A 1,140,207-nucleotide genomic window follows, 5' to 3' on the forward strand; every position below is an offset into this window, starting at 1 on the left:
CTAAACATAAAATAGCATAGCATCACTCTGTCACCCAGGCTGGAGTCTTGCTCTGTCACCCAGCCTGGAGTGCAGTGGTGTGATTTCAGCTCACTGCAACCTCCATCTCCTGGGTTCAAGCTATTCTCCTGCCTCAGCCTCCCAAGCAGCTGGGACTACAAGCATGTGCCACCATACCTAGCTAATTTTTGTGTTTTTAGTAGAGGTGGGGGTTTCATCATGTTGGCCAGGCTGGTCTCGAACTCCTGGCCTCAAGTAGCCCCCCTGCCTCAGCCTCGCAAAATGCTGGGATTACAGGTATGAGCCACCGCGCCCAGCCGTAGCATCACTCTTAACACAGTACTATTTTGAACTAGAGTGATTTCCTCAGGGCCTGAAGACTCCTACACTGAATGCCTCCTGCTATTTTCCTTTTATTTGTTGCATTTTTGTATGTTTTAGCTGATCAGTAATTCCTGTTTCCTGCTGTCAACATTCTGGTGAAGTCCAGAAAAATAGCAAGAACAGACTTAGCAAAGTAGGCCTGAGCTTTTTACGTCTACAAAAGCAGGAAATATTGTTTGGAAGCTCTAGAGTGCTGCAGCAGGTCTGCTTGCTGACTGAGTTCCAGGGAAGTCTGCCAGGGAAGTATTGCCCCTTGGCCTAGGCTATGCTGTGTCCTGGTCAGGACTTTCAATGCTAAGATGAAAATCTATACTCCTTCAACTTTCTCCTGCTTCTGGTCTTCAAGTGACAAACCCACTGCCTTTTGCCACGCTGTGGTCTTTATATTCTGATTGACAATCTTCACATGCACAGCTCCTGGCCAGCATGGGTTTTGGGGCCACTCTCTCTTCACTGCTCACTTACTGTCTGATGCAGCTGTTGAGGTTGGTGCTGCTGGCCAGAGATGGTGAACCATAGCCCAGAACTAAGTGTATCATTCAGAGAAGGACAAAGTAGGTGGAAAGCAAAGCTCACTGGGCGGGAGATACAGGGCTGGCAGAGCTTTCTCCTGAGAAGCTAGAGAAAGAAGATAGCAGGAAAGCAACTGTCTTAGTCTGTCCGGGCTACCATTACAAAATACCATAGACCAGGGGGCCTATAAACAACAAGAATTTGTTTCTCACAGTTCTGGAGACAGGGAAGTCCAAGCACAAGGCAGATTCTGTTGTGTGGTGAGGGTCCACTTCCTGGTTCTTAGGTGGCACTTCTCGCTCTGTGTTCACGTGGAGGAAGGGGCAAGCTCACCCTCTGGAGTCTCTTTTAAAAGGGCACTAGTCTCATCCATGAGGGTTTTGCTGTCATGACCTAATCACCTCCCAAAGGCCCCACCTCCTAATACCAGCATCTTGAGGGTTAGGATTTTAACATATGAATTTTAGGGGGACATAAACATTCAGCCTATTCCAGTAAACTCAGACTGCCTGAACCATCTGAAGCAGTTTCTGGAACTCTTCATGAGGTACTATTTCCAGGAAAATAAATTGTCTAGCAATTTCACAAACAGTAAAACAAAGACAAAAGTTTTCTTGCCTAGAACTAATGTTGAAATTCTGCCTTGCATCAGCATCCTACTACAAGCAAACTCCTCATGGATTAAAAGTGTCCTCCCTATCTCTGGGGATGACACCAGTGGCCCATAGACCTACTCACCCAGGCCAGAAGACAGGGGCCCACACAGATATGGCCTTTCCCTCACTCCCCACAGCAGATCTGTCAACAAGTTCCATCACCGCAATCCCCCAATATCACTGGTGTCTTTCCACCTCTACCACTGCCTTGTTTCAGATTCTGGTCTCCGACATTTCATACCTCACTCTCACCAGAAAGACCTTCCTAAAAAACTAATGGGATCATATGTGCCCTTGCACATTGCCAACCAGACAAGCCTAATTTCATTAGCATGGCATGTTCATCTCTTCTTGAGCTCACCTACAAAACACATGCCAGTAGTCCGCTAGTGACCCTTCACCAGGCTTGCCTGGGAGTGCCCACGCAGGTGTTAGAGAGAGAAAGGCTTGGTTCTGTACCTCAGATTTGCCACCTACTAATGGTGTGACTCAGACAACTCACTTAACATTTCTGAGACTCAATTTTCTCATCTGTAAAATAGAGATAATAATATTTAGCTTCACTACTTACCAAACTGTTCATACTGGCTCCTTTTGAGAAATGCAATCAGGGTCAGTGTGAAGAAGGGGCTTACTTTTATACAACCTTAAATTGTTGACTTCTTTAGTAAGAATATGCATTGCTTTATACCAGTAAAAGTGTTCAAGGAATGAAAAAAGTCTGGTAGAAGTTGCATAGCCTGGTGTTAGATTCTGGAGCCAGGCTGCCTGGTTTAAATCCAGCTTGCCCACTTACTTGCTGTGAGACTGTGGGCAAGTTATTCAAACTTTCTGTGCCCGCTCTACTGATTTGTAAAACAGTGCTTAGCTCGTAGGGTTGTTGTAATGATTAAATATGTAACATACATGACATGTTTGGAATAGTGCCGGCACATGCATGCTGCATATGAGTTTGTTGTTATTAGTAATGTATGGTGAAACACAGCAAGTGAGTCATACCTCTCTGGTGTCCTCTGCCCTCCCCCGCAGATTTCATAGGGTTGCTATGAGGATTAAAAGGGGCGTATACGAATGGCAGCTGGGTCATGTTGCCCACACGGTACCTGCTGAATAAATGCTAGTTCCCCTCCATTCTGCTTTCCTTTTCTTTCCAGGCTCAGTTCAAGGACTTTTCCTTTGGAAAGACTTTCCTGACCCCGAGGCTGAGGCTGTCTTGGCCACCCCTGTGTTTTCCTATATTAGGACACTTTGCACAAGGCAGCGGCATTGCTGGTTTACTTCTCTGTTCTGCACCAGACCCTAGGAACTTTAACGGTAAGGATGGTCTTAACTTAGCCTTCTAGCAAGCATTTCTAGCGCTTGGCACAGTACCTGGCAAACAGTAGGAGCTCAATCCATATTGTTTGTACTTTGCATGAAATAATACGACCTCCACCTTCAAGCAGTTTATAATGTATCTAGGGTGAAATATAAACATTCAAGAGCTTAATCTCATAATATGTAAATACCTGTTTTCAACAATATCATGGCACTGGTGCTGAGGTTGCCCTGAGGCCTTGGGACAACCGCCTCACCTCTCTGGGATGAAATTCCCTTCGCCGTAAAAGGGGAGTTCGGAACATACGTTCAGGCCACGTGAAAATGCTTGGTCAACACACCGGTGCATAAGTAGCAGACTTGGGGAGAACATCCATCCATTCTGGAGAAACTCAGGGAGAAATCTACTTTGGCCTCTGCGGTTCTGTACATCTTTATGGAAAAGGCAGTATCTGAGTTGAGCTTTGAGGGGGTGGGCAGAGATTAGGGAAATGGGGAGGAAGGCAGACTATTTCAGGCAGGATAATATCTTGAGAAGAAAAAAGTTTAAAGGAAATGAAGAGACAGATGGGAAAGAATCTTTTTTCTTTTCTTTTCTTTTTTTTTTTTTTAATTTTTTGTCCAAAAAGAGGAATTAAAAGAAAAAGCACATTGTCTTGTGAGTACTGGCATTTTATTTCCACTATTACCTTTGAAGTAAAGGAAGGGAAACACGAACTGGAGGCTATTTAAAACAAAACAGGGGGCTGGCACAGTGACTCATGTCTGTAATTTCAGCACTTTGAGAGGCCAAGTTGAGAGGATTGCATGAGGCCAGGAGTTATGATTGTGTCATTCCACGGCAGCCTGGGTGACAGAGACTCTGTCTTGCTTTTTTTTTTTTTTTTTTTTTTGGAGACAGCGTCTTTCTCCGTTGCCCGGGCTGGAGTACTGTGGCTTGAATATGATTCACTGCAGCCTCAACCTCTTGGGCTCAAGTGATCCTCCCACTTCAGCCTCCCGAGTAGCTGGGACTACAGGCATATGCCACCATGCCTGGCTAATTTTGTATTTTTTTGTAGAGACGGGGTTTGCCATGTTGCCCAGTCTAGTCTCAAACTCCTGGGCTCAAGCAATCTGCCTGTCTCAACCTCTCAAAGTACTGAGATGATAGGCATGAGCCACAGCACCCAGCCAAAAACTTTTTTTAATTAAAAAAAAAAAAAAAAGAGTCAGGAACACAGAGGTCTGCTCAGACCTGGAGAAAACTGTGATTCTAAAATTTGATAAGAAGTAAAATTAATTTTTTAAAAAAACAGCACACTAGAGTTTAAAACAAGCAAGCAAACAAAAACAGTAGGTGCAAAGATAATTGAGCTAATAACCAAATGTTCTTGTTGCTTTGGAATTTAACTTAATAAAATGAATTTTAATTTTCAAAATCCATGACTCAGTATAAAGGTCTTTAAGAAAGAAAACACTAACACTTAGTTGTTTTGTACTCAACTTTCAAGAACTGAAAGTGGCATAAAAAACATTTTAAAAAGTACCCGTATTTTCTAAGTTTTCTACAATGTGGCATTACTTGAGTGATTTATAAAAGTTCTAAAATAAAAATAAAACCTAGTTACGATAACCTCTGAATTTTTTGAGCCCATATTCTCCCTCTTCTGGTTCATTTGCCTTCTATATGGCAATAGCCCAAAATATAACAATACAAAGGAATCCTAATTGCAACTGCGGGTCCTGTAGCATCTGTTTATGTGTTTGTACCTTGTCTAGATTTTTGTCATGCTGCAGAGTATGACAAAGGTAACAGTAAACTTAAATACCATCACTTCTTAGTTTAACCTTTAGCCAGTGCCAGTGCTGAGTGACAGGGATCTGTTATTAATGGATATTGCCCCCTAGTGGAAAATTCACAGGTCCATTCACATTTGGGACAGCTACTTGGCCACAGTGCAATTTTCAAACCACTCTGTTATGCAAGCGAGATGAAACTCCCCAGTGTCAAGCTGTTCTGTCAAACCTGGCTGTGGTAGACAGAACATTATTTTCCACCCCCAACCCACCAAAGACGTCTGTGTCCTAATCCCCAGAACCTGTGAGTATGTTACCATACATGGCCAAAAGGAGTTTGCAGATGTCATTAAGTTAAGGGCATTGAGATGGGCAGTTACCCTGGATTATCCAGGTGGGCCCAATGTAATCAGAGGGTCCTATCAAGAAAGAGGTAGGAAGGCCAGAGTGAGAGAGGAGATAGAACAGAAGCAGAGAGAGAGAGAGAGAGAGCTGAAAATACTTTGATGCTGTCTCTGAAGATGGAAGAGGGGACCACGATCCAAGGAACACAGCCAGCTTCATAAAGCTAGAAAAAGCAAGGAAACAGATTCTCCCCTAGAGCCTCCAGTAGGAACCCAGGCCTAGTGACACCTTAATTTTAGCCCAGTGAGACCCATTTCAGAGTTCCGACCTCTAGCACTGTAAGATAATAAGACTGTGTTGTTTGAAGCCACCAGGCTACTGGTGATTAGTTACAGTGGCCATAGGAACGAAGGCACTAGTTTTTGAGAAAAGGGAAAGCCGCTATGGGGCATGCTGCCAGGAGACCTAAAACCCTGACCCTGGTGCTGTTGCTTTTGTGTTAATCATCCAGGAAGAACGTGAACCAAATTCTTGAAAGTCATGACACTGTGAAAATGCATTTAAAAGAAGAGCAATTTTACTCTCTCTGGCCCCACAGAGAGTCAACTAAGGTGGCATCCTTGCAAAAGTAAATGATGACAGTTACCTGACTGATGAGAATACACCTAACTGTCCTAGGGAGGGGGACCTTTTTTTGAAATAAACACTTTTTTCCTTAGGCAATAGATATATGTTACATGTGCACTCTAGAAAATTAGAAAATATAGGAAAACAGAGAATAAAAATCACCCATAACTCCACCCCTCAGGGAACCACTGTTGTAGCATTTTTCTTCTAACCAGTTTTTGTAATTGTCAAGAGTATGTAGCATGAGCAATGTTGAATCATTTTTTTACTTATTATATCATGAGCATTTCCAACATCACTGTAAATCCTCTGAGAATATTGCTTTTAATGATGACACAATACTCAACCATTTTCATGTTCTACGATGGACTTAATGTTGCTGTTTTTGAGCATTTAAGCTGTTTGGGATTTCCAGTATAATGAATAGCAGTGTAATGAATATTTTTATGCAAAGTCTTTGCTGAATTTTGGATTATTTCCTTAAGGTAGATAGCCAAAGATGAAATAAGTAGTTTAGAGGTTGTGGATAATTTCAAGGTCTATGAAACTTCTTGAAGAATTATTTTCCATTAGGTTTGTACCAGTTTTCTCTCCTACTAGCAGTATGATGGGCTGGGAAATCTGTGTGTAGTAATCTTAGTGGCTCTCAAAGATATTTAACTGTAACTCACCCTACAAAACACATTTTGTATCTTAACCAAACACACACCCACACACTCATAAATGAACTGAAACGAAGCTTTCTCTTTGAACACATAATGCACTCCTCTGATGTTGTGTTTTCTTTTATCTCCTATTCGATTTTTTTAAATGCCAGCTTTAATTCATAAGTTGATTTCAAGGCCTATGAATAGGTCATGACCCAGGTTGAAAAAACACTGGTAAGATCCTGGTGGAGGACACAGCTGAGTGTGATTCACATGTGCACCTAGGAGGATCACAGGAACTACCCTTTTTAAACATATCTCAAGACTCAAATTTCCTGCCACTTCAAGAAACATGCTTTTTTGATGAAACGATCATAGCACTAGATAAAAACAACATCTGCATTGAACAGCTGACCACCTTTTAAAATCTGAATTTCGCTCTGCCTCAAAGCCTAAATGTCATTCCCATTAGTTCTACATTTTTGGATGTTTGTTAACTCAAGAAATTCTCACAGGCACACATCTTGTGATTTCTATGCATTTAATAATGGAAGATGAAGTGGCAACAACACGGAATTTTGAATTTTGTGAGATTTTGATGTAACTTCCACCTTTGGTGTTATCAACACTTTTGTGTATCTGTGAGTTCTTCTACCTAGGCTTAAAAAAAAAAATTAGACTTTCCAGCTAACATCTGGGAAAGGCGAATGAACAGCAGTGGGTTTTCAAAAATAGAGAAAAGGACATAGAAGAAAGAAAACAGGCCGGGCTCGGTGGTTCACGCCTGTAATCCCAGCACTTTGGGAGGCTGAGGTGGGCTGATCACCTGAGATCAGGAGTTTGAGACCAGCCTGGCCAACATGATGAAACCCTGTCTCTACCAAAAAGTACAAAGATTAGCCAGTGTGGTGGTGCACACCTGTAGTCTCAGCTACTAGGGAGGCTGAGGTGAGAGAATCGCTTCAACTCGGGAGGCAGAGGTTGCAGTGAGCCAAGATCAAGATTGTGCCCCTGCACTCCAGCCTGGGTGACAGAGTGAGACCCTGCTCCAAAAATAAAAAAATTAGAAAAAGAAACCACCTCTATTTTTAGATAGATGTCAAATTAATTTTCTGGATTCGGTGTAAGAGAAATCCCTTCTTATGTTTAACACATGAAATTTTTTAAAAGCTAAATGTATTAAATATAAATATAAGCAAATATACTACATTCATATCGTAGACCACTTAGCTCTAAATTTTATGAGAGAGCTGAAGGACAAACATTTCATGAAACATTATATTTTTGATTGGTATTCTTTCTTCTTTTTCTTTTTTTTTCACTGGCAAATAAATAGAGAATACTAGAAGTAAGACAACAATGTGAAACAGTTAGACATAAAAGATTATAAAGAAGTGCCTCAAAAATTAGATCACCTTTTATTTATGATACACTTTTCCTTCAGAGAATTCAAAGCACTTCACAGACATCTTCCTTATTCATCTCCACAGTTCTTTAGTGTAAGAAACAGACAAAAGAATCTTATATCCATAGTACAGAGAGATTTAGGAGAAAAGAAGTCTTGTAGCCCAAAGACCTGCCCAGCTTCAAAAAGAAGATTGGACAAAAGGAATTTTACATTTAAAAATTCTAAATGGTTATCTTACACACGTCCTGTGCCTTCAACCACAGCGGACCCTCCGGAGTTTGAGGTTCTGAGAGCAGTGTTCATTCATTAAACATAGCACCAACTGTGTGGCCAGGCACTATTTCAAGTGCTTTTCAAATATCAACTTATTTAATGTTCATGACAACCCTAGGAAGTGGGTACTATTATTTCCATTTTACTGATGAGGAGACTGAGGCACTGAGATAAATGACTTGCTCAAGGTCACGGCTAGTCAGTGTTGGGACTGAGACAAGAGAATAGGGTCTGGAGGCAGGGAACCTAAGGCCAATTCATGCTGACTTCCCAGAACTAAATCAAAAGGAAAATCCCAACTTTCCATGCCTAAGTGACAAAAGGACCCGAGGCTACTCCCTTTGCAACCCCTACCACCCCACTTTTCTGCAGGCGTATGGAAAATGGAAAGTACCTCTGATTGGTTGCTTTCTGCAACCAATCAGATGTTTGCATAGGAGTGTAACCTTTGTAACTTCACTTCAACCTCTGATTGGTCACAACCAATCAGACTGATTGTGGGCCACTACTTCATTTGCATGGGGTAAACACCAAGTAGCCAATGGGAAACCTCTGGCAGGTATTTGGACCCCAGAAGCTTCTATAACCGGCTCCTGAGGCCCTATGCTCGGGACCTGCTCCTACCCTATGGAGTGTACACTTGTTTTCAATAAATCTCTGCTTTTGTTGCTTAATTTTTTCCTTGTTTTGTTTGGGCATTGTGAACAATTCTTTGTTCAAAATGCCGAGAACCTGGACACCCTCCACTGGTAACAGAACTAGGGTCCAAAGACTTCAAGTCTGGTCCCTTGGTCTCAATGATTATACTCTGTAAATGATTATATTCTGTGAATGAATGCTCACTCTTTTCATTGGAAAGCCACTCTTCACTGGGATTTTTTGTTGTCTGCTACATCGGGGCATATTTTTTGACATGCTCATTTCTATCAGAGAAGGAATCCAAAAGCCTGTGTGTGTCTGTGTGCGTATACGAATACACACATATATGCTCACATACATGTATGAAGCAGGGTAGAAGTTTACACACTACAACTCACACACACACACACAAAGCCTGTAATTTTGTATTTACTCACTGAGCCCATCTTGCCCATGTTGAGGAAAACACTTAAAATTGTGTATTAAATTTAACTCAGTCTCCCAGTTTAAATCTGTGAATTGTGGGCAAATAGTGGATTTTTACCCTATTTACATTCTTTCTCAAGACTGTATTTTCCCCTCTCCTTGGGCACCTGGGTATAGGTGGCAGGGGTGGGGGGGTGCCCTCTGTGGGTTGCCCCTGCTGACCACTAGATGGCCTTCGTCCTACAGGGCCATCTCTAGCCATGATGTTGAGGACAAATAGGTCCTCGCTAGAATTTTGGATGTCACCACAAAAGATGAAGGTCCCTGCTACACCCTTCAGTCGTAAGACCTTATGCTGTGGGGCCTCCTTTTTTTGATGCCCAGCTTCATCTGGTCCGCCAGTTTTCTTAGTATTTCCACATCCCCTCCTGGAGCCCTGCATGCACCAAGTAGACTGTGGTCCACTGGGACCACCAACTCCACTTGAATGAAGCTGGTCCACCACTTCCCTATAGCATCATTGCCCAGTGTGGGACTTTCTTTCCTACAGCCTCCTCATGCATAGAACCCCCAGTGTTCTCAGATTTCTTCAAACGTAAGAGTGGGCTCATTACACCTCTTCTGGAAGTTTCCACCCCTCAGGACAAGCCATTTGCATTTGATCTTTTGCCCCCTTTCCTCTTCCCTTTTCAAATGTTCCCCCTTTATCCAAGTTCTTTCCTTCTCTATGATCGAAGCTTTGTTTCTTTTTATTTAAACGGAAGGTTTCAGAATTTAGAAAACACCATTGTCATTCAACAGAGCCCAGTTTTCAAGATTATTATCTTCATCATGGTCTTCAAATCTACTTGAAACTTAAAACTGAGCTATGATTTCTTTGATCTCAGTGGTGTCCACCCTCTCTCTGAGGCAAAGAAGGTCACTGCTTCAACAAGTGCTCAGCAACATGATTTACTGGGAATGATAAACAGCATTCCTTGATTCAAGTACCAATACTAGAGAATAATGAGCCTTCAACTTAAAAATCTTAATTATATCGGCCAGGTGCGGTGGCTCACACCTCTAATCCCAGCACTTTGGGAGGCCAAAGCAGGTGGATCACGAGGTCAGGAGTTCGAGACCAGCCTGGCCAATATGGTGAGACCTCGTCTCTACTGAAAAATACAAAAATTAGCCAGGTGTGGTGGTGTGCACATGTAGTCCCTGCTACTCAGGAGGCTGAGGCAGGAGAATCGCTTGAACCTGGGAGGTAGAGGTTGTGGTGAGCAGAGATCGTGCCACCACACTCCAGCTTGGGGGTGACAGAGTGAGACTCTGTCTCAAAAAAAAAAAAAAAAAAATCTTCATTATAGACTACTTATAGGAGCAGAATAATATTAGGAGTAAATATAAGTGAATGGGTTCTTTTTAAAAATCACACAGTAAACTACTGCCATGCCCCTGCCTCCTGTCTTTCTTCTCTACTGCAGTCTGTCCTCGATGCCCTTTAACAAAATATTTTTGTAATAAGTTCCTTCTGTGCTTAAAATCTTTTGAATTCCTATCACCTTCACATTAAGTTCAATATTCTCTGTGATCTGGGCACTGCCTGGAGCTTCAGCTTTCTCTGATGCTACCCCGACCACTCCATCCTGCACCCTCCCCACCCAGTGCATCTTATGCCCCACCTGCCAAAGAGCTTAATTCCCTGCAGACTCCCCTGAGCCCCCCACAGTCACAATGGCAATCCCTCACACATGCTGCCATCCCGCTTGAATGCCTTTCATCCTGCTCCTCCACCCTGGCCACTTGACTTATTCTTCAAGACTCAGATCAAGTGATCACCCTCCGGAAGATCGTCCCTCAAGCCTTGATGTATTGTGATGTGTCTGATCCAAGCAGCCTGATGACCCTCTAACCTAGTATTTAGCAAGCTGTGTTTTAATTATCTATCTCTAAAGTATTTCAGGCATCCACATATCTTAAATGCCATTATTTCACCAACGAGAATGTGTATCTAACCATGAACTGCATTAATCAACAAGTCACCAATTTCATCATTCAACAGGAATTTTTGACATTCACCATCCTAATTGTCAAAGCATTGATGGAAATACGATCAGAAGCATGTGTTGTGGCCTTTCTGATGTAAAGCCAGCTGATCACCCCTAGAACACATGTGTTTGATTAAGACAACTGACATGCTCGGAGATGACATTTGAACCATCTAGCACATATGTCTAGCACACCTGGTCTATGATGAAATGTTGAAAGCAATTTATAGACATAGGGACATGCTCTTCGCGATGTCAAGAACATCTGTTCCAAAAGCTCTCTCCTGCTGTTGCCAAAGTCCCTGCTTCCAAAATGGACTTCTAGAGCAGCTTTGGGCTAAATATGAACATAGGTCTTCTTGACCTCTATGACACACTTCGTCACCTGGCCTTGAAGCAATATTGCCCACAAAGTAACCACCAGCCCTTATGGTACCTTTGTGCAGATTAGAAAAATGCCCCTTCCTCCAGGTGGGTGCAACCAGTGCCAGACATTTCAATGAGCAGGGAATGAGCTGGATTTGCATGCCCACTTGCCCCGCTTGGCCAGGTGGCCTTGTGTGGAGTGGAGAAAAGTCCCTGACTATCCATGTATAGACTCCCATAAAAACCCTCAGAAAAAAGAACTCCTTTAACTTTTTCCTTCAGCTCGTTGTCTTTTGCAAGCAAACCTCCAAGTGCATCCTCCCCTTCATAGCACACACATACATATACCCTAGTGAAATGTGAAAAGGCAACCACTCATCCCCACAGGAACAAACAATCATCCAGGCAAATGCTAGTCTCAGTTCGTAGACAGCCAAGAAAGACTGTGCTTCCTCTCTCATGCTGTGCCCCTCATTTCCCCTGTTCCCTTGAAAAACAAAGTAGAAGCTTCAGAGAAAAACAATCTAGTCTTGTGACTATGTATATAATAAAATAGAGCATTAAAAATTGACTTCAAGTCGATGGGACCATGTATCACTTAGGATGCTTTTGGTGGGAATGAACAGACCCATCTCTAAATGGCTACAACTATAGGGGAATGTATTGTCTCACTCAGCAAGAAGTCCTGAGGTAGAGCAGCTGCAGGGCCAATTAGTCCAGTGGCTCAAACAACATTCTCTAAAGGCCAGGTTCTTTTCACCTTTCCCCTTTGTTATCCTCACATATCAGCTTAGCGCCCTCTCTGTTACAAAGTGGTTGCCATTGTTCCTGGCTTCACATACAGACATGAGCGTGTCCAGCAGAATAATAGGAGCTTTTTGTTTAATGTTCTTTTTGGTTCCTCACTCCCCAGGGAACTGAAGATTTCCCTTCTAGTTCTTAGCCAGAACTCTGTTCCATGCCCACACCCAAATGAATCACTTCCAGGGAAAAGGGATCACCAGGCCTGGCTTTAGGCACTGCCACCATTCACCCTTGGAGCTAGGATGAGGAAGGAGGGTTTTTGTCGGGGTGCTTAAGGAAGTGAGTCAAGTTCAGGGCGGCTGGTGTGGAGCATGCAGAGGAGTGATGCCCTGGCCTGTCATGCCGTGGTGAGGAGTTGGCCTTTATCCTGCCTGTCACACAGAGGCATTTAGTATCTGTTTGTAGAAATAATTTTGAAACTACAATCTTTAAATAAAAGTTGTCTTCCATTCACACCCTGCTCTCCACTGTGTCTCTTCTGAAGATGCCGAAGTGGAAAAGGATGAGATCGCTTATCTTGTGCTTTTGCATTTCCGTGGGGAGGATTCCCCTTTCAAAGTGACAGGGAGATTATCTGATGAAGTCATTTACAAGAGCAGGGCTCAGGCACTCATCTGGGACCCACATGCACGTTTCTTTCAGAGGCCACACCTGGGACCAGCAATGGTTCTAATCCAAGAAGGCCTCATCCCATGGGGCTGGGACATCCATGCCATCCCCAGGCCCCAGCAGGCCTTCCTCCTCATTAAATGTTGTTGTTGAGGCAGCTTTGGGAAGCATCTACGTTTTTCCCCAAAGAGAGTTACTCACATTTTCCCAAATTAAACTTCTCACCCCAGGTAATTTTTATTTTGAACCCTCTTTAGGCCCTGAACTGTGACTTTTAGTCTCTGTACTTCAGGTTCTATTTTAGTATGCATTGCAAATGTCAAGGTAATGATATGTGATTCCTTTTCGGGAACAGTGTGGAAGATGCTAATGGAGAAGTGTGTCACCAGATGACCCCCTGAGGTCCCCAGAAGAAACATGCACAGAGAGGGAACCCACTTCCACCGGGCTGGCCTCCTGAATAGGGATGGGAAGTCGTGTTTGCTGTGACTGTACTCTAGGCCAGGGGCTTTGCAGCCATTTAGTCTGCCCAAGAGACCTGACGTGGGCATTACCATTTCTATTGTTCAGACATGGAAACTGAGTCTGAAAGAAGTTAAAGAACTTGCTCAAGGGGGAATTTGAGCCCAAATGTGCTGCCTCTAAAATCCATGCTTTTATCAGTGCATTGTGCTGGGCTCTGGCAGGAGTGAGTAAGGCTAAGTGTGCTCAATTCATTGTGGTAAGAGGCGCTGACCTCCATGGAAAGGAAAACCCTGAGCCTGGGGCCCCTGGGGCCATGTCACACTTTCAACTTGTCCTGACCTGAGCATCTGGGATGATGAGGCAGGGAAGTGGGCAAGGTGTGTGTGTGGCTGGGGAGGGTCACAGCAGATCTTGCCCCACACCCCTCCTCCATTTTTGAATCAGTAGTTAGAGCAGCTGCTCCCTGGGGACTTTCACTTTGGGCCTCACATTGAGGGGGGGAGGGGAAGAGCAGGCTAAAAGACAGGCAGGGCATGAGGTCTGAGCCTCGCGCCAGGTCAGAAATAGAAAGGTGACACCTCCCTTCTGAATGAGATGTTCTGGGAGCTTAAGAAGACAAAATGAATTCCTGAGATTTATTTTTTCCCATTTTGTCTGAAACAGTTTTCTCTTTCCACTGAGAAACCACTGCTGAATAACCTTCCCTGAACCTCACAGTTTGGATAAGGAAACAAATTTCCTGCTGCCACGGCAACAGCCTCTCACTTACTCAACTGCAGAGTGGGGGGAAGCCCTGGGCAGCAAGGTCTGTGATGCACCAGACAGTCGCCCCAGCGAAGGGCCCATTTACCGGTGTATTTACCACGTGCCAGGGACCCACGTCAGAAACCCAGGCTCCCTTATCTGCTCAACAGATGGCCAAGCCACATGGCCACATGGCCCAGGGCAGGGCACTGAGAATTCTTATGCAAAACCAAGCCTCCCTGGGCAGGAAGCCTGAACTGGGGATAGTGATGGATGGTGAGTCTCCACCTTTTCTCCCAGCCAACCTCCTTGGGGGGCTGCCTGTTTCCCTTCTCACATTCTCTTATAAAATAGAAAAGCCAAATCAACTCATACTTTTTGGGCAGGGCACTGTATGACATACAAAATGTATACTCTACATTGGCAAGAGTCCGAAAGAAAATATGTCAAATGGTTAAGAACAATTATTTGTGATTAATGAGATTATAAGCAATTTTAATTTTTGATGTTTATTATGTTTTCTTCACAAGTCTCTACATTGAACATGAAATACTTTCCTACTAAAAAAAGAAAACAGAAATTAATTCTTTTAGAAACAGAACAAAACAAACACTAAGAAATACAGTCAGTTTTCCCCTTCCATTCTCAGTGTAGAAGGGCAGGTGTAAGTAGATCTGGCCCAAGCTGTGGCCCAGACGTGGCCCATTGTTCTGTCAGAGGCGTTTGAATCGCAGCACCTGCATCTTGAATAACAGCTGGATAAAATGAGGCTAAGACCTGCTGGGCTGCATTCCCAGGACGTTAGGCATTCTTAATCTCAAAACGAGCTAAGAGGTCGGTAGGTCTGGCATCACAAGATACAGGCTATACAGCCCCTGCTGATAAAACTGGATGCAGTCAAGAAGCTGGCCAAAACCCACCAAATCCAAGATGGCCATGAAAGCAACATCATCACTGCTCATTCTACGCTAATTATAATGCAGTAGCATGCTAAAAGACTCCTACCAGTGCCATGACAGTTTACAGATGCCATGGCAACACCCGGAGTTACCTTATAGAGTCTAAAAGAGGGAGGACCCTCAGTTGGGGGCAATCCCCACCCCTTTCCCCGAAAACCTCATGAAAGATCCACCCCTTGTTTAGCATATAATCAAGAACTATCCATAAAAATAGCCAACCAGCGACCCTCAGGGCTGCTCAATGGAGTAGCCATTCTTTTTTTTTTTTTTTTTTTTTTTTTTTTTTTTTTTTTTTGAGACGGAGTCTCGCTCTGTCGCCCAGGCTGGAGTGCAGTGGCGCGATCTCAGCTCACTGCAAGCTCCGCCTCCCGGGTTCCCGCCATTCTCCTGCCTCAGCCTCCCGAGTAGCTGGGACTACAGGCGCCCGCCATCTCGCCCGGCTAGATTTTTGTATTTTTTAGTAGAGACGGGGTTTCACCGTGTAGACCAGGATGGTCTCGATCTCCTGACCTCGTGATCCACCCGTCTCGGCCTCCCAAAGTGCTGGGATTACAGGCTTGAGCCCCCGCGCCCGGCGGAGTAGCCATTCTTTTGTTTCTTCTCTAATACACTTGCTTTCACTTTACTCTCTGGACTCACTCTGAGTTCTTTCTCGCAGGAGATCCAAGAACCTTCGCTTGGGGGTCTGGATTGGGACCCCTTTCTGGTAGCAGTTCACTCTCATGCTTTTCAGTGCTGTTTCTCCAACTCCTGATTTTTATCTCCAATCAGACCTCTCCTCTGAGCTCGAGCTTTGGATTTACGACTATCCATGTATCATCTCCACTTGGATGCCTGATTCTCAAACTTAACATGTCCAAAACTAAATTCCTAATCTTTGTCTCCTGGCCCCTGGCCGCTCCCAAATCTGCTTCTTTTGAAGCTATTTCCCTTCTCCAGTGGTAGTAGTGCCATCTTTCCAGCTGCTCAGACCAAAACCCTTAGAGTCATTCCTGACTTATCACTTTCTCTCACATCCCACATCCAATCTGTCTATAAATCTGTCTGGCATATATATCATATGCTGTCATCTCATAAAATCAAATCACTTCTCTTCACCTCCGCTGCTACTGCCATGAACCACACTATCACCTTCTAATACCCGGATTACCACAATCTGTAATTCACAATTGCTTCCTGGTTTCCTCCCTTAACATTTTAACAGGATTTTTGTAAGACAGATCTTGTTAGGCCTCTGCTCACATTCCTCCAGAAGCTTCAGGACATTCCACATGAAAGGCAGACTTACAACGGCCTTGAAGACCCTATACCGTGTGCCCACTGTCAGCTATCTCTGGCCTTGTCTCCTATCATCTCCCTCCCCATCTCCAGCCACACATGTCATTTTCTGTGCTGCAGTGAACATTTCAGAAACACTCCAGCCTCAGAGACGTTGCATTTGCTGTGTTCCCTTTGCTGGGAATGCCCTTCCCCAAGATGTCTGTATAGCCACTTCTTTATCTCCCCTATATCTTCACACCAATGATTTAGATCTTCCCAGTGAGGGCTTTCTGGTTCTAAATTCCTCCACCCCAGTTCCAACACTTCTTCCCCCTATATCCCGTCTGTAGCAAGAGTCACGAGTCACCATCTACACTATTTATTTAATCCATGTGTGTTGTTTACTCTCTCCCTACCCCTACTGGATGTGAATTGCCTGAGGCAGGGATTGTATGTCTTGTCGCTGCTGTATCCTCATTCCCTGGGTCAGAGTAGGTACCAGCACAGTGAAGGGGATACCAATAGTTTGGGGCTGGGGGAGGTCCCCAAATGCCAGTCGGACCTCGACCCTAGCTAGTGTCCAGGCTCTTGACACCATCTCAAGAATGAATTCAAAAATGTGTCAGAAAATAGTGAAAGCACATAGGTGGATTGCAAAGAGAAAAGTACACACTGAAGAAATAGGAGTGCAAGCGTGCTCAAGAGAGAGACATGCGTGAGGGGGGTTGATCTGCTACCTTTATGGTTTTCTTTAACCAAGGGGTAGGATATTCATGAAAATTCCTGGGAAAAGGTGGGGATTTCTCGGAACTACCATGCCACCCATTTTTGCACCAAATATGAGTGTTCTCAGAACTGTGATGGTGCTAGCGGGTGTGTGATTTGTATGTTAATCAAATACATTACCATGTTGGGTTCAGTCATCCTGAACCAGCTTGGTCCACACCCTGTTTTTCCTGGTCTTTATCAGTTCCTAGCTTCAGCAGCTATTTTAACGGTTTCCTTTTGCTTGTCATGTGAAACTGCTGGCTGGAATTTTCTATGCTCCTATGACCGCCTTGTATTATTCCTGTTTTAAAGGCTCTTGTGGTAGGCAGAATAAAGATCCCTCAAAATGTCTGTGCCCTAATCCTGAAACTTGTGAATATGTTACCTTACATGGAAAAAGGGATTTTGCAGACATGATTAAAATAAGGATTTTAGCCGGGCGCGGTGGCTCAAGCCTGTAATCCCAGCACTTTGGGAGGCCGAGACGGGCGGATCACGAGGTCAGGAGATCGAGACCATCCTGGCTAACATGGTGAAACCCCGTCTCTACTAAAAATACAAAAAAACTAGCCGGGCGAGATGGCGGGCGCCTGTAGTCCCAGCTACTCGGGAGGCTGAGGCAGGAGAATAGCGGGAACCCGGGAGGTGGAGCTTGCAGTGAGCTGAGATCCCGCCACTGCACTCCAGCCTGGGCGACAGAGCGAGACTCTGTCTCAAAAAAAAAAAAAAAAAAAAAGGATTTTGAGATGAGGAGATTATCCTGGATTATCTGGGTAGATCCAACATAATCACAGTGGTTCTTATGAGAGGGAGGGCAGAAGGGTCAGAGTCAAAGGAGATATGATGATGAAAGCAGGGTTGAAGAGATGTGGTTGTTGGAAGGGGCCATGGACCAAGAAATGTGGGCAGGCTCTGGAAGCTGGAAAAGGCAAAGAGATGGGTTCTCCCTTAGAGCCTCTAGAAAGAATGCAGCCCTTCCATCCCACTTGAGACCTCCTAGAACAATAAGAATAATCTTGTGTTGTTTTAAGCCCCTGAATTAGTGGTACTTTGTTACTGCGGCAATAGGAAATGAAAACAGTACTCAAAAGCTTTCAATAAATGAATGAATAGGCTGGGCTTCCGTTCCCTTGTTTGTAAAATGGGAGGTTTGTACTCAGTTAATGATCTGTAATGCTGTATTTTAAACTACATTTTGTTTGCTTAACTGAAAATGAATGCATGTAGTTGGCAAACAATTCAAATAGTCTCAATAAAGTGTATGATAAAAATAAATTTATCTTCTACCGCACACTTACAGTCCTTGGTCTCTCTCTCCAGATGCAAGCACCATACACTTCCTTGCGCATGCTTTTGGAGACTGTATGAATACAGATATAATTTCCTCCTTCGTCCACAAATGGTGGTATATTACACACCCTGTTTTGCATATTGCTTTTGTCACTAAAATATAATTTGAAAATCATTCTGTATCAGCATATATAAGACGCAATCATTCTTTTCCATAACTGTGTAATGTTCCATTCTCTGGCATAGATGTACCTTGGTTTGTTTAACTAATTCCCTAGTGATAGGTTATATCTAGTCTTTTGTTCTACAACTTTGACTATACATCTTTGCACACAGGTACTGTTTATCTGAAGGATGAGCTCTTAGAAATGGAATGCAGGGCCAAAGAGTAGATGCACGTTTGTTCCTATATTGCCAAAACCCGCTCCAAAGTGGATCATACCTACTCTTACCAACTGTGTAGGAGTCTGTTTGCTTGTGACCTTACTAAAACTTTGTGGTTAAATTTTTTATCTGTGTCAAGCTAATAGACGAAAAATGATATTATGTTGTTTTGTGTGAGGTTGATCATCTTTTATGTGGTCATGAGCCCTTTATGTTTATACTTAGATTTCTGTGGATTTTCTAGTCATGGTTGGTTATTTTTTAGAATTGATTCCTTGACCTCTATTTAAAATTGACGTAGAAATACTCTATGTATTAGGGAAGTTAACTTCCTGACATTTATCATGCAAATATTTTTCCAGTCTGCAGTTCGTGTGTTTTAGGTATTTGTTGACATGTAGAAAAATTTTTAATTTTATCAAGTCAAATGCATCAATAACTTCCTGTATGGTTTCTGGGCTTTGTGTATTCCTTAGAAAATCACTCTGCATTCTGGACTTTATATATTCTCAAATTCTGTTATACTTTATTTGAATACTTTTATAATTTCTTTTTTTTTTAAGCTAGGTGTATGTTTTTTTTTATTATACTTTAACTTCTAGGGTACATGTATATAACATGCAGGTTTGTTACATAGGTATACATGTGCCATGTTGGTGTGCTGCACCCATCAACTCATCATTTACATTAGGTATTTCTCCTAATGCTATCCCTCCCCCAGCCCCCTACCCCACGACAGGCCCCAGTGTGTGATGTTCCCCCGCCCTGTGTCCAAGTGTTCTCATTGTTCAACTCCCACGTATGAGTGAGAACATGCGGTGTTTGGTTTTCTGTCCTTGCGATAGTTTGCTTAGAATGATGGTTTCCAGCTTCATCCATGTCCTTGCAAAGGACATGAACTCATCCTTTTTTATGGCTGCATAGTATTCCATGGGGTATGTGTGCTACATTTTCTTAATCCAGTCTATCACTGATGGACATTTGGGTTGGTTCCAAGTCCTTGCTATTGTGAACAGTGCTGCAATAAACATACGTGTGCATGTGTCTTTATAGTAGCATGATTTATAATCCTTTGGATATATACCCAGTAATGGGATCACTGGATCAAATGATATTTCTAGTTCTAGATCCTTGAGGAATCACCACAGTGTCTTCCACAATGGTTGAACTAATTTACACTCCCATCAACAGTATAAAAGCACTCCTCATGATTAACTGTGGTTACCTCTAGGGGAAGGATTAGGACAGAAGAAACTGAACTTTGATACTCTACCTCATAAATTACAGATTGCCAGAACTTTTCTTTACAATGAACATGTATTATGCCTATAATAGAAACAACATTTTAAGCCCATTTAAAAGAATATTAGTTATTGTAAGTATGTTATGTTACCATAAATTAATCTATAAATATAATACTCTCCCAATGAAATATAAATAGAGGCTTTTTGAGGGTAATATAACAAGCTGATTTTCTTTTCATTAAATTAATTAATTAATTAATTAATTATTTAGGGATGGTATCTCACTATTTTACCTGACTGGTCTCGAACTCCTGAGCTTATGTGATCCACCTGCCTTGGTGGATCAAAGTGTGTTAGGATTACAGGTGGGAGCCACCATGTCTGGCCAACAAGCTGATTTCAAGTTAATATGAGAAAATAAACACACTAGAATAATCAGGAATTTTGTGAAAAGGAAGAGAAATTAAAGGAGATAAATCCTAGCAGATATTAAAATTCACTGTCATGAGGTGCTCATCCTATAAGGTTTTTTTAATAAGCACATTTGTAATTATGCATACACATATGTTTAACATGTGTATATTTTCTTTTTTAGAGACAGGGTCTTTGCTTTGTCACCCAGACTGGAATGCAGTGGCTCACTGACACCTTGAACTCCTGGACTCAAAGGATCATCCCATCTCAGCCTCCTGAGTAGCTGGGAATACAGGTATCTGCTACCACACATGGCTAATTTTTTAATTTTATTTTTTTGTAGAGACTGAGTCTTGCCATCTTGAACACGGTATTGAACTCCTAGACTCAAGTGATCCTCCTGCCTTGGCCTCCAAAGTCCTGGGATTACAAGTATGAGCCACCACATCCAGCCTATATTTTTAAATATAGCTATATCTAAGTTAGTATCACACATACTGTGTCTAACCCAATTTTTTCTTCAATTACACATCATATTAATACCTGGAGACCTACCTTATCCTTTTAAAGGTCACATGGTGGCCCACTGTATGGGGAAATAAGAATGCCATAATTAATTTACCTATTCCCCCAGAATGAATATTTTCATCATTTCCAATTTTTCTTAATTACAAATGGTGCTGCAGTGAAGAACTTCAAGCATTATCTTTGCACTTTTGTGTAGATACTTCAGCCAGAAAAAATCCTAGAAACAGGACTGCTGGATCAAAATCTAAGGGCCCTTTCAATGATTAAGTGTCATGATGTAGAAATGACTTGTCAATCAAAGGGAGACTTGTCTCAGAGTGCGCCATTCTCTAAAGCCTTCTTCCCCAAGCACATGTGGTGGCTGCTGCCATTTGTGTGGAATTCAGAAGCTCTGGGGGAATGCTCAGTCCCATTACAAATGCTTACAGGTCCAGTGGCTGGCTGAGTGAATGGAATTAATAACAAACTCTGGAGGCACAGAGTCTTGGTCCCACCTGCAGGCTGGCACTGGAGGCTGACCAAGGCTTTCACCACATGTTGGGCAGGAAAGCTGAAAGAGAGTCTCAGAGATGGGTGGTAAAAGCAAAGGGTGCTCTTGGTCTACTGACCTGTAACTTGGAATACATTTTTCCATACAAAGATTATAATTAGTAATAGTGGGAGTTGACACTGAAGTATTAATACAGCCATCAGCTCATGAATTCAGGGACTTTGAAGAATAAATAGACTTTGATGTGTTGCTGGTTGAAGAATCAAATGACTGTAAACAATAGTTCTGATAAGACAATGCTGTGTGAGTCCAGACAAGTCACTTAAAAGTGAGTTTTCTAACCATATGTGAATTGGAGGCTGTGTGTGAAAGACACCCTTCCAGCCTTCACCATCTCCCCCACTTCACTTCTCAGCCTCCCTTCCTTTCCCTTTGATGGTTCCCAGGTCTCCCAGACCCAGATCTATGATCCCTAGGACATTGCATATAATTTAGTTACATCCTTTTACTTGTCTTTCTTCCCTTCCAAACCTTTTTCACATTCCTTAAGACCTTCACACAGTCCCAGCCCTGTCATAGTTGGATGGCTTCATCTCCCATATTACCAAAAAAATTTACCCACTGGGAAAAAACTGCCCTAATTTCCTGCCTCCCACTTTACTCCTAATATATTCATCTATGTTCGATTTCAAAGGGTGAGCACCCCAACTAAAGCCAAGCTATGTTCTAGATAGATCCCTGTCTATCGTCCGCTCATCAATGATCACTCCCTGCCTATGTGCAACTGGGTCACTGCATTGTACAACTGTAGGGGGTGCGATTCACAAGTAATACAGTGTAAATGATGCCACCTGGGGTTGGCAATGGACAGCATTGTCCTAAAAATAATACTTTTCTACCATCCCTTTCTCCCCAGTATATTATTATTATTATTATTATTATTATTAACAACGACGACAACAGCCATCTCCCTTCCTAACAGTCATTTTCTCTCCTTAAGAAGACAACCTTCTTAAAAAAGTTACTTACACTTGTCTCCACTTCCTACCTCCCCTTAACTTTCCATTGTACAATTCACTCATTCTTTCAATATATATTTATTAAATACTTACTTTATGCCAGGTAACATCCTATATGCTCAGACTACTAAATAAATAAGGTCCCACACATTCACAGAGCTTACAGACTATTGAGAAAGAGAAACAGGGTTAATAACAAATTACTTTTTTTTTTTGAGACAGAGTCTCACTCTGTCGCCCAGGCTGGAGTGCAGTGGCGTGATCTCGGCTCACTGCAAGCTCCGCCTCCTGGGTTTGTGCCATTCTCCTGCCTCAGCCTCCTGAGTACCTGGGACTACAGGCGACCGCCACCACGCCCAGCTAATTTTTTGTATTTTTAGTAGAGGCAGGGTTTCACTGTGTTAGCCAGGATGGTCTCAATCTTCTGACCTCATGATCTGCCTGCCTTGGCCTCCCAAAGTGCTGGGATTACAGGCATGAGTCACCACGCCCCACCTACATTTTTTTTTTTTTTTGAGACAAAGTCTCACTCTGCCACCCATGCTAGAGTGCAGTGGCATGATCTTGGCTCACTGCAACCACCGCCTCCTGGGTTCAAGTGATTCTCCTGCCTCAGTCTCCTGAGTAGCTGGGATTACAGGCTTGTGCCACCACGCCCAGCTAATTTTTGTATTTTTAGTAGAGATGGGGTTTCACCATGTTGGCCAGGTTGGTCTCGACCTCCTGACCTCAGGTGATCTGCCTGCCTCAGTCTCCCAGAGTGCTGGGATTACAGGCGTGAGGCATCGCGCTTAGCCACAAATCACATTTTAAAAGTACTTAATGTCAACTGAAAAATCATGAGATCCATAAATTTGGAAAGGGGAACTTTATTTCTTATAAAGGGCTACATCCTGCAGGCTGGCCATCCTGTGGGCTGAGAAGTATAGCCTCCAGCAGAAACTAAAAGCAGGTACTTCAAGGGAGGGAAAGATGAGACAAGGATTTATGCTGAATAAGTTGGCCAAGTATGCATATGCAACAGGTTATAGGAGGAGCTATTAGGACTCACAAAGAGAGGGATGCACACATGTGTTGTAAGCTAAGTAAACATGCCTGTTACACGCATCCCTTGTTCACTTTGGGGCAGAGATGTAACATTTAAATGTATTACAATTAAGTCCTATGTGTCAAAAGGTGAAGCAGGGACATGAAGGCACTCAGTGTGCAGCCTCTGTAAACTGGTCAGAACCAGTCCACCGTCAGTGATTTCTTAACAGGAGAAAGTTGACTGGGCATGGTGACTCATACCTGTAATCCCAGCACTTTGGAAGGCTGAGGCTGGCAGATCACTTGTGGCCAGGAATTTGAGAGCAGCCTGGACAATATGGTAAAACCCCATCTCTACTGAAAATACAAACATTAGTCAGGTGTAGTGGCACATGCCTATAATCCCAGTTACTCTGGAGGCTGAGGCATGAGAATTGCTTGAACCCATGAGGCAGAGGTTGCAGTGAGCTGGGATCACACTATTGCACTCCAGCCTGGGTGACAGAGTGAGGCTCTTGTCTAAAAACAAAGCAAAGAAAAAAAAAAGAAAGAAAGAAAAAACAGAAAGTTACTGACATCAGTCTCTTATCCAATCAAAGCTGTAGTTATGGCTTTTTGAACATGGGGCCAGTTAGCATCTGGTTGTCAGTGAGCAGCAATTGTTTCAACATTGCTTATCTCAAGGCCAATGCTTGTTTAGCTGCTACAGAAAAAGCAAAAAGGCTTGTAGCAGTTAGAATGTAGTTTATTCTTCGGGATGTATGACTTAACCCTTGCCTGGCATGGTTTTATTTGGTATCTTGTTGACACAAAGAATACATTCTGTCAGTCTTATGATCTCTGTTTTAACAATTGTTTCAAATAGAGATACGTTTTATTTCCACATAAATGGAGGCAGTATATAAAAGCCTCCTGTGTAAGAAAGAGGCTGATCTACTATCCTTATTAAGTAATATATTTGCAAAATATACAAATCTGTATATTTGCAAAGTATACAAATCTTGAAATGCTCCTATATTTCTTTGGACTGGCTAAGGGTAGGAATTCTCACCCTATACTAGGTCAATGGGAGAGACATTTGTAGGTGACTAAAGCTTTTGGCATTCCTCAGATCTCTTTGCTTCAACAACTATAGGCCAGCCTGTTGGGGTGTATGGTTACACCAGGAGTGGAGAGAGGAGAACACTCCAATAACCCTCCCTAAGCCCTCTGTGTACAGTGCAAGAATGAGTGGCTTGACTTCTGAGGCCCCCAGATGAGAATGTGCTAATTTGGGGGAAGGATCTTCCTGTTGAGCTCTTACTCCAGAAAATAAGGCTGAGTGGAGTCAACCAAGCTCCAGACACAAACACAGTGAAATGCAGAGTCATGAAGGCAGATGAATGGGGAGGCTGAGTGGCTTCCTGTGAGTCTCATTGTTTATTATGATGGACTGGTGCCCCTGACTACCATTTCTCCAATGCTAGGGGATGGGGGTCCCTGACTCCCACAGAGCTGACTTCAGGATGGTGCAGCCCAGAAGGGTGAGAAGAGCGGCTGTGTTCAGATCCATGCCCAGCAGCGGCTGCATCTGGGGAGCCCTTGACTCCTTGTTCGACTGCAGCTGATTACAGAGTTGTGGAGTTGAAATTAAACTAGGGGTGGGACAGAGGCAAGAGCCAGCCACTTTGGCTTTCCAGACAGACAGAGAGATAGACATGGTTTTGCAGTCTGGCACTGCCACTTCCTAGCTATGTGTCCTTAGGGAAGTTGCTCCTGTGTCAAGATGTTTTTGGGTTCCATGTAACATGATTCTTGACTAGCCTGGCTTAATTTCTAAAGACACTTATGGTTCACTTAAGAAGCAGCCTAGAGCTAGGCAAGATGAGGTAGCTTTCAGTGGCTCAAGGAGATCACCAAGGACCGAACTTTCTCACCCTTTTCTTCTTTCATCCTCAGGTACATCCCATCCCACACTACCCCCCATGATTGCCATAAGACTGACAAAGACCCCAGCTTCACCTCCTCTCATGATAATATCCCAAGCATGAAGTAATAGGAGCAGTGTCATAATTGTCTCCTGCTCTTTTATCTCTTGTAGGGAGAAAAGACTTCCCCAGGAGCCCTCAACAGACTTTCCCTTCTGTCTGTCATGCCCACCTCTGTACCAAACATGGATGAAGTGGACTATGGCTAGCAAAACTGGCTTGGCTAATCTTGTCTCACTGACTCACCAGGAGCTGGGCTCATTGCCACTACCAACAAAATCAGGTTCTGTTAGCAAGAAGGCACAGGGGAAAGGCCTTGGGTAGGCACCAGCAGCATCTGTCACACTCAGCCTCCATAAGCCTCCGCCATCTCATCCTTTCAAAGGGGGAATAATAGCACCTACCTCGTTGGTTGTCATGAGGAAGGAGATAACAGAAGCAGAGCACCTGGTACAGAGTAAGCACTCAGTACAAGTCCACTTCTATGAGTTAGAATCTAAACCTTTAGGACTAGCAGAGACCTCAGATATTAGCAGGTCAGACGTGAGATATTGCTTTAGTGGGTCACAGAGCAAATGGGCATTAAAGCCAGACACGGGAAAGAAATGCCAGTGGCTTAGACACGGGTGGTGGAAAAAGTTAGGCTAGGGATATATGACAACAGTACTGCTAACTGAACGTGCTGATGGATTGGGCACACAGGTGGGAAAGAGCAAAATCAAGGTGGACTCAGGGTTTTTCTTTTTCTTTTTTTTCTTTTTTTTTTTTTTGAGACAGAGTTTCACTCTATTGCCCAGGCTAGAGTGCAATGGTGTGATCTTGGCTCACTGCAACCTCCGCCTCTTGGGTTCAAGCGATTCTCATGCTTCAGCCTCCTGAGTAGCTGGGATTACAGGCACTCACCACCATGCCTGGCTAATTTTTGTATTTTTAGTAGAGACGGGGTTTTGCCATGTTGGCCAGGCTGGTCTTGAACTCCTGACCTCAGGTGATCCACCTAGCTCAGCCTCCCAAAGTGCTGGTATTACAGGTGTGAGCCACTGCGCCTGGCCGGACCCAGGGTTTTTAGATGGTGCCATGTGCTGAGATGGGGGAGACACTGGTGGGGAAGGTAATTTGAAGTTTTCAGACATTCTCGTTGTCTTCAAATTCTGTGTTGTATAGGTTTAGGAATGATTTATACCATATAGGAATAATAGGCAATTTCTAAATACACAGAAAAATAAGATGTCTAGAGATTTCCACATAACTTAAAGTCCTGCAAATTTCTCAGGATCCTATTAGCTAATGTTGACACCTGATCAATTCAAAAAGTCAAATTAATGTTTAAAAATAGTCTCTGCTTCCTGAAGTTAACATTCCCTCTATTTGACTCACTCCATTTGGGTGGCAGAAACAAAAGATGAAAAAACAAGCCGTCATTGCCTTTCTGTGGATTCTGAAGGCTTCCAGGCAATGTCTTTAAGAGATGCAAACCCTGCTCTCCATAAAGTGGTAGTTTTCCTTTATTTAGGAGACTCCAAGGGCAGGGTCTTGCATGCAACCCAGGGAGGCTGCTTTTGCTTATATGCTCAAGAACACACTTTAAAATACTGGTTCTTCATAGCCAGGTCAGATGTGGTCCTCCTTGGACTAAACAGATAAAGTCTCTGGTACTGACCGGGATACAGTGTACCCATTCATCCTTGTCTTGGAGTGGTAGCCATGGGCAGGGATCATGGGAGTCATGGAAAATACAGAAAATACAGATCAGAGAAAGAACTTTAAGAATTCTTTATTTTTTCTTTTTTTCTCTGTTTGTTTGTTTGTTTGTTTGTTTTTTGAGATAGGGTCTTACTCTATGGCCAAGACTGGAGTACAGAGGCACAATCACGGCTCACTGCAGCCTCGACTTCCTGGGCTCAGGTGATTCTCTCACCTCAGCCTCCTGAGTAGCTGGGACTACAGGCAAGTGCCACCATGCCTGGCTAATTTTTGTACTTTTTGTAGAGACAGGGTTTCACCATGTTGCTCAGGCTGGTCTCAAACTCCTGGGCTCAAGCAGTCCTCCTGCCCCAGCTTCCCAAAGTGCTGGGATTACAGGCATAAGCCAAGGTACCTGGCCACTTTAGTTCTTAATGATCAACTTAGATCAGTGGTTCTCAGCCTCGGCTGCACACTGGAATCAACTGTGTATCTTTCAACGCTGCTGAGGCCTGACTACCACCGAGGGATTCTGATCCCAGAGGTCTGGGATGTGGCCAGGGCATCAGTAGTTTTAAAAATCTCCTCCCTAGTGATTCTAATGTTCAGCTAGGGTTAAGACTTTGTTCCACTTGTTCCACTGATACTGTTCCACACTCCCTATAAAGATAAGCTAATTGTGTCCCTGAACTTGAAAAAGGCCACATGACTAGTTAAGTGGGACATGAGGATTCAAACTCAGGTTTCATAAGTCAATGGTCTTAAGAAGAGGTGGATCTAGTCAGAGAAAAAACAGAGGAAGACCAGTTTAGAAGGATTGGTGGGAACACTTGTGAATTCCATGAATTCTAAATAATTTCAGTGGTTCATGTCAGAATTGTGGCTACATCATTTTAAAACAGTCCCTGGTGGGAAGTCTGGCATGGAAACTCCAGACACCAGCCTAGGTAAAACTTTCTCCTCCAAAGTCGTGTCCTCTCTCTTGGGAGTGGTTCTCACCATCCTGGGCAAACAGAATTAAGTGAGAAAGAACAGAGTGCACAGAGAAAGCTGGACATTCCCTGAAAGAAGAACTTTAAAAAATGAATCCATTCTTTTATTATGAGTATTCCAATGAAAAAGTTTTTAAATAAAATTCATACATAATTGATGTACTTATTTTTGAGGTACATGTCATAATTTAATACATTCATATAATTCGGAACGATCAAATCAGCGTAATTGGGACAACCATCACCTTAAATATTTGTCTTTTGTTAGAAACATTCAAATCATTCTCTTCTATTTTGAAATATACAATAATTATAAATATATATATGAAATTATAAATTATAGTCCCCCTACTGATGCCTGTTCTAATTTCTTCTATCAAACTGTGTATTTGTACCCATTAGTCAATCACTCTTTATCTCACCCTTCCGCCTCCTCTTCCCGGCCTCTGGTAACTACAAGTTTACTCTCTATCTTCATGAGACCCACTTTTTTAGCTCCCAAATATGAGTGAGCAACATGCAATATTTGTCTTTCTGTGCTTGGCTTATTGCACTTAACATAATGACCTCCAGTTCCATCCAGTTTGCTGCAAATGACAGGATTTAATTCTTTTTATATGGTTGAATAATATTCTATTGTGCATATATATCACCTTTCTTTCTCCCTTCCCTTCCCTTCCCTCCCCTCCCCTCCCCTTCCCTCCCTTCCCCCCTCCCCTCCCCTCCCCCTCTGTCTCTCCCTTTCTCCCTTCCTTCCCTCCCTTCCTTTCCTTCCTTCCTTCCTTCCTTCCTTCCTTCCTTCCTTCCTTCCTTCCTTCCTTCCTTCCTTTCCTTCCTTCCTTCCTTCTTTCTTTTCCTTCCTTCCTTCCTTCCTTCTTCCTTCCTTCCGTTCTCTCTTTCTCTCTCTCTTTCCTTCCTTCTTTCTTCTTCTTCTTCTTCCTCTCCCTCTCCCTCTCCTTCTCCTTCTCCTTCTCCTTCTTTCTCCTCCTCCCCCTCCTCCTCCCCCTCCTCCTCCTCCCCCTCCTCCCCCTCCTCCTCCTCCCCCTCCTCCTCCTCCTTCTTCTTCTCCTCCTCCTCCTCCTCCTTCTTCTTCTTCTTCTTCTTTTCCTCTTCTTCTTCTTCTTCTTCTTCTTCTTCTTCTTCTTCTTCCTCTTCCTCTTCCTCTTCTTCCTCTTCTTCCTCTTTTGAGGCAGAGTCTCACTCTGTTGCCCAGGCTGGAGTGCAGTGCTGCCATCTCGGCTCACTGCAAACTTCACCTCCCAGGTTCAAGTAATTCTCCTGCCTTAGCTTCCCAAGTAACTGGAACTAGAGGTGTCTGCCACCATGCCTGGCTAATTTTTGTATTTTTAGTAGAGGGTTTCACCATGTTGGCCAGGCTGGTCTTGAAATCACATTTTCTTTCTTTCTTTTTTTTTTTTTTTGAGAGGGAGTCTTGCTCTGTCACCCAGGCTGGAGTGCAGTGGCCGGATCTCAGCTCACTGCAAACTCCGCCTCCCGGGTGCACGCCATTCTCCTGCCTCAGCCTCCCGAGTAGCTGGGACTACAGGCACCCACCACCTCGCCCGGCTAGTTTTTTTGTATTTTTTAGTAGAGACGGGGTTTCACCGTGTTAGCTGTGATCCACCCGTCTCGGCCTCCCAAAGTGCTGGAATTACAGGCTTGAGGAAATCACATTTTCTTTAACCATTCATTTATTCATGGGCACTTAGATTCTGTGTCTTGGCTATTGGGACTATTGTTGCAATAAACATGGGAGTGCAGGTATATCCAAAAGAATCCAATTAATATGTTGATTTCCTTTCTTTTGGATATATACCCAGTAGTACATTGATATGCCAGTTTTATTTTTAGTTTCTTGAGGAAACTTCATACAGTTTCCTTAGTGGCTGTACTAATTTACATCCCCACCAACAGTGTACAAGGGTTCCCTTTACTCCACATCCTGGCCAGCATCTGTTATTTCCTCTTTTTGATAAAAAGTCACTTTAACCAGGGTGAGATGATATCTCATTGTGGTTTTGATTTGCATTTCTCTGATTATTAGTCATGTAGAACACCTTTTCATGTACCTTTTGGCCATTTGTATGTCTTCTTTTGAGAAATGTCTATTCAGATCTTTTACTCATTTTTAATCAGGTTATTTGTTTTTTTGTTATTGAATTGTTTGAGCTCTTTCTTTACTGTGGTTGTTAATCCCTTATCAGATGCATAGTTGGCAAATATTTTCTCTCATTTTATGAGTTGTTTCTTCACTTTGTTGATTGTTTCCTTTGCTGTGTAGAAGCTGGTTAGCTTGATTTGTCTATTTTTGCTTTAGTTGCCTGTGCTTTTTAGGTCTTACACACACAAAAATCTGCCCAGACCAATGGACTAGAGCACTTCCCCAAGTTTTCTTCTAATAGTTTCATAGTTTTGAGTCTTGATTTAATTCTTTAATCCATTTTGATTTGATTTTTGTATATGTTGAGAGATAGGAGTCTAGTTTCATTCTGCTGCAAATACTTATCCATATTTCCCAGCACCATTTATTGAAGAGACTTTCCCTGTTGTATGTTCTTGGCCCCTTTGTTGAAAATGAGTTGGCTGTAGAAGAGTGGCTTTATATATAGGTTTTCTATTATGTTCCATTTGTCTATGCATCTGTTTTGTTTTTGTTTTTTTGAAACGGAGTCTTGCTGTGTCACCCAGGCTAGAATGTAGTGGTGCAATCTCAGCTCACTGCAACCTTCACCTCCCAGGTTCAAGCAGTTCTCCTGCCTCTGCCTCCTGAGTAGCTGGGATTACAGGCACCTGCCACCATGCCCAGCCTATGCATCTGCTTTTATGCTAGTACTGTCCTGATTTGGTTACTATAGCTTTGTAATATATTTTGAAGTCAGGTAGCATGATGCCTCAACTTTGCTGTTTTCACTCAGGATTGCTTTGACTATGAGGGGTCTTTTGTGGTGCCATATAAATTTTAGGATGTTTTTTCTATTTCTGTGAAGAATGTCATTAGTATTTTGATAGGGATTGCATTAAATCTGCAAATTGGTTTAAGTAGTATTGTCATTTTAATGATATTAATTCTTCCAATTCATGAGTATGGAATATCTTTCCATTTTTTTGGTGTCCTCTTCAATTTCTTTCACCAGTGTTTTATAGTTTTCATTGTATACATCTTTGATTTTTCACTTCTTTGGTTAAATTGATTCCTTGTAGCTATTGTAAATGGGATTGCTTTCTTGATTTCTTTTTCAGATTGTTCATTGTTGGCATATATAAATACTGCTGATTTTTTTTTTTTTTTTTTTGCTGATTTTGTATCCAGCAAGTTTATTGAATTTATATATCAGTTCTAATGTTTTTTGATGGAGTCTAGGTTTTTTAAATTATAAGCTCATGTCATCTGTGAACAAGGCTAATTTGACTTTTTTTCCAATTTCAATACCCTTTCTTCCTTTTTTTTTTTTTTTTTTTTTTTTTTGTGAGACAAGATCTGGTTCTATCCCCCAAGCTGCAGTGAAGTGACATGATGTTGGCTCACTACAAACTTTGCCTCCCAGGCTCAAGTCATCCTTTTAGCTCAGCCTCCCAAGTAGCTGAGACTACAGATGCACATCACCATGCCTGGCTAATTTTGGTATTTTTAGTATATGGGGTTTGCCACATTGATCAGGCTTGTCTCGAACTCATGAGCTCAAGCCATCTGCCTGCCTTGGCCTCACAAAGTGCTAGGATTAAAGGCATGAGCCACTGTACCTGGCCTTTTTCTTTCTTTCTCTTGCTCATTGTACTGGCCAGGACTTACAGTATTATGTTGAGTAAAAACGGTGGAAGTGGGCATCCTTGTCTTCTTCTAGATCTTAGTGGAAAGGCTTTCAATTTTTCCCTGTTCAGTATATTAGCTGTAAGCTTGTCATATATATGGCCTTTATCATGTTGAGGTATGTTTCTTCTATATTCAGTTGTTGAGGAATTTTGTCATAAAGGAATGTTGAGTTTTATTTAATGCTTTTTCAGTATCTATTAAAATGATCCTATGGGTTTTTTTTTTTTTTTTTTTTTTTTTTTTTTTTTTAAGAGTCTCACAATGTTGCCCAGGCTGGAGTGCAGTGACACGATCTCGGCTCACTGCAACCTCTGCCTCCCGGGTTCGAGCGATTCTCCTGCCTCAGCCTCCCGAATAGCTGGGACTACAGGCACATTTCACCATGCCCAGCTAATTTTTGTGTTTTTAGTAGAGATGGGGTTTCACAATGTTGGCCAGGGTGGTCTCGATGTCTTGACCTTGTGATCTGCCTGCCTCAGCCTCCCAAAGTTTTGTTGTATCCTAGTCTGGTTTTGGTATCAGGGTAATGCTGGCCTTGTAATATGAGTTTGGAGGTAGTCCCTGTTCTTAAATTTTTTTTTGCAGTGTGAGTAGAATTAGTATTAGTTCTTTAAATATTTGGTAGAATTCAGCAGTGAAGCCATCAGGTCCTAGACTTTTCTTTGATGGGAGACTTTATTATAGCTTAGATTTCTGATATAGTTTGAATATTTGTGCTCTCCAAATGTCATGTCGAAATTTGATCTCTAGTGTTGCAGGTGAGGCCTAGTGGATATGTTTGAATGATGGGGGCAGATCTGTTATGAATGACTTGGTGCTGTCTTCATAGTAACCAGTGAGTTCTGGGTCTATTATTTCCTAAGAAATCTGGTTGTTAAAAAGAGCCTAGCACCTCCTCCCCTCTCTCTCTTGCCCACTTCCCACCATTTGATCTCTACATGCCAACTTTCTGTAACCTTCTATCATGAGTGGAAGCATCCTGTGAGGCCCTCACCAGAAGCAGATGCTGGCACCATGCTTCTTTTACAGTTTGCAGAACAGTGAGCCAACTAAACCTCTTATTTTTTTTTAAAATAAATTACCTAGCCTTATGTATTCCTTTACAGCAATGCAAAATGGACTAAGACAATCTCACCACTTTTTACTCGTTTGTTGAGGTTTTCTCGTTCTCCATGGTTCATCTTGGTAAGTTGTATACGTCCAGGAACTTATCCATTTCTTCTAGGTTTTCCAATTTGTTGGCATATAGTTGTTCATAATAGTCTCTAATTATTCTTTGTATTTCTCAGTTGTTATGTTTTCATTTTTTATTTTATTCATTTGGGTCACCTTTTCCCTTAGTCTAGCTAAAGGTTTGCCAATTTTATATTTTTTTTAAAAAAAGCACAACTTTTCATTTCATTGATCTGTATTGGTTTTTGTTTTTGTTTTGTTTTTTGAGACAGGGTCTCACTTCCGTCGCCCACGCTGGAGTGCAGTGGTGCCATCTCAGCTCAACGCAGCCTCGACTTCCCAGGCTCAGGTGATTCTCCTACCTCCTACCTGAGTAGCTGGGACCACAGGCATGTGCCATCATGCCCAGCTAATTTCTTGTGTTTTTAGTAGAGACAGTGTTTTGCCATGTTGCCCAGGCTGGTTTTGAACTCCTGGGCTCAAGTGATCCACCTGCCTCAGCCTCAAAAGTACTGGGATTACAGACGTGAACTACTGTGCCCGGCCTGTATTGTTTTTTTTACATTTCCTTTCTATTTATTTTTGCTCTGATATTTATTACTTCTTTCCTCCTACTTATTTTGGATTTGGTTTGTCTGGGCTTTCCTAGTTCCTTGAGGTGCCCCATTAGATTGTTTAGTCTTTTTACATTTTTTATATACATGTTGATTGCTACAAGCTTCCCTCTTAGAACTGCTTTTGCTGTATCCTATAGATTTTGGTATGTTGTATTTCCATTTGCATTTGTTTCAATAAATTGTCAAATTTCTTTCTGAATTTCTTCATCAACCCATTGCTCATTCAGGAGCATGTTTAATTTCCAGGTATTTGTGTATTTTCCGAGGCTCCTATTGTTACTGATTTTTGGTTTTATTTCACTGCAGTCAAAAAACATACTCAATATGATTTCTACTTTTTTGAATTTGTTGAGACATGTTTTGTGACATACAATATAATCTATTCTGGAGAATGTTCCAGGTACTTATTAAAGAATGTGTATTTAAAAAAAAAAAAAAAAAAAAAAAAAAAAAAAGAATGTGTATTTTAAGGGAAGTCGCTATCGCCAGAGTCGGATTCGCCGCCGCAGCCGCCGCCGCCCCCAGGAGCCGCCGGGACCCTCGCATCGTCGCCGCTGCCGCCCAGATCCCCGCACCATGCCGTCGGAGAAGACCTTCAAGCAGCGCTGCACCTTCGAACAAAGAGTAGAAGATGTCCGACTTATTCGAGAGCAGCATCCAACCAAAATTCCGGTGATAATAGAACGATACAAGGGTGAGAAGCAGCTTCCTGTCCTGGATAAAACAAAGTTCCTTGTACCTGACCATGTCAACATGAGTGAGCTCATCAAGATAATTAGAAGGCGCTTACAGCTCAATGCTAATCAAGCCTTCTTCCTGTTGGTGAACGGCCACAGCATGGTCAGCGTCTCCACACCAATCTCAGAGGTGTATGAGAGTGAGAAGGATGAAGATGGATTCCTGTACATGGTCTATGCCTCCCAGGAGACGTTCGGGATGAAATTGTCAGTGTAAAACAAGAAAAATGCATCTATTCTAGAATTTTTTAAACCCTTACCAAGGAAAAAAAAGGGATGTTACCAACTGAGATGGATCAGTTCATCTAATCACAGATCATCCAACAGTAGTGTTCCCACCGAGGAGTGTTAGGAAGTTGTGTTTGTGTTTCAAGCAGAAAACTGAGCTCCAAGTGAGCACATTCAGCTTTGGAAACTATATTATTTAATGTAGGCTAGCTTGTTTTCAGATTTTAAAAATTTAAAAATAAAATACTTTGCATTCTAAGTTGCCAATAAAAAAAAAAAGAATGTGTATTTTATTGTAGTAAATGTCAATTAAGCCTATTTGATCTAGTGTGTATTCAAATCTAACATTTCTTTGTTGATTTTCTGTCTGGATGATCTGTCCATTACTGAGAGTGGGGTGTTGAAGTCCTCTGCTGTTATCATATTGCAGTCTATCCCTCCCTTTGGAACTATTAATGTTTGCTTTACATACTTGGGAGCTCTGGTGTTATTTGTACAGATACTTAAAATTATTATATCCTCTTGCTGAATTGAGCATTTTGTCATTATACCATGACCTTTTTTGTCCTTTTTACAGTCTTTGATTTGTAGTCCATTTTTAAATCTAAGTACAGTTATTCCTGCTCTTTTTTGGTTTCCAGTTGTACAGAATATCTTTTTCCAATCCTTCACTTTTATTCTATGTGTGTCTTTATGGGTGAAGTGGGTTTCTTGAAGACAGTGTATAATTAGGTCTTATTTCTTTATCAATTCAGCCACTCTATGCCTTTCTATTGAAGAATTTAGTCCATTTACATTCAACGTTATTATGTATAAGTAATTACTACTGCCATTTTGTTGCTTGTTTTCTGTTTTTTGTTTTTTTTTTAGTTCCTCTCTTCTTTTTTTTCCTTTCTTACTGTCTTCCTTTGTGGGTAAGTGGTTTACTCTGGTAGTAGGTTTTAATTTCCTGTTATTAATTTTTAGTGAATCTGTTGTAGGTTTTCGCATTGTGGTTACCATGAAGCTTACAAAAAACATCTTATAGTTATAACGAGTTATTTTAAAGAGATTACATCTTAGATGACAAAGAAAATAGCAACAAAGAAAAAAATGAAAAAACTATACTTTAACTCTATCCCCTCCAAATTTTGACTTTGTCATCTCAAATTACACGTTTTTATATTGCCTATCTCTTAACACATTGCTATTGCTAGTTTTAATAGTTTTGTCTTTTGGGCTCTATACTAGAGTTATGAGAGGATTACATATCCCAATTACAGTATTAGAGTATTCTGGGTTTGTCCATGTAGTTAATGTTACCAGTGGGTTTTATATGTTTAAGTGCTTTCTTTTTGCATGTCAATGTTTTGTTTTGTTTTGTTTTGTTTTCACATTGAAGAACTCCCTTTAGCATTTCTTGTAAAACAGGTCAGGTGGTAGTAAATTCTCTCAGAATTTTGTTTGTCCAAGAAAGACTTGATCTCTCCCTCATATTTGAAGAATAACTTTGCTTGACACAGTATTCTTGGATGAGTTTTCTTCTTTCAGCACTTTGAAAATGTCATGCCACTCCCTCCCGGTCTGTATGGTTTCTGTTGAGATGTCTGTTGCCAGATGAATTGGAGCTCCTTTATGTGTTATTTGCTTCTCATCTCTTGCTGCTTTTACCCTTTGAGAGTTTGATTATTATATGACTTGGAATAGTCTTATTTTGGTCAACTCTGTTGTTCTCTTACTTTTCAGTATCATGCTATTTGTCTCTTTCTCAAGTTTTAGAAAGTTTTCTGTTATTATTTATTTGAATATGCTTTCTACCCCTTGCTCTTGTTCAACTTCTTCTTGAACATCAATGATTATTAGATTTGGTCTTTTGAGGTAATTTTCTTTGTCTTGCAGGCAATCTTCATTCTTTTCATTCTTTTTTCTTTTTCTCCTCTGACTGTATATTTTCAAATAGCCTGTCTGTGAGCTTGCTGATTCCTTCCTCTGCTTGATCTATTATGTCTTTGAGAGTTTCTAATGCAGGGAATATATTTCTCAGTTCCAATATTTCTTTGATTTTTTTTTAAACTTCAATCTCTTTATTTTAACAAAGAGTTATGAATTCAAGTAATTTATGAATTGCTTTTCTGTGTTATCTTAGAGATCACTGAGTTTCCTTAAAACTGCTATTTTAGGAGGAGGTTCCAAGATGGCCAAATAGGAACAGCTCCAGTCTGCAGCTCCCAGGGTGAGTGATGCAGAAGATGGGTGATTTCTGCATTTCCAACTGAGGTACCAGGTTCATCTCACTGGGGCTTGTCAGACAGTGGGTGCAGCCCATGGAGCAGGGCAGGGCATCACCTCACCAGGGAAGCCCAAGGGGTTGGGGAATTCCCTTTCCTAGCAAAGAGAAGCCGTGACAGATGGTACCTGGAAAATCAGGACACTCCCACCGTAATACTGCGCTTTTCCAGTGGCCTTAGCAAATGGCACACCAGGAGATTATATCCTGCACCTGGCTCAGAGGGTCCCATGTCCACAGAGCCTTGCTCACTGCTAGCACAGCAGTCTGAGATCAAACTGCAAGGTGGCAGCGAGGCTGGGGGAGGGGTGTCCGCCATTGCTTAGGCTTGAGTTGGGAAACAAAGTGGCCAGGAAGTTCGAACTGGGTGGAGCCCACCACAGCTCAAGGAAGCTGGCCTGCCCCTGTAGACTCCACCTCCGGGGGCAGAGCATAGCTCGACAAAAGACAACAGAAACTTCTGCAGACTTAAACGACCCTGTCTGACAGCTTTGAAGAGAGTGTTGGTTCTCCCAGCATGGAGTTTGAGATCTGAGAATGGACAGACTGCCTCCTCAAGTGTGTCCCTGACCCCCGAGTAGCCTAACTGGGAGACTGACGGACACCTCATACAGCTGGGTGCCCTTCTGAGACGAAGCTTCCAGAGGAAGGATCAAGTAGCAACATTTGCCGTTCTACAATATTTGCTGCCCTGCAGCCTCCGCTGGTGATACCCAGGCAAACAGGTCTGGAGTGGACCTCCAGCAAACTCCAACAGACCTGCAGCTGAGCGTCCTGACTGTTAGAAGGAAAGCAAACAAATGGAAATGACATCCACAACAGAACCTCATCTGTACGTCACCATCATCAAAGACCAAAGGTAGATAAAACCACAAAGATGGGGAGAAACTAGAGCAGAAAAGCTGAAAATTCTAAAAATCAGAGCACTTCTTCTTCACCAAAGGAGCGCAGCTCCTCTCCAGCAATGGAATGAAGCTGGATGGAGAATGACTTTGACGAGTTGAGAGAAGGCTTCAGATGATCGATAATAACAAACTTCTCTGAGCTAAAGGAGGATATTCGAACCCATCGCAAAGAAGCTAAAAACTTTGATAAAAGATTGGACGAATGGCTAACCGGAATAAACAGTGTAGAGAAGTCCTTAAATGACCTGATGGAGCTGAAAACCATGGCACGAGAACTATGTGATGCATGCACAAGCTTCAGTAGCTGATTTGATCAAGTGGAAGAAAGGGTATCAGTGATTGAAGATCAAATGAATGAAATGAAGCGAGAAGAGAAGTTTAGAGAAAAAAGAGTAAAAAGAAATGAACAAACCCTCCAAGAAATATGGGACTGTGTGAAAAGACCAAATCTACATCTGATTGGTGTACCTAAAAGTGACGGGGAGAATGGAACCAAGCTGGAAAGCACTCTTCAAGATATTATCCAGGAGAACTTCCCCAACTTAGCAAGGCAGGCCAACATTCAAATTCAGGAAATACAGAGAACACCACACCTGGGCTCACAGGGAAGTCTGATCAGCTGTGTGGGCTTGTGGAGAGCACTGTGATGCCACATCTGCCTGTCATGGTCTCCCAGCCACAGTAACTTTCATTGTATTTATTTATTTATTTTTGAGATGGAGTCTCACTCTATTGCAGAGGCTGGAGTGCAGTGACATAATTTCAGCTCACTGCAACCTCCACCTCCCGAGTTCAAGCAATTCTCCTGCCTCAGCCTCCCAAGTAGCTGGGACTACAGGCATGCACCACCATGCCTGGCTAATTTTTGTATTTTTATTAGAGACAGGGTTTTGCCGTACTGGCCAGGATGGTCTCGAACTCCTGACCTCAAGTGATCTGCCTGCCTCAGGCTCCCAAAGTGCTGGGATTACAGGCACAAGCCACTGCACCTGGCCCCATTTTTTAAAAAATTGTAAAATGCACATACCATGAAGTTTACCATCTTAACCATTTTTAAGTGTGCAGTTCAGTAGTGTTAAGTACACTCATATTGTTGTGCTACCCTCATTACCATCCATCTCCAGAACTCTTTTCATTTTACAAAATTGAAACTTTATACCCATTAAACACTAACTCTCCATTCCTTTCTCCTGCTAGTGCCTGGCAACCACCATTCTACTTTCTATCTCTGAGTTTGACTAGGTACCTCATGTAAGGGGAGTCATACAGTATTTGTCCTTTTGTGTCTGGCTTTTTTCACTTAGCATACTATCCTCTAGGTTCATTCATGTTGCAGCATGTATCAGAATTTTCTTTCCTTTTAAGGCTGAATAATACTTCATTGTAGGTATATACCAAATTTTGTTTTTCCATTCATCCTTTAAGGGACCTTTGGGTTACTTCCAACATTGGCCCATTGTGAATAATGCTGCTGTGAACATGGGTGTACAAATACGTGTTCAAGTCCCTGCTTTTGATTCTTTTGGGCATATACCCAGATGTGGAATTGCTGAATCGTGGTAATTCCATTTTCAACTTCTTGAGGAACTGCTGTGTTGTTTTCCATAGCTACGCCATTTTACATTTCCATAGCAAGTGCATTTTGTGCATCTATTGAAGTGCATATGAAAGGTTTGTCCTTTATTCTTTTTTTTTTTTTTTGAGATGGAATCTCACTCTGTCGCCCAGGCTGGAGTGCAATGGTGCGATCTCGGCTCACTGCAACCTCCACTTCCCAGGTTGAAGTGATTCCCCTGCCTCAGCCTCCCTAGTAGCTGGGATTACAGGCTCCTGCCACCATGCCCAGCTAATTTTTGTAATTTCATTAGAGACAGGGTTTCACCGTGTTGGCCAGGCTGGTCTGGAACTCCTGACCTCAAGTGATCTGCCTGCCTCTTGCTGTGTTGACCAGGGTGGTCTCTTTCCTCGCATGAATGTAAGCTTCTTACGCACAGGACACTCATGTTTTTTCTTTCCAATGTCTTCCCACCACTAAAATCAATGTTGACACATGGTAGACAGTAAATATTGGTTGAAATAATGAACATCAATAACCACAATAATAGTTGCTTTTTGGCAGCAGGCACTGATTCAAATGGACTGATGTAAGACCAGGTACTGATTTAAGTGTTCACAAATACCATTTCATTTAGTTCTCTAAAATAATACTAAATGCAAATACTATTTTCCCCTGTTAACTAAGAAGGAAATGAGGCTTAGGAGAGACTATAAAAGGTTCATGGCCACACCAATATTAGGGTGTGGGGCAGGGCAGCCCCAACTAATCCGTACCTTGACACACATCCTGCCTCTTTGGTTATAGGCAGGAAAAGCCAATCCACCAAATTAAAGGTGGTGGCCTCGGGCTGACAAATCTCTGTGGAAGCCCAGGGTGAGGCCCTTTTGTTCCGAGCGGTGGCCTGTGTGAGCATTTGAGGAGCTGCTGTACAGCAAAGGCCCTACCCGTGGCACAGTCTTGATAAGTAACAGACACCTTTAGAGGCTTTGTTTTCACATCCTCTTTTTGTAAATGGATTTGCTTCCTTAAACACAGTTGGCTTCATCTTTTATGTAATACAAATTCATATTACTGTCTTTCATGAAGCTAGTGTCTTCTTGGCCTCCATGTGTGTCAGCTGAAGCTTTAGACTGTCTGGCCACAGAAGCTGATGACCCACAGTCACTTGAGTACTTTCTTCTGTTCCAAGAACCACACCTAGAGCACCACAGGGATGACTTCATGTCATCCTTGCAACATTCCAGCTCTGGTTACCTAGCCCATGCTCTGGATTAGAACCCTGAGGCTCAAGGGGTCTACATTTGGCACCCCAAATCACATAACTAGTCCATGGCAGGCCTACTGTCTACATTCCTACTGCCTATGTATGCCTGTGCAGTGACTGACCAAGAGGCATGTGTTATGTGATGCTCACTATTTATTACTTCTCTACAGCAGGGATAAGATGATGATGATGATGGTAACTCCAGCCTTGTGATAGGACTTGAGCTTCATTATCTCATAATAGCCCCATAAGGGGTATTGTTGGGGCCCCCACCAGATACCCTTTAATCTACCAGGCACCACCCCCTAGCTGACTGTTGGCTGCTCACAGGTTGCAGCTGCTTCCTTCTTCTGAATGCTCAGCTAAGGGGAGCCACCTTGCCCAGAAATGCCTGCTTTCCCCTTAGGGGAGGCCCCAGTCAGTGATTGACAGATATGGGGTGCAAAAGTCTGGTGCCTTGTCTCAAGGTTGCATAACTTTGTGGTGTTCTTCATACTACGGTGGGATCAGGCTGAGTTGGGATCAGGCTGAGGTTAAAATGCAGCTAAATCTACAATTTTCTTGGCTTCCTTTTTCTTTCTATCTTGCCACCCATATTCCCTTTCTGAGATCACTTACACCAAGAATCTCTGCCTCTGCACCTTTCTGTCTCTCTTTTGACCCCTAAGCTCCGGCCACACTCATGCCCTGGGTTCCTCCAAATCACTAAGTCTTGCCCTTTGTTTTCCCACCTGCCTGGAATGCCCTTCCACCTGGCTAATGCCTTCCATTTAGTGCTTGCATGATCTGTAAAGCCTTCCCTGACACTCTCCCCATGCTCAGGCGAGGAGATGGGCCCTCCTCCTTTTCCAAAAGCACACCAGTGCACCCCTCTTTCAGAGCACATATCACATTGTATTGTATTGCTTTCTACTGGTCCCCTTCTCGTGACTGTACCCATCTTATTCTCAGTCTCCCTGCGTCCTATTACAGTACCCAGCATGTGCACGATAGAGCATGGTGAACGTCTGTTGAATGGATGAATAAATGGATACCTGGCCTCTCCCACCTGTGCCCTTGCCCAGCGCCTGCTGTCTGGTTACCATTTACAAATGAGCTTGGCTCCCTCAGTTCTGGTGTTTCCTTACCTCCATGTTCCATGTCTACTTCAATCCCAGAGTAACTGTTTATACCAGAGCTCGTGCAGCCCATAATTAGGGCGAGAACAAGTGAGAGACTCATAGCTACTCTGGGCCCAGCACTTCCCATTCTTTAACCCTAACGGTAGCAACAAGTATTTGCTACCAGTACATAATGGTGTATTTGCTACACGGTAGATAACAAGTATTTGCCACGGTAGATAACAAGTCATTATTATCACCTTCATCTTACAGCTAAGAAAACTGAGGCTCTGAGAGGTTGAAAGTGACTTTCCCGAGGTCACACAGCTAGGGGGTGACTGAGCCAAAACTGGAATCACAGAATCTGACTCCATGAGCTCCAGCCTTTCCTGCTGGGCCCTGTGCTCAGCCATTAAAAGAGACAGGAGCTTGGTGAGTGGCTGCTTTGTGTTCTTTTGCGCGATGGTGAGTCCATGTGCGCACAGCAGGGGACACAGGAGAGGCTCAGGAAAACAAAGTTTATTATACTCACAGGTCCTAGAGACAGGAAACATGGTATGCCTTGCAGGGCCACCGGGGAAGACACCAGGGTGGTCAGGAGCCAGAAGACAAGAGTGAGGGCAAGGTTTAAACCACAGCCTTCCTTGGTGTTTCTGTGGAAAAGCAAGGTGGGGCAGGGTGAACAGTTTAGGATTGGCTGGTTTGAATAATTTCAGCAGGCTCTAGGCTACAGGGGTGGTCCCTAGTTGCCTGGCGCCTGGCCCCGGGGTGATGAACGCAGACAGACATTGTCTCCTGGGGTGTATGGGTCAGATAAGGAAGGGCTCTGATTGGTTAGTTTGCTAATCAAATGCTCTAGGGCCAGGCGTAGTAATCCCAGCACTTTGGGAGGCCAAGGTAGGAGAGTCACTTGAGCCTAGGAGTTTGAAACCAGCCTGGGCAGCAGGGTGAGACCCTGTTCCTACCCCAATTTTTGTTTTAATTTGCTGGGTGTAGTGGTGCATGCCTGTGGCCCCAGCTACCCAGGAGGCTAAGGTGGGAGGATGGCTTGAGCCCAGGAAGTGAAGACTGCATTAAGCCTTGTTCATAGCGCTGCACTCCAGTCTGGGTGATAGAGTAAGTGAGAATCTCTCTCAAAAAAACAAAAACAGAAACAAACAAACAAACATTAAAAAAAAGAAAATGCTTCAGGCTGGGCCTTTTGTTATCTCTAAGAATTGGATCCCTAGAGCATTTGATTAGCAAACTAACCAATCAGAGCCCTTCCTTATCTGACCCATACACCCCAGGAGACAATGTCTGTCTGCGTTCATCACCCCGGGGCCAGGCGCCAGGCAACTAGGGACCACCCCTGTAGCCTAGAGCCTGCTGAAATTATTCAAACCAGCCAATCCTAAACTGTTCACCCTGCCCCACCTTGCTTTTCCACAGAAACACCAAGGAAGGCTGTGGTTTAAACCTTGCCCTCACTCTTGTCTTCTGGCTCCTGACCACCCTGGTGTCTTCCCCGGTGGCCCTGCAAGGCATACCATGTTTCCTGTCTCTAGGACCTGTGAGTATAATAAACTTTGTTTTCCTGAGCCTCTCCTGTGTCCCCTGCTGTGCGCACATGGACTCACCATCGCGCAAAAGAACACAAAGCAGCCACTCACCAAGCTCCTGTCTCTTTTAATGGCTGAGCACAGGGCCCAGCAGGAAAGGCTGGAGCTCATGGAGTCAGATTCTGTGATTCCAGTTTTGGCTCAGTCACCCCCTAGCTGTGTGACCTCGGGAAAGTCACTTTCAACCTCTCAGAGCCTCAGTTTTCTTAGCTGTAAGATGAAGGTGATAATAATGACTTGTTATCTACCGTGGCAAATACTTGTTATCTACCGTGTAGCAAATACACCATTATGTACTGGTAGCAAATACTTGTTGCTACCGTTAGGGTTAAAGAATGGGAAGTGCTGGGCCCAGAGTAGCTATGAGTCTCTCACTTGTTCTCGCCCTAATTATGGGCTGCACGAGCTCTGGTATAAACAGTTACTCTGGGATTGAAGTAGACATGGAACATGGAGGTAAGGAAACACCAGAACTGAGGGAGCCAAGCTCATTTGTAAATGGTAACCAGACAGCAGGCGCTGGGCAAGGGCACAGGTGGGAGAGGCCAGGTATCCATTTATTCATCCATTCAACAGACGTTCACCATGCTCTATCGTGCACATGCTGGGTACTGTAATAGGACGCAGGGAGACTGAGAATAAGATGGGTACAGTCACGAGAAGGGGACCAGTAGACAGAAAGGTGCAGAGGCCCTAAGAGGCCAGAACATGGGTGGCTTTGTATGCTAGGCTAGGGAACTTGTAAACATTAGCCTGCGATAATGAGGAGCTATTGGTGGAGTTTTAGCAGGGAAAAGAAACGACTAAGCTTGTGTTTTATTACTTTGACTGCATTGTGGAGAAGGAGTGGGGCAGAGAGCGCTGCTGGGGGAAGCAGAGCCAGTGGGAGGCTCTTGCTCAGTTCAGGTGAGAAATGATGACAGGCTGCTCCGTGAATATGGCAACAGGCTGGACTGGTGGTTCCCATTTGGTTGCATGTCAGAATTACCTGGATAAATTAAAAATACAATACCCGTGCCCCATTCAACAAAATCCAGCATCCCTTTATGATTAAAACTCTTAGCAAAATCAGACATACCTCAGTGTAATAAAAGCCATCTATGACAAATCCACAGCCAACATAACACTGAATGAGAAAGAGTTGAAAATATTTCCTCTGGAAACTGGAACAAGACAAGGATGCTCACTCTCACCATTCCTCTTCAACATAGTACTGGAAGCCCTAGCCAGAGCAGTCAGACAAGAGAAAGAAATAAAGGCCATCCACATTGGTAAAGAGGAAGTCAAACAGTCACTTTGCTGATGATATAATCATTTACCTCGAAAACCCTAGAGACTCCTCCAGAAAGCTCCTAGAACTGATAAAAGAATTCAGCAAAGCTTCCGGACACAAGATTAATGTACACAAATCAGTAGCTGTTCCATAAACTGACAGTGACCAAGCAGAGAATCAGATCAAGAACTCAACTCTTTTTACAACAGCTGCAAAAATAAAATAAAATACTTGGAAATATACCTAACCGAGGAGGTGAAAGACCTCTACAGGGAAAACTATGAAACACTGCTGAAAGAAATAATAGGCGAAGCAAACACATGGAAACTTATCCCATGCTTATGGATAGGTAGACTCAATATTGTGAAAATGGCTATACTGCCAAAAGCAATCTACAAATTCAAGGCGATCAGCATCAAAACACTACCATCATTCTTCATAGAATTAGAAAGAACAATTCTAAAATTCATCTGGAGCCAAAACGGAGCTCACATAGCCAAAGCAAGACTAAGCAAAAAGAACAAATCTGGAGGCATCACACTACCTGATTTCAAACTATACTATAAGACCATAGTCAACAAAACAACATGGTACTGGTATAAAAATAGGCACATAGACCAATGGAACAAAATAGAGAACCCTGAAATAAACCCAAATACTTACAGCAAACTGATCTTTGACAAAGCAAACAAAAATATAAGGTAGGCAAAGAACACCCTTTTCAACAAGTGGTGCTGGGATAATTGGATAGCCACACGTGGGAGAATGAAACTGGGTCCTCATCTCTCACCTTATTCAAAAATGAACTCAAGATGGATTAAGGGCTTAAATCTAAGACCCAAACCTATAAAAATTCTAGAAGATAACATTGGAAAACCCCTTCTAGACATTGGGTTAGTCAAGGATTTTATGACCAAGAACCCAAAAGCAAATGCAATTAAAACAAAGGTAAATAGCTAGGATTTATTTAAACTAAAGAGCATTTGCACAGCAAAAGGAACAGTAAGCGGAGTAAGCAGACAACCCACAGAGTGGGAGAAAGCCTTCACAGTCTACACATCTGACAAAAGAATAATATCCAGTATCTACAACAAGCTCAAACAAATCAGTAAGAATAAAACAAACAATCCCATCAAAAAGTGGGCTAAAGACATGAATAGACAGTTCTCAAAAGGAGACATACATACGGCCAACAAACATATGAAAAAATGCTCAATGTCACTAATGATGAGGGAAATGCAAATCAAAAGCATAATGCAATACCACCTTACTTACTCCTGCAAGAATGGCCATAATCAAAAAATTAAAAAAACTGTAGATGTTGGCACGGATGTGGTGACCAAGGAACACGTCTACGCTGCTGGTGGGAATGTAAACTAGTACAGCCATTCTGAAAAACAGTGTGGAGATTCCTTAAAGAACTAAAAATAGAACTACCATTTGATCCAGCAGTCCCACTACTGGGTATCTACCCAGAGGAAAATAAGTCATTATACGAAAAAGATAGTTGCATATGTATGTTTATAGCAGCACAGTTCGCAATGGCAAAATTGTAGAACCAACCCAAGTGCCCATCAATCAATGAGTGGATAAAGAAACTATGTTATACATACATGATGGAATACTACTCAGCCATAAAAAGGAATGAATTAATGGCATTTGCAGCAACCTGGATGAGATTGGAGACTATTATTCCAAGTGAAGTAACTCAGGAATGGAAAACCAAACATGGTATGTTCTCACTGATATGTGGGAGCTAAGCTATGAGGATGCAAAGGCGTAAGAATGATACAACGGACTTTGGGGACTTTGGGGGAAGGGTGGGAGGGGCAAGGGATAAAAGACTACAAATAGGGCGCAGTGTGTACTACTCGGGTTATGGGTGCACCAAAATTGCACAAATCACCACTAAAGAACTTACTCATGGCCGGGTGCGGTAGCTCATGCCTGTAATCCCAGCATTTTGGGAGGCAGAGGTGGGCAGATCACAAGATCAGGAGATCGAGACCATCCTGGCTAACACAGTGAAACCCAGTCTCTACTAAAAAATACAAAAAATTAGCCGGGCGTGGTGGCGGGCACCTGTAGTCCCAGCTACTCGGGAGGCTGAGGCAGGAGAATGGCATGAACCTGGGAGGTGGAGCTTGCAGTGAGCCAAGATCGCACCACTGCACTCCAGCCTGGGTGACAGAGCAAGACTCCGTCTCAAAAAATATATGTATATGTGTGTGTATATATTTATTTTGATATATATATGTGTATATATATTTTTTAATATATATATATACACACACACACATATATATATACACACACACACACAACCAAACACCACCTGTACCCCAATTACCTATGGGAAAAAAATACCTATGCCCAGGCCTCATCCCAGACTAATTAACCCAGAATATCTAAGGTGGGCTTGGGCATGGGTGTTCTAAAGAGCTCCCCAGGCGAATCTCACGTGCAGTCAAGGTGGCAGGCCACCGGGTGAGAGAAACAGGAAAGAGGACATATCTTCAGTGGTGTTTCTCAAAGTGTGGTCATTTCCCTCAGAACTACCTGAGAGTGTTTGTTAGAAGTGCAGGTTTCCCAGCCCCATCACTGAACTAGTGAGTCTGCATCTCTGGAGCCGTGGTCTGGGAATCTGAATTCACAAAGCAGTGAGCCTTAAGCCCTGCAGGGTTGGAAAACCATTCATCTACAGGCACCAAATAAAGGAAGTAAGCACCAACTCTAAGCGGACTGGTGGGCAGAACCTGGGAGGAGCAGAACTGGAGGGAACACCCATCAGAGGTCAGGAAGACACAGGGAAGAAGGGGCCTAGGAGCCACCCAGACAGCAATGGAACAAGCAAGGAGCAAGGAGGCTCCTTCTGGACCATTCAGGGGTTTCCATAGCACACTTGGGCTTGAGCACTTTATTAGTCTACTAGGGCTGCCATAGCAAACACCACGCACCGGGGGCTTAAACAACAGGAATTTATTTTCCCTCAGTTCTGGATGCTGGAAGTCCAAGATCAAGGTATCCACAGGATTGCTTCCTTCTAAGGCCATTCCTTTGGCTTGTGGGTGGCTGTTCCTCCCTGTGTTTTCACAAGGTCTTCCCTCTGTGGGTGTCTGTGTCCTCATCTCTTCTTATAAAGATACCAGTCACAAGAGCCCACCCTAGTGACCTTGTTTCACCTTAATTATCTCTTTACAGGCCCTATCTCCAAATACAGTCACATTTTGATGTACTGGGGGTTAGGGCTTTGTATTAGTCCATTCTCACACTGCTATAAAGAAATACCCGAGACTTGGTAGTTTATAAAGGGAAGAGTTTTAATTGGCACACGGTTCTGAAGGCTGTACGGGAAGCATGACGGCATCTTCTTGGCTTCTGGGGGGGCCTCAGGAAACTTTCAATCATGGCAGAAGGCAAAGGGAAAGCACACATTGCATGGCTGGAGCAGGAGCAAGAGAGAGAGGAGGGAGGTGCCACACATTTTTAAACAACCGAATCTCATGAGAACTAATCACAAAGGGAATGGTGCTAAACCATTCATAAGGAATCCACCCCCATGATCCAATCACCTCCCTCCAGGCCCTGCCTCCAACATTGAGTATAACCGTTCAACATGGGATTTGGGCAGGGACAAAGATCCAAATCATATCAGCTTCAACATATGAATTTTGCGGAGACACAATGCAGCCCATAACTGATATCTTAGAGCTGGAAAGGGAGATCGAGACATATGGGCCCTGACACCCACAGGAAAATAGATCAGAGGAATAGAAGGTTTCCACCAAGGGCAGGTGAGAACGCAGGTCTTCAGGAAGCCTCCGACAGGACGGAAGAGGCCACTGGAGCACTTCCTTCAGGGACTCAGTTGATTCTCTGTCAGGAAGATGAGGAAAAGGGAAAAAAGTTATAATAAAAACTACAAGTAAAATATTACAGCAAAGAGTAAAGAAAGAACCGTTTTTACAGTTGAATGCAATAGATAAGTTATTTCATGGAAAATTCTCCATATTAAATATTTTGTATTAAAGCTCTAAATTGCCTCCAGGTGACGTTCTGACAAAGAGCTTGCATGTGTTTAAGTCAATTTGAGCTTGCAGGCAGGGGAATGGACTGGGCTTCCATGGATTTTGGTATCCACGAGGGTCCTGGAACCAATCCCCCAGTACCAAGGGATGACTGTATCTCTTCCAAAAATTACTTTACATTTTCTGTTTAAGATCTTGTTCAGAATGAAATGGTCAATGTAGAATTTTTGCAGAAGATATATTTAAAACAATCTAAATGTTCGTCAGTTAGGGAAATAGTTAAATAAATTATTGTTCACTCATACGATGGAGTATCTTGCACCTATAAAAGGTGAGGTAGATTTATATGTATATAAAGGTGCAGAATAGTGTGAGTTGCAGAATAGTGTGATTCTATTATAGTTAAAAATTAACTATGTGTGTGTGTATACATATATATATATATAATGCAAAAAATGGCCTCAAAGGATATTTACAGCAATGAATAATATGGTGGCCTTCCCAGTCTCCATTCCAACTATACCTCATCAGGTACTAGCCATTTATTTGGTTTGGGTGGAACTAACCCCTCATTCTTCAGAGGTTGGTCCTATTGTTGGAATCAATTAGGATAATCCCATCCTTTTTGCCACAGAGATTGATTCAGGAATGGGAACTGTTCCAATTATTACTTGACATTCCCCAGACTTTAATGCTTGGCTTGTAAGTAGGCATATAACCAAATTTGATGCACTCAGAATGAAGCCTAGGACCTTCACTCCACCGTTGTTGAGTTTCTCTCTCTTCCCTCTCTTCCTTTTCTTTCCCTCCCTACCCACTTCTCTCTGATAAAATACGTAGCCCTGTTGTCAGCTGTGATACAACCTGAAGTGAGCCAGCCTCAGGATGCAGCTGATGTCTTGGAAGCAGAGCAAGGAGATAGAAACGGAGTCTTTGATGACATAGTTGAGTGACTGAATTAAACATATCCCAAAGCCTGCCCAAACTCTGGACTTTCAAGATCTCTTTACATTTTCTGTTTAAAGTGTTCAAAATGAAATGGTCAATGTGGCATTGTTTGTAATAGCAAAACATTGGAAACAAATGTTCATTCACTCAGAAAATGATTAAGTAAATTATGAGAGGCAATACATTGTTTTACTGTTTTGTCCACTTTGAATTGAGCTTTTCCTTACTGGTAACATAGTTTGAACTGATAAATACCCCAAACTGTTACAAGTTTTTAACCTTGGGAATGGTGGTGGTGGAAGTGGGGGGTGAGCAGAGGGTTGATAGGGAAACTCTCGCTTTCTACAATTTTGTACTTCTGTTAAGTTTTAACTTTTTACAGTGAGCATACGTTGCTTTCTTTTAGAATTAAAAACTTTTAAAAATAAATGGAGAGTAAAATACAGAAACTTTTCACAAAATAGTTTGTGCCAAAGCAAATTTGGAAATATTTTCGTCTAGTCTTAGGCGGGGTGGGGTTAGTGCATGGAGGGGACCAAAGGAGACGCTCTAGAGGTACGGATCATACTCTGTTTATGGAAATGTTTCTGTGTGTGTTCACCTGGTGAACATTTGTTGAGTATAACCTTAAGATTTGTGTGCCCTCTTACATGTGTGTTAAACTTTAATAAAATGTTTATATAAAATATTGCAGGCTTTTAGAGAGGGGTTAAAACATGTGTCAGGTTTGAAATCATGTAATCTCAACAGCATCTGCCACACTGTACATACGAGATGGGAAGGGAAGGTTGTCCGTCATCTTTAGGGGGATGATATAAAGTTACATTTTTTTTTCCCTGAAAGTTCGCCCATCTTAGCAGTTTCAAAGCTAGACCATAGGTTTCTCTTTATTTTTCTACTGATGGAGGGGGAAGGGAGGAGGCCTAGGAGGAAGAGGCAATCTCTGGGAACTGCTTCAGTGGCTGGATGTGAAGTCAGTCACAAATGACCTGGTCAGCTCAATTATCTAAGGCTTGAAGAGAGTAACTAAGCATTTACTCATTTGTTCCTTCAACAACCTTTTCTTTTTTCTGGGCACTTACACTCTGCCTGCATTCTGGTAGATGCCTGAAACACTAAGATGAATAAACTGTTCTTGCCTCAAGACATTTTCCATCATGCAGAAAGAAATTGGTATATTAACAAAATTAGAGAAATACAGTGTTGTAAGGGCTGCAATGGAAGTATGCATAGAGTATCAATAGAGAGAGAGAGGGAAAAATCGGAGCCCCTTTGTGGGTGGTGTTTCAGGAGGCAATGATCTAAGGGGTGGCAAGAAGGTGGAATGATCAGAGGTTGGTCACCTGCCGCTTTCAAGGTGTGAGGAAGAGTGAAGTCAAGGGGAGGTATTTCTCCGATCCTGGCTTGAGATGATATGGTGGATGGTGCTGAAATTCTCCAATAAAGGGAGGCTGAAGATGTATAGATTTTGGGATTCTGCTTTTGGACATATTGAATTTGGGGAGTGGGCTTACTCAGCAGGAGATGTTCAAGGACAATTGGATTTGTGGGTCTGGGGCAAGAGGCCAGAGGGGTAGGAAGAAAATCATGGAGAGTAGATGCCATCATTTTTTTTGATATATGAGCAGAAGAAAATGAAACAATTTTTTGAGCGTATGTAACTCCCTTTTCCCATATCAGATTCAGCTGACTTTGTTCTTTATTCCTTTTAGTCCCCTACTCCTCCATATCTCTGACATTTCCCATGGAGCTGAGTGAGATGACTCATTAGTTCTGCATAGTCAGTAGCCCCTAGCAACCTCTGACCAGTTTCAGTACAAACTGTTTAGCCAAAGCAGACTTATCCCTCCCAATATATGTGGTCATTCCAGATAAACATTTTAATAAATATTTATATTGTAAAATAGTATTGTAAAATCACAGATGCTAAAAATCACAGAAATCAAACGCATGGCTTAATAAATCGTTATGAAGCAAGTACCACCCAAACCAAGAAATACAACTCTCCCAGTCACCGCAGAAGTTCCGTCAATATGCCCCATCCAAATTCTTTTCTTCCCCCACAATTAAGCATTACTCAGAGAAAACTGTGGATTTGTACACTTAACAAAGTTTTAGCTTATTTTAGCTTATTTTTATGCCCACCATTGCCTTTTCCTGGGATGCCCTTCCACCCTTGTAAGTCAGTGTTAGAACTCACCACCATAAAGCATTTCTAGATTATATGTGTCAAATACCCACTATGTGTAGTCAGTGTAGTAAGGAATCCAAGAAAATAATGTGTCTTAGAACCTGCTTCCTCTCCTTACTGCATTACTAGCTACTTATATTTTATTTGATTTTCCCCCTTTTGTTAATTTTGTCCTGATATCCTTCTCTTCCTGACTCTATTATAGATTCTTTCAAAGTAGAAACAAAACATACTGCTTGTGTTTTCCAGATCCTTGCCATTCAGAGGCTGGTCTGTGCACCAGCAGCACTGGCATCACCAGGGAGCTTGTTATAACTGCAGAAAATTGGACCCCACTCCAGACCTGCGGAATTAAAATCTGCATTTTACCAAGATTGCTAGGTGATTCTTGTGTACTTTCAAGTTAAGAAGCTCTGCCCTTGAGCAGGGCTTTCTTGTACTTTGCTGTACACTGGAATCACTTGGAGATCTTTCAGAAACATTGAAGCCTGGGTCCCACCCCCAGAGATTCTGAGCCATTTATCAGGGGTGGGTTGGCTTGAACATGAAGATTTTTTAAAGCATCGCGATAAGGTGACTAACTGTCTCAATTTCCCTGGGACTGAGAGAATTTTCCAGGACATGGAATTTTCAGTGCTAAAACCAGGAATATCTCGGGCCAATCAGGGTGAGTTTGTTGCCCTGTCCCTGGTGATTGTAAAGTTGAGACCCACTGCTGATGAGAATGCACAGTAAAGGCTGGTAATGCAGAACTATGCTATTCTGTTTAGACTGCAAGTCTCTTAAAGGCTGAAATGACATTTAAACGTTCTTTTTGTATGTATATTTTCCACATGAAGCCTCTTAATAATGCTATAATCAACATGATATTTCTCCGAATGCTCTATAGTCATATCTCAAGTTTATACTTTTTTTCCCATGATAAAGAGAGTTAATAAATTTAAGATTCACACCTTCAGGCATGTGAACATACACATACTTCCCTCTTACCGAGTGAAGATCTTAGAGCCCTTCCTATAAATGCTGTTAGAGTTGACCTTGGCAGCCAGCTCAGATACTCCAGTACTGGACAGGTCCTCACTCAGCCCCAGCCCTGGAGTCCATGCCTGCAAGGGTTCCACACCCTAGCTCTCGAGTGTTGCTTATGTTTCTTCAAGACATGCAAAAGATGAATATGTTTATATTTGGTTTTCCAGAGTCCATACAAGAAGCGAAGTAAAGTAACTATATACCTTAACCTGAAATCTCATGGAGCTGTATCAGGTGCAGAAGCCATGCTCTTGGCCATCTGTAGATTCTTCCATAGAGGCTGTGCATGGTAGTAGATAAAAGCAGACCTCAGGAGTGAGACTCAGTTTCCTTATCTTTACAACAGGGATACTAATAATACCATATCTGATTTATAGGACTATGAGGACTATGTGATTTCTTACGTGCAGTTTCATTAGAACACTCATGACCCTTAGCAAGTGGCTCCACCAGAGAGAACTGTGACGTTTATTCCCAGTGGAGGCTCTTATGTCTAATGTGTTTCCTTTGACTTCTTGGTCTTTCTTCTTTTTCCTATGTAAATTCCTGAAATTAGGGCTCTGGGGACATTTACTAAAAATGTTAAAAAATAGATAAGAACAAAAAAGATACCACTCGATTTCTTATAGTCTTTCAGCTGTCAGGTGTTATGACCATGTGCTCTTACCCATATATTACTTTCTTTTATTTTTTATTTTTTTAACTTTTATTTTAGGCTTGGGGATACAGGTGAAGGTTTTTTACATAGGTAAACACGTGTCACCAGGGATGTTGTACAGATTATTTCACCATCCAGGTATTAAGTGCAGTACCCAATGGTTATCTTTTCTGCAGCTGGGCATGGTGGCTCACACCTGTAGTCACAACAGTTTGGGAGGCTGAGGCGGGCAGATCACTTGAGGTCAGGAGTTCAGGACTAGCCTGGATGACATGGGTGGCAGGGGCATGGTGATCCTCAGACCACAGGTGGAGTGCTCAGGTAAAGGGTGGCAGCAGCTGCACTGAGGCCCTGCCACTGGAGAGGGTGGGATCATCCTCAGCGGTCACAACCTGGGCCAGAAGGTAGGGAAAGCACATCTCTCTCAGGCTTCAGTTCCAGTAGGGCTTGTTCCCCACTCCAGCAGTAGTAGCCTGTTCGTAGTTTATGCCCCTTCCTGGCTGTAGGAGCTCCCACCCAGCTGGCGACTAAGACCAAGCAGCAACCCACACCCTGCTTGCATCCCAGTCTCTGTCCCAGTGGCACTCACTTCTTGGCACCAACAGCTGCTGCCTACACCTTGCTTCTTTTTAGCTCTGGCTGTGGGACAACTTCCAGCTTGCTCCCCAGTCCCAGCAGCAACAGAGTCTCTGTAATGCCTCAGACTTGGCATTGCTGGGCCGCAGGACAGTATGTAGTCTGCCAAAGGCTAGGTCTGAAAATGGCACCTTGCCATAGCTGCTTAGGCTCAGAAAGGGTGTGGCACCCAATGTGAGCTCCCTCCCTGGAATGGTTCCATCCCATGATCTCCTTGCGGCTCCCTATGTTAGTTTCAGGAGTTGGGAGGGTTGAGGGACTCTCTTGTGGCAGGATTGTAGGATTCCATGGTAGGGATGTGGGCCTCTGGAAGTCACTCATCCTTCCTTTCCGTGCCTTGGGAAGTTACTCCTGCTTCCAGTTCATCCCCTCCAGACAGGCTCTCTCTCTCCCTTCTTACCTGCTTTCCGGTAGTTCTTGTTAGTTCTCTGTTGAATTCTGACATTCTCTCTTGGATGGTGTATTCAAAGTATGACTGTCTATACACACTAAGTGGAAGAGGCAGGCATGAAATGCTTCTAATCAGCCATCTTGAAGCCTCTCCTCAGCTTTCCTTTTTTAGAACAGTTTCATATTTGCATAAAGTTGAGAAGATTAGAAAGTTTCATGTACCTTGCACCCAGTGTGCCCATTACTAACATCTCACATGAGTGCACAGTTTTTCCAAGTAGTAAACTATAACTGAGACATTACTAACTGAGGTCCATACTTTATTCAGAATTCCTTGATTTTTACCTAATGTCCTTCTTCTGTTCCAGGATCTCATCCACAATGCCATATTTCAGCTAGTGGTTGTGTCTCCTCAGGATCTTCTTGGTTGTAATGGTCCAGTCTCCCTTTTTATACCAACTGTTTTGTTTGGTTATTTATTTACTGACTTATTTATTTTTTGAGATGAAGTCTCACTCTGTCACCCAGGCTGGAGTGCAGTGGCACAATCTTGGCTCACTGCAGCCTCTGCCTCCTGGGTTAAGCAATTCTCTTGCCTCAGCCTCCCGAGTAGCTGGGATTACAGGTGTCCGGCGCCAGTCCTGGCTAATTTTTGCATTTTTGGTAGAGACAGGGTTTCACCATGTTGACCAGGCTGGTCTTGAACTCCTGGCCTCAAGTTATCCTCTCGCCTTGGCCTCCCAAAGTGCTGGGATTACAGGTGTGAACCATGGTGCCTGGCCCCAACTGTTTTAGATTATTCACTATTGTGATTATGAAATGAATTCATGGCTAATGTATATACACATAGTTGAAAAATCAATATAATGATCTACATTATAATAGAGGAGGAATAAAAGTAAAGCAATACATAATTAATATTTAAATGCTCACTCAGAGCTACACCAGAGGTCATAAATAAGTAGTCAGATATTTGTACCAATTTATAATTTAAGAACAGAGAGACAGGCACTCTGGAATATTTTTTACACTTTTTCTTTATATTACTGTTATTTTGAAACGGGAGCTGAAGAAGTATACACATATGGAATTACTAGGCCTGTGGGCATCATATATGTGTTGATTGCTGAAACAGATGCCATGAATGGAACTGGCTTCTGTGTCCTGATTTTCTGAATTGGCAAACAGAGTACCATCCCTTCCTAGACTTATACAGTAGTTGCATTTCCAGAAAGTCCTGTGTGTATTCACAAGATGCAAAAACATTTTGTGTTTATATGTAAAACAAAGTTAAAGTTCCAATGTAATTAGATGCACATTTTAACGGAAGCAAAGGTCAGGTCTGACATATGAAAGCCATGTGGGAAACAGACAGTCTCCTGCATCTGGGGCCACCCCCAACTAAATGTCAGTGGCCCCCTCCTGCCATCATTGTGACCAATGAAAGTACCTGCAAATTTCCAAAATGTCGCCTAGGGGGCAGTACCCCTGTGGATTATGGTGGTGGGCAGAGGTCGACAAGGCAGATGGGCCTGCGTTTGTTCATCTGTGAAATGAGGACAGCAGTAGCTGAATGAGGGAGACAATGCATGTAAAACACTTAGCTAGGTGCCTGGCACCATGGTATGTCCTCCAGAAATGTAAGCTAGTGTTATCTTCCAGTTAATCAGCAGCGATTGTTTGAGGGAACACTGTATCCCTGACACCCAGGCAGGTGTGTGTGAGGAAGGAATGCACATCAGGAAAGCACCACTATCCCTGCTCCACACATGAAATAAATGGTGAATTATTAATCAATTACACTTTAGAAAAAGGAGCACCCAGAGGGGAGCTGGAGTCAGAGAAATCTTTCTGGAAAAGACAATAGTGGCTTGTTTAATCAGGGCAGCTGGAACATGATGGGAAATATATTTATTCCATGAATAACAAACAACTCCTAGATCCTTGCTTCTCAAAGTGTGGTCTTCAGACCTGCAGCATCAGCAGCATCGGGAGGTTTATTAGAAACAGAATCTCAGCCTGGTGGAAAACAAAAAAAAAGAAAAGAAACTTTTAATCTGAGGAATGCAAGCCCCATTTACATTATCAGCCCCAGAGATTTACTGGAATGAAACAGCAGCAAGTGACAACCTTGAGTGAAATAATGATTGCTGGAAGCCACTGACTATGTGGGCTCTAGACTAATTTATGCCAAGTAGCCATAAAATGACCATACACTGGACACCATAACTCCTACCCGACAGTTCAACAATCTATAGCCAATCACTAACCCAAGTTATCTCTGCAAACCAATGAGGATACCTGTCACACAACTTTATATCAGTCCTCTCTTTGCTACCTTCACCTTTAAAAACCTGCTTATAACAGAGGCTAAAGGAGCACTCCTCAAGGCAACTTAGAAATGTCCTGGGTAGCTGTCCTCATTTGGGCTCAAGCAAATTCTTTCAATTATGTTTTGTGCCTCAGCCTCTTCCTTTTAGGTTGACAGCCTCTATCCCAGACCAACTAAATTAGAATTAGCATTTTAAGAAGAATTGCGGGTGTTCATTGGCACACTCACCTTTGAGATGTGCTGGACTTACAGAACCAACTGAGGAACCAGAGGAAAGAATAATGACACCAGCTCTTCTGGTGAGAATCTGCTGCAGACTGTGTGTGTGTGTGCGTGTGTGTGTGTGTGTGTGTGAAGGGCACAGAGCTAGATGGTCCATATTGTGGAGAGTAATCACAAAGGGTGGTTGCAGAATAATTGACATCAGAATGTGTGTTGGAGGCCGGGGGGTGGGGGGGCGAGAGGGGTTTAAAGGAAGGTTCCCAGCCAGACCCCAGATCTATTGAACCAGAATCTCAGAGAGCCAGGGAGGAATAATTTTTTTAAGCCCCCAGATGACTCTTAGAATGGGGAAGGGCCCTACAAAATACCCATGCCAAGGTCTCAAGCCCAGAACGATTACATTAAATATGATATCAGAATCTCTAGCAGTCAAAGCTTGGGTATTTTTGTTCTTAGACTCCCTAACCAGTTGAGAGCCATTGACAGGGGGATTAAATGGGATAGACTGGAGGGAAAAAGTGGAGGAGATGACTCCGCAAATATATCTGAAGGATGTTCTATCTTAGAGGATAGAACCAGGATTAATGGGTAGAGATTTTCATTGTCTTTATCCAAGTAATGATAGCATTTTTCTTTTTCTTTGCAGCAGGAAGGGATCTTTGAAATGACCTAGTTCAACTCTTTCAGTTTGTAGTTGAAGAAATTAGTGGTCAACAAGGTAAAGTGAGTTGGTCAAGGTCAGCTCAGATCTTCTCATTCCAATTCAGCAACAACAATAATAACAGCAGCAACAAAATAAAATAAGACCCCTCTCCCCATTTCTGGTGATATTCCCAGTGCACCACAAAGGCATTGAAATCCTACTCTCATTTCAATCACAAGCAAAGAAGACATGAAAAAGGAAAAGGGTGACTCTTCAAGAAATGAGGGGGACTCCTTTAAATGAGGAATTGACATTTTGGAGTACCCAGATTAAATTCAGAGACTGAATCAATCTAAAGTTGAAAGCCAGACTCTAGAGCTTGGATGTTGATACCATTGAAACTGTAGGGGCAGAAAAGGTGTGATACCTTTCCTCCCCACCATAAGGGGCACCGCTAACATGCTTATAACAAAAGATAGGTTAATAAGAGAAAAGCGTAACAAATTTATTGAATCAAAGTTTTATGTGATACAGGAGCCTTCAGAAATGAAGATAGAAAGACTCAGGGAAAACTGCCTGTTTTTATTTTTTTATTTTTTTTGAGATGGAGTCTCGCTCTGTCACCCAGGCTGGAGTGCTGTGGCCGGATCTCAGCTCACTGCAAGCTCCATCTCCCGGGTTCACGCCATTCTCCTGCCTCAGCCTCCCGGGTAGCTGGGACTACAGGCGCCGCCACGTCACCCGGCTAGTTTTTTGTAGTTTTTAGTAGAGACGGGGTTTCACCGTGTTAGTCAGGATGGTCTCGATCTCCTGACCTCGTGATCCGCCCGTCTCGGCCTCCCAAAGTGCTGGGATTACAGGCTTGAGCCACCGCGCCCGGCCAAACTGCCTGTTTTTATGCTTAGATTCAGTGAAGAATGGACAGCCCTATAGAAATGTGATTGGACAAAGGTGTGATCTAATGGTAATAGACTGACGGGTGAACCCAGCGAGGCCTGTTCAGATTCTTCTTGGCCTCTCTGTGCAGCATGTGCAGAGCAGGACCTCTTCTGAAATGAGGATCTACTATCTACCATCAGACAAAGTAGGTCTGAGTAGTTCTTCATGGCCAGCTCCTACACAGAAAGGCAGGGGACCAGGGAGGTTGGAGTACTATTTCTAGGTTGTATGACCACCGTGGGGAAGAGGAATTCTGGTTTCTATGAATTGCTTAGTGGGGAGAAAGTCAGGCGGGAGACAGAGAATTTGTTTCTAAGGCGGCTTCAGAGGTCTGTTTAGTTTTATAGTTCAAACTTAGCATACCAAAGTGCCGTACGTTGGAGTATACTTTTCTGAGCCCCAACAAATCCAAGCTGAATTTATTAAACAGCAGGTCCTCTTTTGCTCCTCTGTGGGCATCAAGAGAGCTGGCGTGTGCCCTGCTGGGGACTCTCACTGGTGAGACCAGCCCCACCGCACAAAATGAATTAGGAGCTGCAGGGGTCAGAGTTGGGGAGACTTCTCGTAGGAGGCAGGCTTCCATGGATTTCCGAAGATCACACAAGACTTAGGATGAGCAGAGGGGAGCGAACTGTACGGGACGAAGGCCCAGGAAGAGTTGAAATGGGGAAGCCTCGGAGTTCAAGCATCTTCTAGAGCGCCCGCTGTCCTAAAGATACCCCATCCTTGGCTAAATGGGCGCTCCAGGGAGAAACTGGCAGGAGTGTTGAAGCTCCTAGAAGGACGGAGAGCGACGGGCTTGGGGACAGATGAACCCTTTTTCCCTGGATGAGTAGTGAGAATGGCGGCCCAGGCGAAGACCCTGTACAGCCTCTGAAGCCTGTGCAGCTCCAGAAGAGAAAGATGCCAAATTAGGGGCGCTGTCTGCAACCCACGCGCGGCCGCGGGCTTCGCGGACCGCAGAGGAATCCAGTGGGAGGGGTCCCCTTTGGGCACCATCCCGCGGCGCAGGTGGGGCGGGTCCCCGCTACGCCCTAGCCAAGCTCTGCCGGGGCCCGCTGCGGGTCCCCACGCTGGGTTCCTCCCTCTTGTCCGCCTCGGTGCTCTGGCTCCCGCGCCCGGGCCTCGGGGCGGGTCCCTGCCGCACGCACCTGCCCCCAGGGGCGGAGCGCGGCGGCGACAACGCGGCCCCAGCCTCCGCCACCGGCCGCGGAGCCGCGCGGCTCTCCGCTCGTCCCCGCCCCCGCCCGTGCACCTCCACTCCGCGGCGCCCGCCCGCCCTCCCTCGCTGTCCACGCGGCCGGTCAGTCCGCTCCTGCGCCCGCCGGAGCCGCGGCGCCTCGCACTTCTGACTCGAATCCCCGCCGCACTTGTCGTCGCCGCCGCCGGGATCCGCAGCCCCGCGCCATGGAGCCGGCCGCGGGCATCCAGCGCCGCAGCTCCCAGGGGCCCGCCGTCCCGCCGCCGCCCCGGGGCCACGCGCCCCCGGCCGCCGCCCCCGGCCCGGCCCAGCTGAGCTCCCCGGCGCGCGAGCAGCCCCAGCTGGAGGAGGAGCGGCAGGTGCGGATCAGCGAGAGCGGCCAGTTCAGCGACGGGCTGGAGGACCGAGGTGAGCGCGCGCCGCCAGGCCGGGCCGGAGACGGGGGCGGCTGCTCGGGGCCCGCCTCTCCCCACTCGCGGGCTGCGCTGGACCGGGTGCGGGGCTCGGAGCGCGCGGGGGCACGGAGCCCCGACTTCTCGGCTAGAGTGCCGCGAGCCGAGAGCGGCAGCCCCACCTTCTGCGGCCGGCACCGCCTCGACTGCGGTTCCTTCCCTCGAAGCCCAGACGCCGGCTGCCTTCAGGCCGACCCCGTCTGGACTGGCGCCCTGCTTTCTGCCAGCTCCAGGCCCTCCGGCGCCCACGGGAAAAGTTTGCGGGAGGCATTTTTTTGCGTTCGGAACCGGGCGCTCCTGGGCCACTGCGGGCCCTACTCAGCTCGGAGGGACCCGGGCTCGTTGCATCCTCCTTTCCGTAGTCCCCTGCGGCCCCGCCGGCTGCCTGGGAGAACTTCCCTGCGGGAAGTCCCTTGCGGGTGTAGCCGCGAGATGTCTCTCGGCGACCGCCCGGCTGCCCGCCCCGGCGAAGGGCGCAAGGAGGGGAGTAAGCCGAGACTCGGGCGGCTTCTGGTCTCGGGCGGTCCCCGACTCTCACTGCGGACCCGGGTCACGGTGGGTCCCTGCCCCGTCGTCTGATGATGGGGCAGAGGAATGGGACATTTGGATTTGGGCCACCAGCCTCATCTGGATAGATGCCACTGAAACCTGATGGTTCCGGAGGGCGCGTCTGCAGACCCTTCAGAGCCCCCCTCCACTGACACTGGCCTGGAGGTCCGCACACGTGCCTCTGCTGGGAGACCACACTCTTGCCTCCCACCGACTGCTGATGCCCCCTTGAGTCGCCAGCGTAGGACGGGAGAGACTCCCTGCTCATTCCCGCGTCTCTCTCCTCCATCCCTTCCGCGTTTCCTCTGGGCTTGGATTCTTTGCAGAGGGAGCCCTGTTCTCGGCCACGTCTGCACCTTTTCTGCTTCTTGCTGAATCCGAATCCAAATTGTCCCCCTCAGAACGAATCTGTGGTTCTGCTAAAACCGCTTAGTGGCCAAAGCGGGATTCTTGCAGCCAGGCCCTTCAGGGGAAGCCGGCTCTTTGCACCTCCACCCCCTTTTCTTGGAAGCCTTATTTTGTTGGCTGTGGCGGGTTTATATATTTTAGACTTAGCAGGTTTTTGTCCTATTCTTAGTATCTCCTGTACATTTTTATTCCGGTTTAGTGTTCGGATGCACGATCTCTTTCTCCTTAGAAATTCTAAACTGTAGCATGTGAAATAAAATGACATGGAAACGGCAGTTCCCAGAGAATCCGCCTAGATGCTCAGCGAGAACTGGAGCTGCTCCAGTGGCAACGAATTCTGCACCTCTGTTGCAGTTTCTCCCCCTGTTCTCACATAACTAGATTCCATTTAAGAGGTGAGGACAGGGGACATCACGAGCACGGAGCAAAACCTCTCACTTTTATTATAGCGTGTGTTCATTACCTTTGCCCCTCTCCAGCTAATATTGTAGGATTTAAAAATTCCATATTGAAGAAAGACAGAAGCCTGGGTTGAGCTTATTTTTGTAGCATTGCAGGTCATCTGTAAGAGCTGGCCTGTTTCTCCCTACCCCATAAAATAATAGGAGGGAAAACAGTGCTAGGGTGAGTTCATATTTAGCATCATTTTGTAGTTCATGTTCAAGTGTGAAAAGCCCTTCTGAATTCATTCTTAAGGTTATTTTTCTCTGGTCAACGGAATTTCATTTTCCATTATGTGATAGCATGAAAGCATTGACTGTTTGTAAACTGTCACTGTTTGAGAGCGTGGCATATCACACACAGCCTCTCTGTTAGGATGAACCCTATTCCCCAAAGAACCCGGTGCTGTGTGGCATTGAGAGCTGAACGTCAATGTGACATTCTTTTGTTTGACCTCTTCCTGATGGCAACCAGTATATGGTGAATAAGTGATTTTTGTTAAGTAAACCAGAACGTTACCTGGGGAGGTTTATTGTAGGATTTTGTGTTTGTTTTTTGTGTTATTTTTTTTTTCTTATGGTGCTGCATTTTTCCAATATTGATTTTTATATCCTTTGGGAATGGGTTGAATGCAGCTACCTCTTTCCTGCTGGTGAGAGGAACTGGGGAGGTGGAAGCCTCAGCACTTGCCTGCTGTGTATCTCTGCATCCTGCCTGACTTGCTTTCTTTCAGGCCTAAATACCTATAGGCTGTCTGTAGAGGGGTTGAGGGGTACCTCGGATCTGCACCTGTATTTGGCATTCTCTTTTGTCCTAACTCCCTTTGGAGCTATCAGATGTGATTCCAGACCACCGCTAACTCTCTTCAAAGGTTTGCTTTAAAATCTAGTGTTTTGAGACTTTGGAGGCATTCGCCCCTTACAAGTAATGTAGGCTGGTTCTCAGAAACCTAGCTAGCTCAGAATGTCAGTAACTGCAGTGCCATCTGGTTGAGCTTAAAGTTCAGGGAGCAAGAGCTCTGTGGCCTAAGACCTTTAGGGACTAAACACAAAAATTAGGCCAGGTTTATCTTAATTATTCTTCCCATCCCCCTTGAATACCTATTCTTCTCCCCACAAGTATTTTCCCATCATTCTGTCCATAACCTTAGGGCCCAGCTTAGCCTTAGATAATTATATGTGTCAGCATTTCCCACTACTTCCCCATCTAACAAAAATTTCCCTTTCTTCAGAGAGTTCAAGCTTGACAAACTTAGGAGAAAGGAATTGGAATTAATGCATACTAGTGTAGAAATAACTGATGGCTTCAACCTCTCCAAATGTATTTGTACCTTTCCCCTCTCCAAAATAAATAAAGGATCAGTCCCTCATTAGTACTATGCTTAGTATTCCCAGTCCAAAATTGCAAATACATGAAATTTGAGTGAGTTTAGAAATTCAAATATGGGGGCCAACTATGGGTAGGGATGATCCAGCCCTGCCTGCAAATCTGAGGCCTGTCCTGTCTCTTCAGGCTGCCTTTCTTACAGCTTTAAAGCACAGCTTCCTGAAAACCTTAGGAATTCTCGCTACATCTTTGTGACTTGTGAGTGTGCCTGCATCCAACATGTGTGGAGGTACCTGTGTGTGAAACATTCACTAGGAACTGAGTCTTTAAACATCATCATACTCCACTTCCCCTTGAGGAGTACAAAGTTTTCCATTCTTAGGATCGGCTATATTTTGAGAAAGGAAAATCAGCAGAAAATAAGAAAAGGTTGAATAGAAATGGGCAAGTCCTTCCATTTTTGGACAGTCTTCCCATTCTACTTATTCCATTTTATTTTTTAACTTTAAAAATTTCATGGAGGAGGCACACACAGGCTCAGATCTGGGGAAGAAGTACTGGTTGTAATGCCGAGAAGTTCTAAATGCCACCTTAGTGGGACAGTCCAGTTGTCCTGGGCTGTCATCTGAAACTCCTCCAGGGGAGTGCTGTGTCACTGGTGGGTGAAGCATGTAGATTGGTCCGCATGTGTGGTCAGGACCAGTTATATTATTGAAACTAGCTGACTTTGGATGGAAAAATAAATGTTATGTGGCTGAAGAGAAAATGGGCATGATTGTCATTCCTCTTAGCACATGAAATCTACTTCTCAAAGGAACCTTGTTTTTACCTCAGTGGATGACAATCTGGAGATTGTTGCTGTCAAATTACCTAGCAAACAAACTGCTTATTTGAGTCAGTACCTAAATGTTATAACTTCACTTATCCTGAAAATCAGTTGGCCACGATGAAAGGAATATTTTTATATCATTTGGGAAAAGGGACATAAATTTTTAAGGGTGCATGGAATCTGCTCATTCTAGGATAGGGCTATAACTGGTGATTGTATAGTTGAAAACTGGAATAGGGTGTGGTTTTTGGCAGCCAAGGAAGATATAGACAAAGGGGCCTGCTATATTTTTATTTAAATTACTTGTACCTGGGCAGAATTTGACAAGAGAGAAGATATTTATCTTTTCCATCCAAGTCCACTCACGAAGGAAGGTTTGGGGAGATTTCCAGAGAGAGAATGGTGATGGTGTTTATGCCTCACATTTGCATTTCATCTACCTTTGATTCTATGTAAGCCTGTAGGTTTCAATTATTTAAAAATCTCTAGGCAGTGAGCTGGGCTCACTTACCAACCTTCTTGACATTCTGGCTTGTTTTGCTCAGGACTTATTCAGCGATGCTTGAGTCTGGATTATAAATGGAACTGAAAAGCTTTAGCAGGGTCCTGATTTTAACTTTTGGTCAGGATGCAGTTTTTGGCAACCAGAGGCTTACTGTGGTACCCAGTTGGATGAATGAGATGGTGTCTTTTACGTGATGCGTAGGTGTGATGTCTCACACTGTGTGATATTTTACAGATTGGCACCTGAGCTTTCATTACCAATTCCTTCATTCTTTGGAGCTGCTCTGATGAGGCTGCTCAACCTCTGAAAGTTGTGTTGTGGGTTGTTTCACCAGAGATGGTGTAATAAGCTCCTGTTCATGTAAATGCATGGCTGAAAATCTGGTGCTCTGTGCAACTAAGAGATGCTGTATATGATCTATAGTCAAAGGAGAAGGATAAACATATAAATCAAGATCATTCTGAAGACATTTTAGTCTTTGACTCCAGGCAGTTGTGGGCATTGCCTGGGAATTGTCATGAATTTCTGTTGTTGTCGAGGACTCTCCATGTTGAAAGCATAGAAGATAAAAATAAAACTTGTCTTATACATGGCCTACCTGGGAAGCTACCTCTAGTTTTAGTAGGTTTGCCCCACTTTAATATTCTGAGAATTTTTTGACATGTGCTTGCTAAAAAGGATGTGTATACTATAGAACAGAAAAAGGAGGGAAGGAGACGTGGCTTATAATTTGGGCCTGGAGGCTATTGGTGGATATGGTTAAAGAGAAATGGTTCTTCTCCTGCTAATTGTTGGGGGAGCAGTGAGGTCATTTGTAGACTGACTCTTTGCTTTGGGCAAAACCCAGTCCACCAGTTGGGACTGTGCTGGTGAATGAATGCAAATCAATGCTCACAGCTGAGGAGCCTGAAGACCCGGCTGAATGTGGGTGGTTTGTGCTGTTTTCCTAACAGAAAGGCCTTGTGGGCAGGAACAGCATCTACCTGAGGCCAAGCAACTTAACACAGGGGCAAAGGAATGGCCTGGTGTGATATGTCAAGGAGTGGTGGGGTCTGTGGAGATCTTCGAGAGGACAGCTGCTCTTACCCTGCAGAAATACGCGGCTCATATTGTCAGAGCCTGTGATTTTTCAAGGGGTGCCAGAAAGCTTGATTTTCATGTGAAATCTTCTAATTGTTAAAACACAGTGTGGGCCAAACAAAACACATCTTGGCCCACGGGCTGTTAGTTTGCAATCTTTGGGTAAGAAATTGTAGCTCTCGCTGTGGGTTTCTTAGTAAGGAAATGTCTAACTTCCCTTTCTCCTTGTTTTTGTCAGGCTTACTAGAAAGCAGCACCCGCCTGAAACCTCATGAAGCCCAGAACTACAGGAAGAAGGCATTGTGGGTGTCCTGGTTCTCCATCATTGTCACCCTGGCCCTCGCAGTGGCTGCCTTTAGTGAGTATCAAGGGTCTCGTCGGCCAATATGTGCTGCTGTTGCCTGTTTTATTCTCTAATTCCTGTGGGATGTGCTTTTGCTTTTAGTTGACTATTATTGATGAGTAAATTCTTTTAGATGGTTGGATAGTCAGAGGACTTATAAATTAGTAAAATAGCTTCTGTCCTCTGCAGAGGAAAGACTGGTAAGAAGATGAGGTGGAGAGCGACTGGGAGCCTTGGCTCTCATCAGTATGCGGGCTTGCGGAAGTAGATGCTGGCTGCTAGCTGAATAGTGAAAATACTCTTGCTGGATGCCTTCAGCTTGGGCTGACACGTGACACATATATATCCTTAAGATTCTTATTTTGAGCCTAATGCAAGAAGATGGGTGTAATATTGCAGTGAGCCCTCTCCTTTTCCCTGATCGTATCTGTGTAAGGCTTGGAGGAAAATCCTATGCACATTTTAGTGAAAGTGTAATGGGAGGGTCTTCTCTCAAGTTTTCGGTGGCCATGGAAACAAAAACATGTATTGCAATTAAGAAAAACTAAGGAAGTGGAACAGTTTCTGCCAGATAATCCTGTTTGGGGGTTAGGAAGGCCGATGGCATGTGTTTTCTCGACTAACATTTTGCAGCCTATGGAAATGTACGTGTGCTATTTATTCTTATGAATTGTGCAGTGACTCACAAGCCTAAGCAGTGTCAGTTACAGCTCAACCTTGGTAGAAACCCAAGTGGGGTGTGTGTGTGTGTGTGTGTGTGTGTGTGTGTGTGTGTGTGTTTTGATGCTAGGGAAAAGACTGCATTTTGTGACGAATTTATTACCTAACAGAAAGATCTATTTTCTCAGTGATAGGCATCACACAAGGTGTCTCCTGTGACAACCCTCAGATTAGGAGAAAAAAGCCCATGTCTGCTAGAAGACAAGTTATGTGTGCGTGTTGCTTAAAATTCTATTCTGCAAGGTTAGATCTGCTGCTGGAAGTTGGGTTGGCTCCCAAGAGGGAGTATTAAAATTTGACCAAATGCTCCCTGCAAAACTAGGCATATATTACTTTAAGCAATTTATATTGGAAAGACTGTACCATATCTTGGCTGTAAAACAGCCAAACATTTAGAAGTGGAGGGCAATGCATTCCCAAGTATAAACATTTTTACCGGTGAGCCAGAAATCTAATCAAGGGGAATTCTGATTCCTGAAAATAGCTACTCCTTCCCCTTGCCCCCACTTTTTAAATGCTGAAACAAGAATAACAAGATGGATTGATGTCCCTAGGGGATAATTTGGTTGCGGGGGCTGGTGGAGGACTTTGGATCAGACACCATAATTTGCATATGTAAAGAAAAAGGAAAGGAACGAAGGGAGGCGATTTACAAACAGAATAATAGTAACTCAGACTCGTCCATGTGCCTGATAAAGCTGTTTTGATTTATCACGTGGGTGTTTGAATGAAGACTGAATGTGAAGAAATATTGGGCAAGTCTTTCTTCTGGGAAAGTAATATTACATTTGCTGTACTTAAGTCTCATCATAGACAAAAATTATGAGGAAATTTTGGTTTCACATGTTACACCTGATCAGTTGGGTTATCTTAAAACCGTTGTTCATTTCCTTTAATAAAGAAAGACAGTTGCATAGTGCATACAGAAGTAGAATGTGGCTTTGTGGAAAGGGCTTCTCTTTCTTTTTCTTTTAAAAATGATTTTACACCTTCTTTGCAGCAAGTATTTAATTTAAATCCTCTAACTTTTAGCCAATAAAATGTTGGTATCGGCATATAATATCATGATTTGTGTTATCTATAGTACGTTCAATTTGTTCTCATGTTACTTACAGTTTGTTCTGGTTTCGTCAAACCAAAGAATGTAGAAGGTGAATTGTATTTTCCTCCACTTTAACTACAGAGTAGCTTTAGTGTTTGTGTGTGTGTTTGTGTTTCATATTTTAAACCCTTGATGTGGTCTCTGATTGTGTTGTTAGGGTTGTTGATTTTACTATTTAGTTTCCTAAATGTATTTCTACTATGCAGTATTTAAAATCTCTTCCAAAGCATCATTTATATGGTGCCAGACTTTTGTGAAATTCTTTTCCTAGTTTTGAATGGAAATAAACAGAGATTAAGCAATATAAACTGACTTTCGAAGTTATGTTTAAATGAGTGTCTAAAGTAAAAGGGAACATTTCAAAAATGGCAATAAAGATTTTTGTAAAGTGTCACAAAAACTTCCAGTCCTACTCTTCAAGGAAGGAGGTAGTTAACAGAGATGGATGAAACGCAATGCTCTGACTTCCTGCACCTCTCTCCAAACCAGTGAAATGGCTGAATTGAATCAATTAGTATTTTTAAGAGGATTGCTGTAGAATTACTGTATATGATGCTTTGGTGTGGCGGAGAAGTTTTGGAGTGTGTGCATGTGTGTTGTGTGTGTGTATGTGTGTTAGCGGGAGTGTTAAACATGATGAAGAGAAAGCGACTGTATTTATGGACATGGCTTCTTGCTACTGTTGGATGGTGAAAAATTTGGGGCAGGAAGATCATCTATCCTTGTGTGGAATCAGAACTCAAGACTGAAATAAATGAACTGAGAGATTTTTTAAAACTTTTTTTTTTAGTTAGGTGGAAGGACAATATTTCTTGGAAAATGATAAATTTTATCTGAAGATTTACATACAAGGCCGAGATCTCATATATTTTATAAACAATTACAATTTTGGGGGGTAATCAGGTCATCCTATGGCCATTCTCTTGCTAAGGGAGTTGTCTTGGAGTCACATCTCCTGGGGTCAGCTGGAGTTCCTGTCTTTACCTCCTTAGCTGCCATTTTCTATTTATTTAATAATGGTTACTGATTTTTAGCTGAGTATCTTCTGAAGAAATGCTGTGGGCTCTTTTGAGTTTGGAAATGAGGAGGGTAGATACAAGTTGGGGGGCACATCTCTTTTTCTCGGTCAACTGGAAAGATTCGTATTTTTACCTGACATGTACATTGTAGGTTGTGAACCTGAAAGTCTCTGAGACAGGGCTCAATCAGTTGAGAAAGTTTATTTTGCCTAGGTTAAGGACACGCTTGTGACACAGTCTCAGGAGGTCTGAAAACATGTGCCTGAGGTGGTTGGGGTGCAGCTTGCTTTTATACTCTTTAAGGAGACATAATATATCAATGAATATTTGTAAGGTGTATACTGATTTGATCTGGAAAGTTGGCACAACTGGAAGTGGATGACTTCCAGGTTATAGGTAGATTAAAAAATGTTCTGCTTGGCAATTGGTTGAAAGACTTAAGTTATTATCTAAACACCTGGAATCAATAAAAATGAATCTCTGGATTCTGATAAGGGATTATGGAGACCAAAGTTTTTTCATGCAGATGAGGCCTCCAGGTAGCAGACTTCAGAGAGAACAGACTGTAAATGTTTCTTATCAGACTTAATGTCTGCGTTGATGCTAATGCTGGTCAGCTTTTCCTGAATTCCAGAAGGGAGGCGGGTACAGTGAGTATCCTCTGAGTCCCCTTTCCCATCACGGCTGGAAACAGTTTTTCAGGTTAACTTTGGAGTGCCCTTGGCTGAGAAGAGAGGTCCATTCAGATGGTTGGGGAGCCTTAAAATTTTATTTGTGGTTTACAAGTTAAAGATTGTTACCCTTCATCTCCTATAAGCTTCCAGGTAATCAATATACCATGTCTTCTCAAGTTAGTAGTTTCTAAAAGATCTGATGATAAAACTAGCTTATATCAGTATTACTGAGTTATTTGTTATAAATCACATATGTAATTATGGTTGGCATTCATATGTCTGGGATAGTTTGAAAAATTAGGTGGACTTTTGAAGTTTGTGCCTTGAGTATGCTTTGAGAGGGACATGAACTATTTTTTAATGTGAACTATTTTTGATAATACTTGGTAATGTAGTGATTTTGGATCTGTTCAAATGCTGATATAAAACCAGATGGTAATACATCTTGAATATTTCAGAGAGAGCTCTAGTTTGGTTTTAAAATTCATTCTGTTTATAATCGGTAGGCAGCATGGAAAAAATGGCAATCCTGTTATGACCAAATGTGAAAAAAAGTCTGTTCTAATAATGAAGCTAGAAAGAGAACAGAAGTTCTGTCTCAAAACTCAGGGTTTTGACACCATTGATATCTTTGTTACAGTGATTTAGGAAAATGCATTCTGACTCTGTTTATCAGGTTTGAGTGCAAGTTAATTTTTAGGCACTCAATGCATGTTCTGTGGGAAATGAAGGCATATTTGAAACATTCTCAGGGGAAAACCTTTCCTAAGATACACAGCTCCATTAGAGAAGTACTCCAAACCCTGATCTTCTCAGAAAAAGCTCACTCAAAAGCTAGGTCCAGCTGACCGGGAGCAGTGGCTCATACCTGTAATCCCAGCACTTTGGGAGGCCAGGGAGACAGATCCTGAGGTCAGGAGTTTGAGACCAGCCTGGCCAATATGGTGAAACCCTGTCTCTACTAAAAAGAAAATACAAAAATTAGCCTATATTTTTGGCTAATATAATATAGGCACACGGCCTATAGTGTGCCTATAGTCCCAGCTACTCGGGAGGCTGAGGCAGGAGAATCGCTTGAACCCAGGAGATGGAGGTTGCAGTGAGCAAGGATCATGCCACTGCACTCCAGCCTGGGCGACAGAGCAAGACTCTGTCTCAAAGTAAATAAATAAATAAATAAACAAGCAAACAAATAAGGTGCAGCTGTAGATTTAAGAACTAGAAAAACACTTTGGAAAGGAGTGATTTTCTTTTTAGATGTGGATATTTTAAAATCATTTATTTGATTTTAATGTAAACTCTTAACCCTTAAAAATGGTAAGATATGTATTTTTATTCTTTCTAAATTATGAGACTAATAGTTGAGAGATAAAATGAAATTGCACGATTCTTCTATAAACTCAGCAAAAAATGTTTGAGAACTTTCTTAGGTGTTCTCTCATCTGATAGACACACTGGGAGATGGAAAAGACATAAGACTCTTCAGGCACTTTCTGGTGTGCTGAGAGTAACATGGACATAGTTGCAGTGGCCTTAAAGGTCTGGCCTTGGCCAGGTGTGGTGGCTCATGCCCGTAATCCCAGCCCTTTGGGAGGCTGAGGCGGGTGGATCATTTGAGGTCAGGAGTTTGAGACCAGCCTGGCCACACCATGAGATCAGCCATGGTGAGATCCTGTCTCCACTAAAAATACAAAAATTTGCCAGTGTGGTGGTGCGTGCCTGTAATCCCAGCTACTCAGGAGGCTGAAGTAGGAGAATCACCTGAACAGGGGAGGCAGAGTTGCAGTGAGCTGAGATCGTGCCATTGCACTCCAGCCTGGGAGACTCTGTCTCAAAAAACAAACAAACAAACAAACAAACAAACAAACAAACAAACAAAACAGGTCTGGCCTGCCCTGACTTTTGTCCCCCTTTTTTCCTCAAACTTCTTCTCCTCAGGACTGGAACCCACGTCCTTTGGGCAACCCATTTCACGGATCTCACATGACAGCCTCCTCACTGACAACTCCCCTCCCCAAAGAGGGCATACCAACTGCAGGCGCCCGTTCCTGCAGAGCAGTTTTATCCATGACACTGCCAGTTTCCTTCATCACAGTTCTTCCCTTTGTGCCCTCCTCCATGCATGAAGGCTGTGAAGCCCTTGTCTCTTCTGCCCGTGTCCCTAAACTCACCTGTTTCCCCTACTCCTGAAATACTTCCATGACCCAAGACCTTAACCGTGCAGCTGGCATTCTGCATGTGGAATGATCCTTTGTGTAGTTTGCTGGTCATGTATTTATTTTACTGAAAAAAGCAGAATGTACACAAGATAAAAATTCCTGAGACCAAAGGAGCACAATCCAAATCTCTGTCCTGTCCTAAAGTCTCTCTCTCCTGCCGGCAACCTTTGTTACCAGTGTCTTAACTGCTCTTCAAGACATTTTCTACGCATGTCCAGGCCCAGGCATGGTGCCTGCATACACTTCTGGCCGCTCCTCATGTCAGATGTGGCATCTAATCCTTGCTGGACTTTTCGCAGCCCCGGGCCTCTTCACAAGCTCCTGTGTCCACCTCCTTGTATGAGGTGGAACCATTGTGGAGAATCTGCAGGAATATTTTCCTGACAAGCGTCTGGCTGCCGCCGCTGAAGCAAGCAATGGTATAGGGGCCAGGGGATGTGGGCAGGAAGTTTGAGAGCCACATCCTGGCGGTGTTCTGAGGGATAGTGTGCTCCCCGTGGGTGTGCTCAGGACGATAAACCCGGAGGCTGCTTCTGAGAGGTGGAGACCAGGAGGGAGGAATAGGCAGACCAGCGGTTTGGGAACTTTGCCCTGACAACTCTCCCTCCCTCTGCATTCTGCCTTCATACCCTGTAGCCACGTGATCAGGGATTCTGTACCTGTCACCCTCTGTGCTGTGAGCTCAGACAGCACATGGAGTGCGGAGGCATATTTCAGACAGGCCACTTTGCTTACCACGAGGTCCTTCATGATCTTGTCCCCTTCCTCCTGGCTGGCTTCACCTCCTCCCATCCCCACGCACTGCCGGCTGCAACCCCCAGAGGCTCCTTGTGGGCACCACAGGCTGTGTCCTGTTTCTTGCCCCAAACCCACGTACCTGCTCTTCCCTTCATCTCAGATGCCTTTGGTTCCTGACCTCCATGCTTCTTTTTCTAGCAAAAGTTTACTTATCCCTCAAGATCAAGATGAAAGATCACCTTTTCTGGGAAGCCTTCCAGGCTGATTGGAATGCCTCCCTTCCCCCATAGCCCCATGGACACCCATAGATCAGGAACTCGATGCACGATACTTGAATCATCTTGTTATTGCTTTTGACTCTAATGTGCACTCCTCCACACCAGGGCCCGTCTTCTTCAGGCAGTGTTCTCAGCCGCTAACACAGTGGACACTCAGACACTGGTTGGACTGGAGTCAGTTCTGCCCTGCTTGGGCACTGTGGTTGCAGCAGGCTGAGGATGTACATTTGCACGTAGAGATGCCAGACAAAGGAAACAAAGAGAGCATCTTCAACTTTGTAAATGGTGGGGATGCAGGAGCTCATTCTCTCACCCCTCCTGCTTACTGCACTGCCCAGCATCCCCCCAGCCCCTGATTGAAGCATCCAGGCTTCTACTGACAGGGACTCGCCTGAGGCTGTTAGGAGGACTCATCTCCCTGAGTCTCCGCTTACAGTGGGCTGCTGTTTCCAGCCAGGAGTGGGGGAGGGGTCTCAGCAGCTGCCTGCCTGCCCTGCCTGCCTTCTCAGTGCCTTCTTCACACAGCGTTTAATTGGAAGCGCGGCCAGGGTGCATTAGCACTAGGTGCCCCTGTCGCACAGCCATGGCGGTGACACAGGGTAGCTGGGCAGTGAGCCCCAGGTGGGCTCATCTCATGCCCAGGGTCCCTTGTCCCTTCTTGCTTGGGTCCTTGCTGGCAGGGGCCCTTTGGGACATTTGTCAGGGTTTTTCCTCTTGCCTCTCAGTCTTTTTCCCATCATATTTGTTAAGCAGTTGGTTGAGAAGGGGCTTTCTGGTCTGTGGATATCCCAGGGCTGTAATTTGGTCCTCTAGGAATTGCCTCTGTCAGGTGAATTTCTGGTGTAGCTCCCTTTTGGACAAGAGGTGACTTCCCAGTGCCTTGTGCTGTGGGTTGAGATGCGGAAGTCTTGACAAACAGAAGGAACAGAGGAAGCCAGAGGTAGGGAGGGAACCCCTGCTCCTAACCCCAGCAGGGGAAACTCTTACTCCCTGTCCACCTTCTCCCATGTCTGATGTCCATGCCTCCTTCCTGCTGGCGAATGTGGGAAGTCCAAGATCAAGGTGTCAGCAGGGTTGGCTTTCTTCTGAGGCCTCGCTCGTTGGCTCGTAGATCACCATCTTCTCCCTGTGCCTTTGCGTGGTTGTCCCTCTGTGTGTGTCTGTGTCCTCATTTCCTCTTACTATGAGGACACCAGACATATTGGATTAGGGCCCACCTTAATGACCTCACTTTAACTTAATTACCTCTTTAAAGACTGCATCTCCAAGTACAACTGCATTTTGAGGTACTGGGGGTTAGGGCATCAACATTTGAATTCTCTTTTTTTTGAGACGGAGTCTTGCTCTGTTGCCCAGGCTAGAGTGCAATGGCATGATCTCAGCTCACTGTAACCTCCACCTCCCAGTTTCAGGCAATTCTCCTGCCTCAGCCTCCTGAGTAGCTGGGATTACAGGCACATGCCACCAAGCCTGGCTAATTTTTGTATTTTTAGTAGAGCCAGGGTTTTGCCATGTTGGCCGGGCTGGTCTCGAACTCCTGACCTCAGGTGATCTGCCCCCGCTCAGCCTCCCAAAGTGCTAGGATTACAGGCGTGAGCCACCACACCCGGCCTCAACATTTGAATTTTGAGGACACACAATTCAGTCAGTAGCAAATGCTTTGGCCAGCACCAGGTGGATAGAGGAAACTAGTAATAAATTCCTTAAAAGGACTTTACTTTCAATGAAAGTGTGGACTAGAATAAACACCTCCAGCAGCCCAGAGACAATGAAGAGCTCATCTGTGTCAGAGTATTTCTGTGTGGACTGAGGAGGGGATGAGCGTGGGGGAGCCTTCACTGGAATTCAGAACCGTGAGACTGACCTCATGTACATTTGTGTTTGGAATTTTTGTAGGTCGATTCCCTGGGAAATAGACTCGGAGACTCAGCTTCCCTCCAGGAGGTTTATTGGCAGTGGGGTGAGGGGCTGAGGGAGGCTGTCAGGAAGAACACCTGCGGGGAGCCAGAACTGGCAGAGGGGAGGTTGAACCGCAGTGTTCTTGCCTTAGAGGCTTGTCCCACAGGGATCTGGAAGCTGAGATGGCTTCCAGGTGAAGCATGGGGGCCAGACCAGTCTTTGGCGTGGGCTGCCGCAGGGACATGTACAACCACGGGGAGGCAGCGTCCTTCAGTGGAGGGGGGTTCTGGGAAAGGGATGCGGCCATCAGCAGTCCTCATTCCTGGCAGCTGGGGAAATGAGTGCCCAGGTCCAGGAGGAGAATTTAGGAGACACACCAGGGCATCCATTCTGGGAATGTATACCCTGAACTTAGCTTGGGGGCCCTCAAGCTGAGATAGTAACATGGACATGGTCCTAGGTTGGAAATACCCCTGGAGCACCTGAAAGAAGCAGGTGCAGAGGAACTTTGACTAAGGCCCAGCAGGTGTCCGTGCAGGCAGCCCCACCAAAGGTGAGCTCACAATCCAATACTAGAAAACTCCCGAGAAGAGGAGCCACCATGATTGAGTGTCATACAGATGGCATGATTAGACCTGAAACTCTAGATGACAGAAGTAGCTGACAAAATCTGTAAAATAAGTGTGTTTAATATGAGTAGAAAATAAGAAAGGAATCAAATACACAAATGCTGAAAAGAGCGGCTGGAGAATAACCAAATAAAGACATTTTCAATTTTTTTTCTTTTTTACTCTCTAACATGGATGTAGTTATAAGAATGTTAAGAATGACAGCAGCCCCCATTTTCCATCCCTCTCTCCTCTCTATTTCCCCCTCATTGTCCTCCCAGCAACCTCTTCACCTCTTATAGTTAGTTCTTGTATTTACTTGTGTAAATAACAGGGTTCCAATGCTAATTCTTAATTTATTTTTCAAGTTTAGGCATTATTTGTTAACTTCCCCAAATGGAAGGAAATAATTTACTCTTTTATCCTCTTGGCTCCACACAAGCAGACTGACTTCCTGCATTTCCATCCTTGTATCATAGTTATGGTTTTCATTATTATGACTATGTAAATCCTCCTCCTAGAGCCATAGGGTGAAGTACGATGACTTCTTCCTTGCACAATTTTTTATTTTTTCTGGATTTCATGTCTGTTTTGTTTATTCCTATGTTTACTTTTCTATGAATTTATTTCTTATTAAACTTTCATTCAGCATTTCTTTTCTAACCTCAGCTTCTCTGTGATATTTTCAGATGCAGAGGTAATTCTATCAGTTTCTTCTTGAAGAAACCTCTCTTGGAGCACCTGACCTCCTGTAACGGTTCTGGTTGCCCGTTTCAGCTAGTGCAAAGCTGCAGCTCAGAGTCTTCCTTCCCAACCTTTTTTGGGATTTCCTTGATTTTTTCTCTTCTGTTGGAAGCCCTGTTTCCAGGATGCCATGTTTTTCTCTTCTCTGGTTTACTCCCTTTTAGGGCAAACACATCTACTCCTAGCTCCCTAGGTAAGGTCGCACTGGAGGTGTAGCTTTCAAGCCATTTAATGCCTGAAATGTCTTTAATATATCCTGACACTGGATTGATAGCTGGATAGAAAATTCTAGTAGGAAATAATGTTCCTTAAGAGTTCTGAAGACTTTGCTTCATTTTATTGTCATTTGTAGTGTGGCTATGAAAGTCCTAAGATCTTCTGAAACTTACACTTTTGCATGGGACCTGCTGTGGTGGGGGCTGTTTTATCCATACACACCCTACTTCCTATTTCTTTGTCTTTTTTGTTCTACTTCCTGGGAAATTTAATCACCTTTATATTCCTACCTTTCTATTGAGCTTTTCATTTCCATTATCAAGTTAAAACATTATCTGAGTGTATTTCTTTAAAAAATTATCCAACTCTTGTTTTGTGGATCTTTTTTGAAAATTAAATTTTTTATTTTTTATTTTTTATTTTTGCACAGGGTCGCTCCCTGTCACCCAGGCTGGAGTGCAGTGGCACAATCACAGCTCACTGCAGCCTCGACCTTCCAGGCTCAGGTGATCCTCCCACATCAGCCTTCCAAGTAGCTGGGACTACAGGGGCGTGCCACCGCCCCTGGCTAATTTTGGGATTTTTTGTAGAGACGTGGTTTCACCTTGTTGCCCAGGCTGGTCTTGAAGTCCTGGGCTCAAGCAATCTGCCCACTTCAGCCTCCCAAACTGCTGGGATGACAGGTGTGAGCCACTGCTCCCTACCGTGGATCTTTTTAATAGCGGTTATCTTTCTGAAAATATTTTTGATGGTTAAAAAGTACTTTTCCATTTCTTGCATTGTCTTCCTCCAGGTGCTTCTTTCTCCTGTTGCTTTGGATTTATCATTCATGTTAGGGGAGGAATCCTATGAGTGTGGTCCTAGATAGTCTGTTCTTGTTAAAAATAGGTCATTAAAAGGCTGTCCTGAGCTCCTAGCATGTGGGCAGTGTTCGCTATAGGGTGACATGTTGGACTGTTTTGTTGGTGGATTCCAGTTTTAAACTTTCAGATCCTTCTTTTTGGGCTGCCCAGGGTTCCCTGAGATGGTTTTGCTGAGCCTCTGCTTTGAAGGTGAACTCCTGACTGCTTGAATTTTGGGAGCTGAGTTGAGGATGAGGATGGAGATTTCAGTCTTCTGTTTGAAATTCTTTTTTTTTTTTGAGACAGAGTTTTGCTCTTGTCCCCCAGCCTGGAGTGCAGTGGCGTGATCTCAGCTATCTGCAACCTCCGCCTCCCAGGTTCAAGTGATTCTCCTGCCTCAGACTCCAAGGAGCTGGGATTACAGGCACGCGCCACCACGCTTGGCCGATTTTTATATTTTTAGTAGAGATGGGGTTTCACCATTTTGGCCAGGCTGGTCTTGAACTCCTGAACTCCTGACTTAAAGTAATATGCCCACCTCAGCCTCCCAAAGTGTGGGGATTACAGGCACAAGCCACTGTGCCCAGCCTGAAATTCTTTCTTTAGCCTCTTTGAGTTTGGTTTCCCCATCTTTGGCTGAGTTTGGTATTCCTCAAAGAAGAGACTGTTGCACCTTCTCCAGAGAAAAATCCTCCAATCATCCAATAGGAGAGTTGGGGATGGGTGGGTATTGCCCTTCTGGGCAGAGCTGGGGAGGGATTCTGGAGAACTCCTTTTTACACAGGCTTTGAACAAACCTCCCTATTGCCAGTCTTCTCTTTATTATACTGTGCTACCAATTTCTGTTTTATTGGGTGTCCTGAGGTGTAAATTGGGTTGCCTTTTTGCTTTCACACTGCTGTGTTAGGAGTTTGCTTTCTAGAGTCTGTTAAATCAATTACCACTTGCCCATATGCTTTCTAGCTTCTAAAAATTGTTTTTTGTTGCCTTTTCCATTTTCTTTTTTTTAAAATTCACTCTGATTTCTTTCTAATTTTTATGGTTTTCCTTTTTAAATTTAACTTTTTAATTTGTTTTGAATTTACTTTGGAGGACCAAAACAACATGTTTAGTGTCTCTGTACATCGTCTGAGCTCCAGATCTGTGCTTCCAACTGCCGGTTAGACCATGTGGATCGTCCCTATGCACCATGCATCTGCATTCATCTAGTTTCCTGGAGAGGTGTCTTCCTTTTTTTTTTTTTTTAAACTAATGGTTTTGTCTTTTCATTTTTTACTTTGTTTATGTATTTATTTTTGAGACACAGTTTTGTTCTTGTCACCCAGGCTGGAGTGCAGTGGCGTGATCTCGGCTCACTGCAACCTCTGCCTCCCGGGTTCAAACAATTCTCCTGCCTCAGCCTCCCAAGTAGCTGAGATTACAGTCACCTGACACCACACCTGGTTAATTTTTGTGTTTTTAGTAGAGATAGTGTTTCACCATGTTGGCCAGGCTAGTCTCGAACTCTTTACCTCAGGTGGCCCACCCGCCTTGGCTTTCCAAAGTTCTGGGATTACAGGTGTGACCCACCGTGCCTGGCCACTCGACAACACTTTTGATTATAATATGCTACATGATTTTTTGTACTAGAAAATAAAAAATTGCTGCTATTGAACTATGTGCTATGCTAGTCATTCTGTGAGCTATTAATACTTGATTTTAGAGTTGTTAAAATGTGAAAAAAATTTCACTTTGATAATTTCTATCCTTTTTCATTTAAAAAAAGTGCTGGTCACATCCTACCAAATTCATTTTATGTGTTACTAGTGAGTTGTCACCCTTTGGTTTAAAGAACACTGATCCAGTGGCTCAATGTAGACCCATGCATCCAATAAGGATGTTTGCACATTACGGAATATTTGTAGAAGGTGAGTGCTTCCATCATATGCAAAAGAATTCTCATCATATTCCTAAGAATGTGTATTTTACAATGTTCTCTGACCACAGTGCAATAATAATTTGAAATAAAATATAGCTAAAATACCTCTACATATCATAATACATGTTGGGAAACTAAGCAACACATTTCTGAATAATTCAAGGATAAAATTTATATTAAATATTAAACAATATTTAGAGCTTACAATGAGAAATTGAAAGTTGATAAACAAAACTGTCTAAAACAAGAAGATAAGAAACAGTAAAAACAGTAAATGCAAGATAAATAGAAGAAAGGAAACAATATATTGAAGAATACAAATAAATGAAAGAGAAAAAGATATAAGAAATCAACAAAACTAAAAGCTGTTTATTTTAAGACTAATAAATGGGCTTAAGTCTGGTAAGATTGATTGAAAAAGAAAAGAAATGAGTGAAAGGTAATTAGAAATGAAATGAGGAGTATAATTAGTAATCTGAGAAAATTTAGGAAATGAGACTATTATTTACAATTGTATGCCCATAAATTTGAAGACTTGGATGAAGTGCATAGTTTACTAGAATAACTTGCCATGAATGGTTTATGACCATTAAAGATGTTAATCCAAGACAGTAGTTCACGATCAGAGGTGATTTTGCACCCTCTCCCTTTCCTGGAGACATCCAGAAATGTCAGGAGACACTTCTGTTTGTCACAACTGGGAATGGAGATGCTACTGGTGTCTACTGGGTGGAGGGCAAGAATGCTGTTAAACATCCTACAGTGCACAGGACAGCCCCTCACAGCGAAGAATTATCTGGCTCAAAGTGTCAGTGGTGCCCATGGTTGAGAAACTCTGATCTAGGCCAGCAGTGGCTTTATGGGTGCTTTCATATGTTCAGGGGTCAGATAATCCCAATCTCATGCACTCCATTCTACAGAAAAAGAAGGAAAACTTCCTATATCATTTTGAGATTACTACTACTGTGATACCTAAATCAAAGGCAATAGAGAATTTATAGGTCAGTATCACTAATGAATATAGATTCAAAAAGTCTTTAATAAGACATTGGCAAACTAAATCTCATTGTGTTTATATAAAAATTAATAAATAAATGAACATGCTCAGCACATGTGTTTATTTTTGGAATCTAGGATGGTATAATCAGAATGTTTATTATTTAATTTACCATGTTCATAAAAGATCAGGAGTTCAAGACCAGCCTGGCCAACATGGTGAAACCCCATCTCTACTAAAAATACAAAAATTAGCTGGGCGTGGTGGCAGGCACCTGTAATCCCAGCTACTTGGGAGGCTGAGGCAGGAGAATCACTTGAACCCGGGAGATGGAGGTTGCAGTCAGCTGAGATTATGCCACTGCACTCCAGCCTGGGTGACAAGAGTGAAACTCCATCTCAAAAAAAAAAAAAAAAAAAAAAAAAAAATTTGGGAAGAAACCTATAGTATCTCTCAATACAAAAAGCATTTGATAAAATTCAAGGCAAGATAAAAACTTTTAGCAACTAGGCTGGGAATTGCTGATAAAGGTTATTTAACCTAAACTATTAATTGTAACTGGTAAATTAGATAGACTCAGCCCTTTAAAATCTAAAATGAAGATAAGGATGTCTACTGTTACCGCTTCTCCTCATTATTATACGTGATGTCCTAGCCAGTATAGTAGGGCAAGAAAAAGGAAGAAAGTTACTGTATATGGATTGGGGAGGAAAAAAGTAACCATCATTACTTGTGGATATTATAGTCTACATAGAGCTTTATATATACTATATCTATATATAATACAGATAATGTCTATCTTAGAGTTATTATAGTCTATATAGAGCTTTCTATAGCTCTACATAGAAAAGCTAAGGGAAGCTGGGCACGGTGGCTCAGGCCTGTAATCCCAGAACTTTGGGAGGCCGAGGTGGGCAGATCACCTGAGGTCAGGAGTTCGAGACCAGCCTGGTCAACGTGGCGAAACCCTGTCTCTACTAAAAACACAAAAATTACCTGGCTATGGTCGTGGGTGCCTCTAATCCCAGCTACTCAGGGGGCTGAGGCAGGAGAATCGCTTGACCCCGGGAGATGGAGGTTGCAGTAAGCTGAGATGGCGCCATTGCACTCCAGCCTGGGTGACAGGAGCAAAACAATGTCTCAAAAAAGAAAGAAAGAAAAAAGAAAAGCCAAGGGATTCTATAGACACTATTAGAAGTAACAAATTCCAACAAAGCTGCTGGGGATGGGTAGAAGTTTAATATACTAAAATAAAATGTATTCTTATATAATAGCAACACAGCAATACATTTTTAATTTTCATAATGATATCATTTCTCATAGCAACAAACCAAAAGGAATAAATCTAATATATGTATAATTCCTTCATGAAGAAAATTATAAAATGCTATTAAAATGCATAAAATAAGATCTGAATAGAGAGAAATATCGTGTTCAGAATTGGGAAGACAATCTAATAAGGATGTCATTTCTCCTTATATTAACCCTAATACATGCAATTTCACTAAGCATTCCAATAGGTTTTTTCCAATGCGGGTGGGTAAGCTCTAAAATGTTTATGGAGGAATGGAGGGCTAAGAATAGTCAAGATAATTTTCAAGAACAAGGTGCGTTTATATCTCAAAACTTCTAAAACTAGGGCAGTTGAGATTGTGATATTTTTAGGGACAAATAGACCAAGAAAGTTGAATATGGAGTCCAGAAATAGTAACACATATATGGAAATTGGATATGTGAGAGAGGTAGCATCACACATCAGGGAGGGAAATAATGGTACCACCACAATTGGCTGTCTGTATGGAAAAACTAAAATAAGTTTGAAGTTTGTACCTCCCACATATACAAATATAAATTCCCTGTGATTTAAGAAACTAAACCTGAAAAGCAAGAATTAAATTTTTTTTTTTTTGAGATGGAGTCTCGCTCTTGTTGCCCAGGCTGGAGTGCAGTGGCACAATCTCGGCTCACTGCAATCTCCACCTCCTGGGTTCAAGCAATTCTTCAGCTTCAGCCTCCTGATAGCTGGGATTACAGGCACACACCACCACGCCCGGCTAATTTTTTGTATTTTTAGTAGAGACAGGGTTTCGCCATGTTGGCCAGGCTGGTCTTGAACTCCTGACCTCAGGTGATCTTGCCTGCCTTGGCCTCCCAAAGTGCTAGGATTACAAGTGTGAGCTACTGTGCCCGTCCAAAACTTTTAAACAATAATATCAGACTCTCCATTTGACCTGGAAGTAAAAGAAAAGCTTTTGAATTTAAGACACAGAAATCACAAACCATGAATAGAAACTGCAAAAAATTTAACTTCAAGCTGACTAAGAACTTTGTGCACAGAAAACACTATATAAAGCACTAAAAGATAAGTCACTGGGAGAAGATATTTACAAAGGATGTAACTCATATGTGTTTAAGGAGACTATTCTAGCACTTTCATTTGTGAAAAAAAAAGAAAACCTAGGAGGGAGACAATATCCATTAACAGAATATTTGATAGACATATTGTAGTGTCTTAATATAGTGGCTCTACATTTTGGAGCATTTTTCAGCTTTAGGAGACCTACTGTGCCGTTTTCATAACTAATATATATGTATTTTTTGTTTTTGTTTTTGAGAGAGGGTCTCACTCTGTCTCCCAGGCTGGAGAGCAGTGGTGCGATCACAGTTCACTGCAGCCTCAACCTCCAGGGCCCAAAAGATCCTCCCACCTCAGCCTCCCAGATAGCTGGAACTACAGGTGCATGCCACCGTGCCCAGCTAATGTTTTGTGTTTTCTGCAGAGACAGGATTTTGCCATGTTGCCCAGGCTGATCATGAACTCTTGAGCTCAAGGGATCTATCTGCCTCGGCCTTCCAAAATGCTGGGATTGCAGACATGAGCCACTGCGCCTGGCCACCAATATTTTATCATACCTGTTTTAGTATCTTAAAATGAACTTCTATTTATACACACCATTAAAAAATAGTATTATATCTTAAATGTAATGTGAAGGAGAAATAAGAGGAAGGTAATTTTGAAAAACATTGTATTGTATATAGTTATATATATACACACAATGTATATAGTTATATAAATGCTTTGTATGACGATATTAGATACAACTAAGTAGTTAGTGGCTTACACCTGCATATAATGAATAAATTTGAATCTAAGAGGGGTGAGAAAAGAGTCATACTGTATTGTTGACATTTCCCTTTGTATGACATTTTGAAATAAGTACTAAACAGGTATATTGGTACACATATGTAGAATCATCACGAATGTGGCAGCTCCAAGAACAGATGGATACAAGTGTTTGTATTGTATTTTGAATACTTTGAGTAAAGTTGCCATTGGTGACCTCATTGTCTGAAGTGGTTTATAACTCTTTATAAAGGGTCTGAATAAAACCAGACTCTTCTCTTGATTTATCATAGTAGTTCCATTCCCGGAAAAATCAGTGTATATTTATATCTATGCAAAAGAAAATGAAACAAACTCTCCTATGTAGGTAAAATAGAGTTGAATTCTAGGCACAGATAATTTTTCACCTTAATGAGTATCATTTTAGTTATCCGAAAATCTTATGGGTTGAGAGAAAATTCTTCATTGTGCATAACTGCTTTGAACATTTCAGCATATTAAGATCCCTGGCTCCCTCCCACCCGGTAAATACCATGATCTCACCTGTTCAAAATTATGACAACCAGTGACAATGCTACAAGTTTCCAGCATGCCCTGTAGGGTGGAGTACTGCCTCACCGAGAACTGCACAAGTAGAACTAGCAACATGGATGAACCTGAAAGGGTAAAACAAGTTGTAAAAGCCTACCAGTTGCATAATCATAAATAATACAGTATGTTGCTTGTGGATCTGTAGGTAGAGAATAATAACAAGAGTAGGAATAATGAATTAGACTCAGGATAGTGGAAATCTTGGGGTGGACAGAGACAGGAATCAGTGAAGGACATGCAGAAAACTTCAGCCATAACTACCGATTGTAAGAGAAAGCAAATATGCTAAAGTGTTAGATTTGTGAAAACTGTGAGGAGGTGATTCTTTCATTATTCTGTAGTTCATCATATGCTTAAAACCTTACAGAATGGTCTCAGGTGAGACAACAAAGCAAGAGGCTAAACAAGGTAAGTTCAGAGGAATGGTTACCATTGTATCTATGCCTTTCCATGATACCCTTTATTCCCTCCTCCACTGATTTTCATTATTTTCTTTCTTTTCCTTCCTTCCTTCCTTCCTTCCTTCCTTCCTTCCTTCCTTCCTTCCTTCCTTCCTTCCTTCCTTCCTTCCTTCCTTCCTTCCTTCCATCCATCTGTTTTTTTTTTTTTTTTTTGACAGAGTCTTGCTCTGTCACCCAGGCTGGAGTGCAGCGGTGCAATCTCAGCTCACTGCAACCTCCGCCTCCCAGGTTCATGCGATTCTCCTGCCTCAGCCTCTTGAATAGCTGGGATTACAGGCACACACCATCACACCTGGCTAATTTTTGTATTTTTGGTAGAGACGGGGTTTCACCATGTTAGCTGGGCTGGTCTGGAACTCCTGACCTCAGGTGATCCGCCTGCCTTGACCTCCCAAAGTGCTGGGACTACAGTGCCAGCCCTGATTTTCATTATTTTCTATTGATTCTTTCCTATGAATGGATAACATTTTCTTTCCTCTCCTCTCTGTTTCTCACAGCATCTAATTTGAAATAATATCCTTTTATTTACAGTCTATCCATAGGGCAATCAACAGATTTATTGTTCTTCATATAACCCCTATGAATATTTTTGTGTAATTTCATGTATTATTTTCCATTTTCCATATACCCTCTCCAGTGCTTCTTTTCCCTTTAAAATATACAGCATCTTCATTTTTAGATCATATAGACGTTACATATTCTGTTTTTCTTGGAATCATCATTTAGTCTTAGTTCTACAAGTAAAAAAAAATTGCTTTTTTTGAAACAGGGTCTCATTTTATTACCCAAGTTGGAGTGCAGTGGTGTAATCATGGCTCATTGCGGCTTCAACTTCCTGGGCTCAAGTGGTCCTCCCGCCACAGCCTCTTCAGTAGCTGGGACCACAGGTATGCACTACCAAGCCCAGCTAATTTTTAAATTTTTTTGTAGTGATGGGGTCTCACCATGGTTGGTCTTGAACTCCTGGGCTCAAGTGAACCTCCTGCCTTGGCCTCCCAAAATGCTGGGATTACAGGTGTGAGTCACCGTGTCTGGCCAGTGCAAATATTTTTAATAGTCACTCCCAATCCTTAGGTTCATGTTTCACTTCAGTCCTTTCTCCACTAGGTTCCTCAGGGAAAATTCATTGGAACAATATTTCCTGAGCTCTTGCATGTTTTTAATATTTTTATTCCCTGTGGCCTTTGTACTTGAATTTTGGCTGAATATAAAATCCTTGACTCATATTTTCTTTCCCAAACATCTTAAATATGTTACTACATTATATTATGGCATAAAGCATTACTGTAAATGTTTTATGACAACCTTATTTTCCTTTCCCTTAAAACTGACTTGTCCCTTGTGTTGGATACCCAAATAATTACTCCTTTTTTAAGGTTCAGAGTTTTGCCAAACTATGTCTTGGTGATAGCTATTCTGGGTTAACTTTTTTCAGGTAAAAGGTAGTTTCATGTCTGTTTCAAGAAAGCTACAGTTTTTAGTTTTCGTTCTGTTCTATCACTTTGATTTAATTCCTTAGGGATTTATAATGTATGTATGTTGGCTCTTTTTTGCTTGTCATTTATATCTAGTATTTTTTTGACATCATTTCTATTTTTCATTTCTTTTTGATTAAAAGCGTGGCTGGGCACGGTGGCTCATGCCTGTAATCCCAGCACTTTGGGAGGCTGAGATGGGCGGGTCACCTGAGGTCAGGAGTTCGAGATCAGCCTGGCCAACATGGTGAAACCCTGTCTCTCCTGGAAATACAAAAAATTAGCCAGGTGTGGTGGTGGGCACCAGTAATCCCAGCTACTTAGGAGGCTGAGGCAGGAGAATTGCTTGAATCCAGGAGGCGGAGGTTGCAGTGAGCTGAGATTGCACCACTGCACTCTAGCCTGGGTGACAGAGTGAGACTCCGTCTAAAAAAAAAAATTTTTTTTTTCCTCCTTTCCATCATTTAGTTATCTAAAAGTATTAGCTTTGTTTTTAGTTTTGCTAGTTTTTCTGATGTCTTTAAGGAGGAATTCAGGGAGATTAAAAAACTTTCACCAGCATTTTTTCTTTCCAGAAAACCATGGAGTTTGTATTTCTTTTTACCTGGGTTCCTTTTACATTATGCTTTTATTCAGGGAGATTTCTGGCATTCCAATTAATTGTACTTAGAGATGCTGTAGTATTTTTAGATATCAATTGACCTTTGTTCACTTGATAAAGTACATTTTCAAAATGGAAACTTTCTGCTATATTTTTAAAAGAGTAATGTGTGTATATAGTCATTCTGTGAGAGTTTGGATCTAATCCCAAGTTATTCTTCAGTATGAATGAGGAGATATGGTATCAGAACTGAATAGATATTTATTACAGAGTAATTGATGTACCAGTCTCCTGAAAGGAGAGGCTTAAACTTTACATGTCCATAAAGAGAGTATTCTTAGGGAATGAATTCTGCATTACAAAAGATGGCCATTTTTTTTTGTCCAAAGCAAGGACAGATGTGATTTACTTCTGGTGAAATAAGAATAAGTTCTTAGTGGTAAGTTAAATCTCAGCACCTTTAAGTGATAAAGTCACCATGGTAATGACACTGGTCCTTTAGTTCTCCAGTATTGGCAGTGCCATTCTTTCCAGATACCATCATTAGAGATTCCTTACCCTCTTTAGGTCAATTCCAATAGTTCTTCAACTTTTGTTTGAATACATCTAGTACTGGGATTCTAATAACTTAGCGAGACCCAGTTTATGTTGCCCAGTCTCAATTTCAGAAAGTTTTTTTTTTTATGGTTAATTGAATGGTTTACCTTTTTCTAACTCCTCTTTAATAGTCCTCATTTTCTTAGCTAACACTTAGCAAGCACATAGTATGCTGGGCGCTGTGCTAAGTTCTTCCCATAGATAATCACACTTCATTCTTGCAACATTGCCCTGAGGCAATATTATCACCTCCACTTTGTAGATGGGAATTTTAAGACTCAGAAAAGTTAGGGAGCTTTCCTAAGTTTCCAAGCTCATAAGAGATAGAGTATTCACACTCTGCCCTCCTTGACTCAGAGTCTGTACTCTCCACCATGGGACCAGTCTCCATTGTCCATAAGACAGATCTGCAGTGCGAGCTTATTGTGTGGTCTTCTCACCTCTTCCAAAGACTAAACATCCCCAGACTCTTCAGCTGTCTCTCGTGTAGGAGGGAACCCACTCTCCTGGCCAACCCTGCCTGGACCTAAAGGTGTCCTGTTTAAAGCAGTGCCCAGTGATGTCTTCTAAGTCATGTCATCAACAGAGAATAGAGTAGACCTGCTACCTGACAGGTGTGGAATTCACACCAATTCCTACTAAAGCAGGTCAAGGTTGATTTGTTTTTAAAAGCTCCATCATGCTGTAGGCTCGGTTTCAGGTTTTTCTGTTTTGTTTTTTGATGGAGTTTTTGCTCTTGTCGCCCAGGCTGGAGTGCAGTGTCCTAATCTCGGCTCACTCTAACCTCTGCCTCTTGGGCTCAAGCAATTCTCCTGCCTTAGCCTCTCAAGTAGCCAGGATTACAGGCACGCACCTCCATGCCTGGCTAATTGTTTTGTATTTTTAGTAGAGATGGGGTTTCACCATGTTGGCCAGGCTGGTCTCGAACTCCTGACCTCAGGTGATCTGCCCACCTCGGCCTGCCAAAATGCTGGGATTACAGGCATGAGCCACTGCGCCTGGCAAGGTTTCAGTTTTTGATCACCTACAATTGCTGGAGTTTTAAAATAATGTTAAAAAAAAATTTTTTTATGCCTTACTCTTCAAGCAAGGCCCATACCAGTATCTGCTAATACTCAAGGTTTCTGGATGAAGAGGGAGAGTAAACAGTTCCAGAGCCTAGAGGGTGGTGATGGCGGAATCTCTGAAAGGAATAAGGGATTAGAGACAAAGCGAAGATTCTGTGGCACTGCGGAGGCTGAGGTACAGGGGGGTCCAGAGATGTCTTCAGTGTGAACATCCTGGTTTATGGCCTGGCAGTACTTTGGGAAGGAGACAACTGATGATCCGTTGGAAACATGCAACTGGAGTGTGACCGAGATGCCAGAAGAAAGATGGATTTGGGAGTGTTTTGCTTTAGGGCAGTGACTGAGGCCGTGTGGTGGATGGGTGAAGTCGCCTGGGATCATGATGAGGAGAGAAGAACTGCTTTGGACTGAATTGTATCCCTCCAGATAAATAAGTGAAGCTGTCACCCACAGTGTGATGGTATTTGGAGGGGGAGGTTTTGGGAGGTGGCTCGGTTTACCTGAGGTCATAAGGATGATGAGCTGATGAAGGCAGGACCCTCATGATGGGATTGTGCCCTTTTAAGAAGAGATACCAGAGGGCTTGCTTCCTCTCTGCCTCTACCCTCTGCACTGAGGAATGGGCGTGTGAGGACACAGTGAGGAGGCAGCCATCTGCAACCCACAGGGAGCCCTCGCCAGACACCCATCCTGCCAGTCCCTGGATCTTGAACTTCCAACCTCCAAAACTGTGAGAAATAAATTCCTAGTGTTGAAGCCCCCCAGCCTGTGGTATTTTGTTATGGCAGCCCAAGCAGACTAAGACAGAGGGGAAAGGGCAAAGGTTAGAATTTGGAGAATAACTTCTCTTGGGGTAGGAAGATGATGAGGAACTAGTGGAAGACATAGAGGTCAGAAAAGTTGAAGGGAATGTATTCATTTTCTCTGGCTGTTGTAACAAATGACTGCAAACTTGGTGGCTTCTAATAACAAGATCTATTTATTCTCTCACATTTCTGGAGACCAGAAGTCCAAAATCAGGATCGCTGGGCTGAAGTGAAGGATCAGCAGGGATGTGCTCCTGCGGAGGCATAGGGAAGAATCCTTTCTTTGTTTCTTCTGTTCTCGGTGACTGCTGGCATTCCTTGGCTCATGGGCACATCGTTCCAGTCTTTAAGGCTGGCATCTTCAAGTCTCTCTCTGTTTTTCCCTGTGTGTCAAATCTCCCTCCATCTGTTTCTTATGAGGACACTTGTGATGGCATTTAAGGCCCACCTGGATAACCCAGGGTCATCATTCCATCTAAGGTTCTAAAATTAATCACATCTGCAAAGACATCCACTGCAGCCCCTGCCTCAGTCCTATTTGTTGCTTATTAAGGTAATGTGGACAGGTTCTGGGTATTAGGGTGTGGTGCAAGGATTGTACAGGGATACAGAAAGGCAAATAAAACACTTCAAGGTGTGACCAGCGATCTCACATGCTGGCCAGGGTCAAGGTTGAGGAGACTGTTCATTGGAGTTGGTGTTTAGGAGGTCACTTTGTGACCCTGTAGAGAACATTTTGTCAGAGTGGTAAATAAGGAAGCCAGGTTGCCAAGAGATGGGCATGAGCGTAGGACAAGGAAAGGGACTATCAGCATAGTGCTGTCTGTTGGAGAAGCCTCGCCGCACCCAGGGTTGTCTGACAAGGGTGTATGTGCACATGTGTGTGTGTCTGCGTGAGCATGTGTGTACGTGTACGTGCACATGTTCCTGTGTGTGTATTTACAATACAGTTGTTTGGAAATGCAGTGAATAACATTCATTTTCTCTTCCCAAGTTCAGAACCAGAGGAGGCAAACAGAGGGAAAGCAAAATATCAGCCTCATGGCTGAGAAACCCAGATTGGAGAATGGGTCTCTCAGTGCAGCCACAAGGGCTTCTTGACGTTTGGTGCCTACACTAGGCAGACTCAGTGACTTGGCTGCTCCTCCAGGGATGCGAGTCTACTTGTGGAATGACAGGTGCTGACTCGAGGTCCCCTTTTCTGCAGAAGGCCAGCAGCAGAGAGATGAAGGGGGGGCTTTGCTATCCTTGTTCTTGGAACTCGCCCAGCATTTTGATTTCTCCCCTGTTCTCCCCAAAGTCTTGCCCTGGGAGAGTTAGCTGCTCCCTGCTCAGGCCCTCACTGCTGTTTGTGTGAACCGCTGCCCTCCTATCTCCCCAGTGATTGGCAGAGTGCCCCCCACCCCCCGACTGCCATTCCTGCCAGCCACACTGTGAGCGCCTGGAGTGCAGGAGCAGATCTTCTCCGTTTTATGTCATCAACCCTTGGGGCACCGCTTGTCTGGACCAGGTAGACGGGTAGTCAGGGTTTCTGGAATAAATGAATGAGGAGGTGGTCTCTCAAAGTCGTTATCCAGGGCCCTGTCTTTACTTTACGAGTGTATTTCAGTTTCACTGATATTTGCATTTTGCTAGTAATAGGCTTTACACTGGTGGGAATGGCCACAACTGTGATTATACAAGGTATAATTAGTCAGCCTTGAGAATAGCTGTGTAAAGAAAGCCAAAGTCATGAAGTTCTTAATTGTGTCAGAGGGAAGGATTGGGTTTTTTGATAGTTTGCTCAAGGCTCTGAAGAATTCACTGGCTTTTCTTGTGATAAATTAAATCCATCCTTCACCTTGATTTGTTACTTTTCTCCTTTATAAACTGCTGATATAGGCTGGGTCCAGTGGCTCACGCCTGTAATCCCAGCACTTTGGGAGGCCGAGGATGGTGGATCACTTGAGGTCAGGAGTTCAAGACCAGCCTGGCAACCATGGTGAAACCCTGTCTCTACTAAAAATTGAAAAATTAGCCAGGTGTGGTGGCACACACCCGTAATCCCAGCTACTCAGGAGGCTGAGGCAGGAGAATTGCTAGAACCCAGGAGGTGGAGGTTGCAGTGAGCCGAGATCACACCACTGCACTCCAGCCTGGGTGACAGAGTGAAACTCTGTCTCAATAAAGAAAAAAAAAAAAAAAATTGCTGATGTAGGTAAAGTTTGATAAATCGATGGATATCCAGTGTATATAAATGCAAAGGGGTCGAGGTACAGTGGCTCACCCCTGTAATCCCAGCACTTTGGGAGGCTGGGGTGGGTGGATCACTTGAGGTCAGGAGTTCAAGAGCAGCCTGGCCAACATGGTGAAACCTCGTCTCTACTAAAAATACAAAAATTAGCCAGGCGTGGTGGTGCATGCCTGTAGTCCCAGCTATTTCAGAGGCTGAGGCACGAGAGTAGCTTGAACCCGGGAGGCAGAGTTGCAGTGAGCCGAGATCACACCACTGCATTCCAGCTTGTGTGACAGAGTGAGACTCTGCCTCCAAAAACAAACAAACAAACAAACAGACAAACAAACAAACAAACCGCAAAGGGGCAGGTTGACTTTTACTTTTGGGCTCTACTTGCAGTTCTTTGGAAAAACCACATTTTTGATGGGGACCTATGTTTGCTTGGGTGTTCATTTGAAATAAAATGTGTAACTTTATGGTACATTTGGCTGTTATAATTTAGGAAGCCATAACATTTGGTCATAAAAGCACAAGATATTAGTTTTTCTAATTGTATCTTTCCCTCTGAACTCATCCACGTGCACTAGGGAAAGATGAACTATGAACGTTTGCCCCACCTCCCTCATCTTGTTTTCCTCAAGGAAGCTCCATCCCTGGAGCAGGCCTCCCTGGGAATTTCTGGACCTCTGAGTGCCTTTGAGTGGTGGCAGGCCTCTCTGGAGTGGGCAGTTGGAGGGGATGTCATAGTGCTGGTCATTTGGGGAAGTGAGCTGAGTCTCTAGACCAGTGTTGTCCAATAGAAACAAAATATAACTCTAGTCACAAATGTGACTCACATGTTTAATTAAAAATTGTCTCCAGGCGTGGTGGCTCACGCCTGTAATCCCAGCACTTTGGGAGGCCAAGGCAGGCAGATCACCTGAGGTCAGGAGATTGAAACCATCCTGACCAACATGGTGAAACCCCATCTCTACTAAAAATACAAACTTAGTCAGACATGGTGGTGCATGCCTGTAATCCCAGCTACTTGGGAGGCTGAGACAGGAGAATCGCTTGAACCTGGAAGGCAGAGGTTGCAGTGAGCCAAGATCGTGCCATTGCACTGCAACCTGGGTGACAGAGTGAGACTCCATCTCAAAAAAAAAGAAATTTTTTTTAGGCACTCTATTAAACAAAGTAAAAAGAAACATAAAATGAATTTTGCTGATATTTTTATTTATCCCAGTATATCCAAAATATTATACTTGGTAATAAAATACAGGAATTATTGAGATATTTTACATTCTATTTTTCATATGAAATCTTTGGAATCCAGTGTGTGCTTTACACATGAAGCACATTTCAATTTGGACTAGTCACCTAGCCACGTTTCATGTACTCAGTACCTACATGTGGCTAGTGGATACCATAGTTCCAAAGACAGTGTGTACGTGTGGTAGCGGAGAGGGGCGTGGGGGCAGTGTGTCTGAGTCCTGAAAGGAAGATAATCTGTTGCTTAGTATTCTGAGTTGGTGGGTGCTGTTGGCAACCAATAATTAAGCTCCTTAACTTTGGGAATTGTCTTGATACTTTTATGTCATCCCATGGTGCTTTGCATAGAGTTAAACATTACATTATTGTAAACTAGGTTCTGCTTTTACCAGTGATGTCTTCTCTGATGAAAAAGTACAGGGTACCTAAGTAGGATATTGGTCACAGTACGCGATTTATAAAGAATTGACCTTCACTTAGAGTAACTTTACTGAGCTGTTACCTGAATCATGCATTTCACAGTTGAATGCCGTTTAAGAACGAGTTTTGCCACCTTCGCCATATTCACTTTGTCACAGCCACACTGCATCACTTTTAGAGAGGCCTCTGATGTTCAGCTTTTTCATGACATTGTTGAAATTCTGTATGGAGATGAATATACATTCATTGTGCATTGTTACTAAACTTATACATATTTTAACATTGATTTTGTTTATCATCATAATATGTGTTCATGATTTAAGTGAAATAGTGCTAAAGTTGATAACAAAAAAACGGATCCCTGTGGGTCCTTTTCCCTCTCTCCACCTCCCATGGCTACTTCTTACCCGAGAAGCAACTCTTCCCAGTATTTTATCTGTGCTTTTTTGTCAACCCCATTTCTAAAATTCATCAAGTTTTGGCATTTCTGTGGACCTATTTCAGCAAGTGGAGATTTTTACTCTCTTCCTTTCTGGGAGATGATTCTTCCTGGGTCTCACACATTTCTGGCCATCTTGCAAGCAGAGGTACTAACTCGCTTTGTTGCTGACTATTTTTTCAAGGATGTTTGTAGAGTCTTGGATGATATAGTGTCTTCTGTCAGAGCAAAAGGCTGTTTGCTTACAGCTTTGGAAGATAGAGATGTTATGGGCTTATTGCCCATTGTGAAAAATTCAGCTTCCCTAAGCTTGGGTTCCTCTCCTCTAGTGTAACTCACTGTGTCTGCAATTTTCACCTGCACTTCTTTGGATGGCCAGGGGAATGGGGGCTTAGGGAACCAAGGCAGAAATATTGATTCTCTGGTTACTACTGTTGCTGTGAGTAATAAATCGTCCTTTGTCTCTGACTCAAAAATCTCATGTCTTCTGCCAGCCTTCATGAAACTGGCTGACTAACTTGTTGCCCTGCAAGTAGGGTAAAATCTCTGATCCTTCACAGCTTTTCACTTCCACTCCTCCAAATTTCTTAGTATTACAATAGTTGGTTAAATTTGTATCAAATGTATTTATAATTTTTACTGTATAAAAATTGTATCATGATGAGCTGAGTAGCATGCTATGATTCTGTCTCCTTTTCTGCCCCATGAGTCAGTCACTGCCTTTGAAAAATTTTTAGTTGGTGAGTTTTATTTTACTCTCTGGTCAAGTAGACCCTTGCTTTTTGACAGCTCTGTAATACAGAAAACACAACTCATGGGTCAGCTGTCATATAACCTAGCAGTTCTTTCTTTTAACTGGGGTTCTGCCCTGGAAGCCACCACCATCCTGCTTTAATATGTACGGAATGCTTTTTAGGCTCTAGGCTGCATGGTTGAGCCTGGGGGCAGGCTTCCCAACCCATACTAAAGGCCTCCTCTCACTTCCTCCACCTGCTGTGGAGGTTGGATAAGCTGTTCACTTAAAAAGCTTTTACCTGTTCTCTTCCCCAGCCTTTCCTGCATTCCAGGTGGCTATGGAAAACTTCTGGCAGGTGAGATGTGAGTAGAGGCTTATCAGGCTGTGGTGGGGAGGGCAGCTGGGTTCAGGGAAGATTTGTCCTTTTTTGATAAAAGAGACAAGTGGACCCAGATGCCACTCCTTTCCTTCTAGCTAGACTCTGGGTATGACACCACGATCTGTGGCAGCCATTTCTGTGATCAGGACAGACAGGCATACAGGCTGGCAGAGTCTTTAAATCAATCTATAGCTGAAGAAAGCCTTATTCTAGACATTTGTTGGTGTGTGTGACATGAGTCAGTACATTTCCTTTTGGCTTAGGCCAGTTGGGGCTGGAATCTCCATTTCTTGTAATGAAAAAGTACAAGTGAGTGCAAAACCCATTTGCCATCCCTAAATAGGTAATGGAGAGTGTAATCATGCTCAAGAATCTATGAGGTGGTCGTTTCGGAAAATGGGTTTAATGATGATTGTATGTTTGAATTTTGGACAGAGAATTCTTTCCTAGTTTTGGTTGTGTTTCTTTCTTCCATGTTCCTTTTGTAAGTTTTATAATGATTGCATAAAATGCTGATGGGGACAAGAGGGAAAGCGGGAGCCGTGTTGAGGGGTTCTCCAGATCTAATTAGGCTAACCTTGGACCTTACGGTGACTTTTCTTGAAAACACCTTATTTTATAACTCAAATAGTGACATTATGCTAAATTATGCTTTATTACTCATAAATAATTCATTTCCATAATTTAGTATTCCTAGCATTCTGAATTGCTTCACTTAGCAAAGAGCAAAATTGCTTTCCCAAAAGTGCTCATGATAAAAGACTTCAAGTTACACATCCAATTATTGGTTTGTTGTTTTCTACCTACTCACAGCTCTTTCTGGATTAGAAATTAATATGCTATTAAGATATTATGATAACTTATATAAAGGAAGAGAATTGTGAGTGGTGGGTTTATAGTGGAAATCTAGGGCAATTAAATGGGAATTTTGGAAACAGTTATTTTTAAGGGTCAGACATCTTTAAGATGCCATGAGTGGCTTCAGTAGCTGACTCAGCCAGGATCTTTAAACATAATACTGTTTGACCCTTGAGAGAAGACATATTCTGTCAATTACCTTATAAACTCAGCATCCAAGGGAAGATTTGGGGAAGCAGTTCCTTTTTTGTTTTAGTATGACATCAGCAAGTTGTGGACATGAAGTTTGAGAGTTAGGTCGGAGAGGATACATGTTCTTGGAGTGCCATGTTTGTGTAGGCCTTGCTCTTGGGAACTAATTCATTCTGCTTTTACTTTTTCCTTTCTTTTCTTTTTTCTTTTTTTGAGACAGAGTCTCGCACAATCTCCCAGGCTGGAGTGCAGTGGCACAATCTTGGCTCACTGCTACCTCTGCCTCCTGGGTTCAAGCGATTCTCCTGCCTCAGCCTCCCGAGTAGCTGGGACTACAGGTGCCCACCACCACGCCCGGCTAATTTTTGTAGTTTTAGTGGAGATGGGGTTTCACCGTGTTGGCCAGGATGGTCTCGATCTCCTGACTTCATGATCCACCTGCCTCGACCTCCCAAAGTGCTGGGATTATAGGCATAAGCCACCTTGCCCATTTTAAGGTATCTCTGTGTTTTTCTAAAACATGGGGTGTGGGGCTCCGTCCTATTCTTGTGCCCTTTTATTTGATACCTCTGAAGTGCAGCCTCATTAGCTGATCGCTCAGACTCCGAGGTGCCCCTTGCTCATGGGATTCCCTCAGAAGCCTCTTCCCATTGTCCTTGGCCTTGGAGGAACCTTCAGTTCCTTCAAGATACCACCTGAGCCTTCACTCATGCTCATAGAATTATTAATAATTACCATCCCACAGCACTGCTGCCTGTGGTTTTGGCTGGGGCTCATTTTGCCTGTAGGTGGTAGTTGGGTATGTCTGTAACCTTCACTAATGAAGCCTCTCGATTGTAAGGTCTGTGCCTGATACATCTTTTCATTTACTCGCAGACAGAAGGTGCTTACTTCAACGTTTGTTAAGAGAATCGGGGGAGTGGTATCTATCATCAGGCAAAGACCAAGAGCTGTTTGTTTGCTCTGTGACCTTGAACAAGTCACTAAACCTTGTTATAGGTCTTGCTTTCCTCATCTGTAAAGCAAGATAATAGTACCTACCTCCGGGACATGGTGAGTATTGGTCCCAACACATACAATGGCTTAGGTCATTTCACACAAATAAATGGCAGTGATTATCATTAGTCATCGCTGGTAAAATGCCCATTTTACTGCTTTGAATTCACCAGAAGTTAAAGCACACCCTTCAGAAACCTCTATAAATTGAGGGCATATTATGTCCATAGTCACCAGTGCTAAAAGTGTTTGTTCTGTTTCCCCCAAAGATGACCTTGGTGTTGACATGTCAAGTTCAGGGAATTGCAGAAATGAGTCATTCTAGTTGTAATCATTGCTCTTTTCCCTGTTGCTGGCCATATTTGTTTTCATAGCAAAATCTGATAAACTTCTTCCTCCTTCCCTCCCAGTGTCTACTAAACACCTGCTATTGCGCCAGGGGCTGTGGTGGAGACAGAGGAATAAGTAAGGCCTCGTATGCCCAGAAATCAGCATGACTTATTACAGATTTAATCAGTAGAGTTGCAGGACCGCTAATAAGCAGAAATGTAGGTAACAGTGTCAAGTTATTCATGTTTTGTAATTGCCACCCTGTTGTTTGCTCTATGACCAGAAAAGTTGTTCTGGTGGTTTATGGCTTCACAAATGAGTTTAACTTAGGTTTCCATTTTCTTTCTTTCTTTCTTTCTTTCTTTCTTTTTTTTTTTTTTTTAAATTAAAGACTTTGTTAGAGCAGTTTTAGGTTCACAGCAAATGTGAGAGGAAGGTGCAGTGATATTCCATATAGTCTGCCCCCATAGACACATAGCTTCCCCCCATTATCAATAGATCCCCACCCGAGTGGTGCATTTGTTACACTTGATGAACCTACGTAGACACATCATTATCACCCAAAGTCCATTATTTACATCAGGGCTCACTCTTGGTGTGGTACATTCTGTGGGTTTGGACAAATGTACAATGACGTGTATCCACCATTACAGTATCATGCAGAGCATCTTCACTCTCCTAAAAATCCCGTCTTTCACCTATTCATCTTTTCCTCCCTTTAGGTAACCTGTGTCTATAGTTTTGACTTTTCCAGAATGTCATAGGGTTGAAATCATGCAGTATGTAGCCTTTTCAGTTTGGCTTCTTTCTCTTTGCAATATGCGTTTAAGGTTCCTCCATGTCTTTTCCTGGCTTGGTAGCTCATTTTCTTTTGGCACCGAGTTACATTCCATTGCCTGGATGTACCAAAGTCTATCCACTCATCTACTGAAGGACATTTTGGTTGCTTCCAGGTTTTTGGCAAGTGTGACTAAAGCTGCTATGAACATCTGTGTGCAGGTTTTTGTATGGACATAAATTTTCAACTCTTTTGGGTAGATACCAATGAGCACAATTGTTGGTAAGAGTGAGAAACTGCCAAACTGTCCTCCAAAGTGGCTGCACCATTTTGTATTCTCAGCAGTGATGAATGAGGGTTCCTGTCGCTCCACCTATTCATCAGTGTTTGGTGTTGACAGTATTCTGGATTTTGGCCATTCTGATAGGTGTGTTGTGGTAGCTTGTTGTTTTAATTATTGGTTTGTAAGTGTGAGAATGAAGAACTCTCCCGAGGCTCTTCGTGCTCTTAGCCTGTGGTGCTGCAGACTTGGGCCTATTTCTCATTAGTTTTCTTTCCATATAAAGAGATGGCCCCTACTCACCTCAGTTTACTGAGGACACTGCAGACACATGAAATGGGCAGCAGACTGATACACAGCTTTGACCCTGCAAAATAAGCTGAGCGTGACCTGTGTGTGTTCTTGGCCTCTCCCCAAACAAGAAGAGAAGTTGCAGCTTTGTGAAGTGATAAGGGCAAGTGAATAAAAATGTATGAGAAAGTCCCCCTCCCCCAGCCTTTCTCAACCTGGGTTCTGCAAGAGATTTAAGCTCTAATACCCTGAGAAGAGTGTTGTATGTGATGGTTTAACTGCAGTCCCATGCATTAAGAATAGCAATAGCCATGTACCATGCCTGGGAGAATTGAGAACACTGACACCAGTCATTTTCTGTGCTCTGTGGGTCAGATGAGGAATCCCAATTGAGAAAGGCTGAAAGACTAAGTAGGATCCTTTGGGTTAATTGCATGCAGATTCTGTATTTGTTTTCTTAGGCATCTCCTAATTAAGTGTTTGCTGTAGTAAGGTCTTTGCTGTGTGTAATGTGTGTCTCCCTCCCCCAAGCCAATTGTTTTAGAAGTTTCCTTTGAATCTGGGTTCTAAATGTACACTTTGAAAATATGCCTACTTCGAATGTGCTTTGGGGCATGTGAAAACTAAATTGGCAGTAGGCGGACATCAGGCTGTTTTGTTTCTTGGAGAAGAAGGTGCTTGTTGGTGACCTGTTTATCTGTCCATCCCACACACCCTGATTGAGATTGCCATGTGCTGGGCACCAGGGTCATCAGGGGGAATGCAGTGTGGGATGATTTGTAAACCAAGAGTATACTGTGTCCTGGAGGTGATGCTCTGCTAAAAGAAGGCATGATACCTGTGCGAATTATAGAAGCTGAGTGGTAGGACTTACAGATGGAGCCTTCTATTCCTGTTTGCATGGGGTGTACGGGATTGGGGCAGAAAGAGAGAGAAAGAGAAGGAGTGTGGGGTAGAGAGAAAGAGGTTTTGTGTGTGTGTTCTGTGGGGCAAGAAGGCAGAGTTCTTCAAAGGCCTTTGCATCTGGGGAATTGCTGGTGGTTGGCTCAGCTTGGCCAGGACACTGGAATGGGGTTTGTGTGGGAAGAGCTGCAAGACTGAGCTGGAGAAGAGGGTAGGGGGCAGGAAATGCATAACCAGCCTTCCTGGCGTGGAACTGAGGCTCTATCAGTACCCATCAGGGTCACCAAAGGAGGTCAGACTGGAGAGAGGCGTGACCGGACGTACCTGTCAGAGATGGCCACGGTGACCCCGTGGAGTGGGGTGCACTGCTGGGTGGCTGTGTCGGACATTTGGAGAAAGGAGGGGCTTCTATGAGCCGGAGGTGTAAGTTGGATGGAGGGAAGAAGATGACTTGGGAAATGGTGGGAACTGTTAAGACACCCTTAAATGACCCGAGAATCTCAGGCAGTTGATCCAAGTGGTTATAAAGATGAGTGGAGGCTCCATCCTGGATTATCGAATGTTGCCATTGAACTACTTTTATTGCAATAGTTTCCAGAGGTTGAGAAGCTCATCTTATTTTTTTGTTTTTATTTTTTTGCTATTTACAGAGGTCATGATTATGTCTGCAAAACCTTGAAGAATTGGTGAGAAAACTCACACAAACAAGATAATGTAGTAAAGTACCAAATGTTTACAATCAACATATCAATACCAAAGACATTCATACATACAAACTAGAAACAGAAGACATAATGGAAAACAAGACCCTATTTATTACAGCACACAAGAAACCAGGCATAAAAATAAGAGATAATGTCCGAAAGATGAAAACTACAAAATAATTCTGAAATCACAAAAATGAATTTGAAAAAATAGAAAGACATGCCAAGTTGCTGGATAAGAAGATTCAATCTTATAAAGATGAGGTTTTAGATAAGGTATTATAAAACTAATGAGAAGCTCATCTTTAGCTTACCGTGTACCAGGTGAACTAAGCTCTTCATGTACTTTTGTGTAGTTCTCATGACAACTCCACAGAGAAATGGAGGTATGGAGAGGTTAGTAACTTGCCCATGGTCACAGCTGACACATGGCGAAGCTGGGTTTGAGCCCCTCTCTGGCTCTAGTGCCACAGTCCAGCCTTTCTCAACGTGTCCCCATGATAGACCCTGTCTGCCCCAAACTTTCTGTGACTCTGAGCAGGGGTGGGGGCCGTCCTTACTCCTTTGACCTGGCCAGGGAGTGGGTAACTGCCCAACATACAAAGTAGCTGTCAGAAGAACTGAGAGAACCTTGCACGTTAATGTGGTCCATAATGAGCCCTTGAGAATATAAGTAGAGGAAAATTACAGGTTTTGATGATTTAGTTAATAAGAAAGTGAAAGATTTGTGAGAGGTGGACGTTTAGTCAAGTTTGACCAGTCACTTGAAAGGCGCATTTTTTTGTTTGTTTTTGAGACAGGGTCTGGCTCGGTAGCCCAGGTTGGAGTGCAGTGATGCGATCTCGCCTCACTACAGCCTCCATAAAGAGGTCTTTTTTGTGGGTCTCATCTTTGTGTGTTAAATCTTTTCTTTGATTTTAGTCTTTTAATTTAATCCTTTTATCTATCCCTTGAGGATAAATATTTATTTAAAATGAAAATTTCATGAAAATAGTAATTAATTATTTAGAAAACAATTAAAAATTCTCTTAAGGCCTCATTTAAGATTTCTTGCTCCAAAACATTATGTAGAAAAGCTTCTTTTCTCATGCATCCATTTACATAAGTTAACGGGCTTCTGGAACAGTCAGGGTCTTGCCTCAGCAGCCTGACTTTCCCAGCCATCATGCCACCTGGCCCAGAGCCACGGAACCTTAGGTTGCCTATATTTTCGGAGCCTTCTGTATGCCTGGGTTCCTTGGTATTTTTGTTGGAATTAGCGCTTGAAGAGCAACTTAAAATATGTTAATTCTGGCAGGTATAGGGTGGAGTCATTAGGGTTGCTGGGGAAGCCACTGTGGTTAGAGAAGGAAGTCATGGCTGAGTATCTGGGCAGGGTAGGTGGGGACCTTGTGGGTGAGCTTGCCACTTCCACATAATTCAGCTGTGGGGTGCTGGTGGAAGCTGGCGACGAGGGTCTGGGATGTTTCTAGACAGGGCACCTCTTACTAGCTCGTGTAAGACTGAGTGTCTCTGGGCCTCTTTGGTCATTTGTAGAATGGGTTTAGTTATCCTCATCTTAAGTCCTTTCCAGAATAGGTGTAAGAATCAAATAAAACGTCTTCGAAAGCTCCTGAATGCATCTTACCTTTTTGTAAGCACTTACTTACAAAGTGCTCTTCCTTCCAACCCAGAGCTCTGGATCACTCACTTCTATCACTGGTGAATTGTTCTAAGTGTAAATTCTCACAGGGGCCAGGCAGGTGTGAAAATGATTGAAGTGGGTGGCCTGGGTGGGGCCATGACCCATATCTGTCACCTACTTGAAATGCCAGTCTTGTTTTTATGGAAGGAAATCTTTCCTGATCTTATGGTGCGTGATGTAACATGCATGAATTTGTCCTAGAGTCATGGAACAAACACATGAGACTGGACATATGTGTATAGTCATGTACACATATATATGAACCGCAGGGCCGCCGTTCAGTGGATGTGCTCCAACATGGCTCTGCTGATTGTTAAAACACCACTTGGTAATCGGCCACTGCCTAAGCCCCGTACCGCCATCCTTGTGCCCCCCCACCTCAGGTCATCTGGATGTCCTTATCAGCGGGCAGCTGAAAGAGCTGAGGCCTGGCCTGCACTCTGGGACTTTCCCTAGGCCAGGGACAGACACTGTGCCTTATGCCTGACAGGGGCCAGAGCTCTGCTTGCTGTTAAATATGTTGATTGTCACCTCTGTGGACAAATCCATTATTTTCATATACATAGATAGATGTTGGAAGAGATTTTCTGCTTGGTGAAAGACTGACATTCAGCAGTTGAATTAATAGCTGTTCGCAAATACAGTAACCTCATTGAAGTGTAGCTTATCCACTTGAAGTTAGAACAAAACAGCTTAATAAAAATTCAAATTTTAAAGCAATGGAAAACCAATAACTTGAGAGGATTAATTTCTTCTGAAGACATTTATTGATCACCTGCTTTGTGCTTGGAAAAATAATACAAATGTGCCAGGGCTTGCTATTGCTTTTGGTACTTGCAGCCCTGTGGACCTGGGGAATGGGAAAGGAATCCCCAGGCGGACACAGCTTGTGAGTAGCAGAGATGGGACTTGGGCCCAGGTCTGAAGATTCCAGGGCCCCTGCTCTGACCTTCAGCCTCTCTCTCAGCGGATATGTGGAAGGAGAAGGTGGAGATGCCACAATCCTTTCCTCATCCCGGTGGGAGGATGTATATGTAAACCGGGAAAGTCCCTACAATTGTATTTTATTTACAAAAAGACAAAAGCCTTTTCCTGTTTTTCTTTTCTGAGACCATTTGCAACCCATAAAGTCTGAAAAGGCAGCCAACGAGAATAACGGATTCATGTGCTTCCACAGGCTTGAGAATGAGACAGGGCGTACTGCCACTGCTTTGACCTTGAGGCTCAGTGGCCATCTGCCTGGATTTAACAGTGAGATTCCTCCCTGTCCTGGTGCTCGCACCCCTCGGGTGTGAAGACTTGGAGTTCCTGCAGTCGCTCCGTGGCTCCCTTTACCCGTGGGTGTTTGCAGCTGGACTCAGGAAGGGAGCAGATGTGATAAAAACGACTTTAAATAGCCCAGTGCAGTCCAGGAAAATGGACGTTCTGGAGCAGAAACAGCAGAATCAATTAGCTAGGGTCGATCTGCTTTCCTGAGACCGGAAAGAAACCAGGACCAAGAGTGCACTGCAGGTTGCATTGGGGCACTGCTGGCACGCCTTAGTTTTTTGTGCTTGGCTGCAGGTGGGCTTACTGGAAGGTGGAGGGGTGTCTCCTGGCCAGAGTCTCTCTTTACCGTCAAACTGTACGTGGAGAACTCATGGCCTCATTAGTTTGGTCCTATGTATCCAGTGACGTTGGAAGAACTGCTGCTCGTTTCATTAGGAACTGTTGACACAGGGACGCATTTATTTAAGAAGATAAAGATTGCAGAGTTAATTACTACAAAATAATATTATAGAAGTAACACATCATTTTGGAAAAAATGGGAAAATGATCCACTACTCTTCTGTATCTCAGGGACAGCCATTTTAATATTTTTTCTTCATTCCTACAATCTTAATCTATTTTAAGAAACATATAGCTATGGTCATATTATAGATACAGTTTTTATACTCTGCTGGTCTTGGGTGACTTTATTATAAAAAGACTTTTCAGAGATAGAAACTACCTTCCCTCTGCTCCCCGCAAGATGAATTTAACTTTTTTCTTTTGCTTATAAAAGCAGTACATGGCTTGGCTTTAAAAAAATCAAACTATATTGAAAGCCAGTAGTTTCTTTATGATTCAAAAGGCCACTGCCACTTTTATTTTTGTCTTCTGCGTGCCTTTTCGTGTGTGGATTGCATAAGCTTTTTTCTGCAGTCTTTCTCTTGTAAGGAGTGGGATTTGGTTCTGAGGGAGGGGGTCTGGCAAGATCCATTGCTGACACTTCAGAGATGCCTTTAAAAATAGCTCCATGTCGCAGGCCCGCGGGCCTCACTGCTCTGCAGCCTCCGTCCCAGCGTGAGGGTCTGAAACCTCTTCAAAGCCATAGTTCTTTGCACAGCCAAAGCCACGAGGTCTGCGGAAGGAAGCGAGAAGAACAGGGTCACCGGAAGCTGACCTGCTTTGATTTGGAGCATTAGACATTACACTCAGGGAATGTGGACATTTTCATAGTGTTTTATATCTCTCTCTCTCAGGTGGGCTGCATCTGGTTAAAATGCCTTCTGCAGAGAACTGTAGAAGAAAAGCTGCTGACAGAAAGCATCATTACAGACTCTTGTATTTTTTTCCTGCCCTATTTATGGTGATTTATCAGTTGGTTCTACAAGATAATAGTGAGGGTAGTTAATTTTCTCATTTAGCACTGTCTCCTATAATGCTCATTCATTATGGGCTGTTCATCTCAAATATTTTTATGTTTAGACGTATATGTATGATATTGTATGATATTGATTCCATTTATGTGAAGTCTTGATTCTGCTTATGTGAAATATCCAGAATTAGGTAAGTGTATAGAGGCAGAAAGTAGATTCATGATTGCCTAGGACTGGGGCTGTTGAGGGACCGTGAGCAGTCACTTCCAGGGACTGAAGAATTTTTGGGGGTGGGGGAGTGATGAAAGTGTTCTAAAATTAAGTCTGGTGATGGTTGTACGGTTCTGAATACACTAAAAACCATTGACTTGTATACTGGAAATCAGTGAATTGTATGGTATATAAATTATATATCGATAAAGATGTTAAAAAATGAATATTTATGTATATCTATATCTACTGCAGTACTAAACAATGCAGCCAATACATCCCCATTGCAAGGGCATGTCCCTTAAAGACAGAACAGACATGTGAGAAACAATGCTTTACCCGTAGGAGTGAGTGGAGATTCAGGCCTCTGAAGATTATTTTTTATTTTTTATATTTTTGAGGAAGGATGGAGGGCTACTCAATAGTGAACCGGAGTGGGCTGGCTCACAAGACCTGATGGTTACATTTTCAGTATTTTGCAAGCAAATTGACATCAAATTGGTAGCTTGAAATTGGCAATAGGGGCAGTATATTTACACCATGGAAACTGGCAAATGCTGCAAGTCAGGGCCTTTTTTCCTCCCAGAGAGCCAGTGAAACATTGACCGTCATGCCGCTGGCCCCATTCTGTTGTACCTTATGTCACAGGTCAGCTTTACTCCAGGCAGTTGAATTAAGAGCTGAGTTTAGGAGAACTGTCTTCATGTGGGGTGGGGTGCTCAGGAGGACTGACTGTGAAATCTGCTAGGCTCACATTCCCTCCACCAGGAAGCATCTGGCTAGCTAACATGTCTATTTAGGGTTGGGGTACTGACCTGAAGGGCCTCCTGTTTCGGGGGAGTTATGCTCTGTGAATAGTCTGCTAATCATCAATGCCTGCTTTTGCATGGCCTTTCTGCTTTTGAGAAAGAAAAATTTGATTCTCAAATCCTGGGACCGGATTTGTTAATTAGTGCTGCTCTTGCACTGGAGGCTGCCCTGTTGGGAGCTCTGGATGAAATTTGCAACGGTAACTTGTGAAACTAAGCAACAGAATCCACTTTACTTCTCATTCATCTTCTTTAATTTATTCAATCTGATTTAGGCTTAGATATCTAAAAGTCATTTTTTTTTTTAGACAGGAAATATCTCAATTATTCATATCCTTCTCATATTATGAGCTGAGCATATCGGTCCCTTGAGAAATCATTGCCACATATCTTACTGCTGTTCCATGTGTTACTTTGTCAACATCTCTGAGATTAGTAATTAGATGATTGGGCACACTGGAAATTGTGGAAATAATAAAGATTTTGAAAAACCTCAGGCGATACAATTGGCCAAAGTTTAAACCCATATATAAATTCTCCTTATGCCTACATGGTTTAGATTTCTTTCACTTTTTGATTATTTTTTATTGAAAGGAAAAGTCACTGCAGGATCTTATTGTTTGAATATAGTTTACTAATATTTGGTCTGTATTTTTTCCTTCTGTAATGATCAAAATGAAATTGTAACAGGAAACTTTCCTGAGAATGGATCCTTCCCCCAAATGGAAACATTCATGTAGTTCTTTTCGATAATACATGTTGTAAAATTCAATCAGTACATAAAAAGCAAAAGTGACGCTTGATCCTGTCAACCTAAATAGGAAACAGAGAGAGAGCCTCTCTAAATGAAAAAGAGATTGATTTGGAAATGAGCTTTGCCATGGGAGTACACTTGCCATAGTAAACTATGAACGTATTCAGGGAGGTGAAGGAACACTAGGGGTTTTAGAGGAAAATGAGGAGGATTATGTAATTGTTTTGAGATAATTAGCCTTGGCTACAAAGATCAATAACAAGGGTGGTGCCAGTCCGAGGCTGGATAGGCAGTTGTTGGGTAGATGTCTTTGCAGAGGTATTTTTAATGTAAGGTTGTGAGGGCCTTTGCACAAGATTGTAGTTTTTGCAGTCATTTGTGATCATTTTTGTTATTAGGCAGACAAGCATGAGAGCTCTCTCTTCATGGCCTTCTTTGGCTGTATTTGTCAGGTGTTTTTTTTTTTTTTTTTTTTTTTTTTTAAACATTAGTTGGCCGGGCGCGGTGGCTCATGCTTGTAATCCCAGCACTTTGGGAGGCTGAGGGAGGCGGATCACGAAGTCAGGAGATTGAGACCAGCCTGGCCAACGTGGTGAAACCCTTTCTCCACTGAAATACAAAAAATTAGCTGGGTATGGTAGCGTAAGCCTGTAGTCCCAGCTACTTGGGAGACTGAGGCAGGGGAATTGCTTGAACCCGGGAGGCGGAGGTTTCAGTGAACCAAGATTGTGCCACCGCACTCTAGCCTGGTGACAGAGTGAGACTCTGTCTCAAAAAAAAAAAAAAATTAGTGACTTTATTTTTACTTTGACAGCATTCACATCCTACCCTCCAGAGATGAGTGAGAGATACTTTTTATAAAGCTGGACTGATACCTGTGATGTAATGTGTTAAGTGCAAAAGGCAGGTTAGAGAGCAGGGTGTATAGTATGATGTGATGTACGTACAGAAAGTATACTCTCAGATATGGGAGAATTTATACCCTTGACAAGAGTATGTGTTTGTGCACATAAATGAGGAATAGACCAGTAGCCACCTTTTCCTTCCTGATAGCTGTGAGGTACTTCATTGTACATACGCACCATAATATGTGGAACCAGTCTGCTATTTGTGGACGCTCAGGAGACAGTTTTAGAATTCAAAACAGTTATGGAATGAAAATGTACAACATTCTCATTCCGTATAGTAATTTGTATTAGTTTCCTATTGCTGCTGTGACAAATGACCACAAACTTAGTGGCTTAACACCACACAAAGTTATTGTCTGACAGTTCTGGAGGACAGAAGTCCAAGATCTGTCTCAGTAGGCTAAAGTTAAGGTGTTGGCAGGACCTTGTTTTTCCGTAGGCTTTGGGGAGAATCTGCTTTCTTGCCCTTTCCAGTTTCTAGAGGCTGCCCGCATTCCTTGGCTCGTGGGCTCTCTCCGTCCAGCAGTTACGTCACTCCAGCTTCTGCTTCCATTGTTGCATCTCCTTCTCCCACTCTCCTACCTTGCCATTTCCCTTATAAGGGTCCCCGTGATTATGCTGGGTCCACCTGGATAACATGGGCTAATCTCCTCATCTCAGGATCCTTAGCTTAATCAAACCTGCAAAGTACTTTTTGCCTTGTAAGGCAATATATTCACAGGATCTGGGGATTAGGATGTGAACATCTTTGGGGAGCACTGTTTGGGGACCTCGCTGTAGGTCCTAGGGATGGAAAAATGAACAGCACAGTTTTCTGCATCTCAAGGGGTTGTAGCCTTGAAGGGAGTGGGAACTCATGAAAGGATGTGGGGTATTGGAAGATCTGCATTCATAGTGGCTGAGCCTTGGGTATAAGGTGGGAGGTAGCCAAAAATGAAAGTGGAGGGAAAATTGGAGCCAGACCAACACTTGCCTAGGTGAGCTCACGAAATGGGACTGTATTTTGTGGATGAGGACTTCTTGTCCTGGGGTTAGTAGAAGGCTGCTAGGTGTTCCTGTACCACCTGGCGTTGTCTGTAAAACTTGAGGCGTGTGTGCATTTTTCTGTGGAGAGGGTCCATGATGATATTCATCAGATAACAATGGGGTTTATGAGCCAAAAGTTCAATGCTGCAGCTGTGGTTGATGGGATGCCTTTGGAAGACTTTAAGTAGGTAAATGACCTAATTAAAGTTGTGCCTTGGAAAACCGTCCCTGAATGAAACTTGGGGGTATAGGAGTAGAGGCAGGGACATCCTTAGGAGGCCCCCCAGTAATGGGAGCCAAAGATGATGGGCAGGGCAGGCAGTGGGAGCAGAGCATTGGGATTGGGTCCAAGGTAGATGGGGAGGTGTAATTGACAGAACTTGGATAACTTCATGGATGAGCAGGGCAGAGGGTAATTGGCAGCATTCTGGATGGATGAAGGCCCTGTTAGTAGACCAAGGGAATATAGATGGTGAGCAGGCTTAGGGGTTATCATGGGTTGGGAGGGAGCTGATAAATTCGTCTTTAAGGCCAGGTACAATGGCTTACGCCTATAATCTCAGCAATTTGGGAGGCTGAGGTACGAGGATTGCTTTAGTCCAAGAGTCTGAGACTAGCCTGGGCAACAGAGTGATACATTGTCTCTACAAAAAATAAAAAAAAATTAGCCAGGCAGGTGTGGTGGCACATGCCTGCGGTCCCAGCTACTGGGGAGACTAAGGTGAGAGGATCACTTGAGTGAATCTTATTACTGCACTTCAGACTGGGCAACAGAGTGAGACCCTGTCTCAAAGCTCAAAGGCAGTAAATACATAAATTTGGTTTTGTACATATTCATAGCATAGATCCTGTGGGACATTCAAATGGAGGTAAATAGTATACAGTATGTGGTCATAGCAATTTCTAGAGTCCACAGGTATAGAAATTCATGAACTTTCTGTATTTTCATTCTTATTTAATATCTTCAGTCTTATTTAATATTTAATATCTTATCATTGCATCAGTCTGATGAGGGCTGGTGGATGAACTATCACTGACATGAGGGTGGTGATAATAATGAATAATAATTATAGATAATATATGTGAACATTCACCATGCCAGGCTAGGCTCTGAGCACTTTACATTTATTAGTTTAGTTTATCCTCACAGTAGCCCTGTAAGAGTTGCTTTCATCATCCCGTTTTATAGATGAGTCAGCCAAGTTCCAGAGAAGTTGAGGAGCTTACCCTGAGTCACACAGCTAGGGAGGGGTGGAGCTAGGATTTGGACTCAGATGGCTAGGTGTGGTTCTAAAGCCTGTGTCAAGCCCCCTGGGGTGGGGCTGTGGCCCATATTCATGCTCATCAACCCCAGTTCCTGTGTTCTTTCTACTCTGTGACCACTGTCTTTCAGGGTGGAGGGGGACACGGAGGAGGTTAACAATGGCATTTCATAGCCAGTGGTGGGAAGAAAGGGATCCCAGAAGAGGGGGATGGGGGTATTGTCAGCAGGGAGCAGAGAGTTGTGACATCCCTGGGGGCTGCAGCACAATGCAGCAACAGCCATGTGCAGAGGAGTTGGTTTTGGGCTTGAACCCAGGGAGGTCAGTGTTCCTGTAGAGCCAGGCTGGAGAGAGAGTGGCCAGACACGGGAGAGGAAGGGCAGCACCGTGGGCGTCTGTGGCTGGATCTGAAATGGTTTGGGAAGAAGTAGCAAGTGATCCTGAGACTGCAGGAGCCAGGCGCTGGGGAGGGATGGGTCTCCTTGCTGCAGGGGCATCTGTGCTCCTGAGAGTCAGCTTAGAATCTCAGGGCCTGCAGAACTGGCACCACTAATAGTGAGGATTCTGCCACATGACAGGACTCACAGCCTTTGGGAGCCTGAGCACTATGGGCCAGGTGCCGGTCTTTGCCTTCTTTGCTCTTCGTCTTTGCTGAGGGCCAGCTCACTGCTGGCGAGGAAGGGAGAAGGGATGCAGTCCCCAGTCCCACTCACTGGGCTGCTGACACGGCTGGACAGGGGCACAGCGATCGTTTCCAGAGGGGGGCCTTTGAAGGCAGCCTGGTGTGCAGAGGGCAGGCCTTCCACAGGGCAGGGACTGAGTTCCCAGACTCCTGTGAAGTCCCAGCAGCTGATAGGAAGAATGGAGCAGTGCTTGAAAGCAAAGACATGAGCCAGAATATCACAGGCTGACATTTTGTTTATGCAAGCACTTATGTGGTGTTGGTTTCAAAGTCCTTTAAAATCGGGGACTTTAATGTGAAGTAATTGGCTCTTTATGGAAAGGTTTTCAGTTACAAATGGGGAGCAGGTGATCTCAGATTCCAGCCAAACTCAGTTAAAAGGCCAAGCCTTTGGTTTTCTGAAATCGAAGCTGTGGGCTCCCATGACATGCCTTCTTTCCCCTTCCCTGCTCTTGCCTGAGCTCATTAATGCGCCTTTCTGTGTCATTTGCTGCTGTTGCCCACAGCCATGGGATTCCAGCAGCTCTCAGCAAGTTCGATGAACATCACCAGTGCCGTTTTGCTTTTATTTATTGACAAGTGTGCCGATTGTGGTTTTTCAGAAGGCTGCTCTGTAGGTGTGGCTGTTGTGGTAGAGGAAGGGTAGTGTTGGGGCAAGATTGCTAGAGAAGGAGGGGAGAAGCCCAAATCTTGCCCAGTCCTGCCAGTATTCCCCCACCTGGGGTCTGCCCTTTGGAAGCACAGGAGGCCATGCACTTCTAGCCGTGGCAATTGCCCAACTCCTGTGTGAGATTCGGCAAGTTCTCCAGAGTGACCTTGAAAGAGGTATTGTGAAATTCTTAAGAACTTGAAGTAAAAAATTAAACTCTGACTTTTTTTTTAAAAGGTGCCATTTACTCTACTAGGAAGTAGAGTTGTGAAATTAAACACTGACAAGATGTTCTAAACCTACCCTGGAGGAGGTAACTTACTATTTTGAGAGAAGGAGCCACGTCTACTGAAGTTCCCATGTTTCAGTCACTATGGCTGCACAGAAAATCATCCCCAAACACAGTGCCCTAAAACAGCAGTAATCGCTTTTGTTGCTCATGGTTTCGGTGGGGCAGGAATTTGGGAGCTCCTCATCTGGGTGGTTCTGGCCCAGGGTCCCTTGTGGGGTTACAGTTGGAGGGTTGCTGGGGCTGAGGTCATCTCTCAGACTTCTTCCTCACATGCCTGGTGCCTGGTCAGGGAACCCTTGAACAACTGGGGGCTAGAACAGATGGGGCTGTTTGTTCATCTCTCTTCTCGTAGTCTTTCCAACTCATCCCTCCAGCATGGTGGCCTTGCAGTTGCCAGACGTCTTCAGTGATGGCTCTGGGTTCTGAAGGCACATGTCCCAAGAGCCAACCGGGTGGGGGCTGATTTTCCTTGTGTGACGCAGCCTCAGGAGGTGTGCCGCATCACTTTTGCTCTTGGTCAGTCAAGTTGCAGTGGTCTTCCCAGGTTCAAGGGAAGGGAACCAGCCCCACTGTCAGTGACAGAATGTCGGTGTCACACTGAGAGAGATGCACGTGGAATGGGAACTACGTTGGCATAGCCATCTTCAGAAAAACCATCTGCTGCGCCCTGGGATGGGAGCTTTGTTGGAATTAACTTGTTATAACTGATGAGCTTTGGAATGAAGGTGTTAGAGAATCTTTACTAGGGATCTGGTTTCTGTCTTCCATCTGGAGACGATCAGAATTGAAAGCAAAAAGTAAAGGACATGGAGGCAGCTGGGCTCTTGACTGTTGATTCTTCTTTTCTGTGTGATGAGGGATAGAACTAGGACTGGAGAGACTCGGTACCTTGTGACCAAGCAGGGGACCTTGTGCCCAAAGTCGGAGGGAATCTCCAGGGGAAACAGAAGCTCAGGAACACATGAGTGGGCATCAGAAGGGTTTGTGTTTGCTGTGGTGAAGGACTTCGGTCCTTATCATGCCAGCATATCCTGGTCGTGATCAAAGGACTTCTCATCCAGTCCCCCTGGCCCCTCCTGTTCTTTGGAAGTGAGGGGGAGCGGCCCCAGGCTCTGCTCTCACAGATGCCTCTGTGGTGAGGAAGTGGTCACGGGGCACCCTGGCTTCTTGTTTGAGTCACTCCTTGGCAGTGGCCTCTTTCATGTAGCTCATGCTAGAGGCTGTGAACCAGTGAGTCTCTCGGTGTGAGAGGTCCTTTAGGAAATGTTGTAGTTGTTCAGCAACTGAGGTGGAGAAATGACTGCACTGGGCAAAGTTTGGCCTTCCAAGTGTGAACACAGGCCTATCTTGCCTCATATATATATATATGTGCATATATATATATATATGCATGCCTAGTCCCCTTTTTAGATTTTTTGTTGTTGTTGTTCTTTTGTGTGTGTGTGTGTGAGAGAGAGAGAAAGAGAGAGAGAGAGAGAGACTCGGTTCTTAGAGGATCAGACATTTGTTTAAGATATATTCAGTTAACTATGTGCTTACTATGTATTCACCCATGTTATGGGATGGAGAGGAGAAAGGGCACCGGAAAACCCATTTTTCTTTTTTTTTTAAGATGGAATTTCCCTCTTGTCGCCCAGGCTGTAGTGCAATGGCATGGTCTCAGCTCACTGCAACCTCTGCCTCCTGCAGAAAACCCATTTTTATAACCTCTGTGTTCTCTAAGCTCAGTGGAAGAGGAAAAGAAAAGGCAGTGAAGATCCCTAAAAGTGAGGACTGGCTCTCTGGGTTCAGGAACTTGAATTTGGGATCTGAGTGTTTAGAAGAATGTTAATGCCCATCAATGAGCAAGAGATGGGACTCTGTTGACCCCATCACCACTGCCATCCTTCCCCTTCCAGCCCCTTGACACTGGGTCTCGTGACCTCAGAGAGAGGGATATGTGGCCACTGATGAGTGCTGATGGAAACTGTGGGCTTGTTCTGGGAAAGGGTTGTGTGCCAACTGGGGACACATGGTTATAAAGCAGTCTGATGGACAACTCTTCTGAGTTTCGATTTTTCATTTTCTGTTCTTAGTAGTTTTCTTTCTCCTTTGAGTTGCTACTTTTGGACCATTTCTTTCTTTGGTTTGTAGGGTTTTGATTGCCTGACCCCATCTAAGTCCCTCAGCCTTGGTATCTACAGATGCAGAAAGCAAGGTCCAGCAGGTCTTTCTGCCCTTGGCAGGGCTGGATCCACAGATCAATCTCCCAGCAGCTAGGCCAGTGCTTGACCTGTTGGAATGGTCTCTATTCTTCCAACTGTGGTGTTCAAAAAGGTTGTTAGAATAAAGCATTCTAAATGTCACTGAATGTGTCATTGGTGGATTTAGACCATTGGGTTGCTTTTTCTTCCCATTTCAGGAGATGTAACGATTAACTGTGTGACTCATTAAACAAACAGCACACAAATACTCTAGCTCAATGAGTGTTCTTTGGTAAGTCACTTTGGGAAAATCCATACAGTGTTATCCTTGCTTAAAACATATTTTAAACTTTTCTTTTGCAGGTGCTTTTAGAAGCGGTTATATATGTGAATTATTAATAATTGAAACATAGGTTTGGTTGTCATAAGAGACCCCAAATAGTTATGGTCTAAACACATAGCTGGGTGGAAGCAGTCCAGGGCTGCTGTAATGACACATGGTATTAGAAATGCTGTTTCCTTCCTTCTGCTCTGCTTTTTCTAGAATGTTGAGTGCGTTAACATGGAGAGAAGAGGTTTCCATATTCTACATCCCATGTCCGCCATGTCACATGCCAGTTAGGGTGAAGGGAGAAGTGGGAGGAGAAAGCTTGGCTTCTCTCTGGAAGGGAATCCCTTGGAAAATACAGTTTGCACTCAGATCCCATTGGCTAGAACTTCATCTCATGGCAATTCCTGGCTGCAAGGAAGGCTGCGAATAAGATTTTTATTCTCAATACCAGATTCCCAGCTAAAAGCTGTGGTTCTGTTACTATAGAAGAAAGAGGAAATATCACAGCATAGCCAGCAGCCTCCGTTACAATGTTGGTTTTGATTATTCTCAGAAGGAGCACTTCACTGGGTGCACGTTTGATTTGGGAATCAAACTTGAGCCAAATCTGGTGAATAAGGATGTTCAAGCACTAGGCCACACTCATGCTGGGATGCACAAGGGGTAATCATGAGTGATGAGTAGATTTTTCTAGTGTGGCTCATACACTGGTTCTGGAAGCCACAGCATCACAGAGGGGCTTCGGCGGTGCAAGGAGTGAAAGCTTTGATGGAAAAGACAACATCCTCCCAGGACGATGTCTCTGAAGGGGAGCACTCAGATTATGCAACTTCTGGTGACAGTTTACATTTATTGAATGCCTACTCTATGCTGGCCTTCATTTGTTACGTGGGTTATCTCATTTAATCCACATAAAATCCATATGTGGTAGGCAGATACTATTACGATCTCCTTTTTATGGATGAGGAAACGGGCGTAAATTGCTGGAGATCCTAAAATGAGGAATTGGTGGAACTAGGTTTTGAACAGGAGAGTCCCTGCTCTTAGTCTTAAGTGAAAGTCTACACTCTGGATGGTGCAGCCCCAAAGTTTGCTTCTCCTACTCGGTTCCAGAAGAGGGATAGCCAGGCTTATTCCACCCCCAGGCAGGAGGGTGAAGGATTCTGCTCTGGAGAAGTTCACGCATCATGGCTGTGCTGAAGGTGGAGAAGGTGGAGACCCGGAGGCGCTTTCAAGGCAGAGCAGGTGGCATAGGTGGAGGCAGAAACAGCAGCAGCTTCCGAGCTGGAAGTCATCTAGTTAAGTTTGGAATAGATGGTCTGTATGGGTGAGGGAGAGCCATGAGAAATCAGACCTCAGAGATGGGCAGGGGCCCAGTGTTGGAGTTTCTAGGCTGTGCCAGGGAGCTTGGGTTTTATTCTGTAGTGCAGTTGGGGAGTTGGGGGTGGTGGGAAGGGACTGGGGAAGATGAGATGAGAGGAAAGGCAGGCAGAAGTCGGCTGTTGTGAGCCCCGTGGTGGAAGGTGGTGGTGGTTGGGATTTGGTCTCTAGAATTTAGTCTGATTAGCTATATGTGTGGTGCAGTGTCAAGGATATGATTTTTTAAACTTTCTGTATATATTTTTCTCACTACTATTCTGTCTGTTAATTTGCAGATGACAGGATCAGATCTCAGAGGGAGCTGCTCACTAATTTGGGTCAAGAAACACACATCATTAAAAAGAGGCTTCTGTTGATCAGAGTGGGGCATATGCATTCAGCTACTTTAAAAGCAGTTTTCAGTCACAAAAATAATAGCGGCTGCCAGATGTTTGGTGAGAGCTTGCCACGAGTCAGGCAGAGCTTACACGCGCTCTCTCGTTTAATGCTCTTGAGAGTGCTTTGAGGATGGTGGTGTTGTACCCAAATTTCAGATGCAGATGCAGATGCTGAGGTCCGGAGAGGCTGAGGTACTTGCTTAGCCACAGGGCCAGTGAGCGGTAGAGGCAGGGTTGGAATTCAGCTCTGTAATCCCTCTGCTGTGTGCTTTCCCACTGTACGAGTTAAAGAGAAGGGGGTAGTGGGTGTGCTGTGTACTCACCTTGTAGTGCACTGTTCAGAATCATGGTTCCAGGGGACCATTCACACAGACCCTGATCCTCCAGATGGCATTAGGTATGGCCAGGGATAAATGTTGATATGGTTGGGCTGTGTCCCCACCCAAATCTCGTCTTGAATTGTAGCTCCTGTAATCCCCAGGTGTCGTGGGAGGGACCTGGTGGGAGGTAATTGAATCATGGAGGCGTGTTTCCCCATGCTGTTTTGTGATAGTGAATAAGTCTCATGAGATCTGATGGTTTTATAAGGGGCAGTTCACCTGCACATGCACTCTTGCCTGCCACCATGTAAGACGTGCCTTTGCTCCTCCTTGACCTTCTGCCATGATTGTGAGGCCTCCCCAGCCTTGTGGAACTGTGAGTCCATTAAACCTCCTTTTCTTTATGAACTACCCAGTCCCGGGTATGTCTTTACTAGCAGTGTGAGAACAGACTACTACAGATGTCTTGCAGTGGTTTGCAAAGTATGGACTCCCAAACAACAATATAAGCATCACAAACTGTTTTTGTTTCCTGTGGCTGTTGTTATAAATTACCACAAATTTAGTGGCTTAAAACACCAATTTAGGCTTGGCCTGGTGGTGCACTCCTGTAGTCCCAGCTCCTCAGGGGAGCTGAGGTGGGAGGATCACTTGAGCCTGGGAATTCGTGAGCTGAGATTGCGCCACTGCGCTCCAGTCTGGGTGACATAACAAGACTCTGTCTCAAAACAAAACAAAACAAAACAAAACAAAACAACCCCAACAATTTATTCTGTTACAGTTCTGGAGGCCTGAAGTCTGAGCCGAGTCTTACAGGGCTAAAATCGAGATGGCAGCAGGGTTTGTTCCTTCTGGAAGCTGCAGCAGCAGAGAATCCACCATTCCTTGCCCCTTCCAGCTTCTGGCGGTGGCCTGTATCCCCTTGCTTGTGACCACACCACTGCAGTCTCTGCTCCTTCCTGTCATGTTGCCTTCTCCTCTTCTGTCACCTAATCTTCCTCTGCCTCCCTCTCGTAAAGACCCCTGAGATTATGCTTTGGGTTTAGCAGATAATCCAGGATAATCTCCTTACCTCAAGTACCTTTACTGAATCACATCTGCAGAGTCTCTTTTGCCCTACAAGGTAATGTTTACAGGTCCCAGGGATTAGGACCTATATATCTTTGGGGGCCATTATCTTTCACACCCAGGAATTTATGAGAAATACAAAAATTTAAACCCCACCCTAGAGCTACAGAATCAGAGACTCTGGGGCCGGGGCCAGCATTCTGTGTCTTAACCAGTCCTCTGGGCGATTCTGATGGATTCTGAAGTTGACACTGAGCTCACACAGCTCAGCCTGTAAGTGGAAACTGTCCACTGAGCCAGGCGCTGGGAAGAGATCAGTCCAAGCCATGGATGTTCAGTATAATCTCTCCACAAGGATATGAAGTGGCAACAAGAAGCAGAGGCACTTACCGTGAGGGAGCTTGCTTTTGCTGCTCTTGGGGAAAGCTGGTCTGAGACATTTAGACCTGGAATTTATGCAAGAGGAGAGGGACACATGATCTAGGTGAAAATGCCGTGACACAGATGGGAGGAGGAGAGGCATGGAATGAAAATGGGAGAGGTGACATTTGACTTGGGTCCTTCAGACAAGCCTGTGCCTATAGCGCTACTGAGGATGAGCAGGCTGGCCAGGTTGGGGCTCACCTGCCAGAGAGGCCTCGAGGCATTGTGGAGACAGCCTTCTACTGTTGAGGCTTCAGTGGTAGCTTTTGGAGCATCTGAGAGGAAATAGGTGTGGTAAAAAAGGGCAAGAGTCAGATGTGGAGGGTCCTAGCTTTGCCACTTGTTAGCTGGGCAGCCGGACGTGCTGCCTAACCTTTGGCATCTCTCTGTCCTCACCTGTGGGGTAGAGATGATGCCGTCTTGCAGGGTTGGGAGAGGATGCAGGAAGATGAGGGAGGATGCAGGAGGATGCTTGCAGAGCATCTAGCATGCGTGCCGGGCATGGAACAAAATGAACACAGGCTGACAATGCTTTCACGTGTGGCTGGAGTAGTACACTGCAGAAAGGGACCTGTGGTGCATGCATTTAGAGCACGTGACTGTGGCTCCTAGGACGTCATTATCCAGACTCCTCCCAGCACCAAATGCAGTACTTGTCCAAACAGCCAGTCAGGGCCTTCCACAAAGGGTTTATCGTCTTTGATTTTTTTTGGAAGTAGCAAGGCTTTGATGAGGCATTTGGCTCTGTTGGCTCCTACTGAATTCTGTCCTGCATGTTTTCCTCACTTACCAGATCAAAGGCCTTGGGGTCCACCCAGCAGGCCTTGAAATATTAGGACAAACAGAAGGTGTAAGTCACAGAAGCCAGCCTGAGCTGTCTTAAGCCAAAATCAGTGTTTATCATAAGGAATCATAAGGCTCATTCCTATGGGAAGGGAACTCTGGCCATCATCTCCACCTATGTGCCTTTTTGCAGTTCTGTTTAGTTGGTTTTTTTGTTCTTCTGGCCTCAGGGTGAAGTATGGCTGCCTATGATAGAGGGTTGGTCACACAAAGAGATGTAACAGTCCTGCAGACCCAACTCAAGACTCCCACGCCAGGAAGTATGACTTGTCTGTGGAGGGGGCCTGATCCCAGCCATGCTGTTAGCTGTGGCTGTTGGGGACTGGTGGGGTGGGCATGGAGGATACCATCATACAAGGTGCCCACTGGAGTGTGCTTGGTTCCCAGAGAAACAGGGTTTTTCAGCTGGGCAGGCAGCCCCCTCTGCCAGGCATGGCGCAGAGAAACCGTGATTTGGTTATTAGGTGCCCAGAGATATGAAAGCATGTTGGAAAGCTCCTGGCTCTTCCTCACTCTTTTGAAACCCACGATTTGATAAGTCCTGAGAGCACTGGGTGGATTTCAGGTCAGCAGGGTCAAGTCGCTTGATAACAAATGCATAAGTCATTCACTCTCTTCTTCCCTCCTAGGAGAAAGATAAAAGGAGAGAATAAGAATTGCTCACTTCCCAAATCCCAGCATGAACCACTGTGAACCTTTCAGTCATATTTACAGCTAGTCTTTTTTTCCCCGTGTACATATTTTGAAATTATATGAATAATTATCTTAAGAACAGAGCATTGTAGATGAGAAGTTAGACTCATCTTTTTAACAGTACCCATTCTGGCTCTGCCTCCCCCATATCTGAAGGTACCCATGAACTTGGCACATGTCCTTCTGGTCCTTGTATTGCCTCTTTCCTTACATCTTTATGTTTGAAGAGATCACTTTTTACTCAGTTCAAAATATCAGTTTTAAAGAAGGAGAAACTATATAATATGATTGGACCTTGTTTCCAAGGGTGGCAATTGAATGAATGAAAAGTAATGAATCCATGAAAACTTACTTGAAAGACTGTATCGAATCTTGTTATTTATTCTGAATTTTGACTCCATTAAAACTCCCCTTTTTGAAATCACACAGTTCTCCAGAAAATATGCAGAACAGAGCCTTTGGGCTCCTAATCTTGTATTGGCAAAGTGCCTTCTCAAGAATGTGTGTGAGCTTTATGTACATTTGCGTAATGTGTGAATGGAAAAAAAAGGTTAAAATGATCTTTATTCTGTAGAATTTAAATGGCCTATGTATTGTGAATGGCCGCTCTCAAGATCATCATAAGCCCCTTGAACTTAGCAAATTAGCAGATGTTCCACCTGAAAAATTAAGAAGCCATAACGTTTAAAAACCTTTGAATAGGATTGCACGAGCTTCATCTGGACTTGCCGTAAAGGAACACTTCGCAATGGTGCTGGGCTGTGGCATGAAGCCATTGTTTTGAAACATGAATGTGGCTGCATTCATTTGATTCGTCCATCAATATAAGTTCTCCCGCAGATAAATACCTGGTAAAAATTATGCCTGCGTATGTGTGTCTGAGTTTGTTTTGTGTTGCTATAACAGAGTACTTGAGACTGGGTAACTTATGAAGAACAGAAATTTATTTGCTCGGTTCTGGTAGCTGGGAAGTGCAAGATCAAGCCATGCATCTGGTGAGGGACTTCTTGCTGCATCCTCATGTGACAGAAGGCATCACATGCTTTCTCTTTCACATCTCATGAGAGAGAGAGAGTGTGAGAGCGAGCAAGCAAGAGCTCTGTGTGTGTGTGTTTGTGTATGTGTGTGTGAGAGAGAGAGTGCATGAGTGTGTGTGAGCACAAGAGGGGGCCAAACTCGTACTTTGAGAAGGAATCCACTCCCGCAGTAAAGACCGTAATCCTGCAGTGACAGCACCCATCCATTCATGAGGGCAGTGCCTGCATGACCCAAATGCCTCATGAAGGCCCCACCTCCCAACACCCTCTCATTGGAGATCAAGTCTTCGACACATGAACAATGGGGACACATTAAAACCATTGCAAAGGGAAACTACCTTTCCTCAGAGCCGCCTTTCATTTCTGAGCTATCAGGAAATACTGCTTTTGTCTCCTCCAACCCCTCTGTTAACTGACTGAGCAGTATACTGAGGTCTTCAGCAGTGCCACTGGGCATGCACACTTAGACGGTGGAGCTAATGAGGGTCCGACTGGGGTGTGTCTAATGGCCTTGTTTCTCTTGCTTCTCTCTGCCATGGACTGACTCCACGGTGGATGTCATGTGGCTAATTTCAGAAGCTGGCCATGGGTTACCAGTGGGCACATTGAGAAGATGAGGCAAATCTGTACCTCCTACAGGGGGACACCTGAAAGCATGCACTGCTGATTTTTGGATAAAGAAAGGAATTGTTTCTGTTCAAAAAAGGTTTCCTTTCAAAGTAATCTCTGAGCTTCTACCTACGACACTCTTGATTTAGCCTTTTTTCTTATGCCTGTATCCAGTCCATTTGTGAGTTCTGTTAGTAATCATCCAAAATATGTCCCGAGTCTGCCCCCTATCTCCCTCTCTGCTGCTTTGACCCCCATTGTCTCTTGCCTTCCTGATTGCAGAGGCCTCCTACATGTCCTGTGTCCAGGGCCCTCCACACTGGCTTACGCTCCTTCTCATAACAGGCAGCATCATCTTTTTTTAGTTAGAAATTAATCTTCGCACTCTCTTAAAAACCCTCTGGTGGTTGTCCATTGCACTTCCACAAAAATCTAAACTCTCCACCATGGTGTCTGGGTGCTGAATGGTCTGCCCCCACCTGCCTCCCCACCTCATAGGAACACTTGCTGACTTATTCCCCTCCAGCCACAGCCGCCTTCCACGCTTGCCACACATGTCCAGATCTGGGCAAGGCTGGCTCCTTCCCTCATTCAGGTCAAATCACCCTGTTTCACTTTCTTCATGAACTAAATAAACATTGTGTAAAGTAATTTTCTTGTCTTTTTTGACCCTTTTTTCCCTCAGACATGGGGTCTTGCTGTGTTGCCAAGGCTGGAGTTCAGTAAAGTGGTCGTAGCTCACTGCGGCCTCAAACTCTTGAGCTCAAGGGACCCTCCCTCTTTAGCCTCCTTGAGACTACAGGCTCACACCACCACCCCCAGCTAATTTTTGAATTTTTCGTAGAGATGGGGTTAATCTCTCTTTATTGCCCAGGCTGGTCTCAGACTCCTGGTCTCAAGTGACCTGCACCTGGCCCTTTGTTGACTTAAAATATTTGTCTGCCTTCACTTGAATGTAAGCTCCCTGAGGACAGGGCAAGGACATGTCTTTCTCTTTCACCATGGCATCTGCAGAGCCTAGAGCAAATAGTAGGCACTTGGTGAATATTTGTGGAGCGGGGAGGCTAACATGTCAGCAGGAGATGGTACATCCCAGTGAGGAACAAGGAGGTCCCTGCCATCCACACTTAATCATGAGAGGACCTGGGCAGTGCACACCCAGAGCTGCTGCAGTCACTCTATGCCTTAGCCTGAGGGATCCCACCATGGTCTGTGCTAAGCATGAGGGAAGCAGGAAACCCTGAGTCTTCCTGGACTCTCAGACTTTAAACCCTGTTTTCCGAATTCTTTTTGAAGTATGGTTGTGTGCTGCATAATGATGTTTGGGTCCGCTGCATATGTGACGGTGGTCCTATAGATTAAAATGGAGCTGAAAAACTTCTCTTGCTTAGTGACATTGGTAAAGTCAAGTTGCAACGCATTACCTTTCCTATGTTTAGATGTGTTTAGATACACAAATACCATTGTGTTACAGTTGCCTACAGTGTTCAGTCTAGTGACATGCTGTAGGTTCGTAGCCTAGGAGCAGTAGGCCGTACCACATAGTCTAGGTATGCAGTAGGCTATCCCATCAGGTCTGTGTACGTACACTCGGTGATGTTTGCACAATGATAGAATTCACCTCATGATGTATTTCTCAGAATGTATCCCTGTTGTTAAGAGACACATGACTGTATTTGAGTTTTTTTGCAAAGCAGACGCTTCATACAAAATTATGTTTTGGGCTGGATGCAGTGGCTCATCCCTGTAATTCCAGCACTTTGGGAGGCCGAGGAGGGCGGATCACAAAGTCAGGTGATTGAGACCATCCTGGCTAACACGGTGAAACCCCGTGTCTACCAAAAATACACAAAATTAGCCAGGCTTTGTGGCACGCGCCTGTGGTCCCAGCTACTTAGGAGGCTGAGGCAGAAGAATGGCTTGAACCCGGGAGACAGAGGTTGCAGTGAGCCGAGATCACACCACTGCACTCCAGCCTCGGCAACAGAGCGAGACTCAGTCTCAGAAAAAAAAAAAAAAAAAAATATGTTTTAGAGAAAAATAACCAATTTTTATGTTACCTGTTGGTTTAGAATATGCATTCCACTTTTTCTCCATAAGTATGACAACTGGGGCGTAGGCTCTGCCTTGCTCATACCAATACTCACAACAAGGCCAGGATCTGTACTCCAAAAACTCATGAAAAATACTTAATTTTTCGTATTATACATTGATCACCTTTCTACCTAGTGCTGCTGGGAGAGTTTGTCATTTAAACAAAACTTCACAGTGGTCTTTCATGTTGCTTTTGTTCTCTAAAACAAGTAGAATCCTGAATTGAGAGCTAGGTTTTTGTGACCTTTGAGCTGTTAAATTGGAACAGTATATGTTACTAAATTTTTCTTAGCTGCATTCTTTCTGCAACTTCTATGGCCTCTCTGGATGTTGCTTCATGTTCTGATAGGCTTTGACCTATGCATGGTAGGAGGTTTCTGAAGTCTACAGGAATCTGCAAGTGGATAGCTCTGACCAGCCTGACGATCAATAAAAGTAGCAATAAAATAGTCGATTCTCATTTCTTCCGGTTATAGCTATTTTTTTTAAAGCAAATGTTTGTTTATTTATTTGTCTTTTTTTTCAACTTTTAAGTTCAGGGGGTATGTGTGTCAGTTTGTTACATGGATAAATTGCGTGTCGCTGAGATTTGGTGTACAAGTGATCCCATCACCCAAGTAATGAGCACAGTACCCAGTAGGTAGTTTTTCAGCCTTCACCTTCCTCCCGCCCACCCCCTCTAGTGGCCTCCACTGACTGTTGGTCCCATCTTTTTTTTTTTTTTTTTGGCGGGGGTGGATGGAGTTTCACTCTTGTTGCCCAGGCTGGAGTGCAGTGGCACGATCCCAACGCACTGCAACCTTCGCCCCCTAGGTACAAGTGATTCTCCTGTCTCAGCCTCCCAAGTTGCTCAGGTTACAGGGATGTGCCACCACGCCTGGCTAATTTTTTATATTTAGTAGAGGTGGGGTTTCACCATATTAGTCAGGCTGGTCGCGAATTCCTGACCTCAGGCGATTCACGTGCCTCTGCCTCCCAAAGTGCTGGGATTACAGGCATGCGCCACCATGCTCGGCCTGTTGTTCCCATCTTTATGTTCATGAGTACTCAATGTTTAGCTCCCACTTATAAGTGAGAACATGTGGTGTTTGGTTTTCTGTTCCTGGATTACTTCATTTAGAATAATGGTCTCTAACTGTATGCATATTGCTGTAAAGGAGGTGATTTTCTTCTTTTCTATGGCTGTGTGGTACTTCATGGTATATACACAACTTGCTAAGACTGGGTCAGGAAGAAATTGAAATCCTGAGCAGACCAATATTGAGTTCTGAAATTGAGTCAATAATAAAAAAACCTACCAACCAAAAAGAGCTCTGGACCAGATGGATTCACAGCTGAATTCTACCAGATGTACAAAGAAGAGCTTGTACCAATCCTACTAACTAAAACTATTCCGAAAATTTGAGGAGGAAGGACTTCTCCCTAACTCTTTCTATGAAGTCAGCATCACTCTGATACCGAAATCTGGCAAAGACACACCAAAAAAGTTCTTGCGGGCCAATATCCCTTATTAACATAGATGCAAAAATCCTCAACAAAATACTAGGAAATTGAATCCAGCGACACATCAAGAAGTTTAATTCACCATGATCAAGTAGGCTTCATTCCTGGGATACAGGGCTGGTTCAAAATATGCAAATCAATAAATGTGATTTACCACATAAGAAGAGTTAAAAACAAAAACCATATGATCATCTCAATAGACAAAGTAAAAGCTTTTTATACAATTCAACATCCCTTCATGATAGAAACCCTCAACAAACAGGGCACCGAAGGGATAGATCTCAAAATAATAAGAGCCGTCTATGACACACCCACAGCCAACGTCATACTGAATTGGCAAAGGCTACAACCATTCCCCCTGAGAACTGGAACAAGACAAGGATGTCTAGTCTCACCACTCCTATTCAACACAGCCCTCGATGACCTCGCCAGAGCAGTCAGGCAAGAGGAAGAAATAGAAGGCATTCAAATAGGAAAAGAAGAGGTCACATTCTCTCTCTTCATTGATGATATGATTCTATACAAGTGTTTATTTAAAAATAAATCTTTCAAGTTTGATCTGTATCATCACCTATAATCTTGCTGCTTCAACAGTATTATTTAAATTTTTTGCTTGTTTAATTGAAGATACAATTTTTTAAGTAAAAATTGTTCATGTGTATGCAATAGAGAAGGATAAAAAGTTAAAAAATAAAGGTTCCAAGTTCCTTTTTATGTGTTAATGAGTTGAAATGTATACTTCCAGATGTTTTTATACACATACATATACATACTAAAGCATATATAATGTGCAGTTTTTCAAATACAAAAATGTGGTCATACTGTGCATATTGCCCTATACCTTCCTTTTTTTCACTCATTGTATAGCATGGACATTTTTGCATGCCATAATATGCAGACCTACATCTTTCTTTTTTTTTCTTTTTTTTTTGAGACAGGGTCCCATTCTGTTGCCCAGGCTGGAGTGCAGTGGTGTGATCATGGCTCCCTGCACCCTCAGCCTCTTGGCCTCAAGAGAACTCCCACCTCAGCCACCCAAGTAGCTGGGACTACAGGCCTTTGCTACCATGCCTGGCTAATTTTTTGTAGAGACAAGGGTTCACTGCATTGCCCAGGTTGGTCTCAAATTCCTGAGATCAAGCAATCCACCTGCTTCAGCCTCCCAGAGTTCTGGTATACAAGCATGAGTCGCCATGCTCAGCCTACAGTATTCTTTATTATGGCTGCATAATGTTCTATAGAGATACCTTATGTTATTTTACCGATTCCAATACTGATTGACACTTAAATGGTTTCAAAGTTTTGGTTGTTAAAATATGCATCCATATTTTATTGTAATTTCACTGTACTTACAAGTTTAACATCAATATAAACATTTATCCATGTCTCTATCTTATTAAGATTGATATCTTTCAACCAAGAATGCACCTAAACATTACCAAATTGTTAGGCTCTTAAATGTCTCTTTTTCTCTGCTATAGAGAGTGCTTCAGTGGGCTCCATTGCACTATTGTTTGCAAAAGGGATTATAAACATTTCCAATGCATTAGCACTTTGAGGGTGTATTGGTCACTGATATCAGTCACAGGCGCCAGGACATGGGAGGGATGGAGGGGAGCATGAGAATTCCTCAAGTTTTGTTTGATCATTAGTTGACGCTGAACATTTCAAGTGTTTGTTTTTGTTTTGTGTAAATTGTCTGAATCTGTTTGCTCATTTATCTCTTGATGCCTTGATTTTTTAGTGAGTTTGAAACTTTTATGTATTATGGGTATCATACTTTGTTGTATTTCATATGAATATTTCCTTTAGCCTCTTTGCCTATTATTTTGTTGCACACACTTTTTTACTGTGATGGACCCAAATGTGTTAAACTTTTTGATATGTTGCAGGTCTGAGGATTATGTCTCCAGTGTTCTGACATTCAATTCTTTCTTCAATTTCATTTTTTTCCCACTGCTAACAAATGGATATATGATGATTTCTTAGTAGTCAAAATGATTCTTCAGCACCAGGGAAGTTTTTAGCCATGAGCCATCAGCTGTGGTAATACCCTGGGGAAGTATTTACTTCTGGTTGAAGCGAATCATTTACATCCCGTATTAGCAAGGGCTAAATGGATATAAGAAATATTACAGTTTCATACTGTTGGCAGGAAGCAAGTTCTTAGCAGCAGGAATCATACTACCCATTTCAAAAAGCCTATTATAATTAGAAGCAACAACACTTACACAGATTGAGGAGTTATCAGTCTGTGTGGTTATTGCTTCCTTTCACATCTTTATGTATACAATTCAAATAGAAATGTAAATACAACAGTCTTTCATTGTTGCCAGCTGGATGATGGTTCTTTTCCCATATTCTTAATATATATTGTTCCTACTCATCAGGTAGTGATAGGGGCAGGAGATAGGAAAATTCTGGGCAGAAGAGGGTGGGTCCCCAGCAACCACCCCATCCTCAAGCCTGGAACTGTGGCCCAAAGTAAGAGCATGCATTCCTGTTTTCCCGCTTGAATGTTCCCTTTTCAAAAACCACCCATGGCCCGTCCCACAGCCCCATCCTGTGCCAATAAAAACTCCAGGTTCCACACAGCAGAGAAGAGAAGAGGAGAAGCAGTGGGATGCCAGAGACTGTGGTTAGACATTGGAGAGAAGCAGCTTGACTTCAGAGGGATGGCTTGATAGTGTTGCTTCAGAGAGGAGTCCAACTGGAGACTCCTGGGGAAGATTATCTTCCTGCTCCATCCCTTTTTCAGTTGTCCTTCCTACTGAGAGCCACTTTCATCGCGAGTACAGTCTCCCACATTTACCATCTCTGATTTGTGTGTGTGACCTCATTCCTTCTGGACGCTGGACAAGAATTCAGGTGCAGGTGCAAAAGGCTGTCATGCTGACCCTCCACTGAGCTGTTAACACTTAAGCCATCTGTGGATGGCACTAGAAGAGCACTGACTATAACACACTTTCTGGGGCTTCAGGGGTTGTGGGCACCCTCCTAGATGCTGCCACGGGGCCACACAGAGTTTTGCTCTTGCCAGCATCCAAAAGCGTTTGCCCTGGCTCCTGCACCCACTTACCCATGCTCCCCACTCTGCAAGGGGTGGAGCACAGTGGGACTGAGTGAGTGGGGTCTGCCCCTGCTGGCAATGAAGTGGCCAGCTAGCTTTAGCACCCATGCACTCCAGTTCCCACCTGTGAAGGAGTCAGGAAAAGTTTCCTGTTTCAGTAGGTTTTCCAAATGCTCAAAACTGGTGGTGGGTGATGTGGTTTTGATCTGTCAGCTATTTTCTTAGTATCTGTGGGGTGTACGGAATGTAAATCCCTCTATCAGTTGTGACCTAGTCTATAACCTCCACAATTTATATTGAGCCTTATTGCTTAATGTACAGTGCGACAGATTGAGGGTCCAGATGCAAACCCCACTGTCCATGAGTACTCAGGAATTTTTGGAGAAGATTCTGTCAGTGATTTTGGAGGTTGGTAGCACATTCAGAGACCATTTGCTTCCAGGCACTTTTGAGAGATGGGGGATGCTGGGGGAAACTAAGAGTCTTCCTCTTTAAATTTTATAAAAAGGTCGAGACTATTTCTTTTGTGATTGGTTTCCTTTTTGCCATAAATGTCCTTCTATGTCAGTTTTCTTTTTAATGTTTAATAAATGTAGTTCCTAGACATTTTGACTAATGAACTGGAAAATAATAATCATATAAACAATTTGAGCTGGAAGCAATGTAGAGGATATTGGGACTCTTCCTTTTATAAATGAGGAAACTGAGGCATGCAGAGATTGAATGACTTGGCCAAGGCACACGGCTGATGATTGGCAGCTCTGGATTTCCCGAACCTGTATTCCTGTTACTTCTCAAGCTGGGGTCTTGGCATATGGTGCCCTTTGTCAGTGTTGACAGTGTATTCTGAGAAACTGGAAGAAGGGACCCACATTGGGAGTGAACTTCAGCTGACTTGTCTCTTATCAATTACCCAACTCCAGGTGGATGCAGAGTGTGAGGATGAATAGTTTATGAATATGACTTATCCTGTGGTCTCCTGGAATTGTTTCTTGTATGCCTTCATCATGAGTCCAACCACAATGGGTTCACATCCCTGACCCCCTTATTGTCCCAGGATTTGTATTTAGTTTAAAAACACAGATTGGCCCAGACATGGTGGCTCATGCCTGTAATCGTAGCACTTTGGGAGGCTGAGGCAGGTGGATCACTTGAGGTCAGGAGTTCGAGATCAACCTGGCCAATATGATGAAACCCCATCTCTACTAATAATACAAAAATTAGCCAGGCGTGGTGGTGCACACCTGTAATCCCAGCTACTTGGGAGGCTGAGGCACAAGAATCACTTGAACCCAGGAGGTGGAGGTTGCAGTGAGCTGAGATTGTGCCACTGCAGTCTGAGTGACAGAGTGAAATTATGCCTCTAAATAAGTAAATAAGTAAATAAAAAAATAATAATAAATAAATAAAAGCATAGAATGAGGGTTGACGCTGAAAAGAAGCAAACCAATAACTAAAAAAAACATCTAGGCCAAGCACAGTGGCTCATGCCTGTAATCCCAGCACTTTGGGAGGCCGAGGCGGGTGGATCACCTGAAGTCAGGAGTCTGAGACCAGCTTGGCCAACATGGTGAAACGCTGTCTCTACTAAAAATAAAAAATTTAGCCAGATGTGGTAGCAGACACCTGTAATCCCAGCTACTCAGGAGGCTAAGGCAGAAGAATCCTTTGAACCTGGGAGGTGGAGGTTGCAGTGAGCTGAGTTCATACCATTGCACTCTAGCCTGGTGACAGAGTGAGACTGTGTTTAAAAAAAAAAAAAACCATTCCGTAAGTTACACATTGAGTTTATGTTTCCATGTTAATCCTCAGATACTGTAAGTGAATAAATGTCTTCTACAAGGAAATCATAATATTAAGAGTAAAGTTTATATTTAAAAATTTTTACTTTCTAACTTAGCATAGAGTAAAATCAACTTTGTTTTTTAGTGTATACAGTACTATGACTTTTAACAGTTGTTAGATTTGTGTTAACTACCACCATAATCAGAATACAGCACAATTTTATTATCCCTCAAAAGTCACTTTATATATACCCCCAACACCTAAAGCCTGGCCACCACTGATCTGTTCTTGCCATTATAGTTTTGTCTTTTGGGGGATGTCATATAATGGAATTGTATAGTATGTAACCTTTTGAGATTGTCTTCTTTAACTCAGCTTAATGCCTTTGAGATTCATCCAAATTGTATATATCAATAGTTTGTTCCTGTTTATTCTTGCATAGCATTCCATTATATAGATACACCACAGTTTGTTTATTTGTTCTTTTATTGAGGGGCGTTTGAGTTGGTTCCAGTTTTTGGTAATTATGACTAGAGATGCCATAAATATTTGCATACAGGTTCTTGTGTTAACATAAGTTTTCTGTTTTTTGGACCAGATGTTGGCAAACTTTTTCTGTAAAGGGCCAGATAGTAAATATCTTTGGCCTTGCTGACCATGTAGTCTCTGTTACAGCTATTCCACTCTGCTCTTATAGCACAAATGCAGCCATAAACAATACATCAGTGAAAAGGACCCTGGCGCAGTGCAGCTGCTGCTGGATTTGGCCTGAGGACATAGGTTGAACCCTGTTCAAGGGTAAATACTTAGGTGTAGGATTGCTGGGTCATATGGCATGTGTATGCTTAAATTTATATGAAATTGTCAGACTGTTTTTCAAGACTGGTTATACCATTTTGTACTCCTACTAGCGATGTATAAGAGTTCTGGTTCCTCTACATTCTTGTAAGCATTTGGCATAAGCAGCATTTTTAACTTACGCTATTCTAACAGGTATGTAGTAGTATCTCATGGTTTTAGTTTGCATTTCCCTAGTGGGTACTGACGTCAAATACCTTTTCATGTGCTTGTTTGCCATTTGTATATCTTTTTAGTAATGTGGCTTTTCAAGTCTTTTAACCATTTTTCAAAATTGTGTTGTTTACTTACAGTTGAGTTTTGACAGTTTTTAATACAGTCTGGATACATGACCTTTGTTGGATATGTGATTTGAAAATATTATCTCCCAATGGGTAGTTTGTTTTTTTCATTCTCTTTAAAACATCTTTTTTGTAGAAAAATGTTTTTCATTTTGGTGAAGTCAGTTGATCAATTTTTTCTTTTATGGAGCATGCTTTTAGTGTCATGTCTAAAAACTCTTTGCCTAACTTCAGATCTCAAAGGATTTCTCCTATGTTTTTTCTAAAATTTTGATAGGTTTATGTTTTACACTTAGATTTATCTATTTTGAATTAATTTTTGATGTCTGAGGTATAGATTACAACTAATTATGATGTGTATAGATTGCGACTTATTTTTTGCATATGAATGTTTGGTTGTTCTAACATCATTTGTTGAAGAGACCACCTTTTTAAATTGAATAGCATTAATATCTGTGAAAGAAATCATATGGCCATATTTCTGTGGGTCTGTTTTTGGACTCTGTTCTGATCTACTTGTTTTTCTTTTGCTAATACCACATGGTCTTAATTACTGTAGCTTTCTAGTAAGTCTTCAAATTGGGTAGTGTATTCCTTTAATATTTTTCTTTTTCAAAATTGTTTTAGTTGTTCTAGTTCCTTTGCCTTTCCCTAAGAATTTTAATCAACTTGTCTGTATCTGGAAAATCTTTCTGGAATTCAATGGCCTTTTCTTAAATCTATAGATAAATTTACAGAGATGCACATCTTTACTCTGTTTAGTCTTTCAAATCTTGAATATAGTATGTGTCTCCATTTATTTAGAACTTCTTTAACTTCTTTCAGCATACTGTTACTGCACACATTTTATTAGATTTACCTGCATTTAATGTTTTGGAACTATTGTAAATACTTTATAAAACTTATTTCCAATTATACGTTTTCAGTGTATAAAAATATGGCTGATTTTAGTGTGTTTATCTTATACCCTGCATACTTGATAACTTTACTTATTAGTCCTAGGAGTTTCTTTTTTACTTTTTTGAAGATTCCTTGAGATTTTCTGTTTAGAAAATCATATCATCTGCAAATAAGGACAGTTTTATTTCTTCCTTTCCAATCTGTATGCCTTTTATTTATTCTTCTTACATTACTGTACTGGCTAAGACTTTTAGTGTAATGTTGAATAGGAATGGTGAGAATGAACATTCTTATCAGCTCCCAGAAGTCTTCTGTTTGTAGTTTCCTAAGAGTTTTTTTTTTTTTTACATGAATGAATATTGAATTTTGACAATTGTCAATTGATGTGATCATGTATTTTTAATAGTTTATACTCTTAATATGTTAGGTTGCATTAGTTAATTTCTGAGTACTGAACCAGCCTTGCATTCCTAGGATAAACTCACTTCGTTTAGGGTATGTCATTGTTTCATATATTTTGCTGAATTCTTTTTACTAGTATTTTGTTGAGGATTTTTGCATCATATTCATGAAGAATATTGGTCTGTAGTTTTCTCTTTTTATACTTTCTTTGGTTTTGGTATCAGGATAATGTTGGCCTCATAAAATAACTTAAGAATTATTACCTCTTCTTATGTTTTCCAGAAGACTTTGTGTGGAATTGGAGTTATTTCTTCTTTAAATTCTCAGTAGAATTTGCTGGTAAAACTTCCTGGGCCTGGAGATTTGTTCTCCAAAGAAGGACTGTAAATTATGGCTTCTATTTCTATAACAGTTAGAGTACTATTCCATTTATCTTTTTCATCTTGAGTAAGTTTTGGTAGTTTAGGGAGGAATTGATCAGTTTCATCTAAATTGAAATATTCAGGTACATAAAGTTGTTGTATTACTTATTCTTTTAATGTCTGTGGGGTCTAGTGATGTCTCCTCTTTCAGTTCTGATATTGGTAATTTGTGTCTTCTCTCTTTTTGTGTCAGCATTGCTAGAGGTTTACATATTTCTTTTTCAAATTATCAGCTTTTTGTTTCATTGATTTTGCCTTTGTAATGTTTTCAATTTCAATTTCTGATCTCATTATTATTTCTCTACTTCTGCTTGCCATGCTTATTCTTTGTTCATCTCTTTTTTTGTAGGGTAGAAACTAAGATTATTGCTTTGATACCTGCCTTCTTTAAAAATATAAGCATTTAATGATCTAACATCCTTTGAAGCACTACTTTGTCTGCATCCTATAAATTTTGATATGCTATATTTTCATTTTTGTTGCATTTGTAATGTTTTCAAATTCATTTTTGAAGCATCCTCTTTAAGTCAAGGATTATTTGTAATTGCGTTGTTTGATTTCTAAATGTTTAAAAATTTTCTTGTCATCTTTCCATTGTTGATTGCTAATTTCATCCCATTATAGTCAGGGGATACACTTCATGTTTTATGCACCAGGATATGGTTTATCCTAGTGAATGTTCCATGTGCTCTTGAAACACATGTGTATTCTACTGTTATGGGGTATGGTATTGTGTAAATTTCAATTAGTTCCGGTTGGATACTGGTGTTGTTCCATTCTTCCACATCTTCGCTGATTTTCTTACCAGTTCTATCTGTTTATGAAAGTAGTTTTGAAGTCTCCAACTATGATTGTGGATTGGTGGCCGTTCACGGTGGCTCATGCCTGTAATGCCAGCGCTGTGGGAGACCAAGGCAGGTGGATCACCTGAGGTTAGGAGTTCGAGACCAACCTGGCTAACATGATGAAATCCCGTCTCTACTAAAAAATACAAAAATTAGCTGGGCATGATGGTGCACACCTGTAATCCCAGCTTCTCAGGAGGCTGAGACAGGAGAATTGCTTGAACCCGGGAGGCAGAGGTTGGTTACAGTGAACTGAGATCACACCACTGCACTCCAGCCTGGGCAACAGAGCGAGACTCCATTTCAGAAAAAAAAAAATCGTGTATTGGTCTTAATAACCAATCTTTTTCTTTTTTCAGTTCTTTTTTTTTCATGTGTTTTGAAGCTCTGCTGTTAGGTAAATATACATTTAGTACGTTATGTTTTCTTGATGAATCGACCCTTCACCATTATGTAATGTCTCTCTGTATCCTGGGTAGTTGTTTTTGCTCTGAAATCTACTTTGTCTGATATTAATATATTAGTTCTAGCTTGTTTTTGATTCATGTTGACATGGTATATCTTTTTACATTTGGCTTTTAACCTATTTATATAATTATATTTGAGGTAAGTAGTCTGTAGATAGCACATAATTGGCTTGTTTGAAAAATGCAATCCTTATAACCTCTGTTTTTTAATTGGTGCATTTAGAGCATTTGTATTTAATATAATTATTGATGTGCTTTTCTTTAGATATACCATTTAATTATCTATTTTTTTCTTTGTCTTTTCCTGACCTTTTTGAATGATTTGAATGTGTTTTAGTATTCCATTTTAATTTAATTATTGTGCTTTTGACTATGTCTTTGTATATATATTTTTAGTGGCTCCTCTGCCAGATATATGTATTGCACATGTTTTCTCCCTCCGTCTGTTGCTTGACTTTTTATTTCCTTAACCATGTCTTTCTGAACAGAAGTTAAAAGTTTAATTTCTCTGAATGGTATTGCTTTCTATGCTATTTTAAGAAATCTTTTTCTATGCTCAGTCTGCAAAGATATTTTCTCATGTTTTCTTCTAGAAGTTTTATCGTTTTAGCTTTTATGTTCATGCCCACAATCAGTTTCTAGTTACTATTTGTATATGGTGTGAGGTGGGAATCAGAGTCCGTTTTTTCTTACAGTTGACTATTCAATTATTCCACCACCACTTTTTTAAAAAGATTTTCTTTTGATTCTTGAAATGCCTTGGCATCTTTGTTGAAAATCAATTGACCATATATGTGTGGGCCTGTTTCTGCACTTTATGTTGTTTGCGATTGTTTATTTGACCACCCTTGTATCAATTTTGATTACTACTGAAATTTTGTATTCATGGGCAATTCCCTTTTGTTTTTCTAGTTATGTTTTATTTCCAACTGCATCTTCATCCATTTTCTCAAGGATGCTTTGAACCTTTCTTTTTGCTGTTTGCAGTATGCTTACACACATGCTTGCTGTTTGTCATATTGCTCAGCTGAACATGGACAGCTTTATCTACAACTATTCTTTGTTTTAATAAAGTAAAGCTGATTTCTTCATGTTATCTTTCCTGTCTTAAATGAGACCTGTTTGCCTTCCTCTCTGAGCTGCAGTTTGAGGACATTGAGTATTACATGTAAGTTTTCTATGATCTGAAGGTGCATGGTAGGTAAAGGGGTCTGGGGATGGAGCTTGGCTGAGTCTGGGTATAGCCTATTTTGAGAGACCTGGGCTGTGCTTTCTTCTCTGAGATTTGGTTAAAGGCCTTAAACCAGGGTCTGTCCCCCGGGATGTGTCTTTTTCCATGGGTTGGAGGCTAGTCTCAGTCTTGAAGCATTTCCCCCATTCATAGAGAACTGCCCAAAGAACTGTTAGCAGTTTTCATGGCCTCTGCTGAGGTCTAGAGATACTGCAGCGATGGTACCAATGCCATTTTGCTTGGGTTTTCTAGGCTATTATCCATTTCCTCGTCTTGCTTTCCTTGAAATTGGAGTGTATTAGTGAGAATTTTCAGTATATTGTCATCTTCTGCAGGTTAGGCACCCTGCAAGAGCCATTTCTTTTCTTTTTTGGGGTTGCTGGGTAAAGTTTTTATCTACTTCCGTTTTCTTTTTTCTGGGGGCAGAGGCCAGGGGAGAAGGCTGTATTTTTCATCAGTTTGTTAGGAATTAATGAAATGGGGAAGGACCCTGGTCCTTGTGCTCTGCCATCTTTAACACAGATGTTGCACAGCATAGCTCATCACTTCCTTTTCTGCCTTTTATAATTTTACTTTCTGATTTTGTATGTCATATCCCATAGTATTGACTTGAGTTTTAACCTTTTCCCAAGTACTGATTATAGAACTAGTACTTTAAAAATTAGGACTTTGTTACCAGGAAATAGAAATGGCAGTAAAGAGAACGAAAGTCTTAGATAAACTATACTCTGGGGAAACTGGGGTTTATTTTTAAGGAAAATTGAATTGTAAGTGCTCATTGTGTCTAGGAAAGAAGTGAATAAGAAGATAATTTAATATCTGAAAGAAGTGGCTGGCTGAATTTAATGCTATTACTGACCTGGCAATAAAGGAATGAGCCAAAGAAGAAACATTAATGTCTTCCTTTCCTGGGAGACGTGGGGCATATTCAGAAAAAATATTTTAATTTCATTGTCAACACTGGTTTGAAAAGTATCTAATACGCTGGGCCTCGGAAAGAGTGGTATGTCATCTTTTGTGTTGCTGCTTGTTTCTGTGGCATTTTCTAGATCTTTATTTCTGATTTAGCAGACGGTTTGCTATAACTAGACAAAAGAGTCCTCCATGAATAAGGTTACACAAAAACAGCACATTTAGACGACAGCCTGTGTCAGTGACATTTTGCTGTGAGCCTCTTTGTTAGACGCTTCTCTTACTGCAGAAACACCATTGGGGATTAGTGGCTCACAGCATCTCCAATGGAAGCAAAAGCTACCAGAAAATTGGAAATGGAACCAGAAACCACAAATGAGAGAGACCATGGCAGTACTGCACAATAGGGTAATTTTCAGATGGTCAGTCGTGATGATGAGGCACTTGGGGCCAGTTGTCCTGAGATTTTGCCATATATCTGTTATCTCCTTTGTCTCTTCTTCAATATGCTGCCTTCTTCACTTAAACCTTCTCTTTAGCTTATGAATGCCAAACAGTCTTCCTGTCCTGCGAAAAATCCACTCTGATTTAGTGCTTTCCTTCACTCCTGTGTTGATTCTGCTCAGTGCCAGCTCGGTTGAGCGCAGCTTCAGTCTTGCTTCCTTTGGTGTTTTTTCAGATTGTGTTGATAGATGACTGTGGGTCCAGGTGTCAGATCATCCTCTTCTTTCTTACATGTTGGTGAAGCGAGAGAGAAGTGGCACTTGGCGGTCTGTACCGCTCTCTCCCTGGGTGGCCTTATCCCATCCCAGGCTTCAGCTGTCACCTCTGTGGGTGGTGCCTAAATCTCTGTTCCCATTCCTGTCCCTTCTGAGTTCCATGGCACATTTTCAGCCACTGTTAAAAACATCTACCTGGTTGTCTCATAAACATCTCAAGGTCACCGCATGCACCATGGAGCTCACCTTCATTCAATTCAGCATCTCCCATGGTGAGGGTGCTGTTTTGGCACCTGCGTCCTCCTGACATCTCAGGCTTGGAAACACTGTTGGAGCCTTTTGTTCTCCCTTCTCCTTTCCTCACTGTCCTACTGACCTACTCTGCTCCCTGTTCCTGTCCCCATCGGTCACTAACAATTAATTTTTCCCTGTGCGGTTTTGCTTGCATTGGTCCTGAATTCCTTTCCTTGTATTCTCTCCATTACCCCTGCCTTCATGCAGGTTCTCTTGCCAGTGCATTACTAGCACCTCCTAAATGGTCTTTCTCCATCATCTCCCTTCCTTTAATCCTCTTGACTCTTCTGTCCAGATTTCCCACCTTGACACAGATGTCTCTGATCCTGCCAGCCTCCTTTTCTTGACTTTCCTACTCATTCAGGAGCTTTCAATGATGCATGCCCTTTGATTAACATCTTCCACTTCTACTAGGATTTATCTTGCAGATTTACGCAGATGTGTGTGCAAAAAGTCTGACACACAGTTTGCTGACATGTTTACTGTCATGTTTTGTAACGGCAAAAATGGGTAATAACCTCTGTGTCCATCAACAGGGCACTGCTTAAATAAATTACGGTAGAGTAATATGATGCATAGAATATCCTGTGGCTATTAATAATAATGAGGTTTGTGTCTATTTGCTGATATGGAACAAGCTCCAAAGTACATTGGTAAATTTTTTAAAAGGTGAGAGGCAAAAGAGTGTGTATATTAATACATCTCTATTTGTGTTAAAAAAGCAGGATGAATATTCACCAAATATTTTTGGAAGATTACTTAACCCTGTTCTGTGCAGTTTACTTTTTTAAGCCATGCACAGTAAGTCCCACTTAACATTGTTGATTGATTCTTGGAAACTGACCTTACCAATTTTACCATAGGCTCATTAATACAAGCAAGAGCTAAGTTGCTAAAGGCATATTTCTTATTACAAACACATCATCAGACTTCCAAATAAAGACCCAAACCACTTCTAATATTAAACATTGAAATAAATGTGAGCTGCACATATATTTAAGAAAGTTTAAGAAAAAACCAGTAAGAGAATTATTTACCCAGTTTTTGGTGAATTGGTGAGTGATGGTGGTTGTGGTGGTGGTGGGTTCATTCAAGGAATAAATGTTTGCAAAGCAAAAATCATCAGGAGCACCTCCTACCACTAAGCAGCTCAAAAACAATCACAAGTAGGGTGGACTCACTGAGCACACTCAGCCTATGTCGGATATTGTTATGAATTAGTAATGATTACAGTAGACTTGATGAATTTTTATTTTATAATAATTTATATTTATTCATTCATTTATTGATTCAGTCATTTTTTCACTCCATTTATTCTAGTTTTAGGTTGAAGGGGGCAGCACAGGATGCCAGGCAGGAACCAGTCCTGGACGGGATGCCATCCCATCTCAGGGCACACTCAGGCACACCCACACTCACTCATATAGTATGAGTGGGGACCATGTAGACTTGGCAGTTCACCTCACATGCACAGCTTTGGGGTGTGGGAGGAAACTGGAGTCCCCAGAGGAAACCCATGCAGACATGGGGAGAATGTGCCAACTCCACGCAGAGTGTGGCCCTGCTGGGGAATTGTGTGATTTTTCTCATCAACGTTTTGTAATCGCCCAACAGTTCACCTTGCCTGCTGCCTAGACAGAGCCAATTTATCAAGAGAGAGGAACTGCAATAGAGAGAGAGTAATTCAGTCAGAGCTGGCTGTGTGGGAGACTGGAGTTTTATTATTACTCAAATCAGTCTTTCCAAGCATTCAGGGATCAGAGTTTTTAAGGATAATGTGGTGAGTGCGGGGGGAGGGGGCCAGTGAGTCAGAAGTGCTGGTTGGTTGGGTCGGAGATGAAATCATAGGGAGTTTAAGCTGTCCTTTTCCCTGAGTCAGTTCCTGGGTGGGGACCACAAGACCAGATGAACCAGTTTATTGATTTGGATGGTACCAGCTGATCCATCAAGTGCAGGGTCTACAAAATATATCAAGCACTGCTCTTAGGTTTATCGTGGTAATATTATCCCCAGGAGCAATTTGGAAAGGGTCAGAATCTTGTAGCCTCCAGCTGCATGACTCCTAAATCATAATTTCTAATCTTTTGGCTAATTTGTTAGTCCTACAAAGGCAGTCTAGTCTCCAGGCAAGAAGGAGGTTTGTTTTGGGAAAGGGCTGTTGTGATCTTTGTTTTAAACTATAAACTATAAACTAAGCTCCTCCCAAAGTTAGTTCACCCTATGTCCAGGAATGAACAAGGACAGCTTGGAGGTTAGAAGCCAGATGAAATTGGTTAGGTCAGGTCTCTTTCAGTGTCTCAGTTATAATTTTGCAGTGGCGGTTTCAAGATAATTAAATGACATTGAACAAAAGATGCTATACAGGAGCTGCTGTACATGTTTATGGTTTCCCTAAAGAAACTGTGGCAAGTAAATAAATTAACAAAACCTTGCAGGGACTTCTTGTGGGCTGTAGAAACAAGTCTGGATTTCTGAAGCAACTTTCCATTAAAGCCCCTTTGGATCTGGTGCCTGTGCCTGGTCTTGGCCAGCCAGCCTGAGCCCAGTGACGAAAGGCACAGACTTCTGATCACTGGTGTGGTGTGGTGGGCACAGCCCTGACAATGCGCTTAGTGCTAGACCAGGTCCTGGCAGACCGTTGATCCACATGTCCTTGTGTTAGTGACTGGATTGCAGAGACAATGCAGAGAACTCCATGGGGGAAGGGAAAGGGAGGGTGGCCAGGACAGGGGTAGCAGAGTTGCATGAGGCAGGAGAGGAATAGCCAGCTAGCAGCCACATACCTTCTGATATGGAGGATTTGGGGGATTTTAACAACCAGCAGGACCATTCTGTTGTCTCCCCCATGAGTGTCAACCCCGAATGTCGTTCATGGGGTCTCTGCTTGCTGATTTGAGTATGTGCCCGCACCCACATGGTCTGTTCCACTTGGAACACTCTTTCCCAATCCCTGCTTTTGCCGATCTTGCCCCTGCTTCAAGGCTGGCTGAGATCCCCTGTTCATTTTTCCTTGCTCCTGGCTACAAGTACTCACCCTCTCCTCTCTGAAGCTGGGAGGCCTTTATCTGTGTCTGGGTTTCCATATTTCTCTCTTTCTACATGGGTTTATTGGTTTTTTCCTTGTCGTATCTCACCTGTTAAAGACTTTAATGACATTCTGATAAGACCAGAGTCATTTGTCTTTGTGTCTCCTCTATTCTAGTGAAGGCATTTTCCAGGACTCTGGCAGTATCGCATGCTTGTTTTGGTCCCTCTAGTGTAATACTTGTTAGTCCAAGGATCTTAGAAGATTTTGTCACTCCGAGATACCTCAAATGGTAACTCAACTGATGATTGATGGAAAAGGGATAGAGGACGAATTGCTATTCCTTTAGCAAAGGAAGTAGGAGATATTTTAAGGGGGCAATCTTGGAGGTGGGTGGGAACCTGAGGGGGTGGCTCAGGGACACACAGAGCCAACAGATAGAAGAGCCCTCTACTGAGCACTGGGAACAAGCCCCTGCCGCCAGGAAATAAGGTTGTAGTATTCATGTTCTCCAATCAGCACAGAAAGCTCAGCAAGGAGTCAGAGACTGTAATTCTCTCAATTTTCAATGTAGACGGATTTTCATAAATGTTTTTACTTATGTGTTTCTTTAACTCTCTTATTCTTTTCCATGAGAACTTTTCATATTTTTAAGCCAGTCTCACTGTCTTTCCTCCTGTCCCCTTTTCCATCAACAGCAATGACACATTACACATGTGAAGCCAGTTGTCACACTTGAGATTCTTCTGGCTGAGATTCTTTAAAATTTGATCTCACTTGTTCAATATATGTTTCTCATCTCTCCTTTACCCTTTTCTCTAAACTTAGCAGCTATTCTAGAGTTAGGGGTTGAAGAAAATTTGCCTCGTTTGGCGTTAGTACATCTTTTATTACAGAGGTTAGCAAACTACGGCCTACGGGCCAACCACTGCCTGTTTCTGTAAATAAAGTTTTATTGAGATTTGTTTACATAATTGCTGTGCAAGGGTAGAGTTGAGTAGTTCTGATGAAGACTATATGCACCCAAAACCTAAAATATCTACTGTCTGGTTCTTTTCAGAAAGAGTTGGTGGATTCCTGTCGTATTGTGTTAAATTGTCATCCCACTTCTTCTCCCCCTCCACCTTAATCCTGTTTTCTCCTTGGCTGGTTCCTCTATCGTGTTCATGCCATGACATATCCAATCAGTCAGCCAAAAGCACTAGCTGGAGATGTGCAGCCCGGTCCTTCTCACCCAGTCACTGCCTTGTGGTCCTCCAGTCTGGGTGAGGGTGGAGGAGGAGCTGGTCTTGAATTATTGTTCATGGGACCAGGCACTAAGTTAAGTGCTTTACATGCTCAACCTCTCTACAGCTTACATGGAGAGAATGGAATTATCCTCATTTTATTGATGGAAATGAGGCACAGAGCAGCTTTGTAACTTGTCTTCTGTCTCATCATCGGCAGGTGCCAAAGCCTGGCTGTGAACCGAGTCTGTCTGACTCCAGAGAGCAGCCCATTTTCTCCTCTGCTGTGCTACTGCCTCATCAAAACCGAGCCTGGCCTTGAGGCACACAGGCTTTTGTTCATGCCTCATCTTACTTGATCTTTCTGTCATACTTGAACTTTCACTGCCTATGTTTGTGTTCTCTTCTACTTCTACCTAGAGAAAGAGAAATTCCTTAGAGACTTCATTTTCTCATCCTTCCTCTTACTTTTGCATCTTAAACCAGATGTCTATATCTATATATCTATATCTATATCTATATCTATATCTATATCTATATATCTATATCTGAGACAGAGTTTCACTCTTGTGGCCCAGGTTAAAGTGCAGTGGCGTGATCTCTGCTCACTGCAGCCTCCGCCTCCCAGGTTCAAGTGATTCTGCCACCTCAGCCTCCCGAGTTGCTAGGATTGCAGGCTCACACCATCACGCCTGGTTAATTTTTGTATTTTTAGTAGAGACAAGATTTTTCCATGTTGGCCAGTCTGGTCTCGAACTCCTAACCTCAAGTGATCCACCTGCCTTGGCCTCCCAAAGTGCTGGGATTACAGGTGTGACTCACTGCGCCTGGCCTAAACCAGGCATATTTTAAGACTGTTCTTATTCACTCTTTTCTTCTATAGGGATCTAAGCTATGGTTAGACCTTGAAGTGCCATCTTTGTACAGAATCTGTAGTCTGCTTTTCTTTGTGAACTAAATTGTGGTCCTGATCTTTTCCAAAGCTCCCATCTTTCTAATTTTTTATGAAACTTGTATTAAGTGTCTGCATGACATTAAAAATTCCTATTCTTCCCTAGGATTAGTTCTTCCTCTGGTCTCAGGGTTTCTGCTCATGGCACCATGATTCTTCCAGTCACTAAGATTTGGAAGATAATGATTACATTTCCTCCTATCCTCCTCCCTCACCTCCCGACCACTCGTGTCTCTGTCATCTCGTGTATTTGTCCTGGCCTGTCCTATTCCTGCCACTCCAACCCCAGGCCAGCATTTGCAGTACCTTTTGCTTAGACCAGTGTAATAGCCTCTTTCTGTCTTTAGTGCTGCAGGCCAGGAATGACAGAGTGCCTTGTGGTACTCTCTCCTTTTAACCAGATTGTGCCTCAGAAACCGTTTTCTATGGTCTGAATGTATCCCTCCAAAATTCATGTTGAAACCCAATCTCCATTGTGTTGGTATTAAGAACGTAGGGCCTTTTGGGGCGTGATAAAGACGTGAGGATTTGCCACCATGAGTGGGGTCCATGCCCTTTTAGAAGAGGTTGAAGGCAGCTCCCCTCTCCTTTCATCCTTTGAGGACACAGCAACAAGGTGCCACCTGTGAAGCAAAGAGCAGGTCCTCATCAGATACCACATCTGCTGCACCTTGATCAGGGACACCCCTGCCTCCAGAATTGTGAATAAGAAATTTCTATTATTTAAGTTACCCAGTCTAAGGTATGTTGTTATAGCAGCTCAAATGGACTAAGACACCTTCTTGACATAGTCAGTGATGGCACTGCAGTCCATCCCATCTCTGATTTATTTATTTTATGTAGTTATGGTTGAAACAATTTTCCTCATTTAGATCACTTATCTGCTTGAAAGCCCAGTTGTAAACAAATTACTAACCAATGTCCAGAGAGGCACACCAAGCCTTCCCTTCTGTGGCCTCTGGTTTTTCTTGCTAGCTCATTGCCTGCTCTGCGTTCCCTGAGTCCTAGGCAATCGGGCAAGTCAGTGGTCCTAATCTGTGGTTCCTTGCTTCCCACCTTCATGGTATTATTACTGCTTTCTAGAATGCTTTTGCCATCCTGCAAAGCCCTTTTCAAGGGCTGTTTCCTACATGGTGTCTCTGATTTCCAGACAAATGTGAATTTTCTCCCTTTTGAGCCTCCATATGACTTTGTTGGAAATTTTCTTATGGAAGTTAGCTCCTACATGTGCCGTGGTGACTGATGAACTTGTCATACTGTCTCTTCATGGCACCACAAATTCGCTAAAGCAGGAACTCTTCTTTGCTTAAATAATGTTTAAGATGCCTAAGAATGCTTCATAAATAATTGTTGAATTATTCTGAAAGGAATTATAGGAGAAAAGTCATATGGTTGGCCATGAAATGTAACAGGCTTCTCATTTAAGTATTCCTAATATACTGTTGATCAAGTGGTGCTCAGTTCTTCAAAATATGCCTTTGGTAACATTTATTTTGAGCTAAAATATTGTTGTCTTTAGCCAAGGCCCAGCACTTGCCAATTCAGTGTGATGGAACACGAAGAACCCAGAAATAGCTCCCACGGCATGTAATACCATCTTGGCCACTAACTCAGTGCTCTGGCGTTGGACTTGCCCCTTGGCCTTTCTGGGCTTTAGTTTTCTCATCTGTAAAGTGGGCCTGGATAAATACCCTTTCCAGCAGAGCAGCAGGACCTGCCAGGGGACATCTGGCAATGTCTTGAAGTAGTCACTACTTCTTGGGGGTTGGTGTGCTACTGGGCCAAGAATGCTGCTCGACCTGCTAATTGCACAGGATGGCCCCCCAGCAAAGAATGTTCAAAAATGTCATTAGAGTAGAAAAACAAAACAGAAAAAGAACAAAAAAAGTCATTAGTGTGAGATCGAGGAACCCTAAAGTTGAGCTTAAAACTGAAGGTTTATAAGCAACATAGCAGGAAATTAACAAGCTGTGATTATCTAGGACCCTTCCCAACTGCCTGTGAATGTCAGAACTGCCATGGCCCCCTTGACATACTCTAGCCACCCCAGTCCAAGATCTGTAAACCTCATTTGAGCCTGCTTTTTCCTTTTTATTAGAAGCATTAGAAGGTCCTTCTGTACACCTGGAATGCCTTTAATTCATTCCTTTTAGGTTCTTGTTTGTACTTTGTTGCCAGTTTTTCCTGTTTAAACCAATTTTTTTTTTCTCAAGTGTTTGACACTTAGCTGAATGAGGCTGTCAAAATGTTTTACTTCTCCATTAGCATAGGCTGTCTTAGCTCAGTATTGTGTGTGTTTGTGGTGGTTTTTTGTTTAATCTGCTGAGCCACAGATTAACAGCCAGAACTCCCCCTCTGTCCCTCACACATCTCCCATACAAAACACAGATATTACAAAATCAGTTTCAAAAAACATCCTAGACATTTTGCAGTGCTGAAGAGGAACTGGAGGTGGTGTGCTTCTGATGGAAGGTTGCCATGGCAACTATGTGGAGATAACTCAACCTGGGTAGGGAGGGAGGGGCCCTTGGGAGAGGACCTGGCTGTCAGACCCCTGTTCAGCCCCTCAACAACATCTGATTTCTCAGCACAGTCTTGGGATTGGCATTTGACTCTCCAAGAGTGCAGGGGATGCGCCTGTGTCGAGACGGCTGGGCCCATGTCTAGGCTGTTTGCTGAGGGCTTTCTTTCCCATTCTAGCATCGGGGGCTTTTCCCTCTCGCCCTGCTTCTCTTATTCTCTGCACAGGGCTGCGTTGGATATGAGGGGCCTAATAAGGGAAATTCAGATATACCAAGACATCACTGATTTGAAAATGCTGGAAATAAAAGGAGTATTATTTAGAGTTTTTTTTTTTTTTTTTTTTCTGTTTGGGAACAGGCTACAGCTTCAAAATAGGCTTATTGTGTGGCGCTGGTACCAATGATCCCTTCCATTTCTGAGAGACCTATCCTGTCCTAGAAACTTATCATGTGTTGTCTTGTTGGGTTCTTGTGTATATTTTCATGTGTAAAATTATTATTCCCATTGTACAGTTGCAAAAAATGAGGATGAGGGAGGTTAGGTGCTTGCCTAAGATCACACAGCTAGTAAGTGACAGGAATGAAGCCCAGATTGTTACTCAGTTAGGCACCATGAACAGTCCTGACACATAGGAGGCACGTGGTGAGCATGTTGTGTGAATGGATTCAGTTGCTTCTGGTGAGGCCCTCAGAGGGCCTGTGGATACTGATATTGATATATAATTCATCATGTCCTCTAATTAAAAGAGCAGCTCCTAGGTGCTTAGATGTAGCTGTTCCCATTAGTTTATACATTTATCTGGAATACCTGATCAACACTGGTCAGTTTGTCCATCAACTCTTTTCTTTACACACAGAGATGTCAGCTAGGAGCTAACCACCTTGAAATCACAAATTCTGAATTGATACTCTCTTTTATTAATGAGGCTATACTCCTATGTGAAACCTGTGCATATAACTCCAATTAATACACTAACGGAATTTTATTAGAGAACTTGATAGAGTGATAGTGAAGTTTATTTAGAAAAGTAAATATGCAAAAGTAGCCTAGAGTTTGGGCAGAGATTGGAGAGGGGGAAATTGTATAATCAGAATTACCATGAAGTGTAAATTGAAGATATTAAATTAAAACAGAATGGTACAAGGGCTGATCAGTGAAAGAAAATAGAAAAACCAGCAATAGTCCCCCACTGTATCTATACAAACTAGCCATGTGATAAGACAGATCTTCTAATCTACAAAAATTATATCATTAATATATTAATACTGTTACATGCTTGTTATATCAGAAACACAGTATATCTGAAAGTTCAAAGTAAAAATCACATCTTTTCATCCTGTAATCTCACTCTGGAGAAGAAATGATTAATATATTTTTTGAGGTGTATTACAAATACACCTACAGACACGCACACTTTTGAGAGAGAGGCAACATAGTGCATTGGTTAAGAACGCTGGCACTGAGACAAGACAATCTGGTTCCAAAACCTGCCTGTATGATCTTGGATCCATTACTTAACCTGTCTGTGCCACAGTTTTCTTATCTTTAAAAGAGTGGTGATAATAGTACTTACAGGGGTTTTGTGAGGATCAAATGAGGTAATACATGTGAAACACTTAGGTAAGACCTGGCACATCATGAATGTTCAATCTAAGATAGCTTTTTAAGATGTAAGGTCATATTTGGCAGCTAACTGATCATTTAACAGTATATTGCAGGCATCTATGATGAGTATATGCTCATACACACATATTTGTTTTATTTCCTTCAATGGCTATACCCTGTGCCATGATATCAATTAAACAAAATTCCTCATTGATGGTGTGTTAGGGGTCCCCAAGGCTACCCTCTAGGCTTGAGGATTTGTTAGAAGGACCCAATAGACTCAGAAAAGCTGTTATATTCATGGTTTATTGCAATGAAATAATACAGATTAAAATCAGCAAAGGGAGACGGCACATATCACATGGGGTGAGGTCAAGAGAAACCAGGTGCAAGCTTCCACTTGGATGCCCAGTGACGTCACACGGATGTCCTTAATCCTCCCAGCAATGATGTGTGACAACACATGCAAAGTGCTGCTAGGCAGGCTCACCTGAGCCTTGGTATCTAGGATTTTATTGTGGTTCAGTTATGTAGGCAGATAGCGCTTCTATGATTGGCTTCAGCTAATCACACTCCAGTCCCTCAGAACAAAACTAGGCGTCAGTCATATATCCCATTGTTGGCATGAACTGGTGAAACTGGGACTGCATGGGCCACAGCCTCAGGCATATGAAAGTGCTCTTATCAGAGAGACTATTCCAAAGGCTCAGAGTTCATATCCTAGTCTCTGGCCAAGGGCCAGCCTTGAAAGAAGGTCTTTCTTTGGGATTGTGCAGGGTTTGAGCAATCTGGCTCTGCTGAAGTAAGCCATCCTGCGCAGATAGGCATGTAGGAATTTTGCGTTATTTTGCTATTGTGAACAGTACTTCAAGAAGTAGCTATATATATTTTGTCTTGTGAATTTCTCTGAGAGTTTCTATAGATAGATTCATGAAATTTAAATTGTTGACTCAAATATTCTTATAGACTTCAACTTTGACAGTTTTTGTAATATTGTCCCCAAGAAGGTTGCTCTCACATTTCCATCAAGAAAATCAGAGTTGACATTTCCCCACATTGTTTCAATTATATATAATAAACTTGTTATCATTTCTTTTTTTTTAAATTTTTTATTTTTTTATTATACTTTAAGTTCTAGGGTACATGTGCATAACATGCAGGTTTGTTACATATGTATACTTGTGCCATGTTGGTGTGCTGCACCCATCAACTCGTCAGCACCCATTAATTCATCATTTATATCAGGTATAACTCCCAATGCAATCCCTCCCTCCTCCCCCCTCCCCATGATAGGCCCCGGTGTGTGATGTTCCCCTTACCGAGTCCAAGTGATCTCATTGTTTAGTTCCCACCTATGAGTGAGAACATGCAGTGTTTGGTTTTCTGTTCCTGTGATAGTTTGCTGAGAATGATGGCTTCCAGCTGCATCCGTGTCCCTACAAAGGACGCAAACTCATCCTTTTTTATGGCTGCATAGTATTCCATGGTGTATATGTGCCACATTTTCTTAATCCAGTCTGTCACAGATGGACATTTGGGTTGATTCCAAGTCTTTGCTATTGTGAATAGTGCCGCAATAAACATACGTGTGCATGTGTCTTTATAGCAGCATGATTTATAATCCTTTGGGTATATACCCAGTAGTGGGATGGCTGGGTCATATGGTACATCTAGTTCTAGATCCTTGAGGAATTGCCATACTGTTTTCCATAATGGTTGAACTAGTTTACAATCCCACCAACAGTGTAAAAGTGTTCCTATTTCTCCACATCCTCTCCAACACCTGTTGTTTCCTGACTTTTTTATGATTGCCATTCTAACTGGTGTGAGATGGTATCTCATTGTGGTTTTGATTTGCATTTCTCTGATGGCGAGTGATGATGAGCATTTTTTCATGTGTCTTTTGGCTGTATGAATGTCTTCTTCTGAGAATTGTCTGTTCATATCCTTTGCCCACTTCTTGATGGGGTTGTTTGTTTTTTTCTTGTATATTCGTTTGAGTTCTTTGTAGATTCTGGATATTAGCCCTTTGTCAGATGAGTAGATTGCAAAAATTTTCTCCCATTCTGTAGGTTGCCTGTTCACTCTGATGGTAGTTTGTTTTGCTGTGCAGAAGCTCTTTAGTTTAATGAGATCCCATTTGTCAATTTTGGCTTTTGCTGCCGTTGCTTTTGGTGTTTTAGACATGAAGTCTTTGCCCATGCCTATGTCCTGAATGGTACTACCTAGGTTTTCTTCTAGGGTTTTTATGGTATTAGGTCTAACATTTAAGTCTCTAATCCATCTTGAATTAATCTTCGTATAAGGAGTAAGGAAAGGATCCAGTTTCAGCTTTCTACTTATGGCTAGCCAATTTTCCCAGCACCATTTATTAAATAGGGAATCCTTTCCTCATTTCTTTTTTCTCTCAGGTTTGTCAAAGATCAGATGGCTGTAGATGTGTGGTATTACTTCTGAGGACACTGTTCTGTTCCATTGGTCTATAGCTCTGTTTTGGTACCAGTACCATGCTGTTTTGGTGACTGTAGCCTTGTAGTATAGTTTGAAGTCAGGTAGCGTGACGCCTCCAGCTTTGTCCTTTTGACTTAGGATTGTCTTGGCAATGCGGGCTCTTTTTTGGTTCCATATGAACTTTAAAGCAGTTTTTTCCAATTCTGTGAAGAAACTCATTGGTAGCTTGATGAGGATGGCATTGAATCTATAAATAACCTTGGGCATTATGGCCATTTTCACGATATTGATTCTTCCTATCCATGAGCATGGTATGTTCTTCCATTTGTTTGTGTCCTCTTTGATTTCACTGAGCAGTGGTTTGTAATTCTCCTTGAAGAGGTCCTTTACATCCCTTGTAAGTTGGATTCCTAGGTATTTTATTCTTTTTGAAGCAATTGTGAATGGGAGTTCATTCATGATTTGGCTCTCTGTTTGTCTGTTAACTGGTGTATAAGAATGCTTGCGATTTTTGCACATTAATTTTGTATCCTGAGACTTTGCTGAAGTTGCTTATCAGCTTAAGGAGATTTTGGGCTGAGACAATGGGGTTTTCTAAATATACAATCATGTCATCTGCAAACAGGGACAATTTGACTTCTTCTTTTCCTAACTGAATACCCTTGATTTCTTTCTCTTGCCTGATTGCCCTAGCCAGAACTTCCAACACTATGTTGAATAGGAATGGTGAGAGAGGGCATCCCTGTCTTGTGCCAGTTTTCAAAGGGAATTTTTCCAGTTTTTGCCCATTCAGTATGATATTAGCTGTGGGTTTGTCATAAATAGCTCTTATTATTTTGAGGTACGTTCCATCAATACCGAATTTATTGAGCGTTTTTAGCATGAAGGGCTGTTGAATTTTGTCAAAAGCCTTTTCTGCATCTATTGAGATAATCATGTGGTTCTTGTCTTTGGTTCTGTTTATATGCTGGATTACGTTTATTGATTTGCGAATGTTGAACCAGCCTTGCATCCCAGGGATGAAGCCCACTTGATCATGGTGGATAAGCTTTTTGATGTGCTGCTGAATCCGGTTTGCCAGTATTTTATTGAGGATTTTTGCATCGATGTTCATCGGGGATATTGGTCTAAAATTCTCTTTTTTTGTTGTGTCTCTGCCAGGCTTTGGTATCAGGATGATGTTGGCCTCATCAAATGAGTTAGGGAGGATTCCCTCTTTTTCTATTGATTGGAATAGTTTCAGAAGGAATGGTACCAGCTCCTCCTTGTACCTCTGGTAGAATTCAGCTGTGAATCCATCTGGTCCTGGACTTTTTTTGGTGGGTAGGCTATTAATTATTGCCTCAATTTCAGAGCCTGCTATTAGTCTATTCAGGGATTCAACTTCTTCCTGGTTTAGTCTTGGAAGAGTGTAAGTGTCCAGGAAATTATCCGTTTCTTCTAGATTTTCTAGTTGATTTGCATAGAGGTGTTTATAGTATTCTCTGATGGTAGTTTGTATTTCTGTGGGGTCGGTGGTGATATCCCCTTTATCATTTTTTATTGCGTCTATTTGATTCCTCTCTCTTTTCTTCTTTATTAGTCTTGCTAGCGGTCTGTCAATTTTGTTGATCTTTTCAAAAAACCAACTCCTGGATTCATTGATTTTTTGGAGGGTTTTTTGTGTCTCTATCTCCTTCAGTTCTGCTCTGATCTTAGTTATTTCTTGCCTTCTGCTAGCTTTTGAATGTGTTTGCTCTTGCCTCTCTAGTTCTTTTAATTGTGATGTTAGCGTGTCAATTTTAGATCTTTCCTGCTTTCTCTTGTGGGCATTTAGTGCTATAAATTTCCCTCTACACACTGCTTTAAATGTGTCCCAGAGATTCTGGTATGTTGTATCTTTGTTCTCATTGGTTTCAAAGAACATCTTTATTTCTGCCTTCATTTCGCTATGTACCCAGTAGTCATTCCGGAGCAGGTTGTTCAGTTTCCATGTAGTTGAGAGGTTTTGATTGAGTTTCTTAGTCCTGTGTTCTAGTTTGATTGCACTGTGGTCTGAGATACAGTTTGTTATAATTTCTGTTCTTTTACATTTGCTGAGGAGTGCTTTACTTCCAATTATGTGGTCAGTTTTGGAATAAGTGTGATGTGGTGCTGAGAAGAATGTATATTCTGTTGATTTAGGGTGGAGAGTTCTATAGATGTCTATTAGGTCCGCTTGGTTCAGAGATGAGTTCAATTCCTGGATATCCTTGTTAACTTTCTGTCTCGTTGATCTGTCTAATATTGACAGTGGAGTGTTGAAGTCTCCCATTATTATTGTATGGGAGTCTAAGTCTCTTTGTAAGTCTCTAAGGACTTGCTTTATGAATCTGGGTGCTCCTGTATTGGGTGCATATATATTTAGGATAGTTAGCTCTTCCTGTTGAATTGATCCCTTTACCATTATGTAATGGCCTTCTTTGTCTCTTTTGATCTTTGATGATTTAAAGTCTGTTTTATCAGAGACTAGGATTGCAAGCCCTGCTTTTTTTTGTTCTCCATTTGCTTGGTAGATCTTCCTCCATCCCTTTATTTTGAGCCTATGTATGTCTCTGCATGTGAGATGGGTCTCCTGAATACAGCAGACTGATGGGTCTTGACTCTTTATCCAGTTTGCCAGTCTGTGTCTTTTAATTGGAGCATTTAGTCCATTTACATTTAAGGTTAATATTGTTATGTGTGAACTTGATCCTGCTATTATGAAATTAACTGGTTATTTTGCTCGTTAGTTGATGCAGTTTCTTCCTAGCCTCGATGGTCTTTACATTTTGGCATGTTTTTGCAATGGCTGGTACCGGTTGTTCCTTTCCATGTTTAGGGCTTCCTTCAGGGTCTCTTGTAAGGCGGGCTGGTGGTGACAAAATCTCTAAGCATTTGCTTATCTGTAAAGGATTTTATTTCTCCTTCACTGATGAAACTTAGTTTGGCTGGATATGAAATTCTGGGTTGAAAATTCTTTTCTTTAAGAATGTTGAATATTGGCCCCCACTCTCTTCTGGCTTGTAGAGTTTCTGCCGAGAGATCTGCTGTTAGTCTGATGGGCTTCCCTTTGTGGGTAACCCGACCTTTCTCTCTGGCTGCCCTTAAGATTCTTTCCTTCATTTCAACTTTGGTGAATCTGGCAATTATGTGTCTTGGAGTTGCTCTTCTGGAGGAGTATCTTTGTGGCGTTCTCTGTATTTCCTGAATTTGAATGTTGGCCTGCCCTACTAGGTTGGGGAAGTTCTCCTGGATGATATCCTGAAGAGTGTTTTCCAAGTTGGTTCCATTTTCCCCCTCACTTTCAGGCACCCCAATCAGACGTAGATTTGGTCTTTTTACATAATCCCATACTTCTTGCAGGCTTTGTTCATTTCTTTTTCTTCTTTTTTCTTTTGGTTTCTCTTCTCGCTTCATTTCATTCATTTGATCCTCATTCGCTGATACTCTTTCTTCCAGTTGATCGAGTCAGTTACTGAAGCTTGTGCATTTGTCACGTATTTCTCGTGTCGTGGTTTTCACCTCTGTGATTTCGTTTATGACCTTCTCTTCATTAATTAGTCTAGCTGTCAATTCTTCCACTCTTTTTTCAAGATTTTTAGTTTCTTTGCACTGGGTACGTAATTCCTCCTTTAGCTCTGAGAAGTTTGATGGACTGAAGCCTTCTTCTCTCATCTCGTCAAAGTCATTCTCTGACCAGCTTTGATCCGTTGCTGGCGATGGGCTGCGCTCCTTTGCAGAGGGAGATGCGCTCTTATTTTTTGAATTTCCAGCTTTTCTGCCCTGCTTTTTCCCCATCTTTGTGGTTTTATCTGCCTCTGGTCTTTGATGATGGTGACGTACTGATGGGGTTTTGGTATAGGTGTCCTTCCTGTTTGATAGTTTTCCTTCTAACAGTCAGGACCCTCAGCTGTAGATCTGTTGGAGATGGCTTGAGGTCCACTCCAGACCCTGTTTGCCTGGGTATCAGCAGCAGAGGTTGCAGAAGATAGAATATTGCTGAACAGCAAGTGTACTTGTCTGATTCTTACTTTGGAAGCTTCCTCTCAGGGGTGTCCTCCACCCTGTGAGGTGTGGGGTGTCAGACTGCCCCTAGTGGGGGATGTCTCCCAGTTAGGCTACTCAGGGGTCAGGGACCCACTTGAACAGGCAGTCTGTCCCTTCTCAGATCTCAACCTCGGTGTTGGGAGATCCACTGCTCTCTTCAAAGCTGTCAGACAGAGTTGTTTGCGTCTGCAGAGGTTCCTGTTGCTTTTGTTGTTGTTGTTGTTAACTTTGCCCTGTCTCCAGAGGTGGAGTCTACAGAGACAGGCAGGTTTCCTTGAGCTGCTGTGAGCTCCACCCAGTTCGAGCTTCCCAGTGGCTCTGTTTACCTACTTAAGCCTCAGCAATGGCAGGCGCCCCTTCCCCAGCCTCGCTGCTGCCTTGCATTAGATCGCAGACTGCTGTGTTAGCAATGAGGGAGGCTCCGTGGGCGTGGGACCCTCCCGGCCAGGTGTGGGATATATTCTCCTGTTGTGCCTGTTTGCTTAAAGCGCAGTATTGGGGTGGGAGTCACCCGATTTTCCAGGTGTTGTGTGTCTCAGTTCCCCTGGCTAGGAAAAGGGATTCTCTTCCCCCTTGCGCTTCCCAGGTGAGGCGATGCCTCGCCCTGCTTCAGCTCTCGCTGGTCGGGCTGCAGCAGCTGACCAGCACTGATTGTCTGGCACTCCCTAGTGAGATGACCCCAGTACCTCAGTTGAAAATGCAGAAATCACTGGTCTTCTGTGTCGCTCGCGCGGGAGTTGGAGACTGGAGCTGTTCCTATTCGGCCATCTTCACTTGTTATCATTTTTAATCTGATAGAATGACATCTTATTAATTTAGTTTGCAATTCATTGTAATTGTATAGATTATACATTTTTATATGCGTACTGGCCATTTCTATTTCTTCTTTGAATTGAAGAACATCATTTCACATTTGAAAAATAGAAGGATTTAATAAACGGTATTGGGACAGTTGATTTCTTTGAAAAAGTATATTGTATTCTGTTTCTCCCCATATACACATTTCATTGGAATAACTTTTCCTGTAAAGGACCAGGCAGGACATATTTTAGTCACTGTGGGTTATATACTGTCTCTGTTGCATATCCATATATCTTTTTTTCTTTCCCAAATAGCTCATGGATCAAATAAAAATCTGTGGTAGGCCGTAGTTTGCTAATTGTCTCTTTAAATTATTAAATGTAAAAAATAAGTCATCTGTTTCTATATGGTTGTTAACTGATTTTAGTATGAGAGTGTTTTGTATTAAATGAAACTCAAATATATAAAAGTTTTCTATTAATATTTGCAGTTCAATATTCTCTTATATCCCAGTTTAGGCTAGTAAGCAATAAGGGAAGTCAACATAAGGCAAGATATGTACCAAAGTGAAAAGCCTGGTAATTAAATATTTTTTATAAAAATTCAACTATTTCGTCCCAAACATCCATAAATAAAATGCAAAAAGAAAATGAGGAACTTGATATTTCTAAAGTACGTGTATAAGGGATGAAATTAAAAAGTATAACACTCTTAAAGACAGATATCTTTCAAATGCATAGGACGAAATACCCTACTGTACCAGAGACATAGGCAAAAGACATGAGCAGACAATTTCAAAGGGAGGAATACAGGTTACCAGTAAGTATAATGTATAGTATACTCATCACTGCAAAGAAAAGAAATACAAATTTAACATTAAGCTAGCATTTCCTATTGAATTGGCAATGCTTTTTAAAAAAGTATAATATTCTGTGTTGGCAAGAGTGGTGTGAAATGGGCTCTCTTAAATGCTGCTGGCGAGTATGTAAGTAAAGTCTTTCCAGAAGGCAGTTTGGAAGCATTTCTCAAGAGCCCTAAATGTGTGCTCAGATCGTTAGATCTGAAAATAACTATGGGAATATTTAAATATTTACACAGCATAGTTTTCTATTTCAGCATTATTAATGATAGCAAAATATTTAGAAACAACCTAACAGAAGCAATAGGAGAATGTTTGACCTACCCGTAAGCTGGAACACGAAGCATCTATTAACATTCATGTTTCTGAAGAATGTTTTATGAATATTTGTAATAGGCTGAATAATTCCACTCCCCATCACGCCCCAATGATGTCCATGCCATCATCCTCAGAGCTTGTGGATATATTGCCTTTCATGGCAAAGGGAACTTTGCAGGTGGGATCAAGTTAAGGATATTGAGATAGAGAGATTATGCTGGATTATCCAGATGGGCCCAACGCAACCACAAAGCTCCTTTAAGGGAGTGGCAGGAGGGTCAAGGTCGATGAGGTGATATAATGACAGAGCAGAGGACAGAGCAATGTGGGGCTAACAGCCAAGGAATGTGGGCAGGATTAAAAGCTGGAAAAGGAGGCTGGGCATGGAGGCTCATGCCTGTAATCCCAGCACTTTGGGAGGTCGAGGCAGGCAGATCACCTGAGGTCAGGAGTTCGAGACTGGCCTGGCCAACGTAGCAAAACACTGTCTGTACTAAAAATACAAAAATTAGCTGGGCATGGTAGCACACACCTGTAATGCCAGCTACTTGGAAGGCTAAGGCAGGAGAATCCCTTGAACCCAGGGGGTGGAGGTTGCAGTGAGCCGAGATTGCGCTATTATACTACAGCCTGGGCAACAAAGCAAGACTCTGTGTCAAAAAAAAAAAAAAAAAAAAAAAAAGCTGGAAGCTGGAAAAGTAAAGGGAACAGAGAGACGATTATGGACTTCTGACGTCCGACTCTAAACTAATAAATCTGTGTTGTTTTCAGCCACTAAATTCGTGGTAATTTGTTATCGCAGCAGTGGGAAACCCGGACTCTGGGGCTAGCTCACACACTGTAAGTGGGTTGGGGAGACGGTATCACAGTGGGGTGGTTGGTGAGGTGAGGAGCTGCCCCTGCGGCTGACTCTCTGATAAGCTGTTGACCCTGTCTGCCAAAAGGACAGATTTGCCAGATTGTAAATGCTTAGGCTTAATTTTGTCCTGTGTCATAGTCCCTTTTGTACCTTTTGTGTCACTATTCAGGAATAACATATGCAGTGCTGTATCTTTTCAATAGGTGATATTTGCAGCCAGTCAGGACCTATTTGGGTTTTGAGCTAAACTCAGAATCAGCAAGGCCACATCTCATATAAAGGAAAAGAAGGAAGTCAGAATCACAGGTATCTCTGCTTCAAGCCTCCTGATATCCCCAAATGCCTGTTTGCCTATTGTACGCCCGGACTCTGACTCAGAACTGCATAGGACTTGTTTTCACAAATCCACTCCTCTCCCTGATGGAAAGCAATATATATGTGTGTGTGCGTCACGGTTCCATTATGAAATGGCTCCATGTAGTTCTACGCAGAAAAAAGACCAGTGACTGACTAGGTGGTGGGGTTAGGGGATGATACTCTTTGGTTTAGTTTACTTTGGCAATTCATGTGTATTGACTTCTTAGAACAGAGCAGTGCTTTTTATTTTAAGAGAAAGAGGAGAAATTTCTTTTTTTGAGAGGCATTAGTTATTAAACTTTTTCTTATAATTAATGGTAGTGGACACAAACCTTTTCTTTCTTTGTTTTCTGTGCAGTATGTATATTCTCTCTTTCTCTCTCTTTCCCTTTCTCTCTAACTCAGATAAGCATGTACCCACATATACAGCATATACACAGCAATATTTGCATCAATTAAGTAAAGAATAAGTTCAAAGAGTTAATTTGTTAAAATGCAGTATACTAGGCATTCAGCATACATACACTAAGTAACTACAAGTAGTATGAAAAGTGTTCATTGTGGACATTTTGAAGATAAATTTTTATTATTTTTAAATTTTTTATTTTTATTTTTTGAGACAGAGTCTCACTCTGTCACCCAGACTGGAGTGCAGTGGTGAGATCTCAGCCCACAGCAACCTCTGCCTCCTTGGGTTCAAGTAATTTTCCTGCCTCAGCCTCCTGAGTAGCTAAGATTATAGACTTACGCCGCCACGTCTGGCTAATTTTTGTATTTTTAGTAGAGTCGGGGTTTCACCATATTCCCTAGGCTGGTCTTGAACTCCTGGCCTCAAGTAATCCACCCACCTCAGCCTCCCAAAGTGCTGAGATTACAGGCATGAGCCACTCCACCTAGCTGTTAGTTTTTAAATTTAAAAAATTTTTATTTTAAGTTCAGGGTACAAGTGCAGGTTTGTTCCATAGGTAACCTGTGTCGTGGGGGTTGTCGTACAGATTATTTCATCACCCAGGTATTAAGCTTAGTACTCATTAGTTGTTTTTCCTGATCCTCTCCTTCCTCCCACCCTCCACCCTCCGATAGGCCCCAGTGTGTGTTATTCCCCTCTTTGTGTCCATGTGTTCTCATCATTTAGCTCCCACTTATAAGTGGGAACATGTGGTGTCTGGTTTTCTGTACCTGTGTGTTTGCTAAGGATAATGGGCTCCTGCTCCATCCATGTGCCTGCAGAAGACACGGCCTCGTGAAAGATGAGAAATTTCTATGTGTGTTTGATGCTTCTTTCTACGTAACTCTACTACCTGATCACAGTTTTCAGCAATGAGCATTCCTTCAGCATTAGCAGAATACAGATATTTATTTCTAGACCTGCCTTGATGTGCTGGCCCCAGATTACAGAGGAGGGGCTGGTGATGCCTGGGAGGTCTAAGCACTCATGAAAATTATTATAGACGAGGGATTGCCTGCCATCTTCAACCAGTGACTTCCTTATTTTAATGTCCGGATAGTGATTAAGAAACTCCAGTTCTGGGGCAAAATGTTTCTGTGGCTTCACTGGTGAGAACAAGTAGTCATCTTACTCATCAATGATCTTACATGGTCTTCTTAAATGGTTTTCTCTTTGTTGTAAAAGTATAGTGTGGAGTAATGCAAAGAACACTGAATTCAGGGTCAGAGGCTAGAATTCTTACTAGTAGGTTGTTGCTAATGGAACTTGTAAGATTTTTTTCACTTCTTTGTGCCCCATATACTTATATCCCTTTTTTCTTTTTAAGATGGAATTTCACTCTTATTGCCCAGGCTGGAGAGCAATGGCGCTATCTTGGCTCACCGTAACCTCCGCCTCCTGGCTTCAAGCGATTCTCCTGTCTCAGCCTCCTGAGTAGCCATCACGCCTGGCTAATTTTGTATTTTTAGTAGAGATGGAGTTTCTCCATGTTGGTCAAGCTGGTCTCAAACTCCCGACCTCATGCCATCCACCCGTCTCGGCCTCCCAAAGTGCTGAGATTACAGGCGTGAGACACTGCGGCCGGCCACTTATATCCCTTTTAGTAAAGTAGGGCGGTTTGGACATTGTGAACTTTCTGGTTTTTCCGGTGTCTAATATTCTAAAATTCTTAATAGACTCTAGTACTTGGGTGTAAGTGCTACTCAACAAAATGTAAATGGAAGTCTTAAGACTAACTCAAGTATAAGATTGGGTATGTGGACTCAGGTGAGTGGCTGCCATCAGAATTTGTCTGAGGTCTGCATTGTTATGCAAGAAAAAACCCAACATATATACAACGCCAGTGTTGATGAGAAAATGATGTTTCTGTTCCTTTTCTTTTTTTTTTCCCCTCTATTTTCACCAACATCAGAAACGTTTAGAAGGGAGAGATAGAAAATGCATGGGAGGGAAGACTTGGTGCTGTCCACCGAAAATCCTTAGGAAATTGATGGTGCTTGGGTCAGAGATGAGAGAATATTGTTTGCTTATTTGTGTATTTTTGACACTTTCTCTCTGCTTTTGCCCTCCTCTTTTTTCCTACTATCTTCCTATGGTAAGAAGCGGAGATTTTTGAAATCCTGCCTCTACTAAAAATACAAAAAATTAGCTGAGTGTGGTGGTGGATGCCTGTAATCCCAGCAACTCGGGAGGCTGAGGCAGGAGAATTACTTGAACCCAGGAGGCAGAGGCTGTGGTGAGCTGAGATCATGTCACACCACTCCAGTCTGGGCAACAAGAGCAAAACTGCGACTCAAAAAAAAAAAAAAATGTGGAGATTTTATTTAATATTAGCTAGGTGAATTCAATGAAAATATCCACAATGACCATTTAGCAAGCTGGTAGTTGCTCAGGATTTGAGAAAACAACTTGACTTAATTGAAATCATCAGACACTTTAATTTACATAGACCTGTCTGTGCTGCACTTGTAATTTTCTTAAGTAAGTGGAATTAGGAGAGGCCAGTGTCATTTGCCCAGTGGAGAATAACCAGACCTCTTGTTGTCTTACGCACACTGAAGCCAAATGCTTCAGTATCACTCAGTTTCACCACAATATGTTAGTGATGCAAAGACACGGCCTTTGCTGTAACTTAACAAAAAATTCTTGGCATGTTTCATTACAGCAGTTAGCATCCTTCCTGGACAGAAGTGAAGCCAGTGACCCCCTGCCGTGGAGGCAATGGAGAGATGGGCAGCAACATATTTGCTGAATTTATTCGAGCTATGATTTTTTAAAGTATAATTCGTGTATTATAAATTTGCCAGTTGTAGAATTTATAAACTTGTGCATCACCATTGTTCCACTGTAAAACATTTCATCACCCCCAAAATCTCCCGGATGTCCATTTGTGTTCAATCTCTATTCTGAACTTCAAGTAACCACCGATCTGCTTTCGGTTTCTGTAGGGTTTGCCTTTTATGGAAATTTCATATAAATCAAACCACGCAATACAGTCTTTTGTGTTTTGCTTTTTTCAATTAGCATAATGAAATTTCAATGATTATAATGAATTTCATTCATGTTGTGTAAAGTATCAGTTGCTTGTTCTTCTTAATTGTTGAATAGTACTCCATTGTGCAGATATACCACATTGGGTTTATTTTGTTGATAGACAAATATTTTGTTTTTATTTTATTTTGGTTTATTTTGTTGATAGACAAATATTTTGTTGATAGATTGCTTTCAGCTTTGGGCTGTTATGTGTAATGTTGCTATGAATATTTGCATACAAGGCTTTGCATGGATGTAGTTTCATTTCTCTTGGGTAAATACTTAGCTGTGGAATTTCTGGGTTAAAGGGTAAGTCTTACATTTACCCTTTTTAGAAACTGTCAAACTGGTTTCCAAAGTGGCTGTACCATTTTACATTCCCATCAGCATCGTACAGCATTCCAGTTTTTCCATACCATATGCTAGCATTTGTTATTGTCTGATTATAGCCATGTTAATGACTATTGTAGTAGTATCTTGTTTTAATTTGTATTTCCCTAATGACTAATATTATTAAGCATCTTTTCATGTGCTTATTAGCCATGTATGATTTCTTCTTTGGTTAAATATATACTCAAATCATTAGCCTGTTTTTAAAATTGAGTTGTCTTATTCCTTTGATTGAATGATATGAGGAATATATATTCTGGATGCAAGTAGTTTATCAGAAATATGATTTGCAAATATTTTTCCCAGTATGTAGCTTGTCTTTTCATTTTCTTCAAGATGTTTTTTGAAGCACAGAAGATTTTATTTTGATGATGTTCAGTTACCAACTTTTTCCTTTGTGGATTGTGTATTTCCTTTGTGGATTGTTGTTAGATGGAGTGTCCTTTAAATATTAGGTCATGATTGTTGATAATGTTATTCAAGTTTTTTATATCTTTACTGATTCTGTCTCATTCTATTAATTATTGAGAAAGGAAATCATAATTTCTAAGTGTTATTATTGAATTATTATTTATCTTTTTAATTCTGTTAGTTTTGACTACATGTGTTTTGGAGATCTTTTGTTAGATGCATATGTATTTATTATATCTTCCTTGTGTATTGACCCTTTTGAATTATGAAATATCCCTCTTTACCTCTAGTAACAGTCCTCATCTTAAAGTCTATTTTGTCTGATATTAAGATAGCCATTATAGGTCTCTTATGGTTACTGTTTGCATGGTATATCTTTTTCCATCCTTTTACTTGAAACCTAACTGTACATTTGAATTGAAAGTGTGTCTCTGGCAGATAGCATCTAGTTGGAGCTTGCCTTTTTTTCATTGTTTTTTTTTGAGTCAGGGTCTCCCTCTGTTACCCAGGCTGGATTGTAGTGATGTGATCATGGTGCACTGTAGCCTCAACTTCCTGGGCTCAAGTGATCCTCCCACCTCAACCTTCTAAGCAGCTAGGACCACAGATGCATGCCACTACACCTGGCTAATGAAATTTTTTTTTTTTTGGTAGAGGTAGGGTCTTACTATATTGCCCAGGCTGATCTTGAACTCCTAGGCTCAAGCCCTCCTCCCACCTTGGCCTCCCTAAGTGCTGGGATTATAGTGTGAGCCACTGTTCCTGGCTGAGGCTTGCTTTTTAAATCCAGTCTGAGCATCTCTTCTTTTGATTGTAGTGCTTAGTTTATTTACATTTATTGTAATTATTGATTTGATTGGTTTCACATTTATCATTTGCTATTTGTTTTCTATGTCTCACTTTTTTGTTGTTGTTCCCTTGTTTATTCTGTATTGCTTTTTATATTAATCAAATATTTTCTAGTATACCATTTTAATTCCTCTGATTTTTATTTTTATTTTTTTTATTTTGAGATGGAGTCACACTCTTTTGCCCAGGCTGGAGTGCAGTGGCGCAGTCTTGGCTCACTGCAACCTCTGCCTCCTGAGTTCAAGCAATTATCCTGTCTCAGCCTCCTGAGTAGCTGGGATTACAGGTGCCCGCCACCACACCCAGCTAATTTTTGTTCTTTTTTAGTAGATATGGTGTTTTGCCATTTTGGCCAGGCTAGTCTTGAACTCCTGACCTCAGGTAATCCGCCCGCCTTGGCCTCCCAAAGTGCTGGGATTACAGGCATGAACCACTGCACTTGGCCAATTCCTCTGATTTTTAAGCTCCACTTATTGAGTTTTTCATGTGATTGCTCTAGGGATTACAGTGTGTATTTTAATGTATCATAATCTACTTTGCATTAATACTAACATAATCTGAGAAAAATATAGAAACTACCTCAAATAGTTCCATTTGTTTCTTTTTTCATTGTGTAATTGTCTTATATATTATACCTGTATCTGTTACAAACCCCAAAATACTGTGCTTATATAACCTTATGCCATTTAAAGAAATTAAAAGAAGAAAAGAGAAAAATATATATTCATACAGTCTTTTATTTTTGCCCTCATGATTACTATTTCCAGTACTCTTTATCTCTTGCTGTGCATTCATGTTACCATATGGAGTCATTTTCCTTAAGCTGCCCTTGGTATTTCTTGTAAAGCAAGTATGCTAACTACAAATTCTTTTAGTCTTCATTTGGCTGGGGATGTCCTTGTTTTGCCTTCATTTTAAAACCAATTTTATTTTGAAATATTTATAAATTCATAAGAATTTACAAAAAAGATATACAGGGAAGTCTTATGTACTTTGGCCCAGTCTCCTCCAATGTTAACATCCTATATAACTATAATACAATTTCAAAACCAGGTAATTGACATTAGTACGATCCACAGAACTCAAACAGATTTTACCAGTTATGCAAAAGGGCTTCAAATGATTTGTGGAAAAAATGGAATTAAAACTAGAAAGTGTAAGCTTTATTTCTCAACACGAGCTTTATCAAGTTCAAGACACTTTTTAAAGTGATGATACCAGCCACTTAGTCAATCCCTAAAGAACTGGGGGTTTTGGAAATGTAACCATATCAATGCAGTCTTTTTTACATTATTTACTGATGCAAAATGGGTTCCCTTTAAATACTTTTAAAGATTTGGAAACAAAAAGAAGTCAGGAGGAGGCAAATTGGTACTCAAAGGTGGATGCCTAAAGATCTCCCATTGGAACTCTTGCAAAATTGCCCTTGTTGGATGAGAAGAATGAGCCAGGAGCATTGCCATGGTGAAGAAGGGCTCTCTGGTGAAGCTTCCCCAGGTATTTTTCTGCTAAAGCTTTGGCTAACTTTCTCAAAATGCTCTCATAAGAAGCAGATGTTGTCATTCTTTGGCCCTCCAGAAAATCAGTAAGCAAAATGCCTTGAGCATCTCAAAAAACTGTTGCCATGATCTTTGCTCTTGACCAGTCCACTTTTGCTTTGACTTGACCACTTCCTCTTGGTAGCCATTGCTTTATCTCCAGAATTATACTAGTAAAGCTGCGTCTCATCTCTTGTTACAGTTCTTCAAAGAAATGCTTCAGGATCTTGATCCCACATGTTTAAAATTTCCACTGAAAGCTCTGCTGTTAGGCTGGGCGTGGTGGCTCACACCTGTAATCCCAACACTTGGGGAGGCCAAGGCAGACAGATCACCTGATATCAGGAGTTCGAGACCAGCCTGGCCAACATGGTGAAACCCTGTCTCTACTAAAAATTCAAAAATTAGCTGGGCATGGGAGCAGGGACCTGTGATCCCAGCTACTCAGGTGGCTGAGGCAGGAGAATCACTTGAACACAGGAAGTGGAGGTTGCGGTGAGCTGAGATTGCGCCACTGCACTACAGCTTAGGTGACAGAGCCAGACTCCATCTCAAAAAAGAAAAAGCTCTGCTCTTGTCTGTAGCTGATCTGGCACAGATCAAGTGGAAAGGTTACTCAACTTTCATTTTTCAGTTAGAATTATATACGCTAAACTAATTGAGAGGTCTATGGTGTTGGCTATTGTTTCTGCTGTTAATTGTCTGTCCTTTTCAATTATGGCACAAACAAGATTAACTTCTTTGCAAATTGATGTGGATGGTCTGCTGCTATGAGTTCCGTCTTCAATATTATCTCACCCCTTTTCAAAATGAGCTATCCACTTATAAACCACTGATATTTTTGGAACATTGTCCCCATAAACTATTTGTAAAGCGTTAATGATTTCGCCATTCTTCCACCTAGGCTTTGCCATAAATTTGATGTTTGTTCTTGCTTCAATTTTAGCAGAATTCATGCTTCTCTGATAGGGCTCTTTTCAGATTGATGTCTTATCCTTTTTAGTGCTTCAGACTACATCTTGTTTAGACATGTTATAACAAGTTAGTACATTTTGGTGCAAAAAACATTGAAATCCATCCATAGTTTTTTTTCATAATATGCATCTTCCATGAGCTTTTTGAAGACCCTTAGTACATGCACTCACTTGTGTGTCTGTGTACATGTGTGTGTGTCTATGTTAATGTCTTTTTGCTCATCTTCTAATAAGATTAATTTTTAATGTTGAGTTTTGATAGTTTCTTATGTATTCTAGATATGCCTTTTGTCAGATATGTAATTTGCAAATGCTTTCTCCCGGTTTGTAATTTGTCTTTTCATTTTTAAAGTCTTTTACAGAGAAAATGATCTCGGTTCACTGCAACCTCCGCCTCCCAGGTTCAAGTGATTCTCCTTCCTCGGCCTCCCAAGTAGCTGGGATTACAGGCGTGTGCCACTATGCCGGGCTAATTTTTGTATTTTTAGTAGAGACGGGGTTTCACTATGTTGGCCAGGCTGGTCTCAAACTCTTGACCTCAAGTGATCCACCCACCGTGGCCTCCCAAAGTGCTGGGATTATGGACGTGAGCCACTGCATCCCACTGAAAATGTTTTAATTTTGATAAGGTTCAATTTATCAATCTTTTACTGAGTGTTCTTTTTTTCTCAAGTCTAAGAATTCTTGACCTCACTCTAGATCCTTAATATTTTCACCTATGTTGTTTTTTTTCTAAAACTTTTATAGTTTTAAGTTTTACATTAAAAGTTCATGTTTCATTTTGATTTAATTTTATATAAAGTGTGAGGTTGTGGTTCCCTGTTCTTGCCTGTTGCCTGTTTTGCCCTTTGATATCTGATATCTCCATCGCTGTATGTAGAAAAAACTGTCCGTTTGCCATTGAATTGCCTTTGCATCTTTGTCAGAAATAATTGAGCATATTTTTATAGGCCCATTTCTAGTCTCTGTTTTGTCTCACTGATATCTTTGTCTGTCTTCCTGCCAGTATTATATTGTGTTGATTACCATAGCTCTATAATAAGCCTTAACATTAGGAAAAGTGATTCATTCTACCTTTTTCTTCTTTCTCTGTTGTTTTCACTATTAGGACATTTTCCTTTCATAGAAAATTTAGAATAACCTGTCTATATCTACAAAAAAGTCTTACTGGGATTTTTATTAGAACTGAATCAAACTTATAAACAAATTTTGAAAAATGGACACCTTTACTGTGTTGAACCTTCCAAACCAAGAATGTGATAAGTTTCTGTTATTTATTAGAGCTTTTTATTTATCAGACTCTTATGATTTTCAGCATATCGATCTCATAAGTGTTTTCTTAGATTTAGGCCTTATTTTATTTTCTTTAGAGTATTTGTAAATGATATTGCCTTTTTAAATTTCAGCTTCCATTTGCTTGTTGCTAGTTGCCTTCATTTTTGAAGGACAGTTTTGCTGGATTTAGAATTCTAGATGGGCAATTTTGTTTTTTTTTTTCTATCAGCACAGCACCTTGAATATGTCATTCCACTGCTTTTGTATTTCCATTATAATCCACCATTAATTGTACTGTTGTCCCACTATATGTGATGAATTATTCTTCTCTTATTTTTCAAAATTTCTCACTGTTTTGGTGTTCAGTATTTTGACTCTGATTTGTCTACAATTACAGAACCCTTTCTGTTGTGCTCCTTGAAGTTCATTGAATTTCTTGGATTTCTAGATGAATTCTTTTCCTCAAATTTTGGAAATTGTGAACCATTATTTCTCCAATTTTGGGGGTCTCTTTTACACATCTTTTGCTGGAACTCCTATTGCACATATGTTAATACACTTGATGTTGTCTCACAGGTCTCCGAACTTTATTTTCCTTTAACTTTTTTTCTTTCTCTTCTTTAGGCTGGAATATCTCAACTGACCCATATTCAAGTTTGCTGATTTTTAATTTTGCAGCTCAGATCTGGTGTTAAGCACCTATTGTAAAATTTTCATTTCGGTTATTATACTTTTCAACTCTAGTATTTTATTTGATTCTTTTAAATAATTTATATCTCTTTACTGATAGTCTCTATTTGCTTAGACATTGTTGTGATATTTTTAAAGACATGGTTTCCTTTAGTTCTTTGAACACATTTATAAAAGCTGACTTAAAGTTTTTGCCTAGTAAGTCTAACATCTGGCTTCCTCTAAGACAGTTTTTATTAACTGCTGTCTCCCTGTGCATATGGGCCCAACTTTCTTATTTCTTCATATGTCATACTTTTTTGTTGAAGATCAGACATTTAAAATAATGTGGCAACTCTGGAAATAAAATTTTCTTCCCTCCCCAGGATTTGTTGTTGTTGCTGATTTGTTGTTGCTGCTGGTTCTTTTTTTAGTAACTTTCTAGGACAAATTCTGCAACATCTATATTTCCTATAGTATGTGATCTCTGAAGTTCTGCTCAGTTAGCTTAGTTGTCCACTAGTGATTAGTCAGAGAGATTTCCTTATATGCCTTTGGCTAGTAAGTCTTCCATCCTTTGCCAAGGAGCTGTGTGTGTGTGTGTGTGTGTGTGTGTGTGTGTGTGTGTGTTGGGGCAAACCTTCATTAGTGTTCTGGCAGTTTACCAAGCCTGCCTAGCCTTCACTTCCTGCTTTTGTGAAGGCTTAAAATCAGCTATGGGTGAGAGACTGGGGTTCTCCCAGGTCTTTCCTGAGCTTGCACACAGCCCTGCCCGTGGGTGCAGCCTTCTGTCTTCCCAGAAAAAGTTAGAGCTTTCCAAAGGCTCCTGTGGACATCTCATTTCCTAAATCTTCAAGTTTACAGGCAGCTGTTCTTATGCCTTGACTACCAGAGGCAGCTGTGACGTCACCTACTGCTGAATATTTTCAACAAGCGCCCTGGAGATAGAGCTTTTCCTGCAGGGTGATCTTTAAGCCCAGTCAAATAAAGTTTGTGTCTTGCAAATGGGGCTTTTTCAGGTGCTTGAGATAGGTCAAATAGTGGCAATACTTTGTCGATTGGCTCTTCAGGGAGCTCCAAGTCCAGTCTGTCACCTGTGGTGGTGGCAAGGCTGTTGGTTTCTAGGTAGCCACCATATGCTGACCTCTGTGGAAGGTCCTGTTGGTTTTCTGGTGTTTCTTCCACTTCCCCTGTTGGGAGGAAGGGGATAGGAATGGATGTCAGTGTTTTCAGGCAAACTCCTGGTTTCATTTACAGGCCTATCATTGTGTCTACTGTTTGGTTACTTATCTGCAAGTGACTGTCATTTATGCCCGTTTCCCCCAACATGGTGCTCACTCTTCACTACCTGCTCTGGCAGTCGTTGAGAGGGCTGCAGGTGTTCCGGGTGGTTTCTCTCTCTGGAAGGCCGTGGTGTAAATGGAAAGCAAAGAGTCCACTGTACCAGGTCTCCTTCAGATTACAAGAAAATGTTTTAAATGGGTTGAGTCTAGCAACATTTTCAGGAAAATAATGCGATTCCTGTGATTTTAGCCTATGTGTCCTTGTTCTTTTGCTCATCACTCTCTAAAATGCTGTTCCTTGTTACTGTCCCTACCCCTCCTCCCAGTGAACACCTCTGAATATGTCACGATTAGGTCAATCGTCTGTGCTGTGGTGAGATCATACTTTCCAACATCCCTGTCCCCTAGTTGAATACGATGGTCTTTCCTTCAGGGCTTTGCTGTTCTCCATAGGAATAGCTGTCATAGCACATTTAACACTTCATTATATTGTCTGTCTGTTTGTTTAGATATTTGTCTCTTCTGTCTATTCTGTGATTCCCTTATGGGTAGGGACTGTATTTCCCTGTTTTACTAATTTTGCATCCCTAGCACTGTGCCTGAAAACTGAGTAGCTATTCATTGTTGAATGAATAAGTGGAAATATTAAGTGAGATCCAAGCTTGGAAGATAATCTTTGCCATTTTGGGACAGCCTGGATTCTACTGGATGGAAGTCATAGCTTTAATGGAGAGATGTAGTAACTGACTTTTGACTACATGATACATATTTTGGGTAATTGTTATTTAAATTTTATTTTCATTTGTTTGTTTTTTTTCCAAAATGCTTGAGTAAAAAGCATCTGCTTTCAGTTAGTTATATCTAATTTGTCAGCTGTGCATACACCATCCTATGTGCTAGTTGTGTGAAATAGTGCTGCTGACCCGTCTCTTCAAAAGACAGTTTGGGAGTGAGAATCATAGTCTCGGTATAGAAGCTCTTTGGATGTAATGATTTTGCCTAACCTGTAGCAATTAGCCCAAGCTCTAAGGCACTACCCCCACACTCACATTCTCCCTCGGGTCCCCGGTGCTGTGTTCTTCACTCTGGATGCTCAGAAAGATTAATCCGGGGAGCTTAAAAATATATATATCCCTGGGCCCATCCCCAGACAAACTGTGTTCAAATTTCTGGAGGTGAGACCCAGGCACGGGTATCATTTGTACAGAAATCTCCAGGTGACTCAAATGTGCCACCAGGGCTGAGACTCGAATCCTGTGTGCATTCCTGGAGGTCGATTCTAAACCTGGATCCCATCGACTTATGACCTGTAGAATACCCTCTGGGCAGATGAATGAAAGCAGGGGTTCTCAAAGTGTGGTCCCAGATCAGCAGCAGCAGCGTCACTTGGGAAGCCACCAGGACTGTATGTCCTTGGACCTCCCCCCAGACCACTAAATCGAAACTCAGGGGCTGGGCCCAGCAATCTATTTTAAGAAGCGTTGCAGCTGACTCGGATCACGCTGCGATTTGCAAACCACTGAGTTCCAGGGAGAGCTTGGCCTTGGAGCTGGCCTTGGCAGGCACACGGCTGGACTTCAGCTTCCCAGGGCGCAGGCTGCACGTGGCTGGTGGCCGCTGTGGCTCTGGAGACGAGGGTCCATCCTGGCACCAGTGTTTACGGCCGTCTCTTCTCCCTTCCTCCACCCTTGTCAGAAGAGGTGTATGGATCTCCTTGTGCTTCTTAAGATTGGCCCTTGGCCTATTTTCTCTCTCCCTCTTCCCCTTTCCGCTTCTGCCAGGGGTTTTCTTTGACCAGTTCCTTTTGCCTCACCCTACCCAGCAGCTTTGGTTTTCTCTTTCTGCTTTCTCTTCCCCTTCCTCAGTAGGCCTTGGAAAACCCTTCCTTAGCCCTTCTGTGCCCTTTTCACCAGCACAGTTCTCAGGGTCTGTCCTCACTGCCGCGTCACACCCGAGCATATTGCTGCTTCACTGTTTTATTGAAACTGCTTTTCGCCAAATGAAAATTTAGCAAATCCAGAGATTCACTCACCGTCCCCATCAATCCTCATCTTCCCTTAATTCTCTGTGACATTCAGTGCTGTGGCCACCCTTTCCTGATGGACACTGTGTGCCGTTTGCTTGCCACTGACCCTCTTGATTTTCCCTGCCTTCCACTGGCTGGTCTCCACAGCCCTGTGCTCTGCAGGTTCATCCATGGGTTCTGGGGGTGCGATGACATGAGGCACAGTCCCTGTCTTCACGCAGCACCTCGTCCCCAGCCCGACTCTTCCAGGGCGATGGAGGGTGGGAGAGGCAGGGAGTTTGGCTCTGGAAACACCTCGGGCACAGTGATTCTGCAGGGCGGGCCAGGAGAGACTCGAACAGGAGGGGATTTTGAGTCAGGGTCTGAAGGATGCCCTTGACTTTGATTGCGGTGAGATGAAGGAAGAAAACATTTACGGTGAGCAGAGGGAGGGACGTGGCATTTTCAGAGGACAGAAGTCTTTTTTTTTTGAAACAGAGTTTCACTCTTGTTGCCCAGGCTGGAGTGCAATGGCATGGTCTCAGCTCACTACAGCCTCTGCAGAGGGCAGAAGTCTTAATGCTAGAGTGTGGGATTCATGGGGGGGCAGGTGCTGGAAGTTGACCCTGGAGGGGGGTTTTGGTGTCAGAGAAAGATGCTGTGTTTAGAAATTTGTAATTTACCCTGAGACCAGTGAATTGAAAAACACATATTTTAAGTTACCCAGGTAACTTTTACCAAAAATAACCCGTTTTCTCTATATTCCCTTCTAAAACACAAACAACCACCCCCCGCCCCCCGCGTATACTCAGTTATCTAAAAGGAAAAGTGAATATTCTTCCCCACCAAAATCACCCCGGTGGTGACTTCTGTTATCAATTTTGAATGTGTCCCAGGACTTTTGTATGCGTATGTAATATATGTGTAGATTTCTAACGTGGCATCCTACTCTACAAACTATTCTGTAACTTTCTGTTGTCACTTACACAATACATTGCTGTCATCTTTACCTTTCCATAAGTTCGGATCTGGCCTGTTTTTTCTCAGACTCATGGCATTTCATTGTATCAGTGTCACATGTTTTCTTTTCTTGTCTTATCTTTTCTTCTCCCCTCCCCTTTCCTCCCCTTCCCTTCCCTCCTTTCCTTTCCTGTTTTTTGAGAAGGAGTTTCATTCTCATCACCCAGGCTGGAGTGCAATGGTGCGATCTCAGCTCACTGCAACCTCCACCTTCCAGGTTCAGGTGATTCTCCTGCCTCAGCCTCCTGAATATCTGGGATTATAGGCGCCCGCCACCACACCCAGTTAATTTTTGTATTTTTAGTAGAGACGGGGTTTCACCATGTTGGCCAGGCTGGTGTGGAACTCCTGACTTCAGGTAATCCTCCCGCCTCGGCCTCCTAAAGTGCTGGTATTCCAGGCTACCCTGCTTGGCCCAAATATTTCCTTTAACCACTCCTATTGAGGGGCACTGCTGTTGTTAAATTTTCTCTGTTATTAGCAATATAGTAGCAAATATCCTGCACATGTTTCTTTGCTCTTTTGTGTTCAAGTGAACTTTTGTAACGTGGAATAACACAGAAAAATTGCTAAGCCCAAGATTATGCTCAATCAGAAGGCCCCTACAAGGTGGTTGAGCCAGCAGTGGATGAGGATTGTGGTTTATTTTTTTGGAGACTGAGTATCACTCTGTCGCCCAGGCTGGAGTGCAGTGGTGCAATCCCGGCTCACTGTAACCTCTGCTTCCCGGGTTCAAGCTATTCTCCTGCCTCAGCCTCCCGAGTAGTTCAGATTACAGGTGCGCCACCATGCCCAGCTAATTTTGTATATTTAGTAGAGACAGGGTTTCACCATGTTGACCAGACTGATCTCGAGCTCCCGACTTCTGGTGATCTGGGATTACAGGTGTGAGCCACCGCACCCGGCCAAGGATTGTGTTCTTAAAAACAAATCTTTGCCAAACTGATAGGTGAAATGTTTAAATATTCTAATAGGTATTCCTGTTATTAGTAAAATTAAGAACATTTTGCCATGTATATTGACCAGTGATTTCTTCTGTGAAGTATCTTGCATCTCATTTGCCCATTTTGAAAACTTGGTTTCCTTGCTTTCTTATTGAAGTGTGCAGGTTTTAAAAATACTTTAGATGTTATCCTTTTTGTTTGAATTTAATCATTTAATTACGTTTTCTTTTTTTTCTTTTTTTTTTTTTTTGAGACGGAGTCTCACTCTGTCGCCGGGGCTGGAGTGCAGTGGCCGGATCTCAGCTCGCTGCAAGCTCCGCCTCCCGGGTTCACGCCATTCTCCTGCCTCAGCCTCCCGAGTAGCTGGGACTACAGGCGCCCGCCACCTCGCCTGGCTAGTTTTTTTGTATTTTTTAGTAGAGACGGGGTTTCACAGTGTTAGCCAGGATGGTCTCCATCTCCTGACCCGTGATCCGCCCGTCTCGGCCTCCCAAAGTGCTGGGATTACAGACTGGGGCTGTGTTAAAACTTTCACGGGCCCTGGACACTTGCTTTCATAGTAAAAACATACACACATACATATATATAATACATATTATATATATGCTTTCATAGTAAAAATATGTACTTTATATATAGAAAGTATATCTATTAAATGTCCACTTAAATATTAAACATTATATTTTACAACTGCTATGGTAAAAAGATGAATATATTAATATAGATTAAAACTTCTTTGACCTAAAAGGTCTTTTTTTCCTTCTGATTTTAAAAGAAATTAAAACATTTTCCTAAGTGCAGTGCAAAAGTATCACAGGCCCAAAGTACTTCATCTGTCGTGGCTAAAGGATAAGTCAGCCACGGTCACCTAAACCTACCTCATGGGAACAAATAACGCCAGACTTCCTTCCCTCTCAAATGCACAAGCAACGATTGTGGGAGAGGAACGACATCGCCAGCGATCCATCTGGCAGGATACAACATGTACAGAGGTCATGTGTGATGTGTGTGTGCATGTGTGTGCGTGTATGGTCTCAGTAACCTGTGGGTCTTGAGGAGCCACCATATGGCTTTTTTATTTTTACTTTTTGCCAGCGAGGGACAGCGGTTCTGCTAGTGGTGTTCAGAAGGTGCCACAGTAGTGGGTGTGTGTCTTGTTACCTCAGCTTGCCCAAGACAGAGAGTCTGAATACACTTTCTTTGATGGGTTTTCTTTACTAGGGCATCAGGATTTTATCAGGTCGGTCCACTTGCCATTTTAAATTACTTCCATAAAATTCCTCATTACTTTCAGTTCAAACATGGCCTTTGGGGCCAAATCCAAACTATTATAATATAATAAAATCCCTTTGTGTTTTAAAGTAACGTTTATGGGTTTTGAACTTGAACTAATTTAGAGAAGAGCCTGGTAATAAAGGGAAAAAGCCTTATTAAAAAGTGTAATCCGCCCAGGTCCTTGAGTGGATTTCGGGGTGATCTCTTCCCGCAGAAAGAGACAAGGTTGAGATGATTTAGTTGTGGCTATGGGACTGGAAAAGAAGAGTCTAGAGTGACTCTGAATTGGCAATTCAGGTGGCTAGAAAGATGATGTCATTTCTGATCCACATGGGCAGCATCTTTTGGAGGTGAGATCAATCCTGTGTTGGACATACAGTTTTATGTTGACATATCCCCAAAGGCAGATGTGTCCAATACGGGGTATAGCTGGGGAGCTAGGTGAGGACCGAGATACAGGTGGTGGACTCAGGAGTGTGTAAGTGGGAGCTGAAGCTTTGAGAGCCAATGGTATCCCCAAGGAGAAGGGGCAGAGAGACAAGAGTCCTCAGCAGTGGGACACTCCCTCTCAGGGACGGGGAGAAGACCCAGGAGTGCCTAGGGAAGAGAGTGTTTCAAGGAGGAGAGGAGGGAATGATTTTGACGTATCCAGTAAGGTAAAGGTTAATTAGTGTCTCTTCTACTTGGAAATCAGGACATCTTCATTCTCCTTTTAAAGTGGTTTCAAAAGAGGAATGATCCCTCAGTGATGCTGGTTCTTTCCACTTTATCTCCTCTGTAGAGATGTTTACTGCACTCGTCAGGGCGATTCAGGCTACCTGCTTTGACAGCAACCCTAGAAACCTCAGGGACTTCACACAGTTAAGTCAGAGTGTCTCACTCACACCACTTCCTAAGTGGGGCTGGGCAGTCCTCCTTGGCAGCTCTCCTCCAAGCAGTGACTTGGGAATCACAGAGCCATTACCTTATGATGCCGCCACCTTAAAAATGAGGTCGCCGCTGTGGCTGTAGGAAGGGGAAGATCCTGGACAGGTATGCGGGGGCGTTTATGGTCAGGTCTGGAAGCAGTGTAATTAACCAGAACGATGTGCCCTGATTGCAGCCTAATTGCACAGGAAAGCCAAGAATAGAAAATGGAATTGGTGAGCATTTAACTGTCTCTACCACACCACAAACAGCATCCCTTGAGCCCAAGCTCTCTTTCCAGTTACAGGGTCTGCACCCCTAATTTCTCACTGGACATTTCAAACTCACCTTGTTCAAATGAGACCTTAACCACTTTCATCCTCCATTTAAAGTAGAGATTGCTTTCAGCTACAGGTGACATTTTAATTTTCTCCTTGAAGGACAAGTTTGGGCATGGTCAGGGAGGAACATTCCTACCTCTGCGCCTTTGTTCAAACTGTTCCCTCTTCCTGGAATGCTCTTCCCCCAGCTGTCTACTCATTGCCTTCATGTCTTTGCTACAATCTCACCTTTTAAGTGAGGCTTGCTTTGTCTACTCTGTTTAATACTGCAATCCCCACCCAGAATTCCTAATCCTTCTTATTCTACTTTTTCATAGCTCTTACCACTTTTGGACGTACAATATGTTTGAGACAGCGTATTGTTTGCTGTCTCAAAAGAATGTTCCCAGGGCGGCATTCTTTGTTTTTATTTCCCTGATGGCACTGATGTGTCTTGAGCATACAGTGCCTACTGGCATACAGCAGGCACTCCATCAGCATTTGTGAGCTGGTTCTGAATTACCGAGACCAGAAAACCTTGGAACCCGTTTAGGAGGCAGGCCAGGAAAGAGCACAGTTGGTGGTCCAGCCCTGCTGAATTGCCTTTGCAGTCGCAGTGCACCTGTCTCCTGGAAGCTGGTCACTTAGTTACAACTGGCTGTTGGGTTGGTTTCCACCTCACTGGCTTCCGGGGCTCCGGCCTTGCCTTCTCCTGCCGCTCTTGTTAACACGCTGCCAGATGGATCGCTGGCGATGTCGTTCCTCTCCCACAATCGTTGCTTGTGCATTTGAGAGGGAAGGAAGTCTGGCGTTATTTGTTCCCATGAGGTAGGTTTAGGTGACCGTGGCTGACTTATCCTTTAGCCACGACAGATGAAGTACTTTGGGCCTGTGATACTTTCGCACTGCACTTAGGAAAATGTTTTAATTTCTTTTAAAATCAGAAGGAAAAAAAGACCTTTTAGGTCAAAGAAGTTTTAATCTATATTAATATATTCATCTTTTTACCATAGCAGTTGTAAAATATAATGTTTAATATTTAAGTGGACATTTAATAGATATACTTTCTATATATAAAGTACATATTTTTACTATGAAAGCATATATATAATATGTGTATGTGTGTATGTTTTTACTATGAAAGCAAGTGTCCAGGGCCCATGAAAGTTTTAACACACCCCCAGTTTTGACTTGGCTGTGGTCACCCAGGATATGGTGGGCTGAGACCTAAAGCTGTCTTTGAGTTCATGGGGTAAATGTAGTCCCCTCTTTCATGGGTGAGGGAGCTGGGGCCCAGAGAGGCTATGCTTGGTTGAAAATTGCATGGCAGCTGAGCACTACAGTCACGGTTATGGCTTCTGAACCTCTGGCTAATGCTCTTGCCATGTGCCGGCCTCCTTTTCCTGAGAAATCGGAAGAGGGAATAACTTAAATGAGTAGAGAATCTAAGGATCTCATTTGTTTTCATTATTCACAGGTGCTTATTGATGCGCCATTCCCCCATCATGACCCAGTCACCTCTTAAAGGCTCCACCTCTCAATTCTGCCACACTGGGGATTAAGTTTTAACTTGAGTTTTGGAGGGGACCAGCATTCAAACTGTAGCATTAATAAACCAAGTCTTAAAGGGAATCAGGCTATTAGCTAAGTAGATAAAACTCTTAAAAGGGCTAAAACCTGCTTTACTGATTTTGTGTGTGTGTGTGTGTGTGATTTAAGATAAAAATGCATCTGGAGGCATCTGGTACATAACAGGCCCTCAGATATTAGATTCCCTTCCCTTCCTTTCATTAGACAAGATTTTTTATGCCATTGTTTGGCCATTTTCCTGTTGGATCAGAGGCAAGTGAAGAATTGCACTGCTAAATAATAGGTCACATAACAACAACATTCACCTTCATTACCTGTGAGGATTGAGGAATCTTTCAAATTCCCTGTTTTGCTTGTATAGACCTCATGTCATGGAGCCAGTATCACAGTTGCACATTATTTTCATTCATTTAGTTATGTAGTCATTCATTATAAAATATTGATTGATTGGCTTTTATGTGGTGGGCAGTTTTCTAGGGTCTGGGGATACAGAAGGGAACAAAGCAAACAAGCTCCTGCTCTCAAGGAACTTGCTCTATAATGGGAGCAACACTAGAATTGTTTAGGTAACACTTTCTATCGTGAGGTTCCTGATGACGCTAGATGTGTGTAGGGTATGTGTGTGTATGTAAACACATCTAACACAGAAGTTGTCTTAGCTTGTGCTATTAGGACCAGGTGTTCTTGGTTAATGAAAAAGTAGAATAGGATGGGGGGTATGGTGGCTTATGCCTGTAATCTCAACACTCTGGGAGGCCAAGGCGGGTGAATTGCTTGAGCCCAGGAGTTGGAGACCAGCCTGGGCAACATGGCAAAATCCTGTCTCTCTTGAAAAAAAAAAAAAAAAAGATAAAGTTGGGAACATAGCTATCTTCAGTGTTTGTTTTGAGTTTGTGTCTTGGGTCTTGGTCAGCTGGGCTGCTGTAACAAATTACCATAGACTGGGTGGCTTATAAACAACAGAACTTTGTTTCTTATAGTCCTTGAGACTGGAAGTCCTAGATGAGGGTGTACGATCAGGTCCTGCTGAGAGCCCTCCTCTGGGTGCAGACCGCCATCCTCTCATTGTATCATCCCATGGTGAAAAGTGGGTGTGAGAGACCTCTGGGCACTAATCCCAGTCATGAGGGCCCCACCCTCATGACCTAATCACCTCCCAAAGTTCCTACCTCCTAACACTATAGCCTTGGGGGTGAGGATTTCCACATACGAATTTTGGAGAGGCATAAACATTTAGTCCCTACTCTTTACATGTTTAAAGTTTACATGGCTACCCTAAAACAAGTAAACCCTTTTCTGGGATTCCATGGCAGGAGCTATGAATCGAACTTCTTGTCATGAACCATATGCAGAGTGTGTAGCCTCTAATTCCAGTTTGCTTGGGGTTACAGCAGAGTCAACACTACATACTTGTAAGGTCATCTGAGCCCAGAATTCTAATTTTTAATGATTTATTTCTCCCAGTCTTTCATAATTATCTTGCCCACTGATGGTGTGAAGTTCATTTTTTTTTTTTTTAACAGAATGGCTTTCATAAGTCCTTTCAAAGCATTTCATCCAATCCATAGAAATGGCGATGCTTTCTTTTCTTTCTTTCTTTTTCTTTTTTTTGGAGGGGGGAATGGAGTCTGACTCTGTCACCCAGGCTGGAGTGTAGTGGTGCTATCTAGGCTCACTGCAACCTCCACCTCCCAGGTTCAAGCACTTCTCCTGCCTCAGCCTCCCAAGTAGCTGGGACTGCAGGTGTGAGCCACCACGCCTGGCTAATTTTTTGTAGTTTTTAGTAGAGACGGGTTTTCACCATGTTGGCCAGGCTGGTCTCGAACTCCTGAGCTCAAGTGATTCTCCGCCCACCTTGGCCTCCCAAAGTGCTAGGATTATAGGCATGAGCCCCCAAGCCCAGCCTGTGATGCTTTCTTTTTGCCCACTTGTGTATCAATTTGCCTCATATTTACACAGCAAAGCCTAGCGGCTAAAAGCATGAGCCATAGAGCAGGCTGCCTAGGTTCTTATCTGAGCTCTGCCACTAGCTGGCTTAAAGCAGCGCTGTGGCCTCTATTTTTTCATTGGTAAATTAAGGCTAATGATCATATATACCTCACAGGATGGCTGTGAGAATTATATCAATTAATACAAATAAAGTTCTTAGAACAATGTCTAGTACATAGTGCTGGCTACTATTATTACCATAAATATTTAGTGTTTGTAAGTGTATTAACAAATGCAAGTGACATAAGCAGGTTTGGAAGCAGGTGACACCATTTCTTGGCTAAAAACTGGTGAAATGAAGGAAGGACCGAGTGAGTACCCCAAGACATAGCCTAGATCAGTCAGGGCGTTTTACATAGGGAATGGACTGTCAGCTACTCTGGCACATGGGTAAGTGGAGGTCAGTTTAAAAATTTATGCTTTGTATATAATTGATCATACACTTGCACATAATCTCATTCAGAATATGCACCAAGCTGCCTGGAAATAGATTTTCCATCTTTTTTTTGTTGTTTTTCAGTAATCTGTTATCCTGCTATATTGCGTCTGTACCAAAACCTTGCCTTGTCGTTCTTTTTTCTTCTGAGAGGAGAGAGAAGTAGAGAGAGAGAGAGAGAGAGAGAGAGAGAGAGACCTTGAGTCCATGTAGCATATTGTTGTACCTTGAAGTTTATATTCTGCAGATTCTATGGGATTCAGAGAACTGGGAACCAAGCTTATTTCTGAAGTTGGCACATTTTGTGTTTGATGAAATGATATTTACTTGCTGATCGTCTAAAGCAGTAGATCGAAATGGACCTAAATGAACAAACTCAGCAAGCAGCCTTTCTGCCAATGGGCGTGTCTCCCTGATCTACAGTTCTGCCGCATCCTGGGCTCTTGGGGGACTGGAGAGTTGCTTTATGTGCCACATATGTCTTTGTTTTTATCCCGCTGTGTGTGAGAGAGGGCACAGTGACAGGAAGCATATAAATAGCTGGCTCCTGTTTTTATTTTTAGTGATAATGACTTTTTTTTTGAAATGAGATTTCTTATTTAATAAGTTATGGGATGTAATTACCACCTAGCAGAAGGCAGACTGCATCACACTCATTGGAAACTCACAGTAAGGTCCACATAGAATGGAATAAAATAAGGCTGGTGATGACATAGAGAACTTTTAGGTTGCATTCATGTTCAACATTTCCCTCCCCCAACTCTGTCCCTGCTTCTCTCTTTCTCCCCCTTTCTCTCCCCATCTCTTCCTCCCTCATTCCAGGCCCATCCTCCTTTCTGTCTTATAAACCAGAATGATGCAGATTACAAGTGTTTCTGGAGTCAGTCAGATACACACGTTTTCTGCTGCTGGGTAAGGTGGGGAAGTTCTGCCATCTCGTCTTTTCCATTGTTCAAGAATTGTACCTAGAACTGCCTTTCTGTTTCTTGCCTCTTCATTTAAGTAGTTGCCCACATCTTTTAAATTCTCCACCTGGAGATCCTGAAAATTTCATTAAAGGACCCTCCTGTTCCATCTGACATGTTGGTTTCTAGGCCTCCCCTGCAGGAATGCTCCAGGAAGGTTAGGTGGGACTGAGCGGCCTTCATAGGGGTTAATCGCATTGCTACAAGGCAGCCGGCATCTTACTGAGTTAAACTTCTGCATGTTAAAAAAAAAAAAAAAAAAAATCCCAGAGTCAGTGTCGTGGTCTTCAATTTTTTATGAATCAAGGTTTTAGGCACTAGAAGTGATTAACCCTGCAGGAGCGTGTGTTCTGAACTGCCTGGATGCAGACTGATCCAGAAGCAGTAACTAAGCCATTTCGAGACTCGGCTTCCCTTCCACGCCTCCTCTCCTCTGCCCCCACTCCCTACCTAGGCTGGACATTCTCCCCACCCTAGTCCACATCCTCCTGGCCCAGCAGAACATACAAGGCTTTTCATCAGGGCACCTTCTTTGGAGATCTCCTCCAAATCGAGCTGCAGACAGCAGCCGGGCATGTGCCTTTTTAAGTGTTGTCGTGACAAGTCCTGCTTCCTTCTTGGCGCATGTTGATGGCAGAGGGAGAGGGGACTGTCCGTTTGGCCTGCTCTTTTCTCCAGTCTCCTCGGGGAATGCTGTGGTGTTTTGTCTGGGGTCCATGTAGCTGTCAGGCTGTGCTCTACAGAAAGGGGCTACCTAATGCAATCTTAAGTGAATGCAATTAGAATCACATAGAACTTTTAGGAAATTTGCATGTTTTCCGAGAAGCTGAAAGTGCTGTCGCCGCCTTCCCTTCCTCTCTAAATTCTGCCCTCTCCTTTCCAAGCCAGCTCAAGTTCTGGTCCACCTCTGAAGCTAGGTCTCATCAGTTGGTATGGATTTCTCTCATCTCAGAGCTCGTAGCATCTTAATCGGTACCACATAACCCAGGTATTGATCACTTACTATCCTATCTTTTTGAAAACGCCTTATCTTGTATTCCCAATAAAACATGCTCCTGGAGCATGGAGCTCAGGCTCCTGGAGCCTGAGGCTGCTTAGGAAACTTTGGGAAAAAGCTGAGAGAGCACTGCATGAGAATAGATGGCACTTGTGACATTACTTTTCTAACTCTCTCATTTCCAAGGATATATGATCTATCTATCTCTATCTATCTATGTTAATATATGTATCTCGCTGTATACATGTGTATATATGCATACAGGGATAAATAGGTATCTATTATAAACCAAAATAAAATCCTGAGCCCTCACAACCAACTGAACAACCCCCTCTGCAACCCCCTGGCGAAGGGGACCCCTGAGAAATCTGAAGAGACTTCCTGCCCATGATGAGAAGGGAGGACACGCCTCATTACACCTTTTGGAGCTTAGGCATAGCTGACCAGCATTAACATTAAAATAGAGATCCTAACACTGACAAAACAGATTATTTGTGGCCATAACATACTAAATTCCAACCTGACTCTGGTATAGCAACACTTGACAGATAGCAGGCCCTGAAGAAAATAAAAATATTTTAACCCAAAATATATTTGCTTGACATATTTTGAAATGGCCTTGCAAAGCTATCTTTTGTGGGGAAATTTGCATCTGTAAAGAATCTCTATTAATGCAGCCAGGCTTTTCATGGATCTAGGAGAGATTCACTAAGAGTCTGACATCCTTAAAGGTCCAAAAGGAGACTTTTACCATCTATTCTCTCTGAAGGCTGCTACCAAAGGACATCATCTGTATAACAAGAACCTTGGCTTCCACAGCCCCCACCCCTTATCTTACTCAAGTTTTAATTTTTACCGACTTCAAGTCTTCAGACAAACTTAACTTTTTTTTTTTTTTTGAGACGGAGTCTCGCTTTGTCGCCCAGGCTGGAGTGCTGTGGCCGGATCTCAGCTCACTGCAAGCTCCGCCTCCCGGGTTCACGCCATTCTCCTGCCTCAGCCTCCCGGGTAGCTGGGACTACAGGCGCCGCCACCTCTCCCCGGCTAGTTTTTTGTAGTTTTTTTTTTTAGTGGAGACGGGGTTTCACCGTGTTAGCCAGGATGGTCTCGATCTCCTGACCTCGTGATCCGCCCGTCTCGGCCTCCCAAAGTGCTGGGATTACAGGCTTGAGCCACCGCGCTCGGCTGACAAACTTAACTTTTTAAACCAGTTGCCAATTCAAAAATCTTTGAATACACTTACGGCCTATAACATTTTCCTTCTCCCTCCCTCCCTGCCTGCTTCAAAATTTCCTGCCTTTCCAGGCCAAACCAATGCTCGGGACCCCTTGAGACTGTTTCCTGGGCCACGGTCCCTCATACTGGCCCAGAATACACCTCTTTACATATTTTGCAGGGTTTTTTTGTTTTGTTTTGTTTTAATCAACACTGTGTGTCTGAATGACTGTCTTATATGTGCACGTTCATGGGCTGTAGGAAAACGTAAGATGGTGTTGCTTCTGAGAGCTAAATGGGAGGTAGTAGCATATTTAAGTGATGGCATTTGATGGGTGGTTGGACTCCCTGAATGTCAGCCTTGGAATGTGAGCTTTATTTGGCAGACATTGGGGAGCCAGGAACGTTTGTAAATAGAACAGTGTTGTGATGCAAACCTAGCTTTGGGCAGATGTATCTGGAAGCATTGAATGAGAACTGGGAGAAACAGATTTGGAGGTATGACTGTCAGAGGTGTTTGAACCAGAGCAACTCCATCTTTAATAGGGGCTGGGTAAAATGAGGCTGAAACCTACTGGCCTGCATTCCCAGATGGTTAGGTGTTCTAAGTCACAGGATGAGATAGGAGACTGGCATAAGATACAGGTCATAAAGACTTGGCTATTAAAACAGGTTGCAGTAAAGAAGCCAGCCAAATATCACCCAACTGAGATGGCAACAAGAGTGACCTCTGGCTGTCCTCACTGCTACGCTCCCACCAGCACGACTGTTACAGTCTTCCCAATGCACCACAATGCATAAGGCACGAATTTCTGGTAGCTCTACCCCATCGTTCTAATGTACATGTAGGCCCTTAGCTTGAGTTACTCCATATTGCTTTGTTCCCCTTACTGCACATGTGCCAGGGAACAGAACTTTCCATTGCAGGCATGTTTGGGCAAGTCACCTGTGTAGCCTTTCTTACCTTTCCGGCTGTGGGCATGTCTTAGGCAAGTCCCTCTGTGTAAATTTCCCCTATCTGTGCCTGCAGGCTGTTCTTTTTTTGTTTGAAAGAATTCAACAGAGAACCTACCCTAACTGCCTGTCTGACAGGTTTCTTCCTTTCTTGTCTCTCACCATGAAAGTTTACAAATGCCATGGAAATGTCAGGAGTTACCCTGTATGGTCTAAAAAAGAGAGGCATGAATAATTCACCCCTTGTTTAGCATATAATTAAGAAATAACCATAAAAAGGGACTACCAGCAGCCCTCAGGGCTGTTCTGCCTATGGTGTATCCATTCTTTTATTCCTTTACTTTCTTAATAAACTTGCTTTCACTTTATTATATGGACTCGTCCTGAATTCTTTCTTGCACAAGATCCAAGAACCCTCTCTTGGGGTCTGGATCTGGACCCCCTTTCTGGTAACATCTTTCTGGTGACCACAGAAGGAATAATACTGACCCAAAGGTTAACTTTGAGTAAGAGGTGGGCTCCGGTAACACGACTGGGGCAGCCACAGTAGCTCAGATGCTGAGTGACAGTGGTCAGACTGAGCTGGGGTCTCTGAGAGTGGGAAGAAGGGTTGGGCAGAAGATTTCATGGAGGGGAGGCCAGGAGGAACACAGGGCTAGAGACAGATAAACTGGTTTGGCCACCAACTAGCTTCATGATCTAGGGTAAGTTACTTAACCTTTCTGTTTCTCTACTAGATCCTTGTCTGAAATGGGGGACCCCAACCTTAAATTTCATAGAATTAGCTTGGGTATACTTGTCAATGACTCTTATAGGAAAAAAAAAAAAAAAAAAGAATCAGTTGGGCTTGGGCCTGGAGGGTGGGAGAAGGCATGAAGGATGATGGAAAATTTATGAGTGACTGATGAATATGAGCAAGTCTATTTATTAAAACTCAGATCATATAGCTGTTGTCATTAGTACTGTGGCTGTTGATTCCCTGTCTCACCCAGGTTTCTTGAAGACTGGGTGGGAGGAGTCTTATTTAGGTTTGTATTACCAGTGTGCTGTTCACAATAGGTACTCAGTGAGTGCTGAATGGGTCATTCTGTTACCGGAAAGGAGTCCCAATCCAGACCCCAAAAGAGGGTTCTTGGATCTAGCAAGAAAGAATTCAGGGCCAGGCCATGAAGTGAAAGCAAGTTTATTTGGAAAGTATAGGAATAAAAAATGGCCACTCCATTGGCAGAGCAGCCCTGAGGGCTGCTGCTTGGCTATTTTTATGGTTATTTCTTGATTATATGCTAAACAATGGGTGGATTATTCATGAGTTTTCCAGGCAAGGGGAGAGCAATTCCCAGAACTGAGGGTTCCTCCTCTTTTTAGACCATATAGGGTAACTTCCTGACGTTGCCATGGCATTTTTAAACTGTCATGGTGCTGGTGGGAGTGTCTTTTAGCATACTAAAGCGTTGTAATTAGTGTGTAATGAGCAGTGAGCACAACCAGAGGTCACTTTCATCGCCTTCTTGGTTTTGGTAGGTTTTGGCTGGCTTCTTTACTGCATCCTGTCTTATCAGCAACGTCTTTGTGAACTGTATCTTGTGCAGACCTCCCATCTCATCCTGTGACTAAGAATGCCTAACCTCCTGGGAGAATGCAGCCCAGTAGGTCTCAGCCTTATTTTACCCAGCACCTGTTCAAGATGGAGTCGCTCTGGTTCAAATCCCTCTAACAATTCTTCTTTGAATCTTGGCTTCTTTCTTGATCATTGCCTTCTCTCATTCCCTTTTCAGTGCCTGAGTCCTGGGTATTCTACCTGTACTTCAGAGCTTACCTCAGTCCCTTCTTTCTGCTGCCTTTCACTTCTGGATGTCATGACCTTGTGCATGGACTATCACAGTAGCCTCATAGTTATACTCTCTGCCTTAGACCTTTGTCTCTTCCTGTTTCTCTTTGGCATTGCTGGATAATAAACTTTTTGAGGGGTATCTCCTATTCCCTCTAACATGAAATGTCCCCCATTTCCTACTAAAGAAAGCCCCTACTTCTTAGTTTGCTGCCCTTCATTAACTCTACACGTTGGTCTAACTGGTCCTCTTCCTCCCCACCGAATGGCCTCTTCCCCTCCCAATGTTTTGCCTGTTTACTTGCCATCTTTCCATGTAGCCTTCTTGATTCTGATCAAAGAATAAATCCTATGGCCCTTGTACTCCTGTGAGAGGCAAACCTTTCTTTGCATATATTGCCTTACTGGAATGAGTTTGTAGGGGTCAGGGTCCATGCATACCTCCTATTAGTTTCCTCTTACCCTATCTAGCATATGTTCTTTGTATACAGCAGGTATCTAATAAATGTGTGAATGCAAGACTGTCCCTCTGGAGAGGGTCTCGAGGCACATGAGAGAGCATGTGCCTTGGTTAATGGCACATGCTGGTTCAATGCCCTCTCCTTGTCCCCAGGGATGACCTTGTCTTCTCAGTCACTGCCGCTACTCCAGTTTCATCTGGTTTAGGAACTGCTGATTGGACCCCAAGGTGATAATTGTCTTTTCTGTTTGGCTTTCTTCTCTGTCATGAATGATTATGTGACAAGGTGTGATTGGCATAGCTTAGCCGTGGTGGATGATGCCTTTATTGCACAATCATTTTTCTCTTTCCCCTCTCCCTCCTTTCTTACTGTCTCACTCACTGTTATCTTTTGGAGTTGCCAGAGAATGGTTAATTCCATTAACAACTTAGCAGCTTTCCAGGACTGTGGCCTGGCTGATTCTCCAGGATCTGCTCACAGCTCTACCAGGAGTGGGATATTTGAAATGATACCAATAGTTCCCACATTCACGTGGTGAATTCTCTTGATTCCAAAAATGTCAATTGTAGGACCACAGGATAAGTCGACTTTGGCTTATGGAGATGTTACAAGTTGGGTAGGAACCTGGCTCATGTTGAAAGGACTTGCGTTTACATTTTTTCTGGCCTTCTGTAACATTTTCCTTGCCTTTGGATGTGGTGATTTATAGAGAGGTTGTAACTGCCTGGACTGTTTTTCATACTACACAACAGGGAGCACTGTGAAGTTGCTTTCCTCCTAAAGGTAAATTAAATATAAACACTCTGCAGTAATTGGATTTGAAGTGCATCCCTTCTTGTTATTTGTTTCAATACCTTCTCATCAGTGCCCAGGAGGATATCTCTGGAGCCTTCCAGGTTTTCGACATTGCGTGAATAAACTGCGTCTTTGTCACCTACGAAAGGAATCCCAACCACCAGAAGCCTTTGGGCCTCTTTGGTTAAGGAACTGCTTTCTTATTGAGTCTTAGTTTTAGAACAGTTAGGAGACAGAGTTTCTTGATGCCCTGACTGTGTGATTGAACCACGTGTCTGGGTTCTCTTGTGTCTTCTTTGGCATTTGACTTGGGCATGCAGGAAGACAGGCACAAAGGCTGGCCTTGGGGACTGAGGTCTGCTGTGTTCAGGTTTTCTGTGGATGGTGTTCTCAGCCTAGCTTCTCACATGGGGGCAATACTTTGATTTTTCCTTTGTTTGTTTTGACAGAGTCTCGCTCTGTCACCCAGGCTGGAGTGCAGTGGCTTCCTCTCAGCTCACTGCAACCTCTGCCTCCCAGGCTCAAGCAATTCTGCCTCAGCCTCCCAAGTAGCCAGGATTACAAGCATGCACCACCATGCCTAGCTAATTTTTTGTATTTTTAGTAGAGACAGGGCTTCACCATGTTGGCCAGGTTGGTCTCGAACTCCTGACCTCAGGTGATCCTCCCGCCTCGACCTCCCAAAGTGCTGGGATTATGGGCGTGAGCCACCATACCTGGCCAGGGGGTGGTACTTTGGTTCAAAGTTGAGGGTAGACCTTTTATTTCAGCCATTTTTTTTTTTCAGGACTTTAGAGGCCATGGCTTCTCAGGACTCAGAGATGAGATCTTAAGTCCAAGATTTACCCTAATTAGACCCCTGTTTCCCCACCTCCTCATTGTGCCTGGGTTTCATGGGAAAGGAAGTGTACTCTGTCTACAGCTTACTGGTGTGGAGAGGATAATAGGAGCCTTTGGGGTTTTTCTGGTGGATTGAATTACCATATATAGGTGATGCTTGACTTAAGATGGCTTGCTTTAATAACCTCTGCCACTTGCTACATTTCTGTGGTTAGTTACAGATGTCAATAACAGCCTACACTAGTGCTTCCTGCCATCTCATGGCGGGGCCAGGAGTTCTGCTGCTGCACCAATCCCACTGAAGCCCTGGCTGACCAGGCCTGGATTCTGTCAACAGCTCTGTCATGGGTTGAGTTGTGTCCCTCCAAAATCACATGTTGAAGTCCTAACTCCCGATATCTCAGAACGTGACTTCCTTTGGAAATAAGATTGTTGCAGATGTAATTAATGAGTTAAGATGAGGTCATGCTGGAGTATGGTGGGGCCTAATGCAACATGACTAGCATCCTTATGAAAAGGGGAAATGTGGACACAGATACGCACGCAAAGAGAATGCCACGTGAAAATGGAGGCAGTGATCAGGGTGATGCAGCAGAAGCCAAGGAATGCCAAAGTTTGCCAGCAAACCACCAGCAGCTAGAGAGAGGCCTGGGACCAATTCCCTCTGCAGCCTGCAGAAGGAACCAGTGGTGCTCACACCTTGATTTTAGACTTCTAGCCTCTAGAACTCAGACAATAAAGTTCTCCTGGTTAAGCCACCTGGTTGTGTTACTTTGTTTTGGCAGCCCTTAACAACTAATACAGGCTTGGCCTGAGATTAAGGGATCATCAAAGAAAAGGAAATTGCCCTAGAAACAGCCATTTCTCCAACAGGTGCCACCCGAAGAATTTCAGTGTCATATATATATCTTGATTCAACTGTAAAACTTCTTAGAATTGGTAACCCAGACTTTGAACACTGGTGGTCCTTAGAGCCTTGCTTGCTCTTCATTCCAGACTTTGTTGAACTCTTCTTTCAAAAAGTCTTATTTGCTTGAACTCAGGAGGCAGAGTTTGCAGTGAATTGAGATCGTGCCACTGCACTCCAGCATGGGTGATAGAGTGAGACTCTATCACACACAAAAAAGTCTTAAGTCCATGCACAAAAATCTTCCTTGGGAGGAGCATTTACAATAAAGCATTTATACTAAAATGTTGGCTTTTATATTTAATAAATATTTGAAGAAGCAACTACCTCTTCACATGAGTATTTGTTAACTAAATATTCCAATTTTACATTATGTTTATAAGAAATATTGATAAAAACAGCTAACAGTCATTGATCATGGACTCTGTGCCCAGCAGTGTTCCAGGTATTTTTTTATTATTATACTTTAAGTTCTAGGGTACATGTGCACAATGTGCAGGTTTGTTACATACCTATACTTGTGCCATGTTGCTGTGCTGTACCCATTAACTCATCATTTACATTAGGTATATCTCCTAATGCTATCCCTCCCCTCTCCCCCCTCCCCACAATAGGCCCCAGTGTGTGATGTTCCCCTTCCTGTGTCCAAGTGATCTCATTGTTCAATTCCCACCTATGAGTGAGAACATGCGGTGTTTGGTTTTCTGTTCTTGTGATAGTTTGCTGAGAATGATGGTTTCCAGCTGCATCCATGTCCCTACAAAGGACACGAACTCATCCTTTTATATGGCTGCATAGTATTCCATGCTGTATATGGGGCACATTTTCTTAGTCCAGTCTGTCACAGATGGACATTTGGGTTGATTCCAAGTCTTTGCCATTGTGAATAGTGCTGCAATAAATATACGTGTGCATGTGTCCTTATAGCAGCATGATTTATAGTCCTTTGGGTATATACCCAGTAACGGGATGGCTGGGTCAAATGGTATTTCTAGTTCTAGATCCTTGAGGAATCGCCACACTGTTTTCCGCAATGGTTGAACTAGTTTACAGTTCCACCAACAGTGTAAAAGTGTTCCCATTTCTCCACATCCTCTCTAACACCTGTTGTTTCCTGATTTTTTAATGATTGCCATTCTAACTGGTGTGAGATGGTATCTCATTGTGTTTTGATTTGCATTTCTCTGATGACTAGTGATGATGAGCATTTTTTCATGTGTCTGCTGGCTATATGAATGTCTTCTTTTGAGAAGTGTCTGTTCATATCCTTTGCCCACTTTTTGATGGGGTTGTTGTTTTTTTCTTGTAAATTTGTTTGAGTTCTTTGTAGATTCTGGATATTAGCCCTTTGTCAGATGAGTAGATTGCCAAAGTTTTCTTCCATTCTGTAGGTTGCCTGTTCATTCTGATGGTAGTTTCTTTTGCTGTGCAGAAGCTCTTTAGTTTAATGAGATCCCATTTGTCAATTTTGGCTTTTGTTGCCATTGCTTTTGGTGTTTTAGACATGAAGTCCTTTCCTGTGCCTATGTCCTGAATGGTATTACCTAGGTTTTCTTCTAGGGTTTTTATGGTTTTAGGTCTAACATTTAAGTCTCTAATCCATCTTGAATTAATTTTCATATAAGGAGTAAGGAAAGGATCCAGTTTCACCTTTCTACTTATGGCTAGCCAATTTTCCCAGCACCATTTATTAAATAGGGAATCCTTTCCCCATTTCTTGTTTTTGTCAGGTTTGTCAAAGATTAGATGGCTGTAGATGGGTGGTATTATGTCTGAGGGCTCTGTTCTGTTCCATTGGTCTATAGCTCTGTTTTGGTACCAGTACCATGCTGTTTTGGTTACTGTAGCCTTGTAGTATAGTTTGAAATCAGGTAGTGTGATGCCTCCAGCATTGTTCTTTTGGCTTAGGATTGTCTTGACAATGCAGGGTCTTTTTTGGTTCCATATGAACTTTAAGGTAGTTTTTCCAATTCTGTGAAGAAAGTCATTGATAGCTTAATGGGGATGGCATTGAATCTATAAATTACCTTGGGCAGTATGGCCATTTTCACGATATTGATTCTTCCTATCCATGAGCATGGTATGTTCTTCCATTTGTTTGTGTCCTCTTTGATTTCACTGAGCAGTGGTTTGTAGTTCTCCTTGAAGAGGTCCTTTACATCCCTTGTAAGTTGGATTCCTAGGTATTTTATTCTCTTGGAAGCTATTGTGAATGGGAGTTCATTCATGATTTGGCTCTCTGTTTGTCTGTTACTGGTGTATAAGAATGCTTGTGATTTTTGCACGTTGATTTTGTATTGTGAGACTTTGATGAAGTTGCTTATCAGCTTAAGGAGATTTTGGGCTGAGATGATGGGGTTTTCTAAATATACAATCATGTCATCTGCAAACAGGGACAATTTGACTTCTTCTTTTCCTAACTGAATACCCTTTATTTCTTTCTCTTTCCTGATTGCCCTGGCCAGAACTTCTAACACTATGTTGAATAGGAGTGGTGAGAGAGGACATCCCTGTCTTGTGCCAGTTTTCAAAGGGAATGCTTCCAGTTTTTGCCCATTCAGTATGATATTGGCTGTGGGTTTGTCATGAATAGCTCTTATTATTTTGAGATACGTTCCATCAATACCGAACTTATTGAGCGTTTTTAGCATGAAGTGCTGTTGAATTTTGTCAAAGGGCTTTTCTGCATCTATTGAGGTAATCGTGTGGTTTTTGTCTTTGTTTCTGTTTGTATGCTGGATTACGTTTATTGATTTGCATGTGGTGAACCAACCTTGCATCCCACTTGATCATGGTGGATAAGTTTTTGATGTGCTGTTGGATTCAGTTTGCCTGTATTTTATTGAGGATTTTTGCATCGATGTTCATCAGGGATATTGGTCTAAAATTCTCTTTTTTTGTTGTGTCTCTGCCAGGCTTTGGTATCAGGATGATGTTGGCCTCATAAAATGAGTTAGGGAGGATTCCCTCTTTTTCTATTGATTGAAATAGTTTCAGAAGGAATGGTACCAGCTCCTCCTTGTACCTCTGGTAGAATTCGGCTGTGAATCCATCTGGTCCTGGACTTTTTTTGGTTGGTAGGCTATTAATTATTGCCTCAATGTCAGAGCCTGCCATTGGTCTATTCAGGGATTCAATTTCTTCCTGGTTTAGTCTTGGGGGATTGTAAGTATCCAGGAAATTATCCATTTCTTCTAGGTTTCCTAGTTTATTTGCGTAGAGGTGTTTATAGTATTCTCTGATGGTAGTTTGTATTTCTGTGGGGTCGGTGGTGATATCCCCTTTATCATTTTTTATTGCATCTATTTGATCCTTCTCTCTTTTCTTCTTTATTAGTCTTGCTAGCGGTCTATCAATTTTGTTGGTCTTTAAAAAAAAAACCATCTCCTGGAATCATTGATTTTTTGGAGGATTTTTTGTGTGTCTTATCTCCTTCAACTCTGCTCTGATCTTAGTTATTTCTTGCCTTCTGCTAGGTTTTGAATGTGTTTGCTCCTGCTTCTCTAGTTCTTTTAATTGTGATGTTAGGGTGTCCATTTTAGATCTTTCCTGCTTCCTCTTGTGGGCATTTAGTGCTATAAATTTCCCTCTACACATTGCTTTAAATGTGTCCCAGAGATTCTGGTATGTTGTATCTTTGTTCTCATTGGTTTCAAAGAACATCTTTATTTCTGCCTTCGTTTCATTATGTACCCAGTAGTCATTCAGGAGCAGGTTGTTCAGTTTCCATATAGTTGAGTGGTTTTGATTGAGTTTCTTAGTCCTGCATTCTAGTTTGATTGCACTGTGGTCTGAGAAACAGTTTGTTATAATTTCTGTTCTTTTACATTTGCTGAGGAGTGCTTTACTTCCAACTATGTGATCAATTTTGGAATAAGTGCGATGTGGTGCTGAGAAGAATGTATATTCTGTTGATTTGGGGTGGAGAGTTCTGTAGATGTCTATTAGGTCCACTTGGTGCAGAGTTGAGTTCAATTCCTGGATATCCTTGTTAACTTTCTGTCTTGTTGATCTGTCTAATGTTGACAGTGGGGTGTCAAAGTCTCCCATTATTATTGTATGGGAGTCTAAGTCTCTTTGTAAGTCTCTAAGGACTTGCTTTATGAATCTGGGTGCTCTTGTATTGGGTGCATATATATTTATGATAGTTAGCTCTTCCTGATGAATTGATCCCTTTACCATTATGTAATGGCCTTCTTTGTCTCTTTTGGTCTTTGATGGTTTAAAGTCTGTTTTATCAGAGACTAGTATTGCAACCCCTGCTTTTTTTTGTTTTCCATTTGCTTGGTAGATCTTCTTCCATCGCTTTATTTTGAGCCTATGTGTGTCTCTGCATGTGAGATGTGTCTCCTGAATACAGCAAAGTGATGGATCTTGACTCTTTATCCAATTTGCTAGTCTTGTGTCTTTTAATTGGAGCATTTAGTCCATTAACATTTAAGGTTAATATTGTTATGTGTGAACTTGATCCTGTCATTATGATATTAGCTGGTTATTTTGCTTGCTAGTTGATGCAGTTTCTTCCTAGCATCGATGGACTTTACATTTTGGCATGTTTTTGCAGTGGCTGGTACCTGTTGTTCCTTTCCATGTTTAGTGCTTCCTTCAGGTTCTCTTGTAGGGCAGGCCTGGTGGTGACAAAATTTCTAAGCATTTGCTTGTCTGTAAAGGATTTTATTTCTCCTTCACTTATGAAACTTAGTTTGGCTGGATATGAAATTCTGGGTTGAAAATTCTTTTCTTTAAGAATGTTGAATCTTGGCCCCCACTCTCTTCTGGCGTGGTGAGTTTCTGCTGAGAGATCTGCTGCTAGTCTGATAGGCTTCCCTTTGTGGGTAACCCGACCTTTCTCTCTGACTGCCCTTGACATTTTTTTCTTCATTTCAACTTTGGTGAATCTGACAATTATGTGTCTTGGAATTGATCTTCTCGAGGAGTATCTTTGTGGTGTTCTCTGTATTTCCTGAATTTGAATGTTGGCCTGCCCTACTAGGTTGGGGAAGTTCTCCTGGATGATATCCTGCAGAGTGTTTTCCAACTTGGTTCCATTTTCCCTGTCACTTTCAGGCACACCAATCAGATATAGATTTGGTCTTTTCACATAATCCCATATTTCTTGGAGGCTTTGTTCATTTCTTTTTACTCTTTTTTCTCTACACTTCTCTTCTCACTTCATTTCATTCATTTGATCTTCAGTCACTGATACTTTTTCTTCCAGTTGATCGAGTCAGTTACTGAGGCTTGTGCATTTGTCACATAGCTCTCGTGTCATGGTTTTCATCTCTGTAAGTTCTTTTAAGGTCTTCTCTGCATTGATTATTCTAGTTATCCATTCATCCATTCTTTTTTCAAGGTTTTTAGTTTCTTTGTGCTGGGTATGTAGTTCCTCCTTTAGCTCTGAGAAGTTTGATTGACTGAAGCCTTCTCTCAACTTGTCAGAGTCATTCTCTGTCCAGCTTTGTTCTGTTGCTGGTGATGAGCTGCGTTCCTTTGGAGGGGGAGATGCGCTCTGAGTTTTTGAATTTCCAGCTTTTCTGCACTGCTTTTTCCCCATCTTTGTGGTTTTATCTGCCTTTGGTCTTTGATGATGGTGATGTACTGATGGGGTTTTGGTGTGGGTGTCCTTTCTGTTTGTTAGTTTTCCTTCTAACAGTCAGGACCCTCAGCTGTAGGTCTGTTGGAGTTTGCTTGAGGTCTACTCCAGACCCTGTTTGCCTGGGTATCAGCAGCAGAGACTGCAGAAGATAGAATATTGCTGAACAGCGAGTGTTGCTGTCTGATTCTTGCTCTGGAAGCTTCATCTCAGGGGTGTACCCAGCCGTGTGAGGTGTGAGGTGTCGGTCTGCACCTAGTGGGGGATGTCTGCCAGTTAGGCTACTCAGGGGTCAGGGACCCACTTGAGCAGACAGTCTGTCCATTCTCAGATCTCAACCTCCGTGATTGGAGAACCACTGCTCTCTTCAAAGCTGTCAGACAGGGACTTTTACATCTGCAGAGGTTTCTGCTGCTTTTTGTTTAGCTATGCTGTGTCCCCAGAGGTGGAGTCTACAGAGGCAGGCAGGCCTCCTTGAGCTGAGGTGAGCTCCACCCAATTCGAGCTTCCTGAGCTTCCAGGTGGCTTCGTTTACCTACTTAAGCCTCAGCAATGGCGGGCGCCCCTCCCCCAGCCTTGCTTCCGCCTTGCAGTTGGATCTCATACTGCTGTGCTAGCAATGAGGGAGGCTCCGTAGGTGTGGGACCCTCTGGGCCAGGTGTGGGATATAATCTCCTGGTGTGCCGTTTGTTAAGACCCTTGGTAAAGCGCAGTATTAGGGTGGGAGTTACCCGATTTTCCAGGTGTTGTGTGTCTCAATTTCCCTTGGCTAGGAAAAGAAATTCCCTTCCCCCTTGCACTTCCCAGATGAGGTGATGCCTCGCCCTGTTTCAGCTCTCTCTGGCCGGGCTGCACCAGCAGACCAGTGCCAACTGTCCGACACACCCCAGTGAGATGAACCCAGTACCTCAGTTGAAAATGCAGAAATCACCCATCTTCTGTGTCGCTCACGCTGGGAGCTGGAGGCTGGAGCTGTTCCTGTTCGGTCATCTTGGTCGCCCCTTGTTCCAGGTATTTTTTTAATGTATTAACTCATTTGATTCTCACAACAACTCTCTAAGAGGAAATGGAGGAACAGAGAGATTAAATAACTTGCCTAAAGGTTTTACTAGATGGCTCTATTTGCAGCCATCACTTGAGAATCTATTAGGTCTAGAATGTGAGGTAGCCAGACTCTGTGCCTGTAGTCCCATAGTCCCAGCTACTCAGGAGGCTGAGGTGGGAGGATCACTTGAGCCTAGGAATTTGAATCCAGCCTGGACAACACAGTGAGACCCTGTCTCTAAAAAAGAAAAAAGAGGACGAGGTTGCCATCTCTTTTTGTCCCTGTTTCCAGGTGGGGTTGAAATGTGATGGTTAGATTTAATAAAGATCTCTAAATGTGATGTAGTTATAAAAGAATGAAATGTCTGCAGACAGAGCTCACAGTTTAGGGGCCTCTGAAGTTCTAGATGAAGAATACCCAGGCATCCGTGAAGTGTCCTGTCCCTGAAGTGTGTATGGAGTAGTTGGCAGGTCACTGATGCTGGGTCTGGAACTGGGCATTGGACTCTGCTGCTTACCAGCTCTATGATTCTGGACAAGTCATTGCCTTTGGTGAGCCTCATGTTCCTCAGCTAGAAATGGAAATACTACTCTAAGTTTACATGCTAAGCTTAGTACCTGCCACATTGTACATGCTTTCACATTATGGATAATTTGAATGAACATTTGTGTCTGAATCCCATAAAAGTTGCCACCCAGACTCTCTTGCCACCCAGATTCTCTTTATTTCTTTAGCAAGAGTCTCGAGTCTTTATCCCATGCCTTTGTACTGTTTTGTTTTGTTTTACTAGAAATTTCAGAGAGGTCTTCTAAAATGCAATGGTCAAGAAACTCATGTTTCTGGGTACTTCGTCTTCCAAATAATCACTGAGGATTGTGTCTTGCCTGGAACTTAGTTTATGGGGAGGGGTTTTTCACCTGCGAATTTTCACATGGGTGACCACAGAGGGGACATATAGGCCACCTGGCTGTCTTACATAATGATCTCTGGACATTCATTCCATGACCTCTGCCTTGTGGGATCTTAGTGCACACATGCTTTTGTGGATACTGCTTCAAACACCACGGTTGGGGAGTGAGTCTGTGGTTTTTGCTAGAGGCTGATGCCCTTCCCTGATGCAGCCTTCTCTTGGCAGCGTGATCTGTTTGTGTTCTTCATTTCAAGGTTTTTCATTGTTCCTTAGTTCTGCTGCTGGCAGTAGTTGAGAAATTATACTTGGATATCAATTAGGGTGTCCAAAATGTGACTTTATCCTGGAGCAGGGCAAGGAGAGTTTAGTGATCTGCTTGCTTTATCGTTTAACCTTTACATCTGCCAAGCAATAGTGTGCATTTCCTGTGCAGAGATCTCATAGCCCATCTATTCAGCACTATGAGCCAGGTGCTGCTCTAGGCCCCGGAGATGGAGCAGTGAACAAACAAACAGAAATTCCTGCCTCAGGGAGTGAGAAAGAAAATACATAGTAGATTGTGAGGGATGCTATGGAGAAAAATGAAGCCAGAAAGGGGATGGAGGAGGACAGAAATAGCAGTTATGTGTTCAATAATGTGGTCGGCAAAAGCCTCCCTGAGAAAGCTACAAAGATGGGAGGGATTGAGGGAGCAGAGAGCAAGCCATGGGCCTGAGAGCAGGTGGCATCTCATAGAGGGCAGGTGGCCAGTGTGGCTGAAGCAGATATAGGGGAGGTGAGGGGACCATGAGGTCACGGGGAGTGATAGTGCATGAGTGCTAGGCTATGAAAGATCTGTTAGTGGTTTTACAGCATGACTGACAGTAGCTGCATGGATGTGGTGAACCCCTTTTCTGAGAACTCCATTGCCTTCAGTTTCGTTACTGGCCCTTGAGTTCTTTCTCAGTTGTAGATCAAGCGTCCTCCCATTTCTAGGGGTCATGGCCTTCTCCATGGGTTTTGAGTGAGAGGTGTCATGGTGCTGAACTTGGTTTTATCGCTTTTGTTTCTTCAAACTCTAGGAGCCTCTTCTTAGATTATTGTCTGAAACTTTTATCACTGTCAGTGACAAATATGAAGCGCCCAGAAGGTAATAATGATGAGAACTATTTATTAAAAACTTATGTGCAAGTAACCACTTGCTGTGGGTCTAAACGCATCCACGTGTCAGCTCTCTTGATACAGAGCAACTCCATGAGCTAGAACTCCCATTTTGTGGGGAAAGAAACCAAGGCACAAAGACATTAAATAAATTGTCCAATTTTATGTGGTTTGCCAGTGTGGGATGAGGATTCGAATCTGGGTAGCTGGATTCCACAGTTGGTGCTGTGACTTCTGCACTGAGAGGAGCTTTCTGGTGAAGCTCCACAGTTCTCTGTCCACCGGACTAAGCAGAAATGAAGTTATTATCATATTTTTTTGAAATCCAAGTAATCATTGCACAGAGATGCCTGTTAAAATAGAGAACTATGTTTTAGTGCCATTTTTATAGGAAGAATGGTCCCAAAGTAGAGATCTCTTAGCAGGCATGTGGAATGTGTTCAAGCCAGTGGATTCTGCTCTACTTTTGCAGGTAGGAAGGAATTTAGGCCTCTTGGGCCCAGAAGCTGTTCTTCTGCCCCCTACCTTTCCTCCTGTCAGGGTGGAGGCTACCCCCAGCCCTGACAGGAGACATCACCACTTCCTCTTCTTCACCTGCCAGTGACTCATTGTTGCCAAAAATAAAGTATCAACTTGAGACATGATTATTTTTTTCTTCCTTGTTTCAGAGACTGAGCATTTATGATGACTGAATGGTTGTATGCAAGTCATGAGAATCACATGGCAGGACCTAGCACCAGCATGCACCAGCTTGGGCTGGGGTTTCTAATTAGTCTGAGTGAAGCTTTGACATGAATTTGTGTCTTGTCAGACTCCTGTTAACTTCAACTCCTGATGGCATTAGGTTCAAGAGTCCAAAGAAGAGACCCAGAGCCAGGAAATGAGATACGGGGTTTTATTTGTGAGAACTTACATGCAGGAACAGTCCAATGGTAGCAGGCTGGATAGGAGAACTGCAACCTCTTGCAAAAAGCATGCAGTTTAGTTTATAGAGTACTTTCACTTAGCTCTGTCGCCCAGGCTGGAGTGTAGTGGCACAATCTCGGCTCACTGCAAGCTCTGCCTCCCGGGTTCATGCCATTCTCCTGCCTCAGCCTCCTGAGCAGCTGGGACTACAGGCGCCTGCCACCGCGCCCGGCTAATTTTTTGTATTTTTAGTAGAGACGGGGTTTTACTGTGGTCTCGATCTCCTGACCTCATGATCTGCCCGCCTTGGCCTCCCAAAGTGCTGGGATTACAGGCGTGAGCCACCGCGCCCGGCCAGCTCTCATATCTTAAGTTATTGCTATTAGGTGCATCTACCATACTGACCTTTCCCCACCTACAGGAGCTGGGAACATTCTTTATGCTCTTTGGGGGATGGGAGGTTGACTTTTTTGAAGTTGATGAGAAAACCATTTTGCAAAACTTACTGGTCTTCTCAGCCTTTGTCCTTTCTTTAGTTCCTTTATAATTAGGCATCTTCCCATAGCACATGGCAATCTTTTTGTCTTCCCTTTTTGACATGACTGTGGTTTCTAGGAAACTGTGAACGTTTTAAGCTCTTGCATACCTTGTGCTCTCTCATGGTTCTCTGCCATGTGTGTGTGAACCCAAGCATTTCTGGTTGCAGGGCTCTTGATACTTCTACCCACACTCATGGTGACAGGGAAACCCCTCAGCTTCATGACACTGTTAGGAAGGACAAAGTCTTCAATATATGTAGCCATATTTTGAACGATGGAATATTTAACATGGAGAATCAGTGGTTCAAGGGCAGGAGGGAGATGGAAGGGTAGTTGCCTTTTTGGTCCTGCTGCTTCTTGTAAAGTTGTGTTCTTTGGTCACTGTGGTGTAACTATTGTACATATGTATATGCATATGCTGACATGGGCAAGGGGAAAGGATGGGGAAACTAAAGGTAGGAGATCCTCCCCTCAAAATGAGCTGACTTGACTCTTGATCTTGTTTTCTCCTCAACTTCATAAAAGGCATCTTCCCCACCCCCACAAAGAGCTTGAAGAATGTTCCCAGCTCCTGTAAGTGGGGGAATTGCTGGTGGTTTGGTTGGGAGAAGACGAGTGCAGCAGTGCAGCCAGAGTGGGATGGCAGCTGCTATTTTACATTTGGAAGGAAGTGGACCCAGTTCTGGAATGAACATAAATGTTGACATTCAATTTCTGTCACCAAAGTAAAGTGGAGAATTTTAGATCTATTCTGAAAGAGATAAGCATGATGTGTTGCTAAGGCTATTTGCATGTAGACACTGATGAAGAAGGTGTGAAAATTGTTTCTGTGGTATGTATATTCTAGTTAATTAAAAAAAATTAATCAGCCTTTTAAGGGAAAGGAGCTTGTTGAGTTATTCATCAAATAGCTACTTTGGGTGATAGAAACGTGGTTTAAAAAAGAAAAAAAAGAAGATCAGGGTCAACCAGAAATGGTGCCTCAGGATGCAAAAGTATGTACTGGACTACAAATCCTTTTCTGTTGGATTTGCCCCATGTGTCTCTGACTCTTCCTTCAGTGCCCTCCTGCCCTGATTCTGTTGTTCTTGGCATCTGCATCTGTGATGGTCAGGAAGTTTAGGTCTTCATTGTAGAGTCCAGGGACTGAATTGAGCCCCAGAGGTTATCTCATGAAGCCCCGCCTGGAGAGATTGGTTAGTCAAACCCAGAACCACCATCCACATCTTGCTGCTGTCCTAGGGTTGGTTTTTTTGGAGGCAGAGTCTCGCTCTGTCACCTGGGCTGGAGTGCAGTGGAGCCATGTTGGCTCACTGCAACCTCCATCTCAGGGGTTCAAGCCATTCTCATGCCTCAGCCTCCTGAGTAGCTGGGATTACAGGCATGCACCACCATGCTCAGCTAATTTTTGTATTTTTTGTTAGAGATGGATTTTCACCATGTTGGCCAGGCTGATCTCAAACTGCTGACCTCAAGTGATCCACCTGCTCCGCCTCCCAAAGTGCTGGGATTACAGGTGGGGAACCACTGCACCCGGCCTCTAGGGTTGTTTGACTTATTTTTGCATTGATCTTGGGCTAATTCCAGATTAATTTCTTGTCTCAAAGACTGACATCCTTTGCATAATAAATGAAAGAATGAATTTTATTCCATGTATACTTACTACAGTGTATAGTATGTGGGGGAGCCAGTGAGATCTCGAACAAGGATTTTATTTTATGCTTCTTTTGCAAAAGGAACACTTTATAGCAGCACATAGTATGTTCCATCAGCCTGCTTAATTGGGCTTGACAATTGGGTTTTGGTTCTTAAACAGTTTTGTAACCCTCCTAATTAAAATCCAGTGTATGCTGTTACGTCTGTTAAATTGATGGCTGTGACTCATGGGGTTGAGATGGCCCAATTAATTTTCAGCCCTTAATGAATTGTAACTCTCCTCACCTTTGTTTCCCTCAGTACAAAAGTCATTGAGGTGCAGGCAGCTAGCATTTAATGTGCCGTGAAAATGCATCATCTCACTTTAAGAAAATCCCTTTGTTACCACGTAATTGGACAGGTAAAATACTTCTGCTTTGTTTATTGAAGTGCTTGATGAAAGCCTGGGATTGAGATTTCTCTTAAGTCTCAAATCTTACTGAGTACTCTGGTTTGATAATTGATCTTTCCTACCTAAGGTACTTTTTGTTTCTTGTCATCATTTTATTTTTTTAAGGCCAGATCTCTCAATTTGGTATCATGCGAGGTCTTTCATGCCCTGTATAAGAGAACAAATCATTACCATTAGCACAGGGGCCAAGGTGTCACCAAGAAATAGCCATGCAGTAAATTGTTTACTACGTGACTGAAGTTTTACATAGATTCCTTTTAATTTTCACAACTTTGTGCGTATCTCACTTTTCAGATGAGTTAACTGAGGTTTGGAAACATTAAACAATCTGCCGTCTTTATGGCTGGTGTAGAGCAGGACTGGATTCAAATCCAGGTGTATCTCTTCCGAAGTCCTATGGAACCAACTTAATTCCCTACCCCTAGGAGAGCATTCGCCCTGTTTATTAGCTCCTTTGTTAAGGGAGAAAACAGGAAGAAAAAAAAAAAAAAAAAAAAAAAAAAGGATGGCTTTGTTTAGGTGATGATAGCAAGAACGTTCAGAACTTAGGTGAATCCGGAACTTTTAAATTCAGTGTGTCTGTTCATTTGGACAGTGATTCTGTCCAAAAAGCTTCTTAGTGTTAGAAACTTCAAATTTGTTTTTAAAAAATCATGGAAGAATTGTCCTAAAATGTTAAGGCACTTACAGCTTTAGAGTTATACTTGTAGATGGATAGATTATGGTGATGTGATTTTAAATCCATTTTATTTTGTAGTGTGAGAAAAACAAATGAACTCTGTGAAAGAATTCTGTGCCCCACACTATAAGTGCTTTGATAAACTGGAAAGTTTACCAGTAATCCTTCATCAAAAGTTCTAGTGGGAAGAGTTGCCCCTTTGTAGATATGAAAGTGACTTCTTGGATTGAATTGGGGATTTGGGGAAAGCCATTCACAGGACAGCCTACTCTAAAAAATCAGGTGGGACATGATAGGTCCAACGCATACTCCCACCCAGGAGGGCCTGATGCCATCCAGCCTGGGCTGCTGGAAACTTCACCTGTGAAGTTTCTCTCCTGCGGGAATAATTGAACCATCTATTTCCTTTTGTGATCGCTCTCTCCATTCAAATACTGGATGCATCCAGGATGGAAGTTTGTATCTCTGTGGCAGGGAATTTGGGATGGAGGGAATCCAGTGAGATTGTTGGTGAATAGAGCAGTCTCTTTTTACCTCCCTTTTGAAAATGCAGTTAGCCTCCACTTGGCTGAGCTGTAGTAAAATTGTTGCTTTGTATGCACACACATGCACACACACACACTCAAACCAGTTATTTATCACTTAGGCCATGAGATTTTACATGATCTGAATTACTGAGTCTAGGTCCTGTGTCAGATTACTGGACATGCAGAGAAGGGAATAATCACAGCTGCTTGTTAGTATTACTTTGATTGTGCACAGTATTTTTCATACTAATTTTACCGTGGGGGAAGCATCGTCCAATGCCTTTTGCTGTTCATTATCAAATCAATCTTTCCAAACGGCTGCATGCAACATTACACATACAGACACTAACCACGATGGGAAATGCTTCCCTGTTCATGGGCATGACAAGCTGCAAATACAACTGGCTGACAGGAACGTCACGCATTACGTTTCTGGTTCTAGAAAGGCTAGACCAGTGCAGTGGAGGTATTGACATATGCAGAATATTCTGCTCTTCCTTTAGTTGGGTGTGTCTGGGTGCTTCTGTTTGGCTTTGGTGAAAGTAATCCTTTTGAAATGGGGCACATCCAAAACAGGAAATAGTGTGAGCAGAATCTGTAAGTGGACTTTTCTTTTTTGAGCAAAATCTTGTGATTAAGACTTTTAACGAAAGCCTACCAGAATACTGCGTAGCTCCTCTGAAAACTCCCCATTCTCTTCCTCTTATTTTTAAATTATGGAACTAATATAACTGAATTATCAAAAATTGGAAAATTAGAGGGTTAAAAGAGTTCAAAATTTCTCCTTTTTTTAATGATAGAAGTACAGTCGTTCCTCTGTACCCGAGAGGGGTTTGTTCCAGGACGTCTCCAAACAAAAATTCCCGGATGCCCAAGAGCCTGATGTGAGATGTGATAGTATTTTGCATGTAACCTACACACATCCTCCCATATACTTTAAATCATCTCTAGATGTCCTTATAATACCGAATACAACGTGAATTCTATGTAAATAGTTGTTATACTGCGTTTTTATTTGTATTATTTCTGATTTTTTTCCCCCCACATATTTTCAATCTATGGTTGATTGAATCCACCGATAAAGAACCCACAAAGAAGGGCTGACTGTAAATATCTCATGGGCATGTAGGCTTCCAAGGGTGGGTGGGGAGGGCTGGGGAAATGCCTCCCAGCTGAGATAGGTGTGTCTGTAGTACCTGGGAACACCTGCGGAGACCTGCAGTGTGAAAAGGAGAGAGGCTGGTCCCTTTCCTGCCCCCTTTCTCCCAGTCCTGCACCTCTGGCTGAAGCTCTTCTGGATTAGCTTCTTTCTCCGTCAGCGCCTTGTGCAGGGCTCCAGCTTGCTCTGGGCTCTGTGCACGTGGTCTCCTCCTCTCACTGCAGCCCTCCGTGAGGAAGTGACTTCTGGCCCTTGTGCATTTCTGGTGCCTCAGCGTCCCAGCTGTGCCTCCTCTAACCCTGAAAGTAAGGTACAATCTCTTCATTTTCACCGTCTAAGGTGACTTCTGTTCCCTGCCGGGACCTTGGCTGATACAGGTGATTCTTGAGGGAAGTAACAAGACCATTTGGAAGAGCCATGATGTGTGCTACAGAGAAAACACAGGTTTGGGCTCTCGAAAGGTATCAAACTAGAGTTGACGCCATCCATATCTGAGTGTGCATGTATACGTGTGTATATATATGACATGTAAATGTCTATCAAAGGCTCAAAACAATGGCAGGTACCCTAATTAAGTTCAGGAAAAGTCTACTGGGTGTCTGTTTTGTGCTGGTCTCAGCCTCATACTGGGGTCAGGTTGGAGCAGGAATTCACAGATAGGAATAACATAGTTGCAGCTCCTGGAGCTTCCAGGCCGGAGGAATCGGAACATGGCAGACAATAGTTGAGATGGAATGTGATCATGCATAAAGGTGTTTATGAGGTTTAGAAAGAGTTGGTTCTGCAGCATGTCAGCAGCAAGTCAATATTAGTGTCTGTGTTTAATATTTCAGTTTAGGAGGTAAAAGAGTTGTTCCCCACCTCCCATCCTGAGATAGTGTTTTCCTTTCTTCTGGGAAAGGAAGGAACTCCTGTGCATCATAGGAACTTCGGTAGACCTGTCTGCAAGGTGACAAGTTTGTCCTTTCTTTTCAGGACTTGTAAATACTTGCAGATGCCTTAGATTTAAGAAAGGTGTGACTCCTGCTGGCCCCAAAACCTTCAGCTTTGTAACAGAGAGACTCAGGAGAGGCCAGGCCATTATCTCTTTCTCCTCCTGGTTCCTTTTTGTGTGAGAGACCTTTCTCTCCTAAAAAGAAAATCTTGGCCTCTGAGAGGCATTCTGTGTGATTGAGAAGGAGTCCTGCTGGGCCATTTGTTCAAGGTTGAAATTCTTATAGCCACTTAATGCGTGGCCCTTTTATGTTAGGGGAGCTTATTCTGTCAGCTGAAATTAGGTCTATATGGGATTAAACCGTCAGCACTGGGGATGCAGTTTTCCCCCAGGTGTGGCCACACCAGCCCCTTGTGGCATTTTTGTTTTCTAATTTAGGGCTTGGTGAGAAATGCAGCAGTCACAGGCTTGTCTCACGACTAAAACCACTTTGTAGAATTTCACAGGCAAGTCACAGTCGATAACCTAATTCTTAACGTCTTTCTCCCTAAGATCTCCAGGACTTTTCAGAATCCTCACGTCCCCTCAGTTCTTACTCTGTATCCCCTGGTCTCACCCAACCCCGCTCCGGCTGACCAGTCAAATGCCTTTTCCTCCTGGGTTATTCTTGGACACTTCTGTGACCACCACCCTGAAAACCCTCCCTTGACCGCATAGCCCGACACCTTCAAATCCTCATCTTGCTGTGCGCATGGTGTCGTGTGTTTTTTCAGTGACTTTCCCAGCTTTGTCCAGCTTCTTAAACACAGCTGTTCCCCGAAGTCCTTCTGCATCCTGGGCTCACTTCTGTGTGGTTGGGTCCCCAGGAGTTTCCCCCTTCCTGGGGTCTGTCCCTTTTGGAGACCTGCCTCCCCCAGACATGCCTCATTTTGACTTGGGATGTTCTCTCATGAATGCCACCTGCTCCCACACACCTGCTGAAATCTGCCTAATTTAAATCAAACGAGGCTCATCTCTGCAGTCTTTTGTGTCCTGTCTCCACCAAACCAGATCCTCTTTAGGGATCGCACTCTCTTATGGTCTGGTTTGGTAGGGAGCTATAGCTAAGGACCCTTATAGCTGCTTAGATTTCTTCTACCTCCCCAGGGCGCTGGGCATTCACTCCGTGTGGTGGGTGACACATCTCATGACACCGTGACCCAGAAGGATGGCATGGAGCTAGGAAAAGCCTGAGAACCCTGTGTGTGTGACTGTCTGCCCTACCAAACTGAATGAATAGGTAGAGATTGTTTTGAGCCACTTCTATACACACTGGGGGCCCCCAGCATTGAAGGCAAGTGTGAGTACAACACCAGGGTGTCTGACAGCTAAGGGGAAGATTCTCAGCCTGGCTCTTGGCTGACAGCAGCAGGATTGGGCACTGGGGGTGGGGTAGGGGCCTGACCATGGTTCTGATGGCAGATGGATTTGCTTCCAGAACGGTTAATCAGGGTCCATTCTGTAGATGAAAAATCAAGGCCAACCATCTTTATAAGGGTATTCCCAGCTCTCAAGTACCTGTGGTTTGTGGTCACTTAAGTTCTCTCGATTCTTCCCGCTCAAGCTGTGCGGAAGAACCCCACAGTGCCAAGAAGGTCATTATGTTCCCCTTCTCTCCCTCTGGCCTCACATTTTGCACGCTCAGGACCGCCACGTGGTCCCCTTGCCCCACCCCCCACAGAGCCTCACATGTCTGGTCTGGCCTCGCTTGGCAAATGAACCATGCCTTCTCTACCATGTAGTCACAGCCCTGCTACACCATGGGGACCTTAGTGCATATTAGAAAAAGCCCTCTTCTCCTAATGTAGATGCAGCCCCATGCCAGGGTGCTCAGTCCAGTGAGCCCAATAGTCTGGGTTTCAGCATCCACTCCATCCCTCACCTGGGAGCCCTTGGGCAGTCAATCTCCCGCACAGCTGCATCAAATCGAGCCATCCAGCAATCTGCTGCCTGCTTGCAGCTGGGAAACCCGACAGCATGCTGGATCCTGTTAATGAGCTAACCTTCCCATTTGGTCTTCAGACCCTTTCTTCATCCAGGTGGACGTTTTCTTGGTGCAAATTTGAGGAACACTGAAAGACCCTGACAAGTACTAAATAATTTTGGAAAAGATGACATTTGAACACATCTTCCTAGATTGTTTTGTTTTTGTTTTGAGACAGGGTTTCTCTCCTGTTGCCCAGACTGGAGGGCAGTGGCGTGATCTTGGCTCACTGCAACCTGTACCTCCTGGGCTCAAGCGATTCTCCGGCCTTAGCCTTCCGAGTAGCTGGGACTACAGACACATGCCACCGTCCCTGGCTAATTTTTGTGTTTTTTGTAGAGATGGGGGTTTTGCCATGTTGCCCAGGCTGGTCTCGAACTACTGGGCTCAGGCATCCTGCCTGGCTCGGCCTCCCAAAGTGCTGGGATTACAGGCATGAGCCACTGTACCCGGCCACGTCTTCCTAGATTTTGAATAGAGCCTATGTCATAGCTCTGTTTTAATACTTGGCTATTTTTTTTTCTATAAACACAATTTGCAGATCTTATTTATTTTTATAGTATATACGCGCTCTGTTGCCTAGATTATAAGGATGTGCTGCTATGCTGTTTGGTAGTGTGAGTTTTCTTTCTTAGTCCTAGTTGCTGTCTTGATTTCCCAGTGTTTTCACAGTGGTTTCTAAAATTTGGCTGTAAATTCTTAGAAACATAAAAACACAAACTTCTGGGGAGTAGCCAGAGGCTCTGGAACACAGGCCACATAATAGCTGATGGCTGTCTGGGCAAGCTCTGTTTTGTGGGTCCCTCCGGAAGTTCACCCTAAGAGTTCTTTACTCCCTCGGTTCCTGGGCTCTAGAAATGGAGGCAGCATTGCTACTGCATCCCAAGCAGAATGGCCCAATTGGAAACAAAAGGCATTTGAAGTGTTGCAGAATGCAAGGACACAAAGCCTAAAACAGTGAAATAAACTAAAATTCAGTCTAAAATTTATGGGAACTGGAATCCTGGTTAACTATGTTCTTAATTCTGTTTTCTCATTTTTATTATACCTCATTGCACTTAACACTGAAACAGCACAGAACTCTTGACATCACATCTGTCTCCACCCTCTCAAGAGCTGTGAATTGGCCTGTATCTGTTTAGAAGGGAGTTTCTCAGCCTCGGTGTTATTGGTATGTGGGGCCCTGATTATTTGCCGTGGGGCTGTCCTGTACCTTGTAGGCTGTTTAGCAGCATCCCTGGCCTCTACCTGGTAGAAGCCAGTGGTGATGACCTCTCTTCCAGCTGTGACAACCAACAGTGTCTCACTGCCAAATATCCCCTGGTGGCTAAAAGTGCCCCCAGTTGAGAAACACTGGCTTATACCTTTCTGATACATTTAAATACTACTTTCTAGACTGAGCCACCTCTATCCATCAGCTTTTATGATTTGACAGATATTTCAGGCTAGAATACAGAAGCATTCTCAGCACTTGGATTCTTCTAGATGCTGGATGATGCACAGTGAGAATCTGTTCTGGAAAGAAATGACTGTTCTGTGTTCCTGCCTTTGTGGTGCCTTTGTGCAGTGTGATAATGATAACGTGGGGAAGACTGAATCTCTGTTTCCTTAGGCCATGTAAATAAGCCCCTTAATTTTCTTTCAGGCCAGTTGAGCCTGAAAGAATCACAGATTGCTCAGGAACTAGACAGGGTGTGGGAGATCCCTCGGTAGCCAGTCCAGCAGCTTTGGTTGTGGGGCAACATGTCCTGGGCATGTGGATTCTTTCTAGATTCAACACTGTGTTGTAATTCTGGGTAACTGCATATATTTAAAAGAGGATGTATATAAATAGCATCACAATGTCATGTGAGATCTTTGCCACTGCAGCAATCATTTTTATTAGTTCTCTAATTTCAGGAATCTGGGCTCTTTGTAGGACTGTACAGGCCTCCTTACAGAGGTCGTGAAGGGGAGCTCATTTCAGATCATTAAGGGCTGAAGGGTCTATAATGAGCACACAGTCTTCCAAATTCTGAGAGTCTGGCTTGGTAGGACAGCAAGAGGCAGCAGGAAGGGCATGTGACATCAAGCCAAGCGGGGAGGATTCTGGCCCTGGTGTTTAGACCAGTAGATGATAGAGGCCGAGTCAAGTTGTTTCCTCTCGGAACCACAGTACTGTTTCTGTGAAATAAAGATGTTGGAGTAGATAGAACATCTCTAAGGACTCTTCCAGCTTTAAATGAAAATGTATGATTTTAATTAAGGTGGTAATGAACTGGATATTTTCAGATACAATTAAATAGGATTGGAGAGGTGTCTTTGTCTAAGAGGAGGGATAGTGGTAGAATATTAAAAATTATATTCCATCAGTGAAACTTTCAAGTGATGGATATAATTAATGTTGCCATGGAGAATTTGTGGACTGAGAACAGAGCTATCTTCACATCCCTTCATTTGCAGTCTCTGCTCTGAAGTGGACAGACTTTGGGAGACACAGGCATCTTTGGAAGATGTTGGGGGTGTGGCTGACGACGACTTCTCTCTGCAGTCCTGGAGACCTGTGTGCTCATTCTAGCTTTGCTGTGTGGTTTTGTGCAAGTTGCTCCATGTATCGGGGCTCAGTTCTTTTTTTCATATGAGGAATTCAACTTTGGTCTTGTTTAGAGAAGGTTAATAGAACTGTTTTGGGCCGGGCGCGGTGGCTCATGCCTGTAATCCCAGTACTTTGGGAGGCAGAGGCAGGCGGATCACGAGGTCAGGAGATGGAAACCATCCTGACCAACATGGTGAAACCCCGTCTCTACTAAAAATACAAAAATTAGCTGGGTGTGGTGGTGGTTGCCTGTAATCCCAGCTACTCAGGAGGCTGAGCCAGGAGAATGGCTTGAACCCAGGAGGCGGAGGTTACAGTCAGCCAGGATGATGCCACTGCACTCCAGCCTGGTGACAGAGGATGACTCTGTCTCAAAACAAACAAAACTCTGTCTCAAAAGACAGAGGACGACTCTGTCTCAAAACAAACTCTGTCTCAAAACAAACAAACAAACAATGGTTTTGGGATTGCCTATCCTTAGAAAAGCCTGCTTGCAAGGTTGGCCCTTGGGTACTATTTGGCAACATAGCTAGTAAGCAGTTCCCTATGTGAATATTAAACTTTTTGTAAAGAAGTGTGGCTCAGTGTGCCTAAACCATTTGTACAAACCATGTGGTTTATGCTGAATACCTGCTTTCCTTCCAGAAGTCTGGAATTCTGGTATATGCCAGGCAGTATATGGCCTATGCAACAAGCCCCCAGTAAAATCCTTGGGCACCGAGTCTCTAACAAGCCTCCCTGGTACACAACACTGTGCACCTGTTGTCCCAGCTTGATGCTAGAGGAATTCAGTGACTCTGGGAAGCTTATACCTAGTTTCCGCCAGACTGTTCCATGGACCTTTTCCTTCTGCCGATTTAGCTTTATATCCTTTTGCTGTCATAAATCTTAGCCATAGGTGTGACTATGTGCTGAGTCCTGTGGGTCCCTCTTGTGAGTCACCAAAGCTAGGAGTAGTCTTGGGAACACCTCATATAGGTACTCTCTCTGAAAATGTGTTTTGTAAGTAGAATTCTTTGGATTTTTTTTGGGGGGGGGGGAGTAAAAATTATTTCTGTATTTCAGGTGTTTGTTCCCCTTAAATTGGTAGTGAGGAAAATTTCATGGCAGAGGCAAGTGGGGATGAGCCAGCAGAACCTCCCCTGTTCTGTGGTCAAATCATAACCTTGTTGGCCATTAGATAAATGCTTTTGATTGTGAGAAAATAAACACAAGCAAAAAAGGGTCAATGCAAAGCGAGACAGTATATGGGCAATGCCATTTCAGCCATTATTCTGTTCACTGTGCATTTTACATATTGGTGTGTCCTTCTGTGTTTTTGAATTAGATATAATTGGATTCTTAAGACTGAGGCTATCTATAATTTGAGGGGAACTTGTGTGAAGAAATCCGTTGTGTGAATTGGTTCCTAATTTATCTTTGAGGTGATGCCAAGATGAGTGGGGGAGTACTATGAGCTTTAGCATCAAGCATTTTGATTAAAAAAGTGTCAAGCATTTTGATTAAAAGAGACATATGTACGTGGTAGCAGCTGAGAGCATCACAGTTACAAGCAATGGAAATCCTCATGTTAGTTTAAGCAAAATAAATGAGAACACATTACAGAATGTAAGTGAGCAGATTTATGGGGTCAAATGATGTCAGAATCCTGTTTCACTCCCTCCATTCTCCTTTCTCTCTCCTCTCTCCTTTCCTCTATGTCAGCTTCATTCTTAGGCTGGTTCTCTACACAGGTGGCCTTGAATTGACCCCAAAGGGTCCTAGCCCTTACAGTATCAGGGGAGGAAGACCTTTTCTGTCCTGCCATTTATCTCAGTCTCTGAAAAAGGATTCTCATTGTCTTATCACTGTGTCCAGGGAATGGGACACTCTGCAGTCTGGCCACTTGCTTTCCTCTGATGCAGGATAGGATCGTGTTACTGTCAACTGCTCCACTAAAAAGGAATAGCTCCTCCTTAGAAAAAAGAGGATTTCTTTTATTAGAAGAAGTAAGGAGGGCAGAATGAGCAAAAATGACTGTTGTATCTATGTGTATGTATATATATATGTATATGTATATGTAGTAGTCTCCCCCTTGTCTGTGGGGGTTATGTTCCAAGGCCCCCAGTGGATGCCTATAAGCTTGGATAGTGCTGAACCTGATTGTCATCTAATGGAATACATTTCTGTTCCTGCCTTGCACCCACGAATTAATGCCTTTTCCATCTTAACTAAGCGCTTATCATGCACTGTGGCACATTTGCATTTTGAGGTGCAACAACAAATCTAGCACAAATTTCTTTTTTCCTTCTTCATGACTCCATAGGCAGAAGATTCATTCTTACCATAGATCTTAGCAACATCAGCAAGTGATTTTTTTTTTTATTTCCTTGTTAACAACTTTTCCTTTTTCCCTTAAAGGAAGCACTTTACAGCATTCCTTTGACATACCTGGATTGCCAGCATCAGCTACTCCTGTCTTTGGGGCCATTATGAAGTAAATTAAGGGTTCCTTGAACACAAGCACTGAGATACCGTGATGGTTGACCTGATTGCCCAGGGGCTAATAAGTGACCAATGGGCAGGGAGTGTCTGTAGTGTCTATGGCGTGGATTTGTTGGACAAAAGGATAATTTATGTCCAGGAAATAATGGAGTGGGGTCGTGTGAGATTTTATTACACTACTCATAATAGCTTGCAATTTAAAACCTATGAATCATTTATTTCTTGAATTTTCTGTTTAATATTTTCATACTATAGTCGACTGTGAGTAACAAACTGCAGACAGCGGAATCATGGACAAAGGGGCACTACTGTATATGGACCCCAGGAAAAGGTTACATGGCTTCTGTGAAGTTGAGTGTTGGTTGGAGGTGGTCAATGAATGGCTCTAAGAACCATCTCTGAGTACTGAAACAGAATACAACCTTATTTTCCTGGTGGGTAATAATTATATTAGAGGTTTGATCCGGGCCAGGGACTGGGGATATGACTATGGCTAGAATTCCAGTCCTAACTACAAGGATGAATGTGGGTAGGGGGTCTTCATTCATATGTGTTTCATTCATATGTGTTTTCCAAGTGTTCTTTTTAGCTAAATCTTTGCAGAAATCTTTGACATAACTCTCATTCCTTATGGAGATTACGAAGAAGTCTCTCTGATTGAAATGATGTGGGGATGGGATGAGAGCCCCACTGTGGTCTCTTAAGGCTTAAACCTACAGGGTCTAAGGAACTTGTTTTGGAAAAACTCTAAGGGCAGTCGTCCAACCGTGGCAGTGTTCAGTTCACTGTCCTGATACCTGGTTATGAGTTATTTATTAGCACTGAGTAGAAGTAAAGCAAAACTGTGACTCCTATTTTTATTTTCTTTTGGAGCATCAACACTGAATCATTTTTGATTTATAGCTCAATATCACTGGGAAATTGTTCTGGCTCATGTAAAATGTCAAAAACACAGCTCTCCATCTATAAAATCCTATCAGAGCTCAGTCCAGGCTATTTGTAACTGGTAACCAGTGTCACTGTGGGTCTTTGGCAGAGTGATTTCATGGAGTGTCTGAATCTCACTTTTGAGAGTTGTATCTTTCATGTTTGTTCTTGTGATGGATTTCCCGGACTTCCCCGTGAAGTTGTGTTGATTGGTCGATGGATCTGATGTTGTCTTTGTGGTCGTACTCTCTTTACTTTACAATGCTCACAGGGCTCATGGATAGCTAATGCACTTGTTAGTTCAGAAGCCAGACCTAAGATTTCTTTTCTTTTTCTTTTTCCTCCTCTTTCCTTTTCCTTTTCTTTTCTCAGTGCTCCCCTTACCCTGACTTTGAGCAAGGTACTTTGTTGACTTCATCAAGACCAATCTGGCTCAATATCTGCTCTTCCTCAAGAATTCACTTGGCTGTTTGGGTTGACATCTCAGGGAAGATGGTCACAGAGAGACTCTTCATGGCCTTTTCTAAGTAGAATAAAGATTAATTTTTGTTTGTTTGTTTTTGTTTTTGTTTTTGTTTTTGTTTTTGTTTTAAGACGGAGTCTCGCTCTGTAGCCCAGGCTGGAGTGCAGTGTGCTATCTTGGCTCACTGCAACCTCCGCCTCCCGGGTTCAAGCAATGCTCTTGCCTTAGCCTCCCAAGTAGCTGGGATTACAGGCACCCGCCACCATGCCTGGGTAATTTTTTTGTATTTTTACAAATTTTGTATTTTTACAACAGGGTTTCACCATGTTGGCCAGGCTGGTTTCAAACACCTGACCTCAAGTGACCTGCCTGCCTCGGCCTCCCAAAGTGCTGGGATTATAGGCGTGAGCCACTGCGCCCTTCCTTCTTTCCTTTATTCTTGTTTATGTAGCCTGTACACTTACACTAAAAGTTAATGAAAGCTGGTGATGCCCTATTGGAACACAATAGATCTGGGGCGCCCCAAAATATATCAGTTACCACACACTTTCAAATAAAGGGAGTCGTATGTTGAGTAAATTATGTTATTCTATTATAAATCATACTTGAGTCTAGTTTTATTTTCTTAAGTTAGAAGAATGCTAAGACTTTGCAGTTGCCTGGGATATGATGGCAACCTTTAAAAAGTAGAACAAGTAGGTTTTCAGCCCCTAACAGAGGAGACGATGTAGCCAAATGGATCTCTTAAGCCACTGCAGAATGTATTCTCTGACCTTTGTATCTGCCCAGTGCTTGTCCAGGAGAGTTACGTCATTGCAAAGATTTGCATCTGTTCCTCCTCCTCTTGATTCCCCATTAACATCATCCACAACTAGGAAGGAAAGGTTTTGTTGCAAATGGAGAAGGGTGCTATCTTGGGGACTTAAATTTTGGGAAATCCCTGACTCTTTATTGTTATTATTATCATTATTATTTGAGATGGAGTTTTGCTCTTGTTGCTTAGGCTGGAGTGCAATGATGTGATCTAGGCTCACTGCAACCTCTGCTTCCCAGGTTTGGGGGATTCTCCTGCCTCAGCCTCCTGAGTAGCTGAGATTACAGGCGTGCGCCACCACACCCAGCTAATTTTATATTTTTAGTAGAGATGGGGTTTCACCATGTTGGTCAGGTTGGTCTAGAACTCCTGACCTCAGGTGATCCTCCCACCTCGGCCTCCCAAAGTGCTGGAATTACAGTATGAACCACCACGCCCAGCCCCTGACTCTTTATATTATTTTGTGAATATTGGCAAATCAGGATCTATTTGCTTTGTAACTGTATAAGTGGTGAGTAGACCTAGGTAGTTTAAAATATCAGGAACTTAAATCTCTCACTGCACAAGCTCTTTTTGCCCAAATCCCATTTAAGTCGATGGCAAGGAATGCCATAATTACTGATTCTCGGTGGCTATGTGGAAAGTGGTTTGGCTGCTTTCTTTGGTTGTAGAGCATGAACCCCTATCTTCTGCCTTGGAAATACGTGGAGATATTATACATAGAGTAAGAAAAACTGACCATATGGAGGGATGTATGGTGAAATGAGAGCTGCCTTTCAACCTTGTACTCCCAGTGCCCTTCTAATGAGGTAATCATCTGGAATTTCTTGTGTAGCTTCTCTGAAATTGTATCTGCATATATAAAAAGTTTCTGTACACACCCATGCATACACACACACAAACTTTGATAATCTATTAATTACCATTATTCTCTCACTACATTTTGCAGCATTACACATCTTTTTCAAGAGCTTAATGATATGGTATGCATGTGTGATAATTTATTAAACAACTCTCTTATCAATGGACACCTAAGTGGTTAATATTTTGTTATACATCTGTAATAAACACTCTTATATGTATTCTTTCTGCGTTTGCACCAGTATAAATGTAGAATATATTTCTCAAAGTAGAACTTGTTGGGTGCAAATAATGTGTATCTTACATTTTGTAAACATCTCCAAGCTGCACTGCTAAGAGACTTCCCCACTGACACCGAATGAGATTTGTCCTCATGCCTTCACCAGCACTCAGAATTTGCAAAAAAAAATTTTTTTTTTTGAGATGGAGTCTCACTTTGCCACCCAGGCTGGAGTGCAGTGGCACGATCTCGGCTTACTGCAACCTCCGCCTCCCTGGTTCAAGCAATTCTCCTGCCTCAGCCTCCCAAGTAGCTGGGACTACAGGCACGCACCACCACACCTGGCTAATTTTTGTGTTTTTTAGTAGAGACGGGATTTCACCATATTGGCTGGGCTGGTCTCGAACTCCTGACCTCATGATCCGCCCACCTCGGGCTCCCAAAGTGCTGGAATTACAGGCGTGAGCAAAATCCTTTTATATGTGCCATTGTAAAAGGTAGAAATGTTATTGATCTTTATTATCTTCTTGTTTATTCAGTTTTGCTACCTTATGTTTATCTGTTATTTTAAATTCTTTTTCTAAAATTGCATGTTCAAGGTGCTTTCTTGCCTTATCTTTTAGGCTCTTGGGCTTTTAAAAAATTTACTGATTTGCAAGTATTCTTTTAAAAATTGAAGTATAATAGACATACAGAAGCGTCATTGATGAAAATCCCATAGTTTAATGAAGTTTCACAAAGTGAACATAGCTGTGTAGCCACCACTCATACTCATCTTCCCACCTGAGAAGACCTGTTCATGCCCCCTCTTTGTCACCACTCCCTGCCCAGGAGGTGACCACCAGCCTGAATTCTACCACCATGGATTTGCTTTGTCTATTTTTGAACTTTATACAAACCAGATCATACATAGATTATCCAATGAGTGCTTTTGTGTTTGCCTTTGCTGAGATGCATACATGTAGTTGTGATTAGCTGTAATTCAGGTATTTTCATTGTTATATAGTATTTCATTAGATGAATATATCACCAGTTTATCCATTTCTATTGTTGACCAATGTTTGTGCTGTTTTTTTTCCAGTTTCGGCAATTAGGAATAATGCTGCTGTGAACATTTTGTAAGCATCTTCAAGTATCCATATGTATGTATGTATGTCTTTTTTTTATTTTTATTTTTTTATTTTTTGGAGATGGAGTCTTGCCCTCAGTCACTCAGGCTGGAGTGCAGTGGCGCAATCTTGGCTCACTGCAACCTCTGCCTCCCAGGTTGAAGTGATTTTCCTGCCTCAGCCTCCCGAGTAGCTGGGATTACAGGCTCCTGCCACCACACCTGGCTAATTTTTGTATTTTCGGTAGAGATGAGGTTTCACCATTTGGCCAGGCTGGTCTTGAACTCCTGACCTCAGGTCATCCGCCTGCCTTGGCCTCCCAAAGTGCTGGGATTACGGGCGTGAGCTCCTGCACCCAGCCATACGTATGTATTTCTGTTGAGTATACATCTAGGGGTGGAATGGCTGAGTCATGGATTAAGACCACTTTTTTTGCTTTTTTTTTTTTTTTTTTTTTTTTTTTTTTGAAGCCGTCTTGCTCTGTCACCCAGGCTGGAGTGCAATGTCCTGATTTCAGATCACTACAACCTCTGTCTCCTGGGTTCAGTCGATTCGTGTGCCTCAGCCACCTGACTAGCTGGGATTATGGGCACGCGCCACCACACCCGGCTAATTTTGTACTTTTAGTAGAGATGGAGTTTCACTATGTTGCCCAGGCTGGTCTCAAACTCCTGGCCTCATGTGATCTGCCTGCCTCAGCCTCCCAAAGTGCTAGGATTACAGGCATGAACCACTGCAACTGACCTGATCAGCTTTTATAGAGACAGGCCGCCAGTTTTGGAAAGTATTTGTACCGTTTTACACTTCCACCAGCAGTCCTTGAGAGCTGTGTTGTATTGCATCCTCACCGATGTTTGAAATTGTCAGCTTTTTTACTTTTGAGCCACACTTTTCATATGTAGCGGCATCTGTGGTTTTAATTTTATTGTCCCTGGTTACTAATAAGTAGAGTATATTTTCATATGTTTATTGGTCATTTGTGTAGCATCTTTCATGAAGCTTGTTAAGTCTTTCGCCCATTTTTCTATTGGGTTGTTTTTCCTCTTTCTTAGTGATTTATGAGTCTATATTCTGGATACAAGTCCCCTGGTAGTTATGCTGTATAAATATCTTCTCAGCAAACTCAACGGCTTGCTGTTGTGCTCTTTGAAGGAGGTCTTTAATGTAGTTCAGTTTACGAGTCATTTCCCTTATGATGAATGCATTTATGTCTTGTTTAAAAAATCTTTACCTTTCCCCAAGATGATGAAACTCCCTGACAGCATTCCATTTCAGATCTCTCCTGTGTTAACCTTACACTTTCATATCTACAGCTCATCCCCGGCTTTCTCTGTATGGAGTGAGGTAGGGTCATAATTCAGTCGTTTCATATGGATGTCCAATTGGCCCAGCACCATTGACTGAAAAGAACTTTGTTTCCCCCATGTATTTTAGGGGTACTTTTTAAATATATAAATCAAGTAACCATATATGTGTGGATCTTTTGCTTTGTGGTCTTTGTTTATCCTTATGCTAATATTATTTTATTTACTGTAGCTTTGAAATCTTCATATCTGGTAGTGACTGTCTTCCAGGTTTTTTGGTTGTGCTTGTTAAGGATTGTCTTGACTATTCTTTTTTTTCCCCCCTCCCGGCAGTGGAGTCTCACTCTGTCACCCAGGCTGGAGTGTGGTGGCGTGATCTTAGCTCACTACAACCTCCGCCTCCGGGTTCAAGTGATTCTCCTGCCTCAGCCTCCCGAGTAGCTGGGACTACAGACACCCGCCACCACACGCCTGGCTAAGTTTTTTTGTATTTTTAGTAGAGATGGGGTTTCACCATATTGATCAGGCTGGTCTCGAACTCCTGACCTCAGGTGATCCATCTGCCTTGGCCTCCCAAAGTGCTGGGATTACAGGCGTGAGCCACCGTGCCTGGCCTGTCTTGGCTATTCCTCATTCTTTTCACTTTCCACATGAACTTTGGCTTCATCTTAACAATTCTCTTGCCACCTGCTAGGATTTTGATTGGCCATAGTGAGGCTTCCAATCCACAAACATGGTGTGTTTCTTCATATATTTAATAGTTATCTTTAATTTCTCCTAAAATATTTCATTGCTTTTCTAGGTAGAAGTCTTGCATATTTTTTTAGTTTCATTAGCTTTTTCCTAGGTATTTGATAATTTTGCTAGTTTGAATAGAGCCTTTTAAAAATTACATTTCCTTCCTGTTTGTGGCTAGTATAGAAATAACTGGAATTTGTGTATTCACTTAATGTGTGGTGGCCTTGCTGAATTCACTTCTTAATTCTTTCTAGTTCCCTTGTTCTGTCTGCCAGTTTGCCAGTGCCTCACTGCTCTAATGATTGTGACTTTGTGGAGAACCAGGCGTGAAGGGAGCAGCGGGCAGCTTTAATTTGAGTACTTATTCTCGGGGTACCTGATCTCAGTGATCTACCTTGGGGAACATATTCCTGCCTTGAATGTAAGAGAAGACTGCCTGGCTGGCAGTGGAGCCTTGGCTCCCGTCGTTGATGAAATGATGGTGTCTGATTCTTGTATCAGTGTCTGTCTGAGCAAGCACTCCTTTGGTTCATGCCTTTACTCTCTAGTATATAGAATATCAGGAAAGTGTCCAGGGTTGGATGCTAGAGCTCAGCTCCAAGCTTGCCATTGCATATAAGGGACAATTGTTTGGGCTACTGATGACTGTGCCATCTAATTGTGGAAAAGTCTAAGCTCTGCCCAAGATTTGATTAAGATATGTTATCAGCTGTCAGCATCTTCTCCTAGCATGGTCTAAATTTTAATGTATTTTGTAGATTCCCTTTATAACTTAGGTAATTGGGGGTTGGCCATTTTCTGGTTTCTTTGATCATTTTATCCTTTTTCTAGTTTATTCATGTTTCTTGTTGGTTTGGGTTTTATGGAGCAGAGTAGTGAGGAGAGACGTCAAAAGGGCTGTATTTCACCATGTTTAACTTTTATTCTCTGAGTGATCATGTTAATCTTCTAATGACTTTGATTCAGATCAAATGAGTTGGTGTTTGTTCAGCATAGTTTCTTTAAGCCAAATCTCTGGACCCTTATTCAGTGTATTTTTCTTCTTCACAGTATGTTCCGTTCTTTAAAATGTTTCGTAAGCGACTTTTCAAACCAAAGAGGTTCAATGTGTTTGGAATCAGCAGTGCAGACCAAGGGCCATCTCAGTGGCCTGGCAAGGATGACCTTGGGTGACAATATCCACGCCCTTGCTAGCATTTCTTGCCCGTAGTGTTAGCTTTTGGTTCTGGTCTGAATTAACTGTCACACATTAAATGAAAACCAGAAATTATAATTAGGGGTGAGAGATTCTTTCAGTCTTGTTCAGTTTAACAAGGATTTTTTGAGCACTGACAACGTGCTTGTGCTTGAGCACACAGGCCCTGAGGGTAGAGACAAATATGATACAACCCTTGACTTCAGGCTTTTATGTGCTGCCTGGCAGAAGGCAAGGATCATTTCTGTGTTTTATAAAAGCAAGGCAGTCAGGGGCAGGGAGCTTTGGGGCCCAAAAAGTCACCAAGCCAAGGTAAAAAGAATGGACTGAAAATGAGTTTACCTAGAAACAAGCTTCGAACTCCCAGCAACCTCACAGGTGTTTAACATAGAAGACGAGAGAAGATAAAATGCGAAAGTTCTGTTCTATACATTTTATCCCCATCTCTGTTTATCCAATGAATGCTTTACTTACTGGGCTAAAGGAGCTGCATTCTATGACTAAGGGAAACTTAGGGCTTTAAAAGGTATGTTTTATCAAATTGTTGGGCAAGTAACTGCTGTATCCCCAGCTCAGCAGAATAGTGTTGGAGACATACTGGGTGCTCAATAAACACTTGTTGATTGAATGAAAGAGCGATTGGTGAGCGTGGCTACTCATGTTAGTCTGGAAGCATGGGTTGCAGGACACGCGTTGAGTGTGGTCTGAGGACTCCTGGCCAGACGTGCCTCCCACAGGCTTACTTGATAGCTGTGCTGGCATTGTGGGCAGCCCTGGCACAAGGAGGTATAAGAGCAAGTGTTAGGAAAGTGTGAGTAATGTTTAGCAAGAAACTCATTGCTACTGTTGGCTCTGGCATGCGAGGTCTGCGGAGCAAATGTGTTAACAAGTTGAGGGGCTGTGTACTCCATTGGAGACAGCCCATAAATGCTCATAAAAGTTGGGTAACTGTGGCTTCAAGGGCTGTTCCTCCTCTTTATTCCCAGATTAAAGAAGAAGCAAAGTGAAAGTGTGCTGTGGTGTTGAGGAAGTTTTGCCATGAAAAGCTGGGGTCTTGTCTTTTTGTCTCTGAGTTGGTGACTCCTGTGTGTGAGACCCCTGAGAGCTTCTTGAAACCCAGGTCTCTCCCTGTTGAGTGGCAGGCATCCTGCCCATGTCCCAGGAATGCCGATCCCTGCTTTGGAACGGGGGTCATGTGCATTTCATGTTATGCTAACTGGAGCAGAGCTAGTCTGGTGGTATGTGGTAGAGGGAACGAGGGTGCCCTGGTCCATGCTAGAGAGTTTCCTTGGGTTGTTTTTATTTGGATTTTTTTCCTTTCATACTATTCTGTGTTGGCTCTTGGCTTTCTGGGTGTGGGTCTACCCTTACCTTTTTCTTCGTCCTAGATCTTTGCCATTTGCAGATGCTTCAAGCTCTCCTTAAAAGAGTGGTCCATTTAGAGGCTGGTTTCTCCATTATGCCCCAGAAAGTGCCAGCTGCGGCTTCATTAGCTCAGGGAAGGGCTTCTGGGTAGCGCCGCTGGGCCTCCCGGTGTTTTGAGCCCTTGGTCCTGTCTGCCTTCTCCCTGAAGGCTCTGTTTGCTACATGCTGGAGCTAAGGGGAAGGTGTTAATGAATCCATCTGAAAGTTTTCTATGTGTTCAGGTACTGATCTCGGCATTCAGGATACATCAGGGAACAAACAGTCAAAGCTTTTGCCTTTGTGGTGTTTACATTCTAATAGGTGGGAGTAGGGTGGGGCAGTTGAAACATAAAGAAGTACATAAGATAATGTAGGTGAGATGTTCTTCAGACCAAGAAAATGTAGAGGTGGGTGACAGAGCTCAGATTGGGAGTGAGGATAGGTTTCATCACTAAATGTGGTGGCCAGAACAGCCCTAACCTGAAGGCGGGGAGGGAGCAGGCCAGGCAGACCCCTGGAGTAAGTTTGTTTCTGGCGGAAGGAAGAGCCGTGGCCTGGCTGTGGAGAGGTCACTGAGGATCCCCATGTGGCTGCAGTGTGGAGTAAGCAGGCGTGGCCCACAGAAGAGGAGGTCAGAGAACAGAGGTTTCCTCCATCCTAAGGACCATGGCCTTTCCATGGAGGCCGATGTGTTCGAGTACCTGGGCTGCGTGTTGAGGATGGCTGGGTAAGGGCAGGGGCATGGAGGGACGAATGAGTGGCTGCTTCCTGTTAGAAACTGGAGTGTAAGTGACCTTTCATTGCCAAGTGGCCTAGAACACTAGTAAATGGCACTCCCTACCCCCGTAGGGAGTCATATTTTCTAACCTCTTCAAGCCCATTTTTGTGGGTTTTGTAGGTTATTGTGGGTGTGGGGTTGGGGGGTGGGGGTTGTATAGTACCTTTTTTGTATGTAGCTGCCCCTTGGTCATGTGAGAGAGACCCGTGATCATCCCTGAGGTCTTGGCAAGGGTTTGCCTGAGACAAACAGTTGCTTTCCTAACAAACACTTGCTTTCCACAGACAGGCAGAGCCCCGGAGGGTGGGAGAGCAGTGCCTGTGGCCTGCCTAAGGCTAATAATGGTTCTCAGCGCTGTCTGTAGAAGTCAAAGAACTCTCAAAGAATAGTTTTGGCTTTCAGAACCTGGCCATGGTACATTTGCTGAGAGCCAGACCTTCCAGTAGAAAACATTGAAAGTCACAGTCCGTGCAGCACAATGAATATGTAGCCGGTACTTTGCTGGATATGGCAGGTTGCTCATGCCCTACATGTGAGGTCCCATACTCAAGCCTTACGGGGCCAACTAGATGCCACAGGGGCCAGGCAGGTGGAAGAGGAGAGTGAGGCAGGCTGGCTGTGATATTGCAGGAGAGGTGGGGCACCCCAGAGCACATGCCTCATCCGAATGCAGCATTGGCACCACTGGGAGAAAGGGACAGCCCAGAATGGGCAGATCTCAGTGTTTTGAGAAAATCCAAAGATCCAGATTATTGGTGTTTTCATTATTATGTTTTCTTGTTAGGCAGCAGAAGAGGTGGAACTAAGAGGGGTCCAAATTTCTGTATGTGTGTATGTATTTATGGTGGATGATGGAAAGATGATTCTCCATTTGAGTTAATTACATAGGTGAGGTTGTTGCCAGGCCTCTGTGTAATAGAGGCTGTCCAATTAAAGTAGGATTGATTTATTAACGAAACTTACAGTCACATAATTTTACAACTTGGAGGTGTTATGGGGCCTGGGGGCATTGCTAAAGAGTGCTAAGGCTCCGGATAATTATTGTGTGACTTTGGAAAGAATGACAGATGGGTCCTCACTTTTGCTGCAAACCTAGCCAGTGATTGAAATGGCATTCTTTGTTTAAGGTTGTGGAGGGGCTGTCTGCACTGATCCTCTGTTGCCTTGCTGGCACCCTTACCTCTTTGTGCATTTCCGAGGTGTTTTGTCTCTACTGTCCAGAACCCTCCCTCAAAGCCTGCTGCTGATTCAGCTGCACGATTTGCATTTAGCTTTGCCCTAACAATGGGTTGCCTGGGTCCTGTCCATTTTCCAGCTGTCTTTATATTTGAATTTGAATTTCCAGCTGATATGCTTTCTGACCTGGTGTGTGACTTAAAGAAGGTCTGGTCTTTTAACCAGACTTGTATAAATATTTATTTAAGACTTCTGTTGTGTGTGTGCTTCTGGGAGAGTAGCTGTTATTACCCCTTTGACACATAAATGAAAGTAGTGTGTGTGACACGCAGCATCCCGGGAGGCAGGAGGTCCCTCAGACTGGGAGTGACGTTCTGCTCATGCTCCACGTGCTGGCTTTCTTGGTCCGCCACTCTACTTCCATGAACTTTTTGGGCCATTAACGAACACTCATGTAGGTGATTTGACCTAGAAAGACGGATTCAGAAACTGAAATGTAATAAAGACACATATGGTCATGTGCTGCCCTGTTAGAGCGTTTGTGAACTCACAGTGCAGCCTAGTCCCAGATGTGTATCACAGATATGGTTTCTCTTACTCCATTTTAGACCTTTGGTGATATTTTTGTGAGTTGGATATCTTTTTCCACAAATAGATTTCTTTTTCTGATTTAAATGATACAGTGGTTGTAGAAAATGTAGAAAGTAAATCTCAGGACCCCCAAATTACTAATCTAAAGGGAAAAGTCAAGCTGGGCACAGTCTGGCAAACCTGCCTCACTTTTTATTCCTAAATAAGATAGCTACAAAGATCGAGAAGCTACGTACCTCCCTCACAGTTTGCCCACAAGGAAATTCTTTGTGGACACAAGACAGACCTCACAAGTCCTCCCTCAGTTCACCTGAGACAGATGTATATCCAATTGCTTCCTCTGCCCTGTTGTTTTCACCAAGCTGGGCAAAGGCGTAAGTGACTGTTCCTCTACCTTCCACTCACGTAGAAATTGTGTATTTGGTGAAAGGCTAATCAAAGACTTTTAAAAATACAGCCATTTGTCTGTTTTCTACCTGTGACCTGGAAGCCCCCTCCCCACCTTGAGTTGTCATGCCTTTCCAGACAGAACCAATGTATATCCTACACATATTGATTGATGCCTCATGTCTCCCTAAAATGTATAAAACCAAGCTGTGTCTGGACCACCTTGGGCACCTGTGGTCAGGTCCTCCTGAGGCTCTGTCACGGGCATGTCCTTAACATTGGTAAAATAAACTTTCTAAATTGATTGATCTCTGTCTCAGATACTTTTGGGTTCACAGTAGAAAGGAAAGAAACCCACTCAAATATTCCCACCCTTTAAAGATTAACCACTGTTACCATTTGAGGGAATTTTTTTCTGGTTGTTTTCAATGCAACCTGTAAAGCTAGTTGTTGTAGCACATACTTCATCTTGTATCTTGCCTGAATTCTCTCTCGTAACTCTCCTCCTGCTTCCTTTGACTTTAGCCAAAATGGCCTCAGACATGCCAAGTTTTCCACCTCAGAGTGTTTTACTGAGTCTTCTTCTCTGGTAGGTTCTTCCCCAGGTAACAAAAACAGCATGGTTCACTCCCCCATCTCCTTAAGTCTTTACGTAAATGTCCCCTTGTCAGTGAAGCCTCGTCTGATCTTCCCATTCAGTTTGCACCTGTGTTGGCTAGAACTCCCCCTGTTCCAGACCCAACCTTTCCTGTGGCACCCAGTGCAGGACCCAACATACAACCTGTCTATTATCAATGCCATTGTTCTTTCTAATATGCTACTAGAATCATTAAGCAGTAGTAATTTTTCTAAAAAATATTTTGAGACAGGATCTCCCTCTGTTGCCTAGGCTGGCTTACAGTGCTGTGATCTTGGCTCATTGCAACCTCCACCTCCTGGGCTCAAGCAATCCTCCCACCTCAGCCTCCTGAGTAGCTGGGGCTAGAGGTGTCTGCTACCACGCTCAGCTAATTTTAAAATTTTTTTGTAGAAATGAGGTTTCATTATATTGCCCAGTCTGGTCTCAAACTCCTGGCCTCAAGTGATCCTCCTGCCTTGGCCTCCCAAAGTGCTGGGATTATAGGTGTGAGTCATCACTCCAAGCCAGCAACAGTACTCTTTGCAAAGGCTTTAAAATATCTACCTATAGCCTATTCTTTGAATAAATCATACCTCAATCATCACCCTACTATGGAACATTTAGTTACATCTAATGTTTTGCTGTTATAAATCACATGAACCTATTATGAACCTTTTGTGCTTAAAGTGTTTTTCCATTTCTTATGCATTAAAATACATTCTTGAGCATGGGATTACTGGGTCAACATATCTTGTATTAAGACTCATGTGGCTGAAAGTGATAGAAACTCAACTCAAACTGGCTTAAGCAAATCAAAGGAAATGGTTGGCTAATGTATTTGAGAAGTAGAGGGATAGATCAGTCAGGACTGATTTAAGAGGTTCAGTCTGTCTTCGCGAGTCTGATCTGTGTTTTAGTATCCACTTTCTTCTTGTGTTGGCTTCATTCTCAGGCAGTCTCCTCCCACTTGTGTCAAAATCACTGCCTGTAGCTCCTGTGTTCATCCTCCTATCTCTAAAATCTCGAAGGAAGACATCCCTTTTCCAATATTTTCAGCAAAAAACTTGGCACAGGTTCTCATCAGCTCAAATTGAATTGTGCCATTTTCGAATCATTAACTCTGGACATGGGACAAGTTAATGGGATATACTAGCATGGGAATAGCATCATCCCACCCCAATCACTTAGTCTGAGGGTAGGGCAGGTGCCATTCCCAGAGGAGAATCAGGATGCTCTTATGGGATGGGGGCTGCATGCTGGGCTGGCTCCAAATGACACATCTTCATTTTACCTATGAACATTTTAGGGACTCGGTGTCTTAAGAAAAAGCCAGCAGAGAAAGAGATAGGAGCCCAGTTGCATCCTAAGCATGCATTTTTTTGGCTGTGTAACTGCTGCCTAATCAGATAGCAGTGTGTTTCTACTGTACCACATGGGGCCAAGAGCAGCCTTCATAGGAGAGCTCTGTCCCACGGCTGCCTGGTTGCCCATCTCTTTGTGGATGTGTTGCCAGTTTGCACCATAATTGTCCGAGTTCAGAAGGGCCCTTGTTTCTTGTCCACTGTTGAATAAGCACCTGCCTTGAAGGCATTGCGGCCTTTGTTGGCCCTGTGGTGGCTTTCCACTACACTCAGCCACATGTGCATGGAGCTCCAGGTGCCTCTACCACGTAATCGCTCCCTTGTCATCATCCTGGCTCAGGCCTGCCTCCAAGCCAACCTCATTCTTAGCATGAAGGAAGTTGGAAATTTCCTGGTGAAAACCCCATGGAAGTTGGGGAGTGGGATGCTGTGTAAACCACTCTGACCCTTCCATTGAGTTTGTTCTTATCTCAAAATTGGGATGTGTCACGGTGAGTTATGAGACAAATGAAATGAAGTTATTACTTGACACTCTTCAGAAATTGCTGAAAGGCCATCTGAACTCTTTCATTTGGATCCTGTGCTAATGACTATTTGCTGTTATTTAGTAGGAAGAGCTGGGGAGTTGGTCACATAAAGGAAGCTGTCAGAGCTGAGGCTGTGTGGAGGGCCCTTCAAAGTAGTCTCAATTCCCCATGCAATTTTTGGCATTTCTCCCTTTCCATCTCATCAAGAAAATTAGATGGAGCCAATTTATAAGTAAATAACACATCTCTGTTAAGGACTCTAGGTTCACTTGCAGCCATCTCGCTCGTATTTTCCTTGGTGCAGACGGGATAGAGAGTACTAATATTCCACTTGTGCTCTAGGTCATACATTCTGTGGCAGGCTTAATTCCCACAAGTGGATCTTTCCCACATAATTTTGAGAGTGTTGGAAATCATGGACACAACACTCCAGTTGAGGTGGGGACACCCCACCTGCCATTTAGTGGCCATCTCCTTTGCTTGATTCCAGATTCCTGAGACAAGATTTCTTGTCTTTCTCAATATAGTCAAGTGAATGTCCACTTGAAATCTGTTTTGAAGCCTGGTTCACTGCTGGTGAGACAGGTGTTCTTCTGCCATAGCGAGTCACGGGGAACGCTTTTCTAGCTGTTCCTTTTCCGTGGTGCTCAGTCCCAGGAGTGCAGGTGGAGACAGACTGGGAGCCCGGTGGCAGCTCTTCTCTTTTTTTTTTTGAGATGGGGTCTCACTGTGTCACCAGGTTGGAGTGTGGTAGCATGATCTCGGCTCACCGCAACCTCCACCTCCCGGGTTCAAGTGATTCTCCTGCCTCAGCCTCCCGAGTAGCTGAGATTACAGGTGCACACCACTATACCTGGCTTAGTTTTTTGTATTTTTAGTAGAGATGGGGTTTCTCCATGTTGGCCAGGATGGTCTCGATCTCTTGACCTCATGATCTACCCACCTTGGCCTCCCAAAGTGCTGGGATTCCAGGCATGAGCCACTGAGCCTTCTTTTCTCTGTTGTAGATCTGGAGCATCTGTGCACGATGTTAGTTGGATTTAAAAAGGTTTCCACTGCTGATAAAGAAGCAACCCACAAAAAGCACACAGCTAAGATATTCTAAAAACAGGTTGTAAAGGGAAAGAAAAGATATCCTCCTTGACTTATTTCTGTGAAATTTTGTTATGCTTAGTTAACAGTTATGGAGCATGTGCTGCGAGCCAAGCTGTGTTTCATAGGCCGCCTCGGTGCTCGCAGCAGTCCCGCCAGCGATCAGCTGCCTTTTTTTTGCACCTGTCAGCATGGCTGGTGAATTGATGTTCTCCGGAAAGGGCCGGTGCCCCTTTACAGCACCATACCTGTGTGTCCTGTGAAAACTCCAGCTGGTCACCATGCACAGCTGGCTCCGCCCTTCTCCCTGTGCCAGTAAGAGCAACAGCAGGGACTCCTGGAGCAGCTCATGTCAAAAACAAAGGTGGTTGCGGATTTAATGGGTTGTATTCCGCCTCACACAGTCTGAGCACCTGAATGTGGCTGAGTTTCAGGAAGGGCCTGGAAACGTTTGGACACCAGTGGTTCACTCTCCCCGGTGCTGTGGCTTTCCCATGCTTGCCTTCCTGCTCCTCACTCTTTATGGCAAACAGTGGCCGATGGCAACTCCAGCATTTACAAGTTGCTGTTCTAACCACATAGATTGACCAACTAGACTCTCTCAGTCTCAAGTCCTAAATCACAGAAAATGAACTGTTTGGTCCATAGTGGATCAGGCACCCTCCTTACAGCTGGAGGGCACAAGGCACAACACGTTGTCTAAGGACTGTCCCTGGACCTTGTGGAGGGGACAAGGAGCAGGTCCTAGAGAAGGGACATTGTGATGAGCTGATGGAAGTCCATGTAGGTGATGGCCTCTGTGCCTCCCACCCACACCTCCTACTGCGCCAGTGACCACGTAGGCCTGGAAACAAGCCACTGCCGGCTTTGCTGACCCTTAATGTAGGGCTTTAGTCTTGGTTGGAGGTGCATGTATGCTTGTTAAATATGGCTTTCTTCTGGAGATCTGCTGTTGTTATGTCAAATTGAGACGTCTTTGAAGCTGTCATTGCTTTAGCACAAAACAGAATTAGGCAAAAGTGCTACCCAATTGACGTTCTCCAATTTAAAAATATGGATCAAGGCCGGGCGTGGTGGCTCACACCTGTAATCCCAGCACTTTGGGAGGCTGAGGCGGGTAGATCACCTGAGGTCAGGAGTTCGAAACTAGCCTGGCCAACATGGCAAAACCCTGATCTCTACTAAAAATACAAAAAATAACTGGGTGTGATGGTGGATGCCTGTAGTCCCAGCTACTCGGGAGGCTGAGGCAGGAGAATCACTTGAACCCGGGAGGCGGAGGTTGCAGTGAGCCGAGATAGCACCTCTGCACTCCAGCCTGAGTGACAGAGCAAGACTGTCTCAAAAAAAAAAAAAAAAAAAAAAAAAAAAATCAAAATGTGTTGTAATTATAATTGTGGCATTGACATTTGTAGACATCTCTATTTGTAGACATCTGTTGTTTAAGATCATTTGTCACTCTTTTCTAAACAACTGTTATTGGTGTCTACATTGGATTGTAAACTCTGGTGCCCACAGATTATTTTTTCATCTATCTTAGCAGTGGTGTATGCCTTAGACACACCACCTTATTATGGGAACAGTTTGGGTGGTTGGAGTTTTACTTTGAAAGTTTGATATAGTTCCCAGTTGCTAAATTCTCAAAGTATCATAAGTCATTTGATTGACAGCTGTTTAAGCAATTTTATTTGGAAATTGGCCCTCAGGTGTTTCAGAACACTGTGAGGGGAGGTTGTTGCAGGTGGAGTCTGGGAATCATTTCAGTTCACGCTTCATTTTTAAAAAATTCTTAGATTTTACACGTACAGTTAATTTTTAGTTTTATTCTCTTGGAATTTCCCCGCTGATGTTTAAAAGGCCATGTAATGTATTAATATACTCAAAAATGAGAGAGGTTTTAAAATATTCTGAATAATATTTTCTTTCTTTTTAGCTGTCTCCGTTATGAGGTACAGCGCCTCTGCTTTTGGGTTTGCAGTAAGTAACCTGAAATGTACTTTCATCAAGTTTTGCACGTTTTTTCATAAGCCCATAAACCTCACCCTGAGCCCTCAAATGAGGGTGGTTAGTGTATGAGAGCTTAGCATGAGAAACACACTTTATGGAAACCCACTTCTATTAAAAAATGAACATTTAACAGAATTATCTGCAACGAGGACTGTATAATTCTCAAGCACAGACTGGGGGGAACCATATTTCCCACAATGTGCTTGGGTGAGAGGATGTTTTGGGCATTTTAGCCCTTTTTTGCCTTCCAGGTTGTATGTGGACCTGGCACATACTGGAGCAAAGCATTTGCTGGTGTAGGCAGAGGTTTGGGAGTTAAGATCAGGGCTACTCATGCTAGGATGAGTCAGTCTGTAGCCAGCTAAGGGTAACCTGGCTTCCCAGCCGGCCTCCTGATGGAAGCTAGTTGGAGAAAGCGGGTCTCTGCTTCACAGGCTAGGTCTGTTGAGAAATTGGGTGAAGTTTCCCCAGGCCCCTTGGAGAGGATGCTAGTGCTTGTGATCTTCCAGCTGAGAAGTGTGGTGTGGTGCAGTGTCCCATAAAGAGAGCTCTCCTCAGCACCCCCGCCAAGTAGCTTTAGGGTCTCCTGTACCTAAGGGTCAGTATGCCTGTTCCCAAACCCACTTCTGCCCTTTGTTGTGAGAACTTGCTATTGTAGGTACATTGCAGATTCTTTTCCGAATCTTATGAAAGATGTGGACCATCCAGAAAAAAGGCACACCACCAGACACACATACCCAGACATACCACATATACACACGTACACACACAGTGCATACACACCCCCAGAAACACACAAACACGCACATACATTTTTCTCTCTCATTCTCCCTAGCTTTCTTGTGCATGCATGCTCTCTCATTCAAACAGAAGCATTGAATTTTGTATGCAACTTTAAAGTGCTGGCAGACTTCTGGCAGGTCCTGGTGACCCCCACCGTCACCCCTGGACCCCAGGTAGAATAGTCCCATTGAGAGTCAAAAATAGAATTCTCACTTGAATCTCTTATCTGGGATGTGCAGGAAACTACTGCAATTATCTTGACTGTCATGGGGAAACCAATTCCGTGTGTTTCGAAACAGTGAACTCCCCACCTTCTGCCCTATATCTCCAGAGTGCTGGGAGCCAGGGGCCCTGGGAGCAGAGCCCCCCACATGGCACGCTGGGTCTCCGAGCTCCAGACACCCCAGGCGCCCCAGGCATGAGGGCAGTAAATGGCTGCGTCGTAATGATGGGAGGCCTCTTTGCTCAGAGTTTACTCGTGCAGATGTTCTGAGTCACAGCACAGTTGTCCTGTGTCTTCACATTTGTGTGCTATTAACTCTGGAAAGCCTCTAATGCCATGTCTCCTTCTCCTAGTTTGATGCCATCCTGGACGTCCTGTCGTCGGCAATTGTCCTGTGGCGTTACAGCAATGCGGCCGCTGTGCACTCTGCCCATAGGGAGTACATGTAAGTGGATTCTTGTCTTTCTCCAGGCTGCAGAACCCGTGCAGATGAAGGCCACGGATTGAGGCCCTCAACACAGCTTGCCCTGCAGCTTTTGTCCCAGTGATGAGAAGAAGGTCCCCAGGTTGCTTCTGAAAGTGACTAGTGCAATGCCAGCCATGTGATGGGATCCTCTTGGGATGGTCAGAGAGAGAGGATGTACCTTTATAATTTTCTCTGTTCTCAGATTTTGAGAATATTTGTTTGCTGGTCTATCCATCTGCTCATCCATCCATCCTTTTGCTTTTTCTTGTTGGAATCTTTGTTCTCTTGGATTTTTATGCTGTTTTTCTTCTAAGTAAGGTGAATTCTCCACTGTCATTTACAGAAGACATCTTAAGGGCATTCTAAATTATTCTATTTGCCTTCTACCCTTCTCTGTATTAGGGGATGTTGCTTGCCCCAGTCTTCGCATCCCATGGGTGAAGATTTTGACTTTGAAGGACTTAACGTTTGTGACTCTAAAACATATGCCTTTTCCAACTTCCATCTCTTTATATCATTTGTAAACCCCAGGGTAGTAACACAGGTTCTGTGTTCAGATTTTCTAGCTCTGTGATTATGGAAGCCAGTAACTGCTCTGTGCTTCATTCTTTCATCTGGAAAAGCAAGAAAATGACAATGCCTCCTTTGTAGGATGATTGCAATGAGTACACACACACACACACAGACACACACATTTTTTATGCACATACCTATACACTAATATGTGTATATATATATGCATGTAGTTATATGTATATATGTGTGTGTATACGTGTATGTGTGGGTATCAGGGCAACAGTTTTCTCTGTCTCTGCAGCTTTTGGACAGTTGAACACAAATGAGTAAATGCCCCTTTCTGTGGTTTGTGGTGGCACCCAGATGGAAAGTACTCTTGAGGCTGGGTGTGGTGGCTCACATCTGTGATTCCAGCACTTTGGGAGGCCAAGGCAGGTGGATCACTTGAGGCCAGGAGTTCAAGACCAGCCTGACCAACATGGTGAAACCCCATCTCTACAAAAATATACAAAAATTAGCTGCACATGATGCTATGTGCCCGTAGCTCACTTACTCGGGAGGCTGAGGTGGAATAATTGACTGAACCCAGGAGGTGGAGGCTGTAGTGAGCCAAGATCCTGCCACTGCACTGCAACCTGGGCGACAGAGCTAGACTTTGTCTCCAACAAGAAAGTACTCTTGAATGGGATGTTAGGTCATATTCCAACATACAAGTGTTACAGGACTTCTTTGAGGCCAAGAGACAGTAACATATCTGAGACTGAATATGCCAGATGGAAAACTTTTAAAAGATGACACCATAACTGACTCACTAATGAGAGCAAATTTTAATTCATGTCATTGTTAGCTTTCGTGTACAAAAACTTATTTTAAATGTTAAATGTCTATTTTAATGGGCATTAGTTTTTTTTAACAAATATAAGTATCAAACTTGTGATATCACAGATGATATCATTTAGGATAAAATTTAATTTTTAAAAGTGAATTTGTAGTTGAAAAAAATACTAGAAAATAGCAGTAAACTGACTTTTAAAAATTTCACATGATGGTTGAGCGTCTCTAATCTGAAAATCCAAAATTTGAAATACTCCCAAATTCAAAACTTAAGCGCCAACCAGATGTCACAAGTAAAACATTCCACACCTGATCTCATGTGACTGGTCACAGTCAAAACTTTGTTTCGTGCACAAAATTACTTAAAATATTGTCTAAGATTACCTTCAGGCTGTGTGTATAAGGTGTATATGAAACATAAACGAATTTCATGTTTAGATTTGGGTTCCATCCTCAATATATCTTATTATGTATATGCAGCCATCCCAAAATCCAAAAAAATCTGAAACCTGAAACCCTTCTGGTCCTAAGCATTTTGGATAAAGGATACTTGACCTATACCGTGATGACCAACCTTGACTTAACACTGGTCTAGCCAAAGGAGCAACTAACGCACCCAACCCAAGCTGTTCTGGGTATTTGAGGAACTCAGAAGTCTAGAGAGTGTAATGTAGATACTCGGATTTCAGGAGCTAGCCACTGTCTTGTCAGAGGAACACGTCATCTTTGGTTCTATAGCTGCACTGTCCAATATGGTTGCCACTAGTGCAATATTTTAGTACTTGATATGTGGCTTGTCTGAACTGAGATGTGTTGTAAGTATAAAATACACACTAGATTCTAAAGACTTAATGAGAAAAAGTGTTTATTAATAGTTTAAAAATATTCATTATGTGTCGCTATTTAGAATATTTTGGATATATTGGTTAAACTTAAAAATTTTTTTTTTGCTTTGGCTTCTTAAAATGTCTTTTAGAAATGTAAAATTACACATGTGGCTTATATTATATTTGTATTGGGCAGTGCCCTCAAAGGAGAAAGTTTTTCCCGCTGCTTTTTCTTTTTTATTACAGAGCTAATAATACATAATTTGATTTGCAATTCCAGAAAGAATTGAATTCAGAGTTTTCCAATTTCATTATTCTAATTTGCTTTTTAATCTGATTTCCTTTCTGCTGAAATGAGTTTCGTACATATTAGAAAGCCACGAATAATTGTGGCTTTTCTATGTTGTTAGGATCTGTGTGAATGTTTATTAGGTCTGGAGGTTTTCCAAGATCAAAATTGATGAGACATGTCTTTGCTTTCACTGTTTCTAATAATCCCCCAAACAGCTACTGTTCTTTAAAAGTATATATCATTGCCCAAAAGGCAGAAACTCACAGAGGAGTTGCTTTGATTAATTCCCGGGTGATTGTTCACGTGACAATGCCAATGCATTCACTTGGAGATTCCTCATCTAGGGATTTAAGTGATAGAATCCTCTGTATTGTTGGCTTTGGTTTAAAGTTTCAATCCCTGGCTTACCCCATGTAAGTTTAAAATTAATGAAATCACTGCCAGCTGAGAAGCTGATATTTGCCTATTAATAAGCATAAATGAGTTAGAAAAGCCATTGGTTTTCAGTTAGTTGCTGGAGAGTAATATTAGAGGAAATTGGAAAATATGCAACTGGCCCATAGCTAATTCCCTTTATTTTTTTGAATTGGACCCAAAGCCTTGGGATGAATCTTGAGCTTGAATTACCGAGGCAAAGCAACTCGAAACCTTCCTTAGCCTTGCCACCTGGTGACTGTGCAGCCTTATTGTGGATATGATGGGATATTTCATACTCAGGGAAAGAGAGTTTGGCTTCAGCACCACCAGAGTGTAGCTAGCCCTAATAGTTTTTGTTTTGCGTTTTTAAAAATTGTATTATTATAAATTTTTATTTTTATTTTATGTTGTTAAAACATATAAAATGCATTAGCCTAATCATTTTTAAGTATATGGTTCAGTAGTGTTAAGTATATTTCACATTGTTTTGAAACAGATCCTCAGAACTTTTTTTCATTTTGCAAAATTGAAACTCTACCCATTGAACAACTCCCCATTTTTCCCTGCCCCCCAGTCCCTAGCAATCACCATTGCACTTTATATTTCTATGAATTTGACTACTTTAGATACCTCATATAAATGAAATTATACAGTATTTGTCTTTTTTGTGACTGGCTGATTTCACTAAGCGTAATGTCCTCAAGGATCATTCATCTTTTGTAGCATGTGACACAATTTCCTTCCTTTTAAAGGCTGAGTCATCTTTTTTATTTCTTTTATTTATTTTTTCGAGATGGAGCCTTGCTCTGTTGCCCAGGCTGGAGTGTGGTGGCGCGATCTTGGCTCACTGCAACCTTAGCCTCCCAGATTCAGGCAATTCTCCTACCTCAGCCTCCGGAGTAGCTGGGACTACAGGCATGCACCACAAAACCTGGCTAATTTTTGTATTTTTTGTAGAGATGGAATTTTGCCATGTTGGCTAGGCTGGTCTTGAACTCCTGGCCTCAGTGATCTGCCTCCCTTGACCTCCCAAAGTGCTGGTATTATAGGTGTGAGCCACTGTGCCCTGCCTAAAGGCTGAATAATATTCTGTTGTAAATATATGCCGCATTTTGTTCATCCATTCATCCATGTGACCATTGCGAATAATGCTGCTGTGAATGTGAGTGTGCAAATATCTCTTTGGGACCTGCTTCCAATTCGTTAGGATAAATACCCAGAAGTGGGATTGTTGGATCCTATGGCAGTTCCCTTTTAAAATTTTTGAGGAACCTCTATACTATTTTCCATAGTTGTTATATCATTTTATAGTTCTACCAACTAGTTTTTTTAAGTTCCAAATTTGGTTACTTTCCTGTGGTAGGAAATGAAAGTATGGAGAAGATGGACCATCAGGTTTACACATGGTCAGGATTTTCAACAGGTAAGATAGAAGGAGGGGCAAGGGAATGTTATGTTTACAAGCAAGGGATTCCTAAGAAGAGACAGAATAAACTAGTCAAGGAGGGGTGGAAGGATAATGGCAAAGTTAATGAATAGTCACCATGGATTAGAAGTCTTGATTATAGCCGGGCACGGTGGCTCACACCTGTAATCCCAGCACTTTGGGAGGCCAAGGCAGGCAGATCACAAGGTCAGGAGATCGAGACCATCCTGGCTAACATGGTGAAACCCCGTCTCTACTAAAAATACAAAAATTTAGCCGGGCATGGTGGCGGGCGCCTGTAGTCCCAGCTACTCAGGAGTCTGAGGCAGGAGAATGGCGTGAATGCAGGAGGCGGAGCTTGCAGTGAGCCGAGATCGTGCCACTGCATTCCAGCCTAGGTGATAGGACGAGACTCTGTCTCAAAAAAAAAAAAAAAAAAAAGTCTTGATTAGAAGACTAGAAGTCTTAATAGGTCAGTAATTGTTGGCGTGGGTACTAGTCTGAGAGTAGGTTGCTAAATACCAAGATTCCATAGGTGTTTCACTTATTGGCACAGATTTAGGGTAGAGTGAGTGGCTGAGGCAGCATGGGGACGAAAGTTCAGGGACATGGATGAGGTCAGATGTTGGCTGGATGATCCATTTGAGATTGAAGTTACCAGGAATGTGTGTAGAATTTGGGGTGGAGGTGAAGGCCATGAAGCAGGTCATCAGCAGTGAGTCGTCAGTGAGTGCAGGGAGGGGCCAGGAGGTGAGGAGGCAGCGCCAGGAAGGCGGCACAGTGGGTGCTTTAGTCTGATGGCAACTGGCAGTGTTGAGGGAGGAAGCTGGGGGTGGCCACCAGGAAGAAAGAGGCTTGGAGAATGTGGGATCAGAGAGGAAAAGCGGCCTCTACTGCAAAGGCAGGAAAAGCAGCTTCCTCAGAGAACAGCTATGTTTTTATTAGGGCAAGAAAGGTGTAAAGGGAAGAGTCAGAAAAGAGTTTGAGGATGTGGAGACTGGGAGGGTAGGATGAGACTGTTTGGGAGAGAAGGGAGCCAGCCTCACAGTGGGTGACAGAGGAGCCTGGGGGTGCGGGTGGGGTTGGTGACACTGGCCTGGTGACAGTGGATTGCTATGCAGCCACTCTGAAGAATGAAGCACTATCTGTGTACTTACGACGTGACCTCCAAGCTGTATTCAGTGAAGAAAGCGTGACACAAAATAGCGTGTGTGGTCTTATTTGTTTTAACAAAAGAAGTTTGCATCCACACACACTTGTGTAGGCTTATAAAGGATACAAAGGAGACTGGCAGCAGGGTCGCCTCCCCTCCGGGAGGGGGCTGGGGACAGAGGAAGGAGGGGGACACATTTTCTTTATGACAACCAGAGCTGTCCAATAGATGCTCGGTGGCGATGGCAGTGTTCTGTATCCGTGCTGTGTGATATGGTAGTCACTAGCCACATGTGGTCATTGGGTACTTGATATGTGGATAGAGTCACTGAGGAACTGGATATTGATTGATTGAGATGGAGTCTCGCTTTGTGGCCCAGGCTGGAGTGCAGTGGTGTGATATCGGCTCACTGCAACCTCTGCCACCCTGGTTCAAGCAATTCTCCTGCCTCAGCCTCCCGAGTAGCTGGGATTACAGGCATGTGCTACTACACCCGGCTAATTTTTTATATTTTTAGTAGAGACAGGGTTTCACCATGTTGGCCAGTCTGGTCTCAAACTCCTGACCCCAAGTGATCTGCCCTCCTCAGCCTCCCAAAGTGTTGGGATTATAGGCGTGAGGCACCGCTGTGCCTAGCCAGAACTGGATTTTTAACTTGATTTAATTTTAAAGAATTTAAATAGGCCCATGCAGCTAGTGGCTACTGTATTGGACAGTGTCTCTTTAGGTGGGTCATTTTTAACCTGTTTTCAAAAAACAGACAAAAGTTCTTAATAAATGAAGATTGAGGAGATTTGGAAATGAGAGAGTGATACTGAGGAAAAGGAAGGAGGTGCTGGAGATGGAGGGCTTGGGGAGAAATGAGTATAGGAGGAACTTGGCAGGGCCGAATGACATGGAATTTCCCGTCCATCCCTGCCATTCTCTGCCTTGTGTACTGTGTAAGGCCCCAGGAAGAACAGCCTCCTGCCACCATGAGCTGTGAGGGCCATGGGATGCTTGCCACAGAAGGTCCAGCTTGACGCTCATTGGGGGTCTGTGACATTTTGCATATGATTGCAGCACAGGTGGGGCTGTGTGGAGGCGCCCCAGGCCCAGCTGTCTCCTGGGCTGTCAGTCAGCTTGCTGAGATGGAGGTGAAGGCAGATGGGAGATGTTCACCTGGACAGCCTTCTAATTCTACAACACGGAGTCACAGTGCGGCCCGAGAGGTGGTTCTCCTGTTCCAAATGTACCTCCCAATGGCGTTCTGCTCAGCTGCACATTGGGGTGGGAATTGGAGGGCCCGCAGCGGATGTCTTGAGAGAGGCATAAGCCCTTTGTGTGTCTTCCCATGTGAAATAGACGGGCCCACGGGTTCTCACCCAGGCTGCTTGCTCTGCGTTCTTTTCCAATTTGCTGAGCCACATGCGTCGGCCTGAAAACCACCAGTCAACAGGATAGCTTGATAGCCTTTTGATGACTGACTTTACCAGCACCCTCGCTGCTGTTGGAAACAATTTCAGAAATTTAAAAAGAAAAGTAACTGATTCAGTCAAGAAGTGATGGATTAGTAATTTGCTTTTGGTGTCTGAGCTGGACTGCAAAGGCAATGAGTTACACCAAGAACATATTAAAATAGTATCATGTCTCCCTGCGTTCTTCCTATAGGGTGTTTGATCTGGCCCTAAATCAGAGGCTCTGAGAAAGTGAATCCTGTTTACTCCACATTTGTCTAGTGCTCTTAAATTGACAAAGCTCTTGAATGTGTTTTAACTCAAGAACAGAACCTGAACTAGAAGAATAAATAACTTCAGAGATGCCCTCGATGGCTGATGAGAGTCAAGGCAGAAAGTGGAGCTGTTTCAGCAGGACGGGAGCTCCTCCACCTTGAGTAGTATGAATTTTACTCGCCCGGAGACAGAAAGGAGTGGCCCTCCACTGTCCTGAACAGGACAGATGAAAGCAGGCATGACACAGACATGACCCTACTGGGTTATGGTGCTGCAGGTAAGATGTACTAGAGGAAGGAGTGTAGACTTGGTCCCTGTTATGGGCTCCATTGTGTCCCCTAAAAAGATATGTTGAAGTCCTAACCCCCCAGTACAGAAGAATGTGACCTTATTTGGAAACAGGGTCTTTGCAGATGAAAACAAGTGAAGATGAGGTTATGCTTCATTAGGGTGGGGCCTGATCTGATATGACTAGTATCCTTATAAGAAGAAAAAGCAAAGACAGACACGGGGAGTAGACCGCCATGGGACAAGGGGGCAGAGACTGTAATAATGCATCTACAGGCCAAAGATTGCCAAAGATTCCAGCAAAGACCAGAAGCTAGAAGAGGGAACTTCCCTGTAAGTTTAACAGGGAGTGTGGCCCTGCGGACACCTTGATTTCAGACTTGTAGCCTCCAGAACTGTGAGACAATACATTTCTGTTGTTTAAGCCAGTGGTCCCCAACCCTTTTTGGCACCAGCAACTGATTTCATGGAAGACAGTTTTTCCACGGGCTGGGATTGGGTGGGGGATGGTTTAGGGATGATTCAAGCACATTACATTTTTTGTGCACTTTTAGGGTTTGTGCTCCTATGGGAATCTAATGCCATTGCTGATCTGACAGGAGGTGGAGCTCAGGCCGTCATACAAGTGATGGGGAGTGGCTGTAAATACAGATAAAGCAGGTGACAGTCTGTGGTCTGGGGATTGCAGACCCCTGGTTTAAGTCACTCAGTTTGTAGTGCTGTATTGTGGCAGCTGTGCAAAGCTAATGTAGTCCTGAGAAGAGTCCTTCATCAGAGCTGCACTCTGCTGCTTACCTGCTCTGTGACGCCACATGATTTATTCATCTTTCAGAACCCCAGTTTTCTCATCCATGAAAGGGAGGGGAGGGTCATGACAGCTGCCACATGGCATCATGGTGAAGATCAAACTTGGCATTGAATAACTTACTTTCCATCCCTAAAATTTTGGAAATTTTTTTATTTGTCATCCTGGAAGAGTTTGAAATTGTCTACCCTAGCATTTTGTTTTGCTTTTCAAGAACATAGAATAAAAGAATTTGTAAATAAAAATGTAAGAAAACCCAGACATACACTTCAGCACATTTAGAAAGTTGCTTTTGACTTAGCAACAAGGGATAAAAAGATTGTGTCTTGATGCCTCAATTTCATTCCCACCCCCGCCCATGGTGTGCAGTAAGAAATGTGTGGGGCAAGACAAAGTAATATGTGTTTATTGTAAACAGTTAAGGTAATTCATAAAGGTGCAGAGAATACAGTGAAACTCACTTGTTACTGGGCCTTCCAGGGATAACCGGAGCTAACATTTTGATGTATGTCCCGTGTGTGTGTGTGTGCACGTGCGTGCACACACGTATATCAATTTAGCTTTTTTTTTTTTAAACATAGAGATCTACATATAGTTTTTTGAAAACTGTTTTTTTCTTTATTTAACACCATCATTTGAACATCTTTCCATCCATGGATAAATAGAGGTTTGTTATTTTTTGATAGCTATGCAGTATTCTATGTATGGGTTTAGCCTATTTTAGCAATTTTATGCTGAAGACATAGGTTATTTCCAATGTCTTGAGGTTAGAAAAAATCCAGAATAACTGTCCTTAAACATTTGTATTTTAATGCCTGTCTTCTTTTTTCTTTAGGATAAATTACTAGAAGTCTGGATCAAAGAAAATGCTCACATAATTTTGATGACCAGTGTCAAGCCATGCTCCAAAAGCGTCATACTCATTTACCACTAGCGGGGGTGAAAATGTTTATTCTCCTTTGCCAGCACTAAGTGTTAAATTCTTTTTATCAGCAATGCTAATTCTCCATGCTAATGTGCATTTCTTTAGTTAGCAGCCTAGTTGAACATATTCTCATATGCTTTGGGAGCATTTGCATTTCTTTTGAGAAATGGGTTGCCAGAATTTCAGATGGGAATGAAAAGCCTTTTATTTCCATCTTGGGACAGTTCCCAGACTGTGGAACCTAGGCAACTAAGGAAGCACAACTTAGTAATTGACCAGGTAGTTCCTGCTTTGCCGTCACACACTCATATTCTTTTTCTGCAGTGCCATGGGCATTTTTTGTTTAAAGATCTAATTACCTACATTTAATTAATGTATTGGTCTATTGACTTGTCCATCTCCCTCACCAGGCTTTAAGCTCACCGAGGCAACGGTATTCCTTAACTGTCTTCTTTTTATCCCTAACCCCTAGACTCATGCCTGGCATTTAGTAGGTACTCATAAAGAATTGCAGAATGAAAGACTTAACTATGAAATTTCTTCATCTTAAGTAAGGTTTGGATGACCCTTATTAAGATGTTAGTAAAAACCATGTACTGAGCCCGTGATTTGTGTCATGTATTATACTAGACTCTGTTAAGTAGAGGTATTAAACACCAGGTGGAGAAGGTAACTTTTGTTCCTGAAGACTCCTGGTTAGTGATGGATAGAACTGGAGTTTAAACAGGGGCCTTGCTTGCTCTGAAATTTGCTCATAACCACTGTGCAATGCTACCTCTCCAAATGGTCATTTGCATGACTCAGTTTCACCAGTCTGACATTCCACCTGTCCTCTCCTTCCTCCTGGAAATGCATCTTCCTAGCAATTAACTGCAAGCCAAAGTTAACTAGAGGGAGAGGGAAAGTGGTTATGGATCCAGAAAAATGAAGAACTATAAAATTCTCCAATTTGAAATGCAGTCCTGGTCTTTGGTTCTATCAGCAAGGTGGGGAAATGGCTGGCAGTTGGCCAGACACAGGTAAACTGCCTGGGCCACTGCAGGGCAGTCTAGGAGCCAGGTTGGTGTTTTCAGGAGCTAGTATTCATTTCCTGGGTCCCCTGGCAGATGGCAGCCATGACAAGTAACTGGGTTGGGGCCCTGTGGCTTTGCCATCAAGGAGTCATAACTGGCCTTTGTCTGCAGCTGTAGCCTGTCCTCTGGCACCTGCTGCCAGGAAGCCTTTGCCAAAAGGAGTGTGTTCTACCCCTGGAGTGCCAGGGCCTAGCGCTATGGATGGGGCCGTGTTTCACCCTGAGGCTGGTCACCCTTTGGACGCTTGCACCTGGAAGTCATGGTGTTTGGCATCCTGCTCCCTGCTGCCCTCGGTCAGCTGCTGCCTGTACGTGGAGGTGAGCGGGCTGAGTTCAGGAAGACAGGCACGAGGGTGAGGTTCTTCTCCCTTTGTGATCACCTTTGTCAGTGGAGATTTGGGCAACCTCCTTCCCTTCTCAGACATCCTGTGTTCAGAAGAAATCTCTGTGGGCTTGTTTTCCCCACAGCTGTCTTTGAAGTGTTAGGGTCAGAGCATGGCATGTTTTTTCTCATTTCTGTCCCAGATTTTGTTCAGGGTGTTTGCTACTGGACATTTAAAATTCTGTTTGACTCTATGTAGGTCCTGCCATTGACTACAAATCAATACCAAAACGTTGATGTTAGGTTATGACTGATGCTTCCTTTCTCCTTAGACATTTGAAATTTTCTGAAAAAAATTTATAAGATACATATACAGTTTTTGTAATCATATCAAGCATACTTTTTCCCTTTAGTGGGGTACGGGGGGAAGCAAGCCAGTGTGAGAACAAAGACTAAAGCTCTCATTTCCCCTGTGCTGGCATTGCTTTCCTGTGATTAGCCCACCGGGTGCTATTGTGCGTACACCGTCAGCACCGCTGGGTGCGTTTACCTCCCTCATGAAGGGCTCTACCACAGCGCATGTCGCCTTCCTTGGGTGCCCATGAAATTACATTGAATGGAATTCTGGTGATTTTTTTCCTCCCCATCTCATGCCTTTCTCTAAGTAGTTGCACCCTTTGAGCTTTCAGTCAGTGTGGGTTTTACCAGCATCTTTCTGTAGCATGATTCCGCTTGTTCCTATCGCTAAATAGGAGGCATTTAAATACATCCTTGAGTGGTTTTTCATCGTTCCTACCCACTCGGTAAGATCGTTATGAGAAACACATGAGATAATAAAGGAACGTTCTTGGCACAGTGTTTGACCTGAAGTAGGCACTCCATACATGGGGGTTATTTTTAGCGGGCTTTCCAGGCAAAATAGAGATAGGTGGTTTTTATAAAGTAGCTTTATTAAAATATAATTCACATAGCATACTATCACCCGTTAAAGAGTACGGTTCAATGGCTTTTAGTATAGTCAAAGTCGTGCCTCCATCACCACAGTCTGTTTCAGAACATTTTCTTTACCACAAAAAGTCCCACTCCCTGTAGCCTTCACCACCCAGACCCTCCCAGCCCTCCTTCCCCATGCCCAGCCCCAAGCAGCCACTATTTCCTGTCCTTAGAGATTTGCCTGTGTTGGACATTTCATATACGTGGAATCATGTACTCTTGGTCCTTTGTGGCCTAGCATATCTTTTCTTTCTTTTCTTAGTCACTCAGGGTAGTGTGGTCAGCTTCACCCACGCTGTGGTGTGTCAGTTCTCCATTTCTATTGTGGCATCATATTCCATTGTATGGATATGCCACAGTTCAGTGATCCATTCATCAGCTGATGGGCATTTGTGTTGTTTCCGCCTTGGGGCTATGATCAAGGATGCTGCTGTGAACGTCTGTGTGCTAGTGTTTCTGGGAAAATATGTTCTCCTTTTTCTTGCTTGGGTATAGAGCTAGGAGTGGAATTGCTGTGTGTCATTGTTTGGGCTGCTGTAATGAAATATCATAGACTGGGTGGCTTATAAACAACAGACATTTATATCTCACAGTACTGGAGGCTGGGAAGTCTAAGATGAAGGCGGATTCAGTGTCTGGAGAGGGCCTGATTCATAGATGGCATTTTCTTGAGGTGTCCTCATATGGCCGAACAGGCAAGGCAGCTCTCTGGGGCCTCTTTTATGAGGACACTTATCCCATTCATAAGGGCTCTGGCCCCCATGACCTAGTCACCTCCCAAAGGCCCCAGCTCCTAACAGCATAGCCCTGGAGGTAAGGATTTTAACATCTAAACTGTGGAAACCTGTAGCCCCGGCACTGGATTATATGGTAACTCAATGCTTAACATTTGAGGAATTGTCAAAACGTTTTCCAAAGTGGCAGTGTCAGTTTACATTCCCACCAGCAGGGTACGCAGGCTCCAACTTCTCATCCTTGCCAACTCTTATTATTATCTGTCTTTTTGGTTCCAGTCATTCTAGTGTGTGTGAGTGGTATCTCAGTGTGGTTTTGATTTGTACTTGAGTGTTATTAAAGTACTATTGAAGTAGTGGGTCATTGTTCTGGAGGAAACTTCCAGGAGGCCCTGCAACTCACTGACATTTGTTCCGCAGGCCTCTTTACCACTCTGCAGAGTCTGGCTTGTGAGCTCACGGACTGAAGCTTGATTTTAATGGCACAAAGTCAGGGGACTCAGATGAATCAAGCTCAAAGAAATGAGATGCAAACGTGGATAGGATAGCAGTTTATTAGTGGATGCAAAGTATCTCCATTAGAAGACCTTGTCTGGGTGTCTGCTATGGACCGGGTGTTTATGTCCTCCCTGAAATTCTTGTATTGAAGCCCTAATTCCCAGTGTGATGGTTTTAGGAGGTATGGGTGCTTTGGGAAGTAACTAGGGTTAGATGAGCTTATGAGGTTGAGGCCCCTATGATGGGATTAGTGCCATGATGAGAAGAGGGAGAGAGGCCAGCACTTGTTCCCTCTGCCTTGTAAGGACACAGTCTGTGAGCCAGGAAGAGGGCCCTCACTGAAATCTGACAATGCTGGCACCCTCATCTCAGAACTTCAGCCTCCAGAACTGTGAGAAAGTCACTGTTGCTTAAGCCACCCAGTCTGTGGTATTTTGCTGTGGCAGCCTGAGCTCTGACAGTGTCCATGTGGTTTCTTCCCTTTTTCTCCCTGCAGGTAGGCCCATGTAGGGATCCTGGGCCTTGGAACAAGCAGGGATTGGGTGAATACAATATTTAGAGCCATCAGCCTCTGATTGCCTGATCTGTCAGTCTGTATTTTAGAGATGTGGTTTGGGTCTAAATGAAACCACCTTTGAGACCAGAACACTGGCCAAGGTTCTTTCCCTGTGGGCAACACACTTTGCTGCAGTGATCTGCCCTCTTTTCCCTTATAACTGTCTTTTTTGTGTTTTCCTAGCAGACCAACCCCCTTCCTGATTCATAAGCCTTTTCTTTGGTTATGTGGATACTGTGATCATCTGCTGATAATTGAGGCTTTCTGTTCTGTTTCAATTGCAGATTTTCTAAGTGCCTGTAGGCCCTAGACCTAGAGCTATGGATCTTACAGCCCGGCAGGGAACCACAGCCTGGGAGCCGAGGGGTTTTTGTGTAGTTCCTTTTCTAATCTGATAGGTTTTGACCTAAAAGTTTAACTCTGAAGATAGTTTTATTACTGACTTTCTTAGTATGCTTCAGGCACTATGCTAAGTATATTCTATATTCTGTCTCATTTAGTCCTAGAACAGTCCTGTGAGATAGAGGTCTTGCTCTTCCAGTTTTATAGGTGGCAGATAGAGGTTTAGAGGCTCTCAGGGGTAGACAGAGCCCCAGAGCTGTAGAGCTGGAGTCCTGCTGGCGGGGTGAGGATTCGTGCCCTGCGCTGCTGACCTCCAGAGCCCGGGGCTGCCTTCACTTCAAGGCAGCAGCGCATGTCCTGCTCAGGTGGGAGACCCCAGGGAGTTCTCTCTGGCTGTGGACTCGGGATGACAGAGGAGGAAGAGAACAGCCGTGAACAGCCCTAACCTTAGTCACTGGCACCGGCGTGTCTCACAGATTTCCGGCAAGCTGGACGGGGGAGCCCAGAAGGGGTTTTTGGGCAGAGTCTCCTTTCATTTTCCCTATAGCCCAGAAGGAAGTTGTTTTTCCAATTTGAAAGGCAAAAAAAAAAAAAAAAAAAAAAAAAAAAAAAAAAAATGGTGTTTTAGGTTTGATTGTGCTATACATGATGTAGTACCCTTTGCTTCCATTTCCTCATCTGTTAGGTTAAGACTGAAACTTCTCATCTTACCTGCCTTAAGAAAAGGATTAAAAGACATCACTGTGAGACTTGAAAAGTGCATGTATGCACACGTGCACGCTCCCTCTAAATATATATACACAGAATGTCAAACATACAAATAAGGCCGGGTGCGGTGGCTCATGCCTGTAATCCCAGCACTTTGGGAGGCCGAGGTGGGCAGATCACTGGAGGTCAAGAGTTCGAGATCAGCCTGGCCAACGTGGTGAAACCCTGTCTCTACTGAAAATACAAAAATAAGCCGGGCGTCATGGTGCGCATCTGTAGTCCCAGCTACTCAGGCAGCTGAGGCAAGAGAATTGCTTGAACCGGGAGGGGGGGTTGCAGTGAGCCAAGATTGTGCAGTTGCATTCCAGCCTGAGCAACAGAGTGAGACTCGGCCTCAAAACAAAACAAAACAAAAAAAAACCCATATAAATAAGTAAGTGTATAAAATATTTATACATATAAAAGTAATATATATTAACATGAAATCTACCCTTTTAATTAGATGTACAATACTGTATTGTTAACTATAGGCAGGTCTCCAGAACTTATTCGTCTTGTATCACTGAAACTTTATGCCCCTTTGATCAGTAATTCCCATTTGCTCCTCTCCCCTTAGATTCTTAAACACAAACCACTAGAGGGGCAAGTGTCTGAAAGGACTTTAGTATTTAGACAGGAAGATTGTTCCATGCTTACATGGAAGAGTTAATAAAAATCCTCTTTCCATAGCTTTCTTAGGGCGACAGAACTGGCAAATTGCTGTTTATTTGCTTTTGTGTTTGTTGCTACAAGGAATTGGGAGTGTGGGTGTTAGCACCCACCAAAATTTGTTCCTTGGCATTTTCAGTCAAGACAGTGCTTGCTTTGTGTGTGTGTGTGTGTTTAAGTGAGAAAAACAATGTGTACGATATGTCAGTGGCGTGGAAGTCACCTGTGAACAACCAGGACATGAATCTTGCCTGCTTTCAAAATCCAAGTTCAAATTCTCCTCCTCTTCCAAGGTGACCGAGGCTGAGATGATGGAAAAACCAGGTTTCTATAGATGTAATTCTTCCAGAATACGAGGACATGTGTTAGAATCTGAACTGAGTACTTTTCCAAAATACTAGTGGTATAAGGAGTCTGTTGACAAGTCTCGTCTGGGAAAGCAGATAGAAGTTTGGGAAATGAGACATTCAGGTCCCTGTATCTCAGTGCTCCCCTTACCCCAAGCAAGGTACTTTGCTGGCTTCATCAAGACCAGTCTGGCTCAATATCTGTTCTTCCTCAAGGATTCACTTGGCTGTTTGGGTTGAAAACTCAGGAAAGGTGGTCACAGAGAGATTCTTTATGGCCTTTTCTAAGGAGAATAAAGATAATCTTTTTTTTTTTTTTTTTTTTTGAGACGGAATCTCGCTCTGTCGCCCAGGCTCGAGTGCAGTGGTGCGATCTCGGCTCACTGCAACCTCTGCCTCCCGGCTTCGAGTGATTCTCCTGCCTCAGCCTCCCGAGTAGCTGGGATTACAGGAGCGCGCCACCACACCTGGCTAATTTTTTTTGCATTTTTTTAGTAGGGACGGGGTTTCACCACATTGGCTAGGCTGGTTTCAAACTCCTGACCTCAAGTGATCCACCCACCTTGGCCTCCCAAAGTGTAACCTTGGCCAGGCGTGAGCCACCGCACCTGGCCAAGGTTAATTTACAAATCAGTCTTGAGGAATTTCCATGACAGGTTAGTGAATGTAAACTCCATTCTTGTTTGAAATTTCAGGTCATTGTCTGCATCTGTGGAATGGTGGGTGGTGGTCTGGTTTGTGGTTGGATAGCTGTTCTGTTGGTGTAGCCTGCATTTTGTTTCCCATGTGAGAAGGTAACATTTGTTTGCTTTTTTTTAAAAAAAAGTCCAGTTTTATCAATCAGAGCCTTATCAAGAGCTGCATTTTCTAAAACCTGACCCTGATATTTACTCATTCATTTAATGAGTAAAATATTCAGTTCAATTCAGCCCATCCTGTGCTGGCTGCTTTTTGAGGCACCAAACCAGCTCTCTGCTCTCCTGGACCTAAAGAAGGAGATGGGCAGGAAAGTGACTGTAGAGAGTAGGCAGAGCTGTGAAGGAAACAGCAGGGTGGTGTGACAGCATGTGAGGAGGACCACTGTGAGGTTGAGGGCCAAGGAAGGTCACTGAGTAGGTGCCACTTCAACCTTTGGTGACACTTCAACAAAGGAGACTTGACAAAAAGCATCCCTGGACAGAGGGATTGCAGCAAATAAAGGCCTGAGGTGAGACCAGCGTCGTGTGTTTAAAAGTCAGAAAAAGAGGCTCCTGTGGTGGGGTCCAATTAGTGAAGGGCAAAGGTGAGATGCAGCTGAGCCTGGGGAGGAAGTTTTGATTATAGGAGCAGTAGGAGGCCACAGGTGCATTATTAAGCCTTGGGGTGATGTGATCTGCTTATATAATTAGCCTTGGAGAGCTCAGATGGTTTATTACAGGAGAAACCTGACATTCTTGTGAATATGGAAGGCCCTGTGTTTCTTTAAAAATGAACATATTTTCATTCATCTCACTGATTTGTAACAGTGGCGCGTATTTGTAGAACCAATATGTTTCAATTAATATGAATTTTAAAGTGAGTGTTTTCCTGTCCTCCATTCCCCATAAAAGATCATCACAGTGAACAGTTTGGTGCATGTACTTCCAAAATACTTACTTTGCAGAGAAAGTGTGATGCACGCCCATATGCTTTACGCGTGCGTGCGTGCACACACACACACACACACAACTAGGTGTAATGAAAATAGGATCTTTCTGTTCATATTGTTCTGGAGCCCGGTGCTTCCTCCTAACAAAACCAAGGACATAAAAAAACTCCCTATATATGTAACCCATTCTTTTTAATGACCTCATGGAGTTCTTCTGTTGGCTATACCATAATTTATTTAACAGTCTATTAGGAAATCTGAGTTGTTCCAGCTCTTGCTCTTTTATGTTGCAATGACATTGCTGGCGCATGAATCTGGACACACCTCTTTGTTTATTTCTTTAGGCCCTGTGCTTGAGATGTGGGGTACTTTTTTCTTTAATAAGAAACAACTAAACTGAGTTTCAACGCCCATAGTGTGTCCTAGCCCAACACGTATTCTGAATGAGAATGAAGGCTCGTTTGTTGGTAAGGGTGTGCATTACACCAGAGACCGGTCACTCCCCGAATATGGTGGGCTTGCAATTTGCCACTGATCTGTAATCTTGATTGTTGATGGAGTGGTTGCTGTGATTGGAAACACTGCCAGCCACAAATGCACAGAACAATGAGGAACATATGTAGGGAATGGTAAGCTCACCTATTTGATATGCACATGAAGCCAGCAGTATTCCCCAAGTGGCCTTCACTGTGTGGGCACAGCTGCAGGTCTGTATTAGGTTGCTTTTCCTGGTATCATGAGTAACTAAAGCCAGGGACAGGCTTACAAACAATAGACTACAGAAAGCTGGGTCTGCCCTTTGCATAATTAACCTGCAATTCTGCATTTCAAGAAATGTGATTGTTTGAGGCAGTAGCAAGCATGTTCGGGATAAAATACATGTTTCCTTATTATTGGATCCACATTCTGCAAATATCATATCCTATCAAAAGCAAAGGAGCTTAGGGAGGAGGAGTTGGCTGATGAAAGGTCTTGGGAGAAAGAAATGATTCCAGAGTTATTTTTCTGTGTCTGTTGTTATACCCAGTCCCTAAGACAGTCCAAGAAGATAGGCTTTACTGAGATGTTTGGGAGGAATTGCACAGCACTTGGGGCTTGTTGTGTTATCTCGACAGGAGGCCTTGTGTGCAGATTTTGGAGAATAATTTCATTGCTCGTGGCACATCCAGCTTTATTAGCTGGGCCAGGATTTAGGCGCAGTTTGGTATCTCTGCCTAAACGGCTGACTCTCAGACACAGATGCCCTAGACTTCTCACTTTTGGCTTGTCAAGGATACAAGATTATGGTCTCATGCTGAATGCACATACCTGAACTTTGTTTTGAAACCAGCTGAGTCCATCCTACCTGTGATATTATGAAATACTTATTTGGTCTTCTTCCCAGTTTCTTGGCATAACAACTCCTAAAATTTTTAGAATCTTCAAGATTATGTGTCCTATGGAACGCTAATGAGTTCACGGATGGCTGGCAGCTCCTGGGTAGCTTCAGGATGAGGTTGGTCACCTGAAAGACCAAGGCAGAATTTAGAGGGTTGGGACTTGCAGCCCCACCCCCAGCCTCTGGCCAGGAGAGAGGAACTGAAAGTTAAGTTGATGTGCCCAGAGGTTTAATCAATTATGCCTACACAAGGAAGCCTCCATAAAACCCATAATGACAGGGTTCAAAAAGCTCCCGATACCTGAACACGTGGAGGGTGGTGCACCCCCTTCTCCTGTGCCTTGCTCCGTGCATCCCTTCTTTTGTATCCTCTGTAATAATCCTTTATAATAAACCAGTCAGTGTAAGTTAAGTGTATCCCTGAGTTCTATGAGCCACTCTAGTAAAATAATTGAACCCAAGGAGAGTGCATCATGGTGAACCCTAATTCCTAGCCGGTGGGTCAGAAGCACAGGTATAAAACACCCTGGGGCTTGGGGTTGGCCTTGGAAGTGGGGCAGTCTGGTGGGACTGAGCCCTCACCCTGTGGGATCTGACACCATCACTGGGTGGGTAGTGTCAGAATTGAACTGGGGGACACCCAGCTGCTGTCTGCTGAATTGCTTGCTTAGTGTGTGGGGAAAATCGCAATACATTTTGGTGTTCAGTGGCCACAGAAGTCTTCTGTCACGCCTGCTGTTGAGTGAGAGAATAGGAAAGTAACTTGAGTTTGGTTTTATCATACCCACACACCACCTCGCCTTCATCGGCCTCTGTCCACTGCCCCTTTCTGCCCATTCACTAGCAAGGGAGGTGGGTACTGGCATGAAAAACTCCTTGGGGACACATTTAGGATGGTAGTCACAGTACATATTTCAGTGGCCTTTTAAAAGGGGGACGATTTTATGGCAAAGTAAAACAAAACTGTTAGCCCCCTTACTCCTTACTCTGCATCAAAACCAGAGTGATATAAGCTGATAGAAGTTGTTGGAGCTCAGGCCAGAAAGAATCAACCACAGTTGAGGAAATGTAGAAAAGGATATGTCAGTTTCTCCTTGGATCCTAAGCTTGATAATACTGGACTGGCTCATTTCAAAGGAAGGGCGTGTGTTGTGTGTGCGTGTGCTTGTCTGTGCACATGGCTATGTGTTGAGGAATTTTATTGTGGGCGAAAATATATTTGTACATTAGCTACTTTCCAGAAATAACTACTTTGATTTATTCCTCATCCAACCCCAGAGGGAAGCCCAGGTTATTAAATTTAGTTCCAAAGAAGGCATATGTTACTGAGTTAAAGAAAAAGCCTCAACCTAGTCATTAGTTTTGTTTGTTTTTTTCTTCTATAGAATAAAAATGGTTTGGGTAGATTTGTTGAGGAAGCCTTCTTTGAATTTCTCTGGGGCCCATTTTATATTGAGAAGTAGGCCCAGCACGGTGACTCACGCCGGTAACCCCAGCACTTTGGGAGGGCAAGGTGGGAGTGTCGCTTGGGCCTAGGAGTTTGAGACCAGTCTGGGCAACATAGTGAGGTACCCTGTCTCTACAAAAAATGAAATAAATTAGCTGGGCATGGTGGTGCACACCTGTAGTCCCAGGTACTCAGGAGGCTGAGGTGGAAGGATCGATTGAGGCTAGGAGGTTGAGGTTACAGTGAGCCTTAATCACGCCACTGAACTCCAACCTGGGCAACAGAGTGAGACCCTGTCTCAATATATGTATTACACACACACACACACACACACACACACACACACACACACACGGAAGTCAGTCAAGGGGGCATTTTTTTTCGCTGTCTTCTAGAGAGTAGAATCAGAGGGCATCCACAGTGAAAGATGGGTTGTTTCTGGGGCATTTCTAGCATGAAATGCTAGAAGGACTTTTAGGGAGAAGGGCTTGAAGGAAGAGCAGATGCGTCCCCTTCCCTGGCCTCTACATATCTCTTGCTTCTGGTTCGAGACTCAGATGGGGACATGGTGTCTCATCTTCCTGTGAAGGCCTGGACTGGCTGCGAGGTGGGAAGTGGCCTTGGTGGGCACCGATGCCAGCCCTTTCCTTCCAGCGTAAGAATCCGCCCAACTGCATTCCTATCACAGCCCCGATGGTAGCCTTCCGCTCCTCCAGCTTCTGCTTGGTTACTTGAAACTTCCCTTTTCATGGTTTTTGAAAACCAATTGTAAAAATACATATATTGTTAATAACACTTCATGATTTTAAAATTAGTATGTACTCATTATTTAAAAACTGGACAATTTTTTTTTTTTTTTTTGACACAGGGTCTCACTCTGTCACCCAGGCTGGTGTACAATAGTGTGATTGCTGGTGTGATCTTGGCTTACTGCAGCCTCTGCCTCCTGGGTTCAAGTGATTCTCCTTCCTCAGCCTCCCAATTAGCTGGGACTACAGGCGTGCACCAATATGCCCAGCCAATTTGTGTAGGTGTTTTTTTTTTTTTGTAGAGACATGTTGGCCAGGCTGGTCTTGAACTCCTGACCTCAGGTCATCAACCTCCTCGGCCCCCCAATGTGCTGCATTACAGGCATGAGCCACCATGCCTGACCAAAAACTGGACAATTTTTATGTATGAAGAGTCACCCCTCATCCTACCACCCAGAGAATGGTTAGCTTTTGGAGATTTTTTTTCTTTCCATTTCTTCTATGCATGTGCACAGATTTATATACATTTTATTTTTGAGACAGAGCCTTGCTTTGTCACGCAGCCTGGAATACAGTGGCGTGATCTCAGCTCACTGCAACCTCTGCCTCATGGGTACAAGTGATCCTCTTGCTTCAGCCTCCCCAGTAGCTGGCATTACAGACATGCAGCACCAGGCCCAGCTAATTTTTGTATTTTTAGTAGAGATGGCGTTTCACCATATTGGCCAGGCTGGTCTCGAACTCCTGGCCTCAAGTGATCCACACGCCTTGGCTTCCCAAAGTGCTGGGATTACAGTTGTGAGCCACAGCACCTGGCCAGGTTGATACACATTTTTATAAAGCTGAGTTAATGGTATGTGTTCTGTTGTGCATCCTGCTTTCTTCCCTACTTTCTAAAGTGAGCATTTCTTTGTTATTGAAAATCTTGATGTACTTCCTTTTAAGTGTCAATGTTGCATCTTATTGATGCACCGTTATTAACCATTCCCCTTAAATACTCAAGTATGGTTTTTTTTCCCTCCTATTATAACATAGCAGTGAAGAGCCTTGTACATTCTTGTCTGTCTGATTATTTCCTTTGGAAGAATATTTCTTAAAATGGAATTTCTAATCAGAAGTGTGAGACATATTACTAAATTGTCCTCGGAGATTATGACACTTTGTATTCCAACCAGCACTGGCTGTTTTTATTTTTAAAAATGAACAATTGAAGAGGCAAAATGGTATCATTAAAACTTTTTTCACTTTTCAAATGGCTTAAGACATGACCGTAGAGATGTCACTGCAAATTGATTGTTTGGCTAATCAAGATTTTCCAGAATGTTTGTCTAACCAGAGTTTAGTTCACCTAACCATACCCTAACTTTTCTATCTCATTCATTACAATGTTATAAGAAACTCTTATCAAATGCCTTGTTAAAATCAAAATGTATCATCTGAGGCATTCTCCTGGTTTACTAGGTTAGAGAAGCCATCCCTACAGAAATGGAGTTAGGCCAGTTAGATTTATTCCTGGTGAACCTAGGTGAGCTGGACAAAATCTTTCATTTTGGAATTGTTAGAATAAATCTGCTGAGTAAGCCGTCTGATAATTTGAAGTAAGCCTTTCATCAGTCTTGCATTTCTAAGATCTGCTTGCAAACACCAAGACCCGTTTCCCAACTTCTAGAATAGTTTCCTATTTGCCCTGATTCTCTCTAAAGACTACAAGCAGTTTTTCCAAAACAACATGGAATGATCTTCCAGCATTTGGGATAATGTGGTTTAGGATCTGGATGTTGTCAGAAGGACCAGGTGTTTTTTTTGGGGGGTCTGTTTTGTTGGACTTCTGTGTCCTCTTAATGAGTTTTATTTTCTGTTCCTTGCCCAGTTGAAAGGCCAGAAGTGGTGCTGTTCTGTCTTTTGTCTCATGTGAACATTGACCATTTTTCTTGGGTTGTAGTTAAGCTGAGAATTTTGTTCTGAATGGCACTTGGAAATAGTTTTCCCCTTTTTTTGCCTAATATCAAAAGGATAGTTATCAAGACTCAGCCATTTCGGACCTATATCTAATATATGTGTTGGTGCTATCCTTTTGATTGTGTCTTTGGCTAATTGATTATTGTCCTATGTTCCTCTTAAGTATCACTTCATCAGAGAGCTTTCCATGCCGTTACAGTGATCCATGGATGGGCATCCCATCTCTCCCTCCTGTCATTTTCCCAGCCGGTGTTCGTGGTTTCAGCCAGGACCCGAATGATTCCCAAGGCTAGGACAGGCCATTCCTATAGCCTTGCTCAGGATCCCGGGAGAGCGGGCAGTGGAGAGCCCTGTGGTGTTGGACTCACTGTCACACACTTTTCTGGAAATTGTAAAGTCCTTTCAACTTCCTGTCACAGCTGCTCCTCCCCTTCACTCCTCACAGCCCTCAGTGACAGCAGCGGGATTTGGGGATCTGGGACTGTTTTTTTGGCAAGTGTCTTTTGCACATTTTGTATTTTTTGTATTTTTTCTGAAGGTTTTTCTTTTCTTAAAATTCTAAAATTTCTTTATAATATACTTTCTAAGGTTTCCTCCCCTTCTTCCCTTCCTCTCTCTCTAGTATGTAAGTGTATATACACACAAGCATGCACATAAACACATGCATGTATGTATAGATGCATACATGTATGTGAGCATGTACACTGTATAGATTTGCAGAGGAGTCAGGGGAAGTGAAAGGAGATGGAAGAGACATGACATAATCACCAAGAAGATGAGAGTTGATCCTAGTTATAGCTAATAGTCATGACTGACAAATAGTCTGTTACCATGGGAAAGAAAATGAGAAATATGGGAGAATACACTCCTGGAATTAATTGATAACTCTCTAGAAAACTATTTGTGGCTAGGCATTTTTGTAGGGACTTAGTTCCGTGGTTACAGCTTAGACTGTAACTTAGGATGATGGGAGATTTCATCTGTTCATCTGTCTTGAACAGCGTATGCTGAACCTTGCTGTTTTTTAGACATACTTAAGTTTTCATTATTAGGTTTTTGTAGTGAACACTTTAGGGAGTTGGTAAAAAACAAGGCTTGGAGGATGAACATTGACCATGTTTTTCTTAAAATATAATGGCCCAGTTAGGGCAAAAGCAGACATAGAAATTTTATGCTGCTTTGCCAATGGTTCTGTAAGAGGACCTGTCAGCCCACTGCATTACTGGGCTGGTTTCCCTGCTGGGTGTAAAGTAGCTTTCGCTCTGATTTTAGAAGTAGCTAATCTAGTCGGAGAGACTTTATTAATTATATAAAAGCTCATTTCACGTAGACTATTTGTCTAGCATAATTGTGGAGGGGATTTTAATTCAGCCCCTTCCTGAGAGACTTCTGATGTGGAAGTCTCATGAAGTATGTGCATAATGGCATGTGCTTTATTCTTTCTACATGTTCTTTTGGTTATAGTGTTTGTAGGTTTTTCTTCGAAACCTCCGATTTATGGGGGTCTAGAGATGATTATTAGTGGTGCTGTAGGATGGGGAATTGTGTTGAATTTTGGTAGGACTTTTGTGGGGTTCATAGTCTGAGAGACTTCTGATGTGGAATACTAGTTTTCTTAAAATATTTTGCTTACCTTGGGTGGTTGTATAACATTCTGTTGTCCTGCTAAATATGTCCTGAAGTGTACACTCCCTTTTCTTTTATTAAAAAGAGGGAAGAACTCCTTTCCTTCTCCCATCGGCTTCCCAAGAGCAAGCGTGAAATGCGAAGGTAAAAGTAGCCATGTGTTTGAACCTGCCATGTGCTGAGCAAATCTAGCTTTGCACTGGCTCTGAAAGGGCTAGTGCCCAGCCCCATGGTTGGCATTAGAAGCAGCAACACCTGGGGCACACCCGAGGCCTGGCCTAAGCCGGTTCTCCAGCTGAGAGTTCTCTGTTCCCTCTGCTGAAATCCCTTCCAATAGGCTGATGAACAAGTTTGCTGTGTAAATGCCTGCAGCATTCCTGCCTTCTTGTTTGTAAACAGTTCTCCTTGTTGCCTTCCATCTAACTTATCTTAACCCAACTGCCCAGAAACATTCTGGAAAGCTTTTCTGGACTACTGGACACCCCCAGGTCTGGGAGATTGATGCGGGAGAGATGCCCTCAGGTCCAGCCAGGTGTCGGGCAGGCTTCTGAGGCTGTCTGGAGGGGGTGCCCACCATGCTCTTGGGAGTGTTGGATGGGGAAGAAGGCGGATTCTGTTTTTATTGGATTCTTCCCTAATTAAAAATTTGGAGGTCAAAGTTCCATTGAGTGGTTCCAAACTATAGTAAACTTGTCCCCTTAGCCCAGAGGGTAGTCTCAAAAGCAAAATATCTACTTCATTGGGCGCTATGTTCACACAACACATACAATGTCACAACAAAGGGGGCAGGTGCCCTTCCAGTGCTCCCCAGTGCTTTATTTTGTAGTTGAATTCCTGCAAAATGGGGGCTTCTTTAATCCAGAGGCGGTTGTGATACCCATCTGATGGAAAACACAATCTAATTGCAAATGATCAGAAATTCCAAGAAAGCTAAGGCTTGTCATTTAACGTGGTGCTGCTCAGACTCCAGGGGCCTCAGAATCTGCTGAGGGCTTGTTAAAGGGCATGCTGCCAGGCCCAGCCCAGAGTCTGTGATCAGGAGAGATGGGGTGAGGTCGAGAATTTGCAGTGCTCACAAGTTCCCAGGTGACGCAGATGTTGCAAGCCTGGGGAACCACACTCCGAGTGTCACTGATTTATCCTTTCGAAGACGGTGATTCTTATACTTCACTACACACAGGAATCACCTGGGGAGATTTTCAAACCTTTGCATTAAATTAAGACCACAGTGAGGTACCATCTGATGCCAATCACAATGGCGATTATTAAAAAGTCAAGAAACAACAGACGTTGGCGAGGCCGTGGAGAAATAGAAACGCTTTTACACTGTTGGTAGGGATGTAGATTAGTTCAGCCATTGTGGAAGGCAACGTGGTGATTCCTCAAAGACCTAGAACCAGAAATACCATGTGGCACAGCAATCCCTTTACTGGGTATATACCCAAAGACATAGAAATCATTCTATTATAAATATACATTCATATGTATGTTCATTTCAGCACTATTCACAATAGCAAAGACATGGAATCAACCCAAATGCCCATCAATGATAGACTGGATAAAGAAAATGTGGTATGTATATACCATGGAATACTATGCAGCCATAAAAAGGAATGAGATCATGTCCTTTGCAGGGACATGGATGGAACTGGAAGCCATCACCCTCAGCAAACTGACATAGGAACAAAACCAAACACCACATGTTCTCACTTTAAGTGGGAGCTGAACAATGAGAACACATGGACACAGGGAGGGGAACAACACATACTGGGGTCTATGGAGGGGTGGAAGGAGGAAGGCATCAGGATAAATAGCGAATGCATGTGGGGCTTAATACCTAGGTGATGTGTTGATAGGTGTAGCAAACCACCATGGCACATGTTACCTATATAACAAACTTGCACTTCCTGCACCTGTATCCCAGAACTTAAAATTTAAATAACCCAAGCTCTCAGTTACAGCATTAGATATTATCAATAATTTCCCCTAGGATGCTTCCCAGACCGATTACACCTGTATGACCGAGTGTGGGACCCAAGTGTTAAGCCACTAGGTAATTCCCATGTGTAACCAACTTTGACAACCATTGTTCTAAGAGTGCAGCATACTTTTTAATGCAATTACATGTCAATCTGGGCTATTCAAATGCAGGCTGTAGTTCAGGAAGTCTGGGGAAGGTCCTGCGATTCTGAGATCCTGGGTTATACTGCTGGTCCAAGAACCACGCTAGGGGTTGCAAGGCTCTAAAATATTGGAGTAGAACAGGGTTTCTCAGTCTCTGCTCTGTGGACATTTTGGGCTGGGTAATTATTTGTTGTGTATTGTAGCATGTTTAGCAGCATCCCTGGTCTCTACCTACTAGATGCTTTCAACACTCCACCCACTTGGTTTTGACAACCAAAAATATCTACAGAAAGTGCCAAGTATCCCCTGTGGGAGGGAGTTTGGGGCTGAAGGTGGAGGGCGTGGGGGGTAAAAATCTCCCCAGATGAGAACCACTGGAGTGGTGTTACTAAGGCTGGGTTTCAGGACCCTTCCCACTTCATGTTTCTCTGTTTAATGGAAGCTTTCTTTCTTTGTCCAGGAGAAAAACCATTTATCTACCTCTAGACTGATCCTAAATGCCTGGAAGAGGCCTCATCACAATCAGAGTAATTCTTACCAAGATGAATTAGATATCAGCTCCTTTGCTGAGAAAAGTGGTGGAATGATGGCAGTGAGCAGTTGAGGGGGGATTGGGGGAGAGACAGGAGTGCTTTTCTAGGTTTTGTCAGTAATGGATTTTGAAAGACATCAGTAATAGCTTTTTAAGCATTTTTTCTAAATGAAATTTGGCTTATCCTCGTTTCCGGTCACCTCTGAGTTTTAAAAGCAACAAAACAACTGATTACTATACCCCACTTCTTTCCCGTTACATGAGGTTTTTGGCATGTGACCTTTTAACAAGCCCATGAATAATTCCCTTAATTGACTGGCTGGTGATGTTTTTATTCTGTGGTGTTGTCGCAGTTCAGTGATAGCACATAGATGCTCCGACCCCCACCTGCAGACCCACCCCCAGACTATTAAATCAGTGAAGGTTGCAAATTGCATGTCTTTTTTACTGTTTTGAACTGGAAGCCCTTTTTACACAAAGGATGTTCATGGTTAATAAAATTACTGTGTACACACATCAGTCTTGTCTGCAAGACCCTAATTCTCTAATTTGGTTGAACCACCTCTGGCATTAATGGGGCAGATTGAATATGGAGTTGTGATTACCGGCACCTCATTATATAAGTGCTGTTTGGGGCTGTGTGGTTCTATCCCATCTGTCAGAAATCCAGCAGGCTGGTAATTAGGAAGGGAATGGGCATCGCCACGGCTGCTCAAAGCCACATGGTGTTTTTCTTTCAACATGCAAGGGATTCTATCCTTTTTCCCACCTTGTTGAAAATCAGCATGTGATTTTAATTCAAGATCATTGGGCAGACAAATGAGAGAAAAATGGGGTACTTGTAACAGTAGGGAGAATTGGGATGAGCCTTAGATATACCCATAGAGTAATCATGGCGGGAATAATAAATGACTTTTCTCTTTACTGTTCCTACGGTCATTTGCCCTGTGTGGCTACCTGTCCTTACAAGGCTGCTTCTGTTATGGGCGAAATGAAGGCCACGGTTGGTGAAGCCACCGTGGGATCTGTGGCCTCTAACACAAGCAATGTCGCTTATTTACAAATGTACCCTCCTAATTTCTGGTGGTGGGACTTTTGGGGAGCAAATTATCCATTCCACGAATCCACAGGCCTTAAAGTGCTGGCACTTCGGATGCCATCCGTGCCAAGATGGTTTAGTCTCTGGGACTAACCTGCTCAGTTCACCTTTCAGGTGCTCTCTTAGCAGCTGACTTCTCTCAAATGAAGGGAAGCACATTCAAACACCTTCCTTCTCTGCGATGAATTCAGCCAGCGTGTTTTGTACTGTTTTCTTTCCTCTTGAGGGAAATCGGATAGTGGGCAGTGCCAGTCTCTCCCTCTTGTGGAAAACAAGCCCCTAGTTGGTCTGGCAGTAATTGCGCCTGGGCAGACAAAGGCTGTCACAGTGACTGTCCTGTTCTTAGACTTCTGGGTGCTCTAGAGCCATCAGTGGAGCTTATAAAGTCTCCCGAGTCTAAGCCCACCCCCTCTAGAAATTCTCCACGGATCTAGGATAGGGCGGTATAACAGGTGCCTCAGGGCATGCTTCGGAGGAAGAGTCAGAAGGAGATGAGAAACAAGATGGGAGTGTCTGGAGTGGAAGCTTTGAGCCACATGGGCAGACAGTCCATAGCTCAGCTTGGCAACCTTACATGTTTCTGATACCCTTTGAACTTGGGCTTCCTCAACTGCTTAAATATCTGTCTTCTCAAACAGGTATGAGGAGTGATGGGAGATAGTGTCGACAGAGTGTCTCCCCAGGGCCTGCCTCCTAGGAGGGGTTATGCAGGTGCAGCTCTGTATCTGACATGGCCCCGATGCTGGGATTATAGGATGCTCTTCCGCGAAGTTGATGTTCACCCTGTGTGCACAGAGGCTGTGGTGGCCTGTCTGTGAATTCACCATTGCTCCTTCAAAACCCTTCCTGTTGGCTGGCAGTCCACGTTACCCGATTTGGTTCTGTTGGCTTTGTGGATTGGCCCCAGTTGATGGCCTTGGGACTCTTATCCCTGGTACCACCAAGTCAAAGCCACACCCTAAAATGACTTAGAGCAGGGTTTCCCAAAATTAGCATGGTTGACGTTTAGGACCAGATAATTCTTTGTTGTCAGGAGGCTCTCCTGTGCATTGCAGCATCCCTGACCTCTACTCACCAGAGGCCAGTAGCACCCCTGCCCAAATTATGACAATGGAAAATGCCTCTAGACATTGCTAAATGACCCCTTGTTCTCTAGGGTGCAAAACTGCCCCTGGTTGAGAGCCACTGACATAGAGCCATGCCTAAGCCTTAGAAAAAATGTTCCCGGCTGGGCATGGTGGCTGATGCCTGCAATCCCAGCACTTTGGGAGGCCAAGGTGGGTGGATCACGAGGTCAAGAGATCAAGACCATCCTGGCTAACTCGGTGAAACCCCATCTTTACTAAAGGTACAAAAAATAACTGAGTGTGGTGGCGCGTGCCTGTAGTCCCAGCTACTCGGGAGGCTGAGGCAGGAGAATTGCCTGAACTTGGAGGGTGGAGGATGCAGTGAGCCGAGATTGCTCCACTGCACTCCAGCCTGGGTGACAGAGCGAGACTGCCTCTCAAAAAAGAAAAAGTTCCCAAGGCCCTTGCTTCATAAGGAACACCTGGAGAGCTTTGTCAAAACAAAAACTAACACCTTCCTGGACCCTAATGCAAGACTGTGGAAGAAGAAAACTTCAAGCGGGAGCCCAGGAATCGGAATTCTTTATGAGCCTCACAGAAGCCTCCGATCAGCAGCCAGTTTGGGGATCGAGACTTACCCTGGCATGATCCCCTTGCCAGTAGCTTTGGGTGAACTTGGCTGCTACAATCTCATGCTAAAGATGAGTTTAATATCTGCCCATGCTGCGTCAGAGGTTAGTAGTGGGGAAGTCAGTTTGTAGACAAGAACACATTTTGGACCTTATGGGGTGAGCTACAGACCCTGTCATAGGAAGATGGCAGTGTAAACAAGAAGTGTTTATTTGAATCAGTTACATGTATGCATCATCTAAAAAGGTCGCATGCATAAAACTGTGTCAGGCACTGTGCTAATAAGACCCGCATGTGAGTTAACTCACAACAGTAGTACTACAGTCGTACAGACAATGAAATCATGGCATAGAGAAGTGACATAGCTTTCCTGAGGTCATACCCTGCTAGGTTGCTGGTGCTGTAAGTAGCCAGTCACCGGTTCCGGGGACTATGCTTTATGGAGTACTCTACTGCCTTTTCTCATAGCAAGCATGAAGGCACAACCAGAATTCCTACTGTTATTGCCAGACATTAGGGCATTGCAGTGGACTTCAAGGAAATGTTCATGCGTGATAATTCCTCATTAGAGGTGTCTATACCATTAATGGACAAATCAGTCATTTTTAGGACACTGATTTGATTCTCTGTTTGGGGGAATGTGTGGACAAACATTCAGAGTGACAGGTTGTCTTATTATAAGGGCCCCTCCCTCTCTTGCTTCTGTAAGGTGGTAGTATGTAGAGTTACATAAATGAGAATGAGGTTTTCTTCCTCCACGCCCCTTCATCTTTATATTGGCATGAGAACTCAGGTGATGTGAACTGTCTTTGTCTCTTTATACATCTGGCCCGTAATCACCCACACTTGCCTCCCTCCCCCACATTCACCTGCTCATCCTTCAGAAGATGTTTGTGTGGGGAATTTTTTTTTTTTTTGGGACGAGGTCTCGCTCTGTTGCCCAGGCTCGAGTACAGTGGCACAGTCTTGGCTCACTGCAGCCTCTGCCTCCGGGTTCAGGTGATTCTTGTGCCTCAGCATCGCGAGTAGCTGAGACTACAGGTGTACAACACCATGCCCGGTGAATTTTTGTATTTTTAGTAGAGATGGGTTTTTACTTTGTTGGCCAGGCTGGTCTTGAACTCCTCCTGACCTTAGGTGATCTGCCTGCCTTGGCTTCCCAAAGTGCTGGGATTACAGGCGTGAGCCTGGCCTCATTTGTGTTTTAAAGTTTGCTCACATCCCCAATGCCACCTTTGTCCACTGTGCTCATCTGAGGCTGACACAAACCTCAGGACAGGCTTATCAAGGCTGCCTTGTATGGAGCTGTGGAAGGTTTTAAAGACTGCCCCAAGAGAGGGGGACGTCAACAGAGTTCATGGCAAAATATGTAGTGATTTGAAGGAGGGAAGTCTTGCTTTTGGGGCCTCTCTAATCTGATTTATTTGGCTTGGTCTAGTGATAGCCTTGCTTTTAGGTCTATGAGTATCTTAAATGGTAACGTGGAATTGTGGGCTACTACAACACTTGTGCCAAGGACTGTCACTTTTGGTTGGACATTTGAGTCTAGGAGAATGTCCTGATCCTGGGGTCCTGGATAGATTTAATTTGCAAAGCCAGGAGAATGCTGAAGTCCTGGGTCTGCACTCGGTTTGTTCACATTGATGTTTGTGGTTAGACTCTGAGTTTGTCTGTGTTATCTCCCAATTGTCTTGCTTTCTTTTGATTTTGACAATATAATATAACTGTCCTTGCTCTAAGTTCTTCCTGGAACGCCCCCTGCTTGGGACTGGGGCCTGAGACAAGGAAGGCCACAGATTGGACAGTGATTCCCGGCATGATCTAGGAAGCAGGGGTGAAGTACGGGGCGAGTTAGACAGGAAAAGAGGAAAAGTCAACTGAGGTGAGAGATCGTGGTCACTTCTGTAGGCAGAGGTGGCTGAATTCTGCCTCTGAGAAGTCTATACCCTGCCACCCTCACAGGCGCTGAATTGAGACCGTACTAGAAAGTACAGGGTGTTGGAAGGAAATCTGAGTTGGCCAGGAAGATGTGATGTGGCACCAGAAGTCTTTTATGTGACCCCCAGTAGTTAAAGGGCCATCCTCCCTGCCTGTCTTGACTCTGAGATGGCCTTGTATTTAGTAAGCACTGTGGCACGTTACATTTAGGTTCCTTAATCTCCCATTCCTAAGACAGGCAGGGTGATACTGGGCGTGGAAGCACCAGCCCTTATCTCTTGAGGTGGTGTGCTTGTGATGAGTGGACCAAACCAATAGCCTATTTATGGGCAGATCTGTATTTTGTAGGGAAGCCAGCATTTTGTGAATCTGATAACACGTTTCAGTGTAACGTGATATTCCAGAATTTTCAGAAACTCGCCCCTCTAGGTGAAAGCTCTAAGATGAACCATTAATGTGTTTTCCCCAAGTTACCATATAGTGAGGCTCTATACACTAGAGTATTCTTCACATAGTTCAGTATCATTGTTCTGTTTAGAAGACCAGCTTCCCAATGCAATGGATGAATAACATTTTCTTTTAAAATGTTCTCATTCTGCTTTCTGTATTATCCTTTTTCTCTTACTCTGGGAAATGTCAGCCTTTCAAAATAGTAGAGTGTATAGGTCACAGAGAAGTTGCAGAAATAAGTAAGATCAGCCAAAAACATGGTGCATTTTTTTTTTTTCCGTCTGACAACTCTGTAGTGATATATGAAAGGAAGCCCTCAATTTGCAGATCACTTAGTGGGAAACTCATACTTTTTCTCCTAACTTGCCAGTGGGTAAATAATACCTACTATTCAGTTCTTACGTTTTGGTTATGCAAATAAATCTGAGCCTTGAACCTATTGATTTAAAATAAAAATCTTTAATGAGCCAGAATTCCTATTGCTCCATCTAGATTGGAGTTTTAGTATGCCAGGATCTTGGCAGTTAAGTCAGAGTGGCTAACTTTCAACATGAGGAAGCTGAGGTCTACACATATTTTCCTATTTTTCTCCAAGTTGATGACAAGGACTCCTGGGCTCTGCTTCCAGCGTAGTGACTCCAGCAATACTGCTATTCCAGTTAGAAAAAAATAAACACAAAACTGTGTGTGAAAATTTTGTGTATGTGTTTAGGTTGATAAACACCTAGATAAAGAAAATTCCAGCTTGTCTATGTTGCAAGCCTCAAATTTGGCTGTGAGTCCCAGTTCAGTTGACAGCTTCATAACACTGGGTAGCTCATAGACTGTCCCCAGATTGTCTCCAGCTCTCTATTTCTCCCTAACTGACCCTCTCCCCATCAACCTTCTGACTTGTCAGAGGGGAGAGGTAGTGTATACTCCATTTGGCAGCATCAGTGAAAAGCATGTGAGAAGTCCACGAGAGTTCTCTGTAAGCCTCGCATGCTTACCCACATGCCATGGTGTGTTTGCCTCAGGGAATTCATGTCCTCGGGACTCGACTAGCTTGACCAGCTGTGGAAGCTTGATCAACTTCCCAAAGAGCATGATATAGGGGGTTTTACCAGAGGTCCCAGTGATGGAAGATGATGCCACGGGATAAGATTAGAAATGTTATTTTTTGTGGGGGGGGGGGGGTGGGTGGGGGTAAAGCAAGTCAGCATGATAAGCAGTTGTGAAGTTACAAACTTATGACAGAAAAATCCATGTAAACAAATCCACTAAACACATGACCATTAATTACAGCTCAAAACCTCCCATCACGTTTGCCTCTGTTCTCTAATTTAGGGTGCTTGGTAAATCTCTAGTCTAGAGTAGCATTTTAGTTTTGCAGTCCTAGGCTGTAGATAGAGCTTGGCCTCTCTGCCACTCACCAGGGAGCCTTAACTTTCATATGTGTGTGTGTGTATATATATACACATACACATATACACATATATATACACACACATATGCGCGCGTGTGTGTGTGTATGTATATATATATATATATATATATATACACATTTTTTTTTTTTTTGGAGACAGAGTCTCGCTTTTTTGCCCAGGCTGGAGTGCAGTGGCGCAATCTTAGCTCACTGCAACCTCCGCCTCATGGGTTCAAGTGATTCTCCTGTCTCAGCCTCCCGAGTAGCTGGGATTACAGGTGCCCACCACCATTCCTGACTAATCTTTGTACTTTTAGTAGAGATGGGCTTTCACCATGTTGGCCAAGTTGGTCTCGAACTACTGACCTCAGGTGATCCGCCCGCTTTGGCCTCCCAAAGTGCTGAGATTACAGGCCTGAGCCACTGTGCCCAGCCTGAGCCACTGCACATGGCCCATATTTTATATATATGCTTGATATCATCTTGGATGACCTGTGCCTACCCATCTTATTTATGTTTGCCACAGTTTTGGGAGGGAAGCGGTCTTTTTATCATTCCCATTTTTCTTCTAAGGAAACTGAACCTTGGAGAAGGAGCAATGAACAGTTGAGCTTGGGTGGCAGCTTTCTATGTTGCCCCAGAAGCAGTGCAGAAACTCACCAAAACCACACCTTGTACACCTGAGTCCCAGTGCCCCACAGGACACGCAGTACACGCTCATGAAAACATGGTTGATTTACACGTCAAGTCTGAAACTTGATAGAGACCCGCATTTCATGTCTTGTGAAGATACAAATACAGGTCAATGTTAGAAGTGATGTAGCTGGAGAAGACATTTCTAGAAATTTTGTTTCTGTTATAAAAGTACAGCACAGAAAAGTAGAAGGGAACAAAGTCTGTCTTCTTACTATTATTACTTTACCGTGTGTTTCCTTCCAAAAATCTCCCCCCCCGGGTTTAGATTTATTTTTATGTATTTCTAATCTGCACATGTATATTTTTATATCCTGTTTTTCATTTATCTTTTGGATACTTTTTTTGATCAACAAAAAAAAATTTTAATGGCATCTGATAGTCAACTGAATTGATGTATCACAGTTACTTAAACACTCCCTTTGTGGCACATTTAAATTTCCCACTTTTAAATATAAATAACACTGCTGTGAACATTCTGCGAAAAGTCTTTTCTTTAGGGATTGATTCCCAGAAGTGGATCAAAGTGAATGAATAATTTAAGTCAGTTACTTGAACTACTATAATCAAGGTTAGAAACACTGTAAAATAGGTTCCTAAGGAAATGATGGAGTCTTTTTATAGGAATCAAGATAAAGAAAAGATTTAATTAACCATGTCATGCTGAGAAGCCTGTGTTCGGAAGGTGCTGAGCTCCTTCCACAGAGACAGAGCAGAAGAGTGGTTGGATGCTTCAGACCCGGTTTGAGAGTTCAGAGACCACAGGGGGCTTCCGTTCTTGTCTTTTTGATTCAGTAAGATTATTTACTCAAGAGGTGGTTTTCTGTACATCCTGTGTCAGTGGGATTGCCTGGTTTTCAGGATGGACTAAAGCTTGAGGCAACTTGTCTGTCATCAGACAGGCAACTCCTTCCCCTGGTTCCAAGTACCAGGTGGCTGAGACAGCCTTTTGCTGCCACTGCCATAAGATGAATCCCTTTCAAGAACCTTGTATCTGTCAGCTTTGCTGCAATAGCAGCACCCAAAGTCTCAGTGACTTATGCCACAAACATGCATTTCTTCATTATTTCCATGTAAGCCAAGGTTTGCTGGTGGCCTTTTCCACATGAGTTCTCATTCCAGGTTTTAGGCAGAATGAATAGCTCCTCTCCTAGGACCACTGGGCAGAAGTGAGGCCAAACCAACTGTGCACATGGAAAGTTTCTGTGCAGGTACAGTGATGTCATCTCCACTCACTGTTTACTAGAGCCAGTCACACGGCCAAGACCCAGAGTGGGCAGGATGTATACGTCCCCTACACAAAAGTGCTGTCAATCACACAGCAAAGGTCGGGGTGTGAGGTTGAGAGCAATTGATGTGAGCAATGATACACACTTCTGCAGGCCTACTGGGAATTGGCCTCCTTGTTTTCTTTTGATGACCACCCATCCCCTTGTTTACCGTAGCACAGAAGCCTCAGAATATGGTTCTGTGCATGAACTGAATTGACTATGTGGCCCAGGATGGCTTTCAATGCATGGGCCATGGGTTGGACAAGCTTGGTCAAAGTAGTTCGTGCACAGAGCCCAACACAAATTTGTAAACTTTCTTGAAATACTATGAGATTTATGCACAGACCTCTTTTTTTTTTTTTTTAATTTAAGCTCATCAGTATCGTTAGTGTTAGTGTATTTTATATGTGGCCCAAGACAATTATTTTTCTTCCATTGTAGCCCAGGGAAGCCAAAAGATTGGACAACCTCGACTTTGACCCTAGCATGAGAGAATCTCTGATTTAACACAGTATATGGCCAACGTGGTCTTGGGCCTCTTTATCCTTGTGGCGGGTGGTATTTTCTGAAGATGATCACAACCATATCCTCCCTCCACATGTTGTTCTACAATGCTTCCTTGTCACTCCTCCATCAAGAGGTGGCGTCTTGTCCCCCTCTTCTTTAACCTCAGCAAGCCTATGGCTCACTTAAGGACTGCAGACTGCCCTGGAAGGATGTGGCATGCTTCCAAGGCCTTGCAGCTTCTGCCTGGTTTCAGTTGAGCGCTGGCTCGGGGAAGCCAGCTCCCCCTACAGGAAGCCTGGCTACACCCAGGGGTGTTGATTCAGCACTCTGGTTGACGGTCTCAGCTGAGTGTAGCCTTCCAGCCATCCCTGGTCTTGGCTTTCAGTCCTTGTTATCATTCCTCTTGGATTGAAAGTCCAGGGAGAGTCTGATGGGCCCAGCTTGTGTCAGAGGCCTGGTTTCCAGCAGGGGTGCAGTGACTGTCAGTCCTCCCCTTGGTGACAGTGGAGCCTGGAGGAAGCATTGAGGCCCGTTACCTATAAAGAGGGGATGAATGCAGGTCAGGCCCTGCAAGTGTGCAGCACAGACGGTGCCTGAGTCAGCGTTGGAAAATGCAGATGTAATCATCTTTCTTCATCATTTTCAAAGTTGTCAGGGGCTCTGCGTGGTTCTTCACAAGAACGTTTATACAGCTTACCTTATTAGAACATGAGACTCCACAGGGATGGGTCTCACTCTCCCTCCTGCTCAGCTTCCCAGCTGGATCCCTCGTGGAAACTTCACTCCAGTTTTTCTAGGGCATTTGTAATGTCTTGGGGGGAAAAAATCTCCTCCACTTCGAAAGATTTTAGTGTAATCCTTGTGCTGATGATTCTTGAGTCAAGTTTGAATCTAAACTCCTATTCCAACTCTCTTCTCAACACCTCCACTTGGATGTCTAACACACACGTCCCACACTTACTGCATCCGCAGCTGCACTCCTGATCTTTTCTGCCCCCGGACCTGCTTCTCCTACAGTCTTCCCTGTCTCCGGAAATGGCAACTCTATCCTTTGCTTTCCTCAGGTTCAAAGCTTCAAATCATTCTTAGCTCCTTTGTTTCCTACCATACATTAACAAGACTTGTCAGCTGTGCCTTCAGAATATATCCCTGAACAGACTAAAACTCAGAATCAGAAAATGTCCAGAGACTCACGCTTCAGTGCTGTATCCTGATCCATGTCATCATTTGCCGCATCCTTACCTGCCTGGATATCCATGACATCATTTGCCACATCCTCACCTGGCCTGGATATCCGTGACATCATTTGCCACACCCTCACCTGCCTCGATATCTGTGACATCATTTGCCACATCCTCACCTGCCTTGATACCCATGACATCATTTGCCAATCCTCTCCTGGCCTGGATAGCCATGACATCACTTGACATGTCCTCAGATGGCTTGGATATCCATGACATCATTTGCCACCTCCTTACCTAACCTGGATATCCACGATATCACTTGCCATGTCCTCACCTGGCCTGGATATCCATGACATCATTTGCCACTGCCTCACCTGGCCTGGATATCCATGACATTATTTGCCAATTCCTCACCTGGCCTGGATAGCCATGACATTGTTTGTCATACCCTCACCTGCCCTGGATATCGCCACAGCCTGCACACTGCTCTCCCTGTTTCTGCCCTTGGTGACCAGTGGTCCTGTTAAAACATGCCACATCATGTTTCCAAGTTCATGCACCCTGTGGCCTCCCATGTTTGTAAATGCCTAAATCCTGACAACAGCTCTAAGACCTTATATGAGCCACCTTCACCATTCTCCCTCTTTCTCACTCCCCTTTGGAGTTGAGAGGGTTCCACCTTGGAGCCTGAAGCTTCATCCCCCCTGTACCTGCATAGCTTGCTCCCTAGAACAGTGCCTGGCACCCAGCAGGTGTGCAGTGGAAATGTGTGGGATGCATGAATTCTGGCGTGCCTTTGGACTTGCCTTCCCTCTTCCCGGAACATACTTTTCACTCCTCTTTATCAAGTTAATTTCTTTGGTTTGTTCAAAGTCAGCTCAATTCTCAGCTTCTCTAGGAATATTTTTTTCTGAGACGGAGCATTGCTCTGTTGCCCAGGCTAGAGTACAGTGGTGTGATCTCAGCTCACAGCAACCTCCACCTCCAGGGTTCAAGCAATTCTCATGCCTCAGTCTCCTGAGTAGCTGGGATTACAGATGCACGCCACCATGCCTGGTTAATTTTTGTAGTTTTGTTAGAGATGGGGTTTTACCATGCTGGCCAGGCTGGTCTCGAGCTCCTGACCTCAGGTGATCTGCCCACCTTGGCCTCCCAAAGCGCTGGGATTACAGGCATGAGACACTGCGCCTGGGCCTCTAGAAATATTTGTGTGTGATTTAATTGCCCCCTTTCTCTACTTGGAGGAAAGGGGCCATGTTGTGTCCTCGTAGCTAATGAACAGCAGGTTTCTTTGCACATGGTAGACATTCAGTGTTTCTTCATGTTTCATAGGTCATATCTGCGCACACACAACTACAAAAACCATGATCAGCTTCTCTAGGAATATTTTTTCCCAAAGCCTCTATTCCCCATCCGTGTTCAGCAAAAGCTGTTGTCACTCTCTTTGGGTATCTGCCTGGATATATTCCATGCATAGACAAGCAGTTGTACCGTCAGCAGTTATTTAAGAAAAAATTGGAATTGGTGCAGCTAATTGCCCTGACATTGAAAATACTTGCATGGTTTACTTGAAATAACCAGTTGGCTAACGTAGCAAGATTTTTAGATGTTCATATTCTCCTGAGAAGCAGGTTTACCCTGAGAGTACCTTTAAAATCTTTCCAAAAACCACTGGTTCCCTTATTCCCTCAGCAGCTGGAATGCACTGAATTCTGGCCAGTCTGCCTTGGATCTCATGGGAGCCTGCAAGACCCGTGTTCCCTATACTGCCACTTCTCCCGGCTTGTTCTAGAATCACCTCTTCCAGCATCCCTGCAGGTGCCTTCTCCTGGTCTTCCCGCTTCCACCCATGTCTCTCTTTGTTCTTTTCTCAAAAGAGCAGCCAGAGTGATTCTTTTTGAATGTGAGTCAGGTTCTGTCATTTCTTTGTGGAGTCCTCCAGTGGTGCCCTGCCATCCTTAGTGGAAAAACACAAGTCCTTATGGTAACAGCAAGGCCCCTGGGTTCCAGCCATGCCAGCCTCATCACCGTAGGTTGAGCATGCTGGGTTCCCTCCTGCCAGGAGCCTTCGCACTCAGTGTCCCTCTGCCTGGAGTGCTCATCCCCAGGTGGCTGCAGAGCTGACTCTCCCATCTGGTAGCTTTTTGTTCAGATGTACCCTCATTAGAGAGAAGTGTGAGTGCTGGATATAAAGAAACCTCCTCCTGCCCCCGCCTTATTCTCCCCCTTTTTTGTGCTTTGTTTCTGTATATAATGTACTTACTTGTTCATTGCCTATCCCCATGTGAGCGCCACAAGAGCAGGCAATTGCTGTCCTGTTCATGCCAAATTCTTGCCCTAGAACACAAGAGTCAGTGTTTTGCTGATTAATTGGAAGACCTTGGGCCACGAGTCTCCACATGCATTCCCTGTGCAGTGTATATTGGAAGCAGAGATCTCGGGTAGGGTTTGGCAACATTTAGATGGGCTGTTCCCTGTTTCCATTCCCCTCCACCCTGGAAATGTGAGACCTGGAAACCCCAAGAAAAAGGCCTTGGGAGCGTAGGCTGGGGAGAGGCCTCTCAGGCTCAGGTCAGTGTATCTCACTGTCCAGACCTTCCTTAAGCTTGGCAAGCCCCAAACAGACTCACTACCAGCTCCTCACTGCCTGTTCTTGGATGCGCCACCTCCTCTTCCTTTGTGGCCAGTCTCAAAATTGGGGTTGTCCTTGTGCCCTTCTCCTCCTCTGCCTGTGTCCAGTCAGTCACCGAGTTCTGCCAGTTCGATCTGCTTGGTGTCTTTCCGTCTTGATTCTTCTCAGCTGTCGTGGCCCGTGTGTAGAGTCATCAGTTTGTTTTCATGGCCACTGACATTGTCTTCCAGGCTATTCCCCTCCCTCTAGTTCCTTTCCCTTCAACCCTCCAACCCCAGCTGCAGTCAGGAGGGTCTTTGCAAAGCCCAGATCACATCATGGGTCTCCTTTGCTTAAAATGCTGCAGCAACTTCCTGTCACCACAAGGGTTTCCCCAACCTCAGACCTGTGTGTTCCAACTTAGTGATCCTGCCCTATCTGTGTACTATCTATCCTATCCTCTTATGAACTTAATACTTATCTAAATATATTCATTTTTTCCCTAAGCAACAATATCTTTGCAGTCATGGAGTGATCATTGTTTTCTAAGGTACATTAAAATATGTAACTATTAAATACAACAGGTGTTGGTTCGTGTGCCGTCTAAGAGCTCTTGTGTGTACCATGGGTGATGCACCCGCCATCTTGAGGGAGCTTCCAGGACACACAGGGCCTTTCTTTGTGGCCATTGCATTGCTGCTCCCCTGGGACCAAATGCTCCAGGAATAGCATCTCCATTTTGAATTCCTGCTGAAACAGGGCCCCACAGTGCTGTGTCTTTATGCTTTTCTCCATAAAGTTTCCTCCGTCTGGAGTAACCTCCAAAGCCTTCTAGTTTCTCTGCTTCATGATTCCCGTCCATTGTACACCCAGCTTAGATGTCACACTACAGAGCCATCTTTTCTTCCTGTTCCGTCCCACCAGGTTGTGTTTTATCACTCTGAGTTCTTTCTTCATTTTATTCCTTGTCCATTGCCTGTTTTCACATTCACAAGTGATGGACTGTCCTGTAGTGATTTCCAGGTTTTCTATCCTAGATTTGTGCTCTCTGGAGCCTGGGTATAGATTTTGTTTGCCTTAGCCTCAGGGCTTGACACGTAGAACTTAAAATGTGAGTGACTGAATTTTCAAGTCCCTTTCTAAAATTCAGATACTCTGGTGAAGCAGTCGCTGTGGCTGCAGATAGGTTGATGTTAGATGAAAACGAGAGTGAGACTGGCATGTAGACCTGGGGTTTAGCGGGCTCTCTGGAGGGAAGGAAATGGCGCATTGATTGGTGGAGGTACCAAAGGCCTGATGTGCCTTCACATAGTTTCCTAGAGCAGTCCCTGTTAGCCCACATAAATTGACCCCATCTTGAGGAGTGGCTTGGGCGACAGCCCCTTTGGTGAGCCTGTGTATTTTCAGCCCAACCTTTAGAGCTGCACTGTCCAGTATGATAGTCACCAGCTACATGTGGTCATTTGATTTTTAATTAAAATAAATTAAAATTTCATTTCTTCAGTTGCAGTAACCACATTTGCAATACTCAATAGATACCCATGGTGAGTGGCTACCACATAGAATAGCATCCATCATCGCAGAAAATGCCCTGGGTCTGCTCTGCTCTAGAGACTAATTGTTTAACAAGTTCCTCATGTTGACTTTTGTCCCTAAAGTAGATGCCAGAAGTAAAGTCCTATCTGTGGGATTTCAACCAAGTGGGTAGCCAACCAAGTGGGATTTCAGTTGGTCGGGTTCTGTTCAACTTGTGTATTATTACAGATGTAAACCAATGGTCATTTGTTGAGGAAGGAGAGGTTTTAATGGTCAGAACTTGAGGAAGTGGAGGCTGTCACCATGGAGAGGGTAGGGAGTGCTTGCGTGGAGAGCTGTGGTCTGAGTGACTGTCCCTGGTCCAAGCCAATCTCACCCGCTCCAGAAACACAGCAGGTAGATGAAGCTGAAGATAGAGGAGAGAGATGGGAAATGGATGGAGAGAGGGGTTGAGGGGCTGGAGCTCAGGAGAGTTGAGGGGAGGAATGAGGGTGAAGATGAGCACAAACATGAAGGGAAGTGGGGGAGTTCCAGAAGGAGGAGAGGAGGGAGGCATTGATAGTGACGGATTGAGGGAAGGGTGGAGTCTTAACCAGATGCTGCCGGTTTGGCTTCTCCATGATAGAGAGGAGAGAATGGTTCACAGCCATTCCTTGCTCACTTTCTCCTTTTATCCTGCCTCCAAGATGAGCTTCCTTTGTGGCTTTGTTTGAAATGTCAGAACACACAGAGAGAAAGAGGGCTTAGCTGGAGCAAACCAGCATTAGGAATTGTGCAGCCGTAAGTACTGTGTTATATGCTCACACCACTTAACTCTTGTATTTTTCATTATTTGCTTCACATGTGAGCACTGTCTCAGATGACAAATGCTTTGGAGACCAGAGTCAAAGATGATAAATAAAATAATTACACGTTAAACTGTGGGCTGAATTGGTTAATCACCAGGGCTACTTTGTGTTTAGATCTTGTTGTAAATTAGAGGGTGATTGGAGAAGTTTCTCTTGTTTGGCTTTTTTGATCTGATAGGAAGCAACCTCGAATTCGTAGGCTAGGACTCAGGCTATTTTAATGTGAGCCACAGGCCTTTAAACCTACAATTGACAAGGGGCCAAGCTTTCTATCTGACATCATTTTGTGTATGAGTGTCTGTCAGTAGGTTTTGCCCTTATAATTTCAGAATTAAAAACTGATGCCTCTAGAGATTTATAATACTGTGCACAGTTAACAATTTGGAGCCTTTAGCAGAAGAGAAAAAAAGGAGGCTTTAACTACCTTTAATCATTTCTTTGAAGTGACTTGTTAACCATTGCTTCCTTTCGGACATTGTGTGTCTTTGTGTGTGTGTGTGTGTGTGTGTGTGTGTGTGTGAGAGAGAGAGAGGGTCTCTCTCTGTCACCCAGACTGGAGTACAGTGGCACGATCATGGCTTACTACAGTCACAACCTCCTGGGCTCAAGTAGTCCTCCTGCCTCAGCCTCCTGAATAGCTGGGACTACAGGCACACACCACCATACCCAGCTAATTTATTTTTTTGTGGAGGTGGGGTCTTTGTATTGCCCAGGCTGGTCTCAAACTCCTGGCCTCAAGCAGATCTGCCTGGGCCTCTCAAAGTGCTGGGATTACAGGTGTGAGCCACCACACCTGGCCTATTCAGTGGTTCTTAAACTTGAGTGTACATCAGAATCACCTGAAGGGCTTATTAAACCACAGATTGCTGGGCCACATCCCCAGAGTTTCTGATTCAGTAGGTCTGGGGTAGATTCACTCAGAATTTGCTTTTCCACCAAGTTCTTACGTGACGCGGGTGCTGCTAATTCATGGGACCACACTGTGACAACCACTGATCTGGTGGGTATTTATTTGTTTATTTAGAAACAAGAGTTTCACTCTTGTTGCCCAGGCTGGAGTACAGTGGCGTGATCTTAGCTTATCACAACCACCTTCTCCCAGGTTCAAGCGATTCTCCTGCCTCTGCCTCCCGAGTAGGTGGGATTACAGGCATGCACCACCATGCCCAGCTAATTTTGTATTTTTAGTAGAGACGGGGTTTTTCCATGTTGGTCAGGCTGGTCTTGACCTCCTGACCTCAGGTGATCCACCCATCTCGGCCTCCCAAAGTGCTGGGGTTACAGGTGTGAGCCACCGTGCCCAGCTGGGAATTTAAATTTGGTTTCAGTCTGGGTTGATTGGCGGATTATGCTGAAGGGGTGCAGCTCATTTGCCTCTTACTGATCCGTGAAGTTCTTCCCCAGAGTTGGGGCAGGAGGGAGGAGTCTGTATTCTTTTTAGTGACCTGGTTCCTCAATGCTCTTGTTACTGGCCAGGCCAGCCTTTCCGTGGGTTGAGGCCACGGATTGCTGATGGAGCAATTACCCTTTGCCCCCCACCTGTCTCTCGTCTGCCAAGCAGCTCACACTTGCAGGTGCAAGAAGCAGTCATATTTGCACTGGTTGCTCCTGACTCAAATCTTCACAGCATCCTGGAGACCACTAGACCCAGGGCAGTGGTGGTGTGAGCATGTGACGTGGCTGCCCAGAGCTTTCGTGTGGCCGGATGGTTGACCAGGGCTGGCTGCTGGGAGGGAGGCAGTTGAATGGGATTCTATTTCTGGATAGACCTCACAGACTCCTTGAGTGACCTTAGGGAAGCTGGCCAATCCTTGACTCCTGCATTTTTAAACACTCCTGTTTATAAAACGCCTCTCTCCCCACCCCTCATCCATAAAATAGCAGAAAAACAAAAACCTGGGTCTGGTGAGTGGCCTCCAGGGGACTGATGAGCTGATGTGTGGAGCTCTGAGTGCTAGAGGAGAAAGCTGCTGTGTAAACACAATAAATATTAATAAAACGTTAAAAAATAGCACCGTGCCCGCTGCTAATAATAGCTGCTTTGGGCTGCTGGAGACACTCTGACACACAGGCTCCCAGCAGTGTCGAAGGAGAGGTGACTGTGGGTTTTGAATCTGCAACACATTTAAAAGATGCAAATGAGTTTTTGAGACATTTTGGAGCATATTCAGAGGTATATTGGTGAAGAAAATAGGATTACAATTCTGTGAAATGCAACTTTAATAAACCAAATCACAAATTTCTTTTGATTTTCATTATATTTCAGAGTTGCCTTACCATGTGGACTATTCCACGGGCATTTGGCTAAAGCATCGGGAGTCTCTTTCCTCCTCCCATCCCCAGTGGTAAATGGTTGATGCCTCCTCAGACTCCATGGGGGGACTTATGGATCAGTCAGGGATGAATCCATTGGTGTTTGATCCCCTCTGCTGCCTGCGGGAGTACCTGCTGCATGCTACGTAGTTCTTGCCCTTACAGAATTTATAGTGTAATTTTGAGTAAAGTTAGGTAAGCAATAAATTATGTACGAGGCCCTTGCACCCTTCGTACTCATCTCCTTAGGTAAATGTACACAGAATCCATACAGAGTCCATATCTGCCTTTTGTGCGGGATGGAGGCATGGCTGCAGTGAGCTGGTGAGAGGCAGTTCCTGCATTATCACCACTGTTCCCTGTCAGAAGCAGGCATTTGTTCCTTCCTTCCCCCAGAGGAGTACGGAAATGGAAGCTCCCTTGGGGATATGGTGACAAATTGCCTGTAGAGCCTAGCACGCAAGTTGTGGCTACCCTACTTGATCTTCAGGGAGGGAAGGCTGATTGACAAACAAATGCACTACGAGGCCTGTTAGGTTCCACGAGACCCCCTTCCTTCCTCCCCAGCTTAGATGTTGCTTCCATCTCAGCCTCTGTTCCAGAGAGTTCTGTGCTTTCACCTCGCAGTGGAAGCTTCCTAGGGACAGGGCCCTACCTAGCTCTAGGAACTGGAGTGGTGTCCAGGCAACTTAAAAAAAAAAAAAAAAAGGAATTCCCCAGGGGAGTACAATGTGCTGTCAGCGCTGGGAAGTGCTGAGTTGATGACTGAAGTTACCTGAAAGGGTTAATTAAAGAGGTGTCTCTGTGAGTCACTCAGGAGTTTTGTGAATGGAGGGAAGAACCACATTGCGGGAACTTACCTCGGAAGCCTATGCTGATTTCAGGCTTTCTCCTGTAATGGGACCTCTCAGGGCACATGCCTCACAGGGAGGAATGGTTACTCCAGGTCCCTAGCACAGCTGGCCCTGAACTGTCTTCCAAACAGGAGGCAATTGCTTTGGGAGTGATGCTCCCCAAGCCCTAGGAATCCCTGCTCTTGCTCCAGTATGGAGTCACTAAAGGGCCCTCCAGTAGGTTCACCTCGTTCCTCCAGGACTTTAGCACGGCCCCTGTTTGTCCCTGATTCCAATGTTAAGACTGTGGTTCCCAGCCCCAGGCGCGCTGTCACACAGAGGCAGCACATTAGCACCTACTTACGCCTGAATTGTCTCTTCTGCCCCTGGTGGATCGTGGGGCCACATGGCTCACAGCATTCACGTAGGTTCTGTGGGATGGCAACTTCTTTCCCCTGTTGACTTTGGTGGTCAAAGTCAATATACCCTGAACTGTATTCTCCTAGAGGTGACTTACTGTCAATCCTTGGTCTAGGGGTGGTCACCCTGGGGGTGTGGCAAGTTACAGCTGAGTCCATTCCCAGGTTGTGTCCCTGTTACTGTCAATTGTGCGGACTCTCAGCAGTGTGGAGTTCTCCCAGTTAAGATCCTCAATGTTTCATTTTTTTGCAGAGCCTGTGTCTCTTGAGGGTGATGTTCCTTCCGTCATCCATGTGTGTATTCCTTGGCTCAAGTCTGTGCTGATTCCTAGCCCATTCATTCCTTTTCCTTCCATCTCTGTTCTTTTTTGTGTTTTGCTTCAACCTGCAATTATTCTGTCTTTGCTTTTGAGGGAATAAAACCTACACCACAGTGTGACTTAGAAGCCGACTGAGTGGACTCCAAGCAGCCTTGCTTACCTGCTTTTATTCCTCAGTCCTAAGTGTGGAGGATGGGGTCTGTTCACAGGTTTACTGGGATTATAAGTAGGTTTCACCTCAAAATTAGGTGAGCAATTTGGGGCCATGTGTTAGTCCAGAGAAGGGGACTCCAAGGTGGATAATAAAACATGATTTTGTTTGATAGTTGGGGCAAGATTGCTGAGGAGGCTGCCAAATGGTGGAGACGTCAAGCTGGGACAGGAATGATCTAAACCTCACTGTAGTCACTCGTGTATTTTTTTCTCTTTTCTCTCCCTCTTCATTTTCATTTGATATTTTAACCCTTGTAACGCTATCATTTCCTCGTGCCTACCTTCATCTTCCATCACTCTTCATTTTTCCATCCTGAGATTTGTTGTGTCTGGGTTGTCAGAGACTTTTCCTATGTCCTGAGTCCCATAGCCTTCTTTGCCAGTCCCCACACCACATCCCCAGCTGTGTGTCCTCTCACTTCACCTTGGCCTCACCGCGCACCTGCTCCTGCCTCTGCCTGTGCTGGGTGTCTTGGTTGACCATCTCCTTTCTTACCCCTCATTTTTGCCGTTTAGAGTTTCTCTATCTTACTGCAAACTCCTGTCTTGTCATTACCAGATCATTTCTCCTTTTCATCATTGGGAAAATGCAAAGGTGTCTATCACGTCATATCCAAAAGTGACAGAGTGGACTTTCCTTTGCTTAAGCTAACAGTAATGACTTCCCGTTTTATGTTTTGTGCATTGTCTCATTTCCTCTTTAGGTAGGGAATATATTCCTATTTGAAAGATGAGGAAATCAAGCTAAGAGAGACAATAATCAAGATCACACAAGTTAAGTAAATGGTAGAGCTTGGCATGTCTCATGCCAGAGCCTCCATTCTGCTCTTAAACCGTGTACCTTCCCGTCTGAGCAGGAATGAAACATCACATTTGCCAGGCAAGGGAGAAAGATTTCACGGCCTTGAAGACCCTTCCATGCCAGCATTCATGGGATGCTGTGAGCTTCTGTACGATGGTGACCTCTCTTCCCTGAGGTTGACTTTGGTGATCAAACTCTGAACTGTGTTCTCCTAGAGGTGACTTAGTGTCAATCCTTGGACTGTGGGTGGTCACCCTGGGGGTGTGGCAAGTTACAACTGAGTTCATTCCCAGATTGTGTCTTTGTCTCTGTCAATTGTGTGGACTCTTCAGCAGTGTGAGTTCTCCCAGTTAAGATTCTCAATGTTTTGTTTTTTGCAGAGCCTGTGTCATCTTGGGGGTGATATTCCTTCTGTCATCCATATGTATAGTGGTCAAAGCCATCCATGACCTCTCAACGAGGCTGCTCCCGGAAGTGGTAAGGTCCTCCTTCTTCCTTAACAGTCCTTCCTGCCAGTGCTGGACCCCGGGCTGCCTCTCACCGCAGGGTTCCTGGGGGAAGTCGGGCACGTTGAGAGAGAACAGACAACATTTTGGGGGGTCAGAAGAACTTGTTGCAGGGATGCGAATGACCTGGTGGAGAGAAACACTGGGCAAGGTGAAGAGACTCCAGATAGGTGAGCTAGGACTGGGTACTGTGTGCCTCTCCTTAGCTGTTTTCACTATTTTTAAAGCAAGATTTGTTTTGTTTTTGTAAAGAGAAACTGGGTTATTTTTGTGAAGCAGAGTGATCCAGTCTGTGTTGTTTGCATCTGTTGTTCTGTGTTCATTCAATGATCGTAGTATTAAGAATTATTTTCCTTTGCACCTCAATTCATTACATAAATCTATTCACGTTAGGTTTTCTGGCACACTTGACACTGGGATATTGAAACTGGAGGACACAAATTCATATTAAAATGTGTCTTTGACTACTTTGTCCTCTGGGTGAGAGTCATTACTGGAACTCTGATTCTTTTCCCTCCCTCCCCTTATGAGTGCTGAGAAAAATATTTTTACGGCCTCCTATCATGCAGTCTTCATGGCAGGCAACTGATTTGGTTACCAGGAGATGAAGATGCTGCCATTACAATAATTCTCTGTGTACAAGTTGCAGTGGAAATTTGAATGCAAAATCTGGTCTGTCCTCTTAGGATGTGATTTGATGTGAGCTTGGCTACATGCACCATCTGATATAAGACCAAAATGATTAGACCTTTAATTTTACTTTTGAAGAAAGATGTTCATCCTGGTTGGGGTGATGTATTGCATGTATGTGTGTGTATGTGTGTTTTTATAGGGAAGATGAACATGAGGTGAGACATTCTCCTCCGTTTAGTAGAGGCATGAAAGTGGCTGCTTTAAGTTGTTTTTCTCACTCCCTTGCAAATGATTAGAGTCATCCCTTTAATGATCCCCCAGGATTTTAACTGTGATTTATCACCATGGTTGGCCAGTGCTTACTCTCTAACATCTCAGTGACAGGGAGGAAAAATGGATATGGGGATAGGAATGTACCTATTTGTAGTGTTTAGTCTTTTTCAGAAGCAGAGATAGCTCGAGCAGATATTACCATTCATTACAGTCCTGTGCTCTTCATCTCTACTTACCAATCTCCCTGGTTGCCTGGCATATGGGACTCTCACGTCCTTCTCCTCCCTCAGACTTGCTAGCCTGCATTTCACTCAGTCAGAATCTGAACCTTAGGTAAAATATGACGGTGCCAAGTGTGATTATACATGTTAGATGTCAGTCAGGAAACATCTGCGTTTTATAGGCATTGCAAATAGGCCTCAACTCTGAGAAGTGTTTATTGGTGGGAATTTTCTGCACTATGCCAGTTGACACATTCATTTATTTAGGCATTAAAAATTAATTTCCAGCAGGGCTCATGTGATAGGGAATGGCTGGCTGTGCTCACGGCCCTTGTAGTGGCTCTCCTTGTTATTCTCCTGACAGCTGAACCACTTTTAACTGGGAGCAATCTCTTATTATCCCACAGTGCAAAGACTCTTAAGAGAAGCAGCTCACCGACTTAAATTCCCCCTCAAGGTGTACATGTCCGACACCCAGCCTCACCTGGGTTCAGAGAGGTTGAAGATTCCGGGGTTGTGCCTGTCCTTACAGAACCCATACCCTCTGCACCGTTGATGCATTGTATGGGATTGTAAACATTTATTTTACTTGTTTTTTTAAATTGACAATAATATATATTTTGGGGGTACATAGTGATGTTTTGATACATACCATGTATAGTGATCAGATTAGGGTAATTAGTGAATTAGCGTATCCATTATCTCAAACATTTATTATTTCTGTGTTGGGAACATTCGATATCCCCCTTCTAGCTATATAATATGTTATATATTATAGAATTATAACCTATATAATATATTATCATTTAGTCATCCTGTAATGGTTTAGAACACTAGAAGTTATTCCTCCTATCTCGCTGTAATTTTGTTTCCTTTAACAAGTCCCTCCCTTCCCTCTCTGGTATCCTCTGTTTTGCTTTTTACCTTGACACAATCACCTTTTTCTGGCTGGCACATGAATGAGAACAGACGATGCTTGTCTTCGTGTGTCTGGCTTATCTCACTTAACATAATGACCTCCAGTTACGTCTGTGTTGTAGTGAATGACAGGATTTCACTCTTTTTTTATGGTGGAATTGTATTCCATTGTATATATATGCTGTATTTTCTTTATCCATTCATCTATTGTTGGCATGGGATTTAAAAATCACACCCGTTTATGGTCATCTCGTCAGAACTCTGGAGAAGCGATACAAGATGCTTTTGCTGGCGGTTTTGTTTAAGCCTTCAGAGTTGTTAACTAGGGAGCTTTCAAGCTGTGTGAGCTCCCGTCTCCAGAGGGGAAGGCCTTCTCCTCGGCTGAGGGCTGAGTGGCCACGGGCCAGGTAAATGCCGCCAGGTGGCGGCTGGCCGTGTCTCCATCCTGGGTCTTCTTGTTCCCTTGCTGTACGCTAGAGGTTTGTAGAAGCCAACAGGTTTCTACAGCCCCCGACCTCTGGCCTGCAGTAATCCAAAATGTGCATTTACGTTACGCACAATGCTTCATCTCAAATAGGAGTCACAAACTCAAATGCCTGTAAGCCAGCTCTGAAGCAAAAATAGGAGAAACTGGCCGGGTCTGTGGCAACTGAGGTGTGCGTGCCTGGATGAAGGGCCTGGCCTCCTCTGGAGATGTCATGCTGGAATGTGGGCCATACGGAAGACTCATCAGCAGGTCTTCCGAGTGTTAAAGAGGAAGTGGAAACCTATGTTTAATGTGAGATAAATTGGCAACTAATTAAACATTTTTGAAAACTCTGGTTGAGAGTGGGTGGAAAATTTCACGCAGGTTAAATAAAGTGTGCCTCTGGGTTGCACACGAGGAGTTTGCTGCTTCTGCAGAAACCAGGCTGTGAGGGTAGGATCTGGCCGAAACCAGGGACACTGGTGCTTAGGGTCTCCGTGTCACAGACTTAGCTCCGAGTGACACCTCCCCCTTAGTCTCAGCTGCAGCCTTTTACGTGCGTTTTATGTGGGATTTTTGTCCAGTTGTGACTGTAGATTCTGTCAGAAACAGTGTCTTCCCTTCCCCAGCCCTGTTCCCTTGGCAGCCTTCTCTTTGATTTCGCTGCACAGTGCTCAGAGTGGGAATAATTGCAGGAATGGGTAAGTTTTGAGTAAGAGAGCTGTGCAACTGGAATTTCCCAACTGTGAAGTTGGTTGACTCTGAGCCTCAGTGTTGTTTCCTGCCCCTCAGGGTTTTGCTGGAGCAACCAGGCCAGCCGGCTCTCTGGGGACCTGGAACAGGACCTGGGAACTCTGCTCCAGGGCTGTGTGGGCAAATGGCCGCAGGCTGCTCCCTCCCAACCTGCAGGTGGTTCATGAAACAGATTCCACAGAGCCGTCTCTGAAACTGCATTTCTGGAAGCCGGGACATGTGTGGCCTGTGCCACGATGGTAGTAATAGTGCTTTCTTTTTACCAATAGGCTGCTTTATTTTTGTTTATTTTAGCATGAAAGGATAGTTTTAATCAAAATAAGCAGGTTCCAGAAATCCATGACACTACTGACCCTCTGCCTCCCTGACTGCATCATTTTAATTTAGTTATTGTTATATTTTTTTAATTAACAAGTAAAAATAGTATATCTTTATGATGTCTTAACCATTCCACAGGGATGCGTATATTAATATGGGTTGTTTTAAAAGCAGTATCTCGCTCTTCTTGTTTTTACCCCACCAGTCACGCCTGGCTGTGGTAAGAAGGGGCAGGTGGTGAGCTTCCCCTTTCCTTGGGGACCCAGGGGCTCTGAAAGCTGAAGAGATCTTCCTGAGGTCGTCAGCTGGATGGCAGCAGAGCCTGGATTAGAACCTGGTCTCCTCGTCCAGGGCTGTCTTGGCCCTGGCCTATGGGGCCTTTAGGACCCTGCTGCCCATTCGCTTTTTGGCTCCGGCCTCCTGTCTGTCTGCTCCCCACACTCCTGAGGGCAGCGCTGCCGAGGACTGTCCCAAAGTGGGAGGATGTGCAGGCCCCCAGCTGGCCCTCCTGTTCCCAGCCTTTCTGGCTGCTCCTGCCACCTATCCCCCTTTCCACAGGGCCCCTTCGTTCTGTGCTGCTGACTGGGTGGGGGGAGTGGGCACTGCCTTGTCTCTTGAAAGCCCACATGCCAACCGGGTGCAGTGGCTCATGCCTGTAATCCCAGCACTTTGGGAGGCCGAGGCAGATGGATCACCTGAGGCCAGGAGTTCAAGACCAGCCTGGCTAACATGGTGAAACCCCGTTTCTGCTAAAAATACAAAAAAAAAAAAAAAAAAAAAAAAAAAATTAGCCAGGCTTGGTGGTGAATGCCTGTAATCCCAGCTACTCAGGAGGCTGAGGCGGAAGAATCACTTGAACCAGATTACACTCCAGCCTGGGCGACAGAGCAAGACTCCATCTCAAAAAAAAAAAAAAAAAAAAAACTGAAAGAAAGCCCACGTGCAAGTGCACCAAGCATCGGTGGAGGCTGCAGCAGGACAGTGTGGGATGAGGGGAGGGTGGGATGTGTGAGGCACATGGAGGGTGGTGCTAGAGTGAAGCTGCTGAGCCTGCGGGAGGCCTTGGGCGTGGGTGCACCTGCCCAAGGTGTGGCACTCTCTGCCTCTTCTTACCTGTGTGACCGCATGCAAATGATGCCGTCACCCTGACCCTGGGTCTCCTCTTAGGTAAAATGTAGATGGCACCTCCGTCCAAGGCTTATGATAAGAATCAGATGAACAGTTAGGAGAATCAGCAGTAGAGGACAGCCCTTCTGTGGCGGCGGCTGCTCTTCTGCCTTTGGAAGTTTCTGAATTGCTAATCAAGTTGCCCCAGATAGTGTCTGGAGGTCATTTCAGACTCGGCTCCTGAGCACCATCTCAACATGTCCAGTTGTGGCTTCTCTGATGCTTGGCCTTGTGGGGTCCCTGGATGGAGCTTGTATTGCTCTCTCTTGGGCTTCAGGCAGCTGCAGCTCTCTTTGGGCCAGTGTCCTGGGGAATGCTGAACACGCCATTGGAAGACCTGAGCTCTAGGCCTAACCCAACCCTCCCTGGCCAAGTGACTTTTAGCAAATCACTCTTCCTCTCTGAGCAAGTTTCCTCATGATGACAACGGACACAGTACCCACTACTCCACAACAGAATTGTGAGAAGCAAATGATGTGATAATGAATGTAGAAATGCTTTATAAGGGTCGCACGCTTTACAAAGGAGGAAGATGATACTGTTTCAGAAGCCAAGGTTCTAGGAGTCCTGTCCTTGCCCTTGAACTTTCTCTGTGTCCTAATCGATGACCAGCTCATTAGTGCCCTTTGCCTTGAGTGGACCGTGACCTCCTCACCTTGGGCTCTTGGCCAGTGTCTGGGCCCAGGCTCCTTAAGTGGTCATGTGGCAATAATGCTGATTATCATTATAATTAGAGTAATAAGCAGTCACATGTTGGCAATAAATAATACATGACCATATGTTGATACTAATAATTGCTACCATTTGATTGCTCATCTCCAGACCAACCCTCTGTCTAGGCACTTGGGATTCAGAGTCAAATAGCAATAATGCCTAGAGTTTTTGCATTGCACTGCAAAGCCCTTCTTAGAGGACTTGGCTTTTGCTCCCAAGGAGCTCAGTTGGGGAGAGACTCATTAGCTGCTGCATTAAATATGTAGTGATAACAGCTATAATAGACACGATCACATGAGAACACAGAGGAGCTTTTTTGTCAAGCCTGGAGTAGGGGGAGGTATGTGGGGACCTTCCCCAGTAAGCAGACACTCCATGCGACATATGAAGGAAAGGAGGTTGTGGGCAAGGCAGGCGCCTTGTGGGAGGAGGTGCAGGAAGAGGAGGCGCTTCCAGGCAGAGCCGCAGAGAAGGCCACAGGTTCTGTGTGCACCTGTGGTCTCTGTAATACTTTTGTGTCCTGTTTACATGAGAGTCTCTGGGTAGAAAGAGGAAGGAGTAGGGAGAGCGAAGGAGGAGGGAAAAGGAAGAAAGGAAAAATGACTTTGTGTTGTAAGTCAGAAATGATGCTTAGCAAAATTTTGTTTTCTCTGTCTTAATTAATTAGTAAGGTTCCGCTTCCAAGTTCTCCTTGTCTGTCTCCTCCCTGAGTTTTTGCCTGAAATTCCTTCCCATTCACTAGAACCAAGCAGCTTCCCTCCAGCGATAAAAGGGGGCCCCTCTCAGTCGTTCATTTCCCTGCAGTAGTTAGCGTCATTTAGTCTCCAGTCCCCGTGGATTGTGGCTCGGGCAAGGTGGCCTTTTCTGTTCACTGGTACATCCATTCAACACGTGTTTCCTGGTGCATCCTGCTCTTGAGGCCAGGCTGGCTCTGCGGGACCTGTGGAGGTCGCTGGTGTTCCCGCAGGAGCCTCAGATGGCATTCCACGCTCATGAGCAAAACTGGAAATAGAACTCTTGTCAAAGATATGTTAGGTTTGGGGCCGGGTGTGGTGGCTCACATCTGTAATCCCAGCACTTTGGGAGTCCGAGGTGGGCGGATCACTTGACGTAAGGAGTTTGAGACCAGCCTGGCCAATATAGTGAAACCACGTCCCTACTAAAAATACAAAAATTAGCTGGCGTGGTGGCGGGCACCTGTAACACCAGCTACTTGGGAGGCTGAGGCAGGAGAATCGGTTGAACCCCGGAGGTGGAGGTTGCAGTGAGCCAAGATTGTGCCATTGGACTCCAGTCTGGGTGACAGAGCAAGACTCCGTCTCAAATAAAAAAAAAAAAAAAAAAAAAAAAAAAGATATTTAAGGCTTGGATTTTGTGAAATTACAACAAATTTTGTTATAGATCTAACCGACTTCTATTCATAGTTGGTGAATCGGGGAATCCTCCATTCTGTAACATAGGATGGGAGCTTCCCGGGGCAATGGCAGAATAGTGGGCTTCATGCGGTGGGAACAAGGAAACAAAAATAGAAGAAAAGCAGACTGGTTAACATTGGGTTACTTTAAATTACTTCTTTTGTATGAATTAAAGCAGAGGGGACTTTCTTGTGACACTAACTTAGGTAGACTGGAATCTTCCGTTTTCAGGAAAAAATAGTCTGTTTTGGGATCTGTCTGCTTCCTGAAAGTTTCAGTTTGATTATGTGGCATTTAGCATGAGCGACTCCATTCTGGTTTGGTCTGGTCTAGTTGGGGCCTAGTGCAGGAGCTCAGGCCAAAGCAGTGGCCTCTCAGAATTTTGTGTAACGATTTGGAAGCCCCAGCCAAGAACTTTTCTCAGGGATTTCCCACCTGCAGCGGGGACTGTGATTCTTTCATCGCAGGCTTCTGTGTATGCACCGTGCTCAGCATTCAGCCTATAGCTTGGCATGTCAGGAGTGATTGATATGTTCTTCAGCCATTTATCATCTCGCTTTCTGAGTTTTGCCTTGAGGAGGATGGAGACAGCCTCGCCTGCCTTCTCCCCACACCCTTGGCTTCAGTACAACGTGCCATTTGTCCTCTCACTCATCCTTCTCTCCCACTCAGGACCTCTCCTCTCCCAACCTGAACTCTCTGAGCTCCCTCCTCCTTTCCTCCTTGGAAATGTGGCTTCTGCACGCATGCTTTCTTTTTCGGGTGTCTCCTAGCCACTTGTGGCCAAGCCACCTTACCAGGTATTGACTTCCAGCCCATTCCCTGACTTTGCCACTCGTGAAAGTGTTCTCTGAAGACACTCATCCTTTCCTTTGCCTCCCTTTTGACACATCCAAGTTCAATCCCCGCCTTCCCTCAGCCTGCCTTGGCAGTAGATTCTTCATGGCATCCCTTTGGAGGCAGGAAACGTTTAACAGACAGACAGAGGGAGAACCTGGGCAGCAGCAGTAAAGGGGGTGCCCAGGTGAACGGTGTCCCAGGATTGCTGCCCACTCAGTCAGTGTGTCTACTGGGGGTCTTCTGAAGCAAGTGTCTCACCTGTGGGAGTGAGTTCCTGAGGGTTCTCTTGGCACCAGTGGGTGTCTGGGGGCCCCGGTTCATAGAGGTTAAGGATGCCCAGGAGAAAGCCCAACCCTGCCACATCCTAACTGGCCATTTAATCTTTCTCTGCCTCAGCTTCTTTGTAACATGGAAATAATAATGGTAACTTCTGTATAGGATGGTTAAGAAAATAAAAAGATGTAGCGAATGTACTTAGCATATGACTATGAAAGGAATGTTGGCTTACATCATGGCCGTTGGGGTAGAGGAGAGGCCTCAAGCAGGTTGGTGGGCCTTTTGGCGCCTCTAGTTCTAGAAGATTAGGTGTATTGAACAGTCCAGGAAAAGCCTTCAGGGGCGCTCTTCTCAGCTCAGGATGGGTAATGCTGCAGGCTCCTTCTTGAGCATCACCTATGATTCTGAGATCCGCCATCAGCAATGGAAAGATTCATCCTCTAGTATGACATGCTGTCATGTGTAACTCTGAGTTTAATTTGGGAGTTTTATTAATTAATAGTTTTTAAAAACAATCATATGTAGTCACAGCCCTCAACATCTGCCCATCACCATCTCCTCAGCACAGCACAGAGAAGCAGAAATCATTGTGCCAGACTGTCAGTACCATCTTAACTCTTGTCACTCAAGATAAGATAGTTCCATTTCCTCAGCAAGATTGACCTCTTCATTTATCCTAGAGCAAGAACCTACCAACTTCTAAACAGAATAGAACTGGGCGCTGATTAAAGTGGATTATTAACAGACGGAAAGGAGAGAGAATGTGTGTGGGGTGCGGGGGGTGGCACTCTCCCTCCCTTCTGTCTGTTAATAATCCACTTTCATCAGCGCCCAGGTCCGGTGGGGGATATGCATAGGTCTATTTCTGGACTTGATATTCTCTTTGTACTCCTAAGGACGTACTCACACAAGGAGAATACCTAATCCAGAAATAGAGCTACACGTATCTAGTCAAGTGGTTTTTGACAGAGGTGCCAAGGTAACTCAATGGGAGAAAGGAAAATCTCCTCAACAAATGGTGCTGGATCACCCAGGTTGCCATATGGACAAAAATGGGCATCAACCCTTATTCAAGAGCTAACTCAAAATGGAACGTAAGCCTCCATGTAAAACCTGAAACTGTACAACTTCTAGAAGAAAACTAAAGAGAGAATTGTTGCAACCTTGGGATAGGCAAAGTTTTCTTAGACATGGCACCAAAAGACCAGGCGCGGTGGTTCACGCCTGTAATCCCAGCACTTCAGGAGTCCAACATGGGCGAATCGCCTGAGGTCAGGAGTTCAAGACCAGCCTGGCCAACATGGTGAAACCCTGTCTCTACTAAAAATGAAAAAATTAGCTGGGCGTGGTGGGGCAGGTGCCTGTAATCCCAGTACTTGGGAGGCTGAGGTAGGACAATTGCTTGAACCCTGGAGACGGAGGTTGCAGTGAACTCAGATCACACCACTGCACTCTAGACTGGGTGACAGAGTGAGACTCTGTCTCCCAAAAAAAAAAAAAAAAAAAAAAAAAAAAAAAAAAAAAAAAAAAGATATGGCACCAAAAGCTTGAACCATAAGTCAAAAAAAAAAAAAAAAAAAAAAATTGAAAATTGGACTTCATCAAAATAAAAGACTTTTGCTCTTCCAAGACACCATTAAGAAAATGACAAGATAGCACAGACAGCATATGCATATATATATATCAGACAAAGGTTTGGTATCCAGAATATGTAAAGAATAGCTTAAGGCAAACAACCCAATAAGAAAATGGACTTACATGATTTATACAGATAATTTACAAGAGAAGATAAATGGCCAAGAAGCACATGAAAATATACTCAACATTACCGTAGTCATTGTGGGATTAGAAATTAAACCACTGCACATCCATTAGAATATCCAAAATTAAAAAATAAAATATAAACCCCCAAAACCCAAAATTTATGTGGAGCATCTGGAACTCTTAGGCTGTGATGGTGAGAGAGTGAAATGTGACAGCTGCTTTAGAAAACAATCCAGTTTCCTTAAAAGGTCAAATATCCATTTAGTGTAGGACCTAGCCATCCATCATTAGGTATTTACCCGAGGAAAATGAAAATATATATCTGCACAAAGACTCCTACACAAATGTTTATTGCAGTTTAATTTCTAATGTCAAAATCTGGAAACAACCCATATGTGTGTCAACAGGTGAATGGACAGAGAAATCGTGGTGCATTCACACAGTGGAAGACTGCTCGGTGGTTGAAGGACACTATTGACCCATGCAGTGATGTGGGTGGGTCTCAAAATAGTGAAGTGGGTACCAGAAGCAAGGCAAAAAGGAGTATATATTTAATACTGTATGACTCTATTTACTTAAAATTTTATGTACAAACTATAGTGACAGAAAGCAGACAGTGGTTGCCTGAGGCTAGAGGTGGAGGGAGGAAGGAATTATTAAAGAATCATAGGAAAACTTTTGGGGGTGATGGAAATAGTCTCTGGCTTTTGGTGACAGTTACAGATATGTTAGTCTGTTAATTATATTAATCATAATTAAGATATTTTAATGCTAATCAAGGTGTACACTTTGAGTATGTGCAGTTCAGGTGCACCTAGGGAGTGTGGTTGGCCCCAAACCATCTCCCGTTGCTAAGCCAAATGGGAATTCTGCTCAGATCCTTGTAGGCTAAATATTGTAAGGTGCTGTGAAGTGAGGTTTTATTTTCCTGATTGTGACACGTTCACTCAGTACTTGAGATGTTGACCTCACTGCTAAAATTGATGCTGTAGACAATAAGAAGAAGACAAAGTGTATGATAAGAGGGGAAAGTGTCAATAGTAGGCTAAATATAACAGCTGTCACCAGAGGCAGATAGCAAGAGGAGCCTTTGCGGAACCACAGCTGATCTCATGCAGTTGCCAGAAACACCCATGAAGTGCCAGCAGGTGGCATGGGCTGGAGGGTGCTAACCATGTAAACCTCTGGAAGCACGGGCGGCTTATCCTTTCCATCTTCTGCTTACAGTAGGATTTGTTTGTCAGTTCAAGTGTTACCTAGGAAATGACTGTACAAGAGTCTCTGATTGGTCCTCTTTCCCTCACTCTGGAAACCTTGGATTTTAAGCAGGATGTGATATGTCTGTGAGCTGTCTGCCATGTTACTCTATTTTGTCTATTAAGCCTCTTTGTGTAAAAAGCAAAAAAGAGCTTTTTAGCTTGATGTCTCATAGACCTTCAAGGTGTTTCTGAAGTAGGCAGAAGCGTTAGACACATTGCCATTTAATAACAAGGAAACAGATCCTCAGATAAATAAAACTACTCCTTCCAGACTACATTATATCAGTGTCAGAGACACAGGGCGAGTGGAACCAGGTCTTTTACAGGGTGGAGGGCGCTTTCTGGTCCACAGAGTATCTCCTGAAGTACCACAGAATCTGGGATCTGAAAGCCTCCATGAAAAGCTAATACAACTGGCTGAGTTTCGTGATGGAGGAAATACGTTCCCAAGACTCAGTCTCTCAGAAGATTCTGAGAAAACTCCAAGTCTGGGACTTTGCCATACTCTACTGAATGGGGTGAACTCCCCACCCCAGTGGGCCTTGGAGACTTATCCTAGTGGGGTGCTGGGTTAGGGAAAGAAAAATGGAGAAGAGAGTGGGCCAAGGGAGACACGCTTATCTCTCCAGCCATCAGCCTGCTCTAGAGGCATCTGGGTATTTCAGGACTCTGGTGTTCGTCAGAGATGGGTGTGGGAGTATCAAGGCTGAGTGCTTTGCTCTTGAAATGCCTCTCTACTTGACCTTGGGACACTGACTGAACCTTTCGCTATTCATTTTTCTGTCTGGAATGTGAGAACAAACTAACTTAGCTCTTCTTTCTCCCTGTAAGGTTTTGAGAACATCTTCCTATCTTTTAAAGAAAGAAGATGTTTTAAAAGGTGTTTAACAGTTTAAGGAAAGTATTTTTTTCATCGAGTTTCCTAAGTATAATATGAACAACATGATCCTCATAACATTTCTGGTGGTTTTGTTGATTGTCTAGCTAATGGAGAGAATCATACTGAATGCTTTTTTTTATTTCCCAAGCTCTGACATATCCCTGATTATGTGGTGTACACAATACATCCTAGCACAGCAAAGTGGCAGCTATGAGCTCTGGCAGTCATGAGGGCCCCCTCTACATGACATGTGTTCCAGCCTCCATCTATCACAGGAGCCATGCAGTCACTTGGGAATTTTCTGCCTGTGACCAGCATATGAGTATTTGTTACCAAAGTTGTTAGGGAAACACTTGATGATTTTTTGGGAAGTAATTTTGGAAAACTGAGTAAAAATTCTTCACTTTTCAGTAATCCTATTGAAATGGGCTATCTGATCATCCCAGGCCCTTGTGGGAGTTGAGAGATGCTGAGACCAAGATGAACTAAACACAGGGAGAGTCAGAACATGGAAGCCAGGCTGACTGTGGGTGCTTGTGAAGGTCAGTTGTGTTCAGGAGGGACCCCTGGAACCGGTCCTTGATCATCTGTAGCGTTGGCTGTTCTGAAGAGGGAGGCTGTATTCGGAGAGGGTTGTAAGAGGAAACAGCCGTGAAATGCTGTGGTCCTCAACACTTCCCCACCACCGCTGGTGAGAGATAGTGTCATCACTGGCTTTGGCCTGCTAGCCATCGAGTTTAGCTAACCCTGCCCCCCACCCCATTTTGAATGCCCCAAACATCGCCCAGCTGGTGGCGCTCTGATGACACCTCTTGCTGGACTGGCTCAGCACACTGCATTATAATTCTTTGTCTACTTGTCTCTCAAAGGAGACTGTAAACTCTTGGAGGACTAGACTCGCTGTTCAACAAAGCACCTAATATAGGACCTGGCATGGGGTGGGAACTCAATAAATGTTTGCTGAGTGAATTCACATGTGCACATAGCCATTGGCTGTAGCAGGCAGTAAGCTAGTACCGCACTTAGGAAAGGGGTATAACCAGGAGGAGTTTATCTTTCAGGGAATCCCCAACAGAGGCTGCCTGGGACCTTGCTGTGGACATTTTTACGCCCCTGTGGAAGAGAAAGAGGCGGCAAAAGGGGCTTGTCCCAAACTATTCACCCTCATTCATAGTCTGAACTTCATATGCCCTCTGTGCTGTGGGGATGATGAATGTGAACAGATGATGTGCAGATGAGGCAGCCCATGTGCATAAATATGACCCCTTTCACCATCACCCTCAATTATTGTATGATACATAATCATATAGGAACTATAACGTTGTGGGTTATTCCATGGGTGGATATTGCACAGAACACACTGCAACTTTTTTTTTTTTTTTGAGATGGAGTCTTGCTCTGTCACCAGGCTGGAATGCGGTAGTGCAATCTCGGCTCACTGCAACCTCTGCCTCCTGGGTTCAAATGATTCTCCTGCCTCAGCCTCCCGAGTAGCTGGGACTACAATGCCTGCCACCACACGTGGCTAATTTTGGTATTTTTAGTAGAGACAGGGTTTTACCATGTTGGCCAGGATGGTCTTGATCTCTTGACCTGATGATCCACCCACCTCGGCCTCCCAAAGTGCTGGGATTACAGGCGTGAGCCATCGCGTCTGGCCCACACTGCAACTTTTTTACTCAACATAGTCTTAAGATCTATAATATTTATAATGTGAATTGATCATCATATAAATGTATGTACTTTAGACATTCCCCAGTTGATGGACATTTGGGTAGTTTCCAGTTTCTTACTCAGCATTGTTAGAATGAACATTGTCATACTCTCATGGTAGTGTGTACCATATGTGGATGGTGTTTCTCTAGGGTAAACATGGATTTTGGATCGTACGGTATGCCCATGTTTCATTTTATAGATCTTGCCATGTGCCCTTTAGTGTGGCTGCCCTAGTGCATGTTCTCAGAATGTTACCACACCTCTTTATATTTTCAAACTTATCACAATTTTCCAGACTAATGGGTGGAAAATGGTATCTCATTTTAATATGCTCTCCCTTGGTTATTGGTGAAGTTGATTATATTTTTATGCATCTGCTGACTTTTTATGTTTCTTCTTTTATAAATTGCTGCTTTATATTTTTTGCCCATTTATCTATTGTTATCTTTTTCTCACAGGTTTTTAGGAGTTATTTATATATGTTCCAGGTACCAGTCTTGTTCTGTGTTGTATTAGTCAGGGTTCTCTAGAGGGACCTTGGGCAAGTTGTATATTCATCTGAGAAAAAGAAAAACCAAATTGGATCCCTACCTCATACCAAACATTCACAAGCACCCACAGTCAGCCTGGCTTCCATGTTCTGACTCTCCCTGTGTTTAGTTCATCTTGGTCTCAGAATCTCTCAACTCCCATAAGGGCCTGGGATGATCAGATAGCCCATTTCAATAGGATTACTGAAACTAATAGGAAATGTGTGTATATGAAAATGAGTTTATTAAGGAGTATTGACTCACATGATCACAAGCTAAAGTCCCACAGTAGGCCATCTGCAAGCTGAGGAGCAAGGAAGCCAGTCTGAGTCCCAAAACCTCAAAGGTAGGGAAGCCGATGGTGCAGCCTTCAGTCTGTGGCTGAAGGCCCCAGAGCCCCTGGCAGTTCACTGATGTAAGTCCAGGAGTCCAAAAGCTGAAGAACTTGGAGTCTGATGTTTGAGGGCAGGAAACACCCAGCACGGGAGAAAGATGAAGGCTGGAAGACTCAGCAAGTTCACTCCTTCCACTTTCTTCTGCCTGCTTTATTCTAGCCACACTGGCAGCTGATTAGGTCTTCTGCTCCCAGTCCACTAACTCGAATGTTAATTTCTTTTTACTTTGGGAGGCCAAGGCAGGGGGATCATCTGAGATCAGGAGTTCAAGATCAAATGTTAATCTCCTTTGCAAACACCCTCACAGACACACCCAGGAAGAATACTTTGCATCCTTCAGTCTAATCAAGTTGGCACTCAATATTAACCATCACATATGTACATTGCAAATAATTTCTCCTAATATTTAGTTTTTCTTTTAATTTTGTCTATCTGTTGCTATTAGAAATCTTCCCACCCTTTCCATTTTGGTGTGATCAAATTTATCAATTTTTTTTTTAATGGGAGTTTGTGGTGGTTTGTTTTTGTTTGGCAAGGGAGGATATAGAGGTTTAAGAAGGTCTATTGCCCTGATGCCATGAAGATATATACCTATATTATCTTTTAAAAGACATGAAAGGTTAGACTTTAAAATTAGATCTTTAATTCATCTAGAATTTGTGTTTGGTATGAGGTAGGGATCCAATTTGGTTTTTCTTTTTCTCAGATGAATATACAACTTGCCCGAGATGATTTCAAAGGCCACCTCCATCAAGTGCCATGTTCTTATAGGTGCACAGCTGTCCCTGGACTTGCCATTCCATTCTGTGGATGCATGGGTCCATTTTGTTCTAGAATCATACTCTAAAATTCCTGTAATTACAATGAGTCTTAATGTTTGGTCACCATCTTTTCTTGGATTTTCAAAGTGGTTTTGACTAACATTGCAATCGTAGTATTCCATACGAATTTCAAAACTGGTTTGCCAAGTTTAATGAAAAATCCTTTTGGGGTGTTGTGTGAAGTTGCATTTAATTGATTAATTCTGAGAGAATTGACTTGTTTTAACTGTTGAATCCTCCCTTCCATTTCATCCTTCTCTGTTAAGCTTTTCTTTTATGTCCTTTGGCAAAATTTTTATCAGGGTAATTCCTTTATATTTTGTGAGTTTTATTGCTATTGTTTGTATTTAATTAATTTTCTCAATTATTACTGCATAAGAAAGCTAATGATACTTGAATATTGTTCTCATTAATCTGCAACCTTGCTAACTTTTTAAAAATTAGTTTTATTTTTATCAGTGGATTATTTTGGATATGTTATATAATGCCACTTTGTTTCTCTTTTCAAATTCTGTATTTTTTCCTTTTTTGTTTCTTATTAGCCAAGATTTTCAATATAGTGTTGGTGGTACGGGTGCTATCCTATACCCTTCTGTTGGTTCTTACTGTAACAGAAAGGCTTCTCAATTTCATTACCAAAAGTGGTTTGTTGCTGGGTTTAGAGAGACTTTTCTATTTGCTTGCTAAGAGGTTTGCTTGTTTGGTTATATATATAGGTATTGAATTTTGAATACTTTTCTTGTTTATATTGAGATTTTCCTTTCCTTTAAGATGTGACTATTTCAAATTAATTGATATTCTGATAAGGCATCTCTGAATTCTTGGGATAAACCCTCTTTGGTCAAAGAGTATTATTCTTTCAGTCTATTACTGGACTCAACCTACTATTTTGTTTGGAGTTTCGCATCTGTGCTTTTAAGTAACATTGGTCTAAAGTTCTTGTTCTTTGTACCACGTATAATGAACTAGGCAGCTTTTCCACTTTTCTGTGCTCTGGTGTACTGATTCTAATGTAAGAACTATCTGTTCTTTTGAGTTTTAGTAGAATTTATCTGTAAAACTGGGCCTGTTACTTTTTGAAGATCCAGTATATTTTATAGTTTGTTTTTGTAAGAATTTGCAAATTTTGTTTCTGTAGCAATACCCATTTTATTTAGGTTTTCAAATTTATTGCATCAAAGTTGCTCATATTACTTGTGATTTGTAAAATCTCAAATCCATCTGTATTTAGATGCCCTGTTTTGTTGCTGATGGTGTTTACTTGTGCCCTTGCTTTCTCTCTCAAGCAACCTTGCCCAAAGTTTGTATGTCCTAGTCTTTTTGAAGAAGTTGTGTTTGATTCTGTGGATCAGACCTCTTGATTTGCTTTCTAGATCTAACTGTCATCTGTTGTAGTGCCTTCCTTTTATTTTGTTCACATTCGGTTCTGAGGGCAGGTAAATGAGCTTTATGTTTATCTTTTTGGTTTTAGCTGTTGGCACTTAATTCTTTTTTCTGTTTTGTTTTTAAATGAAGGCAGATGAAATATTCATTTATGTAAGGAGCTGGCAAAGGCATTTTGCGTGAAGGGTGTTCTGCATAGAGCTTCTCCATATTGTATTTTTAGGTGTTAGGTGTGGTTTTCAGATTCTGGCCTTACACTCTGCCATGTGAGGACCTCTGATGGAGCCCTGATAGTTATAAATCTGAGAGTTCAGAGGATTCTTCAGGCCTGATGGCCAATGAGTGCTTTCAAGGGGACTTTCTCATGGAGCAGGCCACAGTGTGCTACCCAGTGTGAGGGGCATGTATCCCTGGTTATTCACTCCAACAGTCAGCCAGATGCTGCTTTGAAGGTATTTTGCAGGTGCGATGAACATCTATAACCAGTTGCCTTTAAGTAAAGGAGATTATCCTTGATAATCTGGGTGAGCCTGATGCAGTCAGTTGGAATCCCTAAAAACAGAACGAGGTTTCCTGGAGGAAGAAGTTGTGCCTAAGCCAGCAGCTTCAGCTTGTATCTGAAAACCCCCGCCTGCCCTTCTTGCTGGTTGGGCCTATGGACTTCAAACTCACCTAGCCAGTTCCCACAATCACACAAGCCAACTCCTTGTAATACGTTTCTAAATCTACAAATGGTCCACAGCTTACGATGGTTCTGCTTAGGATTTTTCAGCCTTACAAGAATGTGGAAGTGATACACATTCAGCAGAAACGTACTTGAAGGACCCATGTAACCATTCTGGTTTTCACATTCAGTACAGTGTTCAATGTATTACATGAGATATTCCATGCCTGATTATAAAACAGGCTTTGTGTTAGATGATTTTGACCAACTGTTGGCTGATGTAAGTATTCTGGATATGTTTAGGCTAGGTTAAGCCAGGATGTTCAGTAGATTAGGCGTATTAAGTGCATTTTTAACTTGCAGCATTTTCAAATTACGATGGGTTTATCAGGACATAACCCCATTGTAAGTCAAGGAGCACCTGTGTATCTCTCACTGGTTCTCTTTCTCTGGTTGAACTGATTGATACAACTAGAAATTACCGTCCTAAAATATTTTCCAAGTTTTTGTTTTTATCCAAGTTAGTCACATATATAATTTGAATAGCCATTTGTTCTACAAGGCTTATTATAAAAAGTAACTCCCTCCTAGAGCAACCATTTATAACTCTTTTCAACTTCCACACCTCTAAGTAACATGTGCAGGTTGCTGCTGCTTGAATTTTGTTATCAGCATGATTTATGAACTTCCTACTCTGGTTGGCCCTTTAACCATTCCCCCATTGCCTAATTACCTCTCTTTCCAGTATGGTTACACGTTATTTTGGTTAGATCAAGATTTAACATTGTCGTTATTGTTGTAATTGTTATTCAGAGCTGAGCTCTGTAGTCTCCAGTGATTTGCCTTTTCCTTTCTTACATTAGGTTTTGTGTTCCCTGTTCCTAATACATGAATATATACGTCAGTCACACACACAGGGGCATCAGCCTCCTGAGAAGCTGGGACTACAGGCACATGCCACCATGCCTGGCTAATTTTTTTTTTTTTTTTTCCTAGAGATGGGGTCTTGCTGTGTTGCTCAGGCTGGTTTTGAGCTCTTGGGCTCAAGTAATCCTCCCTCTTCAGCCTCCCAAAGTGCTGGAATTATGGGTGTAAGCCCTGTGCTCAGCCTGTCTTCCAATTTCTAATGTTTTTGAGATGACTAATGCCGTTCTAATAATCCTTTGTTTAAAAGAGAGAGAGAGAGAAAAAAAAAAACAACCCTGTATTTTCTCTCTGGAGCTTGTAAGATCTTCTGTTTGTCCTCAGTGTTCTGAGAATTTCATTATTCGCCTTGGTGAGGGTGTTTCTCTTTCCTCCATGCGTTGTGCTAGGCACTCAGACCCTGAGTGGAACTCATGTCCGTCAGTCCTGGTTTTGCCAAAAAAACAAATTTTTCTTTTGAGATGGAGTCTCATTCTGTCACCCGGGCTGGAGTGCAGTGGCTCGATCTCACTCACTGCGACCTTCGTCTTCCGGGTTCAAGTGATTCTCCTGCCTCAACCTCTCCCGAGTAGCTGGGATTATAGGCACACCACCATGCCCAGCTAATTTTTTCGTATTGTAGAGATGAGATTTTGCCATGTTGGCCAGGCTGGTCTCAGACTCCTGACCTCAGGTAATCTGCCCACCTTGGCCTCCCAAAGTGCTGGGATTGCCGGCGTGAGCCATCATGCCTGGCCCAAAATTGTTAATAATCTCAAAAATCGTGTTTTCTCTGATCTTTCATTTTGGGCTTCCTGTTCAAATTCAGGGCCATCAGACAACGTTCAAAAAGCATCGTGCATTTCTTTTTAAGTGTAAAGGGCAGTGGACTTTAGGCCAGACAAGTGCGGGCTTGAATGCCTTCAGCATCTCTGACTAGCTGGTGACCTGAAGGCTGGGGAGAGTGTTATTTAACTTTTCTAGGGTCGTAATTTCCACCTTGCAGGGATCTTGTGACAGTTATGTTTCAAATAAAATGGAATCATTTGTTAAGCATTTGGAAAAGAGCCTCATCTCTGATGAGCATTAAATAAATAGTATGGGCTTGTGCTGTTATTATTGTTACTTAAGGAACTCTAGTTTGATGCTGGGGTGTTGGTGTGGTGTTCATAACAGTGCAGGGAGCAGAAGCAGGCAGCCAGAGGTCCTACTTCTGTCACGGAGCAGAGCTCCTCAGGAATGGCAGTGCCTCCGTGTTGCGAGGGGCTTGTTGAGGGGATGTTGTGCTTGGTCCTTTAAATGCCCGACAGTCACCAGGGAGGAAGGTGTGTGAGCTCAACCAGGGTGGCTCATCTCAGATTCCATGGCAACCTTCAGGGGTTGGATGGTTTGTCCTTAAGACTCTGACTGCTTCTCTTGTATCAGAAAACAGCAAACTGATGGTGCTTCCTTGACCAGAAGCTGGGCTCTGTCTTGGAGAGGCAGCCAAGCGCCTCAGAGTGCCCTCATTGTCATGCAGGTGGTTGTAGCCCTCGGCTGCTGCTGCCTTACCTTTTGCTGTGGCTTCCTGTGATCCCACCAGCCTCAGCTTCGTGGTGACCCTGGGGCTGGTCATCTGCTCCCTTCCTGGTGCTCTGCAGGGCCTCACCTGGCAGGTTGGCGAGCCGGCCAGAAAATGTCGGAGACCAGGGTGCCGCAGTCTGCCGGGAAGCCCACTGACGACCCTGATGTCTCGTGTCTGGGGAACTTTCTGGCTGCTGGCCTGCTTGTCTAAACACCAACTCTTGACCCTCCAGACATCAAAATGGTCTGATGCTAATTTAAAAATTGTGAAGCCATTGAATGTGAATCCATAGTAATTTGTCAATATAATTTAATAACCAGGGGAAATGGAGGGCTCAGGCTTGGCGCAATTTCCTCTACATCTGCCAGCTTTTCTCATCTGCTGGTTGGGGGCAGGGAGGGTGGTGATGAAAAGTTCTCAAGACAAGAGTGACTGTTTCAATTTCACCTGGGGCCATAAATCAATATTCATTTATTATTCAGCCAGCATTAGCATTTCCCTGGGTAATACTCTAACACATGTGGTGTCAGGATGGCTTGAATTTGTCCTCATTAGGAAGGCAAAGGATGCCTTTTTGCAGGCATAAGCAAGTGAGCCTCCTATTCTGCTTGCTGGCTCACATCTCATGGAAAAGGAAAGTGTTGGTCTTTGGGGAAAGGAGTGGGTTGGGATTTCAGACATGGTCTCTGCTTGGTGTTAGTGGCCACAGTTCACTGTGGCCTGGGTTTATGACTGCTGGTGTCACCCTTGATAAGGAATAAGCTTACAGTGGGAAGTGACAACTGACCCCGCAGAAAAACATTTTATTTCTACACAAGATTTTTCTGTGAGCAACACCATTAATACAAACTCATCCTTGTCTTATCTTTGAGATGAGACTGTATGGGAAAATGGGGGGGTGGTGGCGAGGAGGACAGAGAAACTTGGTATTACAATGTTGGAAACTGCTGTTGGCTGATGACCAGCTAGAAACATTTTCTTTGAAGATGAAATTTAATCAGGAGGTGGAATTTTATGTACAGATGCTCACTCTCACCACCACCTCCATTTTGGTGTATGGAGTATGAGGTGGGAGTGATGGGGAGAGGCGGTGGGGTTCCTTCCTGCTGAGCACGTTGGAGGAGGTGGAAGGTCGCCTTGAGATATCCTGACTGCTGAGGTCTTGCTCTGTGAGTGGACCAGCCATCTTCAAGGCTGCTTGTAGACTTTGATGGGAGAGGTGGTTCTCACAGCACTTTCATTTCAGCTCATGTCACTCTGATATTTTGACCTGAATGTGCAGATGTCATGAAGGGAGATGGTCTCCTACATAATGGCGGGAGGGGGGGCATTAGACTCCATCAGCTTCCCGCCTGCTATTCCTTCCCCTGTCCTGGCATCAACAACTGCCCAACTCCGTTGGGAACTGAAATAAAAAAGCCTAGTATGTTAGTTCATTTTCAAGCTGCTGATAAAGACATACCTGAGACTGGGTGATTTGCAAGGAAAAAGAGGTTTAATGGACTCACAGTTCCATGTGGCTCGGGGGGGCCTCACCATCATGGCAGAAGGTGAAAGGCACATCTCACATGATAGCAGATAAGAGAACTTGTGCAGGAAAACTTCCCTTTGTAAAACCATCAGATCTCTTGAGACTCATTCACTACCAGGAGAATAGCACAGGAAAGGCTCACCTCCATGATTCAGTTACCTCCCACTAGGTCTGTCCCACAACACATGGGAATTCTGGTAGTTACCATTCAAGATGAGATTTGGGTGGGGACACAGCCAAACCTTATCACCTGGTGTTGATGGGAAGCATTTAGCTGGAATTATAATAAACCTGTCAGGGGGAGGGCCGTGAAACAAATCGCTAGAGTGGGACTCCAGGATGATACAGAATCAACCGCTGATACCTGCAACAAGATGGATGAATCTCAAAAACATGATGTTGACGAAAGAAGTCTAAGCCCCACCCCCCAAAAAATTCATACTGTGTGATTCCACTTCTATAAAATCCAAGAGTAGAAGAAATTAATCCATAGTGATTGTAGTCAGAATGTTGTTGCAGGGGGCTGAGAAAGGGACGCGAAGGAACTTCGGGGGTCATGGAAATATTCTGTTTTGTTTTGGGGATGGTTAAACAGGTGTTACCATTGACAGAATTTATCAAATTCAACATCTAAAATCTGTACCTTTGCCGTATGCTAATTACACCTCAATAAAAAGGTATATAATAATTTAAAAACTATTAATCCCTAGGTACATTTTGGAGGCAGGGTGTTAGTCGATCACAGTGAGTTTTATTCCCATGACTTGCCAAATCCCAGGTCCCCTCTCCTTGCCTAACTCCTTTTTGACCATTTGCCAGGTCATTGTCTCCCACGGCTCCCATTCTTCAATTGTCTGCACCACTTTCTGGCCACTGACTGCTTTATCCCAAGGTCAGAGGGAAAAACCAACTTGTTCCTAAATCAGTGCAATATAATAAAACTTTCTGTGGTCATGGGAATGTTCTGTGTGTACACTCTTGAGTGTGATAGCCAGTAGCCATATTGAGCATTAATTGTGGCTAATCAAATGAACTGAGTGCTCAATTTTGTGAATTTTAAATTTAAGCATATGTGTATAAATGTGAAAAATACATTAAAAAAAAAAGTCCGGATGGTGAGGAGTAATTGCAGTCAGGGACCACCTCACCGAGAAGCTGACACTTGAGCAGAGAGATGATGCAGTGAGCCCTGTGGCTGCATGGAACCTGCAAGCAGCGAGAGCAGCATGTGCAAAGGCCCTGGGGTAGGAGCCTGCTAGTCATGCTTCAGGAACAGAGAGGAGGCCAGGGCGGCTGGAGCAGAGTGAGAGAAAGGGAGAGTGTTAAGAGGTGAGGGCAGGAGTCCCCTTTATCCAGCTGGTTTGGTTGGGTTTGGCTTTTCTGCAAGGAGCTGGAAAAGACCATGTCTTATACTGTACACCAGGTCATGGGTACACTTATGCACCAGCTTGCAAGACTGCGTGTGGGGCAGTGCAGGGGCTGTGTGTCTTCCAGGAGAAAAGCTGACCTGGTCTGGCTGACCATGATCTCCTGAGCTACAGTACAATAACCCACATCACGGGTCAGCATGACAATGCTCACCCAGATCCGATTTTGTCAGCTCTCCCCTAATTGCTTTTGAATCCTGAAATTAGGCCTGTGGCTTTTGCCACATTCCAGCCTGGCCGAGAGAAGTGGAAGCGGTGGGGTAGGAAGCGTCAGGCCTCCTGGGCAGAGCTGGAGGATGGTTGGGAGCCCTGAGCTTGGGACACCGCTCTGTCACTGTCTCTCTGCCGTCTCTGGAGGAGTCACCCCTTTTTATGAGCCTCAGTGTGCCTCAGTTTCATCACCTGTGGCATGAATTAGATGCCTCCTAGGCCCTTTATCCTTTCTAATGCGTATGATTTTAAGATCACCTCATGGTTGTACAGAAGGGATGCTCGCCCTTGTCCATGGGGTCAGATTTGGGGCCCTGGGGGTGTGTGTTTCCATGACTCATTCTCTGAGATGACAGGATTAGTATTGGTATACACCAAAACATTGGAGATGTCATTTTTCTATACCCCAGGGGTCTGTCAGGTTCTTGGAATCCCTGTATAAGCATTTTGTTCAATAGGGTAAAGGTGTTGTTTTTCACACTTTGGGGCAATGAAGTTGGAAAATTCAAATCCGAGCATTACTAGCTCTTGGAAAAGACATTCCACTCGGACTGGCCATTGGCTTTTGTCCCACACAGTCTGGAATGTAGGGGGCATGTTGGGAGAAGGGTGAGGTGGCATCTTCTGTGCTTCCCTGAAGTTTCAACTGCAGGACGGTCTTAGTTCATTCAGGCTGCTATCACTGAATGCCATAGACTGGGCAGCTTACAAACAACAGAAGTGGATCTTTCATGGTTCTGGAGGTCAGGAGGTTCAAGATCCAGTCACCAGCAGATTTAGCGTCTTGTGAGGGCCTGGCTTCCTGATTCATCGATGGCTGTCTTCTCACTGTGTTCTCACATGGGGAAGAAGCAAGGAAGTCCTTTGGGGTCTCTCTTATGAGGAAGGGCACTAATCCCCAGAACTGACCCCTTCCACCCCAGGATGAGGAGAACCGTATCCCAAGGCTGCATAAGGCAGTAAGAGCCCTGGGCCTGGATCCTGAAATGATTCTTCCCTCTGAGGCCTCTGGGGCTGCAATAAGAGGGGCTGACTTGAAGATTTCTCAAATGCCTTCGAGGCCTTTTCCCCGCATTGTCTTGGCTGTTAACACCTGGCTCCCTTTCAGTCTTGCTAATCTCTCTAGCAAGTAGTTGCTCCACAGGCTGCTTGGATTCGTTCCCTACCACAGGCCCAGGCTGCAAATTTTCTGAATTTTTAACACTCTGCTTCCCTTTTAATTTTAAGTTCAACTTTAACTATTTTGCTCCCACATCTGATGGTAGGTTGTTAGATGCAGCCACACCACCTCTTGAATGCTTTGCTGCTTAGAAGTTTCTTCAACCACATACCCTAAGTCATCACTCTTAAGTTCAAACTTCCACAGATCCCTAGGACACAAACACAAGGTAGCCAAGTTCTCTGCTAAGGTATACATGGGCGATCTTCACTCCAGTTCCCAATAACTTTCTCATTTCCATCTGAGACCTCTTCAGCCTGGCCTTCACTGTCCATATTTTTATCAGCATTTTGGTCACAACTATTTAACAGTCTCTAAGAAATTCCAAACTTTCCCTTATCTTCCAGTTTTCTCCTGAGCCTTCCAAATTCCTTCCAACCTCTGCCCATTACCCAATTCCAAAGCTGCTTCCACATTTTCAGGTATCTTTATAGCAACACCCCATTCTTGGTACTAATTTTCTGTATTAGGCCATTCTTTGTGTTGCTATAAAGAAATACCTGATGCAAGGTAATTTATAAAGAAAATAGGTTTAATTGACTCATAGTTCTATAGGCTGTATAATCATGGCACCAACATCTGCTGGACTTCTAGTGAGGGCCTCAGGAGGCTTACAATCATGGTAGAAGGAAAAGGGCAAAGCCAAGGAATCACACGGTAAGAGCAGTAGCAAGAGTGGGAGCAAGGAGGTTCCAAACTTCTAAACAATCAGATCTCACATGAAATAACTTGACAATAATCCCATTATCAATAGGATGGCCCCAAACCATTCATGAGGGATCTGCCTCCATGATCAGGTCACCTCCCACCAGGCCCCATCTCCAACCTTTGGAATCACATTTCAACATGAGATTTGGAGAGGACAAACAGCTAAACCATATCAACAAGCCTGTCCAGTCCACATCTTGTACAGCTTCACCATTCTGTGGGATGGGAGGGACAGAAAAGTGCTGTGAGGTCCATGCTCTCCCATTTCAATAGATATGAACTTGGGTTGACAATTCATCCCGGACTTCCTTGTTGGTGCTTATCCAATATTTTCTTTCTTGCTCTCTTTTTAAAAAAATCTTACTTTCTAGGCCTTCATGGTATATTTTCTCATCTGAAGGCTATTATCTTAACTTACTCTTTGCATCTTGTAAAACGCTTCAGCCTATACACTGGTGCTCGCTGAATCTTTATTGATGTCATTGATTGAAGTATTCGGATTGTCCAGAAATTTTCCATTCCACATGGCTATGATATATACTAAACACTCTCATGAAGTCCAGGTTAGCAAACTGACGGTTCCTGAAAGGAGGGACTTACCAAATTCCACCCCGCACATCATGTATACACCATGCCGCCTATTCACTCCAACGTGGCACATTTCTCTGCCACAGCTTTTAAACAAACAGATCACACCATGTTACAGTCAGTGGCTTGTGTGTCTATCTCCCTAACTAGGTTGTAAGTTCCTTGAGAGTACAATGGTATCACATTTATGTGAGTCTCCCTAGAAATTCACCCAGAGCCTCCTGCATAGTGGTTCCCAAGTGCTCTGTCAGAGCCAGCAGTGTCACTGACACTGGGCATGCGCTGGACAACAAATGAGCAACACAACGTTCTCCCTGACATAGAGCTAAGAAAGAGGGGTGGGTGAGCCAAAGACTACGAGATGCTGCAGCAAGTGCTAAATGTAGGTGTGGTGTTGTGCAGTCTTCAGTGGGCAAAGGGTTCCTACTCAGCCTGGAGAGTCAGACAAGGTTTTCCAGAGAAGTTGATGATAAAGAGGAAATTTGTCGAAGGAATAAACAGAAGGCACTCAACTGGGGTTCACTAAGTTGAATTGAACATGAGGCATGGCAGTGATGGTAATCATGTAGAACCCAGGCTTCTGCAGGCCATACTACAGGGTCAGTGAGAACACTGATGGGCTGTCAGGAAAAGCTTAATAGAGGATAAAACACTTGAGATGTCTAGAAAAAGAAGTGTTTACCCACATCTGTAGGAAGCTCCTGAGACTTAAAAGCCAGCCCTCTGGGTCCGTGTTCCACCATTGACCTCTAAGCCTCTGATTTAATCTTCACAGTGACTCTGGTTTGATCTGTGTCCTTTACTGTACATTCCAATAATGGACATTAGGAACATTATGAACATTACAATGTACATGATCATACCAGCTTACGTGCATAAGCTGAATTATGTAAACGTCAGTAATTATTACCTAGGAATCTCTGAGAGAGTATTTTTTTTAAAATTAGTTTTATTGAGATATAATGTACATACAATTCACCCTTTAAGTATACAATTTGATGAGTTTTGACAGATGTGTATTGTTACAGAACTACCACCGCAATGAAGATATAGAATATTTCCATCATCCTCAAAACGGTCCCTCCTTCCCCTTTGCAGTCATTAATCACCTCCTCTCCCCAGCTAATCTGCTTTCTGTCACTATAGGTTCCCTTTTCTGCAAAGTCATAGAAATGAAATCATTCAGTATTTAGTCTCTTGTGTCTATATTCTTTTATTTAGCATAATGCTTTTGAAATGCAGCCCTATTCTTGCCGAACATATCTGTGGTTCATTCTTATTTATTGCTGAGTAATATTCTGTTGTCTGGACAGATCACAATTTGTTCCATTCACCAGTGGTTGGACATTTAGGTTATTTCCAGTTTTTGGCTATTATGAAATTAGCAGCTGAGAACATTGGTGTGAAGTCTTCGTGTGGACATATGCCTTCATTTCTCTTGGAGTAGAATTGCTGAATCCCATGGTAAGTCTATATTTAATTTCACAAGGAATGGCCAATCTCTTTTACAAAATGACTGTACCATTTTACATTCTCACCAGCAGCATATGAGACTTCCAGTTGCTCCACATCCTCACATACTCGGTATTATGTGTTTTCTTTTTTTTAATTTTGGTGATTCTAATGAGTATGTAATGGTCACTTACAGTGGTTTTCATGTACTTTTCCCTGTTGACCAATAATGTTGATTATCCTTCCTTGTGTTTATTTGCTGTTCTTACATCTTATATGGTAAAGTGTTCCAATTTTAGCTTTTTTTTTTTTTAAATTGAGTCACCTGTTTTCTTCTTACTGAGATGTAGAAATTATTAAATATTCTGGATACCAGTTCTGTATCAGATATGTTTTACTTTTTTTTTTTTTTTTCTGTATCATGGCTTGCCTTCATTTTCTTAGTAGTCTTTCAAGGAGCAGAAGTTTTAATTTTGATAAAGTCTAACTTATCACAGTTTTCTTAATGGTTAGTGCTTGTTTTTTGTCATAGGAAATAATTTGCCTAACCCAAGTTCATACATAATTTAGTTTTACAGTTTTAGCTTCACCTTGAGATCTGCAGTCCATCTCACATTAAAATTTATATATAGTGTGAAATAAGGATCAGGATTTCTTTCTTTCCATACACATATCCAGTTGTTCCAGTGCCGTTAGTTGTAATGAAGTTTACATTTTCCACTGGATTGCTTTTGTGCTTTTGTCTAAAACTAAATGACTACATCCGAGAGTGGGCTGATTTCTAGGCTTTCTATTGTGTTCTGTTGATCTGTATGTCTGTCTGACTTTATGATAGTATCACTTCTTGATTACAATAGCTTTATAATCAGTTTGGAAATGACTTATTTCATAAATCAAATGAGGAGAGGCCTTGTGTCAACCTTTCAAATTTGTTCTTTTTCAAAATCACTTTGGTTGTTGTAAGCCCTTTCATTTACACATACATTTTAAAATCAACTTGTCCATTTTTATTTCTTTAAAAGAGCCTGCTGGGATTTGGCTCACAGTGGCTTTTGCATCCAGATCAGTTTGGGGAGGACTAACGTTTTAATAATAATTGAACACAGTATATCTTTCCATGTACTAAAATCTTTTATCTCCGTAATATTTTGTAGTTTTCAGTGCACAGGTATTACATATAAAATTTATCACTGAGTATTTAGTATTTTTATGCTACTTTAAATAGTGATTCCAAAAACTCCATATTTCTAGCTAGTGTACAGAAATACAGTTGAGTTTTACTTACTAACTTGGTATGTAGTCTTACTAAACTCACTTATAGTTTTGATAAGTATGTTTTGTGTGTGGGAGGGGTGGTAAATTACTGAGGATTTTCAAAATAGAAAATTATGCAGTCTGTAAATAAAAATGGTTTTACTTCTTTCTTTTCTATCTGTATACTGGCTAGTCCCTCCTAATCAGTGTCAAATAGAAGTAATGTAAGTAGATGTCCTTGCCTTTTTCGTGATCTTAGGAGTAACATTCATTTTTTTCACCATTGGTTGATATTAGTTGTAGGTTTTTCCTAGATACCATTTATCAAGTTGAAGAAATTCCTTTCTATTCCTAGAGTGCTGAGAAGTCTTTTCCTTCCTCCCTTTTTCCTTCCCTTCTCCATGAGTGGGTAGTGACACATTTGACACATCAAATGCTTTTTCTACTTCTATTGAGATGATTATATGGGCTTTCTTTTTGTTCTGTCAATATGGGAAATTGCTTTGATTGATATTTGAATGTTTAATCAACTTTGTTTCCCTAGGGTAAACCCCATTTGGTCATGTTGTATTATCCTTTTTATATATTGCTGAATTTGTGTGGCTGATACTTCGTTGAGGACTTTTAAGTCTGATTCATGAGAGCTACTGGTCTGTAGTTTTCTTATGATTCTTTTGCTTTTAGTGTCGTAGTAATGCTGGCCTGAGAAATAAATTGGAAGTGTTTCTTCTTTATCTTTTTTTCTGAAAGAGATGTTTTAGAATTGGTTATTTCTCCTTTAAATGATTAAATGTTTGGCAGAATTTGCCAATAAAACCATTGGGGCCTGAAGTTTTGTGAGAAAGATTTTCACTACAATATCAGGGTCTTCAATCGCTACAGGGTTCTTCAGGTTATCTACTTCTTGAATGACCTTCGATTTGTCCATTTCTTCTACGTTGTCAAATTTATTGGCATCAAGTTGGTTGTATTTCCTTATTTAATTCTTAATAGATCCTGTTGGATCTGTAGTGATGTGCCTTCTCTCATTCCTGATGTTGGTAACGTGTGTCCTCTCTTTTCTAGATGAGTCCTGGAGGTTTATCCTATGTTACTGATCTTTATTAAGGTCTTTGGTTTTATTGATTCTTGTCTACTGTGTATCCATTTTCTATCTCATTGGTTTCTTTTTTTTTTTTTTTTTTTTTGGAGATGGACTTTCACTCTTGTCACCCAGGCTAGAGTACAATGGCGTGATCTTGGGTCACTGCAACCTCCGCTCCTGGGTTCAAGTGATCCTTCTGCCTCGGCCTCCCGAGTAGCTGGGATTATAGGCATGTACCACCATGCCCAGCTAATTTCGTATTTTTAGTAGAGACAGGGTTTCACTATGTTGGTCAGGCTGGTCTCAAACTCCTGACCTCAAGTGATCCACCTGCCTCAGCCTCCCAAAGTGCTGGGATTACAGTTGTGAGCCACCGTGCCTGGCCTGTCTCGTTGATTTCCACTCATAAGTTTATTATTTCTTTCCTTCTTACTTTGGGATTAATTTGATTTTCTTTTAATCTTTTCTTAAAGGCAAAGCTCAGATCATTGATATTAGGCCTTTTAAACATTTTTAAGTACATTATTTACTATAAAATTTCCTCTACACACTGCTTTTGCTGCATACCACTAATTTCAATATACTGTTGTTCTACTTTCTTTCACTTGAACATATTTTGTAATTTCCCTGGTAATTATTCTTTGATTCATGAGTTTTTAAGAAGTGGGTTGTTCTATTGTTTAGTTTCCAAACACTAGAATATTCTAGATATTATCCTGTTACTGATTTCTAGTTTAATCCCATTGTCAGAGAATATGCCTTGTATGATTCCAGTTTTTTAATTGGTTGATATCTTTTTAATTGCGTAGAATGTGATCTACATTAATATTACATTTAAAAAGAATGTGTGTCCTGCCTTTGTAGGGTAGATGTTCCATAAATGTCAGGCAAAGCTGGTTGATCGTGTTGTTGAAGTCTTCTGTTTACAGACTTTCTGTTAGTTTGTTCTATCAGTTATGTAAAGTATTATGATCCTCATCTTTAATTTTGGATTTGTCTGTTTTCATTGCTGTAATGAATGGTCTATATATTCCGTCATTTGCATGCACGTACAGGTGTAGCACTAAGATAAATTCACATGAGTGAGTGGCTTGCTCAAAGGGGAGATTTGTACTTTTCAGAGAAATTGTCAAATTGTTCTCTGTACAGGTTGGACCATTTTGCACTGCCACCAATCAGAATGGTATGAGAGACTGTTTTCTCATAGCCTTGTGATATTTTTGGTTAGATAAAAAGGGTGTTACTATCGTTTTGGCTTTCATTTATTTTATGAGCATTTGAGCCTTTTTCAGAGGTTTAAAATTTGTTATTTTTAACTGTCTCTCACATATATTTTTGTCCATTTTCTCTTTGTTGGTCTTTTTCTTCTAGATTTCCATGAGCCCTTTATAGAGTAAGGAGATTAACCCTTCGTGATAATGTTTTTCCTAGTTTGTATTTGATCTTTCCCCTGAATATGCTTTAACTTCTGTCTCGTCAAGTATGTCAATCTTTTATGGCTTTGAGATGGTCAGAAAACGTCTTTGCTACTACAAGATGTTGAAGGAGCTTGCCAGCATGGACAAAACTTATGTGGAGTTTACCTTTAATGTACATTTATACTTGGCCCTGAATGAGTGGCTAATTTCCTTAAACCTTTTTGTCGTAATCTTCCATCATTCAGTGAAGATTCAACTGTGAGAAATTATAGAGACACAGTACTGGTAACAGCAGGAACTCAATACCTAGCAAGGAAATTGCTGTCGCTGTTTTCACGGAGTCCACTGTTTAGGGACATGAGAGATGATGATGAGGCCTTCGATGAGGCAACCTGGTACAGTTTATAGCTGGGAACGATTCCAGGTCCTGCCACTAGCAGAGTGACCCTGGGAAAGTCATTTAGCCTCTCTCCAACTGTTTCTGTCAGACGCCCACTCTGACACTGCTGAGAATTCCGTGGCATGGTAGGTGTGGCTGCACCTTGAGAAAAGTCAATGGCGGTACAGCCTACGCGTGTTAGGGTTTCTCATAGTCAGCCATGTCTCCATGTCTGCTGTGGCTTCCTGACTCTCCGGAAGGAATCTTCTCAGAAACTTTCTTTTATTAAACTTAGAGACTGTCTTAGCTTGGGGTGCCAAAGACAAATGTCGTAGACTAGGTGGCTTAAACAACAGGAATTTCTTCTTCACAGTTCTGGAGACTCAAGTCCATGATGAATGTGCCAGCAGAGTCAGCGTCTGGTGAGGGATCCTTCCTTGGGTTATGGATGGCTGCCTTCTCACTGTGTCCTCATGTGGCCTTTCCTTGGTGCACATGGGTGGTGGGGAAAAAGATCTTCTGTTTTCTTATAAAGGTACTAGTCTCTTACAAGGGTACTAGTCCCCCCCGCCCCCATGACCTAATCTAACCCTAATTATCTTTCAAAGGCCCCATCTCCAAATACTGTCACATTGGGGTTAGGGCTTTAACATATGAATTTTGTAGGAACACAGACATCTCGTCTATAATAGGGACTGATGTCTTTTTAAACCTAGTTTTATAGGCAGAGTCTCACTCTGTTGCCCAGGCAGGAGTGCAGTGGCACTATTATAGCTCACTGCAGTCTCAACCTCCTGGCCTCAAGTGATCCACCTGCTTCAGCCTCCTGAGTAGCTGGGGCTACAAGCGTGCGCCACCATGCCTGGCTAATATTTATATTTTTTGTGGAGATCAGGTCTTGCTATGTTGCCCAGGCTGGTCTTGAACTCCTGGCTTCAAGTGATCTTCCCACCTCGGCCTCCCAAAGCACTGGGATTCCAGGCATGAGCCACCACGCCCAGCCAGGTACTGATGTCTTGAGCAGGCTGCTGACTGCATCTCTGTGACATTCTGTTCATGCCAACAGTCAACGTGGGAGCCGTGTGGAGAGAGGAGCACGTGCACTGCAGGAAAGCCATCTGGGCCTGGGCAGGGAAATTACAGAGCTTTTAGGACATTGAAAGCTGGTTTTGGGAGAGGGGCTTTGGCAGGTCTGTGCCAGCCTGGATCCTTCTTGGGTTCCTCCGCAGGGTTCGTCTGTTTCTGAGGCAGATCCACTCAGCAGTGGTGACCTGCAGCCTGCAGCTTTGGGTGACACTCAGAGATGGCCTCAGACTCTGTTCTAGAGGGAAAGGTAGTTGCTCTCTCAGAGCCAGTCCTAGGAGCAAAGGGTGGCTGGTAGAAATAATCCATGCTCAGAAAAAGCCTGCCTTTTGCATCTTGGCTTCTCTACATTAAAAAACTTAGCTTCCCAATACTAATATAGCATTCACTCTGTGCCGGGCCCTGTTTGACCCCGTGACACATCCGTATGAAGTTTTATGGCAGGGTTCAGGCAGAGAAGCAGACTCCTCTAAGTGATGCAGAATAGGGGTTTGTGGCAGGGATGAGACTTTCCACATGGTGGTTGCTGGTGCCGACGTCCTGGTAAGGCCGTTGCCTCTGAGTGTGGTGTTGGCCTGAAGTCAGCAGCCGTGCAGTCAGGAAAGAAGGCTGAGCCAGGAGGAGGGGGCAAGCACAAACTGGCGCCCATGAAGATGGCCTGGACCTGTATGTGACCCTCACTGTCTCAGCCTCCATGACATTGGGCATCCTGCAGAAGAAGTGGGCGCCTTTGCCACAGAGCTATATGCACCCCTGGCTCATGACTCAGCGAAGCTGGAGCGGGGGGATGCGGCAGGAGGGGAGAATCCACGGGCCCGGTGCTGCCCTGCTCTCCCCTGGGCGAGTCCGTGGAGCCACGGAACGTGCCTGGCTGAGGTGCGGCAGCACCGAGCCGCTTCACCACCTTTCACGGCCCATGCGGGTGTCTCTGGGAGTCAGCTTCCACCGGGAACCATGGAGGAAGGAAATTCTGGGCAGCGTGGTTGCCCTGAGCGCTGTGCTCGCAGTGCATGCGGCCACCGTCGGGGGTCTGTTGTTTTTTTCCACTTTATAGGTAGGACAGTGGAGGGAGGGAGGGGTTCAGGGACTTGCCCAGAGTCACACAGCTAGTAAGTGGGGCTCCTGCTTGAGTGCCTTTGAAGCTGCCACCCAGTGGTTCTACTTTTTCGCCCCGGGAAGCCCGCCCCAGTCCTCCAGGAGCTGGACCTCGCCGGCCCCTCCGGTCCATGGAGAGCGCCCCCGAGATGAAGCCTCCCCGGTGCAGGAAGCTTCCCGCACAGCCCCTTGATAGGCCGCGGTGGAGCTCAGTCCTGGTCTTGTGGAAGCTGAAGTTTGTTTCACCATGCATACTTACTTCTCGGTGACAAGCTTCCTGTGTCTCTCACAAGAACGCTGACCAGGCTTGGTTGGGGCTCAACGTGAGTACCCAATGTGGCCGGCAGGTAGAGGACGTTTGTGTGTGGATCGTGTGTTTCGGCCCCTTAACAACAACTCCTACCTTTCATTGCCAGCGGCTGCCAGGGGCTGTAGGCATCCCACTGCCGCTTACAGAGGAGCAACTGAGATCCAAGTGTTCGTTTCCAGTAAGCCCTGGAGTTTAGAGTTGAACAAAGGCCTGCCTGGCACACTCCTGCCGCTGGGTCGGCCGAGCCCTGGTTCTGAAGCTCCCTTTAGAGATGGAGGAACGGTCACTAAAGCCATGGGTGGCGTTTCTTGAGCTGCATCTCAGGGTGGGGCAGCCCAGCCCAGCCCCTGTGCCCCAGGGGCCTAGATGGGGTAAGCACAGATCTTCTCTACCTCTGGACACTTAGGGAGGAGGGCTTTGCAAACAGACTGAACGGAGCCAGAGGGGATTCAGGCGTGGGGTAAGCAAAGGGAGCCTTCGGTCTCCAAATGTGAGGCCTCAAAGTTTTTGACTTTCCTAACTGCCTCAGTATCCCGGCCTGTGCTTCCTGAGTCCTGTTAGCACCTGGGGCTGTTGACATGCGATTCTTTGGTCGGGTGTCTTAGTTCTAGCTGTTATAACAAGACACCACAGACTGGGTGACTCATAAACCACAGACATTTCCATCTCACAAGTTCTGGAGGCTGGGAGTCCCAAGACAAGATGCCGGCAGATTCATTGCCTAGTGGGGGCCCTTTTCCTGGTTCATAAGACGGTGGCTTCTCCCTGTGTCCTCACATGTGGAAGGGGCAAGCTGGCTCTCTGGGGCCTCTTTTGTAAGGGCACTCATCCCATTCATGAGGGCTCTGTCCTTGCGACCTAATCACCTCCCAGAGGCCCCCCTCCTCATACCATCACCCCGGCGATGAGGTTTCCATGTGTGAATTTTGGCGGGGACACATACTCAGATGGTAGCATCATGTTCAGTTTATTTTCTGTGCGTGCTGTCTCCTGGACTTAAGCTGAGTCCCTGCACAAAGAGAGCTTCCATCTGGGGCTCCTGACCCCCTCCCGCTGTGTCCCCTGCTGTGTAACCTCCGCATAGGAGGGACTGAAGAGTTGTCAGGAGACCTGGTTTGGGATGGGCCTTACTGGCCATTTGAGGAGGTAAAACTTCAGTGAGTTGATTACTTTAAATCACCTTTTAAATGTGAAAGAATTTTAGGTTAATAGGAGAGTTTTACAGATAGTACAGAGAGTTCCCATACCCCCTCCATCCAGCCTGCCCTGCTGTTAACATGGCACACAGCCGCGGCAAATTCGTCTCTACCGCGGGATGACGGTGCTCTTCACAGAACTCTAGACTCCCTTCTCATGTCCCCAGTTTTCCCACTGATGACCTTTTTCTGTTCGAGGATCCAGTCTGGATGCCATGTTGCATTTAGTTATCAAATCTCCTTAAGTGTCCAGTGTGTGACAGTCTCTCGGTCGTTCCTCGTGTTTCATGACCTTGACACGTGAGACGTAGTGGTCGGGTATTTTGTAGCCCGTCCCTCAGTTTGGGTTTGTTTGATGTTGTTTTGCAGTTAAAATGAGGTTATGGGGCCGGGCGCGGTGGCTCAAGCCTGTAATCCCAGCACTTTGGGAGGCCGAGACGGGTGGATCACGAGGTCACGAGATCGAGGCCATCCTGGCTAACACGGTGAAACCCCGTCTCTACTAAAAAATACAAAAAACTAGCCAGGCGAGGTGGCGGGCGCCTGTGGTCCCAGCTGCTCGGGAGGCTGAGGCAGGAGAATGGCGTGAACCCGGGAGGCGGAGCTTGCAGTGAGCTGAGATCCGGCCACTGCACTCCAGCCCCAGCGACAGAGCGAGACTCCGTCTCAAAAAAAAAAAAAAAAAAAAAAAAAAAAAAATGAGGTTATGGATTTGGGGATGGAACACCATGGAGGTAAAGTGCCCTTCTTGTCACATCGTATCGGGGGCGACATGGTGCTAACACAACTTATTAACGGTAATGTGAACCTTGATCACTGGGCTAAGGTGGTGTCTGCTTGGGTTCTCCATTGGTAAGCTACTGTTTTTGCCTTTCTATCCTCTCTGTTAGATTTGAGTCTCTAAGTCCAGTCCAAACTCAAGGGCAGGGGATGGGGTGGGGAGTAGCGAAGAGTTTGTGAACATAGGTTGCCAAAACCACCACTGCCATTGACCCATGTTTTCAGGGAGATGCTTTGACCTTATACAGATAACCTGTTTCCAGTGAAGTGGTTTTTCAAATGGCTTTGTTAAGTTTTGAACATGAAGCAGGCTGTCTCTCTCTTCCCAGGTTCTGACACGAGGTTTGTGAATTTGATTAATAAAATGCGTAGGGAAAAGCCGATTTCTTTGCCTATGTATGATGCTGCATCTGAGTTCTGCTGGCAGGTGCATTTTAATATTGGGAAATCTGAAGGCTGTGTCTCATGGGGGTGACACATGGGAGCTTGAAGCAGAAGAGCTGGATGGGCCCCAATGTCAGGAGATAGTGGTGCTTACTTATTGCATATGGGACTCAATTGTTGGCTTGCAAAAGTAAGGTAACAATTTAGAGGAAGTGTTCAGATAACGTCAGTAGCAGACTATATTTTTAGATGCTATTTTCTCTACCCATGTTTATATGAACTCTCAATTGCCCTGTGTGAATTTAAGGGGGAAAGATATGGTTTTAAGTAGCTCTGGCCATAACTGACCCTGTGGCAAATTCAGTTGTCTCTGTTGAAGGATTGTTAGGCCAGTGGTGTGTTTATGTGTTCCAAAATTCTCAGTCAACTGCTTGGTGAATTATCTGTGGAAAATTCTATTTAGAAGACGCTGTTCTTAGCATTCTGACCAACTATGTTATTGATCTATGACTGCTACTCATTTTAGCAGAATAGTGGGAAGGTGAATTTCCTACAGGAAAATAAATACATAATGGTTTTCTAAGTAAATATAAATTGGGATTATCTGTTTTTGAGCATCTTTTCCAATTCCTGGTGACACACAACTGAGATGTGAAAGCATGCAGTATACCCCCACCTGGTGGCAGCATACCTGACTGACTACTTGTACTTGGAACAAAGCTTATCTCTAAGGCAAGTGGGTTGGAGATGACCTGCTCCAGCAGGAGGTGAACTGTTGAAATCTGGAACTTTCTCTTGCAGGACGATTTCCTGTTCAGTGTCTCCATTTTAAGTGGGATTCTTTGCAGCATCCTGGCCGTGTTGAAGTTCATGCTGGGGAAGGTTCTGACCAGTAGAGCACTCATCACAGATGGTGAGTAAGGCTAAGATGCCTAATCCCTGGGGGCTGAGCTCACAGTGGAGGAAGATGCTGTTTGGGTCTCCTTTAGTTGCTTCCCTTGCTGGAGAACTCAATACTTTGGAATCCATTTCTCACTCTCCTACCCACCTCAAGCTGTTTAATGATTCTCAGAGCTCCCGTATCAGGGCAGATATCTTGTGCCCTGGAAATTTAATAAACTCTTCATAAATCACCTCCACTCTGACCTCCTAGCAGGGAGGCTCGGGGCTCCCCAGCCTCTTAATCATGAAGCACAAAGGGCTTCCTGGAGTCTCGGGTTTTATGTGCATTGCTCCCCATAAAAAGTAAATGCCTTTTCTGGATTCTATAAATGTTGCCTTTGTGAATTCTCCATGCTTGTTTTTCCTTCCAGCTAGTGGGACGCTCACCTGGGAGTTCAGGTAGCAGTTACCAGGTGCCTGCTCTGGGCAAATGACCTGTGTGTTCTCTGCTTAGAATCTCAACCAGCTAGAAAAGTCTGTGTGTGTCCCTGTGGGACAAGAGGAACTTCTTTTGTGACCTTTGGGATGACAGAGAGAGGGGTGTGTGAGTGCAAGAAAAGTACGTTTCAGGCCCCAGACTCGCTGATATCACTGATGTACAGACAAGAAACCTGATAAGCAGTGCCTCCTGGACATGTTCTTTTATTTATTCTTGGGCATGTGCGGAGCCCAGGGGTCAGGAGTAAAGTGGTAGGGGGTCAAAGGGCAAAAGTCTTGTGGGTTGGTGGGTGCACCTGCACAGAATAGAGCAGAAATATGTGGATTCTTTTTTTAAAAGTTTATATATGTGTGTCTGTATATGTATATATGTACACACAAACATGAAAATGTTTTACATGTTATACACGTGTGTGTGTGTGTGTGTGTGTGTGTGTGTATATATTTTTTTTTAAGATGGGGACTCACCATATTGTTTCCCAGGCTGGTCTAAAACTGCTGAGCTCAGGCAGTCCTCCCACCTCAGCCTCCCAAAGTGCTGGGATTACAGGTGTGAGCCACTGCGCCCGGCTGGATTATTTTTGTAAGAAACACTTCCTTGTCCCAAACTCTCAAGGCCCTTTTGTGTGTGAAGTGTGGAGTGCAGACGTGCATGGTGACAGTGACAGCTATGGGGCCCTTCTCACCCGCAGGAGGGAGCATGGTGACATGGCGTGGGCTCCTTGTCTTAGCCAGTGTTGAGGATCTGCTGGGTGCAGAGCTGGACTTTGCACAGTGGGCAGGGGTACAGGAAGCCAAAGTGATGTTTCCTCCCTGGGACGGAGCTCTGGCCCAGGAATCCATCCGCAGAGGTGGCAGGACTGTTGGCAGGTGGCGGGACTGTTGGCAGATGTGTTGGCAGGTCTGGGGGATGAGGGTGGGGGTGTGGCCTGGTTGTCCTTGTTGGGGAGCCAGGAGTCCCTGTGCCCACCGCCTGCCCCCACTCCGTCTCCTGAGTCTGCAACATGGTCTCTTGGGAAGGCAAGAGGAGGCCCCCAGCTTTTCACCCATGGTTACCCTCAGAAGAGCATTACCCGTGTGCATGGATGTGCATGGGGTTCCTTTGAACAGGCCTGAAGATGTTGGGGGTTACAGGACCTGACATCCTGACTGCAAAATCCCAGACCCCCGACGCTCATCAGTTGACCACTACCAGGCTGGCAGCACTGAAATTTCTTGGGCTGTTTGTTGAAAACAAAGATTCCTGGGCCCACCCCAAAGATTCTGATTCCAGGGGGTTGAGTTGGGGCCCAGGAACTGGTGTTTTATGCCAGCGCCCCCGTCTATGTGGCGCACACCAAGGTTTGGTGCTGCCCCTGTGCCCGCCCCAGGGGCCAAGTACAGCATCTTTCCAGGGAAGGCGGCCCCTGCTGTGTCCAGCACTCCTGCATGCCATGTGACCCGCAGCTCAGAGTCCTTCCTCAAGTCGCCCTGCCCAGCAGGACCTGCTGTTGGTTTCTGCCCTTGTGAGATGCTGCCTTGCTCCTTGGGCTGAGGAAGCCTTCAGTCCATATGAAACCAAAGCTATTCAGACGGTAAAAGTGGTTTAAAATGGCGAGAGGATTGACTACCTTGACTGCCTGGGTTGAGACTGCCTCTTTCCTGTTCACCTTTAAGCAGCGCTAAGGCCCCTCATGCGCAGCAGGCAGGCAGGACCCCTTCCCCAAGCTCCAGATGAAGCCCTAGGTTGCCGCTTCCTGCCAGGCTGGGGGAAGGCAGGATCCTGCTGCCATCAGGTCCCGGGTTTGATGCTGTTGGAGCGTGAAGCTGCAGTAACACCGGATCAGCGGGGGTTCACACTCTGCTAGGTGCTGCGCTGGCTGGGGACGCCAGCTCCGGAGCAAGCCTCCCTTTCCAGTTTCTGCCTTATTGCTGTGAGGCATCCTGCCCTGATCCCCAAAACGTGGTTGCAACTCAGCCAAGCAACCCCTCTGCTATAAATAGACAGGTCTTTCTAGCACAGCCGGATCTAAAGAACTTGCAGTTCAGCCTCCTGAGAATGACACAGCATACTGAGGCCACAGCCTGAGCTTCTGGGGTCTCTGTCACCCACTGAGACATCATAGAATTATAGGCAGCTTGCATCAAATTGACCCGAATATGTTGTCCTGCAAGACCTGGGTTCATCTGCATGGCCTTCCCTGTCTGGAGCAGACCTGGGATTTGGGGTAGGGAGTTCACCCCCTGGGATTTTTGCAGTCTGCTGCTTTGTGGTCTGCAACATCAAATGCCGTCCTTGGCCATGGAGCCCTTCTTTCCTTAGGGACGAGTGTAGCCGGGACACCAGGTGGGTTCTGTGTGAGAGTCGAGGGATGAGTGGGCCCCAGCCAGGGGTTTGGGTTGGGACCTCCAGCTGCCTTAGAGGTCCGTTTACAAGGCTCTGAGGGCCACTCTGGCCCAGCCCTGTAGGGATGCAGAGTGGAGGCCTGGCTGGCCTCGGCTTCCCTCAGCCACGTATGCTGCCCACCTTCCCTTCAGTGCCTCCTTACCTAGAACAGGAGGGAAGGGCAGTAAGCCCTAGGGTAGGCAGTGTGGGTTTGAACAGCTTTCTGGGCTCCCGTTGGTGAGTCCACAGCAGGCAGCTCCTCGGCCGGCTCCCAGGCAGGCTGTGAAGCCCCTCTGGCTGGCACATCTGTGGGATCTTGATCCACCTCACTGAGGTTGGGGTGCAGGCAGCCTCACTCGCCGGACACCTGGCTGTGGAGCCAGCAGTCAGAGCCCCAGCAGGAGTCCCTGAACCCGCCCTGCCCATGACCCACGGGGCTTGGCCCCCTCCTTGGAACACTGGCTCTGTGACTTGGTTGATGCTGTTTCCTAACATTGTAGATATTCCAGATACACGATCTCGGCTAGGCTTCACTGTTCTGGCTTCCACCATGTTATATGGTGTTCAGAAGAGAACAACAGTAAGGCTGCTTTTCTAATGAACAACTTCTGACTTTGATTTCGCGCACACGAATCCTTCACACCCATAAGCAGTATTTCCATCATACTTGTGAACCAGGGAGGAGGTCGTTACAAGGAAAAGTGGGGGGTTTGGGTGAAAACTATCTCACAATCAGGCGAAGAGTGGAGAAGAGCCGTCCTCCAGGCAGAGGGAGTCCGAGTGAGGAAGGGGCATGGGGGGGGGTCCCTTCCTCACTCAGAAATGGGGGACAGAGCATGGTGGGGCTTGAGGTCTAGGGTGGGATGTGGGATATTTTGTCAAGTGTTGAAACAGGTAGGGCGACATGAGTGCTATTTTCTGCGGAGCCCGCTGGTCATTGGTGGTGGGGAGCAGAGTGGAGGGAGCTGGGAGCTGAGCAGGGGGAGGCCTGGGGAGAGGAAGGGATGGCAGGCTCAGATGGGGTGAGGGAGAGGGTTTGGGAAGTGGTGGGGTAGGTATAGAATGAGCAGCATGGGAATGAATCGGCTGTGTGGGTTTGATGAGTGCAGAGGCAGTGCCCCTCCCCTGAGCCTGTTCCCAGGAGGCCCTGTGCTCTGTGGCCCTGCCATCCCCTGCTAGGTGGGTGTGTTGCTGGCAAAACATGGCAGGAGTAATTGTAGCCTCCTGCTAATTGTACCGTGTGGGATCTGGGCTTCTTCCATTCGTTGATTAGCAGAACTAGGGAGCGATCTGTATTTATCTTCTCTCTGTTCTTTCCTCACTTTTGAAGGTGGGTGGGCAGGATGGGGTCAGGGAGCCATGGCTGTCATGAACCTTGGGGGTTCCCTGTGGCTGCCAGCCAAGCTGTGGCACAGCCAAGCATCCCCTCTGTGGGAGAGGGCGGCCTCCCCTGTCACCTGGCGGTGACTGGGTCCCGAGCTGGAGCCAGGCTGAAGTGGGCCAGGCTGATGCTGCCGGCTCCCTTTGTCAATGGGGTGTCCTTATAGCTGGGAGGCAGATCTTTGGGGAAAGGGACAGCAGGGTGTGGTTGATGGAGAACCTGTGCGGTGCAGTGAATCTGGTCTCATATGGTTTGTGGCTTTGGACGTTGTCATTTATGGGTTTGTTGCTATTGGGACTGGGCTGAAATCACATAGGGTAATGTGATTTCATACAACAAACACATACTACAAATCAGACAGAGGAAGAGCATGAGAGGGCACCGGGGGAGCGCTCTGGACGTGGGGTACAGCTTCAGTCCTGTGGGAACAGCTGGGGCGAATCTGGAAGCCCCGCTGAAACAGGGGCCTGCTCTCTTCTCCTGCTCCACATCCAGTTCTCAAATACCTCATCTATGACAATCTTTCAAGCACACAAGAAACTTTTAAATTAGAATATTCTGTGTACAAGGAATGTGTTTAACTACACAGATCCTGATCCAGTTGGCAAAGCCAGACTGGTGGAGCTCTAATCAGGATGGCCTTAGCCATCATTTTATGCCATTGTATGCTCCTAAACTGATAACAGCATTTCTTCGTTAGAGCGGATCTGTGGTTGCAACTGTGGGGACAGGGCCAAGTCTGTGGGGCTGGCACTGCAGAGGGGAGTGTCGGCAGGGCCTGCCTACTGCGCTGGTGGGGGCTGGGGGCTCAGAGCTCTTCATGTGGAATGACAGACTGGGAAGGTCCTGACATTTGGAGCAAAGTGGCGGGTGGCCATGGACTCGGTCCCTATTCTCTGTGTGCTTGATCCAGCATCCTCAGGCAGACTCTCAAGAAATGAAGCTGAAATGAGTCAGGCTCTGTCATCACAAAAGGTGAGCCAAGCCGGGCAGGGCAGAGTCTCCTCCTAGAAGATGCAGCGAACAGGTGACCCTGCCACCAGCCTCTCAGCTGTGCGGCATCAGGGAGCACCTGGCGGACCTGTTGTCAGGAATGGCAAGCTGGGGCGGCCTTGGTGCTGGCTGGCAGAGCGGGTGACTTGGTGGAGCTGAGTGGACATCTAGTGGCTGTCTGGGGAACCTCACGCTTTTGCCTCTGAGCAGCGCCTGGCTTGGGCTTCCTTCTCCTGGGGTGACTGTCTGAGGAAGCCAGGCAGGGGTGGCGCTCAGGCTGGGCCCTTGCCTGCCTGCCTACTTCCTCCTTCGTGTGGTCACTTGTTCATGCAGCGGTCATTTGCACCCCGATGAATGCTGGGCCCTGTCCTGGGACTTTAAATACTGCAAGGAGAGACCAAGTTCCTGTCCTTAAGCCTAGGTTTCCAGTGAGAGGAGTGGGGCGGTTAAAATGGCAAAGCTAGCCTGTTAGCTGGAGGCAGAAGGGAGTGGTGGGTGGAGAGGAGGAAGTTTAGGGGCTGGGGGCTGAGGACAGGGCTGGGAGGGAGGCCCTGGGCGACGGTGACAAGCCCTGTGGCCCTGAGGGGTAGGCAGGGTGGCTGTCGCAGGGTTGTGTGGCTGGATGTGAGGGGTCTGGTGCGATTTGAGCCTGTGATGGGGGCTTTCCTGCAGAAGAGTCTGGCTGCTGCTCACTGACAGAGGGTCCCTCTGGCTGTGATGGGGTCCAGGGAGGACCACAGGTGGCTGGGGCAGAGCAGGGATCAGCGGGGAGAGTGAGAATGAGTTGGGGGAGTAACATCTGGTGAGGGGCAGGTTGGTGGTGTAAGGGAAGACGGGCTCCTAGAATCTCGGCCTCTGGAGCTGGTGGCCCCATCTATGGAGCATGCGGCAGAGGGCGAGGCGGCGCTCAGGGCTCTGTTGTGGCTGTAGTCAGTCTGAGATGCTTCTGTGAGGAGCCTGTGCCTGAGGGCAAAGGTCAGGACAAAAGCTGGGAATTGCGGGGAGCAGGGCTTATGGATTGGCAGAGGGCCAGCTCAGAGGACGGAGCCTGGGACACTCGGGGACGCAGGGGAGGACCCAGCAAAGGGGACAGGAAGAGCCCTAGGGGGGTGTGAGGCTGGGGATGTGACCCCCACTGAGAAAGGGGCCTGTCACCACTGCAGGTAGCAGGATGAGGATGACTTTGACTTCGGGAAGGGCTGGGGGAGGAGGGAATCTGGGCAGAGGTGTGAGTGTGGAGGCAGCGGGTAGACTCTTCTGCGGGTTTTGTGAAGGCCAGTAGGAGATGGGGGAGGCGTGGGGTCCAAGAAGAGTTCAACGGGGATAGGAAGGTGGGTTAATTCCAGTAGAAACGATCCGATCCAATCTGGGAAGGAGGAAGGGAGGAGCATCGCAAGAACCAAGCCCTTTGAGGTAGGCAAGGGAGCAGGGCACTGTAGGAACAGTTACAGGTGGGTGGTGGATGTGGTGTGGGGAATATGAGGTATCTTTGACCAAATCTAGGTGTCCTGAGCACGGGGGAGAGAAGGGCATACTGCCAAGTGCATCGCAGGGCACAGGCCAGTCCCTGGGGTGCCCTTGCAGGCCTGCGGTTCATCTTCCATTCCTGTGAGCGGCCATTGCATCTCCACCTTGGATCCTGAGCAGATTTGCTCAGGTCACCCCTGCCCGGCAATCCTCCTCTGCCCCGGGGGAAGCCCAGCCTGGCGTGGAATGTTACGGGTCCGCACAAACCTACTGGCAGGGCCTCCTTGGGCAGCGTGGACCTGGAGCTGCTTTTGGGGCCACCAGTGTGTTGGGGCAGGGGAGGAGCTGCTGTCCTTCGCGAGGAGACCCTAGAAGCTACCCTAAGCCACTCCCTTCCTGTGTGGCCTTTGACAGCTCTGGTAAAGCAGAAGTATCACATGTAGGCTGGAGGCCCCAGTGGGCTGCTGTGTGCAAAGAGATGGCAGTCGCTATCTAGTAGCTCCAGTTCTGTTTTTATGGCCATTTCTCCAACCATGTAGCCAATATTTTGCAAAAAACTTAGCGTAATAGACTTTGCATTTCTCTTCTGGAGGGAAAGGAGAAAACCTCAGGTGACTTACAGGAGACTCGGGAGGGAAAGGATGCAGGTTCGGGTAGATCCCAGCCCTTCTCAATCCTAATCACCCCCATCAATACGTTTAACCTCATTCTTAAGTTTTCTCATCGGAAAACAGGGATGATGATGATAATGTGACGTCACACGATTGAGAAGGTTGATAGGTAACTGCACATCCTGAACGCCCAGCTCGGACTCTGGCCCAGCAGACACTCAGATATGAGTCCCCAAGTATTTGAATGTCTACTGTGAGCCTGGAACTGTCCTGGGGACTGTGGACTCAACAGAAAACCACACCCCTGCCTCTAGGAGGTTTGCGTTCTAGCGGGCACGGGCGAGACCAGCTGTAAACCACACACGGCATCAGTGCCCGGAAGAGAAATAAAGCAGGTACAGGATGATGGTGGGGGTGACGGCTCTATTCTGGGAGGTATCTAGTGACATTTGAGCAGAGACTTGATGGGCCCAGGTGGTGGCTATCACTCGTGAGAGCTTTGGGCACCGTTCCTTCCAGCACATGCTCCAGTTATGTGGAGGCAGGACTGGCATTTGGGTAATTTTCTTGGATTGCTTGGCACTGCCATCTAGCCTCTCTCTGCTTCCTTTGCAGGGTTTAACTCCCTTGTGGGCAGCGTGATGGGCTTCTCCATTCTTCTGAGTGCCGAAGTGTTCAAGCATGACTCGGCGGTCTGGTACCTGGACGGCAGCATAGGCGTTCTGATTGGCCTCACCATATTTGCCTATGGGGTCAAGTAGGTTCTTGTGCTTTCCTCTTGGCTTTCCTGGCAGCTAGGAGTGCCCCTTCTCCACCACCTTCCCCAGTCAGGAAATGACAGAAGGCTTCTGAAGTTCACATTTTATACCTGTGCCCCTCCTGAGCCTGACCAGTGTCAGGTGACTGGAAAAGCACCCAGCAGGGGTCAGATATCCTTGGGGCTGACACGGAAGTGAGGCAAGGACAAGAGATATCAGGCCTTTAAGCCACAAAGGCACCCCTTGACTTCCGTCTGATACCTTTAGGACTCTGTGTGGTCCTGACATCTGTGCTCCTTCCTCTCTGTCTTCGCGGTGCCCCAGGGAAGCACCTCTGTGTGGCTTCCTCACAAGCGGAGCCCCTCCTGCCACGAGTGGGGGATGTGACAGCGTGCTGGCCAGACGCTGCTTCCCTAGCCTTAGAGAACTTCCTGCAAAAGGGGACTAGGCAGTGCAGAAAGGCCCTGCTGGCATCGCCGACACGGGCTTCAGCACCCAAGCTGGAGCCAGCCTTTCAGAGAACCGTTTCTGAAGGGTGCTGTGCTTTTAAATGTTAAAATGCTTCCATCGCTCCAGGAAAGGTCGGATGGCTATCATCAAAAAGAGGGACAACTGCCAGCGTCGGTGAGGACGTGGCAGAAGTGGAACCCTCCTCCATGGCTGTGGGAACTTGGAGTTAACCGTTTGGACCATGGACCATGGTGCTGCTAGAACTTGGAGTTAACCGTTTGCCCCAGCACTTCCAGTCCTTGGTTACACTGCAGGAGGATGGGAACAAACCTCCACACTGAAAGTTGTCCAGGAAATTCACAGCAGAGTTATTCACAATAGGCAAAATGCAGAAACAACCCACTTGTCCATTAACAGATGAATGGATAAATGTGGTAGATCTATGCAGCACACTCTCATTCAGCCCCCAAGGAATGAAGCGCTGTTATACTCGCTCCAACATAGATGAACCTCAAATGTTATGAAGGAAGTCACAAAAGGTCACATGTTGTGTGATTTTGTTTATATAAAGTATCAATAGGCAAATCCATAGAGGCTGGAAGGAGGGTACGGCTCGTCAGGCGTGGGGAGGAGGGGAGTGAATGGTACAGGTGGCATGGGGTTTCTGAGATAACACAAATTGATGAATATACCAAAAACCACCCAGTCACATAGGGTGAATTTTATGGTATGTGAGTTATCTCAGAACAAAGAAAATGAAAATATGCTTCCCCAAGCTCTCCAGCCCCATGCCATGGAAGTGACCTTGTCTGTCTTCATCTCTGCAGACTCCTCATCGACATGGTGCCGAGGGTGAGGCAGACACGTCACTACGAGATGTTTGAGTGAAGGGGCCAGCGTCCGCATGAGACCATCGAGATGAGAAGTTTCCACATAGGCAAAGGGTGCCAATATTTAACTGAACATCTGGTTTCTTTTTGGAAGTTTTCTTTCACATGGTTTGTCATTACAAGACAAGGTCTGCCCAGCCAGGTGGATCTACCTTGCCCCCATCACCTGCCGCCCCCATCAAACATGTTAGGACAATGCCCATAGGGGGGACCTGCTTCCCCGTCTCCAGCTGGGACTGGCGTTTTCAATTCTCTGGAGTATGATGGTTCTCACGGGTAGGATGAGATCTTTGGCAGAGAGGTCTCCGGTGGTGCTCTGAGCCTGCACTGCATAGGACTGAGCAGACCCACCTCCTCCAGCTTGGGTGGCCCCGCCACTCCTGGTTCCAAGTATCTCCTCTCCTGGCAGGTCTTAAGGGAAGATTGTACCCCTCACCCTTTACATACCCAGAATCATCAGTATGTCACTTCCTAATTTCTATCAGTCAGTGTATCTCATTAGTTTCATACTGTTTTACTAATCTTAAATCTAAACAGATTTGCTCAAAAGGAGACCATTCTATTTTTTAAAGTACTTAGTGATATACGTATAAGCTTTGCATGGACGAATTAAATAAGCACATGACCCTTTCTTGTACATTCAGAACCTGAACATCCATGTGAAAACTGGATCCATTTTTGAGAGATGTGAAACAGTTTATTTGTAATAAATAATTAGAATCTATCTGTATATGCATATATCTATCTATATGCTGTGTTAAGTGGTAATGGTACATTACAGTCTGTGGAGATGGTTCGCTCCCTCTGTAAGGAACAAGACGTTCTCAGCTGATGGCACGGTAGGTTTAGATTCTGTAGTGTTCCCCAACCTGCACCGTTCTGTACCTCTCACACCACTGCTTGCCCAGGCAGTAGTGGCTGACCAATAAAGACCTTTACCTGTTTTGTATGGCATGGGAAGGCAATCTTTGGGAGTTGTCACCATGCGGCACCAACACGTGGGGAGGTTTTCCACTGTGGCTGAAGGATGTGGGAGGGGGAGCTTGTGCCTAAGGGGGACTGAGCGTGGAGACCCTGATGGACTGTGGTGCAGGTCGCCCTCTCTGACCACTCAGGTAGGGGCCGCACACTCACCTGGCACCTGGAGCTGAGAGACAGCTGCGCCCAGGCCTTGTTCCAGCTTTGGGGTCCTGTCTGTCCTCCACGCTGGTGAAGAGAAGGGAGTTTGTTCTGTGAGGTCATGGAACCTTGGTCCAGTACCATGCTTTCAGGTGGCTTCTCCAGCAGTACTGAGGAATATGTCAGTGGATGTTAATATGTAACATGAACTAAAGCAAGTTTGGGAAGAAGTGTAGGATCCTGTAGGTTTCTCTTCCGCTGGTTTTCTCGTGTCGTCTAAAATACATCATGGAAGCACAGGGAGGGGAAGCTACGCTGGTCGCGTTGCCTAAATGCAGGTACTTGGCTTTCCCTTGTGTTCTAACAAACACGCTATGTGAACTGCGTGGGGTCTGTTTTGGGCAGTAGCCAGGAAGCCCGCCAGCTTCAGAGGCCATGCAGATGAGGGCCAATGTCACCTGCAGACAAACTGTTGGGTGGGGCATAGACTAGACCTTCCCTGTCTCCAGGGCATCTGCCTAACCAACTGCTCATGGCTCACTGCTTCCTGGCTCAAAAGCTGCTCCTGAGAGGCAGAAATCGATCCCAGGTCCAATGGACGCTGGTGCTCAGCCCCTTATAGGGCCATTAGCTCATTCTTAAAGAAAGATTTTTCTCAAAATCTTAGCAGTTCACTTTCTAATTGACTTTCCTTCTAGGGGAAGGCAGCACAAGGAGAGTGCCCTAACATGCACAGCGGTGGATGTGAGATAAGGGAAAGAATACACAGTAGTAAAACCTTCCCCTTTCCACTCCTTACATACACATTCCTGTCTTCCTAGCAGCAGTTTCCACAGTGTTGCAAACCGTGAAAGGCAGCTGGGGGAAGCTGTGTGTTGGGAATGTGCCTAGACAGCAGCTCAGCTTTGTTCTGGAGGTGACCCTGCATGCACCCGCCCCCCAAAAATCACTTCCACCTGTCACACAAGAAAAGTTTATTGAAAAATAAAGTTCTCCCTAGTTTTCTCTACAACAGTGGAAAACAAAGCAGTGCTCTCTATGCCAGTACAGTACATTTGGACAGCGACACCTTGTTTGCAGAACCCTGCATTACTTAACCCCAGAAGTGAACGATAGAAAATGGCTGTAACCAGGATCTGTTTGAAGACACAGATGCAAATGGCCATTAGCTTAAAGACATCAAGGTTGTGACAGCAACTGCAGTGGAAGGGACGTCACCATCGCCTTTGGCATCAACTATTATGCTATTAAAACTTGGGTAGGACAGTGAGCAAAATGCTTCCCAAGTTTGCTCCCTCTCAGCTTTGGCAGACATGAAGCTGCTCTGAGGTTCCTGACCTACTGTCCTGAGAGGCATTTAGACCTCCAGCACCACAGATCCTTTGAGCACCACCCCTTCCCCGCCATCCTCCATCAACAGTGGCCCTGCCCACCACATAAGCACAGGGTTCTCCAGCTGTGGGGTCAGGGTGGCAGCGAGGGAGTATCTTAAGGCTCCACAAAATCTGGGCTAGAGAGACATGCTTTGCAGATGGGAAATTGCAATCACTGCATCCACAGGACGAGACTGCTGATTTGGCTGAAGAGAATCCAAAGGAATTTGAAAAAGACACCAAACTCCAGCAAATTCCAACCTGTAATCTATCCAGAGTTGTGCCAAGACAGGGCAGGAGATAAAACTTTCAATCCACTGGGGAAGTAAGAGGCCAAATCCTCTCCCAAAACAAAAAGCAAACCAATATTTAGGTGATTTGGGAAAACATCATTCAATCATGAGCAGCCTCTAGGAGCTGTTCTGGGAGGCCAAAATCCCTGCCCTATTGCCCGCAGCTGGCAGGGTGGGGTTGGTTTTCTCTGGGATGAGGCCAGGGAATAACCTTTAATTTGATGGAAACATGCAGAGCTAACCAGCCTGGGAGTCCCATCCCTGAGGACAGGAGGGGCCACCCCAGGCTGTAGGGCGGCAAAGGGACTTGCCTGGGGAATGCGTAAGTTCGATTGGTCCCCCTTAACGCAGAAAAGCCTCCCTTACTGCATTCAAAGGAATACTGTTAACTTTGACTCAAGGGGTGCAGTCTGCCAGAGAACCCATTTTAATTTCTAGCTCAAAAATGTTCCTTGAGGAAAACTCTTGGAATGTTCTGAAAGATATCAGTGGGGTAAGGTCCGGTATGTTGCTAGCCAAAGGTCACCTTTACCCTTTCCAGCTGGAGTTCATAAATTCTTGCAGCCTTGTTTCCTTGGGGGCTGAAGTCTGGCATATTTTCAAACCAGTGTATTCAAGAATACAGTAAAATCCCAACCAGCAGGGTAGGCCGAGAACTGGGCTACTCTAAACCAGTAATTCCTACAACATTCAATCAACTTGGAATCATGTTTTCATGTAGGTATTTTTGAATCAACAGGAAGGGAATGAGCTCAGCTCTTTATTTCTCAAGTTTTAGGAAACACTAATAACAATATTTAACATTTACTAGGGCTTACTATGTGCCAAGCACTGTGCTAAACACTGAATCCTCACAAAACCCTAAGTGCTAAAAAAGCTAGGGTGATTTTTTTTCTGCATTCCAGACTCTACAACTAATTTGGTCTTTTGCTATAAAAACTTGGTCTCCCACTTTTTGTTGAAGCCAACAAGAATCACAGGAACTCACCCTCAGCTTCATGAAACTCTCAGCTTCCTAAATGAGCATGAATCTATTTATGTCCATCTGTCTACTCACATGAAGATGCTCTGCAGCCCCACAGGGATGGATGGGGTTAAAATAAAGCCAATATGGAAATGACAATACTTTTAAATAAATAAAATAATCCAGGCTTGGGATAGTAACACATACAACAGAGCCTGTCGTTAACAAAATAAGACTTTTTTTTTTTTTTTTAAATCAAGAATTTTTGGCCAGAGGTGAGGGTGGCAATGTCTAATTATATACACAAGCTAGGTAAACCACCTTGGAGAAATGGGGTGGCCACCGGGGTCTACTCTAAAAGGCACGTACCTACCTATAGACATATAGTTTCAGTCCAACACGTCATACTGATGTCAACCCTGCCAGTGAGTTGAACTGGGCTTGGGGAAGCTTATTATTCACCTTCATTAAGTCTTGCATTCACTAAAGAAACAAAAAAGGTGCACGTTCTTTCCCTGTCATGATGCTGAAGTATTTCTTCTCCAAGCAGGGCCTTGAGCTTTGTGGATGCACCTGCTCACATGCTTCTGCCTCAGCCACACCTCAGCAAGTGCGTGGGTGGCAGGGAACACAGGCCGGTTGACACACTGGCAACCAGCAGTCCCAAGGTAGACCAAAAGGTATGGCAGAATCCAGCCCTTTCTTGAGGTTCTCAAGGCTTCACACCCTCCGCTGGGGGTGGAAGTGCACATGCATACACGCTATGGCCTGGCGGGGTGGCTGCAGGGAGCTTCTGGTGTCCAGCCTGAACAGCTACAGTGACTCAAGAACATGTCCTGTCTCCTAGCTGGAGGAGTCTGCTATTGCCCTTCAACAGCATCCAGATTCCAAAAACTAACCCCAAAGAAAAGTGAAAAGGCACATCAAGGAAACAAATATCACCAAAGAAACTAATATCTCCAAACACACAACAAACACACAAAAAAGCAAACTGTAATGAGCAGTGACAAAAACCCAGTCCAAGCAAAAATGAAAAAAAGCATCTCCATTTATACATGTGCAAATCAAACTGCATACGCCAAATAAATGAGGTGTTTACTGGCATTCAAAGAAGTCTTTTTACTCCTCAAAGTATTTACCTTTCAATGGAAAGCTTTCTCTTTTAGTAAATTAGATGTTTTCTCTCAAGTTTTTTAAGAGCTTAGGATCACAATGGGGAAAATAATCCAAAAAAAAACCAGGCCAGACATTATAGCGCAGAATTAATCATAACAGGATTTCTCTCCCCATGGAACTGTCATCAGCTATACATTGGTTTAGGATTCTATCAAGATCAGCAATGGCAAAACCGCCACAGGCTCCCAGCCCACAGTCAGGGGCACCTTGCTCTCCTCTTCCACGCAGGGCAGATGGAAGCCCCCTCCCCAGTTTCCTCTTCAGGATCACTGAGCAGACCTGGGTCAAGTCTGAGGAGGCCTGGGAGTCAGAACACATTCAGGGGTCACTGACTCTTCAGATAATGCCCTATACAGTTGGAGTGTGGGCCTGTTTGCTCCCAGAACAGCTGCCCTGCCGGTGGAACTCCGGCACGCTTCCAGCCAACACTGGACTGGGGGCACGAAAGAGGGACTTTTTTTTTTTTTTTTTTTTTTTTAGACGGAGTCTCGCTGTCACCCAGGCTGGAGTGCAGTGGCGTGGTCTCGGCTCACTGCAAGCTCCGCCTCCCAGGTTCACGCCACTCTCCTGCCTCAGCCTGTAGCTGGGATCTCCTGACCTCGTGATCTGCCCGCCTCGGCCTCCCAAAGTGCCGGGATTACAAGCGTGAGCCACCGTGCCCGGACGAAAGAGGGATTTTTAAATGGCAGAAAAGTGCTCTTCTGGGCTGCCTGACCCAGGCGGGGGGTGGGAGTCGTGACTTGGAGAAGGAGAAGGTAGGGAGGCCTTGAACTTAGGGACAGTCAGCAAATGATCCCTGCAGCTTTTGGAACACAAGGTAGGGCTAAGGTTACTTTTCAGCTTCCTTGCTTAAGTAGCAGTGGCTAAGTGGGTTAAACTTTGCTCGGCCTGCAGGCTCCCCCTGTTGGTCAGATGCTTGCATTGACATCGTCAGTGTTCAATGCTCCTGGAAGAGCCCAGCAGAGGGCGGCACTGGCCCAGGCAAATTCCCACACCCTAGGGTACAGCCAAGAGGCCCATTCACAAAGTTCTTCCTCACAGCAAGGATGCCAGTCATCTGCCCTCCTACTGCAGGAAACTGCCATTGCTTTAGGCTTAAAGAAATGCACAGGCTCGTACACACACACACACACTCACCAAGGTTTCCTTTGGACTTCTGCCCTTCTTCCTAGGCCCAAGCAGAGGCTTTTCTCAGCCAGGTCTGAAGGCGTCCCTGTGATGATGCTCAGGGCAGAGGCCTCCCCATGGTACTCTCCCTGGCAGATGTTCTCAGGGGCCACCTAAGGAGTGGAGGCGGCCCTGGGTACCCCCCTCTCTCCTCCATTCTCTTAGACTGGAGGTACAATTCAGACCCACTGAGCAGGGATCTCAGTGGGCCTAAGAAAAAAGGCTGGCTGCACATTTGTGTAGCAACTGAGAAAGAAGCAGAATGTAACTTTCCAGACTTAAAGGCCCCACACTTACTCTAGTCCTCATGAAGTAGAATTCTTCCTTTCCCTCACATCTGAAAGCCACCAGCCATTAAGCCTTGCCCATCACTTCTGCCCAGCAGAGGGCTCCACCGGGCTACCCTCTGTTAGCAGGCAGGGTGCTTGGAAGCCCTGGCGCACAGCACATCATTGAGCGACTGAAGTGCCCAGCAGGGGCCAAGTGGATGATGCCAACTGCTCACATTAGGCAGAAGGGGGCTCACTCGCATCAGCATGGAGATGTCAGGGGCTTTCCAGAAACTTACAAACTTGTAGAGAGCATGGCAGCAATGATTCGGTGGGGTGGGGACTTACACAAAGGCAGAGCATGGGGGGTCCAGGGTGTGGAAGGTGAGGTCCAGTGTGTTTGACCAGGTCAACCTGCTGATTATTCAACAAGTCAGAGCGACCCTGCCTGAAGGAAAAGCCAGCACCAGATTCCCTCCTTTGCGAGCTACACCCTCAGGGAAGCAGCCAGGACAGGGCACTGCATTCATCCTGAGCTGCCCCTACTTCCCCAGCAGACATCAAGAGCCCCCTTCCCTGGACTTTGGTGCCATCACAGGGGACACAACACAAGCCCATCTGTCAGGAGCCCAGCTCCGGTCGTGCCACACGTTCTTAAGGACCAACTTCACTGCTGTCCACATCTTGGCTCAAAGACAATCCTCTCCAAATCCATGAGCAGTGTGTGTCCTTCATCTCTACTTTCCTCCTCATAGCAGGGCTGGAGAGAGGGTGAGTTTACCAGAAACTCCAAAATCCGTATTTCTTTCCCAAAGGGATTCTAAAATAAATTATGGCCAAGGTATGTGTCTGGTCACGGGGAGGTGGAGGAAAGGGGCCTCATCTCCTTTTTAGTCCCTGGCTGGGCTCTCTGGACAACACAGGCACGTCCCCCTGACTGAAGCAGCCCATGCTCTAGGTGCCATCTATGACAATGCCCTGGGGAGTTCGGCTGTGCTTCCAAAGCAAAAGTTTCTTTTGCTCTGCTGCCATCCGTTTTGAGCTGCCAAGTCCCCATGGCTGTCCCTGAACATGCCACCAGTCCCATGGCACATGGTCTCTCTCCTGCACCCCGCCCAAAGCAGACAGAACAGTATAGTGAAGGTGGATGATTAACAGTGGAAATAAAAGAAGCCTGTGATCAATCCCTCCTCTCCCTCCCGTGGTCCCCTCCCTCCCACCCAAATAAGTAAGTTGATGGGTTTAGGAATGTTCCCATTCAAAGTTCTTTCCCATCAGCTCAATTCCTTCTGTTTTGCTTTAAAGGACTCTTGAGACTTTCTTTTGCCCTGGAGCAGCTGCAGTAACAGTCTTCCCACAGTTGCTCCTTGAGAAACAGAAATGACATTGTGCCAGGGACAAGCCAGGCTCCTGGCCTGACATATGCTCTTGTTTTGTTTTGGTGAAGACTCCACTGGGTTGCTCGGAGTGCAGCAAGGGCAATACCACATCAGAACCTTCTACCAAAAAGTTCAGGCTCTTGCCAGAGTCCCTGGATTACTTCTGTCCCTGGCCCTGCCTGATGGGGCTGGGGCCACTGTCTTCCCCAGCAGCATGGTGCAGGGCTGAGCAGGTAGCTGCTATAGGCAGTCTTTGCAGAGAGCCACCTGGCCCTTGATGAAGTCCCGGCAGGGGCAGACCCTCTGGTGCCTGGGGTGGGCACCTGCACAGCTGAAGAGCAGGAGATCACCTTGAAACACACAGTGCTTATTCTTGGGGTCAAAGGAGGGCACCAGGATGTCCTTGGCCAGCTCTGAGCTTTGGCAGGTTACCTTGTACCTGAAGAGGAAGAGAAAGGCACAAGTGCTGGTGATGAAGGGGCAAAGCCTGTCCTCGTCACTGGCCCTGTGAGCCCCCATCTTGAGGCATGGGGGGGTGTTCAGTTGTCTTGTCCTACTTTAGAAATGGAATGGTGCCCACCCTCTGCGTCTGCAATCCTCCACTTCTAGGCATCTAGACTCAGGAAGGCATGTGTGCACCAGGGAGTGTGTGCAGGGGTGTGTGTTTGAGGCTGCTCAGTGAAGCTTTGCCTGCAATGGAGAAAACCTGGAAACAACCCAAATACTCACCAAGCAGGGAATGGCCAAATAAATCATGGCCCTTCTGTGCTTTTCGAGTTCCCTGTAGCCATTGAAAAAGAATGAGGGAGAAAAGAGGAGCAGGAGAGTCATCCTGGGGAAAGGTGAGTCCCAGAATGGGAAGCATGGAGCAATCAGCCAGCGGTGTGCACATGGGAGGTGAAGGCTGCAAGTTGAGACAGCTACATGCTAATGCCTTAGCAATGGCTGCTTCCAAGAAGTGAGAATGGGGCAAAGCTAAGCATTATTTACATGTTTTTTTTTTTTTTAAGTATGTTTAACTTTTTAATTAAAGGCTTAAAAAAATTCCCGTTATATGGCCTTAGCCTCTTGCTGGAAAGCAATCAGACAGAAGGTGCTGTCCCGGGGCATCGCCTTCCTGGGTCTTTGCAGCCACCCTTCAGCCATGGCAATGGTAACCCCAGGTAGAGCAGGTGAACTGAGGCTTCAGGATGTGCAGAGAAGGCCTGAATGCAGGCCCTCTCTCCCCAGTCCTGCACTCTTGCTCCTCTGCCTCTTCTCCCAACAGCTGAGTGGTCTCAGGCTGTGGAGTCTGGTGGCTTTGCTTCCTTTGGCTGGGACCACTGCTTGGGGGGCCAAGGATATTCTGATGTTTCCATTCTCAACAGTTTTGGCCTCTTATCTCATATCTTTCCCTCCAACTTGGGGTGATTGCCCCCATCCACCTTGGTTCCTGAAGGAGCCGGCGGCCTCACCTGGTGTCCTGCATGAATGCTAGGTGGGAACCCATGCTGTACCTGAGACCAGAGAAGGTGGTGTCAGGGGGCCGGTCAGACCTGGGTTTGAGTCCTGGCTTTGTCTCTTAGGAGCTGTGTGGCCCTGGACAAATGAGTAAGCCACTCTGTGGCTCAGATTCCCTTCCATAGAACGGGGATAAATAATCCTTTACTGCAGGAATTTAGAGCTTCTACAGCATGTGGCAGAGTCAAGCTCTAAGTAAGTCGATAAATGGCAGCTATCATTATTGTTAGGATCGTGGTCACCATCATCACCCTGCCTTGGCAGACACCGGATGGGCTATACCACCTCCCCTCTTGCTTGACCAGTGGTATGAATTTACACACCAACCATTTCTGTTTCACTTAGTTCATGGAAGTCTCATTTTTCTGCTGACATGGAGGGGATGAAGATGGGGAGCTTGAGGTTTCTCGTTGCCTCAGGGAAGCTTCCAGATGGGCTTGTATGTGTATGTATGCATATGTGTACATGAGCATGTGTGTAGAGCATGTTTATGTACTTGTGTGTATTTGTGTGCGTGTATGTGTATGCCTGTGTATGTGTGTGTAAAGCATCATTTTCTCTTGTACTCCTGCCCTGTCTTCCTCTAGCTAACTAACTGCCTGGGGCCTTCCTTCCCTTACCAACATTGACCCTGCGATTCCCTGCACATCTGCTGGGGCTTCTGGTGAGATCTCCCAGGCTGTTAGCCTGGCTCCTGCTCAGTTGCAGCTGAAGCCCCAACTGCTTCTGGAACTCAGCATGTCACTGGTGCTCGGGCCTCCCTCCCCTACAGCCTGCGGCGCCTCCTGCACATGTGAACTGCACCAGGAGCCCAGGACTGCTCAGGAGAGCAGGACTCTTCTCTTGCTCCCACAGTCACCAGGAGAGCGCTGCAACTACCCTAAATACGCCACCACCCCTGCTCTTGATGCCAGCTGGGAGGTGGTCATGCCCAGGGAGTTAAGGTCATGAATCATGAAGGGAGAGGCCAGGAAGTCGATTTTTATGGATTTCCTAAAAGGAAAAATGAGTCCGAGACTTGCAGCTACCAGGTCCTTCACAGAATTTCTCAACTGGACAACAAGAAGGAAAATATCTGGAACTCAATTCTGAATGACAAGTTTACATATGGAACACGGCCTTGGGATACAGGTTGATACTTATGACCTTTTTTTTAGGTGAATTACAGCAGCTGCTGTGGCTTTACTTAAACCATCTGCCGGCACACTGCTAACCAGAGCACAGAAATCTCTATGGTGACTCTCAGACCCCATGGCGAGGCGTGTAATTGTCAGGAGCCATGAAACGCCCCCCCGCCTGCTCCCTGGGTCACCCGGACTCAGGCTCTAGGCCACCATCTCCCAGGGCAGAAGCACACATGTGTGTGTGTCTGTGAGCAGGATTCAGCTAAGGCTGCAGCAGCAGAAGCCTGCCTGGGGTGATGCACAGAGACCACCACAGACTGCTCAAGCAGCAGACACTTCACCAGGCCACAGGTACCTGACACCAGGCAGCTCCTCGACGGTTCAACTGGTGGATGCGGCGCTGTGGAAGGCAGGGCTCTAACCAACTCCCTGGCCCCAGTGTCTTCTAAGCCCCCTTCTAAGCTCTCCCTTTTACTGGCATGCATGTGCCCATCCTATAGCCCTGAGCAGTCAGGAAGGTGACTCCATTATCCTTGTGAGCAAAGGTCATCAGTGAGGCAAAGCAGCTTTCCCCAGTCGCTAGAGCACGTGGAGACCAGACAGCCTCTGCCGCCCAGGATCCTCAGTCCCTAGGTGGTCCCTGCCTTTCCACGGGGTGCATGGTACTGTGTCTGCCTCTCTGTCGCTGCAATGTCTGTCTCACAAACACCCACATCCTCCTGCTCAGAGACCCCACCGCAGTGTGCCATCTTCCTTTCTTCCTAGTATCTTACAGGATGGGAGTTAAAGTTTCTGGGCCCATCAGGTCTCACTTTACAATTTACAGCTCTTGAAGAATAAGAAGAGGCAAAGCCCCCTCCAGTGGGGCTGGTCACACTTCCTCACCTGAAGTCAGGCAATGAGCTGAGAAGTCACCAGTCCCTTCCTGACACAGACCTATAATGCACAGGACAGGATGCACTGGACAGGAGGCGAGTGCTGCTGTCTCACCTGCTGCTCCCGCCCCTCCCTCCTGCCCCTTCCCTAGAGTGCCTTCCCTCCCTCAGCCCCCTCTCAAGAGGGCTCTGTTCCTTCTGGCTGTGCCTCACCAGGCCCCACCTGGCAAAGACTCCACTGGGATGCTCTCAGTGCAGCAGGAGCAATACCAAATCAGAACCTTCTACCAAAAAGTTCAGGGTCTTGCCAGAGTCCCTGGATAACTTCTACCCTTGGCCCTGCCTGATGGGGCTGGGGCCACTGTCTTCCCCAGCAACATGGTGCGGGGCTGAGCAGGTGGCCTACAAAGGGTCACCTTCCCTCTCTCAGGTAACAAAGCACTCACAGTCTAGACTGTACTGCTTGTAATTCTTCGCATAGAGCAACCCCAGCTGCCAGTAATTTAACATTTTAGAAGAAACAACTTTAAGAGGTAGCAAAATTACAAACTGGGCAGGAACACATGCCCCTGTGTATGGAACCGAGGTCCTCTCCACTGGGCCACACTGGAATGGACCCTGGCACTTCCTGGAGCCTCCATCTGCCAGTCCCCACCCCAGTCTGGGAGGAGACTTGTCCAGAGGATGTGGGTCGTCGCACTTGAATCATGTGTGCTCTGTGGTGGCCTCTTTAGCGCTTAACTGCGCCCTTGCACCCTGCATGCACAAGAACCCGAGGCTGGTTTCCTGAATGGCCCTGATTCAAGACAACACAGGACACTCCAAAGGGTTCCCCTGATGTGATATACTAAAGTCATATTATAGAGTGAGGACAGGTGGTTCTTAAACGCTATGGATACCCAAAGACTGAAAAAGGAACTTAAGCTTAGCTCAAAGCAGGCTCCAAGTTGGAGATACAAAGGCAGTACTGGCTTGCAGGAACTGCTAATTGCTAATTGGCTATGAATATGGATGGGCCAGGATCACCTCCACACTGAGGAGGCACTCAATAGACTGCCAGATAGCTGGGGTTTTACAACATTATCAGTATTTACAAATGCATGAACAAGTTATTCAGCAGGGTTCTTATGTTCAGAGAATTAATTTCAGATGGCTTTATTGCAAAATTAGCATTCATTCCAGCCTCCTGCTAAGAAAGCCCTGATCTCTACAGTGGGGTAGGGGGTGGGGGTGGGGTCAAGTGATCCCATGGCACAGGGCCTGGCCTCAGGACAGTCCCATGCCAAGCCCTTTTGCTCCCATGAACTCTGCATGGATATGGAGGTGGGGAGGGGCCAGGGCTGGGGTTGGCTTATCCGTCTTGGCTCAGTGGCCTCGGGCCTACTCCACTGCCCAAAGCTCTCTGGAAGAAAGGGGTGTTTTACTCTGTCTTTGGCAAGGGCTGTTCATTATCTTACCCATCACCTAGGATATCCCCATTTTACAGATGAGAAAACTAGCAGAAGCGAGGGAAGTGGCCATTTGCTCTTTCTCCTTTCTGCCTTCCCTGACCTGGACCCTGGCCTGGAGGTGGCCTGCCTTTGTAGGGGCCCGTGCTACTTCTGAGCCAGACCCTGAGCACAGTCCCTGGGCCAAGAGCCCTGACTCCTGCCTGGCCAGGAAGGAAGCCGTGCTGTTCAAGAGTCCAATTTGGTCCCATTGCCAGGATGTCGCTCCTCATATCTCTTCTTCCAGAAGTGGGCTTATGCCGACAGTCCCTAGTCTGTAAATAGTGAATTCTGACTTCCGATGCAGAGAGACTCAGGGTTCTCAAGAAGCCACCTTGCTCCAAGAGCTATATGCAAAAGGAACGAGTGGAAAGCCCCTCAGAACCCTACAATTCAAGATTTGCGCTGTGGAACTGGAAGCTTCTGGTACCATCACAGGCTTTCCAGACATCCTGGACCACCACCCCCTCCCTAAAGCTTGCCTGGTGGCAGAGCAGGGTGCTGCCCCGAGTCCCCACTTTTCGCCTATGCTTTTGTTTTCATGGTGTAATCAGGGCAGCTTCTGTGCCTGGGTCTTCTCATAAAAAGAACAGGAAAAAAATAGCATCACCAGGGCCAAGTACGCTGGCTCACACTTGTAATCCCAGCATTTTGGGAGGCCTAGTGGGGCAGATCACCTAAGGCCAGGGGTTTGAGACCAGTCTGGCCAACATGGTAAAACCCTGTCTCTACTAAAAATACAAAAATTAGCTGGGCTTGGTGGCGTGCAGTTATAGTCCCAGCTATTTGGCAGGCTGAGGTATGAGAATTGCTTGAACCCGGGAGATGGAGGTTACAGTGAGCCAAGTTCACGCCACTGCACTCCAGCCTAGGCAAAAGAGTGATACCCTGTCTCAAAAAAAAAAAAAACACAAAAAACAAAAAAAAGCATAGCTCACACCCCTACTCATGAGAGCTTCCCTGCAGCAGGCAGGACACAAGAGGCCACACACTCTCCCTACAGAGGGTTTTACACCACATTTACAGATAAGACGACTCACAGGAAACAGGCCAACTCAGACCATGGTGCACAAATAACAATAGTGGCCAACAGCACTAACAGGGCGTGAAGCCAGAATAGGGACAGGTGAGCCCTGAGCCCCAGGTCCACTCCACTTCCTAAACATCCTCTTCAAGCCTGGAATGGTATACCTGCTAGATTGAATATCTGGAGTTGGGACAGCAGGGTCTTATTATTTCTGGGCTAGTCTCTTGGAGAAAACACCTAATCAGAGCTACTAAGGTGGTGGGTGGGTGGGGAGGCTAGATAATTATGCAATATGTGGACCATGGTGGGGTGTGATAAACATGGAGAGAATGGATTCAGGCCTGTCAAGGGTCATGGGTGAGAGGTCAGAAGAAACCTCAGATGGAAATTTGGGAACTGCAAATGCCCAACTCAAAATGTCAATGCAAAGGGAAAGGAAAGGCGCCACTAAGTAATGTAAGCACAAGGTAAGAAATTCAAGGAAGGCGCCTCCCCTGTGCAGCCCTGTGCCAGCATTCCCAGTGGCGCACTTACCTCATTATCAAGGGACCCCGCAGACTCAGGTCTGCTGGGGCCTGAGATGCACCATGTGTCAGTGACCTAGAAGAAACTGCAAAAGGGAATAGGCCACAGGAGAAGGCTGCTCTTGGAAATTATTGTGGGCAGTTTTGTGCCAGCAGGGGTCTGAAGAGCTGATCCATCTACGCCTGTGACTCGGTGCCCACCTCTACTTCCACTGTTCTTGGGGTCAACATTAGTAAGCTGAACACCTCCCACAGTCTTCAAACCCAGATACAGTTTTATTTATGCAAATACAACACCCCCATTCTAATTCTAAACACATCATCATGCCAGGTGACTTCATCTCACCCAACAGGAACAGTAACAACACTGGGCTAACTCTCAGGGGATCCTGCTGCAACATACTCCCCTCCCACACCTTATCCCCACAGCCCAGTAGCTTGGAAGTGGAAACCTGTACCTCTCACCTGACTACCCCACAAGGCCAGATGGAGTCTAGGGGCTGAGTCCCCACCCCCACCCCAGGGCACTTACTTCAGCATGTCCTTGTCCTTGTTGAGGTGCTGGAAGAAAGAGGGCTCGCAGATGAGCTGGCTCTCCTGGCACACCTGCTTGCAGGACTGCCCGGGCTCAGCAAGCTTGACCTGCAGGGCGCTGAGGGGTGGCCACATCACTTGCCCATGGCAGAAGTCCTAGAACGACAATGAAGCCATCAGCCACAGCGCCAAGGATACAGCTGGGGATCCCCAGCTCTGCCAACCATCCTGGCAATGGGAGGCGGCACACTGGGAGAGCACAGGGACAGGGAAGAGTTGGGAGCCACACGGATGGGCTGGATTGGGGCTCAGCTGGAATATGCCTTCAGGCCAGGTCTTGACCTCCCTAACCACCAGCTTACTCAACCTCAAGATGGGGACCAACAGCAGTCCCTTCCACAAAGGGATCCAGGATGAGAGGTCATACTTGTGACGAGCTTGGCACCACGCCTGCCCATGAAGGGTGGCTATTCTCAATCATCACCATCAACACTTTGCAGCCAGGCTATTTAGAGCCTCTGTTCTTCAAGGCCCATCTTCAGACAAGACTCCACCAGCTGGTCTGTTCCCTTCTCTGATTCCAAAGGCACTGTGTCTACCCTATCTTGGCAGTTACCTAATATGACACTGTTTCATGAGCGCTACTTTTATCTCAATGGCAAGGTTCTGACACTCTGAGGTGAGGATCACGCCAAGGAAGACTGCAGACACTTCTGATACCACCTCATATAGTGCTATGTCCTCGGTAGGGACTTAGTGCTGGTTGGTTGAAAACAAGTACAGTAAGTCCTCACTTAGTGTCGTGAATAGTCTCTCAGAAACTGCAATGTTAAGTGAAATGACAATATAAAGAAACCAATTTTACAACAGGCTAATTGATATTAGCAAGAGTTAAGTTTCTATGGCACATTTCTTGTCAAAAAACATCACCAAACTTCTAAAGACCCAAAACACTTCTAATATTAAACATTGAAACAAATGTGAGCTATACATACATTTAAGACAGACAAATTTAAGTAAGATAAATTATTTACTCAATTTTTGGTGAATCAGTGAGTAACAGCAGTTGTAGTGGTGGTGGGTTCAATCGAGTAATACACATTCGCGAAGTGAAAATCGTAAGGCGTGCCTCCTCCCACCTCGTAATTCACTATCAATCAATCACTAACATGGCACCGCAATCAGGCCTGCCTCCACCAGCTGGTCTGTTCCCTTCTCTCTGATTGCTTGCATGTGTATGATTATCGTAGACTTTATGAAGCTTTTATTGTACAATAATTTGTATCGATTCATTTGTTTTTGAACTCTCTTATTCCAGCTCAGGGTCGAGGGTGGCTGGAGCCTATACCAGCAGCTCAGGGTGCCAGGCGGGAAGCAGCCCTGGACGGGACACGGTTCCATCTCAGGGTGCATTCACATACACCCCCACTCACTCATGCTGGGACCATGTAGACATGCCAGTTCACCTCAGGTGCCCAGCTGGGGGATGTGAGAGAAAATCAGAGTCCTTGAAGAACACCCATGAAGACACAGGGAGAATGGGCCGACTCCACACAGACAGTGGGCCCGGCCAGGAATCAACTTTCTTCAATCGCAACATTATAGCAAAATGACATTATTTGAAGATCTTCTGTACAACATTTCATATATTCAAGAACTGGAAAAATAGTCTAAGTAGCATATGATAGGATGAGCAGGAATATGGCACCCCCTACCAGGAACATGTGTTAAGTGCTCCGAGTTGGGCAGAGCCAGTTGACCCTGGGATCTAGAGGGAGCAGAGGAAACCAGCAGGTCTAAGGAGGACTCGGGGGTTAGGAGAGGGTTGGAGGACTGCCCCTGAGAAGTAACATGGAGTACCAGCACCAGGAGTGGTGAGGACATGTACTTTTCAATGTGTGTCCTTCTGGAGTATCCTACTTTTTTTCTCACATTTCCTTTCCAGATCTGTGTGGAGGAGTTGATCACTAATCTCAGGGCCCAGGGCTCCTAGCACTGGTGCAGGCTGAGGAAATGTTTCTGCCCCTCCCTTGTCTGTTATGTGGAATGCCACCACAGGGATATGAGGGTCTCATGCTACGAGGTGGGTCCCTTGGCATGGAGGTGGGTGTAGCACCAGAACAGAGGCTGGCCCAGAGCTGCATCCAGAGGGCATACTGTTGCCATTTTTTTTTTTTTTTTTAACCTTGTGCTTGTATATATACTTTTTTGAGACAGAGTCTTGTGCTGTCACCCAGGCTGGAGTACAGTGGCACAATCTCGGTTTCCTGCCACCTCCGCCTCCTGGGTTCACGCAATTCTCCTGCCTCAGCTTCTCGAGTAGCTGGAACTACAGGTGTGTGCCACCATACCCAGCTAATTTTTGTATTTTTAGTAGAGACGAGGTTTTGCCTTGTTGGCCAGGCTGGTCTTGAACTCCTGACCTCAGGTGATCTGCCCACCTTGACCTCCCAAAGTGCTGGGATTACAGGTGTGAGCCACCATGCCCGGCCTTGTGTTACTTTTAATGAGCCAAAAGACAGTAAGAAAGAACAAAGCAAAACCCACCCAAGGCTCTGTGGGCAGCTGGCCTTGCGAGCACATCCTGCCTCTTGCTTTTACCAGCTATGTAACCTTTGAGCCTTGAAGAGCAGAGGCTCTAAATAGTCTGGTTGCAAATTGTCGATGGTGATGATTGAGAATAGCCACCTATTTGGGCAAAATACCTAACAGTCTGAAGACTTAGTTTCCTCATCAGAAACTAAGATGATGATACTGATGATTTCTTAGGGTTATTGCTTCTTCCTATCTCCTCGAAGGAGGAAATGCTGAGAAAGGCATTGCCAGCTGAGAAAGGCAACTGTAGGTTACTACCGGGTTACTTGGTTCTAGCTTCTCTTATAGTCTCCTTAAATCAAGGATCCTGATTCCAACAAGGCAGGCAAACCCACTGCTGCCCTCCACTCATGTGTTCCTATGATAAGCGGACTCGACTACTCCAGCCTGAGTGAGTTTTGGTGGTTAATGAGCAAAATGCTCCACCAAAGAGTTGGCAGGAAACCTAGAACTTGGATTCCTATCAGCTGCAAACAAAATTCCAGGAAGGTCTAATAATTCAGAGATGAAAAGAAACACATTGGATTATTGAGGGATATTAGGATGCAGCTTACTCTTCTGAAAATGATGCACAGTGGGTGAATGGGTAAGCAGAGTGTTCCAGGACCCATACAGCCATAGGCACCACCAGAGACAGACAACTGGACAGGAAGGCCCTCAAATGACTCCTTATATTCATGGTGATTTTGAGCACAATCCAGGCCCCTGTTAAGCCTGGATTGTGGCAAGATAACTTGAGTCTGAATGCTGCTACTAAGGCTGACAGCATGACTGCACAGACCTGTGGGACCCTGAATGGGGACACAGTGATCACTGGTGGCTGTTGCTTTCTTAGGTGACTGGAAACCTACTGGCTGGCCTTTGACATTCTGCCCATCCCATCGGGACAGTTGTCATCAGACAGGAAGAATGAAAGCACACAGTGATCAATGGAGTTACTGATGATCAGAGCTGAGTGAGGACATGGGCATTTGGAAAAGGTAAAGTGTTTTTTGGTTGTTTTTCTGGTTGGCTAATGCAAGCAACCTTGTTTATATAGTTTGAATATCCCTTATCTGAAATGCTTAGGATGAGAAGTGTTTGGATTTTTTCAGATTTTGGAATATTTACATATAATAAGCTATCTTTGGGATGAGAGTCAAATCTCAACATAAAATTCATTTATGTTTCATATATATCTTAAACATGGAGGCTAAAGGTAATTTTATATAATATTTTAAATACATTTGTGCATTAAACAAAGTTAAAGTACTATTATGTGTGAAATTTTCCATGGTAGTGTCACGTTGGTACTCAAAAAGTTTCAGATCTTGGAGCATTTTGGATTTTCAGATTAGGGATACTCAATCTGTAATTCTTTTTTTTTTTTTGAGACGGAGTCTCGCTGTGTTGCCCAGGCTGGAGTACAGTGGCATGATCTTTGTTCACTGCAACCTCCCTCTCCCAGGTTCAAGCAATTCCCCTGCCTCAGTCTCCTGAGTACCTGGGATTACAGGTGCATGCCATCACACCCAGCTAATTTTTGTATTTTTAGTAAAGACAGGGTTTTGCCATGTTGGCCAGGCTGATCTTGAACTCCTAGCCTCAGGGGATTCGCTTGCCTCAGCCTCCCAAAGTGCTGGGATTACAGGTATGAGCCACCATGCCAGCCCGCTCAACCTGTAATTCTTTAGGAGCAGTTGGATAACGTCTGCAGCCTTTACATTTTATAATAGAGAGACTTTTCAATCCACATACACCAAGTCACGCGACTGAACAGAAAGAAGCCAAGTGGGAATGTTTCTCTCTGCGTCTTGGATTTGGCTTGACCCAGTCCTGGATTAGGGTGGGGAAATGAAGATCCACGAAGGCTGAAAGCTCCTGTTTAGGCTTATGAATCATGACTTGTAAGAAAACTGTGGAACATCTCTACTTACATGACACCTACAAACAGAGCTGAGGGCAGTATCTCTGTACCTGTTGAGTTTGGAGACTCTTTAGAAACTTGGCTCCTTATTCATGCTCAGCCTCATGGGGTACAGGAAGCAGCACAAGGGTTAACACTGAAGCTAGAGGCCAGGCGCAGTGGCTCATGCCTGTAATCCCAGGACTTTGGGAGGCCGAGGTGGGCGGATCACCTGAGCTCAGGATTTTGAGACCAGCCTGGTCAACATGGTAAAACTTCATCTCTACTAAAAATAGAAAGAAATTGGCCAAGTGTGGTGGTGCGTGCCTGTAATCCCAGCTACTCAGAAGGCTAAGACAGGAGAATTGCTTGAACCCAGGAGGCAGAGGTTTCAGTGAGCAGAGGTCGCACCATTGCACTCCAGCCTGGGCAACAGAGCAAGACTCCATGTCAAAAAACAAAACAAAATCCTGAAGCTAGGGCAAAGAGTCTTCCTTTGTTTGACAAGGAGGAAGTGACGTGGTGAAGGAATGTGTTTCAAGTCAGAAGGAGCAGATTGGAAGCCTTACCTCACCACAGTGGTGCTTTGGGCGTGTTACCTGGTCTGGTCTCATCTCCTGCTAGTCTGCAGAGAGTGAGGCTAACAGTAAGAAGTGGAGCTGAGCAGAATGCAGCAAATGGCAGGTGCTCCATAAATGCTCCTTTTCCTCCTGTTAGCCCTTCTTAGAAGAGCTGCCTGTGCCCCGTAAAGCTTCCAAGGTATGGCATTGGAGACATCTGCAGAACCTGGGGCAGCCCTAGATGAATGGACATCTTGCACCCTGGTCCCAGCAGGGAAGGATGGCACTGCAAGGCCCAAACCATGGCAAATGCCCTTAAAGCTGCACTGCAGGACTGATATGCCCTATTTGTTCATTTCTTTGTAAACTACAGCAGCCTCCCCTCTCAAGGTCTCCCTCAACGCGTGTGCTTAGTTCAATCCTGCACATGAGCACTGGAGCTCCAGGAACCCTTTCTGGTGCTCCCCAGGAGCATGGACTAGCATCCTCTCAGCAGTCTGTTTTGGGGATCAACAGAATCAGGAATAGTAAAAATAGCAGCAAGACCTTCTCAAAGCTTGGTGCCACCTGGAAAGTCTAAAGGTGATCACATTGAACAGAGGGAGGCCTGAAGGTGGCAGGAGAAAACTGGGGATCTGGGTTAGGATTCTGGCTCCCAGCTGTGGGACTTCATAGATGTCTCTTCAGCTCTGCCTGCTCTTGCACATAAAATGAGGATGATGCCATCTGTCCTTCACTCCTTATCTAATTCCTGTGAGAAAAAAATGAGGTGACTGATAAGAAAGAACTTTGTGATGTTAACATTCCAAGGTTGACCATTCTTTGCTGCAAGGGTCTGGAGGTAAAAGTTGAGTTGGCTGATTACATACGATAATTCACCTACATCCACAAGAGCCACCTTTTGGCCCAGCTGCTTTTAGGGCACAATTGAAATGGAAGCCCCTGTCATAGCCTCTTCCCTCCCATAAGTGCCAGTCCCATTGGGTGCTCAGAGAAGGCTAGGCATCCTCTGTTTCATTCAACTGAAGCACAGGCTAATAAGACAGTGCCAACTTGCCTTATCTCTTTACCATAAGCACTCATTCCTTCATTCACTGAACAAATACTTGCTACTAGGCAGAAAAGCATAAGGGCTCAGAGCTCAGACTGCCTGGTGGACTCTTAACTCCTCCGTTTATTAATCATAATGTGTAACGTGCTCAGAAAAGCACCTGACACAAAAACACCATCTGCATGTTGGCTGTCACCATAACTACATGCAATCTAGTGCCTGGAGTGCAGGGGAGGGGATGATGAACCAGAGGAACCACAAAACCCTGCCTTCATAGGGCTTGCATTCAGTGAGGGAGACAGAAAAACAACAGATAAGTCAATACATGTAGTACATTAGAAGGTGGTAAGTACTCAAGAAAATAATGAAGTGAGACTGTTGGCAGAGATGATGTCCTGATAAGGCATCACTGAAGTGGTGGCAGCTGGGAAAAGACGTGAGGAAGTAAAGGAGTGAGCCACGCAAGCATCTGGGAGGAGCTTTCTAGGCAGAGGAACATCTAGATCAGAGGATCTGACGAGGGAGTACATTCCAGGGGGAGCAGGCATTTCCGGGTACCTTGGCAGAGTGTATTATGGGTCGGAAGTGATGGGGTTCAGGAGGGCCCTGGGAGTCGGAGCTTTTCCTTGAAGTAAGATGGAAGACACTGGAGATTTCTGGGAAGAGGGGTGATGGGATCTGCATGCTGGGAACAGACTGCAGGAGCAAAGCAGAAGCAGAGAGACAGGAAGCTGCCTCAATAGCACAGGAGAAAGATACGGGACTGAGACTCTGAGACAGGGCACCTCTATTTAACAAACCCCCATGAAACACTCATGTAAGCTGGCTTTGAAGGTTTCCTCATTCAGTACTTTACAAATGGCTATTAAAGTCTCCCACTGGGTGTTGGAAATACAAACATGAAGGAGACACAGTCCCTGGACTCAGAGGTTCAGTGTACAGTCTAGTAAGAGAGGCCAAGGCTAAAAAATTACAGAACAGTACAAAACAAATGCCCAAATAGGTTGCGCAGGCCACTTGCAGAAAGGAAAAGATTAACACTAGGGAAGAGGAAAGTGGTGGTAGCAGTCAGAGAAGGCTTCCAGGAGATAGGGAAGGCCATCTGCATTTTGTAGGCTGCATAGAAGTTAGTAGCTTACCTCTAACATGGTGCTTTGCAGATAGTTGGTGCTGGGAACAGACTGCAGGAGCTGCTCAACTAAACCGAATGTCTTTTGCATCCTGAGGCTTTGACAGCAGCAGCAGTAGAAAAGGAAACTATTCTAACTCAACGAGCTCCTATGCAGGCAGATGAGATATAAACAGTAATTTCCAATCTGGTTAACAAGCCCGCTTAGAACACAGAACATCTGCATTCTTCCCTAACAATTATTTCAACCAATCACCAAATTTCTCTAAATGTGCTTGACTATCCTGAAATTTCCATGCAGTAGCCATAAACCAACGAAAAGTCTAATAACCAACCAATTTATGAGACAAATGAATACAACCAACCATGAAGAGGAGGTAAGAGCACTGCCTTAGTAAAGAAGGCTAATTAGCAGCCTGGGGAAAACACCATAAAAATACAGAAGGGGCCAGAGAAGGGGAAGAGAATGCTCCCTGGGAGAAGCGCTAGGTAGAGGGGCTGCTTGTTTGCACCCTCTTGGTTTGCTGGGCCAGGGGAAGGGTCACTTGTTCAGAGCAAAGCAGAGGAGTGGTAACAGAAGGGCCAGTCAGAGAGGGCTGAGTGGTGTGTGAAAGGGGTCCAGAAACCCCCCACCCCACCCACTGCAGCCATCTCTTTCACAGAGTTACTAATAAGCCCGTGAGAGATTCAGTGCAAGTGGATTTTGGTGGGAACCTACATTGTCTGCAACCAAGAACACAGGTTCACATATAAATGTCTGCAGGCAGGATCTAGAGGAAGAAAAACCAGAAATCGGCAAAAGAAAGTTGGTAGGACAGGTAGGACCATGAAAATGGGGTCTGGGCCCCGTTCGGTCGGCTATTTGAGGGATAAGGCACGTATTGGTTATCTGTGTTACAGCTGAGAAATCCAGGCCCTGGCACAGGAAGTGTTCCATTAATACTGAGTAACTGACTGGATTAGCACACCTCAGGTGCCAGGCTGAAACTGACCATTCTTGGCGTGTGCTTTCCCTTAAAACAAAGTGAACTGTGTCCACACATGGCCCCAGAGGTTGTTTCCCAGAAGTGAGTGTGAATTTTTATTTCCACAAAAGAAACAGTGATGGTGCCTGTAAAACTGAGCAGCAGGCGGCAATCTCCATGAATTATCTCTACACATGCAATTCCCACTGAGCAACAAGCTCACCTTTGAAGAGCCGAAAACAGAAATCTACCTTATTCACACACTTCTAGGGGTCTACCCAGAAGAAGTGAAAACAGGTCCACACACAGATTGCATGTGAATGTTCACAACAGCACCTGCCACATTAGTCAAAATGTAGACATAACCCCAAAGCCCATCAACTGGTGAATGGATAAACAAATTGTAGTATTAATCTATCCATTCATGGAATACTATTCAGCAATAAAATCAGTTCTGACACATTTAACAACATGGGTGAACCCCCAAAACATTATGCTAAGTGAAAGACACCAGAAATCTCCAGAAAAGGCTCATCTAAAAAGGCAGGCAACAGATCAGTGGTTTCCTAGGGCTGGGGTGGGAGCAAGGATTGACTGCTAACAGGGACAAATGAGTTTTTTGGGGTGATGGAAATGCTGCTAAACTAGAGTGTGGTGGTAGTTGTGTAACACTAACAATTTGCTAAAAAAAAAAAAATCATTGAATTGCATCCTTATATGCAGTGAACTTTATGGTCTGTACATTATACCTCAGTGAGCCAGTTTGAAAAACACACTTTAGTTGGTTTCTGGGCTCCTGTGGCAACTCGTAGCGAAGGCTTTGAGAGCACCCACATGGGCCAGACATTGTTCTTAGTGCTAAACATTATCAAACTACCCTTTCTTCCACCAGCCTGATGGGTAGGTTGCATTATCCCTATTTCTCAGAAGAGGAAAGAGCACAGAGATGTTAAGTAACTTGCCCAAGGTCAGAAACACAGTGGCAAGCAGAGCTAAGATGTGAACCCAGGCAGTCAGCTGCTAGGGTTCAGTGCTTAATCATTACCTGCCTAGTCTCTCTGGGTGCAGGAATGGCTGGGTAGACAAAAGCTATTGATTTCTCAAGAGTAAACATTCCTCAAGCTAGTACCAACCTTCTTCCCTTTTCAATTTCTCCCTCTTTCCTTGCAATCTGTCACCTCTACCATTTCTCCCACCCTTGGACTATCCAGATTCATAACAACACCTACAACACTTGCATCTACAATACTACAATCCTTGCATCTATAACACTCCATAGTGGGCTTATTTTGGGCTCTGATGAACACACATCCTAGGACCTTCAGCTGATTCCACAGCCATTCTTGGAGTTAACTCTTTTTTTACCCTCCATCTCTCCAGAATGCTTTTCCCATGAATCACATAGCTCTTTACCAATTAACAAGATTGTGACCATCCTATACATTTACAGTGTCTTTACAGGAAATAGAAAATAGAATTCAAGAGCATATGTATGGTTTTAATAAATTAATCTGAAATTGCCATTCCTTCAAAAAAGTCCTGCTATACTCTCTGACCTGAGGCTAATACAAAAGACTTTCCCAAGAAATGCATAACGAAAACCTTAACAAGCCCAGAGATACTCGAGAGAGGGAACAATGGTGCTTGATCTTAGATTACAAAGAATTTCCCCCTGCTAGAGACAGCATCTCTCTGAGAAAGCTGATTTAAAAAAGCATGCAGGCCAGGCGTGGTGGCTCAAGCCTGTAATCCCAGCACTTTGGGAGGCCGAGACGGGCGGATCACGAGGTTAGGAGATCGAGACCATCCTGGCTAACACGGTGAAACCCCGTCTCTACTAAAAAATACAAAAAATTAGCCGGGCGAGGTGGCCGGCGCCTGTAGTCCCAGCTACTCGGGAGGCTGAGGCAGGAGAATGGCGTGAACCTGGGAGGCGGAGCTTGCAGTGAGCTGAGATCTGGCCACTGCACTCCAGACTGGGCGACAGAGCGAGACTCCGTCTCAAAAAAAAAAAAAAAAAAAAAAAAAAAAAAAAAAAAATATATATATATATATATATATATATAAATAAATGAATAAATAAATAAATAAATAAAATAAAATAAAAGAGCATGCACTCTGAATCAACATTTTTAATACATTAAAGGAAGTGGGGACATTAAGAGAAAAGAGCAAGTGGTTTTCCTGGATCTAGGAGTCTTTCTCATTGGGTGCCTGCAGACAGGGAGGGCTGGGAATGAGGTGGGTTTCCTGCTGGCAACTGCTCAACTGCACACTGAAGCCCGGAGTGCCCTCGATTGCTGTCTCTTGGCTCCCTCTGGTTCCCACTGTCTTGGCTGAGCGTGACGGACAACACTGAAAGGTTTCTGGAGTAAAAGCTTCTGTGTTCTCCTTGCAGATTACATGGAGAACTCTGAAGGCAGATATCAGCCTAATTAGGGCTGCAGGGCTCCTACCATTCAAGGGATGGGAAGGGCCTCCTAGGAGCTGCAGGCTTTCTTGTTCATACCAGGAAAACTTCCTCTCCATCTTCGCTGCCCTTTGAAGATACTCGTCTAGTTACAAAAAATAATGAATACTCCAACCTATAAAACACTGGGGTCTGGAGCTAAAAGAGGTAGAAGACTCAATCTGTGAACCAATGGGATCTTGGCTTCCTATCTTCCTTCTGGCATCAGGGGAACATTCTGGGTTTAACAGAATCTCTGAGATAAACTCAAAATAGGCCCCCCCTTTATTGCTCATTTAGGAGCATTTGGAGAATGTTTAATAAGAAATGCCCCTAAAACAAGATTCCTGGAATGATTTTTCTAAGCACCAATCTGATAGTTCCACTGTCCCTTAGTCTGCAACAAAGCCTTTAGCTTCCTATTATCCCAGAATCAAACTGGAATTCTTCAGCTGAGCCTCAGCATCTTTTCACATTCTGCAATCTCCTCCTCCAGGCTGGTCTCTTACCTCATCCCTCTCTTCAGTCAAGTGCCTATCATTCCCCATGACATTTTCCCCACATCTCCAGGCCTTTATATCTGGACTTGTCCAGCCTTCCATCTGTGCTACCAGTTTGCCTTCAGGACTCACCTCCTGCAAGATGCCTTTGGATACACTCTACCATTTCTCCCCCACCCTCCCTCTGCAGGCTGGGCCATATGATCCCAAAGCATCCTGTTACTTCACTATTACCAGGCTGAACCTACAGCAGTGGCACTTACTGCCTGTGGACTTGGCTGCCTTCTCCATGAAACTTGCAGCTACTTGAGGGCAGGGATGGGGACTTGGAGATATTCTCCTCCCCAGCTGACTGCATAGCCCATGGCATGCTCCAGCTGACAAATATTCAGAGTAGAGGAATGAATCAACAACAGCAGGCAAAAAAGAAAACTCTGGATTTCTGTGAACCGCAGATCTCTGCAGAAAGGCCTATATGGTGGGGGTGGGGGGTGTGCAGTTTTATTAGCATGCTTTCCAGCAAACAATTTTGGTAACATGTATTACACAAATCATGAAGTCCAGGATGAGCTTCCTGGTTCCTGACACACAGGAATAAAAAGCACACCCTCCCTCCCTTCCTCCTTCCTTCCTTGTTTCTGTCACCTGGAAGTTACTGTGCACTGACCATGTGTCCAGCAGGTTTCTAGGGATACAGAGGTGAAGCCAGGTGGAGCCTCTGCATTATGGAGCATTTAGCACGGTCTATTTGGGGAACAGGACCTTCTTGTTTGAAAGGAAACCCAGCAAGACTTACAGAGGACCTGATAACTTCTAAAGACCGGCTGGGATTCCTGAGCCTCAGGGGAGAAATAAAAGCCTTCAAATAAACCTGATCAAGAGTCATTTATGCCTGGCGGCTGGGTAACTATTTTCCCTAAGAGGAAGTGGAGACAGGCAAAGAGGGTTTCAGCAGAAGCTGCAGGGATCTTAGTATGATCTCAAGAGAGCCGCCGAGATGGCGGCAAGAGCTGTGATGTCTTAAGACCCACAATTGAAGGAGGCCCTGCAACTCCTCTCTGCAGCTGCAGGAAGGGTGAGCAGCCCTTGACGACGTAAGAAGATGGGAAGCAAAGCTCTGGACACCTTCTGTCTCCTGAGGTCCTGGTAAGCACTGCTGGTGCAGACTTGGCCTCACATCAAACCAGTATCAATTCTTGATTCCACAATCTGTAAGCCTGTAACGGTGAGTCTTGGTTTCCACTACCCAGATAATAGGGTTACTACTACCACCTCCTGGAATTACTGTGAGAATTAAATGATATATTAGATGTGTCAGGCACACGCTGGCACAAAATCTGTATGGATGTGGTTGCTAGAGTTGTGATGATACTATCATTCTGGTGTTATATAAAGGCTGAATGAGATAAAGATTCAAATGGTTTCTCGTGAAACCAGATAATTATATTAAAAAGTAGTGTATTACAATACAATATAGCATAATGTATTAAATAATCAACAGTACCAGTTTGCATTTATTGAGCACTATGTATGTGCCAGGCTCTGTTCTAAGCACTTTGTACGTATTAGCTCATTCAATCCTCACATCAGCCCTATAAAGTAGGTCCTATTAGCATTATCTTTATTTTACAGACAAGGAAACTAAGGCATAGAGAGGCCAAGTAACATGCCCAAGTCATATAAACACATGGTGCCAGGAGTAAAACCCACATGGCCTGGCTGCAGAGCATGCCCTCTTGCTGCTAACAAAAGCTCAGCATATCAGACACACCGCCCCAAAGTATATGACCACAGCTCCCAGCTCCAACGGCAGCACCCAGGGCTGCTGGCTGCTCGCCACAGTTTCAGTCTCCTCAAACCACCAACTCTTCCTTTGAAGCCCACCTTGGGCCTACTTAGATTTTCAATACACCATTTCTATTTTCAGCTTGCACCATCCTCATCCCCTATTGTGTAAAGATCCCTTGATTGCCTTAAAAAATGCTTTATCCTTTAACAAGAGCACCTTATTTCTGGAATCTAGTCAAAGAATTCATATTCTCCTACCCACAGGGGTTCTGAGTCTGTCTATTTCTAGCTCTGTGTTGCTTTTGAAGTCCGAGGAATTAAAATGCTATAAAATGACAGCAACAGGCTCCTGGTCTTTACTTCAAGGAGCACATGCTGCAGTTTCCAAACTTTGTTGGGGAAGGTGGGACTCTTGGCACCCTCCTTGGCTTTGTCCTGCTTTTTATCTGTTTTATATACTTATAAGGTTTCATTTGACAAAAGGTCCTGCTTTCCTCTAAAAAGTCCTAACATTTAGAATTGCTGAACATGTTTTATTAAAATAATGCTTAGAAACAGCTGGTTTCAATTCTTGCCTTTCTTAAGGTGACAAATGAAGATGGGGCAGGACCAGAAAGCTGTCTGCCCCTTCCCCTCCCAAGTCTTCCTAATGGGTCTCAGAACCCACTCAGGGCACAGACCCTGAGGGTCAGGGGCACCTTCACAGTAATCATCCTATCTCTCTTGTTGTAAGTTTCCATTTCACCTTACATGTCATCAAGAACATACCTACTCCAAGGGAATACTGGTTCTCTTGGGTGACCATGACAGTGCTACTATTATCCAGCTCCTAGAGTCTCCCAAAGCAGGAAAATAGCCACAGAAACACAGTGAGCTCTTAACTGTTCGTGAGAGCCCTATGGGGTCACAGGAAGCAGTACACAGCAAAGACAGACTGACTTCTGATAAGCCTTACCTGTTTTTCAATGAAAGCATTGATTCTCTGTAGCATCCCCTCGCATGTAAATTCATATGGCATGTATGGCTCAATCTGTGGAAACAGAACATGATACCATGAAGGAGAAGGATAGAGAACATGGAGCACCTCCCCCAGTCCTCCGACTCACTCAATATACAGGTGCTAACACCAGGAGGCGGACTCATGAGGGTTGACTGTGGACTTGCAAGTCGTGATCTCACGCTGATCCTTACTAGGTGTGGGACTCTGAGCAAATGACTTGCCATCTCTAAGTCTCAGGTTCCCCATATGTAAAAGGGTGATATGAAAAACTCACCTCTTTTAAGCTGCAAAGATTATCTGGGAGAAAAAGGGTGCTTAATTTAGTGACTAGCACCTAGTGGGCATTCAACAAAAGATGGAAGTTATCACTTGCTAGCAGGTAAGTTCCACAGGGCAGAGTCCATGCTGTTGGGTCATCTTTACATTCTAGTGGTGAGCATAGTGTGGCACATGTAGGAAAGTAGCAAACATCTGTTGAATGAATGCATGGTCACTGCTCTAAGGCAACAATGAGCAGGTGAAGGATCTATGACAGTGACAAAAGCATTGGTCTGTGTTTGTAGGTGAGGTTAGCCTGTACCCAAAGAGCTCAGGGTACAAAAATAAAGCGATAAAGTGTCACAAGGAGTTCAGCTAGGGGTTCCTGGGAGGCTAGAGGGTCAAAGCAGACTTCTACTCATGCTGGGCTTTTAAGGCAGGCTGTGAGTCTAGTAAGCCCAAACTGGGGAGGGCCAAGATGCTGAAGACATCCTTGGTGAACAAGTAGTTTGGTCTCTAACATGAAAGGACAGCAGGTAACTGCAGCTCAGTATTATGGTAACTGGTGAGACGAGGTGGAAAATTCACTGAATTTCCAGAAAAGCCTTGCAATTTCTATACTAAAGAGCCTCAATTTCATATGAGGGGAGTAGGAAACTCTAGAGGATGCTTCACTAGGGTAGAGGAGGCAGTCTTATCAATATTGTGACATCCTAGAGAAGGGGAAGAAATGTGGGTTTGATCTCTGCTGCACAGTGTTTGCCAACACTATGAGGCCTGTGTTTTCAGGAGTATTACTGATCTAAAATGGAAATTTCATTTGGGAGAAAATCACCAGCAATATAGTCTATTATTGCTTCAGGGAGCTCAACAGCTCCTCTCAGCAATAGGGTAGACGGGGGCGGCGGGGCAGGGGGTGCACCTTCACCAGCTACCTCTAAAGTCTTTGCTGGAATCTACAGGGTGGAGAACTAGGCAAAACAGCTATAGTTGAAGCTTGCTGAAAATGGGACAAAGAACAGAAATAACATTCCTTAGTGGCAGCCGAGGAGTTGGTCTCAGGGCATCGTCTCCCCCTTTCTTGTGTGCCAAATCACACATTACATCGAAATCTTCAACAGTGATTTTCAGAAATTTTAATTGTCTTCAAATGCTGAACAAATGCACAAATGTGGGCCACAGTGGCCTACAGCTGTCTGAATAGAGCTAAAAGAGGCTGAGCCGTAAATACTGTAATATCATGCAGACTATTCTACAAGAACAAAGAGGCCACTCTATTCCTAAACAGCTCATCTCTGAAGATCTCAAAATACTCTGAAGAATTGACTTTCAAGTTCTCAGTTTGCTCCTTGTCAACTCAAGCTTTTGAACTTACTGTTCCCTCTCTAACCCAGACACAGCCCTTCACACAAAATGCAAATTTTTTTCTTTTCTTTTAAAAGATGTTTAGTCAACCCAAGGGTGACTCCAGAAGCTTTCTATTGCTGGCCTAGAGATAAGTTTCCTCTCAAAGATTCATAGAAGGAACGACCTAAAACAAAGAACATGGCATATCTGGGTTCATTTATCAGTGTTAAAGTAGGATTTGTATAGTGAAATAAACATCTGTGGTCATCTTTCATGAGATTAACAGATTTAGTTATGTTAGGAAGCATGCCGAGTACCCAAGTGTCATTCCAACAACATTTCCAAAGGGAATCCATTAGAAAATGAAAGAAAGTTAATTCAAAGGGTTCAAAGCCAAAAACACAGAAAAATGTCTATCCCTTTGGTTAAAGTGGGCTCTTCCTACCAACCCAGCCCACTTTAACCAAAGGGATGTTGACTCATTCATTGCTTTGGGGCCGTTCACTGTTTTAAAGGATATGAAGCAAACAATTTTCCTATACAAGAAAAGCAAAAGGGAGGGAGGGATGGAGGGATAGAGAGATGGAGGGATGGAGGGATGGACGGACGGAAGGAAGTCGGTGAGTCAGAAGGTAGGTCTATATTGCTGGACCCTGTGGGGGAGGGCAGGCAGGGGCTTCTGCATTGGAAAGCTCTTCAGAGTCCTAGCAAGCCTCTGAAGTGAGAGCTGTTATGTGAATTGGGGGCTGGAAGAGTGGGCAGTTTTCTGCATAAAAGTTGTTTAGGAACAAGTGAAGGCCTCTTTGGGGGACAGAATGAAGGAGAATGCTAAATCACATCCAGTCACTGAGAAACCCAAGCTAGGCCAGCTGTGGAGAAGCAAGGAAGTATTCTTGGGCATCTTGCTTTGTTTAAAAAAAAAAAAAAAAAAAAAAAAAAGGACTGTTAATCATATGGTGAGGGCCACAGGAAGGATGCCTGCAGATTGCACTGTGAAGTTTCTGCTGACCTTGGAAACATTCCCTTATCTTCCCCTCCATTTTCTCTTCTTGACCTCCCTTCTTGTGTGATTTCCTGTCTCCACTAGTACCGACTTACCTTTCCAAGTCAGGGACAATTTCTACAGGCAACTGCTTTCAAAGATGAGCCTCCACAAGAAGCCCTCTATGGTCTCACCTGACAGACGTGGCTTGGCATCATTCAATACGAAATGGTCTTAGAAAGTACCAGGAGGCCAGAGTTTGACTCACGGCTCCTCTGCTTACTAACCATAGGATTTTGAGTAAGCAGAATCTGTAATTTCTCTTCACGATTTCCAGTGTACACTAGGTCATCTCATCACCCTGTTCAAAACTTCCCATCATACTTATAAAAAAAATCCTGAACACTTAAAAACAAACAAACAAACAACAACAGAACCAACTACACATACACAAAAAAACAAACCCAAAAAAGAGAAAAAAAAAAAACCCCGAACGTTTACCATGGCCTTTTGAAAGGCCCCACACATATTCTGGTTCCTGAGGACCCTTTTATGGTCTCCATTATTTCTGATGGGAAGTTGGCTGTGTTAATACCATTATTCCTCTAAATATAATATATTTTTCTCTGGCTGCTTTCAAGGTTTACTTCCTTATCTTTGCTTTTCAGCAGTTTGATTATAATGTATCTTGGTGTGTTTTTCTTTTCTGCTTCTACCTCAGCTTTTAAATGACTCTCCTCAAGAGTACAAGCATTAACTAAGTGTTGTGGATTGAATTGTGCCCCTTTAAAAGATATGCTGTTCTAGCCCCGAGCACCCGTGAATGTGATCTTATTTGGAAATAGGGTCTTTGCAGATGTAACCAAGTTAGATGAGGTCACACTGAATTAGGGTGGGCCCTAATCTTGTATAAAAGGAAAAGACAGAGACACACACAGGGAGAAGCCATAGGATAATGGAGGCAGAGATCAAACCTTTAATGCTGCAAGACAAGAAATGCCTAGGCCTACTAGAAGTTGAAAGAGGCAAGGGAGGATATCCAGCTGGAGACTTTGTGGGCAGGACGTGACCCTGCTGACATTTTTGACTTCAGACTTCTTGCTTCCAGAACAGAGAGAATAAATTTCTGCCGTTTTAAGCCACTCAGTTGCTTGCACTACTGTGTTACGGCAGCCCCAGGAAGCTTATATGCTAAGGGACTAGGAGAATCAAGAAAGAAGAACCTTCGCCCTTCCACAGGAATGACTCCGGTGGTGAAGCTTTAGGTGTGTGGCAGATATTTTGAGACAGCCTATAGGAAACACACTCCATTTGGCACTTCTTTCATCAGCTTGGTCTCCTGAGGTCGGGGACTTCTACCCAAACTGCTGAGAATGGGATTGGGAATGTATGTGTCATCAATGGGAAGCTGACCCCAAACAGACCACCTTGAAGCAGGCAGAGCACAGATAATGCATCCGAGTGCCCTCACTCCTCTGGAGATGTTCTGCATTCACTGACATCAGCAGTTCAGTGGGCCACAAACTGATTATCCTGTTCTGTTTCCCAGAGGGGTAAGATGGCCTCCACATGGGCACACTGACTATCCCACCCAGGATATATGCCTTTTCAGCCTTTTTCCTTTCAGTCACACTGTGCTTTGAACCCATGCCCTTCTGCGTCCACTTCTCAGTTTTACTTTGCAAATTACTCCTCATCCTGTAAGACTTAACTAAAAGGCTGCATTCTCCAGAAAGGCTTCCCCAACTTCCACTCCTGGAGCGTTTGCATGTTGCTTTGGCACTGAACATATTCAGCCTTGTATTATGCTTACTTGCAGACATCTATTCCTCTCTGCCATCTATCCATTGGGTAAATCCCTATGTGGGCACTGGTAATACAGAAATGAGACAGATATATATCCTGACTTCATGTTGCTAATGGTGTAGTAGAAATTTAGACTATTGACAAAGATCATAATACTTAATACTGACTAAACACTATATAGTAGACATTGAACTTAAGCACTTTATATACATTATCTCATTTACTCCCCACAAGTAACCAATCAAATGGTGATGTTAGCCCTACGTTACACATGAAAGGAAGCTGCTAGTAAGTGGTAGAGCTAGAACTGAACCCACACTGGGAGTCCAGCTTGCCCTCCCACATGCCTACATTGGCTTCTCTTAAAGCATCGTAACCAAGTGTAAAAAGTGCCCCCATCAAAGTATAGCAGCAGAGTGCAGCTGTGAGAGTCCATGGCGGATTCAGATTGGGAGAAAGGATAACTGAACTCTTCTTTACTGGATGGTAAACTTCTGATAGGTGGGAAACCAGCCCTCCTCTATGTTTGTGGAAGTAAACACCCCGCCCACCCACAACCCCAGGTGACTCAGAGAGCACTCTGTGTATGGTAGGGACTTGACAAATGTCTGTTGAATTGATGAGAAGAGGCCAGAAATGCACTTTTACAAAATTCTACTAAATGTTTAGGTAGGAAAAAAAGAACCAAAACAGATGTTCTAGAAAAACATTCCCCAGTATTTCCTTGCACGTCTCTCTCTTTTGTAGAGGAAGCAGGGCTATCTTTTCAGATCTTTGTGAGAGCAACATAATCAGATCACTGAACCAAGTATGACTCCAGATCCTGCTCCTGTGCCTGGGATCCAGGCACACATCAGGATACCAGCTCTGTTTCCAATTCACAGAACGTTCATGAAATCCCCAGGCCAAATCCTACAGCTTGGTTATTTTCTAATTCTAGGGTTAAGCTGATGTGGTAAAGATCTGTTTAATAAAACCAAGGACCTATGATGCTTTATACACATTTCGGGTCTCATTAGAAATGAGGGAAAGTGGAATAAAAGAAACCAACCTTCTGATTTAAAATTGCTTTCACTGCATCCTCTACTTCCTCCTGATTGTTGAGGTCAACAGTCCACACATGTGGCCGCCCGATGAAAACTTCAGCGTAAGGATGCTGGGATGTCAGCTGGAAAAGAAGCAAACACCTCAGTCGCACAAGCGATTTTTAAAATAACTTTCTGTGCTAGATGGCGTGCTATGCTTTTTATGGTACTGAGTTCCAGTTGTGTAGGTGACAAGACATTGTGTCCTTCCCTTTGATGATCAAAGCCATCCATAAGCAGATAACAATAAAACAGTGATGGTTCTGTATCTTGAATCCCACTTGGAAATAAGATAATGCCACAACCAGGTGACAAGGAAGCCGCTACAGGTGGCTTTAACCCCCAACATCACACCAAGAAATGATGAACAATTTCTTCTACCCCAGAACCCAGCCCTGAAAATCACCTACTAATAGATCAAACCAGTATCTATTATCCTGGCTAAGACAGACAGGTCAGCATAGACAATTACAAGAAAAATCAAGGCTGTAAAGTCCCAGGAGGCTAAGTCATGGTGCATACAAAAGGTGATAGGAAAAAAATGATACCATCAGAAATACACAGAATTTCTAGAATGGTTTCAGGAATAACATTAGCATAATATTCAGAAAAACAAGGAATGTCAGTTTTTGTCCTAAAGGAGGTTTTATTTGAAAAACAATGTGTGGTCAAAGAAACCAAGTGCAAACCATGACAATTCTTTTTTTTTTTTTTTTTTTTTTTTTTTTTGAGACGGAGTCTCGCTCTGTCACCCAGGCTGGAGTGTAGTGGCCGGATCCTGGCTCACTGCAAGCTCCGCCTCCCGGGTTCACACCATTCTCCTGCCTCAGCCTCCCGCGTAGCTGGGACTACAGGCGCCCGCCACCTCGCCTGGCTAGTTTTTTGTATTTTTTAGTAGAGACGGGGTTTCACCATGTTAGCCAGGATGGTCTCGATCTCCTGACCTTGTGATCCGCCCGTCTCGGCCTCCCAAAGTGCTGGGATTACAGGCTTGAGCCACCGCGCCCGGCCGACAATTCTTAATTCATGAAGTGTCCATTCTTCTTTTTTTTCTTCCCCCAAAGGGTCTTGCTCTGTTGCCCAGTCATAGTTCACTGAAGCCTCAAACTCCTGGGCTCAAGAGATCATCTTGCCTCCGTACTCTGAGTAGTCGGGACTACAGATGCGCACATCATGCCTGGGTAATTAAAAACAATTTTTTTTTTGGTATACACAGAGTCTCTGTATGTTGCCCAGGTGGGTCTCAAACTCCTGGCCTCAAATGATTCTCCTGTGTCAGTCTCCCAAATTGCCAGGATTACAGGCACAAGCCACTGCGCTTAGTTGAGTCCCTTCTTTAATACAGCTAAATTTATCCCCTGATTTTGTTTCCATCTCTATCCTCATATCCCTTTAAGGTCATATTGTCAAGGGAGCATTTTAGACACATGTGAGAGCATTTTCAGCTACCATAATAACTGGAGAGTGTTACCTTAGTCTGTGGGTGGGAACTAGGGATATAAGCTGCTTCACAATATGCAAGGACAATCCTGCACAGGAAGAACTGTCCACTGCCCATGAAACTTTCAAATGTCCTGCAGGGCTTTCATATGGGCTTACAGAGTCTAGATTTTTATTTTTCTTGAAACAGAGTCTTGCTCTGTACCCCGGCTAGAATGCAGTAGTACGATCTCGGCTCACTGCAACCTCTGCCTCCTGGGTTCAAGCGATTCTCCTGCTTCAGCCTCCTGAGTAGCTGGAACTACAGGTGTGAACCACCACACCCAGCTAAGTTTTTGTATTTTTAGTAGAGATGGGGTTTCACCATGTTGGCCAGGCTGGTCTTGAACTCCTGGCCTCAAGTGATCTGCCTGTCTCAGCACCCCCAACTGCTAGGATTATAGGCATGAACCACCATGCCCAGCCAGAATCTAAATTTTGACAGTTCAAACATACAGTGAATTATCCACAGACATAATCACACAATCATGTAAATGAAGCAATGTCTCTGCTCTGTTTTATCTGAAACGTCACCAATGAGCTGTCACCATTTTAGAAAGATCAAAGCAGCAAAGTCAATGCCACTGAGGATGTCAGAGTCTTCAGTAAAACCTACCCACATTAGTCTATATTTGGAGCTATCACATTACTGGCAATTCTGTTTATATGTGGGTATATGTAAACACACTCAGGCTTCGCTCCTCCTTCATAATGTCAATTGTAAGTAAAAAGGCTGACCATATTCAGCTGAATGTTTCACTCCTTTTAAATGAAAACACTCACTGTGAGGAGGAACAAGGCATCATAGTGCCTGGTATAGCTCTTGGGTATGGGACAGTATAGTTCTTGACTCCATAATGCTCAAATATGTATTGCTTTATTAGGAATTATTTTCCTTTTATTTCTCCTTTATATTTGAGTTAGAGAATTATTCTCATTTGAAATTACACACATAGGCAAGGTTATATAATTTACAAATTTCATCTCATATTTATAATAGGAAATACTAGGTCTGGCAATGCTGAGGCCTTTGCTTTGGAGGTCAAGCTGGCCCTCCTCTTTTCCTCAGACTCCAGGATACTCAGAGGGCTGGAGGAAATAACTGGCACCCCTCCACCTTTCCCTTAGCCACTGTTCTTTGTATCCTACCACACAAGAGCATGCATGTACTATTTAAGGCAGGAAGCCCGACAAGTCCCTGGGCCCAGCAGTGAGCCTCTGCTGGCTACAGGTTATCTGGGCCTCTACCCAGCAGCAGCCTGTCATCAGCCTCTTCAGTTTCCCGCCCTTCTGACAGGTGCCCTCTTCCTCAGCTCAGCTCTATGGTCAGTGATGAAAGCCACAGACTCTCTGCAGGCCCATGGAGCTCAGGAAACTTCCATTTTTTTCCTCTGCACATGTTTTGGATTCAACACTTATCAAGGAAGCCCTAGGTTGGGCCAGGAGTCCTGCTAATCGCCTGCACAAATGTTATTTCTCAGGTTTATTATGCATCAATGACGATTCTGAGACTGGGAGGCGATTACATTTCCCCCAAGACCACACAGCTGGAAAGGAGAAGAGCCAACTTCAAATCCAGGTCCTTCAACAACTTCTTAGCTTTGGATAAAAAGGAAGGTGACAATTTTAAAGGATGTCTTTGGGTTCTTAAGACAAAAGCCCAATGTAAACACCAGCTTTTTAATCCAGTTCTTAAAACTTGCCAACCTAAATTCAGGACTGAATTTATGCCTGTATTTTCTGAAGATGAGCAAAATGTCACATCATTTTCATTTTGTGGCCTGGAGAACGAATTAGTTTTTCTGACGGAATCAGGGTAAGTTAAAGTTGTCATCAATGTCACTATTTGGTAATTTACACATCAGCAATCTCCCTCCTCTCCTGCCTTTTAAGGTCTCTGCTTATGTACAAGGTTGCTTCAAGCACTTGGAAAATACGAAATGCTGAGCTATTATTCTTTTATTCATTTACATTTACTGAAGGTTACTTAACTTTATGAGTGAGGCATTTTGTGATTCATGAGTTCCCCTCTGAATGTTCCGTTCCTTCTTGTTAATTTATTGAGAACCATCTGATCTAAGATACTTCAATGTATATGAATCAGTAAATTTACTGGAGTATAGTTTGTAAAAGTAATGAAAATCTTATTAAATACGAGACATTACTCCAGAATGGCTATTAAATCTCCAAGGAGAACATGAGTTCTCTTTATGGGAAAAAACAAAACAAAACAAAACACACACACACACACACACACACACACACACACACACACACACACACACAAAACCTGGAAGCCAGAGTATTTCTAATGGCTTACAAAATGTCAGAATAATGATCAAGAACCTACTCATATGTTTCCCAATGTAAAGATAAAAATCCAATTTATATTAAAATGTAACCTGAACCAGCCACATTACTTAAGGCATTGTGGAACTTTTCCCACTCTGTGTAGATATCATGGTTTGAAAAATGGATGGGTACAAAAATAAAAACCAAGCTAAACCCACATTTAGATATCCAGACTTTTTCTTCTCTTCAAATGAAGGCAAAGAGACATGTATGCAGTTGATATGATCAATTTAGGTGGATCAAATATTGCTTAATATGAAAGATTTGTATGGGCACAAAAAGGTAGTTTTATGTAATTATGTATACTCTGGTTACAATGTTTCCATTTGCTAAGGAAAAAAGATAATTTCTAGGAATTTTTGATTCTTAGAAATGAACTTGTTGACAGCTCTTTTCTCATTAAAAGCTTCTTTAGTTACAGGGATTTTACGGGCTTTTGTGAGCTGGCAGAGCAGGACAGGGTGACCCACCTGGCCATGAGATCAAGCTCACTGGTCCCTCTCAGTGCTGTCTGATGTTGCTGGAGGGAGCTAGATATCAGATGGAACCTGCCCTCTTGCATAAAGCAAACTGACCTTCTTGGGGTATCCCCAGCTTGTCAGTATTCATGCTTCTCAGGCTTGAGACCTGCTCTCCTCCTTTTCCTTTAAAGCACAGCCCCTTCACTATCCCCTTCGCAGCTAACCCTGCACATCCTCCACCCAGCACAACTCCAAGTTCACTCCCCTCTGGAATTCACTTAGCTATTTCTTCATGCACTTCCACTGATTATGCTTTTGTCCTATAACTCTTTCATATCAGATTTGGAGCTCCTGGAAAACAGGAAATGTACATTGATGAATTCTCCCAATGCAGCAACTGGTACCACCCTTGCTGCATTAAACACCTGTCAACTTCCCTCTGCATCCTGCCCTCCTGGGGGAGCCTAGGACTGATGGAGTCATCTATGTGAGATCACTTGCTGAGCAACTATTGAAAGGATCCCACTGTTTCTCTAATAGAGTCACATTTAAGGGCTGGTGGAATCATCTGAAGGGATGAAGGGACAGGAGGAACCAAATGCCCGTGACAGCCCCAGTGCTTATTCTCTTCTTACAGCATAAAGAATGAAAACCTCACATGACCTCAGCAAAAAGTAAATTACAAAATGATGGCAACTGATAGAAAACAATGAAATGCTTTTCTTGATAACTTCACACTGGCTGATCTGATCCATGTAACATTACATCATTCACTGGGCAATGTTCAGATTGTGTTTAAGAGTGTCCTAATTTTTTTTTACAGGAAAAAAATACCCAGTGGCCACAGTGTCATTAAAACCTTTAGAGTCAGTTTTAACAAAAACGTGTCAGTTGCCAACTTAATCTCAGCTACTTTTGATTCATTTCCCAAAGGCTTGTATATAGAAACTGCAGTAAGAAAAGAGATGGGCTTCTTTGCTTTTCATGCATTTAAAAAATCATGAGGGAATCAGAAAAATCACCATCAGAATACCACAGTAATAACTGTTGCAGACATGATCCACTCCTATATGATACAATAAATACTGTACTTATTTGTATAGTATGTGATACTATACAAATCCACTGCTATATGATACAAAAGTCTGAAGATAAACAGGATATTCTAACATAGCCCCAAAGTATTACCCCTACTGTAGAGAAAAGAGTAAAAGAGTAACTTCATAGTGGAGAAACCTGGGAGCAATCAGTACAACATATTGACATCATATGCCCCCTAACGTGATGTGCTGAGAAGGATACATCATTTCTGGGATATTCTTGCCAAAAATGCCTAACTTCAAATTTGACTGATGGGAAAACATCGGTCAAATCCAAATTGAGAAACAGTGTACAAAAAGCTGACCTGTGCTCCTTAAAAGTGGTAAGGTCACGGGTGATAGTGAAAGACTGAACTGGCACAGATCAGAGGAGACAAGGAGACATGAGTATTAAATGCAATGTGGGTCCTGAATCAGATCCAGGAACAGAAAAAGGATCTCACTGGAAAAACTGGTGAAGTCCAAATAAAGCCTGTAGTTTAGATAATACTATGGTACCAATGTTAATTTCTTGGTTTTGACCACTGTAGTTTTCTAGAAGCTGCCATAAGAAGCAGCTACATGAACTCCGTATTATTTTTGCAACTTTTCTGTACCAGTAAAATTATTTCAAAGTAAAAAGTAAATTCCAGCAAGTCTACTTGTAGGTACATTCCTCAAAGTATTGAAAGCAAAGACTCAAAATACGTGTATACCAATGTTCATAGCAGCTTTACAATGAGCAAAAGGTGAAAACAACCCAAATGTCCATCAACAGATGAATAAGCAAAATGATATATATATATATATATATATATATATATATATATATATATATTCAATAGACTATTCAGCCTTTAAAAAGTGTGTGTGTGTATATATATTCATAAACAGGAGTGACGTAGGACAGGCATGGTGACCCATGCCTATAATCCCAGCACTTTGGGAGGTTGAGGTGGGGGGGGGTTACTTGAGGTCAGGAGTTGGAGACCAGCCTGAGCAACATAGTAAGACCTTTGTCTCTGCAAAAAAAAAAAAAAAAAAAAAATGTTTTTTAATTAGCTGGGTGTGGTGGGGTGTGTCTGTAATCCCAAGCTACTTGGGAGGGTCGCTTTAGTCCAGGAGTTCAAGACCAGCCTAGTTAATACAGTCAGATCCCATCTCTACCAAATATAAAAAGAGTAGCCAGGTGTCATGGCACACACCTGTAGTCCCAGCTACTCAGAAGGCTGAGGAAGAAGGATCGCTTGAGCCCAGGAGTTTGAGACTGCAGTGAGCCACGATCACACCACTGCACTCCTCCAGCCTGAGGGACAGAGCAAGATCCTGTCGCCATAAAAATAAAAAGAAATGAGATTCTGAAACATACTACAACATGAACAAACCTTGAAAACATGCCAAGTTAGTGAGCCAGACACAAAAGGACAGACACTATATGGTTCCACTTGTATGAGGTACCTAGAATAGGCAAATTCACAGAGACACAAAGTAGAAGAGAGGTTTACCAGGGGTTGAGGAGTGGGGAGAATGGAGAGTTATTGTTTAATGGCTACAGAATTTCTGTTTAGAATGATGAATAAGTTCTGGAAATGAATAGCGGTGATGGTTGCACAATATTGCAAATATACTTAATGCCAGTGAATTGTACACTTAAAAATGGTTTAAAAACTTTAACCATAAATGGTAAGCTTTATGTTGTATCCACTTTATCTCAAAATATTAAACAAACATGGAAAATTACAAATAATATCTACAATTTGGGCAGAAGTAGAACTTTAGAGATTTCCTAGACCTAAATTAAAATGTACAGGTGATTTTCGCATAAAAACAGACATATAGACCAATGGAACACAATAGAGAAGCCAGAAAAGAACTGATTCCCAATGAGGCTGACAAGAATACACAACGGAGAAGGACAATGTCATCAATAAATAATATTTGGAAAACTTGATTTCCATATGCGTAAGAATGAAATTAAATCTTTATCTCACATTATCTATAAAAATGAATTCAAAATTGCTTAGACTTCAATATAAGACCTGAAACAGCACAATTACTAGGAAAAAACCAGTGCAAAAGCTTTCTGACACTAGTCTGGGCAATGATGTTTGGGTATGATACTAAAAGCACAGGCAACAAAAGCAAAAACGGGCAACTGAGATTGTATCAAACTAAGGAGCTTCTGCACAGCAAAGGTAACAATCAATAGAGTGAAAAGGGAACCTATGGAATACCTGCAAACCACATATTTAATAAGTGGTTAATTCCCAAACTATGTAAGGAACTCCTACAACTCAACTGCAAGAAAACCCAACTAAGCAAATTAAAATATAGGCAAATAACCTGAAGACATTTCTCAAAAGAAGACATACACAAGGCAAACAAACATATGAAAAGGTGCTCAACATCATTCATCATCAGGGAGATGCAAATCAAAACCACAAGGAGATATCACCTCATGCTTGTTAAAATAGCTTTTATCAAAAAGACAAAAGATAACAGGTGTCTGGCAAGAATGTGGTAAAAAGGGAACCTTGGTACCCTGCTGGTGAAAATGTAATGTGTTACAGCCATCAATGAAAAAGAAAATGGAGGTTCCTCAAAAAATAAGAAATATAACTTCACATAATCCAGCAATCCCACTGTTGGGTATATATCCAAAGCAATTAAAATCACTATGTTAAAGCGGTATCTGCACTCCCGTGTATACTGCAGCATTATTCATAATAGCCAAGATATGGCAACAAACTAAGTGGCCTTCAGCGGCTGAATGGATAAATTATGTGCACATGAAATATTTAGCCTGCAAAAGAAGGAAATCCCATCACTGGCAGCAACATGGATGAATGTGGAAAATATTATGCTAAGTAAAATAAGCCAGGCACAGAAGGAAAATTCGGCATGATCCCACATGCAGATCAGCCTAGTTGAACTCACAGGTCAACTCACAGTAAAACGGTTGAACTCACAGAAGCAGAGAATACATTCATGATTCCCAGAGACTGGGAATATGGGGAGATGTTGGTCAAAGTTTCAGTTATGCAAGTTGAGTAAGTTCTGGAGAGCTAGTGTGCAGCATTATGACCACAGTTAACAATACTGTATTGCATACTTGAAATTTGCCAAAAAAGGAGATCTTAAGTGTTTTTACCATGAAAAAAAATCTATTTAGTATGTAATGTGATAGATTAGCTTGATTGTAATGACTATTTCACAATGTGTGTATTTATCAAAACATCAAGGTGTACACCTTAAATATATTTTTTGTCAAAAATTAACAAAAAACCCAAGGGATGATTTACTAGTTTCTTCTCCACCCTAAACTCCGAAGTTTCAAAGAAGTCAGTCACATGCTAAAACAGAGATTCCTAAACAGATATTTTCACTGCTCGGCAGCATCTTTTTAAACTTTTCAAAAGAATAGGTTCATGGCAGACTGAATTTCCCCGGTCTCTGTGTCCTAGCACTTCCAACAGCACCTAGCACACAGATATGTACATTAAGTTCTGCAGAGTTATAAATGAACAAACTGACCTCTGAATACAAAACCACTCCCCAAATGAAGAATTCAAATTTATTATTCTAGCAGAAGGAAAAAAAAAAAAAAAACACACCCACCCGCGCGCACACACATATAACCCTTGTCAAAGGTTATCTGGGCCACAGATTGACCTTTTATAGATAAACTATGGATCTTATTGATCTTCTCTCTCTTTTGGCCATTTCACCAATGACAGGAAGGGTCAGAGAAAAATCTCTCTCAAAATAATCAGTTCTATCAATTGTCAAGGTTTCTGACTGATCAATAAAAAATAATCATTGAGAATGCATCTTATATACTATATGGGAGAGAAAATGACTCAGAAGGGTTTAAAAGCAGAATTGAAAAATGTATGTTTTATAAACTGTCCTTCTACATTGATACGCCATGGGAGGGATGCTAATCAATGTAATCCTCCAAAGGCCCTGAATGACGAGGATGCTGCTATGACTTCCCTTCATAAGCTGCCTGCAGAGCCACTTACTACTAACTACACAGAAATAATCAGAAAATCTATCTTATGATTTCTTGCACACACGTATTTCTGAGCAGATGCAGAAACACCCAGTTTGATCACTCACAGGTAAAAGACTTTTGTTTATTGCCCTAAATCAAATCTGACTACCCTCAACGGTGATTCATCACACACTGCAGATTTTCAACAGGATCTCTGAAGGCAATTCAAATGAGGCTTCTGCAAATGGTTCTAGCAATGGCAAGATTACTTCTTGGAATGGTGAGTGAAAAAAAATTACTTCAATTATCCATGATACATATGGTATACTGAGGCTGATGGTTCTCTGCAAACTCCCACAGTCCACTTTTTATTCTCCAAAGCCCATCCTGGGGAGCAGATTCTTCACAAATATCTACTAACCAGTTGATCTCACTCCCTAAACTTCAAACATTCAGAAAATCAGAGTTCAGCTATAATCAGAAGGCTAGAATGTCTGAGTTTACAATAATCTAGAGTGGGGGTAGAGTGTAAAGATCCCTTACTTGCTGAAGGCAGAAGTAGATTCAAATCCTGCCCCTAACTCGCAAGGTGACGTGATCGGGTCATTTGTCTCTCTGAGCCTCCACACCCTCAGCCTCTCATCCAACCATGTTAAATGAAGTTAACGCCCACATTAGCACTCAATAAATAGCTATTATTCATATTATTCAAAGTGGAATAATTTTGATAGATGCTTACCTCTCTCAGAGTTGGCTTGCCAATGAAAAAGTCTGTGTTTTTGCTACTTTTGGGTGGGTTGAACTTGGGATTCAGAAAAGCACATCCATTTGCGATAGCCTCCAGGGGAGCTGGGCCCTCGTAAGGGAACCCAAGTCCAACAAATAACTGTAAGACAGAAAACCACACAGCATATGAACACATCAGGCAGAGCCATCAGGCAGGACAGGCATTCCCGGCTTGCGGGCAGTGATTCTGTGGCCCATTCCCGAGTGGACACCTCGCTTTGGAAGGCTCCCAGGCCCTGGGGGGTGAGGCAGAGAGAATTCAGCTTACACCAGGATCTGAAAAACTACGAACTTTTAAAGTCCCCATAAAGCTGCTCAACTCACTATGCTCTCCTCCACTAAAGGAAGTAAAAAATTAAGTGTCTAAGGGTATCGGGGGATAGGGAGGTTGGAGTATTAAAAGAAAAACCCCCACCACCACCACGACCCAACAATAATCTTTCTGTAACTCACCAGGAGACATGACTGGAAAAACACTTGCTTAACTACACAGAAGGTTTCTTCATTGAACCAAAGAAACAACAGGCCCTTTCAGGAATGCTGGGCGGAGGGACAGAAAGGTCACTTGGAGGTTTGATTGCAGTTCAAATGGAACTGCTTTAAAATGATTGTAGGTCAGTAAACACAGGTTTTCATAATGGGGTTTACACTGGGGACACCAACATCTTGGTGTTGATTTTACCCTCACAGGGGAGAGACTGTGCTGTGTTGATGAATTTGCAAAGCAGCTGCTTCCCTCTCCGGCAGGCAAACCATGTGCTTCCCCCAAGACAGACCATAGATGGCAGCAACAACTTGCTCTCAGAGTTCTCAGAGCAACCACAGCAGCTGGAAGCCACGATGACAAAGGGGACAAGCTGCAGTTCAGTGGTGCTGATTTCCTGGGTCCAAAAATGAAATAACTGCTCCCAGAAATGCCTCGGCACATGCTGTCGCAGTGGATGCATTTCGCACTGCTGGATAACTGCAGGTTGCTGATGGGCAGGGTCCAGGCCTGGGCTTGATGAAGCTGTGTCCTCCCTACCCACATCAAAGAGCCTGCTCTGTTCCAGCCCCCAGGGGCACATTAAGTGAGAAAAGATAACTGGGCCCCAGGGCGTCCTTTCCTTCTGCCATCACACAGAGCATCACCCACCACAAGGCCAGGCGTTGAGAATAAAGGAGATGGCTCAAATAGATTTAGCTACAAGCTTGATTCTCTTTTTCCCTAGGTCTTTTCACAGCAATCCCCTCCTCATCAGCTTTGCAGCTGCTCTAATTGAACGATGGATGGATCGTTTAGAAAGGTTCAGCTGGAGGGTGCAGCCAACCCTGAGCACAGCCCATGGGTGACATACTGGAGAACCATGTAGCTCCTGAAGGAATTCTGGGGCAAAGCACTAACATCTCAGGTTTTCTGGACCTATTTGCTTTTGTTTTGCACACAATAGGGTACTCAATCTTTTTGGTTTTTTGAAAGAATAAACTTTCATTTCCTGCAAACTGCAGTGATCACAATGCCAGAGACGTCCACAAGGAAGGGAGCTGGGAAGAAAAGAAGCTTTGAGAGGTCAGCAGAGCCCCTAATACTGGCTGGTCATTTCCCCCTTGGGCAGCAGAACCACGGAAGATCACGAGTGGGGGTGGTGGTGAGGAAAACATGGTAGCCAGGAGCCTGGAAGCTGTAGGATCAAGGGAAAGCTCTACTACAATTAGGAAGCTCCTGCTCTGCACCTTACTCTTATTATACAGCTCACAGAAAGCATCTTACTCTTATTATACAGCTCACAGAAAGCAGATCGCCAGAGAAAACTTCTAACTATAGGGTGTGGCCTGGGCCTGTGGCTCAGGGGTGGGGGAGATCTGACTGCTGCAGATGAAATGGAGGGAAACAGTGGGATGTAATAGTTCCATGATATCCCAGCTTTATGGAATATGAAGAATCCAGGGTTGTTATCCATCAGACTTGTGATCGCTGTGATTTGCCCTCTCCTATCAGACTCTGGAGAGGATGTGCCGGCTCTCCAGTGGAAAACAAATGACCTCTGTCAGGCCATGGTTAGACATAAGATAGCACAGGGAGTCCAGATCTTTCTGACTGAGGAGAAAAGTGCTAGAAGATGCAGATCAGGATCTCTGCAGGTTTAGTCAGATAACCCACAGTGCTTCCTGACTTCTGAAAATCAGGGCCTGCCATAAAGTGTGGATACCTTCATCAACTGTAAATTTCAAAGAACCACTCTGGAGGAAATGCAAGCAGCACAATGTTTGTCTATTTAAACAGAAAATTTTGGGAAAAATTTAATTAGCTTCTTTAGACCAACCAATCTGAACCCATTAATTAAAAGGATTTGAGGCTGTTGCTTAATGGACTTGAATGTGACCTAGGTTTAATTATATCTGAAAAACAATATGAACCATCTCTTCTGCCCTGTGAGCGCCAGAATATCTCAGTACACATAAAATAAAAACTTTAGGTTAACTCTCCCAAGCCTCATATGTTTAGAATGAAGCCTAAGCAAATACAACATAATTTGCTGGCAATGAGTGTTTTTGTCACACAAGTAGGACTATAGGAAATACATTATTTGGAAACACCAAAATAACAGTTTTTTTGTCACTTCAGTCAATAAGCAATTTTTTTCTTGCTTCCTGTGTGCTTATTACCTGTGACATTACAATGGAGCAGATGTATTAAGGTCAAATAGCACATCTGAGGTTTGAATGAAAACACAACAGGCAGAGAGAGTTCATCACCACCAAACAGCACTCTGTAAACTTCCTTGCACTTATGGTTTTGCAACACATTGGCACCTTAATCACACTGAACTGCTTTTCCCCTAATTCCCTGCTATTCTGCCTGCTTACCAATTTCCTGAGCAAGGAGGCAAGAGACACACTGCCAGAATGTACTCAAGTGCCAAGGCTTAACTGCCGGAGAAAACTGGCCATATTTTATTTATACTTCACCTGGCCTTCAGAAGCCCAGAATCTAATGAGGATATTCCAGATGACAAAATATCTCCATGGCTGCAACTCCAGCTCCATCAGTGAGTATTTCCACACAGAGGGATTGTGGGATCTAGGATTAAATTTTTGAACTAATGCTAAGCAGAGAGAACAGATGAAGCACCATACGTTTTCTTCACAGTATAGGATTGGGACGTTCCTACATGTCCATAAAGGGTCTAGTAAAACTACTCAGATTTTTCCCACTCTGTGAAAGAAGACACAATTGTTTTAAACTGCTAAGTGGAGTACTTAAAGAATCCTTTAAACATGGATAAAGGGGGTTCTTATCTATGGGCTTGGTCAGTTTCACTCTTGATGCGGAACATTGAGGATAATCCTAAATAGAAAACACACACACAACACATACTTTTCTGGCCAGTTTTAATTAGTGAAGTTGGCATGGTGACTCTAGAGGGAAACTGAGCAATGAATCACTCCAGGTTCACCAAATGAACTGATGAATCCATTATTGGCACAAAGTGCCCAGAACAATGTGGTAATTTACAGCACAGGTTCTGGAGTCAGACTGTAGGCTTCAAGGCCTGGTTCCATCGTTGCCTAGGTTAGTAACTGTGACAAACTGCTAGGTGCTTCTGTCTATGGATTCTTTAAGGCCCATTTATAATCTATTCTATTTATAGGGCCTTAGTCCAGGTAACAAGCTTGCTAAACCTCAGTCTTTTCATGTATAAAATAATAGTGCTTTATTTCATGGGGTTGCTGTGAGGATTACATGAGATAGTACATGGAAAGGATTCATAACAAGTCTTGGCACTTAGTAAGTGTTGGATAATCAGTCACTCAAATTCAAATCCATATGTAACTTCACACAGCTGCATATTACGGCCCTGTATCATTTAGACAGAGTTTAGGTGTGCAGGAGTTATGTTTGTGGGTTTTTACAAGATGCTCAGCACCTGCATGTATGAGTTCTTGTTGTTTCATAAAGTACCTGTACTAAAAAAGGGGCAGAGACATTCATCAGAAGACAGGTAAGAGATGATACGGTTTACAGTGAATGCCACATAAGCCAGTCCCACGAGTCACATGCTATTGCTAAGCTTTGCTTATTTTTATACAATGACTGGAAATCATTATATTAATGTTTCTGGTAATAGGCATCCCTTTTATATCTTAAAAATAACCGAGACAAGGGCTGGGTATGAAGAAAACAATTTTCCCAAAATGTGATGCTTTTATGTAGCCCAAAGGGACCCTTCTCTGGCCATCTGCCTTCTTTCAGGTACCTGATGCTTAAAGAAGGGATAAACAGTGGCCAAACTCTCTCCCATCCAGGCTGGCTCTATCCTCCCAAGGGCTCCACAAGCCCCTGACCCACATGACCTGAAGACTCTCTAGGGAAGAGCTGGAAGGGCCACAGAGGCTAAGAAAAAGAAGACCCACAAAGCATGTTTACATGCCCAAAGCAGACTTTTGTCAAAGTCTGCTGCTAAATCAAAGACTATTTCCTGAAGACCAGCCGGCTGATTATGTCCAGCTACCTAAATACCCTTTCAGAAACAAAAACCCAAACCACAAACAACAGCATCAGGATAAAAAGTTCCTGAGTTTCGGTCATTTGAAAGCCCCAATATAAAATCAAACACATTACAGTTCACATTGTAAATTTATTAACTTGGAGATGGGGGAGTAAAAGAGTATTTGCATAAATTTAAACCTGTAGATGCTGAACATGTTCAGCTAGGCCAGCCTCAAGTGTTCACCATTAAAAGTCCACTCAGGCATCACCTCCTGGGAGGACCCTTTCCTGACCACGCCTCTCTCACCCAAATTCCACACCAGGACAACCCCTCAGCTGCCAACATGGAGGCAGCGAAACAGGCTTATTCACGACTGGAGCCTCAGTGACTGCTTCATTAAAATAATACTGTTTATAACAGTACCAAGATCACTGGATTTCTGTGATGAAAAGAGAGAATACACAGAAAGGGCTTACATAGGGCCTGGCACATGGTAGAGGGGAGAGATAATGGCTGTTACTGTTACGGTAAATCCCATACGCAGGTGCGTCGCAACAGCATGGAGGTGTTAAACTGTGACTGACAGTGGCTCCTGTCCTCTGAATGGGACTGCCCCATCCACTACATTGATTTCACAAGTCACAGAACCACATTTTACAAAACTGAACTGTTGGCCCCACTCAGCGTGACAGTCAAGTTTTATGTTGGTATCATTATTTCATATTATGACTAGTTCTACCTGTGTACTATCCACATTGTTACAGTTACCTACTTTCCTCTTCCAGCACACCTGTATGCTCCTTGTTGGCAAAACTGCTTGAGTCATCACTGTCTCCAGAATGGCTAGACTAAGGCCTAGAATACATCTAGTACTTAATATTATACTTACTTGCTGGATGAAAGAGCAAAAGAATAAATACTATGAGACTGGATCTTTCCAGCAATCAAGTGTCTCTGTGCACAGAGGTTGAACATGTTATATTTATTTGAGTGTGGGGATGCGCTTTTGCTCTGAAAGTCACACAGGGTTACTGACTCATACCTCTGTACACTCCTCAGTCTACATACATGTATGGATAAGGGGGAAGGAAGGAGGCATGGATGTGTTCATTCAATTTTTTTCCCCATCTAGATGGCATGGGAATGATTTGAAGTATGCTCACTAGGATGAAACCTGCTTCAATTGGCTGCCTGAGGGCAAATGGGAACCAGTATCTGTAACAGAAATAGAAGGACTGCTCCCCCTAAGGAAGTAAGCTCTTCGGCTATCACTCACAGGGCCTGCAGATGTAAGCAACATCACAGACACGCAGGCATGGGGTATCAGAAGGGTGGTGTCCCTAGCTGGGGAGATCTAAGAGATCTAGGCGCAGTGTATATGATAACAGGAGGAAATCTCAGAGATCCCAGATGGTCAATGTGTTTCATTTTGGATCCTTCTTTCCTTCTTTATACAATCATCTAAATGTCTTTTATAAACCAGGCACTGTGAATGCACCTGTGGATAGAACAAGCAAAGGCCCTTTGCGCTCATGCAGCTGCATGAGAGTCTGTTGCCTTAAGCCCTGGGTTTTTCAAACAGCCTTTTTTAAAGACAGGGTCTCTCTCTTTCACTCAGGCTGGAGTGCAGGTGTCCTCAGCTCACCACAACCTCAGCCTCCTGGACTCAAGTGATCCTCCCATTTCAGCTTCCTGAAAATCTAGAACTACAGGTGAATGCTACCAGGTGCAGCTAATTTTTTGGGTATTTTTTGTAGAAATGGGGTTTTGCATGTTGCCCAGGCTGGTCTTGAACTCCTCGGCTCAAGCAATTTGCCCGCCTCAGCCTCTCCCAAAGTACTAAGATTATAGGTGTGAGCTACTGTACTGTAACCGCCTCAGACAGGTTTTGTGACACATCCAAGCTCAGTAAGAAGAGACATAGTTAGTGGGGGGCAGGGTGGCACAGTCATTCATGAGCATAAGATGAGTCCGAGGGAGCACTGCATATTTGCCAGGCCTGCCCCGGTTCCTAGGTGAGTCCCACAGGTAAACTGATAAGCTGACATGATGGGGAAACAGGACTGTCATGACCCAACCAAGTCTTGGAGAGGTGAATGAGTGGAGGTCTGGGTACAGAAGGGGTACAGTGACAGCACGTGTGGAAGCTGCAGCTTTGCCTGTTTTTTTCCCCACAGCCAGAATTTGTTTTCAACTGTAGAAAGGACAGTACTGGTCCAGCTCACAAACCATTCAGTGAGTTGCAGATGCAAATGCACTATTCAGTATCATATATGAAACAGGGAAGACTAGGGGAGGTGGACATGAAGAGGTTAAAACCAGGAAGATGAAGAAAGAAGCCACTTTAAAAGAGATGGAGATTTAAACCAAAAATAAAAACATGCCACCCTAGTGAGTCCTGATTTGCTGGCTTAAACTGTACTCCTGGGGTTTGCTGGACTGAATGACTCGGCTGTGGTCCTGTGATAAATAATTCATTCATCCAAATCTATACTCCAATTAGAAGAGTCTGCTAGATTCCAACAACTTCCTGGCTCTTTTAGCCCCAGAATTAGTGTTATATTAAATTCCTTCCATCTTCACAGGTCCCCTGAATCAAGAGGCTACTAATGACACTTGCACCCCTAATGGCACGCCTGGACACAATTCTGCTGAGCAGAGGGTTTCCTAAGTTTGGTGCAGAGATTCAAAGATGGCTTGTAAAGAAAAACAATGAGTCAGAAGCTGATCAAGCATCAATCATCTCTCTATCTCTAACCCTCTTGAGGAGATCAGCCCTGCTTCTTGCACCAGTAAGAGGTCCAAGAAGTGTGTGAATCCCATTCATGCTGCAGACATTTGCTTCTTGGCAGCTCCAGCTCCCCATTTCCAACATAGAATGGAATAAATCACTTTTAAATTGCTCAGAGACACAGAGAAAGGAGTCAGAGACAGAAAGGGTTATAGATGCAAAGCCTGACTGGTCTTTCATGTCATTATTTCAAAGCCGAAAGTTCATACATTTTGGAGCCTGTGGCCATGTGCCGGGTGTGAGGGGAGCCTCAGCGATACGCTGCCCCATCCTTGCCATATTTGCCAAATGTCTGAGCCATGATTCCACTCAGGGTATTTTAATATACTCTACTCAAGGAGCAGGCAATAGGTAATGGGATCAGTGACATCCTCTACACTGGGTCCCAGTTTTTCAAGGATGAACATATACACCTCGTGTTCTTTAACTCAGGCTGCAATCCTTGCTCATTATGCAAACTTGGACCTCTTGGCCTGGGCCTTCCCTGCCTCTTTTCTTGTCCTCCCCTGGACATCAGTGATCTCCATTTTGGCCTATTTCCTATTCTCTGACAGGGTAATGGATGGTAGGTAAGTAAGGGTTCTTTTAAAATTTGCAAAGCTGAGAGAGACATTCATGAGGTTGGGTTAATAAAAGTGTGCGAGACAGTAATGACATGCTGCTGAGAACCAGCTCTGCCAAATGTTTTTTAAAGGAGCTTGAGCTCTTTCCACAATCCAATGTGAAAAAGAGTAAAATGAGGCAAATGGCAAAAATAGCACTGCCATTAAAGGGCCCAGGCATTCTGATGATTCTAAAATGTCAGCCTAAGACAGAAGGTGATGGAAAGCAAAGAGTGAAAACTGGAGAACACACTTCACTCCTGGATAATCAAAAACAGTCATCAGACTACAGATGACCTTGGAAGGAAATAAAATCTTAAAAGAAACCAGGTCTTTGCCCAATAAGCTAAAGAATTTGTCAAATTATTTTATTTGTGGCATCATACAAATGCCTTGGACATAGAAAGGATCAAATACATTTACAGGTGGAGGAACTGAGGCAAAGAGCAGATATACATTCCTTTGGCTAGTGGGTGTCCACTAAGCGTTCTTAAGTTTGAGTGTTTATGAGGACAGTACATCAAGGGGCTAGCAGAGCCTTAATTTGCAATTAAAAAAATCATGAGTTAGGGCCACCTCCAAGACGACCCCAGCTTACTGTGGGCAAGCCAAAGTCTCTAGCCTATTTCCTCATGTTCAAAATAAAGTTAACAATAATATCTGCTCTATCTACCTCTTAAGGCTGTTGTAAGAATCAAAGAGGACAGCATATATGAATATACTTTTTATAAATGCAGTATCACATGATGATTGGGCAATCGAGATTATGCCATAGAAGTCCACCTGCTCAACCTCTCTCCCCTACCTTGAACATGAAAACAAAGCAAGCCAGAGACGAGGCTGAGAAATCCACTACTGACAATAAGCTTCCTTGTGCTTAGTATATACCACAAGAGAGATCCATGTGCCTTCTTCACACTTGCATCCCTTGTACAATGCCTAGCACATTGCAGCTACTCAATAAAATTGTGAAATTCATGAATGGAAACTTATTAATAAACCTGAGGGAGTTTATCTAATACACTGAAGTGCCAGCCAACCCTTCAAGGCCAAACTTTGGTTTCTTCACAAGTTCCTGAACTTCATTTGGTACTTCCATGGCAGAATTACAGAAAGAACACAGACCACTGGGTGGGCTTCCCTACAGTGTCAAAGCAACAGGTCATCACGCTACTGCTGAGCAAAACGATCCTCAGGGGCTTGCCTGGCTACCTCCACCACATGGTCTGAACTCTGCCTCCATCTGTGCCAATCAGACCCTCACATCCCCTTATCCAATTTTACCTCCACTATTTTTCAACACTTAGACTAGCTGGGTTGGCTTCTAGCTCCTTCCTGAATATGCCATCTGTACCTCCACCACCTGACTCTAACTCCTGTCTGGCCCACATGCCAGGTGTATCTACACTCCATCCATCTTTCGTCTCTTGCATCTCTCCTGATGCTTGCTCTGCTTCCCGAGCCCACAGGGACTTTGCCCTCATCTGAACTTCTTCACTGTCCAATGAGTACTTGGTGAACAAGGAGGTATGAGGAAAAGCTGGTTGGGAAACCCACTCCTTGAATAATGATGACTGGGTTGGGGGAGAGTTCAGCACCCCTGCCTTACTATGAAAGCTGCTGCTGTATTAGTAGGTCTGTCCTTCCAGGCAGGGCCTTACCTTTTCGATTTGCAGCCTTATCCCTAGCCCCTTGCTTGACACCTAACACTGAGTAGGTCCTTAGTAAATACGATTTTTGAATAAATCAAAGGACAAACGTAGCAATCTCATTCCACAATTCACTAACTTTTCAGCTGCCACTGGTATAGCAAACTGCTGCCCCAAAATAGCCAAAAGAGTTTATTGCAGCATTGAAAAAACAAGCATGAAATATTCTGATCCCATTTTCACAGCCAATGGCATTAACCTGAGCACCACATCCCTGGTGAATTTTTACCTTGGTTTCTCGAAGAAGAAACTGCAGGTCTCGTCCACTGAGGATACCGTGGTTTTTCACGTAACTGGGAATATTCTTTGTGCTGGAGCCATAAACAGTTGCATGCACTTCCATGTATGTGTGAATAATGTCCAAGTAGATCTTCTTATTCTAAAGAGGAGAACAAGGAGAAGACATTTCTCTTTGTCTTTCATTTGCATAACAACCTGTGTCATGGACCAGAACTTCTAAGACTAGAGGTCACAGAGTTCTTAGCATGCAGATCACAGGAATTTGGCAATCAAACTGCTAAAATTTCTTTTAAAAGTAATCTGAATTGACAAATGGGATCTAATTAAACTAAAGAGCTTCTGCACAGCAAAAGAAACTACCATCAGAGTGAACAGGCAACCTACAGAATGGGAGAAAAGTTTTGCAATCTACTCATCTGACAAAGGGCTAATATCCAGAACCTATAAAGAACTCAATCAAATGTACAAGAAAAAACCAAACAACCCCATCAAAAAGTGGGCAAAGGATATGAACAGACACTTCTCAAAAGAAGACATTCATACAGCCAACAGACACATGAAAAAATACTCATCATCACTGGCCATCAGAGAAATGCAAATCAAAACCACAATGAGATACCATCTCACACCAGTTAGAATGGCAATCATTAAAAAATCAGGAAACAACAGGTGCCAGAGAGGATATGGAAAAATCGGGACACTTTTACACTGTTGGTGGGACTGTAAACTAGTTCAACCATTGTGCAAAACAGTGTGGCAATTCCTCAAGGATCTAGAACTAGAAATACATTTGACCCAGCCACCCCATTACTGGGGATATACCCAAAGGATTATTAAGTCATGCTGCTATAAAGACACATGCACACGTATGTTTATTGCGGCACTATTCACAATAGCAAAGACTTGGAAACAACCCAAATGTCCATCAGTGACAGACTGGATTAAGAAAATGTTGCACATATACACCATGGAATGCTATGCAGCCATAAAAAAGGATAACTTCATGTCCTTTGTAAGGACATGGATGCAGCTGGAAACCATCATTCTCAGCAAACTATAGCAAGAACAGAAAACCAAATACCACATGTTCTCACTCATAGCTGGGAACTGAACAATGAGATCACTTGGACACAGGAAGGGGAACATCACATACCGGGTCCTATTGTGGGGAGGGGGTGGGGGGGGATAGCATTAGGAGATACGCCTAATGTAAATGATGAGTTAATGGGTGCAGCACACCAACATGGCACATGTATACATATGTAACAAACCTGCACGTTGTGCACATGTACCCTAGAACTTAAAGTATTAAAAAAAAAAAAGTAATCTGGTTGGACTTTGAGGACATAAACAGTCATGTGGCCATTATATAATTATGTAAGAAGAAATACATTATATGGCAACATATTACTGAATACCAGCTGTATAATTTTGCAAGAAGAAATACATTATATAGCCAACTGTTTTGAAGTATCATCCTTGCTTTGTAAATTACCAGGGACCTAACAGTTGCTTTTGGCTCTTCCTACCTCTATGAGAGGAAGTTTGGGGAAGGACAGCCTGGGGAAGGCAGTCAGTTGGACTGGAATATTTACCCAGAGATGCTAAGCTGTCCCAGAGGAATACAAACATCCCCAGCTCTTGCCAATGTTTCTAGTGATGCTTAACTCATGTTGTCAGAACTGGATCCCACCTAAATCGGGATCATGGGAAGATGAGAGTTTCTCACTGCTGGAGAGATCATGAGAATACTCAGGTAGATAAAAGTAGAAAAAGAGAATAAATGTCAATTTTGATGAGCTCTGAAACATTCAAGAGTAGTTTTACTTACAGTGTTAGAAGCAAAACCAAACCCCTTTTCTTGTATTTGTAGGCACTGAATTTTGAGGCACATTTTCTAAATCAAAACCACCTGTGAACTGGAAGCAAGTTCACTTTTTCTACCTCTGGGTTTCCCTGTAACTAAACTGTACAAGCTGGGGTTTGTGGGTTTTTCTTTTCCTTTTCTTTGGGAAATTTTCAAAAAGTCAAGTTCTGTAATGTTTTCCAGTTGTATAAAAGTAGGACAAGGTTTCCTCATTCTAAGCCTGTTTTCAGACACTCCAGGCAAATCTAATAGCTGGTTTTGTGACTTAAGACCACAAGGGACACAGGGGTGTGGTATCAGCAGCCAGAGTGCAGGGAAGCCTGGAGGCAGTCTGTAAATGAAGTAATTCATGATCTGGTCTCTGCCATTCACTGCCCTGGTGATATTACCAAAGACCTTCAATTTCAGGGGAAACATTTCAAGTAATGTATCAAAAGTCTTCATGACTGGGAAAACTGCACAGTCCACATTCTTCATTTCATGTACCAGGATGACTTTGTTTGCAACGAGCAAGACCACCCTTGCCACCCTAACGTATAAATAAAATGAACAGTGGGACTGAAAGTTTAATTCCATGCCATGTCTGGTATGGCCACAAGATGCTGAATTCATTACCTTAGAAATGAATACTTTTAAATTAGTACAGACGCTTACACCTACCTGACATATGTTAGTTTGAAGGGTTCTAGGATATGGTTCATTGTGCTAGATGTATCTGGTAACTCCTGCCCCCACCCACAGCTCCTGTTAAGTAGGCAGGGGGCTCTGTTACCCTGCCCCCACTGCTGGCTGCTAACCGGCCCAGGGTGTGTCTGACCTGAGGGGACCCAATCCTAGGCTGGCCAGCAGCCCAGGAATGATGTAGCAGGCTCAGGAAGGCAAGGGGGAGCCAACCAGATGCTCTCTTGGGAACTCAGAATCCTTTATACTGGGAGATTACTGCCAGATGGCCACTGGCTTTAGAGCAAAAAGGTCATTTGAGCGTTGAAGTCTGGGCAATTACGAGCCAGATAACAAGTTCTGAGGAAACTGGTTGCCAGTTTCGGCAGGTTGGGTGGGAAAAGAACCAAGTCCTTAGGGCTAAAGGAGAGGGGAAGACACAGACAGTCGGTAATAAGAGGGACCCAAGAACGTGACTACAACCAAAACATCACCACTGCAAGCATGACACAGAGAGAGAGAGAAAGAAAAGAGGAATAGAATGAGAATAAGGAGAAGGAAGGAGAGAGAAGAGAGTGGGAAAAGAAAGCAGAGAGACAGAGGAGAAAAACGAGGGCCTAGAGCTGCTCTGGTTCCGATCCCACCCAGTGGTTCCCTATCCTAAATTCCCAGGTCCCTCTGGATCCTTATAATAAACGCAGCTCTTCCCAGACCCCACCCCATATTTTTAGTTGAGTTTCTCTGGGTGGATTTCACTCATCTACAAGGAGACCTCTCGGGACAGCTTGCTGGCCTTAAAGCAGGAATTGGGGGCTGCAGGTGGGGACAGGCATCTCTCCTTTACACAAAAGGAGGCATTTTGCCTAAAAAGTTAGTTGCCAACTACTGAAGATGGGCCAAAGACCCCTAGGCTATGTTTGTGGTGACCTACAGGGCAGACCAGTAAATGGCCCATTTGGTTCCTGTCCTAGAGAAAAATATCCACGGTAGACAGACTCAAGATTAGGGTTCCCAGACTAAATGCCGGGGAAAGTAACAAGGTACTAGATTACATATGTATTGCCATTAAATCCCAGAAAAGGCTGGGGCTTCTTAAAGTATAACAAGGGGACAAGTTCAGGCAAATATAAAGAGGTATATGTAAAGACTAATAAAGTTTATGAACTTACTTTTAGGCATGGTAAAATCCAAAACTAGAGATTACCTTCAGAAAGGATTTACTAATTTCACAAATGTGAAAATCTCAACAGCTGATTAGAGGGGAAAAAATGTTTCAAGTGTAACTTTAGCCTTTGACATTGATGTAACAATTAGGTACTTCTACCTCAGGTCTCTTGTTACCACTTGTAAGAGTTCTGAGTAGAATCCTAGTGAAGATGAACCACGCTATCTATTCCAGGTAAAGGTGCCCCAGAAGGCTTTCATACGAAACTCACAGCCAAGTACCTACACCAGATTTGCACCTGTGGTTCTGTCCCCTTCAGGCTCTACGGACACACATGTTGAATTAGTCACACAGTCCTGTATATTCTGCCTCCATAATATCAAATTGGTCTCCTCTTCTCCAGGGTTGAAGGTTCAGTTATTGCTATCAAGGGGCTCAAAGGACCCCCTTCTGTCTTCACAGACACTCTTATCTTTTGTGTTTAAGATACAGGATATTCAGGATTTTTAAAATTAAAGGTGTCCTTGTCTGCCTTTCCCCTACGCATGGGAAGGCTCAAAGTGGGGAGGGGGTTAGAGGTAAGAGACATTTTCCAGCATACACTGCCCCTTCCCTTCCTAACTTTGGTCATCCAGGCCCAGGGTGAAGGTGACCATAGGTGACCACCATAGACCTGGATATCCCACTGATCTAAGAACTGGATCAAGATCACTTCTTAGAAAGCTTTCCTTCTCCAATTTAAGAGACTAAGGTCAAAGAAAATTATCTGCTCCAAAAACTTTATCACCAACAGATCTCTGGAGATGCAGTCAAAAAGGGCTTACACTGAGTATCACATCACAGCATGCAACCACCTCTGTTGCCCAAAGGTTCCAGCTAAGCAACCAGCAGCCCCCCAATGCTTTTATTCTCTAGTTCAATTTAAACTCCCATTAAGAACAACTGATCTAACTGATTAAAATTTAAATCTACCTAAGCTCATTTGGGGGGAGGAGACACAAACGGAAAGGAGAACGCATGCTGGAGTCAAGGAGCAGTGTTGTCAGTGTCTCTTCAGCTGTTTATGGTCATAGCTGGAGGCAGGTACATGTTCAGAACCAGTCATAAGATATTTAGAGCTTGGAGAGAAAGCTTTAGAAAAACAATTCAATCTATGCAACACTCCTGTAAGTCCACAGCAGGGGGAGTGGTAGAATGCAGAACCAGAGAATCAGAAGCTTTCCCCAACTTATTTTAAAACATTTTAAAATTGATACATAATTGTACATGTTTATGGGGTATATGTGATATTTCAATACATGCATACTACATGTGATGATCAAATCAGGGTATTTAGGGTATCCATCACCTCAAACATTTATCATTTCTTTGTGTTGGGAACATTTCAAGTCCTTTCTTCTAGCTAATCTGAAATACACAATATACTGTTGGTAACTATAGTCACCCTAGTCTACTATTGAACACTACAACTTATTCCTTCTATCCAACTGTATGTTTGTACATTAACTCACCACTCTTTATTCCCACCTACCCCTTTTCCCAGCCTCTGGTATCTATCATTCTATTTTCTACCTCCACGAAGGCCACCTTTTTAGCTCTTGCATAGGAGTGAGAACATTCCACAACTGTGTGTGGCTTATTTCACTTAACATAATGATCTCCAGTTCCATCCATGTTGCTGCAATTTTTTTAAATGGCTGAATCATATTCCATTGTGTATGTACACATTTTCCTTATCCATTCATCTGCCGATGGACACCCAGGCTGATTCTGTATCTTGGCTATTGTAGACAGTGCTGCAATAAATATGGGGATGCAGATATCTCTTTGATCTCCAACTTCCTTTTTAGTTGGTGAATTAGGGTATAGGAATGTTCTTTGGTGAATGGTAGTATCCTCCCCAGTAACGCCCCTGCTCCCCACTGCAGACATACGTATTTCTCCTGGACATCATTTCCCCTCATTCATGCAGCATCTTATGACTTGTCAAAATCAAAAACACTTCTGGTCCCAAGCATTTTGGATAAGGTATACTCAGCCTGTAGCGGCTTCTCCTCTTTCCCCACAAATATCAAAACTGGCCTGTTACACGGTTTTACAAACATATAATAATGAATCTTGTTTTTTATTTAAGAAACACAAGGCCATAGAGTATGCCTTGACCAGAACTAGCCAAGGGAGTCCTTTACTGTTACTGTAACGTAACTCCTAGAAAAGTTGAGGCCGGGGCTGTCAACTGCACAGAATGAAGATCTTGTAAACCTCCCTCCACTACAGGTCACCTCCATTTGCTCTGCCAGCCCCCTTCTGCATGAACTGTTACTGTAATGTCTGGGCTGGGCTCGTTGTCTCAACAGTGGCATGCTCCTTAGGAGCGCGTTCAGACTGCCCCTGCTCCTCTCTTTTTCAGTCAGTGCTCACACAAGCCAGGCTGCCCTGTGCTGCCAGATGGGGAATAATCTTACCATGGGATGGGGTGATGGGGCCCTCCTTCCTAAATAGCATCACAGAACTACAGGGGCTTTAGATCTCTGTGAGGTGAACCAAGGTTGGTGGCAAACAGGACACAGGAAGGAGCAGGGCAAATAAAACCCACCTCCTTTCTCTCTTCCAGACTATTCCAAGGTAGAGCTCCTCCTTGCAGGCCTTTGGGGAGAGTCCAGGTAGCCCAATGTGCTGCTGTGTCTCTGTGGCCCCTGGTGAGGCAGCAGCTAGCATGGTCAGGCACACCGTCTATTACCCTGCATTTCCCTTTTCCTTAATCGTTGCTGCCCTGGGTTTGCAATACCCTCTGTAGCAAAATACTGGCATTTTAGTCTTTGTCTCAGGCCCTGCTTCCTAGAAGCTGTGGGCTAAGACATTGTCTGTAGGTTCTCACCCCTTCAACCCATCCTCCTTATTGTCACTAGTTTCCAAAACTCAAAGTTTTGTTCACCTATATAAAGGGCTTCCCAGTACTGCATACAAGGCACTTCACAATCTGGGCTTCTGCAAGCTCTCCGGCTTTAACCCCAACTATTCCCTCTGCCACCTGCTTAAGGTCTCTGCCTACACTTAACTTATCCCTCATTCCCAAACCTCTCCTGCTCTCTCACACCTGGCCTGCCACTGCCAAAGCCCAAAAGACCCTTCCCTCCTCCCTCCTTTTCTTCTGGATGGACTCCTGCCTCTTCTTCTTTTACAAGCAGGCAGTCCTGGATCCACCCAGGTGAAGGTCATTGTTGTCTCCTCTGTGCCTTAACCATCTTCCTGTGTGGGCTGTACTGTCACTGGATGTTCCCAGATGGCTGGAACTGCGAACTTCTCTAGGGCAGAACCAGTAGGCTCGGCAGAGGCCTGGCACAGGACGAGTGCTCAGTAAATACATACTGGCTGAGTGAGAAAAACAAAGAGGGCAGGCACACAAACCACAGGGCACTTACGGACTTGTGGGAAACATGGATCTCGGACACGGCACATTCCTTCACTTTCCACCTGCTTCCAGCAAATGAGCTTAAAGTCCACAACTACCTAAGTGTGTATTCTAATCAAAACCAAAATAAAAACAGAGTTGTAAAACTTAAAAGGTATATTTTATAGTTGATTCATCCTCCTTTTTATATTGCTCCTAAGTACCACGTTCACTTAGGAATTGCAAAGCAAACAAAAAATAATAAGAGAGGAGAGAGAGACAAAAAGAAACTACCTCATCTGCTTGCTCCTGAAGTCTAAAATTCAACAAAGATGAAAAATTCTTTTATTCTAAGATTGCAGGTAAGTTCTAAAATGCAAATCTCTGTGAATTTCAGCTGTGTAGCTGAACTAATTTACATTTCAGAACAATTTAAAGTCTCTGTAGTCCTTGGCTCATTTACCTCAAGTAACCACCCAAGGTCAAGGTATATATGTATGGGGGTGGTCCTTGCTGTGTCCCACTCAAACCTTGTGGGGCTCTGAAAAACCTTTGGAAGCTAAGAATCTCAAAGCCTGTTCACCTCTGCCTCTTCCTTCCCAAACCCTTACCTCTCTAGAAGAAAAGATGGTGATCAACGATTGCAGTGGCTCAATAAGAGAAACCTTGTTCTCTTGTTTCCAGCCCAGTCTGTGGTCCACCTATGGGCCCACGGGCACTAAAAAGAAGGGAGTCTGCTTCCTTTCATGTACTGGCCTCCACATTTAGTCTTCGCTTGGGCTCGTCTGGTATAAATTAGGATTCATCTTGGGCAATGGGTCTCAAGTATGATACTGAGTGGGTCTAGAATTTGCCTATCTGGGGGAAGGAACGGGAGGAAAGAATAGCCACAGCACTTTATTTATTATTCTCTACTGTCCAATTACGTAAGAATTTTGTTTCCGCTTCAAAGACAGACATAGGCAGATTTCTGAGGCTAAATGAGTGGTACGGAAAGAGCAATCAGTCCTGTATTTGCAACTTGATGGCAAATTTCTCATCTATAAATAGGAAGTAATACCACTTCACGGTTCTTTTAGACAACTATTACGTGTGCAGTGCTGAGCCAGCATTGGGAATAAAATGCATTTAAAATATGTTTAAGTATGTACCCCTGCTTTCAAAAACAAGGTGCTAATACTACTCCAAAGGCATAAAATGGGACAAGTCAGACATGAGAGTACTGAGCTGGCTAGCACCTTCACATCACTGCCCATGTGGAACCAGTGCTTATGCCCACTCTACATCTCTCAGTCTCAACTCTCAGTGTGGTCTCTATTTTCCAGCACTTTTGTTTTTCAGGATTTTCTCTGCCTTAGCACAGAGCTTTCTGCCATTTAACGAACGGCTCCTAAAGGACCCTGGGGAACCACCAGCCAGTTTGTGAAAACAAGAAATGCTTTGACACAACTCCTTCTGCTTTAAGAAGGGCAGGAGGCCTTCAAATTGCAGAGCTGGTTTCTCTTTACCTCAGTGCAAATGCAGTCACTTATGGATAATGATGTTCCTTCATCTACTCTGATGGACATGGTCCTAAAGCAACAAAATCCACCAGCTATACTACCATGCAGAAAACAGGCTGATAGGTTGAAAACACACCACCACAGCCCTAATGTGTCAGCAGACTCCTCCATGGGCTTTCTGTTTTCCACCTATCTGGGTGGAACCACAGAAAACAGACTGTTTAGTGACAAAGAGGGCTGTCACAGTGGAAGGTTTTGCCTTGGCAAACTGAAATTGCATGTTTCATAGAATCCCAAAAGGGTCAGGAAATCATGGACTGAATATCCTTTCTTGAAAGGGAGGAGGGGATACCTTGATGAGCTTTGGCCAGATTCTGTTTAAAGGCAAGGGAGAAGTGTCTGCTATTATTACAGGACCATCCTGTGAGAGTAGTCAGGGAAGAATTTTGTAACACTGCATGGTCACACTGGCAGTGGGTGTGATGGGGCTTCCCCTGACAATCAAACTGAGGCCCCAAAGGCCAGGAACCAAAGCACAGAGGCCAAGTACCACCCAATCACATCAGTAAAGAATAAATTCAAAATAATACGAAAAATATGAAAAATATAAAGTAATACCTTAATACTTTTAAATCACTTTAGCGTATTCCTTTGTAACAAGAAGGGGGAAGAATTCTATCTATATATTGGTCTCTCTTAGTAAGGAGTAACATTACATTTTGTGTTTTCCAGTATTCACTGCTGTAAATCTGTGAGGGATTCTATCAAAATAACACTCTTCATAGATTCATGTTAAAGGACGTCAATTGATCTTTACTCAGCTGGTCAAGGAACATTTTAAAAATTAATTTTCAAAAAGTTTTTTCTTCATATGAAGCAAAATATAAAAATAAGAACACACACAGTGACTGGCAGAACACAATTTCTGCAGGCCTGAATGAAAAGTAATTGCTTTCTTGTAATTTCCAACTTTTCTACTTGTAATTATCTTACAACCAAGGGAGAAAGATAAGACCTGTCTGCAAAATCACATTTGGCAGCACCAATGGGCATGTCTCATATATAGTAATTGTGTAGAAATCTGGGAGGTGGGATGAGTGGAGAAGGCCCAGTTTCACTGGAAAACCAGAAAGGGAAAATGGTGTGTGAGGCAGGGCCCACTTCTATGGGATGGTACACACCTTCACCTTTCATCCCAAGGGCCTTACCTTCCTGCCAGCCTCTCACAGTCAGGAATAAAAAGGGCAGCCTGAATTCAATGCACCACACATAAGGAAGGAGTTTTTATACTCCACTCAACACGCGTGTGCTTTTCCCTGGATCCTTCCAAAGCAGCAGGTGGTGGGGGCGGGGGAGGGCAACCAGGACAGCTCCATTAGGTTGATTCTGAATTACATAAAACACGAGACCAGGCCACCATGTTGTGGAGAAGCATGGCAGCAGAGTCAAGGGCTGAAACAATTTCACTCAGTGCTTAATTTACTGTAAAAGAATTAATCATATGATTCTAGAGTAGCATTTGGGGATGTTCCTCTCTTTGAAACCCCAATAGATGATAAAAGGCACCTCTCTGGGGACACGAGGACAGCCAGATTCAGTCAGGTCGCAATGCCCCTTCTTGGTGCCGACCCAGCTCTTGATTTCACTGTCTGCATGGGGGATGAGACTCTAAATAAGACATAATTTAATGTGCCAGGAAGCTCTCATTGTTGTAAGAATTATACGCAGGGTAAACAGCGCTGCTTCAAAAAGACAAGACTTTTTGAAGATCCTTATGCTTGGCAGCTCTTACCAGCAGTCTCACAGAAAGGGTGGCATTCATTACTCAGAGTGGAGATGGGAGAATTGGTCTCTGTCCGTAAATAGCCTTTACACAGGCAGGCCAGCCCTCCCACGCTGATCTGAGGTAATCTGGCCTTTTCTGGGGCCCTATCCATATTTGTGTAAAATTTAGCAGGCAGTTTGGGGTCAAGAATGAAGTAATCTGTGTTTTTATTCCAGTTCTCTGACTAACTTCTTATGGGACTTCGGCACGTTCCCAAGGTTCAGTTTTCTTATCTGTAAAATGAAGGAATATTAAATCTGCCCTATTATCTCACGTGGGTCTTCACAGAAATAAATGAGATTTTTAAATTATTATGTGAAGGCATATTCTTTCTCTCACACACTCGCTCTCCCCAAGGCTCATGCATCTGAAAGAGCTCTACCCAGCATTTAGTTATGGCCGAGATAGGGCACACCATGGACCTCAGAGGATGTAATGCCTTCGTGTGGTTTGGGGCAGACCCATCCCTCACCAAAGGGCTTCCTGTCCTTGATGCTGGGCCCACTGAACCAGGGGTGCCACCTTCTGGGTGGGACGGCACAGGCTGGTTTCCACTAGGCCACATCACTAAGGTGCATTTCTAGTTTTAAGATCTAGTTGTAGGGCTGTGCTAGCTAAATTTCCTTGCTGAGGCACTCAGCCTCGTGCCGTATGCATTAATACCCATGGCTTCATGATGATGGATGTGTCCACTGGTAATAATGTACATGATCTCTCCCCTCAGAATACCTAGTGTCAACAAGCTGTTGTTGTAGGCTGGGACCTGACATGTGACAAATCAAGCCACTTAAAACATAAGACTCTCTTGGGCTCCTTCCTTCTCCTGCTCCCACCAAGCTAAGAACAAACTTCTAAATTCCAGGCACAATCTCTTTGTATTTGAGGCGTACAGACTGAGAGTCTGATTCAGGTATAGCAGTGTAAGGTCCCTTTAAAGGATACCTGACCACCAGGCTTTAAATGAAGAGCTGATTTTTAAGACAGAAGCTAAAAATATCCTCTCCATCCCTCTCCTCAAAATAAATCACACGCCTCTTGAAATTTATTCACCTCATGCCTGGTTTCTTAAAAACATGAAGATAGCAAAATAAAAGTGATCAGCCTAATTAGAGTGCCTTCGAATCTGAAATGCTGCAAATAAAACATTTGAAAGGAAAAGCAGCTGAAGTGTCTAATTTGCAAGCAGCAGTTTGAAAACAGGAACAATTAAAATACACTGGTAAAGCAAAGCTGAGGTCTCATACTCATCAATGGTTTCGGAAAATCTCTCACTTTCTACGTACTCTCCCCAATTTCTCCGGCAGCTTGTGAGTGCTGAACCTGTTACCAATGCCAACATGACACACCCTATAGAGAGGTGTGTCTATAAGAAACAGGGAGAAGGACCCAGAGCCAGGAAATCAGGATTTCGAACTCTGACATTGCCCTTTGCTGGCTATATGCCCTTGGGAAGTGGTTTCACCCACCTGCGCCTGGACTCTTCAGGTAATAACTACCCTCCCTCCTGGAGAGGCCCAAAGGATCACATGAGATAATGCGGTTAAGTGACTCAAACTACAGAGGATTCTTCTCATGACTTCTCAACCTTATGGTTCTATTCTAGCCAAGTCTTTGTTCTCCATCCCATGTCCAGGGTTGTTAGACTAATTGTCTGTTTCCCCCAAAATTCATATCCCCGCTGTTGAAATCCTTATGCCCCCCGTGATGGTACTAGAAGGTTGGGCCTGTGGGAAGTAAAGAGGTCACAAGGGTGAAGTCCTCATGTATAGGAATAGTGCCCTTTTAAGAAGAGACCAGAGATCTAGCTCACTCTTTCCACCAGGTGAGGATAAGACACTGGCTGTCTATAACCCAGAAGAGGGCCCTCACCAGAACCCAACCATACTGACACTGAGCTCAGGCTTTCAGCCTCCAGAACTGTGAGAAATAAATTTCTGTTATTTATAAGTCACCTAGTCTATGATACTTTATCACACAGCCCAAACACTCAGCCAAGGCTAACTAACTGTAGTTTCCAGTCTTTGTTCAAGAGACTCTCTCCTGCTTAGAAATGCCATCCTGCCCTTCACCACCCCAGGTAAGACCCCTTTTGAAGCAGATCACTAACAGCACCACCTACCTCCTCAACTCTCTCAGCACTCAATCCCCATCCCCAGCCAATGGAGCCCTAATCCTCTGCTTATTGCTGTCTCTCACCTGGTTAAACACTGCTTGAGAGTTCTATATGTCCCCTCCTCTTACTTGATTCCAAGCTTCAGTGGGGCAAGGACCTGATCAGATAGTCTAGATCAACAGCATCTGAAGTTACTCAACTGACACATGCTAAAAGAAATAGGAGTCCAAGAAATGAAGACCGTTAGGGTCTGAAACAAGACAAAGAGAGGCAAAAGTCTGAGAGTTGGCATAAAAGATGCTAAAGAAGTAACGTTTATCCAGTAAAAGAAACCATATACAGAGGTTGGATATGACCCACTTCAGTGGAGACCTGGGCCCAAATAACTTGCTATGTTAAAGGAACTCTGCAGCAACCATTTTTACCAAAAGTCAGTGACCATTATATTTCAGTTAGATTTGGGGGCAGGAGGGTTAGGGGGATGTGTTTGCAGACAGAATACATATCATGTGACTTAAATTTGTGTTTAAGACAGACTCCTCCATTCAAATAACAGTAGACATAGGACAAGGTTAAAGTCTTTGGAGAAGTCCTACGTTTTAAACAGTTATGGTGTTCTGCCATGTGATTTGAATACAATTTAATTTCTGAAAGCAAAAGAAACATATATTGAAATAAAAATAATTCTTTTCTATATTTTCTGACTTAAAGTAATTGAAGTTCGATTTTGCTTTGGTGTTTGGTTTGATTGGAGGGTAGCTGTTTTGCTGGCACCTCAAATGGTGCCTGATCTAAAAAGTGAACCTCAAAGGGGGATGCACAGAAAAATAGAATGTGTTTCTTTACAGTGTAATATTTGTATACCATACATACCATTATTCTACTCTCCATCTTTATCAATAAATTAGTATCCATATATTGAGAGGTCAAACTCAGCATTTTTTCATTGACATGGCTCCAACAGTCAAAAACGAACTGAAGACCCAGTGGCAGTCTGATGCGTGGAATGGAAGGCGTGCAAAAAACTGCAGGAAGGATTGGGAAAAACTGATGAAGCCACACCAATGCCCTGCCTGTCTTAGTTATTCCCGTTCTCAGTTTAGAAAGAATAATTGTAAAAAGAGAATGATGATACTTTCTGAATTCCAGTTGAATGTGAGAAAGGGAAAGTGAACATGTTCAATAAAAGGTTCACAAGAGGAGGCATTTGGTCTCCTGTGTCCTTAACAGAATTTCTGAACTCAGGACTACATAGCTTCTCTCTAAAGGAGTCACCTAACACTTACTTAGGCAAGAATACAAGTATTCCAAATTTATGATAGGACCAGCTTGCCATAACCTGTATTAGTTTTGATTCCAAATTTCTTCAGGTCACCTTCACACACCATTAACTCAGTTATCCACCAAGCCATTAGACACCACATGTGCATGACTACAGGCCTCAGGGGCTCCAAGAATAAATTAATCACCAGGGAACGTATCTAGTTGGTTGGTCTGAGAGTTCAGCTGGGAAAGCATATGGAATAGCACAGAAGCTGAGGCTAAATTCCACTTAGAAAAATTAAAGTGAGAAACAGCCTTCCTTTAAAAAAGGAGCAAATCTGGAAAAGACAGAGGGTGCCAGCTTAGGGCAGATGTTGTCTAGGTCTGTTTCCTGAGATGACTTTTCAGAGATTCCCAAGCTTAGTCTTTACAGGCTATATTTACTAGTCAATATAACATTACTCGTCAACATAGAATGCAGTGGACTGGAAAACAAATATATTTAAATTAAGTGTGTTCATAAAGACACTTAGACTATCACTAGCAAGTACTAATGAACTAATGGGTCTAGGCAGTTATTCTTAATGGCTGCTAACATGAAGAAAAAAGCAAGATAACCGGACATTATGTGCCTCCTGATGTCAATACCTCAAAACCCCTTATGAAGTAGTCCTGCAAAAATCAAACCTGGGCCGGTGGTGGTGGCTCATGCCTGTAATCCCAGCACTTCGGGAGGTCGAGACGGGTCGATCACTTGAGATCAGGAGTTTGAGACCAGCCTGGCCAACATAGTGAAATCTCATCTCTACTAAAAATACAAAAATTGGCCAGATGTGGTAGTGTGCACCTGTAATAACAGCTACCTGGGAGGCTGAGGCAGGAGAATTGCTTGAACCAGGAGGTGGAGGTTGCAATGAGCCAAGATTGCACCACTGCACTCCCGTTTGGGCAACAGAGCGAGACTCTGACTCAAAAAATCAAACCTGAATTTGATCAGGCTGCTGTATGTTACCTACCAACTTCAGAAAATATACTGGAGAAATACCACAGTTATGCAATTAATAAAATTTAGACTGTGGGCAACTCTACAGGATAAATAACCTGGTTTAACAAATAAGCTCCCATTAAAGGAGACTTAAAGAATATACCCAATCACAATGTATGGATCTTATTTGCATCTTTATTTAAATAAAATGAAAAAATTGAGACAATCTAAGAAATCTTAACCCTGTATATTTCAATATTAAAAAATTTACTGTTAATTATTTTTAGGTGTAATAGCAGTGGGTTTTTGTTTTTTTTTTTTAAAAAGTTCATATCTTAGAGATACATACTATACTGAAATACTTTAATAATGAAAGAATAAGATGTCTTGAATTTCCTTCACAATATTCTGGGGGCGGAGGGCAGATAAAGAGGAAACATGACTTGCTGTGAGTTGATCATTGGTGAAGCTAGGTGAGAGGTACATGGGGGCTCATTATACAATTCTTTTATTAGAAATGTTTCACGGCAAAATTTAAAGAAAAAGAGTCACCATAGTTCATTCTGAGAAAAGCTTTCAAATACTTAAAGTGGAGAGAAACAACACTTTCTTTTTCATTGTCCTTGACTTTTTAGGAAGAGGTGGCAATTTTTGAGCTTTAGGTACCTTCCATGTTAGTTCGGTGCCTCCCTTCTACTCATCTTTTGTGCATCCTTCTAAAATCCAAGGCTCTGATCCCCATGAATTCTAGCTGGAGATTTTGTAGTCTCCTGACTTCTCATTATCGGAAAAGCTGTCATCAAAGAATTACATGTGGAAAGTACCCTGATTCTTTAAACAATCACCTGATAAGTCACCTTTCATTGGAGGTCTCCATTCTTAGTCTTCTGTTCAGAGGCAAATTCCCATCACTGGACTTTGGAACTCTTGGGTACACATTTGAATACTCAACCATCTGTGGCTATAAATGGGCAGCTTTCTTCCAATATTCTTATCTTTTTGTTCCCCTTCACCAAACTATTTTGTGCTGTTCAGAACCAAGTCATTAGGATGACAACGATTCTCCTCCTTCCCTCCAACATGAGGTAGCATGCGGCAAAAGCTTGCTAGGTGTTTTGTTACCACATGCAGGAACTTCTAGCAGAAAATGGTTCAGCCACATTAGTGGGCATGGTGCCTCCTGTGTGCTCAGCTCTGTAGGAAGACTTGACTTGCCTCATTCCAGCTAATCCTTACAACGATCTTAGGAAGAATAGACTGCTGTTTCCACTTTACAGACAGAAAAACTCAGGCCCAGAAACTTGCCTAAGGTCCTCTAGTCCTCTAATAAGTTAGCCAACAGAACCAGGATTGGAACACAGTTCTTAACCAATACTCTATGAAATCTAGTTTCTGTGCTGGTTTGGTAAAGAAAAGGTAAAAAAAAAAAAAAAAAAAAAAAAAATATATATATATATATATATAAAATAAATAAAATATATATATTTAATAAATTTAATAAATATATTAAATAAATAAAAAATATATATATATATTTTTAGATGGAGTTTCGCTCTTGTTGCCCAGGCGAGTGCAATGGTGCAATCTCAGCTCACCACAACCTCCGCCTCCCAGGTTCAAGCAATTCTCCTGCCTCAGCCTCCCAAGTAGCTGGGATTACAGCCATGTGCCACCATGCCCAGCTAATTTTGTATTTTTAGTGGAGATAGGGTTTCTCCATGTTGGTCAGGCTGGTCTGGAACTCCCAACCTCAGGTAATCTGCCCACCTCAGCCTCCCAAAGTGCTGGGATTACAGGTGTGAGCCACCGCGCCCGGCTCATACATATCTTTTATCTGGCCAAATGGTCTCTTGTGTATTCTTAGTGTGTTAACATTTTGTTATTTTCTATTTTAATCTTCACTCCAACTTTTCCTTATTTTGAGATATCCCATATATACATATTTCCTAAGCATATAGCACTACCTCTCTACCCCTTTATCTAATGCAAAGATATCCCCTTTTCCTTATGAACATAATGTCACTTTTACTTGGGGCAGCAACAGTAGTTGAAATTTCCTAATCTCCTTAGTAACTAGGAGTAGGTAAAGACCAGACACAGCTTCAGAGAAAGCTCTTTAGAGGGGATTGCCTCAGCAGAGAAACATACACTCTTTTATCCTTCTCTTCTTGCTTTTGCCTCCTGAGTGAATTGAGGCCCTAATGGCTAGAGCTTCAGCAGCCATCTTCGACCAAGAGTGCCTCTGAGGGCAGATACCATTACTAAGATGACAGAGTTGAAAGACAGAAACAGCTGGAGTCCCTAATAACAGACCACTAAAGTAGTCCAATTTACTTATCTTTTTTAAGAGAAAAAGGAAATTCTTTAAGAGATTTTTTATGGTATAATCTAATATTCACATCTGAATGCAATTCGTAATTTGATACACTAACCCATTTGCATGTTCTGACTACAGGAAATTTTAATGCCAACATTTGATTTTCTCTATGTAGTCCCTTGTTTAAACGACACTTGTAACTTTTCTGAGGTCATTCCTGTTTTTTGCTTTTCCTATCAATGGTTTGTTTAAATATTTCATATTTTGCCTCTGACAGCTTCTCATCCTGATGCTTAAGTGACTTTTCCATGGTCCAACTGCAAGCTAATTTTGCACACCTTAAAATAACACATTATTTTACTTTGCATCAAAATTTTTACCCTGACACCTTTTTAAGAATTTGTCACCAGCTCAAAATGTTCCCACTGCTTACTGTGCTGTGATTCTGCCTGACAACAAGGTGCTTCTTACATCTTATCTCACCTTCTGAGGTTCTGCTGTTGACTAGCACAGCTTTTCAGTTGTTCCATATTTCCCCCATCTATTAGAACCAATATGACCTTATTTTATATGCCCTAAGTAAAAATAAACAAAAACTCCTGCTAAATCGATCTTCTTTTCAATAAGCATTTATCAAGTCTAATCATCTGTATTTCTTCCTCCTCCCAAAAATAAATATTCTCTTCAGTGGCTTTATGTTTCCCTGGTGTCATACTGTCAAAACTTTTCATTTTTTAATTGTCATGCTCCATATATGTTTCATATGTATTTATAAATATCCAACCTTATGCGTGTACCTTTGTAAAAACCGTACACATGTCTAGAACCTGATCTTTGAGGCTTACCTTACCTTACTACCTCGAATTTTGGTGGCATTAAAAACTATGTTGTCCTCTGCCCTCCATTTGTGATTGAACACCCCAGCTCCACTCAATCAGCAGGTGAGGGCTTCTCAAGTCAGAAGACAACAGCGAGGGAATGAGGGGCTTTTGATGGCACAAGAAGGATTAAGTGACTAAGGACATTCTAGTCACACTTTTATTCTTCCTTCTCTTTGGATTTAATATATATTGCAGTATATAAATGCTCTCTTGACATAAATGCTGACCTGAAACTTAATGCTTATTTGATATCTGCTTGATTTTTTGCTGGCTGTTATGAGGCAGGGTTTGCTACTATTGCTGTTTAATGCATAACAGTATTTGGAGACATAGACTCAGAGAATGAAGAAAGAAGTACAGTCGGTTCTGCAAAAATGTGTGTTTCTCTAATGTCAGTTAGCTCATAGACAAAGGATAAGTAGGAAATGATGTAAACAGAACATGTAAGTCACTTTGGTTCATACACCATTTTTCTCTAGCACATTAATATTTTGTAGAATCAATAACAGCAGTTTAATATAAGATACATTTACTCAGCTACATGTAGTAATCTGCAGAGGGTATAGTACTGTATATACCATGACTAGTTTCCAGCCCAGTATGTGTAGCCATGGCTCTTCCATGGACATGCTCCCGTGGAGTTCTCTTCCATCAGGAAGGGTCAGGTGCATCTTACCCTTCTTTCTATAAACTAAAAGCAGTCTCAAACCATTCCCACCTCCAGCATGCTAATTTGACCTTTTTAAAGGTAAAGCTCTATATTTACTATAGTGTTTGCTTTTTAGGTTTAAACTTTTTTCACTCTACCATTTTTATTTGGATTGTTATTTTTATAATTGCTGTTGTTCAAAACTGTGTAGATTTGATTTGCAGTGGTTTGGCCCTTACTTTTATCATAAGTTCTATTATTTTAATTTGCAGTTTTCAAGATTTTTCAGAAATGCAGATATCATGATATAGTAGAAGTGTCTGTACATCAAACTTCCTAAAGGTGAGAGAGAGAGAGAGAGAGAGAGAGAAAGAAAGAAACTTTATGGGACATCAAATTACATAAAATTTTTATGTCCACTATACCCTTCTTTTGATTCTTTTCTCAATCATTTAAAAACATAAAAACCACGCTTAGCAGCCAGGCGCAGTGGCTCACACCTGTAATCCCAGCACTTTGGGAGGCCGAGGAAGGCGGATCACAAGGTCAGGATATTGAGACCATACTGGCTAACACGGTAAAACCCCGTCTCTACTAAAAAATACAAAAAATTAGTCGGGTGTGGTAGTGGGTGCCTGTAGTCCCAGTTACTTGGGAGACTGAGGCAGGAGAATGGCGTGAACCCAGGTGGCGGAGTTTGCGGTGAGCCGAGATCGCACCACTGCACTCCAGCCTAGGCGACAGAGCGAGACTCTACCTCAAAAAAAAAAAAAAAAAGCTTAGCTCATGGGCTATACAGAAACAGGTGACAGGTATGTGGGCTGGAGTTTGTGAACTATGATTTAGAGCTTTGAGATGTGTTATGGTGAGATTAATTCCTGTATTATTAATATAAAAACAACTGGATACCAGCTGCAGAAGTGGACAACAGCAGTATTTAAAACAGCCTGGGGCAGCCAGAAGGAACAAAACAATTTCAAAAGCAAATCTTTTAATGAAGTACAGTTCAATAGCTAGATTAGTAATGAAGTACTTGACTAATACTCTCCTTTCAGTGCTTGATTTAAATTGGAGGCATTTGGTGCTTTATAAGAAAAATACAAAGTTCATTAAATTGTGTACTGTTTAATAAGCAGAAAATTAAATGCTCAGGTGAGTATCTTAATGGCTAATCACAGCAGTCTTACCTAACCACAGCAGACATCATTGCTCATTGTTTTTTATTCAGAAGAGGGAGAAATAGGTGATGAACTAATAGAAAAAAATCCTTTGATGCAGGCAAAATAAAAAGTGATACCTATATACCATGAACATTTTACTATAAAACTATACCGCTGTCTCTGAAATCTCTTTAAAATGTCAGTAAGTGTGAAAATATTTTCAGAGCAAGTTTGTAAAGGCAGCCTCCACGTTTTTGTGAATTTCCCCATTATTTTACTGGCATCTTGACTACCCCAAATTTAACAGCAATATTTTAAAAGGACTAGCCTCTATCAAATCTTTCCAAAGCTACCAACTAAGTTTATACAGGAGTGCTCTTACTTTTCACATTTATATTTCATCGGTTTATGTGTTAATGATACTACATAATTACAACACAGGTATGTGGTATGAACAGGTTTGGTAGTAAACTCAACACTTGATATGCACACAGCTCAAGCTGTGGGTGCAGAAATTCATGGTGGCTGTTGGGGGCAGTCTGGCCGCCCCAATGTTCAGTGGGCTGTTGGCCTCAGCAGGTCTGACAAAGGAAATGGTAGAAGTAGGTAACCAGGACTTTAAGAAGTGAAAGTCCACCATGAGATCTTCTGGTCTACTCCCAAACCTTCACAGTAGTGTTCAATCCTGGAATGCCTAAGAATTAGCTGGAGAGGTACAGGCTTAAAAGCTCTACCTAAGTTTGGTTCCCCCACTACCTGTATCAAATCACCTAGAATACTCGTGATCCTAAGGTCCTAATGTAGCTTTATTGTAGCCAAATTCCTAGGGGTGGTACAGCTTTTGACGAGTTCCACCCATGATTTTCAGGCATACTATATTTGAAAAACATCCTTTAAAGAAGTATTGCTGGCAGCCTCAATATTCCTATTTAGGCACAACAGAAGTCTCCAGAACAGTAGTTTTCAACCTTGGTTGCATACTGTAATCACCTGGGGAGCTTCTATCACAATGTCAGAGATTCTGATTTACTGATCTGGGGTTGGGGCTGGGGCTGGGCCTGGGCACTGGGACTTTATTACTATTTTTAGACAGGGTATTGCTGTTGTCCAGGCTAGAGTATAGCGGCATGTTCGTAGCTTACTACAGCCTCAAACTCCTGGCTTCAAGTGACCCTCCTGCCTTGGCCTCCCACTGTGCTGGGATTACAGATGGGAGCCACTGTACCTGGCCATCACTGGGGTTTTAATGGCTCTACGGGTGATTCCAAAGAGCAACAGCTTGGCTGAGAACCATAGCAAAACTCCAGGGGTAGCATTAAGAATGGGGCCAGACACTTCTCAATTCCTGAAAACCCAAACTTGTTTCATATAACTAGGCTCTATTAGAAAAATAACTTTTGTTTTTATTAAGAATATACATTTCAAATGTATTTTTGCCATAAAAAACCTATGTTCGTGCTTAAGCAGGGTCCAGGAAGCAGCTAAAAATCAACTTCTAAAGAATTACAAATTGCAATGATTTAGAGAACAAACCTAAAGACCAAGTCCACAAAAGCCAATGACGAAGTTTGAAGAAGCTAAGACTAAGACTTGCATTTAAGAGCCTGGGCAGGATTTCGGAAAACTGTTTGCATTTCCATGGAAAGTAGGAAGCCAACCACCCTTTACTGGAACTACAATGATTCTATCTAATCTCTCTCTCTCTCTAATCTCTCCTGTTTGTCTGTCTGTCTGTCTATCTATCTATCTATCTTAGAGATAGGTCTTGCTATGTTGCCCAGGCTGGAGTGCAGTGGAGTGCATTCACAAACATGATGATGGCAAACTACAATACAAGCAATAGTCCTGGCTTTAAGCAATCCTTTTGCCTCATCTTCTCAAGTTGCTGTGACTAAAAGAACATACCACCATATCAAGCTATAATAGTCATTATAATCAGGCTATTCTAAGTAGTCATTATAATCAGGAAAAATTCAGTCTTCCCATGATTCAAAGAGTTCAGAATTCATTTCCACAAATGATTGCACGGGCTCTTCTCTTTGCAAGGACTTCATCGGAATTTGGGATGGGGGAGGTAGGCGGATTTTAAAAAGAGCAAAAAACTGGGGGGGGGCAACTTCTGTCATTCTGTTTCTCTACCTTTATTTTTCATAGAACATATCACTGCACTGTATATTAATTTAATGGTGTATTACCTTCTTTTTCGTCTTTAGAGTATCAGATCCATAAAGGCAAGCAAACAACGTGTTTACTCTTTCATTATCAAACCTTAGAACAGTGTCTGCTCTACAACTGTATGTACTGTCATTGAATGAAACCAGGATCTTGCCCTCTGTTAAATTAAAAATTGAATATAACCAACTTGGCTTGTGTGGGCAGAAATAAGAGAGCTAAACAGGACAATATCTGACCATATGCTGGACAGTGAAAGTAATACTAAATTAAGATATAATCAGAAAAATGAGGGCTACCATTCCAACATGGTATCAGTATTTACACTCTTCTCTCATGAGAGCTTCACAGTGCACCTGCCAGGTAACAGATGAAGAAATGGAAGCTCACAGAGACAAATGGTTTGCCCGAGACTGCAAGGCTGGGTGGCAAGGTGATAAGGAGAGGGTCTGCCTATAATCCATGTCCCTTTTCCTTAACCACTCCACTTGCAGCACAAGACCAGGAGGAGTGCACTTGCATTCTAACAACAGCATAAAGCTGGGCCAGACTGATACTACTGTTTTCTGTTAAAAGGCTAACTTCAGTGCAGTCATAAATGATGAGTATGTGATGCAAATAAAAGACAGTAGCTACCATTTGAACATTTACTATGCTCCAGAAGAAATTATAACATATGCATATTTCTAGCTTATTTATTTCCACAATCCTGTGAGGTGAGTATTATCATGCCTGTTCAACAGATGAAATTCAGGATGGGGAGAGTCTGGACTAGAAAATGATCTCTTAATTCCATAGTGCTAAAAATCTCTAAGTCTGAACGACACCCTCCTTGTCTTAGGAAAAGGAATCTCCAAGCAAACCTTTCTTGGGAACTTACTACATGCCAGACACTATACTATGCACTTCTTGACATGCCTCATATCTCATCTCTACAGCCCCATGACCCAAGTACTGTTCGTGTCACTCTTGTTTTACAGGTGAGAAAACAGGGTTGACAGAGGTTAAAATATGCCGAAGGCCACAGGACAAGTGATGGAATCAAGAACAAGCGCAGAGCCATGGCCTAAATCCTTTCGCCATAAGAACACAGCACTAAGATGCAAGCCACTTGATTTGTTTCTGTTCCCGTCCATGAGAAGTGCCAGAGTTCTCATCAAGAAGGGATGAAACAGACTTCATGCTCCTAGGACTGGCTGACTTCCATCCAAACATCCACATGTTATTCTCTTAAAATACATATTTTGTACCTCCTGAGGCCAGGGCCTGGCTAGGCACCAGGGATACAAATGTAAGACCACTGGGTGCCTGCCCTCATAATGCCTGCAGTCCAGCCATGATCACTCGCTGGTAAAAACCTCTGTCCCATTAGGGGCAGTACTCGCTCACAGAACCACTTTCTCTGGGCTTGCAGGTGCCGGTGAGCTGCCTCTATCTGCTGGTATGCCTGCATAAAACTTAATTCTTTGAACTCCTTATCCAGCTGGCAAAGGGAAGCCCTCGAAAGTTACAGATGCTTCCTCACAAGGACAAGAAACCACTTAATGTCATTAAAACCTCTGTGTTGGCCGGGCGCAGTGGCTCAAGCCTGTAATCCCAGCACTTTGGGAGGCCGAGATGGGCGGATCACGAGGTCAGGAGATCGAGACCATCCTGGCTAACACTGTGAAACCCCGTCTCTACTAAAAAATACAAAAAACTAGCCGGGCGAGGTGGCGGGCGCCTGTAGTCCCAGCTACTCGGGAGGCTGAGGCAGGAGAATGGCGTGAACCCGGGAGGTGGAGCTTGCAGTGAGCTGAGATCTGGCCACTGCACTCCAGCCCGGGCGACAGAGTGAGACTCCGTCTCAAAAAACAAAACAAAACAAAACAAAACAAACAAACAAACAAACAAACAAACAAACAAAAAACCTCTGTGTCTATTCCTAAGCTGTGACTCATCTATCTTTTGGGTAGTGGCCACAATAACACTTCTTTATTTTATTCCTAAAAGAACAAAGCAGGAAAGGACAACTTGATCCTGGAGACAGGAATACTTGATCCTGGAGACAGGAATACTAGCAAGTAATAACAAGATGATAAAATATGCAGAACAAAAGTACATGCATTTCTGCAAGGGACTAAGAAAATATTTAGAAACTGTTTCATCAGACCATTGTTAATTCATTACAGCAAAAGTCTAGACATAGGGAGAATGGACTAATGTAAGCAAAAGGTGGGAAAGAACAGGGGAGAAGACAAAGTGAGAGAAAAAGCCAGAAGGCCTGAGGCATCCATGTTATCGTGAGGATTTAGAGTAGAAAGGACTCAAATTATCCAGTCCCATCACCCACTCAAAGCTGAGGGCCTCAACCACAGCCACAACATAATCATTACTATGTGCCAGGCACTGCACTCAATGCTCTCAAATATCATCATCTCAAGTAATCCAGGCCGGGTGCAACGGCTCATGCCTATGATCCCAGCACTTTGGGAAACTGAGGCAGATGGATCACCTGAGGTCAGGAGTTCGAGACCAGCCTGGCCAATATGGCAAAACCCCATCTCTATTAAAAATACAAAAATTAGCTGGGTATGGTGGCACATGCCTGTAATCCCAGCTACTAGGGAGGCTGAGGCAGGAGAATCGCTTGAACCTGGGAGTCACAGGTGGCAGTGAGCCGAGATCACGCCACTGTATACAAGCCTGGGCAACAGAGCAAGATTCTGTCTCAAAAAAAAAAAGTAATCCAGATAACCCTGTGAGTTGTATATGATTAGTGTTCTGATTTAACAGTCGAGAACACTGAGACTTAGATTAGTTAAGTGTCCCGTAAAAGAGCACACAGAGAGTAAATGGCACAGCTTGGAAACAAATTCCGGTTTGTCTCTAAAGCCCATGCTCTTAACTGTATTCTGCCTCTAGGGTTTGAAAGACATTTCTACGTCAGAGTGCCTTGTCAATAGATCTGACCCTGGGGAAGGTAAAGCACAGACAGAGAAGAATTATAAAAGATGAGAACCTTGCTACGGGCTCTGTCTCCCAGTCACCAAGTCCTGAGCTCACATGTTCTGCTCCCCCATACAGCCTCCACCTCCCCACTTCTAGTGCCCATGCGGCAGGATCCTGATGCTGTAGAAGCTTCCCAGGAACCAGATATAAAACCCTTTTCCTCCTGTAGCATCTTTCCACGCCCTCTAGTGACAATGTTTTAGTGCCAGCTGCAAAGAAAACATACTTCCAGGGGCCAGATCCATTTTCACTGAGCAATTAGAAACGATGAATTTGGAGCTGAATAGCAATCCATTGAAAACTGGTACACTGGCTGACCCTCCACACCAAGGCCAGGAAACAATGGTTTGAAGGCCTTCTAAGCAGGGCTGGCAGAAAATGCCTGCTGTCCAGCTAGGTATGCTGGGTATAGCACATGCCACGTGGACTCCGTCGAGAACTGCTGGAATTAAGCCCAAGGTACCTCCTTGGACACGTCTGGTATCTGCTAGTATGAGCATTAGTCATTTCTCTAAAAGAGGAGTTAGAGGCCCTTCTGCTCCAGCTAACAGGAATGGAAAAATAGGTGAGGGAAAAGTACTCAACATGAAAAAATTTAATAGTTTTGATGTTGGGAGTCCTTTGAAAGACCAAGTCACATCAGCTGGGGAAGGCAGGGCCCTGGGAGGGCATAAACTATCTCCTGTATCTCTATGACTACTGCCTGCATTGCTTTTGTCCATGTAAGTGTTGTGTGACTTTGATAGAGAGAAATCGGAAGGTAAAGGAACCGTGGTCATAAAACTTATTTTTCTTCCTTTCTACCTCATTACTAGAATCCTATACTCTTGAGGACAGACCTAGTGAATCCTGATTGATAAGCCAATCTCAATTGGCCCGTCCTAACTTTCCTGGCCTCCCCTGCAGCCAAGAATGTTCACGTGATCTAGGTCAAATGGGGGAAAAAAATCAGAGGAAGGGAAGCTTTAGAAGAAGCTTCTATTTCTTGAGAAAAGGTTCCAGCCCCTTCACCTTACTTTCTGCTTAGACCACAGCTATGAGGACTGCAGGCCTTGTGACACTATGGTGGCAAGCCAACACATGAAGGATGACAAAGGAGAGACCCAAGTGGCCTGGGTCTTTGCAGACATCCAATGAAGAAACCAGCCCCGTACCCCAGACTGTATTATATGAGAAAAGTTAACCCTTGCTTCATGGTGGTGAGGTATTTTGCTAATTACAGCTAAGTGCACTTCTAATTTATCCAAACAGATTCCCAGACATAGCTGATTAGCTTGTGACAGTTTGCAAAGAATTTTCAAAGCTGTCTCTTATCTGATCCCTGTGTCAACAATGTGAGCTAGGAAGATCAAGTGCTGTGAGCCCGTTTTAAGGATAAAAACATGGTTTGGGTAGGTCAAAGGATCTGGGCAGAGCACGGAGATGGTTAGTGGCAGAGTGGGATTTGTCTGAGCCTACTGAGTTACCACCTTGGATGGTGCTGGTAGGAAGACCTGCCCTGGCTGCTAAATGAGTACCATTTTCAGGGGTGCCTATCCTCGGATCACAGTCCTGCAGAAGCCAGCACACTGTCACAAAATATAAACAAGGCTAATTTAGTATTTTGGACTCTGCTAGTTTCAGCTGCTCCAGGTGAGCCACTGCATGAGGATGAGGGATAATTTCTTTCCTTCCCTAGGCCCAACAGCAAGGAAGGCTCTTTCAGACAGGAGGCATGCTGAGGTTAGAGGTCACAGAGCAGAAATGAATTATCTGGTCCAAATAGTAAGTGATTGGTCCATGAAAGTGGTTAAACCTCTGCTTCTCCTTCAAGTTGTTACTTATATTGTCACTGGTTTAAATGATTCATTTGCCAATTCCTTCCAAGTCAACATTATCATTAAGAGTAAGAAAATAAAAAGGCACTGTCTTTAGGACAATTTAGGACAAATTGTGTATATCTCCAGTAAATTATATCCATTATTAAAAATGGTAAAGAAGAAAAGGAGGGAAGAGGAAGGAGGAAAAGTGAGGGAAGGGGAGGAAGGAGAAAGGGAAAGAAAGAGAAAGAATAAGAAGGGAGCGTTTGAACTGAATTATTTCAGTGAAGACTCTCTTAGGCAGTAGGTTAAAATTCCACATCTCCCAGAGCCTGATTTCCTCCTGGAAAAACACAGACAGTGCTGCTGCCTTCTAGGTTGTTGGGAAGCTCCTCATTTTTCATTCTCGGTGTGCTGGCACCATCTGGAGGTCTGGCCAAACCTTAGCATGCCTTGAGAACCTGGAAGTTCACTAACTGGTCTCGATCAACAGGGCTGTACATTGCTCTACTAATTCCTTACAGTGGCAGTGTTACTCTCTGGAGTGCCTGGGGACAACCTGCACTGACTCCCACCTCTGTGGTCATGAAACACCCCAGCAGTCTGGAAGAGGATGAAAATACTTGGTGAAAGCCAGCACTACCGACTTTCTGGGCCCTCTCCAGTTGACGAGATGTGCTCTGACATAATTAGGGAAGTGAGACGGAACTCCCCCATCCCACATGTGGACTATCACTCCTGCCTTTTCCCTTAAAGCCCTTCTGGGTTCATGAGATGTGCTCTACCACCCAATTTTTAACTTCATTTTAAAATTTCCCTCATTTTTCACTTGTCTAAGTCAGTATTTCTGCTCTCCAAGCTCTTTAAAAGCAGACATATCTTTTGAAGTCCTGATATGCAAGTATGTTTCTAATAATTGGTTCTGGATTACAAGAATCACATATAGTGAAAACTGAAAACTGACACATTTCATCTCTGGAATAAAGCTTTGTTTCACTTGTTTTGCAACAAAGGCAAGCAGTTTTATCCCATTTTGGTTTCACGATACTCTGCATAAGGGATTTCAAGTTTCCACACAGAATCCTACAGAACTTTTCCTTGAAATCAGTACCATGCCAACGTAAATGTATTTAGGCTTTTGGGATTTGAGAAGATGGGCTGGAGAAAGAGGAGGAAGTTACCAAAGAGAGAATCCATTCCTTGTAGTCCAGTATGTTGGCTATAATACATGCTGTAATTCAAATCCTGACCACCTGAGGAAACTTTACCTCTATCTGCCTCAGTTCTTTCACTCAAAAATGGGGCCAATAATGGTATTTACTTCACAGAGTCATTGTGAAGGCCATACCTGGAACATAGGAAGCACTAAAATGTCAGCCATTATCATCTCCTCAAGGAGCTCAATCTATCAAAAACAGAATCAAGAGGGAGAGACTTCAAACTATACTACAAGGCTGCAGTAACCAAAACAGCATGGTACTGGTACCAAAACAGAGATATAGACCAATGGAAAAGAACAGAGCCCTCAGAGATAATACCACACATCTACAGCCATCTGATCTTTGACAAACCTGACAAAAACAAGAAATGGGGAAAAGATTCCCTATTGAATAAATGGTGCTGGGAAAATTGGCTAGCCATAAGTAGAAAGCTGAAACTGGATCCTTTCCTTACTCCTTATACGAAAATTAATTCAAGATGGATTAGAGACTTAAATGTTAGACCTAAAACCATAAAAACCCTAGAAGAAAACCTAGGTAATACCATTCAGGACATAGGCATGGGCAAGGACTTCATGTCTAAAACACCAAAAGCCACGGCAACAAAAGCCAAAATTGACAAATGGGATCTAATTAAACTAAAGAGCTTCTGCACAGCAAAAGAAACTACCATCAGAGTAAACAGGCAACCTACAGAATGGGAGAAAAGTTTTGCAATCTACTCATCTGACAAAGGGCTAATATCCAGAACCTATAAAGAACTCAATCAAATGTACAAGAAAAAAACCAAACAACCCCATCAAAAAGTGGGCAAAGGATATGAACAGACACTTCTCAAAAGAAGACATTCATACAGCCAGCAGACACATGAAAAAATGCTCATCATCACTCGCCATCAGAGAAATGCAAATCAAAACCCCAATGAGATACCATCTCACACCAGTTAGAATGGCAATCATTAAAAAGTCAGGAAACAACAGGTGCTGGAGAGGATGTGGAGAAATAGGAACACTTTTACACTGTTGGTGGAACTGTAAACTAGTCCAACCATTGTGGAAAACAATGTGGTGATTCCTCAAGGATCTAGAACTAGAAATACCATTTGACCCAGCCATCCCATTACTGGGGATATACCCAAAGGATTTTAAGTCATGCTGCTATAAAGACACATGCACACGTATGTTTACTGTGGCACTATTCACAATAGCAAAGACTCGGAAACAACCCAAATGTCCATCTGTGACAGACTGGATTAAGAAAATGTGGCACATATACACCATGGAACACTATGCAGCCATAAAAAAGGATGAGTTCGTGTCCTTTGTAGGGACGTGGATGAAGCTGGAAACCATCATTCTCAGCAAACTATCTCAAGAACAGAAAACCAAACACTGCATGTTCTCACTCCTAGGTGGGAATTGAACAATGAAAACACTTGGACACAGGAAGGGGATCATCACACGCTGGGTGCTATTGCAGGGAGGGGGAGGGGGAGGGGGAAGGGATAGCATTAGGATATATACCTAATGTAAATGACGAGTTAATGGGTGCAGCACACCAACATGGCACATGTATACGTATGTAACAAACCTGCATGTTGTGCACATGTACCCTAGAACTTATAATAAAAAAAAAAAAAAAGAAAAGAAAAGTTAGAGAGCACCAAACAACCATGAATTTTATGACTCCACTCTTTCATCAAACATTATGGAAGGAGTTTAGGTAAACTTGAGGGGAAAAAAAAAAAACCTGCATGTTGTGCACATGTACCCTAGAACTTATAATAAAAAAAAAAAAAAAGAAAAGAAAAGTTAGAGAGCACCAAACAACCATGAATTTTATGACTCCACTCTTTCATCAAACATTATGGAAGGAGTTTAGGTAAACTTGAGGGGAAAAAAAAAAAAAAAAGAGGGAGAGAATCAAAGGCTGGCCAGCAGTACAAATTACAACTGAGTAGGGACAGCTCCAGCATTCCCTGGAGCTCTGCTGTCCCTCGAGGCTGGAGCAGGAGTCTTGATTTATACAGTACAGTGGTACAATCTCAGCTCACTGCAGCCTTGACCTCCTGGTATTAAGCGATCCTCCCACCTCAGCTTCCTGAGTAGCTGGAACCACAGGCACATATCATCACACCCAGCTAATTTATGTATTTTTAGAAGAGACAGGGTTTCACCAGGTTGCCCAGGCTGGTCTCAAACTCCTAGGCTCAAGCGAGCCGCTCACCTCAGCCTTCCAAAGTACTGGGATTACAGGCATGAGTCACTGTGCCCAGGCTAGTCCTGATTATCTTGACTGCAGATGGACTCATTCAGTACTGAGGGCTGCATAGCCACCACCAGGTTTTATGAGCATATATTGCATATATGATTTTTATTTAAGTATAAAATTGTGTATAGATGCTAAATATGGCTTTAGAAGCACAAATATTAAAAATATTTTCTAAACTGGTTTATCACTGCTTCTCAATGCCATAATACCCTTTCTTGCAATTGAAGGTTGAAATCTGCTTCCAACAAATATTCCACATTGTAAAATCTGCTCCCAATCTGTATTTTTTTTTTCTTTTTCTTTTTTGAGACGGAGTCTTGCTCAGTCGCCCAGGCTGGAGTGCAGGTGCGTGATCCCAGCTCACTGTAAGCTCCGCCTCCCAGGTTCACGCCATTCTCCTGCCTCAGCCTCTGGAGTAGCTGGGACTACAGGCACCTGCCACCATGCCCGGCTATTTTTTTTTGTATTTTTAGTAGAGATGGGGTTTCACCATGTTAGCCAGGATGGTCTCAATCTCCTGACCTCGTGATCCACTCACCTGGACTTCCCAAAGTGCTGGGATTAGAGTCTGTATTTTTAATGTAAAACTCCAACAGCAAGCTCTGTTCTTGCAGGGCCTATGTTTCAAGGTGTCTATGACATGGATCTGCACTAATGTAGAAGGTTCTACAGGGTAAATCTCATAATTTTCATTTCTATCAAAAATTTAAGCACTCCAATTGGCACGGGAAGCCCCCAGATGCCAATCCATACTAACACTTCATATACTTGTTCTTCACAGCAGTGTAAACAGCCACCGGAAAGAGGCGAGACTTCCTTTAACTGGCCCAACATATTCCACTGGCTTCTATGAATCCCCCATCCTTCCCAGATTTGAGAATTGCTTCTCCACCTTCATTTTAAAATCATACATCTAACTTTGCTTCTCTCTCCAAGTAAAAGGCAGAAATCCACACACACCTCTGTTTCATTCTACTGCTGTGTTTTTGCTCCACTGGCTGATGTTTTAAACAATGGTTGATAAGGACCATAGAGAATTCGTTCCAAGGCTTCCTATTTTTGGTGTGGTCTGAACCTCTAGCAGTGTCACCAAGGAATGAACATTATTCTCCCAAGATGAAGCTGGAGCATCCTCAGGGATTTTCACCCTTGAACCAAATGAAGTCCCCAGTTCTCCTTCCCCAGCTGGGAAGCCTTCATCGAGTTGGGAGGGTGGCAGTGCCCTTGACTGTCTCTCCATGCCTGGACTGCACCACCTCAGGAAGGCTGAGATGCCACAAGGAACTCTGTGGGAACACTGGAGGGAGCACCCCAGTATCTCAGTATTGAACAATGAGGCTATCGCCTGCCAGCCCAACAACCTGCTGTCCGGGATGGACCAGTGTAAGTCTACCTCCTCAATTTGTCACCATACTCTTAAATAGGGACTATGCCTAGAAATCTCATCCAAACCATGTTTTCTTACAAGCTATACTTCAATAATGTTCTATTTAGGTGGAAAATCACATAATCAACACAATTACCTCATTCTTATAAATCAGTGCCCAATCACATTCAGTAGACCATGCCTTTCAGACTGTTTTAATTCAGAGGCATTCGAGTTCTGTCTCCCTTCAAGAATGCTCTCAACCCTTTCTTCACTTGAGGGGAACAATCTTGCAATGCTTTTCTAACAACCTTCCACACGGGTCCTCTGGCTCCTCTCCCTGTACTGCTCATCGTCTGGGCACCGAAGGCCCCTGGGTCACTATGTGAGACGCTGCCTCCTCCTTGTCCATGGAGAACAGCTTCCACACACTCGCACTTGCTCAGTGGCTTCTGTCCATGGGCAGCTGCCACCCTCTCTCTTTGCTCTCAGCAACTTCTTTTCCCATCCCTCAACACCACTGCTCCCATATCAGCTGCCAAACTGTTAGGGTTGGAGTAATAGTAAAAAGCCTCCAGGCAAATTACAACCACAACAGCTGTGTTTACTAAGAGCTACAAATGAACTCATCCCAGCGCTATTGGAGCAGGAAGGCAGTGATTCGGAACCTTCCAGAAGCACCCCACCCTCAGGATGTTCACTGGCTGCCTGAGCTTCCAGCTTCCCAAGCCAGCCCTGGCTTTCACGGGAGACCCTCTGCTGAGCCCCAAGAGCCTCTTTTCATCGACAGCAGTCTTGCATGTTTTCTTCTCACAGCTGCAGTGATTTGCACTTAGCTGTTTATGCTGCTGGGAGGGCACCAGCCACCCATGCAATAAGCAACTGGCTAGTAGTTTTCATGCAGGGGCACCAAGAAAACTACTCTCCATTCCCAGGTTTCTGGAACACCTCCCTAACCACCTGGGACAAAGGTCTAAGATTCTATCATCTATCATTCAAACCTTTGTACCATGAGTGGCCTGCTCTACAGTGTAAAGGTCACAGGAAAGGAAGGTTGAGAAGAATATGATTTATCCTAAAGGTGGACTGTTTCTTCTAAATGTCTGAGGCTTTGTTCTATCACCTATAAAACAGATACATGCTTCAAAAGGCTACGAGACAGTGCTTTAAAAGATCTAAAATTGAAAAAAAAAAATTCATTTGCATTCTTGGGTTAAAAGATAAGCATTCTTGAGAGATACATTACTGAAACCCATATCCATGTTTTGCACCCCACATGGATTTATGCGACTGGCTGTTATCATGGAAACAAGGGGGCAAGTCCTTGGAGGCCGTGCAGTTGGTCAGCTGTACTGAGAAGCAAAGGCTCTGAGCGCTGGATGTGGCCAAGGTAAAACGAGTGAATAGTGGAATAGCAAGTGTCTTCTACAGCCTGATGTGGTTGCTGGTTACATGGCAGCCATATACCACACATGGAAAGGAAGAGATAAGGTTTTTCTGAACTAGGAAAATGGGTGGCTACCTAGTGTGGCATTTCCCAAGCCTGCCTGTTTGGAGCACCTGTTGGAACACACAGATTTCCTGGTCCCTTCCCTGGAAATTCTGACTATATGAGGGTGACAAGGGGCCCTGGCATGTGGATGCTGAACAAGTTCCCAGCTGGCACTTATGACCACGTAAGCTTTTTTTTTTTTTTTTTTTTTTTTTTTTAAAAATGAAACAAAACAACAAACACAGACTTAGGTTCTAAGAATGAACTTCAACTTTCCTAAATCTCCCTGGAACACAGACTGGAAATCATCTTAGCAAAGAACCCCACACATCAATGCTATTCCAGAGGGCCATGTCAGAGTCCTGCCTGGACCTATAACCAAGATATTGCTTGGAACTGTAAGCTATGAGAAGCTCTACCAGTTGACTTCTAAGGGGGAGTTTTTTCTCACAAGTGGGAAGAAGTCTACAGACTATTCCATTATCAAAGGGCAGGGAGCTGATAGGCTCCAAGTCCCAGATTCAGGGCAGGTTGCCATGCATTCTTCCTAACCACGTCAAGCCCCAATCCAAAAGAAAACTGGCAGTCCCAAGCATGATTCGGTAGAAGCCACAGCAGCCCATATCTGGGCTGGGCTGTCAACTGTAAAGTGTCAGTGGGCTGGGCTCTGAAAGGAGAAAAAACTTACAGTCTACTATACAGATTTCAAGAATTTGGGGTTTCTACTGAAGCTGTATGCTGAAAAAGGAGCCTTGGTTTTATTTTCCTCTTACCCTTATGCCCCCAAACTCGATACTTTTATTTTTTTATTTTTATTTTTATTTTTGAGATGGGAGTCTTGCTCTGTGGCCCAGGATGGAGTGCAGTGGCACGATTTCAGCTCACTGCAACCTCCGCTTCCTCGGTTCAAACAATTCTCTGCCTCAGCCTCCCGAGTAGCTGGGATTACAAGCGCCCACCACCATGTCCAGCTAATTTTTGTATTTTTAGTAGAGACGGGGTTTCACCATCTTGGCCAGGCTGGTCTTGAACTCCTGACCTCGTGATCCACCCTCCTCGGCCTCCGAAAGTCCTGGGATTACAGGCATGAGCCACCGCACCCGGCCTCTCGATAGACTTTTAAACAGGAGACTGAAAGCATGACTTGGCCTGGAACATAGAACTCGTTATTCAACTCAAAGCTTCTTCTGAAACCTCAGATTTCAGAATGATGCTGGGAGGGCGCCAGATAAGGAAAGTGAGACCCAGAGGGCAAATGACTTCCGAGGACAAGTAGCCAATAAATGGCACAACAGAAATGAAAGTCTGGGCATCTTCTTTCCCATCCAAGGCTCCTCCACCTCCCTTACACCATGTCCAATCAGTGTCTCCGGGCTGAAATGGGTACAAGAAGAAGAATGTGTGACAAGGAAATCTCATGGATCTAAGGCAATCGCATAAAGCTTGCTGAAACAGGGAATGGACCAGTAGGGTGATGACATCGGGTGAGGCTACCCTCCGGGTCCCATGGACTCCTAGTTCCACATTGATTCCTACTCACATACACTTACCAAACACTGACATGCTTACAAGGGGGTGCCACATGGGGTTATGTTATAGTCAGCATACAGCCAACACCATTAAAACAAATCCTTGAGGCTCCTGGACCATGGCTCTTAGAATCTTAAAAGCTAATGATTCAGTTCTGATGTTTCCCTTTGCATCTGATTTCTCCTCTGTTCCTTCCTTGCCTGTTCCAATCTTATCCTTGAATTTAGAGAACAGGCTCTGTGATGTGAGTGCACTTTATCATGTGCCAGGCACAGGTAACCACGGCTTGGTGAGTGGCTGCCCCCGGGGGCCCGCCATTGCCACTCCCTGCCTCTGGCAAGCGCCATCTCCAAGGGATCATGAAAAGATCTTTTCTGACTTTTCCCCCAGGGGAAATAAGCAGGAGACACATGATTTTCTAATTTTTAACATTCTTCTGGTTGGAACCAGAACAAATAGCTATGATCACATCAGACTTTCCAGTAAATCCAACAAAACTGATTCCAACTTTGTTATTTCAAAATATATGCCAATTTGACTTAGGGTGGCTTTAAATTTATCTGGTTTATTTATCTCTATATTATATGGGCAGAGAAGCCTGGCTAAGCAGCCTGAAGAACAAAACAGAATGACAAGGTTTAATCTACTTACAAAAATGTGTTCTTTCAAGGGTTTCAGTACATTCTTTAATCACAAAGGTCTTGGGTGGTTCATTAAAACCATGAGCTAAGAGCAGTTAATTTCTACTATGAAATAAAATGGCATTTCCCCAAATGACTCCCATTTTCAATTTTGCATTAATTTAAACTAAGCCCAAGTCAACCAAATTAGTAAGCTAGATAATTACATAGTTTTCAGAATGGGATTCCATCTCAGATGCAGCAGTCACCTAGTCTAGAGACTTTAACCACCCTTTTCCCCAGTTAAACCTTACTGGAAGGCCAAAAGCCAAATCTATGCCACAGATATATGAGAACTGCTCTGTTGAGGCAGGGCCCATTCTGTGTGGCTGCTCCTTGACCCACCTATAATAGCAGACCCCAGGGCTCCAAAAACACACAGGTGAATAATTACTGATCTCATCCAGGAGTTGTCAAATTTTGTCTGTAAAGGATAAGAAATTTCTAGACTTTGGCAAATTTCTAGACTTTATGGGAACACATAAAAGTCTGCCTCATTCATACACAGACACACACACACTTATAATGTGAAAACCATAAAGCTATCACCACACCCAAGACAGCAAACATATCCATCTCTCCTTCTCTCCCCTCCCTAAGCATGTGTGGGTGTATATATACACACACACACTTACAATGTAAAACCCATAAAGCTATCACCACACCCAAGACAGCAAACATATCCATCTCTCCTCCTCTCCCCTCCCTAATCAACCAATGACCTGTTTTTGGTCACTATGGATTGGTTTGCATTTTGTAGAGTTTTATATGTATAATATACACAGAATCAAACAGTATAAATGCTCCTCTTATTTTGAAGTCATCCATGTTGTTGTGTATAATAATTCATTCTTTTTTTAAACCAATACCTTCATTTATGCGAGTGAGGAAAGTGAGGTTGGAATGGCCTGTCCCAATCATATGACAGCAGAGCTGGACCACAGCCAAGTTCCCATTGCCCTGTGCAGCATCTTGTTCCCATGCCATCTCCCTGCTAATCTCACAAGAGGTTTAGAAAAACTCTTGAAGCCTCTATGGGGTCTGGGGAATGTGCACGTGTAGCTCTGTTCCTTTTCCACCAGACTCCCTTCTTCTTGTCTCCCTGGGGTCAGCAGAGAACACAGGAGAGTGTCCTAGGCAGAAAGCATTCTAAGTTGTATCCCAGGTTCCATGGATAAACAGTAATTTAAGCTAAACCTAGGGGAGATTCATTCAGTCTTCAAGTAGTTTCCGAGTGCCTACCATGTGCCAGGCAGCTGGGTAAGCAAAACAGGCGCAATTCCTACTCTCAGAGCTTATAGTCTAGTAAGGAAGAGAGATTGACAACAAAAGATAATTATATGATTACAAGATGATTCAAATGATATAAAAGGAATAAACAGGGTGCTATGCTAGGGAGGGGGAGGGGTGACATCTGGTTGAGGCACAAGTGTGGAACAGGGTGGTCTTGGTGGCTCCAGTTGGGGTGAGCCAGGACAGGCAGCAGTCATTAAAGAGGGTGGTAGCTCCTGGTGGAATGGGTGACACACAGGACCCCTGTGGCTACAGTCTAGGAGCCAGAGAGGAGTAGGTACAGAGCAGGAGTGGCTGGCTTCAGAGAACCTCTCTAAAACACACAACCCTGACTGGATTTCACTGTAAAGGTAAGGTGTTCTAAGTGTGAAATGAAGTCATTGCAGAGTCTGAGCAAAGGAGTAGCACGATTCAATCTGCATTTTAGAAAAGATCACTCTGGCTGCTGCTGTATGGAGAATAAAGTAGAAAAGGGCAGGAGTGGGGGAAGTGGGGTCACATTTCTGAAAGTTCTGCTGCCTGATTTCTCAGGCATACAGGAAAGGGATCATATGTCATTTCAGGGGATGCTTTAAAACCACAGCGTCTTTGAAGTCTAGATAAAAAGGAACTTTTCAAATTTAGTTAAGACTGGTTGACTTTGGTTGTTGCCAAGGTAGGCGAGGGCTGGACCACACCAGGCCCTGGGGCCTGGAGCTGGAAACTATTTGAAATGCTCATATCAGGCTTATTTACTCTACAGAACTGGCTGCAAGGCTGTTGCTGACTTGGCGATCCTGCGGTGAGCAGCCAGGAGCAACATTTTACCTGTGATGCCAGTATTTGCTCAGGGCTGCTGCTGTACACTTAGCTCACCCAGAGAGACCTTCCTTCCCAGCTTTAGAATCCTGCTGTAACCACAGACCCACTCCCTCCAGGGTAGTGGCGGTGGAGCAGCTCCATGGAACTATTGGCAGCAGGGAGGCAAGTCTCCCAGAGGAGAGCTCAGAGCCCTGACCCTGCTTCGGACTTGGCCATGTCACTCTCCCTCTTTGAGCCAGCTCCTCATCTACACACCAGAACGGTTAAGGAAGATAACAGCTGCCCTTGTTTCCTTAAAAGGCATCAGCCTGTACCACCTTAAATGATGGCTGTGAAGGGCTCCAAGAAGCAGAAACACCACACAGATTCAAGGCTCTTTTATTATCAACGCATTAGTTACTAAATAAGCACTACCTTTTGCTGAATGCCTACAAAGAGGTACCAGGCTCAATGCCTGGAGCTCCATCTCTAGAGTGATCAGGATTTCAGTTAAGTTACACTTCACTTTTCCACGTATTGGCTATCCACCAGCCTCAATCATACAGAAGAATATAATCAAGAACCCTGAAAAAGACCTCTAATGAGATCCATGCCGGGGACTGTTGGCCAGTGTTCTGAGAGAGACTTGGTTTACTTGGGATGTGGCATAATTCAGGGGTCAGAAAACTTTTCCCAGGAAAGGCCAGAGATTAAATATTTTAAGGCTTTGTGGGTCATACAGTCTGCCACAATTACCTAACTCTACAATTTTAGTGCAAAAGCAGCCATGGACAAGCAATGACCATGGCCATCTTCCAGTAAAATGTAATTGACAAAAACAAATGTTGGGCTAGATTTGGTCCACAGGCTAGAGTTTGCCAACCACTTACATAGATTAAGAATTACAATTCGAGTATCACTGGGCAGGCTTATACTTTCCATTTCCTCACAGGATAGAATTCCCTGGCTCACCTCCCCACCAATTCCCATTGCAGCATTTCCTATCTGGCCCCAATAATGACATTAATAAGAGCAGCAAACATGTACTTGGACTTACTGTGCACCAGCTAAGTAATGTACCCAACCTTAGACAGCTGGTGGCCCAGTCAGGATTTGAACCCAGTCATCCATCTCCAAGTCTATGATTACACTGCCCAGCGGCACCTGAATGTACAAACCAGGACAGCAGGACACAAGGAAGACAGCGTGTCTCTCACCTCCTCTTACGGTCCACTGCTCACCACAGCTTTACCTGGCTCTTGGGGCTAGGTGGCAGAAATCAGAAGTAGCAAGGTCTACAAATATGAAAGTGAGAATGAGGGTGACTGAACTAGGCACCCACAGTAGCAAAAAGTGACAGGTAGCAGTCTGACAAGAGCAGCAGGTAGACAAAGGTTAAGTAGAAAATGGGAGTTATTTATTTGCGAATCGGTCAGCTACTTTGTGCCACACACTATACACATTCCAACTATCCTAAGATCTTGCTGCTCAAAGCATGCTCTTCTAACAGCCCATCGGTATCACCTGGATGCTTGTGAGAAAGAGTCTTGGTCTCATCCCAGGTATGAACCAGAATCTGCATTTTAACAAGATACTCAGGTGATGTGTGGATTAGTAAGGCCGAGAAGCCAGCAGCTATTACTGTCCCAACTTTACAGGCTAGGGACCTGAGGCTCAGGACAGTCAACCACCTTACACGTGGTTAAGTTGCGAGTCTGAATCCCAATGTGTCATTCAGAGGCAACTCTTGTTCTCCTGGCGTGGTCAAAGAAAGGCCTCCAGGACATTTACCTTAGCAGCCATCGGATCATGAAAACATAAGATACTAACTCTGTACCAGCACTTGAAAATTCAGTTGTGCTCAGGATACTATTTTTAAAGAAACACAGAAATTAAAGTAATATAGTTAACACTTCAATTCCCATATTTCAAAAATCTCTTTTTACAAAGTTGATCAATTTTCCATTTCTGATGACTTTATTTAAAAGAATGTAGAAGGATTTTGAATTTGACCATACTGGATAGACTGCTGTTCTTCTGGGCACACCTCTAGTGTTAGCAGGAGTGGATCATTAGATGGTCTCAGAGGTAGAGGTCAGGGACCCAGAACTCTAGGTTCCTGAGGTAAGAAGAGAGACTTGTATTTGGGATCAGGCTGTTAGCAGTCTCATTTGATATGAAGGGGCTTGGGCACAGGTGGTTCCTAAGTTGATACCCTTGGGATTCTGGAATCTGATGGCAAGATTCCCCTCCCCACCTCAACCTCCCCATCATGGACTATAACATCAGGACAAGACCATTGAGTACCTTGGTCATCAATCTGGGGACAAGAGATTAAAGGACAAGTTCACTCCTCCTTAGCTTGTATATTTAATAGACTTGTTTTTCTTGATAGGCATTTAGTATCTAGTATTTTAGTAAGTATACTGATATGACTATAGGAACAGAGCACTCAGATACTGCAATTCATGTGAAAACTTTATAGGATTTTTCACCTTCTTGGGCTTTTTTCAGCACAGAATGCCGGAAGTAATAAAATTGAAGTAACACCCAGGATTTTTGGGTGTTATTACTCAGGCAAAGATGAACGTGGACACACTGCAACCCAACCTTTTGTAGTCTTTAGGTGACGCATGGCACAGGTACACAGAATCTTGGGCACACGTGGAGTTTTAACACCTCAAAACATGGACAGATTTCTAAATCTCACTCCAGATCACTTGAGCAACATGGTTAATGCTTTTGGGATTCTTTTTTTTTTTTTTTTGAGATGGAGTTTTGCTCTTGTTGCCCAGGCTGGAGTGCAATGGCGTGATCTCAGCTCACTGCAACATCCACCTCCCAGATACAATGGATTCTCCTGTCTCATCTTCCCAAGTAGCTCAGATTACAGGTGCCCGCCACCATGCCTGGTTAATTGTTTTGTATTTAGTAGAGATGAGTTTTCACCATGTTAGGCTGGTCGCAAACTCCTGACCTCAGGTGATCCACCTGCCTCGGCCTCCCAACGTGCTAGGATTACAGGTGTGAGCCACCGTGCCTGGCCTCGGTATTCTTACTGGCACAGAAAAGTCACCCTTTTAGTGGCAGTATTAATTTATCCAAAACAGGTGACCAAAATCTTTCAGAACCAATTTATTGTTTTGTTTTTCCAGGGAAAGGGAAAAAGTTGCCAAAGGGTGCTAGGAGGTAGTTGCACTTGGCCCCCAAAGAAAGTGATACAATTTCTGTATCAAGCCCACACGGACATGCAAGCTATCTTCTTCAAGCAGATGCAGAGGCTTTTCTTTACAAGCCACAGTCCGCCTACAACTAATGCCATAAACCATTAATTTCATGAACAAGCTGAGCATGAGAACACCTAATATGCCTGTTTTAACCCAAGTCTGGCTGAAAGTCAGCTGGAAAATGCACTATCAACACAGGACACATTTTTACACAAGGACAGCCACACAAATTTATGGGACCATCTTCGATAGCCATTTACAATCTAGATTAACTTTCATTTTACTTGAGACAACAAAGTATGGCATAACATACAGAGGAAACATTCTTACCAGCCGGGGGATTTTCACCCTTGGCATTACTGGTATTTTGTGCCAGGGGCCATCCCATTCATTGTAGGACATGTGCAGCATCCCTGGCCTCTACCCACTACATGCTTGTAGCACCACTGACCAGACATCACAACCAAAATTGTCTCTAGACACTGTCAAATGTTCCTTGGGCATAGGGGGATCGGTAAATAAAATAGCCTGCAGCTGAGAACTACTGTACTAAGCAAAGACAAAGGTCTAGCTGTTTAAGACAGAGTTGTCTGGAATTAAATCTGCCTCCCTGGAGATGGGCTGATCTCATCATCCCTTTGGTGTAGTTAGCACCTTAGAGCTGGTGGGTAGGGCACTGCTTTTCCTTTTCTGAACACAGGGCCAGAAAAGCAGTACCAACGAATTCTTTATCCTGTACATCACCTGTACTCCTTCAGTTGTAGGATTCCTAACTTCCTTGGTTAGTCAGTAACATAAGACCACAGTCTGTGATCATTCAAGAAAGCAATTAATTCTTATATTTAGGAAGAGGCACGCTGTGAGCTCCTGAAGACTTCTATCTTCTAAAAAACGTTTCCTCAAAAAAAAAATTATGATATTTGCCTATTGAGGCAGACTTCACACATAAAAAGATCTGCATTACCTGTCAACAGGTCACATCCAATCTGGTTCCTCTCCTGTTACACTTTCCCCAGATGTACTCTGGAAATCAACTTAGGAGGGCCAAGGGGCCCAAGGCTTTTGGAAAACTTGGTTTGGTCTGTAGCCAAGAGTGCTGTTTCAGCCAAGACCTCCCTGAACAAACTGCCTACAGTCAGCCCCAGCAAGAGTTTACTTTCCACGTCAGGTGAGTAGTGACTATAGCCAAGAGGATGTGAAGGCCACTGCATTTCCCAGGAAAGGGAGCTGCCTACCTCCACAGACTACCTCCCAGAAGCAGAGGGAAACTCCCCTCGGTAAAGTTTCTCCCTGTGCAGTACCTTGCTCCAGAAAGATATTCAACCCCTGGAGGGCCCTGGCTCTCAGAAGCAAGTACAAGGTGTGAAGGCAGCTAGAATGTGTCTCTTCTGACACGCAGAGAGTGAAGGGGGCTGTTGTATAGCCACTACCAGAAGAGCAGGTACAGCCTTGGTTAGAAACCCAAATGCTGAACAACTGAATCCTTGCACATTCTTGTTTATGTCTAAGTAGATCCCATTAAGCCCTGGGCACTTGGCTTGACTACTCCCTGGATCAAAGTTAAATTACCCAACAAGCTTCTTTTCAGAGAGAGACACACGCACAGACTGACTCACCTTCCAGAAGCTATCCACTTTGCCATACACAAGGGACTGGTTCTGCCTTTTGATTTCATTAATGTGGTGGATGTCACTGGAGTTCAGGTGCTGCTCGACCACAAACCCCAGAAAACTGTTGTCTGGGGTATGAGCTGGTGTGCAAAGAAATGGAGAGGACAGTTAGTGTCCAATCAGCAAGAAGAAACAACAATCACATATTTAACACAGGCCACCTTACCCATAACAAAATGTTTTCATCTTACCCTGTTCTTTCTTACACCTGAGGGAGGTGAGGGATTGCCCTCTCCCACACGTTCCCAGTAAAACCATCATAAGAATACTTCTCTCTAGGATGGATTAACCTGAACCAAAACCTGCTCTTTTTAGGGAAAATACATCTGTCTGAAAATCATTAAGCTGTGTATTCTCTTCCTTGTTGCCTCAGAATAAGGCTACTGTCCGTTTCCCAGCAGAAATGCTCTCACCCAGGTTTCACCACCCACTGGCCAGAAATCTGTAGGGGGCAGGGCTGATCGGGAGTTCTGAATAGGTGCAGAGCCCCCAAGTAACTGAATCTGACTCCAGCTGTGTTTTTCACCCAGCTACATAACAAGAGGTTTAGGGATAGAGTGATGAATAATCCCCAGAACCTTTCATCTCCTCTAAGAATTACTCACTCATAAAAGATGTAATTATGGGGGTTATATTGAACAGGTGCATGGAATGAAGACCGAATAAAAGGTAAAGCTTGCTGGGGCACAAACCACTCCAAAAAAAAAAACCAACCACTGCAAAGGAATACTGTCTACAGAGTATGCTATTCTGGAAAAGAAAATTTTGGATTTCTCTCATTTGGGTTCTGTAACTTCTCTAACACTTGACCAAGGGGGACAGTAACCCCACACCCTCTCCAAACATCTGCATCTCGTGCCTGTAATTTTAAAAGGCATTTCACCAGCAAGTGACAATCAGAAAATAATTCTCTCTGGATTAAACAGAGACCCTCTTCTCCTTTACCTTCATTCTGTCAAGAGAAATCTCAGTTTTTCAGGAGATGAGCCTGCAGAGACCATGTGCGGCTGATATTAAATGAAGCAACTGCTCTGCTTGGCTCTGACCTGAATAGAACAGCTATAAATAACATGAAACCAAATTCCTCCTGGTAAACTGAGATATACACAAGATTCCGAAAAGTCCACACACTGCAACCTTAACCACATCCATTCATAGGTAGGTGGACAGCAAATAGAGAAAGCTGGTCCCTTCATCTCGTTCTGGTTGTCCTAGGATTGAGGAGCGGTTTCCCAGGCTTGTAGCAGCACAGAAATCCTTTCAGACAGACAGATGGGAAAAGGCGAGCCTGCAGCACAGGCCTAGGACTCCGATGCCCAGACTACAATGTCACCCACCATGCATGCAGGGGAACACGATGAAGAAGGGACACTGGTAGGAAGCCCTGAGCTGTGGAAATGCACGAGCCATGTAAATACTGTGTTGTCACCCTCCGTTTCCCAGGCTTTTGCCTAATGGGGGTGACAGAATGAGGAGATAATAGGGTTGTGACTGGGGAGCTGTGTTCAGTCCGGCCAATCTGTTATTTCATTTCTGCATTTTTGAACAAGTGCCCAGAGGCAATGGCAATGGCTGCAGTTGGCTGGAAAGTAAATTACTGAATAAATTCTACTGCCAACAAGAGGCAATGGTTGTTTTTCCTCCCCCTTTTGAGGAGCTGAGGGCACAGGGAATTTTCAAGGATTAGCGGGGACAGGAACACAGCCTGTGTGCATTATCAGTGTTACGGTGCAGCTTAAAATATTTCTTTGTAAAATTTTGTGTTAATTCTAAAAGTTTGGAACTCAAACCTGACACTCTACTTCAGGATCAGGTGTTTTTAAATTTTTTTATTTTCAGAAAATTTACATGGTGATTAAAGCATGATGCTTGAAATATTTGTTTCTGAAATATAGTCATTTAGTCCTTAGGTAGGCACTTAAATAATCCAGCAAGTAAAACAATGGGTTTTATTTCATATTATAATATATTAATGCATAGTAAAAAATAAAATGCTTTAGCTACCCAAATGAAAAAATACATATATGTAACATTTTTGTGTGAAAGATTCTCCTAGCTTCTAGCTTGACTGGTGGGAGGGAGAAGTAAATATCAGAAAAACTTGTGAGGAATGGTGGGCTTTTGCTGCTATGACTATAATTTGGTATTCAATCAACTCTGACACTATGAATTTCACATCTAAACTCTCTTCTATGTTTTCATCCAAACACTTTAACTCCTGTCTCACCTTGTAGAATGTTAACTTAGGGATCAACAACCTGCAAGTGTGGTTTAAAGGACCTCAGGTGAGACTTGAGAGTTACAAACAGTATCACCACATTTAATGAGCCAAGGCCTGAGCACTGGTCTGACCTCTACATGCCTTCTCCTCCCAGGTGACTCTAAACTTGCCACAGGACACTAAACCTTGACCACATAAGGGTCTGCACAGCTGTGACTCGCCCCAGCAGGTGATTCTGAAGTAACTACGGGTCCAGTGTGGCTTGCTTCCAAGGATCTGAACACCAGCTGGAGCCTGCCTGGTAACATCTGCCGAGAGCGCCCTGGTCTTATCACAAGTGTTCTTAATGGTGCTTATAATAAATCAAAAGCCACAAGTCCAGGAGGATATTATCTGAAATGTCCATTTCATTGAGTTCAAATTTCAGGCCAACCTTTCTTTTTTGCTCTGCCTTAGGAAGGGAACAGAGACTTTTATTGTGTTGGGAGGGATTCAAAGAGAAGGTATTTACATTTTAAGGTAAATCAAACAAATTTCAAACAGGATGCAGGAAATCCTGTACTTTCAGTAATACCTCCATCCCAGAGGATAAACAAATGTGATTTTTAAAAAAGATGCTGATATTTTGAGTTGACTACATGCTAAATTCTGTGCTAAGTGCATTATAGTTACTCTTCCATTTTAACCTCATAACCGTGTAACACGTTTGTACAGATGAGAAAACAGAGAGATTTGGTTTAACTACCCAAGTCTACATGCTAGGAAACGGCAACACTGGGATTCAGAGTCTGACTGGCTGCTTTCAGGGCATCAACTCCTTAAGTCACTCTAATATACAGCCTCATAGTCCAAATAATTTTCTGGACCCTGTGAACAGCAGTGGTAAACCATGCTTCAGAGGAAAATAATGTTCTAAGGTAGAGCAAAATACACAAGAGGGATCCAGAATACATATGCAGTATCACCTCAGTTTCTTCAGTATCTTGTGCCATATATGTATGTGGGACCACACAGATTTTTTTTTTTTTACATGCTACAAAACTACAGGAGATTTGCCAGACATTAGCAATGATTTTAAGATAATTTAGAACAAAACATCTCTTATTAAGAGAAACACTATTTTAAGCACTTTGGAAGCACCTATTTACAAATGATTACAAATCAGCTTGATGTGTTCCCTGAGCAGAGTATGATGATAACTACTTCTAAGAAATACTATTAGCTTAGCTTGAATAATTCATTCAATGACAAATGTTTTGAAGCATTTCTACAAACTAGGTTATATTATAAGTATTGACAAATTACAATATAAAGATGAGTTTCTGCCCTCAAGGAGCTTACCAACTACTTCAAGGTCAACTTGAAAAGTCAAGTTGAGCTTTCTTTCAATTGCATAAATTTTTGAGGTCTGTTTTTTCTATCAGTAAGTCCCAAACATCTCTAAGAATGTTATATATCTTCACGTCCCCTGGTCACCAAGAGAAGAAACCCCAGTGCCAGCCTGGGCCCATTCTTTAGCCCTCACAGTCAGCAGTCCCAGGGATATTAGTTTCTCAAAAATCCATCAACTCATCCTTTCCTTTTCATATTTGTTAGTCCAGACCTTCTCACTTTTTGCTAAGACTTCTTTTTTGCTAAGACTTTCTTTTTCCTAAATACAAATGGATTTATTGGTTTTCCTGATTATAACAGAAATATATCCTCAGATTAAAACATTTTTCAGATAATAACAATATGAGAAAAAAATAAGTTACATATCTTTCGTCACCTAGAAATAACCCAATTACTGGTCTTTTTTTCTAAGTTTGTGGTTCATTTTTCCCCTCAAAATATTGAATTCCAGTTAATGATGTCAAGCTGAGGCATCAGAGGGTTCTTTTATGCATCCCCCCCCCCCCCGCAAAGAAAAACCAGCAAAAACGGTGGATTGATGGATAGAGAGAGGATTGGCATATGGATTGATACAGTATATATACTGCTTGTCATCATATTCATGACATTTTTGCTGATTCTGATGAAACCGACAATAGAAACAAATGCATTGAAAAACAGTTATGTCACACAAGAATTCTGGATTAAAAAACTATACATTACTACATTATGTGACAAATTTTACAAAAACTGATTTTTTTTTTTCCCCCAAATGGTGGTGATACTAGTTTCTTCAAGAAAGAAGGCTGGGATGCAGGCTAGGGAAACTAATATACAGTTGAGCTGAGAAGATGAGCGCCTAAACTGTTGACAAAAGGCACTTCAGGGTAAAATTTTCAAGTGTAAAAAAGCAATTTAGGAGGGAATGGACTCCTTAGAAGAATAACACTGCTGAAAGCTGAGACTCAGACTGAAGGAACCACGAGACTGATCCTACTCCTCACTGGTCTGCACAGAGCTTAAAGGCAAGAGCCCTCCTGATTCAAGTTAAAGGCCAAAATGGCAGTTTCAATCACAAATAGCTCCTTTGGTTGTCATGCCCTAAAAATAAAATTGTATGTGGAAGTTAACTGATCCTTAGCTACAGCCAACAGGCTTATTATTTGCATGAATGGGAACTGACTTGGTTCTAAAATTTCTGTTTTGCCAGGCAAAATTTTTTATCCACAAGCCATCATTCAATTTGATCATGCAAATAAAAATGGCTGTGAGCTCCAGATCCTGGGAGAAATTCAGGGTTGGAATGTCAATGATAATGACAATCATTATGTTCCGAAAGCCCAACAATGTAAGTAAGTTCCCTGGGAAGACACAGAAAGTAAGATGAGGCCACTGGCCTAAAGAAGTTTCTGCAATCTTAAATTTGTACAACAGTCTCCTTCCCTACATTGTTGCATGGACTAAAAACAGAATAGGCAATATTGTTCATTCTAGTTTAATTCCATCAATAAAAGACTTTCTGAATGCCTACTATGTGCCAGCCACTCTTCAGGATGTTAGAGTTCCAGCAATAAACAAAGCAGCTAAAATTCCTGCCATTATATATCTCAGATTCCAGGGGAGGAAAAAGAAAATAAAAGTAAGTGAAACATAAATACTGGATAGCAATAAAGTTATGGAGGAAAATAAACCAGGGAAGGGGAGTAGAAAGTTGGGGAAGGAAGGAGTTGCATTTTAAAAGAGGAGGTCACAGTCAGTCTCACTGAGATGACATTTGAGTTAAAAACCTGAAGGAGGAGATGGGAAAGTCTAAAAGAAGAATGTTCCAAGAGATGGGACAACCAATGCAAAGGTCCTGAGGGGGAGTGTGCCTATTCTACTCAAGAAACAGCAAGGAAGTAGAGAGAAATGAGCAAAAAGCAGCGTAGTAAGCGACAGGGTCTTGAGGACCCTGGGAAAACTTGCCTCTAGTTGCCACAACTAGGATATTCCTCGCCTCTGCACTCAAATTTTCCCTGCTCCATTCACCTGGGTCTGTAATTTCTAAAGTGGAAGTACGAGAAGGTCTTATTTTTGCATACCTCCTGACTCCACTGAAAGTAAGCTTCCGGAGAACAGAGACTTAGACATCCCACAGATGGTCAGGGGACACACACTGAACAAAAGGATAAAATCGACAACCAAATAAAGATTCCAATCTAACTCCTAAACTGACACTCATAAGGAACAAGAAAATACTTAGGCTTAGTCACCTCTGTAGCCTTTACTAAGGAGCACCTTACAAGGATTTGGGAAAGAGGAGAAGGGGGTAAAAAAAAAATCAAAGAGGTGGAAGGTGAAATGGGAAAGTTCTAAACACCTCCAGAATCCCTAATCTGCTCTTCTCTCAACTTCGTTATAGCTCCCTGTCTTTTCTGCTCCAAATTTCCACAAGTACCAAGAAACGCTGAATATTCTCCAACCTTGACTATACAGAATGTGAGCACCCAGAAGGCAAATTCTTCTGTGTCTTCACATTGTGAATGACAGCCAAAATGTTGTAGGTACTTAACACATACACACATAATAAATAAAACTATACGAACACAGTTTGCTCAGGCAATGTAGTAAATGTTCTATGGCAATGATATGAAAAGTGAGGCTGTTAAGTAGAACTGATTTCAAAGGTTATTGAATTTTTTGTAGGATATAAAAATAAGGTCTGAGATCTGAAACCAGGGATGGGGTATCTTGTAATGCCTGCTACTGTTACTTTCAGCCATCAACTCTAGGGAAAGAGAGGAAAAAACTCAATTAGACAAAGATGATTTACCACTGCCAATGTTTTTACACAAGCCAGATGAAGTTGTAAATGAGGGTGTGGTGCAGATAATTAGAGCTATCCAAATACTGGAAAATTTACAGTGCAAGTCATCAATTTTAGAGCTTTCTCTTCTAAATGGTAAAGGCAAATGCCTTCACTCTTATTTTTCTGTGCAGGCAGATTTCTTGCATTTATTTACTGAGATATAATGCACCTTGTTTGAGACTGTGAAAAATAAAAGATGGCCTTTAGGAGGTTATAACAAGCCATATGCATAGACTACAGGCAGAGACTGAAATAATACCTAAATATATGCCAAGCCAGGTACCTGGCAACCATTAAAAAAGCATCAGTTAAATCTCAAGAAATAACAAAAGCATCCCCAAATAACTATGACTTAGGAACTAGCCACTTGACTGTAGAACAGTCTTGGAAACAATGGTTTTCAAATCTGAGTAGAGTCTTGAAGAAAAAAAAGATGATGTATTAAGTGGAAAAAAAGGAGATACAAAATTTTGGTAAGTATGTGACAAGTATGTAAAAACATACTTGTGAAAAAGATAAAAGTTACACCAGGGTTAGGGGAGCCTTTTTCAGTAGGAGGAAGTCTTTCCCTGTTTTTGTAATTGGGTTACATTTCTTTATAAATTTGATTGGAAAATTGGAGGAAGTCACTTAAATAGAGTTTTAAAGAAAACATTACATTTTGCTTCTCAGAGACCAGCAGGCTGTTGGGTGAGGCTGGGGCCAGACCTGGGGAGGAATATGGTTGGGGGTTGAGGCCAGAGAGCCTAAGGTCTTGAATACTTTGCTGTGGAGTTTGAAAATCATCCCATGGACAAAAGGAAGGCACTGCAGTCTCTGAGGAGAAATCGCCTAATCCAAGCTGAGCTTTCAAGAGCTGGTTTTTGTGGCTGGAAAGACTTAGTACCTAGTTCAGAGGTCATGTTAACACGTGGACAGGAGGAGCGAGCAGGAATGGGGGCCTAGAAGGAGGAACAACCAGACTTACCAGATTCCTGGGGAAAAACCATCACTTAGTAGATCTAATCAAATGGCCTTAGTATCGTCTGGCCACCAGTCCCTCCAGAAGCTGCTTAGGAAGGTGTCAGGAATAGTCTATGTGGACACTACCTAATATGCCTAACTGCAAAGAGAACACATGACGACAATGGCACCAGCGAACTTCTGAGACTGGGGGCAAAATAATACAGAAATGCAAGGTTTTTCACCTTGTAGAAAACCCACCAACTTAGGAAATGAGTTAGAGGAGAAACAGAAGGAGTCTTAAAGTGAGATGCGTACCATGAATATTTAAGAACGCAAACACATTCTGGTCCAGCGTATTTCGTTTCACTGCTCCTCAAGATGCATCCCAGTGGTGTATTTTTCTTTATCTTCCCACTGGGTTCTTTTGGACTGGCCTTCCCCATGCTCTCTGTCTGCACATAAACCACAACACTGCTACGTCTTATGATAAGGCAGCTAGTCCTGAAGACTTGATTCCTCAAGTATAGCACTCTATTTCCACAGTCTCGGAACTTTTCATTGAGCACTCCATCAGTAGAACACAATCTAAGCACATAGGATTCTGAGTACATCCTTAGTATATGTGCATATTTATACAGAAATTAGATAATGATTACTCTCCAGCTCATATATTAAGCACTAGTCAATTTGTTTCACTTTTGAAAAATTAACAATAAATAAATATAACTTTTGATATTCAAAGGAATGCCATTTTTCTTCAGACCACTGCGGTAGCCACATTGACCCAAAAGGTAAAGGAATGGAGGGCTCTATGGGAAGGACCTAGCAGACTGGACCCCAGGCCTTTGTCACGTGGGAAGAAAGGGGCCCTCTTCCAAGCATGCATCCAAGTTCACTGTGGGCAGGCGCTGGAAAACAGAGTGCAGGAGCTTTTTGTTGTTGCTGCAAATTTTCCAGCTCAGACACATCTCAATAGGATAAAGGTCTCAAACTGCTTTATTTCTCTATTCATTTCCATATTTCCTCCATTCAAGTCAGCCTCATCCATGAGAAAGTTTTCCATCAACCTGTTACTTGATGGATTTAGCAACCACTGATGATGACTGCTTTGCTCTACTGTCTCATCAGGACTTTTATAATGCTCATTTTCTAATTCATTCCTTTTGCATTTATTAGTTGTGATTTCTCCAAGATTAATGACTTTCTCTCATCAACTGTTTGATTATTTTCAAATACAATTTGTGCTAGAAAGGCATGATCAAAGCTGAATTCTTTCACTTTATTTTTTACAGTAATGAGGTGGTATCCTAGCAATCTGCAAAGGTGACCTACTACACTTTGTGGAGTCTTCTTGGTTGGTATATCATTCCGGAATCTAGAATCTTTAGGTACTCCCCTCTTTTTGTATACTAAAGATCTTGGTTCCTACAACATACCTATAACAGTTTCAAGTAACAATATAAATATTTCCCACTACAACTGTATAGTCAAAAGATGGTCTTTTAAAGCCACTTAAGTAATAATCTTCTCCATATGAGAGGTTAACATCAACCTCATGCGTATAGCTAGGTTTGTCTCTGTTTTCAATTCTTAGTGAATGCTTTTCTTTTTTACTTGAATTTTTACTGTGGTAAAAAACAAGTAACACTAAATTCACCATCTTAACCTTTTTTAAGTGTTCAGTAGTGTTAAGTATATTCACACTGGTATGCAAGAGATCTTCAGAACTTTTTCATCTTGAAATACTGAAACCCCATAGCCATTAAACACTAATTCCTCCTCCCAACTTGGTAACCACCTTTCCATTTTCTGTTTCTATGATTTTGACTACCTTAGATACTTTATGAGTGGAATCATATGGTATTCACCCTCTTGTGACTAGCTTATTTCCCTTAGCATAATATCCTTGACGTTCATCCATGTTGTAGCATATGAAGGATTTCTTTCCTTTTTAAGGCTAAATAATATTCCATATATATGTATACTACGTTTTTCTTTATCCACTTGTGTGGATGAACATTTGGGTTGCTTCTACCTCATGGCTATTAGGAATACTACTGCAGTGAACATGAATGTGCAAATACTTCTTCGAGATCCTACTTTGAATTCTTTGGAATATTTCTCTTTTAAAATCAGGTAAAACATTTACATGGTCCTAAAGTCAAAATAAGGAATATTAAGAGACATTACCCTTCTAGCCCCATCCCTGGATACCTTTTTATCCAGTGAGAATCACTTTATCCAATGGTAATCACTTTTATTAGTTTATTTATCCTTTCATTGTTTCTTTTGGAAATATAAGTTCATTCATATATACTAACATGACCACACACACTCTTCCTCTATATCTGACATATATAAAAGGGAGTAACTCTACATTGTCCTGCACGTTGATTCTTATCACTTAAAATATCCTAGACATGCCCCTCCTGGAATGAAAGCCTTCCTCATTTCTTTTTATAGCTACGTAGTACTTCACTCTATTAATGGATCATATTATTCACTCAGTCCCCTATGATGATTACTTGGGTTGTTTCTTGTTGCTTCCTATCACAAACAGTGCTGCACTAAATGCCCTTGAGCACATGCCACATCTTGATTTTGCTCATTACCTTTGGAATAGATTCCTATATACGAGGTGCTTAGTTGAAGAAAGAAAATGCAGAGGAGGTTTTACTAGATCCTGACAAACACAACCCTATTGGGGTAGTACCACGCTGCATTCTAACCACTAGGGTTGAAGAAGGCTGGTTTTGCTCACCGCATCATCAGAATAGCCATGCTGTTCAACTTTTGCATTTCTGCCAGTCTGTACATGGGACATGGTATCTTGGTGGAGTTTAAAAATGCATTTCTCTTACTGTGAGTGAAGTTAACATCTTTCTACATGTTCAGAGCAGTAAATTTCTCTTTCCTCTAAACTTAATAGCCTTTTCCCATTTTTCTGTTGGAACATGGAACTTTTTCTTAATTTTTATATATATATATGTATGTGTACCTGTAAGGGTCTATATTAGTAATTTAGCCCTCTGTGGTATCATTTGCTTATGACGTTATTGGTTGTTGTTTTGCCATACAGGTTCTTCTTTTTTTAAAAATATAGTCAAGCATATCAATTTTCCCTCATTTCTGCTGAATTCTGAGTCATGGTTAGGGAACTTATTCCCTTCCCAGGTTAACAGAAATTAATCCATGTTTTTATCTTCAATTACATTTTAAGCAGTGAATTTCCTTCAATTTAATCAACCAATACTGCTGAAATTCTCCATCCATGGAGAACAAAATAGGTTTGCAGGACTGTAAATTCCAACATTCTAAAATAGAACTTTGTTTTCTAGGAAAAAAAAAAAACCTCTCTTCTCTACACCCTGGAAATTCCATCTCTTGTACAGCACACACCTGCCATATCACCCAGCGGTTTTAGTCACTTTGAACACAGTTAATGTTTTATTTCACTTGATTTAACACACAGGTCACTTCTTAGGCTATTCTGTGCCACCTTATCCCATCCCTCAAAGTTACACAGCAAAGTCAAATCACAGGCAAACTGAGCATCCTCACCACATTAGGTAAAGCCATCTGTTACCTAATGTGCCAAAAATCAATTTGCCCCATGAACTGTGCCCCAGGGATGGTATGTAATAGCAGGATGATACAGCTCCATGAACAATAATGTTTATGAAGCATACAACACACTCTCACAAATCTGAGCTTAATAGAACACTTAAGGATGAGTTGATTTTTAAAATTACTCTCCATTCTTAATTCTCCCTTCTCATGCCTAACACCCAAAGATTAGTCCAATGCACGTGCTGTTACATTTAGTGAGTGTGAGACAGGGGTTACCTTCAGGTAGCTGCATACAATGGGAAGGGACAACCACATGGGAAGAAGATTAGGAAGGGGTCTTTTGGGTCTTGGTTCTACAAAGCAAACAGATTCATCTCAGAAGTTACAAAGTGGAAACCTCTGGATCAAGCTTATCCTGATAATTTTAGAAAACAGGAATTCTCTCATCATCCAAATTATCTCATGTGGCCTTTCACTTCTGGAATAGGGCTTCATCTCATTACTCAAGACTATTGACTTACAAAATAAATTCACTGTTGGCATAAACACTATCAAATGTGGTTTTTGAGTTCACAGTCCTCAGTTAATTAGAAATGAGGCTAGTGCCAGGTAAACAGAAAGCAGCAGGAAGAAATGGTAAAAGTGGGAAAATAACCCTATAGAAACAGAAAATGTCTAAGAGCCTTAGCATCTGTGGCCAGTTAATTCATCATCATTTGGTGTGCTGTTCTTACTATATTGGCTCATGAAATAAGCACTGCTGCTGAAAACAATGACACCAAGTCAGCAAGAGAAGGTAAAATTTCATTCTGGGCCTAGGATTGAAGAAGTCAGTAAAATACAAAACGGAGTTTAAAACAGTTCAATTTTTTAAAAGCTGTTTTTTTCTTTAAAAAGTTTGATGCTTAAATAATTAAGGTTTAATTATGTGGAAAATAGATCTGCATGAAAGACTTCACCCCTCATTAATGACAAAGTGTACCCTAAATAGCATCTATGTGGCATAAAATGTGTTTAGTGCCTGCCAATCTAAAGTCACTGCAAAGTCCTTTCCCAAGTAGTTTCTAATGATACTTTGTACTGAACATTTTTTCTCCAGAATATTTCCAAGGCTTTTCAAAAAATGTTAATGTGGCCTTTTGATTTCAACTAAAAAACAAAACAAAAAAATTCAGTAATTCCCAAGGAAAAGGTTCAACAGCACAGACTTCTACAGCTAATGGTCCTGAGAATCATAACCCAAAATATATGGTGGCTAATTTTCTCATCTATCCTTGGTGGCATTCTGGAAAGCATACATGAAACAGGAATACTCACGGAACATGGTATAAAACTGCTGAGGGTTCAGATTCCATTTTCCCCAGGGGGTCTTGTGGCCTTTCGATTGGGCATAATTTGCATGATTAAATTCGGGTTCAGTACCAAATGAATCGAGGACTCGGAGCATGCACCTGAAAGAAAACAGCAATGTGTTTAACACTACATACTTGCCCCCAAAGTTGAAAAGGTAAAAGCTCTAACCCTTCCTTCAGGACTACTAAAAATAGGCAAATCCTTTTAGACAGACGCAGGACCAGACAAAAACGGAGATGTTTTAGAATAGCTTGTGTACCAAACATCTACTTGTGTCAGTTTAGCGCCTGAGACATCACATAGCAGACACGATTTGCTTCAGATCGGGTAACTAATTACAGAGGATCAATCAACTACCAGCAAAATAAAAAGTTCTATGAAAGCTTGAACTGGGGACTGCCATGTTCAATGCTGTACCCCCAGCACCTAGCCAGAGCTGAGCACACAGTAGGTGTCTAATCAACTGATGCCAAAGAAACAGAGCTACCATCTACAGAGGTCTTATTCTGCTTAAATCATATGACATGTGTTATCTCTAGGAAAAATCACTCAACGTTTTCATCAATTGGAGTATTCGACTTTATATTAAGCTTAGAATCTTTCAGTAGGCAATAGTATTTTTTATATATCTGATAGCAATAGAACTTTATTTGCTTTCTCCTAGAACTTGAAGAAATGTAAGTGAAGACGTTTTGTTTACTATCCCACCAAAGCCATAAACAGGGCCAAATCTGGTCTACCGTCTATCTTTGTACCGTCTGTGAGCTTAGAATAATCTTTACGTTCTTAAATGGTTTTTAAAAAATATTTTGTGACATGTACAAATTATATAAAATTCCAATTTCCGTGTTCAAAAATAAAAATTGCATTTGAATGTGGCCACACCCTGTTGTTGATCTATTGTCTATGGCTGCTTTCATCCTGTAACAGCACAGCTGAATAGCTGCAGTGATGCATATATGGCCCAAAAAGCTCACAATGTTTACTAGCTGGCTCTTTTCAGAAAGTTTCCTGACCACTGCTCGAGAGTGCACGAAGAACAACCAATTGGAAGAAAGGAATCAATCCCCAAACAAAATTTATTGATTTTGGTAACATTTCATCACTGACTTTCAAAGTATTTGATGTAAATGAAACTTGAGGATGGCCAATAAAAGCAGTTCTATTTTCTAGTATGTATCAATAATACTTCTGAATAACTTTTAGAAGACTAAGAAGCATAAAAGTAAAGATTGAAACCCACATTTTAGAATCAGATGATGGTAACGACTTTTAAAAATCTGGCTCAGTTTTTAAAATCCAAACATGAGATTGGACTTTCTAGGAAATGTACTCATAAATTTTCTTTTCTGTGTGCTAGTTTTCTCGTTAGAGATCACTACAATTTGTTAAGGCCAGGAAGTGAAGAAAAGAAAGGCAGGAAGGCCACAACCACACGTCAAATACAAGCTGACCACAGGAGGAATTTCCCTGTCTGAGATTCTTGTGTGGCTCTCACGGAATATGCTCTCATCATAGCGACAGTTTTCACAGTATCATCGAAGATATGTCATTGGCCTGGTGGCCAATAGGTGGGCAGAAATAAAGCCCACAGTCCTGAAAAAAGAAAGCTAGGGACCCAAGGAACAGATCAGTGTTTGTTTTCTTTGCTCTTTGAATAGCTCAGAGCATCCCTTTCCACTTAATAAAACATACGCATTTCTTACATTTTTCCATTAAAAAAAAAAGGTATACAAGGAACTGGTTTGAGCCAGTATATATTCTTCTGCAAAAGCTGGCAGTGTTAATGGTGGCAGCTCTGCAGGTCAATGCAAAAAGCAGGAGGAGAGGACAGGACCCACGCTGATTTGTGGGGCTGGGGAATGCTCCACTCCTTCCAGAGAACCAGACCCGGGATTCGCCAGCACTACTTTGTGAGTCAAAGATTACAGCACTCTGTGCAGGCAGAGCAGGGAGAAACGGGTCACTCTCGTCATAAGGAGCCTTGGCTTGAAGGCTCAGCTTCTTCCACTTATTGGCAATTGACTCCAACAGTCTACAGCTGTCCTTGGTATCTGGTGGATTGGTTCCAGGACCCCTGTGGATACCAAACTCCAAGGATACTCAAGTCCCTTACATAAACTGGTATAGTACTTTCATATAACCTATGCACATCCTCTCATATTTAAATCTCTAGATTACTTATAATGCCTAGTATTATATTTGTATTTTTATTATTGTATTATCTTTTTCCTTCAGATATTTTTGGTCTGTGGTTGAATCTGTGGATGTGGAACTCATGGCTATAAAATGTTAACGATATACTCTTCTCTAGCTTTGGCTGGTGACCATATTTTTAACTCGAAGTTTTATTATTGTTATTTTTGATTTGGGCAACTAAAACAAATCCTGATGAGTAAAGCTGTCTGCTAAGGGCCTAACGCCTAAAAGCCCGGACTTTGCACAGTGCCTAGATGTAAGCTATGTGGCACTGGGCTCTTCCTGAAATAGGAATGGAATGATCAGATGTCTCTCAGAAATTTATAATTTGACATCCTTTTACTTGAGACTTTTGCTTGGGAATTGCTTTTCTAGCTTATCTAGGTTTAATTTATAAAGCACAGACAGGACACTGGACTTGGTCTATGACATGGAAGGTTTGACATTACAGTTTTCCTTCTTCAATCACATCCTGCATCTGTGTGTTTTGCAACTATTTTTATAATGTGTTGCTAATATTTAGGCCTTTCCTCTAATGTCTCTGTGTCTGGAACATCATAAGCAGACCAATGACTTAAAAAGATATTTGTTTTGATGCCCAAGGCAGCTCGCCTTCTTTTAACAGGGATCACAGCAGTCATGCCAAGTAACTCCTGGAACCTTCTCTTTGCTGTCAGCCCCACTACTATGAAATGGATGTTCAGGAGCTCCTTGCCATGCCCTAATTTCTTTTCTTTTTTTTTTTTTTTTTTTTTTGAGACGGAGTCTTGCTCTGTCACCCAGGCTGGAGTGCAGTGGCTGGATCTCAGCTCACTGCAAGCTCCGCCTCCCGGGTTCACGCCATTCTCCTGCCTCAGCCTCCCACGTAGCTGGGACTACAGGTGCCCGCCACCTTGCCCGGCTAGTTTTTTGTATTTTTTAGTAGAGATGGGGTTTCACCGTGTTAGCCAGGATGGACTCGATCTCCTGACCTCGTGATCCGCCCATCTCGGCCTCCCAAAGTGCTGGGATTACAGGCTTGAGCCACCGCGCCCGGCCGCCATGCCCTAATTTCTAATCTGGTGTTTGACATAAAACATGGCATATCTTGGACTACTTGCAGTTTACTTTCTTGTATGTCCTTCGACAAAGGCCTTGTAGGAAGTAAAATGGGTATGAGTTTTGCAGTACCTAGCAGAATACTAGTTGCGTGTAGGCATGTAACATATGTTTAACTGAATTTCCTAGGTCGCTACGTAAATTGGACAAAATTTACAATTAATTTTCCAAGGGTTTGCTCCTAATTGAAAGATCAGATAACAACAATACATTTAATGGAATACATACCAACAACCAAGATGAATACTGACAATTCACCTTGGTTGTTGGTATGTATTCCATTAAATTTCTGATTTTTAAAAGGGAAAATTTTAAATCTTCCCTGACAATTTCTAATTTTTAAAAGGGAAAGAAATCGGCAAGAAACTACCAAGGGGACCTGAGTAGGCTTTTAATGGAATCTTCGCTTCATCACACCACAAAGACTGAAGACCTAAAGCACTTACAGACCTCCTGCCAGGTAATATCACTAACATAGCTGATTTATCAAAGAAAGGCAGATAAACATTACATTCATCCATAAAACCCCCTCTGAGATGGTGCCTTTTCATCCAACAAGAATGAAATGCCAATCAATGGTGACCATTTTAATAATAAAATTGTCCTTTTTTAATTCACCTAAACACTACCACTGAGAATATTTCTCCATCCAAAGAACTCTTCTTAATAGCGAGGATATGTGAGTCAAGGGAAGCTTGTACTGCATAGATTCCTTTGCACATTTATCAGATGTCTGCCATTTACAAAACGGTAGAAAACAACAACTCTACTTTCGTCAAGATTTCAAGAAACAAGCCAAAAACCAGGAAAAAACCTAACGCAAAAGGTAGAGCACTATCTTGGCCTGCAGCAAGTTTTTAGTTTTGCTTTTTTGATATTTATGTGCCATTTACATTGTTAAATATATTTAAGTTTATTCACCTTTTAAAATTTATCTTTTAAAGGAAACTTTTAAAGACCGTAAATAAAACCCAGTATTATGCAGCCATAAAAAAGGATGAGTTCATGTCCTTTGTAGCAACATGGATGAAGCTAGAAACCATTATTCTGAGCAAACTGTCACAAGGACAGAAAACCAAACACCGCATGTTCTCACTCATAGGTGGGAATTGAGCAATGAGACCACTTGGACACAGGGTGGGGAACATCACACACCGGGGCCTGTCGTGGGAGGGATAGCATTAGGAGATATACCTAACGTAAATGACAAGTTAACGGGTGCAGCACACCAACATGGCACATGTATACATATGTAACAAACCTGCATGTTGTACACATGTACCCTAGAACTTAAAGTATAATTAAAAAAAATTCATTCTAAAATTGGCAAAATAACTCAGTTTCTCTGTCCATAAAGTTATTAGCCTTGATGAAACTGACATGAGTAGTCAGTGTTATCTAGTATTGTTGTTTACTACTCTCTCATGACTAAAGACCTCCAAATCATTTGATACTCCTGGCAAGGACCAAATTTGGTGGTTTGGTGGACCTTTGTAATGAGAGGAATTTTTAAATGTGATAAAGGACAAAAGCAATAAAAGACAAAACAAAAAATAAAAATGAGAAATAAAAAAAACCCCCAAAAATTAGAAAGAAAAAACCCAGTGTTGACCGCCATACATGCAAGATAACAACAACAAAAAAGCGTATAACCTTTAGGAAGTATTTTACAATTCGGAATAGATACTTTTGCCGGCTGAATGCTGAGATTCACAGCTATTCCCACATTGTTAAGAATGCATGTGTTAAAAGTAGTGACAGAGATATAGTAGCATCAAACTACACCTTTCCTCAAAAAGACTGAAAGAAAATTGAAAAATTAATACATTTCTTTATATAATTCATTGTGATTTAGGGCCATGTTTGTATACCACGTAAAAGTGTTTCAAATACTAAATCGTGGTCCCAAACCCACACTCAGGGGAACACTGAGCTACTCTACTAAATAATAAAGACTGCACAGAGTACACATGCACCACAGTAATACTAATCATGGGCTTATCTTAAAAAGTGCAAGATCCCAGCATTCAGATAACGTATTCCCAGATTTCCCTTCCATGAATGACAAGAATACTGATGAGGTAAAGGGTAAGAAAAGTCAATCATGATCTAAAACCCAAGGAACACAAGAAATGACACTGTATGTATCTTATCAAAATGGTTATTTGATTAAATAGACAACACTGGCATACGTATACTGAGAGGAAGGCTAAGTATTAATACTAGTCAAGGTAGAAAGGAGCTTAACACTTGTTTTCTATTTTTAAGAAACCAATGAAAATAATGAATAGCCAAAGAAAGTACAAAGTCACTGAGAATCTGAATTTCAATTATGAATGAGCAATACATTCCATACAGCTGAAAAGATACTATTTGATAAGCTTTTTCTACCCACAACCATGCAACCTTTGTTAAGGAGGGGGAAAAAACCCCTTAAGTCAGAAAACCATGCAGCACTTACTGGTAATGAACCCAGGATGGTCCAAGAGTTTTCTTGAATTGAGCAAGTCCTACAATATCAATATAAATGAGCTCAACAATCCTGTCTCCTACAGTTGGGCAGCCAGATCGGTTTCCTACAACCTTCTTCATGATTCTAGAGAAACGGCAAAAGACAGGGGAGAAAAAAGAGAAAAATCATTTACTTAAAAGGTAATAAACTTGGCAACTTTAATGGTCAAATGCCACCACAACAATCCTTATTAGAGATGACAGCATGGCCCTTTCAAATCTGCTACTTATATAAATTATTTCCATCCATTAAGGCCAACCCAGTACCCTGATTCTGACTCTTGCAAAATGGTGCAAATGGTGGCATATAAACACAGTCTTTGAAATCAAGGAAGACATGGGTCTGACTCCATCACCACTATGTAGCAGCCGTGAGACCTTAAACAAGTTACTTAACCTCTCTCAAACTCTTTGCTCATCTTCCAGAAAACAAGGACTGGATACAAAGAGCATTGGACACCAGTCTCTCAAAGGTTCTTCACAATGAGATACTGAAAAGAAAGTGCCTAATGAATACCAGATACTCAACAACTTAGTTTTCTCCCCCAGAGCCTGTTCTTACGGCTCAGCACCCTTATTAACCTACCCCCCTCCCCTTTTTCTAAATGTCTTCAATTTCTAGCCTCCATAGTATTAACTTCTTTCTACCTGTCTCATACTATTCCTTAACTTTTTCTCCTATGTCAAATTTTTCCTCCTAGCTTGACCGTATTACAGAACTGGCACTATGGTTTATAGTTTTATTTTTTATCACCCTTTCCCCCACCCATGCATCCATCCACACAAAACCACACTTGTGCTCAGAGTGTGATGATGTACTTGATTGGTAGGCCAACTTCATGTGTAGGAACAAGTAACTGCTAACCCTACTGCCACCCACTTACTAATCAATCACCACTGTTGCTTATCCCGCCTCACACCCCACAATAATTCTTCACCAAATAATGAACATCTTGCTTCAAAGGACAAGAGTCACAAACAGGACTCTGCTCGACAGCTCCGTATTACCACCACATCAGCCACCCTCCTTCCTTCTCCCCTGTTTATGAAAGAACTAGGTTCTGCAGAACCAGTTTCTTACCAAGAGTCAGAAAACCCTTTCTGTTAAGGGCCAGACAGTGAATATCTCCATCTTTGCAGGCCATACATTCTCAGTCACAACTGGCCCATTCTCCCATTGTGGAATGAAGACAGCTATATATGATATGTAAACAATAGGCATGGCTGTGTTCCCATGAAACTTTATTTATTATTTATTTTCAGATGGAGTTTTGCTCTTGTTGCCCAGGCTGGAGTGCAATGGCACGATCTTGGCTCACTGCAACCTCCACCTTCCGGGATCAAGAGATTCTCCTGCCTCCGTCTCCTGAGTAGCTGGGATTATAGGTGCCTGTCCCCATACCTGGCTAATTTTTATATTTTTACAAAAGAGAGACAGGGTTTCACCACGTTGGTCAGGCTGGTCTCGAACTCCTGACCTCAGGTGATCCACCCGCCTCGGCCTCCCAAAGTGCTGGGATTATAGGCGTGAGCCACCATGCCTGGCCCCATGGAACTTTATTTACAAAAAAAGACAGAGGGCTGATTTGGCCTGCTGAGCCATAGTTTGCTTATCTCTGGTCCACCCCATGCTCAGTGTTTCCCAAACTCCCCTGTATAATGAAATTACTTGGAGGCATCACAAAATACTTATGGCTCTGCCCTACCCCCAAGGGTTGGGGTTGTGATTTAATTAGCCTGTGGCATGGTCTGTGGGAGTTTTAAAAGATACCCCAAAGTTAAAAGATAAATACAAAGATCTCCAGGTGGTTCTAAAGTACAGATATATTTAAAGACCACTGCTCTATGTTGCTTCCACAATTATCTTCTTAAATAAAACACAGCTAGCCCTGACCCCAGTGTGCATAAAGACTACTAGAGTTAAGTCCTCACTTAACATCATCAATAGGTTCCTGAAAACCGGGACTTTAAACAAAACAACAGATAGCAGGCCCACCAATAAAGTCATTTCCTTCAAATCAGTGGTTATAATGTTAATGAAAAAAATTGGCTTGATTTTACATAATTTCAGTTATAGTCCTAGTTTCCAAGAACCTATCAACAATGTTAAGTGACAACATACTGAACAAATTTTCCCTCGACCATCAAATTCAGTCTCTGACTGATAAATCCCTAACATGCCTTTCCTGACCTCCCCAGGCAGTACTTGTCCCTGGTACTACCACAGCACTCCATTTATTTACCTACCCACTCATTCATTCAGCTATTTATTCCTTCACTCATTCAACTCTGTAGTTATGTGAGTACTCATTACTTGCTAGGCACTATCTAGATGCTCACTACACAGTGACAAACAATACTCAGTTTTCTGCAATCCCAGTGCTTACATTCTAGCATCCACATACACCTCACTTAGCACCAATAGAACTGGAATTAGTGTAGTTATTATGTAATATATTAATTGTAATTATCAAATGATTGGCAGCTCCTTGACCATGCATTGGTCATCTCTGTATGTCCCACATCAAAACTAGCCTAGAGAAGGCACCAGATGAGTGACTGCTAACTGTATAAATGCAGCCACTTTGTAGGTTGTGTATCCAATTTTTTTTTGTTTGCTTTTGTTTTTCTTTTTTTTTTTGAGACAGAGTCTTGCTCTGTCACCCAGGCTGGAGTGCAATGGCATGATCTCAGCTCACTGCAGCCTCTGCCTCTTGAGTAGATGGGACTACAGGCATGAGCCACTGCACCTGGTTAATTCTTGTATTTTTAGTAGAGATAGGGTTTCGCCATGTTGGCCAGGTTGGTCCTGAATTCCTGGTCTCAAGTGATCTACCTACTTTGGCCTCCCAAAGTGCTGGGAGCCACCATATATTGTTTTAACATGTCTCTCATCTCAATGAGCTCTAGAATGTTCATTCAAGGTATTTTTTCTGGAAATATATGACATATAGCAACATGGCAACTTGACTGTTGGGTGGGAAGTCTCCATGGGCAGTTATCCTAAGCAACTGCAGGGGATGGAAGCGTCCCTGCTCAGCCATCTATGCCAATATAGAAGGGATTATAGGAGGGCTGGAGCTAGAAGCAAATTTCAGTGAAATGAAACACCCAAGTAGAGTTAACAGACTCAGGTGAAAGTTGGCTAATTGAAAAAGGACTGGCTCAGGGCTTTCAGGAAATTTATTCTATCCAAATTAAATTACAAACAGGAACCTGCCCTGTTTTAAGACTTAGAAAGATTGATGTTGAGTAGGCAGTGGTATGAATTTCAGCAAGAGACAGGGAATTAGGAAAGTCAATAATGTTTTGTGCTACAGATGTTGGAGCACATCTGTAATAGCAAAGAATAAGCTCCTTAGTTTGAATTTTCTGGCATTCATTTATGAAGCCTCTGGAGCCTTCAGCTACAATGAAAACGTATTATCCTTTTCACAGTGAATGTATTTAGCTCCTGAAAATAATCTTCTTATCTCCTGTTTAGTGAATTATCACTTTCATTTTCCTCGACAAAAAATTACACACTACTAGAGGTAACACTTTAAGAGTTTACAATTTCTTTTTTGTATTCTGATTTTAAAATTGAAAAGTAATCTCCTTACTCTTTGAGCTCAGCCAGTGAAGCTGAAATCCTAATGTCATGGCCCAGTAAGTACAGAGATGTAATTAAATCACTCCACTGAACTAATTCACCAAGAGGGCCACCACTGAAAGCTGTCTCTGCAATCTTAAATCCAGATTCCTTGGTCAGGAGTCCCAGGTGAACGAGGACCTGGAAAACAGAGAGGCATATACAGATTCACACTGAACCACATACAAAATGCACAGTATTGCGCCAAGAAGTGATCAACAAATTCCAAAGTCATGTTTACATCCTAACAAAATCTCAGTGTGGGGAATGCTGTTTTTCTAGAAGGTACAAAGGAAGGAAATCATTTTTCATTGTGGTTTTAGAGAAATAAAATCACTGCAGCCGTTGGTATGGCTATGAGTACAAGGTTATGGACAGATAATCCCACCTTTTGAAAGCACAGTGTATTTGTAAAATCGGGATTAAAGGAAGGTAAGACAGGACAACATTTTCTAATACTCTTGGTCTTTTATCTACAGCTAAAATACTTCTAACCTCTTACCATGGAAAATTTCAAATACATAGAAAGGCAAACATGACAATGTAGTCAATACCCAAGTAATTACCGTGTAGCTTCAACAATTATTAATGCGTGACAAATCTTAATCTATACCCCCATTTTCTCCCAACCCCTCTAGATTATCTCAAAGCAAATTGTAGACATATCCTTTCATCTGCAAATATTTTGGTATGTATCTCTGAAAGGAACAAACCTTCACTTGAAAAATATAACTTGAACATCACTACTATCCCTAAAAAACCTAGTAATTCCTTAACATCATCTGATATCCAGTTAATATTCATACTTCTTCAACTGCCCTTTATTTTTTCTAAGTGCACTTGTGCGATTCAAGAGTCAGAGAGCATACATAATAGTTGCCTCATATGTCTCTTAGCCTCATAGGAAACAATGTACAGGTGTGTCTGTCTTGGGATGTTAGCAGTCTTTGATGGTCACTAGCTAGATCCATTAATCCATTGGGGACTGCAAAATGATATTTTACCATTCTTTGTTTATTAGCTGGAATACCTCTCTATGAAGAGAAACTACCCCTCATCAACTATTTGGTCACCCTGAGGTTAACTCTAAGGTTATAGATAAATGTAGCCAAACTTGTATTTGGTATAGAAGGAGCCTGATAAATATTTGATTCTTTCTCTTTATTTGCCAGTTTTTCAGAACAATAAACTTGTTTTTTAGCCTACTCTAATGATGATCTACGAGGATTTTTAATTAAAAAAATCATTATAACATCAAAGCTATTTGATATGCTTCAAAATATTGTGGATATTCCTCTCACCAACTCTCCAATTGTCCCACCTGGGCCTGTGGGAGGCTATCCAAGCTGGCACCTAAGTTCCTTTGACACGATCCTAGTCTTCTTTGATAGTTTCTCCACACATGTGCCTGACAAGATTGTTCTAGGCTCAACAGGTACAATTTCTGCCTTGGACCTTAATAAGCCATTTTTCCAAGAACCTCTTATACCACTGAGTAGAAATAGCATTTAGAGACTAAAGTGTGGGGCTTAATGGACTCAATTTTATTACTATTTATAGGTCTTACTGTGGCCCTACTTAGGAAATTTGTTTTTCCTCAAAGATAAAGCAAATCATGAGTTCAGACTGGTGCTTCCAATTCAAACTCAGGGTTACAGTGTTTTTACATAACATCACCAATCCTACCATCCATTCATTCTTTTCTTCCACACTGCAAATCCCACTTCTCAAAGACACTAACATAATTACTCATCTGCTTTACTCCAATGTTCACAATGGATTCAGAGTATCAATGCTACCGCATATTACATGATTAATAAAAATGGTTTTAAGATGTTTTTACAGTTTTTTATCCTTTGTGATATCCCATCAGAAGTGCATCATTTACTGTGTTCTAAAGTCACTAAGAATAGTCTTTCTGTGTGCTTCCATCAAAACTGGATGGATATATAGTCAGTTCTTTTGTTTTGTATTCCTCCTAATTTTTAGTTTTTGGTAATAAAATTTCGTTTAGCACTTACATAAAATGATTCCAGTGTCAGATCTACAAAGTCAGATATATTCAGAAGTCTAGTTTCTATGGCAGTTTCTGTTGCCTCCATGCTAATCCCAACTCCCCTTATTTGACCTTTTTTTTTCCTTATTGTAGTAAAATACACCCAACATAAAATTTACCATTTTAATGTATACGGTTCAGCAGCATGAAGCACATTCACATTATTGTGCAACCATCATCACCATCTCCTTTATTTTTAATTTTAGTTTATCAACATAAGAAAAATACATTTGCAAACTAAGAGCAAGAAGCAAATGTATGTATCTGTATATATCTATATGTATACATAGATATAAATTCCCTCTCTCTCTTAAAAATAATGTACACTATTCTCTACTTTTCTTCACCTAACAATACATCCTCGAGGTTACTCCACAGGAATATATAGAAAAATTCTTTATTTCTTTTTACAGTCCACCTGCGCATGTGAACACATGCTCTTCCATACACAACCATTTGGTGACAGAATGTTTGATCCTGCTGTCTCACAAATTCACGAGATCTAGGCAAAAGTGATCTATCAAACTGTGGCTTGGGGTCCTGCAAATATATCTTTATTTTCTTTTTCAAACATATCAAATCAGTTGGATTAGGAATACCAAACTCATTTTTAAGTTTTTTAGATGTGGGAGCAAATTGTTCCCTTTGCTCAGTTCTGAAATCAGAACAGTTAATCTAAAGCCAGACCACCAAATTTATAGCTAACAGGGCATAAAGTCTTCTAAGTCCAGGGGTATTCGAGAGGTTTTCCAAGTCTCTCCTCATGAACTAGAAAGAAACTGGCTCAAATTTAATCAAATTTCTCTCTCTCTCTCTTAGGAGCATAAGCAGAAGCACCAACCAGACAGAGTAACAATGAGATTCACTGGCTGTCCAAAAGCCAAGGATGAAAAACAACAAAAATATAAAATTTTCATGATGATATGATAGGAAGCTCTCAAAGGTTGGATTCAGGTAAGGAAATGGGGGAAAGTTTCCTGATACCCTGACAAAGACAGGTTCGAAGGAAAAGTCTTACAGGCAGATATTCTGCTTGGCTTCACCCAAGAAACTTGTGCCAGACCCTGCTAAGTAGGAGCATTGTAAGTAGGCAAAGGCCAACCCAAAAACAGCTGTACAAGAGACTGAGCAGAATCACCCTGAGGGAATATCATTTGAGATATGACATTTCTCTTAGTCTTGTTTCCAAGCAAAATCAAATTTTAAAAGAAAACTGGCATCTAACTGCACTGAATTAATAAGAAACTTACTTTCTTCCGCTTTCTCTTTTCAAGGTTCTGCTTTTCTGCCAGGGACTTGATTGCTTGGATCCACGCGTCAGCCATTCGCCGGATCCGTAGTCTCATCCACCGGAATTCTTCATGCTTTTTCATCATACTGTAGAGAATATTAAAATCTGTACGAATTTCCGCCTAGCAACAGAAATTTAATAAAATGAACAGAAGATAAAAAGTCAGAAAGCATAATGGTTTTCATGACGTGACATTTGAAAACTTAAAAGGGTTAGTCAATTAAATTGAGAGCTTCAAAAGTAAGTCTTGTCTGCTGCAGCTTTGACTTTAAGGTCCCAGGACTGCAAATTGAAGCAAAGGCTGCTGACTGCTGATCTGCCGGAAGGGACATCATTAAAAAATTAGAAATCGAGAAAAGCAGCACAGGCATTACAAAGCCCTGAGCTCTATGTTCAAATGCAGTTTTTATAATGAGTATGGTTGATGTACCTTGAAATTCTCAGCACTCAAATTTACTGTGCCACTTGGATCTACCACAGGACAGCAGACTTCTAAGAAAACTGAAGTCAATTCTTAGCAGGCTGTTTGACAACGTGGAAGTTGCCAAAAAGCCTCTTTCTGTCCACAGAGTTAAATAGGGAAATAAATGTTCATCTTCTGGTTTTGTCCCAGTCCAAACAAAAATTCATTGTTCTCTAAGGAATTTAAGAGCCAGGAATACTACTTTTCTGCCATGAGCAAGTACAATTTAAAATTCAGACCAGAATAACTTAAAAGCCAGTAAGAATATTTTTCCTAATGTTCCAGAGAATATAGCTGGATACAATCAGTGACTGGAATAACAGAGAAACATAATAACCAGTATTTATTTCACAGAACATCTCAAACATGCTGAATCCACCTTTTCAGCCATCACCATAGCTCATTCTAAACACTCATCTCTTTTCTTTCTTTATTCCCCTTTGAGATAGGGTCTCACACTCCCACCCAGACTGGAATGCAGTGGCACGATCACAGCTCACTGGAGCCTTGAACTTGGGCTCAAGTAATCCTCTTGTCGCCTTAGCGTTCCAAGTAGCTGAAACTATAGGCACACGCCATGCTCAGCTAGTTTTTAAATTTTTTGTAGTGATGGGGTCCTGCTGTATTGCCCAGGCTGGTCTCAAACGACTGGCCTCAAGCAATCCTCCTGCCTCAGCCTCCTGAAGTGCTGAAATTACAGGCATGAGCCACCACACCCAGTTTCATTTCCCTTCTTGACTAAACAATATCCTAGGACTCCTGTGGTTTACAGCATGGGTCAGCAAACTACAGCCTTTGGGCTCAATCCTCACTGCTTATTTTTGTGCATAAAATTTTACTGGAACTCAGCCACACCCCTTCATTTACATATTATCTAGGGCTGCTCTCTCTGTTACAATGGCAGAATTGAGGAGCTGCAATGAGACCACATGGCCTGCAAAGATGAAACTATTTACTATCTGGGTATTTTGCAGAAGTCTGCTGATCTATGGTCTAAAGAACAAAGACTTATGCTTTTAATGGGGCAACAAGTACTTTCACAGTCCCCTTCCGACCTTCCCAGTTTCATCTTCAGTCTAGCTCATCCAATTCCCTATGGCCTTGGCCAACTGAACCATGCAGGCTCTACTCCCAGAAACTGCCATGCTCTCATTTTCCCATATGAGAGATACACTTTTCTCCTTGACCTTATATAAAATCACTCATCATTTTAAATTCAGCTCCAATGTCATCTTCACTATGCAATCTACCCTGAACATTGCAGACTAAAAGGAGCTCTTCCTCATTAATTCCCACAGGCCTGTATTACAGCATTTGTGACAGAGATGGTCATTATCCGCCATCACCCTTACTAGATCACATAGGGCCTCCACATCTGGTACCAGGTCTTACTCATATCAGTAGCCCATCATTTAGGAACCCTCAGAGAATTGCATAGTAAACAAACATATGTTAACGGTTGACTGATTTGGTCACCTAGACTTCCACAGAGATGAATAACAGAAGTTTTTCAGTGTAATACTATTTCAGGTTACAGTTGGCATTTCTGGAAGATTCCACGTGTATCACTTGGCATCTGACCTAAATGCCCAAGTCTAGAAAGAGTTTTCCAAAATCACTTACCAATGAATTATGATCAGCTTCTTCGTAGGGATTTTTTGCTCTCCAAGGTAAATGAGGACACCAATTTTCAACCTAAAAAACATCAGTGACACTAAGTATGCAACTTCATCTATAATAATATACAAACAAAGCACCGAGAACAGCTCCTGGCACATAACGAGCACTATATTAATATGTGCTATTTTTATTATTAGCCAAATTCCCATGCTTTTGGCTAGTATTCAAGATACAAGTGCCCTCTCAGATGAAACAATCAGCAGCAAAGGTCAGAAGAAAGAGATTATACTTTACATCTGTCCTTCAAAGTACTTTACAGCAATTAATTCCTTAGTCATTTAATCCTCACATCTCTGTACCAGAAGGAAAGGGAGTCTAATGGCAGAAAGTTAAAAGACTGAAACCTTGCCACCGGGGAATGAGAATGTAAGGTGTCTCTGTGACCATTTAGCAAATGGACAGGAATGATCCTTATCTGTTGTGGCATATCTGGAAAGGAAATTGAATGGCACTGAAGCCACAGAACTCAATCCTTTATCTGGGTTAGGAATGCTACTGATAGTTTAGGGCTAATTGGTCAAGGTTTCTCTCATTTTTTAGCTATTCACTTCACACTATCTCAAGAAATAAGGTGATAAAATCTATTTGAGGAGGAGAAAAAAAAAAAAAAAAACCTCGATGATCTTGTGAGAGCCATTCTGGAGGATGGATTGTTCTGTCAATGCATAAGGTTTAGAAATTGAGGGGAGGAGGAAAGAGAAAGGAAAAAAGAATTTGATTTTATAGAAATTATTTCAGCAAAGGTTATCAAAGACTATTAGGCAACTTAATTTCTAGCAAAAAAATGAGAAATGCATTAAAGTTATATTGATGTCTATTCTCTGCCAAAACTAGTCATAATGAAGACAGCATTATCACCTGTTTACTAATAATGAGATCATGAAATGTGGCTAACAAACAGGCATTGAAAATAATTTTTCTATGGCCAGGTAGACCCATAAAACTTAATGAGCAGTAGAGTGAGGGAATGTCCTTAAAGCGGTCACTAAGATGGCAGGGACATGTGTGGAACCATGGCCTCATGGGTCAGCACAAGACAGTTTGCCCTTTCAGTCTTGGTAAGTTTTCCAAGAAACATGTCGGTTTTACTAATCTAGAAGTTACTCATAATGCAAGGTGATCTGTACTATAACCAAAGTAATTGGCCTGATTTGCATAAAGCCATCTGCCACTGCAGATGATCCCAAAGCAATAAGCAGAGAGAAGCAAAGCTCGGCAAGAGGGCGGAAGCTCTGAATAGGAAAAGTGAAATATTCTCTTTTCTTCTTATGGAATAAAATTAGACCTTACCATATTTGTGAATGATTCAGAGACTCAAAAGGATTCCCCACAAGGAAAGCTGAAGTGGTTTTTACTCATAAAAAAGAAAACACCAACTTGCCTTGGAGGCCTACAGTCTAATCACTGGGATCTGACAACAACATGACCATGAAAGGCAATATCTGCAGCTCCACAAATGAGAAAAATGAGGAAAAACAGCAAAGAAAAAGTCTGCAAGTGGATGAAGCCTAAGCTGGTCTCAGCAGCATTATGCACATCTGTACCTTGTATTCTTAGGCCAGATTGAATTATTTAGCTCCAATTAGATTTGTGCAAATGGACTCAATAAAGCATATTTATAACATGAAGGCTTCAAATGGATTGTAGACTTGATTGTGAGATATTTAATGTCAGCCCATCCCACTCCCATCCCCGCAAAAAAAAAAAAAAAAAAAAAAAAAAAAAAAAAAAAATTAGGATGAGCAAGGAAGGTACAGATTTGAAATAAACCTCACACTAAATAAACAACCAAATTTACCAACCACCCACTAGGATAAAACGTTTTCCCAGGAATGGCATGATGGGGAAAGATGAAATAAGACTAAAAAAAAAAAAAAATCAACTAAGAGGAGAGACATGAGCAAGACCAGATAGTGATAAAGTTCCCTCCCCACTCTGCCACTGCAAGAAGAATCTTTCAAGATTCACTGTGATGAAAATACCAGTCCCAGGTGATTTTTAAAAAGATGACTTCCCTACAGAAGCCTCAAGACTGTAATGCCTCTTTGAAACTGATCATTTATTTTAGTTCTTCTTATTCTAAATCACTGGGTACTACACTTCCTAAGGCTCCAACAGCACTCCTGAAAATATAAAATATAGAGTCAGTCCAATTTAGCTTTTAGCAAGAAATTTCGCTGTTATACATGCACTCGTAATGGTGGGAAAATCAATTATGAACATCTTAGCACAGAGCGGGAAGATGGGTTTTTAAGGTTGTTTTTGTATGCTGTGATAGGATAACTGGTTAACAAAATAATTAAATTATACATAAACCAGTTATCCCATGGGGAGAAGGGAAAAACAAAACAAAGCACTTTTTTCTTTGGGAAACCTCGGAGGATTACCAGGATTGGAAGAAAGCCAGCACTGGCAATAACTCCAAGTACTGAAACAAACAGCTCTCAAATGAGCAACATTTTCCTAAATAGGAACACCATTAATAACATTCAGGGAAAATGTTGCTGAAGGTTAATAACAACCTCCTAATCCCTAACTTTGCTTTCTTTTGATCTGTCCAGAGTCCTTTAACAAGCTTAACCCACCAGTACAGGATGCTACCAATAAAGCTGGACCCCAAGGTGAGCCCCACCACCCTCTTGACCTGAAAATGGCTCTATTTCAAGTCACTCTCAATAGCTCTTCTACTCTTGGCTCTCAGAGCCCTAGCGTCCTACAGCTGTCTTTGACCACCTTCCTTCACACTGTCTCAACTGTGGCTTCTGGTACTCTCTTACTGGGACACGATTTTATATTTCCCCTCAGTATGGAGACACACTGGGTGCCCCGCCTCCCCGCTACCACCCTCTGCCATCAACCCCATCTCTGCCCAGCTTTTATGGCCTGGGAAAGACCTGCCTCAGGTCAGGGAAGGGACTGGACAGTCTTAAAAGTAGCCTACAATTCACCACTATAAGTCTAAGAAATTAAAACCGTCTGAACTCATGGCAACACGCACACAACAATCGATCCAAGAGAAGCATTCCTCCAGTAACCTTCAATTGGAAAGCAAACTCTTTGACATGAACTAATCTTTTTAGCTCACTAGCCTCAGGCCACAAAATGAAGAGGCAACAAAAACAAAGACCAGCCAGGCTAAAACTTTAGAACATTAATGCACATTCCATGGAAAGGACCCTATAAAATCACTTTTCTTGAACAAGGAGATACAAAAGATAGCAATTTATTTTTTTGACATTCCTCCTCACAGTGATTTAAACTTCCTTGAACAAAAAGGGTTTTGCAGCTTAAACATAAACACTGCGAATCAAAGCATTCTCTGAGTCCCTAGAAGTCTAATCTGGTAAGACTTATTTCCAAGGTCTGTAGGATAGACAATTCATTATATTAAAGGGAAAAAACTTGTTGGCAGATACATAGACAACTCAAGTTGGAGTTTAAAGAGGGAAAGTAACAAAGTTACTGGGAAAACTAATAGATTCAATGTATACATGCATGTTGTTAGATATAATATGGCAAAACTTTTAGTAGTAATGTTCTGTTCTTTTGAAAGAATGATTAGTCTTTGTTGTGGCTTTTTCTTTCATGATTAACGTGAAGTGTCCTGTTCTAATGGGTCACCGACACACAGGATTTCATGCTGTATTTTTCAGAAGATTTAAGTACGATCAAAACTAAATGAGAAAAATGCATACGAAAAGTCTAAAATCATCTCTGGATGATGGTGTTCTGGATGCTTTTCATTTTCTTTTTGCTAATCTACATATTATACATTTCACAATGAACATTAAGAGAATAATTTTTAAAGGAGTTATATAAGCATGCCATCACATATGAAGACTTACTATATGTTGGGCTCCATAACACACACTACATGATTTAATTCCCCATAGGGCCTTATAACATGGGTACTATCAATATGTTACCTGGGATGAAGTCAAGGCTTAATGTGAATTTGCCGCTATAACTTCTCTAGTGAGTGGCAGGGCTGAGTGACAAGTGAAATTTGTTGCCTCCCTAACCAGGATACATTAGAGTTACCTTTAGGCCAAGGTTCGTGAGGGATAAGGGACCTATTTCAGCGGGGAAAGATGACTGAATCTGGGATCAGTCAAAATGGACTCTATGCCCAACTCTGCAAATAACTAGGCATGTAATTTTAAACCATTTGGCTTTCAAGTTTTCTCATCTACTTTAGAGTTGGATCAGGTAACCCTCCTAATTTTATTATCCTGTAAGATCTGAAAGACAGAATTTATGTCATCCTGTTAGGCTAGTTGGTCATATATCAAATGAATACAGTTGACTATATATCTATTCATTTGACACACTGATTACACTTATATATACTCACATTCATAAACATATACACATTTGTTATACTGATGACATCAAATGAAGTTACTCATTAAGGGATAAGCTAAAAAAAAGTAAGCCCCCTGCACTTCTCTCTACCACATGCCAACTCCCGACTCCTCTACTTTCTAAAGTTTTAATGACAAAGTGCAGATAGTAAAGGATGTCTACTCATGTAAGTGGTTAAGTGGTTCAGCTTTCTAAGACTGGTCCTCTGCACCAACACCTGAGTTGATTAATATTTTGGTCCTTATCTGAAGAGTTGTGTAGGGGGAGTGGGCTGAGAGAGAATAAGAATAAAAGTTGCGATGTACTAGGAGCCAAGCATGAGGATAAGCCCTTTACACACGTCATCTCATTTGGTCTTTTCAAATAACCTCCTGAGAAAGGCTAATTATCATGCTAGATGAAGAGGCTGAAGCACAGACTAGACACAGCTAAAGACGGAAATGCCACCTGTCTTGTCCAGATCTGGTAAGCTCAATCAGTATTTGAAGCATATTGGCTAAACTTCTGGTTCCTACAGTCCCATAAGCACAGTCCCGTCTTCAATACTGGAGTATCACCGCCTAGGTCTTCTAAAAGAAATCCTTTAAAATGATTATACTCTTAGTGCACGGCAGTACTGTATGGTTAACGAATGTAGCAACAATTCTGCTTCCAACTCTTGCTCCTACCATTTGTTCTATGAAGAAAGAGCAAATGAAACACCAAAATTGGATCACATTCTACACATACTCAAATGCTGCAACAGCTTCTCCTTGCTCTCAGAATAAAATCCAGAATTTATACCAAGATCTTATAGAATCTGACTTCAGCTCTTACAGTGTTTGCCTCATTCATCCTGCCCTACATAAGCCAACCTCCTTGCAACTCCCAAGAACACACAAGCTCATCCCTATCTCAGTGGGGTTTCCAGATTTAGGGAAAAGAAAAAGGGTACTCAATTAAATTTTAACCGTAAACAACAGTTTTTGTTTTAGTGTAAGTATGTCCCACACAGCGTTTGTCACATACTTACACTTGAAAAAATTCATTGTTTAGCTGAAATTCAAACTTAATTGGCTGTAATGTATTTTATCTGGTAACCCTATAGCTCAGGGCATCTGCATTTGTTCTTCTTTCTACTTGAAACCCTCTTCCTTCTAGAGTGTTCTATGCCTTACTTCCTTCCATACTATGCTCAAACTTCTCCTTAGAGAAGCCTTCCCTGACCCACTGACCTGGCTACTCTCATCCTCTCTAGTTTATTTTTCCTCAGAGTATTCATCCCTTGTGTCAGTCCTTTTAGGTACTGATTTTATTGTTTGCTGCCCCATCTGCAAGTAAGCTCCTTGAGGACAGAAACCTCATCTGTCTGGTTCGTCACTCTATCCCCAGCCCTGAAAACAGTACCTGGCACACAGGCAATGTTCAATTAGTATTTGTTAAGTACTGAATGAATAAATCAAAAAGCATGACTTGGGGGCACTGAAGAGACTCATGATAATGATACTCTTTTCCACTTATGTGGCGCTTCACTGTTTTCATTTCATTGGAACCTTTCAACAATACACTGAGGGAGGCAAAGCAGGCTTTATCTTGACCTCAATGAGGAGAAACCAGACTGAAAACTCAAGGGAAAGCTCAAAGCCACGTAGGGAAGTGGTGGGATCCAGACAGGGAATCAGGTCTTATGTGTATCCTATAACACTGTACTGCTGCCCCCTGCCAAGACAGGCAGGAGTATTATTAACACAAAGTACAGAACTGACTACCTGCAAGAGACAGAGTACAGGGCCAGAGTGATCCATGAGAGTTCTGCTCAGCATATCAGGGGTGGGGGGGTGGCGTGCAGAAATTAAAGGGATGCTGTAGTAAGTGTTCAATGTGCCACAAAACCAGTGGGGTTCTAACAAGAGGATGAGACACCCAATAATCCATCCCAAATTGCTGTAAGACAAGAAAAGCCAATTTTCCCTTACACATGAAAAGCAGCAAATTCCTCTGTAGCCAACCAGAGATAATGTATAGAGATACTTTCTAGATAGCAACTCTCACTAGGCACAGCTCCCACTGGATGCTGGCAAAACTGGTCCCAACTGGTCTGTATCCACATGAGGACATTTTGACAATTAAAGTCACTCAATTTTAAGAGGTAGTCACATTTTAGACACCAATGATATAGCTCCTTTTTTGTGTTTAATGTGCAATTATGCTAAGTGACAATGAGAATAACAAATGGGCAAGAAAGCTGTGCCTTCTAATACAATTGGTTCATTCCATTCTAACAGTCTAGTCTGATCCCTTGCATGCTCTCATAATATTAGAGAGCATTACAGTAGTCCCCTCCTATCCACAGCTTCACTTTCTGATATTTCAGCTACCCACAGTCAACCGCAGTCTGAAAATATTAAATAAAAAATTCCAGAAATAAACAATTCTGAAGTTTTAAATTGCTCACTGCTCTTAGTAGCATGATGAATGCTTGCGATTCCTGCTCCATCATGCCCAGGGCTGGAGTAGCTCCCTTGTCCAGGGGATCCATGCTATAGACACAACCCACTCACATTAGTCACTTAGTAGCCTTTACGTTACCAGATCAACTGTCTCAGTATCTCAGTGCCTGTGTTCAATAAACTTTATTTTGCTTAATAGCAGCCCCAAAGCCCAAGAGTAATGATGCTGCCCCAGTTCAGATAAGCCAAAGAGAAGCCATAACATTGTGAAGGAAAAAGCATAGTTTATACAGGGTTCGGTACTACCTTCAGTCTCAGGTACCACTGGGTCTTAAAATATATCCCCCATGGATAAGAGAGGACTACTGTATATTAAACGTGTTAATCAGTGCTCAAAACACCCCTGCTTCGTGTCTCAGCTCAAATGTCTTAGCCTATTTTAATGTTACAAAGTTTACGACATTTTTTAAAGACTGGAAGGCTTAGAGCTAGAAGTTCCCCACTCAAAACAAAAAACTATTGCTGATTTAAAAAAAATGCTTCAGATAGAATCATTCATTCAATAAATACATGTGCCAGACATCACTGTACGTGAGAACAAAACAGACAAAACTCTCTATGGAGATGACTTTCCTTGTACTTGTTGTTAACGTTAGGTGTTAATGGTCACTCCAGGGCGACTGCACTTCTCTTCCCACTGCCTGCTAAACATCTGTCAGATATCTGCACTTCTTACTCCCTCACTTTCTTCAAATATGGTAAAACATCATTTTCTCAACTTCTCAGTAGGGCCTATCCTGACAAACTCTATCCAAAACTGACACCATCACTTATCATAAGTACTTATTGCTCTCTCTTTAGTATTTCTCCCCAGGCATGTACTACAGTCTAGGAGATGATACATCTTACTTTTTTGATGTTGCTAGCTATCTCTCCTTACATAACACAACCATAATGAGGAGGGTTTATTCACTGTTCAATCTCCAGCAGCCAGAAAAAAATCAATAGCAATTAATGCTCTTGGCACTCAGGTTGTGACCCCTAGGCATTATTTCTAAGAGAAACTGGGGTGGTATGCAGGCTGGGGAAGCAAGGTGGTTCTTAGAGATGCTGGTTCCAGGCCTAGGGTAGGAACTGTATGATATGAATCTGGAAGATCTTGGCATACCATAGAACAACAAAACTATTACAAACTACCATGGTCATGTCAAAAGGTCTGAGAAAGCAGTATGAATAGGTCCTCACTGGCCAAAGCAGGACAACTTGACAATCAGTAAGAAAATAACTGCAACGGACTGTTCATATGTTTTAATCCATTACTTCATAATGATAATAAAAAACAAAAAGCAAGAAAGCAGAAAGAAAAAAAGCCGGAAGATGCTAAGAAATGAACTGGGAAATAAATGGTTTCTTCTATGAACTTCCTCTTAGGGTGATCACATACCTGATGAAGAGTCACATCTCTGCACAGAAGTATTCCTGATATATTAAGAAGGTATTATTAATGAATTAACGAACCTGGGCACTGATCAATGATGTTAACATCAAAAAAAAAAAAAAAAAAAAAAGAGAGAGAGAGAGAGAAAGAGAAATCAGGCATTATGTGCCTCCTAATTCAAGTATATAATACCATTATCCATGAAATAACTTGCACAAACAATATTAGACATTATTCTGATCAAACCTCAGATCTAGCTATCACTTTACTGGAAATAGAAGGGGGCAAAGAGCCAGGTTATGCAACAACATGGGCTGTAACCAAAATTCAGAGTAAGACAAACTCTAAGGCAATGAAGCAGTTTCTCTAACAAAAAATTAGAAGGAAGAAAAATAAGAGACAGAAGAGAACCTAAAATGAAGAGAGATTTAGAAGACATCAACAATTGCAATTTAGGGTCCTTACTGGAAACCCAGTTCAAATAAATACACTTTAATTTATACAATGGCTTGAAAATATGAATACTAATCTGATGTGAAGGAATTACGTTAATTTTCAGGTGTGAAATAGTATTAGCAGTTATAATGAGAATAGTTGTACAATATGTTTTCAAAGAGTCTCTTTTAGAGATACAAATTGAAACAGGTATGATGCTTGAGATTTGTCCTAAAATAATGACGCAGAGGAGGTTATAAATGAGATTGGCTATGAATTAACAATTGTTGAATATGGATCATGGGCACACAAGAGTTTGTTATACTCTTTTGTAGTACATGCTTGAAATTTTGCACATTAAAAAAAATTTTTAAGTATTTTAAAATACTTTTAAAAGTAATTTTTAAAGTATTTTTAGGGTCATATAAGAGAAATTACATGAGACAATATTTAAATGTGTATAAAAAACAAATTGGAGATGACAGCATTGAAGCCCCATCCTGCCACATGTATTCCAAGAAGCAGTCAAAGAAGTGTCGGTTTGGGTTTTGGCAAGTCTTGTCCTTTGCCCTTCTGATTTTTGTAAAGTGGAGGCCAGAACAAGAAGTCTAAATATAACCGTTGTGGTATATAACATTCATAAACAGGAAGTGATGCTAAGAACTTTAGTGGGTAAGGGGCTAAAGGGAGAAACAGAGATCAGTCAGGCTAACAAATACTGTTCTGGAAACTCAGGACTTTTTTTTTTTTTTTTTTTAATTCTTTTACTAAGGCCGTCTTAGAACTCGGGTAGTAAGAGCAACAAATATATATAGATGAAAAAAATACCAATAAAGGCTGAACAGAGAAGGTGAAAAGAATATGATCGTAAATCTCTGCCACCTCCTTTACTGCCCAGAAATATTGTCTTGAGGAAAGAGAATTTCCCACTTCGAAGGGCTGAACATTTAAAGGGTGTGTGTTGGTATTCTTGGGCAACAATCCGGTGATATTTTTAAAAGTACTCCCTGGCCCACCCCAAAATGTTAGTTGTTTTTTCATTCAGGTTTTCTCCTGCAACCTAAACAGTCCATTCTTTATCACTGCCCACTTTGACAAATTAGTCTGTGCAACACCATTTCCAAGTTATCTTTAGCAGCCAACACAGCTCATAAATCCAAATCATTGTACTGGTTATTAGGATTTCATTTCATGCTCGCATTCACAGACATTTAAGCTTTCAACCTTTCCTGTTGGGCATTAATCTTAGCATTAATCAAGGGATTAAGTACGCTGAATTTAAACTCAAGGTTAATTACATGCTCAGCCAATATTAGTTTTACATACTGCCAAGGGAGAACAGAAAGAAGCAAAGACCTTTACGTCTGTTGTTTATGAAGTATAACTAGATTGACAAGTAAGGCATGAAACTGCTTCTTTTGCTCCTTTGTGAAAGAGTCATAGACACACTCTCATGCATCCAGTCCAAATTGGCATTTGAAGCAACAGCTTGCACACATCCTAAGATCTAGCAATCAATCACTGGGCAATTTGATTATTTCAGAGCAACTCTACTTGCAATGGCAACAGAAGTGCATACAAGAAAAGCACAAACAAATTAGGAACTCTGGAAAGGTATGACACTTCTTAGGTTCTGTAACAACTGTTTAAAAAGAAAAAAATGTGTCAGTGTCAAATATATCAGTATCATCTATCAACATAATATCAACAGAGATGAAGAAATTCATTCTAAATTTTGTAAAAGCTGGTAGCAGTAAAAGGCTCTGCAGATGGTTAAGTTAATACACCTGAAACAATGACATTCAGAGTAATTACTTTTAGGGCCTTGTCTCTATAATGGGAGTAGTTACATGGCTCACAAAAACAGATACAGAAAATGAACTGCCTCATGTTCTGGAAATACAAGGCTGCCTAATGAATCATTTGCTTATTCCTACAACTTAGAAGGGCTGACACCTGGTTTTCATGAGTTATGGTAGCAGGAGAGTTTTTTTTTTTTTGGAGGTGTAGGGTATCGAAATTATGAGTATTAGAAAACTAGAAAACTAGCAGTGAAGATCTATTCATTGAAGTTAGCTAAATTAGAGCCATTTTTCCATCATAAGTGGAAGTCAATGGCTACAAGTCAGCTACCCAAGTTCAGTTTTCCTTCATCACAAAGGAGACAGCAGGAATGAAAAGTGCAGGGCTTTGGGGCTAAGTGACTTAACCTCTCTGAGCTATCTATGACTTGGCTCTCCATTACTCTTCAGACTTGGAGAGAGGTTTAAATAAGATCGTGTATAGCTGACCCACAGTATCTGTTGGGGACTGGTTTCAAGACCCCTGTGGATATTAAAATCCTCAGATGCTGAAGTCACTTAAATAAAATGGGGTTGTTCTGTATTTGAGGTGTCTGGTACAAGGGAGAATCAATAGTATTTCATTCTTCTCTTGTCTGCCCCCAAAGTCCCACCTCTGAAGAAGGGCAACCACTCGGCTTTTATCTCTACCATCTCTAGTACAGTGCCAGAGATATTATAACAAGCAGCTGTGGGAGTATTTTAAGGAAAAATATTGATGGCTTTGCTTCCTGGGATTTAACCAAAAAATATCCCTAGACTACAAGTTGGTGAGGGTGAAAGTACTAACAGAAGTTTCTAATCTCATAACTCAGTGGAAGCTGGTGCACTGAGACAACCATAAGAAAGAACAATGAAGGAAGAGTACCGTCTCTTCAGATGGGTCTGAATCTAAACGCTCCAATTCAACGAGTGACTGACTATACAAGAGGCATTTTATTTCATGTCTTTTTGGCATCTGTCAAAGCTCTGATGTTAAACATAGTTCAAAACAAGAATTGGCTCTTTCAATCAAGATTAGGAATAGAAGAAAAGTCACTGGTGCATGTGTTAATCACGTTAACAACTCAAATGAAGATGTCTCTCTCAATCATCTCCCCAGTTGCAAGAGAAACCTAGTTGATGATACAGGAAATAAAAACGCAGGTTTCAGAGTTTACTTAAATAACAGAATAAGGAAAGTTTCAAGACAGCAAGAGAGAATAAAACCACACAAGTGAACCAACAGCTCCTACAAAGCCACAGATAATGTCCAATATTTAAAAAATACTAAGAAGGAATTAACTGGTGTTACAAAACATCTCTACTAATCTCACATTAACAATGATAGGGTGCACTGACTCCATACGTGCAGCTAATTCCAGTGCAAACACAAGTATCATGCCCAGAAATGACAAATCAAGGGAAAATACTCTCACCACAAATAAATATGTATGTGAAGTAATGCACATGTTAATTAGCTTGCTTTAGCCATTCCACAATGCAGACCCATACCAAAACATCAAGTTGTATACCACGAATACATACAAATGTTGTCAATTTAAAAACAGGCATTAAGGGAAACAGCTGAATTTCTATATTACCAGAAGTCAAAGGATCTAAAATTGTATTACATTGGTAAATGAAACCGAAATTGATTGTAATTCGAAAACGGAACAATGTTCCCACATATCATGTCCAAGGCTAAGTGACACCCTACAACTATTCTCAAAAGATCACAGCATGGAAAACCATACAAATGTCAGTTATGCTATTGAGTGTCTTTTATCTGCCAGGTTGTACTCTAAGTACATTCCTGTTATTTTATAAAGGAAGAATCCTAGGCACAAAAGGTTAAGTGACCTCATAGAGCTTAGAAAGCAGCAGAAACAGAAGCTGAAGTCAGGTGTAAGACTCTAAGGTAGTATTCCTATTGAAGGGACCATATTGGTGAAATTCTCCTTTAACTCTCACAGGGTACTTATTACAATGCTATGATAACATAGAAAAGCACAGAGGTTCAGGGTTACACTCAGATTAAAACTTTTAAGAAGAGTTCCCTAGTTATCTCCACCCCTTCTCCTGGTTTGGTTACCTGCATCCTTTCTTCCTGTTGCTTTTACAATGATTAACACATAACATGGTGTCAAGAAAATGTGTTTTCATTAACTGTTGACAAAGAATTCAATAACTGCTCACTGAATAGAATTCAGCCAAGTAACAAAAATCTTACGATCATCTGCGTAAGAAGAGAGTGGAATGGGCTAATAAAGCATATTTCACACCTCAGGAAGAGAAAACATAGTTGCTGGTTCCAAAATGAAATACTCAGCCTCAGATAGCAAGTGTATGTGATCCATCATATCTCTTCATCCCGTATTCCTCCCTACTTCCCTTCCCCAGAACCTCACTTTTCTCTCAGCTTAGCCATATACTTCATTGGGGGCAGGGGTGAGGTGTCACAAAGGGAGGGAAAGAAGTCACAAATAACTGCAGTCTCTTCCATTTGGATCACTCTCCATGCCTTCCCAGGAGATGGAAGTATGGGCATGAAAATCCTCTGCCTCAGCAGCACACCCCAACATGCAAAGGCTTCGGAAGGCATGAAATCAGCCCAGCTTGTCAATCATGGAGCCCGGTCAGACTCTAGCTAAATTCTATCAAGTAGAAAGGGGAATACAACTTTTGAAAATTAAACTAAATGAGGAACCTTTTCCTCAGGGCAGGAGAGGTACTTCTAATTGACTTTTCAACTAGAGTGAAGGTCAGCGCGTGGCCCCAGGCTTTACTCCTCTGGAGAAGGAAATGAGAAGGCAGACCCCAGGCCACCCAAGCCCGAAGCCAGAAACTCAAATAAATGCTACCAAGTCAATTTGCCAGCAGCCTGCTAATGAGGAGCCTCATACACCCAACTCTCAGAGCTGTTCATTTCCAAGAGGTATTTTAACTAGAATTAGCTCTGGGGTTTTCATGATGGCAATGGAACAACCTTGTTCCCCTTCCCCCAAAAAATCATGGAGCCTGGTTGGACCCCCAAGTCACACACTTTTTGTGTGACTTCAATGTACCCAGGCAAAAGAAGTAATAGTCAGAGAGGGGCAAACCCCACAGAATCAGGGCCACATGTCCTATTAGCAATACTGTTTGGCCTCTATCCCCATCACCCTATGGCAAAGAAAAGAGAGGCATCTGAATCCCACAAGGAAAACCATGGCAAGAATGTTTTATTTAGCCTCAAAAATGAAGGTATTCTCCTTCCTGCATGGCATCACCAGCTGTTATTATTGGTCAAATAACAACAGCAACAGCAAACAAAAACGGGGGATAGAATTTAAAAAAGGGCAGCAGAGGGTGTGTGGAGGCATGACCTCAGAATTGGCTAGAACCTGTTTCACAAGATCCCAAAGACCCCTTCCTCCCCCAGTCCATAAAGGGGAAGCCAGCCGGTTTTGATTCCCTAGACTCTAGGTGAAACGGATATCCTTAAAGCCTGTACGAGATTCAAGTGACCCATAAAGTTCTCTGCAACCGTTAAAAAAAAAAAAAAATACAAAAGCTGCTATTTAAATTCAAGGGTACAAATGAAAATGAGGCTCAGATTTAGGGGAAAAAAGGTAAAAGTAACTAACTTTTAGTTACTTCCCTCCCAAACCTGTCTTACGCATCTCTTCCCTCTGGCTGTTTCTGATTTGTTTCTGTTATAATAAACCAGTAAATGCTTCCTGGGCTGTAAAAGGAGGAGGAGGACATAGACTCTGCTGTTCAGATACACACACGAATCCCTTCTATGAGCAGTGACTCAAACGCTGAATCTGAATAGGGTGGCCCTGGTGACTGAGATGGCAACCTCTCTAAAGATCTGGAGCCCACTCTTGGCCCTGCTTTGATCCTATGCAGGCTGCTTGTACACAGGAAAAACATCTACTGGAGGCAATTCATAAAACATCACTACCCACGTCCAAGAGTACAGATGTGATGTCCTCATGAGAGAAAAAGAAGTGTTTTAAAAGATAAGAGCTCTCACATGTTCATCTAAATCTCAGGGTACCAAATTGAGCATACATGTGCTCATGACAACTGGAATGACTGCTATAGACACGCATATGTATGGGCCCAGAATGCCCCCAATGTACTCAAGCGTCACTGGGAGAATTCCAAAAATAGCTACACAGAGAGCAGGAGCTTCAGCTACATTGAATTCCACCGCAGCATGGATGAGTATGTTGATGGCATAGAGGACCTGAAGATAAAGTCTATCAGCAGGTAGGTCTACCCACATTCCCAGGTTTTGGGAGAGTATTCCATACTTCCCAAGTGGTAGCCGCTGCCTATGTCCACTGTCCCGCCACTCCCACTGTGCAACTGACACCATAACTTTCCCTATGTTGTTTCTCTGCCTTGAATACACTTTTGTCTTTCATTTACCTACCTTACTTCTCACATATACTTTCAAGATTCAGCTCATATGGCATCTATTCTTGACAAACCCAGGAGATTTCCCAATATTGACTCCTTTCTACCTACCCAAGCTGAATGATCCTCCTTTCTCTAAATAACTGTATTATTCAAAAAACAAAACCAGAATATAACAAGTGTTGGTGAGAATATGAAGATATTAAAATCCTTGCGCATTGCTGGTATAAAATGGGGCAGCTGCTGTACAAAACAGTATGGCGGTTCCCCCAAAATCAAAAATACAATTACCATATGATCCAGCAATTTCACTTCTGGGTATATTTCCAAAATAACTGAAAGCAGGGTCTTAACGGGGAGTTAGATTTCAATGAGTCTAGAAGTTCACTTTTGCAAGATAAAAGGAATTCTAGAGATGGACAGTGGTGATGGTTGCAACAATAATGTGAATATACTTAATGCCACTGAACTGTACATTTGAAAATGGTTAAGATGGCAAATGTCATGTTATGTCTATTTTACCACAATTAAAAAAAAAAAAAAAACTAGGAAAAAAGGAAATAGCTAACTAACTCCACTTATTCTTCCCACAAGGGGGAAAAAAAAATCATCCTTCCTGGGGAGTAGGGAAAGTAATGAAGGGCAGAACCATAGGTCCTCATATAAAAATATCACACGTTTTTAAGCTTTTCAAATTTCAGACTCAGCTACAGAACAGTTCAACAACTCACATCTACCCCCAGGAGCCACAGAAAGCTACTCACCTCACTGAGGTAAATAAAAAAAGAGCAGGTGGACCCATCCACTCCATAGTCTGCGTAGCAGGGATCTGAACGCCACATGTCTTTCATCCACTGAAACAAGAAGAACATCTCTGAGCAGCCCATTCACAGGCCCTCGACATCTGCTGACAGGGAAGGAGAGGATAGGAATGGTGAAGACAGAGTGGATGGCTCAAGCTGTGGCCTAAAGAACTGAGTGACAGAGTCACTGAGCTAAGGTCAAGATAGCCAGGTGCGCAGCTCACCTCCTTGGATGATTAATAGGAAGACACTGGCTTACATTAGGCCTCAGCAGAAGTGCTTAGAGTGGAGAGTAAGGTTGTGGTACAGCAGGCAATAAAGCCCAGGAGAGGCGGTGGCTCGGGGATATTTATCAAGATCAAGTGCCTAATGGGACTCTGATATCTACACCCCTCCAGGAACTCCAGTTCCAACAGCCCACAGCATGGTACCTGAAACACAGTGTGTGCAGGAGGGCACAAGTGAGTGTTGACAGACGGCCCACATGGATACCACCCAAATGTTTCTGGGGCTGGTCCCACTGTCATAACTACATCTCTGAATGGACACTTTTCTCTGAAAACTACTGAGCAGGGAGTGGTCTCCCCAGGGACAGGCCATACAAATAGGATTTCTGAAAAAAAAAAAAAAAGCAGCCAAGTAAAAGAGCAGCCAAGTGTCTCTGGGTACTCAATCACAAATACAAATGTGACACTTAAACCACAATCTGAAGGCTTCAGAGCAGGAGCCTGGGGACTGAGAGGGTGGGGAGTTGGACACTAAATAACGGCAGTTTCTTGTCATTGGTCCTCAAAGGATCACCTGCTGGAGGCTGGGAAACAGAGAGGGGAAGTCAGCTTCAAAGACTGAGCAGGTGCCTGAAATGGTCCAGGCTCTCTCATGCTGACCAGTGAGCGCCACTGTTGACCAACCCCACATGGTTGACACAGGCAGAGCAGGGTTGTCATAGCCACAGCCAAAGCTGGCAGAATGGAGGCACCCCATAAATGATCCATGTCAAGGGCTCAGTCACCCATTTGTATCACTGAGGAGGAAAAGGAAGGGAAAGGAAAAAGAAGAGGTGCAGGCGGGAGATGATGAAAATGACCCTGCTCGCCTCCGCCTTACCTTGATCTTTCCCTCACAGTGGGGGTAGCCGTCCATAGGAGGCAATACACATTTTTCTTGAGCTCCGTTAATGATATCTGTGAAGAACGAAAAACAACAAAGGATACAATGAGATCTATAAAACACAAGCCTAACATTCTTGTAAGCCAAGAGGTAGGGAGAGAAACCAAAAAAGAAAGGTCTCTGTTGGCAGCCCTGCTCTGATACATGGAGCCCCTCCAGCTCCAACATAGCTGACTGGTTCACAGTGATGACTGACCTGAGGACAGCCCACCTACAGGCTGGTCAGAGACCTATGACAACATGTGTGGCCCGGCTTAAAAAAGTGAGCCAGGCCAACCAGAGTGCTTGCTTAGAAATCTGCAATTGGGCAACTAAGAAACCAAACAAGCAGGGAGCAAAAAATAGAGCCATGTGTTTAGGAGGGTCCTCCAGCACTGGTAGGGACATTCTAGGCTATGTGGGCAAGCTGGGGCCATGAGCAGACCTCGTGAAGACAACTGCATGAGCTGAGAAAGCCAGCAGGCCAGAGAGATGTGAATAGAGCTGGTGCACAGAGAGTCATACGATGTATCTGCACCATCCTAAGGAACTCCCACCCTGTATCCATGGGATACAGATTCTTACAGACCTAGTCCTTAGATTTTCATGAAGGTCTCCTTATTGTTTCAAATATTTCCTCACAATAAACTCCTTTTATATTAGCTAGCTTGAATGGGTTCCTATTCCTTGTAACTGTAGGGTCAAAATGAAAACAAATGCCTTTGAGAAGCTAAGGGTCATTTCCTTCTGATAGAAACATTCAATATACTCCTCCTAGCTATTTAAAACCATATATTATTGTGAACTAGCATCATCCTACAGTGCTATAGAACACCAGAGCTTATTCCTCTTGTCTAGCTATAAAGAAATGAGAAATGTTTGAGATTATGAAAATGCTAATTATCCTGATCTGGTCACTATATATTTTATGTATCACAATATCACATCACTAAGTGCCCTATAAATGTGTATAATTATGCCGATTAAAAAAATTAAATGAAGCTTACAGTCTAATGGTGGAGAACATACAAATAAATGAACAATGAACAATGGAACAACAGTATAACAGGCATTATGGCAGGGCTGGGCAAGGAAAGACACCCAGCCTATTCTCCAAAGCTCCAAGAAGACCTTCTGCATCCAGCGACATCTTAGCCAAGATGTGAAGACAAAGTAGGAGTGAGCCAGCCAAAGGGATGATCTAACGATGCCGTTCAAGGAACTGAGGTGGTCTCCAACAGAAAGAAATGTGAGGTACTCAGGCCAGACAGGAGATGCAACAGGAAAGGCTTCAAATACCACCATAAGTACCCTGATCTTTACCCTAAGAACATGGTGGAATAATGTTAGAGAGGGGAAGATTATGATCACACTGTTACGTAGGAATGACCATTTTAGTCGGAAAACAGCACAACCCTAAACCTACACGCTTCTCTTTTCAGACCTACTATATTTTCCAGAAATGTCTGGAAAATATCATTACTTACTGCTGATAGTTTTCTAAAGAAAGCAATAATCAAAAATTAGATTCCAAACTGCAATATTATTTCACAGGGGTATTGAAATAACTCAGTGGCTGCTGGGACTGAGACGGAAGTTGGTGCTAAGAAGGATTTTACCTGCCCCTTGAAAACCAGTTATTTTGATAGTCTGTCATCAAAATTCTTGACCTCTTGATTTAAGTATTTTAATAAGCCCTCTATCTGCTAAAAATAACTAGAGAATGAAAATAAATAGCCTCTTTCTCATGGGTCTCTTAGTAGTTAAAATGGAGGTTACTTGGCTTGTCAGAGCCCCTGTTGCATGATCTGTAAAATGGGAATGACTCTGCCTCTATTTCATCCAGCTCTTACTAAATCAACACCCATCAAGAGGCTGGCCTGGCATGCCCAATGGCAGATACCACAGACCACAGTAGGTGCTTAAAAGTTGGCATTTGCTATATAATTCCACACAACTTTCACTTGCTATATCTGGGAAAACAGCATTTCAAATGCACAGACGTTTCTGGAAAAGCATTCTCTCTGTTTTTGAAATAGATGCAAACTTGAGGTGGAAAGAGCTCCAGAAGCCCTAACAAATGGAATGCCTCACCAAAGAACAGTATTTTGCAGCGACCATTATACCTATCACTATTTTTAATTCTGATTTTGCTTGCCAATGCTTACTTGGCATGATGGGGGGTTTTGGCCAAGCAAATGAGCAGCAGCAGAGGTTCCACGAAATTAGGCACAGTCTATGAGAGCCTGCAGTTGGTAATCAGACATTTTAGGGGGTACCTGGCGGGGAAATGCCACCCCCTTTACACCACAGATACTATTCTACTCCTGGAATATTCACTGCCAACTAGAGGCTACTGACACGGTGGTGTGGTAGGGTGGGGAGAAGCAGGCTCATTTAATGAGAAAATAAACTAACAGGTCCATAAAGGCCTGCAAGCAAAGCCCCAAAGCTGACAGTGTGGGTCCATTCATTAAGAATTTCAAGGAATAAAGTTAAGGGTCAGTACTTTTTTTATAAAGAACCAGAAAATAAATATTTAAGACTCTGTGAGCCACAAGATCCCTGTCTCAACTACTGAACTCTGCTGTTGTCATGAAAAAGCAGCCACAGATAACAGCTGAACGAATGGATGGGCTGTGTTCCAATAAAACATTTTTTACAGAATCAGGCACAGACCCCCCTGTTGCTATGCTAGGAGATTCCCAAAATAAGGCCCCTCATTTCTGCCAGAGCCTCCTGGACTGACTTCTTTCAAGACTCCCTGCAGGCCTTCCTCTTCCTGGAATGTCCTTCTCCTCAGTCCCTCCAGGTCACCACTCTTAATCTGCCCAGTTAAAGCCCCTTCCTCTTTCTTCAGCTAAAGCCAACACCTCTCTGAAGAAATAGTTCTTAATTCTTACTTCCCACGCCTAGTCAGGATTTTATTAGGAATCCCGTCCTCCTCTGGGCTTCCCTGGCCTCCTGCTCATGTCTCTCCTAACTGCAGTGAGTGATTGTGTTTTATTCCTTTATGGCAGTCCATCTCCCCTCCTAGCACATGAGGAACCTATAGGAAAGTTAGTGTCTAGAGATCCAGCAGGAAGACATAAGTGCCATCTGACTGAATAAACACAGGCATGTTCCCCTCTGCCCAACAGTCCTGACTCCTGGGCTCAGGGAGAACTAGACTGAGTGGAGACTCCCACCAGGCCAGGGCTTTTCCTCTTCCTCAAACTGGTGGTTTGTCAGCTAATTCAACAGAGTCTCCTCTGCAACTCCATGTTCTTATACATTAATTTTCTCTCCTTTATTTAGTTACACAGTGATGGGTCTGAATAGATAAGGGGCTTCCAGAGGCATTGGTTGAAGAGTGCTCAAGGTTCTCGGGTAGAGGGAATCTGTGACTGGGAGAAACCGGGAGTCCCAGCCTTCCCAGCACAGGGCAGAACTGCTCCCAAACCTGACCAGGAATAACCTGACCAAGACCTTCCAACTCACCACAGCTCATAAGGACTTAGAGCTCCTTTTCAGAGGATGGCTCCTCATTTTGTTTCTATCAAATGACCAAAATTCTATAAACATTTTTATTAGTTTGTGTCCATGGAGGACCTTCCTAACTGTGGAAGTGCCTCTCATCTAAATTTGGTTAAGAAACAAAACTTTGGGCCAAAAAAGGTTAATGTTACTGCTTTCCAGGGGAAACTGAGCTTACTATACACAAGCTCTCTTCAAAAGAGGGAGGTAGGTACTATGCTTATAGCCTGGGTGACGGTATCCATGGAACCTCAAGCCTCAGCGTCACATAGTTACTCATGTAACAAACTTGTATGGCATGGACTCTTTATAATAAAAGTTGAAATAAAGTAAAAAGCGAGGGCATAAAAAGAAAAAAGGAGAAAGATCTGCCAAGATATGTAACTTGAATGCTCTCCCTGCTGTTAATCCCAAGCTTTCCCCATGCCATTTTTTTAAAATGTTGAAAGGGCAAGGGAAAATAAAAATTTTAAGTGTAAGCAATGAAGCCTCAGCTCTGTTTAGGATTCAGTTTTATCCGTTACCCTTACACCAGCCCAAGTTGCAACATCTTTCCCCCAAAACTTCACCTCTGTATGATCCTATGGCATTGGCAACCAGGTATCTACAAAGAAGGCAGATTACGCAGGTGTAAAAATTCTGTTGCTTTATCAGTCACTTGTGCCCACACGATGTAGTGGGTGTTCGAATATGGGTTTAATCTAAGTGAACAAATACTTTTCCTGCCATCAGAAATGCTTAAGATTCAGGAGGAACATATACACTGCAGGAGCAGAAGCAGCACGAGATGTCACAAACACATACAGCGGGGGTGTTCCTGTGAGGCGTGGAGCCAGATTCTCCTGACAGTCCCAACAGACACACACATACCGAGAGAGACGTGTACAGAGGGAGACAATGGCATTTCACATACATATTAAGAAGCGACAGGGACAAAGAAATATGAAACCAGACAGATATGTGTGTGTGTGTGTGTGTTTCTTGCTGTCTATGACCTTAGAGCAAGGAAAGAAAAAGGGGAGAGTCAGGGCAGAGAAACTGGTATGATGGTCTCAAAGGAACGGTGAGAACAGAAATAGCGTGATACAGGACAGGAAAAGAAATGGATGGAGGATAACTTGCCTTGATACATCACATACATTATCCCGTTTTAGAAAAAAGGAAGACGGTTACCTCATCCGACAGTCTGAAAAGGAAAGCCTTTAAAATCCTCAGCACTGACCTCCAAATTCAGCCCACCTTCACTGGGCATCTGCTGCCTGCCACGTGCTGAAATGCCAACACTGCATCCTTGTAAGACTCAGCCCTGCCTTCTGGGGGCTGGCACACGTGGGAGGAAGGGAAACCACACACAACAGTGAATGAGGTGCCTGGCAATGAAGCCTCCTCTACCCGTCAGTACTCCCAGGATACATGCCCAGCACACTGGAGACCCCATATTGTTGGAACAAATGCAATGAAGTGCCACAGATAAAAAGCAGTGGGAGAGCCTTACTTGGAGTCACTGACCCAAAAAGTCTGAGTTCTGGACTGCACATGCCACACAACTGAGGAAAACAGCAGAAAGCTGCAGTAGTAGGAGAAAAGTCATTCCTGATGCTGGGAGAAGGGACATGGCCTGACCCCCATGTGAATTACTAGCAGTCACATCTTACAGGTATTCAAAAAAGACAGGTTTATGGTTGTAGGAGATTTTTCTTTTTTTTTTTTTTTTGAGACAAAGTCTGGCTCTGTCACCCAGGCTGGAGTGCAGTGGCACAACCTCGGCCTCCCAGGTTCAAGCGATTCTCCTGCATCAGCCTCCCAAGTGGCTGGAACTACAGGTGTGTGCCATTGTGACTGGTTAGTTTTTGCATTTTTAGAAATGCTGTTTCACCATGTTGGCCAGGCTGGTCTTGAACTCCTGGCCTCAATCGATCCATCTGCCTCAGCCTCCCAAAGTGCTAGGATTACAGGCATGAGCCACTGCACCCAGCCTGGAGATAATCTTAATAAATCATTTGTTAACTGTCCCACTGCTTGTATAAATCAGATGCTAGGTGCCTTGGATGTCACACAAGGCTACTTTCATCTTCTAATTGCCTAGGATCAGTATTTATGCATACATAAAGATGCTATTTTCCTTTTTTTTTTTTTTTTTTTAAAGTATCACCAACTATCAACTACGGGGCATCATAAAACATTCACTTATTACAAACTTATTTAAAGTTTTTAATAACCACTCCTCACTGCTGAACAAAGGAGATCTGGAAATATGGTTATAAAAAGAATCTCAAAAACAAAGAGGATGGGAGTCAGGGGTTAATCCCACTTCTGTCAATGCTTAAAGGTGGTACCATGTGTAAGAATCTCAACTACCTGTTCCCGGACCAGGAAGATAAAGTGAGGAAGTGGAATGGAGGAGAGTGGATGCAAGAGAGAGAGACAGGTGTTTACATGAGAGCCTCACACAGAAGATAGTTCTTTCAGAGCAATGGCTGACCATACTAGGAAGAGAGTCTTTATATCAAGGCTCACTTTCCCATACACCAATTCTATACAGCAAAGATGACACGTGTTGTTTGAGATGACACTTCTTTTTAACAACCTGTAGAACACAGGTCCATTAACTTTTTATCTAGATCTGGACAGGCATGTGATAGATTAAGGGCATCTAAATCCCTCACCATTGCCATTTTAAAGGGTAAAAAAAGGAAAGAAAAAAATAGAAAAAGTAGGTTTATAAAAACTCTCAGAAACCTCAAAGAACATGAGTATCTGTTGACCCCAGGAAGTTATAGGAAACTGATTCAATCTCCTTACCCAGTTGTTTTGCTGACCCTAAGATAACTTTGCGAGCAAGGGCTCCAATCAGTGCAATGACACCCTAAACATATTTTCTCTCAAAAGATAAAGGTCTCCAGAGATTCTATTTTGTGTCAGACGCGGTAGCATTTCTCTTGGCATACCTGATATGAACATGTGGTCATGCTTATCAGATGGCCCCTGCAAAGTGTAGCCAAATGAGTGTGCCAGTGGCCTGGCTGCTCAGCAATGGCGGGGAACTGACTCAATCTCCACAATGGGCTTGGAGACCCAACTCTTGCCAGCAGCTTCATCAGTTGGCTTGGCTTCAGGAGTGGATGGCAATAAATCAGATTGAAATCAGCCATGGTGGAATATAGTCTCCCATTGAAAATGACCTCACCAGTCACTCAGCTTGGCAAATATTCATTTAGGAATGCTTTACTTTTGCACTATAAAAAAAGTAATTTGATTTCTGTTACTGAGTCATGTACATGAATTCCAGGACCAGGGCTCCACAGCAATAGGCAGTTCCCTCCCCAGCAAGCAATTGAGAAGTCAAGATCTGGGAAACAGGCAAGACTCACTCACGGACTCCTAGAGGTGTATACTGGGATCTCTGAAAATACTTGTTTGTATATTATTTTTGTTTTGTTTTTTAATCTAAGTTGACAATAGAATCATCATTGCATAAAATAATTTTAGAGCTGCAAGGGACTTCTGAAACCACACCATTCAATAACCCTCTACTTTTCCTGATTCATAACACTAAGGCCTAGAGAGAGATGAAGTGCCTTCCTCATTCATGGATTAGACAAAATCCACTAGCACCTTCTATGTGCAAAGCACTCTGCATGTTCAATGAGACATTTGCCTTCGGAGTCAAGATTATTTCCACAACACTGTTAAAACGCATATCATCACATCATCATCTTCATGTTCTGCATGGGAAATTTCAAGAGTGAACACAGTAACAAATTCTTATTCCCCCTTGAAGAAGCACCTCCAAGGGCCTCATGGACTTGCTGTATAAAAACTAGGAGCTACAGTACTGCCCATGTACAAATACTATGAACATAATGGAAGTCAACAAGAAAATCAAATTCAATGTATATATATGGGTCTTCTATGTATAGCTTTTCAAGAATAGAACTAATGTATAAAAAGAATAAAGTTGTGATGACTATGAAAACACATGGCCAGGATAATGTCATAAAATTTCAAATCACAATTCAGCCAAATAACTCCAGATTCTTCATACCTCCTTTTGTTATATCCTCTGTTATTTATTTATTTTACGGCAGGATTGTCTAATTAAGCTGTTAAGCCAGCATTAAGATTTCTCCCTTTTTGGTAAATTAGTATTAAAAAGGGGAGCTAGGACCGAGATTCTCAGTATGAAAAACAGTTATATAAGAATGCTATTTACACACAGCCACAATATCATATATACACCAACCCTCCATTCTGATAAGCCCCACGGTGCTGCTACTAGAAATGGTCAGCCAGGGAAAAGGTTATCACACGCCTAGGAGCACACACATGATAGGAAGAACACAGTTGGGGTTAAATAATTGCTACTGACAAGAGTGGGCACAGCTTATCATTAGTCATCAGGGAAATGGAAATCAAAAGCACAATGAGGTACAACTTCACATCAACTAAAACAGTTATAATAAAAATTCAGATAACCACAAGTGTTGACAAGGATGTAAAGAAAGTAGAACCTCAACAAGTAGAAATACAAAATACTGCAGCTGCTTTGGAAAACAGTCTAGCAGTCCTTAAAAAGTTAAACAGACTTATCATCTAAGTCAACAATTCTAGTCCTTCATTTACACTATGAAAGAATAAAAACATAACTACACAAAAATTTGTACATAAACGTTCATAGTAGCCTTATTCATAACAGTCACAATTTGGAAACAATACAAACACCCATCATCCAATTAACAGACCAAATATGGTATATCCATAAAATGGAATATTATTCAGCCATTAAAAGGAATGAGGTGCTAATCCATGCTTCACAGATGAACCTTGAAAACATTATGCTAGATGAAAGCAACCAGTCACACAGGCCACATGAGATTCCATTTACATGAAATGTTCAGAACCTACAGGCAAATCTAGAGAGATAGTGAATTCGTGGTTGTTTAGGGTTGAGGAAAGGGAGAAGAGGTGATATGGTATTTCTTTTTGAGGTGATGAAAATATTCTAACACTGACTACTGTGGTGGTTGTACAACTGAATATACTAAAAGCCACATTCAACTCATTATTTTGATTTTTTTTGTAGAGATGAGGTCTTGCTATGTTGCCCAGGCTGGTCTCAAACTCTTGAGCTCAAGCCATCCTTCCATCTCAGCCTTCCAAAGTGCGAGGATTATAGGCATGAGCCACCACACTCGTCCCTAAAAGCCTTAAATCAAACACTTTAAATATGTGAAGTGTGTGGTATGTAAATTATCTCAATAAAGCTGTTACAAAAACCAGAAAAATTCTGACATTGACTCATTCAACAAATACTGAACCTAAATTAGAGCATTTGTCATGATTTCAGTACTTCCTGGGAAGCAAAGAGAAACACAAAACATTATTCACCTTGAGGGAGACTTAAATATGCTTAGAACCCAAAACTTGCTCACCACAAAAGGCAGTTAACAGCCCAATGCGATATACACTTCCCATGGGCTAGATGGGACATGCGATGAGCCAGCAAAATGGGAATCATCTGGAGCCCTGAATGTCAGTGTAGAGAAGAGCCATTCTATTGGCCTGGACTGCTCACTACTGGATTATCACGTGACAGAGAAACCACCCTCTGTCTCAATTCAACACTGCATTTTTAGGTCTCTTCGTTGCAGCAACTTAGTTTAAACCTTGAGTAACCACTGGACAAATGGGATTTGAGTTGAACTCTAACGTAGAGTAGACAGGAGAGAAAAGGGAAGATGAGGACACTGAAGAATAGCAGTAATAATGATGGTAGCCAACAGACTGAGCATCTACTAGGAACACCACTGTATCTTATGTACACTGATTACTCGATTGAGCCTCACAATACTAAGTACTATTATCCTTCATTCTGCTGCAGAAGACACTGAGGCCCAGGCAGATTAAGTAACTTGGCCAAGGTCACAAGTTAGCCATTGCTAGCCCTATCTGCACATTTAAACATTACTTGGGGACCTTTTAAGAATGTGCATCACCCTCCAGACATTCTTATTTAAATGGCCCCCAGGCAGTGGTTCTGCTATCCCCCTTTGTAATGCTCTCCCAACCTCAGGTGATTCTAAAGGGCAGCCACGGCTGGGAATCAATAGAGTAAAAGGTGAAATAACAAAGAGGAAAAGGAAAGGCCAGAGATGGAAAACAGATTTATGTTTCAACAATTAGAATGTTTTACCAGGACAGCAAATCTACCCACAGTGGGTAGGCATAACCAATCAATCATCTCTGTCTGAGAGGGCACAGGAGAGCAGAGGGGGACAATTTGGCTAAAGCAGAGGATTCAGGGTAGGGTAGCAAGAAATACGGTTGGAAAGGTACGCTGACACGGCCTGCCACAGAATCATGAATTCCAGTCTCAGAACATAATTTATCACTGTTATCACAGCAGGAAACAGGAAAGTCACTGAAAACACGTGTGGAGTTTCAGTGCAATGGCCAGGGGAAGTAACTAATGGTCTTTGAGTAGAGAAACAACATTTTGAAAAAAGGTGAAATCCAGAGGAAAAGGGGAATGAAAGTCACATTTTGTGGATACAAATGTGACCATGTGTAATTTAAAAGATACTACTATATAAAATCTTTACAGTTGAATAGAGTTTATATCTAACATTGTAAATGGCCCCAGAGTTGAAAACTGTCTTGCATTAGTAAGGAAGTCAGGGGTATTTTTCTGACACAAGGTCTTTAAAAAAATTATGAATGCTCAGCCCCTTCTTTGATTAACAGCAGCTTCTAATGCTTTTCTTAAATAGTCTCTTCAACATTCATTGTCATTAATGAAAATTAATTAAATATATTCCAAAATGCCATCATTCCATCAGCCTCTAAAGTTACAAAGCTATAAAAATCTTTCTTCTCTAAATCTCCAAACAGTAGATCAACCCTCTCATAAGACACTATCTGGCTACCATGCAAGATGCCTCCTCATTAGGAAGAGGCCTGCTCCTGGAACTGACACTGAAGTGTGTCAGCAGAGAGTAGCATCCGCATGTCCCGGTCTTTGTAAAGTCCTTGACCACCTTTAACCTCAGCAATGAAAAAGGCAGAAAATGTAATGGCTATGCCCTGGAAAAGGCAGGAGCTTTGTCTTGTAAGAGATCTCAGCTGCGATTATCTCTCTGCCTTTTATTAATCACACAAGCTGAGCAGGTTACTTAACCTTCAGGAGTTTCTTCACTCAAAAAATAGAGTCAGCAAAGCCTTCTAACATCTGAGTCACCCTGGCTCCAGGTACTGTACCTGGCACTCATTTATAGCCTCATTCACCCTCAGGACAAACTTCCAAAGTAAAATATGGGATTTTGAAAAAGATAAAGCCATGAGAAAGAGAGATTGCCTGCACCACACTGAAACATCACACACTAACTCTCATTAGATCATTTAATCTATTTGTACGATATACTCGTCCTATTGTATATTCTCTGTGCCTGTCTTGTCCGTCCCTGATTAATTTTGTCACAATGCTTGGTGGGGTGTGAGGTATAGTTAATGATGAAAATGCTTTAGATTTACGGATGGTAAAATTTTAAGTATTTTTAAATGAATATAATAGCGAAACAGCATATGCTATATATATTCTAGCAGCTTTGAGACTGGAAGACAAAACTGAGTTTGTAATATGGTTTGGATAATTAGAGTGCTTTTTAATGCAAAACTCTACATGTATTCATTTCTACGTAAATGCCATTTTCTGTAAGTTTATATTTAATTTTTGCTATCATTTCTTCTGCAACAAAATGTTCCTTAGTATTTTAAGTAATGATGTAAAGGATATAAAATATTCCACATGGGTATCATATACGCACTTAGTTACAACGAGTGGGCCTAACAGTAAATAAATTGGGAGAATGCTAGTTTTATACATCAAAACAAAGAGTTATATGGTATATTCCCAGAAAAAAAAAGTTTCTATGCATACATTTAAAAGAATAAAATATAATGCTAACATATTGAGACATCCTCAGCTGTCAATTTTGATTTAAGAAAATAAACTGAGAAGTAGGTGGAAGACATTAAAAATTCAAGATATTTGCAAAACTGTAGGGGTGTAAGGTGATTTTTATAACTATTCTCCTTTTCCAATAAACAAAACAGTGCCAAGCTTTTGCCAAGTCCCTTCTTCTCACATGCAGTTTACTAGAAGAAGGCAAGGGCGTTACGCAGATAACTTACTGTAACAGTGACATGCCCTTGCAACACAGAGCACCCGTATCTCACTTCAACCTCTCAAAGAGAAGTTTGATTTTTCTTCTAAAACAGGGTTCCATGTTAAGCATAGTTCATACTTTCTGCCTGTTCTTACCAAACTATCAAAGGTGTTTTGAGTTTGGATTTTGTTAAAAAGGAAAAGCAAAGACACATATGTAGTTTATGTGTGTATATTTGTATTCCCTTTTTGCAACTGAAGAAGAAAAGAAATATGGAATCAATAACTGAAAGAAGGCTAGCTATATCCTTAGGCTGTTTTAAGATGGTATAAATTGCCCAAAATATCACAGAATGCCCATTTCATATCACACAATGCCCACTTTCTGAATCACTTGTCATAAGCATCTTGTAGCTGATGGTTAAAAACAGGGATTCTATGTGGCCAGCCAGACATCTAGAGGCAAGGCAAAAGTGCTTCAACTATTCTCTTAACAGGAGATCAAAATAAATTTTTGTTTTCACTGTCTCGCACAAACTGAGGTTTTCATTGTTTTGGTTGCTTGGTTGTGGTCTCTTACCTCACTTTTTAAACAGAAAAATAAATTGCAAGATAATGTAGAATTGAGATGACACCTTGATAATGTAGAATTGAGATAACAAAGAAGGTTTTGGTACTAGAGAAAGTAGAACAGAGAGAACGTATAAAAGAAGCTGAAAGCCAGAATATTTCAAACGCCCACAAGCACACCAAATTCTTGTATGGTTTGAAGAAAGGCTAAAGGCTAAACTGTAAGTCGCCTGTGACTGATCCAGAGTCACATGAAATCTACATGCCATTGGCATAAAATATACATGCCAAGCCTGCTAGGTAGTGTCCTTGGCTAGGATGCCTCTCAAAAACCAGATGGGACCAGGCACAGTAGTGCATGCCTACAGTCCCACCTACTGAGAAGGTTGATGCAGGAAGATTGCCTGTGCCCAGTAGGTTGAGACCAGCCTGGGCAACATAGCAAAGCATGTTAAAAAAACAAAAAATCCACTTTGGGAGGCCGAGACGGGCGGATCACGAGGTCAGGAGATCGAGACCATCCTGGCTAACACGGTGAAATCCTGTCTCTACTAAAAATACAAAAACTAGCCGGGCGAGGTGGCGGGCGCCTGTAGTCCCAGCTACTTGGGAGGCTGAGGCAGGAGAATGGCGTAAACCCGGGAGGCGGAGCTTGCAGTGAGCTGAGATCTGGCCACTGCACTTCAGTCCGGGCAACAGAGCGAGACTCCGCTTCAAAAAAAAAAAAAAAAAAAAATCGGGCAACCTTACAACTTAATTCCTTATAACTTCTCCTGGCCCTTAGCAGGTATTCCTTCCTGTAGAAAAGAAACATGCTTTGTGTTAAGACCATGTAAATTTGGATACCAATACTCTGCTTGTAAAGTTAAGAGACTAATGTGCATATTCCGTGATGTTACAAGTATTCTTATAATCCTGGAATGCTATTCATCAACTCCACATAAAAGGCTAATGAATATGTGAATGCAGGTTATTCCTAGTAGGAAGCACAAAGGTTTTCAACTGCCTGGGAATTTGTTTCAGGAAGTAGTCTGTTCCCAGATGAACACTTGGTTTCTGAGTTAGCTCTTAGAAGGCACTGATCCTCAGGTGGTGGGATTACTACCTGAAAACCCATTCACCATCCAGTATCCAGAATAAAGTGCAGTTCCTTGCTTACCCTCCAGCCATGGCATCCGGGTAGGAGAGTCACTATTAAATACACACAAATACACACTGTCCTTGCCAACCTAGAAATGGTGGCTATCATATACTGTACCTAAGAAAAAAGAGCTAGCATGCATACCAAAACCAGGGGGAAGGCAGCATTGTGGTAACAGATAATTCATATAGCTTCCCAGCCCAGAGCACACTGCTAAACTACACTGCCTGTGTAAGAACCACAGAACAGTTTAACCTGGGATTCTTTAATAACAAAGCTGAGAAACTATGCATTGGCAATAACAGAAGCTTGTATTGGAATTATCTTCCCACAGAAAACACTTACAATATGACACTGAAGAGTGAGGGAAAGTGAGTAGAAACTAGAAGGAATTTGATCCTTGAATTCTTTCTGGAAACTACACTGAATAAGACATTTATGTGGCTGTGCCCCAGAGGGGACTATCAAGTCTCGAAGGTAGCAAATAAAAGGCTACAGTCTTATTGGCTTGAGGTTTCATAGACATAAGTTTTGTGTAGTACTGAAAAATTAAGGCAGCATATCCCAAAAAGAGGGAGCCAAAGGAGGAGAGCCCCAAAGTCTGTATATAAACTACCTTAAACTTCTTGAGTGACCCTAAAACTAAGCATTTGTGAGGGAGGGTCCAATAAAAGTTCAAAGTATTCACAAGACTTCAGCTGCTGCTCACTGCAGGGCAGCCACAGTTTAAATCCCAAAAAGTCAAAGGGTCCACATTGCAGGCTTTCCAGTGAAAGCCCAGAAGGGCCTCACATCAGGCCCAGGACTTCAGATGGTCCAAGACTAGGGAAAAAATGGAAACAGACACACCCTAACAAATCATAAAATTAAGTCTTCTTAAGTTCAAGGTAGTAAGTCAGTAATTTAACTGCCTACTAGAACAAAAATCAGTACTCTACAGAGGAACCCAGACACTCTACAGCATATCCTTTCGTGTCTAATACATAAGAATTAACATGTGGAGAAACAGGAAAAGGTGAATGAGGCAAGAAAAACAGTCAACAAAAACAAGATGACGCAACTGTTGGAGAACAAAGAATTGAAAGCAGCTATTATAAATGAGATTAAAGACAAAGAAAACAGTCATCAGTGAATAAAAGATCAATAAATTTGAAAAAAAAACATGGAAATTAATCTGAAAAACAGACAATAAAGATTAAGGCAAATAAAACAGATAGAGCCTCCGTGACCTGTGGAGAAGAACATCATGCAGGCAAACCTTTGTGTAAATGGATGTCCAGAGGTAGAAAAGAGAAAATGGAGACAAAAAGTATTTGAAGAAATAATGGCTTACAACTTCCCAAATATGGTGAGAAACATTAACTTCAGATCCAGTAACTCAGTGAACCACAAGATAAAGACAATCACATTTATTATAATCAAACTGCTAAAAGCAAATGAGAAAGAAAATGTTGAAAGCAGACAGAGAAAAACAAGACACGTTATATAAAAGGGAACAAAGATAGCAATGTCACCTGACATCTTGTCAGAAAAAGGAGACTGGGAAAAAAAAAAAAAACACATACACAGCATTTCTTAAATGCTGAGAGAAAACTTACTGTCAGCTCAGAATTCTATATTTATGTCTTTGAGAAATGCCAACCCCTCCCCAAAAAAGCCTTTTTCAGATAAATGAATAAAGATTTCACCCCCAGCAGACCTGTATGGCAAGAAATAATAAAAGAAGCTCTAGGCTAAAAGGGAAAAGACATTAGATGGTAACTTGGAACTACAGAAGAGATTAAGAGAATCAGAAATATTAATACGGGGCTAAATACAAAACACTATAGTGTTTTCCTTCTCTTCATTTCTTTATCAGACAATTGACTGCTAAACATAAAAACCATAGTAGCGTATAGTGAGATTTAAGGCCTGTATAGACATAAGATATTGAACAACCATAGTACAAAGGATGGTGGAATCAATATGAATTAAACATGAAATGTAAAATATTAACTCTAAGTATACCGTGATAAGAAAATATATTACAATCTCTGTAACAAGGGATGGCAAACTAAAGCCCTTAAGCCAAATCTGGCCCACTACCTGTTTTTGTAAATAAAGTCTTATTGGAATATGCCCAAGCCAATCATTTACATATTGTCCAGGGTTGCTCTTGTAGTACAATGACAGAGTTAAATCACTGCAACAGATCAGAGACCACATGGTTCACAAAGCTAAAATATTTAACAGTTGGCTGACATAAAAAGTCTGGCTTTACATAAGAAGTTTGTCAACCCCTACCCTATACAGTTCTTTGGTCTTACTATTTCAGAATTTTTTTGTTATCTAGGAAGTGGAATAGTGAAGACTTATATCCCCCATGTCTCTTTCATTTTGAGACAAAGGGTCCCAGCTTGTGCAGGAATATCCACACTCCAAGGCTGGAGGCAAAATCAAGTCAAAACCAAAAGCGAACCGACATGAGTGTTACTTTGTCATTTTGAGCTCCAGCTCATACTCACATGTTCCAGTACGTCCTTATTCTCCTCCAGTTACTGTTTATCTTCCCTTCTAGATACCTACCCTGTGGATGTCAACTCCATCATCAGACATAAAGGCAACAGCCTTATAGAAAATGTTAAACCGCCTCCCACAGCTGTGTAAGGTCAAACCCCTTTGATAAATCCCTTAATAGACACACGCCTCTCTTGGTGGTTCTGCTTCTCTGATTTAACCCTAATATAAACGGAGAAAAATTAACCAAAAACAGTTGGTTCTTTAAAAAGATTAATAAAATTTATAAACCGCTAGCAAGAGTGATCAAGAAAAAGAAAACATAAATGAGTAATATTAAGAATGAAAGAGGGATAGCACTATAATTCCTATAGATGTTACAAGAGTAATAAAAGAATGTTATGAATAACTTTATGGCAATAGAATCTACTACTTAGAAAAAAAGACAGGTTCATGTGTCTCTAGCAGCATTATTCATAACAGCTCAAAACTTGAAATGACTCACATGCTCATTTATCAGGAAAACAGATAAACCGATTATGGTATGTTCATATAACAAAGTACTGCTCTGCGATTTTTAAAAAAGAATAAACTATTGACATATGAAGCACCATGGATGAATCTTGAAAACACTATGCTGAGAAAAAGAGGCCAGATTCTACAAAAATGTTCATACTGTATGATTTCATTTTGATGAAGCTCAAGAAGAGGCAAAATTAATCTATGGTGATTGAAATCAGAATAGAGACTGCCTATGGGGGGTGCAGACTGAATGGAAGGAGGCATGGGGGAACATTCTGCGGTGATGAATACGTTTCCTTATCTTGCCTGTGGTGCTGATTTTTATAGATATATATATTTATTAAAACTCATCAAATTGTACACTTAAGATCTGGGCTGTGCAGTTTATGAAAATTAAGCTAAGTTGCTTAAATGTGTGCTTTCTCTGTGACTCAAGCACACGGATGAAGCATAATTTTCCTTTGCTAATCTTTAACTATTAACCCTTTGCCAACCACCTTTGCTGGAAGACTTACTTTACCACAAGCTCACATGCATCCTAAAGCACCTCAAATAACACCTTCAATGACTTCCAACATTACATTTCATTGTGGGCTGACAGTGCTAAGGGTCATTCTCTTTAGTTTGGTCACAAAAGTGAATAAAACTAAAGTTTAATCTTCATTTTGGAAATTACAATCTTGGACTTAAGTACAAACTGTTGGCCAAGTGCTCTTCTCTGTCACTGAGTGCATTTAGGTGTCTCCTATTTGGAGCAAACTGTTTAACTGTGTATAGTGCTAGGCCCAAAGCTGAAGACAGGTTTAAAAAACAGCCTTTGCTCCATTAAGGTAACTGCACATGTGCAGAAAGAACTACTGGTACTAGGAAATAAATCACCCTCAAGACATTCAACAGAAGGCAGGCTGTGATTTCACTCCTAATCCTGTCTGTAGGCTTTGACAGCAATCACCTGACTTCAATTTTAAACTATGCAATCTTGATTTTTCAGCCTATCTGCAGGACCCGGCTCTCTGTCTTACACAGTAAGCACCAACGTAAGTATTGAAAAGAGAAGATGGTCTAAATGAGGGAAATCTGAAAGGTAATCAGGAATTTATTATTTTCCAGCATCATGCAGTGCTAATAAACCCAAGGGTCAGAGAATGGTCGCTTCTTGCAAAAGTTATACTGAACAACCGACAGTGTAAGGAATTAATCTTCACTTTACTTCTGTTCTGCTCACTAGAACATAGAAATGAATTTAACAGCAACCTCTGCAACAGAGCTGCAGATCAAAGAGTAATCACTAATGCTTTCTATAATATGACAAAATTTCATGATATGAGCTTACAGGTATTCAGAGAGTTATATACAAGGTGAGTGTAAGTCAACTGGAAAGCCAGGGAGTAATTTCTTAAGTAGTAGCAAGGTTTGTGTGTTCCAGGGAAGATCCAAGGGTGGGTGTTTGCTGCACAAAGAGAGAACTGCAACAAGAGGCCTTCGGACACAGATTATCGGATTAAAGGAATCCGATAATTCCTTTGAAATGAGAACTTTTTTAAATTTTTGAATGAAGTCTGTACACATCCAATATGAAAAAATTCTTGAGGAATAAAAGAGGGGACAGGGGATAAATATTAGATACTGCGTTTGGCCCTACCACTATGAAATCAGAAGACAGGGTGTAACTACCTTTACTAACACTTGTGGTTCATCTTGCCGAAATAAAGAAGATCCTGATTCAGAAACACTGCATTTTAAAAAATAAAAAAACTACAAAACCTTAAATACAAATCTCATTTCCATTTATTCAACTTCATGAAGGTTGCAAATAGCATTCCGAATCCTACCTCACCTGCCGGCCTAGCTCAAACTCTCCTCTATCTGTGAAACTTCTCACAAGAGTACTCCAGCTCACACAGGTACCTCCAGGCTGCCTGTGAACACCTATAACATTTTTAGTCTATACCGAACAATCTAAAACTAAACGTCTGGCGTTTGCTTTGACCATCCTCTAATTGGAAAATGCACATACCTAAAAAGACTGCAAAGTCAGTGAGATCAGCTTCCACAGAGCCAGTGGCCATGTGTCAGTCCGCTTTTGTATTCTCCAGAATAACACTGGCTCACAGAATTGACAGAGATTTTGTGGACTACAGATGGTGATAGTGGTATTGAAGCTTGGAAAGATATAAATTCTAGGGAAAAAGAAGAAATGACAGGCAAGTGTTTCTGGGCAAGATGGAAAAGTACAATTGGGAAGACCTTGGTAAGAATATTATTCTCAAATGGGACATCTAACATTCACAGGAAAGCAGGAGAATTCTTATCTTCTAAATGTCACTTCCTTCTTCCATTCCTCTTTTGCCTTTTTCATTCAGAGGGAAGATAGAGTCTTAAACTGCTTTCATGCTTCTTGCTTGGAATCATCTTTCATACAGAACACTCAACCAGCCCCAATCCCAACCCATGGTTCCTACCTACATAAACACACTCAACCATCACCATTATAAACTACCCCTTCTCCAATTCCTATCCTAGACTAAGCTCTCAGGTATGTATCTGATCACATCAAATCTAGAGACTCCAGGAGACCACCCAAACCATCTGCAGTACCAAATGTACTGAAAACACCTTCCAACATCTGGAAATTCTAAACTATATTTAGTTGATGTTAAATTATGATAAACAAGGATTTGTTACAACAGAATATGATCTGCATGGTGTCTAATTGCCCTTTTAAACAGCTCCTCTGATTTGCTGATCATTCTTAGGAGTGGAAAAAATATGTGACATAACTTACTATGAAAAGAAATAGTGTTCTAACTCTACATTTTTTATAAACACCACAATTTTTATTTGGTGATAAATAATACAGAGATAGGCCAGCCATGGTGGCTCATGCTTGTAATCCCAGCACGTTGGGAGGCCGAGGCAGGTAGATCACTTGAGGTCGGGAGTTCAAGACCAGAGACGAGCCTGGTCAACATGGTGAAACACTGTTTCTACTAAAAATACAAAAAAAATGAGTCATGTATGGTGGCCCACGCCTGTAATCTCAGCTACTTGGGAGGCTGAGGTAGGAGAACTGCTTAAACCCAGGAGGCGGAGGTAGCAGTGAGCTAAGAGCACACTATTATTACACTCTAGCCTGGGAGACAGAGTAGATCCTGTTTCAAAAATAATAATAATAGAGAGATAATATTTTTCTCTATAATTTATACAAATAATTCAACATTAACCCAAAGAAATACACATCCATATTCTAAAAGAAAATAACTGGTTATAGAACCTCAATTTAGCTAAACAGAAAACAGAACAAAACTTAAGGACCTAGTAGACTTATTTTTTTCAACTACATTTGTTTTCCTAAATTTTTATCAGAAAAACATTTGAAACATACACAAGGGTACAGAGAATAATATAACAAATTCCTTCTACCCATCACTTAACTTCAACAGTTAACAAATATATTATTGAATAGAAGTGGCAAGAGGGAACAGCCTTGCCATCTTCCTAATCTTAGGAGAAAAAAATAAAACAAAACAGTTCTTTTCTAGTAAGTATGATGTTAACCTGTACGTTTTTCCTAGTTTGTTGAGAATTGCTTTCATGAATCAGATTTTCTCAAATGTTTTTCTCCTTGTATTAAGGTAACATGATTTCTGACCTTTGTTCCTATTATGGAGTATTACATTAATAGATTTCTGAATGTTAAACCAACCTTGTGTTTCTAGAATAAATTCCAATTGTTCATTATATATAACCCTTTTCGTATGCTGCCAAATTTGGGGTTCTAGTATTTTAAGAATTTGTGTCAGTGTTTATAGGAGTCCCTGGTCTGTTGTTCACTCGTGATATCTTTGTCCAGCTTTGGTAACAGGATATTACTGGCAGAATGAATTGCAAGGTATTCCTTTCCTTCTCTATTTCATGGAAGAATTTGTGAAGAATCTGTGTCATTTCCTCTTAACATACCTGAAAGAATTCACCAGTGAAGCCATCTGAACATGTGTTTTTCTTTGTGGGAAGAGTTCTAATTATCAATTCAAATTCTTTGTTATCGAGCTATTCAGATGATTTTTTGAGACCAGGTCTCACTCTGTTGCCCAAGCTGGACTGTAGTGGCACAATCAAGGCTTACCGCAATCTTAATCTTCTGGGCTCAAGTGATTCTCCTACCTCAGCCTCCCAAGTAGCTAGGACCACAAGTGGGTGTCACCACACCCAGCTAATTTTATTTTTTGTAGATAATGTGGTCTCACTATGTTGCCCAGGCTGATCTTAAACTCTTGGTTTCAAGCACTCCTCCCGCCTCTGCCTCCCAAAGTGCTGGAATTACAGGTATGAGCCACTCCACCCCACCTTCAGATGATTTTGAGTCAGTATCGATTGTGTCTAGGAATTTTTCCATGTCATCGAAGTTGTCTCATTTGATAGTATAAACTTATTCATTGCATTACCTTATAATCTTTTACATTTATTTTTAATTTCTGCAATCTTCCCTTTTTTGGATGCTACATCTCTTAACATTTGAATGCAGATTTTTTTTCCTAATCATATATCAAGTTTATTTTAACAAAGTAAAATAACAGAAGAAAGAGAGGTTAAGTGGAATAGATTACAATATCTGGAGAAACAAGGTCAGTTGTATAAAAAGATTTTCTATTTTCTACTGTCTCTTATGTACTTTATAAGAATAAGGAAAGTGGTTTTCTTTCAAGTACTATAATTCCTGGGGTGCAAGGGAAAAACAAGGCAGGGCAGGGAAAGAAAAGAGGAAGCAAAAGAACCATAAGTTTAGTTATATGCTACAAAGAAAAAAAAAGAATATTTAACCTTCCATCAATAAAAACTTGAAGCCAAGAATAGAAAGAACAGGAAATTCACAAAAACTGTTAAGAGCCAGGCAGCCACTCCCTCAATACCAAACCAAGTAATTTAATATTTGGCATTTCTTTAGTGCCCACAAATTCCAGAAACTGACTCCCAGGTCCAGCTAGTTTTGTATGGTGGTAATAACTTTTAAAATTGTGTGTTATTTTTTAAATTCCATGTGTCCATCCCCAATTCCGTGACACAGCCACAAAGAAAACATGGTAACTAAACTAGAATCGACTTGGCCTACCCAGCTACATGAAATTCCATGAATTTAGTCTGTTTCCCATCCTCCTTCCTACCCCACCTCTTGGCCTAAACCGCCAAGATCACAGTATTTCAAGAGTCAAAATTCAAATAAGAATAAACATGTTTGCATGAGGCTGCCAAACACGCCTAGATGAAATCCTCTTCCCTTCCAAAGAATTTTACCTCTACTTTCCACCTCCCAAATAAAAATTGTAATTATTTTTGGGTTGCACTACAAATAATAAAACCACAGATTCTTAGGGTTCAGAAAGAATGCTGTAAATCCACCGAACCCATCTCCCCACCCTTAAGCACTGTTTAGATGAAGACAGGGGAGTATCTATTATATTAAGGCAAGAGGCTGAACTGAAACAGACTGCAACTTGGTATAATTCAAGCTTCCCAAAACCATTCCTGTCAGGTAGCAAAGCTGCCCAAACAGTACTGCTGATGGTTCCAACAAAAACTCTGAACAGCCCTTTCCTGTTTAGCCGCAGCCAGCAACAGCACAGAAGAGCCACAAGCCAGCCACTACTGGCTGCTCTTGTCATCCTCGAAGAGAATCTGGGTGACAAGTTGAAATGGAATGAATACCCTTAAAGTGATAACAAAACTCCCTACTAAAATTATGACTAAGTGAGAATAAAAGAGAAGGCTAATCCAGAGGGAAAAATAGTTTCAACACCAATGAAGATTTATTTCCAATTATAACTTATTTCGCAGCTCTTAATGTTTGGAAATTACTGCAAGAGGATCTAAGATATCACATTTTCCCTGCCTGAGTGAAGAAAGCCACACAGTTGACTGGGCCTACTGAGCTACCAATTCCACTGCCAACCTCAGTCACTTCTAACACAATCCAGCTCCATTATGGCTATATTCAACTTGTAAGTACTTTCACTATAGTTTCTAGATTTTTCTGGCCATTTCCATTGTTCTTTTCTGGCATCTTCGAACCACTGAAAAGCCATCGAATGACAATCAACATAAGGAACATCTAAACTATATACCCAAACCTACTGTTAGAAATGCTTGTTCCTCGGTTCTGTAAAGAAATAGCACTTCAACATAAATTTAATTTCCTTAGCAAGGTCATTTTTACTTTCTGCAGAAAGGGTACACTCGCCAGCAGTTTTGCCACAAGAGAACACCGAACAAAGGAGATAGGGTCATTTAAAACTTGACACATCTGTCTGACTGCTGTGTCTGGTTTCCATTGGCTGGAACGGGACCTCACATTCTGTATTTGTCCCAATTGGCTAGCAACTTAGAATTTTTAAAAGAGGCAAAGGCAGAGGAGAATAAAGGAAGGAGAAAGTAACTTGTGGAATGCTGAGAAAGGTAAAAACACATTTAAATAAGGAAGAGGAACGGACTATGACCTAATGCTTGCTTGGACCAGTATACACATACTTATAAGCAAATATTTAGGCTAAATTGTGGGAGCTAAGAACATAAAGTACATTGATTTCTTTATTATGGCTAGCAGATATTTAAGAATGTTAGCACAGGTCTTTGAATATATTTTGCTTCTAAGAGAAGTTACTATTTATTCTTATTAGATGGGGAGGAAAGTCTTTGAAGAGGAACCTCTACTTTTTACACCTACCTTCTATAAAACCAAGCACTTGGCATTCACAACTACAAATCCCCTTATACAGAACTTGACCTGCAGTGGTTTATACCTGGGACAAAAATCCTTTGTTAGATTGTATGTATTTCTAAATTTGTCTCAGAAATATGAACATCATACCCCGAATACTTAGTCTTCGTGGTTTCTGAGGCAAAATCATCCAGCAGCTCCAAAAAGTCCTTATGTTAAGACCTTATATTAAGACTTGGAAACATGTAAATAAAAATAAAAACACTGAAAACAAAAAGTTACTTTACTGTCAGTGCAGAGATTTTCCCATGACTTAAAAGGTCTATGGGGCTAAACTGCAGAGAACAATGGATGCTTTATTTACCTGATGATGCCTAAAACAGTGCAGAACAGCCACCCTGGAAGGTAGAATAAAACTTCCCTCTCCTCCATTTGCCTCCTCACTTAGACGGAAAAGATCTGAGGCTATAAGAAAAGTGACACATCTTTATACTGAACATGCAGTGCTCCGTGAGGCAATCTTTTCTAGGTTCACCTAAAACAACCACGAGGAATCTGGGAAGCCAACGAACAAAGGGGGCAAGTTACCTGCCTAGCATGTGGTCCAGCCTTCCTACTTCCCTACTCTGTTTCACATCCTCCACATACTTCTGTATGAGGAGAGGAGATGGTCTCACTTGATTCTAGCAAAGCCATAGTCACAGCCATCACACATCATAGTGTTAGCCAACTGCAGACTCAAGGGGTTTGGCCACTATCAAAATCTACAGTTTTTAAACTTGGCTTTTCTTCAATTTAAAGCAAGGAAGCACTTTTGGAGGTTGAGACGGGTAGATCGCTTGAGCTCAGGAGTTTGAGACCAGCCGGGGCAACATGGTGAAATCTCATCTCTACAAAAAATAAAAAAAATTAGCCAGGCGTGGTGGTGTATACCTATAGCCCCAGCTACTCAGGAGGCTGAGGTGGGAGGACCACTTGAGCCTGGTGGGCAGAGGTTGCAATGAACCCAGATTGCACCACTACACTCCAGTGTGACAGAGTTTGACCTTGTCTCAAAAAAATAAAAATAAAAAAATAAAGCAAGAAAGTGGGGGAGGAATAAGAAAACGAAGGGAGGAAGAATAGAGAGGCACATATGTAAAAGAAGGGAGCAAAGCACTTCCTCTTAACATCTGTGGGCTTAAATGTTATCTCCCTCACATACATATACTAAAATCACAGCACAAGTAACCAGCCTAGTGCCTGGAAACAGGTGCCCACTGATAATGTATTCATTTCCAATTTAATGAATCTACCATCCATTTTCAATGTTCATATTTTCCATTCACTGAGTAGTAATGCTCATTATCATATACATGTTATAAAAGCATGCAAGAGAAGCAAGGGTGCACAGTGATACCCAAAATGAATTGTAATGAAATGAGAATAGGCTACTTTTCATGTGTGAAGGTACCTTCCATGTATTAAGCACCCATACTCCCTGGAGGCATGCCTGCTAGCTATTCTTCCCAGTGACAACAATGGATTTGCCCTATGCCAGGCACCCATCTGTGAAGGTCCATGACCTCCATTTGATATGTATTTGGAGACCCCACCTTGAAGCCTGGCCTATTGAGTACCTGCTTATTCTTATCACAGGTATGTGGCTCAACTGCAGGGGGTTTCAAAGAGCTGCCAGAACAGCAAGTCACCTAACATGCTTTGATAAAGATCCTCTGTATATAGTTGAGAGTCTACAGCACAGTCACTGGTTACAAGAGCTACCCTGCTCAGAATGTTCACACCAGGTGTGGCTCAAGGCAAAGAACACAAATGGGCCGGGCGCGGTGGCTCAAGCCTGTAATCCCAGCACTTTGGGAGGCCGAGACGGGCGGATCACGAGGTCAGGAGATAGAGACCATCCTGGCTAATATGGTGAAACCCCGTCTCTACTAAAAATACAAAAAACTAGCCGGGCGAGGTGGCGGGCGCCTATAGTCCCAGCTACTCGGGAGGCTGAGGCAGGAGAATGGTGTAAACCCAGGAGGCGGAGCTTGCAGTGAGCTGAGATCCGGCCACTGCACTCCAGCCTGGGTGACAGAGCGAGACTCCGTCTCAATAAAAAAAAAAAAAAAAAAGAACACAAATGAAGGTAGATCCTAACGGGAAAAACAAACAAGACAAACCACCACCACACCCAGTAATGACTGGCAGGGCGAAGGTGAGGGATAGGAGGAAATAAACCTGAATTGCATGAAAATCACAGAAGTTGAAGACCTTAAGGAAAATCCAAAGCTCCTAATTTCACAAATAAAGAAACCAGAACCTGGCTTTATCCCCACTCTTAAACCTTCAGTTAGCAGCAGACCCGGCAACAGAAAGCAGTTCTCCTTTTACCCAATGCACCCCATCCAACTGAAGAGAGTTGTTCCACCTGTGAATTGAGGCACCTGAATCAAACCACTCCTCTTTGACCTTCACTGACCTCCTCCAAAAGAGGAGAGACTTGTGAGGATTAAATAAGATGCTATATGTGAAGCAGAGTCAGCACTGAGTAAAAGGCATTGGGTCTCAGAATGTGTTTTCCTGTCTCTCAATTCCAGTTGCTCTCTATTAATCAGTAAATACCTTCCCTGAGGTACACTCAGTTCTGAGGACCCAGACACAATCTGAAAACCACACACTACTGCCATGATAGTCTCTAAATTAGGCAACACTTACCTTGCAAGATAAAGAAATGTTTCCTTTTATTTTAAATTTATCAGTGGGCCCAACCCTTCTAAAAATTAGAAATGCCCATCTCTAGACAAAAAAAAAAAAAAAAAAAAAAAATGGTGTAATCATGTATGTCAACCAGGCCTGACAGAACCACTGAGTGAATGAGTTTGAGAGGGACACCTTCTAGAGAAACAGTCACGGAAAGTTCCAGAATGAACTGGATTCTGTGACTGCCGATATAAAGGAAGAGACGAAGCACTATACTTAATGCCACCTGAGTGACCAAATGTAAAACATCAAAAGGTTCCAGCAGGGCCCAAACTTTATAAGCTTCTAGGGAAAACTGACTAAGCAAGTAGTCATAGCAGCTGTTATCACACTTAAACATATTCTCACAGTATCAAATGAGTGACCCTAACTCGCCTTACAGAGCTCTCAACCTCAGTTCATATGCTTCTTGCCCTCATTCACTGCACGTCAGCCACACTGACCTCACTTCGCCCTATGAACATGCTAAGGAACTTCTCATGTCCTGGATACTCTCCCTGCTGTTCCTTGTCATGAATGCTTTTCCAGGTAGTGGTCACTTCATTTATATTTTGGTTCAAACATCACCCCTTCAGAGGCCTTCCCCATCCTAAATGTACCTTGTCTTAGGCAGTCTGGGCTGCTATAACAAACTACCACAGACTTTCAATTTATTTCTCATAATTCTGGAGACTAAAATTCTAAGATCAACATGTGGGAAGATTCAATGTCTGGAGAGGACCCTCTTCCTGGTTAGCTAATAGCCGTCTTCTCCTTGTATCCTCACAGACAATAACAGAGAGAAAAAACAAGCTCTGGTGTCTTTCTTCTAAAGGCAATAATCTCATTCATGAAGGCTCTCCCCTCATGACCTCATCACCTCCCAAAGGCCCCACACCTTCTAACACCATGGCCTTGGGGGTTAGGATCTCAACATATGTATTTGGAGAGGACACAAACATTCAGTCCACTACATACCTTCAACCTTTTTCCCAGACAACTTTCTCTTCTAACCTTGTTTTATGTTGTGTGTGTGTGTTTCTAAATAAGATTTCTCACTCCTTGACATTATATGTAAACTGTCTATGGCCAGTCTCCCTTGCTAGAACATAAGCTCTCTGAAGGGAGATATTTTTGTGTATTTTGTTTTGCATTACGTTTCTGGCATCTAGAAGACACGCAATAAGCACTTATTGAGCCACATAATTGATTCTCCAACTCCATATAGCCAATCTGATCAAGTGGATTCCCTCTGCATGGCTCATCTGAGAGAATTGTTCTGCCATGCTTTTAAAAATTTTTTTAAACCACAACTGTAAAGCACTGGAGGAACTGGCTTTGCTTTGCAGCTCAATCTCTCCCATGTTTCTCTACTCATAGCAGACACCAGATAGAGATAAAGCCACAGGATCTGCAAGCCCCTTGGTCACAACGATCAACTCTGCTTGGCCATCCTGCCAGTGCTGTTTTCAGAGGGAGCACCCCTTGTAAAGTAAAACCAGCCATGGAGACTGCATGTCCAACGCAGAAATAAAGGATGATCTGGAGAGGTTTTAGAAGAACAATTTCTATGACCAAAGATAGTTCAAACCAAACTATATGAAATGACTAAAGACAGGAAGCCATCCTTCAAGTTTGCATGTGGAAAAGACACAGGAAGGAACAGTGTAAGAAAGGAAGAGGACGAGTAGACCATCGGTCCCCAATTTGCAGCACAGTAAGTGTAACTGGCCTCAACCTATCATCTACCTTAATTCCCCACAAAGGCCCCAGAGAGTGCTGAGTGGCTCTTACTAGGCCACATCCATGGAGTAATTTTTAAAAGTGACAGCTTTGGCCAGAAATGGTAAAAGTAGCAAAACTAAGAACGCACAACAATGCAACAAGTGGCTAAGATCGAGCTGGTAGAAGCAGCTCTTCTTAAAACCATCTGTTTCAAGTGTGGACTTTTGGAAAGATGGGATGCACAAGAGAACACACGACTAGGACTATCAAATACCTCACAGTCTGCCTTGAATCTGCATGACCTGGAAAGCTCTCCAGCTCTGAGAAGTCCTTGGTCTCAGGTGTGGGTCCCCAGGACCACTCCCAAATTCTGATTTGCTAGGAGGACTCACAGCACTCAGCATATATACTCACAGTACATACTCATGAATATGTACTAACAGTTGAGATTTATTATAGCAAAAAGAGACAAAGCAAGATCAGGAAAGGAAAAAGATACATGGGGCAACATCCAGAGATCAGGCACAAGCTTCCAAGAGTCCTCTCCCAGTGGAGTCAACTACAGCATGCTTAATTCCTCTAGCAACGAGCTGTGGCGACAAATGTGGTCTACCAAGGAAGCTCTTTAGAGACTCTGTGTCTTAGTGAGTGTTGGTCACTGCACCTAACATGTGCCAAGATTCCAGACTTAGAATGCAGGTGCTCAGCATAAACCATATTGTTGGTACAAATGGTTGAAGCATAGTCAGTCACTCTTATCAGGGTATGGTAGGAAACTGGATTTCCAAGATCCAAATTCTCAGATGCTAGTCCATGGTTAGTCTTGCAAGCAGACCTTTCTAAAGACAGCAGTGTCAGGCCTGCCATGCTGACAACTTTCGGCAGAGCACTACAACCACACCAAAGTCCCTCAACATCTACATGCACACAACGCATAGTGTTCCGCGGACTCAGGTAGCACACAGGAGACTGGCAGGAAGCAGCTGGCTGATGATTTTGTGCCTGGGCCACTACCAAGGGGCAGTATTGGCAAGGACTTAAGAAGGGTCAAAGAAGAGAGATCAGCACCCTGGAAGAGAAAAGTACTCCCCAAGAACATGCAGCCCCGCAAGGGTCGCCTTCTCAAAGTCAGAGGGAGCAAGACAGGTCCATGGAGTAGAACAGCAGTCCTGCCAAGCAAAGGGCATGTGGGAAGAGAAGGAGAGACTGGCAAACTGGGGTGCCCAACCCACAGGGCAAGCAGAGCCCCTGAGGAGTAAGTCTGAGTCCTGAAGAGGATGGATGTGATGGCCACACAGGGGGACGTAGAGATGCCACAGGAAAAAGAATGGGGCCCTAGAGACAAGGGAGATGAAGGACACCCAAAAAAGACTGGCAGTTTAAACATGCGCCGTCTTTCACCTTCTAGGTGCTAACCACTGGCTTCCACCAGCTGGTTTGTTTTTTAATGTAATGTGTTTTGCAGTGCTGTGAAAACAGTGACAATGAGAGGTTTGAGCAGATAAAGCCCATTTTGTACATCTAATATTTCCAGAAGGTGTGGGAGTAGGGGAGAGGGAGAAGAGTGGGAAGGGGAATAGGTGGCCATCAGGGGAAAGCATGGCTACAACAGCAATATTTCTGGAAACTAGTTATCTGGGGAATTCACAGGAAGATAGGCTGATGCAGGCATTACACTCACATACATCATCTGAAGGAGGATGACTGCCACTGTCATTTACTGTTTTTTGCAGAAGGCATGACACTCATGCTTATTAGTTTTTATTCATAATAACAATGAACCACCAATTTCCATAAGCCTTTGCAAATACTTATATGGTATCAAGCACCAAACAAACACCTACTTCAGGGGTTGAATTTTTTTTTTTTTTTTTTTAAGAGCTAAATGGTAAATATTCTAGATTTGCTTCCTACATGGTCTCTATATCAACTACTCAATTTCTGATATTATGATGTGAAAGCAGCCACAGGCAACATGGCAACATGTCAACAAAGGAGCATGGCTATGTTCCAGCATGACTTCACAGACTGGGCCAGATTTTGGCCTACAGGCTGTCATTTGCCAACTACTGATCTAAATCCTATAGGAACTTGAAAGAGGCAGAAACAGGTCTTGAATGGCCATTTAGATTTTTTGTGGAACTGATGTGGAGCCATTTGATAGGCAATGTCTATCATGTGTTTCAGGTGCCTCCACCCTCACAAGAAACTACCAGAGCCATGTCAGGGAGACAAAATCACACCAAACCAGCAAAAACAAAGGAGGTCTTTGCTTCCAGACACCAGCAAGAGAATTCAAACTTCAGTAAGCACTTGAGAATACAAACCAAAGAAAGACATCAACAGAAAATTCACAAAATATACAAAACCATAAAAAATACGGAAAACATCCAACCTCTCTAACAATCAAAGAAACATATGTAATATATCATTTCCCATTTATTATACTGGCGAATTTTTCAAAGGAAAATACCAAGTATTTACACAGTGGATGTAAGACAGAATATTCATACATTATTGATCAGAGTATAACTTGTAATGTCTATCAAGTCTTAAGATGCTTATACAAGAGCCTTTCAGTTATAAATAGCAAAGGCTTACTCTCTAGAGAGATTGAACAAAAAAAGGCTCTAGACTCAGAACAGTGGAGAGGGTAGAGAAAAGGAAGTGAGGTCTCTACTACAAATTTTAAAAGGTCCCGGTCTCTTAGCTTTGAAGCAAAGTTCTGGCAGCCCCTGGGCAGAAGGCTGAAGGACCCATTTATGAGGAAACTAACCAGAGAGAGAAAAGACTGAAATAGACATTTAGGGTCCAACATCATCTGTGGTTCCCAAGCAGCTGCCAGCCCTCACAGCCAACCTCGCCCTCAAATATGAAACAGCACTACAGATTACCAGATAAGTGAGAAAACATTCTCACACAAAAGAAAAAAAAAGTGAACTCAAACTGAAAGAGGAAAAGGAAAAACTCTCAGACAATACATACAACAGAAAATGATTTAACAATATTTTTAAAAGATAATACCTGACAGATGAGCAAAGAATAATGATTCATGAAATCAGAGCAAGAATAGGACTTTTGTTTTTTAAACGACCTTGAGAGAACAAGAACTCTTGGAAAGAAGACTAAAATAGAAGAATTAAATTCAGGAGATGAGCTGGATGTAAAGTTGTGAAAGTCTTACAGAAAATACAGCCATAAGATGTACACAGGAGAAAATGACAGAAAAGTGATATGAGAGAAGGGGTAGGAATAGAGCCCCGATGTGCACAATCTACCCAGTGAGTTCTAGAAGAAAGACTGTGGGGAGATGAGACTACTGAATAAACAGTTCACAAAAATTTCCCAGACAAGAAAGATGTCACAGAAGAGTCAGAACAAGGATGAAATGTGCTCCACACCAGGCATAGGAAACATCTGAATACAAGTTAGAAGCAAATCCCACCAGCTTCCAGGCCAAAAGTCACATCTAGGTGTGATAATGCCTCTGGACTTTGCAAAAATGAATCTGAAAACCAAAAGTCAAAGGAACAAGATCTTCACACTGTTTAGGGAAAAAAAAGTTCAAACCTAGAATTTTATATGCAACAAATGTATCATTCAAGCGGGAAGGCAGAATAAAGACATTTTCCAAAATTCAAGAAACCTCAGTTGGGCATGGTGGCTCATGCCTGTAATCTCAGCACTTTGGGAGGCCGAGGGAGGCAGATCACTTGAGGTCAGGAGTTCAAGACTAGCCTGGCCAACATGGCAAAACCCCATCTCTACTAAAAATACAAAAATTAGCCAGGTGCCTGTAATCTCAGCTACTTGGGAGGTTGAGGCAGGAGAATTGCTTGAACCCAAGACGCAGAGGTTGCAGTGAGCCACTGTACTCCAGCCTAGTGAGACTCCATCAGAAAGAAAGAAAGAAAGAAAAGAAGAAAGAAAGAAAGAAAGAAAGAAAGAAAGAAAGAAAGAAAGAAAGAAAGAAAGAAAGAAAGAAAGAAAGAAAGAAAGGGAAAGAAATCTCATTATTTCCCCTCCATTTACCTTCTTCTCTCAGAAAACTACTACAGGATGAGGCAAGAAACCAACAAAGAAGAAAATGTGGAATCTAAGAAATAAGAGATCCAGCACCAAAGAAGGGAAAGGGGCTTTGGAAACAGTCAGTCCTATGACAACTGTACAGCAGGCCCAGGACACAGCCAGGCCAGCTTGTAGCAGGAGGGCAGAAAGCATCAGGAAGACGACTATGGAATAAAAGCATGCCAAACTATTTGATCTGTGGGCCGCAGTAAGAAGGGTTCTCTGGTGGAATGTTTAGGGCTGAATTTTGGTAAGGGTAAGACTTTTTTTGTTTTGTTCACTGATGTGTGGCTTGGCACACAGAAAGCAATTAGTAAATATTGTCCTAATGAATCAAAACAATGCAAACATATGAAGTAAATTATTAACTTTGGGAAAAACAGAAAGATGAATTAGAAAGGCAATTTACTATCACCCTATTTTATTTTAGTAGGTGGCTAAACAGTGTCCTTATAGAGTAAGCACTGACCACTAATTTAACCCCAACAAATATTTAGGACATTCTGATTCTGGAAAACAGAGAGCAGCCATGTGGTGGAGGGGTTGCTGGCAATGGTGGCAGTCTCAGAGAGCTAAATTCCCATCTTCCATAATAGAAAATCAGTAGATAACCTCAAAAAATGCAAGATAAGAAAAAGCAACATAAATATGTTATGGAGAAATATGAAAATATATTACTGGAAGAAACAAGAGTTAGAAGTATTTGTGTTTGGCCGGACGTGGTGGCTCACGCCTGTAATCCTGGCACTTTGGGAGGCCAAGGAGGGTGGATCATGAGGTCAGGAATCAAGACCATCCTGGCTAACATGGTTAAACCCCGTGTGTACTAAAAATATTTAAAACATTAGCCAGGCGTGGTAGCGGGCACCTGTAGTCCCAGCTACTCAGGAGGCTCAGGCAGAAGAATGGTGTGAACCTGGGAGGCGGAGGTTGCAGTGAGCCGAGATCACACCACTGCACTCCTCCAGCCTGGGCGACAGAGTGAGACTCCGTCTCAAAAAAAAAAAAAAAAAAAAAGTATTTGTGTTTTAGGAACAAAAGTCAGGGGTAGGAAGAAATGAAGTATATAGCAGAAGACAGATTTTTGTTACAGACTTATACTATTTGACCTTTAAATTTATAGTTTAAAATTATATACGTGTACCAATTTGATAGAAATAAATATTAGACTTAAAAAGGGCTTATGCCCTTAGACCTAGCCATTCTGTTTCTAAGAAACTCTCCCAAGAGAATAATGCAAAGATTTACGTTTACCACAATAATCTTTGTAGAATAAAGGAAAAACAAAAATTGAGAACCTAGTTAATATTATGTAGTTATTTAAAAATAAAGCTTTGGAAGAATAAAGAGAATGCTCCCTTAAAAATCAAGACTTTGAAACAAAGAGTACAATAATATTTATACAATATATGCACAGAAAAAAAGCTGTCAAGTGCTCGAGAAAACAGGATTACAAGACTTTTTTTTCCTTATTCTTTTCTGTATTTTCCAAATTTCCTACATTAACTTGGCCTTATCAAGCATTATAAAAAGTGAATTTTTAAAGCAGAAAAAGTATTGGAAAACAATTCTAGATATTTCTCTAGAGACAATGTCTTCATTTAAAATATAGAATGGTAAAGAAGAAAATCAAAGGGCAATCAATACACAATAGCAAAAAGAAGACCAAAACAAAAAAAATCAAAACTCACAAAATTCAGTATGCTTAACACCTGAAACATTTACAATATCCAAATGACCAGAAAGGTATGGACTCTTAGCTTATCTTCCATTCTTGAGCCTTAAACTATTTTCATCTTTAAAAATGCCACATGTAACCTTCTGGTGTGATACACAATGAAATGCCATTGTCCCAGCAGTAGCAGCATCTTTAAATGGGCACATTAGAGATGCACCAGCCAGGTTCTAAACCCTGTCTCAGACTGCCACCATTTTGGGCAGATTACACATCATCTCCTACCCTGATACTCTATTAAGTTGAGATAACTCTTCTGCAGGTTTGCTCTGAGGAAAGAACTAATAAAGTATTTTAAAGTTATTATTTGTGCCTGGGACACAGCGATCTCTCAATAAACAGTGGTTTTTTTTTTTTCCTCTATTTTATGAACACTCTACAAATCTAATACATTTAGCACACAGGGTTGCATGCAGACTACGTACTGCATTCCAGAGAGCACCATTCATTTAGGCCAGGGGTTGGCAAACTTTTCTGTGAAAAGCCAGATAGAAAGTATTTTCAACTTTGTGGGCCATATGGTCTCCTTTACAACTACTAAATTCTGCAGTTGTAGCATGAAAGCAGCCACAGACAATAAGTAAATATATGGGAAAGTTTTGTGTTCTAATAAAACTTTATTTATAAATTCAGGTAGTGGACTAGATTTGGCCCATGGGCCACAGTTTATTGACCCCTGACACAGGCTATGTAAATGTGGCCCACTACAGTTGAACAGTATGGCAGCTAAAAGTTCCAGCACTAGAATTGTTGAGATAAATCTGGAGAACCATCCACCAAGGATTTTGGAAAGCTGCAGTCTCCCATTTGGGGGAAATGTTAGAACATCTAAATCTTTTCCACTTATAAAAGCTCATGAGTCTCTGGATCTGAAAGAGGAAACAAAGATAAGGCAATTTGCTGAGGATCTCAGCATCAATTCTGTCAGCAATGGGCTTAATTCTAGCCTCCTGAGCCCCGGCCCTACATTTCTTCACTAGGGCTCACGGTCCGAAGCCTGGAATTCCTCAGTCTGTGGCCAGTTTACACTCTCAACTCTAATTGCTAGCCAGTCACAGATTTCTCAGAGAGCCTACTGCAGAGATGTATCCTTGCACCACAGAGAAAGAACCCAGTTGCCAGGGGAAGCTGTATCATTCTCCTGTTAAGAACAGGACCCACTTTAGGGCAAGCCTCATAAATAACCATGAAGACCAATGACAACTTCACAGTGGGATTCTGAAGCCTCAAAGCCACACACTCACATTCTCCAAACTGAGAACAGTTTCTGTAAAAAAGACACTACATTCCTCAACAATGGCTTTAAATGTGAATAGAGATAGGCACCTACAGACAAGAAGTTGAACCCTATAAACTGTGCTCCCACTTCATGACTGAAACTCCAAACCCTACCCCAAATGTGTGATCCTTCTGTTAAATCTTGATTTTATTTAGCTCCTTCTTTGATGAATGACTAGAACCTGCTCCCCATTTGGTGCCTCTAACATAATTTTCAAGGCTCCTTAGTTTTGGTTAAAAACTTAGGGAATAAAGGCACATACAGACCCTTTTAAAACCATTTGCCAAAACCACATTTTGTTAATCATAGCAACAGCCAATAATTACTGAGCACTTACCATGTGCCAACCCTCCACAGACACTTTCTCATGTGGCCCCATAAGCTAGTTTCTGCTGTACAGATGAGAGAACTGAGACTTAACCTCTCTAAATGACTTCACTACAGTTGCACCACTGTGGAACTCAGAAGTGAACCCCAGCAGCCTGAGTCTGTAGTGCGCACACAGGTCTAATCACATGTTGAACCAATGTGTTAACACATCCAGACCTTTCCGTGGTTCCAACACTGCTCTCTCAAAAATCCAGTTTCAGCCTAGCAGAAACATAAATGACAGATGATACAGTAAAAGGTCCTTTTATGGGGTGTTTTTTTTTTTTTTTTTTTGGTTTTGGTTTTAATAGGCCACCTTCTGTATTAGAATTAAAAGGGCCCAACAGTGGTTCTTAAACACACCTGGGAAGAATATGTCCTGGGCTGTTGTACAGACTGATCCTTCTGGCAGCTAACCAGAGAGCCCCAGGCCTCCCTCCCTCAATAATATGGGTCTCTGCTCAGTCTCTCTCCTTCAGAGAGGCTTTCTTGACAAACTCCAAACCTGAAACAGCACCCGCTTCCTTCGCTAATTCCTTACCCTACTTTGCTGTTCCTCAAGCATTTTTTACCAGATGTGTTTATGTATTTGTTTACTACCTGCCTTCATGGCTGGAGTGTAATCTCCAGAAAGAAGAGACTTGGTTTTGCTCATCACTATCTCCAGTGTCTAGACAGTGCCTGGCACAGAACAGGCACTTGCCATATCTGTTAGTAAAGAAACAAATCAATCAATCTCTGGGTGGTAGAATAACAGCTGCTTTGTATTTTCATCTTTTTGCTTAGCTGTAATTTCCAGATTTTCAGCAGAGCATCCCTCCTTGTACTATAGAAGCACTATTTTTCAAGCGTTTCCTTTTGAAAACAAAGCACTATTATTCAGTTATACACATCAACTTAAAGGTAGAGATGATGGCTGTATGGTCACTGGTAGCCTGGAGGCATGAAAACCCATGCTAAATTAATCCCCAGGTGCCTGGTTTGACAGCGCTGTACACCTAAGCCCGGCATGGCACACACTCCTGCCCAACTCAGGAGTTTTCCTGACCAACTCAGTTGCTAATAATGGCCTTCTGCCCTCAGGGAAAACCATCCTTCGCCATGTGGCATAGCCACAGGCTAAAAGCCACCTTCTTAATCCTCACTGCATTCCTGGGTGGTACAGGGAAGGCAGTTTATCTTCATCACCATGTCATTCATGTCTGACTAGAGGCCAGAAGTGAAAGGAGAAAACCTGAACTCACAACCATCTCCAGGAGACACCCATCTGCCTCCCCAGAGTTAGGATTCTGTGAACCACTGATGAGAAATGACTGGCACTTCTGCCAAGAGGTTCACTGTGTTTCAACGTCAGATACCATCAGTTACAGCTTCTACTAATCTTCTCTTTGCCTCGACCCAACTGCACCCTGAAATAAAGTCTTAAATATTTACTTTGTTCTTCTGCAAATCTTGCTATAACTTGTACTGTTCACATTAACCACACTTAATGAAAGCAATTATCAAGAAGGTTCTATTAACACAGAGTTTAGACAGGTTAATGACTGTCTTCCCTTGAGAGCTGAGCACTCCCGCACAGGAGTTTCCCTCCCTATTTTGGAGTGGGAAGGTACAGTAAAGGGTCAGGCAGCTTCTAGATCTGCTTAAGCTTGCTGTGACAAGTAGCACAGGAGCCATACAACTTCTGCCTTGTGACAGGAGAAAATTCCTTCTGTGCCAGTTGCTGTATGTCATTGCTATCCCTATCCTGAGATGGTTATAGAGTTTGAAGGTCATTTCCAAGGCCAAAAGGTCAGGCAAAGCCAACAGGTTCTCTTAGACTGGGGTGAAAGCAGCTACAAGTTGAGGGTCAAAAAAGATAGGAGCACAGCCAATACACTCAGTCATTCTCCTCCAGTAGATGGTAAACTCAACATTCCCAAAAGGAGCCCTAGTTTCCTACCCAGCTGCATTTCCACAGCCTGACACAGACCTGGCATCATGCAGTCAGCGTAGGTTGGATAAAAGATACATCAGTGTTTGCCACGTTATGTCTGTGACTACTCCTTTCTAACAGGGTATTAATCACAGAGGGCAAGGTCAGTAGGTAGGTCACAGGGAGAAGATGTTGGACCAGGATCTCAATATGCATCATCTCATTGCATCCTCACCATGAGGACAGTGTTGGTGTCACTATCACCATTGCACAGAGCATAAATTGGAGGCTTAGCAATGGTAAATAAAATAAAATGTTAACAGCAAGTATGCAAGCAGACCCAGAGTTCTGCTCAAAAATGTCTGATGCCAAAGACCAGGTTCAGGCTGTGACTGTCAAGTAGCTTCTGGACAACCCTTTCACAAGGTCTGGTTTTCTGCATAAAATGCAACATTGGGAATGGGTAGTTTACATGCCCATCAAGCATGACCATCTGCTACATGCCTGGCCCAGGAGTGAAAACCTGAGTTGGACACTTAAGAAGCGTAAGAACCAATAGCCAAAACTTACTGAGGTCTTATTTTGTGCCCAGCAGCTTGAGTGTGTTCCATGTATAAACTCATACTCCTAGCAACAATACCATGGCACAGGTTCTTATTCTCATTTTATCAATGAGGAAACTAACTGGGTTTATCCAAGGGTCCCATAATCCTATGGCTGCTGTTTAATTAAGTCCCCCAGTGGGGGAAAACATAGCACAAGTCCTTCACTGGATGTCTGCTTGTCTCTGGTTCAAGAGTCCATCTCCAGCTGCACCAAGGTAAAGGGAAGTTTCCACAATAAACGTTGACTAGAAAACCTCTCCAACAAACTTCAAGACAGCTTAAAACCAGCTAAGAGTGCAGCTGTCCAACTCTGACAATACAAATTAAAATGCAGTTTATAATCCCAGACACGTCATCCTCGGCTGGCTCTGTCTACGCCATGGGCCCTCCCCTTGACATAAGTGGATTTGGGGTTCGTGATCCCACACGTGAGACTTGCTGAACGTTCAAGGGTAAAATAAGGACAGAAAAAGGAGGCTGTGAAATGAAGATGATTTCTGCTGTCCTGAACTGTAGGGCAGTTCAGCGCTTCTTAGTCACATCCCTAATTGAATCCCTCTTTCTGTCCTTTCTAAACCCAAAGAATTTCAAACCATCTTCACGCCGCATTGCTTTCTCTCTTCTTTTTCTGGGATGTAAGCGAGAAGGGAAAAACAAAAACTAGCAACTGATTTTTATTTAGGCTGCCTAATTTTAGAAGCTGTGGATATGCAAAGCCAAAAGCACAGCTTAAAGGAAAATCTCTCAAAACCCCAGAAATCTTCAAACCTACAAAACCTTTTCAAAAACATAGAGTCAGATACCTGTCTTTCATGTCTCACCAAATCAGCTTTATTCCAAGTATTTTTCTAAATTTTAAAATGTCAGGCTCTACAGTGAGTTTGTTGAAATACTTGTCAGTGAAAACAGGTAAAGGATGAAACAGCACAGACAAGGGACTATTTAAGAAAGCATATGCTATGCTGTAGCTGTGGAATGTCTATTGAATCAATACCATATGTAAGCTGATATCACAACTGTATACACATACCTCATTAAGCCAAATTAAGCAAGTGGGATCTGTCGCCTTCTGATTAAAACAAACAAGTCTAATTTCAGCGTGTCCCATCACCAGTACAAAGAACAACCCTGAGCAGAGGCACTTTTAAGGTCTCCAGGACAACCCTGCAGTGTATGTTACTGAGTTCCCCCATCAAGTGGCTGGGGAGGAACAGTATTCCCGACAGGGATATAGATAGCCTCACTTTTTGAAATGAAACAAGCCATGTATTCCTTGAAGGGTCAGTAATTAGTCGAACAGAATTAGAAGTTCTGGGTCCCTGTTTCTTTTCTGCAAGAACTATTCCTTCAGAGCAACCTCTCAGGGAGTGGAGGTGGCCTGAATTTTTAAAATCCTACTTATATTTTTATAATTAGCCATGAAGAAACACAAAATAAGTTCTTATTATGGAATCTCAGTTTTCAAAAGTGAAGTGAAGCAAAGGCTTTTCCGGTCTTAACAATTTAACAGTAAACTTTCCAGGTGCTTCTGAGAATTCCAAAAGGATTCAGGGAGCTGTCAAAGCACAGGAGTGGCAGAAATGGTGATCTAGAAGTGAAAGCATGGTCATCAGTATCATGGCAAAGGTTCCAGGACACATTGGCTGGCCAGCAGGAGTGTATTCAGGAAAGGGAGGAGTATAAACAGCTGGACATTTATTGATAAAACCTGTGATTTGCCAGACTCCAAGCTCAGCACTGAACTGAAAAGAAAAACCTAAGATCCCACCCATGCCTTTGAGGAGCTTACAGACTGGCTGTGAAGACAAGCAAAGAGTGGAAAAGTCCAAGGACACACATGGTATGAATACAAGGCAAGGACACCACAAACCTCTGGGGTGTGAGGGGCATCAAGCAAGTCTTAGGGAGACAGAGCTTCAGATGAGACTTAAAAAAGATGATAAAGAAGAGTCAGCCAGAACAAAAGCAGCATGTCAGGCTGTGGACAAAAACATGTTAAGTGTGTAAGAGCATGAATAAACTGCAGGCAGGGGTTTGGGCTCGTTCCAAGTGGGGTTGAGGCACATGCAGCCACAGTATTGCTTAAAATGGAGGCAGAAAGTTAGCAGACCTGAGGCTTTGCCCTCCAAACACTCAAGGAGAGAAAAGCTTGAGTCAGGTTTAAGATAACTTCAGAAAGCCAAACCATGACATGACCAGGGTCTCTAGTAGCCATACGCATTTTATCTGCTCGTCTGGAATCTCTTCAGGGACTCCTCTCCTATACCATTAATTCCCGGGGTGGCCCATGTGACCCAGGCCTAGCCAATCAGGATGGAACATGATACTGGTCACTCTGACTGGATCATAAATAGGCATAGAGGCCAGGCCAAACCAATCGTAACCCTGCTCTAGAGAGTTGCCAAAACCTCCTGGAAAGCAGCACAGTCGTCTGGGACTGAAAACTAAAACCTAGAGTCTCCTTGGAACTATCCATCTCTGCCCCCACCAAGCAAAGATGGCCTAAGAATGAAGGTAAAATAAAAGACACAACATATTAACACAGCCTTGAAGGACAGCATCACTTCTGAACTATATTTTCTTTTTGTTTTTTTTTTTTTTGAGACGGAGTCTTGCTCTGTCGCCCAGGCTGGAGTGCAGTGGCCGGATCTCAGCTCACTGCAAGCTCCGCCTCCCAGGTTTACGCCATTCTTCTGCCTCAGCCTCCCGAGTAGCTGGGACTACAGGCGCCCGCCACCTTGCCTGGCTAGTTTTTTGTATTTTTTAGTAGAGACGGGGTTTCACTGTGTTAGCCAGGATGGTCTCAATCTCCTGACCTCGTGATCCGCCCGTCTCGGCCTCCCAATATTTTCTTCTTAATGATAAAAAGCAAAACCCTCTTGACAACACAAAGTGAAAACTATACCAACAATGACAAGAATTTTCGGCAAACACACCAAAAGAATGGCTTCTGACAATATCCAATACCTGAGAGGACACAGCTGAGGTTCCTGAAGATGGTTCCCATGTCTGAATCTCTCACAGCATCCTACAAACTTTTAAATGACATGAGCTCCAAGTTCCCTTTTAGTTTAAGTTAATATAAGCTAGGTGGTTGGCCTCTTGCAACCAAGAGATTATTGACAAAACATGAATTTTGTGATGAGTCAAATATTGACAACAGAGGCACAAAAAGATCAATTTGGGAACTTCAAATTTAAAGTGTTCCAGTGAAATATTATATACAAAATTATTTCCTAATCTATAAATCTGTATATACAAAATTATTTCCTAAATCTATATAAAAATATATAAATTATTTCCTAATCTAGTGGTGATATCCAAAGAAGTAGTCACTACAGTGTTCCATTTTTATGCCAATATTCCAAATATGTAACTTTTAAACTGTAATTAACAAATGCTCATACAGTACTGACTTTATGCCAGGCATGTTTCTAAGTACATTATTGGTCTCACCTAATCCTCCTGACGTGGTTTGGCTCTGTGTCCCTACCCAAATCGCATCTCGAATTTTAATCCCATGTCAGAGGAGGGAGCTGGTGGGAGGTGAATGGATTATGGGGGCAGTTTCCCTCATGCTATTCTCATGGTAGTGAGTTCTCGGGACAGCAGATGATTTTAAAGTGTGACACTTCCTTCCTCTCTTGTTCACTCTCTCCTGTTGCCATGTAAGATGTGCTTCCTTCCCCTTCCACTATGATTTAAGTTTCCTGACGCCTCCCCAGTCACGTGGAACTCTGTCAGTAAAACCTCCTTTCTTTATAAATTACCCACTCTCAGGTAGTATCTTTATAGCAGTATGAAAATGGACTAATATACCTCCTAACAATACTGTGAAATGGGCACTACTATTATTTCTCCCATTTTAGAAATGGGGAAACTCAGCCAGAGGAAGGTTAAGAAACTTACCCAAAGTCACACTGCTATGAAGTGGTGGAGCGAGTATTTGAACCAGGCCAGTCTGGTTCCACAGATGCTGCCTTTCATTGTCCCTCATCTCCTCAACACTGGCACCAAAGTTTCAACTGCCTTTAAGCCGATATTCTGAAACAAATGGCTTGCGGCTACAGTCCTCATGGAACCTTGCCTCTCTGCTGGGTTGTTTCCTCAATAATGAGTCACCCAGTTATCCTTCAAGCTACACCCTTGGAAATCATTATGACAACTTCTCCCTTGCCCTTTCCCACAGTCTGTCCGTGTCCCCATCACACCAGCTTCACCCTAACATGGGTCTCAAATTTTCCTTCTCCCCGGGCCGTAGGAACATGTCTAATCCAGGGCATTCTCCTCCTAACTGGAGATTAACTGCAGTCTCTCTCACCCTTCATATGCATCTCACTCCACATGGCCAGTAATTATTCTCTGGAAATACAGACCTCACACCTATTCATCCTCCTACTTTAAACCTCTCATCAACTGTCACCACCCAGGGAACAAAATAGAAACTCCTTCATTTAACACTGAAAATGCTTCACAAATCCCAATTAACTCTCTAGTCTCATTGTCTTCAATACTGCTCCAAGTATGCTGTGAAGGGTGTTTTCTGATGTAAAGTAGATCTTTGGGAACCTGTCTTGTTTTCTTTAACTTATTTAATTTACTCTCTTATATCTTGATAATTATATACTTTGCTTAAAATAACAAAGAATTTCTTCTAAAACATTCTGCAATTTAAACCCATTCTCTAAGACTGCTTTGTATCATTGTTATCTGGAATTAGTGGCCCTTTCATGAGAAGAAATAATTACCTTCTATAGAAGCAGAAGTAAAATGCACATTGCCAAAAGCACACTGTGGGCCAGGAAAGGAGTTCCTTAAGGTCAAGATCCTAAAATAGTCTTCTGGGAGTTTCTAAAATCTCTTTCCTTGGAGGCCTCCAAGACCAGTGGCAAAGCTAAATGAGGTGGAGGTTAGGGGGCAGGGGGAGCAGGGCTTGTGAACAGCCTTGCTAGCAAAAGTGAAAGGAACTTTAGGTCTCAGCTGGCCTATCAGGAAACTTCAGTGTCTCAGGCATCTTTCTGCACTAACCATAGGTGAAAATATCTGCTGGCACCAGATTCTAACAGTATTTCATAGATCAGAATTTCACAAACCTGCCATAATTGACATTTGGGGCTGGATACTTCTATTGTGGGCGATGTCTTATATATTGTAGGATGCTTTTTACAGCATTTCTGGCCTTCATTTATTAGAAGTAAATAGGCCGGTCACAGCAACTCATGCCTGTAATCCCAGCACTTTGGAAGGCTGAGGCAGGAGGATCGTTTGAGCCTAGGAGCCCAACCAGCCTGGGCAACATAGCAAGACCCCATTCTCTATGAAAAATAAGAAAAAAGAATTAGCCAGGCATGATGGCACATTGCCTGTAGTTCCAGCTACTCGGAAGGTTGAGGTGGCAGGGGGTGGGGACATGGAAGGTCGAGGTTGCAGAGAGGTATGATGGTGCCACTGCATTCTGGCCCGAGCGACAGAGTGAGACACTGTTTCAAAAAAAAAAAAAGAAGGAAAATAGCACCTCTTCATTTGTGACAACCAAAATGTCTCCCGACATTGCCATGTGTCCCCTGGGTGCAAAATCACCCACAGCTGTTAATCACTGCTATAGATACACTTCCTCAAAGATCAGCATCACTTCTGAACTGTTTTTCTTCTTCTAAATAAAAATCAAAATATCCTTGACTACACAAAGTGAAAATCATACCAACAAAGACAAGCATTTTTCTGTAAAGATACCAAAAGAATAGCTTCTGACAAGGGTCCACACATTTATTGTTACCATTGCAAATAACAAAACAGAAAATGACAGGTAAATAGACAGAACATATCTGCTTCTTGCTCAACTTAATAGGAAAGCACCTGCAATCTCATCTCTGTCCCATCTCTCAGTAGCATCTGGGATCTCACTGACATGCCAATATCTGACCCTGGGAAAGTCATCTGCTGAGCTACTGCCCAGGGTTGGAGCTGGGACACTTCAGGTGCTACTTCAACACAAACTGATAACACAGGTACACATACAAGGAAATAGCATGGGTGCAACTAAATTTCAAGGTCCATTAGCAGCACAAAGGGGGAAAACTGTACTTCCAAATGCAAGCCCTAGAACTCAGCAGGGACATTTTTCATTTTCAACTTTCAAATGGTAATAATAATAATAATAATGGTTGCTGTTTTTAAGAACAGCTTCCAAATCCAAATACATTGCACTTCAACCCCAAATACTGGAAAGTGTTCCTTTATTTGCTACTGACTTTGGAAAAAATGCAGGGTTGCCGGAAGTTCAATTTGGACTAAATACCAGGAAACAGTCACTTGAGTTATACCTGTACCTTTGATTTTGTGATTCTGCTTCCCAAGTGACCTTGCAATTATTAAGTCATCACAACACTACGTGGATGCTATCATTATGGTTTTGGCTTTTAGGGAACAGTCAACACTGACCAGTTATTCAGCTGACGATGGATGACAACTCAATATTGAGAGTATAAATAAATGTGTACACATGCACATTTATGAGAGGCTGCACAATGTTGTTGTCCTCTAAAATATCACAATCTAGAATTGTAACTATCACATCCTATGAAGCCTCCACATTCCAGAACCATCAATGGGAAGTTCAGTCCTGACCAACGAAAAAGGCAGTCCCACTCTTAGGTGGTGTCTGCTAAGGTCTGAGAACTATGGAAATGAAATACCAACTCCGACTTCCAGGCAAATCACCACAAATGTAAATGGAGAAGACGAACCGTAAGAAACTCCTCTGAGTGATGAAACCAAATGCTGTTCCCTCCAATAGAAACCAATCCATGTGAGCAATATTTACTGAATTATCCTCAACAGGTAAGGCTAAAATCAAGACACTATGGGCAGAACAAAGATAAATCAGATACTGTCTCAGTCCTTAGAAGGCAAGCATTTTCATTATCAGATATGTACACTTTTTACCTTTTCCCCATTTCAGGTAGATGGCAAAGAACCACAGATCCAATCCTATTCACTCCACTTCCTCATTTAAGATCACAAAACTGAAGACAGAATGGGTCTTTCTCAAATCCAAAGCAGCATTCTAAAAGTGAGAATTTTGATGAAGGCCTTTCAAACCCTTTCAGAAAGTAAATATGGAGAAATTTATTTACTGTGTGATTGGTGGAAGGGTGGGGATTTTAAAAATCCACTTTTTCATTCCTTTGAGTCCCCTTTCTCTCCAACAAGACAAACAGAGCTCAAAAATCCAGTTCAGTCTGATTTCTTGATTTTAATAAAGTTCATTTCCAACTAAATTTCTCTAGGGGCAAATTTACTTTCACATTAAAAAAATCCCTCGGTGATAAATTTGTGAAGATAAGCCATACTGGATAAAAGCTACACAGAACACAGCTAGAGACAGAAAATGAGACACACACACACATACACACACACACACACACAGCTATCCCTTTAAAGAAAATAAATTTAAATTTAGGGAATCCTTCTTCAATTGCTATGGTACCCAATTTAGAGACAGTTTATAGCCAACCAGAAGATATATCAGCAAGCAATAAGACACAACAATAAGCAATCAGAAACATCAGTGAGCAATAAGACACCAGAGTCAGCAGTAAAGACACACCAGGGAGAACATTTCTGTGCAATTACCACATGTCTCCATTCAGGAAGGGAGAGAGAAAAACTTCACTTAGTGAGGATTGGAACTCCATAAAACTGAACTCCCACAACTCAGGAGCCATTCCTGGGTTGACAGAGGGTACTGAAGACACCAGCATGGTCGTGGATCAGAGAGAGGGCAGAAAAGCAAGGAAGGGCTGCCCATAAATGAGAACCATTCACTTAAGTCCTCGTCCTTCTTTCTGGTACTCTATAGACATGGCAAATCGTTTTTTAAAAATATGTGGTTGATTGACAAGATACAAAGGACTACCCACCTTCTGGGGGAAATGAAGAAGGCTGCCCAGCATATCTATACCCACTCTGAACAAGACAGTGTCTATGAAAGGGATGCCTCTGCAAGCATGCATGCGTGCACACACAAACACACACACACACACGGACCAGCTTTTACAAACATCAGCCTGAGAGCAGACCCTGAGACAGAGAAATCACTTGATGAGACAGATGATTAAATCTAGGAAACTGGCAGCTCTCTTCTAGGTAAGAAAATGGTAGCACCTTTTTACAGACGCATACCTTTCTGATAATTTACAAATGGAAGGAGAGATAGAGCTAACACTCAGAATCTCTTCTCTACACAGCACTAGCAGATCTTAAGCTGAGCTCAGGGAACTCCAGTACCAACAGTTATCCATTCCCAAGCACTTAAACTCAACAAAACCTGTGAAAACACTTCTCAGAGGTGCTAAGAAGATTAAGTAAAATCATGTACACTGGAGGGTCAGGAAGAGGAACTTGTATTTACTGGACAGCTACTAAATGTTAGTTTCCTCTCCTTCCCTGCCTCTCAATTTTTTTCTGAGTCACCCCTACTTTACAGCAACTATGGTTTGTGTCGTTTTATGCATGTGTATTCTTTTCCTAATTACCCAGTAAAAATCATGATGGTATGGACTATGTCCCACACATACCTGAAAGATGCAAAGATATGCGAATGAGGTTATTCATTAAATGCGTAACTCTAAATTTGCTCCGATTTCCCAAAAAGGAAAACAAAAAACAAAAAACACAACACTCTGGTTCTTTAAATTATTATTAAAAACACAGCACCAGTGGCACATTTAGAGGAGTCCCACTCAGAGCCATTGGCTTAGAAAACATGATACTTGTTAAGCGGTAAACTAGCTCAATACATATGGCTGGTATATTTCCAAATTTCATTTGAAAGAAGTAGTCACCAAGTCCTTCCCATTTCCTTCTTGGAGGTGTACCCACTACCCTGTGCTCTGCAGCTTAAAGCCCAGGTAGCAGTCTCTGTGAGCCTTGCCACAAACAGGACAGTCAGAGGCAGCAAGATCCCACCTTGGGGGAAAGAATGACAGGAGATGTGTTCATAGGGGCCCACAAGCCACAGGACTTCAGAGGCAGTGGGGAACAGCAAAGTTAAAGGCAGAACGCTCCATTCCATCTCCAGAAATATGACACAAAACAGTGATGAAACCAGATAGAGCCTTTCCAGTAGCGTTTTCTACTGGGTACAAGGGTGGCAAGTGGATACTGAAGGGGCATGGTTCCAGTTATTAATAAGCAGCTAAACACAGTGGGAGGTTCTCTTGTCTAATTACAGAAGCTGTTGGAAACTGCAAGGAAGACAGGATTTATGGCCTAGATGACACTGCCTCTGTGTTGTAATTAAAAGTTATTTTTAATAACTTTGGTTGGATACTTTGAATTATTAGAAATATATTTTGCAATTTAAAATTTGCTAAAGGGCAAAGAACATTAAAAAAGGTAATAAAAATCAGCCTGCATAATGTAAAACAATTAAATGTTTTGACACTGCGAGGTGGGAAAGGAAAAGAATCTCTCCCACTTGAGTGTGTGAATTTTTACAAGCAAACGGGAAAGGGAAATAAATAAGCTTAAAGTATATGAAACAAGATTTTTTAAAAAGCAGCAACTTATGTCAAAAGTAACCTAGTTACTTACTTTATCTATTAACCAGAGTTTGGCTACCAGCCACCAAAAGTATGGACAGCTTGTTCACAACCATTCACCCAAACCACTGAATCCTAATCTTCAGGCTCTTCACTTTGTCCTGGTTCCCCAGAAAATCGTGGTCACCCTAACAAGGGCAGTCCTGGCTCAAGCACAAAGATCCAGGGGCTGACCTCAGAGCAGTGTGATGGTGGGGGATTTGGAGGGAGGGTTCTAATGTGAGTTGTAGGCAACAACATGCTGCGTATAATCTGGGTGTTGTTTTTAGTCAATTTTCCTTCTCTCATCCAATATTCTAGTTTCCAGAAGCGGCAAAACAAAATGCCTTCCAGTGGGAACCGCATGGCGGTGTACATGAGTGGCTACAGAATCCGCCTAGGATTAGGCAGGGACCATTTATCTCCTAAAAGCCATTTCCATAATTTCTATTTCTCCATATATACATAGGAGGCATTTTCTGCAATGGTGGTTTTTTTTTTTTTTTTTTTTAACAACAGGGAGGAGAGAACCTATTATATGTAATAGACTTTCAAAATTGTCTGATGGGAGTATGGAGGAGGAACGAACTCTAAAAGGCATGAGCTTCTCAAATAACCTCTATATTTCATTTAATCCATGCTATGAATCTTCTCTTTACAAGTGAATTCCAGGAGCTCATTAAGAGCAAATGTGTCACAGAAACCACCAAATATTATGCATCATGATAAAACTATAAAAAGCATTTTAACATCTGCTATTAAAAAATAAATTTAGACTTCTCTTTACAATGGCCATGCCAAGTTTATATAATTTATATTATGCGGGTTCCAGTAAGAACCACTGCTCTCCTTTATTCTCTTCTTGGTCCAAAGCAGGGTGTGACTCCATATCAGGGCAGAGAATTGCTATTTTTACCTGCCACATTAATTTTCTCAAGTGCAACCAAGCTGGGAACAGCTGTGGTGGAGTTGGTTGAGTTCGTTCCGGTGCCATTGACAACAAGATTGTCCACCTTCGACTCCAACTTGCCAATGCGCTGCAAAATGTTATCTAATAACACAGCAAGGGTTTTCTTCAGATCTGTAAAAGAAAGTGCAGACAATTTTAAAATTCTGTGGCCTCTGCATATCTGCCTGACTTGCTCTCTCTTCATCATGGAGAATAAAACTTCTCAAACGCTTCTGAAGTGGTACAAAAGATCTGTTAAACCATATCTGAAAGATGACAAGGGCCATCTTCATCTGGCCCAGATCCTACTAAATACATCAGTCTATTGCAGAATGCAAGCCTGACAATAAGTGACATGGTATAACTATTTCCAGCTACTTGGTCAACAGGGAAAACTCCTTGTTAGCATCCTGCTATAGCACTACATTGAATTCCTCCTTACAGCACCATAGTTTCTCATACAAAGCATGACACCTCAAGGGTACAGCAAGATCCCAAAGTAGCCTCTGGATCAAGTTCGTTATTTTTCGTGTTGCATACTCTAGCATGTCCCAGTTTTTTAAAAAGTGTTCAATTCTGTTAGTTACATACACTAACACTTCATAAAAGCTACAGCTCCAGATTTTCAGGTCTGCTACATAACCCAGAATTGACTATAATCAGATTTAGGAAATATTTAAAATAAAGATTAGAGCCATTCATTTGCTCACAAATATTTATTAAGCTACTACTGTGTGCCACATATTATTCTAGATGCTGGGGATATACTCTCATGGTTCTTACATTTAAGAGTTGGTTCCCTTTCTCACACATCTGACTACACATTAAAGAGTACTGCACTTCCCTCTGGATAAATTACAGGAACTCCACCCCATGGATGCATTTACTATTTGTAGTCAAGATATTCAAAGAAAAAAAAAAGATAAGCTTAGACTCTCTCCTCTAAAAATTCATAATCACAGAAAGATATACTGACTTGTATGTGTCAGAAAAGCAGATGGGTGACTGCATAACTATCCATGGAAATAGAATCCAGACCCATTTCTGAATTGGGAGTGGGCCAGGGGAAAAGTACAGAGCGTGGGTAGCAGGACTGAGAAAAGCCCTGAGTTAAGACAAACGGGAAGTTGCCACCTTCCATTCTCCCGGAAAATAGCAAACTTGCCCCTGAGCAGATGCGGTGATCTGACCATGAAATAAACACACGTGGTCACAAAAACAGCACAGATCACACCCAGCAAACCTTGACAAAGGTGCACCAGCCTGTTCCATTATGCCCAGTGAACCAGAAGCAGATGCTGGTGCTGTGCTTCTTGTACAGTGGCAGAATCTTGAGCCAAATAAATCTCTTTTCTTTATAAATTACCCAGGCTCAGGTATTTTTCATAGCAATGCAAAATGGACAACTGTTTTATCTTCACATCCTCCCTATGAGGTAGATGTGACTCCATTTTACAGATAAGAAAACTGAGGTTCACAGATATTAAATAAGAAGCTGATAAAATGAAGGCTTGCCTCAGGACTGTTTAATTTCCTGATGTCTCAATGGGACCAAACCGAAGTCAAGAACCTGGGTAGAAAAAATAAACCAAGGGTGAAGTTCAGAGTCTTTCATCCATAACACAGTGGTTAAGGGCCTGACTTTGGAGCCAGAGTTCCTAGGTTTGAGTCCCACCTCTGGCATTCCTGTTTCCTTATCTGTAAAAGAGTGACATGAACAACACTTCAGCTTTGGGGTTGTGGAGAGGAGTTAATGAGTTAATATTTATAAAATGTTTTGAATACTGGCTGGCACATAATAAGCACTGCATAACCGCTTGTTAAATATATAAGTAAAATAGAGACTTTCACTGGAAAATGTTCTCATCCTTCCCAAAGAAATCTCTCCTCAGGTGATGCAAAGCTTTACTGCTTTATCCAAAGGGTCATGAGAGCACTCTCCTCTGCGGTCTGCAGTCCCACAGTCGGCATGACTCAGTCTGTCACAGGCACATCATTAATTGGCACAGACAGCGGGAGTCGGTCACCTGTTCTGTCACTGAGTCTAATGCATCAACTGGCTCTCCAGAGTTCTGAAGAGTGCCAGAGGCCAGCCACGCAGAAGGGGGCAGTCGTGCCAGCGAGAAGGGGCAATGTTCAGTATAAAGAAATACTCCTCAGTATTTCTTTTCATTTCAGCCTCTTTGCCTAGAGCCTGTGTCATCAAGCCAGCTAGAATCCGAATACGATCTAGAATAGCATTTAACTATCACTGGTAATTGTAGTTGGCCAAGCACAGAAGCCCTGGCCCTCTAGTGTGACTTAACTCAGGATTTCTCAACCTCGGCACTACTGACACTTTGGGCCAGGTAATTCTTTGTCGTGGTGACTGTCCTTGCATTGTAGGATATTTGGCAGCATCCCTGATCTCTACTCCCTGAATGACAGCAGCAATTCTCCAGGTGTGGCAATCAAAAACGTCTCCAGACACTGCCAAATATTCCTTGGAGGGACAAAACTGCCCTCATTTGAGAACCCCTGAATTAGGTACATTCTCTCAAACCCTCTGTATTCCCCATTGCCCCTCTGTGAAGACATGGAGAGAGAACTGTGATAGAGGGGTTACAGGATAGGAAATGCCCACTGAATGAACCTGCATCATGTGTGAATTCCATTCACTGGAGGGACTGCTACAAATACAATGGAAAGTTGCAGTGAGGGAATTCTGCCTTCCTCCCTAAGGGAGAGCTAACAGAACATGAGCCAATGCTGATGGGCTCTCAACAGACTACTGGACACAGTCCTCAATCCATTGTTACTGGTGATAGTCATTAGTGGAGCATACTGTAGGTAGGATATGAAGTTGTCACACTTATAATTAAGAAGATATTCTCCCTCAGTTCTCAAATTACAGTGACTAGTAAATACAACTGACCTACTATTTCTTGTTGACCCCATCTGCCAAAGATTGACCTTCTGTGACTGTGTGACATGGAGTGTAAAAGGGGATTCATGATGAGGAGGAGGGATCACCATCACCACAGCCACCCTGATATCACCTCCTCTACTTACTGAACTTTCTATATGCCAGGCAGTGTGCTGAGCATTTTAAATGAACTAATTCATTTAATCCTACCAAGACAATCTGAGGAGCATATGATCATCCCTATGCCCAACAAAAAAATCACAGCACAGAGAGGCTAAATAATTTAGCAGAGGTGATTACAGACCCAGGACTCAAACCCAGTCTGGTTCCAGGGCTGATGGCTCTTACCCACTATGCTGCACCGCCTCTTAAGAACTACAACGGACCCATCCACCAGCAAGCATCTCTGACTTGCTTCCCCTGAATCTACTTGTCAGAGAATAACCTCTGGGATTTTGTCATGTGTTCATGGGAAAACACATACCAATCACTCTTAAGACTCACTCAGGTCCCTGTCCTGTGGCAACTCTGGTCACCTGACCCAGTATCACTAAACATCCACCAGCTGACACTGGCGACTACCAAATACATCAAGTGATCCAAGATTTTTTTAAAATTAAGACTCTTTCTATATCTTCTCCCTTAAAATGAAGATGGAATATAAGGCTACTAAAAACCTTGAATTCTCTAAGCACTTTACCTGGGTAGGCATGTTTTCTCTCCCAATATGAAAGAAAAAAGTTCATTTTTAACTCAAGCAGCTACCTGAGTCACCATTTCAAAGCAGCCAACCCAAGATTAAGGATGTTGTTAATAAAAAACAATGACAGAGATGACGCCAAGCCCATATCTGTACCATTATACAGTGCTTGGCACATTAAATATGTGTTATGTAAGTAAACAAATGAATGAATGAAACAAACTATAGTACTCTCACAAATAAGGTTCAATAAATTATACGTTTCCAGGCAATGAAATTATTTTGCACCTTTGTATTTTACTGTTAAACCTCCAAACACTGTTAACAGTTTTATCACAATTTTAAAGAAATAACAGGCTGACATGGTGGCTCATGCCTGTAATCCCAGCACTTTGGGAGGCCGAGACTGGTGGATCACCTGAGGTCAGGAGCTCGACACCAACCTGGCCAACGTGGTGAAAACCCCGTCCGTCTCTACTAAAAATACAAAAATTAGCTGGGCGTGGTGGCGTGTGCCTGTAGTCCCAGCTACTCGGAAAGCCGAGGCAGGAGAATCACTTAAACCCGGGTAGCGGAGGCTGCAGTGAACGAAGATCGTACTGCTACTCTCCAGCCTGGGTAACACAGTCAGAGCAATACTCCATCTAAAATAAAATAAAATAAAATGAAAAAAATAACAGTTTTTTTGTTTGTGTTTTAATCTTTTTTTTTTTTTTTGAGATGGAGTCTTGCTCTGTGGCCAAGGGTGGAGTGCAGTGGCATGATCTCAGCTCACTGCAACCTCCGTCTCCTGGGTTCAAGTGATTCCCCTGCCTCAGCTTCCTGAGTAGGTGGGATTACAGGCACCACCACACCCAGCTAATTTTTGTAGTTTTAGTAGAGATGGGGTTTCACCATGTTGGTCAGGCTGGTCTCGAACTCCTGACCTCGTGATCCACCCCCGCCTCAGCATCCCACAGTGCTTGGATTACAGGTGTGAGCCGCTGTGCCGGTCTGTTTGTGTTTTAATCCTAATGGCAACCCTTTTATTCACTACAACTATACAAAGAATTTCTATAGTTTAATAAAAATGAAAGAACAATATTACTCCAAATTCTTGTATAATATTTTAATATTTCATTGTGTCTTATAGTTATTATAGTCATAAAATGCATCCTCAGCAAGATTATCATTTTCAATTACTAATGAGCTTTTAAAATTTTGTTTGTGGTTCAAAGCCTTCGCAATAAAAATTTAATCCCAACATTACTACTGCAATTCTGCATTCCTAAAACTTACTGTACATGATGAAGATGAGATCAAAGTAGTTGAAAAACATTTAAAATGTCTCTCTGGGGAAAGTAGGCTTTGGTTTCTATCATGCCGGCATTCTTTGATAAATGGTAAGGTCGATTAAACTGCACTGGAACAGGTTATTTGACAGCTTCTGTTAAGTTTTCATTTCCAGGAAGCCATGGCATTAATGGGTAAGAAGTGACTGGAAGGGGCTGACAGACACATCCTTGAGCAGACAGCCAAGGAGCTATAACTGCAAGTCACACTTTTCTCCATCTCTGGAATTCAAGGAGATGAATGGATCTCAATAGAAAGGAGGGCCCTACTGGTGGAATAAAGTTTATAGATCTATCAGCTAATAATGTGAGACTGCGAGGTAAACCTTCATTTCCCAGATCATCAAAATCAATCCATATTTGAGGAATTATCAAAAACAGCCATGCTTGGGAGCTGCGCTGTCCACCACCCCATTTTTCCTAGAACATGCTTCTAAAGCAGTGTTTCTTAGCCCTGCTGTGCATCAGACTCACTTTGTGCAGAGCTACCAGGTTGCATCTTCAATGCACTAAATCCAGATCTGCAGAGTCCATCAAGGATTGGGGCACAGCCAAGGTTGAGATCTACTGTGAAGGTGCGGCTGCCATGATACTATGGCACAAAACCAACTATGCAATGAGCAAGGTCTTACATCTGAACTGCCAAAAATAATTTACATCTGTGCCTGCTCCTAAATCAAATCCCTTTTCACCATGGCTGCCCGAGAGGCAGAGCATGAACAACAGAGCCACAGAGCAGCTTCACTTGCTGCTCTGGAGAAACCGGCAAAGACAGGGCGTTAATGAGAAAGGAAGGTGCTAATGAAAAAAGAATTAACCTCAACCTCTTATTTCCATTGACTGTCAGGAATGTCAAGTTTCATCAATTATATATTTTTAAATTAATTTTAGAGTGACCTTTCCACAGAAAGATAATAGAGTTACAGTAATGACCCAAATAGAGTCCATTTATTATATACAAGGACATTCAAAGCAGTGTTATTTATAAAATAGTGTTATTACAGGTAAGAACTGGAAATTACCCAAACACACAACAAAAAGATTAAATTACATTATGTCAGCCATTCATAAGATAGAATATATCACTCGACTGTAAACTTAGAGAGGGCAGAGACCAAGTCTGCTCGTCATCTCTGTTTATGGCCACTAGCTATTAATATCAGGAGTTCAATAAATATTTATTAAGTGGATGGATAAAAAAGGAAAAGTGTACAGTCATCAAAAATACCTAATGGCATAAGGAAATGCAGTATCTTAATTTAAAAAAAAGCATATATTCATGTACATATAGACACATATACACACATGTATGTATCACATTTTTTTTTTTTTTAAGAAAAAAGGGAAATCAATTTTATTGGGTAAGATCTGCACTTAGAGGTAATGAGTATATGTATTCTTTACTCATCTCCATACTTCCTCATATGCTCTAATTTTACATAAAAATTCACATTATTTTCAAAGTCACAAAGGCATTAAGTGTTATTTTAAATATATATACATAGTACATGAATTGTGCTCTTAAGAATCAAAGATAGCAGGGCGCGGTGGCTCAAGCTGTAATCCCAGCACTTTAGGAGGCCAAGACGGGCAGATCACGAGGTCAGGAGATCGAGACCATCCTGGCTAACACGGTGAAACCCCGTCTCTACTAAAAAATACAAAAAACTAGCCAGGTGAGGTGGCGGGCGCTTGTAGTCCCAGCTACTCGGGAGGCTGAGGCGGGAGAATGGCGTGAACCCGGGAGGCGGAGCTTGCAGTGAGCTGAGATCCGGCCACCGCACTCCAGCCTGGGCGACAGAGCGAGACTCTGTCTCAAAAAAAAGAAAAAAAAAGAAATCAAAGATAGTGCCACCAGTACCCTAAAGACATGTAAGGCATTACCCACCAGAAACATCTTAGTGACCCTTACTGCCTTATCTCATTTGAATTTTAAAGCCACATGGTGGATAATTTGCCTGCTCCTGAACTGACAAAGGTGGCTTCTACCCTGCAGTTGTCCCAGGCAGCAGATTCTGGACACAAAAGGGCATAAAACAATTATCACAAAGTCAAAGAGCAGCTCAGATGCTCGGCAACACTGACTAGCCTTCTCTTCTGAGTTAGAACTACAGATTTAAGATTTCACCAGAACTTCTGCCCAGAAGCGAATGTTTTTCCTAAGGTGATGCAGAGGGTGTCATTACTATCGAGGAAATTTCCATGCATTGGAATCTGGTAAAGGATCCTATCTAGGCCTATTGATGATATTAAGTGCTTTATGGAATCTGTTAACATCCAGAATAGAGTTCTTAGGCTATTCTCTGAATTTTCCTAACACGTAGCCAGCTGCATGGAATAGAAACAAAGACTTGTAGCCTTTTTTATAGAAAAGGTAAGGAATCAGAGAAGTGCTGAGAGGTCAAGCCTATTGTCATCCATTGTCCCCTACCTGACGCCAGGGCCCGCAGCTTCTTGGAAAGGGTGGCCTTGTACACTACTCCTTCCTGCTCACTGTACCATGCCAGAAACACCACCACCACCAATGCCCTGGTTAGATACAAAGGTGAACTGGCCACACCCAGCTTATCTTACAGCCCACAGAGGAAAACTGTATCTTTTGAAGAGGGCAATGACAACCACATCTCCTAGTTTAGGAGGGTGGTGGCAAGCCTCACCTCTTCTGAAACAGAGCATATTTCCTCTCACATCTGGTCAGGTTCTACCCCTATAAATGCTAAGAACAGCTACATAAACAGGTTGCTGAAGCCCTGTGTTCAAACGAATGAACAATGTCAGATCTACATGAACAGTTATGGCTGGGTGGTAACAGATGCAGGTACATTCAAGTCAGAGTTAGTGATAACTAATAGGAAAGAATGCACTTTGATTAAGTACTAGTTGGGCACACTGGCTCACACCTGTAATCCCAGCACTTTGGGAAGCCGAGGTGGGAGAATCACTTGAGGCCAGGAGTCTGAGACCAGCCTGGGCAACACAGTGAGATTTCATCTTTAGAAAAAATAACTTTTTTGTTTTAAATTAGCCTAGCATGGTGGCACATGCCTATACTCCGGAGGCTGAGGTGGACATAAGGCTTGAGTCTGGGAGGCGGAGGTTGCTAGAGCCATGATCACACTACTGTACTTCAGCCTTTGTGACACAGCAAGACTATCTCCAAAATAAGACAAAACAAAAATAAAACAAAAACACCAAAAAAAAAAGTACAAGAATAATCTAAGTCAATCTAAGTGCCTTAGTAAACTTTGTCATTTGTAATCCTCACAACAAGCCTATGAGGTTAAGTGTATTATACTGTCTGTTTTACAAAAGAGGAAGTAAGCTTTAAGATGATCGGTGACTTGTTCAAGGTCACACATCAGTAAGGAACACAACGTGTTCTATCCCTCCAACAGAAACACTAACTACCTTCCAGAATAAACAATAGTTTCCATGTCAGGATCATGCATAATAGCTACTTGGAGCCTCTTAGATGCAGAGCCCATAGGGAATTTCTTCTCATTTCCTGCTTCACTAAAAACATTATTGTGATTTTCAAATGAGTCCCAGCTGTAACTGTACCACACAGAACATCACAGTTTCGCCAGGGGCTGCCGCTATTCATTCATGGCTCCTACTATGTGCCAGGCAAAAGGTACTACGTTCTGGGGCACAGCGGGGAACAAAACAGACCAAGGTCCCTGCTCTTTCAGAACTTACATTGTAAGCGGGAGAGACACACGATCAGCTTATACAACAAATACTTGATGCTAAGTAGCTTGAGTATTATAAAGAATGAGAGTAACAGTGGGCTTGGGCCCTCCTGTGAAGGAGGGAAGGCTAACTTCTCTGAAACAGAAGGAATGGGCATGGCTGTGTTCTAACAAACTTTATTTACAAACAAAGAAGGAAGAGAGGAAGGGGTGGGGGAGAGCAAATGCAGAGGCGCAGAGACAGGTGAATGCTCAGCCACCATGCAACAGTCTTGTCCTAGAAGACAGCCACCATGCCTTAGTAGACTTGAGAGGGTGCGGAGCTTTTTAGGGTGTCCGCAGCAGCATGAGGTCTGCCCAAGCACTTCTGACAGCAAAAGAGCACCAGGACACAGTTGGGAAGAAGCAGAGGGTCATAGAGAGCTATGGCCGCCAGGTAAGACAAGGGACATTCTGAGCCTTATCATTTGAACATGGCAATGGCAGACTCCAACCCCACACATGTGCATGCAATCACTCCTCAATCCAGACTTGAAGTAGTGGTGCTGCATGAAAGAAAGGGTCTTTAATGACTGAGGAGTAGAAGAATGAGCCCCTTATTCTGAGTTTACTTCTCCTGTCTAAAACATTCCCAAGGTCTTCCTCAGACCTTTTGAGTGGCCTGGGTGTGCTTATGAACTTGGCCTGACTTTGATGAGGATACTGGGCAGGCTGGACTCTACCACAGGATGGCTGGAAAAGTCCCAAGCCACAGAGAGGCCCATTTTTAGGTTCCAAGCTTTTTAAACCAAAAAACCCTTTCTTTAATCACATCAGCCACGTCACCATAGAGTAACTAAAGCCTTCTCAGACACACCAAACAGCCCAGCTATTTTTTTCCCTACCAGTTTCACTCCAAGAACAGTGCATTTCTCTCAAGGGCAGGGAATTTCTACTTTGGCAACAGTGGTTTTCCACATTATCCCACAACAGTCCCAGTCCTCAAAAAAAAAAGAAAGAAAAAAAAGAAACCATTCCTATTCCTTGACCATATTTCCCTATTTGTAGGAAGAGAGACACAAAAGAAAAGTGAGGAAAAAAAAAAAAAACTAAAAAACCCTCTACATGCTTGCATCTTTAATGAAAGCCAACCGGTTTTTATTCCTTTTTCACAGGAGAGGTGGAAGGCAACACTTGCAAAAGGTCTCATTCGAATCTCAGAACATTATCTGGATCTGCAACACACAGCGGCTGCTAACCTTTCAGAGCAATCTTCAGCAGTTCTAAATGGTGTTAACATCTTAGATACAGCATCCTAAGCCAATGAGGGTCAATCAGAAGCCCACTGCAGTTACCTCTCCACTGCCCCCAACCAGCAACCAAAAGCCCTATGCTGGTTCTCCAACCCCGGTGTGTGCCTCCTTAAGGAAAAAACTTCCTCCCTCCCACAGAGAAAGCAGTGAACTATAGGGTGAGGTCAAGGTCTGGTTTCCGCATAAGAACATCCATACTGATACCAGAAGTCACAGCCTACAGGGCTCTGCATGAGCTGCTGGCTTCTCACCGCCTCAAACACCTTCCATGCCACTCCTTGCTCACTTTGTTCTAGCTACAGTGGCCTCCCCTTCTACTCTGGAGTGCATATGCTGGCCTTAGGGCCTAGCACACACCATGCCTTCTCCCTGGCATGCTCTGCCTCCATCTCTCTTTCCACTGTACCTGGCTGCTCCTTTGTGTCATTTGGTTAAAAGTTACCTCCAGAGAGAGAGGTGACCTTCCAGTGCAAAGTAGTCCCTCAGATATTTTTTATTATTTATTTATTTTATTTATTTATTTTTTGAGACGGAGTCTCACTCTGTCGCCCAGGCTGGAGTGCAGTGGCACAATCTCGGCTCACTACAAGCTCCACCTCCCAGGTTCACACCATTCTCCTGCCTCAGCCTCCCGAGTAGCTGGGACTACAGGCGCCTGCCACCATGCCCGGCTACTTTTTTTGTATTTTTAGTAGAGACGGGGTTTCACCGTGTTAGCCAGGCTGGTCTCGATCTCCTGACCTTGTAATCTACCCGCCTCGGCCTCCCAAAGTGCTGGGATTACAGGCATCAGCCACCGTACCCGGTCATCCCTCAGATATTTTAAATACTATCCCCATTTTTCTTCCTGGAATGTACTCTGCTATCTCACTTTCTCTTGTTTATTATTTCTTCCTTCCAAAGATAACAAAGCATCTATGAGAGCAGGGCCTTTGTCCATCTGTTTCTCACTGTATGCACAAAATGTGGGGGATAGTCCAGCCAATGACAGACATTTCCTGAAGGACCAGGCTTGAAAAACAGAAGCCAAAGGGCCAGTCTAGGACTAAAAAGCTCAGGGAACCAGGAGACAGGCAGAAGGTAGGGAAGAGCAGGCACACAGAACGGGGAGGTCAAGGAGGAATCAGGCAGCAGGCAAGTGGGATGGGGGTCGGCAGAGAGAAACTGGGAGCCCACAGCTGCTTGAGCCTGAGCTAGCAGCTTTTCTAGGACAGTGCCCCAGCCCAGAGAAGCCAGGGTTAACAAGGTGTGGATGTACCATGAGGGGAAATGTCACCTCGCCTCAGGTTTCCATTACTGTTCATTAGAGAACACAAGCGGACCGGGTCTGTCCAGTTAGATAAGAGGTATCACTAAGGATCAGAATTTGGGTCAGGCTATTGGAGACAGAGATCAATTCACCTCAGAAACAAGAATCGCATTGACTCGGGTGAGTGGCACCATCCATGACACAATCCCCGAGACGTCACTGGCAGGCATGGCCCCTGCCACACTGGCTGGGAGATGCAGATGGGGCTGACCTGCAGAGGGCTCTGGCTCTACACTTGCCTGGGAGGCGAAAGCCAACACACTCCTCTCTAGACTGACAGAGTAATACACAGAAAAGCCCTCCACACTCCAATAACAAATGCACTGAATGTTCCACACGGGCTGCCCAGGAGATCTTCCGGGTATCACTTTGGAGTTGCCAAATCCAAAAGAAGTTCAGAAGTCTCTTTTCAAATCACCAAAACAAGGATGGGTTGGGGCAGGGAAGATATTCTTCAAGTTCTATTATTGTTTGAGTACTAGTGACAAGCCACACTAAAAGCCGACAATAAGCACACAATGTCAGGCACCTGACACACAGCACCTTGCTCATGTCTCACAGTCCTTGGTGAGAGGCACTGACACCCCACTTTAAAGCAGTTTTGTGCTTCTAGGGCCTAAGTCATGCAGGCAGGATATGGCAAAGACAAACCAGTTGGCTCCAAAACCCATGCTCCTAACCACTACAACTCCCGACCTGCCACTTAGAAGAAGCATTTTCAGAGGCTAGAGAAATGCTGCATTTATATATGTGCACCTTATGAAGATGTCGTGAGTGAATCCAAACACAAGCGTGAAAGAGACTTGGGACACACACATACCCACAAAATCCAGTAGATAGACTCACCAAGAGACTATCGAGGTCAGAGACTGATAAACATTTTTGGTAAAGAACCAGACAGTAAATATTTAGGCTTTGTAGTCTGTATGACAACTACTCAACTCTGCCACTATAGTGCAAAAGCAGCCACAGACTGCATATAATCAAATGGGCATGGCTTTCTTTACAAACACAGGTACCAAGGAAGACTTGGCCCATAGGCCATGGTTTGATGACTCTGCCTTAGACCATGGGAGTCCTGGGAAGTAGCTGAATCAATAAGGAACTTGATCAGATGAGTATTTAGAATAACTATGGTGACTGCTGATCGATGGATTCAGAATGTTTCAGATGTATTACGAAATAAATACTGGAATTATCATGTTTATCTGTTATTGCATTTGTTACAAACAAGTGGGAGTGGAGGTGTTCCAATAAAACTATTTACACAATCAGACAAAGGTCCTGAATTTAGAGCACAGGTCATAGTTCACCGAGCCCTGCTGCCCTGGAATCTCTAACCAGAAATTCTAATAAATCAGCAATCATCTAAAATCAGCTACTACAATCCCTCAAATACCTACTGTAGACCCATTTATCCTGAGAGCCTCTGATTATACCAATATGGGGATGAGAGAAAGAAGGAATTTTTTTCTTCATTTTGCGGGATTCATTTAAACCAGACACAAATCCCAGCCATACAGGATCAACTCTTCACTCTTTCAAAGCAGATGTGTAGGCAGTGCACTGCACATAGGCTGCATTTATGGCAAAAAAGAGACTGCAAACTAATGGCCCATGCATCCCCAACACCGTTCTGCCAGCCCAGCTACACCACTAAGAATCCTACAGTCTCTGCACCACCATGTGACATTAACTGCCAGGGCTGCCTGCATGTCACACAATGTTACTGATACTGACAGATTCCAAGGGAAGCGTATGTCATCAGAATGGCTCTCCAGCTTCTAGGACTGGCCCTAGACGATACTAATCCCTAGTACGATCCTCTCGTTTAATCCAAATTGTTGGTGCCAGAACTGGAAACCAGGGGGAAGACTAGGCTTTCAAGTTTAAAATAACTAAAATCAGGCCATGCACGGTGGCTCACACCTATAATCCCAGCACTTTGGGAGGTCAAGGCGGGCAGACCACCTGAGGTCAGGTGTCCGAGACCAGCCTGGCCAACATGGTGAAACCCCATCTCTACTAAAAATACAACAAGCAGCTGGGCGTGGTGGTGTGTGCCTGTAATCCCAGCTACTCTGGAGGCTGAGGCTTGAACCTGGGAGGCGGAGGTTGCAGTGAGCCAAGATCATACCATGGCATTCCAGCCCGGGCAACAAAGCAAGACACTATCTCAGAAACAAACAAAAAACCTAAAACCAGTTATCTGCTTGATAACATCCTTAAAAAGATGATGTCAGATGGCGTTTGTGGTTTCCACTCTTAGTACAGTTCTCCAAGGTGGCAGGAAGGGGACAATTATCACATGTCTGAAGACATTTTGACTGTCACAACTAGGGAGCTGTTACTGGCATCTAGTGGGTAGAGACCCCAGAGATGCTGCTGATATCCTATCCACAATCAAGACCTATTTAGAAACCAAAATGTCAATAGCACCAAATGAGACACTGTGTCTTAGTAGGATCTCACCATGTGATAACCCCCAATACCTCAAGCACATGCATACAAGTCCAATTAAATTCCAGAAACTCAGCTTCCAAAACCACTTTGATATGTTAAAGTTGATTAGAAGAAAGAGAAAACTAGCAGTGTGAGTTAGAGTTGTTCATGTGACCTGTTTGATTGTTTCTTTGCTGTTTTTGAGAAAAAGACAAATGATTTTGCTAAGGTTCATCTACAAAAGTAAGTTGGAATGAATAATTTCTATAGTTTCTTTGAGATGCAAAGTCCTATGATTACAGGCATATAAGGTGGCTGAAATTCTAACAGTCTATTCTGGGATTTTTTGCAACTTAAAAAATAATATCTCTGTGAGGCTGAAAAGCTAAGACCAAATTATTGTCCTTAAGTAGGGAAGCCTTCCCTATGAGATTTTTAGCAGTACACAAGAAATAAAAACAGCCAAAACAACTGGAGAAATTTAAAGCCTACAAATTTGCTATTTGTGGAGCTTCCTCTTGGCCATAGAAAAGGTTTGACAGACTAAGAGAAACAAGAGAAAATTACCACTGAGCTGTAACTCTTTCCCTTCAAAGCTATAACATGAAATGCATACAACCAGAAACTTTAAAACTGTACCTGTGTTACCTGCTATGTTATATACATTGGTAACACTAATGGTGACAATCAGCTTTATTTTCTGTTGGTTTATCTAAACTACACTGGAAACGTTACAGAAGTGTGAGTCAATGAGCAATTTTAAAATGCAACTCTAGGAAAAACTACCTAGTTGTTTTTTCAGTGTAAGTTCCCACAGTTGAATCCCATTTTTTAAAGCCATCAGTTCAAAAAAGGTACCATTTTATTTAGATATATTAAAAGCCAATGCCTACACTTTTAACAGATTAAAAGCAGAGAGTATGACTATTTACATAGTAAGAACTAGAAAAGAATTTCTACAATGTTCCTTAGAAGCATCTCCTAATAAATATATATATACACACACACACACACACACACACGTGTGTATAAAATTTTACATGTATTTTTTTTTGAGACGGAGTCTCGCTCTGTCACCCAGGCTGGAGTGCAGTGGCTGGATCTCAGCTCACTGCAAGCTCCGCCTCCCGGGTTTACGCCATTCTCCTGCCTCAGCCTCCCGAGTAGCTGGGAGTGAAGGCGCCCGCCACCTCGCCCGGCTAATTTTTTGTATTTTTTAGTAGAGACGGGGTTTCACCGTGTTAGCCAGGATGGTCTCGATTTCCTGACCTCATGATCCGCCCATCTCGGCCTCCCAAAGTGCTGGGATTACAGGCTTGAGCCACTGTGCCCGGCCTACATATTTTTAAAAACAAGTTTTTTTCCCCTTTTGGAAAGAAAAAAGAACATGTATAACTGAGTATGATTTCCTGTGTCTGAACTCAATCTGCACTGAACTGTTGCTGCACATTTTTGGGAATCACGATTTGAACTCTGCATACTTCAGGGCACCTTCCTTGAGTGGGTCACAAAACAGAACTCCACTTTCTCCACCTCACCTAACCCCATTCTTGTATCTCATCTATACTATCATGGAGACCACTTCAGTGAGACCACTGAAACCTCAATTCAATGATCAGACTCTTTCACTCAACAACAGGTCATCTGCTACAGACCAATTCTGCTCTGCAAAACACAGCATAATCTAAATTCCATTTGCAATTTTTTTTGTAAGTATTTGTGTATATATATATATATTTGTGTGTGTATATGCAGAATATCAGAAAAATACACACTGAAATGTTAATTGTGGTTATTGCCTGGAGTAGTAGACTTATGTGTAATTTTTTTTTTTTTTTTTGCTTGTCTACAGCTTCCAACTTTTTCTATATTAAACATAAAAGAAAAATAAGTTACATTCCATATGTGTATCTTTTTACTCTTTATGATTTCAAAAATAATTCTGAAAAAAAATTCTTTTTAAAAAAAGCAACAGGTACACAAAGATTCCTTTCAAAGTGAGGGCAATTAGAGACAAGGGCAAGAAGAAGAGCAACATAACCTCAAGAAGCCAAAGATTAAAACTCACTAGGATGAGTGCCAGTGTCCTACTTATCGGCTGGAGGGAGGCACACAATTGGCTCTAAGTTTACTGGCTTCCATTCCTCCCCCTCCCCTTCACCTCACCCCTACCAGCCTTAATTAAGTTTTGTTTAGGGAACGATGAGAATATTTTTCAGCATTCCCTGAACTCACTCCCACATGAGATCACATGGCTCCTGAAATGTGCTCAGGAAGAAGGAGCTAGCTGCAAACACAACCAATAGAGCCCTAACTATCCTAACCCATTGATTCCAGGGGAAAGTGTGTCTGCATACACCAGCTCAGAACAATGAAAACGGCATTGCTTTGATTTCCTAAAGATGCCTCTCTGTGTGCAATTCACTGCTTATGAAGGCAATGGCAAGTGTCAGTCCATGACAAGACCATGTCTGGGAGCTTCTAGGGCCATTTCAAGGCCAAGGCACACTTTAATGGAGAGGTCCCAGAAACACAGTGCTTACCATAAGCTGTCATGACTCCAGCATATGGCCCATCCACCACATTCCTGTTTTCTTCTGCCAGTGCCTTGATGTACCTTTTGCTGAGGTCCAGGATCTGCTCACGCAGCATGGAGCTGCTTTCAGGCTGAGTTCGCTGCTGGATGGTAAAGTGCAGAAGCATCATACCCCAAATGAAGCCAAAAGTCACCAGGAAAAAGCCCAGCTTCTGAGAGGACAACTTCCACGGAGTAAAGACAGCCATTGCTCTCCAGCAACTTCACCTGTCCTTGGCTCTTAATGCGTAGAAAATAGACACAAATTCATGGTGCAGGTTGACTGTGAGAGTCTGCTGGTCTCACTCTGGCTCCTGTGTCAGCTGATTGCCTTTCCTCACTTCCATTCTGCTGTGAAGGAGGAGAAGAATTAGCAAAGTAGTCATGGCACAATACAGCAAAATAAACCAGAAGCCATGTTTTCACTTGAATACCTCTAAGTAAAATGTCAACTCTTAAATTTCCTAGTTCAATACCTTATGATTCAGGATCTGTAAGCTGAGGGGAAATCTGGCTAGGCAACAAGAAGCTAAGCAAATATGAAGGGGGAAGTGTGTGTCTGCGTGTGCTAACAGGTGTAGTGGGGCTGTTCCAGCTTGGACCAAATTCAAAACAGGAAGTTTGTTTTGCAAGGTGGGGAGGAGATGGAAGGATATTTCACTGAATGTCAGCAAAAACCCAAGCAGAGGGTGGAGTCATATCACCATCAAGCACTTTTGTGTGCCTGTAACTTAAGCTTACAAAGTTATTATTATGTGCTTCTGGCAAGGACTAGAACATGCAACTGGTGAGGTGAGCAAGAAAGTGGATGTCCCCTTGGGGGTAACTAGACAAGGAAGAGGTAGATTGCTCCATCTTATTTGAGCATGGCCAGCTTTCACTATCAGTGTTTAGAGATGAGATGGCTCTCTCAGGGCCACCAGGCAACCTCTCTAGGTGCACCAGCACAGAGAAGATATGCCAGAGGTACAAGCGGGGGTACCGCTTTCCCAGCTACATGAGGAAAAGCTATACCTCACTGCTCAGTTGCATGCTGTAGCACAAGAAATGTGGAACACCTGGCAGGCAGATTTTCTGTGGTTCTCACTTTCACTCCCACCACGAGGCAAAATGAGACATTAAAAGGCAGAGTAGTTTCAATATTAATGCATTCAGATCCTATCTAATGCAAGTACAGACCAGGCCACTCTTCTTAATCAGGGCTTCCAACAAGTAGGACCTAAGCACAGGTTGCAAATGGTTACCAGTATGCCCATCCCTTCAGCCAGAGTCCTGAGCCCAATACCAGTCAGCTTACGAACAGCGCCATTTTCTAAGTGCCACGCAAGGGACAGACTGAGCAATGATCCCAATCCCTTATAAGGGACTAACCCAGGATGTACTTCAGAGTGTACATATATACTTTAAAGGATTCTTCTTTGCAAGCAGCCCAAAAGAAAATGGTAGCAGGATCTTGAAGCAATTAGCTTTCAGAGCCCTGGATCACTGTTGGTCTGCCTCTTACTGTTTTCCCCTTGCCTATCAACCGATAACCAGTAGTTGGTAGTACTACCATTAATAAAAATAAATTATAAATTCTAGCTATGTCCCAGACATTGTGACACACAATCTTTTGTGGCTTAGCTCATTGAATCTGTATGGTAAGAAGTATGAATATTATCATCCCTGTTTTATGAGAAACATGAGAAAAGAAAGGCAAAAGGTCATTAACTTGGCGAAGGTCAGCCAGCTATGTGGCAGAGGACTGACCATCTAGGCATGGCCCAGGGGTTATTAAACCATGCCCCACCTTCCCTATGTCATCCTCACTCCCCCAGCAGCCTGTTTGTATATGGCAGACAATGATATGTATATGCTTAATGGGTCATGAAAAGCAATAAAGAATATGTAACTGATACTCTATGTAACCCACAAGGCCTAAAATATTTACTACCTACCTCTTAACAGAAAAGATTTGCCAACCTCTCAATTCTAGACCAGTGGTTCTCCAAATGTGGTCCCAAACTCAGTAACGGCAGCATCGCCAGGGAGAAATGTGAATTTTCAGGCCCCACCCACACCCACTGAATCAGCAACTGGGGAGATGTGGTCCACAGCCTACACTTTAACAAGTCTCGAGGTGATTCTCATGCACACTTAAGTTTCAGAGCCCTTGACCAGGCAGTCTGATTCCAGACCCATACATTCCATCACTATTCAATACCACCACAATGCCCATTAACATGAGGCTCAACTTCTGTCTTATACTATCATGACATAAGTTCCTCTGCCCCATCACACTCCTCTCCCCCTGCGTACCTGCTGGTCTGCTCATCACCACAAACCCTGCACATGCTTCCTGAGGGGCTTCCCAGTCTTCACTCGGCTGCTCCTCCCACCCAGCTGGCATATAAGTGCTCTCCATTATGCTGACAATCAAACCCAGCCTCTCTGCCAAACCCCAGCTCCGGTCCCACCTGCCTCAGACCACTTTCTCTAGGGCTCCAGCCTGCAGTGTTCCTTTCCTAGTCTTACAACACTTTTGACAATGGAATACTATTGAACCAGAAAAAAAGAGAGAAATTCTGTCTTTTGCAGCAACAGGGATAAACCTGAAGGACATTATGCTAAATAAAATAATCCAGGCACAGAAAGGCAAATACTGTACAATCTCACATGCAGACGCTAAAAAGTTGGTATCATAGGAGATAACAGAACAGTGGTTACCAGGGGTGGGGAGGAGAGAAGGGGATGGGGAGGGAGTGGTCAGTGGGTAAAAAGTTATAGTTAGGAGGAATAAATTCTGGTGTTCTATTGCACAGCAAGGTGACTATGGTTAATAATAATGTATATTTCTAAAAGAGACAATTTTAAGTGTTCTCACCACAAAAGTAATGATAATTATTTGGGGGTGATGTGCATGCTAACTACCCTAATTTGATCATTTCACAGTGTATATGTGGATTGAATCTCACATTGTACTCCATTATTATGTATAATTATTGTATCAATTTTAAAAAATTTTAAAACCGGGAATAAAGGAGTATTATGAGTTAAAAACAACGGTCCACCTTGGATTGTTTAAAGTTTCTATGTGTGACTCCATGACACACTTTAGGAAGCCCCTCCCCCAACACACACCTTCCCAGAGAAAGGCACTGACCACAGTGGCACAACAAAGTATCTGCTAAGTGAATAAGTCGCCTAAGGCACTACAGGACTTTGTTCAGCCCTTCTAACTGCAGGCCAACCAACCAGCACCTGCCCTCTTTCCTTCCTCCACTCCGCTCCGCTCCAAGTCTATATTGAGCATGAGCTGTCATCAGGCCCTGGTGACTGAACAGTGAACAAGATGGAGTTTCTACCCAAAGGGGCTGACACTCTGAAAGCCACATTACGAACTAGATGCTGCACCTAGCTCCTTGGGAACTGGCTTTTTTTTTTTTTTTTTTTTAAATAACCCATACTCATTACTTAATTTTACCCCAGGGCTGAAGGAATTTTCCTAGGGCAAGCCAGTGAGGTACTATATCAAAAAAGGTGATTTTCTTTCACTATTTTAGTAAAGAGCCCGAATCACTGGCAGGAATTAGCTGTCCACTTTCAGACAGGAAGCCCCACTCTACTTCCTCAATTAACCCTACTAAATAGGCTGCTCAAGCTGTGGAGTTAAAACAAAGATCAAGGGCTAGGACCTGAACGATGGCTTCCTTAGAAGGTAGAAGGCTTCTTCTCTGTCCTTGCCTTGGAGAGGGTCCAACACATCCAGATGGTGTATCACAGGGGCAAAGAGATGGCCAAAAAATCTCAGCCTAGGTAAAATTATCCCAGTTCAGAGACATGCAAATTTGAAGTGAAAATCCCTACCTATGAGGAGTTCAGAGTACAGTTCTGATTAGGGAGGGCCCAGATTTTAAGTGACTATAGAAGTGCCAGGAAACTTCTCTTCTCCAGTGGTACTTAGAGCTTGAAATGATAGAAACGATATCAGCATACACACAGCACACATAGAGAATCACAGAATGCATCTCTACAATTCCTATTGAGATGACAGAACTTAAGACTTTTCAAAAGCATTATTCAGGAGACACCCTTATCTCTCACAGTAACAGGTGGACAAAGAGGAGGATAATGAACAGCCATCCTCACAGAGAGTCTTGATGCCACAAAATGACAAGGAGAATCATCAGGAATGACCTGACAATTAACGAGGAAGCCCCAGACTAACAGTGATCAAGAAGTTGTTGCCGGAGCTAAGAAGATGGCTATCTCCAGACCTTCTAAGAGCTGGGTCCTCTAGCTAAGTGCATCCAGTGGGCACAGTGGGACTATACAGTGGATCTCAGAAGACCTTGTTGCCAACCAGAGTAACGTCAGCTCATGGCTGTGACTTCATCAATTCACCTCCAGAAAAAAGTTTGCACCAAGTCTGTTTGCAGAACTAGCCACTTCAACATGCATTCCCTCTATCCTCCTACTTCCTAAAAGGGTAGCAATCACCTTGCTCCTTCCCACTCACGCCTCAACACAACAAAATCATCTTCCACCTTTCTAAAGATAGTCAGAGATCTCTCTCTGGCAAAGAAATGTGTCAATTCTCCTGAAAACAAAAAAAAAAAGCACATGAAAAAATGCTTAACATCATTAGCCATTAGAGGAAATGCAAATCAAAACCACAATGAGATACCAACTTCACATTCATAAGGACATACAGATAAGAACAAGTGTTGGTGAAGATGTGGAGAAACTGGAACCCTCATCTACCACTGGTGGGAATGTCAAATGGTGCAGCCAGTGTGGGAAATAATCTGGCAGTTCCTCAAATAGTTAAACACGGAGTTACCGTATGACCCAAACAATTCTGCTTCTAGGAATTCTCCCAAGAGAAATGAAAATACGTGTCTACACAAAAACTTGTACACAGAAGTATTCAGCAGCACTATCCATACTCAGCAGTATTATCCATAATAAACAAAAGTGAAACCAGCCCAATGTGCATCAACTGAGGAAACAAAACTGCCATATCCATGCAATTAAATATTATCTGGCTATAAAAAGGAATGAACTGATTATGCTACACATAGATGACTCTTAAGAACATTATACTAAGCGAAAAAAAGTCACAAAAAAACACGTATTGCATGATTCCATTTATATTAAATGTCTAGAATAGGCAAATCTGTAAAGGCAGAAAATACATTAGTACTTGCTTAGGGCTGGGGTATGGAGAATGAAGGAAATGAGAGGTGATAGGTTAGGTGTGTAGGGTTTTCCTAGGGTGCAACAAAAAGGTTCTAAAAATTGTGGTGATGGGAGTATAATTCTGTGGACATACCAAAAGTCATGGAGTCGTACACTTTTAAATGGGAGGATGGGTATTATATGTGTATCATATCTCAAAAAAAAAAAAAAAAATGTAAGTCCACCTCTAAAGCTATGGGGAAAAGGAGGAGTTTGGCTTAGAGCAGGCAGATGAGCGTCATAGGCCTAGCACGGCCAAGACCAGGGCAGGAACTAAGGGCTGGCCACCGGCCTAGCAACAGAAGCAACTCACAGCGATCTACTTACAGTTCACCACATACGAGCGCTCTTATAACCTCTGGATCACAACCTCACAGGCCTCCCTTCAGAAGGCTCCTGGCAAATGCCAATTTCTCAACCCACCTGAGAACACTGAGCAGCAGCCCAGTTCCAATGGAGTGAGAACCAGACCAACGAAGCAGTTCCTCCAGGTGGCCATCCAACATCCCTGGAGGCCCTATTTCTTACACAAGGGCCTGCCTCCTGATATCCTTTGTTTATCAGAGGATAAACAAAGGCAGAAAAGCCTATCCCTTCAGAAGCAATGCCAGCCCCAAGCAGAGATTTGGTCGCTTCCAGTAGCCCTGCAGGACAATACCATCCCATGTGCCACATTCACATAGGACAGCGCTGCTTTAACTTAGTGATCCCCAGACCTCTTTGTCCTCTCTGTGTACCACCTGAGCTCCTTCATAGACATCCTTAAATGGTGGCTAGGGGGCCTATATTTAGCTTCACCATGTGCAGTAACCTTCAAGAAATCCTAAGTCGGCTGTGTCCACCCAATTTCCTTGGAAAATCCCACCCACATCTCCACCCTCCAATCTCACCCACCTCCTGCATAAAGCCTCCAGGGGCTCCCTAGACTGAGGGGAGCTCCCCTTCCTTGGAGTACTCGTACTCACTCCCCTTCCGTGGAATACTCATACTCACAGCAGTTCGTGCTCCCTCCTTGCTCTACAGGACTATCCCGTTTCATCTCGCCTATGGGGTCTGTGAGGCCCCCAAAGACAAGAAATGCCAGCAGTTGCCATGCCTTACACACAGAGGGTGGTCATTAAGTGTTTGCTAGATGAAAGGACAGGATGGTGGAAATGAGGTGAAGAAATGCAAATTAGCAAAGATCTCCAAGACCTCCTTCTGGTATCAGCCACAGAACCTGGGCATTCTGACAGTACATTTGCACCTTACCTTTTGCAAGATTTTACCCTTAGTAGTGAAACCCTTGAAGAGGCAGGGTTAAACTAAAGTGGATAGGATGGCAGTCAGGCATTAACAGAGAAGAAAACTGGAAAACACTCCAGAAAAAAATTCTAGGGGGGCAGGGCAGTGAGATTACAGAAACAAAATATGTCTAAGACAAGGGATGGAGGGGAAAGCACCAGGGAACCTTTCTCGGAGGCTACTTGTCTTGTCACTGTTATGCTGAGAAGATCACAGGAAATAACACCTGAAAGGGTGACGAGGAGAAACAGAGAACCTTGCATCAAAAACCTGAAAATCTTTGATCTGCAGCTTGTTCTACCACTGGCATTGTGTGATCCTAAGTGTGTCCATCTCAGTTTCCACATGTATAACATGGAGAAAGTTCCAGAACCACAGAACACTGTTAGAGTTGGAGGAAGAGGGGTGAGCAACCGAGTTATTGGTTCTCAAACTGTGCTCCTAAGAACATCAAAAATTCATTCACAGAGATGTTCCAGAGGTTCCACAAATGTTTTCATTTGACTTTTGGTTTTGTTTAAAATGTTTTTAAACATTTTTCAAAAAGAAGTTTGACATGCCAAATCCTAAGATAGTAGAGACAATCAATATACATATCAATTTACACTGCAGAGACTCAGCAAAACTGCCCTGGCTACCTCCATACATTGGAGTTTGAACTTCAAATTCACACCTTACTGGTCACAAAATTAATGCTCAGTAGTAGTCTAGTTTACGTATTTTTTAAAATTCAGGCCCATATATCTATTCACATGAAATTATATGACAAAAAAGCACTACCCTAATTAAATGTCAGGTGAGTCGGTCACACGTCTTGAAGTTCCAAGGCTGCTTGCCTGACTTCCATGTTTTAAGTGACAATTGTCTTTAGATGTTAATAATTCAACTTTGAAACAATTTCTACTACTTCTCTTTTCAGCCTCCATGTCAATTTCCATTAAAAGCAACTTAGAGTGCTTGGTAAATTTTTTTTTTTTTTTTGAGACGGAGTCTTGCTCTGCCGCCCAGGCTGGAGTGCAGTGGCCGGCTCTCAGCTCACTGCAAGCTCCGCCTCCCGGGTTCACGCCATTCTCCTGTCTCAGCCTCCCGAGTAGCTGGGACTACAGGCGCCTGCCTCGTCGCCCAGCTAGTTTTTTGTATTTTTTAGTAGAGACGGGGTTTCACTGTATTAGCCAGGATGGTCTCGATCTCCTGACCTCGTGATCCGCCCGTCTCGGCCTCCCAAAGTGCTGGGATTACAGGCTTGAGCCACCGCGCCCGGCTGCGTGCTTGGTAAATTATTTTTTAAAATAGTAGCCACTCCCATTCATAATTAGAGGAATCTGGATTGCTTCTACTCTGAACCAAAACACAGTGCAGAAATCATCTGGGTGCTAACCTTGCAATGACTGAACAACATCTTACAAAGCTCCTGGTTTTGTGGTCACCAGAGAACCACATCTTGCTGGTGTATCAATCAACGTTAACAGGAAATATGATAAATTTAAATGTATAAAATACCTTTTTACAGATTGGAAGACAACGTCTGGTTTTGTTTAGGAAAATAATCAAATGCAAACCCTCAATTTATAGAGGAAGACCCTGAGGCCAGAAAATGTTATGTTTTCCGGTTAGAATCAGAATCAAACCAGCACCCTAGTCCTGCCTCCTAATACTACATGGCCTCCGCCAAACCAAGCTGAGTCTACCAGCTGCATGCAGAAACTCAGAAAGGAAGAGACCTCTCTGTATGAAACACAAAACAGAAACCAAAGTCCAGTATTATTAAGAAGCCATGAGTCTAATGGAATGTCCCACCAACCTCAAGGGTTGAATCAACACATGAAAGGGAGAAAAATACACATTTACAGGATTACTGGTAATAAGAAAGACAGATGGAACAGGGATGGGGGGCAGTCTTCATCTAAATACAGTTGGTGTTAAAAGGAGAAGCAGAGGAGGAGGAAGGGACAGGCAAAGCAGCTTTCTCTTCTAAAATAAATCCAAATTCCTGGGAAGAAGCTCTGAGGTCATTCACTCCCCCAGATGGCCCAGTGCCACCAACCTGACACAGCCCACTCAGCAGGTGCCCAAAGCTCAACTGTGAATCCCTGACAGCTGTGATGCCACCGACTCTCTTCTAGCTCTAGGAAGCAAACGAGCTCAGCAGCAGACAGGGGTGCTGCCCAAGAATAGGTATGAACAAAGACCCTTCACTTTCAGGACCTGGGTCCTTTTTTTTTTTTTTTTTTTTGTAAACAGGAAAAACACATTCTAAGTGAAAACAGTCTGTTCCCTTTGGAACTGGCTAAACTAGTCTTATTTTAATTAACTAGCTGAAAGACACCAGCTAAAAACAACACACCTTTGATATCTTGGGAAGACTCTTTGAATATCTGGGTTTTAAACAGCCCATCCCCTCTTACATTTGAAGTGATCAAAGCAAGACAGTCCTGTACCCAGAGTTTTAATTCATTATGCTACACTTGCATTTTTCCTGTGGGCAGAGAAAGGAAAACCTCCAACACCATCCACCCGAAGCAGATATTTGTCTTGCAGTTACACCATCCACTCAGTGGAGTTCAGGGCTCCATATCTGGCATCAATAGCAAAATAAATTTCCAAACACTGTAACAAGGCAAGTAAATCTGGGTCCAGAACATGCATTCTTCTTCCTGCCCTCTCTATTCCCAGTTTCCGCCACACTGACCCCAGCTGTTCTCTGCCATTCACAGGTATAAAGAAGAGAGATGGAACGGGTATGGGGGCAGTCTTCATCTAAATACAGTTGGTGTTAAAAGAAGAAGTAGAGAAGGAGGAAGGGACAGGCAAAGCAGCTTTAGAGGCAAAGCAGGCCACTAGAGGGCGTGGATGGGGGAAGAGAAAATCAACACTTGATGATTTTATCCTGACTTAGTCTCTTGGATGTGCACATTACTGGCAGGTGGACAAAAGGGAAAGAGGACAAGAGTGAGAAGGAAGCTGTGGCTGCTGGAGCACATAAGATCTTCACATGTTCTGTGAGTTTCATTCACCAGGCCCATACGATATTCACAGTTGACAGAATTTCCTAACAACAAAAAAAGGCAACAGCAGTAACTCCAAGAATTCTGAGGGGCCGGGTGCAGTGGCTCATGCCTGTAATCCCAGCACTTTGGGAGGCAGAGGGGGTTGGATCACGAGGTTGAGAGATTGTGACCATCCTGGCTAACTCGGTGAAACCCTGCGTCTACTAAAAATACAGAAAATTAGCTGGGTGTGGTGGCGGGCGCCTGTAGTCCCAGCTACTCCGGAGGCTGAGGCAGGAGAACGGTGTGAACCCGGGAGGCAGAGCTTGCAGTGAGCCGAGATCGCACCACTGCACTCCAGCCTGGGCGACAAAGCAAGACTCTACCTCAAAAAAAGAAAAAAGAAAAAAGATTTCTGAAAACAACTACTAAACCAAAACAAAGCATGGGTCCCTGAAAAATGAAATAAATCGCTTTAATCCGATGTTTCTCAATATTTGCATAATTGACATATGGGTCTGAATAATTTTTGCTGTGGGAAGCTATTAGAGGTTTAGCAGCATTGCTGGCCTCTAGCCACTAGATGCCATGAGAGCCCTCCAATAACCCTCCATAACTACGGGGCTGTGACAATCAAAAGTCTCTCAATACTGCCAAAACTGCCTCGGTTGAGGGGGACTGCCTTACCAATTAACAGGATCTTATTCATCCACTGGAAGATACTCAGACAGGTTCTGCCCATGTGACTAGATTGCACAGTGAGAGAGAAGCAGACCAAGGTGAACCTGGGAGTCCATCACCACCCCTGAAGACCAGCAGGCTCAGAAGCCTGTGTTGAGGCTGTGGAAGGCCTCAGAGTGAAGGAAGGTGCCTGACTGCTGATGCTGTCTCAAGGTGACTGATAAATGAGTCTCATTTTCTCCACATCTCTCAGTGCTGTCTGGGCACCAACTGAGAATCTCATTCCTCGGCTAGCTGTGCCCAATTTACTAATGAGTATAAGGCACTGGGCCTCTGCTCCAATGACCTAGTCCATAAATCAATGAGCATACGGAAGAAGGCTTTGAGGAAGACCAAAATCTGGATACTGCTTCATCAGACAGCCATTAGGGGAAAAAAAAAAAAAAACTGCTAGGATTGTCACTTGGCTTCTGGCCCAGGAAACCATGAACAGGCTTTAAGACAGGTCGATAATTACTCTCTAAAAGAAAGAAAGAATCGTCTGTGAAAAGATCACACAGCATGTCAATTTGTCAGGTAGGTCTCCTTAATGTTGAATGAAAATACTCAAAGGATTCGCTTCTACTCTCAAAGGACAGTAAAGCCACAAAGAAATTTTATAATAAGTGTAAAATGCACCTTTTCTCTGAGGATCAGACTTCTGGCAACACTGTACATCTAGAAAAAAACAAGAATGACAACAGGCTAAAATGGCCCCAGTAATAAAGAAAATCACAGTCACAAAAATCACCACACTTATTTCAAAAATATGGGTAATGCCTTCAAGATAAAGCTCATTATTTAACAAATGCTTCCTAAGCCCTCCGGCCCAATCACCCTGACCCCTAATACCCCTCTCCTCCACCTAGGGAGGAGCACAGGCTGGGTGCTGGCCTACCCCAGGAGTGTTCTAGCTGCCCTATTTGCATAAAAGGGACAGTCATCCCCAAATCTGATTTGGTTAAAAAACTGAACTAGCTAATCAGTGAAGAAATACATACGTGTACACACACATGCACAATCTTAAGTGACCACTCAGGCTTATCCAACTTAACCTTATAAAGAATTTCTCATCACTTCTAAAATAAGGCTACAGTAGTCAAGCAACTTGATCGCACAGCCCTAAGCTTTAACAGACCCAGAGTCATAAAAGCCAAGGTCTGAATTTTCCTAGGGAAGAAATCACTGGTTAGATGCTGCCTGGTAAGTTCACTCGTTCTTTAATGTATATACCAAGGTCAACTCTCCCAAACACTGCAAATAACTTGGGTCAACCTGACTGGTTTCTGGTCACAAACTCTCAGTTTGCACAAATGATAAGCCAGCTCAAGCTAAAAATGGAGCCTCTCAGGAGAGTTTCTTGCCCTCGGAGCTTAGGACTAACTAAACCAGGACCTCCCAACTCTGCTGTACATATAATTAACCGGACTGCTTTTTAAAAAATAGGAGATGCCCAGCTCTCACACCCAAAGATTTCGATTTACTTTGTCTGAGGTGTGGCCCAAACAGAGGTATTTTTATTTTAAGCTGCTTAGATGATTTTAATACACAGCCAGGCATAAGAACTTTTAAGACATTCTGTAACAACTCTATTGGCCCTATCTAGTGAAACCCAAAACATGATCCATTCTGGAATTTCTGCTCTCTGCTCTTCTCCCACCCCACAAATGTAGTCATTGGCTTACTAGATAATTCATCTGCCAAGGTGGGCTTGTTTGCTCCTTAAAGGAATCACAAGCTGGTCTTCTTAGGCCAATGTGAACAGCCAGACTTTCAATAGCTACTCTACCACAGAGCCTTGTTAGATCAGCCCACACTATGGAAGGACTTGTAGAGAATAATGCTGAACTAATACAGCTTTTATTAACATCTCCTGGGCATTTGGCTCCAAAGATGAGAAATGATTTGAGGCTAGCCTAATGGCCTCAATGTCTACAATGCTTTTAGCAACCAGCATCTCTATAACATTGCTACTCAAACTCTCGTCTATGGAAAGGTAGCACGGAAATGATCTGGTAGGTTGTTAAAAATGCAGTATCTTAGGCCCAACCCCAAAACAATAGAATCAATTGGTGTTTATAACCAGACTGCAAGGTTATTTGCTTGTGTACATGAGAAGCACTGCTTTTTACCTTATCTAGGAGAGTAAGAGCAGGGGCAGATCAGATCCTAATTTCCAGTGGAGGATGACAGAGAACATGGCACAATTCTTTTCATAACACGTACGGAACTTATATTACTTTTGAATAAGCTGGATGTACATCCTACTGACACATATCCAGCTGAGATGAGCATTATATACATAAATGGCAAAGTTTTAATCACTGTGAACTACGAGTGCTTATAGGACAACTGGTCCTGCTTTCTAGTTGCTGACAAAAAGCAAACGTTTTGATCCATTAGGTTAAAATCAAAGACAGTTTGGATATATGTTTTTTGGATACATGTTTTCCAAACATCTAACTCTGATAAAGCAGTAATTCCACACAGCAGAGCGCCTTATGCAGCTACCCAACACATACCTTGCACTGGCAAGGTGGGGGCTTGAGTTTTTGTTGTTTTATAATCCAAAGTGCTCTCTTTGGAACAAGTGCTTTGCAATCACAAGTACTTTCCCAGTTGACTTCAAAGTGAAATAGCCTTCCACTGAGATAAGCATGCTCATTAGGTGCCTTAATTTTGCATAAAAGTATTTCAACCAATAGTTAAAAGTTTCTGGAAATGATTGTAATTCCAATATTTTCCAGGGTACTTCAGTGACTTCAGAGCCTCTGAAAGTCTTTCAAAGTTTGGTTGAAAGAAACTGTATTTGAAAGATGACTTAAGGGATACACAATCCATCCATTGTTCTAAATTGGCTTTGCCCAACCTCTTATGACCACTGAGCCTTTTAACAATAATATATAATCTCTCACTCACACACACATACACTCCGGACCCTTTAGAACCTTTTCAGTCACCTCTCAGTGTTTACATACATATGAGAAAGATAGGGCATTAAAGTCATAATCCACTTCTGAAACAAGGTATTGAACGTTTATGAAGTTCATTTTCATACCATCTTTGTTAATGTTCCAAATGATTAATGGCAAATTACCATTTGCCCATTTAACCTGTAACACACAGCATTTAACTTATGTCGGTAAAAAAGTATAATTTGTCAATAAAATTCATTCTGAATTTACATACTTGTTAGTATATATTTGGTGTGAGGACCAAATGCATATTCAAAACAGACAGCAATCGACTTACCACCCCCAACTAGACAAACTGTCCAATGTTTGCATTTCTTACCTCTGGACTTCAAAACAAATCAAAAAGTTTATAAGAGAACTCATTGCTTCCTTTGAACATGTTTTCCAGCAGAACGTTCACCCCATTTCCCAGGAAGAAACCACAGTGGGGAACTATGCCTGCTCCATCTTTGGGGTACTCACATTTCTCCCAGAGGGGGAAGGACAGCATTTCAGCTTGAACAGGCTGCTGGACACGCTTTCTGTTCCGGCTCCCACAGGTTAAATGGGCAGAACCCACCCGCAGATGCTCAGTCATCACCTGGGTGGCATGAAGATTACATTTAGGGTGGATAAGGAAGTCTTACACCCAAAATACATCTCCCAACTTTGCTTTACACTAAAAAAACTGGTACTGTATTTTAATTTTTGTCTAGCTTCTTCTGTTTCCTCTAGTTCAGAATCCAAAAGGGAGGAAGGATGTGATTAATTGCCATCTCCAATATCTCGAAAGTTTATTTTTATATATTTTTTCCAGTTGTGTTTCTAAATATCAGGCTAAGACAGGTGGTTTTCCAGCAGCTATTTGAAAGCATTTCACCACAAGTAACACATTACAGGTGTATGAATCTTTAGTCCTAATAAAAAAAGACAAAATGACTATAACAGTCATAATATTTTCTATTTCTAAATATTGATTTTTAAAAAAATACTATCAGATATGCCTAAAGATTTCAGATGAATGCCAACTTTTGACTAAAGGGAAAATAACATGAGGAAAATCAACAGAATTCTCATATACTCCTCAATAATTTACACTTCAATCTAACTTTTCTTAATGCATCCTGTCTTTAAACAGCACTCCATTAAGAATATAAATTTTTTTTTTTTGGCCGGGCGCGGTGGCTCAAGCCTGTAATCCCAGCACTTTGGGAGGCCGAGACGGGCGGATCACGAGGTCAGGAGATCGAGACCATCCTGGCTAATACGGTGAAACCCCGTCTCTACTTAAAAAATACAAAAAAACTAGCCGGGCGACGAGGCGGGCGCCTGTAGTCCCAACTACTCGGGAGGCTGAGGCAGGAGAATGGCGTAAACCCGGGAGGCGGAGCTTGCAGTGAGCTGAGATCCGGCCACTGCACTCCAGCCTGGGTGGCAGAGCAAGACTCCGTCTCAAAAAAAAAAAAAAAAAAAAAAAAAAAAAAGAATATAAATTTTTTTGTTATAATGTAACATATAATGGTTCAAAACCTCACAGATTGCTAGTGCAGATCACTCTTCCAACTGCAACTAACCACCATATCCAAGCTCTTAATAAATACTGGTAGGCTTTCACACTCTTCCATCTTAAGGGAAGATCAGGGATTATAGACGTAAATACCTAATTTATGTCCTTCAAAAATACAAATGGTAAAGAACATATCACTGTCATTTTAGAATGAAAGCTCAGGGCACCCTCAAAAATCCCTAGGGGGTGAGAGCCACCAGATGGGAATCACTGCTCCAGCTGTTCCAAATTCCAGCATTTGGCCTGACCCTGGACCACACGTCTTACAAGAGATCTTCAAAGCAATTCATACTCGACCTTAAATATAAAGCAGTAAAAGAAAGAACAGAAAGTCCAGGTGAAACATACCATTGGGTTTACTGTGAACATGTCAAAGGTTTTGCTCATTATACACTTTATGTATCCATGAAGACTTAGGGAAGAAGTTTTTCTTTCATCTGCGTATCAATATCCATCTAGGTATCTGAACAACTGGTTGGATTTTACTAGATCGACACCCTACAACATAACTGACAGTGCTTCTCTCTCTTCAAGAAGGCTGGCAAGAAAAGCTCACCGTCTACTTCAGGAAGTAAAGTGGACTAATTTTTTGTATAAATCCCAGTCCTGACTCATTTTCCTACTCTCTTCTCCTTATCTTTTTTCTTACTTAATAGTAAATGTATTTTTATCTTCTTGTATTACATGTTTTACTCCTTTCTGGAACATATCATAATTAAACAAAAAGAGCAAGATAGCGATGGCAGGCAGAATACCAGCCTCCCAAATCCATCCACATCCTCATCCCCAGGACATAAATGGCAAAGGGAAATCAAGGTATTAGATGGAAATAAAGTTAATCAGCTGACCTTAAAAAGGGAAGAAGATTCTAGACTACCTAGGTGGGCTCAATGTTATCACAGGGTCATTAAAAGTAGAAGAGGAAGTCAGAGGGTAGGTCAGAAGGATGTCAACCATCTTTCCTCAAGACCGCTCAGACTATTAAGTGGTTTGCATAAACCAAGGTTATTGATTTAACAAGTCTGGTTATTTGGTTTATCCGGTAACCTTTGGTTCTATTCTAATAGTAATCAGATTAGAAATATAAGAAGAGGGAGCTCCCTAACAAAGGTGACAGCCCCAAAAAGTAATCGATAATACTGAGGAGAAAACTCCAAGATATATAGAGCAGAAAACAACAGGGCCGGGCGCGGTGGCTCACGCCTGTAATCCTAGCACTTTGGCAGGATAGGGCAGGCGGATCACAAGGTCAGGAGATCGAGACCATCCTGGTTAACACGGTGAAACCCCACTTCTACTAAAAATACAAAAAATTAGCCAGGCATGGTGGCACGTGCCTGTAGTCCCAGCTACTCGGGAGACTGAGGCAGGAGAATCGCTTGAACCCAGGAGGTGGAGGTTGCAGTGGGCCAAGATGGCGCCACTGTACTCCAGCCTGGGTGACAGAGCAAGACTCGGTCTCAAAACAAACAAAAAATAAATAAAACACGTTTCAGGCAATAATTCTTTTTGTTGTTGTTGTTGTTGTTTGTTTGTTTTTGAGATGGAGTTTCACTCTTGTCGCTCAGGCTGGCGTGCAGTAGTGGCATGATCTCTGCTCACCTCAACCTCCACCTCCTGGGTTCGAGCGATTCTCCCACCTCAGCCTCCCCAGTAGCTGGGATTACAGGCATGCGCCACCATGCTGGCTAATTTTGTATTTTTAGTAGAGACAGGGTTTCACCATGTTGGCCAGGCTGGTCTTGAACTCCTGACCTCAGGTGATCTGCCCATCTTAGCCTCCCAAACTGCTGGGATTATAGGCATGAGCCACCACGCCTGGCCTAGGGCCATATTTCATCTGGGCAACAGCCTTATATATCTCACAACTGCCTGGAAGCATCACATAATGACACCACATCTTTTGTAAACAGGATGTAATACAGACTTGCGGAATGATCCCAGAAAAGTCTTATAGCTGAACTCCTGACAAGGATGCATTAAGCAAGACATGACAAGGGTGGGGAAAGCACAGATAAGGTCAAAGGCCACATGTGTCATTTGTATCACATTACTTCTCCTCTGAACCTCTCCTTTATGTTTCCACCTAACTTTATGCTCTATGAAGGTAAGATGATCTTAATTATCACTGTAAGAAAAGCTAACAATTACAGACCATGATCCTTCACAGACTTTCTCTCTTCTAATGCTTACTCTAAGCCTGTGAAGTAGGTGATGACTGTCTCCATTCAGAGTAGGGAAAATGGAGGCACAAAGAACTAAGCAATCTGTTCAATGTCACACCGCTACCAGGTAGTACAGCTGTTGCAGACTGGGCATCAGGCTCTTTAATCAGTGTTCTCTAATGGCTCAGTACCTCTCAGAGAGCTTCACATTTAGAAGGTCTCCAAACTTATGAAATGAATAAATGGAACAAGTCTAGGAAAAAATGAGAGGAGGCCAGGCGCGGTGGCTCACGCCTGTAATCTCAGCACTTTGGGAGGCCAAGGTGGGCAGATCACAAGGTCAGGAGTTGGAGACCAGCCTGGCCAACATGGTGAAACCCCATCTCCACTAAAAATACAAAAATTAGCTGAGGGTGGTGGCGCACGTCTGTAATCCCAGTTACTCAGGAGGCTGAGGCAGGAGAATCTCTTGAACTCAGAAGGCAGAGGCTGCAGTGAGCCGAGATCACACCACTGCACTCCAACCTGGGCAATAGAGCAAGACTCCATCTCAAAAAAAAAAAAAAAAGATAATTAAATCATTTATGTAAGTTGAGTTCCTTTGAGTGACAGGCTTTCCCCCACGAATTTCATCCAGGAAGCTCTGCTAGTCAGCTATTTTCAAATGAGGAGCCAGGTAGGTATTATGAATTCCCACCTGGGGAAAGTTTCAAAAAACAGTTACTCCTTTGTCCTCCTTTCCCTAGTACTGCTTTGGTCATTACAGGTTTGGTTTATATCTGGAAATTTAAAAAGAAAACTTCCCAGATTATTCTGTTAACATTTACTTATATCCTTCCCCCAGCCAGTGCAGCATCTCTGCTAGGAGGTGTCTTTCCCCCCATGACAGAAAGTAGAATCCAGAATGGCCGAGTGAGAAGTCTCACATGACTTAATTTCAAAGACATTAGGAGGCACAAGTAAAATTTAGGTGGTGAGCACAATTCTTTTAGAGCTCAGCAGTCAAGTACAGACCAAGAGGGTAAAAATTCACACACGTGCACACACACACACACACATGCACTCCTTCTAGATAACCTATCTACCTATCTTAAACTTGCAGAAGCTATCCTGAGGAAAAGGAGAGATTATTAGCACATTTGTTGAGTTTAGAAAGATTCAAATCTTACTATTTTTCTCTTGCAATTATATCAAAGTGACATTAGAGTATCCTCCACAGGATGGAAACTATATAATAGGAAGATAAGAGGCCAACTAGAGAGTTGCAACCTCATCAGACAAATATTCATGGAAGGGGCCTGCTGGGTACTCCCAATAATGCTAAAATATTGAGGAGAAAACACTGAGGGTACAAGACAGAGTCCCTGCACTTAGAAACATCCTCCAACCGTGCACACACCCACTCACCACTCCCACAGAGCAGCCAGAACACGTTGAAATCAGGGGCCCTATTGGTGTGTCCCTGTATTAGTCTGTTCTCACACTGCTAAGAAAGACATACCTGAGACTGGGTAATTTATCAAGGGAAGAGGTTTCATTGATTCACAGTTCAGCATGGCTGCTGAGGCCTCAGGGAAGGGGAAGCAAACACGTCCTTCTTCACACGGTGGCAGCAAGAAGTGTCAAGCAAAAGGGAGGAAAAAGTCCTTATAAAACCATTAGATCTCGTAAGAACTCACTATCACAAGAACAGCAGGAGGGTAACTGCCACTGTGATTAAATTACCTCCCACGACACATGTGGATTATGGGAAATACTAAGATGAGATTTGGGTGGGGACACAGCCAAACCATATCAGAGACTTCCTTGGGCTAAAGAGAAGGCTCAAGAGGTTTCATGGAGATCCTGTGGCCTAAACTGGGTCTCATCCCTTCATATCCCTTCAACTAATCTCAAGGTCCAGGCTAAACACCAGGAATAAAAGGTGAAGAAAAAGAAGTTTCTGGAACCATTGCCTGCAAGCTCCAAGCTTTCTCTGCAGTCATGGGGCCTGTGAAGAACAACTCTGAATGCTGCACAGAGTTCCAGGGCTAGAGGCAGAGCTTTGAACAAGTCACTTATCTCAAAACCTTGGTTTCGTTTGCCCATAAAATTAAGCAGCAGAGAAATAGGTGGTGTCTGAGGCTCTTCCATTTTCAACTTAACTGAGAAAAACAGGTCTGTATTTTCCAGCTACTTGGATGTTTTCACTAATTCAGGTTGATGACACTCACAGCCTAGAATGTGATCACGGTAGGAAGGGGAGGGTGAGCAACAGACAGAAACTTGAGTTACAGTGAGAATTATAGATGAATGAAGTCATTATGCACAACAGAAAACCAAAGCTAATTTGACTGTGCCCCCTCCCCTTTTTATCCCTTGCCTCAAATGCACTAAATCTATGTCAGTTGCCTCTCATGACCACTAGATTTATAAGCCCATTAAAAATACTTTTACAATCATTCCATGGAAAAAAAATCCTATTAATATAATGATTTAAATGCCTACAGCAGTACAGCAGGATCTGGGGTGGGGGGAGTTTATTAATACCTTAGCAAAATGTGCCATGAATACATCATTTGGATATTCATTTTTTTAAAGTGCCCTGATTTTTCCCAGGGTGTTCAGTTAACATTCAGCTCATGATGTTATTGGCCCTATCCATTGGATTAGGTTATTTTCCTCAATTCCTCTGCTCTGTGGCTCTTCTCTCTCTCCATCAAAACCCACCCCAAGATCAAGCTGAGGTACTAGTTTCTCAGCCCTCACTGGGTATCACGATCATGTTTGGAAGACTTTTTAAATATAAATGGTAGCCCTCCCCAAGATCATAATTCAATTGGTGTAGACAGGGCCAGGAAAGCAGTATAATTTAAAGCAATCCCAAGAGACTGTAAGGTGTAGCCAGAGTTGAGAACCATTGAGCTAAGATAACCACCTTCCCAGGCAGATAAGTGGGTAGAAGGGTACTGAGGGAAGAGAAACAGGTAAGAGGTGGCGGAGCATGGCAGGGAAGATGGTGGCTGTGTTGAACCAAAGACCAGGTACCCCTCGGATAGGGCAGCTGCTTCTCAGCTCTAACCACCAGACACCTTGAGCTAAGACAGCCTGGGTTAGCCAGATCTTCCAATTTTCCAAAGAAGAAAGAAACCCAGAGTTTTGGTCAAATCTGTGTATTTTTAAATGCTGGTGCTAATTGAGATGAAAAAAAGAATTCTGGGTGGTCCAAATAAAACACATCTGCAATCTTCCTTACAACCACTACCCTAAGTACTTAATGCTGTGGAGTCTTATAAATAAAACACTGAGGCAAATATACAAGACCTTGAATTGAAAGCAGTTTACAATCTCACACACCTGCTCAGTCCACCTCATGATAGGTGTCTGTTACTTTATCGTAATTGCTCAACTATTCCCGACTTTCTAAACAGCAGCTGGTATTGTTCTCAAATACTGACTTCTGCTCATCACTTTCAAAGGATTCTGAGCACTGGCTTCCAGCCCTCATTCACCACCTAACACAAGCTTAGAACTTAGTCACACCTCATTGCTAATCCCAAGAAAGGAGGGAATTTAAAAGCACCTGGTGAGAGAGAAGTAGGCCCCAGAATCCAGAAAGCTTAAGTGACTTGCCCAGGGTCACAAAGACTGTCAAGGTAGGGTGAACAAACTTGTCCCCGTTGGTCACCCTAGTTGAAGGACAGAGCAACATTTCTGTCTTATGCATGGACTCCCATAGTCTTAAAATTCTTGCTACATACATACATTTGACTTTTAGCTTTACGATCTACTCCCTGTTGAGATTCAAACTTCTTGAAGGAAGAGATTCAAACCTTTCTGTGAACTGACTACTTAATATTTGTTGGGAAACGTCCTTGTAGCCCCCTTGGTTGATAAAGATGGCTGCTGGTGATGCCCTTGCAAACTACAGGCATCACTGCTCTAGGAATCTCTTGGAAGAACCTGTAAGTCTTGACTCCCACCAACCCCTGCCGCCGATCCCCAGCTTCCTTCTCAGTCCCCAGCTGCTTCATCACATCAATAACAAAGTATGAGAAACACAGAAAAATGAAACACATGAGCAACTTTCAACTGACTGTTTCCTTCCCTCTTTGTACCACAAAGTCTCCCTGCTCTAATGAGATTATTACCCATCATGAAAGGACATAGCATCTAGTGTTCTGATTTCTCCACTCAGAGATACACCTCAGAAGGCAGTTTCTCAGCTGTGAAAGAAGTTGGCCTTTGCAATCCTCTCCTGCTTCAGAATTATTCAAGAGAACCAGAGCCATAGAGTGTTTTGCATGGATAGAGAGGCAATCTGGTATGGTAGAGAGGTTTGGGAATTAGATCTAGATTAAAATCTCTGCACTGACATAAGCCAGCCCTGTGCCCTCCTGAAGTTACAGAAATGAAGATCCAAGTTTCCTCATCTGTAAAATGTCTACCTGCAGGGTTTAAATTTGCAAAGGGCCTAGTCTAGTGACTGATCCTTGGTGAGAGTTACTGGAGAAGTCTCATGACTCCTACAATGAGCCCCAGAGGCCTCTGTGAGTAAGGTGGAAGGACCTAGGCTTCTGCCTGATCTAAATACAAGATCTGCTTTGCTGACCTAGTTTTATTCTAAAGCAGTTGTGGTTTTCTTTCTCCCCTTCAGTTCCTTTTCTCAAAGGATGTAAGCATATCTGTGTGAAAACACACACAAAAAATGCACCAAGTGTCAGCAAAATGTTACTGCAACTGATACAAAGGAATTTTCTACCTTGTCCATCAGTTTTGATGAGGAAGCAAACCAGACTAGCCCATTCCTAGTATTGGTAAAGATTGCTACTTCAAAGAATTTTCTGGGTCAGCACCTAAAAGTCTGAAATTCATTCCACTGAATTCATCATGACCCATAATAATACCCCATCTCTCAAAGCAAAACTACACTCTGATTCACTGCATTGAGCCATTCCCTGGTAGACGCTGTATTTTAGACTTATGAACAAAATAAGTCCAGAAAACAAAAAAATAAAACCAGCCTTGTACCCTTATATTTTACAATCTACATAAGATAAAACCAGATTTACACATACCTGGAAAACAATTCACAATGACATCATTTTAAGCTAACTGAATCTTGGATTCAAGAAGAATCAATGTTTATACTATTCTTCTAGCATAAAACCTATTGAGGCAGTTTTAACTTTTTAATATAAGAAAGGTATGACCTCAGGTCACTAGATACAATTATATTACTCAAACGTATTCTTGGTAAGCTCTTTGGGGATGTAATTCACTCTACAAGGGAAAACTGGTAATTGCCACCAACATCTCACACACGTACATACGAGACACACAATAACCACCACCACCCACAGAATCGAGAAGACCCATGCCATTCTTAAATGAGAATGTGTCCCAGTTAAGAAATAATCCAACATCTCAGGTTAGCAGGAAGTGCCACACTCCAACCTAGCAAGAAAAACGGGCATTAAAAAACAAAAACATTACATAGGTCTGGGGTCTATAAACAGTAACCTATTAGTATCAATTTCCTGGTTTGGTATTGTAACAGAACATGAAATTTGGGGGAAGATGGGTCCGTGGGTCTCTTTGTACTATTTTTACAACTTCCTGTGAAATTATTTCAAAAGAAATTGTTTTTTAAGCATTGCTTATTGGGTATTGTCCTGTTTGGGGAGATTTTTCAAGACGTAGAAGCCCTTTCCCAAGGCTCCTCCTTCAGCTTATGGGTCCAGGATAGGATCTACACCTAAATACTTTGAAAAGGGTTCTGGTTCCTAGATGATCGGAAACTCCTCGCCTGTTACCGCCACCAATTGGGAGGTAAATCACTGAAGACATTTAACAGTGGCCACCATATTTGATATTGGCTGCTGTGCAGAGGATGGGTTTGAAGGGGCAAGGTTGGAGCCCAGTGGGATGGCTCATGAAAATCTGGGTGAGAAATGAGTCCAATAAAGGCCTGAACAGGATAGTGGCAGTCCAGTCATAGTAAGTAAAGAAACCAAATGCTAGAAATATGTAAGAGGTCAAATCAGCAGGACAATGGGCAATGACTAACTGGAAGTAATGAGGGAAGAGGCGGCGGGAGGCAGAGGTGGAGTAGTACTAGTAGTAGTATGGAATGACCACTAGGCTTCCAGCTTGGGCAGCTGAGGAAAAGGTGACATGTCATTCACCAAGACAGGAAAAAGGAGGAGCTGGTCTGTGAGGGAGGATGGCTGCCTGAAGGTTCCACCGAGCAATAGTGCTGTATCATATGTTGCAGACAGAACCGTCTTTATCTAGAGAGGTAATTCCTTCTTCCTCAACTCACTGGGTGGAAAGTACCAGGGGACAGACAACTTGGCACAGCAAGCAAGAAGGACTAGCTACTATTCAGCCATGTCAGCCACTTGGCCCTGCCCTGGTCAGATCATTTTCACAGCCAGTCACAAACCCAGTCATCTGACCCCAAATACCTCCAGTGGGTAGAGAGCTACTCAACCAAGCTGCTTCCCACAGGTTATAGAGGGTCTGGGCTTCTAACATTTCTATTAAACGAACTAAACTCCAGAGGATGGATGAAGGGAACCATCCATCAAGAAATCAAGCAACTCATCATTTCATTTTACCATAATCCCTTTAAGAAATGGTGTTCCAAAGTGAAAGGAAGAATTCCATTACAGGACATCAAGACAGCCTATGAAGATTTTGACAGGGGAATTTATACATTGCTACACAGGAAGCATTTACCACCCACCACAGAGGAATGCAGTTTATTTGATAATTATTTGTCTAGGTTATAAACCTTTTTTGTAACAGTTTACTGAGATATAATTCACATACCATACAATTAACCAATTTAAAATGTACAATACAATGGTTTTTACTGTGCTCAGAGTCGTACAAGCATTACAACAATCAGCTTTATAACTTTTCTCCCATATAAGTGCTAACCAGGCTCAACTCTGCTCAGCTTCCAGTATCAGAACAGATTGGACACATTCAAGTTAGTGTGGCTGTAGAGAATTTCATACATTTTACCACACCCAAAAGAAACGCATACCCTTTAGCTACCAATTCCTAACCCCTCCTCCTCCCCACTCCAGCTCTAAGCAAGCACTCATCTACTTTAGTGACTCTAGAGATATGCCTATTATGGACACTTGCTATAAATGGAATCATAATATGCAGTGTTCTTTGACAGCTTTCTTTCACAAGGTCCAATGTTGTAGCATATATCAGTACTTCATTTTGTTTACAGCCAAACAATATTCCATTGAATAGATGTATCACATTTTGTTGATCTATTCATCAGTTGATGCTATTATGAATAAAACTGCTATGAGCATTTGTGTATGACTTGGGGTGTGTGTGTGTGTGTGTTTTCACTCCCCTTGAGTATATACCTAGGAGTAGAATTACTGGGTCATATGATACCTGTGCATTTAACATTTTGAGGAATTGCTAAAATGTTTTCCACAGTAGCTACATCATTTTACATTCCCACTACCAGTGTAGGAGGTTCCAATTTCTTGCTAACACTTATTTGTCTCTTTAACAATTTTTTAAATTGACAAATAATAATTGTACATAGTCAAGGGGTACATAGTCAAGCAGATTAGGGTAATTGCATAGCCATCATCTCAAACATTTATGATTTGTGTTGGAAAGGTTCAATATCCTATTTGAAACTATATTATGGTTAACTATAGCCATTCTACAGTGGTACAGAATACTAGAACTTATTTCACCTATCTAGCTGTAATCTGGTATCCTTTAACACAGGGGTCCCCAACCCCCAGGCTGTAGACCAGTACCAGTCTTTGGCCTGTTAGGAACTGGGCCACACAGCAGGAGGCAAGCAGCCAGCAAGTGAGTATTACCACCTGAGCTCCACCTGCTGTCATATCAGCGGTTGCATTAGATTCTCATAGGAGCACGAACCTGTTGTGAACTGCATGTGTGAGGGATCCAGGATGCACACTCCTTATGAGAATCTAATGCCTGATGATCTGAGGCAGAACAGTTTCATCCCAGAATAACCCCCACCATCTGTGGAAAAATTATCCTCCATGAAACCAGTCCCTGGTGCCAAAAAGTTTGGGGATTGCTGTTTTAATGAATCTCTCCCTATCCTTCCCTTCCTCCATCTTTCCCATCCGTCTTTTTGATGACAGCCATCCTAACAGATGTCAAGTGCTATTTCATTGTGGTTTTGATTTCCATTTTCCTGCTGACTAAAGAGAGTGAGCATCTTATCTTTTCATGTACTTATTGGTTATTTGTATTTCTTTTGGGGGAAATATCTGTTCGGATCCTTTGCTCATTTATTAATTGGCTCATCTGTCTTTGTCATTGAGTTGTAGGAGTTATTTACATATTCTAAATATGGGTCTCTTATCAGATATTATTTGCAAATATTTTCTCCCATTCTGTGGGTATGTTATGAATGTTCTATTTTCAATACATAATGGTGATACTTTTTAGTTCGTAAGATGATTTCATCCATGTCTGTCCAGTTATATAAAGTACTAAAATTCATTTAAATCATTTTTCTAACAATTCATATGTACATTTTCTGTGGCATTTTTAACATATATGGGCATATCTTGTAAGCTCCTTAATATATCAGTTACAGATTATTTTAAAAGATAAAATCATGACTTTTACAAATATAAAATAAACACGTCAAAGATCCTTTTCAGCTCAATAATTAATGCAGGAACCAGAAAAATGTTACAACAGGTCCAACAAATACAAAACACACGTGTGTAGGCAATCGGGAATGCCAATCTGTTAAGATATAAAAATGCTTTTTGGGAGGGATCAATAATACCTCTAACTGGGCAAAATTCATGTGCAATTCTATGAACAAGAACCATTTCCATTACTATCACTTTCCTATAACTTGCCAAAATGTAAATCAGTTCAGAGAAAATGAAAGACACAGATAACCTACAAGGTTACCTTAGATTTTAATGTTTTGCCCATTTCTGAGTCTTCCACAATTTTTCTTGATATTATTTTTTTGGTAAGGTTTGTTCTATCAGGGTCCAATGAGCAGATGGAAAACATACTAATTTGAACAGGGAATGCTTAATATAAACAATTATTAACTACAACCTGGGATTCGGCTAACAAGATGTTAACTAGTAAGAAGTAACGCAAGGAACTCTAGAGCATATGGAAAGGCCAGATATAAGAAGTAGCCACTATCCCTCAGACTGAGAAAATATCCATGAAGATGAAACATCCATGAAAATACCCAGCTGGGGGACTGAGACCCTGACTTTGTTGGAGAAGACACAACTACAACTCACTAGATGGCGGAAAAGTCACTGTGGTGACAGTGCCCTCTACGGTGCCGGAAAGCTGATCACAGGGAGGTAGCACACTGCCAGCACTCTGCTACAAGACACCCCAAGGGGGTGCCAGAGGAAGCCGCTGGCTACCACACATCATAAAAGATCACCTGAGAGGACACACGCTGGAAGAGACTTCCCAGAAACCACTGGAAAGCAGGAAGCGAAACTCTCTGCCTCCTGCAATGTTTCTCCAGCGCCCTCTACTGGCAAAGCTTAACATTGTACCAGCTGCAAAGGAAAAATATTCAAGAGGCCCAGATCCATTTTCACAGAGCAAGGAAAAGGGGTGAAGTTGAGAGGCCATAAATCAATAACTGGCATTTGTACTAGAGTCAAAAACATCTGGGAAATGTCAGATATTTATCCGGGAGCAAAACACTTGTTTATTCTCTGATTAGAGGACATTTTAGGCAACTAGGGCACCAAAAGTAAAAATAAGGATTCTTATCAGGGCTTTTCTTACCCTGTAAATGACTCTAAGCATTTAAACATCTACAATGCTAAGAACAACTCTCAGCTTTCCTGTGAAATCGGTCACTTTCCCCTTCCAAGAAACACCTTTCTTACTTTCCACTGCACCCATTCTTTTCTACCGTCCTAAACACACACACACACACACACACACACACTCATCACTAACAGACATTGTTCCCGTGACTGGTCTCACACAAATGCTGTGATCTGCTGAAACTATACCTTAAAACGACAAGAGGATCCCCACCTTTCCTCTTTTATCAAAAAGATTGCTCCTTCTGTAAACATTCATTCTATTTTGTGCTAAAATTCTCATATGGAAATCATCTCCTTGAGTCTGGTATTTTCTGGGTCCAATTCTTCACTGTCTCAAGTATTTAAACCAGGCTGCATTCTGTCTACCTAACGTCTGGCAGGTGAGTGAAAAGCCTGCCAACCAGCCCTGTCTAAGTAAAATAATGTGGCTTATTCCTACCTGTTCTGCCCCAGAGCCATTGCCAAAACCATCTCATTAACATCATCAGCTGCCACTCCAAAGCTCATGGATTGTCTGAAGAATCCAATGATCCCTACCTGCCATGAACCAGAACTCTTTTGAGTCCATACAAGATGCTAAGAAAATCACAGCTGCAAGAGGATCCTAGAGTAAACCAAGAGTCTTCCCTTCTTGAGAAAGCTTTCCCTCCCAAGGTCACACCCAGGAATGGGCAATCCAATTCAAAGGTAAGTAGATATGGGTTAGTGTTTATCTTTTCCAGAACACAGCCTGTACCCATACTAACAAAAGAGGTTTAAGCGGTATTATTTTTTATTTGTTTTAGGCAATAATTTGTAGCTCAGTATTTGACTGCTCATACATGCTAACCTCTGCAGTGAATGAGTGAAGAGTCAGGTCCTACCTGCCAGGAATAGCTAGTCTCCGAAGCTTACCACTTCAGGTTCTCATCTTTGGCCTCAAGAGAAAGGAACAACTAAAACACAGTATTAAGAAGACCATACCCACAGCTCAATCCAGTATGGGCCTTTTTAACTATTTGTTTCCCCAAAGACAAGAGGCCACCTCAGGGTCAAGTTTCTTACTGTTGCAGTTCATAATTCACAAGGAGAGAAGAGGCAAAGCCCTGAAATACAGAGCCCAAGGATGTCTCCTATCAGTGGGAGAGAGTATGGGAAGGCAGATGGGAGCCATTCTTTGTGTTATCATTGATGGGCCAGAGAGAACAAAACACCAAAGTTACACTCATTGATAAGGAAATACCCTTGGTATTTGATGCTAAACTAGAAGTCAGAGGTTAGGAAGTTTATTAGTTACCAACATTTGAAAAACGGAGATTACGGCCGGGCGCGGTGGCTCAAGCCTGTAATCCCAGCACTTTGGGAGGCCGAGACGGGCGGATCACGAGGTCAGGAGATCGAGACCATCCTGGCTAACACGGTGAAACCCCGTCTCTACTAAAAAATACAAAAAAATTAGCCGGGCGAGGTCGCGGGCGCCTGTAGTCCCAGCTGCTCAGGAGGCTGAGGCAGGAGAATGGCGTGAACCTGGGAGGCGGAGGCGGAGCTTGCAGTGAGCTGAGATCTGGCCACAGCACTCCAGCCTGGGTGACAGAGCGAGACTCCGTCTCAAAAAAAAAAAAAAAAAAAAAAGAAAAGAAAAACGGAGATTTCACATAAAAATCCGAGTTTCTGGCCTCTCCCAAAAAAAAAAAAAAAAAAAAAAAAAAGGACCATCTGGTACCACAGAACCATTTTCCTGTGAAAAGACTTTGGCAGGAATGAAGAATTGGGGGCATGGCTTTCCGATTGCCACAGAACCCATGCAGGCTGCTTTACATACCTGTGTGACCTGCCCAGCCCCTGCTGGTGTTTTAGTCGTGTACTAAAGAACCATAAACCCCGTAAGGGCATGGCATGTCCGTTTTTGTCCGTTTTTCTCTGTGTTTTTTCAACACACTGCCTAGCATACAGTTCCCAGGAACTGTGCCTGCTAGGTGCTGGGGGCTCAAATCAAATAAATGACTACATGAACTCTACCAGACCGTCTGTCTACACTAGCTCATTTCATTCTTAACATCATCTTGAAATACTTGCTTCCTATTTTACATGTGTGGTACAGAGTATGAACTTCCAAACCCACCTAGCTAGTAAATATGAAATATGATTTCATCCCAAGTTTATGTGACACCAAAGCAAAGGAGTATGTAAAAGCAAGTAGAAACACAGAAAAAGAATACAGGAAAAGCAAGTAGAGAGAAATATAGAAAAATAACTTCCAGTTTTTAAGAAAAGGCAATAGGCTGATTGGAAACACTCTGGTTTCCCACATAGTCTTTATTCCATACTTATGGACAAAAAGCAGATATGTTATATGGTTATTGCATCTCTCTTCTGCAAAATTCTTAAGAAATCTTGCATTAAGAAAGCGAAAATCCACCTGCTAAGTCTTCATTCAATTAGGGTTAATTCTACAAGGATTAGTGACCATGCATCAACTAGGCAATTTGGAAGGAAAAGCTTTAAAGATGTGAAGATAACATGCCTTCCATTTGAGTCCAAAGACAAAAAGAGACGGTAGTCATACCATTTAATGGAAAGCAGAAATCCTTAGCCAAGGGGCAGAGCAGAGCAACCACTCAACAATAAACACTCTTCTCCTAAGGCTACACACCAGCAGGTGGCAACTAAACAAATGACTGTTTCGAGTACTTAAAACACAGAAGGTGCTATCATTCGGTTTGAAGAGGAATCAGGACAGCTCCCAGAAGAGGTCAAAAGTCTGGTAAAGCTCTAAAACTGTCTTTATCATATAAAGTTGTCCACCTATCCAAGTACACTGTTAGTGGCACCCCAGCAGCGGGATAAAGAACTACACGTGGCCGGGTGCGGTGGCTCACCCCTGTAATCCCAGCACTTTGGGAGGCCGAGGCGGGTGAATCACGAGGTCAGGAGATGGAGACCATCCTGGCTAACAAGGTGAAACCCCATCTCTACTAAAAATACAAAAAATTAGCCGGGCGTGGTAGCGGGCGCCTGTAGTCCCAGCTACTTGGGAGGCTGAGGCAGGAGAATGGCGTGAACCCAGGAGGTGGAGCTTGCAGTGAGCCGAGATCGTGCCACTGCACTCCAGTCTGGGAGACACAGGGAGACTCCGTCTCAAAAAAAAAAAAAAAAAAAAAAAGAACTACACGCTATTCTCTCTGGTCCCTTATGCTATCACAAGAGATAGTTTATTGAGATAAAGTTTTCCCTTGACATATTTATCTCCCCAGACCAGACTTATCAAATGTAGAAGCAGTGTCTTACTGCTTCTATCTCCAGCACCTTCTATAATGACTGTATACAATAGGCACTGTTATCTTCCCATCCTGAGACCTCATGGAAGATAATAAAGAATTCTTTTCCTGATCTATACACTTGCACGTGAATACCCACAGAAAGGTACAAAACCAAATCACATACACTGACATATGGATATATAACTAGATCACTTTGTGTTAGAATTTATCATAAAAATCATAGGAAAATCAGAACTTAAACTAAAACACGGCAAGTCCATGCCCACAACACAATGCCTCTGAGATGTGGCCATGACTGCTGCCCGTGAAACAGGCTGAGCCTATAACTGCTCCTTGAACATCACTGTTGTGTGACTCACCTGGGGATCTGGTCATTCAGATTCTGAATCAGCAGGCCTAAGGAGACTGCATTTCTAACAAGCTCCCAGGTGCTGCTGAAACTGCCAGTTTGTGGCCCACCCCCGAGAACAAAGGATCCAGGAGCACCAGTGGGAACCCATAACTACCTTTGTTCCTTGCAGCAGATACCACATTCCTTGAGTTAGCAGAGCTCTTGTCACAGAGGACAGAGCCTGATGCGGTGCCTTGAGATTAGAAATTCCTTTTTTTTTTTTTTTTTTTTTTTTTTTGAGACAGAGTCTCACTGTCACCCAGGCTGGTATGCAGTAAGATCATAACTCACTGAAGCCTCCGCCTCCCAGGCTTAAGCAATCCTCCCCCTCAGCTGGGACTACAGGTGCATGACACCACACCTGGCTAATTTTTGTATTTTTTGTAGAGATGGGGTTTCCCCATGTTGCCCTGGCTGGTCTCGAACTCCTGGGCTTAAGTGATCCTCCCACCTTGGCCTCCCAAAGTGCTGGGATTACAGGTATGAGCCGCCATGCCTGGCCTAGATTGGAAATTCCTAAGGCACCCAACGATCATTGTCTTTTATTCCATTAAGCATCTAACGGTCTATTAGCAATCAACCCTAAGAGGTAAGAATTGGTACAGGCAGAAAACTCTTTACCATAGCTTTTTTTGGATGTCATAGTTTTGGAGACCTAGACTGGTCTAACTCTAAGTGCCTTAGCTTTATTCTTAAAAGAAACAGGTGTGTGCGCCCATCCTTTTCTTTCAGATCACTCATTATCATTTCAAATCTCTCAAGGGCTTTCTAAATAACCCAGGCCGGAGATCCTAATATTTGAGGGCTACAGTGTTTAAGTAAAAGCTATAAACACTCTTCTCCCTCAAAATTCAGATACTAAAGGTTAACATTTTGGGTGTTTCATTGACTATATCCCAATCTCATTTATAAAAGGAAGCTGCCTCCCTGTCTTCCAAAAGACGTACTTTAAAGACACGGGTTATCACTCACTCGTAGCACTTTATACAAATCTTTTCTGACTAATACTTACGGGAGATACCAAGTACCTCTCTGGAAACTTTCCACAGATCATGAAACGCCTGCTAATAGGACCCATATTTTATCTATCATTGAGCAAGATGACAGATGAATAAAACCCCAAATTTAAAGACAAAGCCACAACCTTGGGAACAATAAATAAATGCCATGACCAACATTGCTCAAACCCATGTTCAGCTTGTAAATGGCATTTCCAAGGCAAACAAACATCTTGTTTTAAAAGCTGCTGCTGTGGTTAAAGAAGGATCAAGACAATCTTTTTCTTTTAAGTTATTTGGGTAAAGTATGTTTTTGTAAGTAAATTTACTTGAATTCTCCAAAGTTCAGATTGTAATTTTATGACAATACAGTTGTCTGTATAAGTTCAATAATAGTTTTTTAAACAATTGGAGACACTGGTTATTTTACCAAGACTGAAACTAAAATGGCCTATTTTTAGGTAAAGTTTCAGCAAAACCAACTTTAAAAGGAGTCTATATGGCCAGTCAAGAAATTTCTTGCTGCATTTTATGTAAATAATCAGGCAAGCATAATAAGCCTAAAACTAATGTTGCACATAAATTGGCCTTGCTATAATATTCTCTTTAATAAAAAACAGTAGCTTAAAAAAAACTGTTTCAAGGGTAAAACTTAACACTTAATACTACATTTCAGCCCTAACTTTTTGAGTGCAGATTAAAGCATTATTTCTTGGCTACAATAATCCTCTAGAAAGTAGCATATTATAATTTTTCCTTGGTACCCTAATGGAAGAGGTTCCTTTTTCTGTTCTATCATACAAATTACTCTTACAACTGTCAAAATATAAATGTTTTACTTCCAAGGAAGCACAAATCATGGTATTCTGAAGACCAGAGATAAAACTCTCACTGGGCATTCCACTGGCCCCGGATCTGTTTCACTGCTAATGCTCTGTTGCTAAAACTAGAGGAGCTGACCTGCTCTAGGCCCAGGGACTAACGCAGAAAAGGTGGGCGCGTAAGATTGTAAGGTCCACTTTGAGGGATAAAATTAGGACAAGATCAAACCCTCCAAATCAAGAAGGGGGTACAAAAAATGCCTGAACAGCTGCGAAAACAAGTTCAGTTGCCTTCTAAACCATTATGTGTTACTTTTGCATTCACCCCAACCATAAAAATTTTCTGTTTACTACAAAATTAAGGGAAAATATTTACTAATAGGATAAAATACTTTGTAACAAAGCCTCTTGGGTATAATACTCCCAATTATAACTTGTGAAGATAAATATATATAGATATATATGTATTTTAAATTATTTTTCGGAACAATGCTTATGTTTTGTATAGCTAATTGCTGTAAGTCTAACAGAAACTAAGCTTACAGTAGCTTAACACATAAAAGTTAAAAATGTCAGTCTTTTAACTTTGCCTTTTGGTTTTATTGTCAGTTTTTACTTAATAATTTTAAGAAGCAATGAATGCCTGTCCACATCCATTCCTACATGGCCTAGAACAATTAATTGGCTATAAGTCTTTTGACTCTTAAAGCCCTCAGCCATAGGGAGTCCTGACGAGGAAAAAATAACACTGCAGAATTATATGACTTCTCCTGTGAGAAAACCTTTTCTCTCCCAAATACTAGTATATGGTGCAATACAAAAGTGATGGGAAAAATAGGTTTGTCTACTGTTAACAAGTCTATAACAATTTGAACACCAAGGACCAGCACTCTGCATTTAACTGATACCCTCCTCAGGATACTATACCTCTGGAGATAAATTGGCTGGAAAAGAAATTAAATTTATTAAATTCTAATTAAATGTTGGTCCCACAATTTTCAAATAAGATTTATCACAGAGTTCAAATAACCCTTAATAAGGAGGGTCAACACATTGTAAATCTAGTCCAAGAATATAATGATGCACACAGGGTTTTTTTCTGGCTGACTGGGTTGTTTACTGCCCTCAGATTCCACCTATAGCCCTGGAATGTCCACATCTTCAGTATCTTTATGATATTTGTTACTATATTAACATTAGACATTCCTTGTAAATGTTATGCCAGATACAGTGGAAGGAAAGGCACAATTAAAGACCCAGATCATGATAGCTCAGAAAACAGATCTGATCTATCATGATTTAGACTAAACCCTAGGCCTGAATCCATCTCACCTCTTAAAGAAATGGCTACTGCATCAGGTCAGACCATGTCCTCTCCCCATTATCCAAATCGCTAATATTTAAAACTATTACCATCAAATCAGAGAAACGAGCCTTTCTAGCACCGTGGGACCTCGACAAATTACCAAATCAGACAACTCTAGGAATGAGTGTTCCTAGAGCCATGGGACCTGCTGCTGTTGGCCTGCACATGCCTTCTGTGGAATGATTTTTGGCTAAGAGGGGGGACTGAGGACTAAGCTCTGATTTTTTATCTTGCCCCACTTTCTATGTAAGAGGTCTGGGGAGACATGCCCTACAAACCATGAATTCTCATCAGATGGGCTCTATTTGACACTGTATATAGTGACTTACTTTCCAATCTGACTCTGGCATAACAAGTAAGAAAATATAAATGTTTTACCCCAAAATATATTTCCTTGCCATACCTTGAAATTGTCCTGCAAAGTCTCTTATGGGAAAAAAATCCACATTCTATAGAGAATCCCCTTTCCCCTTGTTTTCCTTCCTTCCTTCCTTCCCAGGAGATAATCAACTAAGAGCCAGACATCCTTTCAGGTCTGATAAGCAACATTTTACAACCTGCTCTCTCTCTCTGAAGTCTGCTGAGAGATTCTTCTGCACAAGAAAACTTGGTCTCCACAATCCTTTACCTTAACCTGAGTATTTCTTTCCATTAATCCCAGGTCTTCAGATAAACTCAACCGTCAACCAGAAAATGTTTAAATTTACCTATATCCTGGAAGTCCCCACTTTGAGTTGTCCCGCCTTTCTGAACCAAGCCAATGCATTTCTTAAATGTATTGGATTGATGTCTCATGCCTCCCTAAAATACATAAAACCAAGCTGTACCCCAACCACCTTGGGCACATGTTCTCAGGACCTCCTGAGAGCTGTGTCACAGGCCATGGTTATTCATATTTGGCTCAGAATAAATCTCTTCAAATATTTTACAGTTTGACTCTTTTTGTCAACACCCACATTTTCTTAAAAATCACACAAGAAAAAGTGGGGCTCTTAACTATTATCCATAAAATAGGACGGGGGGGGTGGAGAAGCAGGAAAAGAAAACTAATTAAAAAGTAAATGGGGAAGAATCAGCTTGAAAAGGGCTTGCTGAACTGCCGACAGCGTGGAGTGCTGAGGTGAAAAACAAATGCAAAAGAGATTTGGCAGAATGCAAAAAGAACACCACCAGAATGAGCAACAGGGCCACAGCTAGCTCCCTGCTACCGATCAGAGCGAGAAGCAGTCAGCAACACATGGGAAGATGAAAAAGAAGTTCCCTGGACAAGAGCAAGCGCACAGACTGAAGCAAAGGAAGGAGGAGGGTGAGGAGGGGAGAAGGCCGATTCCTGCTACAGAAAGCAAAAACAGCAGCAGCATGCATACACATACATATACGCACTAAGGACAGAAAATCTAACCCAGTGTAATCTGAGGCCCTCTTAAGTGAAAAAGAGAGGAGACTAAATGGAGATGGGGCACAATGGGCTGGCTAAACCATCACAAACCAGCTCTTAATTACAGACTGAAGTCTTCTTGGTGTGTGGAGCAGATTTCCTGGCACTGGCAGGAGACACCCCCCCACCAACCCCAACAACTATTATTGGGCCCTCCTGCTCCTTTCCATTAGTGCAGGAAACAAGGTAGAGACATCATCTTATGTGCCTTTTATCTGAGCCATTTATGGCAGACAGGTCATTTCACTTGGTTGGGGTGAGGGATACATGGGAAAGAAAAATGGAATGAATGTGCCTAAGGATATTACTCTGAAACTACAACTGCATTTGGAAATGCAGTCTCCTGAAATGAGAGGCTGGGGAAGAACTAGTTTTCCATTGAAGAGCATAAAGCTGTGCAACACTATAATGCTGTAATTTCATGCAGAATATAAAATCCTACTTACCATTCTGAGCCTCCTCAACTAGTCTGCCAGTCCTCCTTCCCTGAACAGGGGTACCTGTGCCATGCATTTGCTGCCTTCACAAGATAATGACCTTGCAACAGCCCAGGTACTGTGGCATTACTTAATAATGCTAATATTAGTGTTTACACTGTGCCAAGCTCCATTTAAATTCCTTTACTCCTATGAATTCAGTTGTTCCTCTCAATAACTCAACCAAGTAAGGGAGTAGTGCCGTCTCCACTGTACAGAGGAAACAGGTCAAGAAAGTTCAAGAAAGTAACTCTCTTGCCCAAGGGACAGGAGGCAGGAACAAGATTTGAAACCAATACTCCTAACAACTTCACCAGAAGTTCCCAAATTCAAACACTCCCACTTTACTGTGTTTTAGTGATTCCATAATTTTTTCAGGATCTACTGAAAGAACTCATAAAAGCTCCATTTACTGAGTGGTTAGGTCCCAGCAACTTAGTAGTGATGGTTAAGTGGTGCCTGACAGATGTCTCTCTGTGTTTCCTCAAAGTTTTAAAATATCCCATACCAGCCTTGTGACTTTGCTGTGGCACTCCAGGGCGCCTCAGGACACAGTTTGGAATTCACAGAACTATATTATCCTGGCTTCCTCATTCTGGTGAGGAAAAAGCATTAGGGTGCAATAATTGAACTGTCTGTTCGTTAAAGTAGATGAGTCACCGGCACGGGAAAGAGAAGAATCCTGTTAACTTCCTTCTTAAGCCATCAAAAACATCTGAGCCCTCGCCTCACAGCAGTCTTTTCCATCTGGCCCAGGTGGGCTTTTCCAGCCTTGTCTCCTGCCACTCCCACCCCTACAGCAAACTGTGCACTGCACAAGCAGCTACACAGGCCTTGCTGCCCACCTTGGACACCTCTGTACCTGCCACATGTGCTCTCTTCTTGCCTTGTCGCTCAGCCATTTCCTGCTCCTGGGTGACTGAGCTCCTCCTCTACAAAGCCGCTCTACCCACACAGGTGGCTCGCTGCTCCTTCCTCGGGGTTCCCAGCCCACTCTACCACACTCACACCATCCTGGGATTCCCCAAATTCTCTAGTTACTGGCCACTGACATGTCCATCTCCCCCAGCCCTTTGCTTATCAACTTCTGCAAAGCAGGACTGTTATCTTACTCATCTCCATGGCTTTTCCAGAGACTATGGACAGTAAACAATACACAGCCTTTAACAAGTTTTAATTAGTAAAGAATGGAACAACAGAACGAAGCACTGCTTAAGGAACCAAGTGAAGTATAACAGAATCAATGAATAAAAGAAAGGATGTGGCAGGCTAATTGAATGAATGGTCCCAATTAAGAGTCTCCCTGTATCCCATTCCCCTTGCAATAAGACTCAACAGCAACTACCATCAACAAGTCTATATCCTTACCCTTTGAATCTGGGCTAGTCTTGCGCCTTGCTCTGGCTGACAAAATGCAGAAGTCACAGTACACCAGGTCCCAACCTGGGTCTCCAAAGGTACTGCACGATTCTACTTCCTTCTTAGAACCAAGCAGATGGCCTGGGCTAGCCTGCCACAGGACGGCAGACCGTGTGGAAGGGAGCCCCACGGAAGCCATCCTAGACCAGATCCAGCCAGCCTGCCCCTCAAATACATGAGAAAGCCCAGCTGAGGCCAGCAGCCTGACCCTCCAACCCACCCCCCGCATCACTAGTGAACCCGGCTAAGACCAAAAGAACCACCCAACTCACCCATAGACTAGTGAACACCAATGAAGGTTTACTGTTTTAAGCCATTAAGTTTTGGGACAGGGTGTCATGTGGTAACAGTTAGCTGATACGTTGAATTAATGAACAGTCTAATTTATGACAGTGAAGTTCCTAGAAGGCTGGAGCTATGAGTCTTTGTTCTGTGTCACACTGAGAACCAGTTCTTAAACAGTGTTGCAACAAGTCGAGATACATCATGATCTGCTGTGGGGGCATTTGCACAAAGTATTTCTGAATTTTGCAAGTGATTAAGTTAGTGCAGATTCATCATCACCCTCATCTATACCACTGTGACTCACTTGTGCATTTGGATAAGCTTTCTTGAAAAGGAAAAGTGGAAGAGTAGGACCAAGAACCTGCTTCTCACTTCCACTGACACCTTCTGCCAGCCAGTAATAGTAATAGCAGTGTTTATTGATCAACTGTCTTACTCTCCCTGTATGTACATCATCGGTCACATGAACCAGCTCTCAAAGAATCTCAATTTTTGGTGAGGATGTCAAATCCTTTAGGGAAAGGGCAAGGCATAAGAACATCTTTAAATACCTAGTACTGTACTCACATCTAGCATATAAGAGACAAGGTCTTCTGCCCTCAGGGACTCATCTGGTGGAACTAAATGGTCCTTTTCTCTCAGAAGAGGACCAAATAAGAGCCCAATCTTATTTTTTCTGACTGTAAGTCAGAAATCCACAGCAAGTGGTGAGCCCCAGGGCTTGTCTTCTAAAATGAAAAAGCCCAGGTAACAAAATCAACCTTATTTACAGCCATCTATCTGGGGAATCACCCAAAGTCAACCATACTTCTTAAATGAAGAACTTTAATGAATGTTCTTACTGAGGTTAATTGCTACATTGGCAGCCAATGCAGTGTCTTTCCATGATGTATTTCCTCTTGACAGTGGCTTTCAAGTTGAGTTCTCAGCTACCCACACCTACTTTCTCAGGTAACTCTAGCAGATTAAGCCCCGTGAGCCTCAGTTTCACATACATACAGTGAAAACTCTAAGATTGAATGAGATAATTTAACATGAAAGCCCAAAGGTTTGGCACAGCCCAGACCCTTGTAAGTGCTCAAAAAAGATGTATTTCCTTCCTTTCAGCTACTAAAACACATTTGGTACATTTTACACACACACACACACGCACGCACGCACACTCACACACAAACAAAACCTCTCTCTCCCTCAGACCCCACTCATCCCCTTCTGCTCAAGTCACATTTGCAATACCAGCAATAGCCTAAGTTATGAAAATCATTCTCAAAAACCACATTTCATTCAACAAACTTTTACCCAACACCATGCTAGGTATGGTCAATGTGGGGCCCCTAAGGATCCTGCTAGCCTCCTGGGACTATTCTCTTCCACGAAGGGATACCAACAACCTCCATCTACAATCCACAGAGATAGTTTATGAGAAACCAGCCACTGCAGCCCTAGGAAACAGCATCCCGTTACCTTACTAAAGATGGTCTTCTGCCAAGCCCATCACGGCTTTATTTTCTGACAAAAGGGTTTAAGCTAAGCAAGATTCCTGTCATGTGCAGGCTACAGCACCAATCTATTCCTATGGCTCTCAACTGTCAAGCACAGCAATGGTCACATCTCTCCAGCCCCCTCAGGATCCTACTCCCACCTCCTTCATTCACCGGGCACCTGAGAAGCCACAAAGATCACCCCTAGATGGAGAGCAGAAATGGCAAGAGTAACAGCATAAAAAATCATACCAAATTCATCTTTATTAATCACCTTCCTATGTCAGGTGTGAACTGTCTCAGGAACACAGCTCGAGGATGAATCACATTTCGCCATCACACAGGGCGACCTGGGTCTCTTTAGCATGCTTCCTGTGCCAAGCTTTCATCTTCCTAGTCAAGCTTTCATTTTCCTTCAAGATTTTCACAGTAAATTCTGTAGATCCTGAAATTGCCTTGACAAACAGAAAAACCTGGGCTGCATGGTAAGGAAGAAACACAATGGCTGTGCTTTCAGATGTCAAGTGGTTTTAAACTACTTCACCTTTCGTCATCGTCTTCATACTCTATCCTGGAAGTGTACTGGATCATGACATGGGAATTTCCCTCTCAAAACCTGAAAATCAAGTTAGGTCTCATAGGACCACAACATGAACAAGCTTCAGACTTAGCCATCTTTCACCCATTGACTGCCCTGTATAGAACTATAAATGTCCTGGTTTAGTACTAATAAATTCTGCTAGCTCAAATTAAGCTTGCCTCATTTGGACTTGGTTCCTTATTTCTGCTGATCTCACTGCAACAAACCAAACATATGGTGAGAGCAGAATATAATTCAGTACAAGACACTGACTTTACCAGCTTCTAACGGAACCGCTTAGAGATGATGGAATCTATTGGAACACATCAGCCTTTCTGAAAAGTTAATAATAATGCCTTTCTAAGGACACCATCTAAAAACAGTGGAGATTAGAGGCCATTAAAAAAATCAAGCAGATAACCAAGTCTTTCAGAATCAAAAATAAAGGATGGGATTAAAACCACAGCCTAATTCCACTACACATTCACCTGAATGGCTAAGGTGAAAAAGACAAATACCAACCATGGTGAGGATGTGAGGGAGGGAAGCTCTCATGCACTGCTGGTACAATTATATATTGATTGATACAACCACTTAGGAAAACTGGCAGTATCTCATATTGCTAAACATGTGTACCCCCATGATCCCAAAATCCCACTTCTAAGTATATACTTGCTATGGTTTGGATATGGATTTACTGGCCAAAACTTACACGGCAGTTTAGCTGACTTCAGTTGGGATGTGTTATGGGTCATGGAGCTGGATCCCTCATGAATAGAATTAATGCAGTATCAAGAGAGTGACTGAGTTCTACAATCTCTTGAGAATGGATAAGCTTCCTTGAGAGTGGGTTGTTAATAAAGCCAAATCCCTTCTCATGTTTGGTCCCTCCCCACACATGCCTGTTCTTCTTCCACTTTTCCACCACATCTTCGTGCAGCATAAGGCCCTCACCAGAAGCAGAGCAGATGTAGCCACCCAGTCTTGAACTTCCCAGCCTCCAGAACTGTGAGCTAAAAAAACAAACAAACCTCTTTTCTTTATAAGCTATCCAGTCCCAGGTGTTGTATTATAGCAACACCTAACAGCCTAACACAATAGTCAACTGTAATATGTACCTCTGTTCACCATTCAATGGCAATGTGTATATCATACACTAGAGAAGCACTAATCCTAGTAGCCGAAAACTGGAAATTATCTAAATGCCCATCTATGGTAGAATAGGAGGATCAATAAATTTTGGTATATGCACACAATGGAATACTATACAGCAATGAGAATGATTACATGCAACAATATACATGAATTTCACAAACAGTACTGAGCAAAAGAAAGCAAACATAAAATAGTTTACATTTTATGAGTTCATTTATACAGAGTGCAAAACCAGTCAGGATTGAGGCGTGGGGACTGTAGAGGTAGGTAGTGGCTGGAAGAGAAAACATGAGGGGGCTTCCGATGGGCTGAGAATGCTCTGTTTATCTGGTGGTTAGGTGGGTGTCCATTTGAAATTCATCAAGCTCTACATGTGTGAAGTGTATTTTTCTGCATATAATATATATCAAAAGTTAAAACTAAAATCAAGGGTACTGGTTTACTTACTAAGTTACCTCAATGACTTAAAATGTTGGTTGGCTGTTACGTTGTGACATAAGAAATATTTGTTCCTCCCCACCCCATCCCCTGTATTCCTAATACAGAGCTCCCTAAGACTCTCATAATTTCCTAAGTGATAGGATGAGAAGAGTATCTCTTGTTAGAATATTTGGTCTTATTCCCCAGTTCCCTTTAAAAGAGCTTGAAAGCTCTATAGCTAGCTTGTCCAACGATGGCCTGAGGGCTGCATGCAGCCCAGGACAGTTTTGAATGATGCGGCCCAAAACAAATTCATAAACTTTCTTAAAACACAGATTGGTTTTGCAATTTTTTTTTTTTTAGCTCATCAACGATCGTTAGTGTATTTTATGTGTGGCCCAAGACAATTCTTCTTCCAGTGTGGCCCAGGGAAGCCAAAAGGTTGAACACTCCTGCTCTAAAGTGAGAAGTGTCTTTTTGTATGCTAATGACTGGTGGCTGAGGTCCCTAAATAGCTTCGGGTTGGGACTGGCTACCACAAAGACCACTGTATGACTAGAGGATTGGAACTTTCGGTTCCACCACCAAAATCTCTAGGGAGGGAAGAAAGGGTGGACATTGATTTAATCAATCGTCCCTACATCATGAGGCCTCCATAAAGCCCCACACGACAGGGTTCAGGGAACTTCCAGGTTGCTGAACACAACCATGCGCAAAGAAGGTGGCATACCCCAACTCCACAAGAACAGAGGCTCCTGTGTTTAGGACCCTTCTGAACATCATCAAATGTACTTCTTCACCTGAACATTTATATCCTTAGTAATATCCTTTACAACAAACTGGCAAATATAAGTAAACGTTTCTGAGTTTTATGAGCCATTATAGCAAATTATCAAATTAAAGAGGGGGTTGTAGGAACCCCCCAATGTACAGCCAACTGGTCAGAAGTGGGGTCTGAAGTGGGGACAGTTTTGTGGGACTGAGCCCTAAACTTGTAGGGTATGCAGTAACCCCTGGTAGTGTCCAAAATGAATTATAGGACACCCAGTTATTACCTGGAGAGTTGGATAATCCATTGGTGTGAGGGGAAAACACACCCACATTTGGTGTCACAAGTATTTTGAGAAACAGAATTTTTGACACTCACCCTCTTCATTTTAGAACATGAGATTTAAAAGGGGGTGAGGAGAACTCCCTAGTCCCCCTCACCTGGATGTGTTTAATATGTTTGCAAAGCCAGTCCAATATCTGATTGAACACAACTTCATTTCACCACCTAGGCCACCTATTTATCAACCTACATATTCAGCCCAATAGTCCAATTTGTTACCAGCCTGTCATCTGGCCTTTCTTTCCTCTAAGAAAATGAACTGAAGGGTATGCAAAGTGATCTTTTACCCAAGTCAGCAGCAAAGACTCCCTGAAAATAAAATGCAAATATCCAAAAGGCCTATGCAGACCTGACTCTTCCAAAGAGCAAAACAGTATCTCAATGTCAAGGAGAAGATGACACAAACATTTTCCCACATGCATCAGCTTCAGCAAATCAGCGTTCTATGCCCACTGAAGCTCAGCATTCAAGCTGGCTCTCTTATGCCATCACTCAAGAGACACGTAAGTCTCAAGGTTTTACTGATACCTTCCCTCTCTCTGGAAGGTAATAGTTGGATACACTGGAACTGAATAATAGAGGAGTATCTCTGGAGAAGTGCAAGAAAACAATGAAGAGGGAAACAGACTGAAAGCATGGGGAAATCCAGCCTCTTCCCACCATTTTCCATGGAAAACTCAATCCTTGATTTTTCATGAAGTTGGAGCTGTCCTAAATTTCCAGAGGGCTCTGATTTAACACCCTCCCAAGGCTGGGCAAGAGGCAGCCCAAAGATCAAGTTCATCATTTTAAGGGGTTTTATGTTGTTATGTTAAAAATAAGCCAATTCTATACACAATCCCTCTGCCCACCCACCTTCTCATCCCTAATACACAAAAACAAAAGAGGAAGACAAGTGACTGCAAGTGACACAGGGGAAGTGAGGTGTAGGTCTTCCCATGCACAAGGCCTCCTTCATGCCGATGTAACAGAACACTAGGAAACCCTGCTCCCAGAACACTAGGGAAAAACAGACACTGACCACAACATTGGGGCATTTCTTTATTGATTCTTTTGGTTATTTAACCTATTTTCCCCAGAGGCTGGGAGTAAGACAACGTTTTCCTAAAACAAAGAATATGGTATAAAAACAAAATTTTTTAGAAGTCCAGCCAAGAAAGGCCACATAGGTGGGTAAGGTAATGTTTTATTAAATTTTTACATTCCCTAGATATTAAGTTTCAGAACTTGTCTAGGCTCTGCTCCCTTAGGCATTTCATACATAACTAATACAAGTTCTTCCTTAGCTTTTATCTGCAAATGGGATAAAGACCATGTTTCTGGTATACATATGCATCTATGTTATTTATAACAACTATCATAAATAAATGCATGTTTTTGCCTGCTGGGAAAAAAGGCATATCCCATCCTCATTTCTCACATATTCTACTTAAAATGTTCCTAAGTAGTTTACCAGCTACTCTCTTACCTGCTGAAACTAACCAAATTCTGGCTGATGGTCAAAGACTATTTCCCTTAGGCACCAAGCTTCCGAAACAGTCAGGACGGTCTAATATAGGTTTTTTCTGAGTGTGGTACATTTACACTGTAGCATACAAATAGTTAAGTATTTGTTGTAACATGCGTAAGCACATCAAATTCATAAGCTGCTATATGCTGTCAATTAGACTGAGACCAAATTAAAATAAGTAAGTTGATTCAGGATAAACTGAAGAAAATATGTTAAGTAACTAGTATAGATGGTAAGGTGAATATGGTGGAAATTAAGTCTGAAGTTTGGAAAATACTAGTCTGCTAAAAATAAACAAACAAAAAGTTCAGCCAAGAGCCAGAAAGCTCCGGTTCTATGTGCTGTCTTGATGTGTCCTTGGGGATCCTTCACTTATCATCCCTAGGCAGCCCTCACTACAACGACAGCAACAAAGCTGATAGGGTTAGGACAGTGTGACAAATGTGAAAACTTGTAGAAGTAGAACACAAAGTCTTTTCACCTTCCAATCAGGTGTGACCACTGGCCAGCTGAGAAGCAAGAACCTTTGAGTTATGACACACAAACCAACAAGGCATTAGAGTCAATGCTAATCCTTCTCCTTAAAACCTCCCCGAGCTGTTGAAAGTCATCTTGCCAAGACTCAGGCCAAAGACCTCCTGAGGTTGGCTTGGTGGCAGGCAGGGGGCGGTAGATGGCAAGAGCACAAATGATACATATCACTGCAACCTGGTGTCTGATCTCAATAACACCTGTGCACAAGACTCCCTGTAAGGCAGGGCTTTCCAAGGTCAGGATTTGCCACTAAGCTCTTAAAATCTCTTCTGAGTCTAGCAGAAGTAAATGATTAGTATCTCTGGTAAGCAACTGTCTTTTTCTTTTTTTTTAACCTTTCAATGTCATCGTGAGGTTTGCCACATGCCTTGAGAAATAAAGCCCAATCTGAAGGCTCCAATGTGAAAGTCTGGCTGGCTCAGGCAATTGGAAGAAGATACCCATGCACGGTAACCTCTGAATGACAAGTTAGGTTTCCTGAAGAGAAAGACCTATCTCTTCACCTTATATACTTAATTACCTCCTTTTTTAAGGCAAAATAACAACTCCTAAAGATGCCTCTGTCAGAGCCCCAGAATCTGAGTATGTTACACCTTACATGGCAAAGGGTAATTAAGGATGCAGATGGAGTTAAGGTAGTTAATCAGCTGACCTTAAGATAATTATCGAGGTAGGTCCAATGCAATCACAGGGTCCTTAAATGCAGAAGAGGGAAGCAGAAGAATCACTATCTAAAAAGTGTCAAAAACTGGCTTAAAGACGTAAGAAGCCGTGAGTGAAGAAATGTGGACAGGCTCTAGAAGCTGGAAGAGTCAAGAAAACAGATTCTAAGAGCCTCCTGAAGACAACACAGTCCTGCTGACACTGGATTAGCCCAGTGAGACTCTGCATTAATTCCCTATTGCTGCTATAACAAATTGTCATTAATAATTACATATACTTAGTGGCTTCAAACAACAGAGAACTCTTCTCTCACAGTTCCAGACTCCAGAAGTCTGAAATCGGTATCACTGGGTAGAAGTGAAGGGATAGGCAGGACAGGGCTGTGCTGCCTCCAGAGGCTCTAGGGACAGTCAGTCCCTTGCCTCTTCCAGCTTCTGGTGGCTGCATGTATTTTTTGGCTTGTGGACACAGCATGGCAATTCCTACTTTTGTGGTCACACTGCCTTCTCTTCTGAGTAATCCTCCTCTGCATCTCTGTGAGAAGAACACCTGAGGTGGCATTTAGGGCCTATCTTGACAATCCAAGATAATTGCCCTATCTCAAGATGCTGAATCACATCTGCGAAGACCCTTTTTCCACATGAGGCTACATCCACACGTTCCATGAGTTAGAGCCTAACACTTGGAGGTTGTTAGCCTACTACAGAGCCGTTTCAGATTGCTGACCTCCAGAACCATAAAATAAACATGTTTTACGCCACTAAGTGTAATAATTTGTTATAGCAGCAATAGGTAATTAATACAGCTCCTGTCTCCCAAATGTGTGCTACAGATCAGGAGAAGTTCTGGGCAAGAGGACAGAACTAGCTCACCCCTACTATTCACATCAGCATCCTGGGGATCCTTCGTATTCAGACATGCCACTCCTTCTCCCATTAGCATACTTGACATGATAGAATGCTGAGACTCAGCAGGAAGTGGCCATTAGAAAGCTTCAGAAATCACTTCGCTTTCCTCTCGCTGATCACAGGTTTCTTAAGTAAACTGTATAGTAATTCAAAGCAAAGCTTAGGGGAAAAAAGGAACTGACGTTCATTTCAGAGAATTCCTCTCAATAATGAGTACACTCCATCCACAAATGTCAAAGAGCTTTGCTCACAAAGCCAATAATCCCTATCACAAATACAAGGCAATGTAAACATTTAAGAACCATATTCCTCAATTAGGAATAGCCTTTTTGGGTAGCTTTCCTAGCATTCCAGTGGCAGAACATACACTTTTAAGCACCTATTAATCACTGTTCTATCTCTTGGCATGCTGTAATGCTGGTTTTCTAACATCTCTGCAGGGATTTCTATTTATAGAACCGTTCCTTCTCATTGATCTGCCTTCAGGACACTGCAGCAATTCCCCAGCTGACTTCTCTCCCAGAACTCACCTTGTTGGGACACCCCTGGGCTCTTTCCTCAAATCTCTTCTCTATCTGTATTCTCTCCCTTAGCAAGTGTACCCTGTCCCACGATTGCAAATGCCAACTGTAAGTGGAGGCTCTCAAATTCATGTATGTATCCTCGAGCCCTCACCTGAACAAGGTCCAGATCCAAACATCCACGTGCCACTCATGAGCTCCACTTCAGAGTTTAGTACACATCCCCAGCGTAGCAGGCCAGAAACAGAGCCGCTGCTTTCAGACAGATGCACCCAGTAGCTCAGCAAACAGCATCTCCCACTCAGGCTGCTCCAACAAAACCCTTAGCCCTCATGTGTACGTTCTCTTCACTCCTTCCCACCCCTCATATTTAACCCATCAGTATCTACCAGCTCTGCCTCCAAAATGCATCCCAAATCTATTTTCACTATCTCCACTATTTCAATCTCATTCCAAGCTACCCTCACCTCCCACCCACATGATAGCAATAGACTCCTAGCTCGTCTTCCTGCCTGCTCTAGCCCCACCCTCCACAGGGCTAAAAGTCATCTTTCTGAAGTGTAAATGTCAGAGGATGTCACTCACAGGTATAAAATTATCAGGGGCTTCTGGCTACACGCAAACTCCAAACTGGACCATGACATACATTGTCTGGACACTGCCTACCCCTTGACCTCTCTCCCACTCTTCTTCTTACTCACATGCCATGCACACAACTCTGGCCTTCTGTCGTCTTCTGGAACATGCCGAGGCTTGTTCCTGACCCGTGGCCTTTGCTGCTCCTTCTGCTGTGAACACTCTTCCTGCAGTTCTATGTATGATCATCCTTGCCTTCCCTGAAGCCTCACCTGCAACATTTCAGTTATCCTAGCCTACCAAAAGCAACCACTCACCACCCTTTCTTCCTGCCTTTGTCTTTTCAGAACACTTTGGAAGACCTGAAGCAGTCTTAATTGTTTGTCAATGGAGTGTGACTCTCTTCCAGCAAACTACACTGAGGGCAGGGCTTTTCCCATAGTATCCCCAGAGAGATACCTGTTCACAAGCTGACAAAAGGGTTTCACAGTTGAAGAGCAATATCAAGTCATCTTAAAAAGGTACAGTGTTAGTCAATCTCCTTGGTTTCAAGGAGTAGTGATTTCCTGGGTTCTTACAGGAAAGAGACTAAAATCTCCTTCCTGGGGTTATGCCCTTCATTCTCACTCCCTCTCCCAGCATCTGTTTCTTCTTTTTATGTGCCCAATTATCCCCTCTACCAACTGGCCAGCTCTCTTACCTTCCATGACATCTTGTTTCTGCTCCATCATAGTTCTGGCTAGCCAAGGCCCTCACTTAACCACGGGACATCATACCACTTGCTAACTACCAAGTTTTCTTTTGAGTCTCTCAATTCGAGACTTAATCTCATTAGCCAAGGAAGAAAGGGGCACAGTATAGAACAGGGGACTTAGACAGAAATCAGAATTTCTCGTACTGAGATTAAGAAATCCAATAGCAGTAAGGCCCAGTGCATCTCCATTCATTCTTCTTTAACAGATGAATACGTGACTGCACCATCCTCCCAAAGGGTGGGAGAGCTGTCTAACCCCACAGATGGTGGGAATCACCAGGATGCATGAAATGAGTGCTAGCATGAATAAGAATGAAGATTGGGAGGGAAAAGAATCTCCATATATACAGCATGGTTAATTAAAAAAAATTACACAGTGATTAGACAAATCTGATCCTTTTATAAGTACCTGTATAAAGAGTCACTGTTAAATGGAATGCTTTCTCTTGGCCCATGTATGATAACTCCAGCTTGTGCCAGGTAGTAAGTACTCAGAGGGAATTACTCCCACCAGATCAAATCCCCACAACATACCTGCAAAGCAGCTACCATCACATTTTTCAGGTGAAGAAATGAATGTCCAGAGAGGTGTGAGGCCCAAAAGGCCCCCAAAACTTTTAGGGGCCCATGAGAATTTTACTTCTTTTAAAGTCAGAAGGAAAAAATGAATACAATTCACTCTGGTCATAAAAATAGAATTTTTTTATTTTAAATGGAGAAAGGGGTCTACTAACCCCAGTCTTGGGCCCCAAGAGTCACAACATGGCTCTGGTGGAGTGACTCGTCCAAGGTCACAAGCAGCAAAGAGTTGTGTATGGAATCCAGTTCAGCCCCCGTCCTCTCTTCCATTCAGCCTCCGCACACCCTCATGCCTTAGAAAACCCTAGGGAGCGCTAGGATTTCAGAATGTCCCATCACCTGAGCTTTCGGGAAGAAAACAACATGTAAAAATCAAAGGCACTAGAAATGTTCCTTACAAGCCTCACCAAAAATCTCCTTAGTCAACCTGTGACTGACCCTTAGCTTACGTGAAAAACCAAGTGTTCTTGACAAACATTACAATCAGCAAGCCCTGGGTGTTCCCTATCCCTAGAATATCCCTCTGATAGCGCTCAAGATCAAAGACAGTTTCAAATAGTGTTACCCAAGGCTTATCCTTGGACCCACTAACTGCACTGGGATAACCTGGGATGTTCGTTAAAAATGCAGATTCCAGAGCCCTACTTCACACTTGCTGAATCTCAGCGATGGAACTCAAATCTGCATTATAAATGAGCACCCAAGGGTTTCTGACCTTTTGTGCACAACAAGACCCACTGGTCAGGAACACCTATGGGGATAAAGTACTTTTTGCATAGTTCTGACACATTTAAAATTGTCCCAGAATACAACTACCATGTATAATGAGCAAACAACATACTTTCTGTCCTGAACTTTACAAGTTATTAACCATAAAAAAATTGTATTATCGATGATGAAGCCACTCCTTTAATGTGAGTCACCAAATCAATCCTGTATTTGGAGATGTTACATTTATAGGTGATTTTACCAATAGGTGCAAGGATGTGGCTACTTCATTTTGTCTTAGGACAGGTGGGCCCATGCATTTACATGATGAAATGCCTGTTTGACTACGGGTGACTTTCCTTTTTTTTTTTTTTTTTCTTTTACATTACAGTTAGGAAATTGCATTGATTTTTTGGGGGGAGAATTGTGTTTGTTGTTGGGTTACATTATCTGTGACTTGCATTCTGCATGGTAAAGATAGCATTACAAAATAGTGTTAAAAAGGAGACAGTTGGCCCCATAGGATTAAAGAATGTCTTTTAAAAGATCCTGGCTAAAACATGCTCTTAAGACATTGTTTATCTCACAAGTCCCTAAGGACATTCCTACCCCACCCATCCCCACAAAGTGAGCTGGGCCTGTAGAGGCTGGCAGCCAGAGGCTGATGCCTAGGGCAACACTTTTGAATGGTAAACCCAGGGCCAGTGTCTGCTCAGCCTACTAAAACAAAACACCTTAGACTGGGCAATTTATGAACAACAGAAATTTACTGCTCACAGCTCTGGGGGCTGGAACATCCAAGATCAAGGCGCCAGCAAATTTGGCATCTGGTAAGGGCCTCCTCTCTGCTTGATAGATGGCACTTCTAGCTGTGTACTCAAATGGCAGAAGGAGCAAACAAACTCCCTCCAGCTTCTTTTATAAGGGCATGAACCCCATTCACAAGGGCTCCTCCCTCTGATTTAATCACCTCCTGAAAGGCCCCACACCTCTTAATACTATCACATTGGGGATTAGATTTCAGCATATGAATTTTGGAGGGACACAAACATTCAGACCATAGCAGTCAGCAACAAGACAGAAGCTGAACAAGAAAATGAAGTTTTGAACAGTGGCTGCTGGGTCAGGTGGCAGAGCATGGAAGAAGAGAGGATGTCATAGATAGATGTGAGTTACTGATAAGTCCCAAGTTCCTGGGGTGGGTGGTTTCAAGGGTATTCAATAATAATATAATGAAAATAGTTGCCTCTATTCATTAGTATCAACCAGCCAATTATCAGAGAAGGGAAAATAATTTAGTGACCATACCAAGCCCTGGCATCTTTGTAGCAAACTGCATATTAGCAAGGAGCCTTTCAAGCCTCAATGTTAATCAGCAGCTTTTGGAGGGATAGTCACTCCTCTCATTTAAAAAAAAAAAAAAAAAAAAAAAAAAAAAAAAAAAAAAAGCAGCACTTGGCCCAGAAAAAAAAAAAAAAGCAGCACTTGGCCCAGAGAGCTGGTCTTCTGAGCAGCATGTCAGAGCTGATAAAGATGCTGGCGCCTGGCAGCCACCAAGGCCACCCTGGACAAGCATTCTGCCTTCTCATTAGCATTGTGCCACTGTTACCTCACTTAGACAATAACAACTGCTGTGGAGATCTGACAAGCACAGGTCACCCCTGAAGGCGAAAGCAGAAAAGGATCTGAAGACAAATCATAAAAATTGTTTTACCCTGTCTGGGGCCATCACAGGTTGACTCAGTGCTGTGGAAGATGCTGACTTATTTTCTGAGGCTGCTGAAGGGGCATCTGACTACTCACTCCCCACACCCCCATCATCCCATCTTTCCTCCCATCTACTGGTTCCCTAATGTGAAACAGTATGAAAAGAAAAAGCCTTTTTAAATACAAAAGATAGAGAAAAATAATTTATTATGGCCAAAGCATAAGAGGATTACAATATCCCATCCCCATACTCCAGTCCACCAGCTCAAACAGAACAAAAGATAGTTCTTCCTGCTCCTACAAACCCCTGGACCTATTTTTGCCTTATTTAACACTCGACTATAGCTACTGGTTCACAGCCCAACCTGTCTCAACTAAACCAAAGAGGCCCTCCAGAGGGCAATGACCACAGCCTCTCCAGATTATATTTTTAGGAAACAGCCCCCAGAGTAAGATCAAGCACAGAGAGCACCCTTAATAAAGGTATTTGAATGAGTAAACACAAGACAAGCAGGGAGTAGTGGCACACACCTGTAGTCCCAGCTACTCAGGAGGCTGAGGCAGGAAGATGGCTTGAGCCCAGGAGTTCTAGGCTGCAGTGAGCTATGATCGTGCCACATAGCAATCAGTAGACAGAGCAAGACCAAGCAATCCTCCTGCCTCAGTCTTCTGAATAGTTGGGACTACAGGTGCATACCACAACACTGGGCTAATTTCTTTTTGTAAAGACAGAGTGTCACCATGTTGCCCAGGGTGGTCTTGAACACCTGGCCTCAAGCAATCCACCCACCTTGGCCTCCCAAGATACTAGGATCACAGACGTGAGCCCAGCAAATCCTGTTTATTCTGTTTACCAGAACATAGGCTCCACAGAAGCAGAGAACTCGCCTGTTTTGCTCACTCCATACTTCGTGATTAAAACAGAGTTAAGGGCACACTAAGTGTTCAACTATTCCTTGAATGAGTGAATAAATGGAGAAAAGCTACTGCTAATAGAGGTTATATAGAAAGACACTCAGTCTACACCAAATAGGGTTTTTCTGATTACATTTAGGGAGTGAAAGACAAAGAGAGGCTCAACAGAGAAAAGAAGAGACCTGTAACACCATTAATTGGTAACAACTGCCATCATCCAGGAAGAACAGCTGTGCCCCTGTGAAAGCAGCATCACTGCAGACATGAGAGAAATTTCCAGAAGAATCCACAAAGGAAGGAAGATGTCAGGGGACTTGCAGACATTCCTGTCTGAAGTATTCAGGCTAGAGGCTATATTCACTTGGCAGAAAATCTGTTTAAACCCCTCAAGCGTGACCACTATGGTGTCCTTACCAAGGTCAGTCAGTCAGATATTTCTGGAATACTTGCCAAAAGTTGTGATTTTTCAGCCTTGGTGGCAGGGCGGTAGGGAGGCAGGGACATCAGCTAAAACAGTCCTCATTGCCAAATAAAAGACTTACTATCTGCACATAATTAATTCCTCATTTCAACATGACATCCTTTACTTGAGTCAGAGAGAAAAAAATCCTCAGGTATTTAACAAAATTGTATCTCTAATTAATGATTTTAAGACTATCTGCGGGTCTTATTTTTTCACTGGACCACTGAAGCTTCTTGCAGGCAAGAAGGATGTTCATTCCTGCCATTTGCACAACCTCCACATACAGAGCACCAATCAGTATCTGCTTCCCTCTAACTCCAACAGAACTCATGAGCAACAATGGACAGCCATATGCAGGCGGAGCATTTCCCAAAGCAAAACACTTTTGGGTAAGCTTCCACAGTTGAAGGTTCAAATAATAACGGAAACAAAGAACAAGCAAAGGATTCTAAACAACTAGGAGAATGAACCCACAAAATGAGTATTCGAGTCATCCAAAAGTCAGAGAAAAAAATCATGGAGTACTGACAGAGAGCTGTTGGACCAGCCGAAAGAACGGCAAAAATCACTGTTTTCTAAGCAGAGATTTAATGCTTCATCCTCACAGAACAAACAGTGGAAGGAGGTTCAGGCCACTGTTTCTGGGGGCGGGAGGAAGAAGCAGGCAACCAAAATGCAGTCGCAGGCAGCACCCAGTCCTAAAATTCCAGCCTCCATCAGAGAACTGAGAGTCCACAGGTGACACAAAGACAACAGCTTTCAGGCCACAGCTGGTCCCAAAGCTTGCACCCTCTGCCCAGACTCCCTCTGAGACTTCAGCCCCATCCTGGGAGGCTGTCTTCTGGGATATACGTACATGCTTCTGAGTCACATCAAGGAACAGGAAAACACACTGCCCTCTTATGAGAGGAGTAGGAGAGGCAAAGATGTGCAATTAAGAATTCTTACTCCAAGAATTTAGTCAAATTATGTACATGAGATTTCCCCAAGAAATAGCGGCCTAACATACAAAGTCCAGAATGGAGTTTAATGTTTACTTTCAAATCTATCGACTCTGGAAAATATGGAAGTATTTAGTTTTTCTGAAATGGAAATGCAGCATTTCCTGGTGTGCTAATTTTTACCTTCTGTTAGCCAAAATGTTTTAAGACAACTTAATATGCCTCAAAAATACATTTCAAGGGAGCTATGGAACAACACACAAATACCATTCATTCAAAAAATAAACTTTGGCCTATTTCATACTTGCTGAGTGTCAGAAACAACTCAATACCTAACATTTGCAAGTTAAGCTGTAATATAAACCCCTCAAAGGAAGGGAAACATGATGCAGTTACCAAAAGTTGTAAGTAGTAAGATGAAGAATGCAGAGCAGTGGCTCCCAAAGTGGGCTCATGATCAGACCTACCTGGAGAAGGTATTTGCTTAAAAGTCCACTCCTGGGTACCTCCCTGAGAACCGGCACTACTTGATCCACTACAATATGTCATAGGAACCCATTAGTCTTCTCCAGGTAGTTTTGACCACTTGGCAGGTTTGGGGGCGGCTGCCATAAGGAACATGGCCAAAGTGGGTTGACTATGTTCCCCTACACTAAGGGAATTCCAGCTCCATGAGCTGCTCTATAGTGGAATGCCCAAAAGATCTTAACTCAGCCACCTTGGATGGAGACCAAATGGGCCAAAACAGCAAGCCCCACACACCCAGCTATGCTCAAGGGTAAAAGGCATCTCCCAGCCAACTTCGTGGGCCTTGCTTGGTAGTTCTGAAGCTGCTTGGTAGTCTGAAGAACACTGGGTCAGAATGCTGGTGATCTTCAGAGCTACACAGAGTTTGACAGCAAGGAGAGTGCACCTTCCACACTGCACATGGGTTGCCTATGATGGCAAAGTTCAGGGAGGGCAATTGAAGGCTGGCAAACAGGCTCACTGAGCTAGCAGAGGCAGACACAGCTTATAAAATCAATTTCATTTTTCAATATGAAGAACCAGAAGAACAAGGACTGTTGCTACCCTTCTTGGCTATACAGGCTTAAAAACCCATTTCCAGTTACCAATAGCTTCTGGTACAGATGACGAGGCCCAAATGGGATATATTGGATCCTTATTGTTCCCCCAAAGCTATTCTCCTTTTCTTCCATAGGAGCAGGAATTTTGCAGAGTATCTCACCACACAAAGTATAATTATCTCTTGCAACTGAGTGGCAAGGTGATTATATTTTGCCAAGTGGAATAGGAGTAGAAAAAAATCTACCCAACCTGTGGGTTATCATTCCTCCTTGCCCTTCCTCCCACCCTTTTTTTCTCCTTTATTTCAGGCCATACAAAGGAGAGCAACAGTGGGGGTGGCAGGGCAACCAGAAGGAAGGAGCCCGGCCCCCTAAAACTTCAACAGGACAGAAATGCCATTCTAGCTGACTTTAATGTAAAAGGAAACTAAACTATCTTGTTTAAATCAGTACTGTTTGAGGTTTCTGTTAGAGCAGCTGAACATGTACCTTAATACAAGGATTTCCCATACTACATGGAATATGACAAGAACTCTGATCAAGAAGCAAATCCTTCATACTTTCTTTCCTTTTCCTCCTTGGCCTAACAAGATGGCTGACATCATCATATTTGACTCCAAAGGATAGCAAGTTATACCAGGAGGTTCAAGAAATCTCTCTTTAATCTCAAATCCCAAATTCTAAGTGCTAGATCGACCTGAAAATACAAGCTTTGCTCTTCTGGTCACTCAATGTCTCAATTGACCTTTTGAATTGAATTTTCTACCAGCCTCTCTCACATAAATTACTCAATTTCTGGAACAGGTCTAGCATCACCTTGTAATGCTAACGCTGTTTCCCCTGCCTAGAAGGCCATGCCTGACCTAGAAAATTCCGCAACATCACGGTCAGGTTCAAACATAAAAATGTCCCAACTCCTAAGGGCTTGGAAGACTTTGAAATATTGATTGAAGTATATTGGGGCATACATACCTGCTAACCCACCAATCTGCAGAGTTCCTAAAGGCAGAAGTAGTTTTTCATCTTTGTATGCCTGACCACCCCCCATACCATCCACCACATACATCCCAGTACCTGGCACAGTAAAAATTCAAAAAATATTTGATGAACTAATTAAGAAATCATTGAACTGTGTTCAGGTTATCTTTAGAGTATTTTTAAAAGTAGTTGAAAATTCAAAGGCAGAGGCTACAACTTTAGGAAATCCCCTTGTAAATCAAACACACATATTCCTGTTACACTAGTACAACTTAGCCGATTAAAATATGAGATAGGAGACACAGCCTTTAAACCAGGGGCAGCCAATGCTTTGGCTTCACAAAAAGGCCACACTAGAAGAACTGTCTTGGGCCATACATAAAATACACTAACAGTAATGATACCTGATGAGCTAAAAAGAAATTCAATATTTTAAGAAACTTTACGAATCTGTGTTGGGGCTGCATTCAAAGCCGTCCTGGGCCACGGGTGGCCCGCGGGCTGGACAAGCTTGCTTTAAATTATAAAGGTGGAGCTTCAGATCCATGTCACTTACAAGCATCAACTATCATTAGGAAATGAACCTTATGGGAAAACAATTTTGCACTTAACAGCAAAACAATTTGCTAGTTCATTAACAAATCTGGGCTGTCATATTTTAAAATGATCATTTTGCTTTGAAAATGAATCCTACATTAAATAGAAAACAAAACACATATTTTAAAGAGTGTTTTTAAAAGCTCCCTTGGATCCATAGTTTTTTTTTAAGCCTTAAGATCTGAAAATAAAAGGTTATATACAACACATTCACACCCTCCATACTGGTACTTGAGTACCAGAAGCCACGGCCTAAAATCGTTTCGAAGCAAAGAGAAAAATATACTTTCAAACACCAACAATAGGTGAATTCCCAAGCACAGGCATATCGAAACCAATTAATTCTATGCTCCACAAAAATGTCCGCTTCTGCTAACTTGCTTACGTCTTAGCATAGGAACTAAATGTCTAACTAATGGTGAGGAAACAATAGAGGCAATGAGCAAATTCAACTTCCGAAGAGCACCATGTCCAAAGTGCTACAGAGGAGCCTCCGGGGAACTACACCTTGAATAATATGTTGGGGGAAAAGTTGTTTTCAGTTTCATGAGGATCATGCTGACTTTTTACCGTGGAATTTTTGGAATGGGGTTTTCTAGACCATTTGTTTTAGACACTTCAGATACATTAAGTGATTTCTTGCTGGAGATCACAAGTCAGTTATAGGCACAGCAAAGCCTAGACCCTCTGGTCTTCCAGTACCTTCTCCAGCACAGCATACAGAATAAAGTCCATTTCTTAATACAATTGTCACAAATAAAATCCACTATAGAAAATGAGATTACCCAGCCATTAAGAAGTTTTTCCCAAGTTCTTCCTAAAACACACGCTCACGCACACTAGACAAACACAGAAAAGATTACAGACGTTAAAAAGGCTCTAGGTGAACTTTACCATGAGATTCACTTAATGCAGTAGGTACTGGGAATTAAAAAATGAGTAAGGCCAAAGTACACTCATTCCACAAGTAGCTTAGTGAAGCAAACGGAAACCTATGTACATAAATTATAAAACCACATGCTGCAGCCAATATGGGAGATAAGAACAGGGCATTATGGGATATTTCAGACTCCAGAATTTAAAGTTTTAGATCTTTGTCATTTCTAGGGTAATTCTAGGAAATTATACTCTAACTTAAGCAGATTAAAAATGTAAGAATTGTTAAACATAATGCCTAGACTAAAACTGAAGGGCGATTTCAGAACTTTTGAAAAGATAAATCCCTAATCATCTAAAAACAGAAAATTCACACTTGAACCTTTTATCTGAGTTAAAAATGTAAAGGGGTATTAAATTTGTGTATGACTAATAAGGTTTGAAGTCTAACACGTACCTGCTAATTCAGATTCAAGTCACCCTCTTAGGTGGGTGAGAAATGAGCCATTGGTTTAGGAACCTGAAGGAATCCAAACTGTTCACAGGAATATTCCAAAAGCTGTTTCAGTCCTGGAGGTTAACAGCCTCCACTATGCATTATATGGATGCCAACTGTGTTCTGGGGTTATTTGAGATCAGAGGCCATAAAAATAAAATAGATATGTGACTTTCACAGTCAGTCACAAATAAAACGCTGCTGGACCTTTTAAGTCTGAACAATCTGCTCAGACTACAAAGAAAAGACTAGATATTAGTAAAAGAGCACCCAACTTCAACCACATTATCAGTTTTCGGAAGTGAGGTTCTCACAGCAACATGAACCACCTGAACCACAAAATACCAAAGAATATCAAGAAGGGGGCAAATGCTCACAGAAGATATTCCACCAGGGCCTCAAACAGTACACAAAGTGAGGGCAGATGTGGAGAACACTCCTGTCTCTCCAAAGTCCTGGTGAAGGGGGCAAGATTTCACAATCTGCTTCAATGCCAGAAGCAAGACAGTACTCTCTATATCTACCCTGAAGCATCTAGACCTTCTGGGGGAGGGAGAGAATGCATGCTAGCAGGACCAAAACTCAAGGACTCTAAACACCCCCATCATCTGTTTCCTAGAGTGTCAACAAAAGGTTAGATTGATTCAAACATTTATGATTACTGAAAAGCACACAGACATATCTCATCTTCAAGACACTGACGAATAAGTGGACTTAGAGGTAATATTCCACCCTCTGCCCCCTTGTAACTGTCCAAGGTTGTAGCAAGAATAAAGGATCAAGAACGCATGCGGAAAACTGTAACAGCAGTAGTATTAAAGTCATAAGGACCATTTTTTCTGCCCCCATCCCTGCAAACTAATATATAAACATCCTGCACCACCTAATGCAGAAGTTGAAGTGTATTTTAAAGCCATCATTGCAGACAGCTCCGAGAAGAAATTTACTCTGTGCTCCCAAGTTGGCACAACATAGTTATGTAGGGATACAGATCTATAACAATACTAGCAATAAAACTAATTCAATTCACTCATAGGAAATTATTCCAGAAAGTATCACCTCTTTCTCCTTCCTAAAATAGAAAGATGGAGAGAAAAAGAAACAAATGCATATTGCCACTGGCAGAGTTTTGTATTGAAAGTGCACGGAATGATTCAAGAGCAACTCAAGGTTTTCGGCAAATGCCTGTTCATTAACTCAGTAGGAGGTGCAGTACCATCTGGCACCAGTGTCCAGCGGAAGATACATCGCTCAGGGTCAATTCTGAGCAGCAGGCAAGTTTATTTTTACTCATTTTAAGATTTTATGCACAAAAGTACAAGGACATAAATGTCTTGAGTTAGGTGTGCCAGGAAGACTTAACAGGCCTGGAAAATGTGATCCAAAAATGGGATCTAGCAGAAGCCAACTTCAATCACGATTGATTAAAACACCCTCCCAGCAAACCCCAGAGGGCCTTGGCTAGAAACTTGTCAAAAAAAAAAAAAAAACCCACAAAGATTTGGGGTACATAAGAGAGGGAAGAGGGAAGATTGCCCTGTATCCTCTGATGTCAAAAAAAAACTCAGAGGGGCTCACTTGCTTTCAAGCTGGGACTTCCAAGAGGGCTGGGAAGGAGGGCTTAGGGGGCATGTCCACTACTGCCTGGGCACAAGGGCAGCTGCTGTGTGAAGAACCAGCTATCCATTGGGTGCTGGGACCCCTACAAACAGGCCCACTTTGCCAGGTTCTCCCTCTGGGGATCGTTCTCTTTTAACTTCATGTAACAGCTGGATGTGGTACATGTGTATAATCCCAGATATTCAGGAGACTGAGGTGGGAGGACTGCTTGAGTCCAGGAGTTCAAGACCAGCCTGCACAACACAGGGAGACCCTACAACATAAAGTAGCTGGGTATGTTGGCACGTCCCTGTAGTCTCAGCTACTTGGGAGGTTGAGGTAGGAGAACTGCTTGAATCTGGGAATTCAAGGCTGCAGTGAGTTACGATGGCATCACTGTTCTCTAGCCTGGGTAACATAGTGAGGCCTTGTCTCATAACAAACAAACAAACAAACAAAAAAAACCCATAAAAATAAAAATAAAGTAACCTCACATAGCCAAATCAGAATATCACTTTTCCAAGTGAAATTACTGTTTTTTCCCTAGTAGATCAAAATACTTGCAATCACAAAGAATTTATTAAATACTGGAAAACCACAAGGAAAAATTTTTTTAAACATCAGTCATCATTCCACTCCCTACAGATGGTAAAATTTTAGTATGTTTCATATATATTCCCTTATATGGTATATCATCCATACACATATCACAAAAATACACATATTTATGCTTGCTTTCTTACAGCCTTTTACAGCACAACAGATTTTAGACACTTTCCCATAATATTTTATCAGAATTTAAAAGCTAAGTACTAGTTGCATGTTTTACTTAAATAATCCCACAGTACTAGGCATTTAATTTGTTCAATTTTTCTATATTAAAAAGCAATAAAAATAAAAATAAAATTAAAAAAGTAATGCAATAGTCTTTCACTCCTACATTTGTACATCATACCTCTGTATATTTCCTTAGAGCAAAGGAATTATCTGATTCGATAATATGAGGATTTTTAGACTTGTGAAGCAGTGATATCCCGTGTTTTTTTCAGTAAAATTGCACTGACTTATATCCCCGCTAGCAAGATATAAGGATGCCTACATACCTGTTTCATTCCAATTTGTGCTGCTATGACAGAACACCTGAGACAAGTAAAGAACAGGGATTTCTTGCAGGTGTGGAGGCTGCGAAAGCCCAAGTTCAAGGGGCCTGCACTTGAGGAGGATATTCTTGCCAAGTCATCCCACCAGGCAAGGCAAGAGCACACTCATGAGAGGAGGAAGAGAAGAGGAGGCGGCCAAACCCACCCTTTCATCAGGAACCCGCTCGCTCGAGCAGGAGGAAGGCACGAACCCACCCATCAGGAACCCACTCATGCGAGGAGGGCGCGAACCCACCCTTCCATCAGGAACCCGCTGGCGGGAGGAGGACGGCATGAGCGGAGGAGGAGGAGGAGGAAGAGAAGGAGGAGGAAGCCGGGAATTCACCCTTCCCTCAGGAACCCGCTCGCGCGAGGAGGAGAAAGAGGGCGCCAACCCACCCTTCCATCTGGAACCCGCTGGCGCGAGCAGGAGAAACAGAAGAAGGAGGAGGGCGCGAACCCACCCTTCCATCTGGAACCCGCTGGCGGGGGGTGGGGGGGAAGGAGGAGGAAGAGGAGGAGGGCGCAAACCCACCTTTTCATCAGAAACGCGCTCCCGCGATAACCGTCGCGCTCCCGCGATAACCGTCGCGCTCCCGCGATAACCCTCCTGACTGGATGAATGAGGTTGAGTCTGCATGACTTAATCACCTCTTGAAGTTCTCACCTGTAAACAGTACTGCATTGGGATGTTTCTAACACATGAACTTTGGAGGACACGTTCAAACCATGACAATACTCCATGCTCTCAAAGTTTGTCGTGTACATTTTATTGTCACTTTAAAACATCACATTCCAATTAGGTACGACCAACTATTATTAATAAACATCACAATCAAAACAGGAGCTGATGTGGGAGGATCACCTGAGCCTGGGGAGGTTGAGGCTGTAGTGTTCCATGGATCATGCCATTGCACTCCAGCCTGGGCAAAGAGATCTTGTCTCAAAAACAACAAAAACAGAGAGGAGATTTGAAAGTAAAGGGCCTCCTTTGAGCTTTGTAACTAGTTAGGGTGATCCAGCCACTTGGGGTCCAATCAAATCCTCATCAAGTTCTTTGGAGTAATGCTACTCTACAGAGTTTTTGTTGTTGTGGGGTTGGGTGGTGGGGAAGGGAGCTGGAACTACAAACTCTTCAGATAAAATGAAAAAAAAACTCCCGGGAACATTCAATCTTTAATTGCAGGGACCAACATGTACTGTGAAATTCATCAAAGTGAGAAGTCTGCAGTAGCAAGAGAAAAATAGCAAATCAAAGAAATGAACTACAGAAACCACACTTGCTACAAAAATCAAACATGGGAAAATCAGGTGAGTGTTCACTAATAACTGAGATAGCAGGGAAGACCACAAAAAAGATCTTACCACAAGCCTGCTCATCACCAGATTGCAAGTCTTCAGTGGCCAAGAACTTCAGATGCATAAAGCAGAAAGATACCCTGCCCATCCACAAGCCAGCACCCCATGTCCATCCAAAGTTGGGGTGCATTTATTCAGAAGTGCCTATCTGAAAGTCAGAAAGATAGCTTACAACCAGTAACTCAGTGGATTCCCAAAGAGTGTCATGGAGAAGTTTGAAAACCACATTCTCCAAAGACTCAAATTCAGAAAAGCAGTATTTGTGGTATATTTAGTAAAAGATCACCATAAAATTCCAGAAGACAACTTAATTGCCATTAGACTAAATAAAGTTACTCTAAAAAAAAAAAAAAAAAGGAAAGAAGCCAGGCATGGTGGCTCACACCAGTAATCCCAGCACTTTGGGAGGCCGAGGTGGGCAGATCATGAGGTCAGGAGATGGAGACCATCCTGGCCAACATGGTGAAAACCTGTTTCTAGTAAAAATACAAAAATTAGCTGGGCATGGTGGCAGGCACCTGTAGTCCCAGCTACTTGGGAGGCTGAAGCAGGAGAATCACTTGAACCCAGGAAGTGGAGGTTGCAGTGAGCCAAGATTGTGCCATTGCACTCCAGCCTGGCAACAGAGCGAGACTCTGTCTCCAAAAAAAAAAAAAAAAACAGAGCCATGAGGTCATATGTTATTGCATAACCAGAAGCCCAACCTGACATTGGATTAGAGCAGCAGCACCAACATGAGAAAAGAGTTGGGCCCACTTCTCCCAAGTAGCCCTTCCCAGGCCACCATCTTGTATTTTGCTATGTCACATATAATCTCCCTATTGTACAGTAAAGAATCTGACTGGTTGGGAAGAGGGAGGGTTCTAAATCCTTGGACTACCTGCATAGTAGGAGTGTCTTTATTTTTGATAAACCCCTTGGATCACACCTGAGTTTACACTAAGATGAGATGACTCAGGCTGGAGTCTGGCCACCAGAAAAACCAACCATGCAATTAGAGGATCAGGGTTCTAAGCCAGCCCAATCCAGAGAGGGGGAAAGGAAGGGACTGGAAATTAAATCATTGGCCACATGGTTCTGCTCAATGAATCCTGCCTATGTAATGAAACCCCAATAGATACTCTGGACACCAGGCTCACTGGAGCTTTTTGGTTGGGAAACACATCGATGTGCCAGGCAGGTGACACACCCTAGTTCCAAGGGACAAGACACAGGAGCTCTGCATTTGGGACCCTCCCAGACATCACCCTATGTGTCTCTTCATTTGACTGGCCTTAACTTAGACCTTTTATAATAAAACCATAGTTGAAAATACAGTGCTTCCCTGAGTTCTGAGATTCATTCTAGTAAATTATCAAACCTGAGAAGGTCATGGGAACCCCTTGGATTGTAATCAGTCACAAGGGTAAATGGTCTGGAAATCCTACAGTGGGCATCTGAGGTGGAAACAGTGTTGCTGGGAACCATACCCTTTAACTGATGGGGTCTGCACTAACTCTGGGTGGTTACGATAGAATTGTATTGTAGTATACTAGGAGGCATCAGAACACACCCCCATCACCTCCTTTTTCCAGTCAATTCAAGTGCTACACACCAGTTCAACACTCAGGTCCAAATAACACAATTTTTATCTGCCAATATTTATGCCAACTGTTAATGACCAACAATCTTCTTCCATTTAGTAACAGCTAAAATGTTTTAAGTACGTGCTACCCCAGACACGGTTCTAAGACCTTCCATGTGTATTAGCTCAATCATCACAGCAACCTCATATGATAGGTACCGTATCATTCCCACTTTACAGATGAGAGCACTGAGGCACAGAGTGGTTAAGGGACTTGTGCAAGGCCACATGGCAGAGATGCCAGGATTCAAAGAAAAAGCTCCACCATCCCTAGAGGTTGTCCCTTAGCCACAAGTCTACAGGAAAAGTTGTACCTTGTGGCTGCCTACCCTTGAGGGCCCTTGGACAGCCACTACTCTCCATCCTCACTCGCTCCCATTCTCCATCCTTAGAATGGCCTCATGCTGACTTCCTAAGGAAAGAGTGTGTGCTTTTTGATGGCAAAATTATCCAGCTTTGACTGCAGCTCAGGAAAACTAATTTTGAGAACACAGCAACGAGGGAGGTTAACTGTTTCCCTGAAAGTCTTTTCCAACACAAACACAAATTAACAGCTAGATGGTACTGGATGTGAATAAAAGTGACAAATTTCACTGCAATAAATGAAGAAGTTCAAAGTTTTTCCTCTTTAGCACTGTCCCCTTCGCCACAGGTGGAATCTCTCCACAGCTGACACAAACCTTGTCTCCCTTATTTTTCCCTGTTACTTAAAGTGTTCAATACTTCCTCACTTTTATTAAATTGATAATACAGTTTGAAGTTTTCAGTGTGTTTAGTGTAGCAATTAAAGCCTCAGGCAGTCACGGTGGAGATTTTTCAAATAAAAATTATATAATAAGGAGATCAGTGGGTGGCCTTTCAATTTCATTCACTTATCCGATCAATATTTTGAACATCTGCTGCATGCAGAGCAACATTCTAGACACTCGGGACATAGCAACAAAGCTGACAAAGTCCCTGCCTGCCCTCATGACACTTACATGCCAGCAGGAGAGACAAAGAGGGAATGAGCAAAGATACATGTGTGTGCATGTACATGCACATGTGTATGTAACTTCAAGAAATGGTAAGAGTTCAAAGAAACAGAGCAAGTAAAGCTCTGGGGGAAGTAAAAGACAACGTGTGTGGCTGGAGTGAAATAAATCATAGGAAAGGTAGCAGGAAGTCAAGTCAGAGAGGGGTCAATTCATTCTGAATGGATGCATCCAACCCTTTATCACTATCTCCCTCCCCTTGCCTGAGTCCACGTCACTATCACTTCTACTGGAAGATTGTCATACCTTCCTAGCTGACCTCTCTGCTTCTATTCTTGCCCCTTACAGATAATTCTCCATGCAAGCGGAATGAACCTTGTAAAAACAAATCCAATCAATGCAGGACATCCTCCTGCTCAAAATCCTTCACACACACCCATCATAATCTTGATGCAACACAAGTTCTGAGCCCTGCCCAGCAAGGCTCTCCATGTACTTGCCCTCCACACTCAGCCCCTGGCTCCGTTTACTCCACCCACATGGCCCTCCAGCTAGGTCAAGTTTGTTCCTGCCTCAGGGCCCCTGCAGGTACCCTCTCTTCCTCATGGAACTTTCCTCACCCTGTATACTGCCTTGGCGCTCTGCTCAAACATCACTCCCTCAAGCAGCCTCCTGGACCACCCAACCTAGAATAGCTCCCCATGCAGCACTATCTCCAGCCCTACTTGGTTTTTCTTCACAGCCGGAATCTCCACCTGACACCAGATTTACCTGTTTCTTCCTGTCTTTATTCACCACTGTACCTCCAGTGCCTAGAACAATTCTGAGTACAGAGTTGGACCTCAATCAATGCATGTCACATGAAGGAATGAACGACTTTGATGATGCCATCACTGACTGGGTTATACAGAGTAAAGGCATGATCCACAATCCTGGCATCCATGCTATCCACACTAGCTGACAGGGACAAGACACACCTGGTTCATGTCCTGTCACCTGCCAAGCCCAGAAGGCAACATCATCCATCATTCTCAGCCAACTGCTTCAATTAACATGCTCCAATTCAGACCCTAAGAAGACATGGACTCCCTACAAAATCATTTGACAACCCAACATGTATGTAAAAAGGCCAAAAAGTGCTCCTTAATTGATTAATTTCTCTGAATCTGGGGTAAGTGACACTGACATCTCAAATCCTCTGTCAGTAAATGGGTGGGCAGAAATTTCAAGTAAAAAAAAAAAAAAAAAAAAAAATCAGGGCTTTTTCCTCGACTATCCCCTGTGGCTGTTCAGTCTTTACACACCTCCTCTCTGCCCATTAGACTGGGCAAAATCTCCCGTCACTAGGACAGCACAGCGTGTTCCATCCACAGTAACTCTTACTACACAGAAGGCCTACATATTTCAGGCTCAAATCATAACTGGGCTTTCACTGGACCCTTCCATGTTGACCTGATCTTTCCCATTTGGGGAGACAGGCAGGATTGAGGAATCTGTCTTCTGACAATTTGGGATCAGTCTTCTCTCTTGCTTTCTTTCCTTCAGGTTGCAAACAGTGAGTCATGCTATCGGAGCCCGGAGCCCCACACTGGTGCCTCTATTCATAATCTATGAGTCCTCATCCTCATGAAGACAGCAGAGCCCAAACCTCACAGGCTCTCAGCAGAACACCATGCGACCCTGCAACATGGATTCTCTTCTTCTGAAGCAGGAGCAATCGGACTGGGGGAAACAGAACCATGCTGTGGACAGCAGCCTCCGCATCTCCCAAGAATGCAGAAAATATTCCATCTCTTCATTTCCCTATGAGATCTGGATTCTTCCTTGGTTATTCATTTTGCCACCCATTGGTACTCACTGGCAGATAAGCAATTGCGCAAAAATTGAGCAGGTTAGGGAAAGATGGTCTTAAAATTGGGAAAGCTCTATTCTGTTTTTAATTTCTTTTTCTGGGAACTGAAAAAAATATCACTATGATATGATTCTAGGGGCCTAATACCTGAATCAGTTAAGCACTCATATCAAAATTACACAGAAATGAGACAAGATATGCAACACACAGGGCCCTTGTTGGCTGCACAGTAATCACGTAAAAATGGCAATTAGTTCCTTTAAAGGATGATAATTAACGTTGCCTTTACATAACCCACTTTTAAGTTTCTTTTTTACTGATGTTTTCCTGCATCGGCAATCAGCAAAATAATCAGTATCAAGGTCACGCATTTTCTCTGAGACACGAACACTTTCATAAACACCTTCATATACACAAAGCCATTCCCATTTGGAAAACAAGAGTGGTAAAGATAGGGGATTGAAAGGCATAGTTCTCATCTTTCAGCATTCTGGAATTTCCTCGAATACCACAGGGCTGCAGGATGAGGTTCTGCCCATAAGGACTCAAGACTTAATATAAATGACTACAATTTACCCAATATGTAGTATTTTGTCCCTCACCAACTCTCATCCTTCCCCCAGAGTCCCCAAAGTCTATCATATCATTCTTATGTCTTTGCATCCTCACAGCTTAGTTCCCACTTATAAGTGAGAACATATAATATTTGGTTTTCCATTCGTGAGTTACTTCACTTGGCATATACTGCCAGAGAGAGGGACAGGTGCACCAAGACTCTCAGAAACCATCACTAAAAGATGTATTCATGTAGCCAAAAACCACCTGTTCCCCCAAACTACTGAAATAAAATGAAATAAAATAAATGACTGCAGAGCAAGGAAAAGTCTCCCTTGCCTCTGAAATGCGCCCCCTCTGGCCAGCCTTGTGTGGAGATGCAGACATTTCTGAGCACCTTTGTCAGGCACTGAATGTGACAATGAACAGTCATGCTCTCTGCTCTCAAAGTGTAGTAGGGTACAGACACATCAGTAATTATATTTTATAACTCTCTACTAATATATCTGTACCCTACTACAACAAGTATCTGTTGAGGCTCTACTATGTGCCAGGCACCATTCTGGATCCTGGGTTCACAACAGTGTGCAAATGCAGCAGTGCATGATATGCACACAGTATTGCAAGAACACAAAAGAAACATCTCCCATCTGATCCAAGAGGATGAAGGAAGACTTCTCCGAAAAGGAATGAGTTCTAGCTTCTAGAAGGAGCCTTGAAGGACTAAGAAGACGGTGGGGAAGGCATCCCCAGCAGAGAGAAGAGCACATGCACAGAGCAGAACTAGCACCAGTCACACTCGAGGGTGCCCTTCCCTGCAGGCTGGAACGTAAAAGACAGGCAGGGAGAGGCCAAGGCGAGTCTAGAGAGGCCAGACAACGTGGGCAGGAGTCTGAAATGTCACAGTAGGACTCAGGACTCTCCTGTCCTCAAAGGCTGACTTTGAAGAGCCGCGAAACTCACAAGCAACATGATCCATCTCCAGTCTCAGATACAATTTCCTCCTGAAATGGTTTTTATTTGCAACCATTGCTTCTCCATCATGAGAGGCTGGAAAATGCACAAAATAAAGGCAGATTTAGAAAGTGGGTACAAATAAGTTTCAAAAAATAAAGCTAAGATTCTTTGTTTTAATTAGAGAAGATGGCTAGAAACCACTGAAGGGGAGAAGAAAAAAAAGAGAAGGGCTTTCACAGACAAAAAAAAATTAAGTGAGCTAAAAAAGCAACTTTACAGAGACAAACATCCCTGACTTAGCAATTCTGCTATAACTGTTCATTTTCGTCTCTGCTGGGAGCAACAGAAACTGCATGGCAAACGTTTTTCATGTCCCGCATGGCCTGCTGCCCACATAACACCTCAATGGAAGCCACATCAAGCTCCAAACTTGGCCGCCTTGCTCAACATGAGCGAGCCAGCCCGTGACAGATCCAAGAAGGAGAATACAAATCGTCACCATGGATGATGGCTGCAGACAGGCTATTTTTTTTTTTTTTTTTTTTTTTTTTTTTTTTTTTTGAGACGGAGTCTCGCTCTATTGCCGCGGCTGGAGTGCAGTGGCCGGATCTCAGCTCACTGCAAGCTCCGCCTCCCGGGTTTACGCCATTCTCCTGCCTCAGCCTCCCGAGTAGCTGGGACTACAGGCGCCGCCACCTCGCCCGGCTAGCTTTTTTTGTATTTTTTAGTAGAGACGGGGTTTCACCGTGTTAGCCAGGATGATCTCGAACTCCTGACCTCGTGATCCGCCCGTCTCGGCCTCCCAAAGTGCTGGGATTACAGGCTTGAGCCACCGCGCCCGGCCGACAGGCTATTTTTTAAAAATAATAAAGTGAATTTAACAGTTCCACATTACTAAGGGCCTTCAAACTGAGTGCTCCATTTTCCCATGGCGTGAAGGGCAATTTCAGATCCTCCTGGCCCAAACTTCAACTATTAAACAGCCCATCCGTTCAGTTTCTGTAGACAAGACTACTACTACTCAGAAAATGGTATTCAGAATGTAATACACTGATATAGTAAGATTGCACTGCAATGCTATTGTTTCCAACTCAAATCCAATGATAAGTTTCTATACAGTGTATCCAGCTTATTGCTCACATCTTAAGCTTATAAGTTACTCTAGCTTCAAATGAACTTGATTGCTTCAATCCATACATGAACACAATTTCTGTATTATCTCCCTTCCAAATAAAGTTCTAAAGCCCAATGAGTGATGTAATTATGTTGTTTCCTTCATCATGAAAGCAACCACATTAAATTTTACTACCTCGAAGAAAAGTATTTCGATTAGTGAACCCATACATGGAACAAGGAATTTTTGTGAATCTACCACTGAAAATTGCCCAGTTTAATTGCCACATTTGGGAATATTTCAAATATCAACAGTTAGAATCAAAACCAATAAATTGGTTAAAAATTAACCTTATGGCCAGGCGCGGTGGCTCATGCCTGTGATCCCAGCAATTTGGGAGGCCGAGGTGGGTGGATCATGAGGTCAGGAGATCGAGACCATCCTGGATAACACAGTGAAACCCTGTCTCTACTAAAAATATAAAAACAAAATTAACTGAGCATGGTGGTGGGCGCCTGTAGTCCCAGCTACTCAGGAGGCTAAGGCGAGAGAATGGTGTGAACCCGGGAGGTGGAGCTTGCAGTGAGCCAAGACTGGGCCACTGTACTCCAGCCTAGGCGACAAAGTGAGATTTCATCTCAAAAAAAAAAAAAAAAAAAATTAATCTTATAATCTGTACTATATAATTCCATTTATGTAACAAAGAAAAACAGGTAAAACTGATCTGTGCTGTTAGAAGTCAATGCAGTGATTAAGTACACTTGGGATGGGGTGGTGGTGACAGTGACCAGAAACGGGAACACAAGCTTTCAGGTGCTGTGTATGTTTTGTTTCTCCACCTGGGTACTCCTAACAGGTGTGTTTGGTTGTAAATCATGCTGCATACCAATGATGTGTGCACTGTTCTTTGTATAAATGTATCAACACAAAGTCTTAAAATACTGAGGGTGAAGGGCAGAGTTTGGTCTACTCTCACAAAGACCATCATGGGTCAGAATTTCAGTTCTACGTAGCATTTAAAACAGCACCATCTTCCTGTGGACAGATGCCACAGATCAACAGAAATAATATATAGTTCTGTTATTATTTTTTTTTTTTTTGGAGAGAGAGTCTCCCTTTGTCACCCAGGCTGGAGTGCAGTGGCCGGATCTCAGCTCACTGCAAGCTTTGCCTCCCGGGTTTACGCCATTCTCCTGCCTCAGCCTCCCAAGTAGCTGGGACTACAGGCACCTGCCACCTCGCCTGGCTAGTTTTTTGTATTTTTTTTTGTAGAGACGGGGTTTCACCGTGTTAGCCAGGATGGTCTCGATCTCCTGACCTCGTGATCCACCCGTCTCGGCCTCCCAAAGTTCTGGGATTACAGGCTTGAGACACCGCGCCCGGCCAGCATATAGTTTTATTGGGCCTGCTTTCATTCTCTCACTCATTTCCCTTAAAGATCTCAACCATCCTACGTATGGCATATAGCTATCAGAGATGACAACAGGTCAGATGACTATTTGAAATTCCCTCCTCCATACAAAATTACTTCTAACATTAATCATGTAATAATCAATAATCATAACATCCTTTTGAATCATTTACTTTTGAAAACTATTTAGAAAGAGTATCAATTTTAAAGTTATTTCTGAGACTCAATTTTATATTTCTTCTATAAACTACCAAAGCATACCATATGCACTTAAACAGATGTTATACTCACAGTTCACTTCTTCACCATTCTACATTTTAGTCACACATAAAATCTCCTAGTGATCACACACAATGAGGGAAGTGAAGAAACTCAAGTTGTTTCTTCGCCTTAAACTGTGCTATCATTGCTTATTACAAATCTCTAAACATAAGAGCGTATTGTACCATAAGGGCTAGAGATGTGAACTGCACCTAGAGGAAGCTCCGACAATTCTAAACAGGAGTTTACTCAATGCAAAGTGTGGAGCTGAGTCCATGTGCATTAGGACCAACTGTGTAATAGGAAGTTCTCCAAATTAACTTTCATGTGGCATGCAATAATTAAGGTGTAAGAAGTGCACTAATCTGAAGTGCATATATAAATATATATGAGTATATCTATACATATATAATTAGTGACAGTAGCAATTATTTAGAATTTAGACAAGCCAAAGACTTTTTAGGAAGTATTTTATCACCAGCTTAGAACTGCCCATGCATTGTGATTGAAAAAAAAGAAAGAAAGAAAACAAAAAGACTGGCTAAGGTCAGATTGTTTTTAGTCACTACAGACAATGAGCCCCCTCACAACAGCTGCACCTGGAGAGGACCTTTTCCGTTGCCCCACCCTCAGGAGACAAAAGGAAGCACACCAACAAAAACCTCCTGACCACACAAGAAAAACAAGTTTAGGCATAAAAGCTCTTGTGGACACACGTAAGCCCTTCTAGTTTACGTGAGTGTAGAGCAGGGTTTCTCAATCTCAACACTACTACTTGGGCTGGATAATTCTTGGCTGTGGGGACTGTCCTGTGCATTGTAGGATGTTTGGCAGCATCCCTGGGCTCTACTTACTGGAAGCTGCCAATAACACTCTCCCAACCTCCACCAAGATGTGAAAAATGTCCATGGAGAACAAAATTGTCCCTGGTTGAGAGTCACTGTTAGAACAACTTTGGAAGAGTACGTAAGAAATCAGGTACGTTGCTTACTTCCAGGGAGGGAGACTTCAAAGTACCTTTTGAATTCTTAACATGTATATCTAGCAGTCAAATAAAGACACTTCAATACACAAAGGAAACTAGAGAAAGAAATGAGAGCAAATGTTTAGGTGAGACAGGATATCGCTGAGAAAGTATCCGCAGCCCTTTCAAATTATTGTCCCTTGGTTTTCTTTCAAAAATGTGCCCCTTGAAAAGAAAAACAAATTAACATCTTTCCAAGAAGGTTATTCCACCCTATAAAAGATTTTCTGTAAACATGGAAATGGGCATTTTAAAGAAAAAATTCCTGGCCCCTAAAGAAATCATTCCTGGTCCCCTTCTCGGAATCTCTTATTTTACACACAGTTCTAACGTTATGTGCTTTCTCCAGGTCAGGTCAAAGCAGCGCGGAAGTGGCAGATGAGAACAGTGGTGAGGACAGGAGTGCGGTCCCCACAGAGCCTAGTCCTGAGCCAGCCTTGGTATGGTAACAAGAGCAAGGCATTTGGAGGCACATTCTGCCACTTTCTAACCACGGGAACCCTAACCAAATCACGGCCTTCCAAGACCTCAGTTTTTATTTCTGAAATGAAGGGTAATGCATGCTTCACAGTGTTGCTGTGTGAACTGATCCTATCAAATAGGTGGTTGTACTCCAGGATTACAAACATCCTGATTCTCAACCAGGGGTACCTGTTGGCTTTACCAAGAGGAATTTGAGTATTAAAAATAGCCCTCAGGTTGGTTCCAGCAGCAGCCATGGCAGATTTGTTACTGGAAAGAGGTCTCAATACAGAACCCGAGAGAGGGTTCCTAGATTTCCCACAAGAAAGAATTCAGAGGGAGTCCATAAAGTGAAAACAAGTTCATTAGAGAAGAAACAAAAGAATGGCTACTCCACAGGCAGCATGGGCTGCTGGACTGAGTACACTTACAGTTATTTCTTGATTATATACTAAATAAGTAGTGAAATATTTTCTGGGAAAGGGGTGGGGAGCTCCTGGAACTGAGGGTTCCTCTCCCTTTTAGACCATATAGGATAACTTCCGGGCGTTGTCACAGCATTTGTAAATTGTCACGGTGCTGCTGGGAGTCTTTTAGCATGCTAATGCGTTATTATTAGCCTGTAGTGAGCAGTGAGGATGACCAGAGGTCTCTTTCATCGCCATCTTGGTTTTGGTGGGATTTGGCCAGCTTCTTTACCGCATCCTGTTTTACCAGCAAGGTCTATGTGACCTGTATCTTGTGCCAACCTCTTACCTCATCCTGTGAACTAAGAATGCCTTACCTCCTGGGAATGCAGCCCGGCAGGTCTCATTCTCATATTTCGCCCCTATTGAAGATGGAGTCAATCTCGTTCGAATGCCTCTGACAGATTCAGAAGGTGTAAAAGAGCACGAAGCAGATACGAAGAGCAAGAAAGCAGAACAGGTAAGAATAAAGGGTTGGGGATCAGACTGCCTGGGTTCCGATCCTACAGGACGACCCTGGACAACTTCTAGACTTCTACTTGCCTCAGTCTCTTTATAAGCTGAGAACGGGACAGTCACCTTGCAGTGCCCACAGGTGGTCTTGTTCTATAAAGTCTCTGCAGACACTGAATTAGTGAATCCTGAAACATTGCTACTAGAGAAGATACAGGGTTAGGTACCTGCGAGCCTCTGGTCACAACATTGTCACCAACTGATCAATGCATAGTTGATGCGTGTGTTTGAAGACACCTTATGTTGTTGATTCTTTAACACTGAAATCACAGCCAACAGTACTACAACTTACGCCTGCATGAAGCTTATCTAGCAAAGATATTTTCTCCCTAAGATACATTACAGCCTTCTCCAGCCTTCTTGTGCTTAAGAACACTAGACAACCCCTCAGCACTATGCTTGGAGGCCATTTTAAGCAGCAAAATCACTTTTTTTTAAAAAGGCACAAAAAAAGGATAAACACAGTACTAACCAGATGGAAGAAGAACACTTATTTGCAATATGAGAGCTGAAGCAAGAAGGCCTTGTTCATCCTCAGCTGGGAACATGGACAGAGGCAACTCAAATCTTCCACTGTGTATGTCTATGAATGACCAGCAAAGTGCAGAGTATTGATTTCAGGGTTACAAGTAAGTATTAATGAGGGGGCAAATTCACAAATACAGAAATCTGAGGATAATGAAGATGGACTATACCTGCCTTCACAGATGGCTTTGATGAGTCAATGAATTAATGCAGATAAAGCACACAGGAAACATTCAGTAAATGTTACTTATTAACAAGGAGTCAAATATGTAAATATCATGCAGTGTAAAGAGCCTGACAGAAACATGAAGAGAGGACATGGGTGTTAAAGCCATAGAGGAAGGAATGTGGCATGGCGGAAGGGAATCAAGAATTCAAGTTCTGTCCCTAGAGCAATCTCTTACTCCTCTACTTATCTTCCTTTGCACCAATGTTATAATCCCTGTGCCACAGCCATCTGCCTCGTTGCTCTCAAATCTATTCTCTGCATGCTTTGTCCTTTTACAAATATCACAGGAAACTACATTTCCCAAGCTCCCTTCCCACCTGGTTTCTAGTAGTGCTGGTCTGTGGGAGGTACCATCAGAAGCTGGGGCGGAAAGGTGTCTGGGTCTCTCTCCCAACTCCATTTGCTGGGTTGGATAACCTTCTCCAGGGAGACAGCTCTCTCCAAAGGGCCCTTTCCATCAGCTGCCACCCCCACCACCCTGCCTCCACAGTCCTGGGGGTGGACATCTTCCTGAGGTTACAAATCTCTAGGTTGCTGTAACAGTCTGGTAACTCTCTTCTTCCACCACCTAAATGTGCAATTATCTGTATTAGAATCTGTTAGAAATGCCTAGTCCAGTTTTCCCGATTGACGCCCTATGAAACAGTGGCTCTAGAAGGAATTTTTAGAAGTTTTAGTTTTAGATGTTTTTACAGTCTAAAAGTTTTCTGCCTAGAATCTCTCCCAAACTCACTCCCAAAATTTCACCTCTATGTTCTGACTCTGGCCTCTCTGATTTGAGAGCAAAAAAAAAAAAATTGGTTTTGTCTTTAATTCACCACTGCAGGAAGAAAAAAAGCACACTTATGCAAATATCACAGCTATTTAAGTTTTCTAAAATCACATGACATTACCTCTGCCACATTTCATCATGGGCTACCGACTGCCCTCACACCGATAACACCTATGCAGTTTCCCTCTGCTTAAGTTCTGTTTACTTTGAGAACCGAGCACTACTCTCAACTCATAAATATCTTGACTTTTTAAACAAAATCCAAATGCAGCCTATGGCACATCACCAATTCACTCTCATTGTCAGCATCGGCCATTTCACACTGCTGACTGCGAGCCTGCATGAGCACTGGTCATTAATTCTGAGGCAACTTCCATTCTCTGCTTTCCATTGTTTCTTACCCCAGTGCATAAAAATTTCATGCCTGACCATCATGCCCAGGAGTAATAGATTAATAAATGAGTTCATTTGGACAGAAGAATGCAATAGTAAGATTCTGATCAGTGAATCAGAAGAATGGGAAGTGGCAGGCGAGGGCAATGCCAGCTACTCACTGAAATCCGCACTCTCGTCATCTTCCTGGGCACACAGCTGGACCTCACTTCCCTGCCAGGGGTAGCCAGGGGGCCATGTTCTTGGCAACAGAATGCGAATAGAAAGTGACGCTAACCACGGCCAGGGCCTGCCATAAAAACCTCCATGCTGGCTCCTCCACCAGGTCCCCCCCAGGCCCGTGGGCTGGAATGACAGTTACAGCAGGATGACCTAAAGAAACTGTGTTCAAACAGTCAAGGCCTGTTTAGCCTGGGTTGCTACAGGACTTCTTTAGAGAGGTCATTCCCTCCCATCCCACAGAACTGTTTATCAACCTAAAACTATGAACAAGAAAAAACTTACACTGAGTGCAAGATTACTCTAGACAAAGATACACATACACACACACACGGGTTCATTGGTTACAGGAGGTCCCTATCACAGGACACATGCCTTTCAAATGAGTGGGTCAGATATCTGGTCATGGTGACTGAGGGTGTATATGAGATAACTCCAGCATGTCCTTTCCAGAAGGAGCCCTAAGGAGAGCCCTTCTGGGCAGAGGCTCAGAAACAAGCACCTGTTCCCGGTCCCACATGCCCTGTCAGGAGGCCAGTCACCTGTTAAACCACCACTTTCATCCTGTAGCCTAAAAAGCAAGACCCTCAGAGGTCAGGATGGGCCTCCTGGCATCCGAGGGCAGAAACAAAGCTGAGATCCCACCTCTCCAAGGTCAGTGCCACTCCAAGGGGAGCCCGCAGCACACTGCCAGTCCACCAAGTATTTGTTTCTGCTCTATGATCAATACTGAAATTGAGGGTAAGTGTTCTAGAAACTTTTATAGCAATTTGCTAAGGTAATATTATATCTTTGAATCTAATAAAATTAGAGGCTTGTATCACAGACTTTTTAAATTTCATTTTTCCAGTCATTTATTCTTATTTTATCAGTTCATGATGGTTTAGAATTTTTTTTTTTTTAAGACGGAGTCTCACTCTGTCACCCAGGCTGGAGAGCAGTGGCGTGATCTCGGCTCACTGCAACCTCTGCCTCCTGGATTCAAGCAATTCTCCTGCCTCAGCCTCCCCAGGTAGCTAGAATTACAGGTGCGTGCCACCACACCTGGCTAATTTTTGTATTTTTAATAAAGAAGAGGTTTCACCATGTTGGCCAGGCTGGTCTCGATCTCCTGACCTCGTGATCCGCCCACCCTGATCTCCCAAAGTGCTGGGATTACAGGCGTGAGCCACTGCGTCCAGCCTAGAATTTCAAGAACTATTTTTCCACCTTCCCAGAGTCCCAAAACTCTTCAGCCAATTCCCAAGGCCTCTATATCCACTTCCCAATCCTTCCTGCTTTACTCTTAGGGAGCTCTCCTCGATCTTCTGGCCCAGCAACCCCCTTCAGCCTTCCCCTCAAGGTGGCATCTTCCTCCGTAAATATGTCTTAACCCAGCCCTTCCAACGTGCTAGCCATGGGCACCAATTCCGATAAGTCATCCTGAGGCCCTGGCCAAAACAAACAATTAAATGGATGACTAGTCATAAAACAACACTATCGTAAGCTATCATAAAATAACCCAGGACTCTGCTCCCAGAAAATAGCCAGTTAAAGGAAAGAATGAGAAACCTGTCCATGGGCCCTACCCACATTAATTAACCTGAGGAAGCACCTCCACCTGCCCGACGGATGCCATCTATCCATCACTCTAAACCCCAGTGGCAAAGTAAAGCAGCTTCCACCCCTTTCTTCCAGGGAGGTGGACACACATGGAGAAATTGCAAACCTGGCTTGGGGAGAAACGAGAAATTATTCACCAAGTGTCATCAATGATGATGAAGTATTACGGGAAGGGAACAGAATGTGGAGACACCATTAGCTCCACCAAGTAGGACCCACTGAATCACCCCATCACAGGGGAGTCCTGAACTAGCTGGAGGAGGAGGGAGGAAAGAGGAAGGGGATTCTCTCTCACACACTCACGGTTCCTTGAAATTGAATTAAGAGGGGAAATAGATGGCAGTGACCTAACAACAGAATAAAGGCACACGTAGCTGAGGGTGGATCCAGGTAGTGCCAACCTTCCTCAGAGAGGAGGTACACTAGAGTTCCTGATAGGTCTGAGTCCCAGGCCAACCACACATTTCAGAATTTCCAGGGACAAAATAACAGTAATTTTAACACAAGCCAAAGCAAGTATCTTCCAAAGTTAATAAGACATATTAACAGCAAGATCAGAAAGGCAGGGAATATGGGGGCGGGGGAGGGGTAGGTACATGACAGCCTGCCCTATTCACTCTCTGTACTTGTGTGGATATTTGAAATATTTAATAATATTTAGACATTTTCTAGGGAAAGACAAAGAAACATGAAAACCTCTTGCCATGAACCAGAATTCTGATTAGATGTCGCGGACCTGGACACTGCGGGTGAAAGAATACTGCTCTGCTGCTCCACATACTCCCTGGTAGGGAGATATGGGCTGGCCCCACAGCCCCACCCTGCCCATGGGCCAGAAGGGAAACAAGGTCTCATACACCTTGCCACTCTGTCAATGGGCAGTGGTATCTAGAGTGCAACCGGAGGGATTCTGAGCCACTTCCCAGGCTCTGAGAATGAGGACTGAGATGGGATACTGACACAGGCAAAGTGTCCAGAAGACGTGACAACATTCCTCAGCTAACAATCTTGCCAAAGCCCATGGCCACCATCAAATGGGTTCAAAAGGCCTATTTCTGCCCAACGCTAGGCAAGCTATGCATCCCAGCCAAGATCAGGCATTGGCCTTTTATAAGATATGACTGACCAACATCCTGGGAAGCACAGGAAGAAATCTGAGCAGAGATAATGAAGGTGCTTTATTTTAATCACATTTAAGACTTGCTGTCTAGTTCCCATGACTTGTCTCAAATTATTCGTCTTTGATGCCAACAGGAAAACGTCATTAGTTTTTAATCTCATAGTCTGCATTTGTTGATTAACATGTTTCAATGTCTGTGCTACCCAGGTAAAAATAAAATAAAACAAAAGTTTTACTGCCTAAAAATAAGACTGCTTTATACTCATTCAGCTCATATGCTGCTATGTGCCAGCCACTGGCACTAGCCACGGAGGGCATAGAGGGGAGTGAAGCCAGCGCTAGCCCTCAAAGAATGTCTAGCCAGACCCATGGTAACTAAAATCCATTCCTATTCTGCCCTTTCTCTACTTTCTTTGACAGTACGTGTTTCTCAGATCCACTGGAGTGGTTTGGTTTTTACTTGCACCAGGAACATGGCATCTTTCTCTTCCAGTTATGTCTTAAGAAATGAGATGTAGAAATAGGCTGAGAAACTAGGGCATAACCGACCAGACAGAAGATCCACTGGCCATGTGAGAAATGTTTCCTGACATCCAATTCCCAGGGATACCCTCCTGTCACAGGCTCTGTGGCTGCTAGAGTTAAAGGCTCATTTGGGCTTAGAAGCTAATATTCTTCCCCAATCTAAACTGACTTCATATGATCGCACATAAATCTAAGGTAGGAAGAAGTTGTAGAAGTTGTCCTGGCTTTATGCTAAGTCAGAAGAGAGATGATGATTTATAACATGGGTAGGGAGAACAGTGAGTCACTTCACCACCTTCAGGATGACCCAACTGTTTCCTTACTCTCTAAAGTGGAAAAGGCATGTAGAGGCCATGTGCTTTATATGCTGAAGGCTATTTAAAGGATTACAAGGAATGTAAAGTCATCTGTGATATGGCTTTCGAGTTATAAATGTCAATGGCAGTTAAGTCTGCTGCTTTGGGAACTCCTCCAACAACAGGTTGACAACAGCCCAAGCCGACGGCTCTGGAGGAGGCTGACAGACAGCTGCTCTTTCGGTAGTTATTCCTCAAAGAGCCAGGAGGCCTCTCCAAAGGCAGCTAGGTATATGACATGCTGGAGGGGGAAAGCAACAATGTATTTGGTGGCAGAAAGACACAGCCCAGGAGTCCCATATGACGCCAACACGTCTGCCTGCCACATGAAGGCTGTCAAACCCACATGGTGCAGAGCTGAGAACAAGGGGGCGCAGATACTGCTGTGAGAATCGCAGCACAGTAAATGCAGAAAGACACTCATCTTTCCCAGAGCATACACCACAGCACTGGGTGGCAGGGCTGACAGACCCAGTTCCAGCCTCCCCAGTGCCAGCCTACTATCCCCAGCTGCCCCGCCTGGCAACCCTCGAAGAGCAGACTTCCCTACCGGGCAGCACGAAACCAGTTTCAGGGGAAACAGACCCTGGAAGACAGATTGTTCAGTTGTCCAGTCCCTAAAATGAAGTCACATTTCTATTAAGCAGGGTGTGGGATGTATATACAGGGGACAGGGAAGGATGGATTAAATATGCTTGTATTTGAGACAAAAATCTCATGCTTTTAGAGATTAAAAATCCCTTTGAGTTTCCAAAGGACACATTTCCTGTTTCTCTGGTTTCTCTCAGTGGAACAAACTCTCAAGGTGACACCTAGAGAGAAGCCTTAGACAGAAGTCACATGGTCACACGATTTCCTAGCTCTAACGTTAATGCTTTTATTCACATCAAGACATACATCTAGTTGTGGGATGCTGGGGTTTTTCTCCTGTGATGTTGTCAGAGACAAAGTGTGTTCAAAGACCCATATACATAAAAGAAACAAGAATTAGAAATGTTTAATGTTTCATTCTGTTGACCCCATAACCTTGACACCCAATTCCTATCGGCCTATGAAATCTAAATGTTCTACTCCAAGGTGAACATCTGATTTACCAAGGTAACTTCTCAAGGGTCTGCCTAGGCAGTGGGTTTAAGTGCTACAAACAATTCAGATGGTTAAAATAAGGAAGTACTGGCCGGGCACAGTGGCTCATGCCTGTAATCCCAGCACTTTGGGAGGCCGAGGTGGACAGATCACGAGGTCAGGAGATCAAGACCATCCTGGCTAACACGGTGAAACCGTCTCTACTAAAAATACAAAAAAAATTAGCCAGGCGTGGTGGCAGGCTACTTGGGAGGCTGAGGCAAGAGAATGGCATGAACCAAGGAGGCGGAGCTTGCAGTGAGCTGAGCTCACACCACTACACTCCACCTGGGCAACAGAGCAAGACTCTGTCTCAAAAAAAATTAATTAATTAAAAAAAAAAATAAGGAAGTACTTAGCAAATTCCTTCCGCCATAAAATATGTTCAGAATTGAGGACTTAAGAAAATATACTTCTTGGAGCAATGGTTCCTTGATATACACACAGTTCAGAGACTATATGGTCCTTAGGAGTCACACGCTCTAGTTCAGTGGGCTTCCTTCCACTGACACCATGATGATGCATGTGTTGGGCCCAGGTTGGGCCTGCTCTAAAGGGCCAGCCTTTCTACATAAGAATTAAGTGGCCATGGTCAAGCTCAATAAATTTGTACTGATAATGACTGAAGTGAAAAATAGCCTTCTGCTCCAGTCACTTCATAATTCTATACACATAAAATAATCTTGTCCAATTACTCCGAAAAAATTCTACCAGGCCTTCACCAGACAGGCAGAGATGTCCCCTCAGGATTATGGGTGGTGCTAAGAGAGCCACCCCCTTGCTCTTTGGGACCAGAGTGCCAAAGTGTATTTTAATGGCCCCAAATCGTAACACGGGACTACTCTACACAACTTGGTCCGCTCCCCGACAAGGGCAAATATCCCGGCTCTCTGCTTAGCCCAGGTGAGTATCTGCTTACTATAGTACTTACATGGCCTAATGGAGCCTCCTCCAATGTCCACTTTAGAATAGGAATCACTTCTGAAATCACAAGGACAATGACAGTTTTAAGTTCCTCCTCTTAAAGGACTTGATCCATTGCAAACAGGCTGACAAAGAGCTTATATGAACTTTGGTTCTCCGGTTTTTGGAGCCCAACTGCCTTTAAGATCGTCTCCCAAAAAAAGATACTTAAAAATAGCTAGGTGGGCGGCCCTATCACTTCAACACCCAGAGGCATTTGTCTAAAAATTATTATATCACTTGTTAGGATCCAAATCCATCCATTATTAGTTCAGCGGGAGTAAGGTGACACTTGGCAAAGACAGAGCCTCTGCACAAAACTGCTTCTTGTCCCAGGTCTCAGGAGGCATTACATCAAAGCTCTTACCAATCCTAATGCTTTGCGGAGTAGCCTACATTAATATATACACACAGTCCCCCCAAGTATATATACACACACACAAACTAAGGAGTTTACAGTATGAAATAAACCCAATCGAATTAAAGCCTGTTTGTTCAAATAGATTCCTTGTAGCGGTTTCTCCCTGAAGAATAAAACCAAAAGCAGCAATAAAAAGCCATTTTAGAAATATATCTCGGCCAGGCACAGTGGCTCATGCACGGAATCCCAGCGCCTTGGGAGGCTGAGGCAGGCAGATCACCTGAGGTCAGGAGTTCAAAACCAGCCTGGCCAACATGGCGAAACCCCATCTCTACTAAAAATACAAAAATTAGCTGGGCATGGTGGCACGTGCCTGTAATCCCAGCTACTCAGGGAAGCTGAGGCAGGAGAATCATTTGGACCCAGGAGGCAGAGGTTACAGTGAGCCGAGATTACACCATTGCACTCCAGCCTTGGCAACACAGTGAAACTCCGTCTCAAAAAATAAATAAATAAATAAATATATATATATATATATATATACGTGTATGTGTGTGTGTGTGTGTGTGTGTGTGTGTATATATATATATATATATATATATATATACTATGTGATTCTGATTTGGCTATTTTCCCTCTACAAAACACCTTTATAAAAAAGAAACCAGGGAAAAATATGTCCACTAACAGATATGTATGTTTCTGATGTTCACGGACTGTATGAGCAGAAAATTGTAAAACTGAGAAGGACCTCAATAGTAAGGGAGGGAGGGACAGATCCACCTTCAAGCTGACTGTTGTCTTAAGACTACCTTATTCTTAAGGACTTCACGGAAGAGCATACTGTATAATTGAAAAGTTTCTGGAGAAGAGTTTTGTTATTTTTAATCCAAACGAAGCCAATTCCTGCAAACCGCATAAACTATTAATACTTTTGTCTGTGTCAACAAGCCCTGAGAAGTAACACAGGTTTGTATGCTTGGGCAACTTAGGAGAATAGGCTCAACCCACAGACATTCCAAATCCACCATCTCCATGAAACAGTCTGGGCTCAATAAATGTTTACTAAAGGATGGACGGTTGGAAAGAACTGAATCCATGCCAGTGACCCTTTCTAAACTAGGGTCTGAGATAGCTTTGAGGTGAAGGAATGGGTTGTGAAGATGGATTATCGTGATACGGAAAAAGCTGTAACTCTAGTAAGAGCAGTCATCAAGATTTGTTTCTAGAAAACAATCCTTATCATCTTGGTCAGATCAAGAACACTTCATTCATGAGTAGTGGTATAGGCTAATGGAATATATACCCACATGCCTCGAGCCTAAATGATACCAACTTAGTTTCAGTGCTTTTAATCTTTTCTTTTTTCATAAACACCTACTTGGTGCATCATATGGCAATTTTCCTTATGAGTACTGTCCATGAGTGGCAGGTGACTTATCATACCAGTGATAAGATTGTAAGATTCAAAAAAAAGTTCATGATATAAAGTAGTTTATTATCCTTTACTTCACCAATGCTTTCAAATCTGGATTTATGTTAAGAATCAGACAAGTTACTTCCTGAGTTACCTGAAAACTACTGCATCACCCTTGGTTCTCTGTTCATTTGCAAAACACCTGGTCACCAAGAAACCAAAAGGACCTTTAATTCTATCGTCAGCAAAAGCTTTAATGTTTAACTAATCTTAAATATCATTTCCCACGGAGCCAAGTACCTAACATTAATGGAAATTTACAGCCATTTCTAGCTGTGACTATAGATAAAGAAAATATCAAAGTCCTTTCTCCTTCCTAATTTGCAAAACAGTATACCACCACAGCATTCACCAAGATTTCACCCAAAGTAATTTTTGGAGATTAATTGGCTCCCTCAATTTCTTCTTGGGATTATGCTGTAATTTCCCTCCCTAATTATAACTAAGCTGTGAAAGCATTTGTAGATGGAGATCAAAGTACAATTCAATCTTTTATACGTGTGTGTATATATAATTTTTTAATTATGGAGATGAGGTCTCACTATATTACCCAGGCTTGTCTCAAACTCCTGAGCTCAAGTGAGCCTCCTGCCTCGGCCTCCCAAAGTGCTGGGATTACAGGCATGAATCACTGTGCCTGGCCTTGAAATCCCATTTTCAACCAACATTTATTCCTTTCATTTTATTTTTTGGATGAAAGTTATAAATGCCCTACAAACAAAATAACCTACTTGATACACTCTCACTCTATCACAGCATTCTATCAGAAACTTGCACTGTGTCTTTGCTCTCCCCCAAAGTATCTTTAAGGTGAGCCATGACAAGCCAATACAGGTGCAGGGCCCAGCTGTGTGGTGCCCACCCAGGATCCAACGGCAAAGGACAAAGGTGGCCAATTCCAGACCTGCAGGTCTCACATCTCCCCACCCACTTATGCCTTTCAGCACTGGAACCTGTCAGGTTGATCCCTTCTCAAGGGGTCAACCTCAAGCATTTCTTTCTCTTATTCCCTGTGGAATATGTCTCTCCCAATAGAATCTCAGAATCCTGAATGCCAAAAACAACCACGGATTTCCCTCTTTTTCCACATCTAAGACAAAGGTGGCTGAGAACATAAAAGTAAAGAGTGTCTGTGGTTCCGCCTAAAACCCCTTTATGCCTACAGACAATATTTCAAATAAGACCAACTGATATGCACTAGAAACAAATCATGACCACATTTATAAACTTTAAGTCTTTCAATCTGCCTTGTCAAGCATCAGATAATCACATAGAAAAGAGCCCAACAATTACGATACTAGCTTCACATGGCTTTCATCCACATTGGGCAGAGTAGCTAAATTCACCATACTGTGAAGCCCAGTTTCATAGATCTAGGTTGGTCTTTGACGCCAGAACATATTAAACGGTAACCTTCAATAGGTTTAGATTCACTCAACTCAGAACTTTCATCTTTCCATTTCAATGAGGCCTCTCCTCAAGTCCCCATGAAAAGTGTCCCCCAAATACAATAAAATCAAAATCTGTCCCAAGTCACTAATACTGCCTGGGCTCAAATACAAAGCTCCAGCTCTCAAACTGTGTGACAGCAACCAAGTGACTCTCCAACCCCCCGTCTTTTTGTGTGTAAAACAGAGGTCATCATGGGGCCTCATTAAGAAAATGGGGAGTCACAGCCAAGGCAAGGGAGACACAGTCTGTGTGTGGCACCAGGGTCAGTGAGCTTTCCACAAATGTTAGCAATTATAATTACTCTGGTTGCTGTTGCTTTAATGCGACAATAAATTAATAGGATAATAAAAGGGCAGTTCTAGAACCAGTGCGAAGCCTGGAACCATAGGAGCAGGTGGTGCTGGATGCCACCTGACAGTTATTTTGCTGACAGCTACTTTGTCAGGCAGGTGTGACAAGGATGATTTAATGGCTTGCAACTTGGAATGCCCTTAGTTGAAATGACTGCTCTCCTACAAATGGTCCCCAGGTACAGTGTGTTTGATTTACAGTTGAGAAAAAAATAGCCCAACTTCTGAATCCATCACTAACTTGGATTACAGAGATAATATTTGTAGCCAAAGCTTATCCAAAATTTTAACCAAGACATGATGAAACCATGCTGGGAGACCACTTATCTAGGTTTGCAACCATTTTTAATGTTCATTTGCAGTATCACAAAGAACAGATTCCCTTTACAAGACTTGCACACCATCCCAAATGAAATTTGGTATTGTCATCAAAATTTTAACAAGCACCAGGGTATTAATCTTAAAATTCTGTTTTCTAAACCATCCCCAAGCTACTTGTGTTTCTTTCCTTTAGCCCAGTGGTTCTCAAAGTGTAGACTCCAAACCAGCAACATCAACATCATCTGCGAAGGTAGGAATGCAAAAATCTAAGACCTTGCCACAGGCCCACTCAATCAGAAACTCTGAGGTGGGGCCAGCGCTCTGGTTTAACAAGGCCTCCAGGTGATTCTTAGATGCATGCTCAAGTTGGAGAACCACTGCCAATGGGCTATAAACATGTGGGCTGGGCCATTATTTCAGACAGCTCTTTTCCTTAAACTATCTGGCATTTTTCTGTCCCTTAGAAACCTGCTATACGATGATGTCAACTGTTCTATTTTAATTCCTCATGATGAGGCTGAGGATGATTCATTCAGCACCTTATGTGATCACTTAAATAGTAAGGATCCTTTCCTCCCACCCCTAATGGAAGGTGACTGCTGCCTGTTATTTCTGATGTAATTACAGGAACAATTCAGTAACAAAAGCTTGTCCTTTATCAACCTCAGCAAACGTTGTAATAGAGACTTATAACTCCCTGTTAGTTTCCATAATGTGTTCCTCCTAATGTATCCTTTGAAACCCATCTTACCATATGTCATAACAAGGAAACACAGAACCCAGGATCAAATCTGCAGTTAATAGAGATCAAAACTGCAAGTCTTTGGGCAAGCCTTTTTCAATTGACAAGAAACAAGTCTGTATCAACCATCTGGTTTTATCTGATTTATCTAAGTGAAATCCCTATAGAGAAACACAGCTGATTCAAAGCTTTCTATGGGTCCTGAGGTGACCTCATCTATTGCGCATGGTCTCATCACCACCCAACACCTAACTAATTACCGAAGTAGGAAGCATTCCGGGACATTTCCTAAATATTAAATAAAACCTTTTCTATACCTTTGATTTGTTGAGGTGCATATTAATTCAGAGAAGTTAATTTCATACCTGCTGTGAGATCTCCTGATGAATTGTGAATACCAACGTGTTATTAATTTCCCTTTCGTTTTTCATTAATTTTGCACTTACTGCTGGACAAGAAAGGCAAGATTAATGATGTCTGAAAGACAATGTTCAGTTCTTGTAATATACTACATCAACCTCACGTGTTCAAATAAACAGAAAGCCCAGATAAGGAAATGATCATGGAACTGGCTCTAGAAAGTGTCCAAGGTGCGATGTAAATAAATGCCCAGAAACTCAATGTTTAAGCTGCAAACTCCAGTTTTAATACTCCTCGGGGAGAGGAAGAGAATCAAAGTCAGAATTCTGAAGACTGCACTATGCACGAATAAACCTGTGCCCTTACTGTTGACCAGAGACAAGGATTTATTTATCACACTATATTTCTTATATTTCCAAAGGTCCCTCTGCGTATCACTCAGGCTCTTCACACCTTTCTCCTTGTCTTCTCTTGACTGTCTCTGTGATCATCTCAGCACTCCCGGCTCAATACGTGTGAAAAGACAAGTCTCCCTCATCAGAGGCTATGAAGGAAAGGAGCAAGAACCCAGTCTTAGGCAGTTTTAGATTTTCAGGGACCTTTGTGTCTACATGCCAATCCTATTCGCCTTAATAATGCCTATAGTGAGAACCTGCTATGTACCGAGACACTAGAAGCCTCAGGCAAGTTATCAAACACAGCTGTACATCTCTGAGGTACTATTTTTCATACCTTACAGGAGAAGAAACTGAGATTCAGAAAGCTAAATACCTTGCATAGTTGATCCCCATCTTAACACAGATCTGCCAGGCTCCCATGCCTAGAGTCTTCCATATCACATTGCTTCCCTAGGAATATGAGTTACAGAACATTTCTGGCTCCCTAGATTTTTTTTCTTTTTGAGACAGTTTTGCTCTGTCACCCAGGTTGGAGTGCAGTGGCCCGATCTTGGCTCACTGCAAGATCAAGCTCCGCCTCCCAGGTTCACGCCATTCTCCTGCCTCAGCCACCCGAGTAGCTGGGACTACAGGTGCCCACCACCGCACCTGGCTAATGTTTTGTATTTTTAGTAGAGATGGGGTTTCACCGTGTTAGCCAGGATGGTCTCGATCTCCTGACCTCGTGATCTACCTGCCTTGGCCTCCCAAAGTGCTGGGATTACAGGCATGAGCCACCGCGCCCGGCCCTAGATATTTTTTTTAGAAGACCCGAATGCTATGAGCATGCCATCTTCCTCTAAAAAACTTCCCTTCCTACTTCCAGCTCCAACTCACCAAAGTCTTCTTTGAATTCCAACATGAAATAACCTCACAACCCCATGCAATATATTAAATTTTCTAATGTGCATTAGAGTATCCTATGTCTTAAATCTCTGCTCACAAATGAGCAAGTCCCACTAGGACTTACATCCTAGCTCTATGGCTAAATACAGCAATCAGTCATCTCTGGCCACCAGCTAGAGCAGTGCTGTCCAACATGGAAGCCACTTACTAGGTGTGGTTATTTCAACCTAAAGAAAATTTTTAAATTTCACTCCTCAGATGCTCTAGCCATATTTTAAATGCTCAAAAGCCAGTTGTGACTAATGGCTACCATACTGGATAGCACAGATACAGAATACTTCCATCATCACAGAAAGTTCTACCACACAGCCCTGGTGGAGAGATATCTCAGGGCAGCATCTTTTCATCTTATACCCTACCAACACCGTGCCGGAGGACAGAGCCTCCTTACCACAGAATTAAGGGACTGTCAGGCTAAGTGTGGCCATACTCACATGTGCTTTGTTTTGGTTTTTTTTTTTTTTTTTTTTTTGGAGACAGGTGTCACTATGTTGCCCAGGCTGGAATAGAATGGCTATTCACAGGCACAATTATAGCACACTACAGCCTCAACCTTCTGGACTCAAGAGATCCTCTTGCCTCAGCAGATCTCATCTTTTAACAAATAACATTCCTGGAGGAGTTAAGTCATTTGGCATACTTATTAATATAGCATACTAATAAGTGGACTGACCTCATAGGACAGAAAGCATCAGAAATGAGAGGGACTAAGAGAAAATCATAGTAAGCCCTTGCATTCAGGAATAACCACCCTGTGCAACTGCACCTCAGGGAGCACCCAAGCACTAGCCCCACAGAAAAGCAGAACCACTCACACAGGCCCATCTCTGAGGGGCATCCTCACCAAGGCTCTCTCCACGTGAGAAGTTAACCTCTACAATTCTTCCTTGGCAAGATAAAGTCCCCAAATTTGGTCTCGTTTTTTATTTATTAAAGAGGACAATGCTAGGAAACCAACTCTCCAAGCATATTTCCTACCAATCACTCACTGAATTGCTTCACTCAAAGTTGGAATAATTAGCAAGTAGACAAGCTTTTGTTGACAATGATGGCAGGCTAGAAAAGAGCCTCAATTCCCTCAGGGACAACGGACTTAGAAGGAGTTTTAGTTTAAAAGATTTTCAGGAATTAAAAGCCTCAAATTCTGGGGGTAGCTCCAACTTGGGGAAGGACCCTAGAATACAATATTGGTTTCTGCTGGATTAGAACAGCCAGAGTGAGGCACATGAAATGGTAAATGGGCAAGATCATTGATGTGAATTTCAACTGTTACCACCTGCAGGTTCCCTGCACACTGCATTTCTTCTCTCTCTCTGTTGTTCATTGTCCCCTATCCTCTCTTCCTACTGTCTGTGTATTCAACCACTGAAACTGAATTCTGCACCCAAGACAAGCCAGCCTTCATGGCTGCCAATATTGGTCTATAAAGAAAAGTGGATCCAAGTCATAATGCCACTTCTGTTGCCAACTCCTTTAGATGATTTTGGCAACCTCTTTGACAGCCCCCTGACTCAAACTGCCATAAAGGTCAGACCTGGGTCTCTCTCAGTACAATGTGAAGGTAATGAATGGAAACTGTGTAGAGCTAAGACAAGAAAATCAAAGTGGAAAATTTTCTAATAACGAATGCAAATCAATTAATCCTTCTGGATGCTGAGGGGGGGAAAATAAACTAACATGTTCCTCTTAGAGCCTCCGACAATCATCCAGTCCTGGACAAATGTACCTGTCTCCTCTGAGCATTCAACTCAATCACATCAGTAAGATGTCTGCCTCTTTTCTCAGCATTCCTCACCTTTGCTTAAGAACCACAGCCAGTTGAATTACTAACCCTGACAAGAGTCCCTGTCTTAACTGTCTCCTACTCAATAGCTTACACCAGCTTTCTAACCTGGTAGGCCTTTCTCCAGCCCCATGCCCCGCCCCCGAATTCATCCTGCACACCTGCCAGGTGAACCGTCCGGAACACCCTTACCCCAGCCCCTACACATTGAAGCAAGGCCTTCAATAAGGCGTCTTAGGTACCAACATCTCTAAGATCAAACCCTGGCCTCCGAGGCCCTCCAGAATCAGGAAGGGCTACTCCAACTAAGAAATCTACCTTTTCTCCAAATCGTAGTCAGGTTATTTTCCCTGTCCCCAGTACATCCCCCTTCCAAACCCTGCAACCTGGCTCGCCCGAAAAAGATGTTTGCATAACTCAAACATCTCCTCTGGGAAACTTTCCCTCCTGGGTGTAGTAACTCTCCTAAGCAGACTGTCAACTCCTCAAGAGCAGGGTGCATCTTACACTTCTCGGTGTCTCTGAAGAGTATTTCAGACACAGAATCTTCAGCAACACCAACACTCCACAAATATTTGACAATCCACTGAAAATACACTTTCTATTCATGCTCCTAAGTTCATTATTCCAACAGTAGATTCTCAGACCACTAAGGTCATCCCACTTCAATACACGGTTTGCAAGGCACTTAATATCTCTAAACCTCAGTTTCATCTTCTGTGAAATTGCAGTAGTAACAGCACCTACCCCACAGGGTCATTGGTATTAGAGAGATAATAGTGAAGCACTTAGCATCGTATCTGGTGCATAGTAAGCATCCCATACATGTTATCTCTACCCCTCCTCCTAATATTTGTAAGTCTCCTTAAGGGGACAACGTAACACAGTGGAAATAACATGGTTGGGTGGACAGAACAAACCTGGGTTGAAATCCCAGCTCTGTTCAGATCCTAACTGTGGCACCTTAGGGAAGTCACTCATCACTTAGCCGTATTACCTTCAACAGTAAAAGGCGATCAATAACCTCAAAGGATTAGTCTAAGGACTACATGAGAGAATATACCTAAAGTTCCCAGTACATAGTCAGCAGCTCAATTAGTGGCATTTACTAAATATGGTTTTAATTCCGTTAAAGCCCTAACAACTAGAAAAGAAAAACACACCCTTGTACTCTTTGCTTGCCTCACTGTCATCTCCTTCTGGTCACATTATTTAAGGGAAGTCCCTAAATGAGGCCCAGAGTTTCAGCTGACAACCCGCCAGTCTTCAGCAAAAGGTCCTAACACCACAAGTACAAGAAAATTACATGGTGAGCTGCAAGGAGACCCATTTCTTTAAGGGGAGCATGTGTTTTTCTTGTTTGTTTTGGGATGGAGTCCTGCTCTGTCATCCAGGTTGGGCTGCTGTGGCATGATCTCGACTCACTGCAACCTCCGCCTCCTGGGTTCAAGCAATTCTCCTGCCTCAGCCTCCCAAGCAGTTGGAGTTACAGACGTGTGCTGCCATGTCCAGCTAATTTTTTTTTTAAAGGAGAGCCAGGGTTTCACCATGTCGGCCAGGCTGGTCTCAAACTCCTAATCTAAAGTGATCTGCCCGCCTCAGCCTCCCAAAGTGCTGGGATTACAGTCGTGAGTCACCGCGCCCGGCCAAATGTGTATTCTCATTCTTATCACTTCACCAATCTCCAAATATTCGTATCTACTCCCATTTTACACTTGTTTAGCAAGGTTCTTCTAGAAAGAAAAATACACTGGTACTATTATTCATTTAAAAAATAAATCTATGAAACTATTCTAAAAGGAGAGCCCGAAGTACTGAGAGAAAAATCCACAGATCGAACTCGATATGCAAACAAGTAGATAAAATATGACAACCCCATGAAAAGCCCGCAGCCAAGATCACACCCTTACTAGAAGGGAAAATAAACTCTACTCTTCCAGACCACACTGCGAGTTTTTGAAAACTGAGGGGAAGTCAGAGCAGAAGACAGTCCTGAGGCTCCTACTCCCCTCTTCCTAGCGGCCCAGGCTTCTGCCTCCTGCCAACCAGAGTCCAGGGCCCCGGGAGATCCCGCAGGGTGGGGGGCAAGATGAGGGCAAGAAGCCAGCATTCAGAAGTTAAATGAGTTACCAGGTAACAAGGTTCCCAACAGAAATATGTCTTCAAGGCAATGGTCTGATTACACAAAGCTGAAAAATGACTTCACTTCCTTCCGGTTGCTCCCAGGCCCAACCCAGCCCCCAAGGCTAGCCCCCATGGTCTTGGCAACGCACTGGCCTGGTTCCAGCTCAACAGGATCTTCCCCCAGTCCTGCTCAGTCATCAATGCAAGGACAGTCATTCCCTCCTGAGGCAGGCTAAGAAAGCCTTATCAGAATCCACGGTGAGAGAGTCTGTTCTTCACAAGGGCTTATATATCCTGTAAAGAGCTGCAAACCCACGACCACTCCCAAATACTGCAGGTGGCCTCCCTGCCTCCAAGCTTCTTCACCAACTTCCACCACCTCCAGCTGTCCTCATTTCTTCAAGCCGGAGCCTGCCACGGGGCTCACAGATGTTCTTTACTAAAACTATTAAGTCTGCTCAGATCCTCCTGGTAGATCCTAGCCTGAAGTTCACCAGAAGTGTCAGATAACAGTATCGATCATGGCAGAGCAGCTGGACCATTCCCCAATGGCTCACTAGCCAGCCAGATGCTTCCGAAGAACTGCATGCAACTTCCCCCACAACCCCTTTTAGGAGCTACCCTTACCTCCACTTGCAGATGAAGGAACTAAGCACAGAGGGTTAAAGTAACCTGCACAAAGTCACAGCTGACTAGGAAAGCCAGGATGTAAAGCCTACACAGCACCTACACCTGTAGAGACTCTCAACCCTTTGTCCTTTTGCTAACTCCTGGAAGAAAGAATGACCCCTTACACCCAACAAACCAGTATCAGGTGCTGGGGGGAGAAGTGGAGGATCAGAGGTGTTCATACAATACCCGCACCCAATCCTTAACCTACACCAACAGCTGCACCCAGCCTTCGCATCCCCCATGAGCAGTTCGGGCGAGCCAGGTTGCATTTTGCAAAAGTAGAAACCATATTACCACTTACCCCAGGCTCCACCACACCAGTCAGGCAAATATGCTGATTGACTTGTCTGATGTAAACCCATCCCCCTTCCTAGGAAAGCACAGCAGCAGCCCACTGAGGAATCTGCATTTTCTCTCCCCAAAAGACTCTGATGAAGTTTAGGATACACGGCACCACTACCCTTCTCCAGAGTGCTCATTTTCAGGGCAGAGTTGGGAGAAGGATGTTAGAATCCCATAAGGAACTTTTAAAGAGATATGCCACCCCAGCAACTGAATCTTCTAGGGAGTAAGGAGAGAAGAGGAGCTAAAGTAGTGCTTAACTTCTAGGAGTCCTTATCATACCCCCACTATTGAGGCAATGCCTTTCCAGCAGTTTCCACTCACTGCAACCTCCGCCTCCGGGGCGGGAGTGGAGGGGGGCAGCGGCTGGGACTACAGGCTGTGCCACCATTGCCGGCTAATTTTTAGTAGATACAGGGTTTCCCCATGTTGACCAGGCTGGTCTCAAACTCCTGGCCTCAAGTAATCCACCCGCCTCAGCCTCCCAAAGTGCTGGGATTGCAGGCATTAGCCGCCATGCCCAGCCTCATACTACTTATGAAGATAGTAAAATTAGATCATGTGAAAGTACAAATACGCTGTAAAAACTCCTCTATAGATGTTTGCTGTTCACTTGAAATCAGAGAAAACACAACTGTCTTAACTCTTTGGGCCGGTATAAAGCACTAGAAACCTTCTGTCTGAGCAACTTTGTCCCTGTCAAAACGTTTTAACTTTCTCACCTCCAGAGATTCACTTAGCAGACACATTGCAAGCAAAGAGGAGGGAAGAAAAAAAAGGAGGAAGGGAAGTGAAACAGGAAGGAATGGATGAATCCTGGGGCCTCTTACAGGACACTATGTTGGGAATACAGGGACCCTTCGTGCACACACACGCACGCACATGCACACACGCCCTCACACACACGCACACACACATGCACGCACACACATGCACACGCGCATGCACACATGCACGTGCACACACACACAGGCACACGCACACATCCACACACACACGCACGCACATGCACGTACACACACACACACAGTAGAATTTAGAACAGTGTTCCCCAAAATAAATGTAGTATAAGCCACATATGTAATTTTAAATGTTCTGGTAGCCAGAAAAAAGGTAAAGAGAAACAGGTAAAATTAATTTTTAAAATGTATTTTATATAACCTAATATGTATAAAATATTACCAGGTAAAACAGGTAATCAACACTGAAACATTTATGAAATAGTTTACATTCTTTTCTTCATGTTTAGAATTTGGTATGTATTTTACATTTATAGTCTACCTCAATTCAGATTCGCAGCATTGCAGTAGCCACATGTGCCTAGTGGTTATCACGTAAGACGGCCCAGATTCAGACAGTGATGGGCAGATAAAAGGGAAGAGAAGGGGTAAGAATAAAACCCTAAAACCTCTTGGAGGGGTCCATTTGGGGAGACAGTAGTAGTGATGGCAGTGGGGGCCCACATGGAGCAGCCTCTGCTGCAGCAGGGGAGGCACAGGTGGGACAGTGCACTCCACAGAGCCAGAGGGAGCCGGGAATAGGCAAGAGACCTACCCCCTTGCGAGTTGGTGGGGCAGGAGCCCCGACCTCCTGGATTCAGCTACAGCCACCTAGCCATGGCTGCGGACCTGGGCATCCCTGTACTCTTGGGGCCCAGTTAGCACCCCCAACCCCCACAGGCTTGGAAGGGCCTGCTATCACTGCCTGGCCGCTCTTGGCTCCTGGCACCAGCTCTGATTTCAGAGCAAAGTCGAGGCCAAGTCCTAGGTACTGTCGCAACCTGGCCACATACGAGCACACTTGGGGCAGTGCTGACATGCCAGCCCTCTGCTGCCCCTCCAGGCTTTGGGCACCAATGAACACAGGAGGGAAGCCAAGGGGGCGCTTAGAGGGGGTGAGGGTGACTTGGTATGGGCCTGCAGGTGCCCCTTGGCACAGTTTGGGTGCCATGGACAGCAGGAGGAGGCAGACGTGCTCCCAGGCAAAAAGGGGCAGGTTCCTGGTAAAACCCCACCTTCACACCAGGGACGGCCTGAGGCCTGGGGGCCAGGCTGCCAGTTCCACCTACCAGAGTGGTAACTTATGGTGTTTTTTCTGGCCTGCCCATGGCCATCCATAGACCAATCAGCACACACTTCCTTCATTCTGAAGCCCATAAAAACCCTGGACTCAGCCAGACCTGGCCAGATATCAGAACAACCTGCCTGCAGAGACAAGCTACCCACTGTGGGTCTCCCCTCAGCTGAGAGCTGAACAGACTTGTCAGGACACCCTGCCTGTGGATAGGAGCTGCCCACTTCAAATATTCTGAGAACTGTACTGCTGTTCAGTGAAGCTCCTCTCTGCCTTGCTCACCCTCTAGTTGTCCGCATACCTCATTCTTCCTGGACGCAGGACAAGAACTCATGACCTGCCAAATGGCAGGATTAAAAGAGCTGTAACACAAAAAGGGCTGAAACACACCTCTGCCCTGTTTGCCAGGTTGTGGGCAATGAGGAGAGAAGAGCTGCAGCCCTTTCGGGAGCCCAGACCTAGGGGCTCCCCAAGCCAGGGCTGCGACACCCTCTTTGGGGCTCTATAGTTTCCGGCATCTCCAAGCTTCAGAGCACCACTACATTCCCCTCGTGCAGACGCAGGTGCCCACAGCAGAAGCTGCATGCAGTACATCTGGTCCAGCTGCCGCCTCACACAGAGCCAACACTTGTGCCAGCACCTGGAGCTGGCGGCCCTGCTGCAGCAGCCAGTGTGCCTGGCTGTGCACAGTGGCCGGAAACCACACTCACTTGCCCACACACGCCTCGCCACTACGTGCCTGGATCGCCCTTGACAGGTGTGGAATCTGGGTTGGTAGCAGGAGCTGAGTGCAGCCTGCTGGGCCAAGTGGGCGGAACAAGCCCAGCAGGTATGAGCAGTACTCAGGCAGAAGGTGCCACTGGCCACAGAGGTTTCCAGCAGGCAAAGGGATACTCCAGGGATCCTATGACAGTAGCTCATGTTTGCAGAAACAAGAAGACCTGCGCAGGAGAAGGCTAAGAAAGTGAAGCCCAGCTTGTGAGGGCTTTGAGCAATGCACTAAGGAATATGGCTCCATCTATGATCTAGGTGTCCCTCTAGCTCACCTATGACCCCCCCAACCTATGTTCATAAGGAACAGGTCTAATTGTTCTTCAAGCTAAACAGTGACTACATTCACGCAATTTGTTAACCAAGAGATAGCTGGTGTCACCATACTGAATGCCCACAAGTATCAAACCTGCAACTGAAGGGTCAGAGCTCATACCATAAGGACACTCCGTATCATGACCCAGCTGTGCCTCATACAGCTGTCACACACCTGCCAGGAACAAAGCAAGAGTCTAGACCCTCATAGCACCCACCCGCATAGAGCATAGGCTTCTGAAGAAATGGGCTGGAGAGCAAAGCTCCTCTCTGCACAGTGGGTCTAAACTCCACCCAAAGAAGTAAAACAACATGTCCCTTCCTCCCCTTTTACAAGACACCACTGGAAATACAGGGACCCTTCTCTCTCTCTCTCTCCACACCCCCCTCCCCACACACACATACATTATGAATAGACTACAGACCAGTGATCTCCAAAAGAAATATAATGAAAGCTGTTGGGGGAACAGGGGACACAGGCAATTGAACAAGAATTTGGTAGGCAGAGAAGCAAATGTGACAATAGACGCAGAAGTCAGAGGATTTGATGACCAACTTTGAAGATGAAGGAGGGGCCATGAGCCAAGGAGCACAAGGTCACCTCTAGAAGCTAGAAAGTCAAGGAAACAACCTCCAGAGGGGATGCGATCCTGCCAGCACCTTGATCTTAATGCAGTGAGATGTACTGTGGAGTCCTGACCTCCTGAACAAATGTGTGTTGTTTAAAGCCACTAAATTTGTGGTCTTTGTTACAACAGCCATAGGAAATTAATATTCCACTTACAGAGTGGTCAGCTAGACTAGGGGTCCCCAACCCCCAGGCCATGAACCAGTACCAGTCGCAGTCTGTGGCCTGTTAGGAACTGGGCTGCACTGGGGTGGTGAGTGGCGGGTAAGTGTGCAAAGCTTTATCTGTATTTACAGCTGCTCCCCATTGCTCGCATTACCACCTGAGCTCCGCCTACTGTCAGGTCAGCAGCAGCATTAGATTCTCACAGGAGCGTGAACCCTATTGGGAACTGCGCATCCAGGGGATCTAAGCTGCGTGCCCCTTATGAGAATCTAATGCCTGATGATCTGTCACTGTCTCCCATCACCCCCAGATGAGACCATCTAGTTGCAGGAAAACAAGCTCAGGGCTCCCACTGGTTCTACATTATGGTGAGTTGTATAATTATTTCATTATGTATTACAATGTAATAACAGAAATAAAATACACAATAGATGTAACACAGTTGAATCATCCCAAAACCACCATCCCCCACAACCACCAGTCCATGGAAAAACTGCTTTCCATGAAACCAGTCCCTGGTGCCAAAAAGGTTGGGGACCACTGAGCTAGACAACGCATTGGTTATAATGACCCTTCAAAGTATCGATAGTAGTAACCATGGTTTTGTTAGTAACACTACTAACGGTCACTATTTACTAAGGGCTTACTGAACCCCCAAACACCATGAAAATGTTTAACAGGTTTTTTGAAAAAATAAGCTTTCATTTTTTAATCATTTTAAATTTGCAGAAAAGTTGCAAAGATAGAACAGAGTCCCTGTATGCTCTTTGGCCAGCTTCTCCTAAAGTTAACATCTTACAAAACCATGATATATCTGTCAAAACAAAAAAATTAACATGGGTATGATACTATTAACTACAGATTTGATTTGGATTTTATCAGTTTTATAAGTATTTTATCTTCCCAAGAACCCTGCGAAGTACCATTCTAATCCTGATATGATGGAGGATGCTGAGGCTTAGTAAGAATCAATCACTTGCTTATATTAATAGTAAAGTGCCAAAGACTAGCAAGACTTAGATTATGATTTTGGTTCCTCCATATCTGGAGGCTCTGCTTAATCCCTATACCATAAGCTTACCTAGATATCATCATTCCCAATTTATAGAACAAGAAACCCTGACATGAAGTGAGCTACCTGAAGGCATGCTGCATCAAACCTGGATGTGTCTGAGTCCAACGTCCCAGTTGCGCTCTGTTCACGCTGCCATCTCCCTCCATGACTCGAGAGAGATGAGGAGTTGCACAGGGCCCATGCAAAGCCCCTGAAACCCATGAGGAATGTCATGAAGGCTGTGATGTGGAGGGAGGGGATCACAGCCCTCTAAACTGACTACTTGTTTTAGGGCCACTGGTAAACCCGAGCGCTCTCTTGTGGCTCTCGTCAGGGAACAGGGGCACAGGGAGCCAACCCAAGAGTGCCTTACAAAGAGCATGTCTAGGGGAATGATTGGCAGAAGGAGGCAGCCACCAACTACTCTAAATTTAGCTACAACCAAACCACTGGGATCCTTGCTTTGGGCTTCTACGGCCCAAAGCTTAAAAAGGATGGCCCTGCAGGACTGACCCAAAACACAGGGTGGTCACTGAGCCACTGCTATTCCTAAGAGTTAGCATTGAGGAAAAAGGCTGTTCTTTGTTTAGAAGGGATGTCATTATCCTCCAGGAAAGCTCACAGATGACCAAGACACCTCACAGCAGTGCCCTCATGAACACTGACAGATTCAAACTCAGATATAAAAAGATGCTTCTAGCTTGAATTTTAACAAGGAGAGTTTCTCTTTAATTAACTTGATCACCTCACAGCTCATTAGAGAGAGTCGGACAGCACAGTTGTCAGGACGGCTCGCGTTTCTAGAAAACTCCCACCTATGGCTTGGTAAAACGGTATGGATCTTGGAAAGGCCATTTCCTTGGATGAGATTTAGAGTCTCAGGGGTGTGGTCAGTGTCCTCTGACTTCAAGTAAAAAGGGTGTTGTGGGGTAGATAATGGAGGCTTACCACCGCTTACACAGCCCGAGAATCAAAGCCACTGACAGCTCCATGCCAGCAATGGGGACACCTGGACTGGCGGAACCACTGGGTTTCTAGTCTCCCATGACAGGTCTAATCAGGACTTCCCCAAAACGGGGCTTACCTGTGCCCTCTGACCTGCATGTCTGAACACAGCATGGATAGGCCAGGGGTGGGGCCTGGCAGGATCTGGAGGAGGACACAGAAGGGGAGGAGTGCGTAGGAGCAGGGCCACTTCCTTATATAAATAAGTCGCAACCTCTCGTATTGCAACAGTTGTGAAAAAGTCCACACCCATTTCAGAGTTTTGAAAGACTTCATCTGAGAGGGGTGGAGAGGGCCAAGTGCCCCTCTGAAGCTCTCTCCTGCATGCCATCCATTCCCTGACCCATATTCATTTCTCCCATATTCCTCCTCCTTACCTGCTGCCTTAATTGGCCACAAAGTCTGTGTATTATAAGTGGAAAACTATTAATAACACCTGGTGGGTGAAAAATGCTATGGCTCTTATTTACAAACGTATTAAATTGAGTACCTCTTGTTTTGTGGGGCTCTGGGTATTTTTTTTTTCCATAGGACAAAAAAATAAAATAAAATAGGGCATAAGAACAAAGAGCTACAGCCCCGCCCTTGCCTCTATGGAAGGGGCTGAGAAGCTTCTAATGATGATGGAAGGGAGGGAGAGGGGGAAGTAGAGAAGCCCATGTCTCTGGCCCTCAACTTCCATAGCATTAGGGCCTTCTCTTCCCAAGGAACCATAAAGCAAGAGTTAATATGTCACTCAGCAAACGCTGCTCGAGAAGTACAGTCAGTCGTCTGCTATAAGGAAATCGTCCTCGAGTGGCCTGTAAGACGCTGAGTGAGTGGCTTAATCACCCAGCAGGGTCTAGCAGGTAATACAGAAAACTCCTCCGAGACAGCAAGCCTGTAAAGGCAAAGCATTATCATTTGTAACAGGATTAATAACAACATGGGCTGGAAACAAACAGACACCACTGGATTACGTTTCCAACCTCTGCAGGGAGACCACCGAGTTCAATGAAGGGTTTTATTTCTTTGTTTTTAAACAAGACAGCATCTCCCACCATGTGACACCAAGAACCCTCTCTAGGGAAATCAGTTCTTGTGCGTTTGTCCTGCCAATGACAGGCAGCATGAGGTACAGGGGTCAAAACAGTTAGTCAGGAGAAAGTCCAGGAGGAATTTTACAATTCCAATTTAATAATAAAAAAAAGAAAGAAGACCAAGGGTCTCCCGATTAAGCCTCAGCACTTTAAAAAGGGCTTAAGGGGATCAATATTCCCATGTCGCAGTGCTCCCTAAGTTATTTTTTTAACCACTTGGGGTCTTGTGGACTCTGGCCCGGCGTGGTACTGTGGCCTGGCGTGGTGGCTCACGCCAGTAATCCCAACACTCTGGGAGGCTGAGGCGGGCAGATCATTTGAGGTCAGGAGTTCGAGACCAGCCTGGCCAATATGGTGAAACCCCATCTCTACTAAAAATACAAAAAAATTAGCTGGGCATGGTGGCACATGCCTATAATCCCAGCTACTCAGGAGGCTGAGACAGGAGAACTGCTTGAACCCAGGAGGTAGAGGTTGCAGTGAGCCAAGATCATACCACTGCACTCCAGCCTGGGCAACAGAGCGAGACTCCATCTCAAAACAAACAAACAAAATGAAAGTGGACTCCATGCCTGGAAAGGGGATGCTTAGAGATCTCCCCTTTTAACAAGCTCCTTTGGACTTTCTTATGCAACTGAGGTTGCCAAAGCACTGCCCTATTTCATTAATGCACTGCTGATAATACAGCTAAAGTCAGAGAAAAATTCATACTTTCCTTTTAAAACTAAGAAAATAAACTCAGTCACATTTGCACATAACTTGGAGACAAACATAGTCACCACAAACATAGTTCGTCAGTGAAGTCTCTGGCTTCACACATTTTTCAACAGATAGTTCGTTATTTTTTAAAAAATTAAAAAATACATTGATTTTACATTTACTTCCTTATTTCCTTTGGGGAAGACCAGCAGTGCAACATTTGGCAACAGAAAGAAGAGCTGTGAGTGACTGAGATCCCATCGTGGTGAGCGGGTCCCACAGGGCATGAGTGAGTGAGGTCCCATGGCGGTGAGCAGGTCCCATAGGGTGCGAGTGAGGTCCCATGGCAGTGAGCGGGTCCCACAGGGTGTGAGTAAGTGAGGTCCCATGGTGGTAAGCGGGTCCCATAGGGTGTGAGTGAGGTCCCATGGCGGTGAGTCGATCCCATAGGGCATGAGTGAGTGAGGTCCCATGGCAGTAAGCAGATCCCATAGGGCATGAGTGAGTGAGGTCCCATGGCAGTAAGCAGATCCCATAGGGCATGAGTGAGTGAGGTCCCATGGCGGTAAGCGGGTCCCATAGGGTGTGAGTGAGTGAGGTCTCATGGCAGTGAGTCGATCCCATAGGGTGTGAGTGAGTGAGATCCCAAGGCGGTGAGCGAGACCTCACTCACTCATGCTCCATGGGCCGCATAATTATGCAAAATGCAGGCATGCCCCAACCTTGAATCTTTCCAAACCTGGGACTGAGAAGGCCGAGAGGCAAGGGGAATCCAAGTGTACAAAACATGCAGGGGTGGGGTGCAGATTTGGCACCAGCCCAACTCACAACAGCCTCAGAATCAGACTTCTGATCCTCTCTCCCAATGGAGTCCCGGAGCCTCACAGAGATCCAAACAATGGGGTTGAAAGCAGAAGACATTCGTTACGTAACTTTGAACATATATTCATTACCAGGCCACACCACCTATAATGTGCTATGTCTCCATATTGTTGTAACTTCTGTTATTATCTTGTGAAAAGCATGACTATATTCTATTATGTTTCCTTATGCTAAAAAGCATCCAGGTCTTCAATGTAAATATTTAAAACTGTCTGTGGTGTTTCTAACCCTAGGTTATGTATTTTTTCACTTTTTAAATACACTGAAAGGCTCAAATTATGGAGGTGGCCACTCTTCTCTTAATCTCTGAGAGGCCCAACCTGCAGAGTGGCTGATGGAGCAAACCCAGCACCAGCGTGGTCCTCTCTCTACCACAGGGAAGGAGAGGAAATCTCCAGACACGGGTGTCAGCAGAAGCAAGGGAGGGTGCCTCCCAATTATTAATAACATCTCAGCTGGTGTCGTGGCTGTCTGGCCTGCCCAGGGGCACCCATGGACTGTGAATTAGACCACTTCTGGGCGTGGGGAGCAGAAACCAGGGGACAATTTACATGGAGAACTTCTCTGCTGGGCACCAGGAGAGCCAGAGCTTGGGAAAATATAGCATCATGATCCAGAGGGTTTGCTTTTTAGTATTCCTCCTTCTCTCTCTGTCTCAATGGGTAAACACACTATCATCAAGATGCTAGAAGGCCAGGGAAAGGGAACATTTACATCTAGCACCTAAGTGCTCAGCATTCTGCCAGGAGCCTCACAGTGCTGACATCTGACAGCCTACCTGCCTGTTATCTGGTGATTCTCTTGGCCCCACCCCCACCCATTCTCACCCTCCACCAGCTGACGTCTGTACACACATACACACCTGCCTCCCCTGCCTGCTGGCTTCCCACTGGTTCAGCCAAACAGGCACCCAGTGGGGAGTGGGAGGAAGGAAGAGAGAGGTCTGGGTATCTCTCTCTGGCTCCCTCTCTCATTGGGTGCCACATCTTTGGGTGACATTCTTCCTCAACTATAGCTCCTTCTGGGCAGCTCCTCCTCCACAGTTCTAGGTCTCACTGCACTCCAGTAACTCTACTTCCTCCCCAGGCCCCTCAGCCCCTAGAGGTGCTAGGGCTTTTCCAGTGTTGTTAGTGCCTCGGTGGATCCCTCAACCTCTATAATTATTCCTTTCATTAGTCTTCATTCAAACCATCTGAGGTGAATTGTTTCCTGCCAGGAGCTCTGATACCGACTCTCATTTTCAATGTAATTGCTTTTGCAGTTGAGATGAAATGCACAGATGTGGGTCTATAAACATGTGGGGGCACTTCCAACAGTTTATTAACCTGATATAAGTACTAGGTTAATAAAGAAGAGCTGACAAGGCTCATTCAACATCTGTGTAGCCTTGAACCCAACTCTAAAACCAACCAAATAACCATGGCAATCCTAAGGCATGGGTGTAGAGCCTCTAAACTCTGTAGTAGGTGCGCAGGGATTTTTTTTTTTTTTTTTTTTTTAAACTCATCCTTGCTTTCTACCACCTGCTTGCTAGTAGAAAAACCTCTGAGAGGCCTATAAAACATTTCAGCTTCTCTGGGGAGCAGAATCCACAAGGAGGATAATGGTAATAGCTGCCTGTCACTGATCTGGTACATTGCACAACAGCCCTGTAAGCTTTCTTTATCGCCACCTAACAGATGAGCAAAAAGATTCATAGACGGATAAGCAACTTGCCTAGGCCTGACTTCAAGGCTGTTCCCATTGCACTATTTCTTAAAAGAGGGATATAGGATCCATGGTCTCCAAGTTACTCCTGAACTAAGCCTAGAGGGATAAGGCTCCCCAGGCAAATCAAAAACACGAGGCTAGGCATGGTGGTTCACGGCTGTAATCCCAGCACTTTGGGAGGCCAAGTTGGGCAGATCACCTGAGTCAGGAGTTTCAGACCAGCACGGCCAACATGGTGAAAGCAAGCCTCTACTAAAAATACAAAAACAAAAATTAGCCAGGCGTTGCGGCAGGCTCCTATAATCCCGGCTACTCGGGAGGCTGAGGCAGGAGAATCACTTGAACCAGGGAGGCGGAGGTTGCAGTGAGTCAAGATCGCGCTACTGCACTGCAGCCCGGGTGATAAAGACTCTGTCTCAAAAAAAAAAAAATAAATAAATAATGAAGAAAGAGAACTTAATTTCAAGGAAGAAAAGCTAGCTCAGAAAGCTCTGTATGATAGAAGTGAAAAACCGTGTACGGTGTGTCCATGTGTATAACATGTATAGTATCATCTCATCGTGGATAATGTATGGGTGTGTGTATGTCTACAATGATTGTTTACGCACAAAACTTGTCAGCAATAGTTGTTTCTGGAAAGGTGAGAGAGCCATGCTCTCCTGCACAGTTTGAATTTTCTGTCATGAGCATGAAACTTAATTTCTTAAAGAATCAGAAAGGAAGAAGAGAGGGAAGAAGGTTGGTTTGTATGAGCACTTAGACCAATAGTTCTCAACTTTCACTGCACCCTGGAATCCCCTGGAATCAAGGGCAATCATTAGGGGTACCCTCAGATCTGCAGTTAATTGGTCTGGGGTATGGCCAGAGTGCTGGAATTCTTAAAACTCCCCCAGGTGATTCCAATGGACAGCAAGGGTTGAGGACCTCTGCATTATCAGTCAGGAAAAAATTTAGACCAGAGGTGACACAGCAGGGATCTTAACTTTTGTATGCTCTGGACTCCACCAGCAATCTGATAAAGTCCGTGGATGTTTCCTCAAAATGATGTTTTTAAATGCATAAAACACCAAAGATTACAAGGCAAACAAATTGGATTTAGTTATCACAGTATTTTTCCATTGTGATATGGTATGAGTGCTTCTTTATTAATACACCAAGTAGCAAGATCTAAAAATGGCTTTATTATCTACCATCATTTTGAAGTAGTGATAAGCGTACGAAATATTTAGAGGTCTCTGCAACAACTGTAATGTGATATGGATTTATTAATGACAAAGGTCAAGGTACTTCTAATACTACTTTGGTTTGTTGCCTATATTCACAATGGAAGAAAATGCCAAATTTCAATTAGAACTCAGTGTCTATTTTTTTCCCATCCGAGCTTACAGTCCGCCAGGCATAGAGGTGGAAGGAGGAGGACAGGGTGCCATCAGTGAACAGACTCACAGGACTTGTTCATCCCAACCTCAGACAGAAGGAAGGAAGAGAACAAAACAAAAACAACTTCAATCACGTGCTAATTTCCCTTAGGGGCTGTTCCTTTTTTTTCTCTTTTTTTTTGAGACGGAGTCTCACTGTGTTGCCCAGGCTGGAGTGCAGTGGCCGGATCTCAGCTCACTGCAAGCTCCGCCTCCCGGGTTTATGCCATTCTCCTGCCTCAGCCTCCTGAGTAGCTGGGACTACAGGTGCCCGCCACCTCGCCCGGCTAGTTTTTTGTAACCTCGTGATCCGCCCGTCTCGGCCTCCCAAAGTGCTGGGATTACAGGCTTGAGCCACCGCGCCCGGCCTTTTTCTTTTTTTTATTAACTCTGTAAGGCTCCTTCAAGATACAAAAAAATGTACATTTCCTGATAACTACACTGTATATTTTAATTATGGCAATATTTTTCAAGTACCACTTCATGTGAAAAGATCTGTGTTTCTTCCACTAAAAAGACTCAACTGTGTTATCTGCCTCAAGACATCCATCACATGAATGCCAATATCGTGGGATTTAAAAGGGGGCTTTTTGAAACTTTCTAAGTGTTTAATCAATAGGTTCCTTTTCATATAGAGCTACGCTGCCTGCATAGACCGTGAAGATGTTTTTTGTTTAATCTAAATTTGAAATAGCATTTACTATGTACTGAGCAGCTATTAGACTTCCATTACAGCACTGAGTTCTTTTCCCAAATCACAGTATTCTAATGCTCACATCCATCCTGTACCATTATCCCATTTTACTAATAAAGAAACAAAATTACTAAAAACTTCAAAACAGCCTGATGGTACAAAATTGCTCTCTCAGGGTAAAAGGAAGAGACAGAGAGAGAGAAAGCAGGAACCCAAACTACATTAACATTCGTGTTGAAATTCCAGTTATAAATTAAAAGGTTTTTTTTTAACTAAACAATAAAATATTTTCTTCGGCCGGGCGCGGTGGCTCAAGCCTGTAATCCCAGCACTTTGGGAGGCCGAGACGGGCGGATCACGAGGTCAGGAGATCGAGACCATCCTGGCTAACATGGTGAAACCCCGTCTCTACTAAAAATACAAAAAACTAGCCGGGCGAGGTGGCGGCGCCTGTAGTCCCAGCTACTCCGGAGGCTGAGGCAGGAGAATGGCGTAAACCCGGGAGGCGGAGCTTGCAGTGAGCTGAGATCCAGCCACTGCACTCCAGCCTGGGGGACAGAGCAAGACTCCGTCTCAAAAAAAAAAAAAAAAAAAAAAAAAAAATATTTTCTTCAAGTGGAAAGGGACCACCACACCCACTTATCCTAGCAACAGACTAAGCTAAGAAACTCAAAGACCTACTTTTCTTCATAGCCACACTTTTCTAATGACTCCAGAGTGACTTTTTAAATTCCTTCCATTCATGCAGTAATACAACACTCCAATGAAATGCAGAAGAGAATGGCATCGTCAAACCCAGCATGCAGGCACATGGCTGTGGAAGAGCGGTGGCCAGTACCCGGAGCTGAAAGAAACCCAGGTGCCAACGTACCCAGGCACCCAGCCATCCAGGAAGCCCTGGTCTATGTAAAGCAGCAAACAGGTTAGGGAGGTTCCCTAGGCCATCTCAAATAGGAGACAACAGCAGCATTATCTTCAAACTCTAAGGTTCTCATTCCATAACTACCAGAGAGCTTTTCAAATGAGCCTAATCAATTTTTTTTTTTTTTTTAAATAGGGTCCTGCTCTGTTGCACAGGCTGGAGTGCAGTGGTGCTATCATAGCTCACTGCAGCCTTGACCTCCTGGGCTCTAAAGACACTACCACCTCAGCCTCCCAAGCAACTAGCACTACAGGCTCATGCCACCACACCCAGCTAATTTTTGTATTTTTTTGTAGAGACGAAGTCTCACTATGTTGCTCAGGCTGGTCTGGAACACCTGGGCTCAAGCAATCCTCCCACCTGGGCCTCCCAACGTAATGGGATTACAGGTGTGAGCCACCGCACCTGGTCTACTCAAACGTTTTCATTCTCAGTGTTCTCAAGACTCATTTCCATTTACTTAATATATGCAATGGGGTAGGAGGGTATACGATGGCATTTTTTTTTTAATTCTTTGCCTCCTATGAAATTAAGGCATTTAATGGGGATGGGGAGGCTCATAATGAATGAGTTATTTCAACATCAGCCAAACACCACACTTAACGAAGAATGCCCAAAACTCTCCTTAAGGCAGAATAAAGACTAGTAAAGAACCCACAAAAGAGAGATCACAGGGAAAAGACCTGGCTAACCAAAATCAAGGACACCTTAAAAAACAGTCTAACAGTAAGTCTCAGCAATGCACATTTTGTTCTCAACTTTATTTTCCAGCAGGGTGGAACTGTACAAGAGTGAGCGTGAAGAGACTGGGGGTTGGTGGAAAGGTGTTAGGCATTTATTAAGTCCTAGAAAGTTTAAGGGACTGTCATGTGTGTCATTAACTCCCTTAATTTTTCCTACAACCTCACCAGATAGATTAGCACCTCTTCAACTTTAAAATAAAACTGGAAGTCAGAGAGGTTAAGCAACTTGCCCAGAGGCACACAGCTATAAACAGCAGAGTCAGAATTAGAAGGCAGGTCAACCTGTCTCAGGGCCTCGCTCTTTTTCCTGCCCGTCACTCCTCGGATCTTGTTAGTTATTTTCAGTTCAAATATCAAGGTTTGGGAAAATTGCATCCCAGGTTCTCTTTTTTTTGAGATGGAGTCTCGCTCTGTCACCCAGTCTGGAGTGCAGTGGTGCAAGCTCGGCTCACTGCAAGCTGTACCTCCTGAATTCAAGCGATTCTCCTGCCTCAGTTAGGGCTACAGGCACCTGCCACCACGCCCAGCTAATTTTTTGTATTTTTAGTAGAGACAGGGTTTCACCATGTTAGCCAGGATGGTCTCGATCTCCTGACCATGTGATCCACCTGCCGCGGCCTCCCAAAGTGCTGAGATTACAGGTGTGAGCCATCGCACCTGGCCCGCATCCCAGGTTCTTTAAACAAACACACACACACACACACACACACACACACACACACACCTTACTTTGGTTATAATTCCTTGGAAGGAAGGGGAAAACATCAGCGCATATGCAAGAAGTCAGAGAGGAGGGGGAAAAAAAGAGTAAATAGCCCAATTTTCCAAAAGACCAAGGTGGGGGTTGGGATGGATTCCAGAATAGTGACATTGGTGAGGATTCAAGTTCCACAAGTGAGTATTCAGCAAATGGTTTGTGATCACTTTTAAAAGGCGGTCTGCACAGCAGAATGAATTTAGAAAGAACCAAGCAGACCCGCATGACCTCATGCCTGTCCATATTGGAAGAGACCCCTTGTTTGGTCAGAACTCAGGGCATCTGTTTCGACAAGTCATAAGACCCGTTTCCCACATCATGACATCATCACTCCAAAGGACCTCATCCAGGAGCCGTCCAAGCCAGTACCTTCCAAAATGATTTTGGTCCCATAGCTCATCAGTCAAAAATGAGCATGCATCCCTAATATATGTGACTTATTTTAAAATTAAAAACATGTACTACTGCCAACTTATAAATATGAGCAAAACTTAAGACATTACTTTTTAGGGAAGAAAATATATATAAATTAAAGCTTTCACATTTTCTTCCCATTCCCCAGAGGATTATCCTGAGCACCAAATGGTGGAACTTAGTGCGTGACATGGTTTGGATCTGTGTTCCTGCCCGAATCTCACATAAAATTGTAATCCCCAGTGTTGGAGGTGGGGCCTGGCAGGAGCTAATTGGATCAGGGGGGTGGAGTTCTCATGAATGGGTTAGCACCATCCCCTAGCTGCTATTCTCCTGATAGTGAGTGAGTTATTGTGAGACATTGTTGTTTAAAAGCATGTAGCACCTCCCGCCTCTCTCTCTCTTCCTCCTGCTCTGGCCATGGGAAATGCTGGCTTCCCTTCACCTTCTGCCATGATTGTGAGTTTCCTTGTACCTCCCCAGAAGCCAAGCAGATGGCCAGCATCATGCTTCCTTACAGCCTGTGAAACTATAAGCCAATTAAACCTCTTTTCTTTATAAATTACCCAGTCTCAAGTATTTCTTTAGAGCAGTGCAAGAACAGACTAATCCAGTGACCTAAATACAACATAGTGGTTGCTTGCGGCCCAGTGAGCTTCATCTTCACCCGGTATCCCTGACACACCTTGTCCTGGCCTCTACTCCCAAGGCTGATGGCCTGCTCTTCCTCCCTGAGCATCCCAGAATCACTTCTTTCCATTTCCTCCCCCGGCATAGCCTTCCCCTCCTAAATTCCCTCACCTCCCTGAACTTGTTGCAATGTCTTCTTCTCCCGCACATCCCTGTCTTCTCACTATAATAATTACCCAGCAAAATCCTGATGTTGTAACAGCAAACTGTGCCTTCATTTCATAGTCACCTTCTCTTCTGCATTCAGGCAGTTCAATAGTACCAGAAAGATTAAATGAATACACAGTAACCATATAAACATTGTTACCAGGTTACTGCACACCCTCCTCTTCTGCAGGTCTTCTAACACAGTAACTAGGATTTTTCTTGTCTTCAGCCAGCTCCATTTCCCTTTATCCTCAGCCAACCATTCCAGTTCAGCAGCACCCTTCCACCCCTCTATTTCCAGGCGCCTGCCTGATGTTCCTCATCCATCCACTCAACCATTCCTTCATTCATTCCAACACTTCCCAGGCACCCAGGATGTGCAGAGCGCGGTTTCAGCTCACAGTGAATCCTACCTCCTAGGAAACAAGAACATGTCAGGAGTTGGGAAGATCATGAAAACAAAGCTCCCTGTTACAAAACAGGGAGCAAGCAGGAGCCAGAGACACAATCTACTCCACTCCCTGCCCACTTCTGCCCTCTCCAGTGCTTTTTCAAATTGAGATACTAATAAAATCCACATAATGTGGAATCAGTCTTCAACAGTACACAAACTTAGCGGCAATGAGTATGTTCACCACGTTGTGTGACCATCACCTCTATCTAGTTCCAAAACATTTATATCACCACCACCCCCCAAAATAAAACCCAGATCCATCAAGCATTCTCCCCATGCCCCTGTCCCCAGCAACACTAATCTGCTTCCTGTCTCTGCGGGTTCACCTATTCTGGGTGTTGCATGCCAGTGGAGTCATCCCATCACCATCCCAATTCGGAAACAGCCCTGCCTCCCTTTGGTGCTCTCTCAGCCTCCTCAAGGAGGGCCTGTCACATCTGTCCTCACATCCCCAGGCCCCCTCCGGCCTGTATCTCTAAAATCTCAGAACAGGCTCTCTAAGCCTTTGAGCAATTCTATCACTCTTGAAAAAAACCAAAACAGGGCCAAGTGCAGTGGCTCACATGTGTAATCCTAACACTTTGGGAAGTCAAGGCAGGAGGATCAATTGAGGCCAGGAGTTTGAAACCAGCCTGGGCAACACAGTAAGACCTTGTCTTTATCCCGCCTCTTCTCCGCAAAAAAAAAAAAAAAAAAAAAAAAGACTTAAAAAACAAAAAACAAACAAAACAAACACTTCCTGACGTTTCTTCCTCTGTCAAGGTAGCCCCAATACCTTCCTTCCCTTCTCAGCTTCTGATTCATTCCATGGGTTTGGCAAGTTACCAAAGCCAATAAAAGCGCAGAAGGCCTTGATCCCCAGTGCCCTCTGGTCATGTGAAGCATATGACCTCAGATAATTATGGGTTTTGCCCTTCTGCACCTCAGCTCACTCATCTGTAACATGGAGATCTGGGTAACACTTACCTCACTGGATTTGTATGATAAATCAGAACGACCTGAGTGCTCACAAATGTCCCCGGCACACTATAAGGGCTCCAACGTTATCACTATGGTCAAGGTGATCTGTCCCATAAAACCCCAAGGCCCTGCTCCACTCAAGTGGGACCCAAGCCTCTCTGGCCATTGGTTCTCTTTGGCTCAGCCTGTAAATGCAGGAATTTTTCAAGAATTGGCTCTTCCAGGTTAACACTCTTTTCGGGGTGGTTATCATCTGGTCTCCTGACTTTAACCACTATCAGTGCTGACAACACCGAAACCACAGGGCCCTGCCCTTCCCCTCTCAGGCTGAGCACAGCTTTGAACTCACATGGGAACACCTGGGCAACATGTCAGCAACCTCGGGAGGCCCTGAACTCTGCAAGACCAGAATTAAGCGTCATCCTCCCCTTGCACTCCTCAGCCACCTCTCCTCACCCCCTCCACTTCAAGTTCCCCTGTTCTCCCATGGGGACCACTGCGGTCCCCTGACCCCACCACCCCACCTCCTGAGCCAGGCTTGCTCCTGTTCCCTCCTTTTCACACTGCAGGCAGAACAGACCATCTGAAAACCCAATCTGCCCAAGCGATGCACCTTTCAGGTGCTCTCCACTGCTCTCAGGAGCAAGTCCAAATGCATTCCCAAGGAAGGCTTTTCCTGACCTCGCTCCATCCCCAGCAGTTCCTGCCCTGTCCTCTAAGCTCTGGGAATGCTGACTGCTGCCAGCAATGCTGGAGTTAGCCCACATGGCCCACTGCTGGCAAAGATTTTCCCACCCCATTCTCCCCAAATTCCGCACATCTTTCAAGGCTCAGTTCAGCCACCACCACCTCAAGGAAGCCTTTTCTGATGCCCTAGATTGGGACTAAGCCCCCTCCCTGCCTGCAACTCATTGACATTAGTGTGAGTCTGTTTTCTTCATTAGGCTGTAAGCTCCCTGAAGACGTTGTTTATTTCCTCCATCTACCCATCCATCCACCCACCCACCCATCTATCCATCCACTTACCCATCCAACTATCCATCTATTCATTCAACAAAAATGTCCCAAGAGCCTCCATTGGGCGAAGCAGTAGGAACATAATAGCTGATAAGACAGACAAGGTTGCTGCCCATCCACGGAGGCAGACAAAATCATGTGACCACCACATCCCCCCATATTAGTCCATTTTTCTGCTATAACAATACCACAGACTAGGTTATTTATAAAAATAGAAGTTTATTTGGCTTAAGGTTCTGAAGGCTGAGAAGTCTAAGAGTGTGGTGCTTGGCATCTGGTGAGGGTCTTCTTGCTGTATCAGAACATGGTAGAAAACCATGTGAGACTGAGAGGAAAGTGAGCTGAACACATCCTTTCTATCGGGAACCCTCAATAACTCTCTCAATAATGAATCCATTCCCAGGATAAAGCATTAATCCCTTCCTGAGGGCAGTGCCCTCATGATCTACCACTTTTTAAAGGCCCCACTTCCTCCTTCTGCTACAATGGCAACTAAATCACAACATTTGTTTAGGAGGGAATATTCAAGCCATAGCACTCCCACATCAGCCGCACAGTGTGGGTTCTGGAGCCAGGTTCCCTAGGTTGAAATTCCGGCTCCTTCACTTGTTAGCTATGAAACCTGGGGCAAATTTCTTAACCTATCCCTGTCTTAGTTTCCTCCTCTCTCTAACTAAAACAGTAGTGCCCAGCTAGCACTTTTTTTTTTCCTGCTAATTCATTTTGCTAATCTACCTCATGACTAGAGAAATCAGTGGAAAGTACCCAGAACACTGCCTGGTACAAGTTAGCTATTCTCTGATTACTGGAGCAATGGGACTGCTTATGACATGGCCTCATCCAAGATGTAGGCACAGATGTTATATTAACCTTTGTGCCCTGTTCCTGATATAAAGCACTTATCAAATGTTTACTGAGTCACACTGGTAAGCCCTACAAGAATGGCTCATTGGCTCAGCATTAAAGACTTTTAGAGCTGGCAGTCACACTGGATAACATCTGACCCAACTCGCCCACTTTTGTGGAAGAGACAGAGCCTCACAAAGTGGCAGGGAAAGCATCAGTCCCCAGATCTCCTGACTTGCCAGCCAGTGCCTTGTCCCCCATTCTAAGCAGACTCGTGGCACCCATGGCAGCACAGCTGTTGTGCATCGTCCCATCTCTCCTTTCCCACAGTGGAACTGCCGCAGCTCCCACACTCAGGCCGCCTCCTTCTCCGCTGGCTTTGCCTTCTCATGCCTCTCCTTTTCCTTTTTCTCCCTGTTTTGTAGCCAGTGGTTCTCCTATTTCCAGGGAGAGAGCTGACCCTTCATAAAGACAGCCAGAGATCATTGTCCTCTTCAGGGAGTGGCTCACACAACTCAGTGGGGCAGGTGCAGGCCGTGAGCCCCCAAGTCCCTCTCCAGGTACTGCTGCTCACTCCTGATGGAGGAAGGACTTTTTCTTCATCACCAGCAAGTTTCACTTTACCTACTTTAGGATTCATGCTTTTACAGGTGTTCCAAGGGCCAGAAGGCAGGTCCTCCCTAAACCTGGGTGTAGAAGGAAGGCCATGTAACAGCTCTCGACTAAAAGCTGTTCCCAAATGGCCCAGCAAGTGCATAACCAGCAGCCCTCCCTCTGCTTGCTCTGGGTTGCCAGCAGTGGCCTGGCCTGTGGATGGCATGTCATCCTCTGGCACTGCTGACCTGATGACAAGTGGTAATCTAGCAGGGCTGTTTTATAGTCCTCGGTATTTACAGAACCACTCTGTTATGAAACTTTCGCTTTCGCACCTCAGCTGGCTTAGAAGGCTGTAAGAGAAGATGACACCGCAAACAAATAATTCCTGGGGTGCTGTGCGAGGTTTTTCATTCCTTTTCATGGCTGGGCTGTAATATCATTTATAAGAACCCTGCATTTCATCCGTCTTCATGTCTGAACCTCTGCTGGGTGTGTTCGCACACCTGTGTCTGAAGCTCACAGAGGCACAAAGGCTGGTCACAAGCTCTGGTGTGGCAAAACAGTCCATTTGAGGGCTGGGATTTTTACCTTAACATCTCAGGGTAATGATTATATCATACACAAAATTACCTCATTGATAGCTGCCACGGCCAGAGTGCTAAAAACAAGAGGAGTAAATTTGTATCTACACACCTTACTATTAAAGAATTCATCTACCATTCTGGATCTTAACAGCCACAGGCTATGAAGATGTTTGCCCTGGATATGAGATTCTGTGACTCTTACTCCATCTTTCTTATAAATGCTAAAGCAGACCCATTCTTTTAAACGAACAATGGAAAACCATTTTTATAAAGGAAGAAACTGTCTTTCCAACAAAACCCTTTCCATGTTTTTACATGAAAGAAGATCTCTAGTAGACATTTCTCTGGCCAAAAAGACCTTTCGCCTAGCCTTAGAGAATTTCTCTTTGGCTCTATTCTTGGAGCAGAACTCATCTTCAGAAGGTTCTTCCATCTGTGCCTTACCAATTCATTTGCAGACAGAGTGGCCTGATCTAACAGCATGTAATGGAAAGTAGGCATGATTTAAGATCAGAGACCTGCATTTAACCCCCAATCTGTACCTTATCAGTAGGGGGACCATATATCCCCTTTTATGCCTGTTATCCCAGCATAATCATCAATAGCACCCCTCTCCACTCTCAAAAGCATCCTGATTCGGATGATAAATTATATGACCACCTTGCTTATTATGTGAGTCACCCCAGACAACATACTTCACTTTTCCACATGAGTTTCACGTTTGTCCAGTGAAAATAAGGGAAGCTAATATACGTGGTTATCCCAAGCATGACATTAGACAGTGTGCACGAGATGCGGTCACAGGAGGACCCAGTATTCCCCGTACACCAGCAACCACGCTCAAAAGGACTGTTCTCAGAGAGAAAGCATTCTTCCGTATGTGTGAGGTCCTCGCCTTTTGGTTGTCAAGTTGAAGACAGGACCTGTATTTTCCACTTTCTACTGTGATATGGTCTATAAAATGGTAATGAGATCTATCCGTGTCCAGCAGCTGCACAATTAATTCTGTCATCCATCTGACCAGAAGATGGACCACACATGGGTATTTTGACTCTTATACTTTAGACCTTCTGGACTTTATGCTCTCCACAAAGCAGGATTAAGATCAAAAACTCACCCCAAGCCAAACCTCTACGAAACAGTTCAAGTGAATGTGGTTCAGAGTGGGGGAGGGGAGTAGTCAGAGATGCTACATACTGAATCACTACCTCTCAGTGAGGAAATTTGGTGAATTTCTTGCTTTCTCAAGCCAAAAAAAAAAAAAAAAAAAAAAAAAAGGCAATGATACAAGAACAGCTTCTTAATAAAATTATCTTAGGTATCTCACTTTAAAAATTAGGCCTAGGCCAGACTCACGTCTATAATCCCAGGACTTTGGGGGGCTGAGGTGGGAGGATCACTTGATCCCAGGAGTTTGAAACCAGTGACCAGTGCCACTGCCCTCTAGCCTGGGCAACAGAGCAAGATTCTGTCTCAAAATAATAATAATAATAATAATAATAATAATAATAATAGGCCTAATTGTGCCAACAATCTTGAACACAAATCTGTAATATCAATCAGTGACTCAGAAAGCAACAAAACTTTGCTATTTCCATTTGCAAATAGAAAAAGAAAAAGAAAGATGAGATGCTATCCCTTCATTGATAAACTTGTTAAACACAGATATTCTCTTTAAACAGTAAGAATATAATGTAATGGAACTGCCTCAATGATAAAACTGATCAATAACAAAATCCACAGAAAAATGAAGCAGAAAAAAAATAGAGACTATTCTAGTCCAAGCTTCAGGGTTAATATTTTTTAAACAAAGAACGAAAAATTATTATTCCCACTGTCTTTTAACATGGTTGTCCGAGGGATTTGTGTTGAATACAAGAAATCCCTCCCCGCTCTGACTTCTAAAGAAACGGAAAAGAAATGTTCAGCATTTTCATGCTCTAAATATAGCTACGAGAGGAAAGAGATGCCCATGGCAGCACAGCAATGACTTCAAGTCTGGAGACTGGTGAGGCGCAGTACAGTAAGCTCTTCTGTGGACAGTCATTTCCTATCAAGAGAAGTTTCCAGAAACAGAAAAGGGCTGACTCCACTCTCAGAAATCCAGTTATAGCAGCGGCACAGCACCCTCTGGTCTGGACTCACTGAGTGGCAAGCGGGAAGCCAAGAGGAAGTGCATTCCTATGGCACTGGCTGCCTCCAAGCCAAGCCCCAATTTCTAGGGGATGCCCCTCTCTCCAAAGCCATACGCCAACAGGAGAACACCCCTGGCAACCATGTACACAACATACTTCTTGGGCAGCGGGGGATTTCTTAGAGTGCTGTTGGTGATGATATAACCTTAAAGCATACCAAGAGGAAAACAGGTGGTTAATGTGTATTTAGGGCATTTTCCTGCAGAATGTCTGTGGGTTTTCTCCACTTGAAAAACTGAAACTGAAGCTCAAGTCAGACTTCTGTTTAGGATTCAGATAACTAGGACATTTGGCTTTAAATGAATCACCTTGTATCTGTACCTGTACCTTGTATCTGTACCTTGTATCTGTAGTGTACCTTGTATCTTGTATCTGTAGTGTACCTTGTATCTTGTATCTGTAGTGTACCTTGTATCTTCTATCTGTAGTGTACATTGTATCTTGTATCTGTAGCGTACCTTGTATCTCATATCTGTAGTGTACCTTGTATCTGTACCTTGTATCTGTACCTTGTAGTGACAGATAAGGCTTTGCTGGAGGAACATTCTGACAAACTTGCCCCCTTGCATATGATAAAAGAGTGAGCCAATAACAGAGCTCAATTATTTGACCAGGTCTAAGATAAAAAGTTGGAGATAAGCTTACACCCACTCTACACACATAATTGACAGCCTTGGAGAAAGCCCAAGTCAGGAGGAGGTCAACTCTTGATGAAGAGGAGGGAAGGGGAGCAGTGGGTATGCAGGGTCTAGAACACAACACAATTCTACTGTATCCCTTGGCGAACTAGGGGCAGCCTACGGACTCCTTCTCAGAAATATTTTTTTAATGCATAAAATAAAATACACAGGACTGCAGAGGAAATCAACTATACTGAAATATAGTTACCAAAATATTTTTATATTCATTTATTATTTTATTTATTCATGTATTTTGAGACAGAGTCTCACCCTGTTGCCCAGGCTGGAGTGCTGTGGCGCAAACTCAGCTCACTGCAACCTTTGCCTCAGGGGTTCAAGCAATTCTCCTGCCTCAGCCACCCTAGTAGCTGGGATTACAGGCACCCCGCCACCATGCTCGGCTAATTTTTTATTTTTAGTAGAGACAGGATTTTGCCATGTTGGTCATGCTAGTCTCGAACTCCTGACCTCAAGTGATCCACCCGCCTTGGCCTCCCAAAGTGCTGGGATTATAGGCATAAGCCACCGCGTCTGGCCCCCCAATTTTTTTTTTTTTTTTTTTTTGAGACGGAGTTTCGCTCTGTCATCCAAGCTGGAGTGCAGTGGCACAATCTCGGCTCACTGCAAGCTCCGCTTCCCGAGTTCACGCCATTCTCCTGCCTCAGCCTCCCGAGTAGCTGGGACTACAGGCGCCCACCACCATGCTCAGCTAATTTTTTTGTATTTTTAGTAGAGATGGGGTTTCGCCATATTGGCCAGGCTGGTTTCAAACTCCTGACCTTGTGATTCACCCGCCTCAGGCTCCCAAAATGCTGGGATTACAGGTGTGAGCCACCGCGCCCGGCCCCACATTTTTTTTTTTTAATTGTGATATGGCAATACCTGCAGCTTGCAATATCTTAACACATTAACACTAGCAACAGGTGCAACTGCCACCATAATTTCAAAGTGGTGATGGATATTGATATTTCAACATACGTGTTAATCATCTCTAATGTGACATGAAAATACTAGATTTCTATTGATGACAAAGTCACAAACAGCACTAATATTACTGTGCCTTATGTGCAACCTTCCAAAGTGAAAGAATTGCTAAATTTTGGCTAGAAGTTAGCAAAAATGAAAGTGTAATATTTTCCCCTGCAAGCTCACAGGTCTCCCTGAAACCTTGTGCAGTTATGAAACTCATGTGACAACCTAATTTTGCCTTCTACTCCTGCAGTTTTTCCAGAATAATGCAGAGACCTACACGGGAGCCGTGGCCCAGCAAGAGCCAAAAACTACCTGTATATATGGGAGGGTGGAGGTTGTACAAGGACAGTCCACCACCCATGGGTGTGGCTCGGGGAGGAGCACTATGGGGCCAATATCTCTATTTCTGCTACACCCCATGCATGGGCCAAGGTTTCTTTTTTTTTGAGATGGAGTCTCACTCTGTTGCCAGGCTGGAGTGCAATGGTGTGATCTCGGCTCACTGCAACCTCCGCCTCCTGGGTTCAAGCAACTCTCCTGCCTGTGCATCCCAAGTAGCTGGGACTACAGGCGTCCGCCACCACGCCCAGCTAATTTTTGTATTTTTAGTAGAGACGGGGTTTCACCATGTTGGCCGGGATGGTCTCGATCTCTTGACCTTGTGATCTGCCCGCCTCGGCCTCCCAAAGTGCTGGGATTACAGGCATGAGCCGCTGTGCCAGGCCAGTTTGCTTTTTTTTAAAATGCTTCGCATTAAAAGTATTAATTCAGCTGAATCATTGGGCTAGCAAAAAAAAATTACAATTCATTTCCCCTAGTGCAGTGTTCTAAACCCTATCAGCCCCAAAGCCCCTGGGGCTCATAGTGAGCTTATAACACTCTCTTTACTATCTGAACCAAATGCTCAGATAACCTGCTTAAACACAGTTTCAAACATATACATTTAATGTCCTAAGATTGACAGAAAAGACAATAAAGGAAAGTAATTTATGACAAACCTAACGTATTTCAATATGCAATTAGCTGGGCAAGATCACGCTAAAAGACATAATGGAGCCATTAGATGCCTGCACTTTAATGTGAAATTTTTTCAATGCGTCAGCTACAAAGGTGGGCTGATACAGGTGATGTGCTAATTCTATAGGTAGTGTGAGTTTCCAAAATGGTAAATTTCCTAACAAAAGAAAGCACAGTCTTTCTTCATTAATTGGAAAAATTGATGTTTACTTAAAATGGGCAACAATTATTTGCTTATACGTAAGTTAGGTCTAGGTTCAGATTTTGCTTATCCATGATTGTCTGGTGGGTAACAGGAAACATTTTGTGATACACAACTGCTCTACCCATTACAGATGTTTAGCATCCCTGGTCCCCATCCAATAAATGCTAGTAGCTCTCCTCAATCACTGACAATCAAAATTGCCCCCCCCCAAATGCTGAAATGCCCCCAATAACATTGTAGGGCCTGGGACTAGGCCAGAGTCCTCTCTCCAGGTGCCATCCCCTGCCCACCTCTGGGTGATCTCAAGCTGGGCAATGAGGGAAAACCAGAACTGGCATTACAAAAGAAAGCTCAGCCTTGTTGTGTGGCTTATACCCTGTAACAAATCCCCTTACCCAGAGTTCTGCCCTTACAAATAAAGTTTTATTGGCACATACCCAATCCCATTTGTTCTTCTGTTGTTTATGGCAAGAAAAGCAGAATAAGGCAGGGAGGAGAATTAAGCAGCCAGGCAGATGGAAGCAGAGAGGAGAGCAACAAGGATTTCTGGGGTTCCTAAAGCCTCGATCCCAGGCTGCAGAGGGCTCCTGGACCCTATCCCTGTGTTCCTAATGTGAGTTCTCTACTTCCGCTGAAGCAAGCACCAGCAGGTTTCTGTTGCTAGCTCTCAGAAGAATCTTTATTAATTAAAGGCATCCAACCACCAGGAAGGACAGCCATCCATCCGAACAAAGGGCAGCAGCTAACATCAAAAATGCTTAGGAGTGAAACCATCCCTACAGGGTTGGTAAGAATTGCATGCCAGGTTCTGGACTGAAATATGGTTACAATGAAGCACTAGTCGGGCTGCACCTTGGCCTGCTTCCCTGTTTCTAAAAGTCACATAGCACTAGATAGTGGCCATTTGCATCCCCATTGTTCCTATAAGTAGGATTTCTGATATTGGGGTCATAAGACAGTTTAGGAATTGATTTGCATCCCCATTGTTCCTACAGACAGGATCTCTGACAGTAGTATCCTAAGGCCTTTTTTTAAAGGATGGCTTAAAATGTTTTTCAGACCCTGAATTCCAACAACCAGTTTGAAGACCCCCACAGAGGAATGGATCAGCATGAGAATGCAGGTGGTTCACCTCCCTGTCCCATGTTCACCCTGCACTTTTCGACCAATCAACAACCTCCAAGCCTGGCCCGCTCCAAAACCCTTAAAAACCCTAACCCAAACTTCTCAGAGAGATGGATTTGAGGTTTCCTCCCCTCCCCTCATTCGGTGGCCCTTTGATTAAACCTCTTTCTCTGCTGCAACCCAGTTTCTCTCCACATTGACTTGCTGTATGCAATGAATCTATTAAGATTACCAGATAACCTATTCTAATATCAATGAACCGACCTTATTTGAGGGATGTTTCTCAGATTTTACCTAAGCTCTTCATGCTGTAGTTTAAGCTCATTTATTTTGATTCCATTCTCACTGACAATAAATAAATGGGCCAGGGACCATCCTTCACCTGGCATTTCAGATTCTACAAAGACATACCCAGATCCCTCTGAAGGTTTTCCGCCTCAGCTCTTTCTCATCAATCCCATGAGCCACACAACATAAATAACGATGTTGTCCTTTCTTGACAGGCTTGGAAAAATGAAGGTATTGGAAAAATTTGGCCTTTAAGGAGCCAATTAAATCTGAGTTTTAAAAAAATTCCAAAGTCTTTTCAACCACAGAATTCCATGATTTAATGTCTCTAAATTTTATTCTGCTCAGAAATAATACCACCCTAATTCAGAAATGTGGCAATAAGGCCCAGCTGCCAGAAAGGTGTTGTAAGACAAGCTAGGATCACTGTTTCTTTGCCTTTCCCACTAATGAATTCCATTATATCACCAAAAAAGGCACTGCCGGGATCTAATGAATAAATAACTAGCACTTGAATGGTATTTGTGTCCATTTTAATTCCAGTTAGTTTCCACTGGAAAGCCATATTTAAAAATAAATTAAGAAGGGGGGGCATAACACTACTTATAATGAAACAGTTTAGAAATGCTTGAAAAGTTTCCTATGTAAGCCAATCGAGTGTAATGTTAGAAGGCAAGGACTTAATTGTTGATTCCAAGTAAACAAAGAAGGGTGAGTTTTCACATCTGCCAGATGTGTTCACTGTCCTCTCTAGAAGGGTATGAGGAGAGTGAAGGGTCACTTGAACAGGGTCTTCCAAACAGGTCACAACTAACTGATGGGTTATGAAATCCATTCAGTGCAAAGATCAGAAAACTTTTCTTCTTGGGTCAGAGAGTAAATACTTGAGGCTTTGCAGGCCGGATCATCTCTATCAGTCACAACCACTGGCCTCTGCCATTGTAGTGTGAAAGTAGCCATAAACAACAGAAGAACAAATGGGATTGGGTATGTGCCAATAAAACTTTATTTACAAAATAGGCAGCCAGTCACCTGTCACCTGACCACTGACCAGAATTTTTAAGACAATGAAATAGAACAAAATAGAAAACACCAGAGGCCGCTATAAAGGTTAAGTACTTTTTATGAAACTTTTCCTGCGATTATCTACTTACATACGTGAGTTCTGAGTCAGTATGTATTTCTTACTCTAGGTTGGGGTCAAAAGCCACCATATTAGAAGATGAACAGTTTCAGAAAGGAAAATTAGTCTGTTTCTGAGTGAAATTGGTAAAAATATAAAGGATTTCAATGGTTTTCTAAAAAGGGAAAAAGGGGCAGATACAATGGGCAAGTTGTTGAACCTAAGTACAATCTTAAAAGAATATTAATTAGTTACAAGTAGTAACTAACAAAAGGATTTTTAAAAGGACACTAAAATTACTTTCTGCACTATTCAAACATTTGATATGAGTTGTGCATCAGTTAACAACTGCTCTACAGCAAACTTCCCCCAAACTCAGTGGCTTGCAACAACCATGGATGATTTGCCCATCTCTATAGGTCAGCCAGTAGGTGATTCAGGTGACCCTGGCCAACCTAGACCTGCTCAGGAGACAGCACACAGCTGACAGGTCAGATGGCATTGGCCGGTCTAGGATGGAATCCGCAAGCACAAACCTGGCCCCCTCCACTGGGCTAGCCTGGGCACGATCTCATGGAGGTGGCGGGGTCTGAAAGTGCAAGCCCAGTTATGTAAAAGGCAATCAGAAACAGCCACTTTTCACAACTCTGCTTATACACAGCATGTGCTAACATCCCACTGGCCAAAGAAAGTCACAGAGCCAAATGGGGCGCAGGGGACCAGGGTAGAGGAAGAAGGAAGGAGGAAGAAAAGCTGCAAAGTTATAGGGCAAAGAGTGTGGATAGTGGATACAGGGAGTTCAGGGAGTCCATTAATGGAGGCCATTAGTAAAAAAAAAAAAAAAAATCAATCTACCGCAGGCAAATATTTATTGTTTATCATGATCACCCTGGCAGAAGCAGAGAGGTTTTACATTATTTTAAGGTTTTCCATTACCATTTCTCATTGTGTTTTTGCCTTATCGCTTGTAAGGCAGAAAAGCAGAGTGAAAAGAATGCCAATTTCGGGAATGCAGCCTTTTGTACGCTGGCTCTGCCACTTCTGGCTGTGTGACCCTGGGCACGTTTCCTTTGCACCTCAGTTTCCCCACTCTAATAGTAGGATGGCTCACAAATTACATAAGCCAGAACAAGTAAAAGTACTCAGCTCAACATCTGGTCTTAGCAGACCTCAAACCTTATTTAAATACCAATGTTTTGGCAAATAGTTGATTTGAATATGTTCAAAGGGGAGAAGAACAGATCCTGTAACAGTAACCCTTCTTTGCAAAGAAAAATAGTTCTTTTACATAAAGAGCAAAGAACCAGTTCCTTATTTGGAGCTTTGAGGACTGTGGCAGGCAGAAAAAGGGCCCCCAAAGATGTTCATCATATACTAATCCCTGGAACCTGTGCTTCTGTTGCCTTACAGGGAGATGGCATTATATCAAGGACCTGTAGATGGGAGATTATGCTGCATTACCCTGCTTGGTCTAATCTAATCACATCAATCCTGAAAAGCAGAGAATCTTTTCCAGCTTGGTGAGAGTATCAGTGTGATGGCAGAGAGACAAGGACTCGGCTGGACACTGTTGGCATTGAAACTGGAGAAGGGGGCACGAGCCTAGGAACATGGGCAGCCTCTAGAAGCTAGAAAAGGCAAGGAGACCAATTCTCCCTTCAAGCCTCATTAAGGAATAGGCACCTTGATCCTGGTCCATGAGACCCATAAGGGACCTCTCGCCCATAGAATTCAAAGAGAATAAATATGTGGGGCTTTAACTGCTAAGTATGTGGCTGTTACAGCAGCAACAGAAGTAATCCTGTAGTATTTTTATTAGACAATGAGGAAATAGAAAAGTTACATTTGAATCCACTGAACTAGGAGGAAGAAACTCGGAAACTTAAGAGAGTATTAAGCAGACATGGCATGAAAACATGGAAAGCTGTCTGGGCACAGTGGCTCACAACTATAATCAGAGCATTTCGAGAGACTAAGGCAGTAGGATTGTTTCAGGCCAGGACTTCAAGACCAGCCTGGGCAACATAGTAAGACTCCTGTCTCTCCACAAAAATAAAAACTTAAAAAAAATTTAGCCAGGCGTGGTGGCACATGCCTGTAGCCCTAGCTACTCAAGAAGCTGAGGCAAGAGAATCACTTCAGCTCAGGAGTTGGAGGTTACAGTGAGCTATGATTGCAGCACTGCACTCTAGCCTGGGTGACAGAGCAAGACCCTGTCTCTAAAGAAGAAGAAGAAGAAAAAAAAAGAACACATAAAACTTGAGAGTTGTATTTGATTCTGCTTACAGAAATAGAGAAAAGGCACTATTATAGAATAAGCAACTCATTATCATGAAAAACACTTTACAGGAAGAACAATAAAATCTTAATACATAGTATTACCAAGGATCCCCTACCTACACTTCTTAACAAGCTGGCACTAGGGAAAAGGCCATAGTAACAAAATCCTTTCACAGAAACTCTGCAGACTTCCTTTAACTGATGGCTACCCCTAACCTGCAGCTCTCTGATCACTCCCTCTTTTTTTTCTTCTTCTTCTTTCTCTCTCTCTTTCTTTCTTTCCTTTTTCTTTTCTTTCTTTCTCTCCTTCTCCTTTTCTCTTTCTCTCTCTCTTCCTTTCTTTCTTTTTTTTTTGTAGAGGCAGGAGTCTTGCTTTGTTGCTCAGGCTGGTCTCAAACTCCTGGGCTCAAGCAATCCTCTCATTTCAGTCTCTGAGAGTGCTGGGATTACAGGCATGAGCCACTGCACCCAGCCTCCACTTTTTCTTAAGATAACATTGATAATAAGGTAATAAGCCCTAGTGGTGTGTGGACACACACGCTCACATTCAGAGTCCCAATTTGTTGACCTGCATGAGACCATAAATTGTGATAAGAGGGAAAAAAAAATGTCGACAGACTGATTTTAAAAGATGAACTCTAAAAGAGCATAATGACCAAATGGAACCTCAAAACCAGGAACAGACTTAGGAATCTTTTTAAGGACAGACTAAAGAAACTAAAGTAGCTGAGTGTGCAGAACCCAGCCATGCAGGCACACTAGTAGAACCCTCCAAGTGTAGAAGTTAAGTGATGCATCGCTTTTCAGATAAGAAATCAGAATCACTAAGCACAGAATCGGTCCACATGAAGACAGTGAGCTGAGTGCAGAAGCCTCACCTGCCACGGTCAGAGTTCACTCATGATGCCACATTGCCTGGACAGCTCATCTCGTGACTCCAGCACACCAGGCCTGCAGCTTCCAGCCTGCACCCATGAGAGCTCCATGACACTCCTTTCTTTATTGGAGCTATATGTTTCTTTTTTTGTTTTGGGGGGATTTATTTGGAACAAGCCTGGGGGCGGGGGAGAGGGGGAACCTTTCCCTTGATGGAGCTCACTGCACGTAAGAATTGCAAAGGAGAAATGGTGAACCTGTAAAAGTTGATCCTATTTACCCAGGAGAATTATATTTGTGTGTAATATACAGTGAAGACAGCCCACATAACAATGTCATCTTTAAAACTGCCAAGCATCATAACTAAAAATCAAATAAAGGAAGAGGGGGAGAATGTCTCATTCTTAGTCACAGAGACTAGAACTTTTTTACAGAGGGAAGGCAATCAAGATGAACAGAGGAGCTTGAAGCTGTATTTGCAAAGGTCTTACACAGGACTGGGGACACTGCATGACGAAGATTACTAGGGGAAAGGGACAGAAGGAAACTCCTCTTCTCTGCCATATCCTCACCGGGTGGGGCCTCTAACCCTAGGTGCTCTAAAAATTACAGGAAAGGGGAGGAAGGAAATATACCAAACAGAAATACTAAGAAAGATGCCAAAGGAAAACAGAGAGATCACACACTGCATGAGGCAAAGATGGTGCTTTTTCTCTGCATCCAAGAAAGAATTGGTCATTTAGAAAACTCACTGGCATGGATGCTTGTAAATAACAAACTGGAGGTGAAAATAACAGATGGTTAAAAAAAAAAAAAAAAAAAGCAGCTGCAAAACCGCAAGAAGACTGACACCAAACTCCCTTATGTTAAAAGGTAGTAGTTACACACCGAATGTGTAGACAGAATCTGGCCCTGGTATATAAATACCTAGCCACATCCCCAGGGCACTGTGCGAGGAACCACAGAAGGCTATGAGCCTGGTCATCTTCTCTACTCTTTGAATCTCAATGAATCTCAATTTCCCAAGGGAAAAAATAGCTTCACTAAAGGAAAGCAGGTTATTTCAGGGCTGAAAGTAAGGACCAAGGTTTTTTATTTCTAAACATACAAAGAAAAACATCCCCAAAGAGAGTAACAATAAAGGGCTGATTCTTCTTAGCTAAGCTTTTCAGCTGTCTGCTCAATAGTCTAGCGGTAAGGGCAAAAACAATCTGAATGTGTTCTCAACCTTCTTTTTAATTTAATAAGGGAATTTCATTTATGTTACACCTCTTTTGCCACATGTATAGGATTAAGCAAGATGACGAACTGAACAGATCTTTGGAGTGCATTCAATCCCCTCTTACTTCTCAACCTAACAACTGAGGCCCAAAGTGGTCACATGGGCTGAATTAGTGTGTTCTTCATCTACATTTCCCTTCATCACTAACCTTAACTCTTCTGGGTGTGCACTGACCAGGCTTAGACTTTCAACTCCTTGGGTAGCTAGGGGCTATTTATTCAGCAGAAGCATTCCGAATCAGGAGTAGGTGAGGGCAGGAAAGGAAATGGGTGCTCACTGCTATGTCCAACGGGAAGATCCCACAGAGTATGGCGATCTCGGGTTCAGAGGAGCATTCTGTGTGCCCCTGCTCTCTTTCTAGGATTCCACAGACACTGCGGGAATGTCTTCACAGGCACCCTTTATCGGAAATGTTAAGGAATAGTCCTGATACCTTTTCCAGGTCACCCCTCACCCATCCCATGCTCCTAAAGAAAGGAAATCCACGCTGAGAGGAGCCAGGAGCCCTAAAACACAGAGAATTAGTAAGAGTGAAATGGAAAATCCAGCCCAGACTGAATTCTTATGATGTCAAACTTAAAAGATGACATGAGAAAGGGAACCCTTCATTCCAAAGGACATAGATTCTCCCAGCTGGGGATGGTAGGAGGGAACGGGGCCACACCAACCTGCTCCCCACCATATTCCAAGGTGAAGCTGGGTGTGAGCACACAGTGGGCTCCAGGGAGGAACAGATGCCCAGTAGCCATCAATTGTCTTCCTGTATCATCCCTATAAACAAAGCAGGCAGGCACCCGTTATCAACTGTTACCAACTGTTCCTGTGGGACCACAGATGAGATGTGAGGTCCAGCTTTGCCACAGCTGCCTGCTGGTGAGACTCTGAGAAAGTCCCTCCACCTCTCTGCACGGTGACCTCAGCTAGAAAGAGGAGGGCCCCCCCTGCAGTGCCTCTGGGTATCTATGAAGCCCCCTCGGCTTGGGTTGGAAAGAAGGTGCTGGCTAGTACAGGGCAGGCTCATCAGCCTTAACTGCTACTCACAGCCCAACCCACGCTGCCTCTGGACCTAGACCACCTGGCTTCAAATCCTTGCTCTGCCACTCAGTAGCTGTTTGTGACCTTAGCTAGATTTCCTGACCTCAGGATGTTACGGTCTCTCCATGTATAAACTGGGAATAACACAGCATCTACCTCATTGTTGAGGGAAATACCTGTGGTACAAAACGAGCATCTGCAATAATGCCAATCGGAGAAGACAGATGTTTTTCATCGCCATCGTTCCTATTTTCTTGCCCACCTTTTCTGATGTTTCTCCACCAAGACATATAATACAATCTCTATGATGATCACCAACATAACACACTCCCATGTGGGGACCCAGACATGGAAAAGACCCAAAACAAATAGAGTGGAAGGCTTTTCTCTGTAGGATACTTACAATAAGTTTTAAAAAACATTTCACCAGCATGACAGGACTTATAAGCAGTCTGTGCACCGAACTACAACATTAAAGCACGAAGTTCAAACAGGACTGGGTGGGTGGTACATGTTCCCTCAAGGGCCAGCCACACAAATCACAAAGGGATGCAAATAAGTGAGGCTGTTATTATTCTAGGGATAATCTTGAAGTGCTGACATTTTAAAAAGTAAACCTGTTGCAAGCACCAGTAGTGCTTACCAGTAACTCTTACTAGTAACAGAAGTACTTGAGTGTAACTCACTCCAGAGTTCACTTTGTCAGGAAATAGAGTGGAGAAATATTCCTTAGCCATTGCAGGGAGCCACTTGAGCAAGGGTCAAGATCCAGCAGGCATTAATTAGTGTGTTCTTCATCTACATTTCCCTTTATCACTAAACTTAACTCTTCTGGGTGTGCACTGACCAGGCTTAGACTTTAAACTCCTTGGGTAGCTAGGAGCTATTTATTCAGCAGAAGCATTCCGAATCAGGAGTAGGTGAGGGCAGGAAAGGAAATGGGTCCTCACTGCTATGTCCATGCTATGCCAGCCTGGCAGTGAAGGTGACAAAGAGACAGTGCCAGTTTACAAGACAAACTGCTCCCACCAAACCCAGCCACAATAGCGTATAACCCTTGCCTGTTCTGATTTTTTTTTTTTTTTTTTTTTTTTTAAGTAGAGACGGGGTTTCACCGTGTTAGCCAGGATGGTCTCGATCTCTTGACCTGGTGATCCGCCCGTCTCAGCCTCCCAAAGTGCTGGGATTACAGGTGTGAGCCACCGCGCCCGGCCCTACCTGTCCTGATTTTTAAGACTGGGCAGAGTCCCGAGAGGAAAGCGCTGCTCCCATTCCAGAAGATTGCAAGTTTAGACAAGAGAGCTGTGGGATTTTGAACAAATAAAGTGATTCCTCTGAACCCTCCCATGACCACACATAGCCCTGCAGATATGACAAAGTCAAGGAAGGATGCACTTAATTGTGGCAATGAAAAACATAAATAAAACAGCCCAAATGGGCAAACGCAAAGCTCGACTCCAAACTCCTCCGGCTGAGAACGTGGTTACAGTGCTAAGGCTCCTGGGACCCACCTTGGCGGCTTTCCAAGAGCTATTAGTTTGCATTAACACACAGTAAGAGAAGGTCTGATAAATTAAAAGTGAGATAATTTAGGAGGACATCTTTATACCCAGCACCAGCCCAATGCATGGCACATGGTAGATGTTAGATAAATGCTCATCAGCAGCCAGCATCAGTCACAACTGTGGATGTTGACACAGGATGTAAAACATGTATAGGGATATGGCTTAGATTAGAGACTTTAAGGATTGGAGAGATCGTTACTTAATTTCAAAGAGAAATTTGAAAGTGTAGCCATCTTCTGGCTACTAAGAGTGACTCTATACTTCAAAGCAATTATTAACTTTAAAGGCAGCCTGGTAAAACCTGCACTGACAAGTCCCAAATGCTTATTTATTTCTCACCCTATCTTCTCAATTGTCACCCAGATAGCAATCCCCCCGTATAAAATTATTTCCTCCCTTTTCTCAAGTATCATCTGAATTATAGCAGTCAAAACTACTCATCAACCTGTTCACCTGACACCAGGATCCTTCCCCAAACTTTGAAACTCACCACAGGAAACCCCCAGAGACAAAGCTAACAGCACACACTTTCCTGAGGCCTATTATAACAGTATCAACACAGAATGCCACTCCCAACCACTCCTCCTCCATGCCTCCTAGGGCCAGGAGCCCATGACACACAAGGAGGAAGGAAGACAATGAGTTCCTACTGCGCCTAAAGCCTCTTGAGAAAAAGCAGAGCAGCCATCTGTCTGTATGACCCAGGGAAGGAGAGGACATAAACTTTCCAACCCAGATCTTACAGATGACTGCTCTTTGCAGTTTTCTACACATCTCTGCAGGGTACACTAGTTACTGCCTGTCCCCTGCCAAAATTAATCCAGGGATGTCTCTGTAGTGACTTAGATCCTGAGACACATGGAACATTAGGGAAAAGTTGTGTCAAATGTCAGAGTGATACCTAGAACGGTTCCTGGGAACTCATACTTCCAAAGGCCTCCCCGTCAGCTAGGGTCACAGGGGATTCTAGCATTTCAATGCTTTTGGAGGACGGCTGGGCAGAAGGTGGGTTGGTTATTTTAAAACTAAGAAAATTGAATGGGATGAGAGATTATGTGAATGCCTGTGATCTCTTGAGGTCCCTTCCAGCTTCCAGATTCTACCAAAGAACACGGTATATGCATGTACATACGCACACACCTCTTTATAAAAATGTATACAGATGAGGGAATATATATAAATGAGTACTATATTCACACTTCCAAACACAAAGCACTTGAAATGCACACTGCTGAGGAGATCAAAAAGCCCATGAGCTGCTCTGCAGCAGCAGCTGGAGCACACAGTTGCCACTGGCAGATCGGGGCAGAACTCCCCAGCCTCCTGCCATTGCAGTTCACCTTAAAACCAACTGGTGGCTGCTTGTGTAGGTGCAAACCCTGCAAAGCTCCAAAGCAGGACTGCAGATTCCTTTCACCGAATGACTCCAGTCACGAGTGTCCCAGAGTGAAGAAGGCAGGGTGAAACAAAGGAGGAGATGAAAGAAAGAGCTCAAACGCTATACCCAGGCAGAGCTACCCCAGCAGAGGCAGATGCCAGACAGAGCAACTTCCTTCTTCTCTTCTCCCAGCCCCTACAAAGGGTGAAACAGTCGCCCTCTTGCCCCTCCTCCATCACCTTGCTTTTCAGGGCCTCTCCAAGTAAGGCTGACGACATGGGCATTTAAATAAGCATTTAAAAGCAAGGTGATGGAGGAGGGCAAGAGGAAAAAACTAAACTGGGAAAAACTAAAAAGCTCTCTAGAACGGAGAGCTTTGCTCTAGGCTGGGCGCGGTGGGTCACGGCTGTAATTCCAGCACTTTGGGAAGCCGAGACAGGTGGATCACCGGAGGTCATGAGTTCGCGACCAGCCTGACCAACACGATGAAACCCCCTCTCTACTAAAAATGAAAAATTAGCCAGGCATGGTGACAGGCGCCTGAAATCCCAGCTACTTGGGGGGCTGAGAGAAGAGAATCGCTTGAACCCGGGAAGCTGAGGTTGCAGTGAGCCGAGATCACGCCATTGCACTCCAGCCTGGGCAACAAGAGCAAAACTCCATCTTAAAAAAAAAAAAGACAGGAGAGTTTTGCTCTAATCTTAACTGCCAAGTAAATCTGAGGATGCCCATCTCAGTCCTGAACAATAGCAACAAAAATAATTTATAGGAAAGAACTGGGGACGGGGGGAGGGGGTGAAAATTCATTCACGACAGATCTCAAATGCTTTGCCCTTCATGAAAAACTGTTCGGTGATTTTCTCGGATCAGACAAGGGAGTTCTGATGCAGCCGCAAGGCTTAGGATGTTCATGACACAGAGATTAACACTGGGGAGTCTCTTGGAGTAAAAACCAAGTTGATCAGGTCCTGACAATAAACTGGGGGTGGGGGGTCCGTTCAACGACCTAGCTTCCCACTCGCATCTCTTTAGAATGAGATGCTATCTCTAACACTCGGGTCTGGGTGTGTTTACAACTGCGATGTTGCCATCCACCTGAACCCCACAGAAACCTGAGTTTGCCCCTCCCCAACTTCACAGACCCAGAAGTACCCAACCTCCCCTAACTGGGCCGCCAGAGCCAGGTGCAGATAGCGGCGGCCGCCCGGGGTCAGGCCTGGCAGTGGGTCCCAGGAGGGCCGGGCCCTAGACCGAATCCATCCACATCACCCGGTTCCCGCAGCCCTGAGGAGCCGAGCACCCGTCAGCGCTCCAAACGCCTCCGGACAATGCAAGCGCCACCCCCTTCCCTCTTCGGCTCTTCCGCGCGGCGGCTACAAAACCGCGGCTTTGTGTGTGACAGCAAGTGTGTGCGCGAGCGTCCCTGGGCTCACACACCCCCTTGCACCCCGCCTGCTCGCCGCGCCAGGTCCCGGCACCAAGCGGGCGCACAGCGCTCAGGTCCACCAGGCTGACAGTCGCGCTCCAGGCCTCTGGCCACCCCGCCACTGGGAACAGGGGCTAACACCCACGCCCCCAGTCCCGGCTGCGGGGGCAGCCGGGGAGAACAGAGCGCGGAGCTCAAATGAGGCGAGGCAGGGGCCAGGGGCGCAGAAGAGCCACAGGCGAGAGCTGCGCCCACGACTCTCTAGCCCCGCCGCCCCCAACTTTGCGAGCCGAGGGCCAGGAGTGGGCCAGGAGGGGGCCGGGGCGGCTCACGACTCGGCAGGAAGTTCCCAGGACCGCACTGAGCATGCTCTCGGGGAGTGTGTGCGCGGGTGTGGGCTCTGCGCTCCCTGCAGCCTCCCAGACCCCGCAGCAGCGCTGAGCGCGCCGGCGGGATCGCGGACCCGTGGGCCGTCCCCTAACTGCTGGGGTGCCCCCGGGCCTCCTGGACCCTCAGGCCCAGAGCACCGGCCCGCCGCATCCCTCCTCCCTAGGGGCTCGGGGCCAGCCTCCCTCCTTCCTTCCTCCCTACTGGCCTCTGGCCGAGCCCGCCCAGTGCGCCTGGGTCCTGAGGACCCCGGCCCGGCCCACGCCTGCGGCGTGACCCCCACCGGGCTCCTCCGCGGTCCGAGCGCTCATCTACCATCCCTGGCCACTCGCCTCCAGCCCGCGCAACCAGAGCTTGCTTTGGACTGTCCCTAGGAAAGCCGACAAGCCCCCTCGTCACGGGGTCTGGGGGGTTCAGCCTCCCCCGGGAGGGACTGCCGGGGGCAGGTGGGCTCCTCAAGGCACATCCCCCGTCTGCACTCCGGCGCCCTGCAGAGAGGCCGGGGCCGGGACACCCACACAGGCGGCAGAGGAACCACAGAAGGAAGTCCCCGACCGCGCCGACCCCGGTGCGGGCTCTCCTCGCCCGCGCCCGGTTCCCCGTACCCGCCGCGGTCCCCTCTGCGCGCATCACCCCGCGGGGATGACGAGCTCCGACGCGATCACCACGATCCGGCAGCTCTTACCTCCTTGTTGGGCAGCAGCAGCAGCCGGGAGCACCCGCCGGCCGCCGTGCCCGCGGGGCCCGAGGCGCTGGGTCGCGACGCCCCGAGCCTGCGGCGCGGCTACCTGGGCTGGATCGCGCCCGGGGCCGCAGCTGCCGCCGCCGCCGCGGGAGCCGCAGGGCCGCCGCCGAGCGGGCCGCGGCAGGGACGGTCTGCAAACTACCAGCCTTGGTGGGGCCGCGCGCCGCGCGTCCACACTCAGCCCCGACGCAGCAGAGACGCTCCTCTGGGAGCTCAGTCGACCGGGGCGGGAGTCCGTTCTCAATTCCTGGCAACCCTCCCCTAGTCGACCTCACCAACTTCTCCCCGCTTCTAGGCTTGTGGCTGTAGGAGGAAGAAATTCCGGCCGGGGACGTTTGGCGAACTCCCCGCCCCCGGCCTCAGGCTCAGCCAATTCGGAACGCCCTAGCTTCTCAGGGGCCGTCGGCAAACTCTCACCCCTGTCTGGGAGGACTTCTCCCAGCCACTCTGTTCCGCAGCCCAAGGGGAGAAAGGAGCGAGCGCGGGACCTTCTGATCCAGGCCATAAATAATATTCTAACAAGGTCAGGGGCAGTGTACAGATATTGATATGACAGTGCATCCTCCGGAGTAGCGCAGTCCAAGCCCCAAAGGACAAGGGGCCTTACAGCAGCGAAGCCCAGTGATGGGGAGACTGTGGTCTCAACCATCTTAGGGGTGCAGGCAACTTTAACAAAACGCCCTGAGGCTCAGTTTCCTCTTTCTTAGAAAGCATTAGACAAAGCAGTATGTATACTGCCTTCTGGTTTTTGTGACCTCGGGCAAGCCACTTAACCATTTGAATTCATCTTTATCTATGAGCATAATAAATGCTGCTTCATGAGGTTACTGTGAAGACGATATGAAATGTATGTGAAATACTTAGGGATATCTGGCACTTAATAAATGAAATCCATTCTTCCTTCTCTGCCGTGCTCCCACTCCTGGATTTTAGGAACACTCCGGATGAGCTAGCTGAAAACTGCACTGTTGTAAATTCACAAATAAAATACATCCTATGCCCTGAAGTCACCGCAAAGAACATTGACTGACATGACAGATTAAATCCAACCAAGCCCCAGGAGAGAGAATGTCATACATTTACATCCGATAAGCGTTATAGTTTATTGTTAAGTAATATCTGGAATGGAGGAAGAGTGGGATATTAAGTTCGTGGCAGAATCCACAAGATCATAACCCCAGCAAGTTCCAGACCCCATAACCAGTCACTACATCCAGACCTCATAAGGATTCATATTCAGTTTCCTCTGATCTGCCCTGCAGGACTTCACCCCTACTTCGTTGTCCTCTCTGGGGTCTTATTTCTTGGACTTAGATTACCCCCAGCCTAATACCCACCCTCCCCACCAGAGGCATTTACAAACTGAAAATCATAGAATTTTTAGACCCTAGAAATGATTCAGTCCCTCTCCTTCATTTTGTAAGTGAGCTCATAGCTAGTTGAGGTCTCCTGACCCCAGGACCTTAATAGGGCACATCCATAGCCTCTCCTGCACTGAGCAAGTTCTGGGCTTTGGGCACCTTATGTCAATCCTGTCTTCAAGTTTAGCTGGAGGAAATGGCTCTAACACTTCCTGACCAGATGAGCCCCAAATTATCAGCCACTTGGCTCCTCAGCTATTATGAACTGTCGAGTCAAGATACTAAAAAACCACAGGGAAACCTGCAAGGCCAGGATGACTAAGAAAAGACCTTTTGGTGAAATCCCAGTAATGTTCTGAGGCACATATTTCCCTCAGTCCCTTGAGAGAAAATAGAGTCTCTAGCTCTCCCCAAGCACCAGGAGGGAAATAGAAGAATGGTGACATCTGGTGGTCGGGACTTGCTGTACTTCATACAGATCATGCAGATTCTAATCATAATAGATTGGATTTGAAGCCAAGTTCCCACGGGTGGTTAATAATGGTAACACCTGGTTGCCTAGAGATTTCTGAAAGGCATCAATCATTTCAATTTTATGAACCCGCTGCTATAGAAGATATTACAGATGGTTTTTGTTTCAGGATATTTTTTGTAAAAAGTGTATGTGTATATAGAGAAATTAAGTAAATTTGCTTGTATACACAAATATGCATTTTCCATATTTGTATTACATATTCTATTTATTTATATAAATAATATACCTGCAATGCCTTTAAGAAAAATTAATACTATCTAAATTGTTTTCGCCACAGTTAAGATTACAATTTTTATTATTCAATGCTAAAGGACACTGTTTATAGACATAAGGATGCTTATTAGGATGCAGCTGTATATTTCATCACATCCTCTCAAGAGACAGTTCATTACAAACTTGGGAAGAAAATAACATAACAGGATTTCAGTAGTGAAAGCCCTGGCAGCTGATGGCCAAGGTCATGCATTCCTGGTGAAAAGAGATTCACTTTTAGCATTTCCACCGCTTGCAAACAACGGGTGTCAGGTTAGAAAAAGAAAGATATTTAGGACTATTTCACAACAATGCAACAGTGTCTGTTGGTATTGCTAAGTCTATTCTAACTGTATTGCTTCATTTCTTTTCATTTGTCTGTCACATGTATAATACTTTAAATAATTGCTCAATTATAAGCATAGTAAACACAGCTTTTTACATATAATCAAGTATAGTCAGCCCTCTGTATCTGTGGATTTCGATCTGTGATTGATTGAATCTGAGGATTTAGGATCCTCCTAATCCATGCTTACAGAGGACCAACTATATATTGTTTCTCAGCATCTCTTACAAAGCTCTATGTGAATTATATTTTAACAATTCATGGAGCAGATTTTACTATACCTATTTCATAGAAAAAGAAGCCAAGACTTAGAAAAGGTAAGTAATATACTTACAGATAGGCAATGTTGATCAGGATCAGAGCCAGGATCGAACCCAAAGTTTGCCTGACTCCAAATCCAGAACCTTTCTATTACGCCATGCTGTTCACCCCAGAAAACCAGGAAGAAAGGAAGATCCAGCAGAAAGTACTGTGAATAATACAATAAATATTAAAGGGGATATTTAAGGTACCCTACATAGACCAGGTTTCTTGACTTATTCAAACTGCATGAAAATTATAAGCAACAAAAATAACAATTATGTATGTAAACGTTATAAAGCTGGGACCCATGTGGTTCAGTCTTTGAACTGGTGTCTGTGAAATAAACAAAGGAACTATTTTTCTGCCCAGGACTTGAACTCTAATGGCTTGAGGAATTATCCACTATGTAATCTTGGTGCAAGATAAAACCTCTGATGGTAAAGGTGTTTACCAAACTTTTAGGGCAGCATTGCTAGTGGTAGTGCCATAATGTTCATGACGTAAGCTGTGATGCCTGGCAGATAGTGATCCAGGTGACAATGTCTTCACCTTGCCAGATTTTAGGTGTTCTTTCTATATGCATTCCTCTGGCCTCTACCTTCTTCTTTCTTGTTTCTTCTCTCTTTTTTTGAGACAGGTTCTCACTCTTTTGCCCAGGCTGGAGTGCAGCAGCATAATCACAGCTCACTGGCAGCCTCGACCTTCTAGGCTCAAGTGATCCTCCCACCTCTGCCTCCCAAGTAGCTGGGACTACAGGTGCAAGCCATCATACCCGGCTAACTTTTTAATTTTTTTTTATAGAGATGGGGTCTCTCTATTTTGCCCAGGCTGGTCTTGAACCCCTGGGCTCAAGTGATCTTCCTTAATTGGTCAGAGTAAGTTTCTGTTGCTTGTGATTAAGTAGCCTGACTGATACAGACATTTGAATTAACAGGCATAGACCCTAAGGGAAGTAGATGAAATCAGGGATAGGTTATCTAGTCTGATTAAGGTTGAGGGTTGAAAACTCAGCTTCTTTAAAGGTCTTTGATGCAGGTAGCCCATGGTATACAGTGGCAAAAGTTTGTTATCAACTGTATACATCTACAATGAAGTACCCATTGAAATCAAGCTTTTGGGTAACCAAGTGACAACTGAGCAATAAGACTTAGGAATAAGAATCTCACAATAAGACTGTGAGAGTAAGGTGGTTGTTTTTTATAGAGCTGAACAGCTTTTTTTTTTTTTTTTTTTTTTTTTTTGAGACAGAGTTTGCTCTGTCACCCAGGTTGGAGTGCAGTGGTGTACTCTCACCTCACTGTAATCTCTGCCTCCCGGGTTCAAGCGATTCTCCTTCCTCAGCCTCCCAAGTAGCTGGCACTACAGGTGCATGCCACCATGCCTGGTTAATTTTTTGTATTTTTAGTAGAGACACGGTTTCACCATGTTAGCCAGGATGGTCTCCATCTCCTGACCTCGTGATCCACCCGCCATCCCACTTTGGAGTCTGCAAAACTAGATATTTGCTTTCTTAGGCTCTACTCTAGTAATACAAGGGGATGGGGCACCATGTGACCCAGTTCTGGCCAAAGGAAAGTCCACTGAGGGATTCTGGGAAACATATTTTGTTTCCTTTAAAAAGAAATGCAGGAGGAGCTAAGTGCTTACCCTGGACACCCCGGGACTTCCTGCCTTTGAATGAGGTCATGAAGCCTGGAACTGTAACAGCCATCATTCAAACACAAGGTATAAGCCTAAACTGAAAGCCACTTGGATAACGCAGTAAGGAAAGATGAAAGCAGCCTGGGTATTTGAAGAACCGTTCCTCTACAACTCTGTAGCTCCAGGCTTGTTGTTAAAGGAGGGAAACACATTCCTACTTGTTATGGTATTATTGTTCCACTTTTCTAACACCTATAGCCTAAACACATTTCTGAATGATCAAGTAACCTTTGAGGAAGGACCCCAAATAATACCACTGATACATACTGTGTATCTTCCTTCCAACAACCATAAGAAATTTCCAAACAGTTCATATTCTGACCCTGTATTTCTTGAAAACTTTGAGGAGAAGCCAAATACATTTATATAATTTACAGCAATACATTTTGTAAGTCCCCTTTTTCCCTTTCTATATAAGCCACACTGATCATATGGTACAGCTGCTCCAGAGCATCTAGTTCCATAGGTCTCCAGCTCTTTCCTTTCTCCTCTCTCCTTCTCCACTGTTTCTATCTTTATGATGTGGACTCCCCAGCCTCTCTCCAGCAAAACTGAGGAGGGAGGAGGAGGCACTTGTAACTACAAAATCCCTTTCAGTGACTTCCAATACTCTCATATTAATAGTTGTTATTCCATCACACATTATTTTAACTTTTCAACTAACTGTTGTTACTGTTGCTTATAATGAATATTTCTGCATTTCTGATCCAATTACTCACTGACTTTTATTTTTAAAGTAAAGATACTTTCTTTTAGAAGACAGATTGGTCCAGTACAAGGTCAACTCACATTTGAGAATGTCAAATGTTCACAAACTGCCTATTTTAAAAATAATGACAATGCTTAATACAATTTTATATGTAAAAACAGGGTGGCAAGGTTTATTTCTACAGAAGATTGTATTAGTGACCCTATATTAGTTTTCAATTGCTGCTGTAGCAAATTACTTCAAACATAACAACTAAAAATAATACAAATTTATTATTTCACAGTTCTGGAGGTCAGAAGTCTAGAATAAGTCTTAAGGAATAAAAATCAATTGTCAGCAGACCTAGTCTTTTCTGGAGACTGTAAGGGAGAGTCTATTCCTTGCTTCTTCTAATTTCTAGAACTGTGGTACTCACTGGATCCAGGCAGCATCTCTCCAATTTCCGCTTTTTTTTTTTCAATTTTTTTTATTTTTTATTTTTTTTGGAGATGGAGTTTTGCTCTGTCGCCCAGGCTAGAGTGCAATGGCATGATCTCAGTTCACTGCAACCTCTGCCTCCCAGATTCAAGCAGTTCTCCTGCCTCAGCCTCCTGAGTAGCTGGGATTACAAGCACCCACCATCATACCCAGCTAATTTCTGTATTTTTGTAGAGATAGGGTTTCACCTTGTTGGCCAGGCTGGTCTTGAACTCCTGACCTCAGGTATCTGCCCACTTCCACCTCCCAAAGTGCTAGGATTACAGCCATGAGCCACTGTGCCTGGCCAAATCTCTGCTTTTGCCATCACATTTTGACCCTCTTCCTGCCCTTTTTTTTTTTTTTTTTTTTTGAGTCAGAGTCTCACACTGTCACTCAGGTTGGAGTGCAATGGCGCAATCTCGGCTCACTGCCACCTCTCCGCCTCCCAAGTTCAAGCAATTCTTCTATCTCAGCCTCCTGAGTAGCTGGGATTACAGGCGTGCTCTGCCATGCCTGGCTAATTTTTGTAATTTTAGTAGAGATGGGGTTTCACTATGTTGGCCAGGCTGGTCTCAAACTTCTGACTTCGTGATCCACCCACCTCAGCCTCCCAAAGTGCTGGGATTACAGGTGTGAGCCACCGCACCCGGCCCTTCCTGCCCTCTTATAAAGATTCTTGTGATATATTTAGCGTCTGCCTAGATAATCCAGGATAATCTCCCCATTTTAAGACCCTTAGCAACCACGTGCAAAGTCCTTTTTTGCCATATAAAGTAATGTTCACAAGATCCAGGGATTATGTCGGGAACATCTTTGGGGGATCATTATTTAGCTTACCACCATCTGCCCTCTGAGTCCCAAAGATTCACATCCATTCCATGTCAAATGACATTCACCTCTTCTCAATATCCCCAAAAGTCTCAACCTATCACAACATCAATTCAAAGTCCAAATTCTCTTTGAATATTACCATTTCAAACGCCCCAAATTTATTCATCTAAATTATCTAAATAAAAAATGGGTAAGACTCTGAGTACGATTTATCTTGGGAAAAAATTCCTCTCTATCAGTGGACCAATAAAACTAGAAAATAAGTTATCTACTCCTAAAATACGCTAGTGAGCCAGGCACAGGATAACAGTTATAGACATTCCTATTCAAAAAGGGGAAAATGGAAGGAAGAAAGGAGTCTCCAGTCCCAAGCAATTTTGAAAACCAACTGTGAAAACTCCATTTCAAACACTGAGATTAATCCTCTGTGACTCTTGGCTCAACTCTTGGGTCTGAGGCTCTATCCTCTGAATCATACTTTCTTTTTCCTGAAGAGGGCACATGTTGTCATCTAAGTAGGTTTTTTCTTGTTGTTGTTATTGTTAGTTGTTTTTGTTTTTGAGCCATGCAGGCTGAAGTGCAGTGGCATGATCTTGGTGCATTGCACCTCTGCCTCCTGGGTTCAAGCGATTCTCCTGCCTCAGCCTCATGAGTAGCTGGGACTACAGGCATGCACCACCATGCCCAGCTAATTTTTGTATCTCTTCAAAGAGCTTTCTGTGTGACAGAACACTGTGACATTTTGTTTCTTCTCAGACACTAGCAAAATGGTGTCCAGGCCAGGTGTGGTGGCTTACGCCTATAATTCTAGCACTTTGAGAAACCGAGGCAGGAAGATTGCTTGAGATCAGGAGTTCAAGATCAGCCTGGGCAACATAGTGAGACATAATCTCTATGAAAAAAAAAATTTTAAGTAACTGGGCATGGGGGCATGTGCCTGCAGTCCCAGCTTTGGGTGGCTGAGGCAGGAGTATCACTCCAGCCCAGGTGTTTAAGAGTGCAGTGAGCCATAATTGCACCACGAAAATCCAGCCTGGGCCACAGAGTAAGATACTGTTTCAAAAAAAAAAAAAAAAAAAAAAAGCCATACTTGTGGCTTTCTCTCTAGGACACACTTCCTGACAGTAAATCTCCTAATTTTATCCTTTTTTGTAATCTGGATAGGCTGAGAATTTACAAAATCATTAAATACTGGTTCCTTTTGCTTAACAGTCCTTTCCTCAATTTATCTTTCTTCTGACATTTGCTGTAAGTTATAAGGAATAAGCCAGGTTGTACCTTCAACACTTTGCTTGGAGCTATCCTAAGCTAAATACCCAAGTACATGGTTGACAAGTTCCTCATTCCACGTAAATATATAACATGGTTCTGCTAACCTTCCTGTCACTATGTAACAGGATCCCTTTCCTCTAGTTTCCAACAATGTTCCTCATTTCCTCCTAGGTCCTCACCAGCAGAGTCTTTAACATCCATTTTTCTACTAACAGTCTGTTCAGTGCAAACTAGGCCTTTCTACCCAATGCCAATGCCACTTCCACATTTCCAGGCATTTGTTACATCAGCACCCCACTTCCTGACACCACAATCTGTACTGGTTTTCTATTGCTACTGTAACACAATTACCACAAACCTAGTGGATACTTTTTGGTTCACATTTAAGACAACAAAAACTTATTCTCTTACACTTCTGGAGGTCAGAAGCCTGAAATCAAGGTGTTGGCAGGGCTGCATTCATTCTGGAAGCTTCAGAGAAGATTCTGCTGCTTTGCCTTTTCCAGCTTCTGCAGGCTGTTCTCATTCCGTGGCTAATGACCTCACAGCACGTTGCCTTTTCTTTCTGCTTCCATCACCCCACATACTTCCTCTAACTCTGATCTCCTGTCTCCCTCTTAGAAGGACCCTTGGGATTACATTGGGCCCATCCAGAAAATCCAGGATAATCTCCCCACCCTTAATTTAATCACATATGCTAAGCTCTTTTGCAAACCTGAAGTAAATTCACAGGTTCCAGATATTAGGATGTAGAGATTTTTGGAGTGCATTATTCAGCCTTCCCCAAGCCCCAATTCTTCCCTCCTCCTTGGAACCATTACCTTTGGCATATAATTTTGTACTGCCCTCTCACTGTGGTGGGAGAGAAAGAGGGAGTGACTTGCTTTGGCTGATAGAAAGAGGCAAAAGTGATGCCTCCAGGGATCTTTACAATTTCCTCCTGCTCTCTTGAACATTTCCATTATTATAAGAAGACATGGTTTCTTCAGTCTAGCCCTGTGGTCCCAAGAGATGGATTTGAGGTATCTGAAACAAAGCTGCCCAAACCAAACCCAGCTTAGAGTAGAGCCCCCAACTGCTCCACAGACAAAAGAGTAGGCAGATAGTCCCTGCAGCTAACCCTCAATTGTGTGAGAAATAAATGCTTATTGTTGAATGCCATTGACTTTTAGGGTGGTTTGTTATGTAGCAATATGATTCTATTATTTGCAAAATAATTTTAAGGCTTAAGGGAAAACTGCCAATGTTCATTCAATTGTTTAGAATACCTGGAGTCATATGAATTTACACACACACACACACACCCCTTCACCTTTCACTTTATAGTATATCGGACTTAATTTTTAGTGTTTTATAAAAACTGCTTTCAAAGAAAGTATCATCTGGCAGAAGCACAATGTTTCTGAACCACAGAAGAATCAGAGAAGGCAGAGATTAAAATAGAGGAGGCCAGGCACAGTGACTTACACCTGTAATCCCAGCACGTTGGGAGGTTGAGGTGGGTGCATCATGAGGTCAGGAGTTAGAGACCAGTCTGACTAACATGGTGAAACCCTGTCTATATCAAAAATACAAAAATTAGCCGGGCCTGGTGGCACGCTCCTGTAATCCCAGCTACTCAGGAGGCTGAGACAGGAGAATCGCTTGAACCTGGGAGACAGAGGTTGCAAGAGCCAAGAACACGCCATTGCACTCCAGCCTGGGCAACAGAGTCTCAGAAACAAACAAACAAACAAATAAATAAATAAAATAGGGGAACCACCTTTCTTAGAACATTACCAACAGAAGATTAACTTACAGGGGAGAGTGTTTTGCTGAAAAAGCTTTGCATTTTAGATAGAGTTTCCCAAAATGTGTTCTTTGCAACACTAGTTCAGCAGTTTCTTTCTTTTTTTTTTTTTTCTGAGATGGAGTCTCGCACTGTCGCCCAGGCAAGAGTGCAGTGGCGCAATCTCGGCTCACTGCAAGCTCTGCCTCCCAGGTTCACACCATTCTCCTGCCTCAGCCTCCTCAGTAGCTGGGACTACAGGCGCTTGCCACCATGCCCAGCTAATTTTTTTTGTATTTTTAGTAGAGATGGGGTTTCACCATGTCAGCCAGGATGGTCTCGATCTCCTGACCTCGTGATCCGCCCACCTCAGCCTCCCAAAGTGCTGGGATTACAGGCGTGAGCCACTGTGCCCGGCCTCAGCAGTTTCTTAATCGTTGTTGTTATTGTGGGTGTGTGTGTGTGTGTGTGTAGCAGTTATGTGGTGACAGTTGATTGTACACACCTCTTCCCAACTCATGTTCAGTGGTTCCATGACATGAAGTTGATGGCTAGTAATGAGCCAACGTGGGAGTACTTATACCACGGAAGTTTTGCTTCAGTTATGGATGTGTGCATTGGGTCATAATAAAAGTGTATTTCTTACACTGGGTCATGGTCAGAAGCTCTGAAAGCCATGGCTCTCGCAGTGATTGAGTAAACTTCAGCTCCCTACAGTACTAACAATCTATTTGTGTAAAACCTTTCTGCCCCTGGAAGCAAGGCTTGACATAATAGCAAAGCAAATGGTGACACTACCCAAATTAATTTGAAAACAGAGGCATTTTTCTGTGGATGTTTCTGCCATGAGTGTTCAGGTTTCTGTGTTCTCTTTGTCCTCTATCCAGCTGAAGGGATGGGGTGGGGGTAATATTTCATTCTAATGTTTTAAGCTATGACTTAGAACTTATGGGAAAAGAATAGATATTCAATAATGGAAAAAAAATGGGTATTTTGCTTACACATCAAAAAATGGTAGTGGTTCCTGCTGCCCTGTTCTGAGGCCATGACGAATGCCCACACAGTGCCATTCTTGAGTGAGGTGGGGGACAGAAATTGGCTTTGAACCACGCTGATTTGCAGTCAGCAGACACTTGCACAGCAATATGAGAGGCCTTATGCTCTAAAAAAATTCGCCAGCTCAGCTGGGCTGGGAACTAGTAGCAAATCAAGCTGGCATATTCCTAATGAAGGTTAGAACAATCTCTGGGACAAACAAGAATCTTAACATCTACTCCTGTGTGTGCAAACTTATGAGGGGGCTGAGATGATGTTCTTTTAATTTCTCACTTTTTGATGAAACATCATATACATACATATTTTATTTTATTTTACTTTAAGTTCTGGGATACGTGTGCACAATGTGCAGCTTTGTTACACAGATATACATGTGCCGTAGTGGTTTGCTGCACCTATCAACCCATCATCTAGGCTTTAAGCCACTCATGCATCAGTATTTGTCCTAAGGCTCTCCCTCCCCTTTCCCCACTCCTCTCAACAGGCCCCGGTGTGCAATGTTCACCTCCCTGTGTCCATGTTTTCTTATTGTTCAAATCCCATTTATGAGTGAGAACATGTGGTGTTTGGTTTTCTGTTCCTGTGTTAGTTTGCTGAGAATGATGACTTCCAGCTTCATCCATGTACCTGCAAAGGACATGAACTCATTCTTTTTAATGGCTGCGTAGTATTCCATGGTGTATATGTGCCACATTTTCTTAATCCAGTCTATCACTGATGAACATTTGGGTTGGTTCCAAGTCTTTGCTATTGTGAATGGTGCTGCAATAAACATACATGTGCAGAAACACATCATATATTTTAACAAACAAACTCAACCTTTGCCATGGCTTTGTAACTTCCTCTGCATTTCAAGTCTCAGACATATTTAGACCATTGGTGTTTCTCCCTGTCCATCTTACTTTTGTTCCCTGCTTTCATTGTAGCAGAGGTTTAAGCAGGAGCACTAAGTAAATACTGACATAAAAGCCACCTTCCTAGAGCTATATAGTGTTAGCCATTGCCATAGATCTTAGCCAATCTCATTTCCTGCCCTCCCTCACACACAATACGTGTAGCATTAGCAAGACTTTAACCACACCCTAACCTCCAAAACCTCATTATTTTATTTGATCAGTTAACTTTAGTCACTCTTGCCTGAATAGCTATGTAGATATGGTATCAAGTGGAACCTTTACCTACCTCCACAACTTCCAACCAGATTGATATTACTCAGTCACTCCTATAAGGGAATATTGGAGGTCCACTGGTGTCAGGGCTCCCAGGCAGCAACACTTAGCCAGAAAGCACAAAAAGGTAGCAATGACTGAAGTTCTAGCAGTAGTCACAGCATAATTCTGCTCATTTTAATTACAGTGTCACAACACTCCTCTGAAATAGATGTTATTAACATCATTTTACAATGGAAGAAAGCCCAGGTTAAGTAACTTGTTCAAGATTACAGAGCCATGGTGGCGAAGTCTAGATCCAAACCCAGAGAACTTGGCGCCGCTGCTCAGGCTCCTAGCAAAATGGCATCACACTCCTGACTCCAAGCCCTTTCCACCTCCCTGCAGGCTGGGTTCTAATTTGTGTGAGAGGCCCAGATGTCCCTCCCCATCCTGTCCTTGGCTATCTCTCCAGCCTCCCCTTTCCTTGATGCCACCTCAATATATACTGTCTGGAACTCTTGGTGCCCTGAAGTTGCAACACTGTTTGTAGATGCTTTTGCACAACTTCTTCCCTTCCACATGATCCCTCAAGGGAGTAGGAATGTCTTCTGAAGTAATATTTTAAAAGACAATCATTTGTAAACTTCACTATTTGACTTTCATGGTAAAAAAAAAAAAAAAAAATTAAGACTGGGCATAGTGGCTCACGCCTATAATTCTAGCACTTTGGGAGGCCGAGGTGGGCAGGAGTTCAAGGCCACCCTAGGCAACATGGCAAAACCCTGTCTCTACGAAAATACAAAAAATTAGTCAGGCGTGGTGGCAGGAGCCTGTAGTCTCAGCCACTCAGGAGGCTGAGGCAGGAGAATTGCTTGAACCTGGGAGACAGAAGTTGCAGTGAGCCAAGATCACACCAATGCACTCCAGCCTGGGTGACAGAGTAAGACACTGCCTCAAAAAAAAAAGTTTCTTACTATGATTTTACAGTAGATTACAGTAATCACTGTGGAATGATGCCAACTTGAAAGTCACTAAAATAACCATAATGATCATGGTTTACATTTAGTTGCTTGATAAGCCCTCAACAATACTAAACTTTTCCTGACCCCTGTACTCCAGGAAAACAGTAACAGGTAAGAAATCCTCCTATTCTTTTGTTTTCTGCAATCCCTTACCCTTTTGTGTTCCATAAAACTGCTAGCTGCAAATAACCCTCCCCTCTACCAATAGATAAGACTTACCTCCCTTCTTTCTGACAATTCCTTTATTTGACTGATTTTATGAAACCCCAGATCCACTTCCTTTTCTTTGAGAGTCCTCACTAAAGCATATTTTCCCTATTGCAATAGACTGAATTCAATCATCTCCTTTATTGTTCAGTTCATTTTGTCTTTGACAGTTTGGGGCCATGACTCAGGTCTGAGCCTTTCCCTTGGGCCCTCTGGTCCTTGGGTTTGCTCCCTGGACCACTGGCTGGAGAACCCAGTGGTGAGTCTGCCTCTCAGTTTTGGGTTTGAGACTCTTGTCCATTGACGGCATGGTAAAAATTCGATTTTGATTCTTTTTGAGTACTTGCATGATTTGTACTGCTGGCTTCTTTTGGTTTTATGGTCCGACCATTTGTAACCTCTGTAAATGGGTCGACAGCTTATGGAGATCCTGTCTCTGCTGGGGGAGGCATGACAATCTGCTTTGTTACTCTTTTCTGTTTGTGTATTTGTCTTTCTGAGATTAACTCAATTAAAAATACAATTAGTTTTATATTTGTATTTATGCTTGACCCATGGTTAAAATTTTATTTTATTTTATTTTATTTTTTGAGACAGGGTCTCTGACGCCCAGGTGGGAGTGCAGTGGAGTGATCACAGCTCACTGCAGCTTCAACCTCCTGGGCTCAAGTGATCGTTCCACCTCAGCCTGCTAAGTACCTGGGACTACAAGCACGCATCACCATTCCCAGCTAATTTTTGTGTTTTTGTAGAGACGAGGTCTTGCTGTATTGCCCAGGCTGGTCTTGAACCCCGGAGTTCAAGTGATCTGCCCGCCTTCACCTCTCAAAGTACTGGGATTACAGGTGTGAGTTTCCATGCCCGACCCCATGGCTAAAATTTTAAAATCGAAGCTATAAGCTATCTGTATCTGTATGTACAGTATATACATGTCAGTGAGTTTGTAACATTTTCCTACCCCTGGATGGCATTATATTATAAAATCTCTTAAAGGTCCTCTATATTGATTGGCTTTGGAATAAATAAATATGTATATCAAAAGCGTATTCCTGAAGTTCCCGTGTATGACATGGGAGAGGCTATACCTTTGGGTCTGTTAATAAGTGTGTTCATTTTTTTTTTTTTTTTTTTTTTGCCACTTTCAGAAGTTGAACTAAAGGGGATGTGCTTTTGTTGACGGAAAAAGAGAGTAGTTTTGTTCTAAAGTAAAATGACTGGTTGTTCTAAATGAGACAGAGAAAAGTTTAGGACCAAACACAAATGGATACAGAAAGTTGTGGAAAGTTTGCGGAAATGGAATTTTGTTTGCTGTGGTCAAAGCTGGTTAAGGTTTGTGATTTATTTGTAAGATTTTCTAAAAGATCTTTAGTAGGAGGGATTGTACTGATGCAAAACTATAGTTTGGGCCGAGCGCGGTGGCTCAAGCCTGTAATCCCAGCACTTTGGGAGGCCGAGACGGGCGGATCACGAGGTCAGGAGATCGAGACCATCCTGGCTAACACAGTGAAACCCCGTCTCTACTAAAAATACAAAAACTAGCCAGGCGAGGTGGCGGGCGCCTGTAGTCCCAGCTACTGGGGAGGCTGAGGCAGGAGAATGGCGGGAACCCGGGGGGCGGAGCTTGCAGTGAGCTGAGATCCGGCAACTGCACTCCAGACCGGGCGACAGAGCGAGACTCCGTCTCAAAAAAAAAAAAAAAAAAAAAAAAAAAAAAAAAAAAAACTATAGTTTGATTCTCTCAAACTACATTTTGAGAAAATTTTGCTCAAATGACAACATTTTCTTCTCTTATTGGTCTGCTCTTGATAAGCAATTATAAAAGATTATAAAAGCAATTATTCTTACCTTTTGTGTAATCTGCCTAGATAACAAAGATTCTGAGTACTGTGAAATGTACTGTGCTTTTTGTTGACTTTGTCATGTCCTTGATTATTTCAGAGAACAAAGTGTTCTCACTTTTGAAAGAGCTGAGTTAAGATTCTTCACCATCATGTTACCTCCTACATTTATTTCTTAGAGCTGTTATCACTTTGATGAAATTGATAGCCAAGTATTATTCTCAGTAATCCATGATCATATCTTGATCAATGTTCAAATCTCCTGACAGCTTTTGATATCTTGCCTTTCCTAAATTGAATCCTAAATGATTTTTTTTATTTTTTTTATTTTTTATTTTTTATTTTTATTTTATTATACTTTAAGTTCTAGGGTACATGTGCATAATGTGCAGGTTTGTTACATATGTATATTTGTGCCATGTTGGTGTGCTGCACCCATCAACTCGTCAGCACCCATCAATTCATCATTTATATCATGTATAACTCCCCAATGCAATCCCTCCCCCCTCCCCCCTCCCCATGATAGGCCCCAGTGTGTGATGTTCCCCTTCCCAAGTCCAAGTGATCTCATTGTTCAGTTCCCACCTGAGTGAGAACATGCGGTGTTTGGTTTTCTGTTCTTGTGATAGTTTGCTAAGAATGATGGTTTCCAGCTGCATCCATGTCCCTACAAAGGACATACCGAATACTGTCTTTTAGATTTTTGAGAAGGCGCCTAGAGAAATCACAAGGGATTTATTCTTTTAGCTTGTGAAAAAGGAAGGGTCTAGAAATAATTACGTTTATTTGATATGCTACTATTGATGAAGTCCATGGAAAGCGTTGGCAAATCAGAAAAGAAGCATAACCTTCCCTAGGTTAAATTTGCATCAGTTAAATGTTGTTACTATAAATATTTTGAAATTATATGCTATATGGGAAGTTTCTAGAGAATTGTCAGTGCCCTCTCTGTCCATGATATTTTTCTATTTCCCAGAGCCCTGGTACTATTTTACCTAATATTAGACAGCAACAGTATGGTGTTAGCAGTCATCATTCCATTTACTTTTTATCAGTGCTAACTTGGTCAGAACTTTACTTCTTTAATTTGAATCTAGCATCTTTTAGACCAGTGGTTTTCAAGTTGGGATTCATATCACTTACCTACGGAGTTTTATTAGTATATAGATGTTAAGGACTTACTCCAGACTTTCTGAATCCCTGAACTTGATGTTTTCCACATATTTTTGGTATATTCTAACTATGTACTTAATATTCGTGGTGTATTATGTCTTGGGATTATTATATGCCATATCTGAAGAATTTTTTTTTTTTTTTTTGAGACGGAGTCTCACTCTGTCACCCCGGCTGGAGTGCAGTGGCACAATCTCGGCTCACTGCAATCTCCGCCTCCCAGATTCAAGCGATTCTCCTGGCTCAGCTTCCCAAGTAGTTGGGATTAGAGGCACCTGCCACCACACCCAGCTAATTTTTGTATTTTTAGTAGAGACTATGTTTCACCACATTGGCTAGGCTGGCCTCGAACTCCTGACTTCAGGTGATCCACCCGCCCTGGCCTCCCAAAGTGCTGGGATTACAGGCGTGAGCCACCGCAATCAGCCAAAGAAATTTTTCTCTGTAAAAACATTGTTCATCCACTTTCACAAACTAGATATAAAATCCACCCTTCTTTGAAAATAGGATTAATCACTGTGTTTATGGATATTTTGTCTAACACATGTTTTGGATTGGCTTTATTTTGTTTTACACACCATAGAAACAACCAAACTTTCTTGTCAGTTACATTGTTCTTATAATAAACTTTCCTCAGGCTTTTTTTCATTTTTGAAAAAGATGACAATGTGGGCAAGATAACAAGATCCAATCCAGTTTGCAAGTAGATACCACAAGTGCTTTTCTTGTTTTGTTTTGTTTTGTTTTTGAGACAGAGTCTTACTCTATTGCCCGGGCTGGAGTGCAGTGGCCTGATCTCAGCTCACTGCAACCTCCACCTCCCTGGGTTCAAGTGATTCTTCTGCCTCAGCCTCCCAAGTGGCTGGGACTGTAGGTGTATGCCACCATGCCTGGCTAATTTTTTTTTTTTTTTTTAGTAGAGTCTACTGTGGGTGTCACCATATTGGCCAGGCTGGTCTCGAACTCCTGACCTTGTGATCCACCCACCTCAGCCTCCCAAAGTGCTGGGATTACAGGCGTGAGCTGCCTGGCCTATTGTTGCTGTATTAATGCTTTATTTTTTGGGATATAAGGAGCCCTCTAAGCTGTCTTTTCTCTTAAGCTGTCTATAACTCATAACAGCTTAGTTGATTATGCTTTTATAAACTGAAATGAAACATTTATCTTTCTCCCCCTGTCTGATCTCTTCAGAATTCAGGAACTATTAAGTATTTTATCTTCATGGTACTGTAACTATTTGAATAGGTTCAATAATGAGGTCCTCGTTGTCAGCAGGACGTAATTGGAATCCTTGCTTATGCAATTGTGGCTTTGCCTAGAATGTCATATTTGAGAATTATGCTTATTTAATTAGATATGACCAAACACTTTTAAGGAACAAAGGCTTACTTTATGGAGCCAATGCTTACAGAGCCCTCTTGGGAAAACTGTCCTCTACTTGGCTTGTAGCATTCCTAGGATTTCAGTTGAGTAAGAGAAGTTACTTCCTGGGAGGTTCAGGAATGTGAAAATATTTTGGGAACCTGAAGAAGTGTGGAATTTACTGAAATCTATAGGTAATGCAGGAGAGATCTGGCGGTAAGTTCTTGGCTCTTGGTTTCCTAAACTTAAGTGGCTTTTAAAAGTCCAACCTGAGATTCCTTATGAACACTTTCATTAAAGCAAACTTAAGAAGACTTATATATGGTAAATTATACTCTTCTTGCTGCACTTATATAAATAATCAGGCTAAATGTAATGAGACCACCATTACTTTGTGTTGAAGGATAATCTCTCTTTGAGAATATTTTTGATCAAGAAAAAGGTGACTGTAGAGAGAAATTCTGTGTGTCAATGGAAAATTGTTTCCCAGAGTAAATCTTTCCCAGTTACCAGATTTTAGCCTTCTTCATTCCTTTTGAGCTATTTTGCACCTTTATGTAAATTGCAGATACTTCATGGATATGCACAATCTATCTTTCTGGTAGATATTTAGTTGTCTTTGTCCCCTCCTTAGCAGGTAAAACAAAACAAAACCAAGAAAACATCTGTGGTACCTACTTGCAAACTGGACTGGATCCTGTTACCTTGCCGAAATTGTCAGTCTACACCAAATATTCAGTTCTTCCAGTTTCTTTCAATATCTAGCTACAATACTCCATGCTAAGTTTTCCAGTTTTCATCCCTCCCACCTGACCTGGTATCATGAAGCACGAAAACCTGATTACCCAAATTTTTATTTACTGAAACTCCAAGTTGCCTTGCTCTGGCTCTTTTCTCTAGGATCCTAAGAAGCCCTGAGAGCTAAGGTCCAACAACTTGATGTAAACCTCAAAGGATTCATCATTGCAACAGATTACTCATGGGCTGAACTTTTCCCTGGACACACTGCTGTCTGGCTGCTGTTTGGGCCTTTAAAGAAGGAAGTCCAGCAAAATGCTCAGGTCATGCATGCTCTGATATGGGAGGCAACCAAGACTGTGGACAATATCACCAGAGTATTGACATCCTGACTTCAAGAAACCCAATGAATGGTGTTGCGTAAGCGAAAGATTTTCCTCCACTGACCTCCTGGCATCTGTCAGACTATTTACTGTCTGGTTTCAACTCCTAGCTCTTTAGTTTAATGCAATGTTTCACATTAAATATCTCTCTTTTTAAATGTAAGATGCCTGATATCCAGGACTTGAAAAGAACTGATTTTTGCCACCGCCTGTCAACAGATGGTTCAACTAATTTTACAAGAACAATGTCAACAAGACCCCCTGAGAAACTGTTTCTTAGTCCCTGCTTTGCCCCCCTACAGAGGGCTTATGATCGCTTCTGAGTTTTCATCGAGGAATAATATTCACTTGTTTTGAACTGAAGGAGGAACTGGGAATGTTAAACTTTATCTGAGCCCTGTCCTCACAGGAAACAGTGACAGTTAAGAACTCCTCCCACTGTTTTGTATTCTGGGAAATGATTAATGACAAAGAATCATCCTCCTCCTCATGACATAGGTAAGACCTGCCTCCATGCATCCTCTTGATTTTCTTGTTTACCCACCTCGATAAAACCCCAGCCTCCCTGCTTGCTCTTTAGCGTTCCTCACTCATGAGTGTTCTCTCTGTTGCAACAGCCTGAATAAAATCATCTCTTTAGTTGTCTGGTGCATTTTGTGTTTCACATCCCATAGAGTACATTCCAGCTGCCCAGAAGGATAGGATAGGGCAGCATTGCCTGGGATGTGAAGGAAAAGACCATGGAGAAGAGGAGATTGTTGTGAGCATGATGGACAGAGTCCTAACCGTAAATATCTCCCTCATAGCTAGCAACAGTGTCAACAGAGCCAGCAGTAAATTGCTGGGTATTTTCCACTTGTCTCTCCAGACCTAGCGCTCTTTATGGACAATGTCAGTAGGCTCTAGTTTCTTGTTGGGTTGAACCTACCAAGAGATTTGGCAGAATATTGGAGGACAGGAGGATGGAGGTTGGGGAATTTATTTTCCTGATCTCTCCCTGGCTGTGTCCCTACACAACTCTATTCTATACTACTCTCCCCTTTTGAGTTCCCATAATGATTCCCTCCCCTCATCCCTTCAGCCTTCAGAGTAGTGGTACCTCCTCTACCTCTGGCGCTAACCTCTGCACTTTCCCTTGTGGCTTTCCTACACCCATGCCTCTATTCATAGTCCCTTTGTAAATTAACACATCCTTGAAATATCCTAATGTGAGCATGCTGTTTCCTGTTGAGACCTGGTTGACACAGTTAAAATTCATTTTAGAACCACAGGAGACACTTTGTGCTTCCAAAATCCAATCTCCTACCACCCTTGAGAAGAACCATTGCTTGAATTACTTTCAGACAACAAGGTCCACCATGATCTAGCTCCTTTCTCACCTCTGCACCTCTTATTCATTCCACACTCAACCAAATGAAATTATTTGAAGTTCTTTAAGCATGGAATATTATTTTATTCTATTGTGCTTTGGCCTAGGCTACAGCTAGGATACCCTTGTTCCCACACCCTTCCCCAGAACCTGCCTCTGGCAAACTTTTATTGACTTTTCAGGCCTCAGGTTAAGGACTCTTTCCCAGAAATCTCCCTGTGAGTCCCTCAAGTAGTGATGTGCACCCACAGCTCCCCACCCTGTTGTACGTACCTCCAGTCCTGCACCTGCCACACTCCTAGAGTGATTTGTCTTCATGTTTGTCTCCCCAGGCCTTTCCTAGGCCCACGCACACAGGGGCTGGGGTCTTCTCAGTTCTCAATAGCATATGGTTTGCATATTACTAGTATTAGTAATATGAATTAGAAAATTGGTGGGTCGAATTACATCAAGAATACAATTCATGGCCAAGCACGGTGGCTCACGCCTGTAATCCCAGCACTTTGGGAGGCTGAGGCAGGTGGATCATAAGGTCTGCAGTCCGAGAGCAGCCTGACCAACATGGTGAACCCCCAGCTCTACTAAAAATACAAAAATTAGCTGAGCGTGATGGCACACACCTGTAATCCCAGCTACTCGGGAGGCCGAGGGAGGAGAATTGCTTGAATCTGGGAGGCAGAGGTTGCAGTGAGCCGAGATCACGCCATTGGACTCCAGCCTGGGCAACAGAGTGAGACTCCACTCAGAAAAACAGACAAACAAAACAGAATACAAGTCATGTAGGGATAGTGAAGGAGGAGAGAGGCATTGGTAAGGGGAGGAGTGAGGTGTTGAATCTTGACGTTTTGCTAGCATGGCCCCAAATACCTTTTACAGCATAGTAAGAAAAGAGAAAGAAAAAGCTTCAGAGTTACTATCTTAGCTCAAACTGGGTCACCCTAAAGCAGGGGTTTTTCAAATTTGTCTTCTGTCTAGGGAGGCAAACTACATAAACTAATACACTGAACCCTGGCCTGAAGAGCCCCAAGGCTTTAATAAATAAAGAGTTGCACCAGGCCAAATAAGAACATAACACTACCAAATGTTACTGTGTCTCGAGTTACAACAATGTTTCCTGGGCTCAGGCCAAGAGCAGCTCAGAGAACATGAAAGAATTTTTTTGCTTCTTTTAAAATCTTCTTTGATCAAAGAGACAACTTTGGTATTTCCCAAAACGAAAGTGGACATCTCCAGTCTGCTTAAGGCTCCTTCTTGACTCTGGCTTGAAATGAAAGGCTATTTCTGGATCCTGTCTGTCTAAGCCATTCTCTCCTCTGTGACTTCTCCATTTATTTAGGACAAAAACACAGCTTGTGTTGAAAACATAATTCTGCTGAGTATGGTGGGTCCTTTGTTAACAAGACCTCTCTTATAGAGAAAGAGAGAGTAATTCTTGGGATAAATGGCCCCTACCCCACCATAGAATATTAGAATATTTTGATTAGAAGGGACCTTAAAAATTATATAATCAGTCTTTAATTTTTACAGGTGAGAGAACTAAAGTCTAGCATGGTGATCAAATTTGCCAATGTCCTAGAGGAGGTACAAAATTGGTTTAGAATTCTGATATTGTGCTCTATTTATTTAACACTTTCTGTTACTTTAAATACCTCTACCTTTCAATCCATTCATCAATAAAAAGTTATTTCAAGCATCTGTTAAGTGCTCAATGTCGATCATACCACTATTAAAAAGAAAGCTTAATTTTTACAAACCCAATGTGTGGTAGAGACTTCTGTGGTTCACCCACAACCCACATCCAATTTTCCTTTCCTTCTGGTCACATGAGATAATTAGACTTCTCTGCCCCCACTGCAATTGGGAAGGACCACATAACTAGTTCTAACCAATGGGCTGTGAGCAGAAGTGACTTGTGTTACTTCTGGGCCAAGGCATGATACATCCAGTGTGAGATCTCTAGCACTCTTTTCTCTAGCTGCAGCAACTGAAGAGGCCATTGGTCAAGCCACCATGATGAGCCTGTGTCCTGAGTGACTGTGTGGAGCAGAGCCCTCTGCTGACTTATTGTGAGATATGTAACATGTATGAGAAAATTTTATTGGATTAAATCACTGAAATTTGGGGGCTGTTTGTTATTGCAGCGTAAACCTAATTTGTCTGGGCTAATACAGCATGAGAAATAACTCATTAATTTACAGTAAAGTTTAAATGATTATGGTAGCTCATTTCCTGGGACATAGTTTTGAAAATCAACTTGTGAGACTGAATTGGACATAGACCCTTTCTTCTAAGATTTTATAATTTAGTGCTGAAAAGAGAATGTGTATAAATAGTTATTAGAAAGATTATGAAAATTACCATTGAATAGTGCAGATAATGTGTGACAGGAATGTGGGAGAGAGAGGTGATTCCCTGCTGACAGGAGAAATATGGCAGAATCAATGCTCAACAAGCATTGTTTAAGCCCTTCTCATATACTAGGCATTGAAAGCAGGAGACTTGAAGGATAGTTCGAACTGAGAATTTCAGAGAAGGGAGGCGATCATTCCATATCTAAATGCAAAGACAATGAAATCTACTTTTATCTATTTGCTTCACAATTTTACTTTGAGTTTTCTTGAGATCCTGGTATTCAAAGTAGAAAACCACTTGGAAACTAAATCAGAAGCCTCATGCCTCTGTTTTCTGAGAGTATGGAAAAGAAGGGAATTAGTGTGGTTATTTGGAAAAAGCCCTAGACTAATAATCAGACTTCTGTCAACTGTGTCATTTGGAGGAAGTCGTTTAATTTATCTGGATCTCACTTGCAATGTCTGTAGGTAAGAAAGATGGCCCGAAACAGTGTTTTCTATTGTGCGTGTCTAAACTGTGTACTGTGGAACACTTGTTTCTCAAGACATTTAATGGAAAAAGGTTCTAAAGTCAATAACATTCGACAATTCTGCACCTTACCTACATCTGAGGTCCCCTTCTTAGAGATTCATGGTGTACATTAGCTTATTAAAAACTCTGAGAAGTCCTACCACAAAGACACTGGTTTAGATTTGTTTAACCCAGTATTTCCCAAATTTACTCAACTATAGGTAACTTCTTTCCCCACTCCAGTACTTGTTACCGTCACCTGGAATAAGTGTTGTTTGAAACACACCTTGGAAACTGCTGATTGCTGACTGCATGATTCTGCACAATGAAGCTGTTCCCTTAGGTTTCTCACTTCTCACAGCCTCAGCACATTTGTTTCTCATTGAACAGTTTCTCCAACTCATCTGTGAAGAGCAGTATGCAAATAATCACAGGTCAGACTGATGCGTTTGTTCCAGAGTCATTAAAAAGAAATAAGGTGGGCTAGGAAAATAAACATTTTTACATTCGATGATTGTCTTATACTTTATATAAATTCATTATCTCATGATGCATCACAATATTAAGGAGACAGAGAAGGGTGAAAAACGCTATTATCCTTATTTGATGTGCAAGGCCTCTAAGGGGTTGGCTAGAACTCAAGTTTTTTTCAACTCTTTTTTTTTTGAGATGGAGTCTCGCTCTGTCACCCAGGCTGGAGTGCAGTGGTGTGATCTCGGCTCACTGCAACCTCCGCCTCCTAGGTTCAAGTGATTCTCATGACTCAGCCTCCCAAGTAGCTGGGACTACATGTGAACACCACCATGCCTGGCTACTTTTTTGTGTTTTCAGTAGAGATGGGTTCTCACCATGTTGGCAAGGCTGGTCTCAAACTCCTGACCTCAGGTGATCCGCCTGCCTTGGCCTCCCAAAGTGCTGGGATTACAGGCATGAGCCACTGTGGCTGGCCCGTTTTTTTTTTTTTAAGTCTTAATTCAGTGCCCCATGCACTGTATTATGTTCCTAGAAGCCAAGGGCGTGGACAATAATGACTCATATATAAAGTGTTCAGTAAACACTTGTTTAATGAATAAATGGTGTCAGGCAGATAGCAAGAAAAGAAAAGAAGGGATGGAAAGGGAGGGAGGGAGAAAGAGAAGAAATACGTCAGTTTTTCATGCTTCTGCCTTCAGGGAATTTACAAGTCTAACTTATATTTATTAAATGCTTACTGTGGACAAGGGGATACAGAAATAAAAAAATATACTACTATCTTCACAGAGCTTACAACCCAGTGAGGTAAACAGACAAGTCAGTAATAATAATAACAATGACCAACTCTGTTAAACTGCTTATTAATTGCCAAGCCCTGTTTTAAGTGCTTTCTGTGCACATTAACTCATTCGGTCCTCACAATCTAATAAGGTAGGCACTCATCAACCCCATTTGACAGATAAAGAAACTGAGGCGCAGACCGTTAAGTGTATTACCCAAAGTCACACAGTTAGTAAACATCAGGGCTGGGATTCAAATGCTGAAATTTCAGCTCAGAGTCTGTGTGTTTAGCACTGGGCTCTCTTGCACCTCCGGGGTGATAAGTGTTAGGATAGATGAGCACAGATATCAGCAGCACAGGGTTCTGTGAGACCCACCGTTGGAGCAGCTAAGTTAGCAGACGAGGAGGGTCAGGGAAGGCTCTTTGGAGGAGGTGGCACTTGAGTTGAGTCTTAAAGATTGGAAAAAGAATTTGCCCGACAGTGATGAAGAAAGGGCTTTCTAGGTGGGGGAGAATACAATATGTATCTGGAGACAGAGAACAGCAATTGTAAGCTGCTTTGGAAAGCAGAAGTGTGCTATGTGGGGAGGGCAGTGGGGCAGGCCAGACAGGTGAGGCCAGCAAGAGGCAGCTCACAGAGGCTTATGAGTCCCAAGGGTCCAGGATCTCATGCACACACTAGGTGGGGAGGGGAAGCATTGACAGCTTTTAACTGGGGAAGTCACATGCTCAGAGAGTTTATGTTGATATAGGAGAGATGACCTTGTCATCCAAAAGTTCATTTAAGAATCTATTGTAGGCCAGGCACAGTGGCTCAAGCTGTAATCCTAGCACTTTAGGAGGCCGAGGCAGGAGGATTCCTTGGTACAAAGAGTTCAAAACAAGCCTGGACAACACAGTGAGACCCCATCTCTACAGAAAAAATAATAAATAAAATAAATAAATTAGCCAGATGTGGTGGCATGCACTTATAGTACTAGCCATTTGAGAGGTTGAGGTGGGAGGATCGCCTGAGCCTGGGAGTTCAAGGTTACAGTGAGCTATGACGGTGCCTCTGTACTCCGGCATGGGTGACAGACAGAGACCCTGTCTCCAAAGAAAAAAAAAAAAAAAAGGGAAAAAATAATGACACGTAAGCACTAAAAAGTAAATAAATAAAAAGAAGCTATTGTAGTAAGTAATCCATATGGGAGGTTATGAAGTCGGAACCAAGGAAGGACAGTGGAAATGAACAAGTAAGGACAGATGGGACTGTAAGGCCATAGGGACGACAGATGGACAGGGAGAAGAAATCAGACACAAGCCAACCAAGGAAAGAATCTTTGAGGCAGGGTTTCTCAACCTCAGCACCACTGGTATTTTGGGTCAGATAATTCTTTGTTGGTGGCAGAGATAGAGCTGTCCCCTGCTTCCTACTTACCAGACTTCAGTAGCATCTCCCCCCTCCCTTGCCTCTCCCTCCAGCTGTGACAACCAAGAAGGTCTCAAGACATTGCCAAATGTTCAAAGGGGAGTGGTGCAAAATCACCCCCAGCAATGTTTATGAGTGTGTCGTCTGCAGACCAGCAGCATGGGCATTGCCAGGGAACTCATTAGCAATGCACACTCTAGCATCCCAAACCAGACCTCTCAGTCAGAAACTCCAAGGTGGATCCTGGCATGCTTTGTCTGAATAAGCCCTTCCAGGTGATTCTGATGCTCACTAAAGTTTGAGAATCACAGGTTCCAGGGAGGAGGGAGGAATCCTTGAGGTCAGATGCTAAGGACAGGGCCAGACATGTCAGGCCTGAAGATGGGGACGTTCTAGGTGGATATTAGGAGATTCCTGGTAACACTGGTAAAGGCAGGGTCAGGAGTGTGCAGGGGACAGAAGCCCCCCTGTCTCAGTTTGGAGGTGGGAGGTGGAAGAAATGGGAACTCTGAGTATAGACCACTTCTTCCTTAAGCTTGGGTATAAAGGCTGCAGTGACAGCTAGGAGATCATGCAGGGTCCAAGGAAGGGGATTTATTTTTTGGACAAGGCTTGAATATGTGTGTAAGTTCAGGCAAAAGAGCCGTTGGAACAGGGCTTAAATGCTGCAAAAGAAAGAAGGTCTAGGAGAGAAAAGCAGTTCAGATGAAAGTGAAATTTGTGAATAAAAGGTTCAAGACATCAAATAACTCAGTGGCAGAGGCCATGGTGTGGTTGACACCACAGATTCATGGGAGAAGTAAGGAAAAATCCATCTTTGAGGTTGAAAGTCAACCCCGGGAATGAGGCTGGATTCAGGGAGGGTTTCACTGGAGATTCAGGCCTGGCCTACACACATGCAAAATAGCTACCGATGTAGGCCAAGGACAAAGTCCTCAATTATTTGGACATACCAATTAAAACAGTTTTCCTTTATTTAATGGGTTTCATTGCTCAAATTAAGAAGCTATCTTTTTCTACCTCATTGATTCATTTATCTTGCACATAGATCCTGATTCAGTGGTCTGGAAACTCTAAGTTCATAAATCACTATAGAATTCCAGATTCTGGGTATGAGACAGTACCTTAAGAGGTGAACTGTTCCCTCCCCTCTCTTTGGGCAAATAAAGCATTTTTTGTGCTCACATTCATAGGCAATTCTACTAAGATCCCAAGAGAGAAAGAGACTTGTGCAAGGAAACAGTGTTATTTTGTTGTTGATACATTAAATAATGAGCTTTGATACTGATAGCTCTATAACCAGATGTCTGAACATTATCAGAGCATAAACTGTAACTGACAATTTCAGGATGATAAATAAGAATCCTGTAACAAAACAAGCTGTTGAGAAAACAGCCAGTTAATGCTACACAGCAGTAAAGAGCATGGGGGACCAGAAAGGAAAGTTGAATTTGCTGCACTCCCATTCCTGAGGAGGACTTTCTTCCAGTGAGTCATCATGCTGGTGCCTCTGAGCCTCTTCTCTGGACCTCAGCTCATTGGATGAGAAGCAGACAGCTGACTTAAGCGCAGCCAGGTGGAAGCTGACTAACAGACTGGGCCACCTGGGCCATCAGATTCCTTCTGTTTGGACTTTGAACTAGGGCTAAGGTGAGAATATGGTGAATCAGTAATGGGATCACCTTAGAGAGAGGAGAGAAAAACTTGTCACGCTGACTATGGCGCCTTGGGGTGAAGTTCACTGTGACCTGGGCAGTAGTATTGCCTTGGATTCAGAGCAAGCTGTGAGCTCCTGACCGGAGTCCTAGGCTCTGTGAAGGCCAGTTGCTGAGGGATCCTGGTACAGATGCTGTTTCTGATATATGCTTGCTCCTGAAGAAGCATAAGGTTGGGTTTCCAACCAACCAACCGAAACGCAACACAACGCAACAATTTTCCTTGCTTCCTTTAGGAGTCTCTGTTTCTTGCAATCAGAAGTGTCTGGCCTGGCACCCTGCTCTAGAACTCTTCCTGAAGTGAGGCCAAGCTTCCCAAGCAAAATCTCCAGGTCCCAATCCATAGACAACTTCCTGTCAAAGGAATGATTTCAGGAGGAAGGCAGACCACGTGCTCTGTGGTTGGTCTCTGTACTGTCAGTACCACTGATGCAATGGCAGTTGGAGAGAACAGGAGTGTCCGTGGAGGAGAGGGTAAGAGGCAGTACATAACCAACAGAATTCTAGACAATTCTAGTAAAACACACAGCCCTTTTTCTTCAATTCTGGGTACATACACTGAGGTACATCGGATCTGTTCCTTGTTCTCAAGAAGTTCAGTCTACAACCACATCAATACAATTCAAGGTGATGGGTGCAGTTACAGGCATTACAGGTGATTGAGTGTACATGGAGGAGAAAGAAGACCATTCCTAATGGAGTCAAGAGCGCATGTGAAGTCCTAGGGCTGAGGAGGCAGGGCAAGCCTGGTGAACAGCACCAGTGCCCCATGGAAAGGCATAGAAGAGGGGAGCAGGGGAGTGCTAGAGACGGATGGAGACAGGTCACAAGGGGCCACAACAGAGGTCCCCAAACTTCCTCAGTTCACTGCTCTCTTAGTGCAACAGACATCTTTTTACCAGTGTTCTGAGGCCAAAAGAAATACCTAGCACTTTCATTTATTGAGTAGTTGGGTCTAAACAACTTAAGGGATATTTGTGTCCTAATAATTCTACCCTTTTGTAAACAAAGTATATAAATTGAAACAAAAACTATTATTGTTATTATTATTTTGAGACAGAGTCTTGCTTGTCGCTCAGGCTGGAGTGTACTGGGGCGATCTCAGCTCAGTGCAACCTCCACCTCCCGGGTTCAAGCAATTCTCCTGCCTCAGCCTCCCGAATAGCTGGGATTACAGGTGACCACCACCATACCCAGCTATTTGTGTGTGTGTGTGTGTGTGTTTAGTAGAGACAGGGTTTCACCATGTTGGCCAGCCTGGTCTCAAACTCTTGACCTCAGGTAATCCACTTGCCTCAGCCTCCCAAAGTGCTGGGATTACAGGCATGAGCCACCACGCCCGGCCAAAAACTAATATTATTATTCCATTCTTAAATACTCACCATTACTTACCAAGAGGATATGTGTACCTGTTGCACACTGCACAGTTTCTCAAACTTTGGAATTAGATTGGACACTGCCACCCTCATTTCTGCTCCATGTTGAATTTTGGGTGATACTTACTTTATACCACAATAACCACCAAAAATTCAGCTTTGAAAAGAGAGGATGTTATTGAAAAGAATATAGTTGGGTCTAATGCTGAAATCCGAACTACCTCAGTTCATGAGGTATCTGTCAATGTAAAGTATTGCTGCATTTCTCTCAAAAACATAAAATATCTCCACTGCCCTTGTGAGTTTTCTACAGTGCTCAGAGGCACCCCAGCCCAGTTTGGGAATGCCTGGGCCACTAGTAGTTCATGGTCTCTAAAAGAGAGGCAGCAGTGAAACCCACAAAACGCAAAACTTGGAGTAAGTAACTGGGGATCCAAAGCAATTGTTTACACTGATAGTGAAAGACAAAGAAAATTCTCAAACATACTCAAAGTACATGGAGAAATGAACTACTTAAAGGTAATGATTATAGCAAAGGAGATACTGTGTGCTTGAGAGATTACTATCAATCCTTTGTAAATGATTTTGGTGTGGGTTTCCTGTTAATAGCCCTCAGTCCAGGTGGGAGGAATCACCTCTGTGTGGAAGAAGGCGTGGAGTCAAAGCCTGACGTCTCGCCCAGGCTTGTGGCTGGGGAGGCAGGCCCTGGGTAGCCACTACACTCACCTTTTTGTTGTTTTGTGGGTGGTGTGCTGTGTGTATGCACTTCTTTGCTTGTTTCACACAAGCATAAAGACACTCCGAAATCCCTGCTGTGATCTCTAGCACTCTTACACACCAATCCCCAGTTTTCAGTATATTCTTAGTAGAATTCCAGGCTTTCCAAAGGGCCGTAGCAGCAACAAATGTCAAAGAAGACAGCAGACATGAAAAAAAAGAGAAAAAGTCAGCAGGCAGCAAAGGCATAACTTACCCAGAATGGAAAGACCCTTGAATGAAAGACGTAAAGGACAGAGTGGCTGACCTTTGCTTGTGGGAGACCAGCTAGTCAGAGGAGGTGGTGCCATGAAGAGAAAGGGGAAATGGGAACCCTAGAGAGAAAGGAGCATTTTCCTGCCACTTGGAGGCTGGTAACATTATCAAGTCCCTGCCCGTATTGCCTCTGACAGGAATTGTCTCTCTGGGCCACCTGAGGAATGAGCGCAGACACTCATAGGAAGAACAGGCAGCTGGCTGCATGGCGTAATTAGAAAGTCACAGAAACTCCCCAGCTCTAGATCAAAAATAACCTCCCTACAGGCCTACCAACAAGTCAGAAATATTTGCCATTGTCACGGTGCTTTTGAATTGGGGCACTGCAGCTCTAGGTAGGTTACTCTGTTAAAATAGAAAGGCATTATTTAGGAAGAATAAAGCATCACCCACCAGGGTTTGTGCAAACTTTACCCCAGATTAGCTCACTGTTACCAATACAATCTAACAGATTGTTATCTAATCATGTATTCTACTATATCGTATGTTAATGTTATCTAATCATGTATTCTACTATATCGTATGTTAATGTTATCTAATCATGTATTCTACTATATCATATGTTAACTAATGCTGCCTAACAGATTATCCCAAAATTTAGTAGCTTAATAAACATGTATCATCTTTAGGAATTTGGGAGCAAATTAGCTGGTGGTTCTAGCTGAGGATCTCTCATGAAGATGCAGTGAAGATCCTGGCCAAGGCTGAGGTCACATGTAGACTTGACTGTGGCTGGAGGCTCTGCTTCTAAGATGGGTCACTCAGGTGGCTTTCGGTAGGAGGCCTCAGTTCCTCACCACATGTGCTCTCCACGGGGCTGTCTGTGTGTCCTCACAACACGGCTGCTGGCTTCCTTCAGGGATGAGTGGTCCAAGGAAGAGAAGCAAGGGGGAAGCTGTAATACCTGCTATTGGGAGTTATACTTTCTCACTACTAGCAAATGCTATTATTATTATTATTTGGACTATCACCCATGCTGGGGTGCAGTGGTATAATTATAGCTCACAGCAGCCTTGATATCGTTGGCACTAGTGATCCTCCTGCCTCAGCCTTCTCAGTAGCCAAGACTACACAGCTAATTTTTGTGGTTTTTGGAGACACAGGGTCTTCCTATGTTGGCCAGGCTGGTCTTGAACTCCTGTGCTCAAGTGGTCCTTCTGCCTTGGCCACCCAAAGTGTTGGGATTACAGGTATAAGCCACCGTGCCCAGCCTGGCATATGCGATTATTAGGACAAAGTTACTAAGTCCAGGCCGTACTCAAGGGGAGCATTACTAAGTTCCGTCTCTTCAGTGGAAAAGAACCAAAGTATTTATAGACGTATTTAAAACCCACCATGTCTAATCACTTAATAGCTATGAAAAGATGGGAAATGAGACAGGTAATGTTCTGTTAACAGCTTTTTTGAGGTGTAACTGACACACCACACGACTTACCAATATAAGGTGTACATTTCAGTGGTTTTTAATATATCTGCAGTGCTGTACAACAATCACTACTATCTAATTCCGAAATATTTTCAGGAACTCAAAAGAAACGTTGTACCCATTAGTCGTCACTCCTCCTTCTTCCCCATTCCCTCAGCCCTAGGCAACCGCTAACCTATCTTTGGGATAGGTAATTTTTGCTGTTGTTGTTGACATGGAGTCTTGCTCTGCTGCCCAGGCTGGAGTGCTGCAGTGCAGTGGCAAGATCTTGGCTTACTGCAACCTCCACCTCCTGAGTTCAAGTGATTCTCCTGTCTCAGCCTCCCGAGTAGCTGGGATTACAGGCATATGCCTTCATGCCCAGCTAATTTTTGTATTTTTGAGTAAAGACGGGGTTTCGCCATGTTGGCCAGGCTGGTCTCAAACTCCTGACCTCAGGTGATCTTCTGGCCTGGGCTTCCCAAAGTGCTGTGATTACAGGTGTGAGCTACCACATCTGCCGGGAATAGGTAATTTTTGATAGATGGTTAGTGAGAAAGAATAAATCAGAATAGATTTCTATCCTAGTCTCCAATCTTGTTAAAACTGATCAGTGGAAGGTGGACAGAAGGCAGGAACAATAGACATGGCGCCAGGCCTCCTTGCATGCTACAAAGCACAGTCAGTACCCAGGAACTTCTCACTATCATCATTAGGTTACAGACGCTGCTTAGGAAACTGGGTCTGCCTGGTAGTCTTTAGCAGGATCCCTGAGCAGACTCTCAGGGGTCCCGGAGACCAGCAACCTGAGGATTCTGTTGACTTGTGGGTGGAAATGGTGGCCCAAATGCACTGTTATGGATTGAGAGATGCTGTATCTAGAACCAGGTACACCTGTGTTGGGATCCCGCCCAGGCTACTGACTGGCTTGTGTCCTTTGTTGGGTCACAAAACTTTATTTAAATCAAGGCTTTCTCAGAGGATGGTACAGGTTTTCCTTTTGGCTTCTACTCCTTGCCTACCAGTCCCTGAGACCCACCTGCAGAGCACCAACCTGGGTGTGTTGTGAGAATTAGAGATGCACAGAACATCCTTAACCTGTGTACTCTGCACATAGTGTTTCTTTAGTGGAGGATGACTATTACCTCTATTATGCACAAGGTGGCCTGGGATAAACTTGGATTTAGGCTGGGAGCCTTTCAGTTACCTCTGGGGCATTTGTGATAGGAGCTCAGATGAGTCCCTCTTGGTTTCTCTTCTTGCAACTTGAGACACCCCAGGCCCATTCTTTTTTTTTTTTTTTTTAATACTTTAAGTTCTAGGGTACATGTGCACAATGTGCAGGTTTGTTATATGTCTACATATGTCATGTTGGTGTGCTGCACCCATTAACTCGTCATTTACATTAAGTATATCGCCTAATGCTATCCCTCCCTCCTCCCCCCACCCCACAACAGGCCCCGGTGTGTGATGTTCCCCTTTCTGTGTCCAAGTGTTCTCATTGTTCAGTTCCCACCTATGAGTGAGAACATGAGGTGTTTGGTTTTCTGTCCTTGCGATGGTTTGCTGAGAATGATGGTTTCCAGCTTCATCCATGTCCCTACAAAGGATGTGAACTCATCCTTTTTTATGGCTGCATAGTATTCCATGGTATATATATGTGCCACATTTTCTTAATCCAGTCTATCATTGATGGACATTTCGATTGGTTCCAAGTCTTTGCTATTGTGAATAGTGCCACAATAAACATACGTGTGCATGTGTCTTTATAGCAACATGATTTATAATCCTTTGGGTATATACCTAGTAATGGGATGGCTGGGTCAAGTGGTATTTCTAGTTCTAGATACTTGAGGAATCGCCACACTGTCTTCCACAATGGTTGAACTAGTTCACAGTCCCATCAACAGTGTAAAAGTGTTCCTATTTCTCCACATCCTCTCTAGCACCTGTTGTTTTCTGACTTTTCAATGATCACCATTCTAACTGGTGTGAGATGGTATCTCATTGGGGTTTTGATTTGCATTTCTCTGATGGACCCCAGGCCCATTCTTGCCTCCCCTGGGTGGCTTCAGGCTTTCTTTTGAATGAAAGTTGAAGAAGCTCAATGAAGTTGAGAAGCTGTTTTGCTCTCACTGCACTTAGAAGTACAGCGAAAGCTTAGAAATACGGCTCTGTAAGTTTGTACATTTATATAAAAGTTTGTTTCATTTTAAATGCATACCATTTCACACATAAACATGCACAAATGTGCTGCTTTGTGGTGTTAGCAGAAAATAAAAAGCCACTCTACAATCCAAACAAACAGCTTGGCCCAGCTGCAGAGGCAGTGTGGAAGGAAGGCACATAGCTGGCTGGGCTCCCTGCTACCTCTGACCTCCTTTGGGCTCCTATTCCGGATCTGCGCATGGATGAGAGTCCTATTACACTGGCCCATAGCCTCCACTGCCTTGCTTGGTGCCACCAGCGCCAGATAAGCCTCAGGGAAGAGAAAAGCTGGGGGAGAGGAGCTTCAGTTGGAAAAAGGAGAAAACAACCCAGCCGTCTGCCAACTTTCCTCTCAAGGCTGCCCTGCCCCTGGCACTGCTGGTCACAGATAATTTACATCTGGCCTCGACACCCTTCCTTTGTTGCCTTGGGTGGTGACAAGCTCTATGGGAACCTCTCGAGCACACTTCTGACCTCCCTATCTCACTTGGGCACCCATCTTACCACTTACTCACCTCTCTGTGTGTTATTTCCTTTTTAGCACTACCTTTCAAACTCTTCTTTGCTTATTCGTTTATCCTGCCCACTCCCTGAGAATATAAGCTCCATAGGACAAGCGGTCACATCAACTTTCCACCCTGCATCCAGGGCCTGGTGCACAGCCAGCACATGGCAATATCGCTGAGAGAGTGAATATATCCATCTAGCACTTCATGTTTTCCAAAGACTTCTGTCTCGTGCATTATCTCATTGGATTCTTCCAAAAACTAGTGAATAGGCATTTTTATAAGTGCTGTTTTATAGGTGAGAAAATTGAGGATCCAGGTCCAAGAATGACTTGTCTAAGGCTACATAGCAAGAGAAGGAGCCAGAGTTTGAACCAGCTTCTGACTCTAGATCCTTTGTTCCTTTCGTCACACAGTGTGCTTGTCCCCCGTGCCCCGTGATGATGTTCCTGCTTCCAGAATGTTTCCCTCCCCAACTCCCCGATTTAAATTTAATAAACTATTTACACCATAGGTTTTCCTCAACAGGGTTTTTTTTCCCCCAGTGAGTTTTTTCATCTTTCATGACCATGTCTCATAAAACGGCTATCAAAGAAAAAAGTGTTCTTGTTGTCATAAGCTTAGATGCATAATCCTTCCCATGCATTTTTTTTTACTGACATAAAGAGTTCATTGGAGATAATATGGAATGATATCTAAAATATAGCCAAAAAAAGCAAGATGCAGAACATTGTATATGGATAAAAGGGGGTGAGGGAGGCAACGTGATTCAACAATCACCCTCCTTGATATTGACCAAAATGAGTTGAAAACCTATGTCTGCACAAAAACCTGCCCATGGATATTGACAGCAGCTTTATGCATAATTGCCAAAACTTAGATGCAACCATGATACCCTTCAGTAAGTGAATGGATAAACTCTGGTACATCCAGACAATGGAGTATTATTCAGCATTGAAAAGAAATGAGCTGTCAAGTCAAAAAAAGACACAGAGAAAACTTAAAATGCGTATTACTAAATGAAAGGAGCCAATCTGAAAAGACTACATACTGTAGAAGTCCAGCTATGTGACATTTAGGAAAAGGCGAAACTATGGAGACAGTAGAAAGATCAGTGATTGCCAGGGGTTGGGGTACGGAGGGATGAATAGGCATTGCACAGGGATTTTTAGGGCAGCGATACTACTGCAATGCTGGATACATGTCATTATATATTTTCCCAGATCTCTACACTGTACAACAGTAAAAGTGTCCCTAATGTAAACTATGGATTTTGGGTGGTAATGTTGCATCAATGTAGGTTCATTGATTGTAACAGCATGTACCACTCTGGTGAGGGATGTTGATAAGCGGGGAGGCTGTGGGTGTATGGGGCAGAGAGAATATGGGAAGTCTCTGTGCCTTCTGCTCAATTTTGCCATGAATCTAAAAGTGATCTAAAGAATAAAATCCCTTTAAAATAATACAATTAAATTTTAAAAGAAAGGGAGAGGATACTTATATATGTTTGCTTACATATGCATTAAATACTTCTGGCAGGGTGTGCAAGAAATTAATGACATTAGTTTGTTCCAGTGAAGGAATTAGGTATCTGGAGTCAAGGTTGGGAGGAAATCTTTTCACTGTGTACTCTTTTATTCCTTTGCAATTTTACACTATGTGACTATGTTATCTATTCAAAAATAAAATAGCTCACTCATAGAAGCCATGACCACTCCTAGCAGCTCTTGTGCTAAGGTCTATTGAAACAGTTGAGCTCTGACTACTCAGTTTGGGTCTTCCCTGCCTTGTCACCAAAAAGTGGCAGGGCAGCAGGATCCAGGAGGAAACTAGGGTCAGTCTCTACATCAGTTCTCCCACCGAGACATGTATAGACCAGGTGCTGCTGATGTGTGGTTCCCACACTGCCAGAAAACGTCCCTCTTGAAGACCACCAAGCCACATGCTCTGACTCCCTCTGTCCCTCCAGGCACCAGATGCAGAGATGGGACTAGGGCAAGTCCTTGGGGGAAGAGTTGCTTTCTGTGAGCACATTCTCTAAAAGGAAAACTTTTTCATTATTTTTTTTTCCTACCAGGTAATTTGTTGACAGGACCATGATGAAAAAATCTTGACAAGACCAAGTAACACCAGACAAGGAGGGCAAAAGGAGTTGCTGCTCTTTTTTTAAATCTAACTTTTAAAGCTGTTTAGTCTTCCATCAACTATTCTCTTACCAACTATTTTTCCATGCTGCTACATACTCATCCCCTCTCTTCTCCCTGCTCTTAATATTAGGACCTGTTTATGCCTCTGCTTGGTGCCCACCACCAATTTTTTCTCTTTGAGGACAGAATGGTGAGAATGACTCACACTCAGGATCCCATCTTCCCCTTCTGGTCCCTATCTCCTGCTCTGGACAACCAGCTGGCCTTCCACAGTCTCCTGAAATACAAAGCCAAGCAGCTTGCACAAGGCTTTCAGAATTGATGGCAAGATGTTTCCCTATTGACTGTGACTGCGTCTTCCCAGGAGGTAAGAGTAAGACTGCAGCCTGACTGCTGCGCAAGGATTCAGAACGTCCCCCAGAGCTTCCTTCACCATCAGACACCCTCTCTCAGGCACTGTAAAACATGCACCGTTCTCTGAGGGAGTCTTGATTCAAGCAAGGGAGGTGCACATCATACTTTTAAAAACCCGAACATAATAACATAGTGCAATAGCAGCAGAAGCACAAGTGTGCAACTAATTACAGATAGGGAAGCAGATGGCCTCATCCTCGTGGAATACATGAAGAAAACCTCCACAGAGCGAGGTGAAATGATGGCTCTGATAGGCCCATGGCAGATGGGAGAAAGGCAAGCTGTCTCCTCGGTCCTCCCTTCTCTTTCAAGGCTAGCAAAGTCCCCTGTCATTAACGTGTCAAAGTCACAGCCATAAACAAAGGAAAGGCTCCCACCTTTCTGGCAACTTCAAATCCTGGGAAGATAAAAGAAGTGGAGGAAATGAAATGTTTCTATAACTGTAAATCCTTTTCCCTTCCTGTTTGGGAGCATTCCGCCTAGTGGGGCTCTCTCTGGTTGTGTCTGTCCCACTAAACAAGCTGGGGAAATGGGTTTTTGTTTGTTTGTTTGTTTTTGCATGTCTCCTTCACCTTGATCACTGTGGTAAGCACAATCATGGCCTGCACATGCATCGCCGTCCTGGTCCCAGGAGCCTGTGAATATGCTATGTTACATGGAAGGAGGAATGAAGGGAGCAGATGGAATGAGATTGTTAATGAGCTAACCTGAAGAAAATGAGGTGGTCCTGGATTATCCTGGCAGTCTCAACGTGATCACAGGGTCCTTAAATGTGGCAGAGGAAGGGAGAAGCGTTGGTGCCAGAGTGCTGCCTTGTGAGAAAGCCTCGACCACCCACTGCTGGCTTGAAGATGGAAGAGGTGGAGGCCATGACATGCAGGAAGCCTGTAGAAGCTGGAAAAGGCAAGAAGGGTTCTCCCTTACAGCCTCCAGAAGAAATGCAGCCTACTGACACCTTGGTATTAGCCCAGAGAGACCTGTGTCAACCTTCCGACCTTCAGAAGGGTGAGATAATCAATCTCTGGGTGGTTTTCAGCGACCACATTTGTGGTATGTGGTTACAGCTGCAACAAGAAATGAATGGAGATAGAAAACTGGGTCCTGCTTGACCCGCGACAGGGCAGAGCCTGCCTACAGAAACTCCCTGCTGGGGGATGGCTCAAAAATCATCTTTATCAAGCAAAAGTGGATCCCACCCACTGGCTCTGAGCTAGGGCAGCAGGAAAATCTGAAAAGGCGTCTCTGACCTTTGGCTTCTAATGTCTTGGGGAAAGATGAGGTGGCACCCAACACTCACAAGAGGAACTGAGAGGAGTACTTGCTTAGAGGTCCAGGCATTCAGCATTGGAGTCTATCATAGTGTGAAATGACTGGGTGACCTCGGATGGAAGCAGAGCGGACTGGGGCCTGAAGGTTGGAAGCATCTGGAGAAGTAGCATCCAGGTGAAGGATGTTGGCCCACAGGGGGTCCCCATGAGGCTGGAGCACCCTAGAAAGGGGGCTGCTTATCCACTTGTTAGAAAGAACGACCTTAGCCTGAGGCGCTCTCTAACATACAGAGTCTCTTCTGAAACTCTGAATTTCTTGCCAATCATAAAACTAACCTTGTGGATTCATTAAAAAGGGATAATGACCACTGAATGGTGTGACAAGTATAACTTTAAAAAATGTAGCAGAAACTCATACTAATTAATGCCTAGAATCAGCTTTTTAAAATCCCTTTCTTCAATGCCCGTGAGATACAGAATTGGGCTTCCCAAGCTGTTTAATTGTTCCTCTGCAGGAAAGGCGAGGAACAGTGGGTCCAAGTCTCCCTTCACTCTCAACCCTTCACCCTCTGCTGACCCTGTCTTCTTTCCTCAAGAAAACCATGGGGATGAAGCAGGAGAGAGAGGACCAGCATTGAGTGGCACCCAGAAAAGCCCATCCAGCTCAGTGGAGGTGAGCCCTGTTTACTGTCCAGGAAATATAACCTGAAAGAGGGCATGGTCTGAGACGGGACAGGCTGAGGGGTGAAGGCAGGGCACATGTCACAGATACAGCACTTTTATGAGACACGCTTTGCCTTTTGCTGGAACCCAACCCTTATGTTGGAACTTCTAGGAGCAGAGATCGTGTCTATTCACACTTTTCACTCCACTCCATCCCTCTATCCCAAGCGCCAAGTACTTGTGCTGGGCACAGAGAGAGGTTCCATTAAACTTTTGCTGAATTGCGTGAGATGGAAAGTGCAGCCAAGGTTCCTGTTTTCCTCTTAGCAGCTGTGACTGAAGATCTCATTTCCAACAGACTCCAGACCTCTCTGTGTCACAGGAGTTTAAATGAGACTGTGTAGCATTAATGTAGTTTGGAGATGATGCAATTAAATGACTGATTCCAATTTGAACAGTATTAGTTGGCTAATGGCCTTTGGGATATAATCCAACTCCTTAGCAAAAAATAATTATGATAACTAAACTTGTCCCCCAGCTCTTCTCACTCCTCCAGCTTATCTTCTTCTCCACTATGTATCCACAGAATGTCTCTTCTGAGCACACCAGATTCTATTTGGCTGTTCCTCTGATTGAAATGCCCTCACTGGCTCTCCCAGTGTCTGGCAAATTCCCCACCTCTCTGGCAAATTCACATTCATTTCTAAGACTCTGTCTGTATCATCTCTACTAGGGGCTTTTCCTGATGCTCCGGGCTGGTTGGGTGCCTCCTGCCCATGCACCCCTAGTTACCATTTACCTGTTTTGGGTACTGTACTAGTTATCTTTATATCATCACAGCCTAGAAAAATTCCTGAAATTTTCAAACAAATGTAGGAAGTTTCCAACAAATGTCTATTGAGTAGCTGTTATTAACAGCTACTATTTATTGAGCCCGTTTTCTATGTACAACACTATGTTAAGCTCTTTATACTGTCTCATTTAGTCATCCTAGCAGTCATGTAAAGCAGGCTTATTTCTCTCATTTTACACACTCAGGGACTGAGGCCTGGGAAACATAAATAATCTGCCAAAGTTACCTAGCCACCTAGTGAAGGAGCCAACATTGAAATCCAGAAGCTTTTTTTTTTTTTTTTTTTCTTTTTGGGATAGAGTTTCGCTCTTTCACCCAGGCTGGAGTGAAGTGGCGCGATCTCGGCTCACTGCAACCTCCGCCCCCTCTGGGTTCAAATGATTCTCCTGCCCCAGCCTCCTGAGTAGCTGGGATTATAAGCACCTGCCACCATGCCCAGCTAATTTCTGTATTTTTAGTAGAGGCGGGGTTTCACCATGTTGGCCAGGCTGGTCTTGAACACCAGACCTCAGGTGATCCACCCGCCTTGGTCTCCCAAAGTGTTATGATTACAGGCGTGAGCCACCACACCCGGCCAGAAACATTTTTTTTAATAATAATAATTTCAACTTTTGTTTCAGATTCATAGGGTAAACATGCAAGTTTCTTACATGAATATATTGTGCAATGCTGAGGTTTGGGGTATGAATGGTCCCGCCACCCAGAAAGTGAGCATAGTACCTACCCAATAGGTGTTTTTCAGCCCTAACCCCCTTCCATCTCTCCCGCTTCGGGTAGTCTCCAGTGTTTATTATTCCCATCTTTATGTCCATAAGCACTCAATGTTTAGTACCCATTTATGAGTGAGAACATGTAGTGTTTGGTTTTCTGTTCCTGCACTACTTCACTTACGATAATGGCCTCCAGTTGCATCCATGTTGCTGCAAAGGGTATGATTTCATTCTTTTTATGGCTGGATAGTATTCCATGGTGTATATGTCTATTAGCCCGTTCTTGCACTGCAATGAAGAAATACCTGAGACTGGGTAATTTGTAAGGAAAAGAGGTTTAATTGACTCACAGTTCCACAGGCTGTACAGGAAGCATGGATGAAGAGGCCTCAGGAAACTCATAAGCACGGTGAAAGATGAAGAGGAAGCAGGCCCATCTTACATGGCCAGAGTAGGAAGCAGGCAGGGAGGTGCTGCACACTTTTAAACAACCAGATCTCGTGAAAACTCTATCACAAGATAGCACTAGGGGGATGGTGCCAAACCATTAGAAACTGTTCCCGTGATCTAACTGATGGCAGCAGTGGCCCACCTGGAGTGACCACTGCAGTGATGCTGGCTGCAGTTAGGGAGGCAGGGCTGTGGCTGCATGCTCCATGGAGCCGGTGGGAGCTGGGAATAGGTAGAAGCCCTGCCCCTGCCTGAGTTGACAGGGCAGGAGCCTCCTGCACCCCAGGCACAGCTGCAGATGCAGACCTGGGCATCTCTGCATTCTTGGGGGTCTAGGAAGTCCCCCTTCTCCCCACAGGCTCAGAAGTTCTTGCTCCTGCTGCCCGGCCTCTCCCCACTCCCAGTGCCTGCTCTGATCTCAGAGCAAAGTTGAGGATGAGTCTGCGTGCTGTTGCAACCTGGCTGAGTGTGGCCATACTTGGGGCAGTGCTGACACACCAGCCCTCTGCTGCCTCAGCTCCCTCCAGACTTTGGGCACTGACAAGCATGGGAGGGAGGCTGAGAGGGTGCTGAGGGAGGCTCCACATGGGCCTGCAGGTGCCCCTCAACACAAACAGCCTGAGCAGCAGCAGAAAGCAGACAGACTTCTGGGTGGAAAGGGGTGGGTCCTGGGTGAAGCCCCACCTTCAAGCCAGAGACAACCTGAAGCTTGGGGGCTGGACTGATGGCCCAGAATGTGAACTTATGATGCATTTTCTGAGCCTGCCCATGGCTGTCCATGAACCAATCAGCACACACTTCCTCCTCTCTGAAGCCCATAAAAGCCCAGACTCAGCCAGACTTGAAGAGACAATGGGATGACCTGCCTGTGAAGAGGAGCTACCCACTCCAGGGTCTCCTCTCTGCTGAGAGCTGAACATTCGTCGGGATGACCTGCCTGCAGGTCTCCTTTGAGCTGTTTGTCTCTCAGTACAACTCCTCTTCATGTTGCTCAGCCTGTCCTTGTCTGTGCACCTCATTCTTCCTGGACACCGGACAAGAACTTGAGACTTGCTGAATGGTGGGGCTTAAAGAGCTGTAATACAAACAGGGCTGAAACATACCTCTTGCTTGCCACATTGTGGGTGACAAGGAGAGAAGACAGAAAGAGAGAAGAGCTGTGGCCCTTTGGGGACAGTCCCCGAGCCAGGACTGTGACACCCTTTTTGAGGCTCTGCAGTTCCTAGTGTCACCAAGCCTCCAGGCGCCACCACATTCCCTGGTGCCAGCAGTGGAAGCTGCTTGTGGTATGCCTGGTCCAGCTGCAGCTTCACAGAGAGCCAGGGTCAGTGCTGGCACTAGGAGTTGCCCACCCCACTGCAGTCAGCATGCCTGGCTGTGTTTAGTGGCCAGACCCCATGCTCACTCACTGACACACCCTTTGCTATTCTGTGTCTGGCTTGTCCTTAGCAGGCATGAGATTTGGGCCAGTAGCACTAGCTGAGTGCAGCCTGCCAGGCCAAGGGGGTGGAACGAGCCCAGTGGGCCTGAGTAAAAACTCGGGCAAAGGCGACACTGGCCACAGAGGTTTCTGGCTGGCAAAGCGACACCCCAAGCATCCTGTGATGCAATTACCTCCCACCAGGCCCTACCTCCAACACTGGGGATTACAATCCAATATGAGATTTGGATGGGGACACAGAGCCAAACCATGTCAATATGTACCACATTTTCTTTATCCAATCCACCACTGATGGGTACTTAGGCTGATTCCATGTCTTTGCTATTGTGAAAGATGCTGTGATGAACATACATATGCATGTATCTTTTTGCTAGAATAACTTTTTTTCCTTTGGGTATATACCCAGTAATGGGGAAAATCAGAAGCTTATCTGATTCTCTGTGGGGTCTTCTAAGGTTCCAAAAATGGTTATAAACTATAGCTTTATAAGTTTAAAATAGAAAATATTTGGGTGGTAGATTGCACTATTTTTGCCACTTGCCCTTCAGCCCACACTCTTGTCATCTGAGTTTGTGGTTCTACCACGGAGAGTGGGGTTTATTGTTTGGCTCCATTGATGTTAGGTTTGGCAGTGTGATTTGCTTTGGCCAAAGGAATGTTGGTGGGTGTGAAGCAGACACAGGCTTTACATCTACCAGTGGGGCTGGGCTTGTTCATTTATGCTTCTGCTTCTCCCCACACAGGAAAACCAGACCCCTGGAAGCTGCTGATCCGATGAGAATGAGAGACAAGTAGTGTAGACCTGGTCTCAACCCACAGCTTCAATGCCAAACCAGCTGAGGTCAACCCATCTCTAACGACACACAAATACCTGAGCAAGAACAACACATTTGTTATACCATTGAGTTTTCAGATTGCTTCTTATGCAGTATATTTTTGGTAATAGCTGATAAATATGGTTAAGAAAGTAACATTAGGTACACAAATAATAATGCAAGAACAATATTTCCCTCCCAGTGAGGACTGAAATAAGGCCTCTGTCTTTTAGACACACAGAAGAGAGAATTTGTTGATGGTATCAGTGTTGTCCTAGATTGGTTAATTGGGGGAACACTGGAAAATTTTGTTTCTGCATAGCTTAATGAAGAGTCATCTTTCTGGGATAATTTCTTGCAGAGACTCAGATGTGCTAAGAGAATAAGCTAGAGGTCTTTTTAAAAAACCCCTTAAAGCCCAGCAGATTTTGCTGGCTTGTGATGATTTAGAAAAGGAGTTTAAAAGATTTTGAAGTCACAAATACATAATTAGAAAGAAAATTTAGCTTGAGCCTGGGAAGTCGAGGCTGCAGTGAGCTGTGATTAAGCCACTACACTCCAGGGTGGGTGACAGAGTAAGACCCTGTCTCTCCAAAAAAATAAAATAAAATAAACTGGCAACATTTTGATTCTGTGACTAAAATGTACTGTTTACTTCCTGGCAAGGTTGCTCTTAGGTACACCTGTTTCACTTTGTGATTAAGGAAAAAGTATAAGAGGGGCCAAAAAAAAAAAAAAAAAAAAAAAAGGAAAAATAGAATTTGGATTCAGAAACGATATGCCCCCAGGGACTTAGAATATGCAAGCTTTCAGTATATTTGCATCACTCACACACACCTCCATCAAAATCTGTGCCTTCTAGTAAGTTTTTCCTGAATTCTGGGTTTAAAAAACACCATCCCTGGACACCTCTGGAGAAGGATGTCAATCTGAGAGAGGTCGAGTTCATTCCAGTTTTCTCTTCTTGCAGCTTGGTCTTGGCCTCTCCTGAAGCTGCGTCAGCTCAGACACTAGGAGGGAGAATGAATGTCCGCAGTCAACCATGGCAGGCCACGGAAGCATCCATTGTATAATAATTGCGTCACTACCAGTGATTCTTTTGATAATAATTGTAATGTTGATGAACTCACTGGGGTTAGAGACAGAGATCCTTGGCACTCCTGGAGTCTTTCTTTCACTACTGTAATTTTTCTTTAATTAATTGAAGGAATTATTCTCCTCCAAGCCCTCATATGTAACCAGTGAAAGTATTAAAAAGAATTGTTAAGATTTGTAGCAACACAGTCTGACCTACTTTGGAGCAAGCATATTCTGGGAAGGCAAGGTGCCCAGATTTCAACTATCTGTTTTCTTTGTGTCTAAATCCTTCACTCTTTTGGTTAAGAAAGGCCAAAGACAGACATTATTTCATTGAGATTTAGAGAATTTCATTTTCCGTGGCTGGTGATAGACTCATAAGCTTCCTTCCCACAGGGATGAAAGTCATTATGAAAAGGAAGAGCTTTTGTAGCTGGGTCAAGAGAGCAGTGTTAATTTCAGCTTTGTTTAAAAAAAAAAAAAAAACTCAGGGCAAAAATTTTAGTACTTGCTAAAGCAGGCCAAAATTGGAGGGATAAACATTAAGCTTTTTCAGAGGATCTTAAAAACAGAAAGAGAGGATAAAACTTCAAATGAATAAATGTTACTTGATGGTGTTGCTTGAATTCTTCAAGAATATTCTCTTAAAAAACAGCTATTAGAAAACTTGAGGCAATGATAAAAAAATTGTTCCTAATTCAGGCAATTAGTCAAATATTTCAGAAGAACTTTAGCATCTATGGCATTTTTCATTTAATGATCAAAAAGACAAAGAAGGAGTTAGACTTAACCTTTTTTCAATCAATAAATGTCTGAGTCTATGACCCTCTATCTCGTACAGGCCTCAGAGCTCCTCCAGGAAAGGAGTTTGGGAACCGATCACAGGGTGGAGTTGGGAGCACAGTTTCTCCTGGAATTTTTTTTCCACTTCTATTTTTCAGCAGGGGTTTTCCTACATGTATTTCCACCTGCCAAGTTGTTCTGGGTCCAACTCATTCATTCCACTACTGCTGTTTCCTTTCCATCCTCTCCAGGATGGTATAACACAAATTTAGTAACTACAGAACTGTAACCAGAATCTATGCATATCGGGGGAATAGCTCACGATCACAGGCTACTTAGCTTAGTGAGCTCAGCCCAGGAAAAAGTTAGGTACAATATTTTTGTGCAAGACTATTCATTGCTGTGCCTCTGTGGTGGTAAAACATGTCCTAAATGTTCACAAACCTGAGAATAGGTAAATATATTGTGACACATTCATAGTCTGGAATATTCTTGATGTTAAAACGTAGATGACTCTTTAAAAGTATTGAGTGAAACAAAAAAAGTTACAAAAGGGTCCCAAAGTATGAAAGCAAGTATATGTAGTTTAAAATGTAAAAAAATATGATTTCAGCTGGGGCCTGGTGGCTCACGCCTGTAATCCCAGCGCTTCAGGAGGCTGAGGTGGGTGGATCACCTGAGGTCAGGAGTTTGAGACCAGCCTGGCCAACTTGGTGACACCCCGTCTCTACCAAAAATACAAAAATTAGCCGGATGTGGTGGTGCACACCTGCAATTCCAGCTGCTTGGGAGGCTGAGGCAGGAGAATCACTTGAACTTGGGAGGTGGTGGTTGCAGTGAGTTGAGATGGTGCCATTGCACTCCAGTCTGGGTGACAAGAGTGAAACTCCATCTCAATTAAAAAATATATGATTATTTGCATGCATATGCAGTAAAGATATGAAAATCTCTGCGGTATGAAGACCAAAAACTCAGGACTGTAGTCACTATTTAGGGTGAGGTGAGGAGGAAGGGCGAGAAATGGGACAGGGAACTGAAGAAGTTCAGAGATATTTTTATTTCTGAAGTGGAGTGAAGTCAAGTGGTGGAAACAAAGTATCTTTTTGGATTATACTTTTTTGTATGCCTGAAAAAAAAAATCTTCTTTACAATAAAAGGAAGAGAAAGGAGCAAGCATGAGGGGCTAGACCTGTGTTCCTGTCTCAGGGCTGCCCCTCACGAGCCCCCGCCTCTGTTCTCTAGGTCTCTGTGTCCTCCCCCAGGGGATGGAAAGAGGTGGACCTGACAGTCTAGGATTTTAGACACTGGCCTGCAGAAAAGAGACAAGCGCATCTGTGTATCAGCGTCCTTCCAGGGCTGTATCTCGATGGCAGGGTGACAGAAGGAGTAAAAACCCAAGGTGACGGGTTGTGACCCCAGATGACAGGCATGCCTGAGAAACTTTTTAAAAAGTTGCACCCCCCCCCACTGGAGGGGACTTTTTTGTTCTCAAATTATTCTAGAGAAAGAAAAGATCCCACCATTTCTCTGGGTAGCCCACCTTGGTATCTGGCAATCACTGCTAAGGAGTTCAAAGCACTAGGAAGTCAAGCTACCATCAGCCCCTTTCCCTTTGGCATTTTTACATGAATAGATTCATGCACTTAGGTAAAGGTCATACGTGGAAAATGTCACTAAAACAGTATTTTTTTGAAGAACACTTAATGACTTTACAATACATCCATGATAAATGATGTTAAATGATAAAGGAGGATATCTACATACATATATATGGTATGATCCCAATTCTGTACACATACACACACTCACATGACTGGAAGGAAGTGCATCTAAGCAGTGGGATTATGGGTAATTAAAATTTTCTTCTTCATACTTAAATGATTTTTTCAATTTTTCTACAATAAGCATACATTATTGTTATAACAAGGCTATCTATGTATGTGTCTGCATGACTATATATTTTTCAGTGTGGTTTGTTTTGGTCTGGAAGCCACATTCTTCTGCCTACCCTCCTGGCCCCAGCAGAGGGGAGGAGCCTATGCAGGCCAAATCAGTTGGCAGGGATGGAGAGTGACCTTCGCTGACAGTCATTCATGCACTAAGCCACATTTGCAAAAGCTTGATCTCAAGAAGGCTTTTGAAGCTCCAGCTGGCACATTGCAAAGGAATAAACACATTGCCAGTGTGGATTCAAACATTTCCAGAGAGTTATAGAGTGGAACAAAGCTGGTTTTGATTGCCAGCATGCAGTCTCTGTCCAGAGGATGATAATGTTTCCTTAGGCAGCTCAACAGCCCAAAACCGGATGTGAGACATCCTTAAGACCAAAGATCTCTATGCTGGTCTGCTCAGGCAACATAACAAAATACCACAGAGTGCATGGTTTAAACAACAGACATTTATTTTCTCACAGTTATGGAGGCTGGGAAGTCCAAGATCAAGGGGCCAGCAGGGCTTGGTTTCAGGTGAGGGCGCTATTCTCGGCTAGCGGGTGGCTGCCTTCTTGCTGCATCCTCACATGGCCTTTCCTTGGTACGTGTGTGGGAGGGAAGAGGGTCAGCTCTCCAGTGTCCCTTCTTATAAGGGCACTAATCCTGTCAGTTCAGGCCCCCACCCTATGACTCATTTAATCTTAATTACCTTCCAAGGTCCTAATTTCCAAATACAGCCACGTGCCTCATAACAATGGTTTGGTCAATAATGAACAACATATGCAATGGTAGTCCCACATTATAATGCTGTATTTTAGTAGGCTATGCTATCTAGGTTTGTGTAAGCACACTCTACAATGCCCTTCCCTCCCTCCCTCCCTCCCTCCCTCCCTCCCTCCCTCCCTTCCTTCCTTCCTTCCTTCCTCCCTCCCTCCCTCCTCCCTTCCTCTTCCCCTTCCCTTTCCCCTTCCCCTTCTCCTTCCTTCCTTCCTTCCTTCCTTCCTTCCTTCCTTCCTTCCTTCCTTCCTTCCTTCCTTCCTTCCTTCCTTCCTTCCTTCCTTCCTTCTTTCCTTCCTTCTTTTTTGAGACAGAGTTTTGCTCTGTCACCCAAGTTGGAGTGGAGTGGCACAATCTTGGGTCACTGCAATCTCCTATGCTATCTTGGACACCCAGGGTTGACTTATTCTCAGACTGACTCATCTGGGAGGCTCCTTGGTTGATAACTCAGGGTATTTACTCAGTGTTACCTCTTACAATGCTGTTCTTGAAAAAGCAAATAACCGGTTGCCAGACTGGTTTTGCTTTAGAACAGTTAAGAAGGTGACTGTGGAATGAGCCTGGATTGGGGTTGATTTCTACAGATGCCTGTCCGTGTGTTAGGTCTATTATTAATACTAACCTGTGACTGCCAGTAGCCATGGAGAGGCCTACCATTCTTGTGTTAGAATGACAATAGTCTTCAAATGATCCAGGACTAGTCGAGCATCTGAACACATAGTAGGCTGTCCAAAAATTACTTGTTGAACATATACATGAATAAAGCGGGCAGTCAGGATGTCCCTACATCATCATCAGCTGGAATAATAGTTAATATTTATTGTGTATTTACTATGTGGCTCAAACTTTTGAAAATACTTTTGAAAGGGAAAGTCATTCCTAAATTGAAAATCCTTAAAGGTCATGTAATCCAGTGATCTCACCTAGGAGCCTTAGGGTTGTCCATATCATCTCAGAGGTTTTGGGTGGGAACAGCCAGGAGGAAGATGAAGGCCCCAGAGCTGGGGCTCAAGCCCTGCTTCAATTAAACCAGTAGCACTTTTATCTATCTTCTGTATTGGTAGTGTTAAATATATGTATACTTAACAATATATTTTAGCAATGACATATATGTTAGATACCTAATTAGATATATATACATCTCTCTCTAATATATATAATTAGAAAGAGGGTTTCATTGCTAAAACAATGTATTAGGCAATTCCCATATCTTCATCATTGTATATAATATTATATTATATATTATATATTATATTATATGTATATAATATGTATAATATATAATATTATATACATATAACATATTATATATTATATACATATAATATACATTATATACACATTATTATATATATTATATAATATGCAACATATTGCATTGCATACAGCATATGCAATGGTAGTCCCACATTATAACGCTGTATTTTAGTAGGCTATGCCATCTAGGTTTGTGTAAGCACACTCTACAATGCCCTTCCCTTCCCTTCCCTTCCTTTCTTCTTCCCTCCCTCGCTCCTTCCCTCCCTCCTTCCCCCCTTCCCTTCTCTTCCCTTCCCTTCCCTTTCCTTCCTACCTTCCTTCTTTTTCGAGACAGAGTTTTGCTCTGTCACCCAAGTGACAGATGATATGGACAACCCTAAGGCTCCTAGGTGAGATCATCGGATTACATGACTTTTAAGGATTTTCAATTTAGGAAAGACTTTCCCTTTCAAAAGTACTTTCAAAAGTTTTAGCCACATAGTAAATACACACACACATATATGTATATATACATTATATATTATATACATTAAATACATTAAGCACATGTATATATACATTATGTATTATATACATTAAATATGTTAAACATATATAAGTATATTATATACTTATATTATACGTGTATAGATACACATATACACACATATAAATATACATACATATATTATACATTATATTATATGTATATTATATATTATATACAATTATCAAGGTACGTAGATTGCCATATATATTATATATAATGATCAAGGTATGTAGATTGCCTAAAAATATTGTTCAATGAGAACACATGGACACAGGGAGAGGAACAACACACACTGGGGCCTGTCAGAGGAGGGCAAGGGGGAGGCACATTAGGAAAAAGAGCTAATACATGCTGGGCTTAATACCTAGGTGGTGGGTTGATAGGTGCAGCAAACCACCATGGCACATGTTTACCTATGTAACAAACCTGCACATCCTTCACATGTATTCTGGAACTTAAAAAATAAAATAAAATAAAAAATAAATAAAAATAAAAATATTGTTCAGGCACATTAGCTTCTCTCTCTTGGAAAACTGCAACAGCTTCCTAACCATTTCCCTGACCACCTCCACACCTTCTTGTGCAATCTTGCCCCACCTCCTAGTCCTACCCAATCTTCACTATGCAAAGTTATATATGTGTATATAGACATATATATGATTATATATAATCTATATATGATTTATATTGCACATATGATACATAATATAAATTATATATCACACATATGATTATATATCAGATATATATACATATGTGTATATACATACATATGTATATATGATTATATAGCATATATATGTATTATATACATACATATAAATATATAATCATATATCACATATATGATTTATATATGATATATAAATTGTATATATCACATATATGATATATATCATTAGAAAGAGCGTTTTATTGCTAAAATTTGAATAACAACGCTTCATTCAACACTCTTATTGGGAAAATCAAGTACTACAGTTAGGTTGAGACTCAACAAATGCCACACAGTTAGGGAGTGGCAGAGCAGACACTAGAAACTAGGTCTCTGGGACAATGCTCATTCAACCACACTCCATCACTCTCTTCCGTGATAATACCATCAAGGTATCAATATGGTGACCTTTGGTTTACAAATTGGAGTATAATAATGAAACCTTTACTGAGTCCTCACTTCATGCCAGGCATTATGCTAAGTATTTTACAAGTATTAATTTATTTAACTCTCATAAAAATCCAGGTAAGTGCTGTTATTGTCATCATTTAACAAATCCAGAAATTGAGTCCCTGAGGAATTAAATAACTTGCTCAAGGAGTCACTAGAATATGTGATGGAGGCAGGATGTGTCTCTGGACAACACGGTTCAGAGCTCGTCTTCTGACTTGTATATTATTCTGTATCCCAAGACTGAAAAGACTTTTATAACAAAGCAAAGATACGTAGAGTCAGTGGTCAGCCTTTCCCTCTGCTCAACAATTCTTTTTTTCTGGTCATCTTATTTTCTAACTTTTAAGAAATGGAAGTATTTTGGAAAGTAGTGTGGCAATTTCTCATATAACTTACAACAGAAGTACCATTCAACCCAACAATCCCAATATTGGGTATACACCCCTCAAAATATAAATTGTTTTACCATAAAGACACATGCACCTGTTATGTCTGTTGCAGCACTATTCACAACAACGAAGACATGGAATCAACCTACATGTCCATCAATGGTGAATTGGATAAAGAAAATGTGGTACACATACATCATGAAATACTACGTAGCCATAAAAAAGGATGAGATCATCTCCTTTTCAGCAACATGGATGGAGATGCAAGTCATGATCCTAAGCAAACTAATGCAGGAACAGATAATCAAATACGGCATGTTCTTGCTGAGAGATGGGAGCTAAATATTGAGAACACATAGACACAAATAAGGGAACAACAGACAGTGGGGCCTACTTGAGGATGGAGGGTGGGAGTAGGGAGAGGAGCAGGAAACTATGTGTTGGATACTGTGCTTATTAGCCCGGTGATGAAATAATCTGTACATCAAACCCCCATGACATGCAATTTACCTGTATAACAAACCTGCACATTTACCTCTGAACCTAAAATAAAAGCTATAAAAAGAAATGAAAGTTATATAACCCCCAATGGATACACTGAAATCCCTGCTGAGAAAATTAGCAATGAGAGAATTACTTTTCTTCATAGATGAGGGGCCTGGACTCATAGAGGCTCAGACACGAGTCACCATTTCTCATTTGCAAATGCAGATAAAGTGGGAAACTGCATTTGTTTGAGTTCCCAAATTTGGTTTACACGACAGTGTGAACTGTCTAAGTGCACGTGCAGTAAAATGATGGTGTATGTGTGTGTGTGTGTGTGTGTGGGGTAAGGGGATGGGGAGTGAAGGTGGTAGATGTTGAAAGATAAGGCTAGAGAAATATGCAAGGGACGAATCCTCAATGCCTTGAACTCTTCAGTTGCCATGCATTGCACAGAGGCCACTGAAGAGCTTTAAGGGAGTGTATGGACAATTAGCTTTATGTTTATAAATATCACTTTGCATAGTGAAGACGAGGTTGAATTTGGAGATGTGGTAAGCCTGCACAAGAAAGAGGGGCAGGGAAACTAGTTAGGAAGCTGTTGTAGTTTTCCAAGAGAAAGATGCTGATGGTTTGTTGAAGCAATGGCAGAAGTGCTTGAACAATATTTGTAGTCAATCCACATACCTTGATCAATATGCATTTCAGTGATGAAAAATAATTTCTAGCGTCCCTTAAGCTCTTGGGAAACCCTCCAGTGTTGATTCGATATAATGTTGGCTGAAGGCTGGTGGTGTGTGGATGCTTGATTAGAGATTTCAAACTAACCATCCCCTGTACTTGGGGGTGGCAGAGGATGAAAACTGACAAAGAGATTTATCACACTGTTGATGCTGAATAATTTAAAATTAAAGTACTCAGTTGACAGCATAACTGAATGATGTGGATGTGGATGGTGGCTCAAAGAAAAGTGAATTGGAAGAGATCCTTATCCTAGAGGATGTTTCAATCTACTGAAGATGAGATGAACAAAATGGGCACAGTTGCCTGATCAGATTAGGCAGTAAATGAGGAAAGATGCAAGTGCAGGTGATAAGAGCTACAAATGTCACCATAGTTGGCAGGTGGTAAAATGGGCTGAGAGTCAGAAGTAGGCTTAACTTTTCATTCATTTAGCAAATATTTATTTAGCAGCTACCATGTGTCAGTAATTGTCGGGATATAACAGTGAACAGAATAGACAAAAAGTCTCTCCTTATGGGGAGTTTACGTTCTTGGGCTTGAGCTGCATCTGGAAGGAAGAAGAGGCTTAATTAGAAGAGAGAAGACAACATCGGTGGGGGACAGCAAGTATGAAACTTAGACTCAAGGAAACTCAAGGAGATTTAGGGGAGAGGCCAAGGAGAGTTGGTAGTAGGGGGCAACAGGAAATCAAATTTAAGGGGGAGGTAGGGGTTGGGCTTGACAGCTTGGCAGAGGAGATTGAAAGTTATGTGCAAACTTCACAGAGCTCTGGGGATGTGTGTAAACTTCACATTGAAAGGACGCAGCAAAGACAGCAGAGCAGATGGTGGGGCGGGAAAATCTGTGGCCATCTCAGCAATTAGTTATTTTTCTCTCTCACTCTGCCCTGTCTTTTTCTCCTCCCTCTGAGTTTTAAAGATATCTAAAATATTGCAATTATGTGTGAATGCATGAGTGGAATCAGGTGAAACAGCATACAGATCGGTGGAAATTATTATGCAAATGACTTAGCAATAATGCAGACAGAGTTCTCAGAATGAACACTTAACCATTCTTCTCCTGGCCATTTAACTATATTGTGAGCTTAAGAATAAACCCAGACAATTGATGTACTTGGGTGGAGTGGGTCCCTGGGCAGGATTATATGGACAGAGTTCCTTCATTGGAAGTCCCTCATGGGGAATTTAATTTTAAATGACTGGTAATAAAGTGGAGAATTAAGATTCAGCAAGAGGGAGGGAAAATGAATAAAGTCTCCAAATTCTTTTCTCTCCCTCTTATTCATACCACATGCTTTATGGAATCTTTTATCATTCTGACACTTGCCATTTATATCCCCAGTGTCCTCTCCTGCCAGATTTATTTTACTCTTACTGTTGAAGAGAAATAGAGCTGCTTATGCAATTCTCTAGCTTGCCCTGCAAAATGTAGAATCCCTATGATGATTTTCATAGTAATGAATCCCTTGAATTTGTCAGAGCAAAGATGTGCATCATCATTACCTTGAACATGGGAAGCTTCCCTGTTCAACCCAGATGTCACCAAGCTGCCACAACCTGATGGCACAAATCATGGCGGAACAATTGTGGAGACTCCAAGCCTGGGCAGAATCTCCCCCAGTGATTTCTGGGAGTCTCCAGAAGGGCCTCATCTGTGCTCAGGGACATGTCTGCTCACATCCTGCTTCTGCTGCTAGTGCCTTCTGAGAGAATGCCCTCTGCGTGGCACAGCATTTCTTCAAACTTCAGCTGCCTTTGGCCTTAGAGGACAAGGAAGCATGGTGTTTTATGGTGAGTTCTTGCATCTTATCATCAAGGCCCAAAGCATCATTGCTTGAATCTGGACTCAGAAAATCCTTATAATTTTCAGCCTTGAACTCCTCTCCCTACAGAGTTTAACACTAAGCCATCAGAAATATGCATAACAATGTGTGTGCAGTGTTAGTATTTAAAAACTGGAAATAAACTGATTTTCAACCGAGAAGATATTGTATGAATAAATGGTGTTATATCCATACTGTGGAATAATATGCAGACATTGCAAAGAATGAATTAGATTTCTTTCAGATGACTTAGAGGGATTTGGGTTGCAAACTAAAGATGTAGAAATGCTTAAAAATTTAATTCCCTTTTATACAACAATATAATTGTGCATATTTTAATATATGTGTATGCAAAAGGGATTATTTCTTCCTTTTTTTCTTTAAGAGACAGTGTCTTGCTCTGTTGCCCAGGCTGGAATGCACTGGTTGCAATCATAGTTCACTGCAGCCTCAAACTCTTGGGTTCAGGTGCTCCTCTGGCCTCAGTCTCCTGTGTGTCTGGGACTATAGGCATGTGGCAACATGCCCAGCTATTTTTTTCATTTTTGGTAGAGATGGGGTCTCTCTGTGTTGCCCAGGCTGTCTTGAACTCCTGACCTCAAGCATAATATGGTCTTTATATGATTTTGTTAGTATAAAGTAATAGAAGGGAAGGACATAATGTAGGTTGTTAAAATGACATCACACACGTTTTGTGTCCTGCCTATAAACCAAAAACAAAATGCTAAGCCAAACCAACTAAATGGACCCCTTTTGGGCCAAGGGAAGCCTGAAAAACTGAATTCCCAGGTATGATGGGAAGGGAGGTTGCACACACCTTATTATACCCCTTCCTTTTTGGAGCTTAGGCACAACTGACCAGTGTTAACATTAAAATATGAGGTCATAGGACTGACAAAACAGACACTTCTTGACAGTAGGATCCCACATTTCAACCTGACTCTGGTATAGCATCACATGACAGATAGGCTATCTTGAAGAAAATCAAAGTATTTTACCCCAAAATATATTTCTTTGACATATGTTTAAATGGCCCTGCAAAGCTGCCTTTCAACTGATTGCCAAACAGAAAATCTTCAAATTCACCTCCCCTGCCTTGCCTGCTTTGGGATGTCCTGCGCTTTCAGGCTGAACCAATGTATACCTTACATGTATTGATTTATGTCTTTGCCTATAACTTCTGTCTCCCTAAAATGTATACAACCAAGCTGTAACCCTATTGCCTCAGGCCCTCTTTCTCAGAACCTCTTAAGACTGTTCCTCGGGCCATGGTCACTCATACTGGCTCAGAATAAAACTCTTTAAATATTTAAACTTTTCTTGTTGTTGTTATTGTTGTTAACATGCCTCATATTTATTCAGTTAACTTTAGAAATTGGTTAATTTTTAAAAATTATGGTAACATACACATAATGTGAAATTTACCATCTGAATCATTTTTCAGTGTATAGTTCAGCGGGATTAGTACACTGTTGTGCAACCACCACCACCACCCATCTCCAGAACTTTTTTCATCTTCTCAAACTGAAAGACAATTACGATAGCTCTACTAAACACCAATTCCTCATTCTCCTTACTCCCAGCCCCCACATCAACCACCGCTCTATTTTCTGTCTCTATGAATTTGCCTACCCCAGCTCCTTATATGAGTGGAATCATATGGTATTGTATTTGTTTTCCTGTGACTGCTTCTTTCACTTAGTGTCATGTCCTCAAGGTTCATTCGTGTAGTACCATGGTCAGAATTTCCTTCCCTTTAAGGCTGAATGATATTCCATTGTATGTATATATCACGTTGTATCTATTCATCCATCTGTGGTACTTGAATTGCTTTCACTTTTTGGATATTGTAAAGAGCTGCTATAAACATGGGTGTACAAATATCTCTTCTTGTCCCTGCTTTCAATTCTTTTGGGTCTATCCCCACAAGCTGCTGAATAATTATAATATAATATATTATTATAATAATTATATATACAATTCTATGTAATTATTAATATAATATAATAATTCTATTTTTCATTTTTTGAGGAACTGCCAAACCATTTTCCATAGCAGCTGTACCATTTTACACTCCCAGCAACAATGTACAAGGGGTTCCAATTTCTCCACATCCTTGACGATACTTGTTATTTTCTGGGTTTTTAAAAAAATAGTAGTTCTACTAGTGGTTGTGAGGTGATATTTTATTGTGATTTGAACGTGCATTTCCCTAATGATTAGTGAGGTTGAGCATCTTTTCATGTGTTTTTGGCCATTTGTATAGTTTTTTTTGGAGAAATGTCTATTCAATTCCTTTGCCCTTTTTTTCTCTTTCATAATTTCATTTATATAAATTAAAAATATGTACTCAGAATAACAATGTGTTGTACAAAATATATACACTCAAAAGTATAATCATTAAACACATTAGAGTGAATGTCTATGGGTGGTGACATATAGAGTGAGGGAGGAGGCAGGGAATGGCATTAAATATATATATATATTCTTAAAAGGGGAAGTGGTATAATGATGATAACGTGGCATGAAATTAGAAATACTGTTAATTCAACCCTCTGCTTGAGAGGGAGCAAAGAGAAAAAATATTTTTCCAAAATACTAAAAATACTTGCTTTGGTCAGTTGCCATCACACATGTTTAAATTCTGTTTTACTTTGGACTATCACAATTGTGTGCCTTTATACCCATTATGGAATTGCAGGCTTTTAAAATAGGATGATATTTATGGAGATGTAAATGAAATGTCATTATCATACTTTTCAAAATCCTTTCTGGTATTTAAATAAATACGCAATCAGCATTTTATCTGAACCTCTGATTCTTTATTAATATTATTAGGTATAGAAATGTAGATTCAAGAAGTTAATAAAGAATGACTTTAAATCACACCAGACATATTTTTAAAAATTTATACAGAAACCTGAAGTAAAGCTGTATTATTTTATCTAAAGCAATTATCACTTATTCGAGTTATCTACCTTATCTCACTAAAGTCAGTCCAGCTTTCAAAATTTGCTAGTTAATACAAGAAAATTTCCTAGAGGTCAAAATTAGTGATATTACAAATTCATGCCATTCATACCTAGTAACACAGTTTCACCTCCCCTTGTCTCCCCTTTACTCTTTTCCCTTCTTCGCCCCTCCTGCTAACTCAGATATTCTCAGAGCATCTGTTCAAATTCAAATCCTAGGGAGAAAATATTTTTTAAAATAAAAACTGATTGATTTTACTTTATAATACTCCTTCAGAGTCATTACTGTAATTACATTTTTAAGTATATTAATTGGCCTGTTATAAGGCAATTTCACCTTCTCCTATCTGTCCACCTTTTTTTCTTTCTATTTGTTTATTTATTTATTTATTTATTTTTATTGTACTTTAAGATTTAGGGTACATGTGTACAATGTGCATGTTTGTTACATATGTATACATGTGCCATGTTGGTGTGCTGCACCCATTAGCTTGTCATTAACATTAGATATATCTCCTAATGCTATCGCTTTTCATTAACATTAGATATATCTCCTAATGCTATCCCTCTCTACTACCCCCACCCTGTGACAGGCCCCAGTGTGTGCTGTTCCCCATGATGTGTCCAAGTGCTCTCATTGTTCAATTACCACCTACTGGTGAGAATGTGCGGTATTTGGTTTTCTGTCCTTGCGATAGTTTGCTCAGAATGATGGTTTCCAGCTTCATCCATGTCCCTACAAAGGACATGAGCTCATCCTTTTTTATGGCTGCATAGTGTTCCATGGTGTATATATGCCACATTTTCTTAATCCAGTCTATCATTGATGGACATTTGGGTTGGTTACAAGTATTTGCCATTGTGAATAGTGCTGCAATAAACACACATGTGCATGTGTCTTTATAGCAGCATGATTTATAATCCTTAGGGTATATACCCAGTAATGGGATGGCTGGGTGAAATGGTATTTCTAGTTCTAGATCCTTGAGGAATCACCATATTGTCTTCCACAATGGTTGAACTAGTTTACAGTCCCATCAATAGTGTTCCTATTTCTCCACATCCTCTCCAGCAGGATTAAAAAGTCTCCTGACTTTCTAATGATCGCCATTCTAACTGGTGTGAGATGGTATCTCATTGAGGTTTTGATTTGCATTTCTCTGATGGCCAATGATGATGAGAATTTTTTCATGTGTCTGTTGGCTGCATAAATGTCTTCTTTTGAGAAGTGTCTGTTCATATCCTTTGCCAACTTTTTGATGCGGTTGATTTTTTTCTTGTAAATTTGTTAAAGTTCTTTGTAGATTCTGGATATTAGCCCTTTGTCAGATGGGTAGATTGTAAAAATTTTCTCCCATTCTGTAGGTTGCCTGTTCACACTGATGGTAGTTTCTTTTGCTGTGCAGAAGCTCTTTAGTTTAAGTAGATCCCATTTGTCAATTTTGGCTTTTGTTGCCATTGCTTTTGGTGTTTTAGTCATGAAGTCCTTGCCCATGCCTTTGTCCTGAATGGTATTGCCTAGGTTTTCTTCAAGGGTTTTTATGGTTTTAGGTCTAACATTTAAGTCTTTAATCCATCTTGAATTAATTTTTGTATAAGGTGTAAGGAAGAGACCCAGTTTCAGCTTTCTACATATGGCTAGCCAGTTTTCCCAGCACCATTTATTAAGTAGGGAATCCTTTCCCCATTTCTTGTTTTTGTCAGGTTTGTCAAAGATCAGATGGTTGTAGATGTGTGGTATTATTTCTGAGGGCTCTATTCTGTTCCATTGGTCTGTATCTTGGTACCAGTGCCATGCTGTTTTGGTTACTGTAGCCTTGTAGTATAGTTTGAAGTCAGATAGTGTGATGCCTCCAGCTTTGTTCTTTTGGCTTAGGATTGTCTTGGCAGTGTGGGCTCTTTTCTGGTTCCGTATGAACTTTAAAGTAGTTGTTTCCAATTCTGTGAAGAAAGTCATTGGTAACTTGATGGGGATGGCATTGAATCTATAAATTACCTTGGGCAGTATGGCCACTTTCATGATATTGATTCTTCCTATCCACGAGCATGGAATGTTCTTCCATTTGTTTGTGTCCTCTCTTATTTCCTTGAGCAGTGATTTGTAGTTCTCCTTGAAGAGGTCCTTCACATCTCTTGTAAGTTGGATTCCTAGGTATTTTATTTTCTTTGAAGCAATTGTGAATGGGAGTTCACTCATGATTTGGCTCTCTTTTTGTCTGTTATTGGTGTATAGGAATGTTTGTGATTTTTGCACAATGATTTTGCATCCTGAGACTTTGCTGAAGTTGCTTATCAGCTTAAGGAGATTTTGGGCTGAGACGATGGGGTTTTTTAAATATATAATCGTGTCATCTGCAAACAGGGACAATTTGACTTCCTCTTTTCCTAATTAAATACCCTTTATTTCTTTCTCCTGTCTGATTGCCCTGGCCAGAACTTCCAACACTATGTTGAATGGGAGTGGTGAGAGAGGGCATCCCCATCTTGTGCCAGTTTTCAAAGGGAATGCTTCCAGTTTTGGCCCAATATCATACTGATATTGGCTGTGGGTTTGTCATAAATAGCTCTTATTATTTTGAGATATGTCCCATCGATACCTAGTTTATTGAGAGTTTTTAGCATGAAGGGCTGTTGAATTTTGTTGACGGCCTTCTCCGCATCTATTAAGATAATCATGTGGTTTTTGTCTTTGGTTCTGTTTATATGACAGATTAAGTTTGTTGATTTGCATATGTTGAATCAACCTTGCATCCCAGGGATGAAGCCAACTTGATTGTGGTGGATAAGCTCTCGAATCGGTTTGCCAATATTTTATTGAGGATTTTTGCAATCAATGTTCATCAGGGATATTGGTCTAAAATTATCTTGTTTTGTTTTGTCTCTGCCAGGCTTTGGTAGTAGGATGATGCTGGTCTAATAAAATGAGTCAGGGAGAATTCCCTCTTTTTCTATTGATTGGAATAGTTTCAGAAGGAATGGTATCAGCTCGTCTTTGTACCTCTGGTAGAATTTGGTTGTGAATTCATCTGGTCCTGTACTTTTTTTTAGTTGGTAGGCTATTAATTATTGCCTCAATTTCAGAGCCTGTTACTGGTCTATTCAGGGATTCAACTTCTTCCTGGTTTAGTCTTAGGAGGGTGTATGTGTCCAGGAATTTATCCATTTCTTCTAGATTTTCTAGTTTATTTGCGTAGAGGTGTTTATAGTATTCTCTGATGGTAGTTTGTATTTCTGTGGGATTGGTGGTGATATCCCCTTTATCATTTTTTATTGCATCTATTTGATCCTTCTCTGTTTTCTTCTTTATTAGTCTTGCTAGCGGTCTATCAATTTTGTTGATCCTTTCAAAAAACCAGCTTCTGGATTCATTGATTTTTTGAAGGGATTTTGTGTCTCTATCTCCTTCAGTTCTGCTCTGATCTTAGTTATTTCTTGCCTTCTGCTAGCTTTTGAATGTGTGTGCTCTTGCTTCTCTAGTTCTTTTAATTGTGATGTTAGGGTGTCAGTTTTAAATCTTTCTGCTTTCTCTTGTGGGCCTTTAGTGCTATAAATTTCTCTCTACACACTGCTTTAGATGTGTCCCAGAGATTGTGGTATGTTGTGTCTTTGTTCTCACTGGTTTCAAAGAACATCTTTATTTCTGTCTTCACTTCGTTATCTATCCAGTAGTCATACAGGAGCAAGTTATTCAGTTTCCAAGTCGTTGAGTGGTTTTGAGTGAGTTTCTTAATCCTGAGTTCCAGTTTGATTGCAATGTGGTCTGAGAGACAGTTTGTTTAATTTCTGTTCTTTCACATTTGGTGAGGAGTGCTTTACTTCCAACTATGTGGTAAATTTTGGAAAAAGTGCAATGTGGTGCTGAGAAGAATGTATATTCTGTTGATTTGGGGTGGAGAGTTCTGTAGATCTCTATTTGGTCAGTTGGTGCAGAGCTGAGTTCAATTCCTGGATATCCTTGTTAACTTTCTGTCTCATTGATCTGTCTAACGTTGACAGTGGAGTGTTAAAATCTCCCATTATTATTGTGTGGGAGTCTAGGTCTCTTTGTAAGTCTCTACTGACTTGCTTTATGAATCTGCGTGCTCCTGTATTGAGTGTATATATATTTAGGATAGTTAGCTCTTCTTGTTGAATTGATCCCTTTACCATTATGTAATGGCCTTCTTTGTCTCTTTTAATCTTTGTTGGTTTAAAGAGACTAGGATTGCAATCCCTGCTTTTTTTGTTTTCCATTTGCTTGGTAGATCTTCTTCCATCCCTTTATATTGAGCCTATGTGTGTCTCTGCATGTGAGATGGGTCTCCTGAATGCAGCAAACTGATGGGTCTTGACCTTTATCCAATTTGCCAGTCTGTGTCTTTTCACTGGGGGCATTTAGCCCATTTACATTTAAGGTTACTTTTTTTATGTGTGAATTTGATCCTGTCATTATGATGTTACCTGGTTATTTTGCTTGTTAGTTGATGCAGTTTCTTCCTAGCATCGATGGTCCTTACAATTTGACATGTTTTTGCAGTGGCTGGTACCGGTTATTCCTTTCCATGTTTAGTGCTTCCTTCAGGAGCTCTTGTAAAGTAGGCCTGGTGGTGACAAGATCTCTAAGCATTTGCTTGTCTGTAAAGGATTTTATTTCTCCTTCACTTATGAAGCTTAGTTTGGCTGGACATGAAATTCTAGGTTGAAAATTCTTTTCTTTAAGAATGTTGAATATCAGCCCCCACTTGCTTCTGGCTTATAGAGTTTCTGCTGAGACATCTGCCATTAGTCTGATGGGCTTCCCTTTGTGGGTAACCCGACCTTTCTCTCTGGCTGCCCTTAACATTTTTTCCTTCATTTCAACTTTGGTGAATCTGACAATCATGTGTCTTGGAGTTGCTCTTCTCAAGGAGTATCTTTGTGGCATTCTCTGTATTTCCTGAATTTGAATGTTGGCTTGCCTTTCTAGGTTGGGGAAGTTCTCCTGGATAATATCCTGCAGAGTGTTTTCCAACTTGGTTCCATTCTCCCTGTCCCTTTCAGGTACAACAGTCAGACCCAGATTTGGTTTTTTCACATAGTCTCATATTTCTTGGAGGCTTCGTTAGCTTCTTTTTACTCTCTTTTCTCTAAACTTCTCTTTTCGCTTCATTTCATTGATTTGATCTTCAGTCACTGATACACTTTCTTCCACTTGATCGAATTGGCTACTGAAGTTTGTGCATGAATCACGTAGTTCTTGTGCCATGGTTTTCAGCTCCATCAGGTCATTTAAAGTCTTCTCTGTGCTGTTTATTCTAGTTAGCCATTCATCTAATCTTTTTTCAAAGTTTTTAGTTTCTTTGCGATGGGTTTGAACATCCTCCTTTAGCTCAGAGAAGTTTGTTATTACTGATTGTCCGAAGCCTCCTTCTCTCAACTCGTCAAAGTCATTTTGCGCCAAGCTTTGTTCTGTTGCTGGCAAGGAGCTGTGTTCCTTTAGAGGAGAAGAGGCACTCTGATTTTTAGAATTTTCAGCTTTTCTGCTCTGGTTTCTCCCCATCTTTATGGTTTTATCTACCTTTGATCTTTTTTTTTTTTTTTTTTTTTTTTTTTTTTTTTTTTTTTTTTTTTTGAGGCGGAGTCTCGCTCTGTCGCCCGGACTGGAGTGCAGTGGCCCGATCTCAGCTCACTGCAAGCTCCGCCTCCCGGGTTTGCGCCATTCTCCCGCCTCAGCCTCCCGAGTAGCTGGGACTACAGGCGCCCGCCACCTCGCCCGGCTAGTTTTTGTATTTTTAGTAGAGACGGGGTTTCACTGTGTTAGCCAGGATGGTCTCGATCTCCTGACCTCGTGATCCGCCCGTCTCGGCCTCCCAAAGTGCTGGGATTACAGGCTTGAGCCACCGCGCCCGGCCTCTACCTTTGATCTTTGAGGATGGTGACGTACAGATGGGGTTTCATGTTGATGTCCTTTCTGTTTGTTAGTTTTCCTTCTAACAGTCAGGACCCTCAGCTGCAGGTCTGTTGGAGTTTTCTGGAGGTCCGCTCCAGATCCTATTTGCCTGGGTATCACCAGTGGAGGCTGCAGAAGAGCAAATATTGCAGAACGGCAAATGTTGCTGCCTGATCCTTCCTCTGGAAGCTTCGTCTCAGAGGGGCACCCAGCCATATGAGGTGTCAGTTGGCCCTTACTGGGAGGTGTCTCCCATTTAGGCTACTCGGGGGTCAGGGACTCACTTGAGGAGGCAGTCTGTCCATTCTCAGATCTCAAACTCCATGCTGGAGAACCACTACTCTTTTCATAACTGTCGGACAGAGATGTTTAAGTCTGCAGAAGTTTCTGCTGCCTTTTGTTCAGCTGTGCCCTGACCCCCAGAGGTCCCTTGGCCATTTTTTTTATTCATGTGTGTGTGTACACATGTGCCTATCTCTGTGTTTGTGTGTTCTGTTGGTGGTGAGTTGCAGGACTTCTGTTATGGGTTAAATTGTGTCTCCCCCAAATTCATATGTTGATGTCCTTACCCCTAGTACCTCAGTATGTGACTACATTTATAGATAGGACCTTTAAAGAGGTAATTAAATTAAAATGAGGCCGTTAGGGTGGGCATTGGTGTCTTTATAAGAAGATACTAGAACATAGACTGACACAGAAGGAAGACTATGTGAAGATCTAGGGAGAAGGTGGCCATCCATGAGGCAAGGAGAGAGACCTCTAATAAAATCAATTCTGTCAAAACCTTAATCTCAGATTTCTAGCCTCCAGCATTGGGAGAAAATACATTCCTGTTATTTAAGTCACTGTGGTTCTTTATTATGGTAACCTTAGCAAACTAATGCATATTCTTTATATAGTATTCTGGATATTAACCATTTATCAGATATGTGATTTGAAAATATATTTTTTCATTCTGTAGGATGTCTCTTCATTCTGTTGATTGTGTCCCTTGATGAACAGAGGTTTTACATTTTGGTGTACTCTAATGTTGATGTCATTTGGTTCTGTGTCCCCACCCAAATTTCATGTTGAATTGTAATCCCCAGTGTTGGAGGTGGGGCCTGGTGGGAGGTGATTGGATGATGGGGGTGGTTGGTAATGGTTTAGCACCATTAGCACCCTAGCACTGTCTCGTGATAGAGTTCTCCCAAGATATGGTTGTTTAAAGTGCGTGGCACTTCCCCCTTAGCTTGCTCTCTCCTGCTTCACTATGTGAATATGTGTCTGCTTCCCCTTTGCCTTCTTCCAAGATGGTAAGTTTCCTGAGGCCTCCCCAATCATGCTTCCTGTACAGCCTGCAGAACTGTGAGTCAATTAAACCTCCTTTCTTCATAAATTACCCAGTCTCAGGTAGTTCCTTATACCAATGCAAGAATGGACTAATGCAAATGTATCTATTTTTTCTGTTGTTGCCTGTGCTTCACTCTTTCTCTTATGCCAAGCTTTGCTGCAGCTACCAGCTTCAGGGAGGTAAGTTGACAGTACCACTTCTCAGCTGCACTGCCCACTTTCACTTAAGATTTCTGATGCCACTGTGTGGATGCCTGATGGGTCCTATGGGCATTCACAGATGCATACCAACCTGGGATCTCAAGGTGGGAAAAACTCATGTGGCAAGCATTGAACAATGGGGCTTGGGAACTGGTGGATTAACCCTTGCCTGTTCCTTCCCTCAAGTGGGCAATTTTTAGGTGTATTTCATAAAACTCCTCAAGTGTCTGTGCTAGGCCAAAAAAAAAAAGGGTCCCCAAAGGGATCTATGTTAAATCTCTAGAACATACAAATGTTATTACTTTTGGAAAAAGGGTCTTTGCAGATGTGATTAAATTCAGGATTTTGAGATGAGATTATCCTGGATTATCCAGTTGGGTTCTAAATCCAATGACAGGTGTCTATTTTTAAAGGCTATTTTTTTTTTTGGAGCAGTTTTAGAGTCACAGTAAAATTGAGAAGAAAGTACAGAGATATCCAACATACCCCCTATCCTCACACATGCACAGTCTCCCCCATTAGCAACACGCTTCCACCAGAGTGGTACTTTGGAAAAATTGGTGAACCTACATTGACACATCATTCTTAGCCCAAGTCCAGAGTTTTCATTAGGGTTCACTCTTGGTGTTCATATTTCATGAATTTTTACAAATAATGAGATGTGTGTGGTTTCACTGCTCCAACAAGCTTCTGTGCTGTGCCTATTCATTCCTCCCTCCCCTGATCTTTTTACTGTGTCCATTGTGTTGCCTTTTCCAGAACATCATATAGTTGGAATCCTATGGTACATAACCTTTTCTGATTGGCTTCTTTCACTTAATAACATGCATTTGGTTTCCCCCATATCTTTTCATGGCTTGATAGCTCATTTATTTTCAGTGCTGACTGATATTCCATTGCCTAGATGTACTAGAGTTTAAGTATTCATTCACCTACAGAAGGACATCCTGGATACTTCTAAGTTTTGGCAATTATGAATAAAGCTGTTGTAAGCATCTGTGTCCAGGTTTTTGTGTGGACGTAAGTTTTCAACTTCTCTGGGTTAATACCAAGCAGCATAATTACTGGCTCATATGATAAGAGTATATTTAGTTTTGTAAGAAACTGCCAAACTGTCTTCCAAAGTGGCTATACCATGTTGTATTTCCACCAGCAATGAATAATAATTCCTGTTGCTCCATATCCTTGCCAGCATTTGCTATTGTTGGTGTTCTTGATTTTAACCATTCTAGTAAGTATGGGGGCATCTACACCTACTAGTGCCACTACACATCTAATAGTGTCATCTCATTGTTATTTTAATCGGCAATTCCCTGACGACACATGATACGTAACATCTTTGCAGATGTCTATTTGCCATCTACATATAGCTTCTTTGGTGGGGTGTCTATTAAGGTCTCTGATCCATTTTTTAGTCTGGTTGTTGGCTTTCATACAGATGAGGTTTCAGAGTTTTTTGTATATTATGGATAACAGTTATTTATTAGATATGTCTTTAGCAAATACTTCTTCCCGTTTATAACTTGTCTTTTCATTCTCTTGACAGTGTCTTCCAAAGAACAGAAGTTTTTAATTTTAGGGAAGTCTAACTTATCAATTATTTCTAACATGAATCATGACTTTGATATCATATCTAAAATGTCACTGCCAAACCTAAGGTCATCTTGTTTTTCTCCTATGCCCTTTTAGGAGTTTTATAGTTTTTACATATAGTTATACAGTTAGGTCTGTGATCTATTTTGGGTAAATTTTTGTGAAGAGTCTAAAATCTGTGCCTAGGTTCATTACTTTTTGCATGTAGATGTCCAGTTGCTCCAACACCATTTGTTAAAAATATCATATTTTATTTTATTTATTTATTTATTTAATTTTATTTTTGAGGCAGGGTCTCACTCTGTCACCCAGGCTGGAGTGCAGTGGCACAGTTATCGCTCACTGCAGCCTTGACCTCCCAGGCTCAAACGATCCTCCCACCTCAGCCTCCCAAGTAGCTGGGGCCACAGGTGCACACCACCACACCTGGCTAATTTTTTGTAGAGAGGAGGTTTCCCTATGTTGCCCAGCCTGGTCCCAAACTCCTGGGCTTAAGTGATCCTTCTACTCTAGTCTCCCAAAATGTTGGGATTACAGGCATGAGCCACTGTGCCTGGCTTCATCTTTTCTTATCATATTTCCCTTGCTCCTTGGTCAAAGATCAGTTGACTATTTTTATGTGAGCCTATTTCCAGGCTCCCTATTCTGTTCCATTGATCTATTTGTCTATCCTTTGTCCAATGCCAAACTGTCTTGATTGCTACAGCTTTGTCATAACTTTTGAAGTTACATAGCATGAGTCTTCTAACTTTGTTCTTCTCCTTTAATATTGTGTTGGAGATTCTGGATCTTTTGCCTCTCTATATAAACTTTAGATCTGTTGATATTCACAAAATAATTTACTGGGATTTTGATAGGCATTGCATTGAATGTATAGACCATGTTGAGAAAAAATAACATGTTAACAATATTGAGTCTTCCTATCTATGAGTGTGGAACATCTTTCCATTTATTTAGTTCTTTGGTTTCTGTGGTTTTCCTCATATAGGTTTTGTATATGCTTTATTAGATTTATACCCAAGTATTTCATTTTTTGGACTGTTAATGTAAATGCCATTGTGCTTTTAATTTCAAATTTTACTTGTTAATTGCTGGTATATAGAAAAAATGGACTTTTGTATATTAACCTTGTATCTTGCAACCTTGCTATAATTAACCATTAGTTCCAGGAGATGTTTGTCAATTCTATCAGATTTTCTGTATAGAGAATCATATCATCTGTGAAAGTTTTATTTCTTCCTTCTCCATCACTAAACCTCTTATTTCCTTTACTTGTCTGATTGCATTAGTTAAGACTTCCAGTACAATACTGAAAGGAGTGGTAAGGGGAGACATGCTTGCCTTGTTCTTGTTCTTATCGGGAAAGCTTATAGTTTCTCACCATTAAGTAGGATTTTAGCAGTTGGTTTTTTGTAGATACTCTTTATCAAGTTGAGACAGTTCCTCTATTCCTAGTTTATCGAGTTTTTTTTTTTTTAAATCATGAAAGGATGTTGGATTTGTCACATTCTTTATCTGCATCTATTGATATAAACATGTTTTTTGTTCTTCTTTATCTTGCTGTTGTGATGTATTATATTAATTGATTTTCAAATGTTAAAACAGCTTTGCATACCCAGGATAAATTCTACTTGTCATGATGTATACTTTTTTACATATTGTTGGCTTTGATCTAGTAATATTTTGTTGAGGATTTTCCATCTATGTTGATGAGAAATACCTGCAGTTTTCTTTAATGTTTTTGCCTGGTTTTGGTATTAGGGGGGTGCTGGCCTCATAGAATGAGTTAGCAAGGATTCCCTCTACTTCTATCTGCTGAAAGAGATTGAAGAGAATTGGTATAATTTCTTCCTTAAGCATTTGATAGAATTCAACAGTGAACCTCTCTGGTTCTCATGCCTTCTGTTTTGGAAGGTTATTAATTATTGATTGAATTTCTTTAATAGATATGGGCCTATTCTATCTCTTCTGTGAGTCTTGACAGATTGTGTCTTTCAAGGAATTAGTCTGCTTCATCTGGTTGTCAAATTTTTGGGCATACAGTAATTCACAGTGTTGTTGATTATCTTTTAATGTCCATGGTATCTGTAACAATATCTCTTATTTTGTTTCTGATATAAATAATTTGTGTCCTCTCTTTTTTCTTAGTTAGCCTGGCTAGAGACTTACTAATTTTATCTGCCTTTTCAAAGAACCAAGTTTTTGCTTCATAGATTTTCTCTACTGATTTTCTGTTTTTCACTTCATTGATTTTTGCTCTAATTTTTGTCATTTCTTTTCTTCTGACTACTTTTGATTTAATATGTTCTTCCTTTTCTAGTTTCCTAAGAAAAGATGAGACTATTGATTTTAGATATTTTTTCCATTTTAGTATCTGTATTCAATGCTACAAATTTCTCTGTAAACACTGCTTTTATTGCATCTCACACATTTTGTGTATTCATTTTGATTTTGTTATAAATATTTTAAAACTTCTCTTGAGATTTACTTCTTGACCCATGTGTTATTAAACAAGACATGTCTTATTTAATCTCCATGTAGTTTGTGATTGTCCAGTTCTTTGTTGTTAACTTTTAGTTTAATTCCATTGTTGTCTGAGAGCAGACATTGCATGATTTCTATTCTTTTAAATCTGTTGAAGTACGTTTGATGGTCCAGGATGTTGTCTATTTTGGTGGATGTTTCATATGAGCTTGAGTAAAATGTGCATTCTGCTGTTGTTGGATGAAATGTCTGTAGATGTTGATTACATTCAGTTGAGTGACAGTGTTGTTGAGTTCAACTGTGTTTTTCCTAATTTTCTGCCTGCTGGATTGATCCATTTCTGATAGAGGGGTGATGAAGTCTCCACCTATAATAATGGATTCATTTATTTCTCCTTGTAGTGGATCAGTTTTAGGTTCATATATTTTTATGCTTTGTTGTTAGGTACATACACATTAAGGATTATTATGTCTGCTTGGAGAACTGACCCCTTTATCCTATGTAGTGCCTCTCTTTATCTCTGATAACTTTCCTTGCTTTGAAGCCTGCTTTATCTGAAATCAATATAGTTACTAATGCTTTTCTGCTTACTTTTGATTTATGTTATCATGTCCATTCATTTATTTTTGATTTATGTTAGCATGTCCATCCATTTACTCTTAATCTATATGTAGCTGATATGGTTTGGCTCTGTGTCCCCACCCAAATCTCATGGTGAATTTCAATCCCCAATGTTGAGGGAGGGACCTGGTGGGAGGTGATTGGGTCAAGGGGCGGATTTCTCCCTTGCTATTCTCATGGTAGTGAGTGGGTTATCATGAGATCTAGTTGTTTGAATGTGTGTAGCACTTCCCCCTTCCCTCACTCTCTCTCCTGCTCCACCATGGTAAGACGTGTTTGCTTCCCCTTCCCCTTCTGCCATGATTGTAAGTTTCCTGAGGCCTCCCAGCCATGCATACTGTTCAGCCTATGGAACTGTGGGTTAGTTAACCTCTTTTCTTCATACACTACTGTCTCAGGTAGTTATTTATAGCAGTGTGAGAACAGACTAACACAGAAATTGGTACCAGAGAAGTGGGCCATTGCTATAAACATACTTGAAAATGGGGAAGTGACTTTGGAACTGGGTGATGGGCAGAGCTTAGAACAGTTTAGAAGGCTCAGAAGAAGTCAGGAAGATGAGGGAAGGTTTGGAACTTCCTAGAGACTTGTTGAATGGTTGTGACCAAAATGCTGATAGTGATACAGACAATGAAGTTCAGGCTGAGGTTGTCTCAGATGGAGAGGAAGAACTTGTTGGGAACTGGAGTAAAGGTCACTCTTGCTATGCTTTAGCAAAGAGACTGAGAGCATTGTGGCCTCTGCTCTAGAGATCTGTGGAACTTTGAACTTGAGAGAGATGAGTCAGGGTGTCTGGTAGAAGAAATTTCTAAGCAGCAAAGCATTCAGGATGTGGTCTGGCTCCTTTTAAAAGCCTATTCTCATTTGCATAAACAAAGAAATAAACTGAAACTAGAACTTACATTTAAAAGGGAAGCAGAGAGTAAAAGTTTGGAGAATTTGCAGCTGACCATGTGGTAGAAAAGAAAAACCCATTTTCTGGGGAGGAATTCAAGTCTGCAAAAATTTGCGTAAGTAAAGGAGACCCAAATGTTAATAGCTAAGATAGTGGTGAAAATGCCTCCAAGGCATTTCAGAGACCTTCACAGCAGCTCCTCCCATCACAGGCTTGGAGGCCCAGGAAGGAAAAATGGTTTTGTGGGCCAGGCTGAAGGCCCCACCGCTCTGTGCAGCCTCAGGACATGGCACCCTGTGTCCCAGCTGCTGCAGCTCCAGTTGTGGCTAAAAGGGGCCAAGGTACAGCTTGGGCTGCTGCTTCAGAGGGTGTAAGTCCCAATCCTCAGTGACTTCCACATGGTATTGGGTCTGTGGGTGCACAGAAAGCAATAGTTGAGGTTTGGGAGACTCCACCTAGATTTCAAAGAATGTGCGGAAACACCCGAATATCCAGGCAGAAGTCTTCTGCAGGGGTAGAGGCCTCATGGAGAACCTCTACTAGGGCAGTACAGAGGGGAAATGTAGGGTTGGAGCCCCCACACAGAGTACTCACTGGGACACTGCCTAATAGAGCTGTGAGAAGAGGGCCACCATCCTCCAGATTCCAGAAGAGTGGATACACTGACAACTTGCACCACACACCCGGAAAAGCCTCAGGCACTCAACATCAGCCTGTGATAGAAGCTGTGGGGGTTGTACCTTACAGAGCCACAGGAGCAGAGCTGCCCAAGTCCTTGGGAGCCCATCCCTTGTATCATTGTGGCCTGGATGTGAGACATCGAGTCAAAGGAGATTATTCTGGAGCTTTAAGATTTAATGACTGCCTTGCTGGGTTTCAGATTTGCATGGGGCCTGTAGACCCTTTGTTTAGGTGGATTTCTCTCTTTTGGAAAGGGAGTATTTACCAATGCCTGCATCCTGTATTTACCCAATACCTCTACTCTCATTGTATCTTGGAAGTAACTAATTTGTTTTTGACTTTACAGGCTCATAGGCACAAAGGACTTGCTTTGTCTCAAATGAGACTTTGGACTTGAACTTTGGAGTTAATGCAGGAATGAGTTAAGACTCTAGGGGACTGTTGAAAAGGCATGATTATGTTTGAAATGTGAGAAGGACCCAAGATTTGGGAGGGGCCAAAGGTGGAATGATGCAGTTTGGCTCTGTGGCCCCACCCAAATTTCATGTTGAATTATAATCCCCAATGTTGAGGTAGGGACCTGGTAGGAAGTGATTGGATCATCGGGGCAGATTTTCCCCTTGCTGTTCTTGTGATAGTGAGTTCTCATGAGATCTGGTTGTTTGAAAGTATGTAGCACTTCCCCCTTCCCTCACTTTCTCTCCTGCTCCACCGTGGCACCATGTGCTTGCTTCCCCTTCTGCCACGATTGTAGATTTCCTGAGGCTTCTTCAGTTATGCCCCCTGTACAGCTTGTGGAACTGTGAGTCAGCTAAACCTCTTGTCTTCATAAACTACTCAGTCTCAGGTAGTTCTTTATAGCAGTGTGAGAAAGGACTAATACGTAGCTTTACATTTAAAATGAGTGTTTTTGTAGAAAATATATAGTAAGGCCTTGTTTTTTAATCTACTCTGACAATCTTTCTCTCTCTCTCTCTCTCTTTTGTGCGTGTGTGTGTGTGTGTGTGTGTGTGTGTGTGTGTGTGTGTGTTTTGAGACAGGACCTCACCCTGTCACCCAGGCTGGAGTGCAGTGGTGTGACCATGGCTCACTGAAGCCTCAACATTTCAGGCTCAGGTGATCCTTCCACTTCAGCCTCCTGAGTAGCTGGGACCACAGACATGTGCCACTGTGCCCACTTAACTTAAAAAATTTTGTAGGCATGGGGTCTCTGTGTGCTTCCCAGACTGGTCTTGAACTCCTAGGCTCAAGAAATCCACCTGTCTTGGCCTTCCAAAGTGCTGGGATTACAGGCATGAGCTACTGTGCCTGGCCCCCGTTACAATGTCTGTCTTAATTTGTACATTTAGACCATTGATGTTCAAAGTGATTGTTGATATATTTGGATTAATATTTGCCATATTTGTTACTGTTTTCTATTTATTGCCCTTGTTCTTTGTTTCTACTTTTGTCTTTCATTCTTTTCCTGCTTTTGGTTGTAATTGAGCATTTTATGTGATCCTATTGTCTCTTCTTTCTTAGCATATCAGTTATACTTATTTTTTAAAACATTGTTTAGTGGCTGCCCAAAGTTTGCAGTATGCATTATTTACAACTAATTGAAGCCCACTTTCAAATAACACTATACTACTTCACAGGTAGTGTGAGTATTTTATAATAAAATAATTTGAATTTCTCCCAGCCATCCCTTGCAGCAATTGTTATCACCCATTTTACTTACACATAACCATGCATAATCAAATACATTGCTGATAACTGATATTATTTTGAACAAACTGTTACCTATTAAATAAACTGAAAATAAAAAGCCAGTTTTTATTTTACCTTCTTTTATTCCTTCTTTGATGCTCCTCGTTTCTTTGTAGATCCAAGTTTCTAACCTATACATTTTTTTTCTTTCTAAAGAACTTCTTTCACATTTCTTGAAAGGCAGGTTGACAAGTGTTTTTTAAGAGAGAGACGGGGGAAATTTGAGATAGAAGAGGAGAAGACAAGACACAGAGAAGAGAAGCTGATGTGAAGATGGAGCAGAGAGAGATGTAGACACAAACCAAGGAATGTTGACAGCTACCAGGAGCTGGAAGAGGCAGAGAAGGATTCCTTTCTAGACACTTTAGTGGGAGTGTGGCCCTCCTGACACCTTGCTTTCAGCTGTCTAACCTCCAGAACTGTGGGAGAAAAAGCTGTTATTGTTTTAAGCCAGTAAGTTGGTGGTGATCCATTATAGCACCCCCAGGAAATGAATATATTATCCCAAGTAGGATTAGCCCTAGTTACCCCCTGTAGTGGTAAGCTCAATAATTTAAGAGTTAGTTTTTCTTACATTCTTAGGTCTCTCTTCCCAGTTCTCCACTCTTGTTCTCTAAGATCATTTCCCAAAATAAATTCCCTGCATGCAAGTCCTGGTCTCAGGCTCTGACTTCTGGGGAGAGTCTAGGCTAATATACTTGGCTCCAGAAGTGACCATAGGAGGCAGAACCTCAAGATGTTATGGTGGAACTGCTTCATTCACTGTCCAAACAGTGGGAAGAACTCTGTTTGTGGTGGTGAGTTGGTAACAACTCCTGGTGCCCAATGCATCAGTGAAGTGACCCAAAGGTCTAGGGCATGTGAGGAACAGTCTCTCCAAGGTAAAGAAGAATTCATTGCTTCTTACACCTCCTGTTACTGGCAGACACTGTATTTGGTGTGGCTCTTTCAATTTGGGCGGTTGCATTGAACACATTTGGGAATATTGCTCTAACCCTTGTGTTGGGTGACTCAGAATCCCATCAGTTTTGGGAAGGCTCTGCAGCAGTTCTAGGCTCTGGGACAAGTTTTGCTGCCACTTAGGTCAGAAGACCTATCATGGTGCTAGAAGTATCCACAATGGATAAGGATGCCTGTGTGTAGTTCACTGAGGGATAAACTCAATATTTCAGTGCTAGCTGAAAATGGACCCCTCTGTACTGTAGCCCCACTCAGGGGTGCCCTATAGAACAGTAAGAAGAGAATTCCTCATTATGGGAAGAGCTGCAAGCAATATGGTGATTCTTAATTTGTATGGAAGCAGAGATGGCCCTAAGTATGGCTACACATCGACTCCTGGCAGTGGTAAGTGGTTTTCTGGGTGTCCGCGCATGAGAGGAACGAGACTGAGAGATGTGTCAAGAAGTTAGCAGATGAGGCATTTGGGAGGGCCTACGAGAGCGAGTATAGCATATAAGGATATTTGAGTGTAATGTTCATGCTCACCAGAGAGGGTTTCTACTATAGAGGAGTTCCCTTCATATGAGCATCAGCTCCCATTGTTCCTTGGCCATCTCAGGGCTTGTGCAATGAGCCCCTGAATTCCACAGTGGCCAGAAACAAAGCTATACATAAAGCCCCTGAATGCCACAGTGACCGGAAACAAGGCTATACACTTGGGCCCAGCAGCACAAACTTCATCAAGGCTGATCTAGCCACTGCCACTGATGAATGCCCAGATTTCCAGCCAAAGAGACCACAGCCAAACTCTGGACGTGAAAATATTGCTCAAGGAAACCAGTCAACTACCTGGTGGGAGGTGGATTTTTTTCAGATCCCTTCAATCTTGGTGGAAACAGCAATTTGTTCTTATCAGAATTAACATCTACTCTGCATATGAGATTCTTATCCCTGGCTGTCAGCATTGCCATCCAAGGGCCTACAGAGTGCCTGATTTATCAGCATAGAGCCTATACAACATTGCATGAGGTGTGCTACTGCATACATGACTATAGAAATCTCTGGTTCTACCATTTAGCACATCACCTGGAAGTTGGCAGCCCAATACAAGGATGGAAGGACCTATGAGAGACTCTTTTAAGGTATTATCTTGGGGATGGCACCCTGTGGGTTTGGCGCATAGCTTTCAGGATTGTTATTAACATATGCATTGAGCCAATTGCCAGTATATGGTCTGCACCCCCTGTAGCTAGAGTACATGGATCCTGGAACCAAGGCATGAAAGAAGGGGCAGCCACTCTCACCATTTCTCCCAGTGACTCACTTGAGGAATTCATACTTTCCACACCTGCAACTCTATGTTCTATTGGATTAGAGGCTCTCTAAAAGGTGGAGGCATGCTTGTACCAGGTGGGTTCTGCTGAACCTGAAGTTACAGCTACTGCCTAGTCAGCTTAGATCCCTTGAGCCAGTGGGCCATAAAAAACAATATTGGTGGGAATAATCGAGCCTAATTACTATGAGAAGTTGGGTTTCTACTCCCCAGTAGGGTTAAGAAAAGAACATGTCTAGAATGAGAGGACACTGGTGCTTAATGCCAAGAGGAAGCTGTAAATGGGCCATGGCAGTAACCACAACTGCCTAACTGTGGCCAAGGGAACCAAAGCTCCAACTCAGCAGGGATGAAGGGTGAAAGTCTGGCTGAGAGTGAGGGGAATCAAATGTGTGTGGGTTAAAGAAACGATGCACATCCACTGCGGTATTGGGTCCAGTTGCAGCAAGACAACTGTAGCTTGTTCCAATAACTCTCCAGTAGTGTCTCTTGTAGAAATTTCTACTGGCCTCCCCCGCCAGTAAAAACCTTGCAACTGGTTTTATCGAACCCCTCTCATGCCTCATATCTTAAACTTCTTCAACTCACCTTCTACTATGGCCATTGTTGCAGCGACCAGCATCATACCAGTATGACTTTCCAGCACCTTCTCTTGGGAGCACTTCATGTCTCACCTTCTGCCCGGAGACCTCTCTGAAGCTGCTCTGTAAGATGACTGCTAAACCAGTCTGGCACTCACTTACTCATGTACAATCTGTGGAAGTAAGAGGACACAAATACCCTATGTGACAATCCCTGACCAATGGAAGATAGAAGTTAGGGAATAAATAAGTGCTTCTGTCTTCCTTCTCACAGGCAGACAATCCTGAGGTGCATCACACACAGCTCCTTGGAAGGTCCTAGGGAGACTGAGACCCAGTTACCATGGTAGTGGCCAGTTCAGTAAAGCACCCTTGTAGTGGCCTTCCTTCCTTCCCTGCTTTACACTTTTCAGTTCCTCCCTCTTGTGCCTTGGGTCACTTCTCCAAATAAATGACCTACATGCAAATGCAAACCCTTGTCTCAGGCTCTGCATTTTGGCTAAGACACATGGGTTCCTCGGGGAAAATGGAGATAGTTGTGGAGTGCTGTTATGAGGTAGGGAAAGGTTCAAAGGGAAAATTATCATTCATATTAGATCCTACTTCTTAAAAATTACATAGATGTGTTCTTATATGAATAAAGAGATGTTTGTGAAAATAGTCACCAAAATATTAATGTTGATTATCTTAAAATGGTGAATATACTTTATTATATTTTATATTTTAAAAAGTATTTATGGCCAGGCACATGACTCATGCCTGTAATCCTAGCACTTTGGGAGGCTGAGGTGGGAGGATCACTTGGTCCCAGGAGGCTGAGATCAGCCTGGGCAACATAGTGAGACCCCATATCTACAAAACATTTTAAAAGTATAAAAAGAAAGAAAAGTATTTATTACATTTTTGTAAGTTGTTTGAATTATTTACAACAAACAGGTGATATTTATGTATTGTAATCAGTAAAACACCTTAAGAAGGAAGGTATAAATAAATGGTGGGGGGGAAAAGTAGACCTTTAGATCAAGGTGGGTTTCCTCTTTCATGGCATCTGTGCACAAAATCTTCCTTCCTTCCTCCTGAAGCCAGAACCCTTCTCTAACCATCAGCTTAATGCAAATAGAAATTCAACCAGAACCCACTAGTTCCAAAGCAAGAGGCGGACTTCAATTGAGGCTCAATTGGGAACCCCTGCTATGCATACGCACAAGCTTCCAATCTTGTTGAAATCAGCTGAATCAAACTTCAACTTGCAGAAAAAGAAAATGGAAGTCCTGAGCTCACAGGGAGTTGCTATTTCCTCAAAATTTTCACTTACAGCAGATAGCAAGGGGGCCTAAATAAGCCAACAGGTTACAAAGAGAAAATTGGATCCTCTGAGAAATGATACCTTCTATTTATTATCTTCTTTCTCTCATTGGTCAAGAGCCACTGCGTGGGGTACTAACCCCATCCAGTTCTAAAGGTCTTGATCCATTCCCTGGAGTCAACTGTCTCATTTAAACTGTCCTCAGTACAGCTGGGTGTAGTTCATCAGTTAATCAGACCCTGGGCTGAACAGTGGAAAGGACCCAAGGCTGTGCTCTCAGGAGGTGAGGAAAGCTATTGCACCTCTTTTTTGAACAAGGATTTGAATTTTGGAATATACAAGTAAGTTTCTAATTTGGAGAGTAGGGGGTTATGTACCGTGCAGAGAAAACCTTCTAGGTAGAAGGATCTTAAAACGTATCCCAGAAGATTGGTGAGTCAGGTCCAAAATCCTGGGTTGGCAGCAGTTTCATATGTTATTAAATCTTGACTTTAGAGTTGAAAGGAATTTCCCACTGGAAAAAAACAGAATGAAAGCTGAAAACTTGGCACTCGCCTAGAAAATCAAGGAGAGGAAAAAGGCAGCTCCCTGCAAACATCAGTTTAGGGATCTAAATTACCAGAGGCATCTCTCTTCAGCCTTAAGGCCAATTATTCTACCATTCAGTGTCTATAAAACAAGCTTATACACATTATTATTCCTTATTGAAAACCATAATTTACAAGTTGACTCTCCCAGGTTTCATTGTTACGTTTCCCCTGTCCCCCACTCTAGGTTTTCCATAAGCTTCAAATTCATTGCCATCCTCACTCTCCGCCTATTCTCTTTTCCTTTGTTTTAAGACTTATTTTACCTTGTCAGGAAAAGATTCTCAGGGTATGAGCCTGCTTTGAAAAGGCAGAGTTGAAGGTGTGCAGTTCTGGAAAAGTGAGCCTCAACATCTCTCACCTGTCTTCAGGATCATTTTTTCCTCCCATCTCAGCGAGCTACCCGGGGGAGACTTTCCCAGAGCTGAGATGGGCTGGCTAGCCAGGCGACAAAGGTTGGATGCTCCAAGTTGCATGATATTTAACTGTGATTTAAAAATTTATGTACTCTAGGAATCTTCTAGAGTGCTAGAAATGTTCTACATCTCGGTCAGGGTGGTGGTTACCAAGTATATAATATATACAAATTCACCAGTCTTGCACACTTGATTATATATAAAGTATACTTCAATTAAAAAGTAATTAAAAATACACTACCCTCAAAACACCCAGTGCCATTCATAAAACTTCAAACTATCTTGTCACAATTTTGGGCTTTGAAACATGGAAGAGAGCTTATTGTTATTTTCTTGGACATTAAACACCACTAAGATAACACATTTTGAATCGGCAACAATTTTGGTTAGCATTCTCATCTCATAAATAGAAAAACATTCACTTTTCCTAGGAGAAAAGGAGAACTTGAGAAGAAACGGATCTTTAATTGCAATACATTGTGATAGGAGGCAACGGTCTCCATTTAATTGATTACTTTCTTTTCCTTTCCTTTTTTTAAAAGGTGACATTTGATTTATAGTTGGCAGTACCCTCAAATGCAGTTTCATTTCAAAATGAAAAAATGTTCAATTCTTGAGTGATTTGTGGACAGTGCCTGCTTTCAGGATCTTTTCCCAGTGTACGGCTTCCTGGGAGACTGCTCTGGATAACCAGCAGGACTGTGCTTCTCATGAGCTCGTGGTTGGAGCCTGCTGGCTGGAAGTAGGGTCCCTGATGCCATTCCACTGAGGCCAAGGGTCCCAGCTGCTTCCCCACTCTGGACTCTTGAAGCAGCACAGGATGCTCCATGAACTGCTGGTCAGCTGTCTGTTTCTAACATGGAATTGTTTGCCTTTATTAAATCGGCCGCTCTGTGGGCAATCTGGACAAGTTGTTTACCTTTTGAGCTTTCAGGTTTTTTTGCCTGTGAAATGAGGGAGCTGGTCAGACCCAGTGGATGGCAGCCCTGGCTGCGGGTAAAACCACGGGTGAAAGTCACCTGGGAAGATTTAACCTGAATAGGGAAGCAGGTGCTGTAGCAAACATTTTTCAGGGCTTTGGCTTTAAGAATGTCAGTTCTTACGGGTTTTGGTTGCAGAGCATATGTCTTTAAAAAATGCATGCCTGGTGCAACACACTTCTTCATCATCCATGCCACCGAATGACATTGAGTATACTTACTGGGTAGTCTGATCCGAATATGTCATGTAACCTGCCTGTTTGTTTCCCTTTACTGCTTCTAAAGTCATCTACTCTCTGTTAGAATAAGTGAGACCATCACTGGTTATTTTTATTATAGTTTTAAACCTTCTTCTCTTTAAATATTTTTAGATTCCAAGAAGTCGCAAAAATAACACAGAGAGTTCCTGTGTACCTTTCACCCAGCTCACCCAATGATAACATCTTACGTAACTGGTTATTATTCATCACTGGTTATTATCATCATCACTCATCACTGGTTATTATCACATCATCATCATCACTGGTTATTATTCCATGATTAACCCCCCTCTCTACCCTCAGCAGAGGCCCAGAGCAATCAGCCTTCACATCTGAAACAGCCTAATAGCAAGCAGCAGCCTTTTTGCAATGTGAGAGTGAGGAGCTGAGATGAAAACCCAAGCTTCCTAGTTCCTAATCCAGAGCTTATAGTGTCTTTGTGATACAGCCTCGCAGAGAGGTTAAAAAAAAATCCCCGAATGAAAACTGAAGGCTTATCTATTTAAAGTAGAGGCAGTGAATAACTCATGAAATCATGCCTTTGCTTGTTATGCCCCTTGCAGTGGAGATGGATGGATGAGTGGATCTATCTCTGCCTACATGTCTCTCTGCACTATGCAAGGAAAATGAGATAGGTTGAGGAATGCAGTGAGGTGTGATGGATAGAGGACATGGCCGAGACTCAGAGAACTGAAGATACAGCCCTAGTTCTGCCGACTGAGTGAACTTGGTAAGTCATTCTCTGAGCCATTATTTCTTTGTTTGTAAAATAGCAGTGGAGGAAGACTAGGCTGGGGAAGGAAAAGTTGGAGGCTTAAAATGGTATGAGTCTATGGAAATGGGTGTGTCAGGCAGGGCTCCCTAGGAAGCTAACTCTGAGAAGTGGGGGGTAACATGCAGGCTGTTTGTTAAGGCAAAACTTTCATGGGAGAAAGGGGCTGAAGCAGGATTGGGCAGAGAGAGAAGTTGAGGTCCAATGACAACCTTGGCAACTGCCTGAGGCGCTGTGGAGCTAGAACACCCTTTGGCATAGTATCAAGTAGAGGTGAAAGGTCCAAGCCTTGACACCCGCATCCATCTGGTCAGGCAGCCCCCTGCAGTGGAGGCCATTTTTCCTGATGACACTCTTAACTGCTGGTCAACAAGGTCTTCATTAAAGGGTCATCTGGAAGGCCCACCACCATGACCACCATAAGGCAAAAGCATGACATGGCTTTGAGTCAATAGAACAATAGAAATAATAAATACGAACAGTCACAGGGATATTAGAGATCATGTAGCTCAACCTCCTCATTGAACAGGGGAGGAAAAGGGAAGATTCAGTGACTTGCCCAAGGTCATACAGCAAGGTCACGACCAACCGAGTCCTGGCCCTTTCTCCATTCTTTCCAGAATAAGACAGCTCACATGCTATGTGCCTGCTAAATATCCTCCTCTCTATGCAGAGAGGGCCAGGCAGGCCACGGGCAGTACTGAGGGTGCTACAAGCTGGCCTTGGTCACAGCCATGGGGGTCTGAAGCCCATGCTGGTTGTTTCCAACAACTGTTTTACCACCAGTGCCTTCAGTCTTTCAAATTAAGTGGCATTCATCCTTCTGGCTGTCTGTGAGCCTGTCCAGGGAGTATTTTCAAGGCAATCTTTTCTCTTTGGAGCCTGGTTAAAAGGGGGAAAAGTTAAAAATGCATTAGGATTAGGCTCAGTGGTGATGGTATCTCAGAGCCTTAGGCTGAATGGGAAATTCATCAATTCATCATTCAAAGCTGGACTGACAGAACAGAGCCAAGCCGGAGAGGACTGGAAACTGGCATGTCCCCCTGGATTTGCACAATTCCTCCTCAAGGATCGTGGGGCCCTGGGTTGGAGAGCCCCACATGGGTGGATAATGAACTTCGCTGTCCTGCTGAGAGCTGGCCTCTGTGCCTGGCAGCACTTGGGGAGTGTACATGTGTGAGGAATTGGGGAAAGCATGCCAGAAATGGTTACATTTTGTAAGAAATGTGTTATCTTGTTCCATTCACAGAGGAAAAGAAAACATCAGCACGGGAGCCAAACCTATTTCTCTGGGTAATCCATCTCTGTACTGCTGCTCCCTGCAAAGCTCTCTCGCGTTAGGTTCCCTGGCTTCAGACTAATGCACACACTGTAATCCTCCGAAATTTAGTAAAAGACCTACATGTCTTTTGTAATTCATATTTCTGTGTCTTATCTCCACATAACGTGCTAATATGGAAATTAATTTTGTGCTCATCAGATAGCAAAGTAAATTGTCAAGGTATGGGTTTCTTTTAGTAATGTTGAAAGTTCTCCCCACCCCATTCTCTGGCAGCTGAATACTTAATATTATCCAAACAGGGAAAATTAGCTTTCTGCAAATACATTGGAGCTGATTTAGAGTTGAAGTGATTCCTTCACTTCTCAAGCCCACACGGGACTTGCCGCGACCTGCTCAGTCTCTTCTCATCACTCTGCCTGGGTACCCCCTGCATCCCCTCTAACCCAACTGCCCTCCAGAAGGTCAGTTAAATGCATCACATGTTCTCAAGCCGCTGTCCCTTTGTGTAGACCTGTCCCTCCGCTTAGATCATCCTTCCTTGCCTTCTTTCCCTGAGCAACACCTGCTTCATCTTTCAAGAATGTGAAAATGTCACTTCCTCTGAAAGCTGGAGATTGGGGCTCTCTTTGTGTGTGTTCGTGTGTTATCTGAGGCTGAGAGTGGCAATACTGCCACAGGTGGGGGTGTCAGATATCCCCCAGGGAGCTGAGATTTGATTCCTTGCTCCCTCCCCACTGGGGAGGTCTGCTCGTGTTCTAGGGGCTGCCCTCCACCATGGCTACCCACCTTCGGAATGTTTGCTTTCATTAGGGCCTCCTGGATGGATTGGCAGCTCTTCCCAAGTCAGGCCCTGGTATGCCCTTGTTGGTTTCCAGCAGTTAGCAGGCTGGGCAAGGGGGCATCTGGGAAGAATCCTCCTCAATGAACGCATGCATGTAAGAGGGAAGGAATGAACTACGAACAGGAAGTAAATTTCTTTCCAAGAGAAAAAAGCTGGAAAAATAATTGTTCCTCTTGTTTAGAAGATGACAGTTTTTTTTTCTTCTTCTTCATTAAGTGCCTTTCTCTTTGAAAGACAAAAAAGGTAAGATTCTCCAGATCAGAAGCCAGACAGACTTTTTCACAGCTCTGCAAAAGTGAGAACAGCAAATTCACTTCCCTTCTCCCAAAAGGCTCCTGCCACCAAGTGCTCCCACTCCCTGCAAGATCCCTTTTGTAGAGTTAGGAGGAAGAGGTGTGGCTCCGATGTGTTCCCCGAGGCATCCCTGTGAGGTCGGCGCCCTCCCCTGTCCATTCCCCACAGAGCCTTGGGCCACTTCCCACCCCGCGTTCCCTGGGATCCCCTGGACGCCTGGCCCTGCCTGTGAACGCAGCTCCACTCTGCCCAGGTGTGGGCACGCAGGAAGGCCCTTCACTCCCGGCTTCCCTGAAGGGCAGGGCAGGGGAGGGAACGGGAGGGAGCTGCACGGAGGGACGCAGTTTTGGAACTATGTTGGTCTGACTGGGTGTAGGGTCTGTGGCCACCCAGAGAAAGGCACGGAGTTAGCCCTTCACAGTGGGTGACACCCCGCTCCTCGCCTGGTCCCCCTCAGCTCAGCCTCCTGTGACAGAGAATCTGGGGCTACAACGCACTTCGCTCCTCGACTCCGGGGTGCGAGCCCTCTCCCTGCAGCGTGGTAGGAAGGGCGTCCCTGCAGGGGTGCATTTGCAGCCCCAGGGAGAAGCCCCTTCAACTCCCCACACTAGGAGAGGCCCACTGCCCTAGCCCAGAGGCCGGCTTGGCCTCAGTTTCCCTCCCTCTGTCCTCCGCCCCCAGTTCCCTCTCCCCAGAACTAGGCAGGGCAGGAAGCCCTTGGGGGTCTTGGCTCTTTACTTGGGTTTACTTGGGTCCCTTATAGCTCTTCCTATCAGTGAGAGGTTTATTCACAAAGACGATTCTTTCTGTTGTTCTGGGGCTATTGACTCAAATACACAAAAGAAAAACTCGGAGTCACTCAGATACTACGATCTCTCTAGTTCGTGTTAATCTAGCAAAATTTCTCCCTAAGTAGAACGTGGATCCAGGCACTGACCCCATCTCACGATGGGGAATATTATTTTCTGTTGCCATGCACCACGATGTCAGGACAGCGTCCGCTTCCCCATCCTGCCCAGTCCTCCCAGGCTTGCCTAGGCCTGTGCGAAGGGATAGTGCCTGTCACAGAACCACCACTCACCCCTTGGTGGCAATACAAAGAATAAGCATGACTGCTTTTGGGCCCTGAGCCCAGATGCTGGGCCAGGTGTCCCCACACCTGTTAGGGAAGCAGTAAGGATTTCTTCCTGTGCCAGTAATCTCTTGCTGAGGAGATGGGAGGAGATTGATTTCATGCATGGTTTTAGTTCCCATGAGAGCCCCCAAGCACTTTCTAGCCACAGCTGTTTGTCTATTCTCAGCTACGCAGGCGGAAAGGCAGGCAACAGGGCCTTCTCCTGAGAGGAGCGATGGAGTCTACCTTCAGGGAGTTCTCCCACACCTCAGGAGGCCAGACCTTCCTCATTGAGACAGCACAGCTTTCTGTGAAGCTGTAGAGTGGGGAACGCTGCCCAGCACACACTGGGGGTTGAGAGCTGTGGGGAGAGGATCCTCACTCAGAGAGGGGGCAGGTTGCCATCAGGCAATGCAGGGACTTTGTCAAGGGCCAGAAACCTGTTTTCCGTTCCTATGTCCCACCCTGGATCTCCTCATTCTCCTTCCCCAGTATTTGCCAGGCATAGGAGACTCTGTAGTGGCTTTACCTATGGTGCTGGAGGGAGCATGACTGGGTGGCATGTTTGGGGAGGGGTGGGAGAGTGGAGGTGCATGGCATGTATGTGTATGTGTACATGGATCACATATGATAGGCACTTACATGTTGCTTTTGAATGAGAAATGTATTCAATTCAAAGGACATTTAAGGCGTTTATGCTGAGCTGGTGCTGCTAGGTGTGTGCTGCTTAGAATCAAAAGATACATCACATGTGTTCTATGCAGTAAAATGACTTCAGTCCAGTAGAACAGTGTTTTGTTTCTCCAACTTCTCAGGCCCTGATTCATAGTAAAAAATTCTTTTCTTAAAAAAGTACATTTATTTGTGTAAAATATAACATAAAATTTATTATCTTGACCATTTTAAGTGTACAGTTCTGTAGTGTTGAGTATAGTCATGTACAACAGATCTCCAGAACTCTTTCATTGTGAAAAATTAAACTCTATACCCACTAAAAATAAATCCCCATTAGAAATATATTTTATGTTGCAACCTCAGTGCACACACGCACGCGCACACACACACACACACCACTGCTTGAACAATTTCATGAAACAAATACTTGCCCTTACTCCATGGAACACACTCTGATATTCTATTCTATTCTACTTACTTATTTTTGAAAATGCTGGTCAAGACCCAATAACTTATTTCAGTTAGTGTGTTTTAGTGGGTTCCACACCTGCAGTTTGAAATGCTCTGCTGTAGAATACAGACAAGATCACAAATTGCCATGTGACCAGGCAGAGTCAGGTTTGGGGCACAGGGCAGGAGCAGGAAGACAGTTCTGGAGGATTTGTAGGAGGGAGGGAAACCACTGAGTCAGGAAGATCAGAATAGGTTTCCTGGGAGAGTTGCTGCCAGAAATATTCCTCAAAATGTCAATAAGATTTCAACTGAGGTCTGGGTGTGGTGACTCACACCTGTAATCCCAGCACTTTGGGAGACTGAGGCAGGTGGATCACCTGAGGTCAGGAGTTCAAGACCAGCCTGGCCAACATGGTGAAACTCTGTCTCTACTAAAAGTACAAAAATTAGCCAGGCATGGTGGCAGGCATCTGTAGTCCTGACTACTTGGGAGGCTGAGGCAGGAGAACTGCTTGAATCTGAGAGGTGGAGGTTGCAGTGAGTTGAAATCGTGCCACTGCAGTCCAACCTGGGTGACAAGAGCGAAACTCTCTCAAAAATAAAATAAAATAAAATAAAATAAATAAAAATTCAATTGAGAGTAGGGAATAAGAGGGATAAAATGTGTAAATAAAAGGAGGATATTCCAGGCCGATGAAATAGCAAGTGTGATCGTAACTGAACAACTCATTAATTAAGTAAATTTGTGCCTCTGTTTTCTTATCTGTAAAATGGGGATAGTAATACCACTTACTTCTTTGTAACGTGAAAGTTTACTAAATTAACCCATGTAAAGCACTTAGAAAAGTGCCTGGTACATAGAAAACATGTAATGCTAGTTCTTATTATATTATATTATATTATATTATATTATATTAATTTTTAAGGAAGCTTATTCAGCTATTCCACCTGTTTACAACTGAGTTGAAAAAAATGAAACACAAGATAACTTCCATTACAAAGCTCCCCCGCAAAATGGAGTTATTGACAATAGTTATAGACCATTGTCTGTTCAATAGCAAGTGATAAAATAGTAAAAGCAGTGATAATAGTAACAACTAGCATTTATTAAATGTCCAGGATGTCCAGGATGGTACTGAGCACTTTACATGCATCATTTCCTCTAATCAGTAGTTACAGTCAGAAGGCCAGCCATTTATAGCTAAGCCCTGGACTATCTGGGTTCTGTATCAGTTTTTCATAGGCAGACCTCTGCCTCTACCAGAAGATCACTGATAGAGAAGAAGGGAGTTTGTCAGGTAGACAGAAGTCTTTTTAAATCTTGGCAGGCTTGGGGGACTGTCTTGGGAAAGGTGGCAGGTTCTTGAGGAGCAACAAATGAAGTGTATCTCTGTTGCCATGGCCACTCAAGGCTGCAGAGAGCATTCCCAGGGTAAGTCTTTGACCCTCACAATGAGAGCAGACCTGAAAATTTCCCACCTCTGAGTCTAATTCTATCAGCATTTCCTAGTGTTTCCACAGGGAAACAGGCAGCTAAACAAAATATAGCATGGGGTTTGTAGAAACCTAGGAAATTCTACCAAGCTCCATCCGTGGCGGTACTGACCTTCTCAAATGGCCCATAGTTGACTTTGCTGTCTTCACCCTGCATAATCAACTACAGGGTGACTCACTGAAGACCCTGCACAGAAGCTCATACCCTTATTCAAAGGATTGCCTTTCAGGCCCTCCCTCAGATCTTGCTAACTCTCATATTAGGTATGACTTTGATCAGTCCAAATAGCTGCCTTTCTGTCTTGAAGCAGATTAGGAGCCTGAATTAAAAGGGATTGGAGGGTGTGTGTGGAGGCTGCTGAAAACGAACATGCTGACTGCAAGACTATGAAGGAAGGAGGGCCTGAGACATTACACTTAACAAATACCCCGGCCGGGCGCGGTGGCTCAAGCCTGTAATCCCAGCACTTTGGGAGGCCGAGACGGGCGGATCACGAGGTCAGGAGATCGAGACCATCCTGGCTAACACGTTGAAACCCCGTCTCTACTAAAAAAACTACAAAAAACTAGCCGGGCGAGGTAGCGGCGCCTGTAGTCCCAGCTACCCGGGAGGCTGAGGCAGGAGAATGGCGTGAACCCGGGAGGCGGAGCTTGCAGTGAGCTGAGATCCGGCCACAGCACTCCAGCCCGGGTGACAGAGCAAGACTCCGTCTCAAAAAAAAAAAAAAAAAAAAAAAAAAAAAAAAAAAAAAAACAAAAAACAAATACCCCATGCATAGGAAACAGTGCTCAGAATGTTCTGGGAGCAGAACCACGCTACATGGCTTTGTAGCCCACCTAGATCCTGTGCAGAATAACACGCAGACAGAAGGAGGCCCTGCATTCTCAACACAAGGCAAACCAGCATGCCTAAGAGGAAGGAAAATGAGAGGATGACTCAGAAGACCTGGGGTCAGCCCCAGTTCCACCACGTACCAGCTTTGTGACTTTCAGCAAGTCGCCATCCCTTTTAGAGTCTCAGTGTCATGTTTGCCAAATGGGGGTGAGGTGCATGATAATAATAGGACATCGGCTACAGGCTTGTAGTGAAGGCAAGATAATATAGATGGAAAATCCTCTGTGAGTTTAAAAGCACTGAATAAATGTTTGAGTTTAATTATTCAGCTCAGTGTTTAAGGAGAAAAGAATATGTACAGTAAGATTTAAAAATAGTTCTCTCCAAAATTGGAGAAATGAGTTTTGGAATGGAAAGTGATGACTTTCAGTTTGTTAAATGATTCACTTATGTGAAGTTTTGTTGATAGATGATAGATAGATAGATGATGGATGGATAGATAGATAGATAGAGGATAGATAGATAGATAGATAGATGGAGACAGCCAGTGAGAGACAGAGCAAGAGAGAGAAAGAGAAAGAGGCTGAGAATTAGAAGGTGCTGGTGGTGAACAGAGGTTCTAGAGTCACATGTGTATGTGTATGTATATGTTCATTGATTCATTGATTCATTTGCTGAGTATCAACCATGGAGCAGGCCCTCAGCTAGGTGCTGAGATATAATGGCAAGGAGAGACTAATAGGGCTGTTAGTTCTTTTAGTTTACTGGGGGAATTAATAAAATGACTCCACCAATGAATGCATAGTTCCAGACTGCAATAGTGACCCCATGGCATGGTGTGGTGGAGCCAGTTTGACTGGGTTCAAATTCAGTTTGCTGGCTGGGTGACATTGGGTGTGTTACTTAAATCCTCCAGGCTTCAACTTCCTCATCTGTTAAGTGGGGGATAATCATACTTACTTCTTAGGGTTGCTGTGAGGGTTAAATGAGATAATACATCTAGAACAGGGTTTCCTAACCTCTGTGTGATTGGTGTTTGGGCTGGATTATTCCTTGTGATGGCGTCTGTCCTGTACACTGCAGGATGTTTAGCTGCACCCCTGGCTTCTGCCTACTACATGCCAGTGAACCTCCTTCCCCAGCACTGTGAGCAAATACCCGCTTTTGGCCCCAGAAGCACTGGTCTAGAGCATGTAAAACAGCATCTGGCACGTGTTGAATGCTCAATATGTGTTTGCTTTTAGAATTTTCAGGCTCACATCTGTGATCTCAGCACTTTGGGAGGCTGAGGCAGGTGGATCACCTAGGTCAGGAGTTCAAGACCAGCCTGGCCAACATGTTGAAACCCCGTCTCTACTAAAAATACAAAAAAAAAAAATAAATTAGCCAGGCATGGTGATGCATGCCTGTAGTCCCAGCTACTCAGGAGGTTGAAGCAGGAGAATCGTTTGAACCTGGGAGGCGGAGGTTGCAATGAGCCGAAGTCGTGCCACCGCACTCCAGCCTGGGCGACAGAGCAAGACTCTGTCTCAAGAAAAAAAAAATTTCATTAAGGAAAGGTACACAGAAAAAACAGAGATCCCTGGTATTGACATTGACTAGCTGTGGAACCTAATCTTGAGAATATTAATGAATTTGTGTGTACCTTGGTTTCTCCATCTCTAAAAAATTTTGATCATCATATATACCTTACTTAGTGGATATTAAATAAAATAATGGATTAAGTATTACTTTAGTTCCATATGAGGATATCTAAAACAATGATAGTAATGTATCTTTAAGGCAGGGGTCAGCAAATAACCCACCATGGGCTAAATCTAGCTGCCATCTGTTTTTGTACAGCACATAAGCTAAAATGGCTTTTTGACTTTTAATTGAGTCTCGTTCTGTTGCCCAGGATAGAGTGCAGTGGTGCAACCTTGGCTGAGGGCAGCCTCTGCCTCCTGGGTTCAAGAGATTCTCCTACCGCAGCTTACCAAGTAGCTGGGATTACAGGCACCTGCCACCACACCTGGCTAATTTTTGTATTTTTAATAGAGATGAAGTTTCACCATGTTGGCCAGGCTGGTCTCAAACTCCTGACCTCAGGTGATCCAACCGCCTTGACCTCCCAAAGTACTGGGATTACAGGCCTGAGCCACCACACCCGGCCAGCTTTTAAATTTTTTTAAAAAGTCAAAAGAAGAGTAACATTTCCTGACATGTCAAAACTATATGAAATTCACATCAGTATTGTTGGAACATAGCCCCACGTATTTTATAGCTGCTTTCTTGCTACAAGGCCAGAGTTGAGCAGCTGTGAAAGAGAGAGCACGGCCCACAAAGCCCAACATATTTACTATCTGATCCTTTGCAGAAAAGTTGTCTGACCCTTGCTTTAAGGTCTTAACAAGACTGGGGAGTTGGACCACTTACTTTTGGATAATATGTGCTTCCCCCTTCTTTTTGATGCTTGATTTTAGTGAATGATGGAGTTTACTTGAACATCTGAACAACCGGTATGGCTTTCTTTATCAATTTGGTGTAGCCTGCAGGATCTGTGGCCACGTGGCCCCCGAGGCCAGTGAAGAGAACTGGCATCATAAGGACTAGGGGCACACAGTGAGACCTCCTGCCATCTAACTTTCAGTTCCTCTTCTGAACTCCTCTTTTCTGTCTGGGGCTGACTCCGTTGTCTCTGGACCTGAACAGTTTCAGTTTGAAAGGGTTTGTCATTTCAATTCTAGGTCATAAATGAAGGCTGCCCTTTGTCTGTCTATTCTCGGTGTCACCTATTTCCACTTACAACATCTTTTCTTTTCTTTATTTTTTTGAGACAGAGTCTCACTCCAGCCCAGGCTGGAGTGCAGTATCACCATCTTGGATCACTGCAACCTCCACATCCTGGGTTCAAGGGATTCCTGTGCCTCAGCCTTTCAAGTAGCTGGGATTACAGGTGTGCACCATCACACTGGGCTAATCTTTGTATTTTCAGTAGAGATGGGGTTTCACCATGTTGGCCAGGCTGGTCTTGAACTCCTGAACTCAAGTGATCCGCCCGCCTCAGCCTCCCAAAGTGCTGGGATTACAGGCGTGAGCACCACACCTGGCCTACAATATGTTTTCCATAAGACTTTATAAAACATTTGAGTGTCTTGTTTTCATCCCTGTCCTAAATCAGTTGACCATGGGGGCACTTCCTGGTCCAAGGATTTAATAGGGCTTTCCAGCATTGCTTAGTTTTTGCTAATCCATTTGATTGCCTGGTTGGTAAAGTTTGTTAAAATATGGAACAAGTACAACCAGGAAGACTCACAATTACGCCTTCTTTTTGATGGGCCATAATGTAGGGAAACCTGAAGAAGATTGATCTTGAGCAGATGGAGGTAAGGTGGAAGTAGGAGGAGAAACTTATATGAGAGACAAAATGCTCGAGTGCTTCCCACACAAATACCCTAGAAAGTCTGCACATTTGAGTCAACACTGAGGAAGAAGCTTTCTAAGGGGCCTGAAATAGCCTTTCAGCTGGTTCAGTCCCCCTATGCCCACCAGAGTATGCCTCTGCACAGTTTCCTGGCCTCAAGCCATCCCTGAACATTTCACGAAGAACATCTCTTCTTGACCTGTGTGTGTTTTAAATTGAGATTTACTTTGCACATTAATTGCAGCAATGGACTGCAGGTTGAACATGGCATAGACCGATCAGGTCTTCCTAATGGCCATCTTGAGTGGAAAACTAACAATGACTAAGCCATAAGGACTGTCCAGTTTGGATTTGCCTCTTGCAGAAGTCCTATCTGTCTGCGGGTAGCTGGCCTAATGAGAATTAGCTTAGAGCACTTCCTGCTAAAACTAAAGTCAAATTTCCTATGTGGCCACTTTAATGTCTTAATACTTATGTTTACAATAAGCGTAAAAGGCACGAAGCCCTTCATGAATAAACCTCCTTAAACAAGGTGTCTTGGTTCTAGTCCAGAGTCCATATACCTCTAGATAAGTAGTAAAGCAGTCAGGACATTTAACTCTGATGGCAGACGGGTAGCCTACTGTTTGGTTAAGAACTTATGCCACCTGAATGGGTATGCCAGCTTTGTTCATTCTATAATTCCTAATTCTAATACCATCGTCTTCAGGATTCCACCTCAGGTCTCTGTTGTTTATCTGGCCAGTACGTTATTTTTTCTTGCTAGTGCATTCCCGTTCATAATTCCTCTTACCGTTTCCACCATGACCAATAGCCCACATCAATTACATGGATGAGCTTAGTCGGGGAATTGCTTGAGTTGTTGCAGCTGCTAAAGCTGCTTCTCTCAAGGACCATCTATTTCCTCTTGCCACTTGCCAACCATAAAACAACCATATAACTAAAAGAATGAGGCCCCTGATTAGAAAGAGGCCATAAGGAAAACAGCATGTTGCTTCCTTCACCCTGTTTACAACCTGTTTATACCCATACAGGCATCCTATGATTTCTAAGTCTCCTCTACCAGTCAATACATCAGTTGGAGGAGACACCTGGGAAAGTGGAGAAGCGGAACAAATCAGAACTGCCTGTGCGTGCCTGGATTTTCCATGACTGCAGCTTGTTATCACATAAAGTTCTCTGCTTGTAATGCAGGGAAGCTGGTGTCAGAAGACCTTCACCCACTGGCAAGTTGAACGTATTGACCTTCTCTTATCAAGCAGTAACCCCATGTCCTATTTATGATATGATTATTTTCTGGAGAGTCCAAGGCTTTTCCCTAGATCAGCTGTTTCAAACTTTAATACGCATCAGGATCACTTGAAGGACTTTTGTTAAAGTGCAGATTTCTGAGCCCCACTTCCAGTCTTTCATGCAGCAAGTCTGGGGCTGAAGATTTTGCATTTCTAGAAAGTGCCCAGGTGATGCTAATATTGTTGACCTGGCGACTACATTTTGAGAACCATTGCTGTACAAGAAAGCAGACATGATTACTTTGTCAAAACATTGGTCCAAACATATATTACTCAACACAGACTCAGATTAAATCTCTAATGCTATGGGACAAGTTTTCCAGTTTTTTATGTAACAGCTTAAACATTAAATCCGACCGCAGAACCGATAAGCTTGAAAGCTTTTGCAAGGTAGAGAGCAACCATGATGACATTAAGCTAGAATAAGTAGACTTTTCAATGAAGACTTTAAGGGTCCTAAAACCTTATTAATTATCGTAATGACATGTAGTTCTGTGGCCAGAAAGCTCAGTTTAAACAAAATTGTAAGGGGATGGCCCATGGGGGTGTTAGCTTACCTTCCAGCTGTTTTTGTCTAACACCTAGAATAGCAGTTGGCAAACTATGCCAGCAGGTTAAACCTGGCCTGCCGCTTGTATTTGTATGGCCTGCAAGCAAACAATGATTTTCCCCTTTTTAAATGGTTGTCAAAAAATGACTGTTTCATGAATGTGAAAACTACATGAAATTCAAATAACAGCCAGTTGCAATCATGGTTTCATTAGTACATAAAATGTTTATTAGTACACAGCCATTTCTACTGTTTTTGTGTTGTCTATGGCAGAGTTGAGTATTTGCAATAGAGACGGTCTGGCCAACAGAGCCTAAAATATTTACTATCTGGTCCTTTACAGAAAACATTTGCTGACCCCGACGCAAGCAGGAAGGGGATTATATTGTGGTATCTATTTGCATGAGTGAAGCTCACAAAGAAGCCACAAACAACCCTTAGGAGAAGCAGGCCCAGTGACCTTAGGGCTTGGAGCATGGACTGACAAATTCTAGGTTTTAATATTGATTTTAATATTGCCATCAGATTATTAACCGTCATGGCAATTAGCTGTGTCTGCCATAAAGACCCTTTCTTTTGGCCCCTTGCCGTGTCCCTCAGTTCCCAGTGTCCCTGCACTCTTGCTCACCTGCACTTTTTTTTGTTTTTCTTTTTTGAGACAGAGTTTCGCTCTTGTTGCCTAGGCTGGAGTGCAATGGTGTGATCCTGGCTCACTGCAACCTCTGCCTCCTGGGTTGAAGCAATTCTCTTGCCTCAGCCTCCTGAGTAGCTGGGATTACACGCATGTGCCACCATGCCCAGCTAATTTTGTATTTATTTATTTATTTATTCATTTTTAGTAGAGACAGGGTTTCTCCATGTTGGTCAGGCTGGCCTTGAATTCCCCACCTCAGGTGATCCTCCTGCCTCGGCATCCCAAAGTGCTGAGATTACAGGCGTGAGCTACGGTACACCTGCACTCTTACTCATCTTCACACAATACTCCAGAATATTGGTTAGTTACCAGTTCTCTAAGCTTGGCAGCTGCACTGGAAAAAAAGTTAGTTCTGGGGTTGTGTTTACGTCCTTCCTGATGGTGGTGCGTGGTCCCTCTATGGTCTCACTACAAATATTTCATCTTGGAGCAGTGGCGGGTGAAGTCCTGCAGACAGAAACAGAGCTGGCACAGTGCTGAGCAAGATGCTACATATTCATCATCGTGGTCACATAGAGGCCCCTGGAGCTTCACAGGACTGACATAAACCAAACCATAGCTCGGTGGCAAAAGTACAGCCTGATATTCTCCTAGGAATGACCCCAGTGAAATACTGAATCATAGCAAATTTCTCAAGACACAAAAAACAAACACAGATTTTTTTGAATACTGAATAAAATTAGTATTTTGTGATTTCGGGGTCTCGAGAATGACTGACTACTTGGAACACGTCCCAAGGAAACAATTAAAAATACATGTTTTGAATATGAAGCTTTCATTGGTAAAGCTATAAAGTACTTCCGCTTGAAAACATTTCCCTAACATCTATGTACTTTTGTAACCGTGAAAAATGTGAGGACTTTTTTAACATAAAACTAAAAGTTATGAATTAAACTGCTTTAAAAACAAGAATCCTATTTCTCCAGCTTGATCATCTATTTAAAAGATTTTGATCTGTTAATAAGAGAACACAAGCCAAGGAATAAAAAGTCCGTGTTCTAGAAATAGCAAAAATATGGTATGGAGCTGGTTTTTTTTTGGTTTAAAAAGTCATTCGTATATCTTGTTTCTCTAAAATATATTTTTCAAATATGGAGACCTTTGTATATGATCCCTTCTCAACTTCAAAAGGTGGTTAAATGATAAATTTAAGACTTTACTATAATATTAAGAATGTGATTTGCTGTTTTTTCTCCATAGGGAAAGAGCAATTGCTTTATGCAAATGTAATGCAAAATGGGATTTCAATTGGAATGTATTGTAATTGTGTTATGCTAGTTGCAATGGTGAGAAATGGTGTCTTTTGTGAACTGGTGCTAGGCAAACACTAATAATCTAAAAAATATATGCATCCAGAGGAATGTTTCCACTAGAACATTTTATATAAATTTTATTTTATTTGAATTGGTAATACAGTTTCATGGTTAAATTAAAATCAAAACAATACAAAAAGGTGTGCACTAAAACATTTGCTCTCACTCCTGTTTTCATCCACTCCAGTTTGTTCCCCAGAGGTAATCATTTATATTAATTTCATGTTTATTATCTTATTGTTTCTTTTTTGCACATCTAAGGAAGTATGCATATTTATTCTTATTTCTCTGCTTTTTCTCATATAAAAGGTAGCATAGTAAAGGCACTGGTAAATACTTTGGTTTCTTCACTTACTATTTAACCTGTAGATTTTTCTTTGTCATATGTAGAGAGCCTCCACATTCTTTCTTTAGCCATATAGTACTCCGTTGTGTGGCTACAATGACGTCTACAATTGATCTCATTGCCAGATCTTGCTTGTTTCCAACCTTTTGCTATTGTGCCTTTAAGAACGTTTAAAAATGTTCCTGTGTAGGCTTTGCACATTTCCTCTTAAGCAATGGTTTTGATTTATGTGTAGTTCTTTCTCTTGTTCTGAGTAAAATTTTAAGGTGTAGTACCTGTCACATTTTTCTAATATCTCTTTATTAAGCAATGTATTTTATCTGGTTATATTTTGTTATATTTCCTAATATTCTTAATTTGCTCTTAGAAGTCTAAACTTACATGATATTATAGTACTAAACATACTTGTTTAAAGGCTTCTTAGAATTTGGCATTCCATGGCCGGCGCTGTGGTTCACGCCTGTAATCCCAGCACTTTGGGAAGCCAAGGTGGGTGGATCACAAGGTCAAGAGATCAAGACCATCCTGGCCAACACGGTGAAACCCCATGTCCACTAAAATGGGTGTGGTGGCATGTGCCTGTAGTCCCAGCTACTTAGGAGGCTGAGGCAGGAGAATTGCTTGAATCCAGGAGGCGGAGGTTGCAGTGAACGGAGACCGCACCACTACATTCCAGCCTGGCAAGAGTGAGACTCAATCTCAAAAAAAAAAAAAAAAAAAAAAAAAAAGAATTTGGCATTCCATACTAGGACTGCCTTTAATTTAAAATAAGATTCCTAATTAGCTGGGTGTGATGGTGCATGCCTTTAGTCCCAGCTACTCAGGAGGCTGAGGTGGGAGGATCACCTCACCCTGGGAAGGTCAAGGCTGTGATGAGCTGTAATCATGCCATCACTGTACTCCAGCCTGGGCAAAAGAGTGAGACTCTGTCTCAAAAAAAAGTGAGATTCCGGATAATATATTCCTGATATACTCTATGAAGTAATACTGTCATACATAGTCATAATAACTTATGTTTACATGTATCCTTCCTTGGTTATCACATGGAATTCCAAGACACTACAATTCTCTGTAAAATGTGCGGGAGGAAAATTAAAGACTTTAACTGGTGCTGATCCAAAATAACACTAATTAGAAGAATGATTTTGACTTATAAACTATAAACTTTAGTATAATAATACTTGCTATAAATTTTTAGGTAAGGGAATATTTATTGCTCATTATAAAAAGAAGAAAATCAGTTCAAAAAAGGTATACAGATAATATGAGAATTCTAATATCAGATCAGAATTCCATAAAGTCAAATTTTAATTGAATATTCAATGTCTAATATGACTAGAAATTGAACAGTAGAATGTACAATTGGTTTGCCTATCAGGATCTTATGTTCATGACTCTTCAGATATAACCCTGCATTTAGTAATTGTGGATGGCCCAGAGGTTCCTAAACTCTTATAAGTGACTTTCCACATATCTCTTAAAGTGGTGGGACAGGACTAATTTCTACTCTACTGTACTAGCTGAATATTGCTACTGAGAAAATACTATTAATAGTAGTCAAAGCTACTCTCTTTTTAAAACTTAGAAATAACCATCTGTCAGAATGTCAACACTTTTGTTGAAAAATAAAGGGAAATAATGAGGCTACAGCAAACTTCAGACAAGTATTTTTAAAAGCCACAAAAATGTGGGATAATGAGTGACTTTAAAATTCATTCATTCAACAATATTTATGGACAACTATTATGGAGCACGAATACAAAGAGTTCTGGGAATATACCAGAATACAAATAAACGGGACTGCCATTTTTAGTGAGATGTGTTCTAAGGATAAAAAGAAAAGCAGTTACTCTATTGAACTTCACTGAGTGGGATCACTGTTTGTATTAATATTGGTATTACTATTTTGAAATTTATTTATTGTCAAAGGAAATAAGTAAATTATTTTTTCTAGGAATAAGATTTTTGATATAAGTTAATATAAACTATTACTAAATAATCTAGTATAAACCTTAGTACATACAGGCACACACAAAGACATTAGTTTACTTTCCATTGGTAGGATAATATCATAGATTGTGACTTTAAGTCAGACAAAACTGTAGAAAATGTTCGAAGCTCAATTGGATATAATTGTAAATGTCAGTACAGTAGTAAAGCAAAGTAGTTGGAGGTATAAAAGAATGCAACAGTTTATCAAATTCTAAGGTCTTTAGTCTTAGATTGAAAAGATATTTACATATTTAAGAATTCCAACAATTTTATAGGCCAAAGTTCCCATTTTAGTGGAAAATTTTCCAACATGTAAGTGGCTTTACTCATCAAATTTCAACCATAGACATCAGTTTCTTGGAATGTGCTTGACTAAATATTTAAAACAATCATACCAATGAAAACCACCAGAAATGGTATACAAAATATAATTTGAAAGTATTCCTAAAAGCACTGAAGAGCCAACACAGGAATAAATAATTTTCAGGCCAAAATCTCAGTACGAGAAAAGTACAGAAGGCAGCATAAAGAGACAGACAGTAAATATGAAAAAATAATTAAGATACATGGAGGATAGAATGATAAGGTCTAACACACACATAATTGGACTTCCAGAAATAGAGGAGATGGAGAATGTGATGGAGGCAATGTTGTAAAAGGTAATTCTTGAGACTATTGCCCAACCGATGAAAGATACCAATCGACTGATTTAAGAAATACAACAAATCTCAAGATTAAGAAGAGAGGAAAGAAACTCACATTGACAGAAAACTAATGACAAAGAAACTACTTAGAAGCAGACCAAGAGCAAAGACAGATCACTATCAAAGGAGATGCAAGTAGACTGACAGCCGACTTCTCAACAGCAAATGTGGAGGGCAAAAAAACATATCCTCAATGTGGTGGAAGAAAACAGCTGCCAAATTATAATTCTGTACACAGTGAAAATATCTTTTAAGTGTGAGGGCAAAATAAAAAAGTATCACTTTTGGCATCTACTATAGATGTAGTGCAGACTGTAAGGAAGTCCTAAAGAACTGCACAGAGATGCAGGCCAAATATCTCAGGCCTCATATTGTGGACTGGGAGGCCATTGGGTTTTAGTATGTCCTGTATATTTCTCAATGATCTTTGCTTGCTCTTGTAACTTGTTATCACTTGCCAGGAAAAAATGCTTCCTCTCATACTGCATGTCCTTGACTTGATAGATGGTTACCATGTGACTTTTCCCTGTGTTATTCAAAGAGAGCACTGTAAACTTGGTGTGCTAAGATGGAGAGATATCATTCTACAGAATAAATCTGCCTGCCCTCCTCATCCCCCAACAAAAAAGCTACATGTCACAGATACTGTTGATTCAGAACTTGGAAGACAAGTAAGAATCATGTTTTACTTGGCTTGAACGAATAGTGTGACCCTTTTCAAAAGTCAGTTATAAGTGGGCTTTACAAACGACTCTTTAGAAATTACTAACCGAGGTTCTATTTTAACAGAACATCACAGAACGTCTTGCCATGTTATAATATTTTGCTATGCTCAGCTTGCTTCTTAATTCAGTGTACTTAAAAGAATCAATCCACTGTTCCATTTCTGGATTTAAATTGCGTGTCTGGAAAGGCCAGTCAAGGAACTGGGTGTACAAGTGGTAGAGATTCTGCATTGCGTGTGCTTGCTTTGTTCCTTCCTGTATGAGGCTTTTTAGTTAATAACAACATCTTCCTCAAAGCCTGGTGTCTGAGGTCTTGCAATAGACACCAGACGTTTCTGTAACAATTCATCAAAATTATTCTTGAGAAGAGAAGTTTAATAAGCCCATGATATAGCGGCTGAGACCCCAAGGTCTTCAAGGGAAAAAGCATAATCTGCAAACCGCCTTCAAAGGAAGATGAGTTGTGTGACTGAAGAGACCCTCATTTTGCCCTGACAAGGTAGCTGAGGTGAATTCCTCTGTATAGTGGAAAGGGGTGAGAAAAGAGGGGTGTGTATGAGAATCTGGGAGTGAAGAGAAGAATGAGTGAGGATCAGGATGCAGATTAGGAAACAAAAACAACCAAACACCTTGGGAGAATATATTTACTATTCTGGGGTGAGGGCTCTTAACCAATTCTTTTTTCTTTTCTTTCTTTTTTTTTTTTTTGAGATGGAGTCTCCCTCTGTTGCCCAGGCTGGAGTGCAGTGGTGTGATCTTGGCTCACTGCAACCTCTGCCTCTTGGATTCAAGCGATTCTCCTGCCTCAGCCTCCCTGAGTAACTGCGACTTCAGGTGCCCACCACCATGCCATTAATTTTTTTTGGATTTTTGGTAGAGATGAGGTTTCACCATGTTGGCCAGGCTGGTCTCCAACTCTTGACCTCAGGTGATCCACCCGCCTCAATCTTAACTTTTTATGTGCCATGTCGCCCTTTGGCAGCCTGGTAAACATACAGATCCCTTTCCATGCAGAAAATAAAATACATAGGTTTACAAAGCAAATATAACATTGAAATACAGTTATCAAAATATAAAAAGAAACAAATTTGAGATATAATAGTATATGCACTTTGTTATTAACACGTTACATAAAAAGATCTAGAAGTGGGTCTAAAGGCCACCATATAGTTTGAAGTAGTGGTGAGCATAGATAACATATTTCCAGATACGACAACTGTAATATGATATTTTAAAAAACCTGTGGTTTCTGTTGCTGAGAAAGCCACAGCTACAGCTCACATGGTTGCCTATTTTAATATCAGAAGCAAGTGCTTAACTTCAGTATTTTTGTCCAACCAAGGTCATAGACCCTAGATAGAGAACTTCTGCTGTAGGGATAATACAAATTTCCTCCTTTCCCGTGTTAAGTCTCTAGCAAGTATTACACTGAAAGGCAATGCTTCCATGGGAGCCGATTCTCTTAGGGTGCCTAGTCTCCTGCCAACTCTCAATGCCAAGGCATTTACCAAGGGCTCTGTGGACCATGATGCTGGCCTGTGGTAGATGGAGTTGGGACCCCTGCTTGTGGTCTTGCACACTCATAATCAGGTGACTCATTAAAAACACACAACGAATATCTGCTTAAAAGAGAAATGCACTTAAAGACCAGGAAACAGTAGATTAAATATTTTCCCTAAAGTGTGTTAAGAGCCTATAACAGGAAGGCTAAAAGGGGTGATTCCTTCCACCTCTTCCTATCAGTGCGGCACTTTTAACATCTCAAAACATTTTTCTGTCCATTATCTAATTTGTTTTTCACAACCACCCTGTGGTTGGCAATGCAGCTCTTATTCTTTTGCTTCTTCTTCTAAATACACACACACACACACACACACACACACACACACACACACACACACACATATATCTCACACAAATTCAATATGGAATAATCAGTAGTATTTCTGAAAAGACAACTATTCCATGCTAAGAGGGAATATTTAAACGAAATGAAATATTTAACATATAATCTCCCCTTGCTGCTAAAGAAGAGAAAAGACAGTACTAAGTGCTTATTAAAGGAGAACACATTTTTGGAAAGTAGGTGCTTATAAAAAATTTAAACAATACAGAAACATTGAAGAGACTGCTTAAAAATTTTCCCTCCCCCTAATAAAAATACATCAGAGAAACTGTATCAGACAGAGCCCAGTTAAGGGACAGAAATAACTACAGTTATTTAAACATAGACAATTCAATCTACAGAATTATTAATTAGGTCCAAAGTTGTTAACGAGGTAACTGGAAAGGTAGAAAGATAATCAGAAGGCAGGGGTCCGCAAACTACGACCAGTGGGCCAAATCCAGCCCGCACCTATTTTTGTAAATAAAGCTTTATTAGAACACAGTCATGCTCATTTGTTTATATATTGTTTATGTCTGCTTTTGTGCTGTCACAACAGAGTTCAATGGTCTCAACAGAGATTATATGGCTTCCAAATTCTAAAATATCGATTATCTATCTAGCTCTTTGCCAGAGAGGTTTGCTGACCCCTGCTCAGTACCGAGGTATCAAGGAGGTAGTGACTGTAGAAAGTAGCTTCTACTTCTACTTCTACTTGCCTGTGTAAACAAAGGCATAGGGCTGGAAACTCCTAAAACTTAAAAGCTTGGAGGAGTTAAAACTCAAGACTCTGGGGAGGGGCCACTGTTGGCTGCTGAGGGTGTCTCTTAGGGAGGGGAGGCCTGCAAGTGCAGGAAAGCTGTGGCCCATTTCCATTTGAATGAGTGAAGAAAGAAAGCCCAAGAAAACTGCATTAGAGCAAATGGCATGGGCTCCAGTTCTACTTGAAGAAGGAATCTCAGCACTGGTTTAAAAGAAAGAAGAGAGGGTAGCAGGACATGGCAGGGGAAGGGCATTCTTGCTTAGGGAATGACTTAGAGAGAATATGCAGTACAGGAATAGAGCTTGGAAGAGAGAATGAAAGCTCCTCAGACCCCCATGCTCAGGTCACTGCCCACACAGGTGAAACTGTGATCTCTGCACATGGCCCCGAGGTATCAGTATTTTCTTTTTTTTTCTTTTAAACAAACACCTAATGTTTACTAATAAATTAGTACACTTGGCCGGGCGCGGTGGCTCAAGCCTGTAATCCCAGCACTTTGGGAGGCCGAGACGGGCGGATCACGAGGTCAGGAGATTGAGACCATCCTGGCTAACAAGGTGAAACCCCGTCTCTACTAAAATACCAAAAACTAGCCGGGCGAGATGGCGGGCCCCTGTAGTCCCAGCTACTCGGGAGGCTGAGGCAGGAGAATGGCGTGAACCCGGGAGGCGGAGCTTGCAGTGAGCTGAGATCCGGCCACTGCACTCCAGCCTGGGCGACAGAGCAAGACTCCGTCTCAAAAAAAAAAAAAAAAAAAAAAAAAAAAAAAAAATTAGTACACTTGAAGACATTTTTCTGATATCAGTCCTTCACCACCACCAAACCCCACCCACACAAAGGGAGTCCACACCACCTTTGCTTTAGAATCTGGCAACTGATCATCAGAAGGTACATTTATAAATGGGAGCATAGTTGCAGGTATATCGGACAAGGGTTCTTACAGCTGCAGCCATTTTTAATTAAAGTAATTGGTGAAGGAAGCAAGGTATCAGTCCTTTCGAAAGCTCTCCAAGTGATTCCAGCTTGTGGCCAAGGCTGAGACCAATGCTTGAAACCGTGAAGTGCGTGTGCTCAAGTTCAGAGAAGTGCTTCCTCTCCTCTCCCTGCCTCACTCGTGGAGTCTTCCCATATTGGAAGGAGTCCATTGTTTTTGGGCAGAGGTGGCTGCTTCTGTATCTGGTGGGCAGGTGGCAATGGTTGGCTGGGAAGCAGCAGTTCTGTATCCCCCAAAAGCAACCTCAGGCATGCCTGTTTCTGGTGCTGAGGCCACCGGGGTGAGAGGGCTTTCCCCGGGCTACTTGCTAAGAGCAGTGTGGCTCCTTCTCTCGTGTCCCCAGCGCTGTCAAGCCCCGGAGTGAAGCTCCTTTCAGAGCAGCAGCATTTGTGTAATGAAGGCAAAATAAACCTTCCTGCATAGGAAAACTATGCAAGAGGAAGCAGGGGCAGCCAAGTCACAGGCGCAGGTAACTCTGAATGCAGGACCTGAGAGAGTGGATTCGCCAAACTGCACAATGCTGGCGTCTTTGTCGGCCTCACTGATGCTTTCCAGCCAGGAGAACACATGGAGCGATGGACTGAAAAAGCAAACCTGCTTCTTCCTTAAATTTTTTCTTTTCCCCACAACAGAAGTGCTATATGGTCATTGTAAAACAAACGTTTTTAGGGAAAATACTGAAAAGCACAAAGTAGAAAATGATTATCTGTCATTCCTTCCACGACCTAGATATAAGTACAGGTAGAATTTTGGGGTACTCAGCCTGAACATTCAATGCATACATAAAATATAATACAGACATAGCAAAATTTGCATCCTGTTTTAAAAATATAATATACCTTGAGCATTGTCAACTGCACTATTATTTTTAATGGCTTGCTGGTTCTATCATATCACACAGCTTTATTTAATCATTTCTCTGTTTGTGGACACCTGGGTTGTTTTTATTTTTCATTCTCCATAAATAATACCACAGAAAACATCCTTATAGATAAGTCTTGATGCACTCACTTGATTATTTTTAAGTTCTTCTTAAGTTCCAAGCTGTGGGCTTGCATGCCTTCTGCCTGGAGCTCTTCTGCCTCCAGGCTCTTTACTTAGTTAACCTTTGTTTATCCCTTCAAGTCTGCTCTTAGGATGTCAGTTCTTCCAGGAGCCTTCCTGACCTCAAGGCTAAAGAAATAGCTTTCTTTACACATGGATCTTTTGGTTATAAACCTTGGTAGCACTTTACTCTTTTCCTTTACGACACTGACACATTTATTTCTGTCTTGTTTCCTATCAGGCCCCCAAACTTTGAATAGTGATGGGTGGATATCCAAGCATTTGCTGATTGGATATGTACGTATGTCAACCTTTCTTTTTTAGACAGAGTCTCTCTCTGTCACTCAGGTTGGAGTGCAGTGGCATGACCTCAGCTCACTGCAAACTCCAGCTCCCGGGTTCAAGCGATTCTTGTGCCTTGGCCTCCCAAGTACCTGGGATAACAGGCGTGTGCCACCATGTCCAGTTAATTTCTGTATTTTTAGTAGAGACCAGGGTTTTGCCATGTTGGCCAAGCTGGTCTCGAACTCCTGACCTCAAGTGATCTGGCTGCCTGGGCCTCCCAAAATGCTGGGATTCCAGGCGTGAACCACCATGCCCAGCCATACATCAACCTTCCTAAGCTGAGATTTTAGGTATCTTTTCATCTCCCATAGAGGCAAAGTTGTAGAAGACTGATTCAGCCTCTGTTTCACTCACAATCCCAAGGCTTCAGTGAACAGACTACAGGTAATGAAGCCAAGACCAGGGACAGATCACTCCAAACATTAGTTAGCTAACTGTGCTTATTTGATGGCCACAGTCAGCTTCACCAACCCAGCCTAGTAAGCTCAGAAAGCATGCCTTGGTTTCCCGAAGGACAAATTTACCTTTACTAGAGGAAAATATCTGTCTATCCATCCATCCATCTTGTATAGATTCATTATATTTCCTTCCTTCCTTCCTTCCTTCCTTCCTTCCTTCCTTCCTTCCTTCCTTCCTTCCTTCCTTCCTTCCTTCCTTCCTTGAGACAGGGTCTCATTCTGTTTCCCAGATTTGACTGCAGTGACACAATCATGACTTGCTGCAGCCTTGACGTCCCAGGTTCAATTGATTCTCCCAACTCAGTCTCCTGAGTAGCTGGGATTACAAGTGTGCATCACCATGCCTGGCTGATTTTTGTTTGTTTGTTTGTTTGTAGAAACAGGGCTTTGCCGTGTTGTAAGGAGGCTGGTCTCAAACTCCTGGGCTCAAGTGATCCTCCTGCCTCAGCATCCTAAGGTGGTAGGATTATAGACATGAGCCATTGTGCCCAGCCTTATATATTATTTCTTTACTCAACAAGTATTTACTGAGTGTCTACCATGTCCCAGGCATGGTTCAAGGTTCCGTGAAAATGGTGGCTAAATCTCTTTCCATTTGGAGTTTATAGTTCATATAGTATGTGGAAAGCAGTGTGCTATCAGTTTAGAGAATATCCACTGAGTAAAAGATATAGTTCCTGCTCCCAAGGAACTTACAGTCTACTGAAGATTTATGGCAAGCACCCAAGTAGCCATGCCACTAGTTGAAGGTGATATGAGAACTGGAAACTAAGAATTATGGGAGAGTAAAACATTTCCTTCTTGTCTATGGTTTCTGAAGGAACTTCTATGTCTGTATACAATTTCAACCCTTGGTCCAGTGGTGGGAACAGCATTCAAGCTGAGAACGGACAGACTGTCTGCTCAAGTTGGTCCCTGACCACTGAATAGCCTAACTGGGAGACATTCCCCACTAGGTGCAGACCAACACCTCACACCTCACACGGCAGGGTGCACCCCTGAGACGAAGCTTCCAGAGCAAGAATCAGACAGAATCAGACAGCAACACTTGCTGTTCGCCAATATTCTATCTTCTGCGCCTCTGCTGCTGATACCAAGGCAAACAGGGTCTGGAGTGGACCTCAAGCAAACTCCAACAGACCTACAGCTGAGGGTCCTGACTGTTAGAAGGAAAACTAACAAACAGAAAGGACACCCACACCAAAACCCCATCAGTACATCACCATCATCAAAGAACAAAGGCAGATAAAACCACAAAGATGGGGAAAAAGCAGGGCAGAAAAGCTGGAAATACAAAAAATCAGAGCGCATCTCTCCCTCCAAAGGAACGCAGCTCATCGCCAGCAATGGAACAAAGCTGGACAGAGAATGACTTTGATGAGTTGAGAGGAGAAGGCTTCAGTCAATCAAACTTCTCAGAGCTAAAGGAGGAACTGCGTACCCAGTGCAAAGAAACTAAAAATCTTGAAAAAAGAATGGATGAATGGATAACTAGAATAATCAATGCAGAGAAGACCTTAAAAGAACTGATAGAGATGAAAACCATAACACAAGAACCATGTGATAAATGCACAAGCTTCAGTAACCGCCTCGATCAACTGGAAGAAAGAGTATCAGCGATTGAAGATCAAATGAATGAAATGAAGTGAGAAGAGAAGTGTGGAGAAAAAACAGTAAAAAGAAATGAACAAAGCCTCCAAGAAGTATGGGATTATGTGAAAAGACCAAATCTACATCTGATTGGTGTGCCTGAAAGTGACAGGGAAAATGGAACCCAGTTGGAAAACACTCTGCAGGATATCATCCAGGAGAACTTCCCCAACCTAGTAAGGCAGGCCAACATTCAAATTCAGAAAATACAGAGAACGCTACAAAGATACTCCTCGAGAAGAGTGACTCCAAGACACATCATTGTCAGATTCACCAAAGTTGAAATGAAGGAAAAAATGTTAAGGGCAGCCAGAGAGAAAGGTTGGGTTACATACAAAGGGAAGCCCATCAGACTAACAGCAGATCTCTCGGCAGAAACTCTCCAAGCCAGAAGAGAGTGGGAGCCAATATTCAACATTCTTAAAGAAAAGAATTTTCAACCCAGAATTTCATATCCAGCCAAACTAAGTTTCATCAGTGAAGGAGAAATAAAATCCTTTACAGACAAGCAAATGCTTAGAGATTTTGTCACCACCAGGCCTGCCCTACAAGAGATCCTGAAGGAAGCACTAAACATGGAAAGGAACAACAGGTACCAGCCATTGCAAAAACATGTCAAAATGTAAAGTCCACCAATGATAGGAAGAAACTGCATCAACTAACGAGAAATATAACCAGCTAATATCATAATGACAGGATCAAGTTCACACATAACAATATTAACCTTAAATGTAAATGGACTAAATGGTCCAACTAAAAGACACAGACTGGCAAATTGGATAAAGAGTCAAGACCCATCAGTTTGCTGTATTCAGGAGACACATCTCACATGCACAGACACACATAGGCTCAAAATAAAGGGATGGAGGAAGATCTACCAAGCAAATGGAAAACAAAAAAAAGCAGGGGTTGCAATCCTAGTCTCTGATAAAACAGACTTTAAACCATCAAAGATCAAAAGAGACAATGAAGGCCACTACATAATGGTAAAGGGATCAATTCATCAGGAAGAGCTAACTATCCTAAATATATATGCACCCAATACAGGAGCACCCAGATTCATAAAGCAAGTCCTTAGAGACTTACAAAGAGACTTAAACTCCCATACAATAAAAATGGGAGACTTTAACACCCCACTGTCAACATTAGACAGATCAACGAGACAGAAAGTTAACAAGGATATCCAGGAATTGAACTCAACTCTGCACCAAGCAGACCTAATAGACATCTACAGAACTCTCCACCCCAAATCAACAGAATATACATTCTTCTTAGCACCACATTGCACTTACTCCAAAATTGACCACATAGTTGGAAGTAAAGCACTCCTCAGCAAATGTAAAAGAACAGAAATTATAACAAACTGTCTCTCAGACCACAGTGCAATCAAACTAGAACTCAGGACTAAGAAACTCAATCAAAACTGCTCAACTACATGGAAACTGAACAACCTGCTCCTGAATGACTACTGGGTACATAATGAAATGAAGGCAGAAATAAAGATGTTCTTTGAAACCAATGAGAACAAAGATACAGCATGCCAGAATCTCTGGGACACATTTAAAGCAGTGTGTAGAGGGAAATTTATAGCACTAAATGCCCACAAGAGAAAACAGGAAAGATCTAAAATGGACACTCTAACATCACAATTAAAAGAACTAGAGAAGCAAGAGCAAACACATTCAAAAGCTAGCAGAAGGCAAGAAATAACTAAGATCAGAGCAGAACTGAAGGAGATAGAGACACAAAAAACCCTCCAAAAAATCAATGAATCCAGGAGGTGGTTTTTTGAAAAGATCAACAAAATTGATAGACCGCTAGCAAGACTAATAAAGAAGAAAAGAGAGAAGAATCAAATAGACACAATAAAAAATGATAAAGGGGATATCACCACCGACCCCACAGAAATACAAACTACCATCAGAGAATACTATAAACACCTCTACACAAATAAACTAGAAAACCTAGAAGAAATGGATGATTTCCTGGACACTTACACTCTCCCAAGACTAAACCAGGAAGAAGTTGAATCCCTGAATAGACCAATAGCAGGCTCTGAAATTGAGGCAATAATTAATAGCCTACCAACCAAAAAAAGTCCAGGACCAGATGGATTCACAGCCGAATTCTACCAGAGGTACAAGGAGGAGTTGGTACCATTCCTTCTGAAACTATTCCAATCAATAGAAAAAGAGGGAATCCTCCTAACTCATTTTACGAGGCCAACATCATCCTGATACCAAAGCCTGACAAAGATACAACAAAAAAAGAGAATTTTAGACCAATATCCCTGATGAACATCCATGCAAAAATCCTCAATAAAATATTGGCAAACCGAATCCAGCAGCACATCAAAAAGCTTATCCACCATGATCAAGTGGGCTTCATCCCCGGGATGCAAGGCTGGTTCAACATACGCAAATCAATAAACGTAATCCAGCATATAAACAGAACCAAAGACAAAAACCACACGATTATCTCAATAGATGCAGAAAAGGCCTTGACAAAATTCAACAGCCCTTCATGCTAAAAACTCTCAATAAATTCGGTATTGATGGAACGTATCTCAAAATAATAAGAGCTATTTATGACAAATCCACAGCCAATATCATACTGAATGGGCAAAAACTGGAAGCATTCCCTTTGAAAACTGGCACAAGACAGGGATGCCCTCTCTAACCACTCCTATTCAACATAGTGTTGGAAGTTCTGGCTAGGGCAATCAGGCAAGAGAAAGAAATCAAGGGTATCCAGTTAGGAAAAGAAGAAGTCAAATTGTCCCTGTTTGCAGATGACATGATTGTATATTTAGAAAACCCCATCGTCTCAGCCCAAAATTTCCTTAAGCTGATAAGCAACTTCAGCAAAGTCTCAGGATACAAAATAAATGTGCAAAAATCACAAGCATTCTCATACACCAGTAACAGACAAATAGAGAGCCAAATCATGAATGAACTCCCATTCACAATAGCTTCAAAAAGAATAAAATACCTAGGAATCCAACTTACAAGGGATGTAAAGGACCTCTTCAAGGAGAACTACAAACCACTGCTCAGTGAAATAAAAGAGGACACAACAAATGGAAGAACATACCATGCTCATGGATAGGAAGAATCAATATCGTGAAAATGGCCATACTGCCCAAGGTACTTTATAGATTCAATGCCATCCCCATTAAACTTACAATGACTTTCTTCACAGGATTGGAAAAAACTGCATTAAAGTTCGTATGGAACCAAAAAAGACCCTACATTGCCAAGACAATCCTAAGCCAAAAGAACAAAGCTGGAGGCATCACGCGACCTGACTTCAAACTATCCTACAAGGCTACAGTAACCAAAATGGCATGGTACTGGTACCAAAACAGAGATATAGACTAATGGAACAGAACAGAGCCTTCAGAAATAATACCGCACATCTGCAGCCATGTGATCTTTGACAAACCTGACAAAAACAAGAAATGGGGAAAGGATTCCCTATTGAATAAATGGTGCTGGGAAAATTGGCTAGCCATAAGTAGAAAGCTGAAACTGGATGCTTTCCTTACTCCTTATATGAAAGTTAATTCAAGATGGATTAGAGACTTAAATGTTAGACCTAAAACCATAAAAACCCTAGAAGAAAACCTAGGTAATACCATTCAGGACATAGGCATGGGGAAGGACTTCATGTCTAAACACTAAAAGCAATGGCAACAAAAGCCAAAATTGACAAATGGGATCTAATTAAACTAAAGAGCTTCTGCACAGCAAAAGAAACTACCATCAGAGTGAACAGGCAACCTACAGAATGGGAGAAAAGTTTTGCAATCTACTCATCTGACAAAGGGCTAATATCCAGAACCTACAAAGAACTCAATCAAATTTACAAGAAAAAACCAAACAACCCCATCAAAAAATGGGCAAAGGATATGAACAGACACTTCTCAAAAGAAGACATTCATACAGCCAACAGACACATGAAAAAATACTCATCATCACTGGCCATCAGAGAAATGCAAATCAAAACCACAATGAGATACCATCTCACACCAGTTAGAATGGCAATCATTAAAAAATCAGGAAACAACAGGTGCTGGAGAGGATATGGAAAAATCGGGACACTTTTACACTGTTGGTGGGACTGTAAACTAGTTCAACCATTGTGCAAAACAGTGTGGCGATTCCTCAAGGATCTAGAACTAGAAATACCATTTGACCCAGCCATCCCATTACCGGGGATATACCCAAAGGATTATAAGTCATGCTGCTATAAAGACACATGCACACGTATGTTTATTGCGGCACTATTCACAATAGCAAAGACTTGGAATCAACCCAAATGTCCATCAGTGAAAGACTGGAGTAAGAAAATGTGGCACATATACACCATGGAATACTATGTAGCCATAAAAAAGGATAAGTTGGTGTCCTTTGGGACACGCAGCTGGAAACCATCATTCTCAGCAAACTATCTCAAGAACTGAAAACCAAATACCGCATGTTCTCACTCATAGGTGGGAACTGAACAATGAGATCACTTGGACACAGGAAGGGGAGCATCACACACCGGGTCCCATTGTGGGGAGAGGGGAGGGCAGAGGGATAGCATTAGGAGATATACCTAATGTAAATGACAAGTTAATGGGTGCAGCACACCAACATGGCACACGCATACATATGTAACAAACCTGCATGTTGTGCACATGTACCCTAGAACTTAAAGTATAAAAAAAAAAAAAAAAAAAAAAAACAAGAGTGACACCAGACCTAGGTTGGACAGGTAGTTGCTGCGCAGATGTCCTCACAGAAGCATTTTTTTGTGTAAGGTTGCGATGGCCTTTGTGCAAGGTTGTGGTTTTTGCAGTCTTTTGTGATAGTTCTTGTCATCAGGCTTTCATGCTTGAGAACCTCCCTTCGTGAACTTCCTTGGCTCTGTATGCCAGAATTTTTAACACAAGTGACTCCATTTTGATTCTGACAACTTTCACAGAATAAAATGGGCTGCAGTGAGAAAGAATGTAGCCTAAGTGAAGACAGACTTAGGAGATGGAGCATCTGGAGACTTTTTATTCCATAGTCCCAGTTGTACTCGCAGCCAGCTATAGCTTCTCCTTTTTTTGGTTTTGCTTGCTCAAAGCTTTCGTGTATTCCATTGGCCAGTATATTGACTTTTGATACTTATTAGTTAAGGTTGCACCTAACCAAAAGACACTTTTCTAAATTGGAAGGCTTTCCGGAGCAGGTGACATTTGACCTGAATCTTAAAGGTTTCACAGGACTTAGATGTTTTAAGTTTTGCCTTTTGGTCCAAGCCTGAACTACAAACAAACAATCAAGTCACATTATGATTGTTTTGTACTTAAAAAATTAAAATAATCTTTCCCCCAATAATATTGAAAGTATGAAAATGTCAGCCTGAACTCCTTAAAAAAAAAAAAAATCAAGTCACATTTTGATGGTCGTTTTGTACTTAAAAAAATTAAAATAGGCCAGGCGCAGTGACTCACTCCTGTAATCCCAGCACTTTGGGAGGCCGAGGCGTGGGGATCATGAAGTTAGGAGTTGAGACCAGCTTGGCCTACTAAAAATACAAAAATACAAAATACAAAAATACTACTAAAAATGCAAAAAATTAGCTGGGCGTGGTGGCAGGCGTCTGTAATCCCAGCTACTTGGGAGGCTGAGGCAGAAGAATCACTTGAAACCGGGAGGTGGAGGTTGCAGAGAGCCGAGATCACGCCATCCCACTCCAGCCTGGGCGACAGTGTGAGACTCCGTCTCAAAAACAAAAAAGTAAAAATAATATAGAAAGTAGGAAAACGTCAAATAATACAGAAAATTTAATGTTTACCCCCATCACCTCATAGTCCTCATAACCCTCCAGAAATAACAACTGTTAATTTGGGATGATCATTTAATAAACAGTGATCTATAGTCTGCTGTTTTCTCAATATAAGCATTTAAAAAAGGTTTTTGGTTTTTGAAAAAACTTTACTTGGAAATAATTTCAAATTTACAAAAAATTGTAAAATTAAAAATAGTACAATGAAAAGAAATCCTACCTAGATGTGTCTTATTTTAGTTATTTATTTATTATTTATTATTATTTTTTCAGACAGGGTCTTGTTGTGTCACCCAGGCTGGAGGGCAGTGGTGTGATCATGGCTCACTGCAGCCTCAAATGGGCTTATGTGATCCTCCCACCTCAGCTTCCCAAATAGCTTGGACTATAGGTGTGTACCACCATGCCTGGCTAATTTTTTAATTTTTTGTAAAGTTAAGGTGTTACTATATTGGCCAGGCTGGTCTGAAACTCCTCCTGCCTTGGCCTCCCAAAGTGCTGGGATTACAGGAGTGAGCCACTGTGCCTGGCCTCATCTTATATGCATTTTTTATTGTTCACCTTTGAGTCACTGGAAGGCAAATTATATACATTATGGACCTTTACCTCTCAACTCTTTAGGGTAAGTATCCTAAGAATAGGAGTAATCTGTCACATAACTACAGTGCAGTTGTCACCTTCATAAATTTTCACTGACTGATAGAATAGCATTATCTAACTTATTGTCTATATTCCAGTTTTTTCAGTTGTTCTAATAATATCCTTTATAGCATTCTTCCCTTCTGGTATATGATTTAATGTAGGGTCAGGTATTGTTATTATCTATCACATATGCACAGCCTCCTTTAATCTGGAACTTTTCCACAGCCTTCCTTTGTATTTTACAATATTTACATGTTTTTTAAAATAGAAAGTTCCTTGTTCTTTGTTTCCCTGATATTTCCTAGTCATTAGATTGATTATATTCTGCATTCTGTGCCAGAGTACTGCATAGGCGATGTGTCCTTTTCAGGGGATAACTTCTGGAAGTATAATTTAACTGCGGGAAAATGCATGAATCTTAAGTGTACAGCTTGATGACTCTTTGCATATTTACATACCTGTATAACTAACAAGATCAAAATCAAGAATATTTCCATCCGCTCAGGGAGTTTTGTTGTACTGCTTCTCATAAATGCCCACTCTCACCTCTCCACCAAAAGGTAGCCCCTCTTCTTCCTTCTAGCATCATATATTAGTTTTTCATGTTTTTGGATTTAATATAAAATGAATTATACAGTCAGTATTATTTTATGTCTGTCTTCTTTTTTTTTTTTTTTTTTCTGAGACAGAGTCTTGCTTTGTTGCCCAGGCTGGAGTGCAGTGGGATTATCTCGGCTCACTGCAACCTCTGTCTCCTGGGTTCAAGTGATTCTTCTGCCTCAGCTTCCTGAGTAGCTGGGATTACAGACTCCCACCACCACGCCTGGCTAATTTTTGTATTTTTAGTAGAGACTGGATTTCGCCATGTTGGCCAGGCTGGTCTTGAACTCCTGACCTCAGGTGATCCACCCACCTCAGCCTCCCAAAGTGCTGGTATTACAGGCATGAGCCACCGTGCCTGGTCTGTCTATGTTACCTCTTTCAACTAATATGATGTTTTTGAGTTTCTACTATGTTGATGCGTAGATCCACAGTTTGTTTTTTTCCTCTGCCATTTAGTATTCCATTGCATGAATACATTGCAGTTTATCTGTTTGCCTTTTGCTGGAGAATGTTTTCAGTTTTTGGTCATTATAAATAAAATTTTTGTAAAAAACCCTTTATAAGCCTTTTGTGGATATATATTTTATATATCGTTGTATATCTACTCCAGTGTTGGAATCGAATTGCTAGACCATACAGAAAGCTTATGTTTACATTTTAAAGGAAGTTCTAAATAGTTCCTGAAAGTGCTTTTACCATTTTAAACTCATAACAGGTGTTTATGAGAATTCTAATGGCTTCACATTCTAACCAATGCTTGCAGTACTCAGCCTTTTTATTTTGGTTCATTCTGGTGATAATATAGTAGCATCTCTTTGTGGATTTTCTTTGCATTTCCCTGATCAATTTTAAGCATCTTTCTATAAGCTTTTTGGTCACCTGGATAGCTTTTTTTTGTGAAATGTCTTCTCAAGTCTTTTGCCCATTGTGTTAATTGGGCAGTATGGTTTCTGTTGTTGATTTCTAAGAGTTCTTTACATATTTTGGATACAAGTTATATTATGTATGTGTATATATTATATATATTTATGGTGAATATTTTCTCTCAACTTGTGGCTTCTTTTAATTCTTTTAATGGTATCTTTTCATGGACAAAACTCTTTCACTTTGACCAAGTTCAATTGTTATTAAAAAAATAATTGCAGCTTTCACATTTCACATATCCATCTCAAATTAATTTTTGCATATGGTGAGAAATAAGAGCCAAGTTTCCGTCCTGTGTAGGTTCTAGGCCCTGCCTCTAGCAGGGCTCTGGACTCTGAGCCCCACATGCTGTGGGTGTCTCCACTCTTCAGCCTGGCCCAGCTTCTCTCACTGCTGCGACTGCACGGCTGGCCAGCAGATGTGGTGGACACAGAGGGTTAGCTCTGCATTTAAAGCTCTTACAGATTCCAATCTCTCTTGCCAGCCCACAGGTTGTTCTAAGCTCAGCTAGTTTCTCCTCATTTTTGTAAAGTCCCTGTGCCTATGGCAGGCTGGATTCTCCACATACTCAGCAGACCAATCTAGGGAGGAGAGCAGCCTCTGACCTCTTTTCACCTAGGAGGCCTTCTCCACCAGCACTCTGTTCCTTTAGACTTCTTTGCTTCCACAACTCTCTGATGTCATTTACAAATATATGATGGTTTTTTAGCTTATTTATGCTTTTCCTAGTTGTTATAGTGAGTGTGATGACCCATTGCAACTGTCCACATAATCACTGAAAGCTAGACACATAGTTCCATGACTTTCAACTACTGCCTATTTTTATTTTGAACCAGAACTTGGCTAATGAATCCCAGACCTTTATCTCTGGTTATCCTAATGTTTCATAAGCCTCTTAAATGTACATATCTGAGATGGGATTCATCATCTTTCCCTGTAAAACAGCTGCTACCTGGAATTTGCTGTCTTGGTGAACACCATTCCCAGCCACCTAGTCACCCAATTCCTGAACTTGTTGACTCCTTCTCCCTCACCACCCACATCAATGAGTTACTAATTTCACTGGAATCTATCTTGGAAACCTCATATATCTCAATGCCTTGATTCCCCTGCCACTGCGCTGCTCAAGGCCCTCACGTCCCTGGTCAGGAGAATTGCAATCTCTTCCTAACTGAACCCTAGTCTCGGTCTCTCTCCTTCTCCTCACATTATTTTCCTTACCACCTGCAAACTGACCTTTTGACCAGGCACGGTGGCTCACGCCTGTAAGCACAGCACTTTGGGAGGCTGAGGCAGGTGGATCACTTGAGGTCAGTTCGAGACCAGCCTGGGCAACATGGTGAAACCCTGTCTCCACTAAAAATACAAAAGTTAGCCAGGTGTGGTGGCATGTGCCTATAATCTCACCTACTTGGGAGGCCGAGGCAGGAGAATTGCTTGAACCCGGGAGGCGGAGGCTGCAATGAACCGAGATTGCATCACTGCACTCCAGCCTGGGTGACAGAGACTCAGTCTCAAAAAAAAAAATAAAAATAGGAGTGATTTTTAAAAATAAATGTCTTTTTGATACACAGAAGTAGCTAAAATAAATACACATCTCTTTGAATATTCATACGTGATTGAGTCACTCCAAGGCTTTAACATTCCTGATAGCTCTCTTAATTTTCACAGAATAAAGTATAAATCTTACAGAAGTCAAAGTCCCTCCTAGCCCAAGCCCATTTTCCTAGTCACATGTTCAGTTAGTCCCACATTGATGACTAGGGGCCAGTGCTGTGCAGCACGATAGGGTGGGGTGCCATTCACATTGTATTTCTATATGAATGGCAATGCCATTTGTGCCACTGGAGTTTTGCAGTGAAATATCTCAGTTATTCTCTAGCAGCTCCGGATTGCTCTCGGTTCTCTGAAAATAAAATGTTCGTTCATACCTTTTCACTGTTTTCTCAATAACCTTCCTTAGTTTCACCACTGGCAAAATTCCTCTTTCTACTCCAAGAGCCAGCTCAGGTGACTCATGACCTTTTAGGATTTTCTGTAGCCACTTAGCCTATCCAAAATAATAAGTTATTCCATTATTTGGGTTCCGTTATAAATGCCATTCCACATTGTATTACCGGTTTGGTTTATATATCTAGCTCTCCTGCTAGACAGTCGGATTTTAGGGGGAAGTTTATGCAGTCGAGCACCCTCAACTGTTAGACTGAGTACATCTTTGCTAATTTGAGTTGGAATTAATATATTTGGACAGGATGTGACCTGATTGTTGAGAGCTTTGAACATCAGTTTGTAGAGTTTGTATTCTATACAGGAGACAATGAAGAGGCATTAGGATTGGGGCTGGGCAGGCAGGAGCTGATGAAATGGACTCTGCCATGCTTAACAAAAACAGGGCAGCATCAAACAAAGAAGATTCTAGGCAGGAAGGGCAGCTGGGTCGCCTGTCCAGCCTGCAGCCCTGGATGGTAGTCTCCCTCAGACACTGTGAACGGGCATGTGAAAGCCCTCTTCCTGCAGAGGAGAGCAATTAGCAATTTCAGAATTGACCCCATGTCAGCTTTTAATTTTAATATCCAATTTAATGTTCCAAATGTTGGTTTGTTTAAATCATCCCATAAGCACATTTGCTGATGTTTCCTTTTTATCCCCCCCCTTTTTTTTGAGACAGCTTCCCACTGTCACTCAGGCTGGAGTGCAGTGGCACAATCACAGCTCACTGCAGCCTTGAATTCCTGGGCTGAAGTGAACCTCTCACCTCAGCCTCCCAAGTAGCTGGGACTACAGGTGCACGTCACCATGCCCAGCTAATTTTTAAATTATTTCGTAGAGACAAGGTCTTGCTATGTTTCCCAGGCTGGTCTCAAACTGCTGGGCTCGAGTGATTCTCCTGTGCTGGCCTCCCAAAGTGCTGGGATTACAGGTGTGAGCCACCGCACCCAGCCTGTAGATTTTTTTTTTTTTTTTTTTTTGATGGTAGTGGCTAGGCTGGTTCTAGGTGTAAACAGTAGCTTCTTTATGACAGGCTAAGTGTTCTGCTTCTGGGCTGGGATATGTGAAGAAATAACCCTTCAGCTCTAGGGCAGATATATGTCCAGTTTCTGCTTTACCCCCCATCTGACTTCCTTTTCCTCAGCTGGAACCCACAGACCTACCTACAACAGGACTTTGGGCCCATCCAGGCTGGACATGGCAGGGACATGGCAGCAACGTATTTTTCTACAGAATCAGGTCATCCTTGCAGCTCCTTTGTTTCTTTCAATTTTCCTTATTTATTTTCTTTATTTTCCTCATGGTCCTGATTTTCTACTTCATTAACTTTGTTATGTATTCTTCTGCTGAAAACAACATCAGATACATTTTGGAAAAAGGCAGGCTATAAATAAAACCAATAAAATAAAATAATAGCATGCCTTGAAAAAAATACATGTTTATTATAGAAATTTTATGAAATGTAGACAGATATAAAGAAGAAAGTGAGAATTATTCTTTTAGAGAACACTAGTATTAACATTTTGGCATGTACCTTTCTGTATTTTTACATAAAATTTATATATTTGTATATTATACTTTATATGTTGACATACAGACATTATTATGGTTTAAACATCCTCTCCAAGACTCATGTTGAAATGTAATTGCCAGTGTAATAGCATTAAGAAGTCAGACCTTTAAGAGGTGATTAGATCTGCTATCATGGGTTGATTAATGCCATTATTCACTGGAGTGGGTGAGTTATCATGGGAGTGGGTTCCTGATAAAAGGGATAAGTGTGGTCCAATTTCCTATCTCTGTCCCTCCCACTTGCTTGCCGTTCTGCTTCCCATCATGGGATAAATCAGCGGGAAGGCCCTCACCAGATGCTGGCACCATGGGCTTAGACTCCCCAGACTCCAGAACAAAGCACCAAATAAATTTATTTGCTTTATAAACATGTGATATTTTTTATGAGCAGCACAAAATGGACTAAGATAGATATAGATATATATACACACACACATTGATTAAATATGCAATAACAATAAAATGATTGATTAAATATGTAATTACAAATTGATTAAATATGTAATAAAATAAAGCAATCATAAATACTGTATTTTATGACCTGCTCAAGTCCCATATATAAAATAATGTAGTATTTGCATATAACCTACTCATGTCCTCCCATGTACTTTAAATCATCTCTAGATTTTAATAGTACCAATATAAATGTTATATAAATACATAGCTGTTATACTGTATTTTTAAAACTGGTATTATTTGTTATCTTTTTAAATTTTTTTCTGGATATTTTTGATTGGACATTGGTTGAATCTGAGGTCTCGAGCATGTGGATATAGAGGGTTAACTGTATTTCATGCTACACAATAATTTAAGAAGAACTTGATTAGATCTTTAATGGAGCTCAGAAATTAGATGATAAAACATCTGAATGAGGTGGAATTGGAGGCTGCAAAGCTAAGGAAAGAAAATGAGGAATAAAACACTATCACTATAAGAGTAATAAATTAAAACCAGAAAGGAATATAATAATCATGGCTGAAAATAAAATCATTGAAATTCAGGAAAAGCTAAAGATAATTTTGTTGAACATAGGCTGGGTGTGGTGGCTCATGCTGTAATCCTAGCACCTTGGGAGGCTGGGGCAGGTGGAGCACAGGGATTCAAGACTAGCCTGGGTAACATGGTAAAACCCAGTTTCTACAAAAAATACAAAAATTAGCTGGGCGTGGTGGCACATACCTGTAGTCTCAGCTACTCAGAGGGCTGAGATGGAAGGATAGCTTGACCCAGGGCTTTGAGGCTACAGTGAGCCATGATCACGCCACTGCACTCCAGCCTGGGTGACAGAGTGAGACCCTGTCTCAAAAACAAAACAAAACAAAACAAAAAACTTAAATGATGTATTTACTTATTTTTGAGACAAGGTCTCATTCTGTCACCCAGGCTGCTCACTGCAACCTCTGCCTCTCAGGGTCAGGTGATCTTCCCACCTCAGCCTCCTGAATAGCTGGGGCAGCAGGCATGCATCACCACAACTGGTTGATTTTTTTTGTATTTTTTTTTTTTTTTTGAGAGGAGGTTTTGCCATGTTGCCCAGGCTGGTATCCAACTGCTGGACTCAAGCAACTCCCCCTACTCGGCCTCTTAAAGTTCTGGGATTACAGGCGTGAGCCACCGCACCTGGCCAAAACTTAGATGATTTATAAAAAAGAATAAAAGAAATAGAGAAAAAGATGATTACAGCTATGGAATAGCAATAATAATAATCAAATGTTGATAAACATGAAGTAAAGAAGTCAATGAATAGAAAAGTTATTAAAAGATTTCATAGAAGAAAAATTTCTCTGGAATGAATATCTGACTTTGATGTAAAAGACAAACCATATTGTGGAATAAAATTGGTCCAGATGGTAGACTCTGAAATGTATCCTTTCAAATTTATTGGAGAAAGAAAAAGATAGGCATTCTTTAGGATTATTCATGCAGAATAAGCAAGTCTTTTGAACAAGGGTCAGATTATTATGAGACTTTCCACAGCAATAATATAGTCAATAATATAGTCAATGGAGGAATGTCTATAATTATGAGATAAAGTATGAAATAAAACAAAACATCAGTAATTATGAAACATAAAAAAATCAGGGAATAATTACTTTAGAGCCATTCTGGAAGCAAATAAATCAGCTACTTTGTGGTAAAATTCCAGTAAATCAAGAGACAAGTGGAGACGCCTTAGAAAAAAAAAAAGCAAACAAAACAAGTGGATCAACACATGTAAAAATACAGTGAGATAATACCCAGAAAGTTCTGAGGTAAAGAGTGTGACAAGAATTTTATAGCCATGTTGATTTTCTAGTAGAAAGGGTAGGAGTGTCTCTCTGTCCTCCAACGTACACTTGTGGAAATTTGCATTTGGTGCTCAGACCCAAAACTGTTGCAAAACAGAGCTAAAATTCTCTAATGCCAAGCAGGAGCTCTGGGGGCCCTTTTCCTTGAGACCACTGCGGTTTCTGTGCCATCTTTTATTCTGGTCTCAGTATCTCTACTACTTCGATTTCTAGCCCGTCCTGCTTTGCCAATAGAAAAAGCACAATAGGTCGTGTAGGGATTTTGCATGATATTCATGAATGAGGTTAGACTGTAATGTTACTTTCTAATAATGTCTTTGTTCTGTTTTCAAATTAAAGTTATGTTTGCCTCATAATACAAGTTAGAGTATATTATTTTTATTTTACAATCTTTCTACAGTTTAAGATGGGAACTAATTTTTTTTTTTCTTTTGGATGGAGTCTCTCTCTGTCACCCAGGCTAGGGTGCAGTGGCAAGATCTTGGCTCACTGCAACCTCCACCTCCTGAGTTCAAGCAATTCTCCTGCTTCAGCCTCTCAGGTAGCTGGGATTACAGGTGTGTGCCACCACACCCGGCTAATTTTCATATTTTTAGTAGAGACAGGTTTCACCATGTTGGCCAGGCTGGGGTTGAATTCCTGACCTGAGGTGATCCACCCACCTTGGCTTCTCAAAGTGCTGGGATTACAGGCATCAGCCACTGTGCCCAGCCAAGATTTGAAATATATATTCTTTAATGTTATAATGTAGTACATGTTTCAGTTGTGAGCTTCTGTATTAATTGTGTAGTAGTAAAAACAAAGTCTGATGTTACCAGTGGTTTGAAATTTACTGAGATTTATTTTACGGCCTGGTACAAAGCCAATTTTTACAAATGCTTCATTTGTACCTCATCTGTTCTCTCTGATTATTGATTCCAGAGTTATATACACATGGCTATTAAACCAAGACTGTTTATTATGTTGTTCAAATTTTCTATATCCTTACTTTTTAATTTAATAAAAAATTAAATTTTGTCTTGAAACCATACATTTCTTAGATCGGCATCTTAAAATCTCCCACTATGATTGAAAAATTTTTATTTCTCCTAGTAGTTCTGTCAAACTTTGCTTTCTGTATTTCAAGCCCATGTTATTAGAATCCTATATATCAATTAAGTAAATTATAACATTATTTCTTAACTTCTAAAGTTGACCAATATGTTTGCTTTCCATCCCAAACAATGCAGGACCTTGGGCCACCATCATTCCAATTATGCCCTTCTTTCCTTACACGCCTTTTCCGTCATATGTTTGTATTGTATCTTGTTTTACTTTCTCCTCATAAGACATTATTATTTTTTGATATTCATTTATTTGGTTTTGTAGTATACTCCCATGGTTCAAAATACAATATGTGAGGTGAAAATTCAATAAAAATTTCTTTCTCCCACCACTGCTGACTACCACCTCACCCCACAGAAGACTCGTGTAATCCTCTGGTATTTCTTAGTATTCACACAATTATGGATATGAATTCTTATTTTTCTACTTTCACATACAACAGTCAGCATAATGCAAACACTTCTGTACTTTGATTTTTAAAACTTAACAGTATATCTCAGTGATCTTTCACATCAATATATAGGATTGTCATCGTTCATCTTTGTATAACAATATTCCATTGTATGGGTGTAGAATAATTTGTTTAATGAGAGCTTTATTGTTGGAAACTTGGGTTGTCTCCAATCTTTCTAATACAAACAATGATGTAATGAATACTCTATATTGTAGTGAACACTTGTCAGTTTCTACGAGGGTGGTTAAATCTGCGAAATGAATTCCCAGAATTAGTGTTGCCAGGCCACAGGGTAAATGCCTTTTTAATTGCACAGATTTTGCCAAATTGCCCTTGTGGATTTGATTTGCTAATACTTTGATAAAAAAATTTTGCATCTATGTGCATGAGTGAGATTGATTTATAATTTTAATTTCTTACCATCTTTTTGGTCATTTTGTGTATCAGGATTATGTTTGCCTCAAAAAGGGAATTTGGGATGCTCTTCCCCCACCCCCTGTAGAGTTTTTATAATATTGGCTTTATTTTTTTCTTAAATAAGTCCATCTGGGCCTGAAGTTTTCCTTGTGGGAAGGTTTTAAATTACAGTTTAAAAATTTTAATTGAATTATATAGTCTGACATTACCGAACAAAAAAACTGAGGCCTCATTATAGAAAGATACTTTGAAAAAAAAAAAAAAAAATCAGGCTGACATGATTTCTGTCAGCTCAGAGAATTAGTTGACAATAGTAGTTAAGAGCATAGTCTGAAACAAGGCCAACTTGGTTTGAATTCTGACTCTGACATTTACTAGCTGTGTGGGAAAATTATTTAAGTTTTCTGGTTCAGTTTTCTTGTGTGTAAAATGTGCATAATAGTAATGCCTACCTCATTGTGATTTTGAAGATTAAACGGGTTAATGTAAGTAAAGCACTTCTAGGTACATCATAGACACAAATAAGTACTAATTTCCATTGTTGAAGGTATCATCCCACTGTATTCTGGTTTACGTTGAGAAGAGTCTTGTAACGTAATTTTTGTTCCTTTGATAGTAATTTATCTTTTCTTCCTGGCTACTTTTATAATCTGCTCTTTGTTTTTGGTATTTTCTAGTTTGATTACGATGTATCTCAGGATGTATTTCTCTATCCTCTTTCTTCTGAAATCTGTGGTTTAGAGTACTCAATCCGTTCTAGAAAATGCTTACCTTTTATTTTATTTTATTTTATTTTATTTTATTTTATTTTATTTTATTTTATTTTATTTTATTTTTTTTGAGACGGAGTCTCGCTCTGTCGCCCAGGCTGGAGTGCAGTTGCCGGATCTCAGCTCACTGCAAGCTCCACCTCCCGGGTTCACGCCATTCTCCTGCCTCAGCCTCCAGAGTAGCTGGGACTACAGGCGCCCGCCACCACGGCCGGCTAGTTTTTTGTATTTTTTTTAGTAGAGACGGGGTTTCACTGTGTTAGCCAGGATGGTCTCGATCTCCTGACCTCGTGATCCGCCCGTCTCGGCCTCCCAAAGTGCTGGGATTACAGGCTTGAGCCACCGCGCCCGGCCTATTTTATTTTTTCAAAGATTGCTTCTGCCTGGTTCTCCTTCTCTTCTTTCTGGAATTCGATTGAAATCTGGGGATTAGAGTACTTAATCTGTTCTAGAAAATGCTTACCTCTTATTATTATTATTTTCAAAAATTGCTTCTGCCTAGTTCTCTGTTTCTTCTTTCTGGAATCCTGACCATAATGTGTTGTACCTTTCTACTCCATCGTTCATGTCTCTTGACTTCTTTTTGGTATTTTTCCATCTCTTCATCTATTTGTGGCTATTTTAAATAATCTCTTTAGTCCTCGTTTCTAGTTCACTATGTGTCTCTTCAGCTATGACTAATCTGCTTTGCAGTCAATCATTAAGGTTTGAATCTCAATTATCAGTTTTTCTAAAATCTTCTGGAAGTTTTGTTTGGTTCTTTTTGAAATGTTTGGGCACACTTCATATTTTTAGTTCCCTGTTCATTTTCAAGTGTCCCCTCTATTTCTTTAAGCATAATAAACAAAATATTATTTTTATTTTTATTTTTTTGAGGCAGAGTCTCACTCTGTTGCCCAGGCTGGAGTGCAGCTGTACGATCTCGGCTCACTGCAACTTCTGCCTCCCGGGTTCAAGCGATTCTCCTGCCTCAGACTCCTGAGTAGCTGCAATTACAGGTGCCTGCCTGACTTATTTTTTGTATTTTTAGTAGAGATGGGTTTCACCATGTTGGTCAGGTTGGTCTCGAACTCCCCACCTTGGGTGATCTGCCTGCCTTGGCCTCCCAAAGTGCTGGAATTACAGGAGTGAGCCACAGCGCCCAGCCAAGCATAGTAAACATAATTTTAAATTATGTTTCTGAATAATTCTAAATCTGAAATGTTTCATGATGTTTCCACCCTTTCTTGTTTTGGCTTATTCTCAAACATGGTGCCTGTTTTCTTGGGTACATCATGATGTTAGATTCTAAGCTGCTCCTTAGAACTTTATCTGCAGGAATTATCTGCGGGCTGGGCGGAAGGTAGGTACTCCAGAGAGAACCTTCAGTTGCCTCTGCTGTGTACCTTAAGGCAATGTCACAGTCTGGGATGACTCAAAATCCTATTTTTTGCTTGAGGTTTTACAAAACACGAGGAAGTAAAACTTTGGGCCACAAATTTAAGTATGTTTTAAATTTAATACTTTAAAAATGCCAGTTAGTAAAATTTAGCTGTGTCATCTGAGGGTCCATCTGTGTGTTCTTCTCTGTATATATGCCTAGAGTTATTAGAAATGAAATCTATCGACATTAATGAGGCTTATTCCTAGGTAATGCAATTTAATGAGTTTTACTTTGTTTTATTTTGTATTGCTTAATTTTATTTTGTTATGACTACTATTTGCCCCCCAATACAATAAAGTCCTTGCTTTAAAAACAAACAAATATGCCAGTACTTTGCTATAACATATTAAATACCTTCCCTCAATCTGACTGGAGGCGTGCTGCCTGGGCCTCCCCCGTGCTTCTGTTCTGTAACTGGATTCCTGCCCTGTGCTCTGTGTCTAGGTCCCTGTTTGTAACCTTGGATTAGAGTCCAGTCTCTGGTTTCTAATCCAACGTCTCCAGCTTCAGTACTGGCTGACAGACTTACCAAGCCTGCCTGCTAGGTTTTCATATCTGGCCCACAACGAGAATTCTTTTGCCAGGGCCTGTCCTGCAGGTTGCTCTTGTCAGATCCTTGGTGCCAGTTCCCGTCTTGCCGTTGCACCAGGCTCCTCTGTCAGCCCCTCCAGGTGGTGTGCTCTGCTGGCTCCACTGCGGTGCTCAGCACCTTCTCTGGACCAGGGCTTCCCTTAGGAAAAAGCTCCTTGTAGGTACCAGTTGGTCTGTCTCTAAATCTCTCCCTCCCTAACTCTCTCTCTCTCTCATTCTCGTCCCTTTCTTCCCATCTCACGTGTCCTCATCACTCCCTTTCCCACCTTCCCCTTCTCCTCTCTATTCTATCGCACCCCTCTCTTCTTTCCCCTCTCCTTCTATCCTCTTTCTGTTTTATTCTTCTCCTTCCCTTGGCTGCCCTCCTATTCCCCCCCTCGATCCCTCTTTCCTCTTTTCTTTTCCAATTCATTCTCCCTCCTCCCATTTCTTTTTCTAAATTTATTTTTACTTTTTATGTATTTATTTATTTTTGAGACAGAATCTCTCTCTGTCACCCAGGCTGGAGTGCAGTGACGCGATCTCGGCTCACTGCAAGCTCCGCCTCCCGAATTCACGCCATTCTCCTGCCTCAGCCTCCCGAGTAGCTGGGACTACAGGCGCCCGCCACCACACCTGGCTAATTTTTTTGTATTTTTAGTAGAGACGGGGTTTCACCATGTTAGCCAGGATGGTCTCAATCTCCTGACCTCGTGATCCACCTGCCTCGGCCTCCGAAAGTGCCAGGATTACAGGCGTGAGCCACCGCGCCCGGCCCCTCCTCCCATTTCTTATCTGTAAAATGATTTGTACAGGTGATTAGATTAAATAATAAAATCTAGATTGCTTAGCATACTGTTGGATTCATAGTTAATGCCATTATAATTATTACATATTTAATAAATCATTCATTAGACAAACAATATCCTACCATGCACTAGGGATAGTGCTAGGCATTCATGGTTGAGTCACAATCAAGTAAGGGGAATAACAAGGGAACAGACACATGCTCCAGAGTTAGCTGACTGGTCTGTGTTACTAGGTGCAGTGGTATGTGTCCGCTTGTATACAGAGGCCGTGGATTGTCAGGCCTGTGGCAGAATTCGAGGGCACTACTCCACAGCTTGGTAACATTGCCCACTGAAGCGTTTGTTTCCTGCTATGTTTTCCTCAGCAGAGTGTTACTGTCAAGATGATGGATGTCCACACCTCTAAATATATGGAGACTTTTGGTTGGCACAGAACTATAAGTCATCCTCCCTGGACTCTAAACCTGGGACATTCTCAAAACAGAATTCAGAAAATCTGTATTTGAGTGATTTTTATAAACAAGGCAGTAGATCAGAAATAACGGAGCGTAGGTGCTTGCCGCACCTTTTTTAGGAGGTAAGCTGGATCCCGGCAAGACTTGCGATTTCTTTTTAAAAGGAATCTATGCACTCTCTGAGTTTCATTATGAGCCAGACTTGGGCTCCCAGTACCAATTCTTGTCCAGAAAATTTTGTCTTTGGAAAATAAGATGTCCCAGGACACTCAGAAGACAATTTTCTATAAGTAGTTGAGCTGTTTTTAAAGTGCCATTGTGTGTGAAATGTAGGATTTCCACCTGTATTGGGTATTTGGCCTTTGAGGCAGGCACCCCCTCAAGCCCCTGAGCAGGGTCACTGTCCAGAGGAGGCTGGGCACGGCCAGCTTGGAGCTGCAGTGCAACCTGGCAGCACTGTTGCCAGGCTAGGGCCTGCAGGCTCTCGATCTTCATGTTATTTATGTAAGTCTGTCTTAGCTCCCTCTGCAGGTCCCCTTTCCCAGGCTGACCTCTGGATGCACACAGCTGGGCCCCCACTTTCCTCCAGGCTGGATCATGTGACCTGGAACTTCTGATATTGAACCTGCCATCAAAATCTACCTGTACTTGTCCCAACCCCTTAGATTCCTGCTCACTCCTAGAGACCTGAGGTCAATGAAGGTGTTGCATTACATCACAGCTTTCCCTGGTTGGAAAGTTAACAGGGTCCCTACCAGATAACATAGAGGCTGGGGTCAGTGACAATGCACATCTTCTAAAGTCCTTTAGGAATTAGTCTGTTGAGGAATTTTTCACGCACACTAGCAGGTGGGTAAGGGAGATATTTAAGGACCTGTGGGATTTTCCTTATTTCTCAAATCAAAGCCATTTTGTGGCTACTTTCTTTGTATATAAAAAGGACTGGTCTTCATTGTAAAACATCTACAGCAAAATGTTCAGGGACTGGAAGGACCAGCCCAGATCTGAAAGGAAGGTGAGAGCCTGTTGGGTCAGTCTCATTTCCTTGAGCTGTTGTTTGCTGGATCCCAGCTAGCAAGGCTCTTTATCTTTTGGGGTAACAATTCTGTCATGTACTTTTCTTCAGATTTTCAAAGGAATACATGCTCATTTTAGGTAACTAGAATGCACGAAATAGAAAATGTGAGTCATTCATCATCCTACAATCTAATTAGACCCACAGCTGCCGTTTGGTATATGTGCTTCTGATCAGAGACAGATCGATAGTTGAAGAAGCCTCAACATCACTCTGTTTAGCTTGGTGGAGATAATGCAGTTATTATAGTTCCTTAACTCTAGAACTGTGGTTCTCAAGGTGTCATCCCTGAACCAGCAGCAGTGGCATCATTTGGGACTTGTTAGAAATGCAAATTCTCAGGCCCTACCTCAAATCTTCTGGGAATCAGAAATTCTAGGGTTGAGCCCAGCCATCTGTGATCAAATAAGCTCTCTAGGTGATTCTAATGCACACCAAAGTCTGAGAATTACTGCTGTGTAATGAATCCGACCCTCTGAACCAGTGCCCCCTCCTGACCCCTACCTCATCTGCTATAAGGGATTGCTAGAAGAGAGCCTCAGTTTAGCTCAGTTGAGTTTAAGCTTAATTCAAGCCCACAATTTGTACAGTCTTTTTAGATTTGACTTCATCTTCTTGGGACAATTACTCAGGCTTTTAGATTCTTTCCCTGCCTGCCTCACTCATCTCTTCTCAAAATGACATTTGGGAATTCAGGGGATGAACCTTATGTGTCCACATGGCTAGATGGACCCCTGCCTCGTGCTGGTGCCTCCAGGGTTGCTGCCTGCTGTTGCTGAGATACAGCTAGCCTGGTCTCATCTTTAGACATTCTGCTGGCATTTTCCAGGCATCTGTGGACTGCTGACATGGGTCCTATTCTCTCCCAGCTTGTTCAGGATCCAGGGGCCTCCCCCTGCTACCTAGGTCTTCTCCTAGCTCCCATGGGTACTGTAGACCCCGGGTTTCTGCCATGTCTTCCACTTGCCCTGACCCAGTTGGTCCACATAGGCTGCCCCCTGTCCAGGTCTTAGCTCAGGGTCCCTGCCCATGATGCTCATGCCAATCAGCTGTGACTTTCTGCCTTCTTAGCCAAGCTGGGGTCAAGTCATGCATCACAGGGTGCTTTGCATAGCAGTTCTTTCCCTGAGCCCCAAGGGGAGAGTAGGGTCAAGTCCTGTCTACCTCAGTGGTCCCCTGAGCTCTTGGGACACAGCTTCTTCTCCCCAAACATCTTCCCCACTCTTTCTCCACTTATCTTCCTTTCAATCTGTTAAGCAAAACTGCTGATGTATTGACTGGTCCGTTGTCACCAGTTTCCAGCTTTCAGGCCTATCTCGGGGTAAAATCCTATTATGAATGTCAAAAACGAAACAGCAATTCTTTCTCTTGGCATCTGCAATAATGCCTTGCCCTGAGGCAGATGGATGTAGGATGGTAAAATAGGAAAACACAACAATGTTTCCAAATCTTCCCCTCTTTTCATAATCAAATATATACACAATTTTTATATCATTTGGATTCTACTGCACGTACTTTTAGATAGGTCTTTTTTTGTCACTTATCCATATGCCATGAGCACTGTTTCCATGTCATTAAATACTTTTCTACAACATGACTTTTAATGGCTCTGAGGAATTCAATTAAATGTGTGGTGGGAAGGAAAATAAATTGCTATTTTAAAACCTCTTGGCAGTTTGTCTTGGTTTCTCTAGGGTGTGGTGGCAAACTTCATTTTAGGGAGACTTTCCATTGTTGTCGTTACTGGGATTAAAAAAAACACTTCTATGGGCCTTTTGAATATGCAAAGTCAGGGACCAATGCCTGTATTAGGGCCATAGTTTGAGACAGAAAGGGAGATAGTAGACAAGGTGCAGTGACTCACACCTGTAATCCCAGCACTTTGGGAGGCTGAGGTGGGTGGATCCCTTGAGGTCAGGAGTTTGAAACAAGCCTGGCCAACATAGTGAAACCCCGTCTCTACTAAAAATACAAGAATGAGCCGGGCATGGTGGCACATGCCTGTAATCCCAGCTACTGGGGAGGCTGAGGCAGGATAATTGCCTGAACCCGGGAGGCGGAGGTTGCAGTGAGCCAAGATTGCGCCATGGCACTCCAGCCTGGGTGAAGAAGTGAGACTCCATCTCAAAAAAAAAAAAAAAAAAAAAAAAAAAAAAAAAAAAAAAAAAAGTATATGGCAGTGAGTTGTTCTGGCGGTTGCAGAGTTTTGGCTTTCTGTGGGGGCTGTGAGTTAGGGATTCCAGTCCTAGGACCCAGGCACCTGAGAAGAACTTAGATACATGTAAGAGTGGACTCTACCAGGGGGAGGTGGGCCAGGACAAACAGGCGAGATGACCAGCAAGAAGTGTTTGAGTAGGTAGCCAGGCAGACATGAACAGGGCAGGAGCGGTCCCCCGCTCCACAAGAATGCTAAGCAACCATTAGGTGATGCTCAGGTGGGTGTTAAATTGTCGCTCTAAAATAACAATCGGTTGCAGCTGGTGCCAAGGAAAGGCCGTCTCCCAGTAGATAGAAAACACCTGAAGCTGGTGATCAGCCGCTTCCCAGTAAGATCTTAGGAGTTAGGCGAGAGGGCCCAGGCATGCGCCCTAAAAGGCAAAATGGCAGCGTTTAACTGCTGTGTGACCTTCCTATAGGAACGCTACCTGGCGAGGGAAAAATGCCTCAAATGAGCATGTGCACAACTTCCGTAAACACACTGTGCGTGCGGCCCCTCCCAGGCACTGGCAGGCTACTGCTCATGTGCACAGCCTGCCCCAACGAAAAATCAAGGGAGGAGAGACGCAAAATCTCGGAAGCATGGAAGCTGTAAAACCCCAAGTCAGTGGTCAAACAGGGCACTTGAATCTCTCAGGTCACCTGCTTGGCCCTCTTCCAAGTGTACTTCCATTCATTCCTGCTGTATAATTATTTTAATACACTTTCACTCCCGCTCTAAAACCTGCTTCAGCCTCTCACTCAGCTTTATGCCCCTCGGATGAATTATTTCCGCTGAAAAGGCAAGAATTGAGTTGCTGCAGACACGTACGATTTTGCCACTGTTAACAGAAGCAACTTAAAGTATGAGAGATGGATTTAGGAATACTGAGGTGTGACTTGGAGATTGAAGTTTTAATTACACATCTAAGTGATGCCTTGAGAAATTAATGAAGGGGACTGTTTCCATGTTGCTAGTAATCTAGAGAGAGGAGAGGATAAAAATGTGGCCAAAAGACATGAGAAGCCAAAAGCGACATGAACACCAGAGGTGACAGCTATTACCTGCGAATTTTAAGAAATACTCAAAAATCCCTGTGTCATAAAGAATGGGTAGTTCAGTTATTTTATTTGAATATTATGCATTTGGGTAATTACAGAAGGCTGGAAAACCTGGGATACTTTAACAATAAGTATATTTTAATTTATTTAACTGTCACTTATTTGAGGTATTTTTTCCCATTTTCCACTATTATTTAGAACACTGATATAAACAGCTTTATAGATTAAAGTTTTGAGAGTATTATTGATTGCTTCCTTGGGGCAAATTTCTAGAAGGGGAATTGCATGGGTGATGGCTATGCCCATCTTAAACACTTGTGATACAGAACAATTTGAAGTCTTTGAACTCCCCGGGAAGAATAGTCATTTGTAGGGTCTCACTCTACTAGAACTGCTACTTTACATGTAGTCCCTGAACCAGATGGAGAATTTCAGTGTTTGATGGCATCATCACCCATATGGGTGGGGACACACTGAGTGGGTCACATCTCTCTCTCAGACTTTCCTAGTTTCAAAACCAAGGATGATTCAATTTCAACCTTGTCAGTTTGATTTCACAGAAATTACATTTAGAAAGTGCACACGGCTTTTTGTATACTAAAAAAAAAAAAAAAAAACCGTAGATATTAATAATATTGAATTCTCTGCCCTTTCTTTTTTCAGGGTGAGAGAAACTTGAAGACTTCAGTGCTTTTTTGTATCTATGACTCCAGAAAGGAAAGAAAAATAAACCATGTAGAACCTGCTTGATGTCCTGTCCTCTGCCAGCCGTTGGCCTCAGTAATCAGATTCAGGGATATTTATGACCTACTTTTTGAATCACTGCAGCCCAGGCTATGCAATTACTTATGTTCTCTTGCTGAGAAACCAACGTACAAGCAGAGATTGTGTATTTTTCTGTAAAGGTAGAGGTAGGCACTTCTGGAAATTCTGAAAACCTTTCCAAGTTTACAGTACAAACTACCAGAATGATAAGAAGGGGTTTTGTTAACAGGTCTGTTTTGCTAGGATTCTGCATAGGGTTGGAGCCTTGGGGAGGGTTCTTCTTGTCCCCATTGGTGTTGATTCTGTCTCTGACACTCACTGGTAGCAATCAGCTCTCACCTGGCATAAAGCACTGGCTCCATCTCTTTTCTAGGAATGGATTTTTCTTCCCCATTAAGAATAGAGTCATCTCAGTATGAACAGCTGATACAAGGGGGAAAAGAAGCATTTCCAGCAGTGCTTGTTTACAAGTCCTTTGTGACCAAATTGATGCAAAGTGGGCCACAAACATGTTTGTTGACACCTGGAATGTCCAAACGCCAGAAATAGATAAGAGTTCCTCATGAAAATATATATGAAGCAAAGAGATAGAAGAAATTGATCACACCCATAAAGATACGGACAAGGAAGAGAAAGCAACCAATGTTCACCGTGTCTTTCTATTAATAGCTACCCAACACTGTCCTGGAGCCTTTTTAAAGAGCTTATCTCATTGAAGCCGAGGCTAGGGCTAGCGAGAGGCCAATGAGGTAAGTCATGCTTGTGCAGGGGTGGATTCTGTCTTAATTTAGAATTTTGAAATTTTGTTCCTCATGGATTTTTTGCATTGATTTTGATTTTTTTTTTTAAACTTCCTCTATTGGGTTGAATAGTATCTCTCCAAAATTCATGTCCTCCCCAAACCAGAATCTGAGCTTATTTGGAAACAGAGTCTTTGCAGATGTAATTGGTTATGATGAAGTCGTTCTGGATTAGAGTGGAGTCTAAATGCAAAGACTGCTGTCCTTATTAGGAGGCTGTGTGAACACACAGAGATCCAAGGGGAAGGTGGTCAATGTGAAGACAGAGGCAGCAATTGGAGTGATGCAGCTACAAGCCAAGGAACACCAAGGACAGCCAGCAGCCAGAAGAGCTAGGAAAGGCAAGGAAGTGTTCTTTCTTGGGCCTTCAGAGGGAGGATGGTCCTGCTGACACCTCAATCTCTGATGCATAGCCCCTAAAACTGTGGCAGAATAAATATCTGTTGTTTTAAGCTGCTGAGCTTGTGATAGAATGTCCCCTCTTATCCAAGGTTTTGCTTTCTGAGGGTTCAGTTCTTCAGTCAACTTGGAAAATTCCAGGAATAAACACTTCAAAAGTTTTAAATTGCACACCATTCTGAGTAGCATGATGAAATCTTGTGATGTCCTGCCCTGGACATGGATCATTCCTTTGTCATTGACATTGTCCACTCCTGACATCCAATCATGGACATCATCATGGCTTGAGGATCCAGGATCAACTGAGGCAGATGATCCTCCCTTCTGACATCATCAGAAAGTCAGGAGTGGCCCAACGCTACATCACAATGCCTGGATCATTCACCTCCCTTCACATCATGTAGGCATTGCATCGTCTCACATCATCACAAGAAGGGTGAGTGCAGTACAGTAAGATATTGAGAGAGAGAGAGACCATATTCACATAGCTTTTGTTACAGTATATTGTTATAATTGTTCTATTTGAATACTAGTTATTGTTGTTAATCTCTTACTGTACCTAATTTATAAACTAAACTTGATCATAGTTATGTATGTACAGGATAAAACCATGTCTTTGGGTTCAGTACTATCTCTGTCTGTGGTTTCAGGCACCTGCTGGGGGTTTTGGAATGCATTCCCCATGGATAAGGGGGACTACTATACTTCATTACAGTAGCCCTAAAATACTAATACAATTGCATGACAATTCTCTTGGTTACTGAGTATTTTGGTGCCTCCTTAACTTTTGCAGCTGAATGCCTCACTCTCCTCACCCTAATGCTAGTCCTGCCCTGTAATTTCTCCCTTGTAACCACCCAGTGAGGGACACACAGAGGAAAATTGTCTCTAGGCTCTTTGATGTGACACACATGATATATGAATGGTGTACAAAATTTAGAAAATATGTAATAGGTTTGGAAAAATTTTTAAAATTAAAAAGACTGTGTGAATCAGAGGACTAGCAGGCCTGAGAGTTAACCCAAAGGAATAATCCTAAATATGAAGGGAAATTTTGTCCCACAAAAGCATTAACTGTGGAGTTAGCATAGTAAAATCTAGAAGCAACTGAAAGTCACACCATAGAGGAAGGTTAAGTAAACAATGACATGTCTTCTCAATGGGCTATTATGAATGAAGTTTATAAAAATACGTTATAACTTGTAAAATGTTTTAGCTGTAGAGCTAATTAAAATTAATTAGAAAAGTGTTTATACAGTATGACTATAACCATGTTAAAAAAAACAGTATCTGCAAAAATAACAGTATCTGGCCTCACCAGAAATAGGAAAAACAATAGTGTCTATTGGTGATAGTGACATGGGAGAATTATTTATGCCTAAATTCCTATCTATTAATTATTTTTTGCGAGCACACATTAATTGTTTTCTATTGCTTTGTAGTAAATTACCACAACTTAGCAGCTTAAAACAATGTGTATTTATTATCTTGCAGTTTTGTGGGGCAGACATCTGGGCATGGCCCAGCTGGGTTCTCTGTGTAGGGTCTCACAAGTCTGAAATCAACGTGTTGGCCAAGCTGTGTTCTCATGTGGAGCTCATGGTCCTCTTCCCATTCTCTTTGAGTTGCTGATAAAATTTAGTTCTTTATGGTTGTAGGACTGAGGTCCACCCCTGTGTTCTTGCTGTTTGCTAACTGAGGCTGACACTCAACTCCTGGAAGTTGCCCTCAGGGTCTGGCCTTGTGGACCCCTCATAGTATGGTGACTTCCTTCTCCAAAGCCAGTAGGAGACTCCCTCTCCAGTCAGCTATGGCAGAGTCTTATATAAAATAACCCCATCAAGGGAGTAACTATCCTAGCCACGCTCAAGGGGAGGGGATTCTACAAGACATATATAAAGGGGTGGGAATGTGGGAGCTATCTTAGAATTCAGCTACTAGAATAAAGAAAGGAAATATGTTGCTTCTAGAATAAAGAAAGAAATTGGGGCCTCAGAGCCACAGGGTCAAACTTGTCATTGTAGCACTGTTCTGGGCTGGGTGACTGACTGGCTCGCCTGGGGTGAGTCCCATGGGGAGAAGGATGCTCTAGGGAAATGATGCTGCTGTCTTTCCAAACCAAGCTCAGTCTGAAGGTATTTTCCCTTCCTCCCTGCACAGGCATCCATGTGCTGTATGTGTGAGACAGAATCCACATGTTCACTCCACTCCCACTGGGGATTATAAGCATTCCTTGAAGGAATAGAAAGAAAACTAACATTGACAGATATTTTGGTATTTGGCAGGCCCTAGAGTGAATGCCTGATATAGTCTGCATGTTCTGTCCCCTCCAGATCTTATGCTAAAATGTGATTCCTGATCTTAAATGTGGGGCCAGTGGGATGTGTTTGGGTCATGGGCCATGACTGGAAGCTTCCTGAGGCCTCACCAGCAGCAGATGTCAGCACTATGCTTCCTGTAAAGCCTGCAGAACTGTGAGCTAATTAAATCTCTTTTCTTGGTCAGGCACAGTGGCTCACACCTGTAATCCCAGCACTTTGGGAGGCCAAGAGAGATGGATCACTTGAGCCCAAGAGTTTGAGACCAGCCTGGGCAACATGGCAAAACCCTTTATATATATATATATATATATATATATATATATACATATATACACACACACACACACACACACACACACACACATACAACAAAAATTAGCCAGGTATGGTGGTGCACACCTGTAGTCCCAGCTAACTCGGAAGGCTGAGGTGGAAGAATCACTTGAGCCCAGGAGGCAGAGGCTGCAGTGAGCCAAGATTGCGCCACTGCATTCTACTCTGGACAACAGAGCTAGACCCTGTCTCAAAAAGCAAACAAACAACACTCTTTTCTTTATAAATTATTCAGCCTCAGGTATTTCTTTATAGCAACACAAGAGTAGACTAACATGGTATCTTATGTAAGTTGTCATTGTTTAAAAATTTATTTTTATTTTTATTTTTTTGGTACAGAGTCTCACTCTGTTGCCCAGACTAGAGTGAAGTGGCACAGTCTTGGCTCAGATTGCAACTTCTGCCTCCCAGTTTCACGAGATTCTCCCACCTCAGCCTCCTGAGTAACTGGGATTACAGGTGTGCACCATCATGCCCAGCTAATTTTTTAATTTTTAATAGAGACAAGGTTTTGCCATGTTGGCCAGGCTGGTCTTGAACTCCTGGTCTCAAGCAATCTGCCTGTCTTGGCCTCCCAAAGTGCTCGGATTACAGGTGTGAGCCACCACGCCTGGCTGTAGTTGTCATTTTTAGTCCTCACAATAGCCTTAAGAGAGGAAAAGGAAGACTCATAAAAGTTAAGAAGCTCTCCTCGGGTTGCACAACCACTTAGTTTCAACGGTAAGCATTTGAGCCTGGAGCTTTCGACTCCATGAATAATATTCCTTTCATTGTTTCAACAGTCATTCATTTCACAGAGTTGTTGAATTCCTCTGTGCAGGCACCATGAGAAATGCCAGCACGATGACAGTGAAGGGACAGGTTCTGGCCTCTCCCTTGGTGGAGCCACAAGTTCTGTAAGGAGAACAGACATTCAGCAAATGGTGCACAAATGTTAAAAATCACGGTAAGGGCCTCTGGGGCAGTGGTGCTGTGGGAGTTGGAAGATTGGACTTGACCCAGTCTGAAGTAAGATCTGAATGGCTTCTGGGGAATACGAAGAGCGATAGACTATGAGTTGACTGTGCAAAGATAGTGAGGCAAAGGGCATGCTAGGGAGAGAGCAGGTGCAGGGCCTGGCTGGAGGAGGCACCGCAGCACAACACAGGCACTTGCAGAAGGCCCAGGGGGCCCGAGTCAAGGGCACAGGGGAGAGGACGTGTATACGGGGCCTTGGTGGCTGTGCAAAGGGCTTTGGACTTTCTCCTAAGAGCTGTGGGAAGACTCCTATGCTACGCAGAGTAAGACAGGTAAGCAGGTAAGACAGTGTTTACTGTGCTGAATATTTCTATTCATGTATTTAACACAATTGATTGCAACCAAGCCTATGTGAATCACCTGGAGAGTTAAAAAAGCTAAAACCAATATCCTGCCCTAGACCAATTAACTAAGAACGTGGAGGGATGCCGTTGGAATCAGCATTGATTTAACACTTCCCAGATGATTCTCATGCACTGCCAATTTTGAGAATTACTGACTTCATTGTCATTAAAGTTTTGCCTGGGGCCCCTCTGTGCCGGGGACTAACACAGCATTAGGAAACACGGACCTTGCCCTCAAGGAGCTTGACTTTCTCGGGCATGTTCAAGCTTCCTCTGTTCGTTGGCTCCTTTGGTCATTAATTCACACCTGCTGGGCTCCCAGCCCACGTCCTGCCTGATCCCTGGGGACAGTGCCTCTACCTGAGGCGCTCACGGCCACTGTTCCTTCCAAGCCTGTGTTCAGTAATAAATGACAATCAATCAGAGGTGGAGAAGGACGAGGCCAGCATGCAGAATGACAGGGATACACAGAAACACTAACTCAGCCCAGCGTCAGGGACGGGGCATGGCCATGTCCAGATCTGTAGCAACCACAGAATGACAGAGAGCAGAGTGTCAGCTCAGAAGGTCAGCGACCAAAGATATCACTAAGGGGCTCAGGGAGGAGGTTCTTTCTCCACCCCTTTGCTATGGACAGAGGTCTAGTGATGTGAGCTTTACTTTCCCCAGAGCCTCTCAACAGTCCGAATAGCCTAAAGGTCCAGCAGAGAGAGCTACCAGGACCCACTCATTTCCCACTGGTGCTGGGTCTTCCTTCTTCTTCTTCTTTTTTTTTTTCTGAGACTGAGTCTTGCTCTTGTTGCCCAGGCTGGAGTACAGTGGCGTGATCTCGGCTCCTTGCCTCCCAGGTTCAAGCAGTTCTCCCACCTCAGCCTCCCGAGTAGCTGGGAACACAGGTGCCCGACACTACACCCAGCTAATTGTATTTTTAGTAGAGACAGGGTTTCACCACGTTAGCCAGGCTGGTCTCGAACTCCTGACCTCAGATGATCCACCCACCTCTGCCTCCCAAAGTGCCGGGATTACAGGCATGAGCCACCAAGCCCAGCCCTGGGCCTTCCTTCTTGTCTCACCTCCAGCCCACCTGCCTTGCTCTGACATGGAAGGGCAGAACATGGCAATCTGTGTGTGGCAAAACACAATACAACAAAAACAGCCATAAAAGACACTCTTGGGACATTTAGGGAAAACTGAATATGGACTGGATATTAGAGGGTGTTGTGGATTGCTTGAGATTTTCTTAGATGTGGTGTATTATGGTTCTGTGAGAGATTGACTTTTATTCATAGGAGATGTATGCAGGAAAATTTAGGCGTGATGCATCATGGGGTCTTCAACTTAATTTCAAATGGTTTGGCAAAAAATATTTTTATAAACATATGCAAGTATAGATGTAGACAGAGAGACAGAGAGGGGAAGGCACATATGGGAAAATATTAACAACTGTTGAAATTGAAAGCACTGTTCAGTTTACTATTTTAATGTCTTCTGTATGTTTAAATATTTTCATAATAAAATATGAGAGGGACATTACACTTTAAAATGAAAAAAAAAAATCGGTCATATCTGAGTTCAAATACTGGCTCTACCTCTTCCTGGCAGAGTGGACTCGAACTCCTTACTTTACGCTTCTGGGGTTTTGTTTCTTCATCTCACCATCAGGGCATCAGGGACAGCGACACCTGCTCAGAGGGCAGTTAGGATTGTTGGAGATGACAGATGTAAAGCACTCAGCACGGGATGAGCCCAAGCCAGGTGCTACACAGGGCCCAACCTGGCCAGAGAGATTCAGACATATCCAAGAGTGGCACCCTATGGCACCCTTCTCTGAAGAATCCATTGGTCACTGAGACTACAATGAGGTCTCCTTGATATCATTCACCTTCAGGGTTCCGACGTATTCAGATGTGAAAGATGGGTGGAGGGGAAAGAAGTCTGAAAAATGCAATGATGAAGGGCTGGGTGGCGGCCCCCACAGCAGGCAGAATCTGTAAAATGCCCACTCCCTACCCCCAGTATTTCATCCTAACCCCTGGAGCCTGTGAATACCATGAGACTGCACTCCTGTGATTATATTATATAGCAACATTGACCTTAACGAGTATCCAGATGGGCCTGATCTAATCACACGAACCTTAAAGTCAGAGCTTTCTCCAGTTGCTGGTGGACGAGGAAGGCAGAGAAAGTGGAAGCACGAGGGGAATTTGACCCGCTGTTGCCTGCTTGAGCAGGGAGGTGCCCTATGAGGGCAAGGCTGTTGGCATTGAGGACCTGACAGCAGCCCCTGCCGACAGCCATCAAGGAAACAGGGACCTCAGTCCTACACTCCCAAGGAACTAAGTCCCGCCACCCACTCGAGTGAGTGCAAGTAGATCCTTCCTCAGAGCCTCCAGACAAGAGCCCAATCCGGTGGATACTGTGACTTCAGTGAGTGAGGCTCAGCGGAGAACCCAGTTGAGCCCACCCGCACCTCTGAACCACAGGACTGTGAGCCGATTGAGGTTGTAAGACTGTGCTGCAAAACAGAACCCCATGTGACACCTAGCATGGGCCAGTCCTGTGCTATTTGCTCAGGATAACGGCCGCTAAGTTTGTAGTAATCTGGTATGTAGTAATAGTGAAGTTATATCCCCCTTGAGAGATAATTAATCCTAAACGAAGAAGAATCTGGCTGCATTTGCAACAGAGGAGAGGGCAGTGGTGTTGAACTTGCTGCCCTGAACCAGCCACTGGATTTAAGAATTAACTTATTAAACTCTGTGACATTTTGGGAGTCTCAGCAACCTTCCCCCAACAGTTGAGTGTGTTTGTTTTCATGCCGTTAGGGGTTGCTCTGCTGTCATCAGCCGGGGAGAAAGAACCAGTAGGATCTGGACCTCAGGGCCAAAGCAGCCTTGAAAACAGCGATGGATGGTAGCACCATCAGCACAGCTCTAGCTCAGCCACTTTCATAGCAATGACGTCAAGGGTGGGCTGAGGAGTCTCATGGCAGAGATGACAACAGAGTCACCAACTATCCAATAACAGCTATGCCACCCAATGATGACTTAGACTGGTTGGAGGGCATTGAAAACACCTCTTGGGGGATCCCTCAATTCTCCTGGTGGGAGGAAGTCTTTTATAATGGACCAGAATAACCGATAATGTGACCAGGGGACAATTATGAATATTAGTGTGACTTTACTTGAACCCCGGGTTGGTGAGGACTGAACATATCCAGGTTATAGAAATGTCCAATTCTATTTGTTCATTTGACAAGTGCTTGTGGTATCAGACACTGTGCTGGGTGACAACAGGAAAATATACAGGCTCTGCCTTGATGGGCTCACCATATGGACGGGGAGAGAGAAGACAGGCATGAGTGGGTGCCACAGAAGGAAACAGCGCAAAGCAGGGGTCATGCTTCCCCAGAGCTTTTGCCTGCTCTTGCCTCTTTCCAGGTTATTTGCCAGGAATCTCTCCACGGGGCAAGAGATGAAAGGTGGGGAGTGTTTCTTTGCCTTGTCCCCTCCCTCCTGGTCCCTAGTAGGTACAGTCCTCCTTGTGCCCCACCAACAGCACCTCTCTCTGCAGAGGCTGCGAGACAGGTCAAGCCCGTGATGATGCCACCGAGCCAGGAGGCCCACCCTGGGTTCAGAGAGAGCATTGTTGAAATAAAACTAGAAATACACATTTCCTTTGGGAATGGTGGGGTAAGATAGGAGATCAGGGCTCAAGAGCCACTGGATATCCACGGATGGGGATGTGAATCTCTGTGAATTTGGAGAACCTAGTTGGGAAGGGAGGGCATGAAGGGAGGAATGGGCTAGTGGTCCCATGAGCCTGGGACTTGCTGGTGATACCATGTTGGAAGAAGAACCTCAAAGGAAACAGGGATAGGCAGTGACTCTGCTACAATTTTCCCAGCTGGAGAAAACTCAGCCCTCTGTGAACCAGCTTAAACATAAAACCATTTGCCTTAGTGATACAGGTTAAAAATAGTGGTAATTGCCAGCTCCCCTGTGTGTGGCCAATTATTACCATTATTATAATTGGACTAGAAATTAACCCATTGTGTATGGAACCCACATGTATCCAAACTTGTTTCAGGCCAGCTAGTTTGTGAAACTCAAGCGTTAGCATGGTTGGTGTGTTCCTGGAAGAACTCAGGCAGGGGTTGGGGCTAGGGGAACAGGGCCAGATGCAGCCCTTTCTTTCTTCTGCTGCAGGAGTTGCGAAACCCAAAGCAATGAGAAGTTGTGCCACGAGGCTGACTGGATTTGCCCTTCCCGGTAAAGTGGCCTCCAGACTGACCATCCACACCTGTTTGCCTGCTCTCAGAGGGGCAGGGGCCTGTGGCTGTGAGGGTGCAGCCTATGTGTTCTGCAGGGTCTGAAGACCCCAGATGATGCAGAGGTCTGAGAGCGTTAGTGAATCCCAAACTGATCTAAATTTCGAAGCTCACATAGGAGGTTTCCCCACGTTGGAAAAACAGATGTATGGGAAGAAATTGCCCTGCACAATGTGGTAAAGGGGACAGAGGGGTTAGTGTTTTGCAATGCTGAGGCAAGAATGGAGTAGGATGAGATAAGCAAAGTGCCTGGGATGCAAAATGTAAGGAGGCACTCAAGCTCAGCTTTACGCAAGGGCAGGGCCAGCAGTTGCAGGAAACTGAATGTGAGCCCCTCCTTACATTTTGTGCCCTAGCCAAAGTCTTGCCTTAGGGATGCCTGCCTCTGGTCCTCATTGAGAGAAGAGATGCCTGTGATGGGGAAGGCCCTAGAAGGGAACTTGGGAGGATAGAAGCTCTTGGAGCAGCCTTCATTTCTCTCTCTTCCTTAGTAACAGATGCCCAAATTAATTTAGAAGGGGTGAGCATGAACTCAGTTTAATAAAAGTACCTAAAGGATGATTTCCCAGGCACTCACCCAGCCTTGTGTGGCCATGTGTGAAAGAGAAGCAGAGTGTATACTGTGTGGGCAGGGAAGGCTGCTTAGAAGGCGCTGACTAATCTGAGAGAAGCCTCCTTGTTTTGCCATTTTGACTTTTCTCCTCCTTCCAGCCTAGAATTTGGAAGCTTGAAGGGCATCTTGGACCATTAGGTGACCTTGAAAATAGAAGCCACATACTGGGAAGACAGAATAGAAAGATAGAAGCTAGACACAGCAGAGCTGTTAATGATGCTGTCATTGACTTCATAACGGCATATAACAGAGGTCTTTATACATAAAGAATTATAACTCAGAGATAAATTAACCAGCTCAGCTCTTCCTCCTAAGACAGGGCAGAATGGGAACTAAGACCCAGGATTATCTGATTCCAAAGCATGCTGTCAGCTACAGGAGCCTCTTGGGACACAGCTGAAAGTCAGCTCCTTTTCTGACTCTGCTGAAAGAGTTTTTATCAAGACTCCCCTGAGCAGCTTGTGCTCCCTGAACCTGAAGCCTGATCAATGACCCTACAGTCCCCTTGCCTCTGTGGGCTGGGCCTAAGAAGATCAGGCTCCCTCTTGGGGCCTTCAAGCTCTCAGTTTCCAGCTCACCACCTGCACAGTGCTGATCCTGCCTGCCCAGCTGGGAGGGAAACACCTGCTAGGTTTTTTTCCCCCAACCTCCACATGCTCAACTAGATTAGGTTCCCATGAAATATGCATGCTTTCTCCTAAGGCCTTGGAAAGTCTGCATCTGTCCAGATCAGCTGGCCTGATTCACAAGCCAGGCTGAGGAGAGCCACTCTCTTATTCCACTGCTTTGCCCTTTATCAAGGGGGAAGGGAGAAGAATTCTGGCTGCAGCATCTTTGTGTTTCAAGGGCAGCTCAGGACTAGAAAGGCTGTCCAAGGACAGGTTCTGAAGGTGGCAGCATGGAAACTGGATTATTCTCAAGAAAACTGTTCAGCCAGGAAATAGGGCTTATCTCATACAATTTGAGGCCCCCAGTCATATCCCACATCCCCTAAACTTCCTGCTGCTTCTCTGCTTGCAGTCTCAGGACACTGGTGACTCATTGGTTTTGTTTTGAAGACTTTTGAGATTTTCAGTGTCTGAAATTCGGTTCTAGTTTGGGTTTAAATTTTGAACTGTACTCATCAAAGGGTTCAGGCTTTCCTGACCAGGTGGGAGGCTGATGGGGGAAGAGGACACGTAAGGGACCTTCCACAAGGGCTGCTTATATAGAAAATAAAGGGCTGGGGTGGAGAGAGAGCTTGTGTTAAGAGAAAGTTGAAGTGCATCAGTTTGGTTCAAAGAGTGGGGAAGAGTGGGGAAGGGGATAAAGGTGAGGTGGGGCATGGTGCATGCCCTCTATCAGGGAAGGCAGCCACAGTAAAGGGTGTGGTGCAAACAATGCAAACTATGTGCCTGCACTCTTACTGGGACCTCAGGCTGCACCACCTCAGTCCCCTGGTTCCAGGGGTTGTGTGTGACTGTGCAGTGATGGGTGATGGTGCTGGGCCGCTGGGCACCTGCAGTGCAGGCTGCAGTGGGCACCAGCAACCATGTCAGTGCTCAGTGACACCTGCTCCAGTGGGGCTCAGCTGAGTACAAGCAGTGCAGCCACCACCTCTGCCACTGGCCGTGTGTGATGGGGAATTTCATGTGTCAACTTGACTGGGCCACAGGGTACCAAGATAGTTGGTCAAACATGATTCTAGGTGGGTCTGTGAGAGTGTTTTTGGGTGAGATGAACATTTGAATCAGCAGACTGGGTAAAGCAGATTGCTCTCCCTAATATGGGTGGGCCTTGTACAATCAGTTCAAGGCCTGAATACAACTAAACGCTGACCTTCCCCCAAGTAAGAGAGAAGTTTTTTCGACTAACTGCCTTTGAAGTTGGACATCAGCTCTTCCTGGTTCTATAGATTATTCCAGTCTTTGGACATAGGCTATGTAGATTTTATATTTGTCAATCGCTGTAATCTTGTGAGTCAATTCCTTATAATAAATCTCTTTTATATATGTACTTATGTATCACATATGTGCATCTGTGTATGTATATCTTCCAGTGTTTCTCTGGAGAACCCCTCATCAATTCACTTTCAAGAGGCATCACCATAGTGAGGCAGGACATCAGCAAGACTTGTTTTCACGACTCTGTTCATCAAAATAGGATGCAGCAAAGAAGCAGGCCCAAACCATCTAGGGCTAGAACTTATAATATATTTGCATAAGACACTCCCACCAGCACCATGACAGTTTACAAATGCCATAGCAACGCCTGAAAATTACCTTATATGGGTCCAAGAGCTCCCCACCCCATTTCCAGAAAGTTCATGAATAATCCTCCCCTTATTTAGCATATAATTAAGAGTGGGTATAAATATAGCCAGCCCACAATCCACGAGTACCACTCTGCCTAAGGGGACAGCTCTGCTCTGTCTATGGAGCAGGCTTTTTGCTGCACACTGTTGTCCTAGTCAACTTGCTTTCCTTCGCTGTCAGCTTGCTCTTGTTTCTTTCCTAAGTGAAGCCAAGAACCCTCCCAAGCTGAGCCCCAATTTTAGGTTTGCTCCATCAATGGTACCATAGTGACCAAATTAAAGGTGAAATTGCAACAATTACAGGGTAGCCAAAAGGGATGTTTGAATAACACATTTGGAATTTTCCAGAAATATCTGACAGAAATCTTTAGGGGGAGTGGCTTATTTCCTTACAGTCAGTGAGAACATAGGCAAAGATCCTTCTTTGAGGGCCTGTGATTGGCTGGATAACGGCTCCCAAGGATGTCCATATCCTAATGCCCAGAACCTGTGACTATGTTACCCTGCATGGCAAACAGAACTTTGCAGATATGCTGAACTTAAGGATCTTGAGTTGAGGAGATTGTCCTGGATGGTCTGGGTGGGCCTAATGTAGCCACGGGGTCCTTGTAGGAGAGAGGCAGGAGGATCAGAAGGAGAGGGTGTGAGATGTGATGATGGGAGCAGAGGCTGCAGGGAGGCACTTGGAAGATGGAAGAAGGGGCTGTGAGCCAAGGAGAGCAGTTGCTCTCAGAAGCTAGAAAAGGCATGGGAGGCTAACAGAAGCCCTCTGTGGGAAACACATTACCTTCCTCTGGAAAGAGCAGGGTGTCAAGACATTAGCCTGAGCAGCAAAGGAGTCTCTCTACATACTCTGGTGGGAGACACTGAGGAAGGTCCCCTGCCACCCCTCCCTGTCAGTTGCACTGACTGATGCCCTGATGATGTGGAACTACTGAACTGACCTTAGAACTACTTTTTCCCAAATTACACTTTAAAAAATGTTCTTCTGGGTGAAGTCACCATTTTGGAGGGTTTTCTGATGTGGCAGCCAAATGCATCCTAATGGACCAAAATCTCGGCTGGGTTTCCTCTGACCACCTCAAAATGTCATATGTAAGGACCAGGGGGCTGGGTATGTTTTGGAGACACTTAAGATTTCACAATTATTTCCCCTGCATGTAAGGCAGACCCATCCCGTGGTTAGTAGGAAACCGTGTAGGGACCCCTCTCTCTGTGCTAGAATTTGGTTTGGTGTGAACATGCTACTAGACAGGGAGGTTTGCTTACCTGATCCAGGTGCTTCGATGTACGGTAAAGACACGAGAGAGTTTTCACTATGAAGAAACAGTGGGAGAGAGTTCTGCTAAGCAAATAGACAGTAATTAGGAGTGTAATTATTGCCAGAGAGGGAGGCAAAGGGCTGTCTCCTTGCTCACCACCCATCTTGTAGTTTTTCTAAGTTTGGCTTGGTTTCCCAAATCATCTGAATTGCACATTCTGTCTTTGTGTTTTCTTGAACTATTTTTAGGTCCTTTGATTCAGCTTTGTTGGCAGCTGCTCTTCCCCCAAATCCTTGAAGAACTTCCAGTTCCACAGTTGGATGAGGTAAAGACTCGGTGGCTGGGAAGCTGCCCTCTTCCCCCTGCAGCATCCCTCATTTACAGGGATGCAGGGCCTTAGGCTCAACAGGGCGCCTGCTGGCCTGCAGTTGGCATTCTCCAAGCGCCCTCCAACAGAGGCTTTCCCACATGATGTCAGAGCCCTGGTTGCCTTCTGTGAATGCAACATTCACCAACATTTTGAGGTGGCCCTTGTAGACTTCTAGTCTTTCCTCCAGAAAACATGTGATATTTCTTCTAAGGTTCTCTCTGTAGGCATGGGCAAGGGCAAGCCTTCTGATGGACTCCACGGAAAACACATGGCTTTGAAACTCAGCTGAGCTTTCAACACTACTTTAGGATCTTTTACCCATTCCTGGGGTATTCCTTCTCTGAATTCTCACATTGGTTGTTGACTGCTTGGGCTCAAATCACAGCTTTGCCACTCACCACCTATGTCACTGTAATCGCACTATGCCTCAGTTTTCTCTTCTGTGGAGTGGGTGTGATAATGATAGCATTGATCTCCTCGTGGTAGTATGAGGATTCAATGAGTATGTATGCACAGTGCCTGACAAAAAACACACACCCTAGGGGTATTAGCTGCTGTTTGTTCCAAACCGTGGTGGCATTTCTCAAATTCCCACCCTTAACCCTGACCCTGCGTTCTCAGGCCACAATGTTGACATCTTCTTTATTGAGAAAATGGAGACCTCTGGTAGAGATGATCCCACTTCTCTTTAACTTCACACATTTGTGTTTCAGGAATTCTTAGCCCCTTCTTTCCTGTCTCAGAGGACAAACAGCCCCTCCAGCTTGCCAGTGCTTGCACTTGAGGGCATGTACCCTGCTCTTCTCACTTCTTAAGTCTCATCTCCAGGGTGTCCCTGTCCCGTGTGGCTCCTTCTCTTCACAGTCGTACTTCATTATTGCAAAGGAAGTGCTGACTAGAACACATTCCTGGCAGAAAAAAAGCACAAATACAGTCATGAGCCACATAATGACATTTTGGTCAAGCTAGACCGCATGTATGACAGTGGACTTGTAAGATGAGAGTATCGTATTTGTACCGTACATTTTCTATGTTTTGATATGTTTAGATACATAAATACCATTGTGACACAATTGCCTACAATAATCAGTGCAATAACCTGCTATACAGATCTAGATCTGTAGCCTAGGAGCAATAGGATACCATATAGCCTAGGTGTGTACCAGGCTATGCCACCTAGGTTTGTGTGAGTACACTCTACGATGTTCACACAATGAAATCATCTAATGATGCATTTCTCAGAATGGAATGTATGCTCATAGTTAAGCAACATGTGACTGTAAATGAAAATTTGAAATCACTCGGAATCCCAATCTCTCCAATTGGCCCCCTCTCCAATCTCGTCTTTCCACCCATACAAAATGATCTTTCTATTTGTCAATTTCACCACACCATTCCTCTGCTTCAAAACCTCCCATGAGTTCCCCTTTCTACAGAATGAAGCTGATCTTCCTTAGCCTGGCAATGGGGCTCTCTGTGCCCTCACATTGAGTGCCTTCCCATCCTTCTTCCCTTCCAGGAGGCCTTTCTGACCTCCAACTTTTGCTTCTGCTCTTTTCCCTAACTGGCAAATTCTACTTGAAATACAGGCTCCAGATTAAATATTGTCTGTCTGGCAAACCTCCTTCCAACTATCTGCAGCCAGCAGCAATGATTGCTTCCTGTGTGCTCTGTGGCATTGTGCAAATCTCTAATAAGGCACTTATCACATCCTAACACCTGTGTAGCATCGTATTTACATGATTCTGTGGATTCATGGAATTTGGTGGTGGTTGGGTGATTTCCTTTCACACAGCACTCCTTGGAATAGCTGAAATTAGGGCGCGAGTCCTCCCCCAGTGTTTGAATAGGCGTTTAACTTACTTACATTTGGAACTAGCATCTCGGAAACAGCCCTCAATCCTAACTTGCAACTGAAACAGGGCAGTTTTGGGGACTTATCTTGGGTGATCCTCTGTTAGGTCCCCTTTTCTGGTCTTTCCAGGAGGCTCCAGTGACAATCTGAATCACTTGGAGGTAGGGGGATTAAGAGGGAGAAGGAGAATAAGGATGTATTAAAATGCAGATGACTGGGTCCCCACCAGAGCTGTGGATACCCAGGAGATCTGGGGTGGGGCCCAGACCCAAGATTGTGCATTTCTAGTAAGACCCCAGGAGATGCTGCAGCTGCTGGTCTGGGGAACACACTTTGAGAACCCCAGACCTCAGAAAATGGTCAAGCTTGGGCCTGGCTTTCTGGAACTGCTGTTCTCTTACATTTTCTCTCCATCTCTATGGCAGTGGCCATGGTTTTTCCTTTGTTCATTAGCATCATGACTGCTGAGTCTCATTCCTTTTAAACCTGTTTGTTCCTCCTTCCTGGTCCTCTTCTGTAACTTGAGCACCCAAAGGACAAGGACTATGCCAATGTAGCTTGTCATCCTTAGTGTCAACAATGACTGGCAGTCACTAGGAGCTTGAATACTGCAAGAATAATGGAGCTGGATGTCTGGTTTTGGCCCTGCTGTTGAACAGGTTCTTTTAGCAGTGAGTTAAATAATCTCTGCTCAATTTTCATTGTGGGCAAATGAAAGAAACGATGCTTGACAGCAGATATGGGTTAGAGAATTGAGTACAAAAAGTCTTTTAGGAGGAAGGTTAATTCATAACCAGTCTTCACAAACTGGAGGCAGTGGCTGAGAGAGAACACACGCAGTGGATGTGGCAGGGCAGCTGGGAGCACGGGGGTCCTTTAGAGCCGATTCTAGGGTGGGAGACGTCCAAGTTTTTCTTTTTTATTTTAATTGAAGAATTTTTAATTGATACATAATATGTGAATACTTTCATACTTGCATATTGTGTTTTGTACAATATATTGGATTTGTACAAAGTATATTGTATTTGTATATTTGTATGTTGAGGTGCATGTGATATTTTGGTACATGCATAGAATATGTGGTGATCAAACTGGGGTGTTTAGGATGTCCATTCAGAGGTGGTCCAGGTTTCGTTCTGTAACATTCTTCACAGGAATACAGCTATTGCAGCATCTGTGAAAAAAATCCCCCCCAGAGAATCCCTGTTTGGGGAAAATAGTAAGAAAGTGTGAGTCCCGTGTAGCTGCTCTGGCCTAGCATGTCACAGGATACTAATATAAAGGCTGGCTCTAAAAAAAGTAGTAATGTCTATTTTTTCATATTAAAATTTATTTCACAATTTAGAATTTCTGAGAATATAAAATGTACCCTGAAGGACATAAGTTACCTGTAATCTTAACACCCAGAAAATATCAACATTTGCATGTTGAAGGATTTCCTTCTTTTCAGTGTCTTTTCTCTTTATGAAGTAATATTTTGTGGTGTTTTTAGCTTTTATACATTCTGTGTTATCATGTTGTTAAAAATTCACCTTTTATTATGAATGTTTTTCTGTCATTTACCAGACTTCAAAAACATGATTTTTTAATTCTTATTTTCTCATTACAAAAATAATAATTAATGTAACTAAATCAAAGGATTCAGAAATATTTCCTGTACTCCAGTTTCACTCCCCAGAAGAAATCGCTGCTAACAGCTTGAGACATTTTTGTTGTTGTTTCTGGGCATAGTCAATAATTCAAATTTTAGAGCAAATAAACAAATGGGCTTATATGCCACTTGCTCTTAAAAAAGATTTAGCATTTTGTGGGCACTTCTTTTTTTTTACTAAAAATAGCGAAAGCACGATTCTTCGTAGCTACTAAATATTCTACGAGTGAACATTCCCATCGTTGGGCAGTTTTAGTATTCTAAAGAATGCTGAAATGGACATTCTAATATGTACTTCTTTGTCTGTGAGAAGTTGGAGTATTTTTAATGGCTCTTAGATGCTTAGCAAATTGGTATTAAGAATTCAGCTTCCAAATTGAGCTCTTGCCTTTGGTCTCACCTTGCCTCTTGCCTCTGCCTCTCTCTCAGTCAGTCTCTCAAGCTGCTTTGGGGTTGGGTGCAGTTTGCAGTGAGGATCACTGAGCCCCAGGACCCCCTAGTCATGCCTCAGTGGTAGCATTTTCCAAGAAGAAGAAGTTTTGAGGAACTTAGAGTTGTAGAAATGGACTGGGGGGTAGAGGGGGTTCCCATCATTCCCCACTGTGAACACCCAGGGTTGGGGGTGGTTGGGGTGTGGGGAGTAGGGGAAGCAGGGGTAGGAGGAAAGGAGAGGAAGGTGAGCCTTTCTCTGCTGAAGGGGAGCTTCCATCTCCATCTCTGCTCCTGAGTCACAGTAGAACAAATAGCTTTGGGACATAAAAATATGAAGTTAGTATGGTTAAAGGTGGGGGAGAAACAGTGTTATTTGCCCTCCTGGAAAGGTCAGGTCAACTGCAAAGAGAAAGCAATAGAAACAAGAGATTGAAGGACTGAGGCTTCTAGAATGGGAGCTCACAGAGTGTCTTGTATGAGAGCAGATATGTGATGTGCCATTTCACGCCATGGGAAAATGTACTTCTTAGTGAAAGGCTGGAGAGGGTTCGTGATTCACTGAGAATGAGCAGGAAATCACATCCTTCCAAAATATACAGAGATAGGGAAGAATCTTGGGTTTTTTTTTTTTTTTGAGACAGAGTCTTGCTCTGTCTCCCAGGCTGGAGTGCAGTGGCCGGATCTCAGCTCACTGCAAGCTCCTTCTCCCGGGTTTACGCCATTCTCCTGCCTCAGCCTCCCGAGTAGCTGGGACTACAGGCGCCCGCCACCTCGCCCGGCTAGTTTTTTTTGTATTTTTTTAGTAGAGACGGGGTTTCACCGGGTTAGCCAGGATGGTCTCGATCTCCTGACCTCGTGATCCGCCCGTCTCAGCCTCCCAAAGTGCTGGGATTACAGGCTTGAGCCACCGCACCCGGCCGAATCTTGGGTTCTTAAGAAACACAACTGATAGTGTGATTATTCCAGGACAGGGATGCAATACAAGGATCTCAGCAGCCATTTTGCACTTCCTCAAGCATTTCTTGCTCTGGGATAATCCCTATATAAACTCTACTCTGAGATGTGTAATGGAGAAAAGGTTCGGTTTAGAAGGAAGAGAAACCATGAAGGCACAAAGGCTCCTCCTTCAGACCCAGAGCTGGAAGTTTGCAATGGCAGCTACCCAGGATGGGATGGGATGGGAGCTCTTCAAAGGCTCACGGAACATGTGCCTGGTGGTCACAAGTCTCCAACACTTTGGGATATGTATCAGTCAGGACTCAGAGAAGAAAAACTACTGGGACACACACACACACACACACACACAATCCCTGCAACCAATTATATATGTATATTATATATAATATGATATAATATTATTATATTACATATTTATATTTACAGAGTTTCTACTATTGGTAAGGTCAAATCCCTGCAACCAATTTATATAAATATATGTTTATATAATTTAATATTATTATACTATGTATTTATGGAGTGAGACAGTTCCTACAATTTTTGGTAGGGCTGAATCCCTGCAACACATTGTATTTATATGAAGTAGAACAGAGTAAGAACAGGCCGGAAAGAACAAGCCGGAGCCCACAGGATGAGCCGAGCCCCCTGTCAGTCCCCAGTGTCTCTGGCCGGGGTGGGTGGGGGACATGGACATCCCACAGAAGCTGAGGCTCCTTATCAAGTGTGAAACACACCTGGGCAGGAGTTGCAGTGGCTGAAGAAGGATCTAGAGAAGGCAGAGCAGTCGCAGGCCTGACCACTCCCTCACACCTATGAGTGAGCTGGCAGATATGTGTGAGCTACGAAACACCTGCTGGCCAGGTGTGGAGGCTCACGGGTGTAATCTCAGCACTTCGTGAGGCCGTGGTAGGAGGATCACTTCAGGCCAGGAGTTTGAGACCAGCCTGGGCAACATAGCAAGACCTCGTCTCTACAAAACATAAAATTACCCAGGTGTGGGGGTGTGCACTCATAGTCCCAGCTACTTGGGAAGTTGAGGCAGCAGGATTGCTTGAGCTAAGGAGGTTGAGGCTGTAGTGAACTGTGATGGCACCTCTGCACTCCAGCCTGGGTGATGGAGTGAGAGCCTCTCTCAAAAACAAACAACCCCCACCCCCCCACAAAACACCTGGTGCTTCCCTATGCTCACGATATTTCCACAAGAATCTCTCTTGTGGTCCACCTTCAGAAACATACAGGAAAGGAAATTCTAGGAACTGTAGTTCAGCCTAACCAAGCTGATATATTACAAAGCTGCTACAGTCTTCTTCTTGATCACTTGTCACACATGCACATCTCCTGAAACCAGACTTCATCTCCAAATAAAGACATGATACAACCATCTGATGTACAAACAGAAACACCCTAAATCTTTCTCCAAAAGAAGATATATAGTCCTTTTTTGTCTTTGGGTAGTGTTCATTCTTCTTCTGGGAAGTTCATGCCCCCGCTTTTATATCCTACCTTAAATATTGAAATATACGGTTAACATCCATTAGCATATTTTTGTATGTGATGATAAGAAGAAGAGAGAGGGAAAGAAACAAATATTTAGCTAATACATATATAAACATTCATATCTAAACAAGGAATAAATATTCATGGCTACTACAGTCCTCTATGCCACTGGTCACAGGGTCGTAGCTGGTATTTGTAACTACTTTCTTTTACTATCCATTACACTTTCCTTCCCTTCACCAAACACCTAAGCTGGCCATGGCTCCTTGTCCAGTGGGTGACCAAGACTTTCACTGCTGAAGGGTATGGGCATTGCTAGTCTTGCCTCAACTACGTTGTTGAATTTAATCCCAGGACGTATTATTAACATACATCCATGCCAAACATATACCCCCCTATGCCCTTTGTGTGGTAGCAACTCAATTTTGCCATGGTAGGCAGGAGTGGTTCCCTCAGTGTATTCAGCAACCCCCTTTGCAGTCTTTTGATTCACAAGCACAAGGATCCCAAAATGGCCAGATGGAAGTCTCCAATTCCAGTTCAATGGAATCATTATTGTGCTATTAGTAGAATTTCTCCCTTCAGAACAAAGACCACTAGCCCAGTAGAATCTAAAGTTGAGGGGACAGGAAGCACAATGTTGTCAATGGATCACTAGGTGAGTAGTGAGGGGAGCCCCTCCCATTCTCAGCACCTGATTTGCAAACCTGCGCTTACTGGCTACAGGAGAAGTAGCACCAAATATCAGATACTGATTGACTGCATTTGCTGCTTCCTACAGGATATTGACCCACTCCTTCAATGTTCTGCCACCTACCTAGTCCTGTAATAGAGTCTTTACAAGGCCATTTCATCATCCTGCCAAGCTGACTGCTTCAGGTTTATGGGGAGCATCACATGCTCAGTGAATTCCATGAGTTCCAGATATATGGGCTGATTGTTGTACTTCATTTTCTGTGAAGTGAGTTCCTTGGTCATATCATATACAAGGCTGTTTGGGATAACAGGAAGGTAGGTAAGGCACTATGTGAGTCTATAGATAGTAGTCTTGGCAGAAGCCTTGCAGGCGGAAAAGGCAAATCCATAAACAGAGTAAGTGTCTAAGAACAAATTATTCTGTCTTCCATAATGGAAGGAATCCAAGGTGGTCACCCTGCCACAGTCCTCCTGAGGAATGGGGCCATATCAAGTGCTCAGTGTTGGTCTTTCTGTTGGCAGATTCAACAGTCAGTGTGGCTGAAACCAGACTGGCCTTGGTGAATAGCAGTTCATGTTCCAGAGCTACAGGGCTGCTTCATTCATGAGCCCATTGGCCAATGACAGGAGTGACTGGGGAAACAGGCTGAGTGGTATCCACAGAACGGGTTATCCTATCCACTTGATTGTTAAATTCCTCCCCTGATGAGGTCACCCTTGAGTAAGCTTATACATGAGGTACCAACATCTTCACACCCCATTTCCATGTGGAGTGGTGCATCCGCATACCTCTTCCTAGATCTCCTTGCCATTCATTTTTCAGTCTTGTTCTTTCTAAGTCCCTGACCATCCAGTCAAACAATGAGCAGCCCATGAAGCAGTTTAGACCCATGCTTCTGGACATATCTCCTAGGAAACATGAATAATCAGGTACCTACTGCGAGTTCTACTCATTAGGAGTATTCCCATTTATGACCGTCCTGGTCATCCCAGTGTGGAGCTGCAGTGCTGCAGCCATCCACTTTCATGTGCAGAATCATCTGTAAACCATATACAAAGCTTTCTCTTTCTCCTGCTGAATAAACTGGTTTTAGGGAACTCCTCAGGAGGCTGGAGGTATAGGTGGAAAGAAGTCAGAGTAGCAGAGAGAGGCCTTGGGGATTCTGGGCTACTTCCTCATTCAATCTGTGTCCTCAAGACCTGCTCAAGCCTGATCTCATGTATACCACTTTCATTTGATGATGGAGTGCTGCTGTGAATGGTGACATTTATGGCTTGATGGATCAGGCAACTCCAGCTTATGATGGGTAGCTCAGGTCAGATAATAACTTGGGGTCCTATGGTCATTTTGTCTCTACTAAGGCCCAGTAGCAAGCCAAAAGCTTGTTATTTCTCAAAAGGATAGTGGTTATCTGTAGAGGATTGCATGGCTTTGTTCCCAAATCTGAAGAGTCTGCATTATAATTCACACATATTGCCTATCAAAGGCTCCATATATCATCACTATCAGCTACTGACTCTTCATGCATGGTATATCTGTGGGTTATATGGTCAAAGTGGTAGAGCAACTTGCATTGCAGCCTGAACCTGCTTCAAAGCCTTCACTTTTCTGGGATCAACTCAAACCGGCAGATTTTTGGGTCACTTGGCAAATGGGAAGATGTTGCCTACAAAATCCAAAGAAACCCCCTATGCGTTGTGTCTCTTTCCTAGGTAAGATGGGCCCAATGTAGCAACCTGTTCTTTACCTTGGAAGAGATAGATTATGAAATTTTCTTAAGTTTTTTGTGAGCTTGTTTCTCTTACCCTGATGCAAATATTGTTTCAATGTGCCTAAAATGGTTGCTTATTAGGTCTGATCAGCATCACCTCATCCATGTAATGGACCTGTATGGTGTCCTATGGCATGGAAATGTGGTGATGTCCCTATGGACTAGATTATGGCATGGAGCTGGAGAGTTTCCCTAACCTTGAGGTAGAACAGTAAAGGTATATTGCTGGCATTGACAACGGAAAGAAAAGAGCTTCTGATGGTCTTATTAATAGGCACTTACTGGATCAATAGCTACATAAAAGGTGACATACAAGCTGCATGCATACAGTGGATGTGTTCCTTTGTTCCAACAACAGCTACATCTGGAAGAGCAGCTGCCATTGAAGTCACCACCTACTTAAATTCAGGATAATCCACTATCATTCTACAAGCTCCCTCTGTCTTCTACACAGGTTAACTATTATAGGCCAGTTATATGGGGATGGAGTAATAATCACCATCCTTGCATCTTTCAAGTTCTTGGTGGTGACACTAATGTTTACAGGAATGTGGTTTTGCCTTTGGTTTACTATTTTTCTAGGTAGAGAACAGTACTAGTGACTTCCACTTTGTCTTTCCTATCATGATAGCTCATGCTCCTTTGCAGGTTAGGGAACCAATATGGGGATTCTGCTCAGAATGTCCATGCTAACGAATGCACCCCAGAACTTGGGAAATGACCATAGAATGATTTCAGGCCCCACTGGGCCTACTGTAAGATGGAACCAAACCCAAACTCCATTAATCATTTGACCTTCATAAGTGCCTACTCTGATTGGTGGATTACAGTAACATTTTATGCATTCGGGAATTAGTGCTAGTTCAGGGCCAGCATCCCATAATTCCTGAGAAAGTCTAATTGTTTCTCCTTCCCCAAGGTACAACCACCCTAATAAATGGCCACGGATCTTTTGGGAAACATTGGGAGAGAGACACACGTTCATACATTTTTCACAGTATGGCAGGGTCCTTCTTCAAGGATTCACCAACTCTATGTTGGTGAATCAGTTCAAGTCTGGGAACTGATTGAGAGGCTATGACTCTCTCATTTGGTGGCTTAATCTAGAACTTCTGATCACTAGACTTAGAGCTTTTCCACTCACACAGATAAAGAAGGCTTAATAGACTACTTATCTACTTTAGTTCTAGGGACAGTATGATGAGCTTAGTCAATGCCAACGATTTCTGTGAATCAGACTATTTTTATTATTGCTTTGGTTCTGATGTCACCTGGTCCCTGCCACCCTAGAATCCTATCACCTTCATTGCATTCAGGAATCTTAATTCAATCATAGTCGATGCCATAATATCTGACCTACAGAGATGAACGAGCACTGAACTCTTCAAGGATGCTGAGGGAGGGGTCACCTCATGAATTTATCCCAGCCTTGGCAAAGGGTATGTCCTCTGGACCCTTCCAGAATGGATGAGCAGGTCTTGCATGATTAATCCATTCTAGCATTTTAATCTCCTTAGATCTTCAAATACTTGCCTTTATAGTACACTAAAAAGTTATGGCATTTTGATTTCATTTACTGTAGACCACCTTTGGATACATATTTCCGTTAACCAACCAAACAAGTGTTAGAGCTCTTCCCATCTCCTCGAACTAAAGCATGGAATACAGACTCTCCGCTCAATGCAACCTCATTAATAAATTGATCCTGATCCAAGCTTGTACTCCTTCCTCCTGAACTCAGGCAAGAGTGGAAAGGGGGTGGCTGAGAAAACTAGACTAACGAATCAAGAAGATTTAATGAACTTACTGGTCACCATTTACATCATGACATATATTCTGGAGGGGCCCTAGGAGACTGGTCAGGAATACCTCCTAACTAGCAAGGCAGCTAACATTTTCCTTAATTCTCTTTTCCTTGCATTGTTAGCTCATTCTTGGTTTTCAGTATTGAGGTGAGAAGATGACAGAGTTGGGAAAGGATGCCATTGTCACTTGAATTCTATTCCTATAATTCCTTCCTCTTGGTAGGAACAGTAGATAGCTCTTCAGTTTCCTCCTCTTCCAATAGGGTAGTACTTTATGTAAATTGTGAGGATTAGAGAGACTATAAAGAGCTTGGCACATTGCAGACATGTGATACATAGTTGGCATCTATTCTTATCATTAGACCTAACTATGGGAGTAAAATCCATTTTCATCCTTTTTGTTTGAATACGTTTGAGAGCTTTCTTGCTTTTAGTCTGTTAATTTCTTTCTATATATCCTGAATTTTGTGTAGTCAGCAGAGTATAGCCATTTGCCATTTCTTCAGGTAACTATCTGAAACATCTGAAATTTTAGAATCAGACGGTGCTGTGGCTGAAATATTGAAGCATAGCCAAGGCTGCTTTATTCCAGTGTAAACCTCAATGCAAATGCTGCTTGACCAGTGACTGATTTGCACCATTCGTGGAAATTAGAAAACTAGAAAATTAGTTTGTTTTCTAGTGCTTTTTGATAGTCATCCACTGAACGGAGGCATGAGTACAGGGGAAGAATACGGGACCCTGTGGGTGGTATTTTATTTCCTCATTTAGAAAAAGATATTCAAAACAACTTAATTTTTGTAAGTAAACAGAGGATGGTACAAGTAACTTAGCCAAGGTCGCACAGAAAAAAATCCCAGGGTAGTATAGTGTTCAAAGTATAGATTTCAGAGCCAGGTAGTCTGAGTTGAATTATATATAGCTAAGGGAAATTTATCTAATCTCTTTGTGCCTTGGTTTCCTGAGCTGTAAAATGGAGGCGACTATAGCTATCCCAAAGGCTTGCTGTGAGGATTAAAGGAGTTACACTTTAAAGCCCATAGAACAGTTCCTGCATTTTGTCTATGTGCTCAGTAAGTGTTTGCTAGTGAAAGCAGGTCTCTTGACATCCTGTGTTTATGCATTGCCATTGGGGGAAGCTGAGTGAAGGGTACATGGGAACTCTGTACAGTTTTTGCAACCTCTTGTGAGTCTTAAATTATTTCAAAATAAAATGTTACATAAGACAACATAAAACAAAAGCAGGTCTCCTGGCTCCAAAGCCTGTACCTGTGCCTGTCCTTGGATATCCTTCTGTCCATTGTTAGGAAAAGGCATTTCTTAAAAGCCCCAATGCAGGAGCTGCTTCAGCCTAAGGGCTGCAAGGTTAATCAAAAGGTGAGTGTTTCAGGATCCAACTGTACATTTAGAGAACAGCTTCAGCTACTTAGAGTAACTAATTAAACCTGCAAGGAACTGCAAACCTGTGGTTTGAAATTCCCAGAATCGAAAGCTGTGAGAAACATAGTTTTGTCCCATTTAATGATGAATGGAGGATCTGAACAAAAACTCCTCAGTAGCCTGTGTAAGGTCAGGATTACACATGTGTGCACACACCACACATTTACCTCAGAAACCTCAAAGGTTAACTACTTGTTATGTGTTTGTGGCCTAAGTGTCAGATAAAATCCTATGTAAGCACTGGGAACATACCCTATAATTTTGTACATCAAACAAAGTAAAAGAAACATGAGGCTGGATGCAGTGGCTCCCACTTGTAATCTCAGCACTTTGGGAGGCCGAGGCAGGCAGATCACTTGAGTGTAGGAGTTCGAGAGCAGCCTGGGCAACAAAGGGAGACCCTGTCTCTACAAAAAATTGAAAAATTAGCCAGGTGTGGTGGGAGTGCCTGTAGTCCCAGCACCTCATGGGATTGAAGTGGGAGGATTGCTTGAGCCCAGGAGGCTGAAGCTGTAATGAGCCATGATTGCACCACTGCACTCTAGTATGAGCAACAGAATGAGACCTTGTCTCAAAAAAAAAAAAAAAAAAAAAAAAAGAAAAGAAAAGAAAAAGAAAAAAGAGGCCAGGTGAGGTGACTCACGCCTGTAATCTCAGCACTTTGAGAGGCTGAGGTGGGTGGATCATGAGGTCAAGAGTTTGAGACCATCCTGGCCAACATGGTGAAATCCTATCTCTACTAAAAATACAAAAATTAGCTGGGTGTGGTGGCGGACACCTGTAGTCCCAGCTACTCAGGGGATTTAGGCAAGAGAATCACTTGAACCTGGGAGGAAGAGGTTGCAGTGAGCCAAGATCATGCCACTGTACTCCAACCTGATGACACAGTGAGACTCCGTCTAAAAAAAAAAAGAAAAAAAAAAAAGACAGAAACGAAAGAAACATGAGGAAAATATCTGGGAAGATCATTTTTAAGACATTGAAAGGAGTGATGTGGCCACATTCCTGCAGATCAGGTGATTTTGCTGATCCAGTGAGGTATATGAGAATTTGTAAAACCCAGGACTGAGGCGGAAATCAGCTTTTTGACTTCTTGAATTTGCTCTTGAACTCTAGTCAGCAGTTCAGAAAAAAAATATATGTTCAGAAAGAAGTTTCTAGTAGCACTCAGGAATCCTCAAAGGGGTTGGGAGGGTCGGGTCTCTCAAAGAGAGTGGGCATGGGTGGATTTAAAACTCAGTTTAAATTGTAACAAAATGAATAGCTGGAAAACAAGACAAAAAAAGGCTTTTTGTCATTTCTAACTAGATAAAATAACAAAGAGTAAAATCTCCCTGACTGTGAGGAGTATGTCAAAGAAAACAGATTCTTACACATCAATAATTCTTAGGGCGATGGACAAAAAAATTCCTCAAAAGGCATGGGCTAAAAAATGGCATTGAAGAATTCAGGACTAGATGGTATGACTCTGTTACCCCAAGAATGACATCTCATCGACCCCACCTCTACCTTCCCTACTCTTCACCATTAGTCAAGGCAAATCAGGACGACTGCTAAATTATTAGCAGAAATTTTACTTTGATTTCACTGAGGACTCAGTGTTTGAAAGGGAAATTGGAAAAATATTTTTTTCCATGGAGTCTACTTTTTCACTGGTCCAAAAGAACTGAGTTCACTGGGCTTCAGAGAATAACTGGTTGTTAAAGACATGGGTTCCATGAACTAGAGTCCACATCCACTCTTGCCCGCCCTCTGTGGCTTTGCTTCACCAGCCTGACTGCTAGGCTTGGGTCCTGCCTCAATAGCTTAGGAAGTGAACTGTTCTGGGTGAGACATGTAATCTCTCTGAGCCTCCATCTCCTCATCTGTACAATGAAGATGGTGATAGAATGCTCCTAAGTTGGTGGATGAAATGCTTAAATGAGATAATGCATTGAAGGCACCCAACACCTTAAAACTTGTCAGTAAAATGAGCTATACTTATTACTGTCCTGGAGTGGAATCAGGTGGTCTTCTGCCTATCTCCACCTGACACCCCACCACCCTCCATACAGATGCCAGTGCTTTCAGTCCTATCATGGTGTCTTATATAAATGTCTGGCCATGCTCCAAGCCTGAATTGTTGTATGTATAGGAAGACAGACTTAATTAAATAGAAACAGGATTTGGAAGACCTAGACATGTAATCTGTAATTCAGCTCCTGGTCAGGATGAAAGCTGAGCATAAAAGGCACCTGAATTCCAGGTGACTCAAGCCTCTCTCCAGGAAGGAGGGGAGGTAATAATAAGACCTAATAATACTCTACCTTCCCTGTGAATTCCTTAAGTTCCAAGTGCTATCCTGCCCAGACCCTCTCATGGGGATCCTCCTGTAACTCAAATTTTACAAAATGGGAGCCTTGCCACCCACCTCCCTTTCAGGTGCAGTTGCTTCCATCAGATGAGAACTTAAGTCAGAGGTCTTCATCCTGGTGACAAATGGTCAGCTTCTCCAGCGGATGTTCCAGTGTCTGAAGCTCATGCTCCTTGAAGGCCTGGCTTGGTGTCTCTTCTCAGTGAGCACAGCCTTTCTTGAATTCACACCAGCTGAACTTAGAGAAAGTGCACTTAGGGCTACTAGCATTTGAATTCCCAACTTTTTTTTTTTCCTCTTTGGCATTTTGTTTCTATTTTTTATGCTTCTTTTTTGTATTTTGTGTATCCTTGTGAGCCATCTGTCATCCTTTCTGGAATGAGATGGCATATAAATGCATATATACATGCATACATAAAATATATACTGATATTTGAGAAAGACTTATCAAGCACATGCATCCCTCAAGGTCATTGGTATTCAAGCGAGTAAAGGGGAGGGAATGGGGAGAGAATGGTATTTTTCAAAACATACATGCCAGTAATCTTCTGGTCCCCTCTTTACCTTTATTTTAGGGACTCAGGTAATTTTAGAGTCACTCTGGAGGGAAGATTCGTATCTTGAAAAATTCTTCCAGGAGATTTGGACTTATCTTTCTGCCTTCCAGCCCCCCACCCATGGCTCATAGCCACGTCTCCGGGATTCCTCAGCTCTATTCCTGGATTTGGTCAGAAAGCAGCCTGCTCTGCCGGATTAGCTCATCTCTCCATGGAAATGCCACCTTGGAGTTACGAGGTAGTGTTATGTCCTTGGCTTTTAGAGAGAGATAATATAAGAAACAGACAGTTGAAAGGCATTTCTGAATCTTTTGCAAAGCCTGAGATGAGGCCATTGTCCATTATGTGATCAAATGTCACCAAATAAAGATTTCTCTTCACAATCCCTTATAATATTCCGTGCTAGAGAAAAGTTCAATTCTTCAGGGAAACCTGAATTCTTTCTTTTTACAGATGAGCAGAATTGCAGTGCCCATCATGCTGTCATTTATTTTTTTCATTATCTTCCAGGGGATTCTGTTCAATCCAGCAAATACTGAATGCTAGCTACCATGTAATACACTGGATTATAAAGATCAATAGGGCCAGTTCTGGGCTCTGAGACACAGTCTAGGGGACACAAATACATTATAGCTATGCTTTCCTCAGATGCCTTTTGTAATGCCATCTCTTTGTTCCCAGTAGTTTCTGAAAAGCTTTGTTCTCTAAATTTTTATGTGCCATGTTGTATTTATGTAGTTTTCCCCAGTAGAAGACAGACTTTTGGAGGAGTTTTTTGTTTTATTTGTTTTTGGCTAGTTGCTGTCCTATATTTCCTGCTGCCCTATATCCCCCTTTCAGAGCACGGCCTCTTTCTAAGGCTTTCTGGTGCAATGCAACCCTCCTCGATGGCCACAGCTAATTGGCTGGAGTGAACCCATGACCTGAACTGGGCCAGTCAGATTTTTCATACTGGGAATTTGGAGTCGGAGCCCTGAGAAACAAGTCAGATGGTCTCAGGGGTTGAAGCTACCCCTGTGGGGTGACTGTAATGGAACCCCTGGTAGTAAGAAAAAGTGAGATGAGACTGATGATCTTCAGAAGGAGACGTTTGGACTAAACACCCAGAGGAAAGCTGAAATGAGAGACCACATGGAATGAAGGAGAACGTGAGTATGAGCAAGCGAGGGTGAGAAAAACACACGGAAGCACATGAAAGTTCTTTTCGGCTTGTTTCTATTTTCTCTGTGACATAAAAGGCAAGGTCTTTGGTGGAGAGTAGGAATGGAAAGGGGGTGGGCAATTTGAGAAGAGAGAGGGTGTGAATTACTCATCATGGAGTAGGGGTGTGAATTGACTGAGGGAATGTGGTTGGAGGGACAAACAGCACTACAGGCCTGCTGGAGGTTTTTGTCATGAGTTTACATGGAGACAAGTCATCCTAGCTGCATGCTTTTCCTCTGGACACTTTCAGCTGTGTGGGTGTGGCACAGGCAGAAAGTCAGATTTAACCAGGGCTGGGTTTTCTGCCGGGTGAGTGTGACAGAGGAAGAGAAGAGCAAAGGAGTTGATGGTGTCTTCAAAGGACTGATGATAACGATGGGCCACAGAGCCTAATAAGAAAGGTTAGGGTACAAGCGGACAGTGCAATGACGGCAGTGTTAAACATCCTAGTGTGGGCTAAGAATCACTGGTATTCCAGGACAGGGGGAGTAAGCTGGGGAGATAAAAGATGATGTTTGGAGATTAGGATATGTGAAACACAGATTGTGAAGGAGGGCAATAAGTGGCCATGCCATAGAATAAGGTGGGGGAGAGCAGAGGTGGGGTGGATGAAATAATTGGAGATGAGAAGATCAAGAAACTGAGAGAGAAAGCCCCTCGAGGTGTCATCTGCGTAAATACTGAAATCATCGAGTGTTAGTGCAAGAGTGATCTTAGAGGGAGAGAGAGGGAAATGGAGCAGTGTCACTTGTAGACCTTTAAGTATCTCCCACAAAAAGGAGCAACAGAGGGATTAAGCAGTGCGTGAGCTTCACAGAAGCTGTGTATGGGGGTGGTTGATGGAAAAAATAGGAAGAACCAAACTGTGTTTTCTATTTTTACACACTCACTCGATACTCAACACAGAATATTTCACCTCTAGGCACCAAAATGTGCAGGAGTTTCTCCCAACCCCAAATCAATTCTTCAGCAGACACCAGCTGGGCATCCTTCAATTTAGTCCAATTCTGACACTACCTACCTGGAGACAGCATCAGATCCCACAGATTGAGGGCTCCATGCCACAAGACTGCCCTCTACTCCAGATGCCAGTTGTAAGTCCTGAGTTGAGACCTGCGCTGCTGACCAATAGCCTATAAATTGGGCATTCCCAAGACCACCTTAGGGGTTGATTTGCTATGGCAGATCACAGAACTCAGGGAAACTCTTTACTTATGTTTACCCATTTAGTATAAAGGATATTACAAAGGATATAGATTAATGGCCAGATGAAGAGGTATATAGGGCAAGGTATGGGGGGAGGGGCAGAGCTACTGTGCCCTCTCCCAGAACCTTCACACTTTCAGCGACCTACAAGCTCTCTAAATCCTATTTCTTTTGGGTTTTTATGGAGGCTTCATTACACGTGCATGATTGACTAAACCATTAGCCATTGGTGATCTATTCAACCTTTAGCCTGTTTCCTCCCTGGAGCCACCTGCAGGGTTGGGGTTGAAAGTTTCAAACTTCTCATTACTTGGTTGGTTTCCTGGACAGCTAGCCCCACCCTGAGGCTACCCAGGAGCCTCCAGCCACCAGTCATCTCATTAACATACAAAAAGACACATCTCTTTGGAGACTCCAAGAGTCTTAGGAGCTGTGTTTCAAGAAATGGAGGTGAAGACCAAATATGCATTTCTTATTATAAATATTATTATAACAGTTTATAGGGGAGGAATGGAGTTCTGAAAGTAGCAATGAGAAGTGGGCCACCCTCCCACTCACAAGCTCAGTGGTACCAGAGGAGAGAGATAAAACAAATCTTGAGTGGGCTGTGTGGGGGTGTTGGGTGGGTAGAAGGGTCCTCGGGGAAAAGCCTGACTTCAGCAGTGCAAGAAATAGAAGGAAACACTCAGAGAAGAGGATAAGGCTCTCCTCCTTCATACTGGAAATGAACATTCAAAGAAGAGGTTAAAAACAGATGGTATTTTGCTGATGATAGGCCATGAGTGTCTGAAGTCACAGTGAAATAGTTTGAAGGGGTAGGAAGTTGGGTTCTATTATGAGATGTTCAGAGCTTTCTGAGGGCAAGAGTCCAGGTGGAGAGGAAAGACCTGCAGTTGTGGACATCTTGTAATGATCTAGGGAAACAGAAATGTAGGGCCAGGTGGTAGTGAGACCGATGGCTTCCTACCAGCAGGTGAGTGATCCACTATGTCAAAACAAGTAATTCAAAATCTAAGCTGTTGGAATCTTAAAATATTCTGAGCCTCAAGAGAATGTGATTATGAGACCTGAGTCGGGTACATGGGAAGCTATAACCTTTGTTTCTCTGATTATAGATTAGCTCTTTTCCTTACCTACATTGCGTTGTAAAATGTTGTAAATGACTAAAGGGCCCCAGGGAAGACTTATTTTCTAACTGTTGATTGTCATTATAGATTAACTTCTCTCTTACCTTTCTCCCATAAGGACTTCATTATTTCATTGCGTAAGATGGAATGTTAAGTACCCTCTTTTAAATTGGAAAGAAAATGAAAATAAGCTGCATGGAAAGGACAACAGACTGTAATTAAGCTGTAACTCATAAACCAGTCTTGTATAGAAATTGTTATAATCCTACTAAATCTCTTTGTTTTCTGCCTATATAGGCAAGACCTTTGAACTCTGGAGCACTGATCCCATTACTCTGGAGTCTGTTTTTAGGATGGATATTCTCAGAGTCTCGTGTGAATAAGCTCTTTAAAGCTGGATTCTAATCCTTTTGATTATTTCAGGTTCACAATTGTAAATGTAGGTTCTATTACCAAAATGCCAGGGGTCTGATCTAGGTTTCATTGCTTGCTGGACAGAAAGCCAGTCACTGAGACAAGTATTGCCAGGGAAGAAGGCTTTATTTGGGTGCTACAAGTGAGAAGCTGGGAGGTAAGTCCTAAATTTGTCCCTCCAACCAACTAAAGTTGGTGATTTATATAGCAGGGAAACAATGTAGCTGCCTGTGGTGGGTAGGGTGGTGGGGATTGTGAAAAGGAAAGAATTAGGAAGGGGTAAGGAAGCAATCAAATGGAATGAAGGGTCTGGCATCTCATTTTCTGGATGAGTGATTTGGTAAATTTCAGTTCTTTGATACTAGCAGGAGGTCTGAGGGTTGGTTTCCTGAGGAAGGAACTCAGATAAGACAAATATTAAGTTTTAAGCTTTAAGACTGACAGAGTCCATTTCTAAGTTTAATAAAAAAGACCATAAACATCAGTTCTATGGGATAATTGGGCTGGTTTCAGTTCCTTCTTGCGAGTAGGTTCTTAGACAAATGGTAGCAATGAGGTGGGAAGTATGGGGAAAGGTTGCTCTGCAGTACTTTGAATGGGGAGGCATGGCTGGTGGTAGGGACATGGTACACGGGAGCAGGCACACGGCTCAATGAATCACAGACTCTAGCTCTGGTTAGAGTTGGTCTCTAACCCTGGGAACCAATAGTCCAGGCTTTTAGTTATCACTTTCAACATCTCTAGTATAGACCCACAATCACTTAACCGTCATTCTTAAATCCCCAAACTCTGAAAACCAACTTTTTATATTACGCATTTAGTAGCAAAACCTGACCTGAGATCAACTAACAGGAGTGTCTACATAAACATTAATTATCCTAAAAGTGTGAATATTTATATATTTTACCATAAAATGTTTAATGAATTTGACTGTGGGGGCTGTTCTATACTCCATGGGGAGTATATCTTGTATACTACCCTATATTTTGTTTTAAAAATCTGAAAAGTGCTTAAACTCATCTCATTCCAAAGGTCATGGATAAGGGCTTTTGGATTTATGCACCCAAACAAGGGTGTAAAAGCATTTTCCAAGCCTTCTCAAGGTGGAGACAGCTTCATGGGTCTTGCCCCACCACCTGTGAACCCTGTGAAGAGCACATCGAGGCCCCACGGGCTGGTTTGCCCAGGATCCAGACGTCCTGTGGGCTTCACCTGCTTGTTATTCACCCTCCTGTTTCTGTTCTCCCTTCTCTTTTACAGGTCAAAACAGTGTGGGAAGAGAAAGAAAAAAAACAATGTTATTAAAGAAGCTACTGTCAACCTAAAAGAAGAAACTGAGGCAAAATTAATGTAAGTAAAGAGTTTATTTGGGCCAAGATGAGGACATCTGCTCGGAAGATTCAGGCCCAAGTGACCTTGGATAGGAGCTCCGTTTGGCCTTTACTACGAGCAGATTTTTAAAGGCAAAAGCAAGGGGATACGTAGGGGGTGGTGATACAAAGTTGCTTGTCAGGAATTCTCTTTGGTTTACAGAAATGTCATTCATTAGTTACTGGCTATACATTGTTGAAGTATAGATTATGACCTAATGATATCTAACATGTAGTGTCATTGAGTTAATTTTGAGCTACTTGTGAAAATAAGCCTAGAGTCCACATAGCAAGCATATTCAAAAGGGATACTTAGCTCAGGAGGGGAAGTGGTATGTGACTGTGGTCTCATTCTCCTGCCTCGCTGGGCCTGATAATTTAAAGGAGGTTCACATTCCTCGGAGGGAAAGTTTCTTTTCTTTTTCACTATAAGCCTCTGTCTTTCTTCTCTCTTTATTGCTAAATGGTTTGGCATAAAATCATCTGCTCTGGTAGAAACTTAAGGGCTTTTTACTCAGCTGTTGAAATTCATACCCACTGGAGATTCTAGAGCCGTCCGTAGCCACGGTTCCTGCCACTGGAGGAAACTGTCTTTAGAGAGTGAAGGTGAAGCCTACATTTATAAATAACCACGGTGAGAGGCAGGGCTAGAAAGCAGGCCCCGCTCTGTTCCAGTTCCTGTGTTCATTTCAGAGACCAGTTTCCCTTTCCTATGGTTAGCTTACCTGAGCCCGTAAATCTCCATCTCCTGCTTAAGCGGGTTTGAGTGTCTGGTCCATACATGAAGTGTTGGGGTATCCTAAGCAGACAGTGGAAAGTGATGGGGTCCAACATCTGGGATGCTGGGCATCTTAGTACTGGGAGAGTGTGTCAGTCTATAGCAAAATCTTCACTTCTGGGCAAGGCTTCAGGATGGAACTCAAGTCTTTTGGAGGGAGGAGGAGCAACTTATAGTCCTAGAGGAACTGGGGTCACAAATGAGTTCCAAGTCAAGGACTCAAGACCATGAGTCAAATATAGATGCCTGAGTGCTGTCCTCAGCAAGCAGTCGAAGGTGCTGGACCCAGATGCCCAGATGGAGCCCAGAAGTCAGCATCACTTACAGGTCGTCTTTGATGCATAGAAATAAAAAAAGTCATCTAAGGGGCAGAATTTGGGTTGAAGCCCAATAATAAAAATCAAGCAGCTTGTTCTAAGTAGCAGTTGTCATTTGGAAGAGGCTAGGCAGAAAGGGTGAACATGGTAACGTTTATAGACAGAAAGAAGGATAAGCACATGAGAGAGGAGAACTTCAAAGAAAAATGAAGGAAGTAGAATCTGAAAAAAAGTCCTGGACTGAAAAGACCATGGTGTAGCTGCCTTCTGTAGGTTATCTGTGGTCTAGATTGTGGATATAGACAAAGCTGCTAAAGGTGACAGTTCGTTGGAGATGGCAGAAGCACCATGAGCAGAACTGGGACACAGGCTCAGGGCCAGAAGAGACTAGAGACAAATTTGGGGGGTCAGGAGGGGAAGTGGGATGTGACTGTGGCCTCATTGGTAGACTTTTCCATTCATGGCCCCCAAGGGACCATATCTGTCAATATTCACACTCTTGTGCAGTGTCTCCCATAATGGACTGCGGGCTTGGCAAGGTAACTTGCTTTGGCCAATGATGTAAGCAAATTAATTAGGGATAAATTAGAGGCCTGATAGGCATTTGCATATTGGACCTATGCTCTTCCAATTCTGAGATTGCCAGAGGATGCCTTGACTGGCTGTCACCATCTTTTTTTTTTTTTTTTTTTTTTGAGACGGAGTCCCGCTCTGTCGCCCAGGCTGGAGTGCAGTGGCCGGATCTCAGCTCACTGCAAGCTCCGCCTCCCGGGTTTAGGCCATTCTCCTGCCTCAGCCTCCCGAGTAGCTGGGACTACAGGCGCCCGCCACCCTCGCCCGGCTAGTTTTTTGTATTTTTTAGTAGAGACGGGGTTTCACTGTGTTAGCCAGGATGGTCTCGATCTCCTGACCTTGTGATCCACCCGTCTCGGCCTCCCAAAGTGCTAGGATTACAGGCTTGAGCCACCGCGCCCGGCCTGGCTGTCACCATCTTACTACAAGCCTGTGGATGAAGCCAGCACAGGAGGTAATGGAAGGACTTGCAGAGCTGTGAAGCTGTGACTATAATGCAGCATGGTCTGCTTCTTACTTCTAGTCTTCTTGTTATATGAACTGATAACTTATAGTTTAAACCTCTCAGTAAGTTCACTTTCTTGCAACTGAAAGTGTCCTAATGATACAGTGTATTAGCCCATTTTCATACTGCTATAAAGAACTTCCTGAGCCTGGGTAATTTATAAACGAAAGAGGTTTAATTGCCTCACAGCTTAGCATGGCTGGGGAGGCCTCAGGAAACTTACAATTATGGTGGAAAGCAAAGAGGGACCTTCTTCATAGGCAGCAAGAAGGAGAAGTGCTGAGCGAAGTGGGAAAGAGCCCCTTATAAAACCATCAGATCTTGTGAGAACTCACTCACTATCATGAGAACAGCATGAGGGAAACTGCCCTCGTGAGTCAATTACCTCCACCTGGTCTCTCCCTTGACATGTGGGGATTATGGGATTATGGGGGATTACAATTCAAGATGAGATTTGGGTGGGTACACAAAGCCTAACCGCATCACACAGCCTTTTGTTTTTAATTTATTGAGGCAAATTCACATAATGATGTAGTTTTTTTTTTTTGAAGCTGGGAATTCTATAAGTAAAAATATTTGTAAGGCGCTTAACAGCTTCAATGGGGAAACTCTATCCTTGTGTCCATGCCTTCTACTTACCTGATCCCCTAAGTGCCAGTTTCTGAAATGCTGTCCATTGGGATGCAGCAAGGAGTCCAGTTGCTAATTTTAGAGCATCACAGCCATGAAGAATTACTGAGTTATGCATACTTGTCTGGAACTAAGGCAGGCTTTTGGGTTCCAGTTGTCAGCTTGTGATCTAGTTATCTTTGCTCCCAGGGGGCCTTATAAAGGATACCAGATACAGATACTTCTCATGTCTCTTCTAGCTCAATGAGTCATAGACTTGATGGTTTTTCCCTCTGATATCTGAAATTTTACAAAGACAACAAAAAAAAACACACAGATCAATATATTGAATAACTATAACTTCCAAACCTCATAGTCTATTTCTCTTGACATTATAAATGTATAAATTAGCATTATGCAAAGAAAAGAAGCATAGTTTGTAACACCTTTTCTATCTGACATGTGCTGCTGCCTAGAAGACTCCTTAACATGCTCCCTTTATTACATCTCCTATCATATTCTCCACTTGAGTATCCAACAACAGGAATGCAGTGTTATAGAAACGCGTAGTTATATATCTGCAATTATGTTCAGCTTCAACTGTTTCTATAATAAGCCAATGTACTTAGGTCACTAAGCTCTAAATAGGCCAGAGGGTACGGAAGACTCATATCTATCCCCATCACTGGAAGAAACTCAAAGCTTGTCCTTATTTCTTACTCTGTGATGTCTTCCCAAAGGGAGGGCAGCAGGGTTGTGTTATTTGGGGACAGCGGAGACCTGCGAATGCACAAGAGCGGAAATGATCAATGGAGCATCCCCGTCGTCCATCACGGGGAAAACCCAGAGAGGGAAAATAGGGCACATTTTCTCTCGCTGCCCTTAATGCAATACAAATCTCATCATTCCATCTCTCTTTTTAGCCTGTGCTGGAGCAAATAATTTTAGAACATGCACAATTTGAAGCAACCCCATTAAGTCAGGATGGCAAATGCTGTAATTTATCCATGCTCTCTCCTTGGAGAAGTTGAACAAATATTGCAGATGAGCTTCTTAGGTAAAGACTGTAGCAGAGCCTTATTAACTAGGTTTAGAACAGTAGGTTGAAGCCCTTTCTCAGACAAGAACCACAGACTGTTTCCACTTGATGTGATAGATCTGTTGGGGATGCTTGGGTCTGCACTAAGATTACAGCTCTTAGGCAGGGTAGTTCTTGGGACACTTAGACCACAGCTCTGCTCTTCTAGGAATAAGGCAATTCAAGTGTTAAACGGGCTCCACATTTTAATCTTAAGCACTTGAACTTACTCTGTTTCTGTCCCCTTCTTTGCAATCTTAGGCTCAGCTGTCTGTGGTGGCAGGACTTCTTCCACAGCCAACCAGCATACAGCTGGTCACTACAGCCCTAGGTGCTGCCAAAGGCTGACAGGAATGAGAAATGCTAGTACTTTCCTTTGCACAAGGGTGGGAGATGGTGCAAGGGCATTTCTGTCTAGTTCAAGTGAGCATATATTGAATTCTCCCTACTGGCTAGGCCATTAGAGACATATAAATGAGTAAAGCATGGCCCCTGCCTCAAAAGCTTTCACTGTCTACAGTAAGGGTTGGCAAACTATACCTGTGGGGTGAAGATGGCTGCCTGTTGTAAATAAAGTTTTATTTAAACACAACCATGCACACGCATTTACATATTGTCTATGGCTGCTTTTGTTCTACAATGGCAGAGTAGGTCTAACAAGATCATATGGGACCAAAAGCCTAAAATATCTACTAACTGACCCTTCACAGAAAACGTTTTCTCACCTCTGCACAACTTAGTAATTTTTGATATATTTACAGAATTATGCAGCCATTACCACTACCAAATTTCAGAACATTTTCATCACCCCAGGAGACATCTCATATCCATTAGCAGTCAGCCCCAGCTATTGACAACAACTAATCTACTCTGTATCTTTATAAATTTGTCTATTCCTGACATTTCATAAAAGTGGAGTAATGCAAAATGTGGCCTTTTGTGAGTGACTTCTTTCACTTGAGATACTGCTTTAAAGGTTCATTCATGTTTTAACATATATCAGTGCTTCATTTCTTTTTATTGCCTAATAACATTCCATTATGTGTATATACCATATTTGGTTATCTGTTCCTCAGTTGATGAATGTTTGGGTTATTTCCACTTTTTTGACTATTATAGTTAATGATATTGTGAATATTTGTGTATGAGTTTTGTGAGGATATATGCTTTTGCTTGGGTAAATACCTAGGAATGAAATTTCTGGGTCATAGGATAACTGCATTTAACATTCTGAAGGACTGGCAAACTGCTTTCCAAAGCGTTTATGCTGTTTTGCAATCCTACCAGCAATGTGTGAAGGTTTCCATTTCTCGACATTCTTGCTAACACTTGTTATTGTCTATCTTTTTGATTCTGGTTGTCCTAGTGAGTGTAAGGTGGTCCCTCACTGTGGTTTTGACTTGCATTTCCCTCAAAGCTAATGATGTTGACTATTTTTTCTTGTGCTCTTTAGCTATCTGTACAATGTCTTCTCTGAAGAAATGTCTGTCAAATCCTTTTCCATTTAAAAATTAGGTTGTTTGCTTTTTGGGTTAAGACTTCTTTATATATCCTGAATTCTAGTTCCCTATCAGACAGTATATATTATGCAAATATGTCCTCCCATTCTGTGGGTTGTTTTTTCACCTTTTTAATGGTGTTTTTGGAAGTGAAAAAAGTTTGTAACCTTGATGATGTCCCATTTGCCTATTTTTTTCTTTTGTTGCTTTTGCTTTTGATGACCAATCTAAGAAACCATTGCTTAATCCAAGGCCACAAAGATGTACTCCTATGTTTTTCTCTAAGAGTTTTACAGTTTTAGCTTTTATGTTTAGGTTTATTATCCATTTTGAGTTAATTTTTGTATATAGTGTGAGGTAGGGGTCCAAAAAATCCGCTTGCATGTGAATATCCAGTTGTCCCAGTACCATTTGTTGAAAAGAGTATTCTTCCCCCATTCTTCATACCCTTCGTAAAAATCAATTGACTGTAAATGTGAAGATTTATTTCTAGATTCTCAGTTCTATTCCACTGATCTGTATGTCTATCCTTCTGCCAGTACCACACAATCTTAATTACTGAAACTTTGTAGTAGGTTTTGAAATTGGGAAGTGTGAGTTCTCCAACTTTGCTCTTCCTTTTCAAGATTGTTTTGGCTATTTTGGATTCCTTGCATTTCGGTATGAATTTTAGGATAACTTTGTCAATTTATGCAAAAAAAAAAAAAAAAAAAAAAAGCCAGCTGGGATTTTGACAAGGAATGCATTGATTTGTAGATCAGCTTGGGGACTATTCCAAGATCAGTTTGAATCTTTTTGTTTCCAAGATGTTTTGAGGGTGGATCGTCTGGGTAACTTGCATCAATGATTCCCAGCATTTCTGAGGGTTAAGCTTCTTTTATAATGTAAACCATTATTACTGACTTCTCAAAGGATAAAACTTTTACTTTCTATTAAAAGCATCATTTTATTGCCTAAGTACATAAGACCAAAAACTATTATGAACTAGAGAATGCTTTTAAGTGAATTTGTATTTTATTAATTCATAATAGTGTCTATATATACTTCAGAAATTATAGAGCAAAATGTGGAGAAATGTTAAATCGTCTGTTTTCAGCCACTGGTTGGTATATTTATGGAGTCATTGTCTGGTTTGCAAAAAAACATCAGCTCCCACTTTGGGAACCTCTAGTTAGCAAGAAAACCCTTCTTCTAAAGCAGGTCTATCTTTCTGTCCAGAGTGTCTCAGCCACAGAACAGGGAGGCATGAGCAGGACTGGCCTTCATAAACTGAATAAAGATTCCCAGTAGCTCAAGATCAACTTGGTGCTTTTAAAGAGTTGACTTTCTTGCGAAGGAAGGAAATTGTATCCCAAGCTGCTTCTCGTGTTGTCTAAAGCTGACTTGGCCTCACCTGGCCTGGGAAACTTTGCTCCCTGGATGCTCTGCCAATTGAGTGAATTGGCAGTATGCTCAGATGAACCAATTCAGCCACAGAAATACCTCTAAGATTTTTCTTTGGCACCTTCAATTACTAGTTTTTATTAAAAAGAAAAAAGAAAGCAAGCAAACAGAAATCTCATGAGAACATTCTAATCTTTCCTGCTGGCATCACCTTTCTTTATATTTGGAACAAAGGGGAAAAATAAAAAATTGTCCTTTTTTTTTTTTCTCAGTCAAGACGCTCTATTGAAGAAAAGAATGAAGTAAATTGATTGCTTATACCAGTCCAGAAAATCGTTCAGATTTGTATTCCCTTGTACTTAGAAACATCCATTTTGCCATATTGTAGTGGAAAGGTCACTGATCCTAGAATCAGAATATCTGAACTCAAGTCCCAAATCCCTGTCTTTCTCATCTCAGTTTCTTTACCAGTTACATAGAATTAGTAATAGCTAACTTTTGAATGTGAGAATTAAGGAGAAACTTGAAGACAGTAAAGTAGTTAAATAATTCAAGCCTTGTGTTTTTTTATTACTAGCATGCTATTTGTGCATGAAAAATCATGCACCCGTCACCTCCTGAGATTTCCAACCTCCTTCTAGAGGGCCACGTTTTATAGGTGAAGCATGGGTCCCTGCGGGCTTCCCTTCCTGCTGGAGCAAGTGAAGACTATACCCCTCCCCAGGTGTGTCCCCAAATCATGCAGAGAGGGCTTAGGAGCTCCCAGGGCCCAGCAGCTTCTTCCTGATGGCAGGAGTGGGCCAAGGCAGCATGCCAGGGCCCAGGTAAAGTGAGACACAGACAGTGGGGAGAGAGGGCGAGGAAGTCATCAGACAGGGAGATGAACATAGCACTTCTTTTCCTCCCTTCCCATTTCCCACCTGTCCACGTAACTAGCATGACTTGCATCTTCATGTGTGTTCTTTGACTCCCTATGTTGTCCTTTCTTTGTTAGGGTTAAACATTTTCTAGGCTTCTGGCTTGGTGCACATGATTTGCCTTTGGAAAAAATAATTTATTTTTATTGAAAGCTTCGCCATTTAAATAAAACCCCTCTAATAATTTCCCCTCCTTCCTCTGCAGGCTAGATTCCCACTTGTGTTCATTGTCTCGGGGAGGAGCTTGAAAAGGCGGGGTAACCTGCTAGTCACTGGCTTCCTGTTTGTGGAGCCTGGCCCATGATGCGAAGCAGTGAGGTGCCCTGGGTGGGGTGAGGTGTAACAGGAAAGCCTGGAGATGGGGCAAGTGGGAGTGCCTCTGAGAGAAATGCTCAAGGTCAACACAGAAGAGCTTCTGTCCCTACTTTCCTGCTCTTGGGCTACAGAAACATCCTCCAGGCTGAGGGCAGGCTCAGAGTGAGGAAGAGAGAGACAGACAGAGAAGCAGCAAGAAGAGCAGAAAGAGCAGAAAAGTCAACAGGCCTGAGAGGGCCATGGTACAACCTGATTCAAAGGCAGGTCCTTGGAGCCCATGTCACTGTGGAGGGTTTGGAGGGCTAGAGAGCAGAGAGGTTTGGCAGCCCTCATTCTTGGCCATAGTCCCAGAAGGCTGCAAGAGGCTAGGTGGGCTGTGTCTGAGCAGGACATCTAGCAAGATGGACCATGGAGAGCCTGGCTGAGACTCTTGTGTCCTATTCTGGCCCAGAAGCTTCACAATGGGTCATAAACAGCACAGAAAAGTGCAGCCCTGAAGGGCTCACATGGACAGGAGTCTCAGCATGTGGACAGGTAATAGAGGAGCAAATGGGGTGAGGCACATTTTAGCCAACACCTGTAACTGAGGCTTAGGAGATGCCCTCCCATTTCCCTCCATGACTTGCTACTAAGTACTCTCTCTTGAATCAGTGAACTACCCTGGACAAAGGGGAACTGAATTCCCATGGACTGAGATTACATTTTTGTCACTCTAACAGGAAGAGGGCTCAAATAACAATTGGAAGGCGTTATAGAAAGTTTTGTATTTCTTGCACACTTGAGTTGGTGGAACGAAATTCATACCTACTACAACATTCTTTGCCTATTCCTTGTATGTGTTCCACTCTGGCTGATGTGACTTGGTGAGTCTTTCAGACTGGATTAAATATAGTGCAACAAGTCTTTGTTAAGCTTACCATTTGCCTGGTCCTTTATTAGGTGCCAGGAATAGCCGTGTGAATGCGAAGTGGTTGCTGGTAGGCAGCCTTGAAGGCCCTCATGAGCTGCACCTCCTGGTACTCTTGACCTTGTGAATGCTCTCCATTTGAATATGGGCTGACTCTAGTGACTTACTTTTAGCAAACAGAGTATGGCAAAAGTGATGGATACCACCTCCAATCAACAATTAGACTGTGGCTTTCCTCTTGCTCATTCTATGTCTGGCTAGTTCAGAGGGAAGCCAGCTGCCATACCACAGGCTGCCCAAAGAATAGATCCAGAGAAAAGGAACTGATATCTCCAGAACTGAAGACTTAGTTCCTACTAATAGCCCTATTGGGGAGCTTGGCTTCTTTGCATGTTGAACGTTGAGATGACTTTGGTCCTGTTTGACATTTTGCAGGCTTGGGAGAGACTCTGAGCCAGAGGCATCCAGCTAAGCCTCCTGGATTCCTGACCCTCAGAATCTATGAGAAAATAAATGTTTCTGTTTTAAGTTGCTGTGTTTTGGAGTTACTCATTATGCAGCAAGAGATAACCGGTACCTGGTCCTTGCCCTCCAGGAACTCTTGCTCTAGGATGAGTATTTCTTTGGAAAGAGCATTCATGGTAATAAAGAGTAGAGAGCTAGGCATAATGGCATGGATTCTGTTAATTAGTCTTCAGGCGGTGAGAAGAGCAGATGAGACCCAGGATGCTGAACAGGCAATAATGCCTGTGAGGTCTGGGATCGGTTTCCTCTGGCCAACACATTCTCCCTAATTACAAAGCTTCGTTCCTGAGATGACAATATTTCCATTTTTGCTCAGTGGATTGGCGGAAGTAAGAGAAGTAGCATCCCATGGTAGAAATGAGAGAGCAGGGCTATTTAGTGAATTTAGCTCAAATCAACAACTGTTTCTGGGGTGGCTGCTCTGTAACGATGAGTCCTTCTCTCACATACTCATAGATGCTCTGCCCCAGCCTCTACTGAATCACCCTTTATCGAGGGCATTTTGCTAGGATAAACTGTGCTTGTGATTGACATTCTTAGTTATCACCCCTTCTGTGAGGTGGAGCCACTGAAAAATGGTAAATCTCATCTGTCATTGTTACAGTTGCAACAGATTTAAATACAACTTCTTTGAAAACAGAAAAGGGTGGTGGTGGAGGCGGCTGTGAAGGAGAACTGGTTTTTCTTCTGAAAAGCCCTGACTCAGGCCACACATTGAGAGTGGTGCAATCTTTTTGGTTCTACAACTTATATCCCAGAATTGCCAACCCACTATGAGGAAACACTCCCTTCTCCTCTGAAACATTGTGTGCTAACAATAGCAACACTGGGAACTTTGGATATTTTCTTGCAAATGGATTTTTCCTTTGGGTGTGACTATATTGGAATATTGCTCCTGGTTCTGGTTCTTAATTTTAGGTGAGTTCGGAAAAAAAGATGCCTCAGATTGAAGGAGGACATTGGAATCAATTATAGACTGATTAGCTCGGAGGAAAGGTTTCCTTGTTCTTTTTCTTTTTTTCTCCTCTTTCTGTATTGGGAAATCCCCATGCGCACTGCAATTGGGTGCAGTCAAGCTGCTCCAGGCTTCTGATAACTGCCTCAATTGTCAGAAGCCACAGGGAGTGCCAGCAGTCAGCCACGGAACTACCACTGAGCTTTGTGGAACTTTGCAAATCTTACTGGAATCCATCACATTTCATCTTGTCAGTCCAACTAGCTCACTGTTTGTTGTTTGTGATATTTTAGAGATAATCACTCTCTGGGCACAGCACAATGTTTGTTTTGTCTGCTGAGCACTGACTGCCTTATCTTCTGTTACCAGCATTCTGATTCTGGGGAAGAAAATCCCACTCTCAGTCTACATGATTGGGGTGGGACTGATCCCAATCCTGGTTCCAGAAGGGGGCAGGTAACCCATGGATGGGTGTTTAGAGTACTTTATCCCCTGGTCCCAAGACTTGGTTTAGGATGGACATATGACCCAATCCAGGCCAGACATAGCCATTGAGAGTTGGTTCCAGGACTTCCATTTGAGGGTGAGAAAAGGCCTGTTATGCTCCATTGGGATTGGTGCTACAGGCAGCTCGCTTATGATCACAGGGGAGTGCCTGTCCATGAATGGAGACCACATAGAGGATAGGAAGAGAGAGAGAGAGAAAGAGAGAGAGAGAGACAGAGAGAGAGAGACAGTGAGAGAGAGGCACAAAGAGAGAGAGAGGGTCAGAGAGAGAGAGAGTCACAGAGAGAGAGACAGGAGTTTCATGGGTCAATACATTTTTTGTCATTCCTCCTCTTGTTTAATTAAGTTTAAGCTGGGTTTTTGTAATTTGCAGCTCAAAGAATCTTGACTATAAGCTGGGAGCACAGTCTGCCATGGGCCCTGCACATTTTTGCAGGATATGCAGAGAATTCAAGACCATGCATCTTTTTTCTAAGACCTTTCTCAGAATCATGTTTGCAGGGAGCAGTGTTGCAGGATGAAGTAACCTCTCTCACAAAGAGCAGGCTTGCACCTGCTTCCTATAAAAGCAGTGAGTCTCCCATGTTCAGTGTTCCTTTCTTGCAACACAATCCATCTTGGGTGCATGCATTCATCCACACCCTCACTGTGTTGTCCCTGTGGGACTTGGTGGCATGAGGAACAGATACAAACCAACAGCATGTTCATGCTGTTACTGGGCTGTGACTACTAAAGACTTTTGCCTCTGACTGAGGGGTCTTGGGTCTTCTGCCAACATTCATGAAAAATAACAGCCTGGCTTATTAGCTTAAAAAGTAAAGCAAACCCTTAACACTTCTTGACACTTTATGGTTCCTTCGGGCTTCTGTAGGCTGTTGAATGTTGCACAGAAGCTTGGTTAAGAGCACATGCTTGATAGGAAGACAGATGGATTTGAATCCTGGCTCTACCATTCTCTATCTGATTTTGAGTGAGTTATGTAACCTCTCTGGACTTCTAGTTTCTCCTCGGTGAAATGAAAATAATACTTCCAATTACAAAATACATGTAATGCACTTGGCCGAGAACGTGGCTCAGAGGAAGGTCAGTAAGTGTTAGCTATATGTAACTGCCTGGTAGTAGCACTTAGCACATGATTTTTAAAAAAATATTTAATCATATTTTCTCATTACAAAAGTAAGAAAAAACATTGTTGAAAAATTGGGAAATATATGTCAGAAAGATAAGAAAAGTTTCTTTAAAATTATAATTCCACAACTTAGCCATTATTATCATTGGGTGAATATCAATATGGAGTGTGCGTGTGTGTGTGTGTGTTTTAAACCAAAGCAGAATCATGTCATATGCACAATTTTATCCGTTTTTTTCTTACTTAATATATCATGACCATCTTTCTCGTTCATACTTCTTTTGTAGCTTTTTATGAAAGCATATTATAAAATAGTTGGTATATATAACACAATATAAGTAGCATAGAAGTAATTAAGAATAATAAAATGGACACTTAGGAACCCACCATGCAACTTGAGCAATAGAAAATGACCATACCATGGGAGGCTTCCGTGTGCCCTCCCCCCCCCCGATCACACCAGCCCATCTTCTTCACTTACCCCCAGGATACCATGATCCTGAATTTTGTGCTTATCATTCTTTTACAATTTGTGCAGTTTTACCATGCATACCTGCATTTGTAAAAATTAAATCTGCTCATTTTAGAGCTCTGTGTCATGGTATTCTGCTTGCACGTATTTTCTGTGACTTGCTTTTATGCTGGACTTATGTTCCTGAGATCCATCTATGTTGATGCATAGAGTTGTAATTTATTCACTCTTGGGGATGTATGGTATTCTCATGCACACATGAGCCATGATTTAGTAAAGGGAGTCTGGAAAAATCACAAAGGAAAAGGATTTGATTGACATCATCTGCCTCCCTTGGCAGATGCTTCACACTCTGGATGGGGGATGGACATCTCACCCCGAACCTAGCCATTTGCTTTCAGGCAGGCCAATTCGAGGTTTCCCAGCGCCAGGCAAGTTGACCCCAGACAATGCAGGTCCTAGGAGTATCATGGAGGAAGAAAAGAAGGGTTGAGGGCTGGAGGTTATGGGACAGAAGACAGTCTGGATGTCTCAGGTAGTTTATAGCTATTTAACTGGGGGAAAATGTAGAAGAGACAGAAACATTCTTCCATCAGGATATATGGCTGGAGATACACAATTGAAGAGGCTGAGATTACTCTGCATAAGAAAGGGCATGGAAAATGTTAGAAAACTTAACCTGTGTAAGAAAGCTAATGCTCTCTAACCTTACTAACAGGAGGCTAAGTCAGCATAACCTACATGGAGGACAATTTGGCTAAATCTACAAAAATTAAAAATTCACCTTCCCTTTGATTCAATGATTAAATTTCTAGAAATTTATCTTACAGATGTGTAAAATCATATATGAACAGTTACTTATTGCAGCAATTTTTATAACAAAATAGTAAAACAATTTAAATGTCTATTAATGTGGGAATAGATAAATAAATTATGGCTTATTTATCCAATGGAAAACAATGCAGTGCCTTAAGGAGAAGGAGGCAACTCTATAAATACTAATATGGTACAATATTGAAGTTTTATTAAATGTAAAAGCAAATTGCAGTGGTGTAAAATGGTGTGTGTTTGTGTGTGTGTATGTTTCTATCTGCTATCTGTATATAGAATATCTCTTTTTACAGTGGTTACTTCTGGGGATCTGGATAACTGAGGATATAGATGGGAAAAAGATAAATTATTTTTATGTCTTTAACATTTTCTATCAGGTGAAGCTACCAATGAGCCAAAAAGTAAGTGAAATAAAAATAAAAATATGTGGAAGGCAGGAGTCAAAGAGCAGAAAGTAGGTAAGTGAAGATGCTGGTATGGGCTGGAGCTTTGCAGAGAGGCAGGAGGGATTTGTTCTGAGAGGGATGATTGGGAAATATGTTGTGAAGAGAACTTTTGAGAAGTTTTGCAGACTATTGGGGTACCATATAGCCTTTTGCCAGCATCCTTTTGTCCAAGAAAACCTTTACTCCTTAATGCCACTTTTGAAGCTAGATTCTTTTTCCTTTGTTATGTGTTCCACTCAAAGAGAGGACTAAAGGCACCAGAAGCAAGGCTCTTTTTAGGCAAAAGTTGTAATAATAACATAATAGCAAAATAATGATAGTAACAATAAAGAATGGCTACTATTTTAGCAGTATGGCAGACATTGACTAAGCATTTTACATATATTATCTCATTTAATCCCTATATAAACTATATAATGGTGGTGGCAGACATTGACTAAGCATTTTACATATATTATCTCATTTAATCCCTATATAAACTATATAATGGTGGTGGCAGACATTGACTAAGCATTTTACATATATTATCTCATTTAATCCCTATATAAACTATATAATGGTGGTGGCAGACATTGACTAAGCATTTTACATATATTATCTCATTTAATCCCTATATAAACTATATAATGGTGGTGGCAGACATTGACTAAGCATTTTACATATATTATCTCATTTAATCCCTATATAAACTATATAATGGTGGTGGCAGACATTGACTAAGCATTTTACATATATTATCTCATTTAATCCCTATATAAACTATATAATGGTGGTGGCAGACATTGACTAAGCATTTTACATATATTATCTCATTTAATCCCTATATAAACTATATAATGGTGGTGGCAGACATTGACTAAGCATTTTACATATATTATCTCATTTAATCCCTGTATAAATTATATAATGTTGGAGGTACTATTCCCGTTTAATAGACAAAGAAACTGAGGCACAAAAAGGTTAAGTAACACATGTTCAACATTATATAGCTAGTAAGTGATAGCACTGAAATTTGAGCTCATTTGGTTTGCCTTTGAAGATGGTGGTTTTAACACTTCGCTACATTCTTTTCCTAAGGAATGAGGAATTTGTTAGGCATAGCAACATGAGCGTATGGGCGTGCGTGCACACACACACACACACACATGCACACATCTAACTGAAGATTTAACTGTGTACAAATATTTATGGGCCAATTGTCAGGTAGAGCTGAGACAAGAATGTAGAAACATTATAATCTTGTTCACCCAAGAAAAATCTAGAGACATTAAGATTTTAGGCAGGGTAATCATTTGGGGAATATTGGGAAGAAAGATGCCTGCAGACTGACAGGCAAGCAGGTGTTGTTGCCATTCCTATTAGGCCTCTGGGAATTCCCAGAATGTGGGGCTGAGCAGGAAATCAAATAAATAGTTTGCTGACTCCTCTAACTGGCAAAAGTATGTTCAAAACTCCATGTAGATTACTTACTCTTGAGCGGCCCTGAGAACCTGTGTGACATATTTCAGAGATGACGTGTTAATCCAAAAGCTCTGAAAAATCTCCCTGGAGCTCAGATGAGCCAAGCTGCTTCAGCTCCCATTGGGGATGAAATAGTCAGTGTTTTCATAGGAAGACTGAACAGTTCTTCTTTCTTGTCTCTTATTGTTCCAACAAGGCTAATTCCAATGAGTTTATGAGAACAATTTAAGGCTTATTTTCTCAGCCGCTTTTCCAGAGGGAGCTGAAGTAATGTCAGTTCCTTCAATACCACCTACAGAGAGAGAAAGTGCATCTCTGTATTGTTCCCTATATTAAACAGTTATTTATTTGGAGAAGAGAATTTCCAGGCAGATACTTGTATTCCTACTAACACCAACACTTTTCATCTCTAATTTAAAGAGAAAAGACACTCTAGATTTGGGTTTCCAAATACCGTAGCCACTAGCCTATGATGTAGCTATTAGCATGTGAAATGTGGCTAGTCTGAATTAAGATGTTCTGTAAGTATGAAATATACACCACATTTCAACGACTTAATGTGAAAAAGAGGATGTAATATATCCCCAAACTTTTATACTGGTTGCATGTTTATAATGATAATAGGGACAGTCTTTGCTTTGTGTGTTGGTGCAGAACCATGAAAATGATCTTGCAAGCTGAAATGATACAAGCGATCTTAATTAACAATGGGTGAAAATTGTAATTATTATGCAACCTTTAAAACATTTTTGTCTAAACTTTAAACTTTCTTACTGTCAGCTATAAATGTATGCAGAAATTTAAAAGTGGTAAAATCAACCTATTTAGTACACAGTAATTTCAAATAATGGAAACATCGAGAATTAAAGTACTTCTTTTCTTCTTTGTGAGTAGTTTGAGCAGTACTTGCCTTCTTCTTGTCCTATACCTTGTAGTATGGAAAGAGCATCTTTTCTAAGCTTTGCCAAATTGTCATATTACTTTCTAAGATCAGCTTCCAACATTTTATCCTTGCTTTCCCAGTGTCGAAAAATCTGAGAGTTTCTTCAAGGTGAAGCTTTATTTTTTTAATTTTTTTTTTTTGATCCCTGGCTCAAAAGATCATCCCCTGACCTCAGCCACCCTAGTAGCTGGGACTACAAGTGCACAACACTACGCCCAAATAATTTTTGTGTTTTTTGTAGAGAAGAGTTTTTGCCATGTTGCCCAGGCAGGTCTTGAACTCCTGGACTCAAGCAATCTGCCTGTCTTGGCCTCCCAAAGTGCTGAGTTTATAAGCATGAGCCACAGCTCCTGGCCCAATGTAAGTTTTTTGCTGGGGACATCATCGTTTTGGGGACAGTCATGTTCCATGTTTATGTCCATGCATTTGCCTTCACTAGGTTCCTCTGGCTGCATATCTTGAGACTTTCGAACAGTAGTAGTGTCAACAATCCCCACTGTGATCCATCTTCTAATCACACCCACAATCACTTCCGACAATATCACTTTTTGTTTCTTTGCTGCACTTCCATCTTTGTTGGTCATTCCGTCTTTCGATTATTCATTTCTGTAAAATGTCACGTGAGTTTACCACTGGGAGACGAGGAATCAACACAACTCCAAGCTTCACTGTCTACACCTGGACTGAATAACAGATGCATAGTGACCAATTGCTGATAGACTTCAAAAGAAATGGCATGATTGGTCACTGCTGTTGATGCACATGTATTGTTTATGTAGTGATTTATGGCCTGAAAGTCTAGCAGCAAAGTTTTTACTTTATGCAATAAAGTAAAACTGTATATAAACTGTATGCAATAAAGTACAGTTAAGCAAAATGCACAGTTAATATAACAGAGTTAATACACCACAGTAACTGAAATTTGAACCATGTTGTTGGAAGATTAGTGTTATTTAATTAAGTTACGGTAACTGGAATTTACGCATATTGGAACCATGCAAAGAAAAGTATGCCTGTATTTTTGGACACTGGGTTAAAGTATATAATTAAAATTATTTGTACTTGTTTCTTTTTACTTTTTGAATTAACTAATAGAAAAATTTAAATCACGTTTGTGGCTCACACTATATCCCTGTTGGACAGTCCTTCTCTGTACCATACATTCACAAAAAATTTAGGAGAAGAAAATAAAGAAATAAACAATTGAAAAAGAATGAAACATTGTTAGAGTTTTAAGTAGTCGGCAACAAAGGAAGAGATTTCAGTCTTCACAAATTGAACATGATTGTATAGTGAAAAACAGTAAAGCTAAAATTAAAAAGATAATAGATTGGGAAAATATTTGCATCATATATGTAAGCCAAAGGCAATTTGCTGATATTATGAAATTATTCATTCAAACTTATTCCAAAATTATCAAGATCCCAGTAGATTGTTAAACAGATGAATAGGTAATTTATATTAGAGAAAACTGAAATAGCAAATGAATACCTAAAAAAGTGTTTATCTTGTCTAGTTATCAAAGGCATGGAAATCATTGTTAACTTCGGGTTACAATTTACTATCCACTCTATTAACAAAACAATTACAACCCTCAACACTGTGGGAAATTTGGTGATTTCATGCACCATGGCTGACACTGTAATTAGAAACAATACTTTTAGTTAGCAATATTGTATAAATAGGAAAAGACAAAAAGACATTTTTAACCCTTGGACCTAGTAATGCCTCTCCTGAGAATTTAAGAAAATGGAATAATCCAACAGGGATAAAAAGTTATATATACAGTAGCTTGTATATTGTATAAATTCTTATACTAGCAACAAAAAAAAAAAAAAAAAAAAAAAAGAAAAATTGAGGACATTCTAAATGTCTGATATGGAACACTACATCCAACAGTGACAAAATGCATTGTGTTTTCCAAGTGCTTATGGAAGGTTTACTAGAGCTTAACACATGCTGTGTCATAAAGCAAGCTGCAATATATTTCAAAGGAGTGAAATCATTCAGAATATGCTCTTTGAGGACAGTAGAATTTGCAAGAAATCTGTAACAAAAGCTAACCAGAAAATCACCAACTGCTTTAAAAGTAAGCTCTTAAATTACAAATAACTCATGAATCAAAGAAGGAAACACAATAAAAACTAGAAAATATTTTGAACTAAATGATAGCAGAGACATGGTGTATCAAAACACGTAGATAACAGATAAATAATGCTCAAGGAAATAACTGCCAACCTAGAGTTCTATAATAATAAAAATATTTTTCAAATAGGATGGTGAAATAAATATATCATCAGATTAGCAAAAACTCGGAGAATTCATGCAGTGCCTAGAGGAAAATTTATATTCTCAAATGTCTATATTAGAAAAGAATTAAATGCTACATATCAATAATTCAAGTTTTCATCTGAAAACAAAACACAATTTTAAATATCACCACACACAGCAAATTAATCCAAAGAAAGTAGTAGGAAATTAATAGTAAAAAGAAAAGCAGAAATAAGATAAGTAGAAAATAAGTATTAATGCAATAAAGTAAAAAAGCCTAATTTCTTGAAAAATACACATTAAATGGATAAAGTTATGATAAGATTGATGTAAAAAAAAAGAGCAAATTACCAATACCAGTAAAAAATAAGGAGACATTAGTATAGATGCTATAGATATTTAAAAGAGAAAAAGACATTACAAATAATATTATGCCAATTTCAGTGAAAGAAATTCCTTGAAAACATAGCTTACCAAAATTGACACAATAAGAAAGAGTAATTAGAATATTATATATCTACTAAAGAATTTAAATGTTTTATTTAAAACCTCTGCGCAAAGTATGCTCCTAGTCCGGATGGTGTCTTTGGTGATTGGTAGCAAATATTAAAGCAAGCAATAACTCCAATTTTTATACACTCTTCCAGAAAATAAAAAAGAAGGTAGCCTTCCTAGACTTTCTATGGGACCAGCATAATCTTGATAGATAAGTTAGTTAAGGAAATTGTGAGAAAGGAAAATTACAGACAAATTTGTAGCATGAATTATATATATATATGTATATAAATTCTAAATAATATATTAGCAAATAGAATTCTTTGATATATAAGTAGAGAAAGTATCACAACCAAATGAAGTTTATTTCAGAAATGCTAATGGTGATTTACTATGAATAAACAATCAATATAGTTCACCATATTTGCAGAAAAGTGGAGATAAATAAAATTATCTTAATGATTACAAAAACACGTTTGATAAAACACAATATTAATTCATGATAAAAACTCTTAGCAAACCAGGAAATCAATTTGATGGTGAATTATTGGAAACTTTCTTCCTATGATTAGGAGCATGATATGGGATACCTGCTACTTCTATTAAAAGAAAAATAGAAATCTTAACCAAGTCAATAAGACTATAAAAAAGAAATAAAAAGACAGTTTGGAAAAGGCTGAAATAAAACTGTCACTCTTCATGGACAACATAATTGTACACAGATAATCTAAAATAGAATCTAGAGACAACTACTAGAATTTATAAGTAAATTTGGCATGGTTGTTGGATCCAAGATCAATGTATGAAATCAATTGCATTTTTATATATTGGCAACAAAAATGCAAATAAAATTAAAATTTAAAAGATATGATTTACATTAGCATAAAAACTTTCAAATCTAGAAATGTGTTTAATGATAGATGTTTAAGATCTTTATGCTGAAAACTATAAAACTTTGCCAAGAGAAATTTTAAAAGCCTAAATATAGAGAGATCTGTCCCCCCATTTTTGTGGTTTAGAATGAAAATGGCCAGGATATAAATTGTCTCCAGCCTGATCTTTAGGTTATACACAATCCTAACTAAAATCTCAGCAGGTTTTGTGTAGAAATTGACAAGCTGATTCTAAAATTCATATAAGAATGCAAAAGGCAAAACATAGTCAAGGAGATTATTTATAAAAAGAAAGATTATGTTGAGGACTTACACTTTCAGATATTGAGACATATCATAAAGCTATTGAAATTAAGAGAGATTGAAGTTTGCATAACAATAGATAAAAAGACCAATGGAACAGAACAGAGACTCCACATCTCTATAGTTACCTGATATTTAACAGAAGTGACACTGCTGTATAGTGTAGAAAGGATGACCCTTTTAATAAATGGTGCTGTTATTTGGATATCCACATGGGAAAAATAAATCTTTATCTTACACAAATCAATTCCAGTCAGATTGTAGATCTATATGCAAAAGTTTATATTTATTTGTTAATAAATGCTTTTAGGAAAAAAAACACAGAAGATATAGTTATTATCTCAGGTAGACAAAATTTTCTTAATTGGGATATAAAATGTACTAATCGTAAAATGTTCACTTGGACTACATTAAAGTTAGGAATTTCCTATTCATTAAAAGACACCATTAAGAGAGTGAAAACATAAGCCACACAATATTGAGTATATTGTTAATAAATATAAAAAGACTCATATCCAGAATATATAAAGAACTGAAAATCATTGAGAAAAAGTTAAATAACACAATATAAAAATAGGCAAATGACTTAAACAGTCACTTCATGAAGAGGATATCCAAATGGTCAATGAATGTGGAGCATGTTTAACCTCATCAGTCATCAGGGAATGTCGATTGAAATCACAATGTGACACTACTACGCATTCATTGGAATAACCAAGCAAAGAAGATGGGTAATACAAAATATCGGTGAGGGTATGGAACAAGTGAGCTCTCATTCGTTGCCGACAGGAGTGTACATTGGTACAACTACTTTGAAAAAATGTTTGGGAGTCTCTACTAGCCATATGCATATCCTATGAGCCAGCAATTGCACTCCTGGCTATATACCCAATAGAAATGCATGCACAGTGCACCCAAAATATACAAGAATGTTCATTGTATTATCTGAAATAGTTCCAAACTGGAGCAACATGTGTTCATCAACAAAAAATGAATACATAAACTTTGGCATATTTATACAATAAATACTATAAAGCAATTAAAAAATAATGAACCGCTGCTACATGGAACAAAGGTTAAGTTTTCAGATGTTAATGTTGACTTAAATAAGCCTGACACATATGATTTTATACTGTATGATTATATTTATATTGAGCACAAAAATGTAGGCAAAACCAGTCTTTGTTTATGGAAGTCAACACAATGGCTGACTTTGGGTGGGTACTGTGACTGAGGTGGGTTGCTGGTAATGTTTTGTCATTCAGCTAAATGGCTGTTTATAAACTTTGTAAAAATTCATCAAGCTATATTAAGATTTGTGACATTTTGCATGAATGGTATATTTCATAAGAAAGTTTATAAAGCAGAATAGGAACAGGGAAATGAATGTGTGTGTGTGTGTGTGTGTGTGTGTGTGATGTGGTCAGGATTGCTGAATGTTTCTGCACACTTTAGAAAGAGGAGAGGTGCAGGAGAGAAACAATTGAGCCCAATTGAGTTGAAAGTGAGGAAATCTACATAGTATTCGTGAAGATGGAGAGTCTGCCATGTGTTCTGTGGTTTATAGCTCATAAAGGACTTCTCTGTGCATTAACTCAATTCCTCTTCACAACAACCTTTTAATGTAAAAATTAATTATTATTTCCATTTTGCCTTTCAGAAAACAGACTCAGAGATATTGGGTGATATTTCTTTTCCTTTCTTTCTTTTTTTTTTTGTGTGTGTTTTTTTTTTGGTTTTTTTTTTGAGATGAAGTCTCACTCTGTAGCCCAGGCTAGAGTGCAATGGTGTAATCTTGGCTCACGGCAACCTCCACCTCCCGGGTTCAAGCGATTCTCCTGCCTCAACCTCCTGAGTAGCTGGGATTATAAGCATGCACTACCACGCCTGGCTAGTTTTTGTACTTTCAGTAGAGATGGGGTTTCACCATGGGTGATATTTCCAAGGAAGCAAAACCATGAAGTGTAGAACCACCATGCTGTTTTCACTACACTGCTGTTAGAAAACTAAATATTTGGATGGAAGAACATGTTGTGCTCTGAAGGTTTGCATCCCTCCAAAATTCGTGTTGAAACTTAATCTCCATTGTGCTGGTTTTTGTTGTTGCTGTTGTTGTTGTTGTTTTTTTTTTGTTTTTGTTTTTGAGATGAAGTGTCACTCTGTTGCCCAAGCTGGAGTGCAGTGGTGCGATCTTGGCTCACTGCAACCTCCAACTCCCGGGTTCAAGTGATTCTCATGCCTCAGCTTCCTGAGTAGCTGGGATTACAGGAATGCATCACAATGCCTGGCTAAATTTTGTATTTGTAGTAGAGATGGGGTTTCACTGTGTTGATTAGGCTGGTCTTGAACTCCTGATCTAGTGATCCACCCACCTCGGCCTCCCAAAGTATGGGGATTACAGGTGCGAGCCACTGCACCCGGCCTGTGGTAGTTTTAGGAGGCAAAGCCTTTTGGGAAGTGACTAAGTCATGTGGGCTCCACCCTCATAGACGGGATTAGTGTCTTTATAAAGGAGGCTTTGGAGAGCTGCCTGACCCTTTATCCCTTCCACCATGTGAGGACACAGCATTTGTCCCTTCCAGAAGATGCAGCAACATGGTACCATCTTGGAAACAGAGAGTAGACCCTTATCATTAGACCCTTACCAGGCACCAAATCTGCAAGCACCTTGGTCTTGGACTTCGCAGGCCCCAGAACTGTGAGAAATCAATTTCTATTATTTACACATTTCCCAGTCTAAAGTATTTCATTATGACAGCAGGAATGGACTAAAACAGAATATGCTATATGCTATGTGGAATTAATTATTCCTCCCAACTTTTCTATGAAGTTGGCATTATCATCTTCAGTTTGCAGATGTGGTTCAGGAATACCAAATAACCTATGAACATACGATCTAGTAAGTGGCCAAGGGAGTGTCTGAACATGTATCTGTCTTCCTCTAAAGCTCATCTCTTTCTCTCAAATGTAGCTGCTAGCTGCTTATGTATGGTATAAACGATTCAGCTGCAAGAACTCAGACAGCAGAAAGATCACTGTAGGGTGAGTCAGGGAGCCTTTGTGGAGGTGAAGGTACCCTTTGGGACAGGTTTGTTAAATAATTAATTATTAATTAATTTTTTTCTCAACTTTTATTTTCTATTCAGGGAGTGCACGCACAGATTTGTTACCTTGGTATATCGCATGATGCTTAGGTTTGGGAATACAAATGATTCCATCACCCAGGTACTGAGCATAGTACCCAATAGTTTTTCAACCCTTGACCTCCTTATTCTCTCCCTCCTCTAAGAGTCCCCAGTTTCTGTTGTTGTCATCTTTATACCCATGAGTACCCAATGTTTAGCTCCCATTTTTAAGTGAGAATGTGCAGTACTTGGTTTTCTGTTTCTGCATTAATTCACTTAGGATAATGGCCTCCAGCTACATCCATGTTGCTGCAAAGCAGTCCATAGTGTATATGTACCACATTTTCTTTACCCAGTCCACCACTGATGGGTTGACTCCATGTGCTTACTATTGTGAAAGTGCTGCAATGCACATGTGAATGCATGTGTCTTTTTGGTAGAAAGATTTGTTTTCTTTTGGATATATACCCAATAATGGGTTTGTGGGTCAAATGGTAGTTCTGTAGAAATGTAGAAATGAGAAATGAGATGGGATTAAATAGGAGACCAAGATGTGGAAAGAACTCTGAGTTTTGGGGGAATGGAGAAGATCAAGAAAGTGCTGGAAGGCTCATTGGTCAGTGAGCAGCCTTGTTTGGGGGAAGTAGAGGGTTTTTTAAGTTCCAAGAAGTCAAAGACTGTTTTGTGAATTGAGTTATCCCCAATGCTCAACACAAATTAAATGCTCGATTAATACCTGTTGAATGAATGAAAGGATAAATGAATAAACTGATTGGTTAGCATCAAAATTTGTGCACTTTCTAGAAACGTAACAGTTTATGGATGGCATAGTTCATTCAGTCCACTGATAACACAACAAGGTTTAATCTGACACACTAGTTAAAAACCTGAGAAGTACCTAGAAAACAAGATGGTACCAGCTAAGCCAATTGAGAAAATATTCAGGAAAATCCTAGTGTTCTAAGTGTGACTGCTTTTGAGTCCTAAAGGTATCTGAAGGCACAGGGTGAAGGCTTAGATGAGTGCCTATCCTGGGACCAGCATCTGCAGATCGTACTGAGAGTGCCTGCCCAACTCCTTCCATTTGGGACTTTTGAGCCTTTGTCCTTGCTGTCAGACTGGTGCTTTTGGGAAACTTCTCTATAAGCTCTGTTTTCACAAGAAAAATAATTTGTTGGGATAATGATCTACATGATGCGACAGGGTATTTCAGGCACTACCTCCTGTTTGAAGGGAGAAATAGTGTTTCAGGTCGCTCTCTAAGAATTTCTCTTTTTTGATCTTGCAGGAACACTACTCCCCAAATAGGTTCTGCCCATGGGATGTGGAGATGATGAATTTTCTTACCTCAGTGTTGCTGACACTTAGATCCATGTGCTTCTGGAAAGACTCATTTCTAAGCCACCATGGCTGATTGAATGATTGTATCCCCCAGGTGTTTAATAATGGATCCATGTCAATCCTAAAAGAAGTTTCTTGTGGACTGCAATAAGGTTCTGCCTGTAAACGTCTCCATTTTATCATCCACTCACGAAGATGTGAAAGCCAGAGTTCAGACAGACAATTAGAGGGTATTAGTAATGTATATTGGATGAGAAATTGTGACACAAAATTTTAATAGGCTGCAAAGGTGTGCTAAAATTCACTAGGTATTAATGATGTCATAGGTTCAGGTAGACATTGAGACAAGTGTGAACAGAATACATGAGATTACACTGAAGTTCAATTAACTGCTAGTCAAAAACTAAAAACTAAAACAATGTATTCTGTAGTAAACACTTGCAGCCCTGTGCTCCCAGTTCACCTTTTCTAGAAGTTGCCCCTTCTCCTTGTCCAGATGGTTGCAAAAAAGCACTGAAGTCACAACATGACCTGGTTCCTGGCCACAGGAACCAGGTCACAGGATCAATTTCTGGTCCAGAAATTGATATTCAACTTAAGAATAAGGATCTGTTCTGTTTGTTTTAAAATCAGAACCAAGAATGGTAAGCTGGCCTGTCTTCGAAAGCCTGGACTCTAAGAAGTAAAGCTCTGGATTTATGGGCAGTTATGTCCCCTATCACTCCAATCTAGTCTTTGGAGAGAGGAGTGGACATGAGAGATGGAGAGACTCCTGTCTACATTTGGATTCCTCCGGTCAGTTGTTCCTGTGACTCCATTGTATTTCTCTTCCTTCAGTATTACTGTATTCTAATAACCTAATAGATCCTTATATCTTCCCTTTCAACTCAAGCTAATTAAGTTTCTGTTTTTTGCAAAGCAAAATGTTCCAAGTCGTAACACATGACTTAAGCTCCAGATATAATGCCCTGAATAAGGGTGGAGTAATCATAATACTGAATCTCCAGGTGGCCACGTCTAAACTTTGCCTTGGCCACACAAATGTGGTCAGCGTGGTCATTTCCAGGCTCAACTTTCTGAAGATGATGGTCAAGAAACAGAAGTCTCTGAGGAAGAGCAGGTAGCTGTTTAGAAATGTTTAAAGGGTTGCCATGTATATGTCAAAGTAGATGTTCTATGTTGCTCCAACGGACAAAACTGATACCAGTAGTCAAAAGTTGGAATGCAGATTTTGACTGAATATGAAAATTGTGTGTGTAAGTATTAGAATTATCAAATAAAGGAATGGATGACCTAGTGAAGGATCAAGGTATCTTCAGTGGAAGGTTGGGTCAGAACTTAGATATACGTTTATTTGGGAGTTTGATGAATAGATGGCTACTAATAGCTATCGTTGATCAAAGGCTTTCTGTGTGTGAAACACTGCTTGACATATGCTTTATATAAATTTACTCATCTTCATAATAATCATATGAATAGATATATCTTATATGTTTAATACTAGTTATCAAATATTATGTATAAGTACAACATTTTGGTAATTTTAAATATAAAATTAAAAAGATACTTTGTTATGCTTCAATTGTGGAATTATGCTACAGTTAATTTCAGTCTTTGTAGTATTTGTAATTTTACCACTTCGTGGCATTTTTGCTACTTTTAAGTTTTAAATTCTTTTACTGATACATAATTTTATGCATATTTATGAAGTATGTGTGATATTTTATTACATGCATAGAATGTGTAATGCTGAAATCAGGGTTTAGGGTATTCATCACCTCGAGGACTTATCATTTCATTGTGTTGGAAACATTTTAAATCCTCTCTTCTGTCTATTTTGAAATACGCAATACATTGTTGTTAACTATAATCACCCTACTCTGCTATTAAATATTAGAACTTATTCCTTTTCTTTAACTGTATGTTAGTTCTCACCAACCCACCTCTTTTCATCCCCCAGCAACACCCCACCAACACACACACACACACACACACACACACTCACTTCTCAGCCTCTGGTAACTATCATTCTACACTCTACCTCCATGAGATCAACATTTTGAGTTCTCATATGTGACCGAGAACATGCCATATGTGTCTTTCTGTGCCTGGCTTACTTCATTTAACATAATGACCTCCAGTTCCATCCATGTTGCTACAAATGACAGGATTTTATTTTTTATGGCTGAATAGTATTCCACTGTGTATTTTTGCTGTATTTTCATTATCCATTCATTGACTGATGGTTATTTTAAATTAATGAATAATTCCCTATTTTGACTCAGTTCTATAGGATATAGTGACCCTTCCAGATGTCAAAATAATACAAGCTACCATATTTTCATTTCCATTATGATTATTTCAGTTATATTTACCCAATTGCTTCCCATATATTTTTCTGGATATAGTTGATAATATCCTTTTGTTTCTTATATAGCAGGAAAAACAACTTTCGTTGTCTTATTCTCTAGCTGTGAAGTTCAACTATTTTATCTTTCATAGGTGGGTACGAACAGGAGTAATATTTTCTATTTTGCTGTTGATCACCATCCCAAAATCCTTAATATTATTTGCTCCATAAAAGTTCCAAAACCAACACTCAAGAATTTGCTTAACATCAGACTGAGTAAATAATTTCTTTGAAAAGATAACCAGAATTTGATATCTAGTCTGACCTATGATATTCTTTATAAAATAAGGAATTCTTATGTATCATACTGAAATCTAAAATATATATTCTTGAGCTTTAAAATGCTTTCTAAAACTTTCTATTTAATTCTGCATTTTTTTACCAGCTACTGTAAAAATTCTGCCACATCACATCATTGTTGCCTTACTTTGTTCATCCTTGTTTCCTAGTTTGTCCCATGTTTTTTAACTCTATAAAATGCCAGTGAAGAGACTAAACATAAATATACAGAGATCATGGCTAAGCCAGATGCAGAGAGCCTGATAGTGAATGCCAGATGCCAGAGATTCTCTTCAATTTAAATATTCAGCACCGGGTGGTTCAGTTGACCTAACAAAAGAACACGTGTTCATGAGATACAAAGATAGAATTGGAGATACCAGTTCTCATTTGGATAAAATTTAGTTATTTAATGAAAGTTTGCAAAAGGGTTTGAAATCAAGTAAAAATGAAATTGAGTTAAATATTCATTTACATCTATACAGAAGGAAAATGTTATTGCAATTTGTGCTTTAGTGAAAGCATAATATTAAGTCTGTTTCCAACTCCCTAAAGAGTGGCAATAATTAAGATAATCAATGTTTCCTAATATGGGTTAAAGTAGAAATAGAATTTCTTATAAAATACATTGTATTTCTTGTTTTGAAAGATCTCATAGCTCAAATTTAAGTTGGTGCCTTTATAACTAGATACAGTAAATAAGCTGGCCATGGACTTTGACCTTACACGGAAACTAACGACCTTAGGAGTATTCCAGGATGTTTTATTAACACAAGTGAAGTGAGTTAACACAGATGTGCTGCAATATGTGTCTGTGATACATGTTCACATACATGTGAAACATATGTGTGTGCATACAGTTCAGTACTTCTGTTGTCAAAGTGGCCACTGTCTTAGAAAGCCATCAAATGAGGGCAGGATGTTAACTTTACCATTAACTAAGCAAGACGACATTGCCATCACTTACATTTATTCCTTACAAGTTACTTTTCAAGTGTACAATAGAGGTTCATGAGGAAATAGCCCCTTAAAAATGTTGTAGACAATATTTAAAATACATATAGCAAATGAATAACTATATAATCAATGCATTGGAATCATACACTTGCTGCACATTATTGCTTTGTAAGGGGTTGTATTAGTTTTCTGTCACTTCTATAACCAATTACGACAAATTTGACAGCTTAAACAGTGCGATTTATCATCTTATGGTTCTAGAGAGTAGAAGTCCCACATGGGTTGCACTGGGCTAAAATCAAGGTATCTGTTGTGTTCTTTCCTGGATACTCCAGGGCAGGTTTCATTTCCTTGTCTTTTCTAGCTTCTAGAGGCCACCCACATTCCTTGACTCATGGTCTCCTTCGTCTATCTTGAAAGCCATCATCATTGCATCACTGTGCTTTTCTTTTGTGGTCACATCCTCTGACTGACTCTCCCTCCCTCTTCAACTTTTGAGGGCCTTCGTGATTAAATTGGGTCACTGGATAGATCAGCACAATCTTCCTATTACAAGGTAAATGGATTAACAACTTCATTTCCACCTGGTCCCTTAATTCCTCTTTGCTATGTAAACACTTATAGCCCTGTGTTCACAGGTTCTGAGGATTAGAATGTGAACATTTGGGGGCAACACTTATTCTGCCCATTATGAGGTGATTTGCAGGGCTTCACCATCCAAAAAAGCAGACTTTTGCATAATTTTTGTTTTTGAGACAGCAGCCCATCTTTTGCTACTCCTGGTGTTTGGACTCCCTTGATTCAATTTCTCTTCCTGTCTTCTGCTATTGCAAAGGAAGGCCATAGTCTAACCGCATCTGGCTGAGGAGGAAACCTTGGGGTTTATCTCCTTCTTGACCAACTCTTCTCTTTTCTGTCCCATTCTATTTCCCCATCTTTAGGAGTGACATGTCCTCCCAATTTTAAGCCTCTTTAGGGTTCTAGCCTGTGAATTAGTTTCCAAGCTTGGCCACTGAAAGAAGTTTTGTTCTACCTAATAGCACTTTTGCCCACAATTTTTTTCTTTCTAATTCTCTTGTTTCTTATGGATAAAAAGTTAATTGCTATAGTTTTAGAAAGGTTTCAGGAGAAAGTAGAGACATACATGTGTGTTCCATCAGCTATGTCTAACCAGAAGTCTAAGATACTTATTTTATAGAAGACAAAGTCCTAAGGCTGACAAGTAATTTGTCTAAGATCACAAAGACAAATACATTGGAACCAGAATTCTATTCTAGGCTTTTCTGATCTTTGTTTTGGGAGGATGATTAGATGCAATAAACTTTAAGGTCTCTCCTTAATATATTAAAGATACATTAAACCACAGTGATTCTTAAGATTTATTGTCTGTCTCAGCTGAGAGGCAATTTGTATTATATATGTGTCATATAGTTCTGATAAGATTTTAATTAGCTTGAGAAATTTATATGTCTTCATAAGTCATATTGTATCATATACATGATGGTCACCTGATAAATATTATAATCAAAGAATATGAATGCTTATTTGCCAAGCAGAATTGATCTTCAGAGTTTCCTAACATGTAATCCTAGGATCTGGCCTAGGGCTCAGATAAAACTCCGATACCATGTAATGGTAATTACATAGCAAGATTCTTCATTCCAGTCAGCTGCTCATATGTTGCTCCCAAAGCTCTTACAGAAGCAATTTGAGATAAGATGGCCAAGGTTAACTGTGTGTATTATTACTGCTGGCTAGCTATTGGCATAGTACCTAAATTTCAGGTAATTGTTTTGATTAACACATTTGGTATTTGGAGAACATTAATGGGAGTCATCAATGTTAGCGATATTTTTCTTGTAGTCTCCTAGCCTCAGGTGTAGTGGAAATAGTGTTTAGGCTGAGCTATGACCTTCACTGCTTTAAGAATTAAAAAGTTTGTGGTGTCAAGCAAATGAGAAGACAAACCACAGACTGGGAGAAAATATCTGCAAAAGACATATCTGATAAAGAACTATTATACAAAATATACAAAAAACTCTTAAAACTCAACAATAAGAATACAGACAATTTGGTTAAATCGTAGATAAAAGACCTTAACAGACGCCTCACCAAAGGATATATTCAGATGGAGAATAAGCATATGAAAAGGTGGTCTACATTGTTTGTTATCATGGAAATGAAAATTAAAATGACAAAGAGATATCACTATGTACCTATTAGAATGGCCAAAATCCAGAATGCTGATAAAACCAAATGCTGACAAGGATGTGGAACAACAGGAACTCTCATTCATTGCTGGTGGAAATACAAAATGGTACATCACTTTGGAAGACAGTTTGGCAATTTCTTACAAAACTAAACATGCTCTTACCATATGATCCAGCAATCACACTACTTGGTGTTTACACAAAAGAGTTGAAAACTTATGTCCACACAAAAACGTGAACATGGATGTTTATAGCAGCTTTGTTCATAGTTGTCCAAACTCAACAGCAACCAAGATGTCCTTCGGCAGGTGAATGGGTAAATAAACTCTGGTGCATCCAGACGATAGAAAATTACTCAGTGCTAAAAAGAAATAAGCTGTCAAGCCATGAAAAGACATGGAGGAAATTTAAATGCATATTACTAAGTGAAAAAAGCCAATCTGAAAAGGCTACATACTGTGTGATGCCAAATACAGATGCTCCTCTACTTACTATAGGGCTACTTCCCAGTAGACCCATTGTAAATTGAAAATATCCTAAGTCAAAGATGGGTGTTTTTGTTAGACATGATGGGATGGGAAATCACAAGACACAATACCCAAAAAACGCTGACAAGACAGTACACTGTAGAGCATCAGTTGTTTACCCTCGTGACTGCATGGCTGACTGGGAGCTACTGCTCACTGCTGTTTTCTAGTATGGCAAGAGCAGCAACAGAGAGTCTCTTATCATGTATTGCCAGCTCAAGGAAAGATCAGAATTCACAATTTGAAGTACAGATTCTACTGAATGCATATCACTTTCACACAGTGGTAAAGTTGAAAAACAGTAAGCCAAACCATCGTAAGTTGGGGACCGTCTGTATATGACACCCTGCAAAGGGAAAAGCTATTCAGATAGTATCGATAAGTAGTATAAATGGCAATAATGTTTTTCTCTATGGGTAGTTGTTTCCAAATCTCCATGTTCCATTTTGTAAAATCAACATCAGGATTAAATGTAAAACTACGGGTTAGGATAGAGATGAGCTTTGTCCAGGACTAAGTGGAGGAATGTCCAAAATGTCTTCAACTCCAAGGTTGAAATGCAAAAATCTTTTGGTCTCTGTTGATTGCTTTCCTCGGGAATCGTCTTAACCATTAATTCCGAGGTTAGCCAAGACATTAGACAAGTTTTAAGAAAAATGATTTAACCTATTTGAAATAGAAGTCATGCCAGAACACCCTTGATCATGGAATTAAATCGCAGGCATGTTGTGGCTTTGCAGCAGACTGCTGTGTGCAATCTCAGCTCAGTTTTCTGTCAGGTGTGGGCCCTGTGTGTAAATAAACCAACCATGCTGTTACCCCATGATGCCACCATCTGTAAAATGGGGATTAGGAGTGCTGTGAAAATGAAATGTGGGAATGTGCTTGACATGATGTATTGTCATGCTCCATAAATGTCTTCAAACATTAAAAAATAATTTAAAAGTTAAATGTTGGAGAAATACAGAATACATTATCACCAAAAAAGAAAAAGCTTTCCAGGCCTCCTGTTCAAAGCATGAAATAACATACAGGGAATTATTTTGATAATTACCCAAGTCTAAAACAGTAGTACCATTTAAAAATAACCTTTTATTTTGGTTTCAGTGGCTTAAAACTGCCTTGCAAGGCATTTTTTTTAATCAAACATTGACATACACTTCCTAAATTCTTTTGAGAGGCAAAGTCTTAAGGATTGTTCAGAAGAAAAAAATTTAATCTTCTTGAAAATGCGGTATCTCAGAAAGCAAATGAATTTCTAACATTAGTATTTTAATTATTTGGCTATTGTCTAGAAGAAAGTCCTTTTATAGTTCCAAAAAGCTCCCTACTGTTATCTGAATTATGAGAAAGTATTTCGTTTTAATACTTTTCGTTAAATACTGCCTCTTTCACAACTTACATAATTGCGGAAAGATCAATTAATAAGTGCTGAATTCCTTATTTGCATACAGTTTAAGGACATCACTATGAAGACTCAGAATATTGTTTTTTATAAATTAGCTCATTTCTGAAGAGCAGCCGACACTGGATCTGTTGACTATTCCAACTGTCCTTTATAGAAAATAAAAGTATGGAAGAAACAACATAGGTTTCCATACTTTCAGAAAGACAAAACCACCACTTCCCTCAAATAATGGTGCTCTAGAGAGAGGGAATAATATTTATTGAGCACTGCCGAGACCGGCTTGGTCAGGGAGACCCTAACCCAGCAGCACTAGAGGAATTAAAGACACACACACAGAAATATAGAGGTGTGAAGTGGGAAATCAGGGGTCTCACAGCCTTCAGAGCTGAAAGCCCCAAACAGAGATTTACCCACATATTTATTAACAGCAAACCAGTCATTAGCATTGTTTCTATAGGTATTAAATTAACTAAAAGTATCCCTTATGGGAAATGAAGGGATGGGCCGAATTAAAGGAATAGGTTGGGCTAGTTAACTGCAGCAGGAGCATATTCTTAAGGCACAGATCGCTCATGCTATTGTTTGTGGCTTAAGAATGCCTTTAAGCTGTTTTCCACCCTGTGTGGGCCAGGTGTTGCTTGCCCTCATTCTGGTAAATCCACAACCTTCCAGTGTGGGTGTCAAGGTCATCATGAGCATGTCACAGTGCTGCAGAGATTTTGTTTATGGCCCATTTTGGCACCAGTTTATGGCTAGATTTTCAGGGACCTGCTCCCAACTTGTCCCCCTTCTTTGATTTGCAAATCGATAAAAGCAAGGGCAACTTTGTCATGGTGAGCTACTTCTTGCAGAAGTCAGGATCCACATCTGCAGACTACACAAAGACAAACAACACTGATTAAAAGCACAATCATCATTGAAATTACAGAGCTTTCAAGTGTTTTTATCCATTCTAATGGGTTACTAGCTGCTAATTTGTCTGTAGCTCTTTTAAGCACTCCAGTTCCTGGCATTAAGGTCAGGTGTGCCTGGGATGCTTTAAATATTTGTTCTTTTAATTTTAAATCCTTATATTAAGCTCCTAGAGTGGGCCATATCATTTGAGGTTGAGGTGCCACTATACTGCCATGGTTCCAGATAATAGGAACTTTTGCCATACCTTTTATCATTTCTACCGTCTGACTGTTTTGTTCAGACCAACTGAATATAGTGTGGCCATGGCACACAGACTGAGAGGTGCAATTTCAGCTAAACATGCCCTTAGGGGACCAATTAATAATGATTCCATGGGAATCATTGTGCAACACCTCTACCTGTTCTGCAATGCAATCTTTCTAAACAAATATGTTCATTTTTTTAACTGGGTCCAATCCTGTTTACAAATAGTTTTTTGAGGGTGGTACACCTCAATTATAGGAGCAGATTTATTATGGTAAATCCTGAGATCAGAAAGCATGTGTAACTGTGTCATAGAGTGATTGCATCCAGGCATTATTGCCAAACAAGATTGATAAATATGCCCAATAAGTATAATTGTTCACTGTGTCAGCCCTTATTGAAGGAATACTCATGGCAGTGGTGATAATCACTATTATAGCTACCATTAAATTATTAATTGTGACTGGTTGTCCCACTTTCCTCAGGTTTTCTTCCGCCATCTGTGACAGCTTCTTGATCTGTCCCCAGGTGGGTGGCTGTGTTCGATGCGTGTTGCGCATGACAGTTGGGGTCCTCCTCAGCATCAGTCTCGACATGGCTGCAACGGAGGGGTCCTTGGGATACTCCCGGAATCTCTTCCTCGGCATCTGGCTCATGATAAGGTTTCAAGTGTCTTGATAGTATCCAAATCGGCTGTTGATTTTGGCCTGGAGAAACACAAGCATAACCTCTACCCCAAGTTATTATTTTACCTATTTCCCAGCTTTTTGTTCTAGTTTCTTTCCAGGTAATGTTGTATCTGCATTTGAGACCAGGGGCATTAATGTGGGTTAAATTGTGAAAGTGTTTAGCATTAGCTATTGCGTTAGCAACTAGGCAATCAGCCATTTGATTCCCTTCAGTTAAAGGTCCTGGAAGAGTTGTATGAGCTCTAATGTGTGTGATGTAAAAAGGATGCATTCTACTCCTAACTGTTTGCAATTGGGTAAATTCTACTCCTCTGCTGTTTGCAATTGGGTAAATAAAGTCATCAGTTGTTCATCTGTATGAAATTGTAACTAAGCATTTTCAATTAACTGTATGGAATGAACCACGTATGAAGAATCAGAAATCACATTAATGAGCATATCAAAAGCAGTCAATACCTCAATTACAGCTACAAGCTCCACTTTTTGAGCTGAAGTGTAGGGTGTCTGGAAAACTTTACCTTTTGATCCAGAATAAGAAGCTTTACCATTACTAGACCCATCTGTAAAACAATGAAAACGCTTAGCAGGCTGCAGGTTGTTTACCACAGGAATTGTAAATGCAAACTGTTTACGGTCTTGCTCAGCTAAAGGGATAGTAAAGAAATACTCTTTTAAATCTATGACTATTAAAGGTCAATTTTTTGGAATTATAGCAGGAGAAGGCAATCCTGGCTGTAATGCTCCTGTAGGTTGTATAACTGAATTGATGGCTCTTAAGTCAGTTAACATTCTCCATTTACCTGATTTTTTTCTTAATTATGAAAACTGGATAATTCCAAGGGGAAAATGTTGGAGCTATGTGCCCATTTTTCAATTGTTCAGTAACTAATATCTCTAAAGCCTCCAGTTTCTCTTTATTTAGTGACCATTGTTCTATCCAAATTGGCTCATCTGTTAATCATTTTAAAGGTATACCTATTTTGAAGGTACACCTTCAAAATAGGTTCTGGAGGCTTAACAATGGCCACCACCAAAAATTATTTCCTAATCTTTGGCGGGAACTTTGTTTTCCCACTTGAAGTGGTTTTTTGAAACCTTGCAAATTTTTGTCTAGTCCCATACCAGGGACATACCCCATTTCATGAATCATATGTTGACTTTGAGGGCTATATAATTGTTCTGGAATTAGAACTTGTGCTCCCCATTGTTGTAATAAATCTCTCCCCCATAAATTTATAGGTACAGAAGCTATAATTGGTTGACTAGTCCCAGGTTGTCCATCAGGCCCTTCACAATGCAAAATATAACTACTTCGATATACTTCAGGGGCTTTTCCAACTCCAACTATGTGAAATTGAGTGGGTGGAATTGGCCATGTGGATGGCCAGTGCTGTAGAGAAATGATTGAAGTGTCAGCTCCTGTAGCTTCCAAACCTTTAAATTTCTTTCCCTGAATAGTTATTTCACAGGTAGGATGTTTATCAGTAATTTATTTCACCCAATAAGCTGCTTTGCCTTGTTTATTTGTGCTTCCAAATCCTCCTGTTCATTTAATTTCACTTTTTCCCATTCCCACATATGGCACAATCAGGAGCTGTGCTATGCGCCCTCCTGGCTCTGCTTTCCAGGGAACAGAAGTAAATACAACAATTTGAATTTCCCCCTTGTAATCTGAATCAATGACTCCTGTATGTATTTGTACCCCTTTTAAACATAAACTAGACCTTCCTAAAAGTAATTCTATTGTCCCTGCTGGCAAGAGTTCACAGACTCCTGTTGGGACCTTTTGAAGGGGTTCCCCAGGCAGAAGGCTCACAGCTTTTGTGCAGCATAAATCTACTGCGGCACTGCCAGCTGTGGCAGGGGACAGACATTGTATGGGGTTGAGGGAATGGCCTGAGCTGGAAATGCCCCAGTTTAGAATGGGGTCCGGGATGGGCCCTTCATGGTGTTTCCCGAAATTGAGTTACCATCTTTATCAAACTTAGAGTGACACTGACTAGCCCAATGTTTTCCTTTTATACATTGGGACATATTTCAGGCTCAGCAGTTTTCTCTTTTCCACTATCTGGCGGCTGACTTGCTGATTTTTTCTACATTTTTTTTTTAATGTGACCATGCTTCCCACAGTTAAAACAAGCTCCAGGAAATGGAGTATTTCCTTTATCCACTCTCAGTCCTGCCATTACCTGTGCCAACAAGGTAGCTTTATGCAGATTACCTCTGATATCATCACAGGCCTTGATGTAATCAACTAAATGTGCTTTTCCTCTGATAGGCTACAGAGCAGCTTGGCAATTGGGATTAGCATTGCGAAAGGTAATAACTGCAACACTATATCCTGAGTAGCCAAATCTGCTATCATCTTTTTAAGAGACTCCTGTAACCAAGCTATAAAATCAACGTATGGTTCTCTTGGTCCCTGTTTTACAGCACTAAAGGAAGGGTATTGTTCTCCACCTGAAGTAATTTTTTCCCAGGCTCTAATGCACATTCTGCTAAGCTGTTCTGTGGCATCATCCTGCATGACCACTTGTGCATGTAAACCAGCCCAGCCGCCAACCCCCAAAGTGGTCTGCAGTTATATTAATTTGAGGTTGGGCCTGGACTTTGTGAGCAGCCTGAATGGAAGCTTCATCTGCCCACCAAGTTTTAAATTGTAAGAACTGAGCAGGAGTTAGACAAGCTCAAGTAAGAGTGTCCCAGTCAGTAGGTATCATCCAACTGGAAACAGCAACATTCTTTTAACAGTCCCATTACAAAAGGAGAACCTGGTCCATACTGATTTATAGCTTGTTTAAATTATTTGAGTAATTTAAAAGGAAAAGGCTCAAATGTAGCTATAATATTTCTCTCTTGATCTGGGGGTTGTATTCTAACAAGGAACTGCCAAGCCTCTATATCACCCTCTCTTCTAGCTTGCTGAATTCCTGCCTGAATAGAACTAAGAGTGGTCGCTCAAGGTGCTACTCGAACAGTCACTGGGGCAACTACTTTTCGTCCAGTGTCCTCCGGAAACAAAAGATCTGGAGGGTCATTTTCTTCAAAATAATAATGAAGGGGTGCAGAAGGGTAGGGATGAACCACTCCCTCCTTTGCCGCTTTAGCTTTAGCTGGCAAATAAACCTGATCTGCAACCTCTTCTGTTACTTCGTTATACTCTCATTCCTCCTCATCATCAGTGTAAAAAAGTTCCAAGGTGGGATGAATCAGACCCCACACCTGTCCCATGGTTACCCTGAAGCTTCCAAGCTCCCCTTGTTACTCACCATGGGGATTGCTTTAAGAGTACTCGGGTGTCCTCCAGCTAGTTTTCCATTCCAGTTGTCACTCTGGTGACCCTTCGGCCTGGATTCCAGTTCCACGTTGGGTGCCATTTGCCGAGACCAGTTCCATCTGGGAGACCCTAACCCAGCGGCACTAGAGGAATTAAAGACACACACACAGAAATATAGAGGTGTGAAGTGGGAAATCAGGGGTCTCACAGCCTTCAGAGCTGAAAGCCCCAAACAGAGATTTACCCACATATTTATTAACAGCAAACCAGTTATTAGCATTGTTTCTATAGATATTAAATTAACTAAAAGTATCCCTTATGGGAAATGAAGGGATGGGCCGAATTAAAGGAATAGGTTGGGCTAGTTAACTGCAGCAGGAGCATATTCTTAAGGCACAGATCGCTCATGCTATTGTTTGTGGCTTAAGAATGCCTTTAAGCTGTTTTCCACCCTGTGTGGGCCAGGTGTTGCTTGCCCTCATTCTGGTAAATCCACAACCTTCCAGTGTGGGTGTCAAGGCCATCACAAGCATGTCACAGTACTGCAGAGATTTTGTTTATGGTCAGTTTTGGGGCCAGTTTATGGCCAGATTCTGGGGGGCCTGCTCCCAACAGAGCACCTGCTATGAAGCCTTTGTCCAAGAGCATTAGATGCGTGATTTCTTCATTGTAATCTTGACAACAACCCCATGACATAGACATCCCTTCACATCTTTGTTCATTGTTCTGCCCAAATCTATCTTTCTCCCTGTTCCCTTCACCTCCACTTCAAGTCCAGGTAGAGAAGTGCCTCCCAGTGTTTTCATTCTATGGCTCACGGAGAAAAGTGTAACATTTGCATGGCACACTGCAACAAACAGCAGAGTATTCTGGAATATTTAGATAAGGCTTGGTGAAAAAAATCCTTTTTATATATGTAGTTTAATTTATAAGAAAAAAATCATATATTGTAGGGGATATTAAATATTGAATTTGTACTGTTGCAGGACTCTCTCCTTAGTTCAGCTAAAGATGGGTCCTTGTTACACAGCCACAAAACATTAGCCTCACATGCAGTCTGAAGGGTGAGAATACATGGAATTTATTGGGCAAAAAGTGGTGGTGGGGAAGGGAAACAGGGACCCTCTACAAAGCCAGAATCCTGCTAGTGTGCTTCCTGCCTCGCAGATTGAATCCCACATTCCACCCGGGAAGAGGAGGGGTCAAGCTCCTCCCTGCTGCAAACAGTGTGAACTTCCCGAGGCTCCCCACAAGTGTGCACCCCTCCCAGTGTGCAGGCTGGTTGGAGTTTCTCATGGGCCCCTTTCCCACCTGGCTGTCTTAGTACTACTCTTACAAATAAAACCATGGATATAAAGCTATTTGTATATTTTTCTTTTTTTTGTTGTGTCAGGTTCAGTAAGTTGTGCTTTTCAAAAACGACGTCTATTTTATCTGACTTGTCAAATTTATTAACACGGAACTGTTCATAGTATTTCCTTATTGTCATTTTAATGTCTACAGAATCTGTAATTTTGTCCCTTCTTACATTGCTAATGATAGCAATTCGTGTTTTCTCCTTTTTTCTTGATGCGAGAGGTTCAGCAACCTTATTGATCTTTTCAAGGATTTTGGTTTGTTGATTTTCTCTATTGTTTTGTTTCCCTGACTTCACTCTAATTTTATTGTGTTTCTTTTTCTTATTTTGGGTTTAGTTTGCTCTGCCTTTACTTGTTTCTTAAAGTACAAGCTTTAAGGATTGATTTTACAACCTTCCTCCTCTTAAATACAGACATTTATAACTATGAAGTTTCCTCTAAGTACTGCTTTATCTGTATCACATGAATTGTGAAATGATGTGTTTTATTATTCTGTTCATATTTTCTAATTTCCCTCGTGATGTGTACATATGTATATGTATATATGTAAGTGTGTATATGTATATGTAGACACACACACATATGTAATGAGTTATTAGAAATGTGCTGTTTAATTTCCAAACATCTAGAGATTATCTAGACTTGTGTTGTTTATAATATTTATAATATATATATTCCCTTGTGATATATATACACACACATACGTAATGAGTTACCAGAGATGTGCTGTTTAATTTCCAAATATCTAGAGATTGTCTGGATTTGTTCTGTTTATATATATACATACCCACACATATGTAATGAGTTATTAGAAATGTGCTGTTTAATTTCTGATTATCTAGAGATTGTCTAGATTTGTGCTGTTTAATACAGTAGCCGCTGGCTATATGTGGATATTAAAATTAAAATTACAGTGAATTAAAATTAAAAACTCAGTTGCTAAGATGATCTAGCTAAATTTCCAGTCCTCAATAGTCACATGTGGGTACGACTACCAGACTACCACCTTTGGCAGCACAGATATTTCCATCATTACAGAAAATCGTATTAAAATATTGTATTGTTATTGATGTCTAATTTAATACTGTTGTGGTCAGAGAGTATATTCTGTATGATTTATGATCTTTGAGATGTTTGGAGACTGTTTTATGATCCAGAAATAGTCCACCTTGGTGAATGTTTTGTGTGTACTTCAGAAGGTTACTCAGTCCTTTTCTGTTGTTCGGCATCATGCTCTAGTACTTTAAATTAAGTCGAGTTATATCTTCTCTATCTTTGTTTAAATTTTTTTAATCCTATCAACTGCTGAGAGAGTGGTATTCAATTCTTCGAAATAATGATTTTACATTGGTTGTAAATTCAGTGCTCAAAGCTTGTACGTTAAGAAGCAAGTAAAGGCAGAGCAAATTAAACCCAAAATAATGATGGACTTATCTATATTTTTCTTTTGTTCTGTCACATTTAAAATGGTTATGTTTTCTTCATCACGTAATTCATTTATCATTATGAAATACCTGTCTTTATCTCAGTATGAAATACTCTCTGTGCTGAAATCTCCTTTCTATTATATAACATAGTTGTGGCAGATTTCTTATAATTAGTGTTTGGGTGGTATATGTTTTTCCATTTTCCATCCTTTTACTTTCAACCTTTCTGTGTTTTTATGTTTAAAATGTATTCCTTTCCAACAACATACACTTTGGTCTTGCTTTCTCAACCAATACATACTTACTGATATATTTGTGTTTTATTCCACTTGCTCTTTGTTTTTTTGTTCCTCCTTTTCTGCCTCTTTTGTGTGTGAATTAAGTATTTTTAGATATTAATTTTTGTTATTTTCTGTTGGTTATCATTAGTTGCTTTTATGTCTCTGTCATTTTTATATAGATATTATTACATACATCTCTAATTTATCACATTGACAACAAAAATTATTTTACTACTTCACCAACAATATAAAACTCTTAAAATAATATATTTTAATTGCCATTCTCCTACTCTCTATACTCTTGTCATACAGCTTACTTCTAAATATGTCAGAATAATGTAAAATAACTACTTTTTTTTTAGTTTTACTTTTAGAAACCAATAGTCTTTAAAATATTTGTGCACATGTGTTTGTGTTTTAATGTCTTTTATATTTAATAACATGCTTTTTCTTTCCAGAGTTCTCATTCTTTCCTAAAGAACTGGGTGTCTAATATTATTTCCTTTTGGCCTAAACAACTTATTTGAGTATTTCCTGCTAGTAGAGGTCTGCTCGAGGCAATTTCCTTCACTTTTGTTTTCTTGAAAATATGTTTATTTTGGCTGGTTTCATTTTTGGAAAAGATTTCACTGGCATAGAATTCTAAATTGATTTTTTTTTCCTTTCAACACTTTAAAATGTCATTTCACTGTCTCCTGGTCTCCACTGTTTCCAGTGAGAAGCTGTAATTTCTATTGTCGCTCCCCTGTATGTAACCTCTCTTGTTTTCTCTGTCAATTTTCCAGATTTTCCCTTTATGTTTGGGATTCATCTGTTTGATTCTGATGTGTCTATGTGTGCTTTTACTGGTATTTCTTTGAATTAATTCTTCTTTGGGTTTGCAGAGCTTATTCCATGTTGGGTTAATGTCTTTCATATATTTTAGAAAATTCTACGTCATTTAAATTTTTCCTAGAACTCAAAGTATGTGTTCTTTTGGCTGTTTTAAATATATCAGATATCTTGAATGCAAGTAGAGTGTTCAGACACAAATTGTATGTCTTCACTTTCACTGTTCTTTCCTTTTCTATGTCTAGTGTGCTAACAATGCTTGAAAATCTTTGTGTATAAAATGAAATATTTTTCATTTCTAGCATCTTCATTTCACTGTGAAATTGTCCATCTGTCCAAAGATGTTGCTCACTTTTCCACTCAATCCTTTCATTTATTGTTATTATTTTACAGTCCCCATCTGATAATTACAATAATTCTGTGGCTCTGGTTCTATTTGCTGTTTTCTCTCTCGAGGAGGGTCATTTTCTTAACTTGTTCATGTGCCTTATAATTTTCGATGAATTATAAATGAACAGTAGAGTCAGAAGAAAACAATAATCATATCCAGAAAAGGGCAGGCATTTTTATTCTGGCAGGCCGTAAGCTTATTTTTACACTGGAATTTTTGAGATAATTTAGTCTAGTTGATCTACGTCTGAAATTGTTGTTGATTTAGTTAGATTCAATTCACCACAGGCTTCACGTTGTTCAACGGAGAAATCAGAACCTTCCTTTTAGCAGAACTTGCGGTATGAGTGCCTGAGGGAGTTGAGCAGCCCTTCTTTCCTGCCCTAGTACTTTAGCCAGCCTGTTTGCCTTTGCTTCATGCCTGTCTCAGCTCTTAGGAGAGCTGTCACATACTCAGTGCAAGGCATGGAGTATCTGGGGTTTCTCTTCATATTCTTGTTCTGCCTCTGGATTTCAGCAATACCTGTGCACTTGGGTTTGGAGCGAGATGTCTTTCTTAACTCTCTGGCCCCTCCCCCAATGGGTAGCTGGTCTTTACCTCATTAGGTAAGGACCTTAGTGTCTGTGGGGTTTCCTGTAGTTCTTCTTAGACTCCAGCAGGCTTGGCATACTTGTACCTGGAGAAGAGGGGATGTTTCTCTCAGCTCTCCAGCATCTCCCCAATAGCAGATGGCCATTGTCTAGTGTGCAATGTAATGTCCAGAGGGCCAGTGGAATTTCTCAGTTCTCCCTTCAGCCTTTGGACTTCAGCAGACGCCATGCACTGTGCCTCACTGCACACTCAGCTCACCTATTCCTCCCCCAGTGGTAGAGAGTTGCTGCCTTGTAATCACCATGACCAAAGTGCCTGTGGGATTTCCTTCAGTTCACCTGCTCAGACTTCAGAAGCTCTGAACATCTGTGTCTTGGGTTTCTCTCTTACTCCCCTGATCTTTCTGTTAGCATTCAGTGAAAACCTGTAGAAAAGAGTTGGTGGGTGGGTGGAGACTCCCGTGGTGTCTGAGATTCCTGGGGATTCTAAATGATCATGCAGGTTATACTCTCCCTTCACAATTGCACTAAAAGTTCAGCTGTTTTTTTTCTTATCTGTATCCATAGCAGCTTCTTCTTCCATTCACTGTGCAGCCAAAGATAAAAGCAGTTATGGGGTCTCCTCTCTTGGGAGGTTTCTGTCATTTTTTTCAATTTTGGTTCATTAGGTTTCTTTACAACCTGAGCTCTCTTACAGGCTTTTAAAAATTAAGATTTTGTAGAGGCCAGGTGCAGTGGCTAATGCCTGTAATCTCAGCACTTTGGGAGCCTGAGGCAGGAGGATCACAAGGGCAGGAGATCGAGACCACCTTGGCTAACACGGTGAAACCCCATCTCTACTAAAAATACAAAAAATTAGCTGGGCGTGGTGGCACACGCCTGTAGTCCCAGCTGCTCAGAAGGCTGAGGCAGGAGAATGGCATGAACCCGGGAGGTGGAGCTTGCAGTGAACCAAGATCAGGCCACTGCACTCCAGCCTGGGCGACAGAGCGAGACTCCGTTTCAAAAAAAAAAAAAAAAAAAATTATGATTTTGTAGATTATCTGGTTTATTCTTTTTAGGGTGGGTGCAATGTTCTCTTTTGACTTCCTCATCTCTATTGGAAGTGGAATTCAACAGAGCTTTGTATGTTGAGTTTTATTTTGAAATGGGTACAAGCCAATTCTAATTGACTTTTTAATGTGTTCTCCTCAAATTCTTGATCATCATCATTGAAAACAGAGTTTCCCACAGAGATGATAAAATGTTTAAACCATTTTTTACAATAATTCAAACATTTGTAAGAGTTAGTTATATTTAAAAACTTTAATAGCTATTTTTTATTGACAAATGCTATGTTAAATTTTATTTTGTAACAAGACAAACAGAATTCAAATGCAAGCCATCTTTTGCATATCAAGTATTTGAAAATAACAATGGAACTCTAATGCATAGAGCATTCACCAGGAAGTTAACTGGGTTGCTAGTGAGAGCACCATCAGCTACAAAGAAACAATTAACAGATATAAGAGAAATAGAAATTTGGAGTTACAAAGGAAATGAAATTGGTAGGTTGAAGAAATAGTCATATTTCTATATTAATTGCAGCATTTTTTCAATAGCCAAATTATAGAATTAGCCTAAAAGTCCATTAACTGATGGATGGATAAAGAAAATGTGTATATATATATATATACACACACACAATGGAATACTATTCAGCCTTTTAAAAAAAGGAAATCCTGTCATTTGTGACAACATGGATACACCTGGAGAACGTTGTATTAAATGAAACAAGCTAGACCCAGGGTGACTAATACCACATGATCTCGCTCATATGTGGAATCTAAAAAAGTTGAACTCATAGAAGCAGAGACTAGAATGGTGGTTACCAGAGGCTAATGTTAAGAAAATTGGGGAGATGTTGATCAAGTAAAATAAAATTTCAGTTAGGAGGAATAAGGTCGAGATCTATTATACAACATGGTAGCTATAGTTAATAACACTATATTATATACTTAAAAATTACTGAGAAAGTAGATTTTAAGTGTTTGCCATAGTTTGAATGTGGTCCCTATAAAATTCAGGTGTTGCCAATGTGATAGTGTTAACAGGTGGGGCCTTTAGAAGGCAATTAGGCCATGAGGGCTTCTCCCTTCTGATGGAATTAAGGCCTTTATAAAAGAGACTTCATACAGCATTCAGCTCCCTTGCCCTTCCACCTTCTACCACGTGGGGGCTCCGCATTTCTCCCTTCTGGAGGACAGAGCATCAAGGTGCCATCTTAGAAAGCAGCCCTCATCAGACAAGGGAACCTGCCAGCACCTCTATCTCAGACTTCCCAGTCTCCAGAACTATGAGAATGTAAGTTTCTTTTGTTTATAAATTACCCAGTCACAGGTATTCAGGGAGAGCAGCACAAAATGTACTAAGATGGTATTCTACCCCCAACAAGATAAATATGAGGTAGTGCATATATTAATTAGCTTGATTTAGGACGCTTACCCTCTGTATCATTGTCAGCTCTACTGTCTGACAGGGCTCAACTGAGATAATGGTTGCACATGCTGTTGGTGTGTGATGCATTATAGTATAGAGATAGAGACAGCACAATGATTATAGAAATGACTAAGCCTGCTTAAAATGTCTACTTTAAAAAGTGCCCTTGTAATGCTCTCATTCTGGGCAGTGCCACAGCCAGTGGGAGAGGTAGGATAGTATATTTAGGGAGCTCTACAGTGATTAGAATCTTGTCTTGACCACTTAGCTAATTGTGGAATGCTGGACAAAACGATTTGCCATTTCTATGTCTTGATCTTCATATTTGTAAAGTGAAGATACTATTAGTACATTGCTCACAGGGTGCTATGTGCCAGCACTCAGTACTGCACAGGCACATTGCAAGTGCTCAAAAAGGGTACACCGTTTTAGCAAAAGGAGATTTTTGGTACTCCTGACATCACAAGAAATGGGACACTGCCTCCCCTCCTATTTTAGAAGCATTTCCCTAAAATGTGAATAGATGTTCTGTGGGGGAAAGAAACCAGCCAAACATGTTTCTATGATCAAGAGTTTGTGAAACACTATACATTACACATCCTTCAGAAGTTTCACACTGTGGATTTGCACTTCAAAGCTTCTGAATTGCTCCATTATAGAGAAATTTGTTCTATTTCATTTATCTAGGATGTCTTAAATGTATTTACACATGAAACACTTTTGTTACAAACCATTTACAAACATCTGGTGTAACTATTTTCACCTGCCAACATCCCAGTTTTTTTTTGTTTGTTTTTTGTTTTTGTTTTTTTTCCCTTCAATGAAAGGGAGAAAAAGAGGCACAAGTGTTTATGGACAATGAAACAGAAAACAAAGGTTATAGCGTATCATCTAAAGTGACAAGATAACAGTCACTACCTAATAGTGATCACTAAATAATAGTATATTACTGAATAATTGTGATACAAATAGTAATAAAACTATACTGGAGTTAGGGGTTGGTGTGATAATTTAGGTGAGTGAAACTGATCTACTAAAGGAAGTCAGGAGATCTCTCAATACACAAAGTGAAAGAGACACAAATACATGATTACCGAAGTTTTGATGTGCAAATCCACACTAATGTATTTGAGAGACACAAATACATTATTTGTAGATAGGGCAGGAACTACTGAACTAAAATTGCTGTCTTTCACTAGAAATCCCTCTGTAAAACCTGATTTTAAAGAAATGCATGAGTTACTTGGATAAAAATGTAAACAAAAATAAAATCTTTGAATATTCCAAATTTCTAGGCTTAAGTTTATTTTAGGCTGAGCCAACCCGTAGAACTGGTGAAAAAAGGAATATCAAGAGAATCAGGGGCCCCCACCACCTCCCCAAATCTAACAGCAAACGGAGCTGTGATCAATCACCACTAGCCAGCTGGAACTTCAGGGACCGCTTTCCACTTGCTCCCTTTCTATTTTGTGTGTGCTTTAATCACTTTTCCTCCCTCCCCTGCTTCTTTTCTTTTTCGCATTTCATGCCATCCTGCAGTTCTATATTGCAGTGTAAGATTAAAAAGAAACTAATAAGCCCAGGGCAACTGACTGACTGGTGAATTCAACCACCGTGCTATCTTGACAATATTATGACTATTTTTCCTTCCAGCAACTCCATATATGCCTGCTTCTTTATGACTTTTTTTTTTTTTAAAGCCAACAGACTCTGAGAATTCACTACAAATCCTCAGCTAAGAATTTCAAGATGGAGCAAGCTTTAGAAATGGGGTTCATATGCACTATCTACTAAGCTCTCTTAAATTGCCAGAGCAAATCAAGGTAGCCTGACTGGCTGATTAAATGATTAATTCTGCCTGGATTTAATTTCTGGCTTTTCTGGGTTTCAGCTGTGGTCTAAATTAAAGCATTAACCTTTTAACTAGAAACCTGAATTTAGTTTTCCCTTGGTTTACATGCATGGTTCCCATCAGAAACTTATCTTCATTCTTCAAAATACAGCCCTGAATTCATCTTTCTGAATGCCCCATGCTCTGCCCAGGAGCCCATTTTCTTCCTCTTTCCCAGGCACTTTGACTCATAATTGCCCAGAAGGTCTCTCACACACCTTTGTGACAGCACCTCCCACGCTGTCCCACTATCTGATTACCTGTCTGTCCACCTTGCTAAAAGGCGTATCTTAGGCACACAACTGGTGTGTACAGTCCTCTTCTGTTGAGTGTGGCTAGACCCTGTGAATACAATGGGATATCATGCCATTGATTAGGTTACCCTATATTGGCAGAGGTGATATGATAACACTCTGTGATTACCATAAGTTAGGTAAGGGTGTCATAGCAGCCTGTAGGAATGCAGCCTTGCCAGTGCCTTGATGTTAATCCACTGAGATTGATTGTGGACTTCTGACTGCCACAACTGTAAAACAATAAATTGGTGGTGTTTAAAGTGTGTGGTAATTTGTTGTAGCAGCAATATGAAATTAATAGATTTCAATTCCTGTCCCATTCAATATAATCTTGGAGGAACTATCCATCACAAGGCCGACTCTACTTTCACCCAAAGGAAAAACATGACCCAGATTTTCTGAGACCAGAATCAGAGTGGAAGGCCATTGCAACTGGGTCACCCCAGCAACAGCACTCAGGATAAGGTTCTGCATGAAGGCTGGGTTCCCTGTAGGCCCATCCCTCCCCAGATTGATTGATCTGATTACCTTGAGCCAATTAGTGACCCAGTATCTTTATGGTGAACTTCATGTTTTTTTTACTTTGATTAGCCAAATGCAATTTCTTTTACTTGCAATCAAAAAACCTTACCAGCTATCATTTGCTCAGCACTTACCATTTTCTTTTCCAAATATTCTCTCCAGCTTGACATCCCCTTCCAGATATTGTGCTGTGTGCTTTAATTACTTTTTAACACTTCATAATAATTTAATCTTTACACTGTAACTCTTAATGATAAATTTCACAATAAACCTAAGGTTAACTAGTTTTAAGCCCATTTCACTGACAGAAATCAGCACGAAGAGGTTAACTTGCCCAATGTCATGTATCTATTTGGTGGCAGCACCTGAATTGAAACACGGTTTTTCGTTGTTGTGATTTGTTTTTGTTTTTGTTTTTGTTTTTGGAGACAAGGTCTTGCTCTGTCTCCCAGGCTGGAGTGCAGTGGCGCAATCACAGCTTACTGTAGCCTTGACCTCCTGGGCTCAAACGGTCCTCCCACTTCACCCTCCCAAGTAGCTGGTACCATATGGACTACCATGCCCGGCTGACTTTTTTCTTTTTATTTGTGAAGACAGGGTCTCACTATGTTACCCAGGCTCATCTTGAACTCCTGGGTTCAAATCTTCCTGCCTCAGCCTCCCAAAGTGCTGAAATTACAGGTGTGAACCACCATGCCCTGCAGGTCTCTTATTTTCAAAAGTTCATTTGCCCAGCCACCAGGCTCTATTGCTTTGAAATAAGTAATGGCCATCAAAGAAATGTAACAGATGTGTTCCTCACAGAACAGAATAATCTAAAATAGAGAAAGGAATGGGCTATGTAGTTGCTGCAGATACAGAAGCTAATAAAGGAGAATATTTTCAGAAGGGAGGAAAATCCCAGGGTGGAGGAATTAAACAATGGTTCGTCCTCCCAGAACAGTTCTATGCTGTGATGTTTGGACAAAATATTAAGCGAGAATAACGAGAAAAGACATAGTTCCTATTCCCATGGGTTTAGGAATCTCATTCTTATAAGACCAACAGTAGTGAAGAAAAAGGCTGTTGGGAGGATTACAGGAGGTAATGCAAGGAGATCTCTTGGCAAGATGTTTGGCAAGTAATGAGGCTAAACATTTACGTAATTCCAGGGCCAACCCACTCCTTTGAAGAAGAGATCTTTCCTTTAGATATGGTTGAGCCTCCACCTGAGATTTGGCCAAGCTTGCACCCCTGATTCAAGGTGGTTCAGTTTCCTGTTTACCTAAGAGCAATCTTATTTTCCTTCTTTTTCAGTTCTCCAGAGGGTATTTCGCTCTGGGCTCTCATCTATCATCCCAATGCTTGTTGGTTAGTATAGCAGGAGGGGGTTTTACCTTCCATGCCCTCTTCCCTGCCTTCTCAAACTGGGTGGCCAGAAGGTCCTCTTTGATGAGGAGATGTCTACTTAATAATGCGTCAGCACTAGATCTTTTACTAGAGAATGCTCAGTTATCTTCAATGATTCCTGCCCAGGCTGAATTATTTCAAGCCAATATCCTCTAGGAGAAATGGAAGGGCCTAAAACTTCCACTCCAGCATTGTGTTGGAGAAACAGTCAGACTCAGGGAACTATAGGACAAAATGGGGAAGGGCAGAGATAAAAAGACCAAAAGAATCAAGGGGAGAAGAACTGAGAGTAGAATAGACAGCAGGTGGACCAAGAGGCTACTCAAGGAAGTTCATTAATTCACTCATTCTTGGATGTTTATGAATGTCTCCTATATTTCAGGGAATGTGCTCACAGGAAAAGAAGGCTTCTGTCATCCAAGAACTCCCATGACAGCTCAGGTGTGGGCAACACATTTGTGAACAAATTAGATAATTTCAGAGTGATAAGTACTATGACAAAGAAAAAAGAGGATGATGTGATAGAATGGTGGGGGAGGAGGCAATATTGGATAATGAGGCCTGGGAAGGTCTCTCTATAGTGGTGAAAGTCAAGCCTAGACCAGAATGATGAGAAGGTACCGTGTGGAGAATGTTCCAGGCAAACAAAGGAAAGCAAGTTCATCGTGGAGGGGAAGAGAAAGATGGATCCAGGTAGGGTTAGAGCAAATTCAAAGTCTTAGTGGTCATGTACTTGGTATGGGCAACCAACAAGAAGCAGACCTGGGTTAGAGCTGTTTCCACTCCATCCTTTGGAGTGTTGGTGTGGGCAAGAATTGTTCCTGGTTGGAATTTTCTGTCATATATGGACTCGACCAGCCTACCCTCCAGAATGTCAAGGCAAAAGCACAGATAATGATATATGCCTCTTACAGATGAGGAATCCTAGGCACAGATCAGTGATCATCCCAGAGAAACAAAGAGAACAAAGAGAAGAGAAGCCAAGGTTCAGGCCCAAGTCATCTCCATCATCCCAGAGAAACAAAGAGAACAAAGAGAAGAGAAGCCAAGGTTCAGGCCCAAGTCATCTCCATCATGGACATGTGTTCTTTCCTTGATTCCACAGAAGTGCTCACTGTATCCAGTTCTTGGGCTGCCTGATTTCAAAAGAACATTCTCTCTTTTCTTTCTTCTTTCCACAATGTGTTAAAGAAGCCTGGACATCATTCTTAGCTAATACTAACCTTCATTATTTGTTAACCCTATATTTTTCCTCTTGTTTCTTCTCCGTCTCTTTTTCCCTCGTGAATTCAAGCCTCTTTGCCTCCACTTGGTTTATTTGGCTGTTAACCCACCTCGGCAGGTCTCTGGAGACAAGGTCCTGTACACTGTCCCTTACCAAGTACCTTGGAGCATGTTGAGGCTGGGGGCCTAGCGCTTACCCTCCCACTCTGGGTCTTCAAACATTTCCACTTTCCTGAGGGCAGACATTGCAGGACATCTCAAACCTCACAGGTTCAAGGTGAAAAGAGCTGAGAATTCTGAGTGGAGCCTGGTAAGAATGCAAATGCCAAGTCTGTACCATCAGATTGATTCAGTGGACCTGGGATGGGTCCCAGGAATCTGCATTGAAAGAGACTTCTTTATCAATCTGTTTTCTCTAAATCAAATTAAATCTGTTTCCAGAGACAGAAACAGTCTGACTTCAATTTTCATTTAAATATGTTGTAATGAGTTTCAAAGTATGACTTAATAGTTCTTGAATATAATTTGAATTTAATACTGAATAAATATTAGATATTAAAACTACTGAGAAACTAAAGAATGCATATTATAAAAAGGTAAAATGAAGTTGATATAATTTACTTTGACTAGTGGCAAAAACAATTTTAAAAATCAAATGTTCATTTCTTATTAAAAATAATCTGATTCTAAGCCTCAATCTCAGCTAGTACTAGAGATCCCTCATTCCCAGGGGTTACAGATCAAAGAAGAGCTAGACTGTGTCTGAAAACTGGTGAGGGTCCTCAAATATCCTGTCTGCCACGCTTACTACTGAGAGCCACATATACTGAGCACACAGGTATCCCTGCAAGGCTGACAGCTCTGCTGCTTCTTAGCCATGCTTGGTGCCTGGGAACCTGGATGGGCTGGGGTGACGGGGAGGGCTGGGAACCCTATGCCAAGTACCTATCCTCCTGGGTGGCCAAGCAGCCATTCCCTTCACCTTGCCTCTTGCCTTCCTCTGGAGGCCTCTACATGGGGTGGCAAGGGTGGGGGAGGGGAGAGGGAGACGGAGTGGGAGAGGGGCGGGGGTAGGGTGGTTGGGGGTGGATGCTGTCGACAGTGTAGAAGTACGAGCTATAGACAAAACCCCTCAGACACCGAGTTGAGGAAGGAAAGGGCTTTATTCAGCCAGGAGTGTCAGCAGACTTACGTCTCAAAAAACCGAGCTCCCCGAGAGAGCAATTCCTGTCCCTTTTAAGGGCTCACAACTCTAAGGGGGTCCACGTGAGAGGGTCATGATCGATTGAGCAAGCAGGGAGTACATGACTGGGGGCTGCATGCACTGGTAATCAGAATGGAACAGAACAGGACCGGGATTTTCATGATACTTCTCCATACAATGTCTGGAATCTATAGATAACACAAGCAGTTAAGTCAGGGGTTGATTTTTAACTACCAGGCCCAGGGTGCAGCACCAGACTGTCTGTGGATTTCATTTCTGCCTGTTAGTTTGTACTTCTTTCTTTGGAGGGAGAAATTGGGCATAAGACAGTATGAGGGGTGGTCTCCTCCCTTATCACCCCCCTTTGAGAACTTTACTCATTAGTGGGTGTTCTCACTTTCATCCTCACTACCCATGTCTTCTTGTAAGACAGATTGATAGTGATTCATATAGTATACTTGTGCTCTGAAGCATTTTGGTGAACTAAGGTAGCAATGAAGCTTTTTATCTTTTGAAGGAGTATAGGTAGCAAACAAGGAAGTAGTAAGCAGGTTCCTATTACTATTGTAATTCCTATTATAAGAGTTTTAAATCCTAGTGCTGGGAACCATTTTCTAAAGATGGCCCTGGGATCAAATACATGCCACACTTGCACAGGCACATGTGCCAGTTTTGTCATATCTCTAATTATGTCTTCAACGACTTGCCCTTGATCATCTATGTGTAGACAGCAATTGGTTAGGTTAAATTTCCCAAAACTCCTCTTTCAGCTGCTAGCAAGTAGTCTAGGGCTAATCTATTCTGATAAATGACATTTCTCATCAGGGTTTCTTGCTGGACTAAAACAGTCAAAGCTCTGCCAGTTTCATTAGTGATTATTTCTAAGACAGCTTGTAACCGTATAATCTAGTTGAGCATATAGTTGGGGGTTTGGTAACCCTATGAGCTGTCTTGTGCCCATGTAGCAGGTCCGTAGTACTGTGTGACTCTTTCAGGGGGCCACTTGTCATTTTTCCAATCGCCTATGGCTATGCTCCTCTTTTCTCAGGAAGCATAGACAGGGAAGCCTAGGAGCTCACCTGTTTTTCTGGGCAGTAGGAAAAAGGATGGCTTAATGGTACTAATGACACAACTACCTGCCCATTGGTCAGGTAGCTTGTTGTAGGCTCTATGCCCGCATATCCAGTATTGTGCAGCTGGGCCGTCCAGTCCCAGTGAGGCTCTGGATGGGCCCAAACAGTTTGCAACTTAGGAAACTTACTAACTGGATTCTTCTTAGTATGGTTTAGACCCCACCAAGTGACTGTTCTTAATTTTATTTCAAAAACTGTAACCATAGGGGGCTCAGATAGGTTATAACACACATCAGGCTGGTCACTTCCTGGGCTACATACCTTGTACTGGGTGGCATTATACAAACAAGTCCCTTTTAGAGTTCTGGCACATTTATAATAACTATAGAACAAAAAGGCAGTTTTAACTTTTTGCCCTGTCTAAGTGACCTAACGTGTACACTGGGAACAGTCCCTGGTTTGAGGAAGGTCAGTTGAAGTCCTTACTGTATGAGTCCAAAATTTAAGGAGAATAAGTCCCACAGTGAGTTTCCTCATACTTCAGCCATGCGTGGACCGGTCAGCTTCCGAGTGTGACTGGAGCAGGGCTTGTCGTCTTCAGAGTCACTTTGCAGGGATTGTCCGGGCTTGATCTCACCTCCCAGTTCTCAGGTGCTGTGTGTTTCACATGGCTGTGGTGGATCCAGGCTGGGATTCCTTCTACTTTCACTTGGGAGTGGTCGAGATGATGGTCTGGGGTCCCTTCCACCATGGCCACAAGGGGGCTATGTTCCAATCCTTGATCCATACCCAAATGCCTTTGCTGTCTTCTGTACCAAGTCAGCCACAAATAGCGGCCGGTTGACTGAGCCGATTCATAAGGGGAGTCCAAACCTAGGGATGAGATCTCTGCGTTTGGGCATCTCGGTGAAGTCTACTTGAGGATCTTCAAAGGGGGCTGCTCCATAAGCCTGTATGCCAGGCAGGACAGTTGGACCTTGCCTAGCACTGTGCTGCCTAGCACTGTGCTGCCGGAGGGTGACACACTGCTCCACCACTGTTTTGGCAAGGGCTGACAGATGTGAGATGTAGAAGTACCAGGCTAACCACTTTGTAAGTGACTCTTGGCCTAGGTGGGTGGTCTCACGTACAGCCAGTACGACTGCAGCTCCTAGCAGTTGTGGCACGGCTATTCTTCCATTTGATAACCAGATCCATCCTTTGTCTATCACCTGCCCTCCCTCTGGTTGATGAAATGCCAGGGTGAAAGGGATGGCCAATTGGACTAAAGCACAAGTGCCACTCCAGTTACTCAGCAGTGTCCAGCAAAGGTCCACCCATAATACCACCACACATCCGCTCGGGGATGAACAAGGGCTGACTTATTGGTAAGCTCTTGAAGGTTCTTAAGCTCACTGCATACCTTCAGGTCTCCAAGGAATGCTAAGTTTACTCCTTGTCATGAGAGACACGAAGCGAACTTAGTGTTGGGAGATGGAAGTTGGATGGCCCTCGGGGGCTGACCTGCTGGGTGCTGAACTTCAGGATATAGCAGAGAGAAAGCTTGGCACGACTTATTACTCCAGGCTGCAGAATCCTGGAAAAGAGTTACCATGCAGCCCAAGTCTGGTTGACTGGAGGACCACCTTAGTGGAAAGGGGACAATCTGGGCCTCTGGCCTGCCATGCACACAAGCATAACAATTGCTTTTGTTTAACGTGCAGATGGAATATTTGATCCATTCCAACCAGGCATTTGCATATTGGTATCCTGTCTTAATTGCCAAAGTTTGTTTTAAGTCTTTAACTTCTAGGGTCCTCTAGTAAAATGAATGTATGATTTTAGGAAGTTACAAAAACCAGTTGGAGCAGTCCATCCTTGCTGTTTAGTGGTCCACAGAATATTGGACCAACTATGACATGAAAGCTCTACATCGGGGGGCAAGACTCCTGGTTGACACTGGGGTCTTTATCGAAATCTCCCCAGATAAAATGGTCCCAATTTATTAATGCCCAGTCTGAGGAGAGTCAGGAGGGACAGAGGTACTTTTCTGAAGTAGAGAGCTGTCTTTGACTTGGCAAGTCCCCACAGGGTATAACAAGGCAAGCATTAAACGCAATAGTTGGAGGTGAAATTGACTTGGTTATGTTAATAACTGGATGGTCAGCAATAGAGCAAGGAAAGAAGAAAGAGTATAGACGAAAGAGTTAAATTTTTCTTAGCTTTAGTTTGGTATGGTTTTCCCCTGGGACTATGACCCAGGACTCTGGAGGGAGTGGTGCTTTCTTGACACAGGCATGATGAGTCCATCCCTTTTTCACTGTATGAACAGCAGTCTTGGTGGTTAGCAGCACAAGGTAGGATCCTTCCCAGGCTGGCTCAAATTTTTCTTCTTTCCACCCTTTGATGAGAACATAGTCTTCAGGCTGGTGCTGGTTTGCCAGAAATTCTAGGGGTGGTACATGTGCTAAAAGACTTTTAGTTTTGAGGGAAAGGAAAGTGGAAGATAAACCAAGTATATAATTTCTAAAAAACAGACTTTTGTTTTTAAATGTGAGGACATCAGCAGTGGACTTCATAGTCCTTGGTGCCTTCTTACTGAGAAATTTCCTTTAGCACCTATTTTTATCAGTTTTTATAACAAAGAAAGCCAAACACCATTTTATATTTGACAATGCTTTCTGTATGATTTTTATAACAGATAAGCTAAATTTCACCTTTATATTAGTGTGTTATTAATGTTAAACTTAGTTTTAATAAAACTTTGTAGACATATTTATTCAATTTTTAATGTCTGACCATAAGGTAAGATTTTTATAGACTCTTTTTAACCTTTTATATTTTTTGTTAAAGAGCAGGTTAGTGCTTTAAGGAAAAACCATTGTGTTTTTACTTTAATGTCCAGTTCACAGAAAAACTGGATGATACCCCTTTAACTTTAGCCAATATGTTTACACACAGAATTTCCTTTACAATTAACATTTTAAAACTTGCTTAAACCTTCAAAACAAATTTTTTTAACCTTTTAATGTAGGTAAAAATTCACATTTTTATGCCTCCTTATAATCTTGTTTACTAAAAGTGTATTTTACTTTTCTTATACACCTTGTGTATATAAACCGTTTCTTCAATAGCTTTACAATCAGGAGGCCTAATTACTTTTAAATTATACAACATTTCTTGCATAAATTCCTTTTTTATAACACAAATATTTTTTCTTTCACAACTTTCACAGACAATTTTTCGACATGTCTCAACTTTCTGACTTATTGCAAACATCCCTTTTTTAAACAACCGGTTAATTTATTTTAGGATGAGAATTTACTGTATAACATTCTTTTTACATAAATTCTCCTCCCCCTCTTTTTCCCTCTTTTTTTTTTTTAACTTAGGATAGTTCTGAACCGGTGAGGTATGCTCACAATGAGGTTTCCTTTAAAGGTTGTTTTTCTACTTTTCTCTGTTAGCAAAGCTGTTGCCACTATAGATTGAATGTATTTGGGTCATCCACAGGTTACTGGGTTAAGGAATTTTGATAGGAAGGCTATGGGTTGTCAGTGACCTCAGTGCTTTTGGGCTACACTGTTGTTTACACTGACAACAAAGTGGTATTGGAGTGTTATATGGTCCCAGAGACGACCTTTAATTATCAATTATAGGTTCTAAATTTACCTTGGCTTTTAAAGGAATAGGGTACACTGTTTTTTTTTCTTAACTACTTGTATATCTCTTTCTCACTCTCTTTGACTTCCTTTTTAGGTCTCTTCCTCTCTCTGCCTTTCTCTTTGACTCCCTCTTTGTCTCTCTCTTGGCCTCTTTTCCTCTCTCTCTCTTTTCTCATTTTCTCTCTTTCCCCTCTCTTTCTCTCCTCTCTGTCTCTCTCTCTCTTTTTCTCTCTGATGATCTTTCCTTGCCTCTGCCAACTGCTGTTCTCTTCTTTCCTTCCTCTTCCCCTAGGGAAGGGACTGGTGGGAGTGGAGCTACTCTTTCTTCCTTGGCTGTCTGTCCCTTTGCCACTAGCGTTACTGCTTCCTGTCCTCCTAACCACTGTGGGGGGTCTAAAACCAGCTGCAACCAAGTATCTGTGTATGGAAACGGATCTGGGTGTCCTGATTTACCAGTTACTTTGTGCCATACCTTTGAAAATAGGGACCTATCTGGGCTTCCTTCTGATGGCCATCCCACCTCTAATGCTGGCCAATATATCTCACACAAAGGCTTTAGGTTTCCAGGTGTCATAGTGATTCCATAGTCCCCATCGAATCCTTTCTTGAAATTCTTTAACATAGTTCCTAATGGGGTAGGCTTACTTTGTATTTTACTCATTTTCCTCTCTCAGGAGACAAAACAATATTCTTACTAAAAAGAGAGAGGGGAAAGGGGGCAAAAAGTCACTCAGTCACCAAGCAGTTGACACTAAAACCAAAGTATGGATAAAGAGTTACTCATTCATCAAGCAATTTGAGCCAAGTCAGAGCAGAAATCAAAGCCAAACAGTTCAAATCCAAAAGTCAATACTGAAATCTAAACCAAAATGGTGCAAATCTAGTCAAAATCAAAACAAAAACCCAGGTGCCAATTAAGGTGCACTGTGGGTGATGAGGCTGTGTTTCCACTCAGATGGAGTGGGCAAGTTCCAAGATTGGTCTTACCGTGTTCCAGATGTCTGGACTCTAAGTGCCGATTCCTTTCCGGTGTTCAGCTGCTGTGTTAATCCTCCGTGGGGGCCTACCGTGCGCTGCTCTGGTGAGGCATTCCACTAGGACAATTGCCTACCCGGGAGCGCTCTCAGGATTCGTGTAACTAAAGCTGGCCGGAGACCCCCACAGGGATGCTCCACAGAGCAGGCCTAAGCTGCCTAAGGGGCTGCCTTGACTGTCCGCCGGTCACCTCGCTTCCCGGCCAGGGATCCAAGAAATGCAGCAGGATGAGCTGCAGATGAAACCCCTCAGACACTCAGTTGAGGAAGGAAAGGGCTTTATTCGGCCGGGAGCAATGGCAGATTTAGGTCTCAAAAAACTGAGCTCCCCTAGTGAGCAATTCCTGTCCCTTTTCAGGGCTCACAACTCTAAGGGATTCTCTGTGAGAGGGTTGTGATCGATTAAGCAAGCAGGGGGTACATGACTGGGGGCTGCATGCACCAGTAATCGGAATGGAACAGAACAGGACAGGGATTTTCATGATACTTCTCCATACAATGTCTGGAATCTATAGATAACACAAGCAGTTAAGTCAGGGGTTGATTTTTAACTACCAGGCCTAGGGCATGGCACCGGGCTGTCTGTTTGTGAATTTCATTTCTGCCTGTTAGTTTTTACTTCTTTTTTCTTTGGAGGCAGAAATTGGGCATAAGACAATATGAGGGGTGGTCTTCTCCCTTAACAGAACCATGAAAATGCCATTTCCTTCCTAGCCAGGAATCTGCATGTATAAGTCCTCTAAGGAATTCTGACCCAAGTGGTCCTTGGATTTACTTCTGGTAACCCCTTAGGGAGTATATTCTGGACTGACGGGTGGATTGACTGATGAACTCACTTCCTTCATTCAGCAAGCATTTATTCACCTCTGCTCTATACTGGGCGCTGAAGACAGAGCAGTGATCAAAACAGATGGAAGTCCCTCTCTTCCTGGAGCTTACATTTCCATCTTAGGCAGACAATGAATGGATTCACAAAGAGTATGTGCAATGTGGTGTCGGGCAGTGATGAGGAAAAGGGAGGTGAGGTGAAGGGAGGAGGGACTGAAGTGTTCTTTCTTTTCTCTTTGAGAGAGAGGGTCTTGCTCTTTGTCACTTACCTGGGCTGAGGGCAGTGATGTGGATTGCGGCTCATTGCAGCCTCACCCTCTGTGGTTCAAACAATCCTCCTGCCTTGGCCTCCCAAAGTGTTGGGATTACAGGCATGAGAGGTGCTACTCTTAAAAGGGCAATCCAAGTATCTCAGAGAAGGTCACATCTGGGGTGAGGTCTACTTGGAGGGAGGAAAATCTCCAGGAAACAGGGTCCTGAGCAGAGACCAGCGATTGTACAGACCTGAGGCTGGAGTGTGTGTGGGGATTCTGGAGGCCAGAGGTGCTGAAACAGAACAGGGGAGGCAGGGGTGGAGACCTGAGTTATTTAGGCTGGCAGGGGCAGTTGGGAGCCTTCAATGGGGCCAGGGAAGGACTGGGTTTTACTGGATTTCAGAAGATGAACCCCTTTGGATGCTGGCAGTGACTAGTGTGGAGCACACCCCTGGAGCCCTCCCTAGAGCCTCTCGGCTCCTTTGACCAACTCTGGGTGCCTGCAGAAGACAGCTGGAGGGCACTGGGGCCCCTTTACCCCAGGGAGAACTTCAAGAGTCAGAATAGCCTGAAGTTTCAGGACTGCCTTAAACTCATGGTGTCACAGCCCATGCCCGACTGTGTGGGTGTGTAAAAGTCACTTACTCCCCATCCCATTTATTTTGTTCCACTTGGAGTCTCATTCTGGGAGAATTGACCCCGTGACAATCCTGAAGGGATAATAGCCAGTCAGTCTTCTCTGGTCAGACCACATCCCTGTGCCCCCCGAGGTGAGCTGGCTGTGTCTACAGCCATGACTCTGTGCCTTGTACTGCCCACCTGCCTTCTGCTGAGACTTGGATCTTCCTGACACCTCCAAATTTTACTATCTCCCAATTGTTGAGAGTGCAAAGCACAATGCCAGAGAGGCGGCTGGGCTGCCACATCAGACTTTCCCATGTAAGAGTTTCAGTCTTGGCTCTGGCATCATCGGCTGTGGGCTTTATGCCATCTGAACTCGGCTTTCTCATATGGGAGTCAGTGATAACCAAATCCCCCTGCCAGGGGTTTGTGTCAGTTAAATGCTGCAAAGCACGTGAAATACCTGGCACCCAGGAGTTGCTCAACAAATGCTATAACCTTCCTTTTCCATACTACCCTTAGATATTAAAATTTTCCTTCCTTTCTTCAAGGAGATGGAGAAGGGCTTCTAAAAAAAAGCAATTACAGTAATAGCGAGCATTTATTCTATATTTACTAGCGTGCCAGGAACAGTGCTAAGGGCTCTGCACATGGGATTTCTGAGGTTTTTTCACAACTCTGTTATGGCATCTGTGATTTACTTTGAGTCTTTGAACCAGACAATGTGTTCCTTGGTGTGTGTGATTTCAGTGAAGCCACAGCCCAGGTGCAGCTGGTACTCTAATGTGGGTGGAACACGCAGGAGTGGCTTGCTAGCATTCTAATCAAGAAACCTCCTGAAGGCGAAAATAGGCATCTGCTATCTGCATATCTATTAACATCAGATACATTGCCAATTAGCTTAGAGAATGTCAGAAATATTTCTAGATTGGTGAAATCAGTGTCTTGTTAAATAGCATGGCAAACATTAGAAATGGGTTTTCAAAGGTAAGATAAAGATCTTCAAGATATTTATTTGGTCTGGATAAAATATTTTAGAAATACTCTCTACCCTTACATGAGTTGGGTATAAAGATCCAGAGACACCTATGGCCTGAGTTCATGGAAATAACTCAGGAGGCAAACTCCTTTACCTGCCTGGTGTCCAGCCATGGGTAAGCAAGAGGATCTGGTGTGGGATGCCAGTTGTAACATTAGCAAAATCCTGCCTTGCTGTCAGTGTTGTCTCCCTCCCAGGAGTCTCCCATGCACACGAGGCTTCAGGCAGTCAAGGGGCAGAGAGCTGGGACATTGTGGAGCTTACAGAACAGGTACTGTGATTCCTTTTGGGTTTGCTTGCTAATACGTGTCTATGTACATGGCAGAATTTTGAAATTTCCTTCCTTTTTAACCTGATAGCCAGCTTGTAGAGAAAGGGTTCCCAACTCTCACCCACCTTGACCTTCTGAGGTTACCTGATCTACCCGAAGGAACCTAAGAAATGTGTGTCATGAAACTGACTTAGGTCAGTTCATAATAGATCCTACAAATGGCGTACTGCTGTTAGAGGAGTTAAGTATTAATAACTTGGTCCTGCTCATCAGGAAGTGACAGAGCCAGGGTCCAAGTCCTGCCCTTGATCCAGATTTACTCTCTGGATCACTATGCTGTCCTGACACCAGAGAATCCTTCTGTTATCCATTTCCTCCTCCATTCGTCTCCATGGATAGGCAACCTGGGCATGATTGACATTTGGGACTAGATGATTCTTTGTTGTGGGAACTTTGTAAGATGTGTATTGTTGGAAGTTTGGCAGCACCCCTGGTCTCTACCCACTAGATGTAGTAGCATCGTGGGCCCCAGCTGTGACAACCCAAAAATTGTCTCTAGTCTTTGTCAAATGTTCTCTGGAGGACAGAATTGTTTCTGGTTGAGAAGCACTGACATAGGTCCTATTTCTTTGGCAAAATTCTACCTCTTCATAAATAAATAAATAAAACAACCTCAGAAAGGTCCAGATGGCAAAGATCCATTCACAAAAGGCATGTGTCCAGTGTTAGCTGTGAGAGGAGCTATCATCAACCAGAGCATTGCCTCAGGGGAGTAAGCGTATTCACTACAGCTGCTCCACATGCAAGTATGAGGAGCCGGCACACCACCACCCTACAGGGTACCCAAGACCTTTATTAAGCTTGAGACACCTATGTGCCAGCATGCCTTTTGTGAATGGATCTTTGCCATCTGTGCCTTTCTGAGGTTGTTTTTAGTAGACATCCTTAACATCTCACTGCAAGGTGTAGCTGAGATCTGTAGGTCCTGACAGACTGAGTATACAGACAATGACCAAGCCATATATGACAATATGACTCTGACCTACAACCTCTGCAGCAATCAGTCCTGGGAGCCAAACCAACACCTCTGTAGCAATCGGCCCAGAGTGCTCAGGGCTTATTCAATGACTGCTAACTTCTCTATTTTTTGCCCCTGTTGAGACTCAAATACGCTCCTCAAACCCACCCCATAGGAAGCCCCATTTCTAGCAAGACTGTCACTGGCTTCCCTGTAATCAGGGCACCCCTGAAGCTTGGCTTTTTTCTACTCTGAAGCTTTCCTACTGCCTTGCCTACCTTGGAGTCCCTGCCAAACGCAAGTGATGGAAACTGCCTCCTTTGCTCTAGCAAGGTCCAAATAAATAGTCTCTGCATGTTCTCATTTGGGCGGTCTCTGTTTAGTTTCACAATCTCCTCCCCACCACCTGGTTACCAGTTAGTATGCTACAAGGAAAGCAGGTCTCAGGAGGAATTCTGCCACACAAGACAAGTATTGAGTGGCAAAACACACACAGAAATGGTCAGACCCACTTGTTCTATTGGTTTATGGAAGCTCCAGCCTCAGTTTCTCAAGAGCTTCCATAATATCTTACACGAAAGCTTCAACTGGAAATAGATGAAGTGCCATTGTAGACAAGAGTGGCAAGATAGCTGAACTGTCCTCTTGGAATCCTGCTACAAGTATTAGAACACAGGGTCAAATCAGAGTGCCAGGCCTAGTGTTTCTCTCTCTCAAGAGGGTTTAGCTGCTGGGCTTACTGATTTCTTGTATTCCTGTTCACGTAAGGGTATGTATGCCTATATAATATTTCCATCCTTTCTACACGTATTGAATACCACTCATGTCAGCAATGAAAAAAGGCTTTTATTTTCCCTGCTGCTAACTGTTCAGCCCTCTAGCACTGATCAGGATAGTCAGATTGGAAGAGATGCCAGTGCTCCGGGGTGGGAGTGCCTAAATGGAGTCTTTCATGTGCTAACAGTTCTGGGAGGGTGAATTTCTGATTAAGCCCTTCCAATGTTAACCAACATCAGGCCCTAGAATGGAGGTTCTTAATCTTTTCTGTGCCTGGACCCCTTTAGACTGCTAGTAAAACCCACAGATGCCTTCCCAGAATACTGTTTATAAAGGAATTAAAAATACATAAGAGGAAACCAATTATATTGAAATATACAGTAGCCATCAAAATTTTGGAAAGCAAATACATGCGATGTAATAATACATGTGTTTCTTTATTAATGCATTAAATATTAAGGTCTGGTGGCAGGTCTCAGAACTACCATAAATTTGGAGTAGTCATGAGCATAAATATTTCAACGGATCTGCAACAGTTGTAATGTGATATGCAAAATCTGTAATTTCTAGTTCTTAAAGTCACGGGAACTTCTGTGGTTTTCTGCATTCATATTTGAAGGAAATGCTAAACTTTAGTTAGAGGCGAGTAAAAATAAATACATAATTCTTTCTCCCCTCCAAGTTCATGAACTCCCCTGAATGCTGTCTGCAGGTCTCAGCATAAGAAGCCCTGCCCTGGAGTGTAATGTTAAATATTCATACAGCACAGTGTCTATGCTGAAGCAAGGTACAGTATGCCACTATTCCTGGTAGGGGGAATTGTCATTTATTTGGCATTTTCTACCCCACTGCCTCTAGACGATGAACTTCAGGGCAGCAGCGATTACGTTGTGTTGCCTGCTGGATTGCCAGTGTTAGAACAGTGCCTGACACATAGTTGGTATTTAGCTATCAATCATTTATTGAATGACAGCATCAGATGGAGACAGCAGGTGCTGTGTCTGGACAACACCTCATCTGTGCAGGGCATCACTGCTGCCAAAATCAAGGTCTCCCCAAGAACAGAGAGAGGGAATATTGGCACAGCCCTGGGAAAGCAAGGAGAGGTGGGTGCCTGTGGCTCTGAGCACTCCACCAGACTGCTCCTGGGAGCTCCAGGCCTGTGCACTCTTCCTGTTCTTCCAGGACGATGGGCTGTCTTCTACTAGCAGCTTCTTCTAGAATGGGCATCGAGCTCTTGTCCCTCTGCCCTCCATGCCCTTCACTTGTCCTTTGCTGCTTCTCCTGTCAGGTCTCAAGATTTTTTGTTTGTTCAGTGGTTGGTTGGCTTTTTGAGACGGGGTCTTGCTAGGTTGCCCAGGCTGGTCTTGAACTCCTGGGCTCAAGCAATCTGCCCACCTTGGCCTCCCAAAGTGCTGGGATTACAGGCGTGAGCCACCATGCTGGGCTCAAGACTTCTTTTTGTCCTTTTGTCCAAGAATAATCCTTCCTTCCATTTTTACTCTCTGCCTCACCTCTTCTCCCCCACCTCTTTTCTCTTCTGTTTATTATTCTAGAATTCTCTCCTCCCTTCCTAGGTGAACTTGATGTTCTTTTTGCCTTGCGCATAAAGAACCCCATGATGGTATTGAGAACACTATTTCCTTGGGGGTAAGGAAGGCTTATTTTAAAAACCCTCTCAAGATGTATAGAGAGAGAGACTGAAGGAGAGATTGAGAAAGAGGTATGAAAACCATCTGAGCACTGTCTCACCACACCCATCTTGTTTCCTATTCTCACAACCTTTCTATGAAGTACATACTATTAACCACATGTTTGAACAGACCTGGAAGTTAAGGTAACATGCCTAAGCCCACACTGCTGGTAATTAATAGAGGAGACTGGATGTCCTTCTACGTGTGTGCTAAGCCCACACCCAAAGCTCCTAGATAACTTGTCGAAGGCTGTGGAACTGGATGGACAAGGTGGGAGTCACCTGCCTTCCATTCCTAGGGTTGTGTTTCTCAAACTTCCATGACGGAGGGCCTGTTTGACTGAATTTCTAATCTGTTTCAGACTGGTAAGTGCTTACCCGGCAGGACTAGTTCACAGCTCTTGCTATAAACGAATCACTAGCAAGCTGGCAACATCCCGATGGGTCCAGCTCTGTTGAACAGGTCACAGCCCTGGATATCACGGCAACGTCGAATTGCTATACATGTTTCTAATGATCATCTTCACATTCCGCACTTGTCTACTTGTGGAGTGGCAGCACACAGTTTGCAATGCGTAGCACTGGCTGGCCCCACACTGGGAGTAGCGGTGGTGCAGGATGTGGCAACTTGCACCATAGCCAGATCTCCAGCCCCACGAATGCAGCTGCCCCATCAGCTATCCTTCTTCCTAAGCACATAGCAATCTGCAGATGTTTTACAACGTGGAGAATTCGCAGCTGGCTCAAGATAAATAATTTGACAATGTCCTTATTCACAGGGCAGAATATCTATGATTCCTTTGAGATGTTAAAGGAAATATTTTCAAAGTCTCCCTTGCTCTGCGTGTGATGTTAATTATAGTGTTATTTGTAGCTGTTGCTATGCGTTTTGGCTAAGAGGCCGTTGAATCATTTAAGAACTGTCGTTTCAACAAGGACTTGTTAAGGTGTTTGGACATCCTCACTGTTGGCAGTTGTGCCTGTAATTTTTCCTTCCTCAGGGTACCCGCAGGGATTTCTGTGCTCCTGGTAAACAGATGTATTTAAATAGTCTGCATTCCTCAGGATTATGGTTTCTACCTGACATACAGGCATGCGGATTTGCTATCTTTTTCTATCGGCATCAGACACCCTAGGGAACATGTTCTCTAATCCATTTCTTTGAACCTTGGCTTGATTCCTTCTGGGCGGTTCTGCTTCCTCCTTTGCACACAGCTCACCTTTAGGAACCCCACAGAGCTGGAAACAGCCCTGCTGTGCTGGCTTTTGTGTCTCAAATCCACTTTTTTGGTGCCACCCAGCGGCCAATTAGGTTGATTTCGAGTCCTGGAATTGTGACTCTCAGACATCTAACTGGTAAACCTGGACTCATTGTTTAAGGAAGGCCCTGAAAGTTTGAGAAACTGAGGTGCTTTAAGACAGTGGCCAAGGAAATTACCACCTAGAAGAGTCCCCCCCCCCCCCCCCAAAATACCCTACTTAGAGCACAGCTTGGCAAGCCTGTCTGATTTGGACTTGAACTCTTGCTCAGGGGCTTGCTAGCTGGATGACACTAAGCCAGTTCCATAATCTCTCTTAGCCTGGCTTATTCGTTTATAAAAAGGAGATAATAATAATAATATGATGGTGAGGATTAAATGATACACTTCCAGTGCTTAGCACAGTACCTGGCACATGATAACTGCTCATTAGTTACAATGGTCATTACTATCATTCTGATTCTTTGGTGTTTCTAGTATAGTGGCTGGCACATCCTCTATCAATGGTTGTTATAGTAATAATAGCCAGTTAAAAATTATTAATCAATTAGCCAATATTTATCAGTTACCTTTTACGCATTCAAATCTTTGTTTTGAGCCTGGCGTAGAACAAAAGACTTAGGGGTAGTAATAGGTTTTTGCCTCCAAGGACTTGGAATTCATTCAAGTGGAGAAACATGGCCAACAAATAGTAGTTCTGTCTGGCACAGAGGCCAGAGGCATGGAGGAGGAAGGTGGAGGAGGCTGGGGACGGGGATAAAGAAGGAGCTTTACCTCCGGAGCTCTCTTTCCAGCCAGCTAGCTCAGCCCTGGAGCACTGGGACAGGGCCTGGCTGGGAGGAAGGAAAGGAAAGGGGTGTGTAGTGGTAAGAGCACCTGAGGCAGGAGACTAAGGAGGATGGGAGGGGAAGGCGGAGTCTATACAGGGGAGATTAGGGAGTGACTGTTAAATAGAATGTTGAGTCTTTCCTTGTCATCTTGTGGGTTAGCTTCCTGGGGCTACTGTAACAAATGAAGCAAACTGGGTGGCTTAGAACAGCAGAAGTGTCTTCTTTCACAGTTCTGGAGCCAAAAGTCCAAAACCAAGCCACGGGCAGGGCCCTGTTCCACCAGAGTCTCTACTAAGAATCTACTCTTGCCTCTTCCAGCTTCTGGTCGTACTGGGGGTTCTTGGGCTTGCGTCCATGTGGTTCCAACCTCTGCCTCTGAAATCATATGGCTTCCTCATCACTCCTACGCAGTGATGTAGGGCTCACTGGATAATGGTCTCATCATGAATCCTTGATTTCATCACATCTGCAAAGATTCTTTCTCCAAATAAGGTCACTTCTACACGTTCCAGGGAGAGGGCTTGGTGTTTTGGGGGGCCAGTACGTAGTGCACCTTATTTCTTATTTTCTCCTCTAGTCTGAATTTACTAGATTTTCTGTTTTTTTTTTTTTTTTTTTTTTTTTTCTACTCTTCTTTTCCTTAAACCCACTTTCTGTTTTTCTCATTCTCCTGGACTATAGTTTCTCCCCCCGCCACCCCCAGGCTCTTTCCTTTCCTCTGGTGAGAGTTGAGGTGGTAGCAGCTTTTCCAGGAAAGGAATTCTTGGGTTTGCCAGGTCTTTGGTGCTATGTGGCCTGTGCTGGGGACTCTACTGTCTCCCTCCTTTTCTCCTTCCCTTTCCTAGACCACCTCCTTCCCACTCCATACCACCCACCCCGTGTGTCCTCATTATCCACTCATCCTTCACTCCCACTCAGCACCAGCACAGCCTCTTCTGGGAATCCTCCCAGACCAGCTTCCCCTTCTCTAGAAGTTCTGCTAGGTCCCCCTCCTAGGGACCTCCATGGCTGCTACTTTGGCTACATGTCCACTGAGGACTTTCTGGCAGCTCTGTTCAACCTTATGCCTTCAGGACCCAGGCTGATGGGAGGTTTATTTTAATATTTGTTTCTAGCACAGTACTGACACCTAAAGCTTCCACCTAGAAATGACACACATCACTTCTCATGATTTACTTATTTATTTATGAATGAGATGGGGGTCTTTCTATGTTGTCCAGGCTGGGCTCAAGCTATCCTCCCACCTCAGCCTCTCGAGTAGCTGGGATTACAGATACACACTGGCTAATTAAAAAAAAAAAAAAAAATTTAAAGAAGGGAGGGTCTAGCTATGTTGCTTGGGGTGGTCTCAAACTTCTGGGCTCAAGCAATCCTCCTGCCTCAGCCTCCTGAGTAGCTGGGATTACAGGCATGATGCCACCATGCTCCGCTTTCTGCTCACATTTTATTGATCAAACCAAGCTACATGGCCATTCCTATCTTTAAAGGGGCTAGAGAAGTGCAATCATACCTGTGCCCAGAAGAAGACCTGGCAACATTTGGTAGATGACACAGACGACCAGCTCAAAGATGAACCTGCTGTAGAGTTTAAACCCAACTCAGGAGGACAGCATCTCTGTTCAGGTAACCCTGGGCTTAGTCAATTTCAGGATGCAGGAATTTGTACCACCTTCATAAATTTAGGAGAGATGCAGACAGGGAGGGGGTGGGTGTCTGTGCTTGTCCTTAAATGCACCTATTTGATTCCTGGGAAGCAGGGTGGGATAAGGGAAGGAGAAGCCCGCCCAGAGGCTTAAGTTAGGTTCAGAATAGGCAGAGGAGTTTCATGGCCATATCCAAGGGATGTGCCTCAGCTTCCCCTGAACATTTCTCTGCTGGAGAGTTTCAGGTAACTAGGGAAAAGGGGTAACTTTGTGCCAACCCAGGCTCTACGGCCTCCCCAAGAAGCTCCAAGAATGCATGGGAGCAAAATCTGCTATGCCCAGACAGAGTGGGCCCAGGAGAAGGGATTAGGGTCTTTCTGGCTCATGGGTGAAGAACGTGCCTGCGGACTCTAGATGTGAGCCCTGGGGTCCCTCCGGGGCTGCTCTGGGGGTTCCCCAGCTTGCCTTTTGTCTCTCACTGAAAGCAAAGTGAAACTTTGGACTTGCTGTTTTTTCAGGGTGTTCAGTTTCCTTAGTGGCAGAAGCAAGCTCCACTTTAAGGAAACTCTACACAGGAAACTGTAGACAAATTAGGGACTGGCTCTGTGCTCTGTGAAAGGGTTCTTTGAAGTAGAAAAAGGATTTGTCATAAAATTTAATAGACTGGAAATATGATCTGATGACAGAAACTCAGTTTGTATACAACATTACGTGGACACATGTCTTTCATATCTAAAGCTTATCTGCATATTGGAATCTGAAGTACAGGAAACCATTAAAATAAAAAAGTATAGAAACTGCCTCTTTCTTCAGAGAGGGAAAAATCCCAGACTTTGGAGCATGCAGACGGGGTATCAAACCCTGTCTCTGTCATTTATGAATAGTCAAGTAGTATTAGGGAAGATGCAAATCTGAGTTTCATGGATGAGTGAGAAACGATGTACCTCACGGGGCTACGTGGTGAGCTAACAGCTGCATCGCCGCAGCTCAGTGCCCTGCACTGAATTGGGTCTCAGTAGAATTTCATGTTTTTTGTTTCCTGAGGAGGTGATCAGGATTGTGTCCTCATTGTGAATATGCTGTGTGTAGATCTGGAAACAGAATTGTTCATCTTCAGACTTTAAGGGAGCAGGGTAAGAGGCTGGGTTTCAGGCTGTAGGGGTCTGGCCATCTCTGGTCTCCAGCCCAAGGCTGGGTGAAACCACAGTGAATGCAATTGCTTGGGTTTCTCTCCAAGTTGCCTCTCAGAGGGCCCAAGGTTTCTTCCTCCCAAAATCTCTGAGTAAAGAAAAATAACTACTTACAAGGTAGAAACGTTAGTAGGTTATAAGTTGCTAATATTTAGTGGTCAGAAATTTCCATTTGGGATTGGACTGTGCACAAAGCTAACTGGGAAAGTGCCTCTGTTCTAGGTCAGGTAGATGAGGAAGGGTCACTGGAAGTGGCACAGGCCTCTGCTGCCTGCCTCTCCAGCACTCTGGATTCATGGACCTCATCTGACTGCTTCCCATCCTTCTTTGGAAAAAAGGCAGGGAAACCAGCAGCAGTGTTCCCAGACAGGTACAGATCATTCTTGGCTGATGTGGCATGAATACATTTTCCTCTCCTTCTTCCTCCCCATCCTCTGCTCCTCTTTCCATTCTTCCTTCTCTTCTCTTTCTTCTTACTCCTCTTATTTTCCTCCTGCTCCTCCTTCTCCTGTTATTCTTTTTCCGCCTCTTCTCCATCTTCCTCTTATTTAATTCTTTTTTTTTAATTGTTACACTTTAAGTTCTGGGATACATGTGCAGAATGTGCAGGTTTGTTACATAGGTATACGCATGCCATGGTGGTTTGCTGCACCCGTCAACCTGTCATCTACATTAGGTATTTCTCCTAATGCTATCCCTCCGCTAACCCCTACCCCCTGAGAGGCCCGGTGTGTGATGTTCCCCTCCCTGTGTCCATGTGTTCTCATTGTTCAGCTCCCACTTATGAGTGAGAACATGTGGTGTTTAGTTTTCTTTTCCTGTGTTAGTTTGCTGAGAAGGTTTCCAGCTTCATCCATGTCCCTGCAAAGGACATGAACTCATCCTTTTTTATGGCTGCATAGTACTCCATGGTATATATGTGCCACATTTTCTTTATCTAGTCTGTCATTGATGGGCATTTGGGTTGGTTCTAAGTCTTTCCTATTGTGAATAGTGCTGCTGCAATAAACATATGTGTGCATGTGTCTGTATAGTAGAATTATTTATAATCCTTTGGGTGTACACCCAGTAATGGGATTGCGGGTCAAATGGTATTATATTAGATGGTTCTAGATCCTTGAAGAATTCTCACACTGTCTTCCGCAATGGTTGAACTGATTTACACTTCCATCAACAGTGTAAAAGTGTTCCTATTTCTCCACATCCTCTCCAGCATGTGTTGTTTCCTGACTTTTTAATGATCGCCATTCTAACTGGTGTGAGATGGTATCTCATTGCGATTTTGATTTGCATTTAATTTTTTTCCAGAGGTGATTATTCCCTTCTAAGATTATTTTACCTTCTGGATTTGGATGCACTGATTTTTCTTGTCTTTCTTCCTACCTCTCTAACTGTCCTAGCTCAGCCTCCTCTGTGGACTGACTCCTTCATTCCGGGATTGTGAGGGCCCTCTATTTTCCCTTCATATTTGTTCCCCTCTCCCCAGGCAATTAGACCTTCTCCTATAGCTTCAAGAGATGCCCCCTCAGGACTCCTAAATCCTTATTTCTGGATGAGATCTATGTTCAGCTGCCAAACCTGCATCCTCACTGAGGTGTTCCACTGATACTTCAAGTTCAGCTGCCTTAGACTAAGCTCGCATCCTGGATCCTACCTACCCAGCTGCTCAATCTAGAGACCTGCATATTAATTTTACCGCTTTCTTTCCATCAACCCTCAAAGACAGTCAATGACTGTTTTCCTACTTTCATCTCTTCTTCTTGTTACTTCCGTGGTTCAGGCTCCGGTCTCTATTACTTGCATCATACCCCTGGTAAGCCTGTGGCCTTCCTTCTTGACAATGCGTTCTACATGAAACCCTCAAGGTCAATTTCTAAAAACACAAATTGGGACCTCTCTTTACTTAAATTTTAGTGGCTCTCATCATCCACAGGATAAACTTCATTCTCCCGTGTGAGTCAAGAAAGGTCCTCTGAAATGTACTTCCTGGCTTCCCCTCCAGCTTTACTTTCCCCACTGCCACACTGTTAGCATCAGTCATCTTTTGGGTCTCCAAGCAGGCCACACTACTTCAAACTTCTCAGTTTCTGAAAAGTCCTTTGCTCTGCCATACACTTGGTGAATTTGAAGACATCCTTTGATTTTTACTTTTTTTCTCTATGGTTGTCTCTAACTTTCCACACTGAATTAATCACTCCCCGCTTTGGGCAATCGCTGTAGCTCATACCATTGCACCTCTGTTGTTGCACTTGAAATTGCTTTTTATGAGTTCATCTTTCCCATGAGATTGAATGCTTGAGGTCAGGGACTGAGCCGTATTCATCTTTGTATCATCAAGTTTGGGCCCAAGGCCATATCGTTGATATTAAATAGACACTCTGGTTCAGACTTTGAGTGTTTTACAAGAGCCTTTCTGTGCTTTTGGTAGGGAAGGATACAGAAAATCATCTGCCCAGCTGTCACATGGCCCTCCCACATGGCTCTAAGAATTGCCCTGCCACCCAAGAGCTGCTCAGGATCCCCTGCGCCTCCTCCCAACCACTGCATCCCTTTTAGCTCTATAAAGTTTCTGAACTTTTCTTTCTTCCCAAACTGTGCTCTTTTGTTTTCCAATGTGATAGATACACTAACTTGGCTAATTTAGGCAGAAGTATTGATGGCAAAAGGTAATGACATAAATAATAGGCAGTTTACATTTATGTAATGTAATTTCTTCTCATGTTATTTATGTTTTAGTAAAAATTTCTACCATTTGAATTTCTTTTTAAAAACTTGAGATTATAGTTTACATATTGTTAAACTAAGAAGTATCATTATTGATATGAATTAAGAAAAAGAATCTCAGTTGCTAAACTTTAGCTAAATGTTTCTTCCAGCATGAGGTATTGAAATATTGGTGTCTTGAAAAGCCTTTTTCAATTCATAAAGAAAATTATGAAGAACTGCCAGGAATGACAGTAATTATGTTTGTTTAACTGTTTAAACTTCAGGCTGTGTCTATTTGGTGTTCTTGTTACAATTTTGTTCAGGTGTCTCCCTCCTGTATGTGTACTAATGAATTTGTGACCATTATGATAGTCTCATCCATATAGTTAGAGATTGGATTAAGAGTGATCATGTAATTCAGTTCTGGCAATAAAATGTGAGGGAGGGTCTGCAGGAGAGTCTTAATTTTTTTTTACTGTTATTCTACTGGACACTATCACATCCACATAGATTTTTGCAGTTATGGCAGCTATGAGAAGGAGGTAAGAAGGACTAAGCCAACAAGATAATCAATCACAAGGCAGACACACAGAAGTAACTTGGATTCTCCTTGACATCTCAGCTGCTGAGTTAACTCATCCAGAGCTTCTCTGCGTTGGATATTCTTGCAATGTGAGTCAGTAAATCTTCCTTCTTGTTTATGCTAGTGGTTCTTTGAAAAGATCAACAAAATAGACCTTTGGCTAGACAAAAGAAGAAGAAAAAAAGATGACTCAAATTACTAAAATTGGGAGTGAAGGAGGACATTACTACTGACTTTATGGAAACAAAAAGGATTATAAAGCTATGACTGCAAATTGGTATTTTGCAAATTAAAATTCTAAAAATTAAAATGTTATTACAAATTCATTGCAAATTAAAATTTTCTACAAATTAGAAAACTATGATAAAATAGAAAAATTCACTGAAAGAACAAAACTACCAAAACTTGACTCAAGAAACAATGGAACATCTGAACAGATCTATAACAAATAATGAGATTGAATCAGTCATCAAAAACGTTCCCCCAAAGAAAAGCTCAGGACCGGATAGTTTCACTGGTGAATTCTACCAACCATTTAAAGGAAAACTAACACTTATCTTTTACAAAGTCTTAAAAAAAAAAAAAAAAAAGAAGAAAAGGGAATACTTCTCAACTCATTATAAAACAAGATGAAAATAACATACCAAAAAAAGCCATCCCTTATATAGACCAAAAATCCCCTATAAAATACTAGCAAATCATTCCAGCAATATGAAAAAAAATTTATACATTGAGACCAACTGGGATTTATCCCAGGAATGCAAGGTATGTTTAGGATACAAAAATTAATCAATGTATTAATAGAATAAAGGACAAAAATTACCTTACACCAAATAAAAAATTAATTCAGAACAGATCATAGGCTGAATATAGTCAAAACCATAAAACTCTTATAAGAAAACACAGGAATAAACTTTTGTGACCTTGTATCAAGCAATAGCTTCTTAGAAATGACACAAAAGCACAAGCAACAAAAGAAAAAGTAGATGAATGAGATTCCATCAAAATTACAAACTTTTGTGTTTCAAAGAACTCTTGTCAAGAAAGTGAAAACCAACCCACAGAATGGGAGACATTCGCATATTGTATATCTGGACAACGGACTTATATTCAGACTATAAGAAGCACTCCTACAACTCAACAACAAAAATTGGGCAAAGGGGGCCCTGATTTGAGTAACGATAAAACTCTAGTCTCCCATACAGCTGGCTTTGCATGAATTACTCTTTCTCTATTGCAATTCCTCTGTCTTGGTAAACTGGCTCTGTCTAGGCAGCGGGCAAGGTGAACCCATTGGGAGTTTACAAATTTGGGGGCTTGTTTGGTATTGGCCTTGTGGCTAGCTGCCCATGGTTCAGTAGCCCCCCTCTAGCGATTGATCCAGAGGCCAGCACAAGCAACTGCCTAGTTCTCTTGGACTGGGGGCCAACTCTGGTAGTCTCTTTACTTATGGGTAACTGTTGACCCGATGTGTGTGGATTAATTGCAATAGAGAAATAGTCCTGGGTGACGTCCCATAACTGTAGCCCTGTCATATGGTGTCCGTCTATAGCCCCATTGTGGGGTCTCTGGGTTGGTGAGTATCCTAGGTACTGTGAATACCTCCTTTCTTCTCCTGCCTGGTTATGTATCTCCATGGTGGGGTGTCTTTCTGTAGCTCCACTATGAGGTATCTGTCTCAGTTTGGCTCCTAGGGAGTCTTGGTTGCCTCTTCCTAACTAGTAGGAAGAGTCTTGGTTTGGGAGACTTCTCAATCAGGAAGATTTTGGAGAGATTTCTCAGATGGAGAATAGGAGGATAGTTTGGAAAGGACACCCTTGGAGTTCTTGGTTAGGGATCTGATTTGGAAGGCCTTCTGTCTTCCTCACCTTTGTGTGTGTTTGTAGATGTGGAAGAGATCTCAGAAGGAATTGCTGACAGAAGTCCAGCAGGCCTAACTCAGAGAACCCTCCTTATTTGTCTGATCACATTCAGTGAGCCCTGAAGAAAGCTCGAGAAGCCTGTCTTGGGGTGACTATCCGCTCTTTGCCTTGTCCAGAGACCACCAGTTGTGAATTGCTATTCAGAGGTGACCCTCCCCACCTGGAGTGGATCAAAAACAACAGACCAACAGGGAGAAAGTTTGAGCTTTGCCGGGTTTATACTGGGTGCTGAACAAGGTGACTAGTATCTGTGTTATGTGTATTTTGCTCAGATGGAAAAATCTTAATTCAGTTCCCCATGTAACCTATTGGGCAACATCTTGCCAACTTGAGAATCTCTTGCTACGGTTCTATAAAACAGAAAAGGGTGATTTTATTTGTAGAGTGGCTTGACCCCCACAGCAATGAACAGGGTCATCAAAAGCCACTTTCTTCTAGAACGTACAGAGAAAGGGAACCAAGAAACCCAGTATGCCAGCAAAAAGTGTAAGAAATTCTTGCCAGCTAAGTTTCTGGTCAGTATGTATGTGTGTAAATAGTAAATATCACTATTTGTCTCCTTTGCAAGAGTTTGATTAATAGAAAAAAGGATTTGTGAGACAAGTCTTAGGCTGTAGCAAATCTGGTGTACTTTGTGCTAAGAATTTGTCTTTCTTTGTTGTTATGTAATGGAGAGGGGGATATCACAGGATAAAACGTGGCTTTAAGACTCCTATAAAACTGCTTTTTAAGCCAACCAGGAAGGTTGGTCAGTTACACACATTGCTACAGTTCCCTGAAACCAATACTGGATGAAATTTCTCTGTCTTATTTTGTGTCCTTAAGAGCTTAACCTTGTGACCATGTGGGGAGACTTTCTCTTGGTTTCTGCCATCCAGAGGACAGGAATTTTGGGGTTCATGTCATAGTCCTAAAAATGATCTTGAGCAGTTAAAAGCCTTTGCAAGGTTGGAATTGGCTGCTTTAGACTTGTGGGGAAAGCAATGGGAGCTGCTCAATGCTGTGTACTTCAGTAGCTAAGGCTTTGCCTTTTGACAATGGCAGGCCGGGCTCAATCCTTGGCTTCTGAATGGTTCCTTTCTGGTTTGTTATTTGTGTAACTGCCATTTATTGAGAGTTCCACCCATCCCCCTGTCCCGCCATGGAGAACTTCTGATTTCCTGTCTTGAATTTTCCTTTCTCTGAACTACCCTTGGGGAGATTCTAAATCTTGTTAAAAACAAAACAAACAAACAAGAAAAAAAAAAAAAACACTGCTTACCAACTCTTTGAGACACCTATATGTCCATGGTTAAGTTATAACCTTAGTTAAAACTTACTAATTTCATGTGGGACGTTACCTGTCATAGAACTGAAAACCCAGAAATATTGGCTGTCCTGGCTAGAGTTTGGTAATAAGAAATTTGAAAAGATTTCTTTTTATAGCAAAGGAACTCTATGATTAAAATCAGCTTAATTAAAAACAGATATCCAAACTATATGTATTTAAAAGGGCCTTATCTTTTTCTTCTTCTGGAATCATGTTTTCCTGAAAAGTTTTTCTTTTTGGTCAACTGAATTGTTTTTCTCTATTTTTGTCTTCTTGCCACTGTTGATGCCCATGTGAGAGAACCTAAGATAATTACTAACAGCCTGAGACGCTTGGGGAAAAACAGAGGAGGCACCACAGACCCCGTTCTGGGAAAATCTCTGTTTTCCTCATGGAACCCCAGGAATTGAAAGAAAACAGATCCCTCTCAAAATCTAAGGCTCTGTTCTATTTTGCATTGTGATGGTTTTGACTTTTGGGGATATCAAAATTGTTTTGCATTATGGGAGAGCTTTTAGCCTTGGTGTGTAATAACTAGATAGGAAAGATACTTTAAGGGATGGCTAATGACACTTACGGAAGAACACTTGGCTCTTTGCATGCTTGGTTCAGAGAAGCATGCTCTAGGCCATCTGGAATGTGTGGAAACATCCCCAGTACCCATCCAGAGATGAGACTTCCATGGGGGATTGGGCTGATTACAAAATGGGCTGACTGACTTCGGGTTGCCTTGCAATGAAATACACGGTGGAAGCGCAGTCTGGCTGGAGTTCCAATAGTTTTGGTACTGCATTTAAGGGAACAGCGTATTACAAGGTAAATAATGAGTACTAGGGTAAGGAGTGAAATTCCCAGTTTTTAAAGTAAAGATTTGAAAGCATTAGTTTGGGGACTTGTAGCACACAAAGAATTTAGAATTTGGTCCAAATTGAAAACAAACAAACAAACAAACAAAAAACCCTCAAGAACAGCTAAAAACAGGTATACTATAGTTCTTCTTTTGAAGCATTATTTTTCTCTCCAGGCCCCCAAACTGTCCTTGTTCATTCCTGGGCATAGGCTGAACTAATTTTGGGAGGAACTTAGCTTCTAAGTTTATTATAGTTTAAAACAAAGACAAGGGGCCAGGCATGGTGGCTCACACCTGTAATCCCAGCACTTTGGGAGACCGAGGCGGGTGGATCATTTGAGGTTAGGAGTTTGAGACCAGCCTGGCTGACACAGTGAAACCCTGTCTCTACTAAAAATTCAAAAATTAGCCGGGTGTTGTGGTGGGCACCTGTAATCCAGCTACTCGGGTGGCTGAGGCAGGAGAATTGCTTGAACCCGGGAGGCGGAAGCTGCAGTGAACTGAGATTACACAACTGCACTCTTGCCTGGGTGACAGAGTGAGCCTCTGTCTTAAAAAAAAAAAAAAAAAAGAAAAAACAAAGATGATAACAGCCCTTCCAAAACAACCCCCGCTTCTTACCTGTACACTAGACTGCCTTAGTAGGACTAATAAATTAGCCATAAGACTATGAGATTCTGACCCTCCCTGAACTGCTTCTCAGATCAGTGCTTGAGATATCTTACAGACCTTACACTTGATGGATCAGCTGGCACTACCCAGGTCAATTAAACTGGCTCATCAGATTTTGTGGCCCCCACCCAGGAACTGACTCAGTGCAAGAGGACAGCTTCAGTTCCCTGTGATTTCATCTTTAACCCAACCAATCAGCACTTTAGACTCACTGGCCTTCCCCTACCCACCAAATTATCCTTAAAAACTCTGATCCCTAAATGCTCTGGGAGATGGATTTGACTAATAATAAAACTCTGGTCTCCCACACAAATAAAAAGGCAAAGGATTTGAATAGATATTCCTCTAAAGAAGATATGCAGATGTCCAATAAACACATGAAAAATTACAACCATTAGTCACTAGGGAAATGCAAATCAAATTATAATGAGTTACCACTTTACACACACTAAGATGGCTAGAATAATAAGAACAGACACTATTGTAATAAGAACAGACGATTATAAGTTGACAAAAACGTGGAGAAATCAGAACCCCCATATATTGTTAGTAGAAATGTAAAATGGTTCAGCCTCTTTGGAAAGCAGTTTGGCAGTTTTCCTTGAAAGCTTACCCATAGCGTTGTCATATAATCCAGCAATTCCACTCCTAAGGATATATGCAAAATAATTGAAAACGTGTGTCTGCCTAACTACATTGGTTAGAACGTATAATGCAATGTCAAATATAAGTGGTGACAGGAGACATCCTTGTCTTGTTCTGTATCTTGTAGGAATGATCTTAGTCTTTAAATATTAAACATGATGTTGGATTTTTCATAGATGCCCTTTATGAGATTAAGAAAGTTCCCTTCTATTCCTAGTTTGTTGAACATTTTTTAAATCATAAATGGGAGTTTAATTTTGCCAAATGCTTCTCCTGCATCTATTGCTTTACATTCTTGTGTATGTTTCTGTATAGGTTATGTTTGGCTTTTTAATTCTACCATGTTAAAAATTATACCAGGCTGGGTGTGGTGGCTCACCCCCTGCAGTCTCAGCACTTTGGGAGGCCAAGGAGGTGTGGCTCACAAGGTCAGGAGTTTGAGACCAGCCTGGCCAATATGGTGAAACCCTATCTCTACTAAAAATACAAAAATTAGCCAGGTGTGGTAGCATGTGCCTGTAGTCCCAGCTACTCAGGAGGCTGAGGCAGAAGAATGACTTGAACCTGAGAGGCGGAGGTTGCAGTGAGCTGAGCTGAGATCGTGCCATTGCACTCCAACCTGGGTGACAGACCGAGACTCTGTCTCAAAAAAAAAAAAAAAAAAAGCTATGCCAGTGGTTGCTTATTGTAGTTGTAATATGCATTTTCTTTAATGAATCTGGCCACATTTTTGTATGTTAATTGATCATTTGGATATTCACTTTTGTGAAGTGCCCATTCAAATGTCTTGCCTATTTCTATATAAGGTTGTCTTTTTCTTATTTATTGGTAGGAGTTTTCTTGTCTAGATATGTGTCCCTTCTAGTTATTTATGTCATAAAAATCTCCCATTCTTTGTCTGTCTTTTCATACTCCCAATAGTATCTTTTGATGAATGCAAGTTTTTATTTTAAATTTAGCCTAATTTATCACCTTTTCCTTTATGTTAGTAGATTTTTGTGTCCCTTTTAGAAATCTCTGCCTATACCAAGATCATAAAGATATTCTACTACTTATTATCTTTTAGAAGAGTAGTCATTTTATATTTCATATGTAGATATGCAATCTGTATGGAATTAACTATTTCATATGGTGTGAGGTAGGAATCAGATTTTATTTCTTTACATATGGCTATCTAATTGATCAGTAATACGTATTGACAAGACTATCTTTTCCCATACTTTCAGTGCCACATTTGTCACAAATCAAGTGTCAATATTGCATGGGTCTGTTTCTGAACTTTCTATTCCATTCTATTTATCTGTATTTTCTTGCACCAGTACCACACTGATGTTTTTTAGTTTACTTTTTAACTTTTTATCATGCCAGCTGTGCTTCCAGGTAGTTTTTTTTCCTTTGCATATTCTTTTTTTCTTTTTCCAATAGGTTTTCGGGAATAGGTGGTGTTTGGTTAGATGGATAAGTTCTTTAGTGGTGATTTCTGAGATTTTGGTGCACCCATCACCTGAGCAGTGGACACTGCACCCAATGTGTAGTCTTTTATCCCTCACCCTGCTCCCACCCTTTCCCTTGAGTCCCCAAAGTCCATTGTATCATTCTTATGCCTTTGCACCCTCATAACTTAGCTCACACTTATAGGTGAGAACATATGATGTTTGGTTTTCCATTCCTGAGTTACTTCACTTAGAATAATGGTCTCCAATTCCATCTAGGTTGCTGTGAATGCCATTATTTTGTTCCTTTTTATGGCTAAGTAGTATTCCATGGTGTGTGTGTGTATGTATACATACACACACACATATCTACATCTATATCTATATCTATATCTATATCTATATCTATATCTATATCACAGTTTCTTTATCCACTTGATTGATGGGCATTGGGCGGGCTCCATATTTTTCCATTTGGAATTTGTGCTGCTATAAACATGCCTGAGTACCATGCTGGTTTAATTCCTATCACTTTATTATAAGTTTTGACATTTTCAAAAGTAAATATTTCTTTTTTGCTCTTGTTTGAATTTGTTGTGGGTATTCTTGGTACTTGACACTGTCATATCAGTTTTAGAAATAGTTTGTCAAATACACACACACACACACACACATGCATAAGTCTTGTTGAGATTTTCGTTGGGATTGAATCTATAGATCACTTTGGGGAGAATCTGACACATTTATAATATTGAAACTTCTAATTAAGGAACATAGTATTTCAACTTATTTCAGTTTTATTTAGTTTCTCTCAATGTTTTGAGAGTTTTCTGTGTAGAGATCATGCATGTAATTCTGTCAGATTTATTTCCCAGGCATTTGATTTTTTTGATGTCATTATAAATAGTATAATTAAAACATTTAAAATATTCTTTGTTCCTAGCACGTAGAAATACAATTTTTTCATATGTTGACCACTTTTCCAGCATAATCGCTAAGTCCATGTATTAATCTAATAATTTATCTATAGTTTATTTTGTATGTCTATATACACAATTATGTCTTCTGCAAATAATGGTAGTTTTTCTTCTTTCTAATCTTTTTTTCTTGCCTTATTAGACTGGACTTACTAGATTAATCAGGTACAATGTAAACCTAATGGGCTTATCATATTAGTCTAGCACAACAGTTAATAAGTTCCAATCCTGTTTCATTCCCAGTTTCACAGGGAAAGCTTTCAGCATTTCATCATTAAACATAATATGCATTTTTGCCTTATTGTAGCCTGTATCATATTATGAAGTTCACTTTTCTTCCTAGTTTGCTGAGATTTTGTTATGAATGATTGTTAAATTTTAGCAACTTTTCTTCTGCAACTGTTGAAAAAAATATTTTTTTCCTTTCATGTAACTATAACAAATCATTTTAGTTTCAAATGTTAAACTACCCTTGCATTTCTGGAATTAACTAGTCATAATGTATTATATTTCTCATATATTGTTGAATTCTTTTTGATTATATTTTGTTGTGGGTTTTTGAATTCTAGCATTATGTTTAGGATTCAAGAGTAAGTTTAGTAAAGAATTTTCATGTCTAATGCCCCTTATCAGGTTTTGATATCAACATTATGCTGACCTGATAAAATGAGATAGGAAGTACTCATTATTTTGAAAAATCTCTGGAAGCGTTTATGGAAGACTGACGTTATTTCTTCCCTAGTGATTCTTGCTTTTGGGAAAATGTGCATATTCTATGAAGTCTAGCTCTCAACATGTTCCCTCAATTAGTCTCAGATCTGACAATTTTGGGTAGGTGTGCTTCATAGTTTATGTTTTGGGCTCATGCTTGTTTCTTTACTTTGTTGAAAATGGTATCTTTTTCTTGATCTTTTTGTGTATGTATGTTTTGCATTGAAATATGCTAAGTACCAGACCAGTATAATGGGCAAAACATTTTAATGGGTTTTAATGGAGTTGTAAGAAGAGAGTACAGCAAAAATATTTCTCTTCTATCTCTTGGGGAAAATACTTCTCTGTTTCAATACGGGAACCTGTGCTTTAAGCCAAAGTAATGAAGCTTTTTCTTTGGAAATCTTAGACGTCTAAGATGGAAGAATGAAGGAACTGTTTTGAGGGAAACATGGTTCTTAAGGAGAGGAACCATGGCGTGTGGGAAAGACACTGGACTGGGAGTCAGCAGGCCTGGGTATTTGACTACATTCTCTCCCTTATCATCTGTGTGAGGCACTTAACTTATTTAAGCTTTTAGTTTCTTTTCCTGTAAGACAAAGAGAACAACATCAGCCTTGCCAAGCTCACCAGATTAGTGGGAGGATCAAATGGGATAAAAAACATATTATCCTATTTGTAAAATGCTATAGATATTAAAGTATATTATTTTTATGCTTTCATATTGAGGTCCCTGGAAAGCTGTTGGGCAATAAGAAACAAAAGGCTGTTACAGCTACTCTTGCCTTTTTATTCCATCTTAATGAATATCCCCCAGCTAATCTGCAGTTACAAAGGAGTCACATTAATATGGAACTTATATAATTCATAAACTACCACAGTAGCTTGGAAAGGGTTTAATCAGTTGCCTTCACTCTTAATTATTTCAAAACCTCAATAATAGTCAAATGAGCTGCATGGCAGTTTAATTAATTTGCATTAAGTCCGAAGGTCTTGAATGAGCAGTGAGTTTATGAACATGAAGTGTAAGGGCTTGGTGGCAGCATGTCAAGCCTGAATGGGCATCTGGGCTGCTTTCCATTGGTTCCTCCTAAGTCAGACTGGGAGTGCGTGTGTGTGTGTGTGTGTGTGTGTGTGTGTGTGTGAGTGTGTGAGTCATTCACACATTTTCTATCTCTGTTTATTACATTAGAATTGGCCTTAAAGCCTCTGAAAATGAGCTCATTTGCTGTCACTTGCTAGTGAAAAGCTTTGGAATTATCTGTAAATTGCAATTGCCTATGTTTTTCCTGCTCCAGTTTCTATGGTTAACAGAACTGACTGGGTGTTACTTTGATTTTTATAGAGGAGTATTGGTGCTTTATTTTGCTCATCATATTGGTTCGGTAATTAGCATATGTCAAGGCAAAAAAAATCCCACTAGATGACAGTGGCATTCCTGCATTGTTTTAATCCAAGCATACACAACCGTGAGATGGCTGCTCATTCCCAGTCCAGGAAGCTGCTCTCTCAGGCACAGTTCTGGGAGGAATTTATAACTCACCTCACCATCTCTCTGGGTTTGGAGTTATAACCCATCTCATCATGAGACATTTATGCCAAAAGAGTCAAGTGGACAAAGAGGGAGAAAAAGGATGTGGGTAAGTGGAGTCAGTCATTTGACTTGTTTTATTGGTCTGTTTTCTATCAGCACTGGACGACTGCTGGTTTTAGGGAAAGAAAGCAATCTGGTGTGATGGTCAGGTAGCCCTGATGCGCACCCTCCTCTAATCCCATTGGTAGTATTGGTCCCATCAAGGGACAAAGCAGCGGTAGGTAGAATAAATGGGTCCAGAGACTCTGAGGAATGGAGTGACTAAATGTGCCATACTATCAGTATATGCTTACCTTGTTTATACTTAGAAGCTAAATGTTGACAAAAAGTTGCTGATCTGGCCAGTTTAAACCTATGAGGTAATTGACAGACAATGAATGTTGCTGGGAAGACAGACAATGAATGTTGTGTGCTTACTCTAGGAAGGTGCAAGCATATGCACTGTCACAGGTGCGTCAAGTCAAGGAGGGCAGGGAACTGCCAGCTCCGGCTGTATGTGGCTAACTCAGCTGGTTAGAGTGTAGTTGGTGTTCTGGGATATGGATCAGATTTTATCCTAAGTGAGCAAGTCAGTTTCTTTGGATCTACTTCTCTAGAAGCCAATTCTCAAATGGGTGCTCTTGGTCATAAGGTGATAAACAGGAATCATTAGACTCTAATGTTGCATGCAGGTAACTCAGATCTTTTGGGTTGCACTGCTGATAAGTTTAATTTCTCTGTGTCTGTTTTCTCTTTTACAAAAATGACAGTGTTATGGGATAAATAGTCTCCTTAAAATTCATGATGAAATCCCAAACCCCAGTAACTCAGAAAAAAATGTGACTGCATTTGGTTACTTGGTAGGGCCTGAATCTGTTATGACTCGTGTCCTTATGAGAAGAAGTGAGATCAGAGACACTCACAGAAAAAGGACCATGTGAGAACGTAGGGAGAAGACAGCCACCAACAAGCTGAGGAAAGAGTCTTTAGAAGAAACCAACTCTGCAGAAACATTGATCTTGAACTTCCCCAGAATTTCCTCAGTCCCCAGAACTGCAAGGAAATACATTTATGTTGTTTCAGCCACCCAGTCTGTGATACTTTGTTCAGAGCCCTAGCAGACTAATACAGGGGGTCATAATGTACTACCAACCTTCCAAATTGTGAGGATTTACTGAGATACTTGATGTGAGGCAGGTGCAACAGAATCTGGCACTTAGTACAAAGAGTGCTTATTTATGGAATGGATCTTGTTTAAGCACAAGTCCTTCTGCTGAGACCATTTTTCAACTTGGTGTGTGTTCAAGGCACCTAGAGTAGAGCTATTCCATAGAACTTTCTGTATTAATAGAAATGTTATGTAGCAATGTCCAATATGGTAGCACTTTAATTGTGACTAGTGATACTGAGTGATACTGAGAAACTTAATTTTAAAAATTGGATTTAAATTTAAATAGCCACAGGTAGCTAGTAGCTATTGTATTAGACAATTCAGATTAGACAGATCTGTATTAGACAGATACTAGAAGATATTTATGTGAGGCCCATTTCTAATTTAAATAGCTAAAATATATCTTCCATCAGCATTAGGTACCAGATTCTTCGCAGTCCTATAAGTTAGTTTACAAAAGTCATCAATCTCATTTTCACTTAGAATTATAGTATGTGATGTCAACTCTTGAGTGTCCAACACACTAAATTGAGTTCTTTGCTATTTTCAGCCAAACATGTTAAAATACCCTATTGCTCTATGCCTTAGTGGTAGGAAATTGTACTTAAGGCTGAGGTGGGAGGATGGCCTGAGGCCAGGGGTTTGAGACCAGCCTGGGCAACATAGTGAGATCCCATCTCTACAAAAAATTAAAAAAATTAGCCAGGCATAGTGGCATGTGTAGTCTCAGCTTTCTGGAGGCTGAAGTGGGAGGATCACCTGAGCCCAGGAGGTCAACGCTGCAGTGAGCCATGAGTATGCCACTGCACTCCAGCTTGGGTGGCAGAGTAAGACCCTGTCTCACTAATTAAAAAAAATAGTGTTGAAAAAAGGACCCAAATGAAAATGGCCCATAAAGGGCTTTTAGTTGGATATTTGAGGGAATTTTAATTTATTCTCAGGTTTGTATGGATCTCTCTCTTGTGAAGAAGGAAAATTGGAAAGCAACAAGGATTTTTCTAACAGGATCTGAGGCATGAAAGTGAGGTGGGGTCTCCAGACTGTGGCTCAGGACCTTGTTGATGAGAAATGTGGACAAGGACCTAGATTCTTACTAGTTGCTTCTCAAAGCAGGAGCCTCTGCTTTTACCTTAGAGGAGAATGATCACCCCATGACTTCCAACATACCTCACCACTTCAAAAACACAGGCATAGCTGGAAGAGAAACAGCTCTATGGTAAGGGGAGCAAGATTTTTCTTAAGTCAAATTCATTAGAATGGCTGCTGAGTCATAGGTCTCTAGGCAGGAAAGATGAAGAGTGAGCCAAAAGGAAGGCCACTGTTGCCCTCAGGGAGCATGCCATCTGGTGATGCAGGCAGATGTGAGGAAATAATGACACAAATGGCTGTGATAATGGTAAGAAAAGTTACTGAGTGGTATGATAGTGTCTGATAATGATACAGACAGGAGACAGGGAAATACTGGGTAGAAGAGGTTGCTTCCCCAGCAAAAGCCCCAGCCTCAAGCCTGGAAACCTATGGCCCTAAATGGGAATAGGCATTCCTGTTTTTGTATCCAAAAGTTGACTTTTGGCCTGCCATGCCCCCCATCCTGTACCCATATAAATTCCAAACCCCAGGCTCTATGAACAGACGAATGGAAAAGCAGAAGAGTGGCAGAACAGCATTGGCAGAGAAGGAGAAAAGAGAAGAAGCATCTGAACCTCAAGAGGAGTTCAGCTGGTGGTGGTCAGAGGGGAGATTTGCTGCTGGACAGCCATACTCCAGGGTAATGTCATCTTCTCACTCCATCCCCTTTCCAGCTCTCCATCTATCCCGCTCAAAGCCATCTCCATCACTCAGTAAAACCCCCACATTCACCATCTTTCAAGTCTGTGTGTGACCCAATTTTCCTGGACATCGGACAAGAAACTGGGTACCAAGAGGGCCCTGAGCTAGTTAACACTTAAGCCGTCTGTGGATGGCAGAACTAAAAGAGCACTGTAGGGTGCCTGCTGGGGCTTCGGGAGTCGTAGGCATCCACTCCTAGATGCTATCATGGGGCTGGAACCCAAGATCACTCATCCCGGCTCCTGCACCACCAGTGTGCGTGCTCCCACTCCTGTAACGGGTTTGAGTGTACAATGTGGCCAAACAGACGAACCATACCCCTTTTGCACATCCTGCCGGTGGGGGGTCAGGAAACTCTCCAATTTCCATAGGGGGCAGCTTCCCTGAGAAAGAAATATTTAGGCTGAGTTCTACAGGAAGTCCTTCCAGGCTTGAAGAAGAAAGGACAGGAGATGTTTAACCATTCGTTCAATACCTTAATATATAAGTACTACATTAGCCACTGGTAGGAGATGTGAATGTGATGAAGATGGTTTTTTCCGGTGAAGATTGGGGTGTGGCTATGTCGAGGGGTAAGTGTGTACCAAATAGATGCCAAGACAGAGGCTAAAGGGCAGTCAATGTCAATTGTGTGGTGAAGAGATGGGGTTCAGCAGAGACAAACATCTGTGACAAACATCAGTGGAAGGGCTGGAAAGGCCTCACTGAGAGCAGGCTTTGCACTGGATGTTGGGGATAGGCAGGAGGAGAAGGAGCCCAGTGCTTTAACCCGACCATATGGGCTTGGACAGTGAGCATCTGAGCCGACTCCACCCTACTAAAAGGAAGAGAGCCTGTCCATGTTTTCTGGTCCCACATAAGCCCAGTTGTAAGGAACATAGTTGTGCTGTGGCTAAGCGGGTATAGGCCCAGGTAAACATCCTTGTGACTCTTAATTTAGAGCCAGGTGTATAACTCCACTTGTTATCATAGCCATGTAGCCATAACGTGGGAAGGCTCATCATTTGGCTCTAAGCCACTATTGTCTGTAAAAAGTATAATTGCCCTGCTGACACTGTATAGGCACACTCGTGCCCAGAGAAAGGGTTAAGCTGCTGACCCTGAAGGGAGAGCTGGCCACACAGCTGTGCATGGGAGCAGCTGGCTCAAGCAGCAGAGACAGAGTGTAAGAGAGCTGTGGAATAAAGCCGTATTTCACCTACCTACACCCGGCTGAGTGTTCTTTCAGCTATCTACCATTCATCCACCCAGTCCCTTCGGAACTCAGCATGGGCTGGAACCTGGACTTGAACCTGACACCAGCATTCTTGTGCAGTCTCATGGTGGTGGTGAGAGGGGAGGTACGAGCAGGCAGCCCAAATGGCTGAAAGTTAACGTTTCTCCTGTTGGGTGGTAGGACTTAGAACCAATTTAATTTAAAGAAAGATTGAAGTGCGTTTTGTTGTATCTTAGAGTTCAAGAGTAAAAGTCATACCTGTTGTGTTTGTTTTTTACCCTCAGGAAATTTAAGAGGGTGAGTGGATAAAAATGTTAATATTTACCACAGTACAATTAGTGTCATAGGTGTGAGACATCTTACAGGGCATTCAGAAGAAAAAGCCACTTCCAGCTGGAAGAACCAGGAAAGTCTTACAGGATGAGGTGGCAGTTGGAATCACTCATTAAGAAAAGGTGGGGGCTCAGTGCAGTGGCTCACACCTGTAATCCCAGCACTTTGGGAGGCCAAGATGGGTGAATTACCTGAGATCAGGAGTTTGAGACCAGCCTGGCCAACATGGGGAAACCCCATCTCTACTAAAAATACAAAAATTAGCTAGACGTGGTGGTGGGTGCCTGTAATCCTAGCTACTCAGGAGACTGAGGCAAGAGAATCGCTTGAACCTGGGAGGCTGAAGTTGCAATGAGTCAAGATCACGCCACTGCACTCCAAGGCCCAGTCTCAAAAAGAAGAAAAAGAAAGTAGGATCTCATACAGGCAAGGGGAGGGTATGCCAGGTAGGGAAAAAGAGTTTGAACAAAGTCTTAGGAAACAAGGGCTTTGGTTGGATGTGGTAGTTTCTGCCTGTAATCCCAGCGACTTGGGAGGCTGAGGCAGGAGCGTAGCATGAGTCCAGGAGTTTGAGACCAGCCTGGGAAACATAGGAAGACCCCATCTCTACAAAAAAAATACAAAAAATTAGCCAGGCATAGTGGTGTCCACCTGTAATCCCAGCTACTTGGGAGCCTGTGGCAGGAAGATCCTTTGAGTACAGGATATGGAGGCTGCAGTGAGCTATGATCACCACTGCCCTCCAGCCTGCAATATAGTGTGACCCCATCTCTATTCAATAGATAAAAATTTTTAAAAAGAAAATGTGGACCTTGTTCTGGGACAAAGATTAATACTTCTAAGGCAGGCTAACAGAAAAAGCTCAGGGGCTGATCATCTCCCACAGGGACACATCTCCATTGAGAATCACTACATTTTTGTTGTATCTCTCTAATTCAATAATATTTTATTAAGCTATACGTCCTATAATTTGAGTTGCAAATATGTGAAATACACTATAACATTGGGTATTTTATAAACTATAAATGGCTCTCTTAAGGGTGTGATTCAGGCTGGGCGCAGTGACTCATGCCTATAATCCCAGCACTTTGGGAGGCTGAGGTAAGTGTATTGCCTGAGGTCAGGAGTTCGAGACCAGCCTGGCATAGTGAAACCTTGTCTCACTAAAAATACAAAAAATTAGCTGGGCGTGGTGGTGGGTGCCTGTAATCCCAGCTACTTGGGATGCTGACACAGGAGAATTGCTTGAACCTGGAAGGCGGAGATTGCAGTCAGCCGAGATTGCGCCATTGTACTCCAGCCTGAGCAACAAGAGTGAAACTCTGTCTCAAAAAAAAAAAAAAAAATATGATTCACCACTTCTCCTCCACATTTGAAAATCACTAGACTCGACTACGGCTTAAAATATGTGTGTGGAGAGCCATGGGGGTTAGGACTAGAAGGTTTGGTTCAGACTAAGTGGTTAATCCTGAGTGAACCAATCAGATCAGAGGGCTCTGGTTGGAGAAGGATGGATTTGATCAAGGAAGACATTCTGGAAGATGGGCTATGAACAAGGCATTGAAAAGCACAAAGAAAAATGGTGGAGGAATAGGTAGGGTTAGGGGGAACCAATGTTTCCTTAGTGCTTTGTTGAGTGAATAAGCAAGTAAGCAATGAATGCATGAGTACAAGGTGATATGAAATCACTCGGGTGAAAGTTCCCTTTGATAGAATCAGTCACCAAGGGACAGGTTCTCCAAAGATGAATAAGCCACAAAAATGCATGGTTTATATTTGAAACTCTGATGGTTGATAGCATATGAAGGAAAAAAAGTTATTATTGCTGCTGTCACATGAGAAGAGAAGGTTTCCTTGGGGCTAACTGAAATTGAATGCAGTCACTAGACTGGGTATCTGAAGTCAGCAGGAGGGGTTGGCTGACTGAGGTGTCCCCTGGGAATTTTCTATATCCTCATTTGAAAATAAGAGCTCTCTTCCTGTCATGTGAAATAACCCCAGAAAATTTCCTGGGCACTTAGCAGATTAGCTGTGAGCAAAATTCAGGCAGAAAATAGAGGCGATGGGTCAGCTGTTCAATGCAGGGAGTGGAATTGAATTTAATTCAGCAGAAAATAATGTTCTGGGTGAAAAGCCCACGCAGTTGGACTCCCAAGACTGAAGGAGAGTTAGTAACCTTGGTGGCCTGGCTGTCCAATAAAGACAGGTTGGTTCCCTCTCTCCAAAGGCAGCGAGCTGCAGGAGAGAACAGAAGGGAGGAGAAGCAAGCTCATTAGTGTCTGGTGGGAGGTGACTGTTTTCTCTGAGGGGCATAGCCTTGTGCCTTGAGGCACACAGAAGCCAACTTGCAGTCTGGTTTTCATGATTTGGGGATAGTCATGGAACCCTTTGGAGGTGCCCTTACTCAAGCGTCTGCTGCCATTTTTTAAAGATAAGGCAAGGCACAGTAATTTTCCAGAAAATCAGAAACCTGGTCAGCTCCTCTTTCCCTACCTAGATTCTGAATGGTTTAGGGACTAAGACAAAGGAGAAGCAGATAGAAGCTAAATGTCACTTTAGTACCAATAGAAGTCAGTATGGAGGGCATGGCTTTAGGTCTGTGAGTGTGCCCAGAATTAGGCACAGTCATCCCTTCCCCCAGCCCCTGACAACTGACAATGCTTGAAAAGGCAGGCCCAACCTCCCCATGCTGGACAGACCCTGCCCCAGGAGGAGCAGCAGAAATCAACCTCTCCTAGGGCAGCTCATTCCCTAGAGAGCAGAAGGAGAAGCTGAGATAAACAGGCCAATTGTTCTCACATTTGTCAATCTGTCCCTGGACAGGAAAAGAGGCCAGAAATGTGATAGCCAGCGGAGTGGCTATCTCTAGGGAAACAATACTCTCCTCTAGTATCCAGCTTAACCAAGTGCTTTTCCTGATTCATTCAGGAACTACACTCAGAGGACCCAGCGGGTAGCAGCTCCCCCGACTCCTCCCATGCCCCACCCGGAGTTAACCTACTGTGAGTTTTGAAATCAACTGGCTTCTCTAGGACTTTAGGGCAAGAAAGGCAGCTGCTATTCCAGTTTACAGAAAAAGGCATCCAAGAGTGTTTTGGAGGTTGAGACTATTCAATTCAGTGACCTGCTCTGAGATCTACTGGACGAATTTTGGTTTCTGGATACTAGGAAATTGGCAATAAACTGGTATTCAGGATTGGTCTCATAATTTGCAGGGCCCAGGGTAAAAGGAAAATTATTAAGAACATTGAACAAAGGTCAGGACCCTATAAATATGGGGTCCTATGTCACTGCACAGCTTGTGTGCCGTGAAGCCAGCCCACTCTGTGCTTAAGGATATTGCTTACGTCTTTGTATTTTTTCTTCTGTATTTATTCTCCAGTTGGGAGCGTCTCTCTCTCTCTCTCTCTCTCTCTCTCCCCCTCCCCACCCCCGCCCGCCCCCGCCCCCAATTCACCCTTGTGCTGGTAGTATGTGAGTATAGAGTGTACTCTAGAGGAGGAGTAAAGAGTTCGAGTTGCTGTACATTCTCGCCAACATTGGTTTTGTGATTTTTTTAAATTAAAAAACAAATTTAGTCATTCTGGTTGGTGAATCTTATAAACGTTGATTTAGAAAAATAAGTCTACTTCAGAAAATATTGAAAGGTTCTTAGACATAAAACCATGCCTCCTATCTTAGCTTCTGTCTCTACAGTGGCCTTACTCAATTGCACTGTATTTCTCCATGTCATGGCAAATAGAGCCATGGCAAATTCTGTTGGGAAAGAAGAACCCTTCAGACTAGAAGAGTCAGGGAAGACTTTATGGAAGTGAAGGAATTTGAGTTAGATTTTGAAGAACTTGGAAAAGGTAGGGAGGAGGGGAAGGGAATTCCCGGGAAGATTAGGTAGCAGCATCAAGTCAAGCTATTCTGGCTGTAGAGAGGATTCTAGGGGGAGAAGGATGGTGGGGCTGAAGGTAGCAGGTGATTCCTTGTGGCTGAGAAGCTTGGCTGCCACCACTGGTTTGCACATATCTTTTCTAGGGGGATAGGAAAATTAATCTGGCCAAGTTCTATTGAAAGGAACAAAAGAGGGAAAGGCTGGAAGCTGGAGACAGAATGGAGGGATGATGGAGGGCCTACATTAGTGTTAAGAGCAGCATCAGAAGACCAAGAAACTTACACTTGTTTGGAAGGATGATCTGACAGTCCTTGGCCACATTCCTTGTTCTCAGGCTATCACCATGGGCTTTGGTGGGATGCCTGGTTGGACTGCTCATGGTGACACATGTGCCATGTCAGTGTTTGGCCCTTCCCTCTCCACGAAACACCAATATAAAGATACACACAGTAGGTGCTACTCATGAAATCATTGTGTAAGTCAGCAGTCCCCAACCATTTTGGCACCAGGGACTGGTTTTGTGGGAGACAATTTTTCCACAGATGGCAGGTGAGGGGCGGGGATAGTTTCAGGATAAAACTGTTCCACCTCAGATGATCAGGCATTAGATTCTCATAAGGAGCATGCAGCCTAGATCCCTCTTACATGCAGTTCATGATAGGGTTTGAGCTTCTATATGAATCTAATGCTGTCATGGTCTGACAGGAGATGGAGCTCAGGTGGTGATGCTTGCTTGTCTGCTGCTCATCTCCTGCTGTGCAGCCCAGTTTCTAACGGCAATGGACCAGCACCAGTCCACAGCCTGGGGTTGGGGACCCATGGTCTAAGTCACTAGCAGAGTGTGGCAGTGTCTGTTAGGCCTGAATATAAAAGAATATTACAGGATTAAAGTGCTTTAGTGCCCTTCAGCTGATTTCATGTCTGTTTAGTGTCCTTCAGCTGATTTCATGTGTGTTCAAGATGGAAAGTTTGTTTCTTTTCCTTTCTCTCTCCCTTCCCTTCCCTTCCCTTCCCTTCCCTTCCCTTCCCTTCCCTTCCCTTCCCTCCCCTCCCCTCCCCTCCCCTCCCCTCCCCTCCCCTGCCCTGCCCTGCCCTTTCCCTCTTTCTTTTCTAGTAAGGATATAGAGCTTATTTTGATATTCTAGAGCCCCACAATATATTGACAGTATGGCATGTTTGCAGCTACTGCCTGATACAGGATATTTTATACAGTTCTTTCTTCATGGTTGCAAGTGATCTCTTCCTTCTTCCTTTCTTGAAAAATGGCAAGTTACCATATTGATTTGTTTCTCATTTTAATACATGTATATTATCCTGTGTGTATATGAAGTTGACTGTCTTGCTAGTGAGACACATGTGGTTCTTTTAAATATATTTATTTTTAAATTTCCATTCTGTCTCAACCCCAAATGCCCATTTTAGGATGTAGGAGACATGTACCTAAATCTCTTTTGTGTCCAGAAGATATGAAAACATGTGTAGAACCAACTTAACAATGGTTTGTGCTGAAGGGAGGTGGCAATGGCAGAGGACTGAGCAGGGGTCTCCCACCTTTGCTGTGAGAAGCCAGACAGTGGTGGTTAATGTGTGTGGTTGGGTGTGCATGTGAGCATCTTTAAGAAAGTCTGTGTAGGCTGAGTGGGGGAGCAGTGTGCTGAAGGCAGGCTCCACCTGGTCAGTGAACAGGAGGGGGAGTCCATTTCTAGACTGAGATTTCACGCCCTTTTCTCCAGAAATATTTGGGAGCCTCCAGACAAATCACCAGCACTCACAGGCCTTGGTTCCCAACTGTCTAGTATGAGGTTGTGGCCAGTCATCCCATTTTCCTCTCTGCCATATCATGAGCATCACACATATGTGAGACGTCTGTGCGATATGAAGAATTTTTGTTTTTGACCAAACACTCCAGAAACCCTTCAGACATTTCCCATGAGACATTTAGACTCAGAGCATTTGGCTTTGAATAATTAGACAGGAAAATGGTATTTATTACCAGTTCTCATTTAGGCCAAGTTTGCTTATCCTGTTTGTCTAAAATAAGAGCCAACAATCTGGAGTGGTTTTGATTGGATCTAAATATTTCTCCACATTTGAATGAGCTCCAACGGCCTGTTCCAGCACTGGGGCCAGAACACCTGCGTGTTCCGGAGGAGACCAAGCTCGTCTATGTGTGCAATGGCTTTGTCCTGGCTAGAGATTGCCAATGGGGCCCTGGTCCCCACCCCACTGACTGTAGCCATTCAGCTGCCTCCTGCTGCTCTGAGCACTTGGTGGGGGCCAAGCCCAGAAATTAAATCGCCATGAGAATCCAGCTTCTGCCTCTAGCAACTCAGGCTACTCTGTCTATCTGAACTCTGGGAAGCTGGCTTTTTCTCACGCATGGTTAACACTTTGAGAGAAAAAGAATAATTGTAGCTAATATTTACTGAGAACACGTTAGGCTCCCAGGCACTGTTCTAAGCACAGTCCTTATGTTACTCGCTTAATCCTCAAAACCCTTGAGGTAGGTACTGTTACTATTCCCATTTTACGGATAAGGAAGTGGAGGTGTGGAGAGGCTAAAAAACTTAAGTTCATTCTACCAGTAAGTAATAACAGGGGTGATAATGATATAACACTAGTGACATAACAACCAGGATGATCCAGGCACCAGCCAACAGAGGTAATGCTGTGACCAGTCAGAGCAGATGCTGCCTGTGAACACAGCTGGCTTGGCTCTGCAGGTACTGCTGGCTGAGCCCACCTGAGGTGGGGATCTGAGCCCAGGCAGTTGGGCTGCACAGTCCACATTCTTACCACATCTCATCCTTGTCTCTGCTTCCCTGTGGGCCTAGCCCTCAGTAGGTGCTCAAGAAATAGTATCCTAAACTAAGTCCTATGTTGTCTAACTCCTCTGTTGTGGGGTGTTCCTGAATTTTCTGTCTCCTGCCCAGAGCCTAGTTGTGCTCTCCTGGCACCACTCATGAGTGGCTTTCTAGTCTCTGCTCCAGGGGGAACCCCTTATCTCCCTCTCTCTTCGGTATCTAATGAACACTCACCTTCTTCCACCCTCTCTCCTAAACAGCCTGTTACTCTGTGTGTCAGCACACTCAACCCCTCTTCCTTGCTCCTCGGACAGCATGTGATGGGGTTCCTGAAGGCATGTCATGTCTGTGGTTCTCAGGAGGTGGCCCAGGCTGGTCCCAGAGAAGTGGGCAGGAAGGGTAAGCCTACACCAAGGTTGAATGACTGGCCCCAGTAGGTTCTTCAAAGTCCCATTCTTCTTTGGCAGAGAGAAATAGCATTTCTAGAGTAGAATTCCTCCATAGTTTAAATACTGATACTGAGTCTCTGATTCAGTAGGTCTGGAGTGGAGCCTGAGAATCTGCATTTCAAACCGCTCAACACCACATGCAATTGCCAAGACTTGGTGCTTGCACTCTCTGAAGCCATGGCCTGAGTGCTACACTGGCCCCTTTCAGACATGACTGGAGCAACTGGGATGCAGGGCACCAGATCCTGGGCTGCACACAGCACAGGGACCCTGGGCCTGGCCCATGAAACCACTTTTTCCTCCTAGACCTCCAGGCCTGTGACGGGAGGGGCTACTGTGGAGACCTCTGACATGCCCTGGAGACATTTCCCCATTGTTTTGGGGATTAACATTCGGCTCCTTGTTACTATGCAAATTTCTGCAGCCAGCTTGAATTTCTCCTCAGAAAATGGATTTTTCTTTTCTATTGCATAGCTAGGCTGCAAATTTCCAAACTTTTGTGCTCTGTATCCCTTTTAAAACTGAATGCCTTTAACAGCACCAAAGTCACTTCTTGAAAGTTTTGCTGCTTAGAAATTTCTTCTGCCAGATACCTAAATCATTTCTCTCAAGTTCAAAGTGCCACAAACCTCTAGAACAGGGGCAAAATGCTGCCAGTCTCTTTGCTAAAACATAACAAGAGTCACCTTTGCTCCAGTTCCCAAGAAGTTCCTCATCTCCATCTGAGACCACCTCAGCCTGCATTTCATTGTCCATATCATTATCAGCATTTTGATCAAAGCCATTCAACAAGTCTGTAGGGAGTTCCAAACTTCCCCACATTTTCCTGTCTTCTGAGCCCTCCAAACTGTTCCAACCTCTGCCTGTTACCCAGTTCCAGAGCCGATTCCACATTTTCAATTATCTTCTCAGCAGCGCCCCACTCTACTGGTACCAATTTACTATAGTAGTCTGTTCTCATGCTGCTGATAAAGACATACCAAGACTGAGCAATTTACAAAAGAAAGAGGCTTATTGGACTTCCAGTTCCACATGACTGGGGAGGCCTCACAATCATGGTGGAAGGTGAAAGGCACATCTCATGGTGGCAAACAAGAGAAGAGAGCTTGTGCAGGGAAACTCCCAGTTTTAAAACCATCAGATCTCATGAGACTTGTTCACTATCATGAGAACAGTGCAGGAAAGACCCACCCCCATAATTCAATCATTTCCCACTGCGTTCCTCCCAGGACACACGGGAATTGTTGAGTTACAATTCAAGGCGAGCTTTGGGTGGGGACACAGCCAAACCATATCAATTAGGAAGGGAGTGCAGCACAATAGATAACATAATCTGACTCTGGAGTCCTCAGACCTGAGTACAGGTTCTAGCATTGCCATTTATTAATGTGTAGCCTTGAACAGGAGCTACTTAACCTAGGTTATTCTCAGTTTTCTCATCTGCAAAATGGGCACAACAGCATCATCCTGATATGTTGTGGTATTAAATAAGATGAACACATATAAAGCTCCCGCTGCAGTGCCTGGTACAGAATAGGTGATCAGGTATTGGTATGTATGAGTGAAAGAAACCATGTGCCAGACCCATGGGTTGGAGGATGAGATCGGCACAGAAAGAGGAGTCCCGGGGCCCTTATCTTTCAGGGTTTTGGGCAATGTTATCTTTTAGCCTGCAATATCGAACTGGGATAAAGCAAGAGACTCTTGAGGGTAGAAGATGGAGCTGGAGAGAGTGGAATGAGATCAGAAGGCAGATATAGGGATGCTTCACTGCCTGTTTGGTCTTTGTTTCCATTTCTGGTTTTTATTAATGTGTGAATTCACAGTCTGTCATCTTTCACACATACCCCTTTTGTCTGCATCCATCAGCTGATCTTAGTCTTGCTAAGGGTAGAGGCAATCACAGTTAAACTTGAAAAGGCCTGTGCAGAAAACCATGACATCATGGATCTGTGTTTAATAGATGTTTGGGAATGGGAATGAGATTGTTGTTTATTATGTGCACATGATACATCCGAGCTATTAAAAAACACTCCTTGTTCAGTCCTCCTCTAAGCTGTACTTGGCTTTTGTGTTGGCTAAGCTCCCATTTGTGTTATGGAAAGATACACTGCATGATGTGGTAGACATTACAAGTTCCCACATTATGAGTATCATATCCAGTTCTTTTCCCATTCCATGCCTATGTAAGACAGGACCCCTTTGCACGTGGACAGGTCCATGTGCCTGGTTTTGGTCATCTGTGAGCAGAGGCAGTACAAAGCCCACACCCCTCTCTGTGTCTTTCCTTGGGCATGTGATCATGGAGGAGGCTTTGGTATAGGGACAGAGCTGCAAGATTAAAGCAACTGGGAGCCCTGAGCCACAACTCAAGATGCCTTGAGGAAGCACCTGGCTTGCTCAAAAATCCTCTGTTGCATTAAGCCACTGAATTTGGGGGTTGTTACTGTAAGATAACCTGACTTGTTCTAATATACAAATCAATGAGAAGACACTACAAGTCTTTTTACACTTTTTCCATCATCGGTAGGTTATATATGGCATTAAAAACCCACGTTTTTAGTATAGTGGTTGAGACTAAACAGTTAATAATTTTCTTGATAATTATATTTCTGGCCTAGAGTTCCCTTCCCTCTGCTATTATTGGTTATGTTGGAGCCAAACTCTTATTTGGAGTTCCCAAATAAGATATAACTTTCCAAATTTAATTTTTTAAATTAGTATACTTTTTATAATATATTTCTATTAATCCAAATTTATTTACACTATAGTTTAAATAATTAAACCCATAATTGTTAGTAATATGTAATAAGTTAGGATTTCAGGAACATATCTCTATGAAATCTAATCATATCCATTGTGGAGTAATCATAGTAGTCAAGACTCTTGTAGCTACAGAAACCCAATGACAGAAACCCAATCTAACACAAACTAAAGTTAAAAAAAAAAGTTAAATTTTTAAAGTTTGAATTTATTGTTTATCACAATCAAACTCTAGGGCTGATGTTCATCTAAGGCAAGAGGAGAGTCAAGGTAAGGGCTTGTTGGGGTCCTTGCTGCTTCATCTCTTGCCTCTGGTTCTCTCTATAGTGGAAGAGTTTCTCATCTTTTCAGCTCAGCATTTCTTCTTGGTGGAGGAATATGGCTGCCGTCCACTCCATAAGCCTTTAGTTCCTACGCTTGGGTCTTCACAGTCAGAGAAGAAAAGAGCTTTCTTCTCCCAAATCTAGTCTGAAAACTCCTGGGAAGAAGGCTTTCCTGGCTTCTCCCCCATTAGATCAATCCCTTCGCTATCATTGACCAGAGTATTTTAGGAACACACCTTTTGTTACCAGGGGAGGGGAAGAAAGGAGGCAGTACAGACTGAAAATCTGGGGATGGGCACTGTGGCTCACGCCTGTAATCCCAGTGATTTGGGAGACCAAGGCAGGAGGATCATTTGAGCACCAGAGTTTGAGACCAGCCTGGTCGATATGGCAAAACCCTGTTGCTAAAAAACAAAAATCAAAGAAAACAAACAAAACACCTAAAAATTAGATATTTTCACTTTTACTTCGGGCCGTTTCTTCTGGTCACTCTGCCGCAGGAGAATCATCTACCATTTGGTACAAGCAAAAAGCAATCAGCAATTGGACAGGAGAAGAATGGCACTGACGCAGATTTCCAGCAACAAGTGCTTTGGGGGATTGCAGAAAGTTTTTGAACATGACAGTGTTGAACTGAACTGCAAAATGAAATTTGCTGTCTACTTACCACCAAAGGCAGAATCGGAAAAGTGCCCTGCACTGTATTGGCTCTCAGGTTTAACTTGCACAGAACAAAATTTTATATCAAAATCTGGTTATCATCAAGCCGCTTCAGAACATGGTCTTGTTGTCATTGCTCCAGATACCAGCCCTTGTGGCTACAATAGTAAAGGAGAAGATGAGAGCTGGGACTTTGGTACTGGTGCTGGATTTTATGTTGATACCACTGAAGATCCTTGGAAAACCAACTACAGAATGTACTCTTATGTCATGGAGGAACTTCCCCAACTCATAAATGCCAATTTTCCAGTGGATCCCCAAAGGATGTCTATTTTTGGCCACTCCATGGGAGACCATGGAGCTCTGATCTGTGCTTTGAAAAATCCTGGAAAATACAAATCTGTGTCAGCATTTGCTCCAATTTGCAACCCTGTACTCAGTCCCTGGGGCAAAAAAGCCTTTAGTGGATATTTGGGAACAGATCAAAGTAAATGGAAGGCTTATGATGCTACCCGTCTTGTGAAATCCTATCCAGGATCTCAGCTGGACATACTAATTGATCAAGGAAAAGATGACCAGTTTCTTTTAGATGGACAGTTACTCCCTGATAACTTCATAGCTGCCTGTACAGAAAAGAAAATCCCCATTGTTTTTCTTTATTATTATTATTATTATTATTATTATTATACTTTAAGTTCTAGGGTACATGTGCATAACGTGCAGGTTTGTTACATATGTATACTTGTGCCATGTTGGTGTGCTGCACCCATCAACTCGTCAGCACCCATCAACTCGTCATTTACATCAAGTATAACTCCCAATGCAATCCCTTACCCCCTCCCCCTCCCCGTGATAGGCCCCGGTGTGTGATGTTCCCCTTTCCATGTCCAAGTGATCTCATTGTTCAGTTCCCACCTATGAGTGAGAACATGCGGTGTTTGGTTCTCTCTTCTTGTGATAGTTTGCTAAGAATGATGGTTTCCAGCTGCATCCATGTCCCTACAAAGGACACAAACTCATCCTTTTTTATGGCTGCATAGTATTCCATGATGTATATGTGCCACATTTTCTTAATCCAGTCTGTCACTGATGGACATTTGGGTTGATTCCAAGTCTTTGCTATTGTGAATAGTGCCGCAATAAACATACATGTGCATGTGTCTTTATAGCAGCATGATTTATAATCCTTTGGGTATATACCCGGTAATGGGATGGCTGGGTCATATGGTACATCTAGTTCTAGATCCTTGAGGAATCGCCATACTGTTTTCCATAGTGGTTGAACTAGTTTACAATCCCACCAACAGTGTAAAAGTGTTTCTATTTCTCCACATCCTCTCCAGCACCTGTTGTTTCCTGACTTTTTTATGATTGCCATTCTAACTGGTGTGAGATGGTATCTCATTGTGGTTTTGATTTGCATTTCTCTGATGGCCAGTGATGGTGAGCATTTTTTCATGTGTCTGTTGGCTGTATGAATGTCTTCTTTTGAGAAATGTCTGTTCATATCCTTTGCCCACTTTTTGATGGGGTTGTTTGTTTTTTTCTTGTAAATTTGTTTGAGTTCTTTGTAGGTTCTGGATATTAGCCCTTTGTCAGATGAGTAGATTGCAAAACTTTTCTCCCATTCTGTAGGTTGCCTGTTCACTCTGATGGTAGTTTCTTTTGCTGTGCAGAAGCTCTTTAGTTTAATGAGATCCCATTTGTCAATTTTTGCTTTTGCTGCCGTTGCTTTTGGTGTTTTAGACATGAAGTCTTTGCCCATGCCTATGTCCTGAATGGTACTACCTAGGTTTTCTTCTAGGGTTTTTATGGTACTAGGTCTAACATTTAAGTCTCTAATCCATCTTGAATTAATTTTCATATAAGGAGTAAGGAAAGGATCCAGTTTCAGCTTTCTACTTATGGCTAGCCAATTTTCCCAGCACCATTTATTAAATAGGGAATCCTTTCCCCATTTCTTGTTTCTCTCAGGTTTGTCAAAGATCAGATGGCTGTAGATGTGTGGTATTATTTCTGAGGACTCTGTTCTGTTCCATTGGTCTGTATCTCTGTTTTGGTACCAGTATCATGCTGTTTTGGTTACTGTAGCCTTGTAGTATAGTTTGAAGTCAGATAGCATGATGCCTCCAGCTTTGTTCTTTTGACTTAGGATTGTCTTGGCAATGCGGGCTCTTTTTTGGTTCCATATGAACTTTAAAGCAGGTTTTTCCAGTTCTGTGAAGAAACTCATTGGTAGCTTGATGGGGATGGCATTGAATCTATACGTAACCTTGGGCAGTATGGCCATTTTCATGATATTGATTCTTCCTATCCATGAGCATGGTATGTTCTTCCATTTGTTTGTGTCCTCTTTTATTTCACTGAGCAGTGGTTTGTAGTTCTCCTTGAAGAGGTCCTTTACATCCCTTGTAAGTTGGATTCCTAGGTATTTTATTCTCTTTGAAGCAATTGTGAATGGAAGTTCATTCATTATTTGGCTCTCTGTTTGTCTGTTTCTGGTGTATAAGAATGCTTGTGATTTTTGCACATTAATTTTGTATCCTGAGACTTTGCTGAAGTTGCTTATCAGCTTAAGTAGATTTTGGGCTGAGACAATGGGGTTTTCTAAATATACAATCATGTCATCTGCAAACAGGGACAATTTGACTTCTTCTTTTCCTAACTGAATACCCTTGATTTCTTTCTCTTGCCTGATTGCCCTAGCCAGAACTTCCAAGACTATGTTGAATAGGAGTGGTGAGAGAGGGCATCCCTGTCTTGTGCCAGTTTTCAAAGGGAATGCTTCCAGTTTTGCCCATTCAGTATCATATTGGCTGTGGGTTTGTCATAAATAGCTCTTTTTATTTTGAGGTACGTTCCATCAATACCGAATTTATTGAGCGTTTTTAGCATGAAGGGCTGTTGAATTTTGTCAAAAGCCTTTTCTGCATCTATTGGGATAATCATGTGGTTCTTGTCTTTGGTTCTGTTTATATGCTGGATTACGTTTATTGATTTACAAATGTTGAACCAGCCTTGCATCCCAGGGATGAAGCCCACTTGATCATGGTGGATAAGCTTTTTGATGTGCTGCTGAATCCGGTTTGCCAGTATTTTATTGAGGATTTTTGCATCGATGTTCATCAGGGATATTGGTCTAAAATTTTCTTTTTTTGTTGTGTCTCTGCCAGGCTTTGGTATCAGGATGATGTTGGCCTCATAAAATGAGTTAGGGAGGATTCCCTCTTTTTCTATAGATTGGAATAGTTTCAGAAGGAATGGTACCAGCTCCTCCTTGTACCTCTGGTAGAATTCAGCTGTGAATCCATCTGGTCCTGGACTTTTTTTTGGTTGGTAGGCTATCAATTATTGCCTCAACTTCAGAGCCTGCTATTGGTCTATTCAGGGATTCAACTTCTTCCTGGTTTAGTCTTGGAAGAGTGTAAGTGTCCAGGAAATTATCCATTTCTTCTAGATTTTCTAGTTGATTTGCATAGAGGTGTTTATAGTATTCTCTTATGGTAGTTTGTATTTCTGTGGGGTCGGTGGTGATATCCCCCTTATCATTTTTTATTGTGTCTATTTGATTCTTCTCTCTTTTCTTCTTTATTAGTCTTGCTAGCGGTCTGTCAATTTTGTTGATCTTTTCAAAAAACCAACTCCTGGATTCATTGATTTTTTTGGAGGGGTTTTTGTGTCTCTATCTCCTTCAGTTCTGCTCTGATCTTAGTTATTTCTTGCCTTCTGCTAGGTTTTGAATGTGTTTGCTCTTGCTTCTCTAGTTCTTTTAATTGTGATGTTAGAGTGTCCATTTTAGATCTTTCCTGCTTTCTCTTGTGGGCATTTAGTGCTATACATTTCCCTCTACACACTGCTTTAAATGTGTCCCAGAGATTCTGGTATGCTGTATCTTTGTTCTCATTGGTTTCAAAGAACATCTTTATTTCTGCCTTCATTTCGTTATGTACCCAGTAGTCATTCAGGAGCAGGTTGTTCAGTTTCCATGTATTTGAGTGGTTTTGATTGAGTTTCTTAGTCCTGAGTTCTAGTTTGATTGCACTGTGGTCTGAGAGACAGTTTGTTATAATTTCTGTTCTTGTACATTTGCTGAGGAGTGCTTTACTTCCAATTATGTGGTCAATTTTGGAATAAGTGCGATGTGGTGCTGAGAAGAATGTATATTCTGTTGATTTGGGGTGGAGAGTTCTATAGATATCTATTAGGTCTGCTTGCTGCAAAGCTGAGTTCAATTCCTGGATATCCTTGTTAACTTTCTGTCTCGTTGATCTGTCTAATGTTGACAGTGGGGTGTTGAAGTCTCCCATTATTATTGTATGGGAGTCTAAGTCTCTTTGTAAGTCTCTAAGGACTTGCTTTATGAATCTGGGTGCTCCTGTATTGGGTGCATATATATTTAGGACAGTTAGCTCTTCCTGTTGAATTGATCCCTTTACCATTATGTAATGGCCTTCTTTGTCTCTTTTGATCTTTGATGGTTTAAAGTCTGTTTTATCAGAGACTAGTATTGCAACCCCTGCTTTTTTTTTGTTCTCCATTTGTTTGGTAGATCTTCCTCCATCCCTTTATTTTGAGCCTATGTATGTCTCTGCATGTGAGATGGGTCTCCTGAACACAGCAGACTGATGGGTCTTGACTCTTTATCCAGTTTGCCCATCTGTGTCTTTTAAGTGGACCATTTAGTCCATTTACAGTTAAGGTTAATATTGTTATGTGTGAACTTGATCCTGCCATTATGGCAATAACTGGTTATTTTGCTCGTTAGTTGATGCAGTTTCTTCCTAGCCTCGATAGTCTTTACATTTTGGCAAGTTTTTGCAATGGCTGGTAGTGGTTGTTCCTTTCCATGTTTAGTGCTTCCTTCAGGGTCTCTTGTAAGGCAGGCCTGGTGGTGACAAAATCTCTAAGCATTTGCTTATCTGTAAAGAATTTTATTTCTCCGTCACTTATGAAACTTAGTTTGGCTGGATATGAAATTCTGGGTTTAAAATTCTTTTCTTTAAGAACATTGAATATTGGCCCCCACTCTCTTCTGGCTTGTAGAGTTTCTGCCGAGAGATCTGCTGTTAGTCTGATGGGCTTCCCTTTGTGGGTAATCTGACCTTTCTCTCTGACTGCTCTTAAGATTTTTTCCTTCATTTCAACTTTGGTGAATCTGGCAATTATGTGTCTTGGAGTTGCTCTTCTCAAGGAGTATCTTTGTGGCATTCTCTGTATTTCCTGAATTTGAATGTTGGCCTGCCCTACTAGGTTGGGGAAGTTCTCCTGGATGATATCCTGAAGAGTGTTTTCCAAGTTGGTTCCATTTTCCCCCTCACTTTCAGGCACCCCAATCAGACGTAGATTTGGTCTTTTTACATAATCCCATACTTCTTGCAGGCTTTGTTCATTTCTTTTTCTTCTTTTTTCTTTTGTTTTCTCTTCTCGCTTCATTTCATTCATTTGATCCTCAATCGCTGATACTCTTTCTTCCAGTTGATCGAGTCGGTTACTGAAGCTTGTGCATTTGTCACGTATTTCTCGTGTCATGGTTTTCATCTCTGTCATTTCATTTATGACCTTCTCCGCCTTAATTATTCTAGTTATCAATTCTTCCACTCTTTTTTCAAGATTTTTAGTTTCTTTGCGCTGGGTACGTAATTCCTCCTTTAGCTCTGAGAAGTTTGATGGACTGAAGCCTTCTTCTCTCATCTCGTCAAAGTCATTCTCCGTCCAGCTTTGATCCATTGCTGACGATGAGCTGTCCTCCTTTGCAGGGGGAGATGTGCTCTTATTTTTTGAATTTCCAGCTTTTCTGCCCTGCTTTTTCCCCATCTTTGTGGTTTTATCTGCCTCTGGTCGTTGATGATGGTGACGTACTGATGGGGTTTTGGTGTAGGTGTCCTTCCTATTTGATAGTTTTCCTTCTAATATTCAGGACCCTCAGCTGTAGATCTGTTGGAGATTGCTTGAGGTCCACTCCAGACCCTGTTTGCCTGGGTATCAGCAGCAGAGGCTGCAGGAGATAGAATATTGCTGAACAGCAAGTGTACCTGTCTGATTCTTACTTTGGAAGCTTCCTCTCAGGGGTGTACTCCACCCTGTGAGGTGTGGGGTGTCAGTCTGCCCCTAGTGGGGATGTCTCCCAGTTAGGCTACTCAGGGGTCAGGGACCCACTTGAGCAGGCAGTCTGTCCCTTCTCAGATCTCAACCTCCGTGTTGGGAGATCCACTGCTCTCTTCTAAGCTGTCAGACAGAGTTGTTTGCATCTGCAGAGGTTTTTGCTGCTTTTGTTGTTGTTGTTGTTGTTGTTTAGCTGTGCCCTGTCCCCAGAGGTGGAGTCTACAGAGACAGGCAGGTTTCCTTGAGCTGCTGTGAGCTCCACCCAGTTCCAGCTTCCCAGCGGCTTTGTTTACCTACTTAAACCTCAGCAATGACAGGCACCCCTCCCCCAGCCTCGCTGCTGCCTTGCAGTTAGATCGCAGACTGCTGTGCTAGCAATGAGGGAGGCTCCGTGGGCGTGGGACCCTCCCGGCCAGGTGTGGGATATAATCTCCTGGTGTGCCTGTTTGCTTAAAGCGCAGTATTGGGGTGGGAGTTACCCAATTTTCCAGGTGTTGTGTGTCTCAGTTCCCCTGGCCAGAAAAAGGGATTCCCTTCCCCCTTGCGCTTCCCAGGTGGGGTGATGCCTCGCCCTGCTTCAGCTCTCGCTGGTTGGGCTGCAGCAGCTGACCAGCACCGATTGTCCGGCATTCCCTAGTGAGATGAACCCAGTACGTCAGTTGAAAATGTAGAAATCACCGGTCTTCTGTGTTGCTCGCACTGGGAGTTGGAGACTGGAGCTGTTCCTATTCGGCCATCTTGCTTTGCCCCTCCCCATTGTTTTTCGATTACAAGAGGGTTATGATCATAGCTACTACTTCATTGCAACCTTTATTACTGACCACATCAGACATCATGCTGAATACCTGAATGCATGAAAAACTCCAAATAAGAATCTCTTCAGGATTATAAAAGTAAAATGCAACTGTATTGCTGAGAAAAAAAAAAAATCCAAAATCATTGGATTTTGTAATGCTAAAAGGGCTTTATTATATAGTTGAATCACCTCTGAATAAGCATATAAAACCTAAAACAAAAAAATTAGATATTTTCAAAAATATTATTGGTCACAGAGTGGGGCCAGTATCGCTATTTTGATTTTAGTGTGAACTTAATAACTTTGCCTTCACTGATGATTACGATCTCCTCTGAGGTTCTCCTCACCCAAGTGCTGTCCGACAAGGTATGAATAAGAAGAGTTTATTGGGGTTGGCACATGATTCCCAGGGTTACACAGAACCATGGTATTAGTGCCATGGTTGTTGAGTTCATGTTGTACACATATTTGGGGAACTCCATGAATAAGATTGACTGTAAAACAGCCCCTCTAGTTGTGGGAATCCTATAAATCTGCAGCTCCCAAGGCAAAATGCTCCTTAAGTACAGTTAGCAGGTACCAACTTGCAGCTATATAATTACCGAGTTCCAGGTGAACATGTTGTTATTCATCCAGCATTGCTTCTTTCTGATGGGTGTCAACTACTGGAAGCTGGTCTTTGGAAGATGAAATCAAGCAATGGTGTACACGCTTTTGTTTTGTTTTTTACTGACCTACCTCTGTAACCCCCTTCCCTGCCTCTCCTTCCTCATATCCCCTCTGGGATATTAGCTAATTGGCGCCAGGATTGTTACAGAACTCATTTGGCTAAAAGGGAAAGATGGTAGGTGAGAGAGTGAGTCCAGGGCTGCTGCCTGCAAGAGTTCTTACATTTAAACTCAACTCTAAAGGAAGAAGGTTGGAGTCTTCTTACCTGTGAGGCTTCAGGTTGTGAATTTCATGAGTGAGATCCTGCTTTTGTTGAGCTCCTGAAAAGTCTCTTCACACACTCACATACAGGTAGGAGGATGGAGTGAAAGGAGAGGTGTTGCTAATCCTTACTCTTCTGTACAAATCCGACCTGGTTCTCTCTTTTTATTTTCATTTTTTTGAGATGGAGTCTCACTCCGTTGCCCAGGCTGGAGTGCAGTGGCGCTATCATGGCTCACTGCAACTCCTCCTCCCGGGTTCAAGCCATTCTCCTGCCTCAGCCTCCTGAGTGGCTGGGACTACAGGCGTCCACCACCATGCTTGGCTAATTTTTTTTGTATTTTTAGTAGAGACGGGGTTTCACTGTGTTAGCCAGGATGGTCTCAATCTCCTGACCTCGTGATCCACTTGCCTTGGCCTCCCAAAGCGCTGGGATTACAGTCGTGAGTCACCACGCCTGGCCAGACCTGGTTCTCTTTGAGGCTGGGCTTGGGTTTTTTGGGGGGAATCTTAGAGACAGCTGAGACAGAAGGCTGGAATTTACTGTGAGCCCTTCTTTCTCCACTCCACCATCCCCAGCCCTCCCTGGGAGCTGCTCTCCTCTTCTTCTGTACATTTGGGGCCCTCCAGACTTAGAGGAAGCACGGCTGTTCTGATGCCTCCACGGGGAATCCCACTGCAGCAGATTTCTGGTTGAAATTGGCTCAGTCATACCAATCATGTGTGAGAAGTGATGACAGCTGGGAGCCTGGCCGATTGTCCAAGGACTGAGGAGTCAGGGTCAAGGTTTCAAAAGGGAGACTCCCTGCACTCCTGCTCTACTCCAGTAAGGGGCTCTTGCTGTGCTGGGGCTTGTCTCTTCCCACAGGTCCTGCAAGGACCTGGAAGAAGGTGGAGTCAGTCCCTAGACAAGCAAAAACAACCACAACCACAAATCCCAAAAAACAAACCAAAAAACCCCCCCCCAAAACCAACAAAACAAAACAAACAAACAAACAAAACTAAAACAAAACCCCAAACCAAGTTAGGTGCCTGGATATTCCAGGGTCTCTGCTTCTTTCTCTGTCCCTCTGGGGGACTCCTGCTTATCCTGCAAGATGCAGTTTTAGGACCATGTCGCTCATCTTCTCTAAGAAGCCCTTCCTGATCTCTCTGTTAGGGGCTGGTCTCTTCCCTCTGGGTTTGCAGAATACATGCTTATACATAATAATTATACATAATAAATTAGTACAGTGCAGATTTCATTACACGGAATATATATGTACTGACTCCAAAAAGTTATTCATTCTTCTCCCTTTGTAACAAATAAATACTATGTTCTTTCTTTCAAAAACATTTGTTAAGGTTTTGTCTTGTGCCAGGCCTTTTGTTAGCAACTGGAAATTAACAAGGAATAAAACATAAGCGCTACCCTTACCTGAGAGCAGCGTAGCACAGTGGTTAAGACTCGGGAGCCTGACTGCCAAGGTATGAATAGCAGCTCTTTCATTTACGACACCGGTGGCTGCAGGCAATTACGTAACCTCTTTGTGACTCAGTATTCTTGTCTGCAAAATGGGCATCCTGATAATACCTACCCTGTAAGGTTGATATGAAGATTAAATGAAATCTGCACTGTACTAATTTATTATGTGGTTTCTGAACTTTTTCCCTAAGAGGATTTATGTATGTATGTGTGCGTGTATGAAAAATCCACTGCAATTTACTGTTATAATTTTATCTCCATGTTTCAAGTGCCATTGTATACTTTGTATACTTTTGCTCAAAACCAATGAGAGTAGAAATTATTCTGCACACTCTTAGACAATGACAGCTGGCACTGTACGACGCAAACTCTCTCTGCCAATGAGTACCCTCAACTCTCTTGAGTTGAATGTATTCCACCAAGAAGGTTGTTAATTCTTCTGTTGCCTCTCTTTTTGCCTTTATCTCATGTTCTAGAAAATCACTTTAGCCCATGAAAACTGGCAAGAAAAAACCAAACAAAGCTGTGTAAGTTAAGGGCCCGAGTCTGTCTCAAAGAAACACAGCAGAGAGGATCAAACTGGCTGGTAAAAGGCACGCAACATTGTTCTCTAGACCCAGCGCAGCTGTAAAGCAGTGTCATCTAACACCTAGTAGAACTGAACGTAAGTTCTAAGTGATACAGGATAGTTATTATTGAATAATCAACTACCCAGTAAGTGATGGAGGAAGGAAGGACTTTTTTTTCTCATTTCTTAATCAGTGTTGTTCTAGGTTCTGAATAGGAATATTTGGTACTTAATCGGTGCAGCTGTAAAGCAGTGTCAGCAGCTCGTTATCTGAGAGAAATCAGAGGAACTCTTCACCTCCAAGAACAAACAAACAAACAAAAGGCTCATGAACAAAAATCTCTCTCTGGAGCTGGAACTGGCTGTTTTGACAGACTGACGCACTGCAGCAATTTCACAGTGTGAAAGGGGAGACAGACAGCGGTGCTGACCAGCAGGCTGTGCTTGGATGCCCCAGTGCTCCAGTGACTCCTGAGCCTGGTATCCACCCTCCCAGCTTCTCTGCAGTGTGGGTAACCTGCCTTTTATTGGAAGTAGGTGCCACCAAGCCCTTTGTTGGCAGAACCATGCATTAGTGTGTAAAGTCCCCGAGGACAGTTTCCTACCCTTGCTGGGGGCCACGCTTCCGTGGAGTCTAAGTTATGCCTTGTGATTATCTATCAGTAAATGACAACCAATACTTGCCCCCATGGGGCCACACTGGTTATGTTGAGGCCATCAGTTCCCAAATAAGCATGTAACTTTTCAAATTTAACTTTTAAAATTAGTATGCCTTTTATATAATATTTCTATTAATCCAAGTTTATTTACACTATAGTTTAAGTAAACCCATACTTCTTAGTAACCTGTAATCAGTTGGGATTTCAGGAACATATCTCTATGAAGTCTAATCAGATAAGGTCTCTTTCCTGCACAGATCTGGCTAGATCCCAAGTTCACAGAATGCGTTTCCTACATTAAATGAGGAACACGTTAAATGTGCCACACATTGTGCGAAGCTTTTTACAGATTTTATCTCACTCAGTTGTCATGACTCAAATTGTCCTGGAAAGTACAAGGGTGAACTTGGATCCAGGAAATACAATTTAGATGTTATGCAGACAATTTATGTTGTCTTCTTTGTGCTTAGAATTGGTAGGTAAATACTGAATGCCGACTAAGTACCAAATATTCCTATTCAGAACCTAGAACAGCACTGATTAAGAAATGAGAAAAAAAGTCCTTCCTTCCTCCATCACTTACTGGGTAGTTGATTATTCAATACTAACTATCCTGTATCACTTAGAACTTATGTTCAACTCTAAGTACTAGATGCTAAGAAAATAGTGACTTATTCTAATGAAAGGTTTTATTTTTCTGGCGTAACGCGAAGTCTGGATGTAGTCAGTCTGGGACTAGGAGAACAGCTTCACAGTGTCATCAGAAATGCAGGCTACTTCTATCTGCTGTCTTCCAGGATCATTAGTGCATGCTTGTCTCATGGCCATGAGATGGCTGTCAAACTCCAACCCTCTCATTCACATTTCTAGCAGGAGGAAGGGAATGGGCCAGGGCTGAAAGGAATATACTGGCTTAGTCGGCTCCCTTTTATGGAACTTGCCCAGCATTCTCACCTATTACCTTCCTCTTGCTTCTCGTCAGCCAGATTCATATCACATATTCACCCCTAGCTGCAAAGGTGGTTGGGAAAATGAGTTATGTTTTTGGGAGGGGGATGTTTACTGTTGTGTCTAAAGGGACATGTGAGTCTGCCACACATCTCTGAGCTTTAGTTTACTGTTTCCAGCTTATAGAGTCGTTCTGTTAACTCTTGGAGGTGGGGGAGGGCTGTGGCAGGCACAGGCAGACCGCCTACAAGGTATAGATTGAGGAATACTCGGAAGGCTCAGAGGCCAAGTCATACAGGCGGATAGTAGTATAAGATAGACACAGCATCTTTGGACCCTTCATGACGTTTCTACTCTTATACTCCATCTGAGAGCTCAAGCTCCAATAATTTGACAGCTCATTGAACATCTGGCTGGATGGCTGTGGACCACTAAAGGTTCTTTCTAGAACCATATGACCTCTAAGTGACTGGTGGACATGCACACCCCTAGAGGGGCAGACTAGGATGGAAACTGTCCAAGGGGTGTTTCTTACCAGCCATCCTCTGGGCAAATGCAACATAGGAGTGATCATTCTAGAGACCATTGAGCTGGCATCTGTCTTTACTACAGGCAGATTGGGGTTGGAATATGGGTGGAACAAAGTCCTTTGTATCGCACAGACACAATTCTAGGGCAGAAAGAAGAAATGGAACCACATGTGACAGCAATGTTTTTTGAGGTGGTGCAGTCATCATGATAGCCAGATTTTAGACTGAATTTAATAACATCATGAATGACAGAGTCATAGAGATAAAATTGTCTCCCATCTTTGGGGTCGGCTACATTTAGGAGCTCTACACCTATTAACATATTTACTCCAGGTAACCAACTTTCAAGGCAGTTGGCCTTTGCTCTTTTACAACTGAGGAAACAGCATAAGTAATCTGCCTAGGACACAAAGCTCGGGGGGCTTAATAGAATTAGAGCTAGTTCATAGTCCTGAATTCTTCTCACCACATGATACAAACCTCATAACATACCTGGAATCCTTTTAGTACAAATAGGGGTAGGTTGGAGTTGGAGAGAATTAAAATAATCCAGGGAGGTGTTCCCTCTGCTTCCCTGGGACTCCGGGAAACTGCTCTTTGGCCATGATTGCAGTTGTCCAGCAGATGGCACCAGATAGTTGAGAATCGGTTCCAGCGAGGGGTGCGCAGACTCGGAGGGGATTGGAGAAACCACACACAGCTCAGGTTGCAGGACAGAGGGGAGAAATCTCAGCTGAGATCCGGGCACCGCAGCATGGTTAGGCATTCTCCATCCACTAGGGACCTCTGGGTGGTGCAGGCAGGCTGAGACGTGTGGCCCTCTGAGGATCCAGATAACTTGCGATGTGAGAGGTGAGGCTGTCTTCTGAAAATGGAAAGATTGACTGCTGAATAGTTTGAAAGAAGCTACAAAAGGATCTGCCTTTGTAAGGACATGGACTTCTCTGTGACATCTCCCCAGCGATGTCATCGTACATATATCAGCTAAGTATTTCATCTATAAGAAGAGTAGGATGTCCAGGGCCTACAAAAGCCACGGGACAGTGAACAAGTACTACCTCCAAGTGGTTCTCTTCCTAAGGCAAAACTGGGGTAAAAAGAAAAAACAAGCACCCAACTCCACATCAGTCTTTTTTTTCTGGCAAATTTCTCTAACATGTATCCTCCCAAACCACTGGCAACAAAATCCAGGTGGTCTCCTTTACCTTCACCCTCCCTGCGAGTTTGTTGGGGGCAGTCGGCTGCATGGGCACAAGGCAGGGCCTGCGGTCACCCCGACGTGAGGCTTTCTGGAGCTGCTGGGTGATGTCGTCAGTCACCTGCCCTTATTCCTGGAGCCCTTTCATATTCAATTCCACATCCATAAATCAGCGCTTTCACCCGAGGCCTTGAGTCACCGGGGAGTTCCCTAGTGGCCTGAAGTGAACACTCCTTCCCTCAGGTGTTTCCATTGCTCCCTGTCAAAGGTGTTTTGAATTGACTATGAGGATAAGATTCTTTTTTAAAATGTGTGTTTACAAATGTTATCAAAATGACAGAGCGTGCAGCTTGATGCCATGTGGAGAACTTAATCTTCAAAGCAGTCCAATTCGGAAACAGACAGGCCATTTTTACAGTGTCCCATTTTAAGCTGCTGTTGTTTGTGTTTGCATGTCTGTGTGTGTGAGTGTGTGTGCATTTGAAGCTGAGAATGGTGTGTTCTCTATGCCCTTGCTACTCAAAGTGTGGTCCCTGGACTGGCAGCATCCGCAACGTTGGGGAGCTTGTTGGACTTGCATCATTTTGGGCCTCACTCCAGACCCACTGCATCAGAATGTGCATTTTAACACAATCCCCAGGGGATTTGTGGGTTCTATAGAGTCTGAGCACCAACTGCTTTCTGCTCCAGCAGCTTTCTCAATACCTGGGGGAGGAGAGGGGAGAAACACAGAACTGGGCTCTGTCTTCTAGGCGGGCATATTATTCCTGCTCATCGGGGACTGTGTCTCTGTTCCTTTGTTCCTTTTGAGGAGGGAGGGTCTGGTTGGTGGGGATTAGCACATTCCTCTGGGCAATAATGGGCTGAGGCTACATATTTGTGTCATTTTATGGCAAGAGGTGTGGACTGCGGACATATGGAGAAAATAGCTCTTCTGATGAGCAAGTGGTGGGCATGGAGTGTCCTGCAGGGAGAGGTGGCAGGAAGGGGCAGGAAGGCAGTAAAGTCTCAGCACAGACACATTTGGGCAGCAGCAGCTTACCTGGAATTACATGACATCTCCTTAGATGGGAGTGGGGATGGGGATTCTGAACTGGAAGCATCCAGCCTTTTCAGGAAACATCCAGAGATACGAAGGACTTATCCGTGGCTGAGAGGACCCAGATGTTGCCTCGGACTGTGCCCCGGGACTCTCCCCAGGGACTCTGCATGCTAAGTGGAGCAATGTGGGTGGCCAGGTTGGATGGCAGATGGAGACAGTGTGCAGATGTATGGCCCTTGAAGATAAGAGATTTTTGTGCACATTAAATAGGCTATTGTTATCCCAAAGGAGCCATTCCATTCTTTTCCTGACCCTCACAAATGTCAGTTACATAACAGAGCCAGATCAATATCTGTTTCTCTGCAAGTATTATAAGTGCTTTTAAGGAAGATCCAGCTTTTGGCTGAGATGAAGACACATTCCTTCTCTCAATTAAGTTCACAACCTAGCATCATGAATAGAGTGTCTCTTGGTCTGGTTTCCCTTCTTTTAAAATCTGAGCAGTATTAATTTCCACTGTCGAGGGAATAATTGGAGTTGATGGAGGTAGTTCTACCCACCAGGGAGGCCTGGTCTATCTAGATGTGGTGGGGGCAGTTCAGGTGAGTGGTGTTTGGCTGGAAGCGATAATCCAGTCTTTCCTCATATGTGCACATGTCATTGGGAGTCAGGCTTCCACTTCAGAGCATGCTTCGTTTCCTGACCCACCCCTGAGTCTCCGAGGCCACCCAAGTCCTTGGAATTTACTTTTGGCACAAGGGCAAGAAAAAGTCTCTCTCTCCCTTATTGGCTGCTTTTATTCCCATTCGGGCCTCAGTTACTCATCAGACTCCAGTTTCTATTTGCAGGATAAACCCAGAAAGAAATATAATCCTCAGAGAAAATGGTATCATGTCCCGCTGCGCCTCTGTTAGGCATGTTGGGCCTTGGAATGAATTCACAATCCCAAATCCTGAAGTTAAGGTCCCATACAGTCTGAGTCTCTTCTGTGCGCTGCTGAGTTTCCAATGCACAATTCGATGCTTCAGACGCCAGCTAGCCTCACCCCTGCTTTCCTCTCCCCTTGCAGAGTTGGCCTTCCCTGTCGGATGGGACCTTGTCTTGATTCTCTGCAGGCCGATTGGTTGGCCAACCTGGTTCTCTGGACCTAGCTGGGGACATCTGAACCCACTGAATGCCTGGGACCTGGCCAATTATGTTAAGTATATCTTTTAGGCGGGGTGTGGTGGCTTACACCTGTCATTCTAGCACTTTGGGAGGCCAAGGTGAAAGAAGTACTTGAGGCCAGGAGTTCAAGACCTGCCTGGGCAACATAGTGAGACCCCCCCCCCCCACTCTCCCCAGTGTCTTAAAATAAATTAGCTGGGTGTGGTGGCACACACCTGTAGTCCCAGCTACCCTGGAAGCTGAGATGAGAGGACAGCTTGAGCCTGGAGTTCAAAGCTGCACTGAGCCATGATTGTGCCACTGCACTCCAGCCTGGGTGACAAAGTGAGACCTGGTCTCCAAAAAAAAAAAAAAAAAAAAATGTCTTTTTATTTGAATGTTTTGACATCTGGGCCTTGCTGATGCTGGAGAGATTTCCCTCCCAGCTAGCCAGTTCCTAGAGAAAGTAAGGAACTCTTCTGCAAGTGTACCTTTCATAGGCAAAACAATTGATCCAGAGACCGCATCCCATGCCTCCTCTGTTAGGCTCTTACACCTATCAGGCTCTTACACTCTGGACCACTGATCACTTCAGGGCCAGGTACTAGATGACATGGGACAGCCCTTATAACCCAGAACCTCCCCAAATGATTGAAGATAACAAATCCTCAGCCTATTGATGCTGCCTCATCTGTCCCTTCTCATGCAAGCCACAATATGGGCTTGTGCTTGTGTTTTCCCCTCGCTCCCTCTGCCCCCGACCAATGCTGGTGCTTCTCATGTGGCCCTGCGTGGTGTGCTGTGCTGGACCTCTTTTGTCTAGAGATGGGTGAACACACACATTTCTCCTTGCATGACAGCTATTTCCATATGTTGTGTCTTACCATACCCGATTAAAACAAATCCGGGTGCATTTTAAAACGCCAGCCCTCCTCTCCCTAGCTTGGACCATGCTCCTTGAACCCATAGTTCACCGAGCTTCTAACTTGGAATGACCATCCCTCCAAGTTTTTTTTTTTTTATTTTTTATTTTTACTGTTACAGATATCCCAAGGCCCGAAACATCTAGAAATTAGGAATATGGCTGTTGTACACACTTTAAATGCTGCACCCAACCCACTGGGATGCACATTCCTGAGCTGGTGCTGTTATTTCTATGGGAAGGATTCCAAGAGTAAAACGGCTGGGCTGGGGGACACAGATTCCATTAATTTTGATAGATATTTGCAGATAGCTTTGCAAAAAAGCTGCCACCATTCACATTTCTGCTGGCAAGATATGAAATGAACGCTTTCTCTAGAAGCTCCCTGGAATCTTGGCATTCTTGGAGTCTAACTGCCCCCAGGCGGCCCAGGTGAGCACTGTCAGCTGCTGAGAGCCCAGAGTTCCCAAGGGGATGGGGTGGGGCTGTTGGCCACTCACAGGTGCTGCTGCCACCTAAGAACCCAGGCTGACTGGTGAAGGCAGGATGATTCCCACTGGTCTGCCCATGGTGAGCACTGCTTCTTTGGCCTGAGACTCTGCAGGTGACATTGTCTCTGATCCCCCTCCCTGTTGGCTGGGCCTCCCAACAGATCTTTCAAATTATTTTTGCTACATTTGGTTTCATGATTAGTTAAATATCAAGAATTTCACAATTCCTGGGTAAATCCACCTTCCTTCCTTCCTTCCTTCCTTCCTTCCTTCCTTCCTTCCTTCCTTCCTTCCTTCCTTCCTTCCTTCCTTCCTTCCTTCCGTTCTTTCTTTCTTTCTTTCTTTCTTTCTTTCTTCTTTCTTTCTTCTTTCTTTCTTTCTTTCTTTCTTTCTTTCTTTCTTTCTTTCTTTCTTTCTTTCTTTCTTTTTTTCTTTCTTCCTTTCCTTTCCTTTCCTTTCTTTTCCTTTTCTTTCTTTCTTCCTTCCTTCCTTTACTTCCTTCCTTCCCTCCTTCCTTCCTTCTTTCCTTTACTTCCTTCCTTCCCTCCTTCCTTCCTTCCTTCTTTCTCTCTCTCTCTCTCTCTCTCTCTCTTTCATTCTTTCTTATCTTTCTTATCCATTTTCCACAGAACTTGACTTGCAAGCCAGGAGGCGTCTTGGTGGCAATTAGCTTGTGTGGGGTAGGGGATTTCATGGTGCTATTCAGGCCATATAGCCCTGCTATTTGCTCCTCAAGACCATGTCAGCAATTTTCTCCTTCTATGCTCAATGGCCCATTTAAAATACACATTTTATTTTTTAGAAAACTACACAATTATTATTTTTCTTTCTTTCTTTTTTTCTTTTTTTTTTTTTTGAGATGGAGTCTTGCCCTGTCACCCAGGCTGGAGTATAATGACGCGATCTCGGCTCCCTGCAATCTCTGAGGCCTCCCGGGTTCAAACGATTTTCCCACCTCAGTCTCCTGAGTAACTGGGACTACAGTCAACTGCACTCATGCCTGGCTAATTTTTGTATTTTTGTAGAGATGGGGTTTCAACATGTTGGCCAGGCTGGTCTTGAACTCCTGACGTCAGGCGACCCGCCCATTATTATTTTTGTAGCAAAAAATAAAGCCAAGCAAGAGAAAAACAATATTATTTAAAATGTTGCTGACCAGAAAAAAACCATTACTAGCATTTTGGGTACGTTGTTTTCCAGGGTTTTGTTTTTGTTTTTGTTTTCATAAGAAAGCTTATTTTTGGCCTGTAACCTGCACATTTCAGTGGAAAAAAAATGTGTGTGTCATTCCTTGTCAGTAAATTGGTTTATAGCGCCATTTCCTATGGCTGTGTGAGCATTTTGTCACCCCTTACGTTGTTTAACCAAGCATCTATTGTTGGTTGCTTTTCCTAGATTTTTGCCATTGAAATAACATCTATAACAAATGGCTCTGCACATATGTTCGTATAATTGTCCAATTACATTGTCAGGCAAAATGCCTAGAAATGAGGTTACAGAATTAAAATGGAGTCATTTTTAAAGGGTTTTTATGTTGAATTGCACTCCAGAAAATGTGCACTGCTTTCTACTCTCCCAAGAAGGATTTGAGTCACTATTTCTTCAAACTCTTTCAAACAATTGGGAATTGTTATTATTTTTCATCTTGGCCAGTTTGGTAGTGAATTTAATGTTTGCCAACAAGGGCAATAAACCTCTCTCCTTCACCATCTCACTGTCTAACACGAAGGGCTGGGAGCATGGAATCTACAGTCAGATGGACCACGTTGATGTGACCCTGGACAAGTCATGTGAACCCTGCGAGTCTCAGTTTCCCCAGCTTTAAAATAAGCATAATAAAAACTTGACTTGCTGGGTTGTTGAGGGGTTTACATGAAGTACTACAGGGAAAGTGCTTACTAGGGTGCTTGGCACAAAGAGTATTTTCAATAAATAGCCTTTCAAACAGTCCTCAAGATGTCACCTGACCTGCCTCTTGCCTTAAGCAAACTCCTACTCAAGGCTTACGGACCTCTCATTAAACAGGCGAAATCCCACAGAAAGATGTGCAATCCCTTTGAGCATTGCCTACCATGAGAAGCTCTATGCACAACCTTAGCTCTGCTTGTAGGAACGTGGAAGCAGTTACGTGCACCCGACATGTGAGTTCCCTCTTTCACATGCACAATCCATAAGATTTCAATTTGGTTGATCATCCATGAGGACTCACAGCATGTTAAGATTTGGCTTCTAAGTAAATTTGGGCATATTACTTTACGTCTCTATGCCTCAGTTTCCTCATTTGTAAAATGGAGCTAATCATAGTCCCTGTCTCAGAGAATTACAGTGAGGATTAAATGCATTAATATTTATAATGTACTTAGACTGGTGCCTGGTATGTGGTAAGCCAAGTTTGTTTCCTAACTAAACAGGTGAGTGCAGGCATGGCATGCCATGTGCCTGGTGTGCCCTTGCTGCTGAAGTGTTACAGCCACACAGGAAGTGTGAGCAAGGGAGCAGGTCGTAGTCGGGGCTCTGTGCAGTGCACATGCGGATGGTCCATCTGCCTGGCCCTGGATGGAGGAGTAAATGGAGACAGATGTCTGTGTGCTTCCTTTCAATGAAGCAGAAGGGCAGAAAAGACAGAGAGTTAACACAGGGTTTCTTTGAAGGGAACTCTGCCAGTTGGATGAGGGTCAAATGACGCGATCAAACCTCTGTCTCATCCTATCTCCTTCCTTGTCAACTCCAGGATCATCTCAGGGGAGACAATTCCCTAGTGAAACCTGACACTAAAATCCAGATCAGAGAGTCTCAGGCAGCCTCTGGCTCAGCATGTGAGGAATCTGGCTGACGGGAAAGCTGGGGACGTGCAGCTCTCAGTCACCACGCTTCTCACTGGGGAGATGCTGTAGGGTGCATGTACCAGGCCGGCCCCGAGCAGAGGAGAGGCCCTGTTCCTGGAGGACTGCAGTCAGCCGGGCTGGCTCCCACAGGAGCAGAGGACGGCCTGAGCGAGGGCTGCGACTCACCTCTGTGCCATCTCAGGGTGTGTCCCGGGGCTCTCATATCTGTAATCTGCCAGCCTTAGGTGATGCTGACTCCCAGAGCCATTGTGTTTGGCCAACAGAGTACTTTTTAAAATTTGGTTCGGCAAACCTTGGGCATGAGCGTTTGGAGCTGGGCTCACTCTTCCAGCTGTTCCCTGTCACCTGCCCTCCTCCCGATGCCCTGGGGACAAGCCTGGCTCTGTTGGTCTTTAGGATTTCCACCTGCGTGTGGAAGAGACCCTAAAACTTGTGTGCTTCTGAGCAACAGCTGAGCAGGCCCAAACCACAAGATGTGGCCTCTGCTGTTTAGCCCCTACCACCCTTTAGGGGCTGTTCTCTGTCCCTGCTCTGCCAGAGGCTCCTCCTACTATCTTCCCTGGTTCTCCAGCTATGGGTGGATGCAGAGCTCCTGACCACTCGCGTCCTGCTGCACTTCACAGAAAGACCTCGGGAATCCCCTATTGCCTGCATTTTCTTACCACTGAGCCCCACCCCTGGACAGGAGCACCCTATGCAGGAGCATCTGCCTGAATGAAGACCAACTTCATGATACCCCTTTGGGTGACTACACATAGACACCCCTCAGGTGCCAGCCTGAAAGTAAGATCAGGTCTCCTGATCCCAGCCCCACCACTCCTGCCTCTGCCTCCCCACTGGTCACACTGTGAGGCCCAAGCAAGTCTAGGATTCTGAGAATGACCTCAGGCCTTGCCTCAGAACTCATTCACAGCTTCCCAGCAGCCTTGGGTGTGTGGCTCAGACTGCAGCAGTTGAAAATCAATGAACTGTGAAGCAGGACAAAAGGCATCCAGAAGGAAAAGGGACAGTTGGCAGGCAGCAGAAGTCATGGTCACTGGAAAGCTTCACGAAGTCATAAACTACGCGGGCCCAGCCGAGAGGTTGCCTGGGGCCACTGGCTGGGCTGTGGTTGAAGGTGGAGACATGTGTTCCAGCAGCAGCCGCTGGGCGGGAGAAGCTTGTTTCCTAGGGAGATGACTGTGTGCTGGACTAAGGTGGGCATGGAGCTTAGGTTTTCTCTCCACATCTGGCACCAGTAGATCACACGGACTTCAAGTTTCTGAGGGAGGGGAGAATAGCCTCTCTGAATCTAGTGGAAGCCACTCTGAAAACCAAGCCTGATGTGGGGCACGTATCAGGCCTTCAGTTTCAGTTCCCTTTCTGTTTGTACTGAACTTGCTTAGAATGGACTTGGACTCAAGGCATGAAATTTTGTAGTTTTGCAGTTTCTGTATTTCTAATTTTTATTTTATTTTGTTTTTTAGAGACAGGGTCTTGCTCTGACACTCAGGCTGGAGTACAGTGGTAAAATCATAGCTCACTGTAGCTTCAAACTCCTGGGCTCATGCCGTCCTCCTGCCTCAGCCTCCTGAATAGCTGAGATAACAGGTGCACACTGCAGTGCCTGGCTAATTAAAAAAGAAATTATGGAGACAGGGTCTCACTATGCTGCCTAGGCTGGCCTCGAACTCCTGGATTCAAGTGATCCTCCCACCTTGACTTCCCAAAGTGTTGGGATTACAGGTGTGAGTCACTCTATCTGGCCCTATCTCTGTTTCATCAGATGTATTATAAGATGCATCTGGATTTCAGAGATGCTAAAATGGCAAAATAAATGTGCATCTTAGAGTCAATGACATCCATTATTGGTTTGGGAAACCTGCTTCCTGGAGATCTACGGTATCCATTTTCCAACTATCAATAGTGCTGTCATAAAAGCACCTGCTTAACTTAGGGTGAGTCCTCTTCTTCCAGACTTACTTGAACAGAGAATCCCCTCTGTGTAGCTCCTGTGGCTTTCTCTGAAACTTGTATTCTATGGAACATATTTTAGGTCACCTTAAGTCATTTAGAAGAGCTTAAATTGTATTCAATATACTGTCTTCATTGGCTTTAGTTCTGTGATGTGAAACATTTTAGAAAGAGTTCCATAAAAATACTCGAGAAATACCACTTTTAGCTCAGATTTGCAAGAATCCTTCAGTGAACTTGGGCCACTTCTTGCCTGCTCCAGGGGCTGATTTGCATAAAGGACCCTAGGTTTTGGAGAAATTGCTGGCTTTTCCCCATTTAAATTAAGATTGTACTCCCCTAGAGGCAACGTAGAACACCCACCAAGAGCCAGAAGTGCCTCCATGTCCCACCTTTCTCCCACAGCCAGGGACTGCTGCCTGGCTATGAAAGGTCAGCTCCTTTGCCTCCAGGTGAGACCAATTCTATAGTGTAGTTTCCACTCCAGATCTCCCTGTAGGATCAGGCTGAGGCTGCGACTTTGCCTCAGATTGCACCCTTGCCTGATTTTCTCTTCTTCCCTCACTTCCTTACCAGTTTTTTCCTGAGGCACTACCTTAATAGATCACTAGCACATGAATTCTCATCTCCAGGGACCCTAACCACAGGCAGGCACCTAAAAAAAAACATTAAGTTCTGAAATATGTTAAATATTTAGTTTGCATTGCAATTTCTCCAGTATTTCATTATTTCTTTTAATAATTTGCTTGCTTGAATTAGGATCGATGTGTGGTCTATGCTCATTGAGAGGATAACTTTTAAAATCCCTTTGAATCTTTAGGCACCTCTTCTTTTCCTTTGCAGTTATTTATTTATTTATTTATTTGGTTGTAGGGGTGGTCTTTTTGTATTTGAGAAACAAGACTGTCCCAAGAGATTTCCGGAGTCTGAGTTTCCCTGGTGTTACTATTTGACATGATCTTCTGCCCTTGTTTTCCTTGTGAATTGGTATCTACCTCTAAAGGTGGGACCAGACTCAGGTGTGATTTGTTGGTAGGATTCCTTCCTAGGTGCCGTGTTTTCCCTTCAGTGGATGCCTAATTTCTCATTGTCTTTCCTTTTGTGATGCTGCCACCTATTGAAGCTTCATGGTCAGACCTGTTATTGGGGGTCGCTAAATGGTAATATTCAAATTCTGTTATTTCTTCTCTTTTAGCTGGAATGTTCTAAGATGCTTCCCTTTACTAACTCTTTGGTTAAAGTACAGTTTGCATAGAGAGAAGAAGAAATGTTTGATTTTATCCTTTGTTTACCTGCTTTCAAAATGAGTTGGTTTCCCTAGCATTCTTGAAAGTCTTCTTGTCTTATTAGATTTATTTTTGTTTCCTGATGAGCTCAAAGATTTATATGTATATCAGGCTTTTTGATCCATCACAATTATATAGTGGATATGTGTTTCGCTTTGCGATTTCCTGTTTAAAAAACTCAGAAGTTTGTCTTGTAGATCTTTTCATGCTTGTGTGTAAAGGTCTACCTCATGGTTTTTTTTTTTTTAACCGCTACTGAGTAGGACACAATAGGCATGTCTAGGATTTACATTAGACTCTTGCCTATCAGGCTAAGCTTTCTATAGTACTTAAGACAATTCACTATGGAAGTACAGAATTTTTATCTTTTGAATATAAAAACAGAGCCCAAGGTCACCTAGTTTAGAAGTGGTGACCAGGGATTTGAGCCCAGCAATTCTGGCCTCCAGAACCCCTGCTCTTGACCACTGAGGCTCTGGCTGGACCAACGCGAGGTGCTTTCCTGTTCCAAGGGAGTTACTCAGGCATCCCCTCCTTAGTCTGAAGCCAGACCTTCTCCAGGTTGCTGGCTGCACCTTCCAGCCTCCTCAGGGATCCTCCGTCAATCAGTTCTCCCTCTTGCATGGACATGTCTGCCTCTGGAATCAGCACCTTTTCCTCGGCAGTGAGCATGCCCGCATCGTCTCCATCTTAAGTAAACAAAGCATCCTCCTCTTGGCCCCACGTGCCCTTCGAGTTGAGGCCCACCTTTCTCCTCCCATGGCCACAGTTTTTTTTTTTTTTTTAATCGCATCAGAGGAGAGCAGGAACCCTGCGAACTGTCTCTGTATGTTCCCTGTGTGACCTTCGGGGCCTTTGTACCTCACAGGGCAGGGAGGTGGCCGGGGGGAGGGGGAGGTGGCAGTGTGGGGATGGTCTCAGCCCACTCAGTCCATTAGCTCTCTTTGCAGATCCCATGTGGAGGGCTCCCACATGCCCCTGCTGGGTTAGCCCTGAGGAGCAGGTAAATTTTGGAAAGTCAAACATGGCCTTTGCACTCTTGGCTTGGAAGTATTGGGATAGTAGAAACTGTAAGAGAAAAGTTTTGATTATGTAGAGGGGTATTCTTTTGACTTTTATCAGACTCTGAATATTCATTCTTTCTTCCTGGATTCTTCCTTGACATGCACAGCCTTCATTAGTATTTCTTTTTTCTGTGTAACTATTACCAGTGCTTCGAATGTTTTGCTTTGCATTATTAGCTAGTTTTGGATTAATACATTTGTAAACTTCTGGGAGGCTGCTATGCCTTCTAATCTTTGATTCCCTTACAGTCAGCTAGCCCACTGACTACCCTGCACATGGCAGGCACTCTGTAGTTGGATGATAGTCTCATTCATTGTCCTTACTGACCTGGGAGGAAGAATGGTGTCATATTAATAGACAAACCAGACCACATAGTCTTTAGCTTCTATCTTCTGATACATCAGATTAATAATGTCTTACATGTGCTCCCACAAAAGCTTATTTCTGCCACCATTACTGTCTGATTTCTTGGGATTGTCTGATAGAAACACCAAGTAATAGGAGCTTAAACCAATAAGGATTTAATTTTTCCATGTACAGAGGAGTCTCTAGGTAGGTGTTGGTGCCAATGAGGGGAGCAATAATATCAGGTCAACTCTGCCATCCCTTTAGTCATGCTTGGTCTTCTTCCATCACGCTGTTGCCTCATAGTCACAAAGTGGCTGCTGCTACTCCAGACATCATATCCATATGTAAGGCAGAAGGAAGATGCAGAAGAGATGGCTATACCACTTCCATCTCTTCCCTTTCACTTGGAAAAATGGGTGTTTTCCCAGAATCTCTGCAGATTTCTGTTCATTTCGGTCTTGTTGGCCAGAACTCAGTCAGGTGACCACTCCTACTTTCAAGGAAGGCTGGGAAAACATTTTCAGGTAGGCATATTGACACCCCTACTAATATCTGTGTTCTTGTAGTAAGAAAGAGGTGGGCATGGCTATTAGTTACTCAACAAACATGTGCCTGTTCTGCCTCAACCCCTTTAGCATGAATTCTTTTCTAGGAAGTTTCTGAAAGTCCTTGCCAAAAAAGGAGCTCCTGGCAGATCTAACTTGCCAGATTGACAGAACTGTCTAAACCCCAGCTAAAAGTCACTCTGAGCCCCCCTCCACATTTGACAAAAGTAGACTCATTTGACAAGAGCAAGGGGTAACGCAGAAATACCAGTGTTCCAACTTACCATGTAAAAGGGTGTCATAGACATGACTGCATATGGTGCATAAAGAAAAAAGATATAAAGTACCTAATGTGGTGTCTAGCACATGATTGGCATCTAATCAATATTCATTTCCTTCTCCCACTGTCTCTTCCCTACTAGTGCCCCTCCCTCCTTGTGTTAGCAGGAAAGGTCAGTGTAATGGGCACTGGGCATTTCAGCTCTTTGGCTCATGACCCAGAATTCCCAGAGAAGGATCTCAAAGAACATGCCAACTCTCCAGACTCAAGGAAGCCAGAGATGGAAGCCAGAAATGTCACACGTCTTTGGTTTAATTCAATTCACAAGTTGCTCATCCAGAAAACTTGAATCTATAGCAAACCAGGCCCAATTAGCTTTGGCGCTTGCTCGATGGATCTGCTTGTTATCCTGTAATAATGTAATCAATACTGCCCACCTGGCATGCTATCAGAGGTTCTATGAGATGCACAGAAACTCAAGAGGTCATCCAGTGTGCAGCCTGACAAAATGGAGCTTACCCGAGCTTCTGTAGTAGAATCACTTCTCCATTTGGCAGAGCGGATGGCTGCATATATGGTGTAATTCGGTAAGATCAACAGTAAGGACTATTTTGCCTTATTATTATTATTATTTTTACTTTTTACCTTCTCGATAGATTTTATGCTAAAGTGAAAGGAGCATTCAACTGGAAGTGAAAGTAAAGGTTTGAATTTTGTTCCCATCACTAATTTGCTTTATGATTTTTAGGAAAATTATGCAACCTCTGTAATCCTCCATCTTTCCTAGGAAAATGGGTTGCTATGAAGGTTAAAGAAGAAAACTTTTGTAAAAGCATATGGCACATAGTAGGTTCTTAATAAATGCATGTTTCTTTTCCTGCCAAAACAATAACAGCAACTATGGACCAGGAATTTTTAATATGTTAGCTCATTAGTTCTCAAAATGTTGAAGTATAGGTAAAATCCCCAGTTACAGACGAGAATATTGAAGCTCTAAAATACTAAATAACTTGCCCCAAATCACAGATTGGTTAAGTGGTGGAGCCAAAATTTGTACAAAAGTTTGTTTTATTTTAGATCTTTCTATTTACATATCAGCTAGTCCTTTCACTATTCTTGGCCTAAAATCTTAGTATCCTACCTGCCATATATTTATTTTAATAGCAAGTAAAGTCTTACACTAAATGGAAAGCCTGCATAGTGACATTGCAGGCGTCAACAAGTTAGTTGAAGAAATCAACCAACCAGCCAAAGTGGATTTGAGCTGTAAGATATTGGCACTGTTGCAAATTCAGTCTACCCAGAGGAGTATCATTGAGAAGTGTGCGTCCACACAGCTTCTCTGGCCCCCAAGGCCTTTCTGAGGGGCTCACTCCTTCCCACTTCTCTTTTCTTCTGCATGCCCTTGGCACATGGCCCACCCTCCCTTTATGAAAGTGCAGTAGAGAATGCAACATTTTTCTTTTTTAAAACAAATTTTGTGGGTACAAAGTAGGCATACATATTTATGGGTTGCATGAGAAGTTTTGATGTGGACATGCAATGTGAAATAAGCACATCATGGAGACTGGGGTATCCATCCCCTCAAACATTTATACTTTGCATTACAAATAATCCAATTACATTCTTTAAGTGATTTTAAAATATACAATGAAGTCATTATTGACTATAGTCACCCTATTGTACTATCAAATAGTAAGTCTTATTCATTCTTTATCTATTTTTTTGCACCAATTAACCATCCCTACCTCCCACACAACACCCCCTACCCTTCCCAGCCTCTGGTAACCCTCCTTCTACTCTTTATGTCCATCAGTTCAATTGTTTTGCTTTTTAGAACCCACCAATAAGTGAGAACATGCGAGAATGCAGCATTTTCCTTTCTCTCCCATCCTGTTGTTTTCAAAACAATATAAAATTCATTTTGATTTCTCTAAGCCATAGAGAAAGAGAAACTGGTTAACTAAAAGGTGAGCTACTTGATACATTATATAAAAACAGGAAGACCCCGAAGCTGTGGCAGACATCATCCCTGCTGATATGCGAAGGAGACACTCTCCCACGCCTCCTTGGGAGCATCCAGATTGGTTTCCTTTCATTCTTTTCCCTCCCCTCTTCTCTGGGAAGGGAGTATCTCCCAGTTTCACTGAGATTAGTACAGTTTGGCAGGAAAGAGACTGGACCTGGCTCCAGACATACTTGGTTGGGGTTTAGCTCTGCCACTGTATGACTTCACCTCTCGTGCCTCAGTTTCTTCCTCCTCCAAATGTGGATAATAGTGGCACCTTTCCCCTGGGTTTATCGTGAGGATTAAATGAGAACACACATGAAAAGGGCTCAGCATAGTGCCAGGCACATGGTAAGCAATTAATAACTGGTAGCTACTTATAATCACCACCATCCTGTGGGGAATTCCAAGTATCTCCAATTTGTTTTTGCTGTTTTTCACTGGGGAGCTACAACAAAAACGCCCAGCTAACCCACCTAGAGTTCACAATCAGTCATTATTCTGCATGTTCCCAAGGGGAAAGACTCATATTCAAAAAGATAAATCATTTCATTCATGGAAGAAACATATAAGGCCAGAGAGCTAATGATTGAAGGACTGCAGAGGAGTCCTGTAAAGTGACTGAGGATGGAATGTATTGTCACAATGTCATCGGGTAAGTTAGTATTTTTTTTTTTTTGAAAAATTTTAAAGGAAGTCAGCAGACAATGGAGTGAAAGAGTTGTCTGGATTTTTTCCTCTGCCTTTCCTTCTTTAATCTGAGGTCAGCAGGGCTGTTCTTTGAAGGCTTGGTTTCTGATGCTACTGATGAGATGCAGGTGGCTTTCTGAACAGTCATGTTGTCATTTATCATTCTTTATTATGTCGTTTGCCAACACCAAGGTGGAAGTTTTGAAACCTTTTTGGCTGATTTATGAATGCTATATATGACAGGTACATTGTAGGTCTTTATTTGGGGCCACTGGATGGCTCTGCCTGCTTCAACAGTGAACCCACTCAGATATCTATCAAAACATTAGAATTGCTGCTGGGGATGATGTCTACAGACCACCCCAGAGGTCATCCAAACATCAAGAATCATTTACAAATGACCAGCTGTGTTCTCTACACAAAGTAACTGTGTGGGTGGAGACAAAAAAGTATAAATATTCAAAATTTCCTTGGTGCGTAGGTTGCTATTTTTGTGATTCCTATAAACCATTCAAAGTGTGATTTTTTCCCCCATTTGTCATACACATTAGCAGAAAAGAATCAAGGAAAATCAGTGGAAATCTTTAGAACAGTAGGTAGTATCCGAATTTGTGAGCACACGAACGAGTTCTGGACTTAAAATAGCTTGGAATATTCCTTTAGGATATTATTTAGTAATTTAAAATATTTACTTTAAGATTTTTAGAAATTAAGACTATTTTTATATTTTCCCAACCCAATGTTTCAATATACTCTGAGCCCAAACTGATAGTTACTAGATTGCCATCAACAATGAAATATTTTGTTTGGACCAGTTCTGTGCAATTGAGCTTTTATGCTGATGGAAATGTTCACTGTCTGGGCTGTCTGATATGTAGCATCTAGCCACCTGTGAAACTGGGTTTTAAATTTAATTACATTTTAATGAATTTCAATTTCAATTGCACACGTGGCTAGTGTTTACCTTATTGGACAGAGCAGGTTTGGGCTATTCTGTGGAGGAGATGTCGGAGGACTACCGTGTTCTGAGCTTGGCTGAGGACACATAGTGGAGCATCAGTCCTCTCTCAGGTCATGAGAAGCAGTGTTGCCATGACACCACTGGCTCCTATCTTTCAAGTCTTTCCAGCCCTACCCAAGCGTCTCATCACAAAGCCTTCCTTGGACTCCCTCTCTTTTTCTGGTTACCTAAAATCACCTGTGCTCGTGTTCAGGTACTCTGTGTGTGCTACCCTGCAGAGCTAACTTTCACCCTGAGGGTCACATTCTGTGTTCTCACGAGACTGTAAGTTGATGGCACCATCAGGCTACTGGAAGGTCCTATCCCAGCAAAGGTAGAAGAACCAGCCTGGCAAAAACAAAGCGGAAACACCGCAAGCCCCAGGGCCTATGAAATCCATCCTGCACTCACCTAGACCTGCTGTGCACCCTCATCCTCTATCCCTACTTTACCTCCATTTCTATTTGCTTGCTTGCTTCTTGCATGCCTTCCTTCCTTCCTTCTTTTCTATCTTTTCTCTCTTTTCTTTTCTTCTCTTTTCTCTTTCCTTTCCTTTCCTTTTCTTTTCTTTCTTTTTTTGAGATATTGCCCGACTGGAGTGCAGTGGCACAATCTCAGCTCACTGCAACCTCTGCCTCTCGGGTTCAAGTGATTCTTCTGCCTCAGCCTCCCAAGTAGCTGGGATTACAGGCACTCGACACCACGCCTGGCTAATTTTTGTATTTTTAGTAGAGACAGGGTTTCACCACGTTGGCCAGGCTGGTCTTGAACTCCTGACCTTAGGTGATCCGCTCGCCTTATAAGGCACTTCGGGAGCAAAGTGCTGGGATTACAGGCATGAGTCACCATGCCCGGCCCATTTCTACTTGTTTTTTAGAACTCCTGTATTTTCTTGCTCCAATATCCTGTTCTTCTACTGATGTCCCCTGGCTTTGACTCACCCACTCAGTTCCATGTGAAGACCTCTCTCTACTTTCTGGTACCTTGGGACTTTCCTGTTGTGCTTCCAGCGACCAACCTCTTTGGCATGAACACTGGTGTCCTCCTGAGGTCCAACCCAGGGCTGACCCTGCCGAGGCGAGGCCTGGTGTCCTGGGATTGTCCCCCTCCTTCATGAAACACAGGAACCCATCAATTTTTGTTGAGTGTTTAATGTTGACAAGAACCTGTTTTAAAAATACATTTACGTTTTTTTTTTCTTTTAATTGCTTCTCAGCTGTAAACTGGGCACAGTTATTTTGAGAAAGCAAAACCAAATGGCAACATGATAATCTAAGCTGTATCTCTAATCTCTCTTCTCTTCTCTTCTCTGTTATCTTTGACCTGCAGTGAGGTTCATGAGCTTTCATAGTCTCCGTATCTAGTAATAGTGTAGGGGTTTGTGGGAAAGGTAAATCATAGGGTAAATGATTTCATTCCTTTGTCTTCAGTGTGTGAATATTATGGCCCCAGGGAAGGGAGATTTTCCACCGTAAAGGGGTGGGAAAGTGACAGAGAAGAGAGAAGAAGTTTTGCCGGGTTAGAGGGTGAGTGGCATTCCTGCGCTGTATTCTATCAGGGCATGCGAGCAGGTGGTAAATGCTTTGGATACAGATGAAAAGGGGCTATCAGAGGCTTCCCTGAACAATTTTAAATCAGAGAGAAAACTCTTCTAAAGTTTAGGCAACATTCAATCCTTCCCTTAAATGGATAGCTTGATTGTAAGGCACTAGATGGTCTTACACAAAATATATGTATGTACACATACATATAGATACATGTGCTCATAAAAGATCTAGCAGAACAATGGATTACTCTTATCACACTCAGATTGCCAAAAGTCTGTTTTTCTTATTTTGCCTGTTACTGATATGATTTCCCTTATGACAGCCATTCCTGTGGGAGGTGGGAAGCCCCAGAAGTGACTTAATGTAGTCCAATTTAGAATCTTAGCCTGAGCCAATAAGTTGAACACTTTATCTGAGTAATTGTGTTTCTTTTAGGATAAATGCTGTCTTTCCTATTTCTGCCCCTCCCTGTCTACTTCCCTTCTCTTTAACAATATATCCCCCATGTGTGTACAGGGAGGGATGCTGCTCAGGTGCTCAGGGCAGTGGAGGGAAGACTGGGCCCTCGTATCCACAGGCATCGTTGGAGACTCCCTGGCCACTGGTACAGAGCAGCAGGACTAGTATGTGTGAAAGTGGAACCAATGAGGTGTCCATATGGTTTGATGTGTTGGTATCACTGCTGCAGACATTGGCTCCTACCTTTTGAATCTGGTCTCAAAGTTTCCCCCATCCTTAAGGACCCCAGGCTGAGGCACTAGGACTTGCAGCACCTCCAAGTCCCCTCACTGGGGCAAATGGCAGCCTCTGGAGCCCTGCACACCATGCCAGGGGAACCCACAAAGTTGACTAGGGCTGCTGGTGCCGGGACAGCACACCCAGCAATGCTTCAAGGTGACATTGGAGGTGTATTTGTCAGCTCGGGCTGCCATAACAAAATGGGAGAGACCGGGAGACTTAAAAGAACAGAAATTCATGTGCTCACAGTTCTGGGGGCTGTAAGTCCAAGATCAAAGTGTCAGCAGGGTTGGTTTCTGGGGAGACCTCTCTCTTTGCTTGCATTTGGCCGCCTTCTTGCTGTGTCCTCACATGGCCTTTACTCTGCAGGCACACTCCTGGCACCACTTCCTCTTCTTAGAAGGACATTAGTGCTATTGAATTAGGGCCTACCCTTATGATCTTATTTAACCTCAGTTACCTCTTTAAAGACCTTATTTCCCAGTAAAGTCACATAGATGGTTAGAGCTTCAACACAGCTCCCTGCCTCCTCCATACCTATCTGGATATTTCTAAATGGACTGCCTCTTCCAGAGACGTACAAAAAATGAAGACCCTGAGATTAAACTCAACACCCCCTTCTCCCACAATCACTGAGGAAATTCTGTCCCCTGAGTCTGCCAGTCTTCATCCTGGATATGCTAACGCAAATGTAGGTGCTCCTTTTTTTCCTGAATGATGTTGGGCTTTCAAACATTTTGTCAAACAAGAATCTTTATTGACTTTGCTCTGTTGGGAGCTAACTTCTCCCTGAGTCTCTGAGGCCAGTTGTCTGGAAGCCTCAGGGGAGAGAGAGTCATAGGGTAAGAAATATACATGAAATTATAAATAGAAAATTCTCTCTTTTACACACCCCATTATATTTATTGCATAAACACACAACACCTTCAATGCCATCTCTTCTGCTTTCCTTGAATTTGATGAAATTACTTGTGTGAGTGTTAATGTCAGTATATATAAATAATTAGTTATCGTTTAATACTTATGGAATTTCATCTTCTTTCATTGTGATATTCCAAACTGGGGACAACAGGGATGTCCAAAAGGAAAGTGGAAATTAATAAAGACCAGCCAAATGCAAACAGGCAAAGGCTATATTTATTCAGAGCCTGCTATAGCAGGGGAGTCAGCCACTGTCACTTTTTGGCAGAGACTCAAAGGCAGGCAGAGTGGGAAAGCTTCAGGTGTGTGCCAGTTGGGCTCCTGGCATGAGGAAGCTGCAGGCTGGCCAACTAGAAACAGAGCAGCCTATGTGATTTGTTAGGGGTGCATATTTGACTTTCTCTGGTTGGCCTTAATTTGGAAGTAGGGACAAAAATTAGGGAAGCTGTCAGTTATTAATCAAGGCCTGGCCATTTTTGGCCAACTGTTACAGGATTTGTTGCTTGGCTTCCTGGACTAGTAACTAGAGATAGCAATCTGGCTTATAGACAGCAGGCTGGCTATCTATAGCTAGATAATAGGTTGGTTTCTTGTGCTGGTTGCTGCGGGTTGGGGGTCAGTTATCAACTTTTGTATGTTCTACTCAAGGTCATCTGTATGTTCAGTGTCTCAGGAGTTTGTTAAACTCCCTGCGAAGACCTCGTGTTTCCTTCAGGTACCTGCAAGTGGACTGATGCTGAGTCTCAGAGCAGGTACCTCGTGTGGCTCTTATACCTGAGAACCATGAGGTCTCAAGAAGACACGGTAGTGCTCTATGGTCAGGTCCCACCATGTTCCCTCTGCCTCTGTCCGTACTGTTCTCAGGGTCCAGGTCCAGTGATGCCTCTACTTCTTGACATTTACAAAGAAATGTGTTCATGTTTTAGGTCATAACCCATTCACAGGGTTCAAAATGCCAAACTATAAACGGACAGGCCTTCTCCCACCTGGCCTCCATCTATCTCAACAGTGTCCCATATAGGTAAACATTTTTTTAAATTCCTTTTTCATGTATACTTGAAAGACCTTCCAGAGTTTTAGAAAACCAAATGGAGGCTGGGCATGGTGTCTCATGCCTGTAATCCCAGCACTTTGGGAGGCCAAGCTGGATGGATCACCTAAGGTCAGGAGTTTGAGACCAGCCTGGCCAAGATGGTAAAACCCTGTCCCTACTAAAAATACAAAAATTAGCTGGGAGCGGTGGTGGGCACCTGTAATCCCAGCTAGTTGGGAGGCTGAGGCAGAAGAATTGCTCGAACCTGGGAAGTGGACTTTCAGTGACCTGAGATCGCACAACTGCACTCTGGCCTGGGTGATAGAGCAAGACTCTGTCTCAAAAGAAAAACAAAAAAAACAAATGGAGCAAACATGGATAAAAATTTTGTTTCTCCTGCTTTCATATAGAAAGTTAATACACTATAATACTGTTCTGTACCTTACTTTTTTCACTTAATTTTTTATAGTTTTCCCCATATTTATACATAGAAAACACCATATTTTTTTCTTATTCCTTTAAAAAAATGACATAGTATTCCGTTCTTTGTACCACAAACTATTTCTTGAGAAACATTGGATTATTTCCAATCTTTTTTAGTGTGAACAGAACTGCAGTGGATAGACCTGTATACATGCCATTTGGTACCTGTGTAGTTGTACCTATAAAATAAATTCCAAGAAGTTGGACTCATGGGTGAAAGTGTAGATTCTTTGGTAGTTTTGCCAGTGATGGTCAAGTTGCTCTCTCTTGGAGATGCACCAATTTACACCCCTTCCAGCAGCCTGTGACAAGTGTGTAGACATGATCCCTTTTGTGAATAACTTTGATTGAGGGTCTTCAGTGTGACACATGGAGCTGGGTTTGATGGAGGCAGCAGGCTCATTGGGGACCTCACCCTCCCCATCCTTAGGCACAAGTTACAGAGACTTCCATTTTTGGTATTATGGAGGAGAGGGCCCCCATGTGAGTGGGATGCAGAGCCTTCTAAAGGCAAATCCCCCAAGTTAAGGAATTAATTCCCCTAGTTGAGCCCTCACAGCTCCTGCTTGCCTTTGTTCTTGATAGTTTTTGACCCTGACTGCTCATTGCTTCTGCTTGGGGTTTCCTGGTAGCCATTCCTGAGGCCTCGCCCTGACATCACTCCCGCCCCATGGGTATGTTTTGGTACCTGCTTCTCCTAGGAAGGGAGCGGGTCAGCGTTTACATCTGTATGTCTTCAGCAGAAGGGCCAGGGAGGAACTGAGGAAATGCGAGTCTGGGCAATGGCCAATGTCAGTTTGCTGGCTGTTGTCACCTTCAGTCCTTGGAACGGCCTTGTGTGTGTCTTGGCTTATCCTCCAAATCGTTGGCTTCAGCACTAGAGGAGAGATCCCAAACTCAGCTGCATACAGGGACCACCCAGAAGAAACAGATGAGGGCCATGGACTGCAGGTACCCAGGAAGAGGAGAGAGCGCTGCTACCCTTTGAGGCTCCAGTCAATTGCTGCCATGTCAGAATCCTGGGCCCAGGAAGCCAGAGCTTTTGCTACTTTCAAGAGAAGTTAGAAATGGAGATTTTTATGTTAAATTTCACAGTATTAAAATGCTGGCAACTAATTCACATTGAAATAACAACAACATCTATGATAGCTCTAGGGACTCTAAATAGCACATCCAAGAGTAGGGGTTGGTTTAGGGGCTGTCAGTTTGCAACTCTGTCTTAGCCCTGTGTCTTGTGTCTCTGAATGGCCCAGCCTTTCTGTTCCCTCAGTCTTGCTGTGGGCCTGGATGTGAGGTGCTTGCTGCTATTTAGACCTGTAGACCTTGAAGGTGCTGCTTGTTTTACTTTGTTTTATTTTAGAGATGGGGTCTCCCTCTGTCTCCCAGGCTGGAGTGCAGTGGGGCAATCGTGCCTCATTGCAATCTCAAACTCCTGGGCTCAAGTGATCCTCCTGACTTAGCCTCCTGAATGGCTGGGACTACAGGTACACATCACCATGTCTAGCTAATTTTTAAGGTTGTTGTAGGGATGGAGAGTTTCCCTAAGTTGCCCAGGCTGGTCCCCCGGGCTCAAATGATCCTCCTGCTTTAGCCTCCCAAAATACTAGGATTGCAGGGATAAACTCCTGTGCTGGGCCAGCTTGTTAATATTATTGGTTCATGGTAACTTTTCTTGGACAATTGTCTCTTCTATAAAATCTAGACCCATTTTAAAGTCAACAAATTATAGTCAAAATGTGTGGCTCCCAGGAACTTTTATCTGGGAAAGCCCAGTGCTCCCACCTACCCCTCTCATCTCCATTCCTGTTGGGGCTTGACTCTCTTCTTGGGAGAAGAGACCTGCTGCTCCCTTGTGCTTCCAGGAACCTTCAAGGAATGCTTCTCACAGGCAGGATCAGTGCAGTCTTACTCTCTCTGCTTTTAGAGACTGAAGCAGTCATGTCTTCAGTCATAGCCTCATTTGGTTCTTTCTAGAACAATCTTCTGAGGAACCTTTTGCTTAATCATACTCCTCCTCTTAGTTTTTCCTACAGTAGCAACTCCTTTTCATCTGGGAGGTGGAGCCAGTAATGGAAAGAATATATTGATCCTGGAGCTGGTGTTATCTCTCCAAGCCTCGGTTTCCATAGCTATAAAATGGGGTCAGTAACAGTGCCCTCCTGTCTTTCTGGAGCAGTAGTAAGAATCAAGTGGCTGTATGTGAAAATGCTCTGTGAATTGCAAAGTGTTGCAAAGGATATGTAAAGGTTTTTCTTCTTATTTTTATTTATTGCACAAGAGCATTTATTTATTGCACAAGAGCATTACAACTATAAAAAGGAAACATTGAAGATATAAAAAAGACATTGAAGGCCCCTGCAATCTCACTAGGCTAACCCATGTGCAGTTATATTTTCCTGTATTTTGTATTCTCTTCTATTCCTTGCCCACATAAAAACAATCAGAGCGATCCTGAGCTGAATCACTTCTCCCTCCAGGCTGCTGTCTGTCCTTCTGTTCTCCAGCATATGGGAGGGAAGCAGAACCGACCCATTTGGAAGATGCTGGGTGAATGATTTATTCACTGAGCATTTTTAAAGAGGCCAGACATTTTATGCAGATGAGATGCAGAGTTTACTTAACACCAAACATATAAAACAGCAAAGAAATGAAACTCAAGAAAGTCTTTGACCTGGTGCGGTGGCTCATGTCTGTAATCCCAGTACTTTGGGAGGTTGAGGCAGGAGAATTGCTTGAGGTCAGGAGTTCAAGACCAGCCTGGCCAACATAGTGAAACCTGTTTCTACTAAAAATACAAAAATTAGCTGGGCATGGTGGCACGTGCCTGTAATCCCAGCTACTCCGGAGGCTGAGGCAGGAGAATCGTTTGAATCCGGGAGACAGGTTGCAGTGAACCGAGATCGTGCCACTGTACTCCAGCCTGGGCAACAGAGCGAGACTCTGTTTCAGAAAAAAAAAGAAAGAAAGAAAGAAAGAAAGTCTTCATAGTGATAGTGATGCCTTATTTTACTGAGTGTTTCAGAGTTTTTACAGAGTTTTCATGTGTATTATTTCTCTCCTTGTAACAGTGCTATGAGGAAGATAGGATGGAGTAGACATACATATTACTTTATGGCTGAAACAAGAAGCCCAAAGAGGTTAAATGATTTCTCAGCGTTATGGTTAGTTTGTGCCAGAGTTGGGCTTGGAAACCAAATGTCATGGACTCTTTTTCCATCTTTTTAGTTTCTGTCGATTTACTTCTTCATTATAATCTCTGTGTTCAGTGAACACATATTAATACTTGTTCTGTTTTACTCCCTCCATAATATCAGTTACATAATAACAAATCCTCACGGATGATTTGATTAATAGGATGTGTTGAAAGCCACATGTAAGGTTGTTTGAATATCGTAACAACTGTAAGATATAACTTACTATAGCTCTTTAAAATGAACTCCAGTGAGTTACAGATCTTGCTTTACATTTGCTGGGAAGGAGTAGGTTACAGCCTGAGATGTAAAGATCCACTTGTTATTCCATGAGTGCCTTACTTTGTATGTTATTGTAAAGTTTGCTAATTACTTTCACATCTGTTATTTTATGTGGTCCCCAGTGCCTCTCTCTGAGGTGTGTCAGTCGAGTAGCATCTGTTGCCTGTTATCAGGATAGGAGCCTGAACACTTCCACCAGTGTCTCGGTATTGGAATTGCCAAGGAAAACACAATGCAGTCAAGCACTGGATGGAACATGCTTTGCCCATATAGAGAAGAGACAGAGAAAGAGCCGCTTCAATAGAGGGTGTCAGTCCCCCATGGAGAGTGAGGCCCTCCAGCAGCCCATGAAGGCCCATTGGCCTGTGTGTACTCATCTTGTCTTGCAGCAGAAGCATCCATTCCCTGCCCAAAGGGGACAGAAATAGCAGTGGGGTTGGCCAGATGCCATATAATGTACAAGCTTGTGCAGAACAAAGGGGTATGCACTGAGTCCAAAACAGGGAAAGATATTCCGACAAGTCCAGCTCAGGCTGTGAGGCCTCTACCTCTTGCTAAGAAAGTATGCTGGGCCCAAGGTCCATTCCCATGCACCTGAAAGGGGGTTGGGAGACTGCAAGAGATTGCCTTTCTCAGCAAGTTGGTCAGCACAGTCATGAGACTGAGATGTGTACAGCCCTCCAGACTTGTGGGGTCACCTGCCACTGGGATATCCAAATCAGAGGGTTCCTGTCTCCCTTCTATATGTTGCAGGAAGGCCCACCCAGTGGTTCCATGAATTTCCAAGGGAGACAAGTTTGGCGCTGGGGATGGAGGGGTGATGAGTTCTGTTTTGGGCCCCTCAAGGAGTCTTACAGCCCCTCACCAGCCTATGCTGCTGTCATCTGCTCCCAAAACACTGCCCGGTCCTCAGAATTGCTTGAGCCTCTCCCACCTGTTGTCCCATCAGCAGCCTTTCTTCATCGTGACAATTCATCTCTCATCCCTGTTGCGCATTGCAGACTTTATTGATATTTTGGGGAAAATAGAAGGTAATTACACCACAGGCAGAAAACCACTTCCAATTCCATTCAGATGTTCTTGTTCATAGAAATCTACTGAGCACTTTTCTCCACGGGGAGTTTCTTATTTACTTGCCGCCATGTTGAGCGGCTTCTTGCTGCCTATCTGGTCTGTGTTTTCCTTTCTCTCACTTCTGATGATTCTCAACCCCTTTCTTTGGGGCTTAATTTCATTTTTCACTTTGATGTGCAAAATGATTCCTTTCTCCTTGCTTTTTAATTTTTTGAAAACTTCCCTTTACAGACCATGCTCTGGAGGTTTTTACTTTTTATTCTCAAAGAAGCTCATTAAGATATTCTATATAAAAAGAGATCTCTCCAGATTTGAATTCTAAATTATATAAAAGTGACTGCAGCTGGTTCTTATGTTAAATATCAATTTTCTTTCTTTTAAATGAATATTTCCATTTTATAGATGAAGAAACTGAGGCTTTGAGCCTTTAAATGGTTTGTATGAGCATCAGAGCTAAGACCTTGTTCTGAGGTTTTTCACTCCACCCTTCTGTTTTTCAAGAGACTGCAGTGTTAATAGCATTTGTTGTAATGATATCAATCCTTATCTTCATTTACTTTTTCCCATCACAAGTGATTACATCAAAGAGCACTTTACGTTGACTTTCCACTGCTCAGAATTCAAGGAGCAAAATCTCAGTGCTTAGGAGCAACGAATGTCGAGGACGCTGTTCACACAGTAGAGCCAGGCTGTTTATATGCCTTGTAAAAATAATTGTCTCATTAATCTTCACCTCAACCACCTAATCCTGTTGCCAAGGTCAAGGTGAGGATGCAGGTGAATTGCAGATAAGTCATCATGCACACAGAGCACGGTGCCCACGCCAGTGTTGTTTGAAGTGGCAATGAGCGTTGAGGGTCAGCAGAGATGAGAGAGATAAAGGTCGCTTCTTTGTGATTATGCAAAATGGACCCACTCTGAGTCACACCAGAAACATATCCTGCATGGGAACCAGGCACAGAAAGGCTGGCCTAGCAAGGGAGGTGTAATTTCCTGTGGAATTCATTTCTATCGGATCTACTCAGTGTTGAATTCAATGGTAAACTTTTACTCCCTTCCTAGATAAACATTTCTATTTTAGTGGTCAGCCTGCTATCAGAGAGGCAGTGACTTAAGTGCAAGAGAATCCACACAAAGTTTTTGCTTCAGTGCACAAATTACATCACTGGATAATAACTGGAAAAGAATGTATCATGGCAGATCATTGATTTATGAGCTACACTTAGGAGAAGAAAATGAAGATAAAGGATCCTCAGGGGTTGATTATACATTTTTAGGCAAGATGAATGAGTTTCTGTCATTAATTTGGCTTTCTTTAAAATTTTTTATTGACACACAGTATTTGTACAGATTTATGGGGTACACGTGATATTTTGTTACAAGCATAAAATGTCTAATGATCAAGTTAGGAGACTTAGGGTATCCGTCATGTCAAGTATTTATCCTTTCTTTGTGTTGGTAACCATAAGCCCTCTCTTCTAGCTGTTTTGAAAGATATAATACATTGTTAACTGTCCTCACCCTACTCTGCTATCAAACATTAGAACTTATTTCTTCTGTGGAACTGTGTTTGTACCCATTAACTTACCTCTCTTCATCCCCCTCCTACACCTCCACATCCTTCCCAGCCTCTGGTGTCTAGCATTCTACTCTCTATCTCCATAAAATCAACTTTTTTTAGCTCCCACATATAAGTGAGAACATGTGCTATTCATCTTTCTGTGCCTGGCATATTTTACTTAACATAATAATCTCCAGTTGTATCCATGTTGCTGCAAATGACAGAATTTTATTCATTTTTTATGGCCAAATAGTATTCCATTGTGTGTATGTACCACATTTTCTTTCTTCATTCATTGTTGATGGGCACATAGGTTGATTTCATATCTTTGAGATTGTGAATAGTGCTCCAATAAACATGGGGGTGCAGGAATTCCTTTGATATACTGATTTCCTTTCTTTGGATAAATATCTAGTAGTGAGATTGCTGAATTGGATGGTAGTTTATTTTTAGTTTTTTGAGAAAGCTCCATACTGTTTTCCATAATTGTTATACTAATTTACATTCCCATCAGTATTCCCTTTTCTCCACATCCTTGCCAGCATCTGTTATTTATTATTTTCTTAAAGTAGTCCTTGTAACTAAGGTATGATTATATCTCATTGTGGTTTTGATCTGGCTTTCACTGATGATTAGCGATATTGAGCATTTTTTTAATATACCTGTCAACCATTTGGATGTCTTTTTTTGAGGAATGTGTATTCATATACTTTACCCACTTTTTGATGGGATTATTATTATTTGCTGTTGTTTGAGTTTCTTGTATATTCTGGATATTTGTCCCTTGTTAGATGAATAGTTTGCAAATATTTTCTCCAGTTCAACAGGCTGTCTTTCACTCAGTTGATTGCTTACTTTGCTGTGCAGAAACTTTTTAGTTTAATATTATATATTTCCATTTGTCTATTTTTGGTTTTGTTGCCTGTGCTTTTTATATCTAAGTCATAAAATATTTGCCTAGACCAATGTCCAAGAGGGATTTCCCTATGTTTTCTTCTAGTAGTTTTACAGTTTCAAGTCTTACATTTAAATACAGATTTATTTCTGGGTTTTCTATTCTGTTCTATTGGTCTATGTGTCCATTTTTATACCAACATCATGCTACTTTAGATACTATAGCCTTGTAATATATTTTGAGGTGAGAGGACATGATACCTCCAAATTTGTTCTTTTTGCTCAGGATTGATTTGGCTATTTGTGTTCTTTTTTGGATTCCATGTGCATTTTAAGGTTGTTTTTTCTATTTCTGTGAAGAATGTCATTGGTATTTGATACAGATTGCAATGGATCTGTAGGTTGTTGTGGGTAGTATGGTCATTTAAACAATATTCGTATTTCTGATCCACCAGCATAGGTGTTGAATGTGGTGGTGGCAACTGGGTGGTCCTGACCTCAGGCCCCTGGAAGGAGTGCACAGATGCCAGCAGTGGTGGATGGAGTGGGGTTACTCCCAGGCCCCAGGCAGCACACTTGTGCACTAGGTGGGTGGTGACAGGCTGGGAGGGCCTGTCCTCAGGGCCCCTGGTGGTGCACATGGGTGCTGGCTGTGGTGGGCAGGGTGAGGCGATGCCAGGCCCCCCAGCAGACTACTTTGGTGGCAGCAACGGGGAAAGTCAGTCCTCAGAGTGTGTAGAAGTGCATGGTGGTCCTGCTGCTGAGTGAATGGGGTGTCACTGTTTCTGGCAGTGACAGCAGCCATAGGCAGGTGGGTTTCAGGCTCTGAGGAGTAAATGCTTGAGCTCCAGCAGCGGTGGCAGAGGAACCAGCAGGGAAATCCAGCCCCCAGGGTACATGCAAGAGTGTGGTGACCCTGCTGCTGGAGGGGCACAGAGTCATCACCAGTGGCATGTGCTTTGACCCCCAGCAGCAGTGGCAGTGGCAGGGAAAGCCTGTCTTCAGGGTGCATGCAAGAGTGTGATGGTCCTGCTGCTCAAGGGGGATGGGGTCATTGTCAGTGGCAGCAGCCATATGCAGGTGGATTTCAGGCACTGAGGAGCATTCACTTTGGCTCTCTTTGTCCTGAAGGCAGCCTCTCCAGGGCACTGCACTGCCCATTCCCCAGGTGCACGATGCTGTGTATGCTAGAGTGCTGGAGACCCTGCTGCTTTCCTGGGTCCAACTGATGTCACACTGCTAAAGCCCTCCAGGTAGATGCAGGGGCTGTCACTGGGCTCCAGGGTGTGGACATGCAGGGGATATTAGGTCCCCAGGCACGATTCAGTATGGTCAGGGCTGGCCTCTCCATATGGCACCTTGCTATAGCTGATTAGGTCTTCAGGGTATATGGGACCCAGCTTGAGTTTTCTCTCTGGAGCAATGCAGTGGGAATGTGGAGCACTGAGGATCTCTCTTACCCTTTCCTTGCACTGGGGAGCCTCTCTAGGCTCCCAGCCAGTTGCAGCTGAGCCACCTACCTCACTTCCCTCTCTTTCCATGCCTCGGGGGTTTCCTGTCCCTTCTCTGTCAAATTCCAGTGTTCTCTCTTAAGTGCTTTATTCAAAGTGTGATTATTATGATTATCTATTCCCTATTTTGGTTATTCTTTGTGGAGAAGGTGAGTGCTGGATGCCTCTAGTCAGCCTAGTCTTGAAGCCTTCCAATCTTTTAATTTGATTTTCCTATTCAACAGTTATTTACTGGGCTAGGTATGGTGTTACATAAAGAAGAAACAACAGTGAACAAGAAGACATTGTGCCTGTCTTTAAGGAGCTCATGGCAAATGAATAAATCATGACTGTACAAATCGTGCTGTGAGAGAGGTAAAAAATCCAGGGTACTGTGAGAGCATGGAAAAGCACAGTCTTGGTGGTCAAGAAGAGCTCTTCTTTCAACAGCTTCTTTGAAGCTGGTGTCTGACAGATGAGAAGGAGTTTGCCAGAGAATAGAGGTAGAAGTGTTGGCTTTATTTCAAGCCAATAAAATAACAAAGGTCAGAGGTTGGAGCAGTGGTGATGTCAGAGACATATAAACCAGAGCAACTCCATCTTGAATAGGAGCTGAGTAAAATAAGGCTGAAACCTACTGGGCTGCATTTCTAGACAGTTAAGGCATTCTAAGTCACAGGATGAGACAGAAGGTCGGCACAAAATACAGGTCGTAGTGACCTTGCTGATAAAACAGTTTGCAGTAAAGAAGCCAGCTAAATCCCACCAAAACCAAGATGACCACAAGAGTGACCTCTGGCCATCCTCACTGCTGCATTCCCACCAGTCCCATAACAGTATACAAATGCCATGGCAGCTGCAGGAAGTTACCCTACATGGTCTAAAAAGGGGAGGCATGAATAACCCACCCCTTGTTTAGCATATAATCAAGAAATCACCATACAAATGGGCAACCAGCAGCCCTTGAGGCTGCTCTGTCTATGGAGTAGACATTCTTTTATTTCTTCACTTTCCTGATAAACTTGCTTTTCCTTTACTCTCTGGACTCACCCTGAATTCTTTCTTGTGTAAGATCCAGGAACCCTCTCTTGGGGTCTGGATTGAGACCCCGTTTCTGTAACAGTGAGGGCAACTAGATATGGAGTGGTAGAGCGAGAGAGAAGGACATGTGGTTTAAATTTTGGACATGTTGAGATTGAGATGTTTTTGGAATATCCAAGTAGAGATGCCCAGGAAAAGTTGGAAATTCATGTCCAGGGAAAGAAACAGATTAGAATTAAACATGCAGGTCGGGAGTCATGACCACTCGGCCCTGTGAGCACTGAGTTGAAGTAAGCAGCCAGGGTGAGGTATATAGACTGGGATGAAGAAGATCCTGAAGGACCCCAACATTTAAGAGATGAAGAGGCCGGGCGCGGTGGCTCAAGCCTGTAATCCCAGCACTTTGGGAGGCCGAGACGGGCGGATCACGAGGTCAGGAGATCAAGACCATCCTGGCTAATACGGTGAAACCCCGTCTCTACTAAAAAAATACAAAAAACTAGCCGGGCGACGAGGCGGGCACCTGTAGTCCCAGCTACTCGGGAGGCTGAGACAGGAGAATGGGGTGAACCCGGGAGGCGGAGCTTGCAGTGAGCTGAGAGCCGGCCACTGCACTCCAGCCTGGGCGGCAGAGCAAGACTCCGTCTCAAAAAAAAAAAAAAAAAAGAGATGAAGAGAACAAGCAAAGTCCTCAAAGGAGACTAGGAAAGAAGGTCAGAGGTGGAAGGGAGATAGTAAGAGAGAGTGGCACCTTGCTAGTTTTTCGCTTGGGGGAATAGGTACTGCACTGTTACAGTAAAGACCTTCAGACTGACCAGCCTGAGAGATGCACACAGTGTGCATCAACAAACAGGTCAAGAGTCAGGCAGATCTGGTGTGAGACAGCACTTGCCACAGACACAGCAGTTCTATTACCTAGATCCAGTCTGAGGACTGTTAGTTTGAGAACCCTAAACTCATTAAGTTCTTTCATTTTTCCGACAAGGAAATTGACAACCAGAGTAGTTCAGTGAATAACTTGATGACTGACTAACTTTAGTAATTGTCAAAGCACAGAGAAAACATATCCCAGTCCAAGGCACTTTCCCATATACCCTACTGCTTCAGTACTGAGCAGATCTCTGTAACCCATGGATTCTCTGTTAGATTTTTGGCATTTTAGGGGAGTACGAGATGCTCATTTATCCTTAAGAATAAAGTCATTAAAAATCTCCATGCTGTGCTTAAGAAATGATGGTTTTCATGCATTCTTTTTTTTTTCTGTTGTAAACAGAAGATAGTGTGTTGGCTCATCTTCCAGTTGATAGAGATGGTATCCTCATTTCCTAGATCCAGAAAGCAATGAGGCAGAACATTCGGGAGATTACCAGAAACCACAGCTGGTTTCTTTGACATCCTTTGACAGCATGGCATCTTGAAATTAGAAAGAGATTAACATTCCATCTAATTCCGCTCACATGTTTGGGGCATTTGCTGTAAGCTGAGCACCGTGCAAAATGGTTCTTTGGATTTGTTTTTCATTTCTTTTCATGTAGATGCTAGCGGTAGGGAGTGGCTATGCGCTTAATGCTAGAGCAGAAATAATACCGAACCCATCTTGCACATCCTCTGGAGCCCTCCAAAACTCTCTCCACAAGCCACCACAGCTTTAGAGTAAATAATAAATGATCTACTTGCAAAGCTTGCCCAGTGTAGCCAGACCCTATGCATCTTCTGAAGATGGAGCAGATGACTAGAGCATCACCCATCTGGAGAAACATGAATGAATATAATAAATTCCTTTATTCTTTCATGCTTTGGAAAACAAAGATTTTACCATGTGGAGTTGCCAGATGAGGCTCTCATTACAGAACCACTTCATTCAACAAGACTTCTCTTTAGCCCCTGCCAGCACATGCCCATTCCTCACACTGCCCTGAGCACAGGAAGCAAAGCATTTTTGTCTTTCCTTCTGTTCTCTCCTCTGCTTTGATTTCTGTCTAATTTCTTGTGTAGTGGGGCTTAGGCCAAGATAACCTATGAATCTGGGAAGAACCCCCATTTAGAACTGAGTATGTAAATAGTTGCCATCACTTGACTCTTCTTCTGTGTATCTGAAACTGTTCCTCCCTTTCTCCTTCCCTCCCTTCCTTACTATCTCTGTCTTCCCTTTTCTTGCTTTCCTTTTCTTCCTTCCTCTTGCTACTTCCTTTATTGCTTTCCTTTCTTCTCCCCTTTCTTGTGACCCTTTCTTTTCTTACTTGCTCCTCTTTCTTGCCCTCCTTTTCTTGTTCCTTTCTGGCTTCTGTTTCTTGCTTCCTGCTGCTCTTCCATGCATCTTTCTTCATGCTTCTGCTTTCTTCTTTTTTCAGTTCCCTTTTCTTATTTCTCTTTTCTTGCCTCCTTTTTCTTGCTCCTGATTTTTTGCTTCCCCATTCCTTCTTCCCATTCTTACTTTCTTATTTTACTTCTCTTTGTTCATTTAGCTTCTCTTGTTTCCCTTTCTCACTTGCCTTCTTTTCGCTTCTTCTTTTCTTTGCTTCAAGTTTCTGGCTTCCCTTTTCTTCCTTCCCATTCTTACTTCCCTAGTTTCTTGCTTCCATTTCCCAGTTCCCATTCTTTTATGCTTCCCTATTCTATCTTCCCTTTTCTAACTTTTTTTTTTCTTCTAATCCCTTGCTTCTCTTTTCTTGGTTCTCTTTCCTTGGTCGCCATTTTTACTTCTCCTTTCTTATTTCCCTTTACTTGATTTCCTTTTTCTGCTCCCTTATTCTCACTTCCCTTTCTTACTTCCATCATCTCATTTTCTGGTTTACTTTCCTCGTTTCCTTTTCTTGCTTCTATTTCAAGCTTCTCTCTCACACTTCTCTATTTTGCTTTTCTTTAACTTTTTTCTCACTTACCTTTCTTTTTCTTCAGTTCCTCTTCTTACTTCCATATTACACTTCTTTTTGTTGCTTCTTTTTTTTTACTTCCTTTTTCCCTTTTCTTGATTTTCTTTTTAATTTCCTACTTTGATTTTTTTTCTGATTTCCAGTTTTCTCTTTCTTTTCCTTTCTTTTTCACTTCTTGCTTCTGTTATGTTGTTGCCATCTTCTTTTCTTCCTTCCTTTCCTATTTTCCTTACATTCTATTCATCCCATTTTTGACCTCCTTTGTTTTTCCTTCCTTAAAAATATCGTGTATTCTAATGTGTCTTTCTTCCCCTTTATTCCTTCACTTTTCTTGCACCTGATTTTTGTTCTCTTTTATACTTTTGTTCTCCTCCTCCCTTTTCTCCTTTTCCTTTCTCACCACCTTTTTGTCACTTCCCTCTTCTACTTTCCTTGTCTCGCTTCCCGTTTCTCAATTCCTTTCTCACCTCCCTTTATTCACTACCATTTCTTACTTTCCCATCTTGCTTCCCTATTCTGGCATCTCTTCTTAGTCTTAATTTTTCATCCCTTTTCTCACTGTTTTTTGCTTGCTTGCTTTTTCTCATTTTCTATTTCGTGTTTTCCTTTCCTAGGTACCCTTTCTCACTTTCATTTCTTGATTCTTTTTTCTAGCTTCCCTTTCTTGCTTCCTTCTCTTTTTCCTGCCCTTTCTTGCTCTTTTCTCATTTCTATTTTTAGCTTTTTTTCTCATTTCTCTTTTCTTGCTTTCATTTTTTGCTTCCCTATTTTTGCGTCCCTGTCTTACTCCTCTATTTTGCTCCCTCTTTTTGACTTGCTTTTCCCGCTTTCCTTTTCTTCTACACTTTCTCTCTCTTCCCTTTCCTTGCCTGCTTTTTTCTTTTCCTTTCCTGATGCTACCTTTTTCTGTCTTTGTTCTCCATTTTGCTTGTCTTTCTTGCTTCCTGTTCGTCACTTCCCTTTCTGGTTGCTCATCACATACTTCCCTTTCTCATGCCCTCTCTCTCTCTCTCTCCCTCTCTTGTGTTTTGCTTTCGTATTTTGCCCCCACATTCTTGTTTCCCTTTTTTCACTCCTCTTTCTTATGTCTCTATTTTACTTACATATTTTGCTTCCCCCCTTTTCATACCCTTTTCTTCCTTTACTACCTTTCTCTTGCTTTCCTTTTCTACTTTGCTATTTTGTGTTCCTTTATTCTCTTTTCTTCTTTTTTGCTTCTCTTTTCCTTTTCCTGTTCCTTCTTTCATGCTTCCCTTTTTATTAGTCTATTTTCTTGTTTCTTGCTTTCCTTTTCTTACTTCTGTTGTTGGCTTCCTTTGTCTGTTTTCTCTTTTTTGCCCCCCTTTCCTATTTCCCGATTTTAGTTTCCTTCTTGCTTGCAGTTCTTACTTCCCCTTCCTCACTTCCCTTTCCTCATTTCGCCTTCTTCATTTCTGTTTTCTCAGTTCCCATTCTCACTTCTCCTCTTTTTAGATTCCTTTGCACATTTCCCCTTCCTTATTCCCTTTCTCGGTTTCCCAATTCTCACTTCCTTTTTCTTGCTTATTTTGTTTCACTCTCTTTGCTTCTCTTCCTCACTTTATGTTTTTCCATGTTCTCAGTTCCCATTCTCACTTCTTTTTTACTATTCTTTCTAGATTTCCCTTTCTCCCTTTTCTTACTCCCTTTCCCGCCCCACCCCCCTGCCATTTTTGCCTCCTTTTTCTTACTTTTGATTCTTTCCTACTTTGTTCCCTCTTCCTGCTTCTCTCTCTTTTCCTCACCCTTCTGGTTTTCCTTTTCCCTTTCCTTTACTTTCCTACATTTCTCACTTTTTCTTGCTTTCCTTTTGCATTCTCATTTTTCATTTCCATTTTCTTGCATCTCTTTTCTCATAACTCTTTTCTTTCTTTGTCTTTGACATAGGACCATATTATATTTCTTAGTGTGGCCTCAAACCCCCGTACTCAAGCAATCCTCCTGCCCCAGCCTCCCGAGCAGCTGGGACCACAGGCGTGCACCACACTCAACTGCGTCCCTTGCCTTGCTTCCTATTCTTACTTCCCTGTTCTTGTTTCGTTTTTCTCCCTTCCTTTTTCTTGCTTCTCATTCTTCTACTCCTGTTTTCCTTCCCTCTTCTTGCCTTTTTCCCTCTCTCCCCTTTTCTTACCTCACTTTTGCTATTTCTCTTTATTTCTTTCTTCTCATCTTTTCACTTTCCTTTCTTTCTTCCCTTTCTGCTTCCCTTTTCCTGCTTCCTTTTCTTCTCTTTTATGCTTTCCTCTTTTACCTATTTTAATCACTTTTTCTTCCTCTTTTTCACATATTTTTAGCATTCCTTTTTCCTCTTCCCTTTATTTGCTTTTCTTTCATTTCTCTTCCCCCGCTTTTTGAAGAAAGTCTTCCCCCGCTTTTTGTCTTCTTTTCTTCTCTTCCGTAGCTTCCTATATGTTTCCCCTTTCCTGTTGCTTTCTCTCTTCCCATCTTCACTTTCCTTTCCAACTACCTTTTCATGATTCTTTTTTCTTCTTTCCCTTTCCCATTTCTCTCTTTTTCTGCTTTTATTTTTTGCTTCCCTTTACTCACTTCCCTTGCTCAGTTTCATTTCTTCCTTCCCTTTTCCTGGTTCGGTTTTTGCTTCTGTTTGCTCACTTGCATGTTTTGCTTCTCTTTTCTTGCTTCCCTTTTCTTCCTTATTTTTCCTCCATGTTTTGCTTCCCTTTCCTGATTCCCTTATGTTGCATTTTTCTTTTTTCCTTTCCCTTTCTCTCTTTGTCTTCCCTTCTCTTACATTTGTTATTTTTCTTTCCTTTCTCCTCACTCCTCATCTCTCTCTGTCTTTCCTCCTCCTCTGCTGCCACCGCCTCTTCTTCATCATCTTTGTCTTCCCCAGTAGATAAGCGTTGATCGCTGTGGAGTTTGGAATGGAGTTCCTAAAGAGCACCTGCTTTCCAGTAAGTGAGACCCGCATTCAAATCCTGCATCACCACCTCTTGACGGTGTGGAACCTAGCAGATTACTCCATCTCTCTGAGCTCCAATCTCTTCATCTTAGGCAGTCTACTTGATAGCTAAGTTATGCTTTCTTTTTATTCCAGATCAAATTGACTTGAACCCCATCCACCGTGCATAAGGTGGGTGGGTGTGATCCACATCTCTCTAGATTGTAGATGACAGAGTTGCTTTGTCTTTCCCCAGTGCCTTTAAGTACCTGTGTCGGCCACAGAGTTGAAGAAATGACTTTTTTTTTTTGACAGAGTCTCACTCTGTTGCCCAGGCTGGAGTACAGTGGTGCAGTCTTGGCTCACTACAACCTCTGCCTCCCGTGTTTAAGAGATTCTCCTACTTCAGCCTCCCTAGTAGCTGGGACTATAGGTTCCCGCCACCACAGCCAGCTAATTTTTGTATTTTTAGTACAGACGGGGTTTCCCCATGTTGGCCAGGCTGATCTCAAACTCCTGACCTCAAGTGATCCACCTGCCTCAGCTTCCCAAAGTGCTGGGATTATAGGAGCGAGCCACAGCGCCCGGCAAGAAATGGGTCTTTTTACAGTCCTGTGCTTTCTGTCTATTCTGAGCTGCAGCATTTCACATATAAAATGCCAGCACTTTCCTGCTTTCCTTCTGAAAATGTCTCTTGCACAGTGTTTCTGTAGTCGACTATATGGATGGGTTGGGGCCAATGAGGGGTTTTAGATCTCCATGTTGCTGTGTGAATTTCATCTCTCTCTAAAGTAAAAGTGACAAACTTGTATCCAACAGGCTAAATCTGGCCAGAAAACAAAGGCAGCCCATAGATACATTGTATTTAGCTGGCACAGTGTTGTACAAAAACTTTTGAATTTGTTGTCAGCATTTGAAAAATCAGAAGACTTCATATAAGAGTCAGCTTTCTGGCTGCTCTTGAACAGTAGAAGAAGAGGTGATGCTAGGTTTGCATTTCTTCATGATTCGGTACAGCTGAGTATCATTCGCTCCCTTAGAAGAGCCTCCCGTCCAGCTCAGCCCACTCTACTGGCTCCTTTGCTCCATATTACCTTCCTGGTCCCTTGTCCCCAGAGGCCTTGGGGGAAGAGAAAACCTTCTGTTTAATAACGCTTCTCCAAAACATCTTGCGTGTGATCGAAATCCTCTAAGATTCACTAAGCACTTTCCTTCTGGCACATACTCTCCTTAAAGTGCTGAACACAGGGCTATCTTCTTACATACAGGGGAGGGGGGAGGGAAAGAGTTTATCAGGAGAAAAAATTACTAGAAAGAATTTTATCCTGATTTTTTTCTTGAAATAAACTGGTCTATAAAGTCAGCTGCCCTGGAGCAGAGAGCCTGGTACAGGTTGTAGAGGAGGATCTGGAAGGACAGAGGGAAGGCAGGTAGCATACTAGCTCTCGTGCTGTGCTCGCAGAAGAATCCCTTTTTTATTAAGCAGAGTTGAGGGTGGCAACCAGCAAAGGGAACTGTTGGGATGCTGGAAGGGCTTCTCCCATTGTAGGTAGCAGGCAGTTGGGAGACAGTTAAGTAATCCAAAGTCAGAAAACATAGCCAGAAGGCTGCTCAAAGTCTATGGAAACAGCAAATTTGGGGGGCAGTCTATAGAAACTGAGGGACAAGAATGAAGAAGGTGACCAAGAGCCTGCAAGCCACTGCAACATGGGGGTTACAGGACAGGGCTCTGCATGGGCTTCTCTGGCCACCAGTCTGCCCGGGAGCTGATGGCCAGCTGGCTTTGGCCTGGTACCTCCCCATCCTCACTCAGCCTGAGGTTTTCTGTTGTGCTGCACCTGGAAGGCAAAGCTGTGAACATAAAGGCAGGACTGGCAGATGTGCTTCTGATTGGGAATTTGTTGAGAAAAAAGCAATTTTCTATGTGTGGAGAGGGTGCCAGGGATTCACCGAAAGGGCCCTCCCAGTTTGGTCCTTTCAATCTACTGCCCCAACCATCTTGGCACTGAAGTCACTTTTTTCTGTCAATGATATCATCAGAGACCTATGCCCCTTTCCTCTTCTCAAGGCAGAATTAACTGTTCCTATGTCTCTGATGCCTTTGCTGTAGGTGTATTCTCATGTGAAGGCACTTTTCACATTGCAGTACACCTGGATGTTAAGGGGTTTGCTTTCTCCCTTATACATTTGCACATTTCATGCACACAGAGTTATGCTTGTACCTTCATTAAGGGCTTGGTTCATTTTTATATTCCCATCCATAGTGCCTGGGACCTGGTAAGACGTTGGGAAATATTTGATGGATGAAAAAGAGACTGAATGAGAATTGACCCCACAGGATCACCTCTCTCTCTCTGTGTACCCTTTTCTAGGTCATAGCTGTCACCTCCCTTTCTCAGAAGCTTTTCTATATGCTTCATTGCTTTTTCAAGGTCTTGCAAGGTGACCAGCTAAATAATTTGATATTCCAACCCATGGCAATGCAATAGTTCCAACAATTGGATCATATATTTCTCTGTACTGGCAATTTTGCAGACATGTCTTTATTTTCTACTAAGGAAGTCAATCCAGTGCCATGAAAATCCCATGTACCCTCTTCAGCCACATCCAATTGTTGAGCAGTGTTTCTGGTCAAGTTGTCTCTTAAATGCCATGCCATGATCAGCCCCCTACGTTGTCTTATTATGGTGCGTCTTTGATTTTACTCTTCTCCAATCTGATGGTCCATCTTCCCTTTTCTGCCACCTTTCTTATCCCTGCAATATTTCCCAAACCATGGTAGGGGCCTGGGACATGGTAGTTTTGTATTGAACTTCTCTTGTTGTGTCTTGGTGAATGGGTCTGGTTTGTTCCCCCACTTCCTGAAGATGTTGGATACAATCTTCTGGTATCTCTGAAGATGCTGTGGGAGAGGCTGTGTATATTTGTGCATGTGTATCAGGCCTGAGCTCCCCTTGTTTTAAAAATTTGAATGTGACCAAAGGAGTGGGTTCAGCACATAGAGAAAAAATTAAAGTGATACTTTTTTTTTTTCCTAAAATGGTGTCAACCTCCTGTCCATTTGAATCAAGTTCATTTTGCAGATGTTTGCATCCACCCAATTAGCCAGCATTCTACCACCTGGCAGCTGACAATTCAAAATTTGCTGATGCAAAGATTGCTTATGGGTACAGACATTTAATCCACTCACTCTGTCTAACCAGTAGTTCCTTTGCCCGTGTCAAATCCCCCGCAGGAGCTATCAACCCTATGTGTGCTAGGTTTTGACAAGCCATTTTTGCTCATATACAATTAAATTATTTCACAGGGAAAGGAAAGGAGCTAGGGAGGAGAAGGTGAAAGGCTCCAGGAAAGGGGAAAAGAAGGTCACAACAGTGGTTTTCCTTTCCTGAACTCTACGGGAATCCCTGGGAGTTTGCTGGTTTAGGGAAATGACTCTGATATATCCGATCATTTTCCTCAATTGCTTTGTTCAAAGTCCACAAGCCTAAACGTTTGAACCAAAAGAGGAGCAATAACGTCAGGCCTCAGGAAAACTCTTAGGTAGTTGAAATACCATAGACGTCCCTCCTCCGGTTCTCATAGCAGTTTCTTTGCTGAAGTGCCTAGCATGTTTATTTACTGTTTAAGTTATCAGTATATCCACTGAACTCTAGGTTTCTGGATGGTAGTGATTCAGTTTTATTTATCAGAATGATTGTGCCTGCTATGGAGCAAGTGCTCAAAATCCTGAGTTCTGAGTGCAGCGAGGAAATGTGTAGGTCAGAGCACTGACATACCACCAGCATTAAAGATGCTCCTTGAATACAAAGGAGAGGGTGGTGAAGGACACAGTGACAGTGCATTGGAGAGAAACACAAGAGAGAGGGGTCTGGGCTGCCTAGAATGGCTGAGGCCAATAGACTTTGGCAGGCCATGCTGCGCTGCTGTCTGGTTTTAGCTACTTGTTGAACATGGGAGGACACAGTAAGGCAGGCTGGAACCCTAATTTAAGCCAAGAGCACCACTTTGGTGCACAGAACACAATCAGGATGTCCAAGAACATCACTCAAGGCAAATCACCACTGACCTTTGTGGAATCAGCGTGCATTCTGTGGCTTTGATAGCAAATGAGATGGGACTGACCTGTGTTGTGGCTGTCAGATAAGCAGGGGTGAGGGAGGGCAAATCAGATCTTCGAGTTCTTTCTACTTGGCATTTGGGAGTCACATTGATCCCCTGGGTCTGACAAAGGCCTCAGTGATATAGTTGGGATGTGTGTCCCCACTCGAATCTCAGGTTGAATTTGTAATTAGCAGTGTTGGAGGTGGGGCCTGGTGAGAGGGGATTGCATCCTGCAGGTGGATTTCTCATGAATGGTTTAGTACCATCCCCTTGGTACTTTTCTCATGATAGTGAGTGAGTTCTTGCGAGATCTGGTCATTTGAAAGTGTGTAGCACCTCCTTGTTCCTGTTTTCACCGTGTGGAGTGCCTGCTCCTGCTTTGCCTTCTGCCATGAGTAAAAGCTCCCCGAGGCCTCCCCAGAAGATGCCACCATCCTCTGCACAGCCTGCAGAACCCTGAGCCAGTTAAACCTCTTTTCTTATAAGTGGTTGGGACTTAAAAGTCTCATAATGCTTGAGACTTATAAGTCTCAAGTATTTCTTTGTAGCGGTGTGACAACTGACAAATACACTCAGGATCTCCAAGAATCATGGTAAATGCTGGTTTTTAGAGAGGGAGCACTTCGACTTCCTATTGATAAGAATAGGCTGACACTCCATTGATTAACAAAAAAAGAAAAAAAGAATCATTTTTGTCCCCAAGTTGATGAGGCTATATGTAAAATTTCACATATAAAATCTGAAGTGTCCAAGGAACATCACGGTGGAGATTGCAGAGGCGGATACAAATATTGACCTAAAATAGAAGGAGAAGTTGATAATGAACATAAAACTCTGAAAATCATTAGCATAAAGATAAGTCTTATTTATATATTCCAGTAAAGTAGGGGAGAAATTATTTGTTGAAGGAACAAATTGATGAATAAGTGAATGAATGGAGTTCTTACCATGAAGTAGTATAATTAATTTTTAAACACAAATATCCTGGGACTTTCACATCCAGATGAGCTTTCTCTAGTTCAAAGTAATCAACTTGGATTTATTCCCATAATATATTTATTGCCCAGGGCAGTTTCAAGCTCCTGTAGGAATTAGTTGCATTCAGAGCGCATGTTTCTACTAATCTTCAGTGATGGTGACTTTTCATCTGTTAAGGAAGAATGTGATTTCTGTAAACAATCAAAAGTAGTTCAAGGCCACATTTGGTGAATGATTTGAGGAATATGGGCGATAACCATTTTGGTCACTATCAGTTTTAAATTCTAAAGAAACCGAATTTAACTTTTAGTTCTGAAGTCAGTTTTAAAATAGCAACACTGAAATGTTCAAACCTCAGGCCATAGCCTCCCACGGTGATAACTTTGAAGTTTGACATTGTATGGATTCTAGTGGAAAAACCTGAAACAAAGGAAATGTATTTATAGACATAGCACATATATCATTTATATATTTTTAAATATAAAGTTTGGGTGTTCAGTGTTGGCTGAGTCCATGCAGCCTCAATTACTTGTTCATCCCTATTTGCCTTCTCCCTCCGCCCCACTCCCATTCTGCTTAGTGTTCCTCGGGTCATAACAGCTGCCATGTTTAAAGCACTCTTGGGGTAGAGCTTAGTACTGAAAACAACAGAAAAGATTCTGAGAACAGTAAATGGCAGGGGAGGTGGGTGGTAACTTACGATACTTTGATTCTTTCACTCTTTGTCACTTTGTCTGACCCCTGAGCAGATCTGACTGGGATAAACTAAGTCTTTGGTTGGATGGGTTCTGTGGCATTCAAGTTTTATTAAAACGTCTTGACTTCAGTATTGAGGGGAGTGGTCGAAAGAAACCAACGTGAGTGGTAAACTCAGGAGACCTAGAAGCTAGTTCTGCCAATATTAATAATTATATTGCTACTATTACTACTAATGATGCTGCTCCTGTTACCACTACTTCTGCTCTTTAGATTGGCAGTGTTTTGTACTTTACAAATCTTTTTAACATACTTTGTCTCATTCTTCACAATGGCTCCATGAAATAGGAAGATATCAACTGAGCCATTTTCAGGTAGGTGAAGTGAGCACACTAAGCTTTCAAGTACTCATTCAAGAATGACAAGGCAAGTCACTTTGACTCTTGGACTAGACTCCCTAAGATACACTTACGCTGTACATTTTATGCTCCTCTCTTTTAATAGACTATAATATATTAGGCATCAGAGTGCAGTTGTGCATTTCATGAGGTCCCCAAAAACAGGTGATCATGGAGAATCACTCCTCATGGTAAGAGTTAGAATATGTGAAACAAGCAAGTGCAAGTTACATTAAAATTAAATACTTAAGGAAAAGGTAAAGTCAAAAAGTGCTTATTGTGAGCCCATTTCTGTCTTAATATTCCCTCCAGGCGGGGTAGAACCATTGCGCTTATCTGCTAAGTTGCTATGGAAACCGATTGCGCTCTTCTCCCTCTGCAATAGTATTTTTCTCAGGCACTCTCTATCTCTTAAAAATCTTAGCAGTGAAACAGACATCAAACCCCAGGGGATTAAAAAATGGGATTTGTGTTTCTTCTCCCCGCCCTCACCCTCCTCCTTTCAAAGGCATGACTATTGACAAATTGGTGGCTCATGAATTCTCCCTACAATGATCCTTTTTCTATGCAGAAGGATGCTGACAGAGGGACTGCTGCGCTGATGGAGGGAGGCTTATGATTGCCAGGCCGCAGGGCTCCTGCAGATGACAGTCCCATCTGCCGTGGGCACAGGTGCTCTGTCCTGGTTTGAAGGATGAGAGCCACTCATTGCACTTAGAGGAACAAGAGAAACATAGAATTATTGCTCATCAACATCAAAACAGTTGAGCAGGTGACAGAAATGGGGATGAAGAAGAGGCTTGTTTTATTTTTTGGATTCTGAATTCACTGAACAAATGGGAGTTAGGGAAACGTGGGGAGAATCTGGAAACACTGGGTTCAGGAGTTTCTTAATCTTGCAGGCGATTTTTTATGATGGTCTGATGAGAATACTGATCATGCCACATTAAGTCTATCCCCCACTATAGGCAAATGAGATATTCTACACAAGTGTCCTTGTTACTGCTGTTATAGTGCTGCCTACGAGTGGCCTCTCCAGCATGGTGGTTTCAGGACAGCTGGGCTTCTTGCCTGTTGGCCGGCTTCCCTCATAGTGAGTATCCCGAGAGAAGTAGGCAGAAGCTGCGTGGCCTTTGATGTGCCAGCCTCACAGACATATAGCATCACCTCCACGAGACTTTGTTCAAGTAATTGTAAGCCCACAAAGACACAAGGAGAGGGGCATATAGGCGTACCCCTTGATGAGAGGGCTGTTAAAGAGTTTGTCACCATTTAAAACATCTTCAAAGTGAGTGAGTTTTCTGGAAATCTGTAGCAGAATTTTTTTTTTTTTTTTTTTTTTTTTTTTTTTTTTTTTTTGCGGGTGGTGGGGTAGGGAATGGAGTTTCACTGTGTTGCCCAGGCTGGAGTGCAGTGGTGTGATCTTGGCTCACTGCAACCTTCGTCTCCCGGGTTCAAGCAATTCTTCCATCTCAGCCTCCTGAGTGAGATTACAGGTGCCCGCCACCATGCCCAGCTAATTTTTGTATTTTTACGGGAGATGGGGTTTCACCATGTTGGCCAGGCTGGTCTCAGACTCCTGACCTCAAGTGATCTTCCCGCCTCAGCCTCCGAAAGTGCTGGGATTAGAGGCGTGAACCACCACGTCCAGCTCAGACCCCTTTAAGTGCCAAACTTTAAAGCTTCTAACTCTTTCTTGATATCTCAGGATCTTCATTCATAGCATGGATTAATGCACTGTGTGGAAATAAATGTTATCTCCAGGGCATACTGGATACAATAAGATTTTCTTTAAAAACTACCTTTTGCTGAGTGTGCATGTTGTTCTGGGTGTTTTACATATTTTATCTCATTTAATTCTGGAATAACCCAGTGGTAGGTAGACAGAATGTGAGCTGCATTTCAAAGATGAGGAAGCTGAGGCTCAGAGGGAAACTACCCGAAACCACACAGCTAATAATCTCTGCAGGTTACTCACTCTGAAGTGTTCGATTGTAAAACTCAGAATTTTGGAGAAGGAGTGAGGGTTTTCACGTTTGCTTCTATTTAGAGGCTATAGGCTGTCTCCTCAGGCCCTGGGCCTCTTCACGTTCTCCTTCTCTGCCTTAAGGACAGCTACTCTTCTTTCTTCTGTGATGAAGTTGCTGCTTTCCCTACCCCTTGGAATTCTTTTTCTCTGCAAAACTGATGAATACCCATATGCTGTCTTCTCAACTTTCCCTTTCCCTTTTATTGCCATACCAGAGACCACTGCGGAAGCTTTTTTTTTTTTTTTTTTTTTTTTTAGAGCTTTACTGCTAATCACCATAGAAAAGGTAGACAGAAGTTGATAACGATTTCCCTGGGAAAATCCCAAACTTAATCTAGTCCACATCGGTTTTTACTAAGTCCTTGACTCTGGCCTAAAGTTTTTGACTCCTCTATTCCTGTAACTAGCAGGTCCACATTTATTCATAAACGAGGCCACATTTCCATTAGTTATATGCAGAAGAAGATTGAGTGCCAGCCACACATTTGTGGGCGATTCCTGAGAATCCTTCCCACCCTTGTCTCATGAGACCTCAGAAACAGGTTGCTGCTTGCTGTGTCCCCAGCTGTGGCACCTCTTGGGCTGCCCAGCCATACCTTTGCTGCTGCTGCCTCCACGGTGCCCCCTGCTACCACCACCTACCTGGCCTGAGATGACAGGGCAGTGGGCAGAGAGGGGTCATTGCTTTCCTTGATACCGTCTTTTTCCAAGCCAAGGGTAGCTGTTTCTCTGGCTTCCCCATGCACAACCAAGGTCAGGTTACTTTTGATAATTGGAGGCTTAGATACAGTATTTAGAATGGTCATCAACTCAGTCATCACTAGGAGCTCTTAGCAGATGAGGTCCCTCTTGAAGAGTCTATAAACAGAGACCATCTTTTCCACATCCTTGGCCCGGCTGCTGGCCTTCCTAATATCCTCTGTGACGTCTGCACTGAAAAGTTCCACTCCTAACAACCTGAAGCCCAGAGAGCAGAGTTTTCCCATTTCCCCAGTCTAAGTCCCACTTTAGGACTCTTCATTTCCTGACACAGAACTGACTTCTTTTTAGAAAGATCGATGGTAGGAATATTGACTTTCCTTAGGGAAAAACCATCTCCACCCTGTAGCATCTGTTTTTGGATTCTCATTGTCTTTCCTCCACCCCCTACTTCTGAGGTTTGGAGAGTGTCAGTCTGGGGATAGGAGATACTTAATGGAGATGATGAAAGGAGGATTTGCCTTCATTAGCTCATCACATGCCTCTAAGCCATGCAAGGGGGAGCTAGGAATTCATGAGGAGAGAGTCTTCAGCATGCCTTCTGCAGACCCCACATCTTGACTGAAAGTAGATGAGGTGGGGTAAAAGGCTTTGCCTCACCTTAAGTCAAACTTTAAAAAGCTGCTTGGAAAACTTGTCATATTCCCCCTTGAAATCAGAGGATATGAGAAATGATACCTAAATCATACCTGATAAAACTTACAGTTATATCCCTTAAGTGAAAGTCAAGGTTGCATTGGAAACACCCTGCAGTTTGGTGGTGCAAGGATGTGTACAGATATGGTCCCTGCAGGTCTGGTGTGGACCAGTTAGGAGGCAAGCAGCAGCAGTCTCCTGAAAAAGGATCCTACTCAAGGGGACCACGAGGCGGAATGAGGCAACCTCACAGGAAGGAAGGACCATAGGGACCCAGGGACTGAGGGGGCATCAGAAGTGGATTGTCAGAGGAGATTATCATCCATAGCAAGGCACCTGCATGTAGGAGACCTCCTAGCAGGGAATTTGTTCTCTGAAGAACCCTCAAAATGCCTTGTTAGGGAAAGAGTCAGCAGTTGCTCAATGTGAAACATCCAGGAAGCTCCAGGCCCATCACAGCTGCCTCAGCCATGTAAACTGTGCTTTCTTCCTTTTCTCCCTCCCCGAGGCCATCCTAGGAGTGGCTACAAATTTCAGCTAGTGGGCAAGGAAGGAGATGATGGGGAGAATACAGCATTTCTTACCAATCCTCTCCTCCCTACTGCTGACTTCTAAGTCTGGGGCAGGTACAAACTGGGGAGATAAGAAGTTTCTGATACAATGAACAACTGAAGTTTTAATATCATAATCCTAAAAGAAAAAAAGTTTTAAATAATAGTGACCTGAATATTCTAATACCTGGAAGAATGAGACTAGTCATTATTATCTGAGTCTGTTGAAAAAGCCATAGAATCTCAAATTCAATATGTATAGAAAGAATTATGTGTCACAGTCAACTGGGATTTATTCCAGGCAGGCACACAAGGTTAGTTCAACATTTGAAATTAAGAATCAGTTATTTTAATCTACCACATCAACAGACTAAAGAAGAAGAATCATATGTTCATATCAATTGATCCCACAAAAGCTCTTGACAAAATCCAACACCCATTCTTGATAAGAAATTTCAGCAAAGTAGGGATAGAGGGGAACTTTCTCAACTTGATAAAAAACTACTGCTAGATCATACTTAGTGGTAAAGAAACTGGATGCTTTAACACTAAAATTGAGAACAAGGAGTGGTAGTCCCCTCTTAGCACTTCAATTCAACATCTACCAGAAGTCATAGCTAATGTAATATAACAAGAAAAGGAACTAAAATGCATAAAGATAGGCAAGGAAGAAATCAAATGGTCTTTGTTCACAGACGACACGGCTGTCTATGTAGAAAATCCCCAAAGAGTCAACTACAACAATAGAATACTCCTGGAACTAAAACGCAATTATAGCAAGGGTCACAAGGTACAAGGTTAATATACAAATGTCAGTTGACTTCCTATATGTCAAAAATGAACAACTGGAATTTGAAATTTCAAAACACAGTATCATTTACATTAGTGCCAATAAAGAGGAAGATATACTTAGTTATAAAATAAAATATGTTCAAAATATGAAGAAAACTATAAACTCTGAAAAGAAATAAAAGAAGATCTAAATAAATATTCTGTGGTTGTAGATTAGAAGACTCTATATTATTAAGATGTGAATTCTTTCCAAATTGACCTATGGATTTAAGGCAATTTCAGTCAAAGTCCAATAAAGCTATTTTGTGCATATTGATAAATGGATTCTAAAGTTTATATAGAAAGGCAAAAGCCTAGAATGGCCACACAATACTAACGAGAAAAAATAGAATCATACTCAATGGTGACAAGTTGAAAGCTTTTCCTTTAAGAGCAATAACAAGAATGTCCACTCTCATCACTTCTATTCAACATAGTGCTGGAGTCCTAGTAAGAACAATTAGGCAAGAAATAGAAATAAAAGCCATGCCAATCAGAAAGGAAGAAGTAAAATGGTCTCTGTTTGCAGCTGACATAATTTGATTTGTAGAAAATCCTAAATACACTACCAAAAAACTGTTAGAACTAATAAACATCTTAAATAAAGTTGCAAGATTAAAAAATCAAACAATAATAAGTTGCATTTTTAGATACTAACAATATATAATCTGAAAAAGACATTAAAAGAACAGTATTATTTATATAGTATCACAAAGAATAAGATACTTAGCAATTTTAATCAAGCTGATGAAATATCTGTGCACTTAAAACCATCAACCACTGATGAAAGAAATAGAAGCTGACACAAATGGAAAGATATCAGAAAAATCAATATTGTCAAAATATCCATACTACCCTATGTCATCTACAGATTCAGTGCAATCCCTGTCAAAATTTCAATGGCATTTTTCACAGAAATAGATTTAAGAAATCCTAAAATTCATATGAAATCACAAAAGATCCTGAATAGCTAAAACAATCTTGAGCAAGAAGAACAAAGCTAGAGGCATCACACTTCTTGACTTTAAATTATATTGCAGAGCTGTAGTAGTCAAAACAGTGTGTTACTGGCATAAACTCATATACTTAGAAAAATGGAATAGAGAGCCCAGAAATAAACCCATACATATATGGTCAATTAATAGTCAACAAAGTCTCCAAAAATAGACAGTGGGGGAGAGGCTAGTGTCTCCAATAAAGTGTCAGGAAAACTGGATATCCATTTGCAAAAAAGTAAAATTGGATTTTTATCTTATACTATATGTAACAATCAACTCAAAGTGAATTAAAGATTTAAACATAAGGTCTGAAACTATACAATTCCTATGAGAAAACTGGAGAAAAGCTCCATGACATTGGTCTTGGCAATGATTTTTTTAATATGATGAAAAACAGACACCAAAAGCAAAATTAAGCGAGTGGGACTACATTAAATAAACAAACTTCTGCATGGCAAAGACAATAATCAAGAAAGTGAAAAGGCAACAAACAGAATGAAAGAAAATATTTGCAAACGTATACCCAATAAAGGGTAAATATCCAAAATATATAAGGAACTCATGCAACTCAATAGGAAAAAAACAACAAAAAACCCAAACCAAAATCCCCTCCTGAAAAAAAGGCATTGATTTTAAAATGGGCAAAGGACCTTAGTAGACATTTTCATTTCACAGAAACGGCTAACAGGTATACAAAAAGGCGCTCAGCATCACTAATCATCAGGGAAATGCAAATTAAAGCCAAAATGAGATATAAGCTCACTCCCGTTAAGACGGTTGTTATAAAAAAGTCAAAAAATAAGAAGTGTTGGTGAGAATGTGGAATAAAGGGAACTCTTAAACATTGTTTTTGGGAATGTAAATTGTTACAGATATTATAACAAACAGTATGGAGAGTCATCAAAAAATTAAAAATACAAAAACCATATGATCCAATAATTCCACAACTGTGTGTATATCCAAAAGATACAATGAGATACCATCTCACACCAGTTAGAATGGCAATCATTAAGAAGTCAGGAAACAACAGGTGTTGGAGAGGATGTGGAGAAATAGGAACACTTTTACACTGTTGGTGGGATTGTAAACTAGTTCAACCATTATGGAAAACAGTATGGCAATTCCTCAAGGATCTAGAACTAGATGTACCATATGACCCAGCCATCCCACTACTGGGTATATACCCAAAGGATTATAAATTATTCTACTACAAAGACACATGCACACGTATGTTTATTGCGGCACTATTCACAGTGGCAAGGACTTGGAATCAACCCAAATGTCCATCTGTGACAGACTGGATTAAGAAAATGTGGCACATATACACCATGGAATACTATGCAGCCATAAAAAAGGATGAGTTTGCGTCCTTTGTAGGGACATGGATGCAGCTGGAAACCATCATTCTTAGCAAACTATCACAAGAAGAGAAAACCAAACACCGCATGTTCTCACTTATAGGTGGGAACTGAACAATGAGATCACTTGGACTCGGGAAGGGGAACATCATGCACTGGGGCCTATTATGGGGAGGGGGGAGGAGGGAGGGAGTGCATTGGGGAGTTATACATGATATAAATGATGAATTGATGGGTGCTGACGAGTTGATGGGTGCAGCACACCAACATGGCTTAAGTTTACATATGTAACAAACCTGCACGTTATGCACATGTACTCTAGAACTTAAAATATAATAAAAAATCAGTATGTCAAAAAGCTATTTGCACTTCCATGTTTATTGCAACATTATTCACAATAGCCAATACATAAAAACAACTTACATGTCTATCAATGGATTAATGGAGAAAGAAAATGTGAGACATATGTATCTCAGTATACCATATATATATAAAATACTATTTAGCCCAAAAAAGAAAACAAATTTTTGTCATTTGCAATAATACACATGAACCTTGGAGGACATTATGCTATGAAAAATAAGCCAGGCGTAGAAAGACAAATACTACATGATCTCACTTATATGTGGAATCTAAAAAAGTAGAACTTTAAACAGAGAGTAGAAGGGTGGCTACCAGGGTTTCGTAGTTAGGGAAAATTGGAAGATTTGCCCCCAAAGGGTACAAACTTTCGGTTATAAGATGATTAAGTTCTGGAGAGCTAATGTACAGCATGATGACTCTAGTTAATTATTGTATATTTGGAATGTGCTAAGAGAGTTGATCTTAAGTATTAACACCATATACATAAACAAAAAGGACTGTGAAGTAATGTGTGTTAATTAGCTCAATTGTGGTAACCATTGCACAATATATGTGTATATCAAAACATCCTGTTATACACTTTGAATATATACAGTTTATTTGTTAATTACACCTCAACAAAGCTGAGAAAAAAAACACAGTTGGAGGACTGATACTATTTGACTTCAAGTTCTACCATAAAGCTATAAAAAATTAGGATGGCATGGTATCGCAAAAGAATAGATACATAAATAGATGGAAGAGAACAGAGTGCCCAGAAATAGAGCCACACAAATATAGTCAACTGTTGTTTGACAAAGGAGCAAAGAAATTCAATGGAGAAAAGAAATCATTTACTCAACACCAAATGGTGTTAGAACAATTAGACATCCATAAACAAAAAACAAATCTAGACACAGACTTTGTACCTTTCACAAAAATTAATTTAAAATTAGTCATATACCTAAATATAAAAAGCAAAATTTAAAAACTTCTGAAAGATAGCCTGGAGAAAATCTATATGGCTTTGAGCTTGGCATTAAGTTTTTAGATACAACACAAAAAGCACAATCCATGAAAAAAATGATGTTGGACTTTATTAAAATGTAAAGACTTTGCTTTTATTAAAATTTAAAAACTTTTTAAAGACACTGTTAAGAGAATAAAAACACAAAGAACAAACTGGAAGAAAATATTTGCAAAACACACATCTGGTAAAGGACTTCTATTCAAAATATACAAATAACTCTTATGTTTGATATCATTTGTGGTTAGGAAATTTCAAACTAAAACAACAATGATATATCACTACCTATCTATTAGAATGGCTAAAGTCCAGAAAACTGACAGTACCAAATGCTGGTGAGGATGTGGAGCAACAGAGACTCTCATTCATTGCTGGTAAGAATGCAAAATAATACAGCCGCTTTGGAAGATAGATTAGCCGTTTATTACAAAGCTAAAAATAGTCTCACCATGTGATCCCACAGTCTTGATCCTAGACATTTATCTAACTGAGTTAAATTTCATCCACATAAAAACCTGCCCACAAATGTTGATAGTGGCTTCATTTATAATTGCCCCAAACTGGAAGTGATCAAGATGACCTTCAATAAGAGAATAGATAAAAAAAAACTGTGGTATATCCATAAAATAGAATATTATTCATCAATAAAAATGAGATATCAAGCAATGAAAAGAAATTGGGAAACCTTAAATGTGTTTTGCTAATTGAAAGAAGCCAGTCTAACAAGGTGAAAAAGTGTAGGATTCTAACTATGTGACACTCTGGAAAAGGCAAAACTACAGAGGTGTTAAAAAGATCAGTAGTTGCCAGTGGGGAATGGGGGAGAGGTAAATAGGTGAAGTGGGGGCGGGTGAACTATTCTGTATGATACTCTAATGTTGGATATGACGTTATACAGTTGTCAAACCCATAGAATTTTATAATATAAGGAGTGAACCTTAATGCATACAATTAAGAAGTAATATATGTGGTTAGGGGATTCTAGGAAAGAATGTGTAGTGTGACAAGAGATTCTGACCATGTTGCAAATGTGTAAAACAACCTCACTGAAGGGAGGGGGATAAAGGTGCTGACCTAAGTAATTTTGGAAGTGAGTGGAGACTAAGAATAAAGACAAAAGGTATTGCACATAAGAACTGTACTTTAGTTGATAAAGTTGTTTCTTATGGGGGTTACAGGTTAACAATTCTGATACTGTTATACATGTGTACTGAAAGTGAAAAATTAAATAAATGGATGCTGGATGGTGAGATCCAGGTTTCTCACTGTTGCTGTGGGAATTTGCAGATAAGCAAGAGGAGGAGGTTAGAATGATCCAGGTAGGATAATGGATTAAAGTTGGAGACATTAGCCATAATGTTTAACTTGCTATAGATACCAATGTTTACATATAGAAATATTTATAGACAGTAATATACACAAATTTAGTTCTTCTGTCAGCTGAGAGATTCCAAAAGAAATACCCCAATAGCAAAAAGGAACCAGGTCTCCTTGGAGAAATAACTGATTCTAAGACTGGGGCAGAAAATACACAAGGTTAATCCTGAGCATCTTGTAGTATCAGAAATTAAGGAGGTGACCAAAACAAAAACAACTCATTAATGTAGTATGTCAAAGGGGCACAGGAACCAACGGTAAAACCTCCCAATCACCAAAGCTGAAACAATGTGAGCCACAAAATTATAACGTAGTGCTGGGTTATAACTCAGAATATAATGTAACTATCCATTTGCACATATATTGATATAAATCAAAGATCAAATGCATTAATAAATGGGGAGAAGAGACCATTCTCTTGCACAGAATAATTCCAAATAAATTATGTAGCTACTCCACCCTAAAGGTGGAGGGACACAACTCTTTACTCCAGGAGTGTGGGCTGCATACACAGTGACTTCCTTTCAAAGTGGACAGCATGAAAAAGGAAGAAAAAGGAGCACAGTAAAGAACCGTGACAAACATTATCTCAGCCACATGATCATTGTCAACATCAGCAGCCATAAATCATGTCAGTAGTTTGTACTCTTCATATGATGTGTCGAAAATGGCATTTTAACTCTGTAATCTTCTTCTCAAAAGTGCCGGTCCCATGTCATGAGAAAACACCAGAAAAAAATTCAATAGAAGGGCATCGTACAGTGTACCTGACCAGTACTCCTCAAAGGTCATAAAAAGCAGTCTGAGAAACCATCAAAGCCAAGAAAATCCTGAGGAGACACAACAATAAAATGTAATGTGATATCCTCAATGAGTTCTGGGAATAGAAAAAGGAAGTTAGGTAAAAACTAAGAAAATCTGAATAAAGTATGAAGTTTTAGTTAATAATAATATATCATTATTTAGTTAATAATAATATATCGTTATTGGTTCAATACTTTTAGCAAATGCATCATACTAATGTAAAATGTTAATGATGGGGAAACAGTTTGTGGCGGTGTATATGGGAACTCTTTGTGTTATCTGTTTAATTTCTGTGCAAATCTAAAGCTATTTTACAAAGTAAAGTCTATTAAGTAAAAAATAAAGCTATGACTCTTTTTTTTTTTTTTTTTTTTTTTTTTTGAGACAGAGTTTTGATCTTGTTGCCTAGGCTGGAGTGCAATGGCACGATCTCGGCTCACTGCAACCTCTGCCTCCTGAGTTCAATGAGTTCAAGTGATTCTCTTGCCTCAGCCTCCCAAGTAGCTGGGATTACAAGTGCCCACCACCATGCCCAGCTAATTTTGTATTTTCAATAGAGACAGGGTTTCGCCATGTTGGTCAGGCTGGTCTCAAACTCCTAACCTCAGGTGATCCACCCACTTCGGCCTCCCAAAATGTTGGGATTACAGACATGAGCTATTACACCCAGCTCCTATCCGTGATCTTATCCTAAGCTCATCCAGGAAAGCCAATTCTTCGGTTCAAGTCTGAAGAAGGAAAAAAACCAACATCCCAGTATGAAAACAGTCAGATAGGAGAAATTCCCTCTTATCAGGGGGAGGATTGGCCTTTTGTACTTACTATTTATGCCTTCAACTGATGGGATAAGGCCTACCTACACTAGGAAGCCAATCCCTTTACTCGTGCAAAAACACCCTCACAGAAACATGTTTGACCACATATCTGGGCAACTTGTGACCCAGGAAAGTAGACACATAAATTAACCATTACAATTGTCTTCTCACATACACCCTTGTTTATAAGAATCAAATAGGATAATTAATGTTGTAGAACCTTGTAAAAACATAAAATGCTTAGCTGTTGAATGCATGTTCAGACTAATGAAAAACTACTACTTTTTAATCCCAACCTTTTCCACTCATATTGTTTAGGAATTTTAGATTTTTTTATATAGTCACCCGAGTTTGGCTTGTGTCATCTTCCCACATGCAGTATTATCTTGTATTATCTTCCCACATGCTGTACGGGAACAGCAGCATGAGGTATCCATGAACACAGGGCTTGGCCCTCCCTGCTGTGTCTCTGATTGCCTAGGTCTCTCTCTCTGCCTCTGCTCATGTTGTTTCTTGCATCTATTTCTGTTATTTCTAGTTTGCACCCCAAGCTCTTGGATTCCTGCTTGCTCTTACCCCTGGCACAAGACTGACTTCAGCTTCCCCACTTTGTGTTCGTCCATACTGTACATGGACTCAGTTCCTCTCCATGCCCCAGTTCTCCCTGCTCTTTGCCTATTTCAGATTATTTCTGGGGGACCCATCTCTGATTGGTGCCTCCTAGCCAATATTTTGGCAGGCTCTTCTCACCGTCAGTACCCACATTTGTTCTTTATATTTTGTCAGGGGTCGACTCTGTTTCTTTTCCTACTAGAGGGCAGACAGGAAAAAAAGGAAGAAAAGGAAAGAGGATAACTTGGCCTCTCCATAACTATGCTGCTGTGATGCTGGGTACTGGCCCTCAGACTGTCTCAAGAACTCTGTACTCAAGTACTCAGGAGACACACTGAAGTCCTGGCTGGTGCACAAGTGAGGAAGGATGGCCTCACTTTTCTCCTGGGTCGGATGGCCTCACACATCTGATGTCATTTCAAAATAATTTACTTTCTGCTAGCTGCTCTGGTTTTCAAGTAGGAAAAAGTTGTCACCCTAGATGACTCACATTTGTGACTCTTCCTTTTGGATTGCATTCTTAAGAATGTTCCCATCCTGCTTCATTTGGGTTTCAGCAGGATCCTGGAACCAATAAGTTTAAGACTGGAGATTAACAGCACAACTAATATCGGTGTCTAATAAGTGGCCAGCCTTCCCCGTAGCTCTGCCTTCAAGTCTTTCCTTTAAGCTTGGGAGTCTGGCTCACTTTAGACCCCAGACGGCTGCTCATGTTTTTCCTAGCAGCTGCTAAGTGTGCAAATGAGAATACTTTCATGAAAATACTTCTATGGCTATTATGGGCCTCTACTCTTATCTCAGAGAGAAAATGCTTATCTCTGAGTCTTATATAATTCAAATGAGAGACCTGTATAATGTGGCTCTCTTCTTTAAATTACAGGGAATCAGTGGTCTGTCCTTCTGAAAGGTCCTCTGCATCTGCCTGAATGAAAATGATGCAAAGTGAGGAATGTCTAATGATGCTTGTCGCTAACATGCTCTTAGCATCCTTATCAGGCAGGGCAGCCAGCAGGAGCCTCAGACATTTCAGATATTTTCAGCCCTTGAGATCTCCTTGTGGTGCCTACATTAATTAGTCTATTACATTCACATCAAATAAATATCAGGGAGAAACACTTTGGTAAAAGGAAGGTTTTGGAACTCTCTCCAACGGATGAGAAAATGAGACTGAAAATGCCCACCTGTTATTATTTATGGATGAATCAGACTCTTTATGCAAAGAAGATTATAAGAATGGTTGCTTTTTTTGCGGAATACTTCTCAGCCTGAAGGCTAGATATCAATTTGTGGGATTTGAAAAATCTGTGATTGTGGCTAATTTGCTGATTTGTTTCTTTCTGCTGTGCCTTCTGGAAACTAATTTTAAACCTGTAAAACAATTAGTTCTCAGGAAGCTCCTCAACCCTTCCAATTGTTTTATCTGTGAAGGCTGGTTTAAAAGTATAACTACTAGCCATGTTTAGGGGGAAGCAAATTTTATTCATTTTCAGGTCCCTACTGCAAATCTTTATATGGAGTGTCACTGTTGGTGACTACCCATTTCTAGGAGCTACACGCTCCAGGAGCTTCATTATGGAGAGGGTCTCTGATATGGGTTAAGGACAAAAATCAATGCTTAGGGATGCATAAGAGGCCATCTCTCAAGGGGAGGTATTTTAGAAGAAGAAGGAAGACAGGAAATCTACATGAAACCATGAGGGGCAAATGCTTTCTTGGAATTCTCTTCCTCATGGTGCATTTTAATGTAGTTGGTGCAATGACCTTACCCTTGCAAAGATGTAAGGAACTGGGTTGGAGCTGAGAGGGAAGCAGGCATAGGGCAGGCTTCTAAGACCCACCTCTAATCTAGGCAAACTGCTCCCTCCTCACAGATCACATGCATAGGCAGCCTACCAGGTAGACATCAAGCTGAGCTTTGGCCCCAAATCCCTAGCTAGTGTTTACAAAGCCAAGGACTTGCCTGGGATGCCTTAGGCCTGTAGAGAAATGTTGGCTCTGGCTGTGGTAGGTGATTGATGAAAGCTTAGAAATGTCAGGGTCTTGGGTGCCTCAACCAGCATTATGTAACATCTCTTAGTAAAGCTCCGTACATTTACCAAGTTATGGGATAAGGCTTTGAATCTGAGAGGTGAAGTCTGGTTGTAATTCACATTTGCTGGTCTCCCACTAGACCATGCATTACTTGCACCTGCCCCTTCTTCCCGAATCTTGGCATAACCTTTTGATACTCATGGTGGAGGGAAATATGTCACCAAGTTGGCAGAAACAATTTTCATGTTTAAAACATATGACAGATTTCCACTTTGTCTAAGTGCCATGTTTAGGAACTCAGCTATTTCAAATGAAGGGTATACTTAGTCGTAAGCTGAGACACGTGTCCACCCTGCAGCGTGGCTAAAAGTACTTAACGTTATATTGAGTTTCCCTAGCGTGTTGAGTACTGCATACTATTAATCCAATCTCAAGTTTCATGTGATGAAGGAAGTGAGACAGGACAACAAATCTGTGGAGCTAATTATTCAAAAGGTGCACATGTTGAAAATGATAAATTGAAAAACTTAAAATAGAGTTTAAGATAGTAAATGGAGATCATAGAAAATTACTGGCATAACTGGGTTGTTAGGGACATTCAGGAGACAAAATTATTAATATGGCATCTGCCATGTTCCTTCCCAATGCTCTACTGACCCTTTTCTGGGCAAGATGGACCATATGGACCATGAGTCTGACCATTTGATTTTGTATTTTGAGTCTTAATGCCATACATAGTGATTTACAATACATATCTACAGAAATATATATACACATACACACATCTGCATATGTTAATAACTAGGAGAAGACATGTTTATCTGACATTCTCACATCAGATAAACCTGAGGTTCTTAAGTGTCCATTTGGATGAAAGCACAAATTCTTTCTCATGGCTCTCACAGACAACCTAATAATTAAATCAGATTTCCTTCTTTTCCTTGGTCTCTGTAGGAGGTGCTGGTAATAGGTAGGACCTCCTAGAAGAGGAGCAGAAGAGAGGAGGAGTAGAAAGAAACAGATGCTAGAGAATTCACTTCTGTGTCCTTCAAACATTGCATCTGTGTCTGCAGGACAGTTCTCCAAGTGGTCTTGGATTGACCCAGATCTCCTTACTTTCTTGCTCATAGTTCTCCAGAGTAACTGTAGAATGAGTTGGGAATATAGCATTCTGAGATGGGGGAACTGCCTGAAAGAGTGTGGGCTGTTTCTATTCCTCCTAGGGAATATAACACTTGAGTTAGGGAGGAACTTCCCAGGATAACCCAAGCTTTGTTTCTGTCTTGCTGGGAAGCAGGATAACCTTCAAAGACTTGCCTAATGAGTCCTGTCTCCCCTGAGGTTTGTCCGCGACGGCAGGCTGCATTTCAGGGACACTGAGCTGTGGTGCAAGTGGGACACATGCATTGAGACTCGGTCTGCCCTGGAAGCCTTCTTGAGCCTTGCAGGGCCAGCACACAATGGCTCCTAGGCTTGTCTTATGCTTTGCTGCAAGTACTAAACCCACTTCATATAACTTGCTGTGTATGAATATATTCTGTCTCACTGGACTCGAGTGGGTTGGTAACCAGTGCACAGGGAACCTGCTCTGCAGTGTCCTTTTCATGATAAAAATGAGCCTGACTTTCACTTAAGTGGTTAATAAGCCTTCTTCAAGATTAAGCAGCCCTTCTTAAGTAGTTCACTCTGCTATGAGTCTAGAAGGCTCGCACCTAGCCAGGTAGGCAGACAACAGTTTATTTTCCTACTCCTAAAATCCATGAATCCTTTGATCTCATCTGTCTCCATTGCTTTCTGAGTCCGGATATTGTCCTAACCACCTGCTACCCAGCTAACTGCCACAGCTGTTTTTGGTGATACTCATCCTGACATCTGGGAGGATGGAATTCAACTTTTGCCCTCAGCTGTGTGTGTTCACAAATGTGGACCAGTTGTGATGGCCGCAGTGGGGGCTGACCACAGGCTGGACCTCATTTCAGGGTTTCTCTGATTTACATGAGGCCATTTCCCGCCACTCTATTCTTAGAGGTTGGCATGAAAACATGGCAGATTTGGAAGACTCGGTTGTTCTAGAATTTCAATTTTCACTTTTTAATGAAGTGGCCCAGCTGTGGAATTAGATTAGTCATTGGAATTTTATGGTGTGTGAGGTTTAAGAAATCAAGGGGATAAAGCAGAAAACACAAAATAATTAGTTATGAATTCATCCTCTTGACTGTATCCTCAGTGGGTATGTAAAGGAAGATGGGTAACTACATTCAGCAGCAGAGGACCAGGATCTAGCCCAGCTACTTTCTGACTCAGCTTCTGCTTTGAGTAATCACTTGCTGTCTCCGGGTATCAGTTGCATTTCCTATCAAGGGGCAGGTTGAGCTGGACCTTAGGAGTTTAGCTTGGGAAACCGTTGTCCAGGAGCCTTCTGAGCCTGCTCAAATTGAATATATAACTATGGATTTTCTTTTTGGTTAGAGGGGAGGGGATGAGCGTTCAAAACTTTCATCAAATTCTGAAGGATCTGTGAGCCTGAAGGATCTGTGAGCACGAAAATATTATGAACCATTAAATTGTATGCTCCCTATGGTCCATTCCAGCCTAGCTGTTCCAGAATTCCAGAATATTCTATAACAAGGAGAAATTGACCTCAGGCTCAGTTCATACCATCTGCCTATCTAAACCAATCCATGCTGACCTCTGCCGCCTCTAATCTCCTATATACCTTAGTTAAATAATCAATTATTTATTAATTTACTCATTCATCAAATATTTACTAGGAAATCAGTTAACACATGTAGACTGAGTACCTATTATGTGTGAGACAATGTCAAATCAGCAGCACGTAATAAGGCGACATGCATTTTCCAAACCTCTGTTATACTGTTGGTACTATTGAGATCAGCAGAGTTTAATTTTGGCTGGATTTGAGAAGCATTGGGAAGTTCTAAAAGTTTTCCTGTCCAGGCCTCAGCCTAAACCTGTTACATCAGATTTTCCTGGAGTTGGAATGGCAGTATTTCTCCCCTCACCCCTCATCTGATTTCAAAATGTAGCCAAGGTTGATACTTTTTGTTTGGAATGCTGATCCTTGCCCCACAATGACACAGTCAGGTTAAGAAAGCCGAAGAAACAATTAGATAACCCACACATAGTTGTTTACTTATTTTTTCTTTTTTTCTTCTTTAAGTTCTGGGATACATGTGGAGAACATGCATAGGTATACATACATGTGCTGCACCTATCAACTGGTCATCTAGGTTTTAAGCCCCACATGCATTTAGTATTTGTCCCAATGCTCTCCCTCCCCTAACCCCCCACCCACCGACAGGCCCCGGTGTGTGATTGTCCCCTCCCTGTGTCCATGTGTTCTCATTGTTCAACTCCCACTTATGGGTGAGAACATGTGGCGTTTGGTTTTCTATTCCTGTGTTAGTTTGCTGAGAATGATGGTTTCCAGCTTTATTCATGTCCCTGCAAAGGACATGAACTCATTTTTTTTATGGCTGCATAGTATTCCATGGTGCCTATGTGCCATATTTTCTTTATCCAGTCTATCATTGATGGGCATTTGGGTGGGTTCCAAGTCTTTGCTATTGTGAATAATGCTGCAATAAACATGCGTGTGCATGTGTCTTTATAGTAGAATGATTTATACTCCTTTGGGTATGTACCCAGTAATGGGATTGCTGGGTCAAATGATATTTCTGGTTGTAGATTCTTGAGGAATTGCCACACTGTCTTCCGCAATGCTTGAACTAATTTATACCCCACCAATAGTGTAAAAGCGTTCCTACTTCTCTATAACCTCACCAGCATCTGTTGTTTCTTGACTTTTTAATAATTACCATTCTGGTTGTTTACAGCTATCAAATTGCACCAGTGCTTCCCAGTGCATTTAGAACAAAATCTAAACTGTGGCTGCCAGTCCCTAGGTGATCTGGCCCCTGTTTACACTTATTCATTCATTTAATTAAATTTATTGTACATCCTACATGTGCCAGTCAAATGTCTTAAGCAGTAAAGACAGAATAAGTCATACAAGTTTCTTGCTCTTTGGAGCTTACATTCTTGTGGAAGAGACAAACGATTATAAACCATATGTAAACACATGTATTGATAAAAGAGTCTCAGAGAGTGATAAGACCTGTTTAGAAAACAAATCAGGATAGTTGACCTGAAGTGGAGGAGTGATGATGAGCTAATTTAGTGGTGATGAGCTAATTTAGCTAACTTCCCTGGTCAGGGAAGTTCTTTCTGAAGAGGTCTGCTTGCCCTTGAGGCTTCAATGCCTAGAAGGAGAAAGTCTTCTGGAAAATCTGGAGGAAATGACTCTAGGCAGATAGAATGGCATGTGCAAAGGTTCTGGGCAGGAATGAACTTGGCACAAAGTCCCTGGGGCTGGAGTGTAGTGAAAAGGGGAAGAGTTGAGGATGAGGGCTGAGGTGGGCAAAGGCCAGTTGTGTAGGGCCTTACAGGGAGGGTTCTAATTTCATTTTAAATGCCCTGAGAAGAACTTGTACTAAAGGCCCTATCTCACAGTTGAGCATTTATCGTTAAGCATTATTATTGTTTTTATTATATAAAGCCATCCTTGCTTTACATGGCACTGCAGGATCAAATCTCAGTTACCGCAGAATCTTGAAAAGCAAGGACTCAATTCCTGTGTGCATAAGTTTCACTTAACATGGTACCATGCAAAGTGAAGATGGTCTGCATCTGATAATGATTCTCTAGTTATTTTTATACTAGTCTTAATTTCTTAATTTAATTTTGAGATCACCTGTGCAGGGTGAAGAAACTTCGAACTAATAGATTATTGTTCCTTACCATTCACTCCCTCTGAGTGACTAGCCTATGTACCCATGGGAGACCTAGACAGCCTCCCCAGTTGACTTTGGGCTTGGCCATGTGACTTGCTTTGGCTCACGAGAGGTGAACAAAATACACATTTGATGTGTTCAAGCAGAGGCCATAAATGCGTGTTCTGCTCAGCTTATCTTTACTACTCTCGAATTCCTTCCCACTGCAAATCCCAGAGAGGAGCTCCTGGATGAAGGATACTGGTTCTACAAGAAGACAGGTGTTGCTGGGCTGTGGTGAGCCAAGCTGAGCCCAGAAGGGCTGATCAGAGACATGGTCAACTCACAGCCCTTATGTAATGTGGGCAAGAAATAAACACTTATTGCAGTAAACCACTAAGAATTGGGGGTTATCTGACCACAGTAAAAACTGACTAATATGGTCTAGGAAGTACAGAAAACATAGTACTTATGAAGTACTCATGGAATATTTACTGACCGATTAAAAGTGATTAGAAGTGTGGACCCTGGAGCCAGACTGCTTGGATTTAAATCCCAGCTCTGACACTCACTATTTGTAGGAGTGTGGGAGAGTTACTCAGCTTCTCTGTGCCTCAGTTTCTCTATCTGTAAAATGGGTATAATATTAGTATATACCCATATACTAATAAAAAAGAATTTTGCCTCAAAAAGTGTGAAGATTGTTTGTTTATATATATATATAAAATACATAAAATATATAAATTAGTATATGCATAGTAATATATATTTGTTTCTTAGAATTGTGCTATGGGCACACAGTGCTTGCTAATATCATTACTCAATATTTATCTTAGTTTCATTTTGACCATACAGTAACATTTATCATACATTGTTTTAGTTTTCCTGCATTTCATGTGTTATATAAAGTGACTTCTTATAAACCACAGCTTATTTTGCAGGACCGATTTTATGTTAAGCACTTAAGATATTCCCACTGCATTTACTATTTCCCTGTGTTCAATGAATCTGTTTTTTATTCTCATCTTTTTGGTCAAAGATGAAAATGTTCAGCAGAACCATATTTGGCAATACGTATCTGGTATTTTAACAAGTGGCAAAGTGGCAAAGTACTTTTGTTAAGTGGAAAATAATTCATTAAGAAAGGGAGTGAAATGAAATGTCAGTTGAGGACATTTCAATATTGGAAATTGTGAATGCATAACAGGGGCAGAGGCACTCACATTTAATAAAAATGTTGGGCCCCCACTTAAAAACAAGAAGCAACACCGAATCAAACATACATTCTCATCTTGCAGGAAAATAAAAAGATCTGAAACTCAGTAGGTCTGTCAGTACGAAAAGTTACTTTCTTTTTGTTTCTCAATGGTGATGCCTATTCATTAAGCTTTTATTATATAATATACATCTTTTACTATAGCTCACTGTGTTTCAATTAAGTTTTAGCTGCCCTCCATAAAGCCTAATGCAAGCTAAAGATTTCCTTTTATTCCTTTATCTTTACTGGGCACCAAACCGAAGCTATCCATCAGTGCTTTATACTCAGTTCCTGAATAGACATTTGTTACCCAGAACTTCTTCCCCAGTTTCCCAGAGTTCTTGAAACATTCAGTGCCCTTTGAAATACTTTTAAATCCAAAAATATAAACCTTTCTGCCAGAACTGATACTGCCACAGTGCAACCACTGATCGCCTGCGTTTTCGTTTTTGAAACATCATTAGACAATGGATTTGAACAGAAATGGAAAATTCATCCAACTTGCTGGGTTTCACTCCATGGTGTTTTGTCATTTAATGGCTATGTTTAGCAGCACAGAATTTTCCATGGACGTCAGAAGTCTTGAGACCAGAGGTAGAGTCATAACTTAAGGGCATCTTATCGCTTCAGAGCTGATGATAATATAGAAATAATTTTACGGCCGGGCGCGGTGGCTCAAGCCTGTAATCCCAGCACTTTGGGAGGCCAAGACGGGCGGATCACGAGGTCAGGAGATCGAGACCATCCTGGCTAACACGGTGAAACCTCGTCTCTACTAAAAAATACAAAAAACTAGCCGGGCGAGGTGGCGGGCGTCTGTAGTCCCAGCTACTCGGGAGGCTGAGGCAGGAGAATGGCGTAAACCCGGGAGGCGGAGCTTGCAGTGAGCTGAGATCCGGCCACTGCACTCCAGCCCGGGCGACAGAGCGAGACTCCGTCTCAAAAAAAAAAAAAAAAAAGAAATAATTTTACAAATTAGAAATAAAATTTACAGCTATTGAGTGACCGTATGATAAACTGGAAAGTTCATGGACTGGGGAAGCGAGTTATCTGTGTCCATGTCTTCACGTAACTTGTCTTTGGGTAAGTATTCTATTACTTTTGCCATCACTTTTAATGGCAAAAAACTACAATTACTTTTGCACCAACATAATAGGTCTAATTTTCCTCATCTATGTTTCCCAAGGGTCCTTTGAGCAAATGGAAAAAAAAAAAAAGGTTGTTTCTCATGTAGGATCCAATCCAGGATCACACTTTGCATTTTGTTATTGTATTTCTTTGATCTCATTTTACATGGGACATTTATTCCATTTTTCCTTGACTTTCATTATCTTGACAATTTGAGACGTACAGGGGCTTTATTTTATAGACTGTCTTTCAGTTTGTTTTCATCCTTTCCATATGATTAGACTTGGGTTTTACATTTTTGTAATGTAAACTTCAGGCAGCCATAGAAGTGATGTTGTGTTCTCCTCAGTGCATCAGGTGAGGAGGCACGCCATGGCTATGTCCTGGAGGTGACGAGGTTAACTTTGGTCACTTGGATAAAGTGGGAACTTCCAGGTTTTCCTGAAATAAAATCTGTATTCCCTTTTTAGTCAATAAGTATTTTATAATAACATACTCTGACACCCTGTAAGTATTCTATTTCTCATCTTAGTTTTCCTTATTAGTGTTAGTGTCCAATGTACATGTTTTAGAGGCCCCACTAACTCCAAGATTCTCTTTGATTATGCTTTAGGCATAATTGTGAATATGTCACTCATCAGCCTGAAAGTCTTCAGTTGTTTCCCTTTCAAAGAGCAAGGTGTACCCTCCTCACCACAGCATGGAAGGTTCTCACAACCTGGCCACATCCAACCTTTGCAGCTTTACACTTCATCTACAGAAGCCTAATCAGATTGCTTTTGGTTCTCAAGACTTGTCATGTGCTTTCTTGTTCCCCTTGCCTTTGTTCATGTATAGTGGGCTGAAGGGTGCCCCCACAAAGATATGACCACATCTTGTTCTCTGCAACCTGTGAATGCTACCTTACTTTGAAAAGGGGACTTTACAGATCTTATAGCCAGTTCCTTGCTATCCAAAAGGAACTTGAGACAAGAAGATCATTTTGTATTATTGGGTGGTCCCTAAATTCAATAAGAAGCATCTTTGTAGAAGTGAACTATAGGGAGATTTGACAGAACAAGAGGAGGAGGCAATGTGGTAGAGACTGAAGTGGTGTGACCACAAGTTAAGGAATGCTGACAGCTACCAGAAGCTGGAAGAGGAAAGGACAGATGCTCTGTTAGAGCCTCTAGAAAGAGCAGGACCCTGCCAGCACCTTGTTTTTAGACTCTTGGCCTCCAGAACTGTAAGAATATAAATTTCTGTTTTTCTTTAAAAGACATCACTATCTGGTTATTTGTTACAGCAAACACAAGAAACTAATTCATTCTTCTTCCTCTGCCTGGAGTGCCCTTCTGACCTCATTCACTGGCTGAACTCTATCTTATTTATCTTTAATGACCCAGCTCATGCATGCATCCTCACAAAGCCTTCCATGATCTCTCAGACTTAGTTTTCTCTTGGTATTGGATAATAATCTGTACTTTTCTCATAGATTTGAAGCACTTGGTCTTGCTATCCAAAATAACTGCCTTAAAAATTTTACTTCTGCCTTTTGTTATACATAGATAGATGGATGGAAGAAACTTAACCTCTCATCTATAAAATGAGTCAGATAATCATATCAATTTCTCAGAGTTTTTGCACACACAAATGCTGTGATATATGTAACATGCTTGGCATAAAGCGAACATTCAACACTGGTAATTATTATTATCATCATAGTCCTTGGTCCCTCCTTCTATGACATTAGAGTTATTTGATCACCTCTCTTCTGCCCTACTAGACCACATTCTTCTTGATGGACTTGATTGGGATGTGATCATCTTTGTGCCTCTCCCCTTAGAATGACTGTCATGATTATTTTTAGGTTGATAATCCTCAAGCCTTTAATAAATTTGATTTTGCAAAAATGGCTATATCTCTTAGTTTTGTTTTGTCTTCTGAAACACGGAGAGAAAACTGTACCCAAGTTGTCTTCAAGGCCTCTTCCAGCTCCAGTAGCATCAGCCCATAAAGCTCCTGACAACAAAGCTGTTCTGTCTTTGGGGAACACAAACATATTGCCTGTTAGTCATGGTACAGCAGGATTGTCTGTGTGCATGTGTGTCAGCATGCGTGTATGTGGATAAATGAGAAATGAAGACCAAACAGCCCAAACAGAATAAGATCTGCAAAGGTGGACCATGGGCTCTTGGATGTTGCTGTTCTGACTTTGGAGATGGGATACTACTTCTGGAAGTAATGTTGCTTTTCTAAATTTAAAAATTAGTACTATTTTGAACATCATTATTAAGGGCACTTGCTCTGGATTTGAATTGCCTTGGTTCACATCTGGCATCTCCTTATGATGAGCTATGTGATCCAGAGAAAATTACTTAGCTGTTCTCTGCCTCAGTTTCCTCAACAGCAAATTGGAAGTTACAGGTGGCTTTGGGGTGGTTTAATAAGTTATTGTGGGTGCATAGAACTTGCGGCATAAGCACTCTGTGAAAGTCAACTCTCATCATCATCATCACTACCATCACCATCATCATCACCATCATTACCACCATCACCATTATCACCATCATCATTAATACATCATCACCATCATTATCACCATCACCATCATTATCATTACCACCATTACTATTAACACATTGTCACCATCATCACCATCACCATCATCACCACCATCACTGTCATTATCATTACCATGATTACCACCATCACTGTCAACATAGTCACCATCATTATCATCACCATCACCATTATCACCACCATCACCATTACCATCATTACCACCATCACTATTAACGCATTGTCACCATCATCACCATCACCATCACCACCATCACCGTCATTATCATTACCATGATTACCACCATCACTGTCAACACATAGTCACCATCATTATCACCATCACCATTATCACCACCATCACCATTACCATCATTACCACCATCACTATTAACACATTGTCACCATCATCACCATCATTATCATTACCATGATTACCACCATCACTGTCAACACATAGTCACCATCATTATCATCACCATCACCATTATCACCACCATCACTATTAACACATTGTCACCATCATTACCAACATCATCATCATCATCACCATCATTAACACCATCACCATTAACACATTGCCACCATCATCATCACCACCATCAGCATCACTATCGTTACCAACATCACAATAAACACATCATTACCGTCATTATCACCATCACCATCATTATCACCACCATTATTATCACCGTCATTACCATCATCACCATTATCACATCATCATCATCATCATCATCATCACCACCACCACTTTAAAATCCATGTGTACTAGATACTGAATATGGTGAGCACCACTTTTTGGTTCATAAATTGTTTTCTGTTCACAAACTTACCATATCTCATTGGGAAGGTCTAGTTTCTCCTCTTCCATTCTTATTTGCCTTTTCCTGACCAACTCAACCTATACCTTTAAGGCTCATCTCTATAATTGGAGAGGCAGACTTAATGGGGGGCGGACAGATAAAAGAAGCTCTTGTCATTAAAATTTGCTGATCATTAGATGTTCTAACAATGTAGTATACTTCAACGTAAGAGAACAACGAGTCTTACTTTTTGTTTCCTGGCTAAGCTGCAGGGAAACAGGACAGGTCTCAAAATTCAACTGGGAGCAACTTGCTTCAAGGCTCCTAGTCTACCCATTCCTACCGCTAGATAGCGCTGTATCCATAGTTTTAGATTCATCATCGATTTAAAAGAGTGAGAGCAGCTCACAAAATATACAAAGAAGTTTCTCAGCAGGATTACTTGGTGTGAAAAGGTACCTCCCAGGATTAAATTAAGAGCTTTTAGAAACAGTTGGTGGATGGAACAATTTAAACCTTTTCTGCGTTTTTAAAATTCCCAGTAAGATGATTAGCCAACAAGCAGAAAATTGGTAAAATTCCTCTGGAAAGAGTGCAGTTACTGCATTAGTACTCTTAATAAATAAGCGACCATTTTTTTTTCGTCCCTCTCCCTCCCCCTCACCTTCTAATCTTGAAATACAATGTTGCTACTTGGGCAAATGGAACTTTGAACTTATTTTTTAAAATGGCCAGTAAGTGATACCAACAAAATGGTATGGATTAGAGTAATACCTAAATAACTGGAATGGATTAAGCAATTAAAGTCACATGCCCTTATGGTTTCCCTTTTGGATATAGGGAATTGGGTCAGAAACAGCCCCTGGAATTTGTGAAACAGAAGATCATAATTGCAAAAGTAATTTAAAAAACAAAGTATCATTAAACTATTAGTACTTTTTTATTACATTGTTTTCATTCAATATGTGGGAATGGCCTATTGAATTGTTATCTTGACAATTGACAGATGAAGTTGTTTTTAGATGAGAAAATAACTACAATGAGAGTATGAGGAGAGGAAGAGAGAGAATCAATGCTCTCTCCAAATGAATTAGATATTTTGGGGCAGAGAAATGAGAAAGTCATTGAAGAAAAGATGAATCTCTGATTTCTGCCCTTGAGAATTTACACTCTAAGGAGAGAAAACATCACCCACTACAAGGAAAATGTGGTAAGATATACAGAAGTATATGTCACTTAATATAGGGCAAAGTATAGCGTGTACCTGTTGCCAGTAGGCTGCATTTTCACCTGATTAAAAGGAAACATGAAAAATGGCAGAGGATGAATGAATTTCACGTTTGGGAAAATGGAGGAGAGAGGCACATTTGATGAAGACTGGGTGGATGGCATTTTGGGGAAACTGTGTGTCGGGAGAAAATTGGCACTTCTTTAAGAGGCAGCCATGAAAGGAAGAGCAGATGGGAGGAGATGTTTTGTTGAAATTATGAAGTTTCCAGAGCAGATTCTAACTTTAGGGTAAAAACTGTCTTGTCTTGAGGAGGCCAATTTACTTTTAGAATTAGGAGTATTTTTTGCTCACCATTGAGGAAATCTCAGTCGAGTTTTGTTTTTCCCTCCTAACCCTCTCTTTTTAAAAGCATGATGCCTCACACATAAAAGTACTTGCTCGGGATTGAAGAGTTGGTTGAGTGCTCAGTGACTCTTGAAAAAATAGATTTTCTTGGCCAGGTGTGGTGGCTCACACCTATAATCCCAGTACTTTGCCAGGCCAAGGCAGGTGGATCAGTTGAGGTCAGGAGTTTGAGACCAGCCTGGCCAACGTGATGAAACCCTGTCTCTACTAAAAATAGAAAAATTAGCCAGATGTGATGACAGGCACCTGTAATTCCAGCTACTTGGGAGGCTGTGGGAGGAGAATCGCCTGAACCTGGGAGGCGGAGGTTGCAGTAAGCTGAGATCTTACCACTGCACTCCATCCTGGGTGACAGAGTGAGACTTAGTCTCAAAAAGATTTTTTTTAGATACAAGATTCAGGATAATTTTTTTTCAAATTTGTTTCTTCCCGGTAGCTAACATTTAGGAAACCAGTGTGGAGTGTCGCAGTTGAGGACCAGGGGCACAATTGTTAATGGAGGTAAAGTGGTAAAGTGCAAGGGAGGAGCCAACAGAGAGCCGGGCTTCTGCCTTACCCAGCTACAAGACCATGATGCATCCTGTCCTCTAGGTCTTAGTTTCTTCATCTGTGAAATGGAAATGATATTACCTAATGCCCCCAACCGCATGGCTGTGGAAGAGAAAATATAAATGAAAACTCTCTGAGAAGTGAAGAAGGTGAAGCAAAGATGATTATCATCTTTACAAAATGCTATGATAGACATTATCAACATCATCATTCAGATGCCTCCTGCCAATGTCTTTAGAGAAATATTCATCTCAGCTTTGGAGCGAATATGTTTTCTCATTCTTCGGGTACATAACCTAATGACATTAGTGTTTACTGAGTACTTACTACATACCAGGTACTGTTTGAGGCCCCCACCCCATTTTTTCTTCTACCAAAGAGCAAAAGAGATGCAAAGGCCCATAAATAAGCTTTTTAATATTTTTATCATACGATTATTTTTCTTTTTTCCTTTTTTAAAGGTGGAGAAATACCGAAAACCGGTGGTAAGAAAGGCATGATTGTAAAATTTTTTAAAAGTTTACAATAAACACATCGTTAGTGGTGTTTAAGTGGTAAGAAAGACGTGATTGTAAAAATTTTTAAAAGTTTATTTGGGTGCTCATTAAAGGTATCCAATTACATCATTGCCAAATGAGTCAGCCTATAACAGCGTGGTGTTTCCTCCAGCACCTCAAGGCCGCACATGGTCCTTTAGTGGCCTCCTGGGTGCTGTCTGGGTCTATCAGTTTAAGCTGGCAGTGCCCTGTGGACTAGTCAGAGGCAGCAGCAGCATCAGAGGCAGTGTCTGCTTTACATGTGGCTGCTGTTTTGAATGTAGCTGCTGGTGGATTTTAAGTATTCTAATTAATTGCACTTTTTAATTGTACAAGTTCTCCAGGGTTTCTGGAATGAAGAGCATTGGTTTTGGAAAAGGAAAATCAGCCACCAGCTGTTCTATCCAGAGTGGGTTATTTTGTGGGTCAGCTGCACACTACTTTTAGGAAGCGCTAAGGGAGGGAATTTGACCCCTGACTTTTAAGCTACAAGAGGGAGGGTTATCAGAATTTTGATACAGTCCAAGGTCAAGGACAAAATCTGTGTTGTAATCAAACATTAAAGCAATCTAGAAGTAGGCTTGGGGGGTGTTGGGAATGTCGGAATTGGTGATTCTAGAAAAGTCACTGAACACTGGGAAGGCAGGGGTCAGGACATCTGAAGGTCAGCACTCAGGGTACCTGGGGACTGTCACAGCCCAGGTTTGAGGGCTGGAGCTACGTGGGGGCTTAAAATCGTACCAACTGAGAGAGAGTCTCTGTGGGTCTTAACTATCTGCTGGACCTGGTCCCCTTGGCGGGCAGGTAAATTTGCACGTTTGCCTTCCTGCCCATCTACCGTGTCCTTCAAGCACGCTCCTCAAAATCAGTGGCTCTTAGCGGCAGGGGAGGCTGTAAGGAAGAGCTGCTTTTTAGGTGCTCCTGAGGCTTGATGCGGGCATCCTCTGCTTGGAACACCATCCTCCACCCTGGTGTCCAAGTCCTAGACTCATGCCACAGTTCCTCTTCTAGGCAGCTTCCCTGTGTCCTCTGGGCCTGGTGGGTCCTTGCCCCTTGTGTCTACAGTGGCCATGGGATGTTCTTTTGTAATGATTTATTGGTCTCACTACCCTGAGACTGTAAACTAGAGGGTGGGCACCCATGGGACTTGGTGCTTGGCACAAAGTAGGAGCTCAATCAATATTGGCTGAGAAAATATGAGGCTCTAAATAAGGGTTTTTAAAACTTCCATCATTTGGATGCCACCTTCCCAATGTTTGTCATGTCTGAGGACCCCTTGTGACTTAACTTGGCATTTTTCCATCAACTTGATTTTATTTATTTGTTTTTATATTGAGGTAAGCATACATATGTAATTTACCATCTTTACCATTTTTAAGTGTACAGTTCAGTGGCCATAAAGAAATTCTTCTTCACCAAATCACTTTTTAAAAAACCTACCCTTGTTTTAAAGCACTAATATCTGTAAAACAGCAGCCTTGCTCTACTGGCAATAATTTTTCTTTAAGTATGTTAAAATGAGTGCGGTCAAATTAATGCACAAAGTTGCATCTGAATAGTCTTCTTGCACTCCACGTATGCAGCATCCACGTGCTACAGGATCTGTGTTGGCCCCAGTGACCTAATTCCCTTGTCGTGCCACCACTGACAGACATCACCACCACCTTGCTACTGCCACAACTGCCATTGGCCTGTCCACCCCTGCTGCCCACCCTCTCGCTCTCAGCTGCCCTCCATCCCTAGGCCTTGTTGCCTTCCTCTGTCTAAAGTGAATCTACTCAGCCTACTCTTTCCACATGGCCTTACTCTCTAGGGCCACGATTCTATCTGTGAGTGGTGGATTTGAATCTGTGACAAGGTATTAAAGATTCATAAGGTATCACAAATGAATATCAATCGTGGGCTCCAGAAAATGGAATTTGGAGCATTGAAGCAGATGCTTCAAGGAAGAAATTTGGACCGGAGGGACCTTTTGGCGTCTCTCACTTTTGGGTGAGATATGTCTTGACACTTTATTTAATTGAACATTATTTATCATATGATTGCAACCTTCTCCATTTCAAAGTGAAACCATCCTAGCTCCCGTAACTTTTCCGTTCATTAGTTATTTTGAATTCCTCTTTTCTGAATTCTCCTTATTTTCTTCCCTGGGATGTTTTGGGTAGAGTAAAGCCGGTGAGTTGATCCATGACTCAGGGGGAAATGAAAGATTCAGTACCTGGGTTTGTGAGTGTAATTGCACAAGTTGCTACAATTGCACAACTACAAGTGTAGTTGCTCATACACCACGTGTACAAGAAACATACTCAACAGCTCTACAAACACTAGCATCAGGAAGGCCACTGGGATAAACAGGTCCTCTGGGGCTGCAAGAGCAAGTTCAAATCTCGCCTCTGTGAGTTTCTAGCTCTGCGGCTTTGACTAAGTCATTGCTCTCTGCTTCTTAGCTTTTTTTGTATGTATTAAGTTGTTGCAAAAGTAATTGTGTTTGCAAAAGTGATGGCAAAACCGCAATTACTTTTGCCCCAACTGGGATTCCCTGGATAAAAGAGGAATAGTGATATTTTCCATATCCTAGTCAGGCAGGCTTATTGTGAGGAGTCTCATGCCTATACACCCTCCAGGAGTGCACAGGCAAGGAGGATTCTCAAGTGCGCATCCTTATGCCTGTGCCGGCCTCATCCCAAAGTGCCTGACGCAGAGCCTGGGTCTGATGGTGCTGTCAGTACTGACTGACTCGCTTGAGCCCGGTGAGTCTCTCCTCTCCTAGACTGAGGTTCATCTTATCATGAGGGTGCCTCTATAGAGGCTTCAGACACTGTGTGAAATCCAGGGAAGACATCCCGGATTCCAGAATGCTGCAGACCCTTACAGTATGTACATGACACATGGATGTGTGCAGTTAACATTGACTGGAATATGTCTCCCATCATTTGAATGAGGTGAAGCGAACTTGCAATGTTTAGCTGTTGCATTGTAAGGTCTCCTTGTTTTGCTCCCATTGCTTTAAAAAGTGTGTAGAGCAGGCCCTGAGCCAACTTCTTGGTGGTGTCTGCCAGGCTTGTCTGAAAGCCAAATATGAGCCTTCTGGGCCAAGAGTGGTTTTTGGCCCAGAGAGGCCACAACACCTCGTATCCAACAGGGAGGGGAATCCGCTGCCCATAAAACTCAGTAAAAAAAGAACAAAAAGAGACATTGAAGTCAGTATAACTCAGAGAGAGTTTCAGTGGAGTCTGGCAGATAAAGGCTCAAGTTCTGGAATCTTAGGTCGGATTGTTGCCTCCAAGCACAGAGGTGACACTCCCACGGACTTAGTGACCTCATTTTGCTCTGGAGGGACATGGATAGGTATCACAAGACTCTCATCTGACTAGGTCTGAATGGCAGCCTCTGTTTAAAGCAGATATCTGACAGGGCCAGCCAGGATGATGTAGGATGTCAGGAGAACCCTGACAAGGACAGGAGAGCCACTCAGACAGTGCTTGCCTCTGTGACGGCTGGAACCAGTTCCATGTGTACAGAGGCTTGGTTTACAAGATTCTCATTTCCCCTTTCCCTACCCCCAACCAAAATGATGTCACTGTGATAAATAATCACAATGAGCATCCTTGCCTGCATAAATCTCTCCTTGTGATTTGTGCTTGGTTTGGAGCCTTTGTCATCACAGATCACACCTAATCCGAACACATGCCTAAACTTAGTTCTCGATCTGCAATGTTATTAGTGAATTATGTTGGTTGGAGACGAAGGTAATATATTGTCAGCAGACTAATCAGCTGGAGGAGGGAGCACGGGTGTTCTCATAGGACTCGGATGAAAACATGATGTCTAATATTTCAGCAAGTGCTCCTCCCCACACACCCTCAGCCATCACAAAACCCAGCCATTAGGGCTGCTACTGGAATCTTGGCACATTCTTTCTGACTCGTTGCTGGGAATCATTTGTAAAGTTCTGTTGTCGTAATGTACTAGAATGATACTAATCATGTCCAACTCTGTTATCTCTTTCAAGTGAGGGACTCTGTGTTAGTAACCAACTCAGAGCTCATCACAAAAATCAATGTATTTCCCTCTGCGGCTTTAGGATGAAATTTCTTCTTAAAAATCACACACTTTGATTACAGTTGACCCTTATCTAGTCTTGAGATAAACTCAGACCAGAAACCATCAGTCTGAAATATATTTCCAAGATCATTTCTTGGCATGAGTTTATCTATATGGAAAAGACTGAATGAGTGTGCTTCAAAGGAGCATAAATCTGCCTTAATACAAGACGTTTAATGACATGAAATGGCTATTGTGTTTTTCTAATTAAAAGTTAGGGGGGCTAGAAAATTCTTGAGCATAGTAACAAATAGTAACAAAAGATAAACAGAGGGAAAGTGAAATATCACGCTCTGGACCCTCAACCTCGTGGTGTACCTGTCCCAGGAAGTAATTGCTACCTGATTCTTTTTGTCATTGCAAAGATAGTCTATGCACATAGAATGTACTGAAATGTAAGCTCCATGAACTACATTTTTTTTGTGTTCAGTCCCATACCTCCAGCTTCCAGAATAGTGCTGGGCATGTAAAAGGAGCTCAATTAATATTTGTGGAATAAATGAATAAGCAGAAATGCAAACACACACACACACTCACACATGGTAGTGTGCTACATAGGCTGCTCTGTACCTTATTTGTTCATTTAATATATTTTACAGCTATACCTAGGGAATTGCCTTATTTTATCAGTGATTGCCTAAATTCCATTGTATGAATGTTATATAATCTGTTCTACCAATCCACTAATAATGGGGATTTCGATTGTGTCCTTTCTCTATTGAAAACAAGTTGCAATGATATCTATGTATTTATGTCTTCGTGTACATTTTATCTTCATGTAAATTTATCCATAAGATAAATTTCTAGGCCGGGCATGGTGGCTCATGCCTATAATGCCAGCACTTTGGGAGGCCAAGGCGGACAGTTCACCTGAGCTCAGGAGTTTGAGACCAGCCTCGGCAACATGGTGAAACCCCATCTCTACTAAAAATACAAAAAAATTAGCCAGGTATGGTGACACATGCCTGTAATTCCAGCTACTTGGGAGGCTGAGGCATAAGAATTGCTTGAACTTGTGAGGTGCAGGTTGCAGTGAGCCAAGATCACACCATGGCATTCCAGCCTGGATGACAGAGTGAGACTCTGTCTCAAACAAAACAAAACAAACAAACAAACAAAAGGATAAATTTCTGGTTAGGCTGAGAGTATCTATAACATAATTTCTTAGAATTACTTGGTCAAAGTAATTCGTGTATGAAGTGGCTACTTTCTGAGTAACCATTGTAAACTCTAAGGAGTTTTCTATTTTCATTTAATGCAAAGCTTTTCTGCCTTTGCCTGGCACCCTTCTGCTCTTTAATTAGAGGATTGCTTGTTAGTTTTCCTGAACCCTCCTAATGTCACCACCTCTATGGAAGTTTTCATTGATCCCTCTAGGCAGAATTAATTGCTACCTGCTTTGTATCCTCTTACCACTGCACACATATCTCTATGTAGCAGTTGTCACATTAAATTATTATTTACTTATATGCCTGTTTCCCTAACTAGACTGAAAATTTCTTGATGAGTAGGGTTACGTCTTATGTCATCTCTGTATCCACAACAACCAGCACAAAGCCTACGTTATAGCAAGTACTACTAATGATTTGTCCAATGGTGAATATGCCCGTGAATTTTAGTGGCATATTCACCATTGGACAAAGCATGATCAGTTCTTGCTATAAGGCAGGCTTAACGTCAATGTGGAGAACAAAAGTTTAAGTGTTCTTTAAGGCTGAGACTTTGACAATGGTGGAAAGGGTGACATATTTGAAATTAGTCCTGTGAGATTCAAAAATAAGACTGGAAGGTTAGGTAAGCATTGGATCCCAGGTGGCCAGGGGAGTGTCTGGACAGTCAGTTCAGGGGAATAAGAGTCAAGTGCACAGCCTGCCAGTAGCTTACATTTACGCAAATGGCCTGGAACCTAGTGGACACAGATACAAAGTAGAATATGAATCTAGCCAATTACTTGAGCAGAACAGATGGGATGAAAACAAGGTTGGGAATTAAGGTGAGTTGTCTGGGATCCAGGGAGTGTTATCCCCAAGGATTGAGTATAGTGGCATGGGTTCAGGTCTGGTCCTTTCAACCAGACGAAACAAAAGCATATTCCAATTTGTTGAGAGAAGTGGATGCTTTTTGAAATGAAGCTTATGGGGCATTAAATGAAACAGAGATCTCCCAGGAGCTAAGAAAAGTATATTAGTTGTCTAATGCTGTGTAACAAATTACCTGAGAACTTAGTAATTTAAAAACAGTAAACATTTGTTATCTTACAGTTTCTGTGGCTCAAAAATCTAAGAGTAGCTTAACAGGGTAGTTTTGGCTCCAGCTTTCTCATGAGGTTGCTGTCAAGCAGTCATCCCCAGGCTTAACTAGTAGGATTTGCTTCTAAACCCACTCATGGGGTTGTTGGAAGGCTTTAGTTCCTTGCTGGCTGTTGACTGAAAACTTCTTTTCCTCCAGGTGAGCTTCTCCATAGACCACCTGAGTGTCCTCATGACGTGGCAACTTGTCTGCCCCAGAGTGAGTAATTCAAAAGAGAGAACCCAGGACAGAAGACACAGTCCTTTGTAACCTAAGTCTAGTCTTACAATCCAACAGTCTTTTATAACCTAATCCTTAAAGTGGCATACCATTGCTTCTGCCATATTCTATCTATGATTCATACCAGCCCTGTGGGCAGAGGCTCCATAAGGGTAGGGGAATCCATCTGGAAGGCTAGTTACCAGAGAAATGAACTGAACAACATCTAGACCTATGCAACTAGAACTAGAAGACTGTAAGATAACAAATCTACTTTTTTATGGACTCCCGGAGGGACTGTTTGGTCTTTTCCGCACGGCATTACTGTTACTCTCTGCACATCTATTCTATCCTCTTCTAGTTTTAATCCATGGACTCGCTCTCCTCATTTCATCAGTTGGCTAGTACACAGTCCCATAAGGGCTTTCTGCTTCCATCCAACTCATGTTTATATAACTTTATTTCTCCTTCCTAACTGCTAAGTAAGTATCTTAGTTACTTACATCTACTGTCCCACAAGAGAAATCTAATTGTTTCAGCTTACCTTTACATGTCCAATCATAGGTAGAGGTCAGCCTCTAGTAGAAAAACAGGTGGGTTGAATGCCCACTTCCAAGCCATCAGTCATTTTTAGGGGCTGGGATTAGGTGGGATTCATGCAACAGGAACCCGGTGACATAGATATCTAAGGTGGGGGCCAGGTGTCCTAGAAGCCCTGTGGACAGGGCAAACACTGACCAACATCTTTAGTGATTAGGAACACAACCACTGGAGCCTGCCAAAGTAGGGCCTGAAACTTGGTCATCAATTTCCTAGCCATGTTTCCTTAGGTAAAGTATATATCTCATCATTATAAAGTTGGTGTAATAATAATAGTATTGTACTTAATAGCATTGTCACAAAGGTTAAATGAGATTATGCACATAATATCCTTGGCACAGTGCCAGGAACATAGAACCTTTCAACAAATGATAGCTTTCGTGTCTATTGATAGAGCTTATTTTAGGTGATATTTCTGAGACCCAATGGAGGGAGGCAGAGGAGGTGTCTCTATCAGTTTCATTCATTCATTTATTCAATAAATATTTATTAATGATTCTTCATTTCTGTTGGAATATGCTTTTTGGTAATAACATACACATCAAAATTGTACCTATTATTGATTTGTTATCAGTATTACTCACAAAAGCTGTTTCAAGCTTTTTTGTTTTTAAAAATATTTTAAATATAGGTGCCCAGTTCCTAAAGAACCTTCTCTCAGTCTTCATGGATGACATCTTTGTCTCCTTTACCAAGAAGAAGTAACAATAGGTAATGGAAAATACCCTGGATTTGGCACAAGAAGATGTCGATTTGAATCTTGGCTCTGCCTCCGATTGGTTGGCAAGTTACTTGTCTTCACTGAACTGGTTGTATCCTCTATAAAATGGTTGCAATAAAACTCACCTCACCTCACATTACGGAACATAGGGTGTGGTGCTTAAGAACAAAGACAACGAAGCCAGACCATTGGGTTCAAGTTCCAGATCTGCTTTTCACAAGCTGACCTTGCACAAGTTACTTAACCTCTTGGTGCCTTGGTTTCTTCATCTGTAACATGAGATGACAATACTAGAAACATACCCGTAGGGTTGGGCTGGGAGGACTCAACTGGCTGATGTAAAACACATAGGATGACCTGGCACATAGTAATTGCTACATCAATCTTATTTATTTTTGTATAGTTTTGTTCCTGTCTCTAAGAACCAATAACATTTTACCAATTCCATCAGAAATGGAAGCAAAACAATGAATAGATATTCAGAGGTTGGAAGTTATAAGTTCCTCATTCTTGTCACGTCTCTCCAAGGAGTGTTTTTCATCATAGTCCTCGCTCTCTTGTAATGTCAGGAAAAAATATCCCATGCTGCTACTACCTTTCTTTATCTCTTTATCATCAGCTATTCATGAAAAGGGAGTCACAGTTACATTTCCTTTTTGACAATTTCCAACTCCATTGACCGTTGAGTCTGGCTTCTAACCTTCTGCCTGCTGCCACTCACTACCCCACTTTCTTGAGCCTTGTAGGGCACCAACGGCCTCTTTTTCTGGCACAGTTTAGTCAACTGACAGAGCTTGCTTCCTGTGAATACTCATCTTTAATTCTGTCCTACACCACTCCCCTTTGAGATAAATTTGTATCATTCTCTTCTTTCTTGTTTTTAAAATGCTATTCTTTGGTTGTGTCCCCTTAGTTCCCAAGTCTGTCCTCAATAATGTTGTCATCAAGTATTTATCCTTTCCAATGGTTTAAATTATCTTCTCTGTGAAGGGAACATCCAAATATGTAGATCTGGCTCTAACTTCCCTTTCTGTGTTTGAGTCCTGTGAGTTTTAGATTCCACATGTCTGAAACCAAACGCATCATGCACCTTTCAACTGAACTTCTTAGGCTTCTTTTATGAATAGCTCCACCCTTGCCTTGGGCACCCAAGGATCAGAGTCACCCGCTCTTTGTTTCATTCAGCGATTTCAACATGATTGTGTGACAAGCATTGTGCTAGACTTGGAGAATACAAATATGCATCCACACAGCCCTTGGCTTTAAAGATTAGGAAGAGGTAGGCATGGTGGTAGAGGATATGGTGAGTGTGGCAGGGTCTCCAGGGAGGGCATGGTCTGCTATGTCTGGTGAGGGGCAGTGCTCAGAAAAGACTGCAAAGAGGAGGTGAAGTTTAATTAGAATGTTAAAGGTGGGAAGATTTTCAAAAAGAGGGAGGAAAATTCGAACAAAGGGGAGTTTGAGCCAAGGCAAGAGGAGAGAAACAGCCAAGAGCTGTCAGGACCTGAGAACCTCCCCAGCTGGGCACTCTGCCAGAGGCCAGGTTCCCCGCAGGCTTACACAGATAGGTCTCTGGCATTTGTCCTTGCCTCTCTTTACCCAGTTCCCTATTCAATCCTTCATTGCTTTATTATTGTTTTGATTTCATTACTAACTTTTTATTGTGAAACATTAAAAACACATACAAAAGTGTATGGTTTAATTAACTCCCACACACCCATCATAGGCTTAGTAATGTAGTCAATTCTATATTCCCACCCATTAGTATAATATTGACTCAAATCTTACTCATTATTTTATCCACAAACACTTTTAAAAGGTGAGGAAATTTTAAGAAACATAACTGAAATGTATTATTTTTTAGCTCAAATAAGGAAATATTGGTTTCTTAATAGTATGATATACCTAAATCTCATGAATAGTTTTATTATTCAAAATTTATTTTGACAAAGATCCAAATCAAATCGCATTTGTGATGAATTGATAACATTTTTAAGTGTCTCTTAAACTATAGGTTCCCCATCCATTTTTTTGGTTTCCCTTGTAATTTATTTGTTAAAGAAACCAGGTCTTTTGTCCTTAGATTTCTCCCCTACAACCTCAGTCTTGCTAATTGTATCCCTGTGGTGTCAGCAGAATTATTCCATTGTCCATTTTATTTCATGTAAATTGGTTGGTAGACCTATAGATTTGATCTATAGATTAAAAGATTAAATTATTTTTTGGCGAGACCACCTCATGGTGGCATAGGGGGCACAGAATATGGACTTGTCTGTTTTCTAATAGTTATTGATGCTTAGAATGACTCATTCATAAAGAGTAGCAAAATGGTGCTTTTCTGGTTCTATCATTTCTTGTTTACTTGCAGGAATACCTCTATAAAGATAAAGTTCTCTTCATTTAACTTTTGGGTTCTTAATGGTACATTTCACATAGGAAAGATTAGATAAATGTATGATTCTTTCCCTCACTTTATCAGTTGGTTTCCTAGCATCTTCCAGGAATGACCAATCAGCGTCTTTCTTTTTAAAATCACTGAAATTATGGATTTAATACATGTGATGTGTTTCAACTTACTGCAGTTAATGTACTGATTTGATACTTGAATTTCCCTGCATTTGGCCTGTGGTCATTTCTCCAAGTTGCTCTGAGTTCTTTGTACACAAACCAGTCATCCTTGTTATCTGACATAATGAGATATTCTAGACTCATCTTCTTTACCTTCTGCTCTGGTCTTGAAGCCAGCCGCTTGTCCAAGGACTGTTGATTTCTTTTAGTGGAAAATCTGTTTCAAGACCACAGTTTGACTACTAGGGTTCTTCTTTACATTGAACCTCAACTGTTATAGCAGACTTGACCTCCTGGCTTTTGATTCCTATAGACTGTAAACGTGCTTGTTTTTGCTGCCAGATCCTCTAGAACTAGTCAGGTCCCACTTGCATGTAGCCATTTTCACTGGCCTCTCTGATCTACCAGGTCCATCAGCTGGTCATTCCAAATGTGCTTCACAGCCTGGCCCAACCTGAAGTCCTACCTGCAGTTTTGCTTCTCCCCTGTACACCCTATCATGTACTGGCCAAGTGGACCCACTACTTGTTTCCTGTTCATGTCTCTTATTTCCCTACCTCTGAGCTTTTGTTTATGCTCTTCCTTCACTTGGATTACCTTTCCTCTGTCTCTATTAATATGTCTTTAGATGTCCCTGGAGGCATGGCTGATTTCAGGTCTGGGTCAGGAAATGTATAAGCCCTCCCTTAAATACCACCTCTTTTTGGGGGCTGGCCTCACCACCTCATAATGAAAGTCATTCTTTCTCTGAACTCCCATGACTCTGTCTCATGACATAGACATATTCATATTTCCAATGGGACCATGAATTCCTAGAAGGTTCAGATCCTGGCTTATTTATTCTTTAAATTCTCAGTGCTTGACATATAGCAGACACTCCAATAAATGTCTGTAGAATAAAAGAACCCATAAATGACTAAATGAATAATTTACATTCTACGGTATTATAATTAGTAGATTCCTATGTTGTTTTCACCTAACCTCAATCTCACCAGACCATAATCTCCCTGAAGGCAGGAATAGGGCATCCCCACCTTTATCTCTCTTGCAGTCCCTAACACAATATCTGGCTCAGCTTAGGGTAGCCACTCAATGCATACTGGTTGAGTTGAATTTATGCCAAGAAAGAGGATTTTACATCCAAAGGCTCATTCTTGCTTTACCCTACAAAGATTTGAGCTTTTGACCTACTCTGTTCTACCTTAGCAACAGGGGATTTTGGAGCCAAAGGAAACCACAATTCTGTTTTTCCAGTTTTGCCGTTATACAATTTGGCATCTGCCAGCTTAGTATTGCAGTTTTCCCCCTTTCTTGCCCTCTCCACCCTGCCTTTTTTTTTTTTTTTCCTCTTTGAAGCATCCGGTGTAATAAAGGCTCTTCTAGGCTCATTGCAAAGTCTCAGTGTGGCAGTAAAAAAGTTTCCCAGAATACAGTCCAAGAACAACCAACCAGTGACCCTGCAGATGATAGCACAAAAATGTTATTGACAAAAGATGGTCAGAGAGCAGTTGCCTTTATTTGGACAGAGTGAGGAAAGAACTCCAAGTGAGTCTGTTAGCCAAGCACACCCTGGGTGTTCTATTGCTCTTTAGGGGAGTGTCACATGCCTGTAATATCTGGAGCCAGGGAAGGGATCCAGAGCTCATAGCAGCTGCCCAAGGGACTCCTGACCCTTGCGGACATGTGTGATACTACATGTACCAAGTCACTCATCTTGCTGGCCAGAGTTGGGCTTGCGTTCCATAGGCCCATGCCCTTTCTGCCATACCAATCTCTCCTTTCATGAGGAAGCCCAGGTGTGTGTGTGTGTGTGTGTGTGTGTGTGTGTGTGTGTGTGTGTTTTCCTAAGGAGATCTTAAAGTCACAGGACATAAGGGAACCTGGGTGTCCTGAAACCTTCTTTCTAGTTCTTATTCTTTCAGGAACTAGCTGTGAGACACTGAACTAGTTTTCTCACCATTTTTGTTATCAGTCTCTTTTACCTACCAAATATCTAGTTTTCTAGATCCCTTCAGTTATCTCTGAAGTCCTTTCTAGCTTTGAATATCATTTATGACTTTCTTGCTGCTGGAAATTCAGCTGATTTAGGTAATTTCTAAAGGAGTCTTTAGAATCTGGTGGCTGGTGATTGTAAGGAAGTCAACAACTCTGGAATCTTTTTTTTTTTTTTAATTATACTTTGAGTGCTGGGATACGTGTGCAGAATGTTCAGGTTTGTTACATAAGTAGACATGTGCCATGGTGGTTTGCTGCACCCATCAACCCATCATCTACATTAGGTATTTCTCCTAATGCTATCCTTCCCCTAGTCCCCAACCCGCCAACAGGACCCGGTGTGTGATGTTTCCCTCCCTGTATCCATGTGTTCTCATTGTTCAACTCCCACTTATGAGTGAGAACATGTGGTGTTTGGTTCTCTGTTCCTGTGTTAGTTTGCTGAGAATGGTGGTTTCCAGTTTCATCCATTTCCCTGCAAAGGACATGAACTCATTGCTTTTTATGGCTGCATAGTATTCCATGGTATATATGTGCCACATTTTCTTCATCCAATCTATCATTGATGGGCATTTGGGTTGGTTCTGAGTCTTTGGTATTGTAAATAGTGCTGCAATAAACATATGTGTGCATGTGTCTTTATAGCAGAACAATTCATAATCCTTTGGGTATATACTTAGTAGTGGGATTGCTGGGTCAAATGGTATTTCTGGTTCCAGATCCTTGAGAAATCGCCACACTGTCTTCCACAATGGTTGAACTAATTTACACCCCACCAATAGTGTAACAGTGTAAAAACATTCCTATTTCTCCACACCCTCTCCAGCATCTGTTATTTCCTGACTTTTTAATGATTGCCATTCTAATTGGTGTGATATGGTATCTCGTTGTGGTTTTGATTTGCATTTCTCTAATGACCAGTGATGATGAGTCTTTTTTTTTTTTCTTATACGTTTGTTGGCTGCATAAATGTCTTCTTTTGAGAAGTGTCTGTTCATATCCTTTGCCCACTTTTTGATGGGGTTGTTTTTTTCTTGTAAATTTGTTTAAGTTCCTTGTAGATTCCGGATATTAGCCTTTTGTTAGATGAATAGATTGCAAAAATTTTTCTGGAATTTCTAAAGGAGTCTTTAGAATCTGGTGGGTGGTGATTGTAAAGAAATCATCAACTCTGGAATTCTCAACTCTGAATTGGAGGACTCTTCTCAACCAGTAGGATTTTGAACACAAAAGGACCACTTCCCAAACAACAATCCATGGTGTAAGTCCTTGCTCTTTTGCTAACCTATGAAGGCTCAGCCCTTTTAGCTTCCTCTTTCTCTCCCACATAGAGAAAACATGCATTTATGCTAAGGATATTCAAGTTTCTTATGTAAAGAGAAAGATGTCTGGCCACCTAGGGCTAATATGAAGAATTAAGCTCTTTTCTGAACTCCTTGAGTATTCAATTCAGCTAACTGAGGTTTTGTTACTATACGAAGAAGTTTGGAAATTTCCATTCCCAAAATGCTCCTCTGCTAAGCATGCTTTATGTGTAGTTCCTAATTGAATTCTTATAACATTTCTTCCTGGCAGTTATTATTTTCCTTAATATACATATGAACCCAGTAGAGAGAAGGTGTTTACTAAAATGTTCTTATTGAAAGAGAAGGAAAAGAGGAAAGTCAGGGGAGAAGAGGAGAAATGACATGCTTAAAGTGAAGTCATTTGCTCAAAACCACGTTGAATACATGCTTTGAAGCCAGATTTATCCTATTCCAAATTTGGTGTTTTATTTCCTCCTAATCATTATATTCAAAAACGCCTGCTGATACCTCCTTTGTTCCACTTAGCATTTTCTGGGTTATGTCATTGAAGGGTTGTCTGAAAAATGTTTTCTGTGAGAGGAATGAGATGAGAAGCCCTCGTCTGTCTTTCCCATGTCTCGCTGGATGACTTGATCAGAGTAACTTTGCCTTCCAGCTGGGTTTGAAGCAAAGGTACCAGAACAGTCAAATCCTGAGAAGGTTCTGGAAGAAAGGCCAGCAGCTCAGGCACCTAGAAGAGCACCCCCATACATGTGTCATCTTGTCCTTGTCAGGAGAGAGGCCTGGAAAGAGACATGATGTGTCCCCGGCCATTTCTGCTTGTCTGTATCCTGCTTTGGGGTGATGTGTTGTAGCTCTATCCTGTGCTGTTAATAAGCTGAACATGGCTCATTTCCGTTGTGTAATACAACCAAACTCTTGACTAGAGAAGTATGGTTTTGATTGGCACTGCTGGGTTTTGTTCTAATAATCTCTCCCTTCTGTTTGCTGCTGACAATAAACAGCTTGATTTTTCCCAATGTCCAATTCCCCCCTTAGAAGCAAAAGACATTGGCACTCCATTACAGTCATGGTGGTGGTATGGGGGGGGTACACATTTAAAAGCCATGTTTAATTATTGTTGCTTAGTGATGTGGGCTAGAGTTTGTTTGTGGGTTCAATTTTAGTGTGAATCAGTCAATATTTTTTTCATGGCTGTAGGCTATACTTTCAGTCTGGGCCAGCTGGCTTGCAACACCATGAGGTATGTGTAGGACCAAAATGCTAATGACTAGAGAGAAACTCTTTGTCTCCGTCACTAAAGTCACTTATTTCACACGCTCCTCTGACAGAGACCCTTCATCCCACATTCCTTCCACACTGATTGGCATCTGGGAAGGAAATGCTTTCTTACAGAGAAAACAGAATGCTGAGAATAACATTCAAAACAGTTAAGGGGTTGCTGGTCCATATGGCCCCCATTCTGCTCCCCACTCATCACCCCCACCCCCCAGTACTACCTCCTCACTGGTTTGGTTTGGGCCAGGGCTCAGAAGGTGGTGTTACTTACTCTTCAACACTTTGGCACAAGCGCAAAAGAAAACCCTTACACTTTAAACTTTTCCATGCAGCCAAAGCAAGAAGGAGCTTTCCAATCATTTGAATAGAAGGCAAAGGAAGACTAAAGGTCATTTCCTGACTGCTCCAATTTGTTCCCTATTGCTCTGTATTCTCAAGGACCCACCTGGCCGTGGATCAGGAAAATGGAAGAATCCCCATTTTGGCAGTTCCGTCTTGGTCAGCACTCAGTCCCGCTGATGATTCTTTTCTGACCTTACTGCCACTGTATACCTGAGGATGGTTTTCCAGCCTTGAAATCCCATCTCTTAGGGTTTTCTTTACACTAGATTACTTCCCTGAAGCAGATTTCTAGCTATTTTACTGATGCCCTTTGACACTGCTCAAGCTCTCAGCTTTGGATTTGATGCAACTTTCTGGAGTTGGGTCCACTTAGGGTTGTACATTTCCCCTCATCCCTGAGCTCTTATATTTGAACTTCTGGTAACTGATTTTCCCAATCCTCCAATTCTGTAAAAAAGACTGGGTGGGGCTGGCTTGACTGACCTCACTCTCTAGGATTGGACTGGAAAGGAAGAGGGACAACCGTGTCGTGTAGGGTAAGAAGGTGAAGCTTAGAACCAAGATTGTAAGGGCAAGGAGATCTGATTCAAATTTTAGGAGCCACAGGGTGTTGTCAGGCTGGGTTAGCATTTCAGAGGGAAGAAGATGAAAATGGGAAACAGTGAGAAGGAACAAAACGATGGCACAGCCCTAAGGACTGCATGTTCCCTATGTGCCCTCACCCCTGAATTTTGTACATTTCCATCAGCATTCATATGGATAAGGCAGATCTATTTACAGAGAATAGGGCAAGAGGTGCCTCCAGCAAGTAAACCCATACTTCTGGGTCAGATCATTGTTGAACTTAGGCTCTTAAAAATAATTTTTAATTGATACATAATAATTGTACATATATATGGGGTCATGTGATATTTTGATACATACATACAATGTGTAATGACCAAATCAGGATAATTAGGATATCTGTCACCTCAAACATGTATCATTTCTTTGTCTTGGGAACATTCCGGGTCTTCTCTTCTAGATATTTTAAAATACACGACAAATTTTTGTGAACTACAGTCACCCTTCTGTGCTATCCAACACTGAAACTTACTCCTTCTATCTAACTGCATTTTTGTGCCCATTAATCAACCTCTCTTTGTCTTTTGAGATGGAGTCTCGCTCTGTCGCCAGGGTGGAGTGCAGTGGCGAGATCTCTGCTCACTGCAACCTCCTCCTCTTGGGTTCAAGTGATTCTCCTTCCTCAGCCTCCTGAGTAGCTGGGACTACAGGTGTGTGCCACCACACCCAGCTAATTTTTTTTCTTTTTTTTTTTTGAAACAGAGTTTTGCTCTGTCACCCAGGCTAGAGTGCAGTGGCACAATCTTGGCTCACTGCATCCTCCGCCTCCTGGGTTTAAGCAGTTCTCTGCCTCAGCCTCCTGAGTAGCTGGGATTACAGGCGCCCATCACCATGCCTGGCTATTTTTCTTTTCTTTTTTTGTATTTTTAGTAGAGATGGGGTTTTACCATGTTGGCTAGGATGGTCTTGATCTCTTGATCTCGTGATCTGCCCACCTCGACCTCCCAAAGTGCTGGGATTACAGTCACCAACCTCTCTTTATCCCTCACTTTCTTCTCTACTTCTTCCCAGCCTCTGAACTTGGTTTTGACACTGTGGTTTAATAATGGGAAGAGTAAAATACTAATGAAAGCACGGGCAACCACATATAATATCTATTTTCTTATTCTGGGCACCTCAAAGAACTGGATGGGAAGAATATCTTTTCTTCCCTTTCTAGATGCCAAAGTCTTGCTCTAGTTTTCTTTAGCAGTTGACTTTGTCAAACTTACTCCAACAGAACAGCCTTTTGTGTATTTTTTTCTGCCAAATCCCGTTGGCCTCTGAACTAAAGCAAACTCCACTGAATGTTATTGCTGAATAGCTCACGGCATGTTTACGATATGTATGACTTTCTCTGGCTGACCTCACCAAAGGGGCTGTTGCTTAGCCAGGGACCCATTTAGAGTGGCAGGGGATGAGAAATTATAGACCGTCCAACCTAACCTCAGAGGTAGGCAGATCTGAGAGACATTAAGAAGGAATGAGATCACAAAACATCTGGAGAAATATGAACTGACAAAAACTAGCCATTGTGGTTTCGTAAAGGGTAAATCTTGTTTGACAAATGTGGTGGGAAAAAAGAGAGAATGCAGGAGATAATGTAGAAAGCAGAGGGTTTTTGAGACAGTAGGCATAAACTATTAGGATTTCCAAAAGGCTTTTGACAAGGTGTTGTTAAATGGGTGCACACATTGGGTGGCACCTCCAGCCTTCCCAAAGGGGAGAGCCTCAATCATTACAATAAAGAGCTCAAGTCAAGTGGTAATTATCTTCTTTCTTTTCCTAAGGGCACACTCTTAAATCCTCAATTATTATACACTTGGGTAGTGAAAATAGAGCCAAGTAAGCCTGTGTTGTTTAAGACCTCCGACTTTTTCTGCAAGGTGCTTTGAGTAATAGGTTGGCTTTGGAACATCTACAAAAGCTATTCTGGAAAGACAGCTGAGTCACTTGACTATGACCATCAAGCCATCAATGAAATAGATTTCTAGTCGAGAGGTCAACCAACTGTGGCCCACAGGTCAAATCCTCCTGGGTTTGTAATAAAGTTTTATTGGAACACAGCCATGACTATTCATTTTTATATTGTCTATGACTCCATTTGTGCTACAGTAGCAGAGTTGAATCATTGTGACTATTATTTGGTCCACAAAGCCTAAAATATTTACTATCTGACTGTTTACAGAAAAAATATTTGCAGATTCCCATTCTAGTTTATCTACGACCTTCTTCAGCCATTTAAGGTAACCCCAAGGTGGCTCTCTATCACTTTACCCTATTTTTTTCTTCATGGCATATGTCATTATTACAACTACCTTGTCTAATTTTTTACTTATAGTTTGGTTGTTTTATTTCCAACCAGAAAACAAGTCCCAGAAGGCAGGGATCTTGCTTATTCTGTTCATCACAATGTATCCCCAGTTCCTAGCATATAGAAGTTGTTCAATCATTAGTTATTGCATGAATGAATGAATGAAAGCTTGCATATGAGAAAAAAATGGTGAGGCAAGGGAATGAAAATGAAGCAGTGAAAATGCTTAGTGACTGATCATATATTTACGCTTTTTGCTTAACTAGCTAGACAATATTAGCCCCACATTTGCTGGAAGAAATATCCAAATCGATCTTCCCAATCATTGCTTTCTTTTGTCAAATTGTAACCCACCTTAAGCCATAGTAGGCAAATATTTCCTTCCACAGTTAGTAAAAATGATCAGGAAGGGACATTACACTGATGAAAGAAGTGGTGGCCTGACTTCTTTCTGAAATTACTTCTTTACCCTTTTGTTGCTGTCTCATTGCTAAGTTGCATGCCTAGGATTAGGGTAACCCCAGTGTCTGGTAATGTCTGGGCCATGCCACTGAGATGGGAAAACTGACCATTGCTAAACGAAAGGAGGCAAAGCAAAGCCTAGCCTACTGGATGATCTTGATTAATCCTGCTTGCCACTGGAACTTGGGGCTTACCTACATTATTTTTACTTCTAGCAGAAACCATTATAAAATTGATTGCTGTAGTTACATACTCTTGCAAACCAATCAACATGTCAAATGAAGGTTTGTGGTCTTAAAAAAATAATAATGTGAACCTCATAAGAGTTAATAAAAAAAAAATTCTCATGTTTCCTGAGTGCTTAGAAAATAATCTGGAAGATAAAAGGACATGGCTGTATTCCCTGGGTTATCTGTTTCTTAGAGCATTCCTCAAGGTAGCTCTGAAACAAGTATAGTTGAATGGGTAGCATGGTATTTTGCTAGCTATGCTCTCTAAGAGAGAACAGAGGTGCTTATCTGCATCAAAATTGTCTTTATTCCACGGATACGTTAATTGGTCTTAAAATGTCTGTCCTGGGCTACTAGGGTCAAATCAAAAAGACTCAGGGGCCAATTTTAACCAGGCTTTCTTGGTGAAAGATGAAACAATTTGTGCATTCAAAAGGATAATAACTGCAGTAGATGATACTCATCAAATATAATTAAATCCATGAGTTCAAAATGACACTAGGGGAGAAAAACTACAACAGCTAATTGTTCACCATTGTCTGGTGCTAAGGAACCAACTCATTTTGAACACTAAAAAGAAAGGATCGAATATTTATTTTTTCTCTTCTATGTAAACTGTATCACTGAGTAACCAAATGAGTAGATAATGGGAAATTTATATTTATAGAAGTATCTAGCTAATAAGTTAAAAAGAGATGATAGAATTGGAATATCACCCATATGAAACCACTAATGAATTAGTGGATCCTGGCCACTAACTCCACAAAGAGAGACCACCAGACATTATGTGTCTCTTGACCAAAGAACATGTAACTTATCTTTGAAGTAGTCTTGCCAATGAATGAAACTTGAATCTGATCAAGCCTCTAAATGCAACCACCAATTTACGGGAAATGCAGTGGACAGAGGATCATGTTCGAAGACAGCACATGAATAGCAAAATACAGACTGGAAAGTTCTATGAGATAAATATCCTTGTTTTTTCAACAAATAAATTGTAAGAAAGAAAGGGAGATGAAGGGGGTAATCTATGAATTGAAAGAAAGTCAAGAAATTTATCAATTGATCAGTCATAATGTACGGACGTTTTAGCATTCTGATTCCATAAGCAAACTATGAAAATCATTAAAATGTCTGTTTCAATTGGAAATTTGAACACTGACTAGATATTTGATATTAAGAAATGATTGTTTATTTTTTAGGTGTGATATTGATATTGTATTTTAAAATAAATCCTTATCTTTTAGAGATACATACTAAAATATTTATAGATGAAATTATGTGATGTCTGGGATTTGCTTTAACGTAATACAGGGCAGAGGGTTATGTGAGGGTATAGATGAAATAAGATGAGTTGTGAGTTGAAAATTGTTGGGCGATGAGTTCATGGAGCTCATTACATTGTTCTCACATTTGTGTATGAGTGACATGTCCATTACAAAAAAAAAAAATTTAAAAACTGACTATTTAGGCAAAAATAACCATGGTTGTTCAAACTAATTATTTTAATGACATTTAGGGAAGATGACGCATGACTATAAATCATTCATTCTGAAACCTTCCTGTGTGAGCCTATACTATATAAAAATAATACTTTATAATATAATATAAAGTTATATGATAAAGTTATTTTATATTATCTAGATTACTACCAGGTTATCACAGTGACTTAAAACCTTTTAAATAATCAGTAAAAATGATTTGCTTAATATAATTCATGTTTCCATTTCTTTATGGAATAACAAAAGCAGTACAAATCACATGCATTAAGTTGTTATTTCTTTTCCAAGGGTCCACTCTGTGCTAGCACCAGCTCACGCTCTAAGGATAAAAATTATCTAAGTGATGTGGTTTGGCTGGGTCCCCACCCAAATATCATCTTTAATTGTGGTTCCCATGGTCCCTCTGTGGCACAGGAGGGACCCAGTGGGAGGTGATTGGGTCATGGGGGTGGTTTCCCCCGTGCTGTTCTCCTGGTGGTGGGTGGGTTCTCATGAGATCTGATAGTTTTATAGGGGGCTTCCTTCTTTACTCAGTTATCATTCTTCTCCTTCCTGCTGTCATGTGAAGAATGACGTGTTTACTTCCCCTTCCACCATGATTGTAAGTTTTCTGAGGCCTCCCCAGCCATGCAGAACAGTTAGACAATTAAGCCTCTTTCCTTTATAAATTACCCAGTCTCAGGTATTTCTTCATAACAGCATGAAAATGGACTAATACACTAAGTCATAGTGTGACCCTAGAGAAGCTCATTTTCTTGTGGGGAAGATGGACAAATGAGAAACCACAGAAAGTGGAAAAGCAGGCCTGTGAGCTATGGTACCTAATGCAGAGCAAGGGAGTGCAGTCCACTTGTCCTGGAGAGAAGGCTGCCCTGGCTGAAAGGCTGAGCCCTCATTAGGGAAAAGGCAGGGCAGGAGGTGAGAGAAGGTGGGAGGCAGTGATAACTGCAAGGCCTCATAGAGGGCATTTACCAGGCTTTAGCTAAACAGGATTGGACTGTAGAGTGTGAGGGGAAGAGTGAAGAGGGAGTAGGTTAGTTGGTGAGCATTTTGTGCTAAAAATCTTGGAGGATGTGGAAAAAGCAAAAGTCACACTGCTCTGTGCAAAGTCCTGAAAATCTTATGTCACAGAGGGGCTCACACTGCTCTCTACTGTGATGGTTGATGAGAAGCAAAGTTGACCTCGGGTGCTGCCCCTTGGAACCCCATCTGTATGCTCCTTTCTTGCCAAACTCTCTGCTGTAGCCTTTCCTTCTTAACCTCCCTGGGTGTCCTCGTTCCCAGCCCAGGCTTCCTTTTCTTCCCTTTCCATCTGAATCTCAAGAGGGCAAAGGCTCTGACCTTCTTTGACTGCATTTAGTTACAACTGGCTGCTAACACCTGAATTGGTGTTCATCGGTGACTCTCATGGCCTTTCTCCAGTTGAGTTTGCCAATTAGAAAGGACTTCGGAAATTAAACAATTTTAAAACTTTTTTTTTCTTTAACTTAACTATCTCAAAGCATTAGTATGTATTATATGATGACTTATCGCTATTGTTTTGGTTTAACTTACCCCTTTAGAGAAAAAAAAACCCACCCAAACTTAAATAGTCCAATGAGGGTGATTCCTTGTCATTTATTGAGAACTTTTTCTTGGTCAAAGCAAAACATTAGCATTCTTAACTGTTCACTTATTTATACTACAGGAAACCTACAGTTATGCAAAGCCACTGCCAACATAATCACGAGCTGCTGTGTGGAGTCTTAAGTACCTCATGGAAAAATAACTCTGAATTGGAATTCTTCCCAAAAGCCAGCTTCGTGAATGCTTTGACAACTGAGAAGGCAAAAAAAAAAAAAAAAAAAAAAAAAAAAAAAAAAAAAAATTCTAGAAAGCAGTTATAAATATGAATGGCTGTTAAACCTTTCAGCAGGGTGATTTAGTGTAAAAAAATGTAAGATAATAGCACCAATGCTCTTGCAATAGTACCATGGCTGTGTCATGCCTTTAATTTACCTAGAATTAATTGTAGGTGTAAAATGCTTTATAATTTAATGAACAAACATAACACAGTCTCAAGTATGTTTTATTAATCTGGCTGTGCCTTGTATTTCAAGACCGTCTTTGAGAATGTGGGAGGCAAGCTGTGCATGTGTGTGTGTGTGTCTGCATGTTCGTGTGTGTCTGTGCATGTATGTATGTGTCCCCACACAGAAGCAATGTGGAGCAAGATGGACATTGGGTTATTGACACAGCCATCCTCAAAACTATACATTTCAATCATATGGCAATTTAGTTTTTGATGGGCCCTTTCTGAGCCCATGTCTTTAAAAGAAGTTTCTGCTATTTTTAATTTTGCTCCATTTTTTTTAACACAGTCTCTTCCATGAGCACTTCCTGAAAACACATTCTTTGCTTATAAGTATAAGGAGGAGCTATAAACTAAGAGTGAGAACTTTGGATATGAGAAGGACTTATAAGGTTATTGGGAGCTTTTCATCCTTACTGAGTGCTGTGGTGTAAATGTTTTTATAGGTTGAAACCTAATCCTCAACATAATAGTACAAAGAAGTGAAGGCTTTGGGAGGTAACTAGTTCATGAGGGTGAAGCCTTCATGAACAGGATTAGTGCCTTTATATAAGGGACCTCATAGAGCTCCATGGTCTCTTCTACCATGTTAGGACTCAGTGAGAAGGCACCGTCTATGAACCAAGAAATGGTCCCTCACCAGATAGTGAATCTGCCGACACCTTGATTTTGGACTTCTCAGCCTCTGGAACTGTAGAAGTAGGGTTTGTTGTTCATAAGCCACTCACTTTATAGTAGAGGGTGAGGATCTCTTATTCAAAATGCTTAGAGGTGTTTTGGATTTCAGATTTTTTTTTTGATTTTAGAATATTTGCATGATACTAACTGAGCATCTAATCCAAAAATCTGAAATTTAAAATGCTCCAATAAGCATTTCCTTTGAGCATCATGTCAACGATCAAAACGTTTGGATTTTGGAGCATTTGGGGTTTCAAAATTTTGGATTAGGGATACTCAACCTATATTTTGCTATAGCAATCTGAATGAGCTAAGATACTGAGCAAACAGGAGAGTGATGATAGACACCACTTTTCTGAATAAAACCATCCCTTTATTCTAAGAGCAGATGCACATAGGTTGGATTTCTTGGAACGCAAATGTCTGTAGCATTTCAAGCAGTGATCATTGCGTTCATATACTGGGGCTTCTAATTCTTTTCGTCAGTAGTTACTTGGCCATTGTCTTTCATTTATACCCACATGCCAAGTTAGTGGTTCTAGTCTTTTGGCTGCTTTAGATAATTTCAGATCAGCTTGCAATCTTGATTTCAAATTGCCAGGAGAGGGTGATGATGAGAGTCTGAAGTGGCAATGAGGAGCATGGGAGATAATGTTGATTGAGACTAAAAATGCACCAGACATTCATAAAAACCTTAATTCTGACTGCATTCCAACTCACCCCAAGCCTGTAGAGGGAGATCAATCATGATTTTCTTTATGCAGGTGAGGAAACCAAGGGTTAGGGTAGCCAAGTCATGACCCAAGGACAAAGATAGCTTCGTGGACAGGCCGCAGTCACAGTGCAGGCAGCTGGCTCCAGAGCTTGGCACCCGGCCAGCGTGCTGGTGGGTTTTACAAGTCTCCTGAAACCAGAGAACTCCACTCATCTTCAGCCTTTGCCAAGAGACGAATGCTTTCTCTCTAGATTCCTGGATATCCGAGAAGTTTCCAATCACATTTATACTCTCTCAGTTTTAAGAATAAGAAGTAATATTTCTTAATCCTTTGGAGAAAATGAAATAGAATGTTTTTTCAGATTTAAATATTTTATGTGCAAAAGTGATAATGCTTGTTATGAAAATTTACATATTACAAAAATTGTAATGAGTGAAAAATTCCTTGCTTTCTTCTTTTACTAAAACTCACTTGCACATTCTTCCTTATCTAACCACACCTCTAAGTCCAAACTCCCCAGATGTAATAAAGTTTAACAACTTAGAACGTACCTCTTTCTCTATCTCTATTCCTCCCCACCCCCTTCACCCAATATGTACACAACTACTTGGCGGTGTTAAGTGGACAGACCCTGGAATCAAATCCTGATTCTGCCATTAATTAGCAATGTGATTTTGTGCTAGTGATCACTCCAGACTTCTGTTTCCTTATATGTAAAACAGACATAATAATGTTACCTACATCATGAGTGTGTGTGAAGATTACATGAGTTATTATATAAAGCCATTAAGAACAGAGATTGGTACATAAGCCCTCAATAAGCATACAATCTACATTTCTGTGTATATGTGTATATTAATACACATAAGGGTGACAGTATATAAATTTTTTTCTGTTTTGTATTTCTTTTTTTTGGAGACAGAGTCTCACTTTATCCCCCAGGCTGGACTGCAGTGGCACGATCTCGGCTCACTGCAACCTCCACCTCCTGGGTTCAAGCGATTCTCATGTATCAGCCTCCTGCTGTTTTGTATTTTTGGCAGAACAATATATTATTTGAGTTACATAAAACTGCTTTTTAGAAACACCAGTTACACAATAGTCTATTATATACGTATAACCTGTTGATAGACTTTTAGATGTGTCTGGTTTTTACTCTTATAAACAATGCTTTAATAAACTACTAGGCACATGAATCTCTATGCATTTGCCTTAGTATTGCTGTCAGATAAATTTCTAGACATGGAATTGCTGATGAAAATGTATGCACATTTAAAATTTTGGTTGAAACTGCCAGAGTGCCCTCCCCAAAGGCCATACCAATTTACAATTCAGAACATCAAGATTGGCTGTGTCTATTTTCCCATAACCTTGCCAGTGCTAATTATGAGAGCATTTAAAAATCTTTATCAGACTGGCAGGTGAAAAATGTCTTAGTGTTATTTTAATTGCATTTCTTTGATTAGTAGTAAGGTTAGGCTTTTTTAATGAATAAAATGACTCTTTGCATTCTATGAATTGACTATTCTTATCTTTTATCTGTTTTTCTGCTGGGCATTTTTTTTTAAATGGATTTTTACAATTCTTATATATTAAGGATTTAATCCCTTATTCCTCACATATGTTATAAAGTTCCTCACATGTTTGTTGGTCTTTTCATATTTTTACCTCATTAGAAACTTACAATTCACATGTAGACAAATCTGTGTCTTTTCCTCTCTGGTTTGAAAATTCTCCCCATCTCACGTTTCTGTAATTCTTCTCCTACATTTTCTTTCAGTAGTTTTTGTTTTTTAAAAAAAACATAAAATGTATGTCAAGTAAGATAGCTCTGACAGTGTGAGGTAGGAAATTTAACTTTATTTATTCTTAACAAATAGGCAATTTTTGGAGAAGTTGAAGAGAGACAGAAGGAAAAAATCCTACTGGGAAAAACTAAAATATGTAGTCACCCATTCATTTAGTCAATTAGTTAACACATATTTCCTAAGTGTTTATATTATTGCAAGAACCATGCAGGTGTGTACACTGGCCAGTAGAACTTTCTGTAATGATTGAAATGTTCTACAAGTTGAATATACCAAATCTGAAAATCTGAAATCTGAAATCCTCCAAAATTTGAAGCTTTTTGGGCACTGATATGACTCTCAGGGGAAATGCTCGTTGGAGCATATTCTGTATTTTGAAGTTTGGGATTTGGGATGATCAACTGGTAAGTAGACATAATGCAAATATTCTCAAATAAAAAAAAAATCTGAAATCTGAAACACTTGTGGTTACAAGCATTGTGGATAAAGAATACTGAACCTGTATATCTGTGCTGTTAAATGAGTTAGCAACTGGCACATGTGGTATTGAAATATGGCTAGTGTGATCAAGTAAATGATTTTTTATTTTTTAACTTTAAATTTAACTGACAGAGTTACTTGTGGCTATTGCTACCTTATAGGACAGTACAGGTATAGATGATTGTGAAAAAACAGAGAAATAAATGTGTGTATGTGTGTGTGCACATGTGTATACATGCACATGTGGCTATTGTGACAGCAAAAGAGAATGCATGTGAGAATGCAGAAGGAGTAGCCAGATGCTTTCTGTTGGAAATTATTGTTGAATTTTAGAAAAACTCCCATTTTGTATCTCTTTGTGATTTAGGGATCTGAAAAAGAGGACATTTAGAGAAAACGGAGCATACATTTTTGGCCTGTAGATTCCTAGTCAATAGCCCTTTCTTTTCAAGGTTGTAAACTAACTATCTCAATTCTGCATCCCAGCTCTTTTCTGCATATCACACATCTCTTTTTCAGGAAGGCTGTACCAAACCTGCAAACCTGATGACCTACCTCTATATTAGCTTCTCTTTTCTAGGGAAAAAGATGAGCTTTCTTCTGAAATCTCTTTGATCTTTTCTGTAGGGTCCCATTAGTGTTTTAAGAGTTTGGGGGCATGGCTGTTAACTCTCTTGATACTGAATAGTTCAAAGAAAGCCCCAAAATGCTCACTGGATGATATTAACATGCAGATATATTTGCATGGTGAAAAGCCTTGTGATTCTAGGCAAGGAATCCCTCCTATTTTCCATTTGTAAAAGAAAATAGGCCTATTTCTCTGTTGTGTAACATTTGTGTAACTTGTCTGACCCCAGACAGTTAGAATCAGAGCAAGGTCATTCTTGTGGCTCTAGGAGCAGATAGCTGTATGTGGAGGAGGTTGCTGTTTTCTGTATGAGAGTAGGATGAGGAAATGCCAGTCTGGGTCCAGGAGCATGAATGTGCAGGTGTCTGGAGCCATGGGCAGGTTGTCAGATGTATGGTCGCCAGATTTATTACCAAGGTAAAAGGCATACATCATATGTAGAGCCAGCTGGTCACCTGTCAGGTGGAGAGCTGAGACTGAAAGCGGGCTGCTCATCACTGAGGAGATAACAGCTTTATGGGGAATCAGTGGTGGGGTGTCTAAAGGAAAAAAAAAAAAAAACATCCTGCAAGGTGCATCTGCATGCTTTGTTTGTGATAAAAACCAGAGGATGAGAAAGCAAAAAAAAAAAAAAGCACTGTGGAAGTATTAGACCTTGAGGTTTAGAGAATGTTTGATGTGGCATCTCATGAAACTTTAATCATGAAATTCATTCACATTCATTGAGATATGTGGGATGATAGGAACTGACAAGCAGCAGAAGTCGTCTCAGTTCAGGGTGGTGATTTATGGAGCAGTAGAGAGCGGGATGCCTCTGTCTTCCCCCTCCAGCCTCACTTAACAACTTCATTAATAACCCAGATAAACAAGCCATCTAGTTCATGAATAGCATCTGATATTAGATTGAGAGGTGTTGGGAATAACAAAGAAACCTCAAGCTGACAATGGACCCTCATAAAGGAAAACAGAGAATAGTGACCACAAGTAAATAGGATTCCATTTGAGTTCAAAATGATTAAAATTATTCTGATAGTTTCCAAACACATTTGAGGAAAGAATGAAAACCCACTGAATAATAGCTAGTAATTATTATTATGAGTTCCTATTCTAGACACTTTCATTTTATCCTCACAGCAACCTTATGATTTGGACTATATTATCCTCTTTTACAAATGCTGCAAACTGAGGATCAGGAAGCATAAGCAATTAACAAAGAATCTTTCAGGTAGTAAATATTAGAGTTAGGATTTGACGTGCAGGTGTGTTAGACTTTTCAAGATAGTACTCTTTCTTCTGTGTTCTTGCTACTCAAAATGTCGTCCACGGACCTGCAGCATCAGCCTCAGCATCACCTGGGAACTTGTTAGAAATGCAGACTCCAAAGCCCCTTCCTCCACCACACTGAATCAAAAGCTGCATTTTTAGCAGGATTTGCAGATAATTCATATGCATGCGAAAGTCTGAGAGGACCTGGCCTGCACTCGGTGCACATGGGAATGCAAGATCCTAATGTAGACAAGACTCTGTGACCTCCTCTCTCTTCCGCCAGGGTCATCATCTCAGTTCACCCTCAGACTTAGTGCCATCTGCATCTTACGAGGGAATCACCAGTCTCACACAAAAACAATGGCCCTGCCTATTCAGCAAGTAAAGAGCAATTCCAAATGACCAGGGCGAATAACGCAAACTTTTGCTTCATTCACATCCTGTGTTTACTGTGATCCCAGCACTCACACCACATGGCATTGGAGTTGTTGATTTAACTGTTGTCAAGTTTTCAGAAGGGTCTAAAATCTATTTTTTTTTTTTTTTTTTTTGAGACAGAGTCTTGCTTTGTCACAGAGACTGGAGTGCAGTGTCTTGATCTCGGCTCACTGCAACTTCCACCTCCTGGGTTCAAGCAATTCTCGTACCTCAGCTGAGACTACAGACGTGCACCACCATGCCTGGCTAATTTTTACATTTTTAGTGGAGACCAAAATTACTATGTTTAGTTGAGACGAAAAATGACTATGTTGGCCAAGTTAGTCTTGAACTCCTGACCTCAAGTGACCTGCCCACCTCGTCCTCCCGAAGTGCAGGGATTACAGGCATGAGCCACTGTGCCCGCCGGGCCTAAAATCTTAAAAGGCAAATGCTTGTCTGTTAACCCAAATCTTTGTTTCCCTGACACCTAGCACAGAGCCTCACCTGGTCTGGAGAAGATGCTCAACAAATGTTTGTTGAATGACTGTATGAATGCATGAATGGACACTGGGGGTTGTTTTACTCTACCTAGGCTACTTGTCATTGATGCCTTTCCCTAGACATTTGCAAATCAGAGGTTTACTGAAATCATCTGGAAAGCTCTTTCATTCCTTCCCTGCCCTTAAGCATAGGTATATTTTCCTTCTAGGCCCCTGCAGGTGTTCTCTTCTGGCAAAAACCAAAGACAGGAAATCTATAGTGTCCTCTTGACAGTGAATTTAAAAAACAACAGTTGCAAATAAAAAAAAAATACTTTCACAGATGGAATTTTCATGTTCTCATTTTTACTGCATATTGTAATTTGTGGTGGGAGGCTAAGGCCAGGACAGATTTATTCAGTCATTCAACAAATATTTATAAAGCCCTGTTATGCACCAAATGTTAGAGATAGGCAGACAATCAGATACACATCTTACCCACCCTTGTGGAGCAGAGAGACTGACAAGGGAGATAAGAAGTAAATTGGGATAATGAATTCAAAGCAGTTCATGAAGCTCATCAAACATTTATTGAGTTATAGCTCTCAGTCATGCACTGTGCTAGCTGCTGGGAGGGAAAGGTACTTAAGATGAATCCCTTGCCTAATGCAGATCGCAATGCAGTGAGACAAACACATGAACAGATCCTCTCTCTGCTGTGGTAAAGGCAGAGATAGGAGGGCCCAGGATGCTAAAGGAGCACACAGTGTGGGGGAGGGCACTGAATGGGGTCAGTGGCCAAAGAGGTGAGTCTTGGAAGAGTTTTTAGAGGACATGAGCCTGTGCTGAGTCTTGAGGCATAATAGGACTTGGAAGAGTGAACATTAAAGTCAAAGTTTCCTTGACTGAAGGATCAAAGTGGTTAAATGCCACAGTGCTGAAGGACTATGGGGATTCTAGAGAGGGAGAAGTCATATGTCTCAGAGACAGGAGGACAGGGACCACATGAAGGCTAAAACAGAGTTTGTGGTTTTGATTTGCATTTCTCTAATGACCAGTGATGATGAGCTTTTTCTCATATGTTTGTTGGCTGCATAAATGTCTTCTTTTGAGAAGTGTCTGTTCACATCCTTCACCCATTTTTGATGGGGTTGTTTTTTTCTTGTACATTTGTTTAAGTTCCCTGGACATCCTGGATATTAGCCCTCTGTCAGATGAATAGATTGCAAAATTTTTCTCCCATTCTGTAGGTTGCCTGTTCCCTGTTCACTCTGATGATAGGTTTTTTTGTGTGTGTGTGCTGTGCAGAAGCTCTTTAGTGTAATTAGATCCCATTTGTCAATTTTGGCTTTTGTTGCCAGTGCTTTTGGTGTTTTAGTCGTGAGGTTTTTGCCCATGCCTATGTCCTGAATGGTGTTGCCTAGGTTTTCTTCTATGGTTTTTATGGTTTTAGGTCTTAAGTTTAAGTCTTTAATCCATCTTGAGTTAATTTTTGTATAAGGTGTAAGGAAGGGGTCCAGTTTCAGTTTTCTCATGCTAGTTAGAATGGTGATCATCAAAAAGTCAGGAAACAACAGATGCTGGAGAGGATGTGGAGAAATAGGAACACTTTTACACTGTTGGTGGGAGTGTAAATTACTTCAACCATTGTGAAAGACAGTGTGGCGATTCCTCAAGGATCTGGAACCAGAAATACCTTTTGACCCAGCAATCCCATTAGTGGGTATATACCCATTCTACTATAAAAACACGTGCACATGTATGTTTACTGCAGCACTATTCAGAATAGCAAAGACTTGGAACCCACCCAAATGCCCATCAATGATAGACTGGATAAAGAAAATGTGGCACATATACACTATGGAATACTATGCAGCCATAAAGAGCTTTGTCCTTTGCAGGGACATGGATGAAGCTGGAAACAATCAGCAAACTAACACAGGAACAGAAAACCAAACGCTGCATGTTCTCACTCATAAGTGGGAGTTGAACAATGAGAACACGTGACACAGGGAGGGGAACATCACACACTGGGACCTGTTGGGGGAGGGGAGGGCTAGGGGAGGGATAGCATTAGGAGAAATACCTAATGTAGATGACGGGTTGATGGGTGCAGCAAACCACTACGGCACGTGTATACCTATGTAACAAACCTGCACATTCTGCACATGTATCCCAGAACTTAAAGTATAATAATAATAAAAAAAGAAAAAATAGAGTTTGTGGCACTGAGATGGAGAAAGGTCATTCTATACTGTGGAAAGAGTCTGCATAGATGTACAAGTGGGTCCCTTTCTCTTTCATTCTCATTCTTTCTCTCTCAACTCTTTAGCATTTGAAGTTTTTAGTACATTAAAAATCATATTATTAAAAATGGCAGTTTTAAAAGTTTTTAAATGAAAAAGAAATATTTAAATATAAATCTAACAGAAACATAACAATTTTGAGCACAAAAGATAATCATAGGATTGTATACCTCAATTGGTTCACTAAAGTTGGTGTAGTTCAGCCAGTGGACAAACAATTAAATGCCTATGGTCACATCATCTTCACTTTGAACACTGTTATTATATCCCTGTAACTCATTATACGCATAATCTTCTTTGATGATGGCTTCCGAAGTCTTCATTTAAAAGCCCCTTGAGAATGAGAAGGTGAGCCAAATGGTTCTTTTGGCCTAGCTACGTGCTAGAGTGGAGTTTTTTTTTTTTTTTTTTTTTTTTTTTTTTTAACTTAAGAAGATAACTGCTGAGAATGTTATGGGTGTGCTTTGTGTGTGGCCTGGGACGACCCAGTTCTAGCTCATACATTTCACCCCTGAGTGTTCCCTGAATGTTCTATCATGTTAGGTAGTCTTCCAGAAGGGACAGAGTTTAATCTACACAGTCTGCAATTACTTCAGAGCCCTTGGAGGGCAGCAAAAAGCCTTCCATGGCCCCATCCCTTGGCTAAGACGTGGGATTTGCCTGCATCGCAAATCAGTGATGAACGACCAAGAAAAGCTGCTAGATGCTTTTTAAAGATGTTGATGGAGAGACTTTGATTGGAAATTCCAAGGTGCTTTAGAGCAGAGAAGCTCCTCGATGAAAGGATGTTAATCCGGAGCACCAGTGCCCTTGTTTCTTTCCTCTCCTTGTCTTCCATTTCTCCGCAGGCTAGAAATGTGATCTCAAGACTTTTCTTAGTTTTTCTTTTTGCTATGTTTAAAAATTAGAATTCTTCCACGCTCTGGAATCCTCCCTCTTTGGTATCCAAGATGTAAATTACGAGTAACGTGGAGGGTTATTCAAAACTCAGAGGTTTCATATAACTAACAACTGCCCATGATATGAGTGGGGTCAGAACCTGCTGTGACCACTCTTCACTGTGTCCGCCTAAATCATGTCAAGTCTTTATGGGAGGATTTTAAGGGGAGCCAAAGGTTATGTTCTCTGCTTTCTTTTGTAAATATGTCACAGTATGTTTGACCTGGAGACCGGTTCCCCTCACAGCTGGTGGTAGAGTCAGATCTGTGGTCTTTATTAAGATTTAAATCACCTAAAAGCCTATTTCTCATCCTCTTACCCCAGACATAAAGAAGACTTACTGTATCAAAAAATGATTTCTTTTTAAAGCGAAAACATTGTTGACATAAGAAAGTGTAATTCTTTTGCGTACAAAACCTATACCACATAATGATTTTTTTTAAAAGTAAGCTGAAAGGGGATTTTTTTTTTTTTCTGTATTACAAAGACTCCCCACTGTGGCATTTTTCATATTCAGTTCAAATAATATGGGGATATGTTAGTTGATTTAGTTGATTTACAGGGGATATGTTAGTTGATTTACTTACATAAAATCAAGTGTACTTGTGTTGGTAATAGTAATGGTAGCAGCAGTGGGAGTAGTGCCATTATACCGCCATAGAGTAGAATATGGATAATTTTCATGTCATTACTATATAAAACCCATAATTCTTATGACAAAATCCATTTAAATATGGCTTTAATGGCAGAAACTTGAGCAAATTTCCAAAGTTGAGTCTCATACTACCTAGCTTTCATGATTTAGACATATTTACTATGAAGTAACATCATAAATACTTAAAATTAAACAACTGTCAAGATGAATAAAATATGCTTTATGATCCAGAATGTCTCATTTTGTGGCTAGATTTGGTAGCTACACATCCCTCAATTTCATTAATCCATAAAACATTTCCTAGTCAATTATATAAAATAAGAATATGCAATATTTTTGTTTCTAGTGTAATTTTTAAAGCAAAATTGTATACATGTATTTGTGCTTGTTTGGACATGGGAAAGAGAATGATTATTTTCATTCCCTGAGATTGCATAGTAAAGTGATAAATAGCAAATGCCCTTATTGTGAGTGTAGTCTCCTTTGTTTTAAAAGCACTCTATGCTTATCATGAATAGGGTATTCGATTTCTTGAAGTTTATAATGGAGCTACATTGATTTGCGTTGAAATTCAGGTGGCATCATTAACTACTATGTATTCTTATATAAACCAGTTAACCCCTTATGCCTCAGTTTCTTCATCTGTAGAACAGGGATAATATGTAACTTATGTTTTTGTAAGGATTAGAGGTATTGTATATATAGTTAGTATAGTGCCTAGTCCCAAGTTAGAGCTAAATAAATGTACCAATAATATGCCAAATGAATATTTCTATTGCACAAAGATATGGTTTTGCTGTGTCCCCACCCAAATCTCACCTCGAATTGTAATAATCCCTATGCATCAAGTGGGACACCTGGTGGAGATAAGCGAATCAGGGGGGTAGTTTCTCCCATACTGTTCTCATGGTAGTGAGTAAGTCTCATGAGATCTGATGGTTTTATAAATGGGAATTCCCCTGCACAAACTCTCTTGCCTGCCACTGTGTAAGACGTGACTTTCTTCCCCTTTGCCTTCTGCCACGATTGTGAGGCCTCTCCAGCCACATGGAACTGAGTCCATTGAGCCTCTTTTTCTTTATAAATTATCCAGTCTTGGTTATGTCTTTATTAGCAGTATGAGAACTGACTAATGCACATGACAAATAAATGCATAAAATAAATGACACATATAATACATTTGTGTATTCTATACTAGACACTGGGTTATCTACTAGAAGATTTAACAAAGGAGAAATCTTAGTATCTTGTTCAAAGAGATCACAATTTTGGTTGAGGGGAGCAGCCCAAGAGAGACATGTACACAGCAAATTATAAAATAAGTTAGACTGTGGCTGGGCGCGGTGGCTCAAGCCTGTATCCCAGCACTTTGGGAGGCCGAGACGGGCGGATCACGAGGTCAGGAGATCGAGACCATACTGGCTAACACGGTGAAACCCCGTCTCTACTAAAAAAAAAAAAAAATACAAAAAACTAGCTGGGCGAGGTGGCGGGCGCCTATAGTCCCAGCTACTAGGGCGGCTGAGGCAGGAGAATGGCGTGAACCTGGGAGGCGGAGCTTGCAGTGAGCTGAGATAGCGCCACTGCACTCCAGCCTGGGTGACAGAGCGAGACTCCGTCTCAAAAAAAAAAAAAAAAAAAAAAAGTTAGACCGTGTTTAGACCTCTTAGTAGAGGATTACAAGCAGTGCCCAAGATCCCAAAGGTAGGAGTAATTCATTCTGATTGGGATAAGGCAATGAGGGGAACCCATGGGGTATCAGGGAGAACTTCACTTAAATAACATTTGAGAATGCTCTTAAACAATAGACAGAATTTCAGCAAGTGGAGAAGAAAGAATATCTGATGAAGAGCAGATAGCATCAGAAAAGGTACACTGACATGGGACATGATATGGTTTGGCTGTCTCCCTACCCAAACCTCAACTTGAATTGTGTCTCCCAGAATTCCCACATGTTGGTAAGGATCAAAGGGGAGGTAATTGAATCATGTGAGCCAGTCTTTCCCATGCTATTCTCATGATAGTGAATAAGTTTCACAGGATCTGATTGGTTTATCAGGGGTTTCCGCTTTTGCTTCTTCCTCATTTTATCTTGCTGCCACCATGTAAGAAGTGCCTTTTGCCTCCTGCCATAATTCTGAGGCCTCCCGCCATAATTCTGAGGTCTCCCCAGCCATGTGGAACTATATATCCAATTAAACCTCTTTTTCTTCCCTGCCTCGGGTATGTCTTTATCAGTCGTGTGAAAATGGACTAATACAGTTAATTGGTACCAGCAGAGTGGGGCATTGCTGAAAATATACCCAAAAATGTGGATGTGACTTTAGAACTGGGTAACAGGCAGAGGTTGGAACAGTTGGAGGGCTCAGAAGAAGACAGGAAAACGTGGGAAAGTTGGAACTTCCTAGAGACTTGTTAAATGGCTTTGCCCAAGATGCTGATAGCGATATGGACAATAAGGTCCAGGCTGAGGTGGTCTCAGATGGAGATGAGAAACTTTTTGGAAATTGGAGTAAGGTGACTCTTGTTATGTTTTAGCAAAGAGACTGGTCGCATTTTGCCCCTGCCCTAGAGATCTGTGAAAATTTGAACTTGAGAAAGATGACTTAGGGTATCTGGTGGAAGAAATTTCTAAGCAGCAAAGCATTCAAGAGGTGACTTGTGTGCTGTTAAAGACATTCAGTTTTAAAAGGGAAGCAGAGCATAAAAGTTTGGAAAATTTGCAGCCTGACTATGCAATAGAAAAGAAAAAGCCATTTTCTGGGGGAGAAATTCAATAAAACTGCAGAAATTTGCATAAGTAACAAGGAACCTAATGTTAATCTCCAAGATCATGGGAAAAATGTCTCCAGGCCATGTCAGAGACCTTCACGGAAGCCCCTCCCATCACAGGCCCAGAGGCCCTGGAGGAAAAAGTGTTTTTGTGGGCTGGGCCCTGGGTCCCTGTGCTGTGCGCAGCTTAAGGACTTGGTACCCTGTGTCCCAGCTGCTCTAGCTGTGGCTGAAAGGGACCAAAGTACAGCTCAGGCTGGGGCTTCAGAGGGTGGAAGCCCCAAGCTTTGGCAGTTTCCATGTGGTGTTGAGCTTGCAGGTGCACAGAAGTCAAGAATTGAGGTTTGGGAACTTCCACCTAGATTTCGGAAGATGTATGGAAACGTCTAGATGCCCAGGCAAAAGTTTTCTGCAAGGGTGGCGCCCTCATGGAGAACCTCTGCTAGGGCAGTGCAGAAGGGAAATGTGGGATCATAGCCCCCACACAGAGTCCCTTCTGGGGCACTGCCTAGCGGAGCTGGGTGAAGAGGGCCACCATCCTCTAGACCCCAGAATGGTAGATCCACCAACAGCTTGTACTGTGTGCCTGGAAAAGCCAGAGACACTAAACACCAGCCTGTGAAAGCAGCCGGGAGGGAAGCTTTACCCTGCAAAGCCACAGGGACAGAGCTGCCCAAGATCATGGGAACCCACCTCTTGCATCAGCATGACCTGGATGTGAGACCTGGAGTCAAAGGAGATCATTTTGGTGCTTTAAAATGTGACTGCCCCGCTGGATTTCAGACTTGCATGGTCCCTGTAACCCCTTTGTTTTGGCCAATTTCTCCCATTTGGAATGCCTGTACTTACCAAACACCTGTACCCCTGTTGTATCTAGGAATTAACTAGCTTGTTTTTGGTTTTACAGGGTCATAGGCAGAATGGACTTGCCTTGTCTCAGACAAGACTTTGGACTCTGGACTTTTGGGTTAGTGCTGAAAGGAGTTAAGATTTGGGGGGCTGTTGGGAAGGCATGATTGGTTTTGAGATGTGAGGACATGAGATTTGGAGGGGCCAGGGGTTGGCAAATGATATGGATTGGCTGTGTCCCCACCCAAATCTCAACTTTAATTGTATCTCCCAGAATTCCCATGTGTTGTGGGAGATACCCAGGGGGAGGTAGTTGAATCATGGGGGCAGGTCTTTCCCATGCTATTCTCATGATAGTGAATAAGTACCATGAGACCTGATGGGTTTATCAGGGGTTTCTGCTTTTGCTTCTTCCTCAATTTTTTTTTTTTTTTTTTTTTTTTTTTTTTTTTTTTGCCACCACCATGTAAGAAGTGCCTTTTGCCTCCCGTCGTGATTCTGAGGCCTCCCCAGCCATGTGGAACTGTAAGTCCAATTAAACCTCTTTTTCTTCCCAGCCTCGAATATATCTTTATCAGCAGTGTGAAAATGGACTATTACAGGACATGACTGTGCAGTGTTTCCTGGGAAAAATGAGCACTCCATGATGGTAGGGGTAAGCAAGAAAAGTCAGGTGTAGGCAAGTGATGGCAGACTTTGAATGCAAAGCTAAGAGTTTGTGCTTTGTTGTGTGAGCAATGGTGAACCATTAAATGTATTTTATTGTGGAAGTGACACATTAGATCCAAGTTTTAAAATGGTATATTAAAATGGCACTTTTTATGTGGTGTGGTGAATGAAGGTGAGGTGGCTGGTTGGTTGGTGGTTATTTAATTAGAACAGTAATTGGAAAACTTTTTCTGTAAGGACCAGAAAATAATTATTTGGCTTTGAGGGTCATATGGTCTTTGTTGCAACTACTCAATGCTGCATTGCAGCACAAAAGCAGCCATAGATAATATATTAATGTATGGGTGCTGCTGTTTCAATAAAACTTTATTTACAAAAACAGGCAACTAGCTAAATGTGGCCTTGGGTCATAGTTTGCCCAGTTCTGTATGTAACAAACCAGATGAGAGAGGATGAAGACCTGCACTTGGGTAGTGGCAGATAGTGAAAGAAGAAGAAACAAATTTGAGAGATACTATGGACATAGTAAGTTTTGGATTCATATTTAGCATTTGGTGAGAGCATGAAGTTTAAGGGAACTGGACAAGTATCAAAACCTTTTGATATCAGGGTGGATATTGGAAACTATATAAAGATGGAAATAGTAACAAGTTTTTGACTGAAAAAAGCATATTTCAACAGATAATTTGGTTTGGGCATACAAAGATTTAAATGAAATAAAATATATTCTAACACATAATTTGGTATAAGCATGCCAAATGAACAAGTACTGTCACCTATAAAGGCAGAAATCATAAAGGAAAGATTGCTAGATTTAACTACATGCACAAGAAAACCATAAAGAAAATTATTAGATTAAATCCAATGACATTTCTAATGGTAGACTATTTTTTGCCTAAAAAAGGCCATTTGTGACCAGGTGCAGTGGCTCACATCTCTAATCCCAGCACTTTGGGAGGCCAAGGCAGGAGGATTGCATGAGCCCAGGAGTTCAAGACCAGCCTGGGCAAAATAGTGAGACTCCATCTCTACAAAAAAATTTAAATTAAAAAAATGCAGTTTCATATGGTATAATGTACACACGGTAAAGAACAAAGAAAAAGGAATGTTTAGAACAAATACAAGAGGGTGGAATAATGCTTTTTATATATAAAGAACTCTTTAAAACCAATAAGAAAAAGACAAACTTTCCAGAAGAAAATTGGACAAAAAATATGAATGGGCAATTCACAAATATTTCTGATTTAAATATTTGAGAAAATGCTCAACCTTGGTGATAAATAAATACACATATAGTGATAATGTTGTACAGGTTTTCACCTGCAGTGCAGACACTTTTAAAGACACTGGGAAATTCTGATAATTTTAAGTGTCCAAAGGAAATAAGAGCTCAACAATTTTTGGTAAGCTTGTAAAGTGATAGGACCATTATGGATGACTATTTGCTAAAAATGTGCATATCTTTTGACCAAATGATTCTGTTTCTAGTAGCTCACCATAAGGATACAATCTAAAATGTGTGCAGTACCTTATGTATGAAGTTGTTCATTATAGAGTTATTTATAAGAGCCAAACGTTAGATAAGACTAATTACTTATAATAGTAGGATTAGATATCTAATAGTGCCCAGATATTTGATTGAACATTATTCTGTGTGGGCTTCTGTGAGAGATTTTTTTTTTTTAAATGTGAGATTAATGTTGAAATCCATTGACTACCCTCCATAATGAGGATTGGCCTCATCCAATCAGTGGAAAGCCTAAAAGAACAAAGACTGGGCCGGGCGCGGTGGCTCAAGCCTGTAATCCCAGCACTTTGGGAGGCCGAGACGGGCGGATCACGAGGTCAGGAGATCGAGACCATCCTGGCTAACACGGTGAAACCTCGTCTCTACTAAAATAATACAAAAAAACTAGCCGGGCGAGGTGGCGGGCGCCTGTAGTCCCAGCTATTCGGGAGGCTGAGGCGGGAGAATGGCGTAAACCCGGGAGGCAGAGCTTGCAGTGAGCTGAGATCCGGCCACTGCACTCCAGCCCGGGCGACAGAGCGAGACTCCATCTCAAAAAAAAAAAAAAAAAAAAGAACAAAGACTGACCTCTCCAGAGCAAGAGAGAATTCTGCCAATAGATGACCTTTGGACTTGAACTGGAATGTCAGCCCTTCCCTAGTCTCCAGCCTGCAGCCCCACCCTACAGATTTTGGATTTGCTTGCCTCTATAATTGCATGAGCCAATTCCTTAAAATAAATATCTCTCTCTATATTTACATACAGCCTATTGGTTCTCTGGAGAACACTGACTAATGCAATATAAAATCTCACATTTAAGAGTTTATATAAAATTAAGAGGGCTTATTCTTATTTAGATATGAATTATGGTCATATGCAATATCAAGACAAGCTATTGGCTTCAGAGTTCCTAAAAAGAGATTGGACTCCACTGTTGGATTCATCCTTTGTTTTTGTCAACTTGCTGCTTCTTGGGTTTTGTTCAACCTTACTGCTTCTTACGCGGCTTCAATCAAGCGGTGTTTCGGATGTGACAGAGTTAAGGTGCACAGACTGTGCGCTATGCTCTTGCAGCTGCCTAAGATGATTGTGTCTTTTGGCCTCTTGCTTCGCTTTATTGCTTCAGGAACCAGGGAGAATAAGGCACATGTTATCTTGTCATGTTTTGTACACGGTTGTCTGAATTCCTTAACACCTAGATGCACATTACGAGATTCCAAGGTTTGCAGCCACTTGAGTCGAATTATTCTTAAATGAAAATTGTAAAAATCATAATAACTTTCCAGGTCCTGCAAAAGCTGATGTGTGCTGCATAAAAACCAAGCCTGGACCCATCTTCACTGATGCTGCCTTTATTATAATAATAACGATATTCATAGTTGACAGCGACTTCATTTACTGCTTCATTTACTTTTATGAGTATTATCTCATTTGATCCTCAAAAATATTAGATAGAGAAGAGAGTCTTATTCTAATTTTATATATACCTATATGGAAATGAAAGTCCTGAAAAGTTAGATGTATAAGAACACATACCTAATGGCAGTTGGAGGCGCTGGGATCCCCTTTCTCCTTTTCTGGTTCTAAATTCCATCCCCATTCCTCTTTCCTCTTAGCCTTTTTTCTTTCAGTTCCGTACTTCAACAATATTCACTTATGAAATTCTATGCCCAGGTATTGTTCTAGGTCTTAGGATATGTCAGGCAATAAGACAGACTTCTTCGTGAACCATTTCTGCGGACTGACTTCATGAAGCTTAGAATTCAAGAAGGAAGATGGGCATAAAAAATACAGATAATTTCAACTGTGAGATGTGCTATTGAGGAGAAACGTAAGAGGCCTTTAAACTGTGTAAGTGAAATCATTTATTCAGCCTTAGAATAAAATGTTTCACATGAACAAATATTCCAGATAACTCTTGCCACTTCAAATGCAACATTTCCATTTTGGATGGAAATCCGTTGAAAACACATTAGAAGATTCTCTGCTTTATAAGGGTCATGTGTGACAGAGATGCATTATATTTTTCTTGAACTCTGAGTCATTCTGCTGCAGTCAGCATTGGTCTATGTTTTAATACTGTAGGGAGTTCATATATCGGTCAGTCTCTTAGCAGGAAACAAATGACACACTTAAGTAGGGGAATAGGGGAGAATTGAAGAAAGAGAATCTCTACAAAGGTGTAGGCAAGGCTGAAGGGGCAAGAGCGGGAGCAGTTACAAGAACCCGGATTGCATAGCTGTAGGAAAGGGCTGCCCCATAGGAGCTATAACCCTCAGCCGACCTGTGGGGATGCAGCAGGAGGGAGTTGGGTGTGACAAATGTCCATGCCATTCTCCTGCCCTCTGATCTGCTGTGTCCAACCAGGAGTGAGAAGGTCAGGGGCATATTGAAGGCATCCATACAGCACCCTCTGGGGTAGACAGCAAGGTGGGAAGGATGGAGAGGAGGTCTGGGTTGGCAAATGAAAGATGTACAGCATAGCTTCTCCTGATCTTTGTTACCAGGTCTGCTTCTAATAGCCTTTTCTGCCACTATTTTTAACTCCAACAGCCTCATGAATGGTCTGCTTGCTTACGTGCACTGTTGCCCCTTATAACACAACCCTTTTTTTTTTCCCCTCAGCAGCCAAGGTTATTTTAGAAAAATGCTATAAATAAAAAAATATGCACCCCCCCATGCTTACAACTGGCCAGTTGCTTCCCATTGCCCTTAGATTAAAATCCCAACTCTTCCATAACCTATAAAGCCCTATTTGAGCAGCCCTCTCCCTGTGTTTAGCCTGATCAGGTGCCTGCACTCTGGCCTTCCTGTTGCTGTCTATGCCAAGCTTGTTCTCATTTCAGACAGTTGTCACATTCTGTTTCCTGTGTCTGAAATCCTCCTGATTATCTTACAAATGGTGACGGCTTGTTCTCCTCTTTCTTCTCTTCCTCCTCCTTCTTTCTCTCCTCCCCCTTTTCCTCTTCTTTTTCTTTGTTTTCTTCCTCTTCCCCTCCCCTTTCCTCACTTTCCTTCCATCTCCCTCTTTCTTCTTCCTCCTTCTTCTCCTCCTTCATCATCGTCATCATTATTAAAGCAATTCACTTTTTAGAGGTATAACATCATACACTAAATGACCCCATATTTTAACTATACAGCCTGATGAATGTTCACATACATATACACCCATAAAACCACCACTCAGATCAAGCAGAAAGCATTTCCAGTCCCCAGAAGGCTCTCCTGTGCTCCTGCCAGTCAATATCTGTCCCCTCCTCAAAAGGTATTTTGAACTCTACTATCATAGATCATTTGTGCCTGTTTCTGAAGTTCATCTAAGTGCAGTTGTACAATTTGTATCCCTTTTTGTGTAGTTCCTGCTGTTCAATATAATGACTATGAGAGCTACCCATGTTGTTTCTTACAACAGTAGTTGGTTGTTTTGCTGTATAATATTCCATTGTATGTACATACCAGGGTTTATCCATTCCATTGCTAAGGACATTTGGTTTCTGGTTTTGGTCTTCATGAATAACACTGCTATGGGGAATTTGTTGGTTATATATCAAGAGTGAAATTATTGGGCCATTAGATAAGGGTATGTTTATAGTAGATATTACTAAACAGTTTTTCTTTCTCTTTTTTTTTTTAAGCTATCTTGAGTAATTAATTTTATTTAAAGATTTTTTTGTACACTTATGTGTGACAAATTACAAAATTTATGTCTGGATAGACCTCAAAAACTATTTGCAATACATTTAAAACAAACATCTAGGTAATTTTTTATTTTTTTCATTTATTTTATTTTATTTATTTATTTATTTTTGTTATACTTTAAGTTCTAGGGTACATGTGCACAACGTGCAGGTTTGTTACATATGTATACTTGTGCCATGTTGGTGTGCTGCACCCATCAACTCTTCAGCACCCATCAACTTGTCATTTACATCAGGTGTAACTCCCAATGCCATCTCTCACCCCTCCCTCCTCCCCATAATAGGCCCCGGTGTGTGATGTTCCCCTTTCCATGTCCAAGTGATCTCATTGTTCAGTTCCCACCTGTGAGTGAGAACATGTGGTGTTTGGTTTTCTGTTCTTGCGATAGTTTGCTGAGAATGATGGTTTCCAGCTGCATCCATGTCCCTACAAAGGGCACGAACTCATCCTTTTTTATGGCTGCATAGTATTCCATGATGTATATGTGCCACATTTTCTTAATCCAGTCTGTCACTGATGGACATTTGGGCTGATTCCAAGTCTTTGCTATTGTGAATAGTACCGCAATAAACATGCGTGTGCATGTGTCTTTATAGCAGCATGATTTATAATCCTCTGGGTATATACCCAGTAATGGGATGGCTGGGTCATATGGTATTTCTAGTTCTAGATCCTTGAGGAATTGTCATACTGTTTTCCACAATGGTTGAACCAGTTTACAATCCCACCAACAGTGTAAAACTGTTCCTATTCCTCCACATCCTCTCCAGCATCTGTTGTTTCCTGATGATTTCCATTCTAACTGGTGTGAGATGGTATCTCATTGTGGTTTTGATTTGCATTTCTCTGATGGCCAGTGATGATGAGCATTTTTTCATGTATCTGTTGGCTGTATGCGTGTCTTCTTTTGAGAAATGTCTGTTCATATCCTTTGCCCACTTTTTGATGGGGTTGTTTGTTTTATTCTAGTAAATTTGTTTGAGTTCTTTGTAGGTTCTGGATATTAGCCCTTTGTCAGATGAGTAGATTGCAAACATTTTCTCCCATTCTGTAGGTTGCCTGTTCACTCTGATGGTAGTTTGTTTTGCTGTGCAGAAGGTCTTTAGTTTAATTAGATCCCATTTGTCAATTTTGGCTTTTGCTGCTGTTGCTTTTGGTGTTTTAGACAGGAAGTCCTTGCCCATGCCTATGCCTTGAATGGTATTACCTAGGTTTTCTTCTAGGGTTTTTATGGTTTTTGGTCTAACATTTAAGTCTCTAATCCATCTTGAATTAATTTTCGTATAAGGAGTAAGGAAAGGATCCAGTTTCAGCTTTCTACTTATGGCTAGCCAATTTTCACAGCACCATTTATTAAATAGGGAATCCTTTCCCCATTTCTGTTTTTTTTTTTTTTTTTTTTTTTTTTTTTGAGACAGAGTCTCGCTCTGTCTCCCAGGCTGGAGTGCAGTGGCCAGATCTCAGCTCACTGCAAGCTCCTTCTCCCGGGTTTACGCCATTCTCCTGCCTCAGCCTCCCAAGTAGCTGGGACTACGGGTGCACGCCACCTCGCCCGGCTAGTTTTTTTGTATTTTTTAGGAGAGACGGGGTTTCACCGTGTTAGCCAGGATGGTCTCGATCTCCTGACCTCGTGATCCACCTGTCTCGGCCTCCCAAAGTGCTGGGATTACAGGCGTGAGCTACCGCGCCCGGCTGTTTTCCCCATTTCTTGTTTTTGTCAGGTGTGTCAAAGATCAGATGGCTGTAGATGTGTGGCATTATTTCTGAGGGCTCTGTTCTGTTCCATTGGTCTATATCTCTGTTTTGGTACCAGTACCATGCTGTTTTGGTTACTGTAGCCTTGTAGTATAGTTTGAAGTCAGGTAGCGTGATGCCTCCAGCTTTGTTCTTTTGACTTAGGATTGTCTTGGCAATGTGGGTTCTTTTTTGGTTCCATATAAACTTTAAAGCAGTTTTTTCCAATTCTGTGAAAAAAGTCATTGGTAGCTTGATGGGAATGGCATTGAATCTATAAATTACCTTGGGCAGTATGGCCATTTTCGCGATATTGATTCTTCCTATCCATGAGCATGGTATGTTCTCCCATTTGTTTGTGTCCTCTTTGATTTCACTGAGCAGTGGTTTGTAGTTCTCCTTGAAGAGGTCCTTTACATCCCTTATAAGTTGGATTCCTAGGTATTTTATTCTCTTTGAAGCAATTGTGAATGGAAGTTCATTCATTATTTGGCTCTACGTTTGTCTGTTACTGGTGTATAAGAATGCTTGTGATTTTTGCACATTAATTTTGTATCCTGAGACTTTGCTGAAGTTGCTTATCAGCTTAAGTAGATTTTGGGCTGAGATGATGGGGTTTTCTAAATACACAATATGTCATCTGCAAACAGAGACAATTTGGCTTCTTCTTTTCCTAACTGAATACCTTTTATTTCTTTCTCTTGCCTGATTGCCCTAGCCAGAACTTCCAACACTATGTTGAATAGGAGTGGTGAGAGAGGACATCTCTGTCTTGTGCCAGTTTTCAAAGGGAATGCTTCCAGTTTTTGCCCATTCAGTATGAAATTGGCTGTGGGTTTGCCATAAATAGCTCTTATTATTTTAAGATACATTCCATCAATACCAAATTTACTGAGAGTTTTTAGCATGAAGGGCTGTTGAATTTTGTCAAAGGTCTTTTCTGCATCTATTGAGATAATCATGTGATTTTTGTCTTTGGTTCTGTTTATATGCTGGATTACGTTTATTGATTTGTGTATGTTGAACCAGCCTTGCATCCCAGGGATGAAGCCCACTTGATCATGGTGGATAAGCTTTTTGATGTGCTGCTGGATCCGGTTTGCCAGTATTTTATTGAGGATTTTTGCATCGATGTTCATCAGGGATGTTGGTCTCAAATTCTCTTTTTTTGTTGTGTCTCTGCCAGGCTTTGGTATCAGGATGATATTGGTCTCATAAAATGAGATAGGGAGGATTCTCTCTTTTTCTATTGATTGGAATAGTTTCAGAAGGAATGGTACCAGTTCCTCCTTGTACCTCCGGTCGAATTCTGCTGTGAATCCATCTAGTCCTGGACTTTTTTTGGTTGGTAGGCTATTAATGATTGCCTCAATTTCAGAGCCTGTTATTGGTCTATTCAGGGATTCAACTTCTTCCTGGTTTAGTCTTGGGAGAGTCTAAGTGTCCAGGAAATTATCCATTTCTTCTAGGTTTTCTAGTTTATTTGCATAGAAGTGTTTATAGTATTCTCTGATGGTAGTTTGTATTTCTGTGGGGTCAGTGGTGATATCCCCTTTATCATTTTTTATTGCATCTATTTGATTCTTTTCTCTTTTCTTCTTTATTAGTCTTGCTAGTGGTCTCTCAGTTTTGTTGATCTTTTCAAAAAACCAACTCCTGGATTCATTGATTTTTTTGGAGGGTTTTTTGTGTCTCTATCTCCTTCAGTTCTGCTCTGATCTTATTTATTTCTTGCCTTCTGCTAGCTTTTGAATGTGTTTGCTCTTGCTTCTCTAGTTCTTTTAATTGTGATGTTAGGGTGTCCATTTTAGATCTTTCCTGCTTTCTCTTGTGGGCATTTAGTGCTGTAAATTTCCCTCTACACACTGCTTTAAATATGTCCCAGAGATTCTGGTATGTTGTATCTTTGTTCTCATTGGTTTCAAAGAACATCTTTATTTCTGCCTTCATTTCGTTATGTACCCAGTAGTCATTCAGGAGCAGGTTGTTCAGTTTCCATGTAGTTGAGCGGTTTTGATTGAGTTTCTTAGTCCTGAGTTCTAGTTTGATTGCACTGTGGTCTGAGAGACAGTTTGTTATAATTTCTGTTCTTTTACATTTGCTGAGGAGTGCTTTACTTCCAACTATGTGGTCAATTTTGGAATAGGTGTGATGTGGTGCTGAGAAGAATGTATATTCTGTTGATTTGGGATGGAGAGTTCTGTAGATGTCTATTAGGTCTGCTTGGTGCAGGGTTGAGTTCAATTCCTGGATATCCTTGTTAACTTTCTGTCTCGTTGATCTGTCTAATGTTGCCAGTGGGGTGTTGAAGTCTCTCATTATTATTGTATGGCCGTCTAAGTCTCTTTGCAAGTCTCTAAGGACTTGCTTTATGAATCTGGGTGCTCCTGTATTGGGCGTATATATATTTAGGATAGTTAGCTCTTCCTGTTGAATTGATCCCTTTACCATTATGTAATGGCCTTCATTGTCTCTTTTGATGTTTGATGGTTTAAAGTCTGTTTTATCAGAGACTAGGATTGCAACCCCTGCTTTTTTTTGTTCTCCATTTGCTTGGTAGATCTTCCTCCATCCCTTTATTTTGAGCCTCTGTGTCTCGCCATGTGAGATGGGTCTCCTGAATACAGCAAACTGATGGGTCTTGACTCTTTATCCAATTTGCCAGTCTGTGTCTTTTAATTGGACCATTTAGTTCATTTACATTTAAGGTTAATATTGTTATGTGTGAACTTGATCCTGTCATGATATTAGCTGGTTATTTTGCTCGTTAGTTGATGCAGTTTCTTCCTAGCATCAATGATCTTTACATTTTGGCATGTTTTTGCAATGGCTGGTACTGGTTGTTCCTTTCCATGTTTAGTGCTTCCTTCAGGATCTCTGCAGGGCAGGCCTGGTGGTGACAAAATCTCTAAGCATTTGCTTGTCTGTAAAGGATTTTATTTCCTCTTCACTGATGAAACTTAGTTTGGCTGGATATGAAATTCTGGGTTGAAAATTCTCTTCTTTAAGAATGTTGAATATTGGCTCCCACTCTCTTCTGGCTTGTAGAGTTTCTGCCGAGAGATCTGCTGTTAGTCTGATGGGCTTCCCTTTGTGGGTAACCCGACCTTTCTCTCTGGCTGCCCTTAACAGTTTTTCCTTCATTTCAACTTTGGTGAATCTGACAATGATGTGTCTTGGAGTTACTCTTCTCGAGGAGTATCTTTGTGGCATTCTTTGTATTTCCTGAATTTGAATGTTGGCCTGCCTTACTAGGTTGGGGAAGTTCTCCTGGATGATATCCTGAAGAGTGTTTTCCAACTTGGTTCCATTTTCCCCCTCACTTTCAGGCACACCAATCAGATGTAGATTTGGTCTTTTCACATAATCCCATATTTCTTAGAGGCTTTGTTCATTTCTTTTTCCTTTTCTTTCTCTAGACTTCTTTTCTCGCTTCATTTCATTCATTTGATCTTCAATCATTGATACTCTTTCTTCCAGTTGATCGAGTTGGTTACTGAAGCTTGTGCATTTGTCACGTATTTCTCGTGTCATGGTTTTTATCTTTGTCAGTTCATTTATGGCCTTCTCTGCATTGATTATTCTCATTATCCATTATTCCATTCTTTTTTCTAGATTTTTAGTTTTTTTTTGCGCTGGGTACGTAGTTCCTCCCTTTAGCTCTGAGAAGTTTGATCAACTGAAGCCTTCTCCTCTTAACTCCTCAAAGTCATTCTCCATCCAGCTTGGATCCATTGCTGGCAATGAGCTGTGTTCCTTTGGAGGGGGAGATGCGCTCTGATTTTTTGAATTTCCAGCTTTTCTGCCCTGCTTTTTCCCCATCTTTGTGGTTTTATCTGCCTTTGGTCTTTGATGCTGGTGATGTACTGATGGGGTTTTGGCGTGGGTGTCCTTTCTGTTTGTTAGTTTTCCTTCTAACAGTCAGGACCCTCAGCTGTAGGTCTGTTGGAGATTGCTTGAGGTCCACTCCAGACCCTGTTTGCCTGGGTATCAGCAGTGGAGGCTGCAGAAGATAGAATATTGCTGAACAGCGAGTGCTGCTGTCTGATTCTTGCTCTGGAAGCTTCATCTCAGGGGTGTACCCTGCCATGTGAGGTGTGAGGTGTCGGTCTGCACCTAGTGGGGGCTATCTCCCAGTTAGGCTACTCAGGGGTCAGGGACCCACTTGAGCAGGCAGTCTGTCCGTTCTCAGATCTCATCGTCCATGCTGGGAGATCCACTGCTGTCTTCAAAGCTCAGTTGAAAATGCAGAAATCACCCAACTTCGTGTTGCTCACACTGGGAGCTGGAGGCTGGAGCTGTTCCTATTCGGCCACCTTGCTCCTGACCCTACTAAATAGTTTTTCAAAAATGGTTGTGCCAATTTACCATCCCACTAGCAGTATGTGAGAGCTTCCATTGTCTTACATCCTTGTCAGCACTTGGTACTGACTATTTAATTTTAGCCATTCTGGTGGGTGCGTAGAGGTATCTCGCTATGGTTTTAATTTGCATTTTCTTGCTAACAATGTTGAACATCTTTTCATATGCTTAGTGGCTATCTGGTTGCCTCTTATATAAAGTACCAATCAAATCTTTCTGCCATTTTTTTTTTTTTAAGAAAAAATGATTGCCTCACTTTTTCCTATTGATTTATAGAAGTTCTTGATATATTTTGAGTATAGGTTCCTTGTTAGATACATGTTTTGTAAATATCTTCTCCCAGTCTGTCTGAAAAGCTTGCCTTTTCACTCTTTTAATAGTGTTTTTGATAAATGGAAGGTCTGAAGTCAAATTTAAGAAACATTCTTCTATAGTCGATGTGTTCTGTGACCTGTTTCAGAAATCTTTGAATATTCACTTATAATAACCCCTCAGAGAGACGTGCACTGAGCTCCTGGTATAGTTCACCCTCCTGGCCAGCCGCTGACCTCTCTGAGCCTAAAGCATCAGTGGAGTCCAGCGATGCTCCTGGGGGTTGTCCAGTAACAGTGGCCTTGAGTTCAGACTGACATTCAAATTCATAAGCCTCAATCAACTTTACTGGCATCAAGGACAGGCAACAACATGGTATGACATGGTGGTCACAAGAGACAGAGCTTAGCGGGCAGACAGCATCTCAGCTACAGAAGCTTTAGGGTCCCTTCAGATTTATAAGTAGCTAGTCACATATCCTCTGTGGTGGATTCTGGGGAGTGCTTCCCAGATCTTCCACAGCAAAACCAAGGAACCTGTGGTCTCCCTTCCCCCATCTTCCCCAGGCATGTTGGCCGATGATGGCTTTCAGGAATCACCCTCAATATGGGAAATCTCTGAAGGACCATCCTGCTCACTCTCCTAGATCAGCTGAGACCTCTTTTGCAAATGAGTCGAAATGCACTTTGTCCCTCTATCAAATCTCCTCACCTTCACTGCTTCAGGACTGTGTATCCTGGGAGCCCTCTTCCAGAAACTTCCTGCATGCAAGTCTCCCTCTCAGAGGCAGCTTCCCTGGACCCCCTCAGGGACTCCCAGGGGTCTGACTCGCATGGCAGAGATGGTGGGGAGGGTTCTCTGCTGTAGCTGTTGCTCATCCATGCCGGCTCCTCAGTTCTCAATAAAGTCTCAGTAATGAGGTTTAGGTCCTTGAAAGGGCACACATTGCTCAGCTGGATTTTCATTCATTCTGGAAGAGTACAGGCATTCTCCTAATGCTTTGCTATTCCCTAAAGCAATGTTGACCAAGGGTCAAATCCTCAGGGATCTCTAAGGCTAGAAGACAACCACAGAACCAGCCGTTAATCTTATTTTTCCAAAGTGTGTGTTTTATATATCTGTGTGTATACACATATATGCCTGTGTATATACACACATAAATATATACATGTGTACATATACATGTACAGATATGTGTGTATACTCAGTCAGCAAATTGTTAAGTAAAATATATTCTGCCTTCATACCCTGACAAAATAGGAAGGCCAGATTCCCATTTAGAAATTTTAGATTCTTTGGAGTTTTGTGCCAGAACATGGCAGCGCAAGGAGAACCAGCCCCCGCACCTGACCCATGACCGTAGCCCACCCTAATTTTGCTCCCATTCCCAAATCCACTCAACTTTACTGTCCCTAAATCCCCAAATCCACTCATCTTTACTGTCCCTGGCCCTCTTCAGCATGCGCCTCTTCTATTCTGGTGTTTCTTCATCATTCTTACCACTCTGGAGTTATCTTGTTTCTTATTATTTTTGGTTGGTTATTATCAATCACCCCTACTGAAATTGATGTTAGAAGGGCAAAGTTCTCATGTCTCTTGCTCACCATTCTATCCCTAGTGGCTGGCACATGAATGATGAAACAGAGACCCGGGCTTGTTAAAAATACTCATTAAATAACTGCTACAGACATTGGAAACAAGGGCTTGAGGGAGAATAGTCATTTAGGGGAGCAATGGGCCCTTTTTGCTTGCTCCGTGGTTTTTGTTCCAGAGGCTTGGGATGGTAGGGTGACCAACCCACCCTGGAATTTCCTGGTTTTAACACTACCATCCTGCAAGCTTACAAACCCTCATTCCCAGGCAAATGGGGACCCCTGATTGGTCACCTCACCCAGCCAAATATGGTTAGGAAGCTGGCTAATAAACAGATAAATTTTTCTGATAGTTGAAGAGCCAGTTCTGTCTTCTTAGCAGCTACTTATAATAATTAAGAAAATGTAATGAAAAAGTATTTCTCAGAATTTAGTGAGGCCAGAAGATTTATGCTTTATTCTCAACATATCAGAATCGGATTAAGCATCATGTGATGACAGCCAATTTCAAAAGTATGTCACACTGAGGTTAAAAAGTGAGTCTTGGTAAATACAAAGTAGTTGGATGGCATCTTATTTTCAGTAGCTTCCCCTTCATTACAGTCTAGATGATGCATGGTTTACCGTTCTTTCTCCGTTCATTTGGAGATTTTATAAGAATGTGTAAGTTGTTGACATTTCAGACACCACTAATGACGAAAACTTATTGTCCATTATGCCAGATTGAAGGGAACAGAAATTACAGAGTCTGAGGAAGGTCTGGCAACAGTACCACAGCCGCAAATTCCAGTGAAAAAAGCAGAGCTTCAGCAAGCCTGAATAGGAAGACTGTGTGAGGAGAGTGCTGCAGTCCAAATGACTTCCTGCTTGATCAGAACACTGGGCTGCTGGGACACCCCTCCTAGGGGGCGGTATCAGTTATGATGGCTTCCTGATGAGGGTTACAGAAACCTGGCCATTGTTTGTTAAACTTTGTGAGGGATTTAATTTTTCTCACAGAAAGTGAAATTGGAAGGTAGCCAGTTCTAGGCTGTGGCTCCAGTATGACATCAGGTCTCATTGGCTAGGACTGTGTCATATGGATACCTAGACATTTCATTGGCTAGAACTGTGTCACATGGCCACCTAGACATTTCACTGGGTGGGACTGTGTCACATCGCCACATAGACATCTCATTGGCTATGACTGTGTTACATGGCCGCATAGACATCTCATTGGCTATGACTGTGTTACATGGCCACATAGACATCTCATTGGCTATGACTGTGTCACAAGGCCGCATAGACATCTCATTGGCTATGACTGTGTCACAAGGCCGCATAGACATCTCATTGGCTAGGACTGTGTCACAAGGCCGCATAGACATCTCATTGGCTATGACTGTGTCACAAGGCCGCATAGACATCTCATTGGCTAGGACTGTGTCACAAGGCCGCATAGACATCTCATTGGCTAGGACTCTGTCACAAGGCCACATAGACATCTCATTGGCTAGGACTGTGTCACAAGGCCACATAGACATCTCATTGGCTGTGACTGTGTCACAAGGCCGCATAGACATCTCATTGGCTAGGACTGTGTCACAAGGCCACATAGACATCTTACTGGCTAGGATTGTGTTATATGCCTATCTATGGCTGCAAAGGGGTTTGGGAGCATCACTGCCTTCTAGCCCTCCCTACGTTGAATCAGGGTTCTGCTGATGAGGAAAGGTAGAAATATGGAGCAGCTGGCAGTTTTTGGCACAAGAAGAAACCTACCGGCCTCCTGCCAGAAGGTAGGTTAGAAATCTGTGTCTAGGCTGGGCGCAGTGGCTCAAGCCTGTAATCCCTGCACTTTGGGAGGCCAAGACGGGTGGATCACAAGGTCAGGAGATCGAGACCATCCTGGCTAACGCGGTGAAACCCCATCTCTACTAAAAAAATACAAAAAACTAGCCGGGCGAGGTGGCGGGCGCCTGTAGTCCCGGCTACTCGGGAGGCTGAGGCAGGAGAATGGCATAAACCTGGGAGGTGGAGCTTGCAGTGAGCTGAGATCCGGCCACTGCACTCCAGCCTGGGCGACAGAGTGAGACTCCGACTCAACAACAACAAAAAATCTGTGTCTAATTAGGGCATCTGCTTGGATGGAGGGCATGTACACAGTCTAAGCTCCAGGTGACACGTTTCACAGAGTCCCTTGGTGAGATGAAATGCCAACTGAATGGGAATTAGCAGGAGGAAGAATTCATGGGACTCTGAGATGATGAAGAAAATGACATTTAAGTGCAATGTAAGCGGAAAATAATCCAAATTTTACTTAGAAAAAATGAGTTACAAATAGTTTATAATTAATCTAGCACACGGTTCATGCTATAGCTAATATTGTGCCTAGCACTGTGCTGTTGATTTGAGAGGTAATGATAATCCCTTATTTCTAGGACTAATAAATGAAAAGTTAAATGGTAGCCAACTGAATAACTTCCCTTGAAAGGGTTTTAAAAGGGTTTAATGTAGTTGAGGCGTCAGAGAAGGGAGGTCATTCTGGTCTGGGGTAGTCAGGAAAGGCTTCATGGAGGAAGTGAGGCATGCCTGGATGCTTGGATGAGGGGCTGGATTTGGCAGTTAGAGAAGATAGTACAGGAGTCACACGGTCAACATAGTCTTGGGCCTAGGATAACCAGTGAGCTCTGGTGGTGAATTTTATGTGTCAACTTGACTGGTTTAAGGGATACCCAGATAGCTGGTAAAACTTTATTTCTTGGTGCGTCTGTGAGGGTGTTTCCAGAAGAGATTAGCATTTGAATCAGTAGACTGGGTAAAGAAGATCTGCCTTCACCAATATGGGCAGGAACCACCCAATCTGTTGATGGCCTGAAAAGAGCAAAAAGACAGAGGAAGGACAAATTCACTTTGTTTTCTGGAGCTGAGACATCCCTTGTCTCCTGCCTTCACATGTCAGAATTTCAGGTTCTTAGGCCTTTGGACTCTGGAACTTATACCATTGGCTCCTCTGATTTTCAGGCCTTCATGCTCAGACTGAATTACACCCAGGTTTCCTAGTTTGTGGAAGGCATGGGATGGGACTTCTCAGCCTCCATAATCACTTGTACCAATTCTCGTAATAAGTCCCCACTGTATCTATCTGTTTATCTATCTATCTGTCTGTCTGTCTATATGTCTATCCATCCATCCATTCATCCTATTGGTTCTGTTTCTCTGGAGAACCTGATTACTACACCAGCTTAAATGCAAGACGTTCAAAGACTACTAGTTGCATAAATATTACTACCATCTCCTTTTTTCTTGATAGGAAAACCTCTGTTTCACTGGGTATAGTAACATATTCACTTAGAAAACTATATTTCTCAACTTCTTTTGAAGCAAAAAAATGGCCGATGAAGTGTTTTGGGTGGGCTGGAACTCCCAGGATAGATCTTTGAAAGGGTTTAATGTAGTTGTAAAAAAGGGTTTTTTTTTTTTTTTTTTTTTTTTGGCATTTTCCTCTTTTCTACTGCCTAAAACATTGATTTGATGGCTATATCTGCAGTAACTATTTTATGAGGTGAGGTAATCTTGACAATGGGAACTATAAGATAAAACTTACAGAGCAAAAAGGTACACAGTGCCTGGATCTCTGCTGACCATGGAGCCATCATACCAATTCTGGATTTCTCTTATGAAAGTGAAAAAATACAATTTTATGTGAAGTCACTGATCTATGAGAGCCCTGTAATAGGCAGGAGATATGCGCTGGAGCAAAGTTGCCCATGAGAAGGGTCCTGCATTAGGTGTAATGGTCAGATTTGCATTCCCTCGCTGTTGTTTTTCACTGGCTGGTGGCTTACCAGGAAGAGTGTGGCCTTGGCTCAGGAGCTGAGACAAATCCTGAAGATGTTAACTGTGGGAGGCCATCAGGTAACCATTTTATTTTTTTATTTTTTTGAGATGGATTTTCGCTCTTGTTGTCCAGGCTGGAGTGCCATGGCGTGATCTCAGCTCATTGCAACCTCCACCTCCCTGGTTCAAGCGATTCTCCTGCCTCAGCCTCCCTAGTAGCTGGGATTACAGGCACCCACCACCATGGCCAGCTAATTTTTTGTATTTTTAGTAGAGACAGGGTTTTACTCTGTTGGCCAGGCTGGTCTCAACCTCCTGACCTCAGGTGATCTACCCGCCTCAGCCTCCCAAAATGTTGGGATTACAGGTGTGAGCCACCGCACCCGGCTCAGCTAACCATTTTCTTACAGCAATTCTCAGAGGAAGATCTGAGAAGCATTCGCACAGTTGTCACAGGCTTTCCCCACATCCCCCTGAATTTCACCCCTCTTCTCTTCCTCAGGGTTCCCTTACTAAACTTCTGGGACCATCTACCCTCCCTCAGCAAGTGTCATGGTCCAGGTTCTCCCTTGTCTCTGACATGTTTCTGAGCGGTAGGTATTCACTTAATGCTGAGGCTGTGCTCCTTTGCAGTTTCTGCTGCCATGGGGTGTGGACAGTGAAGCACTGTTTCAAGGGCTCCCCGTGTTGGGGCTTCAAGGGCTTGGAGGGAAGTGGGTGAGCGCTGATCCTCTGGAGAGTGGGGAGGGCCAAAGAGAGAACTTCCACACTGGTTGCAGCTTGTTCTTGGCTAAAAATCTTTAAAATGCATCAAACCTCACAGCTCCAAGATGACTTTTCTTCACAGACCCCGTATTCACAGAGCTTCACACTATTCGCTAAGAGCTATAACCCTGGTTGTGTTCTGCTAAGAACGCATTTGCTTCCTTCCCAAAGCAGCCTGTGTTTACTGGACCACAGAGTGAGCTCTGCCCAGCTCACAGAGCCCCAGGTGACCTTCCCTGGGGAGAAGGAGACTCCATTCAAGTCCACCCTGACACACTAGAGTAACCCTATTCCATCCTCATAATCATCCACAACACATTGCATTCATCATTCAACATCCTAGGCAGCTCAGATGCCACACATCAGAAGCAGCTGGCTGGCACCATGGAGGAAACCAGGATATGGACCTAGATCTGCCTGGCAGCAAAGCCCATGCACTTTCTGATAGTCCACACTCAGCGGAAGACTTGGACCTTATGGATCCATTCATTCACTTGTTTAGCACATGATTATCGGGCACTACTGTGTGCCAGCCACACAGCTGCTAGGAAGCTTATATTTTAGCAGAGACACAGGCATGCATTTAATTTGTAATAACTAATATAGACCAAGCATTGCCAGACCTGGACTGAGTTACCCTTGTACATTATCTTCTCACAGTACCCAATGAAGTAGGTGATATTTTGAATATGCACTTCGCTGCGGAAGAAGCTGAGGTTTAGCAAAGTTATGAAACTTGTTCAAGGTCAAACAGCAGGTAAATGTCAAAGTGGGGATCTCAGGCAGCCCAACACCAGAGCTCATGGGCTCAATTGCTACACTAAATGGCTGCTCCCCTAGGAAATGAAGAAGTGCAGGTTTTTAAAGAAAAGCATGGCCTTCTGAAAGACATCTGTAGAAGCTATTATGGGAAGATGTGCTGCAAGGCTGCTGTTGTGCCAAACCCCTATTAACCTCAATAGGGATGGGATGAGGTTCGAGAGGCCAAAGAAGAGACCTAGAGTCAGCAAAAAAAGACGTGGAGTTTCACTGGGAGCTTAAATATAGGAAAGGGAGTCCAGTGGCGGTGGACTGGACAACGTATCCTCCTTCCTACAGTCCAGTGGCAGTGGGCTGGGCAGGAAAACCGCAACTGCTGACAAACAGCCTGCAGTTTATATGCAGTATTTTCACTGAACACCCTCCCCCTAACAATGTCCACCTGGCAATCTTCATCCACCCCAAAACTCAGGGCCTTAATTCCCTGTACAGCCTGTGTTCCACAGGACGGGCTGGGACCTCAGATGTTTATCATAGACGAGGAATGCACCTCCAGGTTGGCCACTCCCAGATTCCCTAGCTTGGAACACACATTCTGGTGCATCTGCTATACAGTGTCATTTGAAGGGTATGTTTAAGTTATTGCTATCAGGTGCCTTTACTTTATACCCTATAGCCACCACCATACAAATGCAGTGCATGGTAAGCACCAGAAAGGACAGCGTGCTAGGGCTGTGCCTGGCTGCTGATGTCAGTCCTGAAGACAGACATCACTGCGGTCAAGATAGTAATGAGAGATGCAGCTGGAAGGATCAAGAGGTTTCCGCCTGAGGACCAGTTTCCAAAAATTAATCTTCAGTTCCAAAACATTAAAAACTGCATTGGAATATTACTCCAAGTCCATAAAATCAACCACTGGATTGTGGACAATGTGAACACAGAAATGTTCTTTCAACATCAGGAGTTGAGAAACAGTTGGCCCCTCTTGTTCTAAGACAAAAAGAGAGACGTATTGTTTTCCATAGCTGGGAGCATGCTGAGTACTCTGTAAATCAGGAAGAACAAGAACTCGTGCACTGTTCCTCAAGCAGTTTCTGTAGGCCACTTCAGCAAGCAGTGGATTCCAAAGTTCTTTTTTTTTTTAAATTATACTTTAAGTTCAAGGGTACATGTGCCCAACATGCCGGTTTGTTGCCTATGTATGCATAGGCCATGTTGGTGTGCTGTACCCATTAACTCATCATTTGCATTAAGTATATCTCCTAATGCTATCCCTCCCCCCTCCCCCCATCCCACGACAGGCCCCGGTGTGTAATGTTCCCCACCCTGTGTCCAAGTGCAGATCCAAACCATAATGAGATACCATCTCATACCAGTTAGAATGGTGATCATTAAAAAGTCAGGAAACAGTAGGTGCTTGAGAGGGTGTGGAGAAATAGAAACACTTTTACACTGTTAGTGGGATTGTAAACTAGGTCAACCATTGTGGAAGACAGTGTGGTGATTCCTCAAGGATCTAGAGCTAGAAATGCCATTCGACCCAGCCATCCCATTACTGTGGATATACCCAAAGGATTATAAATCATGCTGCTATAAAGACACATGGACACATATGTTTATTGAGGCACTATTCACAGTAGCAAAGACTTGGAACCAACCCAAATGTCCATCAGTGATTGACGGGATTAAGAAAATGTGGCACATACACACCATGGAATACTAGCAGCCAGAAAAAAGGATGAGTTCATGTCCTTTGTAGGGACATGGATGAAGCTGGAAACCATCATTCTCAGCAAACTATCGCCAAGGACAGAAAACCAAACACTGCATGTTCTCACTCATAAGTGGGAACTGAACAATGAATTACAAAGTTCTTACAGCAAAATATGTGTGTGCATTTGTTCAAATGGCTGTCTGTGTGAACACTCAGTATATAAGACAAATCCAAGAGCTGCTGCTGTGGAGTAAGAGAGGGTCTCACAGTCCTTCCTAGGGTGTCTGGGCATACAGCAGCCTATGAGGCAGCTTCACGAAGCAGGACTGAAAGCCACAAGGAGAATTCAGGTCCCATGCCTGCACAGAAACAAAATCTCATCTTGTGATACGATACCACTTTTTGAGCACTTGGCAGCATGAGAAACTTTAGCAGCAGTCAAGGGATGAGATAGTGAGTAATAGATATGGCATCATAAAAGTTAAGCGGACAGTGTCTAAGTGACCATATTTGTAAGTCTGAGAGAAAGCCTCGAGAAGATGCTGTTGTGGGCAAGTCCAGCCTGGCAGGTGGGATTAGGAGGAGAGACGACTTTGAAGGGGTGGATTTAGAGACTCACATCTGCTTCCTTGGTGTGTTCGTGTGGGGAATTGAGAGGGAAAATCCCTGTTATCAATTCAGCCTGAAATTGTGCAGTGCTGATGATTTGTTGGGGTAGGCTCTTAGAATCCAAGCAGATGGCCTGGGATATGCTGTAGTCATGTCCACTCGTAAATTAGAATGTGGCTGGGGGTAAGGCTTTCATCCAATTCCAACATTTGTACTGTTGCTGATTTTTAATGTTTCTGGCTTGGAACTAAGAAGTACAAACTACATTTGAGCTGACTTTCACATTCAGGATAAGACAGTAGCTTTCAAACAATTTTAGCAACTGTTTCCAGATACTTGTTAAGCAGCAGAATCCTGTTTTCCAATTAAATCTTGGAATTCCATAACATTGAATAGACAATTCAGGATTTTTATCAGCATAAATTTATTTTGTGAGTTCAAATGTATAACATTCATTTTATATAAAGTTAATATGAGAGAAAAATGGGTCTGTTTTGATGACCTATAATATCTGAAATCAGAACTGAATACCCCAGTCTTTTATCAATTCCATTATCCATTTTTCAAAAATAAATATTGTTTCCTTGTTGCCACAGATATGAGGAAACAGTGGTTCACACAGATAAGGGGCAGTAAGAATTGTTTTTAAGTAGCTTGTCCTTTAGTCCCAGAATATTCTAATTAACCAAAAGTAGCAGAAGATACTGTATCCTAAGTTTTCCTTCAAAAAAAGCTGTAAACAAGTCAGCATGGCAGTTGTTCCCCATTTAAAAACTGATTTTTGGGGGTGAGTTCTGGTTGTGGAACCCAGTGCTATTCTTTCTTCTAATTGATCTTCTTTCTCAAGTTGTACCTAGTGTCTTATTCCTGGGTGGTTCTAGAATCTTCTGGAACAATACAGGTGCCATTGGTGATCCACCATCCTGAGTTTTTAAACTGCTTTCCATGTAACCCCAGAGTTTGATTTAGATTTCATTTTAAAGTATGTTAATCACTTTCAAAGTGTCAACTTAAAAAGCACATGAATTTTGTCACATTGGAGATAACTGATGCACTGACCATATTGTCTGCCAGCTTGACTTCTTTGGGCAGCCTTAGCATAAAACATCTTCTGTTACTCCGGTTAATGAAAGAGTATACTGAGATTCGGCAAGGACTTATACTCTCCGTATGTAACAGAGGTTGTTTGTTGTCTTAGCGATATCCATTTTCCATTATTTCTTAAAAATAGGAACTCACAACAATGTGCCCAGTTAGAAGACGTTTCCCAGTCTTTGCAATAAGATACGATCACATGAAAACCTTACAGGTCAGGAGAGAGTGGCATGACATATTTAAAGTGTTGAAGGAAAAGAAAAACTTTTATCCTAGAATATTATATCTAGCAAAAATATCCTTCAAACACGAGGGAGAAATACAGACTTTCCCAACAAACAAAAACTGATAAATTTCATCAACACCAGGCCTGTCCTACAAGAAATGCTAAAGGGAGTTCTTCAATTTGAAAGAAAAGGATACTAATGAGCAATAAGAAGTTATCTGAAAGTATAAAACTCCCTGGTAATCCTAAGTACACAGAAATATACAGAATATTATAACATTGTAATTGTGGTGTGTAAACTACTCATATCTTGAGTAGGAAGACTAAAAGATGAACCTATCAGAAATAACAACTACAATAACTTTTTAAGACTTCGGGAGTATGAGATATACATAGAAACAACAGAAAGGTAAAAAATGCGGCATGAAGTTAAAGCGTAATGTTTTTATTCATTTCTCTTTGCTTATTTGTTTGTTTTTGCAATTAGATGTGACACGACCAAGTCCTTGTCAATGAGATATAAACAGAGTGTTATATGGCACTTCCAGAAGATTCCTTATGGCAGATTCTCTTCTATTGTCCCTCCATACTTTCCTCTTCCTTTGTCTTGGAATGTGAATATAATGACTGGAGCTCCAACAGCCACCTTGGGCCATGAAGTGATCTTGAGGACAGCAGCTTAAGGGATAGTATTGCAAAAATATTAAAGTGCGTTCTTGATAATGACACAGCCATCATATGAGCTCTGGAGTTTCTGTCTCCTAACTTCTTTCACTTCTGCTTGTTTAGGCTGTGTTTATATAAGCCAAACATAAATCCGACTGATGTGATCAGAAAACCCTGATCTAGAAGAAACTATGCATCTTTAGGTTGGTAGATGTACCAGTTAAGATCCTTTGATTGCACATAATAGACACCCAAGTAATGGTGGATTGAGTGATAAAGTATTTAATTAGGGTATATAACAGGAAGTCAGAAGGTAGGCACCCCCAGAGTTGATTCATCAGTTTAGTGATCTCATTGTGTATCTAGGCTCTTGCCATTCTTCTGCTCTTCCAACCTCAGCATTTAGGAAATATTTCCCTTATAGTTTCAGAATACTACACACAACCTTGTTTTCCTCAAGAGGAAAGCAAAGAGACTGACCTTTCCTAAAGCATCTGTAGTTTTTTTTTTAAGCAAGTCATACACATTGCCACTATATCCTCAACTGGACTTCCACCTATTAGCCAGAGTTGCTTTTTGAGGTTGTACACTTTGCAACCTAAGCAGAATTAGGATTCTGAACCTTAGGGGAGAAGGAATAAATGGCCTTTGGACGGGTAACATAACAGACTTTGCTAAGAGATTTTTTTTCCACCACACTACACTGATGCATTAAAAGATTTTTAAAAGGGCATTGGAACTGGCAGGTCAGCTGAAGACTCTAATGGAATCTACCAGTATGCAGGGTCTCCTGGGACTTCCCTCTGCCCACGGAGGACAGGCTCCCTTCCCAGGCATGCCCAGTGGAAGTCAGAGAACACCAGAAGGTGGACTTTATTGGGAAATATTGGCTGTTACTTCCACACCTGAGTCTCCTTTTCTGAACGTAGGGTGAGGCTGCAGGTGACTTGTGTTCTGCAAAGCCCGTCGGCCTCATTCCTCTGGCACTGTTGGTAAATGAGGTTGACTCCATTAACAATGTCCACATCATTTAAAAGGCTAAAATATTAAATATTTTTTCTAAAAAGTATAATATTTTATACTTAGGCTAAATATACTAAAGTATAAATACTAAGTATAAATTATATTAATACATATAATACTAATAATATAAATTAGTATTTAGTATTTATGCTAAAATAGAAATATTATACTAAGGATATTATTTTGTCTTTAAAACTCACATATACAAAATATTTTTAAGATCTTTGTTGTTGTTGTTAGATCAGGGTCATCTTCAGGAACAACAGTTTTTAGCAGCTTTATTGAAATATAGTCTACTAACCATAAAGTTCACCTGTTTATATAATTCAACGATTTTTAGTATATTTACTGAGTTGCATAACCATCATTGCTATCTAATTTTAGAACATTTCCATCACCCCAGAAAGAAACCCCATACTCATTAGCAGTCACTCCTTATACATGCCAACCCCACTTGTCCACTGCCGCCAACCTAGACAAGCCCTAATCTGCTATTTGTCTCTATGAATTTGCCTATTGTGGACATTTCATATAAAGGGAATCATACAATATGCAGCCTTTTGTGTGTAACTTCTTTTACTTAGCATGGTGTTTTTGAGATTCACCCACCATGTAGCATGTGTCGGTACTTCACTTTTATTGCCAAATACCATTCTATTGCATGGCTACACCATATTTTGTTTCTCTGTCTGTTGCTGGACATTTATGTTTTTCATGTTTTCATGTTTTGGCTATTATAAATAATGTTATTAACCTTTGTGTACTTGGTTTTGTGGGGACATAAGTTTTCATTTCTAAGAGAATTATTTTTTTGTAGTGTTTTGTAGGAGAGACTAATGTTCAATGATAGCAGGCATATATGCTATGAATTAAGGTGTAGTATGACTTCTCCACCACATTGTTTATTTGTGTGCCAATAGTGATGCTGTCAAGAGCCAATGAGAAGGGTTCAGAAAAGAAAAATGAAGGAAGCAGAATTGCAGTGATTAAAAGATGGACAGTGAGATGGGTGTGTGTGTGCCTGCGTGTGTATGTATGTGTGTGAGTGTGCACATATGCATGCATCTGTGCATTTTGTTTTACGTCATAGTATCATTTGGTAATTACCTTTCCTATTCACTTACTTCAAAGTATCAACTCAGTTTAACAAACAGCCATTGAGCCTGACAACGTGCAAGGCATTTCAGTGGCTGTAGACTTTGTCTGTGGCTCCTAAAACTTTATGTCTATCCGCTTTTCAGCGTTCTCTGGCAGCTATCTTGGGCTTAGTAAATAAATAGTTGGTGAGGTAGAATTTGGATATAGGCAGAATAATTCCAGAATGTTTTTATGAAGTACATAATCCTTTTATAAATCAGGGATCCCTTTTTTATTCTTTTTATAGGATTGGATACATATGTATATAGATAGACAGTAATAATAACTACTTCTTCTTCTTCTTTTTCTTTTTTTTTTTCTTTTTTTTTGAGATGAAATTTCACTCTTGTTGCCCAGGCTGGAGTGCAATGGCGCAATCTCAGCTCACTGCAACCTCTGCCTCCCAGGTTCAAGCTATTCTCCTGCCTCAGCCTCCCGAGTTGCTGGGATTACAGGCATGCGCCACCATGCCCGGCTATTTTTTATTTTTTAGTCGATATGGGGTTTCTCCATGTTGGTCAGACTGGTCTCTAACTCCCAACCTCAGGTGATCTGCCCGCCTTGGCCTCCCAAAGTGCTGGGATTACAGGCGTGAGCCACCACACCTGGCCTAATAATAAATACTTCTTATTGAGTTACCCCAGTTGTTAGACAAGTGACTTCTAACCCTGACAGCATATTAAAATCATTTGGGGAAGCTTTTAAAAAAAACCCAGCCCCACTCTCGAAGATGCTGATATAAATGCTGTGGGGTGGGACAAAGACATTAACATTTATTAAAATATCCCCAGGTAATTCTAAGTTACACCCTGGTTTCAGAACTACTTATGCCAGACAGTGTGATGGACACTTTTTGCACATTATCTTATGTTTTTTTCCATAACCAGAGTGATGGAAGTGATGGATGCCAGTATACCCTCTTGTAGATTTTAAAAATATGTATTGAGCACTTAGTATGTGCCACACGCTTTTAAACATTTTACACGTATCAACTTATTTCATAATTACAATGGCCCTATGGAATAGTTGCTATTACTATCTGCATTTTATAGACAAAGCAGTTGAGTCTTACAGTAGTAACTTAACATTGTTAACTAATAAATGAAGGAGGAGGAGTTAGAATTGGAATCCACAGTCTTAGTCTGTTTGAGTTGCTATAACAAAATGCTATAAACTGGGTGGCTTATAAACAGTTCAGGAGGCTGGGAAGTCCAAGATGAAGGTGCCAGCAGATTCAGTGTCTAGTGAGGGACAGCTTCCTGGTTCCTAGATGGTGGCTTCTTATCGTGTCCTCATATGCTGAAAGGGGCAAGGGAGCTCTCTGAGGCCTCTTTTACAAGGACACTAATTTCATTCATAAGAGCTCCACCCTCATGACCTAATCACCTTCCAAAGGCCCCACCTCCTAATACCGTGACATTGGTGTTAAGTTTCAATGTATGAATTTTGGGAAGACAAAAACACTCAGACCATAGCAACTTTCATGCTCTATTGCAGAGGAGGAAATAACATTTAGAGAGTTGTTCTAGGAAAAAAAGTTATTCACAAAGCTAATTTGGAAACCAGATCTTCTGACATCGAATAATAATAATACTGCTACTATTACTAGTTATAATAATTGTAAAATTATCATTACTAACATTCTGCTAGCATTTATTGAGAGTTTATTATGATCCAGACACTGCGCTAAGGACCTTATCTTGTTTAATTCCTGCACCACCTCACTGTTTTTGCAACAACTCCTATTACATCCATTAATTTTTTCAGGCAAGGTCACTGAAACTTAGAAGGGCCAGTAGAGCTGGGATTCAAACCCAGGTCTGGCAGCCTATAAACTTGCACTATTTCTGTGCACTCTATGTAAACAATGTGCATATAAGCACACAGGATGTTAATATTCCTTTCTGTCCTTCCCGTGACCCCTTTGTGGGGCAATTAGAGTCCACAAATAGAAATGCTACCAGAAACACTTCTTAGTTGAATCAATGTTTCTGGATGAATATTGGCTTCATGTGGAAAACAGAGATAAAGGCTGTATCCAGGGAAAAATAGCAAAACTACTATAAAAGATCTAGTCTAGCTTCTGGGGCTCAAGGGTAAGTTTTCCTTGTGTGTGTGTATGTACCATGTTCAGAGCTGAGTGTACGATAGGGCAGGGGTGCCCAACCCCTGGGCCATAGACCAGTACCAGTCTGTGGCCTGTTAGGAACTGGGCTGCACAGCAGGAGGTGAATGGTGGGCGAGTGAACGAAGCTTCATCTGTATTTACAGCTGCTCCTCATTGCTGCATTACTCCCTGAGCCCTGCCTCCTTTCAGATCAGCGGCAGCATTAGATTCTCTTAGGAGCATGAGCCCTTTTCTGAACTGTGCACGTGAGGGATCTAGGATACAAGGTGCTTATGAGAATCTAATGCTTGATGATTTGTTACTGTCTCCCATCACCCCCAGATGGGACCATCCAATTGCAGGGACAGAAGCTCAGGGATTCCACTGATTCTATATTATGGTGAGTTATATAATTATTTCATCATATATTACAATGTAATAATAATAGAAATAAAGTGCACAATAAATACAATGCACTTGAATCATCCTGAAACCGACCCCCCCCACCACAGGTCTGTGGAAAAGTTGTCTTCCATGAAACTGGTCTCTGGTGCCAAGAAGGTTAGGGACCACTGCTGTAGGGACAAGAGGACCTCTAGGAGGAAGGACGCAATGTAGAGGAGGAGGAAAAAGAGGTGAAAGCATGATCTGACAGAAGGAAGAGACAGGACTGGACCATAGCTCTGATCTGATTTGCATAACTTACCCCTGTCCCTGGTAACAGGGGGACTGATTGGCAGTTGATATAGAGGAAAGCATGTGGCTTCATAAGGTGAGGTAGCAAAATTATTGTTATATCCTGGAAATAGATGGAATGGAGGTCTCAGAGAGATGCAAAAATGTTAGGAGAGAAATAGGGGAGTGGTATTGACTCACTGCTCAGGGTGACAATTTTAAATATGTACAATGGAAAGTGGGAGTCCCAACTTTACTATTTCAAGAACAAGAAAACCTGGGGAGAATTGATGAAACTAAAGACTCACGAGTATGCCTTGGCAATATTATAGAAAAAGACATGCTAAAAAGGATAAAGGGTACGTGGCTCAGGTAAAACTGATAAAGTGGAAAAATTTTGAGAAGTTGTATCATGGACTCTGTAGCCTGCATAGAACCATAGACTTTTGCTCATGAAAGATGAGTTTGACCTTGTTGAGAAAGGATCTGGTGTAAAATTTTGATGGCCCTAGTTGAAGGGCCCCTGATGACTGTCAGCCTTAGTGGGGTACTTGGAACCACATGGTATTCCAGACCACTTCTAAGTTTGGGTGTTTCTGGCAGCAGTGTTGAATTCCATGGACTTCCACCCTGAGGTGAAGAATTTATTGAACAAATGTGTTCTATCTCGAGGACAGGCCAGCTCACAGTCTGTCCCACACAGCCTCTGAAAGCCAGTGTTGTTATTTCTCCTCTGGGTGTGCGAGTGTGTGTGTGGGCACACACGTGTGAAGTTTTAGGTGGGAGTTGAAGGTGGGGAAAAGGGGAAGGTCAATATTTATGAGTGGGTTTCTAAGATTTTATTTTATTTTTCTTATTTCATTTCCATGATCAGCATATGCCTTCTGGTGTCTAAGGCCCCATGATTTTGCATTTATAAGTGACTAAAAACAAAACCTTATTATAGGAAATTAGATTCTTTTGCTGTAACTTATTTTTCATTTTTGACTTCATAAAAATGGAAAGAAATTCTATTACCAAAAAGAAGGCTTTCACTTAGAATGTTATTAAAACAAATACTCCAAATGCCTGTGACATAGACTGGACCCTTTCCGTAAAATTGGAAATAAATTCGCCACATTACCTGAGTTTTCTGCACATCTCTCTCCAGTCCCAGCCTGTAGAACACATGCATTCTCTCTCCTCTCCAGGATGCAGGTCATTTCTTGATTTCTTCCTTCTTTTAATTCCTTGCTGTCAGTTTGAGGAGCTTCTCCTCTTCACACATGACTGAACCTGGCCTGGAACCTGCTCCTGTTTCACTGGGGGCAATCTCATACTGGGCCTTCAGATCTAATTATTTAGACCACATGACTAATCTGTGGAAAATCCCCAGGTTTTAGCCATTTTCAGACATTCTGGGATCTTTGCAACAAAGATGTAATTTTTCCAAAAGGCTGAGTTGTGTCTGTGTGTGTGTGTGTTTGGTTAATTTATACCATTCACAGATCCTGTCCTGATGAATCATGATGTCTTTGCCAAACAGATGACCTAGTTTTCCAGTGTCTGGTACTAGCTGGGATGTTGGTGTTGCCTGAGTGTTGAATGTCAATCAGCGGTGTTTATCGAACACCCACTGTGCGCCTCGTACTGCCTCTGGCAGCTGCAAGCAAGTTGGAAAGAAAACAGAGATGTCAGATTTGCCCTCAAGGAGTTTGCCCCATAATGGGCAAATGGGGTGAAAGACAAACATTAATGGAAACAATTTGAACAAGAGAAAAGAATCAGACACCAATGACTTAAAGTGCCTGACTTTGGCTGGCTGCCCCAGAATGGGACCCCCCAGGAACTGTGCCTGAGCGAGAGAATAGGGAACAGGATGAGGATCCAGATCTTGGGCGGGGGGCGGTGATCAGGAAATTTCCATTACTTGGGGTTTTTCTCAATTTCTGCCACATCTATGACCTTATAATTCTTTTAACATTTTATTCACTTTTGCTGTAACTGAAATTCAGTTATTTTTTTAAAAAATTTTAAAAGGGAAGTTAATATCACTATCATGAATGTCAATAGGTAATAATAAAGGTTTATATTTGTTTGTATGAACACAAAACAATATTATTACCTTTTAGCTAATTATTGCTGCTAGTATAAGTCCTGAGCTTGAGGCTGGTTGTTTTGTTATAAAGAGAGATTAATAACGATGAGGGAGGTGTGAAAGATACACCAAAGCCAGGCTAAGACTACCTTTTTGATGTAAGAAGGAATTATAAGAGAATTGAAGGGGAACAACATCCTCATTGTGATAACTGTGTTATTTCCCGTCAGATCCACATACAACCTAGAGGAATCTGGTGTCTAGCCTTGGAGGACCACACTTTGAAAAACCTTACTTTACTGTAGGGGAAGGTGCTTGTTATGGACTGAATGTTTATGTCCCCTGAAAATTCATGTGTTGAAACCTAATCCCCAGTGTGATGGTATTAGGAGGTGGGGACTGTGGGAGTTAGTCAGGTCACGAGGGTGGGACCTTTATGAATGAGATTAGTGCCCTTATAAATGAGCCTGAGAGCTGTCTTACCCATTCAGCCTTGTGAAGACACAGGGAGAAGACAATTATCTATAAACCAGGAAGTGGGCCCTTGTCAGACATCAGATTTATCAGTGTTTTGATCTTGGACTTCCCAGTCTCCAGAACCATGAGCAATAAATGTCTGTTGCTTAGGCCACCCAGTTTATAATATTTTTGTAGCAGCCTGAACAAACTAAGACAGCACTCCAGGGAACCAATCACAATTTGGAGGCTGTTCCTGGCACATTATCCGCACAGTTCATTTGTGGTTTAAGCAAAATCAGTTACCAGGAGGTTCAATTCCATGGGCAGAACAATAGTCAGCCTATTGAGTGGTAGAGTAGTTCAGAAGTCAGGCATTGCTGTCATGGTCTGTTCTCACAGATCTCTGCTTAGGACCAGAAGAGCCCTGTGGGCATTGAGGATGTGGAGGAAGATCCAGCCTGGGGAAGGAATGAGGTGGTGGTTAGAGGCTGTGCAGCTACTGGGCTTTTGCTCTGAGCATACCTGATCCTGGGGATGATACCGCTCAACAGTTTTGCATTCCCCCCTCATCCCACAGGTGGATGGATTCCTGCCCCTCTGTAGGATGAGGGGGGAATGCACACCCAGGTTTCCTGCTCCGCTTCCAGTTTGGGCTTGATCCCCAGATATTCCTTTTTTGCTACATCCTGGCTCCTTGCTGTGCTGCCCACATAACCAATTGTACTCTAAGGTTGTTAAGATTATTATAAAAAAGATGTTTAAGGAAGCAGAATGAAACACATGATGGTAGCATTGATGGTCAGATCATGAGAGTGTAGAAAAAAATATTTTCCTCTACTCATCTTAGCTTCTCCAGTTGGTGCCCTATAAATGAGATTAACTAAAGACAGATTAAGAAGAGAAAAATAAACAGAATTTTATTAGCATGTGCATCGTGCTGATACATGGGTGCACCAGAGATGAGGAACTTCAAGGGGTGGTTAGAATTTGGTTTGTATGTTGTCTTGGGCTAAAATAAAGGAAAAGGAGCTTTGGGCTTCTGGGTGGGGGAGGCAAGTTATGGGAAGGTGACCAGGAAAAGTATGGTAAACAAGGGCTGTTTGGCAAGGTGTGTTCTGCACATTTAAGTCAGTATCTTCTCCATTGATAAGAGTTGTTAAGAGTCCTCCTTTTCCTGGTATGGGAGAGGGAGACACCTTAACTTGCGCCCTGTTTTTAGAGCTTTTCTTATGTCTTTTGGTTTTCAAGGGCCTTTAGCTTAAAAAAATCCATGTTCCCAAGAGCCATGTTTTGGGGTAGCATATCTTGATACCCTTCCAGAGGATGATATCAAAAGCGTGCTGTCTTCAGATGCTGCCCCCACCCCCATGCAACTATTTAGGCCTTTTCCACTAAAGGGGTCCAGCTAGGGCTCATTTTGTGTGAAGTTAAGAACTGGTCGTGCTAGCCAATTCCACTTTCCCTGCATGCCCCACCTGAGCAACCAGAGTTTCCTATAGACGCACGTGTTCCATGCCAATCTGTCCAATAGCAGATATGATTAGCAGTAAGTTAGAGGGAGCCCAGCAGTTGAGGCTGTACCTGTGCATTCCTGGCCAGGCTCATGCATAATTTTCAGCCCTACTAGGTGATAGGATTAAGATGTCTGATGTCCTGGGCTTCCAGGGCTGGGTGGGACCACACCCTCCATAGGGTTGTGGTCTGAGGGTCTGTCTGCATTGTAGCCAGGGCCCATTGCCAAGGTGCAGTAGAGTGTGCACACCTAAGACCCTCCCATGCAGGCTTTCCTTCCCCTCTGCTTTGCTTTACCCAGTGTCTACGTATGTACCTACCTCATAGCTCTGATCACACTGTATTACATTGATATGCTGGAGTCTGTTCCTGTCTCTAGCCTGTGAAATCTTGGAAGCTTCATTCATTTCTTATTTGCCAGTGTATCCTCATAGCTACTGTGGCATTTAACACAATGTAGACATAGCAGTCAGCATGCCTACCTGGAAACATCAACACCTTCTTTAGCTAGTTTAAGCAGAAAGGGTACAAGTGGAATGTGTTAATTCAAGGGTTCACAGAATCTACGGAAGTGCCAGCGTTGGGCTTGGAGACTATGTCATGAGAAGCAATGCCCAAATCACCCCACGAGCCTGGTCAGTAAAAACCCCACTTCTTCCACCCTTAGGCACAGACACCTCATCCCAGGACAGATGCTGGACACCGAATATGGGCCTCTGCCGCTGTCGTCACCCATCAGGATATCTCTTCATCACTGCTGGCTGGAAAAGCACTTCCCCACTTCTGTCTTTTTGCCCTCTTTTCACACGGACACCTCTCTTGAGTGCATCTAGCTTTTTAAGTCCAAGGCTAGGAAAGGTATGTGTCTCTTGGTTCTACCTTGGGGAGGTGGGGCTCACGTGGAAGAACATTCTCCAAACACAGAAGGGATATTTAAATGATGATGGGATCCGCAACCAGATAGATATAGGTTGTAGGTGTAACATACAAGGCTGTCTTTATTTTTTTCATATTTGTTTAAAATGGACCCAAGCCCTAGTTTTACATTCATGCCAATTTGGCGGGAAAATTTACATATAGGGGGATTCCTGGAGTTGCTGGAATGACTAAAATATTGGAAGCATCTGCTGGGCATTTGAGAACAGAGGGGCCAGAAGGACTATTCAGTTTTCACAGAGGCAGCCAACAGATACTTATGAAGCACTCACTATGTACCAGGTTTACCGCTGGAGGGATTCCCACCAGCCTACTTAAACACTGAGCCACACACTGACGATTTTCCACACCATAAATGAACAAATGTGAAAAGTCGGGAGAAATTACAAGGGGTTGTCATCTGCCCTGCATTGTGATGTGGGAACTTGTCCCCTGGTTTTATGACAAGTCAACTGGAAAATTACTCTAGGCTGACCTGTCTTAGGAAATGCTCTAATTTACATCAGTTCTGGAAAAAAAAAAAAGGCCCTTGCACGCTGTCTCTGTCTCATTCTTTGCAGTAGTAGTGAAGTGCTTGTATCATATCCATAATTAAGCCTTTTTAAGGTGTCATTTCTGTTAGAGGTGGTTTTGTCTCTGTCAGCTTATTGGTTTTGACAATGTTGAACACCAGACTATCTAAACAGTTCTGATACCACCAGGCCCAGGAATTTGTACCTAACAATGCCTGCAGGGCTCTGTGACTCTGAGGTCTATAGCAGTGGCAAAAGAATTTGTTGACAGTAGCTGAAACCATATTCTAAAATGAGAATAACTGTTTTAGCAGTTATGCAGCATGGTGGGAGAGGGGAGAGAAGGGGTAAGGTGCATATAGTCCAGTGTCTTCCCCTCCATTGGAGGGGTTTATATCATTCCTCCTCTGTTGCCATCCGCCCCCAAAGTAGAAATATAAGAGCCCACCACTAGAGCAAAATAAAACATATACTTGCCAGGAACTTTGAAAACTATGTATATTAGTCAGGGATTTCTAGAGGGACAGAAGTAACAGGATAGATGAATATATGAAGGGGAGTTTATTAGGGGAATTGACTCTCCATCACAAAGTGAAGTCCCACAATAGGCCACCTGCAAGTGGAGGAGCCAGGAAGCCAGGCCGAGTCCCAAAACCTCAAAAATAGGGATGCCGTACGTGGCGCCTTCAGTCTGTGGCCAAAGGCCCCAGAGTCCCTGGCAAATCACTGTTGTAAGTTCATGAGTCCAAAATCTGAAGATCTTGGAGTCTGATGTTCAAGGGCAGGAAGCATCCAGCACGGGAGAAAGATGGAGGTCAGAAGATTTTGCTAGTCTAGTCCTTCCACATTCCTCTGCCTGGTTTTATCCTAACTAGGCTGGCAGCTGATTAGATGGTCCCCACTCACATTGAGGGTGGGTCTGCCTCACCTAGTCCACTGACTCAAATCTTAATTTCCTTTTGGCAACACCCTCACAGGCACACCCAGCGGCAATACTTTGCATCCTTCAATCCAATCAAGTTGACACTGGATATTAACCATCACACTGTGAAACATCATTAACTATCACGCTATGAAACCATCACACTATGAAACACAAAATCAACTATACATATTAAGAAACTTGCATTTCAGTTCTGTTTGTTTCAGGGACATTTAGATTTTTCCTTGTAGTAGAAATGGAAAGTAGGGGTAAACTAGGTTGCGCATGTCACGGAGGGAATCTGCCACTGCTACTTCAGTGTATACTTTTCCACTTACGAATCTGACAAGGGGAGGGAGGTAGAGTATACCTGTCATTTACTACAGTAATTTTAACTTCAATAATTAAAAAACAAACAAAACCGTGAGTACCATATTGCTAAGTCAGGAAAACTGAAGACTTCCCAGGCCAGCTACTTAACCCCTTGGCATCAGCCTTACTGCTGCTGCTTTTCTGCTAAATCATCCCTGTTTGAATACCTGGGCTGTTCCCTGATTCTTTGTGTCCACTCCCACCTTGAAATTCCAGTCTCATGTTCCCATCTTATTTCCCCTCTGTCTCACTAGTATCCTGCCTCGTGTTCAAATTTTCGAAGGCCTGGGAATGAATGCACCTTGTTTTTAGCAGATATGGCATGTGGGTCCCATCTTTGGTGTCAGTGCTTTGGCAAGACCCCCTCTGTCTGCTCCAGGCCACTTGCAGCCCAGATGTCTGCTGAGATGGTTGCCAGACTCCCCTCAGCTACTGAGTATCCATCTGGTATCTAGTCCTTGCCCTAGCATATCCTGCCCAGATGAATTCTGACTAGCTGGTTCTGCTCATAGATTAATATATGTGGATAGGAAAATCAGAGGTGTTATCTCAGGACATAGGGTGATGTGAAATCAAGAAAGGTCTTGAATGCTTCTTGAAGAGTAGAGAGTTCACTGTGGAAATGATGGATGTGACTGTTTTCTGAGCAAGGTCACAATGGGGTCCCAGTGGTGCTTCAGGAAGTGATGTTAGCTGGATCTATGTCTAGGATAAACAGGACTATCCATGATGGTGACTACAGATGGAATATAATAAACACCTGACCCAGGGGTGGGGCATTCAGGAGTGGAGGTGGAAGGAGAGAGAAGAGCAAGCAATGACCTTGGGTTTCCACCCAAGGGACTGGGAGAGATGAAATCACTGCACCTGCTGGTTGTTAGGTAGGGTGTGTGTGCTTTCAATGTAGAAACTTCAGGTAGAGAAGGGGACACTCCTGAGGAGGGGACACTCCTAAGGAGTGATCCAGAGACACTGAGATGAGGGCATGGAGTTAGGGATAGGGGGAGGGGATCTATACATCAGTGGTGACATGACATCGTCCAGGTGCTCTGGGCAGAAGGTCTTTGTGCTCCATGTAGACCTGAACTTGGGTTGCAGGACAACTTCGGGGGCTCTGGACCTGACAGAGACAGCATGATATGGTGAGAGGAGCACAGGCTTTCAGACAGATAAACTGGGTTCAAACCTAGCTCACCTGTTTATGAGCTGTGTGACCTGGGGCAGGTTATTTCACACTTGTGAGCCTGCATCTTCTCATCTGTAAAATGAGGTTAATAATAATGCTTTCTGGCAGGGTCATGAGGCTTAGTAATGCTTACTTCCAGTACTTTTCATATTGCTCATCACAAAGTAGGTGTATAGTAAATTGTAGCTAATATTCTTCTTCTTATCTGACTTTAATATTCACAAATGATTACGAGGTCTTGTGAAATGTTGTGCATTTTACATGACTGGATGAGTCCCCCTTGTGTTTGCACAGTATTTTTAAATTCACTTGTTCCAATGAGGCTCTCATGACTGAGGAAGGACAGGAGTATTGATTTCATGGGCGAGGACCCTGAGGCAACAGTGGGTGAGATGGCAGCAACAATGCGGGTTTAGGCCTGCCCTCCATACTACGAGACTGACCAGAGCTCTGCAGCTGTGGGAGGAACATGCTGAATTCCACCAAGTTATTATATCTGTCCTTTTTACTACTTTCAGTTGGAAAATATCTCTAGGAACACAAATTAATAACACTTTAAGTAACCACCTGAGTATGATTTCTTAGTCTCCCCTCCTGAGAAAGCCAAGTCCCCATCCCCATCCCCACTCTTTATCTTTGTGTGCAATTGATTTGTGCTAATCCTGGAATGAGTTTGCTGATTGGAACCCTTGTCCCCGGTAGTCTAGGATTTCGCCTTCAACCCTGTCACCATCTGGCTGGACTGTGTGGAAATGGGAGGGGGGCAGCAGGCAGTGGCCCTTTGCACAAGCGATTGTGTCGGGCTTTAAGTTGCAGAGGGCCAGGGAGTTGCTGCTACACACACAGCACACAGGTCAGTGGGGGCAGGTCAGAAAGAGGATGCAGAAACCTGGAAACAAAGGCCTGTCGTCCTTCACGGCCCTTCATTGTCCCCAGTTGAAGCCATCTATCACATTGCTTCCCCTGCAGCTGGATGGGCCAGCTGCTTCCCTGCAGGGTCTTTTCTTTCTCTTGCCTGCCCCAAGGAACACTTGATGTGTGTCTTTTCAAAGCTATTTCCTCCTAAGACCCCTTATGCACAATAACTATGGTGGACCGCTGGGTGCAGGAGGGACAACTGTTTTCAGTGCTGGGATGCCAGACCCATTTTGGATTCTTTTGAAGTCTTTTTCATTGTGATGTGTGGAGAAATGCAAATAGGGATCATTTTGGCTGATCCCATAGAAGTTGTCCTCAGCAAGATGGGGGAGTCTTGCAGTCAAGTTTTTGAGTGCAGAGACAAGTGATTCTTTCAGATTCCCCCATGTCATGGTTAAGCTGGAAGAGCCAGTAGCCTAGAGCTGGATGCCTGTTGCTTCCATGAATCAAGTGGTTCTGCCCTTTTTCCCATAGCTGATGGGATGATATGAGCACTTGGCCTCCAGTGAATCCACAGGCAAACTGTTATTGCCTGTACACATCACCAGGCTCTTGTTAAGATGTTATTGCAGAATATTTCCCAGAGCCACGAGTGAAGTCTGGTTATGATTCAGTCATGATGGAAACATGCTGTGTGTGTGTTGCAAGGTAACAGATTAGATTGAGTGACTCAAATGGGCAGTTAACTTAGATTTAATGGGACTATAATTGTACAGCGAATTTTAAATGCCCTTTTGATTATTGCATCAGGGTTATATTGAAATACAGGCTTGTCATTATGTCTTGACGTTTTAAAAACAATTACATCAAATCTAATGAGAGGGAACTCAGTGAGAACACCCAATTACCTCTCAAGGGTGCCAGGTTTTCCATTGCAGCTCTGTGATTTTCACTGACCTTGACATTTTTTCCCCAATTGTGACATAAAGATAATGAATTTGGTTGTCATAATTAGTAATTATTCTTATCATACAGCTTTTCTGATAAGCACCCCAAATTACCCAGTCTACATTTTCTTCTTCAGGCTGCTTTCTCCTACTCACACTTGTTTCCCTCTCATTCCTCCAAGAATGGTGAAGATAGGAAACAAATACGCTTCTCTGGGATGAATTTGTTCTTTCATCTAATTCAATAAACAGTTTGAGTACCTACAATATGCTAGGCTTTATGCTAACATAAGTGCTTCTATTATCCCACCAGCAATGGAAAAAGGGGCAGGACCACTTGATTCATGCAAGCAACATTCACATAAAAGTGAATTCAAATATTGTCCCCATTCCCAACAAGCTTAAAAGTGAATTCAAACATTTTCCCCATCCTTAACAAGCTTAAAAGTGAATTCAAACATTGTCCCCATTCTCAATAAGCTTCTTCTCATTTTGTTCTCCTCTTCCTTCTCTTCTTTCATCGTCATGGCTGTTATTGTCATTCTCATCATCTACTGAGTATTTACTGTATAGGGACTGCTGTGTTAATTTCTTTTCATGTCTCATCTCAGTGACATCTCATTAAAACCCCATGATTATTATTCCCTTTCTTCAGATGAAGAAATCAAGTCTTAGAAACATTAAATACCTTAACAAAGGAGCTGAGGTTTAAGCCCAGGTCTGTTTGGTTGCAAACCCTCAGAACCCCACAAATGCATATGATTCCACGTCAGTCTACTGCTTTCAGCATTTCTAACAACTTTCTAAGACCGGAATAATTGGAAAAGTTTCCTAGAGTGATCAATAAGTGAGATTCAGTTACTTCCCCAAGTCCTGGCTCCACCTGTGTGCACTGATAATCTGGCAGGTGGAACTCCCCATCTTCCCCTCTCACCTGCTCTCCAGGGCTTTGTGCACATGGCTCCCTTTGTCAGCAATGTCAGTAATGTCTTATCCTTCTGTCTTCCACGTCTCAAAACCCTTCTAGGGTACTATATGGTGGCTCCCATGCCCTGTATCCCTGAAGCTACCTCTGACCCTCCAAGTAAGAATCAATTGCACTTTCCTCTGTAAGTGCTCTTATACTTGATACTTTTGCAGTCCATAGCCCATTCTGCCTTGGACCTGTTAACTGTTCACCCTTCATACCTTCCTCACCCCGTGTATTCCTTGAGTGGAACATGTGCCTCTTGGTAGCTCTATGACACCCAGCACAATATCTTGTAAATTTGGATTCTAGGAAAATACTTGCTGAATTGAATATTTAGCTGCAAGAGAAGCATGGCACAATTTAAGATGCTATATATTAAGAGGGAATGCGTCCTATAATTTCAAGGTATAGTTTCTGAAATTTTTCATTCAAGGGATTGTATTCAGAGTAGGGTCATTCAGTGGGGACTTAGAATGCTTTTTATTAACTGGATAACTAAATACTAACATGCAAAAGTATCATAGGAAGTGTGAAAGTCATTGCTTTTCTCAACTCTGAGGCTATTCAAGGAAAGAAAAATTTTAAACAAAATCCCTGTAAATGTGAAATAAAACAACTAAGCATAGTTAGAGTCAAGGTCCTTACCTCAACTGACCTTTGAGTCTAAAATAGTGGGAAAATACCAGCATGGACTTATAAATTTAAATTTTTGTTTTTAGATCTGGGCTATGTATGTATATGTATGTGTGTGTGTGTGTATGTATGTGTGTGTGTATTTTATATATAGATAACATATAGATCTATACGTATATATACATAATGTTTATACTTACATATAAATTTATATATGTATATTTATATATGTATCTTGTATAAACAATATACTATATTATTATATAGGGGATATAGAGCATTGGAGCCACCTTGTAGTACCCTAGAAAGGTTTTGACAGATGGATGAAAGAAGGAAAAGACATTGTTGACATTGCTGGCAAAGGGAGCCATGTGCACAAATAATATATATATAATGTAAATAATATATATGTATAATACACATGCGTGCGCGCACACACACACATATATATTTCAAAATAAATATCACAGATCTTGACTGTTGGGTTAGTTAGTTCCTGCTCTGTGCCATACGCATTTGCATTTATGTCTTTTAGTGCATTTTTTATACATAAATTGTTTTCTTCCCAATTAAGTGGTGAGTTTTCTGAGTGGCTGCTCAGTGGTACATGGTCAAAGAAATAGTGGTTTGAAGTAAGATTTAAATCCGTTTCAGTAAATAAAATTACCTAAAGCTGGGACAATATGATACTGACCTTACTCATCCTTATATAAATAGACTTTTAACTCTTAGGCTTTACCTAGGCCTTCTTAATGTTTGAAAAGTGAGGATAATAGCTAACATTGACTGTGCACTTACTGTGTGCCAGGCTCTGTTGTTAAGTGTTTTTATTCTGTTCTAAATTTCTGTTATTTGGTTCTCTGCTATATATGAGAAAACTGAGACATAGAGGTTAAGTAACTTGCTCATGATTGCACATCTGTTAAGTGGTGGACTTCTACCGGAGCCTAATCATAACAACAATGTCTGAGATAGTAATTTTACCCTACGTGTGCTTATGACTTAATTATCTACAAGTGCCTTAGCGTATTATCTTATATTATTCTTATTTAAAGAGCAAATTTACCCTAACAACTGTATGTTTTCCTTGATGAACAAAATAAAGAAGTAGTCAGCTGACCTCAAGACCTCAGAATCTAGTGGGAATGATTTTGGAATACTGGCGACCTAGATTCTTGTTCTGACATAGTCACCAATAAATATTGTGACATTAGGCAGGACATTTCATCTCTCTGGGATAAACTGGATGGTAGGGTTATAATCAAATAATCATCAAAAGCTTGAGGATCTTTTTAATCAGCAGAATACAGTGAATCTGCAGTATGTTCAAGATCTTGGAAGGTATTAGTGACAGAGCTGGGCTAAATCCCAGGAGTTAAACAGCTTGTTGTTTATAAAGGGGTACTCTCAAAGCTGATACTAGGCCATCTTAGTTTACATAGAATATAAGAATGAGTTTTGTGTCGTTTGATTCAAAAATTAATAAAATTAGTTAACAAAATTTAAATCTAAGATGAATATCTCATTCCCTTGGTCAGGGTGGCTGTGTGTATCTGTTCAGGCTATGCACTGTATAACTCCAGAGAGTACACTGTGGGGAAAATGACACCCTTGGAATTGGAAAATATGGTGGCCTGGTCTTTGGCAACTCAATTTCCCATAAAAGCTGCTCCTTTGGTATTATGGTCATTATTTATTTGTTAAGGCAAAACCCCATATTGTAGAATGAGAAATGAATATAGTGGGAATGTCGGCAGGTCTGTGTGGTGCACAGGATAAACACCTCAGGTCTTCCACGCCTGTTTAGTCTCTTGATCCAGCCTGGATCACTTTGCGTAGATTCTAAGAACCTTCATGTGGTCACATGTGACCAGTGTTGCCTCCATTCTATGAGAGAGAAAAGGAAAGCAAATTTAAACCAATGATATATTTGCATCAGAAATATCAAACCAGTAGCAAATGCTGCTGGAACAAAGTCCACCAGGCTACAGTTGAAGATCAAGGGATGAGGGAGATGCAGAAGTGAACAGGCACCGAGGTAGAGTCCAGTGATGAAGAATGCGTGGTAGTTTCAGGCTACAAGAGGGAAGAAACACAGCAGAGGAAGCAGGACTTACATTTATTTCAGCTAACCAGCTTTGCAAGCCAGGATCAAAGGTCCCAAGAGGCCCTCTTGTTTTTCTTAAAAGTATCTAATCCCTTCTCTGGTTGTGGTCATTCTGAGGGGTCTAAAAACTGGCTTTAGCCCACATATCCCAGAGGTTCTTGGATTTTAAATATACACCTGGAGATGACAGTAGAGGGTAATAAGTGGATTCTAAGCGCTGCTTAGGAGGGACATTTTGGAAAAGAGACGCTTCTTAGAAAGCCTCAAATCATGTGCCCCTGCATGTACTCGTGAGGCCCACCATGGTCCAAGTAATCAGCAAAGCACAAGGATGCTTCCTCCATACTTGATCCCCAAAGGAAAAAAGTGTACCTAAAACTGAGAAACACGTTTCTTTCTACTGAACAGTACATAATACATAGTGTATGTGTTACAGAGTTTCTTTGTGTCATCTTCTAAAAACTTTTTTGTTTTTATCATTTAGACATTATCACTTATTATTCAGAGTCTTGAGGACAGGCAAAGAAATTATAACAATAATTTTCCTGATTCTCCTGGAGTGCCTTCATGGCTGTATTTCATTTAAAATGAAAGCACCTAATTAGTTACTCAATTTGAGATAATTATCCATATCACTCACCTAAATAGTTACAGTCTTCTGGCTCCCAGGGAAATGAAGTCAATTAGAAAAGACCCAAGTTCTTTATAGTCCTGTAGTTCCAGATGACTCATTTTCTCTTTCTCTGTCATGCACATATTGCTGACACCTCAGACTTTCATTATATTTTCTGACTTCCTGTGTCATTTTAAATAAGTGCTTATATTATATTCCATATTTGTTCTTCAAAGTAGTAATAGTCAAAATAAGCTTGCTGTTGAAATGCACACTGGGTTACAATATTTTATTCCCCGCAGGACTTGGGGTGTTTGAGATGCATGGACTTCTTAGTTCTGTTAGGCTCAGTTTTGATATATTCCACACATGGTTAATTACTGTCCAACAAGGACTGAAGCCCAGTTCTTCTACACTCGGGAGTGTTTGGCAGGACGTCCTTTTGCACTCAACCATCAGTCAACCCCCTTGCCTTTCTGGTACTTCTCGGAGAATGCCCTGGTCCTCAGCACTCAGGAGCCCACACTGTGGCCCTTTTCCTCTGTCCTCCCACCTTGTAGTACAGGCAGTGCTCCCAGCTCTAGAGTGTGCTGCCCCTGTCAGAATACCTGCAGACTTATGGCATAATGAAAAGCAAACATTTGGTCTTTCTCCTAGGCTCTCAGGACAGAGCTCCTAAAACTCTTGGAGTCACCTGAGCCATAAGAGTGTCCTTTGTATGCTAATGAGATGACTCATGGTGGGGAGTTGGGGGTGGAGTGGTTAGATAGTTCCAGAATGGGGGCTGGTCCCAGAAAGAGCAGGTCATTATTAGGTATGGTCATTAGGAGCAGGCCATTATTGGAACTTCCAGCCCCACCCCTCAACCTCCTGGGAGGGGAGAAGGGCTAGAGATTGAGTTCAACTACCAATGGCCAATCATTTGATCAATTGTGCCTGCATAAAGAAAGCTCCATAAAGACCCCGGAACAATGGGATTCAGGGAGCTTGCGGGTTGGCAAATGTATTCATGTGCTGGTGCATCCTGACTCCATGGGGACACACGTCCTGCACTTGGGGACCCTCAGTCATTGCTCTACGAACTTCTTCATTTGACTGTTTATTTGTATCCTTAATAAACACTCTGTAGTAGTAAGGAAAGTGCTTTCCTGAGTTCTATGAACCATTGTAGTGTATTTCTGGACCTGAGAGGGGGTCATGGGAACCCATGGATTTATAGTCAGTAGGATAGAAGTGTAGTTAACATGGACACCCCATTTGCAGCTGCCATGTGAAGTGGGGCAGTCTTGAGCAGCTGAACTTATAACCTGTGGGGTCTATGCTAACTCTAGGTGTCAGAACTGAATTGAAATCTTAACACCTGGTTGGTGTCAGATAATTTTGGGGGAATTGATTATCGTCAGAAAAAACCCCACACACATTTAGTATTAGAAGTGGTGTCTGAAAACACCACACAGACTCTGATCTCTGTTAGGACCATTTCAATTTATATAACAATTGTTAAAATCTCAATGCAAAACTTTTTTTCCCAGGCAACAGATTGGCATTTAATGAGGCCCTCTCAACACCTTACTTTAGAGGTGGCCGCAACAGTGGGGAGGCTCAAGTGCGGCAGGCTGGTGTAGAAAAGGTATTTGGCCAGCCCTGTAGCAACACAGAAATCGTACCACATTGACAATGGGTGCAGCAGAACCCTTGGATATATCATTGTAACACAATGGTATCCATGGTAAAACATTATTTTTTACCACCTAATGAGAGTGATCTGAGTGATGAGAGTGTCTGTAGCACATGTTACATTATAATATTGATGGTGATGATAATGCTGATAAACCTTTGAACATTTAATAATTCATTTCTGTGGCTTGTTCCAAAATGCCCTGTGATGTTAAAGTACTGTGAACAGAAGTGCAATGAACCTTTTGACTTACGGGATACAAGGCATATTATTCTCCCCTATTGTAGCGATCACGGGGCCGTGTGTTGATATGATGGATCCACAAGGCAGAAGCATCCAGATCCCTCAGTAACCTCCTGGCAGAGGGCTGCACTGCAGAATTGCTGAGATCTATGGTGGACTTTGTGTAAGCAAGAGATAAGCTGTTACCCGTCTGAGGTGCTGAGATTGTGGGTTGCTGTTTACTGTAGGATTGTCTAGCCAAGCTCTCTCCAAGAGTTATTTTCTTCCTAGGAAGCTCAAAGTAAAAGTTCCCTCTTTCTGTGCATAAGGAAACACCCCACTGATGAATTCGTTTTGTTTCAAGGTAGCTAAGGTAGAAACACGTTTTCCAGAATTCCCTTCCTCTTGTAGTTTCTAGATAGCATAGGCTTCAAGAAAAACTTTGCGTAAGATTAGGAAGAGAGAGCGAAGGGGCGGTTTGTTCCTTCACATACTCAGGAGGTGGGTGCAGTGCACGCATGCGGTTGCTTATCTGCTGCCTCACCTAGTTGGTTTGGGACCACGCTGGGCCTGCAACTCCAGCTCCTGCAAACATTCTGTTTCAGCTTCTCTGAATTATGGGTTAGCTACATATCATATGAGCACCCTGATGAAGAGCACCCATTTCTTACCCAGGAAGCTGTTGTCATCTGAGCTGAGGGCTTGGAGGTGGGGAGACAGCCCAGACTCCAGTCTTCTCTGGTGGGTTCCAGCTCAGCCTTGCAAGTTCCCACTTGTCCTCCACTTCATGTACAGTCTCCCTTCCCAGCTGCATGCCCTGTGGCCTTTGTGCTCTAGCACCAGGCGTGGAAACAGCAGCCTTGCACAGACTGAGTGACTAGCTGGCCCACTGTGTAGGGTGCAGTCCTCATGATGTATATTCCCTAGTGGTTCTCATTCGCAGAGCAGACCCGGGCAGGTACATAAACCATGGCTCTCTCCTCCTCACCATTTTAGTTACTACTAACTTAGAACACACCACCTGTCTCTCACCTTCACTGCTGCTGCAACTTCTCTGTTTCCATTCCAGCCCCGACCATTCACTTTCCACACAACAATTAAAAAGGGATCATTTTCCAGTATGAATGGAATCACATCCCTTCCCTGATCAAAAGCCTCCCAAGACTTCCCATTACTTTTAAGAACAAAATCCATATGAGTTACTCAAGGCCTGCCTGACTTGGCCCCATATGCCTCTTCTCCTTCTGTTTCCACATTCTACCAGATTCCCTCTCTGATGCACACAGGCCCCTCCCACCTTCCTCCTCCAGAGATAGCCTAGAAAAAGAGATGAGTGAGGAGAACTTTAAGCAAGGCGAGAACCAGCCTTCATACCACAAAAAGAAGCTTATGGTAAGCCAAACAAGATGGAATCATGGATTTAAAGCTTTGTGGATCATGATCTGCGGTAAGAAAATGTAGTTTACACACGCACATACACACACACAGCCAAAAAGAGTCATTTCGTTAAACAATGTAATATGGTCTTATGTGGTATACATGCTGATATTTTCTTATATAACTAATATAGTAATGTATTACTTATGTAGAAAATATATATGTTATATATAAGTAATATATGTATTACTTACACAGTAATATAAAAATACTGACTTTTCCATGCTATTTCTTCCTCTCCCCTTCTCTACTTCTTACTCCTCCACTCCCTTTCCCTCAGAAAAATGTTGGCCCACTAAGTTTGATTTCATGATTCACTGGTGGGCCATAACTTGAAGTTTGAAGCATATGAGATACAAATAAGTTTTCAGGTAGGGAGAGTAGAGCTTTCAGGAATCTGAATCCCATGGACCACTAGAGAACAAGAGTAATTAGCTGGCATAGGTCACTCACTTCGTATGAGATCCCTTGTTCAACATCTCATCTCCATTCTGTTTGCCCTTTTGGAAGGGGTTAGACCCAGGCTGTAACTCTGAATGCCTCCTGTGCTTCTCTATTCAAATAGTAATTTCATCACGGTGTCGTCCACATTGTCTTATTCCCTTTCTTAGTGTCAGTTTCTTCACCTTAAAAGAGGAACAGTAATAATCCCAACTTTATATAGTTATTGTGAAGATTATATAAAGAAAAGTAATGAAAAAACTCAGCCTATGCCAACACCTAATAAATAGCCAACAAGACCTAAGGTGTTATCAGCTTGCAAGGATTCACTGAATTAAAGTAAATTAGCCCAAGATCCCACAGTTTTTCAATGTGAGTTTTCCTGACCCAGTTTGGAACCACTTTGAGGTCAACAACATCTCTGGGCAGATCAGTACTGGAATATCTGGGAGAATGTGACTTACACGCATGACAATAGTGAGCTTCCAAAGCAGAAATCCAAAACTAAACAAATGTGCACACCCATTAAAAGGCAGCACTGAGCAGCCGCAGGCCTCCTGAGCAGGGGCGAGTCTGCCCGTGTGAAACTGTCAGGGGAAGGAGCAGAACACAGGGTATCCCATGTGCAAGTCAGGCAGGTCCCCAAGAGAGAGGAAAGGGCGAGCCACATATATGTGGCTTCTGCACCCTAATCTATCATCTATCCAGACCACTCAATCAAACTTTCTTCTTATCAATAATAATGGTTTCTAGCTTTTGGCTTATCTTGGCTTTTGACATGCCTTCCTCACTAAGCTTAATCATTCCTAGCTTTCAATTTAAAGCCCGAGATGTGCAACTATTCCTGTCACTTCAACACTTAAAGGGCTCTGTAGGACTATTACTTGGCCTAATTTCAATACTTTGTGTCTCAGGGAATAGGGAGGCCAGAGGAGAGCAAGAGAGATGTGGGGAAGGCCAGTCAGTGGAGCAGTCAGAGCACACACAATATTTATTAAGTTTGCCAACTTCCATGGATGCAGTTCATGGCACACCAAAACACATACAATAGTAACACTAAAAATCACCAACCATAGGTCGGGCATGGTGACTCATGCTTGCAATCTCAGCACTTTGGGAGGCCAAAGCAGGTGGATCATGACGTCAGGAGTTCAAGACCAGCCTGGCTAACATGGTAAAACACCATCTCTACTAAAAATACAAAAATTGACTGGGCAGGGTGGTAGGTGCCTGTAGTTCCAGCTATTTGGGAGGCTGAGGCAGGAGAATCACTTGAACCCGGGAGCGGGAGGAGCCAAGATCGCACCACCACACTCCAGCCTGGGTGACAGAGCGAGACTCCATCTCAAAAAACAAAAACAAAAACAGAACAGCAGATCACCATAACACACATAATATTAACAAAAAATTTCTAAATATTGTGAGACTTACCAAAATGTGAAACAGAGCACATGCTATTGGAAAAATGGTGCCAAACGTCATGCTCCATGCAGGATTGTCACAAACTTTCAACATGTAAAAAAATGCAAAATCTGCAAAGGGCAATAAAGGAAAGTACATTAAAGGAAGGTATGCCTGTATTCAGCATTTCTCTGAATGATTACAGAATCTTGTTTGCATGTGTGTGTGTGTGTGTGTGTGTGTGTGTGTGTGTGTGTGTGTGTGTAGCATTTCAAAGGACTCTTGGTTCATGAAATAGTTTTGAAAAAACACAAGGATGGACAATTACTTCTCTTCTCTGACTTTCACTTTCTTTTCACCGAAAGTCAGTGAAATGTGACTTTCACATTTTCAGATGATACCAGTAGACGCTTCAAGCAGATGCCATGTTGTCATGAGACTTTCACTGCTTTGGATCTCCAATTGTCCTTGAAATAACTTAAAACTATTTGTATTTAGTTTTAGGCAAGAATGTTCTAAGGAAGTATGTGAGGATGGTAGTGTGTAAGTGCAGATGTTATATATAAATTTTAAGGGGTGGTTGGTTCTCCATGATATAATTGGAAAGAACTGGCAGCTCACTCGTGCATGGGTAGCACAGATCATTAAAAGCAACCATTAGTGATAATAGCTGTGACTACAGCACATTCCAGTTAGCCCCTGTAGAAGGCAGAATAATGGACCCCCAAAGATATCCACTTCCTAGTTCCAAGAACCTGTGAATATGCTATCTTATGTGGAAAAATGTACTGTGTGGATGTGATTAAATTAAGCACTTTGAGATGGGGAGACGGTCCTGGATTATATGGGTGATTTCTGGTGTGATTGCCAATGCAACTACAAGGGGCCTCGGAAGTGGAAGAAGCTGCAGAATAGAAGAGACAGAAGGAAATGTGACTGTGGAAGAAAGATCTGAGAGAGAGGGAGCATTGCTGACTTTGAAGTTGGAAGTGTCCCAGAACCAAGAAATATGGGCAACCTCTAGAAGCTGGAAAAGGCAAGGAAACTGGATTCCTCTCTAGGATGTTGAGAAAGGAACACAGCTCTGTTGACTTTAGCCTAGTGAGATCCATGTTCGGCTTGTAACCCACAGAACTTCAAGATAATAAACTTGTATTATTTTAAGCCACTGGGTTTGTGGTAATTGGTTATGGTAGCAATAAGAAATTAATATGACCTCATGGAAAAAGACCCCTGGCTCTTTCTCCCTGGGATAGCCTGGACGTGCCTTTGCTTCTGCGCCATTGGAACCCATGAAAGGATTTCCTGATTTTTTCTGATCCCGAGTGTCTCAGGGCCCCAGGGACTACTAGGTTGCCTTCCTGCTCCCTCTTCTGGAATGGTGAGAGCTGAGATTCCTGCTTTCTTCTGGGATACAGGCTCTTCCGTCTCCTCCATTCAGGGTTCAAAAAAGGCAAAGGGCAACGTAAAAACTTGTTTAATTGTTCTACTTGCTTCTGGAAAATTTATTTCATTTGGAAAGAGGAAAAGGAAAATAATCTTCAACCAGTGTAAAACTGATTCTGAATAATTATCCTCAGGGTTTGATCTATCTATATTCCCAATCTGCATAAATCAACGTCTTCTCTACTCTCAAGTTCCCACAGTTCCATCATCCCATTAGAGAGTGAGTATGAATTAGCAATATAACAACGTCAAATCATTCCTTAAGCCCCAAGATTTCACAGACACAAAGTTAAAGTGATATGTACACTCTACTTATATCCTTTACTTATTAATTTATTTTTCTCTGAGAACACATAGTTTTACCTCATTAGAAGCCAGAGGCTAGATTAGATCATTGACTTCCAAGTTTGTGCCCATGATCCATAGTAAGATGGACATTTTATATCACAACCCAGTATAGACACACACTCATGAAAACTATTATGAAACATTTTTACCCTTGTTAAATGGAATCATTCTGATATTTTCTGTTTCATTTAAAAAATACTGTTTAAAAATGATATCTAAAAAAATACTGATTGGGCCAGGCATGGTAGCTTGTGCCTGTAATCCCAGTACTTTGGGAGGCCAAGGTAGGTAGATCACTTGAGGTCAGGAGTTCGAGACCAGCCTGGCCAACATGGTGAAACCCCGTCTCTATTGAAAATATAAAAAATTAGCTAGACATGGTAGCACATACCTGTAATCCCAGCTACTCAGGAGGCTGAGGCAGGAGAATTGATTGAACCTGGGAGATGGAGGTTGCAGTGAGCCAAGATCACATCATTGCACTCAGCCTGGGCAACAAGACTGAAACTCCATTTCAAAAAAAAAAAAAAAAAAAATACTAATTGTAATCCACTAAACTGATCTTAGGACCCACTTATCACTTGTGACCTGCAGTTTGAAAACACCATATTAAATGGATCTTGGGTTCTCTTTTTTAGTTCTAGCACTATTGTAATCTTGAATAATTAAGAATATTAAGTATACAGCTTTGACAGTTTCTGCCCCCGTGCCTCATCTTGAAGTGTTGATATATTTAAATACTTCATTAGTAAAGTGTCTTCTTATTGTAAGTTAAGGAATTGCCCCATTCTTCTTTGTAACTTTGTTAGAGATAGTAAATTCAGTTAGTGCAAGGATAACCACAATAGGATCTCAAAAATTATATACTTGAATATGTGATTAAGCTCAGTATTTTAATATCAAATTATAATTTTTGTAACTACCCTGAATGTAAATGTGTTTATAATTATTTTCTCAGCTTAATGAAATTTTAATAAATTGGACCTGGAATTGATCCTTCAAGGAAACCTTTTTAATAATTAGAAACTTTTCTCAAACTCGGTGGATTGATGTTGGCTTTATCATTGTGATTGTGTTTATATAAATTGAAACATTGCTCTCAAACTTCAAAGGTCAAATGGGTAGGAATTAAATTAGTTCAGTCCTAATGTATTTGAAGAGACAGATTTTGAAATTTCTAGGAAACAGCAAAATAATATTTTCACTCCAACTGTTTCTTTGAGCTATTCCTATATTTCTGTTCTCCATCTTTGTATCGCATACCTGAACAGTCCAGAATATCAGCATTACCATGCCATAAAGTGTTTACAATTCTGCTTTGGGCTGACATCTGTTACAAACAGCACATTGCTTTTAACAACATTAAAAAAAAAGCTTTTTATGAAACACAGATAGCACCTATATCACAAAGGCGAATAGTATACATTATTCCTTTGAATGAAAGCTTACCTCTGAGCCAAATGCTATACACTAAATAATAATGATAATAAAAATCTACCTACTGGCAGTGCAGACCAAAATACAGATATCTTGTTACAGTATTTTCTATTCAGAGAATAATGTAGACATCTCTTGAGTACCTTTTTCTTTTCTGCTCTGCATACAAATGGGAGAATTATTGGTTTTGTTCGATAAAGTGCTTGGCATATACAATGGGGCCAAACCAATTATCTTCTTGGCTGACCTATTTTAGAAAATTCTGCAGATTTGTGCATTCCATGAGGGAGTGTTTAACTATGACAAACAAAATTCTGATCAATACAATCTGATCAAGAGGACTACTGTTTTTCTTACAAGATCATTAATTTGCAAAGCTTCACTTTCTGGCTCAACTTTTGGAAGTACCGTTCCACTACAAAAAGGTTTTTTAAAAAGTTGTTAACACTTGTGCTGCCTAAACCCTGGGAAACACAGAGAGCCAGCTGGGAAAGAATTTGGTGGAGAGGAAGTAGTTCATAGAAAGTCACCACTATCAGTTTCTGTCCCAGGAAAGCAACAGGTGTGGCAGCTTCTTCTCCACAGCATTAACACTGACTGACCTGATGCCCCAGCTGCCCTTCTCGGAGGCAGTGGTTAGAGATCACCTCCTCCTCTGCTTCCAAACAAGGTGCTCCATGCCCTCACCCTTCAACCTCTCAATTTATTTAATCTCGTCTCATCAAATTCCTCTCCCTTCACTACTGTTGGGGTTTTGATAAATGAGAATTCTAAACCAAATGAGAAAAAGGCACAGACACAAGATAGGGTGTCAAATACTCAATTTATGATTGGTAAAGCAGGATTGGAGGTTGTGGCTTTGACCTAAGGTTTAACCATAGAAAGCGCGGTGGCTCAAGCCTGTAATCCCAGCACTTTGGGAGGCCGAGACGGGCGGATCACGAGGTCAGGAGATCGAGACCATCCTGGCTAACATGGTGAAACCCCATCTCTACTAAAAAATACAAAGAAAAAAAAAAAAAAAAAAAACTAGCCGGGCGAGGTGGCGGGCGCCTGTAGTCCCAGCTACTCAGGAGGCTGAGGCAGGAGAATGGCATAAACCCGGGAGGCAGAGCTTGCAGTGAGCTGAGATCCGGCCACTGCACTCCAGCCTGGGCAACAGAGCGAGACTCCGTCTCGAAAAAAAAAAAAAAAAAAGAAAGCTTTCTCTTCCATCCCACAGGATCTACCCTGGTGGGTGAGTTTGCTAATTGGAAGAGGGAAGAGCAGAGAGGGGAAGGAACATGGCCTTTGGGCTCAGAGGTTCTGAGGGAAGGCCAAAAAGAGCCTGGATAATGACCCATCTCCAAAGTTCACCAATCAAACCCTTTTTCCTTGGGAAAGACAGAGTTTCTCTGTTATTTAACGTTTCTGAGAAGTGTTCTTTTTCCTCCATTTAAAATAATGAGATAGATATGTCTTTTTTCTTATTATAGAAATTTCAGCAGTGTTCTAGATATGAGTTCTTTATTGGCTGTATTTATTGTCAATATCTGATTCTCATCTGTGACTTGACATTTCACTCTCTCAGTGGGATCTTTTCATAAACAGAAGTTCCTAATTTTAATGCAGTTCAGTTTGTCAGTTTTCTCTTTTTGACCTGTATTTGTATATTCAATGTAAGAAATCTCTGCCTATCCTAAAGTCATGAAGTTGTTCTTTCATCTCTAATAGTTTACACTTCTCTCTATGAAGAATCCAAGGTTGATTTTTGTTTATGATGGATATAGGGGAGAAAATTTCTTTTTTTTCCTCTCATGAATATCCAATTTATGAAGCACTAGCTATTGAAAACACTTTATCTTTTTCCCATTCCACTGTGGTAGTACCATATCATAAGGCAGGTAGCCCTACAGAAATGGGTCTGGCTGGTGATTTTCTTTTCTGTTCCATTGCTCTCATTGCTGATCATTGCACTCCTGTCTTATTTACTGTAATTTTATAATTAGTTTTAATACTAATAATGAAGCCATATTACTTTGCACCCCTTCTTCAAGATGGCTATTCTTAGCCTTTACAATTTTGATACCTTTAAAATTTTGATATGAACTGTAGAATCCCTCCTAGGATTTTTATTGAAAATGTGTCGACTCTAGGTCAACTTGAGGAGAAATGATGTCTTTGCAAAACATTTTAACATGTATCCCTCTATTTATGTCTTAGTTTCTATTACTAATCATTGGTGCCTTTCTATTAGGGATCTTATGTTTCTTTCCTCGGATCTATTCTTAGGTATTTGATATTTTTGAGGCTATTTTAAATAGGATTATTTTTAAATCTTCTAATTTAAAAATTTTGAGTGATTTGTTTCTAATAAGCAGAGATACAATTACCTTTCTGAATTCATGTATTCATTCTAATAGTTAATATGTAGAATCATTTGGATTTTCTGTATACAATATCATGTCATTTATAAATCACAGCATTTTTGTCTCTAATTATTATACTTTTTATTTCTTCTTCTAACCTGTTTCACTGGCCAAGATCTTGAGAATAATGCTGAAATAAGTAGTAAAAAAATGGACATCCTTCTTTTGTTTTTGATTCAAAATTCTCGAGTATTTCACTATTAAGTATGATGTTTGCTATACATTCAATTTGTTTTGGTAACTATCCCTTATCAGGTTAAAGAAGCTTCCTTCTGTTTCTAGTTTGTAGATAGTTTTTACTATGAACAGATGTCACATATTGTAAGATAATTTTTCTGTATTAATTGAGCTGATCATATGTTTCATCTACTGTATTCATTTAGTGTGGAGAATCACACTGATTGATTTTTCAAGTGTTAAACTAGCCATGCATTTCTGAAATAAGCCCAGGATGTGCTATCTTTTGTATATGTGGTCACGATATATTGTCATTTTAATATGTTGCTGTATTTGAAGGGCTAAGATTTTATTTAGAATTTTTAAATTTATGTTCATGAAAGAGTTGAACCTGTAATTATGTTGTTTTGTAAGATGTCTTTGTCCTCTTTTTGGTATCAAGATTATTCTGGCCTTGTAAAATAAAATAAATTGGGAAATGTTACTTCTTTTCTTATTCTCTGGAAGAATTTTTGTAAGATTTGTCGTATTTCTTCTTTACTGTTTAGAGGAATTTAGCGAGGGTGTCATCTGGGCTTGGAGATTTTTCATGTGGGAAAATAATTTTGCATTCAATTTCCTTAAGAGGTATCAGGGATATTTCTGGTTTACATTTTGAGATTTAGAGAGCTGGAAAAAGTAATATTCCACTCCCTTGCAATGCAAAAATTGGGCAAACTGCCAGGTTCACAACTGGTTGTTGTTGTTGTTGTTGTTGTTGTTGTTGTTGTTGTTTTAGACTGAGTCTTGCTCTGTCGCCCAGGCTGAAGTGCTGTGGCACGATCTCGGCTCACTGCAACCTCTGCCTCCCAGGTTCAAGTGATTCTTCTGCCTCAGCCTCCCTAGCAGCGGGAACTACAAGCACATGCCACCATACCCGGCTAATTTTGGTATTTTTAGTAGAGATGGGGTTTCACCATATTGGCCATACTGGTCTTGAACTCCTGACCTTGTGATCTGCCTGCCTCAGCCTCCCAAAGTGCTGGGATTACAGGTGTGAGCCACCACACCTGGCCAAGTTCACAACTGCTTTTGAAACTTTGGAGAGATGAAGTCACAACAAATTGTCACAAAATACACAAAGAAAGGGCTATGTACAAGGACAGATAAGATGAGACCTCTGACTTACCCGGAGTGGAAACAACCAGACATTGACTGGTAAAAACAGTTCTGCTAGGATGTTGGCAAATGGGTAGAGGTCAAGCGTGCCCTGGAGAGGGTAACGACCTTAGAGCCACAGTGGTAGGGCCTTCCTCCGCTTGCAGGCTTTTGCTGCACACAAACCTCACTACATGCTCACAGCAACACTGGAGAGAGTTCTAAGAAAATAAAATGCAAAGAGAAAAAAATGTGAACAAAACAGAGCAGAGCATACAAAAGCTATGAGACAATAAAAAATAATTTAACATGTGCATAATAGAAATCTCAGAACGAAAGAGAGAAAGAATGGGATAGAAGAAATGCTCAAAGAAATATTGGCTGATAATATTCCAAAATTAATGACAAACATCAAATCACAGATCCAAAATGGCCATATGAAATAAGAAAAAAGCTTTCCCCCTTAAGGAGGGGGAAAACTCCAAAACTTAGGCATATTATATTCAAACTGCTAAAAGCCAAAGACAAAAGGAAAATCTTAAAGGCAGTCAGATAAAAAAGATACATTATCTAGAAAGAAATAAGGATAGTGATCAATCCAGTAGACCTATCACTGGAACTATAATAAATAAGAGGACAATGAAATGGTATTTTAAAGCAGCAAACAAACCAACAAAAATACCACTGCCAGAAAAAATTCTGTTCCCAGTAAAATCATCTTTCAGAAATAAGGAGAAACAAATATTTTCTGAAAACAACAAAAACAGAGGAAAGTTATTGCCAGCACAGCTACTCTATAAGAAAGCCTCAAAAGATTCTGACAGTAAGTGTGAACCTAGATTCACACAAATAAAGAACCTAGAAGTAAAATATAAGTAAAATAAAATTGATTTTTTAAAATAAATAGATGCACAAAAAGATAACCGACCATCTAAAGCAAAAATAGTAGCAATGAAAATACGACCTATTAAAATGTGTGGTATGCAGCTAAAGCAGTATTTGAGGAAAACTTATAGCATTAAAATTCTTATACAGTAGTCAACCCTTATCTAAAGGGGCTACATTTCAAGACTCACAGTGGATACCTGAAAGTGTGGATAGCAATGAACCCTATATATATTATGGTTTTTCAATCTGATACATGAGATAGCTGCAAGTAACTAATGGGAGGGTAGCTTATACAGCCTGGAAATGTTGGACAGAAGGATGATCCCGGGCAGAATGGTGCAAGATTTCATTCTACTACTCAGAACAGTGCACAATTTAACTTATGAATTGTTAAAACTTATGAACTATTGATTTCTGGGATTTTCCATTTAATATTTTGTATTGCAGTTGACTGAGAGTAACTGAAACTTCAGAAATTGAAACTGTGGATAAAGGTGGGGAGCAACTGTATTGGAAAAAAAGAAAGGTCTCAAATCAGTAATCCAAGCTTCCATCTTAAGAAATTAGAAAAAGAACAACAAATTAAACTCAAAGCAAACATTAGAAAGGAAATAATAAATACAAGAACCAAAATCTATAAAACTGAACATGGAAAAACAATAAAGAAAGATTTACAAATTCAAAAGTTACTTCTTTGGGAAAAAATCAATAAAATTAATAAACCTCTAGGAAGACTAACTAGGCAGAGAGACAGAAAGAGAGAGAGAAAGAGAGAGAGAGAAGGAGAGAGAAGATATAAATTACAAACAGTTTTTAAACTTTTCGATAAGTCTAAAATGTGTTTGAATACATGGTTGAAAAAAGATATGGAGATATTCTCTCACCATGAAAGATGACTGTATTATGTACTCCATAAATGTTCGTTGAATCGAGTTGGACTGGCTGCCCTGGTAACATGGAGCAGAGATTGAGAACAGGAAATAAATAGTTTGGTATTTGCCAAATTTGTTGCTTAAAAGGTCAAGTACTATTTGTGAATTAAGGGTTTTGTATACAGCTTAGTTTGTGAAAGTCAGGGTTTAGAATATAAAATGATATATATTTTTAGTTATTCAATGAAACATATTAGAATTACATATTTGAATTTTGATTCTGTTCTTTTTACCAGAAAAATAATTTTTTTGAGTCTAATGTAGGGCCACTTAAAAAGTTAACTGGGATTTGACAGTAATAAATGAATTTGGTATACCTTTTGAAGCTTGTTGGATTAGCGAGCTTTGCCAAAATATGCCTTTGACCTGAGATTTAATGGGTGTCTATCTAGGAAAGGGTGTATTTCAATTCTATTACCTGGAATTTATATAGCTATGTATCTTATAAATTCCACTCTTTCATATTACGTTTATACATTAAAATTGCCTACATGGCTGTTATAGACTCTTGAATAAAAATACTATCTATATTCATCATTAATTTACCCAAGAAAGTAAATTATTGCTTGCAAGGAATTCAATTCCCAGAGTCTATCAGGTCCTTCTGTATTGAACAGGTGCGGGACAGCACAAAACCCTTGTCCTGTTCAGTGTCTTTTTGTTCTTGAGTTTCACTGAGAGAAGCTCATGTTATTTTAACCTTTTCCTACTGTGCCCGGCCATGAAGAATTCTTTGAAGCTGGTCTGAACGTGTTTTGTTTTTCCCCGGTAGAGACCCATTCTCCCACAATTTGTGTTCTCCTATCCCTTTGCAAATTGCCCTATGTATGCATTTTTCTCTTCCCCTATTCACTCCCAAGCTTTATCATTTCACTTTGACTTTGGTTTTCTTCCTTCAAACTTTCTGCTTTCACTTGACAAGCCCTCCAGGAGTAAGAGCAGAAAGATTCAGGAAAGTAATCACTGAAAATAGATGTTAAATTCCCAGGATTGCTCTGTTAGATTAATTAGTGCTAAAATTTTTGATGGTGAAAACAAAAAAAAAAGATCTGTGTTTTGAAACAAAATTACCCAAGCTGTATATAATACTATTTTGCCTTCAAAATATTTGTTTCTACAACCATAAGTGGAATTTTCCATGCAGCGCTTTCTGCTTCTCCATTGGCAGCTGGCGAGTTAGATTCACTTGTCTTTAGTTAGCTTTAATACACTCTTTAGCTAGACAAAGAAAATGTCCTTTGAGCCAAACTGGATAGTACTGGATTGATGGAAATCTAAAGTCTCATGTAGATTCAGCCTTAATGTGTTTTGCTCTGTTACTTGGACGAATACCGGCTTTATGGGGAGATAATGAAATGCTAAAGAAGTTGAAAGACAGAGGCAAAGGAGGTGGTCAGCAGGGAGGTGAAAGATAGGGTAAAATGCCATTCCAACACTTTTCAGGATGCCTGACATCACCCAAGACCTTTTAGATGAATGATTTTCAGTGTTTTATATCACATTTTACACTCAGACTCACAGGGACACATGCAAACACTCACACACATTTGTAGGCACAGGTCTGAAACACAATTTCATAAAACAGTCGTTCCTTATGCCTGACAAATGCTGATATTTTCTATTCTATGTCCTCTGAAATTGCTGGTCACAAATGACTAAATTAATTTTATGACCTATTGATCTGTGGCAACCTGCAGTTTTCATAAAAGGGCTTTAGAGCTGGGGACAACTTATTTCTCTGCATATATTCTTACATTTTCTTTTCTTTTAATAAACCTTTTCATTGCCTTCTTTCTCTTATCTTAAGCACTGGCCAAGACTATTTGTGAAATGGATCATGACTTCTCATGACCCAGTTAAAGGCTGGAGACGTAAATAAAGGGAAGATTGAAATCCTGAAATCTCAGGGCTTAAATATCAGAAAAGTAAACCCACAGACTAGATCTGTTGGGAACAAATGGATGATTATGTGATAATGAGGAGGAAGGGATAAACGCTGTTAATCACAGTCAGAAGCTGAAGGTTTAATACAAGCGAAACCCACATTCTGTTCAGAAAAATTCATGAATTACACAAAATAAGTATTTAGATTTAATCTAATAAAGGTACATTGTATAGCAGGAGATATTTGCGATCCCTCCCTCAATGGGAGAGAAATGAACTCTAATAATGTAATTGAACCCATCCATGAGACAACAGGGTAGGTCCCATTACAGGTTAATGTCACTCCTGAGAGGTGGCCCCATCCCTACCCCAATCAGAAAAGCAAGGCAAGTCTGTTTTACATATAGGGGGACCGCTGATCATTGGCGCTATCTGTAGGGGCCTCAGCACCTTACCTTCTGAAGAAAAAACTTTCTGCCAAACTTGGAAAAGGCACCTAATACTGACGTGGTTCTCCACAATGCCCTGCACATGGAACCACATGCAAACTTTGTAAAAATACTGACTCAGATGAACCATCAGGGTGAGTACAACTTAACTGAAAGGAAGCAAAATGCTTGCAGTACACTGGGGGAAACACACATCAAAAAGGAGATCTGAGCTGAAGACCCCCAACTGACCTTCAGCCTTGGCCCTCCTTCTCATCCCGCTCCCGCCCCACTATTCTGAGAACTTGAGAAGCAAAGGGTGTGAAGACTCTAGCTGAACCTCTGGGGAGTCCATACTCTTGCTACTCAAAGTGTAGTCCACCCACCAGTAGTGGCAGCATTACCTGGGAGCTGGTTGGAAAGGGATTCGGGGTGGAGCAAATGGCAGCAGCCCTGGATGTTGCTGAGGAAAGAGGGGGATGACCCCTATCCCCAGGGGCATGTTTTAGAATAGATAGACTCAAGGTAGAGAGTAACACAATGTCTTTTCCTTACCCCTGCCTGACTGAGGAGAAGAGGACATTGTCCAACATTTGGCCTTTTTGGATAAATCCCACTATAAACAAAACTGATGATGAAATTTCTAAGTCACATGACAGGAAAAGCTGAAGCGTTATTGCCTTTCTACAGCACAGTGTAAGGTCAAGGAAATTTGTCTGTTTTATTCACTGTTGTATCCCTAATACCAAATTCATCTTTATCCTCCCTATCCTCATACAGGCACACACTCTTGTCCACACACACACAGGCAAATTCCATGTATCAGTTTGGATAGGAGAAGCTATGCTGCAGTAGCAAACCTCAACACCTCATTCACATGCAAGTTCAATGTAGTTCAGCAGAGCAGCTCTGCTAATGATAGCTACCTAGGAAGCCAGGCTGCTGGAGAAACTATCTCAACATGTGCTTTCCAAGGAACCATGGCAGAGAGAAATCAGGTTTTAAGGGTTTCCAGCCAGAATGGCGTAACACTTTCACTCAAATTTCCTGGGCCAAAGCAAGTCACAGTGGTCATGCCAAACTTCAGAGGGGACTTGGAAGTGAAATTATACCATGGATTCAGAAGGAAATGAACGGGAAATATTTGGTGAACCACAGTAATGGTTACTACTGCTAAATAGAGCTTATGAACCAAGTTCTATGGAAACACAGATCTGAGAATAATTAACGTTCCTAATAATGGTAAACAAGTACACCTTTAAAAACACCTTCAAATGTGGAGTTCCAAAAACAATAAAGTTATTTTTTATATAAACTCACATTAATTTTATAATACAGAAAAAGTACATGTTAGCAGTAAGTCATAATGTTTCTCTGCTCTTTTCTCACGTATGTCTCCATGTGTGGAATGTCCCCCTTCCTTCTTTTGTGGGTGTTTGACAGATTCTTGTAGTATCATTGTAGAAATGCTGGATTCTGTAATGTTAGGGAGATTCATAGCTGGTGAATGATTTGAGGTTGTTTGGATGATCTCTAGTAGCATGCCAAAGTTTTCTTTCTCATTTGATGATTTTTATCATAGACCTAGATGAACTCAGGGAAGACATACATACCCTATTTTCAGATAACATGATACTGAGAGGGCTAAATCATATGCTGGTTGAAAAAGATCAGAATTCAAAAGATCATTATTCAGAATAATGATGTACTAGAGAGGTTGGGAAAAATCACAGGATGACCTTAAAGACAAGTGAAACCTTTATTTTCTGGTCAAAAAGAAAAAAACTCAATCACATAAATACTTTGTATATTTACATATCACTTTGCTCCAATACAGATGTACGGCAACTTCTAAAGACATATGAAATAAAATAAGGTGACTTAAATTAAAAGTCATTGAGACACAATAAAGAAAATAAAAGCTAGGGCAAAGAAAGAACCAAGGAAAGAGTTAATGGTACCCATCAAAATGATGTACTTGGTATGGGAAAGTGCATAAAAATAATATTGACACACACAGTATCAATATAGATAATTGTGGATGAAACAGAGTTCTTTACAGCTCCAGATGGCTTCATGACAGAGATGCCAAGTAGAAGTCAGCTTGCGTTTCAATCCTGAGTGATTAGTAAGTAGATTCTTGGAGCAGTGTGATGGGAGACTGGGCTTAGCAGGAACTGATTTAGCCATAAAGCTGTCATTACAGGAGATGGGGAGAGGTGGCAGTGTGCTGAGTATTTGCCATTCCAGGAACAAAACCCTTCATTTGGTGCTAGAAAATGTACACAACCAGGAAAGCAGATGTCTAAGCAAGATGATGGGGAGTGATGGGCTGGGCTAGGATTTAGTTAAGTGGCGGGTATAGCAATGACGAGCTCGTTTGACACCCAGATCAACCTGCTCCTTTCTAGTGTATGGAGCCTACTCTGGGTCCCCTTTTAGAGGACCCACAGCCTCCCTTGTGGGTGTGAAGGTAGTTTTGTGGATGCTGGAATGGATTTAAGTGGGTTGGTATGGGAAAGGCAGGCTTTCCATGCCAATCTTTCACTTTGGAATTCTTGGCACTCTTGGAGAATCTTGGTTAGGATACCTTCTGCTCCCATTCTCTATCCTGGAGCATGACTATACATCATGCTAAGACAGCTATTGCACAAGACAGAGTGGAGGATTGTTCTCTTTCAAAAATTACCAGAGCCCCAGCTCTCCCCATTGCATTATATCTGCAACTGTCACCCTCAGGAATCCAGAAGAGGGAGATGTGTCCAGCACTGTGAGTCCTGAGTCTAATTTAAGTTCTGGGAAAGTTGTCCCCTTCCTCAAAATGTAGAACTTGGGGAGAGATTTACATGGATCAGATAGCATGGGATGAAGATGTGCCAATTAGCTTTTGTGGCATATGATGTCACCAAAACCTAGTATCTTAAAACAACAAACATTTCAGCTGGGTGTGGTGGCTCACGCCTGTAATCCCAGCACTTTGGGAGGCCGAGGCGGGTGGATCACTAAGTCAGGAGATTGAGACCTTCCTGGCTAACACGGTGAAACCCTATCTCTACTAAAAATGCAAAAAAAAAATTAGCTGGGCATAGTGGCGGGCTCCTGTAGTCCTAGCTCCTTGGGAGGCTGAGACAGTAGAGTGGCGTGAACCTGGAAGGCGGAGCTTGCAGTGAACCGAGACCGCACCACTGCACTCCAGCCTGGGTGACAGACAGAGACTCCATCTAAAAAAAGAAAAAAACAAACATTTCTTATTCTTCATGATTCTGTTGGTGACCATTTCTTCTGGTTTGAAATGTTCAGCTGATCTTGGCAATTAGCTGCTGGGTTAACTGTAGCCAAGTGGTCTAAGATAGACTCACTCACATGTCTGGTTGTTTGCTTGATCTCATTTAGATAAGACTTGCCATACAGAGTTCCCAAGAGTAGCTAGAGAGGGCAAGTCCTAATGTACAAACACTTTTCAAGTCTCTGCTTGTATCTTGTTTGCTACTGTCCCCTTGGCCAAAGCAAGTCATAATGGCTAAGCCCAAATTCAAGAGGTTAAGATACAGCTCCACTACTTGATTCAAGAGGGGAAGATACTGACTCTATCACTCTACCTTAGGAGGAGCTACTAAGTCACATTGCAAAGAGGCAAGTATCTAGAAATGAGAGGTGTTTGTGGCCATTTTTGCAGTCTGCCACAGAAGAGAAAACCTAGCTCATCTACCCTGATGAGCCACATCAATCCTTCCAGATTGTTCTCCTATCCCTGTGTTTTATAATTGGAGCTGGAATCCCAAATTCCCATTGAAACACTTTCAAGGATCTCTTACGGAAGATTTATTTCTGGAAATTGAACAGCCATTATTGTTCTGCTAGAAATTGGGTTCTGAACCTTCAATGTATGAAAGACCTTTATAAATACAACCCACTTATATTTGAGAACTGCCTAGCTTGTTGGCTGAAATGGGATTGCAGAAATGGGCTAGTATTTTTCTTTTAATTCATTCTGTACTCTGGCAGTAAGAATTTCCTTCTGAGGTGGATACAGATGATAACCTCCTGATTTGAGTTTGAAGTTTGCACTATTTCATTTTTGGCTGGTTATAGTCAGAAGTGCTCTTTTCATTGTAGAGCCAAATGATTATTTATACTTCTCTTGGATCATTCTTTATATACCATTAGCAATGACATGCAAAGCACAAGGGATTGAATATTTACATCCAAAATTCTGAAGTGAGTATTCTCCCATTGGCAGATACAATTCCTCAGGCTGTAAGACCTGGTAATAAAGAACCATATGTCATGGTGGATTGTATGTTGCTACAGCAATGGCTTTTGAGCAGCTGAAGCTCTGAATCCCCCTGCTGCTTCCTCTGCATCTCGGTGTGGCTAAGGGCTGGCTGGGGGTTGCCTATTGACCCTCAAAGACAATGAAGAAACATGTTTTTGTTTTTCCTAATTACTATCTTCTCAGAGTTCTTGTTATAAATGGTGTCTTGCCATAATCTATAGCGAGGCAGTATTCAGGGCTCAACACAAGAAATATTTCACTATTTGTCATCTAGGGAGATTCTGAGCTTGAGGTTGCCTTGATAATCCTGGAGCAAAACACATATTCCCTGGCCTCAATCAGCTCACATACTCATCGGGGAGTAGTAGAGGAGCATAAATAACTATTATAGCAGAGAGAATATTCTCAGTTCCATAAAAATGCAAAGAAAGGAATATGAAGTTCCAAGGAAGAAAGCAGCAATATTGTTCAAAAATTCCATCCATTGCACTTATTACATGACATTTAATAATTTATTTTTCTTTTCCCTTTGAATGCAGAGACCGAGGCTCTCTGGGTTTTATCACCTCCAGTGCCTCCCAAAGTGCCTGCCACCCAGTAGAATAGATGTTGATAAATGTTTGCAGAAAGAATAAATAGATGACTACATTGATCCACTTAGCAGAAGGAAGAAAGGCTTTGTGGATGTGGTAAAACTTGAAAGACACTTAAAGTAATTGGCAGATAGTGAATTTGGGAGAGAAAGCAGTTAGTGGTAGAGGACATAGATGGAACAGAGAAGTGGCAGTGGGGAAATACAAGACATTTAAGAGAAAAACTAATCCAATTGGGCTGGAGTGTGGAGTATACGTTTGGGTCTTGGAGCTTCCAGGATAAAGCTGAGGTGTGCATCAAGGCGTGTGAGGTGCCTCAGTTCTCTTCCACTCCTGTCCTTAAGGGATAAGCTTCAGCCTGTCCATCCTGTCCTCTGATCCAATTGGATATTTGGGCAGGGATGGAATTCCCCATCATCCCAGCCCATGGGGAATTAGGCATCCTCTTTACCTGCAGTAAGTGGCAAATAATAGAAAAGGATTCCTTCTGTTGGGATTTTCTCATGAATATGTTTCCTCTGTCCATTTACAGTTGATTGTACGCTCTTTAAAGAAAAGGGCGTAATCATGTACCTCTTTGAATTCCGGATTTCTGTATCTTGCACAGGGAAGGTGAGCAACAGCTCTCTACTGAGTATATTGGTGCCCTTTCCTACATTAGCAGTCAGGTTAAAATCTGTTCCAACAAAAAGAAAAAAGCAGATTCTAACTGGAGATTTGGGCAGAGTAAGGCAGAGCGGTGACAGAGTGAAGAGCCCAAGTGAAGTCCATGGTGCCTGAGCCCCTAGATGGCCACCATCATCATCATCATCATCATGATAATAATGGCCCCAAACTCAATGTGCTCACATTAGGAGTCAAGCTCTGTGCTGGCTACTTCACACAGTCATCTCATTTTATCCTCCCAACAACTTGTGCAAGAAATGTATCCTCGCTGTACCTCAGTTTCCTAATCTGTAAAATTTGAATAGTAATAGTAGATCCTACATCATAGTGTTGTTAGTAAGGACTGAATGAATTGTTATTTGCTAAAGGCTTAAGTACCACTCTGTAACTGTTGACTTTTATTACTATTACAATCCCCATTTTACCAACGGCGAAGCCGAGACACAAAAAAGTTTAAAAAAACTTGCTCAACATCACATGGTGGGACTCAGCATGCTGACTTCAGGTTAGCCGTTCTATCCCGTGAGGAAACGGACCCTCTCCTGGGTCGTTGATGGTCCATTATGATTGCATCTTTCCTGGTCTCATCCTTAGAATAGTCTCATTGGAGACTGATCCAGACAAATAATCCACAAGGAACTGCTTTTTTCTTTTTGTTGGAACAGATTTTAACCAGACCACTAATGTCAGAAAGGATACCAATACAGTCAGTGGAGAGCTGCTGTTCATTTTCCCTGCACAAGCTACAGAAATCTGGAATTCAAAGAGGGTACACGATTACACCCTTTACCTTAAAGAGTTTATAATCAGTGGTAGACGGACAGAGGAAACATAATCATGAGAAAATCCCAGCAGAAGGCACGTTTTTCTACTATTTGCCACTTACTGCAGATAAAGAGGATGCCTAATTCACCACGGGCTGGGATGATGGGGAATTCCATCCCTGGGGCAGAGGTAAGTGTGGCAGGGGTTTTTGTGGGGTGTGTGTGTCTGTGTGTGTGTGCATGCACACGTGTGTGTATGATTGTGTGAAGCAGACCAAAGCATTAAGGAAAGAAAACAAGGCAGCAAAGGGTAGCTGGAGGACTGAGTATGTACAGCCTGACATGAGACATAGAGTTAGGATTGAGTCTATAGGTTAAAGTGAACCCCACCATCTCATCTGGCACTTCAGAGCACAAGGCCTTTACTATTTCCATCTTGCTTTTTCCTAAGTGGATGTAATTTCTATACAGGTTCACCAAACCAGGAACTCTACAACATTTGGGACAAAAGCCTTTGTTATCTCCCCATTGTTCATTTCCAGGAAGTTCTATCAATGTTAAAAAAAAAAAAAAAAAAAAAAAAAAAAAAAAAAGCTTCTAACATGTGCGTTTGGGTCAGTATTCTTCTAAAGGTGAAGAATAAAGGGACTCAGCCCTAGAAGAATATCCTCTAATTACTATCTCGCTATTTTGATCTTTGGCTTCGAAGTAAATGGCTTCCCTTTTGGTCATTTATTGATTTCCTCTTTGAAAGTTTTTTGTTCCCATATATCATCATTTTGCACACATCTTGCCAGACCTCTGTTCTCTATTGCTATTATAAATTTTTCCTTCTTCTCATACATTGTTCAAGCCATTTTCTGAGTTAAAACAGATAAATAAGAAACTATTTATTTATTTATTTCTTCCAGATGTCTTTGCTGGACCTGAAACTGCCATTTCCTAAACTTATCGTATTTGTATAGTCAAAAATTATTTTTAACTTTGCTTGGCTTGCATTTAAATTTTCTTTCTTTCTTTTTTTTCCCTGGGAAGTGTCCTAGTCTGCTTTTCTTAAATGCCTTTCCCATAATTTAATGAAAAGGGACAAAAGTAGAGGGAAGACATTGAACAATGGCCAATGGAGAGGATAAGAAAAATACCCTTTACATGTGGTGCCTTTGAAAGATTAACTTTTCAAGTGTAACCATACATATAAAACTATTACTGTTTTTGCTGCTTTAAAAGCATAGGATAAGAGTTCTCTTTGAAATGATTATTAAAACTATTAAATAATTATGTATATCCTTGTTATTATGTCACTTTAAAGGTTTATTACACCGGGTAAGTCCGAGGAACATGTTGGCTGGTAAGCCGGTTGTTTTCTGGTCTCAGGTGGAATTGAAATTCAGCTACATTTTATTCAGAAACTAAATTCAGCTACATTTTATTCAGAAACTAAATGATGCTATTTACCATTACATAGGACTTCTCTTAGCAACCAATTTCGTTTATGCGACTAAAGATAATGTTAGTAGGAGCCTCAGTGTCTGGTTATAATGTATTCAAAGCCAGCATACTTGAGAAGAAGTCTGTGAGTAATAATGTTCCAGTTGTCTTTGTGTTAGTAGCTTTAATCCAGGGATGATAAGGAAGGGAAAGGAATTAACGTGAACTAGGGACCACTAATAAGGCAGGCATTTTTACATTTTATGATTTCTATACTCCCTACAAAGCCACATTTTATCTTCCTTTCTTTGAGTTGAAGACTCTGAGGCTCAGAGAGGTCAAGTCACTCGCATAAGGTCACACAGCTAGTAAATGGCTGAGCAGAGGTGGACTTTAGATGTGTCTGACTGTAAGGATTACCATTCTTCCACTGAAAACCAATGCCTCTACCTGAATGGAAGGGTATCTTTTTTGGTAGGAAGGACATATATTATAGAATGGGGGTATGGGTTGGGCAGCTGGTCAATCTGAGAACAAGCCTTGAGAGATATTTAGGCCCAGAATCTCACCTCTCTCTTCCTCCACCTCTGCATGGCTACCTCTAGGCCTGTCATTTTTATTTTCCCAAGCCCTGGTCTCCGGAAAGGATTAACAACACTGTCAGTGAATAGCTAAGAAAAGTTCTGTGGACAAAAGTGCCAATCAAAAATAATTTTGATCTTATCATTTCAAGATGACAAACACTTTTTTGTTTTTGAGGGTATTCAGCCTTGACAAAAAAGTCAATCTGCACAACATGCGTTGGCAAACATCATCCTGGGCAAAACAAAACAAAAAACAATTATTAGAACATCTCTATGAAACTGGGCATCTGTATGGTACTATATAGAGGGTGAGAAGACACCCATAACTGCCGGAGAAAGTAGCCGAAGGCCAGGCAGGGCAATAAAGTGAAGCCAGACAGAGCCAGAACTCTGTGTACAATTGTTCAATCCTTACAGCCCAGGACAGTGTGTGGCCGTGAGTGTCTGGATAAGCAGCGTTTAGGAGCTAGACTGCCTGGGTTTGACACAAGCTCTCCCACTTACATCACTGTGAGTGAAGATAAGCAAGTGTGCCTCAGTTCTTCCATCTGTAAAGTGGGAGTAATAAAGGCACCTATCTCCATAGAGTTATTCTAGCCAAGGCATTTGGGACGGGGCTTGTTACATAGAAAGCACTGTGCATAAGCTGGCTTTCAAGCATGCTATTGAGCTGCTTTCTCAACTAATCAGTATCCAGTCTTTGGAGGATACAAGCACTCATTATGATCCTATTTGTGACAATAATTAGGAAGAACTGCTTATTGAAAATGGATTTCAAAATTGCATGGCAATTATTTCATTTATCTTTCATTATTTTGATGAATTCTTCAGTGGACAAGATAGACTGAAAGTTGTAACTATATTTGTTTTTAACACCTACCACCGTATATAGTGTACCATCTGTGGATTTGTAAAATATTAGTGAATTATTGATTGAGCCCTAATCTTCTGACAACTGTTTAAATATCGGTGTTTTAAAGTACTGTCATTGGATACAAATACAATTTAGAGTCTTTCTCTGTTTTCTTTCTCCCCCTCTCTCTTCTCTGGCCATAAATCGTTGTCTATTCACTGGGTAAACAACATCTGAATTCCCTGGTGCTCAGAAGCCCACTGATTTCACTAAAAGGTTGTCTCATCCAGCTCTGAATATGGAGTCTGGTTTCTGAATGGCTGGTAAGATTTATTTTCCCTGGTGATTGGAGCTGGTATATTTTACCAAGGCAAATCCCCATGTGACAAAGGAATAAATACACAGGGAAGAATCATTTGCATAAAGTAAGTGAACCCCATCAATAAACTCTATTTATTTTGTTATCAGAGAAATAGCCCTGTGCCCTTATCCATCAGCAGACAGTCTCTCTGACCTTTCTCACTTCAGTTCACACTGGATTGCACTACCTCACCAGCAGCCAATCTACTCTGAAATCAATGTCCTGGTTTCACACCAGAGGCGCTGACCTCCATAAGCAACAGACTTGTGTGGCAGAGGAGGCTGCCATTAGAGGAACCATGTCTTGCAGCCTGGTCCAATCGGCTGCTAGCATAAGATTCTTGCTTACTTACTTGCTTTGTGTTGTTTAATTCAGAGTTGGCAAGAAGGTTTAAGGAAAAATAAGGGTTGACAGGGAGGTTTAAGGAAAACATAGAGCAGAGTTTAAATCTTGGCCTTGTCAATTTCTGGCTGTGACAATGTGAGCAAAAGTTTTGACTCATCTGATCCTCAGTTTATAAATTGGTAAAATGAGGATAAATAAAACTGACTGCATAGCATTTTGTGAGGATTCAAAAGGCAATACAAGTAATACCTGTCACATGGCAGGTGTTAGTCAAATGCTTTTTACCTTGTCTCCTCTTTTTCTTCCCTTTTCTCCTCCCTTCGTTCTTCCCCTCTCTTCCTTCCTCGTATGTGATCTTCTATTTGCCCAGGGCATCCTGTGTGATTCTAAGTTATAGCTTCCAGGGTTTGTATCAGGAAACCACACCTTAGGTCCCTGGATCCAGAATTTTGAACATCAACCTAAAATTTTCCCATCAGCCTTCAGCCTCTCTTCCTAGCCATGGGAAGCTCCTCAGTACAGTTGCAGTTATTAGCTCAGTTCTTTAGGGCTCATCTTTCTCTGAAACGTAGTGATCAATTTACTTTACCCCTAAGACTACCCTTGTCATCTTTGGGCAAAATCACCTGCAAGCAGAAATGTTTGGCCTCTTCAGTAGATGTTCAATACATGCTTGATAAGTTGGAACTATCAAGACCATGTCCCAGGAGCTCAGAGAGTATGATATACTGATTCTGGGAACTCGGTGTTTTAGGAATCATGCTAATCAAGTATGTCAACATACCTGGCTTGCAGAACGACAGTTAAGTGTCAGGTTAAGAGCTTGCGCTCTGAAATTGTAATGACTCTGCTCTGTGTCCTCCAACACATTTCTTAAGCTCTCCAAGCCCAAGTTTCCCCATCTGTACATGACGAATAGTAAGGTGGTTTTGGAGTAAGTTAGAAATGGCCCTCAATGCTCTTAGCACAAAGTCTGTCAATACAGTAAGAGGAACAAATATGGGCCAGTTCTCAGATGATCTAAAAACTACCTGTTCTGGGCTGAATTATGCCCTCAGGTTCATATATTGAAGCTCTAACCCTTATTTCCTCAAAATGTGACTACATTTGGAGATAGGATTTTAAAAGGGTAATGGGGTCAAATGGGTGTGCCTCAATCTTGTATGACTGGTGTTTTTATAAGAAGAGGAGATTGGAGCAGACACACAGAGGGAAGGGCACCATGTAAAGACACGGAGAAAAGGACAGCCATCTGCACACCAAGGAGAGACCTCAGAAGAAACTAAACTGCCGATACCTTGATTTCACATTTCTAGCCTCCAGTATTGTGAGAAGATAAATTTTGTTTGCCTAAGCCCTGCAGTCTGTGGAACTTCGTTATGGCTTCCCAGCAGACTCATGCCCCGCCCCATGCTGAGACCCTTTCTCACTAGCCCTGTGATCCTGAGCAGGCCTGGCATTTGGATAGGCTCCATTAAGGAGAGATTCATTGAATGTAACCAACCAAATGTCCTGCTTTGGCCTTTCCTCCTAATTTTTTTATTTTTATTTATTTATTTATTTTTTTACGCTCCCCTTGAACAACGTGGCTAAGCCACAGGCTGGCTATGTCACAAGCAAGCTTTCTGCTTCACTATGCAGAAGCCTCTTGTTGGCATTTTTTGAACACCAGTATCTTAATTCACTCTCCATTTGCCTTGATTTGCTTCTCTTTTTCCAGAGGACTCAAGTGGCCTGGGTTCTTGATTGTTTTCTCAATGATTTGGCCATCTCTTTGTGGGAGTCTTCTGGTTTGCTGGAAACTGGAACTTTGTGGAACCATCTGTTTTCTTGGATTCTGACCCTTCACTTGGCTAACTGAGGTTTGTCACATGACAAAGCCCTGTGTGCTCTCTGAGCTTCCATGACTCTAGCATTTTCTATGATTGAGAGCAAGTCAAATGTACACACTGTACACACCCAAAATTAATCTTGGGTATAGTTAGCATAGCTGTATTTGTGCTACTCATGAGAAAGTTAAGGCCTGGTCAGGGTCAGTGCCTGAAAAGCCACAGTCAGGAATTTGGTTTGCTTCTCTGCAGCAACAAGACCTTCCCATTCCTATACATCGCCCTTCACTTTGCCTTCCTGGCTCTGACCTCTATCTTTTCTATGACCTCCAGAACCCACCAGATTATTCTAATAGATTGTTCTGCATTCCCCAAACATGATTTCTTGCTTTGTGCCTGTGACCCATCAAATACCCATACAGGACCCCCTATTGGCCAGCCCCAAACCAAGGAACCTCTGACCTATTGATACCTGTAACTCAGAGGGTGGACAAAGGACAGCACAAGCTTACGAGCTCCAGGACGGAGTTAAAACAGGATCACTTTGGCCAGACACGGTGGCTCACCCCTGTAATCCCAACACTTTGGGAGGCCCAGACAGGTGGATCACAATGTCAGAGTTTGAGACCAGCCTGCCCAACATGATGAAACCCTGTCTCTACTAAAAATACAAAAAATTAGCTGGGTGTGGTGGCAAGTACCTATAATCCCAGCTACTCAGGAGGCTGAGGCAGGAGAATCGCTTGAACCCGGGAGGTGGAGGTTGCAGTGAGCCAAGATAATCCCACTACACTCCAGCCTGGGTGACAATACTGAAACTCCGTCTCAAAACAAAACGAAACAACAACAACAGCAAACGGGATCATTTTGCTATTTCCTGGATATTGTGAGCTGCTCACACCTGCCTCTCCTGTGTAACAGATTACCAGGATGCACACTAACAGTCTGTAAGTGGCAGAGAGGAATTTATGTCCTGGGATCTAAGAATTCTTAGACATCCTTGATCAACGATGGCTAAGCCATGTGTCTTGTGTAACAACAGACTTCCTCTTAGTGCAGCATGCTCAGTGCTGTGCGTGAAAGTGGCTCATAAGGGTAAGACAAGGAATTAGAACTTGGCACTTGAAATACCTCTGGAAGTATAAAAGTAGACTGGAGCCAGGAAAGTACCTCGGAGTCAGTAGGCAAGTCAGAATGGGGACTCACCTGGGCAGCTGAAAGCAGGAACGTGTGGCCAAAGGAAGTATGCAACCTGGACATATTGTTTTATTAACTTTCTGAGAAGTCATTAGTCATTTCTTGCCTCAGTTGTCCTTTTAAAAATAAGAATAGTTTGGATCAGCCAGTCTCTATATTCTCTTCTATTTCTAGAATGCTAATCTGTTTTACTTATTAAGTACCAGTGTCAGAGAGCATTAGCATCCTGCTAACAGATACAAGCTACCAGCAACATGAAGTTCTTGACATCTGAGACCAACTTCTCCTCTGAGAGGGAAAATTCTCTGTATGATTTCCACAAAGGCCGGAGCAGGTCAAGTCTGGGTGCAAGGGCAGGCCTTTGAGAATACCTTTAGGAGCAGAAGGTGATGCAGGCCTAATCATTTTATAGCATTCTAGTAATTTCAGAGTTATCAGACCTCACAGCAGTGAGTCAGCAGTGCCTTTGAAATTCGGAGCTGAATTTAACTTCATCAAACCCTGAATCATGGTTCTAGGATAACTTTAAAATAGATGATGGTTATATTCATGGAGCTTTCTGCTCATAGAATGGCAGAGGGGAACTGACTGTATGGGAAACAGAAAATCTTCCTGAACCAGTCAGATGAAGTATAGTCACACAAGAAACGGTGAACCATTAGCTCGGGACACAGCAGTTACCACCTACCAGATCACTCCCACCTCTGGTGTTGGCTGGCAAGATCCCCCTTCCTAAATCGCCCTTCTCAACCATCTCGGTGGCTCCAAAATCTAAGGCAGGAGTAGGGAAAGCATTTGTCACCCACACTCTTAGTATGCTCCTCCCATTGCTTTTCAATTCCAACCATGTGTTGCATCAGATTAGATATCTACTATCTCTCTCGGGACCAGCTACATCATTTGTCAGGCCTGATGCAAAATGAAATCGTGGGGCCCCTTGTTCAGAAGTTAAGAATTTGAAGATGGTGCCAGTACAGCATTAATCCAAGTACAGGTCCCTTTTAAGCACAGGACTGTGGGTGACTCTGCAGGTTGTACACCCATGGGGCTGACCCTGGTCCTTTCCACCAGTCTTCTGCTCCTCTGCTTTCCTGCTAAAGATGCCTGTTCACTCAGTCATTCAACAAATCCACCCAAGCAACTTGCATACATCATTCTTTCTCTTGTGCCATCTTGTTATGAACCACAAACAATTTTATTGACGTGAGGAAAAGGCATCAGAACAAATCTGACAATGTTCAGTGGCTCAGATTTTCCAGAGAGATGCATCCTTGGGGTGTTGAGATCCTACTAGATATACTGAGTCTAAACCAGGGGTTCTTAGTGAGGAGTGAGCTCAGGCTTACCTGAGATGCCCAGGGATTCTAAATCTGTAAACCTAATTTATGCTCTTGAAAAGTCTTCTCAGTAAAACACTGGTAAAGAAGCGTTTGAAAACGATTCCATTTATTTGTTATTTTATATGTCTTATGACTTCTTTTCTCATTATTTGATTTTTTGAGACATACATGCATATCTGTGTGTGTGTATGCTCCCCTCCCCACCAGCCTGATGTTAGAATCTGCTTAAATGGACTTTTTTGTTGTTGTTGTTCAGAGTGTTTTAAACTTCAGTGTGGCTTGCAAGTTCTGTGTGGTGATGATTATCCACTTTGACTCCGGGTGAATTTATTTGTGGCTGGATCTAGTGGAGTCCACAAACTAATTATTGCAACCAACCAAGAAAAATAAAGAGAATGAGGAAATGCCACAAGTATTGACAATATTTATTGTAGCACATGGCTAATGTGTAAAGAGGTAATAGAACGATGTATCTCAGGGGATCATTCAAAAGGAAAATTACTTAAATTAACTTTTCAGGCAGACCGAATTATGCATTATACCCCTCCTGTAATGCTATACAAAGTCAATGTTTGTGAAGAGTAGAGCTGGCGGCTATAAATCAAGCCTTTCAGAAGAACTGTTGTGTCTGCAGGGATTTTTTTCCTTTGCTTTTTTGGCATTTAGATGAATGAAGAATTTTCTCAGCGAATTATTAATTACTCCTTCTTGCCTATAGAATTGAGTTCACTGTAGTTATGTAGGAGTCAATGGTATTCAAACTGCAGCTTTTGATGAAGTAATCGGCTGCTTCTGGGGCCTCTTTCAGCTGCCCTGGGCGTGCTTCACATGTAAACGACTGCCAAATGGATTCTTTCGACATTCCAGCCAATTAAAATACATTTAAAGTGCAGCTGGTGGAGAGGCAAACCATGCGATTGTGCGGAGAACTTCAGGGCAGTGAGACAAAAAACAAACTTTGCGGAACCCAGCTCCAGCAGCCCAGCAAGGCGTTGGTTCGGGGGCAGCGGAGAAAGTCATAAAAAGAGGCTATCTTTAGCTCCCGTCAGAATCAAAGATGACACTTTGAGCACCACCTTGCAGGACACAAAAGAGGGAAGCATGTTTGTTAGGGTGTCAGTTTTCTCTCCTTGCCTCTTGGAACTCTGTGTGTTGGCTGGTTGCCCAATGTGGTGCCGCATACAAATGTTGACAGAACACAGCGGTGTTTGTTAAACCCGGCCTGGGGAAACCAGTGATTAAAACTCTTGAAGGAAGATCCGAAAACCCCAGGAACTCTCCTCAATAGCCTTAGAACATTGATCGAATGAAAGAGAAAGCAGTGAGTGGGCTAAAGTGAAACATTCAGCGTCCCTGTCTGCTATGCCTTCTCGGTAAGGACAGAATTTTCTTTTCTTTTTTTTTTTTTCCTTGAATGTTGATGTTGGTATAGAGGAAAGCACCCAATGTGTTAAGTGCTCTGGTCTGGAGCTCTGATTTGCAGAGTGCAGAGTTTGCCTGTGATTTTTCTGGAGGACATAAAGGGATCACACTCACTGTGTATATAGACACAGGGCATTACACGGCACGTGGTGTCTGTGAGTGCTTTTCCAGAATTCAGGATGGTACATTTTTAAATGTTTGCCTTTGCTGACCCAGCCTAGTACTTGCTGCTGTGTATCCAGGTGCCTGGAGATTAATTCCTCCTTGGAACCAACAGTTAAGATGTACGTGCCTGATTAATTTTTGTTTTCATTTTCGTGTTGTCTGGTTCATTCTGCAGCCAGCCCCACACCATACATGTCAATCATGTTTAGTTTTGTTGTTTTCTTTTTTCCCTCTTCCTGGGTTAATATTCAGCCAGACCCAAGCCTTCTGGTTGACTAAAGCAAAGCCAACGTGTTTGAAAATGCCTTGCTTTATTCTGATAGTCACTGGAGAAGCTGCTAACTTGAGAATTCGCTCTGAATCATTCTTTTCTAATATTTTAAGGAGACAGGTGCAGTTGCATTATTTCTGTGGTGCTGCAAGTTCAGTAAATATCCAGCTCTTGGATCATACTTGGACACCTATCTTAAATTCCTAAGAATGCTAAGTTCGAGTATGGCTGAGCCGGGGCATTGATTCCTACCCATCAATTGATCAGTGAAACACATTACAAAGTTTCTGATGGTTTCCTATCTTAGCTTGTCACGGTAGGCCCTTTCTGGCTCCAATTTTGTTCATTGCAAACAAAGAATCTTGCACATTTCACGGTGAAGGATCACATTGCAGCGTCCTGAGCTCAGTTAAATGTGCTTTATTAATCTTTAATGTGCCAGTAGCTCTGAGGCTATGCCAAGCTGAGACTTTCCAAAATTCTCCAAGCTACCTGCTGCCAAGATAAACGGTGGTAGGCCCAGAAGGGGATATTTTAAGGAAACTTGCAACAGCAAAGTTTTACCCGTTAAGTTTGTCCTGAGTCAATGAAAGAAACCTTAAATAAAAGAGATTTCAGAAAGAGCTGCCTCTGCTCTGTACCCTCTGTGTGAAAGACCTACTGGGAAGAGTCCACCTCCTCACACACACAGTAGTATATGCTCCAGAGTGGGAGGGAATAGGCTTTCTGCTGTGTGCTTGGTGGGCTGTGTTTATGAAATGGGTGCCGTGCAACAGAAACATGTGTGAATGCAGAAGGCTTTCCTGCCTGTGGCTGTGCTTGAGCCCAGAGAAAAACAAGGCTATACATGTGGTGTGCCGCCTGACCAATGCAACTATTTCAGACATAACAGCATCAGAGATGCACCACGGCCACAGAGATTCACTTGGACAAAAGCACAGCTTTGCAGAAAAAGAAAAGTGGGGTGGCACACCTCCAAAAATGGGGCAGTGGAGGTGACTTAATGACTCAGAGGACTGTGTGAACCTGTGATTGATTGGCCAGGTCCTGGAGAACATAAGGCTGTGACCTCATGTGGGGCTCTGAGTGGCTCATCAGGTTAATGTAGAGCATATGGTATCATCATCATTTTGGGGGATGCAGGTAAGAGACAAAATGGACTGTGCCTTTGGACGTAAGTCCTGTAAGCGGGAACTTCACTTGCCAAGATTGCTATGAGGAACATGGAATTAGAGCTGAGAGGAGTTGCAAGGTCTTTCTGATTTTGAGTCAGTCACACAAAGACTTTATGAATATGTGCAGGCAGTAATGAGGGGTGATCAAGAGTAAAGATGGCCTCAGTTAATCAGGTGGTTTTGTTGGCTTTAAAGTCAAGTCCAATCTCCTTCCTGTGGCCTAGAACAGAGGTTGACAAACTACAGATCACAGGCCCAAATCTGCCACCATGTGTTTTTTTGTAAATAAAGTTTTATGGAAACAGAGCCACACCCATTTGTTTATATATTATCTATGGCTGCTTTTGTGTTAGCACAGCAGGGCTGAGTAGTTGCAACAGAGACTCTATGACCCTGAAAAGTCTAAAACATTTACTATTGGGTTCTTTAAAGGAAAAGTTTGAGAGGCTAGACATACAGAACAATACTTCTCAAACTGTGGTGAAGAACCTGTTTTGTGTTTTAAATTTCTAATCCGTTATGCACTGATAGTTTCTTTAAATATAATAGAAATGTTGCATGAATGTTGTAGTGATGTCACATTGCTACAAAATTTCTGAATATTTATTCTTAATTGTTGTACTTATCAAAGATCAGCAACAAATAGTTTGCAGACTGGCACCAGTTCCTGGACCACACTTTGAGAAGTTCTGGTCCTTGCATAGTTTTCTAGCCTCATCATGTGCCATTTGTGCCGAATTTCCAAAGATGCTCTCCATTCTTATGAGTGAAATCAACAAATCCTTCCCCATCTTTGGGCCTTTGCTGCTGATGTTTGCTTTACCTGGAAGTCTTTTTCCCCGACTCTTCTCTTAGCTCCTCCTTTCCTTTAGGTCTCTGTTTAAATTCGTTTTGTCAAAGGAACCTTTTGAAAGAAGTCCATCTGAAAAATCTTTCCTCATCTTTCATCACTCTGTCTTCATAGAATTTATTGCAGTCAATACTTATCTTGTTTATTTATTTGTTCATCTCCTTTTTATTTATCTGTTTTGGTCAGGATTCAGTAACAGCATAGTCTATTTCAGCTAGTTTAAGCAGAAAGGAATTTGTACTGGTTTGAGCAGGCATATAAAATCTGGGAGAAGGAATGGGAGAGCAAGCAGAACTTCTGAGAGTAATGCACAGGGCATGGCAGCATGTTTACAACTATGTCTCTGTCACTATCACAAAGCTGACATCAGGAAGCTGTTGGTCTCAGTCCATTTTGTTGTTGTTATGTGTAATAGAATACCTGAAACTGGGTAATTTATAAGTAAAATAAACTTATTTATAAATCCATTACAGTTATGAGGTCTGGGAAGTCCAAGGTCGAGGAGCTGCCTCTGATGAGAGCCTTTTTGCTGGTGAGACTCTGCAGAGTCCCAAGGTGGTGCAGACCATCACACAGTGAGGGGCCTGAGCACACGAGCTCAAGTCTCTCCTCCTCTTCTTATAAAACCACCAGTCCTACTTCCATGATAACCCATTAATCCATTAACCAATTACCCCAGTAATCTATGAATTGATTGATCCATTTATGAGGGTAGACCCTTCATCACTCATTCACCTCTTAAAGGCTCCACCTTTTAATACAATCACTTTAAGGATTTTATTTCACTATGAGTTTTGGAGGGGACAGATATTCAAACTGTCGCACTAATGCCACCACCACTACCTCCAGGATCACGTTGCCTCTGCTCTCATCTCCTCCACTGAAACAAGCATCTTTGTTTCTTGAACCAAGTGAAGCTAGAGATAGAATATTAGGGCCTTTGCTATAGATGTTGCAGATTACCTGACAACTCTGGCAGAAACAGCGGAAACTAAGCACCTAACTCCTGATCTTCACTCTGACTTTCAAATCCCACTATAGGGGGCCTCGTGGATAAAGTATGAATTGCAACATAACTCAAGTTATGAGGGAGTTAGGGAAATACTTGGCTTAAAATCTTAGTTTTTTGAGTCTCTAATGATGAAATGGAGTCTCTATAATCTGCCTGCATCATCTACTGGAAGGTAATCTCCGTGAGGGTAGGGACCTTGTTCGTCACCCTATGCCAGTGCTGAGATTAGTGCTTGCTACATGAAATATGCACAATAAATGTTAATGTTATATTTATGCATGCATGCATGGAAGACATGTTTTCTCAAAGTCTGTGGTTTATAATAAGGTAGCATGTAGTACACACAAGGGAGATTCATGTATATGAGTTAGCCTGACAAAGATCTCTGAGGTGGGAAATGGAGACTACTTATAGGCAATAATCTCACCTTTGAAACATACCTTGTTTTTCAAAACTGAAATATATTCATAAAGCTGCAGTTAGTCAGTGTGCTCAGGGATGGGAGTATTCAGGTTACCAGCTAACACTGTCATTTACTGAGGGCTTATTATAAGCCCTGCTCTACACTATATGCTACACATGCATTATCCCATTTATTCTGCACAAAATCCTGATGCAGCAGGCAATACTTCTATTTGCAGATAGGAAATAGAGGCTTTACATGGTAAAGTGGCTTTCCCAAGTCACAGAACTGATGAGGTGTGGAGCCAGATTTGATACCATGACTTTCTGAAATCCATGTTTTAGCTCTTAACCTCCAGTTATAATCCCACATATAATTTATCTTTCTGGTTATTGTACATTCACTGAGGAATCTTCCATTTTGTTTTCATTCTAGTGGCTGGTTAACCTTTTGCATTAATCTACTTTGTGTACAATCTGTTCATCTGGACTGAGGTATCCATACCGATCTCTGGATCATTGCTGAATGTTGCTGAATATCAGCAGTAAATCTGTGGGTCTATAGATGAGTGTTTAGAAGAAGTAGGAGAAAACTAATTCTGCAGGGATTAAGAGTATCAAGAAGATAGTAGTAATTTTTGCTATTAGAACAAAAATCCTAGATAATAGAATATTTCTCTTGTAATTGGACAACCCTCCACCCATGCCATATGTTTGGTTAAAATGTTCAAGTCTTTGGGTTCTGTCAGGTTGAAATTCTATGTAACATTATAGCCATTAAACAGTGATAATTTGTAATAGTAGTGACTTTTTGATAATAAAAAAAAAAGTTGAAAATAAATTTTGTATTTTAAGTTTTAGAGGACTCAAAAAGGTACCTTTGAAGAAAGAGGACCTGTCTAGTGGTAGAACACCGAAGAAGTATTACTTGGCAGTAATATATATGATAAAATAAACCACTTAAATCCCATTTCTAGTGTCTAAGAATGATGGGGGAAAAGAAGTACTTCTGAAATGGTGGAGTAAAGACCTCTGAAAATCTCCTTCTCCAAAAAAGCAAGGAAACACCGACAAAAATGGCCAAAATCAATGTTTCTAGAACTCAGGTAATTAAAGAAAGGCTTGCAACAATCTGAGGAGCATTTATTCTGGGGAAAAGTTAGCTGAATCTCAGCAAGAACAGTGAGCAGTGTGGCATTGACTTGCCCTATTTTCATTTCCCTCTTCTCAGCTTGAAAACTAATAATTTTGTTATTGTAGTAGCTGTACAAACCAGTAGCCTAGTCACTACTGGCTAGTGACTATGACCAAATATCACTGTTTAATGACTATGATGTTAAATAGAATTTCAACCAACCTAGCAACTGCTGGAAGGGACGAAACTTTATTCCCCCCAAATTGTCATAATTTGACCTTTCTGCTAGCTCTCTGCAAACTCCCACTGTCAGGTCTTGTCTTTATTTTATCTGACTCAGAATTTAATAAGTACAAAGATGCTTTTCCCTGGGACATTCATATCAACATACATACTATGAGAGTTGGAGAAAGAGGGTACCAGTATACACATTATGGAAGTTTGAAAAAAATGAAAGATAGGAAGGAGCAGAAAGAATATTTGAAGAAATAACAGCTGAAAACATGTCACATTTGATGAAAGACATATATCTACATATCCAAGAAACTCAAAAAACTCCAAGTAGGATAAAAATACAAAAGAATATTATTTAACTACAATATATAGAGAAAGCTTACAGTTCAACTATAAAAAGACAAGCAAACCAGTTAACAAAACAAACAAACAATTCAAATATTTATTTCTCAAAAGAAGATATACAAATGGCCAATATATGTAAAATATATTCAACATTATTAGTTATTAGGGAAACAGAAATAAAAACCAAATTAGATACCACTTTGTACCCACTAAGATTGCTGTGATAAAAAAGATGGACAATAAGAAATGTTGGCAAGGATATGAAGAAATTAGAACCTTCATATATTGCTGGTGGGAATGTAAAGTTGTGTAAACTGTGTAGCCGCTTTTAAAATGGTTTGGCAGTTCCTCAAAATGCTAAACATAATGTTTGCATATGATCTATCAGGTCCACTCCTACATATAGTTCCAAGAGAATAATAAATGTATGTCCACATGAAGCTTGTACATGGATGTTCATAGCAACATTATACATACTTGCCCAAAAGCAGAAAGAACCCAAATGACAATCATTTGATAAATGGATAAAGGAAATGTGGTATATCCATACAATGGAGTATTATCTAGCCATATAAAGGAATGAAGCCCTGATTTATATACCACATGCATGAACCTTGGAAACATTATGTTAAATTTAAAAAGCCAAATGTAAGAGGTCACATATTGTATAATTCCATGTGAAACGTTCAGAATAGGCGAATCCATAGAAAAAGAAAGTAGACAATTGTTTCTAGAGGCTGGGAAAAGGGATACTGGGAAGTAACTGGTAATGGGTATGGGCTTTCTTTATGGGGTTGACAGAATGTTCTGGAATTAGATAGTGGTGCTGATTGTACAACTCTGTGAATATATTAAAACCTAATGAATTGTGCTCTTTGAAAAGGCAAATTTTATTACATATAAATTAAATCTCAATAAACATGATTAAAAATGCTATTGAAGGAAACTAGTTAGACACATCAGAGTTCAGTCAACCTTACCGGTTTGGGGGCATAAGGCAAGGGTGTAAATGATGTCAATATGCCATATATCAAATATTTTACAATTGTAAATCAAGAAAATGAAATTTTAAGTAAATTCTACTCTTCTGCTTTGACCAACATAACTTTGGATCATCTTAGTCCTGTTTGCAGTAGGAAGTCAGCAAGGGCTTGAGTTAGGATAGAGAATCAGCCCTGTTGAGGTCTGAGTGGAAAACAGCCTGGGGACAGCAGTTAGTAAACTATGGCAATGATCCTACCAGAGATTGAGGAGGACCAAAACCAATGTTGTTGGTATGGAGGGAGTATGACAGATACAGCAGACATGCTGTAAGCTTAATCAGCAGAGATGGAGTGGAAAGAGGATAAAGGATGAGAGGAAAGAGAGAGGCTGGCTGATGTTTAGAGTTTCCATGACTCAGGATGATGTTATCAGCCCTAGTTTCACAGTTCACTATTGTCACATCATCACCAGGAAATGATCCAATATTTGGACCATGTTCTCATTTCATTAGTCTCACTATGATTTTGCATTTCAAAGAGAAGCAAGTATTAGCACAATAGGTAATTGGACTTCATTGTTAGAATATGGGAAGCTAAGAGACTGAATGTGTTAATCAGGCTTTCAATCTTAAATTAGCAGCAATCACATATCTTCAAGAAACTATGAAGAAGCTAGGTTTTGGCCAAATTTTAAAGGAAATAAAGATTGCATGCCTTTCCATTTCAGTTCTACCAAACAGTTCAGGTCCTTCCTCTTTAGCCCTGGTTTTACAGATCCTGCAACAAGACTGACAGTTGTCTCCCTCTCAGACTTATATTATAGTATATATATCTTTAGTATTATATTATAGTATTATATTAGTATATATAGGATTAGTATATAGTATATATAGTATTATATTATAGTATTATATTAGTATATATATATAGTATTTATATCTTTCTGTGAGTCTTGCTGTAATACTCTGATCACATATGAGGTGCATTGCTATGAGACAGGCTGTCTCATAATTTGATGGTGGAGTGCCAATTTGTATGACTTTTATGGAAAACATTTTACCAATAGATGTTAGAGTATTTAAATCGATTCCATTGTCATCTATTCTATTATAATTTAGAATATTTTAATCTATTCATTGTAATTTAATCTTTTCAAAGGAAATAATGTGTGATTGTAAAATTATTCATTACAATATTATTTTAATGGTAAAACATAAAAAATTAGTGAAAAATTGACAATAATTTGAAGTCCATCAGTAGGTGACTGCTAAATAAGTAATAGTGAATAAAATACTGTGCAGCCATTAAAAACTGATGTAAGGCCAGGTGCAGTGGCTCACGCCTATGATCCCAGCACTTCGGGAGGCCGAGGTGGGCAGATCACCTGAGGTCAGGAGTTCGAGACCAGCCTGGCCAACATGTTGAAACCCCATCCCTACTAAAAGTACAAAAATTAGCCGGGCATGGTGGTGGGCGCCTGTAATCCTAGCTACTCGGGAGGCTGAGGCAGGAGAATCACTTGAACCCAGGAGGCGGAGGTTGCAGTGAACTGAGATCGCGCCACTGCACTCTAGTCTGGGTGACAAGAGCAAGACTCTGTCTAAAAAAGAAAAACAAAACAGATGTAGATCTTGTTGATTGGAATAATGACTATGATATAGTAAGTGGTAAATGTAGGCTAAAAGTAAGTGAATTAGGAACTCATTTGAAAAATGTCTTTCTCTACATATATGTATCCGCATACAAACAAAAGCTAGAAAGTACTTCCATTAAAATGAGAAGATAATTTTTACTTTCATCTTACATTTTTGTATTGCTGAATTTGTTTTTAATTCACAAATAATATAATAAGTAAAACATAGCTTTAGCTTTCACCAAATCACTATTTACCATTAACCATTGTGAATCAAATAAACAAAAATGCTATAATCATAAGATGAAATACATTACACTACCATTTAAAATGGTGATTTGGAAAATGAATGTTAACAGTATTTACCCACAATAAACACAGGGATACTTTGTTTTATTGTGCTTTGCTTTATTGCACTTCACAGATATTGTGATTATTTCCCAATTGAAGATTTGTGACAACCTTGCATTGAGCAAGTCTGTCAGCGCCATTTTCCCAACAGCATGTGATCATTTTGTGTTTCTGTGTCACATCTTGGTAATTCTCACAATATTTCAGACTTTTAAATTATTACTATTAATATATCCACTTTGGTGATCTGTGATCTGTGATTTTTAATCTTACTATTGCAATTGTTTTTAGGTACCACAAACTATGCCCATATAAGAGGGTGAAGTTAAGATGTTGTGTGTGTTCTGACTGTTCTACCAACCTGCCATTCTCCCATCTCTCTCCCTATCCTTGGGTTTCCCACTTCCCTGAGACACAACAGTATTGAAATTAGGTCAATTAATGACACTACAATGGCTCTAAAGTGTTCAAGTGAAAGGAGGAATCATGCATCTTTTACTTAACATTAAAAGCTAGAAATGATTAAGCTTAGTGAAAAAGACATGTTGAAAGCTGAGACAGACTGAAACCTTGGCCTCTTGCTCCGGTTAGTCAAGTTGTGAATGCAAAGGAAATGTTCTTGAAGAAAATTAAAAGTGTTACTCCAGTGAACAATGAATAACACCAAAAAGCAAAACAGGCTCCATTGCTGTTATGGAGAAAGTTTTAGTGGTCTTGAAGATAGACCAAACCAGCCATAACATTTCCTGAAGCCAAAGCCTAATCTAGAACAAGACCTTAACTCTCTTCAACTCTATGAAACTGATAGAGGTAAGGATGAGAAAACTACGGAAGAAATGTTTGAAGCTAGCAGAGGTTGGTTCATGAGGTTTAAAGAAAGAAGCTATCCCTACAGGATAAAAGTGCAAAGTGAAGCAGCAAGTGCTGATGTAGAAGTTGCAAGTTATCCAGAAGATCTAGCTAAGATAGATGGTGATGGTGGAAATACTAAAGAACAGATTTTCGGTCAGGTGCGGTGGCTCGTACCTGTAATCTCAGCACTTTGGGAGGCCAAGGCAGGTGGATCACAAGGTCAGGAGATTGAGACCATCCTGGCCAACATGGTGAAACCTCGTCTCTACTAAAAATACAGAAATTAGCTGGATGTGGTGGTGCGTACCTGTAGTCCCAGCTATTCGGGAGGTTGAGGCAGTAGAATTGCTTGAACCCAGGAGGTGGAGGTTGCGGTGAGCCAAGATTGCACCACCGCACTCCAGCCTGGCAACAGAGTGAGACTCTGTCAAAAAAAAAAAACAAAAAACAAAAAGCAAAACAAAACAAACAGATTTTCAATGTGAAATAGCCTTATATTGGAAGAAAATATCATCTAGGACTTTCAAACTGTAGAGGAGAAGTCAAACCCTGGCTTCAAAACTTTGAAGGACAGGCTGACTCTCTTGTTAGAATATAATGCAGCTAGTTACTTTAAGATGAGGCCAATGCTCATTTAACATTCCAAAAATTCTAGAGTCCTTAAGAATTATGCTAAATCTACTCTGCCTATGCTCTAGAAATAAAATAACAAAGCTGAATGACAGCATATCTGTTTAAAGCATGGCTTATTAAATATTTTAAGCCTATCATTAAGACCTACTATTCAAAAAAAAAAGATTACTTTCAAAATATTGTTGCTCATCACCAGTGCACCTGGTCATCCAAGAGCTCCGAAGGAGTTGTGCAAGGAGATTCATGTTGCTTTCATGTGTGTTAATGCAACATCCATTCAGTAGTCCAGGGATGAAGAAGTAATTTAAACTTTCTAGTCTTATTATTTAAGAAATACAATTTGTAAGACTAAAGCTGCCATAGACAGTCTTACAGATCCTGTGATGGATCTGGGCAAAGTAAATGGAAAAGTTACTGGAAAGGATTCACCATTCTAGATGCCATTAAGAACATTTGTGATTTGTGGGAGGAGGTCAAAATATCATCATTAACAGGAGTTTGGAAGAAGTTGATTTCACCTTCATGGATGACTTTGAGGGGTTTTGAGACTTCAGGGAGAAAATAACTGCAGATATGGTAGAAAGAGCAAGAAAACTGGAATTAGAAGTGGAGCCTGAAGATGTGACTGAATTGCTGCAATCTCATGATAAAACTAACAGGTGAGGAGTTACTTCTTACAGATGAGCCAAGAAAGTGATCTTGAGATGGTGTCTACTCCTGGTAAAGATGCAGTGAACGTTGTTGAAATGACAACAAAGGATTAGAATAAACTTAGTTGATAAACTTAGTTGATAAAGTAGCAGCAGGGTTTGAGAGGATTGACTTCAACTATCCAACGCTGTGCATGTCACAGAGAAAACTTTCATGAAAAGAAAAGGTCAGTCGGTGTCAAACTTTATTTTTTTCTTATTTTAAGAAATTGGCACCACCATCCCAGCCTTCGGAAAGCACCACCCTGACTAATCCATAGGCATCCACATCAAGGCAAGATGCTCCACCAACAAAAAGATTATGAGGTGCTGACGGCTCATAATCAGCATCTTTTAGCAACAAAATATCTTAAGATACACACATTGTTTCTTACACATAATGCTACTGCACACTTAAAAGACTGTAGCATAGTGTGAACATCTATGTGACTCTCTTTATTGCAATATTCGCTTTACTGCAGTGGTCAGGAGCCCAACCCACAGTATCTCCGTGGTATGCCTGTATGTACAGCAATAAATATAGCCATAACCAAATTATTTGTAATAAATACCTATTATTTTAATATTCAGAACATATTTTTAATTTCACAATTATTATTAGGTTGATGCAAAAGTAATTGTGGTTTTGCCACTTACTTTCATTGAATTACTTTCAAAACCACTGTTACTTTTGCACCAACCTAATAGTATTGTGATCAAATTCTTTATACTCTCTCAGGTGCTGTAAATCAAAATGCCATAGTTATATCTACTAATTCAAGTTAAACGTATATATGTATTTATAGTACAAACCAGAAATATGTTATAAGCCATATATTTCTTATATATGGAAACCTGAAATAGTGGGCATTGTATACACTGGGAAGACAGATTTTTAGTTAATTGAGTCTTCTAGAGAGTTAGGGAGAAAGGCCATATCCGCACTTAAAACACTTTTGTACACTTGATAAACAACCCACAGAATTGGGCAAATGATAAAAAGATTGAGAGCCACATTACTACACTATTTGCTTTTTCAGAGAGAGCATTTGGAAAACTTGGTAAGGTGGATTTTTCATCAACCCATGCAAAGTAATTTAATAATCTGGCCAAAAATTATCTTAAATTGATTTAGTCTTAGGAACTGTCTAAATCACTTCCTTAGAACATCTTCTTTGGTTTTTACCACAATCCCGTGAGGCAGGCAAGGCAAATATTTACATTCACAGATAAGGAGACAGCTTCAGACGGGTTAAGCACACTGCTCAAGATCTCAGACTAGAAAATTAAGGATCTGGGATCTGAACCCACATTTTTTTTTTTTTTTTTTTGACAATATAAGTTAGTTCTAGTTATAAGTGGGAATTGAATCTTCGTTTACAGGCTCCAGGTCCAGATGTTTTTCTTTTCTATGTCCTTCTATCCTCCCAGAAGATTACAGTGCTTATAAAGTACCCAGGACTGAATCCTGATCCGTTTCTAACAAGGCACCAGTGAACCCAAAGCAAGGAGGATTCCAGATGAACGAGACTGGTAAAGCATGGTCAGAGGAAAGAGCCTGGGTATGGGAGGATGGTGGGGAGAGCTTCAAACTCGAATAGCTGCAAAGGCCATACAGTTGATATAAATAATAGAAGCCTGCTAGGAGTGAGAAAAACAAAATCAGCTGCATGATAATGGAACTGCCACTGGATCGCATTGTGGTAGCGATAGCAGGGATTCATGAGTGTGAGCGAACTGGAGAGTGTGTCCTGTTAAATATCTGAAGGATGTAGCTGTTGCTTAGCACCAGCAACTGTTGCAGAAAAGAAACTGACTCTGTGTTTTACTGTTTTCAGTTACTCAAAAGAAAGCTGAAAATTTTGATTTTTAGGCAAAATCTCTCCATTTTAAATGTTAGTATTAATTTTTTAAAAAGCATTTCATAAGCTGACCAAAATATATCTGATGGCAAACAAAGCCTCTGGAGTTGGTAGTTTGTGATTTCTGGGCATACTGTGTTTAAGTTTTCCAGGTTCCTAGCTGATCAAATTTGATTTCTGCTTCTTTGATGTTGCTCCACGGTGATCCTTGTCATTTGTCCTTATGCATTCAGGCAAACATCTCTCTTTCGTCTTCTTCACACCCACCTACGCCTACCACCCTCATCAATCCTCGTCATTTCTCACACTTGCTCTAAGAGGTTGTGCCCAAGAGGATATCCCCAAGTGCACCCCCAGAACAGTCTGGATAAACACTGCTGGTCGTGTGTGTTTAGAAATGTCCCCTGGGGCTCAGGAAAGACATCTTTTAATTAAGCTACATGTCTGACTTTAATTATTGTCTAGACTAGGATGTTTTTTGCAAGCCTGTAAATATATGTGTGGGGACTGGGTGATACAAATCATTCAGTTTTTCTACACTTTGAAGGAATCCAACTAGAAGGTGCCAAGGAAAGTTCAAAAGGCGTATGAGCAAAGGTGCAAATCTCCATGTTAAATCCGCAAACTAGATTAAGCACTTGACTGCTGCCTTGAGCTGAAATAGACAGAGGCATATTCCATCCTAGTTTCTCAGGGAGGTTCACAGCAAAGGGAACATGTGCATTGAGCTGACTCACACAACGTTTCATCCAGCAAATGTTCTGATGCATCTTTGGAGGAGTCTGACTTTGGAGATAGTTCTCTTCATAATCCATCTTTGGGCAAACTTATAATGTTTCAGTATGTAATGTCTTCCTATTTATAAAGTGTTTTTAATCATGATTCTCTGTTGAAAATTTTGAAAATACCACAAAGTATATGAAAGTGGGTTTTTAAAAATTACATGCAATACCGTCACCCAGAGACAGTTTTGTAATTTTGGTGTAAACGATTCTAATCTTTTTGCTGTGTTTTCAAGAAAAACAGATAAGCAAATGCACACACACACAAAAATAAAGAAAACATGCTCTTGGCTTTATATAAAAAATTTGAATATCAATAATTACACTTTGTGATAAATTCAGTCTACATAAATAAGCAATAGGAAACAAATAGTGAGTGGCGAGACCACAGGAAAGTCAGAATCCAACAGGTAAGAAAGAGAATGAGCAGCATTTTATGTGCATTTTGACTGAAGGGATAAAGACCAGGGAGGGCAGAACCATTTGGGCCCTTAGAATACAATGATGACAGGTGAGAATACAGGTGAGACACATGTGGACACAACTTACAGCTTCTGTGAGAAATAGAGAGGATTCTTACAAAAGAAAGTGTTAGTCCAATTGCTTTGGGTAGGAGGAATCCAGCCTGAGCCTCCTTCCGTTGATCATGCTATCTCCAATACTTTCTGCCTCAATCAATCATTATCAATAAAACAAAGAAGTCTAAAATATTTTGAGCATTTACTACATGAACAGGCTTATATATGTATAATATGCATATATAATATGCATTTTAAAACATATGCAATGGTTAGATGCATATATTTTGTGTATGTTCACCATTATGTATATACTCTCATTTAAATTTTTAATAAGTTTATTGAGGTATCAGTCACATACCACTTAAAAGATATAATGCACTGGTTTTTAGTGTATTCACAGAGTTTGGCGAACATCAGCACTATACAATTTTATAACATTTTTGTCACTCCAGAAAGGAACCTTGTACACATTAGCAGTCACTTTCATTTTCCCCCAAACCCCAGTATATTCTGAATACTAAGCCCTTTTCAGATACGCGACTTGAAAATATGTTCTCCCATTCTATGGCTTGTCTTTTCATGTTCTTGATGGTATCCTTTGACAGGCAAAATTTTAAATTTTAATTAAGTCCAATTTCTCTACTTTCTTCTTTTGTTGCTTATGTTTTTATTATTATTTCTAAAAATAAAAGTTCTTTGCTTAGTGCAAGGTCATTAAGATATACTCCTATGTTTATTCTGGAAGTTTGATACTTTCAGCTTTTATATTTACATCTGTAATCCATTTTGACGTAATTTTTGTGATGGTATGAGGTAGGTAGTGTTCAGTTTTATTCTTTTGCATGTGGATATCCAGTTGGTACAATGCCATTTGTTGAAAAGACCATTATTTCTCAATATATCTCAGTTTCCATCAAGAGTCTAATGAGTGAGGAATTATTTTCTGTGTTTGCAAATGAGGAAACTGAGGCTCAAGGAGGTTAAGTGACTAGCCTTAGGTCCTGAAGAATTCCAACAGAAGAAGTAGAATTTAATGTTTAATACCAAAATGAACATCTATATGCCGGGTCATGGTAAAAAGAAACACAAAATGGATATTCATCATCTGATGCCTTTAAATTTTTAAAACTTAAATATGCCCTTCCTGAGGAGCTGTCAGTGTCAAGCAAATAGTAAGCATAGTTCTTATTTTTTAAAAGCTTATAATAACACAATAGAAACCAAGGTGTTTCCCACAAGCAGATGGCCTCAAAAGTCAGTATTTGGGGTTGAAAGGCAGCAGAAACCAGCTTAAGAAGCCACAGTCAAGGACTCAGGGAATCAGCAGGAGATTGGGGAACCAGCAACCAGACAGGAGCCAAATCAAGCCCAGGGGCTCAGAAGCAGGAAGCACAGGGATTATCTCTGGACAAAGGCAGTAAGACCAGGACAACACAGTGGTTGAGAATCCTGCTGTTGGCACTGTGAGTGAGCCTGACTGTCCCTGAGCCTTTGATTCCGTAGGTCCCGATAGGGAAACAGATGAGAGTGTTTGACTGGCCCAGCCTGAGTTGTGTGCCCACTCTCCGTATCACACACAAATGCCAGGGGCGGTAGATGCTGGAAATGCCCACTCCCAGGACAGCAGGAGAGCCAGTCTTTCCACCCTGATATTCCAGTTGCTTTCTTTGTATGGATGAGTCAGAGCCAAATTGCCTTCATTTTATTTTTCGTCCTCTCGATATTTCACATGACCTGTTTTCCTAATGAGATTACAATCTCCGTGTAGTCAGGAACCGTATTTTACACACCACTACTCTGCAGCTTCTATTGCATCTTAAATACAGGCTTGCAGGATGTATTTTCAAATTGCTGAGGATTGCCTGGGATGCCCCAGGGACTGCCATCAACCCTGCATTAATCACATGTGAGTTCTCCCCGGCCCATTTCTAACCTTAAGTAGGGGTTTCCTTCCCATTGGCTGGGGATGCCCAGGATGTGTTTACGCCCTTCCGTGTTAGCCTAAATGAAACAAGGGGGTGGGGGTGGTTGGGGGTGGTTGGGGTGGATGAATTCTATTAGGGGAGGGCGATGAGCCGAGTCATAGATTCAGCCTTGCCCATACCTTGCTATGAATATTCCCTTTATCTTGAGCTCTTCAACTCTCTAAGATAGTTCTTTTCAGGGCTTGTTTTATCCATCAACATCTTGTGGAGTTTTGGGTTCTTTCCCTTGTTTACCATCAGGGTTCAGAACTGGTTGTCTTTTCTGCTTTACTAACCCCCAGGGGGATGAATGAAATCCCCCAAATAGCTGAGCTCTGACTCAGAGCTTTTGAGAACCTTCCCCCTCAGCCTTTCCTAGCCCCCTCCACCATTTCCCACAGTTCGCGATGCCCGCAGGTCATGTGATTCCCTCACAATAAAAGAATCTGAGGCTGCATTGCAAAGTAACTTCAGGTTCTTATTTTAATCACATACGTTCAAGGTAAAGGCTGCTAGTCATCATGAAAAGCATTAATTTGTTGTCATGTCTTGGCCTGCTAAGCTTTTCTTGTTCAAACTGTTGGCTGTAGTGTCTCTTTGACTTTTCTGAGAAAGTACATGTCCACCATTAGTCTTTAGAAATTACAGGCAGTTTTACTGAAGAACAGGAGGAGAGAAGGCCATGGTTAGGGAAGATAATCAAGCACAGTTTTTATTAAGTAAAAGATTCGCAAAGGCTTCATGCTAAAAGGGTATTTTCATCTTGGACGGTAACTGTTACCTCTGATTTAGTGAAAAAATATGTTAAATGAGTTTCAATGGTTTGGACACCTCCCCTTCCTCTCCAATACACATATGCAAGCCTTGACCAGCAGCTGCCCTGCCAGTCTTCCTCCTAGTTGCTGAGGGGCATGGGCAAGGTGGGTGAGGAGAAGAGGACCAGGGCTCACAGTGAGGTGTTTCATGTTGATGTCCAAGGAAACAAAATTGTTTTGTGATGGTGGTGGTGGCATTGGGAGAATTGGTTGGGCAAAACATCCCTTCTTTATTAGGATTTGAATCTAAGAAATCAAAGACATCTCCAATTGAGAAGTTTGGAGAGTATTCTAAGTGAAGTCACTCAGGAATGGAAAACCAAACATGGTATGTTCTCACTGATATGTGGGAGCTAAGCTATGAGGATGCAAAGATGTAAGAATGATACAATGGACTTTGGGGACTCAGGGGGAAGGGTGGGAGGGGGCGAGGGATTAAAAGACTACAAATATGGTGCAGTATATACTGCTTAGGTGATGTGTGCCCCCACATCTCACAAATCACCACTAAAGAACTTAATCGTGTAACCAAGTACCACCTGTACCCCAATAACTTATGGAAAGATACAAAATAATAATAATGAAATAAAATCCTCTCTGCTTGTAGAATCCCAACTAAAGGAGAGAATCCCACACTTGGCACATTTATTTTAGTTTGACATCAGCTTGTTGGCTGATAGTAATCCTTTACTCTATCAAGGCAAGAGCCTTTCAAATGCCATCTCTGTCTGGAAAGAAAGGAAGCTTTGAAGCAAGGGAGTGGTGTGTGGGGACAGGAGGAGAGGGGATAGGAATTTATTGTTCCCCCATGACCACTTTAGGCTTCTTTCTTCTCACTTGGGAGTCACTCTCCAGCCCACATGCTCTAGGAAAGTGTCTCCTGTCTCATTTTTCAGATCTGCTACGTGAGTCTGGATAACAGGATTCCGTTAATACTTATGGAGCACTTACCGGGTGTCAGGCACTGTTGTAACAGCAAACCATAGTAATAGCTACTGTGTTAGTGTTTACCTTTACCATGTGCCAGGTACTTTGAGATTTTTGCCTAATTTTCTCCTCACAAGATGGCTTTTTTTTTTTTTTTTTTTTTTTTCTTTCTTTCACCTGAGGCATTTGAGGGTCTTGAGAGGTTGAATCACTTGCCTAAGGTCAAATAGCTTGGTGGTAGAGTCAGGAGCTGAACTCAGATCTGTTTAACTATAGAACCTGTAGCAGCATTTCATCCATTAACTTTTAATGTGCTCTGTTTTCCTTCTTTTAAGGTGTATGTTGTGTGTTTGAACAGGGGGAGGGAGATAACATTAAAACATTTGAAAATCCATGAGAAGTAATATCTAACAGCAAATCTGACAGAGTGGAGGAAAGCTAGCAATTGAGGGATCCCCTGGGAATGACATAATCAGAGCCTAGATTAATACTTTTGGCTGCTGAACTCTGTCTGCTATGGTACCATCCCTCTGGCCTTGAGTGCACAGGCAGAGCCTCTCCAAGCTCTTTTGGCTCCATGTACCTTCAGACCTCCATCTGCTCAGCTGCCTATTAGAACTATAACATGTGCCTCATAAATGGAGTCTTTGAAATTCTGCTGCCAACATCTATTGCTACTAAGTTTCAGTGGCTGCTTTTAATTTTGATGGTGCAATTCTCCCTGTTAGAACCACTGGTTGCATTGCCTGTTATCTAAAAGAAGACATTTAAGGTCCCTCCTCATACCCTTTGAGGTCAGATTTCTCCTGGTATCAGAAGGAAGGGCAAGGTAGGACTCCCTAAAAACCTTGATTGATGGAATGCCCCACTAAAGTCAGCTCCTAAATCTATCGCAGACCTGTAATGGATCTCAGTGGGTGTCTAAGGTAAAGCTGATGGACAGTGCTCAGTCATAGGGTGGAAAGTGCAATCTCTCCTAAGCATATATGAGGCTCTGTTCTCTCTTGACATTCTATATCACTCCCTGTGTCCTAGTCTAGTGTTTCATTCTAACTTAAAACCACATCAGAAAAGAGAAACTAAACCAGAAAAAAATTCTCAATATGGGCCTTAAGGCTTATATTGATTTAATATAATTTCATTTCTAGGAAAAATGTCTACCCTGGCCTTACTTGGTTGACTACATCAGCATGTGTGTAGTGTTTGTGTGGAGACTGAACAGACTAGGAGAAGTGAATAATTTCACAGCAGAGTGCAATCACTCAAAGTATTGAAGAAGTTGTTGCATTTGGGAGACTATTTCTTCATAAAATTGCCATGATGTCACCAGTTGTGGAAGTAAATAATTTCCTTTAATTTCCTCATTTCACAGTGTAGGAGTTGAACCCAAGGGAAGAACTAAATGATTGAATGATGGTCTATGTTTGCCTACAGTTGAAGCTCTCAGTCAACGGCAGCTTTGATTGAATTAGAGTGGTTAACTCAGTTGAATTGTCAAGCCTCCAGCTTCTGCTCTCAGTCATGACTTTGCCCCAAGACCCCAGCTGAAGGTTATGGCACCTCCAGAATATCCAAAAGCAGCTGAATTGGGAAGCTCTTCGATGTAAAGAAGATGGGAAATATGGCAGGTGGTTCCTTCACCAATTACACTTGTCAAACTATCCCTCTTGTCTATTACCCATCACAAGGGCACTCAGTCACTCATTCAAAAACTATTAAGTACCAACCACGTAGCTGGTATTGTGTGAGGTGCTAGAATGGCTTTGCAAATATGCCATAGTCATTTTCCCCCAAAACCTTACAATCCAGTGGACCATTAGGAAAAGACAAGACATGAGTCACATAGCTTAGAATCTACAGAAAGATTGCTTTTCAGGAAGAGCCAAAGGATGAATGTGTAGCCTTTGTTGCAAAAGCAGAAACTCGTTGCCCTGATCCAGGACTGGGAAGAGGTTGGGAATAGGAACTTCTATTTATGTCATCTTGATAATCCTTGATCTACAGATTTGAGGAATTGATTCATTTATTTATTTGAGATGGAGTCTCGTTCTGTTGTCCAGGCTGGAGTGCAGTGGTGCAATCTCGGCTCACTGCAACCTCTGCCTCCTGGGTTCAAGTGATTCTCCTGCCTCAGCCTCCTGAGTAGCTGGGATTACAGGCGCCCACCATGCCTGGCTAATTTTGTATTTTTAGTAGAGATGGGGTTTCACCATATTGGCCAGGCTGGTCTTGAACTCCTGTTCTTGTGATCCACCTGCCTCAGCCTCCCAAAGTGCTGGGATTATAGACGTGAGCCACTATACCTGGCTGAGGAATTTATTGAACTTGCATATGATGTAGTAAAAATGATGTCAGATCCCAAAACCAGAGAACTTTAGGTCTAGTCACTCCCTCTAAAACACCTTACCCCACCAATATTTCACCTTCAACAAATTCTCAAAAACAATTCTGGGTCTTAATAGTTTGATCAGTAAAATAATAATAATAATAATACTGTACTTCCCTGAAGATGGATGGCTAGACTACCTGATCTTCTGAATTTTCTGTCAGCTCTCGAGTCTATGATCTTTTGATTTCTGTTTTTCTCCGTAGACAAAAGCAACAGAAAGGCTAATTTCCTCAGAAGCGTTTTATTTGCTGAATTAAACACAGGTGCTGCCCATGGACATTTGGGCAGCAGCTTACGGATCTCTAGGATCTGGTCCTAGTGATTGCTGAGTTCACTTGAATCAAGTCTTTAAAATGTTTTGTAGCTTTAGGAGAAAGATTATTTGCAGAAATTTCTGCACTTTATTTAACCGTCTGAATTTACTAATGAATTAAAGGTGATTTATAATAGGGTCATCTTGAAAGGACATTTAAAATGGATTTGGTAAGATGAGATACACTTATGTTTATTTTTGAAAACTCTGGTTTCTTTTATAAAAGAGGTGATGGGTTAACAAGTATCTACTGAGTGCCCACTAAGTTTAGAGAAGGAAACTAGGCTTCATTGTAGGGAAGGAAAAGAGTAGACATATTCTTTTTTCTTTTGAAGAACGTTCCCATTTATTTGAAATGAGGCATGCATCTGAGAACAATTATAGAGCAACTTGGCAATATGTTCTTTAATATGCTTTGAATTGAAGGCATATGCTCCAATTGTTGGCAGAGTAAAGGAGAGAATAGAGAAGAGAAGATTAAATGGAGTTTTGAGTGTTGAAGAAGCTGATAAAATGCTTTCTTAAGGCAGCCCCTAATATTCAAATTTTCTTAAAAGCCTTCAAACTAGAGTTGGATGCACAAGTTGCAGGCAGATCCTCAGGACAGGTCATGGACTAATCCCTAAAACTGGGAACATTGGGTACATAAGAGCAAGAGAGAAGTGAGGAAATTTCTCCCGGAAAATCCTGATGTGAATGAGGTACTTTTAAAACTCATTAATTTTGTGTTCGTATGTGTCATTTCCCTACTATTGATTAGGAGACTGAGGTTCAGAAAGGTAAGGTAAAATTTGAGGTCAGACTTGTCCATCAGTCTACCTGGATAGAACAAAGTCAGTGTGAGTGCTGACAAATGACACAAACAGAATTGAGCAGAGATTGTCAGGCCATCTTCATGCAGTCAACTAAACTCAGTGATAAAATAATAATTGGCTGAGGTTGCTACCTACTCCAACTGTACTGGAAGCAACAGAAATTTAGACAGGCAATGGATTCCAAGCCTGAGAGACGACCTGTCTGTGCTTCTTATTCCCCCAGTAGTTTCTGTAAAGTTCTTTGGCCAGAGAGAAACTGCAGAGCAGCTTGAAAGCTATATAAAGCAAATGTGTAATGATGTTGGCAGTGTTCTGAAAGTAGCTACCAAGAATGCATACTACAGGGAGGAATGAAGAACCAATTTCTGGCTGAAACCCATTTTGAATGGAAAAGCTTTTAATGGATGAATTCTCCATCGATAAGTTGCTGCTTTCCATTTAATTGTCATTGTCCACTGTTTTATTTGTAAGTCTTCCTGCCTTTATGTACGTGACTTCATTGGGAAGCAGTGGAAAATTGTTCATGAGAACTCTGCATTCTTTCTTAAGGAATGAAAAACTATCTAACTGAACACACTACACCCTCTTCCCTTGCCTTGGGACTATCACTTGCTATGTTTAATATGTAATACATATTTTTTCCCTACTAAGTTTTGAGAACTTGATATTCCCGATTCTGTCTTTCCTGATTAGGAATTACATGAGTGGATCTCCATCTTTGTATTTTAGTATGTGACTATAAGAACCAAACTTTGTATACTTATCAGGTGCCTTTCACAGCTTTTGTGAAAAGGTGAGTCACTGAGCCATTCCTGAGTAGTCTTGCGGACTTGTCAGATCAAGAGACTCTTTCCTGCAGGCCATGCTCTCCCACTCAGATTTCTCATTCTCCTGATTTCTGAAAATGTCTCCAATAGTTGTTCCTGCCTGTAGGCCATGAACTCCTAAGAGTGGGAGGGAGATGCACAGTTATTTTGAAGAGCATGTTTATTCACAGAAATCCCAATCATTGAAAGGATAGTGTCCTCAAGGTTCATCTATGTTGTAACATATTGCAGGATTCCCTTTTATTCAGGCTGAATGATATTCCATTAAATGCATATACATGTTTTCTTTATTCATACATCTGTCATTGGATATATAAGTTGCTCCTACATCTTGCCTAATAGTACTGCAATACACATGGGACTGCTAATATCTCTTTGACATCCTGATTTCTTTTGGATAAATTCAAAAAAGTGGGATTGCTGGGTCATATGGTAGTTCTATTTTTTGAATTTTGAGGAACTTCCCTAATGTTTTCTATATTGGCTTTATTATGTTGCATTTTCACCAACAGTGTGCAAAGGTTCTATTTCTCCACAGCCTCACTAACATTTTTTATTTTCTTTTTGCTGATTTTTAAAAATAATAGCCATCCTGAAAAGTATGAGGTGATATCTCATTGTGGTTTTGATTCAAATTCCTCTAGTGATTAGTGATGTTGAGCACTTTTTCATATACCTCATGGCCATGTGTATGTCTTCTTTGGAGAAATGTCTATCCAAGTCCTTAGTCCACATTTTAGTCAGGTTAGTTTTGGTTTGTTTTACTTTTGAATAGCAGGCGTCTCTCACATATCTTGGAGATTAACCCCTTTTCCAATGTATGATTTGCAAATATTTTCTTACATTATACAGGTTACCTTTCACTCTGTTGATTGTTTTGCTGTGCAGAAGTCCAACTTGTCTATTTTTATTATTGTTGACTGTGTTTTTGGTATCGTATGAAATCATTGTCAGGACCAATGTCATATTTCCTCTATGTTTTCATCTAGGAGTTTTACGGTTTCAGGTCTTACATTTCAGTCTTCAATCCACTTTAAGTTGATATTTGTGTATAGGGTAAAATAAGGATTCAATTTCATTCTTTTGCCTGTGAATATCCAGTTTTCCCAACACCTTTTGTTGAGGAGACTGTCTTTCTCGATTATGTATTACTGGTACCCTTTGTTTGTCTGTTTTTTTGTTTATTTGAGAAAGAGTCTTGCTCTGTCGCCCAGGCTGGAGTGCAGTGGTGCAATCTCAGCTCACTGCAACCTCCCTTTCCTGGGTTCAAGTGATTCTCCTGCCTCAGCCTCCGTAGTAGCTGGGATTACAGGCACCCACCACCACACCCGGCTAATTTTTTTTTTTTTTTTTTATGGAGACGGAGTGTCGCTCCAGAGATGGGGTTTCACCATGTTGGCCAGACCGGTCTCAAACTCCTGACCTCAGGCAATCCACCTGCCTCAGCCTCCCAAAGTGTTGGGATTACAGGTGTGAGCCACCACATTCAGCCTCCTGGAACCTTTATTAAACAACAGTTGACCCCATATGTGTGGATTTATTTCTGGCTGTTCTGTTCTATTGATCTATATGTTTGTCTTTCTGTCAGTATCATGTTGTTTCCATTACCATAGCTTTGTAATATATTTTGAAATCTGGAAGTGTAATACTTATAGCTTAGTTCTTTCTTGATATTGATTTGGCTATTCATGGTCTTTTGATATTCTCTATGAGTATTATGATTGTACTTTCTATTTTTGTAAAAAGTACCATTTGACTTTTGTTAGATATTACATTGAATCTCTAGATCACTTCGAGTACCATAAACATTTAAACAATATTGTCTTCCAATCCATAAACATAGGATATCTTTTCATTTCTTTGTATCCTATTTAATTTCTTTCATCAATATTTCGTAATTTTATGTACAAAATTCTTTTACCTCCTTAGGTCTATTCCTAGGTATTTTATTCTTTTCAGTGCTATTGTAAATGAGATTGCTTTTCTAATTTCCTTTTCACATAATTTGTTCTTAGTGTATTGAAACACAATTTATTTTTACATTGATTTTGTATCTTGTAACTTTACTAAATTCATTTATGAGTTTTAACGGTTTATTTGGGTTTTTTTTTGGTGGAGTCTTTAGGCTTTCCGACGTATACGATCATGTTATCTGCAAAAAGAGACCATTTTACTTCTTCCTTTCTAATTTGGATGCCTTTTGTTTCTTTTTCTTGCTTAATTGTTCTGGCTAGTACTAAGTTAAATAGAAGTGGTGAGAATAGGAAATTTTGTCTTGCTCCTGCTTACCAGTGACTGTGATGTTAGTCATGGGCTTTTCACACATGTTCTTTATTATGTTGAGTTAATTTCCCTCTATTGCTAGTCATTGAGAGTTTTTGTCATTAAGAGGTGTTGAATTTTGCCAAATGCTTTTTGTTGTTGTTGTTGTTGAGACGGAGTCTCGCTCTGTCGCCCAGGCTGGAGTGCAGTGGCTGGATCTCAGCTCACTGCAAGCTCCGCCTCCCGGGTTTACGCCATTCTCCTGGCCTCAGCTTCCCAAGTAGCTGGGACTACAGGCGCCCGCCACCTCGCCCGGCTAGTTTTTTGCATTTTTTTTAGTAGAGACGGGGTTTCACTGTGTTAGCCAGGATGGTCTCGATCTCCTGACCTCGTGATCCGCCCGTCTCGGCCTCCCAAAGTGTTGGGATTACAGGCTTGAGCCACCGCGCCCGGCCCAAATGCTTTTTCTGTGTCTATTGAAATAATTATATGATTTTAATCCTTTATTCTATTAATGTGATGTAGCACATTAATTGATTTTCATATGTGGAACCAACCATCCTTTTATCTCAGAAATAAATCCCACTTGGTTATGGCCTATGATCTTTTTAAGGTGCTGTTGGATTTGGTTTGCTGGTATTTTGTTCAGGACTTTTGCATTTGTATTTATCAAGGATAGTGGTCTGCAATTTTCTTTTTCTGTGCTGTCTTTCTCTGGCTTTGGTATCAGGGTAATGCTGGCCTCATAAAAATCTGTTTGGAAGTATTCTTTCCTCTACAGTTTTTTGAAAGAGCTTGAGAACGTTTGGAATTAATACTTTAAAGCTTGATAGTATTCACCAGTTTAGTCATCTAGTCCTGAACTTTTCTTTGTTGGGAGAGTTTGATTACCGATTCACTCTCCATACTAGATACAGGTCTGTTTAGACTTTCTATTTCTTCATAATTTCATCTCGATAGGTTATGTATTTCTAGGAATGTATTAATGTTTTCTAAGTTATCCAGTTTGTTGGCATGTAATTGTTCATAGTCATCTTTATGAGCCTTTTTATTTCTGTGGCAACACTTGCAATGTCTCTTCTTTCCTTTTTGATTTTATGTATTTGAGTCTTTCTCTTTTTCTTAGTTTAACTAAGGGTTTGTCAATTTTGTTGATCTTTTCAAAACGTAACTCTTAGTTTTGCTGATTTTTTGACGGATTTTCTATTGTTTATTTTGTTTATTTTTGCTCTCATCCTTGTTATTTCCTTCCTTCTGTTAATGTTGGACTTTTTTTTTTTTCTAATTCCCTTAGGTTTAAAACGTTATGTGATTATATGAGATTTTTCTTCTTTTTAAATACATTCTTTTTTTTTTTTTTTTTTTTTTTTGAGACGGAGTCTCGCTCTGTCGCCCAGGCTGGAGTGCAGTAGCCGGATCTCAGCTCACTGCAAGCTCCGCCTCCCGGGTTTACGCCATTCTCCTGCCTCAGCCTCCCGAGTAGCTGGGACTACAGGCGCCCGCCAACTCGCCCGGCTAGTTTTTTGTATTTTTAGTAGAGACGGGGTTTTGCCGTGTTAGCCAGGATGGTCTCGATCTCCTGACCTCGCGATCCACCCGTCTCGGCCTCCCAAAGTGCTGGGATTACAGGCTTGAGCCACCGCGCCCGGCCTAAATACATTCTAAACATTTATTGCATTGTTAGCTTCCATTTTAGTACTGTTTTTGCTGCACAGCATAAGTTTTGGCATGTTGTATGTGTGTTTTCATTTGTCTTGAGGTATTTTTTACTTTTCGTTTTAATTTCTTTTTGAATGGTTGTTGAAGAGTGTGTTGTTTAATGTCTACATATTATGAATTTTTAATTTTTTCTTCTGTTGATTTGTAGTTTAATTCAGTTTTGGTCAGAAAAGATATTTGGTATAACTTTAGTCTATATAAATTTGTTAAGAAATGCTTTTTGAGTGAACATGTCATTTATACTGGAGAAATATCCATATGCACTTGAGGAAAGTGTGTATTCTGCTTTTGTGTGGAATATTTGGTATACCTCTGTTAGATACATTTGGTTTATAGCATTATTTAAGTCCTCTGATTCCTTACTGATCTTTTATATGGAAGTTTTGTTCATTTTTGAAAATGCGGTGTTGAAGTTTCTTGCTATTATTGTGTTGCTGTTTCTCCCTTCAGTTTTGCCAGTTTGTTTTATATATCTAGCTGATCTGATGTGAGATAGATAGATAGGTAATCCAATAGATAACAATCATCATAATAGGTAACATGATTGTTATCTATTCCTGATGGATTGACCCTTTTATTATAAAATGTGCTTGCTTTTTGTGACAGTTTTGGAGTTAAAGTCTATTTTGACTCATAAAAATATAGTCACCTTTGTTGTCTTTTGGTTACTTTTTGCATGGAATAACTTTTTCCATCATGTTACTTTCAGCCTATGTGTGACCTTAAATTTAAAGTCAATTTCTTATAGACAGCATATAGGTGGATATTATTTTGAAGTCTTTTCAGTCACTATGTATCTTTTGATTGGGGCGTCTAATCTATTTGCACTTAACATAATTATTGTTAGGGAAAACTTTACTATAGCCATTTTGTAAGTTGTTTTCTGTTAGCCCTGCCCTGCCCTGCCCTTCCCTTCCCTTCCCTTCCCTTCCCTTCCCTTCCCTTCCCTTCCCTTCCCTTCCCTTCCCTTCCCTTCCCTTCCCTTCCCTTCCCTCCCCTTCCCTTCCCTTCTCTTCCCTTCTCTTCCCTTCTCTCCCCTCCCCTCCCCTCCCCTCCCTTTCCTTCCCCTTCCCTTTCCCCTTCCCTTCCCTCCCCTCCCCTCCCCTCCCCTTTGCCTTCCCTTTCCCTTCCTTTCCCTCCCTTCCCTTCCCCAACCTCCCCTCCCCTCTCCTCCCTCCCTCCCCCTCTCTCTCTTTCTTTCTCTCTCTCTTTTCCTTCCTTCTTTCCTTCCTTCGTTCGTTCGTTCCTTCCTTCCTTCCTTCCTTCCTTCCTTCCTTCTTTCCTTCCTTCCTTCCTTCTTTCCTTACTTTTCTTACTTTCCTTTCAATCCATTAATCTGCCTGTACCTTTTCTATTTCTATCTTTTTGAATAAAAAATATGTTTACATATTATTTATAAATGCCTATATACCTATACACATACACATAGACACACACACATACATACACACACACAGAGCAACATATATAATCAATCATTATTATTTAGATATAATTTCTCTTTCCTTCCCTACCTCCATTCTGTCCTTCTTTCCTTCCGCCCTCCCTCCTTACCTCTCTCTCTCTTTCTTCCTTTCTTCCATTTGATGCCTTAAGAACCAAAAGAAATGTGGTAAAATGTATTCATTCTTTCTTATTATGATTCTGTAAATTTATCCTTGCATTTCTAATATCTTATTTCATATACTTTTATGCTATGTTATCTAAAGCATAATATCAGTGATTATTATAGCTGGTAACTCTTACTACTACTACTGCAAATATTAAAAGCAACCAACAGTTTTTGAGCAGGTGCCATATGTCAGGTCTTTATGTAGGTATTTTTGATGAATTTTATTATTTAATACTTACAACAACCCTATAAGATAAGCATATTTATCACTTTCAATGAGGATTCTGGTGACTTGCATACTTCATTAAAAAAACACAAATAAATGAAATGATTTGCTTTAGATAATGCTTCTTGATTTTAGTATTGCTTCATTAATATTGATATTGTGATTCTTGCATCCTTTTTGTTTGTATATGCCTTGTACAACTGTACATCTATAGTTTAATATTTAAATGTTATGTCACTTAGCATGGTGTGGGTATATAGTAGGTATGCTACAAAATGTTTGTGGAATGAACAGGTCTTTGGGAGTCACTTTTTAAAAATGTATATCCCTTTTATAAGGCATATAATTGAATTTTGTTTATAATCCAATGTGAGATGGTTGGCAGAGGAGTTTAACTTATTTACAATTATTGTGTTAATGACATGTTGATTTACTTCTGACATTTAGCATTTTGTATTCTTTTTAGCTTTCCTTCAATGTTCTTTTGCTTTTACTGTTGCCATATGAACTGTGAGTTCTTTGATTAAATATACATACAAATTGGCTTGGAAAGTGTACATCTTGTTTTAATTCCACTTTTGATTGACATCTGGCTTGTCCTACAGCTGAGTGCATTCATACTGCTGGCAGGATAATTGGAGTTCCCGTTGCAGCTGCCGCTCCTCAAGCTTTTATATTTATGTGCCAGCCTACAGTAAATTACATTCATGGTCATAGATTTCTCATTTTTTTGTGAACTCATTTGAAATAATTTATTCTTTTGAAAGTGAAACATATTTGTTACACTGTGTAGTCTTCTTTAGTTATTAGTCTTGTCCTAGTCATATAAGAAATGTTAAATGATATAACATGTATTGATTACCTGTTTTGTATATACTGTGCTGAACTATGTAAGTTTGGAGGAGAAAAAAGAATATAAATAGTATCTTGTCTGTGTTTTCAAGAGGCTTGTAGTATAATTGGCAGTGGGACTAGATGTGCATCCATAAAAAGTTAAATAACCCAAAAATTAAAATATAAAGGATATTACCTGGCACTGTTTATAAATAAATGTAATGTGAGAAACATATGCAAAAAGTGCCATAAATTCAGAAGCCGGAAATATTGTCTAGAGTTGAAATGTTCTGAAGTATTTACAGAAGAAGAAGGAACCCATTCCAAGGTGGGCAAACCGTCTGGATGAAGGTTTGGAGATGGGCATGTGTGTGGCATGTTGATGAGATGGCAGGCAAATGATTTCATGGAATCATTTCAGAGGTTTCATGGAATTGGAAATGATTATGGAAGCTAAGTCCCAAGATCTCTAGTCAGTAAGTTGGAGAACTTGAAGAACCTAATGGTAGAGTTCCAGCCTGAGTCTGAAGGCAGCGGAAGACTGATATCCCAGCTGGGAGGCACTCAGGCAGAGAGAGAGAATTTTCTCCTAATGTAACTTTTTGTTCGATTCAGATCTTCAGTGGATTGGATGAGGCACACTTGTTGATGAGGGCAATCTGCTTTACCTAACCTACCAATTCAGATGTTAATCTCTTCCAGGAGCATCCTCACAGACATACCCAGAGTAATGTATAACTAACTATCTGGGTGCCTCATGGACCTGTCATTGTGATATATAAAATTAACCATCACAGTACTCACAGAGCATACAGAGGGCACTTAGCCAAAATGTAGGGACAGGGGCATGTCAGGAAAGGCTTTCATGTGGAACTAATGCCAGAGTTGAGTCCTAAGAGACAAGTTGGAGTTGAAGAGGTAAAGGTTTCAGGCATGGTTGGGGAGTTGGGAAGAAGTGTTTTCTAGGTAGAGGAAGCCAAAGGTATAAATGCTTAGAGGTGAGAGAGTACATGGCACTTTCAAGAATTGCACTTGTCTCACTGTGGCTGGCATATAGAATGTGAGCAGGAGAATTGGGTGAAGAGATGTAGGTAGAAAGACTGGTTCAGGTCAGGAGGGTTTTGGGTACCACATGAAGGAACTTTGTTGAGGGAACCTGAAAATGATTTTGAATGTGATAGAGAAGTTAAATGGGAAATGGATTGTAGATAGGATTATTGGAGGTAGGGAGATTGATCGGACTAATTTAGATTATATATGACAAAGAGCTGAACAGAGGCAGTGGCAATGGGGGTGTATTTGAGAACAATTAAGACATTAGAAGCTATAACCTGGATGTCAAATAGATGAAGGGGCTAGGAGGAGGGAAATCACAGATGATTCTTGGAATCCTGGCTTGGAGAAGTGGCTGAAATTAGCTTATTACAATAGGAAAAACAAGAGGAAGAGAAAGTTTGCTGGCCAGAGAAGAGTTGTGGGGTGGGCTGTGATAATTTCAGATATTCAATATAAATATAGCTTAAAAGTTTTCCCTTTCTTCATCGCTTTTTCCTACCGAGTTTAGAGTAAGGGAGACTTACATGTTGACATTTCTTTCAAATTTTCATGGCTGTATAGCACTGGTAAAATTACTAGGTCAATAAAATATGTAAAAATGTACAGACTTGTTGATGAACAAACTGGCCCATAAATGGCCAGACAATTAACAATGATAAAGTTTGTTCCAGTAACAAAGACTTCCAAAGAGAGGGTGATTTGGATGCCTTTCAACAAAATAAATTCCTTTCTTCTCAGATGACATGTAAACTGATGTCATTTCTCATTCCATAGAGAAAAAAAAAAAAAGAAAGATGAAACTTGCTATGATCTGCACTATTCCAATGATGGCATTCTTCCTCAAAGTAATCTAAAAAAAGATATTGTGAGCAAACTTGTATTTCCTCTGCCAGAAATGCATGCCTGGTCATAATGCA

At 42.4% G+C, this 1,140,207-nt stretch overlaps 3 protein-coding genes and 2 pseudogenes across 13 annotated transcripts; 4 read left to right on the top strand and 1 right to left on the bottom strand.

Annotated features, from left to right (window-relative positions):
- The first annotated feature begins 34,137 nt into the window (after positions 1-34,137).
- On the top strand, positions 34,138-34,887 carry LOC104665626 (microtubule-associated proteins 1A/1B light chain 3B). Its single transcript, XM_010367521.2, has one exon. It carries the CDS (start codon positions 34,240-34,242, stop codon positions 34,615-34,617), a length of 378 nt encoding a protein of 125 aa, XP_010365823.1. The 5' UTR covers positions 34,138-34,239; the 3' UTR covers positions 34,618-34,887.
- A 24,979-nt stretch (positions 34,888-59,866) lies between these two features.
- TMEM163 (transmembrane protein 163) lies at positions 59,867-320,965 on the top strand. Its single transcript, XM_030916147.1, has 8 exons — positions 59,867-60,220; positions 65,641-65,760; positions 224,618-224,661; positions 226,051-226,142; positions 273,600-273,696; positions 310,518-310,629; positions 318,529-318,670; positions 319,949-320,965. Exons 1-8 carry the CDS (start codon positions 60,019-60,021, stop codon positions 320,007-320,009), a joined length of 870 nt encoding a protein of 289 aa, XP_030772007.1. The 5' UTR covers positions 59,867-60,018; the 3' UTR covers positions 320,010-320,965.
- Positions 320,966-322,089: 1,124 nt separating this feature from the next.
- MGAT5 (alpha-1,6-mannosylglycoprotein 6-beta-N-acetylglucosaminyltransferase) lies at positions 322,090-655,593 on the bottom strand. Of its 10 annotated transcripts, none has more exons than XM_030916137.1 (18): positions 655,218-655,593; positions 538,517-538,634; positions 524,837-525,216; positions 508,590-508,754; positions 460,507-460,583; positions 459,361-459,450; positions 443,640-443,711; positions 441,513-441,674; positions 438,178-438,347; positions 434,526-434,660; positions 428,732-428,865; positions 416,406-416,539; positions 374,180-374,329; positions 364,330-364,476; positions 354,189-354,305; positions 348,700-348,774; positions 334,821-334,978; positions 327,942-328,190 (listed from the first exon to the last, which is right to left on the bottom strand). In XM_030916137.1, the coding sequence occupies exons 3-18, from the start codon at positions 525,075-525,077 to the stop codon at positions 327,992-327,994; spliced, it is 2,226 nt and encodes a 741-aa protein (XP_030771997.1). In that variant the 5' UTR covers positions 525,078-525,216; positions 538,517-538,634; positions 655,218-655,593; the 3' UTR covers positions 327,942-327,991. The 10 variants fall into 10 exon arrangements, with proteins under 10 accessions (XP_030771999.1, XP_030771997.1, XP_030771996.1 ...); XM_030916136.1 differs by having other exon boundaries at positions 524,837-525,219; XM_030916146.1 differs by lacking the exon at positions 327,942-328,190 and adding an exon at positions 333,671-334,374 and having other exon boundaries at positions 524,837-525,219.
- On the top strand, positions 458,023-458,450 carry LOC104654397 (annotated as a pseudogene).
- Positions 655,594-907,260: 251,667 nt separating the features above from the next.
- Positions 907,261-923,099, top strand: LOC115893174 (annotated as a pseudogene). Its single transcript, XR_004053111.1, has 4 exons — positions 907,261-907,340; positions 908,127-908,200; positions 915,872-916,720; positions 922,933-923,099. The product of XR_004053111.1 is annotated as an S-formylglutathione hydrolase-like (transcript).
- The last annotated feature ends 217,108 nt before the right edge of the window (positions 923,100-1,140,207 follow it).

The sequence above is a fragment of the Rhinopithecus roxellana genome, chromosome 14 (genome assembly GCF_007565055.1).
Source record: "Rhinopithecus roxellana isolate Shanxi Qingling chromosome 14, ASM756505v1, whole genome shotgun sequence".
Lineage (NCBI taxonomy): Eukaryota > Metazoa > Chordata > Mammalia > Primates > Cercopithecidae > Rhinopithecus > Rhinopithecus roxellana.

Excerpts from the sequence above, each read along its gene's own strand:
- LOC104665626 (XM_010367521.2), top strand. The coding sequence starts at position 34,240 with ATGCCGTCGGAGAAGACCTTCAAGCAGCGCTGCACCTTCGAACAAAGA.
- TMEM163 (XM_030916147.1), top strand. The coding sequence starts at position 60,019 with ATGGAGCCGGCCGCGGGCATCCAGCGCCGCAGCTCCCAGGGGCCCGCC. Across the intron at positions 310,630-318,528 it reads TAGAGCACTCATCACAGATG|GGTTTAACTCCCTTGTGGGC; the intron begins GTGAGTAAGGCT and ends CTTCCTTTGCAG. Across the intron at positions 318,671-319,948 it reads ATATTTGCCTATGGGGTCAA|ACTCCTCATCGACATGGTGC; the intron begins GTAGGTTCTTGT and ends TCATCTCTGCAG.
- MGAT5 (XM_030916139.1), bottom strand. The coding sequence starts at position 525,077 with ATGGCTGTCTTTACTCCGTGGAAGTTGTCCTCTCAGAAGCTGGGCTTT. Across the intron at positions 459,451-460,506 it reads ACTGTGAGGGAAAGATCAAG|TGGATGAAAGACATGTGGCG; the intron begins GTAAGGCGGAGG and ends TTCTTGTTTCAG. Across the intron at positions 354,306-364,329 it reads GCAAGCCAACTCTGAGAGAG|CTGACATCCCAGCATCCTTA; the intron begins GTAAGCATCTAT and ends CTTCTTTTCCAG.